The sequence below is a fragment of the Pelobates fuscus genome, chromosome 11, assembly GCF_036172605.1.
Source record: "Pelobates fuscus isolate aPelFus1 chromosome 11, aPelFus1.pri, whole genome shotgun sequence".
In the NCBI taxonomy this organism is placed as follows: Eukaryota; Metazoa; Chordata; class Amphibia; order Anura; family Pelobatidae; genus Pelobates; species Pelobates fuscus.
The window spans coordinates 86,926,298-87,962,212 of NC_086327.1; the positions used below are offsets into that span (position 1 = coordinate 86,926,298).

A 1,035,915-nucleotide genomic window follows, 5' to 3' on the forward strand; every position below is an offset into this window, starting at 1 on the left:
GGATCGTACTTCATTGTTCCCCAGGAAAAATCGTACGTGCCCTTAGCCTATCGAAAAAGAGTCCTATCCCTTGTGCATGTCTCCAAACTGGCAGGGCATTCTGGAATACATAAAACTGAATCATTACTTGAGAAACAATTCTGGTGGCCTTCATACAAGAAGGATGTTCGTGAATTTGTTCTTACCTGTAGTATCTGTTCCTCTACTAAATCATCCAAAGGTCGTCCTTTTGGTCTTCTCATGCCATTGCCTATTCCAGATGTACCCTGGTCGAGTATTGCCATGGATTTTGTAGTTGACCTGCCTTGTTCTAATAATCATAGCGTAATATTGACTATTATAGACAGATTCTCTAAAATGGCCCATCTTATCAAATTACCTTCTTCTTCCGAACTGGCTTCTTTGTTTATAAAGGAGGTGGTACGTTTACATGGCATACCCCAAGATATTGTTTCCAACAGGGGACCGCAACTTGCTTAACAGTTCTGGAGGGCAATTTGGAAACAATTGGGTATCAACCTTAACCTTTCTTCATCTTACCATCCCCAATTGAATGGGGTTACGGAAAGGATGAATCAATGTCGAGAGCAGTATATCCGCTGTTTCACATCAGAATATCAAGACGATTGGGTAGAGTTGCTACCATGGGCTGAATTTGCCCATAATAATCAGGTGCATGAATCTACTCAACACAGCCCCTTTTTTTTACGCAATTACGGTTTTAATCCTACTACTCTTCCGAGTTCTTTTTCATCTACAGGAGTGCCAAGTGTTGACAGCACTGTCAAGGATATCAAAGAGACTTGGTTAGGAGTTAAACATAACTTGAGTCAAAAGGCCAAAGTTCAAAAAAGTAATGTGGATAGGCATCGAAGGGCTGCCCCTACATTCGTAGTCGGAGACAGAGTATGGTTGAGTACTCTTAACATAAAACTTAAATTCCCTTCCATGAAGTTTGCCCCACATTTTATAGGACCGTTCCAAGTTCTTAAACACATCAACCCTGTCTGTTATAGCCCGCGTTTTCCGCCTACCATGAAGATACCTAACTCATTTCATGTTTCCCTTCTCAAACCTTTCATATGTAATCGTTGTACTCAAAGACCCTCGAAACCTCTTCTTGCTCTAGTTGAGGATCAAAACGAATACGAAGTGAAGTCCATTTTAGATTTCCGTGTTTCTAGGGGAAGACTTCAATATCTCTTGGATTGGGAAGGTTACGGTCCTTAAGAATGTTCATGGGTGGATGCCTCTGATGTTCACGCCCCTCGCCTGATTTGTTTATTTGAAAGGCGGCGTTCTCACTGGTCGGGTTCTGCCCGCCCTGAGGGCGGTTCTAGAGGGGTGGTTACTGTAACAATACCTTACCTTTCCTCTTCGGTCCCGCACAGCACGGCGTTCACCCCACTCACTTCCGGTGAGCGGCACAGCCCTTCTGACGCCGGTCGCTCACAACACGCCCACATTTATGAAACGGCGCATGCGCACCAAAGTCGGCGAGAAAATGCCGACGTAGCTTAAACACGACCACACTCCCAGACCTTTTGGGGCGTGGTTTTAAAGTTATAAACCCCACACTATATAAGGGTGTTGCTGTCAGTTGTCAGACGCCCTAGTGTGGTTCTTGCTGGTTCCTCTAGTGCTTCTTGATATCTTGAGTGTTTTTCCCTGGTATTTGACTATTGGCTTTCCGTTTTGACTAATCTGCTCTTTGATTATCCGTATTTTGGCTTGGTTATATTGTTTGTCCGTCTTCTGTACTCCCTTGACCTCTGGCTATCCCTTTGACTACTCTCAGACGTTAGACCGGCCACTCTAAGGTCCAGTATACGTCTTCCTTTGGGTTATACTCTGTGTGAAGGGCAGGTGTATTGCAGTTTGTGTTGATAAGCCACAGTGTTGTTGCACTTTTATTTAGAACCACCTAATGTAAAATAAGTAGTTACACATGCACTTCACACAACTTTCTATACTGCTTGTTAGTATCAGTGAAGTCTGAACAGGTGCTATCATTTTAATCAACAATCATCCTTCACATGATCCAATTCTCATAATTACATAATTACTCTACCTGGAACAAAAACAAAGAATATGAGAACTCTGAGAATGGACAAAGGCTTAGGAGAAACTCAATAGCTTGCCCTTCGATATATCCCCACTCAAGTCTAAAAATAGTTTTTGCTCACTTTTGCCATTACAGGGTGATGGATGCCAGTGCATATCAGACTGATCCGACCCATATGGGCAGTGCGGAACCGAAATGCCGGTAAGTTCACTCTGGACAAGAGATACAGCAACCCCGAATGATCGTTCTGGTCTTCTACCTAGGGAAACATAATTTTTTTAGTCCTGCAACAGTCCTGCAAAAGTTAGTATCATATAGTACTGGGGTACTATGGGGTATATAATATGTAGTATTTTACAAGCCATTGTCTAATGATGTCCACCTTCACCTCAGTTGCCCTTCAGTACTTTCAAATATAGAGAATGTATATAGTTCCCCGAAAAGCATGAAGCAAGTACAGCAACTAAGATTGCTGTTCTTGCTGACATATGGTTACAGCAGATTTCTAACACATATATTTCAGTTATTTTAATCTATAAACACCAATGCATACTTTTATTAAGTTTACTGAACTATGAAATGTAGGATTTTGAAAAGTCATAGGCCCACTTTAAAACAAAACCTTTTGGAAACAGACAAAACAAGGCTAAGAAAGTTTTCGAAAAAGTAATATTCTCCCGGTGACAATATAATCATGTTTAAAATACCACCTCTTCAACAGCCAACAGACTGAGAAGTGAATATTCACGTTATAATATGGAACACAGAGGCAATGAAAAGACCACTCGTCTGGGTTTGATTAATATAATGAATCCAGACATCAGAATCTGCAGCCAAAACATGTACAGTAAGGTAATGTTCAGTAAGTAAATCCTTGTAAACACTTATTGTTTTCCAGTGGTTAACTATTTATTGAATGAAAGTAGATCTGAAAACTATTAAACAATGGGTCTCTCATTTATTTATTGCATATTAAATACAGTGTTTGTAAAACGATCCAGCCTTACTGGCTGGGAAACTGCCTTAACATTTTTTAAGTTGCGCATTTACCAGAAATGTCCAAAATTAAGCCTTTAGTTCTTCTTGGATTATATTCCCATAGTTTTCGGCCAGATATTGATCAATAACAGCCTTAGTATACACAGAGATACACTCACTACTTATGTTATTAGGCTTGTTAAAGAGGAATTGGTAAGAGCAGATATCTACAACCAGTATGCGTTCTCATGGGAATTGTTGGGGCTTAGGTTAGAGTCAGGTAGGCTTGGGTCAGTTTATTTATTTACCAGCGCACTGTTAGTTTAGGACTGACTGGCTTTAGTGCAGCACCAGAGGTACTGTGTTATTTTTTAAAAAGTGCGCCAGTAATTAAAAAAAAAAGTGTGGATATCTAAGTTTTAGTCAACCGGCAGACCAGCTGAGGAAGCCCCAACCCTCCCTCCCTTTATTTATTTGTTTATCATTTGTCGTGATCTTTAAGGGGGTTTCCAAGTCACCCTTCATGTATATTAGACAGAGGGTTTTATATTGGTGGTAATTAAGTGGACTATCAGGCTTTCGGGGCAGAACTGAGTTGTAATAAATTTGGTATATGTTAAGAGAGTAATGCCAAGAGATATGATATGGTTTTGTTATTAAAGGTGTTCAATAATGATCATGGCCTGTCTCCAACATATTTCTTGGTGTTTGTTTTTATTTATTTATTATATGCACCATACAGTTCCCATGTCACTACCCTGGATTTTTTCACAACTGCATAAAACATTGAAAATTACCTATACTTTGTGTAAACCTTTTTATGTGGCACTCTGTGTTATTGTGTTGTTGTTTTTTTTTAAAATTAATGTTTATCATTTGACATCACAACATAAACACTGTTTCCAGAGAAGGATTAACCCCTTAAAGGGAAACTCCAGTGCCAGGAAAACGATCCGTTTTCCTGGCACTGGAGGGTCCCTCTCCCTCCCACCCACCAGTCCCCAGTTACTGAAGGGGTGAAAACCCCTTCAGTCACTTACCTGAGGCAGCGGCGATGTCCCTCGCCGCTGTCTCCTCCTCCGCGCGCTCCTCCTACTGGCTCCGTCGGCCGGCGGGTGAGACTGATCCCGCCCACCGGCCGAGGAGACCTAATGCGCATGCGCGGCAATTCCGTGCATGCGCATTAGGTCTCCCCATAGGAAAGCATTGAAAACTATTTGCAATGCTTTCCTATGGGGATTTGAGCGACGCTGGAGGTCCTCACACAGCGTGAGGACGTCCAGCGACGCTCTAGCACAGGTTTCCTGTGCTATGGACCAGGAAGAGACCTCTAGTGGCTGTCTAGTAGACAGCCACTAGAGGTGGAGTTAACCCTGCAAGGTAATTATTGCAGTTTTTAAAAAACTGCAATAGTTACACTTACAGGGTTAGGAGTAGTGCGAGTTGGCACCCAGACCACTCCAATGAGCAGAAGTGGTCTGGGTGCCTGGAGTGTCCCTTTAAGGACACAGCTTCAGAAGCTTGTCTTACGCTTAATGACACAAGCAATTTTTGCATTTTCTTGCTGTATGCGTTCAACTTCAATTTGCATCTCTCTCGTTTATTGCACCGACGCATATTATATACTGTTTTTTAGAGGACAGAAAGGGCTTTAATTTGATGTAACATATACCGTATATACTCGAGTATAAGCCGAGTTTTTCAGCACATTTTTTGAGCTGAAAAACCCCAACTCGGCTTATACTCGAGTCAGAGTCTGTATTATGGCAATTTGCATTGCCATAATACAGACCGGGGGAGAGGGGGGCTGTCAGAGCTGTAACTTACCTTCACAGCAGTTCCTGTCAGCTCTCTCCTCCTCCGCGCCGTCCGTTCAGCACCTCGGTCAGCTCCCAGTGTAAGTCTCGCGAGAGCCGCGGCTCTCGCGAGACTTACACTGTGAGCTGACAGAAGAGCTGAATGGACGGCGCGGAGGAGAAGGGAGCTGACAGGAGCTGCTGTGAAGGTAAGTTACAGCTCTGACAGCCCCCCTCTCCCCCCCACTGAACTACCAATGACACTGGACCACCAGGGAAGGAGAGCCCCCCTCCCTGCCATGTATCAAGCAGGGAGGGGGGACGAAAAAAAAATATAATAATAATAAAATTAAAAATTATATTTTAAAAATAATATTTTAAATATATTTTAAAAATAAAAATAATAATAAATTATAATAAATAATAATAAAAAAATAAAAAATAAAATAAAATTAATCTTACAAAAAATATTACCATTATAATAATTAAAAAAAATAATAAAAATGCCCACCCCCCACCAAGGCTCTGCAACACACTGCACACACACACACACACTCACACACACTGCACTCATACACACACACTGCATTCATAAACACTGCACTCACACACACTGCACTCATACACACACACTGCACTCACACACACTCACTGCATTCATACACACACACTGCACTCACACACACACACTGCACTCACACACACACACACACACACTGCACTCACACACACACACACTGCACGCACTCACACACACTGCACTCACACACACTGCACTCATACACACTGCACTCATACACACACACTGCACTCATACACACTGCACTCATACACACTGCACTCATACACACTGCACTCATACACACACTGCACTCATACACACTGCATTCACACACACACACTGCACGCACTCACACACACTGCACTCATACACTGCACTCATACACTGCCCTCATACACACTGCACTCATACACACACACTGCACTCATACACACACACTGCACTCATTCGCACTGCACTCACACACACACACTGCAGTCATTATATACACACACTGTAAATAAATATTCAATTAATATAATTTTTTTAGGATCTAATTTTATTTAGAAATTTACCAGTAGCTGCTGCATTTCCCACCCTAGTCTTATACTCGAGTCAATAAGTTTTCCCAGTTTTTTTGGGTAAAATTAGGGGCCTCGGCTTATATTCGGGTCGGCTTATACTCGAGTATATACGGTATATATAAATGCTTATTTATTATAAAAAAAAATACAGAAAAATGCAAAAATAAAAGACAAATTTTGTGTTTTTTGTACAGTTTTTGCAATAATAATGTGTGCCTAATTAGTGCAGGTTAAAGAAAGTAATTAAAAATAAATTCATTTAGTTGTTCTGATTTACAGAATATATATTGTGTCTGGGATTTTCAGGTTTTTTTTGGTAGTTACAGGTCACAAAGCACAAGGAGTAAAATAAACTTTTAATATGGAGCGATTTTAGAATTTGGTATGTTTGTCTTGTAAGCTTAATAGCCATAAAACAAAACAAAATTGCCACACAAATGTATATATTTATATAAAGTAGACATCACAGGCTATTGTCCTAAGGTTGTTTTGACACTTTCTAAGTAGCCATTTCACCGCCAATCTCTGCTAAATATTGGAGTAAAATTTAGTATTTTGGGGTTTTTGGCACACAAACTTATAACAAAGAACTTCTCATCTGTATTTTGTAAAGTTGGTGTGTGCTATTCCTGTACAAGGTTTTATTATGTGTTCAGTTACTTCTGCTGAGTACAACGGTACCCCCATTGTATGTCTTTGGCACTATTTCGTGAAGCTACAGTGCCATATAGGAGACCTGTCCGTTTCAACATTTACAGTAGAATTTTGAGAGGCGGATTTAATGGGAATATGCTTCAATTTGGGGTATTATAGCAGTTTGACTGTTCAAAAAATCCTCACAAAGGCCTACCATTTGTAAAAGTAGACACCTCAGGGTATCATATATGTATCATATATGGTGCATATTGTGCTTTAACATGCCCCCATTTTTTCACCAATATATGTGGTAAAATATAATTTGGGGCATTTTTTACATATGGATTAAATTTTTGCTGGGCATTTTGTACATTTCATATGTGCCACTAAGTTCAAACCCCCCAAATTATGCTCAGCTAAGCCTTCTGAGTAAAACAATATGCCCAATGTATGACCTAGACACTATTTTGTGAAGTTACACTGCTGTAAAAGAGACATAACAAGTTAAGCTTTTTAAGTGTGAATTTTCATGGAGGGTTTTGATGCGTCCGTGTCCCACTTTGGAGCACTTGAGCAGGCTACATATTACAACTACACTATAAAGACATACCATTTCTTAAAGAAGACATCCCAGGGCAATTCAAAAGGCATATTTTGAACCTAAGCGTGGGATAATTTTTCCGCTAGCTTGTACCAAGTGTAGTGGTAATGAGCATTTTTTCTGCCTTTTTGACACACAAAGTGAGTTTGCGCAGTATGTTTTGCAAACTTTATGTGTACTATGACTGTATAATACTTAATATGTTGCTCAGCTATGTCGGCTGAGTACAGCAATACCCCTGTATGTACCTTTGCCAGGTATATGTGGACATTGAAGGGGCACATTTGAGACACAGCCATTCCAGTTTTTTTCAAACTTTTAATTTTTACGCTGTGTCCATGTCCCATTTTAGAGTATTTTACAAGGCTATATAATCCAATTACCCCATAAAGGCATAGCAGTTCTTAAAGAAGACATCCCAGGGCAATTCAAAAGGCATTTTTTTAACCTTAGCGTGGGATCATTTTTCCGCTAGCTTGTACCAAGTGTAGTGGTAATGAGCATTTTTTTATGTATTTTTTTACTTTGTAAATCTTTTTTTACTTTGTAAAACTTTTTTTACTTTGTAAAACCCGTTTTTAAACTTTTTTTTTACTTATTAAATGTTTTACATTTTCTTAACTTTTTTTACACTTTTAAATTTTTTTCTAAACTTTTCTTTTATCGTTAACCCCTAACTAGCAGTAAGCAGCACTAACAGTAAATTCCCCATTTTCCCATAACTCCCACCCACCCCAGCTAGCAAAATATATAATTATAAAATATTTAAATGAATTAATTAAATAAATTGAACCCCTGAGGGTTAAAAAAATAAATAAAAGTTAATCCTCAGGGGTTAAAAAAAATTAGATCACAGTATAATACTGCGATCTGTATGTTGATCACTGTAGGCAGTGATCAACTGGCAGGGAAGGGGTTAATTTTTATTTAGACTGGGTAAAGGGGGGTGGTATTTTTTTACTTAAACGTTACTAAAACAGTTAAAACATTTTTTTTTACCTTTTTAAAGCTTATTTTTTTTTAAAAAAAAATTAACGTTAACCCCTAGTTAGCCTAACACCAAATTCCCCAATTCCCCACTAACTTCCACCCATCCCAGCTAGCTAAATATATAATTTTTCAATATTTAAATTAATTAATAAAATAAATTTAACCCCTGAGGGTTAAAAAAAATAATAATTAACTCTCAGGGGTTAAAAAAAAAATCAGATGACATTAAAATGTATACCCTGCCAATTGATCACTGTAGTCAGTGATCAATTGACAGGGAAGGGGTTAATTTTATTAAAGCAGGAGAAAGGGGGGTGGGATTTAACTTTATTTATTTTTTTTACACAGGGAGAAGAGGATCATCACTGATCCGTCTCCCGGCACTTCACACAGAACCCGGAAGTGCAGGGAGGCGGAAGGTGAGTACATGCAGCACATGCAGTGGCGTCTCCAGCATTCATATTTAGGAGGGGCACATGGGGGGCCAGGGACAGAAGTAGGGGGGAAATTACAAAACATGTGTGTGTACACACACACACACACACGGAGAACATTTAAAAGTTAACAAAATTCAGATTTCCAGCACCTTGTTAAATATGCTAAAGTCTGCTTTAGATATGCAATTGTAACAATATCTCATGATGCCAGAATTTTTACAAAACTATTTTTTTATTTTTTTTAAATATTTATTTTTAAAATAATTTACAACATGCAATTTGAAGGGAATTTAAATTTAAACACTTCTATATAAATATTTCACATACATAGAAAATGGTCACCTAACAGTGTATTCTCTACGCTACAGTTTAAGCATTTTAAAGTGACACAAAGTTGTATTTTGAAATGCTAACTCAAATGAATTTTTCCTGTAAGAAGAGCAGATTTAGCTCTACTTCCATGAACAATTAAAAATGGTTGGCACTAAAGTTTGTGCGCTGACCTATAGTTGGTGAATACTATACCAACACAAACTAAAATGACTTGTTTCATTCTCATGCTCACAATATGTAATCCTGTAATCCCATACATATCATTTACTCAAAAGCTGCAATTAAAGTTCACGTTACTTACAGTAGTAGTGCCACTGTCTGGAGTGTCTGCTCCACTCGCTCAGTCCCTCTGAAAATTGCACTCTCAGGTAGGCATGGTTTCACACCTTATGTGGGGCCGCACTGCAAACTGTCTGCAATCTCTGGTAAGTAAGGTGACACTGTCACAACACTGTCTGCAATCTCAGGAGTAAGTGCCACTGTCATACCACTCACTGTCTGCAATCAGGAGTAAGTAACCTTTGTCACACTCACACCACTCACTGTAATCACTGCAATTAATTCACTTTTCTCAGAACCTAGATGTGGCAGAGGCCGCAGGCCACAATACCTGCTCCTCTCTGCTTGCTCTGTTCTGCCTCCTTTGCTCTTGCTCCTCTATACTTACTCTGCTCCTCTTTGCTTGCTCTGCTCTGCCTCCTCTCTGCATGCTGTGCTTCTATTTGCATGCTCTGCTCCGCTCCTCTCTGCTTGCTCTGCTCCGCTACTCTCGACTTGCTCTGCTTCTCTCTGCTTGCTCTGACGTGCTGCTCTTTACTCTGCCTCCTCTCTGCTTGCTCTGCTCTGCCTCCTCTATGCATGCTGTGCTTCTATTTGCATGGTCTGCTTTTACTCCTCTCTGCTTGCTCTGCTCCGCTACTCTCGACTTGCTCTGCTTTTCTCTACTTGCTCTGCTCCGCTCCTCTCTACTTGCTCTGCTCCTCTCTGCTTGCTCTGCTCCTCTCAACTTGCTCTGCTTCTCTCTGCTACTCTCTGCTTGCTCTGCTCTTGTCCTCTCTGCTTGCTCTGCTCCTCTCTACTTGCTCTGCACTGCCTCTTCTCTGCTTGTTCTGCTCCTCTCTGTTTGCTCTGCTCCTGCACACATATTGCCTAATACATACACACCCATACACACACACTGCCTAAAACATCCATCCATACATTTATACACACATATTGCCAGATACATACACACCCATACACACACACTGCCTAATACATCCATCCATACATTTATCCACACATATTGCCTGATTCATACATCTATCCACACATATTGCCTAATACATAGACCTATAAACGCACACTGCCTAATACATGCTCACTGAATAATACTTACATCCATACACACATACTGCCTAATACATCCATCTGCACACACATATTGCACAATACATATATTGCCTAATACATACACCCATACACGCACACTGCCTAATACATAAATCCATACACACATACTGCCAAATACCAGACATCCCAAGTCTCCCGTTAGTTCAGGGAGACTCTTGCATGTTGAATGCGGTTCCCTGACACCCGCAGATCATACACAATATCCCGGAAATCACACACACAATCAAATATATAAAGTATGACTTCTGTGCATGTCAATATGTGTGTGTATCTGTGTGTGTATCTGAATGTATGTGCCAGTGTGCGTTTCAATGTGTGTATCTGTGTGTCAATGTGTATGTGCCAGAGTGTGTGTATGTGCCAGTACGCATATCTGTGTGTCTGTGTGTGTTGGTGGAGGGGGGGGGAGAATGAGTGCAAGCATGTCAGGGGGAGGCGAAGTGACCGCACATGTGCACGGGGGTGGCGTAGTAACTTGTGAAGCCACCTCCCTGAAATGCATTTTAGCATGTTGGGATGTCTGTAATACATATATTTTACATTAAATATATAATTTAAAGCTGTGATAATAATATTTTCATTAATTTGGTGGGATTTTATTTATAATATTGTGGGATTTAATTTATAGTAATGGGTTTACATTAATTAATGTTACAGTGAACCTGGTTCACTGTAAGAAAAAAAATTGTCATTATAATCTATCAAATGTATTATGAATATAATTGGTTGCATAGTCACTCGCACACAATGTCACTTACACACTCTAACACACACTCTTACTGAAGTATACACACGTCACACACTCTCACTAACACACATTTATTAAGTATATACAAAATGTCACTGACACACTCTCACTAACACACACTATTATTAAGTATACACACAATGTCAGACAATAACACATTATTGTTACGTATACACACAACGTCACTGACACACACTATTAAGAATATACACAATGTCACACACTACCACTAATACTCACTATTATTAAGTATACACACAATGTGCCACAATCTCACTAACACACACTGTTAAGTATACACATAATGTCACTGACACTATTAAGTATACACACAATGTCTCAAACTCTCACTAACACACACTATTCAGTAAACACACACACACAATGTCTCACACTCTCACTAACACACACTCTTACTGAACTATACACACACAATGTCTCACACGCTCACTAACACACACTCTTACTGAACTATACACACACAATGTCTCACACTCTCACTAACACACACTATTCAGTATACACACACACACGTCTCACACTCTCACTAACACACACTCTTACTGAACTATACACACACGTCTCACACTCTCACTAACACACACTCTTACTGAACTATACACACACAATGTCTCACACTCTCACTAACACACACTATTAAGTATACACACACACACAATGTCTCACACTCTCACTAACACACACTATTCAGTATACACACACACAATGTCTCACACTCTCACTAACACACACTCTTACTGAACTATACACACACAATGTCACTCACACCAGTTTAGTCACACTGTATACACACACACACAAACATACACAATATGATCAGCCCCCTTGGGCTCCATGTGGGCCATACCTGTGCTAGGGCTGTGGAGGAGGAACCAGCCCCTGAGCAGATGGATCCTGCAGGCAGGGGAATCCCCCTGCCTGTAAACACAGAGAGACACTGGAGGGAGGAGGGAGCAGGAAGCAGGCTGTGCTCACTGTGCACTGCTATCCTGCTCCCCCTAGCAGAAACAAAGGGGAGACTTCCTGCAGGCTGGAGAATGGATCCTCCTCCACAGCACTGCTTCCTGCTCCCTCCCCCCTCCAGTGTCTGTGCGTGTGTACAGGGGGATTCCCCTGCCTGCAGGATCCATCTGCTCAGGGGCTGGGCTCTCAGTTACATGGAGGGAGCCCAGCGAGCAGTAAGTTCACTTTCAATTGGGGGGGCACAAAGGGGGGCACAGCCTGATCTAGGGGGGGCATGGCCCCCTCTGGCCCCCCCCTAGTGACGCCACTGAGCACATGTGCTCGCTCTGACAGGCTGGGGCAGGGGCAGCCCGATCGGGTGCTCCCGGTCTGCCTCTAATACAGAGGCAAACCGGAGCACCGTTAACCCCGCGATCGCCGCGATTGCGGCGATCTGGGGTTAACTTTAGTAAATGACGGAAATTTTCCATCCACGGTGGGAAGGGGTTAAGATCCGACAGAGGCCCTAGGCAGGTAACCAGTTTGAACCCTGCTTCATTCTTCACATAGGGATGATTAATGGGTCCAAGAAAATTTATTGCAACTTGGCTAACCCATTGGCCCATGGTAGCAGCCTAGGGTCGGCTTTTGGTTAATCCAGCTCTGACTGTTTCTCCTTCCCCCTCTCTATGCTCTCTCTAGTCTGACTGAGAGTTGGTGGTGTTTTTTTTTTTTTAAATGATAGAAAATTGCAGAGTTTATAACAATGATTGACAGGAGTCCCAGATGGAAGCGCTCAGTTTCAGGATAGTGGTAACTACCTTTAATTTTATTTTTCAGACTTCACAAAAATAAATCTGGTAAATATATCAGATTTAAGAAAATACAATGTTAAAAATCCTGGAAATTGATGGATTACCTTCATAACCAATGAAATACATAATTGTTATTATCGGTATATGATATTGTTTTTTTGCTCAATAAACCATCTTTTTTAATAGTAGTTTTAAGCACTGAAACAAAAAACACAGAAACAAACTTCTTATTGTTGAAATGTTTAGACTATACTCATTGTGTCTAAAATCCTTATTCTATCTGACTTCAACAAGAATAAAAATACTTAAAGTGTTTTTCAGTGGTGGCATGTGAACTTAAAGGTGATTAGGCGCTTGCTGGGGTGTACCCACTTAACCCCATGAGATGCAATGTCTTGTTCAAAAACTGCTGAATCTCCATTCATCAATAAAGAGGAGAATATAAATTGCAGATAGAATAGTAACAGACATGTTTATTTCTTATTTCACACATACTTTATCGGTAAACCTTACAATGCCAACAGATTTTTATTTATTTTTAGCAACAAAAACTAGAGGGGACAGGGCATCTCTACCTGCCCCTAAAGAGCAGCTTCCAATCGCATTTTTTAGCACATCTATTTAATGTAAAGAAAAATAAACTATAGTAAAGCCATTTTCCTAATCAAAGTTTATTCAGAGATAAAATCCTACAAATGTGTTAAAGAATGATGTGCACATATTATCTCTTACAAGGAAAAATGTTCAAGAAATGTTTTAAAATTTAGATTTGGCTTAAATATGCCTTCATTATGTTTTGTTGGAGAAGTCGTTAGGACACTTTGGCAAATACATTGGAAATGCCCTGGACAATTATTATGTGGTCATGGTCTTGAAATGTAGAGGACCCACAATATATCCATCACTCTCCTATGCTACCACACTTGCAGTTTGGGTCAGAGACTTCACAGTCCCTTCGTGCTTCATTACCCTATATCTCTCATAAAAGAATAGGAAAGGAAAGAATAGAATATGTCCCCCTATTTAATTAGGGGATCCTTGGGTCTTCTGTGAGATTTATTTATCTAGTATACTACCACCAAATCATAAAGGTGATTGCAATGTCTAATGAACGTTCATTTCTCATTTTCATTCAGTTAAACCTATATTAATTTATGATGCTACCTAGAAATTATAGCCCATAGTGTTTTTTTGTTTTTTTAAATATTAAAAATACATCAAGATTTATTTCTGCTTATTTTTTTCAGTAAACATGGAATTTTAGTTAATTAAAAAAAATCTGAAAAAAACACTATTTTGGTTAATTAAAAAAACTTGAAAAGGTTTTTGAATGATACACGTAGACTTGTTGCTGGCATTCTATTACTCTTCATCACAGTCGTGCATTTTGCATACATGGTGTTATGAGTTCGTCAATATTGTTTTACTATACAACATGATGAAAATACATTTGGATTTTAACAGAGCCATTCACGGACATCCATTTTTTTTTCTGTATGTGCATTTTGGGAGTGACCTACCTCACATGCTGCCTTTGGATATCCTTTGGATAGCTTAGAAGAGAGAAGGGACCTCACTAACGTCCTGGAAACCACAGGGTGCTGTACTGAAGTAAGACTAGCAAATCCTTAATAAATGGTACATCAGTCGCTCATAATGTTAAAAAATAAAGCAAATTTATTGGATCAAAAATGTAACAGAGCAACGTTTTGACCTAAACAAAGGTCTTTGTCACGCTCCACCCCTTTTTCTGAATATATTATATTATGTGATGCTATGTTCATGACTTTGATAATTCTTCCATCTCAGCTAACAGTTCGAAAAGAAAAATTGCTATATAATGGTTAATTTTTATGTTTCAGGAATACTCACCCAAGTGCATAAAATATGTTCTACAATGTGACTGTGATACATTATCCAGACATTCCATACATTACTAAACATTAGATTATTTTGTTGTGTGAACAATAGTGTTTGGTCTATATTTATAGCATTTCAGAGATATGTCTAGATGATTTCAGTGTGACCATTTCATCAAACATTGAAATTATAATGATTCCCCGCCAGTTTTTTATGTGGTAGAGGATTACCGAAACTATTTCTTCTCAAAATGGGGGTGTTTTTTATTAGGATTATTCTACCAGAAGTACAGACCACAAGTGGATAGTTAAAACTGACATCTTGCTAATATTTACATTTTCTGTAGAAGTGGTTTATTTGAAAGTCATATCATAAAAGTAAAGTTGTCTCCCCAACAGTTTAAGAGGCAATTACTAAACCAGAACAAATATGTGTTCAATAATTGATAGCAAATATAGACATCTTGAGGTAAATGTATTTTTAGCATCCTACACAATTTTTCAATTCTTTCTTTCTAAGAATAATGTAGTTTGCAAATCCGTAACTGAGAAACTCAGTATGGGGATCTGCTTGTATACTGTATATTTAATCTTTACATATGCATATTTACGTATGCATATTTAATCTTTATATGTATGCTTCCTTTTGATAGAAGGTGCATTTAATATGCAATGTTTAGGTAAACTGACAGAGTCCGCAAGCAAATTGCTATTTACCTTTGAGAACGTAAAACACAAGTAATTGGAAGGACAGTATTTAAGTTAAAGGGATACTATAGGCATCAAAACAACTTTAGCTTAATGAAGCCGTTTTGGTGTATAGATCATGCTCCTGCAGTCTCACTGCTCAGTTCTATGCCATGTTAGAGTTACAATTTCAGCAAGTTACAGTGCTGTAGAGGTCTGGAGTGTCCTTAAATTTTGTTCCTACAGCTGCTAAGTAGATCACACTCTACCTGCTATGTGTGATTAAAGTTCAATAAAACACACTGTGCTGTAAATCTGATTGAAAATAACCATTGTTTTTCATGGAAGCTGTGTCAGTCACAACCAAAAATTCTTCATCAGCTAAAGTTGTCTTGGTGCCTGGAGTATCTCTCTAATGAAAAACCATATGCATATTAATGCATCTAATTGGCTACATGGCTCCAGAGCTATGCAGATGATGCAATTGTCGAGCCGAAGGACAGAATTCAGTTGAGCTGTATGGGGAAACAGGGTCAATAAATAGAAAGAAAGACTGGCATTGTAATAAAATTACTTGCTTATCTCTACAATTTACCATGCTATGAGTGACTAGAAGATAAGTGGGAGTTAAACAAGCTCGGTCCAAGGCGCGTTTTTCGTGTTATACACTAAAACAACAAAGTGCAAAGTGCTCTAGTTGTGGTTATGGTTTGTGTTGCTATTCCGTTACTTTTCTAGAATTGTAATACATTTTAAAGTGCAGTCGTAGATCTTGACTGCAATTAAATCGCACAGCATGTTATTTGTTTATTTCAGTGGATGAGATTTCTTGCAAGGTTATTTTTGACTTTTGTGAAACTAACATTGAGAATAAAATGTCTGAAATTGAAAAATGATCCAGCATACCTAATTCTAGCATGCCTCTTTTATTTTAAATGTATGAATGTATTCATGACATCCCTGGTGTCTTTATATTATTTGGTCCCCCCTGTACATGTTAAAAAAACATTGTTAAACTTACCCCTCATCTACTGGCATTCTGGTCTTACAGCAGCCAACTCTTCCTCTATATAATAAACGTTTTTTAAAGTCTTCACTAGAAGACTCCTGCCTGCAGACTTAGCAATATGCAAATCAACATTAATATGCAAATTAACAAGCCTTGCTCTTCATGTAGTGGATATAGCTGTTGTTACCGTCAGAGCACGTTGTAAAGGTACCACAGCCAAATCCACCTGGTTGGTAGCAAGTATCAGCAGGACACAAAGGCTCACAAAACATTTAAAAACAACCAATAATATCACACACACCCTGCACCTATAATGGGCACAAAGTAACTAAAACATAAGAACAATTCAGGAACCTATGTAAAGTGTTCTTCTGCTTCCAGTGATGGTGACAACCATCACATTCTAACTTCAGGTCATTCTTGGAACAACTCAGGTTTTAGGGACCTGGGGGACTCACTGTTGAGATAATTGTACATGAAGAGGGGACAACAATAGGGAATTGGTGGGCTGGCTATTGGGATAAAAGTAAAAATTTTCGCAACATGTCAAAGTGGAGATAGGCTGACAGGTATATGGCCAACACTATTGGAGCATTTAAGGCCAAGTTAATCGCTGTATTTTTTAATTGTTGATTTCCACAATTTCTTAGGGCTATGCCTGACAGTGCAATGGAATCCGGACTGCATTATGCTTTAGTTTGGTTTTACATGTGTTATTCCTTTTTGGTTGTAACTGAATTCAGCTCAGATAGTAGCCTGGGTGGTAATTACTCATTGTACATTGATCTCACTAACCCAGTGATGTTGGTTGGCAGTCAAAAGGAAGCTAGAGGGAGATACTTTGAAGGTGATGTCTCAGTAGGGTGCTTAACGTATGCAATACTTACCATTTTTTTACAAAGACACAGGATTTCAACATATTGCTAGATCCTCTGCTAGACTCTTCTGCCACATATACACACTCTCCAAATGGACTACCTCCTGGAGATGTAGTAAAAAATGTCAAGCATTCTTACATAAGTTATCTGAAGAGTTCTGGACCATGGAACAAAAGATGCCTCCTTTTATTCACATTTACATAGCTCATATTCCAGTATTTTATTTTATAATATTGCATCATATGATCTTATCATATGTGTCTCCACTGTAAACTATGGTATAATATCTTGGTCGGACCATGGTCCAGTGATGTTGACTTTCCAACTCGGTTCCTCTCCCCCAAAATTGAAACCGCATTTCACTAAATTAAAGTTTTGAGATAAGTCTTTCCACACAATGGCAAGCTCACAAAGTTGTCCTGCGGGGGCCCACCCATTTATAGATAGACTCTCACCCACAAATCTCGATAAACAGATATAACACCTGCAAATCAAATAATCAGCACACTCCTATACTCCATTAACCCCTAGTACTCATTCTTTATCTTCCTCACCGCTGCCTGTAACACTCTAGCCCAGCTTTCTACATCACTACATCTCCTCTCTGTGTCTCCCCTGCCTCCTCCCAACTTGCATTTTTTTCTGGAAATGCATACCCATCTGAGTAATGCTCTATCTTGTCTCAACCTCTCAACAACCTCCGCCTTAACCCCTCTATGCTGCACTCCCCCCTTCTTTCATCTCATGCCCTGCACTCTTTTCTCTATTCACTCCATCCTTCTGCCACTTGATCACATCCCAGGCTCCATCCATATAAAACCTGCTCACACTTTCTATCTCTATCTCTCCTCCTGCTTCTAGCAGCTGGTGATGTCTCTCCCAAGCCAGGGTCCATCATCTGCTCTACTCACACTAAGTCAACCAGAAACCACACAAACCTCATACCATGAAACCACACAAACCACACACCTCAACCCAATACCAAGCCGTCTATCCCCATCTACCAATATTCAGTGTGCACTCTGGAATGCTCAATCTGTCTGAAGCAATATAAAATCAACAGCCATACACGACTTCTTCATCTCAAATTCTTTCACACTTCCTGCACTCACTGAGACCTGGCTGTCCACTCTGATACTGCTACTCCTGCTTCCTTATGTTATGGTGGGCTACAATTCTCTCACATTCCCAGACTAAACAACTGTAAAGGAGGTGGTGTAGGCATCCTTCTCTCCCCTCAATGTACCTTTCAAACTATCCTCCCTGCCCCTGCCCAATCCTTTACTTCCTTTGAAGTTCACACTGTCCGTCTATTTAAACCCACTCCTCTAAGAAATGCCATAATTTAACACCCCCCTCCCCCCCCCCATTCTAGGCTATTAACAACCCTTAAGGCTCTGATGCCTCTCGTGTGCTCTCTATAACCTCCTCAGTTGAACTCACACAGTGATCTAATTCATCAACTCATAGAGCAGGAAACACTCTTGACCGCATCTTCACCAATCGCTGTACCACCTCTAATCTCTCCAATGTTCAATTTCCTGTATCTAACCACCATCTGCTGTTCACTGGCATCCACATACCCCATACCCAAAGAACCTCACCCTCACCACATCAGTCTTGCAGAAACCTTTATTGTCTTGACCTACAGCAATTCTCCACCAACCTTTCAAAGTCTCCTTTAACCAATCTCAAATCTCACCTGCCCTAACACTGTGTCCTCCCTCTACAACTCCTCTCTCTCCTCTCAACTAGACATCAGGGTCCTACACTTAAACGCACTAAGCGCCCCCGATTACAACCCTGGCACACCAAGCTCACCCGATACCTCCAAAAATGTTCCAGAACTGCTGAACACTGCTGGAGAAAGTCTCACTCTGTGTCTGACTTCCTTCACTATAAATTTATGCTACGCTCCTACAGTCTGGCTCTTTCCTCTTCAAAAGAAAACTACTTCAATACACTCATAACCACACTCTCCAACGAGCCCAAATGACTGTTTCATTCTTTTAACTCTTTTTTTTGCCCTGTCATGCCTCCTCCTCCTCCTCCATCTGTTCTCTTGATCCTATTCCCTCGCATCTTATCGGCACTTTGTCTCCTTCTCTTGCTTTGCCTCTCACTAAAATTTTCAATCTCTCCCTCTCCTCTGGCACATGTTCTCTACCTTTCAAACATGCAACTGTAACCCCGGTTCTGAAAAAGCCCAACCTTGACCCTAATTCGCCGTCCAACTACTGCCCTATCTCGCTACTGCCGTTTGTCTCCAAGATCCTTGAGAGAGTTGTGTATGCGAGATTGACAGACTTCCTCAAATCCAACTCTCTGCTTGTCCTGCTTCAATCTGGATACCGCGCTCGTCACTTTGTTGAAACAGCTGTGACCAAAGTATCTTATCACTGCTAAATCCCATGGCCACTACTCTATCCTAATTCTTCTCAACCTTTCTGCTGCTTTTGACACTGTTGATCATCAACAGCTTCTTCTCATCCTCTGAAATCTTGGTCTACGAGATATCGCTCTCTTCTGGTGCTCTTCTTAACTCTCCCAGCACTCATTCTGTGTTTCTTTCTCTGGCTCTGCCTCTTCTCCCCAATCCCTCTCTGTTGGTGTTCCCCAAGGGTCTGTCCTTGGTCCCCCTATGGTTCTCAATCTACACTGCCTCCCTTGGTAAACTCATCAGCTCCTTCAGCTCCCAGTTTCATTTCTATGCAGATGACATGCAATTTTATCTGTCCTCCCCTGATTTCTCACCACCCCTCTTGACTCGTGTCTTAGACTGCCTCTCTGCTATTTCCAACTGGATGGCTGCTCATTTCCTTAAACTGAACCTGTCCAAAACAGAAGGTCTGGTCTTCCCTCCCTCGAGTGTTGCTACTCCTTTGTCTGTGTCCCTCCAAGTCAATGGTGCTACCATCAGCTCTACCTCTAAGGCTCGCTGCCTAGGTGTTCTCTTTGACTCTGACCTCTCCTTCACCACTCATGTCCAATCAATTACCAAATCCTGCCTCTTCCATCTCAAAAACATTGCATTCCAACAAATTGCAGCACCCACTATGTATAGGCATCTGAAGAAGGGAGGGTTAGGAGTGCCGAATATTATACTCTATTACCATGGAGTTGCTTTTGCACAAGCCGTACTACTATTATAACCTGCTGGCACATATGCATAGGTAGATATGGAGGACTTATGGGTGCAACCTCAGCAACTAGTCCACCATCCATAATCAGGGGCCTTTTTACAATGGGAAGTCTGCTTAGCTCCATTAGTCACTCAATATCGGCGTGGTATAACTAGGCAAACCAACATCCCCTGTATTAAACAACTGTCTAGAGTAGTGCCTCGGCAGACATTACACCACTTAATTCCCTCTCTGAATGTCTCTAACAAATCTACATTGGCACCATTCACGCTCTGTATAAAATCGTTGAAATTCCCACAGGGACTTTCACAAATACCTACAAATAAGACATTTTACAACATGTACATTGAACGGACAAGGGGTAGATAGAAGCAGACTATCTCTATTAGAACAAGCTGTACAGGAATTCCCCAAAATAAAGGTCATTATCTCCAGATGTTATAACTCAATTTTAGATACTGTTTATTATACCCACTGGCATATAGAAAAGGATGTTATGGATCACTCTCAACACCCTATCATGTGTATTAACTTCCTGGTACTTGTTAAGAAAATGTTATTTCATTGGTACATGACACCCTTCAGACTTTTTATGTATATTTCCAGGTTCATCTTCCAGTTGTTGGGGGAAATGCGGTACACAGGAACTCTCGTCCATAGTTGGTGGATTTGCCTGGTCTTGACTCCGGCATGGAGCGGGATCTTAATTTTGTCTTCAGGGCTTGTGGATATGTAACTTCCTCTCACACTGAAGTAACACTTTTAGGAATATCCCTCTACACTGTGCCACCAATGCACATCAAATTGATGACATTATAGCAGTATTTAATGAAATATAGGAATCATATATTAACATGCCAACAACACATACACTGGAACAAAGGAAATGGTAAGGAACAATGAGTAGGACAATAGGGAATGGAATAAGTAGCTTACAAAAATCCACCAGTCTGATATGCAACCATTTGATTTTTTTGTGCTTGGTTTTCTTTTTCTTTTGCATTGGATTGGTTTATAAAGGTTTAATTTCTCTATATAGATGTATCACTATGCATTACATATGTAGAACTATGCAAATGGAGAAGGCAGTTATTGATCCTTCCTGCTGACAAAGATATTTAGTCATACATCTTGCAATAAATTACTGTTAATATGTTCTAAGCAGCATATCAGCTACAAACTGTATGATATGTAAAGATGGAATCTTGGAGATTGTACACACTTACCATATTGCCCATGTGTGTATTACTGAAAATAATAATAAAAAAAATAAAAAAAAATTAAAAGGGTTCTTTACCAAAATGGGAATGCAGGGTGAATTTTAAATTTAAGGTAAAAACAGCCAAACTGGAAAATCTCTCCAAGTCAGCCATGCTTTCAGTTTGGCAACTCTGGCCTTAAATTTGAAATTCTCAATCAATTCAATTTGATTCCTCAGTTTCTTAAATAACACTGTATTAAGTGTAATAACAATTGCATATTAATGAGCCAACCCCACAGAATGACATGCCATTAAATGATAAACGAACCATAAAATAAAAGGGGGTTCCTGGTGTACAGCTCTTTAAATGCTAAATAATTAACAGTCCATTCAATCAACGTACTCACTCGCAGTCCAGGGTTCCCAGATCTTTTCAAATTTGATCAGGGAGTTCCTCACCTGTGCCATCAGTTTATCCATAAGGTAGTTATCTTTTATGTTGTCAATTACTCTTGATATAAAGGGAGTATTGAGTTTGAGCCAATCCTGGGCAACGGTTCATCTAGCCGCTAAGGTGATTTTATGAAGAAACTTTTGTTCAGTCCTAGTCCATCTGTCTAAGTACCTATTTACCAGGCTGTCAGGATTACAAGTTGATGCAGCATGCAGAACTGAGTCACATTTAGGATTAAGGATAACGTATAACCGGACCTTAGAATGGCCGGACTTAACATATCCAAGAATAGTCAAAATATTTGCCGAGGTCAGCAACACAGAATCAGACACAACGACGAGGGAAAGCCAAAAGTCAAGGATACCAGAATTCAAGGAAGTCAAAATTAAGCCAAAGTCAAATACCAGAAAATCAAGATCAGGAACGCACTTTCAGATTACCATCAGGATGAAACCACGACAGGGCAATGAGCAAAAGGAGAATTGGGTTTAAATACCCCTCCTGTGCATCTGATTGGCTGTAACCAGCCTTTGACCCCAAAAGCAACTACCAGGTTTCCATGTGCATGATTGGTGCTCAGCACAAACCCTCCTGTGGATCTGATTGGCGATAACCGGCCTTTGACCCCAAAAGCAATTACCTGGTTTCCATGTGCATGATTGCCGCTCAGCCCAACTTTTCCTGTCAGGACGGTAATGCTGCTCGGCACAACTTTTCCTGTCAGAATACATGACACAGGCACACCCATGGGTTCATGGTAGATCTGCGGGGGATAACCTGTACTAGAATATCTCCCACTTTGTCCCAGAAGGTTTGTATCTGAGGGCAATCCCACCACATATGCAGGTATGTGCCGCCGAGGCCACAGCCTCTCCAACACGTATGTGTTGGGGTTTAACCCATACGCTACAGTTTCACCAGTGTTGTATACCATTGAAACGTGGTTTTAAAGCACTACTTTGTTTTTTTGGTGCCTAATCACAGATAAAAAAAAAAAAAAAACTAAGTACAGTGAAGGGGCACTAAACCTGTGCAGTGAATAAAGGATCCAAGGATCCAAAAGTAATTCAAAGAAATAAAGTTCTAACACTTGGTCATTTCAGGTTCAGGTGCAATGTGTGTTTTATTCAGCCATCCCAAATGACAGACAATGTTTCAACACAATGTGTTTCTTCATCAAGTCATAAGTGATAAAGACACACATTGTGTCAAAACGTTGCCTGTCATTTGGGATGGCTTAATAAAACACACATTGCACCAGAAATAACAGAGTGCTGGGGTTTTATTTCAAAACAAACATGCTTCGGTTTTTGATTCAGCTACTTTTTGGGTGGAAGTTTATACGATCAGCCATTTGTTCTAAATTCAGACAAATTGCAGTTCAGAATGAAACAAATATCCAAGTCTAGACTGGATTAGCTTTATGCCATCTGCATACCCTGACACATGATTTTCATTGTCTATCATTAAGGAGAATTGGACTCAGGACAGAACTTTCACATAATTTCACTTAATAGATCTGTCCAACTTGAAGATTTTCGATTATTAGCCACTGTCTACACTTTATCTTCGGGTCAATGTTTAATCCAAGAAACATCTTGAGAGAACCCTGTTATAAATATATATATATATATATATATATATATATATATATATATATATATATATATATATATATATATATATATATATATATATATATATTTCTATATGTACATACTTATGACTAGATGGATGGATAGATGCAGATGGATAAGTGAGTTATTTTGATGTCCTTAATTTAGAATATATGTGTAGCGGAACCAACCTCGCCACTGGGCATTGGAGAAGCCTGTTTGCCCCCCTCCTGCCTGCTGACTATGGCCCCTGGGAAATTTGACCCTTTAACCCCTTAAGGACACATGACATATCATGATTTCCTTTTATTTCAGAAGTTTGGTCCTTAAGGGGTTACATACAGGATTTGGGCATGTTGTATTGTATTATGCTGCTACTAGCCCTTTAAGAACCATCTGGGAACATACTGTGGAGTTACTGGGTGGCCACCATTTCATGTATCAGAGGCACATGGTGAGAACAATGGATGAAGCACAGGGTGAGAACAATGGATGGCGGCCATCTTAACTCACAGACACTGTTGTGACTTTTCTACACGGTGCCATCTCGCCGGTATTTGGTGCACAAAGACATCGTGCAGTAGTTTTAAACTATACAACAGGGGACACATTATACAGTAATTATTTTTTATATAATCTGTATATGTTCTGCGGAATCTGCATTAAACTGTATCTTCTAAACTACTGAATGGATCAGGGTGAACCACATATCCAAAATTCACCCAGATCCGTTCAGTAGTTTGGAAGATACAGTTTAATGCAGATTCCGCAGAACATATACAGATTATATAAAAAATAATGGGGTTATTGCATGTTTTGGGGTCCCTGTGATATGTTTTATAAAACTGTATTTCTCTGTCTGTGATAATTATATTTCCCATTGTGTTCAGTAATCATATCACAGGCAGAGGGGAGGATTTTGTGTGGGAGTGTCTGTGTGTATTGTACGTATTGATTGGTTGTTCTGTAAAACCCTGTGGGCAGTACTATGTTTGTGGATTGGGAATAAAAGAGGCTGTACGTGCCAGTACAGTTAGTTCTGCTTAAACTCAAAACGAAGTGTTGTCTTGTTATTGGGGGAATTGGATTGTATGCTGATTGCCAGGAGTGTAAGCTGATTGTATGCTTTTCCTGTTCAGCTGTTTACAGCATTCATATGCTTGAGAGCATTCGTATGCTTCTCCGGTTCCGTGGTTGTGGTGTCTGCTTCAGTGCTTGGAGTCCTCAGGCAGTGCTAGGAGCATCCTTCAACAGAGGTACCCAGTCGGGGTGCCCGTCGATCCGTTACAATATGTCTCTATGAGACCATCTGATTGAAATAGCCGAGTTTTACTTACAGAATGCTAATGTTTTTACTTGCGGGTTTAAAACGATAAGGACATGTGCACAAACCAATTAATTGAGATGAAGTGGGCTGGATTCCTATAGAGTCCCTTTAAGTGTTTGTTTGTTTTTTAGTTTGGTTCCGCAAAAACATTGTTCCCATTATGGAATCACCATACTCTTTGTGTGTAGTTAAGGCTCACACAGAGCTCTACAAGTTATGAATTTAAGTGGTAAACCTATCACTGACACCACTTAGCAACTCATCCACTCCCTGGTCATTTCTCGTCTTGACTGCTGCAATAACCTAACCCCCCCTATCCATCTAGATTGTAAGTTCCTACAGGCATAAGGCCCTCATCGTTTCTTGTATTTGTTTGTCAAATGTTGCATTGTCTCTTATGTTGTACTGTGTATTTATACTTGTACCATGGACAGCGCTGCAGAATGTGACGTGCTTTATAAATTAGGTATAATAATATTAATATTTAACTAAGGCCATTTTGATTTCTGGATGTATTTTTTTTTTTTTAAGTTGCATCATGAATATGTATTAATTTACTTTTAACGGATGCTTATTTCAATGGACAGAATAGGAGGATATTAAGGACATCATTGTACAATGATAGGGTCCATAAGTAATATATATATATATATATACTTAAAACACATGGGAAGACAATCACCTTTGCCTTCTAATACTTACCTGGATAAATATGCTGTATACTAGTGTACTAGCCAAAATACTTGTACATGGCAAAACAATCTGGTTCAGCCGAATCAAACCAGTAAAAAATTTTTGTTTTGGTGGGCTAAAATTTGTTCATGTGGCATTTTGTGTCAAATTACCTTTGTCCGTGCATTTGTTTAGGTAAAAGCTGTTCGGACGAAACAGAAGCACACAAAAATAGGCTTATCAGTGTTCTGCAAAATATACATAATATAAATATTATGCATATAGTTCAGGGCCGTCTTTAACGTGGGGCAAACGGGACAGCCCAGTTACTCCTGGGAGGACCAAAGCAGCTGCGCCGTGAGCCCCGCTGGCCTCAACCATTTCTCCCCCCCGGCCGGTAACCCTCACACTAAGAAGGCCCACCGGGTGGCCCATACACAAAGGGCCACCCAGTGGGCTTCTGTCAGCAGGGGGCCCGGTCGCGCGCTGAGGCGCTTTAACAGCGTGCCCGGGCCCTTGCTTTTCGGCAGCCGGCTGGGAGGAAGTGACGGCTGCGCGTAACTTCCTCTCACAAAGAGAGGAGCGTGCGGGAAAGAAGAGTAGGCAGAGTGGAGGGGGGCTGGCCGAGAGAACCAGACCCCAGCTCCCAACACCTTCAGCCACCAGCAGGAAAGCCAGCCTACAAGGTAGGAAACTGGAGGGTGGGTTTAAAAGTGTACATTTTGTGTGTATGTCTGTGTGTGTGTGTCAGTATGTCTGTGTGTGTGTGTCAGTATGTCTGTGTGTGTGTGTCAGTATGACTGTGTGTGTGTGTCAGTATATCAGTATATCTGTGTGTGGGTCAGTATGTCTGTGTGTGTGTTAGTATGACTGTGTGTGTGTCAGTATGTATGCGTGTGTGTGTCAGTATGTCTGTGTGTGTGTCAGTATATTAGTATATATGTGTGTGGGTCAGTATGTCTGTGTGTGTGTCAGTATGTCTCTGTGTGTGTGTCAGTATGTCTGTGTGTGTGTCAGCATATCAGTATATCTGTGTGTCAGTATGTCTGTGTGTGTGTCAGTATATCTGTGTGTGTTGGTCAGTATGTCTGTGTGTGTGTCTGTGTGGCAGTATGTCTTTGTGTGTGTCAGCATATCAGTATATCTGTGTGTGGGTCAGTATGTCTGTGTGTGTCAGTATGTCTGTGTGTGTCAGAATGTCTGTGTGTGGGTCAGTATGTCTGTGTGTGTGTGTGTGTGTGTGTCAGTATGTCTGTGTGTGTCAGTATGTATGTGTGGGTCAGTATGTCTGTGTGTGTGTCAGTATGTCTGTGTGTGTCAGTATATATGTGTGTGGGTCAGTATGTCTGTGTGTGTGTCAGTAAGTCTGTGTGTGTGTGTCTGTGTGTGTGTCAGTATGTCTGTGTGTGTATGCCAGTATATCTGTGTGTGTATGTCAGTATATGTGTGTGTGTCAGTATATCTGTGTATCAGTATGTGTGTGTGTCAGTATGTCTGTTTGTCAGTATATCTGTCAGTGTGTGTCAATATATCTGTCAGTGTGTGTGTGTGTCATTATGGCTGTCAGTGTGTGTGTGTGTGTGTTTCAGTTTCAGTATGTCTGTCAGTGTGTGTGTCAGTATGTCTGTCAGTGTGTGTCAGGTTGTCTGTCTCTATATGTGCCAGTATATCTGGGTGTATGTGTCAGTGTGTATATATGTGTGTGTATCTGTATGAAGTCTGTGTGTATCTGTATGTTGTCTCTGTGTGTTTCGGTGTATCTATGTGTGTGTCTGTGTATTTGCATGTGTGTCAGGTTGTGTATCTGTGTGTCAGTGTGTATATGTGTCTGTATGTGTCTGTAGAAATGGCTGTCAATGTGTGTGTTGGTATGTCAGTGTGTGTGTTGGTATGTCTGTGTGTGTCAGTATATCTGTGTGTCAGTATGTCTGTGTGTGTGTCAGTATATCTGTGTGTGTTGGTCAGTATGTCTGTGTGTGTGTGTCAGTATGTCTGTGTGTGTGTGTCAGTATGTCTGTGTGTGTGTGTCAGTATGTCTGTGTGTGTGTGTCAGTATGTCTGTGTGTGTGTCTGTGTGGCAGTATGTCTTTGTGTGTGTCTGTGTGGCAGTATGTCTTTGTGTGTGTCAGCATATCAGTATATCTGTGTGTGGGTCAGTATGTCTGTGTGTGTGTCAGAATGTCTGTGTGTGGGTCAGTATGTCTGTGTGTGTGTCAGTATGTATGTGTGGGTCAGTATGTATGTGTGGGTCAGTATGTCTGTGTGTGTGTCAGTATGTCTGTGTGTGTCAGTATATATGTGTGTGGGTCAGTATGTCTGTGTGTGTGTCAGTAAGTCTGTGTGTGTGTGTGTGTCTGTGTGTGTGTCAGTATGTCTGTGTGTGTATGCCAGTATATATGTGTGTGTATGTCAGTATATGTGTGTGTCAGTATATCTGTGTGTCAGTATATCTGTGTGTCAGTATGTGTGTGTGTCAGTATGTATGTGTGTCAGTATATCTGTCAGTGTGTGTCAATATATCTGTCAGTGTGTGTGTGTGTGTGTGTGTGTGTGTCATTATGGCTGTCAGTGTGTGTTTCAGTTTCAGTATGTCTGTCAGTGTGTGTGTCAGTATGTCTGTCAGTGTGTGTCAGGTTGTCTGTCTCTATATGTGCCAGTATATCTGGGTGTATGTGTTAGTGTGTATATATGTGTGTGTATCTGTATGAAGTCTGTGTGTATCTGTATGTTGTCTTTGTGTGTTTCGGTGTATCTATGTGTGTCTGTGTATTTGCATGTGTGTCAGGTTGTGTATCTGTGTGTCGGTGTGTATATGTGTCTGTATGTGTCTGTATAAATGGCTGTCAATGTGTGTGTTGGTATGTCAGTGTGTGTGTTGGTACGTCTGTGTGTGTCAGTATATCTGTGTGTCAGTATGTCTGTGTGTGTGTCAGTATATCTGTGTGTGTTGGTCAGTATGTCTGTGTGTGTGTGTGTCAGTATGTCTGTGTGTGTGTCTGTGTGGCAGTATGTCTTTGTGTGTGTCAGTATATCTGTATGTCAGTATGTCGGTCAGTGTATGTGTCAGTATATCTGTGTGTGTGTGTCAGTACATCTGTGTATTTGGGTCAGTATGTATGTGTGTGTGAATGTCAGTATGTCTGTAGCAGTATATATGTGTGTCAGTATGTCTCTCTGTGTGTGTCAGTATGTCTTTGTGTGTCAGTATATCTGTGTGTAAGTATGTCTGTGTGTGTCAGTATATCTGTCAGTGTGTGTCAATATATCGGTCAGTGTATGTGTATGTGTGTGTGTGTGTGTGTGTGTGTGTCAATATGTCTGTCAGTGTGTGTGTCAGTATGTCTGTCAGTTGGTGTGTCAGTAAGTCTGTGTGCGTGTGTGTCAGTTTGTCTGTCTCAATATGTGCCAGTATATCTGGGTGTATGTGTTAGTGTGTATATATGTGTGTGTATCTGTATGAAGTCTGTGTGTATCTGTATGTTGTCTTTGTGTGTTTCGGTGTATCTATGTGTGTGTCTGTGTATTTGCATGTGTGTAAGGTTGTGTATCTGTGTGTCAGTGTGTATATGTGTCTGTATATCTACATGTGTGCCAGTGTGTATATCTGTGTGTCTGCATGTGTTTCAGAGTTTATATATCTCTATGTGTGTGTATGTGTCCATACATCTCAGCCTTCACACACTAACACTACACACAAATACACCCCTGCATTCAAACTTCAAGACTATGTACAAACACACATTTGTGTTACACATCAAAATTATATGTAAATACACCCCTGCATTCAAAAAACAACACTACACATAAATACATGCTTGCAGTCATGCCAACACCACATACAAACATATTCCATACAAAAACCTGTTTACATTCAAACACACAAAAACAGCTTAGTGCTAAATACAAACCTGCAAACATGGGTAAATGGTAGAGCCCCAGCTGTCAATGCATTTCTGGAGTTGCACGACATATGTGGATTTTAATCACCTGTGTGATAGGGAGGCACAAAAAAATTCTTGAACTTCTCTACTTTAGGTCCACCACTGCGCTGGGGTGGAGGACGTGATTGCCCGCCTGAAGATTGGGTACAGGGTCCAGGGGGCCCAAGCAAATGCTTTGCCCAGGGTCCAGTCAATATTAAAGACGGCCCTGATATAGTTTGCAATACAAAGATATACACATTTGTCTGCCATTTGGTTCACAGATCAAGTGAGAAGTAACCAATAGAGCAAATAAGGTGGAGCAGTTAAAATAATTATATTTTTATAATGTATCTCACAAAAGTGAGTACACCCCTCACATTTTTGTAAATATTTTATTATATTTTTTCATGTGACAACATTGAAGAAATGACACTATGCTACAATGTAAAGTAGTAAGTGTACAGCCTGTATAACAGTGTAAATTTGCTGTCCCCTCAAAATAACACACAGCCATTAATGTCTAAACCGTTCGCAACAAAAGTGAGTACACCCCTAAGTGGAAATGTCCAAATAGGGCTCAAAGTGTCAATATTTTGTGTGGCTACCATTATTTTCCTGCACTGCCTCATGGGCATGAAGTTCACCAAAGCTTCACAGGTTGCCACTGAAGTCCTCCATTCCTCCATGATGACATCACAGAGCTGGAGAATGTTAGAGACCTTGCACTCCCCCACTTTCGTTTGTAGATGCCCCACAGATGCTCAATAGAGCTTAGGTCTGAAGACATGCTTGACCAGTCCATCACCTTTACCTTCAGCTTTTTTAGCAAGGCAGTGGTCGCCTTGAAGGTGTGTTTGGGGTCGTTATCATGTTGGAATACTGCCCTGCGGCCCAGTCTCTGAATGGAAAGGATCATGCTCTGCTTCAGAATGTCACAGAACATGTTGGCATTCATGGTTCCCTCAGTGAACTGTAGCTCCCCAGTGCTGGCAGCACTCATGCAGGCTCAGACCATGAAACTCCCACCACCATGCTTGACTGTAGGCAAGACACACTTGTCTTTGTACTCCCCACCTGGTTGCCACCACACACGCTGGACACCATCTGAACCAAATAAGTTTATCTTGGTCTCATCGGACCACAGGGCATGGTTCCAGTAATCCATTTCCTAATCTGCTTGTCTTCAGCAAACTGTTTGCAGGCTTTCTTGTGCATCATCTTTAGAAGAAGCTTCCTTCTGGGATGACAGCCATGCAGACCAATTTATCCCTTCAACCTCTGCAGCGATGCTGGCAGCACTCATATGTCTATTTCCCAAAGACAACCTTTGGTTATGACGCTGAGCACGTGCACTCAATGTCTTTGGTCGACCATGGCGAGGTCTGTTCTGCAACAATACATTTTTTCAGATCCTCAGAGTTCTTTTTACTGATCCCCTTTTCTTGCATTCAATTTGTCACTTCTCACTTGATCTGTGAATACAATCAACATTTAGACATCAGTCCCCTTTTTTCCCATCAATTATCTCTTTTTTGTGGCCATGGACAGAACTCGAAATTACAAATCAAACAAATTTGTTTGTTCATTGTCTGTGTCGTTTGCTTTATCATGCATCCATATCGAGCCTTGTAATTATGGAATTAGGATGACCCACCAATCAGCCACAATTTGGCCAAGTTGCAATTAATTTGAAATCAAATGTACAAGTCGATTTGCTAGTGAAAAAAAAGTGATATTGAATATCTAAGTAAGCATCCAGATGTAAATAATTAAGTAATATATTTGGGTAGTAGGGGGTGCTTGTATTGTATGCTAAGAAATCTTGAATCTCAATTTCCCACCGTGACTAATGTGAATGGAAGAAAGACCACTGTCTCTATCATCAGCTGTATCACCCGATGTCAGCTTTCCTGGTGTGGGTTTCATTAAGTAAGCAAGCAGCATCTGATAAGAGACACTATTATTTCCGGACTCTATTTTCAACAGTCACGGTTCATATAAGAAGCAATCAGGTACAGAGGGCAAAAATCCTGATTTACTTACCATGTCTATTTAATTAAAGAAACGATGATACAAGAAAAACCTTTTTGCAAAATACATTATAGTTTTATATTTTAACATATTTTTATGAAATTAAAATAAAAATGTTTATGTGCTAAAAAAAAACATAGAATGCACACTTTTATGAGAAAAACATGCCAAAAAACTTTTTCTCAAAGGTCTTTGTAACTCTGCCCTTTTCTAACCTAATTTACTGTCAATTCCAGTGTCAAATTGCCTTTCCTTGTTTATTCAGTGTAATGATATGCCATCATATCTGACTTACACAAGAGTATAAGTTAAGTAATTTGACAGGCAAAACAAACAAGTGAAAGAAGCCTTTAAAATCATCAAAAAGAAAGTGTGCCTTTATCAGAATAGAAATCATCAGACAAGTAGCCGCCTAAAACACAGGCTTAGATAGAACGGAAACTTAGAAGCATCTATTTGGTTTAAAAGTACCTGGTGCAGAAGCTAAGGAAAAAAAAAAAAATATATATATATATATATTATAATATAGTATATGGTGGAACCAGCGCTTATAAAGTGTAATAAAAATAAAAATGACAATATCTCTGTATTCAATTAGTATAGCTGCTAAACATTCAAATTATTCCTTTCAATACATATACAAAGTAACAACAAATTGAGAATGTAGCGCTTATGTATCGGAAATTAATCACCTTTTAGGAACTTTTTAAGAGCAGAATTTCACTGTCAGGTCAACAGGTAGTAGCCTATAAAGAAATAATCACATATAGTGTAGATCATACTATGTAAAACAGTTTATATTAATTCTATAATGTGCGCACTCACAAACATAGAGCTGGGTCCGTGCAGGCGACCCACTATTTTCGATGTAAATTGGAGGTCTGTAAAACAGTAGAGGTACACCCAATTGCGCAGTATTGCTTTAAAATATTTCTAAACATATAATGCACTCATCCCAAGTGGGTACTCACAAGTGTGGAGTCAAAATATAATGACTTAATTTTACAGCGTTGTGCAGATTCGGGAATGCACTCCCTGTTGAATATGACGATGCCGGGAACCAGGATCAGTTAAAACAAATAAATGTAATCATACAATATAATACAAAATAAAATAGCCTCAATGCCATACAAAAACCGGGACGCGTTTCGCCACTACAAACGTGGCTTCTTCAAACCGGGTATGATCAGTAAATGTCCTGGAGTTCCCCATACAAGTTTAAATAACGGCGGGCATACAGTTTGTGCACATTAACCGTCACACGTCAGTACCACTTTCGGTTTGGATAGTATGTTTCTATAAACTCATGTTTCTATTTCACACATATTGTTACACATTATGCAAACTCCCACTTTTTCCCACTGTTCTTAATATTCATATATATATATATATATATATATATATATATATATATATATATATATATACATTCCCATCTATTGTATAACTTACTTTTTTTTCTAGGTTTATGATTTTATACCTTTTTTCTTAGTTAATTAAGAAAAAAGGTATAAAATCATAAACCTAGAAATAAAAGTAAGTTTTACAATAGATGGGAATGTATATATATGAATATTAAGAACAGTGGAAAAAAAGTGGGAGTTTGCATAATGTGTAACAATATGTGTGAAATAGAAACATGAGTTTATAGAAACATACTATCCAAACCGAAAGTTAAATCCATCAGGGCTTAAAATATCGAAGCACTTTGTATATCTAATTCCCTATATATGATTAATTATAAAATTGATGTGGATATTAGGCAAGAAGTGGGGATTAATTAATAGTCCGCTTCATTTATTTATTTTTTAGATTAATAATAAGATTGATATTAATAACAGATACCAAAAAGGTGAAATTAGCCATTGCTCCATTTTGTTTTTATTTGGATTCAATTATAATCAATTGTATTGGATTCTAAAAATATGAGTAGTTTGTTTGAAATTGGAATTAACAATCTTCCCGTTGTTTTATCATGATAATTTAATATTTACGAGATATAATGTTATAGATAGTGATGTCGCGAACATAAAATTTTCCGTTCGCGAATGGCGAACGCGAATTTCTGCAAATGTTCGCGAACGGGCGAACCCGGCGAACCGCCATAGACTTCAATTGGCAGGCAAATTTTAAAACCCACAGGGACTCTTTCTGGCCACAATAGTGATGGAAAAGTTGTTTCAAGGGGACTAACACCTGGACTGTGGCATGCCGGAGGGGGATCCATGGCAAAACTCCCATGGAAAATTACATAGTTGATGCAGAGTCTGGTTTTAATCCATAAAGGGCATAAATCACCTAACATTCCTAAATTGTTTGGAATAACGTGCTTTAAAACATCAGGTATGATGTTGTATCGATCAGGTAGTGTAAGGGTTACTCCCTCTTCACAGTGACAGACCAAGCTCCCTGTTTAACGCACCGCAAACAACCGCAAACAGTCCATGTGCACAACCGCAAACTCCCCATTTGCACAAGGTTGGATACCAAGCTAGCCATCTCCCGTTCCTTGTCCTCACTGATGTCATTGAAGGTCTCTTCCTCCACCCAGCCACGTACAACACCAAGGGTCCCCGAAAGCTGACAACAAGCCCCCTGTGTTTTTTTTTTTTAAATGTACACTACTGTTACACCAGATATGAGTTGCACTGGTGTGACACTGTGCCTTGGCAGGCCCTGAAACGCACACGTGTGAAGGAAACTGACTGCTATTATTTCACAGTCAAATTTCTAGTATTTTTTTTTTTTATGTACACTACTGTTTCACCAGATATGAGTTGCACTGGTGTGACACTGTGCCCTGGCAGGCCCTGAAATGCACACGTGTGAAGGAAACTGACTGCTATTATATTACAGTCAAAAAAGTGTTTTTTTTGTTTAAATGCAAGCTATTGTGACACCAGATATGAGTGGTGGCACTGGGACCACCTTAAAAATATTGGATATCGCTAAAAATCATGATCACTGTAAAAGACCGTTTCAGCAGACAAGGGGTTAAAATCCGTTTAGGCGATATTCCCCTTTCAGCTATAAAGGCAGCTTCAGTAAAACACCAAACTCCCGAATTGAATACAAGTGAATGCACCAAACTCCCGAACTGCATACAAGGGAATAAGGTAGCACTCCAAACTCCCAAACCAGTGCCTCATGAATAGCTGCTAGCAGACGAACAGGAAAAGATCCCTAGTGGCTTACACTCCTGGCAATCAGTCTCTATCAGCATACAGTGAATCCCCCCAAAGACGAGACAAGGCTCCGTGTTGAGGATCAAGCAGTGGTCTGGTTTATTATAAGCTTCCCGCCCAGTATTTATGCAGGTCTCCCACTTTGTGAACACTTCCCTAGTGGACCAAATGGGAGACTGTAACAAAAGACAGACAGGTATCAATTTAGGACATACAGTCACAATACTTTCCCACAATGCATCATGACTTCCTCTCCTCTGCCCTGGAGATAATTTAGAAGTAATTCAATTATCTCCCAGGACAAAGGCAAATCGCCATTATGCACATGGTGAGCACAAAAACATAAAAACACTTTAAAATACACAAAGTCATATTTTATACATAAAACACAGACATGTCACACATCCCCAGATAGCTGGGATCTGAGCGCACAAAACTACAGAATAGTTTTGTGCGCTCCTTCCCCCCCGACACCCCCAAGGTAAGGGGCACATCACTCAGCAGGGAAAGGGGCCATGAGACACAACGCCACAATACCGAAGAATAGATACGAGAAGCCAGACACACACTCATGACAGAGCACCCCTCTCTCACTATGAACGCCTGACAGACCCTACACATGCATTACAGAGCGGAACTACCCCATATATCCTGCAACTTTACAGCCCGCATACCAGCACTACAAGCCAGGTCCCTCGGATCACTACTCACCCGTACAACTATACAACTCACGTAAGCTATGCCCCGACTGACCTTGATAGACTACTCTCGGATAACACCACACATAAAATGGTGTGGACAAACTACCTAAAACCACACTCCAGCAGCAGAGTGATATGCCGGGAAGGCAGTGTGAAGTACAAGGAGAGCAGCATCTTCCCTCCCCAGCGGCAGCGTTATTTGTTGGGAATTGGGAGCCCAGTCTCCATTCCCCAGCGGCAGGGTGTCCAGCAGGGAATAGAGAGCCCAGTCTCCTTTCCCCAGCAGCAGGACTCTGTATTGGGAGTAGAGACAGTCGGTCTCCCTCCACAGAGGCTGGAAGTATATATGGGAGAGGAGCATGTTACCCCCTCTCCCCAGCGGCAGATTACTAATGTGCAGGGAATAGAGAGCCCAGTCTCCTTTCCCCAGTGGCAGAGTGACCTACAAGGAATAGAGAGCCCAGTCTCCTTTCCCCAGCAGCAGGACTCTGTAGTGGGAGCAGAGACAGTCGGTCCCCCTCCCCCGCGGCTGGAAGTGTATATGGGAGAGGAGCTTGTTACCCCCTCTCCCCAGCGGCAGCTTAACATACCAGGGGGAGACAGTAAGCCCCACAACTGTGCAGATGGGACCGTGGTCTCTGCATATACCACACAGGGGGTAGGGACGGTCGGTCCTGCCCCCAAACGACCGGGCTGTTTAGGTGGTCGCTCCTTCGGCAGTTTGTTCGGTAAAATCTACCAAACACCCTGGCAGAAAGGCACGAATAAGCCTTTCTGCAGTGAAAATAAAGTCTTTTAAAGTCTGATCCATAGTCCAAAGGCAGCAGGCGGGCAACCAGGCTTCTCCAATGCAATGTGGCGAGATTGCTCTAGTCACAATCACAATATACTTTCTCTACAAACCTCTAAAACGAACCAAACTACTCATCCATCCGCTATACCACTTTATCCCACCTAGAACTAGTGCCCAGTTAAAATACTTGACTCTTACTTACCCACACTCAGTCATGCCACACACATTTCACCACTACTCTCACTGAATCCCTCTGACTACGGCTAAATTCATCTTCTACATCAGAACACTACTCCTAAGATTGGGTTGTATCCATGTCTCGGGTCTTTCATTTAGAATAGGGGCAGCTTCGGTCTCCTTCAACACTGACACTCCAGTGCATATTATTAAAAGATTGGGCAGATGGAAATCCTCAGTCTACAACCGATATATTCCTCATCCCGAGAAAGAAATGAGGAAAGCTTTTAAAAGTTTGACTTTGTAAATTTGATGCAATAAGTGTGTTTTTCTTTAATACCTTTTCACCCTCTTTGCATGAACCCGATTTACATATATTACTAATATGTTTCTGAACATATATATTATATTATTCACTCACTCACTCTCTGGGCCGACCTAAGACATCATGCTTCCTAGGTCCAACCAGGGCCGGTGCTTGGATTTTTAGGTACAACGGCGAAGATGCATCTTTCTGCCCCCCCCCCCCCCACCCCCCAAAACAAAATCTTCACCTATGTGCCTCTTAACCAGCCCCTCTCCCCTCCCCGACCATTAGTGGTCCCTTCGTGTTCTTCTCCCCTCGCCCCTCTTTTCCCTGTCTCTTGGTGTTTCTCTCCCATTCCCTCCCTGTCCCTTGGTGCACCCTACACCCATTTAGTGGTCACACTTCCCTTCCTGGTGTGCCTCCTACCTCTATTGTTGCATTGCTGAGCGGAGCAGATCCCCTAAAGGAGCTTCAGTTTTCTATACCCGGCCAGACTGACAGGGAGTGCTCTCTCTGTGAGCACCTCCTGTCAGTCTGGCCAGGTACAGGAAACAGAAGCTCCTGTACCGCGCTCCGCTCCGCTACACTCTGTACACACTGACAGTCACACACTCAATGACAAACACACAGACGTCACTGACAGACACAGACGCATTGATCTGACACACACTCATTCATTGACACTGACAGACCCACACTGATTGACACTGATTGACAGACACACTGATAGTCACACACAGACTCAATGACAAACATACTCTCACTGATTTGACAGACACACACGAATCATACACTGACAGACACACTCATACACTCACATGCACACACACTCATACAATCACTCACAGACACACACAGATGCACTCACTCACACACACTCAGTCACTCACAGACAGACGCTGTCACTCACAGACAGACACTGTCACTCACAGACAGACGTTGTCACTCACAGACACACACGCTGTCACTCACAGACAGACTCTGTCACTCACAGACACACACGCTGTCACTCACAGACACAGACTCTGTCACTCACAGACACACACGCTGTCACTCACAGACACACACACTGTCACTCACAGACAGACACTCACACACAGACACATGCTGTCACTCACAGACACACACACTGTCACTCACAGACACACGCTGTCACTCACAGACACACATGCTGTCACTCACAGACAGACACTCACACACAGACACACGCTGTCACTCACAGACACACACGCTGTCACTCACAGACAAACGCTGTCACTCACAGACACACACACTGTCACTCACAGACACACACACTGTCACTCACAGACACTCACACACAGACACATGACATACATTCACTAATTATTTTAATAAATAAAACATTTCCACCCAGCCTCCCTACCTGGAGAGCTGGTGTGGATGATGGATCATTCCCTGTGGTCCAGTGGGGCTGCTGGGTGGCATGCGGCAGTGGTGTGATCAGGCGCGGCGAGGGAGTTCTAATCGAACCGCTCTACTCCCTCGCGGGCTGTCTGCTGATACCGCGGGAGCCGGAATATGACGTCATATTCCGGCTCCCGCGGCATCAACAGACAGCGCGCGAGGGAGCAGAGTGGTGAGATTAGAACTCCCTCGCCACGGCTTATCACATCACAGCACTGCCGCGCCGGGGTCCCCTCCTGCCGGCCACTGAAATATTGCGCCCCCAGAGCCCGTGCACCCTAAGGCGGCCGCCTGTGCAGCCTTATGGACGCGCTGGCCCTGGGTCCAACGATAAATGACTATGGGGGATAATGTATAATAAACACAGGTTACTGGCTATGGGGGGGATAATGTATAATAAATACAGGTTACTGGCTATGGGGGGTAATGTATAATAAACACAGGTTACTGGCTATGGGGGGATAATGTATAATAAACACAGGTTACTGGCTATGGGAGGGATAATGTATAATAAACACAGGTTACCGGCTATGATAGGATAATGTATAATAAACACAGGTTACTGGCTATGGGGGGGATAATGTATAATAAACACAGGTTACTGGCTATGGGAGGGATAATGTATAATAAACACAGGTTACTGGCTATGGGAGGATAATGTATAATAAACACAGGTTACTGGCTATGGGGGAGATAATGTATAATAAGCACAGGTGACTGGCTATGGGGGGTAAGGTATAATAAACACAGGTTACTGGCTATGGGAGGATAATGTATAATAAACACAGGTTACTGGCTACGGGGGGATAATGTATAATAAACACAGGTTACTGGCTATGGGGGAGATAATGTATAATAAGCACAGGTGACTGGCTATGGGGGGTAATGTATAATAAACACAGGTTACTGGCTATGGGGGATAATGTATAATAAACACAGGTTACTGGCTATGGGGGGATAATGTATAATAAACACAGGTTACTGGCTATGGGGGATAATGTATAATAAACACAGGTTACTGGCTATGGAGGATAATGTATAATAAACACAAACACAAAAAAAAAAAATGAATGCAGCTTCAGAATTAATCTAAATTGTATGCTGTCTAGGAGATGGGAGGGTCTGGGAGGGAGGGTCTGCTGCTGATTGGCTGGAATGTGTCTGCTGACTGTGAGGTACAGGGTCAAAGTTTACTCAATGATGACGAATAGGGGGCGGACCGAACCTCGCATATGTTCGCCATCTGTGGCGAACGCGAACACGCTATGTTTGCCAGGAACTATTCGCCAGCGAACCATTCGGGACATCACTAGTTATAGATAAGAAGAAACTACATATTCGCAATGATAAGATAATTGATACTGCCCTTTTAATTTTATTCTCTCCTTTATATGTGGATATTACCTTTCGTTAACTGAAGATATGTGGACATTAAGTAAAAGACTATATTGAACTATGGGGTGGCGAGCCTCCAACAAATATGCATCTGCTGCAGAGCGGGATTTTATATACATGCATCTTATTATACGGAGAAACGAACGTAACCGAGAGGACAAGAAAGAACTTAACCATCTCAACCCCTCTGTGATACCGACATGGAAGGGAGGCATGGACCGCACACGTCGTACCTGTGGGTGGTACTGACGTGTGATGGTTAATGTGCATGAACTGTTTGCCCTCCGTTTTCGGTTATTTAAACTTGTATGGGGAACTCCAGGACATTTACTGATCATACCCGGTTTGAAGAAGCCACGTTTGTAGTGGCGAAACGTGTCCCGGTTTTTGTTTGGCACATTGAGGCTATTTTATTTTGTATTATATTGTATGATTAAATGTATTTGTTTTAACTGATCCTGGTTCCCGGCATCGTCATATTCAACAGGGAGTGCAGTCCCGAATCTGCACAACGCTGTAAAATTGAGTCATTATATTTTGACTCCCCTCTTGTGAGTACCCACCCGGGATGAGTGCATTATATGTTTAGAAATATTTTAAAGCAATACTGCACAATTGGGTGTACCTCTACTGTTTTACAGACCTCCAATTTACATCGAAAATAGGGTGGGTCGCCTTCACGGATCCAGAAATTATTCAAACCAGAGCTGGGTCTATAGCTCTCTGTTTGTGAGTGCGCACATTATAGAATTAATATAAACTGTTTTACATAGTATGATCTACACTATATGTGATTATTTCTTTATAGGCTACAACCTGTTGACCTGACAGTGAAATTCTGCTCTTAAAACGTTCTTAAAAGGTGATTAATTTCCGATACATAAGCGCTATATATATTATAATATACCTTGTTAGGGTTATTCACACTAAACTCCAAATTGTAGCAAATTAAATTGGAAAAGCAAGACTAAAATAGCAGATGCTCCAACTGATCTATAAACACAGCTTACATACATAGGGATTAAGGAGAGAGCGCAGGTAACTTTTTCTTTTCTTTGGTTTTTACTATATATTGGGGCTGATGTGTACTGTAGTCATTGCTGCCGGCCCAGTAGTGATGATAGTGAGCGCAGGACTTATCTTTTTGTATTTGTATAAACACAACTTGACTATTTTGGCCTCAATTGCGCCAATTAGAATCCGACGTTCAGTGACTTACCTTGAATGTAGAACCACTACAACTTTTCATCAAATAATTTTTAAACAATTACATTTAATCTCAGCCTTATCAAACAGAACAAATGCAGGCAGACTAACTTTTTTAAGCACAAAGTAAAAAAAATATGTTTATAATACCACTATATTTGTATCTAGATACAAGTAGGTATAGAGTATTGTGTTGTAATTCAATAGTACATGTTTTTTTTTTGTTTTGTTTTTTTATTATGCATCAGAATGTGGTATTTGCCATTTCATACCTTGTGTAATCATAATATCATCATATGTATTATTCAGTTCTCTTTTCTCTCTCTTTATCATTTATATATATATATATGTATATAATTCTATTTCCTTTCTCTCTTTCTACCATTTCTTTACTCCTTCCTTTCCCCCTCTTCTTTCCCTTTTTATTAACTAACCACTTCTTCTGTTTTATTGAACATCTAACGTATAAAAACATTTACAGACTAACTTAAACAGACATTTGCTTGGTTCACAGTAAAAAATAAATAAATTAAAAAAATCAGCAATATTAGGCTCGAGAGGGGAGGGGGGGGAGAAAGGGGCTTATCCAATAATCTCATAGTCGGGAGAAACTGTTTAGCTAAGGGAAAAAAAGTAAAACAAATATCTAGCACAAGAAAGACATGAAGAGATAATTAACTAAACACATAAGAAATTTACTATTAAGATCCAATTTTTTTTACCCATCTGTCCCAGTAACTATAGTGGTGGCCCTTTTTTGGTGCAAAATTGGCAATGGCTCTTTCCATTTTACATTGCACAATACTTTGGGCAATCTACATTGGTGGATTTCCAATTTCTGGCTATTGAGGTTTTCACAGCCATTAAAATATGAAGAATAATGGGTCTAAATTATTTATTAAACACTGTCATGTTCATATGTAGTAGAGCCATACTTGGGGTTAATATAATCTTCATTTCTAATAAGGATGATATTGATTTAACTTCTCCCAAAGAGGTCTAATTTTCAGACAATCCAACCAAATGTGTCTGAAATCCTCAATAGTACATGTTTTAATTTTTGAAATGTTAGATAATGTTAGAGAATAGTAACTGTTAACTAGTATTTTTTTTCTTTTCTGCATTTTTATATATTTCTTTTATATTTTGAATTTATGAGTCCTGCTTTGGTTTCCTTTTAGATTTTCAGTGGGCCTTTTAAACAATATAACATACAATAGATAGATAGATAGATAGATAGATATATAGATAGATAGATAGATAGATAGAGAGATAGATAGATAGATAGATAGATAGATAGAGAGATAGATAGATAGATAGATAGATAGATAGATAGAGAGAGAGATAGATAGATAGATAGATAGATAGATAGATAGATAGATAGATAGATAGAGAGATAGATAGATAGATAGATAGATAGATAGACAGACAGACAGACAGATAGATAGATAGATAGATAGATAGATAGATAGATAGATAGATAGATAGATAGATAGATAGATAGATAGATAGATAGATAGATAGATAGATAGATAGATAGATAGATAGATAGATAGATAGATAGATAGATAGATAGATAGACGGGCAGACAGACAGACAGAAAAAAAAAAGAAAAAGAACACTGGGTAGCTGGAATAAAAGGTTGTATGTTTACATCACAAGTTCAAGTGTTTAAAGTCATAATTTATCAATAACGTCTGCAAAATAGCATTGTTTATTGTTTTTTTGGTCTTGATCTCAGCCAATCCTCACATGTGGGTGCAAAATGCTGCGCTAGTTAGTATCTTCTCATAAGGATGACTTGAATCAATGGGGAGCATTCAGCGTCTCCATGCAGAGGGTGGAGATGCTGAACATAGGTGCTTGACACAATGCAGCACTGAAATAGGAAGCCGATCTAGTGGATATCTGAGTGACTGCACCTAGTGCTGTTACTAGGCAACAATGTAAATATTGTTCTTTCCCTGTAAAGACAGCGTTTTTAATGCTGTGCATTCAGGGACATGCTATAGATACCATAACCAATACTTTAAGCTGTAGTGGTACTGGTGAATATAGTGCCCCTTCGATTTCTTATATTTCTTATAAGTCCATATCCATGAACCTAACTTCTAAAACCACACTAAAATGTCTTCACCATAAACACTCTGCCCATCACAACTTAACTTATAGCAAGGGGAAGACAGAGGGGGGATTCGATAGGAACCGCATTGGATACGCAACTGTTCAATTTTAAGAGGACTCACTGTTTGCAACGTACACATAGCATGCTATGGACTAAGGGGACTGACTTGAGTTGGGCAGTTGACGTTTGAATAGGCCACAGATATAAAAATAAGCTAACCTGATTCAAGTTCCTCCCTCTAACATGTGGGTCTGATCTCGAACACACCATGAAGGATTTTAGACGAAGGACGCCATATGCCTCGGGCTAAACACACATGTAATTGTCTATACACATTGTTTATGATTGGAGCTGTTCATTTGTTTAGTACAATGAGTTTCTGTCTGTACTGTATTGCTCAATACTGAAAAAATTCAAACAAAAATGTAAAAAAAAATAAAGATTGTAAAAAAAAATTAAAAACATTAAAATATTTAAAAAATCCTAATATTTAATAATGTTCAAAGTATATTCAAAAATATTAAATCATTTATAAAGCTTATCCAAAAATATTAAATGGAGAACTTAATTATTTAATTTTAACTGCTTACCCTATTTCTAAATATAACTCCTGAAACCTAATAACATAACCCTAACTAGTTACCCTGTCCTTAAAGTGTTGTGTCATTTTTTTTTTCAATTAGCAGTGCTCCACTGTGCCCCCCTGGGTAGCCTAGTTTTTTGTTTTTGTTTTTTTTAGCAGAAATTATGTTGTTTTATAAAGTTAGACATCAGGAAAAGTAGGGGCTACTTTCCCTTAAGTAGAAAACTTAGGTCGCAAAAAGTTGACAAAGGTGGAGGCTTTATCAAGTTCCACATCATTAGTCAACTTTTTCATTCGTTGCCATTTCTTACTCGCCGCTGTCCAGTGTTGAGCCACTTTCTCCTACTGATGATACTCATGCAATCCAGATGAACTTTGCAAGCATGTGGATTTACATGTACGCCCCAGGGCAGAGGCAGAGGCAGAGACTTGCAGATTGTGGATTTACCAAGATGGCGGTGCTCTACATCCAGTGTCAGGATGAAATAATGGTAAGTAGCAGTAGGTCTCCAGGACATCACCAACTATTGGGCACGTTAGGGAGGCTAGGAGAACCCCAAGAAAGGCTGATTAAAAGTGATAGATCTGCTTTAACAGCTATCATTATCTATAGTGCCACATTACAAACCCCAACTCTTTAACCCCTAGTTAGAAACGCCTTACCCTAAACCCTATTTTGTAACATCTAGATAATTCCTAGCTCCTAACATAATGTTAGGGGCTAATTTCTAGCCCCTAACATCTAGGAAGACCTGTCTCCTAAACCTGTGACTCCCAAATGTAACCTCTCAATGTATCACTACTAAAAGAAATGTCAGTTAAAAGCTGCCATGGTTAAAATGATGCTGTATTGTAGTCACACTGTGACTTTATTTTCAATTCGGTGGTTTCAAAATGGTTGTCTCCACAGGCCCTCAGTTAATGAATGTCTTGACATGGGTCCAAAAACATGTCAGATTATTCTACTACTAAGCCCCAGTTTTGGAATTAAAAAAAATGATGAAGTGATAAACAGAAACGTGTATTACGGTCGAACACAATGGGGTGTTTTTTTTTTACTAAATGGTACATTGTGAGGAGTTGAGAACTGAGTTCCTAAAATAGCTGTATTTAAGGAAAAAAAAAAAAAAAACCTCACTCAAATCAGTTGTAGATTTCTAACACTATACTGTTCAGACTTAATCTTTGCAAGACAGTCATTAACTGTGAACAACTTGCACTTTTGTACTTAATTCATGAGAAAAAAAAACTGTGCAACACTGTAAAACAGCTGTTTTTAAAGCTCCAAATTAGTCTCATTAGGTAGTTATTAAGGTTGAAGTTGTTATGGTGGCAGGAGTAAAAAGCCTTCCGGTCAAAACTAATCTGGATAGTTCAAAAGTTGGTCCCCCGGTGTCCAACATCTCTGGTCCTCTGCATTACTCTAAGGTTTGCTTTGGTGTCTAGTGTAGGGCGAGAGTATCAAAGAGGACAAAGAGGACAGACAACGAGGGGACCAACTGCATGAGTTAAACCATTCAAAAAAGGGATGATTGAACCCAGCCACTCTAGCCCCTATAACAACTTTGTTGGGATAAAGTTATTCTGGTGGCTAGAATCTAGTGAAAATGGTCCTTTTATTTTATTCTCACCAATCACCAAAATATTTGGTAAAACCATGTCCAATGTATTGCTATGGCTGACAGGGATACAACTATAAATTTCTTTATAAAATATTTTACCAGGAAACTATAAATGCCTCTGATATGGCCGGTGCAAGAATTTGTGCCGCCCTAGACAAAAAAAAAATAATCGCCGCCCCCATGTTGTGACATCACAATATCCTACCCATATGATCCACCACAGACATGATATCACAAATGCCCCTTCCCTTTTTGCATTTACATTAATCCAAAGATACCTAACATTCATATACAAACATTAATTTACACATATAGCCACATTCTGCACTAACTGCACAACTCCATGTAGCTCTATGCCAACGAACAGAGGGCAGGGAGAACACAGATGCTGGATCCTTGCGGTGTGCTACCTAGCCTAATGGGATGTATGAAGCAGTCTTCAGTGTGCACTAGGCACCGGCTGCCAGCAGGTGGAGTCTATGAGTAAGGGCGGCACTGCAGCCTTGGGTGCCCAGCACGGCTGCTATCATCCAAGTAGCCTGCCTCTACAGCAACCTGGCTGACTGGCCAGTATTAACACTCTTTTGCTGGACTAGTCTGGGTAGTTCATTTACCCAGACTCCAGTAAAGCCACTGCATGCTGTGCATAGGCATGCACAGCCCATTTCATAAGGGCGTGCACTGGGAAAATCCCTATGTTATTTTTTAATCTTATGTAATGTGAATATTTTTTAAAATGTTGAGTTAATGTGTGGTGGGGGTTTTTGTCTTCTGTAGATGTAGGGTGGCTGTAAGTGTTGTAGCTATATGTGAGGTGTGTGTTGTGGCTTTCTGTGCATGATTTTTGTATAGTGGTGATTAGCTGTGAGTAGTATGTGTAGCTGTGTGAGTAGCTTTGAGTGATATGTTTTGGCGGCTGTGAGTGTTGTGTGTGGCAATGTGTGACATTTTGGAAATGCATGTGGATGGTCAGGACCTGTAGTGAGGGTCACTGGTAGTAGTAGGGAGTCATGACAGTGGGGGTTAGATGCAATATTGGGGAGTTTGGCCATGTAGTGGGGAGTTAGGGGCTGAAGGGGGGGGGGGGGTTAGGACCTTTACTGGGGGGACAGGAGCAGTGGGAGGTTTAGGACCTGTTGAGAGGGGTCAGGGACAATAGTGGAGGTCGTAGTTAGAAGTGAGTACTAAGGGGTCAGAGTCGGGACCTGTAGTGAGAGGGACAGAGGCATTAGTGCAGTACCTGCAGTGGGGGCGTCAGAGTTGGGACCTGTAGTGGGAATTGGTCAAATGCAGTAGTGCAGTACATGCAGTGTGGGGTAGGGGCTGAAGTGGTGGGGTCAAGACTTGTAGTGGGGGTTAGGGGCTGTAGTGGGTGTTAAGACCTGTTATGAGGGGTCAGGGGCAGTAGTGGGGTTAAGACCTGTTGTGGAGGGTCAGGACAGTAGTGGGTAGGTTAGGTCCTGTTGTGGGGGGCCAGGGGCAGTTGTTGGGAGTTAGAACCTGTGGTGGGGGGTCATGAGCCGTAGTGGGACTAAGATCCTGTTGTGGGGGTTCAGGGCAGTAGTTGGGACTTAGGACATGTTGTGGAGGGTCAGGGACAGCAGTGGGGGCTAGGACCTTTGTGGGGGTTCAGAGGCAGTAGTGCAGTACCTGCAGTGGGGGGGGGGGGTAGAGGCTGAAGTAGAGGTCAAGACATGTAGTGGGGGGTCATGGGCAGCAGTGAGGTTAAGACCTGTTGTGGTGTTCAGGGGCAGTAGTAACGGGTCAGGAGAAGTACTGGGGATCAGGGTCAGTAGTCGGGTCAGGTTAGGACCTGTTATGGGGGTCATAAGCAGTAGTTGGGGATTAGGATCTGTGGTGGGGGTTCAGTGACAGCAGTGGGGGGGGCTAGGACCACTAGTTCGCTCGTTAGGACCTGTTGTTGGGGAGTCAGGGGCAGCAGTGGGGGGCGGGGGCTTGGATTAGGTCCTGTTGTAAGGGTTAGTGGATGTAGTAGATTAATAAAGGGCTAAGGGGAAGGTTACAAAAAATATAATTTTTTTTTAATTAAACAAAAAGTCAAATAATGTTTCTTCCTGAATCTTACCTTTGGCTAGGGAGGGGGAGAATCCTGCTCCCTGGTGGTCCAGTGGGAAATGCAGCATGTCTGCCAGGAAATGTATCAGAGCATTGCCGCGGTACACTATAGCAACGGTCTAATACAGTAGAAGGAAAAAAAAACTTCGGTACAGTACTGGAAGCTTGGCTGGGGTGGGGGGGGGGGTGTGGACGACACATGCCAGTTAGGGAGATCTTTTGATCTCCCTGCAGACTCGTTCAGCAGCCAGGGCTCTGTTGTGGTGCCCCCAGTACCCTAGGCACTTATATTGCCTGATGTAGGTGCTGGCCCTGGCCTCTGATCTTATTTTATACCTATTTAATGATTATCTTCTATAGTCTAAATCTTTAATTGACTCAAAATACTACAGATGTAGACCAAGACAATGAATGTGTAATTATAACACTCACTACACTGTATTTAATCAGAGCGACAACTGGCGCACTGCTACTCTGTTTGGAGGATAATGACATTATTCCTAACAAATGGAAAGAATGATGGAATTTGATGTGTGCCTTTATGCCACCAAGGTCGAACACAAGATCTGTAAGCCATTCTCTTTTCTTTTGATTTGTTTCAAAAAGCACCTGTTGATTGAAACACCTGAGCTTTATTTCCCTGTGAAAAGCAACTGAATTCAACCATGCTTTGTCCTGGATCAGTCCTACTCCAGAGACCACTTTGGTGTCCTGTTTTCCAGTATCGTTTTGAATTTATCTACTTCTGCGGTAGGTAGTAATGTAAAGACCTTTTTTCATCAAGTCAGTTGACAGACCTGCTCAGATGTCATATCTTTTCAACATTCCAAGGGGACAAAAAAAAGAAAATCTTGGCTTTCTCTTTGCTATACATAAATCCCTGAATAGGCTTTGCTGGACGTATAACAATACTGGAAGACACTAAAGATTTGTTCAGTTTGGAAGAATTTATCACACACCTGGGAGCACAGGCTCTCATGCTATCCTGTGAGGGTCTAATGTCAGAATTCAACAGTCACTTTGCTTAGTAAACTTTGCACCATTGCCCAGAGTAACAACAATTGATATATCTGTAAATATGTGTGGATGGATACATGGATGCATTGGTAAATAGATGAACAGAAAGACTGATGAACAGGTGGATGGATGGATAGATAGGTGGATGGGTGGGTGGGTGGATGGATGGATGGACAGATGGATGGAAGGAAGTATAAACATATAAGAAGAAAGAACTACATGAAGATAGGATACAAGCCCTATCTTCAGAGTTTGGGAGGGGTTAGAGAGGTATATTAGGACTTAACCCTTGAGAATGAATAATAAGAACTAATGAGGATGTATAACTCCACAATAGGGAGAGAAACCAGATCCACAAGAATTACCTCTAATTAAAATTCAATATTGGGTAACCAACTTTATTGTTTAAGAAAAAAACACACATACAGAGCAAAAAGGTTGCCTGTGCAACCTACATGTGATCAAAAGAAAATAAAGTGTATATATAGTGGTGATATGTTGCTCATTCAACCTAATTGTGATCTAGGAAAATTATAGAATGATATATGTTGCAGTATAAGGTTAGATATAAAGATTTAAAGGTAGCAATCTGCTTTCTGTAGTGTCCTGTGGATAGATTGTGCTCAATATAGGATTAACTTTGTATCAAGCTATAAACTCCGCAAGCCACATATGTAGCAAACGGGTGAGAACAATTTAATTGCCGCCTTCTCAAGGTCAAGGTTCCTAAAGGATATTTCACTTTATTCATCTATTCTGTTCAAGTAATCGTAAATATGTCCTGGTAACTTTAGACAAAAAAAATGGGATGAACTTAGGGGAATAACTAATTCTCTAGTATTAAAAAATGGAATGAACAATAAGGCAAATAGAATGTTTTTTTCAGTAGCAACATGCTATTAATATTACACTATAGGATGTTATCTCAGATGTGCCATAATTTTTAATCATTGGATTTAGAGCACTTGACACCAAGAACAGTGGAAACGATCTCTGCTGTCCAAAGCTTGTATCATGTTGTGCCTCAAGTCAAATAATAAGTTTGCTACTTGCTTTTATTCTAGTTTTTAATACCGAGAGCTGAACCTAGTAAGGGGTCTGATAACAGTGGGGATACAATGCATTAGACATTACTTAATTCAGAATCCTACCTAGCTTTCCTGGTAACGGCAGACATACAAATATATTGTGGCATTAAGTATTAGAAGTAGATTCAAATTAAGAAAATAGAATAATGTTAAGATGGATTTTTTTAATGGAATTTAAAAAAGAATATTACAATTTTTTTAAATACAGGATGTGTTTCAAAATTTTTAAATTAATCAAAAAATCTATTAAAAAGCATAATTGTGCACCAATATTTCTAAAGCTGGCCGTTAGTCTTGTCAGTAACCAATGAAAGTGTATGATGTTTTTATTGTAGAAGGAACTCGCTGGCAGACAGACAACATGCCACTCACAGTCACGTCACATTGTGTCCTTTTAAAATGTGGCTACTTTTAGGCTCTGTATGAGATGGCTTTTAAAACCATGGCACAGATATAGGAAAAAGCTTGAGCTTTTTACAGCTAATGGTAATGAACTACAGCAGTTCATTACTAGTAAAATGGTAAGTGTGTCATTTGTAGAAATTCGGTAGTCAAATCATCACAAACTATTGTTTCCCTCTTACAGGTTTCTCAGATGTTAAAAATAACCACATAATCTCTGTAAACCATTGAGATGTCAGGATGAATAAACCAGCATGTTTGATGGCAACTAAGAAATCTCTAATGAAGGGATGAAGACCTTAGCAGAATATGTGTGTGCATCTCCTTTCATAATAGTGCGTACCAATTGATTTTATTTTTCTAAAAGATTATCATATATTGATATTTAGAAAACTGCCATACAACATATAACAAAGAATATTTAAAAAAATATAAAGTATCTCTGCCAGTATTTTCATTAACTGTAGCTATAATTATATCATAGCCGCTACAGTCCTCTGTAGTGATTATGATAGTAGAAGTACCCTTGGCCCATTCCCTCATAATGGGGCACAAGTTTTGCAGTAGTTTGCCCTCTTACCTTGATCCCGCTGGACTTCTGCTACATAGTTACATACTTACATAGCTGAAAAGAGACTTGCGTCCATCGAGTTCAGCCTTCCTCACATATGTTTTTGCTGTTGAGCCAAAGAAAGACAAAAAACCCAGTCTGAAGCGCTTACAATTTTGCAACTAGGAAAAAATTCCTTCTTGACCCCAAAATGGCAGTCAAATATCTCCTTGGATCAAGCAGCTATTACCCCACTAATCAGAAATTATATCCCTGTATGTTATGTTTCTGGAAGCATTTATCCAATTGCTGTTTAAACATCTGTATGGACTCTGATAAAACCACCTCTTGAGGCAGAGAATTCCATATCCTTATTGCTCTTACTGTAAAAGTCAGCTTCTGCAGAGTAGAGGCGTTAATCTTGGTATGTGCAGCATTTTAATGCGAAACACTGCACATGCAGATTATAGGCACCATGATCACTGATTAATACATTCATATTTTGTGTGTAGGCAAGCTATGGCAAGATAAGCTGCAATTAAGCCATCTTGGAAATAAGTTGCATTTTTGTTTACACTCCCCAAGTCAGTCACAGAGAAAAAAAAGTGTATTTGGAGGATGTGATGACATCCAATAACAATGTTGTCTGTGTTGTGATGATTAGCTCCCAGAATTCCACTTTGAAGAGGAAGTACAGAGTTTGAACAAAAAGATAATGGAATTTATCCCTTGCTCCCAGAAAGTCATGATGAGTTAATTGTTTTTATTTAAAAAAAAAACAAAAAAAAAAAAACAACTATTCAACAGATTTAAATATGATCAACACATGGTGTAGTCAATGCTGTAAGATGGAGACAAGATAGAGTAAAGAAAGGATATGATGTTTGACGACAGAAAACAAAGAAAGAAAGAAATGTTGAATATTTCAAACTGTCTTTGTGGCAAAATTCTGTGTTATATTTCAATTGATTCGCCATCAGTGCCTCAGGTAAATAACAACCAGCTCGGACTTTTTTTTTTTTTTTTCCTTCGCTTGCTATAAGTCATTTAATAGGGCTTTTGAACAATATCCTATTCATGGTTTAAACAGAACACAAATTATTGGAGTAATATGTAGAGAGAAAAAACAGTCTTAATTGGAACAGATGCAGAACATTCCAAAGCAAATGCCCTGCTCATATTTGATCAAAACCAGGTACAGTGGACTGGTTCGATTTTTCGTAACAACTTTCACATTGTATTAGTGTATACAAAATTAACTAATGAGATGCAAAATCCAGTAACACAATACTTAGCAAAGTTTTATTTTGTGAAATAAGGTTTTAATTCAGTCTATTATGTTATTGCCAAAAAGCTGCAAGCGTAGTCCAGTACTATATTAAACAAGGTAAAAAACAGTCCTGGATTAATTGCATTTGACATAGGCACATAGCACAGCAAATATCCTTGAGAAAATTAGCTCACAAACTCTGAGCTTGAAAATATAAAAAATCTTGAAAATGAAATCATATTTTTTTACACCACTCACGGTTATAATATCGAGTTAGAACTCTGCTCATTTTTACTTTATTGTGTGCATGTCTTGTTGTCTTGCCATTGTGAAATAGTAATTCTATGCTTTGTTACCTTGACGGGCGTTAAAAGGCGAGGATGTGCTAGGACTGGAATTATTCTTGCAAATCTTATGGCAATCATCAGATCCCAATTCTGTCAGCATATCTACAATGTATTTAAAATATTGAAGACAAAAGACTTTATTTTCAAGATAAAGGCTTAAAGGGACATGCATCGCTTGACAATTATTTTTTTTTTTAAATCAGCACTTACAAACCAAAATAAAACAAGAGGAACTTTGAAAGGTATAATAATAAAAATAATAATAACAATAAACATGGTTAGATTGCATTAATGGTCATGCCTCCCAGCTATGGGTGTTTCTTCATCCCCTCCCTCTTACACACTGTTCTCAGTTTCAGACCAGTCCATTAATGACAGAAATGGCAGGAAAGAAAAACCCAACACTGGAGCCTGCTCTGCATGAATCACACTACTCAGACTCCCGCTCTTCTCTCCCTGTCTGGATGTTTCAAGTTGATGAGATCATCCAATTGCACAGGTGTAAATCTGTCAGGGCTGCCCAATGCACATTTACCACATATCCAGCATTCCTAGGGATAGGACAATGATTGGTTAGATTAGTGTCCTCCTGAAATGGGTGTGGAAACTAAAAAAAAAAAGAAGCAGCTAAAGCTTTTGAATGAGAAAGTTGTCTCAATGTGATGCAAGTACCTTTAAACTAGATCATATTGCAATGATAGGAAATGTGTTATTTTATTATTATTAGGCTAGAAAATGAAAATAACAATAAGCTAAAAAAGTGGGGTATGTCATGCAAATTGCTTGGATCAAAGTATGAATCCAAGATATGGAAAATTATAAAAGGGCTATCAATCTTTGCATATGCAAGTAACATTTGTAGAAACACCTGTATAAGATTAGTCAATTAATAGATAACAAACTAGCATGATCACTGGTTGAGGTCTACAAAAACAAATAATGGAATATAAAAATGGAATGTTATAGTATTTGTATAATGCCATATTTTGTGTGCTGTATCATCTGGTATCAGTTGGTCTCATCCGTAACCTTAAAATCTATGCATCTTCTGGTGAATGCATATTTTTTTCTGCATGTTTTCTGTGAGTGTAACTAGACTCCTTTTTACCTTGTTTTGTGTCTCATTGTACACCCTATTTAAATCGTGCACTTCTCAGAGCCTTGTCTTGGTATTATCTCTGATTCTGGCCTCACCTTTGCACCTCATATCCAGTATGTTGCTAAAAACTGTTAATTCTACCTTAAAAACATCTGTCCCTTTCTTAAACAAGATGCTGCCAAGGAGTTTGTTCATGCTCTTGTAATCTTTTTGACGATTGTAATTATCTCGTAATTGGTCTCCCCAGAAGCTGTTGTTCCCCCGTTACAATCAGTAATGAATGCTACTGCCAGGCTAATCTTTCTCTCCTCTAATACCTCACCCCTCTGTCGATCCTTAAATTGGCTTCCTGCACCCTATAGGTGTCAATTCAAAATACTAACCCTTAACTATAAAGTGCTATACAACTATAGCCCCTGTTATATTTCTTCATTTCTTCATATTTATATCCCTTCTTGGTCTCTCCACTCTGCCGGTGACCTTCTCATGTTCGCTGCCCACACCCTTACCGCTAATTCATGCTTGCAGAACTTCTCCTGGTCGACTACTTCCTTTGGAACAGCCTGCCTACCTCCATCAGACTCTTCTCCATTCTTCAATCATTTAAGAAGTCCCTCAAAACCCATCTTTTCAGAAATGCATATGGCCTCCAGGAGTAACTTCAATTTCACAAACCTGTCTCTTGCTTTCTCCTGAAGAGCCACACTCCACTCTCACCTCCATTTCTACTACTTTCCCACCTTGTTGTTTGTTGTCCCCTTGACGCCCTTCCTATTGGGTCTGTATAATCCACTCCTCTAAACTGTAAGCGCATCTGAGCAGGGTCCTCATCTACCTTATGTCCCTGTATCATATTATAATTATCTCATTTATTGTTAAATTTCCCCCTCTATAAATTATAGAACAAGTTGGTGCTACATAAATATAAATAATAATAATTAAGTGAATAAACCCATATTGTCCACTGAGCTAGTAACAGGGACCCTGAAACGTGATTCTTTAATTCCATCTGGTGGCAAAATGTAATTGGAACATGGAAAACAAAATCTAAAATGTAATATTCATACAGAAACACATACAACTCGTCCACAAGCAAGTAGACTTTCTCATGCCCAGAAACAGATCCATGACACAGCCCTCCTTAGCCCCTATTTATCTCCATACATTCTGCATAATTCAGAGCTCTGCATGACACCTCATAACTCCCCCAAATTTATGCAGCCCAGCAAAACAATGGTTTAATAAATGTATGCCTTGTGGACCAATGACCCTGTCATGTAAAAGAGCATAATATGCTTCTACGTGTTGTCCTCCAGAGCTCCAAGCTTTGGCCTGTGAGTGTGGGTAATGACTGAATTCACATTACATACATATACAATTAGTTGTAGCCTTGCACTCTGGCCCGGACCTTTAATCACAGGTATGCAAATGAGGTTGGACCAGGTTCCAGAAGCCTCACAGCTTTTTATTTGAGAACTACAAAATGATCCTCACCACTGCCTGCCACCATTAGTTGTGGATGTGGGAGGAAGGGGACCTGGTAATAAACATATTGAAATGATTGTGTTGGTATGGGTTTAAGTACAATCTCCATTCATAGGATCTCCATGCCCCAGCTACCCCAATGGGCGAGCCTCCTATGACTTTCCACTTTCCATTGGACTTCTTTCCTGGATCAAGTTGAAGTTACCATGCTTGGACAATCTTTGGAGAGATTCTCACTCTCAATCCACCGTCCTAGTGTTTTTGTGTTTAAATTTGCTTCTTTTCTACATGGTGGTCACAGATGGTCACCTTGGACATCTGATTTTCACTTACAATAGCACATTCATTGAGATTGTTACAAACAGAATATATGTTAGGAACAAAACAGTCTTATTGTGCTGCTTTCTTCTGATTTGTTAATTCATTCATTGGTTAATTCATTCATTGGTTCCAATAATGTGTTAACTTATTTTCTCTTGTTATTTAATTATGACTGCATGAGTATACCTTCTATGCTTTCACAGCACACGTGTCTCACAAAAAAGGAAAAAAATATGTTCTTGAGAATCATGGCAAAACATAGCTAGAATAAACGAAAGCATTTTATTCAGACTTTGCTGATTTCTGTGTGACACCTTGCTGATCCTTGACATTCAAACCACTGACGGAGAATGGTGAAATGTTTTATTGCAACATGCTTTTACAAAATCCTCGAAAATAAAATAAATAAAATAAAGATTTAAACACAACTTATTCTTTACATTTAAAGAAATTTCGTATAGTTTCCAAGATTTAAAGTGCATGGTTTAATAATAATTTGTAACAGCTGTTAAAAACGTATGAGCAGTAATTAAATGATAAAACAAAAATATGCATGGCCATACTGTTAAGTAGAATATGGGTAATTGCATGCACTTAACCACAGTAATGTCAAACAAATTAAGACTTTTGGGTTCAGTCTGGCAGGTACCAATTGAGCACATGCAAGCATTTGCATTAAGTAAATTACTAAAAAATATGTTAGCAAGAATAATATAAAAATATAGTTATCAAGATTTAAAAATATAGACAAGATCATCATGTTCAGGTTTACATCAATCTTTTCTTCAGTTTATCTAGAATTAGGAAATAATAACAATTAACCCATTCAATAGAAATATATATATTTGGACAATAAAGAAGCAATTACATTCCTCTTTGCTCCTATGCTTATTTTCATCCAGAAAATGTTTTTTTCTGCGAGGCTCCAATTCCTCTATTTGAATCTCTGCATAGAGAATGTAATCCATGGGTCGTCAACCTGGTCCCTACCGCCCACTAGCGGGCATTTCAGGATTCCAGGTGGGCGGCAGGGATGTCTCCTTTTTAGAGTGGGCGGGCGGGCGCGAGCAGCTTGGGGGCGCAAGATTTCAGTGACTGGCAGGAAGGAAGCACTCCCTCCTGCCAGGCCACCTTCTGGACCCCCCAGCGTGGCAGAGTTCTAATCCGAGGCGGCGAGGGAGCTCTAACCTCTCTGCTCTGCTCCCTCGTGCGATGTTTGCTGATGCCGCGGGAGCCAGAATATTACGTCATATTCCGGCTCCTGGCATCACTAGACAGCCTGCGAGGGAGCAAAGTAGAGAGGTTAGAGCTCCCTTGCCGTCTCAGATTAGAACTCTGCCGCCCGCCGAAGTGAAGCCCCACTGGACCCCAGGGACAGATCCACACCAGTTCTCCAGGTAGGGAGGCTGTGTGGACATTTAATATTAATAATTTGTGTGTCTGTAAGTGTATTTGTGAGTGTGTATGTGTGTGTGTCTGTAAGTATATGTGTGTTTAAAACACTCTCCTTTCTAAAAAATATTCTGCACTTGCGCGAAAACTGGTGGGCGGTAAGGACATTTTTCCATCAAGACAGATGCATTAGTGGGCGGTAGGTAGAAAAAGGTTGACTACCACTGATGTAAACAGTGATCCATCTTCTTCCAACACTCTATAGCAACTATTGTAACTCAAACTTCAAGGCCGCCATCTAACAGTCAGAAAAGGGAATAATAAAGGGCACTGAGGCTACATTCTATGCTAAATCCATACAGATTGTAACAGCTCATATGCTTAACGTAACTAAATTTACTATATACTATTTCATGTGTACTACATTATGCACGCTATCTATTTTATATTTTGTATATTCAACATTGTGTGCATTCCACGGGGTCTCCTATCAGAGGCTGGAGAGTCTGAAGGTTCTGTATAATATCTTAGCTGTCCCTATAGCTGCACCCTTCTGGACAGAGTGCAGGTTCCCTCTGTCAGTTTTACAATCAGGACTAATTAGTGAATCTATTTTGTGTCAGTTTTACACACTTGGCGTGTAGAAAGTATTAAATGTAAAACTGAAAAAAAAGATTTTTATAATGTATTTTCTATTTTTTTTATATTTTATTCCTATTTAATATTTTGGTATGTACGCATATAGGGTATAAAAAGAAAGTCATATATATTTTATATATAATCTAATGGGTGCACTTAAACAGAAAGGCTGAAATTGTGGTAGAATGAACACATGGCAAAAACTGGCAAAAATGCATTGCATCTCAAAAAGACTTAGTCCTTAATGAGTTAAATTAGATAAATACCGTTGCTAAGAGACTTCAGATTTGCTTAATCAATAAACATAACTCTTATACCGACATAACTGAAACAGTATAATTTTACTGTTACTGTCCTTTTAATTGATAAATCATCAAACTAAGGTACATGTTGAGAATGTCACCATGAATGACTGCAAGTATACCATTGGGGTATTAGTCCAGAGTCAAAATATTAAGGCAAAAAAAGGTAGTTAGGCTTGGTATATTTGATTGATTCAGCAATGAAACAGATAAATTAGCTGTTGGTGAAAACGTGATATAAAGCGAAGAGGGAATTTATAGAAGATTACTTGTTCATGCTGTGTGGTTCCCACTCTACGTGAAAATATTTACAAACTAGTTTATGGGTTTTTCTGAGAAGTTACACTTTCTATAATCTAGTTATTATGAATTACGTTTTAGAAAGAGACATAAGAGTGGTTGAAAGAAAAATAAAATTCACATGAATGAGAAATGAACCAGACGTTTTATTTTTGGCAGTTATATTGGGTGAAAGGACACACACACAATCATCATTTTTGAAATATAAAAAGTTACTTATATTAACACACTTCTTATTTTAGGTCACAGCAGCATCTACGATGTATGCTTTACTTTCTTTACCGTGAATCAAATGAACCTATTTTCTGTGCATGTAACAACGTTCTTGCTAGCTCTAACGTAGGAATGTGAGAATTCCCAGATAATTTCTGGGTACAGTATGTAATAGGACATTGGCTACATAGAGAAGAGCAGCTGTAGACTATTTTTAATGTAAACTTTATTGATGCAAAATGTTTTTACACAACTATTAATGGAGGCTGGTTCATAGTGGCAGGTGGGAAGTGACCACCCTCCCAGGATTTAAAAAATAAATTCTATTGGCGCAGTGTGGACTAGTAAAAAAATATGTATTTTGGTCATGACTATATCTGCAGTTTTCTTTGTCCCTGATTGCTTTGTGGAAATGATGCTGCTAAGAAGCTGAGCAACTAATCATACTAACATTTTGGGAGATTTTTTTTTTTTCTTCGTTTTCAAACGTCCATCTTCTGGGTATAGACACACCACATAGACTTTGCATTGGGTCTGCATATGTTGTAGTTCTAAAGGTCTGTCATTGGGTAACAGCATCAGAGGGTAGGTTACGTTTGCTTTAACCCCTTAAGGACCAAACGTCTGGAATAAAAGGGAATCATGACGTGTCACACATGTCATGTGTCCTTAAGGGGTTAAAGTGGTTGCTGTGTCCCAAATATTTGTATCTATATGTTAATTTATATTGAATAGCATGATGTCTCACTGGGTCAGAGGTTGAGTGCATAGGGTTAAGTCAGAGGCCAGCCATCTTTTAATTTCACCAGCCACCACTTAGAACCCTCATTACTTGCTAGTTCTTATCACAATCGGTGATGCCATATAGTCAATAAAAAGTTCAACAATGAACTAGAGATTCATACAAAGTAACTCAGTGAGCTATGGCACTGTTTAATAATGGAAGTAATGGAAAAAGACAAAATAAACATGGCATCCCATAGATATTCTTTATATTCCTAAGAAAAACAAATCTACATTATGAATAAAAATATGCAGCCCTGCAAAAAAAAAATTGTATTATAGGTGATAAAATGTGCTTGTTCAATTAACTGTTTTAAATTAGTTATCTATCAAAAATATGCTTGCATAATTAATACAGCATAGCAGTGTATTTAAAAAAATGTTTGATTAAAATGTTATATATATATATATATATATATATATATAGATATGTATTAAAATGTGATATATATATTAATATATATATATATATATATGCACACACACACACACATTTATTAACCATTATATGTAGAATGGAAGTGGTGTGATATTCTGGTTATTTCCTTACGCAGAATAGAGCCAGGCATTTAAATACTGATTTCTTTATGAGTAGTTGGATACTAAATTGTTTAAATTAAGTTGCAAATGCCTGAGGGAGCTTCACCTTATACGTTGTTTATCACCATTACAGTTTATTATTCTTCACAGATTATACTATTAAGTTGAATATCCCATGAGAGCCATCCAGTTATTGGCTAAATACGTCTAAATAAAGAATATTGGCCTCTTATCCCAGGAGAATTGCATTTTAACCACAATAGTATATGTTTCGCAAAAGACACTGAATCAAATGGGAAACCCTGTCTATAATTTAAATGAAATTGGAACTTTTGTTTTTCGCGCTGTTAAACTAAGATTTACACTTTTAGCAATGAGCTATGAAAAAGAAAAAAATAATTTACTAAATATCATTAATAAATGTTTACTCATGCTGCACTAAGGAATAATTGTATTATTTTCTACCCATTGCTGTTCAGTTATACTAAATACATTTTTACACATATTGTTTGTTGAGAATGTAGTGCGGATTAATAAAAAAGAAAATGAGAAACATGTTTTATTTGATAAGACAGACACAATTCACCCATTTATTCCCTGAATACTATATTGTTATTTTCTTAAATATTGTTTCATTTTAGTTCTGTGACTATTTTAATTTCTTGTTCTCTTCTAGATTGCAACGGAATAGTTGGGTGGATTGTTATGCAAATAACCCTTGGATTTCATTGATCACAAAAGTTTTCGGTAACTAAGCCTTTATTGTAATAATATAAGACACACTGGGCATATATGTAACCAATCCTATCACCGAGTCCAATAATTGCTACTAAATGCCGAAGAGGATGACTTGCGACCCTTTGTTTTCTTATGTCCTTTGCTGTGCTGTAGTGGCAGCTAGTATGCCACCCAGGGAATAGATCCCCAGTTCCACCAGATAAACCACTAAGGATCCTGGAACTTTAATTTTTATCTACTATACATAAAATTAAACATCTGGGGTGCCTTATCTACAAGGGGATACATTTGCATGCTGGACTCAAGTACTTTTGTAATTCTTCAAACTTATTCCTTTTATCCCTGTTGCTCAATGATTAGAAATCTCAGCAAAACTCAATATGTAGAGGTTGATGTTCAGTGGTTTGATGTTTAAGATTTAATGTTTAGAGAAAAAACACATTTCACAATGGATGATCTATCTTTCCGATGAAGTATGATTGTCCTTCTGATCATCTACGGTGATTTATAAAATATATGCAGTACTGTGCAAAAGTCTTAGGCCACCATTAGATTTGTTGATTTAGCAATGGTATAATAAACATACATAATTATTTCTCAGTCTCTCTATTAGAATACAACCAGAAAATACAGGAAATTTGTATGCAGTATGTATGCTAGGCCACGCTCAAAGGTAAATCAGTAACAAAATGAATACTCAAGATGTGGTATTCCAGCTGTTATTAAGAAATATGAGGAATCAGCACTTTTATCAATACATTATGGAACAACCCCCCCAGGCTGTCAATCAAACAGCGACGGAGGTTTACAGCCTTCTTCCGTTAGCTCCATTGAGCAAACAGAAATGGAAGGTGTTCTCTACTTGAACACGTCTGCCTCCTCCCCCACAGACCTCAGATAAGCTCACCAAGTGTTTCCAGACCTCATATCAGATGTTAAAAAATCGTGCATGTATTTCATTGTGGGTATATCTACTAAACAGTTATTTGTAAAAAAAAATGTTTAAAAAATGCCCATTTGGGCTGTGGAATGTTTCTTTAATTAGTGCTTACAAATATACAGCCATTTTTATAAGCAAACAAATATATATTCTATCTATGATCTTTTTATCCTGAGCAAGAGATAAAATATGTATCTAGCAAATAAATTGCTGTGAGCATATCTTTGTATCACAGATTTAACACAAAAGATCATGTAACTACTTTATAGTCAGATTTAATGGCTTAGATTTAAAACAAAATATGCATCACTGTTTGAAGTACAGTCATTAGTTATTTGATCATTTAAAACACCGTAATAGGATATTTCCCAGGAAAGTACTCACAAAAGAAAGGCTATCTTCCCACAATAAACGTCTTTGAAGTGAAACGTAAATGTGTTTTAAACAATGTTCCATTTTCAAACAAAATAACCCCATACCTCACTAATCTTTGAATTAATCTGCTCACACCAAGAGAAAAAAAAGATATATCCTGCTATTTTATTATATTTTTCTTCCATCTTAGATATATCAGAATTTACTGTATCTTTTTTTTGTTCCAAATCCCCATGTGTTTGTCACATGATACTCTTAGTTTATTGCCATCCAGTCAGTTCTACTGAATTAGTATAGGTGTTTGGTTGGCATGTCTTTAAAAAACAAGAATATAAAAAGAATCATTTTAAGATCCATTTTATAAATACAAAATATAAACAATATCTACCTATAGAATTATATGTTACCTTAAAGGTTATTTGTCACTGCACGATTGGAGAGTCCATTGACACTCAACAGGGGTAATGTTCTACTCATTTAGGCAAAATTTGCAGTAGAGAATAGCTAGCAAGTAGAAATGTTGTGTCCTGTTTATATATATATATATATATATGTGTGTGTGTGTGTGTGTGTATAATCGAAATATGATATAGTTGAATTGGAGATGCAATCAGGGAAATAAGTATATGAACAAGTACCTTAGGTTACAGCACAAGCAATTTGTTTAATGTGAAGGTTACATGATTTGAAGACAGATTGGATAATGGGAAAAAAGGTGAGACCTGAAAAGTCATTCTAGAGTAGCACGCTTAGAAGATTGGGGTAATGGATGTTTCATTGACCTACAAGGAGATCGATAGAGGTGGAATATTTGAATAAGAAATGATGAGAGGTTCAGTTTTAGAAAGACTTAAATTTAGAAAACAGATATGGATAAGCGACAATTAGTGACACATTCTAGATAGGTTGGGGAGGAGAGGTCATTAGCAAATAGAATGTGCGGAAATACCAGGAAAGTGAGTAAATTAGTAAGATGGGTGTTTACAAGTTGCTCTAGAAGCTTAGAAGTGAAGGACAGTAGGGATATATGGACTGTAGTAAGAAGGAGATGAGATGTAGGGTTAAAAGATGGATTTTTTTAGGATGGGATTGATGATTGCATGTTAGAGGGGTATGAAGACGACATCGGAAGACATAGAATGACAATATGCATTAAAGTTGGGACAAGACTGAAGGAAAGAGATTGGATAAAGTCATAGGGAATTGGCTCAAGGTTCTCAGGTAGAGGTGCAAGATAAATGTAGAAACTTACCTCTTCAGAGATGGGGTAAAGCAACAGAGTTGAAGTTCAGGTGTGGGTTGAGAAGGGAAGAGGGAAGATATTCCTAATTTTGTCAATTTTGTCAGTAAGGTGACGTGCAAAATATTATGTGTCGTAAAAGACCATGTTATTTTTAAGCTAGTCATTAGTAATTCATGATAACATAACATGTTTACCATGTTGGCTTTAGATAAGCAGTAGCTCCAGATTAGTTTCTTTTTTATAGTATAATATATTTGATAAATGTATATTTTTACTGTATTATCTAGCATAGAGAGAGTTATGATGAAGAAGAAATTTAAAGAATGTCTCATATTTGATATATTACTCGACTTAGTCTAGACCATTTTTAGTTTGAAATAAGGAATTTTACAACTGCTAGAAGTTCCCAATGATTTTATTATATCAAACAAAAGAATGTAATAATTTGAAAATAATTTAGACATTTATTTTTTAATTAAGTTAATCATTAAAAAAAATGTTACCTGGAACACCATCAGGTGATCTATGAAAGCAGCCCTTTTTCAGAAGATGTAGATGTGACATCATATGGAGTACTATTCCACCCACAGTTTAAGGCTTAAAATTAATCGATTTAGGCAGGAAGGGAAAGAGAGAAATCAAATGGAAAAAATTCTGCATGTGAGATTTGTGGGGAGAGTAAATAGAGTACGGAAAAGTAAGGAATTAAAGAGGATGAAAGGGACTCAGGAGAATAAGTGGTTGATAGATAAGGGAGGTAAAAAAAACTCTTGATTGACAAAGGAAAGGGTAAGGGTGGAGATATAAAATAATTGTATTTATTTGTAATGGAAGAAATCTTGTAAGGTGCAAGATGTCCTCCAACTATGATATGGAGTACAAAACATTTTTGGAGATGGAGATGATCAGCACGGTTGAATGTAAAACTACCACTGAGAGCAGACTTTGATTGGTGCAGACATATGCAGTCCAGTAGAGAAGACCAAATTGTAGCTTGGTACCAGTCTATATTTTGTGTCTCTTACAAACTACTGGATGAATTAATGGTCCATGTAGCTGACACAGGTCAGATATATATTTTGCCTGATTACAAATATACTATGGGTATAGAAAGGAGTAGAATTAGTAGTTAGAAGTATACCTTGCATTATTTAAAGAGAACATGTGACTCACTTGACCCTCTGATCCAGTGCCAACTTGTCCTCTCCAGAGGTCTCCAACTGCTCTCTCCATTGATTTGCCCCAGCTTGGGGACACATCTCCAAGCAAGGCAAACCTCTTCTGTAATTTCGACATGCTGACTTCATCATCAGTCACTCCGTTTAATACTTCCTTGCCAGCGCCAACAGCACATGCGCTGTGGTTACAACGCTTGAAGAGTAGAATAACTGCCTGTGTGACATCTCTTTTTCTCTCCCTTTCAGCCAATTCTTCGACATAGAGTGTATGCTGAAGAATTGATTGGCAGATGGCATAAAGACGTATTTTTTAAATGGTTTTTTTTTTTCTCACAATCTATATATTTGCTAGCAAATCTGCAAGCCCAATGTATAGACGTAATGTTATGCTCTTTACAAAGAGCATCATTTATCATTGACATGACAGGTATAGCAGTCACTTGATATCCAGTTGACTAAAAGTCTCAGAATCCCTTCTGAGAGTGTGTTGTGACTTGGATTGCTTTGAGAGACTAGTAATCAGATATTGGATATTGCAAAGCCAAAAAGACAGCTCTAGAGCAAAAAGGCTGTGAAAAACTTGTTTCACTTTAAATACTCAACGGACTATGAAAGATGCAGCTTAAGCCATTCTGAAAGCAATATCAATCATTCTGTCTTGCAATATGCTATCACAGATGTAAAATATAAAAACAACACATATTGGCTGACAAATCAAGTTACATTCGCCTCGCTTTTAAAGGATTCATAGAAACTATGTCAGTAAGATAATAAACATTTTATGGCAATATGCAGGAAAAAGAAGTGGACAGTGGTAGAGGAATAATAATATGGCACACTGTATTGACACTGTCATCTTTTCTTACGCAGTTTGCCTGTTGTATTAGAGAGCAGCCAAAACCCATCTGTCATGCCATGTATCGCTTTTCTATGGATATGACAATTCTTACCTAAAGAAAATAGAATGTGAGGTCTTCAAGACAAGCACTGGTCTGTGTTAAAACACTAGTTAATGACATTCATTTTTAACTTTTTTGGTTTGTAAATATTGCAAGTTTCTATGTTTGATAGGAAGGAGAGAAGATGGAAGTAATGAATCCCCTCCAGAAAATCTGTTGGGGGACTGAAAGGGGTAAGATCCCCCACCTGGTCATGTTGGTGTGATTTTTAAAATTCTATGTTTTACTATTTAAGAAATTCTTTATTTTGAGGTGTTTTACACCACAAGCTTCTAGCTTGCAAAATATTAAGTGGGTTGTTGTTCTGTTGGCTACCCCTGAACTATAACATTTGGACTAAATATTAGAGTTATAGGTTATAGGCCAGTATTCTTCGTTACCATTCTTTCAACAACAAAGGTCATTAAAAAACGCAATTTTCTGAGGGATGCAATGTACATTATGTGCACTTAAGTTAGACAATCATATTTTAGATTTTTAACTGTTATCTAATGCAGCTAAATATAAGTCTGTGTTTGGGTTGCATGACAATAATACATGAAATGCCCAATCCCAATTCAGCCTCATTTCAGTAAACATCCAAAACAACAGTTATTGTGTTGAGAGTGTTTAGAAAACAGCAACGCAGCTAAATCCGTAATGTAAACAAGTCATAAAATACTATAAATTAGGGATGTGCATGGGCAAAAAATTTGGTTCGGTTCGGCACTTCCAAAATTCGGGACTTCGGTAACTCGGGACTTCGTCAATTCAGCACTTTTGTTTTGTTCAACACTTCTGAAATTCGGGACTTTTGCAATTCAGCACTTTGGGACTTCCCTAACCTTAAGCCCTACCCCTAACCCTACCCCTAACCCTACCACTAACCCTACCTTAGGGTTAGGGGTTAGGGTTAGGGGTAGGGTTAGATTCCTGTCATCATTACTATAATTTTCCCTCCCTCTCTTGTTTTGCCTCTTTTCAGAAATCCAAAGCACTTCCGAAATTCAGAACTTTGGCAATTCGGTTCGGCACTTCTGAAATTCTGCACTTCGGCAATTCGGACATTCGGAAGCATCCGAATGTCCGAATTGCCGAAATTCGTCCGAATTTACATTGGGAACAAAACGAATTGCACATGTCTACTATAAATCCAAATCCAAATTCAGTTAAATGAAGCAAACCTTTATTCTAAATAGCTGATGGTTCTATGTCTGAGCAAGCTAAATGTAAGGAGAATGCCAGGGGTGCTAAGCATTTAGATGGAGCGATGGACCATATTTGGCTTGAGCTCTGCACATAGCCCTTTAATTACCACAGTTGAGCAATCTTACTCAGCAGCGTTAATTCTTTCACTGCCCCCAGCCTCCAGGATAAAAAAGGGGATCCCTGGGTAATCTTTTGATACCTGAGGATTCCCTCTGTGAGTTGGGGCCATAGGTAGTGGACCCAGACTGACAGGTGAGCTAATAGCTGCACTCAAAGTGAGTCATCATCATATTAGGCAGTTTAATAATCAGGACTAATTGCCAAATCTATTTTAAGTTAGTTGTGCATAAACATTATTTCATGTAAAATATATAGAGAAAATATATGTAGGTTTTTTGTCCCAATATTTTTAACAGTGTCTTCCTATTTAATATTGTCTGATGTATACATATAGGGTACCAAAAGAGCGCCCTATTTCACTTTTGAAAAATTATATGTAATGTGTTTGTATGGGTGCACTTAAAAAGAAAGGGGGAGATTGTGGTGGATTAAATGCATGGCTAAAACACCAAAAAGGTCACTGTACAGGGGGCGTGGCTAAGCCATTGAACTGCATGGCCGCACGGTCTCGGAGCTCCGAGACACATCTAGATACTTACCCACTTTACCCGCTGAATTGCTGGACCGAAACGTCGGTAGAGGCAGGCGGTAGACCCACACTACAATATGGGTCGGAAACCTAAGAAGATTAAGCCCAACAAACCCCGATAAAGCCACGGCATTCTCGTGCTTCTAAGGCAGGCACAACATAGAGGTGGGCCCAAAATGGCCGACTTCCCTGAGGCCTACTTAGACCTGTCTGAAGAACTGTCCCTGGAGGATGACGACGACGACGACATGCCGACTAGACTGGCACCAGAAGTAAAACCGCTCAGCCCAGACAAGGAACCGGTAACAACAGCGGTGCTGAAAAGTCTGTTGGCAGAGCTACAAAACAATATCATGGCTGACATGGCGAACCTACGTGCAGACCTCCAGGGCCTGACGGGTCGGATCGGAGCCGTGGAAGCCACCACAGGGGAGCATTCACACCAAATTGCCTCCATGCAGCAAACAATACAGGGGCTCCAGAAACAGAGCGCAGCGTTCGATACCAGATTGGCGATGCTGGAAGACATGCAACGCAAAACCAATCTAAAGATCAGGGGCGTCCCGGAAGCTATACCCACAGAGGAGCTGCCACATATGCTGAGGCGGCGATGCTCATGGCCCTCAAAGACAGGACTCTTACAATTTCAAAGGGACGCAACTCACCTTTTACCCAGACCTCTCGGGAGGGACCCTGGCATGGTGGAGATCCCTCAAACCGGTTACCACCTTCCTTAGGCAGAAGAGCATCCAGTACAAATGGCGGCTACCACGAACCCTCTTAATACTACACGGAGAAACCCAGCACGCAGTCCGCAACCTCACTGAAGCTCAGACTCTATTGCACACATTGGGACTCACACTGGACTCACTGCCTCCAGACGGACTTCAGAGGCCCAATCCTGCGCCTAAACGCTGGGACCCGGCGAAAGGGACAGCATTCGTCCCAGCGGAAGCCTCCACTGGACGGAGACGCACCAGTCACCACTTGAACTCTTGATTGTGTTTTGGGGTACCACACACCCGCAGTTACCCTTAGCTACCACAAGTTTTGTATGTTTGGTTTTCCTAGTTCTTACTCACACTAGGCTACACCCTAGACACAGCAACATACGCTCACTCCCGTAGAGCGACTTTCCGACCGTGCATTAACACCCCCCCACCCAACTGAACCGCATTAACGACCGAAACAAACAGCCCCTTAACCGGGTGTCAAACTCCTGGCCCCAGCAACAGTCCAAGCGATACTAGCAAGTGCTTACAGTGCACACCTAGCTGACTAGCAACAAGAAGTTACCATCATATACCCTAGACTGGCTAGGTAAACCAGCGATCAGACTACATTTTGTTTGTTGTTGTTTTTATTTATTATTCGCCAGCACCCAGCAGTACATAGTGACACACAAACTAACTGCTTGGATTAACCTTTAAGTTAAATGTCAGGAACCCGCTTAAATGCGCTGATATGGCACGATGTATAGTCTCTGGGTAAAGCTATCACTTAAACGATGCTCTAACACCATGGCAGACCAAGCCTGTCTAAGTAGAGGACTCGCCGCTAAACGCCTGTGTCTGGTTAACCTCCAAGGTATTATCTTCGTTTAATTTTGGGAATGTGAAATGAAGCCTGTTTATACTTTTATGTTTATTTAGCCTACATAATTAACAAATCGTGCGGCTACTCTACGGCCATGCCGACATAATTAGATATAGACACCTACCTGCCGCTAGCATGGAACCTAAGTTAACGAATAGCACGACATATCCCAATCCTGCAGAACTTTACTTGCATGTACCTATAAACGTTGTAAACTCATCCTTGCACTTAAACTTAGCCTGTACCCACACACTAACCCATGACACAGCATACGAATTTCATGACTAGATAGCAAAGTGGTGTTACATAGGGTTATGGAAATGTTTAACTCTTACCTGTTGTTATGTTTTAAACGAGAAAAATGAAATCATAATTAACTTAAACTGCTGAGAACCATACATAGACATGTCTGCCTAACCCGATCATAATACATTTAAAAATGTGCTGTTACCTTCATGCCATCTCTGTGTCAAACTGAGTTTTTATATGCCGTTGTGGCATTGTCAAATGTTCTGTTACCTCATGCACAATGAAAAATAAAGAATTTAAAAAAAACACCAAAAAGGTCTTGGTCACAAACGCAGTGCATCTCAAAAAAGACTTTGTCCTTAAGGGGTTAAAGGCATTGACCTATTACATCTCATCCTTCTACCAGGGGACTGATGTGGTCACAGTGATTGGACCACAGAAGATGAATTACTTGCTAGTGGTGTTCCGATTGCCTGTGGCCAGAGTTGATGAGTAAATAACACTTGTGACCCAAAAGTCAATTTAAAACATATTTCACTACTTTCGTGTAAATAGAAAACTGAAAATTAGAGCAGCACTTGCTTTTAGGTTAAAACCAGAGAGGCTCCTAAATGAAGTAAGTTGGTCCTCTGTGACCAGTCATTGCTTCTGTTATGTAATCCACTCTACCCATCAGAAGTCTTAACATGCTCTGTGTTGCCAGGCGATGTACCAGTGATACCTTTACATCATTTTTAAATAGTTAAGTTGACTTTGCATAGCACTCTTCCTGAAGTCCTCACTAAGATATCATCTGTATCCTGCTCACCTCTTCAAAATGATATATACTGTCCTGTGTGCTTCCAAAGTGCATTCACAGAAAGTCAATAGAAATATTGACACCCATGCCCTTCCTCCAGGTAACCCTTCTACCTGTGACAAGTCTTGGAGAGCAAGGATACTGCTCTCAAGACCATATTACTCATAGCGGAAAACATAGGGTCCCTTACTCTCTTCTCAACAGACTGAGCAGTAACCCTACTCGTTCATCTCCATACCTCTCTCCGAATTTCCTTCCACTCTTGTTGCCATCTGCTCTTCGCCTTTCGATTGTACAAACATGAACAATCTGTCACTTTCAACTAGTTAAGCTCAAAGACGCTTACTTATTCTAAGTCGCAGTGCCAAGAAAAAGCATTGCATGTATACCATGTGTAAAAATAGTGTGATATAAATACAATAAAAGGTCCATGCATATACAGGACGGAAAAAGTGCGATCTAATTGGTGACAAACACCCAATCTGCATAATTCTCTCTTTTAAGAAATATACAACTATAAGGTAATTAATGACGTCAAACAAATTAAAGGACATACTAAAATGTATCTCTGGTAAATATTTTTTTTTTTTTAAATTAAGAAATAGAAACAGAAAATAATTCACAAACAAAAAAGAAAGAAGCCTATGACACAAGAACATCTTATGAATGCACTTGATCTTCAGTTTAGGAAAATAAAAAATGAGGTTCATCTCAATATGCAAGATTTAAAAAGGACATTGCGACGTTAGGGAATACAATTAAAAAAATTGAAGAAAAAATTGCAAGTCTGGAGACACAAACTATGTCATATAAAGAAATAAATATACAAAATTAGAAGAAAATTGGAATGCTGGAACAAAAAATTGCAGATTTGGAAGATCGCTCCAGACTAAATAATTTAAGGTTAAGAGCAATACCTGAATCTATTACAAGTGAATATCTGGAAAAAAAATTGCAAGATTTTTTTCTAAATTGGGAGTGATACAAGAAGGCCATGCACATTTATGGAAGAGATGCCATAGAACAGGAAAGCCATCTGGTTTAGCAGATGATTCACCTAGAGACGTTCTTTTATCTTTATCCTTGTTCCGGATGAAGGAGAAAATATTAAAAGCAAAGAAGACAACTGTATTATCAGAACCATACCTCAGAATTATAATTTTACCGGACTTATCATTTTTTACAAGAATCAAGACATGTTCCTTTGCAACAGTAACAGAAATACTCCAAAAAAGATTAGCTATAAGTGGGGGAACCCAGTAAAGATAATTCTCACATATGATTTTCAATAATACTCATTCGACACTCCCGAAAAATTAAGAATATGGGCATTAGATAACAAAATAATAGATCCTATATAATGGACTGATGGATGTGTTTTTTTTTTTTGTAGGTTTTCTTCTTGTCTTGATCTTATTTTTAAATTTGATATACAAAAAGAGGTGGCGGAAAAGAAAGGAATGATTGAAAATATATACACTGTAATAGGAATTAATATTTTTAAAAATATTTAGACACACAATATGAGAATTTATAAGAATATGGGGTAATACGAATTACATATGATTCACATTAAAGAATTGGCTGTATTTCACTGAATAAGACACTAAATGGAAATAGAAGTGAATGCTATATGAAAAGTAGTTGCACAAAAGATATATAGATAACACAAGAAAGTGAGAAATATGTAGATAAAGGAAAAAGAAAAGAAAGGTGTGTTTTATTTATTTATTTTTTTCACAAAGTTATAACTGGAATTAATACACTAATGAGAATTAAATTACACGTAATTTCACTGAAAAAGAAGGAATGTATTAGAATTGGGGAATAGATAGAAATGAATAACACATTTTGGTAGAAAGAATGAATACATCTATAAAATAAATAAGAGGAAATGGGAACCCATTTAAAATTCAAATAAATATTTGGTAAAATTTCACTTTTTAGTGGCACTAAAATAATGAAAGTGGTAATTAAATATTGTAAAGTAAATTAGTTTAGAAGTGAGAGAGGGAGGGAAAGAAGAAGAAAAAAAGAGGTGTAAGGAATTTTGTATATTTATTTTCTCTCTCTCTTGTTTTTTTAATACTAGAATATTATTTTATAGGATCTTTGGATAATTTTGCTCTTTGCATATAAGAGTTAATATGGGTTACAATATCCCACTAGAAAGGAAAGAAAAGGGAAGAAAAAAAGGGGGGAAAAACTGGTTAGCACTGCCCCATCTCTACCGCCACATATAGTATGGCAGTCAGGTTTCACATTTTATTGGGAGAGAATATGTGGAAGTGGAAATGCACAAATGGGTTGTGCAGCTTCCATGTGGTATGTTATTTGTATGTAATTTATGTTTATGTATTGTCCAATAATGTATTTATGGATTTATTGGCAGATTTGGGGCTTGTTGTGAGGAATAAGAAATGGTACTGTAAATATAATGGTTACATTTCTAATGTTGAATGTACAAGGTTTGAATTCTCCTCAGAAAAGATCTATTTTGCTTTCTCATTTAAATAAGGAAAATATAGATATTTGTGCACTCCAGGAGACTCATTGGAAACTGGATGGCAAAATAAGAGTGACTCTTTGAGGTACCCATTGGTGATCTCGGCTTCCTTGAAAGGGAAGAAAAAAGAGGAGTGGTGTTCCTATTCTCCAGCAACCTAGATGTTAAAATTAAATATAAAGAAGAAGATTCAGAAGGCAGATATATTATTGTTGTAGGAGAATTTAATAGCAAAACTACGACTTTAATCAATATATATGCCTCAAATAAAGCACCTACCAAGTTTATTTCAAAGATATTAAAAAAAGCAGAAAAAATAAAACAAGGTTAGTTAATTATAATGGGATATTTCAATTGCGTAATGATCCCTCAAATTGATAAAACATTAACAGGGAAGGTAGTGATACAGGTTTAGCATATCAAACAACAACAAGAAAATGTTTATCCAAGAAATACCTTGGTCAGATCACAATTCAGTTATATTAGAATTGAAGGATAAATGTGAAAGACTAAAGTCAGATTGGAGATTGAACAAAAAATCTCCTAAAACAAACACAGAATATAGAATATTTTTAAAAAAAAAGTTTTATTTCTCATAAAATCAAACGGATGAGGTGACACCGTCAGTGATTTGTTGTGCATATAAATCAGTTATTAGAGGACATCTCATAAAACTTGGAGCACAAGCTAAAAAAAAAATGCAGGAATGAGATTAACTGATTTGTATATGAAACTATATTCAAATAAGAAACGGGTATCAGAGTCCCTATCTAATGAAATTCAATATCTTAAAAATAAGAAATAATTTGTTAGTGGAAAAAAACTAATACAATGTTATATTCTTTAAAAAAAAAAACCCTATGCTACTACAAGGGGAATAAAGCCGATAGAATTTTATCCAATGAACTAAAAAAAAAGTGAAAAGAAAAAACTCTCTCTAAAATTGTACATGAAGGTAAAACGAATCTAGCACAAACGAAATAGGTAAAACTTTTTTGTAAATATTATGAGTCACTTTATAATTTACAAGGGACAACAGGAAATAAAATTCAGGAACATTTTAAAAATATGGATTTACCAAATCAGTCTAATGAGATATTGGAGCAGCTAAATAGACCTTTCACAGAAGAAGAGGCATCCCAAACTATAAGAAAACAGAAATCTGGGAAAGCTCGAGGACCAGATGGCTTCGATGTTTCTTTCTATAAACTATTTACAAAAGAACTGGCCCCATATCTGGTAGATGCTTTCAACAATTTAGCCGATAAAAGAGCCATACCTGAAGAATTGCTGCAAGGAAATATAGTACCTATTCTTAAGTCAGGTAAAACCCAGAAGAAATCACCAGCTATCGATCTCTCTTCTAAATTCAAATATAAAAATATATGCAGCCATAATAGCAGATAGATTAAAAGTAATATTAGATATGGTGATTCATAATAACCAAGTAGGATTTGTCCCAAGAAGATCTCCAACTGGACACATGAGATCACTCATAAATAGATATAATCGATCCCAATTAAATGGCGTGTCCCAGCAAACTCTGTCATTGGATGCTGAAAAGGCATTCGACAGGGTCGGCTGGGGATATATGGCGGAATTGACGTGCGTTTCGCCGACTACCGTCGGGAATTTAGAGCAGTGGTTGGCGGAGATCAATAGGGACGATGCTGCAGCTTGACTCTCTTAGATTAGCCACCTAGCTACTGATTTTAGTTTATTTATCTTTTCGTTTTCTAAAATTTATATTTAGCCAGTGATTTAGCTTCGGCTATATTTCTAGTATTAGTGGAAAGGGGGATCCATGCTTGTTTGGCACTGGGTGACGGGAGTTGGGGAAATATTTATTTATTTACTATCTATTTGGTAAAATTTTACTTTAGATTTTCTTATGACTATCCCCATATCGTAGGTACTACAACTACTTCAGCAAGTATCATATGGTCCTGATCGCCTCTCCCCTTTACTGAGTATGTGTATATAGCACTTTTAACCCAAATTTATTAAAAGTTATGTTTTATTAAGATTAGTTTACTAAGGTTGCCTCAACTAAGGGTTAGATCTTGAATACTCTATACTTATATATCCATGACCAAACCTTTTGTCGCTCTTTTTTGTATTTGTGTCTACATAGGGGTTACCCCCCACCAATTAGTGGCAGCCTGATACACCCTACCTTTATCTTTATTCTATGGATTAATTCAATTATTTATATTTTGGTTTAACTAAAAATTATGTTTCTAAAATATTAAAAATAAAATAAATAATTATATATTATATATAATAAAATATATTAAGTATATGGAGACTAAGCCAAGACCTAGAGCAGAAAGTATATGTAATCCAAGACTCACCCAGAGCAGAGACCCTCTGTATATATATATATATATATATATATATATATATATATATATATATTTAGGGTGTCTGCTCTTGGTGCATCTTGGCTATATATATACAGTTATGTTCAAAAGTTTACATACCCTTGGAATTGGTAACATATGTACCATTTTAAAGAAAACATGAGTGAGCAGGCAAAAAATATATATTTAATTTATTATGGGATTCATATTCAACTGTAGGTTATAACAGAATGGCACAATCATAAAGCAAAACATGGCAAAGAAAAAAATTAAATGACCACTGTCTGCATACCTCTAGTTCTTAATACTGTGTATTGCCCCCTTTAGCATCAATGATAGCATGCATTATTTTGTAATAGCTGCCTATGAGGACCCTAATTCTTGCAGGTAGTATAGCTGCCCATTCGTCTTGGCAAAATGCCTACAGGTTATGCAAAGTCTTTGGTCGTCTTGCATGAGCCGCACGTTTGAGATCTCCCCAGAGTGGCTCAATGGTATTCAGGTCAGGAGACTGTGATGACGACTCCAGAAACTTCACCTTTTTCTGCTGTAATCACTGGAGGGACAACTTGGCATTGTGCCTAGGGTCATTGTCATGCTGGAAAGTCCAAGAGCATCCCACGCACAGCCTTTGTGCAGAAGAATGCAAATTGTCTGCCAGTATTTTTTGATAACATGCTGCATTCATCTTGCCATTAATTTTCAAAACATTCCCCATGCCTTTAGACCTCACACACCCCCAAAACATCAGTGACCACCATGCTTCACAGTGGGGATGGTATTCTTTTCACTATAAACCTTGTTGACCCCTCACCAAACATAGCGCTTGTTGTGACCATAAAGCTCTATTTTGGTCCCTTCACTCCAACTTACAGTTACAGAAGCTGTGAGGCGTGTCAGTGTGTTCTCAGGCATTTTTACACAGTTTTGTTTGTGACATTGGTGCAATAAAGGCTTATTTCTGGCAACTCGACCATGCAGCTCATCTTAGTATCATCGTATTGTGCTCCTTGAAACAACCACACCGTCTTTTTCCAGAGCAGCCTGCGTTTCTCCTGAGGTTGCCTGTGGGTTTTTCTTTGTATACCGAACTATTCTTCTGGCAGTTGTGGCAGAAATCTTCCTTGGTCTACCTGACCTTGGCTTGGTATCAAGAGATCCCCAAATTTTACACTTCTTAACAAGTGATTGAAAAGTATTGACTGGCATTTTCCAGGCTTTGGATATCTTTTTATATCCTTTTCCATCTTTATAAAATTCCATTACCTTATTACGCAGGTCTTTTGACAGTTCTTTTCTGCTCCCCATGGCTCAGTATCTAGCCTGCTCAGTGCATCCATGTGAGAGCTAACAAACTCATTGACTATTTATACACATACACTAATTGCAATTTAAAAAGCTACAGGTGTGGCAAATTAACCATTTAAACATGTGTGTTTCACCTTGTGTGTCTGTAACAAGGACATACATTCAAGGGTAAGAAACATTTTAAACAGAGCCCTTTGGGGGATTTCTGTTATCATTATGATTTTAAAAGGAGCCAAAGAACTATGTGATAATAAATGGCTTTTTTTTGCATGATTGGTCATATTTTCAAATTCAATGCCAAAATGTCACAATCTCTGCCAAGGTATGCAAACTTTTGAGGACAACTGTATAGTCTCTGACCCACACAGATCAGAGACTATAATACTTGTTATATCATATATACTTAGTCTCCAATACTGATTGTGCTTTTTTTAAAGAGTTAATTGTCCTAAAATGTGCAATTCTCATGCTGATTCTTTACTGTCTAGTCCTAGTCTAGTTTAATAAATAAAACCCATATAGGCTTTAATAACTAAACAATGAACAATAGTGGCCTCAAATGGAATTCCCCAATGTGGGCTAAAATAGCTTATTTGTATTAAATGTCAGCTATTGTGCCATATTAATGATTGTAGCCTGGATCGTCCTATTTGCCCCTTATTTTATTACACATTTAAATGCTAGCTAAAAGTTATTTGAAAATGGCTTTCACTAGTGTCCTATTTCATCAGTTGTACCGGAATAGTAAACAGCTTAACAGCTCTCATTGAGAAACTTCGGAATAGCAATGGGAAATGGTATTTATCAGAAACACTGAGCAACATATGCATGGAAATTTGATACATTTAGCTACCAGCCTTACACCTGTCCTAGGTTGGGGTATCTGCATACCTGTCTCAATCTTTTATGAGCCAGTCACTGTTTGCTAAAGTACTTGCTAGAAAATAGTGGTCGGTTTTAACATCTGTCACTTTCCCAAGTGGTGACTAGCAGTTAATAGTAGCCGTTACTACACAACACATTATTTTCTTTGGGACTGATTCCAACCCTGTCACATCTTTTGCCACCTGATGAAAATTTGTCAGATTGACTAATTAATGACGCAATCAAGGTTATTCACTAAAATGGAAATTCAAAGGGAAACCAAGGTGAATTTCAAACTTAAGGCCAAAGTAGCCAACCTGGAAACATACTGGAGCTGAGTTAGAGAATGTTTCCATGTTGGCTACTTTGACTTGATATTTGATATTCACTTTGATTTCTCACTTTTCTGAATAACCCTAAATATGTGTAATCTTGCTGTTGGTTAAAGAGTGACAGCAGATTGTCAAAATTCTATTTCATGAACATAAGGTTAGCATGGAGTATATAATATAATTACTATACACTTCTACAAGCAAGATAAACCTCCTCTGTGATTCCAACATTACATTACATTCCTATACTTCCTAGCCTGAGCTAACAGCACATGCGCTGTGGTTGCTATGCTTAGAGAGAAGAAGAATCGTGGGAGCTCTCTTCTGCTCTCCCTATAGAGTGTATGCCTTAGACGTGATTGACAGATGGGTTTGAGACCTATTTTTAAAAAGATTTTTCTCCCAATCTTACATTTGCTATGTAATCACTATTGTACTATGAAGTCCTGATAACAGGGATAGGCAACCCTTGGTACTCCAGATGTTGTGGACTACATCCCCCATAATGCTCTTACACCCATAATGCTGGCAAAGCATCATGGAAGGTGTAGTTCAAAAAATCTGCAGTGCCGAAGGTTGCCTATGCCTGTACTAGGACATTTATTATGCTTGAGATGTACATTCATGCTACTTACTAATACCGCGAATCAGAATAGTAAATCTCATGTTTCTTTTAAAAGAAATACAAGCATGAATCTTTTTCTTCTTTATGCTGGTGTCTTCATGCTATAATAAATCAAGCCTTTGGTTTTTAATTCAATGCAATTCACTTTTTTATCGAATACCCTCTTATGTCATGTCTGTTTTTACAGTAAATCATAAATGTTTATGACTGTTGGCATATTTTGCACTTAATCACACTCTTTTCTCTTCAAAGCCAGTTTTGAGTTACATTATTTGCAAAACTAACATAGATGCCTCTGGCTTTGTATTTTATTAACCTTACATAATGCATAATATATAAATTAGGTAATACGACTGGCGAATGGGTAAAGGGATCGCAAGTAGGTGATGAAGCTAGCAGCATATATTTCTTCCATGTTAAAATGTAAACATGTATATTATGGCCTAGCAATTTAGCTAGCTTTAGCTTGCTGGTAGCTGTGGGTTAAGGGATATTTATCAATGTTTTCTAAAAAGCCACGGTCAAATTCTGTGCAAATTTATATTTATATTGATATTATTAAAATTCTGAAAATTCCACTAGGTTTCAAAGAAATTTTCAGTTGAGAAGACTGGCAAATTTAGAGTAGCAAAATAAATAAATTAATTAATTATTTAAATGAAGAAGAGAATTGAGCTAGAAAACTTTCTACCAGAAAAAGTGGTGAAATTATTGATAATCAGTGGTGTTGCAGAAAACATGGCATGATGGTTCATGGACAAAAAAAGGCAACGGATTTCATTTCCAACCGATAAAGGGAATTATGAGAGTTGTAGTTCAACCATATCTAATGGGGTAGCAGTTTGACAACCAGTCCAAGTAAATCCAGATGGTGTTTTTACAAAACATTATATAACAATGTCCAATTAAATAATTAAAATTGGTTATATATGTAAATATATGTTTAGAATTCATTAGGTGCTAATAGCTAGTTTATTGGTTTAAAGGTCTTGCTGTTTGCTGTTAACATTTGCTATGAAACACCGAACAGCTATGTTAAGTGGGGATAGTACTGATAAATCTGATTGCAGGCAGCTGCACTATGATATTAAAAAAAAGGGGGAATTGTGGGCCCGGAACATGTTTTTCTAAGTACTGGTGCTACCATACAGAGCAAATTATATACAAAATACAAGTTAACCCCTTAAGGACACAGCTTCAAAAGCTTGTCTTACCCTTGAGGACACAAGCCAATTTTGCATTTTTTGCTGTTTGTGTTCAAACGCAATCTGCATCTCTGTCATTTATTGCACCAACACATATTATACACCGTTTTTTAGAGGGCAAAATGAGCTTTAATTTGATGTCACATATAGATAAATTCTCATTAATTATAAAAACAAAATGCCAAAAAATGGGTAAAAAAAGAAAAAAAAAGAAAATAATTTCACAGTTTTGGCAATAATAACGCGTGCATATGTCCAGCTTAGAAAAAGTAATTCAAAATAAATTAATGTATGTGTCTTGATTTATAGAGTATTTAATATGTATAGGATTTCAGCTTATTTTGAAAGTTACAGGTCACAAAATGCAAGGACTAAAGTAAAATTTCAATGTGAAACAATTTTAGAAGTTGGTATGTTTGTCTTGTAGGTTTAGTAGCCATCACATAAAACAAAATTGCCACACAAAAGTATATATTTAAATAAAGTAGACAACACAGGCTATTAACCTAAGGTTAGTTTCACACTTTTTTTTTTTTTTATAAATCTTTATTTTTGGAAGCGCAATGTTAAGTACAAGCTCAAAATATGACATAGGCATTTAACAAGAAGTATAATCACAGGTATATGCTGTTGTGCATTTTTTTTTGTATGGTGTACAAGATGGTCTGTAAGATTATACATGCAGAAACAACAAATGTCGCTGAGTAGTCGATTTAAACAAGGTAAAACTTTTCTAACTATGTGTTGCGCTTCACGGGCTGAGGATATTTGTCTAGCTTAGGCAGTACGATAGTATAAATGCTGAGATGCTATGAATGAATGTTTGCTTATCGTGTGTGAACGCTCCAGGACCCCCACCGCAGGTGGTTAACTACCAGTATCCCAATTGATGTTTAATGCGTTTCACATGAAATAAGGCTGAGGGTGCTACTAGAAAATGTGGTTAAATACCAGTACCCCAATTGATGTTTAATGCCTTTCACATGTAATAAGGCTGAAGGTACTACATAGAGTCCATGTTATGGAGGCAGAAGGCTGGAGAGTTCCTATTTGGCATAATGTTTGCCTCATCCAATATCCTCCAACTGCTAGGATTGTCTTGTTGCAATTCAGCCGTCAATCCCTGCGGTGCCGCAATGAACGTGCTGCGGGTCAGATCCAGGAGAGGGAGCGTTGCTGTGCACTGGTTGCCTGCAGCCTGGACCAACCTGAAGGTATATCTGCTGGGTCTGGTTAGTGTGAGCTGGATCAAAGCTGTTTGAGGATGCTCACCTCCTCCCCGGCATCCATTTCGCGTGTTGCCCCGGGCTTTTTCGGGAACTTCAGTTGGGCTGGTGGCAATGCCGTGAGTATTTGTGTTCTCGTCGGTCTGGTTGCCCTTTGCATGTATTTAGGGCCCATCTGGGATTTGCGGTAGTTGTATCCCTCAAAGTGTAGCAGCTAGCAGTTTCCTTAGTGCGAGTTAGTGAGTGTGTGGCTACCGCCATTTTAGACGTGGCTTGCGGCCTGGGCTGTGGGTCGGCAGTTCTGTGGGGTCCCACAATCTCCTCCTTGGTAGCGGCCCCAGGGCGTGGGCCGGGATCACCCCCGCCAGCCCAAAGGGGGGGGAACGGGGCCTGGAACATTTGGTTAGGTGAGTCCAGCTTTATACCACTGTGCAGGATAGCGGGGCAGCGGCTGTCCGCCTCGCTCACCGCCCGAGTAGGCCTCATCCAGTGAGAACAGTGTGTATCTCCTTGAGGGACTAAAACAGTTGCTGCTAGCCTCTCCTCAGGACCGGAGCTCCGATGGGTGTAAGTCCATAACCTTTAGTCGTCAGGCATGTTCAGGAGTTACTCTTTTAGGCTTAAAAAGTCAGAAAGTCGTTCGAGCTGTTGTTTCGTGCGACCATGCAGCATGGCGGGCAGGCCCCGCCCCCCAGTTTGACACTTTTTACAGAGCCATTTCATCGTCAATCTCTGCTAAATACTGGAGTAAAATTTATTTTTTCTCTATTTTTGCACATATAACAAGGTTTTTGTAATGTGTATTTTGTGTGCTATTCCTGCACAAAACCCCCTATTGTGTTCAGCTACATCTGCTGCGTATAACGATAGCCCCATTGTATACCTTTGGCACTATTCTGTTCAGCTACAATGTCATATACGAGACAAGTCTATTTCAGTTTCTATAGTTAGAATTTTCATAGATGGATTTGACGGGCCTATGTCTCATTTTAGGGTATTCTAGCAGTGTGACTGTTCAAATAACCACAAAAAAAGGGCTTTCATTTGATAGAGCAGACACCCCAGGGTATCTTATATGGCATATATTGTGCCTTAACTTGTCACCATTTTTTCACCAATTTATGTCAATGTTTGTGGTGAGGGGGAAAAAAATGGAATTTTTACATATATATTGCATTTTTGCTGAGTATTTCTTACACTTGATATGTACCACTGTAAAAAAAAAAAAAATTATGCTCAGTTACATCTTCTGAGTAAAACAATATGCCCAATGTATGACCTAGACACAATTAAACATACAGTGCTGTAAAAGAGACTAGACAAGTTCAGGTTTTTAAGTGTGAATTTTCATGGAGGGTTTTGATGCGTCCATGTCCCACTTTGGAGCACTTGAGCAGGCTACATATTCCAACTACACCATAAAGGCATACCATTTCTTACCATTTCTTAAAGAAGGCATCCCAGGGTATGTCAAAAGCCAAATTTTGAGCCTTAGCGCGGGATCATTTTTCTGCTAGCTTGTACCAAGTGTAGTGATAATAAGCATTTTTTCTGCCTTTTTGACACACATATTTTGAAAACCTTATGTGTGCTCCGACTGTATAATACTTCATATGTTACTCAGCTATGTCATCTGAGTACAGCAATAACCCACATGTACCTTTGCCAGGTATGTGTGGACATTGAAGGGGCAAATTTGAGACACAGCCATTCAGTTTTTTCTAATTTTGAAGTTTTACGCTGTGTCCATGTTCCATTTTGGTGTAGTTTAGCTGGTTGTTTATTCTAACTTCCCCACAAACACATATTATTTATTAAAGAATACAGCCCGGGGTAATTCAAAAGGCATAATTTGAACCTTAGCATGGGATCATTTTTTTCTCTAGTTTGTTCCAGGTGTAGTGGTAATGAGCATTTTTTAATGTATTTTTTTTTACTTTTTAAAACTTGTTTTTAAACTTTTTTTACTTATTAAATTTGTTAAACCTTTTTAAACTTTCTTAACTTTTTTAAACTTGTAAAAAAAAGGATAAACTTTTTGTTTTACCGTTAACCCCTAACTTGCAATAAGCAGCACTAACAGTAAATTCCTCAATTTCTCAGCAGATTGTGTTTTAACATGACTGTTTAAATCCTTTTTGGTGAATGTTTGTACTCTCATGTATGTGTGTGTGTATATATAAATATAAATATATATGCACTACTTGTGTATATGTATATGTACATGAGTGTGAGTGTGTACGTGTGTCTGTGTATGCTGGATATAGGCATTCATACATATCCTGTAACTCTTGGACGAGATTCATGCATTCTTTATATTAATACTACCCCTTTCTAGCACCATCTTCTGCACTTTTCACTTTTTTTTTTTTCTCTCTCTCCCCCCTCACTCTGTGATCTTTGCATAAGATATTTACGACCCTCTCTGCAAGAATGGCGTCTATGTTCTATCAAACCGGTCTTATCTGCACTCATGTCGCTTTAACCCCTGTACCACAACTCAACTTTGAATTCTATGTGTTGTCTTGCTCAGAAATGCTTCAGACTTGAGAAAGGGAAATATATATATATATATATCCCTTTCTATATATATAGAAATAATATATATATATATATATATATATATATATATATTACACACGGGCACATATTATTACACTACACATACTTGATATTTTAATACAACTACACACTGACACCACAACTGCCTTCACATATGGCAAATTACCTTACTTTTCCCTTGGGAGTCTCTTGCAATAAAATTATGTCAGTGTGCCTGTTTTACTTGTGTTTCCTTTGTAAATTTGTCTATAACGAACCACCGTTTTGCCAAGTGTCCGTTGAAGTTAAAGTTGAACTAATGCTAGGAAAACATGCTCTCTTCACTTAATCTGTCCCATGGGAAAAGTAAATTAATTTGTATGAGATGTTGTGCCTGTCATTTCAGAAGAAAGTTGTAACAGAGTGAAATTTTCACACACAAAAAAAATACATACAAAAACTTAAGAACACATGAATAATGACTGTCTTTATAAGTAGAACTCAATATCCTTAGTGAGAAAGTTCTAGGTGGCTTTATCTTCATGTCCAAATATGGGCCTAAATATAATATTTTTTGATAGGCTTGTTAAATAGCTTTAATATAGTTATGCAAATATTGAACTAAATAATTCTAGATGTAAACATACTTGTAACAGTCCCAAATTTGACATAGAAGTTTTGCGTTTGTGCATTTGCCCTTTTTATCCCAGGACTTTTCTCTCTGGTCCTATTTCTGTGGACACTATAGAAAGTCCTTTTAAACAGCAGTGCAAGTACCTGTTTAAAGGCAGTTGCTGCCATGTTTAGTAGGTCCAGTAGATTTCTGCTTTAGTTGGCTGCCTTGCTGGGCAGCTGTGCACACTAGCTATGACATTACTGTTGACCCATCTCTCCCTCCTTGCCGTTTCCCCCCAAAAAAAGACACGGGACACCTTTTACAGTGAATAAGGGCAATGGTCACAGCTTTATTAAACTTAAACCAATTCATCATAACCATGTCAGCTATTGGGCGGTTGCCCAACAGACAGTTCTACAACCTTTTTTCTCAAGAGCCTCAACAGCCAGCACTTGTCATTAGCCCACGTTCAGGCTGTCTTTTCCTAAAATCGACTCAGCATCTTCCTCTTTTTTCCAGGTTTGCTGTCCAGGAATTCCGCAAAGCTGTGACAAGTAACTTCCAAAACTAGGGCAGGAGGGTGGGAAATTCAGTCAGGTACCCTCATCCGTATCTGCTGACTGATAAGCCTCCTCCCTCCCTCTCTCCACAAACCCCCTAGATTTGAAACATCAGAATCTATTTTTCCGAAGTCGTTCGGGGCAAACTTAAACAGTGTCACTGGCATGTCTCCATGCTCAACCCAAGCCTCTCCATTTGCAGAATCATACTTGCCAAGGTTGGTATATAAATATAATGTAAATAATTATGAATATTTATTTTTATGTTATATTCAGCGTATAGATTGAAAATGTATTCTGCTGTAAAGTACAGTCTATACAACAATAGAAAATTAGAAAGTTAGTTGTTTTATTTCAAATAAGAATAAGTAATTATACACTTGCCTGCATGTGCCTAGTGGTAAATGTATGAGGATATTCCTTGCCTCTTTTTACAAATTCTTTATTTCTGTTGTGTGTGTGAAATGAACAAGTTATTAGTAATCATGACATTGCTTAGTGACAAGTTTACATGTCTTATAGAGAAGCCGCACATATTTTTGGAATAAAGACAGGCATACGTCATATGTCTAAAGCGATTAGTGATTCCTATGTTAGCATGCAGGTAGGATAATCTAGACATGAAGATTAAGAGCAAGAAAATAGTTAATGAAACATGCTTAAAGGTTACAAAATAATATGTAATTAGAATAACATGCTAGACAATATTATATCATGAGGGACTTATCACGCTATGCAAAGTAAAATAAACAAATTATATGAAAAAGTAACTTGACAGTGGCAACGATTACAAAACAAATAACGGTACAGAGATAATAGAAGGTTATCTAGCAATCATTGCTTGTGTTTCGCGGATATAACGCCCAATCTGGCATCAATAGTCAAGTTATGGAAGAGGTAAGTCCCATAGTCTCCAAGAGGAGCAGAGTCCGTGGGTCACTGATCAGGCCCTCCAGGACAAAGGACTGTGCAGTCATCCTATGCCCATACGGGGCTTATATCCCAGGTTGGTGCACAGGGCAGAGCAGCAAAGCCCAGGTGAGGAGCCTCTCCAGCCCCAGGATTGCATTAGAGCAGGTACCCTCTTGCCCTTTCATATCTTTCTCTTTATTTGTATTTTTCCACTGAAGGACTTGAGGGGTTTTCCTTCATTTGGGTTGCTGCCTACCTCGACTAACTGTGTGATTACTAGCGCTGAATTCTTTTTGTGTTTACCATCTTGACATTGGCCTGAGAATTGGCAAAGTTCAGGCTCATCCCATGTGAAAGAGAACGATGGGCTCTGCGGGTCATTTGTTTGGTTCTTGGTTGGTGCCTTGCGTCCCATCGTTTGCGTGGCTGGTACAGTCAGGTTGAAGCCCTTGTAGCTTTCGGCCTGGGTAGGTGGCGTGTACAGGGGTCAGAAGCCTGTGATGGCCTTGTGCCCCTGTGAGGCTTCCCAGACCTCTCTCTGCCAGGTTTCTGCTCCCCTCTAGGTGAGTCACAGGCCGCCAATGCTGGTCTCAAACGCTCCATCAAGGTAGCCCAAAAGTGTGCAAATATAAAATCACGCTTATCCATGGTATTGCTGGGTGGACCTGAGTAGTTTGCATGAGTAGTTTGCAGGCCTCATGTAGCAGGGCTTAGCGAGTCCGCCATCCTGGGGGTTTCTACTCGTCTCCAGCCAGAGAATGCCTGAGGACTTTGAGTCATGGAACTGTGGAAGCCCAGATCAGTGGGGACCGGGATAACCCCCACCAGTCCAGAGAGGGGGGAACACGACCTGTGCCACAGTCGGGTTTGAATGAGGCAGGAGATCGGCCGCGTCCCCTGCTCAGGCCTGTGGAGTAGACCACAGCAACAAGAGCTCCCACTAAGTCACCTTCGTTGATAAAATATCGATGGAAGATTGACTCAGGTACGTTCTGCAGACATTAAGCCTATGTTAAGTGCAAGATGGGTCTCCTGTCCCCTTGTTTTAGAAGCAAAAACACTGGAAATCAGAGGAGCTCTCATGAACCACGTCCTGCTTGCTTAGCGGTCAGGCCCCTGCCCTTATTCCTTGTCTCTTTAATTGACTAAACACAAGCAGGGTTATTCACTAGAGTGAGAATTGAAAGTGAATTGAATTTCAAATGCAAGGCCAAAATAGCTGATTTGGCTAAAACTGCTTCCAGTTTGGCTATTTTGGTCTAAAATCTGAAATTCACTTTAAATTCACTGTCCATTTTCACTTCAATGAACAACAGGGTAAGTGAGTGAATTCAGTTGAAAAATTTAGGGAGAGGAATCAAATGAGTTGAGAAATTTACCCCAACTTTACAAAGTTGGAAAAACAACCAAGTAGAAGTATTTTTCCACAAGAATTATTTTGCAATTTGGTCGTCCAATAGCCAAAACTCACTGTTTAATAAATAAACCTTAGCAAGCTTATTTCCCGTTATTTGCAAATTTAGTTCTTTCACACAATGACTGATGTAAACAGTCTGAATTTGCTACCATGGTCTGCTTAATTTAAATGAGGGTGTTCTGCAGACTCTCCCTATAAAAGTACAAAATGCACCAAAACACGCTTCACGGATTTTATTTTTAATTGAACCTCTGTTCTTGTGAAACTCGCTGACAGAAACCAGAGGCCAAAGTGCCAGCCAAAAAATGGATAGTGTAAAAACCTTCAATGGATTTCCATACTTTATTTGCCAATGTATAGTCTTACACAAACCCCTTTTATTACCCAGCAAACCGTAATAGTTTAAAAATATAATTATCATTTCTCCCCTTAAATTAATATCTGCCTCCCATTTTGTAAAATGCATTAGTATTTTGCAAAATTAACAATCTCTGTGTAATTTAAAAAAATCCTAAAATATTTCTTGAATAGCTAGTGTCAAAATATAGCTCCTTTCTTATACATGGAATTTGTTGGAATTGAAATACAGTCATTTTGTATCAAATATTATACTTTATGTATTTTGATATTTTTATTTTTTGTAAGGAGACAACCTAATTTTCTGCACATAATAGGCAGCAATATCGTAGTCTAATATAAAATGTCTAATTTTCCTTTATTCTCCCACGAGTGGGTATAAGTCATGCAGCAACATACAGCATACAGGGTTAGCAATTTACCAACCTAGCAGCAGTCTGCGCATTGCACATCTCAGCAGTTTAACCAGTCTGGTTGGACCATCACTTTTCCAGCAATTTTGAGATGGGTACGATCGCATTGAGTGAGGTACGAGTTTGAAGGCTGACTTGACATATGTGAAATATTTATTAGATGACTTAGAGACTACAGGACGGCCATTTTATGTATTTATTCAAGCGTAATTTGCTGCACCGCAAATATTGCATACATGTATGACAATGCATATTGGGTAACCTGGAACAAGAACTTTTGATGGCTCTTCTCAACAGCTTACAGTCTAAATAGATAATAACACAAACGGTAAAATTACTACGGAGAAGATTTATAAGTTTCATCATCAGAAAACTTGAGAAAAAGGTTTTACCAGTGGAACAACCATAGCAGAAATCAGTAGAATAAATATCCCATTGGTTTCCATGGTGATTGATCCAGTTTTAGAACATTTCCATTAGAGAAATTTGTTGTTATATGAAGCTGTAATTCTTATATTTTATGATGTCATATCCTTACACCGTGTACGCATAAATGTCCTTGACTTTTTTTTTTTTTAGAACACCACATGTAAATCTTATGCTAGGAAATATGATCTGACTATTTTCTGTCTATACTCTGTCTACTTTTGCTCTCTTTACATTTTTATTTTTTTAATTTATTTTCTAATGGATTTCACACATCAAAAACCATATAAAATATTGATTTTAGGTCAACTGGGGATTAACTGCATGTCTTTAATAACCAGTATGTTGCCTGGATATGTCTTCACATAATTGAAAACAGTGTTATAGTTTTTGTGCACTTCCAAGAATATAAATGAACATTTCTAATGATTGCACACATTTTTGGGGTCTGGAGAGAGCCCAAGCCATGTCAGTATTGAAAGTACAATGAGAAATGAGAAGACTGCTTAGGGAATTGACCTTCACAAATATTACCCTGACAGTGTACATTTGGATTCCAAAGAAATGAACAGTACATTCAGTATTTATTGGGACTACGGTGTATCCCAAAACATTAGAGTTTACACTCATGACGAGATAATGACAAGTTTATAGGTGGCTTAAACTCTAAACTAATGATGGATTGTGAAAGAATAACTGTGGATGGAAGGGAAGAGAACATTGTATACATTTTCACTGTCACAATGTTACGATACAATTTATTACTCGTCTTTTCATATGTCCGGTCGGAGTACTTGAGTTCTCATTCTTCAATGTCGGTGGTCATTGGATGGGTCATCCTGAAAGTACAGATGGCCCTCATAGAGGTAAATATACAATAGTCAATGCTGCTTCCCAAGAGTAATGGTTAAGTATAATATAAATGTTTTTAGTCTACTATCATATTATCTAGAATTTTATAGTGCTGCAATGTACTCCCAGCAAAGTGAATTTTTACGTTCAGTGTTACCGTGTTTGGTATTTTAAATACTGATTTTACACCACAAAGCACTGAGCTCAGAACTGTTTGGGTGAAATAGTCTATGTTGGATAAATTAAATTTCTGAAAAATAGTTCAAATCAATTTAGCAGCTATATGCTCTCACGTCCAGAAGATAAAGTCAGTGTACAGTGCCTGTAGACTCCAGGGACTATAATCAATTCAATTAAATGTTTATAGTGCCTACAGTGTCCATTCAATGAGCTACCAACAAGAAGGGTGCATTGGCAAACTTGCCTCTATGATACTGGGAGCAAGGCTAGCTATTGAGATGTGCCTCTCTGTTGGGAAGATGTCAATTATTCCATTAGGACATCTGGGAAATAAGTGATACCCTCCAGCAGGGGAAACCTATCACAGGACAACCAGGAAACAGAAAATCAAGGGCCACCTTTCAGTGCAAGGATTTTTAGCTACACATCTTGCGTCTTGCCACCCACTTACCATGCTCTTCTCTACCTTGATTATGCAGCTTTCACACAAATATTCACACAAGCAACCAGATTGGCTTGTGAGACCCGCACAGTCATTGCTCTAACATCCACAGCAACCAAAAATAGCATTTTAAACACTATGAAAACACTGTAAATGGAGAAACCATTGCGGACATTAACCCACTCCCATTAACTAAAGTAAATAAAGTAAATTTAAAGACATGTTGGTGGGCTGGTAAGTATTGATATGCTTGTATGGGGTCCTGTCTGTGGTTTTGTATGTATTTGGAGACTACTTGTGGAAATTCATGTGTGTAGATGGAGCTGTTTGTGGTCTAGTGTGTGTGTAAAGTTGTCTGTGGTATACTATGTGGAACTAGGGGCTGTAGCATGTTTGTATAGTGTGGTGTAATGTGTGTAGGTTGCAATATGGCCTTATTAATGTGATAATTATGAGTTGTAAAAAAAAACAGCCCCTTCCCTGTTGTAACCTTGTATGTAATCCACGGCAATACTCTCATTGGCCAGAGTTCTGGACATAGCTACTTATGGCCTCTGCAAAGTGAAGGCTATACATTTCTCCATTTCTCTCCTGTCATTAGAGGTATCAGACTGCATGGAGGCACCTCGCATCCGGCAGTACACGGACCCTTGGGGTTAGGTTCTCAGTCCATGATCATTCGCCCGATGGGTCTATCCACCCCTGACCTGTATATAACATCAGACCTCTTAGTATTATGAAACCTATTATGTCTTTTATCAGCACAAAAAGGTTTAATTACTTTTCAGGAATGTCTAAATGCATCATTCAGAGACAGCCAGATGATCATGCCAAATGTTGTAACTAAATAGGCTATAGGGGACCTGAGCCTGGGTGCACATATTAAAGAAAAAAAAAAAACATCTACACCTACAACACATATTCAACTGTGTTTATACACTTGATACCAATTCTAATAATTGTAAGATATGTTACACTATGCATCCATTATACACTACCTGCTTATCCCTCTCACCGCATATATGTATAATGTCTATGGCTTTAACAGGAGCATTGTACAATCATGTTCCTAGTTTGACCTTTTTACACTGATTAAACAACAAATATAAAACATAACTGGCCCCATGTGACAATATAAAATGGAAAAGAAAAGCTAAATCTGATGGTGCCTGTAATATAAATCATAGAAGGCAAGGGGAAAACTGATCCCCCGAACCATGAGCCTTGATACCGTATTGCCCCTGGACCACAATTCCTATAATCATCTAAAAGACATAGTCGTCCCATAAGCTTTAGAGCCAAGGCTGAACACAACTGACTAGAGATTAGATTTATCATGTCAAGATTTTTAAGCACCCCATTTTCTAGATACAGACCCCTTAGACATGCTTAGTCTTTTTAGAAACTTCTGGCTTTAACCCTTAGCTTTGTATTGGTCTGTTTGACCCTGGCTTGCCTACATATTTGGGACTGGATTAACAGGACTGAAGGACTAAAGGAGCTGCACATCTAGCTCCATGCTCATGGTATAGGCCCACTGATCAAACAAATTATATATATATAATATTTTCCTACCATTACCCACATGCTTGTTCTATTTAATGTTGTGCAGATGGAATGGAGATTGGGAAATTAGAAACGATGCAGGAGAACAATTTTTGTCAACTGGCTGGTTTCAAAATAATTAACTCAAAGCTGACTTTGTGCACTGAGCAAATGATCTTGATCCTTCTACTGTTCCTAACAGTCCAACAGCCTCCTATCATCAGGTGACATTGTGGCATGTCCTTTTTCTGCAACACTTACTACATCCACCTCTGTATCTGTTCATACCAGGAGCTTCTGCTTGATAGTAAAAAGGCAAAAAGAGGAATGGATAAGTAGGTCCTGTGGAGATTCAAAATGTGTGATTAGAGAGAGTGGGGAGATCAGAGCTTGTAAAATGGACATCTTAATTAAAATGGATTAAAGGACCACTCTAGGCACCCAGACCACTTCAGCTTAATGAAGTGGTCTGGGTGCCAGGTCCTTCTAGGGTTAACCCATTTTTTCATAAACATAGCAGTTTCAGAGAAACTGCTATGTTTGTGAATGGGTTAAGCCTTCCCCTATTTCCTCTAGTGGCTGTCTCACTGACAGCCGCTAGAGGCGCTTGCGTGATTCTCACTGTGAAAATCACAGTGAGAGCACGCAAGCGTCCATAGGAAAGCATTATGAATGCTTTCCTATGTGACCGGCTGAATGCGCGCGCAGCTCTTGCCGCGCGTGCGCATTCAGCCGACGGGGAGGAGAAGAGGAGGATCGGAGGAGGAGAGCTCTCCGCCCACCGCTGGAAAAAGGTAAGTTTTTACCCCTTTCCCCTTTCCAGAGCCGGGCGGGAGGGGGACCCTGAGGGTGGGGGCACCCTCAGGGCACTCTAGTGCCAGGAAAACGAGTATGTTTTCCTGGCACTAGAGTGGTCCTTTAAGATTACGATGGATTGCTTGATTAAGAAATGGAATAGAGAGATTGAGAGATTAATATCGGGCATGTGTAGGTTTAAAATAAATCCTGCAAATGTCCCTTACACACTACCTTCACTAGATACAAAACATTTGAGGTATGGCTGTTTTAATGGTTGTTCTCTATAAAGTGTTGCAATTAGATCAATCATATTCATCTGCACCACATCCAATAGACCTTTAATCCAACACTGTGCATATCAACTTGTCTAATAGGGCTATTGTTGGGTATTAGTATTGAGGTGGAAATTGACCTCTTTAAGGCAGTTTTTGTTTCTGAAACACATGTATCTGTAGGTTGATGGTGCAGGCCATGATGTCTCAATAGGTCCAGGGTTTAATACACAGAGTTAAGTGGTCAGACTCAAATTCTCAGGTAGAGTATAATGCCTCTCCATCTTGAAACTTTGCAAGCCATGACTGTTCCCTACATTTTCATTGTAATGTCAATAAATACCACAATTATAGACCATGTATTGTACAGATCCATTGCTCTAATTATGTTCCTAAAGTAACTGTGTAGGCAGAGGCGTAACTAGAAACCACCTGTCCCTAGTGCGAAACTTTTCATGGGCCCCTCCATGTGTCTCATTCCTTCCCTCCGTGCCCTTCCCCACAGAACCCCCCCGTGTGTCTCATTTTACGCCCAGCCCCTTCGTGTGTCTAATTTAATTCCCCCCAAAGCCCTTCCATGTGTCTCATTTCCCCCCCAAAGCACCGCCATGTGTCTCCTTTCCTCACCCTAAATATTACTCATTTCCTCCACACAGACCCTCTATGTGTTTCACTCCCTCCCCCGAGCCTCTAAATGTGTCCCACTTCCTCCCCCCATGTGTCCCTTTTACGCCTTCCCTAGCCCCTCCACATGTCCCATTCCCTACCCCCAGATCCTTCACGTGTCTATCCCACCTCCCCTCCTATACCTGCTTGTCACAGAACCCATCTCACAGAAAGTGCTCAGTGAGCACTTTAAGTCAGACTGCCCGGCCACGCTACATACAGCGGCAGTTGGCGAGCAGCACAGCACTCCCCTCCTGCATGTAACCTGCCAACCGCGGACCCCAGACTACTTACTACTACTACTTAGCGGCTCTGTACCAGCCCTGAAGGTATGCAGGGGATCCATGGTCGCAGGGTTCACAGCTGCAGCCATACCCCCTGGAGTAATTGGCAGTCGCAGCGGCAACCCTTGAGACTATGGTAGGCACCCCTCTGTGGAATATTAAGATAATGATAGGTCACGGAGCGGCAATTTAATAAGATGCTGTTCATAAGAAATGGTCTAATAACTGAATTATGTCACATAATATTTTATAAAACAACTTTTGTTTTGTTATTATTTGGTCATTATTTGTTGAATGAATTTTTGATATTTTGGTTTTGTATTGTGTTTTATATTAAGCCAATGGCTTATGTTGTTTTCTCCTACTTTGCACCAGATGCTAATGGAGCAAATATTCTTTCCTGGCTCCCTGCAGGGTTTGCTAAACTCTGTATAGTAGCAAATTGAAAAGAGAATGTAAAAATTAAAGGGAAACTATATTTACCACATTCTCTGCTAAATTCTCTGCTATTTAGGAGCTAAATCACTTTGTTAATGCAGCCCTAGCCACACCTCCGATCATGTGACTTACACAGTCTTCTTAAACCAGGCTTCCCCAAACCCCGGCCCTCCAGATGTTGCTGAACTACAACTCCCATGATTCTATAAATGAAATAGATAGGCTGAGAATCATGGGAGTTGTAGTTCAGCAACATCTGGAGGGCCGGAGTTTGGGGAAGCCTGTAGAGCATGGGTCGTCAACCTGGTCCCTACCGCCCACTAGTGGGCGTTTTACGATTTCAGGTGGGCGGTAGGGATTTCCAGGTTTTGACGACCTGACGACCGGGCGGGCGGGTGCGAGCCGGCGGTACCCCTGCGACTGGGTACCGCCGTGACAATTTGCGGCCCCGGCCCACGCGGCAAACCGCCGGGGCCGCATATGGAGGGGTCCATCGGGTGGCCCATGCTGTCAGGGCCACCCGATGGATGTGGATTGTGAGGGGGCCCGGTCAGCGCTGGGCGCTTTACCAGCGCGACCAGGCCCCCTGTGATGACATCATCTCTGCTGGGAGGAAGTGATTCCCGGTCACTCCTCCCAGCATACTGAGAGCCCGCGCGGGAGGAAGGAGGAGGAGGGAGTCAGAGTGGGAACTCTGACTCCCATCCACCTGAGCCACCACTGGACCCCAGGGAAAGTCACCCTCCTGAATCTAAAAGGTAGGAAACAGGAGGGTGACTTAAATATAATATGTGTGTGTGTGTGTGTGTGTGTCTTTGTATGTATGTCTTGTGTGTGTTTGTGTGTGTGTGTCTTTGTATGTATGTCTTGTGTGTGTCTGTATATATGTGTGTCTTGTGTGTATGTATGTATGACTGTTGGTATGTGTGTTTTGTGTGTGTCTGTATGTATGTGTCTTGTGTGTATGTGTGTCTGTCTGTGTTCCTGTATGTGTGTGTGTGTCTGTATGTGTCATGTGTGTCTGTATGTGTCGTGTGTGTATGCGTCGTGTGTGTGTGTCTGTATGTGTCGTGTGTGTGTATGCGTTGTGTGTGTGTGTCTGTATGTGTCGTGTGTGTGTATGCGTTGTGTGTGTGTATGTGTCTGTATTTGTGTGTGGCTGTATTTGTGTGTGTGTGGCTGTATTTGTGTATGTGTGGCTGTATTTGTGTATGTGTGGCTGTATTTGTGTATGTGTGGCTGTATGTGTGTCTTGTACGTGTGTCTTGTACGTGTGTCTGTCTGTTATAGTGGACTATATAGTAAGTGGGCTACCTAGCTCAGCCTTCCTACTGGGCATTGCTACAAGGAAGGTTAAAAAATAGAAAAAAGGGGAAAAAAAAGGTGGGGAGGGGAATTGAGGAGGGAGAGGAGAGGAGCTGACGCACAAATGAGAAATCATATTATGCGCAAACAGAGAAGTCGTCTGAATATCACTGAAAGAGACCTTCGTTTGTTCCTTACGAAAATCGAACCAGATATCAAATATTTAGTCTCGCAGCATCAACCTCAAGGATCTCATTAATCACTAGTAAAGGTAATTTCAATTTACTTTATTGTTTTCTCATTAAACTTTATAAAGTTAAAAACCTTATAAACCTGCATTAAGTAGAAATAAAAAGATAAATGTACGTACATTTATTTTTTGTAAAACACCCTCCTTTCTAAAATAATTCCGCATTTGCGCGAAAACTGGTGGGCGGTAAGGAATTTTTTTCAACCAAAAAGATGCATTAGTGGGCGGTAGGTAAAAAAAGGTTGACTACCACTGCTGTAGAGAGTCATCTAATGTACACTTTGATTTAGAGTTTCTAATCTCCTGCTCTGTTAATAGCTTCCTAGACCCTACAGGATCCTCCTGTATGTAATCAAAGTTCAATTTACAGAGCAGGAGATAACACTTAAAGTAAGTAACAACTCATTGAAAATGAAACCATTTTGTTTTCATGCAGGTTGTGTCAGTCACAGCCAGGGAATGTGTGGCTGCATATACAAAAACAAAAGTGTTTTAGCTCCCAAATAGCAGAGTATTGAACAATGAGACTGCAGGGGAATGAGCTATAAACAAATACTGCTTCATAAAAATAAACGTGTTTTGGTTACTATAGTGTCAGCTATGAAATATTTCTATATCTTTCTATATCATCTATTTTGGACTCAATTTTCCTATTGAGCTGTATAAAGGACCTGGTGAAAGTAGATATGTCTTACTTTTTTCCAGTGGTACAAATCTCCCAGATATGCAACCAGGTGATAAAAAAAAGTACTGCCCCTTTATTGTGCCCCAGGTTAATGTCAATGTATAGGTGCTGCAGCCACCAGCTTTACTAATGAGATTTCTCTACATCTTTGACCTGTACCGCTAGAGAATCGCTCACATAGCTTACTTTAAAAAAAAAAAAACTGTGGCATGGTAGATCGTTATTGCGGCAGTCAGGTACAGAATGAATCTCCGTTTCATAAATCCATTTGTTTTTATATCTACATATTACATTGGGATTATAGTAAATGTGTATGATTTTTTTTGTGATACTTCAATTTATAATCTATACAATCTGACACATACTTTAAATTCATAACAATACATAACAGTTAAAGGACTACTTCACACCCATAAAGCACTTTAGCTAGCACTGGAGCTAGATTTGCTAAAGTTCTTTATGGGTGAGGAGTATCCCTTAGTAATGGTGGTTTATAAAAGTGCCGATTTCCATTAGAAATTGGCACTTTTATAATTAAACACCCCCTGGCTGTCAATCAAACAGCCAGGGAGCCTTCTTCCTGCTTCCGTTAGTTCCTCTGAGCTAACAGAAGGAGGCATGCGTTCCCCCTGCATACCTCAGACCAGCGTCCACAGACCTCAGATCATAATGCTGTAAGTTCGAGCGCCCACGGAGGAAGACTTCAGAGGCTTCTCAATGCTATGTATGCTGCACACACACAGAAACAATAAAAAAGGTATGCTAATATATTATAAACCTCCCAAATTACTTAGTCTTGTATGGAATTTCATTTTTCAGATACTCTAGAACAGGAGTGTAATAACAGGCAGATGTAGTTTACAACATCTGTAGTGCCAAAGGTTGCCTACCATTGGTCAAGATCATTTTATAAAGAAAATTATTAATGGCGGTACCTGACTGCCACACTGTCCGGCAGCACATGGAAAGAGCTCTCGGCAAAAGCTCCAAAGATAGCAAAATAACAGACTTTTCACTCAAGAAAAGCCAGCATAGCCATACTGTGAACACTCACTGCCCAATCAAAAGTCTAACCCAGACATTTCTCTAACTCACCCCGTAGGCTCCAGCAAGGCCTATTGAAATTCGGCGGGCAGGAGAGACAGCGGCTCTCCTAAGACATGGAACACAGCTACCCCACAAGCTCCTAGCTTCGGATGGGTCCCATTTCCCCACCTCTAGGCCTGTGGAGGTTATCTTGGTCCCCACAGGCCTGACACTGAGTTAGCTCCTGCATGGCCTACGCATCCCTATTGTACCATACAAACGCATCATGGCCGACACTCACTTGCTTCAACACCACCTCAGATTCTGAGAACTGCCATCTGGCATGACTTTTTCTTTTATGTTTGACTTTATTTTAGCATTAGCACAAGGCAGGATTTGAATTAAGTTGCCATTTTGTTGGTGAATGGCGGGCCTTCATGGTTTTCCACTCGTGAGCACAACCATTGCCTATTTATGAAATTCTTATATTATTGTTTAATACCAAAGTTAAATCATCTTCTAACTGGACATGTCAGCCTAGTATGTCACTGGACTGTTTTGTAACTTGTTTATTACTATAATATCTTTTATTGTCTTACTGATGTTTCTACTTCAACAAAAAAAGTGCAGCATTTCTTGACTTCTTATACCTATATTTGAATACTATGATTTACTGTGTTGTACAAGTAATTGGTTAAATAAGTATATTACTCTGCACTCCAAAAATAAAGAATTTAAAAAAAATTTAAAAATGTTGTTTACAACTTATTTTCTAAATTGACAACTCTATGTGGATTTAAAGTGAATTTTCCAAATTTAAAGAAACACTATTGTATTAAAAATACAAACATGTAGTATTGGACTACCTACTGGGGTCACTCTTCAGAATGGAGAAAGAAGGTAGTTACCTTAACTTTACTCCATTTTCTCGCTGGTCTCTTGCCCCACCTCCATGGCTGAGATCAATCTTGATAGTCTTAGCCAAAGCAGGAAAGCATTGGGAGGCTTTTGCGTACGCATAGCAAACTGATATGCTGCGACAATCAGCAAATCCTCATAAAGGTGCATTGATTTAATCTATCGCTACGGGGAGCAATATAAAGACTGCCTTTTATCTAAAAAAGCAGCGTTTACTGTCCTGTGCCTGCACAAACATGCTATAGTCACCATAGCCACTGTCTTAAGCTGTAATGGTTCTGGTGACTATAGGGTCACTTTAAGGTCAGAGTAACTGATCTGAAAGCACAGCTGATTAGTTGAATTTATCCAGTTAAGCTATTTTTTACCTTAAATTTCAAATTCACTTTAAATTCTCACTTTTGTGACTAACCCTCTAAGTGTATCTTCTACTGTATCTTTTACTTATTCAGTGTTATTCACTATACAAGAAATTGTTGGTAGTTAACAATGGAAATTGATATTTTAGGGCAAACAGACATGCTAGAAAAATAACTGTATTTAATATTTTTTTCCCACTATAGGTATTTTAACTTTACATTTGAAGGTCCCTTGTCAAAACAATTCCTAGTTTAGTGAATTATTGCATTTGTTTTGTAAGGAGTGAATATCAATTTTTTTTTATATGATTCCCATGTATCAATATTAAATGTGTTTATTGATAACTTGAATCACATTTACTATTCACCACTTATATCTATTGCAAAGGACACTGTAGCTCTGAGGTGCTGGTAAGAATGTTCTATTTGTGACATCACAAGGCAAGAATGTTCAGGCAGTAGATGTTACCAAGAGCATGTCAGAAATCATTGTCCCCAGATCGCAATACAATGCACAATGTTTGATTCCAAAGTTTTAGACTTGCCGGCAGTAATTTTTGATAATGGTTCAGGATTATGTAAAGCTGGATTTTCTGGTGACAGCTATCCAAGATCAGTGATCTCATCAGTGGTTGGCCGTCCAAGAGAGTTCTTCACAACGCATGGAGCTGGCCGAAAGAACTACTACGTCGGAAAGGAAGCACAAAGCATGAGAGGTGTCTTGACACTGAAGTATCCCATTGAACATGGTGTTATAAACAACTGGGAAGACATGGAAAAAATATGGAAGCACATGTACAACTGCGAACTCAAGATCAATCCAAGTGATCGACCTGTGCTACTAACAGAGGCTCCTTTGAACCCATTAAAAAACCGTGAGACAATGGCAGAAATGATGTTTGAAGGTTTTAACGTACCTGCTCTATATATTGCGTTGCAAGCATCACTATCACTCTATGCATCTGGTTGTATAACAGGCCTTGTTATTGACTGTGGTGATGGAGTCACTCACACCTCTCCTATATATCAAGGCTACCATCTAGTACATTCTGGGTCCAGACTAGACATTGCTGGTATGGACATCACCAAACATCTGATGACACTTCTTACGGAGAGTGGAATTTCCTTTATAAGTACCTCTGAGCGAGAAATTGTGCGAGATATAAAGGAGCAACATTGCTATGTAGCCACTGATTTTAACAAAGAAATGAAGAAAAGCACCAGTGAAATCGTGACAGATTATGAACTTCCAGACGGGAAACTTATTAAGCTTGGTAACCAACGTTTCCGAGCTCCAGAGATACTATTCACACCAAGTCGTATTGGCATGGATACACCAGGAATGCATGAAATGGTTATCAACAGTATATTACAAAGTGATATAGATGTACGTAGGGATTTGCTGAACAACGTCATTTTGTCTGGTGGATCGACTCTGTTTCCTGGAATTGACAAGAGGCTTAAAAAGGAGATGGAAGAAGCATTTGGTGTCCCTGTGAATGTTATTGCAAATCCCCAAAGGAAGTACCATGTGTGGATTGGAGCATCAGTGATCACATCGTTGGCATCTTTCAAGGAAAAGTGGGTTACTGTCGCTGATTATAATGAACATGGCGCATCTGTTGTGCACAGTAAATGCATTAAATAAAAAACAAATAACACATTTACAGTTTGCTGTCATGCTATTTAATTTGAACTAGGGGTGTGCTTTGTACAAGGAAAGGATAAACAATATAAATGGTTTATTCAAAGCTTTGCTGCAATTGATTACTTGGTGCATAAGGTACAATTTAAGCATTTAGCATTTTGTGTTGCAGTATATCTCTGCTTATCAGTTTATATTCGCAAGCATTTACAAAAATGTGTGAATTGTCATGAATTTATGAAAATGCAAAAATAATTGAATTTTTTTCTCAAAATAGCTGAATAATAATAACAGAAAACACAGATGACTTGTGATTTTTTTTTCCTAATTTGACTTTTTTTTCCCTTATAAAAAAAGAGTTTCACTTTGCATTCCTGTAGAATGTAGAAATCTAGATATTTCACGACAGCCCAGTTAAAAATGTTAAAACTAAGATTCTTTGTAATGGGTTTATATATATAGTGTAATTCGAGCATGTGTAATTATTCAAAGATAAAGCAGTCTAGACTGTTTCTGTTTAGCCCTCCTTGGTGGAGCATTTTTATTGTTTATCTCTGTCTTATTAGTTCACCTGCAATATTATACCATAGGGCTGTATAATGGAAGAACGTGCAAGTAATAAGCAGCACCACAAGTTTTATATACACAGGGTTATTCAGTAAAGTGGCATGAATTCCAAATTCATTCAAAGTGAATTTCAAATTTCACACCAAACTAGCTGAATTGGAAGCATTTGAATTCCCCCAAATTCTTAGTTTTTAGTAAATAACTCTGTATATAACCCAATTTAGCACATAACCCTGTATAAAACTCACTTTAGTCAATCACCATGTATTATAAAACTTGTGCTATTGCTTCCTACTTGCATGTTTTTTCCATTATACAGCACAATGGCATATGTTGGTGCTTTAAAAATAATAATAATTATGATAGCATTGCAGATACACTAACAAGACAAACAGAGATAAATAATTGTTTTTGTTCATCTATTTCACTTTGGTTTTATTTATTTATTTTTAATTTGCCTTTTTTAGTTATACATATGATGACATCATTTTTTTTTTGTAACTTAAGCAAAGTTCCATTTTAGTTGCTCGGCTGAATTATCCACAACCCATCAGTCTAAAGAATCCCACAGAGAGGCAAACTGCAGACATCATGGACAGAGGAAAACAAAATGGAGGCGCTCTGGTATTGAGATCCGGCACATGGAATAAAAGATGATTATTATAAATAATGGCAAGCAGCAATGGGAGAAGTTTAGCAAACAGGAAAATAGGGACAGGATTCCCAAAATGTCTGTAATATGTACTCTTCATTAAGGGTATTTTTCAGACTGGGCCAAATATTCAAAGCTGCGCATTGTGTATTTTTACTTTTCTGATCTAAACTCTGATGGGCTAGATAGACACTAAATGTGATAGGGTTATTCAGTAAAGTGAAAGTTGTCAGGAATTTAAAGTTAATTTCAAACTGAATGCCAAAATTGCGTAACAGGAAGCGTTACCCACGTGGCAGAACCGAGGCAAAAATAGTGGTTTGTGACTATGACTTAGTTAGAGAATTTTTCCCACCTAACTATTTTTGCCTCAGTTTTTCTACTCTGATTTATTTCATGAACAGTTTGGAGTTTAGTTTATAATACTGCAACTCTTCAGATGAGACGGAGACCAGCTTGCTGATTCCACTACCAGGTTAAAAATACATTAAAAATGCAGAGGAGAAATAAGGCAGGTAAACTGTATAGAAATAAATCCTTCATCTTTTAAGTGGAAATGACCTCCTACACAGCACAGCACAGCACAACCATATAACATACTACTTGAATAATTAAAACAGTCAATATTCAGAGAAGCTAAATAAACACATAACATTATTTTGGCTATTGGCTAATACTGTTTATTGTTTATTTTGTGAGGTTTTTAAGTTTTTGTTAGGATTTTGTCAGGTTCCATCATATACAAAAAAAAATTCACTTGAATTTTAGACATTTCACAATTTATTGAGTTGCCTTGAATTTAAAACTAAGTCTTTAACAGATAATAATAAAATGATTTCCAAGTTCTTTCTTCAAATCTTTGGAAGGTGGTTTTCAACTCACAACAATCCAACGTTTTGCAGGTAACCTCAATGCTAACTTTAATTGTAGAAAAGACAGTGTTTACATTGAGCCCTAGGGATACCTCCAATGGCAGTCTCTCCTGGGTGACTGCTTCCTGGGTGACTGCTGCACAATGTGCTGCACTGACATTCAGCATCCCCATCCTCTGCATGGAGACGCTGAACCTTCGTCATAGAGATGCATTGATTCAATTCAACGCTATGAGGAGATGCTGATTGGAGCCGTGTGGTGCGTTTCTGAGCCACAGGCTGCATAGCGTAGGTTGGACCAGATAGTTTTATTGTGGAATAGGTGACAAAACAAGAATACAACATGATTAAGGTCTCAAGGCTTTGCCCTGTATTGTGGATATAGCTGGAGGTTATCGGACCTCTCCCAAGGAACCCCAGGGCTACTGCTAGCATTGTGTAATACTCTACTTGTTAAGAATTTGTTCCAAGTTCTTGGACGCTAGTTACATTTGGAATTAACTTACTGGGACACATTTTCTGACATTTACAGAGTTGGACGGAGTTGATTACTGAGTTCAATATATAACAAGTTTACCCAGATTCATTATTATCAATAACAATGTGCATTCAATAATTGGCAACATATTCAGCAGCACTGCAAAGTTAGGTAAGTGGTTACAAAGAGTCAGATAACAATAACAAATTGAGAACTGTGCCATTGAACTCACAATCTTGCATAAGAAGCATATTCATACATTGGTTATCTTTGTTGAAAGGGAACCAGTACTGTGCCTTTCCGTGTTGGTTCTGTAGTGCCAGAACGTAAGGGTACCAATGAATGCCATGACCTATCATTAGGTAGATTTAACGTATCGATCACCCAACATGCTGAAAAACCACCTTTCTTCTTTAAATAAACATATCTGTATTTGTTTGTTCTCAAAAATTCTAGTTGCGTGATTATTGAATCAGTCTGAAAAATGCATGTTCATCAAATTGAACTTTTCAAGACATCACTCTTTATACTTATCCAGATGTAGATGTACAGAAAACTAAAACTTAATCAAGCTACGGCCAGATATGCCTAAAAAATCTGTGAGTTATCCTTTTGTCACAACTGTGCTGCTCTGCGATAAAAATGTGAAATAGTTATATATATATATATGCAGAGCAGTGGCGGTTCCCCCTCCTCCCCTCACCCCTCCCTCCAAGAAAATAACAGTGCCTTGCTTTCTCCTGCAGTGCACCTTCACAGATCAGAGTGGAGTTCAGAGATCTCCCTCACTAGCTGGTGGCACTAAAATGCAGCAGCTGCCAGGGGAGAGAGAGAGGACGGGGAGCTCTAACCTCCAGCTCCACCAGGTTCTGCTCTCGCGAGATCGGAGCATTGCCGCGGTTACCATGGCAACGTTCCAGTTCTCGCAAGAGTGAATTCTAGCCTCAGGAGCTGCGCCCAGGTGGTGCGCCCTCATGGACGCACCAGCCCGGACAAAGCTGCAGACGCCTGAGGCTCTCTACACAGCGCTCGGGCGGCTGCAGCATGAGGGGGTCAAGTGCTCCTGGCGGCGCCCCTTCACAAGGGGCGCCCTAGGCGGCTGCCTAGTCCGCCTAACAGGAAGTGCCGGCCCTGGTCACACTGCCCCCATACATACACACACTGCACCCCAAACACACACACCGCCCCCTCACACACACACTCACTGCACCTCTCATACACACACACACACACATATTGCAACCCTCACATACATTGCGACACTCACACACACTACTGCCCCTATTCCCTACTACAGCACCTATCCTGGCAGACCTTAAGAAAGTTGTCAAACTTTTCTTAAAGTGCACCATGGCACTCCTGGCACCATAACCACTACAGAGAACTGCAGTGGTTATTGTGCCTGGATTGTTTCTTTAAATAATCTACCAGTGCCCCTTCCAAAAATTAGGTTTAACCCCCCCGCTCTTCCCCAATGCAGAGTGCACAAACAATGCAGTTACAGCATGAATTTCAATTAAAGGAGACAGCCCAGGGGTGCCTTTTCCCATTTAATGTTGAGTACTTCAATGCTAGAAGCAGGAGTATTTGGGAGCTTTAGATCCCAATTCTACCAGGTGAGGCGGACTTGGGTTGTGTTCCTGTCATCTATCTCAATTTACACTGTAACCATAATGTCTGTATATCAGTATTTAAGGTATGGGGACTGTCAGGGAAAGTCTTAGGGGTCCAATAACAGGCTTCTCTTCTCTGCAAGGGGAAGCTCAGTACATATGTGGCCAGCTTTCTGGGCTGCCTAAGTCATGTGTGGTGTAAGTGCAACTAGCCCCAGCACACAATTAGAAATATCTCTGAATGTACAGTGTTTCAAACACCCAGGCTCCTACTGCCATGACCACTGCAAACCACTGAAGTGATCACGGTGTTTGGAGTAACCATTTAAGTATGTATCCTTTATATATTTATATTGTGTAGGGTAATACACTGGTTACATATATATGTTTAAATGCACGTCTGATACACACCTTCTGTACAGACCTAATTAAAATGCCCACATTAGATATTTATGTATATTGAGCTTATGGAATTTTAAAGGGACACTCCAGGCATCAGCACAACGTCATCTAAATGATGTTGTTATGGTGCCAGGAGGTGCCCAAAGGCAAACTTACCTTAAGGGGATAAACCATTTGAGTATGTTGCCTCCAGGCGGGATCTGGCTTCTGAATTTTCAGATGAAATAGTTTTGGTGCCTATAGTGTCCCTTTAAGGATAAATCGTTTCCCATTGCTCCGAGCCTTTATTTATTTTTATCATCTTTTCTTCCATGTGCCGGATCTCAATAACTTGGTGCCTCCATTTTGTTTTCCTCTGTCCATGATTTCTGCTGTTTGCCCTTCTGTAGGATTCTTTTTTTTACTGATGGATTGTGGGTAAACTCAATTAGCAACTGAAATGGAACTTTGCTTAAGCTCCACCCATTGCAAAAAAAATTCTGTATGCAAAACTTGCAAAGTGACAGAACCAATTTAAAGGGACACTGCACTGTCCAAATTCAAAAATAAATAAATAAAAAGTACTGTTAATAAATATGTCCTCAGTGAAAACATGCGTTCTCTTAATAATGCAGTTTTCATTTGTGGTATATCTAAAACAGTTTGCAAAAGCTACAGAGCTCTTGTCTGTTGCAAGCCCTCCCCTTCTAAACCCACCCAGACTTTCTGTGACTGTCCAATCATAGACTCCCCAATGCAGCTCAATAAGAAGCATTTGCAAGGAAGGGGCTGTGAGCAATTGCTGCCTTTGAGTTTGAGCGAACCAAACCAGGAAGTAACTGGACCAGGTGTCTGATTAACAGTGGGTGTAACCAGGTTAATTTATAAAAGTGTAAATTTCCATTGAAATCTGCACTTTTTGTAAAATGAAAAAACAAGAGCAAGCTAAAGTGCTTTAGGGGTCTGGAGTGTCCCTTTAAAGTTATACAAATTAAGTGGATGATCAACAACTCTGTCAGACCTGTATAAAGCTGTAGAATTATTTTGCAGATAGACCATGACATTTCTAAAAAAAAAAAATGTTTTATTAAACAGTGAGTTATAATAGTTTGACAATCAATTTGTAATATTTAGGTTATAACAGGTGAGATTGAAAGTATATCTAATATCCAATTCTAACGCTACTTTTACCTAAAATTTGAAAAATGTGGTCAACTTTAATTCACTGTTTAGTGACTTAATTCATATTTTATTGAATTCTTGTAGTAAAACATACTAACTGTTTATATTACATATTAACCCCTTAAGGACCGGACTGTTTTTGCGATGTTGTACATTTGCGACCAGGCATCTTTTTACACTTTTGTGGTGTTTGTGTTTAGCTGTAATTCTCATTTACTGTTCCCATACAAATTATATATTGTTTTTTTCAGGACAAAAGGGGCTTTCTTTACATACCATTATTTATATAATCTCGTGTAATTTAATTTTTAAAAAATGAAAAAATATGATGAAAAATTTAAAAAATACATGTTTTTTTACTTTTATGTGAAAAATCTTTTACTCATCTACAAAAACGAATGAAAAAAACTGCTAAATAGATTCAAAATTTTGTCCTGAGTTTAAAAATACCCAGTGTTTACATGCTTTTTGCTATTTTTTTGCATGTTATAGGGCTATAAGTACAAGTAGGGTATTGCGGTTTCAAAACATACATTTTTAAAATGTATCAATAGTGACATTGTAACTCTATTATCTGTCATAAATGCTGAATAACACCCCACATGTACATATTTTTTTTAAAGTAGACAACCCAGGGTATTCAATATGGGGTATGTCCAGACTTTTTTAGTAGCCACTTAGTCGCAAACACTGGCCAAAGTTAGCGTTCATATTTGTTTGTGTGTGAAAAAAGTAAAAAACTAAATTGAACGCTAATTTTGGCCAGTGTTTGTGGCTAAGTGGTTACTAAAAAAGACTGGACATACCCCATTTGCAATACCTTGGGTTGTCACATGGCCCCAGGGGTCCTAATCTGCCATGGGGAGACTGTCTGGGCTGCAGGCAGTCTCCCCACAACTGGAGCACCGCCGATCGCCGCCGGGTGAACGACGGCGATCGGGTAAGTAAATCTTAAAGTTAGGACGGTTCAGAACCGTCAGCGGTCAGCAATGGAAAAATGCCGATGACGGTCCTGAACCGTCCTCCGTCCTTAAGGGGTTAACCATTTAACAAAGGAATTTACCCCGTGGTGACCAGACCATTTTTCTATTTTGTTACCGTTAAGGACCAGGGCTGTTTTTACATTTCTGTGGTGTTTGTGTTTAGCTGTCATTTTCCTCTCACTCATATGCTGTACCCACACATATTATATACCATTTTTCTCACCATTAAATGGTCTTTCTAAATATAACATTATTTTCATCATATCATATAATTTACTATAAAAAATATATAAAATGCGCTGAAAGTTTTTTAAAAAACACACTTTTTCTAACTTTGATCCCCAAAATATGCTACGCTTCTACACTCGTGCTAAATAGTTTTAAATTTTGCCCTGCGTTTATAAATACCCAATGTTAACATGTTCTTAGCTTTTTTTGCACATTATAGGTCTATAAGTACAAGTAGGACATTGCTGTTTCAAAATATATATTTTTAAAATGTATCAATAGTGACATTGTAACACTGTTATCCTTTATAAATTTCTGAATCACACCTCACATGTACATATTTTTTTTTTTAAAGTAGACAACCCAGGATATTCAATATAGTATGTCAAGGCTTTTGTAGTAGCCACTTAGTCACTAACACTGGCCAAAGTTAGCAGTTATATTTGTTTGTGTGTTAAAAATACAAAAAACAATTATGAATGCTAACTTTGGCCAGTGTTTGTGACTAAGTGTCTACTAAAAAAGACTGAACATACCCCATTTGCAAAACCCTGGATTGTGTTCTTTTGCAAATGGTATGCCATCATGGGGGTAATTCTCATTCCTTTGCTACCATATGCTCTCAAAGGCAGCATAACCAATCTGGCAAATTTAAATGTGAAAAAACAAATGGTCAAGCCTTATATTTGACCCTGTAACTTTCAAAAACACTATAAAACCTGTACATTGTGGGTACTGGTATACTCGGGAGACTTTGCTGAACACAAATATTAGTGTTACAAAACATATCACAATAATGATATCATCAGTGAAAGTGCAATTTGTGTGTGAAAAATGCAAAAAACTTTACTTTCACTGACAATATCATCGCTGTGATATATTTTACTGTTGTGGAGAACTCATATTTGTGTTCAACAAAGTCTCCTGAGTAAACCAATACTCCCCATGTACAGGTTTGATGGTGTTTTTGAAAGCTACAGGATCAATATAGGGCTTGCCCATTTCAGTTTGCTAGATTGGTTTGCTGGGTCTATGTTGCCTTTTGAGACCATATGGCAGTCCAGGAAGGTGACTTAACCCCATTGTGGCATACCATTTGCACATGTAGATAACCCAGGGTATTTAAAATGGGTTATGTCCAGTCTTTTGTAGTAGCCACTTAGTCACAAACACAGGCCAAAGTCACGAATGCTGGCCAAAGTTAGCATTTTTATTTGGTTTTTGGATTTTTTTAAACAAAAACTGCACTTTTACCGGTGATATCATCATTGTGATAAGTTTTTTAAAACACTCATTTTTGTGTTCAGCGAAGACTACCGAGTATAACAATACCCCCCATGTAAAGGTTTTATGGTGTTTTGGAAAGTTACAGGGTTAAATATAGTGATAGGGAGAGGTGTAAAACCATGGAGTTGGCTAGACTCCTAAATATATATAAAGTGTGTATATACATATATAAGAAAACAAGAGGCTGGCTGCACTCACCTAAACACGCATTAATAGGGTGCTACTGGGAGCCAATAAGTACAATAAAAATGAAAATCCAGCGCACTCCCTTATCTACTAAGCAGTAACCTTGGTGCTGACAGATTGTATTAGGTTTTTTTAAAACACCTAATCTAGGCAAAAAAATGGGGGTTTAGTTACATCATACATTGCATAAGCCTGCCACAACGTCAATGTACCTCATCTTGGGCAGGTCCTACTCTAACAGCCTAATGTCTGCTCTTATGAGATTACCCCACTTACTTGTGTTACATATAATGTAACTAAACCTCCATGATTTTTGCCTAGATTAGGTGTTTTAAAAAAAAATAAAAAAATCTGTCAACATTGAAGTTGCTGTTTAGTGGATAGGTGAGTGATCTGGATCCTGATGACATGTCCTGGTGAAAGTCCACATGATGGACTGAAACGTTGATTTTTATGCATCTTTATTAAAAGTTATATTTTAACCAGAATATTCCCGTGAGTGCAGCTATACTATTTGAACTTTATATATTTATATATATATATATATATATATATAAATATATATATATATATAAGTTGTATATATATATATATATATATACACACACACATATACATATAATATGAGTGTATCTAATACGTGTGTGTGTGTATATATATATATATATATATATATATATATATACACACACACACACTTTTATTCCCTATATATGTGTAGCGGACCCCGGGTAACCCGACCAGTTACCTCCTATATTACCTTCCTTCAGCCACTCAGGAACCACTTTAGAATATAAAGGGACCCATTTACCCCTCTCCCCCCCCCCCCCCCCCCAGTAACTGGACGGCACACAGCTCTGGAGGTACAACAACTGACTGACCTCTGTTTATTTCGTCACACATGGTTTTACATGCACAGACCTCTACATGGGGTCTGCAACACAAAACAACAGGGGTTTTAATCCCAATAAGCTGATGGGGAAAGAAGAGGGACAACGCAGTCAGTTCAAACTGGGCTGGCAGTGTCCCTGTGGCAACGCCCTGCTGTGACAGACAAAGGAAGGGGAGGGGAAGAGGCAAAGACAAGCAACACAGTTCACTTAATTATACTTTACAGAGCTGCTGCCCCTTCTTCCCCCTTCCCCCTTTGTTGACCCACAGCTGCATATATAGGCACATGTAAAACAGTACCAAAAAATGGCGCCACAAGCTTGTGGCCCGCGCCAAACAAATCAGACCATCCATCACATATCTCCCCCCATGGAAATAGACAGGGGGCACATGGGGATATGGCACTCAGTGACGGCGTTACATCACAAGATGTATAATATTTTATGAAATAATTAAAGCATTCTATAATATATTATACATATATATTGCATATATATGATTACATTATAAGTGTATTTTGAGATATATGTGCATATATCCCAAAGAACACTTATAATGAAATCATATATATGCATATTTGTATAATATATTGTAAAATGCTTTAATTATTTTATAATATATTAGATATATATATAATATATGTACAATATATTTATTTGTATATATTTTTTTAACTTTTTGGTGTCATGAGGACTGCCTGACAGCTCAGACAGTTCCTCTGCAAGCAGCTCCATATACTTCTATTGCGGCCATGTGATCATGGTGATCACATGGCCCTGGAGGGCCAGGGTGGCCAGAGCAGCTGCAGGGGAACTGCTGGGGTCTAGGGTTGTCCCTGTCCCCCCCACTGGGATCGTCGCAGATCACCGGTCCAGGTAAGTTTACCGCTCATATTTGCTGCGGACGTACCTAGTACGTCCGTGATCCTTAACAACCGTTTTTTGCTTTCCCCCAGCTTTTTGACCAACATTGGTCTCTATATGGATGATAGACAGGTAAATTTGAGCTCTATACAAATAATTGGCCATGTGCTAAAATATAACAAAATAACTTTAAGTAGTAATGAGAAAGGTAGGGTTATGGCTAAGTTTAGATTTAAAGATTGGCTTCCTTTAAAGCTGTGGGGACTCTGAAAAATGCACTGCGTGGTCTGCTGTTTGCAGCTATTGTTCATACTTTCACCCCTCTCCCTCTTCTCATATATTGAGATATAAGATGAGGAGATAAAATAGTACTGTTTCTGTCCACCCAGCTCCTCTCCCAGCATATTTGCTCAGGATAGAAGAAGAGCTACATGCAGGTGCTGACAGCTAATCAGAGCGCTCCTACTGATTTTTGTTTTTTATTTTAAAAAGATGCATCATGAGACGGTGGATTTTTATTTGGTCTTTTTTAGAGCTGAAGTTAAGAAGAATGTTAAAAAAGAAGACTTCAGATGGGTAAGTATAAATTTTACTTTACAGGTACTAGTTTTATTGCCCCCTAACTATCATTATGGTTAGAGGGGGACAGATATAAACATGTATTTGTATTGGAGGGTGCTAGAGGATTGGGGACCTCAAGCCACCTGGGGGAAGGGGGTGAACAAAGGAACACTCCAAGCACCATAGCACCATAACCACTACAGCTTGCATCACTATAGTACAGTGCAATCCAGGGCTAGCTCATTGGCTGAGCTCAATGAATATAGGGCTTTCAGCTCTCCTTAAGTTGCAGTTGAAGTAGGATGTGGGCCACATAAAACCATTCTGAACACGTACCAGGTGTTGGGGATAAAATCAGCTATACACGAAACCCTCTTAGATAGATGCAAATTTTGTCTTGAGCCACACCCTCTTAGATAGACAGACAGGATCCTGGGAATCAGTCAAGAAGACGAGAGATGGGGGCGGGGCTTGGACGCCATCCTGGAAGGTCGCAGGAAGATTGAGCTCCTGACAAAATTCGACTTAAAAGTGTTTTCAAAGGGGGACAATACCCCAACACAGACAATCTGCATAATAATAACCTTATCCCGCATCACTGGAGTGACCTAGCAGTGGACTATAAACCCACCTTTGTTACAACCGGCAGCTGCAGCCTACAACCTAAAGCGACCTGGTGCTGCCCTGGCGGGAGAAGCGGCCGATCTCCACATCCGGGTTGACACAGGCTTTTACCCTTGTGGATAGTCTGAGCCTCGTACTCCCCCCCCCCCCCCCTCTGGGCCAGCAGGGGTTATCCCGGCCCTCAACAAGCGGGTACTTTCCTCTAGAACGCTCCTGAGCGACACCAGGGAAAACAGCCTACACGCGGTCCCCCAAAATGACCGACGGCAATACTACACAAACCTGCCTGCAACTCTGCGACTGGGAAGCAGAATTCCAGCAGAGATTCAACACTAAGTGCCAGCAGTATTGGAGCGACTCGGAGAATCGGCGAAAGCCACCTACAATGCCTGCACCCGTGGCGCAACCTCTGGAAAAAGCTCTGGCCCGATTCCTCCCGCCTTAGCGGAAGACCCAGAGGGTCCACAGCACCACCCGCAGTCCACATTCCAGGCTGCAACACCGTCGCCCGAGACTCCGAAACCTTCCTCCAAGGACAGCAAAGGTGGAACTGGGTCCTGGCAACACCCGAGGCTGTTAAGATACGGCACAGCGACACGGGAGACGAACAGACCCTGCTGCACAAGCCTGCACCCAGCCTGATCATCACGGGCGTCGGTTGAGAGAACTGTTTTCACCCGGCCAGAGCATACATCCAGGCTAATCACTTACTTTTCAGTTTATTACTCCGGTCTTGATCTTAACATGACCCCAGTTTTAATTTTAATTTGCATTCTATGTGTCCCTCCTCTGGCAACCAACATAGAGGTCTAAGGAATAGTATAGCTAGACTGAATACTCATACTAAGTTTCTGTTCAATATGTTCTCATTGTTTATTCTTGTAAAATTAAGCGAACCTGACCTCCTTGTAAAGCCAACTCTTACATATCCAAGAAGCAACATATGTTTAATGTCTCAAGCTTGCGGTCCTTAACGTGACCCACCACATTGGACATATTTACTTAGCTTATACTCAGCTTGCATTATAAACTCTATAAAATTGTGCTTTTTCTTTAAATGCCACGTAACTGTTTAACTATGCTTGTATTCAAATAGCCCGTAACTGCCATTGTGGCATTACAAGTATGCTTGTTATCTCTTGCACATCAAAAAAAAAAAGAATAAAAAAAAAAAAGAAGACAAGAGATGTGTTCTATAACCAATTCAAATTTTTATTATACGTCAGTTGCATTTATACCCCATTTTCATGTCGGTGGGGGTCATGAGCATTTAATTACATAATGTTTTTCACAAGTTATAAACAGCTGTTTCTAGTTATAATCTTTCATTATATAATGCATTACATATTTGATTAAAACCAGATATTTACAAGTACCAATATCTTGGACAATTAGATTTACATTTCGAAATCATTACTTTTCCCGTAACTAGGATTTTATATAAATCATATTTCCGAGAATAGGAGATAAAATGCCAAATTTATTCTTGGTTCAAATTAACCCTTATATGAACAGCTAGGATAGATAGCAAAATGGATATTTGTATCTACAATTCCCCTCTTAGATCATATCATGATCTATCTTACGGTAAATCTCCATGGGAGGCCTGCGGGAGAGAAACAAAAGGAGGTATATTCAGACGTGCTAATCACGTCTGCGGGACTTTCATTATTTCTTCACCTCGATTTCCCCCATTTGCTCTGTGCCGTAGGTTTTCCCTTTAAGAGGAGTTCGAGCTGTCAATTTTCAGCTTCTGTAATCATTTGTTGTACACCTTTCTTAAGTGTGCAAGTTAGATAACAATTCATTAATGCAAGTATTATTACAATAATGACAATAGGGTTGAAAAAGGACCTTACAACTTGTGTGCCAGTAGGAGACCAACCTGTGAGGGCATCATACCAATGATGGGCAAAATTTTCCTGGATTTTAGAACTAACTTTAATTAATTCCCTTTCAACTATGTGGGTGGATATTTCAGTATGTACTAAGGCATCTTTATGTGCTTTCAAATGTTTAAACATATTCTCTTTTCCTTTTATTAAATTGATTATTATTCCTATAGGAAGTTGATAATCCTGATAGGTAACACAGGTGGAATATATGTTATGGACCTGTATATACTAGGAATAGGTTGCAGAAAATAAGTCTGATCTTTCCACGTTATCCAGGTGGCATTTGATATACATCCCACAAAGGGTAAATGTTTATCAACTTCGGGAATATTGACAGGTTGGTTGGTAGCTAGGCACACTATTTGTGGTTCTATTTCTAACATAATTGAATAATCCGATGGATATACATGCCAAGTACAACTACTTATTTGATTAGCTAATAAGCATGGTTCATAGATGGGTGAGGAATGTCTGCATGTGTAACCTTTATCTGCCTTATCACAGTGTTCTAATGAATATGTTTTATTATCCTTGGGGAATATATATTCTCCTGTATAAGTTGGATTCCACCAAGTAAGATTATTATTAGGTACATTAAACATAGGTGTAGGTAAAGTGAAGAACTTACATGCTAGTTCTATATGGGTTGGAGCAACTTCGTATAACGTAAATCCAACCCTACATGAATAACTCAATATCTCATCTTCTACCCATTCTTCACAATATACATAATTTGACTTTAAACTAATCCAGTAGTTGTCAGTCAATTCCATCATTTCTCTGACTTTCTGTATTTTGGGTACCATAAGAGTATTCTCTAGTCTTAACCTCTGTTGATGCATCCATAAAACTCTAGTGGCACATAAGGTCCAGTCAGTGCTTCCTTTTGTTAGGTTAGTAATAGCATATGTTAGATGACCTAAATAGGTGTACATAGACTGTTCTAGTTGTAATTCCTGCCATTGTGATTGTACCACGGTAGGGGCCCATTTAGCCATTACATGGAATCCTATCCATAATTCTTTCCCTGCCGTGGATAACTTCTTCTTTAGTATTTCCATGTCTACACCATTTAATATCCCCATAGCTGTTCCCGTACCTCCTAATAGGGTATCATACCATTCTCTCTTCTCTCTATTAGGTAGTGGGTTACATAATCGTACATCAGGTGTAGATATATTTAGTGTTATGTGTACAGCCTTCTGAATTATAGTAGTGTTGACACATGATGAGGGTATTGGAATATGGGAATAATTATGAACAGTAGGTGTAGTATGTGGGCTACAAAATAATAAAACAGCAAACCAACCTCTGTTTTCTATTCTAGTATGATTAGTTATGATACGGACGTATCCTCTTGGCCAGGTGGTATTATATGTGCCTTGAACATTATCACCAGTTGCAATAGATGCAACCGGATTGTCTTGGTCTAGAGACACATTAGAATGTTGCAAATGCTAAAATATTGAACCAACCCCTTTGTTTGTGAAAGGATAAGGCTCTTCAAATAGCCAAGCAAGAGTATAAAAACCAGTAGTGTTAGTAATTGTTATAGAGCAATTTACGGAATCATCATGCAATGGTTTGACCACTACTTGTGCAGTCTTTGCAGCAATACATATTTGACCATTAGTTGTAATGTTAAGTACAAGGCAGGTTTCACCGCCATTACATATGAAATCGTCTTGTGTTCTAGTCTCTTTGGCACGGCTCCACCAAAATACCGATTTAGAAGAACAATTGGTGTGAGTTTGTAAAGTCTTGTCTGTGGGTAGTGATCTTTTGTGTCTGGTTCTATTAGTAGGATGATCAAGGCCTAATTGGGTACTGTAACTGGTGGAGTTGTGACTGGTTCTATTAGTAGGATGATCAAGGCCTAATTGGACACTGTAACTGGTGGAGTTGTGATCTTTCCAGAAACAGACTTTCTGGAACTCTCTCATATTCTCATAATCATAGTGACAATCAAGAAGGACGATCAGCGGCAGGAAGAAAATCATGGAGAGAATTAGGATGATATAAAAAAATTTTGCCCCATGCAAGGGATCCAGTAGGTTTACTTTAGCCATAGCACTTCAGATAAGGATGTTGGGTCGTCAGTGCCAATCGGAATAAGGGCCTTGAGCTTGTCTCCTACTTCACCCCTCTTTGGACACGGCTTCAGACGGGATGCATGGATCCAGATATCTTGGGAGTCGGTGAGCACAGCGGTTCGGGTCACGGCAATCACAATGGTAGGCAGGCCAAAAGGAAACTTTCATTTCCTGCTCTTGTTCAGCTGTTGGATATAGACCAGATCACCAGGCTGGTAAGGATGTGTAGGTTCCTGTGAGGGTAGAGTAAACTGCACGGAAACATCACCATATACAGAGTTGAGTTTAAAAATTAACTGTTTAACATACTCTTCCTGGATTAAATCTAAATCACCAGGCATAATAACAAATCGTCCCTTCACCCAAGGAGTAGGAAATACTAAATCACTATTAGTATCTCAAACGGTGACAATTTAGTAGTCCTATTAGGGGTCATTCTTATTTCAGCTAGAATAGCAGGTAAGTATGTTTGCCAGTGAACCCATGTGCCATCTGTGGCCTTCATCAGTTTTTCCTTAATTGTCCTATTCATCCTCTCTACTATACCTGAACTCTGGGGGTGGTATGGTACATTGAATTTCCAGGTTACCTGTAACCATTTGGCCAATTCCTGTGTAACTTTGCTAGCAAAGGCAGGGCCATTATCAGAATTGATCTGTAATGGGCTGCCATACCGAGGAATAATTTCAGTGGTCAGTATTTTCACCACAGTCCTAGCATCCTCCTTATTAGTAACAAAGGCCTCGGGCCATTTAGAGAAGTGATCCACAATCACCAGTAAGTATTGTTGTTGCTTACCTGTAAATGGGTGAAAGGGCCTGTAGGTGGTGGGAGGTGTTCGTGTCTAGGCTTGTTTGTGACAGTAGTATTGGACAGGGACTACTTTGGAGAAAAATGCTACAGGACGCATACCACCTCCATGTTCCTGAGCACAGACCGCAGCGATGGTTTTACAGTTGTCCCTTGCATAAAGATTAAATGGTTTACAATAATTAGGCAGTCCTAAAGCTGGGGCCTGCCTACCTTGAGTTTGGATATTAAATGTATAAAACTCTAACAGCTCAAAGACATTCTGATGCAGTAAAAATAAACTGAAAATTTTGGTAGCTTAATGAAGTGGTCTGGATGCCAGGTCCAGCTAGGATTAACCCTTTCTTCTATAAACATAACTGTTTCAGAGAAACTGCTATGTTTATAATAGGGTTAATCCATCCTCTAGTGGCTGTCTCATTGACAGCTGCTAGAGGCGCTTCCGCGCTTCTCACTGTGATTTCCACAGTGAGAAGACGCCAGTGTCCATAGGAAAGCATTGAGAATGCTTTCCTATGGACTGTCTGAATGCGCACGCCGCTCGTGCCGCGCATGAGCATTCAGCCAATGACGACGAGAAGGAGGAGGAGAGGAGGAGGAGAGTCCCCTGCCCGGCGCTGGAAAAAGAGGTAAATTTAACCCCTTCCACCCGCTAGAGCCCAGCGGGAGGGGGGCCCTAAGGGTGGGTGGGACCTAGAGACCCTATAGTGCCAGGAAAACTAGTATGTTTTCCTTGCACTACAGTGGTCCTTTAAGAAATAGCGACGAGTATGACTTTTATGTTTTAGCACACAGTGGTGAGACATTGAATACAGCAGAAAATAATTTGAAAGGCAGATCTGTTATTATTAACAATGGATCTGGGTTCTGCAAGGCATGAAGATCTGGTGGAAAAGATCCACAATACATCTTCACTCTGGTAATTAGTTATCCACCGTTTAACACCAACAGGACACTGCTTAGGCAGAAAGACTTTGAAATTGCAGAAAAGAAATTATCAAGTCATAGGAACAATCTGGTAAGTAAGTGCACAAGAAAGAGCTAAGAACAAAACCCAGAGAAAAGCCTTTGTTAAAAAATTAGTCTATACCCCATTGCTAGATTGAATGTTCCAGCATTGTATCTGTCTGTCCAAGCACCACTAACATACTCATTAGCTCTTACTGTGTTTGTAGACCTTGGAGATAGGTTTAATCAATCAGTCCCCCTATATGAAGGCGTCTGGATGAGACATCACTGATTATTTATCCACTCTACTTCAAAAAAGTGGATATTAACATGGAGCCTCATGTGGAAAGTAAATTGACATCAAAGAGCCAGTTTGTTATATTGCATTAAATTCAGATGAAGAGATCAAGAAAAAGCCAGAAGAACTACTTGGGGAATTTAAACTTCCCGGAGGGATCATAATTCATATTAGAAAACAGCTTTTCATTGCTACTCAGATCCTTTTTTACTTGGTCACTATTGGCTTTGATTTACCTGGAATACACACAATGATTGCCAGTGTGAGATGGATATACTAAGGAAACTATACAAGTATGTGTTATTCTGTTAGATGGTTCTACCTTTCCCCTGGCTTTCAGATAGAGTTTGGAAGGAAATTCAAAAAATGAGGTTCAAATTGGTGGCCATTTTTTTTTTTGTTTAATTCAATTTTTATTTGAATTTTCAAAATTACATAACAGTACATATATTTGTCACTAAAAATCAATAATACACTTCCCAAGATCCTACTTGCTGGAGATGTGGTACCTATTCTGGTACATATATTCACACATGGTGGTCTTGCCCAGCACTTAAGTCACTATGGGCCTGGGCTTTTAATATCTTCTCCGAAATATCTTTAGGTGAGGTATCATTTAAAGATATAAATAAAAATCCAGCTTTAGCCCTCCTCCTTTATCGCAGCTAAAATTACCACAGCGAGACAGTGGAAATCTTCTGATTCCTTTCAGAAAATGTCCTTGATCAATCAAATTAAATTTCAACTGATAATGGAAAATGATATTATTAAAAACTGCTCAGTGGTCTCCAAAAAAAGAGACTGGTATTCAGTTTGGTTAAAAAACTGTTCTCTACTCTATGGTAACTCATAATCCTTTAGGTGACGGGGTGATGGAAGTTGAAATTCTATTTTGTTAGAGGAAGCTATCTCATGGATAACATGCATTTAAATGTGTGGTTACTTCCATTGATATACTTCTCACTTTTTTTTCTATAGACTATTGTTTATGCTATATTAATGACTTCCTATTTGTTTTTTTGTTTTTTTTGTCTGCTCGATTGATTGTTATATTTTAATCAAATTATTCTTTCTACATAAAACTCTATTTACATCAATCGGACGTATTTTGTATGACTGTATGTATGTAGTTTTTGAATTGTAATATAAACAAAAATTTCTTAATAAAAAGTAATACAATAAAAAAAATCAATAATACGATATAATATATATATATCCAGTACATATCTTTTAGATCAATTGAAAAAAAGAGAAGAGAGAATAAATAAATAAATAAATAAAATAAATAAACTAATACGCACAGTAAATAAAATAAATAAATCAGCAATATGATGTACAAAGATCCGTGTATCTCAATTATGGTCTATTAAATTCTATACTATAATTAAATATATTTACAATGGAAATAAAAGTTTAAAAAAAAATATACCACCATATGTGGAAAGAAATTTCCTTAACCTGGAAAATTTATCTGATTGCCAGCCTTTTATTTATTCGCTAAAGGGGATTCTACTACCCTGTACCATCTAAACCATTAAGTATTCTTATTTCATAAATAATAACAACAAAATAAACTACTTAATTAAATAAAGGGCGTCCTTGCCTGTATAACAATTTTTTTTTTATTTTTTTATTATCCTCCTTTTACCTTAGTGATTTTATGTAAATCAATCATATCCCCAGTATTTAATCCAAGGGAGCCATGTTTCCAAGTATTTCTCCTTATTACCCAGAGCGGAGTAGTGTATGTCTTTCATATCCCTAGTAAATTCAACCTTAGCTATTCACTGATCCATTGTAGGCACATTAATTGCCTCCAATGGATTGCGATAAGCGCATTGGCTTCCCATAATAATAGCCATAACAATTTTTGTTCATGAGTATCCAAAAAAGTGCAGGGCCAGCCGAGAAGAACCTGTGATGGTGTCACTGAAAACTTAAAAGTAAGCACCTCTGTAATTAGATTAATAACCTGTATCCAATAAGTCTGTATTGTGTTCAATACCGTCCTTTTCCTGCCTACATCTCCAGCACTGATCACCATAGGGCAGATTGAAAGCATGAATATTTACAGTTCTATACCACCGTGCAATGCATTTATAAAATATATCTCTTTTTGCAAAGCTTATTAAGGCCTACATTGCTTTATACAAAAAATAATTGTCCAGTCATTCTCAGATATTTGTATATGTAAAGTATTCATCCATTTCCTCTGAAAGATTACCATTTCTCCTCCGTTTGTTTTTTTAATTAAATGGTATATACTGGAGAGGGAGCCTCTTGTGTTCTTGTTTGTAAAAGGGGGTTAGGTCTCTGTGTTTCCGTTGAGATACTACATTGTTCTTCAGAAAACCAATCGATTGCGCACATCTGATAGTGTCTAATAATGAATGGCGTTGTATAACCTCCATTAATCTTGTAGTGGTGAATACGTTTTCCCCTACCATAATAGAGGGAAGAATAGGATTTGTGTCGCCTAAGAGATTTTTAACTATATTTGCTCCCTGCCCCTCTTGAAAATCTGGGTTATCTGCCAAGGGATATAAAGGAGAGGGACATCTGGAAATTGTTGCTCATCATGACAAGATATTTTTAACTCGAACTGGTTGGTTCCATAATCACATCACGTCCAGCATTTGGACAAATGGGTCACCAACAATGATTATCATTTCTATTATTATTTATAAAATGCCGTTAAATTCTGCATTGCTGTACAATAGGTGGACTACCTTACAAGTATTTGCAACAAGACAAGTTGGATGTACAGGAACAGAGAGTGCTGAGAGCCCTGCTCAAACAACCTTACATTCTAGGGGAAGTGGGGCATAATGAATTGACTCTGTGGTAGTCCATCATCAATGCAGTCAAAATTGTCTGAATCAGTAATAATTTTGAACACATCTTAAGGTCTAAAACATGGTTAAACTTTGTGCTTGTGTGCATTGGGTGTCTGCTCAAGTAATGCGAGTTTGTAAATGTGGTTGGGCAGATGTTTTTGCCCTGAGATCCAGACTTTTCAGTATCTTGAATATTGAGAGGCTTAAGCACAGTGTACAATTTTTTATTTACACCTGTAGTTCCTAATAATTCTTACATATTGCTACGCCATGCTCCTTTATAACCTAAACAAATGAGAACATAACAGAGCATAACAATGTTTAATCTGTGTAGTATTTAAAAACCTAAAACCATTCTACATATAGTGACCTCAAAATAAAGAATTCCATAATTTATACGAATGAGTTTAGTCACTATATAAAAGTTCATATGTAATGGCAAAAACCAGCCATGTGAACTTTGAAGAGAGAAAATTAAACTTCACATTGCTATTAGATATATAAATTATACATACTATTACTCTCCTAGTGAGTGGCTCAGATGTATTAATATAACAGTGATGATTCCTGTGTGCCCTTTGAACTTGGAAACAAGTGCATTGTGGGTTTACAGAAGTGCAGTCAACTGATGCTCTCAGCCAATAAGCTTTCCCTGCGCCGTAGAACTTTGCTCAGGATAGTTAATTAAAGCTCCTAAAATTATCTTCCCTGCTAAAAGGAGGTGGGGAGCAGCAACTGGCTGTCCCAGGTAGGCAATCAAACTGTGTGGCTATTAATACTGGGTTGCACCTGAGCACTCCAGAGACCATAACCACTATAGCATGCTGTAGTGATTATGGTTCTTGCTGTGTTCCTTTAAAACTGTGTCTCTTATGCAATTGACATTTTTCATGTCTATCGTTGCCTTCCTCCAATGTACTATTCATTAGTAAAAGCAGGAAGTTAATCATGCTGAATAACAGCAGTCATTGTTCTTATACTACTTTATTGTTTATTTTGTCTTTCTTCTGTAAAATATTTGTGAATAAGTAGAGAACTACAGCATATTATAAACCTAAGCACGTAAATTCTGTAATAATAGAGTGTGAATCAGGCTAGCTAATGATGAGTAAATGTAAACTAAAACTAAAGATCTCACGGGTTACATAGTTCCTAAATAATAACTCTAATTTATAACATTATTATACTATTCAAAAATAAAGATAGGTGGTAGAAAACATACAAAGCTTTATCTTATGAAAGACAAATTTCTACAATGATCAATCAACTTTATTATCCCATTAAAATGACAGTACAGTGGGACCTCGGTTTACAAACGCCTCGGTTAACATAGTTTTCGGTATGAAAATCCATTGAAAATAATGCATTGCACCTGGGAGGTTTTTAGCACCTGCCCCTGCATGCTGGAGCCTGTGGGTACCACGTGGTGTCGAGTGTGGAGGTGTTGGAGCGGCTTTTGCATCGAGTTTTGGAGTCATTCTGGAAATTGTTTTCAGTTGTTTTGGGACTTTTTGGTGCATTTCTCAAGCTGTGGAAAGGTAGGGAGCTGAGCTTCGTTGTTTGAATGCCTTTTATTGTGTGTTCTGCATTGTGGGTTGGTTTCCATGCCAGTTCGATTTGACTTTTTTCTGACCTCCAGAACGGATTAATTGTTTACAAATGTTTTGCAATAAGAAACGTCCCGGAGAACGCATTCAATTTGTAAACTGAGGTCCCACTATATATTAATTATAAAAAAAAATAAAAACATTTTAAAGAGCAAATTTTACTTCAGTGAAAATTGACCTTTATGACTATACTCTTTATATTTGTTTTTCAAATGGAGGACATCCATTTGGCACACGCTAGACACATACCATCACTTCCAAAGCAAAAGAAGATACATAACATTTCGCAGGACAGAAACTTCAATAAGCAGAACACTACAGAGAAAACTGGGCACACATTCTTAATGGCCTTAACACAAATATTCAAGCTGTTTAAATAATTATTTATTACGAACAGTGGTTAGGATTTTCCTGGAAGTTCCTGTATCAGGTCCCACTGTGAATCCTTTTCAAAGATGATGATTCTTTCTCTGTTTATGAACTAAATAAAGTCATAGATTGAAGGAAAGAATACAAGTTAGAATTCCAGTAATCTTTTCCAAATTTTATTAATGACACGGAGGCTCCTATTATGCTATCTCTTTCTTACTTTATTCCTCAGCAGCAAAGAAAAATATAACTGAAAGAGAAAAATATGTAGAATATGAATATATAACAGATACAACCATATCTGCCTAGTAACAGGGCAGCCAATCAGTCTCTAGGAACAGTCCATAAATCTCTATCCTTGTACTTCCACTTCCTCTTTCTTTGCTGCTGTCCTCAGACCAGCTAAGTATTATTTTTTCTCTCCTACATAGTGTGCTTGATTGTATTTACTAGGGTTTTGTACCCTGTTTTTACTGCCTAATTGTTATTGTTGATTACATTGTTTGCTATTTTCTGTATATCTGCGTTTATTTAGTCTATTTTTATTGATGTTTTATTACTGTTTGCCTCCCCTGCGTTTTTCCCGCCGCTTCCCCTGTCTGTGTTGCCTTTTCACTCACCCAGACAGGGTTCGCGGCTAGCAGGGGAGACTTACATCGGAGTTTTATACTCCTTGGTTCCCTTCCCTCTCCCCTCGCGGCTGCGGTTGCGGCCGCGTTTGTTTGCCGACCCGATCGCTATCTCCTCGCACCCGCTGGTGCGAGGGAGTTCCCGGCCGCGTGTGACTCACGCGCTCCCCGGCCATTGGCGGGGGAGGAGCTTTGTGGCAGCGCGGCGCGCTCTGCACACGGCGGCCATCTTCTGCCTCATCACACGAGGGCTGGGCGGCTTTTTCAGCGGGTCGGCTTCCTTACCTCTCCCTTATAACTGTTCTGTGCAGGTATTTGCTTGTGGGTTAATCAACCCCTTATTGTTAGCTTTGTGTGTTCTCCCTAATACTGCTCTGACTCAGTATTGCATCGGTTGCTCGGTGCCTGATTATTATTATTTAAAGGGGCAGTACGTAAATTTATTTTCTGCTCTGCAAATTATGCAGGCTGGAGGTGAGGGTTCTGGTAGCCCCAGTTACCCCATTATGGACTCCTCTCAGACCCCTACTGCAGGGGACTTAGGCCTTACTCCCTCCCAGGAGTTCCAGGCCCTTATTGATTCGACTATGCAGAGGGCTCTGGCTTCGGCCATGGGGACCGTGTCCTCGTCCCTCTCCCACACTATTCAACAGGCGTTAACACTGCCTTTGGCCCCTGTCATGTTGCCTGCGCCCATGCCTGCAGTTCAGACTCAGGCGGGTCGCAAGGCTGAAACTAAGGTTAAACATGTCTCTCCAGATGTGACGCAGGTGTTACCTGCCCTGACTGACGTGCCCATGGCCGTCCAAGATGGCGCGTTTCCGCGCAAGAGAGCCGCTGGCCGGGCAAAATCGGGCAGAAAATGGAAACGGGCGCGTGCCCGTGATGATGGATCGGATACCGATCAGACTGGAGAGTCGGATTCGGACCCCCCTGATTACGCCTCCTATGAGGAAGGGGGCTCCGGCGATGAGGCGGAGTTTGACGCTTCGGCACTTCCTCCGGGTGAGGGGCAGGACATCTGTGATCCTCAGGGTTACCCCCTGTTCGATCCCGATGACCTTCGCCATCCTCGCTCGGCGGAATGGGACCCGCCCGCGCACATTGGCAGTTATCTGGCACTTCGTATGCGTACCCCTCTCTCCAAAGAGGGGCGCAGTAAATTGAGGGCCGAGTGCCCGAGGCCTTCCGTGCCTGATGCGGCGTGCAAGACGCCGGAGGTTGACCCTCAGATCTCCCAATTCCTGGCTAAAACAGGTTGGAAGCCCAGGAAGGGGCTGGAGTTTTCAATGCATAATTGCCAGGACAAGATCCTGGACACCCTGGGCCCCGCTGCCAAGCTCTATGAGCTTTTGGAGGCAGCTAAAGCTGGAACAAAACCCATCGACCTCGATGAGGCGATTGGGTGGGTCCAGAGGTTGATTTGCCTCCTTGGCAACGCAAATACAGCCATGTCGGCTGAACGCCGCAAGGCGATTTTGCACAAGATTGAGCCAAAGTTAGTAAACCTTGCTGTGAAGGAGCCAGGTGCCTCGGCCAAAGGTATGCTCTTTGGGGAGTGTTTTGTCAAGGATTTGGGCTCCTTTGTGCGTACCTTCACCGCTCTTGATAAAGCGCAGTCTAACCTAAAGCGGGTTTTTGGCCCTAAGGTTTTCCATGGGGCCGGGAGGTATAGGAGCCGTCCGCCCGGCCGTGGAGCTCGAGGTCCCTCGCGGACCCACAGAGGCTCCTTCTCCGCCCCCCGAACCTACCAGGAGTATAAGCCAGCACCCTTCTTCCCCTCACGTGGGAGACCTTGGCAAAGTCGAGGAGGTCGTGGACAACCCTCATACAGACGCCCTTACGGTGAGTACCCCAAAACGTATGTTTTGCAGAGCAAGTGTGGGGGGCAGATTAGCGCTATTTCTAGATATGTGGGGTATGATCACCACAGATGTATGGGTTCTGGAGACGGTCAGGGGTTTCCGCCTGGATCTGTTGTCTCCCCCTGTCCAGACTTTTATCCCACAGGAACTGAGACTGCCGGACGATCAGTCCGGGCTAATTACCGCGGAGATTGCGGAATTGTCTGCCAAACGAGCCATTCAAGAAATCCCCTACGACCACCCAGGATTTCTGAGCAATTTGTTTCTCGTCGCCAAGAAAGGCGGAGGTGTCCGCCCGGTGATAAACCTCAAACACCTAAATTTTTTCCTCCGTTACCATCACTTCAAGATGGAGGGTGCCCACTGTCTCCGGGACCTGCTCCGTCAAGGAGACTGGATGGTCAAATTGGACCTCAAAGATGCCTACTTGACTATACCCATGGCAAGAGAGCACTGGGACTTATTGCACTTTACGTGGCAAGGTCATCGATGGCGGTTTACCTGTCTGCCGTTCGGTCTATCTTCGGCTCCATGGTGTTTCACGAAGGTGATGAAGCCCGTGGTGGCTTTCCTCAGGGCTCGGGGGGTCCGCATGATTATTTACCTGGACGACATACTGATTATGTCCTCGTCCCCCGACCAACTTCTCAGACACCTGGGATGGACGGTGAACCTCCTGGAAGGCCTGGGCTTCCTCGTGAATTGGGAAAAATCCATTGTGGAACCGGTACAGAGGATAGAATTCCTGGGCTTCGAGGTCGATTCGGTCACCCAGTTTCTGTTCCTACCGGAGACCAAACTCCGCTCGATGAAGAAGGAGATACGGCGTGCACTACGGGCCACCTCTCTCTCCGTCCGGCAACTGGCGAGAGTGATCGGCCTCTTGGCCTCATCAATTCAAGCGATTTTCCCGGGCCCATTACACTACCGGGCCCTACAACGTTTGAAAGGTTTCCATCTTCGGGCCGAGGGCTCGTACGAGAGCGTATTGACCCTGGACGACGACTCCAGAGACGAGCTACGATGGTGGTTGGACCACATGGAGGCATGGAACGGCCGGGCCATCTTCGGCTCCGTGCCGGACAGGGTTATAGAGTCGGACGCGAGCCTACACGGTTGGGGCGCTCGCTGTGGCAGTGTCTCCACCGGTGGAAGATGGTCCGAGGTCGAGTCGACTTTACACATAAATTGCCTGGAACTTCTGGCAGGTTCGTTCGCCATTCGGAGCCTATCTCCGACTCAAGGGAATTGCTGCGCACTCCTGCGCATGGACAATGTGTCCGCAGTCAGGTACATAAACCACCTGGGTGGTACGAAATCGAAACAGCTGGCGAACCTGGCAAGGGACTTCTGGCAGTTTTGCCTCCACAACGCTATATCGGTTACGGCCGAACATATTCTGGGACTGGACAACGAATGGGCGGATTGGAATTCGCGTTACCTGAAAGATTCAGGAGATTGGCATTTACTATCCTCAACCTTCCAAAGGATAGATCAGCTATGGGGTCCTCTACACCTGGACTTGTTCGCGTCCAGACTGAACTCCCAACTGCCCCAGTACTTCAGTTGGAGGCCGGACCCAACAGCCGCTGTGGTGGACGCGTTCTTACAGCCATTTCACGTTCCCACCGTTCAATCTGATATCCCGGACGCTGACGTACGCGACCAGACAGGATTGCACGCTAGTAATGGTGGTTCCCCTGTGGCAATCTCAACCGTGGTTTCCCCGTCTCCTGGAAATGGCCATAGACTTCCCACGGATGATCGAAATGAGGCCGGATGTGCTTCTGGACCCGGATGGGAACTCGCACGAATTGGTGGATCAGAACTTGCTCCAACTCACGGCTTGGCTGATCTCAGGGGACCCTGGTGTGTCGCGGACGTTTCGCAGGCGACTGCTCGACTCTTGGAGAATGCCTGGGCACCAGGTACCAGACAGGCTTACAAGTCCGCATGGCGCGTGTGGTCTAGCTGGTGCTTGGGAAGATTGCTGGATCCACTTTCTGCTCCTCTAACTGCACTGCTCAGTTTCCTGACTGAACGTTTCGATTCGGGTTTGGCCTATCGTACCCTTAATGTTTATAGATCGGCTATTTCGACCTGACACAGGGGGATAGATGGATCTCCGATTGGACAACATCCTGTTGTGTGCCGACTGTTGAAGGCATACTCATCATTTTGGGATGTTAACGTTGTCCTTGGTTTCTTGGACTCCTGGCCCTGTAATGAGGACCTGACTCTCAAACAGTTGTCATGGAAACTGGCCATGCTTCTGTGCTTACTTTTGTGCAAAAGGGTATCGGACGTCAGGGCTCTGGATTGAAACGCGATTTCGTTCACCCCCGAAGGTGTGTCGTTTAATATCTCAAGGAGGACTAAGTCGGCTTCCAAGTCGGTGGACTACCCTAGATGCTCCGTCAGACCTGCTTTATGTCCTGTGGCTTGTCTCCAGGTCTATTTGGCTCATACTCGACAGTTGAGGTCAACGGACTTGCCTCCACTATTTATTTCCTTTAAGGCACCGTTTCTACCAGTCTCCTCGACTACGTTAGCCCGATGGGTTAAGGGTCTACTTTCCGCTGCAGGAATTGATACTTCCATTTTTTCGGCTCATTCGGTTAGGGGTGCCATGGCATCGAAGGCTTTTACGATGGGATGTCGTCTGGATGATATCTTGAGAGCGGCGGACTGGTCTAAGGAATCTACGTTCCGTGATTTCTATTTCCGCCCGATTGAACATGTTTCTTCGTTGGTTGTGGCTCAGCTTTAAACTAGCATAATAGGAGCCTCCGTGTCATTAATAAAATTCCTAGATTTTACTATTAACATGACGTAAAGTCATGATTTTATTAATGACACGGAGGCGAGTATTATTCCCACCCACCCGCCCATGGATCTGGGGTAAGTTTGCATTTATGGTTCAATCGGGGTGATCTTCTTCCTCATGGTAAGTACACTTGATTTACTTGTATTGAATGCATATTCTTGTAGGGTGTGACATATATTCATATTATTCTAACTAGGATGCTCGTTATGTACAGGTATTATGTATACGATATGTTACACTCAGGTCCTAAGTTTGGAGTTTACCACATATTTCTTTGTTTTACAGCTTGATTTCGTTATGTGGAAGTTACCAGTTTGAAAGTTACTCGTTACTGATATGGATGTTTCGGTTTGGGTCTTCGGTTCAGAAGGCAAAGAAGAGGAAGTGGAAGTACAAGGATAGAGATTTATGGACTGTTCCTAGAGACTGATTGGCTGCCCTGTTACTAGGCAGATATGGTTGTATCTGTTATATATTCATATTCTACATATTTTTCTCTTTCAGTTATATTTTTCTTTGCTGCTGAGGAATAAAGTAAGAAAGAGATAGCATAATACTCGCCTCCGTGTCATTAATAAAATCATGACTTTACGTCATGTTAATAGTAAAATCTAGGAATTTTTAAATTATAATTTGAATTTAAAGCTGAACCCGAATGGAAACATAACTTTGTTTTAAATACCTTTAAAATGTTAAAGGAACACTATAGTCACCTAAATTACTTTAGCTAAATAAAGCAGTTTTAGTGTATAGATCATTCCCCTGCAATTTCACTGCTCAATTCACTGCCATTTAGGAGTTAACCCCTTCAGGACGGAGTCAATAGTACACGTTCTGATCAAAACAAAACGTAAACAAAAACTGGAATTTGCGCTATATGTCTGTTCAACCGTAATTCACCTCTTTCATATTAAATGCACCCACACTTATTGTATATCATTTTGTTCAGGAGAAACATGGCTTTCATTTCATATAAAATATTTATATATGAAACAATTTATTATGAATAAAATAAAATAAAAACTGTGAGAATTTTTTTTTAAATTTGTAGTTCCGCCTCACATTTTAGCTGTAAATGTCATAATACTGTTAGGTTTTACTGCAACAAAATGCACATATTTGTAATCAGTGATGTCGCACGAGTACAACAGTACCCCTCATTAACAGATTTTATGGTCTTTTGGAAAGTTACAGGGTCAAATATAGAACGTTCCATTTTCAAATTGAAATTTGCCAGATTGGTAATGTTACCTTTGAGACGGTGTGGTAGCCCAGGAATGACAATTACCCCCATAATGGCATACCATTTGAAAAAGTAGACAACTCAAGGTATTGAACCTGGGGTATGTTTAGTCTTTTTTAGTAGCCACTTAGTCACAAACACTGGCCAAAGTTAGCGTTCATATTTGTTTTTGTGTGAAAAAAGCAAAAAACTAATATTTGGCCAGTGTTTGTGACTAAGTGGCTACTAAAAATGACTGGACATACCCCATTTGCAATACCTTGGGTTGTCTACTTTTGCAAATGGTATGCCATCATGGGGGTAATTCTTATTCCTGGGCTACCATATGGTCTCAAAGGCAACATAACTAATCTGGCAAATTTTAATGTCAAAAAAATGAAATGCAAGCCTTATATGTGACTCTCTAACTTTCCAAAACACCATAAAACCTGTACATGGGGGGTACTGTTATTCTCGGGAGATTTCACTAAACACAAATATTAGTGTTTTAAAACAGTAAAACATATTACAACAATAATATAGTCCATAAAAGTGCCGTTTGTTTGTAAAAAATGCAAAAAACTTCACTTTTACTTAAAATATCATCGTTGTAATACAATTTACCAGTTTTAAACACTAATATTTGAGTTCAGCAAAGTCTCCCGAGTAAAACAGTACCCCCTATATACAGGTTTTATGGTGTCTTGGAGAGTTACAGGGTCAAATATAGTGCTTGCGAATTAAATTCTCTGCACTTTCTCCCTGTTTTGTCAGGCATGTCAATCAAATTTTAATTAATCAAATGACATAATTATGTTAAAAAATTACTTAAATATACACGTAGAATTTTAATATATATGCATTTATAGGTATTTAAATTCTACGTGTATACTAATGTATTCTTTTATGTAATTATATGTATTTATCTCTATATATATATATATTTGCGGTTATTTGTATTTTATATATAGATAGATATATATAGAATGTCATTATAAGTGTATTCTGTTTCCAATATATATATATATATATATATATATATATATATATATATATATATATATTAATAACAAAATACAGTTAGAATGAAATTACATATGAATATATAATTTATTTTACATTTTGTTTCAAAATTTTATTTATTTATTTAATTATTTTATTTATTTATTATTGTAATTATACATATATATATAATATATATATGTAGATCTATTATATATATAATATATATACATATTATATATATGTAACGTCATTCTAAGTGTATTTTAATACTAATATATATACTAATATTAATATTAAAATACATTACGTATGACGTTACATATATATATAGGCATATATTAAAAGGTTATATATATAAAAAGGCATTTAATTTATTTTATAACATGTTCATTATTTTTTTTTTTTACACTACCTTCCAGCAGGGGGGCTGTCTAATATTTTAGACATCCCCCTGCTGGCAGATCCATAGCCAGCTATAGGGGGCCATGTGATCGCTCTTTGAGAGCGATCACATGGCCCCCGGGGCCTCATTTGCCGGAGGGGGGCTGCCTGGGCTCTCAGGCAGCCCCCCAGAAAAGGATCGCGGTGGAGGTGAGTACGCCGGACCTCCAGGGGCTGCAAGCCGTTACGGCGTTCTATGCCGCCGCAACGGCTTTAACCCCTTAAGGACCAAACCTCTGGAATAAAAGGGAATCATGACATGTCACACATGTCATGTTTCCTTAAGGGGTTAAAGCCCTTTAAAGCCGCGACGGCATAGAACGCCGTAACGGCGTTAAGGCTTTAAATCACTTTGTTTCTGTTTATGCAGCCCTAGCCACACCTCCCCTGGCTATGACTGACAGAGCCTGCATGAAAAAAAAAACTGTTTTCACTTTCAAACAGATGTAATTTACCTTAAATAATTGTATCTCAATCTCTAAATTGAACTTTAATCACATACAGGAGGCTCTTGCAGGGTCTAGCAGCTATTAACATAGCAGGGATAAGAAAATCTTAATTAAACAGAACTTGCAATAAAGAAAGCCTAAATGGGGCTCTCTTTACAGGAAGTGTTTATGGAAGGCTGTGCAAGTCACATGCAGGGAGGTGTGACTAGGGTTCATAAACAAAGGGATTGAATAGTGAGGCTGCAGGGGCATGTTCTATACACCAAAACTGCTTCATTAAGCTGAAGTTGTTCAGGTGACTATAGTGTCCCTTTAAAAATGTTTGCTGATTCAAAGTACAACAATAGTTTAAAAAAAACAAATTTGTAAAGAGATACTTTTAAGAGAAAAATTTATATGAAAATTATATCTCGCTTATTATGAGCTTATCAATGGGGTTATCCAGTGGATATTATATATATTTCTTGAGACTCAAAGAATGAAAATTTTGCCTCCAAGAAATTTATATTTTTAAGTAAGTACAGTAAAAGCACTTCCTGTCTAGCAGAGCAGTCACAATCTGAGGTTCTTTGCAATTTATGTGAAGACCCCAGACGGTGAATGAGTCACTTTAAAAGTGTTGGGGACTGAAATAGTGGAAAGGATGGATCCACCTTCTGTGGGGGAAATGGGTGGGAATTCACCTGCAGTGCTAAGCCACTTTAAATGGAAGTTAGGGAGACAGGACTCTTTCAGTAGAGTTCTTTCTCCTGACAAAGGTGCACATATAGTTAAACATAAGTATGGCAAAGAAGTAAAGGCACTTTAAAAATAAATAAATAAATAAATAAAAGAGGCTGTAATATGTATATGCGAGTTCCCACACATGGGTAGATCTGGTGTCCAGTAAGTAAGTATACCCGGGCAGATTTGGCCTGCGTTTGCTTCAGGGTGAAATATTACTGCAGCTATATGCGGCTGGGTGCAAACAGGTCTAAAGCCCGTATCGTGCTTGCCCGGTAGGTAGGCCGCCATACATTAAATACAGTGGTGCTGGTGAAATAAGCACCCCTGTAGGTTGCTTCAACCTGGGGCCGATGATCCTGCTGGCTGGAAGACCGTCACATTAGCCACATCCCACTGGTGTGCCGTTCTGGTGGAGTTGGCCGCTGTGGCAGGGGCTGAAAGTCCCAGTGAGTGTATGAACACGTCGGCTTCCGATGCCGAAGTCCGTCGGAAGCGTTGGCCATCTTTTTCAGCTACAAGGGGTCTTGAGTATCCCCAGTTGTAGGTGATGGCGGCTGACCGTAGCAGTGCTGTAACCCCCTTAAGTGATACTTGCCACTTCAGCGTTGGGCGACTCAGGTCCTGGAAAAAACTTAAAGAGTGTTCCTTAAAGATATAAGGCATTGTGCCCCTGATTGTCTTCAGTAGTTTGTCTTTATCAGACCTGGATTTAAAGCATAAGATGACATCTTTGGGTGTCACGGTGTTGGCATTGGGCCTTCCCTGGATTCTGTAGAGTCCATCTAAAGATAGTCCCTTCACCTGTTTAGGTGTCAAGGTAGCTAAGCCGAGTCAATGGTGTTGGGTATCCCCCGCACATTTAGGTTACATTGTCGCGCATTTCCCTCAAGCTGCCCTATTTTGGCACTGAGCTGCACACACCTCCAGGAGTTTCTCCACTGTGGAGTCTTGTTTGATCCGCATGTCATGGATAGCTTCCTCTGTGGCTCTGATGCGTCCCACCAAGTCTTCCCTCAGCACCGCCATCTCCAAGGCAAAGAAGGCTTTGAGGTCAGTCACCATGGAGGTAAGATCCATCTTGGAAGCCAGGTGACATTTGGGTCTTGATTGTACCCTGCTCCTGCAGTGAGGAGATGGTGCGTCCGACAGTTCGAGGTCTTTGTCTTCCAATGCCGAGAGGAAGTCTTGCGGCGTGTCGGCCTTAACTGCGCCATCTGGGGCCTACATGGCTGCAATAGAAGCACACCAATATCTTGGGTCTGGCTCTCGGGATTTTCATGAGTGCTTTCCCATGGTGTATTGGTGCTCCGTGAGGTGTTTGCAATGGCTCAGGTGTGTGGAAAGTTGGTGTTAAATTAAAGTTTAGCAGGAGCTGAGGCGACATGCGTCTAGTCTGATCGCTGGTTAGCCCCCCCTCCCCCCCCCGTTGGGTTTAATTTTGAGTGTTTTTCATTACACTTTAAACAGCACTATGTAATTATTTTTGTTATTTGCAGTTTAAATATGGGGACAGCATGTGAGGTGGTGTTTAAGTTCTACTAGTAAATGTTGACCCTCTCTAGTCGAGAAGGTAGAGGTATGTTATATCATTTATGGGTCAATAGGTATTAGAGGTTGGCTGTATGGACTACGTGCTATGGTAGGCTCCTATATGCAAAAGGAAGCAAAATTGCTTATGCAAGCCACCTGTATATATAGTTGTATGGTAGGCTTTCCTATATTAAAATGACACCATAGTCATCAGAACAATTACAGCTTAATGTAATTGTTCTGGTGTCTATAGCCTTTCTCTGCAGGGTTTACAATGTAAACATGTTTGTATTCCTGTCCCTACAGTGTTCCTTTAAGGAAGCCAAGGAACTAGTATCTCTATAATTGTACTATAATCTCTATCTTCCACTATCCATGAGCTGTGTGTATTTGTTTCTCACTTTGTGTCTACGTTACTGGAAGCAGTTCCAATTCCTTTTTCTCTTGCACTGATACATTGTATCTAATTTTCTTTACCGCCCAGTAGTGTCTCGATTGTAGCACATGAGTGTGCCTAGCAGTGACACCTGGTGGGGGTTTGTGTATTACCTTGGTTTCAATCTTTTTAATGGACTCCCTTCTGTTTCTGCAAATAAAAAGTGCTGTATGTTTGTCTCCTATCTTAAAGAATACTCTGATGGTAAATGTAAGACAACTTACCTGATTTTCCGGTGCATACTGATCTGGTGCACAGATGTAAACCTGAGACTTTTCTCTTTCCAAAGATGGGAACATACATTGGGATACAGCTACTACTTGCTAACAGTAGTGACAAGCTCTTCGGGGAGTAGCAGCAAATATTAACAACAATATTGGAGACAAGAACCTTTGTTGATTCATCCTTGAACTCTGAAATCAATTTAATCAATTTGACAGATCTTTACGTACCTAAATGAGGTTGGATCCACTATCTGGTTCATTGCCATGCGGGAAACATTATAACTTTTTATTACCAGTGAGACTGTCTTAAGTTAAATACAGACAGTACCTACATTCATTGTAGGTGCCGTCCTTCTTGTGCATTGATGACTTTGGATGGGAGAAATGCTGGGTTGAACCTACTGAGATTCATACCTATGACTTTAAAAAAGTTGGTAACCACCTAAACTCTCTCACCAGCCTGTGCTAATGTGTTTTGATACAAATGTACTTTCCTCTTCCCCTTCAAGATCTAAGAAGGTCAACCTTTAATGTGCAACTGGAAAATCTTTTGAGGTTGCTTATCCTTCCTTCAACAACCATGTAAACGATACAGCTTGGTTTTTACTTATAGAAGTTGCAAAGCTCTAACTGGTTTAGAAATGTGCCAAAAAAAATTTGCTTTTTTTTTTGGGTTGAGCTGTTTAAATAATGTAGAATGCTAAAAATGTTAGAACCAACAAGGCATTTTAAGATAGATCTCTTGTTTAAAGAGCCTACAACTTTATACAGGATAGCTCACAACTGGATTAATCTTGACAGTTTTGTAGCGATTGTGGTTCAGAATGATTTTCCAAAGTTTAATAAAATTGAGTTTTATACTTCTTGAGGCACAAAGTCCTTAAAAAACACAAATGATTGCCAAAATTAACATTTTTATTCACATTTTAGGAAAAATTACAGAATGAATATTAACCACAGTTCATGGTGCAAAAAGGGCAAATGAACATGCAAGATATTCTATATTGCTTGGTTTTAGATATTACAGACTTGATATTTAACATGCAATTTGTATTACATCAAAAAACTAAGCTTGTAAGCCTTGTCTATAGTGGTGAAACTCAAGTTCATAATACTGGCAATTTATGGAGTTTAACTATTTATAGTGAATTCAAAAGTTTTACATGTTCTTTCCAGAAATTTTAGTAGTAGTAGTTTTTTAGTATTAATGTTCAAGAATAAAGGAAAAACAAATATTAAATGAACACTTAATTATAATATTTATCTATCATCTATCATCTATCTATCTATCTATCGATCTATCTATCTGGTACTACCTTTATTTTTGCAATATTATAAGTGCATTTGTGTTTTTTTTTTTGTTTGTTTCTTTATATGATATATCACACTCAATACTTTTAATGAATTAGACAATTTTAGATACCCATGTATGTGAGATAGTAAAAGGAAATAGATTTGCAAACAGACAGCAGGTAGAATCCAGTGGTGGTAGATTAATTCAAAAAGTCATAAGAAAAAGTTCACCTCTCTGCCACAGAGCAACAGAGTGACATTGGCCAAAAGGGGCACAGAATGTTACTTGGACCCATAGTTGGTTGTCTCCTTATAATTTTTATTACTATTATTGTTATTTATAATGTGCTGCGCTGTACAATCAGAAAAAAAACAGACAGTACATTATAGACAAACCAATACAAGGGTATCGCTCAGTCCTTTAGTATTATTTCACATGAGCAACATCTATGGAATAGAAGATTATGCTAAACTCTGAGTTGGATTACCGATTACATGGCTTTAGACCGCCACTGTTGTCAAATCAGGGCCGGCGCTAATATAAGGTGGCACAGATGGTCACCTTAGGGTGCTCCGGCCCGGGGGTGCAAATATCATGGCAGGAGAGAAGTGTGCTGCTCTCCTTCGGGTAATTTCCTCTAGCGTGGCCGAGCGTCAGTACCTCGAATGGCTAGTGAAGGAGGAGGGCGTCAGCGAGGGAGCTCTGCTCTATGTCCGCATTTCCTGTATAGCTCTTTTGCGCACCCTGTAGAGGTCCTGGGAGCAGGAATGAGACGTCATATTTTAACTCCCAGGGACCATTGTGGGGTGCGCAAGGGAGCTATACGGGAAATGAGGACATAGAGCGGAACTCACTCAGGCAGCCCACTAAACCCCAGTTCAGTAGAAGGTAGGTAGGGAGAGGGGGAGGGAGTGTGTCTCTGAGCCCCACTTCTCAACACTATTGTCCCTTCCCTCCCACCATAGCCCCAATCTTCCACACTGCTGCCCCAATACAGTTCCTACCCCCCACCATAACCACAGTACCCAACAATTCTGCCCTGCTGCACCTATTACTGTCCTTACCCCCCCACCATAATCCCAGTTCCCCACAATGCTGCTCTACTGCCCCCTGATGCTGTCCCTACCACCCACCTTAACCCCAGTCCCCTTAATGCTGCCCTTCTACCCCTAATACTGTCCTTAAACAGCGCTTCAGAATTTGTTGGCGCTATATATTATAATAATAATAAAGTCCCTATCTCACACAATTCTGCCCCTATCCCCCGCACTAAAGCACAGTGACACAGGAAGGGGCTGGTGGGCAAGTAAGAGAGACAGGGTGGTGTATAATACACTAAAGGGAGGATATAATACAATAAAAGGGTTGTAACACACTCACAAAGGGGTAAGACATTCAAGAGGAGATATATAACACTAAAGCGGCTAAGAAATTTAAAAGAGAGGTTGCGAGGCACACAGGTGAAGACAGGGGGAGGGAGGCGGCAAAATGCATCTTCGCCTGTGTAGCCAAAAATCCTTGCACCGGCCCTGTGTCAAATCCAGATTAATAATTAGGCACAGAGCTAAAACTTAAGATGCTTGGAAAGATTCCAATCCAGGCCAGAAGGATTATTCTAATAAAATATAGTGCTTACCTTTCAACCAAGGCTTCACTCCCTAATTTGTTTCTGTAAATGTTGGAAAATGTATATCAAGATTGTGAACCTGTACCCCTTATGTACACTAGAAGTGTTTTATCTTGGATGCCTTCTATCTATAATATACTGTATACTGTGTTATGGATGTGTGCACATTCTTGGCTAAATAAAGACTTACAAAATGGTGCTTAGCAAGTGGCTTGCACCAGTGAAAGTTGTGGGCACTCCACATGTAGGTTTTAAGCATTTTACATTAATGTGTAACATGGCTAAGCATGAGGAGTACTGCCTCTGCTCTGCATCTTCATGGCTGTCCTGGCATGAACTCTACCAGAGCTGAAGTTATGTTCCACCCTCCTAAACAGAATACAACAGGCGTTGAAGAGCATTGAGGAACAAGTGCGGAGCTACAGTACATCCCATTTGGCTACACTATAGGTATAGAGAGAGACATGATGGTGGGGACAAAGAACCATAGCTCTAGTGGGGGCACCAAACTAGCATCCTACAAAGGGCCATGTACTGTCTCAATCTAGGTCTCGCCCCAGCACTGTGGGTTTTACAGGTACTATATGTATTGCTGTTAGCTCAAATCATTGAGCTATCTAACCGGCTTACAATGTACCTATTTAATTGAAAAAATGTACTAACTTTGAGTTTGCCTTTGAAAAACAACAAACAAAATCTATTTTTATTATTCTCTGTAACTGAAAGAAAATCTTTATAAAGACAGATATACAATAGGCCGACAAAATTGCATGAAATATACTTTTTTCACCCTTACATTACTATTAATATATTGGATTTAACAGGAATTCCTGCTACTTAAAATCTATTTTCCTGTAACCATTGTGTTATTGTGTATGAAACTTAATCTTTCTTGTAGAGAAATCTTGTGAAAAGGACCAAATAATAATTAGTCACTGACAGAGATCTTTTATTCAAAACACTTAAAAAATAAGCAAAACTCACAGTCACCGTAACAAGTGGCTTAAAAGTGTTGAAAAGGTCTTGGCAGGAAAACATCAGAAGATAAATCAGATTATATAACCTTGTTAATTCACTAACTTTACCTTTCAATGTGTAGGAGCACTCCATAATATAGTATTATTAATTTAAAGATATAACAAAGACATTTATAAATTGGTTCTAAATATATACTGCAAAATAACTGTAAAAGATACTTCTAATTCAAAGGCTGGAAAACAAGGTCCATAAAAAGTAGCTTAATGAGAAGTGTAAAGGCAAAGGTCTTCTACACGTTGCGAACCCCACCACCTGGGTCTGAGGCTCAAGTATATGGGATTTCATATAGATGTAGAATTTGGAAAGCTTAAAGGATCACTATAGGGTCAGGAATACAAGCATGTATTCCTGACCCTATAGTGTTAAAACCACCATCTAGCCCCCCAGGGTCCCTCATGCCTCCATAAATATAGCAAAATCTTACTGTATTCAAGCCTGAAGCTGTAACTCTATATGCTGTTTGCCTCAGAAAAAAAGCTGTCTTCTGACATCATCAGAAGTGGTGGCCTGATGCAATCACAATGCTTCCCCATAGGATTGGCTGAGACTGACAAAGAGGCAGATCAGGGGCAGAACCAGCACAATTCAAACACAGCCCTGGCCAATCAGCATCTCCTCATAGAGATGAATTGAATCAATAAATCTCTGTGAGGAAACTTCAGTGTCTGCATGCAGAGGGAGCAGATACTGAATGTTTGGAAGCATTTTAGGCAGCCATGACCCAGGAAGGATCTCTAACAACCATCTGACAAGTGGCCAGTGAAGTTATCGCTAGGCTGTAATGTAAACACTGCATTTTCTCTGAAAATACAGTGTTTACAGCAAAAATCCGGAAAGTAATGATTCTACACACCAGAACAAATTCAATAGGCTGTAGTTATGGTGACTATAGTGACCCTTTAATTGGATACTAAGCACCAAAACCTTTGCATTACTTTTCTGGAATTCTCATCACTTAATAAATAATGATAATCATTTATAACTTATGCTAACATATTTTTTTCATAGGACGCTCTGTTTTCTTTTTGATTTATATTACAATTTAGCAAATGACATTATAGACCAGTTCAGACAAGGCAAATAAATGGCAAACATTGCAAATGAGGAGGAGATACATAAACCTTGTTTAATTTCTACTCTTCTGTGTATGTTTTCCTTATGCTGACTGCAAGGTGCAAAGGCCATAGCTTATAATATGATTGACATGGAGCTAAGATGGAGGTGCCCAATCGAAGGAAAAAGAGGTGTGAATTTCTACAATGAATTTTATTTGTCTCACCTTGCAAATACATGTTTGTTAAATACATGGATATTTTATAGAATTTACTGAAAGTTCTCAGGCGCTTCTTACAAATATAAACACAGTGAAGCTCTCTACACATGCAACACTTACAAAAATGCCCTTCTAAAACCCAATGTACATAATAAATAAAACTATAAAGTACAATGGGACCTCGGTTAACGAATTTAATGCGTTCTCCGGGACATTTCTTATTGCGAAACATTTGTAAACCGAAACGTGGTTTCCCATAGGAATGCAATGAAAACCAATCAATCCGTTCTGAAGGTCAGAAAAAAGTCAAAATGAACTGGCATGGAAACCAACCCACAATGCAGAACGCACAGTAAAATACATGCAAACGACGAAGCTCAGCTCCCTACCTTTCCACAGCTTAAGAAATGCACCAAAAAGTTCCAAATCAACTGCAAACAATTTCCAGAATGGCTCCAAAACTCGATGCAAAAGCCGCTCCAACACCTCCACACTCAACGCCACTTGCTACCCACAGGCTTCAGTATGCAGGGGGCAATGCTATAAACCTCCCAGGTGCAATGCATCCTGGGGAAAATTGCTTTGTATTGTGAAAAAAGTTTGTAATCTATTTTCAATAGATTTTCATTTGTAAACCGAAAATTATGTTAACCGAGGCGTTTGTAAACCAAGGTCCCACTGTACAACAAAACAAAAAAAAAATGCGATATACACCACAGGATGTAAATATTTGATACATATTTCAGGAATACATGAATCTAATATCTATAACAAAGCAAGAAAATGGAGTAAATACATATCGCAACATGTATAAATAGATTTGATTAAAAACTTCTTATAGGAACCATTCACATCTTGTAGAGCTGTGACTAGGCTCTATACAATCACACGATTGCTCACTTCAAACCAGCCTGGATCTCGAATCAACAAGAATCCAATCCAATATGTATTTAAGAAGAATGTGTTATAAATAATAAACACAATAGAAAATTAGAGGCAGAGGCTATAATGTAACAGGTTATTAAATTACCCCGAATGCAAACTTCTCAATGCTGGTCAGCCCAAAACTCAGGCACTATTAGATGACAGTCAGCTTTTGGATCAACGACAAAAAAACAGATGTGAGAAAGGCTGAACTTAATGGACAAATGTCACTTTACAGCCTATGCAACTATGTAACCTTCTGCAATCATCAAAAATCCACTTTGCACTGAAAGGTTGAAGCGTGGGCAAATTTTGTGCAAACGTACAATGTTTTATATATTTTCTCTGAATATTGTTGTTTCTATAACTACCCCAGCGTTCCCAGCTTGACATGCAAATGAGCACAGACAGGCAGTGTGAAACTTCACTCTGCTTTTCTGCAGGTACCCTTAGCAATGAACACTGTTTTAAATACAGCTTGTTTTATACAAAAGTACGGTTGTGATCCAAAAGGACCAGTGACCAGAATCTAGCCATGGACGGCACAGTTTAACAAAATAGAAGACCTATACGAACAAAATAGATTGAAAGCATTCCCAACTTTGCAAAGCGAATTCTCTCTAGACTCAAAGGACATATTCAAACACCTAAGGGTCAAGCACATACTGCAGACACTCACCAATTCCGGAACAACACACAAAAGTCAGAAACACCACCTGCAAGATACATTCTGTCCTCTCACTCCATCAAACCTCTATCCCTATGCTACAATGCACTAGGAGGGGTGACGGCTACATATAAACTCCCTTACATGGGAAAATGGGAAGAAGACATAGGGAGGACCTTTACTTTACAACAATGGCATGAAGCCTTTCACATCACTAAGCGAGCCTCCAAGAACCTGTCCCTATGGGAAGCATATTGCAAAATTGCAATGCGCTGGTATCTAGTCCCCTTACGACTAGCTAGAATGTTTCCCACCACTTCCCCATTATTCTGGAGGTGCAAACACTCACAGGGGATGCTTTTACACATATTCTAGGAATGCCCAAGAATAATTCTGTTTTGGACTTCTGTCCAAAAGCTCATACACGCAGCTACAAGCATGACCATACCACTCTCGCCCGAACACTACCTGCTGCATATACTACCAGCAACCAGCCCGACTAGAAACCCAGCAAATACAATAGCTATGAACATACTAACGACAGCAAAAATAGCGATAGCCTCACAAAGGAAAAGCGAAACACCTCCAACTTCAGAGGAGGTAGCAAATAGGGTAGACAGCATATGCCTTCACGAGCAGATGGTATTTAGAATGCAAGGGACACCTGAGAAACACCTCACCCACTGGGGCAGATGGCTGGGTTTCCGGGCATAGGACATAACAAAAAAGAAAGGCAATGCATGAAGGCGAACTAAGGTCAAAGAAAGCAGATGGGCGGGGGATCACAGATCACGGGGACCAGGGAGACTGATAGCGAACACAAAACCGAATGCACAATACGCAAAGCACAGGTTACGCGGGCACGCAGGTTACAGTTAACAGTTAAAAGTGGAATGTTTACCCTTCCCTTAATCCCTTTTTTTCTGTACCCGGATGCATGACAAGGATGAGATATAAACTAAGCTGGTTCATCAACATAAGATCTACAGATGACCAGGGGCAGAGCCTAGCCACAGACCACGCAAGACGTGTGCTGCATAGGCTCCCGCGATCGACATCTAAAACGCGGCATAACACCCGAGCCAAAACCGCACCTGACCGCAGAGCACATCAAGCCTGTTCCCGACACACCGGTGATGATGGAGATACCTCATGGGAATTTCTCCACCACTGGAAAATCGACCTCGAGGTTCTGCGGCCTACCAAAGACCGGGCAGGGGAGAGGCGGCCGGTCTCCTACTGCCATGCCGGGCGGAAATATGCTCAGACAAGATCCCCCCCCCATGGACCGGCAGGGGTCATCCCGGTCCCCACTGGTTAAAGAAGCAAACCCACGCTATACCAGACAGACGGACATCTGCCACATGGAGAATCGGACTAGGGCACCCAAGATGGTGGACGAGCTCCCAGAGCAGGGGAAAGCTACACACTGACTGGAGCTGCTACAGCCAAACTCCACTGCCGACATGCTACAACGCATAGACAGGGCATTTGAAAGATTCTGGCAGCAACTTGAAGCTAGGATGATGCCCACACAGCTCAAGCCGCATCGGAGACATCGCACCAATGGGGTCCTCAGACACCCTGACTTCCTCGCGGGGAAATCGAACCAGTCCAAGCCTGAAACCCACCCGCAGATGAGAGGGGCCAAAATGGCCGCGGCCGCTAAGCTTAGTTCCCGGCAAAGGAAACCATGTGCACGCAACCGGCGCAAGACACCCCAAGCACATCATGGCATGGAGATGAAGGCAGCACCGACCCCATACATAGCTCTGAACCACAGAACCCAGCGGCGGACACCCAAGCAAGCTGAAAAGAACACAGAGGAAGCATCGGAACACCTACCGTATGCCACAAGATGCAGAAACCCTGCGATATTGAACAGGGGCAGGGTCTGTGAACATTATACCCAGTTGCAGCCCAATGGACACTCCACAGACCCACACTATGTGCAGCCACAGGTGGGCATAGGTTAGCCACAAGCACAGACCAGGACATGGCCTTAAGTCTTCCCACAAGCTGGCCAGTAAAGTGGCAGCACTAAAACTAGCTAAAGCTCCATAGCGCTAATTTGTTTGTTTTATTTTGCTTTCTCATGTCTTCAGTTTGTTCTATATTTTCTTGAAACCCACAAGGCAGCATAGCATTAGAGACGCAGACCATTGGCATGAAACTTTGAATGTCAATCTTAACATGTTATAATATGCCTGTCTTAACTTTGCCTAGCTACCGCCTAGCAAATAACATGCTCCAAGCAAAAATATTATGTGTATATAAATCTGAATCCACTCGGACCGTATACCTAGATTAAAGTCAAGCATGTATAAACATGTTTAAACTTAGGTTTACTAAAAAAAAAAAATAATGTGCACTATTACCATATGCTCCAAAGTCACAAGTATTGTGGAATTAGCAGGTGGAATGCCGTTGGGGCACCACGTGCGTTTGTTTGTTCCTTTCATATGCACTGCAAAAATAAAAGATTTAAAAAATTTTTTTTTTTTAAAGATCTACAGATGACCAATGTACATTGTCGAAATGTTTAAGACAAGCTAACACACAATTAAAACGCAAAGCATAGCATCAATGTAACACAAAGATTAACGATATAGAATGCATATGCTGTATTGCAAACTGAATATGTTCACTTGGTAAATACGCTGCTGCACCTGCAAATGTATTATGTATTATGCACTGGAATACTACCCAAAACCAATAAAAAGGAAATATACAAAAAAAAAAAATTGTAGCTGTTATAAAACTAAAATAATTTTTTTTGTAAAAACAAAACCACTGTTCTGTTGTGGTCTGTTTTTGCAAGTTTTCAAATCTATTGAGTATTAATTTCTCGACAGACACAAAGAACCCCAACATTTTTAAAATTGTATTCAACCTATTAGAGCTGTTACGGTTGCCTCCAGGCTAGCTGGACCACTTAGATGTCCTGATTCCCAATCTTGGAGAGTAAAAGCGAAGCTCCAAACAGCATCCAGGGTTAATCCTGCAAGTGTAGATATCCCACTAGCTGTAAGTAAAGCTAGTATAACGCCTTTCCCTACAACACGAGTCAAGGCTGCGAGGTGAGGGTAAGAAGAACTGGTTTAATGGGCATTCATGCACAACTTAAATACATATTCTCAGGCCAGAGGAACACCCCTCTGGACCTGATGGTACACAGGATTACAAAGTGTAACAGCCAATAGAAACAAAGTGCATCTTTCAAAACACTCCCTCCTACCCTGGAGATAATTGGTCTCAACGGTTACAGTAACGGTTACACTTTTATAGACACACAAAAACTGAATAAAAATGCATAACTGTTACACTATAGTCTTTAAATACCACATTCAACCCATCCCCAGACAGCTTGGATCTGAGCGCACAAAATACAAGAAAAGCGCTCAGATCTCATTAATGGTATGCAAATGCCATGGGGATGAAAAGTGTCTGTAGGGCTGTTCGACAAGTAGCAGCCCATGTATTCTCGGCCATAGTGTCCTGCAAGGGGTCGGGGTATCCTTCGTAGGTGCAAAGTGTCAAACAGCATGTCTTTCGGGGATTTATACACGAACGGACAGGGCAAAGTGGATTCCAGCGGGGTTCGTGCAAATAAGTGTCCGAAAAAAGTACCAGGCATTTGGCGATCAGGTCCCGCTGAATGTTTGACACTAAAAGATGGCTGCCGCCATGTGTTCGTACATACGAACGACTACCACCCTCTTGATGATCAATTATGTTGCGGTTAACCACAAGCCGCAGGTTTAACCGGTGGTTAACTGGGGGCACACGTTTCAGGTAGGGTTGTCAGTCATTTGGTAGTTGGTTCGACAATTAGTTCGCTGTCCCGTTCGGCCCTCTCATACAAATGGTGACCACCCCGTTGACGATCAAATAGGCTGCAGTTAACCACAAAACCGCAGCTCCCTGGTGGTTAATTGTAGGCACACTCCTCAGGTAGGGTGGTCGTCCGTTCGACAGTTTGTTCAGTATTTTTAGAGGTAAACGGGATCAATTGGTAGCACACGCCAGGGGCTGGGTGGTCGTTCATTCGTATGTATGAATGGCCTGCAATAGTTGTTCGGGCAAAAGCAACAAAATTTGCAACAAAGTAACAGGGTTGTAGCAGACAGAGGGGACTTCTGTAACAAGAGCCATCTCCATCAGTTACATGACTGCAGGCTAGAATTTATCTGGCCAAAGAACATTATAAGAAATGCAAGGTTTACAGTATTAAGCTATAATAAGTATTACATCTGTGTATAATTTATTGGCTCATTGGGTTTATGTTCTTGGTGCTATATGTTTTGCGGTAACCATATTGTATATAGTAAAGCAGGAGGATAGTGCATTCCATTAATTAATTTAAAATGTAATTAATATTCTAAAAAGTTTATCTCATTTAAGCTCAACTGACAATGTTTTGGTTGTTTATAACAGTTCACCACTGACAGAATATTTAGTTACCTAAACTAACCATTACATTGCGCTAATATCTAAATATACATAGTATTATTCCACTGTGAATAGTTTTTAGAATTTGTGGTACAGTTCATGCATAAGAAATCACTGAATTAACTTACCATGACTAGTGAGCCCAGAAGTTTAGGTCAAATTTAAAACATCCTTTGTACCTTCGTTATTGGCAAGATTTTAAGAATTTGAGATTAAACAAGCAAAGGTATTTATGAATGATTAATTTACATCTGATATTTTCTTTTGTTGATTTCATTTTTTATTTGGGATTTCTCCAGAATAAAATATGTGCATTTTAACAGGTTCCAAATGGGATTTCTTTTTATTATATAAAAAAGAGGGATTGTAACTTATTTCAAAACTAGTTTCTTATTTGAAAAGGATATAGAGAAAATTCCCTTCAGATGTCCATTAGTTCTACTTGACTTGTTGATATACTGTGATAAAGGCTTGATTCCTCTTCTTATTTTCAATAAAACTAAGTAATTTCACCAGGGGCAGACTGGCAACTTCCAGGTAGGGTGATATGGTCACTAAATTAGCAACCTAGCAATATATATTCCATATAAAATACAGTTACAGGTTAATATATTCTTAGCAGTCTTGGCTCAAACACACTAGAATGAAAGTTGAATCCAGAGATATTCTATAGACAAATCCAGGTCCAGCCAGGAACACTCCAAGTACCATAATCACAAAGGTGTGTTGTAGTGGTGATGGTGCGAAGAGTTCTCTGATATCTCTACAATGAAGTATACAAAAAAAAACATTATTTTTAGTTTATATTTTAAAGAATGGTTTGACTTCTTACCTGAGGTCCACTGGCTTCCACTCACAACTTTGCCTCTTAGGGTTTAAGAGCTGGAAGATATTAGTGGGAACTTCCATTGGGTTTCCTGACCATGTACTTCTGCAGGGATTTTTTTTTTTTTTTTTGGGGGGGGGGGGGGGGGGGCATAATTGTAATGACATCCATGCTTGGTCCCTTTTTGACATGAAAGGGAACAGGCATAGTCATTATCACATAACGCCAGGGTGAATAACGTTTTCACAACTATGGTGTCAGGAATACATTTGTATTCCTTACACTATAGTGTTCCTTTAACCCCTTAAGGACCAAACTTCTGGGATAAAAGGGAATCATGACATGTCAGACATGCCTTGTGTCCTTAAGGGGTTAAGAAAATTAAAGGAACATTCTGGTCACCATAACAATTTCATCTAAATGAAAATGCTATGATGCCAGGAAGCCCCCAGCTTTAACCCCAAATGGTTTAACCCCAAAGGCTTCCTCCAGCTCCAGATCTCCAGATACTAAATCTTCTTTCTTCCAGTCTAGCTTGGCGACCTTGTGTCCTATGTATAATTCTGTTTATGAATAGATTTCCTGACAATGGTTTGTATTGGCCCCAAATATATTTGTATAATTCTATCATATCCGCTTTGAGGTTCCAGTTTTCCAAATTAAAGAGATTTCTGTTTGTTAACCTTTCTTCATAACTAAAATGCTCCATTCCTTTTATTAATGTTGTACCCCACCTCTGCGCTTTTTCTACTGGCATTATATCCTTCTTTAGAACAGGTGCCCAAAATTACTCAGCATATTCAAGGTGTGCTTTTACCAGTGATTTATAAAGAGGCAAAATTATATTTTCATCCTGAGTATTAATGTCCCTTTTTATACATGACAATACATAACTGGCCTTAGCAATGTTGTCTATAACAATTCCCAAATTCTTCTTGTGTGTTGTTACCCCCAATTTACTACCATTTAGGGTGTAAACAAATTTGCATTATTTTACATTAAATGTAATCTGTTGTTTGAGTGCCCAGTCCCCGAATCTATCTAAATCCCTTTACAACAAAGCAAAATCCTGCTCACATTGCATTACTTCACAGAGTTTTGAAACATGGCTTTCGATGCCTATTTCAAGATCATTTATAAATATATTAAAAATAAGTGATCCCAGAATAGAACCCTGAGGGACACCACTTACCACTTTTTTCCAGCTTGAAAATTTACCATTAATGACAACTCTTTGTACTCTGTCTTTAAGCCAATGTTTTACCCAAGAACAAGAATTATCATCTAGACCAATTTCTTTTAGTTTGAACACTAAACTATTGTGAGATATTGTATCAAACACCTTTGCAAAATCCAAGTAGATCACATGTACTTCAACACCTAGTTTGACATGACCTATGTTTCATAAAACCATTGCTAATAACAATGTTGTCCCCAATGAATTCCTGAATATTATCCATTAATAACTCTTCACATATGTTCCCAGCCACATAGGTAAAGCTCATAGGTCTATAATTTGTGAATAATCTTTGTGAATATAGGAACCACATCTGCCTTCCTACAATCCTCCGGCAGAATTCGTGAAAGAAAAGAATCTTGAAAGAATAAAAACAGAGGTTCTCTTTTTTCCCCACTTAGCTCCTTAAGTACTCGCAGGTGAATACCGTCAGGCCCCAGAGTTTTGTTTACCTTAACTTTGTTTAGTTACTGCAGCACCTTGTCTTGAGTCAGTCAATCACAATTTTTATGCAAGTATTTTGCAGCAATCATTTGCATATAGGATCCTCCTTGATAAATACTGAGGAAAAATGGTTATTTAACATTTCTGTATTTTCTTTGTCTTCATTAACTGACACGCCCATCTCTGTTTTCAGTGTACCTACACTTTCAGTTTTGGTCTTTAGAATGTATGTACTTAAAAATGTTTTTGGGTTGGTTTTGCTCTCTTTGACTATAACTTTTTCATTGTCTAGCTTAGTCACTCTAATTGCCTTTTTGAATGCATTATAAGCTTTCTTTTATTTTATATAGGAAGCCTCTGATTTGTCCAGTTGAAATGCTTTTGATGCTTCTTTCTTATTTTTAATCTCTTGGTTTTCTTACCCACTAAGCCACATTGGTTTTTAATTTGTTTATTTTATATTTATTACCCAATGATACATACTGAGAAATGTACCTATCTGATCTTTGTTTGAAGATATTCCATTTGTAATGAAATAATTTATGCTAGTCAATATGTCATAAAGCTCAAACACAGACTCCTGCTGGGAAACCTCATGACAAATGATATGTCCCACAAGCAGAAAGAAGGGATATACTCTCATGACAAAAAATCTGATGGTCATCTTGGTATATCCAAAAATGTGTCCTCTATTTCCAGACAATTCTGGTGGCCTTCATTGAGTTCTGATATTCTAGAATATGTGAATTCAATTACCTTCCTACAACTGTTTCATATTCCTGAAGTACCTTGGTCCCACCTAGCATTGGACTTCGTAATAGATTTATCTACATCTAAAAGGCACCCTAATCCTAATGGTGGTAGATACTTTTTCTAGAATGGTTCTTTTAATTCCACTCCCTAAATTACCTACGTAGGCTGAACTAGCAAAAATATTTATGAAGGAAATAAATAATAATAAATGCCCAAGGTGACCCCTGTCCACTACTGAAAGCACATTAAATGGGGATGTGAGCTTCAGAACTGGACCTTGGCGCAATGCAAGAAGGTTGCTGTGACAGAACGCCATCACTGAGTGCCATATCCACATGTGCCCACTGCTTATTCGTGTGTTTCCCTTTGTTTTGCCAAAGTGTTTCGTGAACTATGCTCTGTTTCCGTTTGGGAGCATTCATACAAATGGAACCCGGTCGACTCCCGAATGGGAACCACACCGGTACCCCATTAGAATGTTTCCACCAATCAATTAGAACGTTCACACCTAAAAAATACTTGCAAAACCGCAAGGGAAGTAATAAGTGCTCCTCTGGGTGGCCGCCATTTCGTATAGACAAACACCAACCAGGGGGAGCATTCGTATCCCAAAAGGAGATGGTTCCCTTGCGGGGTCTTCATACTGGAACTCCATGGGTCCTTGAGGTTTGGGGGGACACTTTTGGAGTATTGGCTGTTCTGTTTGCCTTATCTACTCCTGAAAGAGCCTAATCACTGTCCAGGTTAGTGACTGCCCAAGGAGCTCTTTCTCTGGTGCTATCTACGTGGATCTACGCCCAGCCGAGAATCCCTGGAACTGTGAGTCGGGTACACTACCTCAGAGTCCCGCTGACCGCCTGGAATTCCATGCTGGCCAATAGGAGAATGGGCACTATTTAAACTGGTTTCGCTGAAACTTTAGGCAGAATGTATAAAAAAAATAGCTACGTTTATTAATCGAAGTAGAATCAAATAAAACAATAAATAAAACAAAACAAATTAATGAGCATATGAGCACTCCTTCCATCTCCTAAACTGTATTTTGCTGTATAGAATTGGCTTCCTCAGTCAGTCCTGAAAACGCTTATGATCCTTAACAAAATATCTCACAATGGATTGGCATTTCCAATAGCCATTTTCCAAATCCACAGCCTCAGTGGCTTCCTTCCCTGCGGTTTCTTTGCTAACTTTTTTAATTGCTAATATTTTTACCTAAATTTTGAAATGTGTCAGTCAACTCGTGACTCATGTGCTTGATGATGAAACTGTAGCATTGAGTGGCAGATACACCTATCTGTTGATTTGCATATAACAGAACAAGCCATTGATAAGTAGGGCAGTAGGTAGTTGGGTTAACAGAGATAGATAGACAGACAGACAGAAAGATGGAGAGGCGTGCAGGCAGACAGGCAGGCAGGACAGGACAAACTAGCGTATGGGCAGACAAACATCAATCTTAACTTTAAAATATTTGTTTACTAAGTATCATGTAATTTCAAAGCAATAAACTTTTTTATGTACATTTCTGAGCCTCATGTCTATTGGGAGAATAAACCGTACATTTAACTACACCATAGTTAGATGTACCATAGCGTAAGTGAATGCTTCAGCCAAGAGGCGACGGAATTTGTTGGTCCACATTCAGCTGGAATAGACATTGTGAAAGAACACCTTGTTTTTTTTCTGCAAAAAAAAAGGAGTGTGGTTAAGGTAGGTGCCGCCAAGAATGAGTTTACATCAACACCATAGTAGTGAAGGTCACAAATAGGGCAAAAAGTGATGTTCCATAATTTAGCAAATAGAAAGAACAACATTTAAAGGGTGTACCGTTTGATTTAAAAAAAAGTCCAGGTTCAATTTTTTGCCAGTTTAAATATTGACCTTTTTACACTTAAAGAGTAACAATTATATGTACTGAAAAGCTTAGTCAAAAGCATTCAATTTTACATTCATTTTATAAATGTAGTTAAAATTTAAATCTGGATATCTAACAAGCATACCTAACTAAATACTTTAATGTGTTATCATTCAATAAGAAAAACAGCATGCCTTCACATCCCGAATACCTGGATTCTTTACAATAAACACACAAATTTTTTCTTTTAAAGCAAATTTCTAAAACATAGTGGTTTTAATATAACCTTGCTTTGCAGTGCTCTACAAATTGTCTTATACGATCAGTTATATAAATGTATTTGACAAGCAAGTGTTGGGGTTCACATTATAATATACTTTCACTATTTCACAGATTCTTATGGATCTATCAACATTGATCATTAAGGGGTCACTAAAGGTACCCAAACCACTTAATCTCAATGAATCCAGTTTTGTATAATTTTTAATGTTTCCATTGTATGGTTAACACACTTTTAGTGACTGTCTTCTTGATAGCAACTATGGGATCTTCCACACTGAGAACAGAGTTAAACCTCCTTCTTAATTAAATACTCCTAGAGCAGCACTGGATTGATGAACCTCAGCAATGTGCCACGTATGCTCAATAGCCTCCCAATGCTTCCATATGGGTAAGAATTGGATCGGCTGAGAGCTTCAACTTTGATGATCTAAGTCAATGAGGTGGGACTGGAAAAGCAAAACTACTTTTTGTGATGCATTTCGAGAGGGTGTTGACACCTAAACTGCTACAATGTGTACAATCTTCCTCAGTTGATTTTTAAAATACATACATTTAGTTTTATTTTGGTTATTATAATAAAACATTTTATTAAATCTGAAATGTGATTCTTTTTCCCTTTAAATTGAATCCAATTTAAAGATATACCGCTTGGCAAATTAGGCAATATGCAACCTTGGACCTTTTTTTAACTAAAGCCCGTACAGCATTAATAAGCTTCTTGTGCTTAGGCCCTCTTACTTTTCCCTACACCTAACTGGAAATTGACTGTTGGCTAACTTCAGGATTACCCCAGTCATCAATCATGATACACAGAAGCCAAGTAGCATTTACATAACAATAACAGATACATCAAATACAATTTAAAATGTAGCTGTTTATCATCATAGCTAACACAAACAAACTACAGTTAATCATCAAACAGACAGTCTTGAAATATGTGAAAAGCTGAAAGATATATTGTAAACATGGAAGATAATATTCAAACACTATCATCATATCAAAGAGTATTCTCGGTTTTAACGTTTGAGAGGACACACATTTTTACGTGCCTTTGATATTTGATTTATATTATTTTTTTTTATAAAAGAAGCACAAGTATATTATTTTATGAAACTTTTATTTACCATAAAAAGCAGTTAGTCTAATAAGAATAGGGATGATAAATGATTATGTGAGTGTAAAATGTCTAGCAAAATTCCACAAAACCTCTTTAATGAAGGTAATAGATACCTAGAAAAGGACAATGTAAGTGAGGTAGCCATCATGTAAACACATAATATAGTCAATGTATGAAAGGCCAATAATAGGCTAATAGAAAACTTTAGAATAAATTTCACATAGAGAAGAATAATTTATACTTATTTTACTTGACCTTTCAACTGCCTTTGACACAATTAGCCACTTCCTCCTTCTAAAGGGCTCTCAGCTCTCTTTGCCTTTGTGACACTGTTCTCTCTTGGATCCACTCTTATCTTTCTAGCAGGTCCTTTTCTGTGCCATTTGCTGGTGACTATTCCACTTCAAAGTCTCTGTCAATTTGATTACCTCAAGACTCTGTCTTAGGTCTTATAATCTTTGTGGCGGAACTTACTACCTATTTGTGTGTTTTCCCCTCATTTCGTTTGTTTTACCCTTTTTCCATTCGGAAGTACTTCATACGAACAATATCTATTTGTCTCCCAAACAAAGACCACCCCTGCACCCAATTAGAACGTTCACACCAGCTACTTAAGTGCGAAACTGCAAGGGAAGTGTTTAATGAATGCTACCCCTGTGTGGCCGCCATTTAGTATTACTGAACGCACGCGATCGACATAAGAATGGCGGCCATCTTGTCTACCAAATGTAGGCAGCGGTACTTGAGTCTTTTCGGCTAGGCACTCGCACGAACGGCGGTAAAGCTTAGACCACTGCCATTCTATTTCACGGGCAACCTATATGAACGACGTTCGTGAGATATGAACTATTGTGAAATGAAGAGATTCACTTGCATGGTGTTCACACAGGAATCACCCAAACAGAGACCGGCAAGAACACCTATTTTCCTGGCACTGTTATGGCCTAGCACCTCGTGTCTGGCCGATCAAACCTTTACCTTAATGGCATTCCCGTTTCAATAAACCGATCTGAGTGATCTTTGGCTATGTTGTACACTCAGATTGGGGCTATCAGGGGATGTATGTTTTGTGGGGTTCCAGAGTATGGTGTGGACACTTTTGGGGTACTGTATATTTTGTAGGGATTTTCTGTACCTGAGAGATAATTGAATTAAATGTTTTTCTCACGCAATTATCTCTCAGGCACAGAGGATCCTGGGATTGAAAACCCTGTATTTGTGTGTTGAAAATCCCATGTAGGGGTCTGTGCATAAAAGCCGGGTGTGGCCTGAATAAAACAAGTTGACTCCCAGGATTATGTTTCTTCTGGTTACTGGGTGAATGCATGTCTGCTTATTTTAATGGTTCCAGAGTGGCTGAGGGAAGGAATTAGTGGAGGTAACCAGTCGGGTTACCTGTGGTCCATTACAAATGTCTCCAATTAATACTCCTTCCCTGGGTAAGTTTATCAACAACTATGGCTTTAAATGTTACCTTTATGATGATGACACCCAGATCTACCTTTCCATCCCTGTCAGTTTTCATGTTAGCTCCTGTTATCTGTCATATCTTCCTATATAGCCTCTCCCCACCTAAAGATCCCTTATGTCCAAGACTGAACTCCTTCCTACCCCAAACCCCGCTCTACTCTGTTTTCTGGCTACTTTATTACTGTCAACAACAATACTATCTCCCAATCATCTGAAGTCTGCTGCCTCAGAGTTTCTTACCCCAAATCCAGTTGTGTTCTTCCTCTTACTGCAACCATATTATAATATTTAAATAATATTTACAAGATTCCCCACTAAGAAACTCATCCACTCCCTTGTTGTCTCTCATCTTGTCTACTGCAATAACATATTAACTGGCCTTTCTCATCCTATATGACTCTGCCAGGCTAATCCACCTTACCCATCACTCAGTATTTGCTGGATCTCTCTGGTAGTCCCTTCATTGGCTCTCCATTCATTGCGCCTCCCTCTACTACCTGTCCTCACTAATTAACAAATATACTCCAGCCTGCTCCCCAGCTTCAGACGCCACTTTGGAGGTGACCACATGAAAGTATAAATTTGAGGAGGTTTTGGATAGCGATATCACTTTAATAATACTTTTTATTTGATATAGAGCAGATTATATGATATGAATTGTGAGTGTGTACATTTTTTATTTGTAGTTCATTTAGCACTAGCACTATTTAATTTGTTTCCCACCTTAAAATTAGTGTAGGATATTGAGATATGATTGATATTTAGGTACTGTGGCATAGTGGTGGGATTAACATATGGCCATTGGCTAAATCCCCATATTTGTTTGCTGAGATAGGTGATGTTTTTTTTTATTTTTATTTTTGACAGTGCAGCAGGGAGTATACAAATTGCAGTGGTATACACAGGTATAATTCCGTAATAAACAATTAGCAAGCATAAAAAGTCATGCATACTGCACTGTTGTTTTTGGTTTAAAGGCAAAGTCTACATAGAATACATCAATTATATGGAATTCCCAGCCCATATGGCAACATCTTTCAGCCATTGTTGTGTACGGTAGGTGTCTGCTTAAAAGGGTTGACAAGAAAGATGTCTCATACGTAGGCTAGGCTTGCAAGATTGTGTATGTTAGGCGGATGAGTTTGAGTCGAGGGTAATAAAATGAGGTGAGTGAAGTAAAACTATTTATGTGTGGGTACGTCTAGTGTGATCTCCAGGGTGCTTAAGTGTTGTCTAGTCAGTGGGTCTTGTGTATCCCTGTCAGGAGTTACCTCTCCGGTACCGGTAGCAAGTCTCGGGCTGTATCTGTCTGGGGTATCGAGGCCCAGAGGGGGGGGGAGGGGTCTTGCCCATAGACTATGAATCCTAAGGCGAATGTGCCAGAGGGAGTACCCCTTTCACCTAAGTTGGCTGTGTCAGCCGAAGTATGTGAGATGTTGTGAAGGCAATAATAAACAATCAACCAGATAAAGAGTAGAAAATGTAAATATAAACGTAAAATATAAACTGAAGCGTTTTGGGAACAGAGAGAAAGTTCAAACCAGTATTATAGGTCATAAGTCCGAGTGGTTATCGGTGGTGGTGGTAGAAGGAGCCCGGTCATCCACCAGGTGAACTGATGGTGGCTTCTCGTAAAGTAGTCCTCAGGTCAGTCTCTCCTGTCCTGGGCGTCGCCCCGTGCGGGGGTGTGAATTCTTTGATGGCAGAGGGGTCTATGTGTGCCAGTCCCGAGCCGGCCTCTCTCTGCGGTCCTGTGATGCCAATCTTGTGCAGTTGAGCTTCTAGTTCCGTATAGCTCCGGGCCCTGTAGGCAACGTTCATGTGAGTGAAGAGAAGCTGCTTAGGAATTCCCCAGCGGTACTGAATTTCCTTTGCTTGAAGGATCTGCAGTAGCGGTCTCAGCAACCTGCGCCATGTGATGGTGTTGCGGGTGAGATCTGGGAACAGCGTTAGGGATGAGCCCTCGAAGTGTATTGGGGTCTTCCCCCTTGTGGCCGTGAGCAGCAGGTCCTTATCGGACAATTATTGAAATCGTATAATAAGGTCGGCGGAGGCTGTCGTGGGCGCTGTAGGTGGTTTTGGTAGGCGGAATAGGCCATCCAGTTTCACCGCTTTGGCCTGTGTGGGTTGCAGCAATGTGTTGAGCAGTCTGCGGACATAGTGAGGTAAGTCAATCAGACCTATCGAGTCCGGGATGCCGCGGATTTTAATGTTGTAGCGCCTTTTCTGGTCCTCCATGGCGTCAGTGGTAGTCAGATGTTGCTTTTGAATTTCTGCAATCTGGTTTTCCACCACGGTTAGCCTGGAGTCTTGGGTACTAGTTGCGGCTTCCAGGAGAGTGATCCGAGAGGTTGCACTTTCAATAGCCATTTTAAAGTGGGCCATGTCTGCCGCTATATTCGCCCTGAGCTCAGCTAGCATGTCTTTCAGCTGGGCAGCTGTTACGGGTTCGGCTGGGGCTGGATGTTTGGCTGTGGGTCTTATGGGTATGTCATGGGGTATCTTCTCTCCCATGTCGAGTGGGTTGCCTTCCGAGGAGTAAGAAGATGCATCTCCCTCCAGCGCCATTTTGTCCCATGCGGCCCTTTGGGCACCCCTCAGGAGTTCACCGATATCCCGGCTTGTTGGGGTCCGATCGCCCTTGGGTTTTTTGTTTTTCCGTCCCATTCTCCTTTCCCCTCCACTGGTGAAGGGTTTTGGGTTCGGAGATGTCCGTTATCACGGTATATTTTGTTATATAAGCGAGCCAGGCTCGGAGCTCGGGGAAAACGTGTCCTCTCTGTTGCTGAGATAGGTGATTTTAAGTAGCCTTGTAACATTTTAAACTCTATATTTATGTGTGCATTGTACCTTAACCTGTATTTTGTATAAATTTTGGTCACTACGACCCCCAATTCCCTTTTTCTACTAGAAAACCAGCCACCACAAGCTTGCTTAACACTATAATGTAAATATTGCCATTTTTACATAATGGCAATGTTTTGCATTAAAGGGACACTATAGTCACCCAGACCACTTCAGCTCAATGAAGTGGTCTGGGTGCCAGGTCCCTCAGGTTTTAACCGTTCACATGTAAACATAGCAGTTTCAGAGAAACTTCTGTGAAATGTACAAATATATAATTAAAAACTAAAATTATATACATTTACTCGATTGGAGGGATCAAATTTTTTTAGATCAGTTTAAGATTAAATAGTATCAGTGATTAAGGAAAGAGGGACAGACAGTTATAATCTCTCTGTAGTAGTGCAAAGACATAAAAAGAAGCTTTGGGGAAATACATTTGTTTCTTTACAGTGTGAAGACCAGCACTGGAGCAAACGGGAAGGCAAATGAGAGTTTATGATCTAAATGCCATTTTCCTTTCTTTTCAATGAAAAATGTAAAATTAGCTGTGTGTATACCTTTGGGTGGATGGGTTAAATCCGCAGCACTGTGATTGATTGTTTAGGGAATGGTTATTAAAAATAATCATATTGGAGGCAGAAATTTTGTTAGAATAGCAATTTTTTTTCGATTCACAAATACATTTTTTATTACCTCACTTCACTTCATTCCCTAATAATATGGCAAAAAGGATAAAATAGCTTGTAAGAAGTGATATAAACTCTTCCTGTTTCCACCCGAATACTTTGTACCTTTCAGTCATGATTATTTAACTCCACCAAAATTCATTGAATTCAAATAAATTGTAGTTCAACCGCTGGTATCATTCCATAACATATCATTTAAAATGTATTCCATATGTGGCAATAATAATAAAACAGTCTTACTTTATCTCTGTTATTTTTGTAGCGTTCTTGAAGGCAATATACATGTCAGACATTTGTGTGCTTGTTTTTTTTCAGAAGCTACATATGTAGACATGAAAAAATGACTTCATAATTTATTTTTATATGAAGCTATGAGAAATTCCCCAGCTTCAAACTGCTTCCAACTGGCATATTCACAAACTTGAGCATTAAAAATCACTACAGAGGAGTTTACAAAGCATCTAATATGGCTGGTGGGAATTGCACGAGAGTAAAAGAACTCTTTCCATCGTGACAAAACACCTACTTGTTCGATCCCGGTGGTACGGAGTCATTTAACCCCCTTGACTATTAAGAGATCAGTGTAGATCCACGAGCTTGTTTTCTAAGGGTTAAACCTGAAAGCGTTCATGAGCCAAGACTGCTTCTCACATTCCTGCTTGTAATATCGCGTCCTTTCATGTAAAGTTTAATCAGTTCCCCAAGAGTGTGCTATATTAATTCAATTAAAAGAAAGAGGCATGAATTTAAAATAAATGATAAATTAAAAGTGAAATAGTGGCCAGATGTTCAAGGGAAACAGATTTCATTAAAGTAATTTCATGATGATGAAAAACATTTTTCTATATTTAATATGAGGGACAATAATTAAATAAATAGGGCTGAGGTAGCTACCTGAGCTTCATAAATACATAAAAACAAAGGAAAGAGAGAGATCACATATTAGAAATACATTTTGTTATCGTAATATATGAAAAAATTATTTTGTTTGAGACAGGTGTTTCAATTAAGTGCAAAAATTACGATTATCTATTTTATTTGGAGTAGTTTGAGAACACTATATATCTTGAAAATTTGTATTAATTCCAGAAGCATCCAATTAATTTATGTGTGTTTTTAGGTAAAGGCTATTCTAACATATTTTTAATAGAATGTCAGATAGACAAAAATCGAAAGCCAGAGAGTCAAAGATAGATAGACAAATAGACACAGGCAGACAGATGGACGGACAGACGGATGAATGGATGGCGCAGATAGACAACAAACACGCACGTATATAAAAAATACCTACATTTCCTGGAAATTCGATCTTCTGGTGGAGTACAAAATCTGGATTGAATGTCTGCTTCTTAAATTATTATTGCAAAAACCAAAGACAGCGTTGAGGACTTTTGGCAAAGTTTATGCAACAGGAAAATAGAAAATGAGTTGGAAAACACTAAATACTGACTGGAGAAAACAAGAAAGTATTGCTGAGAACACAATACTCTTCACATAGATTTTCTATAATCATTCAGTTATGAAAAGTATTTCAGCTCAGTCTGCCCCCACATCTAGAAAATACACTAGTGGCATTCTATATTTCAGTTTAAAATGTTCTGAGAGACTTTCCAACAAGGGTTTCTCCTAACATGTTTGGCAAACGTTTCAGGAAGGCAAGGTCTGCATTAGCATTTGTCATAAAATGAAAATTTCAGTTGCTTGTGACATGGGTTTAATTCCAATCCAAAGGTTTTGTCTTTTTAACTAAGTGACACAATTTCTCATAAAACTCATTAGCTCACAGATGTCTGCCCCAGAACATACGGGTTTTGTGTGAAAGTGTATACCATTAGCAAATGTGTTGTAAATTACATTTTACTGTTATGAAATCTGGATTTGGAAGAGGTTTTTTTTAGTGCTAGAGAAAAGAAAAAAGAGGGTATGTTGTTGCATGCATTTGCTTACTAACATATTATGCATGGGGATTTATCAATGCGCTGCGCTCTCAAGACTAGTGCAAAGTTCTAAAATTGGAACATGGAAACCAGGGGAATCAGAAGCAACGTTCCATCGGTGATTGTTGCAATTTCCAACTTTTCTCCACTTTTCTGAAAATTACTATTTATTTTTTTTTCCCCTTAGTGTCTTAATAAGTAGATGTAGAGCTTACTGAGCCAGGTGATGACGATGGACCTAATACAGAATCCCTCTGGTAGAAGAGATCCACAGCAAATAAACTCCCAGTAATGTGCATAGCAGCAAAACACAGCTCCACAGCTGTAAGACACAGAGTATTGTACATATTGTATGTCACTGTTACAGGGTTCCACCATAATAAAAACCATAATAATGTTTGTTGGTGACTTGATTCGGGTGTCTACATAATTGGGATACCAGAGGGGAAAAGATAGACAGGGTCAGGGAAGGGTATTGTGAATGCGTCTGGAGGCTTCCTGTGGGATTGCATAGAGGCGCCTGTTTCTGGTGAAGTGTCAGTGTGTAAATAGGCCTCTTAGTGTTGTGTTTGTGGTGTATTATGTGTGTCTAGGGTCTGTAGAGTGTGTGTGTGTGTGTATAGGGTCTGTACAGACTATATACAGGGTATACAGTTCATTTGTGTGTGCACAGGATGTAGTGTGTGCATATATAGGATGTAGTGTGTGTGCAGAGGATGCAGTGTTTGTAGGGGATGTGTATGTGTGTAGTCGTTGTCGTATGCATTTTTTTTAATGGATATAGGTACTGTATTTTTTTATATAATATGGTGAGTTAGGGCTAGACTTTGTGGAAGTATTATATTTTTTATTATCATATAATTAAAAATATATATTATAGAAAAAAATATATAACATTTATTCCTCTCTCACTGTTGTAACTTTTGGCCAGGGCCATGCCAGACCCTGGTGGTCCAATGAGTACTCTATAGATGTAGAGATATGGTATGCACCCTCTTCCAGCTGCAGACCGCAGACCTGTATATGTCTCTTGCGAGTTCCAGAGTGAGACAGTATGAAAGTATGATCTGAATGGCCTGGAGCTCATGGAAGCCATACACCAGTTCCACACTCGGCAGAGGATGCAGACCCAGGCCAAAGACTCTCTCAGTCCCCTCACGATTCTTCAACAGTGGAGGCACTCTGAAGTGGCTGCCTGTGATGACTTAGGGTAACACTGGCCCTGGGGCCCCAGCACTCACCCCTGTGTACCCCTATGTATTTACTGCATTAAGGTATTTGGAGCTGTGCAGACCGGGGTGAGCCAAAGGTCAGTAACTCCAGGGTGCAAGATATTTTTGTTGGCTCTGTGGGCATGGTTTAGTTAGTCACTCACCTTTATATAAACTCCTTTTATATGTCCATCCTACTGTTGGTTCATGTGCCTCTGTATGCAGAGCACACTCAGTCCCTCCCATGTAGCCTGTTGTTGAGAGCTGAGATGGCCACCTGGCACCCCTGTTGTGCTGCCACACAGTTCACACATCCCAAAGACCGGCCCTCTCAATCTTCCTCGTCCACCTCTTAACCTAGTCGATCTGTAAACCTTACAAGCCCCACTGCTCTTATCTCCTCTCTAATCAGACACTCTTAATAATGGTGTCCACTCATCTCCTTCCCTTCTTACAAGTAGGCCTAAGAGAGAACATAAATATATATTTATATATATCTATATATATTTTTTTATTATTATTTGTATTTTTTTAGACTTTATGTGCCAGTTCCATGGGCAGTGACCTGAAGCAGCAGCTTCATTAGCCCCTATATTAATCTGGCCCTGAGATGCATGCAATAAATTACTAGTTCACGTAATGCGGGGCATATAGACAGCTCACATGTTTGGTTCCTTGACAAACATGCAATGTATTAATACCTAGATTTATTCTGACACACTTACTGATTCCCTTTTAATCAGAATATTCTATCCACAAACTCCCTAAAACAGCCAACAAATGTATTCTCTGAATATACCCTGCTGCATGATTAGTTATTGCACAATATTGGGAAGCCCTACTTATAATACTTTACACAACGTGACCAGAACACAATGATAATTATGACGTTATCTTTAATTTGTGCTCCACATGCTACATGCTTTGATTGCCTGATGTCCCATCTGAACTTCCCATATCCTATTTTCACACCAGATGATCAATAGTTTATCCAAGGAGTCGACTAGCAGAACCCACACTCAGAAGAAGGAAGCTATTAAGAGAAGAACCACCTGGTATGTTCAGTTTTTAATATCCCCATGTTGTGAGGGTGGTTCACAACACCCTACCACAAAATTGATGCTTGTTAAATTTTTCTATCCATTCTATAAAATGTGAGACCAGTTAAAAAAAAATACATCACCTAACTCACTTCCAGACCTCTTCCACCTTTTTCCTATATGATAGACATAGTTGGACATGAAGAAATAGTAAGGCCATACACAAATTCACAATACAAATCCTAAAATAAGAATATTTTTTTTCTCTGGGACTTTTTGGAAGATGAAACATATGCAAAGATTTCACTAATCTTCCTTTGGACATATGTTGCAGATCCCACAGGTTACGTAAGATTTGTCTTTCCTGAAAATAGCATTATCAGAAGTTGTTTCAATTCCAGGAGTCGAGGTGAAAGTTCAACTAAATTTAAAGTCAATTCTAGATAAGGATGCAAGTCACATAAAGAGAATAAAGGAAACTAGTGATGACTGAAATATCAGAGAAAAATATATATATATGTGCCTTATTATATTAAATGGACATTAAAAGTTATGGTATATTATTATTTCTGGCTTAATATGATGTACAATATATACACAGAAGATGGTTCAAGATAAAAAAATAACATGATTTGCTTAGTCCATCAATTCCAGAAATACACATTAAAGGGTATCTGCTATGCCATCCCTACATCAGAATCCCCTTGTCTATGGCTTGCTACCAACTTTTTGATTAAAGCCAGAAGTGACTTTAAGTCCCTGATATGAAATTATAAAAACTGGCAACAGTAGTGGATGCAGGCTGCCAGAGTTCATTATTAAATTTAATACGCAAAATTTCACTTGTATATGGATTGTCCATATTCACGAGGCAAAAAAAGGAATGCTCCTTTATCTTCTCTAAACTTGGGGATAGCATATTTTAATCCAATGTTACATTACACGTGAGAAGCAATTCCACCCTGCAGTGTACCTTAAAATTTGATTTACATTAAAAAGACTGTTGACTGACTAGATAATTCCCACAACAGACTGTTGGCTGACTAGATCATTTCCACAAGTGGGTAAATAAGTCAGAACTTAGCAAAGAGAAAAAAGGCCACAGTAGACAACACACAGACATATTGTCAATATATTTTCATATACATATTTCATGGCTAACCATTGAAGCATATATGAATTGGATAGCTCTGCCCATTCACAGCTGATAGGACAGGATAATGAACAAAATTTGATAAAGAGGCTGCTACATCATGTGACCTTCAGTATTTTTTCTTGTCCTCCAGGATGGGCATGGCCAGATTTCCAATTTTTATTAACGACACAGAGAGGTTCCTATTATGCTTTTCTCTTTACTTTATTTCCCTCAGCTGCAAAGTAAAAATATGAGTGAATTGATGTAAGGTAAAACAAAACTGCAAAATGACAAGACAAATGTATAATCTATAAAAGGCTTCAGATCATCTTAGTGCCTCCTCCTTCTTTGCTGCTCCCTCAGACCAGCTAAGTACTACCATTTGTCTTTGCATATGGATAAGTGCTTTATATTGATTTCATTCATGAATTATGATCATTTTTGAGTATCTTAATTTTTATATTATTGTGGTTACTGTAATTGGTTTCCTTTAGAGTACACCCTCCCTTCCCCCCTTTTCTCCCGGCGATTACCCCACTTGCATTATTATTCTTTATCTTAAGGGATTTCCTACCTGGTTTTTCCTCTTAATCTTATCTCCTTTTTGTGACAGGAAGGGGCCGCAAATTGATCCTGCCTCCAACTTTCATCAAATTGGCATTTTGGGGCTATGGTTGCAGTGGATCTAAAGGTTTGCACAATTTTAAAAGCCAGGTGAAACTGCTGTTACCCTGTGCTGCCTCCTCCACATTCTTTGAACTGAAAGGCTGCTCCTTCACTCCCCAGTTTTACTCAGTTTTTTGTCTGAGTTTTTTCTCAGGGTTATTCAACCCTGATGTATGTACTCCCCTTAGGTTAAACGTCTCCATATTGATGCCTGTGTCTTTTATGAGACTATACCTGGATTAGCATTGTTTCTCCCAATTAGGATTCTATAATGATTGGTAATATTTAATGGTGTATCCTGAGTGGGATTTTATATTGATATGATTATGACAGGATACTTCCTATTGGTCCTGTATGTGATCCTTGTTAATACATGTTCTCCCCACCTCTGTTTGGATATTTTACCTAGCCTCTTTGCTATTCGCACTGCAAAATAATGATTTCATTATTCAGCCCCTAGCTATTAGAAGTTTAGATATAATTTGTTAAATATACAATCCCTCTGGCTCTTGACGGGCAACTCCCCTCTGGGACCAGGCATTGAGATGGCTCAATGGCTTAGGAGAAGTTTCAAGCCTTTCTAGGCTTGACAATGTCAAAATGTATCAATAAGTCTCTTGACTCAGTCATGGGGGTGATGTCCTCTTTAATCACATGTTCTATTACACAGAAATTTATGCAAACCAACATGTCAATACGGCTCCACAGCCGGCTGCTACTCAAACTGAACCCCCAGACCACACACATAAACATACTTCCTCACCATTGACTGATAAAGATACTCCTGTGTTGACTGACAAAATGAGTGCAGTCACAGATGTCGGGCAAAATCTGCCAGGTCCTAGAAACAGGCGTTGGCCTGTGATAAATCAAACTTGAGTGAGGATAAACTGTCAGATGATTCCTTTCTAGAATCCTATGGAAACAGGATTCTGAAGATTCAGATCCAGCTTTGAAACCTGTTTCCAAACCTTCTGGTGTTTACCCCTGTTTAACCTGGATGACTTACGTAAACCGCATGGAGTATGAGCTGCCTGAGCACATAGTTTGATATTTGGCTCTTCATATCAGTAATCCGCAATCGAAGGAGGGTCGCAATAGATTATGGGCGGCATTCCCTTGCCCCATCATGCCAGGCCAGCCATGCAAGACCCCTGAGGTGGATTCTCAATTTACCCAGTTTACATCTAAAATGGGTTGAATGCGCAGAAAAGGGTTGGAGTTCTCCCTAAAAAAATTTACAAGATAAACTCTTGGATATATTGGGTTTGGTGACAAAACATTATGACCTGATTAAAGCCTCTTATACAGGTTCACAACAATTTAAATTTGATGTGACAAAAGGCTGCTTCCAACGCATCATATGTATGTTGGGCAACACCAATTCTGCATTATCTACAGAATGCTGAAAGGCAATTCTCTTGAAAATCAAGTCGAAGTTGGTTAATATCTCTGTTAATGAACCTGGGACAGCTGCTAAGCGACTCTTTTTTGGCAAATCTTTTGTAAAAGATTGGAGCACTTTTTTAAAAACTTTTACTGTCTTGGACAAGCTACAATTTCTATTAAAAAAGGTGTTCTCGCCTAAGGTTTGAGGGGCCAGAAGAACCAGGAGCCATCTGTTCAGCTGTGGTGCCGTGGCTCATACAGACTTTTCTGCATGTTCACCTGCTCCGGAATACAAGTCCACACCCTTCTTGTTTCTGCTTCAATACAGGTGTTTCCACCCTGAGAGCTAGTGACACAAAATTGTCGAATTACTCTCAAAGAATGCCATCCAGGTAATACCCTAGTAGACTCCTGGATTTTGTCCTGTTATCAATTTAAAGCCACTAAATGAATTCATCCACTACCCACACTTCAAAATGGAGGTCATTCACTACTTCTTGGATCTATAATTATCTTCGAACTGGATGGTCAAGTTGGATCTGAAAGATGCTTATCTGATGGTTCCAATCGCAGAATATCATCGGAACTTCCTCCAATTCCATTGGAAGGGGGAAAAGTGGAGATTCAGTTGCCTACTATTTGGCCTGTAATTGACCCCTTGGTGTTTCAACACGGTCATGACACAAGTTATATTATTCCTCCAGAGCCAAGGTGTCTGGTTAATTATCTACATAGACGATATCCTCATTCTTGTCGATGCTGTACATCAAACTTTACATTTACCAAGGGACAAGATAAAATGAATCAAGAAAGAAACCTTCTCAAACATGATTTTCTTTCTTTCAGGCACCTCGCCTGCATAATCAATCTCATCACATTGTCCATACAAGCAATTTTCCCAGGTCTTCCTCACGATCGAGCACTTCAATGCCTCAAGGCATCTTATCTGCATTTGGTCAGCCTACAAAACCTCTAATGAGCCACTTTGGCAAAATGTGCACGTCAGGGGCTCTTGGTGCCTTACAGACTATTAGTATTGTCAACAGACACGAGGATATCGAAGGCTATCAGAGTGTATGTTATGTCTGCAGCACCTTACTATATATAAAACCTTGTGTGATTTGGAAATAGTTTTCTTATACCTATCACCTACCATGTATTCTAATTAAGGGGGTAATGTATTTTTACTTAAGGGGGTGCCCTCAAAGGCACATTTGCATTAGTGTTTAAGTTATCATTGCCTATTCTCTTACCATTTAGGTATCCTGGTTATTCATTACCTGCATTGAATGTACTATCTTTCCTTATCAGTACACAATAATCTGAGGAAGAGGGTGGCTTGGCTCAGTTGTCTTAGTGGGTTGACCCCGCTGAAACATTAGAACTTTATTTCTTACATACCATCCTCTTCTTTTCTACAATAATTTCAGAATTTAGCAACACTGTAACTGTGCTTGGACACCACAATCTAAAACTGCTACAGCTTTAATTCCTTCAATAATTCTGTAATTCATTCATCTCTGGCTGTAATTCCTTCATTAATTCTACATCCTGTAGAACTATCATTGTACTTAGAGTGATTCCACTATCTCCCTCTGTGAATACGTGGTATTCTCTACTTACCTACTTATATGACACAATTTTGTGCACTCCATACACCTTAAAAATTAGGAAGGTAGTAGGGATCAATATTCTATATAGTTTTATTATTATTTATTTGTGATTTTATTTGGTTGTTTGCCATAAAATGTATTAAAGGTTAAGTTTTAATAGTACAATCTAATTCTTTCACTCCCTAAGAAACACTATATTTTATTTTATTTTTGGTTGTTTTTCCAATTCAAATTCACTATTTAGGGGTTACCCCCACTAGTGTTTCTTCCTTTGTATACTAGCTCATTTTGCTACTATTTTTATTTCCACATCAAGTGTCTAGAGTTGTTGGCTGTATCTTTTGCATCCGCAGCCTGTTCCCCAAAGGTGTGTCCTGTCCTGTTTCATTCTTCTCAAAATGGACAACGTATCGACTTTTGGCATTACTGCCTTCATCACAACATCTCCATTGTGGCAGAACATATTCCAGGTTTATCCAATGTGATAGCGGATCTGAACTGGCGATACCTGCGAGATTATGTGCATTGGCCGAAACTTAGATCCCTTATCAGCACCTCTGAATTTGATTCTTCATTTCCTCATTACACTTTTTGAGAGTGGAAGGGCATACCGAACTATCAACCTATATAGATGGGCTATTTCAACTAAACATTACAGTTTTTAAGGTCTTCCCTTTTGTTTGCCGTCTTTTTAAAGATACTCGTATTTGCAGCCTCCGAAATCCAAATACTCAGCACTTTGTGATGTTAACATAATTTAGAATTTTTGAACCCTTGCCATCAAAGCAGGAATCTTTCACTCAAACAGTTATTCACTAATTTGCGTATACTTTTTTGTTTACTTTTATATGAATGTTTCATATGTATGTTTTTTTTGTTTACTCTTTATGGTGCTTCCTTTAACCCCTTAAGGACACATGACATGTCTGACACGTCATAATTCCCTTTTATTCCAGAAGTTTGGTCCTTAAGGGGTTAAAATATCTCATAGGACCTCTGATGAAAACGGTTTTCTACCCAGCTTTTTTGGCAAACTGAAACTGTATCCAGTTTTGTGCTTGAAAGAATATGAATATATTTTAATATATAATAAATAGTAGTAGACCCCAGTTATGTTGTCAAACTATTCCATAATTGTTGACTACTTACAATAGGTGGGCACCAGAACACTCTAGGCACCTAACTACTACAGTGCACTGAAGGAGTACTGGTGCTTTAATATATCAAACTGAACACATTTAGACCATTTACATTGAATCATTAAACTGTGTGCAAGCTTGCATAGATTTAAAACATGACTAGTCTGTGGATCCTCAACCCTTTAAAACAAAAAAAAGCTAAGCAATAACAGCAATTAAAACACATATACGTTAAACATGGTTTTCTCAGCTGTGTTACTCTTTTTAAATGGGAATTTCTTGAAAACCTTCTCAAGATGGGAGAAAAAAAAAACACTCCAGATGTTCAATTAAATTTAGCGGTGAAGCCAAGGTGATAATTGTACAAGTCTGCTGACTTGTTATCATGCCATTACTTTGTGAAAAAAATGAATATTGCTAACATTGTACCAAGTAAAATAAATTGAATGAAAAGTTTTAATGACATGTTTATAGCAGGTAGAATATAGTTAATATTGATTTAATTTTCCTATTGTAACCTTACAGAATTATATGCTCTGGCAATAATTCATACTGCTATTAGACCCTGGCCAATTAAATTATAGTTGTCAATAAACATATAGCTCTATGAATAGGGTGCTTCTCTGAGTAATTGACTGATTAATTTTGCTGAGTTTTGTGCTAAAGCAAACAGAGACCAGCTTTAATATTCTGGTTTCTAATAAAACATGCTCTTGCTTTTTAATTGGTTTAAATATTGTCACTACAGAATCTAAAATATTATCTGTTTTTTTTTTTAGGGAGAATTTCTTAAACGTCAGTGGAACAGATAAGTAAAACACATATAGGGACAATCACGATCTCTTGTTAGATTATACTCACTTTTGAGTATTATCGGTTCACCAACGCCTTACATTAATAGTCAAGCTTAAGCCATCATAATAATTCTGAAGATAGATCAACATGGATCCATGGTTCCCTTATCAAATTCAACAGCAAAAGGGACTTTAGAAAAAGTACTGCAATGAAAACATTATCTATTGAAAATCTTCATTGTAGGGGTACAGGGAGGCTGGACTGAAGCAGTACTGCTCAAAAATCCCCATGTGCTAAAAGATGAAAGAAGAGAATGATGTAAACGAAAAAAAGGGAAAATGTGGTAGAGCAAAGCAAGTTACCCAAGCCACTACCCAAGAAGGTTACCTGAACAGTAAGTTGTCAAGCAGTGGGTTCTGAACTATTTATTAGGCAGACTTACAGCTTCCTCCTTCTGAAGACATAGATGTAAGCTCCTGATGGCATGCTTCAGATACCAATTGTAAATCCCTCAACAATGAGCTTTCCTTTATAGAGTGGTAGTCAACCTGGTCCCTACCGCCCACTAGTGGGCATTTCAAGCTTTCATGGTGGGCGGTGGTGAGTTTTATCCGCGACCATCTGTTCTCCAGCTCAACCACATGTTCCGCGCAGGCACGCACCTTCCTCCAGCAATCGAGAGAGACCTAACAAAAATGCCCAACATGAATTGCGTGAACGCCTCTGTTTGCTAAATCTGTCTCGATGGCTAAAAGGAAGCATGCACATGTCTGCACTCCTGATGGGGAACAGACGGGGTGTGATGATGTAACAAGCGGGAAGAGGAGGGGCGCTGATGCACTCTATGTGAAAGCAAGAACAGTTAGAAGTGTGGTGTTTAGAGTGATTGATATTGAACTTTGGCAAGCTACATTATGTTATTTTCTTTTGGCAATCCAAGTTTTGTTATTTTCTGTTTACTTGGTTTACTTAACATAAAATAAAAGAAAGAAGGAAAAGGAAAAGAAGTAAAGGAAGGAGAAAATAAAGAGAAAGGATATATACATATTCCTTTTTTTCTGTTTTATCTTTTCTTGTTGGCTACTAATAATAATAATAATGTTGGCTACCTAGTTCAGCCTTCCTTCTGGTGATTGCAATAAGGAAGGAGAAGAGAGAAGAAGAAAGGAAAAAGAAGAAAAAAAAAAGAAGAAAAAAGAAAAATGAAAAAACTATAGAAAGAAAAGGAAATAAAATAAAATGTATTATTATTCTCTTTTTTCCCAATTTAAGCAGTTCCCGGGCTAGTAGGTGCTGCATCGATGGAGATGCAGAAATTCTTTAAATTTAAATTATATATGTGTAAAAATGAAAAAAGTAGAAATAAAAAGATACATTTTAAGTGCTTTTTTTTTTTTTTTTTAAAGCGCCTCTCCAAAAAACAAAAATCGCACATGCGCTAAAGAATTGACTTAATGTAGCACCGGTGGGCGGTAAGAAATTTTACCATTAAAAAAGATTAAAAAAACAAAAAAGGTACATCAGTGGACAGTATATATTAAAAGGTTGACTAGCCCTGCTTTAGAGGATGTTTTGAAGATTGGCATTATGGGAATGGAATACAATCCTCCATGAAAAAGGGCAAAGAAATATTTTGCCCCACCACCATTCTTTCTAGGTCAAGCCTATAACCCGCCAAAGAAAAAACACCAGAAACTACTAGTCTAGGGTAGAATCTGAGCAAAGGAAGAAGAAAGGAGGAAGGGGATTTGGAGAGAATAAGAGAAAAACAAGAAAAATTAAAAAAAAAAATGAGGTCAATGTTGTAACATGTAATTGATGGATCACAATTACAAATCTGCATTATAATAATAAAAAATGTATTGAGTAATAACACAACAATGCCACAGAACCATTCCCATGCTACCAAATGCCAACTCAGATATCATGTTGCCATAACTTTGGGAAGCTTGCCGTTTGAATATCAATTTCCCCTTGACATAACACCAGGACCCTCCCATTGATAATATGTGGAACCTAAATGTAAACAAAGAACACAAATTCAGATATATTTAGTAATTATCTAAATCATCTAGGACAGGGGTAGGCAACCTTTTAGCAGCACTGTGCCGATAGAGGATTGTGATGTCCCGTAGAGTGACGATCCTAATTTTTTTAAATTGAGGTGTGTATGCTGCCATATTCTGCTTGTGTTATTTTGACTGTAATTGCTTTGTATCGTTGTATTTGTGCGTATATGAGCTATTATATTGTATATGTTCGTTAGTAGTTTATGGTATCGTGTATACCTATGAATGTGGGCTGTGTATGAGGGCTGCTTGTGGAATTGTGTGTGGATGGATATGTCACATTGTGTGTTTGGTAGTGTGTGGGGGCTGTTTGGGGTATTGTATGTGAGAGGCTACATGTGGGGTTGTGTGCGTGTATGTGGATTGTTAGTGGTGTTGCGTTTGTCGGCATTTTGTGTTGTGTGTGTGTGTGTGGGCTGTTCATATTATTTGTATGATGGGAGGGTTATTCTGCATTTCTGTGTATATCTAGCAGTGTGGGTGGGTTCCAGTGGGGACCAGGCTGGCCAGGTACAGGTTAAGGACAGGAGCTGGGATAGCTGACGATGGCTGCTCTACTACAGTGTGGATTCCCATTCACAAGTGCTGGGATGAAGTGATCTGAGATCACTTCCTCTATGTGCTGCAATGCATAAATTGAGGATTGTCCTTCACCACCTCTTCGTATTAGCAGATATCTGAAGTTTTACTGGGACTCCTGATAGGCCAGAGTGCATTTGGCTCTAGCAGCCTTGAGTGCCGTGCAAAGACATCTCGAGTGCCGTGCATGGCACTAGTGCCGTAGGTTGCCTACCCCTGATCTAGGATATAGAACAAGATACAAAACGCAGGAAGGGTGAATTGAGAAGGTTGGAAATGAGGAAAGAAGAAAAGGATGCATCTATTTGCAGATTAAACCATTACCTGAAAATAGTCAATATGCCACAGTTGACCTGAAGGAAACATCACAGTAGCCACAGTTACATGCTCCCCACTTATGTGGCCCATGGGCCCCTGTTCCCAACACATCAGAATCACTAAAGCTCTTCCAAGCAAAGCAGATTCCCCTTATTCTTCCACTGCTGGCAAAACCTTTGGTTTTGGCATTTACGTAAATGTAACTTTGATATGTATCACATACCTAGAGATTGTTTCAGACCACATACAGACCACATGGCACTGGCCTCTTTCAGCAGAACAATGCATCCTACCACAAAGGAAAAAAGTTCAAGCTGTTGCCTTGGCCTCCAAATTCCCTATATCTTAATCCGATTGAGCATCTGGGGGTGGTGCCTTGACACATCAGACCTGTTTTGGCAGGGGGACATATTAGGCAGGTGGATTTTCTCTTGTGGCTGATCAGTTTATGTCTGCTGCAGATGGCTGTCCATATGGAAGTACTGAGCGCAGTCAAATAGTCACTATTTCCAAGAAAGCATTTATTTTTATGAACCACCATAGCAGTCTTTAAAAAAAAAACTCAAAGACTCCTTCTGCTGGTAAAACATATTTAAAAAATTACAAATATTATCTCCTTAAGTACGATAAAAAGGAAGGAACAACACATTATGGATAGTTTTCTATAAAATGTAATTGTGACAAACTGAACCTCGTCACGGGTGCTTGGACGGGCCTGCTGGCCAGCTTCTTGCCAAAAGACTACGGGTCAAGTCAACGACTGTAAAGACCCATATTGTATTCCCCCTGGTTCCCCTGGTTCGGCACTTTCCATAGAACCGAACGCTAGCTCCCTGGCGGCTGTTCACATAGACCAAAACAGCGAATAGACTTCAGGGGGACTTAGCCGCGAATGCCCTGGAACTATTTTCAGCATGAAGACTTCGCTTGGGGAACTCTGTTACAAAGTCACAGACCAATATTTATAGTGTCACAATGCATGACACTCCCATATACAATACAATAAGCCTTCCCCTTTACTTTGGAGATAATTGAGTCAAGCACTATACTAAACTCAATTATCTCCAAACACAAAAAAACACACATTTTTAGAAAACCCCCAAAATACCTCAAAACACATAAAATCCCCACAAAAGTGACATCCTCTGGTAGCCCTGATCTGGGTGACCAACATAACTAAAAACACCCAGATCAGTTCAGGAGTTCAGGAATTTCCTGGAAGTCATAGTCTTACCGACTACACGCATGGTCCCATGCCCAAAATGGTTCCATAGAAACACGGTTAAGTGCTGCTGGTGACCGACCGGGTAAAAGCTGGGTAAAAACTGGGTTAAAAAAGTCTTTATGCTGAAAATAGTTCCATAGAATCATGGCTAAGTGCCGCTGGGGCACCAACCGGGAACCGCAAAGTCTTCATGCCGAAAATAGTTCCAGGGCATTTGCAGCTAAGTCCCCCTGAAGTCTATTTGCCATTTTGGTCCATGAGAACGGCCGCCAGAGAGCTAGCGTTCGGTTCTATGGAAAGTGCCGAACCAGGGGGACAAGGGGGAATAAAATATGGGTATTTACAGTAGTTGACTTTGCCCGTAGTCTTTTGGCAATAGGTTGGTCAGCAGGCCCCTCCAAGCACCCGTGAAGAGGTTCAGTTCGTCACACCCAAATAATAGGAAAATAGGACAGGTACTAAAGTTACTCAGGAAACAATGACTGATACTCAAGAAACAGAAAGTAAAATACTGATACTCAGACAACAAGACAGAAACTACAGGTACTAATTAAGTAGGACAAAATCAATTGATACTACGGAAAAATGGATGAAACAACAGATACCCAGAAAACAGGACAAAACATCAACCACTGGTATTGAGGAAACAGGACACCACGAATGGATACTCAGAAAACAGGACAGAAACTACAGATACTCAGGAAACAGCAGAAACAGCAGATATGCAGGGAACAGAAAAAACTACGGACAGTCAGGAATCAGGATAGAAGATAAAATACTCAGAAAAAAAATGGGAATTACAGATGCTCTGGAAACAGAACTCAAACTATGAAGAATACTCAGAATGATGGATACTCAGGACACAGGATACTCGTGAAAAAGGAGAGAAACTAACCATGCTCAGAAAATAGTACAGGTACTATAGATACTCAATAAATAGGATGAGAATTATTAAATAGTCAGGACATAAAAGAGGGACTGAACATATTCGCACATCATTTAGCCTACAGCTTAACACTTGATGCCCTTGCTGACTGAGCCACTGGGTTGGCAGCCACTTGGACTTACACTGCCCTCAGAGCCTCGGAAGATTAGCAGATATTCTGAGATTTATAGGTAGTGATGTCCCGAACGGTTCGCTGGCGAATAGTTCCTGGCGAACATAGCATGTTTGCGTTCGCCACGGATGGCGAACATATGCGATGTTCGGTTCGCCCCCTATTCGTCGTCATTGAGTAAACTTTGACCCTGTACCTCACAGTCAGCAGACGCATTCCAGCCAATCAGCAGCAGACCCTCCCTCCCAGACCCTCCCACCTCCTAGACAGCATACAATTTAGATTAATTCTGAAGCTGCATTCTTTTTTTTTGTATTTTTTTTTTTTTAGACAGAAGTGTGTTATATTTGAGCATGCTAGGCTGAACGTGCGTATATCATGGCTAGTTGCACTGAGGGTATGAGTATATAGCAGTACATTGTTGTGAAAGATGGCTGTCATGTTTAGGGTGTAGCTTGCACGTTATCAACTGTGTATTTATATCAGCAGCTCCACCACTAGGTATAAATCAAGTGTGAGTCGCCCCATGAGATGAGACTAGTGAATAACATAATACATGAACGGTTAAGGTAAAGGCATGTAAGGAACTACAACAATAAACTCTTTAGGAGGTGAAATAATGACATGTTTAAACGCTTGCTACTTTACGATTAGTTAATGTGCAGAGAGCAGTTCATGTGATCAAAGGCATGGTGTGGAGGATCGGCTATAGTGGGACATGCTTGGCAGGCTGCTGTTTACTGCTTGTGCTCATCCGATCCCTTCTGGGCGCCAGGTGCAGACCATGGAAGTCCCTGATACCTCGAACAACAAAGGCAAGTCTCTGGCTGAGTGCCGGGTTCGTGGCTTGAAGTGGTGGAAGCTTGTTTTGCCGGGTAGTCTGATCTGTCCCGGTGGTGCTTCACGTCCGGTGCGGGATTGTGGTGGCTTAAGTTGGAGGCGAGTGCTTGACGTGGGGCAGGCTCTGCATTTCTGTTTGTGCCTCCGGTCCCGTCTTCGGCGGCTTTTGCGTTGGTGGATTTTAATGGGGACTGCTTCGCTTAGCTGTGGTGGAGCTTGTTGGGGCTGTGGTGGAGCTTGTTGGGGCTTCCTGCTTGTTATTTGCTTCCAAAATTGATTAAAGAGTCTGTCCAGCTTAGACTCAATATCCTGCCATGCTTTGCTGGTACCAGGAGGACACGCGGCTGCCGCCATATTGGGAGAGTCGCAGATGAGTATGTCAGCCTAGGCGGCTGTGCTCTGTGCGTCCATTAGCTCCAGACAGCCTCTCAGGGGTGGACTGGGATAACCCCCACCGGTCCGAGGGGGGGTAGCGGAGCTCCTGCCGGGAAGTAGCTGCTCCTGGGCATCCCAGGATCGGGAGATCGGTCTCCTCTCCTGCCCGGTGAGCACCAGGCCACACTTGCCACGCGGAGGTAAGTAAGACTCTGTCGAGTTGCTGACCGCTATTAAGCATGTCGGGTCGGTCAGGTATGAGCAACATTGCTGGGTCATCCCCTTCTGGGGTGAAATTCGCTTGTTGATAGCTGCTTAAAGTGAGATATTGAGGGAGCTCACACGAAGTGCGTCTTTCCTCCATGACAGGTAGGCCCTGCCCCCCGGGAGCTGCATTCTTAGTGAGAGGAGGGACAGTTTAGCTGCTGCTGATTTAATAGGGAAATCGATAGCTAGGCTAGTGTATTCAGTGTCCACTACAGTCCTGAAGGACTCATCTGATCTCTGCTGTAAGGACAGCACCCCAAAAAGCCCTTTTTAGGGCTAGAACATCAGCCTGCTTTTTTTTTTTTTTGGTGTAATCTAATTGCAGTTGCCTGCCTGCCAGCATGTGTGTCAGGCTCACAGCGTATACTGTGCCCACTTGCCCAGTGCCACCACTCATATCTGGTGTCACAATAGCTTGCATTTAAAAAAAAACAAAAACTTTTTTGACTGTCATATAATGGCAGTCAGTTTCCTTCACACGTGTGCCTTTTTAGGGCCTGCCAGGGCACAGTGTCACACCAGTGCAACTCATATCTGGTGTAACAGTAGTGTACTTTTAAAAAAAAAAAATACAGGGGGCTTGTTGTCACCTTTCGGGGACCCTTGGTGTTGTACGTGGCTGGGTGGAGGAAGAGACCTTCAATGACATCAGTGAGGACAAGGAACGGTACATGGCTAGCTTGGTATCCAACCTTGTGCAAATGGGGAGTTTGCGGTTGTGCAAATGGACTGTTTGCGGTTGTTTGCGGTGCGTTAAACGGGGAGTTTGGTCTGTCACTGTGAAGCGGGCGTAACCCTTACACTACCTAATCGATACAACATCATACCTGATGTTTTAAAGCACGTTATTCCAAACAATTTAGGAATGTTAGGTGATTTATGCCCTGTATGGATTAAAACCAGACTCTGCATCAACTATGTAATTTTCCATGGGAGTTTTGCCACGGATCCCCCTCCGGCATGCCACAGTCCAGGTGTTAGTCCCCTTGAAACAAATTTTCCATCACTATTGTGGCCAGAAAGAGTCCCTGTGGGTTTTAAAAATCGCCTGCCTATTGAAGTTTATGGCGGTTCGCCCGGTTCACCCGTTCGCGAACATTTGCGGAAGTTCGCGTTCGCCATTCGTGAACGGAAAATTTTATGTTCGCGACATCACTATTCATAGGCAAAAAAAGGAGTTTAAACACAAACCAACATGCAACTAGCAGTCAACACTCTGGCAACTGTATTTGGGAAAGGCTGGTCTATAAAGGGACGTATGCATTGACAATCTATATAATTTCATAATAAAGAGCGCTTTTGGGACTGGAAATTCTATTTGTGTGTGATTAATTTATATACAAGTGTCAAGTAAACCGTTAAACCCTTTTTTGTTGACATCCCAGTACTCCATTCTGTCCACCATTTTCAAGGTCATGATCTTGAATCCAAGAGTGCACTTTATTAGATAATATCTACAGTATGGTGATTGAGTATGAGAGATTTTATTGTAAAAAAAAACAAAAAAAACACTTCACTGGTTTGATTTATCAGCTATACCGCATGCAATTTTGCATTAAAAAAAACAGTACCAACTTTTCAGTCCGTTGCTCAGCCTTACATCAAGACTTGTTTTCAATAAAAGTCCATACTGCTTGGATGAGGAAATAAAGCAGTGGAATTTTTTTTAATAATATATATATATATATATATATACACACCCTGTTCCAAATTATTATGAAAATGATATTTTTCTCATTTACCTAAATAATTGATGTAAATAACAGTCAGAATAATTCTCATGTTATCAACTATTAAGAGTACAATTCAAATGTTATTGAACAAACCTCCTAATAACAGTATTTTATTTTAACCCCTTAAGGACACATGACATGTGTGACATGTCATGTTTCCCTTTTATTCCAGAAGTTGGGTCCTTAAGGGGTTAAACATAAAAAACTTACAATGCACTGTTTCAAATTATTACACACATTAAGTTTCAAAACACTTTATAGGTTGTAAAGAACTGAAAATTGCACTTGAGCATATTTACTGAAATCAAAAGCTATTTCAATCAAATTTATAACAACATTTTAACTTTTTAAACATTTTAACAGGTCATGTTACATTTTAACATAGGACCCCTTATTTGATAGCAGCTTTACGAGTCTTGCATCCATTGAACTTGTGAGTATTTGGACAGTTTCTGCTTGAATTTGTTTGCAAGATGTCAGAATAGCCTCCCAGAGCTGCTGTTTTGATGTAAACTGCCTCCCACCCTCATAGATCTTTTGCTTGAGGATGCTCCAAAGGTTCTCAATGGGATTGAGGTCAGGGGAGGATGGAGGCCACACCATGACTTTCTCTCCTTTTATCCCCATAGCAGCCATTGATGCAGAGGTATTCTTTACAGCATGAGATGGTGCATTGTCATGCATGAAGATGGTTTTATTACAGAAAGCATAGTTCTTCCTTCTGTACCAGGGAAGAAAGTTGTCAGTCAGAAACTCCACATACTTTGCAGAGGTCATCTTTTCACCTTTGGGGACCCTAAAGGGGCCAACCAGCTCTCTTCCCATGATTCCAGCCCAAATCATGATTCCACCACCACCTTGCTGACGTTCCAGCCTTGTTGGAACAGGGTGGCCGTCCACCAACCATCCACTACTCCATCCATCTGGAACATCCAGGGTTGCACGGCACTCATCAGTGAACAGGACTGTTTAAAAATTAGTCTTCATGTATTTTTCTGCCCAATGCAATCATATCTGCTTGCAAGCATTGGTTAGTGGTGGCCGAATAGAAGGTTTATGCACAGTTGCAAGACTCTGGAGGACTCTACACCTTGATGTCCGTGGGACTCCAGAGGCACCAGCAGGTTCAAATATCTGTTTGCTGCTATGTAATAGTATTTTGGCAGCTACTCTCTTGATCCGATGCATGGATCTGGCAGAAATCTTCCTCAATGTGCCTTTATCTGTACGAATCCGTCTGGGGTCTGAATCAGCAACAAATCTATTAATAGTGCGATGATCACGCTTAAGTTTTCATGAAATATTTCATGTTTTCATACCTCATCCAAGGCATTGGACTATTTCACTCTTTTCGGCAGCAGAGAGATCATTTTTCTTCCCCATATTGCATGAAAATGGTGCTCTGCTTAATAATGTGGAACACCCACCTTTAGTAGTTTTTCCTTAAATTGGGCTCACCTGGCAATCTAATTATCACAGGTGTCCGAGATTGTTTTCAGTGATCAAAAGAGCCCTGAGACACAATGCCATCCATGAGTTAAACTGAAAAACAAAATATTTAATCTTTGTGACACTTAAATAGAATTTGCATAATAATTTGGAACAGGGTGTATATAATATATATATATATATATATATATATATATATATATATATATATATATGCATATATATATATATATATATTATAAAAAAAATAAAATCCACTGAATATATATATATATATATATATATATATATATATATAAAAAAATTGAAATCGGCTGCTTTATTTCATCATTTGAATAAAATGTTATTCCCAGAAAACAGATACTATATCAATAAAATATTTAGAAGGGATTGAGAAACGATGGAATTATATTCTTGGAGATTTGGAAACCAGGGATTTTTGCAAAAACTAAAAAAAAAGTTTCTGACATTTCTTGACATTTAGTAGAAGTATTAAGTTTCTTGTCTTGTAAACAAAATGGCATGGAATGCATCTGAGATGACAGTTCAAAGATCACAGTATCCTGGCACGGTTATGATTATTTTAGAAACATAGAAACATAGAATGTGACGGCAGATAAGAACCATTCGGACCATCTAGTCTGCCCAGTTTTCTAAATAGAAATAAAAGAAAGGAAAGAGTAGAGAGAAATTGTCAGGTTGCTGCAAGCAAGTTGGGGGGTAACCCCTATAGGTAGTTAAAGCAAAAAGAAGAAAATGTACTAGTAATTCAGAGGGGAGGAAGAGAAATACCAGAAAGAATGTCTCATTCTCAGCTCCCTAACTGGAGCTAGTACGATATTGGCAACCCACAAGCAAATGTAAATGATGAATAATAAAATATAACTTTTAATAGAAACATTAAAAAGTCAAAAATATAAATATAAACATGAAAGGGAAATAAATTGAGGCTGTAATCAACGACCTATCTAGTTAATAGCAAAAGGCTAAATAGCCCTAGTCTAATAGCAACATCAATATACCCACTCATGTTGCTATTAGACTAGGGTTATTTAGCCTTTTGCTATTAACTAGATAGGTCGTTGATTACAGCCTCAATTTATTTCCCTTTCATGTTTATATTTATATTTTTGACTTTTTAATGTTTCTATTAAAAGTTATATTGTATTATTCATCATTTACATTTGCTTGTGGGTTGCCAATATCGTACTAGTTCCAGCTAGGGAGCTGAGAATGAGACATTCTTTCTGGTATTTCTCTTCCTCCTCTCTGGATTACTAGTACATTTTCTTATTTTTGCTTTAACAGTTTTCTAAATACTTTCATTAGTCCCTGGCCTTATCTTATAGTTAGGATAGCCTTATGCCTATCCCACGCATGCTTAAACTCCTTTACTGTGCTAACCTCTACCACTTCAGCTGGAAGGCTATTCCATGCATCCACTACCCTCTCAGTAAAGTAATACTTCCTGATATTATTTTTAAACCTAATTTAAGAATATGTCCTCTTGTTGTGGAAGTTTTTCTTCTTTTAAATATAGTCTCCTCCTTTACTGTGTTGATTCCCTTTATGTATTTAAATGTTTCTATCATATCCCCCCTGTCTCGTCTTTCCTCCAAGCTATACATGTTAAGATCCTGTAACCTTTCCTGGTAATTTTTATCCTGCAATCCATGAACCAGTTTAGTAGCCCTTTTCTGAACTCTCTCTAAGGTGTCAATATCCTTCTGGAGATACAGTCTCCAGTACTGCATACAATACTCCAAGTGAGGTCTCACCAGTGTTCTGTACAATGGCATGAGCACTTCCCTCTTTCTACTGCTAATACCTCTCCCTATACAACCAAGCATTCTGCTAGCATGTCCTGCTGCTCTATTACATTGTCGGCCTACCTGAGGGTCATCAAAATGAACACACTGTTCATGACCAATATCTTACACTTCATTGTCATTTAATATAATAGGCCAACCTCATTTAGGTGCACATATTGATTTAATTATATGACATCCTCTTTTTGATCAGTAATATAGTTTGTTTAAAGGCTATGGATATATAATTGTTATAGTTGTTCAAAAATAATTAGTTTGTTGAGGTTTTTAATGTACCTATCCTTATTACACTGGCATTTTATGAGAGAATAATGATGTATTTTAGAACGACTAGGTGTTGAAAGGTGTTTTGAAAATGGGGATGAATCTGTGCTTAATAACAAAGATAAGAGCAGCAACCATAAGAGAAGGGAATCCCTCAGGACCCTTTGTAGAATAGGAAAAGAAAAAGGGGTTAAAGGACCACTCTAGTGCCAGGAAAACATACTCGTTTTCCTGGCACTAGAGTGCCCTGAGGGTGCCCACACCCTCAGGGTCCCCCTCCCGCCCGGCTCTGGAAAGGGGAAAAGGGGTAAAACGTACCTTTTTCCAGCGCTGGACGGGGAGCTCTCCTCCTCCTCTCCGCCTCCTCTCCGCCTCCTCTCCGCCCCGTCGGCTGAATGCGCACGCGTGGCAAGAGCTGCCCGCGCATTCAGACGGTCGCATAGGAAAGCATTTACAATGCTTTCCTATGGACGCTTGCGTGCTCTCACTGTGATTTTCACAGTGAGAATCACGCAAGCGCCTCTAGCGGCTGTCAATGAGACAGCCACTAGAGGATTAGGGGGAAGGCTTAACTAATTTATATTTCTTATAATTCTCTGAAACTGCTATGTTTATAAAAAAAATGGGTTAACCCTAGCTGGACCTGGCACCCAGACCACTTCATTAAGCTGAAGTGGTCTGGGTGCCTATAGTGGTCCTTTAAGGGCTGCGCTGTTAGTAGAAGAATGTGTACCATAAAACCTTAACCTATGGATTAGAGTAGATAAACAGCAAGTAGTAGAACCTGAATAGGGCTATTTCTGTGCAATAATATATATACAATATTAAAAATGTAAAAAATAAAAAAAAAAAAAAAACAGAGTCCGTCCAAATATTCAGTAGAAATCAAATGGATAAAAATATAAAATAAAGTCAATAAAAATCAGTCTCACTAATATATAGATAAGATGTGTGTACAATCCTCAGGAATTGATCCGTCCGGGTTGTAGATGATCCGTATATGTGAAGATAAAAAAGTACAGAGAAACTGCCAATAGTGAAATATTGTAGCTCCAAGATAAAAGTAAATAAAAAGGAGGATTTTTCACTCACATTTGATGGAGCTAGGGCCAGCTCTAGGATGAAGGGCACTTAGTGGTATAATCCCCACTATAGGATATACTGGAGGGGTAGGTCCGTTCGTCCGGCTTGGTTTCCGTCGTTTATATCAAGGTATAAGAAACAGCATATAGAAACTGCCAATAGTGAAATATTGTATCTCCAACATAAAAGTAAATAAAAAGGAGGATTTTTCACTCACATTTGATGGAGCTAGGGCCAGCTCTAGGATGAAGGGCACTTAGTGGTATAATCCCCACTATAGGATATACTGGAGGGGTAGGTCCGTCCGTCCGGCTTGGTTTCCGTCATTTATATCAAGGTATAAGAAACAGCAAATAGTGCTCTCAGTAAGAACAATAAAATAAATGAAATAGAAATAAAATATACTCACAGAAGTAGAGCAGAAATTACTTCTCTATTTTCACAGCGCTGGTGGAATTATCCCCACCTATGGATTTCTTTAAACAGGATGCAAGAAAATAGAATAAAAAATGCCAGGAATAATAGTAGAAGTGTATATAGGATACAATAAAAATAAGTATAAAATTGGTCCTATAAAAAAGATTAACAAAAAACTTTTTATTGTTTAAAATACACAATTTAAAACCATTAACGCGTTTCACCTTTAAGGCTTTATCAAAATGGTAAAAAGGTGCTTGTAGTACATCTAGCACACAGCGCCGGAGCTTCAATTAGGCCACCTAGATGGTGGCCGAGGGCGCCAGTTCCTGTGGCCATTTTGTTTTTAGAAATTTTGGCGGAACCCCATTTGTGTTCTTGCGAACTCTAGGGTTCTGCGGAACACGAATTGGGAAACGCTGACCTATAGTATTCTTAGTCAGCTTAGTCCACCCTGTCAGGCCTGAATTCAGAAGGAAAAACAATTGATTTTCAGACCTTTTTATAGCCACAAGTAACAAATTAAATATAAGTGACTTAACATTAATTCAAAACGATAACATAAACAAAAAGATAGTGGTTTCCACTGGAAAGTCAAGAATACCTTAAAGAATTTGTGGACTCTGCTAGTAAATATTTTTTTCTAAGATATATTGATACAATTAAATTCATAATAAATTAATTTATGGAAACACACTTATATATAGGGCTTCCAGAACAATGTGCTGTTGAAGGAATATAAGCATGAATGGTAAAACTATATCAAACATGCTTTTTTTTTTTTTTTTTTTTTTTCTGTCAGATAAAGACTAATCTTGAGAAGAAATTCAGTGAGTGTTATTATTACATTTAAATTAAGTTAAATTTCTTACAGATAAAATTGATGGAGTAAAAGCAAAATTAGACATAAAGTCTATTCATTTTTGTCTTATTATTGATTAACAAATCACAGTATTTGTAAAACGTATTGATGACGCATTGTGTTTAAACTCATAAATGTTAACAATGATAAAATAACACCATAAGAATATTCCATATTTTTTTCACTAAGCAATGAAGACATTAAGTTGACCATTTGACTTTATAGTAGTTTCTTCTCTGAAGTAAACGTATGGAATTAGTAATAAAATTAATAACTAAAAAAATTAACTTATAAACCGAGTGTCAGAGTCAAGAGTCCAAAGTCAGAGTCCACACTCCTTGCTTTCGTCAATTCAATAATATTTATTAAGAGGCTGATCAAACAAATAAATAATACATATACATTTGAAATAGGCTAATATATATTGCTACCAAAACTAGTCATTGACTGAATGGAAAGGAAACTAAATTAACATAGTGAAACAGACATAGACACATGATACAGTTACCACTCCATTGATCATCAGCTGAGAGTAAGAGAGTAAGAGGGTGTGTATAGTAGGGAGAGGGAATAGAAAGGGAGGGTGAGGAGAAGGAAATTCAAAGAGAGAGAGAATGTGTTATTCACATGGCTTTTAACAGGTTAGCCCTTCCTTTTGCTGGACACACCTCCCTCATCCGATCCCTTAGGATGTAACAGAACCAGAGTGACTCCTGGGGAAGGGAATTGCACTGGAGGGAATGGAGGGGGAGTTTATCAACAACTGAACTGGTTTTGCCTGGTGAAAGGCCATGTGCTCACAGACGACTCCATTATTGCCTAAGGCTGGAATGGGGCTTGAATCCTTTTATTAGAACACAATAACACTTCATTGGCATACAGTTTGGCTGTTAATCAGCCCCCCTCTCTCCTCCTTCCCCACTTATTACATACTCTAATGACTATCACATTGTTACCCAACTCAACAGCCACCAAACGGAAGACTTACCATTTTTCAGAAGAAACAATAAATTAGAAGGACTTTTATAAAGATCATATGGCCTTCTCTAAAGTCTACCTAGCATTGTAGAACTATTTGAACTATGGAATACATGTAATCTGTCCTGAGTAAGGTAGAAGCATATCACTAAATCAGTGTAAATTAACTTGTTTATACATACATACAATCGTTACATTGTGAAATTTAATTTGAGTTATACGGTTTTACAGTCAAAAGAACTAGCCAAGCCAGCTTTTATCATCCCTTGTTGATAATAAGATAGATACATTCTACAGTGTTTGGGAATTAAAGTCTTACCGTAGCTTTCTTGAAGACCCCAGAAGAGGAGGCAATTATTATTAATGAAATGTATGTTTTGCACAGATGTTTGTTTTTCCAAACAAGACGATTAATTTTCCCATGCGGGTTTGGAGAATTCAAAATACAGACAGCAGAATGCATGAGACTATTCACATTGGGCTAGTTGGGAAATACTTTAAAACAGATGGTCAAAAAGTTTCAATACAAAATATGGACTGTCAGGTCAATGAAGATGAAGCCCTGAACTCAATCTCCAATGAATGACAGCATCATTGGCTTGATTATACCCAAATACTTGACTTGTCAAAATACATTATTCTTTCATTGGATAAGATACTTCAAGAAAGCTTAACGATGAAATTTATATATGTATTTGATTGGCTGTATGAAAAGCATACAGCAAGAAGAGAAAATTGTGTTGTATCACTGATTGTCCCTGATTGACATGTGATTGACTGCATTAAGATCATATACTCCAGCAAGGAATTTTATTTTCTATATATACTGCCAGAAATTAGGTCACCAAGGCTAAGTTTGTATTGGTATTTAATTGTTTGATTGATACATTTAGTTCTTTGGTGATAAATCTAAAAAAGTAAGTTTATCTACTTCACTGCAGGGAGCTGAAGAACTTGTATGGGTTCCAGAAGCTGTGGTGAACCATGAAGTTACACATTATTAGCCAAACTGTACAGGAGATGACTGATCAATGTATAGCCATGGCAGATATCCATGATGTTATGTTGGTTTTGGGTATAGATAGACATTCTCCTAATGCAAAAAAATGCTCATCTGGACTGTAATTGGATCAATACCAAGAGCCCAAGACTGAGAGTGACTTAAGACATTGTGACATCTCTATAACACCTACCATTGAACCAATTAGGGAGAATAGCATTATTAAAATGGAAATGGAAGCCTGGTTATCAAGCTGGTGTTTAAAGGAATAGTGGGAATAATACTTCTCTGAGCATAGTGTTGTTTTATTGCTATTTCCACATTACTCTCCAAAGTCAGACTACAGTTACAGTTACAGTTACTTGCCCTTTACAAGCACACAGACAGGTATCTCCCTGCCCGGGTTTTGCAGAGTTTGCGCAGCAGGAAAGGGAAGAGGGTCTCTGCCTTTATCTCCGCGCTGAGACCTGGCTTTCCGGGCGTTGCCGCTGTAACCACGGCAATGCTCAATTCCACGTGGTGCCGGGACTTGTGGGAAGAGCCTTCACCCGGCAGAGGTAAAGGCAAAGAGCCTCTGCAGCACCACCGGACTACCAAGGAATATGCTGCCCCCTTCCTGGATGCTGGTAGGATACTGGGAGGGGGAGATCACTTTTTTTTTTCAATTACACTAACAAGATAAATATTTTTTTTAAAAAGATGCTCCCTTTTCAGCCCCCACAGCCCATATCCTACCTAGCAAACACTCTCACTGCATCCCTACACACAAACACACAGTGCATCCCTACACATACACACACACACACTGCATCCCTACACACACACAGTGCATCACTCCCCATGTGTATCAGTCTGATTTGGGTGCCCATAACCCTGAGGCCAATTCACCAGTTGTCCTTCATTGGACCACTTTTGTTAGGTACTGACAATTGCATACTGGGAACACCCCACAAGACTTTCCATTTTGGAGTTGCTCTGTCCCAGTCATCTAGCCATCACTATTTGACCCTTGTCAAAGTTACTCAGATCTTTATGCTTGCCCATTTTTCCTGCTTCCAACACACGAAATTCAAGAACTGACTGTTGACTTGCTGCCTAATATATCTCACCCCTTGACAGGTGCCATTCACTTCAACTGTCATTGGTTTTAATGTTGTGTCTGATCAGTGTGTCAATAGTATTGTCAGTTTTTAAAGGGATATACACTGTAACTGCTGTATCCTACTGAAGTGGTACCATCCTCCATTCAGTGGTAACATTATTTAATTATTAATTATTTTGATGCTAAAAGAGAGCCCCCAGCAGCCCATCCCCTCTGTGCTGCTCAGACTAATGAGAGATCATTAGTTTGAGCAATAATGAGCACCTGTGATTGGTTGAAAGTGTCAGGTGACTGTGTTTAGGCTATCATAGCACCTATTGCGGTTATGAATTGGTATGGCTAGAAGGAAGTATGTAATCTATGCCTTAGCAACAGCTCCTGTGGGGGCAGAGCTATGGAAAGCCAGGGACCCTCCTTCAGTGTTAAACTTTTTAAACATTTTTAACATCTAAGGGAAGGACAGTGGCAGGGGATTGCATGAACTGTAATCAATTAAATTAGATGAAATGCTTATCGTACCTACAGTGTCCCTTTAACCCCTTCTGGACCACGGATGTATCAGATACGTCCGACATAAAACAGTCCTTAATGACCGTGGGCGTACCTGATACGTCCGCGGTGAATTTGAGCGCTGCAAGCGATCATGATCGCTTCCAGCCGCTATGATGGTATTGCAGCGATGTTGAGGCATCCTGCAATACTCCCCCTTACTGCCGGGCCGCCTTGTGATCACTCCCCCGGAGCGATCACTTCCGGGTTGCCCTACATGGCGCCCGGCATTTAGGCAGAGCATTGGAAGCCATCAGGCAGGCTTCCGATGCTCTGCCTGTGCTGAGTGCCTCGAGGGGTCGAGGCGCTCAGTGCAGATAAAATAGTTTTTTCTTTAAATACATTTTAAAAATTAACCCCTTCCCTCCCTCCGTTCCTCCCTCTCCCTCCATTCCCATGTACTTACCCGATAGCTGCCGTTCCCCCGCCGGTGATCTGTGTTTTTCTTCACTGGGGGGAACTGTCTGACAGCCCAGACAGTCCACCCTCGGTTTTATTGCTATTTCCACATTACTCTCCAAAGTCAGACTACAGTTACAGTTACTTGCCCCTTACAAGCACACAGACAGGTATCTCCCTGCCCGGGTTTTGCAGAGTTTGTGCAGCAGGAAGGGGAAGAGGGTCTCTGCCTTTACCTCCGCGCTGAGTCCTGGCTTTCTGGGCGTTGCCGCTGTAACCACGGCAATGCTCAATTCCACGTGGTGCCGGGACTCGTGGTAAGAGCCTTCACCCGGCAGAGGTGAAGGCAAAGAGCCTCTGCAGCACCACCGGACTACCAGTAAATATGCTGCCCCCTTCCTGGATGCTGGTAGGACACAGGGAGGTGGAGATATACTAAATCACATTTTTTTTTCAATTACACTAACAAAATAAATATTTTTTTAAAAAGATGCTCCCTTTTCAGCCCCCACAGCCCCTATCCTACCAAGCAAACACTCTAACTGCATCCCTACACACAAACACACAGTGCATCCCTACACACACACACACACACTGCATCCCTACACACACACAGTGCATCCCTACACACACACACACACAATGCATCCCTACACACACACACTGCATGCCTACACACAGACACACACACAATGCATCCCTCCCCGAAACACACAGTGCATACCTACACACACACACACACACACACACACACACACACACACACACACACACACACTGCATCCCTACACGCACACAATGCATCTCTACACACACACACACACACACACACAATGCATCCCTACACACACACAATATGCAACTCTACACACACACACACACGCACACACAATGCATCCCTTACACAGAAACAGACACTACTTACTGAAAGAGCGGTCACATGTCGCAATAGGCATCCATAGTGTTGCTTGTAGGGGAGTCCCCCTGCTGGTGGAAAAATTAAAAAATAAAGTTTTACATAATTAAGTAATTTTATTGATTGCAATTTGGGGGCAGGCCTGACAACCCAGGCCAAATGTCCAGAGAATTTAATTTGCTAGCACTATATTTAACCCTGTAACTTTCCAAGACACCCTAAAACCTGTACATGGGGGGCACTGTTTTACTCGGTAGACTTTGCTGAACACAAATATTAGTGTTTCAAAACAGTGAAACATATCACAGCGATGATATTGTCAGTGAAAGTGAAGTTTTTTGCATTTTTCACACACAAACAGCACTTGCTGTAGCGAAGTCTCCTGAGTACAACAGTATCCCCATGTACAGGTTTTATATATTTTTTTTTAAGTTACAGGGTCAAATATAAGGCCATTTTTTCACCAGATTGGTTATGTCAACTTTCAGAGTGTATGGTACCCCAGGAATGAGAATTACGCCCATGATGGCATACAATTTGCAAAAGAAGACAACCCAGGGTATTGGAAATAAGGTATGTTCAGTCTTTTTTAGTAGCCACTTAGTCACAAACACTGGCCAAAGTTAGCATTCATAATTGTTTTTTGCATTTTTAACACACAAACAAATATAAATGCATACTTTGGCCAGTGTTTGTGACTAAGTGGCTACTAAAAAGGACTGGACATACCCCATATTAAATATCCTGGGTTGTCTACTTTTCAAAAATATATTGTTTAATGTGGGTAAATTACATTGGCCAGCTTCAAAAATTTCCCAAATAGGACATGGGTGCATGATAACCAGCTGTGAAAATTTCAAGTTGGAAAACTGGAATGCGCACCCTCCAAAGAAGGTCTTTTAGCCCCCAGAGAACCCGACACACCTATACATGGGTGGTATAACTGCACTCAGGAGATATTGCTGAAAACATATTGGAGTGTTCTTTGGCAGTAACACTTAAAGTTCTCAGTACATGTATTCTTAAATTGCTATGTGTGTCAAAAAAAAATCACCAATTATTTTCTTTCTTTTTGAAATTTGGCATAGATTTGTGGTAAAATGGTTGCATTAAAAGAGTTGAAATACCCCAAGTTTAAAACCCTAGGTTGTCTTCTTTTACAAAATATATACATGTGAAGGGTCATTCAGGAATTCCTGACAGATTTCAGTGTTGCGATGTAACTTGTGTTAATTTTGGAGGTAAAAATGGTTTGGAAATAGCAAAGTGCTACTTGTACTTTTAGCTCTATAACTTTCCGAAAAAGGCTAAGAACATGTCAACATTTGGGTATTTCTAAACTCAGATAAAATAATTTGAAACTTTTTAGCACAGGTGTTTTTTGGTGGTTGTAGATGCGTAACAGATTTAGGGGGTCAAATTTAGAAAGACCATTTAATGGCAAGAAAAACAGTATATAATATGTGTGGGTACAGTAAATAAGTAAGAGGAAAATTACAGCTAAACACAAACACCACAGAAATGTAAAAACCGACCTGGTCCTTAACGGTAAGAAAATTGAAAAGCTGTCTGATCACTAAGGGGCTAAAGTATAAGTTAATTTTCCATTTATCATATACTTTTACAAACTGCTCGGTATTCACATATCCCAGATCAATGCAATGTTGTGTCTTTTGTCTTTCAAAATATGACAAAAAAATATATTTCCTTAATGAAAGAGTATATTGTCACAGTAATACTGAGGTATATTTCCTTACCTACAAATCATTTATTTTACAAATTGGAACAGTTTGCATATGATCACTTTTGCCAATTTTTCAGTCAGTGTTATAGGCAGCGGTCTACATTTAATATGATTGTATCAATGCAGAATTTATTATTAACTTCTATTCTTCCAAACCACACATTAATCATTGATCAAATTCACTGACTACTTTAGATCCGTACATGCACACCTGTGAATTAAAAATATATATATATATTATTTACGTTTCCAAAAATTTTTAGAAATAGGTTAGCAGGATTTCACCAACTTGGCATTTAATTCAAAGTATTCCGAGTAAAAATGTTCACAAATGTTGATGTTTCTACAGTTAATTTGTTCCAAACTAGCATTTATTACACAGTGTGGTTTTTATGTATAATAATATTGCCATTAGCAGTCTGTTAGCAGTGACATCTATAATATTGTAGCATTCTGTAACTTTATATATATTTTATATATAATACTGTATATGGAAGAACAAATTCAAACCAAGTATAACAATACAATGATTTGTAAAGGAGGATTGAACATTCACACGAGATAGACATATTGTGAACGATACCATTACTTGGCTCTGATTTTGAGTTTAATTGATCCATGCATACATTCAATATTGTAATAAGTGAGACTCAGTATTTTGATTTTAGGCATTTAAACATTTGCTTGATTGATGATTCTTCTGCTTCTCAATGACTTTTCAAGGTTGAAGTAAAGTCATAATACTTTTGATCATATAAGCCATTTAAATGCTAGACTGGATACGGCACACTCAGACTTCAATGATGCAACTTCTAGGAAACCAAATGTGAGTGGTAATATCTTTTTAGACAGTTCTTAGCACCAAGAAAGTTAAAAAATAAAGTGCTAATTTCAATAAATAAATATTAGAATCCCTAACAACTATTCACACAATAAAATATGGAATAAAAATTAATCACGCAAAAAGAGTTCTCTATATTTTATTGCATTTGATAACAGGTTTGGTAAATCCTAACCCATTTATCAAAATAGCTAAATTATTACCCTTCTTAATTCCTAGATTTTACTATTAACATGGCGTAAAGTCATGATTTTATTAATGACAGCGAGTATTATGCTTTCTCTTTCTTTATTTTCCCTCAGCAGCAAAGAGAAAAATATATAAACTTAAATGTATATGCATAAAACTATCAAATATAACAAATCTGCCTAGAAACAGGGCAGTCAATCAGGATACAGGACAGTCTATAAAAGGTCGGAACTAGCAGTAAACCTCCTCTTCTTTGCCTGTAAAACCGAAGACCAGAATCAAGTCCGAAACTTAAAACTTCATGAATAACGTCCATATAGGTAAACTTCTCTGTCAATATTCAAGCTGTGGAGACACAATATATATTTCAAATCCAAACTCAGCACTCTTCTCAATAACAATTCAACTCGAAGGCCATAGGCATATATGAGTTCAATCATGATATTAAAAGTATCACATAACGTTATATGTATGAAATATCACATAATACATTTACCGCCACTTACCATGCAGAAAAAAAACACATCACAGTAACCTGGTAAGGCCCAAAAAACACACCTGGAGTGTGGTTGGGAATAATACTCTGTGTCATTAATAAAATCACGACTTTACATCATGTTAATAGTAAAATATAGGAATTTTATTAATGACACGGAGGCTCTTATTATGCAAGTTCAAAGCTGAGCCGCAATTCGAGAAGAAAAATGGTCAATCAGGCGGAAATAGAAGTCCTAAAACGTAGACTTGTGAGACCAATCCGCAGCTCTCAATATATCGTCTAGGCGACAACCTACCATCAAAGCTTTAGAAGCCATGGCGCCTCTCACCGAATGAGCAAAGAACATCGAAGCGTCTATCCCTGTCATGGATAGAAGGTGCTGGATCCACTGAGCTAAAGTGGGCGTAGAAACTGTGAGATGTGGTACACAAAACAAAATGAACAATTGATGTAAATCGGGTGATCGTAATGTCCGTGTACGATCCAGATAAGTACGTAAGCAAGCAACCGGGCACAGAGCAGGTCTGACAGTGTATCTCGTAGCTGACTTAGTCCTACAAGATATGTTGAACGACACTCCCTCTGGAGTGAAGGATATCCATTCCAATGCTCTAACATCTGATATTCGTTTATATGAAAGCAAACATAGAAGCATAAGCAGTTTCCAAGATAGGTGTTTAAGAGATAATTCATCATTTGTAAGCGAGGAGTCCAAGAAATTCAACACCATATTGACATCACAAAAAGAGGAGTATCTTGCTCTTGGGGGGTCTAGTGAATCTGATGCCTTTCAATAGTCTACAAACAAAAGGATGTTGTCCAATTGGGGAACCATCCAAACCTCGATGTCCTGCAGAAATATCAGATCTGTAAACATTGACTGTGCGATAAGCTTGTCCCGATTCAAAAAGCATCATAATTAAATGTAGCATCGCATTCAGAGAGGCAGAAACTATATCCAACAACTTTTCCATGCACCAGCCAGACTATATTCGCCATGCGGACCAATAGGCAGATCAAGTCCCTGGGGCCCAGGCGTTGTCCAGGAGTTCCATAGTCGTTTGTGGAACGTTTGCGATTGTTCAGGAACTCCAGAAACTAACCACACCACGAGCTGAAGTAAACCCTGATCTATCAAGTTGTGCGACCTCCCATCTGGATCGAGAAGCAAGTCTGGGACCATTGGTATCAGACACGGGAAATCCAAAGACATCTCCAGAAGTCGAGGAAACCAATGCTGTGTTTGCCACATTGGAGCCACTATCACCAGAGAACACTCGTGTCTGCATAGATAAGACAGTGTCCGAGAGATGAGGTTGAACTGGGGAAAGGCATAGTGATGAGACAGCAGCCACATCTGTAGGAAGGCATCCATCTACAGCGCTGCTGGGTCCAGACGCTAACTGTAATATCGGGGGAGTTGTGTGTTCAGTCTGGATGCGAACATGTCTATGTCCAGTGGTCCCTACAGTAGTTCGAGTTGCCAGAAGGTCAAACTGAGCAGATGCCAGTGCCCCGAATCCTCCAGGTAACTGGAATTCCAGTCCGCCCATGTGTTGTCCAAACAAGGGATATGGCCATCACTGATACATTGTTGTGAAGGCAGAAGTGCCAACATTCCGTTGCTAGGCTTGCCAGAAATTTTGATTTCGCTCTTCACAGGTGATTGATATATCGTACTGCCGACACATTGTCCATGTGAAATAGGATACAACAATTTCCCAGAGTTGGCGAAAGGCTGCAGATGGCGAAATATCCCACCAGCAATTTCAGACAGTTGGTGTGGAGCAGCGATTCCATCTGTTGAGCATCTTTTACCTGTGGAAATGTTCCCGCAACGTGTAACCATGTCTGGAGCGGATCCGAATATCGCCCGACAATTCCACGCTTCCATGTGGCCGAGTCACCACTTCAGTTCTTCCCGTTATTCCACATCCAATATCAGTTGCGACTCATAGGAATGTCCCGCTCTTAGGTAGGAGCCTTTCAACTTTTGCAGAGCACGGTAGTGTAGGGGTCCCGGGAAGATCGCTTGGATCGATGAAGCGAGTAAACCTAATATTCTCGCCAACTGGTGGATGGAGAGGTACGTAGCGTGGAGAGCGTGCCTGATCTCCTTTTTGATTGCTTTCGTCTTCAATTCCAGAAGGAACAGGAAGTGAGTGAGATAATCTACGTTGAATCCCAGAAACTCTTTCTTTTGAACTAGGGTTACAATAGGCTTTTCCAAATTTATGAGGAAGCCCAGGCACTCGAGCAGTTGCATGGTCCACTGCAAGTGTCAGAGGACTTAATCGGTTGCGGTACCCAGTGGATCGCTGCGGTACCCGGTTCTTTAACTGCGAAATTAATTGCCTTCAGCTCTATCTTTATTAAAATTGCCTAACAGCATTCAGCAGTCTGGGACAGATGGCCTGGGGCATTCTGCCCGCAATTTGCTGAAGCCCTCCTTCGAAAGGGGGGTACACATGCGCAAAGCCAAGTACTTGGGAATGTGTTCTGGAGGGTCCCACTCTGCAGAACGAGGATGGTGGAGGTCGTTGGGTAACCCTGTGGGTCCCTGAATACCATCCCCTACCCCCGCCGACAGAATGGTAGGGCCACCAGACACGGGCACCAAGGGCTGAGAGCGTGACACCCCAGAACCCACCTCCGGGTCGGAGTCCTACTCCTCGTAGGAGGCATAATCAGGGTCATCAGACCCAGTTTCCAAACTCTGGTTGGAATCTGACCCATCATCCTGGGCACGCGCCCATTTCCAGTTTCTGGATGACTTTGCCTGGCCAGTGGCTCTCTTGCATGGTGGTAACGCACCATCCTGGACTGACAGAGGTGAGTCAGACAGATCAGATATAACCTGTATCAGTGACAGAGGGGACGTGTGTCTAGTTTTGTCTCACGTCTTGCGTACCACAGGGGCCACTTGATCAATGCGTGCTGGGAGTGATGGCAGTGGGCTTTGGGTGTGCAAAAGGGCCTGTGCAAAGAACTGGGAAATGGAGGAGAACATAGGCCCTCTGAGCCTGACATAGTGGAATCCAGGAGGGCCTCTAATTCCTGGGAGGGCATCAATCCCATGCCCTCTACTGCAGAAGGCAGCAGGGGCTCAGGGTTGGGGTAAGTTGGGCCTTCAGACCCATCTCCACGTGCCTGCATAATGGAGTAAGGTAAGGGCACCACAGAGGTATGTAATAGCCCCACAGGGTCTAATGGAGCCAGTAGCTGCAGGCCTGAAAACCAATGTCAGTACCAAAATGCAGCCAAAGTCAAACAGATAGAGTAGGCCCAAGCTAGAAACCAACATTCCCAGGGACTTAGTGGGGTATGCCACAGGCCCCTTAAACCTAAAAAGGGAACGTTGAGCTAGACAAGTTATATGGGACAGTTGGAAAAAGGGCAGAGAAACCCCCCCAGGGGTTGAGTAACCCCAAACACACATACATACATACAAGGAGGAGAAGGATAGGAGCCGTGCCACCGGGAGCCTCGTCAGCCACGTGAGCGCACCGGGGGCCGGGTTGACAAGGGAAAAGCGCACCTGGGGCCGGGTTGACAAGGGAAAAGCGCACCGGGGGCCGGGTTGACAAGGGAAAAGCGCACCGGGGGCCGGGTTGACAAGGGAAAAGCGCACCGGGGGCCGGGTTGACAAGGGAAAACAGCCGCGGCTTAAAGCATACTCAGCTGCAGAGAGAAGGGAGGGGGAAACACAGTAAAGGCTGGAATCCCAAGCCTTGGCTCCCCAGGGGGATGCAGCACAGGCCAAAGCACAGAAGTACAGGGCAGTGTGAAAAACACTGCAACACACATAAAACAACCAATATATATACAGATAAATATCTCAAACAACTGCAAACATATACGGAGAACAGGAATACTTAGTTGGTCTGAGGGAAAAAAGGTGAAGTTTGCTGCTATTTCCGACCTTTTTTAGACTGTCCTGTATCCTGATTGGCTGCCCTGTTCCTAGGCAGATTTGTTATATTTGAAAGAGAAAGCATAATAGGAGCACCCGTGTCATTAATAAAATCTACAATGTATTAAATAGTCCTCTAACTCGTTAGAGCTCAAACGTTAGAAGATTTGGTTATCCCATATACTAACAGTATATAATGGTACTCATTTAATCAACTTAAGAGGAATGAAAGGCTAAGCAGACTTTATTACGAATCAAACCTGTAATTTTGATGTACTGCCCTAGGGCCTGATCAATGAAATATCTCCGTATTGTATAAGATAAATAAATAATATTTGCATGTAAGGTTACTAGAAGTAGTCATTTTTATTAGACGTATGTGAGAGGTTTATTAGGACAATAGGTGGTAAGCCAAGTGCAAATGCCCAAATGTTGACGGACATCTTATTGATTGCTATAGTGATTGCATCTTTTTTCGCACTTTCCCTCAGAAAGCACCTATTTAGCCTTGGAAAATATATTCATGGCATCTTATTTGTATTGCTGTTATGAAGTTAGAAATAATCTGGTTTATAATTATTTTTTAAATAAATGAGATACTATTTGAAACTGTGTATCATTATTACAAGTCTGAAACTTATCAGTTGGTATGTTTATGATATTGTTTTGTATGTTGAGTGCTGTTATAGCAGGCTGCAGCCTTATCCTCTCAGATAGCTCCTCCCCTTAAATCCTTCGACTTGACTGGACATCCCTAATCATCTGTAGCTCTACTTACCCGGCGATCTGATACTCCCATGCAGGGCAGCACGCCGATCGGGTGAGCTATTAGCACAGCCCAAATTTCAGTAATGCGAGCACTGCTTTCATTTGGGGCATCGCATCTCTTCCAGCACTACATGGTTCGCAAGTTCTGGGGTCGCAGGTGTGACGTGTAATGTTCTTTTGACCCATTTACTGTGCCCTATCGTGGCTTCTGTTCCTAGTACCATTTAGTGCACTCCTTGTCCCTATCTGTTATTTCTGGTATTGACCTTAGCTAGTTCTTCACTATTTCTGTAACTCTTACTTGACTAGTTTAGACATCCTTCTGTTATTCCATTTTTCTCACTACAACTTATTTCAAGTTATTTCATTATTCTGTCTCTCCACTACCCTGACCTTGGCTTGTATTTGACTAGTATTTCTCTCTTTTCTACGTTAAGACCAGCCACTCTAATTGTAAAAGAATTATCCACATTTTATCTGCATATTGGTTATAGTTAATATGGATTATAGCTATAGGGAAAATTGACTATTTTGTTCCTCTGTATGTTACCTGGGTTTATACCCAAATCTTCAATATTTTCTCTATGTTTGTATGTTTTATGAAGTAATGCAGTACTGCCTTCCTCATCCTTCTCTGACGCAGTGCAGCAATAAAGTTTTGTTCTTTGAATCATATTTTACCCTGTCCGAGAAGGAACAACCTTCCATTTCGGCCCATTTGCAGACACTCATGACAATTTGCTCAAATATTGCTAAATAAGACAATTACTAAAATACTCAATTTGAAACTTAAATTTCATAGTACTCTATATGTCTCCTGAACTACTCATAAATAAGCATTAAGTATATGTCATTCTGATTAACTTTTTTAGTTTTTTTTGTTTTTTAGGGAAAAACTTTTTTGCATCTAATGCATGTTTTTGGATTACAACCTAACACACCCAAGGGGTCTAATTTCCATTTTTCAATTTTTCCAAACACAGGATATAGATTTTTAGCTGCCCCTTGAACCCACTCTCTGCAAGTATTATTATTATATGTTTTGTATTTATATAATTTTAAATAGAGAAAGAGAGAGAGAGAGAGAGAGGATATATATAATCCAAACAGGTGACTTTTTAAAGAAAGCTCAAAGAAAGAAAGACAGCATCAGTAACAACTGTATTTTGAAAAATGACTGTTTTGACCACTTCCACACTCTCTTAAACAGCACAACTGAAATATACTTTGTAAAAAGCATGGATTGTCTGAAGGTCTGGTAATCTGGGCTATAGATCATCGTGAAATACCCAGGGCGGCAGTAGGAGTCAGACACAAAGAGCAGAGCTGTGAGATTTAGGTTTTGCTATAAGTGTAAAAATCATGGCAGAGGGACATCAATCTACACTCAAGATCAGCAAAACGTGAGAGTGGATTACTGCAAACTTTAGCTTTTTTAGAATGTAATGTATACCATTGTACGCCACATTTGGGTTCAGAATTATAGCATATTGTTCTTTCTTAGATTCTGATTCCCCAGCAGACAGTATCAGTTGTCAATATAATGGATAATCATTATTTAATAAATGTTGAGTACAGATGCCAGACATTTTGTGTTAGAAGGGGCCACATAAATCTCCACTATACTCATCAGACACAAAGAAAGACCACAGATCCTCTGGTGCATAAATCTCTATTAACCTGTCAGCTTTTATTTAGTCTGTGGACCTTTGTGGAACTCACAATGCTGTTATTATTTATTTTGTCATCATTTAAACACACATACATAACCGTGAAAAGTTTCATGTGAAAATGCAAAATTCTCGTCCCCTAACATCATAGGTTCTTGGTTAAAATTAAATCTGCATCAATATTTTATATATAACTTATATGTGCATCTAGTTGAATATGGTATGCCAAAACAAAACACATGGCTAAAATTCACTATGTAAAGCAAGTAGCTATGGTCAAGAGGGTTCACTGTGGTTTAACCAATCCCTTGAGGAAGCGTTAATGTTGAGTGTCTACTGTGTCATGCCCTGAGTCCTTGCATATAAGGAAAGATAAACACTGTTTGCCACATTGCTTCTGGTAATAGTTATCTATACTATTTTTTCATTTGTATGTACTTTTTTTGTACTTAGTACTATGTTTGTATTTATGGTATGTAATCTGGGTATCAATACACTTATATAGGATACTTGTATGCAGAGGCATAACAAGAAACCACCGGGCCCCGGTGCGAAAATTGCCCTGTGCCCCCTATGTGTCTCATCCCCCTCCTGCCACTCCATGTGTCTCATGCTCCCACCCACCCCGTCAGCCCATCCATGTGTCTCATTCCCTGCTTGTCCCTCCACTGTCTCATTCACATGCCAGCCTCTCCACGTGTCTTATGCCCCCCCCCCATTTCCTCCACATGTCTCATTCTCCCCCTATCACCTCCACATGTCTCATTTCCTCCCCCAGCCCCTCTATGTGTCACGTTTTCCAAGCACAGGATATAGATTTTTAGCTGCCCTCTTTCAAGGATTATTATTATATGTTTTGTATTTATATAATTTTAAATAGAGAAAGAAGGAGAGAGAGCTCCCAGTCCCTCCATGTGTCTCTCCCACCTCCCCATGTGTCTTTGCCACCCCACAACCCCTCCATGTGTCTCACCCACCCCCTCAGCCCCTCCACACCCACATGTGTGATTGGCACACACACAGACAGACATACACACTCACTGATAGACACATACTCACTGACAGACACACACACAAGCTGACAGACACACACACGCACACTGACAGACATAGAGACACATTAACAGACACACATACACTGACAGACACACACACACACACACTGACAGACACACACACAAGCTGACAGACACACACACAAGCTGACAGACACACACACGCACACTGACAGACAGACATAGAGACACATTAAAAGACACACATACACTGACAGACACACACACACACACACTGACAGCCACACATTCGCTGACAGACACACACACACACACACACACACACACACAGACACACACACTGACAGACACACACACTCACACATTCTTGCACACTCTCACAAATTAATTTTACTTTTATGAGGCCCATTCAGCCTCCCTGCCTTTGGGAGAGCTGGTCTGTGTCCTCTCCATTGGGCGATGCATTCAGCAGCGGCAAGGGAGCACTGAACTGACAGTTTCTTTCTCCTCCTGCGCGTTGTTTAGTATGCCGGGGCCAGAATGATGTAATATTCCGGCTCCTGGCATCATAGATGGCGCGCGAGAGAGGAGAAAGGAACTGTCAGTTCAGTGCTCCTTTGCCACTGCTGAATGCTGCCTACTCTACATCACTGTCCTTGCAGCGATTCAGGGGTGCCCTAGGTGGGCCCCCTGTCACATTTCTATTCTCAGTGGGCCACAGTTGCAGGGTTCAGCAGGGCGGCCGGGCCCCCTGGAGTGATGAGACCGGTCGCGGCTTCAACCCCTGCGACCGTGTTAGTTCCGCCACTGCTTGTATGTGTATATATCTATTGACTCTTTAAATTAGATAACTAATACAACTTAGAGTTGCATAAGTATTTGGTGTGCAGTTGATTATTACTAATGTGTATTTATTATGACCACTAAGGGAGTGGTTCTTCAACTTTTGCCCACTAGTCAATTGTGATATGCTGCATTAGGTTGTATGCATCTACTCGTATATATACTAATTATTGAGGTTTAACCTATCACCAGCCATAAAATGCCATTTAGCTTTAGTCCTATATTAGTGATCTTAATGTTTTCCGTTTATTCTACTTTCAGTCATCTAAATATCATGAGATTTCTAGAATTTCCAAATTCATCTATTATCCTGTTATTATGTATGGTATTAATTATTGAGCAATATAGGCAAGGCACAGATGTAGCTGTTGTGATATAACATGTCTTTATTATTTATCTTAAAAATTAAATTAAACCAAGAAAGAAACAAGAATATGACCTTGCTCTGTTTTTACAAAGGCCAGTAATTAGATATGCATTGATTATAACAAGTGGCATATTATTATTATTATTATTATTATTATTTTACTATTTATATAGCGCCAGCAGATTCCATAGCGCTGTACAATGGGTGGACTAACAGACACGTAATTGTAACCAGACAAATGGACGCACAGGAACAGAGGGGTTGAGGGCCCTGCTCAATGAGCTTACATGCTAGAGGGAGTGGGGTATAGTGACACAAAGGGTATAAGTAGGGGTAATAAAATAGGTTGCTAGAAAAGTATTCACTGAGGTAGGTTATTTTTGACAGAGGTGTCATATGGGGTGGAAGGGGAATGAAAACCCATTGACAGTTTAAGTGATATGCTTTCCTGAAGAAGTGTGTTTTCAAAGACTTTTTGAAGGAGTGGAGACTAGGTGAAAGTCTAACAGAGAAGGGAAGGGAGTTCCACAGAAAAGGTGCATCCCTGGAGAAGTCTTGGAGGCAAGGATCAGATGTGGGAGAACGGACAGAGGATAGACGTAGGTCTTCGATAGAGTGTAGGGGCCTCAATAGGACATACTTGTGTATTAGGGAGGATAGGTAGGTGGAGCAGCATTATGTAGGGACTTGTAAGCAAGCACCAGAATCTTAAATTGAGCCATATATCTAACTGGAAGCCATGGGACTGACAGAGGGGGAGGCGTGGGAGGTGCGCGGCTGAGAGGAAAATGAGCCTCGCCGCCGCATTTATTATAGATTGCAGCGGTGCAATCTGGGAACATGTAAGACCACTGAGAAGGGGATTGCAGTAGTCAAAGCGAGAAAGAACAACGGCATGGACCAGCACCTTAACTTTGTCTGGTTAAATAGGGGCGGATGCGAGCTATGTTTTTGAGATGGAAGCGGCAGGATTTGACAATCTGGACATGAGGGGTGAAGGAGAGGTCGGAGTCAAAGAGAACACCTAGGCAGCGAGCCTGCGAGGTAGAGGTGATGGTGGCAACGTTGACTTGGAGGGAGACAGACATAGGAGTAGCAACACTTGAGGGAGTAAACACCAGAAGTTCTGTTTGGTACAGGTTGAGTTTAAGGAAGTGAGTAGCCATCCAGTTGAAAATTCGCAGAGAGGCAGCCAGGGACACGAGTCAAGATGGGCGGAGAGAGATCAGGAGAGGACAGGAAGATTTGTGTGTCACCTGCATATAAATGATAATGGAAGCCAAAGGAGCCGATGAGTTTACCAAGGGAGGCAGTATAGATGCAGTACAGTAGGGGACCAAGGACAGACTCTTGGGGAACGCCAACAGAGAGGGATTGGGGAGAAGAGGCAGAGCCAGAAAAAGAAAAACTGAAAAAGCACTGGGAGAGGTAGGAGAAGCACCAGGAGAGAGTAGTATCTCGTAGACATGGATTATGGAGAATGAGAAGAAGCTGTTGAAGATCAACAGTGTCAAAGGCAGCAGAAGAATCAAAGAGAATTAGGATAGAGTAATGGCCACGAGATTTAGCAGTGATTAAATCGTTTGATGCCTTGGTTACCGCTGATTCAAAAGAGTGACGAGAGCGGATCTGTTGAAACAGCTGTGACCAAAGTATCCAACGATTTAGTCGCTGCTAAATCTCGTGGCCATTACTCTATCCTAATTCTCCTTGATCTTTCTGCTGTCTTTGACACTGTTGATCATCAACAGCTTCTTCTGACATTCTTCATTATTTCAAGTATAAGTTCAACTTAAAGGAATACTATAGGGTCAGGAACATATGAAAGCATTGGATTTGTGGAGTGTTACAAACTGCTATTTGTAACTGGCCCTTTAAATGAGAAATTGACCTGCTTCCATGGCTTGTGGAGAAGCCTATTTGCCAGCCTCCTCCCGCATGACTATGGCCCTTGGAGATTGGGCCCGTTAAAAACAGTATTCAGCCATACCAGAGTGTATGTCACTCATTCTGGCCCTTTAAATTCTGTGGGGAAGGATTGATACTTTTTATATGGCACTTCGACTGTATCCGAAGTGCCGAAGTCGTCGCCATTCGACAAAGGAACACGTGGCGGCGGCCATTTTAATTTAGTCGAACGAGGTCAATGGTATGTGTAGCCAAATTCATGGAACTAAAATCGGCTACACATTTCCGCGAACACCGCTGACCCTTACCTTCTCCTGCACTAAACGTTCAGCTGCAGAGACTAAGTCCCGTTCAAAGATTCGAACACCCATTCGAATGGGACTTAGTCATTTTTCTGCATGAAATTGACCGACCGCACAGCCCAAAGCTATGGAACTGTTTTGAGCAGGAAAATGTGCTTGCGGTCGGTCATAAAGGACTTACGTCTAACTTTTGATCTACTGGATGGATTTGGCTGATTTTTGAGACTGTTTATGTTTAAATTATGCTGATTAATAATATATGAAGATTGGATGTATGGTTTTAAAGTTACAGGGTATGGGTAAAAACTGTATTTTTACTGTCTGTGATAATTATGTTAATCCCTTGTGTAACATAATTATATCACAGCCAGAGGGGAGGATTTTGTGTGTAATTACTGGGAGTGTTTTATGTAATGTACGTATGTGATTGGCTCTTTTGTAACGCCCTGTGATCTAAGGGGATCCTGCATAAAAGAAGGTTCTTTTGGTGCCAATAAAACAGAATGACTTGTCCCTCTAACTTGCAGCCTTGACTCATGTTTGTAGGGGACAGCTATAATCACTACAGGGATTGCTATGCTCTTCATACTCCTTTAGCTACTGAGCTCTTGTAAGAGCTCTTGTTCCTGATCCTGCTTCGCTCTACAGAAGGAAGAGGTTCACCTACTGGAACCTGGAGCTTGGTCGTAGGTCCAGGGCGCAGAGCAGATGGCGAGATACCAGCCCAGCAGCAGTGGTTCGTGGAGTCTGCAGTACATATGGTGGCTACGCAGTAGTTATGGTGTATACGGTGCTGATGGTCCTTTGGTGAACGCTAGGAGCATCCTTTTCTACAGTTCAACTTCCAGCCAGCCTGGAGGCAACCGTAACATGGAGATTGTCAATTTTGATGATCTCAGTCAAGGAGGCGGGGGCAGAGCCAAACGCCGTCCTAGCCAGTCAGCATCTCCTTATAGAAATGCATTGAATTAATGAATCTTTACAGGGAAAGTTCAATGTCTCCATGCAGAGAGCGGAGACGCTGAATGTCAGTGCTGCATTGACCCAGGAAGCACCTCTAGTGGCCTTCTGAGTGACTGCCACTGGAGGTGTCCCTAGGCAGCAGTGTAAACACTGCCTTTTCTCTAAGCAGACAGTGTTTACATGTAAATGTCTGCAGGGACAGGCTATAGACACCAGAGGAACTACATTAAGCTAAGTGTCCCCTTAAAATATTAATAAAAAGAAAAATTGTATTGGCTGTAAGTAATACCATTGCACATGTTACCTGAATATGGAAAATGCAACCGTTCAGTGTTGATACTGAAAACAAGTATCAATTATATATGACATACCATTCCTTTCTTTCAAGTGGAAGTGCAACTCCATATTAATATTAAAAAGAAAACCTGTATTAGCTGTATAATGCCATTGCACATAGTACCTGGATATTTTTTGTCATAATCACTTTGTTTATATTAAGTTATAGTAGCATTTCCATCACTGAAAAAAATTTCGGCATTGAAATGAACACTAGCTTTAAATGGACTAAATGGGGATTAAGTGGACACGCTAGAAAGTGAATACTGTTTAACCCCTTAAGGACACATGACATGTGTGACATGTCATGATTCCCTTTTATTCCAGAAGTTTGGTCCTTAAGGGCTTAAACCTGGCCTAAGTTAGCATGATAATGTGGAAGTATGAACTACTTTACTAAACCAACTCAGATTGGATCATGAGTGCCAAACACAGCAATGTTATAATTAAATTGTTCGTAATCAATTTGACCAGCAGACAGGTACTCCTGGCACTAGAACAACTGCAAGAGAGATGACTTCTATAGTGATTCTGGTTCCTAGAGTGTTGCTTTAAGTGTTGATACAATACCTATTAGTCTTTCTACCACTTGAGTAATGCTTTCCTATGGGTGGGTTTGAATGCATGTGCGCCTCTGGCAGCGCATTTGCATTCGGCTTCATTCGGGAGCTGACGTCGATTGAGGAGGGAGTCCGGCGCTGGATTAAGGAAAGCAAATAAATGGTTAATTAACCATTTATTCGTCACGGAAGGGGCCCTAATCACATTTGTTTTTTTGTTTTTTTGATAATTTTTATTTGGTTTTCCAATAAGTTTACATTCACATACTATAAACAGCCTGAGTGAAAAAGTACAAACGTACAAGTCAATATATCATATAACAGTCACGAAGGAATAATCTAATGCGTTTTAGCTGTTCGTAATTCGGTCAACATATCATTATGCAATCGCTAATCACATTTGTATTCCTAACGCTATAGTGTTCCTTTAACCCCTTAAGGACACATGACGTGTGTGACATGTCATGATTCCCTTTTATTCCAGAAGTTTGGTCCTTAAGGGGTTAAACGAGTTGTACTCCCAGAACTATGTGTCGTCTAGTTGCTGGGGAGGAGGTGGAATTTCTACTTGGTGTTTTTCTTGTTCCTGATTTTACTCTTTTGTGATCCGGCGGAGAGGAAGTCCCTGCTAGGATTAGGGCTCCGCTACAAGTTCCTGGAACCATTACTACACACCGGGTTATAGACTCAAGTGTGACTTGTAGGGAATTCTAATTTTCGCATTTAAAATTTCATATAAAAATAGTCAAACTGAACACTTAGCTGATTTGGAGAAATTTTTTAAATCAGTTATTTTAGTCTTAAACATGGAATTCATTTTTATCTAAGATCTGGGGCCTCGCTAGGGGGGGCTACGTCATTCAGTGCCCTCCCTTGTGTGCCCCCCAATTTAAATTGAAGCTGGGAGCACTGAGTCTTCCTTCACAAGCTGCAGCAGCAGTGCTGAAAGTTCCTACTTGCCTGATGGGCCCTCCGGACCGGCGGCAGTGCACAGAGCTGGGTGGTCCCTCTGGGCCCCTACCTCCTTTGAAGATTTGTATCCTAGATGGAAGTTCCCACATGCGACCAAAGAGGTCACTGTGCTAGGAGCAACTTCATGCTGGGTCACAGAGAGCAGCACAGGAGAAAGACAGGGAGAGGAAGCTCAGCTCTGTACAGAGGAATTCAGGCAGCTGCTGGTAAGTGTGAGTCATTGTGTGTGGTTCAGCCTGTGTGTGTGGGTGGTCAGTCTGTGTGTGGGGGGGGTCAGTCTTTGTGTGTGGGGTCTGTGTGTGTATGTGGGGGGGAGTCAGTCTGTGTGTGTGGGGGGGAGTCAGTCTGTGTGTGTGGAAGGGGTCAGTTTGAGTGGGGGGGCTCATTCTGTGTGTGTAGGTGGGTCAGCCTGTGTGTGTATGGGTCAGCCTGTGTGTGTATGGGCCAGTCTGTGTGTGTGTCTGTGTGTGTGTGTATGGGTCAGTCTGCGTGGGGGGGGGCAGACTGTGGGTTTGTATGGGTCAGTCTGTTTAAGTACTTTAGCTCCAAGAGAGATACCTCTCATCTCGTGTGACCTCCCCAGTACCCGATGGATAGGCAGCCTCACAATAACCACATATCTGATTTTGCCACCCCCTCCCTTCAAGGTAATATCAGGGAAAGAGGAATATTCTTTTTTTTTTTTTTTTAAACAATTATTAATGTAAAAATTATACAGACCTTCCCACTCTCTACACCCCTGAACACAGTATACCATCACAGACAGTGAACGCCCATCATACAGAACACTCCCAGCCACACAGAGTACACCTTTGCATACACACACAGTGCACCCCTTACACACTTCATCCCACGCAACATCTCTTCACCCATATACACATTTCCCCTCCACATGCATTCACCCCCACACACACAAACATACATACATACTTCACTCCATTACACACTGAATCTCATATCTATATATATATATATATATATATATATATATATATATATATATATAACACACACACTGACAGACAGACACATTTTCTCACACACTCACAGATTGCTTTTTTATTTTAATTTAAATCCACCCAGCCTCCCTACCGTTATACATATTTTACAACTGCCCCGCTACTTTTGTCCCTGGCCCCTCATGTGCCCCCCACCCTAAATATGAATCCTGGAGACGCCACTGTCTAAGATATAACTTTTAAAAATTATAGAGTAACACTGTAAGGCTCAATGGTGTCCATCTGGTCTGCTACGATATACTAGTGTGTCGTGAGCAACCACATGTGCAGCAGAAACACAGAGAACTAGTATTAAAGAACAGCTAATATGTTCCAAAAGTGTAAATAGAAAAAAAAAAGTCTATTTCACCACTGAGATGCAAGCAGGTAAGGAACTGGACTGGACAAGCAATGGGTAGTCAGCTGGGTCAACATGAAAAATTATTGGGGTTAACCTACCTTCTGAATGAATAACAATAATATTATTATTAGGCTGAGCACATGTTCCCCAAGCAGATAAGGGAGGGTGTATTATGTAAGATGTCACCAGAATAAATACATTTGTTTACCACATACACTCCCCTCTTCTATCACTGCATTTGTGCAGGAATTTAAAGGAACATTGTAGTTACTATAAACATTTCATTTAATCGGATTGGTTATAGTGCCTGTGGTCCTCTGAATCTGTCTCTTCATTCTGCGTTAAAACATTTTCAAGCAGTTTAACACTACATAAGGGGTTCCTTACTGCCCACAGGCAAAGATAGCACGCTTCCTTCTAGCCATACAAACACTGAATGGTGGGATGGTGCCAGGGGACCCCAGACAATATAACCACTTCAATGAGATGAAGCAGATACAGTGCCTACAGTAGCCCTTTAAGAAATTAGAAATTTTCTTATGGTTCAACAAGACCCAATACGAAATGGGTCATATAGTTTCAATTCATTTTGCACACATAAAAGTCTCCTCAAGATACCATGCCAATAGTACTGCTGGCCTAATGCCTATATCATCAACCACTAAATATTGGTCATCATCATTATATGGCAGTCTCCAGGCATTAGAATTCTCTAAATAACCTAAATATTTAGACCATGGTCTCTCAGCAGCTATGCAAAGTGTTGGGGATGGGCAAGCTGGACAGTCTCAATGGGAGTCCTGGAGATCCAGTTTATTTTATTTTTGAATTTATATTTATTTATTTTCTGAAAGCCTAATACTGCTTTAACTCTTGGACAGGTCTAGATTGCAGTAGAAACCAGCCTGAAATCTTGACTTGAGCTTTAAAGGAACGCTGTAGTGAAGTGGTCTGGGTGCAGAATCTCTGTCCTTGTAACTCTGGAATGATCTTTTAGAAACTGCAATGACTATCTGTATGATAGACACTAGACGCAGGTGTAGGCAACCTTCGGCACTCCAGATGTTGTGGACTACATCCCCTATAATGCGCTTCCACCAATAATGCTGGCAGAGCATCATGGGAGGTGTAGTCCAGAACATCTGGAGTGCCAAAGGTTTCCTATGCCTATACTAGAGTCTCTTCCATTGCACGGACCAAGTTAAACTTGGTCACATGATGCAGAAGTTCCATAGCAGATCATTGAATCAATGCTTTTCTTTGGTGAAGTTTTAATGTGTATGCAGCACTCGCCACACATGCGCATTAGTTCCTCAATACTTCTCTCCAAGCACTGGGTTGGACATTGGCGGAGAGGGCCATGCCCCCTTCATTTTGTTGTGATAGGTGGAGAGGCCAGCAGCACCCAGGTAGCCTCGGTTCTGGAAAAGGGTGAGTAAAACCTTTATTTTTTTTAATTAATAGCAAACAGGATGGGGGAGGCCTGAAAAAGAGAAGGGACAGGAACACTATAATGTCAGGAATACAGATGTTTATCTGTATTCCTAACACTAGAGTGCTCCTTTAAAGAAGCCAAGTAGGTGACTAATTTGGAAAATTGGAAATATTGGGTCAGTTTGGTAAAATTAGATAAGTTTAACTTTTAGTGAAAAGATTCCCTAGTGGCCTCATCATGCATGATGTCACGTTGTAATATGGTCACATTTCTAATATTTTGCACATATTAATGGAAGCTTTGAATGTCTATATTTTAATAACATAAATGTTGGTTAAATCGTATAACTGAATCAAAAGTATTTCTACATTTCGAGTGTACTGGACTTATTTTATTTGTATTTATTTATGTTTTTGTTATGATAACATTATGTATACAACCAGAACATGCACAATAAATGCTTGTGTAATTAACCACTGTAAACTACATAATGAATTTTACTTTCATGCACAAATCTACATCCTTGAAATTACATTAAAAAAAAATCATTCCATGCTTAAACATTTTATTTTTGTTTTTGCTAGAATTGTATTTATTTATTAAACAGAGATGGGCATGATGTTATTCGTAAAATTATTATTTTATCAATAAGTGTTCATATATCGATATTGAGAAAGGGGGGATAGGGGGATCTCCCGAAAACTTGTCATTCCAAAAGGCTGTGAGTCCAATCAAAAAGGTCTTACAAGACACGAAGTTCATTATTTATATATATATACACACACACACACACACGCATACACGTGTTCATATCCTTCTCTAGACACAGGAAGGGCTATTTTGCATTGAGAACATGGATTGATTGATTCATCATCTTAAGGTCACTTGTAGCTGGTAATTCTGTGGCCCCCGGGCTTTCCTGGTTGGCGTGTTTTTATTGCTGCCCTAGCTGAATTTTACACCCCTGGGATGAATGATTTAATGCCCAGTAAAATGAGACTGGTGGAGGGGGAAAGATGGAGAGGAAAGAGAGGATCTCCTGGGGGAGAAAGAAAGAAAACAGATAGGGAAAGCTGATAACAGGGAACTATGTAACCCTTTAGTGTCAGGTTGCCAATAGGTGTTGTAATGGTTAAACACACAACCAATACTTATAGGATTAATAAAGATTTTACTGCTCATCTAAATAGCTTACTAGCGAAGAGTCATGAAAGAGTTAATACACTCATTTGGTAATGAAAATGGCCCATCCCATGAAATAGCTTAGTGGCAGAAGAGTCATACAAGAGATAACCAATATATGGCAAAATAAGCTACTAGAAGAGACGTGCAGTTAATACACCCCTATATAATAATGAATATGGTATATCCCAACTATGTAGCTTACTAGCAGTGGGACATTCAAGATTTAAAGGGACACTATAGTCACCTGAACAACTTCAGCTTAATGAGGATGTTCAGGTGAGTGCTACAGCTCCCTGCAGCCTTTCTCATGTAAACACTGTATTTTCTGAGAAAATACAGTGTTTACATTGAAAGTTAGGAACATCTCCAGTTGCAGTCACTCAGAGTGAAGCAGAGGGACTTCGGAGTTGATGGAGGCATAATATGCCTCCATCCAGGGCCGGCCTTAGGTGTTCAGGCGCCCTGTGCGAAACAATCTTGTGGTGCCCGCCACCCCCATCTGTCTCTGTTTGGACCCCTTCAAACAATTTCAGGAGCATTCACAATCTGTCACCTCCACCCCCTTCTACAAAACCTCTGCACCTCTTAACCAAAACCCCTGGTCAGATCTTCACCAAACCCCTGGCCATCAGGCGCCGCCTTCATCAAACTCCTGGCCACCCCTTCCCCTTCACCAATGCCCTGGTCACCCCTTCATCAAACTCCTGGCCACCCTTTCATCAAACTCCTGGCCACCCCTTACCCTTCATCAATGCCCTCCCACCCCTTCATCAATTCCTGCCACCCCTTCATTAGTCCCCTGCCCCTCTCATCAATTCCCTCCCACCCCTTTATCAGCCCTCTGCCTCCCTTTCATCAAACCCAGACCCCCTCATCAATCCCCTCCCACCCCTTTATCACCCACCTGTCCCCTTTTAATCAGCCCCATGCCCCCCTTTTCAATCCCCTGCCCCCTTCATCAGCCCCCTTAATAAATCCCCTGCCAATTAATCCAACCCCTGACCACCCCTTCATCAATCCCTGCCACCCCTTAATCAGTCCCCTGCCCACTTCATCAATTCCCTCCCACCCCTTTATCAGTCCTCTATCCCAATTTATCAGCCCCCCTCATCAATCCCCTCCCCGCTTTTCTCAGCCATCTGCCCCTATTCATCAGCCCCCTGATGCCCTCATCAATCCCCCCCACCCCTTTATCTGCCCCATTCATCAGTCCTCTGACCCCCTCACCAATCCCCTCCCCCACCTTTTATCAGCCCTCTGCCCCCATTCATCAGCCCCCTGACCCCTCATCAATTCCCTCCTACCCCTTTATCACCCACCTGCCCCCTTTAATCATTCCCATGCCCCCCTTTTCAATCCCTTGCTCCCCTTCATCAGCCCCCTTACATTCCCTGCCAATTAATCCAACCCCTGGCCACCCCTTCATCTGTCCCCTGCCCCCCTTAATTAAACTCCTGCACCCCTTCAACAAAACCTATTTAATAAAAAAAAAAAAAAAAAACAGTCACTCACAGTAAAGGCTGCTGCTCCCTGGGCTGAACTGTCAGTTCACCTCTTCGCCGATTGAAGAGCACCGTGCGCCGCCTTCACTCACTAAATCGGATCCTTCCACGGCTCCCTCTGATGACAGAGCACGTCGACGTCACGCAAGTACGCGGCGTCACGCCCTCACCCTCCTCCTCCACACTCCATACAGAAGTGGATTCCCAGCCAGGGCTCTCTGCTCATAATTTGCAAGTCAAGTACAAAGCAGCATTATGCACTTGACTTGCTCTGCACTTAAAATACATAACTCGGCCGGCCTGCAAGCTGTGTTGGCCGCCCGGCGCCCCTGTTGCCATGGCGCCCTGTGTGGCCGCACAGCTCGCACACCCCCAAGGCCGGCCCTGCCTCCATCCACTGAGATCTGCTGTCAGCAGAGCACAGGGCAGCACTGTGCACAGCATCCTGTGATTCAGTATCTCCTCCCTCTGCATGCAGACACTGAACTTTCCTCATAGAGATTCATTGATTCAATTCATCTCTATGATGAGATTCTGATTGGCCACGGCTGTGTTTAAATCATGCTGGCTCTGCCCCTGATCTGCCTCCTTGTCAGTCTCAGCCAATCCTATGGGAAAGCACTGTGATTGGATCAGGCTACCACATGTCAGCAGACTGCTTGTTTTTCTGAGTCTAACAGCATGCAGATTTACAGCTTCAGGCTTGAATACAGTAAGATTTTTACTATATTTATGGAGGCATGAGGGGCCCAGTGGGGAATACATGTTTGTGTTCCTGACCCTATAGTGATCCTTTAAAGAAAACCCTAATTATTAAAGTACATGGTCTTCCCCAGCTATATAGCTCACCAGCAAATGGGCATAGAAGAGTTAACATAAATATGATCTACTCAACAGTAAAAATGATACTACAGAGGGGTAGTAAGGATAAATGTACCCCATATAACACTAAAAATTATACTACAGAGGGGTACAAAGGATGACTGCACCCCATATAACACTAAAAATGATACTACAGAGGGGTAGTAAGGATAAATGTACCCCATATAACACTAAAAATTATACTACAGAAGGGTACAAAGGATAACTGCACTCCATATAACACTAAAAATGATACAGATGAGTATTAAGGATAAATGTACCCCATATAACACTAAAAATGACACTACATTGGGGTACAAAGGATGAATGTACCCCATATACCACTAACAATGATACTACAGAGTGGTATTAGGGATGACTGTAAACCATATAACACTAACAATGATACTACAGAGGGGTATTAAGGATAAATGTACCCCATATAACACTAAAAATGATACTACAGAGGGGTATTAAGGATAAATGTACCCCATATAACACTAAAGATGATACTACAGAGGGGTATTAAGGAAAGATGTACCCCATAAAACACTAAAAATGATACTACAGAGGGGTATTAAGGATAAATGTACCCCATATAACACTAAAGATAATACTACAGAGGGGTATTAAGGATAAATGTACCCCATATAACACTAAAGATGATACTACAGAGGGGTATTAAGGAAAAATGTGCCCATATAACACTAAAGATGATACTACAGAGGGGTATTAAGAATAAATGTATCCCATATAACACTAAAGATGATACTACAGAGGGGTATTAAGGAAAAATGTGCCCATATAACACTAAAATGATACTACAGAGGAGTATTAAGGATAAATGTACCCCATATAACACTAAAAATGACACTACATTGGGGTACAAAGGATGAATGTACCCCATATACCACTAACAATGATACTACAGAGTGGTATTAAGGATGACTGTAAACCATATAACACTAACAATGATACTACAGAGGGGTATTAATGATAAATGTACCCCATATAACACTAAAAATGATACTACAGAGGGGTATTAAGGAAAAATGTACCCCATATACCACTAAAAATGACACTACATTGGGGTACAAAAGATGAATGTACCCCATATAACACTAACATTGATACTACAGAGTGGTATTAAGGATGACTGTAAACCATATAACACTAACAATGATACTACAGATGGGTATTAAGGAAAGATGTACCCCATAAAACACTAAAAATGATACTACAGAGGGGTATTAATGATAAATGTACCCCATATAACACTAAAGATGATACTACAGAGGGGTATTAAGGATAAATGTACCCCATATAACACTAAAGCTGATACTACAGAGGGGTATTAAGGATAAATGTACCCCATATAACACTAAAGATGATACTACAGAGGGTTATTAAGGAAAAATGTGCCCATATAACACTAAAGATGATACTACAGAGGGGTATTAAGAATAAATGTACCCCATATAACACTAAAGATGATACTACAGAGGGGTATTAAGGAAAAATGTGCCCATATAACACTAAAAATTATACTACAGAGGGGTATTAAGAATAAATTTACCCAGCTGCCTGGTTGGAAGGTGGCCCTGGGGGGGAGGATGACGTAGGTGCGTCTGCACGTGCGCACATACGAGGGGGCGGAGTTACGTAGGTCGATCGTGGAAGAGCGTGGCGGGAAGCAAATGTACGCGCGTCGGAGTGGGGAAGCTGTGAAGCGGTGAAGCAGCGAGGAGCAGAGCAGGTTATTCTGTGGCTGTACACTCAGAGGGCATCCGGTATCTGGAGCGTTGGTGCAGCACACGAACGGAAGGAAAGTGAAAGCTGGTGGGAATTCGCTACCGGAGACAAAATCATCCAGGCAGATAAGTTGCATAAGTGTTTTATGAAAGAAGAGGTCATAATATAATAAAAAAATATAATATAATAAAAAGAAAGAGAATATATAAAAAGAGGGAAGGAAGAAAAAGGAAAGAAAAAAGAGAAAGAGAAGGGAAGGGAAAGATAGGGGAAAGGAAAAGGAGAAAAAAGGGGAAGTAAAGAGGGAAAAAGAAAGGGGAAAAAAAAAAAAGATAAATCATACTAGCCAGATCTGCTATTAATCCCAATTAAGGAGCAGTTTTACCTTAATGACCACATCCTTTTCCCAGACAACAACTGTATCCTTTTCCCAGACAATAACTATACCCTTGTCTCCAGTGGCGTACATACCAGGGTCGCAGGGGTCGCGGCTGCGACCGGGCCCGGCCCACCAGGGGGCCCGGCCGCCCCTGCGACCCTGTATGTACCCACTGGGCCAGCCTCTTCTCCTGGGGGCCCCAGGAGCCGGCCACCTCCGGGCCCCCCGAGGCTGGCCCTGCTTACACCCGGCGGACAGTCAGGCCGGTGCGCGAGGGAGCACTCTCACCTGAGTGCTTCCTCTTCAGCTCCCTCGCGCACCGCACTGATACCGGAGCCGGAAGATGACGTCATCTTCCGGCGCCGGCATCCCTACGCGGCGCGCGAGGGAGCTGAAGAGGAAGCACTCAGGTGAGAGTGCTCCCTCGCGCACCGGCCTGACTGTCCGCCTAGGAGCCCAGCAGCACCACTGGACCCCAGGGAATCCCCTCAGCACTCCAAAAGGTAGGGAGGCTGGGGGGATTAAATAAATAAAAATAAAAAACATGTGTAAGTGTGTGTGAGTGTTAGTGTGTGTGTGTGAGTGTTAGTGTGTGTGTGTGTGAGTGTTAGTGTGTGTGTTAGTGTGAGTGTTGGTGTTTGTGAGTGAGTGTGTGTGTGAGTGTGTGTGTGTGTGAATGAGTGTGTGAGTGAGTGAGTGTGTGAGTGAGTGAGTGTGTGAGTGAGTGAGTGAGTGTGTGTGTGTGTGTGTGTGTGTGTGTGTGTTAGTGTGAGTGTTGGTGTTTGTGAGTGAGTGTGTGTTTGTGAGTGAGTGTGTGTTAGTGTGTGTGTGAGTGAGTGTGTGTGAGTGTTAGTGTGTGTGTGTGTGAGTGAGTGTGTGAGTGAGTGTGTGAGTGTGTGTGTGTGTTGGTGTGTGTGTGTGTTAGTGTAAGTGTTGGTGTTTGTGAGTGTGTGTGTGAGTGTTAGTGTGTGAGTGAGTGAGTGTGTGTGTGAGTGTGAGTGTTGGTGTTTGTGAGTGAGTGTGTGTGTGAGTGAGTGTGAGTGTGTGTGTTAGTGTGTGTGTGTGTGTGTGTGAGTGTTAGTGTGTGTGAGAGTGTGTGTGTTAGTGTGTGTGTGTGAGTGTTAGTGTGTGTGAGTGTGTGTGTGTGAGTGTTAGTGTGTGTGAGTGTTAGTGTGTGTGAGTGTTAGTGTGTGTGTGTGTTAGTGTGTGTGTGTGAGTGTGTGTGTGTGTGAGTGTGTGTATCTGCTAGTGAGTGTCAGTGAGTGTGTTACTGTGTGTGTCTGTTACTGAGTGTGTTTGTGTGTGTGTGTTAGTGAGTCTGTTTGATGTCTGTTAGTTAGTGTTTGTCAGTGAGAGTGTATGTTTTGTAAGTGAGTGTGTATGTATGTCTGCCGCTGAGTGTGTCTCTGTCAGTAAATGTGTGTGTCTGTTAGCTAGTGTGTATGCATTTGTTCGTGAGAGTGTGTGTGTGTGTGTGTGTCTTCAGCACTTACCTTTCTCCAGCGCCGGACTCCCATGGCGCTGGGGATCCCTCCGCCTCTCAGCTCCGAATGCGCATGCACGGCAAGAGCCGTGCACGCATTCAAACCACCCATAGGAAAGCATTACTCAATGCTTTCCTATGGACGTTCAGTGTCTTAAAATGGCGGAAGCGCCTCTAGCGGCTGTCAGTGAGACAGCCACTAGAGGCCGGATTAACCCTCAGTGAAACATAACAGTTTCTCTGAAACTGCTATGCTTTCAGCTGCAGGGTTAAAACTAGAGGGACCTGACACCCAGACCACTTCATTGAGCTGATGTGATCTGGGTGTCTGTAGTGGTCCTTTAAGTGTGTGTGCAACTGCATGCACTAGCGTACATACCGCGGTCGCAGGCCTGCAACCCCTGCGACCAGGTGCCCGCCGCCATGTGTTGCTGCCCCAGATCGCGCAGAGTAAGCGCGAGGGGGGGGGGGGCCCACGGATCAATTTTCGCCCCGGGGCCCCATGGGTCATGTGTACGCCACTGCTTGTCTCAGACAAGTTTTTGAAGAAATGGCTTCTAAAACACAGGAGAAGTCAACCCTAAAAAGGGATAAGAAAAATGCTAAACCTGAAAGGGAAGCTTTTTTCTCACCAGTTAATAAAAAAAAAAAAGAGGAGGACTCATTAATGACATCGAGGCTAGAACAGACATTAAATAGCTCTGAAAATTCTCTGAGTAATCAAGTTACCACAGAGTTTCAGGAGAAATGTCTAAACACTCAGTCAGAAACATTAATGAAACAAATTAATCAGAATTCAGAGGAGATCTTAAATCAAATGAAACTCCTAACTGAGAAAATAAAGATGGCTGAAGAAAAAATGAATTGTTTGGAATTGCAAGAGAAACTGATGAAAGATCAAAATATCCAACTATTGGGGGTGGGGCCTGACCGCAGAGCTGTGAGGACGCTCACCACAGCAGCTCCTGCTAAACTCGGCACTTAACGCTAATTTCACAGACCCACAGGCACTTAATCGTGAATTTAAAGCTACCACTCGAGAGCAGACACCGAGGGGAAGAGAAAGATACCTCTCCAGCGACGAACCGAGCACAACTCACAATTGGGCCTACAAGCATGTCGGGCGCAGGGGAGACGGCCGCTCCCCAGCTGCAATGCCACGCCGGGAATCTGTCTGCATGCCCTCGTTCCCCCCCTCTGGACCGGTGGGGGTTATCCCGGTCTACCCCCAACCGACTCCCTGGCAAAGCGATGGGCCAGTACCGGCTTCGTGGAGTCCGAAACCAACCGACCCGGCGGTCTTTAATATGGCGGATGCCTCTCACACCTCCGACGCATGGCGGGAAACGGAGATGAGGCTGAACAGCATCTTCGCTTATTTCTGGGACTCCCTGGAAGCCCGCATGAGAGCCTCAGAGTCTGAAGACCCACTCCAGGCTTCACCACAGCGCACCTCACAGGAGGCCAGACAGGGACAAACAGCAGCGCAACCCCAACAACAGATTTCTCACAAGGGTGACGCTAACCCGAATCGGAGGGGGCAGAGTCGAGTCACAAGGCCCAAAAAATTAGAAGCTGGACGGAGGTGGAGGGTCAAGTACTCTCACCCCCCATGCAAGGCAGTGACACGGAGGGGACCACCGAAGCTGAGCACAAGACCTCCCCAGACAAGGCAAGCGAAGCGGAGGGGAGCTGGATCAGGGGAAGTGACTGCCTCAGGAAGGTACATACAATACCCCAGCCCAAGACAGGCGACCTTACCCGACACACAGCTTGGTTGGAGCTACACTCAGTGCCTTCAGCAACTCTACATGGCCCAGGGGATGTCAGCACCTTCACACCGAGGAGACCGCACCAGCTGCACCGATGTCACGTCTAAACATTTGATATGAAGGAACACAACTGTAGATTTCGTATAGTTTGAAGTTTTTATTATAAAAGGTAAAAGATAATGGGACGTTAGTCCAATTCACAGGTACTGTAACTTTAATTAGAAAACGATAACTGAAGTCCACAATTACAGACACTGTAGCCTTAAGGAATAAACGATAACTGAAGTCCACAATTATAAGCAATGTAGCTCTAAGGAGTAAACGATAACTGAAGTCCACAATTATAGGCACTGTAGCTTTAAGGAGTAAACGATAACTGAAGTCCACAATTATAGGCACTGTAGCTTTAAGGAGTAAACGATAACTGAAGTCAACAATTATAGGCACTGTAGCTTTAAGGAGTAAACGATAACTGAAGTCCACAATTATAGGCACTGTAGCTTTAAGGAGTAAACGATAACTGAAGTCCACAATTATAGGCACTGTAGCTTTAAGGAGTAAACGATAACTGAAGTCCACAATTATAGGCACTGTAGCTTTAAGGAGTAAACGATAGTAAACTGCAGATACTGAATCAAATAAAGTCTCTTAGTAGAATTAACGGTTTAGGTGATAAGTAGTTACAATAGCTGTTCCATAACTTTAACTGAAGCAAGACTGATGCAGATAACTGATATGCAGTATGAGTTGAAGTTAGCTGTAACGGGGTTGGTTTTACCGAAGGACTTTGGAGACAGGTAATAACAGCTTTTAGATGCAACGCTTATCACATTGGTTTTACTTAGCTTCCGGCACATAGAACACTGGTTCCCGAGATCTCCTCAGAGGCGGATGAAGAGTGTTAAGCTTTAGTCGTGGATGAGGAGAGGTGAAGGGAACTTTGCAGAGTCTTTCAGTCCGGTCTGGTAGCAGAGGCTTTCACAACGAAGTTGTACCGGTTGGTAGGTACGGAACGTAGTTTAATAATCCAGCGTCGATCAGCTGGTGCGGTCAGATTAAATAGGCAGACCGTGTCATAAAGAGGTGTGGCTAGGCTCCGTGGAACCAGGAAGTAAGGGAATACCGTAATTAAGGCATGACAACCGACCACCACATGAGGCACATACACAGCCCCAACAAGGCATCGGCTGACCCCCAAAAATAAAGATATTCTCAGGAAAATTTAATCTCTTAAAGTTGAATGTACCGACCCCCAACTGTAAACTGTTATTGCATTTCCCTCTCTTTATTTTGTACCCCTTCTCATATGCCTCAATAAAAGAAAGAATTTAAAAAAAAAATACAACTATTGGAAAAAATTAAGGAAATGGAAACAAAAGTGGGCGATTTGGAGGATCGCTCGAGACGCAATAATTTGCGTTTAAGGAATATCTCAGAAAAGATAACTCAGGATAAGATCCCAGAATTCCTGTTAAATCTATGGAAAGCCTGGGGGATAGAGACAGATAAATTCAACTATTGCCCAGAAAGATACCACAGATTGTACATACCAAAAAATATTCCAGATACCAAAGCAAGAGATATAATCTGCTGTTTTCAATCTTTTCAATTTAAAGAGGAAATTCTAAAAGCAAGTAGAGCTAAGAAACCACAAGGAGAAGAATTTAGAGATATAATTGTATTCTCGGATTTGTCTTTCTTTACTAGAATGCAAAGGAAAACTTTTGCACCTGCTACAGCTATACTAAGAACCCATAAGATAAAATATACATGGAGATTCCCCACCGCAATAAGAACCGACATAAATGACCATCTTGAGGTCTTTGATACAGTAGATAAAGCTATGGCATGGATAAAAGAGAAAAAGCTGATGTAACAGAAAAAGCCCTTTAAAACTGAGAGTCTAATTCTGTGGATTTTTAAAGAATATTTAGCACAAATCGAGGAAGATTTTTGTCACTGTATTTAAAAGAAATTCCTTAGTAAAATAAGATATGTACACTAAATTTATATTCGTAGAGTAATAAGCAAGATGCAATAGGGCACACGAGGATGTTAGGTAAGCAATTCAACACGAGTAAAGATGTGAATAGTTTTAAGCATGATTAACACTTGCACATAATTTAAGTACATGGAATTAATTAGAAGTTGAACAGCATCACGTAGATATAAATATATAAATAATATTTCACAAGTCTTATACAATATAATATAAGATATTTTTTTTAAATATATTTAGCCAATAAGAGGAAGATATTCACTAGCACAAGTGTACATTTATAAACAGTAAAGTACATTATAATTGAACAAATGTAAATATTTAGGCACTTAAAGGGACACTCCAGGCACCCAGACCACTTCTGCTCATTGGAGTGGTCTGGGTGCCAACTCCCACTAATCCTAACACTGTAAGTGTAATTATTGCAGTTTTTTTAAAAACTGCAATAATTATGGGGATGCCTTCATCTCCTCCCTCACTCGTAAGACCACTACTAAAATTCAGGAGACAAGAGCATTTGTGATCGCTCAGTGGCCACGAACACATGTAGCGTTAAGGATAGTCTCTCTCTCTCGGCTACCGGGGGATTCTCTACCCCCAACAAGGGCCTCAGCGCCCAGGTAATTTAGTTCTTAGAGGTCCCATCTCAAGGACCTCACCCCTTGTACATACTCAGCTCAAGCCGAATCAAAATTCAGCCTCATCCAAGAGGCACATTGTTTATTGTATATAGTTTATGTTTGTTTTTGGTTCCTTGTTTTTCCTCCCTCCCCCCTCCTATACCCACAGGACCACAAGCACATCGAGGGACCACCCTCCAAGATACATATCTTCATACCAAGAAACCTCATCATACCTATATTGCACAGGAAAATGAACAGCGACAAAAACTACGAAAGCCAGGCGATATCAAAGTCATTATCGCCCGTGTCCTTAGCGCTAATCTGCAACCAGCGACTAACATAGGCTCTCCCAAGCATCTACTGACGGAAAAGAGTACTGTAAAACCAAATCCCAATCAACATGACGCTTAACATCTTCTCTTCACGACTTAATGACCTAGAGACAGCAAAGACAACCTATTATCTCACGAGAATTAAACACAAATTTTTCAAAGAGGGCAACAGAGCGGGGAAGATTCTAGCTGCTCAACTCAAAACCAGAATGGCGGCTTCAAAAATAGCATACCTCCAAGCAAAAGGCGGCCACAAAATAACGAATCCACAAAGCATAGTAGAAGAATTTAGCAAATATTATAGCAAACTATATAATTTAAGCTCAGAAGACCCCTCCTCTCAACCGACACAAGAAGACGTTGATGACTTTCTACGAGATGTCGATTTGCCGCAATTAACAAGAGAAGAAGGCCTAACCCTAACTCGTCCTATATCTATAGATGAAACACTTCAAACTATTGCACAACTACCACCACACAAATCCCCGGGACCTGACGGCTTCTCGAACATGTACTACCGCACCTTCGGTTCTATTCTAGCACCATATATGACCGACCTATATAATCACTGCTTTAGTAAAGGCAAAATGCCACCCGACATGCTCCAGGCACATATCTCTACACTACCGAAGCCAGGAAAACCCCCTACCCAATGCTCTAATTTTAGACCTATATCCTTGCTTAATTGTGATACAAAAATTTATGCTAAAATCATAGCAAATAGGCTAGCACCGATCCTCCCCAGAATTGTACACTCAGATCAGTCGGGGTTTATTAGGGGCAGACAAGGCTGCGACAACACAAGGAAGATTTTAAACATCTTATCACACATGGAGGAACATAACTCAGAAGGTCTTCTGTTGGCTTTAGACGCAGAGAAACTTCCCTACAGAACTAATAAAAGGCATTATGACGCTATATGGCAAACCAACTGCACAAGTCTCCAATGGTGGTTTCATATCTGCCCCCTTTAACCTTACCAACGGCACAAGACAAGGGTGCCCGCTATCCCCCCTCCTATTTATCCTATCCCTAGAGCCTCTAGCTCATAAAATAAGAACCGACCCACTGATTACAGGCATTCAGATACATTCCCACGACTATCGCTTAGCTATGTTTGCAGATGACATCCTCCTATCTCTCAGTAATCCAGAATCATCACTGCCACGACTCATGAGCTTACTTCACACATACGGCCTAGTATCATTTTACAAATTGAACACATCAAAAACGCAGGCTTACTCGATAAATATACCTCAACACCGACTACACATTATGCAGACCACTTACCAATATGACTGGAGACGTGATTATGTCACATATTTAGGAATCAAATTAGCCCTACACAAACAGAAAATTATCTCATTAAACTACAAACCGCTCATTAACATGCTAGAGCATGTGAGGACCTCCAGCGTCGCTCAAATCCCCATAGGAAAGCATTGAAAATAGTTTTCAATGCTTTCCTATGGGGAGACCTAATGCGCATGGGCGGAATTGCCGCGCATGCGCATTAGGTCTCCTCGGCCCGTGGGCGGGATCAGTCTCGCCCGGCGGGCGACGGAGCCAGAAGGAGGAGCGTCGCGGAGGAGGAGACAGCGGCGAGGGACATCGCCGCTGCCACAGGTAAGTGACTGAAGGGGTTTTTACCCCTTCAGTAACTAGGGATTGGTGGGTGGGAGGGAGAGGGACCCTCCAGTGCCAGGAAAACGGATCGTTTTCCTGGCACTGGAGTTTCCCTTTAAGAGACTTTTTTTTTTCTATGATTAGAATATCACACAATAATGAAGGGGTCATCAGAGATTCCAAGCAATAACCAATTAAGAATTCTATTGTAATAATAGAGAAATTAAATTGTAATTATATATAAGTTTGGTGCTTCCTTTTCCCGCCACCACAACTGATCAATGTACCCCGCCCATAAGTTCTAAGTAGAACTTAGTGATTGCCTTGACAAGGCATCAAATTATGTATGAAAGAAGGTCTCTTGGAATTAGAGACCAACACAAAGATGATAGCATGAATGTGTATAAATGGTGGATGAGTATGAATAGTACAGTTGAGTTAGCATATATAGATTATGCGGCTATTTGTGGGGAATTGTCAAACTCTAGAGAGATAAGAAAAGGGTATGGTTAAATTCGCATCAATTAATATCCAAGGTCTAAATCTCCCACATAAAAGATGGGCCTTGAACGATTATCTAATAGCAGAAAAAATCCAAGTAGTCCTGATACAAGAGACTCACTGGACCTTAGGAGATAGTACTAGATGGCTTGGCAAAAATGTTCCATTATAATCAATATCCTCAAAGAAAGACGAAAAGAAATCTGGAGTGGTTATTTGTTTTTCTAAATCACTTCAAGTAGAAATAAAACATGAGGACATTGATACAGAAGGTAGATTTATAATACTGATTTGTGAAATTAATGGGGATCTGTACACAATTGTGAATGTATATTTACCTAATAGTAATCCGATGAGATTGTTCTCCTATATTTTAGAACGAGTTGAAAAAGTTTCTATGGGGTATGTGATAATAGGAAGGGATTTTAACTGTGTTTTGGACACTGTATTAGATAAATTTAATAATAATAAGACAACTTTGGACAAAAATGGCATAAGAAATGCAAGTACTTTCCACAATATAATAAAAAAAAATAACCTCTATGACATTTGGAGGGTTCAGAACCCCATGGCCAAAGAATATACGTTTTACTCTTGGCCGCACAATTCATATTCAAGAATTGATTTTTTCCTAGGAGACCCAAAAGTGATAGAAAACGTGACTAATATAACAATCAAAATAATGATTTGGTCAGACCATAACATTATTTTAATGGATCTAAAAGATGGAAAATATATTTATCCTAGAACTACTTGGAAATTAGATGATTCAATATTATTTAGCATGGAAAACCAGGGGTTATTAAAATAACTGTCACAGTATTTCTTTGAGGATAATAGACCGGAAGATACTTCAGATTTGATTACCTGGTGCACATATAAAGTGACTATAAGAGGACACTGTATAAATATTAAAAACAGAGCCAAAAAAAAGAAGGAGAAAGACTATCAGAATTATATATACAATTATTTAAAGTTGTTAAAGAATATAAATTAAATCCAGATAAAGAAGGGCAAATGAAAATAGCTAATATTAAACAGATTATTAAGAAAAAAATATCAGAAAATATAGAAAAGAAAATAATTAAATTAAAAATTAGATATTATTATCGACAAAATAAAGCAGATAAAATTTTATCAAACCAACTGAAAAAGAAATTAGCAGACAACCGTATAGATAAAATTATACATGAAGGTATAACATATAGAGCTCCAAATGAGATAGGGGAGACCTTTAATCAATTTTATAAGTTCCTTTACAACTTGTCCAATAGACCTACAGATGAATCAATAGATAATTATATAAAAGTTCTTGAAATACCAAAAATATCCTTAGATCAACTAGAATCATTAAACAAGGCCATCACTAAAGAAGAAGTAACAGAAGCAATAGAAAAATTAGCCAATTTTAAAACTCCTGGACCAGATGGCTTTAGTAATAAGTTCTTCAAGGTTATGAAAAACATAATTGTGGAACCGTTAACCAGAACTTTCAATGAGGCTGTAAACAGAGGATAATTTCCACAGGAGATGTTGAGGGCCAATATTCTGCCAATTTTGAAAACAGGTAAAATATCAACAGATGTAAAAAGCTATAGACCGATCTCTTTAATAAATGTAGATGTCAAGATTTTTGCTTCAATTATGGCAAAGAGATTAAAAACAGTCTTACCTGAAATTATTAATCCAGACCAGGTTGGATTTGTCCCTGGGAGAAATGCAGGAAATAATATCAGAAGGTTAATAGATTCAATTGATTTGTCAGATAAGAAAGGGAGTCCCCTGCTGATCCTGTCATTAGACGCAGAGAAAGCGTTTGACAGGGTCAGCTGGGGATTCATGTTTAGGGCTTTGAAGGCCTTTAATATCTCGGGATGGGTGTTAGATGCGATAGGCACCCTGTATAAGAAACCGGCAGCTAGGTCCATAGGCCAAAATATTTGTTCAAATTGGTTTGGCTTGGAAAACGGTACGAGACAAGGCTGTCCTTTGTCGCCAATTTTGTACATTATTACCGTTTAAATATTTGCTTAAAAAATTAGACAAAACACGCTAATTTAGGGTTTGCCTATTTCTAAAGGAAACTTAAAGATCTCATTATATGCAGATGACACTCTCTTGTATGTTGCTGACCCAGAAAATTCTTTGCCATATGTGATGGCAGAAATCGAACAGTACAGTAAGGTATCCAACCATAAATTGAACTTATCCAAATCTATTGCAATGTATAAGAATATAGCACCAGATATAATAGAACAACTACAAAATAGATTCAACTTTTCTCAATCAGAAGAATTTGTCTACCTAGGAATTAAAATAAATAAAAACCTAGAAAGAATAATGGAAACAAACTTTATGCATCTTTTGAAAAATACAAACAAAGACTTAAAAGAATGGTGCCATTTAGAAATATCGTGGTGGGGTAGAGTTAACACTTTGAGATCTTATGTTCTGTCTAAGTGGATTTATTTGTTTAGGATGGTGCCATTAATTATTCCTTTACCATGGCTAAAAAATATAAAATCTTCTTTTGCTAATTTTGTTTGGAGGGGGAAAAAGCCTAGAATAAAAATGAATACTATGAGCTGTAATATAAACAATGGGGAATTGGGCTTCCCAAATATTGAAAGATATTATGAAGCTGGGATAATGTATCATATGGCAATGCTGCAAAAAGAGATCTATGCAAAAGAAGTATGGTGGGGGATTGAAACAGATCTATGTCAAACTAAAAATCTGTCGAGTATTATATGGAATAATAAGGTATGCGATTATTCATTATCATTTGTGTTGAATCAAATAATTCCCATATGGGACAAAGTAAAAAAGAAAATAGACATCAAGAATAGGATCTTGGGTTTCCAAGATATAGAATGCCTTGAAACGGTTATAATGAACATATCGCTAAAAGATTAGAAAGCTGTAAATATTAGAAAGGTTGAAGATCTAATGGCGAATAATGAATTAAAGACCTTTGATATATTAATCAGGACAACGTCCCTTCCAAATCGAGAGGCTTTTTCATACCTAAGAGTTAAAAACTATTTGAAGAACAAATCAATTATGAATAATGGAGAATCATACCATATATTAAAAACAATCTTTAATAGGAAAGATTCAAAGAATCTTTTCGCAAAATGTACAAAATTACTCGATATTGGGGGGCGTGGCCTGATGCCTGAAGCGAACAGACGTACTTTCTTTGAGCTCCGGCAATCTGAAGCAAAAACCGCAATTACAACGCACATTTCACGACAAAATTACCCTGCTACCGACCTCAGCAAACATGGGACGGAAAACCAAAAAGCAGAAACCCGGCAAACCTTGGATGGGGATGAATATCGGGGATATGCTCCGCCAAGTACACGAGGCGGCAAGGCCCAAGATGGCCGACTATCTGGACGAAATCTCAGAATCCTCGGATGAGGACCCAATGTATGGGGTACCCGTAGACACACCACACCGGGAACCCGTCCCACGACCCTCACAGAGCCCAGACTCCCAACCGGTCACGATGGGGGCACTGAAAGACCTACTCACAGGCCTCCAAAAGACTCTCCAGGCCGATGTGGCCTCCCTCCGCACAGATATCACAGGCCTAGTAGGACGGCTGGGCGCGCTGGAGACCACCTCAGATGCTCAGACGCAGAAGATTGCGACTCTGGAAAGCATGGTGAGAGATCTCCAGAGCCAGCAAGCTAACACCGAGAAAAGGTTTGCCGCCCTGGAGGACCGAAGACGGCGTAAAAACCTTAAAGTACGGGGAATACCAGAGTAAACCCCAGAGGCTGAACTCCCTCATATGGTGAGGCGACTGCTGGCAGCGCTGTTGACTCCCAAGCACGCCAGGGCCGTCACCCTGGATGGTGTGTTCCGCATACCGAAGCCGAGGAAGGCCCCAGTGGAGGCCTCAAGGGACTTGATAATCCGCTTCCAAACCATGAAAGACAAAGCGGCAGTGATGGCGGCCCTTCAGGGCACCAACCAATACTCCTTCGAGAGCATGGGACTTACATTTTATGCCGACATCTCTGGGAGCACGATGGAGTGGAGGAGAACGCTCCAGCCCCTAACCACCCTCCTCAGGAACCGGAACATCCGATACACCTGGCGGACAACCCGAACCCTCCTGGTCACGCACGGAGAAACCACCTACTCCATACGAGAACTGTCTGAGGCGGACCCCTTGCTGGAGGCAATCGGCCTCACATGAGACGGACTGCGCCCTCCTGAACCAGTGAAGGCCCCAGCGGCAACGCGCAGATGGGACCCCACCAAAATCACCCCATATGTCCCACAGGGTGCGACAGCTAGTGCCGGCACGGCATCAGTCACTTAAGACTTTCCCTTGAACCGAAGTGTAACGGGACTCTTAGCAGCCAAACCCAGCAAATCCTTGCACAGTTTGTTTGATTCACTCCTTACCCATGTTTAAATTTGTTTTTGTAAACCGACACCCGTCTCTGAGGCAATGTTAGTCTCTACAAAGCTCACAACATACTTACCTAACCCAAGGCGACCAACATTCACCCAGACGCATAGACTACAAGGCCAACGCTAGCCCCCCGCCTCTCATTACAACGCACAGCCACATCTTACAGGCTCGACATGACCTGACCCAGAGGGGCGCAAAACTTAATCTTAGTAGTAGTACCTTTTATCAATTAAGCGTTTTTAATCTTTAAATAGCAGTCTGCCACACCTGACGTTAGACAGAGGAAATACCAACGTCCTGACGGGCAACCCAGATAGACAAGCCCATAGTTACCCCTATACCCACCGAAGAGCATCACTCGAGCTAGCAATACCTATCAGGGGCACTGCAGGGAATAGTCTCACAACAAAAACCCACGTCTTAACACACTAATTCATATGACACAACCTTATTGAGGAACACAAATGTTGACAACATTCTACTGCTCTGTTTTGGTATTATTTCTTTCTGCTTTCCCTTTTTCTTTTCAATTTCCTTTTGTTTGTGTGCTTAAATTGTAAGTACAACTCGGAGGCTTAATGAAGTCAGGCTGATGACAACCTGTAAGTTCACTATTAGTCTATAGCTCAGACCTACCTGCCTCGTTTATTATGCCTATAATCAAAAAGTTCTACATGCCATTGTTCAGTTTATCTCTGTTTCCATATAACTGTATGCTGTTGTGGCGCATGTCTTTGCATTGTACCTAACTGCACAACAAAAATAAAGAATTAAAAAAAAAAAAAAAATACTCGATATTACAAAAACAGAGAACTTTCCAACAGCAATAAAAAGTTGAGAAAAAGCTCTGAACTGCCCTATAGAACTAGAAGAGTGGTATGAAGCAATAATCAAAGAAAATAAATATGTGCACAGTCTCTCCTTAATGGAAACTTTTTACAAAGTGATCAATAAATGGTATCTAGTACCTTCAAAATTGTCAAGAGTGTTACAAGACAATAATGATCTATGTTGGAGATGTGGTGAAACTAAGGGGGATTATCTCCACATATGGTGGAGCTGTAAAAAGGTATCACCCTTTTGGCTTATGACCAAATCATTACTGTATTGTTTGAATGATATAAAAATAAAAGCTACACCAGAAATTGTGTTGTTGCACTTGAGATGGCCTTTCCTTAGTAAAACGAATCAAGTTCTGATAACACATTGCCTGGTAGTAGTGATGTACCGAACTGTTCGCTGGCGAATAGTTCCTGGTGAACATAGGGTGTTCGCATTCGCCACGGCGGGCGAACACATGCGCGGTTCGATCCGCTCCCTAGTCGTCATCATTGAGTAAACTTTGACCCTGTGCCTCACGGTCAGCAGACACATTCCAGCAAATTAGCAGCAGACCCTCCCTTCCAGACCCTCCCACCTCCTGTACAGCATCCATTTTAGATTTATTCTGAAGCTGCATTCTTAGATAGAGGAGGGAAAGTGTAGCTGCTGGACATTTGATAGGGAAATTGATAGCTAGGCTAGGGTATTCAGTGTCCACTACAGTCCTGAAGGACTCATCTGATCTCTGCTGTAAGAACAGCACCCCAAAAAGCCATTTTTAAGGCTAGAATATCAGTCTGCTTTTTCTTTTTTTTTTTTCTGTGTAATGTAATTGCAGTTGCCTGCCTACCAGCTTCTGTGTCAGGCTCACAGTGGATACTGTGCCCACTTGCCCAGTGCCACCACTCATATCTGGTGTCACAATAGCTAAAGCTTGCATTTAAAAACAAAACAAATTCACTGTAATAGATTGAATAGCAGTTAGTTGTCTGCCAGCTTCTGTGTCAGGCTCACAGTGGATACTGTGCCCACTTGCCCAGTGCCACCACTCATATCTGGTGTCACAATAGCTTAAGCTTGCATTTAAAAACAAGAAAAAATTTCACTGTAATGGATTGAATAGCAGTTAGTTGTCTGCCAGCTTCTGTGTCAGGCTCACAGTGGATACTGTGCCCACTTGCCCAGTGCCACCACTCATATCTGGTGTCACAATAGCTAAAGCTTGCATTTAAAAACAAAACAAATTCACTGTAATAGATTGAATAGCAGTTAGTTGTCTGCCAGCTTCTGTGTCAGGCTCACAGTGGATACTGTGCCCACTTGCCCAGTGCCACCACTCATATCTGGTGTCACAATAGCTTAAGCTTGCATTTAAAAACAAGAAAAAAATTCACTGTAATGGATTGAATAGCAGTTAGTTGTCTGCCAGCTTCTGTGTCAGGCTCACAGTGGATACTGTGCCCACTTGCCCAGTGCCACCACTCATATCTGGTGTCACAATAGCTTAAGCTTGCATTTAAAAACAATTTTTTTTTCACTGTAATAGATTGAATAGCAGTTAGTTGTCTGCCAACGTCTGTGTCAGGCTCACAGTGGATACTGTGCCCACTTGCCCAGTGCCACCACTCATATCTGGTGTCACAATAGCTTAAGCTTGCATTTAAAAACAAAAACATTTTTTTCACTGTAATAGATTGAATAGCAGTTAGTTGTCTGCCAGCTTCTGTGTCAGGCTCACAGTGGATACTGTGCCCACTTGCCCAGTGCCACCACTCATATCTGGTGTCACAATAGCTTAAACTTGCATTTAAAAACAAAACATTTTTTTTCACTGTAATAGATTGAATAGCAGTTAGTTGTCTGCCAGCTTCTGTGTCAGGCTCACAGTGGATACTGTGCCCACTTGCCCAGTGCCACCACTCATATCTGGTGTCACAATAGCTAAAGCTTGCATTTAAAAACAAAAAAAATTTGACTGTAATAGATTGAATTGCAGTTAGTTGTCTGCCAGCTTCTGTGTCAGGCTCACAGTGGATACTGTGCCCACTTGCCCAGTGCCACCACTCATATCTGGTGTCACAATAGCTCAAGCTTGCATTTAAAAACAAAAAATCACTGTAATAGATTGAATAGCAGTTAGTTGTCTGCCAGCTTCTGTGTCAGGCTCACAGTGGATACTGTGCCCACTTGCCCAGTGCCACCACTCATATCTGGTGTCACAATAGCTAAAGCTTGCATTTAAAAACAAAAAAATTTGACTGTAATATATTGAATTGCATTTAGTTGTCTGCCAGCTTCTGTGTCAGGCTCACAGTGGATACTGTGCCCACTTGCCCAGTGCCACCACTCATATCTGGTGTCACAATAGCTCAAGCTTGCATTTAAAAACAAAAAAAAACGTTTTCACTGTAATAGATTGAATAGCAGTTAGTTGTCTGCCAGCTTCTGTGTCAGGCTCACAGTGGATACTGTGCCCACTTGCCCAGTGACACAACTCATATCTGTTGTCACAATAGCTTAAGCTTGCATTTAAAAAACAATTTTGTTTTTTCACTGTAATAGATTGAATAGCAGTTAGTTGTCTGCCAGCTTCTGTGTCAGGCTCACAGTGGATAATGTGCCCACTTGCCCAGTGCCACCACTCATATCTGGTGTCACAATAGCTCAAGCTTGCATTTAAAAACAAAAACAATGTTTTCACTGTAATAGATTGAATAGCAGTTAGCTGTCTGCCAGCTTCTGTGTCAGGCTCACAGTGAATACTGTGCCCACTTGCCCAGTGCCACCACTCATATTTGGTGTCACAATCGCTTAAGCTTGCATTTAAAAACAAAAAATATTTTCACTGTAATAGATTGAATAGCAGTTAGTTGTCTGCAAGCATCTGGGTGTCAGGCCTTCAGCGTGTACTCTGCCAACCTCTGCAAGTGCACTTTGCCACTCATATCTGGTGTCACTATAGCCTGCCTTTTAAAAGCAAAAAAGTTTTTCACTGTAAGCTAATAGAAGTCAGTGTCCTTCAAGCGGGTGTCAGGCCTTCAGCGTGCACTTTGCCACTTATGTCTTGTGAAACAATAGCGTGCCTTTAAAAAGCAAAAAAGTTTTTCACTGTAAGCTAATAGCAGTCAGTGTACTTCAAGTGGGTGTCAGGCCTTCAGCGTGTACTCTGCCAACCTCTGCAAGTGCACTTTGCCACTCATATCTGGTGTCACTATAGCGTGCCTTTAAAAAGCAAAAAAGTATTTCACTGTAATATAATAACAGTCAGTGTCCTTCAAGCGGTTGTCAGGCCTTCAGCGTGCACTTTGCCACTCATATCTGGTGTCACAATAGCATGCCTTTAAAATGCAAAAATGTTTTTCACTGTAAGCTAATAGCAGTCAGTGTACTTCAGGTGGGTGTCAGGCCTTCAGTGTCTACTCTGCCAACCTCTGTAAGTGCACTTTGCCACTTATATCTGGTGTCACTATAGCGTGCCTTTAAAAAGCAAAAAAGTTTTTCACTGTAATCTAATAGCAGTCAGTGTCCTTCATGCGGGTGTCAGGCCTTCAGCGTGCACTTTGCCACTCATATCTGGTGTCACAATAGCGTGCCTTTAAAAAGCAAAAAAGTTTTTCACTGTAAGCTAATAGCAGTCAGTGTCCTTCAAGCGGGTGTCAGGCCTTCAGCGTGCACTTTGCCACTCATATCTGGTGTCACAATAGCATGCCTTTAAAAAGCAAAAATGTTTTTCACTGTAAGCTAATAGCAGTCAGTGTACTTCAGGTGGGTGTCAGGCCTTCAGTGTCTACTCTGCCAACCTCTGTAAGTGCACTTTGCCACTCATATCTGGTGTCACAATAGCTCAAGCTTGCATTTAAAAACAAAAAAAAATCACTGTAATAGATTGAATAGCAGTTAGTTGTCTGCCAGCTTCTGTGTCAGGCTCACAGTGGATACTGTGCCCACTTGCCCAGTGCCACCACTCATATCTGGATCACAATAGTTTAAGCTTGCATTTAAAAACAAAAAAAAATGTTTTCACTGTAATAGATTGAATAGCAGTTAGTTGTCTGCCAGCTTCTGTGTCAGGCTCACAGTGGATACTGTGCCCACTTGCCCAGTGCCACCACTCATATCTGGTGTCACAATAGCTAAAGCTTGCATTTAAAAACAAAAATTTTTTGACTGTAATAGATTGAATGGCAGTTAGTTGTCTGCCAGCTTCTGTGTCAGGCTCACAGTGGATACTGTGCCCACTTGCCCAGTGCCACCACTCATATCTGGTGTCACAATAGCTCAAGCTTGCATTTAAAAACAAAAAAAAGCGTTTTCACTGTAATAGATTGAATAGCAGTTAGTTGTCTGCCAGCTTCTGTGTCAGGCTCACAGTGGATACTGTGCCCACTTGCCCAGTGACACAACTCATATCTGTTGTCACAATAGCTTAAGCTTGCATTTAAAAAACAATTTTGTTTTTTCACTGTAATAGATTGAATAGCAGTTAGTTGTCTGCCAGCTTCTGTGTCAGGCTCACAGTGGATAATGTGCCCACTTGCCCAGTGCCACCACTCATATCTGGTGTCACAATAGCTCAAGCTTGCATTTAAAAACAAAAACAATGTTTTCACTGTAATAGATTGAATAGCAGTTAGCTGTCTGCCAGCTTCTGTGTCAGGCTCACAGTGGATACTGTGCCCACTTGCCCAGTGCCACCACTCATATTTGGTGTCACAATCGCTTAAGCTTGCATTTAAAAACAAAAAAATATTTTCACTGTAATAGATTGAATAGCAGTTAGTTGTCTGCAAGCATCTGGGTGTCAGGCCTTCAGCGTGTACTCTGCCAACCTCTGCAAGTGCACTTTGCCACTCATATCTGGTGTCACTATAGCCTGCCTTTTAAAAGCAAAAAAGTTTTTCACTGTAAGCTAATAGCAGTCAGTGTCCTTCAAGCGGGTGTCAGGCCTTCAGCGTGCACTTTGCCACTTATATCTTGTGTCACAATAGCGTGCCTTTAAAAAGCAAAAAAGTTTTTCACTGTAAGCTAATAGCAGTCAGTGTACTTCAAGTGGGTGTCAGGCCTTCAGCGTGTACTCTGCCAACCTCTGCAAGTGCACTTTGCCACTCATATCTGGTGTCACTATAGCGTGCCTTTAAAAAGCAAAAAAGTATTTCACTGTAATCTAATAACAGTCAGTATCCTTCAAGCGGGTGTCAGGCCTTCAGCGTGCACTTTGCCACTCATATCTGGTGTCACAATAGCATGCCTTTAAAATGCAAAAATGTTTTTCACTGTAAGCTAATAGCAGTCAGTGTACTTCAGGTGGGTGTCAGGCCTTCAGTGTCTACTCTGCCAACCTCTGTAAGTGCACTTTGCCACTCATATCTGGTGTCACTATAGCGTGCCTTTAAAAAGCAAAAAAGTTTTTCACTGTAATCTAATAGCAGTCAGTGTCCTTCATGCGGGTGTCAGGCCTTTAGCGTGCACTTTGCCACTCATATCTGGTGTCACAATAGCGTGCCTTTAAAAAGCAAAAAAGTTTTTCACTGTAAGCTAATAGCAGTCAGTGTCCTTCAAGCGGGTGTCAGGCCTTCAGCGTGCACTTTGCCACTCATATCTGGTGTCACAATAGCATGCCTTTAAAAAGCAAAAATGTTTTTCACTGTAAGCTAATAGCAGTCAGTGTACTTCAGTTGGGTGTCAGGCCTTCAGTGTCTACTCTGCCAACCTCTGTAAGTGCACTTTGCCACTCATATCTGGTGTCACAATAGCTCAAGCTTGCATTTAAAAACAAAAAAAAATCACTGTAATAGATTGAATAGCAGTTAGTTGTCTGCCTGCTTCTGTGTCAGGCTCACAGTGGATACTGTGCCCACTTGCCCAGTGCCACCACTCATATCTGGTGTCACAATAGCTAAAGCTTGCATTTAAAAACAAAAAAAAATTGACTGTAATAGATTGAATTGCAGTTAGTTGTCTGCCAGCTTCTGTGTCAGGCTCACAGTGGATACTGTGCCCACTTGCCCAGTGCCACCACTCATATCTGGTGTCACAATAGCTCAAGCTTGCATTTAAAAAACAATTTTGTTTTTTCACTGTAATAGATTGAATAGCAGTTAGTTGTCTGCCAGCTTCTGTGTCAGGCTCACAGTGGATCATGTGCCCACTTGCCCAGTGCCACCACTCATATCTGGTGTCACAATAGCTTAAGCTTGCATTTAAAAACAAAAACAATGTTTTCACTGTAATAGATTGAATAGCAGTTAGCTGTCTGCCAGCTTCTGTGTCAGGCTCACAGTGGATACTGTGCCCACTTGCCCAGTGCCACCACTCATATCTGGTGTCACAATAGCTCAAGCTTGCATTTAAAAACAAAAAAAAGCGTTTTCACTGTAATAGATTGAATAGCAGTTAGTTGTCTGCCAGCTTCTGTGTCAGGCTCACAGTGGATAATGTGCCCACTTGCCCAGTGACACAACTCATATCTGTTGTCACAATAGCTTAAGCTTGCATTTAAAAAACAATTTTGTTTTTTCACTGTAATAGATTGAATAGCAGTTAGTTGTCTGCCAGCTTCTGTGTCAGGCTCACAGTGGATAATGTGCCCACTTGCCCAGTGCCACCACTCATATCTGGTGTCACAATAGCTTAAGCTTGCATTTAAAAACAAAAACAATGTTTTCACTGTAATAGATTGAATAGCAGTTAGCTGTCTGCCAGCTTCTGTGTCAGGCTCACAGTGGATACTGTGCCCACTTGCCCAGTGCCACCACTCATATTTGGTGTCACAATCGCTTAAGCTTGCATTTAAAAACAAAAAAATATTTTCACTGTAATAGATTGAATAGCAGTTAGTTTTCTGCAAGCATCTGGGTGTCAGGCCTTCAGCGTGTACTCTGCCAACCTCTGCAAGTGCACTTTGCCACTCATATCTGGTGTCCCTATAGCCTGCCTTTTAAAAGCAAAAAAGTTTTTCACTGTAAGCTAATAGCAGTCAGTGTCCTTCAAGCGGGTGTCAGGCCTTCAGCGTGCACTTTGCCACTTATATCTTGTGTCACAATAGCGTGCCTTTAAAAAGCAAAAAAGTTTTTCACTGTAAGCTAATAGCAGTCAGTGTACTTCAAGTGGGTGTCAGGCCTTCAGCGTGTACTCTGCCAACCTCTGCAAGTGCACTTTGCCACTCATATCTGGTGTCACTATAGCGTGCCTTTAAAAAGCAAAAAAGAATTTCACTGTAATCTAATAACAGTCAGTGTCCTTCAAGCGGGTGTCAGGCCTTCAGCGTGCACTTTGCCACTCATATCTGGTGTCACAATAGCATGCCTTTAAAATGCAAAAAGTTTTTCACTGTAAGCTAATAGCAGTCAGTGTACTTCAGGTGGGTGTCAGGCCTTCAGTGTCTACTCTGCCAACCTCTGTAAGTGCACTTTGCCACTCATATCTGGTGTCACTATAGCGTGCCTTTAAAAAGCAAAAAAGTTTTTCACTGTAATCTAATAGCAGTCAGTGTCCTTCATGCGGGTGTCAGGCCTTCAGCGTGCACTTTGCCACTCATATCTGGTGTCACAATAGCGTGCCTTTAAAAAGCAAAAAAGTTTTTCACTGTAAGCTAATAGCAGTCAGTGTCCTTCAAGCGGGTGTCAGGCCTTCAGCGTGCACTTTGCCACTCATATCTGGTGTCACAATAGCATGCCTTTAAAAAGCAAAAATGTTTTTCACTGTAAGCTAATAGCAGTCAGTGTTCTTCAGGTGGGTGTCAGGCCTTCAGTGTCTACTCTGCCAACCTCTGTAAGTGCACTTTGCCACTCATATCTGGTGTCACTATAGCGTGCCTTTAAAAAGCAAAAAAGTATTTCACTGTAATCTAATAGCAGTCAGTGTCCTTCAAGCGGGTGTCAGGCCTTCAGCGTGCAATTTGCCACTCATATCTGGTGTCACAATAGCATGCCTTTAAAAAGCAAAAATGTTTTTCACTGTAAGCTAATAGCAGTCAGTGTACTTCAGGTGGGTGTCAGGCCTTCAGTGTCTACTCTGCCAACCTCTGTAAGTGCACTTTGCCACTCATATCTGGTGTCACTATAGCATGCCTTTAAAAAGCAAAAAAGTTTTTCACTGTAAGCTAATAGCAGTCAGTGTACTTCAAGTGGGTGTCAGGCCTTCAGCGTGTACTCTGCCAACCTCTGCAAGTGCACTTTGCCACTCATATCTGGTGTCACTATAGCATGCCTTTAAATGGCAAAAAAGTTTTTCACTGTAAGCTAATAGCAGTCAGTGTCCTTAAAGTGGGTGTCAGGTCTTCAGCATGTACTCTGCTAACCTCTGCAAGTGCACTTTGCCACTCATATCTGGTGTCACAATAGCGTGCCTTTAAAAAGCAAAAAGTGTTTCACTGTAAGCTAATAGCAGTCAGTGTCCTTCAAGTGGGTGTCAGGCCTTCAGCGTGTACTCTGCCAACCTCTGCAAGTGCACTCTGCCACTCATATCTGGTGTCACTATAGCGTGCATTTAAAAAGAAAAAATGTTTTTCACTGTTATAGATTGAATAGCAGTTAGTTGTCTTCAAGCGGGTGTCAGGCCTACAGCGTGTACTCTGCCAACCTCTGCCAGTGCACATTGCCACTCATATCTGGTCTCACAGTAGCTTGCACGCATAGTACCACTAATACAAAAAAAAAATGACAGGCAGAGGCAGGCCACCCCGCAGGGGCCATCGTGGTCGTGGTGCTGTGATTCCCTTTGGCCCTAGAATAATGCCCAGTTTTCAGAGGCCACGTACCCTGAACTTGAAAAGTTCTGAGGACACAGTTGACTGGCTAACAAAGGACACCCAATCTTCTACAGCTTCCGCTCAGAACCTTGACGCACCATCCTCCTCCAGCTTAGCTTCGGGCACCTCTCAAGATACCACTCACCCGCCTGCCGCCACCACCAACACTAGCACCACAGCCGCTTCACTTGGTATGTCAGAGGAGTTATTTACACATCCGTTTGAAGAAATGAGTGATGCGCAACCATTATTGCCAGAGGATGTAGATAACAGGGATATGTCTCAGGCAGGCAGCATTACACACATGGACGTACGGTGTGATGATGATGATGTTGTACTTGCTGCTGCTTCCTTTGCTGAGTTGTCAGATACAAGTGAAGCGGTTGATGATTACGATGCGTCCATGGATTTCACGTGGGTGCCCGCTCGGCAAGAAGAAGAACAGGGCGAAAGTTCAGATGGGGAGACAGAGAGGAGGAGGAGGAGACGAGTTGGAAGCAGGGGGAGGTCGTCGCAAGGAGCTAGTGGCACAGTCAGACAGCATGCATCGGCACCCGGGGTCAGCCCGACAGCACGCCAATCAACGCATGCTGTGTCCACCACCAGAATGCCGTCATTGCAGAGCTCAGCAGTGTGGCATTTTATTTGTGTGTCTGCCTCTGAAAACAGCGATGCCATTTGCAACCTGTGCCAAAAGAAACTGAGTCGTGGGAAGTCCAACACCCACCTAGGTACAACTGCTTTGCGTAGGCACATGATCGCACATCACAAACGCCTATGGGATCAACACATGAGTACAAGCAGCACAGAAACTCAAAGCCGCCATCCTCCTCCTGGTCCAGCATCTTCAGCCACGTCAACCACTGCTGTCCTCCTTGCCCCCTCTCAACCATCTGCCACTCCGTCTCTCGCCTTGAGCAGTTCCCGCTCATCTGCCCATAGTCAGGTGTCTGTCAAGGACATGTTTGAGCGTAAGAAGCCAATGTCAGAAAGTCACCCCCTTGCCCAGCGTCTGACAGCTGGCTTGTCTGAACTATTAGCCCGCCAGCTTTTATCATACAAGCTGGTGGAGTCTGAGGCGTTTTGTGGCTATTGGGATACCGCAGTGGAAGGTACCCGGACTAAATTTTTTTGCACAAAAAGCAATCCCAAACCTGTACTCGATTGTGCAAAAGGAAGTAACGGCATGTCTGGCACACAGTGTTGGGGCAAGGGTCCATCTGACCACTGATACCTGGTCTGCAAAGCATGGTCAGGGCAGGTATATCACCTACACTGCGCATTGGGTAAACCTGCTGATGGCTGACAAGCATGGAATGCGTGGCTCTGCAGAGGAGTTGGTGACACCGCCACGACTTGCAGGCAGGCCTGCTGCCACCTCCTCTACTCCTCCTATTCCATCCTCTTCCATAACCTCCTCGGCTGAGTCCTCTTCTGCTGCTGCGTCTTGCTACACATCAACGGCACCCCCCCAGCTCCCCAGGTACTATTCCACATCCCGGATACGGCAGTGTCACGCCGTCTTGGGGTTGACTTGCTTGAAAGCAGAGAGTCACACCGGACAAGCACTCCTGTCCGCCCGGAACGCACAGGTGGAAAAGTGGCTGACTCCGCAGCAACTGGATATCGGCAAAGTGGTTTGTGACAATGGAACAAATTTGTTGGCGGCATTGAAGTTAGGCAAGTTGACACATGTGCCGTGCATGGCACATGTGTGTAATCTGATCGCACAACGCTTTGTGCATAAGTACACAGGCTTACAGGACGTCCTGAAGCAGGCCAGGAAGGTGTGTGGCCATTTCAGGCATTCCTACATGGCCATGGCGCACTTTGCAGATATCCAGCGGCGAAACAACATGCCAGTGAGGCGCTTGATTTGCGACAGCCCGACACGTTGGAATTCAACACTGCTAATGTTCGACCACCTGCTCCAACAAGAAAAAGCCATTAATGAATATTTGTATGACCGGGGTGCTAGGACAGCCTCTGGGAAGCTGGTAATTTTTTTGCCACGTTACTGGATGCTCATGCGCAATGCCTGTAGGCTCATGCGTCCTATTGAGGAGGTGACAAACCTAGTCAGTCGCACCGAAGGCACCATCAGCGACATCATACTATTTGTTTTCTTCCTGGAGCGTGCCCTGCAAAGAGTGCTGGATCAGGCCGTAGATGAGCGTGAAGAGGAAGAGGAAGAGTTGTGGTCACCATCACCACCAGAAACAGCCTTATCAGCATCGCTTGCTGGACCTGCGGCAACGCTGGAAGAGGATTGTGAGGAAGAGGAGTCAGAGGAGGAATGTGGCTTTGAGGAGGAGGAGGAAGACCAACCACAACAGGCATCCCAGGGTGCTCGTTGTCACCTATCTGGTACCCGTGGTGTAGTACGTGGCTGGGGGAAAGAACATACCTTCATTGAGATCACTGAGGAGGAGGAACGGGAAATGAGTAGCTCGGCATCCAACCTTGTGCAAATGGGGTCTTTCATGCTGTCGTGCCTGTTCAGGGACCCTCGAATAAAAAGGCTGAAGGAGAACAACCTGTACTGGGTGTCCATGCTACTAGACCCTCGGTATAAGCAGAAAGTGGCGGAAATGTTACCGAATTACAACAAGTCGGAAAGGATGCAGCATTTGCAAAATAAATTAAAAAGTATGCTTTACACAGCGTATAAGGCTGATGTCACAGCACAACGGGAATCTAACAGGGGAAGAGGTGAAAGTCATCCTCCTCCTCCCACGACCACGCCGGCAAGGACAGGACGCTTTAAAGACGTGTTGTTGATGGAGGACATGCGGAGCTTTTTAAGTCCTACGCATCGCCACAGCCCTTTGGGATCCACCCTCAGAGAACGACTCGACCGACAGGTAGCAGACTACCTCGCCTTAACTGCAGATATCAACACTCTGAGGAGCGATGAACCCCTTGACTACTGGGTGTGCAGGCTTGACCTGTGGCCTGAGCTATCCCAATTTGCGATAGAACTTCTGGCCTGCCCCGCTTCAAGTGTCCTGTCAGAAAGGACCTTCAGTGCAGCAGGAGGTATTGTCACTGAGAAGAGAAGTCGGCTTCGTCAAAAAAGTCTAGATTACCTCACCTTTATTAAGATGAATGAGGGATGGATCCCGAAGGGACTGACAGTGGGCGATACATTCGACTAAAAAAGGCCTGATGAGATGAGCTGCCTTGGGCTAAAAATGGTCCACACGCTGCTGTATTTTAGCTCTGAATGCCAGTTGACTTGCGTGACTTATCCGCTACCAACTAGGGTTCAAGCCGCAATGTTTTAGGGCACTTTCTGCCTGGGAAACAAACATCAATTTTTATGGCCGTGCTACCGCAGCGGCATCAACAATACCTAATTAGTCAGGCATGTGTACATGCCTAATTTTTCGTCCCTCTGGTGCTGCACTGTGGTTCCAAAAACCAAGCCAAAAAAAAGGCACATAACAGGGATTAAACTGATAGGAATAGTATCCTTAACACACCACTCCTATCTGGTGGCACATTAGATTGCACGCGCAGTGCCCCAAATTTGAAGTAGGAGGACCGACCAAGCATCTTTTTCCATCTACCGGTTCCTAAAATCGATGCCATATACACGTCTGATAGGGCGCCAGCTCGTTATTCTCTTGGGCGCCAGCTCGTTATTCTCTTTTTCACTTCACTAGGGACACTTTACTGCACTATGGGCACGTAGACCCACTTTTTGTCTTGCACACTGTTATTCCTAGCTAGCATCTGTGATGGGAAATCAGGCAGTCATCTAAACGTTTAGATTGAGCTTTAGCTTAGAACACCCTTGAAGGTGTTTAAGGAGATTAGGGCTAGTTTAGAGGATTCTTCTTAGACCTCTCTGAGTCTTAATAGCCCTTCTACCTATCCAGCATTTCTGGAAACTAGCTAAGAGAAAGGGTGGCTGTGTGTCTGTGATACATTTAACTTGATATCACCTTATTGACACTTTTTCATTCCGGTCTCCATACTCTCTGCCTATACCCATCTATTTAGAGGGAATTTCCTTGTCCCTGACAATATTATATAATAGGTAATAGTATTACCATTATTACACAATTAGGTCTCTGAGGACAGGTGTCAATCCATATCTGCCAAGTGACCCTATGTAGGGGGAACAGTCCCTATTCTGCTCTGTGTCAGTGTGTATCATGATCTCTGAGGACAGGTGTCAATCCATATCTGCCAAGTGACCCTATGTAGAGGGAACAGTCCCTATTCTGCTCTGTGTCAGTGTGTATCAGGGATCCTTAGGACAGGTGTCAATCCATATCTGCCAAGTGACCCTATGTAGGGGGAACAGTCTCTATTCTGCTCTGTGTCAGTGTGTATCATGGTCTCTGAGGACAGGTGTCAATCAATATCTGCAGAGTGACCCTATGTAGGGGGAACAGTCTCTATTCTGCTCTGTGTCAGTGTGTATCATGGTCTCTGAGGACAGGTGTCAATCCATATCTGCCAAGTGACCCTATGTAGGGGGAACAGTCTCTATTCTGCTCTGTGTCAGTGTGTATCATGATCTCTGAGGACAGGTGTCAATCCATATCTGCCAAGTGACCCTATGTAGGGGGAACAGTCAACTGTGTAATTTTCCATGGGAGTTTTGCCATGGATCCCCCTCCGGCATGCCACAGTCCAGGTGTTAGTCCCCTTGAAACAACTTTTCCATCACTTTTGTGGCCAGAAAGAGTCCCTGTGGGTTTTAAAATTCGCCTGCCCATTGAAGTCAATGGAGGTTCGCCCGGTTCGCCGGTTCGCGAACGTTTGCGGAATTTCCCGTTCGCCGTTCGTGAACCGAAAATTTCGTGTTCGTGACATTGCTACCTGGTAGCGGCAAAGATTATTATTGCCAGGAATTGGAAAAATACACAGCCATTTAATGTGTTACAGCTCATTCAACAATTGAAATATCAGATTCAAATGGAAACAGGGCTGAATAAAATTAAAAATCAATATAAGGAGACAGGGATGAGCCAGTAAATATTTATGATGACTAATATACCAAGCCATAAATGATGAAATATTCGAAACGATAAAACGGCAGGTATGGTCTGAAATATAAAAAAAAAAAAAAAAAGAATAAATTTACCCCATATACCACTAAAAATGATACTACAGAGGGGTATTAAGGAAAGATGTACCCCATATATCACTAAAAATTATACTACAGAGGGGTATTAAGGATGAATGTACCCCATATGGATTGGAATCTAGTCTATGTAACATGGGATAGTTTAGTACCAGGGGCATAATACACACATATATGTTTATGAATGTGATCCATTCAAAATGGAATGTGTTTAAAGAGGCACTGTCTGTTCCCAGGTTTTGTAATTATCTTCTTAGTTATCCACTACCTTTAACAAATATTTGTGTCTGTGGTCTGCTACATAGAATTAAATGTAGATAGCCAAAACCTCTTCATATACATCTATCTTGCAAGTGAGAGCCTCCATTCTGGCTCTCTGTCAATCAAAGTTCTGCCCTGCCAATCATTGTTCATAAGGTCTGTCTTTTTCTGTCATTGAACTGTGGAGGTGGAGGAACAGAAACAGAATTACACTTTCTCCTCTTCCAGAGCCATGTGTGCCCTGGATGTGCCAGGACTAACTGGGTTGTGACTCAATTGCTAAATATTTAAATATGTCATATGCATTTAAATTAACACAGCATCAGATTAAACAGGCTATTTCAAGCTATCGGTGATTTGAAATGTTTTATCCAATGGTGTCATTTGCAGAAAAGTGGCAGTTCCCCTTTAAGCAGCTGATTTATTTTTTTTTCCTTCCTAATATGATGTAGTATTACTATGAACTTGTAACATTGAATCTATAATAATCAGGCTGTTTGTTTGTAGCAGCAGTTTATTGAATGCTGCTCACAAATATTGTCAGAGATTTGCTTCCTGCATTGCACCTGCTTGTAGCTGCCTGAACAGGAAATAAATTAAACAATTGGTGTGGGAAATAGGGAAGAATGAAAGACAATTGACAAAGAAAATAGAAAAACTGGCACATAATCAGCGCACACAATATAACCCACCAGCTCCAGCAATAAACAAACGTGTGAACGTTATTAGTGGCCTTGCTGTATTGATTATGACATTTATAAACATGGAGATCCCTTAATATTTTGAAGAGATCAAACCTATAGCCAGGAGAGGTGTAATATATAAAGATTTTTTTTTTTTTTATCATTACAATCCATATTAGGATCTGAGACTCATTCCCAGTGTGTGAATAAAGATTGGGTGACGTTTCGCAGACTAATGCACTCCTCAGTGAGTTTTTAAGGATGCATATATTGGGGGGCGGGGGGGAGGGATTGTACACAATACTATATTCTGTAGCAACCTAAAAGAGTAAAAAAAAAAAAATTATGATTTTCATTCAATTTTATGAGATTAATAATAATAATAATAATAATAATAATAATAATAATAATAATAATAATTAATATGTGTATAGTACAGACAGATAGAAAGGTTTCAGAGATCTCAAACTGTAGCCCCCCTGCTACCCCAGGTGTTTATGGCCTATAACTTAACAAAATTCTAGAACAGAATACTTTGAATGGAAGAGATGTTAAGAGAATCATGGGTGTCTTAATTAAGTAACATCTGCAGTCTGGAGTTGGAGATACCTGGGTTAACACATAGGAAGGCAGGCAGAGAGGTGTGTGTTAACCCTTGCATTGCTATTTACATTTGTTAAACTATTTTATACTTACACTGATTTAGTCATTTTAAGCTAGCATAGCTTGGATCAAGGAAAAAGAAATCACCAGTTTTGCAGAGATGTAAATTTCATCCAAACGTGCTATTGTGGACTAAGATATTCAAGCCAGTTCTTATCTCATAATAAGTCACTGGTAGTGCCCAGAAATAATAGACCCAGCGTGTTAACCCTTTGAGAGCCAACGAGCCTCTTTGAAAATCCTTTTGATCTTGAACGAGTTAATGAGCAGTCTCCTGAGTGTGTTTGGTGTCTTTCTCCTGCCAGGGGCTATGGCTGCTCTCATGGTTTGACCATGATTATACAGCGAAAATCTCAGATCATCTTCTGAGTTCGTCCGAATTCTGGTGGGGACTTGGACTCCCATCATACTCAGCCAGCCAGAGTACAAGGATTAAACGATAATGTAGGAGAATGTAATTAAGATCAGCTAGGGCACCAGAGCTACTGCTATCTGCTTTCATCTGGTGTTTAACTAGAAAAAACTGGGATAGTGGGGAGGGGGGGGGAGGAGGGGAATGTACCCCTTATAACTCTGAGTGTGCTCCTATGGCTCTTCCAATTTTAATAAAAATTCAATGGCTGATTAATACACATCTAAGAGCAGAAAGGAGACAATGGTTTTCCTTTTTTCCTGACATACATATAATCTGAAAATGCAATCATAAAGTACAAAAAGAATGATGGTAGACAGAGAGGGAGGAAGAGAGATGACTATAATAGACAGCGAGAGATGGGAGTTAGGAGGGAGAACCGGAGGAGAGAGGGGGTAAAGAGAATGAGAGACAGAAACATAGACTGTAGGAGGGCACGAGAGGGAGAGAATTAGACAGGGGGGTCATGATGAAGGGAATCACAAAACCAGCACAAATGTCCAAAAGAACATGACAGATATTTAACATCAACGTTTCGGCACACTGAAGCATTCCTTGGAAACCTGCATACAATCGATAGCAAAGCAGTTTAAAAAACTAATATTCACTTTAAAGATGAGAAAAAGACTGCAGTTCTTATTAAGCAAGCCAAGCAGGGCTGTTCTACATACAAATACATATTGTTTCTGTTTGCAATGCATTTTCTGAGCTTGAAATCATATATTTAGTGATGCACTAACTGTCAGTGATCAGAAATTCGGCACACAATGAATGCAAAAGACAAATATCATCCACCATGCAGGCACAATGTGTGATGCTATGACTGAATATCTTATTATATAATGTATAATATTTCACAGGAAGATTGTAAATAACAAATATTTCATCCCAAACAACAGTTTTCTGCTGTTAAAGCAAACAAAAACCAATATACAAAAATAAATAAACAAGGATTGCTCTGTATACATGTTAACTACTTGATTGCTGGAATAGTTACTTTTGGCTCATTGTGGTGTGTAACACATACAATGTGTTTGTCTGTAGCCTGTCTTGTGTGCCTGGGGGCAACATTTATAGCACATTTTGGTTACTTGTATAATGATCACCCCTCAGCCCAGCACCAACCCACTGGTAAATTAGAGATCATGCTAAAGTCACATAACACCCCATAATTTTTCCCCCTAAATTGTTCCGTTCGCTGGCTTCAACTCTGAAAGACAAAAAACCTGTTTGGTCCCTAAATTAATAAAATGTGTTCGTGATGCATAGTGTACCTGTTAGTAGCTTTTCAAACTGTCTGCAGATTGGAAATGAGCCAAACATGCTTTATAATTGAACACAGAAATTTCTTATTATGATATTAAGGTGTCTTTTAAGGAGCTGTTTGTGATTTTGTAAATGCATCAATAGAGAACAAACTCAACACACACATGCATTCACAAACACATGAACACACATGCACAGTTGCCTACTCACATACTCTAAAGAGCAAACAAAGCCCTCTGAGGCTGTTTTCAATATGAGTACACACACAGATGCTGTGATATTGAAAGATGCAGTCAATATTTTTGTAACATTGTAAATGCATATAGAAAAAGATATGGGAAAACACATAAATGTCAAATAAAAAATACAAAACAAAATGTTAAATGCATTGCAGTCACCTCATATACAGACACATGTGCTCACAAATAAAGACATGTGTAACCAGCCTAGATGCACATAATCATGACTACTATATTGAAATATGTGGTCAATATATTTGTAACAAAATTATAAAAAGGATAAATCCCCAAACAATATATGAAGAGAGATTGAGGGAGTAGAACATGATGATATCTCTCAAATACATGCATATATCTTATTTTCTAAAAGAGAAAATTGAAAGATTTAAAAAAGCAAAAATAATCTGGATTATACCTTGTAGTAAATTAATAATTGATTCATTAGACAAATATCTTCTAAATTGCTATATAAGTAGTAGAGCTGTAAACCTATCTAAATGTGTCAGGCAGTGAGCTGGTTAATGTTCTTGAGCTTTTTGAGATACATATAGTAGATCTCTATAAATGGTTAAGCTGATGTGCCCAGCTGGCCAGCTAACAGTTATTTAAACACATTGATAGTTGCATTGAGAACAAATTGTGCCTTAAGCTAAGCTACCTGGTTTTAAAAGCTGATCAATTTCATGCAAATCGAAGCCCAGAGGTCCAAATTGTAATCTGCTAGAACATCAATTGATAGGGCAGAAAACTAATTCAGCAAATCCTACAAAGACTCTGTATAGATGGAGAATGGTTTCCTTATTTTGTGTAGGTGAGACTAAACTGCAATGCTGGGGTTTGTTGTTTGTTTTTTTGTATTTATTTATTTATTTAAATCCTGGCCAAAAACTCCCTCAAACCAAGTTGGTTTTAAAAGCAACTAATCTACATCGGAAAATAAATGTTGTACCAAAGATTCCAAATTGGATTCCAGACTTGTTTATTAGGGATACTTTTATCTACAATTTAAAAGTCCCCCAACTATAAGACCTCACTCTATCTTTTTAAATAACAAGTTCATGGCCAATACTGTGTTGAGATTATTTTTTTTTTTTTTTTTTTTTTACTTTAAGCTGCCTGTTTTTTGGAATAAGAACACAGCTTCATTTTTATTTTTTGTTTTTTTTTTAATAATTCCATGTATGTTCTTCCTTTAAACTAAATCTAATACACCTCACAGTTCCTAAAAGCTCTCCTATAGTGACATAGGCATCTTATCTCCATCATTCTTTTCTACTGAAACAAAAGACCAACAATGGATCCTAATGCCCCCCTTGTCTTCAAAATCCCTTTAATTGAAATCATACATTTTGGCAGTGATCCAAAATTTTTGCAATTGTTAGCAAAAAAAAAACTATTTGATTAATAAACACCATGGGTTATCTATAGGTTCACACTGCATTCGTTTAAGTGCCTCCTTAATCCGTTTTCACACCATATGAACAAAAAGAGCATTAACATGCAATAACTTGCCTTATTTTAATTTTCCTTTAATACACACTAATTAAAATGTCTTGTAATATAATACTTAATGTCATTAATAAAGGGGCAAACTCGCCCAGATTTGCATTGAAATGTTATTTTTAATTATGCGAATTAGCAACATCTTCATTAATAGAATAATTATGGCTTTATTAAAACCGTGTTAGAAATGTTTTAATATTAGATGGAAATATGAACGAAGGTGTGAAGCAAATGTTTACTATTCCTATAATATCCACACTGTTCCTTTAAATAGAAGCTAATATACCAAAGCATAAGGCTACAAGGAGTTAACTCCTGCCCAGCTATATATATTGTGTATATGGACCTTTCTTTGAACAATTGTGGAATGTTGTCTGATTATAACTATATTTTATTTTATATCCACAGTTAACCCACATCTGCTAACTGGAGATTTGAAGAAGTGATTCACCTAATATCTTAAGACGAATGGTTAATTGGGCGATTTCGGATTTCAATAATTTAGTCATAATTTAAAACTTTTGTTTTTCGTTTTTCTAATAGATATGTTTCTTAATTACTGTATATCACTGAATGTGAAAGAGTGAATAAGTGAAGATTAGCAAATCTAAGAATGAAATGAAAAATTAAAAGGTGTAAATATTTATATGATCTGGAGTGAAATTCTTAACCATTTAGGTGCTGGTGTCCAGCCATTCTTCTAGTCCCTGAATAGTTAAAAAAAAAAGGGGGGGGGGGGGGTTTGTTTTTATTATTATTCAAAGCCAGAATAAAAATGTTTAATTTATCAGATAAGCACTTGTTCTAGGTTATTGTCACCGTACTATTTCACCCTTGGTCCTGGAATGGAGATTTATCCGTTTGGACATTAACCCACTGGCTAGGGAGATTGTCATCAGGGCAATTTCTTTGGTCTTTAAAAAAAACAAAAAAAAAAAACAGAAAGAAAATAAAGTTTGTATAATTTTTCTCCTAATGGATTGTTTAGTTAAAGTTGTTCTCGAACCTCAAGGGTATAGAGAGGGCTGGGTCCAACATCCCTGGCTGACTTTTCATAGCTCTCGGCTGAATGTACAGACCCTTACTGGGATTAGTGGCCAAATTCTCATTTCCCACAGCCATAAAAGGTCTTGAACTCTATTAATGGCTAATAATTATACAGACAATTTGAATGCATTATTAGTATTCGAGAGGCGTATAGCAGGCAATGTAAATTCAAGGAGAAAGTTAGCTCTGGCTCATTTATAAACTATTTATTTGAAATCTATAAATTTGAAGAAGAAAAGAGCAGTGTATTTTTAATCTGTATTTACAAACCACTCCAAAAAAATGGATAACAATGTGATCCAGTGTTATTTCGAAACCATTGCTTATATTTGCAATAATTTCATTTTTATATGCAGTACACATATCCTGTTAAGGCACAAAAGCATTCGATGTATGTATATTAGAAGCATGCCGTTAAAGGTGTCTTGCAGCTGTGAATATCGGTTTAATTATTAATCAGATTGCAGAAGGGCTTGTGCTCACAAATACTCTTATTTAATCTTTTTACTCAAATTCCACTTGAAATGTTTAACCACAAGCACTGTACCGGGGTTCATTAATTTTTTACAAGAAACTGTACAACTGTTCAGTCTACGGATAGAGGCATAGGAAAATATTACACTAAATGACACTGTCTCGGTTTTAGTGTGATTGTGTATTGTACAACAAAGATAGGATTGTTTTTAGAAAAATATTTATATATAAAAAAATACACATATACAAAATTCGAGTGCGACTCTTTATTCGTCATAATAAAAATATTATTGGTCACAAAGAATTGAACATAAGATTCATTGACGTTTGTATGTAATTAATTAAACAATTAAATTCACACATAATGAATGCATTCTATTTATCTCTAAACAAACTCAATAAAAATCGGACGAATTAACACTGTATTTAATGTATTGGAAAATAATGTGTGTGTGTGTCTGTGTGTGTGTGTGTGTGTGTGTGTGTGTTTGTGTATAAATAAACACACTACAGACATCGCATTTATTTCATTATTTTACACATATTTTCCCATAACTCTCCACATTGTTTCAGTAAAGAAAAAAAATATTAATATTGGATTAACTCTTTCATCGCCAGAGAGCACAACGTTGCATCTATCCAGATAGCTTTTTTTTTATTTTAAATAAACGCAAACATACAAAGGTTAACACAAAAGCATGCACACACACATTAATTTAGGAAATATTGATAATTAAATAGGAAATGTTCACACCTCATTTACCTTGTAGAACCAAATTCAGTTCTAATAATTAATAATGAATACTGTACTTCGTTGTAAATAAGGAGAGTCTTTACTAATCGGCACTGGTCTACTATAATTGCGAAAAACAAAAACTAATAATAATTTCTTTCGAATAAAATTCAAGCACTTTTTTTTTACATATTACCATGTTAGTTTTTATTTTATTTTAAATGTATTTACATATTTATTTAGCCTTTATTTCTCTATGAATATATGTATTTATTTGATGGTGTATATGCAGGAGGGGTCGTACAATTCGGTAACATGAGGCATGACTGTCTCTAGTTTGCTTTCTAAAGTGATAATTTTCTAATCATTGTCTAATTAGTGTTGGGGTAATTGGAGCTGGGATGTCCCCTGGTCTTTAGCATTGGATTTTACAGACTTGCTCTGCACCAGCTTCCAATATACCAATCCCAAGGGAGGCTGCGGTCCTAATGCAGGGAATCAAGCCTTCGGTGATTTCTTTCAATCACCCAAATTCTAGAGTCATGGGGACCCTATCCGCAGAGCCAGTGGGTCTCCTGTACGGCCAGTACCTGGGATTAGAGTACAGTTAGAAATGAATGATGAGGATAAAAATCATTGTGTTAATGGGGGCATTGCAAACCGCCCAGTATATTAACAAATAAAACAGTTAATAATAAGAAAAAACAACGCCAGATTATTTGATTAATTTATATGTCTAACATTGGTAAGAATGTAAAAAGGCATACAACCTCATTCTGTACATGTGTATGTTTGTTTACACATAATATATGCCTATGTCGCTCTTTGTGTATCTAAATATGTATATATCTCTGTGTGTATGTAGATAGACAGACGGATAGATAGATAGATAGATAGATAGATAGATAGATAATCAAATAGAGAGAGAGAGAGAGAGAGAGAGAGAGAGAGAGAGAGAGAGAGAGGGAGAGGGAGAGAGAGAGAGAGATTTATATATGTATAGCTATAACAAAGCAGTATATTGAAATTATAACATATGTGAATGTGGGTGTGAGTGTGTGTCTCTGTAGGTGTGTATGGTGTTTATAAATGCATCACAGACACAATGTATCTATATGTACACAAACATCGATGGAACTGCTAGTCTTACGAAGGGCATACAGACCAGATTACAGCAACCTAGGGACACAGTAAAACGAAAACTGATAAATACATTACACCAGACTGTCCTATTATTCGTCATTTTATATATATATATTTTATTTATTATTTTAACAGAATAACAGTTTACTAACAGAGTGCACTCTGTTGTATAATCCACTTGTCTTTTCTTTTCCAAACTGCATTTTGCAACCAATTCAGTGTTTAGCTACTTGTGGTGGTGTTGTCAGGTTTTTTTTTTGTAATTGTTTTGCATTCCTGTTTGGTTTAAGTGTTTTCATTCTGTCAGGAAACATTAAACAAGGCTTCCACATAAACAAATCAACATTCGGATGGTTCTATTTATAAATAGTGCATTGTAACAGTTTGTTTTAACCAGTTACCTGCTAGATACAGAATTCTAGTACACACTGAAAGGTGTGAACCCTCCCTTTTGAAACAGTTAAAATATTTTTTTTAAATGGTATAAAATCATTTTTCTGAGTTGAATTTGGAAACCACAAATCCAATTTATCCACAAAGATTGCTCTTGGAAAGAAGCCCCTTTTAACTGTTTCAGACCTGGAGAAGACACTTTGTTCACAGTTATTTTGACAATTATGAGGATAAAGGTGTTGACTCCAACAGTGCAGGTGACAAACATCAGATACATCGTATCACTAAATCCTATTGTGTGTGAAACAAAATCAAAATGTCATTCCCCTTTTAGAATCTACAGGTGTAAATATCCACATTAGCTAGCAATCCATGAGTCCCCCTGGGAGAAGGTTTAATGACTGGCTATGTTATATATTGGTATTGATGATTTTTATATGAAATATACATATATATATATATATATATATACAATTTACTCTCTCCTACATACAGTCTGTGATTCGGGTCCAATCCGATTTTTAATTGCACAAGAAAACTCTCGATTTAACACAAAAATATGCAGCAAGACGTCAAAGCCCTAGCAAGGAAAGATGTAGGTTTGAAGGGTGCTAATTTTAAATCCTAAAATGCACATTAAGTATGTTATCTGTAAAACCTGTTTTGGAGAATACTAAAAATACTATATTTTTCTAATGTATTTATTTGCCAAATTTTATCATCAACATTATAATTGTTAATTACATTCACATTGTATGTTTTGGTGTAAAACATTTTAAAAATCCTATTTTTGATGGATATATTTACTGACCAGTGACATAACAACCGACTTGGAAGATTTAGACCAGAATAGCCTACAATGTGAAGGTTTGTCCTTCACTTCAGGTGTTATGATCTATATTTTGCAGGCCGGTTGTCAGCTCGTCACATATCGCTGTTTAGTGAATAGACCCCATGAATTAAAATGATCTAACCTTTGCTGCCATATATAAAACTGCCAAAGCACCGAAAAAAAATTCATTAATATTGCAAATGTAAAAAACACTTCTTTTTTTTTCATTTTAATTTTATTTATTTTTTGGCCAGAAATACATTTTACAGTTTACCTGTTCTATAAAAAGGACATTTATCCCTTTGAGCGATGTAGAGACCTATTACTACTTGTAGGTTTCTGGTTATAAAATCTGTCCAGCTCGGTAAAACATAACCTGGATACAGCTCTACGGTATCTGTTGGCGCTCTATAAATACCTTTTTGAAGTAGCTGAATGCAAGCACAGAATACGCTTCAGGAATTAATTTCACAAAAAAAATATATATATATAATAATAATGTTTCTTTCTATTATAAAACATAAATCATAGATATATACACACACACACATGCACATACATACACACATGCCCATACACACGTGTGTGTATGTGTGTACGCATTATTCACAGGGCATTGCACTGCAATACCTGGTTTATTCCATATTGGATAATAGAATAATGGCAGTGTGATTGCCTACCTTTCGACCTGATTTAAGGCAGTTTTACACTGACAATTGGATTTAAAAGCTTAATTCTGTACAAGCCTGATAATCGTATCCTGTTTCTTTAACTGCAAAGCTTTGTCTCTTACCGCTCAGCATATATTTCCTGAAATCATTAAGAATCTAGCTTCACTTCTATGATTTGTAATGAATTAATGAATTAACTATTGCAGTCAGTGACTGCCGTCAAACCAGTGTGATTTCCCCATGTCAGATGTACTGTGCGATGTGTCACTTACCTGGGTCTGAAGGCCAATCCTTTTAAATATAAAATATGGCATTATACTTCAGCCAAAGCAAAGGTACATACAGTATTGCAAGCAGTTTGGGTTAAAGGGACTAATCAATACACTGGGCTCGGAAATGTCAGGAAAATAGCAATTAGACCCACGTGTGTGTGTTAGTCATAACAGCAATAATATCAAAAGGTGAGCATTTATGTCATTAGTAAATATAATTAAAAAGGAAATTCGGCCATAAATATCATTTGTCCCAAACAGACTTAATCAGAAAATGTAAATGCATGATCTATCTATCTATCTATCTATCTATCTATCTATCTATCTATCTATCTATCTATCTATCTATCTATCTATCTATTCTATCTATCTATCTATCTATCTATCTATTCTATCTATCTATCTATCTATCTATCTATCTATCTATCTATCTATTCTATCTATCTATCTATCTATCTATCTATCTATCTATCTATCTATCTATCTATCTATTCTATCTATCTATCTATCTATCTATCTATCTATCTATCTATCTATCTATTCTATTCTATCTATCTATCTATCTATCTATCTATTCTATCTATATCTTCAAAATGCAGATAAACATATATGTATACAAATTCAGCTTAAAAAAAATAGATGCATTGATAGTACTTCCACCTCTAACCGCTGTGCCTTCAACTAAATATACCAGTTCCAGAAAGGGTTAAAATTAATTATCTCCCAAAATGATTACAGTCAGGAATAGAAACAGTGTAATCAAATAGTGACAGGTTAGCAGTATTGTGATCCAACTAATAAAAGATCCATTTGATGAAGACATAATTACCCCATCCAGTCCTGGATAATAAGACGGTAAAGCTGTGGGATAAAAAAATAAAATAAAATAAATATGTTGCAAAAAAAAAAAAACCATAAAACATAATTGCGATTTAAAATGCCATATAATTATAAATAAATACAGCCAGGGTGTTAAAAATTTTTTAAAAAAAAATTAAAAATACAGCAATGAGCTATTATTAGTAAATGTCATATAGTATCATTGATTATTAATGGATCGATAAAGTGCATTATATGTTACAAAACAAAGGCATCAATCATCATCTTTTTATTGTATGGTACCTTGATGCTCCATAGATGTCCAAGCAGGGGCCGTGGTGTAGTAGAGGATTGCAGTACTGAATGGTCTGATTTTTTCTTAAAGGGGCAGTAGAAGGAAACGCAGAGATGGAGCTGAGGGGAGAAAAAAGGAGGGAGAGATAAGTGATCTGAAGAAGAGGATAGGACAAAAAAAAAACCTGATGATGATGAATTCATTGGAAAGTTTCTTGGCCCTTGGTGAGGGTGTCAGATTGAATGCTCTTTGCGCATGTGCGGAGGTGTCTGCACTGACAATGCTTGGGAGATGAAGATAGTGTATAGCTTGCTTCTGGGCTCAAGGAGGAGGAGAGGAGTCTACACAAGCCGAGAAGATGAGATCCAAAGCAAGGGCGAGGAAACTGGCCAAAAGTAGGTCCTTTTGCATTTTCTTTACTCCTATTTACAAGGGACCCTCAGGGATCCTCCAAGATCTCCCCAAGCTTGCAGTTGATCTTTATTGTTAGATATGGCTCTTTGCAGCAAAACACAAAACACCTTTTTTTTTTCCTTCCCCCTTCTCTTCTTCCCTTCTGGTTTTCTGAAGCTCAAGTCCATGATTTGCTGATGTCCAGCCCTTCACTTTTAGCACAGCAAAAGGCACACTCTGTGTGTGCAGAGCAGCTCTGCAAATCTGCCATTAGCTCAACTTGCACACACACACACTCTGCGAGTTCACAAAGAGCTTGTTGCATCGCTGGAGAGAAAGCTGGGCTCCTCAAACATGGCTAAATAAATGTTAAAACGAAAGTTAACTAAAAGTTGACGAGAGAGGCAAAGCAACTTTTTTTTTCCCCCTCTCTCTCTCTCACTGAGTCCTTTCCAATTCTTGTGAAATAATATTCCTTGCTTTTGAAATAGTGGGCGCTATAGCACTACCCACCAGAGAGAGAGAGAGAGAGAGAGAGAGAGGAGAGAGACTGATTCAAACAGACTCAATGTACACAGTGCTCTCATGGCTCAAAAAGCAGGAATCTTAAAGCACTATGGAATCCTTTCTCTTTCTGTTCTAAGCTCTGCACTCATACATTCTAAACCTGAAGACTTTTCAGACTACAAATACTGGCAGCAGGGGTTCTGTAAGATTTTGGGAATTATCAAGCAAGAATTTCATTTCTCTCTCCCTCTCTCTCTTTCTCTCCTTCTTACCTCTCGACCGTTTCCTTTCTTTTTTTTTCAATATATATATATATATATTTTTTTTTATCACTTTTGTTGTTAGTGTGTTTGTTTACTTTTGCAAATGGAGATACAATGTATGTTTTTGCTGTTTTGTTTTCGTTGTTTGTTTTGTATTGCACTGTTGGATTTTTTTTTTTTTTTTATCTGGAGGAATGAACTGCAGAGGTGTTCTGAGAGATTAGCCTACAGTTAGGGGAAGGGGAAACCTATTAATCTATTACCCTGTGCGTGGGAGACGAGGAGGCTGGTTTGGGAAACATTTGACAAACATTTTGTGTATTTTTATTTTTTTATTATTCATTTTTTTTTTTAAAATGTTTTTCTGACGTTCTGTGCAAAATATCTGGACGCTGTAAGTGCAAATGGATTCAGTATCTTATTAAAGTGTGCATTGTTGTGAACTTTGAATCGCTTTCTTGCTTTTTATTTTTTTTTGTATGCCATTGAAAATATGGTCAGATTTTATTGTGTCAACACTTTGTCATAATCGCATATGCACAGTCAGGGACACACACTCACACACATGCACACAATACGCATACGTGTCTCTGTGTGCATTCACACGTAGACATCTGTCGTGCACACATGTAGTCCCTTACTCCTGTGCACACATACTGACACACTCTCACAGCAGGTGTGAATACACTTATCAATACTTCTCAAGGAATGCGTACATTAGAGATTTGCACATGTCTACTAAGCAGTGACTGCATTAAAATCAGAGATAAATAGGCAAACCTATATATTTACAGTACAGGTGGCTGCTGATGTATTTTCTACTGAATTGTTGTTTAATAGCTAGATAACTTTAGATAAAATTAGCAGTAGTAGATTTTTGTATACTATTTTTAACTATATATTTTAATTATTATATGTAATTTCTGTTTTATTTTTGTTTACACGTGTGCATTTAATACAATCACACACATATCTATATGTGTATATATATATATGTATTACTTGCATATACATCTCCATATGCATATTATTATAAATATAACATATGCATATATTTATATAGCATGTTTGAAGTCCATTGTATGGGTAAAATGGCTTGAAGAATGCATTGGACTGTACATTTGTATGTCTTTGTATATAAAACACTGGGACACACACATGTTTGCTAGCCCCGGGTTTAAGGGGTCAACGCTCAGTCACTAATGAACAAGGCCCATATTTGTAATTCTCTTTGGGGACTTCCAAATCTCATTGGTAAATATAGTAAATATTTCTTTCATACAGCACTGAACCAAACATATCTAACTTAGCTACAGAAATAACCAGTGTCATAAAACGTAGAATGTTCAATTGAATTCTTTACTCTTTAGAAGAAACATTCTAAATCATTTTGGGATCAATCAGCACTTTGAAAAAAAATTAAAATGTAAAAAATATCAAATAGATTCTACAGTTTAAACTAGCATAATCTTTACATCTTGATCATATTTTTTTTTGTTAAAATATATAGATTTATTTACAATTGTATTTCCAAACGTTTTACTCGAATGGTAATCATTTTGCAAACTCCTTTCAAATTACTTGTGTGTGTAAAACATTGTAGAAAAAAAAAGACAAATTCACCTAGGAATCCTAAAACGGCTCAGACAGGGCTGTGATTAGTGGGGCCTGGAAATACCTAATAGCGAATGTATTGCTGGAGTGAGCACTGATTAAATTCAGGTGTTTAATACAATGCAAGGCCCGGCGGTTTATGGGGTTGCAGAGAAGGATTTTAGGGATCACAGTTCAAAACAGTAGCCTAAAGCTAAGGTTTCTCAATCCCCTGAGAGTTCATAGGAAAACTAGCTGCGTGGAGTCATTTTATACAATTCTTACTTGGGCCTAGGTGTGTGTGTGTGAGAGTTTGTCTGTATGTGTGTGTGTGTCTGTGTCTGTGTTAGTGTGTATATTTATATATATTTACAGACATGCACATGTACACACAAAAAGCACATTTATTTATACACACACATCATGATCAATATACTGTAACCATGTCAAACCTGCACACATTTTAGCACTAATAAATATGCACACAAAGTTTAACACATTAACAAGCATTAAACCCAAGCAATCAAATACAGAGATACAAACACAATTGTAATACATTAACAAAGTACTTGCAATGTGTAGGCCAAAAATGACCCTGATTGGAAAAAAATATTCTGTCATGTTAACACTTCTCACTGTTTAGTTATTCCTCCCTCCCCCCCCCTCCCCCACCCACACACACACACTTTTTTTTTCCTTTGTGGTAGAATTTTGACTTTACTTTGGTACCTATGGAATATCCCTACAGAGGGCATGAGATTTAATAGTGTATAAAGACTGCATACATTTATATATTGCTTAACATGTAGTTTATTTAAATATGATCAGGTAGAATGAGGTTCTGTGAGCTGATATCTGTTTTTCCTGAAAGTTTATTTATTTTTTTATTTTTTTTAAGAAGAATAATTGCATTGCTTCTAAACAGATGGAGAATGATATCAGACTTCAGATAAAGCATTTATTATAAAATAATATTGTAAAATCCCATACATGAGTTTGCATGTTATTGTTTTTGTAAATACTATAGAGGTAGATATATCTATTCATAGTCACTTTTATTTAAAGAAGGTATTTTTAAATCATGCTTTCACCATGTTCATTGTTCAACTTGTTGATATTTCTATACAATAATGTTACCATTTAAGTAAAATGTTATTAATTTTTTAAGAAAAGTAGCTTTATCTTTAGATGAAGGAAATGTTTGAATGACAACAGGATCGTTAAAAAGAATACATTTTGCAATTTTGTATCACATAGCATAATATTTTCAAATGAAACATATATTGCGATTTGACATTAAACAACACCATAATTCACAGATTGTCAGCCATATTATATATTATTATAGGGATAGTTTTAAATTACTGATGCATGTCAAATATATATTTTTTCCTAGGTTAAATTAGGTATGTGTATCATTTTCAAATATTATGTTTTTTTTTTTTTTGTCATAGCAATATCTTAATTTATTTTTGGATTGAGCTATGCATGCAATATAAAAGATGCAAAACAACAACTTTGTAAAGTAACAATGGAATCATAAAGCATATTACATTTATGATCATTTAAAAAAAAAAAAATATATATATTTTTTATTTGCAATTATATTTCTCTATAGTATTTGAAATCAGAGACAAATATGCTGACCTTATAAGAATACTGGAAGTCTATATGCAAAGTCACTATGCTGAAATATTACTACTACAAAAAAAAAATAATAATAATAATAATAATTAACCCCTTAAATTCCAGTTATACGATCCACCAGGCGCGCAGAGAGTTAAAGAAGAATTGCAAGGCTCTGCATTAACCCTATCAGTGTCTAAAGATTAAAGGTTGAGATTATGCTGTAGTGCAAATTTAACCCATTTATTCCACCTTTGTAATGAGCAGCTCACACCCCTATGGAGCTCAGCACAGATATCCCACGTCTTGCTCGATTTGAATACAGAGGTATGCAAAGCCACTTGGGAGAAGAATTATTGAGCAACATTTGGCCAGGAAACTGACTCGTTGCTAGTCCCTTGGCTCTGGGAGGCGTTTTTTTTTTTTTTTTTTTCTTTTGTCAATTACCTTCCATACATTCCAAGTATATAACTTGACAAACCTTGCAGACATGATATAGTTAATACAAGTTCACACTGCCAGGACTGTGTGTGTGGTTACAATGTATATATACGTTCGATTAATATCATTATTATTGATAATACTAATACCATATATATATAATATTATATAATATACACACAGACACAAGAGGAACAAATACATAATTGGATATAATTATACATCATTTTTTTCTATAAAGGTTTTTATCAGCCTATTTTGTTAAACAAAGTATTGCAGATTCTCAAAGCCCCCTTCTAATCTTTATTAATGAACAGGTAGATCTGTGAAAGGCAGTAGCCTCCATTAGCTGAGAGAAGACACGAGCCATGTGTATTGGAATAGAACTGGGACATTTACAAGATGCAGACAAAATAGAGAGCGGTGCCAGAGTGCAGTATTAGGTGTGAGAGAAACAGTCAAATCAACGCTTTTGCCTCTTTCTGTGCAGTCTTACAGGCGATTTAAACATGTCAGGGCTGTTTTATCAGACCATTGGAATATATATATCCTTTAATGCGCGCACAACTTGTGACTGACAAGCGGCTTATGAACTAGCAAGAGTTGGTTATTAGATTTTATACGAAAACAATATTTAGCTTTCACAGAGACGCTGGCCTGTGTCAAGAATTTATAATTGTGAAACGTTTTACTCAAATACAGTATAAACACACAGGATACATACACAGTGCGAGTACAGAACCAGAGGCTGTTAGACTTACACAAATATTAACACAAACACACACAATGGCCCAGACACACGTGTGACACTTATAAACATGCACCATTTTAACACAAAACATGCATCCAATTGTTAACACACACATACACAAACACATGCTGGACATAGGTACTCATTTCAACTAGCACAACCATAAACACACAGACACACACAAATATACACCATGGGATAGACACTTGTAACATTTAAAAACATGAAAAGTTTTAACACAAACATGCATAAATTGTCAACACACACTAACACATGATGGGACTATGTACTCATTTCAACTAGCACAAGCATAAACACACATAGAGACACACACATGCACACACAACACACACACACACACAAACATGCATGAATTGTTAACACACAAACTAACATGTGCTGGACATATGTACATAGACAATAGACATACACTTGCACGCACACACACACACACACACGCACACACACACACACACACACACACACTCAAATGAATAGGTATACACACACACACACACAAAGACAGACACACAAATGAATAGGTACATACACACAAAATACACTTATATGAACTAATAAACATGCATACAATCTCTTGTAAATACAATATACACAAATATACATACTCAAACATTCCCTTAGACGGAAAAAAACTCAGTAAAACTCATCTGCCATACACAAAGACACACAAGCTAATATACAGGGCTTTAAACATGAGCTAAAACACATGATTATACACACATGACGTAAGATGAAATATTTAAATCATCAGCTACACTAATGCCAAATATAGTTGGGGAGCATGCCAGTGGTGTAGATGGATACATTAAACAATTTGTTGTCAACAAGATTAGGAAATTCCTCTTAATAAACACTCCAGTTGGTAAACAGCTGTTGAGACATTTTTTTTTTCTGTGCTTCACATTCCCAGAGGATTTGGGTGCACAGGGGAAAATAAAATGTAAGTCTTGCTGACGATATAAATACATAGTGTCAGATTAGACTGCGCCAACAAGGCCTTATATCAACTTCATAAATCATGTTAAAGCCATTACTAGTAGCATTTTATGTCTCTTAAGTAATTAAAGGACTGAAATTCTCTAGAACCCAGTTTACTATAACTGCACACACATGTGTTCATGAATATTGGTAGGTGAGCATGTGATTGAATAGCTATTGGGAAGTTTTGTGAAGGCGTTAACTTATGTGTGCACCCAGTCATGAAGAACACTTTGCATTTAATGCTTCCAGACTTACTAATAAAATGAGAAAACAAGTTTCAGGAGATGAAATCATGCATTTTAAAGTTGCTGGTTTTTTTTTGCTTTGTTTTTACAACTTAGGCAGTGCATACTCGTAAACATTCCATAGTCCATTGTTGAAAAATTAAATATTAGAGACCTGTTTCTAAAATATGAGTTGTAGTCAATTGAGAACTGACTTGGACGTATGAATAAGGCAGCAAATTTTATTTATTTTTTAACTCATTTTTTTTTCAGACCACTTCAGTTCACTGTGTAGGGAATAGACAATAACATGATTAATCAAAAATAATACAATTATTATTATTATTTTATTATTTATATAGCGCCATCAGGTTCCGTAGCGCTGTACAATGGGTGCAGTGAAATTCATCAAATTTTTAATGTACCTCCTTGGGTATAGGTGTGGATATAACCCTAATTAATAGTATTTTTATTTATCAACATAAGAGAGATTAATGGAGTCAACTTTGTTAGGAATACAACCTGCAACCCTGAGGTTTGAATAGGTTCTTCAACTGGAAACTTAACTAACGAGCCAGCTTTGCTTTATGTCTCTGCAGACTCATTTGATGTTCAGAATTGTACAATAAATATACTCGTATTTGCATCATATCATATCTTAACTCAAATATTCCCATGTCCCAATTCTTTCGATTGACTGCTATAAACCCTGTTTATATTCATTGAAGCAATTAGATGGTATTTCAATGTTTCTGTTCAAGCGACTAACAAGATGTATAATTAGTCACAGAGGAAAAAATAAATAAAAACAAAGTATGAAAACCCTATGATTTCATAATTTTGATGCAGTGTGTTTGGATTTTAATTTAATTCTGGTTAAAGTAAATTGTATTTAATGTAGTATTTTAAATAGCATGGTAATGTTCAAATATTCTGGGTGGCCTAAAATATCAAAGCTTGTACATAACTTGTATTGAAGGAAAGTATGCTATAGTAAACTCAAGACATCCAAATGTTAAGTTACTGCTGTGCAGTTTTACTTTATTTAACTTTTTTTATGACAGCATTTTTTATTTTGGGTAGTAGGGCCGAACAGCCCATTTGAAAAAGTTAGCTGTCACGTGTAGTCATGTGGGCTCAGGATACAATCTGTAGGAGTCTCCCATTGCTATCCACAATGGGCATTATAATTAGTTCCCACTATTCCTATTTCTTACAGGGTTATTCTGTGAATTCAAATTTAATGTCAAAATAGCCGAATTGGGAAAATCCTCTGAATTAGTTACACTTTCAGTTCGGCTGCTCTGCCCTTAAATTTTAAATTCTATTTGAAATTCACTTTGAATTCTCACTCTAGCGAGTAGCTCTGATAGTGTTGTAGCAATAATAACCACATCCAATATAATTCCCTTTTCGATAACCTTTAAAATGGGGGGTTAATAAAATCTACTGGATCTTCGATTAACGAGGAGGAACGTCACTAATTTCCCAATATTACTCCAACCCTTGTGCACCCTATATAAAGGCGGATGTATTTTAATATTATAATGTGAATCGGGTCAACCACTCCGTCGCAATAATAATATCATCTGAGGGATAAGTATTAATAAATTGTATACGTTTCCTGGTTGCTATAATGCAGGAGTCAATACCTTACTTCCTTTTGTTCCCTCATCCAATGTCTCCAAAGGCATAAAACCATGAATCCCAATTCACTGGCTTTTAAATGTTTCCTTTCTAAGTACTGTGCCAATGAATTTCTTTCTACCAGATCCAATAACTTTCATAGGATCTAGCCTCCATTCCTCTCCCACCTGTAACTCAAAGTGCCATATTAATAGAATCTTTCTCTCTACCTTTCACCTATATGCTCTTAAATGTGCATTTATATGATGTTTGTCTCCCTAACCGTCAAATAAAATAATTTGATGCTTACAATAGTCCATTGTTTTCACCAAATACTTATATTACCCCATCTTCCGGCCATGACAATATGCATAACTAAAATAAGATTTAAAAATATAATAATGATAAGACATTTTAATAAAATTTAGATCCACACAGGCTAATTTATATATATAACCATGAGATCTAACGTAACTCAGTTATACCACTAAATCATCACTGATGGATCCAATGTGATTGGCTGTACAGTTCCATCCAGTCAATTCTCCATTCATTTTCTACTGAAAACAATGTAATGTCTGGTCATTTTTCTCAATTAGTTGCTCAATGCTGATAATGGCTTGTTACATATGTTTTTTTTGTTTTTTTTAGTCTGTGTTAAGTTATGTATAGTGCTGGTTTACTGTTTCAGTTGTCTTTGGCACAGTGCTGGCGGTGATCCATTGTTGAAATTATTTTTGACATCAAGCATTATTATTATTATTTTATAATCATTTTATTATTTATATAGCGCCATCAGATTCCGTAGCGCTGTACAATGGGTTATGAAAGTAATGTTGAGATCATAAAAAAAAAAGCTCACTGACTAAATACATTCTTAACAGAAAGGTAGCACTCACCTGAACATATGTACATTATAGAGATACTAATGGGATCAAGTAGAAAACGGTAAACCAGGTTCCGGTACTCCCACACTAGACCAAGTTCTCCCTACAGCTTGATCCTCGTCTCGTGACATCATTCCATCTGGAGGGAAGGGGGGGGGGGGGCAGCATGAGGGACAAGGTGAGGGGGGCCTTGAGGGGCACTTCATTCCACTGAAGTGGTGATGGTGCTTGAAGTAACTCCTTAGAGTTTATAACATTTCTAAAAGCACTAGAGTTAGTATAAACGAATGTGGGTGTGATTACAAAATTATGATTATCCATTGCACAAGCCTGCCATGATGTCAATGAACAACCGTTACCTGTTGTAAAAAATAAATACTGTATACACATATATGAAGCTATAAATAATTCACTTTCTTTTGGAACAAATAGTGTAATATGTTTTATATTAGTTGGTCTCAGAAGACTAACTATTGCAGTGCAGATATCTGCGTCATTTTCCAAGTGTCCTAGACTATAATAAACAGGCTTGAGTAAGGTATGTACTGTTTCCACCATGGCAGAATTCAATGTACTGTATTGCATTTCACAACATAAGAGCTGAGCAATTTAGAGCTTTCGTTCATTGTAATTGTATACCAGAGATGTTGATTCTACGAGAAGGGTGATGAAGGAATTTATTGCGATCTGATGTCTAACAGCAAGTTAGCTGTATATCAGCCGGGGGAACTCCAGAGTTTTGTGTATACAAACATTCATAATATGTTTGATTAACACTTTCAGTGCAGATAAGTTTGATTTATTTAAAAATACTAGTAGAGTGCATTGTGAATTTGATAATTTGACGTATCTATCGTAAGCTTTATATATGGGACAGATTGTATTTTTAACTTTTTATTGACCATACCTGTGAAACAGGCTTAAAAGCATAGTGCAACTAAAAGTTAAAAAAAAAATGAAACCTAAATCATTGTTTAGAGTCTATTATAGCTAATGTTTTGGTATATTTGAGCTTCTGCCACACAGTATCGATTTTTAGAGTTACCCATTTACTTTGCTTTTGTTAAGGAAAGAGGCCTATATTTTCATTTTCCTTACGTGCAAGTGTCTTAAAGTGGACCTGTCAGTCACAAACATGTACAAATGACAATGTCACCTTCAGGTAGATATACATAAAAAATACAGATTAGAACGCATTCTTTGTCAAGATTGTGTCCTTCGCTTCTAAAATCTGATCTGAGGCTTTGTTAGGTTTAGGTAGCCCAGAGCCTTAATGACCAATGTGAAGTAGAGACTGAAAAAAACAACATAACATTGCGTTCAAGTTTTATAAACCATTATATCTGCATCTGAAAAGTTATTTTCATTAATGAACACATATTTTAATTTCAGCTCTAGTTAGGTATAGTTAAACATTTAAGTGTCAGAATGGGACACATTCATTTGACAGTAATCAACTGTCTGGGACCCAGGGGCATAAAACTAGTACAGTTTTAGTTTAATTTGAGGTGCAAGGCACAGACCCATGACCAGTGATTACTAACTCTTAGAGTCTTGCTTCTCCAGAAAACATCTCGTCACTAACAGCGACCAACACAGAGTACTTTTGTTTCTGTGTTGTGTTAAAATGGACCGAAATGTATACATACATAAAATAAAAAAATATATTTATTTTTGAATACACTTCTGAAACCGTGTATACAGCTTATAACTGTAAATGAGATGATAGTTGGATGTAATTATTTTGTAGTCACTGCACGGCAATGCTTAAGGGAGAGAGCACAAGCTGGGTATAGATAATGTACTAAAACATGTGCAAAAAAATCTATTAAAACGTGTGTGAAGCTTCTTCATTTGCAAAAGCAGTCTTAGTTTCAGAACAGGAATAGACTAAACCAATCAGAGGCCTCTAATTCTAGTCTCAATTCTAGTCTGTGATTTTGACCTTATTCCAAAACCTCTCAGTCAAGCAGGGGTTTATGGAATATGTAGTTCAGCTCCCAGTCACAGATCCAATTATTCGCTCGATTGAATTAAATTCACAAATAAGCAGATTGCAGCCATGCAGCAGCTGGTCTGAAACAAAATAACATTTTCTTTTTAAGATTGGGTCAATGTATATGCAATGAAAATCTCTGTCCAACTCGTCTGGTTACAAATACGTGTCTGTTAGTCCACCCATTGTACAGCGCTGCGGAATTTGTTGGCACTTTATAAATAATAATAATATCATGCTTACTATGATGTTTTGTTTCTTTTAAAACTCTGTTTGGACTTTAGCATGACTTTAGACGATCCTAAATACCGGTTACAAAGATATCTTGCCACTTTAAGAGAAAAAGAAAACAGAAAGGTCACAAAAATTGTGTGCATTGTATTCCATTCTCTTTGAGGCGTTTATAAAAATGGCTTAAAAACAGTGCTGGAATGAGGCTATTCTGCGTTCTTTGCCATTAACCCATTTTACTTTGTGCAATTTATTTTATTAAGAAAAAATAAATCAAGTGGCAATGTCTACTATTCCTTGTACTCAGGGGATGGCGGTGAATGGTGTGTTTAATTTCATTATCTAGGACGCAACCTAGTGGAAAAATGAACAGAATATGTTTTCTGCAGTTTACATAGTGCTATCTGAAGCAAAGGGTAATTGTAAATTCCAGGAAGTAAGCTCAAGGCAGAGCTAAGCAGAGCCTTCAATTAGCATTAATGGGTTTTAAACAAGGTAACACTACATCTCAATCACTAACCGTAGGACTATAGGTTCTACAGATATTTGAATTATAACGGCTTCTTGCATTCATTAAAGAAAAAAAATTCTATCCTTCAGTTTTAAAATAAGCACATAAAATGATCAGAGACAAATACATAATGGAATTAATGTAACTGTGAGCTTACTTTACAATCTGGGATCAGTAAAATAGTACCAGTGGCATTTTATACTACCGTACTGTCTAGCCCTGCAGGCAAAACAAGGCCAAGACACAGACACCAGATCACACACCACACCAGCCATGTGTTCTTTAGGTTTCTGGTATCTCTCATGATTTGGGGCCTTATTTAAATAAAACTTTGTTTGTTAAAGGGAAGGTCACATGAACATGTGGCTTTGAAAGACACATTTATTTAACCATGTTTTTCAGACAAATGACAGAAACCAAAAATCTAACTTAAAGCGGGACTGTTTTTTTTTTCTCGTTGATTTTTTTACGTCTTTTTTTTTTTTTTACATAGAGTTTCATCTACATGAATCTATATTATTTAATTTGTTACACTTCCGAACAATTTGCAAACAGACATAGCTTTGCTTCCTTTTTATTGTACTCTTCGTATCTATGGGCATTGTAACCCAGAATATCTTCAAATAGTTCCAAATCATGAATGGTCACGAATGAGTTATTGATATGATAATAGACGTTTTTCCATTAAGCAAAGCACTGTTGATTACTGAACTGCATATCCCATAAACCATTGTTGTACATGGGATATGGACTGTGCTTAGCTACTCACTGTAAACAATAGTGGTTCAGAATTGACTGAAACCTCTAATGCAGATATGTTTTTTTCATGTACATACATAAATACACGCTTCTATAAAACCTTACAAGCATATCCCCTACATACACTGACACCAAACCTCTCTCATATATACGTACATGCACACATACATACATACATACATACATGTAATAAAAATCCTACATTAACAATTCACGTTGCTTCTTCAGCATGAAGGTAAAATCTCTAATAAAACAGAGAGCGGTATTTTTCTAAACCTCTTCACACTTATTTACCCTTAGCATACATATACATACACACATACAGGCATTTGGACACTTCATTGCATACATACAGACAGATGACCGTATCCAAAAAAAAAAAATGAAATCAAGGCCTTAGTCAACTAGATTTTGAGGTTGACCTTTTCTAGGCAGTGCCTGGGTGGTGTGATAGAGCCTACTCTTCTGAATAACTGGTCCATCGCTTAACTACATGTAAAAACACTTTAATATTACTTTGTGCCCTTTTTCTAAATACATACAGGCGGTTATACTCATGTTCATCCATACCTACATTCATCTGTTAATATATACATACAGTCATACTAATAATATCCCATAACTAGAGACAGACATACCCACACTTTCATATGTGCAGTTTTGTCCACACTTTCCTATATACACAAGCATACTCACACTCATATATATATATATATATACACATTCATGCCAACTGCCACACGAAAACATGCACACGGCCTCTGACGTATAAAGTCCAGATTGATTGGAAGATCATGAAAGATTCTTTGGCTCCAGGAGTACCACACAAAAATGTCTAGGACTGGCTGGTTGTATCATTTGTAAGTATCCCTGGGCAAGACACCTCATAGAATGTTAGCTCATTTGAGCAGGGCCTTCTTAATGTCTTCCCATTTTTAAAATTGTAAAGCATTGTGGAATATGGTACAGCTACATAAATACGACTAATACTGTCTAGGAGGATTTGTCTCCTCTTATAGGCCCATACATTTTCCTGGGGCATCAGACATTGTGGGATACTGCAGATGTCGTTTTAGGAGAGTGCATATGCATGTTCACTTACTACCGCTTCCATATTTGAGGTTGATATGTTGCTTTGAGCAAGGCATTATGAAATTCACTGCCTAACATTTTGGTAGCACGATGATACACTCATGCATTACAAAACTGATGGTTATATATCTATGCCAATGGCACAGAGTTATTAGTATCCCTGACACGTTACAGAGAAATTTTTAAATTTGAATTTTGCAACCCCCCCTATTTATAATTTTATATAAAATGTATTCGGCGTGCATTTCTATCGTTGATAACCTGTTGCCCTAGAGGGCCAAACATATATGTATTGCTATATTTGAATATTGTATGTACTACTACCATGCTGAATGCCAACAATACAAATTTTAAAAAAAAAATAAATAAAGGTTCCAAGTGCCAAGAATAATGCCAGCTTTCCAAGCATACTACAGCAAAATGACAGAATATATTTTGTTCTCACGTTTCGACTATCACTGAAATAGGCAGTGCCTTGTAGATCAATGTGTTTCTCACCTGTCAACATAGAGTTAATAGCGGAAGAATCTTCCTCTGTTACATAAAGAATCAATTACCATTCAAAATCCACTTGGTGACATGAAAACATATATTCAAAAAAAATGAAGAATTTTTACAATAGAGACACCATTTGGATCAATCATGTGCTTCACTGGTCTCATTTAAAAATGAGAAGCTCTTTAAATATGATATAATTATCCTTGTAGTGTCAAGTTCCCCTATAATGATGTGTCTGTGTGTGAACATATTAAATTGCAATAACATGTGGAGAGAGTGCTATTCTAAATGGGGTATTCAGTTCTCAGCTTTGGACGCAAGGCAAACCTACTGAGTGACGAGGTACAAATGGTGTCATAAAATATTATAGATAGGATTCACAGCACGGATTGTTAAATTATCTACTCATCAGTTTGGACTTGACTGTCTGTATATCATCTTTACTATCATTCAGATTGACGCATATCGGTGCCATACTCATTTTGACTGCACTGTCTTTAACTGCATGTTTAAATATTTAACTATGTAAATGAGATAATTCACTGATCCTTCTTGGATAGCTTACCGTGTTGTTGAAAATTACTCACAGACCAAAGTCTAGCTTTGGTAACACAACCTGTGGATGAGTTGGTGGTCCAGTGGATCATATTCTATATCACTAAAGACTTACTGTGACTACCCAGATGTTTCTGAATCACATTTATTATGATACTCAATGAGATTCAGGGCCTTTCATGCACTGTGTGCAATAGAATTCAGAAAAATAGAGACACCGACATTAGCCAACACTGTTCTAGATAAGCAAACATTCTCTGACTTTAGAATACCTAAAACCACGGCTGGGCAAAAGGTAGAGCCCCAGATATTCCAAAACTACAACTGTCATGATGCTTTCCCAGCCATTAGCTTGCCAAAACATTGTGGAAGTTGCAGTTTTACCATATCTGGGTATTTACTTCTTGTACATGCCTACATTAAACTATCTTCTTCAAGGAAATCGTGATCCTATATAAGATATATATCCTACTTTAGTCAAAGAAACATAAGGAAGTAAGATAATAATTATTATTTTTCAAGGGCTAAACTGAGGACTTTGTGGGTCTGGAGCTAAAAAAAAAGTGATAGGCCTAATCAGAGAAGCTGAATTTATTTTTCCATTGTCATATTAGTTATGGATTACATGTGTGACATATAGCAAACGTATTGCATGGTCCACATGTCTTCTGGACTCTTACCTGTGTGATTGCGATGTCCATGTCCATGTCTGGATTTGATGCTGCACATACAACACGAAACCCAGCCTCCATGCACAGTACATTTTAGTACCAGGAAGCCATTGATTACAAATAAATGAAAACAAAACTTATTTTTTTTTTTATTGTGTCTGTTTTGGGCCTATTTCAAAGTATGAGCCTGGAGCTGCCACTCCAACAGCCCCTTTGTTAATCTGGTCCCATATTTATCTGCGTGTATCCTTCGGTAACATTTGTAGCTGTGATAAAAGGTTTTTCCTCACTCTTGCCTAGTGGGAGGCTTCAGTTGATATCTAGTCTATATTAGTTCAAAGAGAAAGAGGGATGTTGGATCTTAAGTGGTCTAGTCACTAAACATAACCTTTCCTTTCAATGTATTTGCTCAGTGTCAGGTGAAATAGGTACCTTGAGTAAAAATCTGCACGTTGGCTTCAAAGTCACCTACTGTGATGGAAAACCTATATGAAAGTGAGGTCAGACTAGAAAAATAGCATATCCATAACCACGTGTAAGTGACTTGTGACACCGAGCAAACTCAATTGGCCTAGTAAATGATGTCAGGTTATTTGTGGTTATTGGTCTTGACATGAGAAACAGTTGATGGGTTATTCCAAGCACCATGACCATGTCAGTGATTTGAAGTGGACATGATGCTCGGAGTCTAGATATGTTGCATCTCACTATGAAACACTGTACATACAGAGATCTTGCCCATTACTGCTGGAAGTGTAATTCCACCTCTAATAGCATCATTATCCACCACACAGCAAGAGTTCCGGCTAATGCCATTTCTGTGCATAATGGACATCTGCTGTCAGCATCCACAGCATGCCTGTCTACATGTTACCCAAGTCCTCCCCTAGGCCTGTCCTCTTTGACATCTTTCCCCCTTCATCATGGGGGAGTAACATTACTGAGGAGAATTGGGGAAACCTGGCCTCGGTGCTGGAATGATGGTAGATTTTAGCTTTCTTTTCTTTTTTTTTTCTGGGGGGTGGGAGGAGGGAGAAGGGGGGAGCAGCTGACCATCACAGTAAAGATTACACTATCCAAAAACAGTATTTTATTAAAACACTATTTTTTTTGGTTGGAGTAACCCTTTTAATATACAGAAATAATTCAATAATAATAATAATTAAAAAGAAAGAAAAACGTTTACAAAGAGTGTTCCAGACAACTACAAAATGAAAGCTGGGCAATGATCATAGTTCTATCTTCACACCTCAGATATAATGCGCAAAGAGTTGGAGATCTTGATCCTCTTCCTACTTGCAAAATTGGAAGTTCTTCAAGCAGGGTTTTTTTGCCTTCTTTTGGATCAACTACAAAAAACAAATGTGAGGAAGGCTGAACTTGATGGACGCAAGTCTCTTTTCAGCTATGTAACTATGTAACTAACTATGTAACCTGGGCAGCCCTTTGCAATGGTCCTACTAATGGCTCACCCATGAGCAGATGGATTTTATTACTATAAGAAGGGGCACTATATGTTGCCCCGTTTATTCTGCCACCCGGTGAACTTTTGTATATGGTATTTTTCAAGTTCACTGATCAACGTAATTTTCAACTAACTTGCATTTATTGAATAGACATTTTTTTCTCTTAATTGAATTGTCTGAATATTTGAACTGCTTACCCATGTACAGCTGCTACCACACTAGATGTTTGATGGCATTTGACTCTTATAGTAATAGACAAAAGCAAAAACAGAAAATGTTTTCATAGAAATTGCTAAAATGTTAAAATGTCAAATATTATGTTCATAGTTTCACAAAGAAAATAAAAAAATTAAATACATTTAATTTCTGCCTATATCATTTTGAAAATCCAAAGTGAGTTATAAATTAATGTTTTTCATTAGAACTGAAAGGTATCATAGTTTACCTCTTGGATTGGGGGAGGGATCTTAAAATATTGTAGACTATCTATTTTCTCCAGTCATACTGTAGAAAGCACATATTTAGTTTACTCTAGAAAAATACTTAAGGAAATGTAAATAAGGAGAATAGACGGATTTGCTTCATGACTGAGACCTGGCATATTTTACACTCAATTCATAAAGAAAATATATAACTAATTAAGGGATTTAGGGGAATGTAATATAATCATGCAAGGTGGCAGGTATAGCACACGTGATCCTTGCATGGATTTAATTAACCAGGCTGCACAGAATTTAGTTTTTTACAAGCTACAATTTATAGGATTCCATTTCGTGCCACACTTAAAATATTGAGAAGCGCATTTCATTTTAGAACAAGGTTTAATTGTTTAACCTTAGGGTATGGGTCTGCCTTTGCCATGTCTGTGGAAGACAGTTTTTCAAGTGCCTGGATTTTAGGGTGGGAGAGGGATTATTTGGGCTTTTAAAGAACTGTGCACAATGGAAGCCTGTGCAGAAGCTGGTCCTGAAAATCCTGGGCAGAAGAGCTTACAATTCATTATGATCTTTCCAAGCTCATAAGAAATAGTTTGTACGTTTGGTGTGTATATTTTTCCAACAATACAAGGCTTCTTTTTTTCTGTTCTTCTAAATAAACTTATTTATATTTCAAGATTTTTTTAAAAATGTCTATTATTCTACTTTTTGTCCTGAAATATTATAGTATTCTCCTATGGATTTGTAGGAATTTTTGCATCAGTCCTGAAAATATACATATTTGTAAGAGCAAATTCCCTTACATTTTAAGTGAGTAATTTCATCAACTGGAAGTGTTACATTTTTTTTTGCCTAGAACATACAGTATATGTGGCCTCAATCGAAAGAATATATGTTGACTCCATTAAAATAATATATTTGGAATGAGAATGTAAATAGGAGTATAATACACATGTGCTTTTTTACTTACAACTATCACAAGTGTGTATTTAAGTATGATCTTGGAGCGACGTTATTTTTTGCGAAATAGATTGTCACTTTGGAACAATTCCGACAGGAGGTAATAAGTGCCAAATTTTGCATGTTTTGCAATCTAAGTGCAGAACATTTTTTTTTTTTAAAACTACATTTTCTACTTGTTTAGATTGGTTTGTAGGTATTTTTCTTACACTTGCAGACATTTTGCCAAGTTAGAGATTTTAACAGTTTCCATAAGTAATCCAACTGTAGACGATGAGGTGGTAAGAATTTTGCCAGTGTTTAAAAGATGAGAAGATTGCGGATAATGAGATCTCTATGTCATACCTTTCTGCAGTTCTAAAGGTATTTTAACTTCACAAAGAATGTCCAGTGTTCTAGTTATATTGTAGAAGAGAATTTGTGAGTTTTCCATTCTCCACTATAAACCAACGCAGTGTGAAGAAATTCATAGGGAGAGTAATTTGCTTTCCAGTCAAACAGTTGTCCATGCCAGCCAATCTATACATTGGATTTTAAAAGATACCCATCGTTTATTCAGTAAGATTGAATGCAAAGATGTATTGCAGACTAAGCCAGCTTCCTTTAAAAATGGAAAGGGAAATACGAGAAGTTGAAATCACATTTACAATGTTTCTTTTACTCTGACTTTTTAAAAACAATTTTTTTAACCTTTTTTTTTTTAGTATATGTGAAATAGAGAAGGGTGTGAATTTAAGGAATATAAATTTTATATGACTATACCTGAAAATGAACCAGCCTGTGTGGAGTTATAAATTACAAACTTGTCCCTCTGGCGGAAAATAAAACCACTGCCTCTATTGGCGTTAATATTATAGAATAAATCTTTCAACAGAGCATCAATGACAATGGTCTAGACCAGTCATTGTCTGTCTGCTTTTATATTATATATACATATATATAACTACAGTGGTACCTCGGTTTACAAATTTAATGCGTTCTCCGGAGCTTTTCGTAAACCGAAATGTGGTTTCCCATAGGAATGCATTGAAAACCACTTAATTCATTCCGGAGCTCAGAAAAAAGTCAAAATGAACTGGCATGGAAACCAACCCACAATGCAGAACGCACAGTAACAGGCATGAAAATGACAAAGTTCAGCTCCCTATCTTTCCACCGCTTGAGAAATGCACCCAAAAAGTTCCAAAAAATCCCCACACTGCTGCAAAAAAATTCCAGAATGGCTCCCAAACTCGATGCAAAAAAAAAGCTCCAACATCTCCACACTCGACGCCACGTGCTACCCACAGACTCCAGCATGCACGGGGGCGGCACTATAAACCTCCCAGGTGCAATGCATCCTGGGAAAACTTGCTTTGTATTGCAAAAAATATTCGGAAACTGAGGCATTATATTCAATGGATTTTCATTTTTTTTAAACCGAATATTGTTCTAACCGAGGCGTTTGTAAACCGAGGTACCACTGTATATGCATTTATAATGTCTTACTATACAAATTTCAAAACATTGGAAGGAAAAGGCAGCTGATTTGCAAATCATTTATTTACCTCTATTGCTTGTACTATGTCATGTATTAGTTTTAGATTTAGATTGTTCATGAAAGCATTGATTAAGATATTAATTTAACAATTCTCTTATAGTGGCCTTGACCATACCCAAATTAACAAATCATGCAATATTTGATATTAACTTTTTGATACAATCATTGGGGGTTATTTATCAAAGTTTTCTGTACTATAAAGTGGTGCAAAAATTTAAAAGAAAAGTAATCACCAATGAAATGTCTCCTAGTCTTGCTGGTTTCCATGGTGATTGCCCCACTTGCAGTACTTTAGAACACCTTCTAGAACAGAACTTTTGGATTAACTCTCATTGAGTTGTAATGTAGTTTAGCATTATACAGATAGGATATGTCAATATAAACTAAAGAACAATTGCAGTAAATTATTGAGCAAAGAACAACAAAGTTACATAGAACAAATTATAGAAGAACACATTTACATTGAACTATGGTGTGTATTTCTTCTAAAAAAAACCCAGATAGAGCTTCAGCTGGGGGAGGTAGTGATTACGATGAGGATTATACAGGTGGGGAGAGAAATCGGGAAGGAATGGGATCAGACAAAGTTATGGGGTTATTTAGGAATGCTTTAATAAGGAGATGTGCCTTCAGAAGTTTACAAAAGGAAGAGAGAACGAGTTTTTTGACTGGATGTGAGGTTGGAGCTTGTTCCAGTAGTAGTAGATGGGTAGAAGAGAGAATGAGTTGAATCAAGAATACTAAGCTAATATAATTGTAATCTGAAGAATATTGCTAAAGAAACAACCCTCTTTTAAAGATGTTTTGGTGCCCATCTCAATTTATTGAGCAGCAGGCTCCCATGGTTTATAGGCCTTGAAGATCTTAGAGATAAATTGCTCAGGAGCAGGTGGTAAACTATGTGTATTTGAGGGAATTGTGTCATGTACTCAACACATATGCCTATATATCCATACAAGTTAGACTAGGAGGGTATGGGTAGTTTTGAAGCAAGTGTTTCTGTAAGTAACTGTTTTACATTCTCTATTGGTTGGTGGTTACAACGTGAATCGGGGGTCTGCATTTTCAGTTTTATGTACAATCACTTTGATATGCTCATGGAACTGTTTTCAATGGCAAGTGAGAAAAAAAAAATCATTTTAAGATTCTCTCAACTGTCACCAATTTAGCATATGTTAAGATTTTTGCTTTTCTTGGTTGATATTTTCTTACACTAGTTTTTTTTTGTTTATATTTAAAAAAAAAAACCTTTAGCAGTACCCTATAGCTTAGTTGGACAGGTACTGAGAAGAAATTATGACTTGTTTTTGCTCAAAGACTTGGCATTTCTCCGACGTCTTTTAAGATGCAGACATTTTGTCATTCACATTGCTTACAAAACGTCCACATATTTTAGGATGTGATAATCACAGGAGGATACTGACAGTAGGACGATAATGGGCACTGCTTGAAAGAATTGTAATTGCATGCTTTTCTGTAGTAAGTACCACCAAAAAAAGTTATTGACTACAAAATACATTTATTTTAACATGTTTTGAACATATTCTCAAGACGTAGACGTATATGTTTGTCTACGTTGGAACCATTTTCCTGTCTTTATCCCTATTCAGAAACATGATTTCTACCAGGACTTCGGCTTAACAGCAAGCATATGGGATTGTTGTTTTGTGATTATTTTTTTGAAATTGATAATATATCCATTAATATAATATAATAACAATTAGTATATATCCATTAATCAATAGATGATTGATAATCATCCATTATGAATAGATGTGATTAGATAGAACAGATAATTAATTAACTTAGAAACTACATACAAGGGAATTGAGTCATGAAGCTTTATGCTTGCTCATCCAGGTTATAAAAAAAAAATACCCATTCAGCTCCAATGGCGGGTTTAATGACAGGAAGTGGCCAGCGTCCGGCGGACCCTAGGGAATTGGTCAGTCATTAGCAAACGGGTTTACTACTTACATTGGAGGAGGTGCCAGGGCACTATGGTGTTTGGAGTGTTCCTTTAATTAATTATTCTGTTCTGATTTTATGTCCTTTATATTTTCTTCTTTTAAAACTGCTCTGAATAAATCCATCATAGAGGTGGTATCCATTTATTGGTACCAATAATTGTTGTTCTCACTCTAAAATGGCAGTAAGGTTAAAATTTTTAGACATTAAAAGTTCCTATTACAAACAATATATATATCCACCATTAGGGAGGGAAAATTTAGCCTTGGCGAGTATTTACCCCTGGTGAGTGTGCCATGGATCCTTCAGTCTTGTAGTGATGAGCAAAGTTTAAAAGCTGGTTAGTAGCATAGGACTTCAAATTGTAATCACTTTATATTTATAATACTTGAGAAATTGTTCCTATAGGCCACAATCATGAACAAGATGATTAATAACTCTGGTCCCAATTCAAGATCACCGGGAAGGCCAAGACTGTTCTGCAAGACGTGAGTGACTTAGGAGACATGTCCTAGCAATTTCCTATTAAGAAAGTCTATGACATCAGAATAAAAACTGAGAAATGACTGATGTTCTCTCATGTTACCTAGTTCAATAAATATTCTTTCATGCTACCTATGTAAAGAAATATTCTCTTATGCTATATATGCGAGATCACTTTACTAGGAATCGTCAAGAATTCACTTCCTGACAATTTTGGCAGAAAATTAGCAATGCACTTGTCAGATCTTCTCAATTTCTGGGTTAATGGGATAAGCACTATATGTTAATAGAGTCAACAATGAAAATTAGTTTGAAACAAACCACTTCAACCCGTCTCGTCTATCGTCAGTTGCATACATTAATACTATATTTATACCAGACTTTTTTTTTTTTTAATGTGAAACAAGTTATGAAGATGTAAAAGAAAATAGATATATATAAAGGTAAGTAGGCAGCTGAACATACACTGTGTCATTAAAATTGTATTTTAAAACTGGCTTTGTGTAGAGCCGCATCAAGCCTCGAAGCCAAACAGAAACTCAGCTTGAAATTCACGTATTAGGGCAGAACATTCATTCCTAACACAGTTGTTGCCTTATACAAAGTTCAGTGTGCTCTTTATTTGTACTAAAGGTAAGAACTCCATTGAGAAACACCAGCAGAGTTCCTTATAAATGTAGCTTAGGTCTTAATTACGACAGCATCGGTGGTCTCCTATTTAACCCAGGTGGATCCTCAATCTGATGGCGAGAGGCTCTATTTGAGTTTGTTAAAAAACGGAGAGAGAAAAAAATCTAGTAATTTTTTTTAAAAAAACGTTGAATATGAATTTTTCAAAAAAACAAACAAACATAAGAGGTACCTGATAAAAATATTGTCTTGCACCATACACCTGGTGGGCTTCTTATTCAGTGATGTAGTCCAGTCTTGCAATGTATAGAAGGATTTCTTAACTTTTTATTTTGTATTATTATTATTTTATTGAGTAGTTCAATTCACTACAAGTAAGCATGTATTTATGGTTATACACGAACTGCACTTTTATAGCAATGCAAATGTAGATAAACATAAAAGAACAAAATAAAACAATTAAATACAAAGCCTATGTAACTGGCAGTGATTATGGTACCAGGAGTGCCCTAGAACCCTCCCAGAGTAATTCATCAAACTTGCTTCCCTGTGCACCCGTGCCACATCCAATTTTCCTGTAGGAAAAGTCAATATGTCGTCAAAGCTAAGCATGGTCTGATACAGGGTCATGCTCATTGGCTGAAAGCACTCAGCTGACACTCTCAGCCAATAAGATGGCCTTGCATGACACTAGTTCACTGGTGCTAACTGGATTCTCCTTGAAGGAGAATCCAGAAGCAGACAGTGAGACCATAGTACTTGGCTGGAGCTAGGCAAGTTGTGAGACTGTTTTTAAATGGTTTGGCAGGTTACTCTGGGATAGTTCCAGGTTACTCCTAGCACCATGACCACTGCGGTAGGTTGTAGTGGTTATGGTGCTTGAAGTGTTACTTAAATAAAAAGTAAGAAAAAACCTTTAGCAATCTCTCCAAGGATATTTTTCTCATGTGAATATTGAATAGAAGATAATTTATATCATAAAAAAGGATACCAACTGGCTAGAAAAATTGTTGCTAAAGTAGTGGAGTTGGGGAAGATAATGCGGTCCCTCAGCCCAAAGGTATATTAAATATATCAAGATTGCTGGAGTGAAATAAATGTCTGAAGTTTTAATTTAGAATTTTTGACAGGACAACAAGCTTGACATTTTAGAGCAAAGCACATGTAAGTCTCCATAGCTTACAAAAGAAACAAATGCTTCAGTGAGTGCTACAATCTGATAGGTGAAGAAAACCCCCACAGCATAAATAATAATAATAGCTTAGATTTTTTCATACTTTAAACTCTTCTGAAAATCTGTGTTTGAGCTTCACTTACACAACAAAGCCCCAATAACCACTACTGACACAACTAGTTAAAACGATAAAGACTTTAATTGCATGATTCCTACCAAACTAGGTCCAGTCAGATTAAGCGTGTCACCTGGCACATTTATTCTTGTCTTAACTGTCTTAATGTTGAGCGACATGTACAGGCATTCACAAGACTGGAAACAATGGGTTAAACAAACGTTCTTTAATATGAAAGAACATCTATCTATCTATATATTCTGGTTGCCTGTCGATCTAAAAATGCATTTTCACGGAGCATATTTGTCCTTCCATTTGTCATTGCTCCAATGTTAAGTGTATCAAAGGAACAAATATTTCCCTATCTCTTATAAGATTTGTCTTTCTGGAAGAGATTTATCTGGTTTCACAGGTCTATTCAGCTTGGATTTATCTGCAGCTTTTGTAAAGAGGCCGGGGAACGGCTCCAACCATTTGAATACCAGAAGATTGAGCAATACCTGGCAAGGTAATGGCACTTAAGGGGTTAAAGCCAGGAAGGTATCTATCCAAGTGAGATAGGATATCTTAGCAATCTTTAAAAGTATTACATCCTCATTCTAACAAGCATGGTTCTCACCCTGCCTTTTTCTTTGTATCTTGGCCTCCTTTCTTACTAACTTGAGTTGAATATCATGCACCCCACCCATTTTGTTAATCAGTAATTGTAAGTTCAGATTACCCATGAGAAGTGGGTAATTATTCTGTATCTACAGGTCTAAGCCATGTATCTCGCTAAGTAAAGGTCTCTCATTTTACATTTGATCAGTCCAAGCAGCAGGTTACATTTGAGTCTGAGCTACTAGACCTTTTCAGTTACACCTCAGTTCTTCTCCAAAGATGTCTTGTAAGAATATATATCTCAATCTGATAACATACAGTTTCGTATGTACTACTTGGGAAATGGATACACTTCAAATGGATAAATACATTATTTTTATATTGAAGTTAAAATTAACCAAACAAATGTTAAATACATTTTTTTTTTTGCTAGAGCAGAACCGGATACATATTATTTTACTTATTATTTAATTACCCCGGCACTTCCAAGGACTTTAAAAAAAGTTTTATTATTCGTATGACATTTATTTGAAACATAGGATACATAACTGTAGATATATAGATTGCTATGGGTTGCTGTTAAGAGACACATTAGAAATGAAATATTGGGAGGGATAAAATGTTTTAGACTCTATTTATTATCTTGCAGTTTTTCTAACTCGGTCTGAAATATTAGCAAAGTAGCGAAAATATTAATAGGTGTGATAGATCAATGGTCAAATAGACCATTTGCTGTATATTTGTTGACTGCATATTCGTGTTGTTGTTGTGAATCTCGTGTTCTACCACAACTCAAAGGTGCTCGTATTTATGATGTTTTTTGGAGCTATCCCTAGATGATGTGTGCTTTGTGACGTGGCATGTTAATTTGGTGGTAGCGGCCAACAGAAGATGGGTACACAATGCCTTTAAACAGATGTACGTGGTCAGCAATTATAATTAGGCTGTGGCTTTTAAATAATACTTATATGAAAAGGTCTAATATGTGCCAAATATATTCTCCATGCAATTTCAACCACCATTAGCCTGAACCATTGACACATGTTATTTATGCCAAATTTCACCATACAGTATGCATATTGCTGCAGAAACTCATATTCATCAGCCAACGGGCATTTTTCTGACCTTCCAATGTCCAGTCTTTGTCCATCGTACATGTAGTTTTTGACGGGAGTAGAACCTTGGATTGTCTTCTGTGTATATGCTGGAAAATGTTGTGCGTAAATATTGCAAGATATCAGCAATACTCAGACCACCACCTCTAGAACCAACAATCAATCCATGGTCAAAGTCACTTAGATCCAATTTCTTCCCCATTCTAATGTCTGGCTCGAACAATGACTGAACCTCTTGACCATGTTTGCATGCTTGTATGCATTGAGTTACTGCCACGTGGTTGGTTGACCAGGTAGTGTCCAGGAGTACCTAATACAATGGCTACTGAATGACTAAAATGATGGGTGAAATAGTAAATAGAAAAAGAACTTGAAAGTAAAAAAAAGTGAGCTCTGTAAGAAAATAGTGTTTGAAAAAATCTGCAGCTTTCCAACTTAAGACACACTTTGGACGCACATAAATAGTGGCGTTTATGTAATAAATCAGGGAAGCAGTAGATGATAATTGTGAGTTGATAAATTTGAGTGAAGAGGAAATTGTAAGGGACCGGATAGAAATAGTGAAAGATAAATAGAGACAAGCTGGAGATGCAAGGAAGAAATTTGGTATTTATTAATGTGCCATTTTTGATCCAACACAATGTAGACAAACCAAAAAGAGTAAAGATATGTCAATCAGTGTACTGCAACCATTTGGTTCACAGAAAAGTGAGAAGATGTAAGCAATAGAAGACAAAAGGAGCAGCAAAAGTCTACATTTATTTATTATACATATATTAAATACATGCATATATTTAGTGGCTATCATCTAACCATCAATCATCTTTTTACCAATCAGTGGTCTCTTTGTTTGGCACATACGGAATTCCAGATTACAAAACAAACAAAACTGTTCATCTATTGCCCAATCTGTTTATTTCATGAAACGGCCATACAGTGTTTCAGAGTTACGAAATTTGGACAACCTACTGTTCGCAAAAAATTTGGGTGGATCACGACTCTTTTGAAACCAAATGTACAAGGCTAATAACGCTATGTAAGGAGTTAATGTTCATAATTCATGTGTTACTAATTCAGCTGAAGAACGTCTAAATTAAAAATATAGTAGTTACACCTAACAAGAGTCAGTAAATAACGCAAGATGCTCTTCATCTACTTGTTTGTCTAGCTACAATATCTCAATTAAAGTTTATCCGAATCTTCTTTGTTCCCAGGTCCAATATCGATAGTGCAGTAAATGAAAGGCGAACAACAGCCTTGTTTCCTCAAGTATCTTTGTCAGTACAATTAAATGAAGGTTAAAAAGGCAGGACCTTTTCTTAACATATTCTGTTTGCTCTTTCTCCTCTTCAAGGTGTCTTCATGTTACCATCATTTGCTTCATGAATTCTTTATTACATTAATCAGCTGTGATGTACAGGCTCATTAGAAAATGAATTGGAAACGCAAGATCTGTCAGAATCCTCTGACTTCTGACAAGAAAAGACTCCAGGGTATATGACATGAGGCTGAAAGACAGATAGCTTAAAAAGTCATAATTTTCTATAAAAATAGGAGTATTTATTTATTTCTTTATTTCAAAGTTTTAGTTTATTCGCAAGGCTTTATGAATGGGCTGCAGACCTCTTTGCATTTAAGGAACACTCCATAGAAAAAGAAAGTCAACCATTTAGTATATATACCCCTCCCCCCCCAAAAAAACATGCGTTTAACTTGGTTTGCATTTTTTGATGGGGGTGTAAAAATGCTTGGTTAATTAGCTGCAGAGCTTGTTTCTGCAGATACTGTAAGCCGTCCCCATTTTTCCAGGAAAGAGTTTCCTGTCGATTCTTTTCATTGTCCTATCAGAAGCTTTTCATTGAGAAGCCTTGCGGAGAAATCTCTCATGTGTTCGACTGGACAATTGTAAATTTCTCAATAAGTTGTATTACACTTCATTGAAACGTGTATAAATGTTTGTAAAAAGTAAAACAAAAAGGTGAAAGTTTCACCGCTTGTAGAGTACTGTTGTAGTTCTAAGGCAGCTTGTTCACCGAGTCCGGAGCCTCTCTTGTCCGGTGTAAAGAAAGGAGAAACAGAAGGGTGGTGTAGCGCCTACTATGTCCTTGAGGATATGTAAAATGAAAGAAGAAAACTTATGGTGTAGTATGTTTGTAATATTGATAAAAAAGTAAAATAGAGGTACATCACTCACACTTTTTGGGAGCCTGAGTGTATGTAGCTCCAAACTTTGCGCTTGGGTGGAATAATCCCCGCCTATAGATATACAGTAGTATACAGGTCTGCGAGTGGTCTTCCCCTACAACAGTATCCTCATAGATATGTGGGAAAAAAGAAAAACAATATAGAGTAGTACATCAAACCAAACAGGGGCGTCGCTAGGGGTGCCTACCCTAGTCCCCCCCCCCCAGTTGAAAGTGAAGTTACTGCTTGCTGAGCTGTGCTCACTTAATGTTACTGTGAGCCCAGCCCCTGAGCAGATGGATCCTGCAGGCAGGGGAAGCCAGGACATGACCTTGCATCCTGGATGACCCCTGCCTTTAAACATTGGACACACGCTGGAGGGAGCAGGAAGTGGCATGTTCTCACTGTGCACTGCTGTCCTGCACCCCCAGCAGAAACAAAGGGAAGACTTCCTGCAGGCTGGAGATGGTTCCTCCTCCACAGCACATGTATGGCCCACACGGGGGGCTGATTATTTTGTGTGTGTGTAAATAAAGTGTGACTGTAAACTGGTGTGAGTGACATTGAATGTGTGTATGCCTCAGTAAGAGTGTGTGTTAGTGACTGTGTGTATTTCAGTAAGAGTGTGTGTTATTGAGTGTGTCAGTGACATTGTGCGTATTTTAGCAAGAGTGTGTGTTATTGAGTGTGTCAATGACATTGTGTGTATTTCAGTGTGTGTGTGTTAGTGAGTGTGTGTGACAGTGTGTGTATACCTGATAATAGTGTGTGTTAGTATAATTGGCATTGTGTGTATACTTAATAATAGTGTATTTTAGTGAGAGTGTCAGTGACATTGTGTGTATACTTAATAATAGTGTATGTTAGTGAAAGTGTCAGTGACATTGTGTGTATACTTAATAATAGTGTGTGTTAGTGAGACTGTGTCAGTGACATTGTGTGTATACTTCATAATAGTATGTGTTAGTGAGAGTGTATGACATTGTGTGTGTACTTCAGTAAGAGTGTGTGTTAGTGAGAGTGTGTAAGTGACATTGTGTGTATACGTAAGTAAGAGTGTGACAATGTGACCAATTAAATTCCTAATACATATGATAGATTATATTGAAAAAAATGTTTTACTTACAATGAACCTGTCAGACAGGTTCACTGTAACATTAATTAAATTAAACCCTTTACTATAAATTAAATGCCACAATATTATAAATAAAATCCCACCAAATGAATGAAACCATTATTTATCTCAGCTATAAATTATGTATTTCATGTAGAATGTATGTATTAGGCAGTGTACGTGAATGGTGTATCTATTAGGCGGTGTGCGTGTCTGGGCGTATGTATTGGGCAATATGTGTGTATGGATATATGTATTAGGCAGTATGTGTGTATGGACCTATATATTAGGCAGTGTGCGTGTATGGGTGCATGTAGTAGGCAGCGTGCATTTATGGGTGCATGTATTAGGCAGCATGCGTGTATTGGTGTATGTATTAGACAATATGTGTGTATGGTGTATATATTAGGCAGTGTGCGTGTATAGGTGTATGAATTAGGCAATATGTGTACAGGAGCAGCGCGAGCAGAGCAAGCAGATAGGAGGCAGAGCAGAGTAAGTAAAGGGTAGCAGAACATGCAGAGAGGGGCAGAGCATGCAGATAGGAGCGGAGCAGAGCAAGCAGAGAGGAGGCAGAGTAGAGAAGAGCAGAGCAAGCAGAGAGGAGCAGAGCAAGCAGGCAGAGAGGAGCAGGTATTGCGGCCAGCGGACAGTGGACAGTGGCTGGAGTGGTATGATCCCCACTCTAGAATATAAGTGGTGCTCCGACCTGGGAGTGTAGCCTTCAGCGTTTCCCTATCCTGCTGGGCACTGTGCTATTTCCTGTAACTACACTCCCAGTGCATTGTGTTCCACAGTTACACACCATTGTGGCTTTTCTTCTCTTCTATGTCCATACAATGGGAGGACGAAACCACTTATATCCTAGAGTGGGGTAATACCACTCCAAGCCATATCTTCCTACCTCCACCAGCATACTTGTCTTACAATCCTCCAATGTCTCCTAATTTCTTTACTTAACCATACCATTACTAAGTAATTTAGATAATATATACAGATACTTAAATTATTTATATATACTCTCTCTCTTTACACATAGATAGATATATGTTCTCTCTCTCTCTCTCTCTCTCTCTCTCTCTCTCTCTCTCTAGCTATCTATCTCATATTCATATATGTATTATATATTAATATGCAAACACATTTTGTATCAGGTTTTCTTATTACTCAATATCTGTAAGATACCTCCATCATTACTGCTCCAACTGCAATATCTACATTACTGATAAATCTGCTGTCTCTCAACCTTTCATCTTTCCAAAGTCAATTAAATTAGTACCATTGAGTAGGGTAATAGAACTATCAATATTCCATGGCATTCTTGAAGGGGAGAAGAGGCTAAATGTGCACATCCTGACTAGATAATTTGATATTAACTGAATATTTCCTGTTGTTAATTAATTATGCAGCAAACTGACACCCTAGTAATAACACGATTATATTAGCTATTCTAAGCTCCGTTAGCGTAAATGGTTCATAGACACGAATGCCAAATCCCATAAAATCAGAAATAACTGGTTTTGACATATATGACCATTGCCATTTACCCGTAGGCATGAAAAGTTAAAGATACTTGGAACAAAGTAATAATTAAAAAAAAAGCAATGGTGTGACTCCCTATTTAATAGCTGGTATGTAAATGTCTACCCTTGGGCAAAGACTGGTTTGAAGGACAGAATAAATTTGAATTACCTGTAAAATATTCCTGGACCTCTCTAGGTACCTGAAGACGTAATGCAATGTGTTGAAAATAAAATTAGACTGACTTATTCCGATATAATTACTAAATTATTGATTGAGTCAATTGGAGTTTATCATTAGAATAATGTGATATTCAATAATTGTTCACTGGAAGGTTTCTATGAAACTATGTAACCAACTTCCTATGCCACTTAAAGGCTAACTCTGCTTAATGGCAAAGAAACTCTACATTACAGTACATTCCTTTTAATTTAGGACTTGATAGTAGTTTGGTATGTTAATGCGTTAGAGTTTAAAATATAAGGATAAAGGGGCAGTCTTATCCAATTAATGGCCCATATTGTACACATCTGTTCTGCCATATTTTAAATGGGAAGGGTCTACACGGATTTACATTTTGATTGGCCAGCCCAATCAAATCTATAATGAAATACAATAAAACTAAGTAATAGTGGATAAAGGTTTCAAGCTTAACTTGATCGATTCATTAACCAGTCCCCTTTTTTATAATTGTATGCTAGGGGGATAGATCTAAGGGTAAAAACGTATGGTAATTAAGTTGGCAAGCAGGAGACCCAGTCTGTTGTTCCTATGAAAGTATCAAGTAGCTGGCGTTGGCTGCTTTGGCTTATACAATGAATTGGGATGTTTAGGCTTTAGATCATAAATTGGAAAAAATATATATTTTTATTATTATTATTATTATTAAATATAAAATGTATAAAAATTTATAAAAATGTAAAATACAGTAGTAAGAATATTGCTAACGGTTATCATGTTTCATAAAAACTGCTTACTCGATACAGCGCTTTATAAGTTACTATTACTACAAATATAATTTAACACACAGAAACAAACTAATAAATAAGCTAGACAGAGTTTGGCCTGTAAGCTTGCAATCTATATGGAATTAATACTAGTTAATAGGAAAGGCGGATGGTTGAATCAGTATAATAGGTGAAACTATGAGGACTTCATTAGTAGCTATACAGGTAATAGCAGTGTAAATTGAGCGTGACTTTAAGAGGATTTAATTGTAAATGCCTTAGAAAAGGTGAATTTTAACAAACGTTTTAAAAGTGAGAAGGAAGGAGCTTAACGTCCCCTGCAATGGTGCTGTAGGGATAAGGGTCGACAGGAAATCCTGTAGACATTAGAGTTAGGAGACGAGAGACACAGGTAAGAAAAAAAACGTTCAAAGTAATTCAAAACAACTGATTAATTACACATATTGGTTTATTTAGTAGTGTTCATAGTGAAAATAAGTTGCAGCATCCTGATTCCAATTTTGAATTCAATATAGCTAAATAAATGTGTGCTTATGAAATAAAAGTCTTTAAACCAACGTGATTCTGACCAAAAATTAATCGGAGAGGCTGTGAGCAAAGAAAAAGCCTGTTAGCGTGAGCAATTGAGAGAGAAACAACTCTGATAGATTCTTGACCTCCTCCTCAGCAGGTCATCACACTGCCAAGAGCCTCCAGTTAAGAAATAGCAATAACTTACCGGGAATAAAAGAAGAAGAAGAAAAAAATATATTAGTTCAGACAAACCCATAGTTCACTCTCCCCCCCCCCCCTTGCTTCTCTATCAAGCACCTTTGCCCTGAAAAGGATTAAACGAACACACCTGTGACTTATTAAAAAAACACTTATAATAGATCTATCTCACAGTCATCTCTTTATGTTTTGTTTTTCACTTGACTTGCGCTGGGTTAGTGCCACCACTTGACGTGACTAAATCAGATAAAGAAATGACACAACAAACTCCTGACATTTAGCATTATTCTCTAATCTTTAGGACTGGAACTGAATCTTTTGCCAAAAAGTATCTTCAACGGAAAGAATCAATAGGAATTCAACTCAGAAGGACATTTGTAATAAAATAAGCAAAGTGCGAAGAGAAATATAAAACAAATCTAGTTACTTTTCTCAGCTAAAATGTAATAAAAAAAACACATTTCAACACATTTTTAGAACGCAATGCAAAATGCATTTGTACAAAATTCGAGCTTTCTTAAATATTTAAGTATAGTATTTTAAAAAGGTATAAATCACTATACTACAGACTCATTTAGTCAGATTCATTTTTATACTTTTAAACATTCCAACACACTGGCCCTTCTCATACATCATTTTTTTGTTGAATAAAAGTTTTTTTAATCAAATAATTTTGGGGGATTTTTTTAGGTGTAGCTCACATTTTGCAGAACAAATAGATACATATGTTATAAAGAGAGCATTATCATTAATAAAGCACGTTATTTAAAAAAAAAATATATATATATTTTGGAGTCAGGAAAAGTACAGTACATATCATAAAATGTACAAAGATGTCTTACAACAGTGTGTCCTGTCCATTTTCAGATATATAGAAATTGTAATGAGAAGAAAACTGAAAAACGTAGTTTCGTACCTATAAGCTTGCTGCCTCAGTTTGAAAAGAGATTATCTTATCATTTTTACAAAATCTACATCAGGTAGAGTCAATGGGAGTCAGGTGTACAAAACCAATTAAATTTAAACCATAGATACCCAAACGTAAAGGAGATACAGTGGGAGAATGGGAGGCAGGGGGCACCACTGCATGGAAAATTGCAGGATGGAAATGTACCTTAAGGATGGTTTATATACAGGGCCGGATTAACATAGGGGCTAATGGAGCTGAAGCTCCAGACCAATGCCGATGGAATGGGCCCACTGATTTATTTATTTTTTACTTCTCATTCTCTTGCTTTGTGAAGATGTAAGTAAGTTTTTGTGTTTGCTGTCAATAAGATTTTGTAATTAGGCCCATAATATTTGTCAGCACCAGGCCCAATGGGCTTTTAATCTGGCCCTGTTTATGTAGCTGTCTCAAAGTGACAACGTTTTATGATAAGAAGATAAGGAACCTTGAACCAGGGCTGTAAGGTTATCCATGAGGTAGTTGTTCAACATTTTGGTTATGATCTTATACATGTTTGGTAAATCTTGTTCTTGATGCAATTAATCAGACGGCAGCAAGCTTAGTTTGAGGTATTCTAACATAAGTGTTAAATAACCAATAAGTTAATAAATTCTTCTTCATAATATTTATTTAATATACTCTTGGTGGTCTCTTCATTAGGTACACTTCTATACATTTTCATTAATATCTAATCAGCTAATCACGTGGCAGCAACTCAAAGTATGAATGCATTCAGACATAGCAAAAATATTAACTTATTGTCACTCAAATATCACATGGGCAATGGGAAAGAAATATGATTGACCTGTTTTTGACCCAGGAATAACTGTGGTGCTTCAAAATGTGATTTGAGTAATATATAAACTGCTGATATGAGATTTTAACACAAAGCCGATAAAAATACAAAGTGAGAAAGGTCAGTGGAGAATGCACATACTGGCTCCATCTGATAAGCATAAGAGAATATCAAAATGCCTAATATACTGAGACGAATATAATACAACAGTAGAAGACCACACTTGGTTCTATTCCTGTCAGTTAAGAACAAGATACAAGTTAAGATACAGGCTGAAGAGAACTGGACAACAACATATTGGAAAATTCACTGGATATGTGTTGATATTTAGATGGTACAGTACAAATGTGGCCTGAGCAAAAATAATGCATGGATCCATCCTGCCTCATGTCAATGGTTCAGACTGGTGATGGCAGTCCGTTGGTGTGGTGAAGATTTTCTTGTCACAAATCAGACCCCGGACGGCTAACTGACCATGTGCATTCCCTTATTGCCAAAGTGTTCACATTTAGTACTTCCCAGTTACATGAACATGGAAATCAGTTCAATGTACTCGGATGGTTTAGTAGACCAGATTTGGGACATGATGGAATGTAAAATTCACAGAATTAATCTCCAGGTGACAAATCTGTAACAATTGTGTGATATTAGTAGGCCAACATGGCTCAGGATCTCTAAGGAATGTTTCCAGAGCATTGCCATTAATAAGTCAGGCTGTTCTAGGGGCACATGTCCTAACCAGTATTCCACATAAGTTATTCTTATTGAGGAGACTACTGAACCTATTTATATTGTTCTACTTCATCTTTTTTGCATGTTTTGCAATTTCCCACTTATCGAAGACATAAAATCCCAAATCCGACTATTTATACATAACTCTCTATCATAACCACATATTATTTTAATTTCACATTTGTGTGTTTAAGAAAAACAGATACAAACTAGTTAAATAAAAAAAATATATATATTTATATACATATATTAAATACTTTGACATTATTAAGGAAATAGTTTAAGCATTATAACCACTACAGTCCAGTGTGGTGGTTATGGTGTCAGATGTGCCATTGTACTGTCCCACAGTAAGATGTCAAACTATTGAAGCACAGTTTGACATCTCGCCCGGGTCTTGCTGGGCCCCAATGCTTTTTTTGATGCATCTCGTCTTCTTCAACAAGAGACGTGGGATAGCTCTGTAGAGAAAAAAGAGTCATTGGCTGAGAGCACTCAGCTGATTCTGGAAGTCAATGGTTGCAGTCCTGCTTTTAAACTAATCAGTGACATCCACCTTCTCCTGCAGGAGAAGACTTGATGCTGCGGTTGTTTCCACCCACCGGTAAAAGCCAGGTTTTAGTCAATTCATTCTAAAATGATTTGACATCTTACAGTGAGACTGCACCAGGGCACTTCTGGCACACCAACCACTACAGTAGGCTCTTCTGGGGAGGTTATACTTTTACCTATCAGTATTGCGTTGATTTTGTTATTGATGATATATCAAAAAACACGACACAGATTTGTTGTAATATTCCAGTAGTTAGGTTGAATCTGATGTTGGAGACAGGAAGCACAAGATTTGCTCTTGTTAGCTTTAACTGCATTCAGCAGGTGTACAGAAGAATGACTGACTTGATGATGGGATGTGCCTGGGCTGGAGACAGAGAACCATGCAGCCAGTCAGCAAATAAAAGAGTATTTTCAATAATTACACCATTGCACCAAATCTTTAGAAAGAACAGGGTTCGGCCATATAGAATTTTGTCACATATCATGTTTAGCAATATATAATTATACATTAGACTTGAAAACTATGCACTTTGTATTGCAATAAATTATCAGCACTGCCATACCTATTATAAAGTTCTAGCAGTTACAATGGGTTTTCTTGTATGTAAAGGATAACAATAGTGTGATTAGCAACTTCATTCCATAATTCTATATACTCCATACATTTCCAGTTATATTCACTTCCAAATTACTATTCAAATGGGACTTTTTATAAAGTGTTGCAATTGAATCTTTTAAATATCTGATTAATTGTAATTTTCAGTAGATACAATAATTACACAATGGGATTTATTAAAATGAAGTCTGGCAGCTGACTTTCATTGACTAATCCTTTTTAACCATTTATGACTGCGTTCCATTTTCCCCACTACTATAGCGCCAACTGTCTCCATTGTGGACATTACAAAAGAAACATTTAACCTTTTCACTTTTAAGTGGGCCATTGACAAACTACAGGAAGCATTCAGCAGCGGAGGGGTTAAACATTAATTTCCTGGTTTTTAAGTGGTGTTAGATGTTGTGTTTCAATTTTGTTCATCTTAGACATAGATGCAAACTTTCTCCTAAGTAAGAGATAGTGGCTGCCATCCAATGGTGCCCCTCTTAATCAACGAACATCGTGGGAAAAGCTTGAAATGTGGGCTGAGAAAAAGCCCATTGTCTGAGCAAGATTAAAGCCCAAAAAGCCGTATTGTCTGGCAAGGGGATAAATCTTCCTGCTGTCACTCAGGAACTGAATTAAATTCTCCTTCATTTCTAAAAGGGGCTTATCTGTGCTGAATAGCTTATTTCGCTACCACCATAAGGGAACATATTAAGTATGCTTCCCCCTTGTACATCATGACAAATACATAGAAAACAGGGTAATTTTCAGTGAGTTTTGTTTTGGAGTGAAAAGGAGGAAGGATGTCGTACGTCAATTTCATCGTGGGTGATGGCAAATGGAATCGTAGGTTCTATCTATAGTTATCCTGATGGTTGGAAGTGCCAAGGGGTAACGTGTATTTTGCTTGTACTTACTGTGAAGCTCCATGCTGGTCTGTGATACACATAGCATGGGTGTCAATTTGCAAGAAAGAACGTCAAGCCAAGAGATTGCTAGCACTGACAGTTCATTGCAGTGATAGTTAAACGTGGTACTTCATATATTTGTAAATCCCATTACCCATCTAGCTTAGCCAGCTAGAAAATTATATGTTACATAACTCTTAGATTGTAAGCTTGCTTGACCAGGGCACTTTTCACATCATGTTTTTTATCAACATTACTTTGTATGTCAATTTTTGTGTAATTGTAAAGCATTGTGGAATATTTTGGTGGTATGAAAATGCTAATAATAATGATAACAACTACAACAACAATAATTTTATGTTATAATATGAAATAAAAATAAAAGTTCCAAACAATTCCTTAAATAATTAATAAATAAAATACGAAAATAATGTTACTTTATCCATGCTCATTCGGACATACACAATAATTCCAAGATTTTACAATTAACATGACGTAAAGTCATGTTTTTATTAATGACACAAAGGCAAGTATTATGCTTTCTCTTTTTTTAATATATTCCTCAGCAACAAAGAGAAAAATAACTTGACAGAGAATATGAATATAAAATCAAACATAACCAACTCGTCCTAGTAACGAACGACCTGACCTGAGGTGATTGACCTTCAGTCGTTGCAGAGCACGGTAGTGCAAGGGTCCACGGAAGATAGCCTGGATTGATTAGGCTTGCAGTCCAATCACTCGTGCCAATTGTCGGATGGAGAGGGAAGAAACCCGGAGCGTGCGTCTGATCTCCTTCTTGATGGTCTTCAACTTTGCCTCTGGGAGGAACAGAAACTGGGAGACCGAGTCGACCTCATATCCCAGAAATTCTATCTTCTGCACGGGGTTCACCATGGATTGCTCCCAATTTATGAGGAACCCCAAATCCTCGAGCAGGCGTACCGTCCAATGTAAATGACACAGGAGTTGATCGGGGGAAGAGGACATGATCAGGATGTCGTCCAGGTAGATTATCAATCGAACGCCCCGAGCCCTGAGGAACGCTACCACCAGCTTCATGATTTTTGTGAAGCACCAGGGGGCCAAGGACAATCCAAAGGGTAAACAGGTAAACCTCCATCGTTGTCCACCCCATGTGAAATGAAACAAGTACCAGTGTTCCTCTGCCATGGGCACAGTCAGGTAAGCGTCCTTGAGGTCCAACTTGACCATCCAATCTCCTGGATGTAGAAGGTCCCTGAGGCAGTGAATCCCTTCCATTTTGAAATGCTGATAGCAGAGGAAGGCATTGAGGTGTCGGAGGTTTATAACCTTTTTGGCCACTAAGAACAAATTTCTTGTGAATCTCGGGGTGTCGGACGGAACTTCCTGGATAGCCTGTTTTGAGCGAAGTTCAGAAATCTCCGCAGAGATAAGATTGGCTTTGTCTCAGGGTTCTCGGGGCCTTTGAGCCTGGAAAGGGGGAGATACCAGATTGAGGCAAAAACCCCTGGCAGTACGTAACACCCAAGTATCTGTTGTGATAATGCCCCATGTAGTTACAAACAAAGCTAGTCTGCCCCCTCCGCTTAATAGGGAAAAATGGGGAAGTAGAGTACTCACTGTAAGGACGTCTGTGGGAGGATTGTCCTTAACCTCCACGACTCTGTCACGGTCACCCTCGGGATGGAAAGAAAGCTGCTGGCTTGAACTCCGGGTAGGATCCAGGTATATTGAAGGAAGGAACCTCTGTGGGTCCGCGAGTGACCTCTAGCTCCACTGCCGGGCAGACAGCTTCTATACCTCCCTGCCCCAGAGAAAACCTGTCCGAAGACCTGTTTCAGGTTCGACTGGGCCTTGTCCAAGACAGTGAAGGTCCTGACAAACGACCCAAGATCATTCACAAACGAGTCCCCAAAGAGCATACCCTTAGCAGCAGGGCCCGGTTCTTTGACCACAAGATGTACCAACTTGGGTTCTATTTTCAGCAGGATAGCCTTACGGCGTTCTGCAGACATAGCCATGTTTGCATTGCCTATGAGGCATATCATATGTTGTACCCAGCCTTTGGCTTCTTGAAAGTCAATGAGGGCCTCCCCCGCCTTAGCGGCTTCTAGCAGCTCATATAATTTTGCAGCAGGACCCAGTGTGTCTAGGATTTTATCCTGACAATTATGCAGGGAAAACTCAAGCCCCTTCTTGGGTTTCCACCCTGTCTTGGCCAGGAATTGTGAGATCTGGGGATCCACCTCTGGCGTCTTGCACGCCGTGTCGGGAGAGTGGGATGCACATGCGTAGGGCCAAATATTGAGCAATATGCTCTGGCAGGTCCCACTCCGTTGAGCGAGGGTGGCGTAGGTAGTCCGGGTAAAACAGGGGGTAACCCTGGGGGTTCCGGATACCATGTCCCTCCATTGGCAATACGGTGGGGTCGGAATCCACCTCAGGATCGGAGTCCCCCTCATCTTAGGAGGCATAATCGGGGTCATCCAACCCTGTCTTCCCACTCAGGTCGGAATCTGACCCATCATTATTTCGGGCGCATGCCCGTTTCCATTTTCTGGCCGATTTTGCTCGGCCAGAGGTTCTTTTGCGCAGTAACCCGCCATCTTTGACCTCCATAGACGAGTCAGTCGGGGCAGGTGCAACCTGCATCAGTGGGAGAGGGGAAGAATGCTTGAATTTAGCATGTGCCTTACGAGCCACATGGGCTGTCAATTCAGTTTGGATGGTGAGTAAAGGTGGCGAGCCTTGGGGCTGCAGAACCGCTTGCACCAGCAAATGGGATAGGGAAGAGGACACAGTCCCGATCTTTGAGGCCAGGGCCCTCTGAATGGACCCGGCCATGGTAGAGTCCAGGAGGACTTGGAACTCCTGAGAGGGCATGAGGTCCATGTGGGAATAATTAGGGCAACCAGCCCCTTACCCATGTGCTTGCATATTAAGGGGCAGCAGAAAAACCCAAGGCAGAGCTAGTAGGACAGAAATATCAGGTCCCAGAAAGTAGGCCCAAGCCTAAGGTTAATTAGCCCAGGGAAGGAGCGTAGATGACAAACTCAAAAGAACAGCGATATGGGCAAACTACCTAACTACACTAGATTACGGGGTTGAGTAACCCCAGCTAAAACAAATACCTGTGAAGCGAAAACAAATGACACAAAGGTAGTAGGTGCAGTGCCTCTGAGATCCCGCAGCCACGAGGAAAACACGTCTCGTGTGCTTCCGGAAAAGCGAGCCGAAGAGTACACATGCTCTGCCCCCGGCAATGGCGTGGGAACATACACGGTCCAAACCCTCACACCACCAACTGTGAAAAACAGGCGAACCGGGCGGTATGAGGATCAGACACTTGAGGCAGTATGCCGCAGAACCGAGACGGCGGGGAATTACCGCGGAGGAAAAAACAGGGAACCCCCGTCTGAGGCCGAGAGCCCCAGCCTGTGCTTGCTAAAAACGTAGCATAGGCAGGGGACCACGGCCAGAGAGCAAAGCAGAACAGAGTTCTGCCCCAAATAGCATTCACAGTAATGAAGAAATAAAACACTGTAGAAAAACAAACACAAGTTCAAGGCATAATGAGAAGTGAAACTTTGCTTAGCTGGTCCGAGAAGCAGCAAAGAAAGAGGAAGCTAGAGGCTAGTTTAAGGCACGTTATAGACTGTTCCTGTATCCTAATTGGCTGTCCTGTTACTAGGGAGAGTTGGTTATGTTTGATTTTTTATTCATATTCTCTTTCAAGTTAATTTTCTCTTCGCTGCTGACGAATATATTAAAGAAAGAGAAAGCATAATAGGAGCCTCCGGGTCATTAATAAAATCCCAGCTGAAGTTCGGTGAAAGCTAGGGAAAGAATCCAAATGAACAAAAAAGACTCTAAATAGAATATTAACTACAATACTTTCAATGATGTTTTGGAATGACCCTTAGAACTAATGATAGATAGTTAAAGTTGATGTAGAGAAAAAACTCTAAGATGGGCTATTCAGAGTATTCAGAGTGATCATTTGCTGTTTGCAGACCACCACTTATTTTGTTAGGCTGGTGTTGGCTAGTGCAAACGTTTTACTCTAACAATGACAAGAAAATAATCAGAGTTCAAAAAGTCAGTTTGGTGGATGACTACTAAGAACTTGGAAACAAAATGCAGACTAGGCATACACAGGTGAGGTCATAGGCAGGTGAGGTGGGTGAGAAGACAGTTCATCGAAATTAGGGAATAATAATTGCATGTCTGTAGGAAGGAGGAATACACCCTGGTAAAGTCTGCGCTGTCACCCACTAATTTGTTAAATATACAGATTGATGTAAATGACAGAACAGAGTTGTAGTAAAAAGAGATGTTTATTTTATTTTTAACAATAAACCAAGTGAAAGAAAACTCAGTTTCTTCAATAAGGTATTCTGGCAGGGAAACTAAAGAGAGAGAATCATTTGCTAAATAGAATAAATGTTAGTTCTGGTTATGGAAAAATAGAAAAATTTTCTGGAAGCCCAGTTTCTGGCCATATTTTTTTTTTTGTCGGGGAGGGGAGGAAACTCAGCTTAATTTTGGTACTGGAAACCCAATTTGGAAATCAGTTGAACCAAAAGGGCACAAAAGTGTACTACAAAATAGTATGTGTATGTTATGTATATTTTTTCAGTACACTAATATGAGCATTTTCCCGCCGTCTAGTTCATAGGTCAAGTGAGAAAAAGTGACCAATAGGGGGATAAACAGGACAAGCATTAAAAAAGTCTATATGTATATATTATAATCATATTAAATATATACTTATATTGGTCACATTTCACTTGATCTGGGAAGAAAATCAAAATTTTCTGTCTCCTAGCCATTAATCATCTTCTTTTCCCATAAATCATCCCTTTTTTTAGTGCTACAGATGGAGTTCAGAATCACAAATCAAAATGCTCAGCATTCAGGAATTTAACCAATCACCTGAAATTCAGACAAATTGCAGTTTGGTCCGAAACAAATCTCCAAGTCTTTTATACATTTATACATCTTTATACATCTTTGGTGTTGACAGTCCCCTGTAAAAATCATGGAACAACATTGTAATGTAACCTACTGCAAATATGAAACTGTATAATAACTCTGAAAAAAATGAAATAATTCTAATAAAGTTAAAAGTTTAATGAAGTTAAATCTTTACAGAAGATGACGAAACAACCATGATGGCTGAAGTCGAATGTGAGGGCTAAATATTGGTCTCCAGGCACTCAAATGAATACATTTAATACATTTAAACCAAAGTAAACTCAACGTAATACAGTCCACTCTACCTAAACAACTCTGTATAATTCTTATAGTTGCAGAATTGTATTTATGGTAACTTATGTTGACCTATATTGTTTTTCAGTGTAAGATTTCATTCCACTATATTAAAAATATATAGATGTGAGAAGTTGTGTTTAGAGGAAAATAGGACCATATGGAAATAAAAGGATATGATTATTTAGGCCTGTTTGGGTTGGAATACTAAAAAAGAACAAATAGCTGACGAGAAAATAATATCTACAGAATGAAGGTCTTTGCGGCAACTGGCTGCAATGGTCTGGTATAGACTGTGGCATGTGGTTTACAAGAGAATATGTATTGATTAATAAAACCGAGGAATGTTGGCGGGATCTTTACTTTGGTAAAAAATTCCATTGTTATTCTATTATAAGAAAATATTTGGGGATTTACTGAAAAGGAACGTCTGGAGAGATTGCTACATTGGTAATATTCATATGCACTTAAATGAGTACTACTTTTGCGATGGAATGTACAGATCTTTCCAACTTTTCACTTCTCAATAAAGCTCTTCAGATGGTCCAATGGTAAGTTCGGTTGGACTTAGCTGAAGATGTTTTGCGGATACCTAAAAAATCTAGACAATGTCTCTATTCTCAACTGGTGGTTCCACATTTGTTGTCTAGGCAAGGAGCCAAATGACCAATTTTGACTACATCTGGTAAACCTAATGGAAACTCACGTACTGTAGTAGGAAAAAAGATGAAATCTAATCAATGTAGAAAGAAAATAAATGAAGAATGAAAGGCTGCAAAAATGCTTAGACATTTAAACATTAAATCTTATTTCTTTTATTTTTTTTTAAAGATTCTTTATTTTTCATTTTTCATTTTTCAGTTTTCATGAACAAAAGTGAGTGAACGTTTTTACAGAAAAAAGAGGTTGGTTAGTTAGGGGGTTACAATAGGATACAAAATATTTCAGTAGGACATTTTTCTGGCATTGTGGTTTGGTATCTCTAATAACCTTTTCTTTTGAGGATCTTGAGTTAGGAAGGCTACGTGTGCGACCGTTCGGGTCGTGTTGTCTGCGGTTAGGTGGAGTTACAGGGTTCTAGGGGTGGTTATGAGGCGTCTTTCGAGTTACCTGTTCCGGGATATTCCGGCTATTAGAGATAGTTGAGGTTGTAGGGTCATTAGCCAGAAGCTTTCAGTGGTGATCCTCCTATTGTTGGGGGGATGGGGATAACTGTCTGGGGGAGTATGGCCTTCGAGTCGGGCAGAGGTTGTGGTTGTGTTTGTAGGGCCAGGAGGTTAGGGTGGTTGGTACAGGGAGGGTAGTGTTAAGTAGGGGGGTAGTTATCTTATTTCTAATATTGTCGGTACGTTTTACTGATCAGCTATTATTTGCTAAATTGGCTGTCGCTAATCTCAGTAAATATTGGCTGATTCCAAGCTGTCATTAGAAACAAGGAATTGCCAAAGGACGTAACTGTTGACAACTAGTTAGCGTCTAGTTTCCAAACCTGTCATTAAGTTTTACCAGATGTTGCTAACCATCAAAATACAAACCCTGTCTTTGCGTAGTGAAAACAAACACAAACAAAACTAGTTAACAAATAGCAAAGCCCTAGTAAAGCCTATAGAAAAAGTAATTCGGCATCTCATGGACACTCTTTGATACCCCTTCACCATGCTGCCAAGAGTGAAGGATAAGGTAAAGACCCATTGATCATTTTTCATGTAATTTTTTTTTGTGCTTTTTTACTGCCGGTGCAGAGAGCAGTGTGTCTACAGCGGCGCTTGAAGAATTTACTCTGTTCCAGATTGTTGTTGCTATGGTAATTAACTACTACAGGCAAATTAATTCAGTTTTTCACAACGGTAATCGCTATGTGGTAATCATCAGTTACGGTAGACGTTACTAGTGGTAGGCCGCAAAAGAAAAATAGCCATAAGGTTGGAAACATGTTGATGATTTACTACAATGGCTTATTTTTAGCTGCAACATTGAAAATATTTCGCTACAACATTGGTAACAAGTCCTATTTAAGACAGGAATCAAAAAGTTCCATCTTGCGAGTGGTCCATCACTGATGGAGCTGAGAAAAGAATTGCTATAACAACCAAATGATGCAGTTTGCAAAAGGTGCAATGGCTGTTACATATATTCTTCTCCTAACTATTTCAGTGCTGCCGCCTTGTAATACAAATTATTTAGAGATTACCAGGCAGGAAAGGGAGAGAAATTTATTTTAGTGTGGACAAACATCCTTATACCAGGTAGGAGTGGGAAATATTCTAATAATAGTAATAATAATATTAATAATAATAATAATAATTGTGTAAATGTACATAGCTGAAAAAGACAAATTACTGCCCCTTTAATCTGGAGATGTAGGGTGTTTTTTATTTTTACACCATTGTTTACAAAAGAGCTCCTTCAATCCATTTTCAGCTAATTAAATTAATCTGATAAGCAGGTGTAAGTCCACTCTAAACAATGTTTTGGTTTGCTAAAAGCAGAGATTGGAAGTATTTGCACAGCTAGAGCTTTGTACAAGAGAGCATTAAGCTCTGTGAAGAGGAAACCTTATGTAGGATACAGAAAATCCTGTTTGGCACTTACCAAATGTATAAAAATCCTGCATTTTATGTTCCTTATAATCCTTTATGTTAAACCCCAGAAAACTGTAATAACCTGGATGGAATCTGCTATTGAAATCCTGTTTGTCACATGATACAAAAATCTTATAGAATGGACATATCTGTACAAGATGGAATTCAATACCCTATATAAAAAAAAGAATTACTCTCTAATATTAAACAGTCATCTCCAGCTGCCTGCATTCTTAATTTGCTTCGAGAATGCTCCAAAGCCAGCATTTAGTTTCAGCGACATCTTGTGTATAAGCCAACCTATTAAGGGCATGACTGAGAAATAGCTGGAATTATGCTATACTATCACAAAAAGGTTTAGAACGGACAAAAAGGAAGCATATCTGTTTTTCTTTATGGGGAAAGACTATTAATAATCTACAAGAGTTTTAAGTAATGCTGGTGATGTTACGTAGCAAGCTAGTTCGCGCATGTTGCGAATCGTTGCTTGGTCCATTGTAAAACTGTCTGCTTTTTCTGATTGTAAAATTACTGTCAAAATAATATAAGATTCATTTGAATAGGTCTGAAGTGTAACATAACATTTTACACGGGTCATTTAGGGAAATATCTTGCTAACAGTGTAAGACTTTTATAGTTCATTTGTTTATACAATATACTACACAGTTAAGTCATAAAATGTATAAATGGGTCTAGGTTTCTAAATGATGGAACTTATATTTTTGAAGCTAAAAGTTTATTGCTCACATGCAGAGTGCATATTGTAAATCATTCCATGCCAAAAGACCAAAAGAATTTTACGAAATGAACAAAACGATTTGTGTTGTAGTTTTGCAAGGAAACTGATATAGGCAAAAGACTGACGTTTATAACAATATTAAAACACATCTCCTGCTCACTCCGCAAGACGAGCTGGGGGAGACTTATTGAAATAATTAGCATGAGATTCCATCGTATATCTGCACAGCACTTAGAAACTATCATATAAAAAGAACGGTCCTTTATTTCATTTCTGAGAATTAGGATTCAGGAACTCTCCCATGTGTGAGTAATAAAAAGACATCCAAATTTTATCTCCATTTGAAAAATTAGTTTCAGAATGCCAGGTCGTTGAGTTCACTTAGGAATAATGTCTGATATTGGATCTATACTGTTACATCTAAGGGCTGGCAGACGTAGCAAAGGGCTTGTGCTGTCTTACAAAACCATTTAAATATATGTTGTTCATTTTCGAATACTTTTTGAGAATTTCTTAAAAACCAAGGCACGTTCTACAGGCACTATTGTATTTGTATCTGGTTCTGATACAATTTTAGCTTGATTTGAAATATTATCATTTGATTACCCCTTTACAGGTCTCAATCACCTTCCTTAATTATTATATATTGCTATCTTCCCCCTTCCCAGCAGACTATTACAATTTGCCATGCCATGTTTGCCTTGAATGTCCTCAATCCCAGAGTACCTTTGCCCCATTGCATTTCACAATCCATATTCCCTTTCCATTCCCCCATTAAAAGTTTCCCTTTCACATGTACTTATTATAGAATCCAATGTCCTCTTTGCTCCATTACTGTCCCACACTCACCCTCTTTAGATCCCTATTACAGGCCCCCATTTTGCCACAAAAGGCTTATGTAAAGCCATCTCAAGACTATGTGACTATATGGAAGTAGTCTACGATATTTATATCTTTCTGGGAGCTGGCCCCAGAGATTGCCCTGTCCTCTGTAGTTGCTGGAAGCTGTCTCCAGAGACAGTCTCCCCATCTCCTGTGTCCTGTGACTCCACAGCACGTGGGCTCTGAACAATTAGCAAGCAGAGAGACTAGAGAGGCCTGCAATGCATGTGCCTCTCATAATACTGGTAAACCAGTCCAACGTTTCAGAGGAGGTACAGCTTACAGGGCATGTAATATGCCATATGTGACAGTGGTTCTGGGCACGCCAGACCAAAAATGTGACAGGTCACTGGTAAATCTCTGTGCATCCTGGCAAACTAGTCATTCAAGACCATCATTATTCTGAAAGGGCATTCATTATCATAATCATTAGTTAACTCCCCATTAATGCTGTAGTCAAATAAAATATTACAGCTCACCGAAATCAATATCGAAAGAGATGAGGAATTGATGCTCGTGAGGAGGTAGAGCTAACTAAGAGAACTAGAATCAGAGGTGAAATGTGTTATGGATTGAAGTAGATATAAAAGATAGTAAAAATGTGTAGTGGAGAGATAAAAGAAAGTCAGTGAGAGTTATTTGGATGGTGGGAGAGTATTGACCTTTAGGTTGAGAAATAGAAAAAAGTATTGATCAGTCTTATTTATTTAGATCCTTTTAAAAGCATGGTTTATTTTAATAAAAACAACCAACACAGAACCCTGAAGATAGATATTTAATCTAGATTGGACACTTACCTTGGTGTTGCAATGGTGGTACCTGGAATTAATGACACATCCACAATAGGATAAAAAAACAGAAAATTAAACATTGCACATTCCATTGTATAGAATAACTGAAATATTATGAAGAAAGAGAAAATATAATCTACAAAATGATATTTTTTTCTCATATATAGCACTGTTTCTGTCATTTCTATGCTTGAAACCCAATATGTATGCTATCAATTCTATCAATTGTATCTAAATATCTTGATTACGCTGTCTCTCCAAGTCAAGAGTAATGAGTAACTATAAAAGTGAAATAATTGTAGCTAACAATATATATTACAGAAGATCCAGTGCACTTACTCGTACACTAAACAGCAACTTCAAAACTCACAGATTTTATTAGGTTTTTTTTGTTTGTTTTTTTAAAAAAACACATAATCTTGGCAAAAATAATGAGGGTTTAGTTACAGTATATGATCATACATTGCATAAGCCTGCCACAACGTCAATCGTCTCATAACAATATATATTAATATACCTCAAATCCGTATGGATTGAAGGGCTCGTTTTAGCATTGGTTTCCAAGGTGGTTGTTCAACTGTTAGGTAATTGACTCACAATGATGCCTATAGGCGACACAGAATGACCAATGTCGAGAGAAAAAGGAAATCGAAAGTAAACAATGTGAACAATTCCCTTTCTTATTTGTTCTGTAACTGTCAAAAATCAGTATTTGAACTATAACTCTCATACTGTGATAAAAAGTTAAGAAATATATGATTGGAAACAATCACTTGTAAGAAATAGTGTGCTTATAGAAAACATTACAATGTCTTTTTCAAGTGATATCGGTCAACACAGTTCTAATTTTTGAGTATATTTCCATAGTTTTTAATTTAACCCCTTAAGGACCAAACTTCTGGAATAAAAGAGAATCATGACATATCACACATGTCATGTGTCCTTAAGGGGTTAATAAGAACTCCATATTTGTTTAATACCATACTACTACTCCTAAACACAGAGGAAGTACTAATAAGTTGGTAGTGCCACTTTTTTTGCACTGTATTAATTTGTCTCCTAAAAAGTTGAACTAAACTTGACTTTGTGTAAATATGCACAACGCAAGAATGAGAAGGTTAAGGGATCTGTGGGATCTATTCCCTAAATTGAGAATTGTCAGGTATTGTGAGAATGGTAAAGTGAGGGATTAAAATAGGCAGAATTATTTTTTATTTATAAATTCTTCAACTCTTTTTTTTTTCTTTCTCAGGTATTTTTGCCAAAACTTTGACGATTCTTGTGTTCATCCTCCAAAATTTTAATGAATAAAACTCATCAAATCAGTATATAAAATAAAAAAAAGAATTCTTTCCATTAAAATTCCATTTTTTTGTGCCTTGTAAGACGGTACAATAGCCAAAATGTGCCATGCACATAAATAAACCTAATTATTTTATAATCTTGAAATGTTATTTAAGAAGCAATGGAAATATCTGTTTCAATATCATCTATTCTAGACCAATCAAGCTAAATTACAAAAAAAAAATTCGAACAGGATTAAAGAAAAAAAAAGAGGTATAAAAACTTAGTTCACAGAACAACTAATCAGATGCAAACATACAGTCTTTATTCATGCAATCCTTTCCGTGTGATAGCGATTTGTATTAAATTCACAATGAATGGAGTATAGTACATTCCTATGGTAATGTTTCCATGCAGGTTTGGTCTACTCACAGTAATTACATTCTTAACTCCCCTAATAAACAGCATACTAATTAGTTTCCAAACCAGCCTGAGCTCATTATAGCACTTACCGGCTAGCAGATTTTGCTTGAATAATCACATGTGTTTTTGAGAGGTATTTACACTGTTTCTAGAGTGTAGCAATACGCATGCTTTGTGGCAGCCAATCAAACTTTAGTTTTAAGCATCATTAAATGGTAACTGGAAGGAGATTAAAAAGGTGATAAATTAGTTACAAAAGACTGCAGACACTTAAAATAAACGTTATATACCACTTGAACTAGAGAGGGTACACAATAGCTTTGAAATAAAGTAATTAAAGTAGTTTTAAATGCTGGCATTTTGGGTTCCCTGTTATTTTTTTTAAACTCTGTTAAAAAAGGATACGGGAAGTAGCGCGCACAATCAGTTCTATGTCAATTAAATAGAACTAGTTAGAATGCATGCTCTTATGTTGTTCGGGCAACATGTGAACTGGACAATTAACTTGCATAGTTCCAGAGGATTAAGAGGATAAGGGTTAAAGGTAGTACAATTTTTTGGAATGTTTAATTTGTTTTTCTGTTTTTTTATTTTTTTTAATTTTTTTTTAGGATTCTGCAATTGTCTTGTTTATGGGCACTAGACAGAGTCTGTTTTCTACTGTTCCTCAGACATGAGCGCCTCTGCCTGTTGTACAGATTTTCATTTTCATTATATTAGCATTGGATATGAATAGTGTCCTCCTGCAGTGTAAAAATGCTTCCAACCAGTATGTAGAATTCATGTGCATCCAGATGGACATTCATCAATTAAAGGGACACATATGTGTTACAGCTCATGGAGAAGCATTGGAAAGTCGGGAGGGCATGCGTACACTCACTGAAAGTCTGTGCTGGGGTAATAGGGAAGGAATTGCAAAGGCTGCAGACAAGATATCTGCATATTTTGCAAGTTTTTAGAATGCATTAGGACTGCCATGATTAATTTGTTGATGTCCTACATGAAGCATATGATTGATATGTACAGCTCGGCAGCACTTTACATGTATTACCTGAAAGTAAGAAAATTAAGAATTGCTAAATTTAGGACCCAAATACCTAAATTTAAAAATAAATAAAAATCTAAGACTTTTCTATTTGGTCTACAATTTATTTTCCTTGTTTTGTGAATAAACTACAATGGACTTCCAGCGATTAGTGGTGGATAGGAACTCTAATTGCGGGTGCATGTGTGCATGTAAATGTATCTCGGTTCTCTGGCATAGATCACGTTATCATATAAACTGTGGATACAGTTTCAGGCACCCAATCATTCATGGGCCTCAATCTGAAAATAGAGGAAGGATATCTGTAAAGTTGTTACACAGGCCTGTTATAATGTTACAGTGCTACTTCCCTTCATTTGTGCAAATGTTGTACAACTGCATTGCGTTCCACCTTGTTTTGTACATAGTTCACTAATTTGAAGAGCCCTTCAATTTTCTTTCTGATAGGCCCTGACAGGGTTATTCACAAAAGGAAGAATTCAAGGTGAATTTCAAATTTAAGGTCAAACATTGGATCTCTATAACATCAATGTGGACAAACTAATGGCCAGGGTCACTCTAACTGGATCACTCTACTCTAACTGGAGATTAACTCAGTCTATCTGGAGATGTGCTCAGTCAGTGTTAGTATTCTATGAAACTATAAATTTGAGAAGTTCCATTACCTCTCCTCTACCCCAATGACTCTCTATCCTCCTTTCCCTTTCTATATGCTTAACTTCTATGTTTGGACACCTCCGAAACTGGCCACTCAATGTTTTGATGGCAAGTTATAACCTGCTGATATAGTTGTGTTTTATCTTCTTAACAAATAAAGCCTTTAAGAACAAAGCCTTTAAAAATCAACAAGTAAAAGTGTAATGAAGAACTATAGCGTATTATTGGCTACCTTTGACGCAGCACAAATATGTGGGTTAAATTTCCCATGATGCACATCAAGCACTTACCCTAATTCCTAGCAGTTAGACATTTTAGTGTCACACATTGGCTAGTCCAAATTCCAAAACATGGTTAAGTGGAAAAAATATAGTTTTTATTTTAGCTTGAAATTGGATTTTATATAATAAAGAAATGTAGCATTGAAGAAAGTATCAATTTATTGCCTATTGTAATGATCATTGTAATAACTAATCAGAGTTCAGCATTCCAGTTGACCATATTGGGCATTGTTGTTTCCAGGCAATGAATTGCTTTCTGACAGACTGTTATCAAATAATTGTTACAACCTTTCTCCATAGAAATTTAGCCTTTGAAAAATTCTTGCTGTAGGCTTAGCATCTATGAATTTTCTTGCTTACTACAATGCAGTGAGATGTTTGGCATGTTTTATGTAGCGGATGGAAAAGTGTTTTATACACAAATAAATAAAGCAAACAAACAGCGACTGAATATACAATTTGCATGAAAATTGGCACTGGTCAATATCATACCTCCCAACATCTCAAATAAAGAAAGAGGGACAGTTTAATTTTAATGGTATGAGAGGGTGTGTGGCCAGGGGTGACGCTGTACTGAGACATTTTAAGTGACTTACTAAATACAATTTATGCAACTAAAATGACATTCAGAACATGAGCAATGTGTCTTATACAGACTGATTTCTAAACAAATTCATTGTAGTGTAAAGTGTATCTGTCAACATCGGGGGTCTTGCTTGGTGTACAGTGGCCTGGGGATACATGGGAAGGTAGGTTTCACTGACCTCAACCTATCTTTCGCTGGAGCCACCATCTTGATTCGATGTATCCTCTTCAGCTCCTGGCACTTAATCTGAATTTCAGTGAAATTCCTACACTGTCTTTAGGGGTGTTTCATAGATTTTATCTTTATGCAAGGCTAATATTTTTTTGAGAGGGTGACATAGACACTTTAAAAACAGATTATTGTTGTAGAGCTCTGGAATACACCATCAATATGGAGCTCCTAAAAAGGAGGGATATTAGGATAGAAACGAGAGACCGAAGGATTTAGATCCAATAGGTCTTTCCTAAACAGGGATACCTGGGAAGTATGGAAGTTGCATTTTTAATTACTACATTATCATGATCATGGACATACAAATGCATTCAAATCCAACAAAAGTAAAAACATTCTAAGCAATCTAATATTTACAAGGATATGAAAATATATCAATTGCAGAATTTGATATACATTCAGTTCTGGTAAACTGCGATACATCAGCTTTTTGTCTCTATGAACAATTTGTATTTGCAAACAGATGTTACCAGCTGCACGGCAGCCAAGTAAATAGTTAATGCTCGTGCCAAGCAAAAGCATAAGAGAAAGATAACAGCTTAAATACGGATTGGCTATTTATAAAATTAATTTGCTAGTGGTTCCTTTGGAAGACCATTGAGAAACAATGATGTAAGCCATGGAATAATTGCTCTGCTGTATGTGCCTTACTAATGCTTGACACTTTTTTTTTTTGTATTTTTTTTTCTGAAGAAAAAAATAAAATATATATTTGTTTATAAAGATGGTCTAATACTTTAATGTTTGTATTTAAAGCAGATCTTCATATAAAAAAAATTCACAAACAAAAAAAATTAGTGTAAAGTACTGTACATGTGATGTGACCATTTTTGAATAGTTTTTTTGTTATACATTTTATTCTGGTTTAGTTAATTTTAAGATAATTTGTAAAAATAATTTATTATGTTTATTATTATTTATTGCACACCAATATTTCTTCTCCTATCACCCCTTCTACTGCTCAAAAAGGATAATACGATAGGATATGACATATTACACCCCTTCTAGACCCAGTTCAGGTGTAAAAAATGAAGAAAATATTCTTCAAATCATTAGTAATTATGTTTAATACGATTTGTTCTATGGACGTTGAAAAGACGTCAAATGCCAAATTGATCTGATCGATATCAAAATACCTCTGGTTTTATTTGAGTTAAGAGGCGTCATCGGCACAGAGTGATATTATGTAAATTTGCAAAATGGTCAGCGTACAGTGTTGTAAACAACCTTACAGCTCGGAGTACATGCCGTTCTGAGCTTTTCAGGTATTCAACCTTTTGTCTGCTGATAGAACGCTCGCCTGTCAGACCCACGGTCAGAGGCATAATCTTTTTTTCTTTGCGAACTGAAAAGGTCCCAGTGCCACATCATGGCATCACACTGGCTGCCTATTCTCCTTCCCTGTTGAACGCAATCACCGGACAACTTGGCTATAATTCACTCCCTGGCCAGCCCTTTGAAAAGGTGGACAGCCTCAGTGCTGTTAGCTCAGCAAGATAAATCATGTACTCAAAATTAACTTCCATTGAACAGAAGGGGTGGAAGAAAGGCAGACTTGTCAGGCGGAGCATGCTATAGAAAAGATGACTTGAGTTGATAAATGTCAATACGGATAATTTGAGGGCTATGATTAAGATCTTATCTAGGTTGGAAGTAAATAGAAAAGACTTAATAAGAGTCCAACCCAGGGATCCATGCTTATGAACTTGTGAAATTTATTTTTTTATTTCATGAGTATAAAAAAAAAGGAATACCAGAAAGGTTTTCACTGAAGGGGAAAAAGTTGTATTCATGGTGTCATTTAAAGGGATTAAAAATCCCCTGAGAGAAACCCACATTTTTTTCACAATAGCAACTGCAGAGAGAAAAAAAAAATAAGAGAAAGCTCTACTGAAAAAATGTTCTTTTTCAAAACTTGGTAAGCAGACAATTGGGTTAAGCTTGTAGAGGAATCTCCAAAAAGGGATTCCTTTATGCTGGTTTTTAACAAATACATTTGCCTATTAGGCTAGAATGCTAATGAGACCAAATGTAACATAAAACGTGGTAAAAGTTTCACTAATATTTAACAATCCATTTATTTAGTTGTAGAATAGCCGAACCTTTTGATAGTGTATATCTGCCCAAAGCATTTCTTGTGAAAGGAGATGAGATAATTTAACATATTTTAGCTCATTTTTAGCACTTTGTTTTATGAAATATTCAATCACAAGGCTATTGATTAGAATAAATTATAGGTGGGATCATGTAACCGTTAATCATAGGGCAATTTATTAAAGGATAGTTCATAATAAAATGCTCATCAGAAGAAGATTTAATCACGGATAGAATTTTTCATTGGCCTATTGATAAAAGGACTGTTCATGGAAAGGGCGGTTCATTGAAGAATTGTTCCCCATAGGAATATTCATCACAGAACAGTTTGTTATAAGAATATTCATCACATAATAGGTCATCAAAGTTTGGGTTAACAGGATTGGTTACTAAGTGTTCATTGGTTCTAAGACTGTTCTTTGTTTAACCAGTTACCAAATGATTGTTCTTTTTTGGAACTACCCAATGTAGAATTGTTATTTATACAAGGATCAGTTGCAGAACTGTTTGTTGCTATTCATTGTAGGGCACTAATATATATAACATTACATACTGTAAAATCTAAAGGCGCAGTCTAAACACTAGAACTCATTATAAGGGTTATGGTGCTAGGAGTCACCTGGTGTCGACCCATGGTGAGGGGCCAAACTATGGTAAGGGGTGTCCTAGGGGTTCTTCGGGCACTCATGTTCTTTCTGTTTTTTGAAATGTCACTAAAATGGAAAGTCACATTTCACCTTAGCATAACAGTTTTGTTTCTACTTGAAACCAGCAGTTGACAATCTATGCCAATGAATAATGTGCAAATAGGTAGAACATTGAAATAGCTAAAAGGTATTGAGAACTTTTGGTTTAGTGGTATCCATACGATTAGAAGGATCAGCTAGGTAAGTGGGTAGGGACCTAGGTAAGTGTAAAACCATCTGAATATTATTTGACTCATTACCAAGGGACAGGGCAGTGTCTGGGTCCACATGGAACCATAGCCACTACAGTGTCCTGAACTGGTTGTGATGTTTAAACTGTCCCTTTAAAGAAAACAAAGCACAATGCTTTTTAGGCTTGGAGGTTGATTTTGTTACGAACTGCGATTCATCCGAGTTTGGGCCAATAGAGGGATTGCTCGAATTTCCAAACACTGATCTGGAATACAGCTGAATCACAAAACAAATGAATTGGGCAATGGAGAGGCATATATATATATATATATATATATATATATATATATATATATATATATATATATATATATTGTTTTTTTACTGCTCTTCCTCTATTAGTCTCACTTGTTTGTGAATTAAATCAACATTTAGTGGATGACCCTTAGCCATCAATCATCTCTTTTCCCATGTGTCTAAGCTTTGTCATGTAGCTATGACATGTAAAATGTTTGTGTTGTCTCTTGAATGCAATATTCCCCATCCCTAGTTTAGTTGTAGAATAGCCAAACTTTTTGATAGTGTATATCTGTCCTCACCCCCCAGCAGTTTGCCATTAAAATGAATACAATAAAGGATGTAGTACCCTTTTTGCAGTGTCTAGACTCCCTCGGCGCTGTTCACCTCTTTGCCTCAGTGATTGTCGAATCCAATGCTCCTCACAGTAATGGGGACATAGGAGTTTTGGGGACCTGATGCACATGCGCAGCAAGTGCCATGCATGCATCTGAGCTTCTCCATAGGAAAGCATTGAATCAATGCTTTCCTCTAGGCTTTTGAGTCATGTGACAGAGTTTTACTTGGTTAATGTAGCAAAAGCAACTATAGTGGCTGTCAGTGTGACAGTCACTGGAAGAAGATTTAAGCCTGCAATGTAAACAATGCAGTTTCTACAAAATACTGCAGTGTTATACATTACAGGGCTAAAAAGGACCGGGCCACATCCCTCAGACCATTTTATTGAGATTAAGTGGTCTAGCGACTATAGTGTCCCTTTAAGGTCAAACAAAAATAAAATAGCAACAAAAGTGCACATAAAAAACAAACTGACAGTGCCATACTAAATATAGAAGGCATAGACCGATCTGACTACATTAGTTACTTGATGCCCTAGGAGCAATCATACCTATAGCTACTTAAGATGAACAATTAATGATAAGCCTATAATAAAATGTGGACACAATGGTTTCCAATTTACTCCACGTGAAATGTATGTATTTGAACAATTGATCAGTATTGTGCATACAAACTGATCTCCATTGAAATCAACAGGTAAGCTGTGAAAAACTCCGCCACTTCCACGTGTCTGTAGCACCTGTAGTTTGACATCAAATGATAGCCTCTCAGAGTAAGTCTGTTATTTTTAATTTCATTTTATTCAATCCCAGCCTGGTGTCCCTTTAATTGCCATACAAGAGGGTAATAGTTGCGTATTATTTTTTTATTATCGTGGCATTCAAATTTTCCCATCAGAAGTTGGCACGAATCCTAAAACTCTTGTCTGCAAAGCTGGACAATTTCAGCTTACTCCTACTTGTGTCTAGGAAAGTGTGACTGTCCTAAATGTTTAGTAACATATCGGAAAAACCCCTAACTATTTCTCCAAACTATACAGCAATAGAAAGCATGTAAGTCAAACTGCCTTTCTAAATCTTCTAAATGTGGTGCCAATCTTTACAGGAGAGCATCCACACTTCTATAATTTAAAAATAAATTAATTAAAAAAACTTCTTCTTAACCCAATCAGTGCCACATTGTACTGTGAGAGTTAAACGTAAGTAAGTTTCTTTTTTTGATACAGATGGGTCATGTCAAAGGTAAGTAACTCATTGATTCCGATTGGTTACAATGACTTTTTGCTCATTAAGGGTTAATGTTTTCGCTGTAGTTCGATAGATTGTTTTATTAACCCATTGCAGTCCTATGTCGGAATATATCCGACAAAATGTTTTACCTCTTGCAGTCGGATTTCTCATGAAAAGTACCATCGATCCTCCGTGCCGGGACCTCCCAGTCTGTGCTCCACCCGGCATGGAGGATCTGCGGTACTCTCCAGGGAAAATCCGACATTGGACCACCAGAGGTAAAATATTTTGCCGGATATATTCCGACATAGTACTGCAAAGGGTTAACATCCACATTTTGTTGGTCAAAGGATATACCTTGATGTGTCCTGTGTCTAAGGACTAGGGTGATTATGATTAGATCTCAATGGCTCTCTGCAAACACTCTACAAATAGATCTTCTTTCTCTTTTTAAGGAGAGAGATTACATTCCCATGTGAAAGAACTGCAAGGGTAAAAAAGCACCTGACGTGCCATCTGTAAACAAGCCCTGTTAATCCTTTCAGCAAATCATAATCTCTCTTATTAATGACTCTGACAAACCTGTGGACCCAATAAACCCCGTATTAGAAAAGAATACAGTGAGGATTGGAAAGTGACAGATAAAGCAAATACCATGCGCCTAAACAAACACAGCAGGACAGGGAAACATGACAAATGATGGGATTGTGTCAGCTTGAAAACAGATTGGGCTAATGGCATGCTGGACTTTGCTCTCCGGAGGATCAATATTCTATCAGACAGGAGAACATGAGACCTTGTGAATAGTGTTTGTACGAACAAAAGAGAGATTGCTACAGATACACAAAATAAGTATATATAAAATATATATATATATATAACAGAAAAGCTTAAACTTTAAAATAAAACCCAGGATTAAATCAAACATCTACTTTGTGCTATAATTGCAAAAAACCTCAGTTAATATCATCCAATGATTGATTATTTAATAAGCTATCAATGCACTAAACTCTTGTGACTTAATAACTAATGATAACCTGAAGGTATTCTCGAACAAGCGCGTCCGATATAATTTCATCTATTTCATAAGAAGATATTTTATTGTTTTTGTATGATACGGAGTGGCGTGACCCTTTAATGGGGTGAGCTGTACAAAATTCTGGGTCAGTGCACAAGTCCTGTTCAATAAGTCAACACAGAAATATTATACTACCGGCAGTCGTAATCCTATTTCGTTTTCCAGTATTCCAATACGCATGGACTGCCCACCTATAGAGAAAATCATCTGGGGCTGCTCACGTAGACTGGACCACAATCAATAGAACACAAAATAAAATTGGTTTGAGCATTAGTAACAAGTACCGAAGGTTTAGGTTTTAGAGACATTCGAAAGAGCATGGCCAACAGTGGAATTGACAATGGCTGTGAACTATGTTGGTGTTCAGTCATATATATCTTGCATTAAAGATGTCAAAGCTTGGCATGGCAGAGGTTTATGGGAAATGCAGTTCATAAAAATTTGCAGTGCTAAGATTCACTTTCACCAGTTAATGTTTTTGGACATTTTAAGGAACACTTCTTGCCTGCTGTAGTAGTTAAGATGCCAGGGGCACCCTGGCACTATCTTAGTGCAAAATGGGGGTGCCTGTACTGCATTCAGATCTCTTCTACAGTTGTCAAACTGTTCTTAAATGAAGTGATAAATTACAGTGTGATGGCGCCAAGGTATTGCTGGCACCATCACCACTACAGGGAGCTGTAGCGATGATCGTTCTTGGTAATTCCTTTAATAAATGAATGCCTGCACATTGTATACCAAACAGGGTATTGTACCAGGGAATTCTTAGTAACTGATATATTTCAGCACCATTATCTATACCTAATTTATTTTCCTACGGATGGTGGTGATGTCACCAATAACCGCCAGTAATTGCGAGTCTGTCAAAACACTGTCAACCGGTTTTCTGATATCTTCATTATGCAGCTAGATTCTAAAGCTTTAAAATACACTTGTGAAAAACACAGTTGATGTATAAATAAAGAAAAATAAGATCCTGAAGAAGTGATATCAAGGGATGTCATGTAAACTATCCATTACAATTCTAAAACTATTCTAAATCGCTAACACTGCCAAGGGAATGGTTGGCAAGTTTAAGCCATGGTGACAAGCTATTAGCCAATTTCTGGGAACATGGCAGTGTTAAAATAATTTTGACACACAAGCAGAAGTGCCTTTAGAAATGCTCTAAGCAAGATAATAGGACACTTTAAAAACTGCCTACATATATGTTGATAATTTCTTAGTCTTTTTTATTTATTATTTTTTATCAAAGCTGTGTAAAAGATTTCATTGGGTACAGCAGACAGCCAGTGTCATAAGAGTTATGGAGCCATTTCCTCCTTTTTGTACAGATGAGAGATGAGAGCTACTCAATAAATCACAAAGTATGATTGGCTACTGTAATCATATTTGCACTGCACACCTTCCTTTTTATCGATCATCACAGTCTTTAAGAGTTTGAAAATACTACTAGTCTGGTATGAAATAAAATTAATTTAAATAAATATTGGGTGTGGGTCCTAAAGTAATAGTAAGTATATGTTATTCTTTATGTTATAGTATTTTAGCCTGGTTAAGATATTGTAAAAAGTGCAAATTCTATTTTTTGTCACAAACAGAAGATATACCTGTGGAAACAGCTGTGACCAAGTATTCAATGATCTTATCACTGCTAAATCTCATGGCCACTACTCTATCCTAATTCTCCTCGACCTTTCTGCTGCTTTTGACACTGTTGATCATCAACAGCTTCTTCTCATCCTCCGTAATCTCTATGAGATACCTCTCTTTCCTGGTGCTCTTCCTACCTCTCCCAGTGCTCATTCAGTGTTTCTTTCTCTGGCTCTGCCACTTCTCCACAATCCCTATCTGTTGGTGTTCCCCAAGGGTCTGTCCTTGGTCCGCTATTGTTCTGAATCTACACTGCCTCCCTTGGTAAACTCATCAGCTCCTTCGGCTTCCAGTATCATTTCTATGCGGATGACATGCAAATTTAGCTGTTCTTCCCTGATTTCTTACCACTCTCTTGACTCATGTCTCTGGCTGCATCTCTGCTATTTCCAACTGGATGGCTGCTCATTTCCTTAAACTGAACCTGTCCAAAACAGAACTTCTGGTCTACCCTCCCTCAAGTGTTGCTACTCCCTTGTCTGTGTCCCTCCAAGTCAATGGTGCTACCATCCGCTCTACCTCGCTGCCTAGGTGTTCTCTTTGACTCCGACCTCTCCTTCACCATCATGTCCAATCAATCGGCAAACCCCGATTCCATCTCAAAAACATTGCGCGCATCCAACCCTATATAATGCCTGATACGGCAAAGGTGTTTGTGCATGCTGCTATCCTCTCTCGCCTTGACTGCTGTAATCCGCTTCTCAATGGTCTTACGTGTTCCCAACTTGCCCGTTACAGTCTATTATGAATGAGGCGCTCATCTTCCTGTCCGCCCACACCTCCCGCGCCTCCCATCTTTGTCAGTCCCTACATTGGCTTCCCGTAAGATATAGGACTCAATTTAAGATCCTGATGCTTGCTTACAAATCTCTACACAATGCTGCTCCCACTTATACACAAACATGTTCTGTCTAGGCCCCTACACTCTGCCAGGTACCTACGTCTAACCTCTGAACGTACTCCTACCTCTGATACTCACCTTAAAGACTTCTCTATGGCTGCACGGTTCCTATGGAACACCCTTCCCCTATCTGTTAGACTCTCACCCAGACTCCACTCCTTCAAAAAAATCTTTGAAAATGTACTTCTTTAAAAAAGCATATCAATTAAACTGTGAACAGGTTTCCCTCCCTGCACCTCTCCTGAAACTGTCATCAAAACTAAACACTAAGCCCTCAATGAACACTATCCTAGCACCCTACTTTTCTACCCTACCCTTACCTTTTGTGTCACATTTACCCACTCCCTCTGGCTTATAAGCTCTTTGAGCAGGGCCCTCAATCTCTCTGTTCCTGTGTGTCATACTTGTCTGGTTACAAATATATGTCTATTCGTCCACCCATTGTACAGCGCTACGGAACTTGTTGGCGCTTTATAAATAATAATACAAAAACAAGAGCAAAAAATAAGTAAAATCGGTCATTCAACCTGCTTATAGGTATTTGGACCCTGCATACATTTTTGTGAATGCAAATTCCCAAAATATCATCATAATGTATAAATAATGTCTGTATGTTGACATAGTTGCCATATAGAGTGAGTACAGTTACCTCATTATCGTAGCAGACGCATACATCTTGCAGTGCCGGGAGAGTCCTTGCACTTCTTTACATTACCTGGGTGATAAAATGCAGTCCTGTACTTTAGAATCATATAAGTTCCAGTATAGGTCAGGAGTGAGAAATTGCATCAATTACCGTATATAGTCGAGTATAAGTCGACCCGAATATAAGTCGAGACCCCTAATTTTACCCCAAAAAACTGGGAAAACTTATTGACTCGAGTATAAGACTAGGGTGGGAAATGCAGCAGCTACTGGTAAATTTCTAAATAAAATTGTATCCCCAAAATATTATATTAATTGAAAATTTATTTACAGTGTGTGTATATAATGAATGCAGTGTGTGTGTGTGTGTGTGTGTGTGTGTGTATGAATGCAGTGTGTGTGTATGAATGAAGTGTGTGTATGAGTGCAGTGTGTGTATGAGTGCAGTGTGTGTGTATATAAATGCAGTGTGTGTGTATGAATGCGGGGTGTGTGTGAGTTCAGTGTGTGTGTATGAATGCAGTGTGTGTGTATGAGTGCAGTGTGTGTGTATGAATGCAGTGTGTGTATGAATGCAGTGTGTGTATAAATGCAGTGTGTGTATGAGTGCAGTGTGTGTGTATGAGTGCAGTGTGTGTATGAATGCAGTGTGTGTGTATGAATGCAGTGTGTGTATGAGTGCAGTGTGTGTGAATGAATGCAGTGTGTGTATGAGTGCAGTGTGCGTATGAATGCAGTGTGTGTATGAATGCAGTGTGTGAATGAGTGCAGTGCGTGTGTATGAGTGCAGTGTGTGTGTATGAATGCAGTGTGTGTATGAATGCAGTGTGTGCATTAATGCAGTGTGTGTTTGAATACAGTGTGTGTATGAATGCAGTGTGTGTGTATGAGTGCAGTGTGTGTGTATGAGTGCAGTGTGTGTTTGTGTATGTGATGCAAAGCCTTGGTGGGGGGTGGGCATTTTTATGATTATTTTTTAATTATTATTATTTTAATATATATTTTTTTGTTATATTAGTAATATTTTTTATTATTATTATTTTTAAATATTATTAATATTTTATTTTATTATTTACATTTTGATTTATTTTTATTTGTCCCCCCTCCCTGCTTGTTAGCTGGCCAGGGAGGGGGGCTCTCATTCCCTGGTGGTCCAGTGGATGGGCTGTGTAGGAGGGGCTGGCAGAGAGCGTTTACATACCTTTCCTGCAGCTCCTGTCAGCTCCCTCCTCCTCCGCGCCGGTCCGGTCAGCTCCCCTGTCAGCTCCCACTGTAAGTCTCGCGAGACTTACACTGGAGGAGAAGGGAGCTGACCGGACTGGCGCGGAGGAGGAGGGAGCTGACAGGAGCTGCAGGAAAGGTAAGTAAACGCTCTCTGCCAGCCCCCAACAGCCCCTTGTCTGTATTATGGCAATGTAAGTTGCCATAATAAAGACATTGACTCGAGTATAAGTCGAGTTGGGGTTTTTCAGCACAAAAAAGGTGCCGAAAAACTCGACTTATACTCGAGTATATACGGTATATTTCTTTGCATGCAATACAAGGTCTCAGTAAAGCCCAGGCCCCGGATGGAGAAATGTGTTTCTATTTCAGGTAAAGACTAAGGTTAAAAAAATCTACTCTATCTTGAAACAGGTTTTATTAGAGATAGTGATAAAAAATATATAATGTAACAGAGCCCAATCTCGTGAAAGACTTTTTAGAACAATTCTTAACAGGAAATGCTTTATCTAACTACAGAGGGATCCCATACCTCATACAGCTTGAACCCATGAAGGAATTTGTCTTTAAATACTTCTCACAAGGAAAAAATGCATTGAATCTAATGTAGTCATGTCTTTATAAGAATCTTAATAGCAGTGAAAGCAGGTGCAAACAGATTCACAAGGTATAGAATGACAGCCTTTTCTCTAAACGACAATAATCCTCTAATATCCTCTTCTAATAAAGTCTTGCTTGATACCCTTGAATTGAACATATCATATCATTTCTGTAGAGCGCTATGTGATCTATTTAAACTGCAAATTTGGAGTTGACAATCTGATCAATTTTATTTGGCAATAAATATTCTAAAAACAAATGATTAAATGTGTAAGGGCTGCTAACAAAGTATGCTAATCTACAATGTGCCTTAAAACAAATTTTAGCTCGAAACGTTGCTGCTTGTTTGCTCCAATTAAACTGCATTTTTGGCTATCACCTTGAGTGCCTGGACTACTACTTTATTTCATTTAAACAAATTTACTAGCATCTAATTTAGTTTTTGTGTTTATTTTAAACATTTAAGATTCCATTGTAAAAAGATACATTTGATGCATATGAAAGTAAGATTGGCCTTAGAGACCAAATAGGTCTCAATTTGGGAATATACACACTAGTCCACTGATTGTGGTTATTATTATTATTGCCATTTATATAGCGCCTACAGATTCCAGCGCTTTACAATATTACGAGAGGGGGGGATTTAACTATAAATAGGACAATTACAAGAAAACTTGCAGAAACAATAGGTTGAAGAGGACTCTGCTCAAATGAGCTTACAGTCTATAGGAGGTGGGGAGTAAAACACATTAGGACAGGAAAAAGCAATCAAATAAGGTGGGAGTAAAGCAGAGCTGGAGGAGAGAGTAAAGTGATGCCCTTTAGGAGAGATCAAGAGACAGGTATGTGAGGTAGAGGTTACTCTGGGAGGCCATAAGCTTTTGCTAAAGAGATGGGTTTTAAACAATTGAAGACTAGGGGAGAGTCTGATGGGGGTAGGCAGGCCATTTCATAGAAGGTGAGCATCCCGCAAGATGTTCTGCAAGCGTGAGTTGGCCGTATAGGTGCGAGCAGCTGACAGGAGAAGGTCACGGGCAGAGGGGAGAGACCGAGAAGGGGCATACTTATGGATCTGTGAGGAGATATAAGAGGGGCTTGAATTGTTCAGTGCTTTGAATGTATGGGTTAGCACTTTCAATTGACTCCTATAGGATACAGGAAGCCAATGTAAGGACTGACAGAGGTGTGAGAGGACCGACTAGAGAGGAAAATCAGTCTGGCGGCAGCATTCATTACAGACTGTAGATGGTAAATACGGCTTTACGGAAGACCAATTAGGAGAGGGTTACAATAATCCATGTGGGAAAGTACTAGAGCATGGACAAGCTCCTTGGTAGCATCTTGTGTAAGAAAGGGGCAGATGCGGACTATGTTTTTAAGATGGAATCTACAGGATTTGGCAACATACTGGATGTGTGGCTCAAAGGTGAGGCCAGAATTAAGTATGACACCAAGACAACGCGCTCGCAAGGATGGACTTATGTGGATACCACTAACTTGAAGGGAGAGCGAAAGAGGAGAATCAGTATTAAGAGGAGGAAAGACAAGAAGCTTAGTTTTAGAGAGATTGAGTTTCAGAAAGCGGGAGGACATCCAGTCAGAGATGGAAGAAAGGCAAGCAGTGACATGTTGTAGGACGGCAGGGGAGAGGTCCGGGGAGGAGAGATATATCTGAGTGTCATCAGCATACAGGTGGTAGTGGAATCCAATTGAGTTCATAAGTTTGCCAAGAGAGGCAGTATAAAGAGAAAATAGAAGGGGACTAAGGACAACCTTGAAGGACTCCAACCGAGACAGGATGAGGGGAGGAGGTATCATTAGAAAAGGAGACACTGAATGAGCATTGGGAGAGATAAAAGGAAAACCACGAGAGGACAGAGTCACAGAGACTGAGTGATTGAAGAGTTTGAAGAAGGAGAGCATGATCAACGGTGTCAAAGGCAGCAGAGAGGTCAAGAAGAATTAGTATGGAGTAGTAGCTTTTGGATTTAGCTGCAATTAGGTCGTAACTTTGATAAGAGCAGTCTCAGTAGAGTGGAGAGGGCGGAAGCCAGATGGAAGAGGGTCAAGGAGAGAGTTGGAATTGAGGAAGTGAGACATACCGGTAAAGACAAGTCTTTCCAGAAGCTTTGAGGAAAAAGGGAGCAGGGATAAGGGACAATAGTTAGAGGGGGAGAACGGGTTGAGAGATGTTTTTTTCAGGATAGGTACTACAGTGGCATGTTTAAGGTCAGCAGGGACTATGCCAGAAGAGAGAGAGCCATTGAAGATGTGTTTTAAGGAAGGCACAAGACAGGGGGAGAGAGACAGGGCTGTGCTGTATGAAGACAATATGAATCTATAATGGAGATAGTCTGCCTGCGTGCGAGACTTCCTCCAGGAGCGTTCAGCACAATGGGAGCATCTTTGCAGGTAGCGTGTTGATATAGCAGGCCACGGTTGGGGGCGTGTCCTCCTCGAGGTGCATGTTTAGAGCTGGGCTGCAGCATTCAAGGCAGAGGTGAGGGTAGTGTTATATGTGGAGATGGCCAGTGATGGACAGGAGAGGGAAGGGATGGATAGCAGTTGTGAATCAATATAAGCTGATAGCTGCTGTCAATAGAATTAAGGTTCCTCCTGAGTTGAAGGGGGTTAGGCTGAGGTTGGTGGGTGAAGGGGTACTTGATAGCAGAGAGTAGTTTTAGATTAAGTAACCTAACCTTTTATAAAAACAAGAGAAGAGGTCTTATTGGTATTGATATTCGGATATGAAATACTTCTGTACAAAGTATAAAAATATATACGATTAGCAATATATGGTACATATTTGTGAAGCTTTGGCATACAAAAAGGCTTTTATATAGTCTATAAGAAGGTGCACGTAGCTTGATCATAAATATGCAGTAATCCGGCTTGCTGAGAATCCTCATGTGGTGCAGTAATACAAGACTTTACATAGTTGCGTTCGAGTTGAAATAAGAAAAAAAAGTCCACGCGGATCTCTTGTAGTTCTATTAAAATGTAAATAATGCCTAATTAGTAAATGTTGAAAAAAAATTGCCATATCAAGGCAGAGGGTTTATAACAGGGAATAAATATATCACAGTTTGCACTTTTTATCTTAAGCTCTTACTCATAGGTAATATATTTAAGCCCAACAGCTTTGGATTGCTGTGGTTGGCTTAGACTGTTGGGAAGTGTAGTCCACTGTCAGCTTAGTCTTATTATTTACTTTAATGTCAAACTGTTTTCTGCTAGAAAACAGAACATAACCTATTTATTTATGTCCAGACAATAAATAATGGCAATGAGAATAGAAAATTAATAAATATAATAACATGAGCTTTCACAACATCCTATTAAATGATCTAGGAGTCCTACAACAAGACATGTGCTTTGACCTAATAAAACTACTATACTCCAACTTTTATTCAAAATGTAATGAAAAAAAACTGGGTATGGTTCTTATTTTTTTATTTTATTTTTTTAAAAAAGTATATATATTTTTTTTTTTAGAATCTACAGTAAATTTAAATTTGGGCTGATCAGACGATCATATAAATGCCCAACAAAATGAGAAAAAGAAAAATGGAAAAAGATGATAAGTAGTAAATATAGTATAGTAAATCTATATTGCTCTATTTATATACTATAAATATTCCATTAAAGGGCCCAATTTAACATTGCTCTGCAGAGAGCCCCATGAGGATAGATTTTCCCAGTAAGTGACTTAATCTGATAAGAGCAGGCATTAGGTTGCTAGAATAGGACCTGACAAAAATGGGGTACATTGGGGTGGTGGCAGACTTATGATATGCATGCTGTAACTAAATTGTTATTACTTTTTCTTAAGTCAGGTGTTAATGAAAAAACAAAACCTTCAAATGTTGTGAACTTTGAGGTATGTGTTTAGTGAGTGAGTGCGCTGGATCTTGTATGTTATTTAATTTGGATATAGTTGGATATTTGGAGACTTGTTTCAGTCCCAACTACAATTCATCCAAATTTGAGACAATTGTTTGATTGGTCGAATTCTAGAACTCGATGTAGACAAGATGTAGCCGGATCATGAACCAAACAAATCATGCTCTGGACAAGCGTCTTCATTTTGATTCACAATTCGAATTCCACCTGTAGCACCAAAAACTACATAATTAATGGAAAAATTATAAACTGGAAAAATGACAGCTAAGCTACTATGGCTACTATATCCTTAAATCTGAAATTCACTTTGAATGATCACTTTTGTAAATAACCCTGCCTGTCGGGCCAGGTAAAAGGTAAATGCCACAAGGCATTTGAAAAAATGGGAACCGCAGTATCAGGTGAAATTTAATTTGCCTTTTGTTTTAATTACTACCAGATTTTAGAATACTTTTAAAAATATAGAATCCACTTTGAAGGAGAAGGTGATTTGCAAACTGGATCTTCACTAGCAAATTATGATGTCTCAAGTATTAAGGTGAAGAGCAAGACCCAGTTGGGGAGTTTGAACTTGAGGAAGACTATTTTACTTGCTGATTCACTTTCTTCCCCTGAACCACCAACTTCATTAAGTCAAAACTTTGACATACCCCTGGCATGAAATTCAACAAAATGTTCAAAAGTTGGGTGGCTGACACATACCTGGGATACTGTGGACTGGGAGTCTGTCTGTCCCTGTCACCTAGTGCAGTGGTTCCCAACCCAGTCCTCAAGTACCCCCTACCAGCCCAGGATTTAGGGATTACCCAATTGTATGTAAGGTGTTTCTAAAAAAACAAACAAAAAAACAACACTTTACACATAATATGGTGCTCCCTAAATCCTGGACTGGTAAGGGGTACTTGTGGATTGGGTTGGGAACCCCTGAACTAGTGCAACACAAAAATAGGTTGGTGCTTGGTGGTTTTACCACTGTGATGTTATTGTGTTTGATGTTGAGAAACACTGCTCAGTGCTTCTACATTTGCACAGCACACACTGGACTGAAAACACTCAGAATAGATAAAGTAAATAAGATTTTATTTTTCCAAACAGTTAACAAAAAACAAACAAGCAAAATAAAAAACATAACTGGTAACTCACTCTAGGATCAATGGCAAAATGTCTATCCCACACTCAAAGTTGTTTACAGTAAGCTAAACCTAGTCTCAAACTAGAATCAATTACCCAGGCTAGGTAAGAGAAACATTTTTCTTTTTTTACTGTAAAACCACACTGTGCCAAAATGTTTTTTCTTCCTGCAAATAGTTAACAAACAAACAAAAACAAAAACAAAAAAAAAACTTTTAACAACTGTGTATTGGTAAGTGGTAACCTAGTCTCACTTTAGGATCAATGACAACATGTCAATCTCCTATCTCCCACTTATAAAGTTTTTTCACGTGCTCCTGGCAGCAGCTACAAACTAAACCTAGTCTAACATTAGAATCTCACACAGTGGACTGAAAACAGAGAGAGACTATCTCTGACTTCCACATAGACACAGCCAGGGTAAAACACACAGTATCACTGCTGGTCTGTTTCCCTCTGTAGCCGCAGTCAAATTGTCTGGAAAAATTCTGATTAAATACATAGAGATTGTTTTACAGATTCTCTTTTTTCCCTCTCATTATTATTGGCATTTATATAGAGCTAACATGTTATACAATGCTTTACAATCTTAAAATGGGGATATTTGACAACAAATAATTTACATACAAAATAAAATAGAGATAAGAGGTGAAGAAAACTCTGATCTATGAAGCTTGCAATCTGTTGTCACTTGATCTGTGAGTCATATCAACATTTACTGGTTGTCCCCTAATCTTTTAGTTGCGCTACAACGTGATTGGACAAAAGATGCTGTCTTGATTGGGTATACCTCTTCGACATCATGGGAAACTAAGCTGCATATTTGCCACACTCCCCCTTATTTGCCCCCACCATCCCATCCCCCTTTGTTTCCCATGAGATTCTGGCACGTGCAGACCCAACTGCAGTTCAGGCCAAAACAAATGTCCTTGTTTAATATTAATGATAATATTAAGCTCATGGGTAGGTTCTTCTGTACTGGTATAGTTATATTGTATTGTATGCATTTCATCAGTTATGCAGTAACGTGGAGTATGTTGGTTCTTTAAAATATTAAATAACGATAACAATAACTATAATCATCTTATTTAAGTGGTTATGGTGTCTTGAGTCTGGCTTTGTGTATGAAAACCGTTTTTAATGGTTTTGATGGTTTAATGTTAAATGATAGTCCCTGACAACCCATCCCCTCTGTGCTGCTCACACTAATGAAGAAGCAATAAACAGAGCACCAATTGGAGGGGGTGGGCGTGCGATTGGCTGAGAATAACCATTTTCAGCCTATAACAGTCCCCTGTTGCTGGTATCATTTGGTATGGATAAGGAAGAGAAGACTCACAGTAAACCCCCCCAGTGGGGGCTAGGCTGTGAGCGGGAAGGAACCCTCATTAAGTGTTAAACTGTTTTAAAATAGAGGGTCACTGCTAGGGGAGTGCCACCTTGGCCGAATGTAATGCGTGCTGATAACAGTCAACAAATACGAACAGATTTAACATGAGCTGTCTTGCTGGGCTGGCTTATGATGCTTACAGAGGTGAATTCACACCTTAGGCAGTAACCTGATATATCTCTGTATGTGCAGTGTTTCAAACTAAAAGGCTGCATATTAGGCCTCAAATCTTCTTTTCTACACACCCTGTCCTATTCTACTTTCTCTGGCCTATCTTAATATTACACTAGAAAAAATGCATGTAACCATAGTAACATCCAGGTATCCCTCCAAAAAGAAAAAAAACATATTCCAATACCCTATTCTAAATGAATGTAAAAAGCACATTATATTTATATATAAATATATTAAAAAAAAAGAGGGCCATAAATAGGGGAATAGATCGTGATACCATTTTTGTTTCATACAATTCATCCTATAATTTATTTATTGCAGCATTACCTCCACAATACCCCTACTTACAATGCATGTAGCATAGAGCTACTCCACGTGTGTATTATCTAGCCAGCAGTTTAAATATCTTTCCTCCAAGGAAGGTGAAGACCTTTCCTCCCTAGCCCCTTAGTAAATATGGAAAGGGCAATACATTTAATCACATGTTAATATGAACAATTGAAGTATAGGATGCGGCTACGTTCGTGTTACGAAGTAACTACCGCTAATTTGCCCAGATAAGCATAGGTTTCTCGGAGCACCCCGGTCATGCCTACATTACTGTTTGATAGTGCTATTTGGCTGCTACCGCTGCTGACGTTTGATATTTTATCAATGTGCAAATTGTGCATTAGCTTTTACAGAAACATCTCTCATAAAGTCATCTGGAAATGAAATGGATAACATGCTGAGATGAAGTAGGGCATTGTCTTTGTGTCTATAGAGAACTCTCGCTGTTACCCTTTTATGAGCAGTCACTTGCTGTGCATGTCAGCTGTAAGGGTAGGTCTCCCTTAAGATTCTGTATGGGAAGTGCTGCTTATTGTTGTCGAAGAAAAGATACAGAATATGCCTTGGTGAGCTCTCACCCCAGTGCACTGGAAAATGAGTTGCAAATGAGCAGACCGCCAACGCTATTGCAGATAAAGAGCAAGATCAAATATGCACCTCTATTATATACAGCTGTCATTAATTATATGACAATGCATATTGCAATGTATTTTAATAAAAATAAGAAGAAAATCTTCAGATAATATGTATACGTATTTGTACTCATTTTTTGTATGTATATGTTTATAACTTAATGGTAAAAAAAAAAAAAACACCTCTCCGAGCAGTTAAGCAATTGACTTCAATTTCAGTGAGATTCTTTAAGCATATGATTATGTTAAATGCATTTTATAGTTTATGAAAATTAGGCATGTTGAGAAATAGGCAGTGTGATTAAGGTAATGTCGTAATGACTGCACAGAGCTCCAGTAGAGTGGCCTGTGTCAAGGTGTAAATTGCTGAAATATTCAGTAGTGAAGTTAGACTCACCTCTTTTCAAAGTGGTACAGAAATCACTGTGTGTCGAGTGTTTAGACGCCTGCCAAAAATAATATTTTAAAGCAGTCACATACATCCAAGCAAGATCCTAAGGTTTTAATACACATTTCGCTATGCATTTCACATTAAATTCTATCAGAAAGACAGAACTCAAAGTCAAGAATTCAAAGTAAAACAAGGTTAAGCAAGATTGTTGACGTACTGTGAATACCCTATGCTTGCACACTGTGGCCTACCCACGTTCTACGGGACCATTTCTCCCTGTGAGTTCTTTAGGTATGCATTCTCATGACCTATAATAAAGCAGAGTTATTCACTAAAGCAGAAATTGTTAGGCATTGACGAAGGACTTGAACATTTTTGGTGGTGTTGAATTTTTTCCAAGTGAGTTCCTTAAGGCTTTAAGTAGACTTATCATAATTTTTATTACTGGAAATAAAATATTACGTTTGATATAGCTTTGTTAAATATTATTTTTGTAGTGAACATATATAATATATACACTACACATAATAATACACATATTCACGTTTAATAACACTTTGCAATGCATTTCCTGGCTCATATTTGTTGGGGCAGCCATCTTTAGTTAGAAGAGCCACATATCTGGTAATACTGTGCTCAATTTAAAGGTCAATAATTATAGTCTTATAATCCAAAGTGGCCATCACAAACTCTTAGGTGAGTCACCATTTTTTTTAACCCCTTAAGGACACATGACATGTATGACATGTCATGATTCCCTTTTATTCCAGAAGTTTGGTCCTTAAGGGGTTAAAAAGCCACACAATAATAAAGCAGCGGATGACGACATTGAGCAGAAAAATGTCCTGATCTAGGATAATAAAATACTTTTCGCTAAAATGAGGATTCTTATGGAGGTGGATAAAATATAAATTTCTAGTAAATGTCACATTTTCTTTTCTTATAAAGTGTAGTAATGTGAATAAATGAATTAGTCTATTAACTGAGTCATATGGACTTCTATAACAATTAAGGGGGTACAATACCCAATAAATGGCCAATCATTCAATATCAATTATATTTTAAAGCTGATTGAATACCACTTTAAATGGGCCATTGTTTTCACGCGTTACGTCATCATATCCTTGAATGCCTATAACAGCTTTAGTCACCGTTTTTGTGTTGTTGTGCTTTCTGATCAGTCACAGTGAGATATTCAAATCTGACATGGGAATTTGCTGCATTCTTCTCAGCCAGATAGCTAAATTTCCATCAAAGTTCATGGTTCACACTTTAAAGTACAATAAACGTTCGTTCATCTCATCCTTGTCTGTAAAAACGTCTAAAGCAAATAAAAACATCTCCATTTGACAACCATGACATCTGGCATCCAATACTTCGCTCCCTGTAGTAATTGCACAATGAAGCACTATCATTTGCATACTTCTTAAACAGCCCTGAGTTTAACAATACAGTCTTGTATCGCGTGATTCTTTATATCATAGTCTAAATAAAAATAGTCTACTTGTAGACAATGTTCTACTTGCTATTGATGAACTCCATGTGTTTTTGCCATGAGCAAACTGAAGTCAATTGGGATTATTTGGGCAAACTCTTAAAGGGAAGTGTCACTTTCCGAGATTTTTTTTTAAATTATGTTTATTTATCGATCTATTTATCAAGTATGTATTTTTGAGAGGTGAAAAATAAAAATAAATGTAGAAATTCATACTTTTTTTCTGTAACCTGGGCGCCTCCATCTTAGCTCCCTGTCAATCACTGCTAAGAGCTCTGTCCTTTGCATCTGAAACTCCGCATAGAGAAACATACAGAGAGAAGGAGAAATGAAACAATGTTTCTATTTCTCCTCTTCGTTAGCAAAGTATGAGCGACTATGCCGTGTCTCAACTGGATTCTGATGTAATTTGCTAAATATAGAACATAAATAAAGAGAAAATGGAGCATCTCATTTAAAAATAAAATAACAGAAGTTATAGGTGATTTTCAAAATTAAACGTCTAGAGAATTGCCAGTTCTCCTTTAATTAAATTCTGTACTTTAGAGAATAGGAAATATTTAGTAACATATGGTTATTTTTTCTTATATGGGTGACGACAGCTCATCATTCCTCTATTGGTTCATGTACAGAGAGGATTAGAGGATAGATTGGCATAGCTAACAACAATAGTGATAAGTAGGCTACACTAGCAATGATGCTTTGCTGAGAGGACAATATACAGTTAGTTCTCTGTGGTAGGTAGTTGGATGTGAGAGGAGCAAGTGAAGAGAGACCTCTAACAATAAAAAAAATAATCCCTCTGAATTATGTTGTAATGGCAATTGCTCATTCCTGACATACTAAAGTACTGTGAATTGGTTAGGTCATAGCGATTTGTTAATTAATGCGTCACCTTCAATTTAAAAGGTGACTGCAAGATGTCAGCCAAATTCTTCAATGGGACCTCAATAGGATTCATAGCATACAACATCTCTCTCTTAATGCAAGTTTTTGTCTCTAGAAATCTTGGACAACATAGCTCAAAGGATCTTATTTTATGTTGTGTTTACACCTTTAAGAGTAGTGCAGTATTTTAAGTATTTCCTCGCATACTTCCTTTGGTCAAACTAAACATGACAAAATAACAACCCCATTAAAGTTATTGTTTTTTTCTCTAAAAAAACAAACAAAAAAACTGCACTGCTCCAGTCAATGGTTTGCATTTAAAAAAAAAAAAAATGTAATTCTTTATTTTTACCCTAGCTCACAAGCATGAGCGGTTTAACATAAACAAGAGCAAATCCGACATTACATACAGTACAGGCATCTTGGTATGCACATTGCTATGCTGTCTGTCCTTAGTGAGCAGTGCTTGGGAGTAGGGGGTTTTATAGTAAAAGTGAGTCGAGGTCGAGGTCGGTACGTGGTCCTCTTAGGTCGGTAATGCGTTAGAGTGGAACCTGTGAGTTACTGTCAGCCCTTAGGCGGAAACGTGAATTTACTGCCAGTTGGAATCCTTCTGGTGAGTGCCTCTCGTTTTGAGTCGTGCCGTACAGTACGGCTTGTTAACATAAAGTGCAAATCAAAAGAAAGTGAAAACATAAAAACAGAAACAACTTCAAACTGCATTAGTTTGCTCAAAAAATTCAGGGCGATCTTTGTGAGCTTAAGAGTCTCGGATTGCGAGGCTGTGGGTCGGGTGGTCCCTTTTTTGGGGTTGGTGGTGTTAATGGAGAAAACGTAATGCCAGTGCTGTCATCCAGGCTCAGGATCTCCGAGGAGTCTGTGTATTCTGCGAGGCCAACGGCCATTTCGGGCCCCGTATGCTCCTTGTGCCTGCAGGAAAAAATCGCCAATATCGAGCCCCGTTTTTGGGTTTGTCCGGCCTTTGCTTTTTGGTTTCTCTCCCCATGTCCACTGTGGGATCCTGGGGTACTTTTGCAGCACTTTGTCTTGTTGGAAAATGGGTTTATAAGCAGTGTGTACAGAGAGCCCATATATGTGTGTCCGTCTTGTTCTCTTGCTAGGCTCCGCCCCCTGGTTTGCATTTTTTATCTGAGAACATGACAACCTGTTTTTTTTTTTTTCTTCAAAACAACAGTTATCTTGCATAGCCTATACTAATGTAGGTGTCTTATTGCAATTGTGGAACATATTAAAGGAACATTTTCCTATTGCACTCTGTAGTGGTTATGGTGGCAGAAGTACCACAGAGACCCCATTGTAAGTATTAAAACCTTTTTTAGAATTAATTGACTTTTACCTGGAGTCTGCTGTGGGCTGTTCACCACTTCCACTACCTTAACCAGACAGCAAGAAGCTGGAGGCATGGAGTAGAGCACATAGGACCCTAGGTAAGATGTCAAACCACTCAGTTTTAGTCCTTACAATGGGTGGTGCTAAGGTTCTCCTGGCACCATACCCACAACAACCTGCTACTCTCCTGCCCCGTAACAACTCTTATGAGATGAACTTATAAAGGGGGTGGGAGTGTTTCCTTAAGGGTGATAGAAACAGAAATGTATGCTATATAGAATTTCATGAAAAGTCCTTTTCACTGCTTAGTAAATGTTTTACATCATGTCATTCTTTTCCATCTAGTTGATAAAACAATATCCTAAAAAATGCACTGTCTTGAAAAGATATTCTATCCTTCCTCCGTTACTAATATACTCATATATTTGAAATGCTTTTGAATGACTTTACTGTTCCAAAGCCTTATTAATGTCACTACTACTTCGCTTTGACTTGTGGTCTTAAATTGCTGGAAGACAGGCCAAATGTAAATAAACTTAGACAGCCCTGAGAACTCTCTGTGCACTTAATGCCGCATTCAGCAAACAAGGATTTCAATAGATTGACTCAAGACAAGAAACACATATTGTCAGTTGGGAAAGGTTTTCTAAAATTAAAATCTCCTGCATGCACTTTTGATTTGTGGTATGCTTAATATAACAGCAGGGCTTGACATCCTGTGGCCTACTTGACATCCTATGGCCTAACGTCTCCTGTGGGTCTTGTCAGTTTTCTATATCTGTGACAACTAAAGTACGAATCCCACAAATCCCATGCACATGTACAATGTTCACCTAAAAAGTTATTGGAGCGCAAGTTTTGCAAATACAGCAAACAAAGTTAAAAGTTGTATTTTCTTTTTTTAATGTAACATGGCATGTTCCTTTAAAAAGGCCTTAACGTCTGTGAGCTAATTAAAAATAATCTGAAAAGTATGCATTCTATTTAAAGGAGTACTTCTACTTCCCTGAATTTTTAATATATTTAATGTATTTCATATGTTTAACAAATATGAAATGTAATACACAAATTTACATCTCTGTATCCTGCAACTGGGAGCCTTCATCTGGGCTTCCTGTCAATCATTGTTGTGAGCTCTGTCCTTTTCATCTGGCAGTCTGCATAGAGAGCAGAGCCTAAATGAAACAACGTTTCTATGGCTCCTCCTGATTTGAGATACCCCTGGCTGTTCATGGTTTCAACTGGATTGTGATGTCAATTTATAATATAAATTTAAAACCGCACTGTCACAGTTTGAAGACCTCCTACAGTGACACACGAGGGGGGCAGATAAGTTTACTTACCTGGACCTCTCCATTGTGGCGCCGCCATCTTGGTCCAGTGTAGTCTTTTTTGGTGCTGACATCACTGCTGTACTCTTGCGCATGCATAAGACTACAGCATTGAGGTCTAAGGGGTATCCCACAAGACCCGGGGACCCTCCATAGACACAGCTGACTGTCAAGAAAAGTCAAGCAGAGGAGAAATACAGAGACAAAGTAGTCCCTAATTTTAGTGAAATTCCAACACAGTTTTCTATCTTTACGAAAAACACATTTTTCAGGGGGGGGGGGGGGGGGGGGCATGACCTTAAAAGAAAATGGAACACTGGATGAAAAACATAAGCAATGATTTTCAATGTTTTATTGAATGGTGTAATTTTCAGAGCAGTAATGATTCCCCTTTAAAAATACACTCCGGATGGCAGCAATAAATATTTTAAATACATCTTTCATTAAAATTTAAAAAAAAATTATACAACTATTTAATTTACGATAATAATAGCAATAGAACTTAATTAAAGGCTGTATTTTTTCCACACTTACCTGTGCAAAGTACTCTTTTTCAGCTTTTCTCGACTTCTATATCCCTTCCTTAGCTTTCTCCTGAAATATTTACACTTATTGCTTCTCACCAGCCAATCCATTTGCTCCATTGAATCACATCAAAACGGGCATTCATTTATAGTGAATTACATCATATTTGTACACAGGTGTAATGCTTCCCAATTCATTTTAGATTCTGGGGTTCTGCACATGTTCTGCTGAATTTAATGGCACAATGATCTCTTGAACATGTTTTGGCACTTACCATAGATTTGTAAATGAACTCTGCCAAGTAACATTATGGTATAGTTTTTTTTCGGCGGTTTAATTGTCATGGAATCCCTTTGGTTTTGAAGAATGGGGAAGTGTAAACGGATCCTTTACACTCCTCGTTGTTGACTTTTGCAAGTTAAGACTTTCCGTTTTGTTGTAAAATAGAATATAATTGCTGAGAAAACATATTTTACGTTCCATGGGTTTTCTAAATGAAACTGCAGATTAGCACCAGCTTCTAACAGCTGGAGACAAGGACTAAATGAGCATAACTTCTACATTCACATGTTAATTTAGAATCTATATATATAGAGCTGTTTTTTTCAAGACAATATTAAACGTGTTGTTTTATAACCATAACATATGCAAATGTATTGACACAAATGACGTGGCAGTTGAGTAATTAATTCAAAGAGTACTAGAGGTTACAAAGAACATTTAGGCAAATTTTCTTGAGATGTGCATACTTTATTCACTGTCTGTGCTATGATACATCCATTGAGAGGTATGTTCATGACTTGTACAAGAAAAATCCATGGATTTTTCCAACCGCAGAAATGTGGTGCAAAGCAGTAAAGAGCAAAGATGTAACTAGCAAATGCAGTGAGAATTAACAGGTTGTTGTGAATTGTAAGATAAAGAACACTTGCAGTATAAGAACTGTATACAAATTGGGCTCTTTAGCAAATATAGTAGACAAGAGTAAGGCTACATAGTGGAATCAGTAAAGCAGTAAATATGAACACTAAATCTGTTTATTACCATGACTTTCCTATATCTGTTCGAGATTGCCTGTTGGATAATTACTACTTTGCCAAACATTTTGCTACTGAGGAAATTTCAGACTTTTTCCAAGTAACCCATCTCAAGTGCAAAAGAGAAATTGGGGCCACTTTTTGTAAGGATAGTTCACTGCACAGAAATAATAGCTAAACGTAGATGCCAAATTTATTGCCAAAATTGCATAGACAACTTTTCCGTGATCAATGCATTTTGGCCGCTAGATTTCCTTAGCATGAATTTTATTACTTTTTACTCTATGTTTCTCTACTTTGTACTAAGTCATGCAGAAGGCTAATCAGTTCAACTGTTGAAGTTTTGATAGGCTGCTGAGATACATTTTTATTATCAGTAGATATCTGTGATGATGTATAGATTATTGTACAATTCCAAAATGACTTCTTTAAAAATAAAGAATTATAAAAAACAAAAACAAAAAAAAACAACACTTAGACATCCAGGGAGCAATTATAGTGACAATTGGCAAAGTTTGGTTAGAGGAAGATGAAAATCCATCATCCAAGATTTTTTAAAAATATTTATATATTAAAAATAATAAAGAGATATTTTAATGTCTTTCAATTTCAATGTGTCTATAGTCAGTGACCAAACTTGGTAGATGCACATCGATGGCATGCGTGTTAAAAGCTGCCCAAACAGAGAGAAGTACTTGCAGTTGCACCTTTCTCTGAATTAAAGTATATTTATTCCTTCATTAATCCATTTAGAATGAGAGTGCTCAGCAGTGTTGGCAAGACTCAGAATATATTTGTTCGTATGCCAGAATCTTGTGTTGGGTCACATCAGGGTGGATTCTGCTTTAAAGTTTGCGTTCCGCAAAGTGTAGCAGTTAATGACTTTTCTCCTGAGAAAAAGCAAGACTGTATAAGTTAGACTGTACAGGGATTAGGTAAACAGGTCTTGGAAATGGGATGTTTGTGTGGTTTCCAATGTAAATGTGTTGGAGCCTCCTTTCACATGCATTTTAATTCCCGTCTTCAGAAGAAGTAACAGTAAAGTGAGCATATAGTGCTGAAAATGCTTTATAATGGTTTTCAAATGCATGTATTACTATTTGCAGTCTTAAAAACGAGAGGAATCTCAATATATCTTTCCAACTAAAGTACCTTATAAAAATATAAACATCTTGATACACTATAAAAGTATGTATTTTTTATTTTTTATTACCTGCAACGTTTATGATGTGCTGTCCAGAGACTAAACTTAGTCAGAATACTAGTAATGACTAGACCCAAACATTTATAACAGGGAAGTAGTAATGTCATAACTAGACTGTTAAAACCTTACAAGTGCCAAATAGTGGTGTTCAAAGGTGTGATTTAACAAAAAAATAGAATGTAATAGCCGTTTAAGTCTACAGTGATGATGACATCAATAAATTGTAATAACCTTATAAATGCAAAATAGTGATGTAATAACGACCATAATAACCTTGTAAATTCATGGTGCACCTCAGAATTAGATTGGACTAATCTTATTATTGTACAACAGTGATATAACAATTGAACTTTATAAACTTTATAAATGTGTGGTAGTGATATCATAACTAGACCGTAATGATATTATAAATGCATAGTGGTGAAGTAAGAATTAGTCTGGAATAGTGTTATCTTCGCAAAGTAGTGATGCAATAAATTAGACTGTAATCATTTTATAACAGCATAGCAGTGATGTCAGAACTGGTTTGTAATAATCTTGTAATCATACAAAACTAAATTCAAAGTTATAAATTAAATTTAAAAATGGCTTCTCTCTAAAGACTAGCCATTCCAGTCTTCAGGGAAACAGTAGACCCTATAATGTTGTATGAAACGACTCTTCCTTTCTATGAAGTCTGAAAGCTTGAGTTCAAGTTTGGATATGTAAAAAGCAACAGTTAGTTAAGCTCCAAATGACATTCTAAAAGAGGGATGGGGAAACAAAAACAAAATACGAAAAAAAAAATTCAAAAAACTTTATTCAGCCTTTCAGAGAGACAATGGACAAGAGGAAAACTCATTGGAGAATGCATTTAAAAGTTCAAATAGTCCTTACTCATTGATATTATGAAGAATTCCCAGAAATGACAATAGTATTGTTTTCCTCCTTACCAGCTACTTATGTTCTTTCTCCTACTCTCTCCCAACTCAAATGCTGCTTACCATTGACTTAAAGGCTAAGCATCATGGGGAATTTAGTATATAAATACTGCCATGTCTGGCTTAACCATTGCTTACCTAACTTGCAATTGCTGTCTAAACTAGCAAATATCAAATAAACAGTGAAAAGCAGATAGCAGTTTACAACAAGGATTTCTGAAATTGTATATATAGGCAGACTTTAAAAAAAATAGAAATAATAATCCCCAAAACCACTAATAAGGCTGCTTTTAGACTAGGACCTTCTAGCTAGCCATGTTTATAGTTAGGATATAGTTTACATCTAAAAATAATAATAAAAAATGCAGAAATTATATCATAAGAAACAAATATCATTGAACACTAGCAAATGCTTACTTGGAATGAGGTCGTCTGCCTCTTTTTGGCTTTGCCGTTTGCTTATTAAATAAGTGTAATGAAGACTTTGGCAAAGATCAGTGGGTATGGGACAAAGGACTATAGTAAAAAAGAACGGACTTTTTAAATACAAGGAAACAGATGTGAAATGTTCAGAAACAAAAAGGATTAATGTGAACTTTTGCTAACTATACCAAATATGAAATTATGAATTAGCAGTTTGCTTATGAATGCAATATATGATTTTATGTTTGTTTATCTTTAGTGTTATTGCCTATAGTGTGCACAAATCTCAGCAAACCAATTAAAACTGATAATTAAGACGTGAGTTGAGAACCAATTTACTAAAATTAAAGCTAGAATAACTACGTTGGAATTTTTTATTTTTTTTAAAAGTGGAGATCTGTCACTTTCCAGATTTCATAGATCTCAAGATATATTCTTTATGAAATACTGATCAAACCAGAGTTGGAATGTTGTTGATATTCCAACGCAATGCAAAGATCCCATACGAAAAAATAGGAACTACTTATCATATGGTAAAGCCTGAGGTTGACAAAGGGCAGAGTTCCGTCAATCAACTTTTGTCCAATCCCAGCAGCCATTGCAAATATCTGTGGGATTCAGACTCTGTCTATGGAGGATTCCGTGGTCTTGTGGGATCCCCCATTGACATCAGTGTTAAACTCTTGCGCATGCACAAGAGTACAGCACTCACGTGGCTCCTAGCAACTGAAGCACCAGGAGTTGAAGAAGACAGCATTATGAAGATGAAGATAGTGATGGCTGTGAGGGATAGTGGCGGCTGTTTATTGACAAATTGGATATGTCAAATTTGGGTGTTTTAGCGAAATATACAAAGACCTCCAAAGTGGCAGATCCGCTTTAAGTCAGTTGTAGAGTTCCCATAATGCTTTGCATGTGATTTGGCCACACCTGATCTAATTTTCAAAAGTCTGTTTTTAACTCACTGCTTAGTGAATGAATACCAATTCATATTGAACCGATTTTGAGTCAGCTACATGGAAATTAAAGCATAATGGGTTCTTCTATATAATCTCTATAGTAATGATTGGTATTCAGATGTTGAGTACATTTTATATGAAAGGTACGTTGAGTATTTTTTAAGGTTAAGAACCATGGAATTAGTATGGAAATTTAGCTTTGGAAATGTATTTCATCTTGAAGAAGACGAAGAGTGCTCGTGTGGGAAGGCTGACAGCCAGCTCAGCTGCTGGCTGAACAGAGGTCTGGCAGCTTACAGAGGTATAATGCACTTATACAGACTCCATTAATATGATAGATTGATTAAAGAAGTTAAAGTCTTATTCACTTAACAGGAGGTTGTATTGAATTGTGGTAAACTGAAATTCAGGCTAAAATAGCCAATCTGTGATTATAGCCAGGTTCTAGAACTCCGCTTCGACAACTTTTTCGTGCATTTGAAATTCAGCTTTCGTAACACTGCAGTTTACTGTTTAATAAACAAACCCCAGGAAACTGTTAAAGGATCCCATTAGTGTTTTGAATACAAAGATGTATTCCTAACACTAAAGTCTCTTTGTCCCCGCGGCTCCACCCCTGCCCCCCAGCGTCCGTGAAAGGTTTAAAACAAAACTTTCATTCGCTTACCTTATTCCAGCACCGAGCACCATGCACGTATTGGGCCTTTCGAATAGGAAAGCATTGAATCAATTCTTTACTATGTGTTTTTTCTTTACGCTGGATTTCCACATGCAAAACGTGAGGACGTCCAGTGTCGTTTCACGGAGTCAAAGTCCGTGAAACTGCAGTAGGCGCCTCTAGTGGCTTTCTGGTAGACAGCCACTAGAGGCAGTCTTAACACCGCAATGTAAACACTGCACTGCAATGAGATTACGTTGTTTGGGTACCTATACTGTCCCTTTAAATTGAGAAATGGTATTTTATAATAGCAATAATATCAGTGTATTATTCTTGGAGAGCAAAGGTTACTATTTATTTGTTAATTTGCAGCACAGAAAGGGTCTTCCTGGCACTCACACATATTAGATGCCATCAGTAGCTTAGATTGCAGTTTGTTTTGCTAAGTGCTTTTTTCATGTAATGGCAACAGAGTTTTTAAATTAAAGGCAATACTTTCTAGCTTTCTACATGTTGGATAAAAGTTTAGTCATTTTACAGGGCCAATTCCAACTGTGCCGATTTTGAAGAGACAGTCCCTAGTTTAATGCCGAGGGCTCTGGGACCATGCATAGAGTAGATCAGCAGCCTTTTATGCACGTTCTGCATTGTGGCTGCCAGTCAGCCTGACATGCACATACTTCAGGATAATATGCCCTCTTGTAGGCAGGTCTGACACCTTTACAGGTGTATGCACTATTTTGGATATTTCCAATAAAGCAAGTTACACTGCTGGAATGACCCCTAAGACTTGCCCACACCTTCCCAAATGCAAACCTCCTTATGTTGGGTGGTATGGTATAGGGACTTCAGATGTTGTGGACTGCGTCTCCCAAAATGCTATTATAACCGAAATGCTGGCAAAGCATCAAGGGAAATGTAGTCTGTAACAATAGGAGTGCAAAAGATTGCCAACCCATGGTATAGAGAGTCACAGACACTGCATTTACAGTTTAGGGTTTAAAAAAGAAACCAGATCAGAATCACTTGGGGGGTTGAATCCCGCATTTTTTTCTCAATATCACAACATTTTCAGCATGTTCAGTCCTCTGCATTCAGTTAAAGGCACATAGTTCTTAGCCCAGACAGAAAATGCAGATGAGAAGTAGCGGGCTGAGATTGTGAGAGATGCTTATTAAATGCTGCTAATGTTTGTGATATATTGAGTGTAACATCACAGTCAGGGGAATCAAATCCTGATATAATCTCACCAGAACAAAAGACTTTCAGTTGGGTATATTAATAAAAAAAAAAAACGTTAATACAGTTTTATATAAACCATATCATTTATATTAAACCTGCATGAGAATAAGCATGGATCTTATTAAAACACATCCTTCATGTGGATTATCACATAGATTGCCTTAAGCTCTTTTATTTTCAGGTAAAGAATTCAAAGTCAGTCTGCGTTGGTAATATTGAATTCAACCTCTTAAGTCAGAAACATTTTTTCTTGCTTCTTACAAAACCCTGTCTTTAGTGAACTTTTATGGGACAGTTATTGGCCTGGGACAGACTAGGATAAAAGTACTGTTAAACAGTGTTGCTGCTAAGCACTTTTATATTAGCAATCCAGTACTGACTAGGTTAAAAAATAAAATTATGCATAGCAACCATACTATGCTTAAATGCTTATATATGAATCCCTTCATTTATTCGCAAACTAAATAATGTGATTCTCATTTTATTATTTTTATTGTTTCAATGGATTATTTGGAACACAAAAAAAATATCCTTAGTAGGAACATCAGTATCAGACGCTAACATTTGCCTAATATTTATAAAGTAAAGCCATTGAGAATGTATCACCTCTTTCAGTACCCTAACTACAGGGAATACAGCTGTAACTGAGCCTTATTTCCGAGGAAATCGGTGACTTTGCATCTCCGGCAAACCATGTCATTCATCTCTGCGCCTTTATAACCATATGTTTCTCTCAAGAATTCAGAGGATAATGCAAAGTGCCCTGTGCAATAATATAGGTTAAACTACTTGTAGGGTGTTTCACTAAAGTGAAAATTGTTAGGAAGTCACAGTGAATTTAGGATTTAAAGGAACACTATAGGGTCAGAGAAACACAAACATACCACACAAACCACCATCTAGCCCCCGTGCCCCCTCCCTTGCCTAAATATAGTAAACTCTTATTTGTATTCAAGTCTGTACCTGCTGGCTTTGGTCATGATCTGCCTGCTGGGCAGACATCATCAGAAGTGATTCAGGGGCAGAGCCAGCACAAGCCAAACACAGCCATGGCCAATCAGCATCTCCCCTTAGAGATGCATTGAATCAATGCATCTCTATGAAAAACGTTCAGTATCTGCATGCAGAGGGTGGCGACACTGAATGGCAGTACTGCACAGTGTGCAGCACTGCCCCATTAAGCACCTCTAGCAGTCATCTGAGGAGTGGCCAGAGGGGGTTTCACTAGGCTGTATTGTAAACACTGCATTTTCTGTGAAAAGACAGTGGTTTGCTGCAAAAAGCCTGGAGGGACTGATTATACTCACAGGAACAAATACAATAAGCTGTAGTTGTTCTGGTGACTATAGTGTCCTTTTAAGACCAAAGTAGCTCAAATGGACGTATAGCTATTCCAACTTGGATATTTTTGGATTTCAAACTTAAAATTCACTTTAAATTCACATTTATTCCCACTTTGGTGATTAACCCTGCATGCGTCCTCAAATGTGCATGTTTTATATATTTATATATTTTTTGAAACATGAATGTTTCCCTCCTATTGTAAGTTCCTTGTATCTATTAAAGTTGTTGGCCCTAAACTGATTTAAGAGGATTTCTGCAATCAAGCAGTGTCCCTGGATTCATCCCGTGTTTAAATGGGCTCTGAATGGAGAAGGAGAAAAGGACATCGTGTTTTGTCTAAACAAAAATGATTGCAAGCTCCTCAGGTTTCATTGAATAAAACAGACCTAACTCAGTGGTTTAAATCCTACAGTCTTTTCAGTGATAAATTATAAAGTGTGCAAATATATAAGGTTAACTGGGGTAACTCTGCAAAGGTAGTTTGCCCAAAACGCATTCGCCATCAGAAATGACCATGGCATTGCCAGTGACCGTGCATATTATCCAGATGTATCCACAAGGCCAAGGTACTACGAGGAAACCTAATCTGTATTAGCCAGGGCAAAAAGACACATGGATTGCATTTCCTGAATATTGTAAAAGTTATTTCTGTGGTTAATTCACAGATGAATACCTTTCTAATCTGTATCAATCAAATTACTTCCCCTTTTAACATATGTAGAAAAAAACCTTTTTTTTTTCCTTTGGAAATGCCAGGTTATCTAAATATTTAATTAATTTGTTTAAAAGAACCAAATGAGCTCCAGATGCATCAGGCGGACTCCGGTGAATATTTGTGTGCTGTACGGTATAAATAAAGACATATTTTGCCTTAGTACATCTTGTTATTGATGAAATGCTGTGTTTTCCTTACAGTGAAAGTGCAGCTTAGAGTATTAAGTCTGTTAATGTAGCAAGTGGCTCCCAAGATAATGATTATCATAGATCATTATATTCTTTTAGGCAATTAGCAACTTATTTAAAGTTAAAGATTTAAGTTCTTCACTGCGAATTGCGAAATTGAAAATCTTCACACACAAATTGCAATATTTTTAATTTGATATAATGTCATAGGCAAAGATGGGCAAAAGTTACCCTTGCCCCTTACGTACCTTGAATGGGGCATTCAGTATTGTGTGAGAGCAGAAGATTGGGCTTCAGCTGGTGAAACCTCTCTACTGCACGTGTTTGCATCCTCATACTGATGAATGAGGCAGAGTTTTGAGAAATTCTGTGATATCACTTCGTTATTATGCTGTGTGAGTACCGTGAAGATGCATATTGTAGAGATTGGTTGGTTGCAGTTCACAAATGCCCATACTTAAAATGTGCCATGATGCTGACACAATTTGTCCAATTGAAGCCTGGAGATTTCAGTTAAAATTATTTAAGCCAAACTAAATGAAGCAACTATTGTTCAGGCATGGTAGTGTTTAAAGGCAAACTATAGGTTACTGAATGCTAATTTTCAGTGCATATAATTAAAACATTTTTTTTAAAAATCATATTTTTGCCAAAACATTTTCTAACTCTATACCCTTACCTTACATTAACCTTAGAACTGGCTTTCCATACCGCTCCACAGTCACAGATATGGCAACGTAGTCCCGGGTTTGTTATAACATAGCCAGCCTGAAAACTTTTACAGCTGGCTGATTGACAGAAGCCAGGGGTGGAGCCACACCAGAGTAAGAAAAGTAAGATATCTCCAAATTGACAGCATTTCAAGAAAACATAAAGACAGGGTGTGTTACACGTCATTGAGCTAAAGTGGTTATGGTGCATACAGTGACCCTTTCAAATAAGTTTACTTTATGAATATATAAGACATAGCAGGCATGTACAAGTTATAGAGTTTCGTTTATTTGACCTTTTATGAAAGTTTGTATTTTATAGAAGACAGTTAACTGCCTTTATTTAACAATCTCCCTATTTCTTGGCCAGTGGCCATCATTTCAATGTTAGCTGTGTTTTTATTACTTAGAAGCCATGAAATTTAATTTCATTGGTGTTATCCTTTATTGTATATGCATTTACAAAAATGCCCGATATCTTGCAGCAGTAAAATAAAAATAACTCAGCAAGCCTTAAATTGTAGGAGCTAGTTTATTTTACCCTATTATTGCCCTTTTAAACATTCTAAGCTGAATTCCACCTTGTTCTGTATATTTTTAAATAAAGCTGTGGTAAGGCCTCTTTCTGAACTCGAAATTGCGTTTATTACTGGCCTGTTTCTCCCGATTTTTAGACCTGAAGCCTGTAACCAGAACACAATCCATTCAGTTGAAGTGGCATTCTTTTTAAAATATGTCACAGACTCAAAACTTTGAAGCAAGTGAATTTGAATAGGGAAATACAGATATTCATTAGATTTCACATTTACCCTAATTGGAATCGTTATTTCTACAAGGATCTGTCAAGGTAGTAGACGAAGAACTTTAACTTGTTTTTAGGTTAAATGGAGCATAATTTATATAATTATTATTCATGAATATGCTTGCAAATCTGTAAACAATATAAATATGTGTGCTCTGTTTATCTAATCTGTCTGTCAGTCACATGTCTGTCTGCATGTCTTTCTGTCCTTCTATCCATCTAGAATAGTTCTAAAACAGATCTTTTCAATTCTATTGAAAAATTATCTATCTATCTGTCTGTCTGTCCGTCTGTCTGTCTGTCTGTCTGTCCGTCCGTCCGTCCGTCCGTCCGTCCGTCCGTCCGTCCGTCTATCTATCTATCTATCCTTTTATCTACCCATCCATCCATGTCTGTCTGTCAATCTCACTGTCTGATTATGTTGGTTTCATTTGTCTTTTTCACATTTTAACACATATAATAACTATAGATACAAAATCACCTTAGCCACTAGAGTTAGACAAATGTCAGTTACAAACATGCTGTTATAAAAATGCAGTTTTATACACCATTTATTTGGAAGAACCTCCTAACTCCTAGTTTACAGGGGTGCATTTTGTATGCTCTGAACTTGTGACTTGGCCAGAACCTTGCAATGCTCTCAGTCCCCTAACATTTTTGGAGCATAAAGGACATCTAATAGGTCAGTAAGCAGTTTTAAAGCAGAGAGAATGGCAATTAAATAGATTACATACCATAACATACATCTGTGCAGGTCACTTTTTAATGAAGTTCTAGCATCACAAAGCACATCTCCATAACTGTTAGACTAAAAGGAGTACATTGATGTTTTCCTACTTCTAATACAAACTGAATGGGCTGAATCAATCAATTTTCACCACAATAACAGCTCATTTTGCATCTGAAATAAATAGACATAATAGACGTAAAGCAGGCTTTAGTTGATTATTCACTAAACTGTGATAGGTTGAGAAATAACGCTACAACAATTAGACCAAAAAAGTAAAGCGCTTTCTTTTCATGTGGCTAATTTGATGTAAATATTATAACAGTTTTTGTCTGTGCACAACTTACTGTTTCTGAAATAAACCTCGCTTAGACTGTTAAACTTCTAATACCTCCATAAAGACAGATTCATTTTTATAATGATTTAAGATAAGATAGAAAAAAAAAACCACCTGGGTAATCCCTAAATCATGGACTGGTAGGGGTGCCTTGAGGACTAGTTTGGGACGACTGAATTAAACTATAAAACTTACCTATCTCTATTTCAGTGCCAGGAGAGTCTACTCACTGCAGCCCAATCCATTCATTCTGAGCTCATCTATAGTAATGACTTGTGTCCAATTAGATGCTTCTCATAGCAAAGTCAGGTTTAATATTAATAAAGGGGCTATTGGAGAGCAATCTCCATGTTCATGCTTTGAGATAGGCCAAAAGCAGCAACAATCAGTTTTTTTTCCCGTTTATTCCACATTTCACTTGTTAAGCATCAGAATTGTCTTTTTTAATTTATCAGTTGCTTCCCATTGACTGGATAGTAATACTGTACTGTGCTTTGATGTGTTAACTATTGGCCTTAAAGTCAGATTTGCAACATTCTATGTGAATTTGTGTTGGGCTTGCTATATATGACACATATAATCTGTGACAACTATCTCAACGTCTCCCACTAGGCCCATCATTGCTTTAGCTCCAGGCCCATGAAGCCCTAAACTCAGTACTTGCTGGAGTGCTTTAGGGAACCTCCTCCATCCAAAAGCCCTGGTTTGGAAGTTAGCAGGAGGTTAATTTGCGTAAAAAGCATTGTTAATTTGAAAGTATTAAAAGTCCACCTACTTTCAGGTTTACTTTTAAGAAGCCTACATACAGTTTAAGTTATGTACAAAATAAAAGTTACTTGCAACTGGAAGCGTGGAAGGTCCACCAGACAATCATGAGCGATGAATTTCCACTTGCCATGGCTAAATTTTTACTCGCCAATGGCTAGTGGGGAGTGGAAAATGGCAGTGGAAAATGTGGGGAATGTGTCCTGTGGTATTTGGCACCAAACATTAGCAGCAGATCCATTAAGTCCTGCAAGTTGCGAGGTTGGGCCTCCAGGGATCGGTTTAGTTGTCCCAGTACATCCCACAGATGCTTTATCAGATTGAGATCTGGCAAATTTGGAGGCCAAGGCAACACCTTGATCTATTTGCCATGATCCTCAAACCATACCCTGAACAATATTTGCAGTGTGGCAGGGTGCATTACACTGCCACCAAGGAACACCATTGCCATGAAGTGGTGTACATGGTCTGCAAAAATCTCTAGGTTGGTGGTATGTGTCAAAATAACATCCACATACATGCAAGGATCCAAGGTTTCCACGCAGAACATCGCCCAGAGCTTTCCTTCTTCCCATAGTGCATCTTATTGCCATCTCTTCCCCTTCATATCAATGAGTCTTAGGCACCCATGGCACTTCCATGCCTCATGTTTTGTAGCTATTAACCATTGCATACTGATAACACCCCACAAGATTTGCTGTTTTGGAGATGCTCTGACCCAGTCGTCTAGCCATTACTACTTGGCACACAGCCGGACTTCCCATAAGGTCACCGAGGCCACTTTAAATTCATGCTACAGGTTAGTGGCACTGTCAGCAGCCTTATTCATTGATGGTAGGGCTCAAAATTTCCACTCACATTCTTGTAGTTTGGAAGTGGAAATTATGCCCTGCCAAGATATCGTTGAAATTTTTCTGATGCCCACAGTCTCAGAGAGCTGTGTAATGCAGCAGAGAGAAGCAGGACTTGTGACATCACCCCTCTCCCAAGCTCTGCTCTGCTTAAATGATTTAAATGCTGTGTCTGCGAGGGTCCAGGGTCAGATTACACTGACTGTCCCTTACAGATAGTGTCCTTCACAGACACAGCACTTATTAACCCTGTCCAGAGGTAGAGCTGCTGATCACGGGGAGAGAGGAACAATAAAATGCACTTAGTGCTCTGTAGAAGTCACAAATATCAGCAAGTCTAAAAGTTCTGAAAATATGTGCAAGCAGCTGTTCATCTAAACCCACTACCAATCTACAATGGCACTACTTTGCAAGAATTAATATAAATATGATGAACTGCTCTGAATAAAATCACAATTTTGATAAAAGTTAGCAAACAGTAAAAAATATCAATCGTATAAATTGTAAATCTCATGAAATACAGGAAATAAATGAATAAAACCTGATTTATAAATAGTTCTCCATAACAGATAAACAAAGTCCACCTTAAAAAAAAGAAGAGATGCAGAATCCTCACAACTATTTTTAAAGGCAGTTCCAACAGTAGTAAATGACATGGACATACCTCCCCCAAAACAAAGTCCACCTTAATGGTGTACCTTTCTATTATTATTATTATTAATATTCACATAACACCAACAAATTCCACAGTGCTGTAAGGTGGACTTTGTTTCAGGCAGACCTGTTCATGTCATTTACTTCTACAAGAACTGCCTTAAAATAGTTGTAAAGATTCTGCACCTCTTCTTTTTTTCATTTTTTTTTTCCAAGTTGGTCTGTTAGTGTATAAACTTATTGAGATATATATATTTTTTTTTTAAATCTTGAAAGGTGAAGAGCCAGCGTCTAGGAACTGTGTTCTTGGTGAGCTTGGGTCGGGTCAGCGAGGTTCTTTCCCCTGGTTCTCTGTGTGTCACGTCTTGGGTACTCCTTGACTGTTCAACTTCTGCTTGTCGAGCTTGCAAATATAAGCTCTGGATAAGTTTCTCTGGGTTTTCGTCTGAAGATAATGTGAAGGTCTTGTCTCCTTGTTGGACTTGTAAAGTACCGTTGACTCCCCAGCGGTAACCGACGGTACTCTCAGCTTCTTAGCTACCGGTGCTAGTTTACATTTTTCTGCGGCTGCAGCAAACGGGATGCTGTTAAAGAGTGACACTGCGGTTTCCTCATGCTGAACCGTTCTCAGCGTTCTGGAGCTGCCCATAATTGTTGTGTGGACTGTAATGTCTCTGGTGACAATATTTGTATCTCTGGGGGCAACAGCTGGGGCTGTAGCTGCCTTACTCACACGCAACGCAGTCAATATCATGGAAGGGTTTGATCCCCCCTTTAGGCCCATTGAGGCAATCAACTTTTGGGAGTAGAGCAGTAATGCTTCTCCAGTTACCTCCTCTGGTATGCATTTGTAGGTGCATACCCAATGACACTCCACACAAACACAGATCTTCATGCACACACCACATTAGCACAGCACACACAATCTAATGACATTCACCCATCTGATCACACACCCATCTGATCACATACACAGAACTTTGCATATATGTATATATGAAAGGGCTGGGGCGCATTGAGGAAACTGGCCTTGTGTCAGCAGAGAGATTAATTCTGGCCCTGATTTTGCCCTTTTCAAAGTCAAAGTCGCTCAGATCTTTTCTCTTGTCTATTTTTTCCTGCTTCCAACACATACAATTCATGAACTGACACAGGTCTTATAACTGACAAAGGTCCTAAAAAAAAAAAAAAACAAAAAAAACAACATAAATGTTTATATGCATATATATGTGTGTATTTGTGTGTGTGTGTCCGACTCATCTTGTGGCAAATACTTGTTTCACCTATTGCACAGCATGGCTAAATTTGTTGGTGCTTTATAAATAATAATATATGTATATATGTCAGTACAACAAAGCAAAAAAGAAAAACCTATAAAAAACACTGAGCTGTTCTTGTTGAGGGATCAATACTTTTTTTGGTATTCACCAGTAAAATCTACGCATTTAATTTCTTTTCGTTACCTCATTGCAAGCAAGAGTGATGAAAAGCTGAATCGTTGCACTGTCTCAGTGAAGTTGTTTAAATTTTTTTTTTTTTACTGCTTTAATGATCTTCCCATACTCCAGGCCCTTGAGCTCTGTTTATGCAGTGTGAGCTTTAAACTAATAGATGGAGGATCTCGACTGCCAAGATGAGAGCTTCAGCGAAAAGCATGCAAAGTAAAGGGGTTATTTTGATTTAAAGTTGCAGACTGGTATTAAACACACCATCCTTGCAATGTGATTAATGAACTATGAAAAGAACCTTTTAAGAAATGAAACAAATGTTTAAGACGACTCATTATGCCGGAGATGCGGTTGCACAAACTCGGACTATGTTTAATCTTTAAATTGCAGCCCAAGGATTTAAAGTACCACTAAACATTTTTTTAGCTTTTGATTCTTTTTATACAAGCAAATGTTAAAGTATAATTTGTGCGATGTGTGGGGAAATATTGTGCCCCTTGTAAATATATATAAGCAGGACATACTTAAAGCAGCTTTAAATGACACTTGAGCGTTAGGGACTTCATAATGAAGTTCTTGGCTGGCTTAGAATTATAGGAATCGTACGCCAACAAAAGATGAAGGATGCCGATTTAATGCTCCTGATGTAAAATGTTCTTTAATGATTGTGCCCTATTGTAAAAATGGAACGTTTGCAGGCGCAGGGCATACTTGAAAACGAGAGAAATCTCAATGTATCCTTCTTAGTAAAATATTTTATAAATAAATTAATAGGCTACAGATGAAAGAGATAAATCAAATATATAGTATGAACAAAAAGCAACAATATAACATAAATAGAATTAAGTAAAGCAATACATTCTAAGGGATATAAAATAGAAAAAAAAATGTGTTGTCTTGTGAGACATGCGTTTTAAGGCCTTATTAAAAAATGTTGGTGAAATTTCATTGGTTTTTTTTTGTATAACATCCCCAGCGATCTGTCTCTGCCAATCATGCCTTTACGTCTTGCCACCTTTCCTGAAATAATACAGAATGTATTTACAGATATTGTAATCTTTGTCTGTGTCAAATTTAACAGAAGATTCCTCTTCAGGATGGGAGGTGGAACCCGCTAATTTGTTTGCCTAAGATCCCTGTTATACGCTTGACTTGTGCAAATTGGGATATGTCCCCCGGACCCACCCTTGTCAGAGTGTAATCGGTGACAACCAGACAAGGCATTTCACTCATCGGTTTCTCAATGGAATTTATTTAGAAATAATAGGATGGAAAAAACAAACTATTTCAGCTGGTGCCACATGTTTTACTTCCAGCCTTATGAAACAAGGAAAGGAAAATAATTCTGTGCTTAACCCTACAAGTGCCTATTGACAGATATATGGTTGATATTACAAAGCAGTTCGGTGTAATTACAGATCAACCGCTGTTCATGAGACTCTTTTATGACATAATAGATACAACCCTAAAAAAAAGTTCTATGTCAACCAGCAAATAGGCATATTCTTCAATTGTGTCAACAAGGATTTTCTGAGATAATTGCTCGAAGCTTATAACCCTATTTATTTAATTTCCAGTTGAACACAGTAAGATGTGTTTCTATCTGGAACCTTGCTGAGTCCATTGAGATATGCAGAGTTTAGATTAACTTAGATGGGAGCATCCAGTTATCAATAAGCCATTGAGTCATTGAGTAGGATCTCTGTGTAACTTGGTTTCAACTGGGTTCTGGTCAGCTTAGTGGTGGCCGACTTTCTTTTAGTTTTTTTCTAAATTACGCAGTTTACTACAAATAGTTCCTTGAGTATGCAATAGAGAAGGGCTGGTAACATTCATTCAGGAAAGTGAGTGTCAGGGGTCAAATCAATACAAAGATACGGGAACATGACTGTATTAAAAGCTACTGATTTAGGGCTCATTCCTAAAGTGGTTGCTATAATTTCCTCAGTGCAATTTTCATGGATTTTTCATGCAAATGGCATGGATAACTCCGAAAAAAGCATAAATGTCTTTCACAAAGTTTTCCCAGTAAAAAATAAAGGAAATAAAGTTGAGTAAAGCCCAACTTGATCTGTTTCACCAAGTAAAAATTGAAGACAGTATCTAGGTAATAACATGAGATATCTTCTCTCTAGTGACCATGTGTCCTACTCTCTTTGGTACATAGGCTCTGTACAATAATACAGAAACTACAGGTGACCTTGGGGTGACAGTATTTTCTCCTAGCCATTTTTTAGGTCATAAAGCATTTTCTCATTTCTATTTACTTTACAACGTATTTGTTCTTAGGGGGGGATTCAATAAATGAGTGTTGATTTTATGCAAGCAGCCGGATCTTATGTCACCACGTAGCTCCATTAAACTCGACCCTAAAGCATAATAAATAGCTTAAATTAGGCAGATCGTGTCAAGAAGCTTGACAATCAAGCAGTGTTTAACAAGGGTACGAAGCCATTGTGTTTTGGCAAACAATTAACTCCTATTGACCAGCTGAAATCGTTCAGATCTTTCCATATTAGTCTCAGTACTTGAGATATCTTGTTATGGTAAGTGTTGAACATTTGTAACTTGCTTTTTTTGGGGGAGAGCATGATGGAAATATAATAGAGCCCTTTTTTCAGAAGCCGATGAACCAGTACCCAGTTAAGATACAGCATTAACCTAATTCATTAAGAACTAGCTTCCCCTTTGTTTGTGCAGAGCTTCCAGCCCTATTGATGTCAAGCAGGCTGTTAAAACCCATAATGACATGGCATTAAAGACCCCAAGAGCAATTAACAGGCTGCTTAATTAGCAAAAGGAATTAGAATTTGAGTGGCTGATCTTTGCTTAAAGACTTGTAAAAAGCGAAAGCAGTTGTCTGATTATATACATTGATCAAACACGCTAACTGCGTCCTTAGGAAATTCTCCTGTGTTCATTGTGTGCTTTAAATATACAACATTTTGAATATACTCAACTGCCCTATAAAACAATTATTTGAACAGAAGGCCATTATGACTGTAATGGAGGTAGCGCCACTGGTAATCTCCACTGCCACCTTTTTTAATACAGAGGAACATACGATCGAAAATGGAGGTTGCTGCACATTTGATTAAAATCTACTTAGTGCACTATAAGCACTAAACAACTTTAATTGTTTGGGTGACTGAGTGATATTCAATGGTATTCAATGGCATGAGCAGGAAAACTTTGTTGCCAAAATCTCATTGAAAGTAATAAAAAGATATAGCAAACTATGCTTTAGAATTTTAGAATATGTGATCACTGACCAATACAGTATAAAAAAAATCCTTAGTCAATTACCTACTATTTTGTCTATTAGAATTTAATGTGCAATCAAAATCTTATTATCTATTATTTTGTCTGTTATTATTTAATTTACAATTAAAATCTTAACTTTAAAATAAATTACGATAGAAAGAATTATTTGACTACCATTTTCCCCTTCAAACATTTATTTTCTTAAATAATGTTTTCATCAGTTATTCACCTGTGTGGGCATGACAAAGGAATTAAGATTTAGGCCACAAAGACCTATTTAACCTTTGCACTTACAATGGGTTCCACCTTGCAGAGAAACAAACTTCTATAGGTAGGTGCCCTTCTTCACCCACACTCTACGTCAATGTTTGGATATCAGACTTTCTGAATAAAGTCTAGCAGACAGGGAGGGTCCTGAGCACACATAGTTTACTCCAGGGATTCTTTGCAGGCTGCAATAAAAGCATAGGAAACACTATAGTAGTACAAATTCCCTTTATCATTATGCCTACTTAAAGAAATCATTCTTACATTACACTTTGGCTGTATAGAAGCTGGCATAACCAGAATTACCAACGGGTTCCTGACAAATAGCCTGAAGTTGGAACTGTGCATTTTTGTTAACTCATTATTAGCATATGTTTTATCATGTAGCTGTGCACTGTGTTTTAAAGAAATGTTGTGGTAATATATTTTCCAATAAAGATTGCTTAGTAGTGAAGGAGTTAAGGAGACAAAATATAACTTAGATTTACAAATTTGCAGTTTACAGTTTAGATTTATCTTAACAATACAAGTGCACATTTTTACTTTTATGCAATCTTTGTCCAGACTCTTATGTATAGTCATTTTGGTTGGAAATAACCAATATTCTTAGATTAAGTTTAAAATGTATAGCAAACATGCTTACCAACACAAGTTACTTCATTTGGGTTAACTCATCCATAGTTTTTTCCATTTAAATTGTACCTGTCATCTGAAAATATGTAACATTCATCTCTCTAGCACGGAAATCTTGCACTATATCAATGATGGCTAACCTTGACCCTGTAGGTGTTGCTAGGGATCTTTCTGGGGGCGAAAGCCCGGGTATGGGAGTATTTTGCACTGGATCTCTACATTTGGTGGAGGGGGCAGGATTATATAAGTGTATGCGCTTTTTACATTTTTTAAAATTTTAGATGAGATAGCTGCTTCTCAAAGCAGCCACCTATTATTTAAAGAACAATCAGTAGTTTAATGCTTTGCTAGGCTACTTAGGAGGAGGAGGTGTTGTCCTCCAGGTGATTGTCAAGAGGAGATAATGAGACGGAACCTTGCTGCACACCCCATAATTACATAGGCACTGTGAAAGGATTGCATTGAATGCCTGCACTTGCAGAATGCAATTTTTTTTAGGCTATACACTACTCATAGGTAGAGTGAAGAGGACTTAACATAGAACGCCAAGGGTATGTCATGACATATCTCCACCTCTCTTTTAGGGGTAATTAAGTTTTCCTTTGGACTCAAGTCCCAAGTGTTTCTGGAACCTGGCCCCAGGTGTCTCTGGACTCTTTGACCCTACAGATGTTTGTGGACTATATACATACTTGACGCTTAGCCAGCCTAAATGATCATAATACCCGGAGCAAGAGATTCACTGCAGATTGGAGGAGATATGTTATAAAAATCTCTTTAAACTGCGGACTCCTTTCCAAACATTTTTGACATGACATATAAAGAACTGCTCATGTTTTAAATGTTAATGTATAGTAGGTGACTGATACATTTTGCTCCACTTTTCTTTAATCCATGTCACTTACCAAACGTGATAATTCACAAGGGGGGACCTCAGACACATGTTCAAAAGGGACATTGTACTCCGGGATAGCTTGCCCTCTTCCATGTATTAAGTTGTAATAGCCAGTGGAATGGTATTAGTTGGAGATCTCCAAGGGAGAGCTTGAAGTGTTTATAGATTAATATAACATAATCTTAAAGCACCATTAAGCCTTTTTAAAGCACAACTTAACAAAACAGTCAACGCTCTTTATTTTTTGTATAAATAAAATGTAATTTATGGGAAACAACATCAAATAGCCTCCAAATATTGTTTTCTATTTGGTTTTCGAGTCTATTTTGAAATCTGAATCTTTTAGGATGTGATAGACATATGTGTCCAATATCACAAGTGTCTTATTCCTTGTCCTGTCATACACTAGACCGGAGTATAGAGGCACGGTTGTCGTTTTTTTTTTATGTTTGACCAGACCATGCAGTAACTGCCTCTGATAAAGTACTCTATATTGTTTACAAAAACTACAGCCCAGGCAAACAAAATTAATTAGCTCACTTGATGATAGCGGCCCCCACAAGGAGGAAGCCTAAAACTCCTCACTGGATCACGTGAACAAAGACTTTACAAACCTTTTACTACATAGGGTGGCTCATTAGGACAAGGGTTATACAAGCAATGGTACTGGGAAACAATTGGTACAAATACTGTGTTGTTGTAGATTTAGTTGTCTTAAGCATTAGTCCTTATTAATATTAATATTATTATTATTATTTATATAGTGCCAACAAGTTCCATAGCGCTGTACAATGGGTGGACTAACAGACACATATTTGTAACCAGACACGTTTGACGCACAGGAACAGAGGGATTGAGGACCCTGCTTAATGAGCTTACATGCTAGAGGGAGTGGGGTATAGTTACACGAAAGGTAAGGGTAGGGTAGAAAAGTAGGTTGCTAGGATAGTATTCATTGAGGGCTTAAGGTTTTGTTTTGATGCTAGTTTCAGGGTAGTAATCAGGGTGCGGGGAGGGAAACCTGTGCACAGTTTAATTGATATGCTTTCTTAAAGAAGTAAGTTTTCAAAGATTTTTGAAGGAGTGGAGACTGGGTGAGAGTCTAACAGAGAGGAGAAGGGTGTTCCATAGGAGCGGTGCAGGCCTAGAGAAGTCTTTAAGGTGAGCATCAGAGGTAGGAATATGTACAGAGGTTAGACGTAGGTCTCCGGCAGAGTGTAGGGGCCTAGACGGGACATATTTATGTATTAGTGAGGGTAAGTAGATGGGAGCAGCATTGTGTAGAGATTTGGATACAAATGCAGAAAGATAAGTCCTGCGCTTACTCCCATCACTGGGCGGCTGCAAATGACTACAGTACACATCAGCCCCAATATATAGTAAAAACCAAAGAAAAACAAGTTACCTGCGCTCTCTCCTTAATCCCTATGTATTTTTAAACAAATGGAGGTTTTTTCGTTGTGTAGAGATTTGTAAGCAAGTGTCAGGATCTTAAATTGAGCTATTGACCTATATTTTACAGGAAGTCAATGGAGGGACTGACAAAGGGGGGAGGTGTGGGAGGTGCAGGCGGACAGAAAGATGAGCTTTACTGCCGCATTCATTATAGACTGTAACGGGGCAAGTTGGGAACATGTAAGACCACTGAGAAGCCAATTACAGTAGTCAAGGCGAGAGAAGACATCAGCATGGACAAACACATTTGCCGTATCAGGCATTACATAGGGTCAGATGCGCGCAATGTTTTTGAGATGTAAGTGGCAGGATTTGGATTGATTGATTGGACATGAGGGGTGAAGGAGTGGTCGGAGTCAAAGAGAATACCAAGGCAGCGAGCCTTAGAGGTAGAGCGGATGGTAGCACCATAGACTTGGAGGGACATAGACAAGGGAGTAGCAATGCTTGAGGGAAAGAAGACGAGAAGTTCTGCTTTGGAAAGGTTCAGTTTAAGGAAACGAGCAGCCATCCAATCGGAAATAGCAGGCAGTCAAAGACACAAGTCAAGTGGGGTGGTGAGAAATAAGGGGAGGACAGATACATTTGCATGTCATGTGCATAGAAATGATACTGGAAGCCAGTGACCGAGCAGCTAGGTCAGTTAAGATGTATGGGTATGGCTTTCATTTTCAGCCAAACAACCCATTTACCCTCATCATGCCTTATTGAAGCTCACTGAATACACCAGCATGGTGGTACATACAAAAATTAAATAAAAATTGCTTAACAAATATCAATAAAAAACACATACAAATATGTGGCACTATATGATTTAATACTAACCTATAAGCCCTTCTTATCTTTAGGTGGGGTCCTTGAACATAACTTCAGGATAAGCCCTTTAAAATATCTATCTACCTTCCAGTGGGGTTCATCAACATTATTTCCTATCTTCCAGTTGGGTTCATAACCATAGTTTCCAATATTTGGATGGGTCCTTGAACAAAGTTTTCTTTCTCTAGGATGTGTCTTTATACATAATTTCCTATTTTCCGGATGGGCCCTTGGACATAGTTTTCTATTTTTAGCACATATTAAAAAATATATTTAATTTAACATCTCTGCCTGTGACCTAGCAGCTAGCCATTTACCCTCATAGTGCCTTATCATAGCTCACTGAATGCACCAGCATGGGGGTACATACAAAAATATCACTGTACCCCAGTGGGGTTTAATTTTTACGTTTGTTTAATATAATTCTTAAGGAACCCCCCCTCCCCACACACACACAAATTGCTTAACAAATATGAGGCACTGGATGATTTAACACTAACCTATAAGCCTTTTTGCTATTTATATAATCATTCTTGTATTTATCTAACATTAGTTTATATATATATATATATATATATATATATATATATATATATATATTAATATATATAATTAAATTTGATATATTTTGAAACATAATTTTATTCTATATATAATATTATATGTTAATTGACTGAACTAATAGACCTGACATGGCTTTTTGATCCCACAAAGTACTTTTAGTCAATTAACTAGGCAAGTTATATATGAGAATAAAATCTGTCGTTAAGAGGTCGTGATGTGTGTCCCTCCCACAATATTATAGTTTTAGTGGGAATAATTACATATGTGGTGACCCTCTGTTTTAAAGATTGTGGCTACCATGTAGTGAGTTTAAATGCTAGCTGTTGATTATGAGGTTGGGATATTTTTCCTTTGCCTCTCCCCATTTGTGTTAAAAGATATAATTAAATGAAATTTCATCCTCGTGTGGAAGGATTTGCTGTTAACAGGAAGGAGTGGCTAACACGAAGAAACCGCATTGACAGTAGATGTTATTTAGATGGTATTTAAATTCTACAGTTCATTATTCTCATTGTCAATATACAGACCGATGTAGGTTACGAAAAGTTAAGACTTAACTCTTTAAGTGACAGATTCACGTTCGTTACTTAGCAGTTTTGAGAACTCAGAAACTTCTTGTTAACATCTTTCCCAATGTCTATTAACATTTTTCGTAGACTTCAGAAATACAATGAACTAAATTACATTTATGATGTACAGCGTTCGGTTTTGGTTATGAGCTTGTGTGCATTGTAGTGAAAATTGAATTAAAAAAATTAAAGCAAAACAAGTTTTTATCCCTGGGACAATGTGGCTTATGCAAAGAACTGTGATGAGTCAGATTTTTTTTGGCTGTAGGGGAAACTTGCAAAAATTGGCACGTTTTGCTTTAATATGCAAAAAAAGAAAAAGAAAAGTAATATTTGAATGTTGTATTTGTTTATTTTTGAAAAATGTGCTTATTTTCGATTGTAAAATGGACACATTCAATATCTGGTGATCAATCACCAATTAATGTGATAATTAAGGTGTCATTTCCGTACTGATGATAGTCGCCCCCTGACTCCATAAACGATAAATAAAAGATAAAAATTTTATATATATATATATTTAAACTGAAATGAAAGTTTCATATTTTCATATTTGAGGTCACTGTAACCGTTAAAATAAAATAAAGGAAATAAAATTGTTATTACATTTTTTTTAAATACTCAGAAGTCTAGCACAATACTATTGTGAACAACATTTGGTTTAATTAATTTAATTATTCACTTAACATACAATTTCATTCATGTTCTACTTATATTATTTGGGATCTAAAATTTTTTATTTTGTTCACATTAGCATGGTACTAGACTTTTGATTTTGTTCTACATAATATTATTCTTGGGGCTGAAGACTCCTTGTAGGTGGCCAAAGTTTTACTGCTGTCAGTTTTGTCAGTTTTGACTGTTAACCCTTTTGCTAATTCCCCGTTGCAACATAAGAAGATTTATTACAAAAGGAAGATGCCTCTAGACTGTATCCAACCTTGAATGTCTATTGGCGCTGTTTTCTACTTTTGCAATAATGAATTAATTCACAGAAAGGTATAAGAATGCGCAATGTGTACAAAAACAGTCTAATATCCCAGTACTTGGTGTAATCTTTAACTAATTAGTCGACAAGAACACAGCCCTCTCAAATCATCAATACCATGCATTAAAAAAAATAAAGATTAAACTTAAAGAGATTAGACAACTTCTGCAAGATATTAGCTGTTCAAAAATGACAAAAATGTTCTTAAGCCTCTCTAAAGGACAGAGCGACCAAACAGGCTGCCTTTTGTTTAACTCTACGAGCTAATGGCAAGACTCTGAGTAGCTGCTTTTCAACCCATGTGTGCGGGACGGAGGGATACAATTTATCTATCGCCAGTAAAACGAATCAGGTTGGGGTATTAGCAAAAGGATTAAAAGTCAAAATTGCCGAGCAGCAGGAAAACATTGACCACCCACAAGGAGTCATCAGCTCCAGAACAAAATTAAAAATATGGTTTTATGCCACTGTGAACAACATACCATGTTTAGATTTCTAATAATCAAAATAGATCATGAAATTAAAGAATATATATATAAAATTTGTCTGCTATAACATTTGACTTCTTGTTCTTTGTCAATATATAAAATGTTGCATTCCCTACATATGTCTAGCCTTCTAATGCTCTACTTTGCAAACTCCTTAGTTTCCAGTCTCTCCATATCCCATCTCTCTTAATCCTGGTGTACAATGCAATCTACAACTCCTCTCCTTCTTAAAAAAAAACTTGCCTTTCCGAAGCTGTCTACTATTGACCATTTCCTAGTTATACGACTTTTCCTGAGCTGTCTTATATCTTGTGAACTGATTATTAGAAAACTTATATTATTCCATTATTCCATACTTTTAAATTCTCCTTTAAATATTATCTCTGTAAGAAGTCTTACTCATCATACCACAGACACCATGCTATAATTTTTCAATATACATACTCTAATCGTTTTCTGTTTTAGCTATGGTACAAACCTGCTACAGGTCACCATTTATCCAGTTCCCTAGAGATTGCAAGGTGTAAGATGAGGCAAGGCTATCAAAACCTACTGTATTAATTTGCTACTATTAAGTATTGCTATTCCCATTATGTCTCTATTGCTGTTGAATTCTTACTACTAATTGCATTAATACATTATTTTGTATTTAACCCCTTAAGGACACATGACATGTGTGACATGTCATGATTCCCTTTTATTCCAGAAGTTTGGTCCTTTAGGGGTTAAAGGGAAATTGCCACTTCAATGCTTATTAATATGTTTAATTATCCTCTTTAAAGATAATTATTTGTTACAATCGACACCAGTGTGTGTGTGCTTCCATCTTGGATTCCTGTCATTCTTTGTTATAACCTCTGTCGGTCAACAAGGAGAGAGTGGAAGAAACAGTGTGTCTTTTTCTCCTCCTCCAGTGTAGCATGTGCCCTAGTTGTGCATTGACTAAACTGGATTATACACAATTCTTTTTAGATACTGCAATAATTACATTGCAGAACTAAGACTTTGTCTACTGGCTGTCAATCAGACATCCACTAGAGGCACTTCCTGCTTGGTAGGTAACTTTTGGTCTCTCAACTGATGCTGGACATCCTTACATTTTGTTCTGTATGAGGACATCTAGAGTCTGTAAAATCGCCATAGGAAAGCATGTAAGCAATGAAAGGGCACGAGGGGATGGGGGGTAACACTATAGAATCCCTTTAACCCCTTAAGGACCAAACTTCTGGAATAAAAGGGAATCATGACATGTCACACATGTCATGTGTCCTTAAGGGGTTAAAGGGACTCTATAGGCACCCAGACCAATGAGGACATCTAGCGTCTGTAAAATCACCATAGGAAAGCATTGAAGCAATGAAAGGGCACAAGGGGGGTGGAGTAACACTATAGAATCCCTTTAAAGGGACACTATATGCACCCAGACCACTTCAGCTCATTGAAGTGGTCTGGGTGCAATGTCCCCTGTCACTTACAATACAGTGGTAATTATTGCAGACTTTATAAACTCAAGTTTGTTTTCCTGGCACTATAATTTTCCTTTAAGGTAAGTATATCTCCCTATCAGCTTCCCTCCTTGTCCATCTACATATGTCACTTTGGGATCCCCCATTAGTGACAGTGCCACTTTAACTCACCAATCAATGGATCTGCATTAGATATATCATTTCTACTCCCTAGTACAGGTGTGGGCAACCTTTGACACTCCAGATTTTATGGACTACATCTCCCCTGATGCTTTGCCATAATTATGTCTGTAAGAGCATCATGGGAGATGAAGTCCACAACATCTGGAGTGCGGAAGGTTTCCTACCCCTGCTCTAGGATATACTTAAAATCTAGAAAAATCTAAATGTATACTTCCTGATAAAAAAAACCCAAAAACTTTCATATTATTATATCAACTTATTTTTTATTATAAAAAATCTAACTCTTTTGTATGTATGTCACCTAGTAGCTTATTTTGGACCTTACAATAATCCATTAACATTTATATAGTAATAATATATTTATTTAGACATTAAACTGACTTCACTGTTCTTTTAAGTCATTTTACGGCACAGTTCCATAAATTAATGATAACAAAATAAATAGGCTGAATCTTTCCATAATTTTTTGCCTCACTATTCCTTGTTTGGATTACATCATTTATTTTTATATGTAAAGGTCTTTTACGTTTTTCTTAAATCGAGTTTCCTACAGAAAAAAAAGAAAAAAGATATAAAGGGCATGAATTCTGTATAACTCGATTATTTATTTATAAGTTTTCCTCCAAATCCCTTCCAGGCAGATATTAATATAGCTACAGACCCACAAAAAAAAAATCCTTTCTGAAATGAAGATAGTACTTTAGCTAAAAAAGAAATAGGTTTCAGAATGAAACCCTCATTATTTAATGGTTTCGTGATAATAATTTACAATTGTGATTTTGTTTCCCTATTTAACCCATAATTGACCAACAAAGTAATAATTTCTTTATAACAAGCCAGCAGTCAAAGATCCTATATCACAATGCAGCATTCTATTCTTTTCGTGATAATGGGATGTGTAGGTCTGTAAAATGCTAAATAAGGACGACATTCCAACTGTACTTACTGTAGGTACCTAGGTTTCAACATGTGATAACATAAATATCATTGGTATTAAACATATAATAGAATTGATCATGCATTCTATTATTTGCCAATTCTAAGAATGTAAATGTTGCAGTCTGTTCGTAAAACAACATCTCTGATGCCTTAATGGATCACTATAGTGTCAGGAAAACATAGCGGTTTTCCTGACACTATAGTGCCCTGAGGGTGCCCCCACCCTCGGGGTCCCCCTCTCGTGGGGCTGAGGGGGTTAAGCCCCTTCAGCAGATTACCTTATTCCAGCGCTGGTGACCTCTCCTCCCCCGCCCACGTCAGCTCCCTCTGCCGACGTCAGCTGATCCGAATGTGCATGCGCTGCAAGTGCCACGCTCGCATTCAAAGTGTCCATAGGAAAGCATTGCTCAATGCTTTCCTATGGACGCTCTGTGTGATGGAGGCATAATATGCCTCCAGCATCGCAGATGCGCCTCTAGTGGCTGTCCGGAAGACAGCCACTAGAGGCTGTCTTAACCCTTCTATTTAAACATAGCAGTTTCTCTGAAACTGCTATGTTTGCATCTGCAGGGTTAAAACCTGAGGGACCTGGCACCCAGACCACTTCATTGAGCTGAAGTGGTCTGGGTGACTATGGTGTCCCTTTAAGAATTTATGTGCAATATTTAGGCAATTCATATCTGATCTTTATGAAGTCTCCAGTCCTGACAAAGAACATTTTTCCCAACTCAGCAATTGTGATTAAAATTTTTCAGGTTCGATACCAAGTCATTACAACCTGCTTTTTAGTGAATTAACCCCATAAAGTTTCATGTTACATAAACATAATGTGGCCTATGCTTCTCACAAATCCTTTGGCCTATGCTTGTCACAACCTCAAGCTATATCCTCAGTGATGCTTTAAGCTCAGGACAGCAGTGTGTCTCAAGAAACGTCATGCAAAGCTTCCATTGTACTACTCCCTATTAGCTCTGCTTGAAGGCTATTCAACGTAACTACACCATGTTCTGTAAAGTTATTTTTACTGCATTTACCAATAAATTTGTATTACTAAAAGTGTTATTCACTAAAGTGAGAATTCAGAGTGAATTTTAAATGAATTTCAAATTTAAGGTCAAAATAGACAGACTGGAAAACAAAATCTATAAGTCAACCATACTCTGGCCTTAAATTTCACATTCATTTTGAAGTCAACTTGAAATATCACTTTAAAAATGAACCATATAAATATGTGGCCACAGTATTCTTAGAAGTATACATGTCTCTATGTCTCTGTACATGTCGTATTTGAAATATGACAGCGAGAATTTGGTAGTGAATGATGCCTTAAAGGAACACTATAGTCACCTAAATTACTTTAGCTAAATAAAGCAGCTTTAGTGTATAGATCATTCCCCTGCAATTTCACTGCTCAATTCACTGTCATTTAGGAGTTAAATCACTTTGTTTCTGTTTATGCAGCCCTAGCCACACCTCCCCTGGCTATGATTGACAGAGCCTGCATGAAAAAAAAAAAACTGGTTTCACTTTCAAACAGATGTAATTTACCTTAAATAATTGTTTCTCAATCTCTAAATTGAACTTTAATCACATACAGGAGGCTCTTGCAGGGTCTAGCAAGCTATTTCACATAGCAGTGGATAAGAACATCTTAATTAAACAGAACTTGCAATAAAGAAAGCCTAAATAGGGCTCTCGTTACAGGAAGTGTTTATGGAAGGTTGTGCAAATCACATGCAGGGAGGTGTGACTAGGGTTCATAAACAAAGGGATTTAACTCCTAAATGGCAGAGGATTGAGCAGTGAGGCTGCAGGGGCATGTTCTATACACCAAAACTGCTTCATTAAGCTAAAGTTGTTCAGGTGACTATAGTGTCCCTTTAATTCTCTATTTGTTGCTGTTTGTGGTTATTTTGTATTGCATGTCACCAAAATGTGGCAAGGGGTTATAATAATGTTCATATGACATGCTACATTGCACCAATATTTTACTAGTTTAAGCCTTTAAAGATCCACAGATAGTGCGTACACACCTCCTAATGATTGTGTACTTTGGTGTGTAGACACACATTACACATGAACTGTTTAATGTTTAAATACACCCTAGACATGACTTACAGTAAGTATTATTTCAGATGCCAGACACGTTGATGATGATAATTTGTTATGATGATTATTTTAAATTAAGAATAATATTTTCTCGAGTGATTTAAGATCCATCCCCGGGGTGCAATGTACTGTCTTGCTAACTGCTCTTGGAGTGAATCTCTAGTAATTTAGTCACTCTATGGCTTGTTTCCGAATTGTGATTACACAGTTCTCGGATGATGTAATTGTTGGCGTGACCACTTTTAGCCTAGACCATGCCGCATGTTATGGTATGAAATGGCTCTAAGTGCGTCCTAATCCTGACTTCATGTTTGTGGCTGTGTTGCTGTCAAATAGATTATTAAGTTTAAAATCCATCAGATAACACACCTTATCACCTGTATAATGAAGCAATATTGAGCAGGGTCCTCTTCAACCTATTGTTCCTGTAGGTTTTCTTGTAATTGTCCTATTTATAGTTAAATCCCCCCTCTTTATAATATTGTAAAGCGCTACGGAATCTGTTGGCGCTATATGAATGGCAATAATAATAATACGTAATTATAATATGGTCTCAAATCTACCAATTCACTTAGAATAGGAATTAAACGTGAAAATCAAGCATGAGCATTTTGATTTCGAAAATTATTTTTGTCTGCCACTGCACTAGTGAGGGGCCAGTTTGCAAATGCAGAAACAAATTTAGAAAACTGTAGATTTAAAAAAAACTAAATAAAAATCACACCTATATAAATTCTGCCTGTCTGTCTCTCTATCTCTTTGTCTCTCTATATCTCTGTATCTGTTTTTATCTGTCTCCCTTTCTGCCTATACTTCTGTCCATCTGTCCATTCATCCATCCATAAATGCAGTCAAAATGGGCAGCTTACGTGCTTCTATAAACTGGTGGTGGCTGGCTGAGCATTGTGAGAGTTCTATTTCGCCAACATCCAAAATGCCAAAGTTAGCCATCACTGACATATCATATTTTTTTTTTATTAATTGGCACTGTTCCCATTACGCAACCTAATTATTATTATTCTAAGCTAAACTGGGATGTATCAAAATTTTCTTTAAGAAGCGCTGATTCTGTCATCTCTCACGGTAAAGGGATATTAACTTGACACCTAGTCACTGAAGCCACAATCAGACAAACCCTTCTTGACCTTCATAAGTGCTCGGGCCAGACAACAACCATGTGAGGTGGGTCATATGGAACAGATTTAGATACAAGCCCATATCATCCTACTAGAGGAATGTAAAGTCTCTGCCGATCCCTTCCGCAAAGCTGTATCATGTGTGTGAGATAAATCCTGGGGACAGAAGGGCCTGCCAGACAACTGTAAGGACAATACGTCTGCTATCTCAAACCAAAACACATTTTTTTTCTCTAAATGATACGGGTATGGTGAAGTTACCAAGCTACTTAATACATGTTTTCCCCTTTACACCTTAACCCTTAGGATGGGAACGTGAGCGTGTGGTCTTTATATTTGATTCTTACATTTATTTTATTTTTTAATTATGGCATATTGTACATGCTTCCCTAGAACTGATGGCACAGTCAGAGCATAAATACCTTGTTACCTGATCATTATTTTAACAGGCAACTTATGTTTTACAACCCAATACTGCATGGATCATGACATATCTGTGTGATTGTTCTTAATAATAAATGTGTAATAATGCACAGGCTACGTGTGCAGTCCAGAAACCTTAACCTTGGGTAGAACCTTAACATACATGACACGGTTAGGTTGTCAACCCCACCCCCTTCCAATATGTAACTGAAAGGGTTAGAGACCCTTTTTTTACCTCCCCAGGCATTGTCACAAAGGAGACGGGACCTCTTCTGCCGAGGTCCAATCCTCTCGTCAATGTGCATGTGTGGCGATTGCTGCACTCGCATTCAAACTTTCCAATAGATAAAGCTTTGAATCAATACTTTCCTTTGGGCTTCCGCATACGGTTATCACGTTTTACTAGGTCTGTACTGCAGAAGTGCCTATAGAAGCTGTCAGTATGACAGTCACTAGAGGTGGAGTTACCCCTGCAATGTAAATATAGTTTCTAAAAAACTGCAAAGTTTTACATTGCAGGCTTAAGGGACATGGACACTCCACCTCCACCACTTCATTTAATTGATGTGGTCTGGGGAGGCTACAGTGTTTATTTAACCCCTGCACTACACTATCAATAAACATTAATCTTAACACTACACCAATATTACACTAAATATTATTTCACCCTCTAAATTTAATTATGATGTTTTCAGAACCCATTCTGGATAGAGCATTACAGAACCAATGGGTGGGTTAAGCTTGTAAAAAAAAGAGGGCCTACTTAGGGAATAAGCTAGAGTTAAAGATACACTTTAGGCATCAAAACAACTTTAGCTTAATGAAGCAATTTTGGAGTATAGATAATGCCCCTGTAGTCTCACTGCCCAATTCTCTGCCATTTATGAGTTAAATCACTTTTGTTTCTATCCATGAAGCTCTAGCCACACCTCATGCAGTATGCATGGAAAAAAGTTTTATTTTCAATCAGATGTTAATTTACTTTACATGTTTTTATCTCTTGCTCTAAAATAAAAAAATATCTAAATGTAACAGACTGCACAACAAAGGATGTTTAAACATTAGATTTCACTTTACAGGAAGTGTTTAGGAAGGTTGTGCACATTACAAGCAGGGCATGTGTGATTGGAGCTGCATAAAAAGGTGATTTAACTCCTAAATGGCAGAGAATCGAGCAACGAGACTGCAGTTTCTGTGCTTGTGCTCTGCTAACAACAAATCAGTAAAATCAATTTAAGACAGGCAGACATAGATCAGCAAAGTTAGCTGTTTCTCATCTGCCATCACAAGCTGTCTGATTCTATGCATTTCCACTGTATTTGCACTTCAAATAAGAGAGAAATGTTTGAATGTCAGCAGGACATTTTTTTCCATGATCTATACACCAAAACTGCTTCATTTAGCTTAAGTTGTTTTGGTGCCTATAGTGTCCCTTTAAAGGTTCAGGAGTGTGTTGTTTTGGCTAAATGGACCACAGTCTCCATGTACGGTGTGTATACACACACAAACACAGTTTTATATATTCAGAGCTTCTCAGTAGCGACTTTATATCTAATCAGCCAATCAGGTGGCAGCAAGAATGTAGCTATGGTAAAGGAATCCAGTTATTGTTCAAAACAAACATCACAACGGAGAAGCATCAGATGTGATTGGTCACCATAATATAATAATTCCCAGGGCTCCTATTTTATGTATCTGCTTTATGTTTCTCAGTTTATGTGCTTGTGCTATCCTAACAAACAAATCAGTAAAATCAAATTGAGACAGGCAGCCACAGATCAGCGAAGCGAACTGTTTCCCATCTGCCATCACAAGCTATGTGTCTGTTTCTATGCATTTAAATTGTATTTGCATTTCAAACAAGTGAGAAATGTTTCAATGTCAGCAGTGTATATAGAACCTTTTTTTAAATATCCTGAGCTTTTAAGAAAACAAAAGGTTTATCGTTTTTTTCATTCTTCAGCTAGCTTTATATTTGATATCTGAACATTTTGTAAGACCTTAAAGTTGGAAAAGCATCATGGGAATTGTAGTTTTTATCTACGTTTCGGGCACTTGCTTTACAGCATGCCCCTGACGAACAAGCTATGCCCACCGGCAATTGTTAGTTCTATCTTTTGAAATCCATCACTGTACTGTCAACTATGTTGCTTCATGCGTATGAATATGACAAAGTGCTGCTTGTTGTATATTCATTATAATCTTCAATGTCCTTCATTAAGGTACCTCTATGAAATGTGTGCTATGTATTTGCTCTGTGCTGTACTCTAAAAAGTGATGGTGGATGTTTTTTAGCTCGAGTGGCAAAACGTCTGCAGAATTCAAACAGTAAAGGTGCCTAGACTGTACTTGTGTCTCTTATCAGTCTCCAATTGTATTTTATCATCCACTATCCCTATTAAAATTACAACTTATCTCCTGCTTGTCACCTTTTATTAATGCATATCAGTCCTCCAATCCAAAATGCATATCGGTTTATTGTCCCCTACATATAAAAAAAATTCTCAATATTTTAGCATGCTGTAAGTGCCTCTTCTCTATTTAAGCACGTTGTACATTGTGTATTTGAACCACCCATAAAGAGTTTCTCCAACAATTTTGGCAAACATTTATTTCCATTCATTATGCCTTTATATTTGCCAAAATGTGGCTCGAACACATTTGCTAAAATGCGAGTTCCATGTTATTTTTTGCGTGACCAGTACAATATATGGTTTGAAATCTAGTAATATTCATTAGTGGAAAGCACACAGTGCAGATGGGCAAATAAATTATGTTCTATACATAAAAAATGCAACAATAAGATTTTCGACAAATTCTAATGCTCCTAGACTAGAGATTGTACAGTGTAGTAGTGATGATGATATTGATTTCTATAGTGCAATTACTCTATATTATTTGCAACTTGTTCATATTAAAGGGTTACTTCAAGCACCATGACCAGTGATTTGAAGTGGTTATGGTACTTGTAGTCTGTATATGCAGCGTTTCACTGCAGGCCCTCTCTATGCTGCTTAAGTTTTCCCATCAGCCCATCTTTCCAGGAAAGGGGAGAGATGTCATGAGGATTATGCTGCTCTGAGAACTTGACCTTAGTGCTGGAATCAAGGTAGGTTTTAGCTTTTGAGGGGGCAGGATATCAAGGGCTACTGTGGTCAGAAACAGTGTTTTATAAAAACATGTTTTTTTAGTTGGAGTAACCCTTTAATGCCTATGCCTTGTAGCCATTTCCCTCTGTGTCCACCTGGCTTCTGTATTTTAAGCTATAATGATAATGCATATCACCCATCCAGTTTCATTGGGTTTCCTCATCACATCACTGTACTGCTGTGTAACATTAGTTAATCATAATAATAATAATAATAATAATAATAATAATAATAATAACAACAGTAATAATAGTAATAATATCACATTGGAAATCAGAAGTAAAATTAAATGCAACTCATAAATTATGTGAAATGCACACATTACCACTAATTTACCAGGTATATTATTCCAACGTCTATTATTTATGTAACAGAGACAGGCTGCTTTTAAATTCTTTGTTGTTATTAAAGGATCAAAGTTTGTCAATAGCAATCATATCACAAAAATACATTTTGTTTTACAAAACATTCTATAGTTTGTAGAATTGCTGTTTAACAAAACAATATTCTAATTACTGACTCAGAATGTTTCATGGGAAACAAGAGAATGAAAAGGTAATTGTATTTGTTCCATTGTTGTACCAAGAAATAAAATTGTATTATTTGGTGTATTTTTCAATCTTTTTCTTTCTAAAGTTGCTTCCCTTGGTATATTGCTTGCTAGGTCATAATCATTATTTTAGCAATGGATGCTGGGTCTCCGTTGCTTTTAATGTTTTACAGCTAAATAAAAAAAACAAAAACAGAGTATAAAGAATAAAAAAACATTGAGTCAATTGAGTCAACATAAAATGCGTCTTAGTTCCATAGATGGTACATGTCATGTCGCAGGGAGGAGTGAATCACACCATCAACACTTACGCTGGGGTCCAACCTTTCCTCCGGGCACTAAACCTTCCTGACACACACATACAGGACTGGTACCCCCCTCAACTGACATCTGGACCTTCCCAACTCCCTCAAAGACAGCGATGGAACAACCCTTCTAACCTGAGGACAACTCACAACTCACTACCTGAGGACCTATGGATCCACGCTACTTATATCAATAGAAGTCTTCTACAAATTTCAAATGACTGTAGGAATGGGTACAGCCCTCGAGTTTAAAATGTACCACACCTCTGATATATGAACCTGTCTATTGCACTATGACAGTCTTATATACTCCCGAGGAATCGCTCCCACGATTCCAACTCCTCTACCCCCCACCCTTTCATACATCAGTTTCCCCCAACTCTGATTCCTCCCCCCCTTTTCCTCCCCTTCTTTTATACCCTCCCTTTGTATACACCCCTCCTTAGGCCCTAATTGCATACCTGCGGAAGGCACCCGGGAGGGCCGCAATTGAGGTGACACATAGCTCTAAACGTCACCTCAGTCTGCCCACAAAGGTTCCCCCCGATCAGGGTCATCTTATTGATCTTTATCTAATTTAATACATTATTTAAGTTATTGTTCACGTTTAAGTTCACGTACATTGTTGATACTTATTAAGTGTAAAGGTTGCACAATCTGTTATTTGAACTGAAGACTACTAAAGGTTCATAAACGACTACACATTTGAGGTAAGACACCTTATAGGTGTTGGGAATACAGCTGATTATGTCCACAATAAAGGATGGCATCTTTCAATGCTCGAGGCCTAAACGCCCCAGGGAAACGATCCTTAGCCTTAATGGATTTCCGCAGACTGGGGGCAGACACTGTTTTTGTTCAGGAAACTCACTTTCGTAAAAATGCTGCACCCAGTCTGCGTGATCGAAAGTTCCCTACAGGTAACTATACTGAATCAAAGTCCAGGAGGGTGGCTATTCTGTTTGGTGCACATGGCCCTTTTACTCTGCAGGATACACTCACAGACGACGTAGGTAGATTCCTCTTCGTGAGGGGGGCGATGGGCAACATGACCATCACACTGGCAAACATTTATCTCCCAAAAAAGAAGCAATGCCCAGCTCTGCGTAAAATACTCACTAGGTTTGAACAGTTCCAAGAAGGTATACTTATTATGGGTGGTGACTTAAATGTTACCATGGACAGTGTCCTTGACACATCTTCCCCCTCTAGCGATTATCCAAAATCCACTTGCAGCCGTTAAAGAGCACTATTACATGAAGCCCAACTATATGATAGCTGGAGAGCGCTGTGTCATGTATACATCCGCTTATAAAAATGTGGTTAATGACATTTACTGTCCACACAGGAAAAGTTGTGCCGAGCAGCAACCTAATCCACAGAAGGGTTAATGCTGAGCAGCAATTATGCAAATGAAACCTGGTTTACCTGGTTACAGCCTATCAGATCTAGAGGAGGGGTATTTAGGCCCAGTTCTCATCCTGCTCAGTGCCCTGTCGTGGTTTCCCTTGTGGTTGTCCGAGAGCGCGTTTCTGTTTATAGTTTTCTACCTGGTTTTTGACTTTGGCTTTGTTTATTGACTTCTCTATATTCTGGTATCCTGACTCCTGGCTTTCCTCATCGCTGTGTCCCTTTCTGTGTTCCCTGACCTCGGCTAGTATTTTTGACTATTCTATGTACGTTAAATCCGGCCATTCTAAGGACCGGTAATACGTTACTTATTTGTCATCCATGCTATACAGTTCTACGTGCTGGATCAAACAGTAATCCTGACACGCTGCACCCCATGGGAAAATATTATTCCTTCTACTCTCCATCCCAAGGGACATACACACGCACAGACATGCTGTTCTTGCCTCATCACTTTCTTCACCTAATTCAGGCATTATTTCAACCCTGGAGCCCACAGGCATACAACACCTCCAAACCTGGAGCCCACAGGCATACAACACCTCCACTATAACCAATTGACCCATTTAGTTCAACGCAACAACCTGCTACCAGCGGGAAACTGGGAGCTGACCAAACTTGAACATTTTTGCTCGACCCATCCTCTGAAGAGGAAGCTACTCTCTACAATGCACAAACTCATACAGTCACCACAAGACCAGACTATCCCACCTTGCATCTCCAAATGGGTGAAGGAGATACCAATCTGTGGAGCAAAGTAAAAAAATATTTCTCCAGGCACCTAAATCCACCACAAATCTGACTACACAAGAAAGCACTATACACCAGTGCAAATTCATAAACACTATCCTTAATCAGACAACCACTGCTCGCAATGCCGTCAACCTGATGCTCACACCTCACAAATATGGTGGCAATGCCCTCTGATTTTCAACTTCTGGAAACACGTACCCACGTTAATCCAATCTATTACTAACACACTGATCCCACATACCCAGGAAAGCATGATGTTCCTCCTTAAGCCACCATCCGTGCCAAAAAGTAAAATGCCCTTGCTGATGCTCCTACTCACAGCAGCTCATCTACTCATCCCCGCTCAATGGAAACAAGCAGATACGCCATCCATAAGGGAGTGGTTCCAGAGGGTGGAATCCATATGAGTGATGGAAGAAATTACATACACAGTTTCCAAAAAAATATACTAAATACACTGAAATTTTGGGACCCTGGTTGTCCTTTATGCACTCCACAAATGAAGCAAGCACTCCTGATTCCTAACCTGGTCAAACCCCCCATCCCCCTTCTTCTCCCCCTCCTACCTATAATCTCTCTTGGAAAATACCCAAAGGCACATAGGGTATAATTGTCACCGAAAATAGCAGTACCACCACCAAGATGTCGTAGACACTAGGCCACTAGTAAAGAACGATGACCATAAGGCTCAGATTAATGGTCATATTGTTGATATTCATGGCAATGTTATTCTACAGGGAACTTTCCAAACGTCTACAACCTCTCTATAAGTATTGCATTGCTGTTACTGTTCAATACTGTATTCTCCGACAAATGTTCATATGTCATGTAACACGAATAACAATGTACCATTGACTGTTATTGCAAATCAATACGCACTAAAAACTTAAAAAAACAAAAAATATATATATATATATATAAAACAATTCAATTTCCTGGGATAAAATGAATCACTAGTTTAGCTTGCTGTAAAAGTATCTATCAGCAAAATGATAATTAAAAAAACAAACGTTAATTAATTACGTTGTAGTGATTTTGGTTAGTTTATGGGTAGCCACAGCACTAAGCTCAGGCTTTTAGCATATTCATTATAAATGTAAACAAATGGTTGTTGATTTTTTATTTTATCTGCAAGTTATTTTCCATTGAGTTATAGTATTATTAAATATTAACAAACACAATATTTTCATATCTTCTCTTATAGATGTTCAATACTCCTCGAACAGCTATTATATTCAACATAGACACAATTAAATGCTATATATAATACAGCAGTATAAACTTACATTTCATTTTCATAATATATATAGCTTTAAATTTAGTAGTTATTACTTTACCTTATGGCCTTTCTTCCTTTGCTTTATGGTTCTTCTTCCTAAATGCTTGCTACGGAACGACCAGAGTGGCATTTAGTTTCCAATGCTTTTACCAACAAGTCATTGAATGTAGCTTGATTGTTGGCTATCAGCCATGAATTAAGTTATATAGCAGTGTCAGGTGAGTTACATTCTGATATACAGTACTTTTATGTAGAGACACATTTTAAAACAGAAATAAGTAAATTTTTTATAAAATATGTACGATGCTAAATGCAAAAGCCCCCCAAAATGTTGACGCTGTATTTAGTCTTACCTGGAACCATTGTGATGGCACTTTAAAGTCCCAGTGTGAAAATGTTCTGATGTACCATGAACTGATGATGCCACTCTCTAACTTTTCCCGTCCCATAGTATGTTAGTAGCTAGTAGCACTTGTAACCTAGGTGTTTGCATCACATCATGCAATGTATCAGATCATATCAGTCATTGCTACAATTTTACTTTATACTGTTTTGTAATAGTCTCTAGCCTTAAGGCATGCACCATTTTAGTTACTAACAAACCAAACATGTCACATGTCTAAAATTAAAACCTTTTATTCTATATTTCCAGAAATAGTTTTGAAACATTTAGATCTCTGGAAGTAAGCACAACTCTTTAAATTGGCATATTTTGAAAATGTTTCATTTACGAGGCACATATTTGGTACTCAGAGACATTTCTTGATCTGGAAAAATAATTCAATTAATAAGAATTCTTTAGATTCTGTCAGATCATTCCATGATGTCTCAAACAGCCGGTTTTGTGATTCATTTCAATTTTTTTTTTAAACTGTCAGCATAGATGAATATGAGAGATGAACCCAGAATTAGCAGAGAGACTGTACATTTATACACTGCCATAGCACTTTAATTTATAATTTCTTAGTTTGAGGTACCATAATGATCCCAGTTATGACTGGGGTACTTGAATACCAGCTTCATTTCCAATATATTACTATTTCAGAATATGCAACAATATTGCATGAAAGATGTTATAACACTCAATTGTTCCTTGAAAGATAGATTTTGTGGGGTATTTGGCAATATATGGATGTTATTGGAAATCAATTAATGAATTACTTAATTCATTCAGCAATTGAATGAATGAGAATGAAAATTCTGTTAGTGGTGGGCATGGACAAAATATTGTGTGCACTTATTTCTCACGTGCTAACCGGTTGCTATCTCCATTGGGTGTTGTTATACTAGATAATGTTTCCTTTAAAAGCAGAAATTAGCATTTTCTTAACCTCTATTTAGTTCTATAATTTAGTTCTACCCAGTAACTTATTGGCTGAGAAATAATGTTTTTTGATGGTCGGACAAAAAAGAAAAGACTCCTATAGACCTCCGTCAGCTGCTTTTTGCGTTTGTGACCAGCAAAGAATTGCGGAAATGTGGTAAAAGCAGAGGTCTACAGTCAACTTCCCTAAGCTTAAAGGGACACTAGAGCACTTTAGCTTGATGAAAAGTTTTATGAAGAGAGTGTCTTCTTTTTTTCCTTTTGAAAAAAAGTACAGATTGTAATAGAAACTGAAATAAACCTGGTAACACCCACCTGGCTTTCAATCAGACCACCAGTCATTTTACTTCCTTTTTGGTTAGCTCAGTGAAGCTAAAATCAAGAGGCAGCAATTGCTCAGAGCACCTGCCTTTCCAAGACTTCTCATTGAGCTGCATTGGGCAGTGTGATTGGACAGCCACAGAAAGTATGGGCGAGTTTAGAACTTGCAAAGGCAGGAGACAAGAGAACTGCAGGTTTTTGCACACTGTTTTTATATATAACCCCAATGAAAAAAGGCACAATTTAAAGCATGCATGCACTCATTTTGGGAATATCTATCAAAAATGGCGATTTATTTTATTTTGTATTTGAGGGCTTGAAATGGGCTATACAGGCACCCAGGCCACTTCATCTCAATTAAGTAGTCTGAGTGCCATGCCCCTCTCTTTTTAACCCTACAACTGAAAACATTGCATTTCGCAGCAACGCCATTGTGCTTATTGTCAGGGAGAACTAGAGATGCTTAGACAGCTATAACCAAGGTAAACAAGATTATAGATCAAATGACCCTCCTAGGGAGAATTTGATTGGAGCAGCATGCCATTTTGCTGCTCATGTGCACCAGATTCCCAACGTTTCCTCATGTGGAAGTATTTTTATTGGTTGAGATCATAGAAAGTGATGATCCCAGCGAGGAAGGGAGGCAAAAACATGAAGTCCAAAGCACTGCAGGATTTAAAGTACATTTAAGGTACATAGGTAGGGGACACCATAGCATTAGAAATACAGGTTTGTGTTCCCAACTGCTATAGTGGTCCTTTAAGTTAAAGGGCTGGATTTCCTGCCCACTCAATAGCAAGTTTTTCATTGATGCCTGTTTAAAAATTGCTATTCAATAAGCAGAGTAAATCCTTACGCCTCTAAGAGAATTAAGTCTAGTGTGTCCTATATAAATATTTTATCAGTTATTGTTAAACTGCTGCTAAAACACAGCAACTGCAATTTAACCTTCAAGTGTCTTACATTCAGTGATGTTTATTCAAATCAGCTCAGGAAACATTGCTACTCGTCCATATTAGAGCAGGCACTTGCCCAATGTCTAATGGTCAGTTCAGTCATGATGATATTTAATGTATTCACATTGACATCTTTCTGACACCATAGGAGGGCAGGGATGTGTGATGTGTAATTTCTTCATGGTATGCAATCCTGGCACACATCACATGCACTTTGTTACTGCCAGCCAAAGGGTATGTCCTGTTGGCGCTATATAAATGCCCAAAATAATAATAATAAAAATAATAATTCTGTAAGAGTGCTTCAGGATATCCGCATATGTTCCAGTGCTTTCAATGACATGATTCTGTGATCTAATCCATCCGTGTTATGCACAAGTGATAATTAACTAACATTGGGAAGTTGCTGTTTGGTGATGGTAAAAGAAAATAATACCTCCATTTACTCAATAACTTAAAACTGGACAATTTAAAAAAAAAAAAAAGTTATAGCATTTTATTACTTTTTTTCTCCAACTTTCCAGACAGTTTGGGCATTGGTAAAAAAGCTAAATAGCCAGTGGCAGTAATTGACACTAATATTCATATTATCACAACAGTCATCGTATTTTTACTTTAACTAAACAAAAAATAGTTTAGTTTAATTTTCAAAATATCCCATCATGGATATCCCCCCTCTCCCCAGATTATCCTAATCAAATTGTGCAGCTATCCTAGAAAATAAAGAAAAAAATAAAAGTGGCAGAACCCAAATCAAAAAAAATATTTTTTTCGATGAGACATGTCCACTATTAATTCACTGAATTCCGTCCCTTGCAGCTGATAATTCTTATTCCAGAAAGTGTCCTAGAACTTGGATTTAAAAGTATGGTATTTTTCTACACTAAATCTTTCAGCAGTGATGTATCCTCTATTTTTTTTTTTCTTTAATAAAGTTGATGTTTTGGCAGCAGTTTTTATGAGTAACTGAGATTTTAGACAAACATTAGTATTTTTAGCAAGTGTTGCGTCTTCCAGATTTGACAATGATCACGCCTCATCCTTTTATACGGAGACATGTCCTTTCCTCCTGCCTTAGGAATTTCTAGTGTTTGCCTCCAACAGAAATCATGTACCTTTAATTATGCTTTCTAGTTAAATATGTCAACTTCAACATACTTTTTTATTTCAGAATGAACTCATGCTGAGATTTTTCTTTTATGGAAAAGATGCCTGATTTTCAAAATTGACAAGGTGTGACTTTAAAATAGCACATTATTTTAATGCAGCCTTACGTGACGCTGGTATTGTTTTAATCTCTTATAAAAGGTAAATAAACATTACACGTCTAGTTGAAAATGGATAAGGTTGGCCAATACTGAAGATTAATGACAGCTCATGTAGTGGTGCTTGTTTTTCACATTGACGACTGAACATTCTGAACATGTGTCCATATTGCATACATTAATTTAACATTCTCAGCATTAATTTCTCTTGAGCGCATACGTGAATTTTACAAAGGCCATTCATAAGCGTGCTAATTAGCTTGTGTTAAACATGCAATTGATTTCTCAAGCAAGAATTACTTTTATGTTTTCCTATATTCAAGGTTCACTCCAAGCACAATAACCACTATAACTTATTGTAGCGATTATGGGGCGTTGAAGCTGCCAATGCAATACCGTCATTTTTTAAAAACCATTTTTTACGTTTTTTTTTTTTATGTCCTGCCTTTAAGCTCCTCCTTATACTTCTCTTAAATAATTTTGAGAAGCATAAAAGCATTGGAAGCAAGCACTGCCTGTTCACACGATGCACGCAAGCAAGAGGCAATATGTTACAGGAGAATTTTGGGGAAAAGCTCAAAAACTGACCAATCAGAAGGTTTCCCTGTGTCATACTTACCAACAGCCCTGGATCTGGTGGAACAATTCTGATTTGGAAACTGTGCCCTGTAATTGTAGGTTGACTTTCTGATATTCTTCTTCTGAAGACATCAAAGAAGAGTCTCACAGCTGTGCGAACTTAATGTCAGATCTTTTTTTCCACCAATGCAAGAGTGTTTCTTTAGTGCTCATTCCACATGTAGACCTGGTTAGCTAGTTAAAAAAAGTTGTAGAGCAGTTCCATTAGTAAACTACCCACAGCTCTGTGTGAATCTTTACAATGATTGGAAAGTGCATCTGCAAGCCTTGGAACCTTTGTTTTGAAATAATAAATTTCTTTACACCTTAAAGGACCACTCTAGGCACCCAGACCACTTCAGCTTAATGAAGTGGTCTGGGTGCCAGGTCCAGCTAGGGTTAACCCATTTTTTTAATAAACATTATAAACATAGCAGTTTCAGAGAAACTGCTATGTTTATTAATGGGTTAAGCCTTCCCCCAAATCCTCTAGTGGTTGTCTCACTGACAGCCGCTAGAGGCGCTTGCGTGATTCTCACTGTGAAAATCACAGTGAGAGCACGCAAGCGTCCATAGGAAAGCATTGTAAATGCTTTCCTATGCGACCGGCTGAATGCGCGCGCAGCTCTTGCCGCGCGTGTGCATTCAGCCAACGGGGCGGAAAGGAGGAGGATCGGAGGCAGAGATCTCCCCGCCCAGCGCTGGAAAAAGGTAAGTTTTAACCCTTTTCCCCTTTCCAGAGCGGGGCGGGAGGGGGACCCTGAGGGTGGGGGCACCCTCAGGGCACTCTAGTGCCAGGAAAACAAGTATGTTTTCCTGGCACTAGAGTGTCCTTTAATTATTCCTTTAGGATGTTGATCTGTGCTTTGATTTATTTTTATTTTTTTGCACTTTTATTAGCCAAGAACGTTATTAGTAAAATACTCTGTCCCTTTCCTCGTATAAAATATCTTCCTCGTAACCCATAAAACTAAATTCTTATTGATCCATACTCAGTGCTTGCCTCATCACCAGAATATTTTTAATCAGCTCCTGAAGGCAAATGAGCTTACACAATGAAGCTATTATAAACTGTTTTCTTTTACTTTTCCATGTGAATACAGTTTCTTATATTTTGCAAATAGCAAGGCAAATAAATTAGCCTGATGTTTTTTTCCTCTCCTTATAACATACATATTATATACGATAATTAAAACATGAACAACAAATATTTTTCTCAGTTCTTCTCATACCAAGACATGGAAACCAATTTCTCTTTTGCGTTATGATTAATGTCTATACGGGTAAAACGCTAACTCGTCACCAAGAACAGCCTTGTCATCTTGGCAGTTGTCTGCCGTAGCTGCGCAGTAATTTATACCTCCAGCAAGTAATTTGCAAATCTAATCTTGAGGAGCTCCGAGGATGTGATTCCAAGTCTTTTGACTTATTTATTAAGTATCCCCCCATTAGCAGAACAAAGGCATTTGTATCAGACATCATCACTGAAAAGCGCTAAATATTTGATCAGCCATAATGGAAATTGTCAAATCAGTATAATTGTACAATATGTTACTAACAAGATATCAAAATAAGACACAACCTTTTTCCTCTGGGATTCCGAGATACATACGAGCCATGATTTTTTTCTCATTTCTGTTTTCAATGTCTAAGAGTCGCTGCTGTTAGTTTTATATAATGAATGATGCTATTTCCTGTGACAGCTGCCTAATAGTAAGGTATCAGTCCCAAATGCAACTCATATCATTACTGTAGTAAAATCAACTCAGCTTTGGACACAATGAGCAAATAAATCACATTAAAAAAACACAGTTTGCTTTTAATACTGTGTACACACATGAAGTGTATATTAGTAGTGCTTAATTTTCAGCAAGGGGAGATTTCATGACATAATGTGCCTTTGAATACATTACACTTACCAGAGTTGTCATCTTAACTCAGTTAGCTAGATTCATAAGGTTTAAAAATATATGGGGTTATTCACTGAAATTTGAATGCATCCGGACTCCAAAATCAGGGCATTTTATATATTAACCATGTATAAGAATGTCTGGATTTAGCAACTGGGCCAAAATTTAGTCTGGATTTCAGCTACACCAAACACAGGCGGAGGGCCGAAATCAGGGCTGCATGCTTCAAAGCACACCCAGATTTTTAAAATCCAGTCCTGGATTTAAAAAAAAAATCAGACCTTGTTAGCCCTGCCAGCGGGCATATATTCAATAACTCTTGGTGACATATCATGTGGCAGCTGTTTGGCACGGTCTCTGGGTGTCAGCAATGATGTGTCCCCCCTTACTGTTTATTTCAAAAATGAAAAATATATCTGTTAGTTAATGAAGACCAGGAAAAGGCAGAAACTTTAAATAACATTTTTTCTTCAGTATATTAATGAGGATCCTGTGGCAAGAGATATGCAAATGATTGTTGCAAAAAACTTGCAGATAACTTGTGATTTGATGACTCAACTGCTACAGCAGTTAAAGAAAATGAATGTAAATAAAGCTCCGGGGCCTGACAGTATTCACCCACAAGTACTTAAGGAGCTAAGTGGGGAAATAAGTGAACCTCTGTATTTAATCTTTCAAGACTTTAATCCAGACACCGAATGCCTCTGGGCAATTACTGCAGATTCGATCAGGCCAACTAAACTCAGAGCACAACTGGCTTTAGTAAATATAAGAATTTCCATTGCTGTTGGAATTCGGTCATTTTCACTAGATTTTGTCCATTAAAACACAATCCGATCTTTAAAGAATAACACTAATAATGACTACTTTAATTAATGAACTACATTTACTTACTATATTACTCAGTATGTACCAATAGCACTACTACTTTTACAACAGTAAATGAAATTTATTTATTTAAAAATTGTTTTCGCCATCGAGCTATAGTTATACAGACACTAGTCGCGCAATACATAGGATAGACATCTGAACACCTAACTTTTAAAGCATCATTATTATTATTTTACTACAAATTCCATAGCGCTGTACAATGTGTGGACTAACAGACACATAATTGTAACCAGACAAATGGACGCACAGGAACAGAGGGTTTGAGGGCCCTGCTCAGTAAGCTTACATGCTAGAGGGAGTGGGGTAAAGTGACACAAAGGGTATAAGAAGGGGTAATGAAATAGATTGCTAGAAAAGTATTCACTGAGAAATTATTTTTGACAGTTGCGGGAGAGGAGTCATATGGGGGGTGGGTGGAGGATGAAAACCTGCTAACAGTTTAAGTGAAATGCTTTCCTGAAGAAGTGAGTTTTCAAAGATTTTTTTTGAAGGAGTGGAGACTGGTTGAAAGTCTAACAGAGAAGGAAAGGAAGTTCCACAGAAAAGGTGCATCCCTGGAGAAGGCTTGGAGATTAGCATCAGATGTGGGAGTATGGACAGTCAGTATGGACAGTCAGAGGATAGATGTAGGTCTTTGGCAGAGCGTGGGGGCCTCGATGGGCATAAGATGCTGTTGATGATCAACAGTGTCAAAGGCAGCAGAAAGATCAAGGGAAATTAGAATAGAGTAATGGCCGTGAGATTTAGCAGTGATTAAATCATAGTCACTGTGTATTGGATTTAAACAGACTTAAGACACTTGCAGTCTGAAGTGTATCAAAATGATTTTAATACAACTATGACATACCACCAAAAATATTCAGAAAATACGGACATATATGTTGCCTAGCAACTGTACTTACAGTGTTAATTGATTAATCACATGCTATTCTGAAACAAATCTAAAGCTTGACAGTCTATTATCCTTTTGGGACTAGTTTGGATATAATAACCATGACCTAACATGATGACTATGTTGGCCAATATGTTAGCCAACATTTATGAAAGATTAAAGGAATGTTACAAATTTACATGAATTGTTGTCTTCTTAAACTGAACACCTTACATCCCCAACTACAACTGCTCAAAAACAAATACAATTTGCCTATCTGAGAATTCACAAAAGTATGCAACACAAAGTCGTTAAGGTTGTTTGGTTGAGGTTTTTGTCTTTTGTAATTCAAGAGAACACACCTCCCAACGAGTTTTGCTGCACTGTACTTACGCTTGTATAGGCAACCACATTAATAAAATTTGGGGAAAAAAATTAAAATGTGTATTGTTTTTTTTTTTTAAATTAAACTTTTTTGGTCATCTCTAAATATAAACTCCAATTTTATTTTAATAATTGTAGCTTTTAAGTAGAGATATATACAGAATACAATTTTTTTTTTTTCAATTTGAAAAATAAACAGGTGATTTGTTCCCTATTTACTGGGGCTCAATTAACCGGATCAAAAGCTGAAATGTCATATTGAAAAAGTGCTGACTAAATGCGTTTTATTGTGCTTTGCATTTCATATTTTGCATGGCAATTTGCCACCAGATCTTGCATGTTAATTGTCCAGAGTATTTGTATTCCTTTGTTATTAGAACAGATGAAATATATGACAGAGCCCTGCTGAGCCACTGCTCACTTATAAAAATGCAGCAAAATCTCAGCACTTTTTTTGGCATGACCTTAGATTTTTATCTAAAATAGCCTTCTGTGAAAATATATAAATAAATGTGCCCTTATTAAGTGTTCAAACTCTATTCCAACAATAACCAAAACCTAGACAAGCCCCTCCTTTTTGGTTCATATCAAGCAAAAGTGTCAGACTACATAGACAGTGAGGTCATTATATCCACTATTGTTTCCTTAAACGTTAACCCATTTCTTTAAGAGAACGATTTATCTAGTGTGTTTCCATTCAGTTACTACATTTGTTAGAATGGTCAGAGCTGGTTGTATCTTTTTTACATTTGTAACTCATACATCATTGGGAACTTTTTTGTTTAGTAGAGTCTTCATTTATTCCTCTATTGCATGCATGTATTATCCATAAATTAATAAAAAAAAATTCAGTTTTTTTTTTACCAAGATAAATGTTGCTGGGCAACAGGAGAATCAGCTTTTAGAAGATACAGAGTGTAGGTTTTTAAGTAATAGTAGTGGTTTCACCCTTTACGTTCACTAAAATGATATCATGGAGCCCTTGTTCCATTTGCCAATAAACTCTGGGGATTTATTTTCTAAATCCTGAATTGTAGGAAATCGGAAAATGGAAAACCACATTTAAAAACGGAAGCAAGATTTTTTTTGCTTGGAAATACTTATAATTGTAGTAAAGAATTTGTAGGTTGTACAGATTTATCTTGAGTAATTATTAATATATATTTTTTTAATAATGTATTTTGATTTTTTTTGAGAAGATTTCACTTTTGTATCTGGCTGAGCAGCCATTTTGGGTCAAACTCTACTGAATTCTGACCATCTGCTGCTCAACCTAACTTTTCTGCTGCTGCAGTTTTACATAGAGCAATCACAGCAACCAGCAAGTTATATTGAGCAGTAGTTGGTCAGATAACCATAGAGTATGACCCATCATGGCTGCTCAGCCAGATGAAAAAAAAAAAGGGCATTGGTACGCTGCAACAGACTAGGGAGGCTGTAGTAGAATGTCTTTTTTTTTCTGAAAACTTTGTAACTCTTCAAGTGCTTATTGATTTATTTGATTTTTACCTGTATCCTCCTGAGACCCAACCCATTAACTTGTGTCCTCTGTACAGAACATTTTGTTCACAAGCATCTCCGTTTATTCTTTTGAGCTACTCTATCAATCCCTGCTGTATTGTAAAGAGGACATCCTGGGTTTTCCAGCGATATGTCAAGTGATAAGCTAGGATGCTGGGAACTTCCTTTTCATTTTCATAAAAAATGGATGGCATATTGGAAGACAATATTTTCCTCGGTTCCCAGGAGAATATCTTTGGTAATCGGCACAGTTACATAGTTGTCTGTAGTCTCCTTTTAATTACTACTGGTAACAAGTCCAATTTTCCTCAGTTTCCTCATTTTATATGTTTCTTTTCCAAATACACATTTTAGCCCAGGAAATACAACAGGTCAGTTATGGTAACTTGGTTCTCAGTTTTGTTTATGTTAGACTTAAGGTATGAGAAAAAGAGATGATACCCATCATTCTGAATTCACACAATAGTCTCACAGTCCTTCGGTGACTAAACGTCCTTCTCTGCATGAAGCTCAGTGATGTGTGTTTTATATAGCTCATGATAAATGGAGAAATATACAGAGTGTTGAACATACGGCAGGGAAACAGTCAGTGAGCCTTGAAAGAAAGGATAATATCTCTCCGATCACTCCTCTGTCTGTGAATCTCAAGTCACTTGAATGCTTCCAATTACCTAACTCAAAAAAGTTATATAGCTTCACATTTTAGTAAGAGATATGAGAGGAATTCAGAAAAACAAGTACTGTTCTAAAGAATACATTAATGTGATGCTTGGGGTTTATGCTCTTAATTTTGACATGGGTTGGAAACTGATTTGCACAATTTAGAACAAAAATTTCCTTAATTACATCATGTTAATGTTCATCCGTTTTCTAAAAAAAAACGGTTTACTAAACGGTTTATCCAACTCACTTTTCTTGGTATGTCGTTTGCAATTTGGAAATCAAATCATGTCAGCCCAGTGCAGCTCACTATTTAGAGAATGATCCTTTAAAGGTCCCAAATGAGTGATCCCTTTAACGATCACAGTTCAATATGTTTTAAGCGAAAAACCGGGGAGGTTTTGGGTAAAACTGATTGCTCCACATTTATCACAGTAAAACATTACATGTAAATCAATGGGATGCTCTTCTGCTGATTGTTCCATTGATTTATTTATATTTTCTACTTTGCACCATCATTGGCCCATTAGTGTTAAACAGTGTCTTACTAAAGCAGTTCTGTATCTGTTAGTGAGTACCATGACATATACAAACTGAGATATAGCATATAATCAGAGACACATATCATCACCATATGCCCCAAATTGTTGGTGTCTAGATAGCTATTACTGTGCCAGGAAATTCCCTATGTTTTAGCCAGGAATGACTTATAGTTATTTAATAAAGTGAGAATTCAAAAAGATTTTCACATTTTAGACCAAAACGGAGAAACTGAAAAAACTCAGCTATGCTTTGAGTTCAGCCTCTCTGCCTTTAAATTTGAAATTCATTTCAATTCACTCCGTATTCTCTTTTTTAGTAAATAATCTCGTAAGTCTTCCCTGGCTAAAAATACAGGGAATTTCCCGTCACGGTAATAGCTAGGCACCATTTATTGTGGCGGCAAATGCTGATGATACGTGTCTGTGCCAAAAGCTCCTACCACTGACCTAAGCCTAGTCGTGGAGCTCAGTGAATGCATGGCAGGTCTTATGTCAGTGGAGCAATTGAAAGTTCCTTGCTGGACCTTCCAGCAACAAGGTATGTGGTGGAGGGTATCTGGCAGGTACAATTTAAAATTATTTGTAAACAGTTTCACTACTTACTTTAGGAGGGAGTCAGGTTACTTCTGGCACCATAAGCACTACAGAAATATGTTGTGGTCATGGTTCTTGAAATATTTCTTTAAATACATTGGAAAAAAGATGGCTTGTAAAGCTGTGCTAGCAATGTTAAAACAAAAAAAACTCTCATGGATTTTTTAATCACATTTTAAATATACAGATATTTATATAATATTTAAGTATCAATGTATATACTAGTGACTTCTAAAGTCATGGAAATGGCACAGTCTCCTTATATAACACGGGCATCATTCAGGCCTAACAAAGGATATTACATAATTGGTGAAAAGATATCCTGCAGATAACATTTCTCCATGACCGTCGTGGTTACCTCTAGCAAAAGGGTAAATAAGTTCCAGTAGTTACCAGACATCTTAGAAAAAAATGTTTCTGTAGAATCTAAGAATCAGTCCCATTTACATCCTTAAAGTTTGCTTTGGTATTTGGCATGGATAATGACTTACTAAAGTCCCCCCGGAGCGCAGTGTTCTACTACATTTTACTTGATTTTATTTCCTTAGAAACGTGGACTTATCAGGTATCTTTCCTCATCCAATTTAATCATGCTAAGAAAGTCACAACATCATCCGTTTAAATTCAGTACATCTTTACAGCATGACGTTCACATTTGTGCTTCAGCTGGCCTTGATTTCTAGAGACGTACCTAAATTTAATTAAAATAAATCTGTCTCTTATCATGAGTGGAGCTTTCCTCGGACAAAAGGCCTTTCTTACTATAAACAAAGGCATTTGAGAAAGGTGAGCAGTTCATCGAGCAAGTACCGCTGACCACAACATCTCTGTGATGCAAAAAGTTATTTATTAAATTACGGGGAAATGAAGTATTCCTCTTTCTAATGCTCTCAAGTTAGATGGGAAGGAAAAAAAATCCATACTGTTAAGCATCAATCACAAGGATTTCATGAAACAGAATGATATGGTCAAAATGTAACCAATTACTACACGGAACATGTACGGAAGGTGAATTCTGTGATAGAAGAGGTCTGCATGCTATTTAAGTAAAGCTTTAAACTTGGGTCAACCAGATCATTTTACCTGATACATGACACATAACATTTTATTTTTGCTCAATGAGGATTCTTGCATGTGTAGTTTTATTATACAGATTTGTGGAAGCATAGCATAGCTGACGTGGTATAGATTAATGCATTCAGATCATAAAAAAGGATTGACATCAACGCACTGATAGTCAAAAACCCCAACTTGAGAAAAAGAACTGTTATTGAGTTATTGATTAAGTAAAAATTCTAAATGAATTCAAATACAATTTCAAAGTTAAGAGTAGCTGACAAAGAGAATTTGTACAGTTTGGTTATTTTAACCATTAATTTGAAATTCACTTTGAGTTCACACAGAGTTCTCACATTAGTGAATAAGCCTGTGTGCTTTTAGGTCGGGAATGGGCAAAACAGTTGTATTTTATTTGGCATTAAAATCTACGTTGTGATATTTTATTTTAATTTTTACCATGATAGAAGAGCAGTGCTTTGTGGGAGAGAATCCCAAGATGGCCGCTCACTAACATTATGCAAATGTGTTGTAAAGTCAGTACAACATAATCTTTGCTGCGTGAGCCCCCTTATTTATTTATAAAAATTTACCAGGAAAGATACATTGAGATTTCTTTCGTTTTCAAATATGTCCTGGGTCCAGAAAACATTGCATTGTTAACATTGCAATATGTTATGTTATCTCACAATTGGCCTTTTTCATACATAGCACAGGATTCAAAAATAGGTTTTGTGTATGAGATTTATGTTTATTTACTTAATTTTACATTTAATTTGCACTTTTGAAATGTCCCATGTTGCCGAAGACATATTTTCATCTAAAATCTAATGCAAATTGTGTTTGTTTATTGGCAGGATTTCCAATATGTTTCATCTTCCTGAAGAGACATTAAAGAGTAGTTATAAAATATGTGTAAAAATGTTTTCAGAATGTTTTGCAATTTGGCAATATTTGGTGAATCAACTTTCCTTTGCTATAATTCATCCCTGTAAGCAAGTAGTTGCTGTAAGGCTCAACAGGAAGTAGAGAGTGTAACAGGAAATAGTTCCTCCACTTCAGAAAAGAGTGTCCGGCATCTGCTTTGTAGCTGCTTGTAAAAGTATCTGACTTTGATATGTGGCCACCTCAACAATAAAAAGAACTAAAGTTAAAAAAAGAGTGATAATGCAGAATGTATGGGTTGATTGTACAGGGCCAATCAGTGACAGATTACTTACCTCTCCATATTAACACCACAGATTGCTGGAATAGTTTTTTGTTAGTCTAGAACTTGGAATGGCAAGTTCACATCTTTATGTATTTAAAGAGTTATTCCAAGCACCATGACCATTTAAGTGATTTAAAGTGGTCATAGTTCTTGGAGTCTGTATGTGCAGCATTTCAGTACAAAAGATACATTTCTCAGTCCAACCTCAGTGACACAGCTCCCATGAGCTTGTGGAAGTTATGTCATAAAAAGTTCAAGTATCAATGTAAATACTATCAGAGTGAATTCTAAAGTCATGGAAATGGCATAGTCTCCTTCTATAGCTTTGCCTTTAGTTCTCTTTCATTTCCTAACATGCCAGCAAGGGTTATGCCATCCAAGGACAGTGTCTTTAAAATACTGTTTTTGGCTAGAGTAATCCTTTAATATAATATTTTGATGATTATTTGACCCATAGTTTTCCTTTAACATTTTATTAGATATTGAAGGGGGCGCTCTAAACACTATAACCATTTACTGTTGAAGTGGATATGGTACCATAAACCTGAGGATGGCATTCCCTATTTATGGGTCAAATATGCTGTGCAATTTTGGGCGCCTGTTCTAAAGAAAGATATCATGGCACTAGAAAAAGTGCGGAGACGAGCTACAAAATTGATAAAAGGAATGCAGCATTTTAGTTATGAAGAAAGGTTAAAAAAATTAAATCTGTTTAGTTTGGAAAACGGCGCCTGAGAGGGGATCTGATAACATTGTACAAACCTTTATCTGGAAATGTATTAATAAACAGGGCTATACATAGGACACAAGGTCACACATTTAGGCTGGAAGAAAGGAGATTTCATCTAAGGCAAAGAAAAGGTTTTTTTTACAGTAAGCGCAATAAGGATATGGAATTCTCTGCCTGAATAGGTGGTTTTGTCAGAGTCCATACAGATGTTTAAACTGCAATTGGATAAATACTTGCAAAAACATAACATACAGGGATATAATTTCTAATTAGTGGGGTAATAGCTGCTTGATCCAAGGAGACATCAGCTTGGCAGTATCAATCTTATCCATATTTGTTTTAAATTGATTGGCTGGGCAAGTCAGACAGTTAATGCTGTCCAAATATGGATGAAATTGATACTGCAAATGTGGAAGTGGAACTTCTGCATTAGCAGTAGGCGAGTAGAGGGCTAGGCCATATGATAGCAGGATATTCACTATTAAAGTATGTCATGGTTATTATTCTACCGCTTAGACGATTATATACTAATGGTTTTCAGGTGCAGAATCAAAACAAAACTAAATTAAAAAAAATTAGTTGCACCGTTATCAAAAATCGTTTTTCCTATCTCTGCCTTTCCCTCCGGTGTTGTATCAGCTAAACCTTCTGATGAAATATGCACTTTTTCTGCTTTTCAATTATTTTTACTTACTGTACTAAGTGAAGAAATCCCTGCTGTTTGGAGGTCTTGGAAAAGATTACTTTGCAGATCAGGGACAAAGGCCCTATTCATATGAGAGGGGTCATAATAGGTCACATACATTCTTGTTTGTTCTGAGTTTATGCAACATTGTCACACTGACACTAAATGATTGGCAGTTAATCATATTTCATAAGTATCACTTCCTGTAAAATAAACTTCTTTAATATTATACATCTTCTTATTACAATCCTTACTGACATAAAATACCCTTTTATAACACCATTTGTTATACGATCAGGGTCTTAGAAATTGCACAAAACACATAATCTCTTTAAAAACGAATGCAATATACACAAACTGTAAAGATCAACCTCATTAAAGAGTTTTTTAAACAAAAATCTTTTTAAAACACAAGACTTGGATTATGCATTCGTTTACACATTGTCATTAGTCATTGTAATTTAAGTACAAAATTCTTCCTTAAAAAAGAATGGTTCGGGGGGCGGAGCTAAGCAGCCATGCCGAACGGTCGCACTGGATATGGGCTCCGTGCATAATTGCTCTCAAACACCCAAAATCAGGGCAAAATCTACCCAAAGCGACGGTTGGGCGACCTGGAGAAGGGAGACCTGACAGTGTAGAACCAAGAGCCAAGCATCCCGACCGTAATCGGAGGCTCCTACCCGGGGATAGACCTGAGGCCTACCAGAGGCCTACCCAGACAAAGCGAGGGACTGCAGCCACTCACCTGGAAGTCTCCCCGGCATACTTCCTCCCCCCCCAGCCGGAGAGGGATATCCCGGCACCTAAAGCAACGACTGCAACACGGAGGTGACTGTCCTACTGAGCCAGCACAGCACCAATAATCACTGGGTCACTGGGAAGCAGCTAAGATGGCCGCCCAGCGAAGGCCCCAACAGCGAAGCACAGAAGCCCAATCAACCATGAACCCCCTGGGGGACTTCGATCGACTCTGTGCGAGCTTCTGGTCAATGCTGAGAGATCGCGGAATGGCTTACCATCTGGCAGTGAAATTAGTGGCCACATGGATCCGTCCAGTAACCAGGCGGCGCCATTACAGGCATCCACTTCAAGCACCTAGAAAGGCAGCCAGACCCTGCAAACACTATCAAGCCCTAGGGTGGGAAACAACGCCATACTGCATGGGCGACCACAATGGCCCCTACACTCGAGAGAACGAGACCGCTAAGCTGGCTTCCCACAAAAGCTACTCACCAGCTCTGAGAGCCATTGTCCAGCGAGGCTCGCACCCACCCCTTCACATTACAGCTGTAGACCGGAGAACAGCACAGGTGAACACCCTGCCGATTGCCGCTGGAGAAGAGCCCCAGGGCCGGGACACCTTCAGGGAGCCCACCGCTGAAAACAGGAGACGCGCCCATGCACAGGGCATTGGCTGAGGGACCTGCCTCGGTGCCTCTCGGGTGACAATACCACATATACATCTGGAAGGCACAACCACAGCCGGCAACAGCCGGCGACATATAGACTGCCAACGCCATGTAAATATAACTGTCAATGCAGAGACTAAGTGTATTAAATGACTGATGATGGCCACACACTAACCCTATCTCAGTTATACTTCTTTAATTGATGCCGCGCTGATAGAATGCGCCCAGGGGTTCCCAAACCTTGATCTCTGCCAATGTATTGCACCGTAAGCTAACCCTATGGCAGACACTATCACTAATCTTTAAAGCGATGTTACTTTATGGCACATTAAGGTACAAGCACGCTTGCATTTTAACCAGTCTGGTCAACTACTTATGTGCTTGTAACCACAACTCTTGCTAATGCACCTAACATGTAGCTATAACTCGACTTACTCAGCATGCATACCTCATGTTTTACTTACCCTTTACACTAGCGACTTAGCCTGACTACGTCTTAGGATTACTACTTCTGGGGGACACCGCATCATTAATCGTTTATAATCTTGTCACTGGAAACCACTAAATTGTCCTTAGCTTATCTGGAAAATCATTTGACACATACTGACCCACCATGTCATGTATAAATATTAAAAAAAAAAAAAAAGTGTATTTTTTTTCCTGATCTTGTATGTTACACCATTGCTTTAACTTGCTTTATACTTTACAATGTTTACCTGCAATTGTATACATAATGATACACTGCAAAAATAAAGAATTAAAAAAAAAAAAAAAAAAAAAAAAAGAATGGTTCGATTTTAATTTGTCACCGGCACTTTTTTTCCCCCCAATATATAGTTTTTTTTATTAAAGTTTGTCATAAAAATACAAGGGAATACATTTATCAACAGTATTGAGACATAGTGCATGACGTTTGTGTAGATAACAATGTGCGTACGTTGTACAGTTGTTTCATACCTCATACAGTGTATTCCGTGAGAGCAGGAACTAACATCAACAGACATTTAGATTCACCGGCACTTTTTAACCTCTAAAAGCAATTTCATACCACTATCATAATTTGGGTTAAAAAATAAATACCAACATTGAACAGTATTTACTGTTCTGTAGTATTGGTTCTATGCCAATGTTCTTTCAAGAAATGTAGAACATTCCATCTTGCAACAGAAGCTTTCAAAACAGAATTCTTTAGCAGTTTGGTGCATAAGGTCTTAATACACACCAATAAAATGTCATTGTTTGTTGCAGTGAGATGTGTACTAGAGGTCTGTAACAATGTACTTATCATCTCCGCTAGAATCAGGTAGTTGATGCAAAAGACCTTTACTCCCATGATTCCTTGCAGCATGCATACACAACCATGTGATGGGAAGTGCCTGTATTGGGATGTGGGTATGCTCACAAGACATTGTGCCTCTGTTAAGTCAAAGCAGTGGAAATAGCAGAATGTTACTGTTTCCCAAAGAAAATTTCAAATATGTTTAATGTGCAATAATATAACTAAAGACATGACAAAAAAGGTCATACTGTTGCACTGTGATTTCGTCCTCTTGGTTGCCATATTTCTAATTTATTTGCCACCCTTGCATCTCCTGATGTATATATGTCTTTGGGAATTTATCAAAAAAATCTTGAGCAAAAAACTGTTGCAAACAAAGGAACATTTTTTTTGAGGATGCTTCATAACTGAAGTTCTTAATTGTGTTGTCAACTCAGTCATATAGTTGAATGTTTCCATATTTTATAGAATTGCACTATTTGCATTATGTGTCTCTTACATCTCATTCATTCTAGATTTTATTTTGGTCTAATTTATTTTTCCTCCTATTTGTAGTTTGGGTGGGGGAGTCACATTTGTATGTCAGGTGTAGTTTGCTAGAGAAAGCAAAATGTCTACTCCCAACAAAATAGTTTTTTTTATTTATTTTTTTATTTTATTCATATAATACAAATGAATAACTCAGAATTTTGCACACATAAAAAGGGTTGCCAAGAGAAAATTTAATGCACTTCATACAAGCAATTTAGCTCAAAGGTTTAGGTGCAATTTTCATTTTTAGGATAATTCCTATAAACTCTGCATGTCCATGTCTGGAAGCCTCTTCTAATATAACAATTGGAGTATTAAATAAGAAAGTTTGGAATGATAATGCTTATAGCTTTTTTTTTCTTCTTCTCTGTAAGTGAAAGTTCCTCAAATTTTTCACTCCAGGTGAAGCTATTTAACCCCTTAAGGACCAAACTTCTGGAATAAAAGGGAATCATGACATGTCACACATGTCATGTGTCCTTAAGGGGTTAAAGTGTACACATGAAATAGGCTTCTTTTGAAGAACACCAAATGCTATCTATACTTTGTGCTATCAGAAGATTTAAAGCTCTTTAAACATTTGGTCCATCCCCAACTTGTAGCACCCAGGGTTTAATGCCATGGATTGAGTGACAAGAAGCATGAGCACCATAATTGTAGAGACTCTAGCTAATATAGCAGTTACCAGACCTGAGACTAGGATCTAAAGCATCCACCCATCTTGGAGACCTCTTGTTGATGGTCAAGTCTGAATGAGCAGATACAGTCTTAGCCTATCTGCTCACTATAGGTGTAGAAGTGTACTCTCTGCAGGGGATCATGAGTGGCGAGGGAGAATTATCTGCTTTTACAGAAGACAAACATGAACTAATCACTATTCTCACCGAGAAGTTAAGATGATCTAGCACAGGGATAGGCAACCTTCGGCACTCCAGATGTTGTGGACTACATGCCCCATAATGCTCTTACACCCATAATGCTGGTAAAGCATCATGGGAGGTGTAGTCCAAAACATCTGGAGTGACGAAGGTTGCCTATGACTTATCTAGCATATGATATTTAACCCCTTAAGGACCAAACTTCTGGAATAAAAGGGAATCATGACATGTCACACATGTCATGTGTCCTTAAGGGGTTAAGCAACTTGAAAAAAGGTAGAATAAATTATATAAAAAAAAAAAATAGAAATATTATGTCACAAGAGTAATGATTACTCTTATAATGTCTTTAAATAAGAAATGTAAACATTTTAAGAAAATAATATTTAATTGTTCAACCATGGGGCCTAAAACTTTGGGGTGTCTCGAAACCAGTGGCAAAAATGCATATATCATTCTAGCTTTCTTTTCCATGTGGCCATGCTTTAGGTTAAACAAACACATTTTATTTTAATTTAGTTTAAGAAGAATTCAGCTTATATTCTGAAAAAATGTACGAACTACTTTAAACTATTCTTAAATTTGTAATTTTTTGGTGTGTATATTTTATTGTTCTATGCAATCAATTGCTTCTTTATTGAGGCATCAGAGAATGTTCTGCTGAAGATAGCGGTAACAAAAGATGAGCTTTTCTCAGGTTTCAGATGTGGCTCCACTCAGGTAAATTCATTGAGTTATTTATAAATTGACCTACTGACCTCCAAACACTGACAAATTATCCATTCCTTCGCACTACACATCTCATTTTCCACTGTTCTAAAACAGAACAATTTGCCCCAATTAGCACATCATATGCCCATGGAAGTTACAGGAAAAATACAGCTTTTATCCAGAATACTGAGCATGAGACAACTGTAGTGTAGACAGTTAGATAGTTCTTAGATAGTTCTGCAGGAGACAACTTCTGAAATGCAATTTTTACATTTCTATGTTTTGCATGTTTAATAGTTTTCTTAAAGTTATTGTTTTTAAAATCTGTAACGTTAGTTCATGAAGTGTTTAAAGTAATCAGTTTCCATCAATCCATTAGCCCTACATACAAGTTATAACCTTTTCTACGAAGGACTGAACCATTTTTTTTCAGGAAAGGTTATTTTTGTTTGCTTTTTTCATAAAAATATTTTACAAAACAGGTAGTTCTCTCTCTCTCTCTTCCTCTCTTCTTCTCTCTCTCTCTCTCTCTCTCTCTCTCTCCCTCCCTCTCTCTCTCTCTCTCTCTCTCTCTATATATATATATATATATATATATATATATATCCATATATATGGGCATATGTTTACTGTTCTCTAGTATTGGTTCTGTGTCAACCTTCTGTCATGATATTTATGTGTGTGTGTGTTTTTATACAAAGCAAGGCTGAGCCTGTGGGTGGAGCCTGAAATAGTTTGAAGGGTTACCTGGCCTATAAATACACAGGCCACCCCTTACTCTGGGCCCATGCTGCCTGGTTCAGCCCACCCGCTCACCTCTCTCTTTATTAGTTATATTCTATAACTTGGCTTATTGTCCGTGACTACAATTATATATAATCAGCTGCAAAGCAATTACAGGACAGTCTATATTTATATAGGTCTTATAAATCTAAATAGATTATTTTTCTATGAATGTCATTAAATTAGGTAAGGACTTTTACCGAATTTGAGTATGTAGACATTACAGCTGGCTAAGTGTAAAGGCCATGCTAAGAGGAGTTTTTGAAACTTGTGGAATACTAAATAAAAGCTTATAAGAACCCAGATATGCCTATATAGATTTTTTGCCTAAAAAAGTATATATTATCTCCTGACGCATATCGAAAAATAAAGTATCATGGGAAACAAAACAAGAGTGTCCCTAGACAACCTGTATCTCTTACAAGTAAAATTGTAATACTTTGTACATTTTGTGTAGACCAGCAGTGGTTAACTTTGTCATAAAATGAGTCTTTCCCCACATTTACAATGATGCTCTTCTAACTTTACACTGACATTGTACCATAAAAAACCCAACAGAAATCTGGAGCTCCATGTCTAGCCATCGTTTGGTCCAGAAGTCAATCCTAGCCATTTTTCCAATGCAACATCTATTGGTTCATGTAACGGACCGTTTCACACACACGAGGATAAAACCCAGTTTAGGCGATATCCCCCTTTCCAGATGCACAGGCAGCTACTGCAAACACCACTCTCCCGACTGGAACCACACGAACATTGGAACAGCTGAACAAGAAAAGCAGACATCGGCTTACACTCCTGGCAGTCAGCATACAATCCAATTCCCCCAAAGAACAAGACGACACATCGCTTTGAGGGTTAAGCAGGAACTCAGGACTGGCTCATCCAGCCTGGCTTTTATTTCCAACTCACACATACAGGCCACACCCAGGGGGAGGCATAAAATAACCAATGACATAGATGTTACCTCCCACACATCCCCTCCCCTTAGTGTGACACATAATCCCATTATGCATACAGTGTAAAATATACTTTTACACAACTTTCATAACTTTAAAACCACACATCACATTCATATAAAAATACATATCCACAATCAATCCATTCAGGGGAACAACATATTAAAAAATGGCATGAATTCGACCAGGGGTTCAAAAGTTACTAAAAGTATCTTTTGTCCCTCCTGGCTGGCAGAAAAACATCCCCACAATGCACCCTGGCTTCCTCCCTTCTGCCCTGGAGTTAATTGGAGAAGTAATCCAATTATCCAGGACTAGAGGCAGACTCCATTAACCACATGGTTGCAAAACGACATAAAACACTTTAAAATACATAAAGTCACATTTTACACATAACACACAGACATTTCACATATCGCCAGATAGCTGGGATCTGAGCGCACAAAACTACCGAATAGCGCGCAGATCCTATTCACACAGTACAATTGCCATGGAGCTAAAGTCTTTCCCATAGTCTTTCATTATATGAATAGGCTCCATGGTATAGCTATCTGGGGTATTACATTCCCATAAAGTCTGGTCCATAGTCCAAAGGCAAGAGGCGGGCAATCAGCCCCCTCCAAGGACACGTGGCGAGGTCGGTTTCGTCACACTTCTCCCCTTTACCCCCCAGACTAACAGGGTATCTGACCTCCTGCCGGTCAGTGCCCTGGTTAGTCCAGCAACCCACCCACAAAACAGAAACAGCAGTACAGCCCACCCACAATAACTGGTTACTACACCTGGGTAGAGGAGAATTTTGTCCAGGTCCAGGTGTCTCACCACGGCTGTGTGGGGGACTGGTAGTCTGCCCTGGTGGGTTGCTGAGTGGGCAGAGACCAGCGGTACTCTGCCCTGGTGCCAGTATTACCGCGGAAGTAGCCTGGTTGGAGCCTGGTTGTGGGAGGGAGAGACCAACTGTCTCCCCTCTGGCTATACTGCTCTGTGGCTGGGGGACAGGACCAACCGTCCCTACCCCTGGTGCTGTAAGTGCAGAGACTACGGTCCCATCTGCACAGATGTGGGGCTTAACATCTCCCCTTGGTGGGTTAGGCTGCCGCTGGAGAGAGGGTGTAACAAGCTCCTCTCTCTGGATGGTAAACTGCCGCTGGGGAGAAAGGATGGCACCTTCTGCTCCCTGGGGTACACACTGCCGCTGGGGAGGAAGGACGACACCATCAGCTCCCTGGGGTACACACTGCCGCTGGGGAGGGGGGACACTGCTCTCCTCTCCCTTCACTTCACACTGCCTTCCTGGCATATCACTTTGCTGCTGGGGGCAGGAACAACAACCTCTGCCCCCTATAACTCAGCCTGCCGCTGGGGAGGGAGGACGACACCATCCGCTCCCTGGGGTACACACTGCCGCTGGGGACGAAGGACGGCACCTTCTGCTCCCTGGGTTACACACTGCCGCTGGGGAGGACGGACGACACCATCAGCTCCCTGGGGTACACACTGCCGCTGGGGAGGAAGGACGGTACCTTCTGCTCCCTGGGACACACACTGCCGCTGGGGAGGAAGGACGACCCCTTCATCTCCCTGGGATACACACTGCCGCTGGGGAGGAAGGTCGGCCCCTTCATCTCCCTGGGATACACACTGCCGCTGGGGAGGAAGGACAGCACCTTCATCTCCCTGGGACTTACTCTGCCGCTGGGGATCTGGGCCTGCTGCCCACCATCCCGTTGGGCCCGGTGGAGAGACCTCGGTCCCATCTCCACTTGCCTGTTGTGGTTCCTCACAGGACCAATCTATGAGGACCCCTACTTCGGGTTCTTCCTGCCGCCTCAGGGGAAGACGGCTAACCTCCTCGGATGCAGCCTCTACTCTGCTGCTGTACCACTCTTCCTGCTCATCATACTCTCCGTCCATCTTTGAGTTTTGCTCAGCCATGACCTGGTTACAGATCCCCTGGAATATGTCCATGGATATATAACCCCCATACTGGGCCACTTGCTGCCTCACCTTGGCCATAAAATCATCTTCAGCGTCAGAGCCTTCCATACTTGTCTGCTCCAAGTCGCTGGATACCTCTGCTGCCAGGGGCGCTGCACGAGTGCTAACGTTGCCCTCAATTTGTAACTCCAAGGAATTGGTGTTCTGTAGCTGTCCTTCTGGCTGTAGGAACGATCCCACTGCTGCCACCAATTGTAACGGACCGTTTCACACACAAACCCAGTTTAGGCGATATCCCCCTTTCCAGATGCACAGGCAGCTACTGCAAACACCACTCTCCCGACTGGAACCACACGAACACTGGAACAGCTGAACAAGAAAAGCAGACATCGGCTTACACTCCTGGCAGTCAGCATACAATCCAATTCCCCCAAAGAACGAGACAACACATCGCTTTGAGGGTTAAGCAGGAACTCAGGACTGGCTCATCCAGCCTGGCTTTTATTTCCAACTCACACATACAGGCCACACCCAGGGGGAGGCATAAAATAACCAATTACATAGATGTTACCTCCCACACATCCCCTCCCCTTAGTGTGACACATAATCCCATTATGCATACAGTGTAAAATATACTTTTACACAACTTTCATAACTTTAAAACCATACATCACATTCATATAAAAATACATATCCACAATCAATCCATTCAGGGGAACAACATATTAAAAAATGGCATGAATCCGACCAGGGGTTCAAAAGTTACTAAAAGTATCTTTTGTCCCTCCTGGCTGGCAGAAAAACATCCCCACAATGCACCCTGGCTTCCTCCCTTCTGCCCTGGAGTTAATTGGAGAAGTAATCCAATTATCCAGGACTAGAGGCAGACTCCATTAACCACATGGTTGCAAAACGACATAAAACACTTTAAAATACATAAAGTCACATTTTACACATAACACACAGACATTTCACATATCGCCAGATAGCTGGGATCTGAGCGCACAAAACTACCGAATAGCACGCAGATCCTATTCACACAGTACAATTGCCATGGAGCTAAAGTCTTTGCCATAGTCTTTCATTATATGAATAGGCTCCATGGTATAGCTATCTGGGGTATTACATTCCCATAAAGTCTGGTCCATAGTCCAAAGGCAAGAGGCGGGCAATCAGCCCCCTCCAAGGACACGTGGCGAGGTCGGTTTCGCCACACTTTTCGCCACAGTTCATTTTTATTTTTGTTCACTAAAAATATTTTTCTGTGTAGGTTTTTACTAACCCAACATATTCCACAAAATCAATACTATTTCAACAAGCAGTACACTGATTGTCCCTGATTAGCATCTGTCACAGAAAGTACTTTTAGTTCAGTCACAGAATTATTCCCCTGCTATCTTTGTTATGTTTGTTTAACTAGATTATTGTGTACCAATTTTCACAGTGGTAGCCTGTTATTTCGAAGAAAGGGACCTGTTGTATTGTTTCGAAATGCACTTGTTTCAATTCTTACCACTTTCCATCTGTTTTCCTACTTCCTTCCTTATGATATAAGTTGAGTTTCCTCAGATTATCACCTTAACATGGGGGGGGGGGGGGGGGGGTGGTTGGGAGGGGGTGCATATACAAGCAACAGGGAAAATGGAGAGACAGTCCAAATGAAAAATGCCATAGACAAACAGACTAAATAATTCCATAGCTAAGCAGTAGCTCCAGGATTCTTTAAATTAACCTCTTAATAAATTAATTAATTAAAAGAATAAATAAATATGTAATGTCTCTATATAATTTTCAATTTTAAAAGACAGCTTAATATTAGAAAGCTCCTTAATTAAAAATAAAAAATAAAAATAAAATATATCTGACCTTTTTTGTAATCCTTTTAAACAAGATGAAATCTTTTTTTTTATTTTTTCCTTATACACCTTTTGTCTTCCCTTTCAGGATCCGAGGAGTAATGGATTTCTTAAATTAATAATGTGTAAAGGGAGATTTACACTGTGGGACTAAAATATTGTCTTTGCCTTTTATTCACACATTTGTCACTGTAGTCTCTAATAGAGCTGCTCAGAGGGGGAATAAATAATGAAGAAAAAAAAAATGTCTGTCATATTCCAGGACCATTTGCAAATTCATCGCCAATATTCTTCTGGATGGGAAGTAGAGAGGTGAATGAAAAATACGCACTGCCGCTAATATATCTCATTGATTTTCATACAGCATTTATTCCGCCTAAGCATCAAGCTGTTAAGAAAAGGGAATTCAATTTTTTTTTATTATCAGGTGTTTTATAAGTTTTATATAGCTATGGACAAAAGTAAAATAAATAAAGCATTTTTTTAAACAATATAATATTTATTATCCTAATTTATGCAAAAAATATAATTTTTCATTCATCTTTTCCTAGACCCCATCTTGCATTTGATAATTTTGCCATAATTTTATTAATATATCTGCATAACAAAAGGGGTAAAATTAAGCATATTTTAATCAGGGAAAGGGGTATTTTGTGCAAATATTGCAAATGATCACTAAATATTGCATTTCAGTCTGTGATATAGTTAATGCATTTTGATTCTATAATAAAGGACACTGGAATAAACTTAACAAAGACGTCCTTGAGTGGTATAAATTGGAGGTTAAATAATTAAGTGTTGTTTTAGAAAGAGGTTTTTAATGCGTCTCAAATATCGATGTCGGAATGGGTCCCCAACTGCTCCATTGAATTAGTTTATAGCTGAGAAAGAGAATAGGTATTTTTATGGATTCCCCTCTTATTCACTCACTTTAATCCACGGGTAGGCAACCATGGTTCTTGAGTGCCGCTAATGGGACCAAATTTGCGGTTCTCCCTTTTTATGCACAAGTGAATGAACCATATTGATCGACCCATCTGTGTACAGAGTTGGATATTCGTAAAATCCGAGCTGTTGTCACTTGAGAAGTGATTTTCTTAATTGTAATTCTATTTTAAAAAGAAAATTGTAATTGCCATATTCTTCAAATTAATCATCGGTGTACGATCTAGGGATTGTGAGTTTATTAATGCAATGATGTCATCAATACACATAACAAGCATCGGTCTGGGTTCAATTTAAGAACAGAATATTGCTTTGCTTTTAATATATCATGTAATACATTTCAATAAATACATTGACGTGAATGCAATTATCCATTCCCATTAGATACCCTGCTTAAGGCTGTTGAAGATATCTGTATAAAATGTTAAATATCTATGTCAATATATATTATTTTAAGGTTCTTCTCATTGTAACTGAGTAGTTCAAACCTTTGCCATTGGTAAACTGACCATAACGAGTTAAACAAAATAATGTATCTTATATCAACCAATATGCAGCAATTCACTTAACATTTCACAAAATAAACAACTTCTTTATAATAAAATTAGACAATAAAATGCATAGTTCCCCCCACTGCCGACTCAACCATAGATACAGAAACCAACAAATCCAATGAGAAGCACAATGCGTAATTGTAAAAAAGGGGAACCCCTTTACTCTGATAATAGCTATTATAGGTTGTTTCAAAATACAATTAGACTTTACTATCAGTCCTAGATGACAACATTGGGATATAGTGAATTAATATTTCAGTTTATTGACTATAGTTTAGATGCTAGTCAAGCCAGCCACCAGTAATGCATGCTTGACCATTTTCTAATGTCCTCTAGTATATTTCATATACTAAGGGTGTTAGTAGATAGAAAATGTAAAGTACACTTAATAATTTCTAAACTAAAAAGTTTCCAGACTTAGCATAATCTAGTTAACGCTATATACATACAGGGAGAAAAGGATATAGGTTTATCACTACATTCACTTTGGAAGTCTCTTTCTAATGACTGTTAATTAAGTGACCTTCCAACAAAGAAATGGTTAGAAATATGGATGTAATGGCAACTTAGATTGAAAATATCCTCTATACATAAACTTTATTGATAGAAATAAAAAAAAATGGTACAACTGGCACAGATATTTTTGAAGAATCATAATAACGACAAAATAATTTTATTGTAAGGATCATGACATAATAGAACACATCGAAAAAGGCAAAGACCTAGAGATGATTATGAACCAACGGGCTATTTTTATTTTAACTGACAAAGCACAATCTTTATTCTTCAGTCACTATGAAGATATCATTTCGCTGCCAGCCCAAGATTGTGTACAGCTTGTTTTCCTCCTGTGTCCTCAAGCCTAAGCTGGAGGCTGCTTGCAAGCTAACACTTTTGTCAGGGTGATTAATAGCACTGTGGATTGTCGTTAATTCACTGGCTAATGACTGCAACTCTGGCCACTCATGAAGTAATCGGGTGATGTATGTGGGATACGCTCACCTCGTGGCAGAGGTGAAAATCATTTCGACAAGTCAAATATTGTCACCAGGAACAAATGGTTCTCGTTGTTAATAAAAATTAATGAATTTATTTTGGCCACTTTACGGCCTCCTAACTAAACAATGCTACGGTATGAGTGAACGTAGAAATTAGCTTAGTGAAGTCATGCACTAGATTGGAGGGCTATAATCACGGTTAATAAAAGCCTGCACAAAATTATTTGAGGATATTTGCTCACTGTTGCAGAACAATCCATTGTGCAAATAGTCAACCCTTTAACAATCGAAACTGTGTGTGGGGTTATTTTATGTTAATTGTTTACTTTGTTTAAATTATGTAATATTATTACACTTAAAATATGTTGTAAATATAATGTTATTCCCATTTATATTCATTCTTCCCTGTGAAAGTAAGATTTTTCTCCCATCAAAATGCAATAATTTAAGGGTTTCTGGTTTTATACATAGGATTGTACGTGTGTTATTTGCAGTAAATAAGTAAATTCCAGGAGAGAAGAATAGATTAGCATAGTCTAAGGCACTATACAGGGATGTCAAGAATATGACATTCTTGGTAGAATATTATAAATTATACATAACATTTATTGTATCACTAGTGTTCACATTAATTGTTCAAAAAGGTTCATGGACTGTCTATGCTAGTTTTGGAAGGCTATCTGAGGAATTAATCAATCATAATGATTCGCTTTGTCTCCATGTAATAATATCTGTTATAATATTTTCTGTTTCAACTTATATACAGTGCAGTCAAAATTAGGATATTTGTGAGGCTTTACAATAAAACAGTCTGTAACTCCATGTCAATAGAATTCTGTTTTCAACCAATGTAAGACAATCAAGTCATGGATTCCATTTAAGGTACTTCACAGAAGATGTATAGCACAGCACCAAATCTATGGAATGATTAGTATCATTTATACGCTTTAACATAATTGGAGTCACTGAGTGTCCTGGAGCAGAATGGTACAATTTATATCTCCCAGGGGCCATCTGCTCTTGGAATAATCTTTCATGAGCTATTTTGTTCCAAGCAATATGAGGGTAGTTGTTGCCCTCGGGTATTTTTCATACCAAGTGTCCACACAAAATCACACATATCTGTCTTGCTGTTATATCTATATGGTGTTTTATAGTATGTCGCTTTGCATTGGAGCACCGAGGCATAGAGAGAGATTTAATATAACAGATTAAATTAGAATCTGGTAATACCTTTTTTATTGGACAAACAGAATATTCAAACCACAAAGTTTTCAAAGTCTGTTAATCCAATAAAATAGATAATTTCATCTGTTATCTGTTATTTTACATCTGCATCACTGGACTAAAAGGGCTACAAATTGTAAGATAGATAGGTAGACAGATAGGTAGACAGATAGATAGACAGATAGATAGATAGATAGATAGGTAGATAGCTCTCAAAATATATATTTTACATGTACATCACAACCTCTTATGAATATCTGCTTCAAATTTATGTAGTTATAAAACCTAATATGTAAGATTGTTAAGACCTTTTAGTTAAAAAGCTTTTAAACACATATATAGAGCACAATATTTGTAGAAGGTATCATCCTTTGCCTATAATAATAATGTATTTTTTTAAGACTACCCCTAAATGAACAAGTATACTTTCCTTTCTCTGTGAGTAATACACAGGGCTGTTTGTATGACTCGTGCTGTTTTGATGTTGTTTGCAACCACAGGGGTCTGCAGCTGGGTTTATTTTATCTGTTTTTTTTATTTGGTTTGTTGAATGCAGAAGAGAGCAGTAGCACACCAAGCTTTTATCTTTGCCAACACAACTGTATGAATGCATTAAGTCTTATTGATATGTTTTTGTTTGTCTTTGTGTCTAAAGCATGTCTTGTGGATCACCCATGGGTAGGCATTTGTCACTGTCATGGCTTGAAAAGAACATGAGGTCCTACCACCAGCAAATAATGTAAATGCTACAAAAATAAGTATTTAAAGCTGAACCCCTGTAAGGCTTCAACATTATGAAATACTAACAAAAGAGTAATGGTGTCCTAAGCTTTCTTTGCCCTCTAACAGCTACAGGAACTTAACTCAAGCTAATGGCTTGTGGGTCATTCTCTTCCTGAAGATAATGTGATATTGACTCCGACCTCTCCTTCAAGCCTCATGTTCACTCTATCGCCAAATCCTGTCATTTCCAACTCAAAAACATTGCGCGCATTTGCACCTACTTAACGCCAGATGCGACTAAGGTGTTTGTCCTTTCCACTGTACTTTCTCGCCTTGACTACTGTAATCCACTTCTCAGTGGTCTTACGTGCTCCCAACTTGCGCTGTTACAGTCCATAATGAATGCGGCGGCGAGGCTCATCTTCCTGTCCGCCCGCACCTCCCATGCCTCACCCTTCTGTCAGTCCCTACATTGGCTTCCTATAAAATATAGAGCTCAATTTAAAATTCTGGTTCTTGCTTTCAAATGTCTACATAATGCTGCTCCCACCTATCTATCCTCCCTTATACACAAGTATGTCCCGTCTAGGCCCTTACGATCTGCTGAAGACTTACGTCTATCTTCTGTCCGTACTTCCACCTCTGATGCTCGCCTTCAAGACTTCTCGAGGGCTGCACCCTTCCTGTGGAACTCGCTTCCCTCCTCCGTTAGATGCTCACCCAGTCTCAACTCCTTCAAAAAAATCATTAAAAACCCACTTCTTCATAAAAGCGTATCAATTAAACTCTTAATAGCTCCCAACTGATTCCTCTTCTGCAACTGTCACTAGTCTAATACTATCCTTACCTTTTGTGTCATTTTACCCCACTCCCTCTAGCATGTAAGCTCATTGAGCAGGGCCCTCAACCCCTCTGTTCCTGTGTGTCCAACTTGTCTGGTTACAACTACATATCTGTTCGTCCACCCATTGTAAAGCGCTGCAGAATTTTACGGCACTCTATAAATAATATAATAATAATAATAATAATAATATTATAATGTTCCATTTCTGGAATGGCATTGAAGGATGTTTTTGTAGAATGTGTCCTATTCACATACGCTAGAAAAAACGTGTCATTGGCTTAATTCTATATGTTTGGCCATTCTGTAAAGTGCAACTCAAGACGTGTTCTTCAAATACCTTGTTGTACTGAAGGAGAAAAACATTAGGAGATGAGTAAAATATAAATTTCTAGTAATCTAGAGAAATAAAGCAGCATTTTCATTATAGATTATTGCAATAGCTCTGTTGTCACTTTCTAAAATTTATAGTTGTCCTGAGAAGTAATGTTTGATGCTGATTTTAGAATTGTAAGTCCCCTGGGTTTTGGAGGATTGAAGTTCAAAGATAAATCATAACTCTTTTTCCCAGGGAATGTATGAAAAAATCCAACTTTACATAGTATAGCATATTTAACATTTCATAGAAATGCACACAGTATTGCTGTGTTTATTTTTGGTTAGACTCTTACAAATGTGTGTGATGCACAGTTCCAAATATGGACTCAGAAAGGCCATTGGACAAGTTGGGCAGATTCCTTTCTGACCACCAGCCAGAGCATACCTATGTAAATAAATCATGTTCACAGATTGTGTCTGCAACATAATTTACAAATTTATAGAGGCATGTACACAAAAGAATAGAAGGAAAAAATAAATAGGTTCAAAATTCTCTAACATGCTCCTAAAGACAGTGAAAATACCATAGCAATATCAAAGAACTGCACACAGAAATGTTCAGTTTTAAAAAGTGATTAATAGTCAAAATATATACCAGTTAAACAAAAATAATATAGTATACAATGTGCAACCAAATAAAAGATTTAAAACAACTTCAACTTAACCTAGGCAAGAGGGAAGGCACAAGTGATGAATTAAACTCTTAAGAAAGATGCCTTTTTAAAGAATATGTTACTGTAACGGATCACCTGGCACCCCGACTCTGCATCTCCGCCAAAGGACCTATTCCTAGCTTCTTCTAGCTTCTTCTTGCCTTCAGTCGCCGTAGCTTGACTGGGGCCCTGGAACCGCCACCTCCCTCCTGGAGCCAAAGGGGAAATTAGCTCTGACACCTCCAGGCACTGGACGACACTCAGTCCTGGGAACTCTGGAACTGAACGGGGAATTAGCTCTAGTCCTTACAAGGACTTTCCCCGTTGAATCTCCTGCAAGCTAGAACAGCAGACACAGGAGCAAATCTTCTTTACCTCCAATAACTGGATGACACAGTTTTGGAGTTTGCAGGAATCTCAAGTTCAATGGGACACACAGGCCTTTTATACAATTTTCCAGGCCAGAGAACCCCCCCCCCCCCTGGACCTGATGGGGCACAGGAACACAAAGGACATAAACCAATCAGAACAAACATACAGTCTGTGACACGCCCATGTACAGCACACAATCCCTCCCCTCGGCTTAGGAGATAATTGAGTAAAGTCCTGTAAGTAACTCAATTATCTCCAGGCAGAAAAAACGAATTTTCACAAAGTCCAGAAAGTACCCCAATATCCAACATATCCCCTTAAAAGTCACATCCCCTGATAGCCCCGATCTGGGTTAACAACATATCCAAAAATCTCCTAGGGTTCAGGAATTTACTGGAAGTCATAGTTTTGACCGACCGCAAGCATGGCCCAATGCCCAAAACAGTTCCAGGGAAATCAGTGCTAACAGTCGGTCAAGTTTGGTAGTCTTTTACAGGTTTCCCTGCAGGGCCCATAGTCTGTGGGCTGTAGGCTGGCAAGTAGGCTCTGTGGCGAAACCGAACTCGCCACGTGTCCTTGGAGGGGGCTGCTTGCCCGCCTCTTGCCTTTGGACTATGGACCAGACTTTATGGGAATGTGATACCCCAGATAGCCATACCATGGAGCCTATCTATATAATGAAAGACTATGGGAAAGACTTTAGCTCCATGGCAATTGTACTGTGTGAATAAGATCTGCGCGCTATTCGGTAGTTTTGTGCGTGCAGATCCCAGCTATCTGGGGATAGGTGAAATGTCTGTGTGTTATGTGTAAATGTGACTTTATGTATTTTAAAGTGTTTTATGTTGTTTTGCAACCATGTGGTTAATGGAGTCTGCCTTTAGTCCTGGGTAATTGGATTACTTCTCCAATTAACTCCAGGGCAGAAGGGAGGAAACCAGGGTGCATTGTGGGGATGTTTTTCTGCCAGCCAGAAAGGAACAAAAGATACTTTTAGTAACTTTTTAACCCCTGGTCGGATTCATGCCATTTTTTTATATGTTGTTCCCCTGAATGGATTGATTGTGGATATGTATTTTTATGTGAATGTGATGTATGGTTTTAAAGTTATGAAAGTTGTGTAAAAGTATATGTTACACTGTATGCATAATGGGATTATGTGTCACACTAAGGGGAGGGGATGTGTGGGAGGTAACATCTATGTCATTGGTTCTTTTATGCCTCCCCCTGGGTGTGGCCTGTATGTGTGAGTTGGAAATAAAAGCCAGGCTGGAAGAGCCAGTCCAGAGTTCCTGTTTTAACCTCAAAGTGATGTGTCGTCTCATTATTGGGGGAAGGATTTATTGTATGCTGTTCCAGTTGACTGCTAGGGGTACAAGCCTATTCGTATGGTTCCTATTCAATGGTCTACAGCATTCATACGCTTGGGAGAATTTAAAGGTTTCTTGGATTCGGTGATTATGGTGTCTGCCAGAGTGCTTGGAGTCCTCAGGAAGCACTAGGAGCATCCATTAACGGAGGTACCCGGTCGGGGTGCCAGGCGATCCGTTACATTGGTGGCAAGCGGTGGGATGGCGTCCTAGTGCGAGGAGAAGCAGCTCAGAGACACCGGTAACGTGTGGAGTTGTGCAGCGTCCCTATCTTCAGCAACATAATGGAACCAGCAGTGGCTACAGCAAGCATGGCGTATAGCTACTCCGTACTAGAGTTTGGCACGATGGTAGGGTTGCGCCTGAAGTTTTACGGACCCAATCCAGAGGAGAAATACGTGCGGTTCGTGTGGGACATGGTGACCCGGAACCTACAACACAGGGCGTTGAGGGAAGGCCAGTGGGCACGTTGGGAGAAACTCCAGCCACAGGTAGAGTGGGACGAGGAAGAAACCGAAGTGGCCGGGGGAGATGGGACCGAGGTCTCTCTACCGGCCCTACAGGGATGCTGGGCACCCGGCCCAGATCCCCAGCGGCAGTATGTTTTACAGGGAGGGGAGACAGTCGGTCTCACTCCTCAGCGGCAGAATGGGTTATTGGAGGAAGAGACAACCGGTCTCCCTCCCCAACAGCAACCAGAGGTACCCGAGGTAGAGGACCTCATAGACTGGTCCTGGGAGGACCCCCTGCAGGCAGGTGGAGATGGGAACGAGATCTCTCCACCGGCCCTACAGGGATGCTGGGCAACCGGCCCAGATGCCCAACTAGAGCTGGAGTTACAGAAAGTGGAGAGCATCGACCTCCCCCCCCAGCAGCAGGACAATGTATTGGGAGGAGAGACAGTCAGTCTCCCTCCACAAAGGCGGAAAGTATGTATGGGAGAGGAGCTTGCTACCACCTCTCCCCAGCAGCGGATCATTGATGTGCAGGGAATAGGGAGCCCAGTCTCCTTTCCCCAGCAGCAGGGCACTGTATTGGGAGGAGAGACAGTCGGTCTCCCTCCACAAAGGCGGAAAGTATGTATGGGAGAGGAGATTGTTACCACCTCTCCCCAGCGGCGGATCATTAATGTACAGGTAATAGAGAGCTCAGTCTCCATTCCCCAGCGGCAGAGTGTTCTAATGGGAGAGGAGCTGGTTACCACCTCTCCCCAGCGGCAGCTTAATGTACCAGGGGGAGACTGTAAGCCCCACACCTGTGCAGATGGGACAGTGGTCTCTGCACTTCCAGCACAGGGGGTAGGGACGGTCGGTCCTGCCCCCCCACGACAGGGCTGTTTAGCCAAAGGGGAGACAGTCTGTCTCCAGCAGCAGAGCTGTGTACCCAGAGGGGAGACGGTCGGTCTCCCCCTCCCACAACCAGGCTCCAATCAGGCTACTTCAGTGGTAGCGCTGGCACCAGGGCAGAGTACCGCTGGTCTCTGCCCACTCAGCAACCCACCAAGGCAGACTACCAGTCCCCCACACAGCCGTGGTGAGGCACCTGGACCTGGACAAAGTTCTCCTCTACCCAGGTGTAGTAACCAGTTATTGTGGGTGGGAGGTACTGCTGTTTGTGCTTCATGGGTGGGTTGCTGGACTAACCAGGGCACGGACCGGCAGGAGGTCAGATACCCTGTTAGTCTGGGGGGTAAAGGGGAGAAGTGTGGCGAAACCGAACTCGCCACGTGTCCTTGGAGGGGGCTGCTTGCCCGCCTCTTGCCTTTGGACTATGGACCAGACTTTATGGGAATGTGATACCCCAGATAGCCATACCATGGAGCCTATCTATATAATGAAAGACTATGGGAAAGACTTTAGCTCCATGGCAATTGTACTGTGTGAATAGGATCTGCGCGCTATTCGGTAGTTTTGTGCGTGCAGATCCCAGCTATCTGGGGATAGGTGAAATGTCTGTGTGTTATGTGTAAATGTGACTTTATGTATTTTAAAGTGTTTTATGTTGTTTTGCAACCATGTGGTTAATGGAGTCTGCCTTTAGTCCTGGGTAATTGGATTACTTCTCCAATTAACTCCAGGGCAGAAGGGAGGAAACCAGGGTGCATTGTGGGGATGTTTTTCTGCCAGCCAGAAAGGAACAAAAGATACTTTTAGTAACTTTTTAACCCCTGGTCGGATTCATGCCATTTTTTTATATGTTGTTCCCCTGAATGGATTGATTGTGGATATGTATTTTTATGTGAATGTGATGTATGGTTTTAAAGTTATGAAAGTTGTGTAAAAGTATATGTTACACTGTATGCATAATGGGATTATGTGTCACACTAAGGGGAGGGGATGTGTGGGAGGTAACATCTATGTCATTGGTTCTTTTATGCCTCCCCCTGGGTGTGGCCTGTATGTGTGAGTTGGAAATAAAAGCCAGGCTGGAAGAGCCAGTCCAGAGTTCCTGTTTTAACCTCAAAGTGATGTGTCGTCTCATTATTGGGGGAAGGATTTATTGTATGCTGTTCCAGTTGACTGCTAGGGGTACAAGCCTATTCGTATGGTTCCTATTCAATGGTCTACAGCATTCATACGCTTGGGAGAATTTAAAGGTTTCTTGGATTCGGTGATTATGGTGTCTGCCAGAGTGCTTGGAGTCCTCAGGAAGCACTAGGAGCATCCATTAACGGAGGTACCCGGTCGGGGTGCCAGGCGATCCGTTACAGGCTCCTCCAGGAGCTCGTGGCAAACTCACTTGAAAAGGGGAGTTTGTCACAGTTACTGTCATCATATATGACGTCCGCACATCCAGAATGTATGCACAAAGCATAAATGACGCAACATTTATGGCTCATATATGAACGCTTGACATGAAATTGTGTGTGAGATGGCACTGGACAAGTGATCCGGCAGGTGGGTGGGTGCATAGGTTAGCCTCTTTCTGCCAGTCTGTGATCACCATTGCTTTTATCATTGGAAGTAATGAAATGAAAATTGTTATTTTAATATGATGATAAGAAAACATTATGGGGAAAGTGTAGAGTAAAAAGAAGATATTTTGATCAAAGAATAATTAAGTTTGTGTACCATGTTGAGTGTTCTTATGATTGGTACGCCGGCTGTATTTCAGTCTAAGGGTTGTTCCACCAAGAGAACAGATTTCCTGCCGCACTATTAAGGTGAAGACCCCTAAATAATATGTTTCCATTGAGTGCCTCCGTATATTATAATACCCCATACATTCTCAAAATTTTCTTCATTTTAAGAAGAATTCTAAAAAGCTCTTTGGCAGTAAAATGTATTAGGAAAATTTAAAAAATGCACATTTATTAAATATGTATTTATTATTTTTTGTTACTAATATTACTATAATTATTATCATTAGAACAATTTTCCCTTGGAGTAAATCCTTACGCCATCATTGTATTGATCCAACCGCTTGCGCAACTTACCGTATTTATCGGCGTATAACACGCACCTCATTTTAAGAAGGAAATTTCAGGAAATTTCCCCCCCTCCCATAGTATTCTCCCCCCCCTCCCATAGTGTTCCCCCCCTCCTATAGTGTCCCCCCATCCCATAGTGTTCCCCCCCTTTCCATAGTATTCTCCCCCCCTCCTATAGTATTCTCCTCCCCCTCCCATAGTGTTCCCCCCCTCATCCCATAGTGTTCTCCCCCCCTCCCATAGTGTCCCCCCTCCCCTTGTCCCATAGTGCAGTTTCCCTCCCCTTGTCCCATAATTACTTACCTGTCTTGAAGCATGGGCCAGCTTCACAGCGCGCACCGCGGTACAGAAACTTCAATTTCAGGTTCCGGTTTCCGGCGGGACTGAAAGGAAGTGTGCACACTGAGTGCGCACTTCCTTTCAGTCCCGCCGGAAACCAGATCCTGAAATTGAAGTTCCAGTACCGCGGTGCGCGCTGAACACCTGCCCACGCTTCAAGACAGGTAAGTAAACCTTCACATTTGCTCCATAAGACGCACAGACATTTGCCCTCACTTTTGAGGGGAAGAAAGTGTGTCTTATGGAGCGAAAAATATGGTATCGGCTTATAACACGCACACATCATTTGCCCCCTATTTTCAGGGAGAAAAAGTGCGTGTTATACGCTGATAAATACGGTATTTATTCTCCAAGAAAACAGTTATTTTTTATAAGAGGCCTAATAAATGATACAATTTTACATCAAAGACACTGCTTAAATGCATCTTTCTTTTGATCCAGGCATGTGCTTGCTGTCCTGTGCCTGACAAACCTGTTCTCAAAACTGGTGGTACATTTAACATTTTACAATAAGAAAATAAATAAATCTCTTAGCTGGTAACAAGTTTAGTGATACAAAACAAAAAATTCCCTTTGGAATTTACACAGACAATTATCAAGTAGCCCCATCAATGAAGTCAAGTTTTACATACTTAAAAAACATTTGACTATGATGTATGTTAGGGGACAGATCCATTTTCCTATTCATTATGTTCTTGGCGTCTTAGTTTATTCACCAAGCTATACACACAATTAATACCCATTGAAATCTTTAACAACTTAGACATATATCCCCTAGAGATTAAATGGAGACCACCAGCTCGTTTCAAATAAGCTACCAATAGTTGCCAAATAGTAATGACATTTGTTCACATTCAACCTGAGCCAGATGTGAACCGATGACCTCTTGCTGTTTGTTTTGTAGGACATTTGTGTCCTTTAATTTTTCCCATCACTCTATGCCTTCAGGAAGAAAACATGGCTACTGCACTCTGTATGTAAATAAAGTGATATACATATCCGTCTCTGACAGCGAATATTGTTGTATTTAGCCAGCCGTAACATAAACTACAATAGAGGAAAATAATCACGAGTTGTGAGTGTAGAAGCTGTAGCTCCTGTTTTGGGTCATACCATTTGCTTTGTGGGTTGGATTTTAATAGAGTAAGATTTAGTAACAATTATTAAGAGTTATGATTACCTACAATGAGGCCAAGTGCATTAAATGGTCCCCATCCTTCAACATCACTTGCGAAGAGCAGGAAATAGATTATAAATGAATATGGTGACAAGGGGGAGGGGGTTATAATTTTGAGAGACAGGAGCAGAAAATTAGAATGTGGAGCCAAAATTTGATGGAGTTTCCTGGTTCCTATGATCAAAGAGGACTTAAAAATATCCTGTGATGTACAATAATAGTTCAGGTTGCACTGATGATTATCAGTTTAAAAAAAATATCACTTGAAGCCACTGAAGCAAAATTGGCATATGGCCTCATCCACTCTAAAAATACAAGGCTAATACAATTTTTTTAAAAATATAAAAATATCATCAACAAGAAAGGAATCCAGATTAACACAAATGTTAATATTGTTATTTTTAATAACTATACAAACACATTATTAACATTAATAATAATAGCAAAATATGAGTTAATCTCACTTTTAATAATTCTAAGAATAACCATTACAGTAATAATTTGATCGTGAGCAATGATCGTGAAGCTATTCAAATTATTTAAGTAACAATAAATAATTGTATGATCATCCTCTAAATTAACTATGTAACTTAATCTTAAAGCATAGACAGAAAAAAATACACCCTACGGCCCGGGGACCAGGTAATCTGTCTCCACCTCTCACCCCCATCATTTAAAACCAGCCTAGTCTCCATAAGCATTCCTTACATTGTTTTCAGCCAGACCCCCAGTGCAAGGGTCCAGACTTGAGTTACTTTAGAAGTGAAAGAGGTATTCCCCAGACAGATTTGCTGGCTATTAACCCAGTTTACACTACAAAGCATTTCTTTAATTTTGCACCATAATGCAACTGTGTGTCACATTGTTTAGAGTTTATCTTAAGTGGAATTGTGTTGCAATACTTGATATGGTCTTATTCACCATGAAACATGTACCATGCTGTATACTACATTTCAAAGCTGTAATTATCAGGGAAAATGTGTCTACGTCTTGTCGTCTTGTCCATACTACATTGAGTGTTCTGCCACTTAAATATATTAAATGATCATAAGTATATAATATTGTTTGACTTTATTTTTTAGTACAGTTTCAATTCATTTAATGTTGTCTTGAAATGATTAACAGTGCTAGTTAATTGAGGCATTATTATGAATTCCTTGGCATCAAAATTGTGTTTATTAGTTGGTCCACACAATAAGCTGGCATTGGGCAAAAGTTTCAATTCAGGCCGTTTATTCAATATTATTATTAAAAGTTGGCTGAGGAATGAAACATAATAAAAACAATACATTAGTTGTATTCTTTCAGAAATTGTCACGATAGTTTAACCCCTTAAGGACACATGACATGTGTGACATGTCATGATTCCCTTTTATTCCAGAAGTTTGGTCCTTAAGATGTTAAAGACATTTCAGCAAGAACTTTTTCAAATTACTTAATTTCTAATGCTCATCTTCTTTGGGTTGGGAGGGCGACTTTTATTGAACTGCACCCATTTATTGAAACATTAAACCCAGTCACATATGTCTCTTATTTCTATTTTTCTGGATTTAAAGTAGTAACAAGAATCAAGTCAAATTCAATTCTATTTTGAAACTTTTTTTGAACTTTTTGAACTATTTTGAACTTGTGTAAAAGTGAGAAGTGATTTGCAATTTAATGTCAATGTAGATAAATTGAAAGATGGATGTTTTTTCTTACATTGCTATATTTGCCCAAAATTAAAAATTTTCAGTTTAGTGAGCACTATTGTTACCCCTTGGTGGAACCCATGATGTGACCTAGTCTTGCCATCCATCCCCATCTATGTTTCATCACAATCCACATTTTTTGAAGGTTGTGTTTTACAATTACTTTTCTATGATTTGCAGAGCAGCAGAAGCTGCAACACTTTAATGACAGTATTAATTCCATCAGCTTTATTCAAGAGTCCTATTTGTTTTGCAGCTCGTTCCTAGTGAATTTTATTTCACAGCCAATGGCCATATCACGAACTGCATAACCTCTGATGTAGCACCAAAGAATTTCCACCTTTCAAAAAATTCTTAACAGACCTGAAGAATCCAAGGAAGCTCCAGAACACCCATAATAATGGGGTGATGTAGTAGGCAGACTATTAAATTTCAAGTTATCCCAGCATTATCCTTGCTAGGATGTGTTATTACTACAAAAATGAAGTATTCAAGACAGAATAGGAAAAAAGAGGTCTGTCAGCTAGATGTAAAGATCTACTGGACCTTTAGGGGCTGGCTCACAGTTCTTCAACTTCTCATCCACAGTCATGTGAAATTCGGGGAATCAGTACGAAGGATATCACTGTTTTTTTTGTTTTTTTATGCCATGAGGTACTGTGCATATCCACTGCCAAATGATGAGCTTAAAGTAACACTATAGCATTTTGAATATATCCCTGTCTTCCTAATGCTATAGTGGTCTAGCCCCTAATTAGATTTAGTCCCCCCACTTATTATTAAAAATTAGTAGAAAAAAAGGTTTTACTTACCTTTTTCCACAGCACTGAGACTCCCTCGGTGCTGCTGCCCACTCCACCTAACTCAACATCACCATGGAGGTGTGCTTCCACAAGAAATGTCCAACTCAATGCTCCCTGTAGATGAGCATTCGGGATGAGCTGGGTGTATGTGGCAAGTACTGCGCATGCATCCAATCAGACGCTTGAATTCCATACTTTACTATGAGTTGTATTTGGTCACATGCACTGGTCTGAGTGCATTTAGTGGTCCTTTATTGTGGTCAATCATATAGTATTCGGAGTATTTTGTGACAGTACAAATAATACATTACAAATAAAATACCTTTTGGATTCTGACATTATAATACTGGTATCTCTACAACAAAAACACTAGAAAAAATCCCTTTGTCTCAATCCATGCAAAAATCATCTGACGATCTTTGTTTAGAATAAACCGAAGGAATCCTTTTCTATATTTGATCTTTATTTGTAACTTTTTTTCCATGCCCAAATTAATGCACCTGTATATAACATTCTCACACAGTCTAAAAGGGCTAATATGAACAGTATTCACAATGGGATACTGTACACATCCTACAAAGTGCATAAACGCGTTCCTTGTATTATGTTTTATAGACACCCTTGCCACCTATAATTAATCTAATATCACTGACAAACATCACGTAATGTCAATAACGATATAGACGTTCCTGCATACACTAAGCTCTAGAGTCATTTCTTTGCGTGTGGTTTGGATCCTAAACACAGAGTCGGAAAGGTTGTCGGAAAATACATAGTTAGCAGCTATTGTTTCATTCGTGTTTGTTTTGCTACTTTTGCCGTATATGACTTATCCTGTCATTTAGGTGAGAAAATATTAAGCAATAACCCAATCATTGTTGACAACAAGTAAGAGTAGTAGTTTATTGCTGTGTTATTGGGTCACCTACCAGGTCTCCATATGGACAGTTTCCTGTAATTTTCAAAAGAACAATGGGTTATGCCTCTCTTAGCGAATATTTTGTAAAACCAAGTAAATAAACAAGAAAAAAAAAAAGAGTTGGAATTGTTCCACTAGTTAAAGAGTTGTTGAATCTGCTAGACAATATTTTAATATTAAAGCATTACAACACACTCTTCCAACATATCAAACACCTTATAGCAGGATTTTCTAGATTTAAAGACTTATTCAATAAACTGAGCATTATTTGGAAATCAAAGTGATTTCAAAATGAATTTCAGATTTTATACCAAAATAGTCAAATAGGAAACATGGCTGACTTGGAAAAATGTTTCTAATTGAGCAACATTGGCCTGAAATTTGAAATTCACTATGAACTCCTGACAATTCTGTCTTTAGTAATTAACCATGTTAGTGTTTGTGAATGGAGGTATTGCTTGCATACAGTGCTATTCCATATAATGACATATTCATAGCAATTTATAAATTTCTTGTAGAACTGTTATATGTATTATATTGTATGTATTATATAGTATAATAGGGATTAGCATGGGCAAAAAATTTGGTTCGGTATGGCACTTCCGGAATTCGGCACTTCGGCAAATCGGTTCGGCACTTCCGAAATTCGGCACTTCGCCAATTCAACACTTCGTCAATTCGGACACAATAATAACATCATAGTATTTAAGCAGGAAAGGTACCCTTAGTTTTGTTTTCTTTTTCTTTTTCTTTTTAAACTTTGTCCTAGGGGCTAAATGCTATTTCCCAACTTAGTGTTTCTCATGTTTTCAACCACATAAATCTAGACTGATCTTCCTGGGGATAAAACAATTTGCAATAACCACTGTCTGCTTACTTACTGCAATAATTAAAGGAAAACCCTAGGCACCATTACCACTTCATCTTATTGAACTGTTTTTGGTGTGAAGAGTACCCTGGTGAAGTTCCACGTTTTAGTGTTAAAACAAACTTGTTTGATTTGGCACTGATTGAGGGTCCCTAAATGCCTGTGGTGGTCAGCTGATGCTTGCAGCCTATCAATACTGCCCATTGCTACTCAGGTTTATATGGATGCCTTAGCCCAAACATTAAAAAGGACCAGGTTTCATTATTTAATAATGAAGTTATAATAGTACCTAGAGTGTCCCTTTAATATACATTGTATTGCTGTGCAGGTTTGCTAAACACTCACACTTTAAAAAATATGTCCATGTTTGTGAAAAAAGAGTGACTCTAGGGTAGAAAAGCAGGACAGAGGGATTTGCTATTTAATGAGAGGGACTGTACCACCAGCAAAGGGACATTCATGGGGTATTGCTACTGGGGGGCTGACAGAGGCCAGTGCCCCAAGTGTGGGTCTGAAAAGCCTTAGAGTCTAATGTTGGCACCATTTTATTGGTAGCCCTGAGTCCCTTGTATTACTAATACAGAAATTACACACCCAGTACATACTTTGTGCTAGTACCACTGTAATGCATCGTATTCGTAGTTAATTGTACACCACAGTGTGTTTGTTGCTGTGAGTGCAGGGTTTCAATGCAGAAGGGTACAGGGTTAACACAGCATGTCTTGCAGTCAATAGGTGTAGAGGTTTTGGTGTCCTAATATGATTAAAAGCACATGTTAGAGTTTATGGTTGGACTTAGGGCTGGTTTTAGCAGGGGCTTTAGGCAATATGAGTAGGATGAACCATAAAAATTGCCCTTGGGCTGAAGCCTATTGTCTTTTTGCCACCTAGAAACGCCACCTGAGGACATGCGGGAGTTTTATATGATGTGTCGTGTAAGTAAATGAATATAGGACATTTTAAGAACCTGGATGGGCCCTGTGGAACAAGGCAGTCCTAAATGATATTTATGAATGATCTTACATACTGACTTGTTTGTCATGCTATGGTTTTGTTTTTCTGAACATGGAATACAAAATAACCGTTTCAATGCACTTTATTGAGATAATTAAATAGTTAACATAACACTTCCAAAAAGACAATATTTACAGTACAATCCCATTAAACAAACCAACAACAAATAAACAAACCAACAAAAAACAAATAAGCACTGATTATATTGTAAACCTACAATTCAAAGTGGTAAGGGTTGCTTAGGAGTTAAATGCAAAGAGAACATAAAGCAAAACAACATTGTGTTCTTATTTCCAGTCTTTATAGCGCTTAGTCTGGGGGAAAACTTCGGTTGTGATTTAGAACAAAAACAGTAGGATTTGAGCCATTCCGTGGAATACCTTTCCTACCCCCAGGGCAAGTGGAAGTGGTATATTAACTAAGGAATAGAGTAGAGGGAGAAAAGGCCAAATCACATTTCTGTGAAACAAAGAGGCTTTTTAGCAGGAACAAGGCTTGATAAAAATTACAGTGGCATCCCAAGTCATTTCACCAGCGTAGCCCCAGGCCGAATGTGAGCAGCAAGACGAGAGAGAGGGATGCAACGGCTGTGAAATATAAATACTAAAGTCCCATGTGAATTTTATATATAAATAATTCCATTCAGTATACAACATTTTTTTTAAATAGAGCCAGGTGGTGTTTACAACACCTCATATCACACTTTGAGGGCTGAGTGCTTGTGCCATATCTGAAGCATGGTGGGACAAATGCCAGTTCCTATGGCACACAGTTGTACTTCGCTCCTAATACAGTTTTGATATTTTTTATGTCCTCATAAATTTTAAACAGTTGAATCCTGCCATGCTATGTTCACAGGTTTTAGTTACATCTATATCAAATTGTATTGTTATTTTTCTACACAACTCAAGAAAATAGCTTTTTTAATCCACGTCATTATGATAATATAATATTATTGCTATATTAATGATATGATGATAAATAATATTTGCTTTGTGGCCTCCATTTTTATTCATATGCTAATATTGGGAGTTCACAATTAACAAAACATTTGTAATATTAACAAGAAACAGAGTTATTTACAAAAAGTGAGAATTGTCTTGAATTTAAAGTTGATTCCAAGTGAATTTCAAATTTTAGAATACAATATAGCCAAACTTAAAGCATGGCTGAGGCTATTTTAGCATTAAAGGAACACTATAGCACTATTGTAAGCCCCTATCCCTAACCTTAGGCCCCATTCCACCAGCGAGCAAGAAAAGGGTAAAAAATATTTTTGAACTTAATTCCAGCTAAATGCTCACGGCGCTGGATTGCTTTCCTCATTCAGCAACGTAACGCTGATGGAGGACCCAATGTGCATTCGTGGCAAGCACCCCACGTGCTTTAGACTTTCCCTCTTGGAAAACATTGAACTAATGCTTTCCTTTGGGGATTTTGAAGACCTTAGATATCCAACGTCGTTTCACAGAGTTAAATCTGGAAGACAGCCCACTAGAGATGGACTTAACACTGCAATGTAAACATTGCAGTTTCTCTGAAATCGCGATGCTTTCACTAGCAGGGTTAAGGAGACGGGGACACTTCAGCCAGACCACTTCAATGAGATTAAATGGTCTGGGTGCCTATAGTGTCTGTTTAAATTTAAATTCACTTCAAGTTCACTTTGAATCCCTGACAATCCTCAACAATTCACCACAATTCTGCGATTACTGGTTCAGTAAATAAACCCCATTATTCTGAGAAATGCAATGAAAAAAATATGTCTCTGGAATTCTCCTTATGTAATATTCTAAAATAATTAACACATACGTTCAGATATAACGACTGTAAGCCTGACTGTCTAGTACACTAGAATACCTATTGTACTTGACCAATTAGGTTTGAAAATAAACACAGACAACGTAGGAACCTGTTAAACAGGCTTAAGTAAGAGTAGGTATAAGCTCTTCAATAGCATTTTGTTTCTGAAATCATTCAGGTATATTCTATAAACAGTGATTGGTTGGATAGAGTGCTGGATTTTACGTTGCTACGGAATAAAAATTCCAACTCCTCTCTAGTTACAGGTTGGTGATGTTGGCCTCAATTTTTAAATTCTCTATTACGTAGAGTTTAGTGAATAACCCTGCAACATTTTGAGATTTCCAAGTGAATCCCTGAAATTCCTAGTTTAGTGAAAACAAATTATAAAGCCTTTAACCCCTTAATGACACAACTTCTGGAATAAAAGGGAATCATGACGGAATATATCCGTCGTCTGTCCTTAAGGGGTTAAAGCAAGAGAAAATAAAACATAAATCTTTATTTTTTTTTTACACTAAGAACAGAAATTTTTGAACAGCTAAAATTTCCATGATCAATACTGTATATATAACTCCCAACTCTCCCTATTTAGGAGGCACAGTTCCTATTTTGGGCCCAAATCTCTCTGTCCCTCCCTTAGTAAGTCATCTAACATTTCTCAGGACAAGGCCCGCCTCTGGCCACACCCTCACTCACACCTCTGGGAGGCATGCTGTATGTTTGTGCATTTGGAATTCTGGGAGGCATGATGTATACCATGCAAAATAAGCCATTTGAACATTTATCAGACCTCTAACTACCAATAAATGTGCACATTAACATGCATATAGAGAGATCTCTTTTCAACTGTTATTTTTACACGTGAAACAATAGTAAAATCCAAAATTGGCACGTCGACTCCAGGTGTAGCCAGCAGCAAATGGGTTAAACCTTATATACAATAAATACATATTTAGATGATATGGGACAGAGGTTCATCAGACCCACAAGGACATAAAAGTGGGCTGTTGGAACTTGCACTAATAGTCTCATATCATCGCTGTGAGTTTGTGGTTTAATAAAAAGCTTCAAGACAAATTATTACCTTATAAATGTTAATGTTAACTAGTCCATGACATGTAAATACATGGAATAGCATTGATGAGTCCTTTGCACAAATAATTAGATCCCCAGCTGCAACTGCTCTAATAACTGTTCAAACCTCAGAGACACAGGTTTGATTCCCAGCAGACTCAATCGTGCCTTCCATTCTTGTAAAGCTGATAAAATGAGTATTATTAAGTTGAGCAATAAAATTTCTATTCCCCAAGATCTACTTCAATACCAAAAAACTTTAAATACTCCTCTGCCGGTCAAATACTTTTTTTAATTTTAGACCATTAATAATCATTTTTAATATCATCATTTAATATTAAGAATTTTATACTAGCAGTCATGATTAGTTTGAGAATGCATTTAAACTAAAAGAGTAAATAGTTATGAAAAATCAACTGGATGAATATTCAGAATGCTGGAAAACCAACATAGAAAAGACATGACCGGTGTATAGTCGCCATATGGGCTGGCGGAACCTTGGACAAAAAACCCCCCACATACCTAACCCAATAACACACTGACACCTGGTATATGGGAAAATTTGTCCACAGCTTTATTAAATAATTTATAATATATATAACGATAATATTGCTTTAAATAAGTTAACATATAAACATGGGTCATTGCCCCCACCTTCCGCCCCTCTCATCCGTATCCTTCTTTTTAATAGAGGGCAATGACCCCCAACATAACAAATACAAATATGTAACGACATTTTCCAACCTCGCCAACTTGAACCGAACAAGTGCCAACCATAAGTAACCATGGCAGGGGTATACCCGGATACCCCTGCCCCACCAGGTTCTGAGCCACCTCCAGGACTCGAAACCACCATTGACCATAATTCCAATTTTTTCCATGTTCCTCACGTTCCTCATAGGGAGCCTATGTCCTCTCTCTCAGCTCCCTATCCCGCCGCTGTGAAAAAACGGGAAACCCTTATCTAAACATAAATATATAGGGAGGGTGGGCGGGACAAACTGAACCGGGTAGGAAATTAGAAGTGAACCTTACAAAATGGCTCCTCCCTTAAATAGCCAAACCCACATATCCCATAACCCACCTGTCCTGTCTGTTCCTCCTGGGCCCGCCTCCTAACCCCTGTCAAGGCCCTGTTCCGCTTAAGCTGCGCTTTGGCTACATGGGGCTACATGACCGGTGTATAGTCGCCATATGGGCTGGCGGAACCTTGGACAAAAAACCCCCCACATACCTAACCCAATAACACACTGACACCTGGTATATGGGAAAATTTGTCCACAGCTTTATTAAATAATTTATAATTTATATAACGATAATATTGCTTTAAATAAGTTAACATATAAACATGGGTCATTGCCCCCACCTTCCGCCCCTCTCATCCGTATCCTTCTTTTTAATAGAGGGCAATGACCCCCAACATAACAAATACAAATATGTAACGACATTTTCCAACCTCGCCAACTTGAACCGAACAAGTGCCAACCATAAGTAACCATGGCAGGGGTATACCCGGATACCCCTGCCCCACCAGGTTCTGAGCCACCTCCAGGACTCGAAACCACCATTGACCATAATTCCAATTTTTTCCATGTTCCTCACGTTCCTCATAGGGAGCCTATGTCCTCTCTCTCAGCTCCCTATCCCGCCACAAACTCAGACCTTGACCCCTTAAGCTGTCTGAGCTCCGCCACCCCGAAGAAGGAACGCCCTCCGCATCCCTTCCTGCAGACCCAAGTTCAGCAGGTCGTAACCCACTGCCGAAAGGTGTACACCGTCCGAGCGGTAATACCCATCCAACCCCTCCTCCAGTTCCTGGTGCCTTACCACCACTCCCCCCAGTTTCCTGACAAAACTCGCCATCAGGCTGTTCACCTTACCCCTGCATCTATCAATGGCTACCGGGTCCCGGGCGTAACGCCACCGCTGCCTCGGAACAATCTCAGACCATACCAGCATCACCCCGGGAAGCAGATCAACCAACCGGTTAAGATCCTGCTTCATCCATTTTACCAGCCTCCGCTGCGGGGTGAGGCCCAGGTCATTACCGCCTGCATGTAAAACTAGCATATCCGGCCGCGCCCCGCCTGCGACCATACCAAATATTGCCCTGCAGACGTCCCCCCAGCAGAAGCCCCGATACCCCCACCAGCGCACTACGAGCTGGTCCTCCGGAAAGCCCAGCTGCTGGCCTTGAGCTCGAGCTGCAGCCCTCCGTCCGGCCCAGAAAATGAAGGAATGACCCACGATCCAAGCGACCCGGCCTGGGGAAGAAAGAAAAACACAGGATAAAACCACCCGTACCCCCCAGGCCGCCCCAATGCCCCTTAGTGTTCCAACAAACCCAAGCGTACATATGAGCGGAACCTAACAGATTCCCATCTCCCAATCCGCTTGACTACCTCATCCCCCAAACCTAGACGTGTGGCCTCCGTGGCCGCCCCAATACGAAAGGAGTGGGTACCGTATGTGCCGGCATCCAATCCCATCCGACCCAGACCCAGGCTGAAAACTTTCCGAAATTGGAAGCGAGAGAGCGACGAGCCATCCGCATGGACCAACAGGGACCCGCCAACCGCGGGCCTCTGATCCAGATACTCCGATACCGCAGCTACCGGGCACAGTGCCGAGCCCGGCAGGGCCCCCAGCGTAACGTCCCGGCCCTTACCTTCCACATCCGTCTTGGACCTAGCCAAGTGCACTACCAGCTTCCCATCCAGTATACGTACCCCAGACACCTGTATGCCCCCCGTGGCCGCCCGGGTGTTGCTCACCAACTCCCCGACGCGGAACGCCCCAAAGAAAGCCAAAAGAAATGCCACACGGAATAACGACACCTCAAATGCATTGAAACAAATGGTGGGCAGCGCCTGAACAAGCCCTTCCAGCACATGCACCGACACCGGGCGCCTAGCGTCGGGGGCCCTCCGAGCCCTCCGATACCCTTTGAGTGCTTGCCGGACGATAAACGCCTTGGTAAGGTCCGCTCCCCCATGGAGCTTGAACCAGAACGCCATTGCAGCCATGTTCCTGTCAATCACCGCCGGGGAGGCGCCCCCCGCCAGTAATTGAAAGGTAAACCACAAGAAGGCATCCAGAGGCGGCTCCCCTTGTACCCCTCGGCCCAGCCCGCCCCAGGAACGTTCCCATGAACTCCAGACCTTACTGTATGCGGCCCATGTGGCCGGTGCCAGCGAAGCCTTCACGAGTCCGCCAAGCAGGACGCTCCTAGCTGCCACATCTCGATCGGGCACGGCTGACCCCTGTCCTGGGCCTCCGGGGCCATCGTTCGAAACCGGGACCACTGAAAACGAGACAGAGCGTCAGCCACCTCGTTCAAGTACCCAGGCACATGGCGCGCGCGAAAAACCACATTCAGGGACATGCACAGCAAAACAAAGCGCCGCAGCAGAGTCACCACCGGCCTCGATGCTGCAGACTGATTATTAACCGCGTGCACCACGGACATGTTGTCCGAGAAGAAAACCACTTTCCTGTCCCTCAACCGGTCCCCCCACAGCGCCAACGCCACCACCAGTGGGAACAGCTCCAGAAACGCCAGGTTACGCATGAGGGGGCTCTGCCCCCATGCCTCCGGCCATTTTTCTGCACACCAGCTCCCGCTGAAGTAGGCCCCAAAACCCACGCTACCCGACGCGTCGGTGTACAGCTCCAGCTCAGCTGTCGACACGCCCCCTTGCCGAAAGAACACCGTCCCGTTAAAGTCCCTGAGGAAGGTATCCCACACCCCCAAGTCCGCCCGCATGGACGAAGATACCCGGATGAAATGGTGAGGGGACCTAATCCCCGCGGTAGCCGCCGATAAGCTGCGGCTAAACACCCTACCCATGGGTATCACCCTACAGGCGAAATTGAGCATGCCGACCAATGACTGCAGTCGGCGCAGGGTCACTTTCCGTGCCCGACGCACCTCTGCCACCACGCCGCGCAAACCTTCCAGCTTTGCCAGCGGCAGCCGACATTCCCCCCGCACTGAATCTATCTCCAGACCCAGGAAACTAAGGCACTCAGTCGGGCCCTCAGTTTTATCCGCCGCCAGCGGCACCCCAAAGCAGCCCGCCACCCATTGAATGGTACCTAACAAGTGCTGGCACGCGGGAGATCCGGCCGGCCCCACACACAGGAAATCATCCAGATAGTGCACCACCGCTTTATCTCCCGCTTCCGTCCGCACCACCCACTCGAGAAATGAACTAAACTTCTCAAAGTAAGAGCACGAAATGGAACACCCCATGGGAAGGCACAAATCCACAAAGTAGCCCCCCTCAAAGAAGCACCCTAACAGGTGGTGACACGCCGGGTGCACCGGAAGCAACCTAAAAGCAGCCTCGATGTCCACCTTGGCCATCAACGCACCACGCCCGGCTCTCTTCACCAGCTCGACCGCCTGGTCAAATGATGCGTAAGAGACCGAGCATAGGTCCCTGTCAATGTCGTCGTTCACCGACTCCCCTTTAGGATAGGAAAGATGGTGAATGAGCCGAAACTTCCCTGTTTCTTTCTTGGGGACCACCCCGAGGGGAGAGACCCGAAGGCCCTCCAGTGGCGGGGCCACAAAAGGCCCCGCCATCCTACCCAACCGCACCTCCTTGTCCAACTTCTCCCGAACCACCTCTGGAAACTCCACCACGGACTTGAGATTATGAGGGCACGCAGTGCCACCCCTCTCCCGAAACGGAATGACAAACCCTTGCCCAAACCCCGCTCTAAGCAGCTCCGCGTCTGCCCTGTTACCGTAGCGGTTTAGCCAGGGCTCCATCGCGTCTAATTTCACTGGGGTTAGCCCCCGAGGTAGTGGGAGACCCTCCGCCGCCAACCGCGGCAGAGGCTCCCGTCCCCCCGGACTTCCCTTTCTTGAAACAACGTTGGAGCCCATGAGCCCCACCGCAGCCCGAGCACTCGTGCTTGAAGCGGCAGGCTGCGCCCCACTTGCACTGGCCCTCATTAAAGAGCCAGCATAAGCCCTTCTGCGAGGCGGCCGACGAGGAGGACTGACCCTTAGCGCCAGCCGCGTGCTGAAAGGGCTGCGCCTTCTGCGCCATCATGAGCTTCATCCAGAGAGGCAGGTCCATCTGGTCCCACCGCATGCCCGGATTCGCCGCCAGCCGCTGCCGGAACTGCTCATCATACCGCCACCATGCCAATCCGCCATAGGTGCGGTATGCCTCCCATATGCCGTCCAAGTAGCAAAACAGGGACGAGCAGGAGCCCGGCGATTTTTCCCCGATCACGCTGGCCAGGATACAGAATGCCCTTAGCCAGTTACCAAAAGACTTCGGTATCTTGCGATACCTCCGCCGTTTCTCCTCCTCCTCTTTCTTTTCGTCCTTCTTGTCCTCCTCCTTGAGGTCAAGAAAGTCCTCCAAGGGAAGAAGCGAGAAGATCTCGCAAAATTCCCCCTTCCAGATTTTATCTTTCACCTCCTGCTTGAGGTGCACCCCCAGCGGGCCCGCGAAGGACACATACGCATGTTGCCTCGCTGCTTCCGTCACCCCCCCCGTCAACTCCGCCCGTTCGCTTCCCGCCTCACCCACGCTGGAAGCCGACACAGCTTCCCGCCCGCAACTGCCGCCGGGGTCCCTAGACCGGGCCCCGCCTCGCCTCCCCCTTGCGTCCACACCTGCCCTACGCTACCTTGTGTGCCACCCCCCGCCCCCAGTGAGTGGAGTAGTGACTGCAGTGTTTGTACTAGTGCACTGGACTGTAGCGATTCAATAGACTCACCGGCCAAGCCCCTGGGGCCGATGACACCCGGGGCTGCGCAGTCCGTCACTGCTCGTCCAGGATGAACGCCATCCGCCGATGTCCCGCCAACCAGGGATCCCACCCGGTGCCTGGAAAAATCAGATGAGGAGCGACTCCGGGACCTGGAAAGAGGAGAAGAAGTCCTGGGCAAGGCGTACTGTTCCCCCACCACCTTCCCGTCCCGAACCGGGGAGCGCCTGCTAACCGCCAAAGCCTCCCGCCGGGTATCCTCCCGCCGTCGCGCCCCAAAGGCCCTGAGAGCCCTGCCACGTGGACTACGACTCCTACCATCGCCTTTGGATGCCAACCCCCGTTGAGGCAACCTGGGGGACCCGGACCCTGCCGAACTCCCTGACATTGCGCGCCTGCGCCGGGGCCTCCGTCTGCGTGTCCTGGGGGCCCTAACCGGCGAGGGGCTAGCACTACCCGACTCCGAACTAGACCCACCCTCCCCGCTTCCCGCCCCGCGCCCCAACCCCGCTGCAGCCCGACCTACCGCTACACCTACGGAACCCAGACCAGGGGCACCTCCCCCGGGGCCCTCCACGGACGCGGATGGTGACACCCCGCTCCCCGAGACAGTTATCCCCGACCGACCGGACCTCGGAGCCTTTCCTTTCCCCTTACCCTCTACCACCCTCCTAACATCCATCGAACCCGCAGGCACTACCTTCCGCCCCGCAAGAGAACTACCGAGGGACCCCCCATCCTCCCCCACGGAAGCCCGCCCAGTCTGCACTCCGCGGGACCCCTTCGCAGCATCCCGCACCCCCCCCAGGGGCCCTCCGCCCGACCCCTGCTCCCCTTGGGCCGCTCGCCTACCCGCCCCCCCGTCCGCCCGCTCCCTGGAATCGGGCCTCACTCCCCGCCTGCCCACCACGCCAAGGGGACCCCCGGAAGGGGCCCCTGCACTTGCCTGCTGTACGTTGGGCCCGTCGTGGACCGTCCCAGTCCGCGTGCTGCAGTCCACCGCCAAGACCGATGGGGGTGCCCTCCTGGGCCGAGACCCCGCCCCGCCAGGCCCCGCACCAGGCCGTCCGGCCGCCATCTTGGATCCTGCTCCGCGCACGGCCCCATCCGTGTTAGGGGTTGGTGCAGCGATGTCCAGGGCAGCCGCCCGTCTCGACTCACCACGCCGAAGCCCCGGCCGCACACTGGGAGGCAGAGCCTCAACCAGGCAGCTCCTGGGCCTGCTACGACTTCCACTGGCTGTCTCCTGCACTCCCGTGCCACCGACCTCCGGTTCTCCTCCCGGGCTCAAACGCCTCGGGGGCCTCCTGGCCCTCGCCGGGCGTGAGTCTCCGGCCTCCTGTCCTGCCGCCGCAGCAAGGACCGGGCCCAGCTGGGCCTGCACCCAATCTGCTCCTTGTTGCCGCGCCGCTGTCCTGATCCCCTCCAGAAGCTTCTCCACGATATCCATGGCCCTGCAGAGGAGACAAAAGAGAAACCCTACCCAGAAAGTATAGAGAGCACCGGGATGCACACAAACTGAACCGGGTAGGAAATGAACCTTACAAAATGGCTCCTCCCTTAAATAGCCAAACCCACATATCCCATAACCCACCTGTCCTGTCTGTTCCTCCTGGGCCCGCCTCCTAACCCCTGTCAAGGCCCTGTTCCGCTTAAGCTGCGCTTTGGCTACATGGGGCTACAAGTGCAGTGTGGGAATAATATGTGCATCAATAGATGTGGATTCTGCCAGAGTCAGTCAGCCTATGCCTCTAATAGGCCAGAGTAGGTAGAGCAGCCCAGTGTCGGTTATTGCGATTTATCTCGCCCCTTTTCACCAGGTGATACAAGAGTGAGCTTTGATAATGGAGTTTTGTGTCAGTTGAAAAAAATTAGAAATGTTCAGTGATGGTTTATTGCACTATATGTGTAGACTGGAAAAATGATGCTATTATAGTAGTCTATTGTTTTCTAGTGATCACTGATAATTACATTGTAAAGGAAGACAATCATCAATATGAGAGAAACTCATTATATATACTTTTCTTTCCCCCAGTAAAAAGATATTTCTAGAAAACCAAAATAATTAATATTTAATTGACAGGCACAATACATAAAAAATAAAAATAAAAAAAAATGCCGTTATGTATTATATTTATTGTTTTAAACAAGTACTTTAAATTTCACACCCATTGTTGTATTTGATATGTTTCTAGTGTAATACGGAAACATAGAGTACTACAGAATAGTATTACATATATAATATATCAAATATTTAATTGAAACAGTGCTTACATCTTGATGAGCATTTTTCTATTAAAGGAACACTATAGTCACCTAAATTACTTTAGCTAAATAAAGCAGTTTTAGTGTATAGATCATTCCCCTGCAATTTCACTGCTCAATTCATGTCATTTAGGAGTTAAATCACTTTGTTTCTGTTTAAGCAGCCCTAGCCACACCTCCCCTGGCTATGATTGACAGATCCTGCATGAAAAAAAAAAAACTGGTTTCACTTTCAAACAGATGTAATTTACCTTAAATAATTGTATCTCAATCTCTAAATTGAACTTTAATCACATACAGGAGGCTCTTGCAGGGTCTAGCAAGCTATTAACATAGCAGGGGATAAGAAAATCTTAATTAAACAGAACTTGCAACAAAGAAAGCCTAAATAGGGCTCTCTTTACAGGAAGTGTTTATGGAAGGCTGTGCAAGTCACATGCAGGGAGGTGTGACTAGGGTTCATAAACAAAGGGATTAAACTCCTAAATGGCAAAGGATTGAGCAGTGAGGCTGCAGGGGCATGTTCTATACACCAAAACTGCTTCATTAAGCTGAAGTTGTTCAGGTGACTATAGTGTCCCTTTAAACACAATGTGCTATACTTTTGGTATTTCCACCTTTTTTCTCATGTCACTTTTTGTTGATTTGTTGGTTTTTCAGTTTGTTTGTTTGTTTTCAGACAACCTATTTGCTACAACATAAGTGAAAAAAAGCATTTGATTTCAAAAGATCATGAATATGGAAAGACTAACACAATTTGTCAAAGCATATCCTTCACGTTTCCCTCTCTCGCCGCTGCTAATATAGTCTTTTCCATATTTTCTCCAGGGTAATGTCTTTAGCTCAATTTAGGATATATAGGTTGTTATTGATTATTATTAATATTTATCATGTTTGTGAAAATGTCTTTTCCCAGAGCTATTAATCTATTGTGTTAATAAACATCAGCATTCCTGTCCAGTGCCCTGGGGGAGAATACGAAGTGAGCCGAATGACAATGAATTTCAGTAACTGGGGTTGCTAAGAAAATCTTACAGGAGTTGGATTCAAAACCATTTCTGTGCAATATACACGTAACCCCGTTGCAAGGTTCATCAGCATATATTACCCCTAAAATAACCAGGGATAAATTACTTTTTAAAAGGTGCATTCTTTCCTTCCTCAATGCTGTAGACACATGCAGTAACAAATGTTTTTGCCTTCTGATACGTTTAAGATAAACTACAAACAAATAAGGCATTGGAGCAGCCATAATGCTTTACAATTTGATCTTTTTTTGGAAAACATTAAAATAACTTACATTTCTGCTTACATATAACCTTGCAAGATTTTTTACTAGAAAACAATACAGGTTTGTAAAACCATTTTTGTGAAAACAGTAGAACAGTCAAGTCAAGGTTTGTCAGCTAAAAAAGCAAGATGATGCTCTGATTAAAAGGACAATTTGAACACCAGAACAGTCTCTTCCTAACCATTTTTAAGACTTTTTATATAAATGATGACTCTCACCGTCCGCCCAATGCCATTCTACTTTGGATAAAATCCAGTGAGTATCCTACTTAGTGATAATATTTATTGAATAGTCCCCGATATATTAACCTCATATTTTCCAGAAATATGACAAAACACTGAAATGCATTGTGGTGCACATTCTTCTTATGCAGGATTAGTTTAGCAAATGCATCTAAAAGATATTTTTAATTTAGGGAGGAACTTGTATTGCGAACCATAGTCACTTATACTTGAATTGTATCTACAGAGTCACGCATACAGGAGTCTAATACTCTAACAGGCTTTTCAGTGAAAATATTTTTGATGCCTGGCTGACTAGCCTTTTACTGGAAATCTAATACTGGCATTTAGTGCTGAGTTATTTGGAAACGCTCCCTGCTGGTTTTACTGTACTCTGGAAAATGCGTTTTGGGGAATACTCCAAATTATCGTTACAGGATTCTTTCCCTATTTTGTGAGCTGAAATCCTTTAATTAAAGAACACACTTAATTTTGCCTTTATCACTTAGCTGCTAGTCCTTTAAAACCTCTATAAATTATATGCTAGGACTATACTTGTTGTAAAGATATTATTTAAGTTTCCGAATGTATACTACTAAGGATATAGTTTAACAGTATTTTTCTCCAGCATTTCAAATCTAGGTGAGTTAAGCTCTATATTCTTAAGATGTTTAGTTATTTGTAGAGTACAAGACAAAGATAAAAATGTACGATCTTAATTTTTATCTATTCTAGGGCAGTTGTGGAATTTTTGTGTTTAAAAAAAAAAACCTGAATGGTAACATTGCAGGTTATTATGTATGTTCTGTCCTAGAACAGGTGCACCCCCAGTATTTTAAATGGAACCTGTCTTCTAAAATGTATCTATTAGTGAGAATGCAGGTAAAAAAAACAAATGTTGCCATGAAGATCTCACATTTGTGTGGGTGGGATTATTACTCATGTAAATCACTTTTTATGGAAATCTACCTAGTGTATTGTATTTTTTTTTTTTTAGTCAATGACACATTACACCACAACAGTGGTGAAAAGTAATGAAAATACTGATCACCACAACAAGAATCCTAACCACTAACCACTTTAGTGGTTATTGTGCAAAGGACGTTTGGGGACTGTCTCTCAATCTGTGGCAACCTCCCTTTGAGCTAACCAACCCTTAGAACCTGTGGCCCATCATTGCATTCAAAGTTCAATGAATAAAGCAGAAGTTCACCTCTGCATTAATCAAGTTGCCGCGGCAGAGGGCCATGGCTTTAAGTGCCAGAGTACATTTTTGTCAGACATCTTGAAAACGGTTTGGCACAAACTGAGTGAACTGCATCCAAATATGTGACAAACAATTGAGTGTAGTGGCTATGATACTTTGAGTGCTCCATTAAGGTGACAAAGTAAAAAAAAAGTTACTCCAAGCATTTCATCAGCTGAAAATGTCTTTATTTTCTTGAATTCTATAGCTTTATTGATACATTTGAATTGTCAAGACAAAAAAATCCAATATAAACAATCTGCTTTAGGCACAGACCCTTTGCAGGGTTATCACAGTAATATTTAGTACCAATCCATGCATATTAAACACTAGAATGTTTGATGAACATGGATTTGAAACCAAATCATCTAATTATTCTTTTAAGATTGTTTCTTCATTTTGTGCCAACACTCCAAGAAGGTTTTTTTTCCCTTTAATATAGTTGTTTCTGCCAAAAAATACAGACTGTTGAACTGGAGCCAAGATTCTTGATTGCACAGCTTTAGATTTTGGGATTGTAGCAAACAGACTTATTTTTTTATTTGTTTTACTGGTGTACAGTCCCTTGAGCCACAAAACCACGTGATATGACTACCGCTAATAACTTAAACGGTAGAAATATTGTCTGACGTCTGTCGTGCTTGAGATCAAGTGTGTAAATGCAAAATCTGAGCTGCAAGTATAACATTTTTTAAATAAACCTGACAAATATTTTTTGGGGGGGGGGGCAGAAGAGGTTATTCTTGATCAGTATTTTCATTACTTTTCAGAAATGGTTACGTTTTGATGCAGTAATTGCTTGCGACAACAATTCACAAACCCACAACTTTGTGAAACATGGGTAAAGTAACGCAGACCTAAACCAGAAGCACTTAGAATGTTCCACAAAATTGAATATGCATTAATTTGCTCCCGTTTCCACTTAAGCCTAAATGTAAAGGCCCCGTGTATCTCGTTACAAACTTTTGGGTAACTTGTGGGTGTACCAATGAGGCATTGCTTTAAAAAGTGACATCAATCTATAAAGCAAATGCAAAAAATATCTGTTATTATCAGGAGGGACAACCATTAGGTTGTTAACTGTTGGCTGTCTTAGGCTCTTCTAGTAAATAATCATTGGGAACTGTAGTCCAACACTTGTACACTTTTATCACAAATATTTGGGGGAGATTTCTCAAGGCAAAATTTGAGCCATTTTAGATTCAAAGTGTTAACTGTTAAGACATTTTATTGGTTTCTGTGATGATAGATCTTTATTTAGTTCTTTGCTCCAAAAAAGCACCTGTTTTTGCTTTGATAAATATTACCCATATTTTACTAAGAACATAATATTTCCAAATATTGACATAGCCTCTTCTTCCAGACTAATTGCTGATTTGGGTCTATTTTTGAATATTTGTAAGTTATTATTGTTATTACAAGCATTTATTTAGCGCAAACAAATTCCGCAGCACTTTACAATTATCGAATGGGGATGTTTGACAATCATTGTTCTTTTGATTGCTGCTACGTTAACAGCCCATATGCAGGTGTGCTAACATTACTGTATTTTTATGTGTATTTTACACAAAAGTCTATACAGCTAGTATCACTAAAAAAAAAAAAAATCACGTTCTGAATTTGTTCAACAGAAAGGTAATTTTCCAAATGCTATGGATTAAAACGAAACCACATTTGTAATGGAAATGGGAATGGGAATTGAAATTATAGACAATCGACAAGAGTAGGGTACAATTAGATGTCTGTAATAGAAAAATCCCTCACTTAGCTATATTTTAAATTTAACTTTTGGCTTACCAGTTGGAATTCCTTTGACAATTGTCCAATATTTATAGCTTAGTAAAAAAAAAAAAAAAAAAAACTCTATTGATTTAAGCAGGAGATAATTCAGGCTCTTTGATACATAGCATTATTACCCCAAAAGACCCAAAACTAACATTATTTATCCATAATCTTAATTGGAATTTAGTACAATATTTCATCAAGCAAAATAGTTGCTAATTTAATCCTACCTATAGTTATAGTATTTATGTATTTTTTAATATGTAACCTTTTGAGAGCCAGAGGTGTACATAGCAATGTATTGGCCTCACCTCTGGCAGTCAAAGGGTTAAAAGGCATATCATTAATCTAACGTGAAGCCGAGTCTTCCTCCATTGATGTCTCCTGGTTCTAACTTGGCAGCAAAACAATAAAATAAGTAAAAAAAAAAAAAAAAAAAAAAGTTCTATATCCTTTGCAGAAGTGAAAGCTGTTAAGTTTTGTTAGGTGCTATTGCTATCCCCTCTTGGATTACATCAGAGGTCAGTCATTAATATACACCATGGGAGTTCTCTCCGTTTTTCTCTGTGGCCCACAATGAGGCTGTTGTTGCCCTTGTTATCATAGTAGAAACTGCTGTTCAGTATTAGTGCAGTCATGCTGCCTCACGTTTAAAAAAAAAAAGAAAGAAAAAAAAAAAAAAAGACAAATCTATCCTACATAGCCTCGGCTGTTCACATTGTAGCAGAGCTGGGTTTTCCTTTGCATTCATTCCAGAATGTACAGTTGGCATGCAGGCAGAATCACAATCACCTCCTCTTTTATAAGCCACGTTTCCCCTCACTGAAGAGATAAGGAATTCATGGATGTATACCCATGGTTTTAGGAGAAAAATGTTAGGTTTCTGTCAGTTGATTACATGTGAAAATCAGCTGGTATTCTTAAATTATTACTCCAACAACAACAACAACAAAAAAACAGTGTTTTAATGTTCCCCCACACCCCCAAAATTTCAAAGAAAAAAGAAAAAAGAAAGAAAGTAGAACTTGCAAATTAACATTGAGGCCAAGTTCTTCCTGGAGCATCATTCCCCTCAATGCTGGGACAGGGATGTCAGAGAGGATGGGCTGAGGGGAGAACTTGGGCAGCAGAGAGCTGGGACTGTGACGAACATGTTGTGCTTGCTGATGACAGACGCCACATATGAACAAATTTAACATTCGCAATGTGGAGGTAGTAATGTGCTATATCTCTGTATTTTTCAAATTAAAACACTGCATATTTAGAGTTCAAGCATCATGACCACTTCATTGGTTTAAAGTGGTCATGGTTCTTGGAGTAGTCTTTTAAGTGGTTTATTACTCTGTCATCTTCACTTTACGGGGGCCAGCAGTGACAGCTCTAGTGAAGGAAGGAATAAAAATATTTTGATGATCACAGTCTAGATCTGCCAAAAACAAGGGCAAATATTTTGATGATCACAGTCTAGATTTTTCAGGCAGTTCAGTTAACAGTTAATGATACAATTATTAAATGTATTATATACTAGAGCGAAGCTGTACCAGTGTCCTCATGCTTATTTTTAGAAACCAAATAAAAGCTCATGTTGACCACTTATGGCCAACCATTGCGCTACAAATACTTGGGATCCGCGTGCGGATCAATGCTTTCCTGCTCAATGCTTTCCTATGGACGTTCTGCATGCTGGATGCGAATTTTGCATCCAGCGTCGGGGAAGCGCCTCTAGCAGCTGTCAGGAAGACAGCCACTAGAGGTTAGATTAACCCTGCAATGTAAACATAGTAGTTTCCATTCTATGTTTACATCTGAAGGGTTAAAACCTGGGGGACCTGGCACCCAGACCACTTCATTGAGCTGAAGTGGTCTGGGTGACTATAGTGTCCCTTTAAGGTATTCAAATGTTTGTGAGTTAGATTTCCCATGATGCACAGCAGGTCTAAAGCGCTGACTAACCTTGTCATGACAGAAGTTTGCAAACTACATTTCCCATGATGCTCAGCCACCTTAAAATGGTAAGAGGACTAGGTACAGCAGCCAGCCAGCATCATGTGAAACATTAATTACAAAGTTAGTCATCGCTGCAGTAGTCTTAATAGGAAAGTCATTAACCCATATCCCCATTCTCAAACCACTGCGTAAGTGAAGTCAAGAAATTTAGGTTCATAACACAAGAAAATAACATGCTATTGTGCAGTAAGGGTTTCCAAAGTCATAAAAAGCCATGTTCTTGGCACTGCCTCACAACGAGTTATGAAACACTGATTAGAAACACTCTTGCCATAATTGAAGCCTGTGTAACAGTGATTGTAGGCCTGTGTTTGGCTTGCATGATGCAGCGGTACATGTACAAATTGTGATTTACAGTCACAAAGAAATGTGGCTTCTGACCAAACAGGCATTTTAAACACAGTTATAAACAATACATACTGCAGGGATGCACTAAAATAAGTACTGTCCTTTTTATTCTAAAAGTCCCCATAAAAGTCGAAATCTGGATACATTATAATAATTAGACCTATCAAAAATCTGCAAATTGTGCTCTTGATAAGGAAGGCATATATTTGGCTTTAAAACATTAGGTGTATCTTTTTTGCCATAGTAAAAATGTTGAGTAGACTTTGGGAGATTTGTTTCATTCTGAACTGCAAGTCATCTGAATTTGGGCCAATCAGGTGATTGTTAGACTTCCTCAACTCCGAGCCAACATGTAGCTAACTTGAAATGTGCCATGGCCAAGCATTTTTGTTTTGTGATTTTGTGATTTTGAATTCTGTCTGTGATGCCACAAAAAGAGATGATTTATATGAAAATAATATGATGGATGATTGATGGCAAGGGGATAGCCACAAAATGTTTATTTAATTCACAGATGAAGTGAAAAGTGACCAAAAAAACGTTATTTACATATTATATATTTAATAAATATGTAAATATAGCGGGGGGATTTTGGTCACTTTTGCTCACTTGATCCACGAATCAAATGGCGTGAAATTGCTCCTATCAGTAAAGTATACACATAATATTTATACACCGATTGTCTAATTTTCATGTCCTTTTGGTTGATTCATTTCCCAATTCATATTTATGTTACTGAAACTCTAGCAAGCCAAACCAACATATGGCTGAAATTTGACCATCTCCAAATATTTTTTTTTTGCACATGCACATGTCTAATGTTAGTGAGCATGACTGGTCAAGGCCATGTGAGTGGCAGATTATGCATTAAAAAACGTCACCTGTTATATGAACCATTCATATAGGCCAAGCACTGAACAGCAGTTTAGCTTATGTGTTAAATGTTAACAGAGCCTCTTCACTTTCTCATTTTATAAAAGTTCTGATTTCACAAGAAATTTGCACTTTTATAACGTATTGCACCCTCCCAGTTGTTTTGTACTTCTCAAAGATTATCAATGCGTTCAATGCTTCTCTATAAGAAGCATTGCAAGTGCAGTGAGATGAGACCTGCTCATGTGCACATCATCCCATTGTTTCTCTATGAAAAGTATTGGATTGGCCAAAAGATCATTTAAGGATACCAAATAAGGGAGCTATCTGCTAAACAGCGCCCTAATTCCTGATATCCTTAAAGTATAAGTACAAAATTAGGGAGTTATCAGCTGAACTACTGAACGATCAAAGACAAGAAAAAAACCCTTTTCTATAATTCTTTCTTTCAGATGCTTAGTCAGTAAGTCCCTAATTTGGTGGAGCTATATACTAAACAGCTAAAAGATCAAAACTAGATTAAAAAATCCCTGTTCTTAATTTTGCTGTTTCAGTTGTTTAACCCCTTAAGGACACATGACATGTGTGACATGTCATGATTCCCTTTTATTCCAGAAGTTTGGTCCTTAAGGGGTTAAAGATAAGACCATTATTTGTTATCTTTATGAAAATGAATGGATCAGAAAAAAATTGTTTAGACTCATTCCAAATTAGTTCACTTTTGGTTATTTTCGGTTTGAAAAGAATTTGGAAATTTGAATGTTTCCGAATTGCTTAATTTGTCCATATAGAACGGAATTGCACATGTCTACACAACATCAAATACGATGACTGTGAGCATGACTGTCTAGTGCAATAGTACACGTATTGTTCTTAACTAGTTGGGTTTGAAAATAAACACAGACAACATGGGAACTTGTTCAACAGGTTTAGGAAAGGGTAGATATAAACCTTTCAATAGAATTTTCTTCTGAAATCATACAGGTATAATAAACAGTAAATTGTTGGGCTGTGAATTCAAAGTAAATTTAAAATCTTAGCCCAAAATAGATGAACTCGATCTTAAATTTGAGATTCACTTTGAAATTTTACTTTTTTACTTTGCTTTCCAAGATCCATCCAACTTAGATGACCATCTCTTCTTTCCCGTTTTCACCTCTCGAGAGAGCCCAAGCCACGACTGTACAAGAGCAATCTAGCCCTGTTCACAGTAGATGTGATACGGTGGTGATCAGCTAACATTGGATGAGTGGAACTGCAGCTGTATTTAATATAGAATAAATATCCCGTCGACCCCTTCTGCATAGGGATTCATAGGATACAAAATATAGAACATTTTCTCCATTACCGTAATTTTCTTTTCCTGGCTATAATTCATGGCAGCATCAGCATCCCACCAATGTTTTTTGTTTTATAGCTTTGTACTGGACTGTGGGTTAGAGGGAGGAGGGACCTTTTATGCCTACAGTCTGGTTATAATTAATTAATTGTTTCCTGTCCTGTTCCTGTTGGGGGCGGAGCTAACCCATAAGGGATGCTGCCTTGAATTTGCAGGAAATATGATTTTTTTAAATTATTTTCCTGGTCAGAATGAATCTACAGGTGCAGCAATTTTAGGATGTTTCAATTTTATTATTTTTTTATTTATCATTTAGGCAATGTTTTACTTTTGGAGTCACTTCCTGCAAAGTGCATTCCTTTAAGTCTAGATAGCAGAATTTGATAACATTTCTCAATTGACTGGGTTATAGATTTTGTTTTCCTATTCAGTTGATTTTATCAAAATTTTTAAATTAGCTATGTGCTAGTTATAATGTTATAAATTAGCTATGTTCATACGACTGCAGAATCATTAAACAAACGCAAAAAAGACACTATTGAGAAGGACAGCAGTGCAGCTTGTGCTATGAATTTGGGGGGACTTTTGGTTAGGGTTAGTGGGGCTTAGGGATAGGAAATGTTTAAAGTTAGGGGGTATTTCCTGTCTTCAATGTGCTTTGGACTATAACTTTTATCACTCTAAAACAAGTATTTTGTACTTGAATTAAATGCCCTCAGCACTTTATAGACAAGAATCATCTCCCACAAAGCCCCCTTTAAATTCAAATTTTCCTAACTCTAACCCTATGTTCTCCTAACCATGTGATATCATTAGAACACCACCCTGTTTAACAGTGGGCTTTAAAGTACTTTATTTAAAGTGATATAACCAAAAGTATCTAAAGGATAGTGTAACCAAAAGTATCAAAATTATGAGTTTTTAACATTGCAACTTGTTTGTATGGTACATGAAATGGTATATAATTTGTATACAGTTATATGCTCTTCAATCTGTTACTGTTAATACCTAAATATAATCTTATCTTTTCTCTATTAGGTGACAGTGACCTTGTAAATAATATGTATGAGCCCGACCCGGATCTCCTTGCTGGTGAAAGTGCAGAAGAGGAGACAGAGGACAGTATCATGTCCCCCATACCAGTAGGACCTCCCTCACCATTCCCCACCAGTGAAGACTTTACCCCAAAGGAAGGGTCACCTTATGAAGCTCCTGTATACATTCCAGATGACATTCCAATCCCTCCTGACTTCGAACTAAGAGAATCCTCAATTCCTGGAGCTGGTCTGGGCATTTGGGCCAAAAAGAAGATTGAAATGGGTGAAAGACTTGGACCATACATCATGATGCAAAAGACCACAATAAAAGAGTCCAATCTAGGATGGGAAGTAAGTTGAATCTGTGTCTAATTAATGACATATTTTGTCTTCTCTCTCATGGCTTTTTAAAACTACATTTCAACATAAAATTGCCTAGAGCATGAGGATATGGGTGGGAGCTGGCTTATTCCGGACAGATATTGCTGTCTTGTAATTATACTGTGGTATACAAAACACTGTTAATGGTTTACAATACCACTTTAGATGAAATCTAAATAAAGAGCCAATATGTCAATAATTTATTTTATCCTTCAGCAATCTTATATTAGTATTGTTCATTTGATGGTTCTTCTCTGCATTTCTAAATGTATAAGGATTAATGCATGCCAATTTTTTTTTATCTATATATAAGTTTGTAAATCTTCTGTGAAAATCGGAAAAAATTATTTCATATTCAACGGGATTGTATATAGCTGGTAGTGATGGTAAAGGCTGTTGCATTTTAAAAAAAAAAAATATTTCTACTTTTAGGATTCACTTGGAACATATTAAGTATGTTTAAAAACAGCATTTTATTCTTTCACTATCAGGAGCATGAACACTGAATAGTTTTTCTCTAATTTTGATTAGAGCCAGAACACAACTCCTTCTGTAATGGCTAACTGTCACATCACACCATGTTGCACTGAGAGTACTCAACAGCCAATCTTCAAACATTACTTATAGTAGTGTCCATCCGCTCTGAAGTCCAAAGGAGACAGGGTTATGTCTCCATCATTTACAGGTTGGATAAAAGTGGCTTTGAGGCTTGAATAGTGATTGCTGACTGTTTTTACCACTAGGGATGACTGGTGGCCTTAAAGTGCATCTATTTTCTGTCATAATATTCATAGCATATATAAGGGGAGAGAGGGAATGCAAACCTGGCAAATAATGTTGAATTTGAAGGTGGGAATTCGTAGAGGGAATACTATACATACTACAAAAATATTCAGCTTCATATTACATACATACATTAATAATCTAGATGCTTCCATTCACACACTACAGTCTTGCTGGTACAAGCTACATTAATCCATTCACGAAAATTACATATTTTAACATAACCTCACTAAGGAAGAGAATATATGTTTAAAATCTTTAATTAATAGGAAAGACATAGTCATAAAAGAAGCAGAAAAAGGAGGGACATTGTATTAATGTCCAGGGATTATTATTTACAGGAATCTCACAATATCCTAGGAGACACTGATACCTATGTAGAGCTAATTAATAAGCCTACAAAGTCATTTAATAGTAAGTTGGAGAATTTATTAAAATCAGCAATTTTGCATAATGTGATTTCTTAAAACAAATATGATTTTATTTTTAATGATAATACGGTGCTTTCTATATGTTATTTCTTACGAAAGATTCATAATTGTCTCAATTTCCCCCCTGGATGTCCTATTATAAGCGTCACAAATTCCATCATGGTCAATTTGTCAGCTTTTGTATTCTTTTAACTACAAAAATATGCACAGCAAGGAATATGCTATATTAAAGACACCAAATAAATACTTGAGTGGAAGGAAGAAGAAAGTTGGGCTACTTTGGACATTACATCCATTTATACAGAATTCCAACATAATTTGATAGTAGAAGCACCAGCCAACTATATATAAAAAAGATGGAAACATATCCAATTCTTCAGGTGCACTTATCATTGCCTCCATTTACTTTATATTGGAACACAATTATTTTCTCTTTGATTACAAAGTGTATTTACAGATCACTGGGATGGCCATGGGCACACGTTTGCCCACAGCTCTGCCAATATCTATATAACACTGTGGGGAGATGTTAGCTGTTTGGTCTAGGCATGATGAACTTGGAGCTCTGGTGAACATTCATTGAGGATGATATTATTATTAGGAGGGGTTCTGAACAATCCTTTAGGGATTTTGTAGGTAATTTGGACAATAATAAATTTCATTTAAAATTCACCACAGAATGGAATAGAAAGATTTTCTGGATGATTTCCTCTTAAACAATGGAAAAGAAATTATTTCTAGGTGTTTATATAAAAAAAAACATCAAAGGAAAAAGTTAAATTCATAGGAAGAGTTGTTATTATTAACCCTGGTTTGGGGAATAGCAAGGAGTCAACCAGGGTGGAATTTAACTGAAGCACATGATTTAAAAATAATTCATAAAAAACAAACTGGTTAAAAAGGGCTATAATAATAAAATTAGTATTGATAATACGACTTTAATGATGACTACTGTAGATAAATAATTTGATTTTGTTTTCTAAAAGTATGGAATCACTTGCATCATTATTAAATCGATGGCCGTAAAAAGAATAACAAGTAACCTTGGTCTCATCTCCCTAAAGCAGGGGTTCTCAACCCATTCCTCAAGGACCCCTTACCAGTCCAGGATTTAGGGATTACCTGGGTGTGTCTAAGGTGTTTAGAAAAAGGAAAAAAAAACACCGTAGACACACCCAGGTAATCCCTAAATCCTGGACTGGTAAGGGGTCCTTGAGGACTGGGTTAAAAACCCCTGCTTTAAAGAGACACCAATGCTGACCCTTTAAACCAAAGATACCAGCAAGAAAATAGAAAATTCCTTCCCAAGTCAATATAAAGTATACAACTTTTTTCTAAAAAAATAGAGCATTAGCATGTTTGTTAGCCAGATAAATCCATATTGAGAAAACTATGTAGTCTATCAGTTGTTTCTGGCTGGCTAAAGTAGGGAGTTGCACAGCAATAATGAGTATTGGACATCCTACGCATTTTGCTTGTATAGTAGCAAATGTGTTAACTCAAGATCAAGGTAATCTAAAATTTAAATGTCTGCATGGTTGATTGATGTTTACCATTTTAAAGGCCAGGTTCACCCCAAACTGCTATTTATAAGATTGAGCAGTATGTGCAATTTATTCTCACTGTATCTCAGCTGAAAGATGCCTAGCCTCAGGGATTTTCCATTCACTGCTCCTACCTTTACCACTTATATATGGATTACAATACAAACTATTTATTTAAAAGCCATTAAAGTCATTTCATGGTTAGATGATGCTCTTGTCATATCTAAAAAAAAAACAGTGTGAATAAAACTCATCTTTTTTTATTATTATTTAATTTTTTGTTATTTCGTCAGTCAAGCCTTCAAAATGGCATGCGTTATAAAATGTGTACATATGTTAAAGTGAAAAAATATGTACTATTGGTTTTCAATCATGAGACAATTTTGATTAATTTAAAGATGTGCTTTCAGATTGTAATTAAAAGCACACATTAAATGGTTTTTGTACTGTATCTACTGCAAATAGGCATACGTTATTTAAATCAAAGACATAAGTGAGCTATCAAAACAAGAAGTGTCTGCGAACTGTTATAAAAGAAAATATTGTTTTTACTCTCTGAATGTCAGATAAAGACGAGGTCAGGACTGCACATTAACACTTTATTGGATGTAGTGCAATGAAATTAAAGCAGATCTGTTACTTATCTGGAAATGGCAGTTTCTTGATTCCTCACCCAATTTAATGCTATTGAAACATGCACTGGGGTAGGCAATGACGCAGAGGTAAGTAAATAAAAACTAATATATGTGTTTAGGGTGATATAATTTCCCCTTGATGCACTAGCAGTATCCATGTGCACCTGGGCATTTACTAAGAAGTGCAGTAAGAGTTCATATGTGTGTATGGTGCATCAAGAGTTAATTGACCCCATTAAGGCCACATGACGGAAATTTTCCGTCATGACGGCCTTTTACTTCTGAAGCTGTGTCCTTAATGGTTTAATATACATGGCATGCCTTATCAACGCTAGTTACAGCCAGGTGTTCCATACAAATTAAAACTACTAAAGTTTTACAAAATCGAACCCCAACCAATAGCTAATTTATTTAGTTGTAGTCACTTTAAAAGATGATGAGATCTGTCTACTAAGTAGTGACTTTGAGTGAATTAAAAACTGACTTGCAAAATTTAAGCTAGTTTAGATAAATTGAAAAATGCCCAACTCTCCAGAATTATGATTTTTTTTTCCAAATTCGTTATTATGATTCATATGTTGCAAATCAGTCGTCAACTTGACAATAGTCAGTGTTTAGTGAATGGACCCAGCTATCTTTGTGCATCAAATTTGCGCTGCTTGACCAACCTCTGATCAATTAATAAGTATGGTGACCTTTATGCAACATCTTATTTTTTTATATTGGTTTAGCATCAAATCAATAATACAATTAGATTATATTTTCTTGTTGAATTATTCCAATTTGGCACTAAAGAACTCCAAGCATTTAATTATATTTGTCATCTGCTAAAGGGCAAAAAGGAGCTCTGGTTTAATAATAATAAATGCTTCATAGTAAATGAAAGTAATATAAGTACAAAGTAGCTAATGAATTCTAGCCACATTTATATAAAATACTTAAACTAAAAAATTATATACTACTGCATTTTTTGTCTTGGTTGTTCAAAATTAAATAAATTGTCCATCTTTTATAGAATAAAAAGGCAGATCCCTACACGTTGTACATCAAGCATGTCAAACATGTGGCAAGCGGGCCACATGCGGCCCACAATGGGTATCTTTGCAGCCCAGGGCTGGACTGGCCTACTGGGATACCGGAAACTTTACCCGGTAGGCCACCTGCCCTGGGGCCAGTTTGTGCTATGGCCCTCCCACGGACCACCGCTGATTGCTTGCTCCATCATATGCATTTGTATGCAGTGGTTGCGTGGTGGTGTTACAGTGCACAGAGTGGCTGGCTGCGTGCAAAGCAGGCCAACCACTCCCCTTCCCTGCTGCTTGGAGTGACAATGAAGCATGTGGCCTGCTTGAGCAGAGAAGATCATGCATGGCTGGACTTGAATATGGCTTAAGGTAGAGGAAAAGGAGTTCGGGGGAACCTTCGTGTAGTGTATTCACTTTGGGGGCAGTGTATTAAATTAAGGGGAGGGAGGTGGAGCAGTGTGACAGAGTGATGAGGGGCAGTTTATTAAAATGGGAATGGAGGATGTGGGGGATAGTGTATTATAGTGGTGGGAGGGGGCAGTGTATTAAGTTGGGGAAGGGAAGGTGAGGGTAGTGTATCAATTGGGGAAGGGTTCAGTGTATTAGAGTGGTTAGAGGGAGGAGGCAGTGTATTACATTATAGTGGAGGTAGAGGGCAGTGTATTAGGTTGGGGAGGGAGGAGGGCAGTATATTAAATTAGAGTGGAGGGAGGGGGCAGTATATTAAACTAGAGTGGAGGAAGGGGGACAGTGTATTAAATTGTGGGAAGGAGGGGAGTCAGTGTATTACATTAGAGTGGTGGGAGTGGGGGCCCTGTATTAAATTGGGGGAGGCTAGGGGAGGCAGTGTATTAAATTAGAGTGGAGGGGTGACAATGTATTAGATTGGGGAGGGAGGCAGTGTATTAAATTAGAGTGGTGGGAGTGGGGGCAGTGTATTAGATTGGGGCAGTGTATTAGATTGGAGGAGCGAGCAGTGTATTAGGGTGGGGGGGGGACGATGCTGCGGGAGATTGTGTATTAGATTGGGGGGACACAGTAAGTATGTTGAAGTAAAACTTTTGAGTAAATTATATATATGTACCCAGGATTACATATTGTTTGCATGAGAATGATACAAGTAATTTTAGTTTGTGTTGGTCTAGGTTTAAATCTTTTTTTTTTATTTAGGCCCACACAAAGTTAAACCTTGTTTATTTGGCCCGTGTTAGCCTTTGAGTTTGACATGCTTGTTGTAGACCAATGACTTCCCTTAAGCTATGGCAACCTTTAAAATGGCAAAGTATCATGGCATTTGTACTTCCAAACCATCTAAGGGTCTCACTTTGGGGCATCCTTGGCATACAGGATTGACATGGCACAATAGTTTTTGACCTCTATGACATTTTTCTGATTTATATAATCATCTTCCTTAAATACCCCTCCCCCCTCCCACACTTCCCCCCCCCCCCCCAAAAAGTAAATTAGTCAAACTTATGGACACGATGGCCCCCTAGAAAGCACAAAGTAAATTCACAAAGATAATTGCATTTCTCAGTTCACCCAATGATTATGCCATGTAATGTCTGTTGCCAAAAAGCTCTTCTAGGCAGTGGATCATAGGGCTTGTAGTTCAGTAACATTTCTGAAGCTGCAGTTGATATGTATATATATATCACTCTCTTAAAACAGTGACTTTTCTCCACTGGAAATATTAGTGTTTAAAGAAAATGCATTAAAAAAGTTTCTATTAATTAGCATTTTCAAAACCACAGATGATAGAAAATTCACATATACATAAACTGTAAAAAAAAAACACTTGAACTGCTTTTGCTAGTTGCACTAAGCACATAGACTGTGTCTGGGCTTGAGTTGATGGATGGTCTAATGAGTCATAGGAAAGGATACCAATCACTTCTCTCCCTTTATATTACAGAGGTGAGCAAGTGTAAACACCTTACATACATTTGTCAGAAAACTTCAAAAGATTCCACGAATCGTGACCAGGGATCATGCTTTAAAAGGATTTTTTATCAGGGAAAGACTTATTGTTTTATCTTATTTGAATAGTTCTCACAAATACCTCACCCAATTCACAAGAAAGTTTCAGCTTCAGCTTTTTTCTTTTTCAATTACATGATCTCTGCATTTGTAGGATAATATGGAATACATTTAATAACACAAAGATCAGGAAATGTAATGATCTTGTATCAAAAAGTGCAAATGCTGTAGGATGGACAATTATGTTTTTATGCGTAATATGTCCCGATAATAAATACTTAACTAAACATTAAAGAGTAACTCCAAGCATCATAACTGCTACAGCTTGCTGCCAGGAGTATCCTGACTCCATTTCCCAGTAATGGATTGCCCACTTTCCCAGTAGTGAATTGTCCTCTTACGTGGGCCCCGACCGGGTTCTGAGGGTCATCTGGTGGCCAGGGATAAGATCCAGCTTCTGCAGACCTGCAGAAGCCAAAGGCTGATCCTGTCTGCTATTCATTGGCTGAGAACGTCACCTGACTGCTGTCAGCCAATGAATGCAATTAGTTGCATAGGAATATGCACAGAATTGACATTACCCAGTATGGAGCTCTTCATGGCTGGTTAATTACACTCTAAATATGGCGATGAAGGTGGAGTTAAAGTCAATATGTGCAGAGTTTCAAAGCAAAATACTGCACTTACAGACGTGGCACCATTACCACTTCAAATCACTAAAGTATGTCATGTATCTTGGAGCAACCCTTTAAAGAAATGATATTTCCAAATGATTTAATGTTTCTTATAATCAATTAATTTACTTAATGTTCTGTGACATCTTACAAACCAAGTCACTTATAATATTTTTGACAGCTTAAACATTCCTGTAAAAAGAACATTTTAGCCTTTAATAATTCTCAAAAAATGTCCCTTGCTTTTAGGCTTTGACATTATGAATGCATTCCATCGCATTGCATTGGGAATTGCAAATATCTTGCAACATTTTGCGGATATCAATTAATGTCTTGTTTAAGGGAACTGTGCAAAAAGTAGTCTTTCCAATAACCTTGACACAACTTTTCTTGTCTCTTATCCTGATGCAAGTCTATATTTACCTTTTTTTATTTTTAAGTAATGTTCCATATCTCTATTACTCATTGAACTCAAGCCTGGTACGGGCCGTTTCTATTATTTGCCATGCTGTTGACTTTGCGATATTATTTATTTTTGGTCTACGTGAGAATACTTTTTCTCTCCATGGTGTTCCTCATGTTTTGTGGCATTTCTTTGTTCTCTGATCCTGACCTGACAGCTACCTTTTATACCAGTTGTTAGAATTATTTGCCCTCCTTTAACGTCCTCAAACACAATCACACACCCACCCTATCACTATCATTTTGTCCTTGCATTCACATTTCACTTAGATAGATTGCTTGCTTTGTGTCCCATCCTTTTTCTCTAAGCCTTTTTTTTTAATGTATATAGAAATTTGCACAAGATACATTTGGAAACCTGCAAATTTTAAAAATGCTGTTTGATTATTTACAGGCTAAAAAGCTGTGTTTGTTCACAGTCCTTAAAATGAGTTCTCTGGATCATATTGGAATGCTAGGAATTGCAATTGCTCTTTATACATTAAAAAAAAAACAATTGTTGATTATGCAGAGACACTTCAAGGGCACCTATTTTTCAATAAACACCTATGTACAACATTCAGCAAACAAAGGACTTTATATAGTAAGCATGTTCCAGCTGTGACTAACATTAAACATTAAAGCTACAGTGGACTGGAGATGCATCATGGGAAACGTTGACCAAACAACTTGCATGGCAACAATTTGCCGTCTTTGAACTCATGATATTTTTCACCCAAAAGAATATGTTTATCATAATAATGATAATAATAATTATTATAATAAAAGTTCCCTTTAAATTGCACACGTCTGAAAAAGAACTTTGAATATGTATGATAAAATATTCAAATGAACTGAAGTTATTGTTCCTCTGGATTAGACAATGTTTTTAGCAATATTTATAATATATAAACATTCAATCAGACAACCTTTGTTGAACTTTTTAAACCCATTTTATTAAAAGGACCACTGAAGCCACACAGATCAGTTCATCTCAATGTGGTTTTAGCCATTCAATCTAAAATATTGCTGTATGAAAAGCAATGTTTTGATTGAAGGGTTAAACATGCCTATAGTGACTAGAAACGCTTTTTATTGGAACGCCTGAGTTTGAAACGCACATGTGACATTCAACTTCCATGAGAATGCTGAATGCCATCAAATGCAGCTCATAGGGAAGTACTATAGGAAACATATGATTGGATGTGTGCGCATGCACATCTAATCCTCAATGCTTCTCTATGAGAAGCATTGAATTGGACAGTCATCATGAAAGCAATGCCTCCCGGATGAGATCCCGGGAGAAGCAGTGGGTGAGCCTGTTGTTAAAAAAAAAAAAGGTAAGCAAATCCTTTTTTACCCTATTTAATGTATTAAAATGGAAGGGCTCTGAATCTAAAGAGGGACTGGGAGTCGAACACTATAGCGTTAGTAATATATCTTTCTATTCCTAAATCAATCGAGTTCCTTGAATTGTACTGCTTTATATTTTACACTTTAATATTCTTACAGAAATTTGGTATTTGAGGTGAAAGGTACATAGACTGATGAACTATAGCAATCAGAGGCCTAAGCCTAGACAGACAGACAGACAGATAGATAGATAGATAGATAGATAGATAGATAGATAGATAGATAGACTCATAAACAGAAGCTGCAATTCATGCATGCAACTTCCAAAAAGTCTTCGGTGTACAGATTATAACAGATATATTATGTCTCCAAAACACCTTGATGGCACTATTTTTATTTAATACACTGTTAGCTGTTCAATATGAAATGTTTTTGAGCTGGAATGAGTGTGTTAGAGTTAAAGTTAGGGTTAGTATTTTGATTAGTGCTCGAGTAGTGCAGGGAAGTGTTTACTTTTAGGGCAGCACTGGAACCTGTATGTCCCAATGCTGTCCGAGATTAGTGGGAGTTACTGTCCCGGTTGGCAGGTATTTCAGCTAATCTCAGATAGTTCAAGATATGTGCAATCGAGTTCTGTCTGAAATTAGAGCCCTCAAATTGCATGGAGAAGGAACATTACGGGTAATAATTGTGTGTATAATATAGATAGAGACATACACTGTATATGACACGACCCCTAGATACAACCACTGCACTGTTATTTGGTATGAGTAAATGATTAGATAATATTCATTGGTTCCCTGTAACTCTGTAAATGAAATTCTCTGAAATGGCTCCGGGTGAGTAACGCTTAGGAAGGGATGCATCCACATTAAAAGGCTTCCTTTATATTGTGAGATGTGATTGTATTTATGCATGCCTGCCTGCTGACACAGAATGCAGAAAGTCAAAGGTTCTGAAATAAATCACACCACAATTTCAGTTTATTGCCCCTGTGGAGCAAAAAAAAAAACCAATGATTTGATCATTTGTTGAGTAAATAATGGCATTTATCATAGCACTGTTTATTTTGCTAATTAAAAGATGGCGGCCATTGACATCTATAAGGGAATTACTGCCTCAGAGTGAATCCATCTATATTCTATAATTCATTCAACATCAGACAGTTGGAAAGTTTACAGGTGGAAGGAGAAACATGGAAAAAGACAGAAAGAAATGAATCTTATAATGAATATTTTTACGCTTACAGAAAGTAGAAACATTAATGCATGACATATCCATAGTCGCCTTTCCGGCATATGTGTGATTAACCCAAACCCCCCACAAATACTTGCACACCTTTATTTGGGAAAATTATCAGAGCTTTATTAATAAATTAAAAAAAGTTTAAATATTTTAGGGTCATTGTCACATATTAACATAACATATCCCCCCCGCAACTCCTTCAACAATACTACGCCAGACAATGACCCGCAACACAATAAGTAAAACCACATTATAACATATAATTAACATATAACATAACCATTGCCACGAAGGGCATGACATAACCATTGCCACGAAGGGCATGACATAACCATTGCCACCGAAGGCATGGTTTTCAGCTTTCTTCCATATAGGGGCATACTGAGATTGCCAGGTTCGGAGCTACCGACGCGCTAGAATCTACCAATACTGTTCCACACCAAACTGTCCATGTAGGGGCCTAGCGAGATACACCCTACACACACCAGGTTCAGAGCTAGCGACAAGCTCGAACCTACCAATAGTTTGACAAACCAAACTGTTTTTAGCGAACCACAACTATTTTCCATCAGGACAAACAACCTACACCCTAACTTCTCTATCCATCCCCTGCCATAGCTCAATGCTCGACACCTTGAGCTACCTGAGCGCCCCCACAACAATGCTCATTGTAAACCTTCCTGATACCCAAACAACAAGAAGTCCATACCCACCTCTGACAGATGCTACCCATCTTGCCTGTAATAACCCGGCAACTGTGCTTCGAACTCCCCATGCCTTACCACTCTTTCCCTCAAGCGCCTCACATAATAATATTAACAAAGTATTTAACCAGGAAAGGTACATTCATATTACTCTGGTTTCCAAGTACGTCCTGGGGATCTTACCTTAGCCCAACATAAGTTGACATAGTTGAATTTACCATCCTCCTACTTATTGCCACTGCCTGATGGTTACTAGTGTGTTGCCATTGCGATCACGGTACCATCTCTGACCCTATGACAACCCCGTCAGGGACCATATGCCTCATCCGATCCAAATCTGTTTTCAGCTCCGTGAGCAAAGCCCTCTGCGAAAATAGGCCTCATTCATTTCCCCCCGGCATGAAACAAAACAATGTTAGGTACTTTACCCACTCTAAGCCTTTGGAATAGCTCTAAGCATACACCGTGCCAACTGCAACCCCTAAAACCAAATCACTCCATCTGCACCATTGAGCGCGGGAAGCCCAGTTGTATGCATTGATGACGAACTGCGGCTCTTCTTTGTGCCCAGAACACATATGAGTGTCCCATCACCCATGCAATCCAATCTGCGGAAGAAAAACACGTTATCCACACAGAACAATGATCACCATTTCAACCAGACTCAAACCGATTGGTTGGGTCTCACCTATGACCTGAATCTCACCGATTCCCACCTCCCAATCTACCTGATTGGTTCACCCCCCAACCCAACCTAAGGAACTGAACTGTGTACACTGAAGAAGCATCGGCTTTCAATAAAAATGAACCTCCTCTCCCAGCACAAAACACCCGAAACGCCACTGGACATGCCCATACCAGACATCAAAAACAGCGTAATTGCTGCCCTACCCGAATACGTTGGTTTTGGAATGGTGGAGATGTCGTACCACCCGATTCTGCCACAGTTCCATGTCCGGACACTGTAACTCACCTCCGCCCCGACAGTTGCTGCTCACCAACTCAAGAGCACCCAACTAAACACCACGGAAAACAGCACAACCTCGTATTCCGAAAAAAAAACCTCCGGCAGCACGCCAAGTAAGCCTTGCAGAATTTTGAAGGATACCGGCCTGCGTGAATCCCATGATGACCTGCCTGTCCGAAACCCTTTTGTAGTCGGACGCACTAGGAAATGCTTGGTTAATTCTTCCCACCCTTTAAGCATAAATAAAACGCCATCCTGTTGCGCCCTACTGCTGACGGAGACACCCCTGCCACCAATAACCTGAAAAGAAACCATAACAAAGCGTTGAACCAAGCCGCGGCCGAGTCTTGTCCACTTCCACACGCCATTGTGGGGACCCATTTGTTCCAATCCTTGACGTAGGCTACCCATGTGGACGGCGCCAACGACCCCCTTCCCGCAATCTACTGCTGTTCCTACATTCTGTTGTCCTAACGGGGGATCCCGCATTAGGCCACCTGGGCAGCCCCCACTGCGGGACTCCATGCCGTGTTGGCCTCCATGCTCACTATGGCCACCCTGGGATCTATAGCGTAGCCCCTGTCGCCCAGCAACCCCAGGGGGGGCTGACATGATAGTCCTGAGTGCGACTCTCCATGTCAAGATGTACCTGAAAGACAAAAGCGACACTACCACAAACCTACCACAAAACAGGTAAGTGTGGATACATTTAAGATGGCCACTGAGCTAAAATGGCCACTATATATACTCCTCCAGCTATGCTAGCCAGTCCCCTACATTACACCCCTTCTTTGCCTGTCTCCTAGCAATGTCAAGGCCCATTCCACTTAGCTGCGCTGCTCCATGGGCTACAAAATTAAAAGAAAATCAGATAACTAATTATAAAGTTTGATTTTTAGATGTTACTTTACATAAGGGTAAGGAAAGTTATGGAACCCTTTAACAGTAGGACTGCCTTTCGTCCATTTTTTATACAATCCAAAAATGGACTAAATGTTAGTCATGAGTTGGTCTTTTGTTATTATCATATGCCAGACTGCCCTGACTCATCTACTGCATATGTTAGGTGAGTTTTCTTTTGTGCGGGTACAGCCCATTGAATACACAAGTGCTAAAAATCTGACAAGGCTTAATATGCGACAGGACAATGGGCATGGTACCATCCACCCCCTTCACCTTATTATAAAGATGGTGAATGGGTCAAGCTTATCCAAACATTTGAATGGTGCCAGAACCATAGACATCCCTTATGTTTTAAGCACAGGCCAGAGCATTCTTGACCATTCTATATATTCCCTTTATTATACACCATAAATACCAAGTCTATGAACTTAGTCTAAGCACTCAATGCTCTCAGATAAAAGTAAGGAAATTGCTCTAGTCTACTGTCCTACCAATATCTTTAGGAATAAATATAATGGTCCTGTTATTTGGCAACATTATTTAGGTGATACATCCTTGAAGATAAAAGTCATAGATAGAGAGGCAGACACACAGAGAGACAGATTGTCAGACAGACAGACAGACAGACAGATGATAGATAGATAGATAGATAGATCGATAGATAAATAGATAGATAGATAGATAGATAGATAGACAGACAGACAGATAGATAGATAGATAGATAGATAGAGCGATCGATAGATAAATAGATAGATAGATAGATAGATAGATAGACAAACAATATTTTCTATAGCACTGAAAAGAACATATTTAGAATGTTCAAGACACAATATTTGAAAAAAAATGTGGATATAAAAATGGTGTTGTTTTTTTTACACTATGAAATATAATTTATTAGGAGATTTCAAATAAACAAACCTAATTAATTAGCAGCTTCACTAGTAATAAAATAGCAATGTCAGCTATATTTAGATTTAAAATATAGCTCATACAGGGCATCTTGGCAGGGATGAGGTTAAAATAATGTTTTGCCTGAGAATATATCAGGTTTATATGTATAAAAAGAAATGACTAAGAATACCACAGTCAAATCACAATATTATTTCCATGAGTGGGAATAACTCAGGGGTAATGGAGATGAGTTCCGAGACTTTAAATAGATTTTCTTAATAACTCACAGAGAAGGGAAATAAATATTTTCTTTTTAAAATTTAGGAGTCATCAGTGCATACCGAGTCCTTTTTCAAAGTGTTTTATCATCTTCCTTTATAAGAGTAATGACTTTACTTGGGAAAGAAAGACAAACATCTTTCAGATAAAAAGATGAATGTCAGTAAAAAATAGAAAACCTTAAAAAGCTGAAGGGTACAATGTTTTCTAGTCCCTTGTTAGTATTAGTAATGTTCCTTTAGTAAGTGACTACAATGTGATTGACTGCATTTCTGAAACCTACCGTATCTTGATTTACATTTGAATGTTTAAATACTTATCAACAGCATGCATTAGATAATTAGTAGAATATTTATATTTCTGTGTCCCCTGTTTAAATCCTATGCTATTTGTACCCTAGGAATGTGATAAATGTACCACGATAAGCCGTTAACTGCCATAACTGCTATGGCAGGTCATTATTCCTCACATGGGTAAATTCATTTTTGCCCAGGCCCGCTAGAACACAGGAGTCCTAATTCCCTTTAGATGAGGCCTTATCAATTTTTTAGAAACATAGAAACATAGAATGTGACGGCAGATAAGAACCATTCGGCCCGTCTTGTCTGCCCAATTCTCTAAATACTTTAAGTAGTCCCTGGCCTTATCTTAAGTCTAGGATAGCCCTATGCCTATTATTATTATTATTATTATTTTTGCCAGTTATATAGCGCCAACAGATTCCGTAGCGCTTTACAATATTACTTAAACTCCCTCACTATGTTAACCTCTAACACTTCAGCTGGAAGGCTATTCCATGCGCCCACTACCCTCTCTGTAAACTAATAGTTCCTGAATTTATTTTTAAACATTTGTCCCAATATTTCCTCTTGTTGTGGTAGTTTTTCTTCTTTTAAATATAGTCTCCTCCTTTACTGTGTTGATTCCCTTTATGTATTTAAATGCTTCTATCATATCCCCTCTGTCTCGCCTTTCCTCCAAGCTATACACGTTAAGATCCTTTAACCTTTCTTGGTAAGTTTTATCCTGCAATCCATGAACCAGTTTAGTAGCCCTTCTCTGAACTCTCTCTAAGGTATCAATATCCTTCTGAAGATACGGTATCCAGTACTGCGTCTCACCAGTGTTCTGTACAATAGGCTCAGCACTAGGCTCAAGTAGATCCTGACCCCTCTATGACCTGGCGCCGCTTGCAAAGGGGTTGGACCTCCCTGGGGTGGTGTAGTCTAGTGCTGAACACTCTACCTATTTATATAGCCCCTGGGTAGTCAACTCTGGCCTTGTCCCTAGCTTATTAGGTCCTCAATCTCTGGCCATGAAAGTGTTAAACCACTTTGTTTTCACTTACCTTGGTGCTTGCTTCGTCATCTCTTCCTGCGTCGTCAGGCCAATGGGGGAACGTAATGTGCATGCACGTTGAGCGAAATGTGAATTAAAGCTTCTCCATAGGAAGGCATTGAATCAATACTTTCCTGTGGGAAATTTGAAGACGTTAGGCATCCTCATGCAGAGCGTGAGGACATCCAACAATGTTTTATGGAGTTACGGCTAGATCTCCCACCGGCACTTAGGCCAACGAACGCATGGTATGCAGTCTCTCAGGCTTCCAGCCTATGTGCACATGTCACCATTCCCTTTGTATTTGTAAGAGTGCATGGTGGATACAGGTAAACTATAATAACTTATTAAGATCGAAATAAGGAAAAGCCATTTTCTTAATTTGACTTTCCAACTATTTAGTAGGCAGACTTTAGTTTCCTACCATAGCATCCTAATTTTACTTCCTATATATGGCAAGCCCACACATGGATACCAAATTAGAGAGTTATCTACTAAACTGCTGATATACCAAATTTAAGAAAAACCCATTTCCTGTTGTGTTTATTGTTGTTGATTTTTACCTTTCAGCTGTTTAGTAGATAACTCTCTAATTTGGTATCAATATACCTGGCAATCCGGCATTAGCATTGCAAATTAGGGATCCATCTACTAGTATCTTGTAGCTATATAGATGAATGCGGTTTTCTATCCATTTACACAAATGCAATCCATCTTGCATGCAGGAAAAGGTTGCTGATCCCTGCTCTGCAGCCACATTAAAACAAGATGGGACAAGGGGTGCCCAAAGGGTAGAACTCCAGATGCTGTAGAACTACAATAGCTTTGGATGCCTTTGGAATGCCTTCAGAATGGCAAAGCATCATGAAAGCTGTAGTTTTATATATGGGGATCTACCTTTTGGGCACCTCTGGACTACACTAAGCAAATGAACAAATGTCTCAATTGCTTCCACATTTAGATAATATTTATTTACATCACTCGTGAAAAGTGACATGTCATCTATGCCATGTCCCCTGTTTTGACTGTTTGCCTCTATGTTGTTTTATTAAATTAGAAATTGGAGGTTTCTTGGCCAAATGCAGCTGTGCAGCTGTCCTTCTGGCTTTGTCCAGTACCCAGAGCCAAAGCATCAATTACGTCATTAGAAAAATGTCACATTAAAATATACGTTTGAATTTTAACTTGCGTTTTAGTAGACGGGATACCTGTATTCCTTACTTTGCCTGTAACGTCATAGTATGTGCATTTACTCGAATACATAGTCAATCAAGTGAAAGCACATACTTCAAATGCAGTTATGTTAACTATGTTAACATAGTTATGTTCTAAATAAAATCTAGTTACCAAGCAACTGTAAATAGTGGCTAGTGTTGTTCTCTTATTAACTGATTCCTCTTCTGCAACTGTCACTAGTCTAATACTATCCTTACCTTTTGTGTCATTTTACCCCACTCCCTCTAGCATGTAAGCTCATTGAGCAGGGCCCTCAACCCCTCTGTTCCTGTGTGTCCAACTTGTCTGGTTACAACTACATGTCTGTTCGTCCACCCATTGTAAAGCGCTGCGGAATTTGACGGCGCTCTATAAATAATATAATAATAATAATAATAATAACTCAGCCCATTCGTCCTGACAAATATTTAGCTTTAGAGATGTCTCGAGCGGTTCGCTGGCGAATAGTTCCTGGCGAACATAGCTTGTTCGTGTTCGCCACGGACGTCGAACATATGCGATGTTCGGTCCGCCCCCTATTCGTCATCATTGAGTAAACTTTGACCCTGTACCTCACAGTCAGCAGACACATTCCAGCCAATCAGCAGACCCTCCCACCTCCTGGACAGCATCCATTTTAAATTCATTCGGAAGCTGCATTCTTTATTATTTTATTTTATTTTTTATTATTTTTTTTGTTTTTTGTTTTTTAGACAGAAGTGTGTTATATTTGAGCATGCTAGGCTGAACGTGCGTATATCATGGCTAGTTGCACTGAGGGTATGAGTATATAGCAGTACATTGTTGTAAAAGATGTCTGTCATGTTTAGGGTGTAGCTTGCACGTTATCAACTGTGTATTTATATCAGCAGCTCCACCACTAGTTATAAATCAAGTGTGAGTCACCCGATGAGATGAGACTAGTGAATAACATAATACATGAACGGTTAAGGTAAAGGCATGTAAGGAACTACGACAATAAACTCTTTAGGAGGTGAAATAATGACATGTTTAAACGCTTGATACTTTACGATTAGTTAATGTGCAGAGAGCAGTTCATGTGATCAAAGGCATGGTATGGAGGATCGGCTATAGTGGGACATGCTTGGGAGGCTGCTGTTTACTGCTTGTGCTCATCCGATCCCTTCTGGGTGCCAGGGGCAGACTCTGGGAGTCCCTGATACCTGGAACAACAAAGGCAAGTCTCTGGCTGAGTACCGGTTTCGCGGCTTGAGGTGGTGGAAGCTTGTTTTGTCGGGTGGTCGGATCTGTCCCGCTGGTGCTTCACGTCCGGTGCAGGATTGTGGTGGCTTAAGGTGGAGGCGAGTGCTTGATGTGGGGCAGGCTCTGCATTTCTGTTTGTGCCTCCGGTCCCGTCTTCGACACCTTTTGCGTTGGTGGATTTTAATGGGGACTGCTTCGCTTAGCTGTGGTGGAGCTTGTTGGGGCTGTGGTGGAGCTTGTTGGGGCTTCCTGCTTGTTATTTGCTTCCAAAATTGATCAAAGAGTCTGTCCAGCTATCCTGCCATGCTTTGCTGGTACCAGGAGGACACACGGCTGCCGCCATATTGGTAGAGTTGCAGATGAGTATGTCAGCCTCGGCGGCTGTGCTCTGTGCGTCCATTAGCTCCAGACAGCCTCTCAGGGGTGGACCGGGATAACCCCCACCGGTCAGAGGGGGGGTAACGGAGCTCCTGCCGGGAAGTAGCTGCTCCTGGGCATCCCAGGATCGGGAGATCGTCCGCCTCTCCCGCCTCTCACACCCGGTGAGCACCAGGCCACACTTGCCACCCGGAGGTAAGTAAGACTCTGTCGACTTGCTGACCGCTATTAAGCATGTCGGGTCGGGTCGGTCAGGTAGGAGCAAAATTGCTGGGTCATTCCCTTCTGGGATAAAATTCGCTTGTTGATAGCTGCTTAAAGTGAGATATTGAGGGAGCTCACACGAAGTGCGTCTTTCCCCGCCCCCCTGAAGCTGCATTCTTAGTGAGAGGAGGGACAGTGTAGCTGCTGCTGATTTAATAGGGAAATCGATAGCTAGGCTAGTGTATTTAGTGTCCACTACAGTCCTGAAGGACTCATCTGATCTCTGCTGTAAGGACAGCACCCCAAAAAGCCTTTTTTAGGGCTAGAACATCAGTCTGCTTTTTTTTTTTCTGTGTAATCTAATTGCAGTTGCTTGCCTGCCAGCGTGTGTGTCAGGCTCACAGCGTATACTGTGCCCACTTGCCCAGTGCCACCACTCATATCTGGTGTCACAATAGCTTGCATTTAAAAAAAAAATAAACTTTTTTGACTGTAATATAATATCAGTCAGTTTCCTTCACACGTGTGCGTTTCAGGGCCTGTCAGGGCACAGTGTCACACCAGTGCAACTCATATCTGGTGTAACAGTAGTGTACATAAAAAAAATTGGGTTTGCCCGGTTCGCCCGTTCGCGAACATTTGCGGAAATTCGCATTTGCGAATGGAAAATTTTATGTTCGCAACATCTCTATTTAGCTTGCTTCCTGCTTTTAGAACTCTCGCTGAAAAATAAACAGATATTAGAGTCACTTGTAGACACCTGGATAAGTGGTACCTAGCTAGTTTAATCAAGTTCCAGACTGGTGATGATGTTCTTTAAAAACGTTTAATGTGTTTACATTGATCGCAGGCATGCACCCTAGAGTGAGATGAGCAAATAAAGGCTAGGTTTGTGCTATGTGCAAGAAAGCCCATTTTTATATACACACCAGAAGCCAAAACTTTAAATGCTTCAAAAATTTAAATGTACGTCCTGTATTAAGCTAAGACCTCTCAAAGGATCAGGAGCTATTAAAAAATGTTTGAGGATGACTGATGCCTAGCTAAACATATATACACAGGCATTTTAAATGCCTTTAAACATGTATAATATTCCCAATTGAAGACTCGTGCTTCTGAACTTAAAACACTCAAGGAAAGATGTTTGTTAATCAACTATAATTTTGTCAAGTTAGATGATACAGTATGGCACTGTATTCGAATGCAGTGAAAACACAATTTAAAGGAACACTCAAAACACCATAACCACAACAGCCCTTAGCAGTAGTTTAGGTGCCAGAAGTACTCTGTGCCCTGCCCCCAATGTCAGTAGCAAGTCCCTTTGCTACCTGGCATGCACCGGAACCTCCTCCATTAGAGCCGGAAGCTTTCTCCAATGAGCTAAGCCTAGTGGTGCAGGACTTACCTCATTGGCTGAGAGCAGCCAGCTGACACACTTAGCCAATTAACTGGCCATGTGCAGCAGGAATTAGCTCAAGAGAGCCAACAGAAGCTCTCAGTGGAGGAAGTGGACTCCAGGGATGTTAGCAAACTAGCAAACTGTTTGACTACTTACACTGAGGGGCACAAAAACATTCCAGGTACCATAACCACTACAGTGTCCTGTAGTGATTGTGTTGCTTGGAGTGTTTTAATAACTGTTGTCAACGAAAACTAAGTTGGTAAAATTGCTTTACATACCAGAGTTGGGCTTTTAATGAGCCTCTAGCTGCTAGAATACAGCCTGCATAATTTGGTAGCCAGACCAATATGACAGTATCAATGTGAGCTTCTTGGCTCCTCCCCACCTTATTACAATGCATACTATTCCCACCAATTCTGCATCATTGCCATCAGTCATGTGCTTTCCAATTATCGTGCACACACATGGTAAGTATAACATTATATAGATACTTACCTCCCATGTGTCCATGTTTAAACCCTTAAGGACACATGACATGTGTGACATGTCATGATTCCCTTTTATTCCAGAAGTTTGGTCCTTAAGGGGTTAAGGATGCAGTCCCTATTATGGGCCCAAATCTCTCTGTCTCTCATTTCTATCCTCAAGTCCCTCTTTTGCTGGAGCTCATTATTCTTAGAGTGTCCGAATTGGTACCGGAGCTCCACAGCACTAAAACTCCCAGCAATGTGTCTTTAAACTTCAAGAAATGTGCCTGTGTGAATAACATACAATGTTTTGGTTGTAGATTACATTTTAGTTGCATGAACTGTTATCAGTAAGCCCTCCTAAAATTTATCTGAGCAGCTCCACTCCACTCTCACCTTTAAAATTATATTGTCCCACTTTGTCCATTTGAAATGTTGGAAGATATGCAGTTGCCTAGAGGGACGTTTTTACAGAGGAAGACAGGTTTAATGCTTGGCCCTTTTTCTCCTCAAAAAATCATGCTGAAACAATGTCCCGTGGTCATACTCATTACTTTTGCCAATTGCTGTGACTCAGCTGCTATGGAGGGATGTGACGATACAACAATGTTCTCCTTTCAATTCTTCCCAGGCACTTTGGCACTTACAGAGAGGATCGCTTTTTATCTTTAATGGCCTAATTTTTCAGTTCATCTCAGGATTAACCTGGATTTTGCCAACCACTGTGTAGAATATGGAAAAATATAATGCATGCTTATTCATAATTGCAATTCTGCCTACATAGACATAACCCAGTTTACAGCTTATCTGTATTATTGTGTCATTAAAGGAGAAAGATGCTTTGCATAAAATCCATATCCTTTTCTTGAGGTTAATTCTACATTATCAGCGTAGTGTTTTCTTAAGCAGAGCTGGGATTTTTGGCATTTATGCCCAGGGCATTGTCTATCACAGCTGCAGTCGAGGTAAACCTTCACCCAGAACAAAGTTGTAATGACTTTTTACATGCAGAATTTGCTTTGCTTCTATCCAGACTAATTTATCAGCCCTGGTTTCAGCGCGGGATCTCAGCAGAAGCCTCAAAGAGCATTATAGAGAGCATGAATGAACAGGAAGATTAAAATGCTTAGCTAGTCCTTCTTTTTCAAAAGACATCTTCTGGATTTACTGATTTGTATGTTGTAAATGACCATGAGTGGTTGGTCCCCTTCGCCAGGGCCAGATATAAGCTTTCAGTTTAACATTCAAAATGCATCTATGAGAGGTTGGCTGTTTTTATGTCAAAAGTGACTTTATAGATACATACAAATATTTATTTGTTTTGTGCAGTATTGGTGTCTGTGAGGGTTTATGTCTGTACAACCATTGTGAATGCATGTCAGTGTCTACCTGGTAATATAACTATGTATTGTGTTTGCAGTGTCAATGTGTATCTCTATCTGTATCAGTATCATGTATACTTTGTCAATGGATGAATGTCAGCGCTCCTGTATATGCTCAACTGTGTGTGTATATGTGTACTGTATGTGTGTTGTTTTAACATTTTCTGTGTGTGTGTATGTTAGTGTTCCTGTGTATTTGTGCAATGTGTGTATGTTGGTGTTCCTGTGTGTGTGCAATGTCTGTATGTGTGTGTATATTAGTGTTCCTGTGTATATGTGCAGTGTTTGTATGTGTGCATGTTAGTGTTCCTGTGTATGTGTGCGCAATGTCTGTATGTGTGTATATTATTGTTCCTGTGTATGTGTGCGCAATGTCTGTATGTGTGTATATTATTGTTCCTGTGTATGTGTGCAATGTCTGTATGTGTGTATGATGATGTTCCTGTGTGTTTATGCAATGTCTGTATGTGTATATTAGTGTTCCTGTTTATGTGTACAATGTCTGCATGTGTGCATGTTAGTGTTCCTGTGTATGTGTGCAAAGTCTGCATGTGTGCATGTTAGTGTTCCTGTGTATGTGTGCAATGTCTGTATGTGTGCATGTTAGTGTTCCTGTGTATGTGTGCAATGTCTGTATGTGTGCATGTTAGTGTTCCTGTGTATGTGTGCGCAATGTCTGCATGTGTGTATATTAGTGTTCCTGTGTATGTGTGCAATGTCTGTATGTGTATATTAGTGTTCCTGTTTATGTGTACAATGTCTTCATGTGTGCATTTTAGTGTTCCTGTGTATGTGTGCAATGTCTGTATGTGTGTATATTAGTGTTACAGTGTATGTGTGCAATGTCTGTATGTGTGCATGTTAGTGTTCCTGTGTATGTGTAAAATGTATGTATGTGTGCATGTTAGTGTTCCTGTGTATGTGTGCGCAAAGTCTGCATGTGTGTATATTAGTGTTCCTGTGTATGTGTGCAATGTCTGTATGTGTGCATGTTAGTGTTCCTGTGTATGTGTGCGCAATGTCTGTATGTGTGCATGTTAGTGTTCCTGTGTATGTGTGCAATGTCTGTATGTGTATATTAGTGTTCCTGTTTATGTGTACAATGTCTTCATGTGTGCATTTTAGTGTTCCTGTGTATGTGTGCAATGTCTGTATGTGTGCATTTTAGTGTTCCTGTGTATGTGTGCAATGTCTGTATGTGTGTATATTAGTGTTCCTGTGTATGTGTGCAATGTCTGTATGTGTGCATGTTAGTGTTCCTGTGTATGTGTAAAATGTATGTATGTGTGTATGTTTTGATGTATTTGTACAATGTAAAAGTAAGTCATGAGCCCCCATGACTAATGTAACGGGACGTTGTGAAGTGCATTTCTACAATGTTCAACTAGACTTAAAGGGATACTATAGGCATCAACACATATTTGCTGAATGAAGCAATTTGAGTATATAGATCATGCCCCTGCAGTCTCACTGCTTAGTTCTCTGTCATAAGATCGCAGTGGTGGAGAAGATGGTCAGGTAAGTGGTGACAGCTTCCCTTTATTGTAAAGACCTTACTGGTAACATTTCTGTTGGTAGCTTCAGATCCCACAAAGAGAATTTTTCCATATGATTCTTTCGAGCTCAGCTCGCGATATCCTAACTTTAAAGCAGACTATGAAGAAGCATTATAATGAGATTCGAAGACCGACATAACTATATTTATATTTATATTTTGTAACTTTAGGTAATTTGTTTTCCATGCTCAGGCCTGTCCTCTGGCCTCTGGCCTGTCCATCTGTTCCGATCTAATTCCTCCCAATGTTGGTAGATATGAAGTTTTGAAAATTGCTATGTGTTTCCAAATTGGCGATCTGTACACTGAAAACTGTCAGCACTTCCAGTTCTAACTAGAGTTAATATTTCTGGTGTTTGCTTACAAGAAAATATTAATAATCTGTTGGGATAATGCACAATAAGATGAGACATTTGAATTTCTTCTAAATGTTACAAATGTTTAAATGTTTAAAAATAAAGGTTATACCAGTTGTTTTTACATGAACATTATTCTTATATAAAATTATAACTGCCGCAGTACATCTTTATGTACATTTAAAATTTTACCTACATTGTTCAGCATTAGCTGTCCGCGCAGAAGTCATTATTTCTACCCTGGATATTTCGACTAATTAGGATTGAATAACTGGCATTAACTTCTCATGGCAATCATTATCATCAAAGATACAAAGACCCTGGATTATGTCCTGAATTTTAGGAATTCACACTATTAAACTCCATTTAACTTGAAGTAGTCTATTAGTCAATAGGCTCAGTATCTCCAAGGCAGGTTTTGTCTCTCATGCCCTTTTCACTATAAAGAAACAGTGTGTCCTATTTTTTATAACAGATTAAAGCTTTTCTGAAGCTTTAAGAAACCAGAGAGTGTACTTATCAAATATAACAGTAAATTAAAATCCATCTTGTCCATACAAGTTGTATCACTGTTATGGATTACTGTAATTGAGTTGACTTGAAAGCATTTTAAAACATGGAGATGAAAGGTATTGTCAATAGTCTAACAGGGTTATTCACTAAAATGAGACTGTAAAGTGAATTTAGGGTGAATTTAAAATTCAAGGTAAAAATAGCTGGACTGGAAACATTCTTTAAAGGGATTCTATAGTGTTAGAAATATAACGTTCTATTCCTAACACTATACAACCCTCTGGTCCTCCGCTCGCTCTGGTCCCCACCCCATAGCACATAAAGGGTTAAAAACCCTTTATTTACTCATGATTCTGGGATGGTGCTCCACCTCCTGCGACATCATCCGACAAAGGGACCTAACGTGCATTTGCGGAGAGCGCCACAAGCGTATTAGGACCTCCCCGTGGGAATGCTTTCCTATGGGGATTTCACAGATGCTGAACGGGAGGATGTCCAGCATAATTTAGGCACTGAGAGTCTGCTAAATACAGGAAGTGCCTCTAGTGACTGTCTGATAGACAGCCACTGGAGGCAGTCTATTGTAGTTTCTCTAAAACTGCAATGTTTTACACTGCAGGACTAAGGAGGGAAGGGACATTGCACCCAGACCACTCCAATGAGTCAAAGTAGTCTGGGTGCCTATAGAGTCCCTTTGAGTCAGCTATACTTTCAGTTCATTTGGCCATAAATTTGAAATTCACTTGAAATTCTCACTTGTTTTGTATAGTCTTGTACTTTAATGGGAACCTGTCATGGGCAAAACTACTTTAGTTCTTTTAAGATATCTTGGAATTCCATCTATACATTGTGCTAGCAGATATGCTAGCAAATGTATAGGTTTGTAGAAAAAAATATTTTACTAATAGTTGTTTTCTCCCATCTTTCTCTCAATTCCTTGGCAGACACACAATACCAAAGAATTGAAAGTCAGAAAGACCCACATCAGATCCCTCTGCTCTCCAACTATAGCAACCACAGCGCATGCACTGTGGATGCTATGGTAACTCCCTATCGGGCACCGCTGGCACTGGCTTGGGAGCATTGAAACGGAGTGATGAGATGTTCAGATACTGGCACACTAGCAACAAAGTCTGCATGTCTACGTCATGGAGGAGATTGCCATATTTGAGGAAGTGTCCCCAAGCAGGGCGCATTAATGAAGAGCAGAGGAGGAGTGTGGATGGACTTTGTAATTAAATTGCGGCAGGGGGAAAAGTTGGTAAATAGTGACATTTTCTCTTTCATCCATAGACCTTACTGATAACATTTCTGTTGGATGCGTCAGATCCCACAAAGATCATGAAATGTTAATTCAAAGTGCAAAATAATAAAAAAATAACATTTTAGCGCAGGTCGATTTTTCCAGATGGATCTTTCGAGCTCAGATTGTGATATCCTAACTCTAATGCAGACTGAAGATGCATTATAATGAGTATTTCGAAGACCAAAAAAATATAAAAGACTATTTGTTTACACACATTGCAAATATCTTATGATGCTTATGGTTTGTATTTGTAACTTTAGGTAATTTGTTTTCCATGCTAGAGAGTTGCCTGGTAAATATATTTGGAGATTTCTTGCCTGTTTATTTTATTCCCTCTATCCCCCACTTAACATTGCACGTCTCTCTGCACCCCCCAAAAAATTACTCTTTAAACATCCTTAACTGATATCACTTCTCCCTCTGTCCTCTCATTTATATAATTCTCCTCTACACCTCAGTTGGTATTCCCTGGTCATAGGCTAGAATTAACTGCGTTCCGATTGGCTGCATCACATAACCAATGGAAATATAGTTTGGATTTGAAGAATATAACTTGCAGAAAAGGCAGGTCCCACAACTTTCATAGCACTTGCACTTGCTTGTGTATTGTTGTATATAAATGCAATTTGTATTAAGGTATGTCTGACCCTTCAAGTCAAGCATTTTAATTCTCCAAATGTACTGCAATCGTTACCATGTCTGTTATTTATGATGGGGTATAGTTATAACTATCCTTTCAGAGTAATGAAGATATGTGTGATTGCATGAACATGCTAAGAACATCTATAGGGTTATTTAGTAAAGTAAGAATTCAAAGTGAATTTGAAATGTAAAGCCACAATAGCCAAATTAGATAAATTATCTAAGTCAGCTATGCTTCAAATTCAGATACTTTAGCCTAAAATGTGAAATTCACTTGAATTCTTATTTTAGTTAATAATCCTTCTAGAGTTAGAACGGCTTCAGAGAGGTTGCAGGTTAATTACATTTTAAATGGCATTTTCAGCAAATAAAAGTGGGCATATTGGGATCTCACACAGTTCTCCCAGCGTCTCTTCCACTGGACAAAACACTCTGCAAAATCCTTTGTTGAAATCGCCATCAGCTCTCTCGTCGTATGTACCTAAATAAATAGTCAGAAATCTCTTCCCTTTAACAAAGTGACTTTACTTTCGGGAAAAGTCAGAAGTCGCAGGGCGCCAAATCTTTCAACAGATTTTCGACCGTCTTTGGAGCATTTGTGCCACACTTTTATTTGTGCTGCACCCATTGCATTGTCCCCTAAAGCCTTGTGAGTCATCTGAATCGTTTCCGAGGAGGAATGTTTAAACTTAGCGCAAAATTTGATGTAGATTCGTTGCTGTACTCGCCCAGTCATTTTGAATAAGACAGCCACACAGTACACATAATCACTCAACAGCGTCTAGCACCCCCACTGACTAGTACAGTGACGTCGTCATGGTTCACGCATGCGCATTCCAGTCCACTCTCCTTGGCTGCCAGGATACATCGATGTTGTGCAAACGGTTCATGTTATTTTAGCAATTGCTGGATACTTTCCGGTATAAATAAATATATCGTAAATACTTGAGTATAAGTCGAGTTTTTTAGCACATTTTTTGTGCTGAAAACCCCCCACTCGACTTATACTCGAGTCAATGTCTGTATTATGGCAACTTACATTGCCATAATACAGACAAGGACCGCCGGGCTCATTACAAGCCTGGCGGTCCTGTAGGGGGCTGGCAGCGAGCTGTAACTTACCTTTCCTGCAGCTCCTGTCAGCTCCCTTCTCCTCCACTGTAAATCTTGCGAGAGCAGTGGGGTCAGAGCGTTGCCACAGGTTACTCTCACACCGCAAGACTTGCAGTGGAGCTGACAGGGGAGCTGACCGGACCGGAGTAGAAGGGAGCTGACAGGAGCTGCAGGAAAGGTAACAGCTCTCTGCCAGCCCCCCTCCTACACAGCCCATCCACTGGACCACCAGGGAATGAGAGCCCCCCTCCCTGGCCAGCTAACAAGCAGGGAGGGGGGACGAATAAAAATTAAAACATTAATAAAATAATAATAATAAAATAATAATAATAATAATAATATAACAAATACAATATTAAAATAATAATAATAATTAAAATAAAATAATAAAAATGCCCACCCCCCACCAAGGCTCTGCATCACATAAACAAACACACTCAGCATCACACTGCATTCATACACACACACACACACTGCACTCATACGCACACACTGCACTCATACACACACACACTGCATTCATACACACACACACACACACACACCGCATTCATTATATACACCCACTGTAAATAAATATTCAATTAATGTAATTTTTTGGGGATATAATTTTATTTAGAAATTTATCAGTAGCTGCTGCATTTCCCACCCTAGTCTTATACTCGAGTCAATACGTTTTCCCATTTTTTTGCGGTAAAATTAGGGGTCTCGACTTATATTCGGATCGACTTATACTCGAGTATATACGGTATAAAAATACATGATCTATAATGATGAAATGAATATTACTGGAAAATAATGCCATCTGGGGGTTTGGATACATCCTTAATCCACTAGATCGAAGCAGCTTTTTCTTAACATTACATGATTATTCACTTAAGTGAGTTTTGTCTGGAATTAAAAGTGAGTTCAATGTAAATGTGAAATTTTCCAGTTAAAACTGGAAGCATTGCTGACTTGAAGATTTTTTTTCCTGTTCCGCTCTTGTAGCCTTAAATTTGAAATTCAGTTTGAATTCACTTTCAAATCCTAACACTTCTCACTTTAGGAAAAGTTAAATAAATAAAAGAGAGAGGTACAGTTAGACGCTGATATATGCATAAATTTATTGTACATCTTTCATTTTATATATGCATATCTTAAATATATATATTGTACTGGAGCTGTAATTTCTTACTTTATTTTACTTGCTATACTACACACCTCTATGTACATCAAACAAATTCACAATAGATTAAATATGTCCTTTATGCCTTATGGAGAAATCATTTTGTTGTCATATATGACCTTCAATTAAAATACATTCTCTCTCTAGCTCTCATTTTCTCTCCTTTTCTCACATATACAGTTATATAAACATAATCTCGGTACAAGCTGAACCAGCGGATCTGTTTTTAAAAGCTCACACTTGTCACCCCCTACTGTTTCCGATTTACATCTAAGCCTTTTTGGCACAGTGTACATCTTAAGTTATTTCTATAGGTTTATTAGAAAATGCAAATAATCCTCTTTTTTTTTTTTAACTCTATCCAGGCATGGAATTTCTTTCATTTATAGAATAATAGACATGGGCAGGGTACATGGAATGCCATCTCACTAGGATGCAATTAATGAAGTTGGTATTGGAATAGTGACATTTTTCACCCGTTGCTTAAACAAATTATTATCTCTAGACTACCATTATCAAAGACTGATGGATTAACTGGCAGTCTGACTCCCAAACAGATTTCAACTATCTTAATGCTTATAGTATGATGTTAAAACTTTTATATCGTCAAGGAGAGATATGAAGATCTGTTTTACAATGGCCGTGTAATACCTTAGCGCTCTGTTTTTATGCATTAGAGCAAGGGTAAGCATCCTTCAGAACTTCAGATATTGTGGAATACATGTCACTGATTCATTGCCAGCATTATGACTGCAGGAGCATCATGGGAAATATACTCCACAATATCTGGACTGCTGAAGATGTCCTACCCCTTCTTTAGAGGGACACTCTAAGCACCGTAACACTACAGCATTTTATAATAGTCATTGGTGGCTTGTCCATAGCGAAGCGACACACCAGATCATTGTTGCAATAACCAGATGCAGAACAAGCAGCATTGCCACTCAGTGAGACCCAGGTACATTTTTACTGAACAATGAACAAAGTTAGGTGTCCACTCAAGAACAAGTAGGGTAACAGAGTTTCAATATGCAATCGAGGTACAACCTGGTCCAAAGTTCTTTGACGCAAACTGTAGAGCAACGTGCCAGTCTTGTCTGATTAACTTTTAAAATACGCCGTTATGCTGTCCTACAAGTATTGATATAATCCATATAAAAAAAAATAAACAAATGAAAATGTAGAATATGAATGTAGTAGTTTTGCCTCAATATCACACTTTCTCCAAGGGGCTGGCCCCCACGTTTCACTCAGATTTAAGTGGAATAGAAAGGTACCAGAAAGGAAATGTAAACCAAGGTCAAAAGAGACCAAAGGTCAGGGCACACAGCATAAAATTGTTAGAAACATTAAGTCTCTGGGTCAAGACAGAAGGTAATCAATCAAAGACAGGTACAAGCCAGAAACAGCACAAAAAGAAAATAATCAGGAAATGACACCCACAGATTAGCAGAAAAAAAGCAATTTGTACAATGATACTTTTTCTGAGGCCTTTTTTGGGCCCAGTCATTATAGGTGGGCTGTCGGAGGCAGTGAATCATTATCAAAACTCTCTGGCACATCAAGGACATGGGGATTGTTTTCTATCTTTGGAGTTTACTTGGTGTGGGTCGTAATCTCTCACTCCTTGTATATTTACTCTAAAGTCTTTTAAGCTCAAATTATTTAGTAAATTGTAATTTAGTCATTATTTCAGTAATTTGGGGAAAATAAAATGTGACCATGCCTTGTTTCCTTGTAGAAAACTGTCAGCTTGAGGGTGTAATCGAAGTTGAGCTCTTTATCTGAGTCTGTATGGATGCTGTTGGTTATAAATGCAAGGAATTAAGAGAGAAAGCACACATTAAACCCATAGTAGCTCTTTGATATAGGTGAAGCATAATATTAAGCATAGATAATAAAACAAGCTTTATAAAAAATCCAAGTGCACCTCATTACCCCTAAATTAATTGAGGAAATGACTTGTTGCTGTTTGGGGACAAAAATGTTTGAGTAGTACATTGTAGAATAAATTGCACGTTGACTAGTAAAACTGTACACAATCAATAAAAGAGGTGAATGTAACCCTAAGTAGCTTCTTTTTAATGTTCTGTTTTCTTTTTTAGAACGGTGGAATACAGACTGTACATCTGAATATCTATTTTATTTTCAAATACTTAAGGCTTTTCTAATGAAACAAAACAATTCTGAATCTGAATGACAAGCTTCCTATACTGTTTATTTTAGGCAGTATTTTACTGTTTCTGGAACATATCCTTATTCAATTACACTAATGTACATTAAGATAGAAAACATGCTCTAAAGTGAATAGAAGAACACAGAAGCAGAAAAGAGATGCCATGCATTTATAGCTACCATTATTTAGTTTGCCTCTTAAATAAAGAGATGTCCAATTGGTGCGACCCTTCTTTAACAAATAATTGTGTTAATAACATGGTGCGAACTGTTAGCATAATTAATTCAAGTGTCACTGTAAAACTGTAGCTATTTTATGTACAACTAAAAACACTTGATTAGTGATTATGGTAATTTGAACTTGGTCAAATTGCTAAAGAATTGTTGACTCGTTTTTTTTGTGCGTAGGGAAAATTTGGCATGCAAGTAGGATGCCGTACATAGTATTAATTAAATGTTGGCACTCCTTCGATCGCTTTTTCTATGCAATGTTTTTTAATAAAACAGGATAACAAACTAACTCAACCTTCAGTGAATGGGTACATTATAGAAGGGCTGATATACAGTTTCTTTAGTTGATTAAAATAAATCAAGTCAATTTGAAGTGAATATACATACGCTTAAAAATGGAAAAGTTAATAAAACTTTATTATACAACACTACATTTTTGTACACAGATTTTCTATATACACTGAACAAAATTATAAACGCAACACTTTTGTTTTTGCCCCCATTTTTCATTAGCTGAACTCAAAGATCTAATACTTTTTCTATGCACACAAAAGGCCTATTTCTCTCAAATATTGTTCACAAATCTGTCTGTGTTAGTGAGCACTTCTCCTTTGCCGAGATAATCCATCCACCTCACAGGTTTGGCATATCAAGATGCTGATTAGACAGCATGATTATTGCACAGGTGTGCCTTAGGCTAATCACAATAAAAGACCAGTTTTATCACACGGCACAATGCCACAGATGTCGCAAGTTATGAGGGAGTGTGGCATGCAGACTGCAAGAATGTCCACCAGAGCTGTTGCCCGTGAATTGAATGCTCATTTCTCTACCATAAGCCGTCTCCAAAGGCGTTTCAAAGAATTTGACAGTACATCCAACCGGCCTCACAACCGCAGACCACGTGTAACCACACCAGCCCAGGACCTCCACATTCAGCATCTTCATCACCAAGATCATCTGAGACCAGCCACCCGGACAGCTGCTGCAACAATCGGTTTGCATAACCAAAGAATTTCAGCAGAAACTGTCAGAAACCATCTCAGGGAAGCTCATCTGCATGCTCGTTGTCCTCATCGGGGTCTCGACCTGACTGCAGTTCGTCTTCGTAATCGACTTGAGTGGACAAATGTTCACATTCGATGCCGTCTGGCACTTTGGAGAAGTGTTCTCTTCATGGATGAAACACGGTTTTCACTGTACAGGGCAGATGGCAGACAGAATGTATGGCATCGTGAGGGTGAGCGGTTTGCTGATGTCAATGTTGTGGAACGAGTGGCCCATTGTGGTGGTGGGATTGTGGTATGGGCAGGTGTATGTTATGTATAACGAACACAGGTGCATTTCATTGATGGCTTGTTGAATGCACAGAGATACTGCGATGAGATCCTGAGGCCCATTGTTGTGCCATTCATCCACTACCATCATCTCATGTTGCAGCATGATAATGCACGGCCCCATGTTGCAAGGATCTGTACATAATTCCTGGAAGCTGAAAACATCTCTGGATTGGTGTATACTACACGTGTTCCAGGTCCTGCCAATATCCAGCAACTTTGCACCGCCATTGAAGAGGAGTGGACCAACATTCCACAGGCCACAATCAACAACCTGATCAACTCTGTGAAGGAGATGTGTTGCACTGCATGAGGCAAATGTTGGTTACACCAGATACTGACTGGTTTCGGACCCCCCAGATCCTCCCAATACAGTAAAACTGCACATTTTAGAGTGGCCTTTTATTGTGGCCAGCCTAAGGCACGCCTGTGCAATAATCATGCTGTCTAATCAGCATCTTGATATGCCACACCTGTGAGGTGGTGGATTATCTCGGCAAAGGAGAAGTGCTCGCTAACACAGATTTAGACAGATTTGTGAACAATATTTGAGAGAAATAGGCCTTTTGTGTACATAGAAAAAGTCTTAGATCTTTGAGTTCAGCTCATGAAAAATGGGAGCAAAAACAAAAGTGTTGCATTTATAATTTTGCTCAGTATATATTAGGTATAAATGTATAGTTTCAAAATGTAATAGAATGTATGGATGTCAAGACGATGACCTTTTGATCGCTAAACAAATTTCAGACCATAATCTCTACATGTTGTACAAATACATATAAACTTGGTAGACTTGAGTCTTTTTCCAGTCTATAATACAATATAACATGCATGTAAGTATGCGTAGTCACAAATATAACTGTTGATAGAAGGGTTATTTGCATTTGCAGAGCATCTTCCTTGACTATGGGTCATTATAAACTTGGGGACCTCACAGTCCATCAGTCCACAGGCCAGGGGGTGGAAGAAGGGTTATTGACCATAATCTTGGACCCTATCTGGTCTTGATTGCCCTCCAACCCACAGACAGGGTAGAAGAAAAGGAGCCCTTCCTTGACTCCTATACTTTAGTGCTGTATTTCCATCCCCAGGCACATTATTGGAGGATAGTTATTGAACTCCTCCCCCTTCCCAGTCAATCTTGGGATCATTTGTGTGTATTGATTTATTTTACAGTTTGATTCTCTCAGGGTTGAGGCTGTGGTCTAACAATCTTCATATGTGGTTTGCATTTAAATTTATTTTCAGCTTTTTTCGGCTTTCATCCCCATATAAGACTGCAGAGCATGCAACTGCTGTCCACTGTGGCACAAAAAGTTTAGTTGTTACTTCTAATTCATGTGCCCATTTATGCCAGGTAACCTGCTGTGCCATTCACTTAGAAAAAACCTTCTTGTTGTTCTGTTATCTATAAAGTGTCCACTACTGATATAGGTTATGGCATTGCGGTTCATGTGGTTTTCTATGGAGTGGTTTTGCTTTGCTAACAGTCCATTTATGTAGGAGAACTTCTTGATTATGCCATCTTCTTTATAGCATTTGCACGTAAAAAAAAAAAAAACTGCAGCACCAACCAGAAAATTTGACAGTGCCAACTGGTAAAACAACCCATTTCTCTGATGTAAAAGAACACCAGGGTTGTTACTGTACATCATCAAGCCATGTTCGTTTTTTGTGAACAGTTCAGCTCTGAGAGAGATAAGGATGTAATCTCTTGTCATAGATTTTTTTATATCTATGCAAACTGCAGGTGTGCTCAACCTAAAGAGTATTCTATTCTACAGCTGAACTACTCACTGCTTTGGGGGAACTCTGTCTCATAGCCCCCAGTCATTTTAAATACTGTACCCTGAGTCATGTGTAACATATGGGTGGGTGACCATCAACACCCCGAAAATATTCAAGAAACAAATCTAGGATATATATTGCAAGAGCACATAAGGGTTCACAAATATTAAGCGCGAAGCAATAGTCACCTAGCAAAACAAACAATTCCTAATGTTTTCAACGCAATAGTAAACATCCTTTGCAAGGTTTAAATGACCCTTTTATCATCACTTCCTTTGCTTATTATTTTGTTGTAATCTATGATATTGTACATTGAACTGAAGTCATGTCTGTATAACCAATATTATCCCCCAGTAACGGCTTTGTGCCAGTTTTCAACTTTGCCATGGAAAAAAACGTTTTCTGTTTAACTTAAGACTTAAAAAAACAGAATCAGTAAATGAATCATAAACCATAGAATGCAGTTCAGCTGTCCTCTTCTTTCTATTGTTATTATAAATCCTTAGATTTCAGTAGTGAAATGGTTAGTATAGAATACCTGTGACTTTTACTTTTCTGTCTTGTCTCACTTTCATCTGATGACAAAGAGGTGACTGCATACATCCCTGTGCATTGGATTCGGGGGATTTATGAAAAATGCCTTAAAGGGACACTATAGTCACCAAAACAACTATAGCTTAATGCAGCAGTTTTGGTGTGAGGATCATTGCTCACTTCTCTGCTTTTTAGGAGTTAAATCACTTTTTAGGAGTTACTTACCCAGCCTTCCTAAACACTTCCTGTAAAGAGAGATCTAATGTTTACACTTCCTTTATTGCAAATTCAATTCAATTTGGAATTTCTTATCTCCCGCTCTGTTAATAGTTGCTAGACCCTGCAGGAGCCTCCTGTATGATATTAAAGTATAATTTACAGAGCAGGAGATACAAACTTTTCAAGAACATTACACCTAATTGAAAATTAAACCATTTTTTAATGCAGACTGTGTCAGTCACAGGCAAGGAGGTGAATTAACTCCTACATGGCAGATAATTTAGTAGTGAAACTTCAGAGGCATGATCTACAGACAAAATGGCTTCATTAAGCTAAAGTTGCTCTGGGTACTATAGTGTCCCTTTAAGGTATCTAAAAGCTATCTTTTGTAAGACAGTGCAGAAGTCTGGCTGACTGACTCCTGTACCACTCAAAATGCCATAGCTGATATAAACACAGGTGAACTGATGCACAGCCAGATGAACTGGGCAGATTCTCCAATGATGGCTGATATATTCACTACACTTTGCTATTTCAGAGGAAGCAGTGGGGATGAGTAAGATCAGTGTGTTTACCTGAACTGCTCTGCACTCAAAATTCTTGAGTAGTAAAAGCAAATCATGCTTTGCTTCACTAAGCCCAGGAATAACAAGCTTTGTTTGTTTGCCCCTTTAACTGTTAAGGTGATACTTTATGTAATCCACCAAAAGACCTGTTTCAATACTCAGTGACTGAAAATAAGCTGTTTAACTGCAGCTGAACCTTTCTGATAATTTCAAAACTGTTATAATCATGAAGGTTTCAATGTCTCAAAAATGCCCTGCTTTTATCCAAAGGGAAACTGTCACTTTTCTAGAATTTACACTGTTAAAAAAATAAAAAAAAACACTGAAAATCACCTAAATATAGAGAACAGCAATATATATGTACAGACATTAGAACTTCCACCCATATACAATTATGTAATCACCCCACATTACACATGTACACAGTTTCAGTTATATAAACATGCATTAACACATGACCACAGGCATTATCCACTGAAACCCATTCCCACCATGGCAACAATTTACATTTTAAAGGGACGCTATAGTCAACAGAACAACTACAGTTAATTGTATTTGTTCTGGTAAGTATATTCATTCCCTTCAGGCTTTTTGCAGTAAACACTGTCTTTTCAGAGAAAAGGCAGTGTTTACATTACAGCCTAGGGATACCTCCGCTGACCACTGCTCAGATGTCTACTAGAAATGCTTCCTGGGGCAGTGCTGCACAATGTGCTGCACTTTCATTCATTGTCTCCACCCTCTGCATGGAGACACTGAACTTTCCTCTTAGAGATGCATTGATTCAATGTATCTATATGGGGAGATGCTGATTAGCCAGGGCTGTGTTTGGCTTGTGCTGGCTCTAAACCAGATCTCCCTCCTTGACAAGCTTTGCCAATCAAATGTGAAAGCATTTTGATTGTCTCAGAACTCAACTTCTGATGATGTCAGCCAAGCAGGCAGATCAGGGGCAGAGCCAGCAGCAGCAGAAGACTGAAATACAGGTAAGATTCTGCTGTATTTAGGAGGGCAAGGGGGGCCATGGGGACCAGATGGTGTTTTTCCAGACCCTATAGTGTTCTTTTAACCCCTTAAGAACACGTGACATGTGTGACATGTCATGATTCCCTTTTATTACATAAGTTTAGTTCTTAAGGGGTTAAATTTCCTGCACAATCAGAGTGAGAATGCTACCACTCTCAGTCAATGCCGGGCTTAGATCAGTAGAGCTAATAGAACTTCTCGATTAGGATCTAACCATTCTCCTGAGTTAGTAATGAAGGAGCGGTGTAACAACATGCAAATTTCAGGTAAGAAGACATACCATTCAAAAACAGTTTGACTACTTACAATGGTGGCCAAAAGAAAGAGAAAAGACACAAATTGGATCCAATCCTATGAAGATTTATTGTTAGATTATGTGTAACAGTTTGGTTTCTAAGAGCCTTTGTCAATATTTGATGAAGGCTCTTAGAAGCCTAAACGTTGCATGCAATATCATAATAAATCTGTTTGGGATTGGATCCAATCTGAGCTTGGTCTCTTTCTTTTGTGTACTGTAGGGCAGAATGCATCTGCTCTTGGCTGGTGGCACTCATTCCTTTTAAAGTTGAAATACTTACAATGGGATTGGGGCAACAAGGCACAACTGATACAATAACCATTCAAGAAAACTATAGTGATTATGATGCTCAGAGTATTACTGTAACTCAGTTACCCACGACACCATATACGTTTTAACAGACATGTATGGAAGGTCATTGGATATATAGACATAGTGTGCAGTTACTCTGCAAATAAACTAAAGAAATTCTTACCCCACTTGGCATATCAATAATTATGCCAATTAAATAATTATTACCAAATTTACTGACTTTTCCTTGATAGTGATATGAAAAATGTAAACCATTAAGTATATTTCTTTTTTTTTTTTTTATTTAAAAAGTATGCTTTTTTTTGCATGAAAATTGTTATTTTCAATTTTTGCTAACTTCCATTTTTTTGTCTAAGGATTGGCAGTTTTAGAGTGACAGACAAAAAAAAGCTTTTGACAATTTTGGCTAATTTGCACTCCATTCACTTACTCGTGAAAACCCATCAGGGTTAATAAAGAACTATTCTGCAATTGACCTTATTCAATGTCAGAGTGATATACTGGGAAAAGGGCCAGTTTTTACAATGCCAAAAAGAGCAAATTGGACAGAAGCATTGTCCTTCCCTTTTTCACTCTGCCTTTTAAGACAGTATTGAACTAGTTAAGTTCCCTTATTTATTTGAGAGCAGAAAATGGCTTGGATTGGACATTGGGGTCATCATTGTGCTTGCTGTAACTGAATAACATTGTAAGATGGCATTGATGGCTAATGCATTGCATTGGAGCTAACATAAAAATTCCCCAGAAAACTACTGTACCACGTTTCCAAAGGGCAGACTGTTTACTAGGAGAATGATCCATTCTCTTCACTGAAAAAAAAATGTGAGATGAACAGAGAAAACAACAGACCGGCATCCGATGGCCATCTTTGATCAGGGGCCCCCATAATCCTGCATCAATAAGGCATTAAAGCAGGGGGTAGCTAACAATATGCAAATTGGGATCTTTCTATGTATATGTGTATGTGTTATCTGTGTGTGAATATGTGATATCTGTGTGTGTAAATGTGTTATCTGTATGTGTTTATGCGACAGTGCATATATGTGTCATCTGTGCGTGTATGTGTATCACTGCATGTACATGTGTGTTAATCTGTGAATGTGTATGTGTGTCAGTGTGTATATGTGCTGGGCAGTATATGCGCATATGTGCATACATCCCAGTAATAAAACGCCAACTCTACATACAGACACATTCAAATGCAATCACTGCACACATGTACACCACTGCTTTCATCTAAACATAAACGTCCATTCAAATGCCAACATTACACAAAAATACATAGATATATTCAAACACACAAAACATGATTGAATTCAAACACAAATGCTGCGCTCAATTACAGCTTAGCAAGGATGGGCACATAGTAGATCCCCAGCTGGAAAAGCATTGTAAGAGTTGTATGACAGATTGGGGTCTATCTTTTGGCCATGCTTGCTCTAGAGGGGGCCTATGAAATCTTCCACCAGGGCCCTCCTTATATTAGTTCTGCCACTGAGAGAGAGAGAGATAGATGGATGGATGGATGGATCGATAGCTTTTCCCCTCAACATTTACAACTCATCTAATTTATAGCTTAGTGAATAAACCCCATAGCAGGCTTTACTTTACTAGATATTTGTCTGTCCCTTACTATAGCTCAGAACCATTATTTTTGTTAACTCACCCTCGTCCCCATTCTGCACAGCATGCATTACTGACATCTATAACCTGGAACTGTTCAATTCAAAGCATTTGGTCACAGATCTCAGAAACAGGATAGATTTTGTCCATTACAAGTGTATTTGTATTTTTTTTGCATGCCATAAAAGATGAAAAATTCAGGCAGGCTTACTAGCAATGATTTAATGCCATTCTAAATTCAATATAGATCCTACGGCCATGCAGTATTATGCCTTAGGCTTTCTTCTTCATTCTCAGGATGCAACTGGCACCACTTTGCTAGCTTCTCTATCATCTTCTCTCTCTTCCCTCCGGTGCCCTTAGGTCTTCTCATTTCCCCTTTCTCTCACAAATTCTGCCCATGTCCGCACCCTCATTAATCAATGTCAAGTGACTTGAGTATACAACAAGAGCTTTATTCTTTGACTACCCCCTCCAACACTCATATATCCCATTGTTCCAAAAACTGATTTAAATGGCAAAAAAACAGCCAATGCAGCACATAAAGGAGATGAGACAAAAATGAAAAGAATCAAGAGAGAGAGAAAAAAAGAGACAGAAAGAAAAGACAAGGAGCATTTTTTCCCCCTGAAACGCTCAAGTACAACACAATGATAATTTAAATTATTCATACATTTATGAAAACAAGCATTGAAAGAGAGTCTATGATGGTCTTTGTCTGTTCCTGTACCCTCTGTCTCTTGTTTGAGGTTAACCTTTAATGTAACTTGGGCACAGCAACTCAGCTCTCACAAAGAAGAGATTTTTATTTGCCTGGGAAAATATTTCTCCAGTTTATGCATGAAAAATGATGTGAAGGTATTTCGTGCTGATGATGCATTTGGTTTATCAGAAGGAAAAAAAATGTTCTCTTTCCCCACTATATATTCAGATTCATTCTGGTTATTTCAGTTTAAACGAGGAAAACCATTAACGTTTTTTATTCTACTTTTTAACATTATGTTAAGTAAGTTTGCACATATATTGCATAATTCATTTTAGTCTGTGCTTTCAAGGAAATTGGAATATGCATTTGTTTAATTTCCGTCAATAGCGTTCATGTAACTTCCATTTATTGTGTCACTAATTGTCTCTCACTCGATGAAACCATTTCCTGAAACTCAACTTTTCCAAAAATGTACTTCTTAATTTTTCTCCCTTAGAAACCAACCTTCCAATATCATTCTTCTGAATTGTTTACGGAACATCCAATAGCCTAAATCTTCATGTTATTTTTGACTCTGCTCTGCTTTACTCCCAACAATCTAATTTGCTATTATTAATCTCTTTCCAATAGAAGATGTGATTAATTAACTTGTTCATGTGATTATAATTTCGTGCCTTGATTACTTTAACTCACTCCTTGTTTATCGTCCCAATACACAATATATTTTTAATTTGTGTTCCATCTCACACCTTATTCTTTTGTTAATCCTTCCATTGCAATACTGATTCTACAAAGCTCTCAACAGTTCTTACCCTGATTATATTGCCACTCCTCCAACTACACTACTTCTCAACAAAGGATCTAATTTAATACCTGCAATATTAATTCTGGCCACCAGGGTTTCTCAAGGGTACTACTATCCCATGGAAGCCTCTTTATGAACATTTTAGCAAATTAATTTTCTTTAGAAATTTTTATTGAGAATTTGATTGTGATGTACAAAAATATATGAAGTGTTCAGGGGTCCAGCCTTTTAGTCACAGATTGCCATTCAAAAGTCCTCAGATGATTGGCAGTATAACAACTATAAAGAAAAAGTAAAACAATGTTATGGAATAATATTAAGTAGTTAAGCCCTGGTCACTCCTTCCCCTCAAGCAGAAAATAAGGTGTAGTAAAAGAAGTATGAGAGTAGAGTTGAAAGCCATCAAAACAGACCAAGTGTACATTAACTGTGAATTAGGATGACACCTATCAATATATGTGCCGAATGCCAGCTGGTATGCTTTTTTTTTTTTAACTCGGGTCACTCTCAGGACACTTAATATAAAGTATCCATTTGTGGGAAAAAAAGTTTTAGTGTTCGTTTTTAGAACATATTCTAGCCAGTCCATTTGAAAAGCAGTGTAGAGTTTGGTTTTAAAGGTTTCTGGGTAAGCAATGTGTCTATAGAAATTATACTAAGGTTTCTAAGTTTCTAATGTGGAAACCATACCTGTGATAGAAAGCTGAAGGACAGTAGACAAAGATGGATATAACCAACAAAAGATATGCATCACCACACTCTGCTGCTTTTAACAAACAAAATAATATCTACTGCTATTTAATGTAAATAGCACTAAGGTACTTTGAAAATATATAGATAGACAACAAAGTTCAGGGCATGAAGGCATTGTTCTGAACAGGGAAAAACTTGGTATGCCCTTGGTCCACATTCTCTCAATTGTCTATCAGGAGACTTTCCTCTGGTCACATTGTCAGATGTCACAATGGTGGAGGTGGATTCTGTTGGTGTAACAATTTCCATAGCCTGTGCCCTGGGATCATACCTTTGTCAACTCCTCAACATGGCTCAATAGCCTCTTGATGCCTGGTATTGGTGGAGGTTGTGGCATAATCCTAGCTGCAGGCACTGATAGAGTTGGTGATGCAAGTACCGTAACAAGCATTGGTGGTTCCACAGATATTATGGCCATCGTCCTTCTTCTCTATGAATTGCTGCAAATCTGTCTCCAGCAGGACTTTAATCTCCTTCTATTGAATTTTGACCTGGGTATATTATCTAAGATATTACCTAAAGAAACGTGCAATAGACATAAAGTAAGTACAGATTGTAGAGAAAAAACAGTTAGCAAGAGAGATGAGAACGGACAACAGCTCAATTAGCATGCTCTTCGTGGGTCCCCGCTCAAATCTCAAGCTGGTTTAAGCTCAACTTGTGCCATTACAGAGAGAACATATCTGAAACATATCAGACTGGTCCCACCCTTACAGGCAGTCCAGATCCGAAATGCCAGCAAGTTCCCTCTGCACGAGAGATACGACAACCACAGACAATCGTTTCAACCTTGTATGGTATCATCAGTGAGGTATAGCCAAAATCTAGAGGGACACCGTGAGCAAGGGGTCCACATCTGGATTTCCCTTTAAACTTAAGGAGAAACAATTGTCTGGGGTTGCCGTATCTCTCATGCAGAGGGAACTTGCTGGCATTTCGGATCTGGACTGCCCGGGTGGGTGGGACCAGTCTGATATGCTTCAGATATGTTCTCTCTGTATGGCACAAGTGTAGCTAAAACCGTATCTAAGCGGGGACCCACCGAAGTGCAGGCTAATTGAGCTGTTGTCTGTTCTCACCTCTCTTGCTACTTATTTTTCTCACCTTAAGTGTAAAGGGTAATCCAGATGTGGACCCCTTGCTCACAGTGCCTAGAGGGATATTGGCTATACCTCTCTGATAATACCTTACAAGGTTGAAACAATTGTCTGGGGGTTGCCGTATCTCTTGTGCAGAGGGAACTTGCGCATTTTAGATCTGGACTGCCCGTATGGGTGGGACCAGTCTGGTATGCTTCAGATATGTTCTCTCTGTAATGGCACAAGTTAAGCTAAAAGCAGCTTGAGATCTGGGCAGGGACCCACCGAAGAGCAAGCTAATTGAGCTGTTGTCCATTCTCACCTCTCTTACTACTTATTTTTCTCTCCTTAAGTGTAAAGGGTAACCCAGACGTGGACCCCTTGCTCACAGTGCCTAGAGGGATATTGGCTATACCTCTCTGATAATACCTTACAAGGTTGAAACAATCATCTGGGGTTGCCGTATCTCTAGATCTGGACTGCCCGTATTGGTCGGACTAGTCTGGTATGCTTCAGATATGTTCTCTCTGTAATGACACAAGTTGAGCTAAAACCAGCTTGAGATCTGAGCAGGGACCCAGCAAAGGGCAGGCTAATTGAGCTGTTGTCCATTCTCACCTCTCTTGCTACTTATTTTTCTCTCCTTATGTACAGATTGTATACTATGTTTGCAAGTGTTAACTTATTTTTATGGCACTGACAGGTGTACTTACTACTTTGCAAGTGGCATTTAGCAAAAATAAGGAGCACTGAGTGCAGTAATTATACACCATATGTACATTTTATACAGCATCAACATGTGTACTTAGCGATTTATTAGGTACGTTATAATGGAAGGGCGATATACTAATTGCAGTAGCTCAGGAGTGCAATTTGAACATGATTTGCAGGCTGGCCTGGATATATATGTTCAGATTACCCAACAGTGCTAGTCAAATCGTGCATTATGGTTATTAATGCATTGTGCGTTTGTATGGTTTTTATAATAACACAGAAGTGGAGCTTCCGTACAGATGATACTATCAGCCTATGTGTGGATCTGCTCCTCAGATTCCCTGCAGAACCAGAGAGGAAAGTAGAGTTATGTCCCTTCATAACAATGCTTCTGAAGCCTTCTCTGGATGGTCCTAGTACTAGCTGCACAGTGCGAGTGCGTCTAATGATGCGCTCATGCGGTGTTGTGGGACAGTTCCCTGGTGTCTCCACTTGCGGGTCACTAGGAAACTGAAGCTAGATGGACACGACCCCGAAATGGGGACTGTCTCACCAAACATGGGACTAGGGACTGTTGGGAGGCATGCAAATGTAGCGCACGTTGAATGGGGGTTGGGCCCGCATGAGAGGAAGTAAAATTCACCTATTGTCATTGCTGGAAGGAAGAGGTGGAATTATTATAAGTGCAGCAATTTTTAGAAATTGCTGCAGTTATGAGCAATTGTGCGTAGTGACACTGTGATAAGTGAATTCTATACACCTTAGCCTATGCCACATGTTTTCAATACGATCTTCAAGCCATACCAGTGGTTAAGTTTTTGTGGGTGTCGCCACGGTAACAAAATTGGAAATCCTTAAATCCTGGACTATTCACAGTTATTCACTAAATACCAAATTAGTGAATTGAACCCAAATGGCGAAATGTAGACAACAATAGCCAAGCTGAGTTGGAGAATTTCTCCTAATTAACTATTGTTTATTAATGTTTGCGATTCACATTTAATTTGCTGCATGCTCAGTAAATAACCCTGTTGGCGTGCCTTGAAGGCTGGTTTGGGGAATACTGACCTATGCAATAAGCATACATTTTTATAAGTTTGAAATGTACCATTATGCAATGTAATTTGTATTTCGTACAACCTACCTAAGCGTGTGTAGACACACACAGAAACACAACATCGTAAAAATCTAAATAAATCCTTCAAAATGCAGCATTAATAACCAGACAGAGACACAGACAGGCATAACACGCTTAATTACTCCATATTGGACCATTTATCTGCTGATTAATTTAACTCACGGCTCTTCCTTTTACTTGGATTTTAGCCAGGATTCTCTTGGCTCAAGCGTCTGGGTTAATGGTATTTCAAAATATAGATGTCTATTATTTGTTTAAGAAACAAACTGGACATGCCATGCTGGCTGGGTCAGGTAATTTTAAATTGCCACTGTCATCTCCAAGTTATTATCAAAGCAAGAAATCTTGATCCCATTTTGATTCATGAGACTGATGACTATTTGCTGGAAATGTTCATCCTTTTCACAGCGCATACTTAAAATGTTTTCAATGGGAAAATTAAGAGGGCAGAAAATAGACATTAAACTATAGGAGAGATGCTTCTTTTTTTTTTTCCTCAAATGTCTGTAAAAACAAACCTCCTTCAAAACGACTATACTGTTTAAAGCCTTTAGTTGTGAAGCCAGCTGTGGTATAAAAAACCTTTTAGCATTATATTAAAATAGTGTTTCATTAGAAATGTATGTATTGAAGAAGTTTAAGTGCCAGCGGGCAAGGTCTACCTATTTAACCATTATTTTAAATGGAAAAGTGATTTAAATAAGCATTTTCTGTGTTTTAAACACATTCGTGAATAATCTGTAATGCGTACTTAAAAAGAACATGATACTATACTAGCTGTCCTGACTCCATTTTGGATGCCAATGTATCAAGGCTCAACCTACTTTAGGATACACTGTTCATGAGTTCAACCAGAGTTTTATTTCCCATCAGGATCATGGGATTATGGGAAATAAACACTAAATTAGAACAATGTATTTAAAAACTGCTATTACACAGCATATCCCATATCTCTTTATATATAAAATAATATATAACTCATCTTCAGTTCAAATTTCACTGTTGCAATACGTATAACTTTATTATGCTTTACAATACATGATTGATGAAGTCAGAAGGATAGATAGATAGATAGATAGATAGATAGATAGATAGATAGATAGATAGATAGATAGATAGATAGGCAGTTAGATAGATAGGCAGTTAGATAGATAGGCAGTTAGATAGATAGGCAGTTAGATAGATAGATAGATAGAGCAATAAATGATAAATATGAAAAATTATCTCGAGAGGGACCAAAACATTGGTGACAAATGTAACATTCATGGTTTGATTTTTTTTTTATTAAAATATGTTTTTTTTACATTAAACATTTCTAAGAGTACTCCAGTTTAACATATTGAATGCTAAATATAGTGTTGGAAGCGCTAAGGCAATTTGAATTTGTGTTCTATCTATATATCCATATATATTGTTATATATGGTAGGATAGCCAAACGCCACCAAAGACACTTGAGCAATAAATCTTCCTTCGTTTAGCATCTGCAACCATACCCATAACGTTGCCCCCCTCCTTCCTTTAGTTTTTCCCTGTCCGTATCTGACAAAACCACTATTGTCATAATCTGAGTGAAGAAGAGTCCTTTTCTTTCACAAAGGCCCTCGGAAGCCAAGTTGTGGGCTGCCCAAGAAGATGTTTGTGACTCAACAGGGAGCCAGCATCTTCTGCACACCCTTTTCTTCTCTCACTGGGGTCACCCAAATCCTTTCATTGCAGCTTCATATCCACATAAAGACATCAAGAAAAGGAAGAAAGAACCAAAAAAAAAAAAGAGAAAACTTAGTAGAAAGAATTATTAGGCACGGCTGTCAGCAGTTTTATCAACGAATCGCAAGAAGCCCACGGTAGCTCTACTGTTGACTGTATTGTTTTTCTTCGCTATATAAAATGACATATTAATCCTAAATTATGTTCATAAACATTACAACAACTGTTTCTATTATCAAAGTCGTTATACAGAAAAAGCAGCTTAGTCTATTTTAAAGTCATCCTGTTATTCATAAATAGAATGATAAGGTTCCATTCAACTACATTACTTCATTTATTTGCTGTACAAGAAAGAACACCAACAAATGTATAGATCAAATAGTATTCTTACCTGGAGTTTGCTTCCTGGTCTGTTCAGTGAGATAAGTACATAACCAGGTGCACATACATAGGTTAAAGATGTTCACAAAGTTATTTCTGACATTGTTATATCAGCATTATGACACATATGGTTAAAGGTGAATTGACACTTTGCACCATTGAATAAAATATTGAATAGCACCTGTGACTTTTGATAACCTTTTTTTTTCATGAGAAACCTAGATTTCTTTTAACTTTATATTATTTTTGTATTTGTTTATTTTTATTTTTTTAAATAACATCACAATCCAGCTCAGACAAAGCCACGCCAGGGCAAATATTGGTGTGGAGAAATAAAACATTGCTTCGTTTCTCCTCTTCTTCTTCTCAGTAGAATTTTTCTATGCACAAAGTCTTAATTAACCATCCATTGTACTCTAGTTATGATTATCAGCGTTTAAAAGAAGGAATTGCTCTGCCAGAAGCCACTAGTCACAAAATAGTGGCAGTAAACTTGCTGAACATATAAGCTCATCCCCTGCTTTCAAACAGTAAAGGATATTTCAATGGGTCATATATTTTCTACTGTCAGGTAGGGGGGAGGATTGAATGTAATCTACCATTTCTCTGTTAGCATTACATTCGCATTTCATCGATTGATAAAGATTGCTATAGCAGTTTAAATACATTTATATTTGATTTAACTGTAGTTATTCATGTGGACATCACGCATACAAACAATCATTATTTTTACATTCTATTGCCATATTTAGTTATAATAAAAAGTATTTAGTAGTATAAGTAATACATTCAGGATTCTTACAAATTCCATTCACAAGGTATTTGACCATTTTTATTTATCAATTTGGGACACATACTGTATGTGAGAAAAATAGCATTTTTTCTTTTATACTAACATTTCAGACCTTGTGTCAAATATGGTGAGATAAAGGACACCATGTACAGTCTAAAGCTTTTCATTTCACAAATATATTTATAAAGACTGACCCTTGCTTCAAATATATGTTATTCTAATATTTGTTTTAATAAAAAATGCTCAGTGGTGAAGGGGTTAAAGGATATTGACATCCAGAGACTTGCAGTAAACAGCTAAAAATGTATATATATATATATATATTGTACACTAAAATGGCAAACCATTTCTGAAGCGGGATAGAAGGAAGACTGATAATGTAATATAATGGAAATTATATAATCCTTAAAACTATTATTAGTTTTAATAGTTCAGAATGCTTTTGTTCTTAGGTCCTTAAAATACTGAAATTCATTTGATTATTCACATTGAGCAGAAAATTGCACATCTTGGTTCTACTTTGTAAATTACTTTATAAAAAAGCTAATACAAAGTAATAGAAACAACATTTTTAGGAAAGGGTAAAAATATTTTTTTTTTTGTTTCTATTGTATTATTGCTAAAGAATGCAAGAAGTAATATAATATAAATCAAGTGGTTAGTTGAAATAAGTAACCTTATACTAAATTCCCGCAAATGATTCCCATATCAAACATTTTTATTTCCAATTAGCCAAAGAAAAATTGCTAATTTTCTGTAGTTAGACAAGCCTGACGTCTCAATCTGCAGAGTGTCAGGTCAGTGAAAGGGAATGTTTCATACTGAGAATAGAGCGAGAGAAGCTCTAAAGAGGGTCAGGGCGATGGGCCCAGAAACCAGATTGACTGACCACACTGCTAAATTACTCACACAAGACGTACATTGTCTGCAGTGCCAACTTCACAGTGCTCACAGTTTTAATTCTTTCCTATTCTCAGTTAGTGTGAAGGGGGTGAAACTGTTGGCATTGTACTAAGGCTAATGCCTCATCTCCAGACTGCAGTGCTGCTGAAGTCTGTCGGCATTACCTTAGTGAGGTTAAATATTATCCTGATGTGTCTATATCTTCCAGGAGTCAAATGCTAAAACAATGCGAGTAGTTGTCCCCTAAGTATATCTGGTAAATATTCTCAACAGACAATCATTTATTAGGATCTTCCAGAGCTCGGTGTAATCATCTACATTTTCAAAGCTCCCGATACAAGCCATGAAGACAGAAGAAAAATACTTTAGTTATTATCATTTCAAAACAATAGCCGCTATTGTCATCAAATGTAAGTGCCTCCCCCTGTTAGGATCTTGTGCTAGCATGATAACAGTATCTGTTCCCTGTTGCATTGTCAGAATTTTAAAGCGACTCTCCACACCAACACAACTTTTGTGAATTTTAAATATTGTATTAACTAACTGATTTTTGCATGACCACATAGCATGTACCCAAACTTCAACATCAGACAACATGGAACGCCACTGGGCAGAGTAAAGGTGGGCAGGCTAGTGATTTGAATTATCTCAGTGGTACTGCTCAAAGGAGGCAGGTGTCCCAGAAAGGCAATGAGTCTGCCCAGTTGGAACAGCGGGCTTTTACAATTTTAGATATTACATTAACTAACTGTTTTTTGCATGATCACATAGCATATATCCAAACTTCAACATCACACATCATGGAATGCCAGTGGGCAGAGTAAAGGTGGGCAGGCTAGTGATTTGAATTATGTCAGTGGTACTGCTCAAAGGAGGCAGATGTTCCGGAAAGGCAATGAGACTGCCTAGTTGAGACAGTGGGCTTGGACACGAAATCAGGACTGTCCCACTGAAATAAGGATGGTTGTGAGGGCCATGCATATTCATGGTTCTAGGGCTCATGTCAACCATTGATCCCATACGTAGCTGCTTAACCCCTTAAGGACAGACGACGGATATATTCCGTCATGATTCCCTTTTATTCCAGAAGTTGTGTCATTAAGGGGTTAAGGTCATTTTATGGTTAATCCTTCTCTGAATCCTAACTTTTTTTGTCCCACATCCTTCACTCTAAACTGCTTCCACCTTGCATACATGTTTTTTTTTTTTCTATTACATACATACATTGGTTGTTTTTTATAGTATATGCTGTTATGGTCAATTGCTTTTTTGTAAATATGTGTATGTGTGTGTGCTTTTGTGTACATGGGGCTTATACCAGTTTGCCAATTTCTGCCATTAACAATGCTTGGTGCTTTGGCTAGAAACATTGGTACTTGGTTTTAATGAGTTAATACTAAGTTAAATGCCACAATAAACTGAGCTGAACACAACACAAGTTGAGTGGACGATGTTGAATATTTATTTACCGACTCTTGGTCTTGATCACGTGTCTTCTCAACACAATTCATAAAACTATGAATTGGTAAGAATCCAAAGTGCATTCAAAATTAATTTAAACATTTAGGCCAACATAACCTAAATGCACACAGAGTAGAAATGATTATAGTGACTACAGTGTCCATTTAATTTATGATAAGATTAACTCTTTCACGGTTATTCACTAAACACAGAATTATATTAAATATGAATGGGAAATCTACTCAGCTCTGACTAGATCTGAGTAGACATTTTTGCCCAAATCATCTATTTTAGCCTCAATATTGCCATCCAGATTTTTTTTTTTTTTTATAATTTAGGCTGTAGTGAATAAACCCTCTGTGTTTTTAGAGAAAATAAATGCACTCCAAGGGTTAAAGTCTACTTTTTATCAACCTTTAGAGTACAGTAGGAAAAACAAATCAATTAATTTTGTTTGCATGACAATATAGATAATAGAATGTTTATTATTAAGCATGATCCTCTTGAGCAATAAAAAAAGAGGCTAATTTCTACTAAAGTGCTGCCAAATTAGAAGATAATTTATAGCAGTATGAACAATAAATGCTTCTACTAAAAATAAACTCAATAGACTGGATGGTCTTTAGACTTTCAATGATGTAAAAATCTGCTTGTTCATCTTCTCGAACCAAAGGTTGAATTATAGTTTTTTTTTGTTTTTTTTAAAGGTTTTTGTGTGCTCTTTGTATACCAGAGTACTAAACAAATAAAATACACTGAAAGGGTTAACATTCGTTGAAATTAAGTATTTTACTTAAATTGTGAGTTTGGTGACATCATTTTCTAATAGTGAATAAACCTCCTGGAATAATGTAGAATAGAACAGATATTTGAAAAAAATTGTTTTAGCCCTGAAACTAATGATGCAAAAAAAAGATAATGTCCGACTTCACTGATCATGATCTTCATGGCTAGCTCCACAGAGTGTCTGCACTCATGAAACACTTAGAGTCTTTAAGGATCAATGGTAGTCTATTCTACCAAAGCAATCTCTTTGTTAAAGGCACAACTACTGCTTTATCTCATTGAAGTAGTTATAAAGTCTATGTACATTTACCCATCGACTGCATTGTATGTTATTAAGTTATGTAGAAGATAAAGAGTCTTTCATGTCCAAGTAGTTTGGGACATTTCAATGTTCACCAAGATGACTGTAAGATGGGGGATAAACTGGCTAATGTTCTGCTGTCCCTCAGTAATAATTACTTATTATTTCTTAATAATGAAACTCAACCAAGAAACACTTTTTTAGATGACAAAACTCTTCCTGTTTATAAAAACAAAAAAATGATATCCTGTTATCATCAAGTTGCACAAGGATAAGACATTGATATAAAGTACTGGTAGCCCTAGTGAGTGCAAGGGACATGGCTCTTGTGGAACCCAAAAGAAGATAGGAATGCACCATACATGATTTATATTCTTTGGAAAAGACATCCCAGAGTTTGAGTGTAAGCATGGAGAATGGCTGATACAGAGCAGTTTTACAAAAAGAATATCTGAAATCCAGAGGTCACATCAAAAGTCCGTCAGGTGGAATGGTAGCAAAGATTCCAATTCATATAGGAAGTCTGGGGTCAAAAAGTCAGAGGAAGTCACTAAAGTAGATGGTAAAAGAAGCATATTTGTAGGTATTGCGATGCCAGAACAACTGAGACCTAGCTGGAGGGTGGAATTGAGATATTAGATCCATATTCAATGTCTTCAAAGATACCACACTAGCATATCACAAGAGTGATATGTGAGTTGCATGTGTAAAGTCCTTTGTGTCTAAGGAATGCATTATATGATGATACATGTCTATACACAACACAGCTTATAAAACAAACTTAAGACACAGCACAAATCTAATAGTTGAGCACGTTTATATTGTAAAAGTCAATGTCAATTTATTTCCTCCAATTATTTATAACCAAATGCTGGAAACCATTTTAAGTGAAACCCTCTCTAAAACCTAAATAACTCTCTTATTATTATATTATAGGTCCTTAGTTCTAGACTTAAGATCATAAACACAGTTAATATCTTTTTCTTATATCAAATACCACGAATCCCGTGTTCAAAAGCTGTTCCATGATACTCTGTGTATATGGTAAGCTATATTGCTAAAACAGAAATGTGATTTAATTTCACCAAGTTCTTGGCCCAAAAAAAACACTCCGAGCTGAACTTTAATACCCTCTTCTAATTACTTTTGGAGATGTGTAGGTTCTTATCTTAATGCATTATTCATATAAGTTAACACACAAATTCATATTGATTAGTTATAAATGAAAATTTGATTTCCATGGTTAAAAATATTCCGAACTTAATAATCTATTTTTTGTCTCTGCCTAGACTAGTTTACTTTATATATATTTTGGAATGAAATATAAATCTTCTAATATAAACTAAGGCACAGAGGCCCATGGTCTGGGCAGATATCCAGGCTTAGATCACCTCACAATGTTGTCAGATCTTGGCTATCGTCTCCAAAGTACCCTTGCATACCAATTTCTCATAGATTTTCAGTTTTTTGGCTCATCTCTCTCTTCTGCCAAGTAATTTCTCTCCTCATTATCAAGCGTGTTCCTCCTCATCTTGCTTTTAGGATCCAGAAATGATGGCCGACTGCCATCGCTGGAAAGACCATCCAGCAGCCAGTGGTGAGGGCAAATAGTTCCAGACCTTGTCCTGTGGATTATCATTCCCTAAAGAAATTTCTGAACAATGTTTAGGAACCATTTGTTATTTTTTTTCCCTAATTGAGTTCCATCCAAAGTGATAATATTTAATGAAAAGTCAATACTGATATTTGCTCCCAGCAGTCAGAATTCATCATGAATTACTGCGGTAAGATCAATGAAAATATGACAATTAAGGCAGTTAGCACCAAAGTTATTCTTATATTAACTTCTTCACTACCAAGTGGTTTGCAGGAAAAACATCCCCATACTCTGAGTATTTGGGGTGTCTTGGAAAGTAATGTTTAAATGTATTTTTTGTTTCAGTATGCCTATATAACGCATTATTTAATGGAAATAAAAACAACAGAAATTAAAAAAAAATAAAGATTTATCAATCAATTAATACAGAAAGGAAAACTTTATTTTCACGTCCATTCCATTTTAACTTGGAATTTTTGTTATTCATAATCCTCTCACCTATACATTGTCCAATATGCACTCAGTTCTCAGTTATGTGTGTGCAACATTGCAGCCATGTTGCCAATTTGGGCACACACATAAATACAGTGACACATGCACTCATATATGCACTTTGATTCATGCACATATATACTCTCGCTACACACACACAAAAGCACGGATGTATAGAGACACAATGAAACACCACACACACACACATATATTGACACATATAGTAACACAATCACAGTGTGTATTGGAACCTGTGTGTGCATGTCTGGCAGCTGTTTTGGCCTCTGTAATAGCCCCTTGGCTATGACGCCTTTGGACTTTGGCCTTGTACCACCACAGACAGACTTTTACACTGATTGAGGTTTAGATTCTAGTATGCAGTCATTACAACCGATAAGACAATAACAGAGCACCTTTCTATTGAAAGCCAATTTATAAATCTAAAGTGCTATCAAAACTGCTATAGATGAATACCTTACATTTAACTATGTTTTGTTATCACCTAATGTTGATTGCTATGTAGGCATCAAAGCAAAGTTTCCAAACCTATAATCAACACATTCTATCCTCTTAATGTCAAATGTTGTGTTACACTTTTTTCAAATACAATAAATTAATAGTGATGTCCCGAACGGTTCGCTGGCGAATATTTCCTGGCGAACATAGCATGTTCGCGTTCGCAACCGCGGGCGAACACATGCGATGTTCGGTCCGCCCCCCTATTCTTTATCATTGAGTAAACTTTGACCCTGCACCTCACAGTGAGCAGACACATTCCAGCCAATCAGCAGCACATCCTCCCTAGCAGACCCTCCCACCTACTGGACAGCATCCATTTTAGATTCTTTCGGAAGCTGCAACCATTTTATTTCATTTTTTCAATTTTTTTTTCAATGCATATAAATGTTACAAGCAGATACTCCCCCCAGACACTCTGTATTACTGCAGATACTCCCCCCAGACACTCTGTGTTACTGCAGATACTCCCCCAGACACCCTATGTTACTGCAGATACTCCCTGCAGACACTCTGTATTACTGCAGATACTACCTCCAGACACTCTGTATTACTGCATATACTCCCTCCAGACACTCTGTATTACTGCAGATACTCCCCCTAGACACTCTGTGTTACTGCAGATACTCCCTCCAGACACCCTGTGTTACTGCAGATACTCCCCCAGACACCCTGTGTTACTGCAGATACTCCCTGCAGACACTCTGTATTACTGCAGATACTCCCTCCAGACACTCTGTGGTACTGCAGATACTCCCTCCAGACACCCTGTGTTACTGCAGATACTCCCTCCAGACACTCTGTGTTACTGCAGATACTCCCTCCAGACACACTGTATTACTGCAGGTACTCCCCCCAGACACTGACACAGTGCAGAATAGGGACTGTTCCCCAAACATAGGGTCACTTGGCAGATATGGATTCACACCTATCCTAAGGATCCCTGATACACACTGACACAGAGCAGAATAGGGACTGTCCCCCCTACACAGGGTCACTTGGCAGATATGGATTGACACCTATCCTAAGGATCCCTGATACACACTGACACAGAGCAGAATAGGGACTGTTCCCCCTACATAGGGTCACTTGGCAGATATGGATTGACACCTATCCTAAGGATCCCTGATACACACTGACACAGAGCAGAATAGGGACTGTTCCCCCTACATAGGGTCACTTGGCAGATATGTATTGACACCTATCCTAAGGATCCCTGATACACACTGACACAGAGCAGAATAGGGACTGTTCCCCCTACATAGGGTCACTTGGCAGATATGGATTGACACCTATCCTAAGGATCACTGATACACACTGACACAGAGCAGAATAGGGACTGTTCCCCAAACATAGGGTCACTTGGCAGATATGGATTGACACCTATCCTAAGGATCCCTGATACACGCTGACACAGAGCAGAATAGGGACTGTTCCCCCTACATAGGGTCACTTGGCAGGTATGGATTGACACCTATCCTAAGGATCCCTGATACACACTGACACAGAGCAGAATAGGGACTGTTCCCCCTACATAGGGTCACTTGGCAGATATGGATTGACACCTGTCCTCAGGGACCCTGCTACACACTGGGGGGGACCTACTGTCCTCCCCCCGCCCCCACCCCTGCGTGGTGGGTGGGGGCCATAAAAATAAAGAGGGGGGGACCTACTGTCCTCCCCCTGGACCCACCCCTGCACTGTGGGTGGGGGCCATAAATCACAATGGGGGGAGGACCTACTGTCTTCCCCCCGCCCCCACCCCTGCGCGGTGGGTGGGGGCCATAAACATAATGAGGGGGGTGACCTACTGTCCTCCCCCACGCCCCCACCCCTGCGTGTTGGGTGGGGGCCATAACAAAAATGAGGGGGGACCTACTGTCCTCCCTGCGGCCCCCACCCCTGCGCGGTGGGTAGGTGCCATAAATCACAATGGGGGAGGACCTACTGTCCACTCCCCGCCCCCACCCCTGCGCGGTGGGTGGGGGCCATAAATATAATGAGGGGGCAAACTACTGTTTATAAATATAATGAGGGGACCTACTGTCCCCCCCAGCCCCCACCCCTTAGTGGTGGATGGGGGCCCTAAATAAAAATTCCCCCCTCCCCAATCAAAGGTGACTAAGGGTCCCCAAGCCCCTAGTCACCCAAACCCCACCCCAAAAAAAGATATACCCTACCTACCCCCCTCACCCTAAAAAATAGGGAAGGGGGAATAAAATAACTAACCTGTAAAGAAAAATTCAACTTACCATTTGACGTCTTCTTTTTTCTAAAATCTTCTTTTTTCAGCCCCAAAAAAGGCCAAATAAAAAGCCATAAGAACCGACGCAATAAAAAAAAAAAAAGAAAACGAGTGCAAAAATTAATAATCCATCTTCACCCATGGAGGGCTCCGCGCAGACTGAGCTCTGCAGGGCGGGGGAAGGCGTATAAAGCCTTGCCACGCCCTGCAATTAGGCTAAGAACACTCTGATTGGCTGGTTTAAGCCAATCAGAGTGCTCTTTGTCATTTTACACAGCGTGGGAAAATTCCAAAGAACTTTCCCACGCTGTGTAAAATGACACAGAGCACTCTGATTGGTTAGATTCCAAGCCCACCAATCACAGTGCTTTGTGTCATTTTACACAGCGTGGGAAAGTTCTTTGGAATTTTCCCACGCTGTGTAAAATGACAAAGAGCACTCTGATTGGTGTGCTTGAAATAATAATAATTATTTTGGGACATCATGTTCCCTTATAGCGATTTGATTGCTGTCCACCCCCTTCACGCAGTAAAGTTAAGTTTAATAAAGATAACTCAACTTGTTTCCAGCAGAGAGACTCATCTGCTGCATCCTCCAGTTCCACCTGTATAAATTTTAGCATCCAAGCTGACTTCACCCGTGATATCGTTCGATCCAATGCTTCTCAGAGAGAAGCATTGGATTGGAGAACGCATGCTTCGGTTATGGAGGTAGAAGTAGCTCTAGTGGCTGTCAGGAAGACAGCCATTCAAAGGGATAATTAAATAGGAGAGAGAACGTAGGCACATCTAGGAGTATCTCACAAAGGCAGTCTTTAATAGTGAACAAAGTACAGTAACATTTCGGCTCGTACATAGAGACTTTATCGAGATCAAGCTAGAGGCATACTTAAGGCTTTTTACAAAACAGCATTGTTTTACATTAAAGGTTAAAACCACAGGACCATTGCCCCCACACCTTTTCACTGAGATGAAGTGGTCTGGTTGGGTTTAGTGGCTTCTTCAGCTCTATGATGCGTGGGGCTACAAATATGTTGGTGAAGTATAAACAAAAGTACACCACGTATAAAAAAATTATTGTATTATGATCACTTTGCATCCAGGCCAGATATATAAAATCTTACCTTCACATGCAGCTCTTGGAACAGACATCCATTAGTGTTAATGTCACCTTGTTTAAAGTGCTTTGTTAAAAGAAAATAAAATTCCATGCGTACAATTTTGGCTGCTAAAAAGTGACAAAATATGTATAATAAAATGATATGATAAAACAGATAGATGGATTCTTACTTAGGGCTATTATCTCCACCATGTTTTCCAGTACACATAAAATTTATACAAAATTGAAGGGCAACACAGACAGTGCTGCCCTGCAGTATGTAGAAATCAAATGCTGTAGGTAGTACATCAGGTGATAAATCAACCAGGAATCCTGCAGCATATACATTATCCATAATACAGGGCAGTATTGTCATGTGCCGCCAATCAACATGATGAACTTATGTGTGTCCTATAAAACATGGTGGCTTTGGCAATCTTACTTTTACCTATTTTACCCATCATGTTTGGAATTATGCATCGTAGTGTGTTTTTCAGTACTGCTCAGTTTTTTATGATTAAAACTGCAATTCTAGAACAGTCTAGAATTCCAAAATGCATCTCTATGTCTCATGCAAAATGATGAATTGCCATTTATGTGTATTTTCTGGATCAGTTTACTGAAACAAGTATTTTAAGTGAAATAACTCCTAATAAACTGCGCTGAGTCTTGCTCGTTGGTCTTCTACATTCTGACAGAGGCTGCTCACATTCAGAAGCACCTAGAGCAAATGGTGCCACCCAGAAAAAAAGGGTATTCTGCAAAATGTTACTGTTATCTTTGAATCCGCCATGTTGTTCTGAATTTAATTCATCCAAATCTCTTTAGGATCTTACTTTGGGAATACTTGTCCATCATGTGTTTCATGCATGTTTTATCTGGCTTGAGAAACTCAGCTAAACTTTAAATATCATTTAACATCTTATTTGGCTCAGGCTTGGCTTTAGAAAATACATTCTTGTAAATTTTCGTCTTGGGATATATCTTGCGACTTGGGAATATCTTGCGATGTTTTTATTGATAATATATTTGTAGTTTACCCATTCATGATATATCACGTGTCCGAATGTCCTAGTGAAATGCTAATGCCTGGTCCCTTCGCATGACAGCATTACATTTCCAATAAATTCTACATTTAAAAAAAAAACCATCAAAAACACAAGCTTATTTAACCGATTTCTGTTTTATCTAACATTTATGACCTCCCTTCTCCAATCAAAATCTGCAGGGAGATCAAAACAAAGTAGCATTTTGCATTTCATCTCCAATCGTTTCGATTTAACGAGCCCTGTGATCATAGTTTGTCACTTTGGAAATTATTCAGATAAAAAAAAAACAAAAAAAAAACTATTAAATCCATAGCAGGGTTCATCTCCTTGTAAATGTGTGACATTAAAGAGACAGCAATAAATAACTCTTTACTGCACCTCAAAAAAGATAATCAATTTTCCTGAAAGCATCAATAATCATAGTCAGACATTTATTGCAATTCTAGATGCTTTATCTTTTAGTCTCAGGATAGCAAAAGCAATGATGAATACCAGATCTGCCACTGAACGCAATTAAGTGCTAAAGCAAAAAAAAAGCATTTTATATTGTACGAAGAAAGGGGAAAAAAGCAATCAGAATCATAATAGAACTATATTGTATGAAAGCCACAGGAAATAAATAACTACATATTAGAGTGAGTGCATCTAATTTCAATTTTAATGTCATATCTCGGCAGACAATGTTGCAAAGAAGCAGTTGTTTATTCCTTTGAAATGGCTTCCTGGCTTTCCTGAACGTTAAAGGGACAATGTCAATTCTTACTGGGCTTAATTTTCCTTGTCACCGTTAATTGACTGTGTTTTTTTCTTGGAACAGAATGTAGATGAGATATCTGGTGTGAATTCTGAGGTCGGAGAGTTACTGACAATATATCCTGCACTTCAGCATGACCCCCACATAAGTATCACTAATGCTGTGTTGCAAGGAGCAAAGATCTCATTGAATATGCACCTGTGGCGGCTAAACATTAGATGTCAAAAAGCAGAGGTCTAAAAGCTGAAGGAAGAATAAAGAAACCACTATAGAAAAAAAAAAAGCACATTAAACACAATTGCGAAAAAAAAAGAGGAAAAAAAAGGGAAAATGAACATTTGGCAGGATAAAACTTTCAGAGAGTTTTTTTTTTTTCTTTTATCATTCTGTCAAGCTTATTCACTTCAAAACAGTTTTCAACACAAAGTCTAGTCTTTTGTTTTCCCAGAAACCAACTGGATGGATAGGATCTGACTATTACAGCTGTGCTGTATATTTGAAAGCATTTTAAGAGATTTTTTTGTGTGTTTTTTTGTTCCCCACAATATTTTGGATTTTTTTGTAAGAGAATAATCTTTTTTTTTTGTATCAATGTGTCCTGGCACACTTCTGTAAAACAATACAGTATGTGTCACAACAAATACATGTAACCCTTTAAATACTAAGCAAGGGTAGCCATGCCTTGCATGACTATATTATAGTGTCATAGAGAATTGCATCATACTAGACAATATGATACAGCAAAAGAATACTATTTAAGAGCTGCCACGTATACAAAAAAATATATAAATTAAAAAATTAAATTCTGTCTTTTGATGATTATACCTAGGTTTAAAATAAACTTTTTGGGTGGATTGCCATAGAATATTTGACATGCATTAAAATATAAAGTACGCTCTTTTTTTTGTTTGTTTTAAATCCCCTGACTCGAGGATGTCTCCAGAGATGCCCACACTAGTTAGGAAATAGCAGTATGTTAGCCAAACCAGTCCCATACACTTATGTAGCAATGGCTTACAGGGAGAACATCCAGCATGCAATATATTGTCAAATACAAATTTTCATGGCTTCTAATTTAGTCAAAGTAATTAAAGGGAAACTTTTTTTTCTGGTGATCTGCATCAAAGGATCGTATTATCAGTGTTTGTATCTCACCCTGTCTATTGCTCTGAACAGTTTTTACAATTTTATTTTTTCATTATTCAAATATATGCTATAGAATTTTGCTAGTGCAGAATTTTAAGTCAATATAAATAAAAGACTCCTTCGTTTGCAGTAGTCTTTTCTATAGACTGAGTGACTGGGCCTGATATTATTTTAGAAGAGGATATAGCCGCAATGGGGCTGATATTTGTTACCCACTCCCTGTAGAGGATCCACTATGATAAAAATGTTTCTGATTTCGCTAAGGTGGCAAGTTGATATTTAAACGATTGCCTTAGTAAATGGACACCTCTTCTAAAATGGGTCTTTCCAATTTTCTCTCAGTTTAAAAGAAAGCCATGATGCTGTTTCAATGAATCAATAGCATGAGTTAGGGTCTTTTTTTAGTAAAAAAAAACAATTCTTTAATAATACACAATATGGTAAGAGGCCGACATATATCTACTCCCTCCAAAGTGGCATGAAGAATCCAAAAATTGCACATGACAAATCTGTCTAAACTTGGATGGCAATGCTAGGTAGAGAAAATTGATGACGTTTTGTCCAGTACTCTCAGACTATCATTGCCGACCAAAGTGGATGGATTCAAACAGATAATGTGCAATCAGAGATTGTAAAAAATGTCTAAACCAATAAAAACATTTAAAACATAAAAACAAACACACAGATAATGCAGTAATATGCACTTTGCACTTTATTTATGTGGATACAGATAGGTGGGACTCTATGTGTCAGGTAGAACCCCTGTTTTTGTTAAAACCACTTGGAAATTGTTTGACAGCAAAACAAGAGACTTTACCCATACACTCATTGGAATAATGAGATATAGTGGTTATAGTACATATATTACCACTTATTTAATCTGCCTTGGAAGGATAAAAAGCTGTGTTGGCCCTACCAGGAATTAAACACCTGACTTTGTTGCATGAACAAGTTAAGCAGTATCTTAATGAGTATAGTATAGTCTTTATTCACTAAGTGATCCATTTTTTTTTATAATTATTTTTGTGAGAAAGGAGACAGAAAACAAATACTACAAAAAATATCCTAGTATTTATTGATTCAACTGGATGAGTGGAACTATAGGGAAAAAAACAACAACTTGATATTTGATCTGAAGAACTGTCAAAAGAAAAAGAAAACCCTCAAAAACAAACACCCCAAACATTAAGCAAGCGACGAACAAGCATTAGGAAGATGTTGGGGAAAATATAAGAAAACAGAAAAGGGTTTGAAGGCAAACCAAGAGAGAAAACATAGATTGAGGAGTAGATAAATAATATATTCAATTGCAAGGAAAATTATCTTATTGAACTTACCCTGTGTTATTTATTTATATTAATTTACCTGAACTATGCTAAGATACATTGATGCAAATAAACAATTTTTAATCGTTTGATGGTATGCTAAATGGTCCATTCATATCAAGCATCTATCAATGGAATTTTGGCTGCATCCAAATCCGCTTTTTATTCAACTGGCATGCAGAGTAAATCATGTCTTTATTTGTTTTCATGAAGCAGCTCAGTAGAGGAGAAAAATATATTTTCAGCCCAAGTGGTTGAATGTTCACACAGACACGAGAGTGTAATGCACAATATGGCTTAGCATTAAAGACCTGGTGCAGTCTGCAAAAAAAGTAAGGAAAATAAATGAATTAAAAAAAAATTAATTTGTAAAAAAAAAAAAAAAACAACTCTTACATGTTAACAAATACCTTCAGAAAGCAAACGGTAAAGATAAAGTAGGAATAGAAAATATGAGAGAAGACATATAGAGAATGCTTGAGCAAGAGTGGTTTTGAAATTGGGTATTAGACAGTTGAGAAGAATTGAAGAACTGGGAGAGCCTGGAAAAAAATATTAAAAAAAATAAAAAACGATGCAGATGAGTGGATGAAAGACAGGAACAGAAAAAATAGAAAACAGAAACAAAAAATACAAACAGCTCAATTTGCACAATTTTTCTTATCAGCTATCGTATAAAAATAATCATTTGGACAGATATGTATAAAAATATGTTTCTTATAAAAATCTGGTTGCTATTTTGGCTTTAAATAAACAAAGATAAATGCTCAATATAAACAGGACAATCTTGTATAGAGACTTTGATAAAAACATTTTTTTAAAAAGATATTGCTCTTTTTGTCACATAACGTACGTTAAATATCAATTAATTTCCAATGTGTTATACATCTAGTATAATATTTACAAGAGCATCAGCATACACATTTGCAATGGATGGTGTACCTTTAATATTGGAACTGTTGGTTTAATAACTTTGGTTATACGTCTGTTTGTTTAGAAGATATCTAAGCATCTTTTTAACAGTAACTATGAAGCAATGACTGTTTATTCTGTTTATTTAGAATATTGTTTTTGTTGTTGTTGTTGTTGTTATGACATTTACGGTATCTCATCTTACAGTCTTATCCTTCCTCCAATACCTAAGGAATAGGATTAGAAAATTCTATTGGTTTAAATCCGCAACTAAATTAAAGCATACTTGCAGGGGCTTAATAATTGGTCCGTTTTGGCAAAATGTTATAACCCTATGATGCAAAGTACATCTACGAAATGCAAACAACAATGAGAGGGTCACGCAATCTCTGCAAGTCTAGTTTAATAATCAAGTCTGAAATCTCAAGGATTGGAGGTCTCGTGACAACATATTCTAGAAATACACAGTTATCACTCACATTCCATTTAGCTTATTCCATTTTTCTGTTGCCTTTAGCAAATCTGTCTCCTATCTTCCTATTCCTTCAGATACCGCTAATGGGGTCATTTATCTCTCTCCATCACTTGCTCTGACAATGACCTTGCCATGTTAAAGTAATATTTATACTTTTTCCCTACTGATGGCTTGATGGCTATCAAAGTGATACATCCCATCTTTATTGTAAAATTGCCAAACACATGCACACAAATTCTTATGTAAACTCTCCCCAAAGCATGCTATATCTTTCCTTAAAAAAGTAGTTGGAAATGTAATATAAACTGACTACATTTTTGCTCATTTAGCACTGGAGATATAGGGTAAAATGCAGGATTGTCATCCTACCAGTTATAGATCCACATATATAAAAAGGTAGTTGTCTACAACCATCACACTTTTATTTAACACTATGTGAGTTTATAGTTATTTACACCTAAAAAGGTCAGGCACATTTTTCCCATTAGACAGAGTAGGACCAGCCTACAGGCACATGTCCTCATGGGGGCGTCAGTTTTCTGCACTTTTAATGTACCTTATGCAGCTTAAGTAGGCTGGTGGGGAGCTATGTACCAGGAGCCTTGGCCAGTGTCCTCTGCAATGTAGCCAGCCTCCTATAACTGGTATCAGAGCTGCAGGAACAGTTTTAGAGAGGGTGTCAACCACAGAGCTGTCCCAGCTCTTCCAGGGTCTGTGTGTGAGGCTGGATAGGAAGTGGATGGAATAACTACCCATAACAGCTCATGCAACTCATCTATAATAAGAAACTGATTGGATTACTAAATACAAAGGGAGTAATAGCACTGTGCAAATAACCCTTTAAATGCCACATATCTCTTTTACGTAATCCTAAATTTAACCTCCTTGCCCAAATTTCCAAATTTAAGCTCTCAAAGCCTAAAGGAGCTCCCTGTATGCTCTGCCTTTTTTAGCCAGTGGGCTGGCTAAAATGTTTGGCAGGTAGCCTGGTGTGCTGACCTGCAAGTAACGTGGGTGGAAACCTCTTTCTGGGTGGGTCCGACCCCTCTTGAGTGAGCGAGTGATGCAATTGCTTCACTAGCCCTCACCCTTTACTGTCCTCCCACTGGCGTCCCATTGTAGGACTTAGGAGGTATGTGATTTACACTTCGGCTTTATGTGTGACAGTTAGACTTAGAGATTAAATTTGTTCCGAACTGCAATTCACCCGAATTTGGGCTAACTGAGCAATTGTACGAATTTCCGAGCTCTAAGCCGAAATTTAGACACATTTTAAAAACACACAAATCATGCAATGAACAAGCATGTTTGTTATGATTCGTGATTCGAAAATCCATGGCACCTAACAAGAGATTAATGGTTAAGGGACAGCCACAAAATGTTTGATTTTATACACAGATAAAGTGAGAAGTGATCAATAGAGGGAAAATAGGAGAAGCGGTAAAAATATCTATATTTCTATATTATACATTAAATAAATATATTGTACCCCTTAAGGACCAAACTTCTGGAATAAAAGGGAATCATGACATGTCACACATGTCATGTGTCCTTAAGGGGTTAAAAACACATTTTTTTTTTACTGCTCTCACATTTTTTCCCAATCTTGGTTACTTTTTCTCATTTCATCTGTGATCAAGTGAGAAACTTGATCCAAATAGTTGTAAAATGTATATATTTATAAATATTTTGCAGTACACTCATTGGCCCATTTTCGTAGGTCTTCTGATTCGTTTTACCAAATCTTTTTCATTAACGAAATGATAATGATGTATGCACATCTCAGATATTTTTATTATTTTGTGTTTAGCTGTAATAGCATTACAAACAGATCACTAAATTGTTCCGTTTCGATAACATCTTCGTTAGAATTCTGAATTCTTTTCATGCTCACCATAAGAAACCTTATTGCTTTCATTCTGCTAACAAAAACCCATTCAGATCTTATCTTACTGCTTTGTTGTAAACATTAAAGTTCCCAGGTCTTTTGAAAAGCATCAGTACTGAGAGATACAGATATATACCGACCAGCCATCGCTAATGATATATTTAGTGGAGGATTTGATATAGTGTACGTCTACGTACAATTAAAATTATTTATATCGTGCCAACATCTTCCACAATGCTGTACATTATGTAAACAAAACAAACAATTAAAACAAAACATGGTTGATAGACTAGGACTGTAGGTGGAGAGGGCCCTGCCCAAACGAGACCAAAAGTCTAAGTATTGCAAGGGTATCATTAGAGCTGCCACTAGATTTTGTGTACAATGAAATATTAAGAACTAGTAGACTGCAGGATAAAAAACATAAACACTCCTCGAGCTTGATCATCTCTTAGTGAGCATGACGTAAGTTGTAATCCTATTAGATTGGGTGTCAGTGATCTCTGACAACTGTGATCACACTCCATGCTAAATAACAAAGGTTTATAATACCCACCATTCCCACTTGTAGGAACATAGTAATCATCAATATGTAACTTACACGTGTTCGTGGCTAAATGGCTTAATTTAAATTTGTTATATTTGCTATTATGTGCCTGTATGATGGTATGATATGTAAAAGTACTATTTAATTTCATTTTGGAAGCAGTTTACTAAGATTTGTAAAAAATAGGGTCAAATTTTCACTATTCTTGCGACATAGGGCACTTATATTACTGTTAGAACAAGCATGACAACTCTAGAAAATCCAGAGAATGTAATAGCACTGCTGTTGTCTTCTACACATTGCACAGGTACCTGATTAACAGTTCTATCTTTGAATGACATTTCATGCAAGATGCATCCTTGAGGTGTCTCACAAACACATCCCTTGTGTGTCGTAATACCACCCCCTGTCTAAGCTATGCCTTCTACTGTCCACTTTGGGACAAAAGTTGGTCAGTATGGAACTATCTTGCTGAAAACCTATAAAATCTTCTTGAAAATATATTTTTTTGTAAATTATAAACTTGTGTAAACCTGTTATGTTATTTTTCATGTTAGTATTTTGTAGGTTTTGTGAAGAGTCAAACATGACAAAAGTAGTAAAGTTGTGTTAAAATAATTATTACAATTTTGAAACATTAAGATATAGTTGCATAATGCACCCATATTTGTAAGTGGTGAGTTGCATGGCATTATTAATACGCTTGAGAATCAACAAGTAATCAACAAGTAACAATTTAACAGCTAGTTAATGAAGTATGCTCAAAAAGAAAAATATTATCAAGGCCCAATCGTTTTGTAAAGTCAATGACACAGTTTCATAGTACATGATTGGGTGTTGAAATATGTTCCCAAATTAACAAATTTGAGTGTAAAGGTATAATACTCACAACTGAAAAGGAATTTGGGATGGGAAGAAGATAATGGGAAGGGGAGAAAACAAAGAGAGAATAGAAATGTATAGGCTGGTGACATAGCTCACTGGGCTAATGCATAATAACTAGAATCTAGTCAACCCCTTGGTGTTGCAGGTTCAACTCCTGGCAGTGTTAACAACCTTCTGAGGTAGATAAAATGAGAACCGTTAAATTGGGTGATAGTAACATCTCCTGGATGTTGACTTAAAGTAACATCCCCATGACGTACTTGGAAACCAGCGTAATCTGAATGTGCATTTCCTGGTTAAATAATTTGTTATTATTATATACAGTGTTCAGCCACAACCTTATTGTAGGTCCCCCCCAAAACAGCTCTGACCTTTTAATGTGTCCTCTGGTATCTGGTACCAAGACATCCTTTCTTCCTGCAGTAGCGAGGCGGGGCCTCCTGGATGGGATTTGATATTCCAGCACATCCCACAGATGCTCAATCGGATTGAAATCTGGGGAAATTGGAGGCCAAGGCAACACCTTGAACTCTTTGTCATGTACCTCTATGAGTCAATGCATCTCTATGAGAAAAATAGGAATGCATTCGATTGGCTGAGATTGTCAATTCTAATGATCTCAGCCAAGGAGCCAGAGTGGGGACAGTGCCAGCGCCGGCAGAACCATGTGGTTCTGCAATAAAGGTGAGTAAACTACTTATTTATAAGGAACAATGAGGGTGATGGGGACCTAAATTGTGTTTTTTTTTCACAGATAATTATTGTACAGACGTTTTGAATAAACGTCGCCAACAGAACATGTACGCTGATATTTCATAAACAGATTAACAAAGTACACAAAAAATATTTTTTTTATTCTCTCTTTTTCTTCCTTAAAAACTAAAACAAAAAAGCAAAACAAAAAAAAGCAAAACAAAATAAAAAAAACATAAATATATATATATATATATATATATATATTAAATACAAATTCCATAGCCTTTCCAGTATATTCTTAATTAGAGGTGTCCCAGGGTTTTATCCAATTAATCATTTAGTAATCTCATATTTCATGACAGACTCATGGTTATATTAATTACAATTCCTCACACTTCTCTATTCTCCTTCCATTTTTTAATTTTTTGTTTATTTATTTATTTTATTCTCTTTTCCTTTTTATTTTTTGGTTTATTTTTTCTTTCCCTTTTCCTTTCCCGTTTTTTCTCCTTTCTAAATAGTGTTTTTAACACTGTAGTGTCAGGAATACATGTTTGTACAAAATAAGGAAAAAAGGATTGAAGGAGGGGAAAGCAAAACTATCAGGGAGATGCTGAGAAGAGTAGAATACAACACTGGGTAACAGAGACAGAGAATTAACATAGGTTAAAAAACCTTGTAGAGACAAGAACAACATGAGACAGCGATAGAGGGACAATGGAAGGAGAGAGTAAAGTAAAAAAAGGAGAATGACTGACACAGTGAGATGATAAGGAGGCAAAGAGATCAAAGGGGATGTGGCTCATGAGGAGAAGGGTAAACAAGATTTATGTCCAGGGCAATTAAAATCTGTGCTCTCGTCCTATTCACTCATTTCAAACTCTATTTATTTCACTGAATTTACCGACATTATATGATCTCTTTACACCAGTCCTTCTTAGTCCGACTCATTTGTCCCGCACATTTTCTACTTTTATTCCTTAATATAAATGAGGTTGTCCCTTGCCTAACCCCTACCTGACCATCTTTTCTAATGTTTAATGCTTCCTTTTTCAGCAATATAAAGAATGTGTCCACTGATGTCCGTATTATTGGTAGGTATTGCATAGTTATAAGATTCTTGATTGGTGTGCTATATAAAAATGCTAAATAAAAAGAAAGAAATAGAGATAAATGTCTTTGGTGAAATTAATAAATTGATAAGAGTGTCTTGATGGAGACTATATTTTTTTCCTGTGTGCTTGGGTTACTGTATGGTTTTGTATAGTGGCTGAAGCATAGTGACCTAGTTACTGAACTCAACATCAGTTAGAGCAAAAGGGCTTAGCTATATTTTACAGTCTATTGGCATCCACATCAAACGTAGCTATTAGTGGCTATTTTTTGGTGTCAAAGGTGAATTCTCGTGACATTGTTCTCAGAGTTCAGAAGTACGAGCCACTAAGTTTATAGCAGGGACAGAATTCCTATATCAATGACAATCAAGTGGATGTAGCGATCTGAGATAGGACAGCTGTGTGTACTTAATGTCACGCTACGGTATGTATTTACTTATAAGACAAAAATAAAACTGAATTTTACTATTATTTTAAAATTAACATCATGTGTGTTAATTATGTATTTTCTAAAATACATTGATGCATTCACTCATATATGAAACACTACAGTTTGATATAAAATATATATTTGCACAAAGAAACAGTAAAACCGTATATATTTATATATTGTATTTATTATGCCTTTTCATTTAACTTTTCTGCAAAGATATTGCACCTCTTTCCATTATATAAAAAAAAACATATAGAATAAAGCAGGCTAGGTTTTTTTTTTTTTAATTTTTAACCTAGGATATTAAAAGCAGCTAAAATTCATAATATTTTGCTTACCCCAGACACATAAAAAGTTTCCCCATTGTACAGCACTGCGGAATTTGTTGTCGCTATAGAAATAATAATAATATTACAAAGTTCCATGTTGCAAAATATGCCACTCGACTGAGATAGAGAAAATGTTTAATAAAAATTGCATAGATCAAGCAAATCTTGAAAGGAAAAAAAAAATGAAAGTAAATGTTCGTAATTCTTTTTTCCTTTGAGATCTAGTCTATATTTTTGAAGTTGTTATTTGAGATATTGACATCGCAGGTCAAATGGCATTAACCTCTTCATAAGACAATAAATCTTTGCACATATTGGAAAATAGGTCAATACTTAACTCACATCCTCTACATTTACTCTAGCACTTTTCATATTACGTTGATAAGACCAACAATAGAGAAGGTGTTTTTATATTTTTACATTGTATCACTGATAAAACATTGACCTATCCCATTTTAATAAGGAATTATAAATTTTTATGTATATTACAATAATTTCTAGCTCAAAGCTTTCCTCTCTTCATCTATACCACCAATGGATATGAAACCTCCAATTTCTATTTACATTGGGTGGTAACTGATATTATTTTAACCTGTCAAAAGGCATTCGTGTAATGCATGAATAAAAATCTACATTGAGAATAAGTAGCCAATTTATATTTACAACAAAAATAATATTTTTAAAAAATATTTTAAGAAACTCAAGTATTTTAGGAACCAGTTTGGTACTCTTATTCCCAAATCAATATAATTCCATTTTAAATCTAACCTTTAAGGGTTACCTCCACCTCTAGTGGCTGTCTACTTCAGGATCGTTGGTCACCTAACTGACGCTGGACGTCGTCACGCTATGCATACAGCGTCACCCAAAACCCCATAGCAAAGCACTATAAAATGCTTTCCTTTGTGGGTAGTTCTAATGCGAGTGGCGGTGGTGCCTGATCCAGCGCTGAGGGACATCGGCGCTAGAATCAGGTATCCCCTTCTACACCACGGGAGGAGAGCCGCGATGGAAGGGGGCATTATAGGCAGGGACGCATTTGCCTTGGGTGGCATTTTCCAGGGGGCGGCAAAAAAAGCCGTCCCCAAATGCCCAAGGAAAATGTCTTGTTAGCCTTGCGGCTAACAGACATGCCGACGGGCTGCTGGGTGGTCGGGCGGCGCTGGCGGGCAGCTCGCGAGGGAACACTTCCTCTGTGCTGTCTGCTCAGCTCCCTCGCACGCCGCAGAGTGAGGCTGGGAGCCGGAATCTGACATATTCCAGCTCCCAGCCTCACTCTGGGGCCGCGCGAGGGAGCTGAGCAGACAGCTCAGAGGAAGTGCTCCCTCGCCAGCCGCTCGCCAGCGCCGCCCGACCGCGCCGCCCGACCGCCCAGCAGCCACTGGGCCACCAGGGAGAAAGATGCCCCCCCCCAGCATTCCCAAAGGTAAGGAGGCTGGGTGGGTTAAAGTAAAAAAAAAAGTGTTAATGTGAGTGAGTGTGAGTGAGTGTGAGTGTGTGTGTGTCTGTTAGTGAGTGTGTGTGTGTGTGTGTCTGTTAGTGAGTGTGTGTGTGTGTGTGTGTGTCTGTTAGTGTGTGTGTCTGTTAGTGTGTGTCTGTTAGTGTGTGTATGTGTGTGTGTGTGTCTGTTAGTGTGTGTGTGTTTCTGTTAGTGTATGCGTATCTGTCAGTGAATGTGTGTGTGTATTTAGAAGGCGGGGCGGGGGGAAGGGGTGGCGTGGGGGGGGGGGGAGGAGGGCGCCTGAACCAGGATACACCACTGATTATAGGAAGCTATAGTGCCAGGAAACAACTTTGTTTTCCTGGCACTATAGTTTCCCTTTAAATATGAGATTTACTTGTTTGTATTGTATGGCTAAGGCAGAGATAACATACAGTTGGTGCTGTCATAGGTTGTATATGATCAGCTGACACTCTTAGCCAATTACGGACACCCATTCTTGCTCAGCCGAAAGCTTCCTTAAAGGGACACTCCAGGAACCCAGACCACTTCTGGGTGCCAACTCCCAATACCCTTAACCCTGCAACTGTAAATATTGCAGTTTTCATAAACAATGCAATATTTACCTTGCAGGGTTAACTCCTCCTCTAGTGGCTGTCTTCTAGACAGCCACTAGAGGGCACTTCCGGGTTTATAGCACAGATTTTCTGTGCTATAGCGTCGCTGGACGTCCTCACGTCAATGCTTTCCTATGGGGAGGTCTAATGCGCATGCACATAAGGTCTCCCCCGTCGCCTGCCGCGCATGCACAATCGGATCTCCCCTGCCGGATGATATGGGCTGGGGAGGAGCTTGGGCGGACCCTGAACTAGCGCCGAGGGACATCGGCGCTGGATACAGGTAAATCACTGAAGGGGTTTTAACCCCTTCAGCAACTTGGGATGGGGGGTGGGAGGGAGAGGGGACCTGCAGTGCCAAGAAAACAGCTTGTCCCTTTAATAGCCCAAGCAGCACAGAGTGCATGGGGGCTGGGGACTCTCATTTAGCATTAAAACAGGTTAACCAGAATCGGAAAGGTGGCGTCAGACGACTGCAGACACTGTAACCACTTAAATGGGCTAAAGCAGTTACAGTGCCTGCAGTGTCCCTTTAAACTGAAAGGTTCACAGCTGTACTGAACATGCACTAGTATTGAGTGCAATTTTGTTACTATGAAGAGACATTTCACATGTTTTGTACTTCTCTAAATGGGAGATCAGGGATTGGCTGAAATATTTATGTGCAGTCCTGGAGATTTCTTTTGTACTTCACTTGACTGCAAAAGATAATCAGAGTAAAGTTTTAATTTTATTTTTTTCTGAATGCATATTTTCTATTGTTTTATCTATTATGACTAAAAGTTGGGCAGTAAAACCTCTGGCATATATCCATCTAGCTGCCATATTTATAAACATGCAAAAATAGATTTAAGCATCAGGCAAATCCTGTATCTCATAATTTTCTATGGAAGTGTTAAGAATATCCCATAATGCCCAAGTGTTTATGGAATATATATTTCAACACTTGACAACAGTTCATTCATGAGAAATCAAGGCAAAATGTTTCACAAAAGGTTTTTTTTTGTTTTGTTTTTAAAAGCATCTAGCCATGACCATTCAGAATTCTAGAACGAAGGGACAATGTGTCAGATGAAAAAGAGACTTTTGTGGCATGTAGGGGTAAGCATAGAGAATGGAGAGGTAAGCTTACAGCTACAATGATTTGTGCGAATAGTTGAGAATTTACTCAATAGAGTAAAGAGAAACAATAAAAAGGTGAGCACTTTTTAAAACATAATCTATTATAGGCACAGTTAGCTATTAGGCATGTAAAAAGCTATTAGGCATGTAGTGTCCCTTTAAGAAAATCAGCAAATAAAGACTTTGCCAAGTGCTTACAGTAAATCTCAGCTCAAGTGCCCTTGACAGTTCTAAGTTAAGACTACCTAAGTTGGCATCACACACATGGTTTATAGACCACATGAGTCAAATGCCTTTTACAGGTATGGAAGCACTCCTTATAGTTCATAATTGATCACAACTGATAAATCAGAGAAAAAAAATGACTACAAATAAATTATTTAATTATATACCCAGGTGGCATATTTTTGCCACAATCATAATAGCATAGACAAGAAACTAAAAGTTCAGGAATTTTTTTTTTTTTTGTTTAAACAATCTTTTACTTTGAAAAGGCGTATATTTGTTTTGTGAATCTATTTATTCAAACAAATACCACAGGTTTTCTTTAATTTTAAAGAGTTTTATTTGTTCATTTGTTAAGTAACAGAATGATAACAGACATATGGAAAATACCTTTCTCTAACTCGAAATACATTTATTTGTAACATTCATCACAGAATTGACAAGAAATTGCTGCCTGTAACACAGCCAATATCCCAGCTGTTTAAACAAGTAACTCACATGTCATTCTTTACTCTCTCTCTCTATATATATATATATTTGTATAAATGTGTAGATTAAATTAATGCTGTAACCTGCTTTTGTGGGAAATTGAATTTAATCCCTACAGTGTTGAAACTGTAAAATTACTACAATTACTCTTTCTTATGTATTTTGCTTCTTTTTCTTTTTTTTTTTTGGAATAGTTATTTTTTCATATTTGATACATGGGAATGTTGCTCATGTAACATGTTTTAAAAAAACTTCATTGTGGTTTGTAATTTTCAAATCTATAAAATGTAATTCCTATGCGTTTAGTAATTTGGCTAAAATATCCAAGCTATATAGCTGAGTGGGAGAAATTCTCTAAATCTGTTTTTTTTGGTATACATTTTGGCAGTTGATTTTTGATGATTTGTAGCCTAGTGGGCTGCCATCAAGACCATTCACCTTGGTCGAGGCTCCACTGGCTGTGCATGGTCCTCCAAGTTGCTGATGTGGAGCTATATGTACTGCCATTGGGTGTTGGTAACCTCTGCGCTATGTAGAGCTTTCTGTTCTCCCGAGACTCAGTTGACATCTTGGGGTGTTGGAGAAGACTCAGCACCTGATCTGCAGAGTGGCTTAAGTGCTTGGCCAAAGATGGCATCGCTCTTCACAGCCAGAAATACACAATTTTAGAGTGACATGGCCTCAAACGTTCATCTCAGTAAGAGATTGGGCTGGTCGGTGAGGGAGATCTCATGTCTGTTTCCCTTCCCCCTCCGAGACCATGGTCTCTCTGTTCTTATGGGATATTCAGGCCTGGCTGTGCCTATCTAGTTAAAATAAGTTGCTTATATACAATGGAAAATCAGCAGGGATGTTGACATGAAAACTATAAATGGGAAAACTGGGCACAAAATGGGAATTTCTCGTCGGGGCCCAGGAGGGCGTTGTGGCCCTTTAACAGCATGACTGGGCACCTGTCAGATTGGAAGTGCTGGGCAAACGTGATTTCATGTAATTTCCTCCCAGTTTACAGAGAAGGAATGAAGAATTGAGAGAGGAGGGCAGGGAGAGAGAAAGAAGAGAGCCTGGACCAGCCACCAACTTCCATCAGCCTTACTCAGCAGCCAGTTTCCACTGGACCCTAGGAAAGTCACCCTCCGGCCCCCAAATGGTATGGAAACAGGAGGGTGGCTAAAAATATGTAAATTATGATTTGTATGTGTGTCTCGGTGTGTGTGTATGTGTGTATCTGTGTGTGTAGCATTGTATGCGTATATATCCATACATCCTAGCATTCCAACACTAATGTTATATACAAATAAACCCTTGCATTCAAATGCCAACACTACATACTTACAAATCCCTGCATCCAAACACAAACATTATATACGAACACACACGTGCATTCAAACACCTACATGTCATACAAATAAACCTCTGCTTGTAAACACTATCAAACATTATATACAGACACGCACATGCCAACACAATATACAAATACACCCCTGAATTCGAATGCCAACATTATATACAAATGCACCCCTGCATTCACACACAGACACTACACACCAATATACCCATCCCTGCATTCAAATGGCAATATTACACATAAATACAAATGACAACAGTACATGCAAACTAACAACTGTATTCAAATACCAACACTGAACATAAATACACCCATACATTCACACACACATACTCCATACAAAAATATGCTTTCACTCCAACACACAAACACTGCTCACAAATACAGCCCTGTAAGAATGGGCTAGCAAAGCAATATGTGGGTATTTTGGGTATTTTAGGAGTTGCATGAAAGTTGAGGGACAGTTGGCACTTCCGCTTTACGGAATTCGGTAGGCCCGACCAATTGACAATATTAAGTTAGTTTAAAATGGAATGCACAAGTCTAAAGAGCTTGGAAGATGACACTAGATGTTAATTTGTCACTAATGACAAAGTGATGCAAGTTCGTCATGCCAAGGCTAGTAATAACATCACTCCTAGCAGGCACCAACGGCTTTTCTGAGAAAATATGATTTAAGTTAAATGTTGAATTTTGAAAAGATGCAACATTCAAAAGATTGTAGTACCATTATAGCTCCATTTATAACAATGTAGAGATTTAAAGCCCAGTATAATCAGTACCTCCTTCTCTGGCCCTAAATCCATGCTGAATCCCTTCCTTTGTGAATATTCATCCTATAATTATGAAAATTATAGTCCAAAGCATCTTGAATGCAGGCACCCACTAATCCTAATATGCAGGCACATAGTCTTAACATTTCCTATATGGAGATATACAGAGCGATACAGAACGTGGTCCTTGAATGATGCTGCCGAGACTGCTTGGTAAATGGGTAATAGGAGAGGCATGTTGTTTTTAAGATTGCACATCCTGAGGAAATTAATCAGTAAGTGGAATAAATGTTACCATGATGTGTCATGAACTCAGTGTCTTGACTGAATCTTCTGTTCTCTGAATCTAGCCATTCGATGTAGACTGAAATTTCAGTGTTTATCATCCTTGGCATTTTACGTTTAGCTTTTTACATTATGACTTCAGTCATTTTAAAAGGAACAACTCGACTCATGAAAGCCTCTGTATTACAGATCACTTATTTATCAGAAGCTTTCAGCCAGATGTTCTTATCTACAAGCATTAAAGAGACACTGCAGACACGCACAATGTAAAGAGTTATTTACTAACGTAAGGATTGTCAGGAATTCAAAGTGAATTCAACGTAATCTTCAAATTTCAAACCGAAACAGCAGAACTGAAAGCAAATTTGTGCTAACTCCTTGAAGAGGTGATAGATGTCAGCTATTAAACCTAGTAATCAAAACACAGAAGGTTATCACTAAAATTATGGTTTCTATTTATTTTATTCTGCATTATCATTTAGTTTCACTTTGTGTTTTGAAAATTCACCATACAGGAAGATTTTAGAGGTTTTAAGGGAAATCTTTTGTGCGTTCCATTTTTTTTTTCTTGTTTGGCAGAACATATTACTATTATGTAGTTTCACAGATAACAGAACTAACTAGGAGACTTACAAAGCAGGTAATTTGATAGGATTACAAAACCTGGACATGGAAAATGAAGCTATACATGGAATAAATATGAAGAGCATTTACGGGGGTCAAAAATCCAAAAAGTAGAGAAATCACCATGACAATCAATAATATGATCCTACAACACCGTAATAATAGGACTTTATAAATAACTAAAAAATTATAAATATATCACAATGGGATGACAGCGATGAGTATGCAGGTGGTAGTGTGGGTTGGATAAGGAAACACAAATGATTTGAAATACAAAATTTTGCTAAACTAGGTTGGTGATAAAATCCAAGAAGTGAAAAATAACAAAACAGAATACGTTTTTTTTTTTTTTCATTCCTCTGAATGAAGCATTGTCTTGTTACCATAGCTTGATCATGTCTGTTCTATTGCATAAACAATGTAATAAGGAAGAGTCCTCTTGTGAAAGAAGGCTTCTGTTTTTCGGTCATAAAACAAATAGGTTGATTATTATTATTAGCCAAATAAGGTTGGACTCTGACAGAGCTTTGATGATCACACTGTTTAATGTCTCCTATTATCAGATGATATCCCAGACACCTAATAAAAATAAACAAATATTTAATCAGAACAGTTGTATTATCAGTAGGCAAGGCGTGGAAAAAAAACGGCAAAGTGATAATCATTTGTTTAATGAAATACAATGAGAACAGAAGGCTGTTAAATAATGTCCAATGATTTAAAGGCGTATGATACAAGATAACAAAAAGTATTTGTGCTGTTTGTTTACTGGGTAGAATTGAATAGATCTTGAAGTTGAGGCTATATTTATTTATGTTAAAGTAATAGTACATCCTGTTAATCATTTTACATGTATCTTAAAGTGATAGTAATGCCTATTAACCAGCATGTTTTGATTTGTATTTTATTGTTGAAGCCAGTGTCAATACATTTGCCAAATCATGTATTAGAAAAATAAGACACACATTTTATACTTATGATATACCTCACCCCTTTACTAATGCATTGGAAAATTGTCATCTTCTAGTTATATTCTGATTGAATCCAATATTTCAGGATTCCTGTGAGGTCCACACATTAGTTTCTGTTGGATTGTGCCTGTCTTAGTTGGGAAAGAACTAAGCAGATATATTTCAAAGACTAGCTGGCCGGCAAACCATGGGTAATGGAAGCATGCTCAAGGGTCAGACATTTTCACATAGTTTCTAACCTTGTGGAAAATATACATACAGTTTACCATTCATTGAAATAACATTATTTTAAATATTGCATTGAAATAAGAGGTGCAGTTGCATCCAATGCCAATATATTACAATTTAGCCATTGTTTTTTATTGTCAGCATTGTTAAAGGAACACTATAGGCACTTGAACAATGTCATCTTATTGAAGTTGGCAAAATGCCTGCAATCCTGCCCCCCCCCCCCCCCCCCCCATCCTAACTCCCAAAACCCTTTATTTCACTAATTATAAGGTTAAGAAGTGCAGCTTCAAGCCATGCCTCAAAACCCTCTTGGTATGAGAGCCAGGAATCTTACCTACCGGCTCTCATTCCATAACATACTGTGCGATGTTTGACCACAGAAAATAATTTAATACGATGAATCTCTATGAAGGAATCATAGGCACATTGCAGATAAAATACTGTTGAAGGTTGAAAAGTCCAAAGGAACACCATAGTAGTTATGGTGCCAGGAGGGCCCTGGAGTCCTCCCAGTGTACATAGTCAAACAATTTAAAAATGGTGTGATATATTATCTATGATGTGCCAGGTCCTGCTTGGCTCCTCTGGAGCTAGAAGCTCAAGGAGCATACATTAGCTCTGGTGCTATGTGGAATATATCTTCAAACAACCTCATCCAGCAGTTCAGTGAGCCAGATAGCAATTCAGTCTACAATAGCTTTATATAGCAAGTTAACATTTTAAAGGTTGCATAAAAAATAATTATTAAAAACAGCACTTAAACTAATACAACATACAAATAATATACATATTTATTATATAATTGCCCGCTCAATAAATCACATCTCAATGAGAATATATATTTTTTTTTAGTTCACATTTTTTTTCTCTTTTTTTTTGTCAATCTTTCTTTTATTGAGGCATAAATGTAATCGGGTACAGAATAAAGAGGGGGAGACAATAAAAAAATCATACAGGGTGAGGGTGTCACATTACATTATCCAATTATCTCCGAGATTTGTCAGCCTCTTTTTATATGTAAGGAGCAAATAAAAGGCATGCATATAACTGAATTGTATGAACATGAACAATTCACTAGTGCTACGTACGGAACAATACGCTCAGGTTAGAAACAGAATGCTATTTGTCACAACAAGTTAACGTGGTTAAATTATTTAAGGGCTGCATGTTTCGGGACTTACTAAGCAACTGTGGCTCTACTATGTGTGCAGGTAGACAGCAGTTCAGTGTGATTTACCCAGCTGGTATGTTGCTTAAGTAGTAGCATGCGTTTTACTGCTGTAGGTATCTATTGAGTTGTGCGTATATTCCTGCTTATACAAGTGAAACTCCACTACAGCGGAGGCGTATTCGTACATTAAAATAGTTTGAAATACCGTGGACTGCGCTTGCCACCTCACTGATATGGGAGTGAAAACGTGCTTAGTGTTGAGCAGGCTTGGGCAATGGGCATACTGTGTGAATGGCTAGTAGACTAATTATAAGTTAGCCCTCTAAAGCAAGAACATAATGAACAAGTGAACCGAACGAGTATGTGCTGTGGAAGTAAGGTATGGCTTAATTAACCCCTAGTCGCCCTGCGGGAAGCACCACCGGTGCGCGTGTAAGTACCACAATGCTCAGTTAACGTACAGCCTACGGTCAATCGATCAGTGATACAGCAATAGCTAGGGTATTCAGAGTTAGTAACAGTTAACCCCCTTTTAAAACTAGGGTGCCCCTGTGCATCATTGTATAGTAATGTCCAAAAACCCACCAGGATTGACAGTATGACAAGCATTGCAGGGGTCCGTGTGAGCATTCAGCCCACTCCACAGGGTGGAATGGTGCTGGAACACACGAGAGGCAGTCCATCAGGATGTGGAGGGAGCTCTGCTTGATCTCGCACTTGGTTGGAAGGCTGCCCTGCTTCTCCTGTAAGCCTGCTCCGACCAGCTGGTCGCTTGGCCCACCGTGTCGTGATTCTCCCCCTGCACCTCCCAGGTCCAGGTCGCTCGAGTGCCACTTGTCTTCGTCACATTTTTTTTTCAACTATGATATAAGCAATCTTGGACTTTTGTTTTTTTTATTTTTAAATAAAATATTATTAATAAGAGTGGATAGCATGAAAGCAGGCAGGGTATGGTTCATAGTGAGTACCATAATTTAAGTGTACACTAATTACAATTACAGACTATATTTTCTCTAAATACAGGATTAACAAGCCATCTGATCCATACAACAATAAGAATGCCAGTCCTTTCACCAACAGACATTAATCATAGTAATGGATTTAACAGGCAAACTGATCCATTCACCAATAGGACAGATCTACAGTCCCTTACATTTGTAAAAGCGAGCAATCGATCCCTTTTTCAGTAAGAATGAGTCGATTTATGTATCCCTTCACTATGAGGAGCTAATGGTGTTAATAATTTCTCCATCGCCAAGAAACAACCGACATTCCAAAAATGGAACTGAGCGTCCTACAGGTCTGGAGCTGACTCAACCAATGCACAGACTGCTATGGTAAACTGCTCACAGGACCCAAATAAACACCATTTTCAAGATTAATCCTGTACATTTCTCATTTACAAGTATACTATAAATCCACACACAGAGAACTAAAAGCCCTCGTACTCTGATCTGTACTTAGCTTAACGTCAATTAAATTGTGCATAATGGTGTATAATACATGGTGAATCTGGGCAGCAGTACTAAAGTGTTTAAAAATATGTTTTCCTCTATTAAGAAAAGATTGGTGACTATCACTTATCTAACCCATCTTTATTTATCTTGGCAGAAACTCCCAAGACCGCAGTTTATTAAAATGATTACAATCGCTTTCCTCTCCATTACAGTGTGTTTAACTTCCTGAATATGATTTCATGTTGTAAGGCTTGTCACTGCAGCTTTATATATGCAATGGAAAGTAGTGAAGGAATAATTCACTGTTCATGAGTTTCAGGTTATTATTCCTACTCTTTCACAATGGGTTCCTACCTCTGGCAAGATAATGGCAGAGTAGTACAAAAAGAGTAGACTTATGCATTTGTTTTCAGCTGAACTGTCATTCGTCTGAATTTAGGTCAATCAACTGTTCGCTGAATTTTGTATCTCCAAAATGCCATAGGGAGGTATAACCAAGCAAACATCTAGTGCGATAGCCAAACATGTTTGTTTGATTTGGTATTCAGAGTTCTGCCCATGACACCCAAAAAAGCTAATTTGTGGAAAACAAACACGACTGATGGCTAGGGACCAGCATAAAATGTAAAGATGGTTCAGGCACTCTAAGATTCATAAATGGCAAATTTATTGAAGCCCAAAGTAACACAACGTTTCGACCTTGCTGTCTTTGTCAAGCTATCAAATACAGGTATCACAGCAAATTTATAGGCACATCAATTCATTCAATCAAACAATAATTAACATATGTGAAATTAAAAAGGCAGTGGCAAGTGTAGCGGAAATCTTTAGCCCAATGAGAAATTGCCCCCCCAAAAAACCATTTAAAGTAAGAGATAATAAACAAATAATAATAACTGACCGTTAGATATATTCAAAAGGGAATAACCCCGCCAAAAACCGACCAGTCCGTACAGACGTGGCATTAGAATAACGTCATCCACGCTAAACTTTCATAAGAGACAGACAAGCATCAGGATGATGGCTAGTGACCGTCACTAAACGTTGACTCTATTTACAGATCAAGTGAAAAGTTATCAACAGAAGAAAAAAAAAAAGGAAGAGCAGTAAATATATTAAATATATGAACAATATATATATTGCAGTGCACTAATTGGCCCATTTTTGCTCTGTTTTTGCTTCGTCTGAATTGTCTTTCCACATATTTTCACTCACGATATTCGGATGAGCCAAAACGAAATGTCAGAGGTCCCAAACTAAATTTCATTTAGTTTGTTTTTCTGGCTGAAATTGTTTTTTTCCACCATGCACAAATATATTACAGAATAACAGATAGACACTCAAAGCATTAGAACAAGCCTTCCACTCTCTTACTTCTGTTGCTTATAACTGCAGCAATGTTCAACATTTGTTAATCTAATCTATAAGCCCACCCCCAGGCAGAAGCAATACTTAGCCAATCCTGTAAAATTACATATTTTAGTAATTTTTTTATCTGATTTTTTAATCATTATTCCTTTAAACTAAATAAAATCAAAAACCAGTTAGGCAATCATATAGTAGGTAGCATCATTTTTAAAAAATTTTTTTATAAAATCTAGTTCAAATTTGTTGTATTTGAAAAATTCTCTAATTCATCTCATTTCCTGTATAAACCTTTATTTTTAATTAACCTTCAATAAATCATTATGATTCTGAAAGCTCAATCTATGTTTTAAAGCCTTAGATATAGAAAGTTTAACAGTTCATACATTTTGCTGAGCTATTTTAATTTCATTTATCAATATTTAATTCCATACCGACGATGTTGTTCATTTCAATAACTATATCTTTAGCTATCCTCTTAATATGATCTCAAATGCTGGCCTCATGAAACTTGCTGCCCAAACATCTTTGCCTCATTTCCTTTCAATTTGCAAAAATCAGCTTTAAATCACCAGTACAGGATATTGAAAGAGAGAAATTCAAGACTCATTAAATAAACTATTACAAAAATAATAATATTTCTACAAAAAAAAGAAAAACCCTCAAACTCTACTGAAGATAAATGGAAACGAAAGGATGTAATTTTGTACCGTTTTAAAGGTGCTTTTCAGACGTCCTCTGCAGTAATGATGGACTGTCTACTGACCAAACATGTTATCTTTAAAACAACCAGATATGCTGATGCTCTGGTTTAAAAGACAGATGTCTGAGTTCAGTCTATAGTGTCTTGCCAATTGTTCCCACCAGCCTGTCAAAACATGGCAAGTTCAAATAGGAGGAGTAGGGCAATGAAGATCAAGAGACTTTTACAGGGTGGGCTATGAGAAATGTCAATTTGAACTTGATTTTAATATTCTCTGTCACATTCTGAAGATCGGCCCATTGTTTGTTGAATTGTCTTCGAATGTGTCTGTATAGACACTATTGGCGATTGTCTTGTAGCCCATTCCAGCCTTATGTAGGTCTACAATCTTGTCCCTGACATCCTTGGACAGCTTTTTGGTTTGGAGTCTGATTCATTGCGTCTGTGGACAGGTGTCTTTTATACAGGTAACAAGCTGAGATTAGAATCACTCCCTTTAAGAGAGTGCTCCTAATATCAGCTCGTTACCTGTATAAAAGACACATGGGAGCCAGAAATCTTGCTGATTGATAGGGGATCAAATACTTATTTTACTCATTGACATGCAAATCAATTTATAACTTTTTTTACATGCGTTTTTCTGGATTTTTTTGTTTTGTTATTCTGTCTCTCACTGTTAAAATACACCTACCTTTAAAATTATAGACTCATCATTTCTTTGTCAGTGGGCAAGTGTTCAAAATCAGCAGGGGATTAAATACTTTTCCCTCTCACTGTATATATCAATATCATACATAAGTCAACAGACCCTTTCACTAAACACCAGTTTTAAAGCTGACAAAATGTAATCTTTTTTAAAAATATAATGGCGATTTAGTTACAGTATATGATCAGACATTGCACAAGCCTGCCTCAATATACCTCATTTTTGACAGATCCTACTCTAGCAACCTAATGCCTGCTCTAAGCTGTATATATATATATATATATATATATATATATATATATATATATATATATATATATATATCCATACATACACACACATCAGACATATTACACAGCCTCTATAAAACATACACTACAGGTGGGACCTCAAACCTTCTTTGCCAAAAACAGGCATTCAATTGATACACTGCCAACTCATGTATTTCATTACTACCACAAATACCCAAATTGGCAGACAGTGTCTCTTGTGCTTATTCTTTGCAGAATATGAGGCACTGGCTGCTTTGTTAAGATGAGTTACCTTATATCTCCTTGAAACTGATATTGCCACATCCAAGTGTAGAGACATGTTCAAACAAAACATTTTCATTGTTGAATTTCCATAGAAAACTTGGAATGTCATGACTTCCTTCTGTACATTTCAGTGGAAGAGTATTGCACTATTTGTGCATATAACCATGAAAGTTAATCCCTACTTAATTAATTAATTCAACAACAAAACATGACGTTTTATCTGAAGTGCTGATTGCGCCTAGCCATTTAAATCATGGCCCGATCTCGGGTCCAGGTGCCACGTATTTCAAATTTTTTTACTTAACTCAGTTTAAATAACTTTATGTCTGGTGGGAAATATCTAAAAAACAAACAACATACTGGGGAGGATCTGACATGTATCTATTTGAACATGCAGGTATAAGAAAATAAAGAGGCTTACTGGAAGAAAACGTGACATTAATCACAAGAGTATAATGAATGTCAGACGTTTTAGGTGAAAAGTGTAACTTTACAGCCGTGTCATGTTTGCATATCTGTCTTAAGGATTAGAGGGGGGGGGGCAGTCCTGTTCTTCTTTTTTCTATTTTCTTAAAACCATCCCGGTGTATGATTTATTTTAATGGCATATTGCGGCTTTCATCTTTTTCATCCTTTTTAAACGTCATCCGTGCATTGAAATCCTGGTTCTTAATATATCTAAACTATGCAAAGCATTACCAACCACTAAACTTTAAAGCTGCCGGCAGTCAACAAATATAGACATACTTTGAATATCCTACAAGAGAGTAGGATTTGCTGTATTTTTTTATTAACCCTGTTACTCACGTGAAAAAAATTAAAAGACTGCAATGAATACATTAAAAGTCCCTGGCTGCATGTATAGCACAATGATGACTAATCACTGTCGTTGTTCACAAATTACATTTACCATGATGCTCAGTCATCTATTAACATGCAAATACACAGAAATTAGCCATGTGCTCAAATTCCCATTACTCTTGTACAGCCACAGTGGCTCCAATATTCATCAGCTCAAGTAAGCGTGAGTGCATTCTTAAGAGAAAACCAGATTCTTGCCTATAAGTTGTCTTTTTTTCTTCTGATCTCTGAGAGGTGGTATAGACAGTACACAAGAGGATGTAATGTGTACAGAAACAGTATTAAAGGGACACTAGAGTCACCCAGACCACTTCAGCTCAATGATATGATATTTATCATGTATACTCAGTTATAATTCTAATTCTTGCAGATAAACTTATTTACAGAAAATTGTATAAAGTTGCTATAATACCCTCCATAATCCATAACATAAGTAAACATTTTTAAAAAAGCAAGGAATAATGTTGTATGCTTCCCAACTGTCCCGATTTTGGCAGGACAGTCCAGAATTTCGGGTTCTGTCCCACTGCCACCAAAGTGGAACACCGGGGAACTCTTCTATAACTCTGGTGCCAACTTATTTGCACCTTGACATTCTAGACTGATTTGTATTTATCAGGACTATTTCATAATTTGAAGGTCATAGAAGGTGACAATGTTTGCTTTCCTTTGAGCTCTCCTGCTTCATCTGGAGATCAGGCTGTTAAGCATGTGATGCATCTGTAGCTAGTCTTTGTAGTTTCTATACAACTGCAGGATTAATATTTACCAAAGGTGTAGAGAGAATCATCCATCTTGGCAGTGTTATAAATTGTTTCCTCGTTTCTCCTTACGATGCTAGTGACTGGGATTTATCAGACGATTAAAAGATTATGACCAGCAAAGAAAGATTTAGCTTAAAAAATAACAATTTTATATAAAGCACACAGTACACACACCTGGTGTTAATGAAATAAACTCAATTGTGGTAGAAGAGGCTGGACAGTGACACACAAAAGCTTATATACACAAGACCAAAGGCGCACGGGTGTAAATTTATTTAGATACTTATGTTCTACATTCTAGCTAGGAAATATTATTATGATAATTTTGTTCCAGTTAGATTACATTCTGTTTTAACTTCCAAGACATTGTATGTCTATTCATTCATCACTCATGGGTTGAGAAAGACCACTGCATGGGTCGGAACGTTTCTTTTATTGTGTGCTTTACCCATGAAACTGGAGTGCTGATCACTGAAAAAAGAAAAGGTGTGCTTTACCTTTCTATTATTTTGTTTACCACTGACTTGGTCAAACCTAAGAGCCAGGGTCAGGGTTTGACTATCCAGGTAAGTAGGACCAGAGTAGAGCAAATTTTTGGCCAGGCCATTGTGAGTAATAGCAGCAAAATAGGAGAAATGGGGAGAGAAAGGGAGCGTGTTGTCAACAAAAGTTACAAGCATGTCCCTCTAGTGTGCTTGTAAGTTCAGAGCCTCTCAAGGACAGCCCATGCTTAGAGCCCTGCTGAAGATCTTTTGCTTTGTGAAAATGCCCTGCTTTCGTTCACTCAGTGCAAGAAACTTAAGTTACACGCTTGCTCTGCAATTTCTGTTGACCTGTCTCTGATTTATTCATGTGTGGGGAAGGCTGCTTGTGTTGTTGTAGGTCCTGGTCCTTCCTGAAATTTTCTGAGCTAAAGTTTGAAGCCGCAGAAATGTCAGTTGGAACTTCTGTCTTCACTACAGAATGCTGGAAAATGAAGAGATTAGAAATCAGGCAGCACAGATCTAGAAATTCAGAACACAAAAAAAATCTACATTAAATAGATAACTGTAGGCGCATCGCTCACAGCCTTGATGGGGCCTGAGTACATGGTTGGAATTGAATTCCCCTATGACTGCCTTTGTTGAACCTGTGATCAAAAACTTAAATATGTTTTTTCTATTGCCCTTTTTCCCCAGTACCTCTGCCTTTATCATCATAAGGAACCATATATATTAGATTGTTATACATTTCACAAATGGAAGTCAGGGAGGAAAAAAAATCAAAACTATATTGAGTATGGATTTACGCATATACTAGATGGTAACTTAAAACACATGAAACACACAAACAATGTATATGTTTAGAAGTGTTTAGAAATGTGTGTTAACATTATATAAACAGTATAAAAGCTTTCCTAGTGGATCTGAAATAAGGAGAAAGCAGAGGAGTTTATTTTTTTTTCATTTGCGTTCAATAAATTCGATGCCACACTAAGTGCACATCAAGCCCTGTAAGATCACAGTTCTTTTTTTCAGTGACAGTTTATCTAGACTGGTGAAGTAAGGGGATAACATTTCCATTTAAATGGAGCTGTTGTGATCTGTCATTGTAATATAATCAAATTCGGCTTCCACTACAGCTGAAGAATGCTAGCGTGTAAACTGTTTTTCTATATGAATCGCATGGCATTACTGTCCTGCTGTCTGGATCTTCTTTAGTCTCTTACCAGCTTTAATAACTTAGTAAGGAATTATTATATGTATGAAGAACACATTCAGTTAATAATTATGCACAAATCAATTAGCAGGAACATGTTGGTTTCTAAGGAGACTGCTCCACTTTTAAAACTTTGTACTACAATTGGAATTTTTGGCTTGGCCACCATAATCTCTTCTATATACAGTTTCATTTTCAGACTAGAAGATGATATATTTGGCGACACATAAAAACCAAAATGTACATGCTGTGCAAAATTATTTGCATCTCTATGGGCGTGCACAAACAAAAACATTTTCATAAGCTGGTTGGCATCCCAGGGTGTCATGTCCCCACCGCTGTCCACCGAACCCATTTGTATTAATATTATTATGTATACAGATATAATTCTTTGTTATAACTGGGATCAATTACAAATTACCTCAATAATAATAAGCCTGGGGTCACAACTAACCGCTCACAAAAAAATCTGGTTGATGTTGAAATAGTATCACATACATATATTGTCTTTAGTGATGCACTGCATGGCACATGTGTCAACTTGCCCAAATTCAATGCCGCCAACAAATTTCTTCCGTTGTCACAAACCACTTGGCTGATCTCCAGTTGGTGCGGAGTCAGCCACTGATCCACCTGTGCGTTCAGGGTGGTCAGGAGTGCTGGTCCGGTGTTACTCTCTGCGTTCAGGCAAGTCAACCCCAAGACGGCGTGACACTGCCATATCCGGGATGTGGAATAGTACTAATAGCTGGGGGTGCCGTTGACGTGGAGCAAGATGCAGCAGCAGAAGAGGACTCAGACGAGGAGGTTATGGAAGAGGATGGAGTAGGAGGAGAAGAGGAGGTGGCAGCAGGCCTGCCTGCAAGTCGTGGCGGTGTCACCAACTCCTCTGCAGAGGGCATTCCATGCTTGGCAGCCATCAGCAGGTTTACCCAATGCGCAGTGTAGGTGATATACCTGTCCTGACCATGCTTTGCAGACCAGGTATCAGTGGTCAGATGGACCCTTGCCCCAACACTGTGTGCCAGACATGCCATTACTTCCTTTTGCACAATCGAGTACAGGTTGGGGATTGCCTTTTGTGCAAAGAAATTTCGTCCGGGAACCTTCCACTGCGGTGTCCCAATAGCTACAAATTTTTGGAACGCCTCAGACTCCACCAGCTTGTATGGTAAAAGCTGGCGGGCTAAGAGTTCAGTCAAGCCAGCTGTCAGACGCCGGGCAAGGGGGGGACTTTGTTACATTGGCTTCTTACGCTCAAACATGTCCTTGACAGACACCTGACTGTGGGCAGATGAGCAGGAACTGCTCAAGGCGAGAGACGGAGTGGCGGATGGTTGAGAGGGGGCAAGGAGGACAGCAGTGGTTGACGTAGCTGAAGATGCTGGACCAGGAGGAGGATGGCGGCTTTGAGTTTGTTTGCTGCTTGTACTCATGTGTTGATCCCATAGGCGTTTGTGATGTGCGATCATGTGCCTTCGCAAAGCAGTTGTACCTAGGTGGGTGTTGGACTTCCCATGACTCAGTTTCTTTTGGCACAGGATGCAAATGGCATCGCTGTTGTCAGAGGCAGACACACAAAAAAAATGCCACACTGCTGAGCTCTGCAATGACGGCATTCTGGTGGTGGCAACAGCATGCGTTGATTGGCGTGCTGTCTGGCTGACCCCGGGTGTCGATGCATGCTGTCTGACTGTGCCACTAGCTCCTTGTGACGACCTCCACCTGCTTCCAGGTCATTTTTTTTTTCGATTAGTGGTACTATGCTTGCAAGCTACTGTGACAACAGATATGAGTGGCACTGTGCACTGGCACAAGTTGGCAGAGTAGACGCTGTAGGCCTGACACACACGTTTGCAGACAACTAACTGCTATTCAACCTATTACAGTCAAAATTGTATTTTTAATGTACACTACTGTTACACCAGATATGAGTTGCACTGGTGTGACACTGTGCCATGGCAGGCCCTGAAACGCACACGTGTGAAGGAAACTGACTGCTATTATATGACAGTCCAAAACGTTATTTTTTTGTTAAATGCAAGCTATTGTGACACCAGATATGAGTGGTGGCACTGGGCAAGTGGGCACAGTATACGCTGTGAGCCTGACACACACGCTGGCAGACAACTAACTGCTATTCAATCTATTACAGTCAAATTTTTTTATTTTTTTTTAAATGTACACTACTGTTACACCAGATATGAGTTGCACTGGTGTGACACTGTGCCCTGGCAGGCCCTGAAACGCACATATGTGAAGGAAACTGACTGCTATTATATTACAGTCCAAAAAGTTTTTTTTTGTTAAATGCAAGCTATTGTGACACCAGATATGAGTGGTGGCACTGGGCAAGTGGGCACAGTAAACGCTGTGAGCCTGACACACACGCTGGCAGACAACTAACTGCTATTATATTACAGTCAAAAAAGTTGTTGTTTTTTTAAATGCAAGCTATTGTGACACCAGTGAGTGCGTGGTGGCACTGGGCAGGCCCTGAAACGCACACGTGTGAAGGAAACTGACTGCTATTATATTACAGTCAAAAAAGTGTTGTTGTTTTTTAAATGCAAGCTATTGTGACACCAGTGAGTGAGTGGTGGCACTGGGCAGGCCCTGAAACGCACACGTGTGAAGGAAACTGACTGCTATTATATTACAGTCAAAAAAGTGTTGTTGTTTTTAAATGCAAGCTATTGGGACACCAGTGAGTGAGTGGTGGCACTGGGCAGGCCCTGAAACGCACACGTGTGAAGGAAACTGACTGCTATTATGTTACAGTCAAAAAAGTGTTGTTTTTTTTAAATGCAAGCTATTGTGACACCAGTGAGTGCGTGGTGGCACTGGGCAGGCCCTGAAACGCACACGTGTGAAGGAAACTGACTGCTATTATATTACAGTCAAAAAATGTTTTTTTTATTTTTTTTTTAAATGCAAGCTATTGTGACACCAGATATGAGTGGTGGCACTGGGCAAGTGGGCACAGTATACGCTGTGATCCTGACACACACGTTGGCAGACAACTAACTGCTATTCAATCTATTACAGACAAAATTGTATTTTTTTTTATAATGTACACTACTGTTACACCAGATATGAGTTGCACTGGTGTGACACTGTGCCCTGGCAGGCCCTGAAATGCACACGTGTGAAGGAAACTGACTGCTATTATTTTACAGTCAAAAAAGTTTTGTTTTGTTTTAAATGCAAGCTATTGTGACACCAGTGAGTGAGTGGTGGCACTGGGCAAGTGGGCACAGTATATGCTGTGAGCCTGACACACACGCTGGCAGACAGGCAACTGCAATTAGATTACACAGGGAAAAAAAAAGCAGACTGATGTTTTAGCCCTAAAAAGGGCTTTTTAGGGTGCTGTCCTTACAGCAGAGATAAGATGAGTCCTTCAGGACTGTAGTGGACACTGAATACACTAGCCTAGCTATCAATTTCCCTATTAAATAAGCAGCAGCTACACTGTCCCTCCTCTCACTAAGAATGCAGCTTCAGAATGAATCTAAAATGGATGCTGTCCAGGAGGTGGGAGGGTCTGCTGCTGATTGGCTGGAATGTGTCTGCTGACTGTGAGGTACAGGGTCAAAGTTTCCTCAATGATGACGAATAGGGGGCGGACCGAACATCGCATATGTTCACCCGCCGTGGCGAACGCGGACAAGCTATGTTCGCCAGGAACTATTCGCCAGCGAAACGTTCGGGACATCACTAATTGTCTTATTTAGAGATGGATTTGCCTGTATGCAGCTGCACATAGACAACATATTTTATCCTTTCTTAATCTCTTATGCTCCCTTATCTATCTGTCCGTCCGTCCATCTGTCTGTCCGTCTATCTATCTATCTATCTATCTGTCTGTCTATCTATCTATCAAAAACAAAAACTAAATTAAACATTTTTTTTATCATATAAGAAAAAAACTAGAATTGAAAAAAAAAATCATGAAATTTGAGCTCCGGAATGTACTTGTGCGTTTTTAAACCACCAACTAAAATCAACCGAATTTAATTCTGACATAATAACATGTTTTTGGAATTTTATGTTTCCAATTTTTAATATTATAATATTACCTGTAAGTTCCAATAGACTATTAATAGAAGATATTGGATTTTCTTAGTTAACATCGAGATATATTGACCGACATTGTATGTATTGAAATCCATAGAGCAAATCAATAAACCCATTAAAGAGGTCATAAATCATGAAAACAAAAATCAATATATGTAATCCTGTGGATAAAATAATAAAGATAAAACCAATGTGTCACAGTACATTTTCCTTTGGTAGCAGTTTAGAACATATAACTCACGTTTACCAATAGTAGTGTTCAAGTGTAACTTATATTTCACAAAAAAAGCTAATTTATAACAACTTACCTTACAATTTGGCTTAATAAAGAGTAAAAATATGTAATATAATATTGTAATTAGGCATGTTGCTTAACCCAACACGGCAATGATGGGAGCATTATGGCATCAATGTAATATTTTTGGCTTTTCAAAACATTAAAATGTTATAAATAATATATATATATTGAAACATTCAAATATTTGCCTAAATATCTAATAATTTTTAAAACTTATCCAAAAATAAGACGCAGACATAGGGAGACTAACAGGGTTATTTTCTAAAGAAGTGAATTTCAAATTTAAGGTCAAACAGAAGAAATGGAAACAATTTCTAAGTCAGTATTGCTTTCAGTTGAACTCCTATGACCTACAGTGAACAAGTACTCCTGAATTAAAATGTCTTTAATAAAAACAATTTGCTTACTACTTACCAAATTTGGCATTTTCTTCATTTGTTCGAATGGAACTTCTTTTGTTTGCACCTATATACTCACCTCCTCTTGTACCATTTCAGTGCCGCCATTGGTGGGCATGGAGATGCCTCCTCTGTTTGGGAAAGCCTCAGACGGCTTTCCTAATGCCTCGCACTCCCTCTTGCTGATCTTTAGTAAAGATGGTTTGCGGTGATGCGAGCCAATGGGGACACGCACGGAAGACATGTGCGGTCCCAACTTTGAAGCTATGAGGATGGAGACGTGGTAGGTAGGCCTGTATGTAGATAGACATTGGCAGTGGCTAAATGTTTATTGTTTGTCTGACAGAGAAGGTGGGGGAGCCAATATGAAAACATTAAATGCTGGCAAATCTATACATTTGCTAGCAAAATCGCTAGCACAATGTATAAATTAAAATGCCATTCACATTTAATAGTTTTATATTTGATTTTTCAGTGCAGGTATCCTTTAAATTTGAAATTCGTTTTGAATTCTCAATTTAGTAAATAGCCCTGAGAGAGTATGGAAAAGGATAGAAAGAAATGAAAAGTAGGTGAAGGATAGCAAAAGTGACTAAGGGAGCAAGAGGCAACGTAGCAAATGGAAAGAGAGTTAGAGAGATAGAAAGGAATTTATTGCCAAAATATTCTGATCTACCATTTACTAAATCATTTTCTATCTAGAGCTTTCTGATATATTTTGAATTGTTATTTCTGTTTATTCTTTCTTTAGCAAATTCTGCCTGACACAGAAGTGACATCACAAGATGGCTGCCTCAGAAAGGTAGGATGATAATGTGCTGTGTTACAGCAGTGTTATTCAATATGTACCTTTAACAACTTCATGTGCAAGGACAATTTATAAAGTGATTTATCTAAAACTATGATGTCCGTGAATGATTAAGGACCTCCATTATGTGTAATTAATTTCATTATACAACCACATACTAATTATTTATAGCATCTTGTTGTTTGGGAAAGCTGGCCTTAAAATTTGGAAAACATTGGCCAGTTAATTTACTATAATTTCTTTATTATGTGATTTAATTCAACAGTGTAAAGTCATACCTCCCAATTGTCCCGATTTAGGATAGACAGTTCCTGTTTTGGCCCAAAGCCTTTGTCCCTCTTTGGTATCCTAATGTCCCTCTTTTCTAGAAGCTCCATACTATCAGAGTGTCTGAGTGTATAACAGAGTTCCACAACTATACCACTCACAGTAATGTGTCTTTAACCCCTTAAGGACCAAACTTCTGGAATAAAAGGGAATCATGACATGTCACACATGTCATGTGTCCTTAAGGGGTTAAATACAATAAATGTGTTTAGAAATCAGTCTGTGTTAATAAGATACATTGTTCTTGTTCTAAATTACATTGGAGTTGCATATAGTGTTATTAGTAAGTCACCTAAAATTTCTCAGAACAGCACAGCAACTGGCCACACCTCCCCTCACACATCTAAAATGAGTGTGTCCCTCTTTGCCCATTTGGAATGTTGGGAGGTATGAAATACCATAGAGTTGTGCCGCACTATGATGCGTTCTGTGTAGCACTGCAATGCCTTATAGACTCAGTGGCTAAATCTAACTAGTTTGCAGAGTATTTGCAGTGGCTGCTGTTTATTTTTGGCCAGCAGAGCTATAGTTTCAAAACAATCAATCGAGCCTTGGCTCAAAGAATAAATAAACATCAACCTTTTCAGTTTCGTAGTACAGATTAATGCATTGCCTGTTACCATCATAGTGAAAGGGTTAATCTCCATGTTGCTCTATTAGAATTAGGAGTCTATTATGGGCCTATACGTTAAATAGCGAGCTGTGGTGAGTTCTCTGTGATACTTGTCAGCTCACTACAACTCACACAGGACTATTGACTAAAGTGAGAATTCAAAGGGAATTCAGGGTGAGCTTCATATTTAAGGTCAAAATAGCAGAACTAGAAAATGTCTCAGAGAAGGGCTATTTTGGCCTTATGTTCTGAAATTCACTTTAAATTCAAGCTGAATTTATCTTTAATTCTCACTTTAGTGAATATTCAATAAATAATCATTAAAGTGAGAATTTAAGGTGAATTTAAATTTGATCCCAAATTTCAGGTAAATATAGCCAAAACGAAAATAAAAAATCCTTGTCAGACATGCTTATAGTTCAGCTACTCTGGCCTTAAATTTGAAATTCACTTTGAATTCTGACTTTAGTGAATACATCTATCAGTATTTAGTGAATAATCACAGTGTTAATGTTTAATTTACCAATTTAACATGTTAACGAACTGAAATCTACAGAGAAAACAGCTCTGTTAAATGCAGGCAAGTCAATTGAAAAATGCCTTGTAGGTGGATAGATTGGGCTTTTTTCTTTTTAGTAAACATGCATTTTAGGAGCTTTAAAGAGTGAATTAGTTGTTGGAACATTTTCATAGCATTTCCCATCACAGTAAGTGTACAAAATTGACCAAAAAAAGACAAAGATTCCCATTGGTCTCCTCATTCTTCAACAGAAACCATCCCTTACCGTCTTAATGCAGATAGTTCCCAGGCTGTGAATTACGTGAATGTAAATATTTTAGAAATGACTTCACTTGGCAGACGTGTGGTGCTAGTGAAATGGGACTTTACCATATTTAAAATGCATTTATGATTCCATAGTAAATCATTATGCATTAAATGAATATAGATTCATGTCTCCCAACTTGCTCGTGATATACTTCAGTACTAACGTTAAAGAAATGTAAACCATTAGAATTCATATAAGAGTTTTTCTGTTTTTCATATAATATTATGCTAATTAAAAAAATAAATAGATGGACCGACAGATGTCCCAGCCGGCCCAAGAGTGGGCAGTACTCTTACAGGAAGCAGTTCTGCAGCTGTTATATTAATTCGGCCCCTCTCCCAAGCCTTGAGAGGTGCTGAGGAAACAGATGACTTTGTGAGTCTTCCTCCCCAGCTCTACTCCCAGCATATCACTAAAGTTAAAGGGGCTGGTCTACACTCTAAACAAATATTTACAGTCAATTGAAACTTAATTGTGTTAACTTTCATGCAAAATTTGTAAGCTGCATATTTTCTTTCACTTTACCTACATTCTCACATTCGGTACACATTTAGCAATTTCAAGTTTCACCTTGCAACATTTTGCTGTTTAAGCAAGATACCCCATTGTTAGTAAATGAAGAAAAAAAAAAAGTATCTGTACTAATTCTCCTAAAAAGAATGTCTTGGGATTCTCACATGGCAATGAAGGATTCTACATATGAGCTTTTACTTGCGCTTGTAAAATAATCTGCTGCTTAACGAAGTTTTGTGACCATCTACTGACCTTGCAAAAGTACCAGTGTCTTTGCAACTGAACTTTTTACCCTGAATTCTCCCATAATTCACTGTATGTTGTCTGTGGCTCAGTGGGATCATTTTGTGTGAAAAGACACTTTTTTTAAGGTGGCAGAACAGCAGGTTCTTATTATCATATAACTCACTTATCGCAATTCACTCATCCATGCAATTGCCATTGTATGCCTATATTTATTACAGTATACTGATAAACAGAAATATCAAAAGACTTTTTGAATGACGCACATTTCTTTCTTAAATGTATCTCATGTGAAAAGAAGCAAAACTGACATCAAATATTAATTGTTTTTGGTCAGGGATATCAAACAGTGTAAAAATCAAAAGACTTCAGTATTTAACCAGATTATATAAAATTATTCTATATAGATTATATAGATATTGCAGAACAGTCGAGCACAGGCGATATTTAGTTGGTCGAAAATTAGTTTGGTACTGAAACAGGACTGAAGAATAGTCCTACGGCTTTATGAGGTGATAAATTAATTTAGGGATGGGCAGTAGGATTTAATGGGTAGGGTTAAGAAGGTCTCAGAATTAAGGTAAAGAGTTCAAGTGTACACTTACGGTAGAATGTTCACGATCAATTGTGTTTTAAAAGCACTGGGACTGGAGACAATGTTACATTAATGTTCTGTAAAGCTGCTACTAGAAAACATAAGAGATAAACATGAACCAAAACAATATTAGAAAATATGCTAGAAGCAAATAATTAGACACATACAAAATATAAGGCACTACAAAAGCAGAATAAGGTAAAAAAAATACTATAATGAATAAAGATAAATAATTACTGAGAACAATGACATTCGTGTATCAACGTATTTCCCCAATATTTTGGCAGTTTCATGCCTCCCAACATTCTCGATTTCAGCGGGACAGTCCTGATTTCAGGGTTCTGTCCCACCACCCTGACTTTGAACTGTCTTCAAAAGCATAGCATTAATGTATCATGTTTAAAGTTATAGGACCCTTCAGTGAAACAGTGCTTCCTCCATGGTCTGCCCTTGATGGGCCAGCCTCTTGATTGCCAGTCAACCTTGCCTGAATGATGTGCCAGTTCTGAGGGTGGATGCACTTCCTTTTTGAGTGGGCCAACCTCTATGGACAGTGCCAGTGATGTTTCTAGTGATGTTTCCCACCAATGTTGGGGGTTATATAGTTGACACTAGCGAGGGACAAGGTTACTGTGCAATGGCAAAATGTTGAGGTCTGAAAACTCCTTCTAGTCCACAAGTCTCCTGTATGGTAGGCTCCAGTAGATTTTGACTCATAGACTATATAACAACTCAATAATTAACAAATGAGCAAAGGGGCCATTAAATGTATCTATGCACTGTTCTTGGTTGCAGCACATACAGGGTCTCACTAGGCATAGCATTTATGCCAGATGAAAAAAATTAGATTTAAACTCTTGAAACGAGGATGCCAATTAATGAATAGCAAATGTTGTTGCGGTCTCCATGGTTTCCTATGCAGGACTTCCACTCAGGGCAAAAGATTTCACTAACTGGAATTGCTACAGATTTGCGCCAGTCCGTGAATTTTTTGTATTGGCATAACCTAAGAAAAGTAATGGATACCGCACTCTCAAGGATTCCAGGGTGCTCTGGACCTAAGGATAGCTAGGTCTCACATTCAGATATAGAAAATAAACAATGGTCCAGGCACTCAAGGATAAAAGTCAAAATAGCAGCTTTATTTGGAGCAAGACAACAGCAACGTTTCAACCCAATGAAATAGTAGGGTTGAAATGTTGTTGTGTTTTTGCTCTAAATAAAGCTGCTGTTTTGGCTTTTATCCTTTAAGTGCCTGGACCATTGTTTATTTTATAGTATTGGTATAACCGACACCAATTGAAATCCCCACACCAGCTAGTGAATGCATCTAGGTGTAAATGGTTTTAAAGATTAGTGAATGGAGTTTGGCTTTTTGCATTAAATATGATGTAAATAGAGAACTAATTTAAAAAAGAAAGCACTAACTGGTAGTTAGTGATTAGGTGATAGTTAGTGATTACGATGTTCACAAAATACTTTAAAAGCTAAAAAAAATATTTTTTGCCACTGAAAGTCATACATCCTAATGCAGGGCCATCTTAACCCCAATTACAGGCCCTCGGGCAAAGCAGGGCGCTGGGGCCCTGCCTACACAACCACTCACTGGAATAAAAATGGAAATTATTGATACAATTAAGCTTATATTTATTTGTACCTCCAATATAATCAATGTTTAAACAGTTTTAACAGAGATTAATCCACACAAATGTTTAGTAGGCAGCAGGGGGAGGCAGCTTGCATCGACTGTTAAAAATATTAGAAGAACTTTATTATAACTTCAGGACTTCAAATTGTGTGTTGATTTATCTTGCTTATGTACAATTAGTATGTGTACGTTGTTTTCGTCAAGGTCAAGATATGTATTCACAACAACAAGATTGCGTGTAGAGATAACAACTGATACTGAGGTGCTTAGTCCACCTCATGTTTTAATAAAGTAGGTTTGAAGGTTTTTGAATAAATTGCCTGGAATAATATATTGAAAAGTTGGCAAGCCTATGGGGCCCACATGCTCGTGGAGTCCCTGGGCAACTGCCCAGCTTGCCCATGTGTCAAGGCAGCCCGGTCCTAATGACATATTAGTCTCTTGCTTTATAGGACATATAACCTTTGCCAGAAATTATTTTGTGGGAATCCTACTGCTGCCCCCTAGAGGTTGTAATACGAGATTTAATGTAAACTGTTGTGTAATTATTAATCTTAAAGGACCACTCTAGTGCCAGGAAAGCATACTCGTTTTCCTGGCACTAGAGTGCCCTGAGGGTGCCCCCACCCTCAGGGACCCCCTCCCGCCCGGCTCTGGAAAGGGGAAAGGGGTTAAATCTTACCTTTTTCCAGCGCTGGGCGGAGAGATCTCCTCCTGCTCTCCTCCTCCGATCCTCCTCTTCTCCTCCCCGTCGGCTGAATGCGCACGCGCGGCAAGAGCTGCGCGCGCATTCAGCCTGTCACATAGGAAAGCATTCATAATGCTTTCCTATGGACGCTGGCGTGCTCTCACTGTGAAAATCACAGTGAGAAGCACGCAAGCGCCTCTAGCGGCTGTCAATGAGACAGCCACTAGAGGACATAGGGGGAAGGCTTAACCCATTCATAAACATAGCAGTTTCTCTGAAACTGCTATGTTTATGAAAAAATGGGTTAACCCTAGAAGGACCTGGCACCCAGACCACTTCATTAAGCTGAAGTGGTCTGGGTGCCTAGAGTGGTCCTTTAAGTGAATTACAATTTGTATTTAGCTATGGTAACATAGTCTGCACTTCAGTATCGCTATTACACGCCATGATGCTCAGTTAGGGACATGTTGCCATTGCAGAGAATAATGCCCATGTTTTTTTACAATGATATCTCCTATAAGCAGGATTGTAATTGATAAAGCCAAAGTAAACACCTCTGTCTTAAACATTTGGCACAATTGGTGATCAACTTTGTTATTGTGTTATTTGTGTCTTGTGTTGATCTGTTACATATTCTTTCCTTGTATTTGAGACAGTTTTGTAAATTTGCATTATGTAGGCATTCCATTTCCATTATCGGTGCTTTCATGTAAGAAATTAAGTACAAGCGGTTAAGTGCCACATTATAGACAAGTCTGCAGTTGTTTGGGACCCGCACATTGATACAGATGAGTGTGGATTATTAAGTGGCCACTGTGCTATTGTCCACTATTGACATTCTATGTCCATCACTTTTCAGTGTTTTTGTATACTGTGTGGTTGTGTGTGTGTGTGTGTGTGGGGTGTGGAGGCTCTGACATTTCTGCGCATGGGAATTTAACTCAGCTCTTCAGCACCAGTGTGATATGCTTATGTTAACTAAGTGATGCTGACAAAAAATTCCATGCCATTGCTACAATATGCATATGCAAAAATATTTTAATTCAGAGGTGGGTGAGTTCTAGACGTTAAATGCTGTTCTTCTTTTACCACGAGAGTTAAGTTGCATGATGCTTACTGGATGCTATAGGTGTTATAAAGCAAAAATCGAACTTGAATCGAAGTTGAAATTTGCGAACTGTGAACTGCGTTTACAACGGTGCTGTATTTTCAGTGATGAAGATCATAATAAATGCAGTTCTCTAACATCTGCAGGACCATTATCATTAGTGTTATAAAGGAACAAATGATCGGCCACCCGTACTTTAGAAATACCAAGATGCAGCGAATGTTTTCCTAAATCTGTGCCTTTAAAGCAGTGTTTGTACAGTATTTATGCTAGTAAATCCAAATCACCCTTTGTGTGTGGTTTGTGACAGTGAGTAAATCGCCATGTATCTCACTCATTCTCAATCTTTGACTCAAATTAGAGAAGCCTGGTAACAATTATGAATGTAATCCAGAATACCAATGTTTTTTCTTTCCCAAAGTCTAACATTGTAATAACATGAAATTATGTAGATTGTCAATGGTTCCCAAAGACAGATCTAAGACAATGGCAAAAAAAAAATTAAATGAAACATGTTTTTTTGATGTAAACATTATTGATGAGACACACACACAAACTGAAATAATGTATTTATTTGTCTCTACTTATCATTTTATGTATCTCTTTATCACTACATTTAGATGTCATCAGCCCCCATACAAACTGCCACTTTTCATTTTAACTTCGGTAAAAAAATTTAATAACATTTAAACCAAACTATAACTTAACAATACATTATTTGTGCTAACCAATTGTATTCATGAGATTCAACAATGTTTACTATACCTATAAGTGAAATATATCACAGTTACTACATTTTGTGAAAGTAACACCAGTCTATTTGAATTTTGTTTTATTTTTTTTTTCTTTAAACACCGGCTTGCATAATGTTTTTGATTCAGACCTGGAGTCAAAGAATAGTACTGTAGTCTTCCAAGCTCTTTAAAATGTGCTATTTTTCTGACTCTGGTGACATTGGTCCTTGGGGATTTCCCCCCTTCAGTAGACTCACTATTTAGTCTCTGTTTACTTAGAAGGAATAGCCTAAGGGCTACTGGAGAGAAAACATCTGTGGGAGATAATCTATAGAGTTATCTATCTATCTATCACTCTTGTCGGGCCCAGTCTCTCTTGAGAGGCAGCTGAGAGACTTGTAATGAAAAGGAATTGTTGAAGAGGCTTTGGGGACAAATAAAGGGACATGTTAAGGTCTGGCTGAAAATGGATAGAAGATATTATTAAACCTCAATAGCCTTCTTATCAAAATCCAATAGGATCGACATTTGGAAAAAAGCTTTACAATTATTTCCAACATACTAGAGAGAAGACTTTATCCTCCAACAACAATAGATGACATCAGTTTAGTTAAATCTTCTGGTATTTAACAAAAAGTATTTTGCTTTTCGCTTTTAAATGGTTCTAACTTCATAAATACAATTCATATCTGCTAAAAATATGTGTATGTATGTATATTTATATATCTATATATACATATCTATATATATATAGATATATATATATATACTCTTGAAATTAATTTTTTATATTTACATGTCAAACTTACATAAATTACATAAATACACAAAACATATTTTTAGAAACTGTTCTTATTTTGTAATTAAAAATTATACTGTGTTTTTAACAAAATGGATACATAAGAATTTATGAAAATTAATAATAATTTTAAATAATATATTTTGAATGTATTAACTGCTTTGTAGATAGAAAAAAATATTAATATGATGTTGCATTTGCGATTAATACTACAGTCATTCTACTTTATTAGTGACTATGTAATTTTTATATTTAATGCATATGTGGACTATTATTTCATTTTTGTAAACTTGAAGCTAGTTATGTAATGTTCATCTTACTAAAAAGTGATCTATATCATTCACGATGTGTTTTTCTGTGATGTGCAAGATGATAAATTTCATTTTAATTCGGTACCTTAAATATATTCTAATGGCATGAGAAAACCTTGTTATGTTTCATTCAAACACATTACTGAAACTATTAATCTCTTGTCGTTTAAAATTAGATATGTAATACTTAGTCATAGTAATAACCATCTGATACCTTACTCTTACATTGTTTGTAACAAGTTGATTGATTGATAATTACGATAACATTTGAAATGATTACATGTATATTGTAGTCAAGGCTTGCACCAGCCGACTGGGCGCAGTTTCCTATTAATATTGACCATCAAAATTGCCCTGTGGGTACATGGGATGGGAGTAGGTCTGTCCCGTGGGACTCTGCAAGGCTGATGAATTATGACCTGGATCAGACATAATTCAGACTTCAATAAGAAACCATGGAGTTTGGGTGGCGAAGAGCAGGGGACTGTTAACTGTCTTTTGAAGGGCAATTACTGGGCCACACAGCCTGGAGCAAACCAAAGTACCAACATTTGGATTGTCTAAACTATTTCATGTCTCCTTTAAGCATTTAGAACAGGGAGCAATCAGAGAAAATAAACACTTATGTGCTCTGGAAATATAATGTGTAGTATAATGTGTAGTATGTGTTGTCTTAGATGCAAATGAATAGATTATATCATGCTATTCACATTGTTTCATTGGTTTTCTTTATTATATATTTTTTATATATAAGATTTGTAGTTCACCTTCAATTAGGTTATACTATGGTGAAAAAATGGTTAAGATTAAGAAAACTCTAGCTCCTGTAAGCTATATACACTGGGCTGCTCTAAACTTATCAGCTGACAAACGCTGCTTCAAGGCAGCCTATGGTAGATCAACTGAACAACTCCTAAATTGCATTATTGGATGAAGGGTAAAGTAACATCTGTGTATCCTATATAAAAAGTGCCCCACAAAATAAGAAAAGTGCAGTTTAAAAGTAAAAAAAGGTGTATCAGCCCAAATGGCTTGACACGCGTTTCGGCGTCTTTAAAAAGGCTGTAGTGGATATGATGCTTGGAGGGTCAATTTAATAACCTCACTGCCAAAATGAAACATGTACATCAAGAATGTCAAATTTGCAGCCTGCGGCACGCATGAGGCCCACAATGAACATCTTAGCGGCCCGGCGAGCCCCAAGTACATGCTTAGTGTTAAAGCAGAGTAGGTACCTGCTCTGCTAAAATTTACCTGGCTGGAGAGGAAGCAGGATGCTGGCGGCAGCAAGGGGGCTCAGTCTTCCTGTTCCTCACTGCTCCCTTGCGTGCGTGGTCGGTAGTGATGCCGGGCATCAATAAACTGCGCGCGAGGGAGCAGTGAGGAGCAGGAAGGAGATCTCAAGATAGAAGATCCCCACTGGACAACAGGGAATGATGTGAGTGTTTGTCAGTGTGTGTGGTGTGTGTGTCTGTCAGTGAGTGTGTCTGTCAGTGAGTGTGTCTGTGAATGTGTCTGTTTGTGTCTGTCAGTGAGTGTGTGTATGTGTGTGTCTGTCATAGTCTGTGTGTGTGTGTCTGTCTGTCAGTGTGTGTGTGTGTCTGGCTGTTGGTGTGTATCTGTCTGTCAGTGTGTGTATCTGTCTGTCAGTGTGTGTGTGACTGTGTGTGTGTCAGCGAGTATGTGTGTCACTGAGTGTGTGTGTGTCTGTCAGTGTGTCAGTGAGTGTGTGTGTGTCGGTCAGTGTTGCGATGGCCGCAGCTGGATAGTGGAGTACCTGGAGGTGCACAGAAGCACGCAATGCCACATCACATTCCAACGTGATGTCTACGTGCTCCACCTTCACAGGGTTTAAAGAAGTAGCAGGAGGATCCGCTTTGGCACAGGGTGCGGACGGCGCCATTTGGGGTATACCAGAGACCGGACTCCGGAGATGCATACTGAGTGGAGTTTGCTTGTTGGCTAGAGGGGGGTGCTGGAATTTAGTAGAGTTGGAGGACTGGGATTTAGTACATGGGGGGAACTGGGATTTAGTAGAGGTGGGTGCTGTAGTTAAGAAGAGGGGATGCTGTTTTTTTATACTATACTTTTTCAAAATAAACCTACGTTTCTATGAATATTTAAGTTTTGGGGTTTTTGTGGCACACATAAACTCAAACCTTGTTTATTTGGCCCGTGCTTGACTTTGAGTTTGACATGCTTGATGTACATTTTACTTTTGTTTTGTAATGCATAGCTTGGCAAAAGTGTTATTAAGTTGGGCTCATAACGCCCAATGTAAGATACTCTTTGGTAAAGAATTTCATGGAGCTTCTAATGGTGGACTCTTTTATCCTCTTTAAACAGTTTGCAATTTTCAAAAGAGAAACCCTACCATTTCAAACAGGGTTTCAAATATTGTAAGAAAAGGAATATCACATGATCTGGAAAAATATCTCTTCAATATTTATGTTAAAGATGAATTCATAAATTAAACATTCAATTTGCATAGGCTTAGCCTGACCCAGTGCCGAGGAACATCGGCGCTGGATTCAGGAAAGTGGCTGAAAGGGTTTTAACCCCTTCAGGTCCACAGGAGGGGGCCCAAGGGAGGTGGGGCCTATTAAAGCTATAGGATCCCTTTTATCTATTTTTAATGTTTACAGAAACTTGAACAGCAATTTATATACAATATTGCTGTTTTAGTCCACATTTATATGCTAACCATGCTTTGTATAAATGGTATGCTAATGTTTTTAAATCAAAGTGTGCTTACTTGTGAAAGGTTAACGAGCCTCCAAATAAATGTTTACTTAGGGACTTGCTCAAACAGAAGTTCTTCTTTTTTTAATATCTCCTTTTTTAGTCTATGAAACAAAATGCCTTATTCATATTTGTTTTATCATAAAAATATAAAAAAACGAAGAAAAAAAAAGGAGAGGTGCTTTTTTATCATTAAAAGTCATTTTTACAACATGAGTTAATTTCCATTGGAAGACTGACGCTCATAAAGAACCAGCAGTTCATTAATTCAGTGAATGAACATATAGTAAAGTCAGTTGCCTCTTGAGAACAATAAGTCTGAGGTCAGCTTAAGTTGCCATGGAAACTAAGTACTACTAAGAACTTTGCATCTACAATTTTGCTGAAATGAAGCAACAAAAGCTGGAATTTAACTGGAAAGGTGCTAATCTGTATAAATAATGTCTTTTATTGAAAAATGCTGCTGATATAATTTTTTTAAGAAATATTGTGCTTTTGTTTTTCACTGCCCTATTACAGTTATTTGGGGTGACTGGCTTTGGTGCTCACAGCTAGGATGCAGTCATTCAATCATCAATGGTACGGTTCATAACAGTTTTTTCTTTGCATGTTGTATAGCAGAGAAGTGAAGACTCATGGGACAGTCTATTCACTAGACCAGGCTTCCCAAAACTCCGTCCCTCCATATGTTGCTGAACTACAACTCCCATTATTCTATGAATGAAATAGATAGGCTGAGAATTATGGGAGTTGTAGTTCAGCAACATCTGGAGGGCCGGAGTTTTGGGAAGCCTGCACTAAACAATGAGTTACATATATAGTTACATATTTACATATTTACATAGCTGAAAATAGACTTGCGTTCATCAAGTTTAGCCTTCCTCACATATGTTTTTGCTCTGGAAGGCAAAAACCCATTCTCAAGCACTTCTAATTTTGCAACAAACTAGGAAAAAAATCATTCTTAACCCCAAAATGGCAGTCAGATATCTCCTTGGATCAAGCAGCTATTACCCCACTAATTAGACATTGTATACCTGTTTTTGCAAGTATTTATCCAATTGCTGTTTAAACATCTGTATGCACTCTGAAAAAAAACACCTCTTGAGACAGAGAATTCCATATCGTTATTGCTCTTACTGTAAAAAACCTTTTATTTGCCTTAGATAAAATCTCCTTTTTCCCAGTCTAAATGTGTGACCTCGTGTCCTATGTATAGCCCTGTTTATGAATAGATTTCCAAATAATTGTTTGTACAGTGAGTAGTGGTGAATTGTCATGTAACTTGCAATATTAAGTAAAAAAACAAGTTTCTGGGAACAGTGTGTGATTATTCTAACACTTGTTGATATTGCGTTTATGTTTGTGGTTGTAGCCCCTTGACTGGCTGTAAATAAAAAAGTGCAATATTAAGAAAATGTTAAAGGGTTAGCCTGACCTCCTTGACCACTTCTGCTTTTAGAAGTGTTCATGGAGCAAGCATTCTTTATGTGCAGCGTTTTAGCTTGAAATTCTGATTATACATAGAAATTCTGCATTTTTATGCTGGGGTCTAGTTGCTTCTCCTGCACACGTGACTTTGGCAGACCAGACCTCTGTTCCAGACTGTGTAAGGTAAATCCTGTGCAAAAAGTGTTAGTTGTCAACATGCATTGCATGGTGGTAACGGAAGCATTCAGCTCCTTCCCTTGCAGGCAGTGAACCTGTGTAGCAATACAACATTTTCCCCTTCTTCCCTCTGTTCCTAATGCCAGTAGACACTCCTTCCTTCTCTCTTTAATGGTCATCAGCTCCAGAGATTGCTTCTAGGGTGGGTCTAGGACAAAACTAGACAGTACCATCTGTAAAGGGGGTGGTGTTTCCTGAGAAGAGGACATGTTTTCCCTAAAGAGGATAAGGCCTCTGCAAAGAGTGTAGAGTTAGACATCACTGCCCCTCACCCAACTCTGCTTTAAGCAGAGAGTTATGATCCTGCTGAACTCAGCAATATTTAGTTACACATATGTGAGTCTGATCAGTCTGTTATATAATATATACATTTTCTTTTAATTGATTAAAACTGTGTTTTAATTATTACATCAAAATACAGATAAAGGAATAGCACACACACACACAAAAATACAGTTTTACATTTTACAAGGCTACTTGTATCACCTATCTCAGCAAACAAATATGGCGATTCAGTTCCACCGTATGGTCATATCGTGTTAAGTGCACCATGATGCAACAGATTTCCTTTTCTTAATAAGTACATAAGTCCATTACAATACTCGTGAGAACAATTTATATAACATATAAGGCACATTTGTATCTTTTTTTAAACTTTAATAAGTAAGTGACAACTCTTCAGCACGTTTATATATGACAGTCTGCCCTGGTAATGATGGAGTTAAATGGAGAGTCCTAGAATCAGATCTGTCTGAATGACTAATCACTTGTGGAGTTTATCATGGAGATGATTAAAAGGTATTGCAGCCTCTAGTTACTTTCAACATGCCAGAATTCCCCAGAGATCTATGTGAATCTGCTGGCAGCCGGGAGCTGTCAAATCTGAAGGCAAACCAAAATCAACGGGCAGGAAGGTCATGTGAAAGAAAACTCTCAGTCATCAGGAAGTCCTTGGCCTTCTATCCATTCTGACATCTTCTGACAAATCTTAAATCATGAAAGCAGACAAAACATCTCCAATTTGAGAATGGTCACCTCTGGGACACTCATTTTTACTCGGCTAAACGACTTTGTCCCACAGTGCTTCTTTTGTGTCACTGTGCTTATCTGCCTCACCCTGTGCCGTGTAAGCTTTTTGAGGAACTGTGGGTGATATGGCTATCAAACTAATTTATAACTGTCTCTGTGACATTAGTTACCCAGGTACACACCTTGCCTCATTCCACTAGGATCGTCAAATTTAAAGCATTCTCTTTAGGATGATGGTTGCTAACTTTTCTCACTGTCAATGTTGAGAATTATTTATAGGTTTATTTTACTTTTCTTTCAGTGTGCTTTTTTAATTTTGTAGGTGGGGTAGTTTACAGAGATTAAAGTTTACTCCAAAAAGATTACTCCAAGCACCATGACCATTCGTGGATTTGAAGTAGTTATGGTGCCTGCAGTCTGTATGTGCAACAGTTCAAATGTTGCACAAACTGAGTTTTAACCCTCTTGCTGCCAGAGGTGTAACTTTCAAGGAGCAAAGTAGTGGAGGTGCATTTTAACATGTTTACTAGTTGCGTAGAGTGAAAATATTTACATTAAATGTAGTATAGTATCAGGGAGACTATCGCATAACCCCCAACAGTCTCAGATCCAGAGCGACTATCAGATCCAGAGCGACCACTGTCTTGCTTTTTTCCCTAGATGTGGGACAGCAGAGAATTTTCCCTAGCATGCGTAAAATAGACTCATTATTGGACATGCTCCCTTTGCAATGATTGATACAGGGCACAAGGTCCATACACAGAGCACTGCTGCAGCACCCTCCATACAGTATACCCTTATGTAGGGCTGCTCGGAGAGTCTGTCAGTCAGTACGTCAGTCCGCTTAGGCTCGAAAGTGTAAGGCGGTCTGAGATTAGCATGCTCAAAATCATAAAAACTATATTCAAATTTATATGCAATCAACATTTACTGAAAACAGCGTTAGTGTTAGAGGTTTATTAACATAGAAACATAGAATGTGACGGCAGATAAGAACCATTCGGCCCATCTAGTCTGCCCAATTTTGTAAATACTTTCAATAGTCCCTGGCCTTATCTTATAGCTATTAACCTTATGCATATCCCAATCATGCTTAAGCAACCTCACTGGAAGGTTATTCCTTGCATCCATTATTCACCCCTATGAGCTACTGTAAACTGAGACAATATGCATAATATAAGAATAATTTAACGATGTATAACAGTGAAACCTGGCATCCCAGAACATCATGGTAAACATTTAGATCTTTGTACGGTTAGCCATCACTAACCTAGACCAAAAATAGTGAGAAAAACAGCTTGTGCCAGAAAACATCCCTACAAACTCGTACTTCCACAATATCAAGTTGTAAGACTTAAAATGTGTATTTTTATTTATTTTATGAATGTACAACTTAACTTGTTAAATAAGGCACATATCACAGTTTGTAAAAAAAAAAAAAAAAAAAATAACTTGCCATTTTAAATCATTCTGGCTTATTTCACCTTTCCTCCTCAAATGCATCTACTGTATGTCACTAGTATGTCTATTGTAATTCCGCCACCGCTTCATCTAATACTCAGAGAGGTTACGGTACCAGCGACCTCCATACAAAGAAGAAAATCAGCAAATGGCCTGTAAGTGTGAACCGCTGAATTATAATTGGTCATTTCCTTGTTATAATCCCTTGACCGTTGACAATGGTGTTACCATAACATTATTATTATTTTTTTTTACAGAATATATATTAGGCAAGTTAAAAAGATGGATTACTCGTGAGTGAGAGGATTCTGTGGTTCTGAAATAACTTTAGAGCTAGGATTTATTGAGTACATTACATGGGTTATAGAAGCCAGATGGTAGCCTCAATAAAATCCGTAATCTTCAGGTGTGCAAGATATTTATTTAATTAAATTGTGCAGCGCGGTTTGAAGGAGAAAGACGTGGAGGGAGAGAAATATTAGACAGGGAGCCAATTAGGACTTTAATTCTGAAAGGCACAGGAACTCTCAAGCATTAAGGGTTATTAATCAAAGTCTACCAATGGTGAAGTCTCGACTGAAGCAAAGTCAGAAAAAAAAAGAAAGTTAGATTTGTCACTCAAAAGAAAATCTCATAGGTTTCCTTGGGTTATAATTTTTTTTCATGCACATTTTGGCACAGTTTTTTTTAATTTGCCACTTTTGTAAAGTTAGGAAACATAGAACGGCAACCTATAAAGATTTATGCCTTTATTGATTTTCATACTAAATGGCTTTAGGGTAACTATCAATTTATGGTTTTATCTGTCTTGAAATTGCGAGTATTCATTTGGAAAAAAAATGATTTATCAACTAAAAAAAAATAAGGACAAAAGACAAGACTTGATTCGCAGAATTTGGTGACAAGAACGTTTTTATGTATTTTAGATTTTTATTATATTAAAGTAAAAAACATAGACCTTCGTAACTAGTTATGTTGTGTGTTATCTAAAACAACTAAAAAGGACATCAAACTTCACCCCAAAATATTTGTGCCACACTTGCACCAAACTAAAACTGATATTTAATTTTCAAAAAAAAAGTTCCTCAAATAGTTTATTTTATCCATACCAGCTATTTTTATGTACAGTTTGTATTTTCTTAGTCAGGTCATATTTTCCAGTTTAGTGAATAAATCTCAGTATGGCTCTTTAAAATGTTGTTCCATAAGTGCTTATTACATACCAGTTCTGTTTAATGATAGTCTTCAACTTTTACTATGATTTTACTGTATGAACTTACCTTCCTGAAGCAGCCTAGCAAACATCTCTAAAATTAAGATAACAGGCCAGGCAAGATGAAAAGTGTTTGGAGGAAGAATGTCTTCAAAACTAAGACCATAAGTGTGACCTTTATACCCTTTTGATATAAAGAGTGGAAATAGTGTTGGGGTATTCTGGTTAACAATCTGACACATCATAAAACAGAGCAGAGAATAAACAGGCTTATTCACTAAATTGGAAATTGAGTAGAATAGATGAAAGAACTTAAAGGAACACTGTAGCGTTAGGAATAAATATCTGTATTCGTAACGCTGCAGTCCTGATGCCCCTTAATAAATTGTCCCCCCCTCCTCCACACAAGAACAAAATAAAATCTGAATAAATTAAAATAAAATTAATTACTCACGCTCCCTCGGCGCTGCCGCAATCTCCGCCTTCAGTGACATCATCCTGGAGGTGTGTTTCCAGGATGATGGACAAATCCAATGCTTCTTGTAGAGGAGCCTTGAGCAGTTTAGGAGTATGCACGTCGTTCGCCACAATGGGACTAAGATTCTGCCATGCAGATTCATTGCATACAATGATTCTCTATGGCCAACTGCATGTGCTCGTGACATTGCGGTATTTTACGGTATGAGATTGCAGTCTCTCATACTTGAGGGCTTGGAGGCATGCCTTGAGGCCACGATTCTAGGCCCTCTAAAGAGTTACTTAGAGGGCTTTGTGTGGTAAAATTGAGGGGCATATCTGCAGGCACTATGACAACTTTATTAAAGGGACATTATAGTCATCTAAACAACTTTAGCTTAAAGGGACACTCCAGGCACCCAGACCACTTCTGCCCATTGGAGTGGTCTGGGTCCCAACTCCCACTACCCTTAACCCTGCAAGTGTAATTATTGCAGTTTACATAAACTGCAATAATTACCTTACAGAGTTAACTTCTCCTCTAGTGGCTGTCTGTTAAACAGCCACTAGAGGGCACTTCCTGGTTCATAGCACAGATTTTCTGTGCTATAGCGTCGCTGGACGTCCTCACGCTATGTGAGGACCTCCAGCGTCGCTAAAATCCCCATAGGGAAGCATTGAAAGCATTTTTCAATGCTTTCCTATAGGGAGGTCTAATGCACGTGCGCAGCATTGCCACGCATGCACATTAGGTCTCCCCTGCCGGCTGATGTTGGCGGGTGAGGAGCGTGTCCAGACTCTGGACCAGCGCCGAGGGACATCGGCGCTGGACTTCAGTAAGTCACTGAAGGGGTTTAAACCCCTTCAGCAACCTGGGATCCCGTGGGAGGGAGAGGGGACCTGCAGTGCCAGGAAAACAGGTTGTTTTCCTGGCACTGGAGTGTCCCTTTAATTAAGTAGTTTTGGTGTATAGATCATGCTTCTCAGGTTTCACTGCTCAATTCACTGCCATTTAGGAGTTAAATCACTTTGTTTCTATTTATGCAGCCCTTGTCACACCTCCCTTGACTCTGATTGACACAGCCTGCATGGAAAAAAAACTGGTTTCACTTTTAATCAGATGTAATTTACCTTAAACAATTATATCTCTTTCTCTGTAAATTGAACTTTAATCACATACAAGTTGTTTTGGTGACTGTAGTGTACCTTTAATATGAATTTGTCAAAGTGCCTACAGTGTCCCTTTAAAGTTCCTTATCAGCCACTAGGTGAGCCACTAGAGGAGGACTTAACCCTTCAAGGTAAATATTGCAGTTTATGAAAACTACAATAATTACACTTGCAGGGCTAAGGGTAGTGGGAATTGGCACCCAGACCACTCCAATGGGCATATATAGGGATCTTGATCAGGCTGTTTCACATAGTGTCCAGTTCACTAACCTCTGCAATGGATGTTTTGTATCTTTACGTATTCACGTTAACGTAACTTCATGATGATTCTCTGGCATTTCTCAATAAAGATAAATATCTTTGTTTTTAATCCAATATTTGCTACCATACCTTTGTTGATCATGTGTGGTGCATCCCTTAGTCTGGAGGAGCTTGATAAGAAATAAAGTTTTTCTTGTGGGTTTGTACATTATAGCATCCTATGAAGATATTACTGACATAGAGGAATGGATAGCTCAATGAAGAAAACACAAGAGGGACTTTTTTTCTCCTACTTGGTCTCCTACTTGGTCTTTAATCAATATAGAGCGATAAAAACGTATTACTAGTTTGTCTATATTTTCTTTAAGCTTGCTTATAAGGCTGTCAGTCTTTTTGCTCCTGGGTTCCACTCTAACCTCTGGGTGTAGGTGGTTCTAGGTGAAGGTATCATTTACAGTCCTGCACAATGTGTATACTGGTAACATAACATTTCTAGATTCTCTAGAACAGAAGGAGAGTGGAACCCATAATTTAAGTACATTTCTACTCAGCTTCCTTGACATTATTGGAGCCATTGACCGGTACACTGATTGTTTGAGTCAACACACTTTTACACTGTTTATGAAAGGTACTGTGGTACATTAATCCCATTAAGCTCACATTAGTATTTTTCTTCTGTGATTGGTTGCTTCCCAAATTAAAGTCCAAGTACATGTGTCAAGATAAAATGCACATGCAGAGATATCACAGATGGCTGCCGGAGAAATAACTCTATCTCCGTCAGTTTTCATTAGCCAATAGCTTTCATTATCCAACCCAGAACATGTATTCATTTTATGAAAAAGACTTGCACATAATTCCATTCATTGGCTTAAGTGCATTCAGCTGATGCTCTCAGCCAATGAATGAATGAATGTCAGGATCTGCAGATCTCGAGAACCCAGATGAGACTCAACTGCTATCGGCGTCCGCCATTACCGAGGAACAGGTACAGGATCTCCTGGTGTCATAATCACGATAGAGGGCTTGGAGTAACTCTTTAAAGTGAATGAAAAGAAAAAGAACAAATGGTAATAATGCCAAGAGGTCAACTTTACTTGTAATTTTTCTATATTTTTTCAACAATAAATACATACAAATTAAAAAAAGGTAAATAATTCCATCATTTTAGATATATATTATTGCGTGACCTGAAAACCTTGCAGATAGGACTTTTAGAGGAGATAATAAGGCATATCTTGTTCTCTTGCTATTACTCCTGCAAAGGTTTACAGGAATTTTAATATGGAACTTATATCTATCTTTAAACAATCCCATACCGGGTTTATGACATCCTGACCTGACTTTAAGGTGAGCAGTGCAAAGATTCAGTCTGGAAATTTATTTCTGTTCAAATTTCAACACATATTGCTAAGACTTAACTTTAGCATAGAAATCTTAACAGCAGCTTGTTATTCTGTTTGCTTTGCTCGGTGCTGACACATTGCCTTTCACCTAAGAAGTCAGCAATCATGACACTAGGGCAATAATCCTACGTATTAAAGCCCTATTGAATGATTCCAAGCTGTCAACAAAAGGAAAATGTTGATTTCATTCTTGAATTTCAAAGCAAACGTTTAATAATCATGTCAAAAATAAAAGCAAAGAGTTGTTCTTAGAAGGAGATCGAACTGAACTAGAATTGAACTTCAGGCATTTATCATCTGGGTTTCTGTGTGCTTTTCAGCTTTGAATAGTTATCAAGAGATTATTAACCATTTAATTGTCCGGGAGTGTGGGCCATAAAATAAGGTGTCTTTCACTGCATTTGGCACACAAACATTTCAACCATGCTTCAAAATGGCGCGTGTAAGTGCTCGTCACAATCAGGATTTATGGAAATCAAAGTTTGATATACCCTTGGTGGCCACTTTATTAGAAACATTTATTTATTATTGGACAGGAACTCTCTTACCTCGACAAATACCTTGAATTATTTATAACATGGATTCAATAAGGTCCCTGAATCATTCCTTGGGGGAGTACAGTCTTTCTGTCTTAAATGTTTCACTGTGTTACATTAGCAAGCTCCTCTAGAAGTTTTACGTTAATGGTTAATGGAAAAAATACGTTAATGGTTTATAGTATGCATAGAAGGTATCTACCCAATAGGGTGAAGCATCCTTGCAGTTTAGATAATGCTTTTTTTTCCCCATATTGCTGGGAGTTTTCACCCTCCAATTGAATAGTGGGACACGTGTGCAGTGACAGCTTAGATTGATGACCGGGAAGTCTAATGTAAATAGCTTGGATCGAGTTTATCGACACAACCTAGAGCTATTAATTATGATTTAAGGACCAATTGAGTAGTTAATTAAGAGCTGGAGGATCTGTCTGAAATCACCCACTGGACATCTTATTGTGTGATATGTAGGTAACACAGCTAGATAACATGAGATAAAAATACAATGGCTTAAAGTGCACATTGGCAGTCAAAATGGATACCAACTGGTTACATTTTATTTCTTAGTAATATCTCAGTGGACTGGAAATCAAACAATACATAGATTTTACACTTTAGAGAAATTGCCATAATCAGCCAATATATATGGCAGAATGTTCAAATCAACATCTGAATCCAATTTTGTGTTTCTCATGCGAAACATGGTTTGATTGTATAGAACGTGTGGTGAACAAACATAATAGTTAGGGAGATTTATCAGTTTTAAAAATGTAAAAGGGGATGAGCCACCAATGGAAAATACTTGCTGGCATTGCTAGTTTCCATGGTGATTGGCAAATTTTTAGGACTTTGGACCCCTTTTTTAAAACAGAAAACTTTAGTAAATCCCCCCTACTAAGACACATACGCAGTTATTGTATACGCACTTACTATCATCACCGTAATTTAGACAATGGCTGGTGATCAGAGCACTTTGATGTTATACGTTCAATGGACATTTCAATGTGTCTCTTTACTATACAGTCTCGTATTTATATAGACAATCTCCAGCCCAGCACTTTATCAGCTAGGATACCAGAAAAAAACAATGTCTTTAAAAGTAAAACTCAAGTTGCATTTGCTGTTATTAAGCATATTATTGAATTAAATTAATTTTGCTATTTTTTACAGTTTATATAAATAGCTTATTTGAGCCCTTTTTACCTACTGTGAAACATTCCTCAGGACAAATACAAGTGTCATAACCAACCACCACCTACATATAGAACACTACATAGAACCAACTAGTTACTGACCAATCACCTGTGTGTGAGGTTGGCATCCGCCGGCATCGGGAGCGTGTGAGCAATCTGTCAATTATTATCTCCTGATTAGCAGGGACACCTGGTAATACGTCTGCGCCTGATCAGCTGTCTCATGTTACCGTGGTAACCAAAATCCGTTTGGTAAAGCGTCTGCGCCCGATTCAGCTGTCTCGTGTTACTACATTAACCAGGATGCGAGCAGCTGATCCTGTATATGTGCAGGTTGTTAGTTGATCGCGGCGGCCGTCTCCCTGAAAACCGGACAAGCGCCAGTCCCACACAACGTACAGCGCTACGGAATGTGATGGCGCTATATAAATAATAAAGTAATAATAATAATAAATAATAATTAAGAGCCAAGCAAACAACTCAGGAATAATCAAAGGAGTGTAGCAAAATTCAGCTCTGTCTAAAAAAAATACTATAATTATAGTTCCAGGCTACAGAGTGTTTATGAGTGTATCACAACACACATATAATCATAATGAGCTGATAAAAGTGCTTAGTGTTACTATATAAAGTGATATGTTGCAGTATTTGTTCCTGATTAATTTAAAGTGCCCAAGTGTGCCGTCCATATTCTAAGACAGACATTTTAATTTAACAGCTGAAATAGCTGTCATCGTGGACTGTAACTCCCACCAACCTCATATTTCCCAGTAACCTCAGTTTCTATACTTAAAACAGGCTTCCCAAAGTCCAACTTGAGATATGCAGGTGATGCACAGCACGCACTCACAGAGGCATGCACATTTGCACACACACGCACGCGCGCATGCGGATTTGTGTGTTTGCATTACAGTAGAATTTTTTTTTTTTTTTTATGTTAACGGACCTATTTCCACTAAGAAAGATTAGAAAACACGTATCGTGCTTGTCACAGAACTTTACTTGTTTTTACACACTTTTGAAAATGACTTCCTGAATATATTACAACTTGAGGAATTTTATCAAAAAAGGCCATATTGATCTGGTCTTTCAAATGAATATTTATGACATAATTAACTTCCTGCCAAGAGACATATTTGGCAGATCTGACATTTAAAAAAAAATATTTTCTTTTTCTAAAAGAAGCCTCTAACGCTGTTTTTAGGGGAAAAATAGTCTATTTGAAAAGATAGCACCTTTAACATTTTCATTATTTACAGATAAAATCTTTTTTTTTCTCCATGAACCAAGCATATTTCTTCTTAATGCTTTATATATATATTTTTTTTATTTGTATAATTCCCTTTAAAAGAATGTCCCTATTTTGAGCAACTAGTAAGAAGTTAATAAAATCGGGATTTTGAACAGCTCTGGACTTCTGACATCTTAATCTTCATTAAAGGGACTTAAACTACCAGGAGACTTCTGGTGCAACCTGGCACAGGCAGGGCAGAGAAACACAAGTAGAGTATGATCAAATGAACTATTAAACAGCTCCTCGTAATCCTTCACAGAGAAACAATAGGTGCTGAAACCCTCTGTTTAGCATATATCAATCATGCTTACTCAGATATTTCTAGTTAATTATCCCTTTCACACACAGATTCACATAGACCTGATGCAAGCGACCTTGAATTGGACAATAACATATCTCTTAAAGACTGGTTGGCTTTTAAAGTAACACATCTTTATTAATATTATTATTTATTAATACAGTGAAATTATGACTCAATGACTACTGTGTATCAATTATAAACTAGGAATACAAATGTGTGTTTATAACAATTGGGTGTTCCTGTTCCTAGATCTGGTGGTCTCCTCCCTGCCATTCAGCATAAAAAGAGTGTTTTACTTATCTTTTTACAGCACAAGGCTACTTACCTCTCCTCCTCCTGCGACATCATCGAAGAGGCATGGCCTTTTCTGGAGTCAGTCCAATCCAAGGCTCCTCATAGAGATGTATAGGGAACCTGATGCATGTGCACAGCCACCGCCGTGAGCACATCAAATTTCCCCATAGGAAAGCATTGACTCAATGCTTTAGAATGGGGGCTGCAGTCACACAACTGAGTTTTACCCAGTTAATGCAGCAGTAGGTGCCTCCAGACTGTAATGTTTTACATTGCAGGGTTAAACCTACAGGACTACAGCACCCAGGCCACTTCCTTGAGATGAAAGTTTGAGAGTTCTAATAGTGTTCCTTTAACGTGACACTAAACTTTAAAATAACTTGTGCTTATTCTGTAGACTTGTTATAGCAACATCTATGGAGGGTAGAGTAACTGTCAAAATGTGAGTTTGAAATAATCATTACAAACATTCATGGGTATATGGAATACAGCTTCTTCTCCAATGCAATCTGTGAGTTACAATATTTGCAGTATGGTGGGCAATTCACAACTTTCCTGTAGTTGAGTAGTACGTTAGTTTATTTCTTTAGTCTGCTATTGTTAAGACTTGTTTATAGTGAAAGTGGCACCTACATATTTTGTCTGGAAATATAGATTACCCATATTCAGATATTTATCTACAGCTCTTGGTCAGGTACATGAAATACACAAAAAAAACATGTCCGCAGGTAAATCAATTAATCTTTCAGATAACAGGAGTGCATGGATGCCAAGACAGTCATCTACCAGTTTAAAGGCATGCTACACGCATTGGGTGCCATTGGCTGCCATTGATTGCATTTGTTTAAGACTTTTTTAGCATAGGGTTCTCTAACTAACTATCTGATTTACTTCTGTTATTGTCTACCTGAATACAATCTGCTTTAAATGTACCATTTTCAAACAATAATTACATTAATTAATTAAATTTATTCATTTATGTTTAAGCTTATACATTAAGCAGATGTGTGTGTTTTTAAGGTAACACCAATACATTCTTTAAAGAAGTCAAATACCTTTCCTATGCCTTCCATGCTATTTATTAGTGAACTCATTAAAATCAGTTCTTTACTTGTGATGAAAGGGGTTGGAGCCTGTTTTGACAAACATTAGACGAGCCACTGAAATTTCAGGGTTGCCTCTTGGAATTCCATTGCTGGCTCAATATCAATCTCCCTGATTTAGGTAACATCCTCCTGTATCCTGGCATCGTACTGGTGCTCCCTCAGTGTGGGCACCTGTTTCCTTTGAAATATGCTAACGTCTTACATTAGCTTAGTTGTGTTGGAAAAGTGACTGCAAGTGCTTACTGCAAGGTGATGATGCATGTGTTGGTGATGGAGTTTGCACTTAAAATATGAAATGATAAAATAGAGATGATTTAAGGGGTAAAACATTTTTTTTTATTTCCATGGAAACAATAAGATACATTTGTTTCAACATGGCTTAATGTTCAGAATCTAAAGATTTAAGATCTTTATGTTATGTTCTATGAATGAAAATTCAATAAAATAAAATTGAAAAAAAAAAAGATTTAAGTTATCTAAACTGTAAATTTATATTTTTGGTACTCATCAAGGCAATTGCTGACTTTCCTACTCTCTTTATCTCATACAATTAATGTATACCATACAGTTAATTTAGATTATTACAAAACCCCTACAATCTTCCGCATAAATATAATTGAATTGTCGAGTGCCTTGCAGTATTGGATACACATATACTGCACAATTTATTTTAGATGTTAGATGCTCATTTTCATAGTTCAAAATGTATTCAGTCTTCACATGTTTTTAACAGTTTTCCATTTTTTAATAAATATACTGTATATGTTTTGCTTGTTCTTTAATCAATGAAATCCAATTATATAAAGAAAAAAAGATACATTTGCTTGCGCACAAAATATACATAATGTGGCTTCTGTCAGGCTGTGAGTAGCCTGGATAATTAAAAAAGAATGCCAGTTGGATAAACACACTCCTAGTGTGTGACCCTTTAATTAATAGACTACAGGGAGAAATTACAGCAGTGACAAGATAATTAACACATGCATTTAAGGGAAATTGCAAGACCAGGACATTGTAAACTGGTGTCTCGGGAGAACAATGATGTAAATTATAAAGAAAAAAAAACAAAACATGTTGTCTTATTATATTGTAGGGCAAGGACTAAATACTGTCTAAAAATGTGACCATCTTTTTTTCTGTGCCTGTGGCATCAATGCAATTAGTTGTTCCATAGAAACTGATTAAAATAAAATGGATAGGCTTGAAAAAACAAAACATAACAAATTAAGGTTTCTATAACTAGATATAGCAACATTAAGCAAAATATGATATAAAATATAGAATAGAAAATTCACAAATTTGAAAAATAGCATATTCTCTTCCTCCCAAAAATTAGATATCTTTTATATTTTGATTGACAAGGGAAAGAGCAATGTATTTTTTCTCAATGACATCTAAATGGTCCTATATGATACACTAGTTACATGTTGTAGAAGTCAAAATTATAAGTTGCAGATTGTTCCTTTACTAGTTATTAAACAACCTGTCTAAACATCTAACATATTTGCATCATGGCATAGTTTGTTGAACAAAGAGTACCTTATACCCTTTACCCTGTAACCCTGTCCAAAAAGGCTTACAACTTAATCTAATTGTACAAATCATTACAACTAAGAGACTGATTTTTTCTGCTCTTATGAGTTTTAAAAAAAACTTTAAAACTCAATTAGACATTCCAAAAATGTTGCATCTCCATTTATCTATCTCCTTACTTACTAATAACATAATGGTTACGGACATATGTTATTACATTCAAAATATATTTTTAATTTAAATATAATACATTTTAGCATTTCCTTTTTGCTTAATTTCACCCTACTTCTCTTATATATCATTTTTTTTATACTTTTCTTATTTACTTAGAGCTATATATATATATAATTACAGTAATAATATTCAGGTGGCCCAATGCTGCATTGCGCTCTTGCTTTTCCTTATTTGAAGGTAGACTTATTGGAGAAAGATACGTTATGTTTGGCAGTGCATTCTAACAGTAGCAAAGAACCGGGGGAAGAAACAGATAACCACCCATGAAGTGTTCTAAGCAATGCACAGGTTTTAGGATAATGCTTAGTGAGTTGATTTGTGCAATGTGAGCTAAGACTAAGAGTTCTGTCCACTTTTCCTGCTATACATTTCTTGTGAGCTGTCCAGCATCAAATCAGGCCATTTCTGAAACAATCATGTCCTGCTGTTTGCATAATAATTAAATAATATGTCCAATGCAATATGCAGAATATTTGCTATATTTGTTTGTTAGGATTTCCATGGTGGCTAAATCACAAAAATAGGTAACATTGCTCCAGTCCTATATGCAGTCTGCACCGATGTGTTAAGGTTCATATCTGTCGAGGCTTTCCCAGGATACCCAACATCCCTGCATCCATTGCAACTACATGTGTATGCAGCAGGCCTGTAGTGCAAGCAGGAGATCTGTTTCACTATTACACAGATCTTTCTTCTCTTCTTTCTTTCCAATATTAGACAGAGGGTGATGGTACATAGCATCATACCTTGGTAAATTACTAGTGATATCGAGGGGAGATAGAAGAGGTAGCAAGGAAAATGAATATATACTGGAGAGGAACAGATTTTCTATTTCTTCTACCAGAGCTATGTTTATCTCCCCTTCCCCAAGGTATAGAAGGGGACCTGGAAGGGGAGATAAACATATGTATATACATTGGACTAATTTATTGCCTTACTCCCCTGAAAAATTTATAAATTGCAAGACCTGGTAAACTATGCCTATCACTTAACCTTGTTTTAACATTATATTGGGATTTACTAGTCAGATTTAGCATGACTTCTATATCTTATAAAGAGTTAAGAAATATGAATTTATGATAAAATCACAAATTAAGGTGCCCTTGTTCAGAACTGAATGTGTGGAAAGTGGAGAAGATGCAAAGAGCTGAATTTAGAGTAAACTGAAACAACAGCACACTTAATGAAATAAAGAATGCTAGGGAGGTACTTCTGCTTACCCTAAAAACTAATTTCAATGTAGAAAAGAATCCAGGCACTCCAACGAATTCCAAAGAAAAGGCAATTTTATTGGAAAATGGAACCAGAAAGCAACGTTTCGACCCCTTAGGGCCTTTGTCAAGCTTGCCATTTCTTTGGAATTCATTGGAGTGCCTGGATTATTTTCTACATTGAAATTCTATATTTTGGTCCTTTTTGGTACTGGGACTTATCCGTTAGAGCACCCTGAATTCCATGACGAAGGGTTGAGTGCATTTCCACCATCTACATTGGCTACCCTAAAAACTAAGTCATAAAATAAGTGGGATACGTCTTTTGAGGAAGGTTAGATTCAAAGCCTGTATGAAATTACTTCTGTACATATGTACTATTGCCTAATATAGATGAGTTTTCTCCATGCCTTCCCCTCACTACCTAGAGTAAAGGAATGCTTTTGTACTCCGCCTGTTGTGGTGTCACAATCTAAAAAAATAATTATGTAAGCACCGCATAATTTATCTGATCTACATACTAATAGTTCTTAGTAAATAATGGGTGCTTTCTTTCTCTTTTAACAATAGTGATATATTGTTTGTATCTTTTTTCTATTTCTGTGGTTAAGGAGAATTAGCATATTTGCATGCATAAATACATATACATGCCTGGGTGCTGTAACTCTTGTTAAACAGATAGTAACAAAAAGGAGAGCATACCTCACAGGACTTGTGTAAGGTTTTCTATTTTGTTATCGTATTTAATTTCAGTGTTATCTAGTGATACTATGAATATATTCCTGTGTGTTAATGAATCAAGTTTTTTTATATTATTGCTTTGCTAACATAGTTCATCTTACGGAATATCAATTTATCTCTTCATGGTCGGGTTGACTACATAGTATGATGGTCCACAGAAGTTTTCATAAAAATATTTGGTAAGCAGTATAGAATTAGAAGATCACGATAAACATACAAGATCTTTGACTAGCAAAGGAGACTTGGATTGAATAATAAACTCTGGTCCCCAAAACTACATCTCCAAAAATGTTGTAGACAATCAAGAGAGTTGTATTGTGTGGTTATGTCTTTTCTTTTCTTTGTTAATGTTGATTTAGAGCGTGGAAATAGAAGTCAAACTCAACTTCAGGTACAATAGATATTTAACTAGTTAATACCAGTGGACAGACTGGGCCTACCCATCAGCCATTTTTTTTTAATGTCCACAAAACTGTCATTTATAGAGTTGACCGATCACATCTTTTTTGGTATGAGTATTCCGATTGTAATAGACGGACTATAAAGGATACGGTCCATTGGCTACTTTGTTGAAGACTTAGAGTATATATTTTCCTTTTGAGCTTTGTAATTTCTTATTTTATATTTTGACAAAAACATAGTAGTCAATTGAAACAGTTCTATTTATTCTGGGTGAAGCTTAACAAGTAGAAAATACCACACTTCAACCATTTATTCCATATAATACTTTTTTTTTTATATATATATTTGTATTTAGGAGCAATCTTTAGCTTGAAAATATCATAGATACATCAGATACGGTATAGTATTAATATAGAAGGCACCTCGTTTTTAACTTATTGAATACATTAAATAATATTTTTTAAAAACCTAGAAGGCATGACGAGTACAGCACACTTATCAAGGTTTCTCTAATAAAAATGTATTTAGGATCTGACCATAATGGCTATCCCTGCTTGCCAAAACATGACTTCTTAGCAGGTGATTTTAGTCAAGTGCATCTGAAATGGTACCTAAATGAATTAGCAATAAAATGGACTTAGACCTAGCAGTTGGAGGCTCCATTAATCTTGGGTTAATCACTAAAGAGATGCCATTCACTTTTCTTAAGAAGTCACATTTTTCTCCCCTTGCTGGCTACCACATTTCATAAAGTAACATATTTCTAATGAAAGGGCTCTGCTTGAATTAAAAAACCCTGAAGGTTTATGCAGATTTTAGTTTTGATTACTGCTGGCATGGGCTCTTAGCAGTCTCCGGAAGGAAGGTCCAGAATGAAAGAACCCCAGCATGCAGTTCATAATATTCTTTGAAATAAAATAGTGCACTTGTACTTAGTGGTTTTAATCAGCTCTGACTTTTGATAGTCAAACAATAGCTAATTACAGTAACACCTGCCTTCGAAGTCATGTCATGTAGGTTACTGCCAACGAGAGGCCTTGTATCTAAGCCACATGATTATTATATTCTAAAATCTATCTGTACAAAGTAACTATAACTGACATTCTGTAAGTTTGCGGCCATTAAAAGCCCCCTCTCCCGCTCCCCCTTTTAGGTTACTAGATTTTTTTTTTCATGAATTCTTATGAAGATTAGGCTTTTTGGATTTTTCAAAGACGAAACATCAATATTTAAAACATTTTAGTTATCACATTGGCAGATTTAAGCATTTTGATAGCCCAGAGGCGTAATAATATTGTTGATATATTTGCTTGAGTTACTCTTAACAAGGTATATTAGTTATATAGCCAGTTCTATAGAGCATGGAATATATTAAATCTCTAAAAACGATTTTCCGTATTCCATTGAAGAAACGCATAATACTTTCTAAGCCACGGAAAATGTTACTTTATGTTTTTATACCAACCTCCTGTAGTCAAAACACATTTATCACTAAATTGAACATACGATTCGAATACTTTGTTTTAAACGTCTCAGCAAGTGTTTCTTTATTAATTTATTTTAATTGGTAATAAGAATGTTGTGAATGCTGGTAATACTTAAATTTATACATAAATGCCTTGTTTGGTTGTATATTGTCCATTAATATTGCAGCAAGCATTTTATTTATGTATTGTTTGTTTGTTTGCATGTTTAGCTTTTGTCAAGTAAACAGAATCAGTTGTTAGGTTTGAGTGTTACATTGTCACAAAATGCTAACAATTGTCGCAGTATTAGCGCACAGATGTACAAAATGATAAGGTGATGGATGCGCTTTTTTCACCAGCCACAAGCGACAGGACAGACAATAGATTGCTCCGTACATCTTAAACACACACAATTTAGTGTTATGGGACATCTGTGCTAAGTCCTTTGTGAATCATGATTGAATCATCACTATTATAAATTTCATTATTACACACAATATGGCTGTCACTTATGACTAGATATTAAGATTGAATCTGTGATAACATTGGGAGACCGCGAGACACACTAGAGACAGGATAACAAAAAAGCCCTCATTTAAAATTGGTCTACTAATCTTTCTCCTGCTACAGAAACAAATTATCCACATTCAACATAAAAAACAAAAACTATTTCAATTAAATAATATAATTTGAATAAATTGTGAGTATATTGAATAAATAAAAATAAATGAGAATCTTTATTGAATCTAATACTAGAGCTATTGAAATTCACATCAGTGATGGTAAATTCTAAGAAGTGTTGCAATTTTTTTTTTTTTATCAGTTTATGAAATCTCCGTTATGACTTAACCATAATTATAATATAATAATGCAGTTTGCTTGTTTGATTTTGTTGCTCATTCTAATTTTGCTACACATGGAGCTGTTTCCCTCAGAATCCATCCATTATACAGTGGACTTAGTCCCTTCAATAGAAACCCTAAAACATTAGTTTTAAAGGCAGCATTTAAGGCAAAGTTACTGAATTTAAAAAATACTAATTATTCTTAATATTTTTTTCATAAAATATTAAATATGTCGGGTTATTACCTCTTTCTATTGCATCATATTGCTATACAGATAAATATAGATACTATTAAAATACTGATAAATAAAAATATTATAATAGATACTTGTAGCGGAGCCCTAGTCCTGGCAGGGACTTTCCTCCGCTGGATCACTAAGAGTGGAATCAGGAACAAGAAAATGCCAAGTGAATAGCCCACCTCCTCCCCAGCAACTGGATGACACACAGTTCTGGGAGTACAACTAGTTTTCTTCCTGCCACACACGGCTTTTATACATTGTCCCTAGCATGGGGTTTCTCATTCACAATTACAGGGCTTTTCTTCCCAAGATCCTCTGTGCCTGAGAGATAATTGCGTGGGAAAAAGATAAAACGTAATTATCTATCAGGTACAGAAAAATCTACAATATTTTAAAACATCCCAAAAATCCATTTTAATAACTTCAGAACCCCACGAAAGTCATATCACCGAATAGCTTGGATTTGAGCGCACACTTTGCCAAAATATCACTCAGATCCATTTGGTGGTTCGGGAACACCATTCGAAATATGTTTTGACCGTATGGCCACAAGGTGATGCCCCAAAACAGCTCCAGAGAAAACAAGGCAACGACCGGTCATCTTTCGGGGGTTCCCGCATGAACACTGATGAATTCATCCCCTGGCTGTTATGATATGAATGCTTCCCCTGTTCAGTACCTGGATTTTTGGGTGGAGTCCAACAGCAGAAAAGTTGTGATATCTATGCTACTGGGTATGTTATGGTAGTTGTAATTCTTAATTGGGTTAGGATGAGGCTATAATGACTGGCTGACCATTTTAAACAAAAAGTCCTAGGGGGAGGCCTGCAGCCGCAGGGAATGAGCATCTTCTGCTATCTTCTGCTATTCGGGGTCTGTGTTTTTGTTCTACCCTGGAGGTCTTTTGAACATATGCAGCTAACAAAGTTCTGGTCAGAGCCATTTACTTTCTTCTATAGACTAGATCTACACTACATTGTATTTATTTGTTTATTTATTAATGTATTTGTTTAAAAAAACCAAAAATCCAATCCTTTACTATATACAAAAGAATCAGGTATATTATATATTCTGTTAAACTTGGCTGGATAAATGTATGCTGTGAGGCAGCCTGAAGTATCCATTTAAAATCCCAATATAAAACTAATATAAAAAAAAAACAAAAAAAAATGGAAACAAAAAAACACATTATTTAGCAATTTGTTAACAAGGAACAAGATTATGCAGGTTAGACATGTTATTATTTGCTTTCTCGACTTTTGTCACTTTATCATTTGTCACGTTAACCTCGAAAGCCTGCAAGACCTCTTCTTTATATGGTTCCATGTTTGCCATATCTGATCAGTTTGATTGATCATTGCTGTAGCTACAGGTAGTTAATATGCTATTTTGAGAAACCCCTGCATCTCTCAGGGGGAGCAAGTGGCATGACAGTCTTGTAAACTAGTAATTTATCAAGCTATTCCCAAATGGTCATTATTCTAACACATTTAGCCAAAGATTGTCTTCAGGGAGGCAAAAGCAGCCTAGCTTCCTTTGGTGCTTAAATAAGATCTAAATATCTTTTTCGATTTCATATTTAAATAACTAAGAGGTTCTCTACTCCTAACAATAAAATGAAAGCAGCTCTTTTTTTCTTCGGAGATGTAGAGAATTTGGGTTCTCTTTATTAAGTTCTTAATTACCTGGGAATTAGGTTTATAACATAAATCTTTTGATCACTGCATTATCCAGCTTTTGTTAATACACCGAATGTAGTATTCATTCTGCACGTAGAGCAGGCTTACATTGCGGAGTGCTTGAGTCATTAGAAATGAACAGCATATCAAGTAAAAGAGGTAACATACAACACTAGTGCTCCTTGTACATAAAGATAACATATTAAATAGTTTTAAATGTAACTATTAGCGCCATCTATAAAGTCTGTGATTTGACAATTAGCTGATGGAAGCTATTGAAAATTTGATTTGCGCTGCATTTTCTTCTGATCAATGCATTTATAATAATCTTTACTATAATATTTTTTTTTTAGATAATTTGATTTTAAATGAATAATAAAGCACAAAATCTATCTATCTATCTATCTATCTATCTATCTATCTATCTATCTATCTATTTGTCTGTCCATCTACCTACTTATCTACCTACCTACCTGCCTATCTGTCAATCAGTCTATCTATTTTGCTATCTATCTATCTATCTATCTATCTCGCTATCTATCTATCTCGCTATCTATCTGTCTATCTATCTGTCTCTCTTTCTCTCTCTCTCTCTCTCTCTCTCTCTTTATCTATCTATCTGTCTGTCTACCTACTTATCTACCTACCTACCTGTCTATCTGTCAATCAGTCTATCTATCTCACTATCCATCTATCTATACAAAAAGGAATTAAGCAGCCATGATTCTATACATTCAATATACAATCACAAATCGGAGCACCAACGTTTCAGTCCTTTACTCAAGTCAGTTATTTTAATTTTATTTTTTGTATTTAAGATTCTTTAGTGTTTTGTACATTCTATTCTTTCTTTATTGAAACACGCAGATGGTATTCGGAACTGTATATTATACCTAATGTAGGGGCTTACTTTCTAAACTGTTCATTTTGCTGATAACATTCACATGGTAGGTGTGAAGGTGATTCTACATGTGCACACAGTTATTAAACACATCTTAAGAGCATTCTTGGATCACACGTTCCAATATAACCCATTCTAGTTTCTTTTGAACAATGTTCCACATATGAGTTACATAAAGTTATTTCATTTGCCTAATAACCTTTCATACTTTCAAGGGGTGGATTTACATGGCAGGTACCCAAAGGCACAAACCTCCAAGGCACCCTCTTCTCCCTAACTGCAAAATATTGCTGAAAAATATGGCTGAAAAGGTCTTGGTAATTTATTTATTAACTGGACATCTACAATACATTCATATTTGACAACCGCATAGGTAAATATGTATGTGCATAGTTCTGCTCTGCTTGCAATGTTTTGTGTTTGAGTCTGTGAGTATAGAGATTGTATGCAGCTGTGTAAATGCATGCAGAGTTAAAGATAATGGTAGAAGTGTTTAGGGTAAAGGTTAAAGTTAGAGAGGGGTTAATGTCAGAGTTATATTACATAAGGAGCTTAGTGTTTAGAATATTAACAGCTTGACAGTGGTTATTATTGTAGTATAAGGGCTGTTTAGGACTATTGAGGTTAGGACTAGAGTTGGGTTAAATTTAGTATTGGGTACATGAGTTGTTTAGTTTTTAAGAGGAGGTAAACATAGGATTAAGGTGAAGGTTTTTTTTTCAGGTTTAGTCTTTGGGTGCTGCAGTTTAAAGGGTTATTTGCTAAGTACTTAGCCAATGTCTTCTGTAAACCAGTCAGATTGATGATATTAGAGCTGCAGGAGTGGCGATACATTATATATCAGATACAGCTTCACCTGCTACTCCTGCAAGGTATTTCCTGTGTGAGAGGCTGTTAGTGGGCAGCTAGAAGGTGAGTCCTTCCACTTCCTGTCCAGCCTCACACACAGACACTGGAGGATTTTGGACAGAAGTGAGTTTTACACCCTCTACAACTGTCCCTGCGGCTCTGTTATTATGGTTGACTAGACTAGAAAGTACACTATATTTAAGCTTAAAACCGCACATAGGTTCTGGACATGTGTCTATTCTGCCTAATGGGAAATCCAGCCATGTTCATACTCTTGTCACTGGTTTCTGTATACGTTCTTCTTTCCAGTTGTGACCCGGTTTAACTTGGTAGAGTCAAATTGTTGTGTTGTTGTCTGCCCTCTGCTATTTCCTGGTTCTGCCTGGTTACTGTCTAACCACTCTATGTTTGTATTGTAAATATGTGTTCCTGTCTACTCTTGTTTGGTGTGTTCTAAATTTGCTTTTACCTGCATGGGTTGTAATGTATCGGAAGGGTACCCCAAATGTCTCAGCTGGGACGTTAGTATGTCCCACAGCAACTTCATTAGAGATTGAGTAAAATATTGCTTTTGACATTTGACACATTGGTTGTCAGCAAAGTTAGATTGCCTAATTACTGAACTTGAAAAGTTTGTAAATGTAAGAGAGCCTTTGGATCTCTTAAAAAATGAATAAAAACAAAGAAAATGCATGTTAATAGAACTTCATCAGTGACATTTGTTGAAAGAACATTGACTATACTAGAAAAGGACAGCTGACCTCAGATAGATATTTTTATAGAGTAATGTTATCTGAAATACTTACAGTACATACAGAACATATTTCTCTGCCATCCTTCCTGAACTTAGCTAGAAGTGTAATATTTTCAGGTTTTAGAGACTTTATCTGGGAAACATTGCATCTAAAAGTAGGTTGGCCCTAAATTGCTTGTGCCCACCATGCATTGTGGTTGTCTTTTGTGAAACTCTTAAGTAGATTTGTTTCTCCTTTGAGACTGAAAGAAAATCATGATGAGATCATGCAAACATTCAATGAGTGAATTAAAAAATATGATGGAAATTTAGAATAAATACAGTCACCTACTCATAGCTTGTATACTTCGTAAGTACTGTTGTGTTAGGAAAAATTGCTTACTCCATTGTGTACAATAAACATGTTTCCATTAAGTATAATTGAATCATAATAATTCATGTATTACATTATAAACTTAAAGATTCTCCCCTGCTTTGCATGATTTGCATGAGCTAAACAGATGTTATTAATATTATTTTGTAGGCACTAAGGCCATAATGTTCCATAACCCTTTCTTTAATCCCTTATAATGTAAGCCCAATCATTTAGGCATTATAGCTGTAACTGTGGGATATTTAACATGCAGGTGATATTTTGCAGTAAAAGTGAACATGCCTTAGTCAATGACATATTGATGTAGGCAGGTGAACTAATGAATAGGACTAATGTTGTCAAATTAAAGGAGACTATTATTATTTTTCTATAATCCTATTTACCTCATAATGTGTCCCTAAATATGATCGTGTAGTCCCAGGCTTTTCTTAGTTACACTTTTCGTAAAAGTATATATTTATTTTTTATTGGATTATTAAGTTAATAAGTAGCTAACCGCTACCGCCTGACCATGTCAAGAAGTAAGAGTGATCCAACATACAGGACTTGAATCTAAATATTGTCCTACCACAATAGAAGACACACATTTGTGTTCCTTGGGATGGCCAGACTCAATAGGGTATCTACACAGAGGGAAGATGGTTAAAAGAGTAATCACAATCAAGTCTAGGTCAAAGGAGTGCGGCATATGTAGTCGAGAAGCCTATTTGGGTCAGGGTCCAAGAGAAAATTAGAGCAAGCTGGATCAAATACCAAAGAATGCATAGAATACAGAACAATCTAAGGGGAATTCCAAAAAAACACAGTGTGCCAATGACCTGAGCTTCTGAAGGGTTTATATAGTTGCCCGACTGTTATTCTTGAAAGTATATGTGCGCTGGTGAGCAAAATGTTATCAAATTTATGCACATTCTATTGAGAATAAAATATTGCAATGATACGGTATCCTATATCAGAATTATTGCTAGAAAGACACAAGATCCTAGGGAATATGATATTTCAGCTCATACTTTAGCTAGCTAGTGGTGATCTAACAGACAAGTACGCAGAGAAAATCATGCAAAAATCATAAATTAGACCAACGTTTGCATTCACAAAAGTGGATTTGGCTGAAACTTACCTTCACTTGCTTAAGTAAATATAATAGTACTTCTACTGGGAACTATACGTTTCAACTAATTTAAAATCAATAAGTCTGGTGCCAAGTGCCTATTGAGCTCATTTAAATGCTAAGTCCCATTAAAGTATATATAAATCCTCTATATAGGATGAAATAATTGGAATACCTGAAAACTTTGCTCTAGATGGCTTCCTAAGTCCTCAACGTTTCCCCTATTTGTTGTACAGGGAAAAAGACGAGCCAACAGGAATTACCCTGCCTAGGCAGTGTCAAGGTACCCATGCTAGCAAAAGGAAACAGATACTTTGGTTGCATCCTATTTAAAGCCACAGTGTAGCCCAAACACCTTACTACAATAACCTATAATTACACCCCAATTGTTCCCCAACCAATCACTGCATTCTTGAACCTATTTAAACACTTCTCTGACATCACTTCCTTACCTTGTTGTGGTCTTAGTAGCCCGAGAGTGCATTCAGTGTGTTTTCAGTATGTTTTCCGGTCCATAATCTGACTGTTTCCTTTAAAATGTTTTTCTAACAGATATGTGTCATTTGAATAGTTTATCCAAAAATATTATATGAGGCCTCGGTTGGGGATCACTGCTCTTTATTTATTTATTTATTTATTTATTGTCACAGTTATCTATATACCTGATTAGCAAGTGGGTGAGAAGTAGTTGTAGGTATTGGCTACATCCAAACTCAAATGCTTCCTCGCCATGAGCTTTCAACCACAGTCTCTCCCGGGTAAATATGTGTACTTCCATGATATGCAGTAAAGTCCATTATTATTCTTCATCTTATAAGTGTGTATTCAGGACGTATGTTGCCATTTGCAAAAAGCTTCTTTTTTGTTTGGAAGTTAATTAAAGAGATTGAGTCAGACCAGAATCCAAATAATCACATGCTTATTTTCCAAAAAAGGTAGTTAATTGTGAATTAAACGGGATAATCTAAGCTTCACAACCACTACAGTGCACTTATATATACAGGGAGTGCAGAATTATTAGGCAAGTTGTATTTTTGAGGATTAATTTTATTATTGAACAACAACCATGTTCTCAATGAACCCAAAAAACTTAATATCAAAGCTGAATATTTTTGGAAGTAGTTTTTAGTTTGTTTTTAGTTATAGCTATTTTAATATTAATGGTTTTTATTTTCCAATGAAAAGGTAACGTAGGGATACAGAAAAAAGAAAGGGGAAGGGGGGGATGATGCATGACAGAGGAACATCGTACAATGGACAAGTTATCACATTCAATAAGTTATCACATGAATTCGGAAACAAATGGATGCCATAGTACATCCCATTACAATAGCTATTTTAGGGGGATATCTGTGTGTGCAGGTGACTATTACTGTGCATAATTATTAGGCAACTTAACAAAAAACAAATATATACCCATTTCAATTATTTATTTTTACCAGTGAAACCAATATAACATCTCAACATTCACAAATATACATTTCTGACATTCAAAAACATAACAAAAACAAATCAGTGACCAATATAGCCACCTTTCTTTGCAAGGACACTCAAAAGCCTGCCATCCATGGATTCTGTCAGTGTTTTGATTTGTTCACCATCAACATTGCGTGCAGCAGCAACCACAGCCTCCCAGACACTGTTCAGAGAGGTGTACTGTTTTCCCTCCTTGTAAATCTCACATTTGATGATGGACCACAGGTTCTCAATGGGGTTCAGATCAGGTGAACAAGGAGGCCATGTCATTAGATTTTCTTATTTTATACCCTTTCTTGCCAGCCACGCTGTGGAGTACTTGGACGCGTGTGATGGAGCATTGTCCTGCATGAAAATCATGTTTTTCTTGAAGGATGCAACCTTCTTCCTGTACCACTGCTTGAAGAAGGTGTCTTCCAGAAACTGGCAGTAGGACTGGGAGTTGAGCTTGACTCCATCCTCAACCCGAAAAGGCCCCACAGGCTCATCTTTGATGATACCAGCCCAAACCAGTACTCCACCTCCACCTTGCTGGCGTCTGAGTCGGACTGGAGCTCTCTGCCCTTTACCAATCCATCCATCTGGCCCATCAAGACTCACTCTCATTTCATCATTCCATAAAACCTTAGAAAAATCAGTCTTGAGATATTGCTTGGCCCAGTCTTGACGTTTCAGCTTGTGTGTCTTGTTCAGTGGTGGTCGTCTTTCAGCCTTTCTTACCTTGGCCATGTCTCTGAGTATTGCACACCTTGTGCTTTTGGGCACTCCAGTGATGTTGCCACTCTGAAATATGGCCAAACTGGTGGCAAGTGGCATCTTGGCAGCTGCACGCTTGACTTTTCTCAGTTCATGGGCAGTTATTTTGCGCCTTGGTTTCTCCACACGCTTCTTGCGACCCTGTTGACTATTTTGAATGAAACGCTTGATTGTTCGATGATCACGCTTCAGAAGCTTTGCAATTTTAAGAGTGCTGCATCCCTCTGCAAGATATCTCACTATTTTTGACTTTTCTGAGCCTGTCAAGTCCTTCTTTTGACCCATTTTGCCAAAGGAAAGGAAGTTGCCTAATAATTATGCACACCTGATATAGGGTGTTGATGTCATTAGACCACACCCCTTCTCATTACAGAGATGCACATCACCTAATATGCTTAATTGGTAGTAGGCTTTCGAGCCTATACAGCTTGGAGTAAGATAACATGCATAAAGAGGATGATGTGGTCAAAATACTCATTTGCCTAATAATTCTGCACTCCCTGTAGTATAGTGTCAGTGTCAGCTGACAGCTTTCAACAAATTAATAATGTCCAATAAGGGTATGCTAATGTGGAAGCATGAACTTCTATTGTGGTATTCCGGATCAGTAGGACTGTAGGTGCCCTACAGAGCCAGGTAAGTGTCAAACCTTTCAAAAATGGTTTGACAGCTTACCATGCAAGGGTGCCAGGGTACAGAAATACAGAAAGACCCAGAAATTCTACTATAATTTTCTATAATGCGAAAATTAAGTTGTCAGTTATATCTTCTCAATTGCAATGTTATAATAAATATATATACTAATAAACAAGTAGAGAATGTCTTAATTTTATCTAAATCTGCACAATTTCACACTGAAACAATAGCCAGCATTAATTTTATAGCCACTAAACAGGCAGCGGAAGAGTTCAAGATTATTATTATTATTATGTTTATTATTATTATTATTATTTATACAAACCCATGAGTATCTTTTATACTGGGTGCAATACACACATATGGTAGCTTTAAAAAAAAATACTGTCTCTTTTAAAAACAAAACAAAAAAAACAACATGTTTTAAGTATAGATAATGAGAATTACGTATGAACACTACATTTCTTAGACATAGACAACATCGAGAGTCTAGAATTTCAGATAAAATAACGAGATTGATATTTTGTTCAGACAAAAAAAAAATACACTTACACTACCCAAAAATGCTGTGAAGGATAACTCTTGTGTATACAGATGGAAGTGAGGTGTGGCTTCTACATTTTGTGATGTCAAGTCACACCTGGACAAACTTCTATTGAATGAAAACTATCCTCACTGCTTTGCTTATTTAACCCAACGGCACGCGTTTGTTTTTTCTTCAGCAGCCAAGTCATTGGAAAAAATTATCTGAACTGACCCTTTTGTTAACCTCATTTTGAATTTTCTTCTTCCAAATCCATAGGATTTTTTTCCTAAGATCACAGTTGGCTTGATAACAGAGACAGTGCCTACAGCCAAAATGTGGTCACAGTGGAAAAAAATCTGTAGTCATTTTAAATATGTTGACAATTAGATGAGATATAATTGTAAATGAGCTGATATCTCTAAATCCAAAAGTCAATTCCTGTGTAAATTTATATCATATGAAATAAATTATAATATTTATTTTTCATGCAGTGTCGCACTGATGCATCAATGAGTGCATGCCTTAAGGACACATGACATGTGTGACATGTCATGATTCCCTTTTATTCCAGAAGTTTGGTCCTTAAAGGACCACTCTAGGCACCCAGACCACTTCAACTTAATGAAGTGGTCTGGGTGCCAGGTCCAGCTAGGGTTAACCCATTTTTTTTATAAACATAGCAGTTTCAGAGAAACTGCTATGTTTATAAATTGGTTAAGCCTTCCCCCTAATCCTCTAGTGGCTGTCTCATTGACAGCCGCTAGAGGCGCTTGCATGATTCTCACTGTGAAAATCACAGTGACAGCACGCAAGCGTCCATAGGAAAGCATTGTAAATGCTTTCCTATGCGACCGGCTGAATGCGCGCGCAGCTCTTGCCGCGCGTGCGCATTCAGCCGACGGGGCGGAGAGGAGGCGGAGAGGAGGCGGAGAGGAGGAGGAGAGCTCCCCGCCCAGCGCTGGAAAAAGGTAAGTTTTACCCCTTTTCCCCTTTCCAGAGCCGGGCGGGAGGGGGACCCTGAGGGTGGGGGCACCCTCAGGGCACTCTAATGCCAGGAAAACTAGTATGTTTTCCTGGCACTAGAGTGGTCCTTTAAGGGGTTAAAATTATAGCACTCTTCTGACTTATCATTTTTCCTTCCTATCAAAATTATTTTTTTGTATTGCGTAAATTTAAAACAACTTTATTAAAATCTCATATAAGTAAATTAAAATACTACAATTTAATATGAAAAATATATTTTTCATCTTTTCCTCCTTTTCAAAATCTTTTATATTGGTAGAACAGTTTTCTTTGTTTAGCATTCTTTAGCATACACATAACCACACATCCAAACAGTCCTGAGTCTGGAATTACTCTCCTAATTTAGGACCCCAGTCCTGTTGTCCTATTTATCAAAAAGAGAAACGTACTTAGCTTAAAGATGCAGTAAAATGTATTTCATAGCATAGACCAATACAGGACATTTATCGCCATCAAATGGACTTCATTTGGACTTTGCACATGTGTATACATGATTGGGTGGCTGGCTGCCACGATTGCCTGTGAACCCAAGGTATATGACTGCTGGATGTAAAAGCAGTATCCTATTATTACATCTTTTTGTTTATTTATTTTTTTCTATCTATCTAGGTTCCAAATCCATGTAACATCTTAGCTTCTGTGTCTCTTGCATCCCGCCAGATCACATCTCTTTTCAGATGTATAAAATCATCTCTCTTCCAGCAGAACAGACGGAGTATCTCTTATATCTCTTACACCTTTGCTGCTCCTGTATGTTTTCTCTTTAAACAGCTGCTGTATCTCTTCTCCAACTTCACAAATTACCAAATCGTATATATCTCTTCTCATCCTATCATTTATGTTGTCCACCTCTGTCCAAGCTCTGTGTTATTTTTCTGCCTCCCTAGACATTTTTAAATCCTTTTTAACGCATATGTTTTGATCCTCTCAATCTTTATTTAGTATTTTCCATTTTTCTCCTACGTTCTAACTCACTCTTTACATTATGATAGGACTTTGGCCTTATAGAATATAATAATTATATACAGGTATTTTTAAACATACAATTATTATATTTACTATAATTGAAAAATTATTTTCTTGTATTCTGCAGTTTTATACGCGACTTCTTGAAATCCATCTCGATTTTTAAGTTTCTATCAATGTAGAATAATAGATACAGCCTATTTTATGAAAAGATACATCTTACTGTATCATATTGGTATAACCGGGTATTATAACTGTATCAAGGCGCCCTCTATTGTTTAAAAAATATATGCTTGAGTATGTGAATATGTTGTTTGAATCAAGTCAAGTGGTTTCAAAATGAAAGAATCCTAAAAGATGTCAGGATATCCCTCTATTTTTATGGATACTATAATATTTTATATCTGAGCTGTAAAAGTTTGCTATGCACAGTAAAATTGCAAAAGGCTGGAGTAGTTCTAACCATAAAATACAAAGACAGCGCGACTTTGATCAGTTTTCCTTAAAGTAATATTTATTGTGGTTTTTTGGAATTTAAAGTTTGTTGGTCCATACCAAGAGCCACATTCTGGCCAAGACGAGACCACACCATGTGATGATATATTAATAGTGTGGAGAAAAAAAACCGAAAACAATTTCAGTGGCTCTTAAAGTACGTTTAAAATAGGGTTCTTATCAACATATTTAAATCATCAGATTAATGTTAGAGATATTTTTTAGATATTTTCTACTTATATCAGAAAGATGTACTGTTACTTTTCATGGTTAATTATGTAGACTCATCTTTAAACTACAACCATTATGATGCATGGCATCATGGGTGTTCTAGTTTTATAGGACAATGGAGATGAACTGCTGTCTAGCCACGTAAAGTGTGAGAGGATAACACAGAATTATGTTTGGAAACATGACAAAATGCAAAGAACGTGAATATGCTTGTTTGGCACCTATGAACTTGAATCTGAAGTTTCCTGGATCATTATCCCAAAGTCACACTTGCAATCAATAATATTTAAGACAATTCAAAGGAAGACAAAAAGTAGGACAAGGGAAGGGATTGGGTGAAAAATACTATGATACTAAAGAAATAATGGCAATAAAAAAATCCAGCAATTTATTGCACTAACAATCTTTTCTGAAACTTTAGATTATTTTTTTTTTTTTTTTGCGATATAAGAGACTCCAGTGAAGTGGGACGTTTTCCAGCTCCTAAGAATGTTGAGATGTTGTTAGTCATGTTCTGAATTTGTGGTTAATGTGAAGCTGCCTAAACCTTGTTTTAAAACTCTTTGGACTCCTTTAACCCCTTAACCACATCAGAATAAGGCCACATGCTAGCAAACAAGTAAATGGGACATGATTTCAAAACAGTTTGAATGTTAAATGCCCGTGAAATAATTGACATAGATAGGTGTCGTGTTTGTTTTATTATTTGCTGAATTATTTAGTTAGCAACTTTCAGTAAACTATTGGATTGTGCAAAATTAGAGAAACAACTTATCTCGAAAGAATGAGCAGACTGAACATAATAAGCATGTTTCTAACCTTGCTTACAGGGGCTAGTGCTCACATGCTTCACATATAAATATAACCATTATGAAGCATGTTTATGTAGGCCCAGTATTATAACGTCCAGGTTCCAGCTTTAGGTAGGTCCACGTTTTTGGATTCTAGATATTACAGGCAATGGGTTAACCATTACAGCAAAAGGATTACTTCGGTGGATTACCTCGGTGGAAGAGCTCATGACCTCCCTTCATATTTATCTTAGTTAACCAAGACATTTTCAGGTTCCTGTTGGTGGACATCAACAAACTTTGAGCAAACTGAGGTTCTTGACAAGAGTGGTCTCACTAAAGAGGAGCCTAACTGACAGAAAATTATCATAGTTGATATTTGCTGTATTTTAGCTCTGAAGAAGAGTTTTCCATTCAAGTCAACTAAGAACTCCACTACAGGATCTCAATATGTGCAAACGTTCCATAAAGCTCAAGATACAGCAAGTGATTAAAGGGTCTTAGCATTTAACCATTCACAAGATTTTGAACACACATAAACACAACATCACCTCAGCTGATGCTCTGAGTCTATTAGCGTCCTATCGGTCTTAGGCTTCTTGATTGAAGTTTCAGAATGGAATGTAAGTTCAGGGGCAGAGCTGACAGTCACCAGACTGAAGAATTTGAGGTCATATGGATTGTTAGTGGTTTAGCCCATTTATGTAAGATAGTACCTGGGACCTCATAGCACCATAACAGCTTAATTCCAATGAAGTCTGGCTAATGTGAAAAATTACCAATTCAACCATTTTGAAGAAGGCAGGCATAAATCAGCTCAAATGGATAACAAGCAGATTTTTAATAATAATGTTACCAATGTCCTAATGGAATAATATACTGGCATGTAACAAAAAATAGGGGTAACCTTAAGGGATATTACCTGTCCCTGAAGACTGAGCACTGTAAATGCTGCCTTTTCAGAGAAAACTCTGTATTACCCTGCTGCCTAGTAACACCTCTAGGTGCAGTCACTCGGACAGCCACTAGAGGTGCTACCTAGTTCAGTGCTGCACTTACATTCAGCGTCTCCACACTCTGCATGGAGGCACTGAATAAATTCAATGCATCTCTATGAGGAGATGCTGATTGGTGCAATGCTGCGTTTTGCCGTGCATGCGCAATAGCCTCTCAATGCTTTCCTACGGGAAAGCATTGGATTGGCTGAGATCATCTTGATTGATGATTTCAATCATGAAGGTGAAGACAGCTGTGGCGAGACTGGCACGGTGTGGGAAAAAAAAGCTTACTAAAAAAAAAAAAACATTCTCATGCAATCGAAGGTAGGCCAGTCACCTAAATAGTTAGTTAAACACTATTCCTGATACTATAGTGTTCCTTTAAATGAGAATGATTTGGCCAGATATAGGGCATATATAAATAAGGCAATATGATAGTGTACAGGGCAAAATTAAAGCTATATTTTAGTCAATATGACATTATGCAGAATGTGGTAAAATAGTGGCAATAACGTGCTTCATATGGCATGTGTCACATATAGAGGGCTGGAACACATATCAGGAGCATAGGAAAAACTTAAAAATCATTCATTTCCATAATAATCAAAAACATTTAATGATTATTAATTATGTTATTCTAACCTATGCTAATCTTTTAGAAACCTGCTTAAAAATAAAGGGATTAAAAAAAAATAATACATAGTCTTATTATTTGTCTGTATTTTGTGTTGCTAATGATAAAGGAGATGGAAACACTTTTATATATCTTGTATCTTTGTAATCCCATGTATTATATATCTGCAATATTAACGTATTCTGATGTTGTACAAAGTCCGAGTTGGATGGGGCAACCATTTTCTCAAGATATGTGTCCACCATTATAAATGGCAACAGTCAGCAAAGCTTCTGTACATTTTAAATGAAGCAATTCATAAATAAGTAAATATTATAGAATGAACTGGTAGCATGACCATATCACACCACATACCGCTAAAGATATGCAATGCATGTATTCCCATCCATATCAATTGATCTTGCATCTATCTACCTATCTATCTATTTATCAACAATAATCTAGAACTCAATAAATTGACCATTATACTGTGAACTCTCACCTTTTCAACAATAACACTATTTATATGCTAATGTCATGTTAAAAAAAGTCAATTGCAGGAGTTTCCAATTAATGAAGTCAGCAGTATGGATATAAATCTGTTATTCTCTTTTATACCTTACACCGTGTTCGCGGGCACTGATGCATTGCGCCCCATTTAATCCCTGAGGGTAATGTTCTCTTTCAAGGATACTGGTAATTGAATCAACTTTATACAGACACCAAAAAAATGCACAAGCCATGTAGGTAACAAGAAGCATATGGTGATTGAAAGTTGAATAATTTAAGGGCAGTGGAACTCTTATGTTTGGATAGACCACAACTGCCTGTCTGCAGATTTTATATTTTAGGAGTAAAGCCTAGTTATCATTTTCAATTGATGGAATATTTGATTATGTTAAGTTGGAGTAACAAACAAGACCTGTTTAATGTAAGGAAATGCCAAACTAACAAGGAGACTAGTGGGTTGCATATTTTATTTTACTTCATTTTTTTTTTTTTTTTTGCATAAATTCCTCCAAAAGCTTGGCAATTGTCTGATTTGTTGTATTTTGGAAATAGGAAATCTGAGCAGCTCGTCGTTTGATTGTTACATTATATTCCACTTATAACTATTTGTGAAATGTGCCAAAAAACAGATGTTACTAGACATGTGTGTTTCAAGAGAATCGAGTCAAGGGCTGGTGTAAGTTGTAACACATTGACTTAGCTGGATTGTTGTAGCGGTTCTATCACCCCAAACTTATCTTTCTCCAATTGTTTCCTATTCTTTTTTCTCTCTCTGAATCCATTAATCATTTTTCCATATTTTTATAAAATACGTTAGACAAAGTAGGGACTACTTGGTCTTACATATTGTTCCTATGCATGTGAAAATTTGACAAAGTTCCTTTGCTAAGTCCCCTTTTCCTATAATACTTACCTGTCCACCATGTCCATATAATATCGCTATCTAGGATCAGTAGGCATGTGCACAACATTTGACACAGGGCGGAGAAAGGGCTCATGAAGACAGTGACCATATGTCACTGCCATGATCATGAAAGTGGAGGCAGCTTGAAAGAAATCCAACATCGCAATTGAGAAGGGACAAAAAGTAAAAAAATATACCAACATGAACAAAAAAGAATACACGGGGGAACATTTAGGACTCAGAGAGTCAGAAGGAACAGTAAAAAACATGACACTGCTTTAAGAACACAATAATACTGAGTTCTAAACTTGGACAGAAGTAACCTGCCAGTTTGGAAGAAGAACCTTTAGGTCTGATGAACGTTGAAGGGTAGATTCTACTGAAGATAGAACTGAAGTGACCTAGTGAAAAAGTCAATAAATTATAATTGTTACAAAAATGGTCATGGTGAGTATGTAACTGTGATGGTAGTCACCATCACTGGGGATGGAAGACAGACACTATGGGTGGACTCCCGAATTCCTTTTGTGTTTTGTCACATTGTGCCTATTATTTGTGCAGGGTATGTTGAATGAATTGCTGGTCTGTGCATCTCCCTCTCCCCCCTTTTTCCTGTCCTGTTGTTTCCCCAGCAGGGCGTTGTCCCAGGGACACTGCCAGACCAGTTTAATCTAGCTGCTCTGTCCCTCCTCAATCTCCCATCAGCCCTTGCTATTGTCTGACCCCACCCTTCCTTGTACTATAGTAATCTATGTAACCTATTGTATGTAAATGAGGCTGTTGGGGGCTTAAACTATGTGTGCTGTTTTCATTAAAGAGTTGCTGTTTAACCTTCACCATGTGTTGTCTGGTGTTTGGTCCAGGGTGGAATAGGCCCTAAGTGATCCCAGTCAAGTCTCGGCATCTGGGTCTGAAGTGTTTCAGGGTCCCTGATAGCTACAAGGAAGCAGACTTGGCGGAGGTACTCAGTCGGAGTACTGGAGCTCCATTACAGTAACATTTTCTTTACTTGTTAATTGGTAAACCAAAGGATGTTCTTAAAGTGGACTTGAACCACAAAATCAGTGAATAACAAAGTCATCATCAAATAATACATCATACTGACAGTGTTAGCAGATGTATTAATTAACCACTGCAGAAATAAAATAAAAAGCAAAATTCATGAGCACCCACACTGTAATGCTAGTGATGACTTCCCACAATGCAAAGAGTGTTAAAGGACTGCTATGGTGTTAAGAATACAAATATGGATTCCTAACAGCATATGTCCTAGTCAGTGTTTAGGTGTGCCCCTCATGCAAGGGATAAAAATGCATTTTACTTACCTGCAGCTGGCTCTGACTCCTTGGCTCAGGAGTCAGGAGTCCTAATAATCTCAGACAACCAAATGCTTTCTCATAGGAAAGCATTGGGGGGCTAGTGCGCATGCACGGCAAAATGCCACACTGTACAGTTTCACTTGGCTATTTGGATGGAAGTGCCTCTATAGGCTATAAGAGTGACAGCCACTAGAGGCATTTAAACATTGTAGACATTGCAGTTCCTGTTGCTGGGTTAAAACGACAGGGACATGGCACCAAGACCACTTCATAATGATGATAAAGTGGTCTGGGTGCCTACAGTGTCCGTTTAAGTGTTAAAACATGATATAAGAATGACCTTGTATCTACACCTTTACTATCAGTGTAGCTAAAACAACATAAATATGACATTTTACTTTCTCTAAAATTATGCTATTTCACTTTTGCATGAAAAGACCACTTTAAACATCAGAGGGTATGCTCAACATATTTAACTCCCTCTTTGAACTCAAAGGGTTAAATCATATGAGGAACGAAGAATTTAGATGATCCCAGGTATAGAAAAGCAGATGCACCTGAAAATATAGTAATGACCCAGTGCGACCCAGCCAGCTCTCCTCGACCTTCCCTTTAACAGAATGCAGCTTAATTTCCACTAATTACATTCCAAACTGACAGAAACTTGGACTATGTATCAGTGCCGCAGGTACTTTCACTACTCCTGTTCCATGGGCAAATGTTATTGGTGTTAGTTAACGTGATGACAAAATGCCCCTGTAGGATGGTATGCACTGCCGAATCCATAATATCTATCTGGCACGGAAACAGTTGTTTAATATGGGGGAAGCGGGGGGGACTCTGCCCATTCATATACATTTTGTTACAGGACTGTAAAGTGTCTTAATTTAACTCAAATTGTGCTGGAAATGTACTAGTTCCGAGTTGAGTTCTATCGAAAGGTCAGACCTGGTATACTGAAGAATTATTAAACATTTTGAAATTGTTTCAAAGTAGCTCTAGTGGTTTCTGCGTTCCCTTGGGTAAAAACGGTAGAGAGTGAAGAAATACAGAAATAGTGACAGGCTTTATTTAAAAAATATATGTTTTACTTGAAAGGTATATAGTGTTACAATCATAGCCACACCACCCCTGAACACATTACAGTTTGTAAAGCACAGCACGCTCTTTGATAAATACCTTTGGTCTAAGAAAGTCTTCATCCACTCACACTTTCCCAGCCATTAATATTTGTGACTGAGTAACGACCGCAGTGCAAATGACTTGATTATGACACTGTAAATAGCACTATACTTGGAAACTGTATAAAAAAATGTACATGAGACTATACCACTTCTTTGGAGGAATGAATTATAGATGTTGGATATAAAGTATGCAGAAGACATTTCTGAGTGAATTTATTCCAGCTATGTGGTTAAATATGTCCATTAAACATATTGCTTGCCGGGTAAATAAGACCTCCTGAGCAATGCTCCAGTTAAGGTGAGCATTGTGGTGGAGGCATAGTTACGAGAGAACTACTTACGGAAAAATATAGTGAGCTAGTTTAACCAAGTAGACACATACCTATGAAGTTAAGAATGCTAGATTATGACCAGATGATTCAAGAATAGCAGTTTATTGTCTCAAAACCACAAATTTGGTGAGGAGGATATTGAACTTAATTTGAGTACTTTCTGTGTAGCTTCTTACTAATAAATGGGTGACCACTGATTTTGGCAAATGTTCTTCTGGTTTAAAGCTTTGGTAGATATGTGAAACCATAACATATATTCTCCTGTTTAACCTGATAACACATATCTAAACCCTCTACCAAAAGTCAACAAAATCAACGGCAAATCAAACTGCAATAATCGTTAATATTAATGACCTTTGACCAGCATATAGTTTTAAAACCATGCAGAGATACTTTCGTTGTCAGTAGTTAAATGTGTTGTTGGGCCCTTTCAATGCATAGATAAGGCTACTCAAATACTGCTGGGCCATAACCCAGTAATACAGCTTCTGGTGTACTGGAATTGGCTGAGCATTTTTATAGGTGCACTGCAAAACAGGTCAAAAGGTACCTTGACAATCTAGAGAGGAGCAAAGAGATAGATATGTGTCAACAGTTGGACATATCAGCTTTTTTGTCATAACTGGACACCAGGAGAAGATAGGATCAGAGGGTTTCACTGTACCCCTAGGACACGAGACCTAGTCCCCCCCATTATGCTTATGACAGTTATGTAATTACATCCCAAACTATTTTCACCTAACATTATTTTTTGTTTCACATGAATGTGTCCTGCTCTGCAAAAACCTATGAATTCTGGTGTGTTGCTAAGCTTTAAGCACATTTAGCATTCATAGATACATTTAATTTAAACAAAACAAACATAAAAGTCTTGCATATTTGACAATACACTCTTTCTATATTCTATATCGCTATTATATTTCCGAGTTAGATGTTAACTGGAGAATTCTACATTTTACGTTGTATGTATTTTATTTACAGTGACAGAACGTCATGACCTTTCTGCTCCTTCGGATGCATACATAACTCCAGATATTCTACAGTCCCAGCAAGAATCTCACATTAGATCACTGAAACTGGATATGCCAATTTGAACTTTGTCAAATAATACAGCTCTGTTGTTCTGTTTTACAGAGAGAGGCACCCTGAGCCTACAATCCCTGGAGCTGTCTTTCAGAGAGTGATAGTTACGGAAATTAGCAGTGCAGAAATCCATACTAATCATTCATCGAGAGTCTTATTAGCTGCCCTCCCAAGATTATTAGCAGAGGGCCCAACCTTCCCTTGACATAGCAGCAAGCAAGGAAGACTTGTGTGCCCAAAACTTTTAACACTACAGATGATAATAGTTAAAAAGTACACATTTTTAAGGTAGCCAGCTATTAGAAAAGCAGAAATCTTTAAACCTTACTTTTTTTTTGTTTTTTTTTCACAATACCATATTAGTTATATATTCAATAAACATTTGAAAATAAACCTACAAAACACAGGCCAGATTACTAGGGGAATTTAGCCAATTGGAAAATTCCTTTAAATATGGTTATTTCACCTAAAAAGTTGGTGAACTCTAAATAATTCATTGTTTAGTGATTAGATCCCTAACACTGATTGTCTGTTCATTTTCCCCACTATATTCTAAATAATTTCCCAATTATCGTTTGTGTTTTCACCTGTGGATAGGCAAAACATGTTGCAATAATTTTCTAATGTTTCGTTTTGTGTTATTTTTCTTTTTATTTTCATATGTTGACTTTTGCAAATAATAGACATTAGCTAGTTAACACGCACCTAAGGAGCTTGTTAACTTCAGGGTATTTTCTGATCTTGTGAATAAATTTCACTATACTGCAACTTGCTTCTTTTGCCTTTTGAGAGAGTCTATAAATATCGAAGTTTTATTAAGGGTATGATCTCAAGTGTGCATGGTATGCTTTAACCGTACTTTAAACACTGGTAAGAAACCATTTATAGCCTCTGGGGAAAGGAGCTATTTTGGGATCCAGATGACAAATTATGATAGCTAGTTTTTGAGAATTGCTATAACCCATTTATATGTACTGCTATTAAGGAAAATGGCTACATTTGCGTTTCCAGGTGGTACCTAAATACGGTGAGATTAAGCCAAATATTTGCAGAACTTTCTCCTCTTGGCTTTCAGGGCTGTGGCACTTAATGTATGTCCATATGTGGTGGCAGTTCAAGGAGGTGGTGGGTATTTGGACACATGTATTTACACGGATTCTTGGCTTGACTTCGAAACCAAACCCTGTATTGGTTCTCTGAAAATTGAGTTTTATCGTCTCCTCGGCATACACACTCACAGCTTATGCTTAGAGTGTAGTAAATTTCAAACTCAATTATTATAAATCATTACATCAATTAGGTGTTAACATGCAGTTAAACATTATCAGTGCATGTATTTTCTCTTTAAGCATCATTACATATTGTCTTTTTAAATGATATCTTTCCATGGCACTTTGCACATTGTACTGTGATTTTCTGGCACTTCCAGGGTTAAAGCAGACAAATTAACCAAGCAGCATCCCTGCTACGGATTCATTGATTTAACAAGATAATTCATTGGAGGTTTTACTGCAGAGAAAGAATATACTGATCTTCACAGAATGAGCTAGTGTATAGATTTCCGAGCTATTTGTAACAGTTTGATCTGGTGGTAAAGACTTAACTGTAAATTTGTGATCTTTAAGCAGAGTATGTCGGTATTGGTAACAGTTACTTATTGGTCATTTACTCTAGATTAGTGCGATTGACAAACATGTCCTGATAAGTGATTGTCTTTTTTATCTTCCTTCCACTAACAAAAATAAGCAGGTCCCTGTGGTTTTAAATGCACTGCATTATCAATTCTGTTTTATTCCACTTGATATTAATATATTTTAGATTTTACCACTGATATCACACTACCGTGTATATAATAAATATTTATATACTGATAATAATAATAATAACAGTGATAATAAATAATTATAACTATACTAATATTGATAGCAAATGCCGTTAACTTGAAGTGTTAATGTGAAATTAAAAGCTAAATGGACTTCTCTTGGAAAAAAACAAACCTCTTAAAACGTCATTGTATGGCTTCAAACGATGGTTTATAATTTAGTTAGTGAAAGTTTTTCCACCTTAAAAATACACGAAGATACACAATATGAGAGATAAGTTTGGCTGCTTCTTTATCAGTAATTGCACTGTGTTCCCTATGTGTTGAAAGGGGGACTTGCTTGGCAACTATGATATAACCTTCACCTTGAATCTTCTGTCTCAGTCAGGCTGAACTCATGAGATTCCACAGTGGAAACAAAGAAACATTTTCATTTAAAAAGTTTCTTCTTAGTCCAATGTTACTTTTTATTCTACTTATTATTAGTGGTCTGTTAAAAAGGAAGAAACATTATTTTATGTTACAACCAAATTTAATTTTTTTTATAAAACATACAAAACACTATTAAAAGCATATATGTATTAGAAGCAGAGATGAGCCATGGGCCACTGACACCTTAGTTCAGGACTTTTGGGCGCTGTGAATAATTGTAGCTAAATTGCTCGTCCCTTTCCACATCTCGTTTCCCTCCCTTTTTATGCCCCACCCCTTTCCCAATCTAGGACATCATAGAAACATGATCCTCAAATATATAGGGAAATCTGGTCACTAGTTATAATGATTAACCATAACATTGAACATGGTCTGTATCAACGTATTTCACCCACACCGAAAATTCTCACGCTCCTCAGGCTGTGCAATGACACAAAATTAAAACCTTTCCATTCATTGATCACTTTTTTCCCCCCAAATGTGCTATATATGTTACTGATGGTAAGATCTGAAAACCCTGTTTGCAGTGTACATTTTCTATAGGAAAGTCTGGAAAACGGTGACAAGAGTTTTCAGCTTAAGCCACGGTGGGCAAATACTAAATTCACAAATGTTGCAGAATCTATAATTATTTGCCGTGCTAAAGACTGTCAATAGGGCTGGCCTTAGGTGTGTGTGTGCTGTGCGACCGCACACGCAGGGGCCGGTGTAGTGTAGTGGCAGAATTTCAAAAGCCGGCTGCAAATCAGGGAGGCGAGAGCATGGCCCACTGTGTGGGCGCAGCTAAATGTGCAGTGGGGCAGAATTAAATGGGCAGCGGGGCAAAAATAAAACCAAAAAGGTTATGGTGGGGGAAAAATTGTGATTAAAAACCCCTTCCACCGGAAGTCTGTGGATAGTTAATACAATGTTAAACAAAAATCTGCATACAAGTCAAGCCATAAGACTTGCTTTTCCCACAGCAATCCTAAATTTGCAGTGATGTTCCTACAGCAAAGAATTCTGGGTAGGCACATGCAAATCAGTTTAACAAACAATCATATGTTTGCCTCTACAGGCAGCTTGGCACTCACCTCTTAATGGAAATAGAGCAATAGATACCCTGGTGCAAATAAATATATATATTACAATATTTGTATCTGAATATCATTAACTATTATTAACAGCATCCTAAGGTGGAGACATATAAAAGCTTTGAACATTAATATAAAATAGAACAATAAAAACAATAATCCAGGGGAAATTAAGAACTATATAAGCACAGTATACACAAGTGCTTTTTGTCAGTCTGATGATTTTATTTGAAATGGCAAATGTGTAAATCCGAAGCATGTTTTTTGGCAGGAGAAACAGCAGCCTGTGTTCCCCCTTTAACATTTCATTGCGGTGATAAATTGCAAGAGAATAAGCATGTTTAAAGCTTGTAAGAAACTTATGGCTGCCTAACTCCTCTAATACATGTGCAACAGAATCATTTATTTAACCCCTTAAGGACACATGACATGTGTGACACGTCATGATTCCCTTTTATTCCAGAAGTTTGGTCCTTAAGGGGTTAATGGTTGAGATGAAAATAGTTTAAAACGCATCTGTTTGTATCTTGGGGTGTATTCCAGACTCAGAACATGTTTCGCAGTTAGAATCTGAACCGGCTCTGCGTGGAAAAATATATTTCTGTTTATTATTTCAAGTTGGGAAGAAAGAATACAGCATTTCTAAAATTTTAAATACAAAGATATGACATTGTCAGCGTGTTCCAATTTTACAAAAAAATTTACTACTTGATGACATGATTAGCCACAGTAGATAAAACTTGCGTAACAGACTAAACCGTGCAGAGTACATAACCCACTAAAAGACTGAAAGAGTGAGAAAAGATGACTGACTATAATGTATTTCTGCATATTATGTATATCAAATTTATGCCATCCAAACTTGCAGGAAAGATTACATTTTTACTTACGGAATACAAGCAGTTGAAATGTGCCAATGCATTTTTTACAAGACACCTTTTTTAAGTGTTGTTTATGAGTTGATACGTTCTTATCAAAAGGTACTTCAGTTTCAAAGAGCGCAGAGGAAGGTGTCTCAGAAGATTCTCCAGAATACATCAACACAGTTCCTCTACTTTACACAGTCACTGCTAATTTAAGGGTCCCATTGTTTATGAAACAAAATTCAACCTGTATTGAACCATAGCAGTTTGTGCCATCTTATCTGGTGGTACCTAAAATAGGGTGCTATCCGACAACATCTCTTGTACTTGTACACAGTAAAGGAGGAGACTATATTTAAAAGAAGAAAAACTACCACAACAAGAGGACATAGTCTTAAATTAGAGGGACAAAGGTTTAAAAATTATATCAGGAAGTATTACTTTACTGAGAGGGTAGTGGATGCATGGAATAGCCTTCCAGCTGAAGTGTAGTGAAGGTGTGGTTGCATTACACTCATGGCTGCTAGAGCCAAACAGAGTCCCAGTGAAACTTCAGATATCTGCTAATACGAAAAGGTGGAGAAGGACAATCCTCAATTTATGCATTACAGCACATATAGTAAGTGATCTCAGATCACTTCCTCCCCACACTTGTGAATAGAAATCCACACTGTATTAGAGCAGCCCACAGCTGCTATTGCAGCTCCTGTCCTTGACCTATACCTGGCCAGCCCGGTCCCCACTGGAACCCAGGGAAGCCACCCACACTGCTAGATATACGCAGAGTACAAATAATACGAACAGCCCACCCACAAACATTCACACAATCCGCACAAACTCAACACCAGAATCCACTCAGAATCCACTGAGAATCCACATACATGCACACAACCTCACATGCAGCCTCTCACATGCAATACCCCAAACAGCCCCACACATACACACACTACCAAATACACAATGTGAGATATCCATCCACACACAATAAAACTACTCATGAACATATACATTAAAATAGCTCATATACGCATAGATGCAACGATACAAAGCAACTGCAGTATAAATTACCCAAGCAGAATACGGCAGCATGCACACCTCAATTTGAAAAATACGACTGACACGCTACAGGACATCACAATCTTATTTCGGCACAGTGCTGCTAAAAGGTTGCTTACCCCTGCTATAGAGGATACTACATGACAAGGTCTATTGCAGGCTTCCCCAAACTCCGGCCCTCCAGATGTTGCTGAACTACAACTCCCATGATTATATGAATGAAATAGATAGGCTGAGTTGTAGTTCAGCAACATCTGGAGGGCTGGAATTTGGGGAAGCCTGCTCTATTGGGATAAAGTCTTAAAAGTAGTGGGATAACTCGAGAAAAAACACACAAAATATTCCCTCTGGTTATTCCACCTTTGCTCCCAGCCTCCAAGGTGATGTTTGATAAAGGTCCTAAGATGAGACGAGATGAAAGTGTTACCAGTTTTTGGGAAACCTAAAAAAAAGGAACACTGCATAAATGAGTTCTAGAGCATCTTGTTCTTTTACTATTATTATTGGTTTTGGTACTGTTTGAAGCTTAGTTTAAAGGAACACTGTAGTTTTAGGAATATGAAGGTGTTTTCCAAACACTATAGTGGCCTCTGACCCCCCCTTCACTTCCCAGTGACTCTAGTCCACAGCAGTTAAAGGATTTTAGAAACTCTTTTCTCACTTACCGTATTACAGCGCCAAATTCACTCGGCGCTGCCTCTGTAGACACCTCATCCGATGTCAGCACAGAGGGAGAACCTAATACACATGCATTGAATCAATGCTATGGAAGATTTTTTGAAGATGTATGTCCTTATGCACAGTGTAAGGATGTCCTCACGTGGCCGTCTGGTAGATCTCTAGAGGCAGGCTTAGCACTGCAATGTAAACATTGGTGTAAGGGCTAAGGGGGCAGGGACACTGCACCCAGGCTACTTCAAAGAGATGAAGTGGTCTGGGTGCCTGTAGTGTGCCTTTAATGCATGAAGGAAGACTTATCATGTTGCACATTTTCCTTCACAGGATATCATCAACAAGCATGGGTGGTGGAATAGGGAAGCATTCAGGTTACCCTAGTAAATAGGAAGTATAACGGCCTTCTTTTATAATGGACAGACCATTAAGTTTATTTCCATAAATACTCACCATTGATTGGTCACCACCCAAATATTCTTCCTACTGGGAGTATCCATTTGACAGGTTTTGCTTCCTTGTTCCTACCCTTTAGTTTGTCTTGTAGTTTTGGTAGATATCAACATGTATTAGCAAGCTCAGAAGGAGGAATGGAAAATAAATATTACATTTTATTAAAAGATGGATAAACAAGGAAAGTGGCACAGGTTCCTTTAACATATTTATTCTCCAAAAGGTTTTACTTCTTTACTGTTTTTTCTGGATGTATGGACTCAGCAGTCTGTGTGTGTGTGTGTGTGTGCACGTGTGTGTGGTGTGTATGGACTCAGCAGTCTGTGTGTGTGTGTGGTGTGTATGGACTCATCAGTCTGTGTGTGTGTGTGTGTGATGGGTATTTCAAGTATTTACTTATCTTTATTTAAATATGTATTTTATCCTCATTCCCACAATTTAGTTCTCATTTTTTAGACTTGTCCCCTAGAACTTTTTCTAGATTTGTCTATTTGAATTAGCAGTGGGGAGAGGAGGCTTGGCATAAATTAATGTATACCGATATAGTGATATGTGACTTTCGTAATATGTAAACTTTTAGAGCACAGGGATGTATACAAAATCCTGATATAAAATCTTGAGCAAATCAGGGACCGCTAACTATTGACAAATACAATTGTACTACATCATGCTGAAGGATGTCTCTGTATAGAGAAAACTGTTATTCTTGAGCGAAAACAAAAAAAGCCACTCTGGACGAAATTTATTTTTCTATTATTTTCTTCTGGTAAATAATTATTTACGCAGAAGCTGGAATTTTGCAGTCTTCCCTTTTCTTTAAACAATTGCATTTTTGTCAGAATAATTCTAGATCTCAGATCCGCATGGCATCCAGCACAGAACTACTGCAAAATTGCAAAATAATCTGCAGATGCACAAGCATTCAACAGTTACAAAATGTCTACTTTTGTCTTGCCCTCTTCTGCCAAGTTTTCTCTTTGTCTTGCCATAAGGAGGATAAATGATCCAGCTCTTAGAGATAAACCGCGGTGAGGTGAAATTACTAGGGCTGAATACTAGAATTCCCTAAGCTCAGACCACTCATACTCTTGCGTCTGTCTGCCTGTTTATATTCTGTAGCCCTGTTCTTGGCTATGTCAATCAGTCCGTTAAATGATAACTCCCGAATGAATTGCTTTTCCTTAGGATGAAGTTAATGCTTTGAGCTAAAATATCCCATTTGCAAAAAAAAAAAAAAAAAAAATAAGAAAAAGAAAAAGAAAGTGATTCTAGAAAAAAAGACAGAGACAGCATTCTTAAGGTATTTGTTTTGTAGACAGTTATTCCAGTGTATTTAATGTAAACATGCGTAATCAGGGATGGTTCTTTCGGGGAACAAAGAGGGTATTTGCTGTAGAGCTCTAAGCTGAGGGGGCCCCTGGCCAATTTTTCTTCTCGTTTAAGAATAAGTTGCATATTTTTTTTTTTTTACTATTTAGAACACTTATTCTTTAGTTACTGTTAGTAATAAGAAGAACGTACAGTTTATTGGATTTTTTATTTGTTTTGTGCTTTTTTTAAAAATATTCTTCAACTTGTTTGAACAACCTTTTCTTGTTAGCTAATACTTATAAAATATCAGAATTTTATAACCAAAGGTAATTACATCCAGACTTAACGTGAGAGTTCAAAGTGAATTCCACTTTGAATATGTTAGCTGAAGATACAGGTAAACACCAGTAAGTTCCACCACCTACCTTTAAAAGTCCCCTTAACATGCTTTGTGGCATCTCATGGAGTTGTTGACTACATGCTGAGCCATGTACATCCGTTCCCAATATCCATCTTGCAGGAGCTACCCATGACCTTGAGCAATGTATATATATTTTTCCTACACACAATATATTAATTTCAGTGACCCTACTTGAATTATTTATACTTTATACTGGTTCATATATAAAAATATTTATACCACAAGTAAAAGCTATTTAAATACAAGCTTAATATTCTTATTTCAAATGTGATGCAACCTCTTTAAGATGTTCCAACTGTGAATTTCTTTTCCACTGCAATTATATGTAAAATGCTTTGTTACAGAATTCCTCTATTTTCTTTTTTCTAAGACCAAAATTCTACTATATTTTTAAAGTAGCACAAAGCGAGGTTGGTTAAGTATAGCAAAAGATTCTAAATCCTTAACAAGATTCTGCAGGCAGCTTTGTTGCTGAACTTTGGCCAGCTGGCTAACTAGAGTATTTAGCATGCCAATGTGGGTGTGAGGGGGCATGGGGAAATTTAATATTATATTAAGCAGTTTAAAGCATTTTGATTAAAGTTCAGAGTGGGTTTTTCACAGTCTGCATGGTACAAACTTGCTAATGAATCAACCATTTTTCCAAAATAAAGCACGTTGCTATTGAATTCACACAAGGGAGGAAACAATTAAAAATTGACACCTGTGTATAGACATGCGTTGACTGAATATTAAGATAAAAAGAAAATATCTGCATACATGCCAACTGTACAAAGTTTTTAGAAGCAGTCCCTAGTTTTGTTACCTTGTTTTACAGTTTGCGTCGATTTAAAGTTGTGATACAATTGGATAGATTATTTAGTCTATTTACATATAGTTTTACATTTCCTGTGTGAGAATTAACTCGTTACATCTTGTTCTTTAGTGAATAAACCTCTTGGGGATTTCTTAACAAGAACTTTATTTGTTTATTTATTTATTTATTTTAAATTTTAAAAAAAGCCCATATTAAAAGCAGCCTACCATTAACACCTGCACTTAAAACCAATTACACAAAGTGAAGGAACACATTTTTATAGTAAATAAAGGTATTGTTATTGTGTGCTCAGTGTTTAAATATTTGACATTTTACTTAATTTGTGCGCAGTGTAATTGCTCAGAATTAAATAAGTGTGGCTGACAGAGCAGAGCAGGAAATACTAATTTGATCTCAAAATCTGCATTTTATTTAAAAAGGTTCTAAACGCTAAATATCTTTCAGCTTATGAACTGTGCCTATTGATCATCTGATATGTGCAAAAAAAAATTCTGACTGGCTATATATATATATATATATATATATTTATTGTAATAAAACGACATGAAATACAGTAGGTCTGATCTATCTGTAAGAATTAATTTAATGATGAATTATTATTGGTTAGGGTACTTTAACAATGATTGGATCTAAATGGGCATATTCATTATAAGTCAGTGAAGGACATATCTGAGACCACATACTCTCCAGACTATTGCAGGGCATCTGTGTGAAACCCTATATCTCTGGACTGTTGGAAAAGGTGATTGCCTACCACCACTTCCACATATGGACATGACCCACCTATTTAGTGAGACCCTTCTCCCTTTTTCTAACACTTTCGTGGATATGATCACTCTCTTGATCTAAGATACATGTGATCACCTACTTAGTGAGACCCGTATTCCTTTTCCTACCACTTTGGTGGACATGACTACTCTCTTTCCCATGAAGATGATCTTTTGGCTGACCAATTGTAGTTCCAATTTATGGTGATTGTTAAATGTTGTCATTTTCTTCCAAATCTCTTCCCAGTAGATATACCGTATTTATTGCAGTACACTTCACGAAATTGCATCAATGACTATCCGTTTCACATTTAAGTAGCCCATGATCCCAAGCCCAAGAAGTAGCCTTCAACCCATTATTTAAGATGCTCAGCAATCAGACAAAGATTAGCACTAAGAAAGACCTGACTACTAAATTGTCTTTGAGCACTTGGTTTGGAACCAGTGACCATGGCTTTCCCAACTTCTTACAGCATCGCTGTCTCTTAGAATTCAAGCACATGCTGTCTCTAGCTTTCACCCTGCTGTGCATCCTACGTTTTATAAATAATAACTATATAAGAGCTGATTAAACTTGTTGGGAATTGTGATTAAAAAAACATCTGACCAAAACTGGCTGAGGATGCTAAGATCGGCATTCACGATGCTCTGGCAACCCCTGCTGAACAGCACTGATTTAATCTATAACCTTAAAAACAGCCTCCCTTTGTTTGCACGTGTGCTAGCCAATTTCATTGTGTTGTCCTTGTGAATCCAGTGTTGCTAAAACATGGATCACCTTTGACCCTCAGAGATACTTTAAATGTTAAAAATCCCTTTAGATTCTGGCATCCAATCAGGTTTACTTAGTACAGTTCCTATATAATTTCCTTTTGCCATTCTGGAATTTGTACATGACCCCTGCAGTGATAGAAAGACCTGCATGGGAGAACTAAGAAAATACAAATCTGTCTCAGACAGATGCAATGCCAAACCAAATTAACCCTACGGTTTCCATACTACTGTTTAGAAAGGGGTGCCCAGACAGTTCAACCATACACTATGTGATTTGTTTTACATGTGTTTACTTAACAAACAGGCAGTATAAAAACCCTATTTAATCCTCTAGATCTGCAAGCATTAAGTACAGTCTTTAGAAGAATAACCTCTGGCATCCCTGGAAGTTTGTGTGTACGTCTCTTATGGTTACATCTATTTTTTAAAGTCGTACAAACATGAGATTATCTAGTGCTCTTACTCCAGTTCTGCTTTTTAAGCCAGGTGCTAACAAGGGTTAACACACAAATGCATCTGTTGAAGAATTGTAAGGAGCTCTTTACCACTCCACTTAACTGCCAACACATAGCAGAACCAGGGAGATGCTAGCAAGCAATCCTGTACAGAAATTGGACCCATCACTTCCCGCTAATGAAAACCAGATTACTCTTGCAACAATCGCTCCACTGTTACACTACAAGATGTCACAGCTAGTTTTAGAGAGGCAATCCTGTTGTTGTACCTAAAAAGACATGCTGACGTGCAGTGCTATTTTTATACTCTTGTAGACACAGACCAAAATGTGCAGAAAACTCTGTGGCCATGCTTATAGTGTTTATGTGTGTGTGTAAATATATAAATCAGGTAGTACCTTTTCACAGGAATTTATTTCATTTACTGCTAAAATATATTTCATTTTTTAAATAGGTGTATTAACTAAATTGCTTTGACTTGATTTATGGTGTTGGTTAATTGTTATGGTGTTGAGTATATTATTTTCTAATTCAGTCCTAATACCTGTTTTGATTGTTTACATTTTTTTTAAATCATGGGTATGGATGTGATATAAAAAAAAACAATTAAAAAGTACTAAAAAAAAATATGCTTTATTCACATAAGAGAACAGCAGATAAGTGTATCCATCAACATTTCAGTCCACACTTGGACTTTTTTTCAAGACATTTTTTGTTAGTTACAAGCCTGTTAATAAAGAAAAAATGCATGCAAACGAGGAGAGGACCCATCCAGGAAGAAACCAGAAGCCTAAACAGTGAAGTGGACCTAAAATATTCAAAATCCAATAATTGTCAGACCTATAATAGCCTAAGTGTTTTCTTGAGCTAAATGCATCGATCGTCTAAGGTGTGTTATGTCCTTGGTGTAAAATATAAATATATTACCTTAACAAGTCCTTATGGAGTACCAAGGCAACATGTTAAGAATCCTCTGTGTACTGTGAGGAGAAAGTAGAAAACATTAAATATGAAACAAAAAAAAGAAAGATATGTATATGCACTAATCGCCTAAGGTGTGTTATTTCCTTAGTGTCATTACCCTAACAAGTCCCTGGGAAAGTCCAAAGTCACCAGTTAGGGAACCTCTGTGTACTAAGAGCAGAAATAAAAAAACATGAAATGTGAATTAAATAGGATCAGTAATTGTATACTCGTCTAGATATGCAGAAATTCTAATTTGCTTACTTTTCAGTCTTTAGAACGCCATTAACATAAAAAAAAAAAAAGAATTCAAATTATTTTATTTATTTAAGCCTTTTGGAGCTAGTGTATCCAGAGTGATAATCCAAAATGCCTCATGTCTCAGACGCTCCTGGAACCTGTCTCCTCTTTGTTGGATATGTTCAATGGCAATACCTTTCAGGTGTCCCGCTTACACAAAATGTAGAGCTACTGGCTTGTCTGAACTCCCATCAAAAAAAGTAATTCTGATTGATAAGCAGTGTCTTCTAATTTAACAATATAGGGAACCCCACATGGGCATGAGATTGTATATATTACATGTGTTGTCGTACAAGATATGCACTGTCTGATTTTAGACACTTTTTCTCAGAGTGCATGGGTGAAAGTTTTTCATGGAGTCATGTGTCTACAGTACACACAGCTCAGACACTGGATGCATCCTGTGTTCCTATGTGTTTCCTCGGGGTGATAACTTTTGACGGGGTCACTGCGTACTACCAGCTCTTTAAGATTGGGTTTGCTCTTGTATGCTAATAGTGGCTGTCTTGAAAAGATCCATAACAGCGGTCTCTCAAATTAAGTGTATGTTTTGTCGATATGTGCTGATACTTATTATTATTATTATTGGTATTTATTTAGTGCCTAGTGCCAATAAATGAGACAATTACAAAAACTTACATGAACAGTAGGTTGAAGAGAGCCCTGCTCAAACAAGCTTACAGTCTATAGGAGGTGGGGCGTAAAACCCAACAGGACAGGAGGTAGCAATCAAACAAGGTGGAGTGAAGCAGAGCTGGAGGAGAGAATAGAGTGCTGCCCTTTAGGAGAGAGCAAGAGACAGGTATGTTAGGTAGAAGTTACTCTGGGAGGCCATAAGCTTTCCTAAAGAGATGGTTTTGAGGTACGTTTTAAATTATTGAAGACTAGGGGAGAGCTTGATGGTCATAGGAAGGATTTTCCAAAGGAGAGGAGCCACCCATGAGAAGTCCTGCAAGCATGAGTTGGCCATATGGGTGCAAGCAGTAGACAGGAGAAGGTCATGGGCAGAGCGGAGAGACCGAGAAGAGGCATACCTGCGGATCAGTGAAGAAACATAGGAGGGGCTAGAATTGGTCAGTGCTTTATTGGTGTGGATTAGTACCTTGAATTGACTCCTATAGGATACAGGTAGCCAATGTAAGGGCTGACAGAGGTGTGAGGTGTGAGAGGACCGACTAGAGAGGAAAATCAGTCTAGCTGCAGCATTCATTATAGACTGTTGCGGGGCAATACGACTTGTGGGAAGACCTATTAGGAGAGAGTTACAATAATCCATGCGAGAGATTACTAGAGCATAAACAAGCTCCTCAGTAGAATCTTGCATAAGGAAGGGGCGGATGCGGACTATGGTTTTTAAGGTGGAATCTACAGGATTTGATAACAACCAAAGAAAAACAAGTTACCTGCGCTCTCTCCTTAATCCCTATGTATTTTTAAACAAATGGAGGTTTTTTAGTTACCTCCAATGGCCAGGAGAGGATGAGCCCACCTGCCAACGTCAAGGCAGACCCCCCTAGGTGGGTCCTAACTCTAACCATTCACCTTGCTTCAGTTGGGCTCAAACTCTATTTGTTTAAAAATACATAGGGATTAAGGAGAGAGCGCAGGTAACTTGTTTTTCTTTGGTTTTTACTATATGTTGGGGCTGATGTGTACTGTAGTCATTGCAGCCGCCCAGTGATGGGAGTGAGCGCAGGGCTTTTCTTTCTGCAGGATTTGGTAACAGACTGGATGTGAGGCTCAAATGTGAGGCCAGAATCAAGTATAACACCAAGACAGCGCCCTTGCAAGGATGGACTGATGTGAGTACCACTGACTTGAAGGGAGAGCAAAAGAGGGGGATCAGTATTAGGAGGAGGAAAGACAAGGAGTTCAGTTTTAGAGAGATTAAAGCGGGAGGACATCCAATCAGAGATGGAAGAAAGGCAAGCAGTGACACATTGCATGATTTCAGGGGAGAGGTCCGGGGAGGAGAGGTATATCTGAGTGTCATTAGTGTACAGGTGGTATTGGAATCCAAATGAGGTAATAAGTTTGCCAAGAGAGGCAGTCTAAAGAGAAAATAGAAGGGGACCAAGTACAGAGCCTTGGGGGACTCCAACAGAGACAGGACAACGGGAGGCGGTATCTTTAGAAAAGGAGACACTGAATGAGCGTTGTGAGAGATAGGGGGAAAACCAAGAGAGGACAGTGTCACATAGACCGAGTGATTGAAGAGTAAGGAGAAGGAGAACATGGTCAACAGTGTAAAAGTCCGCAGAGGGGTCAAGAAGAATTAGTATAGAGTAGTGCCCTTTGGAAATAGCTGCGATTAGGTCATCAGTGGCTTTAATAAGAGCGATCAGTCTCAGTAGAGTGGAAGGGTCATAAGTCAGACTGAAGAGGGTCAAGGAGTCAGACGGGTAAAGACAAGTCTTTCTAGAAGCTTTGAGGAAAAAGGGAGCAGAGATATGGGATGATAGTTATAAGGGGAGGATGGTTTAAGAGATTTTTTTTTAGATGGGTACTACAAAAATGTAGTACTGCATGTGTAAGGACAGCAGGGACAACACCAAAAGAGAGAGAGCAGTTGAAGATGTGTGTTAAGGAAGGCACAAGACAAGAGGAGAGACATCTGATAGGGTGAGATGGGACAGGATCAAGCGGGCCAGTGGTGGGTCGAGAGGAAAGGAGAAGCACAGTCACCTCTTGTTCAGTAGCCTGGGAGAAAGTCTGAAGGGTAGGAAAGGCTTGAGCTAGGTGTGGTTGAGAAAGAGAGGGGCAAGGTGGGGAAAATTATTTCCGTCGCTGTTCAATCTTGTCGGTAAAGTAGCATGCAAAGCTATCAGCTGTAAGGTGCTTCATTAAATGTTTGTACAAAGGCCAGTCTCTCTTGTTTTGAAATGGTTGTGGTAGTGGAATTCTCTGTTGCTTTAAACAAGGTCCTTTACTACATATATTTCTTGTACCCTTGGTTTAAAAATCATTCCTTCATCTTTGTAAGTTGTTTTTCTCTTCTCTCTTGATGTAAGCTATATCTTAAAATTCAAAGGAATTGTGAGATTGGCAATGATTTTTTTCAAGATTCGTGGATTGAAGCTATCTGTGGATAGTAGTGTGTCGCTATTTGCTGTTTTATGATATATTGTATATCCTATTTTTTCAATTTCCCCAAACACTAGAAGATCCAATAATTTAATGGCACTTTTTCAACATTAAATGAAACCTTGGGTGAACCTTGCTTATTGCCTCATGGAACAACTCTTCCATGCCCTTTCAAAATAGCAAAATATCATTAATGTAGAGTGTGTAAAATAAAATCTGTTCTTGAAAGGTTCCAAAATGTACTTGGTTTTGTAACTGTAAATATATCATTTGCATACACGGGAGTCATAGTTGCTCCCATGCTCGTCCCTGTATGTTGAAGATAGAACTTATCTTTATAATGAAAATAGTGTGAAACAAAATTCCAGCATCTCCAGGATCAATTCCATAGGAGGTTCCTCATAATGTTGGTCCTGTCTGTCAGGATCGGGACAGGGATCCAACACGCAAAGTACAAACAGGTACAGGGTACGTATACCGGTCCTTAGAATGGCCGGGCTAACGTACAGAGAGTATAGAGAATGGTCAGAGACAAGCCGAGGTCGAGGGAACGAGAAGACAGGTAAGCGAGGGACAAGCCGGGTCAAGGATAACGGAGGTAAACAGAGTAAGGAAACAAGCCGGGTCGAAACCAAAAGGATAACTGAGAAACACCAGAGCACTGTGTGACTAGACAGGCTAGAACCACGACAGGGCAATGAGCAACAGGGCGAAGTATGTTTAAATACCCTGGCTAGAGGGGATAGACACGCCTCCGACGAAACCTGATTAGTCTGTCTCGGACTGAGTGACAGGTCGTTCCGGATTGGCGTGATGACGTCGACCTCCGGGCACCATGCTACAAAAGGAAGAGACTCCCTCGCGGCCGGCGTTTGTGTGACCGGGTCGACCGCGAGGAACAGAGGAAACATGGCGTCCGGACGGCTGAACGTCTAAGTCTCTACCTCTCTCGGAGGTAGAGACTTCAGGTACCCTGACAGTACCCCCCCCCTCAGATACGCCCACCGGGCGGAAAGAACCGGGACGAGATGGAAAGCGAGAGTGATACGCCCTGCGGAGACGAGGAGCATGAACATCCTCCTGAGGTACCCAACTCCTCTCCTCAGGACCGTATCCCTTCCAATCGACCAGATATTGTACTTTCCCCCGGGAGATACGAGAATCAATAATAGAGTTAACCTCATACTCCTCCTGACCCTCCACCTGAACAGGACAAGGAGGGGCTATTGTGGAGGAGAACCTGTTACAAATAAGAGGTTTCAGCAATGACACATGAAACGAGTTAGGGATGCGTAAGGTATCAGGAAGAGCTAGACGATACGCAACTGGATTGATACGAGACAACACTCTGTAAGGTCCAATATAACGGGGAGCGAACTTCATGGAGGGCACCTTTAAACGGATGTTCCTCGTGCTCAACCATACCCTATCACCCGGAACAAAGAGCGGAGCCGCCCTTCTACGTTTATCAGCATGTTTCTTAACCAGCATAGAATTGTGCGTAAGGATTTGCCGAGTTTGATCCCACAACTTCCTCAAATTAGCAACATGAACATCAACCGACGGCACCCCCTGGGAAGGAGAAGCCGAAGGAAGAATAGACGGGTGAAAGCCATAATTCATGAAGAAGGGGCTTGAATGAGTAGAATCGCAAACGAGATTGTTGTGCGCAAACTCTGCCCAAGGAATCAAACCGACCCAATCATCCTGGTGTTCGGAAACAAAACATCGCAAATATTGTTCAATTTTCTGGTTGGTACGTTCAGCAGCTCCATTAGACTGAGGGTGATAGGCAGAAGAAAAGTTCAATTTGATACCAAGTTGCGAACAGAAGGACCTCCAAAAACGGGAAATAAATTGGGAACCTCTGTCAGACACAATTTGAGAGGGTATCCCATGTAGGCGAAAAATCTCCCTAGCGAATATCTCGGCCAATTCGGGAGAAGATGGAAGTTTAGGCAGAGGAATGAAGTGTGCCATCTTAGTGAATCTGTCAACCACGGTGAGGATAACAGTCTGTTTTTTAGAGATAGGTAGATCGACAATAAAGTCCATGGCCAAGCAGGACCACGGCTTCTCTGGAACTTCTAAGGGGTGCAGGAATCCACAAGGAAGCGTATGAGGTTGTTTGGTCTTGGTACAAACCTCACATGCAGCGATGAAATCTTTAGTATCCCTACGTAAAGCAGGCCACCAGAAATCCTTAGAGATCAACGCAAAAGTCTTGCGAATACCAGGATGTCCCGCCATCTTGCTGTTATGGAAACACTGCAACAGTTCCAGTTGAAGAGCAGGAGGAACGAAATGTCGACCCACAGGAGTCTGTCTAGGTGCTAAATGTTGTAGCTTAACGATCTCGGCCAGTAACGGAGAATGAATCCTGAGATTCGTATTAGCAACAATATTGCATTTCGGAACTATAGAGGAAAGAACCGGCTCAGGTACAGTAGAAGGTTCATACTGGCGAGATAAGGCATCGGCTTTAGAATTTTTTGAACCAGGTCTATAAGTCAGCACATAGTTAAAGTGAGTCAGGAATAAGGACCAACGAGCCTGCCTAGAGGACAGGCGCTTAGCCTCCCCAATGTAGGACAAGTTCTTGTGGTCCGTCAGGATAGTAATAGGGTGTAAGGTTCCCTCTAATAAATGTCTCCATTCCTTTAAGGCTTTAATGACTGCTAAGAGTTCTCTGTCGCCGATGTCATATCTGCTCTCAGGGCCCGAAAGTTTCCTAGAAAAAAAACCACATGGGTGCAATGGTTTATCTACCCCCAATCTTTGTGACAGAACCGCCCCAACTCCTGTCTCAGAGGCATCGACCTCGAGCAGGAACGGTAAGGTCGTATCCGGATGGACTAGTATTGGAGCAGAAGCAAAAAGTTCTTTGAGACTCTTGAAAGCAGCTAGAGCATCAGTAGACCATGTCTTAGTATCCGCCCCTTGTTTGGTCATATTGGTGATGGGCGCAATAATAGACGAGTAGCCCTTAATGAAGCGTCTATAATAATTAGAGAAGCCAATAAATCTCTGAATAGCTTTGAGTCCCTGAGGCAATGGCCAATCTAAAATAGACTGGAGTTTGTCAGGATCCATCTTAAAGCCCTCCCCAGAAATCACGTATCCAAGAAAGTCTATCTGGGTCTGGTCAAAACTGCATTTCTCAAGTTTACAGTACAAACCATGTTGTAAGAGTTTGTGTAATACCTGTCTGACTTGTCGATGGTGGGTCTCAATCTCTTTAGAGTGTATGAGTATGTCATCCAGGTAGACAATAACACAATCATGTTGAAATTCCCTAAGAACTTCGTTAATCAAATCTTGGAAAACTGCAGGTGCGTTACAGAGACCAAAAGGCATGACCGTATACTCATAATGACCATAGCGGGTATTAAACGCTGTCTTCCACTCATGGCCTTGCTGAATTCTCACCAAGTTGTACGCCCCTCTGAGGTCCAACTTGGTGAAAATCTTAGAGCCCTTTAACCGATCAAAGAGTTCTGTAATCAAGGGGATAGGATAGGCATTCCTGATGGTTATTTTATTCAACCCTCGATAATCGATACAAGGTCTGAGTGACCCATCCTTCTTCTTAACAAAAAAGAACCCAGCCCCGGCAGGAGATGAGGATCTCCTGATAAATCCCTTGTCTAAATTCTCCTGAATATACTCCTCTAAAACAGCATTCTCTTTAGTGGATAGAGGGTATACATTACCCCTAGGGGGCATGGTACCAGGTAATAGGTTAATTTTACAATCAAAGGACCTGTGTGGAGGTAGAGTATCAGCGTTCTTTTTATCGAATACTGCCTTTAAGTCCATGTACAAAGGAGGTATCTGTCTCTCTTTAGGCTGGGTAGTAGTGTCAGGTGTGTAAATTACAGCCAAAGGGGATACCTTCTGTAAACACCTCTCCTGACAACCCTGACCCCACGAGAGTATCTCCCCTAACTCCCAATCGATAGTAGGGTTATGTCTCTTTAACCATGGATACCCCAGGACTATGGGAACGGAAGGGGACGAAATAAGCATAAGAGATATACTCTCCTCGTGTAAGATACCAACAGACAGGCTCATGGATATAGTCTCACGAGTAATAACAGGCTCGAGTAGTGGTCTACCATCAATGGCCTCAACGGCCAAGGGGATCTCTCTTAACTGGGAAGGAATAGTGTGCTTAGTGGCAAAGGCTTGATCGATAAAATTCTCAGCAGCGCCGGAATCTATCAATGCCACGGTCTTAAGTACTTCCTTCTTCCATGTTAAAGAAACTGGTAGTAAAAGCCTGTGATTTTTGTAATTATGCGTAGAGGACAAAATAGAAACACCCAAGGCCTGTCCTCTAGAGAAACTTAGGTGCGGGCGTTTCCCGAGCGAACAGGACAATTCAGGCGTAAATGTCCTCTGACTCCACAATACATACACAATCCCTCCCTTCTCCTGTACAGTCTCTCCTCTTCTGAGAGATGAGTATTGCCTATCTGCATAGGTTCAGGAATCAGTGAGGTATTGGACTCAGGACTTAGAAATGCGGGTGCTAATTTAAAGGCAGGTCTTAGGTTCCTCTCTCGAGTGTTCTGTCTTTCTCTTATACGTTCATCAATACGAGAAATGAACGAAATTAAGTCCTCTAAATTCTCTGGTAGCTCCCTAGTAGCAATTTCGTCAAGGATAACATCTGATAACCCGTTCAAGAATACATCCATATAAGCCTGTTCATTCCACTTAACTTCTGACGCCAGGGACCTGAACTCTAGTGCATAATCCACTAATGTTCGGTTGTCCTGTCTCAGGCGCAACAGTAATCTGGCTGCATTGACCTTTCTACCAGGGGGGTCAAAAGTTCTTCTAAAAGCAGCTACAAAGGCAGTATAATTGTATACCAACGGGTTATCGTTCTCCCATAATGGGTTAGCCCATCTCAGAGCTTTCTCAATGAGTAAGGTGATAATAAACCCAACCTTTGCCCTATCGGTAGGATAGGAGCGAGGTTGCAATTCAAAGTGAATGCTGATCTGGTTTAAAAAACCACGACACTTCTCAGGTGACCCACCATAACGTACAGGTGGAGTAACACGGGAAGAGGCACCTACAGTAGCTACCTCTAGGCCTGAACCTACAGAGGAAATAGGAGTAGGACGCGTCTCCTCTGGAGGATTATTAGCACGAGACAACAATGCCTGTAGTGCTAAGGCCATTTGGTCCATTCTGTGTTCCATGGCGTCAAACCTGGAATCAGAGGAACCAACCTGACTGTTTGTACCTGCAGGATCCATTGGCCCTGTCGTAATGTCAGGATCGGGACAGGGATCCAACACGCAAAGTACAAACAGGTACAGGGTACGTATACCGGTCCTTAGAATGGCCGGGCTAACGTACAGAGAGTATAGAGAATGGTCAGAGACAAGCCGAGGTCGAGGGAACGAGAAGACAGGTAAGCGAGGGACAAGCCGGGTCAAGGATAACGGAGGTAAACAGAGTAAGGAAACAAGCCGGGTCGAAACCAAAAGGATAACTGAGAAACACCAGAGCACTGTGTGACTAGACAGGCTAGAACCACGACAGGGCAATGAGCAACAGGGCGAAGTATGTTTAAATACCCTGGCTAGAGGGGATAGACACGCCTCCGACGAAACCTGATTAGTCTGTCTCGGACTGAGTGACAGGTCGTTCCGGATTGGCGTGATGACGTCGACCTCCGGGCACCATGCTACAAAAGGAAGAGACTCCCTCGCGGCCGGCGTTTGTGTGACCGGGTCGACCGCGAGGAACAGAGGAAACATGGCGTCCGGACGGCTGAACGTCTAAGTCTCTACCTCTCTCGGAGGTAGAGACTTCAGGTACCCTGACACTGTCTCATTCTGTTAATCCCCTCTGAATGTGTGGGATAACTGTGTAGGGGCCCTTTACATATATTGTTGTCAACATGAATTCATAAGATGGTAACACTGGTTGCTTTAGTTGTTTTTTTGTGTTTATCACCGCTGGGGTTTCTTTGACAAATGGCAATAGTGCCTTCACTGTGGGTTTAAACAAGATGTCTAGCCAAAGTGCTATTGGCTGTAAAATAGACCATTTTTCTCAGACACTACAGGATGGCCGGGAGACTGTATCAAGTTTTTTGTGGGTTTTTGGTAATGTGTTTAATACTAGGCAGATTGGATGTTCCTCCAACAAATACTTCTTCTGATCTTCTGAGCTGTAACCTGTTGCAACTGCTATATCTAAACACTGACGTATTCTCTGTTAAATCACACAAATTGATTCATTTGTCAAAGGTGTATATTATTTTGTGTAATGGGAATTATTTTGATAAAATTTTGGTGTTTGATATGTTACAGTCTTTCATTTGCATGGAAAATGTTTTAAGAATTGCCTGTGTCATTGGATGGTCAAACTTGCTTTTCAACTTTAGAGGAGAGATTCTGGTGTATTCTTGTGTGTCTTTAAAAAATTCCTTCATCTGAAGGTCCCTTGAGAATTTATATTGTTCAATCTCCCATTTGATTGGATTTATTCCTGTACTAGGAATAAATGAGCTACTTTATCAGCACTAGAGTCGACCCTTTGGTGGTCTTTATGGACCTGGAGTACTCTCTGCCTTTCTGACTCCTCAAAGTGGATCTGTGTCTCCGCTTTGGACACTGCTTATTGTCAATACTAGATTGGTAACTGGAGAAATCTTTGGACCCACCCCTAAGAGTTATTTCTGTCTGGTATTCAAATGTGAAGGACAAAGGGCAGATCTTGCTAATTGTGATGCCAACTTGCCTGTTATATCAATAGCAGAGGTGATTGGCATGTGCATGCGGGTACATGAGTTACATGGAACATATTGTGCCTTGTCTGCACAAGGCTGGATAGATGATGAAGAGTGTGTCGGGATTCCAGCGATAGCCAGTTTAGCTCTTTTAGCATGCCACAATGGTGGGTCATATAATTACATTGTAGCACAAAGCGCAGAACCAGTTATATAACGTATTAAGATTTTTAAGGTGGGTTTGTGATGCAGGTGCATACACGACATCCCCATAATCAATGACTGGCATTAGCATTTGTTGCAATATCTGTTACTTACTGTAGCGCAGGATTTGTTTCTGTACAGGGCACCTAGTTTTAGGTAAAGTTTTGAAGAGATTTTTTTCAATGTGAAGGCCAAATGTTATATTGGGGTCTAGCAACATACCAAGATATTTGAAAGAACAGACTGTTGTCAGTAACCAAATCGGCAGCTGGAAAAAATTGTGATTGAAAATCCCTTCCCCACCATCTCCTTTTTGGATTTTGCTTCCCAAGCACTACCAAGCCTCAATAGCAAACCAGTAACTTCATGCTGATGATTTGAATTAACAATGAATCAGCTGTCTATAAGTGGTTCACTGGCTTTGCATCTTTTCCCAAGTTGTGTTTCAAGCTGTTGTATAAGGCAAATACAGTCTCAAAGGAATCCATGTCTAAAATGGAATGAGGCAAAAATGTGATTCTTTGTTAAACTAATTTACATATGCCCACCCAGAATCCTTTGTGGTAGTAACATCACTGCAAATTTGTGATTTATGTGGGAAAAACAAGTCTTATGGCTTGGCTGGTGTGCAGATTTTTGTTTAACATTGTATTAACTATATATATATATATGTATACACTGACAAGTTTTTGGGAGAACCTCACTTTCTCAAGTCTGAAGCATTTCTGAGCAAGACAACACATAGAATTCAAAGTTGAGTTGTGTATTCTATGTGTCATCTTAGACTTGAGAAAGGGAGATTCTCCTGAAAGCTTGTCATTAAAAAATTCTGGTAGTCCAAAAAAAAGGTATTACAAGATACAAATTGTATATATATATATATATATATATATATATACATTTTACATGTATTCTTATGCATCATCTGCATATCTCAAGTAGGAGCATGAGGAAAGTCCATCTTGGTCACAGCAAATTTCAATAAATCATGCTTTGGTTTATAAAGCTGTGTCTAAAAATGTATGCTGCATTGCGATGGGTACCTGTAGAAATGCACTATGAAGTCTTAAGCAAGATGGCTTTGTGTGCTCATGAGTTGTGGATTCTAGTACAATTGTGGAAACATGATTTTTCTGAAATGTCTATGCCTAAATGATATTCAACAGTAAATTTAGAATTTGCAGAAACCATGGATGAGTTTTGCTCTCGCTACAACTTATTTAGTACTGTAGTGATTTTAGTGCTAAGAGTGCCCTGGCTCCCCCCAATGTAAGTAGTCAAATTGTTTTCTACTGATTTGACTTCTGACCTGCGGTCCACCAGCACTGCTCCATACCTCCCTGTAGGTCTAAGCTAAGACCATCAGTGCAGAGCTTACCTTATTGAGTGAGACCAATCTGGAGCTTCCAGCTCTCATGAATGGCAAAGAATAGGCAGGAAGCGGTGCCTGTCAGATGCTAGGTAAAAAGTAAAACCATTAGCCAGTGGTTTGACTACTTACATTGAGGGTGTCTGAGCAGTCATGGCACCATAACCCCTACAGCATGCTATATTAGCTATGGTGCTTAGAGTGTTTCTTTAATTCCCCAAATAAACTATTTTATTGAATTTAATCATTGCATAGGTTATGATCTATGGAGCAACTTGAGTTTCCCTAAATGTTTCAAAAATCACTGCAGCTAAACTCGCTTTTTGCGTTATGAGTACCCATTTCTTATGATTCTAATCTCTATGACAGCGTTTCTGTTGTGGCAGTCACAACTAACTCCTTTTATAAAAACATTAATGAATCTATTAGGCAAAGTAATAGAAGCCACAACACTGCTTCAGTTTATTTTATGTTTTTACTAAATGCTGTACTACAAATGATAGTCCAGTTTTTAGCGTCTAATTTAAAATTGCTTATCTCCCACACTGTTAATAGCTTGCCAGACTTTGCAGGAGCTTCCTGCAGATAATTGAGCAGTGAGGCTTCAGATATATGATCTATGCACAAAACTGCTTCATTAGGCTAAATATGTTTTGTTAACTATAGTGTACCTTAAACTAATCACATGAAGACAATAATTTTGCAAAAACATTTTGGAAAGTTAAGCATACGGGGGTCATTCTCTAAAACGGGAATTGCCGAACTGGCAAAAGAATTGTTTCATTTAGGTGCGAAAATAGTCAATTTGAAAAAGATCTTCAATTAGCTATTTTTGGTTAGATTTTTCAAATCCCTTGTCTATTGAAAAAAAAACCAACTGTATTCTAAATTGTCATAGTGTACCCAGGACTACTGGACTGTCTGTATATACGTCTGTTTTTAAATTAAAAAGTAAAAAGTACTGAAAAGTTTGTTTATCTTAATTAACATTTTTGTCTCATCATTATTTTTGGTAAAGATGCACATCAAGTTCAAGTCTATCCATCTTTGGAACATCCATCAACAACTAAGTTGCTCAAATAGAGGGTTTGGAATTTCAAACTTACACAAATATTCCAGTGCTTTTTAAACAGGTTTCAAAGAGACATTTATTTTGGCTACATGGATATTTTTCTTTTATTGCTATTACGAGATTCAACATTTCCAGAAATAACTCTTGAAAGTGCACATGAGCTTTACATATAGAAGATATTCACACAAGAGAAATGACCACATTTTAGCAAAATCTAATGCCGTGGATATGTATAGGGCAGACCATTTAAAAAAAAGTATTCAGTTCATTTTAATGTAGTTGAAAGTAAAGTAGGTTTTAAAAAAGGATAAAGAAAATTCAGCAAGGTCACCGTAGAGTTCAATGGATCACACAATGACTCTTGATCTTTTCATGTCTAAAAGGGTGTCTTCTTCTTCATAGATTTTTGTAGTCCACGGATTAAAGAAGAGTCTTGTTTTCCAATGAGCTTGTTCTTTGTGGATCAAAAGAAGGTTCTTGTTCTTTGTAAAGCATACAGTGATGTTCATCCCAGGGCTTTGCCAAAAATATTGTATTTCAAACATACATAAACTATAAACATCTAAGGACCATATGTAGACTTTATGTATAAAGAAAAAAATGTTTGTGCACTTCCACTAATTTTCAATACTTGAGTCATTTCTATCTTCATTGCGGCTAAATCTTAAATGAAAATAAATCCTGGGATTTATGAAATTACAGCTGCTTTGGTTTATTTAGTAGTTAAACGGCAAAGTAGAGTATGTGGGCGAAATTGTTTGTCCCCATTCAAGGAAAGTAATTCTTTATATCAGGCCAATCAAAGAGGCTCTGTTAAGATCATATCATGTGATGCACAATTGTCAATGTAAGTATCTTTCGACTTGAGCTCAGAATTCTTTTGTTCATTGCGTTCCGTAGTTACACTGTAAGCTTTGTAAAACGTTCCACTATTGTATTATGAGCATAATAATGTTTTATATTAGAAATATGCTAGGACAATTGAAATCTTGCGTCCATGGGAATATCATAGCATATTGAAAAAATATACATGCTACTTCTTCAGAAGGGACATATTTGAAATGATCTAGTTTTCAAGAATTACTTAGAAATAAACAATATCTTGTATTTCTAATCTCAGAATAGTCTGATTGTTTTTGATGTTCTACATGAATTTTTGCCACTATATAGCCCTTTGGGTGTTTTAAAACTACACATTCGGTGTGTTAGGTATATGGGTGCAGATGTGATTATTACTCAGCTCAGTAATACTAGTAATATTTATCTAGACAGGAAAAAAGGCTGATTTCCTACTGCTAAGAATGGAAATGGTGACTTGGAAGTATGGACAGGTACTAAATATGCAACCAGTATAATTAGTGCTTATGCACTAACCAACTCAGGTAGTAGCTCAACTATAACATTTGCATAATACATCAGTGGTTAGAACAATAGCTATGTTTCTAGATCACCTTATCACTTCTCGATTGATATTTATTGAATATCACTTATATAATCTGTACTCGTAATTAGATTGCAAGAATACGTAGACGAGGGAGCATCCATTGGACCTTGAACATTAGTCTAGACTTAAGACTCATCAAGACCCTGACATCTACCATTCTCATCATCATTAAACCTGTTCTATACCAAACCTTCTCTTTTGTCCTGATGGTGTCCTGTTTTGATAACTGTAACCATATTTCAATAAGTGCACCTTCTGAATCGTTCCTTCTGAATCTGTATCAAAGCAACTGACCATATACATTACCAGCAGTTCTAGAAGTCTTACATCAAATAACTCAGACCAAAAGGTGCTCCATCAGAAGCAGGAGACATCTGTCTGTCTAATCTGCAGTTTAAAAGTAGTCCGCAGACTATGTAGGACAATTTAGTTGAGAGTAGAGCTACTACAAAAGCAACTGGACATTTATAAGGCATTTATGTCACGCAATAAAAACAAGTGGATAAGAGACACTTTTCAAAGCGATGAAAACAACAAAAATCATGTGGTCTATTAACTAAACAGTGAGTTGTGTGACTTGAGAACAAGTATTCAAAATTCAGTCTAAAAGGCAGATTTGTAAAACTTTACTATATTTTTCTAACTGTTGTTGTTTTCTCAATTCACTGCAAGTTGTTTAGTGAACAGCCCTCAATATCAGCATGTGTTCCTAATATTTTCTTAAATCCTTTAATCCTTTGAACCCTAATCTATATAGATTGTACAGTATGAACTCAAATCTAACATCTCATTACGTTTCTAATTAAATAACGAGACCTCTGGTGAACTAAACCAAACCTTCTTTTGCCTTCCTATAAGTTTTTGGGAGAAGATAGGGATTTGTGAATGTGTGAACGTGTTAGCTGCCAGTTACAGCTGGAAAAATGCCTAGAGGAACCCAGATCCTTTAGTAGGAAAGCTTGTGATACATTCTCTCTGGAATCAGACCAGGTTTAAAAAACAGGAAGCATTAATAAGACTAAATCAGAGTGTTATTAGCACTTTGAAAGCCACAATTTATTATTCACGCTGAGAAGCAATATGATTTTTTTGGGGGGTATAGTACTGTCTATGGCACTGCATCTGATTTAGACATCCCAGGAAGTCGAAAAAACTATATTTTCCAGGATGCTTTGCTAGACTTTAGGCAGGCTAAGCATCTTGGGTAATATAGTTTATAAACATAAGGGATGCCAAAATCTGCCATTAATGGTTTGATATATAAGCACAGATATTATTTATTAAAATATAATATGTTTTCCAGTGCCTTAAAGGATGTTGTAGACAAAATTCACACTGTATCAGACAATTCTTTGTTTTATTGAATGTAGCTCGCTGTAATGGTCCAGCCTTTTTGTTCTTTGTTTGCTTGCAGCAGGAAGGTAAAGAGGCCACAAGGACATTGACAATGCAGGATAGGAACAGTCACATTGAGAACAAAAGTGGGAACAGGCTTGAAAGATCAAAAAGTATTGTGGAAATTGTTTGAGGGGGAGACAATGGTGGGGGGGGGGGGGGAGCAGTTAACTCCATAGTGACACTATGAATTCTTTTTGTTTACAGTACATTTTCAGATACAAAGCAATTTGTTCAGGAGATGATTTATACATGATTACACAGATCACGTTTCCCAAAGTCAATGCTCCGTAGCAGAAATTTGTGTCTCTCATAAAACATAGCTGCAGAAAAATATAACCTTTTTGTAGCCAAAACGCAAACTTTATAGGAAGAGTGCTACTCTCTGTCAAGGTAGGGAAGTAAATGAAGAAAAAAACATACAGAAAATTAAATGGCTTGTAAATATAGATCTTAAATAATGTATCCAGGGACAAATAAGATATAATGGTTTGGATTATTTTAGCACAGAAAATCTTTCCTCTGCTTATTGAATGGCAATATCCCATAGACTTAAATGGGGACACTGTTATTTAATAATCAGAGTCAGGTTTCTCTTGGGTGACATAATACAGCCCAGTTTGTAGGTGACAAGGAGAAAGATAAAACCATAGAACCTTTTAGCAGTTTATTTACTAAATATCACGTTGACAACTTACTTGTAAAATGTACCTAAAAATAGATGGGTTGTAAAAAAAAATGTCTAGTTTTGCTTAGTTAAGGATTTTTGCAGTTTTTTTTCTATACTGGTTTTAATTTAGCAAATTGATAACCACTCGCTCTTCATTGAATAAACCACACAGACTGCATAGATGTATTTATTTTTTAGGAACCGGGGAAAAAAGGGATGCAAATATTAGGTTTTGATGTCAAAGACTGCTATCCCAGTGACTCTCCACTGTATGGTCCTTGACAAATAATGGTGATGCCATCTTGTATCAGTGTCAGTGTGCATATACAGTTGGTTAGAGCAGGCAACATATACTATGACAGCATTGGCATCTTAAAGCAAATCTATTCCTGGATGAAATCTCCACCTCCAAACTCACAGCCAGCACCACAATTTTGAACTTTGACATTAATGGATGGATTTTGTTTTACTTACACAGCCTACTTATACCTTCCAGGAGTCCTAGGTTTGATGGGACTGTCCTAATTTAGAGGTTCCATCCCACTTTCACTTGTTGGTTCCCCGGTGTCATGCATCAGGGAACACCAGGGAACTGTCCCCAGCAATTGCATCTTGACAAGCTTGTACTGTGATGAGTAACCTCAGGACAATAGGACTTTAAGCAGAGCTTTATGCAAAGTTTGCCCTGAGTGGGGCAGGGTAGAGAGGCTGTCAGTCAGGCTGGTGTGCATTCAGCCTGATGTTGCCCTATCTGGCCCACTCAACCTGGTTCTGGTTTCTCCCAGGGGAAAGTTGGGTATATGTTTGATGAATAGCAGATTTCCAGATAAAATCGTGTCACTAGCTTTGCCCATATTGTGAGGACTCCCCCAGATGCCCGAGTTACTGGCAGGTCAGCCTGGTATTAAGGCACACCAGGCTGCCTGCCAACAAAGCAAAAAACCCACTGAGGGCAGGACTTGCAGGGGACATTGTTTCAGGGTTCTTTGCAGAGTCCTAGAGCTCTGAGTGTAGCGCAAGTGCATTTAATGATGAGCTCATGCTACACTTTTTGGAGACAGTTCCCTGGTGTCCCCAAAAGCAGGATACCAGGGAACAAAGTCAGGCTGGCTGGATTAGAAAATCTGGACTATCCCACCAAAAACAGAACTGTTTCAGGGTGGCATGGTTTTTCCATCCACTTTCCTGCAGAGTTAAGCGTCTCTCTGCTAACATAATTCAGCCCTAAATGTTTAGTTGACTATTATAGTTACTGTGTGAAGCTTTATAAATATATTTAGAACTTCTCTCTCATATTAACATTACTGAACAAGTAGAAATGCATGCAGACATATTGGGATAAATAAATACTTAATATTTATTGCAACATTATATGTTTGTAATCCTCATATGTGCATGCAGTGAGGCTTATATACATATGCAGCATGGCAATAACGTAACACACAGATACATTCTTTGACACACATACACATACAAATACACAGACACACACTGTCATATATACTAATACCAAGGCAGACAGAAAGATGCTCTGTTTCACATACAGATAAACAGACAAACAGATGCATACGCTGACATACATACAGACACACAGATACAAACGGACACACGTACATACACACAGACTAGCATACATACAAATACACACACTGACACACAGACACACAGGCTAGCATACATACAGATACACAAACTAACATACAGATACACACACACACTGACACATGTGCATATAAACAGACACACAGATACAAACACTAGCAAAGACATACAGCCACACTATGACACATATACAGACACACACAAACAATAACACACATGCAGATCACATACAGATCAAAATGTAGCCACCCTTCATTTTCCTACCTTTTAGGTGTAGGCGGGTGGCTTCTGCTGGCTAAGGCTGTTGGGAAGTAGAATCTGGTTCTTGTCCCCCTTCTGTTAGACTCTGCCTTCTACACTCCCTCCTGTCTGGCTTAGTGTTAGCTGGAAGGAAGTGACAGAACAGGCCTCCCTGAACAGTCTGCAGATATCAGGGGGGCCCAGATTGGTTGTGCCGCAGTGCACAACCAGGCCTCTGCAGATACATGCCCTTCAGGTGTCCACAAATGCACGGACCATCCAATGGCCCCCTAGCCTGCGGACCCCAGTGCAGCCACACCAGTAATTCCACCTCTGGTGTGACATGCATGATAGTGAGCATTGTAAAGCTATATACATACTAAATGGATGATGTCTGCTGTGAGATGGAATGTGGGTGATACATAAGTGGCATTATAGTCTCTCTCTGATATTAAAATCAAAGGGGTTGTTTTATTGATTTTTACTTTTAATTTTGTATAAATTACTGTTAATGAAGTTTGTTCCTAGCCATGCCTGATACATCAGCTAAATGAGGACAGAAAACTAAAATGTGTTTTGAGTCTTCTCTGCCCCTCCCACTAAATGAGACCAGTAGCAGTCTCATCAGTCCCCCTTTCCCTGTTTCTGATAAAGTGGTCACATCATAAAGAAATGCACAGATTAGCTGTTTCCGGCTCTAAGTAAAATAAGGACTGATCATTACCCTGCAATCAAGGACCACATCTGCATGAACCATGAGACTCGTCAGATGGAAGCACTCCCCATAATGAGAAGGTCAAAAGCATTTTTTGTCCTTTCAGTAGGCACACTGATTTTGATGTAAGAAACACAGCTACAAATTAGCCCTCTTCTTCCATTTCGAACAGAGCTTCTGTGTATTTATCCTATTATCCCCTCTTTCCCCTTCATGGCCTCTTTTTGTCACTGCTGTGTCTCTTTGAATTCTCACTACAATAGGTTATGGAGAGCAATGGGTGTACAATAAGCAAAGCGTGAGATTCTTATTGATAATATTATATTAGGGAAGAATTTCCTAACATGTTACCCCATTTGAATTTACTCAAACTTAAGGGGCAGATGCTTTCTATAATGCATTCTACAACTCTCAAGCTAAGGGAATGAAAAACATTTGGGGACCTATCTGCTTAACATTGACCTACGATGATTGGACAACTAGATTGTGAAATGTGAATTAAAATATCCAAGTAAAAAACTCATTACAATTCACTGTTTAGTGAACAGACTTCTTAGACATAAATTGCTTATCATAAGGTACATTGGTTAAATTTTTATTTCAACATTTTTGAAGCACAAGTTATGATTTTAGTGGTCCTATGACATGTGGCTCACATTGCCTCCTGTCTCTAACATTTAATATTACATCAAACTGTATTAAAACTGACATCTCGCCCACTAAGAAAATTTGATCTCTCTCTTGCTCTATCCCAACCCAATTACAATTTGCCCCTTACTGTGTGCTGTACGATGTACGTGACCTGATGCAAATATTTTACGAAAAATTAAAAGTACAACCTGCAGTTTCGTTATGTATTGTTAATGTTGGATTACGTAAAATGCTAAAGAACTGATGTATATAAGTAGTAAAAACTGTTTGTTTGTTTTTTACAAGCATTAGCTTCTGATTAATTTAGTAATTTCCTCCTGCTTCCTCCCTGTAAGCAGGTAGGACAAAAGTTATATCTAGTGGAATATATATCTATATTGTACAGGTAAATATATAACATCCATAACATCCTATCCATAAGTCCCTCAATTGTTACCATAACCCAATTCTAATTTAACTTACAAGGCATCCTTTTTAACATCCCATCTCTTTTTGCGAAAACGTAATGATGCAGTTGTCACATGACCACAATGTCATTATTGTGTTGCTCTGTTTATGGTAAAACACTTTTCTAAAGGCAACTTTTTAAATGTGTATGTATTCCCAATACACAGACGTATTTATCTAGAACTCTGTCTGCATTCACAGGGATAGCATAGCTAACAGAATAATTCACTAAATAATCTGTTTATTAAAATGCATGTATTTTTTTTTTTTTTAAATCAAAGCATTACACATAAAGAAGCTATTTCAAACAGACCAGAGAGAGAAAGAAAGTTATAGAGATGAGTTTAAAAAGTGACAACGGGCGCCTTGTAGAATATATCTGTGGGTTTGAATGACATCTCAGGGGACAGTATCAAACTTCCAAATTCCTTTTATCCATCAGATGGTAGAACAAGAGTGTGCTTTCAGTTGGACAGGAGTTGGAATTTTTTCTTTGAGTATTTGAGCTCGGACCACACAGATAAAGACTTTCTTCTATTGCATTTTAAAATACTGCATGGCAGAATCATCTGTCACTGGGCTCTGTGCAGAAGGCCTTTCAGCTCTGATTAAAATAGTGGGTTCAGAGCAACACTGAAGCTTTTCATACTTGTTTCAATCCTTTTGGGTTTTATTTGAGAGATTTCCCAATAAACAAAAGCAGAGAGGGCACAGCCTGGGTCAGTCATGATTCTTATATGGCCTGGCCTATTTGGTTTAGTTTACTGCACAGTTTCAAAACATGCATTGAGTAGTAAAAAAAATAATAATAATAACAACAATAATAATACGATAGATACATAATAGATAGAAAAGTAGATAGACAGACAGATAGACAGACAGACATATAGATAGACAGACAGACAGGCAGATAGATAGATAGATAGATAGATAGATAGATGATAGATAGATAGATAGATAGATAGATAGATAGATAGATAGATAGATAGATAGACACATAGATAGATAGATAGATAGATAGACAGATAGACAGACAGACAGACAGACAGGCAGATAGATAGATAGATAGATAGACAGACAGATAGATAGGTAGATAGATAGATAGACAGATAGACAGACAGACAGACAGACAGATAGATAGACAGACAGATGGACAGACAGACAGATAGATAGATAGATAGACAGATAGACAGATAGACAGATAGACAGATAGATAGATAGATAGATAGAAAGACAGACAGATAGATAGACAGACAGATAGATAGATAGATAGATAGATAGACAGACAGATAGATAGATAGATAGATAGATAGACAGATAGACAGATAGACAGATAGACAGACAGATAGATAGATAGATCGATAGTAACATGTATTAGTAAATGAGCAACTGTGATACTTACAATTTAAATTGTATATTTTGACACAAATATATGTTTTTATTTATTCATTCATTACTTATGGTAATATTGTGGTAGATAATGTGTTTTTGAGATGGCGTCTTCTATTAATATTTTAGGCAGAAGTACATAAGTGCAGAAATAAAATTTTTGTCACAAACAGTTGATGTGAAAAAATAGAGAATTAAAAATACTCCACTAATGGGAGTTTGTAAAGAATACGATAATGCAGATTTGTAAAAATGGAACTAGAATGTAAACGAAAATGTGTGAAGGTACGCATAATGACTACATACAGTAAATACAGCTACACCATGTGCTTCTTGTAACTTGCAATTAACAGTCTCTCTGCAGTGGTGCAGAGGGTCAAAATAGAGAAGAGAAATGTGTTTCTCTGCAGTATAAAAAGCTGCACTGGAGAAAAATAAGTTGGATTGATAAGTGAAATTGCACTTTTTATTGCCATGAAAAGCAAATTGAACTTCAACATACGTCTATGTCTTTAAAGAAAATAAAGTTAGATTATTAGATTGTTTAATTAGACTGTTCCGTCTGAATGTTTGTGCTTTCTCTACTGTTTACTGAAGAAGGGCTATAGCTAGGTTTAGTGATAGGTATATTAAGTTCCCTCCATACCATTTTGTACACATAATATAAACCTAATCATACTTACATTAATTCATTGTACGGTGAGTTTTGCTGAATTGGCAACAAAGCTGCAAACAAGACCTAAAAATGTATCCACTCATCCCTTCACAATTCACTCTAATCTTCACAAGCTACTTTTCAATTTACTCCAATAACCAACTCCTGGGTTATATCTAATAAGCGTTCTTTATTTCTAATTAGTAAGAATATTGGGGCGAATGATGATTTGTCCTAAATCAGGAATTTTATATGGATGAATAATGAAAAAAATGAAGCTCACAATGGATAAACAATTTTGTTTGTTTCGTGATTCTGAGTTCTGTCGATAATGCCCAAAAAAGAAGAATCTTGATGGAAAAAAAAAAGACGGTTGACAGTTAGTGGACAGCCACTAAATGCTGATTTTTCATAAATCAAGTGAAAAGTGACCAAAAAGAGGAAAAAAATAATCTATGTTGATATATGTATTTATTTAATATATAAATATAGATTTTTCTTACTGCTCCTCCTATCGGTTAAATCTTCTCGTTTGATCTGTGAACAAAACAGTGTGAATATGTGCCTCTTATGTGCCTATTTTTTATGTCGTAGTACACTAAAAACATATTTTTGCCCCCATTTTAGTTTGGTAGAAATGTCTTTCTACAAGACATTTTATAGGAATCAGTTAGGGCAAACAATTTTTTTCGCTGTGCACAAGGTTAGAAGACACTACCATTTTTAAAATGTTAACTTTGTTAACTTAACCTCAGTATAGTCCAAGGGCGCAAGAGTTAGAGAAACTAGAAACGTCGGATCAGGCAAAGCCACCCCATGCGTTTTGCTCAGTAAGATGTAGAACCTAGCCAATGAGAATCTGGTACAATGATTGGTCAGAATCACTGACATCTATAATGAAAGTTTTTAAACAGCACTTACTTGCCAATGCTACCATGAGCCATAATGAACTGTGCAATACTATAAATGCACATATAAACCTCATCTGGGAACTTTCCATATTTAAGGCAAATGGTCAATTTAATGACTTAAAGCATTAGTAGTGAAAGTCAAGGTAATGCTGGAGTCAGTTAATACAAACTTCTGGAAATTGACAGAAATCAACTGAGAAAATGTATTAATAAAAAAAAAAAAGTTAGTTACTTTAACCCTTTGGATGTCAGAGCAGAGGTAATGATAAATCCAGCTCTGTGGCACCCCGGGGATCACATTTACTAGAGAAAAACAAGAGCCGTGCTTGTACAATGTAGCTAGTGGCATCTGGCATTTTTATATGACTTAATTATCAAATGTACTCATTTCAGCAAGCACAAATTTGAAACCTTACAATAAAGGACAGTTTAAAAAACAGATGAAAAGTTACCACCCACAGTGACCCCAAAACCTGTCCCAAGTGGATCATGTGGAGTTTCAGAAAGATTTTGGGTAATTGCAATCATGAGTCTGAACTGATTGAAGAAAATTATACCTCCTTATTGTGGTTTAAAAAAAAAATGGCTGTGAACACAAATACAAGATAGATTAAATATTGTCTTACTAAATGTTAAAAAACATACTAAGAACATTGTACTAAGCTGCAGAATATGTTGGTGCATAATAAATAATAATACAAATTGTATTATTACCCACAATGCATCACACTGAATGATGCTATCCGTGTGATATTCAGAGATATTTTACGGAGAAAAAGTGAATGAAAATCAAATATATATTAACTTTTTTTACAAGTGGTTTTAGTTCATTATTTTGCATAACATGCTGTGCTTCTTACTTTAAATGTGTTTGTATTGTTTATATATATATATATATATATATATATATATATTTTTTTTTTTTTTAATTCACCTTTTAATTACCAATGGGCGAAGGATACACAATGATCTTAATCTGTTTCATCTTTAAAGGAACAAGGTCTGACATCTATGTAATAACAAAAAGATACACATTCATTTGAAGACCTAAGGCTTTTTAACCACTTAAGGACCAAACTTCTGGAATTAAAGGGAATCATGACATGTCACACATGTCATGTGTCCTTAAGGGGTTAAACTCTGGATCAAAGCACATGTCTTTGGGACATCGACTTGGTAACTGAAATATCAATTAACCTGAACACAGAAGTGGAAACAACTTTTTCAGAACTAAGGAATGCTATATACGAGGGAAAACAACATATCAAGTAACATTAGGGCAATCTAGAGTACGTAGATCATCCTTTTTTTGATAGGGAGAAATTATGAATTCTGTATATTGTCAAGAAAGGCTTGAAAATAACAAACTAGGGCCAGGTCCAAAACTGGACTAGGGTCCCAAAGTAATCAATTTTACACCAAGAGCATATCAATTCCAAATACTGTGAGACAGAGTTTAAGACTTAACATTTATTAGTGTACAGAAAAATTGTAATTTGGCAATGGAAGTTCCCTTTTCTTTCCTCTTATTATTGCAGAAAATATTGATCAAGGCAAAAGGACATAGTCCCATTGAATAAATTGAGCCATCTTAAATGAGACAATGTTATTTGGATGTAATTGAGGTTTCTCAAAAGAGGAACATCCTTGTTTGTGGGTTAAAATTATTTTCAAGTGGACAGAATTGCGTATTTCTCCACCACACCGAGATAAGGAAATTCACTGTTCCCAGGTATAATTACAGAGGAAAATTATACAGTGCCTTTTTAGACAATAAGTCAATATTTGTGCAGATATCCATTCCAACTTCCATCACTGGTCTAGAACCATAAAGTTGAAGAAGCATAATTTCTCAAGTTCCTGTGCCCAAGTGTCCAACCTGTGCAAGGTCCAAGTGATGCATAACAGTATTTTTTCTATATGTACTGTAGGGAGTTTTATTGAGCTTGATCTTACCACGATCTTTATGGTACCAATCTTTATGGAGACTTCATGCTCTAGGCTATAACCGCCGCCTTACTGATACAATCCATGGCTGGCTTTGGGTCACTGGTCCTTTCTAATTATAATCTATGTTATGGTAAAAAAAAAAAAGCTATGTCTAAAGTCTGAATACAATGCTTCCCTGTGTTCATTTGGATATTAAGCTGGGAATGCTGGGATAGTTTTGGAGTTCTCAAGTTTATGTGCCAAAGGAGGACTTCTTAAAGTCCAACTTGAGATATGCAGGTGATGCAAAACCTTTTCTGTTTGCACTGTGGATAGTTTTATTGTGTTTGGTCTCACCACAATCTTTTTGGCACACATGTAATTAGTTTTCTTTTTTTGTTTTACATCAAGTAAAAAGTAAATTACTGTCTGTGCTGCCATTTTGAACTTTGTCTCCCATTCCAGTGTGGTTTATTTTTCTCAAACGTACAAGTTTACTGTTACTTTAGCATAATGGAAACATGATTACTGATATTTTTTACAACCATTTATTTGACTTTTACTACAGGCTGTTAAAACACAAAATATTCAAGCTTTTTAATAATGTCCGATAAATTGTTTAATTAAACGTGCACAAATCAGTTTATTGCTGATTTATTTAAACATATGGTAATATAAGTTTACTGACAGCTACAGCATTATCCTGAGAGGCACATATTTGTTCAGCATTCAATCACTGCAAATTCAACAGCCGTGGCATGTTACCATGGTCTGAAAAACAACATGTTTTTTTTTTTCCCCCAGAATAAGGACATTGGTGTTGGATTCATGCCAAACATCATCATTATAATTACTCAGTTCTTCTTCTTCAGGCTGTAACAACATGTAAATTAGGATAAATGGCTTTGCAATTTATAATGACAGCAGTGTGTGTTTTTTAAAACAGGGGCTATAAGTGGCAGATACTCAAGATTGCTATATTAGGCAACAGTGAGGGTTGGGAGGGGGAGTCTGTGTCTTTAAGAATCCCTGCAAGATGTCTGCTGTTTTTTTTTTCTTTTCTTTCTTTCTTTCTTTTCATTTTTTTTTTTTTTTACTCCAAATGCTTCTAGGCCAGTTGCAGAGCTCGGTGACAGAGAGGAAACAGGGCCAGGAATAAATGGCCTGTTGATTTACTCGAGTTACATCATTTTCTTCCCCTCAAGAGCCTATAAATCTCACGCTCCTTGTAAAAACAGAATTTAAAAACAATTGAACGCTTCTGAGATGACCCCTCGGCTTCCAGCCTCTGTGGGTTTGGAAATAAAGCCGCCTTTTCACTTTGCCTATCACTTGTTTCATATTAGATACTATAGGACCCATTGCTTCTAGCCGAGCAGCAAACTAGTTCACTTGTTTTATAGTCCGTCCTAGTGGCTGCGATAACACTCTGCACATACAGATCATTGTGTTTTACCTAAACAGTCAGCTTCCTGACATCACCGCTCCATCAGCTAGAAGTCGATAATTCACACATTTATATTTCTAAACTGTTTTGAAGAATGATATTTTGTTAAAGGGGGTTTCTGGTTTTATACAATTTATAGCTTCAGTTCATAGCATGGTTTTAATAAAATTCCATAGATAAAAAGAAATAAAAATAAAGAACCTGTATTTCTAAGATTCTAACTGATTTCTTATTGCCCTTCTTAAACATGTCAGCGTTAAGAAAGTTTTTGACTAGTTGACAAGAGGCAACTGGTATTAATACAGAGCTAAAATATTGTCTTCAGCTGTCTTCAAAATAGACGGATCTTTTAAACATTGTCCCCTTAATCAGGGTAAGACAGATAAATGGACTTAAAAGAACCTTGTAGTTAAAACTAAAGAAATTCACTGAAGGGGTAGTCATTCAAAGCCGAAATCCACACCTGCAGGCCAAATGGTTGCAAAGAGATGAAACACATCATCAAATTGGCCTTCTGCTATAAAAGTCTAATAAAAATCAGTCCAAGAGACCTGATTGAAGCCGTCTGAGTTTCCTAAAATTCTTGTCAGAGCTTACGCCTTAATCTGAGCAGTAAAATCTTATTGCAAAATATGAATTCATATGTCTTTTAAAAGTATTGAAGCTATTCTCTTCCTCACACTAAGAACCTTGAGTGAATCCATATAACTGCAGACGACCTCAAACTTGGTGAAAGCTGTTTGAAAAGTCAAGTTTAGAGAGAAATAAATATATGAGAATGTGTTCTGTTCACACTGTAGAAAAGAGCTCACCGGTGTGGCAAGACCAATTCTCTATAAAATGGCTTTATTGTTGTACAGACAGATCTGCTTTACACGATGCAGAACATATTTAAGAAACCATATATATCCCATATTGCTATATGTTTGTAGATATGCTTCAATGCAAGCCTACACAGAGATTGTGGATGACTTTTAGCAATCCATGGGAGTATTTTTTAAAGACTTATTGTAGGTCAAAGATCTAAATGCGAAGAAATCAGCAGGAACATTATATGGATTTCTAAAGCAACTGCTCCACTTTTAGAACATTGCCCTAGAATAGCTCTATAAAAAAACTCATGTTTATGTTTGTGTTTAAATTAACATAAATAAATAAAATGTGTATTAAGAAACACTTGGTGTACACAAATGTAAAGGATTTTTTGCATTGCTTTGAAAGAAAACAATTAAATACCTAAAAAAAAAAAAATAAACTACATCTTGTGATTATATACCATGATGGCTAGATGCTAAAATATAATTTATAAGATCACTCCACATGCAAAATCTACTTCCAAACAACTGAGCAGTTAATGCATAGTTGTATTCCATTTGAATATTTATGGATGAGATACACTTTGACATCACATGACAGGTATGGTTCATTTAAAAATAATTTTTAATGTATGCCCACTTGTGAACATCATTCGACATATATGGAACAGACATGCTGGTTCAAAATAGATGAAAAAAATTAGAAGGCAACAATTTGGAAGTTTAGGTCTTTAGCGCCTGATGTTTCATATATTGCTTCTACTGATAGTCTTCATGTTCTATAATGATTTGCTTGTCAATCAATATAGAACCAATCATTGAGACAAAAAACTACCACTATTGTCGATAAGACTTTCCCTTGCTTTCAAGTATGTGACAGAGTGTTTATTATCCAACCAATGATGTTCATTTTATCAACCTTTGAGAAATAAAAGACTTAGTTGAACCTATCGAGACTAATGTTTCCAGAAATCAAGGAGATGAAGAGAAGATTTTAGGAATCTTCAATCTAGAAATCTGGAAATGAAGGAGGAAAGAGGTCATTAAATGCCAAAATGTATTTCATGGCCACAAATAGTTTGAATCTGTTTCTGCTTAGAATTTTGTAGAGTGAGTAGAAATAAGGTCCACATAGAGCTATTATAATACCTGGGTGATTTGATCAAAGGTAAGCAAAACAACAAAATAGCTTTGTGCTTTCAGTAGTATTGCATGACACATTTAAGACTTTAACCCCATAAGGACAGACGACGGATATATTCCGTCATGATTCCCTTTTATTCCAGAAGTTGTGTCATTAATGGGTTAATTTAGGTGTCTTTAAAACAACCCTAAGAAATGTTGTTCTTCAGAAAAAGTTTTACTAAGCCCTATATAGATACACACAATCTTCCTTCAATTGTTCTTCATGAAATAGACTGAAAGACTGAAACTTCCCACGCACTAATTCCAGAATAATATAGAACGTAGCCATCAGTATTTAGTAGTACAAAATAAGCTAAAGTATAATTAAGCAAACTATCTCAGAAGTCTGCAAGTAAATTAGTTTTTGGGTGCCTTCCCTTGTTTTTTGTCATTCTGTTTTTTCAGCAGTTTGAAAAAATTGGGCCTCTTTACTGTGTCCATTTAATAGTGTAGAAGACATCATGTGACCTTTTTTCCCAATTTCCTATTGGCTGAAAATAGAAAATTAATTCATTTGAGTGAGTGTGACATGTATTTTCGAATGGCCTGTTTAGAAACGTAGGGCATAAAACACTGATAGCTGAAGACAAAATTATATGTATTGTCAGACATATCAAATTATCTCTTTGCATGAGTCAATCATGCTAAGCAAGATTATTGTGAACCTCTAAACATGGTAGGATCAGTCATCTACACGGGTCAGTTCGCAATATGTGTATTTTGGCCCTTTTAAAACGTTCCAGTGATATTCTGCCAGGGACTGTAAAAGACCTTGCAATTGAAATGAGTAAATCATTTAAAAGTTTTCCCAGACAAAAGAAATAAACAGATAACCTGACATCATTCAAGAACTTTAAAGCTGGAATTCTTCCAATTGCCTTAAATGTTGAGAGTGATAGAGTTTCTGCAGGCTCTCGTTGAGCAACCAAGAAGATTACTTATCATTTATACGACTTAGTCTATACATAAAAATATGCAGAGCTTTCAATAAAATATGTTTGAACTATGAATCCAAGTTTTATCAATAGGTTGAATGTAACCCCTTAAGGACCAAACTTCTGGAATAAAAGGGAATTATGACATGTCACACATGTAATGTGTCCTTAAGGGTTAAAGGGACAATATAGGCACCTAGACAACTTAACCTCATTGATGTCTTCCCCCCTTAGTCCTGCAATGTAAAACATTGTGGTTTTAGAGAAACTGCAATGTTTTCATTGAATTTCTAAGACTGCCTCTACTGGCTGTCTAACAGACATTCACTAGAGGAACTTCCTTGAGTTTCAGGGAGTTTGACTCCATGAAATGATGCTGGATGACCTCATGCTCTGCATGAGGACATCCAGCGTCAGAGAAAATACCACAGGAAAGCACTGATTTAATGCTCTCGTTTGGGGAAGGCATAATGTGCGCATGGTGCTTGCCATGCATATACATTAGGTCCCCCATCGGATGACGCTGGAGGAGGCAGACTACGACGCGGTGACAAGGGATGTCGATGCTATAATCAGATAAGTGAATAAAGTGTTTTTTTAACCCTTTACATTATTGGTGGGGTGTGGGGGCTGAGGAACACGTTAGTGTTACGAATATAACTTTGTATTCCTAACACTAAAGTGTTCCTTTAACCAGGTTTTATTTTTCATTAATGAAAGGGTTTTGGGTTAACACGAAGAGTCCAATGCAAACCAAAACCAAGAAAGTGAATCGACCTGGTATTTAAAGGGTTTTCGTTGTACCCTACAAAAAAAAAAAAGGCAACTGCTAAGCAGGAGCTGTAAAACTGCAGTTAATCATCACTGCAACATACTTCAGACACTTCTCTTCCTTCCTGGAAATTTTAAAGTGTGATAAGATGAGATCTATCTCACACTTATATGTAAAAATACAAGTCTGTAAAAATTGTAATAAGTTCCCATGTTCCACATTTGTTCTGTTTACCAGCTGAATGAAATGTATCTGTATAAAAGTGAACAAATCTAATATTAATGTCTTACTGGTTTGTTATGTGTACAGACAGGTACCTCTTTTAACGGCATTTCTTTGCTAAGCACTGCTTTTTTGCAACTGAGGCTTTTGAGTACTTTTTTGATAAGCTGCACTTTTATCTGAACAAAAATGATGAGCAATTCAAACTTTTGAAATATTTTTATAGTGCAGTTTTGCAGTGGTCATTGCTGGTGCATGATATCTGGATTTGTGATGGACTGGCTACTGTAGGGTTCCCAGGAAAATCAACTGAAAAACGTCAGCTTGTATGGACTAAGTTTTTACATGTGACACTGTCCCTATGCTGTCCCTGTGCTTGCTGGTACTACTGTTTCGTAGAATGATAGTTTAGACGTAGAATGATAGTCCGTAGAATGATAGTCTAGGCCAGAGGTTGGCAACCTATAGCAAGTGTGCCGTGTTTCACCCAAATGAGCCAGACCCAAATGGGCCAGTTGGGGAGATTGGAGGATCAGAGTGCTTCAGAGTCCAGAGCACAATGAGTCTTTGGTCTGTTCCTCTAGCAGGGAACTTGCGATCCAATGCTTACACATGATTCAGACTGTTGCCACAGGTGAAAAGCCTGAATGGAGACAAAGGCAGAATTGGTCCATGTAAGGTGCATACCGCAAGAGCCACACACTACACATCCTGGGATTAATGAAGATTCATGCCTCCCTCCCGGCAAATGGTGGACAAGAAGGAGGAGGCATAAAAATACTTTATAATAACTTTTTTAATTAAATGGGTTTTAAAGGCATCAAACAACTTTAGCTTAATTAAGCAATTTTTGTGTATAGATCATGCCCCTGCAGTCTTACTTCTTAATCATCTGGAATTTAGGAGCTAAATCAGTTTTGTTTCTGTTTATGCAGCCAGATCCATATCTCCCCTGGCTGTGACACACACAGTGTGCATGGAAATATGGTTTAATCTTCAATCAAATTTTAACTTACTTTAGACATTTTTATCTCAGGCTCTGTAAATTGGACTCATCACACACAAAAAGCTATTAACAGAGCAGGAATTAAGAAATTCTAACTTAAACACACTGTGCAATAAAGGAAGTTTAAACATTAGATCTCTATTTACATAATGTTTTTAGGAAGGCTGTGTAAGTCACATACAGGGAGGTGTGACAAGGGCTACATAAACAAAGTGACTTAAATGGACACTATAGTCACCTGAACAACTACAGCTTAATGTAGTTGTTCAGGTATGATCTATAGCTCCCTGCAGGCAATCTAATGTAAACACTGTATTTCCAGAGAAAATACAGTGTTTACATTGATTGATAGGAATACCTCCAGTGGCCGTCACTCAGACGGCCACCAGAGGGACTTCCTATCATGCAGGGCCCTAAAAAGGCCCTGTATACGTCAGACGTATTAAAATACGTCTGACGTGTGCAGGAGAGAAAAGGTACAGGAGGGGGGCGGGCAAAGACCGCGCGCTGAGCTGTCAGTCAGCTCAGCTCGCGGCCGCGCACACCGCGCGCATGCGCGGTAGTGCGTTCAGGACTTCAGAGGGCGGTATGAATGCCGCCCTCTGAAGTATGTGCGCATGTGCGGCGAAGCCGCGCATGCGCACAAGAGAGCAATGACACTTCTAAATGGAAGCGTCTGATTGCTCCCTGCTCGCGCCTGCCTATTTCGTCTGCCTGGAGAGTCCCTTTAACTCCTAGATGGCATAGAGTTGAGCAGTGACATAGCAGGGGCATTATCTGTACACCAAATTGTTTCATTATGCTAAAGTTGTTTTGATGCCTACAGTGTCCCTTTAAGTTTATTATATATTTAATTAATGTTTGTCGAATGAAGTACCACACAATCCGCCTTCAAACACCTCTTCCACTTACAATCCCTACACAAAACAACAGACAGTTACACATACACAACCTTGCACTAGTCCCCCCACACAAAAACACATCATATATACGAGTACTACAAGCATCATCATACAAACGTTTAAACACCACAGACAGCCCATACATATACATAATACAAAAGTTCACATACATAACACACCAGGCAGCCTGCATATCCACTCAATACTAAAAACAGTCCACAAACATACACATAACAGCAAAAGCAGGCCCACATACATTTATAAGATAAACAGCGCACACATGCACAACTTAACAGGCAACAAATATTTACAAAAAACAATACAACAAACAGTCCACACACAACCCCACAAACATCCCACACGTGCTTGCAATGCTACAAAACGCTCCACACATGCAATGCCACCATATACATTCACATAACACAACACACGTCCCACATACATACATAATGCACACACATAATACATACAGTCCACATTCATATGCAATACCATGCACAGCGCACCTATACACACATACAACCTCACAAAACAGCTGCCACCAAAATACCTAACACATGAAACATATATAAACGTTGTCTTAAAAAAAGTAGATCTGGCACCCTAAAGGTCTACTATAAGTTTACCTAACCCTGCACTAAGTACTGTACCTACTTGATTTTATTGCATTGGTTATGGTGCCTTGGTACTCTTCCTGTACTCTTATTGTCTGCTGTAAAGCCCTGTCGGCCAACGGCCTGACAATTATACTTGGCGCCTCTTAGCAATAGCTTACAGATCTGGTGGTACTTGTGCAAATTAAGGGACCTAATACTATATTTAACTAAACCTCACATAGAGGTCTTAAGCTACAAATCTACTGAAACACCGAGCTATGCAATTCTTGAATGAAAAAAACAAAACAAAAAATAGAACTCCTCAATATTTGTACCAATATAAAACTGCCTTACAACTGTGAGCCTGACTGAGGCTATCAGTAGAAATCCAAATCCTTTTTGCTAAAAATATTCTTTCACCTAATGTCCATACCTAGACTTTTAATGCTTTCTTTTAAGCCTTTTTCTCCCCCTGTGCGAGATCCTGTCTGAATTCCTTCAGTGTCCTCTTTTTTTTCTCTTTCACCAGAGTATTAAAGGACAACTAAAAGGAGACCTCACAGATGCCAATAACTGTTGAGCATTGAGTTGTAGTTTTGACAGTGCTTGAGTACCTCAGCTTGGTAGATAGGCAGTGTTTTTTGTTCTGTTTGACAATTATCTCCTGGCCAGCAATACAAGACCTATACATCTCCTTTCAGCAGTTCCAGATAGTCTTGACAGCAGGGGGATTCTGTTTTGTCTCAGGGAGAAAAAAGGTGGGCTTTGGCAGTACCCAAGGCCACACTCAAGCACCATGGGGCACAATGTATCCTCTGTCTTTCAGACAAAATAGCTCCTGACAGGGATCAGCTTTCAGTCAACTGCCAGGCCTCTCCTATTATACAAAGCAAGACCTGCAGGCTGCTATGTAGATAACCTGTTATCGTAGACGATTGAATAGAGAGTTCACTCATTTGTGTTTGTGCAAGATCACGGACATCTGAAAACTGTGTTCCTCAACAGGCATGTCAAATTAGGCATAAGACTGAACTCATGCCCACTAAAGTGACATAGGAAATGCAAAATTATTTTAAAAAATCTATCTTAAAGGTCTTATTATAATTTTTTTTTATTTGTATGCATTTATCTGTTCAAAATTCTGCGTTGAGAAGTTAAATAAACATATCTTTCTTCTACTGAAGAGCGTGCAGGTCTATAGAAAGTCAAACATGCTTATATCAGAGCGTCATGTTTTGGCTACCCTCATTTGACATTTTTAACTCCCTGCAATGCATTGTGGATATCAGAAGAGTGGTTTGCTCATTGATTAACAATTGGGAAAAAACCTTCACCATCAAAAGAAAAAAAGTCAAAACTGTCCTGCAGAGGTATAAAAGTTTTCCAAAATATTTATTTATTAATACTAAGATATTACACTAAAATATTACTGAAGAATCAATGAAAGACTGTTTAAGGAAATAACATTTATTAAATTATTAAAATGGTTAAGTTTTTTTATTGTCCTTTATTTAAAACATGCTAACTCATATAACGCTACATTTTACTAACTTTAAAGTAGGCCTACACAACCTGCAATCCCCCCCCCCCACCCCCCCCCCCCCCCCAGATGTTTTAAACTACAACTCCCCTGATCTCCTGGCTATTAGCCATGATTCCCTGATCATCTGTTTCATTCAAAAAAAACATGGGCATTGGCTATCTGTTATATTAAATTAATTATGGGTGTTGGCTATCTGTTTTATTCAAACAATCATGGGAGTTGTAGTTTAAAAACATCTGGGGGGGCCGCAGGTTCGTCAGGCTTGATTTACAGGAATACATCAGACCACTACAGCACTTCAACTTACTGAAGTGCTTTAGTGGTTAAGACTGCCCCTCTTTCTTTTTGTATAATTTATATATTATTCAAGAGAAAATTGAACTTTAAGAAATGGCACTAAATGGCACCATCCCAGCTGTCAATCACACCGACAGGAGGGTGCTCTTCTTTACTTCTTTGAGCTTACTCAAAGGAAAATTGATGGCTTCTTTGTGATAAGCATTGGATTCCATGTTTCGCTATGAGAATCATTCGTTTGGCATAGCGCGGACCTCAATGCTTCTCGATGAGAAGCATTATATTCTCAGTAGTGAATTTCAGTAAGTGGAGTGGTGAGCATATCACCTCACAAAGCGAGTAACATTTCTTAAATGTAAGTCAATATGCATATTTATTTCTAATGCTGTAGTGTTCCTTAAAGAAACAAAAACAGCAATAGAAATGCTGCCATTATTTTACAGTAAAATTATATTTATTTTACTAATATGTTACATTTTTGTAAGATGTTTAATATTTGAGGGGAAAACCATTTTTGATTTGTTTTAATTATTGGAAATGTATTAAAAGTTTAGATTAATGGTAAATCTAACTAATGGCATGCTCTGAAAATGTTTAAATGAATGTCAGAACTGTTTAACCTAAAATGTTTAAGACTCACAGACAATGCCCTCTATCCTCTTCGAATCCCCAATTCCCTAGTCTTATTTCCTCTGCAAATTTTGGATGTGAAGAACTACTGTCTGGGACCCATGCAGGAATTTTCCTCCTGCTTCCCAGCAAATGAAATGCAAAGTGAACTCTGCCCCGGTGGTTCAAGGTAGGCCACAGTCACACTGTGTTTTTTAGACTAACATTATCAATTTCTGGCCATGATTGACATCCACCAATTAATACAACTTCTCAGAATGCATTGTTGAACCACCAGCCACCAAATCTTATCACCTTTTATGATGCAGACATTGTGAGGATCAATAGGCCATGGTGAAATCTATCCTCTGACATTGACATATACATGAACCCCAGAAATATAATAATTTAATACTATCAATTTTGCAAAACATTGCATGTAACTAGGGACAACAATTTCTAACAATTGTTTTTTTAATTATTTGCTTCAATTAAATGTCTTTTAATGCTTTTTTAAAATATTTTTTTTTAAATTTGAAATTGGAATGCTTCTAACATTCTAAACATGTTTTGTCTAAAGTTGTGCAAGATAAAATGTCCAATTCATCTGCATTCGATCTCCATTTTATTCATTTGAAACGGCAGATGCATCACAGCCAATTCTTCTCCTTTGTTACACGTCTTCCACCCAGCTCCTTTTTACTAAGTAGATTCTTGAGTTTCCCAAGTGTTTTTTTCACATTGGATATATTTTCAAGTCCTCCCTTTTTTGGTTCCAGATCAAACAGAAGGCAGTAGACAGCTCAATAATGCTGAAGTCCTACAGGTGCCTTTGTCGTTATCAGTTTCATTTGACTTTTCACTGCAAAGTAAAGCTCCGTTCAGTCATTCTTTCATGCATTTATACAACAAACTTCTGCTTCCCCCTTTCACATCATCCACCATGGGGATTTGCAATTAAACACCACTGACCAATCAGCTACTGTCTAACAAAGCGTTTTTCATTCCCCATATCATTTTTTATCAGATTATTCTATTACACATGAGAAAAAGTGAATAAACATTACATTTTTATTTCAAATATAATTTTAAGAAGTCAATTGTAAACAAGAAAAACTTAAAAAAAACATTATTATTATTATTATTATCTATTACTTGCACCCTATGAAAATATGCATTGGGGGAATTTGTGGATAAGTATATTTTTCCTTTTTTTTTTAAATTGATGGTATTTTTTATATATATATATTTTATCACAATATACCATGGCAGCATTTTTTTTTCTATTTTAAATATTGTACTTTAATTTCATGGTCAAAAATTTTGATCCTAGTTCTGAAAGCCAACTGAGCTGTGATTTTTTGTATAAGGAGTTGAGCTAATGTATGAACATCTACCTACATGGTAAAAGTGTTTTGAATTATTAAAATATATGAATTTGATTCATGAGTTTGTTGAGTTATTCAAGTGCATTCTTATTTGGCAAACCGTGCATTTTCATGAGACAGACACAAATGTGTGTAAGCTGCTAATTCCAAAGATTTTTTTCTATTAAACAGAGTCAAGGAACACCAGCCCGCAGATATTGGCCGAACCGACAGATTTGAAAAATAATAACATTCTGCTCATCAAAACTCACTGTTGCACAGTTACTTACTAAACACTTTATTTTTACCAACAACAAAGTTGAGGCTAAATTAGCCAAACTGCAATTATAACTGAGTTGGAAAATGTAACCATTTCAGTTAGGTTTGCCTCAATTTTGCCATTCGGATTTAATTTGCTAAAATGTAACATTTTGTAAATAACCTCATTGCAATTTGTGGTTCGGAGACTGAAACCATTCAAAATATAGGTCATAAATGTATACCAACTACATTTTGCAAGTAAATTGCCACCTAACTGTTAAGAAAATAAGCCATTGAGATACCAATATGGTTTTATGGTTATTCGCTCAAGTGCCAGTTTTTGGGAACACATGACAAATTTCAAATTTTGATCCAACATAGCTGAATTGGATAAATTCTCCAAGTCATGGGAGTTATGGAATCAGGATATGGTGGGCAGAGCCCCGTGGGGTGTTGACAGTAATATGACTATGATAGCCAGCCTGCCTACTGACAGGCTGTATGACCAGCCCCCAGCCTAGTGCTAATCTAATGATGACAAGTCCTGGGGGCCACAGATGCAGTCTGAAAATTGATACTGTCACACCAAAAGTGGGACTGTTGGGCGGCTTAGTTTGGCTTTTTTAACCTCTAATAAGAAATTTGATTTGAATTCCTAACACCTCATACTCTAGTAAGAAAACACTGCACGTTATGTTGTGTCTGCCTATTGTGCAGCGCGACAAAGTTCAATTTGTACCTTATTACAAAGAATCAATACTATTATATAAGAATAAATAACAGGCGAATAGTTCCTGGCAAACATAGCGTGTTCGCGTTCGCCACAGATGGCGAACATATGCGATGTTTGGTCCGCCCCCTATTCATCATTGAGTAAACTTTGACCCTGTACCTCACAGTCAGCAGACACATTCCAGCCAATCAACAGCAGACCCTCCCTCCCAGACGCTCCCACCTCCTAGACAGCATACAATTTAGATTAATTCTGAAGCTGCATTCTTTTTTTTTTTGTTGTATTATTTTTTTTGTTTGTGTTTATTATACATTATCCTCCATATCCTCCATATCCGCCGTGGCGAACACGCTATGTTCGCCAGGAACTATTCTCCAGCGAACAGTTCGGTACATCACTATCCTCCCATAGCCAGTAACCTGTGTTTATTATACATTATCCCTCCCATAGCCAGTAACCTGTGTTTATTATCCATTATCCCCCCATAGCCAGTAACCTGTGTTTATTATACATTATCCCCCCCATAGCCAGTAACCTGTGTTTATTATACATTATCCCTCCCATAGCCAGTAACCTGTGTTTATTATACATTATCCCCCATAGCCAGTAACCTGTGTTTATTATACATTATCCCCCCATAGTCAGTAACCTGTGTTTATTATACATTATCCCTCCCATAGCCAGTAACCTGTGTTTATTATACATTATCCCCCATATCCAGTAACCTGTGTTTATTATACATTATCCCTCCATAGTCATTTATTGTTGGACCTAGGCAGCATGATGTCTTAGACCGGCCCAGAGAGTGAGTGAGTGAGTGAGTGAATAATATAATATATATGTTCAGAAACATATTAGTAATATATGTAAATCGGGTTCATGCAAAGAGGGTGAAAAGGTATTAAAGAAAAACACACTTATTGCATCAAATTTACAAAGCCAAACTTTTAAAAGCTTTTCTCATTTCTTTCTCGGGATGAGGAATATATCGGTTGTAGACTGAGGATTTCCATCTGCCCAATCTTTTAATAATATGCACTGGAGTGTCAGTGTTGAAGGAGACCGAAGCTGCCCCTATTCTAAATGAAAGACCCGAGACATGGATACAACCCAATCTTAGGAGTAGTGTTCTGATGTAGAAGATGAATTTAGCCGTAGTCAGAGGGATTCAGTGAGAGTAGTGGTGAAATGTGTGTGGCATGACTGAGTGTGGGTAAGTAAGAGTCAAGTATTTTAACTGGGCACTAGTTCTAGGTGGGATAAAGTGGTATAGCAGATGGATGAGTAGTTTGGTTCGTTTTAGAGGTTTGTAGAGAAAGTATATAGTGATCATGATTTTTAGCAATATCCAATATTTTATGGTGGTCTCAAACAAACATAAAATGCTATATAAAATTTGTGGGAATATCGAATAGTCGTGTACAGTAAATCAGAGAGGGCTCAGAATATCGAACCATCGATCGGTAACCTGGATGAAGTAGGGGGTCTATCTGTTATTACGCGGTAATATGCTTTTAATGGCATAGGACGTTAGGAAAGGTGTGTGATTGGGATAAGTGGTTGTGGCTGTATTTACCTTATCCTGGGACCGACCTGGCTCCTAAGCTATAGCTGCGCGTGGCTGGATCGCTCCTGCCTCCACACGAGCCGCATGCGGCGTGATCTCCTCTTCTGACTTAGCCGCGTGCACTGACCTCAGTGATCGGTCACGTGGCCCGCCTGGCACTAGGAGCACGGCTCGAGTCACGAGCTCGCTCTTAAAGGGGCAGTGGGAGCCAAAAGTTGATTCAGGCTCCCATTGGCCTATGTCATTCCAGCACCCCCACACACGAACGTTTTGGGGGCACAATAGCTTGCACTTAAAAAATTTTTTTTGGGGATTGTAATATAATAGCAGTCAGTTTCCTTCACACGTGTGCGTTTCAGGGCCTGCCAGGGCACAGTGTCACACCAGTGCAACTCATATCTGGTGTAACAGTAGTGTACATTAAAAAAAAAAACCTAGAAATTTGACTGTGAAATAATAGCAGTCAGTTTCCTTCACACGTGTGCATTTCAGGGGCTGCCAGGGCACAGTGTCACACCAGTGCAACTCATATCTGGTGTAACAGTAGTGTACATTTAAAAAAAAAAAATACAGGGGGCTTGTTGTCACCTTTCGGGGACCCTTGGTGTTGTACGTGGCTGGGTGGAGGAAGAGACCTTCAATGACATCAGTGAGGACAAGGAACGGGACATGGCTAGCTTGGTATCCAACCTTGTGCAAATGGGGAGTTTGCGGTTGTGCAAATGGACTGTTTGCGGTTGTTTGTGGTGCGTTAAACGGGGAGTTTGGTCTGTCACTGTGAAGTGGGCGTAACCCTTACACTACCTGATTGATCCAACATCATACCTGATGTTTTAAAGCACGTTATTCCAAACAATTTAGGAATGTTAGGTGATTTATGCCCTTTATGGATTAAAACCAGACTCTGCATCAACTATGTAATTTTCCATGGGAGTTTTGCCATGGATCCCCCTCCGGCATGCCACAGTCCAGGTGTTAATCCCCTTGAAGCAACTTTTCCATCACTATCGTGGCCAGAAAGTGTCCCTGTGGGTTTTAAAATTCGGCTGCCTATTGAAGTCTATGGCGGCTCGCCGGGATCGCCCGTTCGCGAACATTTGCGGAAATTCGCGTTCGCTGCTCGCGAACGGAAAATTTTATGTTCGCGACATCACTAGTTTTTAACTTTTGCAATGCTTCCATTACTATTACTTGCAAAGTATTTAACTATTCTTGGATTTCAACTACCGTCGTTTTTATAGAACTTCTGGGGGCACAAGTCATAAATGTGTGGTTTGAGTTTGCTTGGAAATTATTTTGACATTTTAATCTAATTGCTAATTCATTGAGATTTTTCTTAAGCATCTTCCAGCCCAAATAACTACCTTTACTAAAAGCCATTTTGAAGTTTCTAAGATTATAAAATTGCATTTTACTTTTTTGTTGTTTATTTTTACTTTTTCTGTAATCTGCCGTTATTACCATAAAGTGAGGCAGTCAATCTTAATGAAAAAGAGAAAAAGCAGAAGTGGAACCATTTGATAAATTTACATTCCAAAGCATATTTTGTAACTTGGTGGTCTTCAAAGATATCAGCATTGCAACGCCAGTGCCAAAAGAATCAGCGCAAGTAACAAATTATAATTTTCCTTAAATTACAGTATTGTTTTTTATCATAATTACCTTTTATGTCAAAACACATGTTCCATTACTCCAGAGGGCATGCCTAGAGAATAATTAAAGTTTAACCCAGATGTAATTCACTGATACAGCCAGAAGGGCTATCAGACAAAGAGCAGCTTAGCATAAAAAAAGAATATATATATATATATATATATATATATGAAACATGGGGTTGATAGGGTTGATGGCTGCAAATGAAAAGCATTATTCTGTTTTACTACCCTCATGGGGTTATTCACTAAATTTAGAATTGTGGAGAATAGGACAAAATAGTTCAAAGGAACACACCAAGCACTATGACCACTATAATGTATCATAGTGGTTATGGTGCCAGGAGTTTAAGATCCTTTTTTTTAAAATTCTCAGCAAGTTCCTGGTTTAGAATAAGCTCACTTATCCAGACGGATTTTTTCAGAGCTAGACCCATTGCAGGGCTTAGTTCATTGGCTGAGAGTGATCAACTGACACCCACAGCAAATGAGCTAGCCTCCCACTGCAATGCTTAGCTTTGGAGAGCTAATGGAAGCTCCTACACAGGAGCTTCCAGGTCTATGGCAGAGGCCGTGCAGGTATGGAGTGGCACCCACCAAACCACAGGTAAGAAGTCAAATTATTCTAAAATGGGTTGACTACTTACAGTGGGGGTTCCAGGACACTCTTCACACCAAAACCACTACAGCGCTACAATTATTTTCATTTTGACTATTTATAGCTAAAATTTTGAATTATTTTGTTAACTCACAGCAAGTTCCTGATTTAGGAATTGAAACCATCTATATTCAAAATAACTGCCATGCATATGTGTTTATTTAGTAGACCATGCAGTGCAAGTACTTGAAAACAGTATATCGCTATATTTATTATCAGAAAATGTCTGATAATGCACAGTCACCTGCCTTGATCATCACACTCCTAATGTCTTACCGTTGCACGGAATCTGATCTACCTATCCCGTATTTCAGAATAAAACGGAGAATGTCTCTCAGCCAATCACTGGTCTCTATGGAAAAATTGGGATTTAATGTGCCTGTATACTTGATAAGTACCTATTAAAGTCACTAGGCAACTCATACATGCACAATGCATCCACAACCTTTCATTTTATTTATTGAAATATTTCACTGAATGAAAACAAAAGCTAGAAGCAGCTTACAATCACTTCAGTGTGTGTGATTTATGAATTTATTAATTAAGAGATCATGTAGAAATTAATAAGCTATTGTCTGTTGTGGAATCAAGATGTAAAAATAAATAAATTAAATGTTTAAAATTACAAAAAAAACCTCAAACTTGGTTTCAATGCGTTCTCATGATTATCAGAGGTATTTTTGATATGAAACTGTGTTTTAGAGACATGTCTCCAGGCACTGTCTCCAACTTAAAGGTATGAGATCTGCAAAGTGAAGCTAACACCTACAAAGTCCTTTTGATACAACAATGTCCTTTTGTTGAAGACCAATAATTATATTTATTTTAAACTCTAGTTTTGCTTAGGTTCATTTCATATTCAAGACAAAATACAATATCATGATATGTTTTCTTTGCTAACCAAATCTAACCTTGATGTATCTCCGATCTGCTTTCATTGCAAATTTTTATTTGAACAATTCATCAATTTGAGTAGGACCAGATTTCTCGACACTGTAGTTAGCCACTTCTTAAAGGAACATACAGCAGGTATAAATAAAGAGCCATTTAATCCTGAAATAGATTATAAATGTATGCATTTGGAGTGCTATCACTTGCACTAGATAGATAGGCAATCATTTATCACAATCGTGTAAAAGAAAATAGACAATTATGTTCTCAAAGAAGAAAAATAAATGAATGGATTTTGTTTGTAGAACTTTTGATGTTGGGTATTTGTCAGCCACAAACGGTGTTGTTAGCATTTACAGATGTGAATTAAAGTGGGCATAAAGTTTGAACGGAGCAGAACTCCTAGGAACTCTTGGCCCATTGGAAAGCCCATTTTGGGTTGGTGAATTTATCTTCACAGTTGAGTCTCTGATTAAAGGTAATGGATTATTAATTTGCTTGACGTCAACAAATGGGCAAATTGTAGTTTTCCTTGTTTCAACAGGACCAAAATTAATAGAGGGATTATTTTAAAACTACCAAGGTCAAAGGTTGCAACAGTCAATGTCCAAGGTCATGAGCGGCAAAAAATATATACTTTTTTTTATCTAACGTGGAGAAAATTTGTCCCTGTAAAGACATTAGTAAATGCTTTGGATAAGTGGAAATTTTTACACTTTGACTCAAAGAAATGCAATTTTACTTGGGAAAATACTCAAGTAAAATGTCTATTATAACAGTAGAAAGCTTTTGCTGTCCGATAAATAAAAAAAAGTGGGTAAAATATCACAGCAGTCATTTTCTCATGTGTTTCTCAAAATGCAGAGAAATCTTAAGAACTATTTTTTGGAATTAGAATAGTTTCACAAATTGTTTCTGAAAAGTGAATTTTAGCTTTTTTTGCAGTACTTCTCCGGATAGACAAATGTATTTTATTTGGAACGTTCATCAATGCTCAGAGAATACCCTAAGTAAAAATTAGCAGGAATTTAAATATTGGGATCATGCTGATGTGTTACTCCTTGTTCCAGATTTTATTTACATTTGCTCCTGAATAAAAAAAACTAATTCTATAAACACAAAAAGAAAATAAACGACGTATCCGTTTTTGTACTATAGCCATTTTGGTCACAGTTTGTGGTACTTGAAAGGTTAATTAATTGAGGTGAGGGTTCTGTATCTCTAATCGGCAATGCTCTGGAATTACTAACGTGTCAGATTATCGAAACTGCTTCTCTAAGAATAAGAGCCTGCTCTTCCCAGCGTCTCCTTTTGATTGCTATCGACAAGTGATGATGTGAGGTTCTGCAGAATACAACAGACTGAATTCTCAGCCAAGAGGGGTTAAGGATGCCGTTCAAACTCTTGTGACCACCCACTTCACCTTGTACTTGTCAAACTCTACATGAGCTGGTTTAACCCTAAATCTTCTACTTTCCTTTATTAAGGAACACAGGAAATGAAATGGTTTAGAGTGGGGGATGGTAAAAAAAACTTGCAAGCTTGCCAAGCAATATGTTTTTTTAATGATCTGCACACATTTTTCTATTTCCACAATCCTTTTAACCCCTTAAGGACACATGACATGTGTGATATGTCATGATTCCCTTTTATTCCAGAAGTTTGGTCCTTAAGGGGTTAAAAGGGCTTGACTTTGGAACCTAAGATATGTCTATATTTTTACCTTAAAATATGACATATGTGTGTGTACGGATTCGTGTGTTTGGTATTTAAGTACTATTTTGCTGTTCTACATACTACATCTTTCTGAATCAGGGTTCAATGTTGATATTTGACTAAATTCAAACATTTTCTATACCATTTACTTCGCTAGGCAGGGAAGTGTGGATGTCTAAAGTCTGGAAGCATTTTACATAAGAAACATTTCTTGTAGGTAATGATCTTTAACATGGAAATATTTAAACTTGTCCAACTTTATTACTTTTGGAATGCATACATAACCAGCTTCCGCAAATCTCTCCCCACGGTAAATGTAAGACGAGAAATTAATGTGCAAATTTTACAGGTGAATTATTTTTCTCCTTGAGAATTCTGTATTGGGAAAGATATATATGACAAGCACTTATTAAGTAAAACATAGACATTTTTTGTGGGAAAAATATATTGTTTTTGAAGAGTAAGTTGATTTATAGAAAATATAGGTCACTTATTATGGTATATTTTTTTGAATAATAACCTTTTGAATAATAACTGGTAAATGGTTTAAACAAGTATTTTGCAATGTTTTTGCTTTCAAAAGGCTGACTTTTTGTTTTTTTCCCCCCAAAAAACAAAATACAGAACATGTTGTTATATTGCTATACAATATATTTCAGAGTAGATTTTTTTTTGTTTATAGTATTTAGATTTTCTAAGACATACATTTTTGTTTTTAAAAAAAATGTTTTTTTCTTTACACTTTGTTTTTTTTTCAAAAACATTTGCAACACAGAACTTTGTCACCTAGAGCCACATATGGAAGCTAAACCGAATACCTGCAGCTATTCTTTTGGGGTCACTGGGAAGAGATAAGATTTGGCATTTTGTGAATGACTTTCAGAGAACAGGAAGTGAGAATGAATGCAAACAGAAAGGCAGGGAGTCGCAGCAGTGAAACTCCAGCCTGCTTTTATCTGATAAAAAAAATAGACACGTTGAATGTAGCATTGACTCGCCGACTCCACTACAAACCAAAATGGAAAAGGAGTTGAATACCAGATAACAAATATATGTCACATCAACTTAAAGACAAGCAATACATTTCAACATAATGTCATCTTCCTTGCTTTAACGGCACAGTCTTTTGCGATAAATAATTATTTTCCTGATTATTTCCCACTCACATCACAACGTCTACATTATTGTCTAGACAAAACAGTCTCTCGACTAGACAGTAAGCTGTGGGGAATTGACAACCGAGTTTTCAAGTTCAGACCAAATTAGCAATTGTGGATTTTTTTCATTTCAGTTCGGCTATTTTAGTCTACCTTTTGCATGTCAGTTTGCAATTCACTGCAAGCCATCACTGCAAGAAGTATCCTTCTACTTACTAACACATTACTGCCTACTTACCTTGCTTAAAGAACAATTTCCTGTAAACGGAATGACATTATCAAATATTTGCTGAGATATATTAAATATATTTATAACACATTGCTGAATATCGTTGAAGGTGTTATGTAATGACAACTTCAATGATTAGGCAACCTTCGGCACTTTAGATGCTAGGGACTACATTTCACCTGATGCTCTGCACCCATTATGGCTGCAAGAGCATTATGGGAGATGTAGTCCAAAACATTTGGAGTGCTGAAGGTTGCATACTCCTGATACATAATATACCGAGGAAGAAGCTAAGAGACACATCAGGAAGTTAAGTTAGGAGTTTTTTTTACAGATTTGTTGGGAGAGATGCTCTGTCAAGGTATAGAAAAATATACATGCATATTAGAAAATTATGCAAAATATATTTTACTAGACATCTATGAACATTTATTCTTCTCTTCCTTTGATAAGACTAGCGTAGTTAACAATATTTCTATCTCTGAAAGGACTAGGCAGTCAAAATATTTTACAAGGTTTTTTTTTCTATGTGTACTTTTTGACCAAGTGACCTGACTAAGTCATATTATTCATGATCAAATGTGTAACTATACGATCTTTTTGTACAGAAACATGAACACCAGGTAGAATGGGTTTAATTTAATCTTGAAAACAAACATATTTCAAAACAATAGCCATAGAACAAACTTTATTCAGAACTCTGTAAAAGTACAATGTTCATGAAATGATTTAAGAGCTTCGGTCCCTACTTTCTACGCACAAAAATGCGTCAGGCATTAAAAGTGGCCCTGTCACCTTCAGGGATCTGTGCATAATTTGCAAAGACCCCTAATAATGACATCTCCGCTGGAGGTGCAGTGGCCAAAGGGGGCAGTTAAAGATGAGCTTGTATATTCAAATGGCCATTGGAATAAAACCAAAGAGCCTCCATTTTGTTTAAATGTACATGGGGATTTAGGCCAGAGCGCAGGTAACGTTCTCTTTGTTTTTACTATGTATTTTAAGCTGTTGGATACTAAGGTACTGCTGCTGTAAGCGCGGTGCTTTATCTTTGTGTTTTTAAAGATGAGCTTTACTTACCTGAAATTGCCTCTTGTGGGCTCCACTATCCTCTTCCATATGCTCTTCTTCAGCTCCAGACAAAAGGAGCTTGCGCAAGAGTATAGCAATGATATGAAGGATCCTGTGTGCATAGACAGTGCTTTTTTCCCTACAGCTGTCACTACTGACAGCTGGGGAAATGATAAACCTAACAAAAGGTAGTTCTGCATTTTGTCAAGTAGAGAAAAAAATATTAAGACAATATAGTCCCTACTTTGTCTCAGTATATATTTTGACTGGGTTGGAATTTCACAAAAATTCCAACACAGTCAATCTGAGTATTTCATAAAGATTAGATATTTATAAAAAAAACTCATATTTGTAGATACTCATTCTGTTGTTTTGAAAAATTTGGAATTCATATGGAATGCCAATGCGTGCATGAATTCAGAAGTGTATAGTGTGTGTGAATTAAATGGAGTGTATGTAAATGGTCAGTGAATGTGAATGCAAGGACGTATATGTGCAGATGGTAGTGTATGTGTGTTTGCATGGCCATACGCAAATATTTCAAAATTGTGTGATCTGCCATAGAAATAAAATTTAAGAAAACCATTGTGGTATTCCGCAGAAGTGGCCAAAATAGTAAAAAACAAAAAGATAGCATTTAGAATTTTTAAAAAAAAACAGAGTGAGGAAGATAGACAGATCTATAAGATTAGGCAGAAAGAGGCTAATCAAGTTATAAGAACTTCCAAAGCACACACAGAAGATAAAATAGCACATTCATTAAAAAAATGGGACTAAACATTTTTTAGATACATAAATAAGAAAAGGATAGTAAAACAAGGATTAGTTAGATTAAAAACAAAAGAAGAAAGTTATGTAGAAGAGGATAAAGGTCTAGCTGATTGCCTCAATGAATATTTTTGTTCAATGTTTATAGATGAAAATGAAGGAAAGCAACCTTGTTAGGAAAAAGGACAAATGAGTTTAGAGAGGAAGAGGTTCTATTTTAACTGTCAAAAGTCAATGGGTCAATGGGTCCTGATGGAATACACCCAAAGTTATTAAAAGAGCTTAGTGGTGTACTAGCAAAACCATTAACGGATTTATTTAACCAATGATTGTTAACAGGAGTAGTCCCAGAAGATTGGAAGTAAGCAAATGTTGTGTCCATTCAGAAGGAAAGTAATGGAAACCATGTTAAAGGATAGGATTGTTGAACATCTAAAATCACATGGATTTACTTCAGGGAGATCATGCCAAACTAATCGTATTGATTTTTTTGATTGGGTAACTAAAATAATAGATCAGGGTGGTGCAGTAGACCTTGCTTACCTAGATTTCAGTAAGGCTTTTGACACTGTTGCACATAAAAGGCTTATCAATAAACTGCAATCTTTAAGTTTGGATTCCAATATTGTTGAATGGGTAAGGCAGAGGCTGAGTAACAGGCAACAGAGGGTTGTAGTCAATGAAGTATATTTGAAGCATGGTCTTGTTACTAGTAGGGTACCTCAGGGATCTGTACTTGGATCCATATTATTTAATATTTTTATTAGTGATATTGCAGTAGGTCTTGATGGAAAGGTAGGTCTTTTTGCTGATGACACTAAGATATGTAACAGGGTTGATGTTACAGGAGGGATAAGCCCAATGGCAAATCATTTAGGTAAACTAGAAAAATGGTCATAGCTGTGGCAGTTGACATTTAATGTAGATAAGTGCAAGATATTGCATCTTTGAAATAAAAACCCAAGTGCAAAGTATAGATTATTTGATAGAGTCCTAATCTCAACATCTGAGGAGAGGGGTTTAGGGGTAATTCTTTCACATGACTTAAAGGTAGGCAGACAATGTAATAGAGCAGCAGGACATGTTAGCATAATGCCTGGTTATATAGGGAGAGGTATTAGCAGTAGAAAGAGGGAAGTGCTCATGCCATTGTACAGAACACTGGTGAGACCTCACTTGGAGTATTGTACGCAGTACTGGAGACCATATCTTCTGAAGGATATTGATACTTTGGAGAGAGTTCAGAGAAGGGCTACTAAACTGGTTCATGGATTACAGGATAAAACTTATTATTATTATTATTATTATTATTATTGCCATTTATATAGCGCCAACAGATTCCGTAGCGCTTTACAATATTTTGAGAGGGGGGGGATGTAACAATAAATAAGACAATTACAAGAAAACTGACAGGAATAATAGGTTGAAGAGGACCCTGCTCAAATGAGCTTACAGTCTATAGGAGGTGGGGTATTAGAAACATTAGGATAGGAAATATCAAGTAGGAGTGAAGCAGAGCTGGAGGAGAGAGCAAAGCACTATTCCATAGGGACAGGTATGTAAGGGAGAGATTACTCTGGGAGGCCATACGCTTTCCTGAAGAGATGGGATTTAAGGCCCTTCTTAAATGATTGAAGACTAGGGGAGAGTCTGATGGCAGTAGGCAAGTTATTCCATAGGAGAGGAGCCGCCCGTGAGAAGTCCTGCAAGCGTGAGTTGGCCGTACGGGTGCGAGCAGCGGTCAGGAGGTGGTCGCGGGCAGAGCGGAGGGTACGAGGAGGGGCATACCTCTGGATCAGTGAAGAGATATAAGAGGGGCTGGAATTGTTCAGTGCTTTAAATGTATGGGTTAGCACTTTGAATTGACTCCTATAGGATACAGGGAGCCAATGTAAGGACTGGCAGAGGGGCGAGGTGTGAGAGGACCGACTGGATAGGAAAATCAGTCTAGCTGCAGCATTCATTACAGACTGTAGCGGGGCAGTACGGCTTTTGGGGAGACCAATCAGGAGAGGGTTACAGTAATCCATGCGGGAAATTACTAGAGCATGGACAAGCTCCTTGGTAGCATCTTGCGTAAGAGAGGGGCGGATGCGGGCTATGTTTTTGAGTTGGAACCTACAGGACTTGGCAACAAACTGGATGTGAGACTCAAAGGTGAGACCAGAGTCAAGTATGACGCCAAGACAGCGCGCTTGTAGGGATGGACTTATGTGGATATCACTGACTTGAAGGGAGAGTGAGAGAGGAGGATCAGTATTAGGAGGAGGAAAGACAAGGAGTTCAGTTTTAGAGAGGTTAAGTTTGAGAAAGCGTGACGACATCCAGTCAGAGATGGAAGAGAGGCAAGCAGTGACACGTTGCAGGACGGCCGGGGAGAGGTCCGGTGAGGAGAGGTATATCTGAGTGTCATCAGCGTACAGGTGGTAGTTGAATCCAAAAGAGGCAATAAGTTTTCCAAGAGAGGCAGTATAAAGAGAAAATAGAAGGGGACGAAGGACAGAGCCTTGGGGAACTCCAACCAAGACAGGGCGAGGGGAGGAGGTATCCTTGGAAAATGAGACACTAAATGAGCGTTGGGAGAGATAGGAGGAAAACCAAGAGAGGACAGAGTCACAGAGACCGAGTGATTGAAGAGTTTGAAGGAGAAGAGAATGATCAACTGTGTCAAAGGCAGCAGAGAGGTCAAGGAGAATTAATATGGAGTAGTGACCTTTGGATTTAGCGGAGATTAGGTCATTAGTCACTTTGATAAGAGCGGTCTCAGTAGAGTGGAGAGGGCGGAAGCCAGACTGAAGAGGGTCAAGGAGAGAGTTGGAATTAAGGAAGTGAGACACACGGGTAAAGACAAGTCTTTCCAAAAGCTTTGATGAGTAAGGGAGCAGGGATATGGGACGATAGTTCGAGGGGGAGGACGGGTCAAGAGATGGTTTTTTCAGGATAGGTATTACAGTGGCATGTTTAAGGTCAGCAGGAACAGTGCCAGAAGAGAGAGAGCAGTTAAAGATGTGTGTTAGGATAGGCACAAGACAAGGGGAGAGAGATCTGATGAGGTGAGATGGGACAGGATCAAGTGGGCAAGTGGTGGGGCGAGAGGAATGGAGAAGTGCAGCCACCTCTTGTTCAGTAGCTGGGGAGAAAGTCTGAAGGGTAGGGAAAGCATGATTTATGTGTGGTTGAGAAAGAGAACGGCAAGGAGGGGAGAATTGTTTCCTTAGCTGTTCAATCTTGTCAGTAAAGTAATATGCAAAGCTATCAGCTGTAAGGTTAGTTTGGGGGGTGGCCACAGCAGGGCGGAGAAGGGAATTAAAAGTGTCAAAGAGACGTCTGGGATTGCGGGAGCATGAACTAATGAGAGAGGAAAAGTAGGACTGTTTGGCGAGGGCAAGGGCTGCGCTGTACGAAAGCAACATGAATCTATAATGAAGATAGTCTGCCTGGGTGCGAGACTTCCTCCAGGAGCGTTCAGCACAGCGGGAGCAACTCTGCAGATAGCGTGTTGATTTATTATGCCAAGGTTGGGGTCGTGTTCTCCTCGTGGTGCATGTTTGGAGTGGGGCTGCAGTGTTCAAGGCAGATGTGAGGGTAGTGTTATATGTGGAGATGGCCAGTGAGGGACAGGAGAGGGAAGGGATGGATAGCAGTTGTGAATCAATGTCAGCCGACAGCTGCTGGAGGTCAATAGAGTTAAGGTTCCTCCTGAGCTGAGGGGGGTTAGGCTGAGGTTGTTGGGTGAGGGGGTAATTGAGAGCAAACGATAAGAGGTGGTGATCAGAGAGAGGAAATGGAGTGTTGCAGATATTAGATAATGTACATGAATAGGAGAAAATAAGGTCGAGGGTATTGCCAGCTACATGAGTGGGAGAATTAGCCCACTGCAATAGTCCAAGGGAGGAAGTAATTGAAAGTAGTTTAGAGGCTGCTGGGGTTAAAGGTGGGTTAATGGGAATATTGAAGTCTCCAAGAATTAGGGATGGAATGTTGGAAGAGAGGAAGTAGGGTAGCCTACTTACAAGGAAAGGTTAAAGGATCTTATCATGTATAGCTTGGAGTAAAGATGAGACAGGGGGGATATGATAGAAACAGTTAAATACATAAAAGGGAATCAATACAGTAAAGCTTGAGGCTATATTTAAAAGAAGAGAAGCTACCACAAGAGGACATAGTCTTAAATTAGAGGGACAAAGGTTTAAAAATAATATCAGAAAGTATTACTTTACTGAGAGGGTAGTGAATGCATGGAATAGCCTTCCAGCTGAAGTGGTAAAGGTTAACACAGTGAAGGAGTTTAAGCATACTTGGGATAGGCATACGATTATCCTAGTAATAAGATAAGGCCAGGGACTAATGAAAGTATTTATAAAATTGGGCAGACTAGATGGGCCGAATGGTTCTTATCTGCCGTAACATTCTATGTTTCTATGTTTGCATGTTTATAGTTAACAGTGAAAAAAAAAATATAAGAAAGCAAAAAAACAATAATGTACCATTAGATTTGTCAGACAAACAAAGCACACTGTGGAACACATTACATTACATGCTTCTGTGTGTGTATATGATATATAGACATTTTCTATTAATTTATACCAGGAATAACTAAGGGTCAATTATATCAAATAGGATTAGTGAGCCTTCAGATAAATTCTTTTATATTATTATATATGTTCTGTTTTCCATATTGCAGTTAACCTTTATTTCTAAACTTTTCTGGCCATATGAATTCCTCTTTGCTGCTTTCTTATGGACCTATAATTTATTTTTAATCAATATGAGATTATGATTAAATTGTCAAAAGATCAGCTGAAAGAGTAGAGTTTATCGCTGCGGGAGCTGCAATGCTATGGTTTTAGAGTAAAGCTTTTTTTTACTGTAGATTTTGTAAAATAAATCCTCATCCTTCTCAGATTTGGCTTCAAATAAAGAGCGGGATCATTAAAGAGTCTGTGGAATGAAATTTAAGATGCAAATGGCCGGACAGACTGGGCTTCATGGCTAAACACAAAACTGGGGGAATTAATGCCAAGGGTTGGCTGTTCAATGAAGTGTACTGTTAGTCTTGTAGAGTTGCAGATCATATAATAGCTCGTGGTCTGCGACAGATTCACAGGCACTATCCGGATGTGAAGGGCATTCTTCTGTAATCCAAATGATCATCATATATCTTCTACGGGATTGTTCCAACTGTGATCGATACAAATGAAAAACTTCCTGGATCAAATGATAGTCGTAACCTGGATCTTCACATGTCCCATTCTTAGCACGTAGATTTGTAACAATGCTTTTTAAAAAAAAACATCCTTTTTTGAACATCATTAAAAACACATTAAAATAATTGAAAAAAATATATTTGATTAAACAACTCAGAATTATTAGATATATCAATGAACAGACAGACAGAAATAAAGATTGAAAATTGGACAGATATTCAGATATTCAGCACATATTACCAAGTCCCTTTCATGAATTAAATATATAATAGCACTGGTTATTTGTGGTAAAAAAAATGAAATTATTTTACATTTACATTTAAATTCTTTCACAATGAAGCAAATATCCCGTGGAACCAATTTTAAATAATAATGGTATAGGTTTCCTCTATAGTGTCAAATTAAGATGAAATCTATTTCAGATTTTCTCGGTGGGAACTCACATTAAAATTATCATGCAATTATGCCTTACTAGTGTCTGTTTGTTATTATCTATGATTTTATTTTTTATTTTATTAAGGGAAACCTAAGGTCTGCAACAAACTAAAACAGTAGTCAGGGTTTGTTGTGTCATTTATGTAAAGATTTTGTCCGGGACATTTGGTTCTAGACTCACCCATAAGTGAAAATGATTTTTTCTAAAACGATATGTCTCTTCTGTGATGGCACAGATATGGCATGTGACAAGGTGTGGGTAGAAAGACTGTGAAAGGGTAAGAGGACTGTGAGAGGTAGATGGGCTATGAAAAGGTAGAGGGGCTGTGAGAAGGTAGCGTCTGTGAGAGAGTAGGGGGCTGTGAGGTGGGTAGGGGGTCTGTAAGTGAGTAGGGGGTCTGTAAGTGGGAAGGGAGGCCATATGGTGGGAATAGGGGCTGTGAGGTGGGGGGATGTATGGTGGTTAAGGGGGCTGTGAGTGGGTAGGGAGTTGTAAGGTGAGTAGGGGGGTTGTAAGTGTGTAAGGGGACTGTGAGTAGGTAGGGGGACTGGGAGTAGCTAGGAGTTCTGTAAGGTGGGTAGGGGGGCTGTGTGTTGGTAGGCAGACTGTGTGTGGATAGGGGGGCTGTGAGTGGGTAATGAGGCTGTGAGTGGGTAGGGGGGCTGTGAGGTTGGCAGGGGTTCTGTAAGGTGGTAGGGGTGCTGTATGGTGGGTAGCGGGACTGTGAGATGGAAGGGGGGCTTACTGACTCACTGACAGACAGACACACTGACAGACACAAACACACTCATTCACTCACACATTCACTGACAGACACACACACACACTGACAGCCAGACACACACACACACACACACACACACACTGATTATAATTGTTTTATTTTAATTTAAATCCACCCAGCCTCCCTACCTTTGGGAGAGCTTGGTGGATTTTTTACCTGGGGTACAGTGGGTTGCTAGCCTGGCTGTTTGGGCAGGAAGGTGGGCAGGAACGCAGGTGGGTGGTCAGCTGAGTTCCAGACAGGAGGCGAGGGAGTGCTGATTTGTGAGCTCTCCCTGCTCAGTTCCATCGCGTCTCGCAGAGTGATGCTGGGAACCGGAATATGACATCATTAGCAGGGAGAGCTGAGCAGGGAAAGCACACAAATTAGCGCTCCCTCGTTGCCCGCCTTGAGTTCATCAGGCCGCCTACCCCGAGGCCTCGCGGGCAAACAAGTCCTGCAGGACTACTGACGGGAACAGCTATGGAAACTGCTGTTGAAAAATTACAGGAACACCGTTCCCACACGTTCCTGCAGGGCTCGTGCCCTGCATTTAGTTGAAGATGCAGTTATGAATAGTTTTTAATTGACAGAACTTTCCATTTGTGTTCTGTTGGAAGGTGGATGATTTGATGCCTTACCTTATGCTGAAATCCAATAGAGTATATCTTCTAAAAATATGACTTCAAATGCCTTGCTCTGATAAATATCCCTTGTGTGAATGGGTAGCAAGCTGCCCACAATTAGATATAAAAGAAATCAGTTTGACTTTTGCTGACTCATTGAATGCAGTGGGTTTTTCTTGCTGCTGTTATAAAACCAACATTCATTAATTGCATAATTGACTACTATTGTCAAGAACAACAGAGAATATTAATTGGGTGTTTGAGGGACAATTATGAGTAATTGAAATCAATTAATAGCTGATTTTCTTGATAGCGTGTGTATAATAGCAGGGAAATCTAATTACAGTTCAAAGTCTACAGAAAAAAATTGCAAGTGTGTAGAATTAGCAAAGGCACATGCTAGATGAAAGAGACTTGTATTTGTACAGTTGAAAAATGTGCATGTCATATAGAAAGAGTAAATATGCACTACAGTTGGTGCTGGAGGCCTAGAAACTAATGGAATGTCCCTACTGAATTCACCTAAAATACATAAAAACGAAAAGAAAATTCAAAATAATTTTTATGATACATACATACCTCCAAAGTGTCCCTATTTAGGAGGACAGTCCCTATTTTAAGCCAAAATTCCTCTGTCCCTATTTTCTTTCATAATGTTCCTTTTTTCTAGGAGCACAATATAGTTGGCATGTTTGAGTGTATAAGTGAGCTCTACGGCAATAACACTCCCAATAATGTATTTTTAAACTACCACAAATCTGTTCAGAAATCAGTCTGTATAAATACGATACAGTGCTCTTGTCCTGAATTACATTTTAGTTTTATAAATTGTTATTAGTAAGTCACCTAAAATGTGTCCCCCCCATCCCACCCACACTCACACCCTTAATATTAATGTGTTCCACTATGTCCATTTGAAATTTTGGTTGGTAGGTAACATAGGAAGATAACATAATAGTTTATCAATGTTTTCTATGTGAATTTCAAAAGGAAACAACAAACTACTAAGTAAAATAGTTTAATTCTAAACAAGTATGTAGGATGGTATGTCAGCATTGATTTCTTGTCAAGGTATTTGTCAATGCTGGTCCTGGTTTATAATACACAGATAACAACTAAGCAGGAGGAGCAACTATGCATTATTGGAATAAAAAATTCCAAGCATTAGAAACAGATTTTATTTTAGGGCTTCACTTTTACCTCTGAAAGAAGCTGTTTCAGTGGCATACACGTTAAGGGGATCTTGCTGTCTCCCAAAAATGCTCCACGGAGTTTACTGTTGGCTCTGAGGGTCACTCACATCGTTATAGCTGAAAGACAGTAACACTCTTACCAAGAAAACATAGACAGAGAGTTGACAAATGGAAGGGTATCTTAGCAATCGGAAAATGAAATCACATGTAGACTTCTAAATGTCAACACACAATGTATATGTATATTCAAACAATGTTTCGGGGGTAAAGTCGTGTCTTCTTGTCTTCTTAAAGTCGTGTCTTCTTGTCTTCTTAAATTACAATCTTTGTTATTAACTAACACTGTTTGCCAGAATGCGTCCTAGTCATTTATAGCTACTATCTTTATATACTTGGCTATTTAAATTAACTATTTGGTTTCAACTTTTTACTTTATTGGTAGCATTATTATAAGTAGTAGTAATATTTAATTGTATATTATTATTTAATTATATATTATATATATATTTTTCTTTTTTTTTTATTTTGTGCTTGACTCGTGTGAACATACCGATATATATTTATTTATTTTTACCCTGTAAGTGAAATGAAGTGGAAGTCAAGTGATGATAGTTTTATTCCTGATGTTTATTAACTACCTGGAAAGGTTACGGTGATGTTAGTGAAACCTGGGGTCAAAGGGTCAGGGACTATATCTCCCAAAGCAATATCAGTTACAGCAGAGAGAAGGACACATTTCATTTCTCTACCACTGCCCATTGTACTGAAGAAGTTGGCAGGGGTAATAATACTCTGTCATTCATTAGTGTGCAGCATGAGTCGAAAGGATTTAAGAGGAATGGGAAATTACATAGTTTTATGCCTGATCATTCACAGGGTGGGAAGACATAAGAAACCTTAATGAAACCATTTAAAGGATTTTTATTTACAAAAAAAAAAAGAATACAATAACTTGGAAGAAGTTAGCAAACTTAATTTCAAGCCATCTTTAAAAACGTTTGTACAATATTAATGCTCTTAATATAATCATTCTTATTGTAAAATTGCTACACTATGTTGAGTACAAGTCTCTGCTAATTTTTTTCATTTTTTTTTACTGGACTCTGATGCCAAATCACTGGTTTTGCCGAGTCCCTTTTGACCAAAAGAATGCAATTAGTGATCGCACAGCGGATTCCTGGAAAGCAAAACCTTTTATTTTCCTAAAACATCTTTAGAATTGTCAGGTTGCAGATTTTTAATACGTGTTAATATATATTAATAAAGCTTCTTGGTCTTGGAGGTGTATTCCAGCCTCTGACACTTGCTTGTGCATGTTCAACTTTGAAGGGACTTTAAATTAACATTCTTAGCATCATAACTAGTACAGCTCTGTAATTGTTATCATGCTTAGTGTCCTGGCACCAAAAGTGTAAGGGGTAAAACCATTTACTTACAATTTCACTTTTTACCTGGAGTTCTGTTCCATATTACTCTCCACCAGAGAAGCTGTCTTCATTAAGCTAAACTGACATTCCCAGTCAATATAAGATTTAGTTCAAGAGAGCTAACAGAAGCTTCTGCTATAATCCAGTAGAGATTGGGTTTTCTGGTGCCTTGCAGACCCCATGTAAGAAGTTTGACTACTTACATGGGGGGGGGGGGGGGGTGCATAATGTTAATTCCTGTCTTCTGTGCCCCTTTCATTTTGAAAATTTTTGTCTGTATTTAAAAATGGTGGGTCCGCTAATATAACCACAATTCAGAAAAGATTCATAGTAACATTTCCAAGCTGACATCACAGATTGCATACATTCTAAAGATCTCACATTCATTATATATGTCTGTCCCATAATTTTCGCATAACACCCCACGTAGATGCACAGAGCACCACTTTTTAAAGGGACCCATGTATCAGATAAACGTGGATATTTAAACCCTTTAAGGATCATTCATATCATGATATACTGAAACGTCCCTAACCACAAGTTTATAGACACTTTCAGTTATTCCCGTGTCATGTCCCTATTTGATTATGTAATTTCCAAAAATTATTTAATATTACCTCTTTCTTTTGGGAGGTAGGATGGCCCAAATAAAGTATGTATTCTTTGGGCATCCAAATGCACACCTAGATTCAGGGCTTTGCCTGTTATTTTAATATGCATGATTCTACTACACAAATAATGGGTGCCGCAATGGATTCATTATGTTTAAATAATAAGCATGAAACAAGACTGATTGGATTTGGTATGGTACTAATTAAAAAAGAATTTTAGTTATAAGTTATAAGTTACAAGCTTTCAACGTATAAACATGAATTAATGAGTGTCACCGGCCAGGTATATATTTTATTGTTTGACGGGTTGGACTCTTCTATGCATGTGATTGGGCAGCCAGTTGTACAAGGATGTTAGGAAGATAGAACATATGACTGGATACTGTTAGCAGTTTGTTACAACTCACAAAATTGAGTCTGACAAAAGCGTTGCAAGCTGTTCAGAATGTGGTAGTCTAATCACAACAAGATATAGTTGCTTTGGAATGAGTTCTTGGCTTCTGATACTTCTAATAACCTAAGACTATATTCATAAATTCCAGCTATAAATCTTTGCACATGGACTAGGCTAAGGCTTTAGTTAGTTATTAAATAAGCAATGTCATGCTGTCAGGTGCTTCTATATGCTTATTCTAATAAAAAAAAAAAGACAAAACCTTCTAGCTGCATAGTCCCACCTTCCTTGGCTCCTACTTCCATCAAGTCTAGAGCCAGCCAAGCATCTGCAGCAGTGAGGTTAGACACCATTGACCTAGATACATAAAACAATACAAAACGTCCTCAGTTTACAAGACTCCTTTATACTCTTCCACCTCCACATAGCCTGGGGGGACACTATCCAAATTCATTGTCCGTCAAATGTATCTTTTGGACCTATGTTTATTGATGAATGCATCTGGCCATGTCTGCATCATTTCCTCATTTAATAAAACAATTATTTTTGACAAGTTGCATTAACTTACATCAATAGTCTAATTTCTGAACAGTATGACTTGCATGCAGGATATCAATAAGGTCTTATCTGTATCTTTAGGAGCAGAAGAAAAACGGAGGAAGAATTCAATATGCCATTTTTTTGTTCAGGCTATTGATCTTGTTTTCCTATAAAATTTAACAGACAGCACATTGTTAAATTATTAACTAAATGTTACTTCGCTCTATGAACGTATTTCTGTAAAGATCATTTCCAAGAACAGTGATCTCTTTATACAAATGAATAGCACTGGGAATATTTGTTATCGGAATAGTGTTGACTGCTCAGAGCTTGTTGATATAACCACTTCACTACTGGCATCCACCACAGACACCAATAAACCGTTTGGTGACTTTTTGAAACACCCCCTCTATTAAAATAGATAAATATATATATATATATATATATATATATATATATATATATATATTACCATGTCACGAATGCTATCATCTTGTATCTCCACTCCCAAACATTCCTGATAGCGATTAACCACACCATGTCCCATATGATTAAAGGAACACTGTAGTGTTAGGAATACAAAGCTGTATTTCTAACACTATAGAAACCCTCTGCGCCCACTATGCCCCTTTCTACGCCGCAATGTAAATTATTAAATCACTTTTCTCACTTACCTAATTCCAGGACTGATGTTGGGCTTTTCCTCCTCTGACGTCAGTCAATGGGGTGGAACCTATTGAACATGAGTGATGAACGTTGCGCGCATGTTAGACCTTTCCCATAGGAAAGCATTGACTCAATGCTTTGTTATAGGTTTTTTCAACATACTTGACATCCTCATGCAAGAGTCTAACTTCTTGAAACAGCAGGAAATTACTCTAGTAGCTGTCTGGTATTAAGGGATAAGGGAACAGGAACACTGAACCCAGATCACTCTGAGATGAAGGGGTCTGGGTGCATATAGTATTCCTTTAATTGGCACAGTAGGCAACGCAATATCCCAGTATCCATGTACCGATGCTTTCTCAAATATTAGTTTGTCATGTTCTGCTATCTGTACCGACATATATCATGATTAATTCTGGGATAAAATTATTACATTGACTGAGAGTTACCTATATCCACATACTTACATCTACTAAAGCTTACCTAAGCTGTGTGTGGCTAAATTGCATATATGGCATTTGTATATATTTTAACCTAGCCTGAGCATTAGTTACACTATAATTCAATATTAGTGAAATCATTTGAAGAATTTGTGATGCTTCCAAATTTTTATTTGAAACTTACTGTACACTATTTTCATATATATTAATATTAAGGTTGTGTTTTATTTGTCAAATGAAAAGGTACCAATCAAGTTAATTTAAAGCACTATAGCTAGTGAACCTTACCAAACAACAAAAAAATAAAACACACAAAAAAAACTATACCCTTGTCCTGGACTATTACATTGAATGCCATACTCAAAAATATCTCATGTGAGCTCCTAGTGAGATTGTCTCCTGCTTACATTCCTAGACAGTGTTATGCCAGCTGGTGATGTTCCTATCCCTCCAGGAGATAAGATAGAACTAGTGTTTGGTATGAACTGCCAACAGCCTGCTTCATGACACATGATGAATGATAAAGACTATATGAGGTGCTGATGTGGCCACATTTAGTTAATGAGGTCATGGATGTTGTTACAGGCTCCAGTGATAACCTGCAAATTCGAATAATGTGTAGCAATCAGTAGAGCTTACAGAAGCTCTGTCTCCCTCCCACCATGTTCCTGTCAATCACTTGTAAGCACCCAAACAAATATAATCAAAACAAATCAGTTCCGATGGGTAACACTCATTGTGTTCACAGTTTCCAGTATGTTCATAAACTATGGGGTGAAAAAAACACAGTGGGATATTACATTTACTCATTACAGTCTTGTCATTACGAGACAAACTTTTCACTTGTCATCAGATGACATCTGAGCTATTGGATTTTCGAGGCGTGATCTAATTGGACTCTCTTTAATAACCCTTTCATTTCCATCTTCTAGATTATCTTATTAATTCAAGAAAGGTAATAAAGGTGGTTTGCATTAACGAAAAAATAACTCCATTGCAAGTTTTCTTAAGAAAAGACACACAAGAACTGAAACGTGCATGTGCAGTCGTCAATGCAAAAATATTACTCCAGGTGTTTGTTTTTTGTTATCTTATGACAGTTGGTGTTTGTTAAAAAAAAATACGAAATATGTGTGGCATGTTGGTTCTGCTACTGTTTACATTACAAGTAAAGTCTTGATCCTTTTATTCAGATACGTTTGGAATTAACAAATATGTTTTGACTGTGGTGCTAATTCTTTACAAATCACTTTACCTTCCGGTATCTTCAACATATTCTATCTCTCTGTTACTGTTGTGTTCTGAAATACAGATATATATAGTACATTTATCTCAAGCTGTCTTCTGTGTTTAACTTGTCAGGAATCAGTTAGATGAAAATATGACATATAAAGTTCTACATAGAATTTGATTTGGTGGTGATTGAGAATTGGGCCTGTAGATGATTATCACGGTATCCTTCGAACATTGTACTACAAATTAGGCAAGTTTATTAGTAATTGAGGTTTCTGAACTCTAAAAAGTATTTCATAACTAATGGATTATTATAAATGTTCTTTTATAAGGACTCATTTTACTCACAGAGTCACAGACAAACATTTCAAGATGACTCAAAAGAAAAAAATATATTATATCCAATATTTGGGTTAATATCTTAAATCCAAAACTTGTTCCTTATCCTACTTAGTTGTTAAATGAACTATAGGCAACTTCTGGCACTCCAGATGTTGTGGGCTACATCTCCCTTAGTGCTCTTGCATCCATGTTGGTGGCAAAGCATCATGGATGATGGAGAGGATGTGAGTGAATTCAGTGGCAGTTTTGTATTGTATGTCTAGATGTTTGTGTACATTATATAGTTCTAGAAAAATATGAGCACAGGTTCTAATTGTTTCTTCTTTTTTTAAAAACGTACTTTGAGAGGGGGGCGGAGCTTGACAGCCAAGCTGAGTGGTCGCACCTCAGCAGAGCTCCTGTCTAAATAGCCTGAAAAACGAGCAAAATCGCTGCAAAACCTGCAAATTCAATGCCTTTACACCCCAGACACTGGGGTTTAATATCCAGACAATGCATAACCGAGCCTGGGACCACAAAATGCGACCGATTCCAGGGGATGGACCTGAGGCCTACCTGCGGCCTACTCAGGAAGCATGGGGGAGACGGCCGATCCCTCAGCCGACTGCAGCCTGTAACAAAGGAGGTCTCCCCGGAACACTCTCTCCCCCCCCCCCCCCCCCCCCCGCCGGTGAGGGATATCCCAGCAACCAGAGCATGTGGATCAGGACGGAGAAACCGAGCTCAGCCACCTTGCACCGCCGGACCGCCGACTCACGACATGGCGGAGACCATGTGGATCTCAGCATCCAAGCCCAGCTTGCCTCCACTGTCAGAGCGGCTAGACCGCCTATTCAGCGATTTTTGGGCTAAACTCACCAGCCGCAGAGACACCCGGACACAAGTCCCACCGGTATTAGCCACAAAGGACATTACACAGCAGCCTGCAGCTCCGGTGCGGAACCCGAGAAAGATCGAGACAGCAGGGAGTGAGAGGCGGAAGAAACGCCGAAAGCCCCAGCGCCCGACTCTTAGACCGCTGGTGAGTTGCCCAAAACCTCAACGGAGAAGATCTCCAGGGCTGCCCCATCACCACCCCTCTCACCCGCAAAAAGTCCTCTCTAAGAACTGGCCTAGCACACTCAGGCAGGTTCCGTCTCAGAACAGCAACCCTCCGGGTCTAAAGGCACACACAGGACTACCAAACACTCACCACTCCAAGCCACCAGGAAACCTAGAGGCAGCACGAAGCCAACTCACTGCCCAACGAACGGGAGTGTTTGGTCCACTCGCTCCCCCGAGAGGCGGCAAAACATATGGCTGTGACATACCCCTGGAAGGTGTTGGCTGACCGGGACATTTGACAACACAGATGAGCCATTCACCCTATGCCTCATAAAGTCCCTACCTGCTACTAAGGACATGTTCTTGTTCCCCTGAGAAATATAGCGTTACTCCCATGCTATGCTCTGCAACTCACACGCTAACCCACTGCAATTCTCTTGTATGCCTATCGACTAACAACACTAGTATAAACATGTGCCAAACTTTTAACAAAGCACAACCTCTACACACTCTATAGGGCTATGTATAATAACAATGTTCAGCCTGCATAACACTCCATAGCCTCAATAGACTTAGCATGCGCCTACATTCCTGTAGTAACCCATGAAACTGTGCAAAGTTAATAGGACACATAACTGTTTCTCTATGTCTATGTCTATGTCTGAGTCTTTAATTTGCTATCACTACTAAGCTTACGATATTATCTTGTTTACATAACTACTTTAAAAAAAAAAAGTGCAATGTCATTAATGCCATGTAATTAGGACTGTATGCAAACTTGACTGTACCAGCTATTGTGGCAGTACAAATTCGCCTGTTACCCTTATGCACGAACAAAAATAAATAATAAATAAAATAAAAAAAACGTACTTTGAACTCCCTTCTGGTTCCATCTTTAATTACCGCAATATCGAGCAAAATTCGAGTGGCCTATTTCAAAATGTATTATGTCGGGCTTATTTGATTATCGTGCACTTCATTTCATACATTCGTCTTATCTAGCTTATCTTTGTGGTCCAAACTGTACATTGTGTTATAGTCCAAAAGAATAAGGTGCGCTAAAACTTTAAAATACTTATTATGTGTCAAGCATAAAATATAATAATTAATAATATATTATAAAGTGCATGTGCAATGTGCAATACGTGAAAATCCAAAAGGGAGAAGTATACACTCACAATTTATAACTGGAATATGCAACACTGGTGTTGGTTACCCCTCAGGGTGACATAAATATGTAAAACAAACACACAAAAAAAAGGATCATAGGATAGTATGACTAAATATAGAAAAAAATAAAAAAAAGGGGAATGAATCTCACTCACAATGGAAGAGCAGTAAAAGTCTGCTCTAACTGTATAGGCAGAAGTCCTCTTTTCTCAGGACTTAGAGACCTTTAGAAATCAGGACAGCAGCTGGAACCTTCTAAGACACTTTATTCGTAAATATACATTAAAAATCACACAAAGTGATAAAGTGATAAAGTTATAAAGCTCTTGTCACCCGTCCATAAGATATCTCCATACAAAAACAGTAGCAATAAATAAACGTGAAAACCACCAGCTTACAGATTGAGCCTCCGCAAGCAGATACTTCCGGGTTTCGGAGCGATCACGTGGTGACGTCGTGCGTGATGATGCTTTTCGCCCAATCGGCTTCCTCAGATGACGTGATCTGAGGAAGCTGATTGGGCGAAACGCGTCATCGCGCACAACGTCTCCACGTGATCGCTCAATCTGTAAGCCGGCGGATTTCAGCTTTATTTATTGCGACCGTTTTTTGTATGGAGATATCTTATGGACGGGTGACAAGAGCTTTATCACTTTATCACTTTGTGTGATTGTTAATGTATATTTACGAATAAAGTGTCTAAGAAGGATCCAGCTGCTGTCCTGATGTACAACAGCCAATGTACAACAGCTCAGCTAATGGTAGACCCTCTAGAACCTCTAATTATGTACCACTACATTACCCAAAGCTTTGCTACTAAACGTTAAGATTTACTATGTGATGCAGTTATAGAGTAGGATTGTTTCATTAATAAATAATTTTGCATATAAGTATTCCTGATACTTTTTCTGTTCTATAACTCTGCTAAATCCTACTTTAGGGCCATGAGTGCCACGTTTGCTCTATATTGAAATACCTGGGTTTACCGATATTCTCCATATATGTGTAATATGTTGAAACAGGAAGTGAAGACACGGAAGCAAATTCTTCAATCTGCAATCATGTTTGTTTTTTTCTAATATATTTAGTTAAGGAAGAAGGAAGGCCATAAAATGAATTGATTCAGAGAAAACATCAGAGAAAACATAACAATAAATGTATAAAGCCTACGACTTTGAAAAGACTGGCACTAAAAATGGGGAGGTTTTGCAATGGAAGAACATTAGAAATATATTCTCACATTTTAAATTTTTTAATTAACTACAATATGTTGATTTTGACACATGCCAATAAGTATATTCTAAACATCAAAGGTGGATTACTAAATTAAATTAGATGAGACTAAAATGCTCATGCCACTAATACAGTAAGTGCAATTTGCATTAAATTATTACACTTTGATGTACCCATTCTTTGTGAAGTAGTCCCAACAGATAACGGACTGTTTCTCTCCTAACTTTTAGAGTGCTAGATTTTTTAACGACCACTTTTATATAATGCTCATATAATTAACATTTTGCCTTAGAAAAAAAGCTCAAATATTATTATGATTATTAAATCTTAATTTGAATAATACCAAAAAGATCTACATCAATAGATAGGTGGAATGTATGGAATAACAAAACATTATTTGACAGACAGGACAGAAACATTTGAGAACATTGTCCGCAAGCTTACAACCTAAAGTTAAGGAAATCTTATGCATCCCACACGCACCACAGACTAGAAATATAAATGACACTTATCACCAAGCCCACGCGTCTGTCTGCATTATTTTTCTTCTTCTTCGTGTCCCTTGGCTTCAAGAGCAATGCAGATATTTAAGACCAGCATCTTAAATCGGACCCCCTGCTGCTAACAATCTATGTTGCTGATTCTGGCTTTCTTTGACAAACATTCTTCTACTACAGTTGCAGATGGGGTGTTTTAACAGCTGTATCACACAGACCGAACGTTTTGAAATCTATAATTTTTAGTATCCGTGTGCAGCTCTGTTGTAGAGCTGGCCTTGGCTCCTGTTTCCTGTGGAGAGTTGTACAAGTGTTAGAAAGATCACAGGGATAAGGCTATTGCATGGATGTCTCTTCTCTTCTTTAATTTGTGTTTCTTTGCTGTCATAGAGTCTAGGAGTAAAAATATATAAATCTGTTACATCAGTTTTGTATATCCCGAGATAGTTCATTGTGGAATTGTATCTAATGTATGCAGATATTTGGCAATCTTCACTAAGTCCATGTCAAAATTAGCCAACGAGGTTATGATGGAATTGTTCAGAGACATGACTTTACATCAAGACTGTAGTTAATTGGGAAATCCTTAGTTCTTTGGCATTCTAATGACTCAAATATGCTTCAAAATTATTTACAAAAAGTAAACATTGTCTCCAAAGCATCAGCCCATGCAAAGTGTTCTTGGATTTTGGTCCTAACACTAGGAAGCCAAAGCCATTACACTTACAGAGTGAAAAAAACAGTGTCCACCCACATGTAAATTTACTCTCCACCCAAAAAAAAAAAAAGCAGTAAATAAAAAAACACTAAATGCACCAAAATGTCATCCCATGGAGGGGTCTGGGTGCAGTGGCCCTGTAGTTTAAACCCTATAATGTAAAACACTGCAGTCTTTTTAGAAACTGCCATGTTTGCATAGTAAAGTTAACACACACACTTTTAGTGGTTCTCTTTCAGACAGCCACCAGAGATGCTTCCACCGCAAAAACCGAGTGAAACTTGGTCATGTGACCAAATGTTGCTTATAGGAAAGCATTGAATTCTATGCTTTCCTATTGGAACCATTTGACGGGACGCACACACACCGATGAGGAGCATAGGATTGGGCATTCTTCGTGGAATGGAGTCTTGCCACTGCAAAATAGGTGAGATAAAGTGGCTCTGTCACTTCAAACTTACCTTAACCTGTCAATTCCTCTACTCTTCCTCTCTCAGAATCTATTCTTCTGATCTGATATATTTCGCTTTAAAAAATAAGACAAAAGAGGGACAAAACTTGTCTCAAACTCCATCCTTTGTCAAGATTCGTCCGGCATAGGAAGAATACATAAGACAAAGTATACCATACAATAAGATTTCGTTTTATGCTTTAAAGAGAAAAACATCAGAAATAAAGAAAAGAAAAACAGGATCTGAAAGAGAAGGAGAAGAAAAAACCCATAGGAGAAAGGTCAATTTTAAGTGACGGAGACACTTTACAAGCTTTTTCTTCCTAATTGCACGTTTGAGGAAGGGAAGGGGGCTGAAGCTACATAGGCTGGACACTATAGTGTTTGGGATACAGGTTTATTTACCTAACATTATAGTGTTCCTTTAAGTATTTATTCACTAAACAATGCGTTGTTGTGATCTAAGAACCAGATGGCAAAATTTCACCCTAGCTGGAAATATTAAAAATCTGCATGCAGTGCACTTTTTAATATTTTCATTTAGTTTCAGATAATAGAATTGCATTATGTTGAAACTTCGAGGCCAAACCTTAATTTCTCAATCAATCCTTTAAACATTACATTTGTCATTGTTCTGGCAATGGGCTGATTCGAGTAAATATTTGAAAAGACTCCTCCTATCACTTATCTAAGTAAAGTCTTTGGTATCTCTCGTTCACACCAAATTTAAACCGGTTGCACATTGCACTTTCCAGATAACAGGGCGATACATGAATATGAGCCTTCTTTAACTTCCTATGACTGATCAATGAATCATGTCATTCTAATCTGGTGACACTTTGTCCTTGTATGAATTGAATGAAAAGCTACTTTAATAATTGTTTCCTAGGATATCTCTGTGCCTTTCATATTATTCTGCGTTAGCCGGTCTTATCTTGTATTTATTTTATAAGTTCCCGAGCTGTGTGCATTCTGTAGAAAGGTGTGGAAAGGATGTTCGTTTATAGAGCTGATAATGAACTATTATAAAAAAGTTTATTCTACTGGAATTTGTTTAGTGGCATCATATTGTAGACATCCGTGAATAATTGCCCTCCAAAACAACACATGGATTGTCATATAGAAATTGTAATATTATTACTGTTATAGTTGACTGTTGGACCCACAGTCTCCATTTTAAGATAAACCGATTGCTAAACAAAAATAAGCAAAATAACACTAGTTTCTCTTTATTTTTCTTTTGGTTGGTTTCATAGCCATGCACTATACCCAATCCAAGCACCATAACCACTAGAGTGGTCGGCCCCATTTTAATATGTCAAACTATTTTAGAACAGTTTGACTTCTTAGTTGAGATTTGCTGGGCATTGCTCCCCACCTCCACCACTTTAGACAGAGAGCCAAAAGCAGTGCAAGGCTTAGGTCACTGGCTGAGAGTGAAGAGGTGAAGAGGTGATGCTGTCATGCAAATCACCTAGCTTTGGGTTTAGCTCAGGAAAAGAAACAGAGAGCTTCTGGCTCTCTAGCTGAGATGGTGGAAGCAGGGATCTGTTCCAAAATGGTTTGACGTCTTACAATGAGGGTGTGCCAGGGAACTCCTGGCACCATAACCATTGCAGGATACTGTAGTGGTTATGGTGCTTGGAATGGTCCTTTAATATGTTGTGGACATTTCTCCCTCTTGAATCATTAAAGAAAATCACAATTTTGTTCACCTAGAGATTTTGAACTCTGACGAAATTTTATTGTAAAAAACAACAAAATTCATATCAGTTTCTTATGGTAACTAAACCAGTTCCATTATAGTATTGGTCCACATTATTCAAAGTATTGCAAAGTGCTGGAAAATTTAGTTTTCTCACATTTCAAGTACAGTGACTCCTTTGCATTCCTTATATAAAATATCATCCAGAAACCTTGAAGGACCACTCCTCAACCATAAAGCGCTTCAGTCGGCGGTAATGTTTTATGGCTATGGTGTATGCCTTTAAAAGTTCAGTCTATAAAATTGCCAATTTCACTGAGAAATCAGAACTTTAATAAGTTTAATTTTAAATGCTTTGGTTAGCTCCACTGAGCTAACAGAAGCGGCAGGTGTACTCTATTTGAGCTTCCGCATCTTTAGCTCTTCCAGCTCCTTCACAGACCTCAGACCAGAGCACGCATTCATGCAAAAGTAGATGCGTGTGTGCCTGCATGCACAGGTTCATAACCTTCTCAATGAAAAGCCTCTGATTGGTTATTTCCGCGTAATGAGACTGATTCCAGGGGAAAAGGGGAGGGCTCACAAAAGCTGCAGTCATAAGAACTGCAGCTTTTGCAAGCTCTTTTACAATATACCTCCAATTACTACATGCATAAATACATTGAGGGTATATCTACAAAACAGTGTTTTGTTTTGTTTTTAGTGTGGAGTGATCCTGAGCAAATAAAGGCAGAACGCACAGTATATAGATGTTTTTAACTTTTTTTTTACACAGAATTTGACTGAATACATTCTGTCTCTTTATAGGGTGGGTAGAAAGTTCAGCATTATTTTTTTTTTTAAAGAAATCTGAATTTATTTCAACAATATGCCCCTTAAAAAAAAAAAAAAATCTTTGAATTTTTTCCATTGCATGGGCATTTCATGATTTCTCACCCACATCCTTCGAGCGTGCTGTGGTTAGTGTACCTTTGCTGACACTGGATTCTAGCACGGAACACAATGGAATACATGTCACTACAACATCTTCTGTCTCATCAACAGACATCTTGTCAATACTTAATAGCATCCGTGACATGTCAGCATTTGCTCTATGTTCTGGAGTAAACAAAACTGTGTCAGGCTTGGCAGAAACTACGGCAGCTTTATTTGCACAATTTCATCCTACGCTTATTAGAATAAAGATGTTTGCCTTTATGCATACAGACAGCAAATTCTAGTACCTTACTAATAAAATAAAATAAAAATCCCTAAGTATGCAAGAGTTCAAAGTTCATCGGGAGTCTCTAAGGCAAAGCCAAGACCTCTTAGTAGATGCAAAAAACATGGATGGATTGAGAAACTAACAAATATATGGACAGATAGATGGGTGGAATAGTGGACAGACAGACAGACAATTACAAAAAACAATACAATTCATTTAATAGCGGCCAAACACCAAATCAATTTATTTTTCAGTCTGGACCAGCCTTAATCTTCTACTAGATAAGAAGGATGGCTAAGCATTATGGGAAATGCAATTTATATTTGAGAGGAACCATCATTGCTATATAACAACTATTGCTTTTTATTCAATTCCACTCTCATTTTGTCATCATGAGCTACTATATGTTTGCCATCAGATGATAAGTGCTGTGCCACAGTAATAAAGACAAATTGTTGATATGAAAACCGTCATTAGTAACAAATGAAATATTTTACAATCGTATATAGATCAATGTAGTTTGCATAAAGTAGTATTTTTTATAACTATAGTAATCTTCATAAATGTCTGTTTACTTTCTTCTTCTAAGGATGTTTTTTTTTCCAAATCCTATGTATCGAACTTATTATAAACATTGTCCTGCTAAAATATTTAAAAAAATACATATTTTAATATAGATCTATAGTCCTTTTTGAACTACAGGTTGACTCTGTAGCACTATGAAGCACTTCAAAAGGTGATCAACAGAGACTTTCGCTGACAATATATCTGGTGACAGATAAATTAGTGTAATGATAGCTGATTACATCACTTAGAATGGGACAAAATAGTTATCTACACTTTCAAACATCCATTAAGACTAATCACACTTAAAGTAAGCTTTGCAAAACTAATTAAAAAGATCATGCAAGCATTTTTTTTATTTATGCATTTGATTTATTTAAATTAAAGCTATATATGTGTCACTTGCACGGGTAATCTGTTGAAGGCTAGACACAAATACAAATGATCAATTTTCAATGTGTGGTTTAATTGTTCAATTACAATACTGATAGAGCATTTAAGTCAGCAGTAGCCCACAAGAAGAGTTATAACTTATATGCCTGCTGAAATTCTTACTGAGTATTATAAGAACTAAAGTTTGACGACAGCAAGAGGGTCATCCTTGGCAATACTTGCTTTGAAGGAACTCTCCTCTATCACCTCACGAAACCCAGAAGTTGCTCAGTAAGAACTTCCGTTAGTTCTCCTGAGCTGATCCTCTCAGACTGAGCTTAGCAGAGCTAACGGCAGACGGTAGTGGAGCTGTTGAGTGGTGCTTGGGAAACCCAAGGTAAGAAGTCAAGTCACTCAAAAACAGCTTGCTAGAGCAAGCTGCAGTGGTTGTGGTGCATACAGTGTTCATTTAAGTTGCCTACTGCACATATTTGCTTGTGTACAAAATGAAATGATAAAATGTATTGCTATCTTTTTTGTTGAACAGTTTACCAGCATTTTTTCACATTCCATTTATTTTCAAATATATACGCCCCGTCTTACTTTATACAAACCAACGAATATGGATTTTCCCATATTGTCTGCTTCACAACTGAGAGAGCCAAGAACGTCTTGTCTAAGCTCACTGATAAGGTGACAATGATCCATCATCCAGCTAAGTATACAGCAGTGACAAGCAATGCCGACTCTCCCATCATGAGACAACAACAGGTAGATGAACAGTCAGTGGGATCCATTATAATTTCTCTAAAGCCGTGTAAACCTACGCTGAGTCACTTATTTACTCTGTGTCACTAATATGCACAGAGATTATGAAAACACACAAAAATGCCAAGAAATCTTCAATAATACCAGGGACAGCTAGGCAAACTGCAGGTATGCTGAAGCTTCTTATCTAGAAAAAAATAAAATAAAATACAAAAACAAACAATATAACGCATAATACATTAAAAATGAAGCCACAAAGAAATAATTATGGAACAGTTTTTAAAAATTGGATATCGGTGGGGGGAGGGAGATTTGACCCATATTTCAAAATTTAGGCTCATTGATACAATGAAAATTCCTTGTAGATGTGTTTTATAATATATTTAATAGACCAATGCCTTTCTTTCTTGTTACCTTCTTTTCATCTGTGGTTTCCACATACGGCAATGTTTAGACTAGTATCTGTTGCATTAAATATTTTCTTTTACATTTACAATTTTTTGTTGAAATGTTTTCTAAAAAAAGACTCCTATATCCTTATCCATCAATGCATGAGGATAAATAATAACAATGAAGAATTTTGTAATTAAACACTTCAGTGTCTGACTCATAAAACCAGTCTAGCTAAGTTCTGATCAGGTGTTCCTGATATCTAAACATCCAAACAGTTAGAAATTTGTTAATTTGTATTATGTAAATCAATTAGGGATTCCTGAACCTCACCAAATTGCCTTCTCATCCCCCACAATATATGTGCTAGTTGGGAAGGAACAGGAAGGGTGTCATTGGACTTCATACTAAGACAGGGACCCGCAATACTCCCAAACTCCTGTGCAGTGGGGAATGACTTGGTTATAATTAGAGGGGTTTGGACTGGTTCCTTGTCATAACTTCCTCAATTGGCCTTTTAGCTGAAGAGCCTTCCTATCATGCTATCGAGCGATCATTTTCCACTAATATATTATTTTTCCAAAATTCTACATCTCATAAGATGGAGGCAGGCATGGGAGGGTCCACATAGCTGTTCTCCCACTATCAAAATTAAGGGTTATGAGTTAAGGGAGAACCAGGCACCAAAAACCTATAAACCGAAGAAACCAAATATCTGTCAGTCCTCATTCTAGAGTATACAGGGTAAGGGTAGGGATTGACCCACATAGCTGAATTCCATTGTAGAATATTACCTTGAGATTCAATTATGGTTTTACTTATTTATTTTTAACAATGTGCTTTTTTATTCCTTTTCCTACTCATGGTGTTGATCAGCTACTTTTTTTAAAGCCAATATATAATATATATATATATATATATATATACATATAAATAGATAGATAGACAGACAGACAGACAGACAGACAGACAGACAGACAGACAGACAGACAGACAGATAGACAGATAGACAGATAGACAGATAGATAGATAGATAGATAGATAGATAGATAGATAGATAGATAGATAGATAGATAGATAGATAGATAGATAGATAGATAGATAGATAATTTTATTTTATTTTGGGGGCGAGGGAATTCTTCATAAAAATATAAAAATATTAAATCACACGTTACTGATTTATCTTTCTTTGGGAACATGTGTCACTGTATGTATTTATATTACTTCTTTAAATGAAATTTGACATGATAGTTTTTTTTTAATAAAAGCTAAACTATTAAACATATTATTATTTTGGAACACTGTACTAGATCGAACTAGAGTTCTTTGCCCAAATAGATACTGTATCTAGAAAAGGCCACCCAAAATCATGTTCCATAATAAACAAATTGATAGGGCATTACTTAAACACTCTATCAATAAATTCTTGGGGTTAAGATCAATACGATTTGTTCTGCCTTGTCTGGCCTCACAATCATTTTGGCTTAGTTTATTAAAGAATATCTCAAACGTTTTTGATAGAAAGAATACTTAGTTTTACATATTTGTTCTTACTATTTACTATTTTCTGTATATTTTTGTTTGAGTTTATATTTTAATGCTTATCTGTCTCGTTGTTGTATTTCTCCTTGTTTTTGTCCTTTTTTTTCTTCTAAACCCTCCTGTCTCCCTTCATGGGCCCAGCCTGTGTGATTAAGTCTGCTGATTTCCTGCTGTTTTTAATAGGACTGTAGGTCTGACCATCGGATGAGAATCAAACTGCACAGCTTGTGCCTGAATACTTTCACTGGAATCTTTTAATGCACAGTATTAATCATTACTGTCAAGACATTTAAGACCTAAATATGTCCACCCAGCATTAAATAATATTCTAGACAGAAAAAAAAAATAGATTTGGACTCATATAAACTTTTTTTTTCTTTGACAGTGTATTCTACAACACCTTTTCTATAATGAGGACATAATATACTGTTTATATTAAAATATGTTACCTTTACTACTAGTTTAGTGTTTATCAAATACTATTTAAAATACTATTGCAATAATTTTTTAGATTAATTTATTTTGTTTGTTTTATTTACTGTCTTTCATGTGTTAATTTTTTTTTTTTACTTTTCTATCATTTTAAGGGAGCAATCTGATTACATCAATTTATAACTTTGAAATTACTTTTCAAAGTCTTAGTTACCACGAAGTATTATATGAATGAATTAATACTAACATAACTGGATAAGACATGTATGGTACATATTACAGACAAAGGAACAACACATGCAAAGATACCGTTTTTAAATTTTACAAAGCTACTTAAAATTCACTTATCAGAGAAAACTCACATTGGAATTAACTTTATGGGCATATCGTGTTAAGCCAATCACTACGTCACAGTACCCCAATATAATATATATATGGTCATATGTAGCCTTGTAAATTGTAAAACTAGTATTTTTGTGTGTGCACTGTTCCTTAATCTGTATTTTGTAAAAAAAAGTGTTGTCTTTATGGCAGCATTACTGCTAAGAAATGCATGATCCAGGTGTCTCCCCAATGATCCAGGTGTCTCCCCCCCACCCCATTAAATTCCTCTTTTTTTCAATGTGTTTGGTACATAAGACTTTTGTGCTAGCACAGACAGACATGGTATATTTTTCCATTTGTCTTTTTCCCATCAGTCGGGACACACAGAAAGCAAATTATGTATACTATGTGACAGCATGCTGATTACTGAAAAGAAGTCAGTTCTATTGAAATGGTCATGCATGGACAAGCAGAGAGATGCTGGTAGGGTGAAAGTCTTAAATTATTATCCCCCACCGGCCTGCCTCTTTAATTAAAGAAGTCATCTGTGTTCAAATAGTCATTATGGGAATACTAGAGAGGGAAAGGTTGTTACATGGAAATCTTCTACCAGACGACTTTCTCACTGTGAGAGTCCTTTATTTTTATGAACCAATCACCAACAGGCAAGTGCTGTACAGTGTTAGTAAGCAGGGGGTGAATAAAGAGGACAGCTGATGGAAGGAAATTGGTGTGCATACTGATCTCTTCTTAAGTCATATCATTATTTTACCCCATTAAGGCCCACAACATCAAGTAACTAGAAACTGTATCGCTCTTCAATTCAATGGTGATTCTACAACTGTGTGTCTGACATTAGATGCTTAACTCATACTAATTTTATACAAGAATACAGATTCAAATGTAACTGTCTGGATATTGTAAAGTGGATGTGTTACAGCTACTGAAAATGAATTAACCACCGTTTAAACTTTTGAGCTGCCACCTCTTATTCACAAAGCTAAAACCAATGGACCTAATGTCTTACAATCTCCATGTACACTAGTGAGACTAGTTAGTATGCAACTTAAATACATATTGGCCTTGTGGGGGGCTCCAAAAAGAAATGGTACGATTTAATTTGTAATTCATATATAAACTAAACATTGAGAGTTAGCATTAGTTGCTGGGCTGTATTTGCCACTCTTAAGGAAAGATTATAGTGTTAGGGATACAGACATACATAGTAGAGTGTTGCCCACTGGTATCAGTAGCACTGGACCTCCGTGGTAGAGGTCTGCATACCTCCAAATATATCCACAAGTGAAAAACCACAGGCTGCACAGAGTAGGGTGAACAAGGCAGTTTAATTGAAACAACGTTTCAGCAGTAAGGTCCTGCATTCCAGAATAAAACTGCCTTGTTCATCTTGCGTTGTGCTGCTTGTGGCTCCTCACTTGTAGGAATACAAACTTGTATTCCTAACACCATAGTGTTGGACTAGCTATTTAGGGCCTTGGTTCCCCTTTAGAGTGGAGTTAAAAAGTTTTAAACATACTAAATTTACCTATTCTTCATCGCTGTGCTGGTCTCATAGAGGTTGGCCACCCTCCTTGAAGGAGATCATTAATCTTGATGATCTCAGTCAATTCAGTGCACTGGGAGGCTATTGTGTATGCATTGCAATACACCACCCTGTGCCAATCAGTATCTCCTCATAGAGATGCATTGGATCAATGCATCTATATGGGGAGTGTTTCCATGCAGAGTGTAAAGACGCTGAACATAGGTGTTGCACACAGTACTAGTACACAGTACCAGAATTAGGAAGGGTTTCAAGTGATTTTCTGAGTGACTGCAACAAGAGGTGTTACTAAGCAGCAACGTAAACACTGCCTTTTCTCTGGGACATGCTGTAAACTTTATGGTATAGACATGCTATAGACTCCAGAGCAACTACACTAATCTTTAGTGGTTCTGGTGACTATATTGTCTCTTTAAAGAAAAGTGTACTGCATTCCCCCTGCAAAATCTTAAAGGAACACTCCAAGAACCATAATCACAAACATTTGTGGTTTTGGTTATGGTGCCAGTAGTGCCTTGGCGCCCCTCTATTGTAAGGAGTCAAATATATTTTGAAGTGTCTGATTTTTTACCAGGGGTCTGTAGGGCAGCACTTCCCACCTCAGTAGGAACATCCACTATCTCTACTGAACTAAGTCCTGCAACGACTCATTGACTGAAAGCGATTGGCTGTTGAGTGAACTGCCCCACTATAGGTGGCACTATGGAAGTAACCACAAGTAAGCAGTTTGAGGACAGTCTCTAGAAACAGTTTAAGCTGTAAGTATTGCAGATAGAATATTTATCTCCCATGTTAAAATTAGGGTAAAACCCACCAACATTGAGGTACTGTGACACAGTGGTGGACTGTATGGCCATATCATGTTACCAAAACCTCAAAAAAAAAAAAAATTCTAAGATTTTATATAACCTTACAAAAATGTAAAACTGTACTTTTCTTTGTGTGCACTGTTCCTTAATATGCTATGGTATAAATGTAGGCATAATCAGATACTGATGTTTATAAACGCTAGTTAAGTCAGTTATAGTTTTTCAATATAAGTAGTTGAACATTTGTTATATTTTGTTGACTGGATTATTTATAGATGGTGTTTTTAGTCACAATAGAAAAAAATCAAGAAAGTCAGCATCTGAGCTGTGCTATGATTATGTCATTCACTGATATAATCAGAGTTCATTGAAAGAGCTAAAATAGGGCACATATATAGATTTCCTGAAATAATATTTCTTTAACCCCTTAAGGACCAAACTTCTGGAATAAAAGGGAATCGTGACGTGTCAGACATGTCATGTGTCCTTAAGGGGTTAAACTACAGGTATTCCTCCTTTCTGCTTATATTATGTGTACAGTAAAGTTCTTAGATCCTAAGAATTAGATAGACAGACAGACAGAGGACAATATACAGATGGGCAGATAAAAAAAATGGATAGGCAGACAGAGCTGAGTGTGAGGCTAACCTATATTTGTGTGTGTGTGTGTGTGTTTGTCTGTCAACATATCACATCTTGAGTTCATCAAAATAGAACTTACCTTGGTGTAACTGATATAGTTCTAAAAGCTTTAACTGGTTTCGCTAGAATAAAATACAAAAACTCACTTTAGGTCCAGTCAAGAGCATATGTGCCTCATTTTTTGTCACATGCATTCCTACCATCACTCACTAGCTGCTAGATGTTATTTTTTTTCTATCAATAGTCCTTTGATAATTCAGTAAACACATCTTGTTGTCTGGACTCTTGTTTCAGTACATTGGAGAGGTAAGAGTAGTTTACCAATAAAACAGCTCTTTTTGACTTCCACTTCATGTTCTTTTTGGACAATGTTGTTGGGAAATATTAGCATGAATTTAATATACTTTGGGATTTTAATTTTATTTTCTCATTATATATATATATATATATAATATACATTTATGTAACATTAGTATTTTAATGTTATTGCAAGGTACAAAATGAAATATATACTTAAGTAAGAAGTGCAATGTTTAGACCTTGTTTTTATTGTCCACTACCCAAGTAAGGTAAATTAGCCCTTACAAAATCTTCCTACACCTGATCTTCTACACCACTTTTCTTCACTCTCCATATGAGATAAAATTATTATTTTCAACTATCCTTATCATATGACCCGTCTATGTCTTCTTCTTGCTTTTCACTCCAAGCTGCTACATCCGATCCAAGATATCACAGATAAGGCATTGATCACACGCTTCTCTGCTTACTGTTATCTAATTACCTCGAACCATTCTTTACGTCCTTCTTTTTGTCCCTGTTGTCTCCTCTGTCATATTTGTTTTTCTTGCCTTCTTTATATTATTAAAATCTATTTGCCACCCCTCAATGCCCCTTGATTATAGATTTCCATTCTAACTCATACCATGTGCTATATTCATTTCAAGACTCTCCCTTGTTGAACACCAACTCAGCCAACACGTCATCATTTTAACTTCTATTTTCATGTTACTCACCTCACCTTACACTTTAAACAACTGGGGGTGCATCTCCCAACCAATAGCTCCCCATTTTTTAATTATGCAATAACTGTCACTATAAGTATTGCTAATTATATACATTATACACTATGTATTGTGGACAGTAGAATAGAAAGGACAATCCCCCAGGCACTCAAATTTTTCAAGCCACAGGCAAATTTATTGGATCAAAGTGGCAGAGCAACGTTTCGACCTGCTATGAGATCTTTATTAAGCATGTTTATTAATGTATCTACTGGAATGTCAGATTTGGATGTATCAAGAATGCAAATCATTATATATCCATGATATCATCATCTGTAGTTCCAGAAATTTATTGGTGCTTTCAGAAATCTGCCTTTCACTTCTTATACTCTTTTTTTCACTGTCTTATGGGCACCTTTTGCTTGCCTTGGTGATTGTGATCATTTAGACCTTTCAATTTCTCCTTGACATTTATCATTCTATTCCCCTCACTACTTTCCTCTCTTTTGCTCCTTTGAGATCCAATTGCAGTCACCCACCATCTATTAGTCATCCTTGTCTCTTTATCAAATACTTTTAAGCTTGGTTTCTATGTACTCCAAGACATTCTGCTGCTCTCCTATGCATAGCTGGCTGAGTATAATAGAAATGCAGTTCAAAAACATCTGCCAAAGTAGGTCATCACTCCTCTAGAGAGGAAATTTGACTTCTTCAATCATTCTTGCATGACTAAATGTATTTACCTCCTCAGTGCACAGCCCTACAAGCTCTGTTAGTTTATTTTAAATAAAGTCAAATAACAATAACACCATCATAAATTCAAAAGCATGCACAACCATGGGTATATGACACATTTTAAGTATCACATTTCCCATCGGTACCAGAAATGATGCTAAATTATTTTGCTTTACTCTGTAATTTAATAACAGACAGATAAGGTGACACTGAGATCATCAAAGCATTTCTTGACTTGAACTAACAGATGGTATTTTTTCAAGGATACCTACCCATACCTATTGAAGTATAGCAAGTGCACATCTGACACAATGTACCCGAGGGATGACTAGTTCCTTTGGTCAAGTGAATGAACTTGGATCGCGGGATAGAAAAGTTGACACAACATTAGAGGAGTGGTCATGCATACTGTAACGAACAAGTGATATTGTATTATTTTTATAGCTATCATACTCAACTATTCACGTGTCAATTTTAGCACTCCAAAATGATTGTGAGAAAGGTATTACATTTATAATATTTATACTGAGCCTTATTGTCACTACATTACAAATCATTATCATGACATCCCTTTTTCTTACCTTACACGTTATAGAAAATGTAATCTGTAAATCTCTTTATCAAGAGCTGTATATTTTTCAATTGAAAGATAAGTAAACTCAGTAAACAAGCTAACACTATGTAGCAGCTGCACTTGTTTTTTTATTTGCTAATTTATTTGAAATTTTAAAATTGTTTGCATACGGACAGCTCAATGCTTTAGGAGAACATTTTTATTTAAGAGGTTGTTGCAAAGATTTGAGCAATTCACTCAACAGTCTGTAAAAAAAAGAAAAAATTTGAATTGTTGTTTTTATATCTATTTTCTCGTGGGAAAATATATTAACAAGCGAAAATGTGTCAATTTTATCTTAAGCGACTTAAATTTTTATCTCTCTGCATCTCAATGAATTTAAGAATTATTTAGGCAATATTCTTTATAAACCATCATTATATGTCACTTAATTGACTGTTCAAAGTGTTTATGTATATTTACCACTTCTACTACAAGATGTCCTCACTTACCAACCGAGTTCCATTCTTACGTCTGAGTCATAAAATCAATTGATCGGTAAGTGAGGAAGCGCTAGCAAGCATACTCAAAAGAGAACAGGTCTAAGTTTGGGGGAATTCCCCCGAACATAGACCAGTTCACCAGTGCAGGGAATCCTGATAATCTATGTTCGGGGAAATTTCCCAGAACATAGACCAGTTCTCTGATGTGGGGAGCCATCATAAAACAGGTAGATCGTTAAGTGACGACTGCCTCTCTTTTAATTTTATGTCTTCCAATAGATAGTATCAAACAGATACCTTTCTGTTAGAGACAATTTATCTTTTCCTCTCGCCACTAAGGCTTTTGTTGAAGGGCACAGTAGAGATAAGTACACTTTCGGTGCTCTTCCACTGAGGATTCCAAGGTGCTTCAAGGAATTAGTCATGCTCTAAACCAGGGGTAGACAACCTTCAGCACTCCAAATGTTATGGACTACATCTACCATAATGCTCTTACAGACATATTGCTAGTAATTCATTAGGGGTTATGTATTCCACAATAGCTGGAGTGCCAAAGGCTGCTTACCTCTTTTCTATATTCAAAGCAATTCAGTTGTGCCCATAACTCCATGCCATCTTCCATTTGTAGAATGCACATGTATGTATAGTCAGGTGTGACAATTATGGCATCATGGTACATGAAAGCTATTCTTTTTATGACAACCTGTGGCTTGATGGTCATGCTTGTTATGTAGGTGCAAACTGACAAGGAGAAATGTTTTGCAAAAAAAAAGTTAACAGTTGTTAAAAAATACTAAATGTGACAGTTTCTCTCTACATAGCTGAGTGTATTTTTGGGGAAGTCTTTTACTGAATTCACTATAATTAGGATGAGGATGGCTGACTGCATATGCCATCTGGCATGAATATCTTCTAGATCAAGGCTGGACACATGGTAGGTCACTAGATGTTGTAGAACATCTACGTATGGCAAAAAAATACAGAAATGGTATTTATACAACAAATGGGGATCTACTTTTGGCCTAGTCCTGTTCTAGATGGTCAAGTTCACCAGTACCAATCAGGGTAGTCAAATTGATCTGTGCCACATAAACATTGCTCTAAAATCAACATTAAATGAAGGATGTTTTAATGAATCTTCTTTTTTTTTCTAATAAAAGACTCAGATTCATCTCTTTGTAAGATAATAAATACACTATTTATGGCCTTGATTTAATATTGTTGGATAAACTGTTCAAATGATTTAATATTTTTGATAACATTCTATAATGACTTTTTTCAAAAGATAAGCTATCAAAAATATATTGTATATAAAAAATTATATCAATAATATCAGATATTACAAAATTAAAATATTTGTCATAATATTAAATCATTTTAAAACTTTGTCCAAAAATCTGAAATCATTTGAAAAGTTTATCCAACAATAGAAAATATATTCGAATTGATGCCTCTGTCAGGAAGCATAAAGCAAATAGATAACTTTGGTTGGCAAAAGTCAGTGATCATCGTTTTGTTCTTCTTGAGTGAACAATTTGTAACAAACCGTACAAGGCCCCTGGATGGCAAGAGGAATACGAGTTGCAATAGTTTCTTAGAATAAAGACTGATGACAGGTGGGGTAGACACTGAAATCTGAACTCCAAAGTATCTGGTGATGCAGATTGTTGCAGCTGGTTTTTATATGACTGAGCACTGAGCATGTGCATGTTTCAGCAATTTACAGTTTACTGGAACTAATTCCTCTTATTTAAATCATTCTTGAACTTGGAATAGAATGGTAGGATGTACATTCAGTGTACCAAAAGAAGAGTTTTGTCTATGGCACATTTAACTTTGGCACCTCAGCTCTTTCTGAATTATATTTCCAATGAAGCTTAGTCAGCTTTCAGACTGATATTTACATCAGGGTTGGTACTACGCTTCACAGATCTATGGTAACTTAATGTAATCTTACTATGCATTTTAAATAAAAGGGCTGCACATGCTGGATTTTAGGCTTTTCCTTAAAGGGACACTATAGACACCCATACCAGTTCATCTCTTTGAAGTGGTCTGGGTGCAGTGTCCCTGTCCCGCTTAGGCCTGCAATGTAAACATTGCAGTTTCAGAGACTAGAGCCACTAGCGGCAGTGCCTCTAGTGGTTGTCTACAAATCAGCCATTAGAGGTGCTTCTTGCTGTTTCATGGACTTTGGCTACATGAAATGATACTGGACGTCCTGATGCTTGGCATGCACATTAGGTCATCCCTTGGTGCTAACGTCATAGGAGGCAGAGATAGAGCTAGCACTGAGGGGCCTCAGCACTGACTTCAGGTGAGGTTAAAAAATGGTTATTTAACACTTTTAGTGCTTTAGGGGAGGGGCAAGGGAGTGGGGGTAGGGTAACACTTTAGTGTTAGGAATACAACTTTGAGGTCCTAACACTATAGTGTTCCTTTAAGCACCCTTTTCTGTCTTATCATGTATTGTACTGGCTATAACCACTAGCTGTCATTAAGGGGGAACGTCAGTTACCCACACATTCAGTGATATGTGTAGGTTAGGTTACAGCAAGACACATTGTTTAAGTAATTTTAAGTGTGTTACATGTTTGATTTGAGATTGGAATCTTGAAGAATCTTGAGAACCTAAAGATAACTGGACAGGCTGAGCATATGGCTTATGCTAATTAAGATGAACCAGAGATAAGTGAAGGGTTCATCTAAATTATTGTGGAAGTAATTTACTTTTAACATTTTCAAACAAGGGGCAGCGTATTCACATTGCACAAACTGACACAACGTAAAATTTACAGAGTTGAGTTTACTGAAATCAGTTTTGTGGTACAGATGAATATATATATATATATATATATATATATATATATATATATATATATATACATCACAGTAGTCAAAAACTACATTAACATTTGTTATGCTATCTTCAGGTTAAGGTTGTTATGCTATGGTAGATTAACGTTTATATGAGAGATTGGGTTCTTACATTCCAACATATTTATAAAAAGCTATCTGGGGCCAAATTATAATTGATATTATGTGTTAAAAAGGTCAATTCATCCAATTTACAGCACTGAAAATGTTGGTGTTAAAGTCATAATAATGATATTTAATATGTATTATTAGTATTATTCTTGCATCATTAATAATAAAGCATTAAGTTAATTGGACCAATAGGATCTCATTTGTGGTTATGCTGTCATAAATGTCGTTTTGCACATATATCATTTTGCCCATGGCAAAAAAAACTAGTCTTGTGCAGCGTAACTAGGTAAAATTAGATAACTGAAATTAAGCATATAATTTGTTTAAAGAAAACAATCGTTTTAGAGTAATTGCTGACTACAGAAAAAAAAACGCATCTAAAATATTCAAACATTGATAGCCCTTTGGAATTTTACCAAAAATCTGGTATTTGAGGTTACATGTGTATGCTTCTTTCAGTGAAAGAAAAGAATTTCAGTTGACTTCCTGTTATAACAGAACATAGTATCCAGGTGCCAGGATATGTTTAGAATAATAATGTATAAATCAGAACTATTTGCAGGCTTGATTATTGCCCAATTTGTATAAACTGATAAAATTGGTAAAATATCGATTATTTGTGTTCTTGAACACTTTTAACTTACTAATCAGGTCACAGTGATGTTTCTGAAGTCCACAACATGAAGAACTGAAACAATGCAAAACATTTGTAGGGTCCATATGGCAGCTGATTATAGTCTTCAACAAACGTGCACACAGTTCGTCCAAACCATTTTTTCTGAAAATGAAATTTTCTATCAGGTCCACCGTGTTGGTGGTTGTTCATTTGAATATCGCCAATAAAAAATATTCGGGAAAACACCAACACAAATCAAAATGGACACAAAAATAGGCCAATCAGTATTACACATATATTTTGTAGTACACTGATAGGCACATTACACATATATTTTGTAGTACACTGATAGGCACATTTCCCCACCATTTGGATCAGAGATAAAATACAAAAATGTAACCCATGAAAAAGGAAAAACAGGAGGAGCAGTAAAAAAAATCTATATTTATATAATTACATATATATTTATTAAATATATAATATATAAATGCATAAATATATAAAAAAATTACTGATCCACCTTTGTTCCCTCTATTGTTCACTTATCACTTGATCTGCAAATAATCTAGGCATTTAGTGTCTGTCCCCTAACAATAAATCTTTTTTTATTCGATCAATCATCTCTTTTCTTGACGTGGTGGACAGAACTTTAAATCACAAATCTAACGAACATGTTTGTCCATTGGGCAAGCTGGTTATATGTCCTTATGGCACTTTGGAGTTAAAGAATTCAGACAATCCGCCAATCAGCCTAAATTCCGATGAATTGCATTTCGGTCGAAAACTAATGAAGAAATCTAATTGCACATGTCTAATTGATAGACATCTACATTCTGTCCACTAAAATAAACTATACTTGTTTAGGGTAACATGTCCATTGTGATGCAGTGGCTAATGCTTACAAGCATGATTGGTCAAACGCTCCCAGATGCTAAGTTAAATTACAATTAGTAACCTTAATGTTTCTGTTCAATCCTAGTTCCGCATTCAAAATATCAGAACACTGTTCCCAGATGCTTATATCTGCCAGTTTGCTTAATTTCTGGCATAAGACACATAAAATGAAGCTTTAGGCAAGTAATTAAAACTCAGGCTTGCCCAATTAGGCAACTAATTGGAAGAACAGGCTCATTTAATTACCTTTTTTTTTTTACAACTTCACAAACCGAAATGTTTTCATTTAGCGTATGAAATGATGTCAGTGTAAATAAATCTGAGCTCCTTGGCATGATTGGACGGCAAGTTCTAAAACGAATCCTCTGGACGAGTTCCGAAAATGTCCCTGTTGGTAAACCAATTTACAGCTGCAAATATACCCTAATTGCTCTGAATAAGGCAATCAGCTTCTCTACTTACACTGAAATGTTTAGCAGTTTCCACCGAGACAACGAGGACTTGGGACTAAGGTAATTTATCAGAATGAAGAAAGTGTCACAATCTCATTTAAAAAAAAAAAAAATAATAATAATAAATATATGTTTGTTTTTATAAATGCAACATATTTTGTAAAAAAAAAAAAAAAAAAGTGTGTTTATGGAAGAAATGTTCTATCATTCCATTAAACCAGACATCTTTGCTATGTTCTTTTGAAGATGTGATCTTTTTTCATCTACCTCTTGGAGAAAATTGCCCTTGGATTATACTTAAGTTTTCCTTTAATGTATATATATATATATATATATATATATATATATATATATATATATATATTTAACAATTTAGCTGGATTTTCTCGTTTTTTTTTACGAATACCATCATAATAACGTAATTCTGTCAAATAAATGGCATTTTAAAGTACGTGCTGTGTCAGTAAAATTATAAACTAAGTAGTCAAAAACCTGCCATCGAAGGAATGCAATGCCTATATAAAATGTGCTAGACACACAATTTTTGCCTGTTTATTTGAAGCAGTGGTGTCAAACTACACTCCCAGATATTTTGTCATCAACTCACATAATTCTCTACAAGACTGTAGCTAAAATTGGCATAAACCTCCCAGCTAATGCAGATCCTCACATTGCTTTCAGTGGGAACACTGATCATATGTGAGCAGGGGGTTTACCACTTGGCAGTAGATTCCTTCCATTCATGAAAATACATGAATGAGACTACTATGTAAGAATACAAAAATTGCTGAGTGACTATGGGGGGTTGTTATAAAAGTCAGGGCTGGCTCTACCGTAGGGCAGCACAGGCCCACTTAGGGTGCACTATCCCTGAGTGGGCAAAGTCCAGGTAACAGGTGCTAAACCAGACTGGTTTATTAGAATACCGAGAAATTACCCAGTGAGCCTCTTTCTTCTGTGGCTGACTGGTGCTGGGTGCTACCCTTTTCATTTTTTCAATACATTTTGGCACAGGTTCAAAGATGCGGGAGGTGCGAGAAGTGGTATTAGGCAGCCGCTCCTCGCGATGCACAGAGCTAAGTTCACTGGCATAAATTATGTCAAATCTTAGCTCTGCGAATGAATGAAAATTAGGAGTAAGTGATTAGGCTGCATGACCAAGCAAAGATCCCTGTTGACTGGTGGTAATAAGGGCAGTGTGTGTCCGTAAGTAGGTATCAGAGTGAGTGCATTTGTGACAATGAATGTGTTTATGCCAGTGTGTGTCAGTGTATTATGTATCAGTGAATGTATGCATTTGTGTATTTGTGTTCTACAGTGTGTCAGTGATTGTGTATGTTTGCGTCAGATTATGTTTCAATGAGTGTTTGTGTCAGTATGTGTCTGTGTATGTGTTTTATTCACATACCAAGTAAGAAATGACTAATAGAGGTAGAAAAATTAGGTGAAAATTCTATATTAATACATTTATATATTAGATGTTCAAAAATACATAATGTATAAATTTAGATTTTAGCTTTTCCTCTTCTCCCCTCTATTGACTACTTTATTTCACATGATCTGTGAAAAGAATGGAAGGAAAATGCACCTCTTAGAATATCTATATATTTACCAGGGCACTGAGTTTCCCATTTTTACACTTTTTGGGATGCCTGATTCGTTTTCCCAGACCGTTATTTGTTAACGAACTTCAGCCGAGCCGTACCCCCATATGGCTGAAATATGGCCTTTCTGAATTTTGCTTTTTTCTTTTCAGCAGAAGTAATTCGTCCCAAACAATTTATTTTTGCTGTGCGCAAGTCGAGCAGCTAGAATCCACTATATGGTAACTTCAGCCAATATACTCTAACATTTTAAATAACTGATGGCGGCATCAAACTGTCTTTACATTACATCACTGGGTTGCCATTTCTGTAAACAATGTTCGCAAGCAGAATGTAATTTTTATTTCAAAGTGTCCCTAGATTGATCACTTGCACAACCTCTTTTAACGAAACAAGGTCAGCATACAATATTCACAAACACTACACTTAAATTAAATAAACCTGTTGCACGACACAGGATCACATTGAATGCTAAAATAAACCTTCTGACACAAGACCTATTCGGCTGGTCAGTTCATAATATGGAACATAAACATTATTAGCATTACTACAAAGCCTGCAGTTTCTCAATAATAAATGTTTGTTCTATTAATTCAGCTGCTTATAATAGCAAATGCTTAATTGAAATGGTAATTATCATTGCAAAAAAAAAAAACTACTTGAACTTAGTGTGTCAGGGAAAAATGATGCCCAATATTTTCATAGTTTAAATAAGGCATACTGAACGAAACTTTAATGGCAGCATTTGCATGGTACCTGTGGCATAAAACTGTCAAAGAAACATCTGGCAGCAGTTGGAGTGTAAGAGGTTACCTATTGGGTTTTACTTCTTTTGCTACAAAATAAAAAAAGTTAAATACTGCACATGCTGAAGGGGATGGAAAGGTTTACCACTGGTCAATCAGCCTTCCAAATTAGGCAATATGAAGACTTTTATGATGGTAGACTTGGTGAAAATCATGCCTCAGTCTTTAATGAGGGAGCCAATCTTACGTAGCAGGACAGAAAAGAACTGCAACATTTATTTTCTCAAGGGTCATGCTTGATGAGTTTTAGGTCTGGTCCTACAGTAATGCATCATCATCTTGTTGGGGATATTGTGGAACCACATTAATCAATTAACTAGTAAATGTGGGCTTTCTTCTCTAAACTGTGAAATATACTGAACTGAAAACCCAGTTTGCAACAAGGAAATTAAAATTGAATTTGAAAGTTTTTTTTTTTTTATAAACTGTATTCGCAACTTAATTCCTGTAGCCTAAATCGGGGGCACTACAGATGTTGTGGACTATATCTCTCCCCTTGTACTATGCAAACCTTATGGTAGTAAGGGCATTACGGGAGATGTAGTCCACAATATCTGGAGTGCTGAAGATTGTCGACCCTGGTCTAAATTCTGAAAATGGATTTTTGTTTAGTAAATAAATCCCAGGGTCCCAATATAAAAAAAATCATTATGTTTAGTCACTGGTACTGAAATATGCCTTAATATAAAAAAAGTAGAATTCAAAGTCAGTGGATGAAGGGTACAAAAATAACAATCCCGCCTCCACACAAAAAAACATTATTTGACATAATCCTGTTTTTTAAAGCCTGAAGACATAAACTACTGCGGTCTCAAAACTTTTTTTTCCAGTGGTCCATTAACATTTAGGAAAATATGAAGATATACTGAAGCAAGACAAACACTATTCTGTTTTATTCTTCATTGAGTACAAGGTTGAATTGTTTAGTTTACATATCATTACTCCATAAAGAAAGAGATCAGATACAATCACTATACTCCTGTATGGGACAAACTCACACTTGCAGGTTGATCCTGGCCCAGACACTCAATTTGACATGAATGAGTTTTTCTTGGCAAATCGGTTATAGTCTTATTTTTACTTGAATGCTGTAAAGTAGTTTAAAGATACAAAGTATCCTTTTCTTGGAAATATCATTAAAAAAGCTAGTTGGGAGCAGAGGATATTTGGATAAACTTGACAGCTCATTGAACAAGAAAGACCCTTTTGTTCAGAAATTGAAAGAAAGACCATTACACTACCATAAGATCACTGGATAGGATCCAGTATAAACTGAGGACCATCTAGGAAAAATGATTAGGAGTGTCTGTAAGGTCTTGACATTAGGTCAGATGTTTATTATTTTTTGGTATAGGGACTTGCATTGGTGGGCATCATGTAGAGTAATTTTATCCTGCTAGGAGGTATCACTGTGACAGCATTCGTAGTTACAATAGGGACACTGTACACAGTCTACAAATTTGACCTTGGCATTGACCTTAAACTTTCTGGTGTCGAGTGACTCCATTAAGAAGGACTTTGCAAAATCTCACAATATTGATTCCTCAACCAAAACTCAAGTTTGTCAGTGAAAGTCACTCTTTCATGCTCATCACAAAGAAAAAAAAAGAGTTCTTAAATTGTGTCAAGAGGTACATCTTTTATCACTTATTTAAAGTTAATCAATATTTACTATGCTTGATAATGTACTAATATGTCCAAAGGTTAACCATAACAATATAAAATAGTATAATTCAAATTTGTTAAAAAAAAAATATAGTAGTGAATGCTACTACATTCTTGAACCAGAAACAAAAGAGCACTACACACATTTAATTCATTTGTTAGCCTCATTTAATGTTTTCAAATCTCAACAGTGACTCATATTATATAATACATGCTTAATTTGTTTAATGTGTAACTTAAAAAGTATAAAAAATATAGTAATAAAAGTCACGGTGACTTTAGGACAAGTTTTTCTTCAATGGTTTTATTTGTGTAATCATTTACTAAAATAAGATAATTTTTCATTTTTTTGTTAACAATTGTATTTATCTATATATATATGCAGCACAACAGGTAACATCTGCGTCATTGTCTCTTTAGTTAATATTGTTTAATCCTTATCCCAATGCACATGTTTGCGATTCATGTTTTGGAGCTTTGACATTCAATAGAACCTAACTAGGACCTTATAGTGACTGCATCACCAACTCTTTAGTGGGAGAACAATATACCATTCAAAATAATTGATTGGGAGGGGAAAGAAGGAAGATTTAGCATAAACACATGTCCAGTTGTATAAGGATGTGATGTTGATTAGAGAAACAAGGAAGAGGAAACTTTTAGGCAATGGAGAATCAAATATGTTCCCCATACCTACGAAAGTATCCATTGCTATATATATCATGCTCTTATGTGTAATTAAAGTAGAAGTGATTTTTTTCTTTCACATAACAGACATCAGTTCCCCCAAAACACTTACATGTTTAATCAGTAAACTAGGCATCATGGAGAATTGACAATATAATTGCAAATATTAGGCCAAAAAACTTAAGGTGGAAAATAGTTGACTTGATGAATATGTCCAACTCTTTTTTGGTTTAAAGATTGAAAGACCCTGGCCAAGTCCCAAGAATTCCCAGTTACGTGAATAACTCTGTTAGTCACTACATTCTAAATTCGCTAATTCTATGTTAAGTCATATCATTGCACAGAATGCTCATCTTTAATTAAAAATTACATTCTACTCACAATGATTGAACCCATATGGCATTCACTTGCTTTTACTGTGAATTGTGGACTTTGGCACAAACAAGACATTTCAGTAGAATGGCTAGACAGTGAAACAGTCTTAAAACACAGAAAAAATAGATTATACTGGCAGATAAAAGACAACAGGACAATTAGGTCTTCCTATTTTCAATCTGGAACATTCTTGTTTTCCTTATTAACGTCCATCTGGTCACTGAAGACATTTCACGAAGATTTATATTAGACTCCCTTGCTTAAAGATACGCATTCTGACATGCAGCAAGCTATACCATTTAAAGGAACACTATAACGTTAGAATTCCAAAAATAAAAGTTTTACTTACCTTTTTCCATCTTCACTTGCTGCTGTTTACCTCTCCCCTCCCTCAAAGAAGAGGCATGGCCTTCTCCAGCAATGGTCCTATTAAATTCTTCTCCTAGAGAAGCATTGGAGACCTGTCTCATTTGTGCGCTGAATTCCTGAGATGAAGTGGTCTTGGGGGCTTTAGTGTCCCTTTAATATTAATTGACACAGTTTTGGCAACCCTTGGGTATGTTAGTTTAAAAATATTTTGACTCTTTAGAGAGATAATCTAAAGAAATGTATCAGAAATCCTTCATTCTTCCGACTTAATTTTTTTTTTTTTATTAATGAAAAAATAAATGTCACTTGATCACAAAGCTGATAATTTGTTTTTGTTTTTTTTAAAAACAGTCCCCATGATATTTTGCTTGCAACTGGCTGCACATTTTCAAAGGACAGTTGAAGACATGGCAAAATACAACCAATACTTGACATTGTAGATTTGCATGTTCATTTAATATAAAAAAAAAAAATGCTCTTTCATTACTCTTTAAATTACAGCTAGAAAAAGAAACAATCAGATCTGATGAAATGTAAGATTTTTTTTCCATCATTCACATTTGCTAGCAATCACTGTAGTTAGGCTGTTCAATATTTCTGTAATGTAAAATGACAACACTTACTGTAAATCTCTCTGCAGCTATTGCTTCATACAATAGCTTCTGGAATTTTATATCAAATTTGCTGACCTCCAATAAATAGTTGGCACAGGTCTAATTAAACACATTTTTTTCTCTAACTTTCATTCACATCTTGACAACATAAAAATAAATGTATTGACTACTGTAATTGTGAAGCACTATGTGTTTTTAGAGATGAGATGAATTAAATATACTGGTTTTATACAAAGATGTGTCCCCCCCCCCCCCCCCCCATGAATATTTGAGTTTTGATTTGTAGTTTAGAAATTTGAACATTTTTGCCGCTGCGTTTAAACAAGTTAACGTTTATTCTGTTGGAGTAAAAAAACTATAGCAAAACTTATGTAACAAGACGTGTTTTGGTAAATATTAGGCATCATTATCATGAAATAAAAAGTCTTACATACATGAGATACATTTTTTAAACATAATTAGATAATTTTTTTGATGAATTTCTTATTAATTTCTTATATTAAAAGAACACTACAAACACTATACAGCCTGCTGTAGTAGCTATGGTGTCAGACGTGCCCGGTATCCTGCCAGAGTAAGTAGTTAAACTGTTTAACAATGGTTGCCAACTTATGTGGGATCCTCTGGCGCCTGCCACCAACTCTTCAAAATCATTCGTTGAGAGCATCGGTGCTCAGCCTCAGGGCTTAGTCCAGTGCTAGAGCTTCCATCTAAAGAGATAGCGGTGGCAGGTATGTAAAGTGATATAACTCCTTAATGGCAGAGAATTGAGCAGTGAGTATGTAGGGGCATGACCTCTACACTAAAACTGCTTTAGGTCGTTAAGTTGCTTTGGTGCTTGAAGTGTCCCTTTGATTACTGAAGATGACTGCCCATAGAGAGCAAATGGAAGCCAGGAGATGCACTGGAAGAGGTATTATGTATGTTCTGCAAAATAACAATCACAGACATACCTCCCAAGTGGCTCCTATTTTGGAGGGGCAGTCCCTATTTTGGGCTCCATTCAGACCATTAAAATTAAAATAATGTCCCTCTTTCACCATTTGGAATGTTGCGAGGTTTCCTCACAGAGACTATGACACATGCAATCTTTTATCAAAAATAACAATAAAAAAAGTTTCCTGTAGGCCAACCCATCAGGAGCTGTACTACAATGTTGTTTTTTTTGGTAAATGTACTTCTGCCAGTAAGTATGAAGATTCCATACATAGATCAAACAAGCCTGAATCACTAGGATACAGGAGCGAAGACTCCATAATCACGTGTTTCTAAGTTGCAGGATTCTTTACAATGGCTGACAATATAATATACAATGTACAATTAATGTACAATATACTATGGTCTTATAATCACATTTAATTACAATAAGATTATTATGAGCCAAAAAGACTGTAGTTTTTTTCCCACAGTATTAGTTCTCCAAGTGACCACAACATTTTTAAAATGTATTAATTTGCCACTTACTATTCTAAGGGCATCTTATGACATTTGTCTTCAAAGGTTGGGTTGAAAGGTTATAAACTTCCCATATGCTCTCCTGTAAGCTACTTGAAAAGGTCATTATTTGCAGTTATGATCAAAAAAGTAATGTGTATTTCATATTTAACATTAGTACATGTTACTGTTTTAAAATAATAATTAAATTTTTCTATGCCAAAAACGTGCCTTACCAGGCTTTTAAAATGACTCACACTGTGAAAAAAAACAACTGAAATCCATGTGTCTCCTTGGGTGGTGGCGAATCAGCCAATATTATCCCAGATTATAAAAATTGCACTAAATCCCTTGTCCATTTCCAGGTTCATTACCATTCATTCTCAAAGACATCCTGTACATTTTTGAAATACAAGGTCATGCATTCTTTATGATGGCAAACAGAGGTCTAATGCTACTTATTAGATCACTTGTTTTTGTTATTACAAAATTATTTTTTAAATAAATTGAAAATGACACCAATGATGTGAAAACAGCAGCCCTGATAACACATAGCTCTAGTTTGCTTTTTTGTGGCAACATTTGTGGTTACAATTGGTAATAATTCTCTCGCCAGAAAAGCCACACTTTAACGAAGTGAAACTCATCTAAAAAGCTCAACAATAAGAGCAGTTTTTTCCGAATTCGGAAGCTAAACTTTTGAAAGAGAGATAATCAAAGGATCTTTAGCAAAATGTGTAAACTGTGCTTGGTTTGGTTTTGACTAAATGTTTGCAGAAAAAAAAGATACCACTCAGAGGGTGAGAAAGTCATTTTTTTTTTAAATCTATATAATATAATTTACTGTCTACAAACATGAAATCAGTTAAATATAGTCACCCTACGTTTACATTTACTTACATCTTCTACAATTTATAAAAAAAATATTTTAAAATATTTCACAGTGCTGTCCCATGTGGCTACTTCTTCCTTAAATTTGAAATTCACTTTCAATTCACTTTCAATTCCCAGCAATTCTCACTTGAGTAAATAACACTGTTGGACAAGAAGCTCTGCTTGTAAAAGTTTTGTTACATTGTCTTCAATAGCCAAAAATCACAATTTACATTTGTGGGTGTTTCACAACTTTACTATTTATTTGAGCTTGTTTTCAAGACAAACTCTCATAAATCGTTTAAAGGGACAGTACAGTCACCAGACCAACTACAGCTTAATGCAGTGTTTCTGGTGTCTATAGCCTGTCCCTGCAGGCTTTTAAATGTTAACACTACCGTTTCATAGAAAAGGCAGTGTTTACATTACTGTAAAAGAGTGTATAAATACAGATTTGGATAAGCGATGAATTAATAAGGCAGCAAGCCATGTCAAACAGGGAACTCTCTTTAACCCCTATATAAAAAATATAAACACAACAGAAAAAGGATATATAGGTTGCACAAAATTAAAATTATCAAAACAAATTCCAACCAGATAGTGTTAAGTGTTTGTTCATGTTGTCCTTTCTTTTGTTTGTTTGTTTTTCTGTTTGTCGTTGACATGAATAATCCATCCAAAGAGAATGTACAATTACATTCATATACAATTTTATTATTCTTTGTTAAACTGTTAAGTAATTAGCTTAAGTGTAGTATTTTCTGTTTATCTTTTTTTTTAGCCACCTGTATTATTTAAAGTTGTCTTCTCTCTCATGAGCCTCTGCCAGGATCTATTTACTAGCGAAGAATAGTACAGTAGTCGTTGATTTAATCGACAGTTTTAAGTTTCAGATCCTTGCACACTTGTAGACAGACTCCACAAAAGACAGTGCATGTTCTGTGATATCGCAAGCAAATAACATTCTACTGATTCTGTGATAGGTTATGTTTACTGGATATTGGACAATTTACTCCACATGCTATTTTCCCTCTTTTTGTGTTACATACTGTCATTGCCAACATCATGAATCTATAAGATTCATTGTCTGCTAAACAGACTTCAGTCCATTGTGTTTGAAATAGATACAGATACAATGCGAGGTTCAATAACAGTATTTATATCTTTTTTTCTTAGCATTTTTATATTTTCTTTTAAGTAGCATTACAAATTTGGAAAATGTTGCTTTTCTGGAAAAGAATAAACCATATATCGAGTCACAGGAAAATTAATGATCATCTATTATGAGGGCTAGTCAATAACTGGTGTGCTGTGGTTACCTTACAGGTGGCTTCTAGAGTTTGGGCCAAGATTACAAATCTGAAAAAAAATATTACATTTGTTCAACTTTGAGTTTATTTCTAACACGACAATGTTTTATACATATATATATATATATATATATATATATATATATATATATATATATATATATATATATATGTTTGTGGATTAACCTAAACTCCCTATTTAGTGAAAATAAAAAATGACCTAATAATCCAGATAAAGTGACATCTGTATTGATAAAACTATGTTCAAAACACAAATTATATGAGGTATATGGAATAAATATATCAATAAGTAATAATAGTAAAACTTATAATAAGAGCAGCATATGTATTTTTATCAGCAATGGTGAAGCATAAAAACCGTGCTGTTCATTTTATCAGAAAGCACTTTAGAACAGCAATCTTTTTTTTTTTTTGCAAAATATTAAACTTACACTCATATGTTTAATACGTTTATGAAGCATCATGTGGATATTCTCAAAAAAAAAAAAAAAAAACATTTATGGGATCAGATATGACACTTTTGCACCCAGATTTTTAATGCTCTTTCCCATTATGAAATACGTTTGCCAATTTACATCCCATAGACAATTTTGTAATCATTTAAAACATGTAACCAGAAGATGTATGCATGTCAGGTGTACAATTTTACCAGAGGGAGTGCTTTCTTTAATATCATTTTTGAGCGATTAGTAGTAAAATGGCCTTTGGCTAAGTATATCTCTATGAAGAATAACAGGTCTCCTTATATTGAATAAGATGTCTTTTCTTTTCACTCCCACGTAAGTAAATGGGAGTGCTAACAATCCATACTCCAAAGGACTCTTCACAGTTGCATTTGGTTTCTTCTGACACATTTCTCATTAAGCATTTGCCAGATCACCGGGAAGTCTGGTAATTACAATAAGGAATGCTAAATTTATGAGTCTATCAGGACAGCTTCTCTACATAAAAAAACTGCTGAGTGGTCCAGAAAAAAAAAAAAAGACATGTTTAGAGAGGATTATTTTTCAGGAAACACTTTGCACCTCGGTGTAATATAATTATTTATATTAAATATCTTTTATAGATTTATACTTTGTACATTCTTTGTTATCATGCCATCTGCATGGAATGTGCAAGTGCTAAAAACATTTACACAAATATTAAGAAAGTCATTAAACTAAGTATATATTAAGGTATATATGTTAAAGATGTTAAGATATTGATTAGATATTGTTTATATATTGTAATGACCAATTGTCCTTATGTTTTAAATACGAAAGAACAATATTTAATTTAGAGTATGATAAATATTATCACACATAAGTTATTTTATTATATATATGAACATAATTAAACATGCTGTGTTCTATATATTTCTTTGCAAATTTGAATTGGCCATTACATTTTTTTTTATTATCTTCAATAATTCAAATTTTTGCTATAATTAGCCGGTTAAAAAACAAAACAAAACTCCAAGCTGTCACGGATGGTGGTCCGGACACCGGGACCTCTGTATGCCTGATGATAGTAGGAGCTACAGCATGGACATGAACAATCAGGACCTGGTGCAGGGTAACCACATCCCCTGGTGTTGAGCACCAGGGTTTGTGCGGCCACATACCAGGGACCAGATGCAGATTCTGCGGATCCCAGGAGCTTGATATATACAGATATGTATCCAGTACTAGAAACAAGGTAAGACTACAATAGGCACCAAACAAGATAAGACAAGACTAGAAGAACCTAGAACCAGAGCAGGACAGAAAGCAAAACCCAGAACATGCACACAAGACATGGGGGAAACAAGAACAGGACGTGGACAGGGCAGGACAGGACTGTACCTTAACTGGGAATACAAGACAAAATAAAACAAGACAAGAGATACAAGGCAAAACAAGAGGAGAAATAACTAAGTACTATATATGTAATACACTTTGGAGATTTAGACATACATAAATGGCCAAGATGTATGTTGCCCACCACTGCGCCAAAGTACTCTAATTACAGTGGGTCTTAACTGCCTATATATGCATGACTAAAAGGACAACAATAAAACACACAAAGTACTTAACTGCAAAGAAAGGGGCAGAAGAATGAGACCACTGCAAGCAGGAAACACTCTGAAACAAAAAGGATAAATGGCAAAGGAACGGGTGTGGCAACAAAGAAACAAACATTTAAAGGAATCCAGGAGACTGGGAATTCCAGGAACGGAATATAGGAATGAACCCAGAAAACCCAGCATAAAGAAAACCAGTCATAGAAGGGAAAACCAGAAAAACCAAGAAAAACTAGACAAGAATTGTAAAAAGAGTACTGGATATCAGAAGTCAAGGCCAGAAATGATCCACAGATAGGAACAGGATGTGACACAAGCACCATGACTACTTCAAATCACTGTGGCCATCAAGTGGCCACGGTGCTTGGAGTAACCCTGGGATAGTTGTGGAGACATGATTTCTCAAGTTTCTGTGCCCAAGGAGGACTTTTCAAAATCCAACCTGAGATATGTAGGTAATGCCCAACAGTCATTTGCTCACTGGAAGAAGTTTTTTTTTGTGTTTGATCTCACCACATTCTTGTTAGTACCTAGATATATAATGTATAAATATTTTTTAAATATTCTTTTTTTCTATTTGTTGGTCACTTCTCACTTGATTTATGAATAAAATCAATGTGTATTTACTATCTCCTTGCCATCGATAATCACTTTTTTTTAGTATCATGGGCAGATCTTCAAATCACGAATTGAACAAACATGCTCATCCAGTTCATGAGTCGTTTGTTTCATGATTAGTCTTTATGGTTTAAAAACTGGAAATTTGCATGATCATCCGATTGGCCCAAATTCAGATGAATTGCATTTCGTAATAAAACATTACTACTTACAGCAAGAGGAGAAAAAGAGTTGGAAAAGAGATATAAGTGGAGGCATTATAGCTGTCATCAATAAGTAGTTGTTATAGCTCCACAAGGAAGAAGAGAATATTTGTTATTCCTATGGAAAGATAAAACAAGGAAAGCATTATAATCTGTGAGTGAGTAGAAAGGAGTCATTAGGCATGGGGAGTAAGTAAAGTGACATGATGAATTGGGTGAGAAAAGGATGTATTAGGAATGGGTAAAGATTTAAGAAAGAAGTCATTATGGCCTAAATTGAAAGAGGAAAAGAGGTAATATGGATTCCAGGTGTGGTGCATGTGCTTGGCAAGTACCAAGGCAGTACCTGTCCTAAATTTATGATGGTGGCCTGTCCCTATCGAAGCAAAATCCTTAATAAACTACCAATATTTTAGAATTACGAACTCTATTAACTTGCTGAAAAAATATTATTCCCACCAAGTAAAAAATATGTATTATTTCTCAGCTAAAATAGTTAAAAGGTAATGGGTGCTGACAACGATTGTATCCCATGTAAAAGTAGAAGACCTAGTCAAAATTTGCAAAGAAACATATTCGATCCTCGTGCATTAATTACACTCAGCACAAACTGTTTGCAAGGAGTAAATAAACAGAAATTTACATAGGTACATATATGAAAAGGTTAAATAATAGTATATTCCTTCTTTTAGGAGATGCGAAATAAACAGGATTTTGTACCAACCCCCATAAACTGTAATGCACATTACTTAGAACATTCCTCAGTCTTTGGAAAATAAACATATTAGGAAGGAGATAAAGAGTCCTATTCAACAGAAAATCATTCAGGGAAGATAATTTCTCATGTGGACCTTTCAAAATTAGTGGCTTTTCCTGAAGACCTCAAGTATTTGTTGAGTGCTTTTTAATACTAAGCATGCACCATTGCACCAGTCCTCATTAAATACAGTCATACTTGAATTATATACAGTTTCTGATGATGGGTTTTACCTTTCAAAACAAGAACCTACAGTGACACATCTAGTAGACTGGAACGTTAGTACATTTGCTATGGAACTATGTTACGTTATATAGATGCATTGAAGTATTGTATACGCAAAGAAGGAAAATTGTGATGTAAAGTTCTAAAACATGGAACATAATTACTAAGAACATGCTTTCCAAAAGAGCTACTGTGGTTCAGATTGCTGAAAAACACAGTGCCATGATGGAAAGGTGTCAGAACACAGTGCATTGCAGTTTTCTGCATATGGGACTGTATAGTGGCAAACCGGCCATAGTGAGTCCATGATGACCCCAGTCCACCTCTGAAAGTGCCTCAGAACTGGACCATGGAGCAGTGGAAGAAGGTTGCCTAGTCTGATGAATCAATGAGCTCAAGGTGTTGACTTGGTCTCCAAATTCCCCAGATCTCAATACGATTGAGCATCTGTGGGATGTCCTGGAACAACCAATATGATCAATGGAGGCCCCACCTCACATGACTTAAAGAATCTGATGCTAATATCTTAGTGCCAGATACCACATGACATGTTCAGAGGTTTTATGGAGTCCATGCCACAATGCATCTGAGCTGTTTTGGTAGCATGAGGGACACCTACATGATATTAGGCAGGGAGTTTTAATGTTGTGGCTTGTCAGTGTATATTATTGTACGGTGTATGCAAAGTGGAGTAGTTTTGTTCATGCCTTTTCATGAATAAAACATTTTGCAAATATTGAAGCACAGGTTTAGGGTTATGTACTGTACTCCATTAAAAATAATGAGAGGTTTGCAGGAAACAAAACAAAGTCAGAAGTTATCATTTCTATTTAGTCATTTAGATTATATTGTTATTTAGCTTCATTGCATAAATGCATTAATGTTTAATGCAAATACATTTTTTAGGGAGAGTCATGTCCTGTCTGAGTGTCCCTCCAAGCTGATGTTGACTGCCAAATTTGATGTCAGAATTTTAAGGACATAAAATATTATATTCATTTTGCTAGGTAAATAAGCCCTTAAACAATAAATAGCAGCAATGTGTAGTGTCATAATTAATATAAAACAAACACATTTTGCTGATAAACATATACACATACTGTAAATAATATTAAATATGTACATATTTACATTATGGTCTCTCAGGAAATGTAGATCACATTGTATCACACATGCTACTTATTTTTCACTGAACAGATTTTGATAAATATGGCTAATAAACGTGCTTAATATTGCCAATTAACATTTGTTTTGTCACGGGAGTATTATAGAATTTAATGCATGATAGAACTCAGCATGCATTTTAAATCACTTGTTAATATGCCTTTTTTTTCCCCTGTCAGAATAGCCATTTGCAAAAACACACAAGGTGCTTCTGGTGGGAACTAGCAAGCATCAAACATTATAGATTTTGCATTCAACCTACGTAATATAGCTGTGGCAACAACTGTTACCTTTAGTATACCAATTTTTCATCAGCCAACATATTTATTGCACAGTAACTCAAGTGTGACTTAACCACAGATCTCTTTTGTTGAGATTAGGTAACCCCACTATTAAATTCATACAGTGCATCAAAAGTCAATGTGGGTGTTGTAGTAGCTATTGTTTTTTATAGGTGTTAGCCACATAGATCTGGATAAAGTCAAAAACACCTCTTGTGCAGAACTATGGGTAAATTGCTTTAACGAACTATATAATCACACACACACATATATGGCCCCATGCCCTGCACACATGGCTTGCAATATATCTTTATGTGTTTTGCCGGTATACTTATAGGATTGCAGACATTAAAGCATACCAATAGTCCCTTTCTAAAACTAAATGTGCAATGTATTTAATGAGTGTGTTTTATATTTTCATTAGTGACCAATTATTTTTTGATGAAAATCAACAAGCTTCTCTCTTCTCCATAGCATCTCAATGTTCTGTGTTGTGAAAGTTAATGTCCACATGCTGAGCGCTTGTTAAAGTTATTTTATTCAAATATTAAAGGGGAAGAGAGATTGTGTTGCTGTTTTTATAGAGGTGCTCATTGCAAGAGATGAGTGACCTAATTCTTAGTGGTTAGGTTAGGATTTTTTTTAACTTTTTTTTTATTTTATGAAGCATATGCTATTTCAATTCCCTAATAATATTTAGTACGACTCAAAACTTGATTTTGCCAAATTTACAAGAATAATATTTACTTAGGAAACATAAAAGAAAAATGTAATATTTAGTGGATTTCTGGTTTTCTTTTACCTCAAGTTTTCTACTAACTCTACAGCCTTAAAGGACTACTCTGGGCACCAAATTCACTTTACTACCTATGCCTTCTTAATGATTTAAAACTTAAAGGGACAGGTTAGGCAACATAACAATGTCACCTAAATGAAGTTGCTATGGTGCCAGAAGGTCCTCAGGCTCACTCTTACCTCAAGGGCTTAAATCGCTTCTGATCTCAGCTCCCCTCCAGGAAGGATCCAGCTTCTGAAATATAAGTTTCAGGAAGTGAGGATAGCCACCGGGCAGGGGCACCACTAATTGGCAGAGATTGGTCAGCTGGTGAGCTAGGCCAATCAGTGATTCCCCATTCACAAAACTGACTTGGAAAAGGTATGTTTGGGGCATTTTAAAAAATTTTAAAATGTCGGCTCAGCTAAGCAGATTTTTGATACCAAGCAACTTATTCAGGAACTAAGTCAGAAAAAAAACAAAATGGCTCAAAAATGGACTGCAAAGTATATACCTAATATGATATTATATACTATGTATATATTTTGCAGTACACTGAGAAGAGTGTTTTCCCACCATTTGGTTCACAATTCAAGTGAATATTCATAGAATATAATAATTAAAAAAAAACAAAAAACACCTAACCTAGGCAACAATAATGGGGGTTTAGTTAAAGTATATGATCATACATTGCATAAACCTGCCACAGTGCCAATGTGCCCATTCTTGGCAGGTCCTATCCTAGCAACCTAATGTCTGCTCTCATGAGATTGGCCCACTTACTTGGAAAACAAATCTCCTCCTGGGGCTCCCTGCAGTGCAAGGTTAAATAGGGCCCTGGAATGGTGCACCTGTGACAGAGAGGGCTATTCCTAGTCAGAGGGGAATCCATTGTAGAAGCTGCAAATCCTAGGGAATTGCAGCAAACATAGAAATTGTTATCCATATTTGTTTAATCAATATAAAGCAGTAAAAAGTTGTATGTATTTAACTAATGTAATACTAAAAAAAGTTAGATATGGGCACAAATTTCAGCTAAGCATAAAAAAAATCCCAAATCTCTTCTACAGAACACTGCAAATTGAATGATTTTTATTCTAAAGTCGCTTTTGTTTTGACAAGAATTTTTTTTCAGCTGCTGCAATCTGACAGTTTCTAAAGAAAAGAAAGGTTTTTAATTGCGTAAACTAGGGGGGACCTATTCCATCTGAAAAGAATTAACTATAATTGTACACCCCTCGCAGGAGTACTTTAAAAGAGTCTGTACACCTTGGAAGCAATGGGGACAAACATATAAACAGCAAATTAGCCTCATCTCAAAAGGATTTTACTGTAGAGGGTTCTCTCATATGAGCAGAACCTGCTGATTTTTCTTCTTGGTCTCTTTCCAAATAATTTCGTGTTTGAGTGTTGCTTCTGGCTAGGGAGGGAGATTTCTGAAGGAAGAAATGGGATTGAACACAAGGAGGTAGAAATGAAGATAGGATAATCATCACACTTCATTGTTTACAGCTCTGTTTTTATATCATACAGAAAGTGTACAATAATTCAACGCTGTGTCAAAGACACCATGAGGCCTATTCAGAAAACAGTGAGTTGTGCATTGAGAAATAACGTACAAAACTCACGTGAAAATAGCATAGTTGGAAAAACAATCTCTAAACTTGCTGGATCCAGTTTTTATCTTGCATTACTTGCATAGTGCGTGCATGATTCCATATACATTGTGTGACACAAGCTACAGTTAGGGGGAAAAGTATTTGGTCCCCTACTGATTTTGAATGTTTGCCCACTGACAAAGAAATTATCAGTCTGTAATTTTAATGGAAGGTATAGTTTAACAGTGAGAGACAGAATAACAAAAAAAATAATCCAGAAAAACGCTTGTCAAAAAAGTTATAAATTGATTTGCATGTCAATGAGTGAAATAAGTATTTGACCCATTCGACTTAGTACTTGGTGGCAAAACTCTTGTTGGCAATCACAGAGGTCAGACATTTCTTGTAGTTGGCCACCAGGTTTGCACACATCTCAGGAGGGATTTTGTCCCACTCCTCTTTGCAGATCCTCTCCAATCATTAAGGTTTCGAGGATGATGTTTGGCAATTCGAACCTTCAGCTCCCTCCACAGATTTTTTTATGGGATTAAGGTCTGGAGACTAGCTAGGCCACTCCAGGACCTTAATGTGCTTCTTCTTGAACCATTCCTTTGTTGCCTTGGCTGTGTGTTTTAGATCATTGACATGCTGGAGTACCCATCCACGACCCATTTTCAATGTCCTGGCTGAGGGAAGGAGATTTTTACCCAAGATTTGATGGTACATGGCCTCATCCATTGTCCCTTTGATGTGTGCAGTTGTCCTGTCCCCTTTGCAGAAAAACACCCCCAAAGCATAATGTTTCCACTTCCATGTTTGACGGTGGTGATGGTGTTCTTGGGGTCATAGGCAGCATTCCTCCTCCTCCAAACACAGCGAGTTGATGCCAAAGAGCTCGATTTTGCATCTGACCACAACACTTTCACACAATTTTCCTCTGAATCATTCAGATGTTCATTGGCAAACTTCAGACGGGCCTATACATGTGCTTTCTTGGGCAGGGGGACCTTACGGGAGCTGCAGGATTTCAGTCCTTTACGGCATAGTATGTTACCAATTGTTTTCTTGGTCCCACCTGCCTTGAGATCATTAACAAGATCCTCCTGTGTAGTTCTGGGCTTATTCCTCACCGTTCTCATAATCATTGAAACTCCACGAGGTGGTATCTTGCATGGAGCACCAGACCGAGGGAGACTGATAGTTATTTTGTGTTTGTTCCATTTGTGAATAATCGCACCAACTGTTGTCACCTTCTCACCAAGCTACTTCCTGATGGTCTTGTAGCCCATTCCAGACTTGTGTGGGTCTACAATCCTGTCCCTGATATCCTTGGACAGCTTTTTGGTCTTGGCCATGGTGGAGAGTTTTTAATCCGATTGATTGATTGATTGCTTCTGTGAATAGGTATCTTTTATACAGGTATCGAGATGAGATTAGGAGCACTACCTGTAAGAGAGTGCTGCTAATCTCAGCTCGTTACCTGTATAAAAGACGCCTGGGAGCCAGAAATCTTGCTGATTGAAAGGGGATCAAATACTTATTTCACTCATTGACATGCAAATCAATTTATAACTTTTTTGACATGCGTTTTTCTGGATTTTTTATTTTTGTTATTCTGTCTCTCACTGTTAAAATACACCTACCATTAAAATTATAGACTCATCATTTCTTTGTCAGTGGGCAAACATTCAAAATTAGCAGGGGATCAAATACTTTTCCCCCTCACTGTAGATGCTGGTCCATAAGCCAAAGGAATATGCGTTGCGCGTCTTGTAAATATAACAAGATTTTGAGGTGTGTCAAACATGCTGAGACATCAATGGCCCGCGAGTTTTAAAATTACATTTTAAGGCTATTTAATTCAACACATCCCTTGGGATGATGCACTTGTATGGTTCCCCCTTTTTGCAGTATTCGGTCTGCAATGTTTTCTGTTAATTCTTGATGTAGCCATGTTTTTAAAAGATGTCCACATTTAATGTGGGTCCTGATCGCAGGTTGCATATTGTATTCTTCTGCTTTCATCTTGCTTTAACATGTGATTTGGCCATTGTTGCTGTTGTCTTCTCCTAACCTCTCTTTGGTTTTTGCCTATTCCACCCTGCCACCACTTTGTCTGTCTTTTCCTTGCACATTTTCTACCAACAACATTCATTATAGAAAGACAAAAGAAAGTGAAATTGTGTACAGTGTATCCATCACAATTTTGTTTAACAGAAATGATAAACATTCAGCTCTGCTTAATCACCTACAGGAACACTCTAATGTTATGGTTAGGGTTAGAGTGTTTCTGGTGTCTTTCAGATTCAGGATCTCCTGTACAAATTTACATAATAAAGTTATACTCATCTTTAATCCAGAGGCATCGTGGCCACAGCTCCTGTTTCGTGTGAAGTCATCTGGATAGATGATCTTGGCCAGTTAAATGGATAGAGAAGCATTACGAATCTTACTGCACATGCATGGCAATCGTCACACTGAGCTAATAAGAGTTTATGGGTAGAATTAACTTTTTGTTGTTATGACAACAAATGTAAATACTCAAAAACATGTACCCTCTTTACTAGGAAGTGCCTCTAATAACTGTCTGATTGACAGCCACTAAAGGCACACTGACTGACATATGTAAACATTGCCTTTTCTCACAAAAAGCAATGTTTACATGTGTCACAGTGCAGGTGTAGTGGAATTGGCATTTTCAGTGTCACTTTAAAGACCAATGTTATTATTGTGATGAGCATAATCGTGTTACAAAGACCACTATGCCAGTATGAGATGGACCACTTATTTAGTATTAGCAGTTATTTAGGATCATGTTACCTTTATACTAGTGAGGCATTTTATTTTTATATAAGATGTTTAAGAGCTTATTTGTTATACAATTAGTTTTCCATCATGAGTCCTTAAGGGGTTTGTGTTAATAGTTTTATTTGTTTGTTTGTTTGCTTGTTTGTTTGTTTGTTTGTTTGGGGGGAGGGCGCATTTCTCTGTTATATAAACTAAACTCATTTCAGTTTGTAGACATTGATTTCAGAGAAATAACTAAATAATTTACAAAGTTACATTTTGAACATTTCTGCACTTTTGTACATCTGAATCACAGATCAAATGATTCGTCTTAAATAATATATCTGGTTATTATTCACAGTCATAATCTAACTGGATGCAATATCTGAACATTAGCACAGCAAATTCAGCTGCTCAGTAACCTCTTTGAAAAACAACTATAAACAATTACAGACTTGCTACAATCTCTTTGACTAGTATGTAACCCAACCAAAACCCACCAGGCCTGGACAGCATCAACACAAACACATCACTTCTTAAAATTAGTCATCCCGCACCCCATAACATCCATAACATAACTTCTGCATTAGTTGTTATTTTATAAACAATAGGATCTGAAAGATGTTTTTGGAAGACTTCTACCAAACCACTTTAAAGGAACACTATAGTCCTCTAAACAACTTTAGCTTAATGAAGCAGTTTTTGTGTATGGATCATGCCTCTCTGGTTTCACTGCTCAATTCACTGCCATTTAGGAGTTAAATCACTTTGTTTCTGTTTATGCAGTCCTTGCCACACCTCCCCTGGCTCTGATTGACACAGCCTGCATGAAAAAAAAACTGATTTCACTTTCAATCAGATGTAATTTACCTTAAACAATTGCATCTCTTTCTCTGTAAATTGAACTTTAATCACACACAGGAGGCTCTTGCAGGGTCTACCAAGCTATTAACATAGCAGGGGATAAGAAAATCTAAATTAAACAGAACTTGCAATAAAGAAATGATAAACTTTAGATGACTCTTTACAGGAAGTGTTTAGGAAGGCTGTGCAAGTCACATGCAGGGAGGTGTGACTAGGGTTCATAAACAAAGTGATTTAACTCCTAAATGGCAGATAATTGAGTAGTGATACTGCAGGGGCATGTTCTATTCACCAAAACTGATTCATTAAGCTCAAGTTGTTTTGGTGACTATAGTGTCCCTTTAATTAGTGGGATTTATTTTTCTCAAACTCCATTGTATGTACCATAACCACGACAGCACCCATTTATTCATGTTAGAGAAATAGTAATTCCCATTGAGTTTTATGGGAAATTGATATTAAATTACCAGAGTTATGTATATCTTGTTTAACTGATTCCACCTTTAAATCTCTCAAAATATTACATCTTTTATGCCCTAGGCTTAACATCTGTAACGTAGAACACAAAGGGAACTCACCTTAGTACTTAACACTTCATTAGACTGAAGTTACAAAAAATTAGGGTACTAAAAACTCATACACAAGGCTAAAGCTGTATTATATTGCTATGAATTTGTTTCGGAATATCAAAAGTCAACTTGTTTATGGCCATTGATATACTCTTTAAAGCATTACCAAATTAATAAGTACAGAAAACATTATTAATGCACAATTCATAGAATGACTGTCCTTATATTCTAAAACTAGCAGACTTGTCTTTGCATTGACTTATGACAAAGGAGGGAGACTGCACAGTTAAATTAAAAATAAAAGAAAAAAATATGAAAGTGTTTTCACAATTTTAATTTGCACAGTCACCCTCTTTCAAACAAAAGGTTCTAAGTAAATAAGCAACTGACAGTGGCAAATATCTACACCTTTAGGTAACACCAGAGGTGTGAAATACAGGAAATTATTGCATCTCCTGCATAAAACAAACAATACGAAATCTTGAAAACAACAGGGTTATTTGTGTGGGTCTTACACAAACAGGCAAAATTATGATAATTATAGCATGCTTTCTTTATAATTAGGCAAGACCCTGTTGGGTCAGACATAAATGAGAGACCCCCTAAAACTTAACACCTAACGTTTTAAAAAAACTTACAAATTAGTTACGCTTTCTCCTAATGTCTTCACTCATGAATTCCAGAGTGGATAATTTATTTTAAACAGTAACAATATTAATTTTAGCAAAGGAAGTTTAGGCAGTTATTTTTGGTAGTGATTTATATTTTGCTGTGTTGGCGTCTTTTGATGAAGCCAAAGTGTAGCTGTCAAAATGAAGGTGTTTCTCTCATCTACTCTCAACACGATCCACTTTTTTTCTAAAAGTACTACGAAATAAAACATGGAGAATGATTGAGAAAATAAGTATAAGGACAACAGGGATGGAAAAAGAATAAATATATATATATATATATATATATATATATATATATATATATATATATATATTTATTCTTTTTCCATCCCTGTTGTCCTCATACTTATTTTGTCCTGATACTTATTTTCTCAATCATTCTCCATATATATATTAAGATCAGAATATTTCCATATTGTTGTTGCATAGATAATATTTATTAATAAAATATAACCTAACCCAAAACAAACATAAAAATATTCTTTGCTTTTATGACTATAGGGTGTACCCCCCCAAAAAGTATTTTTTTTTTTGTACTAAATGGTTAGAAATTTATTTAATAACATTTTATTTATTGGCTGACTTGGAAAATAAATTCCAAGTTTATTCACTAACAGCCAGTAACCGCAAACTCACTTCTTGGTGAGTACAGTCAATCATATTTGATTTTCCTCATTACATTTGAAAGCTTATTTTGCACACTAGTCTATGGGTTATTGTTTTTTTTTTCAGTTTTAGCATGTATTAAGCGGGACTTAAAATTTCCAATCTCCACTAGCCATTGGGAAGTTAAATTTTTTCCATAACAAGTTCCGGTAATTAATGTGCTGCGAGTCCTGCAGACTTGCTGTGGGAAGTAACTTTTTTACCTGGCCAGTAGCGTAAGATTTCAGATATTGAGCCAAGGGATTTGAACGTCATGGATTTGGTAAATTAGCTTTATTTTGTACACAGATAAAAAAAAAATATGGTTGGATTTCTCCTTTGCCTACAAATTATTTAAGAGAATGTGAACAGGTAGGATTTGAATTTTCAATGCCGGTAGGGGCACATCTCAATGGCATACCAATCATTAGTGGTGGGGTTTGCACTTATAGTGTCAACTGGGCTGGGCAATCCAGGAGGAGGTTGTAACTTTTTCTTTTTTTTTCTGGAAAGTCAAACTTGCTAAAAAAAAAAAACAATCATATTGTTTTTCAAAATGATGTAACAGAACTAATGGGTGGGCAAAGCCGAAAGGTCTATAGACCCGACGTTCCTTAGGGAAGAAAAGAAGCTGAAGCTAAAACCTAACAAAAGGACAGTTTTCCAACTACAAAGTAACATCTATAACCGGCCTTTTACTGTAGACTTTACTGTTCTACTCTATCATTATGCTTTCAGCTATACTAGTGATGGAGCACTTTCTAAATTGTTACCAACACTAGATTTATTATGAGTAACAGTTGTACAATTGTTAACTGTATCTCTTGGTTGTAGCTCTTCTTGTCAAAGGCCACGATTACATGTTCTTTCCCATGCACTTTTACAGTGACTCAAGCCCAAACGCAGTGCTATATGAACATGTGAAATAAAACGAAGAAATATTTTCAATTTCCACTTTGGTTGTTTTCTCTGAATTCATCATTGGAGCTACATTCTCACTGTTTCTGGGGACTTGACTTAATGACCCCCATAATGAATAGCATTGCTATCTATCTATCTATCTGAAAAGAAAAAGAAAAAACAGAACAGATCTAGTGTAGATTGTACTTTTAAAGTGCTGAATGCAAAGTAAATATAAGTAGACACACTCACAATTTTCAGAGCCTGAGAATAAGGCTCTATTATAGCGCAGGTGTGCTTTTATATACAGCACCCGATCATCCTGGATAGTTGAAGATCTCAAGGCAAACAAAACAGGAGATTATGGTGCAGTATGTCTGTATAAACTAAAAACTTAAAATCACCGTATAAAGGGGAGTCTGACCTCAATAAGAGCCCATATGTGCCTCGGCTCTCAGGTGTAAATGCCTAGTGTCAATCTGTGGGGTGACACTCCCCAATCTGGAACCTGGAACAGGACTGAATGTCAAATGTTGGTAAAATCCACTATGTATTTGGAATCAATATTTAAAAACAAAAATTGTATAAATGTATAAAAACAAACAAAAGGGAATTTATCAGTCTGTAGTAATTCACATCACAGCCAACTGAAGAAGCATTCCAGATTGGGGAGTGTCACCCCCAATTGATATATACAGACATACTGCACCATAATCTCCTGTTTTGTTTGCCTTGAAATCTTCAATTATCCAAAAAGGTAGGGTGCCGCCTATAAATGCACACCTGCGCTATTATAGAGCCTTATTCTCAGGCTCTGACAATTGTGAGTGTGTCTACTTATATTTACTTTGCATTCAGCACCATAAAGGTACCATCTGCACTAGATCTGTTCTGTTTTTTTATTCTCTCTTTTCACATTACCCCACATCAAGTAATCTCACAGTAAGGGGTAAGTGATTATTTGCTTGTTTATTATTTAGCGCTCCACCCACTGATTATAAGATCTATCCTTTTCATCATTTTATGCTGTATATTTATGGTGAGGGAAAAAAAGGTTTTCTCTCACGGGTGTGTAAGAGCAGCTATTTCACTACATTGATTTTGAAGCGCTGTTTATTGTTCACACTAAACTCACTAGTGAGTAACTCTTAGTGGGTTATCTGTCTGTCTGTCTATCTGTCTGTCTGTCTGTCTATCTCTCTATCTCTCTATCTCTCTATCTCTCTCTCTGTCTCTCTGTCTCAGGCTTTAACAGTAACATAAATCCAAGTCTGTGCCAAACAGCAAAACACATCCACTATAGAATACAGTTCCCATGATCCACAGCCTGTATTCTAGCTGGCTAAGAACACTGAGTGTGTAACTCAAAGCAGCTGCAGTCCCAGAGGCTATCTAAGATGGAGAGGGATGTAAAGTTAGCTACTGGAGACTCTTAGCTATTTTAGTTCTCTAAATGAAACAGTAATGCCATTGATGTATAATGTAAATATTATTATTAATCTAAGGTAATTGGTTAGTTTAAAAATTACCCAATGGTGGTTTGCCTAAGTGGCTTAAAAAAAAAATCATGAATATAAGTCAAATAGTTTACTAAAAGAAATACATCACTTTTACATATTCTGAAAGTAACAAAAACATCTGTTGAAGTATATTTATGTTAGGACTATAAAATGACCTAATAAAATGGAACATTTGGAATTTTATGTCTGCCAATCTGACCACCAAAATGGGTTTTACCACGAGTCTTATTATGCCAATGGGTACAAAGAACAGAGTTACCTTTAACACATAGAGATTCAATGATTGTTGGTGGAGTTGCCAAATAATGTTCCCCCAAAAAATATTTCATTATATACTGCCCCAGAATGGCGTACACAGCATTGCAGTAAAACAATATTCAGTCCAAAAAATTTGTAAAGTATCTCATATTGTCATTAAGTACGAGTCCTCTATGCACCTCCAGTAGTCCAAGTTTTCCCACTTCTCTTCCAGTGCAGATGTTGACAAAACCTGGACCTCTAGTGTGCATTGAATCCTGCGCTGAGAACCATTGTAGTAGGTTGTAATGAATTTATAGACCAAGTGATCCATTGGCAGTGCAGATGTTGAAGCTGGCAGTGAACTAAAGTTCCTGTGGTGTTCAACCAGACACAAGGGTGGTTGAGCATTAATGGCAATATTATTCACAAACATCTACCCTGTTAAGGTTAGTCGTCATTGGCCTAGATATACAACGGAAGTCTTAAAATACATTATTTTCATGTAAACACAATGATCTATTTCTAAATCAATATTTTTTTATCCTCTTCTAGATTTCAGATGAAATGGGAAATGAGAAATTGTGTGTAGACAGCAACCAGACTGGAAATGGAAACTGGCTCAAGTTTATAAGGATGGCTTGCTCGTGCGATGATCAAAACCTTGCTATCTGCCATCTAAATGACCAGGTAAGTTGACTCTTCAAAACATCAAAAGATCAAATGGTTTACTTCACAGTATGTAAGCATTTCCCTGAAAGAATCTGAACACATATTGAAGGAAGTTTATTCCTGAAATGATAACATAGGAATATAGCACAGAGTTGAGTCTTGTTGGCAAAAGAGTGAGCAAAATTACTGGCAAATGAAGGGCATCAAAATACAGACAACCACCAAAGGGGAGTCAGCTGTTGAAGGTTCTAAATATCAAACAATCATTACATTAAAATACGGTCACTTAAATTCCCAGGGGTTCAAAATGCTTACACCAAGAAAACCCATCACTTCATTTGTATGACGAACCAACACATTCCATTTAACACCACACTAAGAATGGACTATCCAAATGTAGATGAAACAAATAAATGTAAAACTGTATCACATATAAAATAAGTAAGTGCTGAATTGTTTTGTTATTTTTAATTTTACTTCAACTGTAAAAACAAGTCACAGTAACAATCAACTAAAATACTTAATAAAAATACTCAAAAAATACAACTTTTTAAAAGAAGACATCACATTGACATTTATTCACTTTATTCACTTTTAGCTTTAATTTTGAACTTTGGATATCAATGTGCTATAATTCAGAGTTTAGTGAATAAAACAACTTTTGTTTCTAATGTAACAAAACGTTCTCTTTTTTGTAAACATATGACCACAGTTATACAATTTCCAAACAAATCTTTATTTGATTGATAAATTACTACAAGCGCAAAAAGCAGAAAAAAAGTATAGTAATTAGTGGTTGTCTCTATTGTGCAATTTATTAGTGCAGTTTATTTATGCCTTCGTAAATTACAGTTATTATTCTGCCTGAAATAAACTGCTTTTCAGAACCAAAATATTTGTGTCCATGTCCAAATTTTGGCCTTCCCTTGAGAGTTTTAACCATAAAGCACCTTACAACTGTGGGTATGTGAAGTGAAACTTAGGTCACTGACTTTTGGACATGGGCCACAATTCATTTCATGCTGAACACTGAACAGCTTTTACACAAGAAAAAAGATTTTTGATCTCTGCTGACCAAAGCTTGATTCAGTCAGTTCAATCACTTTGATTAAACCCTGAGTGTTCATTCAAAGGCACACTGATCCAATCACGTACACAATTACCAACCACAACTGTTGATTGGCATATAGCCTCTGGTCATGTATAATATGAACACAAAGGCTTTTCTAATAAAATCCTTCATGCGACTGATGCTCGATTGATTTTATTTTTCTGATATTTTAAAAGATGCTAAAAATTGCACCGTAGGTTTGAATGTTGACCTAATAATGGACTGGAAAATTTCAGTCTTAAATTGTATTACTTAAAAAAAAAAAAATATATAACAGCCTTAGATGATTATCTAATCATGCACTTTTTGTTAATTAATTTGGATTAAGTGTACTTTTCATAAAAAAAATACATGGTATGGGCAAAATGTAATCAATATACTGTGCTAGCCAAATTCATAGCAAATGCAAAGGTTGCATTTTATTGATTGATTGATTGATTGATTTTTTTGTTAGCTATTTAGATTTATACTTTATGGCATCAACATAATGTTAAAACACGTGAACCACATTCCACAATCCCACAATGACAATGCATTGTGCCATATTCTAGGGACTGTTAGATATAAATGGGCACCCAATCAGATCTATTGTCGTCACATATTTTGTAGGAGGAGAACGGAGCATCTGCCAATCATATTTTTATAATTATATATTGCATGTTTTTTTTTTGTTTGTTTTGTTTTTTAAATACTGTTTAGGGAAACCTGTTTCCAAATGTGAAAATAAATAGTAAAGCGTAAATAGTAAAGTAGAACCATAACCACTACAGTGCACCAAGAGTGTCCTAAAGTTCCCCCCATAGTAAGTAGTCAAACCATTTTAGAATGGGTTGTCATCCTATCTGGGGTCTACCGGGCAACTCTCCCCTCCTCTTCTCTGCAGCCAGGAGAATAAGCTTTGGTTAGCGCTGCCCTGCTAAGCCATGCTAGATAATTGGCTCAATGCATCAGCTGATCGTTCTCAGCTCAGCCAATGGGCTAAGCTCTGCACCCCCTAGAGTTATTCAACCAGAGAGCTTCAAGTGTTGCAAAGGCTGTAGTAGAGGCAGGGAGCAGTGTCCCATTGATGCCTGGCAATAAATTCAACCATTCTAAAACATTGGGGGGGAGGGGGGGAAACAAGTGCACTCCAGGCACCATAACCACTACAGCTGTGATATAATTAAATTTAACTCAAAAGCATGCCCAAATAAATGAAAATATATTTAATCAGTGTTTATACATAATTATCCATTGAAATATTCACCACCATCAATTTTACACATTGAACGCAATATTTATATTTATAAATACTCTTGTTGCACACAGTCTATACTTTTTTTTCACAATGTATCATAGATTTAAAAATAAAATATGAAATACAGTATTCTGGATAAACGATATAAGAATTAATAGGTTATTAAACTGAATATTTTTTTTATGTTATATTCTGATAGTTTTTTTTAAATCTTCTAAAATAAAATTATTTCCCACCACACACGCATCTTGGAATGAGGTTACCCCACCTCTGAGGGAAAGAAAAATAAGTGAAATCTAAAGGATATTTTATTTTCCTCTGTATAAACAAGGAGGCCTCCACCAATGAAATTGATGTGGTTAGAGTCATCTGGCTCAAAGACCCCTTCCCTAATTGCAAAACTGAAAAAGCATTGACCACAATCATAGATCCTGGTTTCTGGCAATGAAAAAAATGCCTGAATGGAGATTGATGTCAGTTTTTTCCCCCTGGTAAGAACAGAAGACAGTTGTAGTTGAGAGTTGACAGTGATGGATAGATAGTCTGTGCCTAAGCTGTAGAATAGGTTTGTCTTTGTCTGGAAAACAGCAGTGGAGGCTTCTATTAACCAAATAGAAAGGGCAGATTCATGAAATGCATTTTGAATAAAATAACTAACTTGATATTTAAGAAAATATACCTCTTGTGTTGAACAGCTTTCATAATAACTATCCCGATGCCAGTTGAGAAACATAGTTAGTTACTAGTAGGGGGTTCAAAGAACAGCTAATTTTCTTCAGAGACGGGGCTAATTTCTGCAGTGGTCTAGAATTAACTGAGCAATACAGGATCATTGTGTAGATATGCAAGTCAACAATCTGCATGGGTTATGAATATATATATATATATATATAAATTTACAGTAAAGTTTATGGTCTATGTGTTAAGATAAGAATTGTTTTAAGATCAAAGAAACACAAATTGGCTACGTCCATTCAAATGACTGTTCAAATAAATGTTTAGTGCTTACTCAGATGTTGCCGATACATGCAAAAACATTTGTTTGAAGGTATGTAGCCACTGGATATATGCTACTGGTTAAGGCCATCCCTACTAAAGAATGAAGAAACAATACATAATTAACATAGAAGTAGATCATTATGTGTGTAATGTATGTTGAGAAAGCATTTTAAATATCTGCTTTTTGGCTAATGGTCAGTGATGGGAAGAAGCAATAAATATGGTCATTTGGTCTAGTGGGATCTTGAACACCTCCAATGTGTATGAGAATTCAGTCTTTTAATTGAGAGAAAAATATGTTCAAAACTAAGAAGAAATCAAACCCAAGCCAAAACACCATTTGGTGTTTACTCAGATTTTTCCAATATGTCCACCAACATTTGGTGTCACAGAAATGATGCAGACCAATCATAAACCTCATAAGCCTATTTAGGCCCTCTCTGTACTCTCTGCTTAACCCTATTGTGGTGATCCAAGAGCACATTTGTGGACTACATCTTTCCATGCTTTGCCAGCATTATGGCTGTAAGATTATTTTGGGAGATGTAGTCCACAACATTTGGAGTGCCAAAGGTTGCCTACTCCTTTTCTAGACCATGGATTATTCTCAGACTCCACGTTTGCCTTTTTCTCAGGCTATGGTTTATCTTCCTTAGCATTAAAGGGACACTCCAGGCACCCAGACCCCTTCTGCCCATTGGAGTGGTCTGGGTGCCAACTCCCACTAACCTTAACACTGCAAGTGTAATTATTGCAGTTAATACAAACTGCAATAATTACCATGCAGGTTTAAGTCCTCCTCTAGTGGCTGTCTATCAGACATCTTTCTACATCTTTCCATGCTTTGCCAGCATTATGGCTGTAAGATTATTTTGGGAGATGTAGTCCACAACATTTGGAGTGCCAAAGGTTGCCTACTCCTTTTCTAGACCATGGATTATTCTCAGACTCCACGTTTGCCTTTTTCTCAGGCTATGGTTTATCTTCCTTAGCATTAAAGGGACACTCCAGGCACCCAGACCCCTTCTGCCCATTGGAGTGGTCTGGGTGCCAACTCCCACTAACCTTAACACTGCAAGTGTAATTATTGCAGTTAATACAAACGGCAATAATTACCATGCAGGTTTAAGTCCTCCTCTAGTGGCTGTCTATCAGACAGCCACTAGACGGACTTCGGTGTTTTTAGAACACGAAAAGTATGTTATACGACGCTGGACATCCTCACGCTATGTGAGGACCTCTAGCATCGCCAAAATCCCCATAGGAAAGCATTTAATGCGCATTAGGTCTCCCCCGCTGGTTGACGTCGGCGGGGGAGGAGAGTAGGCGGAGCCTGACCCAGCGCCATAGAGACATTGGCGCTGGACTCCGGTAAGTCACTGAACGGGTTTTAACCTCTTCAGCAACTTGGGATGTGGGGTGGGAGGGAGAGGGGCACTGTAGGGTCCTGCAGTGCCAGGAAAATTAATATGTTTTCCTGGCACTGGAGAGTACATTTAAGCCTGGCCAAATCCAAAAAACCTGTAATAAGTCCCTGTCCATTTCTATTCCTACTTTAGCTAGGTGTGATCTAAGTTTTGCATGTTGGGCCTTGTGGCAGGCAGAAAATATTAAACTTGGTGGATGTTCTAAAAAATTTCCTAAAGTAACAAAATTGGAGATATCAGCACGGAAGCCACTTGAAGCTGTAGGCACATTCCATTGGTGACTTCTAACCTTTTATATACCGGTATATCTATTTTTTAAAACAGACCATTTTGACACATTTTCTCATGGAATCTGAATTTCAATACTCATATGCAACTGAGTTTCTTGTAATTAAAAAAAAAAAAAACCTTTAATTTTAAAGGTGTGACAAAAATGTCAACGTTAAGTTTACTATGCCTTACTACTTGATAACCAATCTAAAATCCTACATATTAATCTCAAAACTAAAGTTGATGTAGCGGTATAAGCAGTGCTCACCCAGGGAGATCAGTTTTTCTGTTTTTGTGTGTTTTTTTCCTTTACTGGATAGAATTCAACTAAATTGGTCATTTTCCATTACTTGACAGCGAGTGAAACAAACAAAAAATTGATGCTTATGCGTTTGATATTTTTAAAGTACCTTGTTGTTGCCTTTGCTCCATTCAATCTCCTCTGTAGCTGCCAAAAAAGATGACTACAGTGTAGCAATCACATATCTCTGCAGCTAATCATTTCCAGCGCCTATGTTTCATAATCAGAATAAAATACATACCTAAGAATAGTAGAAGATTAAAGTGCTACACTGTGTGACAGATATGCCATTGAGTTGCACAAAATGCTTTCGCCACATCGAGCTTCTGCCATACTGCAATGGAAGCTCTTAGGTCATCCCAGCTGGCAAAAATAAAAAGACCCTGTGTGCATAATTGAAAAGCAGACAATGGTGATTGATAACCAGGAGCTTCGACACTTAAAAAGAACCATCTATAAAAGGAACGTCAAGGTCAGGGGATACACTTTATTCTTTAGGCAGCTGATTATGACAATCTGCAGGCTAATACAAAAAAGGATAATGTAAATTACTTTATTTCCAATTATCACCCGGGTGGTAAAAAACATTTTTTATTTTTAACTTGAGCTTGAAAGGTCATCCACACTCAATTATGTACTATTCAAAAGGTGTCTTAAGTTACAATATTATGCTAGGCGCTAGTTAGAATTTGGGCTGCAGACTTACTTCCTTCCAGCCTGTTAAGAATGGAAACAGATGCAATACTTTAGTAGATAGAGTCAGTCCTGTCTATTTATGTACACTTGGAACTAAGAATTAGAATAAAGAACACGACTGTACTGGAGTCATAAATACGTACTGTTTTTGTGTGGCCTTTACGATAAAGAAGTGATTTATTTATGTCATGTGTCTTTACTGATAGATTTGGGAATTTGGTTTATAGACAATATTTACTTTATCAGGATAACAAATTACAAGCAATCAAACACACACTGTAATTTACATATATTAGGGGTGCCAGGAAGCTAAAGAACCACCAACACCCAAGTTAAAAAGACAGTTAAAAAAGAAAAAAAAACAACACTCCCTAAATTCCCAAAATAGTTTTCTTTTCTTTTTTATGTATAAACAGTCGAGGCAATATTTTGACCATGCAAGTTCTTTATCACACCATTATCAGCAAGAGCGTTTTGGCACAGTTAAAAGCATCACTATTACTTGCATTTCTAAACATGTTACTTTTCTTTCAAACTACTTTACAACACAAAAAAAGCCATTGTAACAAAGAAACACAATCTACAGACATGTTATTATTTTCATGAACAGTGAGATACAGTAAGTTGACAACCAAGTTTCAAATTTCAGGCCAAAATAGTTAAGTTACAAGAAACACACTTAAAGTGATAAAAAAAAATCTTTTAAAAAAGATCTGCCCTTAAAGGAACGCCATAAGGTTAGGAATACAGAACTGTATTCCTAAAGCTATAGTGTCCCTTTACCTATTTCTATAGGTCTGCAGCCCATCCCTTGGTGAATAAAGGGTTAAAAAAACTTTTTTACATACCTGTTTGGTCTCCTATTCCAACGGCGTCATGTCGATGGAGGAACCTAACGCTCAATGCACAGTGCACTCAATACACACGCATTAGAGCTTTCCAATATGAATGTATTGATTAAATCAACATTGTTTCATGGAGTTAAACTCTGTGAGAAGCCTGGAAGCACCTCTAGTGACTGTCTGGTAAATAGCAACTAAAGGCAGTCTCTGATATTGCAATGTTTTATATTGCAGGGTCAAAGGAACAGGAGCACTTCACCCAGGCCACTTCAATGAGATAAAGTGGTATTGGTGCCTTCAGTGTCCCTTTAAACTTCAGCAGGGCTCTATTTTCTGACAATTAGAGATGTCCCGAACATTTCGCAGGCGAAAAGTTCCTGACGAACATCGCTTGTTCGCGTTCGCCACGGCGGGTGAACATATGCGATGTTTGGTCCGCCCCCTATTCCATATCATTGAGTAAACTTTGAAACCCCCCCCACCCGCCGCTCGGGGGTGTGGGCAGGGGGGGGGTTGTCAAAATGTACTCAATGATATGGGGGGGTACCTACTGTCCTCCCCCCGGCCCCCACCCCTGAGTGGTGGGTGGGGAACCTAAATACTAAGAAGGGGGGACCTAATGTCCTCCCCCTGGCCCCCATCCCTGAGCGGCGGGTGGGGGCCCTAAATACTAAAAAGGGGGGGACCTAATGTCCTCCCCCCTGGCCCCCACCCCTGAGCGGCGGGTGGGGGCCTTAAATACTAAAAAGGGGGGGGACCTGAGGTCCTCCTCCCTGGCCCCCACCCCTGAGCGGCGGGTGGGGGCCCTAAAAAAAATGTGTGTCCCCCCAGGTGACTAGGGGTCCCCAAACCCCTAGTCACCCCCCCAAAAAAGTAACCCCCTACCTACCCCCCTCACTCTAAAAATAATGAGGGGGGGACCTTTAACTAAGTACCTGTAAAAAAAAACAAAAAAACTTATATACCTATAAAAACCATTATAACCGACGCAATTAAAAAAAAAAAACGACCGCAAAAAAAATAATCCATGTTCACCCGGCGAGGGCTCCGCGCAGACTGAGCTCTGCAGGGCAGGGGAAGGCTTATAAAGCCTTGCTCCGCCCTGCAATTAGGCTCAGAGCACTCTGATTGGTGGGTTTAAGCCATCCAATCAGAGTGCTCTGACAGGCAAATGAAGAGACTGACAGGTAAGTCTCTACATTTACCTGTCACAGCACTCTGATTGGTTGGTTTGAAATCCACCAATCAGAGTGCTCTGTGTCATTTTACACAGCGTGGGAAAGTTCTTTAGAATTAGTCACCTGGGGGGGACACATTGTTTTTAGGGCCCCCACCCGCCGCTCAGGGGTGGGGGCGGGGGGGGGACATTAGGTCCCCCCTTTTTAGTATTTAGGGCCCCCACCCACCGCTCAGGGGTGGGGGCCAGGGGGGTGGACCTTAGGTCCCCCCCTTTTTAGTATTTAGGGCCCCCACCCGCCGCTCAGGGGTGGGAGCCAGGGGGGAGGACCTTAGGTCCCCCCTTTTTAGTATTTAGGGCCCCCACCCGCCGCTCAGGGGTGGGGGCCAGGGGGGAGGACATTAGGTCCCCCCCATTGTGATTTATGGCCCCCACCCACCGCTCAGGGGTGGGGGCCGGGTGGGAGGACAGTAGGTCCCCCCCCTCATTATTTTTATGGCCCCCACCCACCGTGCAGGGGTGGGGGCGGGGGGAGGACAGTAGGTCCCCCCCTCATTATTTTTATGGCCCCCACCCACCGTGCAGAAGTGGGGGCCGGGCCTCCCCCCCATTGTAATTTATGGCCCCCACCCGTCGCACAGGGGTGGGAGTCAATAGGTTTTTTTTTGTTTTTGTTTTTTACAGTGAACAGCCACTGGCAGCTCACTGCTTACTAGACATGCCCCTACTCGCGGTATAGCGAGTAGGGGCAGAAATTACTAATACAAAGTAATCTTTACTTAGTATTAGTAAATGTGGCTGAAAGACCAATTTAGGTCTTTCAGCCTTTTAGTAGATAACTCCCTAATACCGTGGAAATTAGGGAGTTATCTACTAAGCGGCTGCAAGCTGCAGCCGCGGATCGGAGTTTGCATGCCACAGTCCAGGTGTTAGTCCCCTTGAAACAACTTGTGGGTTTTAAAATTCGCCTGCCTATTGAAGTCTATGCCGGTTCGCCCGGTTCGCGGGTTCGCGAACATTTGCCGAAATTCACGTTCACCGCTCGCGAACCGAAAATTTTATGTTTGCGACATCACTACTGACAATTAGTTCCTTTTTATGAAATATATTTTTTTTTAACTGTTCATTAGATACAATACATGCAATCAGTCAAAGATGTGAAAGAACTGCACATTTTCAGAATTAATTTTGATGCCAGGCTACAGTTATGTAAAGGCATTTACTAGCTCAGTTTAGTATAAAATGAAGTAATACATTAAATATATATGTGCTTCAAAGAAACTATGTCCAGGATGGTTAATGTATGGTCATCTGATTCAGTGAAGACAATCTGTCACTCTCCAGCTGGTGGTGAACTATAATTCCCATGAATCTCTGTCAAGCATGCCACAACTATAAATGCTTGGAATTCTTAAAAATATGCTGGTTTATTCACTAAAGTGAAAATTCAGTGGATATTAAGTGAATTTCAAATTCAAGTTTAAAGTAGTCGAGCTGGAAAAATTCTCCAAGTCAGCTTTGTTTCCATTTCCGCTACTTTGGCCTTAAATGTGAAATTCAGTTTATAGCTTGGAGAAAAGATGAGACAAGATGATTAACATTTAAATACGTAAAAGGAATCAACACAGTAAAGGAGCAGACTATATTTAAAAGAAGAAAAACTACCACAACAAGAGGACATAGTCTTAAATTAGAGGGACAAAGGTTTAAAAATAATATCAGGAAGTATTACTTTACTGAGAGGGTAGTGGATGCATGGAATAGCCTTCCAGCTGAAGTGGTAGAGGTTAACACTGTGAGGGAGTTTAAGTACGTGTGGGATAGGCAAAAGGCTATCCTAGCTATAAAATAAGTATTTAGAAAATTGGGCAGGCTAGATGGGCCGAATGGTTCTTATTTGTCGTCACATTCTATGTTTCTATGTTTCTAAATTACTCTCAATTCTCACTTTAGTAAATAACCCTGATAGTATCATGATGCCAGAAGAGTGAAGCATTTTATTCCTGTTCCTTAACCTGAAGAAGGGATTCATCATGAACTCTTTCCCTCTGAAGCTCTACATACTATGTGTCTAAGAATTCCTATCACCCTCAGGCAGTCTAAGGGACGTAGTAAGGGAGTTGTAGCTTTATTACTATTCAAGCAGCTCTGGTTGCCCATACCTGACCTACGCTAACAGTTTGTTCACCGCACATGTTACCTGTGGGTTTGTGGTGTTGACTTCACTGAGCAAATTTGTGTGAATTCATAACCGAGCTAATACACTAATCCACTGTGGTTAATGCCTTTTTTATTAAGAGGTGGTAGTCTAGTGTAAAAAGGAAACACATGTACCAGTTACATTCACTCTTTTTTTTCCATTTTAGTGTGAGAAGTAAAACTAAAAATGGTGATTACTTACATAAGTTTAAAGCTAGTAGTTCCCATGTAGAGGTTTAAAGTTATATATTTACCTCAAATGAAATAAGACCAATCAATGATATGTCTGACCAGAAAGTGTAATGGATTGAAATATTGCATTGTGCTCTTTTTCAGAGAAGAGAAAAAAAGCAGAGTTTCAAGTGGTCAGTCAGAGCCAGTGTGTAAGATTTAAAGCGGCACTGTCACCAACTGGGGACTTTGCTGTATTTATAAAGACCCCAACAGTGACATTGGTGCTACGGATCCAGTGGCTTAGGGGAGGGGGGCAGGTAAAGGTGAGTTCTACTTACCTGAATCTGTCCCTCGAGGGCGTGGCTATTTTCAGCTTATTTCTTCAGCGCCAGGAGCCGACGTTACTGCTATCACACGTTCCAGAGAGCACAGCATTGAAGTCTGCGGAGGATCCCACGGACCACAGGAACCTCCATAGACAGAGCCAGTTCCTGCAGCCATCACTTTCTAGAAGTGTCAGGCTGGGAAAATAAACAAAGACAATATAGCCCCTATAGCCCCTATAAATTTGTCTCAATATGTCTTTTGACTGGGTTGGAATTTGGGTGAAATTCCAAAACAGTCAAAATGAGAATTTTATGAGGATTCTTTTTTTAAGGGGGGGCAGGGGGAGGGGGTACAGTGCTGCTTTAAAGGAACACTAGAGTCACCTAAATTACTTTAGCTAAATAAAGCAGCTTTAGTGTATAGATCATACCCCTGCAATTTCACTACTCAATTCACTGTCATTTAGGAGTTAAATCACTTTGTTTCTGTTTATGCAGCCCTAGCCACACCTCCCCTATGCAGGCTCTATGATTGACAGAGCCTGCATGAACAAAAACTGGTTTCACTTTAAAACAGATGTAATTTACCTTAAATAATTGTATCTCAATCTCTAAATTGAACTTTAATCACATTCAGGAGGCTCTTGCAGGGTCTAGCAAGCTATTAACATAGCAGGGGATAAGAAAAACTTAATTAAACAGAACTTGCATTAAAGAAAGCCTAAATAGGGCTCTCTTTACAGGAAGTGTTTATGGAAGGCTGTGCAAGTCACATGCAGGGAGGTGTGACTAGGGTTCATAAACAAAGTGATTTAACTCCTAAATGGCAGAGGATTGAGCAGTGAGGCTGCAGGGGCATGTTCTATACACCAAAACTGCTTCATTAAGCTAAAGTTGTTCAGGTGACTATAGTGTCTCTTTAAATAAAATGACTATGGGTAGGAGACTTCAGCTTACAATTGTTTCTACTGTCTCTCTACATGTCCAATGCATGAATTGGTAAAGAGTCAAAAAATACCTAAAGTGAAATTTTATTCCAAACAGTCATACATTTAATATATAGTATATGTAATAAATATTATAAGACTGGATATGTGCAGTACTATACATACATATATTTGTGGGCAAGAAATAAAATTAAAATAACGTTCCAATCACCATAACCATGGTTATGCTGCCAGGAGTCCACTTGTGCCCCCTATTGTAAGCAGTCAGATTGTTTTCAAAATGTTTGACTTTGTCCATTGGGATTGCAGCACACCACTCCTGCCTCTTTTCTGCCTCCAGCAGACATTGCCGGACTCAGATTAGAGAACTATTGAGAACTTTCTAATGGCAGTAGAGGCACAGAGTTACACCTGGTAAACCCAAGTTAAGAAGTCAAATTGTTCTAAAGCATTTTAACTACCTGCATGGGGGTGCAAAAGGGCTTTCCTGTTGCTTGGAGTGTTCTTTTAAAGTGAACCTGTCAAGCTAAGTCACATTTAGCAAAGAGAGACATTACAGCAGTAACGTTACCAATTATCATAAAGAAACCTTTCTCAGAGGTCAAAGAGTATCACTATTGTAACACCCGATCTCTGGTCCTGCCTTCCTACCTCCCCTTCTTTGATGTATTTGGACCGGATTGGTCACACTACCACAAGCAATCTTCCTTAATTTTACCAGCATCAGCGCATCCTATATTCCACTTATAAGCATGATAAATGCTTGCTGGGATGTATCAGTGCAACAGAGGACAGTAGAACCACGTGTGGGAGGGTTCTTCTGCTCTCCTCACAGAAAGGCCTATGCTGAGAATTGATTGTCAGATGGTAAAGGAGTCACATTTAAAAGCTCATTAAATTAAAATCTTTATCATTGCTGCTGTTTCGGCAAGCATATTATATAAAATAAATGTAAAGTTCTTTAATCTAACTCATTTTAATTTTTATAACTTGTATACATACAAGCTCACTGACACACATACATACAGACACAAGCTCTCTACACACACGCTCACGGACACACACGCTTACAACGAATAATGTCACTGGAACACACACAAGCTCACAAACTTACTGACGCACATACATACATAGGCTCACTATAGACAGGCTCATTGACAGACACACAAACTCACAGCATGCAAACTCACTGACACATAGGCACGCACATACAAGTTCACTGTCCCTCACAACATGCATGGAGTTTGAAGTTCATTAGCACCTGGATGACAGTAGGGCTGACTCTGCAAATGTAAGGGTGTTGTTTCCTGGGCTCCTCCTGTTGACTCTCACAAAGCCGGGTGATGGACTCTTGGGAGCAGTGTTTAGGTGCAGGGGTCTGCTGCTGCATTCCCAGAGTATGATGATAGCAGGAGAAGATGGGTTCATTTTTGACCTCACAGAGAGAAGCTTAAGAGGAAAAGTGGAAACTGTGAATGCTGATATAGAAATAGCTAGCTTTGGTTTAAAAAGCCATGGTTTTGTGACACATAGTACTTTCTGTCAATATACCATCAAAGTATGATCTAATTCAACATACAAGGGGTTGGTATCTGTCTGGCTTTGCTTCTTGGAGAGGTACATTTGACCTGATTCCCCCTGGATCCGTCCCTTACCTTTCTTGGTACAGTCAGTTTGGTATATAAAAAACTGCTAAACTTGTAAATAATAAAATAAATGTTTTAAAAATCAAAATGTAAAGTCGTTGTTCCAACCATATAATAGAGATTTGGAGATCTTTTAATCTTATCCATGTTTATTGATCTTACCCATGTTCATGACCTCTGTAATAAAAAGAAAAACAAAAAAATCAAAGGCGCAAGAAAAAAAACAAACAATGATAGCCGAATGGTCCTCTTGCCATAGTGATCCAAACAAATGTAAATGCTGAATTCATTTCAGTTGATTGCAAAGTTACCGAATAAGTATATGTATTTCCTGCTACAATGACGTGTTCAAGTTGATATTTAAAAATGCCTCATCGAACCAAAATGTAAAGTGGAATAGGAAGTGGTTAAGTTTAGGACCTTTAATAATTAAAAGGGAACTGTCTGTAAAAAAAATATCATTTCTTTCTGGAGTACCCCTAGTAGATATTTGGCATGGCCTTATACATATTTCATATTCATGCTTTGATTTTTCTATCCAGTAGCGTTGCAGAGATTGCCTTAGTGTAAGAGATAACACAACCATCTTCTCTTCATTCATCCTCAATGCTGACATTAATGTTCCTAACTGTGCTCTTTTTCTATGACCTTTACTAAATATTGCCCAGTTCTTAGAATTCCTAGTTCCATATATGAAGGGGAATGATCATGTTTACACCATTTAATAAAACACAGAATGTCCGCTACAAGCTGGGCAAACATTTTTGATTCTTAATTTTCTTTCATTAAAAATGTAGCAATCCAGTCCAGTCCAGACACAGACAATACATATATTGCAAATGACGAGGAGACATGGAAACATTGTTTCTTCTTTTTCTTTTCTGTTCTGTGTGTGCTTCTCTGTGCTGACTACCAGGTGCAATCCCGGACACTCCTTACCTAATTTACAATCTTTATATAGGAATTTAATCTATCTTTAAGAGGCAATACCTGGACTTGGCGCGCACACGCATACACACACACACACAATTTATGGGGTAAATAATAATGATGTTGTCAAGATTTTTTTTTTTTTTTTTTACAGTTGCCGTACTTTTTCTTTTCTGGGTATTCAGTGGCAGTATTACATATGGATAAAAAGGCGTTGTTTACATTGCTGCCTAGGTACACCTCCAGTGACATTCACTCAGACGGCCGCTAGAGGTGCTTACTAGCTCAGCGCTGCAAGATGTGTCGCCCCGTTCTGCATGCAGACACGGAACGTTCCCCATAGAGATGCATTGATTCAATGCATTGCTATGAGAAGATGCTGAGTGGTGCTGCATGTCATTTTGCCGTTCATGTGCAATAGCCTCCCAATACTTTCCTATGGGAAAGCATTGGATTGCCTGAAATCATCAAGTTTGATGATCTCAGCCAAGGAGGCAGAGCAAACCGCAATCGGACTCGGGCAGCACAGCAAAAAGATATGTTTTATACTTTTTTAAATGGAACCAAGTAGTGCTGGTCACTTAAAGGGCAGTTTCCAAGCTACAATGTTTGGAATACATGCTTGTATTTCTGACACTATAATGTTCCTTAAAATCTACATCAATGAAAGGAACACTATAGGGTCAGGAACACAAATATGTATTCCTGAATCTATAGTGTTTAATGCCCCATTTAGGTGGCTTCCCCCCCCCCCTCCACTTAGCCCTCTTAGAAAAGATGAAAATGCCAATGATGCCGATGCTGGCCCCGCCCATGATCTGCTTCCTTGGTGACATCATAATTGCCAATTTTTAGCTAATTGGCTGAAATCTGCAAGCAGGTGGGATGGGGGCAGTGCCAAATGCAGTTTTAGCCAATCAGCACCTCCTCAAAGAGATGCATTGAATCAATGCATCTCTATGAGGAAGATTCAGCATGCCCATGCAGAGCGTGGAGACACTGAAAGGCAGTGCTGCCTACTGTGCAGCACTGCCCCAGGAATCACCTTCAGTGGCCAGGTATATTATTAACTTAATGGGGAAAGTGAATGAGAAGCATTTATCACTTTCTCTAGTTATTAGAGGATCCAGTGACCTTGTTTTTTTCTGATCCCCATTTCCACTCATGCAGAGATCAACATCTTGGAGCTTAATGCTTCCAGCATGCTCTCAAGCATTAAAGTTTGGACATTATCCAACCTAAAATCTCCAAATTAAGCAACTTAGCTGTTTCCTTTGACAAGTTGTCTACAAGTCTGAGCATGATAAAATGCCAACGCTATTTGCTATATTTTAATACCAAGTGAGCCATTTTTCTAGTCTGATCGAACTTAAATTGAACTCATTGCATCAAATCAGTTTCAACAGGTGACTCTGCAGCCATCTTGCCTTTAACAGATAAACCAATTTTTTTCCCCAGAGATCCCTATTTCACACAACACTGAGTGAGCCAGATGCACAGTTAGTGCAATTCAAGCTTTTCGGAATAAAACTTAAAAATACATAGATAGATACTTATGTGTTTTACACCCCACTTCCTATAGAATGTAAGCTCGATTGAGCATGGTCCTCTTCAACCTATTGTTCCCGTAAGTTTATTCGTAATTGTCCTATTTATATTTAAATTCCCCTCTCATTATATTGTAAAGTGCCATGGAATCTGTTGGCGCTATATAAATGGCAATAATAATAAAATAATAATAACAATATATAGCTATATTATCAGTAGCTAAACAGGGCCTCCCATTAATTTCTCAGAGATGAATGAGCGTAGAAGAGGATGATTGAAATTTAGCAGGACTTGCATCATGTTATGTAAACATAAAACCAATGGAAAGTAAGAGTGTCTGTGAAGGTTACATTCATGGACAATTTCCTTAAGAAATGGTCATGCAGTGAACACAAATAAATTATCCTTCTATTGCTAGGGAACACAATGCAGTTAATTGTTTAACAGAATACACAATTCTTCCACCAGTCTTAAAAAATACAGTCTAACATATATTTAAACAAATAAAACACACCAGGAGCAACTTTTTCCCCTTCCCTTCTCTGTTCCAAAATGAACTGGAGAGACAGACCCAGATGTCTGGACTTTCTTAATGTTGGCTGGCAGGAAGGTACCCTTAGTCAAAAACAATTGTATTTGTCAGACGTGTAACATGTTAAGAAAACACTTTCAGCAACCATCTACATTTTGAATGGTTTACAGAAAAAAAAATGCATTATTATTTATTACAAACTCTTAAATAAATAAAAAAAATATGTCTTTAATGGCACCTTGCAAATAATTGTGCTTGTTAATATTAAATATTTCAAACGTTTGCACTGTTAGCCATTGTTTGTTTAGTAGTATAATTAATTGTCATATATTCCCACAACACTAAACACATTTTTATTTGATGTAGTCACTTTTGCCAAAGTTAAAAAAGATTCGCTGGTAAATTCAAGATGAAATCAAAGCGAATTAATTAAATTTAAAGGTCAAAATAGCCAAACTGTAAAATTGAATATACTTTGTGTTTTGCTACTCTGATCTTCAATTTAAAATTCACATTGAATATACTTTGTGTTTTGCTACTCTGATCTTCAATTTAAAATTCACATTGAATTCTCACTTATAATGTAACCCTGGCAGGATATTGATGCCAAGAAATGCACACATACCTCTGCAAATTAGCAGCATACCTTTCCAAGATCACATGCAGACATGTGTGTCATGGTCTTGAGCAGGTCAGATAAGAGACTTTGGCCAGAGTTAAAATTAGGTTCTTTATTGGTTAGTTTGGACATAGTAAAGTAACAGGAAATCCTATAAATGAGATTATAGGGAGAAGGAAAAATAGGAGAACCTATAAGCGAAATTATTGGTAATGGAAAGAAGGGGAACCTATAAACGGAATTATAGGCAAAGGTAGAAAGAACCTATAAACAAAATTATAGGTAAAATAATAGAAATAGAGGTTTAGGCTAATGCCCCAGACAGGATTATAAACAGGATATAATTAGTTAGTAGCAAACACATGTAGTTTAAAGTATAGAGTATATAGAAAAACAAGTAAAATAGAACATTAAGGTTTCCGAATTACAAATAAAATAGCAGTTTAGTGAATCAGCCCCCTGTTGGAAGGAGCACTGATAAAAACAGGTAAATAACACCTTGCAATATTAGTTAGCAGTGAAGTCCAGGTTGGTGTTATGCAGGTTGGTATAGAGCAGGTTGGTTGTGTAGTTCAGGGATGTATAAATCAGGTTAGTAGCGTAGTTCAGGTTGGAATAGAGCAGGCTGATAATAAGGCTGGATTTGTAGAGTTGTTCAGGTTTGAATAAAGTAGACTGGTAACAAAAGGATGATAACTTAGATCAGGTTGGTTTTCAATAAGAAGGTAGCAAAGAAGGTAAGTTCTCCTGTATGATTACAGGAGCCAGGAACAGCAGTCTTTCTGGTTGACTATCAACTTCATTGCAAAGGCCCTGTATTGAGCAGGGTGTAGCCTTATGTAGGATTCGTAATTAGTCCAGGTGAAGATGATGAAGGTAAGTTCAGTTCTAGTGGTTAGGGAGGCCACTAGTGGTGGGAAACTAGAACTTGTTATTAAAGAAGCAGAAATAAAAGAAACATAACCCTTGGTTGTCAGGATAGGTTCCTGACAATATGCCTAATTCAGGGTCAATCTCTGACCCCCTATGTGTTGATGATGAACAGCTCCCAGAATCTTCCAATGCAATGGATATCAGAGAATTATGGAAGTTGTAGGTCAGAAACATCTGAGTGGAGGCAGCGATGTCTGGACTAGATAGTGTGCCAGTTTTCTGGATGCAAAATGGCAAGTTTTTGGTATAAACCCTATATACTTGGCTCATGGGTTTGGTGTCACTATTGATACAATGGCATTAAGGCTATGCAGCACAACCTAGCTGTACATGAATGTGAAAAAAGTCTGCTCTCTGTTGCTGATAGGACAAAATATGTAATGAATAAATAAAAATATAACTGTATTGGATCTGTGAGACCCCAAAGGTATCCTTGAGAAAACCAAGCTCTCTGATTCATACTCACTGCAGATAAGGATTGTTAAAAACACAAAGATATGGGGTCTATCTAACTGAGATTAACAAGGGCCCTGGCAAATAGAATGCCTTCCATCCATTCTGTGCACAGGCATACAGAGAAAACTAAATACTGAATATAGACCTGGTTATCCTCATGAGCAGTGTGTCCAGTTTCTCTAACCTTAACACTGGTCCTAAGTAGGGCCAACTGGGCAGGAGGAAGGAGGGTCCTGGGGTGTGTGTCACAGTCTAACGATTAAGTAACTACTAAATAATATAGTTAGCAATAAAATAAATAAATATAAGAAAATATAGAATTTAACTCAACTCAATAACCCCTCTGTTTCTGTGCGTCAAACTTGTCTGGTTACAATTACATATTTGTTAGTCCACCCATAGTAAAGCGCTACGGAATTTGTTGGCGCTATATAAATATAATAATGATATAGCCATTCCTCAAGGGACCTTAGATATTAAAGTAAATCTGGCGTAACAGGCTTACGTTACATCCCACAGATGCTTAATTTGGAGGCCAAAGGCAATGCCAGTGAAGGTGCTTTCGGTGGTGGACAGGGGTCATCATGGGCATTTTGACTGGTCTGCCCCTACACAGTCCCATACTCAGCAAACTGTGATGCACTGTGTGTTCTGACATCTTTCTATCATGGCAAGTATTATGTTTTCAAGAAATTTGAGCAGAAGTAGCTCTTCTATGTCATCAGATCAGATGGGTTAGCCTTCACTCCCAATCTGTCTCAATGAGACTTGGGTACCCATGATCCTGACGCCAGTTTACCGGTTGTCTTTCCTTGTACCACTTTTGGTAGGTACTAACCACTCCATACCGGCAACATTCCACAAGACTATTTTGAGAGGCTCTGACCCAGTCGTCTACCTATCACCATTTGGCACTTGTCAAAGTCACTCAGATCTTTTCACTTGCCAATTTTTCCTGCTACCTCATTTTTATCACACCCCTGGACAGGTGCCATTGTAACATTATAATCAATGTTATTCACTTCACCTGTCAGTGGTTTGAATGTTGTGGCTGATCAGTGCATATAATGTATATACACAAACTATAGAAGTATTTATTTTCAATAAAGAAACCTGACAAATAAAACAAAAAATATGTAGTTTTTAACTAGTTTGGTGTTTTTGTTTTTTTTGGTTTTAGATTACTGCCCCTCACATCCCCTTTCATGAATTGTAAGAGTTAAACATCAGCTGCATATCTCTTGTCTGAAGCCATTTTGAGCCCTCCCCTTTTAACCCCGCCCAGACTTTCTGTAGCTGTCCAATTGCAGACTTCCTAATGCAGCTCAATGAGAAAGCTTTGCAGGTGCTCCCCTGAGCCAAACAAACCAAGAAGTAACAGGAACTGTTACCTTATTGAAGCCAGACGGTGTAACCAGGTTCATTTATAAAAGTGCTAATTTCTATTAAAATCTGCACTTTTTGTAAAATATAAAAAAAAGAAGACACACTATTGACACATAAGTGCTTTATGGGTCTAGAGTGTCGCTTTAACCCCTAAAGCACTTCTGCAAGCTGAATTGCTATAGACTAATGGACTGCCCTTTTACTATATAACAAAATCGTCAGCAAAATGTATTGCAAAATTATAAATGGCATGTTGACAATCTCTCCCAACATAACTATTCATGACTAGTCATTTTAAAATCATTACAATGCTTTTGGAATTAGGTGACATTTGTTTTCCCTAAATGGGAATCATCACCTTACGGTTCTACTGGTATTCTTCCACCCCGCAAAAATGCTATTGTGGCATTTAGTGAGGTGGAGTATGCAGCAGAGGTAAGGATAAAACACTCTTCTCTCTGCTGCCATCCGAGTGAGCAGCTCATCAGGACTTTAATTGATATTTGGTAGAGCAAGCCTTCTTTCCCATGATGATCTGCATGTACCAAATGGTCAGAGGTTGCGCGTAGGTAATCATGAGCATGCACCATTAACTCCAAAATATATGGTTCTATTTAAAACCACAATATTTTTTCATACAAATTTCACATTTGGATAGTGCCCATACCATAATGCACTGCACTATATCTGTCCTTTTTATGTGTTACAAATGTGTAATTGTGTGGGCTTATTCAATAAAGTAACTGTGGGTTTTGGCAAGTTAACAATCTCCTTGTAAAACTAAGGGCCAACGGCTCAGTTGGGCAATATCTATCTATGTATTGAGAATTTTTTTCTTTTTAGTCAGCTGTCTCACTCTGAATTTTTAAAGTCAGTAAAGTCACCTTAGTGCTCTGTTTAGTGAATATACACTTGTAAAGTGCTTGGCAAACATATGGAACAATTTGGGACATAAATAATCAATTACTGTTCAGATCTTTAATTGTTTGCACAGATGACAGGTGAGACGTATAGATCACAGATAACATAATTCTCCCTTTTCCAATCCTTTTATCATCAAACAATTGAACGATGTTATATTGTACCAATAGAGTAATGCATGTTGCTTCCTGTATTTGTGGGTAGGCATATCCCTGAAACTGTGAAAGTATATTAAACAAACACACATATTGGTAATTTATTCTCAAACAGACGATCTTTTTTTTATCTTTTTATTTGCACATCATTTGCTTGTGTGTGCTTAAATGAAGCGTATTAATGCAGAGTACACATGACCCAGGGGCTTTCTTCAATGTAACCATTAAAAAGGTGTACATCTAATTTGTATCATTATAGTAGCTTTCTTCTAATTGACAATCACATTTATGGTTTATTTCTGGCAGTCATGTAAACTAAAGTCAACACAATTAATGCATTCAGAATGGTTTTAAAAATAAATTCAGAGAGCGTTTATAATATTTATATATATATTGACATGTGAGTAAAATAAAACACTATATATTTAATTAGTACTTAAATTCAAACTATATATTTTTGCACAGATATTTAATTATGTGTGACAACAATGTATTTGTTTTTTTGCCCTTTGTTATTGCATGAGTTAAAATATATTTAGTTACTTAAAATTATAAAAGGGATGCATTTTGCTCATCGCATAAATTAAACATACATTTATACATATTAGTTCAGAATGCATAGACACTTTGTATTGTGTATTTATGCACTTTATATAATCACTGCGAAATAAGCCGGCGCTATATAAATACCAATAATAATAATAATAATAATAATAATTGTAGGTTATATATTTAAATGTTTATGTTCTATATGTTTTCGTCGTATTTTTGTGATAATGGGAGTAATATTATTTGACGTGTGTAAACAACTCACAAATGTATTCTTACATTTTCAATAAAACGTATGTCTTTTTTGTATGTTTTACAATCCAAGAAATTCCATCTGTTTTTTTATTTTTTTTTTATTCTTTTTTTTATAACTCGATTTGTTCTGAAATGTTCTGTAATTGAATTTTGCTGTTTACACTATTTTGCGAGGAGGTGAAAATACTTTAAAGAAAGAGGAGCGAATAAAGAAAACATTTGGCTTTTTTTTTTCTTTTGTTTTCTTTTTTTTTTTTTCTTAGCTACCACTGCTCTTTAAAGAGCTAGTTTATTAGGTGAGATTTCTAATATTTAAAAAAAAAAAAAAAAAAAAAAACCTTTAAAAAACATTGCTTTGCAGGCTGACAGTTTTACTTTAGCCCTTTAAAGAAATTTCTGAGCAGTTTGCGAAAGAATGTAAAATATATCAACAGTTTGAAAACTTGGATTGTGGGTGAGGAGGAAGAAAAAAAAAAACTTTCCTTTCCTCCTTTTGATTTGCAGCATGTTGTAGTCTCTGATACAGACATAGTGTAGGGAGGGCCTCTGGAGAGATGAGATTAGGGGAGTGTCTGAAGCTAGGATCTCAGACCATTGAGAGACTCGGATAATCTGCAAAAGAAGCCCCACCTCAGGAAAGATACATGATGATGCAAAAGCAAGGATAGTTCAGGGCTATCTTCTTCAGGCCCTGCATTGTACATTCACACACACACATACACACACATACACACACACTCAGACACTGTGCTTTGTGTGTCACTTATGCAAGAAGGATGGTGTATGCCACAAACTCATCTGATACTGGGATAGCAGACTGGAAGGCTCTAAATACAAGCCAGGTCTCTGAACTGGTGCACCTTACACAAAGGAAAAAGGTTAGATATGTTTTATGTCTGTTTTGTCACTTTTCCACATTTTGTCCCATTTTCTGTGCATGTTCTGTTTGCTGCTTAAACTTGACAAAAGTTGCAGCTGTTCTTTAAAAAAAAAAAGTGTGACAAGGACCTACTTTGATTTTTATAAATGTTATGCAAAAAATCCTCATTGCTCTTGTTTGTTTTAAAAAAATATATATTGTTATTTTTTTATTTAGTTTTATTTTGTTTTTGCGAGACTCCTTTAAAAAAAAAATGAAGTTGTGTTGAATTACTAGAGGTGAATTACAGCGTGCAGGAGCGAAAGTAAATTAACACGCAGGTTTTTGCTTGTATGCCTGAATATAAGGCATATATGTGAGTAGCTAGCGCCCCCCAGTGGGCACAGAGAATCAGAATGTGCAATACACTTAAGTAATATACTATGAAATATTGTCAGTACATTCACTAAATAACAAACTCCACTTACACTATAATAGAAATAGTGTATTTCTAATAAAAGCACAAAAAGGCATTTTAACCGTAATGTGTATATAAATAACATTGTTCTTACCATAATGCTCCAGTTAAGGGGGTTAAGTACATTGTGTATAGTTCCATATAAATTTAGACCTAATCACCTTACAACAAGTCAGGTAAATTATATACAAGTTCTGGATTAGAAACATATTTATTTATATTTTATCAACTGCAACCTTGGAATTCTTAGATGCAATTAATAGCAGTCGACTTATAAAATGTGAGAACATTTGTCAGAAATGGCTTTTTTTTTTTTTTTTAACAAAAAACAAAACAAAAAAACAATTGCCATAAAAAAGGGCTACAATATTTACACCAAAACAATTACATTTATTTTGTTAAAAAATAAAATAGCATTATAGTAAAATATATATTATACCAATCATTTTGTTTTTGTTTTTTTCATGTAAAATTGCAGTTGTTCTAGTATAATGAGAATGTTAAATATCAAATGGAGGATTTTGAAGGAGAGATTATAATTTAACTTAAATTTCTTATGTCGATAAGGTTTATTGTCAATACAATGTTCTTGTTTATATATTATAACTCTAGGCAAAGAAGGATTTAACAGCTTTACTAGATATGCATATATTAGTAGGTTAAATATTTAATTATTGTGAAAGCATATTTATCATCATGTAATTGTTTTAAAGTCTATAATAATCCAAGGAAAGAAAGCCTACAATAATTTAAAGTGCAAATCCTTCATAAATATCCAAAGGGCCAAGTTTAAAATTCAGAATTATGTAAACGTTGCACAATTTCAACTGTTTTTTTGTTTTTTTTTTTATGATTGATAACGTTATAACTTGTATTTAGACCTTAGTTACAAAGCCTTTTAAATTAGAAAACATGGAAATTTAACTTGAATATGAATTGCTCTTTAAAATAGAAAGAATAATAAAATAATTTAAAAAATCGTGTTAATCTCTATAAATTCAGTGCATTTCAATATATGATTCAAAATGATTAGCATTATTATAAAAAGAACATTAAAATGATTAAATTTAGCTAATTGTTGGGTCAGTATAACTATAAACAGCACATTCTGTAAATAATTATCTGTTAATTAATCAAACAATACATATGCATATTCATAAACATACAGTGTTCATAATCGATCATTTCAAAAAGGTAAAAATATATACGTTTTCAAATATTAATAATGGTAATTTTTATAGATGGTTCAATCACTTCTACAAACACATTCGAAAATACATTTTGTTTTTAATTTACTACTCACGTAGAACCAGCTTCACAAGAATTTTGAAAATGCTAAAATGAAAAATAGGTCTTATTTGTTTTGGCTGCTAAATGAGATATCTCTATAAGGTAGAAAGGCCTTGCAGTATTTTTTGACAAATGCTCATAGCTGGGTTCATTTAAAACAAAGCATCAAGTTACAATATGTGATTGTGTTTGGTATCTGTAATTTAAAATGTTAACATGTTAAAGTAATAGCCTTTTTTATGCTGGAGCATTTGTGTTGAAAATAAATGACTATTTTGTATATTAATAGTATTCCTAGATTTGTTTTTGTTTTATTATTCTTATGTAGTTGCTTTCAGAATTTATTTCCCAAGAGAAGATTAATAAAAAAAAAAAAATATATATATATATATATATATATATATATATATAATTATTTAACATGCTAAATGGTATGTAAAGTAAGGAATAGAATGCAGTGTGTTTTGTGGCTCTTGGAATGTTATTGAAAGTTTACTAACCCTTTGCATTCCATACACTTGTGGGGAACATTAATTCTGCATCACTTTGTTAGTGATGCAATACAGGCTTTTAAAAATGTGTTTTAAAATGTACACTGAGAATTCATATTAAAAAATGTTTAAACTGCTAAGCTTATGTACGAATCAACATGTTCAGGCAAACAAAGGATTTTTTATTCCGATGATTGAGTGTTTCTAAGACTATATAACATTACTAGAATTTCATATGATGTAGTCATTATCTCCCTAAACAGATGATTAATGCTCAGCAAAACTCTAATGTACATATGGATCATTTTCCGTGCTAAATTATGATTTACACAGCAAACAATATGAACTATTTTCATTGGTGAAAAATACATCTATTGCATTCTGGATTTAATATTATTTTATTTCTAATTGAATTTATCAAATCTCATAAGCTGGTAATGTTTATATACTGTAGAGAACTCTCTCTCTTTATATATATATATTTTTTAGAGAATGGAAGGGTCACAATAGCTTAGGGATACTAAACTGTATTAGTGTAGAGTTCTGTTTCTAAAACTCAAGGGTAATACAAAAAACTATAAAATCACTTTTTGGTACACAGTATTTTGATTCTCGTGGTGTAATAGTTAACTATTTTTGCTTTATGCTGTTAATTTGGCCTTAAACTATGACACATGACAGTATGGTGCACCATATAAACTTGTGTGATATGTTCCAGCATCACAGAGGTTAATTATACCACACATAACTTTTAGTAGGGATGTGCAGTAGTGGAACTTTATGGCATCTGTTCCCCAACACACTAGCTGTTCTTGTTATAAATTCACACCTGAGTAAGATATAATGTAGCATTTTCAAGTATTAGTTTGACAAGCCAATGATATATATAGCCCTTGGTGCTATTGGGCAGTTAATTAACCCTTCCAATTGACTGGTATTTTCCAGTGTTCTAAGATGTTACATTTGCCATTTTTAAAGAATAAGATGGATAGGTGTGCAAGGTACTAATTATGTCTCTCCATGATTTCAGCATTTCAGCAAAAAAATATATATATAACATAAAACCAACATAAGAAGGAAATATGGGCTCATGTTTACAAAGAAAAAAAAATGTCTTACAATATCTTCATCAATATAAAATATACCCGATTTGGAAAATATAAAAAAAAAATGTGTGCGATATTTGAGCATTTCGGTATTTTGCGATTAATAATATGATTATTTGTTACTATATGAACCAAACCAGAAATATGTAAGAAAACATTTATGTTTCTGCTAGAGAGGCTTGTTTTTTTTTTTTTTGTTTTTTTTTTTAAATACAATTCTTTGATGATAGTATCAATCTAGATTGGTAACAGAAAAAAAATCACAATTTGTGTTTCGGCAGAGGGAGCAAAATATGCCTTAGTTGATTAATATGGTTAAGTTATAAATCAACCTATAAACATGAAAAACCACGAGGGACTATGGGGAAAATCAATCATTTTTTTTTATGGAAATATTTTTGTTAAAAAAAATAATGACATCTTTTAACAAAAGTAATTTTCAAGTCCAGGGATTTTGTTGGTTCTAGACTTAAATTTCATTGGGGAAAAAAAAAAAAACTCCATAGTTTTCCTTTTTACTTTAATTTGCATGATCACATTTTAGATGGGTGTGATATGGTTGGGAAATTTACAAACAACTGGATTTTATGATGGGTAAAAATGTGGCATTGCTAGGAGATTTGCAAGTTTCATCCGATTCAAGTTCATTTGCCACAGTTATTAGCCACTGAGAAACCACTGTAAAACCATGAGATCCCTTTGAAACATATACCCACCACTTACATTTCACCTATTATATTGTTTTTGAAGAGTCTGCGACTGCCATTATGTATATATTTTTTTTTCCTTCTCTGGTGCTCCGTTCAATGCAGTCAGAATACTCATTAAGTACTCGATTAAAAATAGTGCAATTTTCTAAATAAATCTGTTGATTCTGATTGGGTGTTTGACTTAATTAAGTCTGCCTCTTTGATGGTGAAATGGTTAAGGAACAGGTACACTCTTTACTATCCAGTCCCTTGTTACAGCAAGGGATCCATTGCTGTTATAAGAATATTTCTTTTATGTTAACACCACAGCTGGAGAGTTGCCCAAAGTCTTACATTGCCAAAATTCCTTCCGACTAAACATCTCTCTGACTTGTATACCCAACCATTAAAAATTTCAACACTCAATTTTAAGCTATACATATTGCTTTAACCCTTTTATAAAAGAACACACAATTCAAACGGATCTCTGCAAAATTCTTGCACCAAATAGGTGGTTGCATTTATACTGCATGCAATGTTGCTAATATAGTCGAACGTGATGACGATTCGTAACACCTTTTCTGTGATTCCATTTTCAGTGCTAATAAACGTAATTTAATTTTGGTTAAAGGTTCAACCCAGTGATATTTTACAGATAAAATACACGTATTAATTGTTTATCGGCTTTACATAATCCGCCGTATAAAATAACCAGCCTATAAAATGTTTGGGGCATTTAATAATTCCCTTATTAATATATATGTACTATCTTTTATTATAGCTCTTCTATAAAGTTATTAAAGACATTGAGCCTGGAGAAGAATTATTGGTTTATATGAAGGAGGGACATTTTTCCCATGAAAACATGCCTCCTAATCTTGATGGTAAGTCATCTGTGTTTGATGTATACACTGATATCTGTAGTGTTATTGTTAGAATTTATATAGCGCCACCATATTCTGCAGCGCTGTACAATTATAGAAAGGGGATATTTAGAAGCACCTGTTCAAATGAGCTCACAATCTATGAAATCAGTGAAATGTTCTAAATGATCATGATAAAATATAATAATATATTTAAATTTGTTTTATTGGTTTATTCGCATAAGACGCAAAACACAAACAAATCTCTTTTAGTTATTCACTGTATATTGATTATAGATAAAAAAAAAAACAAGTGGCAGAAAATGTTTAAACATTTAGAGTGGGGTGTATTAACTAGCCTGTTAAAATGTAGAGAATTAACACGCTGAGTTATTCAATAAACTGGCAGCTATGGAAATTGTCAAGGGCATTGCAAATGTTGAGCCAAATTACCAAAATTGAATAATGGAGCTATATTTATGGCTCTGTTGCTTCTTTGCTAACTGTGTGCAATTATTGTCAGTTCTTTAAACTTCCTGAATTGGTAAATAAAACCATTCACTTATTGATTTTCTAGTGTCTCCTATAACAAAAAAATGACAAGTTATAATAATTATGTATTGAGCTGTTATTATTTATTTACACTGGCATTTCATATGACGAGTCTTGCATTAATATTGTGCCATTTATTTGAGAAAAAAAAACCTGTGAATTTAGGGAGATATAATCTGTTACCTAACGAGGGGGCAATATAATTGTAATCTGAGTTGCCTTATGTGAATTTAGTTCTTTAACAAGTAATAGATGGTAAGGTATGCATGACTGTTTGCTTGAGGACTCTGCAAAAATATTGTTTGTATCATTCATTGAGACTCGGAAGTCTGATGCATATTTAGGACTCCTTTAAATGTCAAGAAATGAAACTGTTACACAGAGTGTTAATAAGCAATGTGTTTAGTGTTATCCTCAAAACCCAGTGTGAATGCAGCTACCAAGGGTTAGAGCTCATTGCTGTGTTGCAGCTCTCATTGCACCTTATACACATTTATAACGGTTGCATTACATTTAGCACAGAACACCATGCACAAATCATTTTAGAATAATATTTCTTAATACTGAATAGTAGTGACATGAGAAAATGATAATGTTTGAGGATCTGTTTCATCTTGTTCTATGACCCATTCCCCCTCCTAGTCTACTATGCAGTTGCAGCATAAAGCACATTTCCTTGCTACCCCTGGACCCTGCTTTGTTCTAATTGAAGGGCACTTAAATTGGGTAGTTAGTGCAGTGGTAGCGCAACTTACTTAGAACTGGTAAAGCCAGGTTCAAACCCTGGCTAGACCACCTTACCAGTCCTTGTGTAATATGTCTAGAGTTATATATCTGACTATTTAAAACCCTCATGGGTTGCAAGCATATTTGGGTGAGGCCTTCTAGATGTCCCCTTTCTAAAGTTGTAAAGAACTAATTGTTATTTTGTGCTGTATCTCAGTGCCCTTAGTATGTCTTATTCTATATCAGGGAAAAGGCTGGAATGAGAGCTTTTTACTGATGGTAAAGATTTCTTGCTTGGCCATCTAGTGGTGGTGTTATAGAATTCCAGGACTCTCTAGGACTTGATACCAGGTCCAAATAAAGCTGGTGTTATAGAGTTCAAGGAGTCTCTAGGGCTTGATGCCAGGTCCAAATAAAGGTGGCGTTATAGAGTTCCAAAAGTCTCTAGGACTTGATGCTTGGCCAAATAAAGGTGGTGTTATAGAGTTCTAGGTGTTTCTAGGTCTTGATGCCTGATCCAAATAAAGATGGTGTTATAACATTTCAGAAGTCTCTAGGACTTCATGAGCGGTCCAAATAAAGGTGGTGTTATAGAGTTCCCGGACTCTCTAGGGCTTGATGAGTGGTCTAAATAAAGTTGGTGTTATAGAGTTCAAGGAGTTTCTAGGGCTTCATGCCAGGTCCAAATAAAGGTGGTGTTATAGAGTTTCTTCACTTGATGCCTGGTCCTAAGACTTATTGTTATGCCACTAGAAAACCTAGTGCATTTTATTGTGATTTGAAATGTAGAACACATACTATATCATCTTTTTGATAATACAAACTGAATTCACAAATCAAACTATTTTAGTTTTGTAGTGTGTATTTGCAATTTAAGATGTGGTGATCCTTATAAAGGGTTTTAACTGTCTGTTTGGTCTCTGGGTGTGAAGTACACAGTAACATTGCAACCATCAGTTACTTTACAATATGTATTGTAAAGCACTGCAGAATAAGTTGGCGCTACGTAAATACCAGTAATAATAATAATAATAATAATAATAATAACAGTTACAAAATTTGTTACAAAGTTTTAAAGAGATGCCAAAGGGAGCCAATCAGGAACTGGAGGGGAGGTGCATGCTGGTTGTTATTAAATACTAATCTAAAAGACTGATCTGAGAACACATGTGTTATTTAAAGACCCACTTAACCTTTTTAAAACTACCTTAGTAAGCTTTTTGCTCCATCAATTAAAGCAATTTAACCATGTTGAACATAAGAGGAGTGGACAGTACTGACTCATGATGCAAAGTGCCAGCAATATTAATGCATGATACATTTAAGGTAATTTCCAGAAGCTGACAATTTATTATATGATTTAAAAGAAAAAAAAAAAACAGCTGGTTACAATGAACTGGTTTTTGATGATGTAAGAATGAACCTTTTTTAATTAAATAAATGTGTTCACTGTAAATAATTGACACATGTTAATATTATGTTATAACTAAAACACAGATTATTGCTATGAGAAATGAATTGTCTTAGATTTTACAGTGTCTATAAAATGTATAAAATGTCCCATGCTTATCTAGAAAGTGACATACCGGTAGATTAAAACTGCAACTTTTTTTCCTTTTTTTAAAAAAATTGACTAGGCTGGCCACACTGGGATTATTGGGACCTACAGGAATAATTACTCACTGTGTTCTTTTATGGAACTAATAAGATGTGTTTCTACATAAGTTTCCTCTCAAAGGAAATCTATATGTGAATTATCAATAGGAAGACCCTGTCATGTAATCCAGGAATGCTGTGTATAAGCAACTAGTTATCTTGGACATTTTAGAGCAAGCACGTAGTTAATCATTTTACAATTTGAATGTTGTGAGATGTGTGAACTACTTTAAAACAAAATATCATTCTCTAGGCTTGTAAATTCATTTTCAAATGAACTGCAATTTGTCTGAATTTTAAACGAAGGGCGGGTTATCCAAATTCCATAAATTTGAAGTGCCAATTGGACATCTCACGAACAAGCAAAACCATACAATGGACAAGTCAATCTGTTTTAATTATGATCTGGAGTTTCATCTACAGTCTCAAAAAAGAGATGATAGATTGGGAAAAAAAGATGATTGATGGTTAGGTGACACTCACTAAATATTGATTTAATTTTATATATATATACCGTATATATGTAACATTTTTCAGGGAATGTGGGCACTTACGAGACTTGAAATCAAATATTTATGGTTTTATTCCATAATGTGAAGCTGTCAACGTTTCGGACCCCTGTTGGTCCTTTCTCAAGACAATATCCACAAGCAAATACACAACTTATATAATATAATCAATTATTAATCAATTAAACAGAATTACTTACTCTACATTCCCACACACTCCATGCCACAGAACAGGAACCGGATGACACATAAGAACACCAGTGCAAGAAAACCATGCCTTTGTGATGTGTGAATCAAAACAGTGCCCCCAAAGGAAACAATGCAAACGTAAAATTACATTAATTACAGAGATACAAAAGTTAAACACCAGTGAGATGAAAAATGCTTGACGATGTATTTTTGCAAGATAATTTGACAAATTAATGTAGTAAATCCACTGATAGAATAATAGCTTAAAAAAGTAGAAAAAAAGAGTGATTGCAGCATGGGTACTCCCAAAACAGTAAATAGCACTTTGAATGAACTAAACAATTAATATTTATTGCAAGACATAGATAACTACTTTATTTAAATTATTTCTACAATTATCCTATTATGCAGAACATTTAACAGTTATTCAAAAATGGCATAAAAGACACGTTTTCATTTAACCCATTTGGGGACAATGCATTAAGTGTCTTAATCCAGAACGTGTCTCTCTTCGAGAACAAATATGCCCGATCTCCACCTCTTTTCAAGGTTGGCACCATGTCAGTTGGTACACATTTTTGGAGAAGCCATGGGTGTTCCATTTAAAAAAAATGGTTAGCCACAGGTTTCTCCGTTGTACCTTCCTTGTAAGCTATTTTGATTGCAGACCTGTGACTCTGTATTCAGTCCCACACTGTGAGTTCTATTTTCCATACGTAATGTAACCCACAAAGGCACATACTTTTGTAAATAACAACATCTGATTGACATGTAAAACAATGCTTAATTTTATATTGTTTGTTCTTATGGGGATGAGAAAATTATTTTGTTTGGTGCATATATCCACATGAAATGCATCCTGCCCATTTGCCCAACACAAGGAACCAGTTTTCATGGAAACACCTTTTAACCAATTGTTATTATAACAGTGTTGATGGTCTGTTAACACCACCATGTCCCTAAGGTTCTAAGATTTCTTCCATGTATTTAAGAAAACATAGGAGGATTCTTAAATTATTTCAGTCAAGATCCATCTGTTGAAATGATATTCCAATTAGTCTTAACCGATCTAACGGCAATTTCTGAAGCAGTAGTGTCTTATATATCAATTCTGGATCACCCTGACTAGTAGTTTGTATATCACCCACATCCATTAGTGGTTCTTCAGTAGACTTCTGAAACAGAACACTCTTGTCTTTTCTCATTTTTGCTGACAAGGAAGATTTCATATACCTTCTGTTGAGGAAACGGGTAAACATCTGTTGTAATTGATTCTCAACTTTATTGCTGTTTGAATTGTTGCGTAGCACACGCATAAATTGTGTGCATGGTATAGACCTAAAGACATGTGGAGGATGAAAACTTTTTTGATGTAAGATGGTACTTCTGTCAGTGTCCTTTTTATACAGAGTGTATCCCAGGATGTTACCCTCCCTTCTTATGGAGAGGTCCAGAAAGTTAACTTGCTCTGCACTACAGTCCCATGTCATCTTGATTGTAGAAGGAAAATACTTGATGTTTTCCATTGCCATCTGAAAAACCAGTTAATCTCCATTCTATTTATGAAGCAGTCATAGACATACAATTTGTACATAATCACTCTATCTCCAATTGTATTTTTCAAAAAAATCTGTTCCTATTGTTCATGAAATTAGTCAAGGTATTGAAAGTATGAAGGGGTCATAGATGCCCCCATCACTGTACTAGTTCTATGGACATGTTGCTCAAACCAAAAATAATTAAGCATCAATGTCAGTCATAGGATTTCCAAAAAATATTGCACTGTTGGGCCTTTATATGTAGAGAACTCTTTACCAGTTGAGGTATGACTGTGTATAAACTAGATACATCCATAGTAGAAAGCACAATATCTACCTCAGGTAATTGTATCTACTTATGCTAATCTATTAGCGAACCAATATCATGGAGATCGGGATCAATGTTTTGAATGCAATCTTGTGAAATATATAATTATATTTATATTTAAATTATAATATATAATATATATATATAAATTATAATAAATGAAGGCTTGCACTCACGGTCTGTAGGTAGGTTAAAACAATTCTTCTTTATTCCAGTTGGTTTAAAACATGATTACTGTTTTAACCTACCTACAGACCGTGAGTGCAAGCCTTCATTTATTATAATTCATAGTATTTTTTGGCTATGGCTGTAATGCACACGGCATTTTTTGATTTTTTGAGTGTGTGTGCTGGTGTGCTGGGTACTATTGGATATTATATATATATATATATATATATATATATACATTTTTGGGGGTTACTGCTTCTCATTTGATTTGTGAACCAAATGGCACAACACTGCGCCTATCAGTATACTGAAAACTATATAAATACAATTAATATTATGTATATTATTGCAGTACACTGACTGACCCATTGGTGCACTCTTTTGGTTTATCCAAACAGTTTTTCCGAATCATTTGTGTGGACAAAAATTGATTTGAACCACTAAATAAACGACATTCTGACTACCTGACCATTTTTTCTTTTTTTTCCCCCATACAAAACTGACTTGGCCAAACCATTTTTTTTCACCACTGCAGGAATACTAACAGGGTTATGTACATGACCCATCTTGATCCCTATCTCTCACTACATTAAGGCTCATTAGTGGTAGTAAATCAGTATTGTTTTACTGCACAGTAGTGTGAAACACTTTTTTTTTTCAACTGGGTTGAAAAGATAAGAATAGCAATCAACAACATTGAGGATTTGATACCAGTATACAACAGTTAAAATATTGGCCGTTGCAAGGTTCCAGCACTGCCAAGACAAGGGTTATAAATTACCCATGCAATCAGCACTGCCAAGAGGCATTTCTCAAGCCAGCTACTTACATTGCCATTGTACTGTAACAGGAAGCAGTCTAACACAGTGCACCTCAACACTACTTGGGGAAATGTGATGGATCCAAAGCAATGAGAGTATTAGTTCTCCAGCTAGGCTGTGTTCTACTTAAGGCATCAATAAATACAAGATATAAAGGGCCATATGACAAAGGACCCACCTTGCAGTATAACCTGAAAAATAAAATGTCCCGATGCTGACTTCCATGCTCCTTCTGACGTCACAGGGGCCTTGTGCAGTCATACTTTTTATTGATGAGATTGTGATTGGTCTGGTCGCAGGCTCAGAGCACATGTGTTCCCTATAAGTTAGTGGAGGTAGAGAGTGGAGAGGGAGGGAGGCAGGGATGGGGGAGGGAGGGTTTTAAAAAATAATAATAAAACTACTGAGGACAACAATGTGAGGTGGGAGGGAGCACACAGTGGATGGATGTGAGGGGGAAGTAATATTGCCCTTGCAGGTACCCTGGCTGCAAGGGTGATGAATAGCACATATGTTGCAAGCGTGCTTACAACAGAGGCAAAATATGCACAGAATTGACATTGGCTGCCCAGATCTCAGTTCTAGGGATGGAACTAGACCCCAGCACACAGTTAAAAATATCTCAGTATGTGCAGTATTTCAAGCAGAAACACTACACATTCTGCCACCATGACCACTTAAAATCACTGAAGTGGTCATGTTAGTTGAAGTAACGCTTTAAGTATAATTTTTAGCTATGGGAACACTGCATTTTTGACTCAGCCCATCTAGTGAGATTAAGCTTTCAGCGACAAAAACATAAGGGCTAGTTAGCCAGAGCTCTAGATCAACGTTATCATTGACATTTCTTTGGAGGTTGCTGAATGGGACAGATTCTAGGGTGGATGAGTGCAGTCTAGATAGAAAATCAGTGAACTTTGAGTTTATCCTTTAATAAACCAGGCAAATATGACCTTGAATTCAAGAGAGTTGATATGTTATCCAGTATCGAAAGAACATTCCATACCCAAGGCAGACAAATCGTTCAGACGTTAATGAGGGCATGTCTTGGCTGAAATGTGGTACCCCAAAAAGAATAGTAAAATGACTGGGGTGAGCTAGTACCAAACAAAGCATTTTATATTAAACAATGATTATGTGCATTTCCAGTTTAACAAAAAGATAAATTAGAGAAGTAATTGTATTTTTCTAAATGGAACCAAAAGCAAAAATATTTATCTTACACAATATAGTGTTTTATAACATGGACTAAGGTGTCCATAAATGCATTTATAGGGCAATCAGTTACCGTATATACTCGAGTATAAGTCGAGTTTTTCAGCACATTTTTTGTGCTGAAAACCCCCAACTCGGTTTATACTCGAGTCAGTGTCTGTATTATGGCAATTTACATTGCCATAATACAGACTGGGGGCTGGCAGCGAGCACTTACCTCTCCTGCAGCTCCTGTCAGCTCCCTTCTCCTCCGCGCCGGTCCGTTCAGCACCTCTGTCAGCTCCCAGTGTAAATCTCACGAGAGCCGCAGGGTCATAGTGCGGCTCGCGCAAGACTTACAGTGTGAGCTGACAGAGGAGCTGCACGGACCGGCGTGGAGGAGAAGGGAGCTGACAGGAGCTGCAGGAGAGGTAAGTGCTCTCTGACAGCCCCCCTCCCCGCCCACTGAACTGCCAATGCCACTGGACCACCAGGGAAGGAGAGCCCCCCTCCCTGCCATGTATCAAGCAGGGAGGGGGACGACAAAAAAAAAAAAAATATTAAAAGATAATAATATTAAAAAATAAATTAAAAAAAATAATAAAAAAATGAATATAACAAATTTTTTTTACAATTATTATAATTAGAAAATAATAATAAAAATGCCCACCCCCCACCAAGGCTCTGCATCACACACACACTGCACTCATACACACACACACACTGCATTCACACACACACACACACACTGCACTCATATAAACACACTGCACTCATACACACACACACTGCATTCACACACACACACTGCACTCATATAAACACTGCACTCATATACACACACACACACACTGAATTCATACACACACTGCATTCACACACACGCACTGCATTCACACACACTGCACTCATACACACACACTGCACTCATACACACACTGCACTCATACACACACACTGCATTCATATACACACACTATATTCATTATATACACACACTGTAAATAAAAATTCAATTAATATAATTTTTTTAGGATCTAATTTTATTTAAAAATTTACCAGTAGCTGCTGTATTTCCCACCCTAGTCTTATACTCGAGTCAATAAGTTTTTCCAGTTTTTGGGGGTAAAATTAGGGGCCTCGGCTTATATTCGGGTCGGCTTATACTCGAGTATATACGGTATATAAAACATATTCCTTTTTTACTTTTTACGATGTTCTAGGAGTGCTGTTCTTAAATGAATAACAACAAGGATATAAAGCCAATGAACATGATCACACACCTTAAACAAGATTCTTATATGCATTAAGACATGGCTTTCTATATACCAATGTGATGACTGTTGTACGGCCTCTGTCTCTGCACCCAATCAGTCCTGTATGTGGGAGGTGTATTGAGGGCAAATGCAAGATTAAGATGGTAGCTTGGGAGAATATGACTATAGGGGTGAGCTAAAAATGAGAGTAAGGAGTAAGGTAATACAATTCTTAATCATCTAATCAAGGGTTGTCTGTAGGTTGCTTAAGCCTTGAGACAATTGTTTCCTGGCTGGTAAGGTTATCTGAACTTTCCGTATTGTTTTCAAACCACACTTTATCTGCTTTTGGAGTCTGCAAAACCCTTTAAACTTTTAAAAGAGGCTTACCCGAGTGGGAAGCAGATGCTATTTATTTCTATGACGTACAGGCTTTGTAGTTATTTGAAGGAAAATAGAGATATGCATTCCTGTCTGCTATAGCATGCAGTCGCTCTGCAGGCCTTGAGTAATGTGGGGACAGACTTGTGTGTGGGAGCACATGTTCTCTGTGTGCTGATTTGGATCTGCTAGCAGATGACTTACAAAAGGGTTTTCTGATTTAGCAACGTTTTCTGTCTTGCTCCTTCACTGAAGGTGTAGGTTGCATTAATACTAGGCTACAAAGGTAGGCATCCTTTTTCAGACCCAAACTATGCTATCATAAAGCTTAATGCACAGTATTGTGTGTGTCTTCTGTTGACTGTTGGGTTTGGATTGGCCATTATAGCTTTAGAAATTTTAATTCATGTCCATCTTCCCATTTTGTTTATTGAAATCTTCCATGTTCTTACAAAATTACGACAGGGGGAACAGTTGTGTGGTTTGCTTTTCAATACATGGTTTATTTTAACAGAGTGCACATATAGCACTCTGCACCAGAACCAGAGTCCTAAACAATAGAGCTAGATTAAAAAGTATCAAGCACATGCTCTTCAAATTTGAGGCCATTATAGTGAAGACCATCTACTTTTATATGTGTCTGTCGAAAAACAAAATAGTTAAACATCTTTAGTTGTTATCAACTGTATGATTTTTACTTCCAGTATTCATCTAGTTCCAGATTCCTTGTACAGTTTTAATAGCTCTTAAAATGTATTAAATTGATGGTTCCTAATGGATAAAATTATATGGCAGCTTTTAAACAGCAAAGAGTCTCTTCTTCATGTCTACACTATCATTTTAGAAAGGAAATAGGAAATTACAAGATTTCCAATACTTAGTAAGTTATAATTTATTTTTATTTAGGTCTCTATCATTTTGGTCCATTAGAGTATAATAACTACACATGAAAAAATATCCAAAAAAAAATATGCAAATTTATGACCATTAAACTATTAGTGCAATATTTTTTTTTTACATTTTACATTCTGAAAAAAATAAGAACATGTATTTTTGTCTTTCCTTTGATCCATTCTGGCTTGCTAATTCTCACCTGATTATACAAGGGACAAAATAAGTCCTTATCAAACATATTTTTTTTTCATACAGTTCAAATAAATACTTCCTCACTCAGTTAAACTTTGAATTGCACAAGAGAGAAAATGCAAAAATGTTCTGCAGGAAGATAATTATTTTAAAAAATCTTTTATGCCAATCCCAGCCAAATGCACTAGACCCCTTATCTCTGTTGGAATTTTGAGAAGGGCTCTTGAACTCCTTTGAGACTTTATTCTGGTAGATTAGCATGTAGATGCCACATAATTGCCTTCCCCTTGGATTTTCTGAAAGCTATTAGAAGCTGATTTATTTTTTTCTGTTACATTCCTCCATTGTCCAAGTGTTACAGATGGAACTTTAGATAGGAGGTTTGAAGCCACAGCTTTTGCAAACAAGACAGAGCTGGTGGTAGACTGTTTTTTTTCCAGGATGATATTCAAAGAGTAGCCTGTTTCATTTGGTCTAAAATTAAAATTCTGTTTCGAATAAGCATTTGGATAAAAGGACTGAGGTTGCATAACATTTATTTTAAAATAAAATCTTCAATGTGTAATATGAGTTTAGCATTAATCTGTGTATTGTTGGTACTGCAGATTTCTTCAGATTCCCCCGTACTAAGGGAATGCCCCCTTTCGCATTTCTAAATTACATGTGCAAGTTTACAGTAAAGATCGTCTGTTTCTTTATGGGCAAAGTAAATGTAGGATCCTCGGGTCTCCACCATAGCCCATCAAATGTGAAAACTTCTAGGTAATTATTTAATAGTATACATAACCACCAATGTTAACTACCAGGAGAAATCCCAGGACCGAGTAAATGAAATGGCCTTCTTGTTGCATGGATGGATGTGGGATTGTGCCTTTAAAGCGGCAGTGTTCAAATTAAATGGCCTTCTTGTTGCATGGATGGATGTGGGATTGTGCCTTTAAAGCGGCAGTGTTCAAATTAAATGGGCTTCTTGTTGCAGCGATGGATGTGGGATTGGGCCTTGATAATTGTTATGTAACTTTATTTTATAGATATTTTTGGCATGGCTATAGGCATTATTATCTCTTTGGCGCTTGGCTAAGGGGAGTTATGGGGCTTAATAGTTCCAAAGAGACTAGACAAAGAAAATGAAACCCATAATTTAACCCATAGTTTAATAGGAACCATTCTCCATGGAAACCAAAAGAAGGTCCCCCATCATTTAACACATTGCATTTAAGATAGCTCCTCTTTCCTTTGATACATGTTCCCTTCACGTCATTTCACATGAGATAGTCCAGGAGCGGTGGCAAAAGTTGATATCCTCACTCCACAGTGTTAGAGCCCCATGTTTTCCAAGCTCATCCATATAACAAGAGATTCAACAAAGGAATGGAGCCAAAGAATCCACATGGTCCTAAGTGGAATTCTCGGGTGAGCCAGAACTAATCATAAATTCTTCAGGTGTTTTTTTTTTTTTTTTATTCAACTGGCCTTCTTTCAAAACTTGGTTGGAAATCTATACAAATCTAAACATTATTATATACATTAACTATCCATTTGGGTACCACTCTGTAAAGATAAAACTATTTAAAGATTAAAATTGGACTATGGCATGTTATGCATGATAGAGTCACTTTAACTGTCTGTAACCTAGGAGCACAGAACATGAGAACTACATTTTTCCTCCATCATTTTAATCTGTATCCCTTAATCTCATTTTATGGAAGTAGGCACAATCAGTTGATTCATTTAATGGAACTTAATTCCGGTTGATTTCTAGGGTTCACTGGATAAATGCACCTGAGACACCTTTCAAATGTACAGGGGTCTATTCACTAAACAGTGAACTAAAACATTTCCAACTAAATTTAATTGAACGTTTATCGATTCATCAGTTCAAAATGTATTTGAGCACACAGTATCTACATTCATATAATTTTGGGCACAAAATTTGCAAAAAAAAATGTTTTGTGGGGAATTTTGCAGTTCTTGCACTTGCAACCTTCATTTTTTTTGTACATTTATATACTTTCATCTATATAAAACAAATCTACAAATATTGATGAAAACTGTTTATATCACTTCATCAAACTATACTCATCTGCTGAGGTTTCTAGCTAAACCTATGGAATTAATGTTATAAATATAAAATATACATTATGTGATCATGAATTGTACATATATAACAAAAATATATATATTGATTCCAATAGATGGGATTAGATTAGATCTGATTACATTAAATTAGTTGGATCATATTATCCCTGTGATTTGTATTTGACTTGTCTCTTTTAGACTAAGGCATTTAATCCCCATCACTACAGAAAGCCCCTGTCGTTTGCTGTTATGCTTCTGGCTGGATGAAAGTGATAGTAGTATTTGCAATCTAAAGTAGATGAAAGGTCAAACTCATGCTTAACCCTGGGCAAAATATGCAAATCTGATTAAAACCCTTTCTCGTGCCTTCTTCAAACTAACCCTCTGCCCTTTAACTTTCAAGCATTGTTTCCACCTAGAATTTCTGCCTCTAAGGAATTCTTTAAGGCATGGTTTCTGTAAGGTGAAATCTGACTTGTTCTACAAAAAAGGTTCTTCAAGTTTTCTCATTAAGATTATAGCTGTTGTGAACAGTTATTAGTTGTACAATAGAAATGGTTCAAGGTTCCCAGCTTCTTAATTTAACTCAAGTGATAACCTAAGGGACGGAATTCCCATTATTGTGAATTTTCTTGGGACATCCTGTTGGGAAGTAATAATGGATAGACAAAAGAAACTGCTGATATGTCTTTCCTTATAAGCTTTTGTTACTAAATTAATCAGATCGCTTCTCTGTGTATCGTGTTGAACGTTTCACAAAGATAGTAAAATACTAGTTGGTTCTATTTTATTTTGTTGAAATAATATTCACCAACACTAGCCATTTTTATTGATATATTAACTGTAAGATTTATTCACTAAATAGAGAATTAATGTATTGAAGAATTATAGTTAATAGAAAGCAAAATTGCTAACATTACATCAAAATTGCTGCATCAAAAAAAAAAGAATCTTCAATTCCGATTTTTTTCATTTTCTTATTTTGACCTAGAGATCCACTCAAATTCACCATATAGCAAATAAATAGTTGTGTTGTCAATTCTCACTACAGGATTTGCTAACAAAACACCAAAGGTAGTATACAAAAAACTGAAATGAAAAATTGAGGCTAAAGGAGTTGGAGAATTAGTACAGATCAGTACTTTTTGCTTAATGTTTGCTATGACATCTTCAATGTACTACAATTCCCTGTTTAGTGAATATACATCAAGATGTTCTGTTGCATTTGTATTTATAGTTCACAAAAGGCAATATGTCAGTATGCCTCTCAGAGGTCTATTCACTAAGTGGTGAGTTGGCGCAAGTTAAAAACCTACGTAAATGGAGATTTGTTTTCCCAGTTTCACTATTTTGTCGTAGACTTTAGCAAGTAGCTCGACAACTCTGCAACTCACTGTCAAATTTTGCCATTTACTTTTTCAAGTTGTTGGGTCGATATAAATTATTAAAAGAATAATTCTGCCAAGCGAGAAGTAATATTGTCACCCCAACTCTACTTGCATATTAAGTGTGATGTGTGAAATTTGCATTAGTGATCTGGATGTTAACTTAATTGCGTTGCACAAAGCTTTTTATTTCGATGGACAGTGGAATCAAACATACTAAATAAATAGAAGGCTGTTAGACACAGAGCACGATGCCGAAATTCTGCTATCATAACCTTCCAAGTGCCAGCACTGCAGTGCACTTTTGCCAGTATCAATAAATCCACACCAAAAAGCTTAATTACTGTCTACCTTGGGAGTTAATGAGCTCTGCTACATGTAGAAAGCCTGCTCTAAGTTGTTTGAATAGGAATGAAAGTTTAATTGCAGAAAGATGTTTTGAGTGCGGAGTCGCTAAATGACTTAAGAAGCTTCTGTTCAGTAAATTGCTGGGTGGGAGATTGCAGGACAGTCCCCGTACTCTTACAGAATTTGTACTTTGGAAATATTTACAACTCTTAGCCAATTGTTTGGCTTGGCAGTCTCTTTCAGGAAACTGCCTCGTAAACCTAATAACAGCTGCCCTTTCTTAATATGTTTGACCCTGATAATAATAATGTATTATACACCATAAAGTTATTAATTTATTTTCTCTATACACTGCAGTTTTGCTTTTTTTTCGTTAACAATTCTGTTTTGCAGCTCACCCATGGAATGTTTCAAACTCTGAAAACCAATAATTAAGTCTAAAAGTAGGAGATCTGGCTTGAGAGGATGTTCGTACTCTTTTTACAAAAAAAATCCATTTAATGGCTATTATAGTATTATTTTATATTGGATTTTATGCTTCGTGTTTGGCTTTCATTTACTCTTTTCCAATAAAACTTTTTGTGATATAACAATACAAAATAACATTGTTGTTAGAACGAAAACAATGTTGATTATTTTTTCCCAATGTCTATGTGTCCTACTGTAGGTCAAGTATTTACTAAAATTGTTAGATACACTTACATAGTAGCGGTTAAAACCAGGGACTATACTCAGTTCTGTCCTCACTAAGGCTTACATTGGCCTGTTTGTGTTTTATCCTCAGAGGAACATACTTTTCGCTGTGAGGACTGCGATGAACTCTTCCAGTCCAAGCTGGATTTGAGGAGGCACCAGAAATATGCCTGTAACACGGTCAACCACATCTATGAGTCCCTGAGTGAAGAGATCAAGCAAGAGAGCTTTGATAATGAACAAGTGCATGAATGCAAGGATTGTGAACGTCTCTTTCCTAACAAATACAGGTACTTAGCGAGTATGGGATTAATCCCTTCCAGAAATGTCATTCGAGCTCTGTGTATCTGCAGGGACAATAATTATCACACAGTGAATCCTTTAAGCACAATGGAACTGAGTGTGGATCTATAAAACGTGCTGTTCACCACTTTGGAATATAAACTGATTATCAGTTTTTTTTCATCCTTTTTTAATACTGGATTTTTTTTTAATTAGTTGCACTTATCATCATTGGATGCTTAATTTATATGCATATACTATATAATATCAATGTAAATAGTTAGAATATTGGCAAAGTTAACTTGTGTAAAGTTAACATGTGTAAAGTTATTAAAAGATCTGAAAGATTTTATATTCAGTACAAGTTCTCGATAAAGATAACTGGTTACACTTTACCAGTTGTTGGAATAGATTACAGTTGGTATAACAGAAATGTAGCCATTTAAAACCAAACTAGTAAGTGTGCCTTTAAGTGTCACCTATGCTTGGCCAACATTTTTTAAAGTTACACAGATGAGCTCCATATGAACATGTTCTTTTCATGAATGTCTAAGCAGCCATTTTTAGATCTAACGACCTTGGTTAGCAATGCAAATTCCTAATATAACTTGTCATGTATATAAAATAGTTTAACTTCTTATCCATCAGGCCCTCAGATTTTAATTTACACAAGTTAGAGGCAAATATGTTTCATGCACTTTGACATAAGTGATTTTGCTGGAACGATCTATATCTGTCGCAAATTGGGAACAATGTCCCAACCAATTGTAGTTGTGATTATACAGTAAAGTAGACGGCATCAGGAAGTTGTTACTGCATATCTGGTGAAATCAGCATTACATATTGTCAGACATGTGGTATGATGTCACCCACCATGTCCGTTCTGATTGAATTAGATCATCATTTAAAGACTAGTGCTTAAAAAAATAACATCTTTAATTTAGAGAAAATATTGCATATTTTTTTATTCTAAGCATATAAACATTTAATTTTTTTTCTTCTTGCCTATCCTACATATTCCGACTAAAATATGATTATGACATGTCTCAGTGCTAGATTTCCTCCAGTATATCTATTTACCATAATTTTCATAATTAATTTAGGCTTTAAAACATACCAGTTTACTTTTTCCCTATAATGTAAAAGAATATAATTTGTCTTATGGAGTTCATTTTCATTTCTCTCATATTGTGATCATAGAAGACTTATCCCAAAATGTTATCGATGATTATAGACAATAAAAGGTGCTTGTAAAATGATCTAGACTGGCATAACTTTGGGCAGTCCTTGAAAAACTGGACATTGACCATGTTCATCTCTCACAAAGGGAATACAGCCTTCCAATTTAGAACATTTTAACTGTCATTTTATTAACCATTGTTTTATATCATGCACAGCTATATTTCAATCATACTTTAGACTTCATACAAGGGCCATTTTATTCTGCTCAAAATGTTGTGGATCACTAGTCACCTAGTGTGCTATGAAAAGGTTATTGCAAACATTTAAGAATCAGAAAATCTTTGGCATAGGTTTTACCTGGACTCCTAGACTTCTTGAGTGTTACTGGATTTGTTTACTTTAATCAAACTTAACTGGCTCATAATGTTATTTAATGCCGTTAAGCCGTACTTTGATCCTGGATAATACACAAAAAATGTCACTTTGGAACTGGTGATAATTTTGTATATTAATATAATAATTGTCATTATTCATGTGCTAGCATTTTTAAGAAATGGATACGCGCAGAATGTTTTTCTTGATTATTTTCTGCCTAGTTGTTGAGTGGAAAAGTACTCTATACACAAATGGGTAAAAATGTAAAAAAAAAAAAAAAGACTCCTGGGTTGAATTCTAATATTCTAGTCTCTCCACTATGTGTTACCCCATTATGACCACCCATGTTTTCTGTGCCACATCAATACTCATGCCATGGCTTCTTGATGTTCTTATAATTATTTTACATCTTCTTATATTCCAGTATTTCACAGAATTTCTGTTCCAGACATTCCGCTGACACTAAGTCTTGCCTTTTAGTCATTTAGTCAATGCTTTTGTTGTTACAGGTTTTCATATTGTTTCTCAGTATGTCCAAATAAATACAAAGTATTTTGATGATCCATACCACTATACCAGCATACTCTCACAGTGGCACAAAATTCCAGAACATGCAATTTTAGTTTCATTCATCTTGAAAGCATTAAATGGACACTCCAAAACAAAAACAAACAAACAATAAAACATGAATATATGCATGGATTTAATTATGCTTTTTTCATTTGGGGTACATCTAAAACTGCTTTCAAAAGCTCTACTGCCTTTGCAATCTACCTCTTCTTCCCCAGCCCAGACTGTCCGTGGATGTCCAATCACAGAACATTTCAATCTGCATGTGGTCTTGAAAAAAAAACGTTCTCTGTTGACATGACATACATCACATCTTTTTTCCCATTCACCTAAATCTGTAATGTATGCATTTTTAATATTTTATATATTACCCTATGGTGAGGAGGTGGACCAGTACAGTGGAACAGGATTAACCATAAGGTGACTTTAGGCAGCCACCTAGGCAGGGGTAGGCAATCTGCAGCAATCTGCAGCAGAATGATGTGGACTACATCTCCCCCGATGCTTTGCCAGGATTATGGCTGTAAGAGCATTATGGAAAATCTAGCACACAACATCTGGAGTACTGAAGGTTACAAAGCCCCTTGCCTAGGGTTTAGACCACAAATTTGCTAGGGGCCCAAACCGATAACTTGCCTAGGGCCCTGTGATTTCTTAATCCTCATCTGCAGTGCAGTGCAGTGCAGCACAGACTGAAAGTTGTTTCCTCGGCATTAAGATGCTAAGAAGGAAATTGACTGAAATTACATATATAGGAAGCCCATAAAGGTTTTTGAGAATGGGACCTGTGCAAAGATTTGTATTTAAAATAGTGATGAGTGGATAGATATATTGCATCTGAAAAAGGTGGAATATATTGGTAGTTTATAAATAGAGATAATAATATAATTACTTTTTTCATCATTCAAAGTTTTATGTAATTGCAGTCTCATTCTATCTGGATATGACCGTTCAAATTATGTAGTAAAAAAAAACAATAAAATGTATACTCCTGAATAACACCTCCAATGATCTATGGCTAATCTAATCTTGCAAAGCATTTTTCTGGCTTTTCCGAATATCAGTTTGGCATTCCATTTATTTAACATCACCCCAAAATCTTTAATTTTAAACTGAAATTTTGTCTGGGCTTTAAGGTCTTTTAACAAATACCCCATCTTCTTGTTCCATCAATTGTTCTCTCCACAAACACATTTTACACTTGGTTAATGAACAATATTTAATACATCCATCATCGCAATAGTTATTCTTATTCCACAGAGTCTGCAGGACGAGATTTACACATCCCATTGGGTAGCTATAAAATTCTTTCTGATCTCCTACTCAATGAGACTGACATTCCTGTCTGTATCAACATGCAATAAGTCATGCTGAATACATTTAATTCTTCTTCCTTAATTACCCTTCTCTGTCTCGACCCTTCTTGACATCTTGACCCTTTGTGTGTTGTTCAGATTAGAGTACTTATTTTCCTGTAGATAACAACACACAGCCATCTGTGTAAGTGTAGGGAGGATAGGGAAGAAAAATCAGCTTTTTGAAACTCAACCTTACAGTTTAATGGACAGAAACAGTTATTGAGAATTTGAGAATGTCTAGATGCAAATATTCTAATGTTGTCAATGAATCCCAAGCTTGAATAAGGTGCTTTTGTCACTGTCAGGGTCATTTGAATTCAAAGTGAATTTTGAATTAAATGTCAAAATAGTCAAACTGATAAAAATTATCGGAGTCCATTATGCTTCAGTTCAGCTACTATTGCCTTAAATTTGAATTCACTTTGAATTCTCACTTGAGTAAATAACCCTGCGTGAAGCTTAGTGAATAACTTTATCATACACTGTCTCTTTCTCAACTCTCTGCAAACTTACCTCATTTACAGTTTAGAACAGCATATGATAATTCACACTGAAGAGAGGGAATACAAGTGCGATCAGTGCCCGAAGGCCTTCAACTGGAAATCAAACCTGATTCGCCATCAGATGTCACATGATAGCGGCAAGCGTTTCGAGTGTGAAAACTGTGTAAAGGTACTGTGGAAAATTATATATATACATTTTTTTTTAATGGTCATAAATAATATATGCTTTGTGTTTTCCATCTAACGTATGAACAGAGGATCACACTCAGAATGATCTGTATCTCGCATATGTCCTTTGCAGAACGAATCGTGGTTACCAAGTGATCTCCATCCCAGATTACCCCTATATTTGAACTGCAGCAACAACACTGAAGCGGAACCGCACACACCTAAAGTAGACGTCAGTGATATGACATAGTTACATTTTTTGTAGTATCACACACAGTTACAAGCACAATGTTTTCAGGAAGCTGTGCTACCTTTATATAGTTAGACTATACAAAAGTAGCACAGCTATCAAAGACATTGTGACTATGTACTTTAGGTGTGTGTTTTATATTTTATGGTATATTAAAAAATATTGAAAAAAGTCACTTAAAGGGAAACTAACCTAAAAAAAAATCACTGAATTATGAAAGAAATATTTGTGACATTCATATGAATATATAAAACATGTTCATACATTAGTTGAACTTGACATATGTGGAACGATATTTGCTGATCAAGAAGCTGAAGGAAGCCATTTTATGTTGCACACTTCACTTCCTTCCATAGCTTGACACCCAGGAAGTGTTATTAAGATTCCGAGAAAATTAGTTATGCTACCCTCAGCTTCCAGAAAGTCAGGATTATCATTTCATATATTTTAAATCTTAGCAAAATATGCAAACGTTCACATATATTTTGTGACTGTTATAAACCAATCTTTCATAAAAGAACATCTTGCACTATTGCCATAGTTTCCCTTTAAAATTACTGTGTAAAGGTTTCCAAATTCTCAGTGTGAAAATATTTTTTACTCTGTATCATGCAAAGAGATATTGAGGTGGTTTTTTTTTAGCAACATGCTGCCCAAAAATTAATGTGCAGTAATGTCAATGAAAGTCAATGAAAGTCAATGAAAGTCCCATAATGACTGTGTACGTTGTTTCACTCAAAGTTATATGTACTGAATTACATATTGTTTCTACTCAGAGTTAGTTATAGTAGAATAGTTTGTATCAAGTACTTTTATCAAAGACGGTAATTTATAGTGAATTTATAAATACACGTCAATCTGTGATTTTTCATTAAACCGTTAGCCGTGGTCTATTGATCACTGACTAAAAAAAAAAGATACTGAAATAACTATAGTTATAAAAAAAAATCCAGTTTGAAGATACTTTCAAACTTTATTTACCTCACTTTTGTAAGGCATTTGGAACTGACCAAAACGTTAGCGAGTAATATAAACATATTTACAAATAAATTAATGAAGAGTAAGTGCTTAAATACAACCATGACTTCATTCTGTTTCATATTACATAAAAATATAGTATTAGCATAGAAAATGATAAGCCCTAAATTATATTAAATTAAAAATTATGACCAAATAGTCCACCTAACATTAATTTTTTATCTTGGAAAGTTTTTGTATACGGATACCACTTTATTTGAATGCCTTTTGTTGCCATGTTTAAATACTTTTCATTGCACTCTCACCAATACTCTTAATAAAAAAAATATTTATATTAAACCCAATTCCAAATTCCAAAAACCTAAGCTATAGGTCATAAAAGATCATTATTTCGAGTGTAACTCAAATGAAGATTTGTAAACACAATTGTTATTGAAAAAAAAAATACTGTTGACACATTTAACAAGCACTTTAGAGTTAATTTCTATCAATGCAGACTTTATCAAAAAATTACATTTTAGATTGACGATTTATCATGTAATTTTAGAGATTTGTTTGTGGGTTTATTTAATAGACAGCAAGTTAGATCTTGAAAAGTTAAGCCAAATAGACAAGTTGGTAGGACATCTCCATTTTGTTCCATCACTTCTGTTTTGGTCTTAATTTTTAAAGTTTGTATTCAATATTTAGTGAATAGGTCTCTTTGTTTTGTTATATGTGGACAGAGTGGTCTCAACCAAAAAAAAAAATAGAATACTATAGGCAAAGATTCTTTGATTTTGGAGGAATGGAATGGGCAAGGCTAACCACCACTCTTCTTAGATGTCAATGTGCTTAATGTCCTACGAGTTCCAAAGTATGATAAGATTAAAATACATATTATCACTGTTTCTTGTGATGTTTCAAAGAGTACACATCATATGTTATTGGATTTGTTTATCCAAATTATTTAAATTTCTTAATATATATTCACTTAATAAATTACCACTAATTCACCGTATATGTGTTTATGGAAGGTCTGCATGTTTACTGCAAATACAAGTTAGATGAAGGTCCCCTTTCATGCCTGAAAAAGTGTTCTAGATATGTAACATGCTTGATGTTCATGTATTTTTGTAAAGATCCATTTTTAATCTTCCTTCAGGTATTTACTGACCCCAGCAACCTCCAGCGCCACATCCGTTCCCAACATGTCGGAGCACGGGCACATGCTTGTCCTGACTGTGGTAAAACCTTTGCCACCTCCTCAGGGCTCAAACAGCACAAGCACATTCATAGCACTGTTAAACCTTTCATATGTAAGTTGTCTTGCTCGAAACAAGCTTAATTGTTTATGCTAGTTGGACACTGTCCAGAGCTCACATATACCAAACCAAAGTATGTAGTGTATCAACTAAACTATCGATGTTATGCATACAGCATGAAAGCAAACAGAGACAATTCTAGGAGTAGGAATGTGCATTATGGAATAAAATATGCACCCAGGAGAAATTGTATTTATTTGTATTTATTCTAAAAATGAAAAATAGCTCTGAATTCTCAAACTAAACCAGATGATGAACAACCAAAATTAGCACAAAATAGTGTTGGAAAATGGAGGACAGAAAAAAGCAAATAAACTATTTATCAAGGTGTTACTGGACACTACTTGAGCATGTCTAGTGTACACCATTGGTTCTGGGTAAAGTAACTGCCCTGTATTTATTCTACATATCTAAATCAGTTTTCTTGATAAATATATGTAGCCTACATTAAGTGACACATATATGCTTTTTCATTCTTTGCATTTGTTCATACTCAACCACCTACATAAAAGTCGATCTAGCGTTTGAACTAAATAATCTCTATTGGAAGTGGACAATTGAAGTCATGCACTCTCTTTTTTTGTGAAATTCTTAAAGAAAATTAACTTTATGTTATATCAGTTCATTTTCGTTCTAAAAATTATAAATTAAATTTGCTCTTGACAAGAGGTTGTCAAGATTGCTTAATGGCTGCAACAGTTTAGTGCAAAGGCTCTGTGTGATAGTGACTGAGAAAATGAGGTAAAGGAACAATAAGTAAAATAATTGCCTGTCTAAATATTCCTATAAAATGTGTGTTTTGTAAATCTAATCACCTTACCACATTTCTATGTTAGTATATTCCTCCTTTTTGTAAATTCCGAAAAAGGTATATATACAGATCTCAATATCAAATGCATTGATAGGAAAAAAAAATATATATATAATTATTTTTTTTTTTTTTCTATCAATGCATTTGAAATTCTACAAAAGGTGCGTAGGCTCTAATTTGATCAAACCATGGTAAATTATCATTTAATATCTAAAAAAAATTCTGTACAAAATAAAATTTTGATGCATTTCTGCACGTTTAAAAAAAATAAATAAAACCACCATCTTTTTAAAGACAAAAAACATCAGTCATCATTAATATTATTATTTTTTGTTGACCAGTGCATTTTAGATATGGTACATTGAATTCTAAGAACTTCACAGTGTGTAACTTCAACATTTTTAGCTGTAGATCTTGGCTCTCAACCAACAGCTTTCATGCATTTATACATTGTTCAGTGTCTTAGTGAATAAATTAACCAGTGCAAGTCCCATAGTATCCAGTATCAAACATTTCTGATGTTAGTTTGATTGGGAACCACTTAATTATGCCTTTAACGTTTAAAACCCATCTTTTAGCAAGATATATTGTAACCTAAAAGAAAAAAAATACTAATCTAATTTGGCAGAATTTTCAATCCAAGTGTTCCTCTAGAGGTTGAATAGTTGTTGGACATCTAGATAAAAATGCAGAAATTGAAAGTGAAGTATATTAATGTCAACAATTAAGGCTAAAGATTATTTCCATTTGAAAAGTATAATTTTATGAATTTTTAAAAAAAATGTTGATATTGGCAGAACAGGTAGCGTGTGTTGGCTTTGCTAGTATTTACTTAATATTTTAAACAATCATTTTCTTTGTATAAATTATATTTACAGTACTCAATTTACTGATGTATCTTGTTGTTTTCCTGTTATTAGTTTTCTAACTGTTTTGTTTATATTTGTGCAAAGTTTAAAAAAAAATAGAGTTTAATCACTTTATTCTAGAGTCTATAAAGGTCAAATTTGCGATATTGCCTTTTAAGGAGCCTACATTCTTTTGTTGCCTGTTTTCTCCTAAACATTTTATAAGATTACAAATAAAGTGGATAAAGTACATAACCCAACATTCTACATAAAAAAGTAATAGGAAGATCATAATTAAATAACAATAAGTAAATAAAGCAGAAGACAGAAGGTACACTGAGTTTTGGGTACAGTATGAAAGTTTCCATATTCAAGAGAATATTCAGGAGAATAGTGACCAGCTCAAAACTGAAGCAAAGCTGCTCCATCGCTTACCATTCAAGTTAAATAGTGCTTTGTCCTCAAAATACTTGGAGGGAATATCAATTAGTAAACTGACATTTTTTCTTAATAGGAACTCTATTATAGGCATCCAAAGATTGAATATAAGGCTCCCAATATAGAAAGAATTTAGGAACCTTAATCTCTTTATGTTGGGATGCTTCAACCTAGTCCAACTTAAATACACAGACTAATTTAATTTGACATTGCACCCGACTCGGTTCATCATAAAAAATGTAAGCATGAAGAATAGTCTTTCTGGTTGCTGCCAGTACCATTTACTTGAACCTAGGATATTTAGAGGCTTCTACTGGGCTTTTTCCCAAGTATGCAGGTTTTGAATAAGGGGATGCTTTAAGTTGTAGACATATTTTTACGTGCTACAATAAATACATTTAGCCCATTTACCACAAAAGGACATTCTGTGATGATAGAATTACATTAAACATCGAATTTTATTCAAGACATAGAATATAAGTGACCTTCAAGAACTAAGGAAACAGCAGAGAGTGAGGGATGAAAATTAAAGTATCTTTCCCTAACCTCTAGATTGAGCAAAGTATTTGTTCGAATGATGTCAATTTTAGTAAAATTTTATTTAGAAGCAGATTGTAGTTTTAGGAATAGTTGTCCTGTAATGTTAAAACAACTTTAAAAAGTGTATATGTCTTCACACAGTCTGTTTATTTTTATTTTATATTCTTTTTGTTTTGGTTTCTGTTGGTGTTCCAGGTGAGGTCTGCCATAAATCGTACACACAGTTCTCGAACCTGTGCCGCCATAAACGGATGCACGCAGACTGTCGCACACAGATTAAATGCAAAGACTGCGGACAGATGTTCAGTACTACCTCCTCTCTTAACAAGCACCGACGCTTCTGTGAAGGAAAAAATCATTATAACCCGGGTGGGATATTTGCCCCTGGTCTGCCCTTAACACCGACTTCTCTGATGGACAAATCCAAGCCTTCACACAATCTTAATCACTCTAGCCTTGCTTTTAATGATTATTTTCCATCTAGGGGACATCCAGGTAGCTTACCATTCTCTCCTGCACCACCCCCTTTTCCAACCCTGGCACATGGATTTCCAGGACTTTTTCCACCATCCTTATACCCTAGACCACCTTTATTACCTCCTTCTCCGCTGCTGAAGAGCCCAATGAACCATACAAGAGAAGCAAAGCTTCCCAGCCCTTTAGGCAATCCCCCACTCTCTCTAATGTCCTCATTGAACAATAGCAACCAGCAGGTTTCACTTGAGGAAAAGTTTGAAAGTAGTTTGGAAAATTCATACATGGATAAACATAAATCAAGGAGCAGTGATTTATCTGATGGAAGTGACTTTGAAGATGTCAACACAACTTCTGGGACAGATCTGGATACCAGCACTGGCACTGGTTCAGATTTAGACAGTGATGTGGACAGTGAAAGGGACAAGAACAAAGAGAAAATTAAACCAGTGGACAACAAGCAAGATATTGTTAGTAGTTCAGTATCCAGTAGCTCAAACAACAACATAGGTGAACGACCATTTTTCTATTCACAACATTCCTTCTTTCCTCCACCGGAAGAGCAGCTACTTCCAACAATGGGAGCAGCCAATGACTCCATAAAAGCTATTGCATCTATAGCTGAGAAATATTTTGGACCTGGTTTTATGGGCATGCAAGAAAAAAAAATGGGCTCACTCCCCTACCATTCCATGTTTCCCTTTCAATTCCTTCCTAACTTTCCTCATTCTTTGTACCCAGCTTTTACTGAAAGGACAATGAATCATAACCTCTTGGTGAAAGCAGAACCAAAGTCACCCAGGGACCTTCAAAAAGTTGGTAGCACTAGCTCAGAGTCACCATTTGATCTCACCACCAAGCCAAAAGAGATTAAGTCAGCCTTAATACCACCTAAGGTTTTGGCTCCACCAACCTCAGGAGAGGAACAGCCTCTGGACCTCAGCATTGGTAACAGGAGTAGAGCCAGTCAGAATGGGACTAGGGAATCTAGGAAGAACCACATTTATGGTGATCGGAAATTGGTGGCAAGTGACATGCTTGCAAAAATCCCTCAATCTCCTCTTCCACAGCAGCCCCCTCTTCACTACGCAAAACCTTCACCTTTTTTTATGGACCCTATATACAGGTATTAACATACCTTGACCTATTTAAATGTTACAGTATAAAAGTACTGAAGGTGTTCAAAGCAAACAACTGTCATTTTTGCATGCATGCGGTAATGTGGTTGATTTTTTAAAATAGCTGTGGTAAAAGAAGAAGCCATAATCTATTTAAAAAAGGAATTATACAATTGTATGGGAATATTTTCACACCACAAGAAAAAAATAGAAAGGATCTTAATTTATTAATATGTTCTCATGCATTAGTACTGTTTAGAACTGCCGGTCCACCCATCTCCTTAGTAGTTAAATATACCACTAGTTGACCTATAGAATGAAAAAGTATGTATGCTGGTGCATGTTTGTGTATATGAAACAAATGTCTGTATTTAAACTATATAGAATGGACAACAGTGCTTATCAATTTGTAGTGGAAGTAATTTTTGGGTGTCATCAAGCTATTTTTCATATCAAACTGGTTTCAAGGAGACTCAAAGCTTGTACCCTTAGATGGCACCAATATAATGTGAAGGTATCAGCTAGACCAGCTTAGTCCAGTGCTTGCAGTCTATGATTGCTACCCAATGTTAGAAGGATAAAGACAAAAATGTGAACGTAAAATGTCTACATTATCACATCATTGATTTAAAGAAACGCTATATTGCATTTCTAACTCTATAGTGCTGGAGTTGCAGTTCATTCCGTAGTTATTTTATATAAAAATAAACCACAGAAATATGAATGACACAGCTAAGATTAAATTTCATTTTCATTGATAATTTATAGACTTAGTATAATTTGTTTTGATTTATTAACTATCTAAAAACCCACTGGTTTTGAATTGTTTAAAATGGTTGCATCAACTTCAAAATGAAAATGAACCAAAAAAAAAGACATAAATCAGCCAAAGGGTAAGTATACCCTTACTAAGTTATGTTATTTTGGGCATGATACATTCAACTATATTTACATTCCGAAACGTATCTGTTATGTATTGCATTATAGTGAAAGACAGTAATGAGAGCTATAGGGAGATACAAGAGAGACAATGTACATTTGAAATTCAAGCTGCCTTCTGATTGGCTACAATCAGAACACACATAGAATTTTAAAGGTGCTCACATAGTACTCTGAAGTGCTAGCAAAATTACTGTTAATGTGAGATAATAACTGGCTAGTTTAATGCATGTGTCAACCCCTTTGGGATGACCTCATCAAATTTGCCATATACAATCTGTTAAACTTTTTCAGTGGTATGTGGCATTGTATGTTTAATAGAATTGAAAGGTTAATTGTTTAGTACATTCCAAAAACATATATGGAAGTAAAGTAATTCATAAAATTAACATAGTTGAGACATATGTTTTGTTCTTGCTGACATTTTTTAACCTTTGGTCTATTAAACCACAGTATTTTCATCGCCTGAAGTGCGTTAACAGGGCTGTGCAAAAAGTTCCTGCATGGATAAAATTCATGTTTTTGTACAGTCTTATTCATTCATTCATTAAACAGCAAGTGGTGGTGAGCTGACTGTAAAACGTAGGTGTAAATATACAGTTTGGAAAATTATCCAGTTTTTCCGAAATTTATCTAAATGTAGCAAGTGGGTTCTAAGTACTCCATAACTCACCGTTTATCGAATCGATTTAAAAATCAATATATGTGAATATTTTCTATTTCCATTTGGTGTACGTAACCCTTTATGTTGTTGTCCAGCAGGGTGGAAAAGCGGAAAGTGACAGATTCTGTGGGGTCAATGAAGGAAAAGTACTTAAGACCATCACCTTTGCTTTTTCATCCCCAGGTAAAGTTGAACGCCTTTTCTGTAGTGTAAAGAATGTTTATTTCCCAGAATCATTAAATAATTTTTTGATAGTGTTGATAATTTGATTAATTATTTACTGTTTAAAAATAAAAATAAAAATAAAAATAGACTGTATTTCATGGCCAAGACCTGGACAAAGGTTTTCTTTAGAGTACACGGTCAGGCATGTGGTCATATATTTCCAATGTCCTTAAAGATAAATTTTAGATTAGAATATGTAGGAGACTTGTTCATTTGTGTTTTATTCGAGTTTTTGGCAACTGGTGGGTAGTCTGAATCCCGTAACTTTGAAAAGCCATATAGAAGCAAACAAAATGGACAGTAGTTGAAGTTTCGTTGACTTTGTGATTTTGATTGCTGCTTATGCCATTCTGCAGTTTTTGTTTTGGACAAAATGATTCTTCTTTTTTTTACTGTGCACAAATCTAGTATGTAGGCTTTAGGAATAAGATATAGCACACATAAAGCCATTATCCAGCTTTGATTATCTTAACAAAGTACTGTCGGGATTTGTATTATTATTATCAAAATAAAAGATGACATACTCTAGACTAGAGTCTATACTAGCATTGTTGTGTAATATCCATTTGTATGCAAACATATCAGTAAACATTTATTTTAAGTGATCCTCCTGGCTTTTTCTTGCCCAGTGGCGGTGGCCAACTTTAAACTCTATTTGGTCAGAAATACTTCTTATCCATCCATATAGTTAGCTGATAACTTGTGCATGTCCATGAATTCTGACTTTATTCACAAGTACCAGACATCTGGAAATATGGTTTAATCCAGTTTCTTTTGATAAAATTGCACGTGGTCTTGGGAAATAAATGTTGCTTCTGACGCAAGAAGAGTTACAAATGGCTTTTCCCACAGAACAAATGTCAACCAGGAGAATAGATGAAAAAGTCCTGGTTAATGTAGCACCCATTACACTATAGACATTAATGATATTTAATAGGAGATGTTTACATGGGAATGTCTAGTTGAATTAAAAGTTGGCGTTGTGGGGGTAAGGCTGGAAATACATGCTGAAAGTGTAAGAATAAGGATTAGGACTATAAACCAGTTGATCTCAACTAGCTCATAATGACCACCTATAATATATATTTTATCAATAACCTCATTTCACCAACATTGGTTCATCTTGAAGTCCGACACCCTTGGTGGTGAATCACCAATGATGAGAAGACTACTAATGATTAGAACTGGTTTGAGGATAACTGACCCATTTAACTAATAGCCATTCCATACAGAAAAGCCAATACCAGCTAAGTCTTGATAACACTTCTGGTACATCTTAATTTTCGGATGAAACACATAAATAATAGTACGTTATGTCATTTTAATTGATATTATAATTCGGGAATTCAAATCTAAAGAAAGAAACAAGGCTGTTGAGGAAAGTTTAATATTGAATTATCTCATTTTCAGAATTTCAAGTTGCTATAATTTACTTACGGGTTATTTTCATAGATTGAGCTTAACTTTTCAAGTATTACTAAATGTGTTTCCAAGACATAAAATAATAGTTAAATGTAATGTTGTTAAAAAAAGGAATTGTATAATATTTATTAAGAACACAGCAAATACCAGAAAGTGTGCAGCGCTTTTAACAAATATACAAAGAGTATGGTGTATTCACCCTATGTGCATATATATATATAAAGGATAAATACCCAATATAATGTATATCAGTGGATTGTATATCAGAAGGCATCACTCCTATACATAAAAGATAAGAAAAGCCATAGCATAATACTGCATAGGTAAATCAATTCAATGCAGCAGTCTTTATGGTCTCACTCACATGAGTTGGAGCCTGTTATCACACTGGCTCAGGTAATATCACTTTAAAAGAAGTCTTTCACTGGTTTCCAAATGAATGGAGCTTGATCCTCCCAAAGTATAAAGGATAAGATAGGCAAATAAGAATATAGCAAAAATATCATTTATTATAAAAGCATATAGAATATTACATTCAAGTTATTTATCCTTTATATATATATATATATATATATATATATATATGCACATAGGGTGAATACACCATACTCTTTGTATATTTGTTAAAAGCGCTGCACACTTTCTGGTATTTGCTGTGTTCTTAATTTCTGTGGGACTTTGGTGATTAAATCCCACTAGTGTGTTCTAGCAGCTGTTCTCCAGCGCCATAAGCTATACCTCTTCTCTGATTTTTTGTTTCTAATATTTATTAAACCTAAAGCATTTCCAACTTTGAAGCACATTCAAATGTTTTAACTAATTAATATATCACCTGCATGTAAAAGACTTGCATTTGAGAAAAAAAAGTTATTTTCTTTTAAATGTTTTTTTTTTTTTTTTTTTACTGCATTTATCTTTCACGTCACTGTGTTTGTGATATATTTTCACAGTTCTTAAGTGACATAGCAGTGAAATGACCAATTACGGTAGATTGACTGATTTGTGAAAGTTGGGATAAGGATGATTTCACTGCTAAACATAGTTCCCTCATTGTTTAACATCACCACAAAAGTTTAGTTAATAACTTCCACTGATTTTCCTTCTAGATAACTGGATAATAGCGCCAGGTCCGCCAGAGACATCCTGTGTTTGTCTGGCTTAGAATAGTGGAGAGATCTGCTTGTAAAGGATCTGATATCATGGAGAAGTTAATAATGAGCAAACTGGGCCTCAGGAAGTGTCTGAGAATTCTTTAAAAACCTGACATAGCAGTGCCACCTATCTAGCCATGTAATAAATAAGAGAGCGAATAAAAAAGTAAAAACTATACAAAAATATATGTAATAATAGCAAAAACGTAAATAGTTACTATAGTTTGTTTTCGTGTTGTGCTGTAATTGCAATTTTTATAGAAGCAGGGGTAAAGAAAAGATTTCACATAGTCCGAGTATAAAATGGCAAATATTATTGGGAGCAGTCAATTATCCCGATATTTAATATAGATGTATTTGTGAGAAACTAAAATTAAAGGGCACCTCTCATGCCCCACACAACTTATGCTCATTAGATTAAGCACAATATTTTTATCTATCCACTGTGCTAAGCAAATGTATAGATTATTATAAAAATCTATTTAAAAACAATTTTTTCCCCTAGGTGTCAGTCAATGCCTCAGCATGATGGTGCTTTGACTGACAAGGGAGATCAAAAAATAACTCCGACTAGAGGTCCTTTTGCTTTCTACCCATAATAACCACAGCACATGCGCTGTGGTTGCTATGGAAACTCCCTAGCTGAAGCAAGTGTGCCGATATCACTGAGAAGATTTGTTTCAGGTAACTTAATTTTTTTACAACAGGTTCACTTTAAACGGACACAATTGGCACACAGACCACTTTATATAATTGAAGTGGTCTAGGTGCACTGACCCTGACCCCTTAAATCCTAAAGCTGAAACATGGTAGTTTTATAGAAACTGCTTCTAATGGCTCATGCTTTGCATGATGATGTCAAGTGTCTTGCAAAACCCCATAGGAAAGCATTTATTCAATGTTTTCCTATGCGGAGGCCTAAAACGTGTGCGGTGCTCATCATGCATGCACATTAGGTTCCACATCACTATGACGTCGCAGGGTGTGGAGATGGAACCAGTCTGGAGATGGCATTGGAAACAGGTACATTTTTAAAAGGGTTTTTAAGCCACAGGGAATGAGAAGATGAGGGTGTGGGGCAGAGGAACACTATTGTGTTAGAAATACAGTTTTCTATTCCTAGCAATATAGTTTTCCTTTAAGCAGGATACAGTCTGTACCATAGCCATTGCAATGACACAAAGCTGTTATAATAATTAGAGTGAACCTATAAAGTAGTGTTCTGACGGAATTTTAACACTTCATTAATTTTCTTTTATCTAAATAAGTTTCATAGTTATACAAATAAATATGCATGATAATGCAAGTGTTCAGGTTCATATAATGCGTTAGCACAGCTTGTAAGTGGCCACAATAACTTATTTTCATTGGCTTCAGAGATTTTGGATGCTTTGGTCTCGGTTTTGATTGCAGGATGATGTCAAACCTTCCTAAATTTTGCTTTGTAAAACATGTTGTCCAAAGGCCGAAAAATCCCTAACAGATTTAGGTTAACCTGAAAAAAAAAATTGGCTTCCCATGTTTCGGTATGAAATAATTCCAAATTAAATAGAACATTTTCTTTTCAGTTTTTAGTCCAAGTTCCACCGTTTTTAGTCCAAGTTTTCACAGTTTGAAATTATTTAATAACCCCTGAAACATATCACCTAGTTCATCTAACAGCAGAATTTGAATATGGTCCTCTACAAAAAAACTGAAAATCTAGTACGGCACATCTCATTGGATTCTAAATGAACACTTCAACCCATATCAATCTCGGTTTCCTTGCGTTGTTATGGGGTAGAAACGCCATCTTATCTTCCAGGCGCCATCTTATCTTCAGTGGATGTAACACATGCTATTTCTCTCAATGGACAGCCAATGATAGATAGGCTGAGAGTGTCAACTTTGGGGTTAAATTAATGGAATATGGTATAGCTCCTGAAGGTAAGATGGCTTCAGACCCTCCTTATGATATGAAATTGTTTTGTGGTTGAGAGTATTCCTTTAAACAATTATCTTCTTCCTTTATCATACAAGTCAACATTTTGGACCAATACAGGTACACAGTAGAACTATTATCTACAACATTATCAGTATTTTAATACTATTGGCATAATCATTTTAATACAGTTACTGGTTTTGACTTAAATCTCTTGCTTTTACTAAGACTTGACATTTTTTTGCCAATTTTAAAAAGCATTGCATTAACAATATGATTTTGCTTCCCCAAAAAAAGAGATTTTCAGTCATGGTAATACCCGAGAGAAACACTTTATTACTAAGTTATTTTTGGAAAAAATAATATGTATATATATATTTTCCTTCTGCTTGATATAAGACCAATCGGACTTATATCAAGTAATGTGTTTAACACTAACTTGAACGTATAATATTTTTGTGCCTCAATAAATAAAGACGGAATGGATTTAAGATCTCTTATTGCATAATGACCTAAAAGTGCTCACTTATTGTTAACTCAGTGAACATATTAGAATTTTATATCTTTTATATCTTTTGGCTGGACATAAATGTATTATTTAACTCCACTATAGTTAATTAATATATTTAATAAGGTTTATGAACAGCTGCCAGACTGTTACAACCTATATATGGTAATTACAATCGTTTTTTAATAATGATAGCTGTTAAAAACAATGTCTTGGCAACAATTATCCCTAGAGTCTAGTTTAAAGTATTGTAAACGTGCAAAAGGTCAGCCCTTACAGTACAATAGAGCATCTAGTATTTGATGTATGGTTTCCTCTTATTTTCCGCTTGTTCAATATGTCCTTTACTCCCTTCTTGGCGCCAGTTCAAGTTGTATTTTATTTTTTCTGACTCTCCTCAAAGCAATATAATCTGTGAAAAGCTACTTGAATTTACAGTAAGATTTAACAACAGAGGTCGAGTTGTCACCAGATTATCCCATATCACCAAACATTGACTTAGTACCGAATTCACCAATTGCTGTTGGAATTACCTGATAAACTCTTGATTATTATTTGTTGATATGTAATTATTTAATTAATTATTGTGCCAGGATGAAAATAAAAACCTACAAAAAAGTTGGCAGATATTATATCACTTTTTTAATGACCTATCTACTTTAGATTAGATTTAATCAAGATTTCTGTATTGTGAATTAATAGCATGCTGGCTGCTACAAAAAGCTAATTTTGGCATGTTCTTCACTTAATTGCAAATACCTTTAACATTTTTAGGAAGTGATTGATTTTTTTTGTTTCTTAGTGAAACTGATGTTCAGGAGATTGTACCTGAAATATTTCTATATCAGCTGACTATTAAACCTTAAACATTAACATTAAAACTACACATTCAACTTGAGGCAATGAGAACATCCTCCTGTGACCCTGGGAGTCTGTCAATTCAGTCTGTGAATCTGCTCTTTAATAAAAACAACTAGTGAATTCAAAGTGAATTTAAGGTTAAAATATTCAAATTGGAAATGTTATTATTATTATTATTATTATTATATTTATCAGCCAAGTTTTCCATTCACTTACTCTGGCCTTAAATGTCAACTTCACTTTGAATTCACCTTAAATTCTATGTTTCAAATTCTATAACTTCCTTAATATATTAAGATTCCAGGAGTGTATGCTTTAAATAAAATGTATTATGTAAAATGTCTACAATGTATTATCAGCATCTATTTAATGCCAACATATTCGGCAGAGCTTTATGGGATGGGGGATATTCTACAGTGAAGACGTTCTTCCTCAAAAGTTAAATATATATTGACCCAAGCTTTGACTATGGGTCTTTTCCAGTTCCAAGGCTGTGGCATTACCAACCAACTCATATAAAAAATGTGTTTATTAAATGGTACTGGTCCAATTAGGTTTTATGGACCAAGAACCATTGGATGCAACCTATTCCAATGCACCTTCTCTATTTGTTCTGGATTTTTCACTAATTGTGTAGCATGTTCTGTGTCTGTCGTGTGCACCTATAAATATAGCCTTACTATTAGCATGGTCATAGATTTCCAGGCAGCTGTCCACTGTCTTAAATTACAAATGGCATATTTGAGGTTGTTTATTTACGTATGGATGTATTTATTTCTGATATATCATTACTAGATGTCAGCCATTGAAACCATGACCGAAAAGCTGGAAAGTTTTGCCAACTTGAAAGCAGATACATCAAATTCATTGCAACCTCTTCCTCACCATCCGTTCAACTTCCGATCCCCACCACCAACTCTATCGGATTCCATCTTACGGAAAGGAAAGGAGCGATACACCTGCAGGTAATTAAGAAAGGCAAATCTGGCTTCTCAGCTTTAATAAAACTTTGATTCAGTTATTTAATAAATGAAACACCAAATAGAAATGCAAGTGCAAGTTACTAAATAAAACCCCAACATCAGCATTTAAATATAGATGCATAAAACAATTCTATGATACACGTGTAAGGCAACCAACAAGCATGTACTCATATGTTCAATGATGAAGTATTTCCCTTTGTTGGATACTGGTATACATACACATGGTTAACCTTGGGCTTGGCAATGGTTTGGCTGGTAGGATGGTTTTTAGTTTCAACTTCTTGTCTGAAGACCATGGTTAATTGATGGTTTGTATGCTGGTATTTTAAACACTTTGTCACTTTGTCAATGACTATCATATATATTTTTGTGATCTTATATATTGTGCTAAATAGACAGCTTTAGGTAAAATGTACTCTAAGCACTATAATCTCTATAGTGTATTGTACAAGCCTCATCCTCCTGTTCACTTGACTAGAGCTCTTTTGGCAACTATAACCCTACTGCTGTGGCTTTGAAAATGTGGCTGTGGATTTCTCCAATAGCCCAACTGTCTTTGGGCAACCAAGATAGGCTGAACACAATGCTGTTGGTCAGGATTCTGAAGAAATCATCTTCAAGTTAATACACATATGTATTGAGACCTCTGTGTCTTGTGTCTTACAAGAATTGTTGTAAAGCAATAAAAAGATGAAAGGCACAAATATATTATATATAATATGTTGGCTAGCACATAAAACAGAGGTACAGCTAGGGAACATTTTAATTTGAACATTTTAAGCAGATTTTATGACAAGTAAGTGCTGAAACCAATGAGGTGAGAATCTTTATGCAAAGTGTTTTCTTAAAAATCTTTCATTGTAGCTCAAAAATCATCTTTCATATTAAGATAATATATTTTCCCTTAAGTAAAGGCATCCGTTCTCAAAAAACATTACTCAATCCTTATAAAGCACCAAGGAACATTAAAATCTTTCAGCTGTTGGGTTTACCTGTAAAAGGTCTAGAACTTATAAACCAGACATTAAATTGATGCAGCAAACCAAACTTGTTACTGCATTAGTTTGACATTAATGTTAAGTGCAGTCCCTCCTACAGTCAAAATTACAGGTGACATCTGAGTAACTGGATTTTACCTGAGGTATGGAGAATATTTAACAGCCATAGATGATTTAACAGCCTTAGTAATTTACCCTCAGTGAAAATAGTTCAGAGAGATTTTTAGAGAGGGTTCATCATAAAAAAAAAGGTTATTCAAGGACATTAACTGAAGTAAGAGAAAATGGCAAAAAGAAACATCGGTCCATGAAATACTTATACAGGTACATCATGTAATCTAAAGTCCTTTAAGAGATCCCTCTCTACATACCTCAAAACAGAATGCACCTGTCATGGTTGATTATATATTTCCTACCTGTTCTATGTTAAATATTGTATATGTTGTGTATTAGTATTGTTTATAAATATTTATAAACTAAATAAAATAGTTTATAAATAAATAAATAATGTCAAAACATGATTAACAATAAAGCAACTTTAGCTAGGTTCCTAGAGCCTGGGGTTAGACAGGGAATGGGACCATGAATTAGCTTTACCCCATTCACCATCCCTATGTAAATAAAGTAGGGGAGACCCTAAATGGGTAACCTGCCTAGGGCACTGTGGGAATCCTCTGTGTAATGTGTTTGATCCACTGGATCTATGCACAAGAATCATGAAAAAGGAACCAGGGGTGTTTTGTCAAAGGGTAAGGTTCAGATGCATATATATATTCATATTCATTCATATTAGAATTTGGTGATGAGTGTTACAAAACTTGCTAAGAGAAACGTGGAACCTAGTCTTAAAAGTAGGATAATAGTCACCATGCAAACAAAATAGGATGTGTCTGCTGATTCCATTTCCATAAATCTCTTCCAAATTTTATAAATCTCTTCCATTTGTTTCAGTGGATATCACCCAATTTTAGAATGTTGCATCACTTTTCTGTTAGCTATAGCTTTATAAATCTCTTCCTTGTGCTAGCCGCATAAATAGACCTCAACAAAGAATAGACCAAGGTCTCTAGGAAGCAACTCTCTTCAATGCCATTGTTTGTGCTTAACCCAACTACAATGCAACAAATCAGCTATTGTTCCATGAAAAAAATACAGTATTTCAGTAAATGATGAAATGGAAAAGTTTTATACTCTAGATTAGAATAAAATAGTCTACATTGGATCTCCAGCAGTTATTACTAAAATACCAACAATTAATGGAGACAATTACAATATTTCTTTGCAAGTCATTGGACTAAACTATAATAGTTTCCTGCAAGACAGGAAATGAGGAAATGTATTTTAAATGGGACTGGACAAATGTTGGATACCCCTGATCTAGAACAATGATGGATAACTTCTGCTACAACAGGATCAGCTTAGAATAAACGGGGAGACTGATGTTGTTCACAAATCATCTTACAAATCATATGTAAACATTTATAACCTTATATATAATATACAATTTATAACAGTTGTTTCAATCTGTAGTTATACTGTTAGATTTGAGTAGGACTGAATTATCTCTGTAATAAGTAATCCCACCCTGTACAGATTTTGTAAATTTATGTTCTTGTTAAAGGAACTACTTTTCTGATATTTAGTGTTGTAATACTATGATTATATGTATATTTTATTTTGTTTAGTTTTCAGTGAAATACTTTTGCTAAAATACTTTCACTAGCAAAGTCACATTATATTAAACTTTGTATACAGTTGATTTATTTTAACCTAGAAATGTTTTTTTTTATATACGATATATATACAACATAATTTTTAACTGTGAGTTGATTTAATTAATTCACATGCAACATTGCTCAGTGATTAGTACTAAACCCTCACAGAGGCTCTTATGAAGTCCTTAAACCTAAACCTTTTTTTATACATTATGACTAGATACTGTGGCAAGATCTTTCCTCGATCGGCAAATTTGACAAGACATCTCAGGACCCACACAGGAGAGCAACCATACAGGTAGATATGAATGTAAAATCATCACCCACTTTCAGACAGCCTCAAATGATACACAAAATAGTTTGCATCTTGTTCCAAAAAATGTATTCATATATATAAAACAGCAATAATTTTCACATTGTGTACTTTACATTAATTTGCAAATAACAGTATATTTCACTAAAATGGATGGGATAAAAACGGGCACAAAATAAATCCAGGCCTATTGGGAATGCTGCAGAAGGAATAGTTTCTAAATTACATGTTGTGGGACTGTTATCTCCCAAGCAGGCCCGGACTGGCCATCGTCAAACTGGATCTGCCACGTCCCGCAAAATATAGGTGTATACCTCTCAACACATTTAAACACTGCTCCCCTCAAACACACTGCACCCCTCACACACACACACTGCACCCCCCACACACAAACAATTAACCTCACACACACTGCACCCCTCAAATACACTACTCCCTACACACACTATGCCTCCCCCTATATACACTACATCCCTTATACACTGCACCACTAGATCTTTTATACACACTCTGGATCCTCTACACACCCAATAGATCCGCTATAGACACACATTCAACCAGCCACACACACACTAGATTCCTGACATGCATACTCTGAATCCCCTATGCAGACACTAGATCCCCTGAATGCAAACACACACTACATCCCCTATACACACAATATGCCCCTATACACACAAAGTAGGGAGCCTATATACACTGACTCGCTACAGAGGCCTTTCCTGGCCATTTTGTCCTCTAATATCCCATTTATATAGACACCAGAGACAAGTCACTCACAAGCAAACACTGAGCAAGCGTGTCATAAAAATTGCCTTTACTGCACAGAACAAATACAGGACCATTTTCTCATGTGAAATAGCTCTACGTCCTGCCCTGGAAGAACATTGAAACAACAAGCTCACTTTTGAGGGAGAGTGCTTGTTATTGGTGATGACAACCCCCGCCCCCTCCCCTGTTTCTAATCCCGCCCCCATTCTCATTGGGCTGCTGTGATTAAAAATACCCAGGCCAAAAATGTTTTCCCAATCCAGCCCTGCTCTTTTTGAGTTAGTTCATTAGTGGAAGTTCTATGATACAACACTGTGCAGGGAATTTTAAAAATAGCTGTTTTAGGTGCCAGAAAATTCATAAATTTTTGTTATCATTGTATTGTTTGCATAGTGCCAACAAAATCACAACATTGTACAGTGGGGCATATATTTACAAAATGAATTTGAAATGACAGGTAAAACAAGGTGTCAGCATTAAAATGTTGAGATCAATTGATACCTGGTTTTTGGAACTATACCATCCCCACATTAACGTATCTTGTTTTACGCGTTTATTAGATTGCGGAATAAAGACATGCCCAAAAAAGGAAACCAAATACATTTAAGAAATATAAGTGATTTATTTTCTCTGGTCTCGTCCCAGAGAACTAAGATGTGTGTTTTGTGTAACACTACAGTATAAGATTGACTTCTGGAGAATGTAGCATTGTAATAGCACCCTAGGGAATTGATGGTATGTTTATAGAACAATTTAATTATCATTGATTTCTTTTCCTCTCTGACAACTGTGACTGTCAGCCTAATTGTTTTGAAAGTTTGTTTTGTGAAAGTCTGCTGTATGTGGTGAAACTCAGGTCAGCGATTGTACAAAATAATAAAAAAGAAAATACATTTCGTCTGGGCAATTTTGTTTTATTTATTCTTTTCTAATTTTATTATTTTTGCACTACATTTTGCCAGCACAGAAAGTTTGATTCAGAATACAAACAAAATAAAGATAACGACAAATATAACCATTGCAAGAAAATTTGGATCAAATGTAATCTTTACAACTTTTCTTTGTGCTGCATATCAGTTGTATTGCCTTTTAGTTACGTTTAGTTGCTCTGAATATTTCTGTTAAATAAATGTTCTTTAAAGGTTTTAAAAGGACACTCCAAACATGTATAGCACTTCAACTTGCTCCAGTGCTCTATTTGTGAAGAGTTACAATTAACCTTGTAACACCCCCTGGCTGTCAATCAGGCAACCAGTTCTGTTACTTCTTGGTTTGGTTAGCTCAGTGGAGCTTAACTCAAAAGGCAGCAAAAACCCAGCGCACCTGCCTTGCAAAGAATTCTTATTGATCTGCATTGGGAAGTCTGTAATTGGACAGCCACTGAAAGCCTGGATTTTTGATAGTATTTAGGTGTTTTTAAGACATTTCATCCACTAATTATGGAGTGTTTAGTCTCACCTTTGCTACTTTATCTAGGTTATATATGTTCTCCATTTGGTACAAAGACACATAAGTCTTCAAAATAGAGATGGCTGGATTACATCTCCTCCTTATGAGTTTGTTATTGGCTTTTTGATATGGTATTTTCATTGTTTTGTTTTTAATAAGCAATAAACAGGACTATATCAACTGTAAATCAGACTCACTTTGACAGTGGACTTGTTCCGTTTATTCAATGGACAGTTACAAATACACTCAGCACTTAAACCCATCTATACCATAGAATGTACATGCCAATAGGATGAGCTCTTCAGTTTAGACACTTCGGACCTAAAGAGTACATTTCTAGATGTAACCCTGAATTGAAGGAATGCTCCAAGGATAAAAATCATTACAGCATGCTGATTCAGTAGTCATGGGGACAGGAGTGCCTGGCACACTAATCCCCAACCTCCCCCTCTATGTATAGTGTGTGGATAAATCGTTTATTAACAGTGTGACTTGTTATCTGGAGCCCACCACAAGTAAGAGCCAGAAGCTTCTTCTAGGAGCTTCCTTTATCTCTCCTGAGCTAAGCCATAGGGCCCATTGACTGAGAGCATGATCTGATCACTCTTGGCCAATGATCTAAGCCCTGCACAGCTGAGGCATGATCTATACACCAAAACTGCGTGTTTAAGCTACAGTTGCTTTGGTGACTATAGTGTTCCTTTAAGGTAAGTGTCTATTCTGCCTTAAAAGAAACTCAGCTCTTCAGTTGATATATACATACACTGATAAATTATAGGGTAATATTTTGTTTCATTTTGATGTTTTTATTACCACAATGTCACCACTTTGTTATTTATCTCCAAATATGTCCAAAGACCAAATCCAAACAGTATGTAGCCAGAAAATAAAATGCAAAAATTAAACCGTTTTTTACCACACTAGGACACATTTCATTTAAATTATCTACTTCTTAGACCAGGGGTAGGCAACCCACAGCAATCCAGATGTTGTGGACCTCTGACACTTTGCTAGCAATGTGGCTGTGACAGAATTATGGGCGATATAGTCCGCAACATAGGGAGTGCCAAAGGTTGCCTACCCCTGCCTTAGACACATGCAGAGTGAAAGGGGAAAGAGCCAGTTCTGCTTGGAAGAAAATATAGACTGTTCAAACCAGCCAGGATTCATTTATTTAATACATGGATTAATCAGTATTGCAAACTGAAGACTGACAACTTTGTAAAAAAAATTATGTATTTTTCATCATTAATGCAAACAAAATATTGGATGTAATAAGTGAAGTGATTGAATTTAGTGACTTGAGGAAAATTAATCCTTACCCTGATAGTTTATGTGGTGTAATAAGTGAGTACTAAGTGTGAGGTAGTTTGAAGTGCCAGTCCACAGCTTTTGATGAAAGAAAACATCATATTTTTTGGCTGTGTAACCAGCCAAAAAAATTTAAATCTGTGTCTGGTGTTTTCTTTTTTTTCTGTTAGAGTCTGGAGATTTCTTGTTGTATTTTTTTGTTTGTGAAATGTTTTTTTCCACGAAATGTGCTATTTTTAGGCAACAGGGTAAAAAGGCATAGTGGAAGTGGTGAAAAACTGTGTTTAGGGGAAATTCAGTGGTTATTTTTATTTTGTTTGATTTAGTAGGTTGTTGTTTCTTTTTTGTATTGTTGTTTTGTCCCGAGTGGCAGTGTATGTGTTTTTTTTGTAGTGATTAATTTTTATGACACATTCAACTTAGTATCCTTAATAAAATGAACAACTAAAATACCCTGGAGACAAAACGGAACTACTTATTATATGTAAAATAATGTATCACTCAACTCTTTCTCCCTCAGTGTTAATTATTTCCACATGTCTATTGCAATGCACATCACAGAACATAACGTCTGGCACTTAATGCAGGGTATAATAGTTCAGGTGTTTTATTTTAATGCTAAGAGCTTAATTTTCATGTTTTTAGCAATTTCACACGTTAAGTATATAATTGCATGATATTAGAAAGACACAAGGGTTTTATCATCAACTCTTCTGAATCAAGAGGGTTATGTTGTTTGAGAACTCACTTTTTCACATAAGGTTAATACTTAACTTACGTGATATGAAGGGGTTGTTAGCTGATTGAGTCTGATGGTTGTGTGTTGGGGCTCTCTGGATTTGCTTGATAGGCTCCAGATTTGGCAGCTAATTAGCAGTTGTGTGAAGCAATGCACTGTTCTATTACTTTGGTCGCTCCCTCTAGATCCAGCACAATTGCACACACACCATGTCATGTGACTCGAGAAAGACGATAAAAACAGAGAATTATCACATGGCCAGACTGGAATCATTCCTCCCCTGTACTCCATATGAATAGACGCACTAAGTTGGGAAATTGTTTTGTGGACACAGGACATACTCGAAAACGAGAGAAATCTCAATATATCCATCCTGGTAAAATATGTATTAAATACATAAATAAAAATTGGAACATTCCAACTCTAAGAGTGGGGGTTCTCTCCTAGAGAAGAATGATTTTTATAGTGGATATAAAACCACAATAATTGAAATAAAGTTAAGGAATAACTTGAGCCTATAATACGTTTTTGGAGGCAACACAATTCAGTTTAATATTCAAGGTCTATTCTTGCCCCTATAAACCTTTACCGCTTACTGTTGGCTGTATTTTATTGATGGATAGAGAATCACTGCTGTTCTTTGTTGACTTCTGGCTCCTAATTTCTTAAATATTCTGTTAAGTTCCAGGTTTGGAACTCTAAATGATAATTTCGTCATCATGAGCAACAGAAAGTAGAAAGACTTGAGGATGCGGTAGTAGCAAAATTGTTTTGTATGATGGTGGAAATTTCAACAAAATAAAAATGGTCTGTTTTAAAGGAACTGCCCTGTTTGTATGTTTTAAATATAATACAAATAATTGGCAAACTCTATGTTTAATGAAAATGTGTCCTATTTTAAAGTTATTAAGGAAATTAATACTTTATCTTGTGGCACTTTTTTATGAAAACTCTGTTGTGATCAGTTAGAATGTTAACAAGATTCCAGTGACTGGGTCGGCCCCATAACTTTTTCATGCAACACACATTTTTTATGTTGATTTGGTTTAAGACAATGCTTATAAAATGTTTTTTTTTTTTTGCACGTGGGGTTTTGAATTTTATTTTGTTTTTGCTTTTGAATTAGACAGTGTTTTTATAATTTGGAATTACTGACTTTTTTTTTGCCAGATGTAAATATTGCGACCGGTCATTTAGCATCTCCTCCAATCTTCAACGGCACGTCCGGAACATTCACAACAAGGAGAAGCCATTTAAGTGTCACTTGTGTAACAGATGTTTTGGACAACAGACCAATCTTGACCGACATCTTAAAAAGCATGAACATGAAAATGTTCCAGGTAATTGAATTAACCCTCATAGAATATTACAATAATATTTAAAAAAAATAGCTTAAATTATCCAAAATGAGATTCGTATGTTACACTTTGTAGAACATGCATTTTCAAAACATTAAGACCCATCAAAGTATTGTGCGTTTATCACAATCTGGTTCTTCACGATTCTAGGTGTAGGATACTTCAGAATTAAATATATTATTTTAAATAATTATGACATTGGCATTACATACAATTATGCATAACTACCTGCTTTTCTTTTTTTGGCTTATCATATTGCTAATATAACACATATATTTAACACCTGTGGATATATGCCTCATGTTCTCCAACAAGTATCTTTACAAGACTTACATTGACTGGCAGGCATTATGGGAAATGTAGTTTATAGCATCTGGAATGGCAGAAAGGGCACAAACCTTTCTTATAGCACTGGGGTATATCGTAATATTACCCTTGGTCACTATCTGAGCTCTGTGAAACAGCAATGGAGATAGATCTGTGAACAGATGTCATTTTTTCCATACACATACCTACTATCAACTGGTGACATGATAAATTCTATGTGGAAATGTATTCAGGAACGAATTCAGGGCGCAAATATTCTGGTCATGCATAGGAGATATTAGCCCTTGTATATTCCTCAAATCTCACATGCTTTCATTGCACAAATTATGTTTTATAACCAGGATATATAGAACAAGTTATACCATCAATAATAGTAAACTATATAATTGTATTCCCCACATTTCTTGCAAGTCCCTTTCCCCCCAGGAGGCTATCTAAAAAAGCAAGTTTTTAAAAGCAAAGCAGTTTTTTAAATCTCCTTCTATGAGTACTTTGGTGGTGATTTAATCAGGCTTAGCAGGTGCTTTAGTTGAAAAGTGCGAAATATTGATAGATTTCTTTTTTTTTTATTGGTTTCCTTGGACATTGCTACTGATTTAGCATTTTATCCCAGAACAACAAAAGTTTTGCCTTGATGAACTCCTCCAACAATCCTTAAAGATTTAAGAGTTAGTTCTGTTCTACAATATACATAACTTTCCCAGGTACACACAGGTACATACAGGAAGCATCTGAACTGTATTGAAACAAGTATGCAGTAGGCCAATAAGTAGTCAATACATTTTAATATTAATATTTAAAAACCATTGTAAAAGTCTACGCAAATCACTTAAAAGAAAAAAAAGTTTATTAGTGGTTTGAGGGACAGATGATGACAATATATTCAAATTGTTCTTGCTCTTTGCTTAATGGAGCCTTAACAATTGTTTTATAGTACTAATATTGTTCTGCCCCCACAAGACTTGAGTGCAATTTGATTCTCTCCTTAACTTTCCTATTTCCATATTTCCTGTCTAGTGAGTCAGCATTCTGGACTCATTACAAACCACCACGGGACCAGTGTCTCCTCCCCCAATTCAGAAAATCATGCACTTTTAGACGAGAAAGAAGACTCCTATTTCTCAGAAATCCGAAACTTTATTGCAAATAGTGAACTGAATCAATCAACAAGTCTAGGAGAAAAAAGGTAACGTGTATAAAAAAACAACAACGTATTTTAGTTGTAATTGTTAAATATGCTCTATGACTTACTGAATTATCATCCACATTATGTCTTTGATGATTCAAACATTATTTGGCATTCTATACTAAAGTGTGGCTATTACCACACCGTAAAAATTCCTTGTAAGCTATAACAACCATTTCTGGTGAAAATTATTTTGCATGCTAACCCCATGGTGCTGAAGCGGTTAAATCAAAGAAATAATAAAATATTAAGGATGTTTTCATTTATTTATTTGAAACGTATTTACTTATTTTATTGAGATAACGCACAAAATACGAGAAACTATTCTTCTTTAATTCCTGGTTCACTGGGTTATGGGTGGACCCAACCAAGTTCCCCACCTTTCATTATACTAAGTTAGGAAATCTAATTGGGGCGCTGTTATATCATTAGTTAAAAATCAGCTATAAAGTACATTAACTTTCCCAGTTGTCTCTTAACTAGGAATCCTTATGACACTGTATTAAAATCACTGCTGCTTTGTATGAAGCTTTTTGTAAGAGCAATTCAGCTAAAGAGGCCTGTTTCTAGTGTCACTGAGCACACCATAGAACAGGGGTAGGCAACCTTCGCCACTCTATATGCTGTGGACTACAGGTCCCCTGGTGCTTTGCCAGCATTACGGATGTACGAGCAGTATAGGAGATGTAGTCCAAAACATCTGTAGCGCCGAAGGTAGAACATCAATGAGGGTCATTTGATTTTTCTCTTAACAGTCCTGTTCTGCCTTCTGAAAATCAAAGCAATGAATTATATAAGACATTTAAACTACCATCCTTATTACATATAAGAATAAAATCTCTACCAGCTGTTTATGTGATCTTGTAAAATATTATCCCATTCATATTATGCCAGGACTGACTAATTCGGACCTGTAATTGTGTGACACAAAACTAGGCACGGACATTATTATGTGTTGTTGTATTATCAACAAAAAAAATCTTGTTTAAATTTCAATGTTTGGTATATTATGACATTTAGTTAAAATACTAGTGAAAATGACAAAAAAAACTTGTTATAACCATTCTACTATACAATGGATCACCCTACCATAAAAATAACAAAGAAAAAAAAAATAAGTATTTAAAATATTGGATTATAAATAATATTCACTGTAAAAAAAATCTGATAAATCTTTGCAACAACAATTCTCTAGTGTAAATAGGAGCAAATGTCACATAACACAAATTATTTTCCTCTTTTAACTATTCCTGTGCTGGACTCCTAGACTACTCTCACACAATAATGTGGGAATACCGAAACAGCTCAATAATTGCTAAAAAAAAAAAAAAAAAAAAACATAGACTCTGACATATTTCTTACATCAAATTAGCACATCAAAAAAAAATCTCCATATAATTATATTAAAATTAGAAATTGGTTTTACATGTAAACCAAGTTGTTTTTAAAAGTTATTTAAATTACGATAATACCACCAGTATTACACACAGTTTCCTTTTGCAAAAAGGTTTGAAAATCTAATATATTTTTTTAATTCTTTATTTTTATTTTTTCAGGTTCTAATAATTTAAATTACACAGTCCTAGAAAAAATATGCAGGAAAAATAATGTTAAATTTTAAATGCATATATTAAACATTGTTGTGCTTGCATATTAGTCCAGATTGTTAATGTTAATTATTTTTAATTAATATAATGATAAACTAGGACTGCCACTAGCTGAAATAGTTAACACATGCTACGAGTTACAGCTGTCTGACTTGCAGACATATCCAGAGAAAGATTAGCAAAGGCCCACGTTTAAGTAATTTTATAAAATAATGGAAGAAGATATAAGGGATTGTTGGAGAAAATAAAAACGATCTAGATCCATGAAAATATTTTGTTTATAAAACGAGTTGAGAGGCACGGGTCATTGGAGAGCATGCAGTCATTTTAGTTGAAAACATATCGCTTGAAAAATTAGATGATGAATTCCAGATTAAAATACTATGCAAGAACGTGAAGGGACCAAATCTGTTTTGTGCACATAAATTGAAAATTACAATCAGTTACAAAATGGCAATGTTGAATCCCAACAGAATTCAGCACAATTAATCAATAGCAGATGTGTTTTGGCAGCCACTAATAGGGGGAAGTCCCGACTGCTTCCAGCTCAATTCTTTATGATCTACTGCGGTCTTTCTTAAAATAGGTACATTTATAGCAAAATTAGAATAAGATACTGTTTCAGCAGAAAAAAAAGGAAGGGGTGTCAAAATAATTTTACTAGAAAGACTTTTTGTCCACTTAGCACTTTAAAAAAACAGACTTAATCTGTTACAACAATGAGAGAGGACTTAAAAAGTATATTTTCTTATTTTATCCTTTAAGGCAACAAAACAAAATGTATATAATTTCTTTTAAAATTGTCATAAAATATTCTGTTCGATGATGTACAGAACCTATGTAATACCTATAGTTTAGGTTAGTTATGGTAATTAAAGCATCTTATCTCAATCAGTAATCAACTATAATGTATTTATCATTTTGTGATGACCAAGTCTGGAATCTGAATGTCTCAAATGTAAATTTAGATAATAGAAAAAGTTTATTTGAACTTTAAAAATAAATAAATCTTTAAATGAATGTAGAAAGTTTGGTCCGGCATACAGACCTTTATCAAGACAATGTACAAACTCACAAATGACATTTAAATAGAAAAGACCTTAATCAATACACCTCTGTGGGAATGTATAAGGGCAGGTCGCGCCTCAGTTAGGTTGGCATTCAAGAATGGCGTATCAGATAAACCGGTGGATAGACATTTCTTGCAGGCTGGCCACCAATTGCCAACTCTCTGTTTTATGGGAATAAACGCCGAACACACTGAACATAGGTGCTGCACACTGTGCAGCACTGAAGTAGGAAGCACATCTAAGGGCTGTCTGAGTGACTGTCACTAGAGGTGTTACTAGGCTGCAATGTAAACACTGCATTTTCTGTGAAAAGTCAGTATTTACATTGAAAAGCTTTACATGCTGGTATTAATCTGTAGCGGTTCTAGTGACTAGAGTGTCCTTTTAAGTGGAGTTCTCGAGTGGATGATTATGATTATGTATAAATATATATTGTTATATATCTTTTTATTGTTAAAACTCTGACTTGTACAGCCTTTAATTAAAACAATTAGATTTTCTATATTGAAACAGACTTAAGAATAGGATTGAGACAGATAAGAAAGCTGTCGTGAGACTTAATGATGATAACGTTCTTCTTAACCTCTTAAGGACCAAACTTCTGGAATAAAAGGGAACCATGACATGTCACACATGTCATGTGTCCTTAAGGGGTTATATAACAAACCTAGTCTTACAGGCTTATTCACTAAAATCTGCATTTTCACAATTTCCAATTGGAAAAATTAGACAAACAACTGATCTGGTACAATTCCCCAAGTCAGTTGTAGCTACAACTTGGCTATTTGTGTATCAGTTTTGCTAGTCTGATTTACTTTGGAAATTCAAATATTTTAAAGGTTTTGTAAAAATCCTGTTAATGAATTCTGCAAACTTTATCTGAAATGTTGGCAACAATTTTTGTATAAATCATGCTAATAATTAAATACTTAACAAGACCAATGGTGCCAGGAATAAAATCCACACATTAATAAAAAAAAAAAAGCAAAATAAAAATAAACAAATAAAACAACTGCATTTTTTGCCGTATATTTAAAAGTACTGGACAAACATTTTTTTTTCTTTTAGAAATGTTATCGATAGATTTTTAGGCCACAAAACAAAACATTTTTTTGGACAAGAATTGTGTATCACATTTTAGTTTGTATGTTACTCTTTTTATATTTTTACTCATTGCCAACCTTTAAGTGTTTCGTTTTGTTGTATGCAATGAATGACTGCTAGTCTTAAAACAGTCTTTTTTTTTTTTTTTAATGACCCAGTATGCAGAATTTGGTAAAGAAAAACCAGGTGATGCACTGTTCATAAATCACCAACAAAGGATGTTGAATGGGGTCTTTGCATTCAGCATTAGTACAAACAGTCTTAACCCTGACATGGATGAATAGGAGCACACAAGAAACCTGCTTGATAAACCACACGTTCAGAATTAATTCCTAAGGAAGAGATTTACTGAGTGTGAAGGATAAGAATGTCTATGTGTGGAACTGGGACTGGAGCTAGACCATCATTACGCTGAAATTAAGTGGCTGGTATATTAAAGATAGGGCATTACATTAATCATTTTAATAAGACAAGAGGTCCCTTTTTCAAAATTCAATCATGCCTTCCAGAACAGTGTGACTGGCTTTGGTTTCTTGATCACGTTCTCCCAGCTGGGATTTTCAGAGAACAGTTGTTTATGCAAAGGGTTTTTTTTTTTTTTTCTTTTTCTTCTTTTTTTTTTCCTGGGGGTGTTGGAGGTTTTCATCACTGTTTTTAAGCTGTTATTGGAGAATTTTATTTCCCATGTCTTTTGTGAAGAAGATGGCAAACAATTACTTATCTTATGTTTTTAACTTGTATTACGTGTATTTTTTTAAATAATTTTTATCACATAGTCTATATTTAAGTCTACACTTCTTGCATTTTTTTTCTCACGCAAGCTGCCTTATTATGTCCCTTACACTCCTAAATACCTGAAAGTTTTTTACGAAATCTGAGCAAAATATCAGGGGGGGAACTATTTTCTAAACTGTGAGCTATAGTGATTTGTGTTCTATCCTAAGGTGGAAGTGTGTATGTAGAGTAGAGAGAGATAGACTTTACCCTTACCATTTGAACACGGTTCTTTAAGGACCTTAGGTATGAACAACTAAAACAATGAAAGTGTTAAAAAAAATAAGTTTTTTAACCCTTTGAACTGCAGACAGGGAGTGTAGTGATTTAAACAATATCTCAGATTTTTTAATATGGACATCCATTTTAAACCGTATAAATTAATTGGGAGAAAAAGTTAAAATCTTGAGCAAAAAAACAAATAAAACAGAAAATGGAAATAATATTGAGCGCAAGTAATGAAGACAGGGGAAACACCCCACCCTTCCCCCATTTGCATGAAGGGTTAATGAAAGCAGCTGCAGGTTTAATTCCCCACTGAATCTCATTAGTGCGCTAAGAAAACAAACCAGTTGTAGTGCCCTCCACATTCCCACACATATTGCAAATGTCGCCAGGACAGTTCCTCCAAATAGAAGCTATCATCGTTATGACGTTTGTTTTCTGTCTGTCTGGGAAGGTGATAAATGGCATTCAGAGATGCTGACAGCATGAGCCATGTAATCGCCAACCAATTTTTGTAGAATGCATTGTTTATACTACACAACAGATGGGATTTTTAACTGTTTCTGGGATATTTAAGCTTGGACGTTAGTTGTTCCCATAATTAAAGGAACATTCCTGGCCGAAGCTGATACAGATGATAATGCAGTATTAAGATAATGTATTCAAACTGTTTTACAAAAAATAAATACAATTCAGATTTGGAGTTACTGCATTTGCTGCATATCCCCAAGATTTACGGTTTCTGGTGTGCAATCTATCCAGACCGGGAAACAACTCATCCAATCCTGACCCTTCTATACCAATCTATGGTATTTATTAGCATATTATATAAACTATTAAAGGGTTCTATGTGCGCAGTAAAGGTTTGACATTTAGGTCCAGCGGTCAGCTTTCTAGCTTTCTTTGATGGACAAATGAAGTAGCATCAGTGCTACTCTCATCAAAGTATTAACTGGTCCCAGTGTTGCCTTTAAAACATACTCAATGTCTTATTAAAATTAAACAGATTAATTTCAAACCAAATCCAATTTGAGGCTGATCGAAAGAGCCAAACAGACAACAACTTAAATTTAAATCATAGTAAATGACTAGAAAATCAGATGAATGCAAACTGTCAGTCCGAGACAAAGGTACGAGCACTAACAGAGATCAAACGTTCTTTAGAAAACAAGCAGCAGTTCTGTTCCGTTAACAAATAATTACAATTGCAGAATAATAAAAATGACAGTCCAAATCGGGGATGGGTTTAAAAAAAGGCAGCAAAAAAAAAAATAACCTACTGCATTTTTGTTATTAAAAACTTGGTTTCTAGTGCATATAGTTGAAAAGGGTAGGCAGCTAAAACACCCAGTTCCTGTCCAATAAAAGGTACGTAAAAGAAAAAGAGTGAGTAGCGTCTTCATATGTTTCTGAGGTAGTTCTCAGAGGTAGCATGATATGTTGAGACAGAAAGATGCTGCAGAATATAGTGTATGTCCGACATTCAATGGCAAAATAAGAAGTAAAAATGCACGTACATATTTAAGAGCTAAACTAGGGATATTTGATATCTTATATTAGTTAAAGGGCTTCTGTGCGGGGACCTCCAAGTCCAAGGGTGTAATAAAACTAACTACTTCATTAGATAAAAACTAGTATATAAGGTAAATGAAAAGAACAAAAGTAGTAAATAAAAACACTTTCACAAACAGAGGCCTTTTCACAAGTGTTTAATACATTTTTGTACATAAACGCACAAAGTCATATCGGGAGGAGAACAGAGAAGAGAAGCCCAGCAGATGAGATCTGTGTGGAAAGTTAATGTCTTCTCATTCTATTTTATTTATGATATTTGACTTTTGAGGTATCAGGGAACCTTCATTTCATGGTAAAATCATGATGTCTGCCCCGGTTAACAACAATGTGCTTACAAAATGAAACGATCGCTATATCCCACAACTTATATTTTTGGAGTGTTTTCAAATATGCTCTTTTATATGAACTGACATAAATTTGGAGCAATACTGCTTTTTTAAGAATACATTGGCTGAATCGATGGGTCCACATTTAAAGTTCCACATTGCACATTTGCACATTGAGAATAAAACATCGACTTGAAAATAGCAAATATCCTGAGAACATATAGACTAGAACATTGTTTCTCAACCGGGTCGTAAATCCACACACATTCAGTGTTATCTACTGAAATTTCGCAATATGCATGTTCTTGTTTTTTTTTTTTTTTTTTTTATATAGTCTGTTGTTCCTGTCTCATTAATCACACATTTATAAGGCTTGTGTCTTGGGGAACAGGGTGTGAAGGAGTTAGGTTGCATATTTAAGAAGTAAAGTTCTTCTGGCATTTCCTAAAGGAAACTAAAGATCATTCAGTCTTTCCTGCTGCTGGATAAAGATAGACAAAGGGAATACATTGTAGCCTGGCATAATAAATCCTAAAAATCAAATGCGGGTGGTTCATCACGAAGAATAACTTAGCTAAACACACTGATACCTTGACACCCAAAAAAGATACATTTCCCATATCCAAAAGTTCTAATGGCTTTGAGTGTATCTTGGGGAAAAAAGCTCATAAACATACGATGTGCCAAAGTTAGTCATCAGTGCCCTAAACCATATTATTCACACATTTTAAATACCATCATCTATCTATCTATTGTTCTAAAATGCCTTTTATTTTTAAAATAAATTAATTAATTATTTAGATTTATAATATGAACCCTCCTGAACCATAAGCTGTTGAAAACCTTAGTCGTGTCATTTCTAGTTTTTACACAGCTGAGATCTTCATGTAAAGTTTTATTTCAAAGTCTTTTTTTATGTTCCCTGTTTAATGCAGAAAACACGTATTTTCATATTTTATTTTTAAACACCTAAATATTTATCTGCCACATACAATGGGCTAGTGCACAAATAATGTATGAAATCCAGAGTTACACATATAAAAGCAGAGGAGGACTTAAGGTTCGAAAAGATCAAAAGTAAATTTATTGTTGGTTAAAACCCTATTTTATATATAATATTATTATTAAGATGGATTTATATGGCACAGTTGATTTAATAAAGAGTTATCTATAGTCTTAATTCAGCCTCTATCATTTTGCTGTAAATTCAGTTCTCTGATCACGAAACATTGTGTCGTGACCAGGGCCAGATTTACATGTCAAGCGCCTGTAGGCACAAAAGTCTAAGGCGCCCCCTGTCCGCAATACCATAAATAAGGCAGATAAAGTATAATTAATTTATTAACTGGACATTGCAGGCCTAAAAACGTCTAAAACACATCTTCATATTTGACATGTATGTATGTGCATATTCCAGCTATGCTTGTAATGTATTGAGTTTGAGTCTGTGAGTATAGAGAATGTATGCAGCTGTGTAGATGCATGCAGGGTTAAAGATAATGCTAGAATGGGTTAGGGTAAAGGTGGCTTTAGGGTTAGAGAGGGGTTTAGATTAACAGGTGACGTTATAGTACAAGCGCTGTCAAGGATTACTGAGTTTAGGACTAGACTTAGATTTAGAATAGGGTAGCAGGAGATGTTTAGTTTTTTATAGGAGTTAAACATAAGATTAAGGTAAAGGGTTTATTTTTATGTTTAGGCTTTGAGTGTTAGAGTTTGAAGAGTTATTTGCAAAGTGCTCACCCTCCTATTTCTTCTGTAGACCAGTCAGTTTGATTGTATTGGAGCTGCAGGAGTGGTTATACAGTGTGCATCAGATAAAGCTTCCCCTGCTCCTCTTGTAAAGTGTTTCCTGTGTGAGAGGCTGTTAGTAGGCAGATGGGAAATTATCTCTTCCACTTCCTGTCCAACCTATCATAGAGACACTGGAGGAGCTGGGACAGCACTTATTTTTTACACTCTCTGTCCCTGCAGCTCTGCTTCTTGACTACAGAAGGCACTGGCCAAGGTTCCTGGTTCCTATATATATCTCGCAAATAGTTTATTTAAGCTCAAAAGGCACATTATAAGTGCTGAATACAGGTGCCTGTAGGAAGGTTAATACTCTGCCTAATGGGAAATCAAGCCCTGGCCGTTGACTCACAAGCATATAGTCTCTTTGCACAAAGAAGAAAGCTAGCTTTCTTTCATCAATGATTACAGTTTCCTAGTAACATTCCACAAAACATCTCACTCTTTATTTAGCAAAATCCCCTATGTTTAGAAAACACTGAGCTTAGTTACGTATTTTAGGACAACCCATCTAATGCAGTAGAACTGGGGTGGACAACCTGTGGCACTCTAGATGTTGTGGACTGCATCTCCCATAATGCTCTTACAGCGATAACGCTGGCAAAGAATCAGGGGAGATTTAGTCAAAAGCTACCTAGCCCTGTTATTCAATCTTTCCATTTTGGTCTGCTGTCACCATCCTATTGAGAAGAGGGTGTGTAGTAGATAGCCAAATTTGAAATGGTCAACCTGACTGAATCAAAATGAAATGTAATGATCTATTGATATAGTTTAAAGTTAACAGAAATTAAATATCAGATGAGAGATGCCCAATATTCACCTTTGATCTGGCATGTTATTGAATGAATCATGATCATATATTGCCTGTGTAGTTCTCATTACAACGTAATTGGGTTGATGACCATACAACAGTTTATTCTTGTCTGAGATATGTTTTATTATTGCAGAGAACTAATAATTATTGCTTTTTGCATATATTCCTTAGATTGGATGGGCATATTCTTTACAGCCTATTCCCTTGCATCCTAAAGTTCATGTTTTGATCCAATATTTTTCAAGGTACACTATTGTTGCCATCACTAAGCGTTGTTTATTTTTCTCATACCTTTTGGGTTACAGGACAGAAATTCAAGATATTGATAGCAGTTCTAAATGTTGTGGATTAGCCAACCAGAAACCTGAAGAAGCAGATGAGGAAGATGATGATGACTTGGAAGAAGACTATGAAGATGGAAGTCTGACAGGAAAGTCACAAGATGAAACTGCCTCACCAATCATGGAAGCACAGGAAGCATACGAAGAGGATGAGGAAGATGAAGAACCCACATCCCTCACAATGAGCTTTGATCACACCAGAAGGTACACCATTCAGCCATCTCTCCTTATCCTTTCTTTGCCATGCTTTATGTCCATGAATCATCTGTGTGTTGCTCATTACATTAAAACTAACATAAGAGAAAACTTTACAAGGGAGTTCTAAAATCTTAGACCTAGATGCAAACTTTGTACCTAGTACTTCCACTTACTTCATTACTTGAGTATTATGGTGCTCTTTCTACTTTGAAAGGGCACCAACACAAATGGCTGCAACTATTTTAGTTACCCCAAAAGAACAAGTCAGCCATTATGTGTTTTACAAAACTAGTGTGTTACACAACTGAGGATTATTATAATCTATCCACTTTTTAATAACCACATGATTTTACATAATACAAATAATTCAGTTGTACTCATATACATTTATGGAATGCATAGTTTTAACGTTTTAAGAAAAAGTAGCTCATAGAATAAGACACGTGGGACATCGTTTTTTATCTTTTCATCCTAAATTTGGTGATATAAAAAAAAATACAATTTTAGAACCTACAAATATGAATTTCACTTCAATAACTAGTGCAAAGAGTGTGTGTCTTTGTATGTTAATTATTTCTGAGGATCACTTTGAAGAGCCCTAAATAGTTAACAGTGATAGTGATTAAAATGCAGGTAACCATCATTAGATCCTTTGGCAATATCTGAAAGAAGTGTCCTAACAAATATAGCTCCACGGATGAAGAAATCTTAGCTCAAGTAGAAAGCTTGTGGATATTGCAACAGTGTCTATCCAATCACCCATTAATAACAATTATTACAATAGCTGCCAAAATAATATTCCTCGTTCTTATAGGTAGTTGTGTTTATATATCAGATACTGGTAAACTATTTCACTATGATTGCCCCTAAAACATACATCTGGAAATGTATCCATATATGTAAGTCTTGCAACCTAATACTACACATTATATCTGTACGGTTTGAAATATATAGACCAGACATTTTAGTCATAATGCAAAACCCAAAGCATTCTGGGACACATATACAAGGGATGTATACACACAGCCTGATTACAAACGGCTAAAATTTGTATTAATTTATGTATTTATCTTTTCATCTATACTGTTACTACCTAGTTTTTGGACAAAACAAACATACCATTATCAGAAAATTAAAGGGTGATGCACAACACTGTTAGGATAAACGTCTGTTCTTAATGAAAAATAAGATTATCATTATTACTCTTTACACATTGTTTAGTTTTACTGAGCATATCTTATGTTTCCCAGACAAAACTATTTGAGATTATATCTCACTTAAAACACTAACAGGTTAAAAGTACTCTCTTAGCATTATAACAGTTTATGATGCTTCCATAAGTCATGGTGGAAGGAATTCCCCTGTCACTGTGTCTCTGCATACAGTGTGCATTAACAGCATAAATTGAGCACAATAATAAGCCAACTATGCATCTGCTTGGCCAAAGACGTACATGCACAATGTTCTTTAAGCATAAAGGTTGCTACCTTATCTACCGACCTTCAAAATGGAAAGCTATGAAGAAATCAGTATTGTGGTCATTAATACATCTATAACTGCTCTCATGAAATGGATGGCTACAGTTCCATTAATTTCTTTGTATGAATGAAGGTGCTGTCATAAAGCACATTAGAGACCCAGGCACACATCAGAAGTGGGCGTAAAGGGAAACATCAGAAGTGGGCGTAAAGGGAAACCAAAAGCTTTTCTTTTCCAATACAAAAATGAACAAATAATAAAATAGGAAAGGACCTCCTCTACAAACATAACAAGAGTTTATTAGAAAAAAAAACACAGGGTAAAGTTACAGAGAAAGTTAAAGCTTTATTTTATTCAAAATATTTTTTTTTAACTGTCTTGCTATTCTTATTATTCTTAGTGTTTTTGTGCTATATATAAGAAAATTAAATACACATAGGGCATGGAATAGCGCAGTGAATAGTCTATACAAACCGTGACATGACAAAAACAGGCTTAAAATAAATTAAAACAAGCTATAAGTCTAAAGCCATACATTTCTTTACGAGGTTTAAAGTCTATGTTTAAATATCCAAAGACACTTAATTTAGGTTAGTGTTGTACACACTCTTCTTCATCATGTCAAGTCAACAACAACAAAAATAGTTGGAGAGCAGTGTAAACCTCCCGTCATGGCCACGAGTGATTAAAGATACAAAGCAAAAAAAAAACACCCTCCCAAATAAATAAATATAAATGCACAAAACAAAAGTGACAAAAAGTGCAAGATGCTCCTCTAGTACCAACCGGAGACAAATATTAATGTATGTTAATTGATTAAATAATCCTTTGTCAATGTGTAGAAAAAAGTATCCCATCATCTTCACAAATGGTAACCATCTCACCAGCGGTGTGCTAATTGATAATAGCAGCTGCTATTGCAGTGAAGAATAAATACAAATTTCAGTGTTTCTCTTCCTGAGATAAAGGAACCTATGTATAACTATATAAAAGAGGTTTTGTTTAATTACTTATAAAAAGACAACCATTTATATACTTAATACTGAGGTAACAGTAGAGGTGAAAAAGTTCAAGCTATTTCGGTATTGATTTCTAGTTCAACACAACTCAACGCCACTGGGTCTTTCAAGTCAAGACAACACAGAATAAATAGTTAAAATGTAAAATGATAACTTAAGGATGAGTAAGAAATGGCCTCTCGTTTTCTCGTCAGGCCCGTACATCACCTTTACATTACAAAACCAGTGTCAATATAATAAACCATAAAATACATTTTCATGCATAGCTTATTCTTTTCTAAATCATTTAAGTGCCAAAAAGGATGATCATGTGAAACATTTTAAGCTTATCAACAGACATTTACTTTTCTGGTATTGTAGTTGTAGCTATTGTGCACTCTTTCCTTTTTACTCCAGACTATTATATATTAAATATTAAATATGTCTAACTAAAGTAGACTTCCCGAGGGAATGGTGTACATTCAAACACTAAGTTATTTTGCATAGTGGAATTGTGTTTGGCTCAGCAATAAAAAGCGGATTGGCTGCTAGTTTAACATTCCTTCAACAGATTAAACCATGTAATCCAATTCCAAGATGGCTCCCTCCAAAAATGAAATCTCAAACAAAGTTACATTTAATGTAAGCCTTGATAGATAATCCGTCAAGAGTAATGTTCTAGACTGAAATGTCTACAGAAGATTTCAGGTGACAATGTCCCTTTAAGTCATCACAGAGGAGAAGGAGAGCATACCGTGGAAAAATAGGAGGTAGCTAGTCTTTGTGATATGAGAATAGTGATGTTTCTAATTGGAAAATGCAAAATGTTTGCCAAGTTTGTTTATTTCTGGGAGATTACTAGAATCCTAGAAGATGTAGTTCTTGGGACCTTTTGCACTCACATCCCACCGAACTCTCATCATAATCAGCCACTGATTCCTGTAAACTGTGCAAGATTATCCTTATAATGTCTGAAATGCACAACGTGTTCATTCAGTCCAGTTATCGTTTTGGCACTTAAATGATTGTGTGTGTTTGTCAAATCCATTGCTGTCCTATTCTGTGCATGTGTCTTGTCTGTGTCACTAAGCCTCATTACATGTGCATGTTAGCCCCAAGATAGCAAACACTGCAAGATTGGCTAGCCTGATAAAAGGCCAGTGAACATATTGAAAGGTCAACCAACTACCCCCTCCCCCTGGTTATTGGTACAGGTGTATTGAGGAGGAAGATGCCGGCCTGTTAGATATGGAGCAGATTCCGAATTTTGTGAAAGGGTTGGACCTTCGAAAAACTGCAGAGGATGCATTTGAAGTAAAAGATGTGTTTAATTCCACCTTAGACTCTGAGACATTAAAAGAAACTCTGTACAGGCAGGCTAAAAACCAGGTAGGTACAGAACACTAAGATATCTCATTTAGCTTTTTTTCCAAAATAAGTCCTACGGGGGCATTCATATGATTAGTTTATGTATTTCCTGTTATACTGTTTTTAAATAAGCCCACTCCTAGAATAACAAAATTAATCTTGATTTGTATGCTAATTTCATTTACTGGAAAATAAACCGCTTTACAGTGGATTCCAACTGTACATTAATACCAAAACTATTTATTATTAAAATCCTAGATTGTTTTTAATTAAAATTCCTGGATTTAATTATGTTTTGTACTGTTTTGTTAAAGGATTGGGCAAGTAAACACATTTATTTCTTAGCTTTTGACTAATGAGGACACAGAATATGCTTGCATTTTAAATAAAGGTTATATTTTTTTGAAACTTTATTATACTTCTTAGATATTTTCTAATGCTGGCATGTGGCAAAAAAAAAACAGTTTTGTAAAAGTAGATTTCTTTTTTATTTAACCTTCTCTCTCTCTCTCTTTAAATCAAATCAATGATCTGTGACTTAAGTTACCTGTTCCGTTATCTTTAACATTATCGTGTCCTGTTTAGGGCTTACAATTCTACAAATAAATAATGACAGCTCCTTAGCTGGTTTTCCTCAACCAGACTTTGCTTATTCATGATTTCGTCCAACTAATAAAATTTGAATTATTGATGTGGAAATAAGATATTGGATCTGTTAGTTTGTGTTGTGTTCTGTTTCAACACAAGCCATCTGCATGTCTCTGTTTCTTGTCTGCTTATTTTGCTCAATGTACTAACCAGCTGATCATACTCTATATGTTATTAAGTATTATAATGTATTTTCTCCAATAAAGCACACTTACCTGTATTTGGAGAATTTTCCAGGCACGCAATGCCAAAACTGTATAATCTTTTTGTTGTTGTTGACTAATGCAATATATAGACTAACCTAAATCTGTCAAGAGAAAGACTCAAGAGTAAATAAAGAACCAGTATTTGATTGAAAGAGTCAACTGGCTTTCTAAAACTAGATGTGTTTAGACTTCTAATTAGCACACGTATTTTCTATTCCAAAAAATGTATGCAAAGTTATGGGTATTGGTGCCTGGTCATCTTAACTTATCATGATGTTCTCAAAGCCTGTCCTACATTGGGAGCTGAAAATTACCACTCAGTTTTTGGGTTTCTAATTTTTTTTTTTTGGTATCCTTAGGTTAGTTTACTGACACAGGAGACTCATTAAGAGTTCCCTTAACATATCTGATAATTAAAGAGCAACTTATATGCATCTAAATATTTTCTAAAAATAGAAAAACAATATGGAGCAAAGTTACTGTGGAAAAGTCTAACAGGTCTAATTCTGTTTTAAAAAGGCAATAAATGTTAAAAAGGCAAGACTATTTATATAAGAATGCTACTACATATTAACAATGCAAATAAGGTCAGAGCTTAATTACGGTACATATCTACACATACCTCAAACACACAACCGTTACTTTCTATAAATACTAAACAAGCACTAGAGATGAACCAATATTCCTATAACAAATGTAGTTTCCCTAATGCAAAAGTACTTAATTGGTAGCATTATGGTAACCTTCAGCCAAACATTAACCCATTTAATGTATTGATAGATGATATAAAATTCATTATTCAGATATAGAAAATTCGCGTAGACTGCATAATTGTACTCTTTTCAAGTCTAGTATATAAAACATGTGTACATTGGCCATGCTTTGAAAACTACACATTTGAAAATTGTGCTACATCTATAATTAAACTTTTGAGTTCAACTGGGTACATTGCAATTTTCTCTACCAAATTGCAAAGATCTTCACTACATGTAATTAACAGTTTTTATGTGTTTTAACTGAACGCTAACATTCAAACTAGCCATCATATACATTTTTGTGCCTCATAAAGTTTGCCACAATACTAATTCCAATGCATTGTAGCTCTATTAACTTGAATTTGGGTCTGCAAATCCAATTTTAAGAATATAACGCAATATGTGCTTTAATTTTGTTTTATATTTTATATTTGTATATTTCTAATTGGTTTTATCACTCACAGGCTTATGCAATGATGTTATCCCTTTCTGAAAATGCTCCTCTACACACTCCTTCCCACAATTCACTGGACGCTTGGTTGAACATGGCTGGAGCGACATCAGAATCAGGGACTTTTAACCCAATGAACCATTTGTAAATTTACAAAGAATGCATATAAAAATAATTTATAGTGTTACAATACCATCGTCCTATGAGATGCTAGCAAATGCAGAACACATTTTGAAGGCATCGGGAGATCTTCTCTGTATTTAGGGAGACAATGCTTGTGCGTGTCCTACAGCTTCTCCATTCTTTTCTCATCCACTTTCTGCTGATTCTTTCAAAAAAAGTTGAAGAAGTCCGGGTTTTAAGAAAAGGTCATAGATCTGGACATCGTAAGCTTCTAAGAAATAAAGATAAAGAAGAAAGTTTGGATTAAAAATGCATTTAAAACCACTAGAAGTATTTTAAGCAAGAGGAAAAAAAAAACAAAAAAACACTTTTGCAAAGTTCTTTCTTAATGGGCAAAAAGGTTTCTAAGGTGCTGTATAAAAATCACACTGAGATATTTGTGTGTTTTTTTTAAGGTTGGTGATAACTGTAAAACATGCTTTCCCCCCCTTAATAATTACATTTTAGAATATAATTCAATTTCTATAAAATATATAAAATTTATGTAAAAATATCGAAGGAAATTTTCACGTGAAATGCAAATTAGCCCTGTGTCTGAAATCTTCATAAGGTATGCATCAAATCGTGTGAAATTTTTCAAATAATCAAATCGTGACAAGCTGGGCAAGTGATAATATGGGATGAAGGTAATAAAATTAACTTTGTTAATTTGCATTTGTTACTTGCCCCTTTGAAATGTCAAAGGCAAAATATTTCCAATATTATTATGAATATCAATCATACATATATTAGTAATAACAATGTGTTTCATTTTAATGTATGTGGCTATCACAGACATTAGATTTAATGTCCAAAACAATTATTTTCTTTGCTCAAATTTACCCCTCTTAAAAGAGTCAATAAAAGTCCTCAGAATGCCTTAAGCTACAGTTCAACTCTCTGACTGACAGCAGACTATCCTATGTAATTTTCTTCTCTATATATAGAACATGATTTAAATTAAAATGTTATATTGAAAGACACTAAGAAGAATTTGTAAATCTGTAAATTAAATCACATATAGAATACAAGACAAATGCAACACAAAAATAAATCAAAAAGTGACATGGGTCCAAGAATTGTTTTGTGTGGAATTTTGAGGCTTTTTACCAGTTTTATCTACAAACAGTTTAATTCTGTAAAATTCTCAGCTGGGAAAAAATGTGGTGTATTTTATTAAAATATTAAATATTCTCTGTACATTTTGATATATTATTAAATTCAATATTTTACAGAGAATGTATAACACAAAAGAACTGTTATGTTTAAATTGTATCATTTACTTGGGGTGGCCTAACAGTGCATTTTTGAATGTAGTCCTATCAAGATAAATTGATGTTTTTTAATGATTACAGGGAAAAAATATTTTTAAAATCCGCTCCATGCAGGATTTTATGAAATATAAAATTATATAAAATGTTTAGGTTTTTGGCAATAATTTAATTCATACCTACTTTTTTTTTTACTGGCATATATAATTTGTAATGTATGCCACACATGCAGTATGACTTATTGCTACTAGATTATAGTACATTCCATAATTAGAAAGGGTACCCAACACTGAGGTGATAAAAAAAAAAGATAATTAATACATTTGAAGAGAAACTTAATAGACCTGAAGGCTCTTCCTCTTTACCTTCATTAAACAATGAAAGTATTAAACGGTGGAATTCTGATCAGATTCATTTGCCCGTTTAAAAATAGTGAGTTCTATTAACTAAACAGCATGTTGACAACTGACTTGAAAATTATAGGAAAGAAAATGAGTTGAAAAATATTTTTTTAGAAATATGGTTCCTTTTTTCTCCCTACTCAACTAGTTTAGATTAAATGTTCCAAGTTGGTAATTATACAAACATGACTTGCTGTAAATCACTGCTTTGCATAGAGATATATTTCATTTATAAAAGTAATTTGGAATTTTTACTATAGATATTAGAATTTATGGATTTAATTCCATGGATATTTTAGCCTTTTTTTCAAAGTTTGTTTTTGGTAGTTGCTGACAATAGTATATAGCCAAGATTAACACATTAATTACAAAATATTTCTTAGAAACAAAAAAAAACACTTTTTAGTTTTTTTACATTTTATATTTTCAGATATATTCCCAGCCTAAACACCCTACATAATTTAGCTGAAAAAAAAAACCTGTTCATTTGTTATATTTCAAAAAGTAATTTTATGTTTTGACAGTTAACACCATTTTAAGAACATGGGCATCTGATTAAAAATGTTTCAAAGCTTAGAATATTTATCTTGACAATTTACAGAGCTTTAATCTACTTTTAGTTGTTTTATATGCATCCATGAATTTTAAATATGAACTCCATTTTGATTTTCGAAATAATAAATTAAGAACACATTCCTTTAGGTAACATATTTGTTGTTATATAATTTTTTTAAGTTCTCAATATTCTCGTAAAATTTTTATTTTCCAGAAAGGTGTGCAAGGATTTGCACTTAAAACATTAAAATATTCTGTAGTGGGGCCAATGTTAAAGTTATTAAAATAAATAAATAGACATACACTTATCTGTATATATGTTGTTTCCACCTTTCCCTCCCCATATTGTTTTTCGATAACAGTATTTTTACATTAGATGTCATTATTGTGAAGAAATAATGTTAATATACACAACTAGTGAAGGACCAAAACAGAGTAACACAATTATTGTACAATATCAAAAAAGGTGTTTAAAATATAATGTGCCAAATTAAAAAAAAAAAAAAAAAAAAACATGGGTGTCTTGTAGGGTCACAGCTCTAAAGAGTGTTGCAGTTACAAAAAAAATGTAAACAGTGCGCTGTATAAATCTGTGATTTATCTACAATTTTAATTACATTTTAACTTTTGTGTGCTGCAGTTTTCCAGACAATCATGTGTTTGTTAAATTTAATTTCTTTTTTTAATTATGTTTTTGCCTAAGTATTGTATTTATTTGTTGATATTGTTTGGAAAAAATAGACAGATTGCGTCTTTTTTTCCTATGTTTCATTTAAACATATAGTGCATCGTGATTTAAAAAAAAAAAAAATTCCATATTAACACAAAAGCAAGTGCCATATGTTATATATATGTCACCATTTCTTAATAGAAGTTCAAAAAGGTTTGAAAGCACTCTGTAAGTACTGTATTAAAAGCACTAGACACCTAGCTGTTTTTTCTTTTTAATATTTGTGTAAATATGTAGAGGAATGGAAAACCTAGTGCAACGATGTACATGTATTTCTTAATCTGTTGCTTCAAAATCCATGTCATAAAATGTATTGTTAGAAGAAAATATCCGGCAACTTTGCAAAAGAGCAAAATGTAATACACATCATTTTATTAAGACGTTAAAACCCTGTCACTGAGATTTGATATGACAATTCGCCAACAGTGATGACCAGATTGATCCAATGCTGGCCCCTTATATAAACCATTCCTTGCTAGCACTTAATTATTGCTAATTGAGTCATCTGTACTTGATGACCAATAAGTCAATGAAGTATACCAAGAAGTCAACTCCAGCCTGTGAATCTACCTTTACACCCTGATGTTGGAATAAAACTAGGTAATAAGGGGCCAAACTTTAAGTTACCTGATGTATAGAATCCTTTCAACTTACCTCCGTGAGGACAACTCCCGATACTGTATAAATATGATGTCGTGCAGTTTGGATATAGTCTCTTATGTTCTGCAGTTTGCAACCTGCTAATTAAACTTGAGACAATTGTTGAGTTCAGTATATCTTAGAGGGAGCTTCCAACCAAGCACATTTAAAACCAGAGTTGCAGTAGAAGACATTTGCCACCTTACTTGGCAAAGGTGAAGATACTTAGCCTACTCTAGTCAATGTTAGGTCCTTCAGATCAGAAGAAGAAGAGGTAAACTTTTGTGGCCTATTTCTTTTCAAGTCAGTTCTCAACTCACCACAAGTCAGTGATCCTTTAGCAATTTGTGATCAAGGAACATATTTTGCTGTTCTTTGAAAGGTTTAAGAAAGCATTCAGTTAAACATAATTATGTGTACTGCCATCATTTCTTTAGCTCAAAAAACAGGAAGGCTTCAGTCCCCAAAATGTCTATTGACAACACAAAGTGCCATGTTGGCAAATATGTGCTCAGTATTTCTAAAAAGAATTAGACATATAAAGAGAATTAGACATATTCAGCATTATGTATGTTGATTGTTGAACACAATTCTACTTAGTTGTATGTATCTATTAAATAGTATGTTGATGATCATTCAAAACTTATTTAAAATTTGGAGAAATATCTTAAGTGAAGTCGAATATGTTTTCCAAATCATCTGTTTTTTTGTAAAACCTTTTGTAAACTTCACAACTCCTTATTTAGTGAGTACATACATGCCTCTCTGTTTTGCAAACATTTCCCATGGTTTTAAATCTAAGTCATTTTATATAGACACACTCCATGAGCAGGAGGATTCAGCAGTCTCAATTATTAATTCTATTGCGAAATAAAGATTTGCTTATTTTATTTAGCAATTACATGCACAGTGCTCCATTAACAGATCTCTATAATTATTTATGTTTATTAAGTATATCCTGAAAATTCTAAAGACTCTATATTAACATTAGCTACAACTTACAATTGTTAGCTCTACTTATATATTCTTGAATCTCATTTCCGTTAGACATTATATTCATTTCAAAATATCAATTACTTTCTTTACTAAAAATTGCTGTTATAGAGAATTTTTGTAACCGATTTTTGGGCATTACTTTTAATGAGAACACATAGCTACTAATTTTTTTTTTGTTTTTTCTTAAATGAAATATACCTCATCTGTCCTTATTTAGGATAGAAAATGTATTTTCCTAATGTAACCGCTACGGCTACAGAAATAGTCAAAAAAGAAATCTAAAAAATAACTAACCCGCAAATAATTAGTATGGAGAATTAAACAAAAGCTGCTAGATGCCTGCACTAAACGTTTTTGGTCTGTGCATGCTGTGTAACTTGGATCTACGCCCAAGATCTTAGAACAGAAAACTGTCAAATAATGCCTTTTTTTTCCAACTAATTCCCATTAGAATGGGAACTACAAAAAGGAAATTAAATAGTGGACAACACCCCTCTGCTGTTTCTTCAAATGACAGCTTCCAAAAAAGCATAGAAAAGCTAATAAAACGAGTCCCATAGGGTTTTATCAGACAAATTAAAAAGAAAAGGTTATATTTTTTGATCTTCATATTAGAAAGTGTTTTCTTAAGAAGAAAATTAAATGTTTTCCCCCCAAAAAATAAAGCTCTTGGATTTTCAAAAAGCAAAGTACTTTATTGAAGTTGGAAGAAAGAAATAGGTTGTTTTTTTTTGAGAATTTTCACCTAAATGATCATTTTATTAAAAGTAGAAAAAATTTTTTTAAATTGTTGCCAGGTCTTTACAATGGGAATATATCGTAGTACTTCGTACAAAATCCTTACACTAAATCGTTCAATTTTAAAAAGGGGCCTTAAGAAGTATAGCAGTAGTCAAAGACTAGAATATAATGTTGTAGAATAGAATTCTCAAAATGCTCATCTCCTGGAGTGGTCTAAAAGTCTAAAAGCAATTGCATAGCTGTGATTATGTACCTCTGTTTACTAGTCCTGCAAAGAAGGTGATGTCATTGTACATCATTTTCTGATTAAAGCCTCTCGATGGCTAAGCACTATAGGAGTCAAAATCAACAGCAGATGGGCATTCACAGGCTTTCATTCACTGCTGACGAGAAGTGATGTCACTGTGTATGTATTTAAAAGAACTTCCTGAAAAATTCAGTGCTTTGGCATTTAAATGACATCACCTTCTGATAACCGATTCTAGATTCTTAAGGGAAATTCGAATTTAAACTTAAAGCTATTTACTGGACCATGCAGGATTTGCTATTAGACAATACAAAATATGACTTTAAAAAGAAAATGTCCTTAATTTGCCTCTCATGCCATTGTTTATTGCTTTTTATTAAGGATACTAGTCCTGCTTGGTATAAATGTTTTTTTATCTCGGTTATTTTACAACGTCAAGAAAAAAAAATACATCTTTGACGAATTTCTAAAACTATGCTATATGTGATTACAAAACATATTTTAGCATTGTTAGTCAATGCATGAACTGCAGCTTTAGAGCAATGTTCTAAACGTCATACAATCAGTAAAAACATTGCATCGGTTTCCATGGGAACTGCTCCACTTTTAGAATTAGTGATGAAGCCTTCATCTCAGCACTTAACACATTCTAAATAGCTTTTGCCACAGGTATTTTAATGGTAATTTCTTAACACTGGTAGATAAGGTATACTTGGATTCATTGGACGAGGTTGTGAAAAGGACCATATAAATTGTTGTAGAAAGTGAACTAGGAGTTTAGCCTGCTTTCCAGAAAACGTCTAGGCCTTGGGTGTTAAGCTCATCTGTCAATAAACATAGCACAGCAGAAAGTGATACACTGAGCAATGTTACCCCTGTTATTCATGGGGTGGTGATTTAAATCTTTAGAATTAATTTTGTTGGAACTAAGCACTATGGAAACAACAATATACTATAATATAAATATAACTGAGTTTATGATAATGCCAGATGAGGATATGGCCATAGAGAAGTCCTGTGCACACCAGATGGCAGCCAGCTCTGCACTATAACAACGTACCCAGTGGTGCATCAGTATTAATCAGTGGATCATGGTATATTTAAATATACAAGTGCTGTAGCTACACAGCCATTAAAAAGTGCAGAAAATGTAACGTGAAAAGTCAAATGTTCGTAGAGGTGTCACAAGCACACAATTTCTAACAATAGTTGATGTAATAGTTGATGGTATTGTATTTTTAACAACCCATTACCATTTCAGGTTATATTTTGGGTATTTATGAGAACGACAATATAATTTATCATTTTCCTCCTACCCGTATAAAAAGTTAAGCCAGTCGGAATTTCTAAGAAGCTACATGTTTTCAAATGTTATTTATAATAATGGGTGACTATCATTTAAGTTTTATGAATCTCTAATAATTTCTCAACAGCTCTTAAATTTGGGGGTGGCAGAAGTTCTGTTTGCAAAGGTGTATTTGTTGTGATCTTACAGTCACCTTTCATTTGGTTGAAGCTGTGCTTGGGCCCCAAAAAATGTTTCTTTCACTTGTATATCCCCCTTTAGGATTGTATATTGCTGAAAAGTAAAAAAATAAATAAAAAATAATAAGTTGTAAATGTCTAGTTTTCATTTGATGTTCTAAAGGAAATGTTTTTTGGAACAAGTGATGTGCTTGTTTCTATTACCCCCTTCTGGACTGTATATTGCTTATGTTATGTTTATAGGCGAAACTGTGCATGACTGGTGGTCTAGCCGTCATTGTGTCCGTTTGTGATTTTTTTTTAACAGAAAAAAAATTGAAGAAAAAAAGATAATAAAAAAAGAAAAAATTCTGTAGATGCACTTACTGTATATGTGATTAGGTTCTTTGTTCGAGACTTGATGCTTCAGCTGCTGAGGATATAGAGGCGGCGGTTGTTAATATGAAAAAAATAAAATAAAATCGCTTATGTGGGAAAATATAACGAAAATACAAGCTATCAAGTGTAGAGAGAAAAACATTTCAAAAAAGCGATTTTTTTTGTGGGGAGGGCAAATTTCCTTTTGATGCTTGTGATAAAAGACAATTGTACTTGAGTAGAGAAATTCCTTAAAATAATGAATAAGAAAGCTGATTTTGAGTTTAATGCTGTAGAATAGGAATGTATACCAAATGTAATCTTTCCAATGCTACAATGAATTTATACATGAGATTGATATGCAATAAACCTGTGTGCTTTTCTACTTTGCTGTTTAATTGTGTCTCATTGCGGGAAAAATTGCGGGAATTTCTCCACAAACTAAAAACTAGACAGTGAAAGCTCCACCTTTTGTAAAGTTTTGCCATCTTCAGACATTCCAAAAGACAAAGTAATCCCTCCTTTGCTTTATGTTATCTTTTGACTGCGTTGGAATATGAAAGAAATGCCAACACAGTCAATGTGAGTATTTTATAAATATTTAATTTTTATTATAGGACCACTATGGTATTAGGAATACAAAACTGTATGGTAAACACTATATAGTCCTCCTTCTGCCCCCAACACCAAATAAAGCTTTAAAAGCCCTTTTTACACTTACCTGATTCGAACAACGAGGTCCCTCTGGGTTGGGCTCCTACTTCTGCAAAGTCAGACTATGGGGGAACCTAACGAGCATCCACGACAAGCAGCACACGTGCATTAGACCTTCCCCATAGGAAAGCATTAACTCAATGCTTTCCTATGGAAGATATGAAGATCCTGGACCCCTCATGCAAAGTGTGAGGATGTCCAGTGTCGTTTCACAAAGTCAAACATCGTGAAACTGAAGGAACCGTCTCAAGTGGCTGTCTCATAGAGGCAATCTTAACCCTGCAATGTAAACATTGCAACTTCAGAGAAACTATATACATACAATACACAAAATCCAGCGCACTCACCTATACACTAAACAGCAACTTCAATGTTGAAAGATTTTATTAGTTTTTTTAAAAAACACCTAATCTAGGCAAAAATAATGGGGGTTTAGTTACAATATATGATCATACATTGCATGAGCCTGCCACAACGTCAATGTACCCCATCTTTGGCAGGTTCTACTCTAATATATATATATATATATATATATATATATATACATATGCAATTAGTCATATACATGTGTACTGTATATATGTATACATACATATTAGGCAGAAACATTTGACCCACAATCATACAAACACTCACTGACACACAAACACACTGATCCATATAGACACACACTTACCTAAACACTGAACTATAAACAGAAACACTCACTGGCACACACACACACACACAAAATACTGACCTATTGTCATACACAGATAAGTCCACACAAATAGAGACTGTCCCACACACACAAACTGCTCCATAACCACAGACTGATCCTCTCATACACACCAGTACACTCACTGGCTGTTACACACTCATCATCAGCTGCCCGGGTGCTTCACTGAACTGTGCTGCTACTGAGTTCCTAAACAGTTTGTCCCTCTTATTTTTCCTTGTGCCCTGCACCTAGTGCAAAGAGCTGAAGGCCCCTGGGCTATATGAGGTCATACCAGACTGCCCTCAGTTCTGTGCACTAGGCAAAGAGCATTGGTTCCATTATTCCTTTCACAGGTTCGCCTCTGCCATGGAGCCTTCTGCGGTACACCATTCAGTTACTTTTAGAAAAAAAAGGTTTCACCAGCAGCAGCCACCTACGTTCCCAAAATACGCTGGCCCTCCAGGGAATTTCCAGGATCCAATAAGACCAGTCTGGCCCTGCTTTATAGTTTGGGAGAGTGTACATCAAAGAAAACTTGCATCCACAGCAGATAGTATATGTGTAAACGTGAGTGTATGTGAGTGTATGTCTTGAGAAGGTTGCATGCCTGGCAAAGAGACTGTATAATGTAGGGTAATGTATATTTTAGAAGGTAGTGCATGTGAGGCGTGGATATATGCTTCCATACATGATCTCAGGAATGTGCAGTTATTACTATGATGTATTGACTTGGTTGGAGTATCAGAGTTTTATCACCTAAAAGTGCTGCAAGCGTGTTCCATTGGTAATTGCCCTTCTTTTAGAACTTTGCACTACTTTTTAGGTTTTTAGGTCACAGCCCTTGATGAATCTCTGCCTTTTTAGCTCAAATAATGTAACAACTTCCTCCATGTATCAAACCTAATTAAACCTAACACTAAGCTCACCAGCACTAGCTCTCACTCCTTTCTCAGACTGCCAGGTGCCGAGCCAAATTTTACTTCACATGTTAGCTCTGCCCAACTCCTGACATACCAGTCCCTGCTGGATACAAATTTACCCATACCCTGCTGAAGTCAACTAATAAAACTGGAAGTTTATTAAAGTGAGTACTGTGCGCCACCAGAGGGGTTAATGGTACCAATGTGGGTGAAACCTCCATGGAGGCTGAGCATTATAACAGGCCGAAGCCTGTCCCTTCACTGCACCCCCTTGCAACCTTACACTGCACCACCATCACCAAATCATACACATGTCACTGCTGTTATTGTGTGGTAATGTGTGTGTGGTTTGGTGGGGGGTGGAGAAATCATTTTATGGAGCATCCAGAGAGGCCTGGGGGGCATTTGTGTCCTTGACCCTGGCCGAGTCTGCCTCTGCACTGTATCATGTTACCAAAGGTTAAATGATTTATGAAAATCACCAGGGCCTTCTCCTTTAATCCTAGAGTAGCATTAATACATACACACATACATACAGAGTACTTTGCTCTGTATGTGTTCCAGACTGCTCGAGATTGGTTGAGAGTTACACTATGCTGTCACCATTAATTCCTCGATCGGGAGACAGAATTTCACTGCTTCTGTTTCCTCACCTCCTCTCCCTCAATATCATTAATGGGAAGTGGCTGGATAAAAACAGAGGCAGCTTCAAAGAGCAGCTATAGCCTGAAAGTGTAACTCCCACTAACGTCAGGCAGACTGGGCTATGTAGTCTCAATATTCTCTGTAATGCACTGATAACAACACTCACAATGTAATGGAAAACGTAGTACCGGTATGTTCATTGACAAAATAGCAATTAACTTGTGCTCTCCTTGTCTCTCAATTTCTCAGCATTGAGTGTCTGCTGAGGAATTTAGAGACAGATTGGAGAAAAAAAATATTTTTAGATAGGTCTTTCTTCCAATCTAAACATTTGCTAGCAAAACTGCTAGCACAATGTATAGATGGAATTTGAAGCAAAAACATATATTGTTACTATTGGCATGACAGGTTCCCTTTAATACTATATTACATAAAAATGTCACAGTGCACTTCTATAATTTCTCCACCTTTGTTACATGACTGTTCATTTAAACAGGTCTAAAAACATATAGGCTGCTTTCACACATTTACGGAGAACATCAGTGAGGCATTTCATGTATACATAGTAACATAGCAAAAAAGAGAAATGTGTGCTGTTGAGCCAAAAAAATACATAAAGCCCAGTCTAAAGTGCTTCTAATTGTGCAACAAACTAGGAAACATTCCTTCATGACCCCATCATAGCAGTCAGATATCTTCTTGGATTAAGAAGTTATTAACCCACTAATTAAAAATTATATCCCTGTATATTATTTTTGCAAGTGTTTATCCAATTGCTGTTTAAATATCTTTTAAAGACTCTGATAAAACCACCTCTTCAGGCAGAGAACTCCACATCCTTATAGTTTTTACTGTAAAAAAAAAAATGTTTCCTTTGCCTTAGATTAAATCTCCATTCTTCAAGCCTAAATGTGTGACCTCATATCGTATGTATAGTTCTGTTTATGAATAGATTTTCAGTCAATGATTTGTATTGGCTCCGAATATATTTGTATAATGCTATCATATTCCCTCTGAGGTGCCGTTTTTTCAAACTAAAGAGATTTCAATTTGTTAACCTTTCTTCATAACTGAAATGCTCCATTCATTTTATTAATTTTGTACCCCGTCTCTGCACTTTTTCTACTGCTATAATATCCTTCTTTAGAACAGGTGCCCAAAATTGCACAGCATATTCAAGGTGTGGTCTTACTAGTGATTTATAAAGAGGCAAAACTATTTTTATTCTGAGAATGAATGACCCTATTTATGCATGAGAATTTCTTACTGGCTTTAGCAACTGCTAATTGACATTGCACATTTCTGCCTAGTTTGTTATCTATTACAAATCCCAAATCCTTCTCATTTGTTGTTATACCCAATTCACTACCATTTAGCATGTACATTGCTTGTGCATTCTTTACCCAAAAGCACATAACTTTGCATTTTTTTACATAACATTTAATCTGCATTTGAGTGCCTAAACCCCCAATGTATGTCCCTCTGCAGAAAAGCAATACCCTGCTCACATTGTATTACTTTGCAGAGTTTGGTATCATCAGCAAACACTGAAACATGACTCATAATGCCTATCTCAAGACTATTTAAAAACATGTTAAATAGAAGCGGTCCCAGCACAGCAGCCTGAGAGACACCAATTAACCTGTTTTGCCCAGCTTGAAGAAAATTTACCATTAATGACAACTCTTTGTACTCTATCGTTAAGCCAATGTTCTATCCAAGAACAAGAATTGCCACCTAGGCCAATTAATTTTTATTTGAACACTAACTTATTCTGAAGAACAGTGTCAAATGCCTTGGCATAATCCAAAGAGAACACATCTACTGCAAAATCATGATGTATACTTCTATTAACTTGTTCGTAGAATGCAATTAGGTTAGTTTGACATGATCTATGTTTCAAAAAACATGCTGATTATTGCTAATAACAATGTTCTTCCCAATGAATTCCTGAATATTATTCCTTAATAACCCTTCAACTGATTTCCCAATTAAAGAAGCTAAGTTCGCAGGTCTATAATTTCCAGGTAAGAATTTGACCCCTTTTTGAATATGGAAATATCATCTTTTTCATCCATTCCTCTGCTAAAATTCCTGAAAGAAAAGAATCTTGAAAGATTAAAACAGAGTTTCTCTTATTTCCACACTTAGCTCCTAAAGTACTTGTGGGTGAATACTGTCAGGCCCCGGAGCTTTGCTTACATTAACTTTCTTTAGCTGCTGTATCAAATTGTCTTGAGTCATCCAAGCACAATTTTTCTGCAAGTTTTTTTTTTTGCAATAATCATAAATAGTTATTTAAAATGTCTGCCTTTTTCTGGTCTCCATTAACTAAAACTCACATCTCTGTTTTCAGTGTACACATTTTTTTTTAATTTGTTTTTAGAATTTATGTACTTAAAAAATGTTTTGGTTTGGCTCTCTTTGGCAATCAATTTCTCATTTTCTAGTTAGGCCACATTAATCATCTTTTCCCATGCATTATTGGCTTCCTTATATCTTATATAGAATGTTTCTGATCTATATGATTTAAATGCTTAAAGTACCCTTTTCTTATATTTAATCTCCTGATTTTCTTTCCCACTAAGCCACATTGACGTCAAGTTGTTTATGTTATATTTGTTACACAATGGTAAATACTGAGAAATGTACTTTTCTGATATTTGTTTGAAGATATTCTATTTATACTCAGTGTTTTTTTTTTTTTATTACTAAATAGTTTATACCAGTCAATATGTTGTAAAGCTACCCTTATCTTATTGAAATTGTCTTTTTTTAAACTATATGTTTAAGTATACACCATGTGCTTATTATTAGTGATGTCCCGAACGGTTCGCTGTCGAATAGTTCCTGGCGAGCATAGCTTGTTCGCGTACGCCACGGACAGCGAACATATGCAATGTTCGGTCCGCCCCCTATCCGTCATCATTGAGTAAACTTTGACCTTGTACCTCACCGTCAGCAGACACATTCCAGCCAATCAGCAGCAGACCCTCCCTCCCAGACAGCATACAATTTAGATTAATTTTGAAGCTGGATTCTTTAATTTTTTTTTGTGTGTGTGTTTGTTTTTATCATACATTATCCTCCATAGCCAGTAACCTGTGTTTATTATACATTATCCCCCATAGCCAGTAACCTGTGTTTATTATACATTATCCCTCCCATAGCCAGTAACCTGTGTTTATTATACATTATCCCCCCATAGCCAGTAACCTGTGTTTATTATACATTATCCTCCCATAGCCAGTAACCTGTGTTTATTATACATTATCCCCCCATAGCCAGTAACCTGTGCTTATTATACATTATCCTCCCATAGCCAGTAACCTGTGTTTATTATACATTATCCCTCCCATAGCCAGTAACCTGTGTTTATTATACATTATCCCCCCATAGCCAGTAACCTGTGTTTATTATACATTATCCCCCATAGTCATTTATCGTTGGACCTAGGCAGCATGATGTCTTAGGCCGGCCCAGAGAGTGAGTGAGTGAGTGAATAATATAATATATATGTTCAGAAACATATTAGTAATATATGTAAATCAGGTTCATGCAAAGAGGATGAAAAGGTATTAAAGAAAAACACACTTATTGCATCAAATTTACAAAGCCAAACTTTTAAAAGCTTTCCTCATTTCTTTCTCAGGATGAGGGATATATCGGTTGTAGACTGAGGATTTCCATCTGCCCAATCTTTTAATAATATGCACTGGAGTGTCAGTGTTGAAGGAGACCAAAGCTGCCCCTATTCTAAATGAAAGACCCGAGACATGGATACAACCCAATTTTAGGAGTAGTGTTCTGATGTAGAAGATGAATTTAGTCGTAGTCAGAGGGATTCAGTGAGAGTAGTGGTGAAATGTGTGTGGCATGACTGAGTGTGGGTAAGTAAGAGTCAAGTATTTTAACTGGGCACTAGTTCTAGGTGGGATAAAGTGGTATAGCGGATGGATGAGTACTTTGGTTCGTTTTAGAGGTTTGTAGAGAAAGTATATAGTGATCATGATTTTTAGCGATATCCAATATTTTATGGTGGTCTCAAACAAACATAAAATGCTATAAAAAATTTGTGGGAATATCGAATAGTCATGTACAGTAAATCAGAGAGGGCTCAGAATATCGAACCTGGATGAAGTAGGGGGTCTATCTGTTTTATTAAATACGCGGTAATATGCTTTTAATGGGATAGGACGTTAGGAAAGGTGTGTGATTGGGATAAGTGGTTGTGGCTGTATTTACCTCATCCTGGGACCGACCTGGCTCCTAAGCTTGAGCCGCGCGTGGCTGGATCACTCCTGCCTCCACACGAGCCGCATGCGGCTTGATCTCCTCTTCTGACTTAGCCGCGTGCACTGACCGCGTGGCCCGCCTGGCACTAGGAGCACGGCTTGAGTCACAAGCTCGCTCTTAAAGGGGCAGTGGGAGCCAAAAGTTGATTCAGGCTCCCATTGGCCCACGTCATTCCAGAACCCCCACACACAAACGTTTTGGGGGCGTAGGCATGACGTGGGCCAATCAAATGTTAAAGGATATTTAAACTTCCCTAGCCCTATCCACTTTGTCCTATCGTGGTTTCTGTGTCAGTACCCTTTAGTGCGTTCCTTGATCTATTTTGTTTATTTTGGTATTGACCATGGCTTTGTTCTTGACTCTGAATTTATCTTTAACACTTTCCTGTCTTGTTTGCCCGTGTGACTGATTACCATCTACCTGACTCTGGCTTGTTCTTGTTTTCGTAGTCTCTCTGTTACCATGACCTCGTCTCGTTTCTGATTACGGTTTATCTCTGTCTGACATTTAATCTGGCCATTCTAAATCCAGATTATAAGTTATATCCTAGTCTTGTCCTTTGTTATCCTAAACTCTGCGTGTTGGGGTATTACATCATGACATTATGATAGTACCATGGGCCCTGCAGGTTTAGGACAGCAAATGGCCTCCTATGAGGCAAGATTTTAAGAACAGGATCACCGTATAGACCAGATTTCCCAGGCCCATCAGACACTTATCCAGAAATGCTTATTTGGCCCCTGAGACACTGGTATGCGTACCATCTCAACCCGTACCTCCCATTCCAGAGGCATCTATCCTGACTAGAGATGTCCCGAATAGTTCGCTGGCGAATAGTTCCTGACGAACATAGCTTGTTCGCATTTGCCGCGGACGGCGAACATATGCGATGTTCGGTCCGCTCCCTATTCGTCATCATTGAGTAAACTTTTACCCTGTACCTCACAGTCAGCAGACACATTCCAGCCAATCAGCAGCAGACCCTCTCTCCCAGACCCTCCCACCTCCTGGACAGCATCCATTTTAGATTCATTCGGAAGCTGCATTCTTTTTTTTTTTATTTATTTTTTATTATTTTTTTAGACAGAAGTGTGTTATATTTGAGCATGCTAGGCTGAACGTGCGTGTATCATGGCTAGTTGCACTGAGGGTATGAGAATATAGCAGTACATTGTTGTGAAAGATGGCTGTCATGTTTAGGGTGTAGCTTGCACGTTATCAACTGTGTATTTATATCAGCAGCTCCACCACTAGTTATAAATCAAGTGTGAGTCGCCCCATGAGATGAGACTAGTGAATAACATAATACATGAACGGTAAAGGTAAAGGCATGCAAGGAACTACGACAATAAACTCTTTAGGAGGTGAAATAATGACATGTTTAAACGCTTGCTACTTTACGATTAGTAAATGTGCAGAGAGCAGTTCATGTGATCAAATGCATGGTGTGGAGGATCGGATATAGTGGGACATGCTTGGCAGGCTGCTGTTTACTGCTTGTGCTCATCCGATCCCTTCTGGGTGCCAGGTGCAGACCCTGGGAGTCCCTGATACCTGGAACAACAAAGGCAAGTCTCTGGCTGAGTGCCGGGTTCGCGGCTTGAGGTGGTGGAAGCTTGTTTTGTCGGGTGGTCGGATCTGTCCCGGTGGTGCTTCACGTCCGGTGCGGGATTGTGGTGGCTTAAGGTGGAGACGAGTGCTTGACGTGGGGCAGGCTCTGCATTTCTGTTTGTGACTCCAGTCCCGTCTTCGACGCCTTTTGCGTTGGTGGATTTTAATGGGGACTGCTTCGCTTAGCTGTGGTGGAGCTTGTTGGGGCTGTAGTGCAGCTTGTTGGGGCTTCCTGCTTGTTATTTGCTTCCAAAATTGATTAAAGAGTCTGTCCAGCTTAGACTCAATATCCTGCCATGCTTTGCTGGTACCAGGAGGACACGCGGCTGCCGCCATATTGGGAGAGTCGCAGATGAGTATGTCAGCCTGGGCGGCTGTGCTCTGTGCGTCCATTAGCTCCAGACAGCCTCTCAGGGGTGGACCGGGATAACCCCCACCGGTCTGAGGGGGGGTAATGGAGCTCCTGCTGGGAAGTAGCTGCTCCTGGGCATCCCAGGATCGGGAGATCGTCCGCCTCTCCCGCCCGGTGAGCACCAGGCCACACTTGCTACGCGGAGGTAAGTAAGACTCTGTCGAGTTGCTGACCGCTATTAAGCATGTCGGGTCGGTCAGGTAGGAGCAACATTGCTGGGTCATCCCCTTCTGGGGTGAAATTCGCTTGTTGATAGCTGCTTAAAGTGAGATATTGAGGGAGCTCACATGAAGTGCGTCTTTCCTCCATGACAGCTAGGCCCCGCCCCGCGGAAGCTGCATTCTTAGTGAGAGGAGGGACAGTGTAGCTGCTGCTGATTTAATAGGGAAATCGATAGCTTGGCTAGTGTATTCAGTGTCCACTACAGTCCTGAAGGACTCATCTGATCTCTGCTGTAAGGACAGCACCCAAAAAAGCCCCTTTTAGGGCTAGGACATCAGTCTGCTTTTTTTTTCCTGTGTAATCTAATTGCAGTTGCCTGCCTGCAAGCATGTGTGTCAGGCTCACAGTGTATACTGTGCCCACTTGCCCAGTGCCACCACTCATATCTGGTGTCACAATAGCTTGCATTTAAAAAAAAAAAACGTTTTTGACTGTAACATAATAGCAGTCAGTTTCCTTCACACGTGTGCGTTTCAAGGCCTGCCAGGGCACAGTGTCACACCAGTGCAACGCATATCTGGTGTAACAGTAGTGTACATTTAAAAAAAAAATACAGGGGGCTTGTTGTCACCTTTCGGGGACCCTTGGTGTTGTACGTGGCTGGGTGGAGGAAGAGACCATCAATGACATCAGTGAGGACAAGGAACGGGACATGGCTAGCTTGGTATCCAACCTTGTGCAAATGGGGAGTTTGCGGTTGTGCAAATGGATTGTTTGCGGTTGTTTGCGGTGCGTTAAACGGGGAGTTTGGTCTGTCACTGTAAAGCGGGCATAACCCTTACACTACCTGATCGATACAACATCATACCTGATGTTTTAAAGCACGTTATTCCAAACAATTTAGGAATGTTAGGTGATTTATGCCCTTTATGGGTTAAAACCAGACTCTGCATCAACTATGTAATTTTCCATGGGAGTTTTGCCATGGATCCCCGTCCGGCATGCCACAGTCCAGGTGTTAGTCCCCTTGAAACAACTTTTCTATCACTATTGTGGCCAGAAAGAGTCCCTGTGTGTTTTAAAATTCGCCTGCCTATTGAAGTCTATGGCAGTTCGCTCATTCGCGAACATTTGCGGAAGTTCGCGTTCGCCATTCGCGAACGGAAAATGTTATGTTCACGACATCACTACTTATTATTATGAATAATATCAAGGGGCCAATGAACACTATGTACACAAATACTTCTTCTGAGAAGACACAACTAAATTATTTGACATATTAGCACAATAAAGATAAATTAGATAAGAAATATAATTAATATAAAAACACATAAGCAAGTGAAATAATTTAGAAATCAATATATCAATGTAAATGTAACTCCAGTCAAAATAACACCAGCTATTTTAACTGTATTTGGCTGTTAGAACTCTACACACAAAGGAACAAACTGAAAGTATAGTACATCATTAAAAAAAATAAAAAAAAAAATAAACACAAAAACGAATTTCCAAATTGTACAATAAAAAAAATGGATATGAGCAATCTTTCCACAGTGCTGTGCCAAAACATGTCTCCTGGAGTGATGGTCCTGTTTTTTTTTTTTTCTTTTAAATTAGCATGTATGTATGTGGCTATTTTCTGTGTTGTGTTGTGTGTGTGCGTGAGCTGCCTGTGAAGCTGTGCATGTTTGCACATGTGCATTTTGTAGTATTTGTGTGTAGGAACGGCTTCTTGTGGTGCTATATGTGTTTACAAAAGTTATCTGTGTTGTGTGTATTGTCTATGTGTGTGGGATATTTATAATTTTGCATATGTGTCAAATGTTTGCAGTGGTGTGTGAGGAACTCTCTTGTGGCACTGTCTAATTAATACAATTTTTAAAACTTCTCTTCCCCTCCCATTTGTTTACTTATGTAAAACTACTTCAATAAACCATTTTTCAGTTCTAGATAACATTTAAAATATATTTACTATTATAAAAATTATTTTAAAGCTTTTGAAGCTCCCTCCCAAGTGATTACTTTTGCCCAGAGAGGAGGCATGAATTCATTATAATCCAGGTGGTTTAGTGGTTTGAACCTTTGGTCTGCACCTCCTGCCAGTGTAAATCACTTATATCTCTACTTATGTACATCTGGCTTTTTCATTGTGTCAGATTATTGCTATGATAATTCATAGAAACACTACAAATCACTCGGGAGCACTGTATTGAAAGTGAGAGACACAAGTGGTTTGCACCCAATGCACATGCTCCATTGCGCTTGTAGGAAGCGCTGCAGTCGAGCTAAATAAATCTTCTGAACTCCCCAGCCAGCTTATTTGGGTCTGGCAGTCTCTCGTGCCCTACAAAGTAATCGTATGTGCCATGCATAGAGCACATGCCATAGGTTGCCAATCCCTGATATATGAAAATAATTTTGACAACAACTTTTAGGATCACCAGAATCTTTGCTTGCCCCTTGTTATATTTTGTGTTGTCAGACGTATATGAACTTGTTATCTTGAAAGTCTTATTTGACCTTTTTATGTCTCCAGAGGATGACAGCATGATGCTACAGCATCATCCACCTCAACATTCAGTCTGTGGGAACATGGAATGAAAGACATTAACAACAAGGGGCTGCCTTAAAACGGTTATTCTTGGACATAGAAAGAAAATATATTTAGTAAAGGTGATGAACAATGCTCAAATCTCACATGTACCTTTGGTAATTTACTAAAGCACCAGTAAACTGACAAGGTCTTCTGCTTCCGTGAATCTGCACTATGGGCTCTTTTCATTCTCTCCACCCACTCACTCTCTCCTGCCAACTCCCCAGCATCGCAGAAGACTGTGAGAAAAGGCAAAGATTCTCCTATGCCAATTTCACTGTCACTTTATAAGAACACAGTGTTGATTTATACACAGAAAGTGTTCTTGAACTGATTTCAAATATGTTATATAACATATATTATCAAAGTAAGTAACCAGTAAGGTTACATTTAGCATGTACTAGTGCCCAAGTATATCTATAAGTTAAGTTACAGGATATTATTTCCCAATGCATTATCATTCTTTGTATTAATATCAGAAAGACTGAATTAACCTTAAAAGGAAACAAACTTAAGACCCTGTGATACTTTCTTTCTGATAGTTCAAGCTATCTCACAACACACATACCAATAGTTCAGGGGAGCAAAAATGATTATTCATCCCTTTAAACAAATCCTCATTTTTTGTTCAAATTGTTCATTACATAAAATGTGCATGAAAACCAGACACATTGACACATAGCTACGAAACGTGAGCAGTTATGTTGAAGGAACATTGTAGTGTTAGGAATACAACTCTGTATTCCAAACACTATAGTCCTGGGCTGCCTATTTTGGTCTCTGGCCCAATCAGATTGGACATAGTTACATAGTTACATAGTTACATAGCTGAAAAGAGACTTGCGTCCATCAAGTTCAGCCTTCCTCACATTTGTTTTTTGCTGTTGATCCAAAAGACAAAAAAAAAAAGAAACCCAGTTTGAAGCACAATTTTGCAACAAGCTAGGACAAAAAATTCCTTCTTGACCCCAGAATGGCAGTCAGATTTATCCTTGAATCAAGCAGTTATTTCCCTACATTGAAAGATTATATCCTCGAATATTCTGTCTTTGCAAGTATGCATCTAGTAGCTGTTTGAACATCTGTATGGACTCTGATAAAACCACTTCTTCAGGCAGAGAATTCCACATCCTGATTGTTCTTACAGTAAAAAAACCTTTCCTTTGCCTTAGACGAAATCTTCTTTCTTCCAGTCTAAACGCATGGCCTCGTGTCCTATGTAAAGTCCGGTTTGTGAATAGATTTCCACACAATGGTTTATATTGTCCCCGAATATATTTGTATAATGTTATCATATCCCCTCTCAGGCGACGTTTTTCTAAACTAAATAGGTTTAAATTTGTTAACCTTTCTTCATAGCTGATATGTTCCATTCCTTTTATTAATTTTGTAGCCCGCCTCTGCACTTTTTCTAGTGCCATGATATCCTTCTTTAGAACAGGTGCCCAAAATTGCACAGCATATTCAATATGTGGTCTTACCAGTGATTTATAGAGAGGCAAAATGATATTCTCGTCCCGAGAATGAATGCCCTTTTTCATGCATGACAATACCTTACTGGCCTTGGCCACTGCTGATTGACATTGCACATTGTTGCATAGTTTGTTGTCTATAAAAATTCCCAAGTCCTTTTCGTGTGTTGTTATCCCTAATTCACTTCCATTAAGGGTATACGTTGCTTCTGTATTCTTTACGCCGAAGTGCATAACTTTGCATTTTTCAACATTAAATTTCATCTGCCATTTGAGTGCCCAGTCCTCCAGTCTATCTAAATCCTTCTGCAGCAAAGTAATATCTTGCTCACATTGTATTATTTTACAAAGTTTTGTGTCATCTGCAAACACTGAAACATGACTTTCAATGCTGTCTTCAAGATCATTTATAAAAATGTTAAATAGAAGGGGTCCCAGAACAGACCCCTGAGGGACACCACTTGCCACCTCTGTCCAGCTTGAAAATTTACCATTAACGACAACTCTTTGTATTCTGTTTTTAAGCCAATGTTCTACCCAAGAACAAGCATTTTCATCGAGACCGATTTTCTTGAGTTTGAACACTAATCTTTTGTGTGGAACTGTATCAAATGCCTTGGCAAAATCCAAATAGATCACATCCACTGCAACACCCTGATCTATACTTCTACTTACTTCTTCGTAGAATGCAATCAAGTTAGTTTGACATGACCTGTGCTTCATAAAACCGTGCTGATTTTGGCTGATAACCATATTCTTCTCAAGGAATTCTTGAATATTATCCCTTAGAGGTTCACTTATTTCTACACTTGGTTCCTTAAGTACACGTGGATGGATACCGTCAGGCCCTGGAGCTTTGTTTATATTAACTTTCTTTAGTTGCTGCAGCACATTGTCTTGAGTTAACCAATTACAATTATTCTGCAAGTTTTTAGTAGCAATCATTTGCACATCTATTGCCATGGGTTCTTCTTTAATATATACGGAGGAGAAATAGTTATTTAGAAAAGGTAGTTTGCTTACATTTTCATCATTGCCGCGTCGGTCTTGCCTTGGCTGGCCCTACCTCTATACCCGAGATCATTAATCTTGCCGATTTCAGCCATTCCAATGCTTTCCCATAGGAAAGCTTTGAAAGGCTATTGCACATGCACATCAAAACGCCACACTGCACCAATCAGCATCTCATCCGAATCATTTAATCAATGCATCTCTAAGGGAAGCGTTCAGTGTCTCCATACAAAATACAATGCAGAGCGTGGAGACTCTGAATGCGCACAGTGCAGCTTTGAAATAAGAAGCACCTCTAGTGGCCATCTGAGTGACTGCCACTAGGCAGCAATGTAAACACTGAAAAGACAGCATTAATGATCTTGTAGGTACATGCTATAGACATCAAAACCACTACATTAAGCTGTAGTCATTCTGGTGACTATAGTGTCTATTTAACCCCTTAAGACCGCAGGGCGTTCTATGCCGTTCGTATTTTGGTGGCTCTAAACGCCGCAGGGCGGCATAGAACGCCCTGCGATCTTTTGTACTTACCCGTTCGTCAGCGATCCCACGCCGGCAAATGCGGTATGGGGACTTACCTGGGAGCCCAGGGAGTCCCCATCTATCCTCTTCGGCCCCCCTGGGCCATGTGATCGCGAGGCCGTCCATGTCAATACCAGCAGGGGGAGTGCCTGTAATGACAGGTACTCCCCCTGCTGCCTGAAAATAAAATAAAACATGATGAATCAGTGTAAAAATAAATTATATATACTTAGATCATATATATATTTATTATATATATATGATCTAAGTATATATATATATACATATATACACACATACACATAAATATACATACACTGTATACGTGTATTTTAATATTAATATATACATAATTATATATATATATATATATATATATTAATATCAAAATACACGTACAATGATATTGATTATATATATATATATTTTCATTATATATATATTTATATATAATACAAAATAAATAAATATATAAATACGTAAAAAAATAAAATAAAAAAATAATAAAAAATAAATAGATAAAAAATATATATACATGCGTTATTTCGTTCTAACTGTATTTTAAAATTAATATATATATATTGATATCAAAATACATGTAGAACAAAATAATATATATATCTATATACATAAGTATATAAGTATATATCACTATATATATACCTATATATAAATAAAAATAATAAAAAAATTATAAACATATATATATATATATATACACATATATATATATATACACATATATTTAATAATTCTACGTATATATTTATGTAATAATTTTACATAATTAGGTCATTTTATTAATTACAATTTGCAGGACCTGCCTGACAACCCAGGCCGAAAGTTCAGGGAATTTAATTTCCTAGCACTATATTTAACCCTGTAACTTTCCAAGACACCATAAAACCTGTACATGGGGGGTACTGTTTTACTCGGAAGACTTCGCTGAACACAAATATTAGTGTTTCAAAACAGTAAAATGTATTACAACGACGATATCGTCAGTGACAGTGACATTTTTTGCATTTTTCACACTCAAATGGCACTTACACTGACGATATAATTGTTGTGATACATTTTATGGTTTTGAAACACTAATATTTGTGTTCAGCGATGTCACCCGAGTATAACAGTACCCCTCATGTACAGGTTTTATGGTGTTTTCAAAAGTTACAGAGTCAAATATAAGGCATGCGTTTCAGTTTTTTCACATTAAAATTCGCCAGGTTGCCTTTGAGACCGTACGGTAGCCCAGGAATGAAAATTACCCCCCTGATGGAATACCATTTGCAATAGTAGACAACCCAGGGTATTGCAAATAGGGCATGTTCAGTTTTTTTTAGTAGCCACTTAGTCACAAACACTGGCCAAAATTTGCGTTCAAATTCGTTTTTTGCATTTTCAAATATTAACACTAACTTTGGCCAGTGTTTGTGACCAAGTGGCTACTAAAAAAGAATGGACATACTCCATTTGCAATACCTTAGGTTGTCTACTTTTGCAAATGGTATGCCATCATGGGGGTAATTCTTATTCCTGGGCTACCATATGGTCTCAAAGGCAACGTAACCAATCTGGCAAATTTCAATGTGAAAAAACTGAAATATGTTACACGGTATATTTGACCATGTAACTTCCCAAAACACCATACAACCTGTACATAGGGGGAACTGTTTTACACGTGAGACATCGCTGAATACAAATATGTGTATGTTACTGCATTAAAAGCAAACAGTATTTTGACATTCACAGTTAAAATGTCACGTAGAACTACATTTTTTAAAAATTCTTATTTTCTCCCATTTTTTTTATATTTTTTTCATATTAAATTAAGTTCCATAACTAAATATTTGATGTTAAACGAAGGTCCTGTTTCCCCTGAATAAAATTACATATAATAAGTGTGGGTGCATTTAATATGAAAGAGGTGAATTACGGTTGGACAGACATAGCGCAAATGCCAGGTTTTGTTTAAGTTTTGATCACAACTTGTACATTTGACTACGGTGTTAAGGGGTTAATTATGCAGTTTTGGTGTATATATTGGGGCAATTTTCTACAATTTCTGAGCTAAATATTCTTGTTTATACAGCCTTAGTCACACCTCTCTGCATGGGACTTGCCCAGCCTTCCTTAACATGTCCTGTAAAGAGAGATCTAATGTTTAAGCTTCCTTTATCACACAGTCTGTTATTTTGCTATGTTAATAGCCTTCAAGACAATGAAAGAAACTTCAGTGTGTGCGTAACCCCTTAGTGACCAGGCCATTTTTCAATTTTCTCACCGTTAAGGACCAGGGCTCTTTTTACATTTCTGCAGTGGTTGTGTTTAGATGTAATTTGCCTCTTACACATTTACTGTACCCATTCATATTATATACCATTTTTCTCGCTATTAAATGTTCATTCTAAAGATACCATTATTTTCATCATATCATATAATTTACTAGAATAGAAAAAGTAAAATATGATTAAAAAAAAAACACAGCTGGCCATAATGCACCTCTGTCAAACGTTTTTGTGGTGTTATTTTTCACTCACACATTCTACTTTGGGCATAGATTCTAAGCTCCTGTTAGGTGTTACTGCCAAAGGACACCCAAAAATGTACTCGACATCATACCACCATACAGCGATACCACCCATGCATATGTCTGACATGCATTTTTCAAATGTTACATATCTTGTTTGCCTATCTTCCTTTTGGGGGCCTTATCAGATATCCCAATGTATTGTCTTGCCATGAGCGTGCATATATTAGAAAAAGTTGACACCCCACAGTAGTTGAAGAACGTGTGTGGAGGTAACTTTTCAATCCTCATTTTTACACACGCACACCGCTTTTTGACTGTGAATTAGGAGAGCCCGTTGTTGGTTATTGCAAGAAAACACCCCGGGTTGTTTTTTGCAAGGCCTCCTTAGGATACCCCTCCCCCCCTCCCCCCCATGCATAGGTTTGCCAGGATTTTGGGAAGGTACGGTTACAATTGTATGACTTGCAATTTGAGTTGAAATTGAGAGTATTTCTTCTGATAGGCCTATCTTCAGCTTGGGGCTTATCACATACCCCAGTTTTATATATCACCACGAAAGGGTACATACTTGAAACGTAGACACCCCGAGGTATTGCATGTGGAGTGCTTTGATGCAACTTTTTTTTAGCCAGACAAAAAATAAAACAAGTTGAAGTGTGTAGGTAACTGATCAATCCTCAATTTTACACACGTACACCGCTTTTTGACTGTGATTTAGGAGAGCCCGTTGTTGGTTATTGCAAGAAAACACCCCGGGTTGTTTTCTGCAAGGCCTCCTTAGGACACCCATCTCCCACCCCCCCTCTCCCCCCCACCCATGCATAGGTTTGCCAGGATTTTGGGAAGGTACGGTTACAATTGTATGACTTGCAATTTGAGTTGAAATTGAGAGTATTTCTTCTTATAGGCCTATCTTTAGCTTGGGGCTTATCACATACCCCAGTTTTATATATCGCTACGAAAGGGTACATACTTGAAACGTAGACACCCCGAGGTATTGCATGTGGAGTGCTTTGATGCAACTTTTTTTTAGCCAGACAAAAAATAAAAAAAGTTGAAGAATGTTTGTGGAGGTAACTGTTCAATCCTCAATTTTACACACGTACACCACTTTTTGACTGTGATTTAGGAGAGCCCGTTGTTGGTTATTGCAAGAAAACACTTCAAGGCCCTTCTAAGGACACCCATGCACAGGGTAAATGTAACAAACCCCCCCCCCCCAAAAAAAAAAAGAGTATACCCAGTCTCGCTATCACAGAGCTTATAGATCTTTACACCATACCTAGAGCGCTTGGAAGGAACATACTGCTTGAATCCCAGCCTTCCCTTATACTTCATCAGGGATTCATCCACACATATATTCCTTCTAGGTGTATAAGCCTCTGCAAACCTGGCAGCAAAGTGGGTAATCAGGGGGTGGATTTTATACAGCCTGTCAAACCGGGGATGCTACCTAGGGGGACACAGGCTGTTGTCGCTGAAGTGCATGAAATGCAGAATCATTTCATACCTCTTCCTCGACATACGTTGGGAGTAAATGGGAGTAGAGCAGATGGGGCTACTACTCCAGTAGGAGCGGATGGAGGGCTTCTTTATGATGCCCATCAGCATGGTCAATGCCCAGAATCTTTTAAATTCTGGCACATCGATGGGGGCCCATTGCTGCTTTGCCAAAAAAGAGTCAGGATTTGTAGCTCGGAATTGATGGGCATATGAATTAGTTTGGGCGACAATGTTCCCCAATACATCATCGCCCAGAAACACCTCCACAAACTGCTGAGGGCTAAATCCTGTGACATCCAAATTAATGCCAGGATTTACAGTAAAGGATGGGATGTCTGGCCTCTGGCGATGAGGCACTACCCACTCCTCAGCAGTTCTGCCAGCTGGAGCAGCACATCTCCTTCTGGCAGGGGGACTAGCAGGCACAGATACAACATCACTAGATACATCACTAGCAGCAGACACTGTATCTAGTGATGATGTATCTGAGCACCTGGCAGGGTCAAAATCAGGGTCAGAGTCTGACATAGACGCGTCAGACTCTAGCGCAAGGGTGGCATATGACTGCTCAGAGCTGGTTGACTTCCGTGACCCATGTGACATGATCACAATCACTTTACTTGGTGACCTGTCACAAAAAAAAGACAAAAAAAATAACCCCTAAAGCAAAATAAGTGCTGCTGTGCAAGAGCCTGTGATCTGTATAGTGATCACTGGCAGGACAGGGGTTAATCGTTCTGAAAAGAGCTTTTGGGTCTCAAAAAAGAAAAAAAAGATCACAAAAAAATGAACCCCTAAAAAAAAGGCACAGACAGCAGAAAAGTGCTGCTGTGCAATAGCCAGTGATTATAGTGATCACTGGCAAGACAGGGGTTAATGGCTCTGAAAAGAGCCTTTGGGTCTCAAGATTTTACAAATCCCTACCTATAAATACCTAAATCTCTCTAGCTAAACCACAGATCTCTCTCCCTCTCTCACTAAAACACAAGTGAAGAGAGGGAGGCAGATCCACACTAATCAGAGAAATGGGGAACACACTTGGGATGAAATTGTTAATGGGGCAAGCTGTGATTGGATGACCCCAGCCTGCCCCTTATGATGCGGCATGCTAGGGACACCCCAAGAAGCCCCATGATTCACTGCCTTTAGAAAAGGGGGGGGGGGGGGTGGGGGGTTAATATTGATCATTTTATTTATTTTATATTTATATTTTTATATATATTATTATATATGCACTGAGTGCTAGGACCCCTCAAGGCACTCAGCACATGCAGAGCATCACTGCAATACTATCAGAGCTTCCAGAGCTCAAAATAGCTGCGGACGTACCAGGTACGTCCAAGGTCGGGAAGGGGTTAAAGTTACATTTACAGAGCAGAAAATAAAATAAATGTCTTAAGAAAGTTAACACCTGAATGAAAATTAAACATGTGACAAAGTTCTCGTACTCCAACTGAGTACCTCAGCCCAGTCTGCTTTCTAGCTGCTTTCAGGGACCCTGGAACACTTCGGTCCCAGTCGTTGAAGCTTGAATGGGGTCTCTCAGGATCTCTTTCTCCAGACCAGGCGGAGCTTTCTCTTTTCAGATATCTTCCTCTCTGCCTTTTTCTCTTCAGCTCTTTTCCGAGGCAGGCTTTCTCACCTCTATCCTGCGATCAGCTACTGTATTTACAAACTAGTTCTTTTATACGTGTCCTGGGCTACAGGGACAAGCACAGTAGGTCTGCCCCCAATTTTTATTTATGGCCCCCACCCACCGCTCAGGGGTGGGGGCCAGGGGGAGGACATTAGGTATTTACAAACTAGTTATTTTATACTTGTCCAGGGCTACAGGGACACGCACATTAGGTCCCCCCCAATTATTATTTATGGCCCCCACCCACCGCTTAGGGATGGGGGCAGGGGGAGGACATTAGGTCCCCCCACCATTTTTTATTTATGGCCCCCACCCACTGCTCAGGGGTGGGGGCCGGGGGGAGGACAGTAGGTGCCCCTCCTTATTCTTATTTAGGGCCCCCACCACCGCTCAGGGGTGGGGGCCAGGGGGGAGGACAATAGGTCCCCCCTTATTGATATTTAGGGCCCCCACCATGCAGGGGTGGGGGCTGGGGGGACGACAATAGGTTCCCCCCTCTTATTGGTATGTAGGGCTCCCACCTGCTTCTCAGGGGTGGGGGCCGGGGGGGGGGGGGCAATAGGTTTTTTTATTTTTTAACAGTGAGCAGCCAAAGGCGAGTAGGGGCATAATTTAATAATACTAAGTAACCAGCTTATATAGAGGCTGGGTCACATGCTGCACTGGCCAATCACAGCCATGCCATTAGTAGGCATGGCTGTGATGGCTTCTAAGGGGACACGAGTAAAACGCTTGTTGATTGGCTGCCATGCAGCCTTTCAAAACGCGTCATTAAATCACCAAACACCGAACTCCAACCCGAACATACAGTGATATGTCCGTTTTCGGGTCCGGGGTTCAAAAAACGTTACAGTCCGAGTTCGCTCAACTCTAGTTATTACCAATATAGCGGCATTCACTTTACTGACATGAGAAGGCTAACCTGACCCTGCAATCCAACCTTAAACTCTGAAACTGAAATGGGTTATAAAGTTAATGCATTAATCAAATGAGATTACTAATAAATAGAATGCAGCAACAGACATTAATATATAAATTAATGTAAATATGGCAAAAAATAAGACTACTAAGATACAAAAGGGATTTTCTAAATTATTGTTTGTTATGTTGTTTTTACAGGGATTCACATTATACCAATACAGTATCTCTTTTATAAGTTACCTCACTTTTTCAGTTCTAGATAATATATAAAAATATATTTTGTCATCATTTTCATGTTTTTGTGCACCGATTCCTCTCGTTTACCTTTGGTGACGGAGGAGGCATGAATCCATGATGATCCCTGGTGAATTTGTGGTTGGGACCTTTGGTCTGCAGAGCTCTTGAACCTTTCCCACTGCTCTGGCACTTCTCAATGATTGAGAATGTTGCTCTGTTAATCTGTGGCAACACTCTAAATCAATCAGAAGCACTTTATCGCCATGAAAATATACAAGTGGTCTGCACCTAACGTACACAAGCTCCCTTGTACTTGCAGAGGGGCACTCTAACCCAGCTGTGGAAATCCTCTGAACTTCCCAGCCAACTTATTTGGATCTGGCAGCCTCATGTAGCATGCAAAGACACCTTACATGGCACATGCTATAGGATATGTGAATGAACAAAAATGGGATACAGCTGAATAACTAAAAAACAAAAGAATACATAGCACATAGTGAAGTACAATAGCAATAATTGGATTTAACCCACAATGATTGCACTCACGAAATAGTGAAGAGTAATGCGCCTTTTAGCCCACAATGGGCTGAAATGGTATTCGCCTTCCACGGATAGGTTACTCTGTCTTTCCAAGAAATGGAAAAAAATATTTTTTTATTCAAAGGCAATAAATAGCCTTAAAAAAATCAATCAATAAAATTTAAAATTAACTAATTAATTTTAATTAAAATTGAGATTGCAGTTAATTTTACATTTTAAATTTTATTGATTGATTTTTTTTAAGGCTATTTATTGCCTTTGAATAAAAAAATATTTTTTTTACATTCCAACTGGCATACTCCCATTTCTTGGAAAGACAGAGTAACCTATCCGTGGAAGGCGAATACCATTTCAGCCCATTGTGGGCTTAAAGGCGCATTACTCTTCACTATTTCGTGAGTGCAATCATTGTGGGTTAAATCCAATTATTGTTATTGTACTTCACTATGTGCTATGTATTCTTTTGTTTTTTAGTTATTCAGCTGTATCCCATTTTTGTTCATTCACATATCTGTATTTGAGGTTCGTTTGGGGGAAACCTCTTGGGAAGCTGTATCCATCTTACACGCAAGTTAAGTACCTCTGCATATTCCTACCATTGAGTAGGTTAGGTGTACTTGTGTATATTTTTTGTGTGTATTTTTTTCTTTATACACATGCTATAGGATGTGTTGGAACATTACTCCCGTCCTTGGTGAACGCCAGAATTACCTACCATGGTCTTACAGTTCTATCCAGACCAAGTCACGCCCTTCAGTTACTTGGGAACATTCTTGATAGGTGGGATGTTCTTAGAATAGGAGAGAACAAAGATGGTCATGTGTCAATACTACGTATGTGAAATTCTTGCATGGTCAGGTGCAAAACAACATATGTGATGTCCTTGCAATGTACAAGGTTAGTAGTCTTATGATTCAGATAAACAGAAATTAACACTATCAGGTTGCATATCACTGATATAAAAATAATAACTCCTTATGGCAATTTTTTACTATCTGAAAGTCTTACTTGGCCAGTTATTCTCCTGGGCTTGATAGCGTGATGCTACATTACTGCGCAATGTAATAGAAATGTCCTCTCCACCATTCAGTTTGCCTAAACATGGAATGATTCATAAATAACAAGGGTCTGCCTTAAAATGTTCTGTGTTTAAATAGGGTGCCTAACCCTTCCCACATCTCCCTGCAGTATGCCCCATACCGCTTCTATACTTTGGAGACTTGGGTTGCCATTGGGACCTTGGCTTGCATGTCAGATTAGATGTTGCAGGACGATGCTGGCGATGAAATGATTGCATGCCTGGATAGCCACGGGCCAGGCAGCGGAGGAGGAAGGGGGTAAGCCGTGACTTACTGTTTCAACAAATCTACAGTAAGTTGCCATGGACTTGACAAATTTAATGTGAGTGTTTGAATCTTTAGAAACCAACTGACAGGGTGGCATCACAATTTTGGTGTTACTTTTTAGTTACTCCAATAACTAAAAATCATTGGGCTAATTTGACAGTAGCTGACTAGGTAAGAAATGCTGATAAACATATCTTTTATCTAAAAGACAATGGAGGTGAAGGTAGTTCAGTGGAACCAAGTTATAAAATGCTAACTGTTAGCAAATATGACTTTTTTTTCCAATGTGTGCATTTGTAAAACTATTAAGTTGCAGGATTATGTATATGATAGCCTTACAATCATTTGGAGTTAGGGCAAAATGTTGATCCTGTAGAGGTTAGGTTGATATTGGAGGATTCAAGAACAGTATAAATGGGCATATCTTACTTTTTTCATGTGGCAATGCCTTTATTTTTATTTATCAGAGATTAGACAAGGCAAGCATACACATCAAGAATACCAGTGGCAGAATATACTACATATCTTATTAAGGCAATTATGCTTTAACTACTATTAGATGCATTTCAATTAAAAAGAAAACCAATTGGGATATAAAGTAACATTCTCCAAAATAAACCATGTTTGACAGAGCTGCAGAAATAGTAACCCTTTCTACTTGAGAAAAGTTATTTATCCTGGAAGATGTTAGTATGCAGGGAAATTAAATGGTTCTTTCTTAAAATGGGAATGAGCCAATAACTCTGTACAATCCCTCGCATCAATGCAGCATTCTATTGACTTGTCAGTTTTCTGGCACAGCTATTAATTTTTATAGGTTTAAATGTGCCAGACACATGTAACTTTATATTTGATAAGTCAGGAGGTCTCCTGGAGTCATTTTGCTCCTGAGGACTAGTTTTCAGTGATGTCACTGGCAAACTAAGAAGTAGTGTTTACCAATGTATCAATGGTGGAACTAGCGTAAAGAGGGCCATAGTGCAAGGGACTTCACTATCACCATGGTGGCTAAACAATAGAATTCCATCTATCTTACAACTCTCACAATGCTTTGCCAGCTGGCGATCTGCCAATTGTCCATCCTTGTTGGGCTGTATTTAGTTCTGAGCAGCATTTGTATGTAAAGTTAAGTATGTTTTTGTAAGGAGTGTGTGTGGGTCAATGTAGGGGTGTATTTGTGTAACTTAATGGACATGTATGAGTGTGGGTATGGATTCTTTTGATTTGTTGGTGTTTATGGGTAGGAGTGTCTAGGGTATGAGTGTGTGTCATAGGATATCTTACCTGCTACTCAGTTAGACGGGCCATCAACATCTTCCCTTGCCTGGGCCTGTATTTTTTCCAGCTGAAGGCATGGATGTTGAGGCTGTGCCTGGGGCTCTGAGGGCTGAGGCAGCTCTAACTAGTGACCAGCAGCTCCGCAAGCAGGTGGCTCACTTTCAATTCAACCTGGCCACTGGTGTGGTTCCTCCACGTGCGGTCCCTGCTTCAACGGACTTCAGACAGCCCTCTCCTGTAGTCTCCCATGCTTCATCAGGCCACCCTAGCTCCGACTGGCACTTCCACTCATTGGCGTGGCTTAGCAAAGATGCTCCCTCTTGTGTCTGGGCCTTAGGACACGCGGCCTGCATCTGATCCTGTCTCCTCTCACTCCCGGACTCAGGCGCGTGTGCTAGGAGCATGCCCACGTTGCCCAGGAGACTTGCTGCCGAGGATAGGCCTTACCAGATGTCAAGTGAGTGACAGGATGACTGGGCCCGCTGTATATTGCTGCTGCCATCAGGGGGTGGGAGTAGGTCCCCTCCGTCAAGCTCAGTGTCCTCTGCGAGGGGGATTTGTCTGATTCCCCCCTCTTCATGTTCTATCAGGCCCCCCATCCAATTGTCCATGTGTCTTCCATTGGGTCTCCCCCTCCCTTGGTTTTATCCCCAGTTCACCTTGTGTTGCTCTCTGCTCTATTCATTTGTCCTCCTCCTTTACTCACCCCCATAAGTGCTCTGCCTTATTTTGCTATCAGGACACCATTTGGAACACTTGTTGTAGCTATGGTGGCCTGTGCTGGTGGAAATATTACGAACAATTTCATAATCGGCACTCAATCTGCCCCTCTGTCTCTTGGGATCAGATTGATATTGGCCTCTGGCTGTCGATTCTGACTCACCTGGTGTCCCACCAAGGTGGTTTATCATCCTTTCTTGGGGGGTCACCCACCTACTCATCAGCTGTCTACCACAGACCGGGATGTTGTTGGAAATTGAATGACAATCAATTTAAGTAGGGCTCCTTGTGCCGATTTAAGCATGAGTGCTCCGGCTCCAGTTGCTCACTGTTTCAAACGGACTAAGTACAGTGAGAACAGTTACCTGTAATCGTAAGAGTGATGCACCATTGGCTACACCTTTATAGGAAACGCCAGAAGGCAGTCCTTTTGCAGGAGGATTTCTAGAAGGGTTTCTGGATCCCCTATTCCGTTCACCCCTTCTTCTTGGGTAATAAGCGGCGCTCAGTTCATGAGTTACTGCAGGTGGTCCTGGATAAACTTAGTAGGAAGGTGTCATTGGAGCGCATGGTGGACCTCCCATGTCCAACCTGTGGGCTTCTCCATTGGGCGTGGTATCTAAAAAAGAGCCGAGCAAATACTGCCTCATTCATCATTTTTGTCTTACCTTCATGGGAGTTCGGTGAATGATAAAACTTCGGTTGAACTCTGTTGGGTGTCCTACATGTCCTTCGACAGGTGGTTTGCATTATTTGGGAGCCAGGCACTGGGGCCATGCTGGCAAAGGCCAGTTTGGAATCTGCCTTCTGTCTTTTCTCTGTGCACCCTGATTACCATGATTTTCTGGGTTGTGTTTTTGATGACCAAAATTACATGTAATGTGCATCCCCATGGTCTGCTCCATATCCTGCTTTTATTTTGAGTGCTTCAGCACATTATTTGAGTGAGTTGTGTGGAGGAAGTCAGGTGTGGACCCATATATGCACTACCTGGATGATATTTTGTGTGTGGGCCCCGCCGATTCGACAGTTTGCCTCCTTTTGCTCCAAACAGTTGTGGAGGTTTTTCAGCGAGTTGGGGTGCCCCTGGCCCATGACAAAACGGTTGGGCCAGTCACGTGTCTCAGTTATCTGTGCATCTAAATTGATTCTGTGCCCATGGAGTGTTGTTTACCCAGTGATAAGATTGAGAGTCTCAAGTAGGACATGTCATTAGCACAGGGGCTGCGCAAGATTTGGCTGTGCAAGCTGCAGTCCCTTTTGGTTAAGTTGAACTTCACCCATAGGATTATGCCTATGGGGCGGGTTTTTTACAGGCGTTTGTCATCGGCATCGTTTGTCATTAAGCAATCTTTGCATGAAGATCTGGTGGTCTATGATTACTTCCTGACTGCCTACAATGGCAGGTCCTAATGGCAAGCCCCCTGAATAGAGATGTAGCCGGGCCTGTGCTGATGCATGGCCGGTCTCCGGCTTCTGGCCACATAAGGAATATTGCCTCCCTGGAGCTCTTACGCATCCTTGTGGCACTGGAGTTCTGGAGGGAGCAGTTTCGGGATTGGCGCATCCTGTTTCATTTTTGTCTTACCTTCATGGGAGTTCGGTGAATGATAAAACTTCGGTTGAACTCTGTTGGGTGTCCTACATGTCCTTCGACAGGTGGTTTGCATTATTTGGGAGCCAGGCACTGGGGCCATGCTGGCAAAGGCCAGTTTGGAATCTGCCTTCTGTCTTTTCTCTGTGCACCCTGATTACCATGATTTTCTGGGTTGTGTTTTTGATGACCAAAATTACATGTAATGTGCATCCCCATGGTCTGCTCCATATCCTGCTTATATTTTGAGTGCTTCAGCACATTATTTGAGTGAGTTGTGTGGAGGAAGTCAGGTGTGGACCCATATATGCACTACCTGGATGATATTTTGTGTGTGGGCCCCGCCGATTCGACAGTTTGCCTCCTTTTGCTCCAAACAGTTGTGGAGGTTTTTCAGCGAGTTGGGGTGCCCCTGGCCCATGACAAAACGGTTGGGCCAGTCACGTGTCTCAGTTATCTGTGCATCTAAATTGATTCTGTGCCCATGGAGTGTTGTTTACCCAGTGATAAGATTGAGAGTCTCAAGTAGGACATGTCATTAGCACAGGGGCTGCGCAAGATTTGGCTGTGCAAGCTGCAGTCCCTTTTGGTTAAGTTGAACTTCACCCATAGGATTATGCCTATGGGGCGGGTTTTTTACAGGCGTTTGTCATCGGCATCGTTTGTCATTAAGCAATCTTTGCATGAAGATCTGGTGGTCTATGATTACTTCCTGACTGCCTACAATGGCAGGTCCTAATGGCAAGCCCCCTGAATAGAGATGTAGCCGGGCCTGTGCTGATGCATGGCCGGTCTCTGGCTTCTGGCCACATAAGGAATATTGCCTCCCTGGAGCTCTTACGCATCCTTGTGGCACTGGAGTTCTGGAGGGAGCAGTTTCGGGATTGGCGCATCCTGTTTCACTATGATAATTTGGGGGTGGTACAGGTCATTAATCAGTTAATGACCTCCTCCCCACTCCCCAGTTGTCTGCTTGCTTCGGCATTTATTGTTGTGCCTTAATGTGACTTGTAGGGCTGTGCATATCCCTGGTGTTTATAATAAAATGGCAGATGCTCTCTTTCATTCACAGTGGGTGGAATTTCTGTGAGTTGCACCGAAGGCAAAGCTGGTGGGGTCTCCGTGTCCAGTGGAGCTATGGTCTCTTGTTCGGACAGACTGATGGAGCTCATTCGTGGATCGGTCTCTGGGCCCATGTGGATTCAATACAATAAGGTTTTTTATAAGTGAGGCAGGTTGGAATAGGTGTATGAAGGCTATCCTGACTCATCCACTCACCCGGGTGGTCTATTGCGGCTTCTGTGCATTTGGGAGTCTTCTGGTCTGTCCTCATAAGTGATTTCCTCATGTTTCATGGGCCTTAGTTTTCTTTTCAAATTGTGGGGTTGGCAGGTTGTGACTAAGGAATTTGTCGTCCATCAGGCACTTAAGGCACTCTCGACGGCCGGTCTCTGGTGGTTACCTGGCAAGTTAGCACCAGGCACTTCCCCATCTTTGTCATTCGACTTTCAAGGTCAGACTTTTTTGGCTTCCCTTTTCGATTGCTTTCTTCTGGGTGATGTGCATTCAGGAGTTGGTCTTCACCAGTAGGAAGTTCCCTGGGAGGTTTTTGCTCATAGATGTACAATGTGGGAGTGCCGTCTGGTCTTCCGTATTCACTGCTCGAAGACGGATGTCTTCAGGAAGGGTTAGTGAGTTTGCTTGGGAGCTGAACCATTTACTAATTTTGAGACTTCTGTGCTGTCCACCCAGCATCTCCGGCTCCTCTGTTATATCCTGAGGATGGAAGTTTTCTTTCCCCAATCCCAGTTTGTGTGCCTACGGCTTGAGGCGCTTGGTGTATGGGGGGCACTCTTTTTGAATTGGTGCTGTGACTGAGTTATCTAGCCTGGGTATGTTGGATTAGGTGGTCCAGAGTATTGGGAGGTGGGAAACTAGGCGGTTTAGGTTGTATGTGCACCCTGACGGTCTCCATGCTTAATGTTTGTTCTCTGCTCAGGTGCTGGATGATTGGGCACTCCTATGTTTTTTGGGCCACACAGCGAGCTATGGTCTGGCCGCAAGGTGAGCTTTTCCGTTTTACATTTTCCGAAGTGGAAGTTCATTGGTTCTGTGCCCGGGGCATGAGGTGAGTGCAGCTCCTCCTGGAATTGGATCAGCTGTCTTGCCTTTTTGAGGTGCCTGATATGCTGGTCATTTACCTTGGGAACAATTATTATTATTATTATTATTTAGAAAGCACCAACAAATTCCTTAGCGCTTTACAATGGGTGGACTAACAGACACTTATTTATAACCAGAGAAGTTGGACGCACAGGAACAGAGGGATTGAGGGCCCTGCTCAACGAGCTTACATACTAGAGAGAGTGGGGTATAGTGACACAAAAGGTAAGGGAAGCGTAGAAAGGTAGGTTGCTAGGATATTATTCATTGAGGGCTTAGTGTTTTGTGGGGGTTGTTTCACAGTGAGAGAGATGTTGTGGACAAGGGTCAAGTCTCAGCCTCCCCTGACTCTTATGTGGTAAACGGAGGAGTTACCAAATTGGAAGTGCCCACTGAGCTAATATCCAGCTTGTAGTTGGCATTTTTTAATTGGTTGTTGGATTGGATTGTGTTCTCTTCTTCAGGTAGTGTGCAGTCTTTTTCTACAAGTCTGGGAGTTAGCTGGTGAAACCAAATATATTACATAGAAAATAAACCTTTTTTATGATGGGAATTTGACTTATATCCTTTTTTTGTGCTCATATGCTAAACAACACCTTAATTTGATATCCTTGGGAATAATTTTTTTGGGCCAGGCACATGTCTAATTCATACAAAGATGCCTCACAAAATGATGTTAAATGATGCTAATATGCTCTGTATTCCCAGGTATACTATATGGACAGTTGAATCACTAGGTTTGTTGATTGGCAATGATTTACAGCTTTCTGTTTAACAGCCAGAAAGACAGTAAATCTAATTTTAAACTTAAGTTCTGAGAAAACCGGGGAATGAATTGTTTTTGGAAGCTCAATGCAACCTTCAGGGATCTATATTTAGTTACAACTTATTTCTAAAACATTGCCAAATGTATCTGCAAGTATATTTCTAGGTTGGCTTTAGACTTTTGCAAGCCAGTAAAAATAGCAACGCCATTCTATTTAAACTTAAACTTTGTAACTGTAACTGTGGAGTGGGGAGGTGTTTTTTTTGTTTGTTTGTTTTTTAAAGGACGATAAACTTCTGCCTAGGGTGTTAATGAGGAAATGTGTGAATAGTGGTGTCCACTCAAGCCAAAAAAGATGTCACATGTGAGTGTTCACCACAAACCAAGTAGAGAGAAGCATTTTTGGAAGCGGTTTCAGAATTGGCAATATTGTGATTAAAGGACCACATCAGTATTTTGAAGTGGTCATTGTGCTAGGACTTTGTATGTGCAGCATTTCAGTTTGAAGTACTGAAAATTCTAAGATAGTGCAACTAGTGACTAGCGGTACCTCGTCATCCAGCTGCTTTCATAAATCATCCTGGAACGAGAGTTAATTCTGTTCATACTCTATGCAGAGGTGCTCTTTCATTGGTAGAGATCACTCAGCTAACACTCTCAGCCAATGAATGAACAGCTGTATTAGAATCTGGCTACTGCAGCCTTGATCCCATTCACCCAATACAAATTGTGGTGCATTGTTATAAACTATTGTTTGTCCTCTTACTGGTGAACAATTCCAGGTGTTTCCAATAAAATGTTTGGCATTTTCCCCAATTACCTTCTCAATCACATAACGTCTTAACAGTCTATGCAAGTGCTCTAAGGCTGATCCCATTACCTCCAACTCCCCCCCCCCCTCCCCTCCCCCCGCTCCCCTCCCCCCGCTCCCTCTTGTCTAAAATAACCTCATAACCTTTAGATTGTGAGCTCACAAGTCATCTAGTTTAATGATTTATAGAAAAGGGCTATAAATGCTAGATAGCAGGCCATTGGCATGGCCCTCTATACCTTTTGTATTGGATTGTCTATACTATACTGTCTGTTTTCTCCAATTATACAGTGCTGTGAAATATATTGGCACTTTATAAATGACAATTAAAAAAAAAAAAAAGATAATAACCATTACAGCAGGCTGTAGTGATTATGATGCTTTAAGTAACCCTTTAATATCAGTCATCATATTCTCAAGAATTCGTTCTCACTCCACATACTTCTAGAGATTGAATTGCATCGATGGCCTTAACTCTGAACTCTGTCAACAATGATACTTGTCAATGACTGAGGGGAAACAGCATGTTAACCCTTTAAGACCGGAGGGCGTACTATTATGCCCTATTTTAAGCGGCTCTAAACGCTGCCGGGCATAATAGTACACCCTCCGTTTTTTTTTTTACTTACCCGGTCGCCGGCGATCCTGGTTGGGGGGACTCACAGTGAGCCCCCCCGCGGCACATCCGTCCTCTTCCGACCCCCCCCAGCCATGTGAGAGTGAGGTCCTTGCGAGGACCTCACAATCACATGGCCGGGTTAGCTGGCTCAGGCATTGCCAGCAGGGGGACTAACTGTAATGACAGTTAGTCCCCCTGCTGGCTGGAAATCAAATAAAAAAATGTTAAAACAGTGTAAAAATATATATATATACTTAGATCATATATATATATATTATATATATATATGATCTAAGTATATATAAACACAAATACATACACACACATACACTATCTAGGTATATTTTACTATTAATATATATATATAGTAATATCAAATTACACGTAGACTGATACTGATTAAATATATATATAATTATTGTTATATATATTTATATCTAATATAAAAAAATATGTAAATACGTTAAAAAATGTAATTTTAAAAATAATTAAAAATAAATAATTAAAAAAATATATAGATGTGTGTTATTTGGTTCTAACTGTATTGTGATATTAATATATATAAATTTATATCAAAATACACATAGAACAAAATAATATATATATCTATATACATAAATATATACCGATATATCACTATATATATACCTATATATAAATAAAAATATTTAAAAAAAGTTATATATATATATATATATATATATATACATATATATACACATACGTATATATATATATATATATATATATACATATATTAATTCTACACATATATTTATGTACTATTTTTACATAATTAGGTATCTTAATTAATTAATTACAATTAGCGGGACCTGCCTGACAACCCATGCCAAAAGTAAAGGGAATTTAGTTTGCTAGCACTATATTTAACCCTATAACTTTCCAATACACCATAAATACACCTGTACATGTGGGGTACTGTTCTACTCAGGAGACTTCGCTGAACACAAATATTAGTGTTTCAAAACAGTAGAATGTATTACAACGATGATATCGCCAGTAAAAGTGAATTTTTTTGCATTTTTCACGCACAAACAGCACTTACATGGGCGATATTATTGCTGCAATACTTTTAACTGTTTTGAAACACAAATATGTGTGTTCAGTGAATTCTCCTGAGTACAACAGTACCCCTCATGTACGGGTTTTATGGTGTTTTCAAAAGTTACAGCGTCAAATATAAGGCTTGTGTTTCATTTTTTTCACATTAAAATTCGCGAGATTGGTTACGTTGCCTTTGAGACCCTATGGTAGCCCAAGAATTTAAATTACCCCTATGATGGCATACCATTTGCAATAGTAGACAACCCAAGGTATTGCAAATGGGGTATGTCCAGTTTTTTGTAGTAGCCACTTAGTCACAAACACTGGCCAAAATTGTTGTTTTTTGCATTTTTCACACACAAACAAATACTAACGCTAACTTTGGCCAGTGTTTGTCACCAAATGGCTACTAAAAAAGACTGGACATACCCCATTTGCAATACCTTGGGTTGTCTACTATTGCAAATGGTATGCCATTATGGGTGTAAATTTTATTGCTGGGCTACTATACAGTCCCAAAGGCAACGTAACCAATCTGGCGAATTTCAATTTCAAATGTAACGTGCTATATTTGACCCTGTAACTTCCCAAACCACCATAAAACCTGTACATAAGGGGTACTGTTTTACACGTGAGACTTTGCTGAATACAAATATGTGTATTTTATTGCAGTAAAAGCAAACAGTATTATAACATTGACATTGACATTGACAATATCATGTAGTACTAAAAAATTCAAATAAATTCTTATTTTCTCCCATTTTTTTCATATTAAATTATGTTTCATAGCTAAATATTTGATATTAAATGAAAGCCCTGTTTCCCCTGAATAAAATGATATATTGCATTTAATACGAAAGAGGTGAATTACGGTTGGACAGACATATAGCGCAAATGCCAGGTTTTGTTTACGTTTTGTTCTGTTCACAACGTGTACATTTGGCTCAGTCCTTAAGGGGTTAACAGACAAAGCCTGAAAAAAAACATCTAATACCAAAACCAACATATATTTAATTACCAATAGTTAAAACTTTCTATTAATCTATAAAAAGCTCAAATTCCTTTATATAGTGAATCTTGGTTCTGTTGTAGGATCCTAGATTACAAATGAAAACCAGTGAGATAGCTCAGAAGTTATAACCTTACCTGTAGTATCATTTTACCTTTAGCTTTTCCACTTTTCATATTTGATTGAGTCAACTCACCAGACCCACAGGAAGGGAAGGGAAAACATTGGGGAAAACATGACTATGACCACTATGGTAGTCATGGTGACTAATATAGATATAATGAAGGTGACCGTACCTGGACTGGGGGATAATTGGTAGAAGAGTCAGACAACGTCTAGATACTGCTGAGGGAGCCTGGAAGTAAAAGTTCCCACCAACCTATTCCTGTTATTGATGATTTGACTGGATTAATGTTGTAGCGGAGCTCTAGTCCCTATTCCTGATGAGGACTTTCGCCTCCGAATCCTTCACGAGCTGGAACAAGGCACTGTAAAATTAATAGCTCTATCCCCCCAGTAACTGGACAACACACAGTTCTGGGAGTACAACTAAAGTTTTATTCGAGGACAAGTTCTTTTATAGCCAGAACCCCAGCATGGGGTCTCCATACATTTATATTGTAAGCCTGCCCAGGCGTCTGTGTGGGAGATAATTAAGTCAAAGATCGGTAAATTAATTATCTCACAGATACAGAGGACCACACAGAAAACAGAAAAAGTACCCAAAAATGCAGTCAAATCATACAGAAACCCCACAAGTCTGGTATCTTTGAATAGCCTGGATCCAAGCACCCAAGTTGTTCAAATAGCGTTTAGATCAGATCCATGCAGGAAAGGGTAATCTCCATTAAGGTACTGGGTGTAAATGTGGATGATGTCCAAAATAGTTCCATGAGAAAGAGGGGTTTTGGCTTGTCAACTTTTGAGAGTTCCTGTTCGTAAATAAATGGTGACTCCCCCTGGCTCTTAAGGAGCAATTGCTCCCCACAGTCCAAAGTGTCTTTCCTCCAATAAGCTATCTCCTGGCATGCTTGTAAGGGGGGCAGAACAAAGGTACAATTTCCCCATAAACTGCTTTGTATAGATGCCAAAATTAGTTCTACAGCGTCGATGACCAAGTACCGTTGTCAGTGTTCGGGAGACAAAACAAACGCCATTAAATAGAGCACGTGTATTCTGGTATACGAATGGTGGCCACCCAAAGAGAGTACTAGATGTTGTTTGGGAGATGGAAGATATAGAGCCAGAGGGACCAGAGTGTTCGGCAAATACAAAGGGGAGAACACACATTCGGGAAATGAACAAGGGGGGTACGGGCAACCGAACAGACATAGGGCCAGGTCTGCTACAAATGTTGTCTTTGATTGTTGGTTTTGTTGGTGTGTTTTCTTTTCTTTGTTTTGTCACAGTTTGTAGTTTAGCCTCACCAGCATGTTTAAGAAATCGTTGTCCATATTGGGCTTGGGGAGTTCCAGCCTGCTGATTGGTCAAAGACAGGAAGATGGTTGGAGAAGACTCTGGGAAATCATTGGTTTATCTGCCTGCTGCTTTGTAATACAGTAGCTGACAGTTGTTTATGAATTTATTGCTGGCATATTATTGTGAACAAAGCTGTGGTCATCATTCTATCCAACTAAAAAAGGTGTGTTACAGGCAGTTACAGCAGCAGTTACAGGAGGTTCAACCTGTGACTAATGACCCTATCCCGGCAAACAAAGAAACAGAATGGAGGGAGGCAATCCAAACTGATCTCTGGAAGGAGGACCTCAATGAAATATGACCCTTTCGGAGCAAGTTCCTCCCAACCACAACTAGCGCCAATGGGAACAGCTAGAGCTGCAGATGCTGTTTATGGGAGAAGAACAGCCATTAGGGGAATGGGTAATAGAACTGGGGACACTTGTCATGACCGAAGTGTGGTTGGATGAATTGTACCGGGACTTGCGGTGGCATGCATACCATCTCTACCCGTGGCTGGTCGAGCATAAATGCATTGAGGGAGAGGACGAAGGCCCTGTTTTTTGTGGGAGGTTTTTGATCATGGTTCGGTGTTCGGAGACCCAGACAGTTCCCGTTTCTGGTGCATCCGAGATGAGCGGAAAGACAGCCTTGGGCCTTACGTGGATAGCGGTAATGCAGCCGGATCTGACTTTTCTTGCTAACCTGGAGTGAGAACTCGAACAGGAGTATGTACGCTTGTTTCGCTGTATAACACCGCTCGTCTCTGAAGTGATGGAGCTCATGAACTTGGCAACCTAGGGCAGTGTATAGTGCAGGGAGTGGAGACAGTCAGAGGGGAGACGGTCGGTCTCATGCCCCAGCGGTAGTATGAGTTCCAGGGAGGGAAGATAGTAGGTCTCACTCCCCAGTAGCAGGGTAGGTAATTGGGAGTGGAGATCAGTCTCACTCCGCAGCGGCAGCGTGCATTCCAGGGAGAGGAGCGTATCGCACTCCATTCCAAGCAGCAGGGAGAGTTATTGGGAGTGGAAACAGACAGTTTCACTCCTCAGTGGCAGAGTGTGTTCTAGGGAGGGAAGACAGTCATCTTCTCTCCCCAGCGACCGAGTATGTTACATGGAGAGTAGACAGCCGGTCCCTTTCCCTCGCGGAAGTGCTTATAGGAAGAGGAAACAACTGGTCTCTCTCCCCAGCGGCAGTGCGTGTTACTGGGAGTGGGGACAGCCGGTCCACTCCCCAGCGGCATGAGTTTTCCCCTAGAGAGGAGAATTGTGCCCTCCATCCCCAGCAACAACTTTGTCCCCGGGGAGTGGAGTGCAGCAGTTTTCCTTCCCAGCAGGACACTGGATTTACAAACAGGGAGCTTGTGGCAGGAGGCCTCTGGACAACTGAACCACTTAGGAAAGGTAACCACTGGTCTGCGGCCTTTTTACCCAGCCCAAATGTCCTTTCCATAGGCGTGTGCAGCCTATTGCATTAGGGTGTGCACCCTAAAGCACAAACACACGCTGCGTGTATATGTATGTATGTGTATATATATATATATATATATATACACACACACACACAAACACACACACATACATACACTGCTGTGTGTGTGTGTGTGTGCTGTGTGAGGGTGCTGTTAGTGTGATGTGTGATGTGAACCGACCTCGCCACGTGTCCTTGGAGGGGGCTGCTTGTCCGCCTCTTGCCTTTAGACTATGGCCCCTGTTCTTTTTCCCTGCAGAAAGGTTGGTTTGTGCCTTTCTGCGGACTGTTAAAGCCATGCTACCCCAGATAGCTATGCCATGGAGCCCAGCCGTATACTGAAAGACTGTATGAAAGACTTTGGCTCCATGGCGATTGAACTGTATGTATGTGATCTGAGCGCCATCCGGTAATAATGTGCGCTCAGATCTAAGCTATCTGGGGATAGGTAGAATGTCTGTATTTTATGTAATAAATGTAACCTTGTGTATTTTACTGTATATTTATGTATTTTATTGTCCTTTGTCTGCCATGTGGCTAATGGAGTTTTGCCTCTGTTCTAGGAGATAATTGGATTACTTCTCAATTATCTCCAGGATAGAAGACTCTGTGGAACTGGTTTTGGGCAGAAAAGCCAGGCTTCATTTGGTCACAAAGGACTTCGATCCATCTTTTGAACCAATGGACCAATTTGGATGATTTTGACATATGTTTGTATTTGGAGTATGCTGCTTATGAAAATGTATGTTTTATGTTTGTGACATCTATATTTTACAAGTTATAAATATTGTGTAAAAACTGTATTCCTCTGCCTGTGATAATGAGATTACCCATTGTGTTCAGTAATCAAATCACAGGCAGAGGGGAGGATTTTGTGTGGGAGTGTCTGTGTGTATTGTACGGATTGATTGGTTGTTCTGTAATACCCTGTGGGCTGTACTGTGGTTGTGGATTGGGAATAAAAGATGTATGTGCCAGGACAGGCAGATTCTGCTTAACCCTCAACACGGAGCTTTGTCTTGTTATTGGGGGAATTGGATTGTATGCTGACTGCCAGGAGTGTAACCCTTTCGTATGGTTTTCCTGTTCGGCTGTTTCCAGGATTCGTAGCGTTTGCAGTTCGGGAGATTGGTGCTTACAGTTGCTGCCTGTGCATCTGGAAAGGGGAATATCGCCTAAACGGTTTTTAACCTTGGGTATAGTGTTGTCGCGAACCCGAAATTTTCGGTTCGCGAACGGCGAACGCGAACTTCCGCAAATGTTCGCGAACGGGCGAACCGTGCGAACCGCCATAGACTTCAATGGACAGGCGAATTTTAAAACACACAGGGACTCTTTCTGGCCACAATAGTGATGGAAAAGTTGTTTCAAGGGGACTAACACCTGGACTGTGGCATGCCGGAGGGGGATCCATGGCAAAACTCCCATGGAAAATTACATAGTTGATGCAGAGTCTGGTTTTAATCCATAAAGGGCATAAATCACCTAACATTCCTAAATTGTTTGGAATAACGTGCTTTAAAACATCAGGTATGATGTTGTATCGATCAGGTAGTGTAAGGGTTACGCCCGCTTCACAGTGACAGACCAAACTCCCCGTTTAACGCACCGCAAACAGTCCTCTATATACAGAGTAAACATGGCTCCCTCTATATAGAGTAACATGACTCCCTCTGTATACTGTGTAAACATGGCTCCCCTCTATATACAGTGTAAACATGGCTCCCTCTATATACAGAGTAACATGGCTCCCTCTATATACAGTGTAACATGGCTCCCCTCTATATACAGAGTAACATGGCTCCCCTCTATATACAGTGTAAACATGGCTCCTCTCTATATACAGAGTAACATGGCTCCCCTCTATATACAGAGTAACATGGCTCCCCTCTATATACAGTGTAAACATGGCTCTTCTCTATATACAGAGTAACATGGCTCCCCTCTATATACAGAGTAACATGGCTCCCCTCTATATACAGTGTAAACATGGTTCCCTCTATATACAGTGTAAACATGGCTCCTCTCTATATACAGAGTAACATGGCTTCCCTCTCTATATCGTGTAAACATGGCTCCCTCTATATACAGAATAACATGGCTTCCCTCTATATACCGTGTAAACATGGCTCCCCTCTGTATATAGAGGGAGCCATGTTACTCTGTATATAGAGGGAGCCATGTTTCCACTGTATATAGTGTAACATGGCTCCCCTCTATATACAGAGTAACATGGCTCCCCTCTATATACAGTGTAAACATGGCTCCTCTCTATATACAGAGTAACATGGCTCCCCTCTATACAGGGGCGTACCTGGAGCATTTGGCACCCGGGGCGGATCCTTTATTTGGCACCCCCCTCCCCAACTTTGAAATGTAAAAAACAGCTGCAATTTTTTTTTAAATGTATGTTTATGCAGTGTGTGTATAGTGTGTAAAGTGTGTGTATATTGTGTGTATAGTGAGTGTGTATAGTGTGTGTAGTGTGTGTATAATGTGTGCAGTGTGTGCAGTATGTATGTAGTGTGTGTGTATAGTGTGTGCATAGTGTATGCAGTGTGTGCATAGTGTGTACAGTGTGTGTGTGTAGTGTGTGTATAGTGTGCATAGTGTGTGCAGTGTGTGTATAGTGTGTATGCAGTGTGTGTATAGTGTGTATGCAGTGTGTGTATAGTGTATGCAGTGTGTATATAGTGTGTGCAGTGTGTGTATAGTTAGTGCAGTGTGTGTATAGTGTATGCAGTGTGTATGCAGTGTGTGTAGAGTGTGTATAGTGTATGCAGTGTGTGTATAGTGTGTGTATAGAGTGTGCAGTGTGTGTATAGTGTGTGCAGTGTGTATAGTGGGTGCAGTGTGTATGCAGTGTGTGTAGTGTGTGTATGCAGTGTGTGTAGTGTGTGTGTGCATAGTGTGTACAGTGTGTGTATAGTGTGTACAGTGTGTGTGTATATTGTGTGTATAGTGTGTGTATATTGTGTGTAGTGTGTGTATAGTGTGTGCAGTGTGTGTATAGTGTGTATGCAGTGTGTGTCCCCAAGCCCCTAGTCACACAACCAAATAAAAAAGCCCCTACCTACCCCCCTCACCCTAAAAAATAGTGAAGGGGGAATAAAATTACTACCCTGTAAAGTAAAATTCAACTTACTATTCAACGTCTTCTTCTTCTAAAATCTTCATTTTTTTAGCCCCAAAAAAGGCCAAATAAAAAGCCATCATACCCGTCGAACTTAAAAATAAAATAAAAAACCCGAGCACAAAAAAAAATTAATCCATCTTCACCCATGGAGGGCTCCGTGTCAGTGTTTATCAGGGTTCCTTAGGATAGGTGTCAATCCATATCTGCCAAGTGACCCTATGTAGGGGGAACAGTCCCTATTCTGCTCTGTGTCAGTGTCTGGAGGGAGTATCTGCAGTAACACAGAGTGTCTGGGGGGAGTATCTGCAGTAACACAGGGTGTCTGGAGGGAGTATCTGCAGTAACACAGAGTGTCTGGGGGTAGTATCTACTTGTAACATTTATATGCACTAAAAAAAAAAAAATAATAAATTGAAAAAAAAAAAAAAATGGTTGCAGCTTCCGAATTAATCTAAAATGGATGCTGTCCAGTAGGTGGGAGGGTCTGCTAGGGAGGGTGTGCTGCTGATTGGCTGTAATGTGTCTGCTGACTGGGAGGTACAGGGTCAAAGTTTACTCAATGATGACGAATAGGGGGCGGACCGAACACCGCATGTGTTCGCCCGCGGTGGCGGACGCGAACATGCTATGTTCGCCGGGAACTATTCGCCGGCGAACAGTTCGGTACATCACTACTTGGGTAACGTTGGGTGCTAGATTTCACTATAGCAAGATTTGAGCGGTGCCGCGGCAACGCTCCGACCTCGCGAGAGGAACCCGGCAGAGCTGCTGGCAATAGCTCCCCGGATCCTCTCCTGCCTCCCTCACTGCCTGTGGTTCGGTGAGAGGAGGCCGTCTCTGCATGAGCCGACAGGGGAGATCCTGAGATCTCCCCTGCCGGTCTCACGCCATAGGCGTGCCGCGGGATTAGGGTGTGCCCAGGCACACCTGTGCGCACGCCTATGGTCCTTTCCAATCACAGACTTCCCAATGCAACTCAATCAGAAGTCTTTGCAAGGAGGGTGCTCTGGGAAATTGCTGCCTCTTTAGTTCAGCTGCACTGAGCTAAACAGCCTGGAGGTAACAAGACTGGAAGATTGATTAACAGCCAGTGGAGTGTAACAAGATTAATTTATAAAAGTGTAAATTTCTATTGAAATCTGCATTTTTTTGCAAAATGAAAAAAAAAAAACACACACACTCTGCTAGTTAAAATGCTTTATGGGCCAGGAGTGTATTTTTAACTATTAACAAGGCCAGATTTTCCATTAGGCAAAGTAGGCATGTGCATATCTGATAAGGATGCCACAGGTGCCTACTCTGACAGTTAAAAGCAGCTCAGAGGCGTAACTAGAAACCACTGGACCCACAGTGCGAAAATTGCCCTTGGCCCACCCCCAAACGTCTCACCCTCCCATCCCATCCATGTGTCCCCTTAGCCCCTACATGTGTCTCATTCACGCCCCACAGGTGAGTGTGGCATGGTTGGGGGGGAGGAGTATGACAGAATTGGAGGTGTTAATGTGATAGGGTGAGTGTGGCAGAGTGAAAGGGAGTGATGGAGAATGAGTGTGACATGATTGGGGGGGGTGAGTGTGACAGTGCTAGAGAAGGTGAGTGTGATAGATTAAATATGGCAGAGCAATGGGAGGTGAGTATGGTATGGCTGAGTGACAGGATCGGGGGAGTTATTGTGAGTGTGGAAGGGTAAAGGGGGGTGAAAGTGTGTGTGGGGAGGTGACAGTTACACAGACACACAGGTGCATACACTGACACACATGCAGAAAAACAGACAAACACACACTGACATACATGCAGATACACACCATATAACAAATACAGATACATACTTGGACATGCTGATACATAGACACACATACAGATACAGACGCACAGATACACACACTGACACATGTGCAAATACACCGAATAACAAACTAACACACAGATACACAGGCACATATGTACACACAGACATACATGCAGATACACAGACATACAGAATGACACACATTCAGATACACAGAACGGTACTCCTACAGATACAAACACTGACACACATAGATATACACAAACACACACTGACACACATGCGGACAGACACACTAACAGCAAATACACATATAGACACACATGCAGATACACAGGCATTTAATGACAAACATTCAGATACACAGAATGACACTCATACAGATACAAACAGTAAAACACATACAGATACATAGGGCACACACTGACATACAGATACACATACAGACACACATGCAGACACACATGCAGACAAACCGATAGGCCCCTGATCGTGTGGACCTGGCGTTTGTACTGTGCGGGCCGGGGCCACACCACATGGCCAGCTGGCACTGCGGTCGCAGGGGTTCACAGGGTGGCCGGGTCCCCTGGAGTCACGGGCTGGTCACAGCTGCAACCCCTGCAACTGTGGTAGGTACCATCTGCACCCTATACTTTGCTGTCTACTAACACAGCAAAGACCCAAACTGAAAATGCTATATTTTGGGAAAAGGCTAAACCTCTACATGGCCATGGTACCTTAGACTTTAAAGAACACGCCAAGCCCCATAACCACTATAGCACTCTGTAGTTGTTATGGTGCCAGGATTGCTATGGTCGCCCCTCCCTCCATTGTATAGAGCTAAAGTTTTACAATATTTTGACTTCTTACCTGATGTTGTCTGGGCACAGCTACGCTTGGCCTCTACAGTTTCATGAAAGCTGAAGGATTCTGCTCAGGAGCTTCTGTTAGCTTTCCAGCCAGTTGATCATCCCCAGCATATCCTGCTGGACTTAGCTCAGTGAGGAGAGCTTTTGGCTCTCACTGAGCTTTATTGGAGGCAGGGAGTATTGCCCGGTAGACCCCAGGTTTGACGGCTTGCTATAGTGGACCCCAAGGCACATTTACCATAACCAGTACAGTGCATTGTAGTGGTGCTTGGAATGTTCTTGTTAGACGGTAAGGGGAAAGGACTGAAGCTAGAATGGCTACCTCTTATAAAGTCTAGCAGATACACACACATACAGGCACACACACACACTTTTTCCAAGCTATTTTTGACATAAAAAAAAACATAATAGTAAACAGATGTATGCTATAATTGGGGGTAAACAATGATCTATATAAAAATATTTTATTTGGTCAGTGTCTCTTTAACGTACGTTCCTGCTTAGGAAATTCAAGCTCTTTGTCATGAGCAGTGGAGCTGGTAGCAGCACCCTGCAGAACCCCAGATAATAAGCCAAATTGTTCAACTAGAGGTCAACTGTTCACAAAGAGGAGTTACCAGAGCAGTCCTAAAATAATCATGAATTCTTCAATGAGCTGTAGTGGTTATGGTGCTTGGAGTGTTCCTTTCAACTATTTTAAAACTGTTTTAAAACCTAAAAGGACAAGTACCGGTTTGGCTACCTCTTTGCAGCCTGCTCACATACGCAGAATGTTCCTTTTATTCTTGGCAGTGGGCATGCATTTTAAGTCAGTGAGTTTTCATAGAAGTTATAGACTAGGAAAACTGGTGGTAATTTCTATTGCCAGGTGTATTCCTTTACTCAAAGTTAGTGTTAAGTCCAGATCACGGTGTGCAATGTTTACTTGCTTTAGTGTTTGTCCTGCTACCTCGCAAGAAGACACAAGAGGAAGAAATCAGAAATCCTTAGAATTCCCTTTCTTTTGATTCATTTGATCTCCCCGCCCATCCACTTCTATATAAATATTTTTCTGATTTTGAACAATGAGTTGCCAAAAACAAAACACTTTCTTTGAAGTTTATTTACAGCATCTGTGGGAAGCACTGCTGCATGTGGATTCAGTCTTCTTCTGGCTATATAAATTGTGATATCGCTGATAGAAGACAAAGGGGTTTATTTAATAAACCCTGAATTGTAGTGCCTTCAAAATTGACTGACACAAACACACACACACCTTGGTTATTTTAGTCTGAAGTTTGCAATTTATTTTACAGTTATCTGCAATTAAGAGTTTAGTGAATAAACATTAGAGTTTATACCTAGAGTTGACACATAATATTTTTTTTCACGTCTATATTGTTTGTAAGCACTGTGAGCTTATCTAAAAGGTAGTTGTTACCACCTCCTCCAGTGAACAAATTAAATATGTACACAGGAAGCAACTTGAGTATCAGGTGGTTTCTTTGATAAACATTTTGTGGTGAGCTCATAGCCCACGAAATACTGTACGCAAAAAAAAGGTGTTTAAAAACTCCTACTCACTATGACTCTAATATCTTCAAAACGTTTACATTGTTAAAAAAAAAAAAAAACAATTGTGGTTTGTTCACTGTAGCAAATTATAACCTGAATGATAGCATTTAGGCAGAAACAGCAAAGCTGAGATCTTTTTTTCAGCTGAGATGGATATATTTATTTTAGCATACCTTCTCCATGAATACTGGAAAACCTGATAATAATAAGTGTAATAATAAATGCCCAATAATACCTTTAATAAAAACTACTGCAATTTTACTGAGCTTGTCAAATTGCAAGGTCCTATAAGCAATTTTAAAACATAACCACTAGATGGCACATGTGCAGTGAAGTAATAGTGCATAAAGTAACAATGCATGTGTATTAAAGTAACAGGTTTTATTGTCTAAATCAAATATCATCAGAAATTAAGAAACAGCTATAAAACTCTTTAACTACTGCATTCATCAGAAATTAAGAAACAGCTATAAAACTCTTTAACTACTGCATTTTGTTAACCTAGCACTACTTATCTCTGTGCTAGATTAACATGTAACAATAAAAACAATAATTGCAAGAATAAAGCATATTTAAAAGAAATGATAAATGAAGAACACAAGGGATATTGCCTTGACAATTCTGCCTTGATATTGCCTTGATATTACCAAGACAAACAATTTGGGCAGATCGGGTGATGTTTTGACTTCCTGAAACCTGAGATGAGATGTAGCCAAAAGAAGCAATCGCAATGATTCATGCTTTTTAATTCTGCCCATAGCACCAAGAAAAGAGTCACTAAGGCACTAAATGATGATTTTATTCACAGATAAAATTGACCAATAGAGGCAAAAAGGAGAAGCAGTAAAATAAAATCTTTATCTATAGATCATATATTTAAAGGGACACTAAAGTCATCAAAATAACTTTTGCTTAAAGGGACACTCCAGGCACCCAGACCACTTCTGCCCATTGGAGTGGTCTGGGTGCCAACTCCCACTACCCTTAACCCTGCAAGTGTAATTTACCTTGAACCGTTAAGTCTTCCTCTAGTGGCTGTCTACTAGACAGCCACTAGTGGACACTTCCGTGTTTATAGAACACGAAAAGTGTGTTATAACGATGCTGGACGTCCTCATGCATGCGCATTAGGTCTCCCCCCGCCGCCGGCTGCGCATCCTGAATAGGTCTCCCCTGCCGGCTTACGTCAGCATGGGAGGAGCGTAGGTGGAGTATGACCCAGCGCCGAGGGACATCGGCGCTGGATACAGGTAAGTCACTAAAGGGGTTTTAACCTGGAATGGGGGTTTAACCCTTCAGCAACATGGGATGGGGGTTGGGAGGGAGAGGGGACCTGCAGTGCCAGGAAAACAGTTTGTTTTCCTGGCACTGGAGAGTCCCTTTAATGAAGCAGATTTTGTGCCATGCACCTGCGGTTTCACTGCTCAGTTCTCTGCCATTTAGGAGTTAAATCACTCTGTTTCTGTTTATGCAGCCCTAGCCACACCTTCCCTGGCTGTGACTGACACAGCATGCATGGAACAAATAATTTTAGTTTCAATCAGATGTTAACTTGCTTTAGAAGTTTTTATCTCCTGTTCTGTAAATTGAACAGAATAGGAGATAATAAATTCTAAATTAAACAGACTGGACAATAAAGTTTAAATATTATATTTGTCAATACAGGAAATGTTTATGAAGGCTATGCAAGTCACATGCACGGAGGAGTGACTAGAGATCTATAAACAAAGTGATTTAACGCCTAAATTGTAGAGAACTGAGCAGTGAGACTCATTTTTAAACAGTAATCTTACCACTTTCTTTTGCGCATGCAAAACAACCGATTGAAGTCAAGGTGCAATTTATTTTTAAATTTTTTTTGCAACAAACATGTTTTTAAAGGGACTCTCCAGTGCCAGGAAAACAAGCCGTTTTCCTGGCACTCGAGAGTCCACGCTCCTACCCCGCCGACGTCATCCGGTGGGGGAGACCTATTGCACATGCGTGGCCACCGGCGGGGGAGACCTAATGCGCATGAGCAGCAATTCCGCGCACGCGCATTAGACCTCCCCATAGGAAAGCATTGAAAAATGCTTTCAATGCTTTCCTATGGGGATTTTAGCGACGCTGGAGGTCCTCACATAGCGTGAGGACATCCAGCGACGCTATATTTGTGTGCTATAATCACGGAAGTGCCCTCTAGTGGCTGTCTAGTAGACAACCACTAGAGGAGGAGTTAACCCTGCAAGGTAAATATTGCAGTTTATGAAAACTGCAATAATTACACTTGCAGGGTTAACCCCTTAAGGACACACGACGTGTGTGACATGTCATGATTCCCTTTTATTCCAGAAGTTTGGTCCTTAAGGGGTTAAAGGGGCACTATGGTCACCTGAACAACTTTAGCTTAATGAAGCAGTTTTGGTGTAAAGAACATGCCCCTGCAGCCTCACTGCTCAATCCTCTGCCATTTAGGAGTTAAATCCCTTTGTTTATGAACCCAAGTCACACCTCCCTGCATGTGACTTGCACAGCCTTCCATAAAATACTCCCTGTAAACAGAGCCCTATTTAGGCTTTCTTTATTGCAAGTTCTGTTTAATTAAGATTTTCTTATCCCCTGCTATGCTAATAGCTTGCTAGACCCTGCAAGAGCCTCCTGTATGTGATTAACGTTCAATTTAGAGATTGAGATACAATTATTTAAGTGAAACCAGTGTTTATTTTCATGCAGGCCCTGTCAGGGGAGGTGTGGCTAGGGCTGCATAAACAGAAACAAAGTGATTTAACTCCTAAATGACAGTGAATTGAGCAGTGAAATTGCAGGGGAATGATCTATACACTAAAACTGCTTTATTTAGCTAAAGTAATTTAGGTGACTATAGTGTTCCTTTAAGGGTAGTGGGAGTTGGCACCCAGACCACTCCAACTCGCAGAAGTGGTCTGAGTGCCTGGAGTGTCCCTTTAAGCATCTAGCATCAAATTACCATAACAGGATTTTTAAACACACTACTCTGTAGTGTGTTTCCATTAGCCAGTGCTAGCACTGTTTTCTAAACCACAAATAGTATTTCCAAACAGAATGTTCTAAATAAGTATTGATTCAACTGTGCCACCAGAGGGCAGGCTTGTACAAATAATAATTACAGCTGTGGCTAATACGGTCATAAATAAATCTCCCACAATAAATCCATTCAATAATGATTGATTTATACTCTTATGTAACTACAGATACAATATGATTACTCAGAATGACTGGTACTTCTAAGACATAATAAATAATATCAACACATTTCTAGATTTGAAGTTTCAGAGAATATAGTAATTGTGTTAAACTCTATAAATGCTAGTAAAGTGAGCAGCTAATTGCACACCTTTTCAGTCCTTAAAGTGAACCTTTGTTTGGCTGGTTCCATTTTATATAATAGCTCATTAAAGGGACACTCCAGGCACCCAGACCACTTCTGCCCATTGGAGTGGTCTGGGTGCCAACTCCCACTACCCTTAAGCCTGCAACTGTTAGTATTGCAGTTTTCATAAACTGCAATATTTACCTTGCAGGGTTAACTCCTCCTCTAGTGGCTGTCTATTAGACAGCCACTAGAGGACACTTCCGGGTTTATAGCACACATTTCGCTATGTGAGGACCTCCAGCGTCGCTGAAATCCCCATAGGAAAACATTGAAAGCATTTTTCAATGCTTTCCTGCGAGGAGGTAGGTCTAATGCGCGTGGGCATCGGCGCTGGATACAGGTAAGTCACTGAAGGGGTTTTAACCCCTTCAGCAACTTGGGATGGGGGGTGGGATGGAGAGGGGACCAGCAGTACCAGGAAAACTGTTTGTTTTCCTGGCACTGGAGAGTCCCTTTAAGCAGTAAAAAAAAAATGTCCCCAACCATCAATCATCTCTTTATTTGACACTACAGATAGAACCCCGAGTCACCAAGCAAACTAACCTATTAGGCCATTGTCCTAGCTGTTTTTTGGTATGTAAATCCATACGGCACTTCGGAGTTTCAAACTCAGACAACCTGATAATCGGCCAAAATTGGGGGCGAACTGCAATGCATTTGAAATTAAATGTACATGTCTAATTATTTATATATGTATTTCTTTAGAAGCGGTTTTAATAACTTTTACTAATTATCTGTCACTTCATTCCTATACTCTTCTATTAAGCACAAAACATTCTTGCATGAAGAATAGTGTTGTCGCGAACCCGAAATTTTCGGTTCGCGAACGGCGAACGCGAACTTCCACAAATGTTCGCGAACGGGCGAACCGCCATAGACTTCAATGGACAGGCAAATTTTAAAACACACAGGGACTCTTTCTGGCCACAATAGTGATGGAAAAGTTGTTTCAAGGGGACTAACACCTGGACTGTGGCATGCCGGAGGGGGATCCATGGCAAAACTCCCATGGAAAATTACATAGTTGATGCAGAGTCTGGTTTTAATCCATAAAGGGCAGAAATCACCTAACATTCCTAAATTGTTTGGAATAACGTGCTTTAAAACATCAGGTATGATGTTGTATCGATCAGGTAGTGTAAGGGTTACGCCCGCTTCACAGTGACAGACCAAACTCCCCGTTTAACGCACCGCAAACAGTCCTCTATATACAGAGTAAACATGGCTCCCTCTATATACAGAGTAACATGGCTCCCTCTGTATACTGTGTAAACATGGCTCCCCTCTATATACAGTGTAAACATGGCTCCCTCTATATACAGAGTAACATGGCCCCCTCTATATACAGTGTAACATGGCTCCCCTCTATATACAGTGTAAACATGGCTCCCCTCTATATACAGTGTAAACATGGCTCCTCTCTATATACAGAGTAACATGGCTCCCCTCTATATACAGAGTAACATGGCTCCCCTCTATATACAGTGTAAACATGGCTCCTCTCTATATACAGAGTAACATGGCTCCCATCTATATACAGAGTAACATGGCTCCCCTCTATATACAGTGTAAACATGGCTCCTCTCTATATACAGAGTAACATGGCTCCCCTCTATATACAGAGTAACATGGCTCCCCTCTATATACAGAGTAACATGGCTCCCCTCTATATACAGTGTAAACATGGCTCCCCTCTATATACAGTGTAAACATGGCTCCTCTCTATATACAGAGTAACATGGCTCCCCTCTATACAGGGGCGTACCTGGAGCATTTGGCACCCGGGGCGGATCCTTTATTTGGCACCCCCCTCCCCAACTTTGAAATGTAAAAAACAGCTGCAATTTTTTTTTAAATGTATGTTTATGCAGTGTGTGTATAGTGTGTAAAGTGTGTGTATATTGTGTGTATAGTGAGTGTGTATAGTGTGTACAGTGTGTGTATATTGTGTGTATAGTGTGTGTGTATAGTGTGTATAGTGTGTGCAGTGTGTGTATAGAGTGTGTATAGTGTGTATGCAGTGTGTGTAGTGTGTGTGTGTATAGTGTGTGCATAGTGTATGCAGTGTGTGCAGTGTGTGCATAGTGTGTATATTGTGTGTATAGTGTGTGTAGTGTGTGTATAATGTGTGCAGTGTGTATGTAGTGTGTGTGTATAGTGTGTGCATAGTGTATGCAGTGTGTGCATAGTGTGTACAGTGTGTGTGTGTAGTGTGTGTAGTGTGTGTATAGTGTGTATAGTGTGTGCAGTGTGTGTATAGTGTGTGCAGTGTGTGTATAGTGTGTGCAGTGTGTATGCAGTGTGTGTAGTGTGTGTATGCAGTGTGTGTAGTGTGTGTGTGCATAGTGTGTATAGTGTGTACAGTGTGTATGTATATTGTGTGTATAGTGTGTGTATATTGTGTGTAGTGTGTGTATAGTGTGTGCAGTGTGTGTATAGTGTGTATGCAGTGTGTGTCCCCAAGCCCCTAGTCACACAACCAAATAAAAAAGCCCCTACCCACCCCCCTCACCCTAAAAAATAGTGAAGGGGGAATAAAATTACTACCCTGTAAAGTAAAATTCAACTTACTATTCAACGTCTTCTTCTTCTAAAATCTTCATTTTTTTAGCCCCAAAAAAGGCCAAATAAAAAGCCATCATACCCGTCGAACTTAAAAATAATATAAAAAACCCGAGCACAAAAAAAAATTAATCCATCTTCACCCATGGAGGGCTCCGTGTCAGTGTTTATCAGGGATCCTTAGGATAGGTGTCAATCCATATCTGCCAAGTGACCCTATGTAGGGGGAACAGTCCCTATTCTGCTCTGTGTCAGTGTCTGGAGGGAGTATCTGCAGTAACACAGAGTGTCTGGGGGGAGTATCTGCAGTAACACAGGGTGTCTGGAGGGAGTATCTGCAGTAACACAGAGTGTCTGGGGGTAGTATCTACTTGTAACATTTATATGCACTAAAAAAAAAAATATTAAATTGAAAAAAAAATAAAAAATGGTTGCAGCTTCCGAATTAATCTAAAATGGATGCTGTCCAGTAGGTGGGAGGGTCTGCTAGGGAGGGTGTGCTGTTGATTGGCTGTAATGTGTCTGCTGACTGTGAGGTACAGGGTCAAAGTTTACTCAATGATGACGAATAGGGGGCGGACCGAACACCGCATGTGTTCGCCCGCGGTGGCGGACGCGAACATGCTATGTTCGCCGGGAACTATTCGCCGGCGAACAGTTCGGTACATCACTAATGAAGAATATTAATAGCAGGTATGTTGCATGCATTGGATCTGCTGTGCCAAAGAGTAAGAAGATTTTCCTTATCTTCCCTGTGAGTCTATTGTCAACAAAGTATGTGAGGTAGTATAGACCTCTATGCTAAGAATTGGTTGACAGTAGAGGGATGTATTTTATGACCTTTTCAGAAAATCTCTGCTAGCACAAAGTATTAAAATTTTTGTTCATGGTTCACTTTATAAAGTTCTGTGTACCATGACAGGAACAATCTAATCAATGTAGCGAACTTACCTACTCTATACCTGCGCTGCTTTCCTCATCGGTCAGTGGAAGCCGAATAACCTGAGATGGGAAATTTTTTATACTTACAATTTGGAACCGGCAAACACTCCTCCTCCAGGTTTGCGCAGGCTAAAAGAAGTAACAGTACCTGCTTGCTTGCATTCCCTCAGATGCTGCCCACATGAATGGTGCGTCCTTATATATTTGAGTGTGGTGACACCAGTCCTAAAAGTGACCACGTCATCTAGGCGACCCCATTGTTAGTCAATTTGGAGTTGCAGATCATGTGTTAGCCTGTACAATGCTAACTTGGGCCCTTAGTCAGTGCCTTTTTGTGATTTCTGCCTTGATACACGTTAGTGCTCATAGTAAGTCTTCCTTGGTATTTTAAAATTGACTTTGACTTGTATTTGACTTTGTGTATTTCTTGTATCTTGACCCAGCTTGTTTCTGATTTTGAGTATTTTTGGTATCCTGACCTGGTTTATTTTGTTTATCCGTATTTCTATTTTACTGACCTTGGCTATTACTGACTTTGTTTTTATCTTTCTTGTCAAGTCCGGGCACTCTAAGGCCCATTATACATCAATCTAGAACCCCTGTTTGTGGTATATACCATTCCTGTAATTTGGGGTACGACCCTGTGACATTACGATAGGGCCTTGGACACTGCAGGAATGGGATCTCAACAAATTTCTTATGAGGCAAAGTTTGAGGAATTAGATCACAGGATGGATCAATTTGCTCAGGCAATCCAGACATTGTTAGTAAGAATCACTCACCTCTCTCCTGATAATCCTGCACCCATGCCACCACAGACAATGACCGTTGTATTGTAAGCTTCCAATCATAACAGTATGTCTACTAACCTGACCCCACCTCTTAGATAAGGAGGTGATCTAAAAACTTTTAGTGGAACAATCAAATAGAATTACATTTTGAGATGTCTCCCAAGCCTTTGACTACTGAGAAGTCTAAGGTTGTTTTTTTTTAATGCAGACAAGGCTTTGGAATTGGTTAATAAGTTATAGGAAACTCTTGCACCTGAGATCGCTCAGGGGACCAGCCGTGGGTGTGACATCTAAGTCTCCCTTCCTTCCTCAGAATCCCTTGCTTCTCCCTATCACCTTGTCTTGGGAAAAGAAAAAAAAATTGCCATGTAAGCTTTAATTGATTCAAGAGCAGCCAATAACTTTATAGACAAAGATTTTGTTAAGATCCATACACTCCCATTAAGATAGAAGGAGACACCCATGGCCGTTATATTCTCCTATTATCACACATGATCAGGGCCAGACTGGGGAAAAAATTCGGCTCAGGCATTTTTTAATCACAGCGGCCCCCTGAGAAAGGGGCGGGCCAGAGAGGGGAATGTTTTGTCATCTCCAATGACAAGCACGCCCCCTCTCAAAGTGAGCAGGTTGGTTCAATGTGCAGAGCCCTGCTGAAGAGCTCGTGCATGAAAAAAAAGGCCCTGTATTTGTTCTATGCAGGGCAAGCAAATTTATTAACATGCTTGCGCTGTATTTGCGTGTGACATTTCTCTGGTGTCTCTATAAGTGTGATACCAGAGGACAATAGTGTAAGGAAAGCATATAGTACAGGCTAGGCTAGAGGCTGTAGAGAGTGTGAGTATATGTGATGTAGCGAGTGTGTGTATAGGGGCTGTAGTGTATGTGTGTATAGATTATGTAGTGTGTGTAGGGGTTGTAAAGTGTGTGTTTTTAGGGAAAGTAGTGTGTTTTAACTTACAGGGGATCTAGTGTGCTCATAGAGGATCCAGAGTGTGTATGTCTTTAATGTAGTGTGTGTAGGTGGTGCATTATGTGCCTGTAGGGGAGCTATTGTGTGCGTAGGGGATCTAGTGTGTGTGGAGAACCCAGCGTGTGCATTTGAGATTTAGTGTGTGTGTGTGTGTGTGTGTAGAGGATTCTGAGTGTGTATAGGGATTCTAGTGTGTAGGTGTGTAGAGGATCCATAGTTATGTATGCAATCTAGGGTGTGTGTATATTGGATGTAGTTTTTGTGTCTAGAATGTAATGTGTGTTGGAGTGCAGGGTGTGCACTGTGTGTGTGTAAAGGGTGCACTGTGTGTGTGAGGGATGGAGTGTGTGTGTGTGAATGGTGCAATGTGTGTGTGTGAGGGGTGCACTGTGTGTGTGTTGGGGTGCCATGTGGTGTTTGGGGAGCAGGGTGCACTATGTGTGTGTGAAGGGTGCACCTTGTGTGTATGAGAGGTGCACTGTGTGTGTGAGGGGTGCACTGTGTGTTTGGGGTGCTGTGTGGTGTTTTAGGGTGCAGTGTGTGTGGTGCAGTGTGTGTTTGGGGTGCACTGTGTGTTTGGGGTGCTTTGTGGTATTTGGGGTGCAGTGTGTGTGTGAGGGGTGATGTGTAGTGTGCAGTTTGTGTTTGTGTGTGAGGAGTGCTGTGTGGTGTTTGGGGTGTAGTGTGTGTGTGTGTGTTTAGGATGCTCTGTGGTCTATGGGGTGTAGTGTGATGTTTGGGGTGTAGTATGTGCATGTGCGGGGTGCAATGTGGTGTTTGGGGTGTAGTGTGTGCTTGTGAGGGGTGTAGTGTGGTGTTTGGGGTGTAGTGTGTGCATGTGAGGTGTGCAGTGTGGTGTTTTGGGTGTACTGTGTGCATGTGAGGGGTGTAGTGTGTGTGTGTGTGAGAAGTGTAGTGTGATGTTTGGAGTGCTGTGGGGTAAAAATAAAAAATATTATTTTTTTTTTATATATTTATGTCCCCTCTCCCTTCATACCTTTGTCTGGGTGGTCCCTGGTGGTCCAGTGAGGAGTGAACTCTACCTGTAGTTCCTGGGTAGAGTTCACTCTCGCGAGATCGGAGCGTTGCCATGGTAACCATGGTAATCCTCGCAAGAGGAACCCAGCGGAGCTGCAGGATAGAGTTCCCTGGGTCCTTTCTCCCTCCCTCCCTCCCCAGCCGCATCTCAGTGCCTGTGGGCCGGTGGGGAGATAGTTTGTCTCCTCACCGGCCCATAAAGGCACACAGCAGGGCCGGTGCTCTGCTAGCGCTGGCTCTGCATCAGCCTCAGCCCATGGCCATCGCGGCCCACCAGGCATTTGCCCGGTGTGCCCGATGGCCAGTCTGGGCCTGCACATGATTTATCACACTGAGCTTTTGAATATGCATTCTGGTTTATTGCACACAGGGAGGCAGTGTTCTCAGATCATATCATCTCCCTCTTCTCCTATTGTATTGGGTTATCCATAATTTTGCTTACATAATATATAGATTCCAAAATAGATTTGAAACAGGGACGGATCATCTCATGGGGTAATGTATGTCAGGAAAAGCGTATCAGCAAAATCACACCACCATGTTCTATCAATGTCGGCTGTCTATTGGGTGCTCGGGTCTGGCATGTTGCTGACAGAGTGGATGGATTAATGGGCTTGATATGAACAAGGGGGGATTCTAGTGCATTTGTGTGTGTCAGTGAACTTGCCTGTAGTTAGCATGTGTTTGTCAGTGAGCTTTCTGTAAGGGGCATGTGTGTGTGTGTCAGTGATCTTGTCTGTAGTGAGCATGTGTGTGTTAGTGAGTTTTTATGTATGGAGCATTTGTATGTCAGTGAGCTTGACTGTAGGGGGCATCCAACTACCACCCTATCTCGGTACTGCTATTTGACCCCAAGATCTTTGCAAGAGTTGTGTACACCAGACTGACTGACTTTCTTGAATCCAACTCTCTGCTTGACCCCCTTCAGTCTGGATTCCGCGCTGGTCATTCTGTCGAAACGGCTGTGACCAAAGTTATCCAACGATTTAATTGCTGCGTAATCTCACGGCCATTACTCTATCCTAATTCTCCTTGATCTTTCTGCTGCCTTTGACACGGTCCATTCTGCGTAATTTTGGTCTACAGGATACTGCTCTCTCCTGGTGCTCCTCCTACCTCTCCCAGCGCTCTTTCAGTGTTTCTTTCTCTGACTCTTCCCCCCAACCACTCTCTGTCGGCGTCCCCCAAGATTCTGTACTTGCTCCCCAACTGTTCTCTACCTATACCACCTCCCTTGCTAAACTCATCAGCTCCTTTGGCTTCCGTTATCATTTCTATGCAGATGACACGTAAATCTACCTGTCCACTCCTGATCTCTCTCCACCCATCTTGACTCGTGTCTCTGACTGCCTCTCTGCGATTTCCAACTGGATGGCTGCTCACTTCCTTAAACTCAACCTGTCCTAAACAGAACTTCTGGTCTTTCCTACCTCAAGTGTTAACACTCCCGTGTCTATCTCCCTCCAAGTCAACTGCGCTACCATCACCTCTACCTCGCAGACTCGCTGCCTGGGTATTCTTTTTTACTCCAACCTCTCCTTCACCCCTCATGTCCAATCAGTCGCCAAATTCTGTCGCTTCCATCTCGAAAACATAGCGCGCATCTGCCCCTATTTAACACCATCTGCAGCTGGTCCTGGTCCTGGTGCTGGTCCATGCTGTTGTTCTCTCTCGCCTTGAGTACTGCAATCTCCTTCTCAGTGATCTTACTTATTACCAGATTACATTTCTGCAATCTATAATGAATTCGGCAGCGAGTCTCATTTTCCTGTCCGCTCGCACCTCCCACGCCTCCCCGCTCTATCAGTTCCTGCATTGGCTTCCAGTTAGATACAGGGTTCAATTTAAAATTCTGGTGCTTGCTTACAAGTCCCTACATAATGCGGCTCACTACCTATCCTCACTAATACACAAGTATGTCCCGTCAAGGCCCCTACGCTCTGCCAAAGACTTACGTATATCCTCTGCCCATACTCCCACCTCTAATGCTCGCTTCCAAGATTTCTCCACGGCTACACCTTCCCTTCTCCGTAAGACTAACTCAGTCTCCACTCATTCAAAAAATCATTGAAAACTCACTTCTTCAAGAAAGCGTAACAATTAAACTGTTAACAGGTTTTTATCCCCCACCCCCATGACTCCTCTCCTGCAACTGCCAAAATTACATACTAAGCCCTCAGTGAATACTTTTCTAACAACCTGCTTCATACCCCTACTTTTACCCTTTGTGTCACTATACCCCTCTCCCTCTAAAATGTAAGCTCATTGAGCAGGGCTCTCCACCTCTCTGTTCCTGTACCTCCAGTTGTCTAGTTACAATTACATGTCTGTTAGTCCACCCATTGTACGGCGCTATGGAATCTGATGGCGTTGTTTAAATAATAAAAAATGTATAATGTCTTTGTCAGTGAGCTTTTCTGTAGAGAGCATGTACGTGTCAATGAGCTTGTCTGTAGTGAGCATGTGTGTGACAGTGAGTTTTCCTGTAGTGAGAAACTGTGTGTCAGTGAACTTGTATATTGTGAGCATGTGTGTGTGAGCTTGTCTGTAGTGAGGCTGTGTGTGTGTGTCAGTGAGTTTGTCTGTAGTGAGCATGTGTGTGGCAGTAAGCTTGTCTATAGTGAGTTTGTGTGCGTCAGTGAACTTGTCTGTGGTGAGCATGTGTGAGCAGTGAGCATTTCTATAGTGAGTCTGTGTGTACAAAAACAAGGGGATAATCTGCTAAATCAATGATGAGAAAAGAACATAGCGTATAACTGTGTATATGAATGAACCATAAGTGTAAAATTCACAAGTGGCCACTCACACTTTAACTGAAGTTAAAAAGCCTTTTACATAGATTTCTTTTTTCAGCATCAACGTCTTTTCCGAATCAATTCTTCCATCTATATTCAATGTCTCATAGACCAGCTGAGATGTATGTACTCAGGAGAAAAAGATGCAATAAAATTGTAGTGCACATTCAGAAATATAGTAAAAATAAATTTAATAACTTACATCACAGTATAAAACAATAGGTGTAATCTCTCTGTCACCACCAGGGGTCCTCCGCGTTTCGCGAGTGTATGGGACTTCCTCAGGGACTTCAGTAGTATACAATGACAGTGTCAGACCTTCCGGCATCCGTACTCCGGGGACTTCCGGGTAGACGGAGCGCGGCCACTCCCCCTCCTCTGACGCGGTTACTCCCAGGATACAAAGGGAGACCGCGGCAACACCTCAGTGCTGGATCAATTTGAAAGCCTCCCGCGAAAACTTCAAGCTACGTGTATCTGTGTTTACCTCTACTGTGTATCGGACCCGGACTGTTTATCGTTTACCTGCCTTCTCCTCTCCTCGACCACGGACTTGCCTTTGGATACTCTTTTGTCTGCAGCAACCTTAATCCTCTCTGAGAAACATCTCTCATCAAACCGGATTACCACCCCTACAAAGCTAAGTAGAACTCATCTGCCTAAACAGGAGTATTGTTATCCTGCATCTCTGCTTACCTTCTTTTGCTTCACCCTAACTAATTGTTCTGCTGCCATTTTAACAATTCTACATTGGAATCTCATCTCTGTTCAGACTAATAATTGCCTCACCCTAATCTTCTCTGCAAAGCCTGCTGCTGCTTGATTTTCTGACAAGGAATTAAAGAGACAGCTCAACTTGAATTTTACTTTATTTCAATTTTAAAAATTTAATAAACAAATTCAGTTATCTACAGTTGTGATCCATATTGTCAATAAGTGACCATTACAGATTGATCCAGCCCTCTTAATGGATCCAGTAGATCTCACTTCTGAAATCACAAGATTGAACCAAAGAGTGGATACGCTTACTCAAGGCATGCAAGACCTACAGGTCACCAATGAACGAATCCTTACTTATGTAAGGGACTTACAAACACACACTCCTCATACAGTTACCCACTCGGCTAGTGATCCTGCTGTTTCCAACCCCGAAAAGTTTTCTGGAGACAGGTCCCAATACCGGGAATTTATCAATTCTTGCAAATTGTTGATTGCCTTGAAACCTAGATCTTATCCCACCGAAAGATCTAAGGTTTGTTCTGTTATTTCATTTTTAAGAGGCGAACCCATGGCCTGGGCTCATTCCTTCCTGGAGAATGATGACCCCATATTGGATTCCCTGGATGAATTCTTCGAAGCCATGTCTCTCCTTTACGAGGACCCTAATAAACAAGCAACTGCAGACTTAACCATTAGAACACTGCAGCAAAGAAACAGGCCTGTCGAAGATTACATTGCTGAATTCAAACGATGGGCACCAGAAACTCAGTGGAATGACATAACTCTACGTAACCAGTTCCGTATTGGGTTATCTGAAGCTGTCAAGGATGAGCTCTCCAGGACAGAACTACCTACTACCCTGAATACTCTTATCCAATTGTCAATCAGCATTGACAGACGACTTAGGGAAAGAAAAGCTGAGAAGTCACTCACTAGCTCCCTATGGAAAAAACCCTTCACTTCTTCACGAGCACCAGAGAAACCTGTAACTCCCACAGAACCTATGGAAATAGGGGTTTTGAGAAGTCCTCTTACTCCAGAAGAGAGAACCAGAAGAAGACAAATGAACCTCTGCATGTACTGTGCTTCACAAGAACATGTGGTCCCAGAATGTCCTCTATTGAAACGTCCTAGAGGCGGTAAGCATGGTTCTACTACAAATGTAATGAGTGTACTTCCCCCTAAAACTACCTCTCATCTCTCCTCTGTTTCTCTCATATTACAGTGGGACAAAGAAAGGATTACCACTGATGCCATTATCGATTCCGGTGCTAATGGGGTTTTCCTGGACTCATCCTTCGTTACAAAAAATAAAATTCCTTGTGTTCAAAAACGTAATTCCGTCTCTGTCAGAGTTATTGATGGCTCCTTAATATCCTCTGGGCCCATTCGTTCTGAAACTATCCCTTTAAGAACTACTACCAATCATATCCATTCTGAATTTCTTGTTTTTGATGTTATAAATTCTCCTCTTTATCCAATTATATTAGGACTCGACTGGTTGCGGACTCACAACCCATATATCACATGGGCTCCTTTCTCTCTCACCTTTAACTCTGCATATTGTAAGGGAACATGTCTACAACACATCCCCATTCTACTAGTTACTGAAGAAACCCCCATACCTTCCATCTATTCCGAGTTCGCCGATGTATTCAGTAAAAAGGAAGCGGAGACACTTCCTCCTCATCGACCTTATGATTGTCCGATTGACCTTGTTCCTGGTGCTCCTATCCCTTTTGGACACATTTACCCTCTCTCTGAATCAGAGTTAAAAACCCTCAAAGAATACCTGGATGAGAACCTCCGTAAAGGGTTCATTAGACCTTCCTGTTCACCAGCCGCTTCCAGCATGTTTTTCGTAAGGAACAAGGATCAGACTATACGCCCAATCATCGACTACAGGTCATTAAATAAAATAACTATCAAGAATCGTTACCCTCTTCCCCTGATCAATGAGTTGATCGAAAGATTAAGAACAGCTACCATCTACACTAAACTTGACCTTCGTGGGGCATATAACCTTGTTAGAATCAAGGCCAATGATGAATGGAAAACGGCGTTCAGGACCCGATATGGCCTGTACGAATATCTTGTCATGCCCTTCGGGCTCTGTAACGCCCCTGCAACATTTCAGCATTTCATAAACGATATCTTCAGAGATCTCCTAGATGTTTGTGTCATCATCTACTTAGATGATATTCTCATATACTCCAACAACCTTGAGGAACACAGAAAACATGTGAGATGGGTATTATCCAGATTAAGAACACACAAATTATATGCAAAACCAGAAAAATGTATTTTTGAAGTCAATGAAATCACTTTTTTGGGATACGTTATCTCCCCTCATTCCATAAGTATGGATACTTCAAAAATAGATTGTATTGTCAAGTGGTCTACTCCTGCTAATATTAAGGACTTACAACGTTTTTTGGGATTTGCCAACTTCTACAGGAAGTTCATTAAAAATTACTCCAATGTAGCTCATCCTCTTAACCTGCTCAACAGCAGTAAACGTTCCTTTGCTTGGAACGAAGAGGCTCAAGCAGCCTTTGATGAATTAAAACGGAGATTTACAAGTGCTCCCATTCTCCAACTCCCTAATCCTGATTTTCTCTACGTCATGGAAACAGATGCTTCTGACGCCGCTATCGGGGCTGTCCTGTCTCAGCAACGATCCCCTCAAGATCCTCTCCATCCAGTGGCTTTTTTCTCACGATCTATGTCTCCTGCTGAACGAAATTATCCTATAGGAGAAAAAGAATTGTTAAGTATTAAAGCAGCATTCGAAAACTGGCGACACATACTTGAAGACTCACGCACTCCTGTGATTGTATACACTGACCACAGGAACCTTGAATATCTTCATTCGAACAAAACTCTCTCTGCCAGACAAGTAAGATGGAATCTTTTCTTTGCCCGATTCAATTTTCAAATTATTTACAGACCTGGATCCAGAAACAAAAAGGCAGATGCTCTGTCCAGGATTCAACAAGATCTTCCTGTGACTGGAACTCCCCCACCTAAAATCATAGGTATCATTTCGTCATTAATAGATGATATTAAACATCTTAAAGAAGAAGATCTTGAGCTTCCCAAACAAAAGAAACTATCAAAAAAGGACGGTCTCTACTACTTCAAAAACAGGTTATACATTCCTCCCTTGTTTAGGAATAAAATTCTCACCTTAATACATGATTCCCCTCTGGCTGGTCATCCTGGTACAAGGAAAACACTGGAGCTGTCTAAAAGATATTACTGGTGGCCTCGCCAGGACAGAACCATAGAATCTTATGTCAAAACCTGTCCAACCTGTCTGAGATCAAAATCTGACCATCATCCACCATTCGGTCAACTGTTGAGCCTACCGATCCCAGAGAGACCTTGGCAGTCCATTTCAATGGATTTCTTGGTGGAACTCCCTCCTTCGCAACATCATAACACCATTCTAGTAGTGGTAGACCGTTTCACCAAAATGTCTCATTTTATTCCTTTAAGGAAATTACCCTCTTCATCGGAGCTTGCAAAATTATTCATCGACAACATAGTGAAACTCCATGGACTTCCTGAGGAAATCATTTCAGACAGGGGAACCCAGTTCACCTCCAAGTTCTGGAATGAGATGTGTTCCTCTCTCAGTATTCAATGTAAATTGTCTTCAGCCTATCATCCCCAAACCAACGGACAAACAGAGAGAGTTAACCAGTGTGTTGAACAATACTTGAGGTGTTATTGCTCTCACTTGCAAGATGATTGGATCACATGGTTACCAATGGCAGAATTCTCATATAACAACTCTGTACACGCTAGCAGTAAAATGACTCCATTCTTTTCAAATTACGGATTCCATCCCTCTTCGATTCCTGATCAGGGACTCCCTTCTTCTAATCCATACGTCTCCAACCACAACGCTTTCATGTCTGCCCTCTTCCTCAAGTTGCGTGATAACCTCAAAAATGCATCCTCTGCTCAGAAAAAGTTTTTTGATACTGGCAGACGGCCTTCCCCTGCTTACAATGTTGGTGATCTCGTATGGCTCTCTTCAAAGAACATTGTCACAAACCGTCCCTCAAAGAAACTGAGTTCTCTCTTCCTTGGCCCTTTTCGTATATTGTCTCTTATCAACGAAAACGTGGTCAGATTGAAACTTCCACCTAACATGAAACTTCATCCTGTCTTCCATGTGTCTCTGCTTAAACCACACCGCTCCGACCCTTTTCTAAGGGATGCTCTTACCACTCCTGATCCCCTTCTGGTACAAGGTGAGGAGGAATACGAGGTCCAGAGGATCCTAGATTCGCGAATCCATCGTGGTTCCTTGCAGTATCTTATCCGGTGGAAAGGCTACGGAGTTGACGAGGATTCCTGGGTGTCGTCCTCCGCGGTGCATGCTCGTCGACTCATCAACGCGTTCCATGCTCGCTACCCTTCCAGACCTCGTTGACAGCATCCGGTGGCTGCTTCTTATGGGGGGGGTTCTGTCAGACCTTCCGGCATCCGTACTCCGGGGACTTCCGGGTAGACGGAGCGCGGCCACTCCCCCTCCTCTGACGCGGTTACTCCCAGGATACAAAGGGAGACCGCGGCAACACCTCAGTGCTGGATCAATTTGAAAGCCTCCCGCGAAAACTTCAAGCTACGTGTATCTGTGTTTACCTCTACTGTGTATCGGACCCGGACTGTTTATCGTTTACCTGCCTTCTCCTCTCCTCGACCACGGACTTGCCTTTGGATACTCTTTTGTCTGCAGCAACCTTAATCCTCTCTGAGAAACATCTCTCATCAAACCGGATTACCACCCCTACAAAGCTAAGTAGAACTCATCTGCCTAAACAGGAGTATTGTTATCCTGCATCTCTGCTTACCTTCTTTTGCTTCACCCTAACTAATTGTTCTGCTGCCATTTTAACAATTCTACATTGGAATCTCATCTCTGTTCAGACTAATAATTGCCTCACCCTAATCTTCTCTGCAAAGCCTGCTGCTGCTTGATTTTCTGACAAGGAATTAAAGAGACAGCTCAACTTGAATTTTACTTTATTTCAATTTTAAAAATTTAATAAACAAATTCAGTTATCTACAGTTGTGATCCATATTGTCAATAAGTGACCATTACAGACAGGATACAAGTGAACAGTAAAAATCCCTTCCCTCCTCCACCCTTTATACCTCCCCCAATGTCCACATAACCCATTATTCAGAGCAGGTGTTTCGTTCTTCGGTCCGGTTTCTATGACGTCATCTCTTGCGCCGTTTAGGTACTCATGCGTTCCAGCATGCGTTCCATTGCCGAAACCCGGAAGTGTCTTCATAACCGATCCTTTTCTTTTTCTCAGTATCAAATGCATATTTACGGACAGGGGGCAAAGAAGAGAGGGGGGGGGTATTAGAAACTCTAAATGGCACTACTATATTTAAATGTGCTTAATGCACATACAATATTGAATGAATTTATAGAAGCTTTTCTGACAACATGCTTCTATACTGGAAATATACCAAACATAAAAAATGAATACATTATCACATTATATATAAACATATAATTATTAAAAATAAAAGTAAAAACAAAAGGTACAAGAAACCTTCTTTTTCCTTCTAAAGAGCACATACACTTTCAAGGTGAACAAGACTGTGATATCCCAATGTATGTTGCATTTTCTCCATTATTCCATAAAATGTGGAATATCTATAGTAACTCTCAGAGAATTTTCTTTTCCCACGAATGGGGGTTTCAAAACAGGAGAAATCAAAAAATAAATAATGAAATAAAATTAAAAAAATAAAAATAAGAATAAAAAATAAAAATAAAAATAATAATAATAATAAAAATAAAAGTAAAAAATGAAAATGAAAAAAGATAGAATTCAATCAATTAAAATTAAATGACAAATACAAAATAAAATAAAAAATAATAAATAATAATAAAAGTAAAAGTAAAAGTAAAAATAAAAATAATCAATTATAATTAGAACTCAATTAAAATTGAGTAATTTAATTTGAATATAATTCGATTTATTTAGAATTAATACAATTAGAATATTAAATAGAATTTGATTTAATTTAGAATTAGTACAATTATGATTCAATTAGAGTTAAATGATTTAATTAAACTTTTTGATTTAAATTCAATATATAAGAAAGTGGCACGTTAGTGCAAGTGTTCCCAGTTGGTGGGAACTAGAGTGTGTCTGCAGACCCAGGAGGGCATAACCCTTGTATGTGTACAAAATAGAAAAAACGTGAACCCAAGCTGTGGGGCAGCTTCAGGAGCACTGGAGAGGGGTACTGCAGGGATGATTCTAACCAATATGGCAGACTTAAAAATTCAACTTTATTATGGGCACCATAACCACTGTATGGTCCCAGACAAATATATACAGATAGAGAAAGGAAACTTAATATCCCACAACCACTATGAACCAAACGGGGAAAGCACAAACAAAATAGGTTGTACCTACATAAATGGCTATAGGAACCTGTGAACGCTAGCCCTGCTATATACTGCCTTTGAGTGGAGAAAGGCTGAGAATGTATAAGCAGAGGCTGGGTAACAGGTATAGGTCTAGTGCAGAGTTATGCTCTTGGTGGCAGCTGACCTCTAAGACAGGGATAGATGAGTGAAGAGAGCTCTAGAATGACAAGAACAGGTTGAACCAAACGGTTCAGTCCAAATGGTGGATCGCTGTGAGTCAATAATAGAGCACACTCAATCCTGTCTATAAAGGAATCGGATGTTGCCTTTGAAAGAGTCTATACTCCGTATTGGAATAGCTCACAAGCACTTAGACAGCCGGTGCTAGCGTAGTCTACCATACAGGGAGATTGCCTAGCGGTAGCAGACTGTGAGGAGGTAAAGGGAGTTGAAGCTCACTGTGTAGCGAGGCCTCTAATTGGTGCCAATTGCTAATGAGCCCCCCCCAAAAAAGAAAAAAATATATACACAGTCTTGCTGTAGAGCTTGCTGATATAACAGCTGGACAGGCAAACTCTCCTATGTATGTAGAGAACCCAATTTGGGTAGGGAGACACAGATGTGTCCACACTTAGAGCGTAAGAACGCTAATATTAGGTGCAGTAAACCTGTCTCCCAGTAGACCGCTTGCTGTCTTAGCTTAATGTCAGCGGCTTGCCGGTGTAACAGCTGGATGAGACAAACTCTCCTATACGGAGAAGACCCGATGTGGGTAGGGAGACATAGATGTGTCCACACTATTTAACGTACAAACGCTACAAATAAGTGCAGTGACGCCGTCTCCCCAATAACCCACTTGTTGTCTTGGCTTGATGTCAACAGCTGGAGAGGCTTCTCTCACACAAGTGGAGAGGAGCCAAGGTAATTCACCTGTAAGGAGTAAAAAAAGATTCTGCACTGAAGTAGATAGAGTAGCTAAAGAGCTACTTGTTAGCTCAGTAGGTGCTGAAAGTGTTTCCCCTGGTGATCACATCAAATCGTGTGTTTAAAATAAAGAAGTTGGCGACCTAACGCACGTGTAAGGGTAAGAATATATCACTTAGTACCCATTCGACAATCCCCCCATTCCAGGGACCACCCATCTCCCCTGGCATCGGATTGTATCCGAAGGACATACCCATGGGCATCACTACACCCCCGTGGGGCCCAAGGTCTGAAGTACCTCACCTCCTTACCCATATAAGGAGTCATACATCCAGTCATCGAACTCTCTAAGTTCGAGCTGGGTATACTAGGTACCATCAAGCTGGTGATCAGTGGACAGCTCGCCTGTCCACAATGTCATATGCACAGACATACTGGCAATCCAGCGAGCAACGGGTCCGCGCACGATCCCAGATGGTGAAGTATACTTACAAATCCTAACACACAAGTTCTCTTGCTGTATTTACAATCCCCCACTCTGGATGCTAACTAAGTCTGGACTGACCATTTACAGTATGCCCCTACCAGTATGAATGGACAGTGTGACAGTTCTTTTCTCCCCCCCCCCCCCCCCCCCCCGCTCACACCAAGTGGGCGGACTACACGCGGAGGGACAGCGAACACAACCAATCACAGTCGGACACCAGGAGGCAGTACACGCCCCACGTCCTGATTGGCTGCAAAAGCCGCCTAGATCGGCATTTAAACGCTGTAAGCAGCAGTACATACCTCACCTTTGACAAAGGCGCTGTAGCAGCGCCGAAACGTGCGTTAGGTCGCCAACTTCTTTATTTTAAACACACGATTTGATGTGATCACCAGGGGAAACACTTTCAGCACCTACTGAGCTAACAAGTAGCTCTTTAGCTACTCTATCTACTTCAGTGCAGAATCTTTTTTTACTCCTTACAGGTGAATTACCTTGGCTCCTCTCCACTTGTGTGAGAGAAGCCTCTCCAGCTGTTGACATCAAGCCAAGACAACAAGTGGGTTATTGGGGAGACGGCGTCACTGCACTTATTTGTAGCGTTTGTACGTTAAATAGTGTGGACACATCTATGTCTCCCTACCCACATCGGGTCTTCTCCGTATAGGAGAGTTTGTCTCATCCAGCTGTTACACCGGCAAGCCGCTGACATTAAGCTAAGACAGCAAGCGGTCTACTGGGAGACAGGTTTACTGCACCTAATATTAGCGTTCTTACGCTCTAAGTGTGGACACATCTGTGTCTCCCTACCCAAATTGGGTTCTCTACATACATAGGAGAGTTTGCCTGTCCAGCTGTTATATCAGCAAGCTCTACAGCAAGACTGTGTATATATTTTTTTCTTTTTTGGGGGGGCTCATTAGCAATTGGCACCAATTAGAGGCCTCGCTACACAGTGAGCTTCAACTCCCTTTACCTCCTCACAGTCTGCTACCGCTAGGCAATCTCCCTGTATGGTAGACTACGCTAGCACCGGCTGTCTAAGTGCTTGTGAGCTATTCCAATACGGAGTATAGACTCTTTCAAAGGCAACATCCGATTCCTTTATAGACAGGATTGAGTGTGCTCTATTATTGACTCACAGCGATCCACCATTTGGACTGAACCGTTTGGTTCAACCTGTTCTTGTCATTCTAGAGCTCTCTTCACTCATCTATCCCTGTCTTAGAGGTCAGCTGCCACCAAGAGCATAACTCTGCACTAGACCTATACCTGTTACCCAGCCTCTGCTTATACATTCTCAGCCTTTCTCCACTCAAAGGCAGTATATAGCAGGGCTAGCGTTCACAGGTTCCTATAGCCATTTATGTAGGTACAACCTATTTTGTTTGTGCTTTCCCCGTTTGGTTCATAGTGGTTGTGGGATATTAAGTTTCCTTTCTCTATCTGTATATATTTGTCTGGGACCATACAGTGGTTATGGTGCCCATAATAAAGTTGAATTTTTAAGTCTGCCATATTGGTTAGAATCATCCCTGCAGTACCCCTCTCCAGTGCTCCTGAAGCTGCCCCACAGCTTGGGTTCACGTTTTTTCTATTTTGTACACATACAAGGGTTATGCCCTCCTGGGTCTGCAGACACACTCTAGTTCCCACCAACTGGGAACACTTGCACTAACGTGCCACTTTCTTATATTTATCTAGTTCTAGAGGTTTTAATACCTATAGAGTGTGCTATCATATCTTCTATTTTTAGACTACCACGAGGTGCAATCAATCATGAGTAATTTCTTGTCCCAACTGAAAGAGACGAATCAGTGGTGCACGGACATTGACTCCGTGTTCTCTGACAAAGATGTAACATACTTACCTGAGCAGGACAATATTAACGCTAAGTTCAGAACTTTATCAAACCTATGTAAACAACAAATCCGGCTAGGATGGGAGGTCACATCATTGCAAAAATATACGAGCAAATCAATGATACCCAGGGGATTGAGAATACAAACCATCCCCAATCTTGAACTAGATAGTCCTGAGCTCTTGAAAGAATGGGAGGATGCAGCAGATGTCTGCTCCAACAAATTCATGGATATCCTACTTAGGTTTGAATCTGATAGGCTTAAAACAGTTAATGAGAAAGTCAATACAGCAGTAGAAGGGATACAGAGCTATAAAGACGATCCTTCCTTCGGTGCGCAGGAACAAAGGCTACAGCAAAATCTTAATAAATATCAGAACAATGTAAAAAGCCGAAAACACAGTAAATTCATCAGAGACAATGATGATTACAAAAAAGGAAAGGTGTACAGAAGGTTCAGGAAAACCACGAGGGCAGACTCCGATCAGTACATGACCTCCGATTATGAGACGTCGGACACAGACAACGAACAAACGACTACCCCAACAGGCAACTCCAATCCTCAGTCTAACAAAGGGATTCTAAAAAAAGGGGTAGCTTTTTTAGGGCAGCCCCCCCGAGAGGGGGAGGCTCAAAATCAAAGACAAACCCGATACAGAGGGAGAGCGCGCAGACGCTATTAACCGACGAATTAAAAGTTGTCAATTTGTCAGATGTCACCCTCACCCCCACACAAGTTAGGGTCCTTACGAGAGGACTATCCTTTGTTCCAACTCCGCCGTTCAATCATTTTGAATGGATAAAGGACATTAATCTCTTTGGGAGGAAACTGGCCCTACATAAATTCTTTAAACTAAAAGATGAGAAGAGGGCAAAGGAACTAGGCTTCAACCCCAGAGAGTATCAATGCCTACAGGAGTTAGTATCTCTCCTCGATGATAATGACACCAATCCCACAGCCCCCTACACTGACCTCTGCCAGCGAAGTAAGTTTACACCAAATTTCAGAGAGTTTAAAAATATAGACACGTTCATTGACTCAATCACTAACATGATCAAGACCATGAATACTGACATGCTGACAGTCAAACCAAGGGGTAATCTCTCGGGTAGCGAATGGCGAGCCCTGTGTGACCTCAGAGATAATGAGGATATTGTAATCAAACCTGCTGACAAGGGTGGCAACGTAGTCCTACTGAACAGAGCGCATTATGTACGGATGGCTGAAGTCATCCTCCACGATGACAAGACTTACAAAGTATTGACCACTGACCCCTCTATAAAGTATCAATGTGAATATAAGATCCTCTTGGATCATGCCTTTGACCAGGGTGTACTCTCGAAGGAGGAGCATGGCAGTATCTATATCAAGAACCCAACAACATCCACATTCTACTGCCTCCCTAAAATACATAAGCAACAAAAAGACCTGACAGCAAGACCAATAGTCTCAGGTTCTAGTAACTTTACAAGCAAAGGCAGTATTTATGTGGATAGGATTCTACGCCCATTCGTAGAAAAATTACCATCCTACCTAAGAGACACCAAGGACACCCTCAAATGCCTAGCGTCACTCAAGGTACCAGAGGGATCAGTACTATGTAGCCTCGATGTGGAGGCCCTATACTCCTCCATACCACACTCTAGTGGTCTGGATCATGTTGAATACTTCCTGAAAACTAGGGGCACCGAACATACTACCCATACCCTGTTTGTACTAAATCTTCTAAGGTTCATTCTTACTCATAACTTCTTTCTCTTCCAGAACAAACACTATCACCAGGTGCAGGGGACTGCGATGGGGACGTCTTGTGCCCCATCCTATGCCAACCTGCACCTGGGATGGTGGGAGAAGGAGCTGGTTTTTTCTGGGTCTCTCAAAGAATTCACGGATTGTATCTTCCTATGGAAGAGGTATATTGACGACGTCCTTATTATTTGGACGGGTACCTTAACACACTTCGTCAGGTTTGTAGAGACTCTCAATAAGAATGACCTTAATCTCAGGCTCACTATGGAGTTCGGTGACCAGACACTAAACTTCCTAGACTGCTCACTAAGGATCACTGGGGACCTCTTGATTGAGACCACACTGTACCGCAAGCCCACATCCACCAACAGCATGTTACGCTGGGAAAGCCACCATCCCATACCCCTTAAGAGGGGGATCCCAGTGGGCCAGTACCTTAGATTAAGGAGAAACTGCTCATCCATTGAGGATTTCAAACTTAAAGCCACTGAACTGAGACACAGATTCAAACAGAAAGGCTATCCCAATAGATGTCTTAAACATGCCTATCAGAGGGCATTAAGCAGTACACGCGATGACCTATTAGCAGACAAGCCTGACCAGGACCCTCAGAAACTTATTAGATGCATAGCAAGCTACGACGCCGGTTGGAACGAAGTCAAAAAGGTCATGGGCCGCTTCTGGCCCCTGTTAACTCAGGACCCGCATTTGAAGGACGTTATCTCCAGCAAAGTGTCAGTCACAGCCAGGAGAGGCAGAAATATGAAGGAGATTCTGGTACCCAGTCACTTCACCACACCTAAGAAGAAGGAAAACACTACCTGGCTCAATGTACATGGCACTTACCAGTGCGGCAAATGTGTTGCATGCGTACACATAGCCAAGGGGTCCAAAACTATCACGGACTCGACCAATACTATCGTTATCCCCATAAAACAATTTTTCAATTGCAACACCTCTGGGATAGTATACCTATTGACGTGCAAATGTGGCCTAAAATACGTGGGCAAAACCATACGCCCATTTAAAAGACGTATTATGGAGCATGTCCACTCCGTTACCTCCAGCAAAGATACACCAGTAGCTAGACATATCAGAATCCATCACATGGATACTCCCAAATGCATTAAGTTTGCTGGCATCGAGAGAATCCAACTGGGCAAAAGAGGTGGGGACCTAGATATGACCCTCAGAAGGAGGGAATGCTATTGGATCTACAAACTGGATACACTATCACCCAAAGGCCTAAATGAAGGTTTCACCTTCACCCCGTTCATTGACTCTTGACTCTTTAGCACCCCGTGTATATATGTATATAGATATGTAGTTTTTATTCACACCATTGGCCCTTCATAAACAATTCTTTCATGCTTTCTTTACCTATAGAGTATTTCATCATGTACTTGCAGCTCCCATTCTGTCACACTGAGTCTTTCCACCATGGTAGAGACTGTGAATGAGTCCTCTTCAAAGCCCAGGGTAAGAATATATCACTTAGTACCCATTCGACAATCCCCCCATTCCAGGGACCACCCATCTCCCCTGGCATCGGATTGTATCCGAAGGACATACCCATGGGCATCACTACACCCCCGTGGAGCCCAAGGTCTGAAGTACCTCACCTCCTTACCCATATAAGGAGTCATACATCCAGTCATCGAACTCTCTAAGTTCGAGCTGGGTATACTAGGTACCATCAAGCTGGTGATCAGTGGACAGCTCGCCTGTCCACAATGTCATATGCACAGACATACTGGCAATCCAGCGAGCAACGGGTCCGCGCACGATCCCAGATGGTGAAGTATACTTACAAATCCTAACACACAAGTTCTCTTGCTGTATTTACAATCCCCCACTCTGGATGTTAACTAAGTCTGGACTGACCATTTACAGTATGCCCCTACCAGTATGAATGGACAGTGTGACAGTTCTTTTCTCCCCCCCCCCCCCCCCCCCGCTCACACCAAGTGGGCGGACTACACGCGGAGGGACAGCGAACACAACCAATCACAGTCGGACACCAGGAGGCAGTACACGCCCCACGTCCTGATTGGCTGCAAAAGCCGCCTAGATCGGCATTTAAACGCTGTAAGCAGCAGTACATACCTCACCTTTGACAAAGGCGCTGTAGCAGCGCCGAAACGTGCGTTAGGTCGCCAACTTCTTTATTTTAAACACACGATTTGATGTGATCACCAGGGGAAACACTTTCAGCACCTACTGAGCTAACAAGTAGCTCTTTAGCTACTCTATCTACTTCAGTGCAGAATCTTTTTTTACTCCTTACAGGTGAATTACCTTGGCTCCTCTCCACTTGTGTGAGAGAAGCCTCTCCAGCTGTTGACATCAAGCCAAGACAACAAGTGGGTTATTGGGGAGACGGCGTCACTGCACTTATTTGTAGCGTTTGTACGTTAAATAGTGTGGACACATCTATGTCTCCCTACCCACATCGGGTCTTCTCCGTATAGGAGAGTTTGTCTCATCCAGCTGTTACACCGGCAAGCCGCTGACATTAAGCTAAGACAGCAAGCGGTCTACTGGGAGACAGGTTTACTGCACCTAATATTAGCGTTCTTACGCTCTAAGTGTGGACACATCTGTGTCTCCCTACCCAAATTGGGTTCTCTACATACATAGGAGAGTTTGCCTGTCCAGCTGTTATATCAGCAAGCTCTACAGCAAGACTGTGTATATATTTTTTTCTTTTTTGGGGGGGCTCATTAGCAATTGGCACCAATTAGAGGCCTCGCTACACAGTGAGCTTCAACTCCCTTTACCTCCTCACAGTCTGCTACCGCTAGGCAATCTCCCTGTATGGTAGACTACGCTAGCACCGGCTGTCTAAGTGCTTGTGAGCTATTCCAATACGGAGTATAGACTCTTTCAAAGGCAACATCCGATTCCTTTATAGACAGGATTGAGTGTGCTCTATTATTGACTCACAGCGATCCACCATTTGGACTGAACCGTTTGGTTCAACCTGTTCTTGTCATTCTAGAGCTCTCTTCACTCATCTATCCCTGTCTTAGAGGTCAGCTGCCACCAAGAGCATAACTCTGCACTAGACCTATACCTGTTACCCAGCCTCTGCTTATACATTCTCAGCCTTTCTCCACTCAAAGGCAGTATATAGCAGGGCTAGCGTTCACAGGTTCCTATAGCCATTTATGTAGGTACAACCTATTTTGTTTGTGCTTTCCCCGTTTGGTTCATAGTGGTTGTGGGATATTAAGTTTCCTTTCTCTATCTGTATATATTTGTCTGGGACCATACAGTGGTTATGGTGCCCATAATAAAGTTGAATTTTTAAGTCTGCCATATTGGTTAGAATCATCCCTGCAGTACCCCTCTCCAGTGCTCCTGAAGCTGCCCCACAGCTTGGGTTCACGTTTTTTCTATTTTTTTTTAAATTCAATATAGACTAGAAAAGGGAATAATTCGATAATACAAATTTCCCCCTTTAGATTTGGATAAATGGATACTTTGAATACTACAATAGGAACATGGATAAAATGCAACATTTACATCAATAGTGCAGAGGAAGAGAACATTCAATCCTCAAAAAAACTCCATAGATCTATATCTAGATTTAATCCATGTGGTTGTAACGTCTTTAGTTTATTAATCCAAACAGTCTCTCTCTGCGAAAGTTTCTTCATTAAATTGCCCCCTCTCCAATAGGGGTCAACATGCTCAATACCCATGAAGAAAAAGTTTTTCCAACTAAATTCCCTACAGTTAGTGCAATGAATTGGCACTATATGTCTTGTTGAGTTTTTTCTAATATTATTTTGATGTCCCAATATTCTTTCTTTTAATTTTCTGCCGGTTCTTCCCACATACTGTTTCCCACATTGGGCATTGTAGCATGTAGACCACACATTTGGAGTTGCAATTTATATTAGATTTAACCTTACATTTTTCTTTAGTAGTTGTGCTTATAAATTATTTTCTTTGTATATATCTCTGTTTTTTACAGGCCTTACATGAATTACAGGGATTGAAGCCTTTAATATTTGAAACTATGCCTTTTCGTGGAATTTTTAGGGCATAACTTGGAGCTATTATGTTTTTTAGATTTTTCGTTTTTTTAAAGATTATTGGTGCTTTTTTTGGAAGTACCTTTCCTAATACGGGATCTTTACATAAGATGTCCCAATGCCTATTCAGAATCTTTTTTATTTTCCAATGCTGTGTGTGTTATATTGTGTAATGATGAATGAAAATTGGTAATCTTTTTTTGTTATGGTCTTTTTTGGATTAGTTATCATAAGGTCCTTTCTGTCTTTCTTTTCAATTTCTTTAATTTCTTTTTCTAATAATGCTGATTTATACTTCTTTGTTAAAAAATTATTTTTCAAGTGTTTAGCCTGCTCTTGAAAGTCTACATCTCTTGAGCAATTTTGTCGCATTCTTGTTAGTTGACTTTTTGGAATAGCTTCCAACCATTTCTCGTGGTGGCAACTCTTCCTATGTATATAGCTATTACCTTCAGTTCTTTTGAAATTACATTTCGATTGTATAGTTTGATTTTCAACAAAAAAACAAACATCCAAGAAATTGATTGTTATGGGGTCTATCTCATAGGTGAATTTTAGGCCATAATCATTGTTACCAATATAATCAAGAAAGAACTGTAATTCTTTGCGTGGTCCCTGCCAGATCATTATAACATCGTCTATAGAACGCTTCCATAGGACCAGGTTCGCTACCCAGTCATGCCCCCTCCATAAGTGGTTGGACTCCCAATCCCGCATATATATGTTGGCATAGCTGGGGGCGAACCTGGTCCCCATTGCTGGGGTGAGTTTGTGTGTGTCAGTGAACTTGTCTGTGGTGAGCATGTGTGTGTGAGCTTGTCTGTAGTGAGCATGTGTGTGTCAGAGAGCTTTTCTGTAGGGAGCATGTGTGTGTCAATGAGATTCTCTTTAGGGAGCATGTGTGTGTGTGTATATATGGCACAATGACTAATGGGGCTGGTATAGATTTTTTTGTCCAGGGCTGCTTTGTATCCCCAGTCCGACCCTGGAGAGGATCTTTATAAACTGGGTGATCCTGTCCCAAAAGGCTGATAATTTGGCACAAGACCAGAATATGTGGCTCATGTAGCCAGTAGATTTGCCACACCTCCAGCATTCTGGGGATTTCTAAATAGTACAGGAGGTTTATCAAAGGGTTTTCCATCATACTGTCGCCTATCTCTAACATGACTAGGAAGGAGAAACCCAATCAGGTTTTGACTCCGGAAGCACTTACCGCCTTTGACACACTTAAGGCTGCATTTGCTTCAGCTCCTATCCTGGTTCACCCGGATCCATCTCTTCCTTTCCTTTTGGAGGTAGATGCGTCCGATACTCTCCCAAAGTTTGTCTCCTGCCCAACCCCTACATCCTTGCTGATTCTTCTCTAAGAAATTTTCAAAAGCTGAGGAGAATTATGAGATAGGAGATAAGGAACTCTAAACCATCATACTGGCTCTTAAGGAATGGCGTCACCTGCTAGAAGGTACGACCATCCCTTTTACGATCCTGACTGAACATAAAAACCTGTCCTACGTGAGTGAAGCCAAGAGACTAACAGCTAGACAGGCACGTTGGTCTTTGTTTTTCTCTCGTTTTAACTATGCACAGGTACAAATAACACCAAAGCAGATGCATTAGCCTGTCAATTCGAACCAACATTTCCAACAGTTGCTGAAGTAGCACCTATTATTCCTAAAGCCAAGATAGTAGCTGTCACTCAACTAAACATAGGTTCAGACCTCATTAAGTCTCTAAAAGAATTACAAACAGAAGTACCTAGTCAGACTCCACAGGATAGATTGTTTGTCCCTTTGGCCTTTCACAAAGAGGTCCTAGTATTATGCCACGATAAAACTGCTGGCCATCTTGGAACTAATTAGACCAGTAATCTCCTTGCTACTCATTTTTGGTGGCCTTCTTTTAGGCAAGATGTAAAAGAGTACGTACAGAAGTAACGTATGCACTCAGTTTAAAACGCCTCATGTTTTACCGTGTGGTTTGTTGCAACCTTTGGACATACCTAAAACACCCTAGTCCAGCATATCCATTGACTTTATCGTTAATTTACCTAAATCGGAAAGGTCGAACTGTTATCTTAACTGTTACCGATAGATTTTCTAAGATGGTTCATTTTGTGTCCTTACCTAAACTACCTTTGTTTCTGGAATTCACTAGAGAGGTTTTCCGCTTACATGCTATACTAGAAGAGATAGTGTATGATAGGGGTCCACAATTTATCTCACGATTCTAGAAGGCATTCACTAACCAACTAGTAATAAAATGATGTCATACGTCTGCCTGTCATCCTCAATCCAATGGCGCTACTAAGAATACAAACCAATCCTTGAAACAATATATGCGGTGTTTTATCTCGGACAACCAGGATAATTTGGCGAAACTGTTTCCCTGGGCTGAATATGCTCCCTTCTGACGAGCCTGGTCGGGTGAAACGCGCGCGTCAAGGGATCTACCATGTGGCTTATCGAACTCAGCTAACTCTTAGTTCCCATGCTTGCACTCTATTCTTTCCGTATATCTTATTGGGGGGGTTGGATCTAGGTGCCCTTGAAGGAACGGGGGGGACTATCTACGGATTATTTGTCTAGCTGCTTTGGCTTCTCATTATAATTTTTTTTCTCTCTCTCTCCTTTTTATTCCTCCCCCTGCCTTTCTATGAATATTCTACACATGTGTGGATTTTTTGGGGAATTTTCTTTTGAATCCTGTGTTCTGGCGGTAACCCTCTCTGTCCCACATCTAATTATATCTAGTACTCTGGCTATCGATCTAATTCTCCACATTTACAAAAAGACTAGCATACCTTGTCACACTGCCCTGCATCATTTTAATCATATAGGATAATGTGACCGGCTTCCGTGCCTTGCTGTTTACAGTTATTCATTACTAGTATGTATATGTAATGAACGGACAGTACAACTGACAGCATGAATTGATGTAGTGTCCCTGCGTATAATTATTGGGAATTGAGATAGCCTCATAGTACTTAGTGGTTCACTGAGATTCACTGCCAGCTTACACACACCGCAAACAGACAGGGCGCAATATTGGTAACATTGTTTGATGAACGGTTACATCCGAAACACACATACCAATTTACTGAGTCTGCTGCTTGCAGTACTTGGTATTTTCACTGAGATCTATTGCCAGTTTACACATACAGCGAACAGACAGTGCTCAATATTGGCTACATCTTCTGATGAATTGTTACATCCTAACACACACGCCAATTCATTGAGCCTGCTGTTTGCAAACTTTGTATCAAGGCTTTTCTGTCTACTGAGGCAATTTCCTAACTATATCTACTTAGGTTCTGCCAATCTTCCACACTTTTTCAAACATCTTATCCTTTCCCCTCCTAACACTTCTCGTTTATCATTACTTTTCTGTAACACAGACGTGTGTTTTACAGATATCAATTGGAGTGCAACTTTGGAACTTCTGAATCTTCAGTTATCAAGCCATTTTCTTTTATTTGCTATTATTGTACTTTATTTATTCTAGGTTCTCTCACTTTATTTAACTAGTGTGTGACACTCTGGGTGATTGCCAAGTTTTTAGGCAATTTTTAATATATACATATATTTTTTCAATAAACTCTTTTTTATTTTTCAATCATTTTCTCTGATTGGTATCTTTAGCCCTTATTGGTATTAGTATTCAAATACCTCCTATACGTTCCCAATACCCCTATACTGGTATACAATCCATCCTCTTCGTTTTTCTGCTCACAATTGTAATCAACGAGAATCCGCGAACCACAGTCCTTTCTACCTTGATTATGGTTACCATCCTTCTATACTTCCATCTGTCTTTCCTAATGCCGGCTGTAGAGGAATATTTGGGTGTTTGGTTATACGTTACAATAATTATCTTCTAAATGGTTTAGACAGTGCATTGTTTGTTTAGTATGGGTAAATGTTTTTTTTTCATTGCATTACAGAGAATTGTGTATTTTTTTTCCCTTTACCATTTGAATATATATGGTAATTCTTGTGGCTGGGTTACTTCGTTCAAAACCTTGTAGCATAGTGCTAGGGGTTTAAAAAACATATCTTGCCCATAGGCGTGCGCACGGGGTGTGCCGGGTGTGCCTGGGCACACCCTAATCACACCTCCGTGCTGCACTGCCTCTGGGCAGACTGACATGTCGACACAGGAGGGGGCCGGCGGCGTGCACACAATGCCGCCGGGTGAGAGGCCCCTCCTGTCCGTCTGCCCTGATCCTCAGTCTGCAGCTCCGCTGGAAGTGAGCTGCAGACTGAAGTATCTCGCGATCTCCAGCCTGTCAGAGCGTTGCCACGGCAACGCTCTGCCTGGAGATCGCGAGACTCACCATGTGGTCTGCAGCTCACTCCCGGCGGAGCTGCAGACTGAAGAGAGAGGGCGCCCACTGGACCACCAGGGCAGGTATTTAAACCCCCCTCTGCCCCCTGTCACTCACTGCCCCCCCACCCTGCCTCTGCACCCATACCCCCCCAACCCCTGTCCCTAGCCCTCTAACCCCCTAACCCCTGTCACTCACTGCCCCCCACCCCCTCTAACCCCTGTTCCTACCCCTCTAACCCCTGTCACTACCCCTCTAACCCCTGCCACTACCCCTCTAACCCCTGTCCCTAACCCTGTCACTACCCCCCAACCCCTGTCCCTAACCCCTGTCACTTCCCCCAACCCCTGTCACTACCCCTCTAACCCCCTAACCCCTGTCACTACCCCCTTAACCCCTGTCACTACCCCCTTAACCCCTGTCACTACCCCTCTAACCCCTTTCACTACCCCTAACCCCTTTCACTACCCCTCTAACCCCTGTCACTACCCCTCTACCTCCCTAACCCCTGTCACTACCCCCCTAACCCCTGTCACTACCCCTCTAACCCCCTAACCCCTGTCACTACCCCTCTACCCCCCTAACCCCCGTCACTACCCCCCTAACCCCGTCACTACCCCCCAACCCCTGTCACTACCCCTCTACCCCCCTAACCCCTGTCACTACCCCCTAACTCCTGTCACTACCCCCCTAACTCCTGTCACTACCCCCCTAACTCCTGTCACTACCCCCTAACTCCTGTCACTACCCCCTAACCCCTGTCACTTTCCCTCTACTCCCCTAACCCATTACACTGCCTCTCCACCCCCCAACCCCTGTCACTGCCCCTCTACCCCCCTAACTCCTGTCTCTACCCCCCCAACCCCTGTCACTACCCCTCTACCCCAACCCCGTTCACAGCCCCTCTACCCCCTAACCCCTGTCACTACCCCAACCCCTGTCACTACCCCTCTACCCCCCAACCCCTGTCACACCACTCTACCCCCTAACCCCTGTCACTGCCCCTTTACCCCCCTAACCCATGTCACTGCCTCTCCAACCCCCTTAACCCCTGTTACTGCCCATCCACTCCCCCACCCCCTGTCACTGCCCCTCTACCCCAACCCCTGTCATTACCCCTCTATCCCCAACCCCTGTCATTACCCCTCTATCCCCCTAACCCGTCACTACCCCTCTACCACCCCTAACCCCTGTTACTACCCCCTAACCCCTGTCACTAACCGTCTACCCCCGCTACCTCCTGTCACTGCCCCTCCACCCCTCCACCCCCCCACCTCCTGTCCCTCTACCCCCCCAACCCCTGTTGCTGCCCCTCCACCCTCCTAACCCCTGTCGCCCACACAGTGCACCCCTCACAATCATACACACTGTACCCAACACACACACTTAATCCCTCACAATTACACAAACTGTACCCCTTACAATCACACACACTGCACCCTTCACAATTACACCACACTGTACCCCTCGCAATCACACACACTGCACCCCTTACACGCTGCACCGCTCACAATCACACACACTGCACAGCTCAGCTCACAATCACACATACACTGCACCTACGTATACTTGTATTTGTGTGTGTGTATGTGTGTATATATATATATTATATATTATATAATGTGATACTTTAAATTATAATGCAGGCTGAGAGTGTAGGGAGTTACCATCCATAACAACTGCAATATAAAAACCCCACATTTTAAGGATGCAAGGTACTAGACAGGGGGAGTTCATGGTAGATTCATGTTTATTGTAAATAGGAATGCAACATGTAGGCCAATTGAAATTAGTTGGGAATTTTTTTCAACACTAATGAAGATTTACATTTGGTTAATTTCTAAGTCTCTGCTATGTGAATAGCACGCTCATTATCAGCATCAATAGCACTATAAGTTGGAATGCTCAATGGAATGTCAAGCTGTAGGCGGATGAGGAAAGCTACTGCCCTCAGGGTATATTGTCTCATTCCATGAAAAGCTTTTTTTTTTTTGTAGTTGCTTCTACTCCGGTTCACTGTGAAATTCAAGTCAAATCATGGTCTATTCATTGACATTGATAGTTAAAGGGCCACTGTAGTCAACTAGAGGACATACGTTCCATATATTGTTGATGAAAAAATCCTCTAGTGCAGAGAACATGTGCTTTGATTAAATTTTCTCTATAGCAGAGGTTACATGTGCATATAGTCTGCATTTAAAGGGACACTGTAGTGACCCAGTCCATTTCATCTCATTGAAGTGGTCTATGTGTAGTGCCCCAGTCTCTTTGACCTTACAATGTTTCAATGAACTGGCAGGAATTGGCCATCAAGTGGACATGAGGGGCGAAGGAGAGGTTGGACTCAAAGAGAACACCTAGGCAGTAAGCCTCCGAGGTATAGCTGGTGGTAGCGCTGTCGACTTAGAGGGAGAAGGACATGAGTGTAACAATACTTGAGAGAGGAAAGACCAGAAGTTCTCTTTTGGACAGGTTAAGTTTAAGGAAGTTAGCAGCCATCCAATTAGAAATAGCAGAGAGGCAGTAGGAGACACAAGTCAAGAGGGACGGCAAGAGATCAGGAGAGGAAAGATAGATTTGCTTGTTATTCACATTGAAATGATATTAGAAACCAGAAGAGCTGATGAGTTTACAAAGGGAGGCAGTATAGATTGAGAACAATAGGGGACCAAGGACAGAACCTTGCAAAACACCAAAAGAGAGGGGTTGAGGACAGGACTGGCGCATCCATAAGGCGGCACAAGCGGCCGCCTTAGGGCGCTAGAGAGGGGGGGTGCAAAAATCCAAATCCCTGGCCTCTGTTTCCATGCAGCCTGCAGCCAGTGAAGTAGGTTGGCCTCTCCTGATGATGTTAGGAGGAGGGTGCGTGACTTACACTGCTCTTCCGCTGGTGAGTCTGGGAGAAGAGCAGAGGAAGTCACGCCACCTCCTCCAGCAGGAGATGCTGTCCGACTTCAATGGCTGCTGGATGCAGGCTCCAGCTCCTGTCTCACCCCTTGCTGACCCAAGGTAAGTCTCAGGGAGGTGGGGAAACTTTTTTTTAGCCATTTTTTTTAAGCAGCCCTGTCCTGGCCCCTTGTGTCCCCACCACAGCCGCTGTATCCCTCTCTAGAGCCCATGTGCCCCCATAGCCCCTGCCCCCTCCACATATCCTATCAACCCTCTCCAGCTCCTGCCCCCCCTCTCAGCCCCTGTTTGCCCCCCTCTCAGCCCCTGTGTGCCCCATAGCCCCTGCCCCCCACAAATCCTATCTCCCCTATAGAGCTCCTGTCACCTCTCAGCTGCTGTGCACCCCTCACCACAGTCCTGTCTCCCCTCTAGAGCTTCTGTCCACCCCACCAAGGCCCTGTGCCACTCATAGCCCCTGCCCCCCCACATATCCTATAACCCCTCTAGAGCTCCTGTCCCCTCTCAGCCCCTGTGCACCCCTCAGCCCTGTCCCCCATCTAGAGCCCTGTCCACCCCACCACAGCCCCTGTGCCCCCCATAGCCCCTGCACCCTCTACATATCCTATCACCCCTTAGAGCTCTGTCCCCCCCTCCAGCTCCTGTGTCTGCCTCCAGCTTCTGTTTCCCCCTCTCAGCCCCTGTGTTTGTCCGTCTCAGCCCCTGTGCACCACTCACCACAGCCCTGTCCTGCCTATAGAGCCCCTGTACCCCCTCTAGAGCCCCTGCCCTCCCCCCCTAGAGGCCCCATCCACCCCATCACAGCCCCTGTGCCCCCAATATCCCCTGTCCCCCTCCACAGCTCCTATCACCCTTCTTGAGCTTCTGTCCCCTCTCTCAGCTCCTGTACCCCCTCTCTCAGCCCCTGTGCACCCCTATCCCAGCCCCCCGTGCACCCCTCTCACAGCCCCTGTGCCCCCTCCTCACCACAGCCCCTGTGCTACCTCCTTACCACAGCCCCTGTGTTCCCCTCTCTTAGCCCATGTGCCCCCTCCTTACCACAGCCCCTGTGCTCCCTCCTCACCACAGCCCACAGCCCCTATGCCCCCTCCTCACCTTCAGCTCCTGTGCCCCCTCCTCACCTACAGCTGCTCCTATGCCCCCTACTTACCTCCCGCTCCTGTCCACCCCCCTCTCCAGCTCCTATGCCCCCTACTTACCTCCCGCTCCTGTCCACCCCCCTCTCCAGCTCCTGTCCCCCCTCTACAGCCCATGTGCCCCTATCCACTCCTCTCATCCCCTGGAGGGAGGAAAGAGAAACACAAAGGGGCTGTAGAAAGTAACAGATACACAATGGGGGTTGTAAGAGACACCCAAGACGGTCTAAGACATAGTGAAGAGGAGTTAAATACACTAAAGAGAGGTAATTAACTTGAAAGGGGAGTTACAAGAGACACAGGTGAAGAAGCATTTTTTTATACTGGGGGTGTGTCAAAATGTATCTTCGCCTGTGAAGCCAGAAATCCTTGCACCGGCTCTGGTTGGGGAGAAGAGGCAAAGACAGAGGAAAAAAACACTGAAAGATCGCTGGGAGAGGTAGGAGGAGCACCAGGAGAGAGCAGTATCTCATAGACTGAGATTACAGAGGATGAGAAAAGCTGTTGTTGATCAACAGTGTCAAAAACAGCAGAAAGTTAATTACGGTATAATAGTTACCACGTGATTTTGCAGAAATTAAATCATTGGATACTTTGGTCCGAGCTGTTTCAACAGAGTGATGAACTTGGAATCCAGACTGAAGCCACTCAAGCAGAGAGTTGGTCAATTTTGCGTACACAACTCTCTCAAAGATCTTGGAGGCAACGGAAGTAGTGAGATAGGTAGTTAGATGCAGAATTAGGGTCAAGGTAATCGGTGTTGCGTGTTTGAACGGTGAAGGCAATATGCCAGAGGAGAGAAAGAGATTGCATTTTTTTTTCATTCTTTCATTTTGCAGTGCTTATATTAACATACAAGCTTGTTGTGCCACAACAGCGAATGACAGGCAATTGAGTACACTGGTGGCAAGAAGAGTGAAAAAAAAACCCAACAAAAACGGGCAGCTTTTTAAAAATATAGTAATAGCATTGCATTAAACTGGCATATCTAGAAGGATATTCCTTACTGGTTTCTTAATCTAAGTATACTGCCTAGGCATGTAGAGTGAGCGAGGAAAACATAGGATAATTAGGCATACATGTTAAAATTAGAGAACAGAAATTAAGCTTATGGACAAACCTCCAGATGTGCATGAGAGTAGCTAGAAGTAAGGGAGGTTAAACATGCTGAACTAAGAGTGTGGGAAGTGAGTAGGATGAGTGAAATAGAAGTAGGCTAATACATAGAAGTATTGAAGTAGACTAGTACATGTCTGTCACAGAGAGCTGGATTGCTAATATATCACGAGCATAATAGTACACCCATGAGGTCCCTAGATGTCGTAGTTGGGGAGAAATAATCCAGGCCAGAATACCTGGCTGTCAGAAATTGGTCAACATAAAAGCGAAACACAGATATAGATATGAACTAAAGTAACAGCTGGCACTAGTGAGGTAACTGGACGGAGGTGAGTATACCAGCAAAAGTCTCAGTCCCTGCTCAGCCTATGCCCATCTGGGGTAGGTCATGAGTCTGCTCTGATGGAGTAGTAGTTGGGTAAAATTGCCCTCCCTCATGTCCCAGCCGCATAACTCCTGGACCTTCAGTCAAACCAAGGTACTGCTGTCAGTTCCACAGTTAGAAACAGATTTTGTGGAACACAATTGCAGAAAAAAATTAAGTAATGTCTCTTTAGGAAAAAATGAAAGTGAGCTTACTTGTTTAAATGGCCAGGAATTAGGAATGGATGTCTGAATTAAACAAGAGATAGTTGAATTTTCTTCCTTCAGGCAGGAAAATGCAGGGAGTAGTAATAAGCAGAAATAATTTGACAGAAGTCTGTTATAGAGATAATCCAGCAGAAATAATAGGAGAGGCTTTTAACAACTTAGCTTGAGTGAAAGGCTGTAGGGTAGTCAGTAGTCCGGTCCGAATCAGGGGTTAGAGATATCAGCAGAGTAAGGTAGGTATAAGCAGGGGTTCGGTGCACTTAGATTCACAGGAGGGAGCTCAATCGGCACTTTGTCTCACTTAGTAACAAATTAACGGAGCGATTTCAAAGTTGCCGCAGCTGCCCTTTAAAGGGGCTGTGTTTGTTGTCAGGTGCATGGGCGGAGTCAATCGGTGAAACCTGGAAGTGTCTCCGAGGAAGTTTCACTGATCAGTAAGTTGCTTCATTCAATCCTCCATTAAATCAAGTTATGGCCCTTGCGTGCATGGGCTTGATGAAAAGTTCCTTCCAACCTCCATCACTTCAACCCGAGGTAGGTGTCGCCGCCATTTTCAGACCTGGCGCGTTGGCCTTTCTTCGCTCCGATCCATCTTCAGTGGTAGGCTCTGAGGAGTGTGGTTATTCGATACTGCAGGGGCTGCAGTTTGTGTAACTGGTTACCTCCGCTAATTCACTTCATTCAGCCAGTCAGGAACCACCTAGAGTGTGTAGAGACCCATTTCCCCCCAGTAACTGGACGACAAACAGTCCTGGGGTACAACACAATTTAATTGGCCAAACACAGCTTTTATCCCCATGCAAGGGGTCTCCCACACAACTGTACAGGGTCACATGCCAGAGTACTCCCCCTTCCTGGGGCCTTAGCGCAGGAAGATGATTATGTTCCCTTTGTCCCCAAAGCCCGCCACTAAAACACAGGGTTTCACACATCAGATGCCAGGAGCCTCTGTGCCTGGGAGTCCAGGCGGGGGAAAAAGGGACCGTCTCCTTATCTCCCAGGCACAGAAAAGCCCACCCGTGGGAAAAGAGCTAGTCTCTTTGTCCCTCAGGCACCGGAAAGCCCGCCAAACCCGCCAGTGCACTAAAAATGTCCACACCAATCTCAGGGACCCGCACAATGACTCCTCTCTCGACTAGCCTCCGTTCGTGAAGTCCCTCCTGTAGTCTACATAGAACCTGGTGTCTCTGGTCTCTTTTCGAGACCAGCACTTTCTGTTGAGGTCCAAGGACTCTTGGACGGTTCGATGACCCCTAGCCCGAGCATCTTTTGGATCTCCTGCCTCATATTCTCCTGCATTGTCTCTGATATTCTGTATGGGGTATGCAGCAGAGGTTGTTGGTCAGGGGTCTCTAACTGGTGGGTGACCAGTGGGGTTAACCCCGGCAGATTGGAGAACGTTTCCCTCTTTGCAGACAGCATCTGCTGTGCCTGTCTGCGTTCCTTCTTGGTTAGTCGGTCCCCTAAGTGGACCTCATCTATGGACCCTGCTTGAGTTCCATCCTCTTGAAGATCAGGTAGGGGAAGATGATCAATATCTTCTGAGGCTGGAGCACCTCTGTCCGCTTGTAGTAGGGCTTCAGCATGTTAACATGTAATACGCGTCCAACCCTGGGACCCGAGCAAGGACTGATCACATTGGTAGTGTCACATTTCTGGTCCACTACCCGGTATGGGCCCTGACAGGCAGCCTGCAGCATGTCGTGCCGGACGGGTTTCAAAACCAAACCCTTCTGACCGACCTAAAAGCTATGGCTCCTGGCCCCCCGATCATACCAAGTGCGCTGGTGCCTCTGGGCCGCCTGAAGGTTCCCACACACCAGGTGAGTGAGTTCCTCCAGTCGGTCCCTAAACTCCAGTACAGGAATGATGGGGGTCCCTCCCTGTTCCCCAGCACCCTCCCAGTGCTCCTGGACAAGGTCTAGGGGCCCTCTAATCCTCCACCCGAACATTAATTCAAATGGAGAGAATCTTGTGGATTCCAGGGTCACCTCCCGATATTCAAACAGGAGATGCTGCAGAAATCTTTCTCAGTCCTTGCGAGTCGCTGCAAAGGTATGGAGTATCTGCTTCAACGTGTCATTGAAACAATCACACAGGCCATTTGTCTGAGGCTGATAGGGGGAGCTTGTAATTGGTTTAATGTCGCATAACCTCCACAGTTGGTTAGTCATCTCGGCAGTAAACTGGGTGCCCCAAATAAAACCCATCAGGCGGAATACTTGTATCAGGAGCGCTGGGGACGTCGGCATATGCGACGACCTGTCTCTCACCCGGTCCTGCACCTCGGTAGTTAGCCCATTGTAAAAGTGCTCCAGCATAAACAGCTGGAGGATCTCTTTAGGAGACTTTGCCTGGGTGGCTCGGGTTCTGGGTGGCTCGGGTGATGCAACAGGCCCACTCCACATGGAGTCCTTCTCCCCTTTCTTCGTCTCCCTGAATTTCCTGCAGTATGCCTCTGGGGTTCCGGCATACCTGGCTAACAGGACCTGTTTTACAAAGTTGTAATCCCGGAGCTTGTGCCTTCGTGGAAGCACTCCTGAACGGGGATCGGGCACAATACATGAAAACACATAATATAAAAAGGGACATTTACGAACAGGCAGCGGTTCCGCCACAGTCATGTATTTCTAAATGTTTAGTGTCACTCTTCCAGGTGTAGTGCCCTCCCTTGTGTGCCATAGAAATAATAAATTTAAATATTTTACTCACCTTTTTAAGAGCCAAGGTTGCCTCGGTGCTTCTAACCTGTCCTCCCTCTGCAATGCTATCTAATCCCATGACGATCCAATCCAATGCTTCTCATAGATGGGCTTCCGCATCACATGACCAGGTTTTACTTGGTCAGTGCAGCAGATACGCCTTCTGTGAATATATAAATATTCAAGTTAAACATTGCAGTTTCATGTGAAATGGCAATGTGTAATCTTGAATGGTTATAACGAAAGGATCACTGCACCCAGGCCATTTTATTGAGAAGAAGTGACCTGTCTGATCTTAGTGGACCTTTAAATAATAAAAACAAAATATTACCTTCTAAATAGACTTCTTGTCTAGTGTTACAATAATTTACCCTATTTTTTATTTTATTTTTTCTCTCAGCAAATGCATTTTTGGAGAAGAATTATATTCTAAATAATGTCCAAAATTACTAAATTCAGTTTAAAATAGAAATAACTAAAATAAATAAATACACAAACAAATAAATTAATAGTCACAGCTTCTAAAAGTTACAACTCATTTTCAGCTGGATCAAGGCCTTGGTTTTTGGACATAAGAGTGAGACTTCCAGTAATATAAAGTACAAACAGTGGTAGAGGAGCACGAATCCAGAACTGTTCTGCCAGATCTGGAATAGCTGAGAATTGTATAACTCATGAATAGTTAAGTCTGTCCCTTCGGATGTTTGTGAACTACATTCCCCATGATATTTAAAGGGACACTCCAGACCTCTAAAACACTTTAGGTTTCTGATGTGCTTTATGTGTGAAAGGTGTGTCCTATGTTCTAATTTTACAAAAAGTGCAGATTCCAATAGAAATTTACACTTTTATAAATTAACCTTGTTACACCCCCCTGACTGTCAATCAAATAGCTGGTCTTGTAACTTCCTGGTTTGTTTAGTTTAGTGGAGCTAAACTCAGGAGGCAGCAATTGCTCAGAGCAGCTGCCTTGCAAAGACATCTTGTTGAGGTTCACTGGGAGGTTCACTGTAGCTACTGAAAGTAAAGTCTGGGCAGGGTCAGAAGAGGAGTGTTTGCAAAGGCAACTGAGAAGAGATCTGGTTTTAGATTTACCTCCAATGAAAAAGATGCATTCAAATAAATGCATGCAAGTTTTCATAGAATCATAGAATGTGACGGCAGATAAGAACCATTCGGCCCAACTAGTCTGCCCAATTTTCTAAATACTTTCATTAGTCTCTGGCCTTATCTCATAGTTAGGATAGCCTTATGCCTATCCCACGCATGCTTAAACTCCTTTACTGTGTTAACCTCTACCACTTCAGCTGGAAGGCTATTCCATGCATCCACTACCCGCTCAGTAAAGTAATACTTCCTGATATTATTTTTAAACCTTTGTCCCTCTAATTTAAGACTGTGTCCTCTTGTTGTGGTAGTTTTTCTTCTTTTAAATATAGTCTCCTCCTTTACTGTGTTGATTCCCTTTATGTATTTAAATGTTTCTATCATATCCCCCCGTCTCGTCTTTCCTCCAAGCTATACATGTTAAGATCCTTTAACCTTTGATGGTAAGTTTTATCCTGCAATCCATGAACCAGTTTAGTAGCCCTTCTCTGAACTCTCTCTAAGGTATCAACATCCTTCTGAATACTCCAAGTGAGGTCTCACCAGTGTTCTGTACAATGGCATGAGCACTTCCCTCTTTCTACTGCTAATACCTCTCCCTATACAACCAAGCATTCTGCTAGCATTTCCTGCTGCTCTATTACATTGTCTGCCTACCTTTAAGTCATCAGAAATAATCACCCCTAAATCCCTTTCCTCAGATGTTGAGGTTAGGACTCTATCAAATATTCTGTACTCTGCCCTTGGGTTTTTACGTCCAAGATGCATTATCTTGCACTTATCCACATTAAATGTCAGTTGCCACAACTCTGACCATTTTTCTAGTTTACCTAAAGCATTAGCCATTTGGCTTTCATTGGCGGTATATCTACTAAATAGTGTTATTTATTTAGCGTTTCTTTAAGTCAGCCTTTATGGAAATACAGCTCAGAAAGATGTGTAGTGCAATGACTTACTGCTATCACAGATCTATGTTTTTCCCAAATAATATAGTGTATTCCTTAAACTATTCCCTTGAATATAATCAAGAAATGAAAACAGTTTTACAAGCAAAGTGTAAATTAGCATCATCAGTGCTCTGGATGGATTGTTTTTCCTTATCTACTTTTCACACATTAATCCCTTGTCCTCCCCCACCCCCTTAACACATTCCTAACTTAACACATTCCTATTCTCTCTTTAGTGCACACTGCTATCGCCCACTCCTACCAGTTTCTTCATTGTCACCTCTCACATGTGTTTTATAGTTACATTAAAATCAAATAAGTCATCTTCTTCATTTTGATGTTTCTGTTGAAAAATATGAAAAACAAACCCATAAAGGAACAGACCAAGTACTATAACCACTAAGGCTGTAGTGGTTATGGTGTTAGTAGATTGCCCCCTCCTGCCCCCCCCCCCCACTCCTTCCCACCTTAGTCCTCTTCTCACACTGTCCTCCCTGATATCCGCCCCTCTCCAGTGAAGGGGAGTAATATATACAAGTACATTTTCCTATTTTTCTTCTTTTATTTTTTGGGGAGAGCACAACGGCAGTTGAGAGTGGCTTTATTAAAACACTGCGTTTTTATCTGAGTATACCTTGAAAGGAATACTCTAAACATCATGTCAACTCTAGATTAACCCCTTAAGGACATGTATATATGGTTGCTATCAGGCCTGAGCTGGCCATCAGGCAAACCGGGCAAATGCACGGTGGGCTGCGATGGTTGTGGACCGTGGCCGACAGGGGAGATCCTTTCTTCTTCCCTGATGGTCCATGCAGAGCCAGCCTTGCTGTGAGCATATTCAGGCCAGTGAGGAGATCAAAGATCTCTCTCATCAGCCTCCCGGCACTTAGTTGCAGCAGGACGGAACGAGGAACTGAGAGGTTCTGCGTCCCTCCTTCAAGCAGGCTGTCTATAACTTTGCCGCGCGCTACCATGGGAACGCTCCGTCACTGCACAGTGCTCGCGAGAGGGGAAGAGAATCAGCCTTCAGCTCCAGTAGTGCACGAGCGACCGCTAGACCACCATAGCTTTCAGCATTATGTCCCCCTCCCTGGATAAAGGTAAGAAGGGAGGGGAGACATAAAGCTTTTATTTTTTTGTTTTTATACAAAAATAATTTAAAATAAATACATTTCAGCACCACCCCACACCAAATAGACCATACAAACACACAGCACCCCTCACACACATAGCATCCCTACACACACAGTACCCCTCACACAGAGCATCCCTAAACACAAACAGTACCCCTACACACAACCCTAAACACATACAGCACCCCTCACACTCACAGCACCCCTCACACATTTACAGTACCCCTACACACACATCATTCTTCACACATCACCCTACACACAGAGCGCTCCTTATACACACACATCACCCCCACACATAGAGCACCCCTACACACAGCATCCATCCCCACACACAGCACTCCTCCACACACACAGCACCCATACACACACCTCACACACAGCACCCCTACACACAGCACCCCTACACACAGAGCACTCCTCACACACATACATCACCCACACACACAGCGCATGCCTACACACAGCATTACTCACACACAGCACCCCTACACACACATATGCAGCACCCCTCACACATACATACACACATCACCCCTCACATATACAGGACCCCTCACACACAGCACCCATACGCACACAGCTTCCTTTACACACAGCACCCCTACACACACACAGCACTCCTCACACACACAGTACCCCTTCACACACAGAGCACCACTACACACACAGCACCTCTCCACACACACAGCACCTCTCACACACACAGCACCCCTCACAAACATTATACCCCTCTGGGTACCGTGGTTCCAGATGGCACCTTTAACAAATTTGCTGTGCCGCAAGGAGCCCGGGCTTCCCATTTACATAAATGTGTATATATATCATCAACAGCTCCTTCTCATTCTCCGTAATCTCGGTCTACCGGATACTGCTCTCTCCTGGTGCTCCTCCTACTTCTCCCAATGCCTTTTCAGTGTTTCTTTCTCTGGCTCTGCCTCTTCTCCCCAATCCCTCTCTGTTGGCATTCCCCAAGCTTCTGTCCTTGGTCCCCTACTGTTCTCTATCTTGGTCCCCTATACTGCCTCTCTTGGTAAACTCATCAGCTCTTTTGGCTTCCATTATCATTTATATGCAGATGATACGCAAATCTACCTGTACTCTCCTGATCTCTCTCTGCCTATCCTGATTAGTGTCTCTGACTGCTTCTCCGCGATGCTTGCTTACAAGTCCCTACATAATGCTGCTCCAACCTATCTATCCTCCCTGATACACAAATATGTCCCGTGTAGGCCCCTGTGCTCTGCCGAAGACCTACGCCTATCCGTACTCCCACATCTGATGCTCGCCTCCAAGACTTCTCCAGGGCTGCACCACAAACACACACTGTAATGGCCACGGGTAACCTGACTGGTTACCTCCTCTAATTCCTTCTCTCTGCCAGAATGGAACCATTAAACCAAGCAGACATCCACTTAGATCGAGGGGGCCCTCTCAGTTGCTTTGCTGGCTGTCTGGAGAACCACACATGAACTCTTGATGGCGGAGACGGAGTACGATGTGCACTGCTGGGTGGAAGCAGTAACTACACTGCTCACCTACCGCCCGCATGGCAATATGTAAACAGACGGCTTCAGGCAAGATGTGGACAGATGGCTCCTGAAGAGCAGGGAACTGTGAGGGCTCAGCATCTATAAACTACCGCCCCCTGCCTGAGAGAGGTACTTCTAACAGGCTGCTTGGAATTCTTTCAACCCCCACTGGTGTATGCAAGGGAGTGCTGCTTGCTGTGCATGTGTTTGTGTGTGTGTGTATTAGGCAGTATGTGTGTATTAGGCAGTGTATTTATGTATTAGGCAGTGTGTGTTTCTATTAGGAAGTGTGTGTATGTATTAGGCAGTGTGTTTATTGTAGGCAGTGTATGCATAAGGCAGTGTGTGTCTATTAGGCAGTGTGTATTTTTATTATTCAGTGTATGTGTGTATTAGGCAATGTGTGTGTCTATTAGGCAGTGTGTGTGTGTCTATTAGGCAGTGTGTGTGTCTATTAGGCAGTGTGGGTGTCTATTAGGCAGTGTGGGTGTCTATTAGGCAGTGTGGGTGTCTATTAGGCAGTGTGGGTGTATGTATTAGGCAGTATGTGTATGTATTAGGCAGTGTATGTATTAGGCAGTGTGTTTGTCTGTGAATAAGACTGTGTGTATGTCTGCATTGGGCAGCCCCAGCTCAGGGGGCACAATAGCAGGGCTCTGGGTTCCATTGCATTTAAATGAAATCACTACCAAATAATTTTTTTCTTTGTGTTGGGCTATCCATTCCCTTCTGTTCGGTTACCGAACAGACTATGAGTGGTTTCCCTTGTTAACACCTCGTAATCACCGACCACCCTAGCTGTTATCTACAAACAAGCAATCACCTCAAGTGCTTCCCTGGGTGGCCGCCATTCCTATATACGAACGCACGTGCTATCATGACTGGTGACCATCTTGTTTCCTGAATGCAGGCAGCGGTACATGGTCATCAACGGCATGGATCTATGAGTCGGCTACACAAGCTCACAAAACTTGTACCCCTGCCCGTTCGACTTCCCGACCAGCTAAGAGCACGGCGTTTGGGAGTAAGAAACTACCGAACAAGGGACGCATTCATTTCTTAAAAGCCAGGGGACGCGTTCGTCGGTGTACGCACAGGAACCCTCGAAAGTCGACCGGCCAGTCTGACCAATTCTCTGGAACTGTTTTGGGCTACCACCTCATGGCCAATCGGTCAAAACTTTGTTGGAACCTAAGGAGTATAAGTATAAACATTCTTTTCACTCCCAAAATTGTGGTTGCATGTGGGAAAGGGCTGATTGCCTAAATATTGCTCCAGTTCTTGTATTTTATATTTTGTTGGAACCTAACTCTCGTTCTACTGAACCGATCTAAACTTTTGAATATGTTGTGCGCTCAGATGGGGGCTATTCGGGAATATAATTTTTGTGGGGTTCCTACACTGTTTTCATGTATTTTCGTGATATATAAAAATTGTATGCAAGTTTTCCTATTTGAGAGATAATTGAGTTATCTTAATTGGAGCTCAATTATCTCTCAAACGCAGTGGCTTGTGGGAAGGAAACCCTTGTGATTTCGTCTTAGAAATCCAATGCTAGGGGCACTGTATAAAAAGCCGAGTGTGGCCTAATAAAGCTCAGATTGCTTCTTCTACCCAATATGACTGGTTGTGTCCATTATATTGGAGAAAGTCTACACTGCGATAATGCTATCACCATTTTTAGCACATCTGTAATTAGGACCAGCGGAGGATTGAAGGAATAACAGCAATAGACTAGCAAACCCATAACAGACAGCATCATCGAGATAAGCATTTTCAACACATATTAAATAAAATAAATAAAAAATTATACCTCTCAACCACTTACACATCCCAGGGCTCCCTTAAAAGGTTTATACTGTGATAGAAACTCTGCACTATTATTCTTTTATTTCTCTCCTATATGCTGTGATTTCAATACGAAGATACCCCTCAATATACTGATAAGCCTTCAATCAATATGGGTTTGTGAGTGCATCTTTACAGAATTTAATTCTGTATACTGGCAATATTGTCCTATGTTTTTCTCTCTCTTTTGCATTGTAATTACCTGTTTTCTGGTATGTGTATTTCCTATTGTTGAGGACCTGGAGGAGGTATATTTGGTATATTTGTATAGTGCTCCCAGTGCCAGGATTGCCACCACAACCACTTACACATCTATAGGGCTCCCAGTGCCTGGACTGCCACCACAACCACTTACAGATCTATAGGGTTCCCAGTGCCTGGACTGCCACCACAACCACTTACACATCTATAGGGCTCCCAGTGCCCAGGCTTCTACCATAACCATCTACACATCTGTAGGGCTCCCAGTGCTAGGATTGCCACCACAACCATCTACACATCTATAGGGCTCCCAGTGCCCGGACTGCCACCACAACCACTTACACATATATAGGGCTCCCAGTGCTAGGACTGCCACCACAACCTCTTACACATCTGTAGGGCTCCCAGTGCCTGGACTGCCACCACAACCACTTACACATCTAAAAGGGGTCCCAGTGCCAGGAACTAGCTTATTGGTAAAGATTCCTGTGATCATTCATGTAATTTGTCCTCCCTCTCTCTTGTTTTGCCACTTTTCACAAACTAATTGCACATGTCTATAACAGTAGAGGTAGTGGACCCATAACAACTTGTACAGACCTGTACAGCAGAGAGCACATTTATATGCTGCCCCTCTGTCTGACACAAAAAAATGAATGATAAATGTTCTTGTGTGAGAATAGCAGTTCACAATGGATTTATTTCACTCATTTGAGTTTTGACCTTTTTTTCCTGCATTATGCTCTATGATTGGTGCTAACACATGCCTCCCAACCATTCCAATTTTGGTGGAACAATCACGATTCTCTGGTCATGTCCCACCGCTTCACGTTTAGTTCATTGGTGTCCCACTTTTGGGATACCTGAAAACTGTACTAAACAATCATAGCACAAAAACATCTATAGAACGGTTTAAGCTATTTTCCTGGCGCTAGGACACTGTAAGAAGCACTGTTACAATTCTGCCTGTATATCCTGCCCTCAGTGGGCCAACCTGAGTGATGCCAGGCTGACATGCAATTAGCTCAGGTGTTCCCATCCCTTGACCAGACAGGTCTGCCCTTTTGTCACGCGATACCCATGGGCAGAGGCCAACAGCGGAGATCCTTTTATCTCCCCTGCTTGCCCATGGAGAGCCTGCCCAGCTCACTTAATTTGTTCCTTTCTTGGGCTGGTGGGTAGATCAAAGATCTCCCTCACCATCCCACTCGCAGTTCATTAGGGAAGAGGGCGGGAGGGAGATAGGACCCGTAAGGCAACGCTCCAACACAGCGCTCTGCTCACACGAGAAGTAAAGGCAGCCTGCAGCCAGAGGAGCTTCAAACTTAACTTCCCTCTCTACCACCAGACCACCAAGGCTTGCAGGACTTGTACTCCCTATGTACATAGAAACATAGAATGTGACGGCAGATATTCATCAGTCTTGTGTGTGCATCAGTCTGTCTGTATATTCAGCAGTCTGTGTGTTTTCAGTAGTCTGTGTATGTAATCAGCAGTCTGTGTGTATGTACTGCACCCCCTTTAAACACACACACTCCCCCTCACACACACACACACACACACACTGCAACCCTCACACAGTGCACTACTCACACACTCACACACTGCACCCCTTACAAACACACACACATTACACCACTCACAAACACTCACACTTCACCCTTCACAAATACACACTGTACACCTCACACACACACACACTGCACCCCTCACACACACACACACTGCACCCCTTACAAACACACATTGTACCACGCACACACTGCACCCCTCAAACGCATACATACGCAGTCTGTGTTTTTTCAGCAGTCTGTGTATTCAGCACTATGATTCTGTTTGTATTCAGTAGTCTGTTTCAGTATGTATTCAACACTACCTGTAAAGAGTCATCTAATGTTTAAACTTCCTTTATTGCAAATTCTGTTTAATTTAGAATTTCTTGTTAATAGCCTGCTAGACCCTGCATGAGCCTCCTGTGTGTGATTAAAGTTCAATTTACAGAGAAGGAGTTAAAATGTTAAAGTTACATCTGATTGAATATGACACCAGTTTATTTTCATGCAGGCTGTGTCAGTACCATCCAGAGGAGGTGTGAGACTTTAAAGGCACAATCTACACACAAAAACTGCTTAATTACGCTAAAGTTGTTTTGGTGACTGTAGTGTCACTATAACTAATATAATAATTACATATTAGAATAGGATGTTTTGATAACTGCTGTTGTGGTCCCCACATAAAAACAAACCATTACATTGTATGTAGTAAGACCAGTATTGCTGTGGAGCTCTGTGAACTGTGAGTATTATTGTTATGGAGCTTGGTGATACACTCATCTCACATTAATGTGATTACAGGTGAGGAGATCTGGGATTAATTCATATACACCCCAATTTGGGGGTTAGATTTACCTCCTTTCCAGATTAGTGATGTGTGCACACAGCAGGACTGAAAGCCGAGGAAAGAGGGGGGCTAGCATGACCACTAGGTGGGGGTGTCCATATAAAAACTATATGTGATTTGGCATACCTGCTTGACACACACATGCATACAAACACACCACATATCCCTATGAATTTTATTGCTGGAGAGCTCTGGGATACATTTATAGGCATTAAAGATTACTTGAATTTTATTACTTCAGTGCTCTGTGATATACCCATATGTTATGCATTATTGTAATTTAGTGCTAAGGAGCACTCTGATTTTATTATACAGTATATAATCTGAATGTTATTTGAACAGGCAGATGATGTTTTTAAATGTCTGACTAAATGGATGGTGACGTAATATGGCAATTAATTACTATTATTATTACTATTATTATCACTTATAGGGAATATATATAATATTCTTCAGCACTCTACAATTATAGAATGGCAATTTCAGAAAATAAGTAATTGACACAAAATATGGACAGAGACAAGGGGTGAAGAAGGCTCTGTTTAAATGACCTTACAATGTATGAGGAAGGGTTAAAGAAATGCAAGAGGAAGAAGAGTATGTCAAAGAGGGTATGGATTTATGGATGTCAGGCTTGTGCCAAAAAGCTAGTAAAACTGGTGTTTGGAAGAACCGCGCAGAAGAAGGATAGAGAGTAAGCTGGAAAATGGACATGAACTGATGGGGGCAATTATAATGAGAGAAGAGTCAACCAGGAAAATGGTAAGCTTTCCTAAATAGGTTTTCAGTGATTTCCTAAAGGGCTGGAGGCAAGTCTGATGACACAGGGAAGGACATTCCACAGTAATGGAGCAGCACTCAAAAAATCCTGTAGATGAAAGTTGGCGATGGGGGAGCCAGCAGATGATCGGAGAAGGTCGCTCGCAGACAGGGCCGGTGCAAGGATTTTTGCCGCCCTAGGCAAAAACAATTTTGCCGCCCCCCCCATATGTCCAGCCCACCATGTGACATCACAATGCCCCGCCCATATGCTCTGCCATATGGGCCAACGCCAGTCTTCACAAAGTGTCTTTTATCTGAAAAGACAGTGTGTTTACATTAAAAAGCATACAAGCACAGGCTATAGACACCAGAACCACTACATTATGCTGTAGTGCTTCTGGTGACTATAGTATCCATTTAATGTGAGGTAAATTAGAGATTAGTGCCACTAATAATATATTGGATTGCCTACTTACCACCAGATGAGGACAAGAGGCTGATGATGGGCTCAGTCTGGCTCCACAGGTCTGGTGTAGAAGAGGCTCTCTGGAGACTGTTTTTAACAGTGCTCACAACATATAACGAACAGGAAGCAGCTCCATTTTTTTAGGGCCCCTTACACAGCTCAAGGTCTGGGCCCCCAGGGGGCATACGCCTACAATGCCCACCCATAAATCCACCTACATGGCCCATCCATGAGTTGGGGATTTTTTATGTGTGCAATTTGTGTAAGGGATGTAGTGTGTTTATATGGGATGTAGTGTGTGTTTGCGTGTAAGGAATGCATTGTATGTTTCTGTGTGTGTGTGTGTGTGTGTGTGTGTAAGGGGTGCAAGGTTTGTTTCTGTGTATGTAATTGAATGCAATGCGTGTCTGTAAGGGGTGCATTAATTATGTAAGAGAACGTAAGGGATGTATTGTGTGTGAGTAGGAATGCATTGTAGGTTTTTGTGTGTGTGTGTGTGTGTGTGTGTCACTTAGTGCTCTCCCTTGGCCCCCTGTCCCTCTGCAGTCCCCCCTTGGTGGTCTTCTCACTCCCCTCTCCCCCCCTTAGTGGTCCTCCCTCTCCCAAACCCCTTAGTGGTCCTTCCTCTCTCAAACCCCTTAGTAGACCTTCCCCTACTCCCACCAACCCCTTAGTGGTAATCTCCCCCCCCCCCCCCCTTAGTGGTCCTTACCCTCCTTCCCTCTCCTTAGTAGTCCTCCCTCCTTACCCCCCTTTGGTGGCCCTTCCCCCCCTTAGTGGTCCTCCCTCTCCCAAACACCTAGTGGACCTCCCCTCCTCCTCCTTCAGTGGTCCTTACCTTCCCACCCCCGTTCCCCCTGTGTTCCTTCACCCCCCTCCCCCAGTGGTCCTGACTCACCCCTCCCTTAGTGGTCCTTCCTCCCTCCTCCCCTCCCGTAGTAGTCCTTACCCTCCCTCCCCTCCCCTAGTGGTCCTTCCTCCCCCTCCTCTAGTGGTCCTTACTCTCCCCTCCCCTAGTGGTGCTTACCCCCCCCCCCCTTCAGTGGTTCTTACCCCCCTGGTCCTTACCCACCCCCAGGGGTCATTCTCCACCCCCTCCCTCCCCTAGTGGTCCTTATCCTCCCTCCCCTCCGCTAGTGGTCCTTACCGCCCCCTCATGGTCCTTAACCCCCCACCCCAGTGGTCCTTACCCACCCCAGTGGTCCTTATCCACCCCCTCCCTCCCCTAGTGGTCCTTATCCCCCCCTCTCCCTCCCTCCCCTAGTGGTCCTTATCCTCCCTCCCCTCCCCTAGTGGTCCTTTCCCCCCCTGATGGTCCTTTCCCCCCCTGATGGTCCTTACCCCCCTGGTCCTTAGCCCCCCTGGTCCTTACCCACCCCCAGTGGTCCTTACCTTCCTCCCCTCCCCTAGTGGTCCTTTCCCCCCCTCATGGTCCTTACCCACCCCCAGTGGTCCGTATCCCCCCTCTCCCTCCCCTAGTGGTCCTTATCCTCCCTCCCCTCCCCTAGTGGTCCTTTCCCCCCCTCATGGTCCTTACCCCCCCCCCCCCCAGTGGTCCTTACCCCCCTGGTCCTTACCCATCCCCAGTGGTCCTTTCCCCCCCTCATGGTCCTTATCCCCCCCCCTGGTCCTTGCCCACCCCCAGTGGTCCTTATCCCCCCCCCTCTCCCTCCCTCCCCTAGTGGTCCGTTATTCCCCCCCCTCCCCTAGTGGTCCGTTATTCCCCCCTCCTCCCCTCCCCTAGTGGTCCGTTATTCCCCCCTCCTCCCCTCCCCTAGTGGTCCGTTATTCCCCCCTCCCATAGTGGTCCGTTATCCCCCCCCCCTCCCCTAGTGGTCCGTTATCCCCCCCCCCCCCCCCCCCCTAGTGGTCCGTTATTCCCCCCTCCCAAAGTGGTCCGTTATTCCCCCCTCCTCTAGTGGTCCGTTATTCCCCCCTCCTCTAGTGGTCCGTTATTCCCCACCCACCCCCACCCCCCTCCCATAATGGTCCTTACCCTCCCCTCCTGCCCATTTAGCGTGGCCGGGCGGCGCGGAACCAGGGACAGGAACCTCTGTTTCCTGTACCCGGCCGCCGGCGGACTGACAGGAAGTGCTCACTCAGTGAGCGCTTCCCTTCAGTCCGCCGGCGGCCGGGAACAGGAAACAGAGGTTCCTGTCCCTGGTTCCGCGCCGCCCGGCACGCTACATGGAGAGACCGGCAGGAGGGAGCGCTCTGCGCTTCCCTCCTGCCGGTCACTGAAACCCGGCCGCCCTCCATGCAGCAGTGCTGCGCCGCCTGGGGCTTGTTAAAGTACTCAGGCGGCGCAGCATGAGGAGGCGCACCGGGGACAGGGATCCGGCGCCCCCTGATAAGTTGCGCCCTAGGCGGCTGCCTAGGTCGCCTTACAGGTGGCGCCGGCCCTGCTCGCAGAGTGAAAGATAAGAGGACGGGTGTATTTGTTAGGTATAATTGAGATGTAGTTAGGAGTGGAATTATTGAGGGCTGACCATTTAGATTGTACCATGAAGGGAACAGGAGCCCAATGTTGTAATTGTCAAAGGGGGAGTTGTAGGAGTGACAGTCAGTCAGGAAGCTTAGCCTAATGCAGGGATAGGCAACCTTCGGCTCTCCAGATGTTGTGGACTACATCCCCCATAATGCTCTTACACACATAATGCTGGCAAAGCATCATGGGAGTTGTAGTCCAAAACATCTGGAGAGCCGAAGGTTCCCCACCCCTGGCCTAATGGAAGCTTTAATTACAGACTGAAAATGCTGGTATTTGGAAGGCTGATGAGCAGTGAATTACAATAAGTAAACTGGAACATGATAAGTTGTGCCTTTATTGGACTTTGTATGACTGAATATTCAGAAACAAAGTGAGACTGCAGGGGCATGATCTATACACCAAAACTGCTTCATTAAGCTAAAGATGTTTTGGTACCTATAGTGTCCCTTTAAATATCCCAACTGTAGATTTACACTATGGAAAATGTTGGTGCTATATGACAATAAAATAATAATGAATTGAATGTGGCTGGTGGACAAACTATTTATCACATAAAATTCTGCTAAAAAGAGTTTATGGGATAAGATCAAACACTTTGGTCTAGCATGAAAGGCATCTGATTGACGGAGCTTCTTGTTGGTAAGTCTTCCTGAAATTACTTTGCATATCCAAGGTTTGCAAAAAATAAAAAGGGTCTTAGTGAGTAAATTTAATTTAATTTTTTTATTCTTTTATTTAAATGTATTATTTTGCATTATTTTTCTTGAACGATGATGATGCCCATATAGACAGGATCAGGTAAATACAGCTCAACTTGCCCTGCACTCCTCGGCCACTTCGCTGCTATCAGAGCAGTTACAGATGGAGATTTTTTTGTAAAATATGCAAAGACCCCAGACAGTGACAGTCACTTTAAATGATCTCCTTCAATTTGTCATTTCATTTTGTTAATTAAGAGTTTCTTTTATCCCCTGCTATGTTAATAGCTTGCTAGACCCTGCAAGAGCCTCCTGTATGTGATTAAAGTTCAATTTAGAGAGTGAGATACAATTATTTAAGGTAAATTACATCTTTTTTTTTCATGCAGGCTCTGTCAATCATAGCCAGGGGAGGTGTGGCTAGGGCTGCATAAACAGAAACAAAGTGATTTAACTCCTAAATGACAGTGAATTGAGCAGTGAAATTGCAGGGGAATGATCTATACACTAAAACTGCTTTATTTAGCTAAAGTAATTTAGGTGACTATAGTGTTCCTTTAAATGTGAAATTCACTTGCAATTCTAACTTTAGTGAAAAACTTGGTTAGTGACATACGGCACGGACTGGTTTGACTAGGGGAAAAAAACTGCCTCAACAAAATAAGGAACTGGGTAATTCCAGTTTCTTTACAGTAAAAACCCTCCCCTTCTCCTGTAGTGTCCTGCACACACCTGGGTGATGTCAGAACACAATGGGGCTGAGCTAGGAAGACAGAGCATTCAGAGAGACAGGAAGTCAGAATGGGAGGGGGAGCAACAACAACTTCAGATTGAGCCTTTGGTCACTCTATTCCAAGACAGCAAATAAAATAATCATCTGGGAACAATGAACGTGAAACATTGAATCAGCTTGGGTCTGCACGAACCTCACCTCTCCAAAGCTAGCAGTAACCAGGAACTGACAGGTAAGGGGGGTGCAATCAATGGGAGACTGAGACACAAACTTTCTCACACAGTAAACACACAGATTTAGAGCAGAGCTTCATGTGACTGCATTCAGAGTTAATTACTTCTGTTTTTTAAACTCCCCCCCCCCCCATTTTATTTCTATGACGCCACAATGCGTCACTTTGTAAAATCTGAAGTTTCTTTATCTATGGAATGACACATTGGTTGAGTGTTAACTTTTTGTTTCTATTTGTAAATATTGTGGCAAATACTGTAACGAAAGTAATGAATAGACCTGCATTGATTGTACTTTAGGTGGGTGAGTGTATAATTTATTTTATTTGTACTGTAATTATGATTATTATTGCCATTTATATAGCGCCAACCTATTCCACAGAGCTTTAAAGTATTATAAAGGTGGAAATTTAACAATAAATGAGACAATTACAAAATGTTACAGGGACAATATGTTGATAAGGACCCTGGTCAAAGAAGCTTGCAATCTAGACGATTACTGTGTTGACGATGGAGCAATGCACAATGTGTTCCAGTGCTACGTTTTAAACCATTAACTCTGTATTAATCATTAAAGGTGTGTGTTGAAAATTCCGTTGACAAGCAGTTATTTATAAGATGAGATTCTTTGTTTATCTGAGGTGTTGGAATTGGTTTTGCAGTGATTAGATTTCTTATCTAATACTGTGCCTTTTGTAAGGGTGTATAGACCCCTCTCTGATCCCCTCTGTAGCCTGCAGGCAGTTTGCATGCATAGTAAATTGTCTGCCATTTCATGTTACCCATTACCCCCAGGACTTTGTTGCACAATCTTATGTGTATGTCTCATGTACATTATGTGTGGTTTCAATGAACTGTACATAAGCCTGTGATATATTTTATGGTAAACTGTAGATTAAACTGTAGATTTTACTATTGCATGCAAGATCACCGGAAGGACGTGAACTCCCAATATTTTAATGCAAAACTGTCCCTTGTGAGATTTTTGCAGGCACCGATGCTTAACTAAAATCTGGATTGTGTGTGCGTGTGTTTTTTTTTTTGGTTTTTTTTTCCATTTTTAATTGATATTGTATTTATGGCTGTCATGGCACATCCAGAGCTCATCATGTAAATTAATTTAAAGGAACACTATAGGATCAGCAATATGTATTCCTGACCCTACAGTGTTAAAAACCCCATTTTATGTTCCTGGGCCCCCCTTAAAAATAATGAAGACTATCCTTTATGCCAGTGCTGCGCGGCTCGGCGCCGGTTCTGCCCATGCTCCGCCACATGCTCAAAACTAATATCAGACAATCCACTGCTTTTCCACAGGAAAGCGTTGGGAGGCTAATACACACACGTCCTGCAAAACGCCGAGCTGCGCCAATCAGCATCCCCTCATAGGGATGCATTGCCTCAATTCATCTCTATGGGGAAAGTTCCCCATGTCCATGCAGATCGGGGAGATCCTGAATGTCATTAACTGACCCAGGAAGCCCCTTTAGTGGCCGTCTCTGAAAAGGGAGTTTTTACATTAAAATGCCTGCGGGGACAGGCTATAAACACCAGAACAACTACAGTATACTGTAACTGATCTGGTAACTATAGTGTGCCTTTAACTCCTTAAGGACCACGGACGTACCTAGTAAATATACCAAAATATATTACTTACCCGATCGTCACTCTTCCCCTGCCGGCGATCGGTGTTGCTACCGGTCTGGGGGCGCTGACAGCCCAGACAATCCCCCCTCGGCAAATAAGGCCCCGTGGGGCCATGTGATTGCAATAGGCGTCCATAGTGCTGCCTGCAGGTGGACTGCCTGAACTGACGGGCAGTCTCCCTGCTTCTGTTAAAATTGAAAACATTTTTTACATTTTTAAAAAAAAAAAAAAAAAAAAATTATATGTAATTTTATTCTAACTATATTTTGATATTAATATCATTTATATCAAAATACACTTAGAATTAAATTTGATATAATGTCTCTCTCTCTCTCTCTCCCTCTCTCCCTCTCTCCCAGTAGTTGGATATATTGGATATTTCTAAACTCAGGACAAAATTCTGAAACTATTTAGCATGGGTGTTTCTTGGCGGTTATAGATGCGTAACAGATTTTGGGGGTAACGGTTAAAAAGTGGTGTGGTTTTTTTTTTTCATATTTTATTTTTTATAGTAAATTATATGATATGAGAATAATGGTGTCATTAGAACATTTAATGGTGAGAAAAATGGTATATAATATGGGTGGGTACAGTAAATGAGTAAGCGGGAAAATTACAGCTAAACACAAACACTGCAGAAATGCAAAAACAGCCCTGGTCCTTAACGGTAAGAAAATTGAAAAATGGTCTGGTCACTAAGGGGTTAAAATTACACTCCATTGACCATTTTCACTTGTAACTATTTAGTAAATATGCATTTTTTTTTTCCTACTGCATGTTATCTTTGAGATTGTAATGGGGGGAGGGGGGCGGAGTTGTAAAAGCCCAGTGTCACCGAAATCTCCATAGGAAAGCATTGCCGCGCATGCTCATTAGGTCTCCCACGCCGGCTGACGTCAGTGGTGGAGAAGCATAGGCGAAGCTGAGCCAGCTCAGAGGGACATCGAAGCTGGACTCGGGTAAGTGACAGAATGGGTTATTAACCCCTTTTGCACCACAGGTGGGGGCCTTGACAAAGGGGGAAGTTGTAGTGCCAGGAAAATGAGTTTGTTTTCCTGGCACTATAGTTCCCCTTTAAGAAGCATCTATGCTGGAGCCAGGAGCGCAATAATTTGTGGATTTCCAATGCTTCTCAATGAGCTTATAGTATAGAATGGCCCACCTGCCTTAGCTCTGAAAGAAACTAAACCGGTTAATTTAGCCTGCATTACTGCTTGCTAATAGTTTAGTGATGTGCATATACACTCTATCCTTGGACACCAAACTTTTGGAATTACAGAAGTTTAAGTTGTGTTTGTTTGTTTGTTTTTCTTTTATTTCCATTGCAAATATTGACCTTTTAGAGATCAATATATTGTGCATAGTGTTAGTGTGAGGTTTTTCAGTATTATTTCCCCAGGCAGTACTACCTCCCTCTGGCTTTGTTTTGTGAGGCTGGGAGAACAGATGAATTAAAAGTTTGCACACAGGGCGTAGCTGCACAGGGAGAACTTGTATTTGTGTGATCATGGATTGACTTTTTCAGTGGAAGCTTCTCCTCACCCTGATAAATAGCACTGAACTCCACAAAGCAACACTTACTTTTTCTGTCTCTACAAGTACTTTTGGGTATAATGCTGAGTTGCTAATAATGTTCTAACTCGATTTTCTGTGACACAGCATAAAAATAAAGGTGCTTACAACCCGTCTTGAGGAGTGACTAGGCCTGTTTAGAGAAAGCATCCATTAACCAGGACAAAGCCACAACCCCTCACACATGAAGGGCAGAGTGTTTTGGCAGTTGAACTCTGGGTCTGCAAGGGCCGGTGAAGTCCAACATATTGAAAGGGACAATATAGTCAACAGAACAACTACAGCTTATTGTATTGGTTCTGGTGAGTATAATCATTCCCTTCAGACTTTTTGCAGTAAACACTGTCTTTTCAGAGAAAATGTAGTGTTTACCTTACTTACCTTACGGCTACTAGAGGTGCTTCATGTGGCAGTGTTGCACACTTTGCAGTACTGCCAATCAGTGTCTCCACCCCCTGCACGGAGACACTGAACGTTCCTCATAGAGATGTATTGATTCAATGTATCTCTATGAGGAGATGCTGATTGGCCAGGGCTGCGTTTGGCTTGTGCTGGCTCTGCCCCTGATCTGTCTCCTTGATAGTTTTAGCCAATCCCATGGAGAAGCATTGTTATTGGCTCAGAACACCACTTCTGATTATGTCCACCAAGCAGACAGATCAGGGGCAAAGCCAGCAGCAGCTGCAGACTTGAATACAAGTAAACATTTACTATATTTAGAGAGACAAATGAGGGCCGGGGGGGCTAGATGGTGGTTTTAACACTATATGGTCAGAAACATGGTTGTGTTCCTGACCTTGGTGTTCCTTTAAAGAGAAAATGCTTTTTTTTTTTTTACCTGATGAGACCTGTCCAGGGGCACCGATCACGAGGGCTGCAGTCATTTTTCGAATTACTGCAGTAGAGGGATAATTATATAAGCCCACATTACTCCTTGTTACCCAACAAATACTGCATTTATTGGGCCGCTAAGGGTAATTAAACCTACATAACCACCAGGATACACTGAATTCTGAAAAGCAAGTAAACATAGGGACTAGATGCTCAGTTGGTAGCCATGCCTTTCATTTATCAGAATTGGCAAAAGCAGGTATGACTGTAAAACTCAGAACCAGATAAAGATCACGCAGGGCCCTAGACTAGGTGCCAGATTGGGGCCCCCTACTAGATGCCTGGGTTCTTTTTTTGTGGATGGTGTGTGGAAGAGGAAGTATACTGTATGTTGGGGAAGGCTGAGTTTGTATTGGCATGTTGTCTATATTTGTTAACCCTCTTCCTGCTTATCTTTCCCTGGTGGTTTGTGGAGGAGCTATTTGTGGTCTGCTGATATTGAATGCAGACCACTTTAATAACTCCATCAAAGTCAGGCGCACAGTCAATGACTCTGTTGCACTGTGAGTCCATGTAAATCTCAGCGGGACTTTAAGGAGGCTTTTAAAGTGTCTGCACCTGATATTGGTGCAGACCACGATGCTCCCTCTAGTAAAGGAGATCTTTTTGATCAGCTGGAGCTCTCAGGCTCATACATGGGCCTACTGGACCCTCTCTGAGCCCAGGTCCTATGTAACAGCCTGGCCTCTTAATGGGTAATCAGCTTAGGGTAAAAGCATGTGTCAGGATGCTAGGAGCAGGTATAGCCATGTAACCGAAAGTATGTAAACTGTAGGTTTTGCATGTAGCTACCCCCTTCCCCATTAATGTGTAAGTGATCTCTTACCTTCAAGCAGAAATGTGATTTCAGATCCTCTTTCAGTCATCTCATGATTAGCTATTGAACCATTAGCTAAGGTGTATAGTGCCATAGAGGTTAGTGTGTGTGTGGGGTAAAAAAAACACACTTCCACAGTACCGCCCATGGTGCTCAGGCAAACATGTCATCCCTCTGTATTGTTGTGCACATACAGAGGGCTGTGGGTGTAGATGATATTACAGTGCATGCTCTGGATCAACCGATGTGAAATGTAAAATTAAAAACAAAAAACAACCATAACTAACTTCTTGCTTGCTATTGGGCTGTGGAAAAAAATTCACATGTGACATTAAACTTTAATTTCCATGAAAGCTGTTGAGGTCTCTTGAAGGAAAGTGAAAACATGCTTAACAATATACTTTTTTTTTTCTGCTAACACCACACATACATATCACATGTAATCAGACACCAAACACATACTTCCTAGGTGGGGGAAGATGTGTTTTTTTGGTTTTTTTTTCATGGAAGCCTAGCAGATCCTAGTTATGTCGCTGCTGTATACAATTAACAATCTCTTTCTGAGTACAGCTTTTATTTTGGACACTTTATTTTGGAAAATAAAACAATAAAAGAAGATACATTTATATTTTGCTTAAAGGATCAAGGCTTTGCATGTTCTTAGTGTTCTGGTAGTGTTTCAGCAAACCATGATGCCTACTCAGATAAGCATTTTTTATGGGCACGGCAGGTGTTTCTGATGGGGCAGTCTGCAAGCTTTCTTTTGTAGAAATTATAGAAGTATCTCTGAAGGTAAAAGGAAACCCTGGGGGTTGGGAGGGGGACAATGGGTGAGCTTCTGAAGCAGAACTTATCATTTGAAAACTAAATGTATCAACAGAAAAAAACACCCTGCAAAACAAAATATAATTGAACATACAATATTGCTCTAATCATTTCAGTCCGTTACCGCTTACGGTTTTATTTTTATTTTCCTTTTGGTTCCCCAGTGCAGAACGACAGGACTTGCTTTGTTTATACTAAATCTAAATCCATAGATATGATATGTGTGTTTCTCTAAGATACTTTTTTTTTATAGTGACCTCAATTCCAGACGTAACTACAAGAAGGTAGTTACCATTTATTTGGTGACCACTCAATTTGTTGCAATATTTCTAGCAAGTGAACATGCCTACCATTTTTTACATCACTTAAAGTATTAATATGCAAATTATTCATTATCTATTTATGTTGATTTGTGTTGTACAGCTTTCTGGGAATAAGGACATTAACTAGCAGTATCAATAATGTCCCTTTAAAAAAAAAAAAAACACATTACCAATACTTCAGCTTTACAAACTGCAAGAGTTGTAACATGGGGACAGACACTCCTTGCTTTATTTTATGTTTATCTAAGGTGGTTTCATAATAATGTAACAGAGTACAAACTATAAATAAACTGCTAGGTGGCTTTTTCCTTCTCTCTTTTTAAACCTGTTACGACTTTGCACAGTTAACCACCTCTTGGTTGGAAGAACACTCAGGAGTTCGGAGTTGAACAGGCCTGAAGTTCCAAATGCCTTAGTAGCTATGCAGTTGTTGCATGAGAATAAATTATAAGATATGAGAATCTAAAGAGTGAGACTCACAATTTTCACACACCGAGTAAACAAGTAAATATTTAGCTACGGAGAGTGGAAATTTGACCTTGGCGAGTGTGCCATGAACTCTCTAGGGTCGTAGTTGCCAGTAACTTTTAAGACCTGGCTAGAAGCATAGGACTTGAACGGTTAAGCCCTGCTATAGAGTCTTTAGTTTTCTTGAGGGAAAAAGGGATATCTCTGCTTCAAACACACTGCTATCAGCTATCTTCATTGTCCCCAGATTGTGGAGAAAGATATTGATATGATTTCTCCAGTGGGTGAGGAATCACACTGTGGGGTACAACTGAGACCACAGTTCTACAAATAATTTTGTTGTCTAGATCCTCCACCATAGTTATACTGGTTTAAAAAAAAATTTATTTGCAGTGCTGTGTCTATTTTCCTTCAAAAGCCAATAAGTGGCAAAAAAAAATATTTCTTTTAAATTCTTTCAGTGAAATGGTTAAGAAAAAGTGTTGCTGACAAATATATTAAGTGATGTGGGTGCAATGCCCCGGTCCTCTTAACCCTTTAATGTAAAACGTTGCAGTATTTGAGAAATTAAGTCCACCTATAGTGGCTGCCAGTACGATAGCCGCCGCACTGACCATGTAAACGTAACTTTAGGTCTGCAGTGTATGAGAAGCAATTGATTAGGGCAATGTCAGAGGAAGCCCTGCCTCCTCTGTTATGTAGTTTGAAGGGGTGGAGGAAAAAACAGGGGAGGTGAAACTAATACCACTAGGGACCGGGAAGCTATAGCATTAGGAATACAGATTTGTATTCCTAACACTTTAATGTTCCTTTAAACATTTAAACACGATATTCCTTTATTTAAGCTGGATAATTGTTTGTTTGTCTATTTGTAAAGATATTCCAGACTTGGTTTTATGTTCTGTAGATTAAGGTATATTCGTACAATCATGTTAATTGAAAAATGAAATTAATATTTTTGAATTCTTCTCTAAATATGTCAAATAGGATTGTAACAAAAAAGAGAGCAATACTAGTGATTTTAATTGTTCCAATACCTTCTCAGTGAACTGCAGAGGGGACCACAAAGGGGGCTGCCCATCAACAAACATGGGGAATTATGAACAAGATCACTCTGAATGTAGGGAATATGGGTAGAATTCAGACCTCACACGGCCCCCTCCCCCCCTAAAATCCTTAAATTTAAATTGCTGCCTTAAGCGTGATGACTAATAGGTTGTATCACTATCTGCCAATTCCCATAGTAGTCATGTGTAAATTGGCATTACAAATGTATTGGCCATAGAGCTTCAAATTCCATAAATTAATGCAAACAAAGCCAAATAAGATAAAAAAGAACACAAAACAAACAACTCGGAAGACCAAGAATAAGCAGAGTCCCCCAAAGTCTGGAATGCTTGTAAAATAAGGGAAATGGGGGATTATGAACTAAATATTGCTCTAAGTGACCTAGGATTCACTAAGCCATAAAACAAATCAATGGGTATAGTATCACTAGAACTATAGTAGTAGGATAGTCTGGAGCAATAAGATAAAGTGGAAAACATTACTAAATAGTGTAAGAGAACAAATATAACAGTCCATAGGATATAAGGGCTCTTAGGAGAGACTTTACTTTGCCCTCATATTGTGTGGACTGAAATATTTATTGTATTATTTTATTGTACATTTATCTTATTATTGTATTTTATTAGCATAATGTGTGTACTTATAGGAGTTTCCCCTAACTCAATGTTAGATTAATTGGTGTATTTATTTTTATAGCTCTGCATTTGTATATCATCACAATTTTACACTATTTAGTAATTGAATATACTCTATCTTATTGCTCCTGACTATCGTACTATATTTCTAGTTAGGCTATGCCCAAACAGGGCCGGTGCATGTTTGTTTAGCTACTCAGGCGCAGATAAAACTGCTTCCTGTGACAACGGGGAGAGGTTACTGAAGCTCCTCTTCCCCCGCTTGGTCACGCTACATTCAAAGACTGGCACTGCGCAGCGCTCCCCTTCTGAAGATCAGTTGATTCTTGTGCCCCCCAGGGCCGGTGCACCCTAAGGCAGCCGCCTGTGCTGCCTTATCGTAGCATCGGCCCTGAGTACAAATCCAAATAAGAAGTTGGCTGAACCAAAAGCCAAATTCAAACCATTCATGTGGCATATCCGAACTCTGTCCTTTTTTGTGTAATGACTAATTATTATGACATTATTATTTAATATAACATAGCTTGGTGACTCTTCTCTCAAGTGCAATAGGGATGTGCACAGAAACCTGTTTACATGCAATCCTGTTTAAAGCTGCAGACTTAGCTTGAACTCTTGTTCTACTGTTTTGTAACCTTTGTATGAAGAATGACTCACAGTAGGACAATTTTTTTTTCTTTGCATGCATGATTGTATGTATTCATATTCTAGATTTGTGAGCCATACTTTTTGTGTCCATAATGCCTGTGATAGGAATATGGTGTGATCAAAGGGTTACTCCAACCATTAGGAGTGGGGGGAGATTTTCAGTATAAAATACCCTATTGGGCATAAATAGTTAATTCCCAAAACCTGGCAAGGCATCAACTAGATATTAAGATCAACATTGATATTGAACACTGACTGCAATTTATATACTAAAAATTATAGTGCTTTGTTTAACCCCACTGCTGCCAAGTGTGATAGGGATGGACCAATGGGATTCATGAGGGGGAGACAAGCAGGTGACTCAACAAGGTGGATTATTGACATTATGGAGGTGGCATAGAAGAACTTGGATGGATGCCTTCTCCTGACTTTGGACACTGGCTGTTTATAGAATGAACACTCAGTTCTTTTGGACTCCCAGAGCCCTTTATATGGGCCATAATACTGAACCAAAGGCATATGTCTTGGTAGCAGGAAGCATCTCAGAGGCCTTCAGTATCTCTAAAGACACAACAGGGCTGTCCTTTATCACCACTTCTACTAGTGATGTCTTTGGGACCCTTGGCATGTGTTATATGAAGCAGGACATAAGGGACTCACATAGATCAGCAAAAAATACTGCTATTTGTGAATGACATATTACTGCTCATACTCATAAGTACCTGGGGAAATTACTTTTTGCTGATTTATGCAACCTAACCAGGTTTGAAAGTTAATTCACCAATCACTATCAGAATGGAAGCATCATGAAATTTCCTGGGTTAGTTGCTGTGCAACTATTATCGGAACACTGTAGGGTCCGAAATACTAACGTGACAAACGTGAAACACTATTTAGTTCCCCGGCTCCCCTTTGCCCCCTTAAATAAGTAGAAAGCGCCGCGAGGGTCAGCTGGTGCTGTTTTCCCGACCCCCCCCCAATCCACCTCCATGGCTGAGATCATCAGAATTGATAATATTAGCCAATCAGAAGCTTTCCCATAGGAGGCTATCGCACATGCATGGCAAAAAGCTGCACCAATCAGCATTTCCTCAGTGCAGCACTGACCCAGGAAGAAACTCTAGTAGTAATCTGAGTACAGGTATTCTTAAGCAGATGTTAATTAGCTTTGTTTACAGCACAAACACTGCAGGGACTGACTATACTCATCAAACCCACTAAATTAAGCTGTAGTTTTTTAGATGACTGGGGATGCAACTAGCACAAAGCACACAATTACAAATATCTCAGTATGTGCATTGTTGCAAGCTGAAAGACTGCAGATACTGACTCCTGCCACCATGACCACTTCAAATCACTGAAGTGGTTGTGGTAACCCTAATCCCATTGTGAAATGAATGCAGTACAGATGTACAAATAAAGTGAGTACAGTAACTCCTTCATCCGTGCCAGAATGAGACAAAATATCAACTTCTACATAGTTTAACCTTGTTTTGATATTTTAGATATGATGATGTACTATTGTTGGACTTTAATCCCCACAATTGTTTGATTGTCAGTTAATTCATTATAAAAATTCCTGTTTTCCAACATTTGGTGGGCCAAAGAGACACGACGCTGGCATAGATCCAGAATGATTCAGCTTGTGCAATGTTATTCAGTACATGTAATTATATCTTTATTGGTAATTATTACTTGTATACCTGTGACTGACTGTGATAAAGATGAGAAATATTATAATATGTAAAGAAAATCTATATTTAATGATAAATGAAGCACCTCCAGGTTGGATATGACCCTTGTGTATAGCCTGAATGGGACTCTTTTTAACGCACATAGTTGTTCCATCCAAAATATGCCCTAAGTAATAAAGTACTCATATTTGATTAGGTATATAGCTGCAAACCCCAGTGCGCATATCAGAAAGGGAAGTAGTTTTAGCACTCCAATTAGTTTCACTTAACCCCTTAAGGACCAACTTCTGGAATAAAAGTGAATCATGACATGTGTCCTTAAGGGGTTAAAGGGACACTATATAGTCACCAGAACTACAGCTTATTGCATGTGTTCTGGTGAGTATAATCATTACCTTCAGGCTTATTGCTATAAACATGGTGTGGCGAAACCGACCTCGCCACGTGTCCTTGGATGGGGCTGCTTGCCCGCTTCTTGCCTTTGGACTATGGCCCTGGGAGATTGGGCCCTTTTACAAAACATATTCGGCCCTAACAGAGTGCATGTCACTCATTCTGGCCCTTTAAACACAGTGGGGCCATTCGGTACTTGCCCTGTGTGAGCAGTGATACCCCCAGATAGCTATGCCATGGAGCCTATTCATATAATGAAATACTATGGGAAAGACTTTGGCTCCATGGCAATTAAACTGTATTTGTGTGGTCTGCGTGCCATTCACCTAATAATGTGCATGCAGACCTGAGCTATCTGGGGATATGTAACATGTCTGTGTTTGGTGTAATAAAAGTGACTTTATATATTTTAAAACATAATCCTGTATTTAGGTCCCCACATGTGTAATGGAGTTTTGTCTTTGACCTGGGAGATAATTGGATTACTTCTCCAATTATCTCCAGGGCAGAAGGGAGGAAGCCAGGATGCATTGTGGGGATGTTTTTTTTACTCTTTGAGCCAGATTAAAATACTGCCAGCCAGGGGGAACAAAATATACTTTTACTAACTTTTGAACCCCTGGTCTGATTCATGCCATTTTTTGTTGTTCCCCTGAATGGATTGATTGTGGATATGTATTTTTATGTGAATGTGATGTATGGTTTTAAAGTTACAGAGTATGTGTGGAAACTGTATTTTTACTGTATGTAATAATTATGTTAATTGCTTATATGAGGGGAGGGGATGTGTGGGTTGTACTGTTACTTGATTGGTTGTTTTATGCCTCCCCCTGGGTGTGTCCTGTATGTGCACAACTGTAATAAAAAGCAGGCTGGGTGTTCCAGACCTGAGATTCTGCTTGACCCTCAAACCGATGTGTCGTCTCGTTTTTGGGGGAATTGGATTGTATGCTGACTGCCAGGAGTGTAAGCGGATTGTATGCTTTTCCTGTTCGGCTGATTCCAGGGTTCGTGTGTTTCCAGTTCGGGAGTTTCCAGAATTCGTACAGTTTGCAGTTCGGGAGATTGGTGATTGCTGTAGCTGCTGGTCTATGGAAAAGGGGGATATCGCCTAAACTGGGTTTTATCCTCTTGTAAGTGAAACGGTCCGTTACACACTGTCTTTACAATAGCTCTACCAGCCACTCCTCAGATGGCTGCTAGTGGTTCTTCCTGGGCAGTGCTTCCAACTGAGCAGCACTGCACTGCATGCAGACACTGAACTTTCCTTATAGAGATGCATTGTTTCAATTCATCTCTATGAGAAGATGCTGATTGTCCAAGGCTGTGTTTGACTTGTGCTGGTTTTGCCTCATTGACCGTCTTAGCCAATCCTATGGAGAAGCATTGTGATTGGCTCAGACCACCACTTCTGATTATGTCAGCAGGCAGGTCAGAGGCAGACAGGGGCAGAGCCAGCAGCTATAGACTGGAATACAAGTAATATTTGACTTTATTTAGGAAGGCAAGAGGGGGCCATGGGGGCTAGATGGTGGTTTAAACAGTACAGGGTAAGGAATACATGTTTGTGTTCCTGACCCTATAGTGTTCCTTTAAATAACTTGTACACCAGAAATTGTACCAAGAGCATAAGAGGATGTCCAGACACCAATACAACTGTAATGCATTTGGCTTTTGGTCTCATTGTTAGGCTGTATTTTTATTTGCATGCTTGACTCTTTATGGTTTTTGCATAAAATAGATAAATATGTTGCACCATAAGACAGATAAAAATCACCTTTAAAAAAAGTGTGTAAACTCCAGGAGCTGGCTAGTGACTAATGGCTAAAAATGTGGTGAAAAAAAGGTATATAATAAGTGGAAATGCAGTAAGTGGATACTGTGACTTAAGGTGTTAAAGTTAAAGATAAAAATAAGTGCTGTACCTTTTAAGTACTAAAACGATGTGGTAAGGGATAAAAAGGGCAGCAATAGAGGTAGATGGAAACTGTAGTGGATGATAGAAAGGGGGAAGGGGTGGGTGAAAATACAGGTATGAAATATAAGTGAAAGACAAATATAAATAAATAAAATAATAAATAAAGACATATGTGTATAAAAGTAAACCACAAGATGATGGAATAAACTCCTTGGACCAAAGTGTGCAAAACAGGTATCTCGATCCCCAATGAGGTGGGGGGTAGATGATACCTATTTCAAAATGATATACTTTTGTAGTATCAAAGATGAAAAATAACAATATCTGACAACGGAACCGCAATCAGGGCACCGTCCGGAAGCGGCCGATGCCTTTCTTTCTGGCAGCGGGCAAGAAATACCGCAACCGAGGCCTCAAGGCCTACTGCGCGGACGGCCAGACGCAAGCAACTGCGGGAGAACACTCTCTGGGGAGGCCTGGACCTGACAGGCTTGCTGCCACCCTACCTACTGGGCAGAGAAATAGGGAGAAAATCCCAAAGGTCACCCGCGACTGCCGCGAAAACGCAGCGCGAAATAGGCCAGATGTGGTCGTGTCCGACACCAGTAAGAGACTCACAGGAACCCTCTCCCACGAGAGACTCGACACCCCAGCAATCTGAGGGCGGGAATTCACCCCGAAGCCCACACCAGACCACCCAAGAGACTGCCAGCACATCGGTACTAATGACTCCTGCTACAAAACAGGACATACAGGAGATGCTCACAAGCCTCCAATCAAACCTCAAAACAATGTGGGAAGCAGACCTAGCAACACTAACCACAGAGGTACAAGCAGTCACAGCACGCACCCAGGCCACAGAAGCAGACGTACTGGCCCTGCAACAGGACTTCCAGGCACTAAGCGACAAGGTACTCCAGATACAAACAGCCCAAACTGAAACCAACAGACAAGTGAACACCCTAGATGATAGAGGCAGGAGGAAAAATATAAAGATAAGGGGAGTCCCAGAAAACATCCCCCTGGAAGAACTGCCGCACTGCGTGAGACGACTGGTGGCATCCCATCTACCGGCGAAACAAGCTAAGTACTTCACGTTTGACGGGGTGTATAGAATAGCTAAATCCCCTAAAGCCCCAGCCACAGCACCAAGAGACATCATCCTCAGGTGCCAAACAGTAGCTGATGAGCTAGGTCTAACAGCAGCGATTAAGGGGAAATCCCCATATTACTTTGAAAACAGCCACATATCCTTCTTTCAGGACCTGAGCAGGGCTACCTTAATATGGCGCAAGAGCATGCAACCTCTCACAAGGACATTACAAGCGGAAAACCTGACCTATAGGTGGGCAACCCCAAACACCCTGTGGGTCACGAAGGACGGACAATCCTATAAAGCTACTGCCCCGACAGATGCACCAGCCCTGCTGACAGCTACCCGAACTCCAGCACTGGGAACGTCTCGCCCCCAATATGGAACGGGTACCAAATCAACCACGCTAGTGCCAGGAAGGAATCGGGGCCCTACCACCTGAGGGGACACCAACGACCGCAGATCCCCAAAGGCACCATACATTGTTTTTTTTTTATTGCAAGCAAATGCTGCTGGGACTTATAAGTTCTACAAACTCATTTTATTTTATCACTGTTAATCTGATTGTTTATTTTCTCATTTCTTCTTATGTTACCACCTGACGGCACACTCCATTCACACAATCACAGAGAGGCGTCAGAACCTCTACTGACCCGGACTCCCGGCACGCATGTCAGGTATACATGTCAGGAAACGTTCTAATGCACCCCCCCAACACCCCAGGTTACAAACATCGACACACTACCATAGCCAACGCAGCACGACCCATCACTTGCTCCCCAGACAGGCGACTACCACAGTAGACACATAGGGCACCATGAAGGAACTGTCAGGATCGGGACAGGGATCCAACACGCAGAGTACAAAGCGTAGTAGGTACGTATACCGGACCTTAGAATGGCCGGACTTAACGTAAGGAGTAAGTAGAGGATGGTCAGAGACAAGCCGAGGTCGAGGGAACGAGAAGACAGGTAAGCGAGAGACAAGCCGGGTCAAAGGATAACAGAGAAAAGCAGAGTAATACAAACAAGCCGGGTCAGAACCAAAGAGACAATAGACATACAAGAGCACTGAGTGACTAGACTGGCTAGAACCACGACAGGGCAATGAGCAAATGCGGGAAGCTCTATTAAATACCCCGGTTCTAGGAGGTAATCACACCCCCGACGAGTCCTGGTTCGTGTTCAGGGTTTGAGTGACAGGTCGAGCAGGCTTGGCGTCATGACGTCGGCTACTGGACGTCACGTCATAAAAGGGCGTGGATCCCTCGCGGCCGGCGTGTAACCGACCGGAGGAACCGCGAGGAACGGAGGAAACAGCCCTTCTGAACGGGAAAACGTCTAAGTCTCTCCTCTTATCAGAGGTAGAGACTACAGGTACCCTGACAGTACCCCCCCTCTCAGAAACGCCCACCGGGCGGAAGGAACCGGGACGAGATGGAAAACGGGAGTGAAAAGCCCTGCGGAGGCGAGGAGCATGTACATCCTCCTGAGGTACCCAAGTCCTCTCCTCAGGACCATATCCCTTCCAGTCGACAAGATACTGTAACCTCCCTCGAGAAATTCGAGAATCGATGATGGAGTTGATCTCGTATTCCTCCTGACCCTCAACCTGAACAGAGCGAGGGGAGGAAACAGTGGAGGAAAATCTGTTGCAAATTAACGGTTTCAGCAAAGAAACATGAAAAGAATTAGGGATGCGTAAGGCAGATGGAAGAACTAGGCGATACGCAACCGGGTTAATACGAGTCAGGACCCTGTAAGGACCAATGTAACGAGGAGCGAATTTCATAGAAGGAACCTTTAAACGAATGTTTTTTTGTACTCAACCATACCCTATCACCAGGAACAAAAACAGGAGCCGCCCTTCTGCGTTTATCAGCGTGTTTCTTGAACAACATGGAATTATGTAGGAGAATTTGTCGAGTCTGATCCCACAACTTCCTCAGATTGGCAACATGAACATCAACCGACGGTACCCCTTGGGAAGAAGAGACCGAAGGAAGAATGGAAGGATGAAAGCCATAATTCATGAAAAAGGGACTAGAACGAGTGGAATCACAAACAAGATTATTGTGTGCGAACTCTGCCCAAGGAATCAAACCGACCCAATCGTCCTGATGTTCGGAAACAAAACAACGTAAATATTGTTCAATTTTTTGATTGGTACGTTCAGCAGCTCCGTTAGACTGAGGGTGATAAGCAGAAGAAAAATTCAATTTGATGCCTAATTGAGAACAGAAGGATCTCCAGAAACGTGAAACAAATTGGGAACCTCTATCAGAAATAATTTCGGAAGGTATCCCATGTAAACGAAAAATTTCTTTAGCGAATATTTCCGCCAATTCAGGAGAAGTCGGAAGTTTAGGTAAAGGCACAAAATGAGCCATCTTAGTAAACCTATCGACTACAGTGAGAATAACAGTCTGTCTTTTAGAAATAGGCAAATCAACAATAAAGTCCATGGCCAAACAGGACCATGGTCTCTCTGGAATGCCCAAGGGCTGTAATAGACCACATGGAAGAGTATGAGGTTGCTTAGTCTTAGTACAGATCTCACACACTGCAATGAAATCCTTAATATCCTTTCGTAAAGAAGGCCACCAGAAATCTTTAGAGATTAAGGAATATGTCTTGCGAATGCCAGGATGCCCCGCCACCTTACTCTCGTGAAAACACTGTAAGAGCTCCCGTTGGAGTTCAGGAGGAACGAAGTGTCTTGCCACAGGAGTCTGCCTAGGTGCCAGATGTTGCAACTTCATGATTTGGTCAAGCAGTGGAGAATGAATTTTAAGACTTGTGTTGGCGATAATATTGCACTTGGGGACTATAGAGGATAAAACTGGCTCAGATACAGTAGAGGGTTCATATTGGCGAGACAAAGCATCGGCTTTAGAATTCTTAGAACCAGGTCTATAAGTGAGTACGTAATTGAAATGGGTGAGAAATTGTAACGAGTATATACCCCTACACGCAGGATCCAGCCCTAACAGATGACAGTACAGAGGAGAGATACGTCTACCGGACCTTAGAGTGGCCGGACTCGACGTAATAGGATAAGACAGAGTCAGGAACGATCCGAGGTCAAGGGCACAAAGAGACAGCGTAAACGAAAACTAGCCGGGGACTGGTACACAGGAATCAGCAAGCCGGCAAACAGTACAGAATAGGATAAAGCGAAAACGAAGTCAGAATACAAAGCCAAGGTCAAATACGGGGAAACACAACTGAACACAACAAGCACTAAAGGGAACTGTAGCAGAAACCACGATAGGGCAAGGAACTAAGGGAAAAGGGTAAGTATAAGTAGCCTTCAAACTAATGTGATTGGCTCCTGTCACTTCCACTCCCCCAACAGGTAAGTGTATGGGGTGATTGGCATGACAGGAGCCAATGGGAGCCTTTTTGCAATTTAGGCTCCCACTGTCTCTTTAAGAGCGCGCCCGAGATTCGCGGCGCGCTCTTAGCTGCAGGCGGGACACGTGACCGCTTCTCGCGGTCACTGCCCGCCCTCCTGTCAGAACAGTCGGACGAGCCGCGCGCGGCTCGTGCAGCCGCAGGACCGCGCGCGGCTTGAAGAGAGGACCGCGTCCGGCCCCCGGATAAGGTAAGTACCGCTACAGAAATAAAGACCAACGAGCTTGCCTGGAGGACAATCGCTTGGCCTCCCCAATATAGGACAAGTTCTTGTGATCCGTCAAAATAGTAACAGGATGTAAGGTCCCTTCCAATAAATGTCTCCACTCCTTTAAAGCCATGATAACTGCTAGTAGTTCCCTGTCACCAATGTCATATCTGCTCTCTGGGCCAGATAGCATTTTGGAAAAAAAACCACATGGATGTAATGGTTTATCCACACCTAATCTTTGGGACAGGATAGCGCCTACACCCGTCTCTGAGGCGTCTACTTCGAGTAGGAAAGGCAGAGTAGTATCAGGGTGAACTAAAATTGGTGCGGAAGCAAAAAGTTCTTTGAGAGTCTTGAAAGCAAGAAGTGCTTCAGTAGACCAATTCTTAGTGTCAGCCCCCTGTCTGGTCATATTGGTGATAGGAGCAATAATTGAGGAGTAACCCTTAATGAAGCGCCTATAATAATTGGAGAATCCAATAAACCTCTGAATGGCCTTGAGACCCTTGGGTAAGGGCCAGTCTAAAATGGACTGGAGTTTATCCGGATCCATCTTAAACCCTTCCCCAGAAATCACATAACCAAGAAAGTTTGTCTGAGACTGATCAAAACTACATTTCTCCAGTTTGCAGTATAAGCCATGTTGAAGAAGTTTGCGCAAAACCCTTCTGACTTGTCTGTGGTGAGTCTCAATGTCCCTAGAATGTATAAGTATATCATCCAGGTATACAATAACACAGTCATGTTGAAATTCCCTAAGAACTTCATTGATCAAGTCCTGAAATACTGCCGGCGCATTGCAGAGACCAAAAGGCATTACGGTATACTCGTAGTGCCCATATCGAGTGTTGAACGGCGTCATCCACTCGTGACCCTGCTGAATCCTCACCAAGTTATATGCCCCTCTGAGATCTAACTTGGTGAAAATCTTGGAACCCTTTAAACGATCAAAGAGCTCGGTAATCAAAGGAATCGGGTAGGCATTTCTAACGGTTATTTTGTTCAAACCTCGGTAGTCAATGCAAGGTCTCAGCGTACCATCCTTCTTTTTAACAAAAAAAAAACCCAGCCCCGGCAGGGGAGGAGGATCTCCTAATGAATCCTTTGTCTAGATTTTCACGAATATACTCCTCTAGGACTACGTTCTCTTTAGTAGACAAAGGGTATACATTGCCCCTGGGAGGCATAGTACCAGGGAGTAGATTAATCTTACAATCAAAGGTCCTGTGTGGAGGTAAAGTATCGGCCTTCTTTTTGTCAAATACCGCCTTTAAGTACAGGTACAGTGGCGGTATTTGTACTTCTGTAGAGTCGGTAGACTGAGTGGATGTATTAACTATGCATAGCGGTGAGACTTTCTGTAAACACTTCTCCTGACAATTCTCACCCCATGAGATTATCTCCCCTAATTCCCAATCAATAATAGGGTTATGTCTCTTTAACCAAGAATACCCCAGGACTATGGGAACAGAAGGGGATGAAATGAGTAACAGAGATATGTCTTCCTCGTGTAAAATACCAACAGTTAAGTTAACGGGTATGGTCTACCATCTATGGCCTCAATGGCCAAGGGCGTCTCCCTTAACTGAGATGGAATAGTGTGTTTAGTGACAAAAACTTGGTCGATAAAGCTCTCAGCAGCTCCGGAATCTATCAATGCCACAGTCTCTACTACTCCCGTCTCCCAAGTTAAGGAAACGGGTAGCAGAAGCCTATGATCTTTATAATTATGAGTAGAGGACAAAATAGAAACACCCAAGGCCTGTCCTCTAGAGAAACTTAGGTGCGAGCGTTTCCCGATCGATTAGGACAATTTAGGCGTAAGTGACCTCTGACTCCACAGTACATACACAGCCCCTCCCTTCTTCTGTACTGTCTCTCCTCTTCTGAGAGATGAGTATTGCCTATCTGCATAGGTTCTGGAAAAGGTAAGGTTTTGGTCTCAGGGCTTAGAAATGAGGGAGCTAGTTTGAAGGAAGGTCTACAAGTTCTATCTCGAGTGTTCTGCCTCTCTCTTAAGCGTTCATCAATGCGAGAGATAAAAGAGATTAAATCCTCCAAATTCTCAGGAAGCTCTCTAGTAGCAACCTCATCAAGTATTACATCTGATAATCCGTTTAAAAATATGTCTATATAAGCCTGTTCATTCCACTTAACTTCTGCCGCCAAGGACCTGAACTCTAGTGCATAATCCACAAGTGTTCGATTATCTTGTCTAAGGCGCAACAGTAATCTGGCTGCATTGACCTTTCTACCAGGAGGGTCAAAAGTTCTTCTAAAAGCAGCTACAAAGGCATTATAATTATATACTAACAGGTTATCGTTTTCCCACAACGGATTGGCCCATCTCAGAGCTTTCTCAATGAGTAAGGTGATAATAAATCCGACCTTCGCCCTATCTGTAGGATAGGAACGGGGTTGTAATTCGAAGTGGATACTGATTTGGTTTAAAAAACCTCAACACTTCTCAGGAGAACCACCATAACGTACAGGTGGGGTAATACGGGAGGAGGCACCTACAGTGGCTACCTCTAAACCTGAACTTACAGGAGAGAGAGAATTATTACGCATCTCTTCTGGTGGATTATTAGGACGAGATAATAACGCCTGTAGCGCTAAGGCCATCTGATCCATTCTATGTTCCATGGCGTCAAACCTAGGATCGGAAGGACCAAGCTGACTACTTGTACCTGCAGGATCCATTGGCCCTGTCGTAATGTCAGGATCGGGACAGGGATCCAACACGCAGAGTACAAAGCGTAGTAGGTACGTATACCGGACCTTAGAATGGCCGGACTTAACGTAAGGAGTAAGTAGAGTATGGTCAGAGAAAAGCCGAGGTCGAGGGAACGAGAAGACAGGTAAGCGAGAGCAGGGCCGGCCTTAGGCATTTAGACGCCCTGTGCGAAAAATCTTCACAGCGCCCCCCCCCCCCCCGTCATCCATGTATGCTGTAATGTTTGTGTTGTCTGTGTATGTGATAGTAGGTGTGATGACTGTGTGTGATATGTATGCTATGTGTGATATTTGTAATGGGTGTATTAACAGTGTGTGATATGCGTGTATTGGTTGTATGTGACACACACAGAGTCAGACGGCCATACACACACACACACACAGGCAGACAGTCATACACACACACACACACAGACACACAAAGGCAGACAGTCTCACACACACACACACAGACACACACAGGCAGACAGTCAGTCATACACACAGACACAGACAGTAATACACACAGACACACACAGAGGCAGTCAGTCATACAGACAGTAATACACACAGACACACACACAGTCATACACACAGACACACACAGAGGCAGACAGTCATACACACACGCAGACAGTCATACACACAGACACACACAGGCAGACATAGGCGTGCGCAGCCTATTGCATTAGGGTGTGCACCCTAAAGCACAAACACACGCCGCGTGTATATGTATGTGTGTATATATATATATATATATATATATATATATATATTTATTTATACACACACACACACTGCTGTGTGTGTGTGTGTGTGCGTGTAAGGGCGCTATGTGTGTGGGTGCTGTATGTGGGTGTGGGTGCTGTATGTGTGCTGTGTGTGTGGGGGTGCTATATGTGTGTGTAGGTGCTGTGTGTGTGTGTGCTGTATGTGTGTGTGTGCGCTGTGTGAGGGTGCTGTATGTGTGTAGGTGCTGTATGTGTGTGTTTGCGCTGTGTGAGGGTGCTGTATGTGTGTGGGTGCTGTATGTGTGTGGGTGCTGTATGTGTGTGGGTGCTGTATGTGTGTGGGTGCTGTATGTGTGTGGGTGCTGTATGTGTGTGTGGGTGCTGTATGTGTGTGTGTGTGCTGTATGTGTGTAGGTCCTGTGTGTGTGTGCTGTGTATGTGTGTGCTGTATGTGTGAAGGTGCTGTATGTATGTGTGAAGGTGCTGTATGTGTGTGTGTGCTGTGTGAGGGTGCTGTATATGTGTAGGTCCTGTGTGTGTGGGTGTGTGTGCTGTATGTGTGGGGGGTGGAGGTGGGGGTACATGACTCAATATCCCCCCTCCCTTCTTACCTTATGTAGGGAGGGGGGATTCTTGTTCCTGCTGCCTTCCCTGGTGGTCCAGTGGAGGTGAGGTGAGGTGCCGTTTAGTTAATATCCCCCCTCCCTTGTTACCTTATGTAGGGAGGGGGGACCATGCTACCGCCATCCCTGGTGGTCCAGTGGAGAGTGAACTCTACCCTGCGGGGCTAGAGTTCACTCTCGCGAGATTTGAGCGTTGCTGCGGCAACGCTCAAATCTTGCGAGAGGAACCCGGCGGAGCTGCTGGCAAGAGCTCCGCCGGTCCTCTCCTGCCTCCCTCCCTGCCTGTGGGTCGGTGGGGAGGAAGGCTGAGAGCATAGCCGGCGCTCGGATAGCGCCGGCTCTGCATGAGCCGACAGCGGAGATCCTGAGATCTCCCCTGCAGGTCTCAATACATAGGCGTGCTGCGGGGATTAGGGTGTGCCCAGGCACACCCCGTGCGCACGCCTATGCAGGCAGACAGTCATACACACAGACACACACAGGAAGACAGTCATACACAGACACACAGAGGCAGACAGTCATACACACACACACAGACACACAGAGGCAGACAGTCATACACACACACACACACACACACAGACAGTAATACACACACAGAGGCAGACAGTCATACACACACACACAGACACACAGAGGCAGACAGTCATACACACACACAGACAGTAATACACACACAGAGGCAGACAGTCATACACACACACACACACACAGACAGTAATACACACAGGCAGAGAGTCACACTCACCTGACAATCACAGTTACCTGTGGAGGCAGTGCAGCTCCTGGTGACTGGTGGGGAAGCAGGGACTCCTTCCTGCTTCCCCTGCAGCAGTTTTCCGGCGCTTTTAGCTCCGCCCCCGCCGCACGGTAAGCTCCGCCCCCGCTGCAAATTTAAAAAAAAATAATTTTTTTTTTTTTTTTTTTTTTTTTTAAACCCGGCCGGCTGTGCGGCCGCACGGCGCCCCCTGCTCCATGGCGCCCTGTGCGGCCGCACAGCTCGCACACCCCTAAGGCCGGCCCTGAGCGAGAGACAAGCCGGGTCAAAGGATAACAGAGAAAAGCAGAGTAATACAAACAAGCCGGGTCAGAACCAAAGAGACAATAGACATACAAGAGCACTGAGTGACTAGACTGGCTAGAACCACGACAGGGCAATGAGCAAATGCGGGAAGCTCTATTAAATACCCCGGTTCTAGGAGGTAATCACACCCCCGACGAGTCCTGGTTCGTGTTCAGGGTTTGAGTGACAGGTCGAGCAGGCTTGGCGTCATGACGTCGGCTACTGGACGTCACGTCATAAAAGGGCGTGGATCCCTCGCGGCCGGCGTGTAACCGACCGGAGGAACCGCGAGGAACGGAGGAAACAGCCCTTCTGAACGGGAAAACGTCTAAGTCTCTCCTCTTATCAGAGGTAGAGACTACAGGTACCCTGACAGGAACAACGCCTCCATGGCATACTTCAAACTAATATAGCGTGCACGCCCACAGGCAAGCTTCACTCCGAACACCCAACAGAGCCACACTTGCCATGGAGATATAACACAAACACATAGGTCACCCCGTTATAAACACACAGACCAACTAAAACAAAATGTGCAAATTATTAAATGCCATATCAGAAGTTTAACTGTTAATACTTGACCACATGGAAGTGGCAACTACGAATGTTATGTACTATGCAACATGCACCAAAAATAAAGAATAAAAAAAAGAAAAATAACAATATCAAGCTGCTAAGCGATACATTATATGGAACTGCAGGCTCGAATACTATGTACAATAGATGGTGATGAACTGAAGCAAAGCAAACTGGATAGGTAATCAAAAAGAGTCCAGTTTATTACACATTAAAAATATATAAGAATATATAAAAGAGGGGGGCGGAGCCAACTGCCGAGCTAAATGGCCGCTTGCTGAGCGAGCTCTGAGCAGACCTATGGTCAATCCTCATTAATCCAGTGGCAATTTTACAATGGGGCATCCCAGAAAATCGCAAGCAGTCCAACAAACACCAGCAAAGTCCACGGCTACAAAAGCAGGAACTTTAACAAAATATTTCCGCGACCATGCGGATTCCCAGTCTGGGCCTGCGAGCCCTAACATGGCGCCAACCTCACCACGAGAGGACTCCATGCCGTCCAGCCCTGGGGGCTCAGAGCACATACCCCCTTCACTAGATACAGACATCCGCAAATTACTAAAAAACCTACAAAGGGCGATATCGCAAATATGTTAGGAAAACTGGAAAGATCCTTCCAACTCAAGCTGGATAACATCGGCACAGATATCCGCCAGGTAGGAGAAAGAGTGAACAAACTTGAGGACGACAGAGAATACTTACACACTAAAATCCAACAACTACAAACTTCATTACAATCACAAAATTCATATCTATCATATCTCCACAAAACTGTGGACGACATAGATAATCAGGGGAGGCGTAACAACTTGCGTATCAAAGGATTACCAGAGCAAGACCAGGAAGATCTGTCATCCACTCTAACTGACCTGTTCAATCTAATCCTGGGCAAACCCAATTAAACGAAAGTCTGGCTTGACAGAGCGCACAGAGCCTCCCTTCAGAAACGCTGCGCGACGTAGTCTGTCGACTTCATTATTATTCTTACAAAGAAGAGCTTCTTAAAACGCTACGCCAGACCACACAACCCTTGCTCTACCACAATCATCCAGTTTTTCCAGACTTGTCCTGGATGACCCTACAAGCTAGACGGCAATTGCTGCCTTTAACGGAACAGCTACGCATGAGAGATATTAAATACCGCTGGGGATTCCCTCTAGCCCTAATAACCACACACAGAGGCATAACACACTCGCTAACCTCGGCCCAAGATGTCGCCTCGTTCACCAGAGACCTGGAACTACCTGACATGCCTATACAGGATTGGTATGGTCCAGGCTCAAGTTCAAGTGGGATACTTACCCAGCAACAGCCGAGCCAAAAATGGCAATCACCCTCCAGAAGATGCCGACAGGTGACCCTAGGTCAATGCATCAACCTACTGGAAACAACTGCCATTACGCACACCAGCACACATAACCGGCAGGACCAAGGTGACAGATAATTAAAAAGCAGATAGGTGACCATGGACACGACTGAACGCACTTACAGGTACTATGCTGGACAATGTCTCAAACTCACCCTGGACTAGCACGCAAAATTGGATGACTTGGGACATAACACCTATCCTGGACTACCACGCACATCATCCCCATCATCCAGCCCCCTCCACCTCGTTTCCCACCAACGGACTAAACTTCCACCTCACTAAAATGGATCCGGATCACAACCAGCACTATTACCCTCAACCAGCTCACGGACCATCATTACTTTATTTCTATTAATTAGCTGTTAAGTACCGGGCTTTTTACTATTAATCCAGGAGTGCAAGCAATTGGAACTTGCTTGCACTCCTGGATTAATAGTAAAAAGCACATATAGTGTGCTGTCTGTGTGTGTGTGGGGCAGGTGGTCTCAGAGGTGAGCGTGAACTCTAGTCTGCACGGCAACGCTCCGACCTCGCAAGAGGAACCCGGCGGAAGCTCCACCGGGTCCTCTCTTCCTTCCTCCCTCCCTCCCCAGCCGGCGACCGCAGATCAGTGCCTGTGGACCGGTGAGGGAGATCTTTGATCTCCCCACCGGCCCACATAGGCAGACAGCAGGGCCAGCGCTCGGATAGTGCTGGCCCTGTGATCTCCCCAGTCTGCCTCGACCCATGGCCATCGCGGCCCACCGGACAATTGTCCGGTATGCCCGATGACCAGTCCGAGCCTGGAGAACACCCAGAGAGACATATAGTAAGGATATCACTATCTGTTTGCCGTTTCTCTGACTGTCTGCAACCAGATTGTAAATTAAAAACAACTCAGTCAGTGATGTTGGGGCTGAGCTGTGTGTATAACTTGGATAAGTGAGTCTTTCTGGCATGAGGGGGTGTGGCTAAAGAGGCAGGCTTATGCTGCAGCATTTAGTAAAACATGTGTTTATGTTTTTGATTTGAGCATTAAAAAAAACCAAAAGAAAATGCATTTTAATGAGGTAAAAATCTAGAAAATGCATTTAAGTTGTATTGGTGCCTGGAGTGTCCCTTTAAATTATTCATACCTGGCTCTTGCCTCCCACAATTTCAAATGGACGAAGAGAGGATACGTTCATCTTGTAAGGTGTAGCTGTAGCTCATTGTCTAGGGCAGTGGTAGGCAACAATCTCCCATGATGCTTTGCCAGCATTGTGGCTAAAAGGGTATTATCTGAGATGCAGTCCATCTGGATTGCCGAATGTTGCCTACCCTTGGTCTAGGTCTTATACAATTTTACATTTTAGGCAACTCCAGAGTTTTCTGATTAACCATTTATGTAACTGAAAATGTAATTTATCAAAGTGGGAACCTTCATTATTTAGACATCCAAATTTTAAACCTGTCAGTTTTATCCACATTACTGTAAGTTTTAAAACTCTGTTAAACACTCACACACACACAACAAATTTTGAAGTTCAAAATGGGGAATGCCCTTGAAAGACCCTTGAAAAGTATTTTAAAAAGTTCTATTACATTGGCTACATTGATTTTATTCTAGGCACCAATTTTAAAATGTATTTATAAAGAACACTACATCCACAGATGTGGTTTTGGTACACGGGATGCCTTTGTTCTCACCCACAATAAGCGGTGAAACTGGATCAGCTGATGCTCTCAGCCAATGAGCTGGACCTGCACTGAGTTTCTGGCTGTTTTTTGCTAACCACCAAAGAACGCTCTCTCCGGTGCTCCCCACGTGGAGATATCCACCGGAGAGAGATGCAAGCCCCATGGGAAATCCATGCCAGCCAATAGGAGAAGGCATACTATTCAAACTGGTTTTGCTCCCTTTCTCCTGATTGGCTGGTGAAACACCTCCCCTCCCTGAGGGCCGATTGGAGCAAATTGGTTTGCGCCCTTTTTCCTGATTGGCCACAGGTGGTGCAGGTGGGAAATTTGAATCACTGGCCGAAACCAGCTGCTTCTGTGGAGCTATTTTCGGGTATGTACAGAGCCTCAAGCCCCAGACTTTGTATGACGATTTCTCGGGCTCTGTACATCCGACAGCTCTGCAATTTGCGGGGATCGTAGCTGGGACTAGGAGCTATTTGGGTGTATGGCATGTGTGAGTGCCTTACTTTATTGTGTGTATTGTTGTGGTTTTTGTGCGTTCGGTTTCCTGTGTCCGCGAGATACCATTATCTCCCAGACACAGCGGCGCCGAGGTGGGCGTATGTTTTGTATTCCTGTAAATGGAGACCACCTGTGGTGGTCTGTGTATCTTGCCTGCAATAAACAGTTCTTTTTCACCCTTCACTATGTCTCGACTAGTGTTTTGGTGAGACCACGATATCGCCCTTCTGCAAGCGACTATAATCACTGGCTCACAGCTATAATCACTCTAGGGCTGGGCACAACTAGGAAGGGGTGACCACAGGCGGTAATAACCCATCCTCGAGTGGGTATATCCTGCCACACTGGCCACAGGTACCAAATGAAATCCAAGTAAGTTTGAATACTTATCATAATCCCTACAGTGGGCTTTGTACTTATGGTGCTTGGGTTGTTTCTTTTAATGGTACCATAAACATCAGTTTTTAAGCATTTGCTTTTCTGAATGATCTTTCTAATAACTCTGCACCAAAAACACTTTGCTCTGCTCTCACTGTAAATGTCAGTAGGTAAGGTGAGCTGAATGGATGTTAATGATTGATCATTATGATGGGCATTTAAGGAGAACTCTTTATTTTAAGAGGCTCTGTAAAGTTTATAAGTGTACAAAGGAATTTTCATTTTACTTCTATGACTCTGAAATGCCATAATTCCTTGAGTAAATATTTGATAATAAAAAGCCATGTAAATCTGAGGAGTACAGTGCCACTGTTGGTCCCTTGGTGTTTACGTTTTGTTGTCACATATCTTTCAACATTGGGAGACACGAAATCAGGACAGATGGAGAGGGTGGGCCTATAGGGGCTATGCTAATGATGCCCAAAGAGGTGACCAACAGCTGGTAAGGCTGGCTCAACTCTGCATTGCACGTGCTCAGAGCACTTATGAAGCGCTATGGGCATGGATTTAATTTCATGAGTCTTTGCGGCAGTTCCCTAGTATCCTGATTACAATTAGCTGCTTATTGAACAAACCTCAGTAAATAAAATTATCATTGCAGACACCATTAAAACTAAATTGCAATAAAGTTGTTATGGTGCCAGGAGGTCCCAGGTACTATCTTTGCTTATGGGGTTAAGTCAGCACCTGTTTGCTCTGTCTCTCTACTCCCTATGCAGGTCTGAGGTTTCACTAGCTCCCAATTTGGAAAAGTGAGTAAAAAATATATACTTCTTACTTTTTCTCACTTTTCTGAATGTGGTGCTAGTGAGAGTCAGATGATGCTCTTAGTAGCCCCTGGTCTGAAGCCTCAGACCTGCATAGTTGAGGGACAGAGCGAACGGGTGCAGACTTATGGACTTTGAGGTCAAACAGCTCATTAATGGTATAAACAGGTAAGGTAAAGGTGCATCTAGGACTTCCTCGCTCCATAACAACTTAATTGTGATAAAGTTGTTATTGTGAAGTGGTTCTTTTGGAACCAAATTTGCCAGATATGGCTAAAATAAGACATTCTCCAACACAACTATATTTACAACTTTGTTATATAGGTGTAACTTTTGCAAATCTGGCTTTATTTCACTGAATTAAGGGTTGGTTGGTTGATTGATTGAGGGTTAAGAGTGATATCATTCGATAGCACAGTTCTAAATTTGTTAAAACTGCCACAGTATGATATTCTGTTTTGCGAAGCAGCATCAACTGTGGTGGCTCATCATTGGGGTACATGGAGCGGCACAGTCCTTGCCACATAGTTGTTGGAATAGTATCCTATCCTAGTTTTCTCGTGACAGTCCACACTCAATGACAGACCCACTCACTGACAGACACCCTCACACAGTCTTAATGACAGACACTGATTTGAAACACACACTGACAGAGACACACTTACATATGTACACATTCTTGCACACACAATAACTAAATCATTCTATTTAGTATAGTTTTATTTTTTTAGGCCCACCCAGCCTCCCTAACTTTGGGAGAGCTAGTGTGGGTTCTCTCTCTGGGGTCCAGTGGCTCCTTGAGCACTGCTGTAGGAGATAGGACAGGAAAAAAAAGACTGAGGGAGAAGAGGCAGGAGGGTGTTCTTATACCTTTTCTTTTAATTAGGTTCCTGTCTAATTTGGGGATGGAGGAACTACTATCTGTATTGTTTTAATTGGCTGCATTTTCTAGCAGGCCAAATAATAGGGCAAATGTTTGTGGGAGGGTAATTTAATTGCTAAACAGGCTTTAGAGTGACAATAAAGAAAGGAAATGAGTTAAGTAAATAAACATCGGATTTTACTTAAATGTGTAGGGTAGTCCTGACCTTTTATTTAGCATTTAAATGCTTTATGCAGTCATTAGCTCAACCATTTAAATACGAAGCTTACAGATTCCATAAAAGAATCCCCTCTCGACCTACCTGTGTGCAGGGTGACCTACACCACCTAACTAAGATCATATTATAAAACTACCAAATCTATAATATGGCAAGGTGGGGAGCTCCAAAGACTTTTACATGAGGCAGTTATACTACTGCTCACTAGTATATATATATATTCTCATGTGTGCTTAAAATGGTAAGCAATTAGAATATTGGCTCTTTTAAAACTACAGTCATACTTCTGATAGCCTGACTTCAGGTTATTACTTTGCTTAAAGGACCACTATAGTGCCAGGAAAGCAAGCTTGTTTTCCTGGCACTATAGGGTCTTTAGGTCCCCCCCCCCTCCCGCCGGCCTGAAGGGGTTAAACTCTTGCCTTTCTCCAGCGCCTGGCTCCCTCAGCGCTGGGGAACTCTCCTCCCTCCTGCTACGTCAGCGTTGAATGCGCATGTGCGGCAAGAGCCGTGCGCGCATTCAAACAGTCCATAGGAAAGCATTTCTCAATGCTTTCCTATGGACGTCAGCGTCTTCTCACAGATTTTCACAGTGAGAAGCGCGGAAGCGCCTCTTGTGGCTGTCAATGAGACAGCCACTAGAGGCGGGATTCACCCTAGTGTAAACATAGCCGTTTACTCTAGGGTTAATCCAGTTTCTCTGAAACGGCTATGTTTACAGCTGCAGGGTTAACCCTAGATGGACCTGGCACCCAGACCACTTCATTGAGCTGAAGTGGTCTGGGTGCCTATAGTGGTCCTTTAAAGGGACACTTTAGGCATGTAACGGAATGCAGTGTAACAGCATACGATATCCGTTGGTACATTCAGGAAATCCACAGTCAGAATAGAAAAGCACGGCAATATTCCCAATCCTCCCAATAACCGGACGAAACACAGTTTGGGAGTCAACTAACTCGGTTTATTCACAGGCAGCATATTTATACAGTTCCCCATGCAAGGGGTTTCCAGACAGTAATTCCAGGGGATTTCTCCCACCATGCACTGTGACTTTCCCAACAGGCATTGCTGCACGAGAACGATACTCCCACTAAAATGGACGCTTAAGTGGATTATCTCCTCGTGCAGCAAAACCGACAATTGACATTAAAATACACAATTCACACAATATTCGGTACTTTATAATAATTGAACGTTCGGTAGATAGCTGGGGTCGGAGCGCACACTTTGTGAGAATACCGCTCTGATCCCAGCTGAATTGACCGAACGCCGCACATAATACAGTAAAACATTAAAGTGGGTTTAAAAGTACCGAATAAGTACGGGACATATAATGTACCGAACGCGGGACTCCCGAACGCTCTGAAAGTCCAGCGGTGTTCAATCATTGAGTAGCCGTTTTCCGTTCCAGGCTCTCGACGACCGAACACCGCTGCAGAGACAAAGGATCCAAGATGGCCGACCGCCGCATGGTCGGTAGTCGAACGACGGCCACCTAGGAGAGCCCTTGATTACCGATTGCAACAATGTTGCAATCGGTTAATTGGTGCCACACGACCTGTGAATGTGTGGTCTACCTGGGGAGTCCACATTCGTACGGCGAACGGCCAGGATAGCCGTGTTTCGTCGTATGGATGCTTTGTATGCTGGCAGCATACGGCTGCCAGCATGCGAACGGCCATAGAGCAATACACATACATTTAACGTTATACATTGTATTTTCAGCCTACGGACAACCTGTACTGCATGTAGTTCAGAAGTGGCTAGTTTTGCCACAATGCTCCCCCAGAACCAAGCCGGCATACACAGTCTGATCCCAACGGATCGGCTTGGGGATGTCCGGGAGAGTACTCACAGATCACTTCTCGAGTTCAGTCTGTCTGGATAACCCGTCAGCGTTACCGTTTTGTTTTCCTGGCCGGTAATGGATAGTAAAGTCAAAGGGCTGCAGCGCCAAGCTCCAGCGCAGCAGCCTGGCATTGTCTCCAGACACACGGTTTAGCCACACTAACGGGTTGTGATCTGTGAGTAAGGAAAAAGGTTGTCCGTACAAATATGGCTGTAACTTTTTAAGGGCCCACACCACGGCCAGGCATTCTTTCTCGATGGCGGCGTAGCTCACTTCACGAGGCAGCAACTTGCGGCTTAAATAGGCTACGGGGTGTTCTCCGCCATCGGCTCCCACTTGGCTCAGTACTGCCCCCAATCCAAACATTGAAGCGTCTGTGTGAACAAGAAATCTTTTAGTTGGATCAGGAGCAGTTAACACAGGAGCATTAGCGAGAGCAGTCTTGAGTTGTTGGAATGCCTGCTCACACTCTGGGGCCCAGACAACCAGTCGGGGAAGGTTCTTCTTCGTCAGGTCTGTTAGGGGTTTGGCCAGGGTGCTATAGTCAGGGACAAACTTTCTGTAATAGCCGGCTGTCCCTAAGAACGCCAGCACCTGGGTCTTAGTCCTGGGGGTAGGCCACTTGGCTACAGCCTCAATCTTGGCTGGCTCGGGCCGCTGCTGCCCACACCCTACACGGTGGCCCAGATACTGCACCTCGGCCATACCTATGTGGCACTTGCTAGGTTTTAGCGTCAACCCAGCCTCCCCAATGCGATCTAGTATCGCCCCTATGTGGTGTAGGTGGTCTTCCCAGGTCTGGCTAAAAATGGCTATATCGTCTAGATAGGCACAGGCATACTCCTGAAAACCGTCCAGTAGCCGATCTACCATCCGCTGAAAGGTAGCCGGAGCGTTTTTCATCCCGAAAAGCATGACCTTGAACTGGTACAGGCCAAACGGGGTGACAAACGCCGACTTGGGGATGGCGTCATCGGCTAGAGGGATCTGCCAGTACCCCTTACACAAATCAATGGTAGTGAGATACTGGCCCCGTGCCATCTTATCCAACAGCTCATCTATCCGGGGCATCGGGTAGGCATCAGACACCGTTTTGTCGTTTAGCCTCCGGTAGTCAACACAGAATCGGGTGGTGCCGTCCTTTTTAGGTACCAGGACTACCGGCGATGCCCAGGGGCTATCGGAGGGTTCGATAACCCCTAGCTGCAACATTTCGTCTAGTTCGGCTTTCATATGGGTACGGACGGATTCCGGAACTCTATATGGAGCCTGGCGCATAGGTAGCTGTCCCGGGGTCTCCACTCGGTGGGTGGCTAGCGGAGTGTACCCAGGTAAATTGGAGAAGGTAGTCCCCTTTGCTACAATCAGCGCCTGTACCTGGGCACGCTCCTGGGGGCTTAGCCGCTCCCCCAGCTGAACTCCCCGGGAGGGCTCTATCTGTTCCTCGGGTTCTAGTAGGTCGGGTAAGGGTAGATTTTCCTGATCCTCTACGGAGGAGGCACATATTGCCGTCACATCCTCTATCCTCTCATGGTAGGGTTTGAGCATGTTCACGTGGAGCATGCGTCTCTTCCCTACCCCTGAGCAGGGGCCGATCACATAGGTAGTGTCGCATCGCTGCTCCACTACCTGGTATGGGCCTTGCCAGATGGCCTGCAGCTTATCTGTGCGGACGGGCTTTAAGATCAAAACCTTCTGTCCCACCTGAAAGCTGCGGTCCCTGGCTCCTCTATCGTACCAGCGGCGCTGGCGTTGCTGGGCCGCCTGGAGGTTGGTGTGTACAGCCTGAGTCAGCGCCTCCAGACGGTCCCTGAACTCCAGGACGTATGACACGATAGGGGTTTCGTTAGTGGTACTCTCTCCCTCCCAGTGTTCCCTAATCAAGTTCAAGGGTCCTCGCACCCTCCTCCCAAACAGTAGTTCAAACGGGGAGAATCCTGTCGACTCCTGGGGGACCTCTCGATAGGCAAAGAGTAGGTGAGGTAGAAACCTCTCCCAGTCCTTGTGGGTCTCCCCGAACGTCCGAAGCATCTGCTTCAGCGTCCCGTTGAACCTCTCACATAGCCCATTGGACTGGGGGTGGAAGGCGGAATTAACTATTGGCTTAATGCCACACACCTTCCACATATGTTGGGTAATTTCGGCCGTAAATTGGGTACCTCGGTCCGAGATTATCTCTTGGGGAAAACCTACTCGGGAAAATACCTTCATTAATGCTTCTGCTACGGTCTCAGCGTGGATATTAGAGAGGGCCACGGCTTCGGGGTATCGGGTGGCGTAGTCCACTATAGTTAGGATATATCTTTTGCCAGAGGGACTGGGCTTTGGCAGGGGACCTACGATATCCACTGCTACTCGGCTGAAGGGTTCTGCTATGATGGGCAGGGGGCATAGCCTGGCTTTGTGGCGATCTCCCCGTTTACCTACACGCTGGCAGACGTCGCAGGAGGTGCAATATTGGCGCACATCCTGAGAGATCCCGGGCCAGAAGAAGGCATGGGTCAAACGGTATCGGGTACGGGTCATCCCTAGGTGTCCTGACAAGGGGATGTCATGAGAAATTCGCAGCAGCTCCTGTCTATACTTCTGGGGTACCACTAGCTGTTTATTAGTTAAGGTGACAGACCCCCCCACATCTTTTGCCGTGACACGGTATAGCAACTCTCTTTCCCAGATGAACCGCTCCCCCTCTAACCCTGCTTGGTCGGTTTGTGCCCGGTCCCTATATACTTGGAGAGTGGGATCGGTCTGGACTTCGGTCGCAAAGGTAGTCGGGGTATCCCAGGACATGGGGGTCAGTTGGGGAACATGGTCTCTTACCTGAGCCTCAGAGTGCATCGGTGTAGCCGTGGTGCGAGCCTGTTGCCGGGTGGTTACGGGAAGGGCCTCCTGGTACGGAGCCTGGGGAATAAAAGCGGAAGTCATTTGGCCCAAGTCATTCCCCAGTACAACATCGGCAGGTAAATTCTGCATCAGCCCCACTTCTACGGTCCCCTCTCCCACACCCCAATCCAAATGAACTTTGGCAGTAGGTAGCCGGTATACTGCTCCCCCGGCCACCCGTACTGCCACGGAGCCGCCAGTGTGGGTTGCGCCTGGTACCAAATGTGGTGCAACCAAAGTTAGAGTGGCTCCCGAATCCCGGAGCCCTTGCACCTCCTTCCCCTCCAGGGTCACTAGCTGCTGATGATGTTGTCGGTTGTTGGTGGCTCGGACTGACATTACTTCGTGCAGCACCCCAAGAGGCTCCTCAATTTGAGCGCTCAGCAATTCTTGGGTGGCGGGTGCTACCTGGTAATGGTGCGCAGCAGCCCTGGGTGCCAAATTTTGTCGCACCTGATTCCAAGCTTGTCGGCTCCGGTTTTGGGTGCACTCTCGAGAAATGTGCCCCCACTGCTTGCAGGTGTGACACTGAATGTTAGCCCGGCCGTTGTATCGGGAGGGGGTTGGTGGAGTATTCAGTGCCGGCCTGTGCAGGGGTGCGGTGGGGCCAGTAGGGATAAAATTATTGGGTGGCCCGGTAATCCGAGGGAGAGTCTTATTTTGGGCACCGTGATGCCTCCTGGCATCAAAATGTTGATCCGCCAATTTAGCGGCTTCGGGTAGGGTGAGTGGTTTCCGGTCTCTCACCCATTCTTGTGCTTCTGGGGACAAACCATTAAAAAACTGTTCCAGCAGCATTAACTGCCTCAACTCCTCCATGTTAGTAGCGTTGCTGGCCTGTATCCAGCCTAGTGATGCTTGGTCCAGCTTGTGCGCCCATTCTGCATGAGAATCTTTCTCAGGCTTGCGCAAGCCCCGGAATTTCCGCCGGTATGCCTCTGGGGTAATAGCATACCTCTCTAAGATCGCCCTCTTTACTTTAGGGTAATCCTTACTGTCCTCTCGGGGTACAGCACGGTAGGCTTCAGCCGCCCTACCCGATAACTTGCCTGCCAGCAGCGGCACCCATGTTGCGGGTTCCAAATCGTGCAAATCGCACAGCCGCTCAAAGTCCTGCAAATACCCATCGATTTCGTCCTTTTCTTCACAAAACGCTTTAAATGCGTGATGTGGGACTTTGGGCTTTACCTGTCCGTAGGTGGAGGCAGTAACAGACTCTGCCCTAGGCGGTGTCGCTGGTGTGCTGGTTGCCATCAGATAATCCTGTACATCCGATACCATCACGGTCAGTATTTCCAGCGGTACTGGTTGCGGTAAGAACTCCAACCTGGTTCGTAGCTCTTTTTGGAATGGGGTCTCTTCCTTGGCTGGTGGGGGTGTAGCGCTGCGGGCTCTGTCTCCCTCCATCAGTTCAGCGATCAGCACAGCCTTAGATTTGTTGCTGGCTATCTTACCCCTGGCTTCCAGTAGCTCTTTTAAAGTTTGTCGTTTTAGTATGGTATAATCAATCTCCATACGAATTGCCCTTGCTTTCCTTGTTCGGTAGTTCCAGTTTACACGAACGCTGCTTTTTCGGCTGTAAGGTTCGGATCCCGTCGCTTGCCACCAATTGTAACGGAATGCAGTGTAACAGCATACGATATCCGTTGGTACATTCAGGAAATCCACAGTCAGAATAGAAAAGCACGGCAATATTCCCAATCCTCCCAATAACCGGACGAAACACAGTTTGGGAGTCAACTAACTCGGTTTATTCACAGGCAGCATATTTATACAGTTCCCCATGCAAGGGGTTTCCAGACAGTAATTCCAGGGGATTTCTCCCACCATGCACTGTGACTTTCCCAACAGGCATTGCTGCACGAGAACGATACTCCCACTAAAATGGACGCTTAAGTGGATTATCTCCTCGTGCAGCAAAACCGACAATTGACATTAAAATACACAATTCACACAATATTCGGTACTTTATAATAATTGAACGTTCGGTAGATAGCTGGGGTCGGAGCGCACACTTTGTGAGAATACCGCTCTGATCCCAGCTGAATTGACCGAACGCCGCACATAATACAGTAAAACATTAAAGTGGGTTTAAAAGTACCGAATAAGTACGGGACATATAATGTACCGAACGCGGGACTCCCGAACGCTCTGAAAGTCCAGCGGTGTTCAATCATTGAGTAGCCGTTTTCCGTTCCAGGCTCTCGACGACCGAACACCGCTGCAGAGACAAAGGATCCAAGATGGCCGACCGCCGCATGGTCGGTAGTCGAACGACGGCCACCTAGGAGAGCCCTTGATTACCGATTGCAACAATGTTGCAATCGGTTAATTGGTGCCACACGACCTGTGAATGTGTGGTCTACCTGGGGAGTCCACATTCGTACGGCGAACGGCCAGGATAGCCGTGTTTCGTCGTATGGATGCTTTGTATGCTGGCAGCATACGGCTGCCAGCATGCGAACGGCCATAGAGCAATACACATACATTTAACGTTATACATTGTATTTTCAGCCTACGGACAACCTGTACTGCATGTAGTTCAGAAGTGGCTAGTTTTGCCACAAGGCACTATAACCATTTTACCTCATTGAATTGGTAATAGTGCCTGGAGTCCCTTGACATTGTCCTTCCATTCATTGTTCAACCATTTTCTAATTATTATTTTTTTTTAGCAGTTTAACACCAAATAAGGCCACCCACAGAATTTGTCCCTACATAAATCTTTCTAGCCATACAAATTTATACCAACAGTAGGAACTGTGATAGGTTGAAAGCAGTCAGCTGACACTCTCAGCCAATCACATCCTCTCATTACTGCTCAGGTTAATGATTCTTCGTTGGCTCAAACACACAGAGGGGTTGGCTGTAGGGACTATTTTCTTTTTCTTTTTTAATAAGCTAAGTGGTTACAGTGTTAATAGGACACTATAGGCACGGAGACCACTTCATCTTATAGAAGTGGCCTGGGTGCAGTGTTCCTGTCCCACTTAGTCCTGGAATGTAAATCGTTGCAGTTTTTGAGAAACTGCAATAATTACCCTGCAGGACTAAGACTGCGTCCAGTCGCTATCTATCAGACAGCCACTAGAGGAACTTCCAGGATTCTCATTGACTCTGTGTCCCTTAAACGATGCTGGATGTCTTCATGCTTCGCACTATAGATTTGTATTCTTAACACTATAGAACCCCTTTAATGGTTCATACCAAGAGATGAAAAGTTTGAAAACTGATTTTTTTTTTTTAAATTTAGGTTTAAAGGGAAACTTTAAGGTCCATAATCTCTATAGTTTATTTTAGTGCGGTTTAAGGAGTTTTGGGTGGAGTTCCTTCATGGCTCCCCTGCCATATACAATCCAGTCAATCTTTTGCTTTTTAAGATAGTGCAGAAATGTCACTTTGTCCTTATCTGTACAACCCGTCTTACTATGGATGGTGATGGTAATCAGTGAGGATTGGGTGTGGCTTAGATTCCTGGCTGGATATGATTAGATTGCTCCTCTATCACTCTGCCATCTGTAATTTTAGATATATATCTGTAATATTAGATAGGTATCTAAAGCATTGCCATGTTTTTTGTGATTTAAGTATCCTGGGAAACCGTATACAAGAGGAAAAACCCAGGGAGGTTGGATAGAATCCAAAATTTGGACTGTCTCTCACCAGATCAATGACTGTTGGCAATTAACTTTTCAATTGTCAGGGGGGAAAAAAGGGTCCTAAAGTTGTTGGAAAAACTCTTTTATAGGATCACGTGTATTTTTAAATAAATGGACCATAGATTCTAAACTTACAATAGATTCTAAACTTACAATACAATAAAAATGTATCATACATAATACAAATAGGATAGTATCACAGAGGTAAAAGTTCACTCCCAAAAGTTCACTCCCAAAATCAAATAGAGGGAGGAGCAGACCTAGCGGCACTTATATTTAAAAGCCAGCAATGGGGGGGAGAGGGGAGGGAGGATCACTCATTATTAGCCCCAGATAAAGTTGCAATACTTCAGGCATTTTTACGCTTAACTAAATCTTTTGTTTTCATTATGGGCGAGTTTCTTATTTTCTTGGAATTCGAGGGTATTTGATTATGCACATTTCTATTTATGTAGTTTGATGCTATACTAGAATCAAGCTGTGCCATTTGTCAGTTAGTCCACTGGAGAAATTTGTGAGGCAGAGGTTAAGGTGTCCTAGCCCTCGAAGGCTCATATTAGTCTTTTGACAAGTTTGTGATATTATCGATTTCTTATATTTCTATTTACTATACTATTAGTTTGCTTTAGGTGGCCTAAACCAAAACCTTCGAAGACTTATATTAGATTGTTCTCCGGTACATATGTTTGCAGGGGTCTTGCATCCCGAGGTATTGGAATTATATATATATTCTTTCCTCTTTCCATTGTACGGTTTGTATGTGTGAGAGATCTTGCATTTAGGTAGGGGACTATCTATTTATGGCTAATTGGTAGGGCGTGTAAACATCCTTATCCCTACTTTTATTTTTACAGGGCAAGACTCACTGATATTCAGGTTTTTTGCTACAAGGTTTTGGCAACAAGGTTATTTTGATGTAACACTATGGTAGAAATCCTGTATCCATTCCAGTATATTATTAGCTAGCCTCTTTAGGGCTTTCATACATAGAACATTGAGTTCAGGGATTCTTTCTTTCAAAGTGTGTGTCTAAACTTTATCCTTATTTGAGATATTTAGTTAATATATCACCTCACATATTCCTAGCATTAATAAAGGATTTTCCAGTTCGTACTTGCATTGGAGATGTGGAATGTTTTGTCAATATAGATTTTTCTTTTACCTGTGTGATACTATCCTATTTGTATTATGTATGATGCCTCAAGCCCAGACTTTTTTCTATTGTAAGTTTAGAATCTCAAGTCCATTTATTTAAATACACTTGATCCTATCAGAGTTTTTCCAACAACTTTAGGTTCCTTTTCTTTAAGTTTAGGGCCTCTTTTCTGGCTTTATATTTAGGGTTAGGCCCTTTAGTTCGAATATTACTCTTCTATTTTTTTCTAACTTTGCAATTGTATTCAAAAAGTTAATAATGTTGTGCTTTTGCTTAATCATTTGCACTTCTTGTTGCCACAGCCTGTGTTCTATCAAATTTCCCTACCTCGTTAATTTTCCCTACTTGGACAATGTCTGTTTTAGTGTCTTGTGTGGGTTGTGCTTTTTGTTCCTATTTTTATTTATGTTTTTGTAGCTGGTAATTGAGATTTGTAATAATAAAAAAAATAATAATAATATAAAATAACAAGTTTTGACATACAGAGTAACTTTGAAATTAGGTAAAGAGCATCCTTCTCAAACCAGCTTACGATTTTTGAGTTATTTTGATCATTACCAGAATGTTCACATATTGTTTTACATTGTACAGGTTTGATTATCTAATATGTTTTCTTTCACCTTAGGATTATGTCAAACAGACATTCAGACCCATCATTAGGGGACAAAACTTTCCTTCTATTTGAGAGAAACAAGTATCAGGATATGAATCGAAGTACAAATTCACTACAACGGAAAACTTTGAATCCTGTGGATAATGACTCCTACATGGCCAGGAGATCTCCGTCTCCATCTCCTGTCGAGGCTAATAGGGTCATACTGAGCACGGAAAGTCCTGCTGCCCATAAGCTTGGAACTCAGCAAATGATTCCAAAGAACTTGGCTATAGCCACCAAGACCAAAGTTCCTCGTCATCATAGCTTTGCTGCAACAACTTTTAGCAAAGAACTTGCTCGCAATGATCCTAAAAGGTTGTCTGCTCCTGATATGAATCTGGATTCTCCAGAAGATGACGTGGACAATGGTGGAACCTTAAAAAGAAATCTAAGAAATCAGTCTTACAGGGCAGCTATGAAAGGATTTAGGACAGATGATGATGATGAACCACAAAAATTTGTATCTACATTAAAACCATTATCTGAAGATTCATCTACACCTCCCACAAGAAGTCCCGGGAGATCAAAGGTATGAATTAGATTTTTTTTTTTCCTTTTAAATTGTTTTATGGTTTATTCCAATTGCTTTACTTAACAGTTTTTTTTTTTTTTTTAAACTATTAGGGGAATATTTATCAGGATGAAACACGTGATCTACTGGGGCATCCTTCACGCAAATACAACAATTAAAAATGACACTGTCACTTATGGGTTCTTTGAACTTTTTAAAGATCTCGCAATGTCACATGTCTGCTTGTGTGGAGATAGCTTCAGAGGGATCAAATCAAGAGAGAGATATACTTACCTTGAGCTGTTCTTTCTTTGATTTCTTTGCCATACTTATTTGGCTCCTGGTGACTTAACTGCCTGGAGCATGTGTGGAAATACAAAATAGGGTTTTTGTAGGTACCCGAAGAATGTGAGATGTTCTGTAGGTAGCCTTATACTTTGGACATGAAGGTATTTGAAGTTGTTGGAAATTCAAAGAAATTGCAACACAGTCAATAAGATCTTTTCATGAAGATTCTTTTATTTTCTTCTGAAAAGCACAAAAGTGATGCAGCCACTTTATGTTGTGTTTTATTAACATCCTCAGTGGGGAATAATTTAGTTGCAAGTGTGCTTGTCTTTATGTATTTACCTGTCTTGTTAATTAAGTCATGATTTTGAACAAATCATAAGCTATACACTATGTAAGAGAGTGAGTGAATGCACTCTCATTGAGCTTAGCAGGGTGTGTGTGTGTATGTATGTATGTATATATAAATAAACACAAGTAAATGTATGTATGTTTTGGTGGTTAGTAATTTTTACCACTGTAGGATTAGAAGTAGTAATTGACTTGAGATCTTGAGCCCTAGATTCATTGTGTATTCATTTGTTTGTTCGTGGTTAGAACAACCTTATGTCTAATCTAAATTAGATACAAAATAGGATCATTGGAAAATGTTGATGTTTTATCACAAATATAACCCTTTTCTTGCATTTATCACTTTTCAGAAAACATTTGGAAGGAAAACAAGAAATAGACATGCTGGTTCTTTTAAAGATGGTAAGTTGGGTTATATGTTTATGGTATGATAGTGTGTTAATAAAATTACAATTATTTCACAGCAATGATGGTATGTTTTAAGGTGTTGGATTTGGGAAAATTTCACAAAACCTACATGTCAGTCACTAAATAACTTAACATTGTATGTAATTATCACAGAATAATTTTGTAATAAAGGAAAAAGGTCCAGGCACTCCTTGGTTCAAAAATAGGCAATTTATTAGAACCACAGCAACGTTTCGACCTTCTTGGTCTTTTTCAAGCTTGAAAAAGACCAAGAAGGTCGAAACGTTGCTGTGGTTCTAATAAATTGCCTATTTTTGAACCAAGGAGTGCCTGGACCTTTTTCCATTACTATACTACTTCTATGGGACTTTGGTGTTTATTCCTGGTACAGCTAAGCACCCTGGCTCAGATTCATGGGAGTGAGTGCAGTTCCCTTAACACTCTGAAAGAATAATTTTGTAAAATATAATAAAAATGTGCTATTAAGAAGAATTAGGTATGATCAGTAGTTGTAATATTTGATGCCTTATGGTAGCCATTTTAATACATTAACAATACATCCGTTTCAGTATGATTAGCCTAGTGATCCATTGTATAATATTGTGGCTTGGAATTACAGGAGTTGTACCTTCACTTGAAAGGGTAACCGGCATTGCTTGCTTTAATTGCTTAGATTACAGGCCTCCCATCTGTCCTGATTTAGGTGAGACAGTCCTGATTTCAGGGTCCAGTCTCAACTTTGTTCCTTGGTGTCCCCACAAGTGGGAAGTACATCTTGACTTTGGCATCTTTGATTATGAATAATTTTAAATACCTTTGGATGGTTACACCCTATTTGTTATGACTCAAAGCGATGAGGCAATTAGTTGCCACTAATTAACGATAAATTCAATTTAAATATTTTGGAAGTGGAAAAAGTTCTAAATATTTCAACAGAGTATAATGCAAACTGTACTTAAGACCTATCAAGGGCATAATTAAAATTCAAACAAATGATTTGTTAGACAGAAAATAACAACATTCGCCCATTACCCAAAATACTAAAAATAAAGGGGTTAGGGCATAGCAAATTCATTACATTACACCTTTTTATATAGCATGTGCTACAATTGTCCTATAAATCTTTCAGCAGATACGTTGTAAAGCAGGTGTAGTGTAGCATTACTTGGAGTAGTGTTAAGTACAAGAATAATCATGACCGTGGCCATTTGCCAAGTTCATATTGCAATGTGTTGTAGAGTGATGAGGTTTGCTGCAGCTCCTTAGTACGTGTAAAATGATAATCCAGACTCCAAACAATAGAGCAGTACCTTAGCTATATGCCATTGGTACTTCTTTATTGCAGTTGTCAGCCATTCACTATACCTCTGTAATGCAGTCAGTGGTTTGCTAATGGGTAATATAGCTAATTGGTATGTTTGCTGTGAAATGCAGTCTAATATATCCGCTAGCCACCCAACCCCTACTCTACTAGTTCCCTGATGATCCCAGGGTGCTCATCACTAGGAAATAAAATTAAGATAGAGAAACCAGAGAATGAAATTAGGACAATCCCGCTGAAATCAGGGCAGATGTGGCAAGTGGTGGTAGAATACACTGATAGGTCACTATAATTATCCAATTCCTATTTTCCCTTCTTAGCAGGAATAGATCTGGCAATCCCCTGCATCTCCTGTCATAACACCCTAACTTGAAGTGCTTTAAATTGTGTTTCCGGCCATTTTGCTTAGAATACCGGGATTAGTGGGCTTTAAGCTGTGCGTGATTATAGTGAGTAAATAATATTTGTGTACAATTCATTGTAAAAGGAAAGTTTTGATCTTTCAACATGAACAGACTTGATTTGGTGGAGTTCTTGTGATGCAAGTCTCTGCATGTAAACACGGATTCAAATTCAACGTCTAGGGTCAGCTGGAGGCTATGTAAAATTATACTGTCTGCTCAGCCAATGTGTACTCTTGTACTACTATCCTCTTTAGCTTAAACAAATCCAAGGATGCTTAATTGTGAGTTCTAATGTTAAAACAAATGGTGGCTAACAAGTGCTTATAGATCAAACCTCTAACTTTTTTTTTCTTTCTGTTGTTTGAGCAAATAAACTTCAAAGAACTAGTTACTACTGTTTACTTTTGAGATCCGATAACTGGAATGACTCCAGGGACATTTGCTACTATTCTGTAACTTCCCAGTGGGTTACCAGACATTCATAAACCCAAACCATATTGAATAGCACCGGGGAACAGATTATAAAAAAAAGTGTATATATAGAATACAATAGATCATTAAAGGAACACATACTCTAGATAACTACAGGCATGGGAATTAAAAAGAAACCTTTCTAATTGCCGTTAATGCCAACACTGTAAAGAAAAGGGTGGCTTGAGGAAGCAGTCATTGTATTACAGATGCAGGGATTTCTCTGTATATCAGTGTATATTTATTTTTTCTTTCACCCTTAATTTGATTATCTGCATTCTTTATGAAGCATGATTACCCTCAGAATATATCATCTGATTCTGCAGACTTCCAATAGTACTGCTTTGTTATCCTGCTATTTTATTCTGAATGAAAGAACAGTTGCTGAGTTCTACACATTAGAGGAAGCTATCAACGCAGCTGTGGTGGAGGGGGACAGTAGTAGAGGGTGGCTAGGAGAACAAGACGTGGGAAGGTTATTTGGACACAAACAGGCTTAGTGACTAATTAGCAGGGATTTTATATTTGAAATTAGGCCCCAATATTTTTGATGGCATCCTATTTGTTGACATTTTGAATTAAGATTTGCAAGTTGGTTGGCAACGCTTGACATCTTATTTGAAGAAAGTGAGCCACATGGTGCATGACTACAGTAATGTAGAGAAGTGGTTTATAACACTGAATTTTCCAGATCCATGTGTGAAATACATGCTATGGCACCCTTCATTTATCAAGCCGCCAAGCATAGAATTTTTCAATGGCCACTCTGTGATAAGTAGTTCTGATTACGTTTATGTTTTATTTTATTTTCATGTATTTGTTGTTTTGCCCTATCACGGGGCCCACCTTGGGGCACCCCCAAATCATCGATTAGCCAGTTAGGCAGTGTAGGCACCTGCTTACTTGGATGGCAGGAGCCTACTCTGCCGATACATACCGGAAGGGGGTTAGGAGGACAGGATTTAGGCGAGGAATGCTGATCTGGCAGTTCCTCTCTCATCCATCACGCACCCTTTGTGATGCCAGAAGTCTGCATACTAACAGCACGCGGGAGGCGTGAGGAACTGCCAGACTACAGCCCCACACTGGACCCCAGGCAGAGGACCCACACCAGCTCTCCAAAAGATAGGGAGGCTGTGTGGGGTTCAAAAATGTAAAATTTATTTTTGAGAGTTTGCAAGAATGTGTGTGTCTGTCAGTGTGTGTGTGTGTGTGTGTGTCTGTCAGTGTGTGTGTGTGTGTGTGTGTGTGTCTGTCAGTGTGTGTGTGTCTGTCAGTGTGTGTGTGTCTCAGTGTGTGTGTGTCTGTCAGTGTGTGTGTGTCTGTCAGTGTGTGTGTGTGTCTGTCAGTGTGTGTGTGTGTCTGTCAGTGTGTGTTTGTCTGTCAGTGTGTGTTTGTCTGTCAGTGTGTGTTTGTCTGTCAGTGTGTGTTTGTTTCTGTCGGTCTGTGTGTGTCTGGGTCTGTGTGAGTGCGTGTGTGTGTCGGCCTGTGTGAGTGCGTGTGTGTGTCGGCCTGTGTGAGTGCGTGTGTGTGTCGGCCTGTGTGAGTGCGTGTGTGTGTCAGCCTGTGTCAGTGTGTGTGTCGGCCTGTGTGAGTGTGTGTGTGTGTGGGTCGGCCTGTGTGTGTGTGTGTGTGGGGGGGGTCGGTCTGTGTGGGTGTGTGTGTGTGTGGGGGGGGGGGTCGGTCTGTGTGAGTGTGTTTGTCTGTCTGTTACAAATGTGGGGGGGTGCGATAAACATATGGTGGGGCCTGAGATGTTGGTTAGAAACATGGAGGGGTTGGGGATTGGCAGAGGCAGATGGGGTGTTGGAGAGGCGGATGGGGTGTTGGAGAGACACATGGAGGGACTGGGGGGAGAATGTGTCGGTGTGTGTTTGTCTGTGTGAGTGTGTGTGTGGGTCAGCCTGTGTGTGTGTGTGTGTGGGGGTCGACCTGTGTGTGTGTGGGGGTCGGCCTGTGTGAGTGTGTGTGTGTTTGTGTGGGTTCGGCCTGTGTGTGTGTGGGGGGGGTCGGCCTGTGTGAGTGTGTGTGTGTGTGTCAGATTAAATTAATATATATATATATATATATATATATATATATATAATAAAAAAATTAAATGATTAAAAATAAACTATAAAAATGTAAAAAAATTAAAAAATATAATTTTATTCTAACTGTATTTTGAGATGTGTGTGTGTGTGTATATATATATATATATATATATATATATATATATATATACACACACACACCTTGGTAGAGCGCACTCGTAGGACTTGTCGTGGTGAAAAAGATGCTTTTATTCAGCAATCAAAAATCACAGTATGTCAGTGTCGACGTTTCAGTCCATCAGGACTTTTATCAAGACCTTGATAAAAGTCCAGATGGACTGAAACGTCGACACTGACATACTGTGATTTTTGATTGCTTAATAAAAGCATCTTTTTTACCACGACAAGTCCTACGAGTGCTCTCTACCAAGATATTTTTATATGATTAGCCGGAGGTTGCATCGAGGCATGGACAAGACTGGGAGCATTTGAGTGTGATACACAAGATATAGATATATAACTACATAGATAGACACATAGATAGACACATAGATGAAATAGAAATCCAGCGCACTCACTTATCAACTAAACAGCTACTTTGATGCTGACAGATTTGACTAGTTTTATTAAAAACACCTAATCTAGGCAAAAAATAATGGGGGTTTAGTTACACAATATGATCATACATTGCATAAGCCTGCCACAAACCTCAATGTACCCCATCTCTGCCAAAGATGTGTCAGTGTAATGAATGCAGTGTGTGTTAGTGTAATGAATGCAGTGTGTGTGTGTTAGTGTAATGAATGCAGTGTGTGTGTGTTAGTGTAATGAATGCAGTGTGTGTGTTAGTGTAGTGAATGCAGTGTGTGTCAATGTAGTGAATGCAGTGTGTGTCAATGTAGTGAATGCAGTGTGTTAGTGCAGTGAATGCAGTGTGTGTTAGTGCAGTGAATGCAGTGTGTGTGTTAGTGCAGTGGATGCAGTGTGTGTGTCAGTGTAGTGGATGCAGTGTGTGTGTGTCAGTGTAGTGGATGCAGTGTGTGTGTCAGTGCAGTGTGTGTCAGTGCAGTGGGTGCAGTGTGTGAGTGGGTGCAGTGTGTGTGTCAGTGCAGTGGGTGCAGTGTGTGTCGGTGTAGTGTGTGTGTCGGTGCAGTGTGTGTGTCGGTGCAGTGTGTGTGTCGGTGCAGTGTGTGTGTCGGTGCAGTGTGTGTGTCGGTGCAGTGTGTGTGTCGGTGCAGTGTGTGTGTCGGTGCAGTGTGTGTGTCGGTGCAGTGGGTGCAGTGTGTGTGTGTCAGTGCAGTGTGTGTGTGTCAGTGCAGTGGATGCAGTGTGTGTGTGTCAGTGCAGTGGATGCAGTGTGTGTGTTTAGTAGTGTATGCATGTAAATGTAATGTTATTCCCCCCTCCCTGTTTCTTACCTGGTCCAGGGAGAGGGGAAGATTATTTGATCCCTGGTGGTCCGGTCTGATGCCATTTTGGGGTCCCCCCCCTGGCTCCCTATACTTGCAGAGGGGGCCCAGCAGACTACAGCTGCTCTTATTGCCGCGAGATGTGGTGTGGCAGCGCTCTAACGGCCGCACGTTTCGCGGGAGTTAGAGAGCAGGAAATGCTGTAAAGTACCCGTATAGGGAGTACAAGTACAAGTATAGGGAGCCGGGGGGCCCGCGGCTGCACCTATATATAGCGATCATCGCTATATATAGGTGCAGAGAGTAATTGTGGGGCCCTGGACTGCCAAAGCAGTCCGGGCCCCCCAGGACCGCCGGGCCCGTGACAATCGTCACGGTTGTCACCCCCTGATGGCGGCCCTGCGCACACGCATTAGGTCTCCCCATAGGAAAGCATTGAAAAAGCTTTTCAATGCTTTCATATGGGGAATTGAGCGACGCTGGAGGTCCTCACACAGCGTTAGGACGTCCAGCGACGCTTTGGCAAAGAAAATCTTTGCTATGATTTAGGAAGTGCTCTCTAGTGGCTGTCTAGTAGACAGCCACTAGAGGTGGAGTTAACCCTGCAATGTAATTATTGCAGTTTATAAAAAACTGCAATAATTACACTTGCAGGGTTAAGGGTAGTGGCACCCTTGAGTTGGCACCCAGACCACTCCAATGGGTAGAAGTGGTCTGGGTGCCTGGAGTGTCCCTTTAAGTAATATTTTAACATAATTATGTGATTTAATTAGTTAAAATTTGATTGACATGCCTGACAACCCAGGCAAAAAGTGCAGAGAATTTGAATTGCAAGCACTATATTTAACCCTGTAACTTTCCAAGACACCATAAAACCTGTACATGGGGGGTAAGGTTTTACTCGGGAGACTTTGCTGAATACAAATATTAGTGTTTTAAAATGGTAACTTGTATTACAACAATATTTTTAGTAAAAGTGACGTTTTTTTGCATTTTTCACACATGAACGGCACTTTTACTGACGATATTATTGTTGTAATTTTGACCAAACACTAATATTTGTGTTCAGCAAAGTCTCCTGAGTAAAACAGTACCCCCCATGTACAGGTTTTATGGTGTTTTGGAAAGTTAGAGAGTCAAATATAAGGCTTGCATTTCATTTTTTTTCACATTGAAATTTGCCAGATTGGTTATGTTGCCTTTTGAAACTGTATGGTAACCCAGGAATAAGAACTACCCCCATAATGGCATACCATTTGCAAAAGTAGACAACCCAAGGTATTGCAAACGGGGTATGTCCAGTCATTTTTAGTAGCCACTTAGTTACAAACACTGACCAAATATTTGTTTTTTGCATTTTTCACACAGTCACAAACACTGGCCAAAGTTAGCGTTCATATTTGTTTTTGTGTGAAAAAAGCAAAAAACTAATATTGGCCAGTGTTTGTAACTAAGTGGCTACTACAAAAGACTGGACATACCTTGGGTAGTCTACTTTTGCAAATTGTATGCCATCATGGGGGTAAATATCATTCCTGGGCTACCACACGGTCTCAAAGGTAACATTACTAATCTGGCAAATTTCAATGTGAAAAAACTGAAAAATGGAATGTGATATATTTGACCCTGTAACTTTCCAAAACACCATAAAAACTGTTAATGGGGGCTACTGTTGTACTCGTGAGACTTTGCTGAATCCAAATATGTGCTTCTTTTGCAGTAAAAGCTATTATGACATTTACAGCTAAAATGCTAGGCGGAACTACACATTTATTTAAAAATTTTACATTTCTTTAAAGTTTTTTTATTTTATTCATAATAAATTATGGTTCATATATAAATATTTGATATATATTGAAAGCCCTGTTTCTCATGAACAAAATGATATATAATAAGTGTGGGTGCATATAATATGAAAGAGGTGAATTACGGTTGAACAGACATGTAGCACAAATTTCAGTTTTTGTTTACATTTTGTTTTGATCAGAACGTGCACTATTGACTCCGTCCTGAAGGGGTTAAACTACAATAAATTTGTTTAGAAATCAGTCTGTGTAAATAAGATACATTGTTCTTGTTCTACATTACATTTTAGTTGCATACATTAGTAGTGAGTCCCCTATAATTTCTCAGAAATTACCCTTAGGCCCACCCATGTCCCCTAAAACGCCCCAAACATTAAAGTGTCCATCTTTGTCCATAAGAAATGTTGGGAAGTATGATAGCAGTGCGTAGTTTCATTCCTGCAGCATTACACAAACTGGAGCCATGGTCAAAGATATTTATGCCAGTCTCTTCTTGTCTGTAACATCAGAATGGTTTTGTTTTGAAGAAGATATTTAGATTACATTTTTTTTTTTTTTTAAATGCACTCTCATTTCACTCTCCCTATGAGCAGTGAATTGCAGCCAGTAAGCTTTGCGGCTGCTGTTTATAGTCAACCCTATTGTAGCTGCTGAGGTAAATCCATGAGAATGGCCCTTTTAAGTGTCAAGTACTGCTAGGCGTGGCCTGATAATCCATTTCTAAACCTGTAATTCAGGTATTAAAATGAAAGCATCTGGTTTCAGCTGCATTTATCTGAACAATCGTAAAAAAAATCTCAAACGTGATATAATGTTCCTTGAGTCACTGACAGCTGAAATGAACAACAATAACTGAATCAGGACCTTCTTAACAGCCTTAGAGACCCCAGGGTAAAGCAGTTCACTGGGGCCCTGCCTACACAACCACGCACAGTCATAAAAATGTACATTATCGATAAAATTGAGCTTAAAATTAAGCAATTCAGTCGTGTGATTGGAGTTTTCCTCCACAAATACCCACCTGGAATAGAATCTGGGAAATGATGGTAGAAATTTAATATCCTATAATTACCTAAGGATAATGTAAGTTTGTTGTAATGCTAGTGTCTGTGAAGACTATTTAAATAACTAAATTCTGTTTGTTTTACACAGCAATCGATTTGTAGTTTGCTTCAGGCAACAAGCTCATCACATAGTTTGTGGGATGTTGCAATCATTTTAGACAGCTCAATTTACAACATACACAGATAACGATTTTAATTTGTCTATTTTAATTCAATGAGTGTTGCACTGGATTCCACATTGGCCGTCCTGCGTGTTCAATGCTTTTTTTTTTCTCTTATGACAGTAGTTCAAATAGTAACGCAAGCTTTCAAAGCACAATCTAGTAATGCAAATTGTTCTCTACAGTTGCCCTGCAAGCATTTTTTCTTACAAGTTTTTTTTTTTATATATTTAAATTTGAGTTGTTATAAAACGCTAACATATTCTGATCCACTAAACAAGCAATAGAAAGCAGAAAACACAATTTTTTTTATTTTTTTTTTAGAAATGCCAGTCAATAAATGAATATGAGAACTTAAAATATTGAATTTGCAGCACTTTTCATACAAAATGTTGAGCAACATTTTGTTTAAAAGCTTTTTTTTTTTTTTTAGGTCTGTCAGTACATACACAATTATTTCAGTAGCGTAGCCAATCCCTTGAATATACTATGCTAAATTCAACACTATGCTACAATTTTCCTTCTACAGCTCAGGCTGACATGCAGTAGCCCTGCGAAGGACAGTTGTACCAAACCATGGATTCCAGCTCATCCGGGGAAAATGTGATCTTAGGAGTGTTTCGTAGACTCTCTTTTTCTGGTTCCACTTGGATTAGGAGGGAGAGTGTGACTGCCCCTTTTCTGACATTATTTGACAAAGCTGGGGAGGAAGCCTCGGGAAATTTGAAGGATATATCAGAAGGTCTCTGTCTTTTCCTAAATCGTGTTTTTTCTTCAGATCCCAGGCTCTACCAAGATTTCAGGGAGCGAGGACTCAACTCAAACAACCAGGAATCAGACGATGATCTGCTGGATGATAATTATGTCCATGTCGAACACCCAGAACCGGACGATGCCATTGTGGTTAAAAATTATCGCCCTGCCCAACTAATATGGAGTCAACTTCCCGAGGTATGCCAGCTTAACGCAACTACCGACCGTTCGTCCTAGATGCCAGTCATCAAAGCTATGTCTAGATTTAAGAGGACTTCATCTTAAGTGGTGTTAGAACCCTTAAAATCTGTGTTAAAGGGATCATTATAAAAACAACATTTAATTGAAAAAAACAAAAAACAAAAAAACCTTGTATGTTAAGCTAACTGTTGATTTTTCATATATTCTTGCTGATGGCTTGAATACTTTAAGGCAAGTTTTTGAATGACTAAAAATTTAAAATGTAGTTTAAAAAATGTGCTATAAAATTTTCTCAAAATAATCCGTTTTTATTTATACATGCTAAAAGTGGTTGTAAAGTTTCAGATCAATGTTGAACTTATAATTGATCTTTGCTGCCACGACAATGTGCACCTGCATGAAACGGCATAGTATCAACTTAATCTGCTAGAGAGTGAATGTGATTTTTGTTTTTGTTTTTTGTTTCCTGGAAATCAATTTTTTTGCAATGGCAAACCTCTGTAAACTCTGAAACCTCAGTGTTGCTCTAGGCTTGAGTTAACCTTCTCCCTCTTTCTTTAATACTTGTGGCATGTTTTTAAATATTTTAAAAATTTGGAGGCTATACAATATATATACTAAATAGGATAAAAAAGACTGAGGCAGGCTATGCGTCTTGCACCTTTAGCTACGTAAAACACATGTGGTTATGGTGCTTAAGGAATTGTAATATTCCTAGTACTTCTAAATGTTGTTGCAAATACTTTTTTTATATCTCCCACTGGAAATGTATTCCATTTGTCAGAATATATATAAAAATAAAAAATAAAAGTCCTTGATTAAAGGAACACTATAGTCCCCTAAACAACCTTTGCTTAATGAAGCAGTGTTTAGGTCATGCGTCTGATGTTTCACTGCTCAATTCACTGCTATTTAAGAGTTAGATCACTTTGTTTTTGTTTATGAAGCCTTCGCCACACCTCCCCTGGTTCTGATTGACACAGCCTGCATGACAAAAACGGGTTTTACTTTCAATCAGATGTAACTTACCTTAAAGGGTAGCCAGCAGGGGAGACCTGATGCACATGCGCGGCAATGGCCGTGCGTGCATTAGACCCCTGCATAGGAAAGCATTATTCAATGCTTTCCTATGGGGATTCCTGCGATGCTGGAGGTCCTCATGCATAGCGTGAGGACGTTCATAGTAGTTTAACCCCTTAAGGACACATGACATGTGTGACATGTCATGATTCCCTTTTATTCCAGAAGTTTGGTCCTTAAGGGGTTAAAACACTTTTCGTGTTCTAAGAACACAGAAGTCCCTCTAGTGGCTGTCTGAGAGACAGCCACTACAGGAGTACTTAACCCTGCAAGGTAATTATTGCAGTTTATAAAAACTGCAATAATTACACTTGCAGGATTAGGGTGGTGGGAGTTGGCACCCAGACCACTTCAATGGGCAGAAGTGGTCTGGGTGCCTGGAGTGTCCTCAGTTCCTCAGTCCAACACTATCCTCCTGAATGTCACTTGGTTAGACCTACAATGCAAATTATCTTATTTTTATTATTATTATAAACTAAAATTACTTCTTTGATAATTACGTAACTATTTAACATAGAAACAAACAAACAAAAAAAAAAAACGTATCCTACTGCCCCAATACCAACCAGCTGAGATCTGTACATTGGAGACTTCAGGCCCTAATGTCCTCCCCCCCAACAAAGGTGTCTTATCCCTTGTTCATTTAAAGAAGCAGCAGTGGACTAAAACAATTGTTGCTAATTCAAAGTAAATGTAATTTTTATTTTATTCAGGATTTTTCAAGTTCTGCTATTTTTGCCTGAAATTTACGTTTAATTCACTTTGTATATTGAGAATTAATTTGTGTGCATATGCAAATCTTTTAAGGAAATTGATATAATGATATAATTTATTATCTTTAAAGTTAGAATGTCTGATTATTCAGAGAAAATTAGTCTAGGTAATAACCCACAGAGCAAGTTTTCTGCCTGTGCAGTGCCTTCTGGAATCCCTGTGTATTTAGTTAGCGATGTCATGACCCATTTAATGTGAGTGGCTGGCCAGCAGAGGACATGGCTGTGTAGGAGGCATCTTAAAAATGCTTGCAAGTGAGAAGAACCGTTTATTTGGAAAGCATGGCCTCATCAGAATGAAAGGTTTATTATCTGTGCAAGAGCCAATTTTGGAATTCGGCTTTCAAGCAGGACTCCCACAATATATTATTACTTTGTCAAACTACAAGTCAATAGGAAAAGCTCGGGCAAGTCATTAGCTTATGCAAATCATTAACTCTCATTCAACAAATCGAGATCTCTGGAGTGTTGTATTTAATCCTTTAAAAGGTTGAAAGTCCCAGCCTTCTGATGATCAAACAGTTACTGATGTTTGTTTGTATTTTTATTTAATTTAAGCAAACCACTGCTTATAACATGTTTTCAGGTTCTCATAATTGCAAGGTTGCTGAAATGATTAACTCCTCGATTTTGTATGGTTACCATCATGTTTATCAATTTTACGATAAACAATGACTTTTTAATATATAAAACAAATAACATTCTCATGGGAAAATACATAGCTATGGCTATTATTATTATTATTATTATTATAACAAAGTATTTAACTAGGAAAAGTACATTAAGATCACTCTGGTTTTCAAATAAATCCTGGGGATGTTACCTTAGCCCAACATCCAAGGGTTGTTACTATTACCCAATTTAATGGTACTCATTTTATCTACCTCGCAAGGATGAAGGGCTGAGTCAACCCTACCGGGATTTATTATGCTGCCTCTTTATTTACAGATGTTTAGGGACAATTTGTACCAAAGGAAAGCTGGCAAGGGCACAGAGTGCATTCAGTTTCCAAATGTGTTGTGATGTCTGTTCTTAGATTACTACAGCAGGGGTGCAACAGTCGGGAATTGTGTAGGGCAGAGGTGCCCAAAAGGTAGATCCCAACGTGTTTTAAAACTACAGCTTCCATTATGCTTACAGTAAGAGCAATAAGGATATGGAATTCTTTGCCTGAAGAGGTGGTTTTGTCAGAGTCACTACAGATGTTTAAACTGCAATTGGATAAATACTTGCAAAAACATAACATACAGGGATATAATTTATAATTAGTGGGGTAACAGCTGCTTGCTCCAATGAGACATCTGACTGCTATTTTGGGGTCAAGAAGGAATTTTTTCCCACTTTGTTGCAAAATTGGAAGCGCTTCAGACTGGGTTTTTTGCCTTCTTTTGGATTAACAGCAAAAGCATATGTGAGGAAGGCTGAACTTGATGGACGCAAATCTCTTTTCAGCTATGTAACTATTTAACTATGTAAAGCATCTTGGGAGTTGTAGTTCTGCAATATCTGGGGATCTACCTATTGGGCAACCCTGCTGCAGGGTCTTTGCTGGTCCAGCACAGATTGGGTTTTTGCTTTGGCCAATGGCCAATCGCAATGTTCTCCAGGCAGACCTACTTGGGATCTATCCCAAGATCTACCATTAAGTTCTGTGAGATTTGCGTTCAAATGGAAATGGTGTCCACAGATGCAGGACACTGGAGGACAAAACTGGGGCGGCACGACAGCACCCCAAATTCTGGATAGTCCTGCAAAATTAGGGACACTTGGGATCTATGCAATTTGTCCAGTTCTAAAGACAAGTAGCATTGGTCAATATGACTGCCGAATTTAAGGAATGTTTTTCTTACGCAGTTGTCGTACTTATACAATAATCCACATTTCAACCTTTAATCCAACTCAACAAAAATCCTCCTTTAAAAGTAGATTTTTTTTTCCTGTAAACTTTAAACGTTTATTGTTTTAGTGCACAGCTGGGGAAAACCTACAATTTCTCTTTTTGGCCAGGAGCCTCAGGCAGTGATCTTTCTCACACACTACTGCTCCAGAGGCCAATTTATTTAAATACTGTGGTATGTTTTGAGGTTTTCAAACCGGATCATTCCATAGTTAAATATTTACACAAACTGCTATTAAGATAATGCTCTGATTGAGACATCTAAAGTGGCTGTCTGATGGTAGAAACAAAATTGCTCACCTATGTTGTTCAACTGCTTGTAAAGTACTGTATTTTCTCAGATATCCATTGCTGATCTCTGCTTTATAAAATTGCTAAATTCTAAGCGTCCTTGATCAGGGGTCAAGTCCTGGGGAAAAAAGTGTGGGAACTCACCCAAGATTCTGCCTCCCCCCCCCTTAAAATAATTTTTACACTCCTATGCATATAGTGCAGTGCAGGGTGTGTATAATGAATGCAGTGTTTTTGTAGTGAATGCAGAGTATGGATAATGAATGTAGTGTGTTTGTAGTGAGTGCAGTGTGTATAATGAATGTAGTGTGTTTGTAGTGAGTGCAGTGTGTATAATGAATGTAGTGTGTTTGTAGTGAGTGCAGTGTGTATAATAAATTTAGTGTGTTTGTAGTGAGTGCAGAGTGTGTATAATGAGTGTAGTGTGTTTGTTGTGAGTGCAGTGTGTGTATAATGAATGTAGTGTGTTTGTAGTAAGTGTAGAGTGTGTATAATGAATGTAGTGTGTTTGTAGTAAGTGTAGAGTGTGTATAATGAATGTAGTGTGTTTGTAGTAAGTGTAGAGTGTGTATAATGAATGCAGTGTGTTTGTAGTGAGTGCAGAATGTGTATAATGAATGTAGTGTGTTTGTAGTGAGTGCAGAGTGTGTATAATGCATGTAGTGTGTTTGTAGTGAGTGCAGAGTGTCTATAATGAATGTAGTGTGTTTGTAGTGAGTGCAGAGTGTGTATAATGAATGTAGTGTGTTTGTAGTGAGTGCAGAGTGTGTATAATGAATGCAGTGTGTTTGCAGTGAGTGCAGAGTGTGTATAATGAATGTAGTGTGTTTGCAGTGAGTGCAGAGTGTGTATAATGAATGTAGTGTGTGTAGTGAATGCAGTGTGTATAATGAATGTAGTGTGTAGTGAGTGCAAAGTGTGTATAGTGAATGTAGTGTGTTTGTAGTGAGTGCAAAGTGTGTATAGTGAATGTAGTGTGTTTGTAGTGAGTGCAGAGTATGTATAATGAATGTAGTGTGTTTGTAGTGAGTGCAGAGTGTGTATAATGAATGTAGTGTGTTTGTAGTGAGTGCAGAGTGTGTATAATGAATGTAGTGTGTTTGTAGTGAGTGCAGAGTGTGTATAATGAATGCAGTGTATGTAGTGTGTTTGTAGTGAATGCAGAGTGTGTGTAGTGAATGTAGTGTGTAGTGAGTGCAGAGTGTGTATAATGAATGCACAGTGTATATAATGAATGCAGTGTGTATAGTGAATGTAGTGTGTTTGTAGTGAGTGCAGAGTGTGTATAATGAATGCAGTGTATGTAGTGTGTGTAGTGAATGCAGAGTGTGTATAATGAATGCAGAGTGTGTATAGTGAATGTAGTGTGTGTAGTGAGTGCAGTGTGTACAGTGAATTTAGTGTGTTTGTAGTGAGTGCAGAGTGTGTATAATGAATGCAGTGTGTGTAGTGAATGTAGTATGTTTGTAGTGAGTGCCGAGTGTGTATAATGAATGCAGAGTGTGTGTAGTGAATGTAGTGTGTTTGTAATGAGTTCAGAATGTGTATAATGAATGCAGTGTGTGTGTGCTGGATTATGTGTGTGTGTGTGTGTTTGTTTGTGCTGGATGATTGTGTGTGTGTGTGTGTGTGTGTGTGTGTGTGTGTGTGTGCTTAATGAAGTGTGTGTGTGTGTGTGTGTGCTGGATGATGTGTGTGTGTGTGTGTGTGTGAGCTGGATGAAGTGTGTGTGTGAGCTGGATGAAGTGTGTGTGTGAGCTGGATGAAGTGTGTGTGAGCTGGATGAAGTGTGTGTGTGAGCTGGATGAAGTGTGTGTGTGAGCTGGATGAAGTGTGTGTGTGAGCTGGATGAAGTGTGTGTGTGTGAGCTGGATGAAGTGTGTGTGTGTGTGAGCTGGATGAAGTGTGTGTGTGTGTGAGCTGGATGAAGTGTGTGTGTGTGTGCACTGGATGATGTGTGTGTGCTGGATGAAGTGTGTGTGTGTGCTGGATGAAGTGTGTGTGTGTGTGTGCTGGATGAAGTGTGTGTGTTTGTTTGCTGGATGATGTGTGTGTGTGTGTGTGTGCTGGATGATGATGTGTGTGTGTGTGCTGGATGATGTGTGTGTGTGTGTGTGTGCTGGATTATGTGTGTGTGTGTGTGTGCTGGATTATGTGTGTGTGTGTGTGTGTGTGTGCTGGATTATGTGTGTGTGTGTGCTGGATTATGTGTGTGTGTGCTGGGTGATGTGTGTGTGTGTGCTGGATGATGTGTGTGTGTGTGCTGGATTATGTGTGTGTGTGTGCTGGATGATGGATGTGTGTGTGCTGGATGATGGATGTGTGTGTGCTGGATGATGGATGTGTGTGTGCTGGATGATGGATGTGTGTGTGCTGGATTATGTGTGTGTGTGCTGGATTATGTGTGTGTGTGTGTGTGTGTGTGCTGGATGATGTGTGTGTGCTGGATGATGTGTGTGTGCTGGATTATGTGTGTGTGTGCTGGATTATGTGTGTGTGTGCTGGATGATGTGTGTGTGTGCTGGATGATGTGTGTGTGTGTGTGCTGGATGATGTGTGTGTGTGTGTGCTGGATTATGTGTGTGTGTGTGTGTGTGTGCTGGATTATGTGTGTGTGTGTGTGTGTGTGTGTGTGTGTGCTGGATTATGTGTGTGTGTGTGTGCTGGATGATGTGTGTGTGTGTGTGCTGGATGATTTGTGTGTGTGTGCTGGATGATTTGTGTGTGTGTGCTGGATGATGTGTGTGTGTGTGCTGGATGATGTGTGTGTGTGTGCTGGATGATTTGTGTGTGTGTGCTGGATGATTTGTGTGTGTGTGCTGGATGATGTGTGTGTGTGTGCTGGATGATGTGTGTGTGTGCTGGATGATGTGTGTGTGTGTGTGCTGGATGATGTGTGTGTGTGTGTGCTGGATGATGTGTGTGTGTGTGTGTGTGTGCTGGATGATGTGTGTGTGTGTGTGTGCTGGATGATGTGTGTGTGTGTGTGCTGGATTATGTGTGTGTGTGTGTGCTGGATTATGTGTGTGTGTGTGCTGGATGATGTGTGTGTGTGTGTGCTGGATTATGTGTGTGTGTGTGCTGGATGATGTGTGTGTGTGTGCTGGATGATGTGTGTGTGTGCTGGATGATGGATGTGTGTGTGCTGGATTATGTGTGTGTGTGTGTGCTGGATGATGGATGTGTGTGTGCTGAATTGTGTGTGTGTGTGCTGGATGATGTGTGTGTGTGTGCTGGATTATGTGTGTGTGTGCTGGATTATGTGTGTGTGTGTGTGCTGGATTATGTGTGTGTGTGCTGGATGATGTGTGTGTGTGTGTGCTGGATGATGTGTGTGTGTGTGTGCTGGATGATGTGTGTGTGTGTGTGTGCTGGATGATGTGTGTGTGTGTGCTGGATGATGTGTGTGTGTGTGCTGGATGATGTGTGTGTGTGTGTGCTGGATGATGTGTGTGTGTGTGTGCTGGATGATGTGTGTGTGTGTGTGTGCTGGATTATGTGTGTGTGTGTGCTGGATGATGTGTGTGTGTGTGCTGGATGATGTGTGTGTGTGTGCTGGATTATGTGTGTGTGTGTGCTGGATTATGTGTGTGTGTGTGCTGGATGATGTGTGTGTGTGTGCTGGATTATGTGTGTGTGTGTGTGCCTGATTATGTGTGTGTGTGTGCTGGATGATGTGTGTGTGTGTGCTGGATTATGTGTGTGTGTGTGTGTGCTGGATTATGTGTGTGTGTGCTGGATGATGGATGTGCGTGTGCTGGATTATGTGTGTGTGTGTGTGCTGGATGATGGATGTGTGTGTGCTGAATTGTGTGTGTGTGTGTGTGTGTGCTGGATGATGGATGTGTGTGTGCTGGATGATGGATGTGCGTGTGCTGGATTATGTGTGTGTGTGTGTGCTGGATGATGGATGTGTGTGTGCTGAATTGTGTGTGTGTGTGTGTGCTGGATGATGTGTGTGTGTGTGCTGGATTATGTGTGTGTGTGTGTGCTGGATTATGTGTGTGTGTGTGTGTGCTGGATTATGTGTGTGTGTGTGTGTGTGCTGGATTATGTGTGTGTGTGTGTGCTGGATGATGTGTGTGTGTGTGTGTGCTGGATGATGTGTGTGTGTGTGTGTGCTGGATTATGTGTGTGTGTGTGCTGGATTATGTGTGTGTGTGTGTGTGTGTGTGTGTGCTGGATGATGGATGTGTGTGTGCTGGATTATGTGTGTGTGTGTGTGTGCTGGATGATGGATGTGTGTGTGCTGGATTATGTGTGTGTGTGTGCTGGATTATGTGTGTGTGTGTGCTGGATTATGTGTGTGTGTGTGCTGGATTATGTGTGTGTGTGTGCTGGATGATGTGTGTGTGTGTGTGCTGGATGATGTGTGTGTGTGTGTGCTGGATGATGTGTGTGTGTGTGTGCTGGATGATGTGTGTGTGTGTGTGTGCTGGATTATGTGTGTGTGTGTGCTGGATTATGTGTGTGTGTGTGCTGGATGATGTGTGTGTGTGTGCTGGATGATGTGTGTGTGTGTGCTGGATGATGTGTGTGTGTTTGTGTGTGCTGGATTATGTGTGTGTGTGTGCTGGATTATGTGTGTGTGTGTGCTGGATGATGGGGGGGGGGGATGCATTTGCTTTTTAACCTTTATGTGTTTTTTTTTTTTACTTTATTCCCCCCTCCCTGCTTCTTACCTTGTCAGGGAGGGGGGAGATCGCCTGGTGGTCCGGTGGAGGGAGGCAGCCGCTGCACACAGGAACCCATCACACGCGGTGTTCTTCTCCAGCTCTAACTCTCGCGAGACTCGCCTGTGCGGAGCGTTGCCATGGTAACCCGTGGCAACGCTCTTACAGCTGCGGGTCTCGCGAGTGTTAGAGCTGGAGAAGAACACCGCGTGTGATGGGTTCCTGTGTGCAGTTAGCAGGGCAGGTCCTGCAGGACTGGTAACGGGAACGGCGTTCCTGCTTTGGAAAAAGTGCAGGAACGCCGTTCCCATGCGTTCCTGCAGGACTCGAGCCCTGTCCTTGATAGAAGACACTGTAAAGGCAGCTCCACCTTTTTACTGTAATTCCATTTGCAGTGCATGGCAGCTCTGGAGTAGTGGCGTCTCTCCCTCTATTGATGAATGCCCTTACAACACCAGTCCACATGTATGTGGCGCCTGTTTTTGTTTGCTCAACTTCGTAGAAAACTCAGTTGGAACATGCAGGAGTTTGATAATATTTAGTACATTACCAAATACTATTTCACTCAAGTTGCTTTGAGGTTCACGTATAATTCCATATTCACATTTATGCTGAGATCCATTGCTCATACCTCCCAACTCAAGCATCCTGAGTAGCATGACACGGGTGGGAGGAGAATAAAGGGGGCGGCATGCCAGTTTGCCTGCTAATCCTTTATGGCCAGCCTACTGAGGGCAAATCTTGCAGGGAGCACTGTTTTTCAGTGCTCTCTTCAGGGTCCTAGTGCCCTGAACATAGTATGAGAGCATCTAATGATAACGATACGCCCACATTCTGCTTTTGGGGAAACCATGGGAGTCGAGACTGTACAGGAAAATCTGGACAGTCATATTGAAATGGGCACAGTCGGGAGGTCTGCTTGCTCATTGTCTTACATGAATTGTCAAGGTCCACTTCAGGGCCAAATTAAGGTTGCTCAGGGCCTTAGGTGGGCTACCAGATTGGGGCCACCTCCTAGAGCTGTGTGTGTGTGCTGTATGGGGGAAGGCCAAGTGTGAAAAGGATTCCTGGTGGTCCATCGTCCCAAATATCAAGTACAAACAACTTTAGGAGTGTCCTGTGCTCAGAGTCATCAAGAAGTGCTGTGGGACTGTAAGGGAGCTCTTAAAGTGGTATGTACCTGATATTGATACAGGCCACCATGCTGTGAGGAGTCATGTAGTCTTTTTTTAGTAGCCACTTGGTCACAAACACTGGCCAAAGCTAGTGTTAATATTTGTTTGTGTGTGAGAAATGCAAAAAACGAATTTGAACTCCAATTTTGGCCAGTGTGACAAAGTGGCTACTAAAAAAGACTGGACATATCCCATTTGCAATACCTTGGGTTGTCTACTATTGCAAATGGTATGCCATCATGATGGTAATTTTCATTCCTGGGATACCATACGGTCTCAAAGGCAACATAACCAACCTGGCGAATTTCAATGTGAAAAAACTGAAATGCAAGCCTTATATTTGACCCTGTAACTTTTGGAAACGCCATAAAACCTGTACATGAGGGGTAATGTTATACTCTGGAGATTGTGCTGAACCCAAATATTAGTGTTTCAAAAACGTATCACAACAATTATATCGTCCGTGTAAGTGCCATTTGTGTGTGAAAAATGCAAAGCATGTCACGTTCATTAACGATATCATCATTGTAATCCCTTTTTTCTGTTTTGAAACACTAATATTTATGTTCAGCAAAGTCTTCCGAGTAAAACAGTACCCCCCATGTACAGGTTTTATGGTGTCTTGGAAAGTTACAGGGTTAAATATAGTGCTAGCAAATTAAATTCCCTGGACTTTTGGCTTGGGTTGTCAGGCGGGTCCCGCAAATTGTAATTAATAAAATGACCTAATTATGTAAAATTATTACATAAATATATACGGTACGCAGAATTTTATTTATATGTGTGTGTGTGTGTGTGTGTGTGTGTGTGTGTATATATATATATATATATATATATATATATATATATATATATGTATATGTGTATATATATATATGTGTATATATATATATATATATACTTAGATCATAAATATATATATGATCTAAGTATATATTTTATTTTAAACTGTAACTTTAACATTTATTTTACTATTTACAGGCAGCAGGGGGAGTACCTGTCATTACTGGCACTCCCCCTGCTGGCATTGCTGTGGGTGGCTATGCCGTCCATGTGATCGCGAGGTCCTCGTGATCACATGGCAAAGGGGTGCCGGAAAGGAAGGAGGGGAACTTCCTGGGCTGCCAGGTGAGTCCCCACACCGTGATCCCCACAAGGGATCGCCGGTGACTGGGTAAGTACATAGGACAGCTTGGGCGTTATATACCGCCCGCCGGCGTTTAGAGCTGGGTCCCCAAGGACGGCATATAATGCCCGCTGTCCTTAAGGGGTTAAAAAAGAATAAAAAACAAAACATTGTTTAGTAGATTTCCCCACCTCCCCAATATAAACATGGCTACATTCAATTTTGCATTTTTTCATTGGGGTTTATTCTAATAACACATAAAAAAAAGCTGCAGTTCCCTTGTCTGCTGCCTTTACAAGCCCTCCCATTCTTCCCCGCCCAGACTTTCTGTGGATGTCCAATCACAGGGTTTCCAATGCAGCTCAATGAGAAGTCTTTGCAAGGTTGGTGCTCTGGGCAATTGCCTGCCTCTTGAGTTCAGCTCTACTGAACTAAACAAACCAGGAAGTAACATGACCTGATGTCTGCTTGAAATCAATTGAGATGTAACAAGATTTATTTATAAAAGTGGCAATTTCTATTGAAATCTTTTTTATTTTTTTATTTTTTACATTTGTTATTTTTTTGTAAAAAGGGAAAAAAATACACACTCTTCACACACAAAACATTTCAGCAAGCTAAAGTGATTTCTTTAAAAGGCATAGGCAGATCAGTCACTCACTCTCTCATATTTAAATTCAAGAAAATGTGTGCCAGTGTTTATCCTAAAAACATGTTTTTTTTTTTTTTTTTTTTAGGGGTTAGGGATAGATGAGGACATTTAATTGAGTAACACTATCTTATGAAGGGTGGAAAAACTAATCTGACTAAATATTTTGTTATAACCGTTTTTTTCTTTTTTTTTTTCCTTTCTTTGATTAGGTTCAAGAAACAGGAATTCTGGACAGAATTTCACCAGAGGAGCGCAAACGACAAGAGGTAGGTCATTTTCTTCCATAAATTGGGCTTGTTTATGTTTTACTTCTGTGGAGGGGCTGCAGTTGTTCTCCATTTTACATGTGCTTTGTGGCACACACTGAGAAAAGCCAGAAGCTGTGTGTATGCATACATGTCTGGTCTGTGGTGTTTTTGTATTCTAGAACTTCCTGTCCAATACACCAACCAATCAGAGCAATCCGACTAAGCTTGCTGAAACTACTCTGCCATTGGCCTTTTCATTTTATTTGTGAGTAGGTATATTGGTCGTTCATAATTCATTTTTTTTACCCGAAAAGCGGATTTGCCCAAATTTGGCTCTCTATTCGATCTGAAATTAATATCAAAGTCTAGTTGCTAATGGTATCAGTCCATTCACAGCCTAGTTCACATCTGTGTGGAGCAATCTGCCAAGCTATGACCACACATCTGCATTGCAGAGGTTCTCTTGGGAGCTGGAGAGAAGAGCAGAGAGTTTTCCAATACGGGAAATCTTGATGAATGGAAATGCAAAGCAGTACAGTCTGAATGGAAAGGCAGGAAGCATAATTCCTTCCCTGATGTCACTGATGCATACACTCTTACACCAGATATTATATATATATATATATATATATATATATATATATATATATATATATATATATATATATATATATATATATCTATATATATATCTATATCAGATATTGTAGCCATGCTAGTTAATGGCCAGCATTAAGTTTTTCAGCAATTTGAGTTATGATAACTGTGTGATTGGGCTCGCCTTTGCTACTCATATGCATCAATGATCCTTGGACATCCATGACGCTGACACCGGTTTACTGGTTGTCCTTCCTTGCACCACTTTTGGCAGGTACTACTAACCACTGAATATTGGAAACATTTCACAAGACTTGCCGTTTGGAGATGCTCTAACCCATTTGCCTGGCCATCACTATTTGGCCTTTGTCGAAGTCACTCCGATCTTTTCATGTCCCCATTTTTCCTGCTTCCGACACATGAAATTTGTGAACTGACTGTTGACTTGCTGCCTAATATATCCCACCCCTTGACAGGTGCCATTGTAATAATATAATCAATGTTATTCACTTCACATGTCAGTGGTTTTAATGTTGTGGTTGATAAGTGTGTGTGTGTGTATATAAATTTTATAATCTGTGTGTGTATGTAATATTGTATCAATATTTTAACATGTGTTATGTGTATTTCTGAACTAGTTTTTATTTTTCATGTATAACCACCTTGGAGCATCTCCCCATTCTCTGGGATTTTAGCGTAAAATGTTTTGCTGTTTCCAGTAGGTGGGGCTAGTCTTGACCGAAAACATCATAGAGATGGAGCATGTTTAAAGCATGTTTAATAAGGTTCACAACATTTCTTTAAAACCACTTCGTAATAGCAGTATTCTACAAATGTGTTCTTTGTAGAATGACTTGCAATATTTTATGTTTGGGATAAAATGGCATAGAAACAAATCGTTTTACTAAACCGTACACTGGTCTCCTAATACATACTGACTTTATTATGAGATTCCATATACAAATTCCTGCATAGTTTGTTGGTCTCTGTAAAGAAGGTTTTAAGGTAAACATACCTTTTTATTTACTTGTCTCCTGCCTCCTACTATTTTGCAGGCTATATTTGAAATAATTACTTCAGAATACTCCTATCTACACAGTTTGGATATCCTTGTCCGTTTTTTCAAGAAATCTGATGCCTTGAAGGCCACCATTAATGGCACAGAGCGCCACCACCTCTTCTCAAATATTAGCGATATTTTGGAAGTCAGTAAAAGGTAAGGGTCATGCATTTGAGTAATACAGTTATGCTGTTCAGGAGTTGTGTTTTGGAACCCTACATCATTCTCTGTAACACTGTTGTTTATTAATGGCTTTCCAGTTGTTCATAGTCCTGTTTGAATGAGCTTACTGCAGGCCTCCCAACAGTCCCAATTTTTGGGGACTTAGTCCCCTGGTGTCCTACTTTTGGGAACACTGGGAGACTGTCCGCAACAAGCATAGCACGAACACATAATCAGATGTGCTAGCACTATGTGCTGGGCACTAGGACCCTGCATAGAGGACTGAAAAATCCTTCCTGCATGGTGTGATCCCCTAGTGCGCTGGCCTTACATTATTGGCAGGTAGCCTTGCCCCCTCCCAAATATACACCAAGTCCCAGAGTTGGGAGGTCTTCTACTATCCAAAATGCGTGCCTTGCATGAAGTGTTTTTTTTATTTTTATTTTTTAAACTATTGCTTATACTCTGCATTAACCAGGTACTCTAGGCTAATCCTTAAGTGAATTGAACATTTTGTTATGAATAGAGCACATGGCAAATGTGCCCAAAATTACTTTTCATGACTCGCAGAAAGAGTGGGGGTTCAAAACATCTTTTCATTATTTTACTTTTTTTTTTTTTATAATTTTTTTGCATTTCAATTGGGAAAATATGTAGTTTAACCCCTTAAGGACAGAGCTTTAGAAGCTTGTCTTTCACTTAATGACAACAGCATTTTTTACATTTGTTGCATTTTTTGCTGTTTTCGTTCAACTGCAATTTGCATTTTACTTATTTATTGCACCGACACATATTATATACCATTTTTTTTTAAAGGACAGAATGGGCTTTAATTTGATGTAACACACACATATATATATATATATATAAATGCTTATTTATTATAAAAAAAATACAGAAATATGCAAAAAAAAAAAGGAATTTTTTTACAGTTTTTGCAATAATAATGTGTGCATAATTAGTGCAGGTTAAGGAAAGTAATGAAAAATAAATTAATTTAGTTGTTCTGATTTACAGAATATATAATGTGTCTAGGATTTTCAGTTTTTTGTGGTAGTTACAGGTCACAAAGCACAAGGAGTAAAATAAACTTTTAATGTGGAGCGATTTTAGAATTTGGTATGTTTGTCTTGTAAGCTTAATAGCCATAAAAGAAAACAAAATTGCAAGACAAAAGTATATATTTATATAAAGTAGACATCACAGGCTATTTACCTAAGGTTGTTTTGACACTTTCTACGTAGCCATTTCACCGCCAACCTCTGCTAAATATTGGAGTAAAATTGTGTTTTTTTTTTTGTTTTTGGCACACAAACTTATAACAAAGAACTTCTCATGTGTATTTTGCAAAGTTGGTGTGTGCTATTCCTGTACAAAGTTTTATTTTGTGTTCAGTTACACCTGCTGAGTAAAATGACACCCCATTGTATGTCTTTGGCACTATTCCGTGAAGCTACAGTGCCATATAGGAGACAAAGCCATATCAGTTTTTACCGAACTTCGAATTTTGACGCAGGGCCTAGTGCAATTTCCAAGCATCTTAGCAGGTTTTAAATTCAAACTACCCCACAAAGGCCTACCATTTCTTAAAGTAGATACCCCAGGGTATTTCAAAAGGTATATTCTAAACCTTATTGTAGGATAATTTTTTTGTTAGTTTGTACCAAGTCTAGTTGCAATTAGCATGTTTTCTGCCTTTTTGACACACACTTGGAGATGTTACTGTATATTTTGCTATCCTTATGTGTGCTAAAGCAGTATAACACCTAATATGTTGCTCAGCTATGTCATCTTAGTGCAACGATACATCCATGTGTACCTTTCTCAGGGTTCTGTGGATGTTGAAGGGGCACATTGCAGACACACCACTTCCATATTTTTCAAAAGTGGATGCTGGGCCCAAGTCTCATTTTAGCAGCTCAGGACTGCAAATTACCTCTCAAAGGCCACATATATTTTTAAGTATAAGCAGCTCATCAATTCAAATTATGAACAAGTGCATACTTTTTGGTGTGAAAAGGGGGAATAGTTGGGGTAAACTTATCCGGGGGAAGTACCCAGTCATCTGCGTCCTGGGCAAATCTGTCATGGATTCCGAAACCAAAACAGACAGACCACAAAGAGAGAGAACACAGAGAGAGAAACTTGTAATATCGGTCCTTAGAATGGCCGGGCTATACAAGCAGAGAATTGTCAAGTTACAAGCCGAGGTCAAATGAGTAAAGAGAAACGGAACAACGATAGGACAAGCCGAGGTCAAGGATCAGAGAAGACAGGATAAATGGTAGATAAAGCCAAGATTCGGTAACCAATCAGACAGATGACTAAAAATCACACCCCAAAACTGGTCTACTTATTCGGCCTGGGTGTGAAATTTTTTAAAACAGTGGCCAATACATAGGCCGGGCTGAGAGGGGCAATCAGGGCAGTAATAGCTGGTCTCAGCTCTTACGCCCCTTTTGTAACACACCCTACGCCTTTTCTGGGGGTTTTGTTTTTTAGGGGTTGGTGGAATCTTAAAGCAGAAGTGACCTGCCTTCATTCTTCTGCTAGGCTCCACTGATGGTCTCCTTGTGTGGCATTCTAGCAGCCCAGAAATGAGCTCAAACTGGAATGAAAGAAAAGTGCTTTTCAGCCCAGCATTTGCCTTTTTAAAAAATGTCAAAGTCATTGTGGATTGCCATCTGCATCAAATAAGGCTGCATCAATTGATCGGACAGGTAAACGCCCCCCATATGCCGATTACATTGCCGTATGCAGACTGGCACCCGTTTACATTCCTCTCTGCCACGAACTGCGACTGTCCGAGGGTTTTCACCATGGATGGTGGTTAAGATGAAAACATCCTTTTTATCCCTGTACTGGAGTGCCAGCAGTTCATTCTGGCAGAGAGCTGCTGTTTCCCCCCTTTTCATTTTTTTGTTCGCTAGAGCCTTTGGGAAACCTGTGCGACTCTTCTGAATAGTGCCACAGGCCACGGTCTCGAAGCAGTACAACATTTTTAACAGTGGGATGCTATTATAAAAGTTATCGATGTATAAATGATAACCTTTATTAAGTAGTGGCATTATTAAGTCCCAGACAATTCTCCCACTTGTCCCTACTATATCTGGGCAACCTGGGGGATCAAGGTGGCTATCCCTTCCTTCGTATACACGGAAGGTGTATACGTAGCCACTTCCACTTTCACACAGTTTTTAAAATGTTATCCCATATCGGGATCTTTTGGATGGGATATATTGTCTACACCCCAGTCTTCCCTTAAACTTCATGAGGGACTCGTCAATGAAAATGTTTTTATTGGGTGTATATATAGTGGCAAATTTACTGTTAAAGTGGGCAATTAAAGGGTGTATTTTATAAAGAAGATCATACTGCGGATCACCTTTTGGGGGGCACTTGTTATTGTCACTAAAGTGCATAAATCGCAGTATGTCTTCATATCTTTCTCTCGTCATTGTCTCGGCAAAAATGGTGTTATTGCAAATAGGATGTTTAGACCAATACAGGTTAATTGTGGGCTTTTTAATTAGCCCCATTAACATGGTCAGTGCCCAGAATTGTTTCAATTCTGGCACACTGGTTGGGTTCCATCTCTCTTTCCTGGAGATAAGAGTCTGGATTGCGTGCCAGATACTGCTCCGCACAGTGGTGTATCCTGGTTTTGTGCTGCCCTAGGCAGGACAAAACTCAGGCGCCCCTCTCCCCCCCCCCCACGACACCCCCACCCAAACCTCCCCCCCCGTCCCGCCTTCTAAATATACACACACAAATTCACTGACAGATACGCATACACTAGCTAACAGACACACACACACACAGTCAGACACATACACTCACTAGCAGACACACACACAGTCAGACACATACACTCACTAGCAGACACACACACTCTCTGTCAGACACACACACTCTCATATATATATAATATATAATATAATATATAACATAATATATAATATATATAATATAATATATATAATATAATAATATATAATACAATAATATATAATATAATATAGATAATATAATAATATATATAATATAATTAATTAAACGGATCCTTGAAGATCACACCACCTATAAAATCCTAAAACAGGATCCTACACAAACATTTCTAGAAAAACAAAAAAATATCTTAGTACAAGGTCTAGAAGACAATATCATCTCAAAAGACTAATTCAACTATATGGCCATCGGTAGTCCCCGCATCTCGACTTTTTACAGTCTACCTAAAATCCATAAACTGTATAAAGTTCTAACAGGTAGACCCATCGTTTCAGGGAATGACAACATGACTCAAAATGTGAGCATATATTTGGATTATGTCTTAAAACCCCTGGTAACTAAACTGCCGTCTTACCTAAGGGACACAAAGCAGACCTTATCAGTTCTGACTCAAGTCCAACTACCGACAAATTCTTTAATTTGCAGTTTGGACGTTGAGTCCTTATACAGTTCAATTCCACACTCATCAGGTATTAAGCATACAGAACATTTTCTGAGAAAGAGAGGGGCATACCTGGACAGACATACAGATTTTGCATTAAAACTGCTCGACTTTGTGTTAACACACAACTTCTTTCTTTTTGATGGGGTATTCCACCACCAGGTGCAGGGGACCACTATGGGGACGTCGTGTGCGCCCTCTTATGCCAACCTGCACCTGGGTTGGTGGGAGGAACAAGTAGTCTTCTCGTCTACCTCTGAGAACCCCCTGACCCAGTACATTCACCTTTGGAAAAGGTATATTGACGATATTATAATCATTTGGACTGGGTCAGGGGATCAGTTCCGCCTCCTTGTACAAGACCTAAATACTAATGATCTTAACCTTAAATTTACTGCTGAGATCGGTACTCCCTCACTAAGTTTCTTGGACCTTGTGGTATCCCCAGATAAAAAGGGTGGGATCAAAACAAACCTGTTCAGGAAAAGCACAGCAACAAACCACCTGCTAAATTGGAAAAGCCACCATCCGATTCAACAAAAAAAGGGAATCCCAATCGGCCAATATTTGCGCCTGCGACGCAATTGCTCTGACATAGATGACTTTAAGACAAAAGCCAAAGAACTACGCCAGATGTTTAGGTCCAAGGGATACCCCAATAAGTGTCTAAAGAGAGCCTACCACAGGGCACTTCTAACTGAACAGGAGAGTCTCCTTAGGGAACGAACCGCACCCCCTATCTCTAATGAATCAGAACAGAAACAACTAAGATGCATCGCCACGTTCGATGCCGGTTGGGATCAGGTCAAGACAATTATGAACCGTTTCTGGCCCCTTTTGAAACAGGACGCACAACTCAAAGACGTCCTCCCCGCGCATGCCTCTCTAACAGCCAGAAGAGGCAAGAATCTAAAAGACATGCTGGTACACAGCCACTTTCAGTCAACAAAACCACCTACACACTGGTTGTCAAACAAAATCAAGGGCACCTATAGATGTGGTAGGTGCAAAGCCTGCAAGTATATAAACACAAGTTCCAAAACCTTTAATGACAGCACCGGCACAGAAAACTTCGAATCTCCATCCTTCTTCAATTGCAATTCAAAAGGGGTGATCTATCTGATTACATGCCATTGCCAACTCATGTATGTAGGGAAAACGTTCAGACCCTTTAAGAAAAGGATCCTGGAACATATTAATTCAGTGAAGACCACAAGGAACATTGAAACCCCTGTCTCTAGACATGTTAAAATAACTCACAAAGGGGATCCCAATGTCCTCAAATTTTCGGGCATCGAACTGATCAAACCAGATCAAAGAAAAGGCAATTGGGACCAACGTCTGAGAAGACGCGAGTGTTATTGGATATACCGCCTGAAAACACTGTCCCCTAGGGGACTGAATGAAGGTTTCTCATACTCGCCTTTTATTTAAAAAAGCCTTCTAAAAATAACATCTCTTAGGACTTGGCATAACATAACCATCGCTATATCTTAGTAGATCCAACTTTTTACGAACATTTTTCTTCTTTTCAACGCATAGATATTGATTATCACTTATTATCACTTATTAGTATCACATTTTGAGAGAATTCTTCAACTCTCCCGCCCCTCCCCCGTGTCTCTCCTTTCTATCCCATATAGCCACCCTTATGCTAAGAAATAATAATAGACATGCTGACTTCAGCGTCTCTTTTATGAGAAGCACCTTCACTAGGCATCTCTCTAAGTCTAATAGATAAAAGACTAATAAGCCTTGACATTGTCTACTTTACCCAAATATAATTTCTCTTGGTCATCAAGAGACAATATTGGATACTCGTACTAAGCCTGGACCTTGAGGAGATATCATTGGTGGACATATGAAATCTATGGGAAACTTGCAAATTAACTGTACACATACATCTACAGTGACTTGCAAGCAAGTGAATAAGTTCACCCCTTCCTAACTTTTACATAATAAATGATAAGGATGAACACCTCTCTTGCGTTTCCCTATCCATAAAGATCACATGCCCTAGATTTCCGTATGCTGACTGATAAGCACTATGCATACGAAAGAGCTGATCTTCTTTAGACCACTTAGTCCATATCTGTACAAGACAAGCATCAAAGGCTTTAAATCTACCATTTCCCTTCTTCAAATAAACTTATTATCAGTTATGAATCGATCTCTAACTCTAAAAGTAATAGCAAGAGAGATCACTAACACTGCTTAGTGAATACATGAAGTGTATGGGGAATTTGCAAAATAACTGCATCTATATACCTACAGTGATTGACAAGTAAGTGAATCAGCCAACCCTTCCTACACTTCTACGTAAGAAGGGTTAAGGGCGCACATTATTTTGTCGGTCTAACTGATAGAGATCATAGGCTCTAAATCTCACTTCAGGCTGATTGATAAGCATAAGGCAAACCAAAGAGCCGTTTTTCCCTGATACTAGTCTAATCTTAACAGTATATGTCATGCCCTAAAACTACTCTCCGGAGTCCATACCTGCACACATTGGGAGTTATGGCATAGAGGGAGTTAATCGAGCTACCAATCATTTCGACGCGGTTCACTCCGCCCACAGCCATCCCACGTGACCGCAATAGCGATACGTCACCAATGATGGAACCGTCTGATTGGTCAGCCCACATTTAAATACCGGGGGGGATCGGGCGGTATTTTTTCAACCCCTGACGAAGGAGTCTAGCACTCCGAAACGCACGTCGGGTTACCTCACTGGATCCCTCTTTCACTGAGCACTCACTGGCACTATGCACGAGGGATTCCACTTTTGATTTATCACTTACTTTTTTATTATTTTCTTCTCTTTTCGTTGCTTAGATTGTTCATGTACCTGTTCAACATGCAGTACTAGTGCAGTTACGGCTGTGCTTATGGGACAGAGCTTAGCAACAGAATAAGGATAGAACACCCACGAAGGTGTTGGGGGGGAGTGTATAGGAAAGATCAGAAACAGTGTTTATTCGTGGGGATTTTTTACCCCTTACCCTACTATTGATCTAACCTTTTTTCCTATCATCAGTATCTTGCTGACCCTCCAGATATATATGCTTATGGGACAGAGCTTAGCAACAGCTTAAGGATAGAACACCCACGAAGGTGTTGGGGGGAGTGTATAGGAAAGATTGGAAACAGTGTTTATTTGTGGAGATTGTTACCCCTTACCCTACTATTGATCAACCTTTCTCCTATCATAAGTATCCTGCTGACCCTCCAGATATATATATATATATACATTATATATATATCTCTTATATATACTCTATCCTATCCTTTCCTGATAAGTTTAGAGCCTATCCTTCAGACATTTATTTATGGACACTTCTTTGTCCTTTTCTATACTGTGCAAAGTCTGTCTCTGTCCCACCTGCTGAACCTCTTTAAGATTTAAAGGTATCACCCACGACTTTTTTGTTTTTTCTCTGTGGATTGTCCAAAAGGCATACCTGGTGTTTCCAGTGTTCAATATGCCTCATGGTTTAACCGGACTTTAAGATATATCCACAGAAAAATTCTGTCAGTAATCAAGCATCTCTTGGGAATTGAGATTTTGTATCCTTTGTTTGGTTTATTTAATAAAGTTACAGTGTTTTCACTGTGTTTGCCAGGATACATTTCGCACTATTTTTCTCATATGAGTATGCTTTATTTTTGATACCTTTTATTCTTATTTGGATACATCTATAGGTATAGCACCTTAAACGGTCCTTTTTTAACCTATACCAGGTTGACTGGGAGCGTTTTTCCCCCTTTTTTCAGTTTCTAGGGGGGAAACGCTACCCAATCTATTCATTTCTCTATATAATTAATTTAACCTACCCCCCAGCCTCCTTACCTTTGGGAATGCTGGGGGGAGGTCTCTTTCTCCCTGGTGGTCCAGTGACTGCCGGGCGTGCAGGCTGCTGTGCGCTGGCGGGTAGGCGGCGTGCGAGGGAGCTCTTCCTCTGAGCTCTCTGCTCAGCTCCCTCGCACGCCGCAGAGTGAGGCTGGGAGCCGGAAGATGACGGAAGCTGAGCAGAGCGCTCAGAGGAAGAGCTCCCTCGCCAGCCGCCCGCCCAGCCCGACCGCCCAGCAGCCCAGCATGTCTGTTAGCCGCAAGGCTAACAAGGCATTTGCCCTAGGCATTTGGGGGCGGCGTTTTTTTCCGCCCCCTGGAAAATGCCGCCCAAGGCAAATGCCTTGTTTGCCTCACGGCTAAAACGCCCCTGGCTCCGCATAGAGATTAGTCTGGGTGACTAGCTCCCCAAAAATCTCATCCCCCAAGAACAGCTGCATAACATCCAGCGCACTATAGGCAGACAGGTCAGCCTGTATACCAGGATTGGCTGTAAACACTGGGATGTCCGGGGAAAAATTATTAGGGGGTACCCAGTCATCTGCGCCATGTTCAGCATTAGGGGAATCGTCGATTTCCCCTCATGGTCCTGCAGTATCTGGCACATAGTCCCTGTCTCCTGCGTCACTCCCTGCATCACTCTCTGAGGCAGTGTCAGTCGCCTCTGAGTTGGCCGCTAACAGGGCATAAGCCTCCTCTGCGCTATACTTTCTAAACATTGTTAATACAGTTAACACAGCTAACAAAACTCTAACTAAAAATTAAATTTTTTATTTTTTTTATTCCCTAATTCCCACTAAATTCCACCCACCAAAATAACTAAACCACAAATTAATAAAATCAAATAATAAAATTTAACCCCTTAGAGTTACAAAAAAAACATAAAATTGAACCCTTGAAAGTTAAAAAAAAAATAGATCACAGTAAAGTACTGTGACCTGTATATTGATCACTGCTAGCAGTGATCAAGCAGCAAGGAAAGGGTTCATTTTTTTTTTAATAAAGGGGAAAGGAATTAGGAACTTTTTTTTTTAAACTTAACTATTCTTCTGGGGCACAATGTAGCACCGATCCATCTCTCTCCACTTCACAAACCCACACGAGGTGGAGGGAGGCGGATCAGATATCCCAGCAGCATTGTGACCGCTGTGACTGGCTGTCACAGCGATCACCTGGGCTGGGATATCGGGATTTTCTTCTGCTGGTCTGCCCCTGACTCGGAGGCACCCAGCAACAGCGTTAACCCCGCGATCGCCGGCACTGCGGCGATCGGGGGTTAATTTTAACGTGTGACTGACAAAGTCCGTCACTCGTCATTAACGTATTCCCCTGAGTGACGGACCTCGTCCGTCACTCGTCGTTAAGGGGTTAATAGTAAATTAACTTAAGAGAAATAAAAGTGTTATGATACACAAGCACTTGTTTGGGTAAACCATTGTCTCTGTTGCATTGAATGGTTTTTTGTTTTGTTTGTTTTTTTAGAATTGAGAGTGGTTTGAAAAAGGAACAAATTAAAGAATGTCTGTTTTATTTTAGTCATGTGTAGACAATCCTGACAGTGTTTTACATCAATGTTTTAAATAGGACATATGTGTGTTGTACATGCTTGTTCTTTATATTTTACCGCATATACTCAAGAACACAACAAAACAACGCTTTGAGAAGCATCTAACTCCTCTTTTTTTTTTGGGGGGGGGGGGAGGTAAACATGTGATTGATATAGTAATTTGCATTTCCAGATGTCTTCACCCCAATAGAATCAGTGCTATGGAAAGAGGTCATAGCACTTGGAAGGCACATCACACAATGAAAGCATTTTATTGTAAAAAGGAAATCCTTAGAGTCTGTGCTGGGAAGAAATGCACATCATGGAGAAATAGTAGTCACTAGATAAAAATAAGTATTTCAGATTTGACATTTGATTTGTATCAAAGCAAGACATTCTCTTACTGTAATGTTCTATTTAATTTCTCTGCTTGTGGTCAGAATATCCCACTGTGATTGTAATGTTTCCAAATAACGAGAACCATATTTTATTTTGCACAATCTCGTATTAATTATTTTGGGGTTCCAAAAAACAACATTTAGTGAAATGGAAATGAAAAAGCAGAATTGCTAAATTTAAATTATTATGGTCCTAAATTTATATTGTTCTGAGTTGAGTTGCCAGAAATGTCAAAATAAATACTTGGTTAACTTTTTCTGTGTATGGTGTCAGAGTGGAGACTGTGTGTACCAGCCACGGCTGTAGAGTTGGTACATGAAATAGTCAACTTGGACTCCACAATTTTTGGTAGCTCTGACTCCTTATATACACTAGTGGCCAAAATTATGGAAATCTTTTGAAAAATTGTAATTCTAATGTTTGATGACATCATTTTTATTTTTTTAATAATGCCATAACATTTCAAATCACAAGATAATTTAATGCAGAATGTATTGCAACAAATGTGTTGAATTATCTTTATTCTATCAAACATTGTAGCTAAATAACCAGCAAAAAAAAAAAGTTTTATGTAATATTACGTGGATTTCCTAACCGCAAAACCGACCAGTGAGAGAGCCAATAAGGTGACACAGCAAACTTATGAGACAATCTAACAAACAATCATCAAAGGAGGTAATTCTAAACTGTGCAGGACTCTGTCAATTCAAAACCAAGCTGGCAAAGTCAGGAAAAGGTGCAAAATAACATGAAGTGACAGGAAAAAAGAAAAGAATGGTTGTTACTGAAAATCAGTCCATTATAAATTAATAGTCTTAATGTATTTTGAACATGAGTGCTAAGACTGTTAGACAAAGATTCTAGAGTTTCAAGGATAAAGCCATGTGTGTCCCATATAGGTCACACTGGTTGAGGGTGAAAGGTTAGTTAGGGAGATCAAAGGATCTTTCAACTGGTCCCTGACCAATGGCCAGCTGCAGTTTCCTCCCCCACTGATGCTATTTGACAATGCTGCTTTCTGCACAAGCCTTTATAAATTCTGCTCTGGCCTGCAATGTAAACGAACATTGGGAATACAAACTTGTATTTCTAATGCTATAGTGATACTCTACCTAGTTAGGCAGGGGAGGGCTGGCAGCCTTTGGCCTGGGGGGCAAATCTAGTCAAGTGGCCCATTGCACCAAGAGGAGAGTAAAAACACCTTTCCCATGTGATTCAAAGGGGGGGCCGGGGGAGCAGTCACCTAAACAGACACTCAATGACAAGCACACACACACTTGCTGATTTGGCGCACACTAAAAAACACAAACTCACTGACAGGCACACGCACACACACACTGACAGGCACACAGACACACACAGAAAGACACACTGTTACAGGCATACTGACTCAGACAGACAGACATACTGACACACACACACAGGCATACTGGCTGACATACACACACACAAACTGGCACACACAGAGACATACTTGCACGCACACACAGACATACTGGCGCACACACACAGACATACTGACACACACATACACCCAAACTTTACACTTTTAAAACCAGTAGACAGTGGCTGAGTAAAGGGACAGGGCTGTAGTGGGGGGACAGGGGCTGTACTGGAGGGTATAAACTGTAATTGGGGGGTTTAGGAAATGTAGGGGGGGATATAGGGGCTTAAGTAGGTTGATGGCTACAATTTGGGAAAGGGGTTGTGGTGTGGGTTATATGGGTTGCAATTGGGGGAAGATGAGCTGTAGTGGGGATGTTATGGGGCTGTAGTGGGAGGCATGGGGCTGAGAAAGGGGGCAGGAGTTGAGAGGGGGAAAAAAGGAGCAGGGAAAGGGTGGGACAGAGCCTTACTAAGGGACCAGAGCCTGACTAAGGGACAGGGGATGGCTGAGGAGGGGGACATGGATTGAGGAGTGGGGGAAGGGGCTGAGGAGGGGGACAGGGGCTGAGGAGGGGGACAGGGGCTGAGGAGGGGGACAGGGGCTGAGGAGGGGGACAGGGGCTGAGGTGGGGGACAGGGGCTGAGGTGGGGGACAGGGGCTGAGGTGGGGGACAGGGGCTGAGGTGGGGGACAGGGGCTGAGGTGGGGGACAGGGGCTGAGGTGGGGGACGGGCTGAGGTGGGGGACAGGGGCTGAGGTGGGGGACAGGGGCTGAGGAGGGGGACAGGGGCTGAGGAGGGGGAGCAGGGCTGAGGAGGGGGGAAGAGAGGGGGAGGGGGAGGTAGGGCTGTGGAGGGGGAGGGGGGAGCAGGGCTGAGGAGGGGAATAAAAAAAAAAAACGAAAGTGTATTTCCCCCTCCCTGAGTCTTACCTTAAGCCAGGGAGGTTTGGGCAGCAGCCAGCATACAGCAGCAGTCAGTGAAGTCTGGAGCCTGCAGCCAGTTAAGACAGCCGACCTCTCAGTGATGTCAGGAGGAGGGGGCATGGCTTCCTCTGCTCTTCTCCCAGACTCCCCAGCGGTCCTGGGAGAAGAGCAGTGAAAGTCACGCCCCCTCCTCCTGACATCATCAGGAAAGGCCGGCCGACCGACTCCACTGACTGCAGGCTACAGAAAGAGTGATGTAAGTTGAAAAATCTGAGTCTTCAGCCAGAGGCAGGGGATTCAGATTTTCCTTTTTTTGCTGGATGTGGGCAGCCCTGGCCCCTGGGTTTAGGGCGGCCTGGGGGGCATTTGCCCCCCTTCCCAGCCCGCCCCTGTAGTTAGGTGTCCTGTCCCCCCATGAGGGTTTAAAAGGTAAGCATTAGTTACCTGATATCCAGTGGTGTGTTGGTCTTGCTGTCCCACCTCCTCCGCTGAGATCATCAATCTTGATGCTATCAGCCGATCCAATGCACTTGGAGGATAGTTTGCATACTCAACAAAACAACGACACTACACCAATGAAATGCTCTCTGTGATTAGTATTAGTTGAATAATCATGTCTGATTCTGTTCTTGCAGCAGAAAAACCTTTGGTGGCTGTCAGGAAGATGAACGTAGACTATTTTACATTGCAGGGTAAAAACGACAATCTCACAAAGACCACTACATGGAGATGAAGTGGTCTGGGTGTCTTTAATGCCCCTTTAAAGTGTGTTAGTGCTTCACAGCACACCATACGTGTATTGGCAGAGGATCAGGCCAGAAGTAGCAATGGCCTCTTTCGGTATTTCACACAGTAGTAGCAGAGACAAGGAGGAAACTATGATCTGCAAGCAACAGTAAAGATGAATCTAACGTGAATACGGCTGGACTACAAATTGTCCAAACAAACTTTTTTAGTCCCAGTCATGACCTGCCTACTGGCACTGTAATACTGGTATTTTTTTTTTCCAAAAGCATAGATAGCAATAATTCCCCTCACAATGTAAATTGTGCGGAAAACCAGACTTCCCTAGAACAATATTAACTGAAAAAGTAGGCAATTTAAAACCAAAACTTAAAGCCTTTACCCAGCCGAATATATGTGCAACATACAATAACATACAATTTTCTTATGACTGTTAAACGCCAAAGGCCTTCTCAATTGAATTCAACAAACCAAGATTTCAAAAAGAGTGCAAAAGTATAATGGACTTTAGAGACCTCTTTGACTGGAATAATAGTCTTACTAAGTGACTGTTTAGGGAAGTGGTTATATTAGGTTTTAGAAAATATATATTTTCTAATCTCTAGCCCACTATAGGAGTTGAAGGATCGAATATCAAAACGGCAGCGATTTCCAGATGTCAACCCAGATTGGAATTCTGCAGTAAGTAAGTAAAATAAAGCGAATATAGTCTTTCATGATTAGAAACAGCATGGACCTCTGGACACAGTGAGAAGTCGGGAGGTCAGGATTTTCATGAAATGCTTCCAGATTTCCAGAAGGAATTTGGACAAACTTTAATCTAAATGACAGATTATGAAATACTGTCCTACAAGGCCTACATTGAACATCTGGATATGTTTATGACATGCGAACAACACTAATTTCCTTGCAAAACACTATGGGGGAATGTTAACTAAGCTACTACATACTGTACAGAATTTACTAAATACCAAGAGTAATAATTTTACAAAGTACTTGGACCGTTTGAAAGTATAACATTCCTACATAGATATACAGTATCTAATGCAGTTGGAGGGTTGTTTTACTTATGAATATGACATTGTATTAAATGACCGTACTTTCATTTTTCAGATGACTCCATGAGCCCATCATATCTATTTTTACCATAGTATTATTTGGCATTTGAGAGAAGGGCTGTATAGTAACTAACTGTATCCCTGTGACGAAGCATCCTAGCCTGTCTGTTGATATATAGACAATTTATAGCTTGGGTACAGTTCAGAAGAACTGCATTGTGAGCAGGGCTGTGGAGTTGGAAGCAATTTTGGGTCCGTATCAGTCAGTAAAAATGTATAGATTCCGACTAAATGCACCATATACTCCAGCGTATTGTTCAATACCTCAAAATTAGAGGTGTTGTATAGGTTTAGGCCCATAACTGCTGGATAAGCCGACAACCAAAATTACATACCTCTCAAAGCGCCCTATTTAGAAGGGCCAGTCCCCATTTTGGCCCCAAATCCCTCTGTCCTGCTTTTCTATCCTAATGTCCCTCTTTCCTAGGAGATCCATATTGGTGATGTTTCTGACTGTATAACAGAGCTCCACAGCAATAATACATACAGTAATGTATCTTTAACTACAATTAATGTGTTTAGACATCAAGTAAAAACCAAAGAAAAACAAGTTACCTGCGCTCTCTCCTTAATCCCTATGTATTTTTAAACAAATTGAGGTTTTATAGTTACCTCCAATGGCCATGAGAGGATGAGCCCACCTGCCAACGTCAAGGCAGACCCCGCTAAGTGGGTCCTAACTGTAACCATTCACCCTGCTTCCTTGAGCCTCTGGTAAAAAGGGGTATTTTTTATATACACCCCTATATATTATTAACCCTTAATAGGGGACACATGGGATGGGCGGCTGCATTGTAACCAGGCTGAGTAATACAAAAAATGGATACAAATGCAGAAAGATAAGTCCTTCTGTCTCAGAGATTTTTGCCAGAGGCTCGAGGAAGAAGGGTGAATGGTTAGAGTTAGGACCCACCTAGGGGGTCTGCCTTGACGTTGGCAGGTAGGCTCATCCTCTCATGGCCATTGGAGGTAACTAAAAAACCTCCATTTGTTTAAAAATACATAGGGATTAAGGAGAGAGCGCAGGTAACTTGTTTTTCTTTGGTTTTTACTATATATTGGGGCTGATGTGTACTGTAGTCATTGCAGCCGCCCAGTGATGGGAGTGAGCGCAGGACTTATCTTTCTGTGTTTAGACATCAGTCTGGGTAAGTAATATAAATTATTCTTGTTCCAAATTACATTTTAATTACATACATTGTTATTAGAGGGTCACCTAGAATTTCAAGGCCCCCCAAGGACAGGGCTTTTCTCTTTTTCTTTTTGAAATATTTAGAGGTATGACAAAATATGCAACTTTTAGGCCTAGGCTATGCCTGCAGACACATAAGCTTATGATTTGGGCCTAGTCCAGGAAGCAGAAGTCAACAACTAGTCCTGTTTAACTGTTTGTCACTCTGATGTGCAATTCTCATTATTTTTGTATTTTTATGGATTTGTAATTGTAACAAACACTCCTTCCCACGAATGTTTGCCACAGACTCCTGGAGGAGTGTAGAAGCCGGCCTCCTGCCCACAGACTATGGTCCAGGTCTGAGACACAGTGTGGGAGTTATCCTGCCCAGCAGCCATTAGCAGCTTTCCCTGGGTGTCCCTGGTTCGGCACTTTCCCTCCATTCAAATAGAACTGAACGTTAGCCCCCTGGTGGCCATTTGCATAAACCAAACCCATGAATGGTCCTCAGCTGTACTTAGCCGCGATCGCTATGGAGAGGCAAACACAAAAACATAAAACATAAAAATATGCCAAAATATCATAAACACATTCCCCAAAAATAATACATCCCCAAATAGCCCTGATCTGAGTTCCCACATTTTCCAAATAGCATTCAGATCCATGCAGTGTCCTATGCCCAAAATAGTAACAGGGCATTTGGTGCTTTTGCCGGTCAACTTTCGGGAGCTCCTGTGGCCGCAATACGGGGTGTTCCATCTGACTCAGGCAGCGTTTGTTCCCCTTAGTCTCAGACACCTTCCCTCCAAAAAGTGCTCTCCTGGCAGCTTCAAAACCCCAGACCAAGTTGTCTGGGAACCAGGGCCGTATTTAGAGCCCATTGTGCCTGGTGCTGACAAGTATGATGGGCCTAATTACAGAATGTTATTGACCTAAAACACTAAAACCGTTATAACTCCCAAACACCATGGTGGTGGTGGAGGTAAACTGACATGATATCGCTATCACAAAACACTTATCCTATGCTAATCTCTCACTTTCATCTTTAAAGTAAATCCATACATAGAAACATAGAATGTGATGGCAGATAAGAACCATTTGGCCCATCTAGTCTGCCCAATTTTCTAAATACTTTCATTAGTCCCTGGCCTTATCTTACAGCTAGGCTAGCCTTAGGCCTATCCAACGCATGCTTAAACTCCTTTACTGTGTTAACCTTTACCACTTCAGCTGGAAGGATATTCCATGCATTCGCTACCCTCTCAGTAAAGTAATACTTCCTGATATATTTTAAACCTTTGCCCCTCTAATTTAAGACTATGTCCTCTCTTGTTGTGATAGTTCTTCTTCTTTTAAATATACTGTGTTGATTCTCTTTACATATTTAAATGTGTCTATCATATCCCCCCGTCTCGTCTTTTCTCCAAGCTATACATGTTAAGATCTGTGACGAACTGGACCTCGTCACGGGTTCTTTGAGGGGCATACTTGCCAGCCTCTTGCCCTGTGACTATGGCCCCTGGTTTAAATCCTGGTTGAAACCACTGTGTGTGCCTTTTTGTACTTGTATGGCCACAATTCGAACTTTCGAAGTGGCATTTCAAAATCACGAACTTCTGAAGCCATTTGAAGTGCCATTCGACCACGAAGTGGTGGCCATCTTGTTTGCATGGACCAAAACAGCGAATAGACTTCAGGGGAACTTAGCCGCGAATGCGCTGGAACAATTTTCGGCATGAAAACCTAGTGGTTCCCGGTCGGTCCTCCAGCGGCACTTAGCCGCGATTCTATGGAACTATTTGCGGCTATGGGACTATGCCTGCGGTCGTTAAAAATATGACTTCCATAAAATTTCTGAACCCCTGAACTGATCTGGGTAATTTTTGAATATGTTGGTCAACCAGATCAGGGCTATCAGGGGATGTATGAGTTTTGGGGTACTTTTGGGATTTTTTTTTAGAAATTTGTGTTTGAGAATTTTTTTTTTAAATGAATGGGCCTATTGCATGGACATGTACTTGTAGCTGAAGCTCCATCAGTCTCTGTTAATCTGGCCCTAATTTTATGGTTAATAATATTACAACTGGGAAAATGAGTGAGCTTATTTTGCAATTGAAGAAAGGATCTCCAAGATAACGCCATGTCCATAACATGAGAATCTGAGAAAATAAAACCTTGAGCCACTGCATACTGTCCCAGTTCTGCCTGGACTGTACCAAATTTGGGTTTCTGTACCAAAGTGCTTTGTAGTGTTCTCAAGTGTCACCATGTCAGGAGAATCCCTTATCAGCACAGTGCATGTAAATCAGTAGACTTGCTGCTGCTTCACCAAGTACCAATGTCCCAGAGTTGCATCACCCCAGGTGGCTCACGTGACCCTTTTTTGGTGGGTTTACTTACTTAGTGTAGTTCGTACCTTAGCATGGTGGTCACTACCCCATCTCACTTGCCTGTGCTGTGTTACTACCTTCCTTTGTTGGAAGACAATCCACTGTCCTTGTATATTGGAGAGCTGTGCATAAAATACACATCTTACTCCATTTTAGTGAAAAAAAAGGACTGTTTCAACCTTTTCAACCTATGGGTTGATTGAAAATGTGCTTAAATTTCAACCCTAGCTTATTACTTTCTTCATCGAACTTCCACTTCTATTTTTATTATGATGAACATTTCCTATTACCCGTACGGTTTCTTGTACTGCATGCAAATAATCATCTCATGGTAAACCACTCATGGCTTTTTTCCACCAGTAAACCACGGCATGCAAAGAATCTACTCGGAGATATTAGCCACTGTACGTTGCACTTACTTGACGCATTCCTGATATTCCTTTTGAATGTTACAAATGGTTTCCATTTTATAAATAGCATTTGACATAGTCTGAGCAATACTAGTATCTTCCTCTGAAACATTTTATCAGATACTATTATGGAGTGCCTTAAAGTGCTGATAGTAAAACGTGACTCTCGGAAAGGCAAGATGCAGCGTCTACACCCACAGCATTGTTAACACTATCCGCACCAAGCAGTATTATCTGTTTGATTTATGGGACAAGTATAGGAAGATAGAAGGTGGTAAGTGTCACTCACCTTCTATTACAGCTCCCATACTTGGTGGTATTGTGAAATCACATCTTGTTATGTATTCATAACAATCTTTTCATACAATTCACGATTCACCATGGAAGAAAAAAGATTTTGTGCAGATTGTTATCTTGCATAAAATGTACACTTTTGCTTTATTTTTTTTCTCATGTGCTGTGTTTTGTGAAATTATTGAGATCTGTGGGAGTTTTGTTGTTACACCACCTCCCCTATTTTTCTCCACATAGATGGCACGTCAGTCACAGGGTTATTTAATATACCCATGGACAATGAAGATAAGTTTTCCATACCTGTTAATATACATTGTAATGACTGCTGGTCTGGTAACTATACGGTCCATCAATTTCTGCCGTTCATAAAAATACAGCATTCATTTTTAAAGTGAACCTGTGATTAAAAAATGAATTTAACTGCAATTGCCCCATATACATTTGGATACATGAGGAATTCAATGTCAAATAGAGATTTATTCAGTTCTCCGGAAAAGGCAGTGTTTTACATTGAAAAGCCTGCAGGGACATGCTATAGACACCAAAACAACAACAACATTAAGCTGTAGTTGTTTTGGTGACTATAGTGTCCCTTTAACTCACTCTTTGGAAAGCATGATTTCATTTAGCATTTCAGAGTCAACAGACTAGCGCCTCGATTTTAATGTTTGGAAAAGATTTTCAAATGATTTAATGCTTTTGGCTAAACTTTTAAAATGATTCAATACATTGAAAATTGTTTTTAATATTTTAAAATGTAGATTTTTATTTCCATATTAAATTGAAGCCTAGGTGTCATACTTCCAAAGTCTGTTAACCATTTTCTCACGGGAAGCAATAGGTTCTGCCTTACTTTCCTAAGAGCAATGGGTATCTTATAAAGAGCACTGTACTATAACATTGGCCTGACAAGTCTATTGTATGACTCTTCTAATATCGGAACAAGCAAACTAAATTTCAACTTGTAGCCATAATAAGAGAGAAATTAAAGTGTATTATAAATAGAACATTGTCTTTGATTCTAATCAAATCATTGTGTAGTTTTATCAAAACTGCTATTCTTATCCAGTAATAATTTAGGTGAACGTCATATGACTTAAAGGGAAAATATGGGCTAGGAATGAAAAATTCTATTCCTAACACTATAGTGCCCCCTCACTCTCCCCACTCCCTTTCCCTTCCCCCTTAAACCCCACAGCACTGGGTTAGGCTCCACCTTCACCTGCGGCGATCGCATCAGGAGAACCCATAGGAAAGCATTGAATCCATGCTTTCCTATATGGTTTTAGCAGATTCCGGATGTTCACATGCATAGTTTGAGGACGTCCAGCGCCAGTCGACCAAAAGTTGCCTAACGACCAAGAATCGCCTCTAGTGGCTGTCTGGTAGATGCCCACTAGAGGTGGAGTTAACCCTGCAATGTAATTACTGCAGTGTCTCAATAACTGTAATAATTACAATTGTAAAGTTAAACTGACAGGGACACTGCACCCAGACCACTTCAATGAGCTGAAGTGGTCTGGGTGCCTATAGTGTCCCTTTAAGTTTCTTTTTTTTTCTGTGCAGCACAAAAGACCTTTGCACCTCATTCAAAAATAAGACAATCACCTCCGAGATGCCCTCCCATTTTGCGCACCAAGTCACACTTTTCCAAATTTAACTTCCATTATTCCATAATGTGATAATGTTATTGGGGTTGTGTTACAATTGTGTTTATGTAATACAATAATTATAATAAAGCATTAATTGACACAGAAGCACTTGATTTGCTGGTAAGAAAAAAAATAAAAATGTATGACTAATGTTTTTGTTACCCACAAATCTATTTTGAAAATCAAAATATTAATCATTAATACATTACTTTTAACAATATATGGTTCTGTCAAATATTTTCTTTTTATATATATATTATATATATATATATATATATATATATATATATATATATATATATATAAAAAATATGAATCGGAATTGTAAGATTGGTAGTGAAGTCTTCTCTCAGGAAAACAGAATTGTATTAAATGGGAAAATTAAGCTACATCTCATCCAAAGCCTTGTCCCATCTCGGTAAGGTTGGAGGAAAACACAGAGACTTGATTTGTCCATAATCTTGCACATGTGTGATTACAGTATATATGTCCTTGTTTATGTCAGTCACTATATAATGTAAACTTGCATTTACCATGTGACTGAAAATGATTTGACTCAAATGCCACAGGCAGATGTTCTACATACTACATGATATAGCTGGATATTTCATCTGTGTGATTTCATAAGCACAGAGGTATTTAAAAATAAATAAATAATTAAATGGCCTGTTTGGTGATAACTTTCATAAAGAACAAATTTGCAACTTAACCCATCTTTTTGTCTTTTCTATGAAACATATATGTAATGTACCAGCATGGTTAATTTCATACGGTTATAGCAGAATCTAGTAACAGAAAGCAAATCTTTTTAATTGTTTTTATGCGGCACAGAATCCCAGGCTTGGCATGCTCAACTTGTCCATACTTGAGGGATATTCCTGTCCAGACTGCATACAGATATTTCCTGTACAGAGATTGTGTATACCTAATGATCCTGTAAATAAAAGGAGCACGTAAGCTCATACTCCCCCCTGTTGTTCGAAAGTAAACCTACATTGCCAAAGTTATCTTCAGGATAATCAACTAAACCAGGAGTTGTTGGGAACTGACAAGAGATTTTTTTTTTTTAAATTACAAAAAAATAGCTGAGCTGAGAACATTTTGGTAGAAATGTCTAATTTGTTTATTTTAACCAAAAATCTAAAATTAGTCATGCCTGGGGTGCCCTGGTTCACCCCATTGTAAGTAGCCGAACGGTTTTAGAACCTTCACTCTCCAACTCTTTATAGCCTCCAGGAGAGCTTGAAGCTATTGCTTAGGTCTTCCATTAGCCTTTCTGAGCTAGGCCCTGCAGTGCAAGGATAACTATTTGCCTTAAAGCCTCAGCTGATTGCTCTTAGCCAATGAGTTAAACCTGGAGGTGCAGGGCTTAGCTCATTGGCTGATAACTTCCAGGTGTAGTGGAGATAGGGACCAACATCCAGCAAACACCGGGGAAGGGGATAGCATGGTACTGCTGGCACCATAACAACTACAGCACACCGTTGTGATTATGGTGCTAGTAATGTTCTCTAATTCCAGAATTCCAAATTCCAAACACCCTTTTTTTAAATTAATAAGCAAAAATATGCTGTGACGTATAGATGTACTATATTGCCTGCGGTAAAGCCAAAACAAAGAGAACCATACGACAAATTATCCAATGTTTGTTTCATAAATATAATCATGAACTGATTATTGTAGAGATATTTAGAAGACCAGGTATTGGAAGAGAACATATTTACTTGAGGCACTGGAAATGTAGATGATATTAAAGGAACACTGTAGTCACCAAAATAAATTTTGCTTAATTAAGTTTTAGTGTATAGATCATACCGCTTAAGTTTTGCTGCTCAATTCTCTGCCATTCAGGAGTAAAATCACTTTAGCCTCCCCTGGCTGTGACTGACACTGACACTGAAACTAGCTTTTTTTTCATGCAGTCTGTCAGCTGTAACTTACCTTAAAAGTTTTTATCTCCTGCTCTGTAAATTGAACTTTAATTACATGCAGGAGGCTCCTGCAGGGTCTTGCAAGCTATTCACGGAGCAGGAGATAAGAACATCTAAATAAAACAGAATTTCAATAAAGGAAGGATAAACATTCCACAACTCTTTACAGGAAGTGTTTAGGAAGGCTGTGCAAGTCAAATGCAGGTAGGTGTGACTAGGGTGCATAACCAAAGTGATTTCAATGTCAGATAATTAAGCAATGAGACTGTAGAGGTATGCTATATACACCAAAACTGCTTCATTAAGCTAAAGTTGTTTTGGTGACTATAGTGTCCCTTTAAGGAAAAGAGGAGAAAAAAAACCATTACTTGTTTCTGGATAGTATTTCATTTTATATGTTATGCTATGTTATTACTCTGTACACGTGATGCTCTATATACTGTTTGAGAGAATTAAAAAAATATATATTTTCTTCTTTTAAAGATTTTTTGATGACTTGGAGAAAAGGCACAAAGACAATGCGTTTATTCACGACATCAGTGACATTGTAGAGAATCACGCTTTGAACCATTTCCACCCCTATGTGATTTATTGCTCCAATGAAGTCTACCAGCAGAGGACTCTCCAAAAACTGTTGTAAGTTGGAAGGTGTTGCTAACAAGTTCAAACCATGTTTTAAACAAACAAAATAGCCCTTTGCAAAGAAGTTGAATAATGTTGCAATTTTGCATAGATTTATGGTGTCTGGTTTCTGTAATTTGCAGAGCATTGTGGGAAATATAGTCCTACAAATGGAGGGCTGTTTTTTTTTTTTTCATGTAATAAAAATCCATACTATTTTTGACTAGCCTTATAATTCCAATTGTTTGTCTTTAAGAAAGATGCAGTCCTTGTGGAGAGATTTGTGACGGCTCGCATACTAAACCTGTTTATACACACTTCATATTATGGCATTTTTAAAATTGTGTTTGTTTTGTGAAATTCTATTTAAAAATGTAATTTGACAGCTTAATGGACTATAAATTGTGGTTAAATCCGCGTTCTATCATATCACAGCAAGAGAATGAGAGATTATGGACCTCATTATGTTGCCTAATCGGCAGTGGTCCGAATGGTGAAGCTTAGTTTGGATGCCAATGAAAAATACACGGTGTATCTCACTTCTGCCATCTAGTGGGCTTTTCATACAATTGAACACTACTTCAAAATAGTAGATGGGTAAACTGTCACTCCTCAGGCTTTTTAATATTGTGTTTACTGGTCTATATATTCAACAAATATATGTATTTGTGAGATGTGAAAAAAATAAAATTAAGTAGAAACCCTTTATCTGAGCTCCTCCATATTTGCTCTGTTTGAATCATATATAGGCTCCGTCCTTTGCATATGACAGTCAGCAGTGCGAAGGTATACAGAAAAGAAAAAAATATGAATTAATTGTTTCTATTTCTTCCCTTTATGTGTAATGTTTGCCCCTGCTTTGCCTTGTCGGAACTGGATTATGATGTTATGTGCTAAATCATTAAAGGATCACTATAGGGTCAGGAACACAAACATGTATTCATGACCCTATAGTGCAAAACCCACCATTTAGGTGGCTTGCCCTCCCCCTTATCCACACTATTAAAGACTTTTTCCAGCGCTGCGCGGGTCTGCCGGCGCTGGCTCCGCCCCCTTTGTGAAAACATCAAAATTTAAATTTTTTACCCAATCGGGAAAGCATTGTATTGGCTAAAATCGCCACGGGGCGGGCCTAAATGCTGTTTTGGCCAATCAGGACGTCTCCATGCAGAGCGTGGGGACGCTGAACAGCAGGGTTGCTTACTGTGCAACCCTGAGCCAGGAAGCCACTCCAGTGGCCATCTTAGGAGTGGCCACTTGGAGGTGTCCATAGGGGCAATATAAACACTGCCTTTTCTCTGAAAAAGCAGTGTTTACATGAAAATGCCTGAAGGGAGCTATTATACTCACCAGAACAACTACATTAAGCTGTAGTTGTTCTGGTGACTATAGTGTCCTATTAATAAATATTCTATCTAGTTGAAATGTTTTATGCAGTGGTATAAATTACAGGAGTGACCATGTCGCCTGAAATAAAATAATTTATATAATACAATTATCGAATGACATAGGCCACACACATTGTTAGTAAAGTTATAATTAACTGCTTACGACCATTTCTCTGAAAACAATCACTGCTAGGATCGCATTGTTCAGTTGGATCATATTTTTTTACATTTCCATTTCAAACCTTTTTATTTTGGAATAATTATCACGTCTAAATCACAGATTTGTTACCTGGTACTATATGGTTCAACCTACTGGATTGTCATATGGAACCATTTATTATAGAAAACATTACAGAGAAGCCACTACAGTTTTTTTTGTAATGTTTATCATGGTAGTAGGAAACATAGGTACAGTCCTTCTGGTCTTTGGTTTTTGTAAAAAGTTATGACCAATAATTACTCTGCAACGAAAGTCTACTAGCTTAATTTATGACCTCATAACAAGGACCTTTTGCCATCCCAGTGTAGTGTTTTTAAAATATATGGTTTGGACTAATTTGCCATACTAAAATTTCAGATTCTTTTTTGTCTGGCCAAATCGCAATGGAGACATAACAAACAAGTATCGGTGCACATGTCTCAAAAACAAAACATTAAACACGATAATATCTCTGATATAGTAAATCGTTTTCTAGTGTTTTAATTTTGGACTCACAAGCTGTAAATGGAATTCAGGCACATAAATATATAGTCTGTGAGTCTGATCACATGACCATCTATAAAAGAAAACCACAACAATTGTGCAGCATGTATGATTAACAAGAAAAAAAAAAAACGATATTAATCTGCTCACCAATAGTAGGTATAACAAGGCATATCTCAAATGGCCAGCCTTTCTGCATGGGTTGCCTGCTGATAGTTATGCGGTGTAGATCTTTTTCAAACTCAAATACTCCCACTCAGGAAAATGACAAATGCAATTTACACCTAAAAGTCCATGAACATTAAAACAAAATACAAACGAACAAACAATCAAGCAAAACACTCTGTGCATGTTATTGGTGCACAGCCAACTTCTTCAGTATTACATCATATATTAAATCATAAAAGTATAGTGTAAAAACGCCATCATCCACGTTACTCGTATCCTAAATTTGTAAAAATGATATCCTGCCATTCCTAATGTGTTGCTTGTTTCATAATTCCTTCATGTCCAATAAGGTCTGGGGGCATCTACTTTGCTCTCACAGGACGAACTTCATTAGTCTCTGCTCCTCTGTAGAGTTTATAGCAACCTGCTGTGTGATCCTCTGTTTACCAAGCATGGCCTTGTCTACTTTCTCTTATTAGAGTAGCGGCTTACCCAAAAAATAAACCATAGAAATGAGAAGAGAACAGAAAAAGGAGCATGCTCGTCAGTGGCGTACACATGACCCATGGGGCCCCGGTGCGAAAATTGATCCGTGGGCCCCCCCCCTACTCTGGCGGGCCGGGGCTGCAACACATTGCGGCGGGCACCTGGTCGCAGGGGTTGCAGGGCTGCGAACCCTGCGACCGCGGTATGTACGCCAGTGCATGCAGATGCACACACACTTAAAGGACCACTACAGACACCCAGATCACATCAGCTCAATGAAGTGGTCTGGGTGTCAGGTCCCTCTAGTTTTAACCCTGCAGCTGAAAACATAGCAGTTTCAGAGAAACTGCTGTGTTTCACTGAGGGTTAATCCAGCCTCTAGTGGCTGTCTCACTGACAGCCGCTAGAGGCGCTTCAGCGATTCTAAGACACTGAACGTCCATAGAAAAGCATTGAGTAATGCTTTCCTATGGGCGGTTTGAATGCGTGCGCGGCTCTTGCCGCGCATGCGCATTCGGAGCTGAGAGGCGGAGGGATCCCCTGCGCCAAGAGAGTCCGGCGCTGGAGAAAGGTAAGTGCTGAAGACACACACACTCTCATGAACAGACGCATACACACTAGCTAACAGACACACACATTTACTGACAGAGACACACTCAGCGGCAGACATACATACACACTCACTTACAAAACATACACTCTCACTGACAAACACACACTCACTAACAGACATCAAACAGACTCACTAACACACACACAAACACACTCAGTAACAGACACACACAGTAACACACTCACTGACACTCACTAACAGACACGCTCACTCACTGACACTAGCAGACACACACCCTCTCAGTAACACACACACACTCAGTAACAGACACACACAGTAACACTCACTGACACTCACTAATAGACACGCTCACTCACTGACACTAGCAGACACACACCCTCTAACACACACACTAACACTCACACTAACACACACTAACACACACACAAACACACTCAGTAACAGACACACACTAACACTCACACTAACACACTAACACTCACACTAACACACACGCAAACACACTCACTAGCAGACACACTCAACAGACACACTCACTCACTGACACTCACTAGCAGACACAAACACTCTAACACACACACTCACACTAACACACACTTACACACACACTAACACTCACACACACACACTAACACTCACACACGTTTTTTTTTGTTTTTTTTAATCCCTCCTTACCTTTTGGGATTCCCTGGGGTCCAGTGCTGCTGCTGGGCTCCTGGGCGGCCGGTCACTGGGTGGGCGGGCAGGCAGGCGGGCGCGCGAGGGAGCACTCTCCCCTGAGTGCTTCCTCTTCAGCTCCCTCGCGCGCCGCGTAGGGATGCCGGCGCCGGAAGATGACGTCATCTTCCGGTTCCGGTATCAGTGCGGTGCGCGAGGGAGCTGAAGAGGAAGCACTCAGGGGAGAGTGCTCCCTCGCGCACCCACAGGACCGGCCATGGGGTGACAGCAGGGCCAGCCTCGGGGGGCCCGGAGGTGGCCAGCTCCTGGGCCCCCCAGCAGAAGAGGCTGGCCCAGTGGCTACATACAGGGTCGCAGGGGCGGCCGGGCCCCCTGGTGGGCCGGGCCCGGTCGCAGCCGCGACCCCTGCGACCCTGGTATGTACGCCACTGATGCTCGTAGTATATCATATCTGCATTTGTAAATCAATATGTGACTTCCCACAATCTCTATATTTATTTGTGGCGTTATGTGCAGTATTAAAATTTAAATTCATGTCTCCTTCAGGCATACTTTTTTACTATGAGATGTGGTTTCAAACTTAAATATTGCAGTAAATGCCACACATATTTAGAGATTGTGGGAAGCCCCAGATCGAGTTGATAATGTAAACATCATCAGCAAGAATGTGTTTGGTGTTTCTCTTCTCTTTTCTCTGTCATTGTTTTTTTTTTTTTTGCTTGCTTGTTTGTTTAAAAAAACAACACGGGAATGGAGAAGGTTTGGCTACATACGATCATGGCCCTTTTCTGTTGATTACTGGCAACATCAAGAGGATGGGACTGAAATTATTTTGTAATGTGAACATAGTGCAAGATGAGAAGTGAAACAAATCATGATATAACTCTATTGTCCATAAATTGCATCTCCTTCAGCTACATTTGTTGCATAAATAGAATTATCTGTGTTTTAAAAAAAAAATAAAAAAATTGGACGAAAACAAGAGCCCAGTACACTTCCAACTTGTTATGCTAGACTAAAATCAGTTGTTTTTTTTTTTTTTTTTTTCATTTCAGAGTCTCAAACTCTGCATTTAAAGAAGCTTTGAAACATATTGAATTAATGCCTGAATGTGGAGGATTGCCTGTGATCTCATTCTTAATTCTTCCAATGCAACGAGTGACTCGTCTCCCTCTCCTGATGGACGTAAGTACCTGTGTGGCTAGTTATTTAATTCTATCAAATATACACATTTTAATCGATTGATAGTGTGATCCCACTCCTTCCTTACCACAATGGTGAAAGAATCACATCTCTTACCAGAATTATCATAATTCTCATGTATGCTCTCCAAGTCCTTCCCACTAATAAATGTGTTCTTGGTTCTCCCCATTTGCAAGCTAGGAAAATGACCAGTGTGTTGTAATTTTGCAATGTTTGCATGTTATTTAGTGCACTTGTTAAGTTCATTATACTGTATTTGCTGTTATAACATTAAAAGAGGTTAAACACAAACAATGTATGCAAGGGTATTTCCAATACCAATTCACTAAAATTCTGCCTCTTTGTAGGTCAATATGTATGTAGACATGCTGTTTGATGAAATTCTTTAATATTGTGATTTTTACTCCATTTAGAAATCGGCTTTATCAAATTTTTGTTAGTCAGGAAGAGCCATGTGCCACATTGCCAAATTTGGTAGTTGAGGGTCAGTGAGAATTGGCCTGTGCTGGCTACTGTCAAACAGCAGGCCAAATAATTCTTATTTCGGCTCGTGAAATTGGAGCACCACTGATATGACGCAAAGTATATCAATTTCAAAATCAAATAAACTGAATACAAAAACGTGGTATATACCAGATTAGACAAGTATAATTCTTAAGAATAGGGCTGGTATATCTCAACCTCAGAATAGGGTTGTGTACCAGTTTTATCACATGCCAAATCCGCGAAGGGAAAGTGTTAACTGGCAGCTATATTCCTATTGGTCATTAATACATATGTTTCTCCATTGAGCTTTAAAGACTGTGCATTTAGCTAGCAAACTTGCACTTTGCATGATTCCTCAATTGAAGATTTCGTTTTTTTTCTTCTTTTTCTAGACTATTTGTCAGAAAACAGATTCCAATTCTCCAGAATATGAAGCAAACACTCGGGCTCTAAAGGCAATCAGTAAGGTGAGGTAATCTCTCCTTCGCTATCTCATGTCAGTAATAACAATATATCATGTTTTGTTTGTAAATGTTTTGTATAGAGCAACTGCTTGTTACGCTGTGGTTCTGCAAGTGTCTGCCATTATTCTGTTAACAATTGTTTTTTATTTTTTGTTTCCTATTAATAGCTGGTAAAACAGTGCAATGATGGAGCTCGCAAAATGGAACGAACAGAACAAATGTATACATTACAAACACAACTGGAATTTGGAAAGATCAAGGTATGTAAGGAAACATACTTGTAGGTCCCCCCCCAAAAAAGCATAGGGTTTCACTGAATAGGTTTAACATTGTTGTTTTAGAGGCTCCATTTGAGCTACTAGATTACTCTGAAATTGTCCCAGGTTCTGAAATTCACTCCTTTTTCTTTAACTCCCACCAAAATCAACATATAGAAACTGTGAGTTGTTACTTGCCTATCTTTTAGATAGGGTGTAGAAGCATTAAGAGTGGTCTTTGGCCCAGACTAATCTATCTCCACTAGCATAGACTTCTGTACTTCTTTTCCCTTCAAGTGTACTGCACAGACTGGGATATTTGTACCGGTAATAGCACAACGATTTAAACTGTAGATACTAAAGACAGTGCAGTTAGCTAGAAAACTGTAGGAATAATATTTTAAGGGTTACTCCAAGCATCATTACCACTACTTCCCGCTGTGAGGAGTACCCTGGCCTGGTTTTCTTGTAATGGAGCAAACCGTTTAGTAATGGTTTGCCTCCTTACCTGGGTTGGTGCAGATGCTCCATGGTGGTCTGGTGACAGTCTTCTGGCTTCAGCAAAGTCTCAGAAGCTGGAAGCCATCGACATTCATTGGCTGAGAGCATCTGCTGACAACTCTCCACTAATAACTGACATTCTGTGCAACGGACAATGCACAGAATTAACGTTAGCCAGCCCAAAACTCTATTTCCGGCCAATGATGCGTTACATCTACGCCATCAGAGGGATTAATCTATATTTGTGCAGCATTACCAGTATCATAGAACTGCACAATTACTGCATTATTGTTTTAGTTGTGGATTGGGGCATTCTGACTACTATCAACAACATCTATAATTTAAGAAGTAATATCCATCTCTGAATTCCCTCCATTATGGAGACTTGCATAGGATGTCAGAATAAGATATGTATTTTAGGTTAGTAAACACACACATTTTGCATTTTCTGCATTTACTAGGCAATAGTATTGTCACATAACCGTGTACTAACACTTCTGTTCTTGTGATAGCCCTTCCCCTTGATTTCTGCCTCCCGTTGGTTGGTGAAGAGAGGAGAGCTTCTCCTAGCAGAGGAATCGGGAATTTTCCGAAAAGGCTTTGGAAGACCTTTTTACTACCTCTTTCTGTTCAATGATGTCCTTATTGTAACCAAAAAGAAAAGGTAAAAAGAAAATGCGCTCTGTAAAATTAATGTCCAAAATAAAGATTTCAACCTTTTTTTTTTTTTCCTTTTTAAAAGAAACGTTTCCCTTCTCATCATTATTTGTTTTTCTCTTCTGTGATATTCCTTACTGTTAAGTTAATCTGTATTAATCATATTGGTATAACTTACAATTATTCATACCATCAAAAGGCAAATCTGATGTTCACTAATAACAAATGTAATAAGCTCAGTGTGACAATGTTTGTCCTTCCTTTTCAGTGAAGAAAGCTATGTAGTCACTGACTATGTCAAAAAAGATGACTTTACTGTGGAAAAGATTGAAAATGATCCCCAGCTGTCTCCGCCTGGAAAGACTGGTACTCTGGGAAACCGAAGTCCGAGTGGACCCCATTTGTTCTGTGTACATATGACGAAGAACTGTGATGGCAAACCGATGCAGATTATACTGGGTGCTGACTCTCTGTAAGTTCTCATTTCAGAATTTTTATAGGGTTGGTCACAATCCACAAATGTGTACATCTCCGTGTAAGTTGATTTTGCCTTGCCAAAGGATTATGGATATTGTCTGGTATCCAGTCTCCATTGTTCAACTTGTTGAAGTGCAGAGTATCCTAAACCAGTTATATTTTGTTTCTGATTCATTTATGGTATAATGTTCATTATGGGTTTTTTAATGGATGGAAAGTGTGGTAACTGAGTTTTGTGTAGAGTATTTAGTATTGCCATTAACTATCACAATGCAATACAGTATTGCATGGGAACCTTTTGACCAGAGTGTTAAAATCTTAAACACTCTTATTATGATCACATTTTTCCCAATTCTAAAACAAACTCAGGTGTGTAAGAAAATGATTGAAGATCTCAGAATTACAAACCAAAGTTGTCTAGTAGTGTGTGTGTGTATATATGTGGGTGTAAAATTAAAAAAAAAAAAATATATATATATATATATAATGTGTGTGTGTGTGTATATATAGATCGATATTATACACATCTTTTTCTTTACACAGGAGTGATAGAGCTCGATGGATAACTGCACTTGAGCTTAAGCTCACAACTAAAGACAACAACAAAGCCAATAGACAAGGTAAGAAAGCCACAAATAATTTAGTATTTTAAATTAAATATATGCAGTATTTGTTTTATTTATATTATTTTTATATTCATATAGATACATTTGCCCTCAAGCCTTATAATTAAGTAAGGAATGTCATTGAGCTATAATTTCTTTTAAAATATTTTTTCAATTTAAAGTTTAATTAAAATTTCCAATAATGTAACTAACATGCCTTCTAACAGTAAGTGCAAAAAGTGGAAGTTAGGTTGTGTGAATGATGCGAGGTGCACTAGAATAGTCGTTTAACTGGAGCATGTGAGGGAAAAGAGGTAAGTAAACAAAATAATGGAGAGATCGAGAATGAAAACAAAAATAAAAAACATTAGTATCTCTATTTTAAAAACTCTGTAATTGTGAATAATAGTGACATATTTTTACTGTCAGAGGAAGATGATGGTACACACCTTCACTTGTAATATAGTTATAGTTTATTCGATGACTTCTGACATGCTGTAGGTATGTATGTTTATTTGTTTTGTGATTTTATTTTGGCACAGTTTGGACTGTAAACTCTCCACCTCTTGATATGTTACTGTATTTTTTTTACCACTTGCTGATTTTTTTTATTTTTTATTTCTTGTTTATTTCAGGCCTGCGTCAAGTGGAAATAACAAAGGCATTCTACGCTAAGCAAGCAGACGAAGTCTCTCTGCAACAAGCAGATGTTATGTTGGTTCTACAAGAAGAAGATGGTAATAATATAAAATATATTTTTTTATTTTATGTGATTTTCTTTGTTTCATAAGTAAGCTAGTAGCAAAACGTTAAAGGAACGCTCCAAGCACCATTAAAACTACATCTCAATGAAGTGGATGGTCTCTTGCTCTCTTGTTTGTACAGTGTATAGAATGTTTATGTAAACATGTGAAGATAGCTACATAATATTGGTAGGTGTCTTTACTTCTTCATTTTATTTTATTCATAGTTGGAGGCACCTTTTTTAGAATGTATTAATTTCCAGTGCCAATTTCTATTTTGATGTTGCGTTCCCCTTGTGTATGTATATGCATGCATGCTTGTTTGCATTTATTTATGTGTGTGTGTAAATAAATCTATATAATGTGTGTGTGTGTAGGTATATATGATTGATGGATTTGCTTTCTTGGCTTCAGGTTGGTATCAGGGAGAAAGGTTACGAGATGGAGAAACTGGCTGGTTTCCGCAGGCTATTGCCAAAGAAATTACTAACCAAACCGTTGTGCAACGTAATGTCCGACGAATGGAGAGACTGCGTATTGAGACTGATGTCTAGTTGGGTTACCTTACTTTCTTTTTAAAGACCCTACACCAGAGATGACTGAGATATAGGAAGAACATTTTGGTTGTTTCATCAGAATTCTCGCACATTAAACTCCACTTATTATGGGATTGTTCAAGACACGTGTTGGACTGTATTACTCTGCAAGGATACAGAAATGGATTTAATATTTTCAATGTCCCCAAATCATATTAAAATACATATTTAGGAAGACAATTCTCCACTTCTATATATGTTTTGTTTGAATGCATTCTTGCTTGTTTTTTTTATAATTAAATTTTGAGTTTTCTTTACATCAACATGATTCCTCAACTAAAAGAACACGTCCATAGGTTCAGCCTCTCTCTCTTGTGAGGGAGTCAATACTGTAGATCATATATTGAATGAGTGATGTGATAAGTTATTCAATACAATGAAAATCAAATGTATTTTTTAGACTGTGTAAATTAGTTTATTTTTTAAAATAAATTCTTAAACTGCCTTGGACATGGCCAAACTATACTTAATGGTGGGTGGGTTGTTTTAATGCTGTACACAGCACTGTTTTCGGTTTTGATTTTGTAAGCAAAATAATTTTTTTGTCAACAGAATAACAAAAAATGCTATTCTTCCTACAGTCAGGTAAATTCACTAATTGATCGTAAAAAGTCACATATCTAATAATTGGATGCAGGGCAGCCGTCTGAAATATTGTTTAACTCAAAATGTGTGTGATGTGTGAGTTTATTTGCAGACATAAACTCATACTTTGTGCTTTTTATACCTAGGCAATAGCACCTTAACCCCTTAAGGACCAAACTTCTGGAATAAAAGGGAATCATGACGTCACACATGTCATGTGTCCTGAAGGGGTTAAACATATTGCTGGAGATTAATTTAGCAATTCCTGGTGTTTTTATGTATTGTCATTAATAGTGAATTTGTATAGTTTTATTGGAGACGAAGATCTCATTGGTCAGAACTGTCACAGTTGGATGAATTTGGCGAGATAATGTCACTCCTCCGAAAACATAGCTGGTGTTAACCTATCTGATTGTCTAGAGCGTTCATCCATATGACATGAGTGTATATAGATCTGAAATGTTATTGGGCCGGGGGAATCAAGCAATTGTTACATAGGCTTACATTTAAAGTAGTGCATGGTCAATCTATACACTGGGAAGAAAATGTGTTTTGGAAAAGTGTGTTCAATCTCCACTAGTTGTATAGCTTTAACTCTTCAAGTTTCAACCACTCCATTATAAAGGCGAACAAGTGACTATTTAGATATTGTTGTTTATTTAATGGACATTTGACTTTGAAATTCTATTTCTGAGTAATTCAGATGAGCCTTAATTATAAATGGAACCAACTCTCTCCTTCATACTTTTAGTTTCTACCAGCGGGGTTAGAAAACCTAAAACTTTTGGCTGTTGTCAAGATACATTTGCATAACCTTACTCCTGTGCATTTGTGGTTCGTTATTAAAGTTTTAGTACAATGTTTTTGACATTTTAAGTTTTTCTTATCTAAGCAGTGGGTTGCAGGGGTTTGAAATGTTTAGCTATAAATAATTGTCCATCTCCAAAAAATGAATCCCTTTGAAAAACAACATTTTCCCTGCTGTATTTAGTCATAAAATGTGCAATTTGTCATCTTACTGTGAAGTAGATAAACCCCTAACCGATACGATGAATAACTGCCTTCCTTTACTTTTGTGTTTATTACAATTTTCTTTTCAACCAATGTAAAATATGCTTTGTGGTGCCAAAATGATGGGATCTAAAATGATTTGTACATGTTTTGTAGTACGCACATTCTACAGATTTGCTCCTTTTTTTTATTTTGTCAATAAACATTTATATATTCCATCTGTGACTTTGTCATTTTCATAAATTCAACGTTCAGCCATAACAGGTAGTTAGCCAGACTGACATAACTGTTTGCAGCCAATCAGCAAGAACAAACATGCCATCGCTTTACAATTTATTTATTTTTATTTCATTTTTTTTATTTTTTTTTAGAATAAATATAGATAAATCTACTGACACACACTCAGTCATCCAATTGATTTCAAAGAGAGTGATTCATCAAACCAAGCAACCTTCTTCCAATGGTCCGTGTTCTAGTTCTCATACTCCTTTTTCTATTGAAGGCACAGTGGTGGACAGAGGCCAACTTGGGCACTATGACTGTTCTGCAGCTATGCAGCACCATATGCAGTAAACTGCGATGCACTGTGTGTTCTGAAACTTTTTTATCATGGCCAGTAGTAAGCTTTTAAGCAATAAGAGTTACATTAGCACTCCTGTGTGATTGGACAAGAAGGGCTATCCATAGCTCCCAACGTGCATCATTGAGCCTTGGCCGCCCATGACCCAGATGCTGGTTCACCAGTTGTTCTTCCTTGCACCACGTTTGGTAGCTACTAACCAACCACTGGGAACACCCCACAAGACTTGCCGTTTTGGCGATGCTCTGGCCTATCATCTATCCCTTGTCAAAGTAACTCCTACTTGGCACTTGTCAAAGTCACTCAATACGTCTTTTCACTTGCCCATTTTTCCTGCTTCCAACACGTGAAATTCAAGAGCCGACTGTTCACTTGCTGCCCAATATATCCCACTCCTTGACAAATGTCATTGTAATTATACAATGTGCTAATGTGTACTATAATCCTTGCTGCTGCCCAGGACAGGATTAGTGGGAATTTCAGCAGAGGGCTTTGCCTAAACATGGCAGAGAGCTTACCCTTTAATGGCCATTGGAGTGATACTAAGAAACCTTTATTTATTTAACTGTGCATAGACAGACTTGGGATAGTGTACAAGTAACGTTTTCTTTCTGGCACCCAGAATTTGCACACAGTGCTTCGTGTTGTATGTTTGCATTTGCAAATTACATAGGGCTAAGGAACAGTTGGTTCCAAGGTTGCTAAGTACACACAGCGGACGAAACCTTGCAATTAATCTTTTCAGAGCAATTTTTCTTGTATGCTCAACTGGAGGTCCAGGACTGGGTAAGGGATAGGAGACTCATCATGGTAGAAGAGGCAGCCAAGCCTCACAAATATGAGGATGCACCTCAAACCCCATGAGTCGGCACTGTGGCAAGTATAGGCATGAGCCCCTATACCTTCAGTCATGCCATCACATGCCCAATCAATACTCCCTAAACATGAAGACCTCAACTGCAGCAGAAACTACATGTCTCAACAGATGGGGCACATAAAAATGACTGTCCCCAAAGAACCCACAGTATTTAGCAGTATGCTGTGTATGTATCATTCCCAGCCACCTACAGGTATGTGTTCACGAGTTCCATTCATACCCCCTGAATGTGGATGCCACAACCCCAACAGAAACTGCATTATGTTGCTGTGCCAACAACTAGGTCACATCCAAAGCAACTACCACCTACAAGGAGCCCGCAGTATCTGGCACACTACGAGGGTCACTACCAGGTCTTGCTCGGCAGACTTATGTTTTGTAAACTTCTTAAACTCCTGCAGTAAATCTAATAGATCTGCAAGGCACTTTAGAGGGACTAAGACTGTGTCAAGGAACACATTACTTTAGTTCAGTAAACACCTGTACAGGCGACAGTAGAGACAATCACCAGCAAATAGTCCTGGTCAATGGAAAACATTCTCTTGGTCTACTCAGTCTTCTAGTTTCTGGGACTACTCTCTTCCTTATACAACCCCACTGTGCACAACCTGGATTACAAACTTATCAACCTGTGGCTGTTCGAGCAGCAGTGGGAGCCATCCATCATATTCCTACTTCAAAAGTTTAGCTGAACTGAGGTGTCGGGGACAGGTGAAGTGACTTTAAGTAATGAGGGATATTCCTGCTGAAACACCCTTGGGAAATGACACATGATGCATAAGCTTTGCTTTTCCTCCACAACCCCTTCAATTCTCGCTACAGTACCAGGCAAATACAATGCCAATCTGGGTGAAATGCAGGAGTTTAAACTGAATGAAGATGTCTCCTACAGACAGCCCAAAGCCTACCTAATTCTAAAGAGTACACTGCATCTGACTGTTAAAAGATCCCAGATTCCAGACAATGGACTTTGGTGCAGCGCCATCTGTTGGTTTAAGAGTGGTACCTACCTCTCTCTCCACAATAAGATCTTGCTTTTAAATCCCAAATTAAAACTATGATATATAAATACAAGGTATCTTTTGTGAAGACCTATTTTTTTATATTGCTTGTCAACTTTATCTCTGAATAATAACCATCGTTAAATTATTTGTCTATTTTTCTTTTGTATGTCCTTGTTTTTTTGCTTGTTACGTTTTGTGGATATAATTTTGATTTGTAAGCATATATATCAATATCTGACATGTATAATATTAGTGTTAAGATAGTTAGGTTTGATCTGGATGTCACATTTTTGTACCCTAAATACTTGTCTGTTACTTGTCTGTTTTTTGTACTTTTAAAAAGCTAAAAAAAAAAAAAGCAAATTTTATATATATATATATATATATATATATATATAAAGAGTGGTATCTGAATAGCACAAGTGTGAAATTCAGGCAAAATGCTTTGGGGTTTGGATTTTTTACAAGCATCAGGCTTGTCTCTCTCTCTCCCTCTCCCTCTCCCTCTCTTTCCTTGTAACATAAAATGATGGCTAAAATGGGTCCTCCAGTTTCTTACCATGACTTTCAGGAGGCATTTATTAGATTAGACTGCAATTTTATCTGCCAAAATACTATGCAAAAAATGTGAGCCTTTAAGATACAAAGACCATAACACAAATAAAATATTTATTTAGTACATTAAAAAACGCAGATGGCTATGCTAGCTGTCCCATTGACAGTTAATATGGGCCTGGGTGACAGGACAGATCTTACAATGTAAAATATTTGTTGCGCTAACTTATCATGAAAGAACAAATAAAAGTTAAATATTGTACAGAAATTATATGTAAAAATCTACAGCTGGCGTGGGTCGGTGTTTCACATTCTTTCTGATAAGTATAACAAATATGTTATCTGTGCAGTGTTGTGTGGTTATGTAAGGTCAATGAAACTAATGCATTGCAACTACATAAAGCATTTTGAGAGGTTTACAAAGGCTTGTTTTCTCTTTAATGAGATGTGCTTCCGAATGTCCGAATAGCTGAATTGCCGAAATTACCGAATTTCCGAAGTGTAGTAGTGCCGAATTGCTGAAGTGCCGAAGTTGTCGAAGTTCCAAAACACAGTATTGCCTAAGTACTAATATACTTACCCAGTGAAAGAAGAAGAATGTTACACTGTATACAATATCAAATAAAAAGTATACAAACATAGACAGGATTCAGCTGTAAGCATTTGCAACACTTACAACAATCAAGTAACATACATTCATATAAAATGTAAGTTACTTAGCCAGTCATGTAATGACAGGAATGAATAAGTAGATAACTCCCTAATTCTCACGGTATTAGGGAGCTATCTACTATAAGGCTGAAAGACCTGAATTGGTCTTTCAGACAAATTTACTAATACTAAGTAAAGATTACTTAGTATTAGTAAATTATGCCCCTACTCGCTATACTGCGAGTCACCTGGGGGGAGGGGGGTTACATTTTCATTTAGAGCCCCCACCAACCACTCAGGGGTGGGGGCCAGGGGGAGGACAATAGGTCCCCCCCCTAGTTTGTATTTAGGGCCCCCACCCACCGCTCAAGGGTGGGGGCCAGGGGGGAGGACAATAGGTCCGCCCCTTATTCTTCTTTAGGGCCCCCACCCACCGCTCAGGGGTGGGGGTCAAGGGGGAGGACAATAGGTCCCCCCCAGTTTGTATTTAGGGCCCCCACCCGCCGCTCAGGGGTGGGGGCCAGGGGGAGGACAATAGCCCCCCCCCCAGTTTGTATCTATTGCCCCCACCCGCCGATCAGGGGTGGGGGCCAGGGGGGAGGACATTAGGTCCCCTCCAATTTTTATTTAGTGATCCCACCCACTGCTCAGGGGTGGGGGCCAGGAAGAGGACAATAAGTCCCCCCTCTTATTCTTGTTTAGGGCCCCCACCCACCGCTCAGGGGTGGGGGCCGGTGGGGAGGACAATAGGTCCTCACCCCTTTTTTTACTTTAGGGCCCCCACCCACCGCTCAGGGAGGGGGGACCCTTTTTAATTTTTTTTTTTTTTTATCATTGAGCAGCCACAGGCCAATTTAGGTAGATAACTCCCCAACACAGTGAGATTTAGGGAGTTATCTACCAAGCGGCTGCAACAAAAGTCCCGAAATGCCAGAGTTCCGAAGTTGCCGAATTTCCAAAGTGCCGAAGTGTTCAAGTGCCGAAGTTGCCAAAGTGTTGAATTGCCGAAGTCCCGAATTTCGCAATGCCGAACCGAGCCGAATATTTTCCCCATGCACATGCCTAGATATTACCAATCTGTCACGTTCACATAGAGTTTGATGGAGCTCAACTGCAGATTTCAGATTAATTAGATGTGAATGTGATAAATTGAGGAAATAAAGAGAGATAATAAAGGAGATGACAGTTCACCAGAGAATTCACTGATACTGTGTCTTTAGTATCTTGATTGAAGAAACATAGGTACTGTATCTTTAAATACTTCAGGATTGCTGAGTGGATTCTTAGACAATCTTACACAATTGAATTGCAGCAATAAAATGAAGAAAGGTAATGCAGATTAACTTGCAGAGATTTGGTTTAGCTCAATTGATAGAAAACATCTCAGCTGGAGACTGAAGGGTTAATGAATATGCATTACTCCTATAACGACTACAACGCTTGAGAGCTCAGTAGTCAGGGAAAAGTTCATATAACACAGTGAGGTAACTTAGCTTCCAGTGGATTGAAGTTGGTCCCAGAGTCCCCTCCGGGGAAGTTCCGTTGGAGAGAGGTCGAGAGGAGTCAAAGTTCTAGCCGTAGTCGAGGGAAGGAGAAGGAGGTTAGTCGAGTACGAGTCCGGTTCGGTACACAGGTAAATTGTAGAGAAGAGTTGCAGCCGGTTTAATTCCGCGGTACGCTGTTCATTAATCCAGCGTCTGTTGTCTGGCGCGGTCGCATTATGTAGCGCACTGAGACCGCGTCAGAGAGGGGGAGTGGTTACAGTCCGTCAACCCGGAAGAGACAGGAATTACTGGTAACGGCCATGACACAATCTTAACATAATCCTGATTATATCTGTGCACCAAGTTTGGGTTTATAAAAGATTTTAACAAATGAAGGCAAATTTAACCCCTTAAGGACACATAACATGTGTGACATGTCATGATTCCCTTTTATTCCAGAAGTTTGGTCCTTAAAGGACCACTCTAGTGCCAGGAAAACATACTCGTTTTCCTGGCACTAGAGTGCCCTGAGGGTGCCCCCACCCTCAGGGACCCCCTCCCGCCGGGCTCTGGAAAGGGGAAAGTGTTTAAAACTTACCTTTTTCCAGCGGTGGGCGGAGAGCTCTCCTCCTCCGATCCTCCTCTTCTCCTCCCCGTCGGGTGAATGCGCACGCGCGGCAAGAGCTGCGCGCGCATTCAGCCGGTCACATAGGAAAGCATTCATAATGCTTTCCTATGGACGCTTGCGTGCTCTCACTGTGATTTTCACAGTGAGAATCACGCAAGCGCCTCTAGCGGCTGTCAATGAGACAGCCACTAGAGGAAATAGGGGAAGGCTTAACCCATTCACAAACATAGCAGTTTCTCTGAAACTGCTATGTTTATGAAAAAATGGATTAACCCTAGAAGGACCTGGCACCCAGACCAGTTCATTAAGCTGAAGTGGTCTGGGTGCCTAGAGTGGTCCTTTAAGGGCTTAATATATTTTTGGATAAGCATTTCAAATAATTTAGGTGCACTATAAAAGGCTTGAGGTAGGCATGTACACCATAACTTTGCCATTTTTGTAAAGCCTTTAATAAGCTATGGATGTACTGCTTTTGATAAATTAAAGTAGCACTTGTTACTGTTGTGAGTGCATACACTTTTATACATTCAATAGAGAACATTAAAAATGCATCCATATAAAATGTATAAATATTAAAGTAACATAATATACAGTGCCTTGCAAAAGTATTCACCCTCCTTGACTTTTAACCTATTTTGTTAAATTACAGCCTTAAGTTCAATGTTTTGTTAATCTGAATTTTATGTGATGGATTAGGTTATAAAAAAAACATATCCAAATCTTTGATGATCCCCAGGAGCACCATCAAATCTATCATAACCAAATGGAAAGAACATGGCACAACAGCAAACCTGCCAAGAGACGGTCGCCCACCAAAACTCACGGACAGGGCAAGGAGGGCATTAGTCAGAGAGGCAGCACAGAGACCTAAGGTAACCCTGGAGGAGCTGCTTAGTTCCACAGCAGAGACTGGAGTATCTGTACATAGGACGACAATAAGCCGTACACTCCATAGAGTTGAGCTTTATGGCAGAGTGGCCAGAAGAAAGTCATTACTTTCAGCAAAAACCAAAATGGCACGTTTTGAGTTTGCGAAAAGGCATGTGGGAGACTCCCAAAATGTATGGAAGAAGGTGCTCTGGTCTGATGAGACTAACATTTAACTTTTCGGCCATCAAAGAAAACGCTATGTCTGGCGCAAACCCAACACATCACATCACCCAAAGAACACCACAGTGAAATATGGTGGTGGCAGCATCATGCTGTGGGAATGGTTTTCAGCAGCCGGGACTGAGAAACTGGTCAGAATTGAGGGAAAGATGGATGGTGCTAAATACAGGGATATTCTTAAGCAGAACCTGTACCACTCTATGCGTGATTTGAGGCTAGGACGGAGGTTCACCTTCCAGCAGGACAATGACCCCAAACACACTGCTAAAGCAACACTTGAGTGGTTTAAGGGGAAACATGTAAATGTGTGTGGAATGGCCTAGTCAAAGCTCAGACCTCAATCCAATAGAAAATCTGTGGTCAGACTTAAAGATTGCTGTTCAGAAGCGCAAACCATCCAACTTGAAGGAGCTGGAGCAGTGTTGCAAGGAGGAATGGGCAAAAATCCCAGTGGTAAAATGTGGCAAGCTCATAGAGCCTTATCCAAAGTGACTTGGAGCTGTGATTGCCGCAAAAGGTGGCTCTACAAAGTATTGACTTTAGGGAGGTGAATAGTTATGCACATTGACATTTTCTGTAATTTTGTCCTATTTGTTATTTGCTTCACAGTAAAAAAAAAAATATATATATATATGTATTAAGGCCTTTTGGCGTGTAATTGTGGGAGGGGCGTATGACACACCTCTTCCCTACTTAAGGGACACCCCTTACCTGGCTCCATATCGTTCGAGGTCAGCGCTGCATCATTTCCACTTCCGGGTCATCCAGACGCCATTTTACCTGATTACTCCATGAGGTTTTTTAAGCAGAGCTGTGTCAGGAATCCAGCCACAGGCTTTTCCGGCCTACCACCTTCTTTCTTCAATCCATCGCCGTGGATGGTGTCCAAGTGACTCACAAACTGTAAGTCAACCTACCCGTTATGCCAGGCATCAGTCCCACGGCACCATGCACGGGTCAGGTCCTCACTTTACGGCTGCATTTTGTCTAAGTCTGTTCTAAAACCATTGCATGTTCATGCATATCATTCGTTTAAACCCCCTACCGGTCTTTGGGTGTACTACAGGCTTCTTAGACATAATCACATTTCATGTACAAACCAACGAACCACTGCATTTTCGCCTACACACTGACCCCTACCGGTCATTCAGTGTACTACAGGCTTCTTAGACATTATCGCATTTCATGTACAAACCAACGAACCACTGCATTTTCGCCTACACACTGACCCCTACCGGTCATTCAGTCTACTACAGGCTTCTCAGACATTATTGCATTTCATGTACAAACCATCGAACCACTGCATTTTCGCCTACACACTGACCCCTACCGGTCATTCGGTGTACTACAGGCTTCTCAGACATTATTGCATTTCATGTACAAACCAACGAACCACTGCATTTTCGCCTACACACTGACCCCTACCGGTCATTCGGTGTACTACAGGCTTCTCAGACATTATTGCATTTCATGTACAAACCATCGAACCACTGCATTTTCGCCTACACACTGACCCCTACCGGTCATTCAGTGTACTACAGGCTTCTCAGACATTATTGCATTTCATGTAAAAACCAACCTTGCTTCATTTAAACGATTGTCATTTCAGTTTGTGTTTTCTGGTCGGCACTTATTCATAGTATATTCTATGCACGATTGCTGTTCGCATTAAAATGCATACGGTTAAGCTATTCATGCTAATTTCTGTTTCCCTTCATACTAAGATTCGGTTATTCTGCTATGTATTCACATAGATCTTTTTCGTGAGTTACATTTCATCATTTCATGTATTTACATTTGGTTAAAAAGTTGCTTGGCTAAATAGACAGACCATTTTCATGCTATTTTTAAGGTATCACTTATTACATCAAGGGTATGAAACCAGCTAACATTTCTGTATAGACATTGGACTCCCACGCTTACTGGAGTTTTTTTTTATAATTATCCATTTCATTACAATTAAATCAGCCTATGTTACAGGCCTCATTTCTTTGTTGTTAACCATGACACAAGGATTTAATTCCTTTTCATGCATACTCGGGTTGAATCACACGAACTGATCCAAGCAATCATACGTTTCCTGCACAGTTATCGGTTAAACTTTCAAATACTTATTTTACACGATCTTAGGTTGTCTATTTTGTTTCAGTTTGCTTATTATATATATATGGTTTTAATAATAATAGTTATTTTATTTTACAATGCAGATATTACATGTATATTACTGTTATGGTTAGCCTACATTACGGCTCCTTTGTCTGTCATGCTCGTACGACATACCACGAGTTCAAGGACACGGTCCTATTTTCAAAGAGTATAATGGAGCTATGATGTTATTACAACCATGTACATTACGATTACATGGCACTAACTATTCAGGCCATTTCTTATCATACTCATACGATATACCACGAGTATATAAGAACACGGTCCTACCTTCCACAGAGGGTTTCGGGTTGAATCACACGCATTGGTTCAACCACTCATACGTCACGTTACAACATTTTCTGCATAGATTGTCATTTCACATAATTTCACATGGCATTTACAAACTCAGGCCTTTTCTTGACACACTCAGGCGACGTAACACGAGTATTCAAGAACACAGCATATACGTCTCACAAGACTTTCGGTTTTTGAATCACACGTTCTGGTTCATACATTCATACGTCACTTTACAGCAACATTTATGATTCTGCATATTGTCACTTCACATTAAAAAGTCCCTTGCATTCCCAGATCAGTTTAGTGACATGCATATCATCTGATCACCTTCCATATATACACATTACACGGCCAATCCCCTGCTGCCAGGTATCGGACTCAGCGTAACGCTTGTCACCAAGCATGGGCAGTCATGTCACTATCATACTCATAGATTTTACACCTCCCACACATACTGCTAGAAGCCTAATCCCAGCCTATACAGATTACACAGGTCTCACAGGATCCATTCTCACTCGATCCCTTTTTAGGTTTATCCAGGTTTTCATACCTGTCGAATCTCAAAACTTCATACATACTACCAGGTACGTAAGCCTGCTCACGTTGTAGTTCACATACGTTTCATTCTTCTAGGCCATAGAGTACTGGCAAGTTAGGGATATAGGCCCAAATAGGTACCTCCCTTCTTGGCATTTCTGCCTATCGTTTAGTGGTCCGCGAGGCCAACACCCCGCCTCAACGTTTCGGAGGCAAACGCCATCGGGCCACACGTGAGTTAGCCGCCTCGCAATATTATAGAGAGGGCCTCACCTGTCACTCCCTCCCCCTGTTTTCTTTTACTATCACCGAGAGGCCTACGATTCCTGCCACTACGACGGGTGGCCTCAATAACCCCTCGCGCCAACTCATAGACAGAGCCTCTCATAGCCACTTGGCAACTAGCAGGGCCTCACCTGTCACAAACAAGATTAATTTTTCGCCTTTCAGGCCTAGTTAGCCTGCCAGTATCACCCCTGGGGAATCGGTCACTACACCCCTTACCATGGCTGGGTCGGCCGCTGCGACCCCTCCAGCACTGGTTGAGTTGCAATCACTTTCTCCAGCCATCTGTTTCAGGGCACATGCTAAATCTGTGTCCAAATAAAATGTATCCCAAAACTATACTTAACATCAATAAACATTTCTGTACTTACGACATTACTGCCACATCATCCATCTAGACATTTGGTGGAATTCATTATCTCGGGTCTATCAGAAGGATTCACACAGGCCTCATACACATGCCTTCCGGAATCCTGGAATGTCCTAATTTACAATCCGCACAACAAACCCTACAGCGGTGGAGGCACTCATAGCCAGGAAGTGGCAGAGGACTTCCTATGGGGGCCCTTCCAGTCCCCTCCGTTCACCACATGGCAGACAAACCCCATCGGTATTGTCACGGGGAAATCTTCTCACAAACAGAGACTTATCATTGATCTATCAACACCTCACACCTCTGCCACTCCTAGTCTGAACTCCCTCATACCCTCTGAGGAATTTTCACTGCAATATTCCACCATAGATCACGCCATTACGGCTATCATGCAGGCAGGGGCCGGAGCATGGCTCAGTAAGACTGATATCACAATGCTTTCAAGTTACTGCCTATCCACCCTACACTGTGTCACCTGCATGGTATCAAGTGGGCAGGGAACTACTATTTTGCTCACGTTTAACATTTAGGTTCCAAAGTAGTCTGGCCATTTTCGACGTATTCGCCGAAACCCTATGCTGGTTTTATTAAATATAGCCAGATGCCCTACAGTTATACATTATCTGGATGATTTCTTACTGGTCGAGGAGAATATTTCCCCTCCCAGTAGCCTAAAAGAAACCATCAGTCCAGTGGCGTACACATGACCCATGGGGCCCCGGTGCGAAAATTGATCCGCGCCCCCCCCCCCCCCTCGCGCTTACTCTGCGCGTGCCGGGGCAGCAACACATGGCGGCGGGCACCTGGTCGCAGGGGTTGCAGGGCTGCGACCGCGGTATGTACGCCACTGCATGCAGATGCACACACACTTAAAGGACCACTACAGACACCCAGATCACATCAGCTCAATGAAGTGGTCTGGGTGTCAGGTCCCTCTAGTTTTAACCCTGCAGCTGAAAGCATAGCAGTTTCAGAGAAACTGTTATGTTTCACTGAGGGTTAATCCAGCCTCTAGTGGCTGTCTCACTGACAGCCGCTAGAGGCGCTTCCGCCATTTTAAGACACTGAACGTCCATAGGAAAGCATTGAGTAGTGCTTTCCTATGGGCGGTTTGAATGCGTGCGCGGCTCTTGCCGTGCATGCGCATTCGGAGCTGAGAGGCGGAGGGATCCCCAGCGCCATGGGAGTCCGGCGCTGGAGAAAGGTAAGTGCTGAAGACACACACACACACACTCTCACGAACAAATGCATACACACTAGCTAACAGACACACACATTTACTGACAAAGACACACTCAGCGGCAGACATACATACACACTCACTTACAAAACATACACTCTCACTGACAAACACGCACTCACTAACAGACATCAAACAGACTCACTAACACACACACACAAACACACTCAGTAACAGACACACACAGTAACACACTCACTGACACTCAGTAACAGACACACACAGTAACACACTCACTGACACTCAGTAACAGACACACACAGTAACACACTCACTGACACTCAGTAACAGACACACACAGTAACACACTCACTGACACTCAGTAACAGACACACACAGTAACACACTCACTGACACTCACTAACACACACTCACACACACTCACACACACTCACACACACTCACACACACTCACACACACTCACACACACTCACACACACTCACACACACTCACACACACTCACACACACTCACACACACTCACACACACTCACACACACTCACACACACTCACACACACTCACACACACTCACACACACTCACACACACTCACACACACTCACACACACTCACACACACTCACACACACTCACACACACTCACACACACTCACACACACTCACACACACTCACACACACTCACACACACTCACACACACTCACACACACTCACACACACTCACACACACTCACACACACTCACACACACTCACACACACTCACACACACTCACACTCACACTAACACTCACACACACTAACACTCACACACACTAACACTCACACACACACACTCCATCACAGACACTTACACATGTTTTTTTTTTATTTAATCCCCCCAGCCTCCCTACCTTTTGGAGTGCTGAGGGGATTCCCTGGGGTCCAGTGGTGCTGCTGGCAGTGGCGTACATACCAGGTATGTGCTGCTGGGCTCCTGGGGGGCCAGTCACCCGGCGGGCAGGCAGGCTGGCTGGTGCGCGAGGGAGCACTGTCCCCTGAGTGCTTCCTCTTCAGCTCCCTCGCGCGCCGCGTACTGATACCGGCGCCGGAAGATGACATCATCTTCCGGCTCCGGTATCAGTGCGGTGCGCGAGGGAGCTGAAGAGGAAGCACTCAGGGGACAGTGCTCCCTTGCGCACCAGCCAGCCTGACCGGCCGCCGGGTGTAAGCAGGGCCCCCCAGGAGAAGAGGCTGGCCCAGAGCGTACATACCGGGTCGCAGGGGCGGCCGGGCCCCCTGTTGGGGCCGCGACCCCTGCGACCCTGATATGTACGCCACTGCATCAGTCTATTCGAACAGGTGGGTGTCCCAGTCTCCTCCACCAAGACTGAAGGACCAGATACCTTCATCACATTCCTGGGTATCATACTAGACTCAGCCACCATGCAAGCTAGCCTGCCACGCCCAAGGTAGAAAACATTCTGATCAACATAATCTCTACATACAACTCGGTACTTGCAACCGCAAGAATTACAGTCTCTGCTTGGGTCACTGAATTTTGCCATTCGCATCATACCTCAAGGCCAGGCTTTCATCTCACAACTCCTTTACATGTTTCCCACTTTTAGACATGATGGACACAGGTCACCCCTGGATACCCAAGCCACGGCAGGCGTAATTATGTGGAGAAAATTTTTAACCACCTTGAATGGTAAAAGCATGTTCCTTCCAAAATTGTCTGACTCCTCACCTACCATTTGGTCAGACGCGGCGTCTACCACAGGTTTTACAGCAATTTTTCAGGAACGAATGGCTTTGGGGCAGCTGGCCTTCAGAAGTTCAGGACCTGGAGGGTTTTTCCACTATCTCAGCTCTGTTTGAGATATATCCCATCATGACGGTTGCCGTGGCATGGGTGCATTTATGGGCAGGTTCGTCTGTATGTTGCTACTCAGACAACCAAGTAACTTGTCACATTATAAACAAGGCCGATCCAAATCACTGACTATTATGAGATTCTTGAGGAAACTCACTTGGCTGGCTGCATGTCATAATTTTCTCTTGTTTTGTATTCATGTTCCAGGTGTATGTAACACTGCTGCTGACAATTTGTCTCGCTTTAATTTCCAGGCTTTTCGTCAAATACTCCCGTCAGCCGCACTCACAGCCATGAACACCCCACTATTCCACCATCTAGTAATGGACTAGATGCTATTATGCAACATAGCAGAACATTGTCCTAATTAGCACTGTCTACTAATACCCGGGAAACTTACGATAGAGCTTTCATTTGATTTAAAGATTCCTTTCTGAACCTGGTTGGGCTTTGCTTCTTTTTGCCACCTCAAACTCAAACTATCAAACCACACAATCAAACCATATCTGACAGGCATCCAACATCACATGCTAACTTTACAACCAGACAAATCAAGTGTCCTCCTACCAATTAAGAACATCCTTAGGGGTATTCAGAGATCCGAACCCCCACGTACGGCCCAGAGGCTACCCATAGATTTCCATATTTTTAAAGACTTATACAATTCACTAGATTTAAACCCTTTGCCAACAACACAAACCTCATCGTTAAAACCGCCATATACGTAGCCTTGTTTATGGTTTCTTGAGACCAAGAGAATTTACCGCCATCAGCACAACACAGTCCACTCACATCCTACTTCATTCACACTTAACAAAACACATGGACTATTATATCTTGACTCTGCCTCACTCCAAAAGCAGTCAACATGCACTTTCAGTAGAGGTTAAGTACTATCCTACTCACAACAGGTGGAGCCCCGTCAAACTACTGGACTCATATACCCAGCATAACAACGAACCACCATCTCAACCACTTTCAGTCTACAAGGTTCGGTACTCACTACCACCACCTTTATGACACACGTCAGGTCTTTACTTGCACAGCTGGGCCTCAAATCAGCTAACTATTCGGGCCACTCCTTCCGCATAGGAGCGGCCTCCACAGCATTCAGTGCAAACATTCCAGTTCATGTTATCAAGTCACTAGGGCGCTGGAAATCATCGGCTTACTCTAGATACATACCTAACCCGGTACAAGAAGTAAGAAATGCCTTTCAAGACATGTCTGGTTAAAGTATGTATATTGCTGGTATGTAATACATTTGATTTTCTACTTTTGCCCTCTTTATTTACAGGCCTACCTCATCGTCGGTTCCGGCACACCACAACCGACTTGCTCTTTTAATACCATCCTACACTTATCAGTGTTTATATCTTCTGTACTATCATGAGCCCTTAACACAAGTATTAAGGCCTTTTGGCCTGTAATTGTGGGAGGGGCGTATGGCACACCTCTTCCCTACTTAAGGGACACCCCTTACCTGGCTCCATATCGTTCGAGGTCAGCGCTGCATCACCCTCCCACCCACTCCTCATTATTAACTCCTTTTCTCTTTACATTTCTTCTTGGTGGGCCCTCTTTATTTACAGGCCTACCTCATCGTCGGTTCCGGCACACCACAACCGACTTGCTCTTTTAATACCATCCTACACTTATCAGTGTTTGTATCTTCTGTACTATCATGAGCCCTTAACACAAATATATATATATATCTTCAAAGTTGAGGGCATGTTCTGTAAATTAAATGATGAAAATCCTCAAACAATCCATGTTAATTCCAGATGTGGTGACATTCACACGTTTGATCTCACCCACGGTTAGGCCTTCACATCTAGTAATGGCTCACTGCTGCAAGTTCGACATCACATCCACCAAGGAAGAAAAGGAAGCAACAGAGTGTAACATGGTTCCCCATGCTAGCACATGGCGTCTGCCCACGTCTGCTCTGCAGGACAGCCAAGAAGGAACAGAGAGAAAATGAGGATAGTGGGGGGAGTGGTTATCTCTTTCCTGACTTGTAAATTACCATATCAATTACCATATCAAAGTAAAGCTTATCCCCCTGTAAGAAAGATCTACATGAACTTGATCACATGACCCCTGGTCACCATGCTAGTTTGATGACAGAATGTCACCACAACTATAGGGTCAGAAACACAAACATGTATTCCTGACCCTATAGTGTTAAAAACACCATCTAGCCCCCCTTACTCCCTTAAATATGGTAAAATCGTTTTATTCCAGTCTGCTGCTGCTGCTGGCTCTGTCTATATACACACACAGAAAATAGGTTACAGCTGTTAACATCTAGAAATAAAGAAATAAAGAAATCATAGTGTGATACAGTATATGAAAACTATTTGCATTGTGATAAAATGCACTCACAGGAGTATAATAGGTTGTGCGCTCCAAAGGTGCCTCCCCTGACAGAGATAGGGGGCTCCAAATCGTAAATAGTAAAAACACTGGAACTGAGCTGTCTTTCACTTTTCAAAAAAAATTATTGGAAAAGAGGCAAGAATAACATCTATACAGGAGGAGGAGGAGGTAGGAGGCATCCACGCCAATTAAAATCTTTAAGTGTCTTATAGTAACAGGTACAGTGCCTTGTATTCACCCCCTTGGCATTTTTCATGTTTTGTTGCCTCACAACCTGGTGTGGTGACATTCTGTCATCAAACTAGCATGGTGACCAGGGGTCATGTGATCAAGTTCATGTAGATCTTTCTTACAGGGGGATAAGCTTTACTTTGATATGGTAATTGATATGGTAATTTACAAGTCAGGAAAGAGAGAACCACTCCCACCACTATCCTCATTTTCTCTCTGTTCCTTCTTGGCTGTCCTGCAGAGCAGACGGTGGCAGACGCCATGTGCTAGCATGGGGAACCATGTTACACTCTGTTGCTTCCTTTTCTTCCTTGGTGGATGTGATGTCGAACTTGCAGCAGTGAGCCATTACTAGATGTGAAGGCCTAACCGTGGGTGAGATCAAACGTGTGGGGAAGGGGATTACTATATAGATAGATAGATAGATAGATTTAAAAAGGGTTGTTGCCTCGTGGGTCTGGGCTGTGTGTTTGTGATACATTTATAGTATTGTGTTGTTGCCTTCTAAATAAATACCTTTTAATGTAGACGAACCTTGAGTAATATATATATATTAATTTGGTGATACACCACAATAGTGTTCCTTTACGTTTTTGGTTTAAACTGGAAAAATAGCTACAGTTTCAGTGCAGCTATTGTGGCCTATAATATGCAATCATTGGAGTATTGAATGAGTGATAAATAGTTAACATTTGGTGTACTCTAGCAAAATCCACAAGGGTATCCATGCTGTCCACTGCTCCATACCACAATCCCATTGAAAGGTAAAATAGTGAGTACCTGGCCCTCCCTATCACCCCCACCCATAGCTTGTGGATAAGTGGTAAAAGTGTGGGCTCATGAAGACTCTACTTGACTGCCACTCCTTAACTCCATCCCACAGTAAAGTTGATAAGGGTGTTAATCATTCCCTATTCCAGAGATCTGTAGGCAGCATAGCTGTTCGAGTGCTTTTATTACGCCTTATCTGGGTGCAGATATGGGTGACAGTCAAAGGGCTGACACTTTGCCTTGTAGCTCCCCTATTTTAACTGTGTATTAGTGATGTCTGATAAATCTGACTGCCATTCTGGGGTCAAGAAGGAATTTTTCCCTAGCTTGTTGCAAAATTGGAAGGGCTTCAAACTGGGTTTTTTTGCCTTCTTTTGGATCAACAGCAAAAATCATATGTGAGGAAGGCTGAACTTGATGGACGCAAGTCTCTTTTCAGCTATGTAACTATGTAACTATGTAACATTTTCGGTTCGCGAACGGCGAACGCGAACTTCCGCAAATGTTCGCGAACGGGCGAACCGCCATAGACTTCAATGGGCAGGCGAATTTTAAAACCCACAGGGACTCTTTCTGGCCACAATAGTGATGGAAAAGTTGTTTCAAGGGGACTAACACCTGGACTGTGGCATGCCGGAGGGGGATCCATGGCAAAACTCCCATGGAAAATTACATAGTTGATGCAGAGTCTGGTTTTAATCCATAAAGGGCATAAATCACCTAACATTCCTAAATTGTTTGGAATAACGTGCTTTAAAACATCAGGTATAATGTTGTATCGATCAGGTAGTGTAAGGGTTATGCCCGCTTCACAGTGACAGACCAAACTCCCCATTTAACGCACCGCAAACAACCGCAAACAGTCCATTTGCACAACCGCAAATTCCCCATTGCACAAGGTTGGATACCAAGCTAGCCATGTCCCGTTCCTTGTCCTCACTGATGTCATTGAAGGTCTCTCTTCCTCCACCCAGGAAGCGGGAGATGGAAAAAGATGCTTGGTCGGTCCTCCTACTTCAAATTTGGGGCACTCCGCGTGCAATCTAATGTGCCACCAGATAGGAGTAGTGTGTTACGTAGTACTATTCTCATCAGTTTAATCCCTGTTATGTCCCCTGCCAGGGGACGTGTATATAAGGCATCGATTTTAGGAAGCGGGAGATGGAAAAAAGATGCTTGGTCGGTCCTCCTACTTCAAATTTGGGGCACTGCGCGTGCAATCTAATGTGCCACCAGATAGGAGGAGTGTGTTTAGTAGTACTATTCTTATCAGTTTAATCCCTGTTACGTCCCCTATCAGGGGATGTGTATATAAGGCATCGATTTTAGGAAGCGGGAGATGGAAAAAGATGCTTGGTCGGTCCTCCTACTTCAAATTTGGGGCACTCCGCGTGCAATCTAATGTGCCACCAGATAGGAGTAGTGTGTTACGTAGTACTATTCTCATCAGTTTAATCCCTGTTACGTCCCCTATCAGGGGACGTGTATATAAGGCATCGATTTTAGGAAGCGGGAGATGAAAAAGATGCTTGGTCGGTCCTCCTACTTCAAATTTGGGGCACTGCGCGTGCAATCTAAAGTGCCACCAGATAGGAATAGTACTACTTAACACACCACTCCTATCAGTTTAATCCCTGTTACGTCCCCTATAAGGGGACGTGTATATAAGGCATCGATTTTAGGAAGCGGGAGATGGAAAAAGATGCTTGGTCGGTCCTCCTAATTCAAATTTGGGGCACTCCGCGTGCAATCTAATGTGCCACCAGATAGGAGTAGTGTGTTACGTAGTACTATTCTCATCAGTTTAATCCCTGTTATGTCCCCTGCCAGGGGACGTGTATATAAGGCATCGATTTTAGGAAGCGGGAGATCGAAAAAGATGCTTGGTCGGTCCTCCTACTTCAAATTTGGGGCACTGCGCGTGCAATCTAATGTGCCACCAGATAAGAATAGTACTACTAAACACACTCCTCCTATCTGGTGGCACATTAGATTGCACGCGCAGTGCCCCAAATTTGAAGTAGGAGGACCGACCAAGCATCTTTTTCGATCTCCCGCTTCCTAAAATCGATGCCTTATATACACGTCCCCTGGCAGGGGACATAACAGGGATTAAACTGATGAGAATAGTACTACGTAACACACTACTCCTATCTGGTGGCACATTAGATTGCACGCGGAGTGCCCCAAATTTGAATTAGGAGGACCGACCAAGCATCTTTTTCCATCTCCCGCTTCCTAAAATCGATGCCTTATATACACGTCCCCTGATAGGGGACGTAACAGGGATTAAACTGATAAGAATAGTACTACTAAACACACTCCTCCTATCAGTTTAATCCCTGTTACGTCCCCTATCAGGGGATGTGTATATAAGGCATCGATTTTAGGAAGCGGGAGATGGAAAAAGATGCTTGGTCGGTCCTCCTACTTCAAATTTGGGGCACTGCGCGTGCAATCTAATGTGCCACCAGATAGGAGGAGTGTGTTTAGTAGTACTATTCTTATCAGTTTAATCCCTGTTACGTCCCCTATCAGGGGACGTGTATATAAGGCATCGATTTTAGGAAGCGGGAGATGGAAAAAGATGCTTGGTCGGTCCTCCTACTTCAAATTTGGGGCACTGCGCGTGCAATCTAATGTTCCATCAGATAGGAGTGGTGTGTTAAGTAGTCCCCCTCATCAGGCCTTTTTTAGTCGAATGTATCGCCCACTGTCAGTCCCTTCGGGATCCATCCCTCATTCATCTTAGTAAAGGTGAGGTAATCTAGACTTTTTTGACCTAGGCGACTTCTCTTCTCAGTGACAATACCTCCTGCTGCACTGAAGGTCCTTTCTGACAGGACACTTGAAGCGGGGCAGGCCAGAATTTCTATCGCAAATTGGGATAGCTCAGGCCAAAGGTCAAGCCTGCACACCCAGTAGTCAAGGGGTTCATCGCTCCTCAGAGTGTCGATATCTGCAGTTAAGGTGAGGTAGTCTGCTACCTCTTGGTCGAGTCGTTCTCTGAGGGTGGACCCCAAAGGGCTGTGGCGATGCATAGGACTTAATAAGCTCCGCATGTCCTCCATCAACAACACGTCTGTAAAGCGTCCTGTCCTTGTCGGCGTGGTCGTGGGAGGAGGAGGATTACTTTCACCTCTTCCCCTGTTAGATTCCCGTTGTGCTGTGACATCACCCTTATACGCTGTGTAAAGCATACTTTTTAATTGATTTTGGAACTGCTGCATCCTTTCCGACTTGCCGTAATTCGGTAACATTTCAGGCACTTTCTGCTTATACCGGGGGTCTAGTAGCGTGGACACCCAGTACAGGTCGTTCTCCTTCAGCCTCTTTATACGAGGGCCCCTCAACAGGCACGACAGCATGAAAGACCCCATTTGCACAAGGTTGGATGCCGAGCTACTCATGTCCTGTTCCTCGTCCTTAGTGATCTCTCTGAAGGTATGTTCTTCCCCTCAGCCACGTACAACACCACGGGTACCAGATAGGTGACAACGAGCACCCTGGGATGCCTGTTGTGGTTGGTCCTCCTCCTCCTCCAAGCCACATTCCTCCTCTGACTCCTCTTCCTCACAATCCTCTTCCAGCGTTGCCGCAGGTCCAGCAAGCGATGCTGATAAGGCTGTTTCTGGTGATGATGGTGACCACAATGCTTCCTCTTCACGCTCATCTACGTACTGATCCAGCACTCTTCGCAGGGCACGCTCCAGGAAGAAAACAAATGGTATGATGTCGCTAATGGTGCCTTCGGTGCGACTGACTAGGTTTGTCACCTCCTCAAAAGGATGTATGAGCCTACAGGCATTGCGCATGAGCGTCCAGTAACGTGGCAAAAAAATTCCCAGCTCCGCAGAGAGTGTCCTAGCACCCTGGTCATACAAATACTCGTTAACGGCTTTTTCTTGTTGGAGCAGGCGGCCGAACATTAGGAGTGTTGAATTCCAACGTGTCGGGCTGTCGCAAATCAAGCGCCTCACTGGCTTGTTGTTTCGCCGCTGGATATCGGAAAAGTGCACCATGGCCGTGTAGGAATGCCTGAAATGGCCACACACCTTCCTGGCCTGCTTAAGGACGTCCTGTAAGCCTGGGTACTTATGCACAAAGCGTTGTACGATCAGATTACACACATGTGCCATGCACGGCACATGTGTCAACTTGCCCAAATGCAATGCCGCCAACAAATTTCTTCCGTTGTCACAAACCACTTTGCCGATCTCCAGCTGGTGCGGAGTCAGCCACTGATCCACCTGTGCGTTCAGGGCGGACAGGAGTGCTGGTCCGGTGTGACTCTCTGCTTTCAGGCAAGTCAACCCCAAGACGGCGTGACACTGCTGTATCTGGGATGTGGAACAGTACCTGGGGAGCTGGGGGTGTGCCGTTGATGTGGAGCAAGACGCAGAAGAGGACTCAGCCGAGGAGGTTATGGAAGAGGATGGAGTAGGAGGAGTAGAGGAAGTGGCAGCAGGCCTGCCTGCAAGTCGTGGCGGTGTCACCAACTCCTCTGCAGAGCCACGTATTCCATGCTTGGCAGCCGTCAGCAGGTTTACCCAATGCGCAGTGTAGGTGATATACCTGCCCTGACCATGCTTTGCAGACCAGGTATCAGTGGTCAGATGGACCCTTGCCCCAACACTGTGTGCCACAATCGAGTACAGGTTGGGGATTGCCTTTTGTGCAAAGAAATTTCGGCCGGGTACCTTCCACTGCGGTGTCCCAATAGCTACAAATTTTTTGAACGCCTCAGACTCCACCAGCTTGTATGGTAAAAGCTGGCGGGCTAAGAGTTCAGTCAAGCCAGCTGTCAGACGCCGGGCAAGGGGGTGACTTTGTGACATTGGCTTATTACGCTCAAACATGTCCTTGACAAACACCTGACTGTGGGCAGATGAGCAGGAACTGCTCAAGGGGAGAGATGGAGGGGCTGATGGTTGAGAGGGGGCAAGGAGGACAGCAGTGGTTAACGTGGCTGAAGATGCTGGACCAGGAGGATAATGGCAGCTTTGAGTTTGTGTGCTGCTTGTACTCATGTGTTGATCCCATAGGCGTTTGTGATGTGCGATCATGTGCCTTCGCAAAGCAGTTGTACCTAGGTGGGTGTTGGACTTCCCACGACTCAGTTTCTTTTGGCACAGGTTGCAAATGGCATCGCTGTTGTCAGAGGCAGACACACAAAAAATATGCCACACTGCTGAGCGCCGCAATGACGGCATTCTGGTGGTGGCAACAGCATGCGTTGATTGGCGTGCTGTCTGGCTGACCCCGGGTGCCGATGCATGCTGTCTGACTGTGCCACTAGCTCCTTGCGACGACCTCCCCCTGCTTCCAACTCGTCTCCTCCTCCTCCTCTCTGTCTCCCCATCTGAACTTTCCCCCTGTTCTTCTTCTCTTCTAGCGGGCACACACGTGACATCCACGGACGCTTCAACCGCTTCACTTGTATCTGACAACTCAGCAAAGGAAGCAGCAGTGGGTACAAGATCATCATCATCACACCGTACGTGTGTAATGCTGCCTTACTGAGACATATCCCTGTTATCTACATCCTTTGGCAATAATGGTTGCGCATCACTCATTTCTTCCAACTGATGTGTAAATAACTCCTCTGACAGATCAAGTGAAGCGGCTGTGGTGCTAGTGTTGGTAGTGGCGGCAGGCGGGTGAGTGGTAACTTGAGAGGTGCCCGAAGCTAAGCTGGAGGAGGATGGTGCATCAAGGTTCCGAGCGGAAGCTGTAGAATATTGGGTGTCCTGTGTTAGCCAGTCAACTATGTCCTCAGAACTTTTCAAGTTCAAGGTACGTGGCCTCTGAACACTGGGCATTATTCTAGGGCCAAAGGGAATCACAGCACCATGACTACGATGGCCCCTGCGGGGTGTCCTGCCTCTGCCTGTCATTTTTTTTTCGATTAGTGGTACTATGCGTGCAAGCAACTGTGTCAACAGATATGAGTGGCACTGGTGTGACACTGTGCCCTGGCAGGCCCTGAAACGCACACTCGTGAAGGAAACTGACTGCTATTATATCACAGTCCAAAAAGTTGTTTTTTTTTAAATGCAAGCTATTGGGACACCAGTGAGTGAGTGGTGGCACTGGGCAAGTGGGCACAGTATACGCTGTGAGCCTGACACACACGCTGGCAGACAACTAACTGCTATTCAATCTATTACAGTCAAAATTGTATTTTTTTTTTTTAAATGTACACTACTGTTGCACCAGACATGAGTTGCACTGGTGTGACACTGTGCCCTGGCAGGCACTGAAATGCACATTCGTGAAGGAAACTGACTGCTATTATATTACAGTCCAAAAGTTTTTTTTTTTTAAATGCAAGCTATTGGGACACCAGATATGAGTGAGTGGTGGCACTGGGCAGGCCCTGAAACGCACACTCGTGAAGGAAACTGACTGCTATTATATTACAGTCCAAAAAGTTGTTTTCTTTTAAATGCAAGCTATTGGGACACCAGTGAGTGAGTGGTGGCACTGGGCAAGTGGGCACAGTATACACTGTGAGCCTGACACACACGGTGGCAGACAACTAACTGCTATTCAATCTATTACAGCCCAATTTTTTTTTTTAAATGTACACTACTGTTACACCAGATATGAGTTGCACGGGTTTGACACTGTGCCCTGGAAGGTCCTGAAACGCACACTCGTGAAGGAAACTGACTGCTATTATATTACAGTCCCAAAAGTTGTTTTTTTGTTAAATGCAAGCTATTGTGACACCAGATATAAGTGGTGGCACTGGGAAAGTGGGCACAGTATACGCTGTGAGCCTGACACACGCTGGCAGACAACTAACTGCTATTCAATCTATTACAGTCAAAATTGTATTTTATTTTTTAAATGTACACTACTGTTAAACCAGATATGAGTTGCACTGGTGTGACACTGTCCCCTGGCAGGCCCTGAAACGCACACTAGTGAAGGAAACTGACTGCTATTACATTACAGTCAAAAAAGATTTGTTTTGTTTTTTAAATGCAAGCTATTGTGACACCAGTGAGTGAGTGGTGGCACTGGGCAAGTGGGCACAGTATATGCTGTGAGCCTGACACACAGGCTGGCAGGCAGGCAACTGCAATTACATTTCACAGAAAAAAAAAAGCAGACTGATGTTATAGCCCTAAAAATGGCTTTTTGGGGTGCTGTCCTTACAGCAAAGATCAGATGAGTCCTTCAGGACTGTAGTGGACACTGAATACACTAGCCTAGCTATCAATTTCCCTATCAAATCAGCAGCAGCTACACTGTCCCTACTCTCACTAAGAATGCAGCTTCACAATGAATGTAAAATGGATGCTGTCCAGGAGGTGGGAGGGTCTGGGAGGGAGGGTCTGCTGCTGATTGGCTGGAATGTGTCTGCTGACTGTGAGGTACAGGCAGGGTCAAAGTTTACTCAATGATGACGAATAGGGGGCGGATAAACAGCGCATGTGTTCGCCATCCATGGCGAACGTGAACAAGCAATGTTCGCCAGGAACTATTCGCCAGCGAACAGTTCGGGACATCACTACTGTGTATCCTTCATCCCACAGTGCAGAGAACAGGCGTAGGGAGCAGTGGACAGCATAGTAGATTTTTTTTTAACTGTCACATGTTAGAAATGGGAACATAAAATCCCTGTGAAGTTTTTTAAATATTTTCAATTCCATTCCAAATACTGAAGGATGAGGACTGGAGCTTTTAGGATGACTTTCAGGTGAGTAGTACTGGAGAAGACGGTGCCAATTGTCTGGCACTTTGACAAAAATTCCCACAAAAGCATCAGGATAATCCTTAATCCTTAAACTTCACTCTTTGGCTTGTGTTATAGAGTGGACAGGGACCTTCGATGAACTATGTTGCTAAAACATGTTATATAAAAAATAAACACTAGATGGCAGCATTAACTTCAAAATGTTAAAACTTATAGAGACAGTGTAGAGGACTGCAGCAAATTCATGTCTACAGCATGGGATTGTTAATGTGTTATTTTAAGGTACAAACTTATCCAGTAGCACTGTATGAGTAGGTCAAAGTAGGCAACAACACATTTAGCCAATCTACAACAAGAACTAAATGGGACAAAGGTTCTGCTAAAAAATGCTGGCAGGAGCTCGGTGTAATTACACAAGAGGTTTTGGAAAAGGATAAATGACTTTATCATGAGTGACAGACTGTCAGTTGAATAACATGTATCTAACTATATAACATTTTAGATAAACTATATGAAAAATAAAAGTTGTAGCTGAGGAGGTGAACGAAGGACAAGGCCCTGGGAAGTCAGCACAGCTAAACGGACAAGGGCCATAGGCGTGCGCATGTGGTGAGACGGGTGTGCCTGGGCACACCCTAATCCCCGCGGCACGCCTATGTATTGAGACCAGCAGGGGAGATCTCAGGATCCCCCCTGTAGGCTCATGCAGAGCCGGCGCTATCCGAGTACCGGCTCTGCTCTCAGCCTCCCTCCCCACCGACCCGCAGGGAGGGAGGCAGGAGAGGACCCGGGTAGCTCTTGCCAGCAGCTCTGCCGTGTTCCTCTCGCGAGTTCTGAGCGTTGCCGCAGCAACGCTCAAATCTCGCGAGAGTGAACTCTAGCCCCACAGGCTAGAGTTAATTCTCCACTGGACCACCAGGGAAGGAAGGCAGCATCAAGGATCCCCCCTCCCTACATAAGGTAACAAGGCAGGGGGATATTAACTGACCTGCCCCCACCTCCACTGGACCACCAGGGAAGGCAGCAAGGAACAAGAATCCCCCCTCCCTACATAAGGTAAGAAGGGAGGTGGGATTTTAAGTAATGTACCTCTATCCCCCACAATCACCCACACACATACAGCACGCACACACACAGCACAGACATACACAGTACCCACACACATACACAGCACCAACACACATACAGCACCCACAGACATACACAGCACACACATACAGCACACATACACAGCACCAACACACATACAGCACCCACAGACATATACAGCACACATACACAGCACCAACACACATACAGCACCCACAGACATACACAGCACACACATAGCACCTACACACATACATCACCCACACACATACACAGCACCTACACACATACAGCACCCACACACATACAGCACCCATAGGCATACACAGCACCCACAGACATACACAGCACCTACACACATACAGCACTCACACACATACACAGCACCAACCCACACACACACACACACACACCGCACCCTCACACACAGCACACTACCAGTACCCTCACACACAAACATCATCCTCACACACAGTACATTAACAGCACCCTCACAAGCGTGCACACACACACACACACACAAACAGCATCCTCACACACAAACAGCACCCTCACACAAAGTACATTAACACAACCCTCACAAGCGCGCACACAGCCCTCACAAGCGCGCACACACACACACACACACACACACAAACACCCTCACCCACATAGCACACCACTAGCACCCTCACACACACATCACACTAACAGCACCCTCACACAGCAAACACACACACAGCAGTGTATGTGTGCGTGCATATATACATACATACATTTATATACGTGGCGTGTGCTTGTGCTTTAGGGTGCACACCCTAATGCAATAGGCTGCGCACGCCTATGACAAGGGCACATGTATGAGTGTGGGGATGGTGCTAGTGATTGGCTGTATGTGCTTAGGGTAGTGGTTATGTGTTTGCAGGGGGGCAGAGATCATCTTACCTCAGTGCCTTCTGGGATTCTGGCCAGCAAACAACTTCCCTCCCACCCACCCTAATTTTATGTTTTGTTCTGTCACAGCTAGCGGGGAGCGTGTCCTTGCCAACGGTTGGGGAGCAGATGGAATGTCAGGAGATGGACAAGGTGGGTCCCAACCTCCCCTGCTATGTAAGGTAAACTTTTAAGTTACTGAATTGGACATGCCCACCGAGCTAAAAGCCGGCTGGTGATAGAGCATTTAAGATGATGGAAATTTTGGTTTGGACGAGAGGGGAGGCGAGACACCAGTGGGTAAAGTTTCTGGTGCATAGGCACCTGGTTAAGTTTGTTGGCAAGGACAGTTATTTAAGTTGGAGTCTGTAGGGCAATAAGTGTTAATTTATATGTCAATTATGGTATATATATATATATATATATATATATATATATATATATATATATATATATATATATATATATATATTTATGTGTTTGTTTATATTTGAATTAAAGGAAAAAGAATAAAGTTAGGATAATTCCTACAGTTTTAAGTTTAATAAATGCTGTGGCCTGTTTCATCCAATATTCGTTATTGGGGGGATAAGTGGGGTAGTCTCTTTACTCTTAGTCGCACCACATTCCCCGCTACGTACATACAAGCAAGGGTTGTTGGTAGAGACAAGATATCTAGTTAGAGATGATCTATCATTTGTTAAATATATGTGTGATCTCTGAAAAAGTGAATCCATATTTGAAGTTAAAGACACACTCCAAGCATCATAACCGCTACAGTTCAATGTGGTGATTATGGTGCAAGGAGTACCACGACATCTTCCATTGTAAGTAGTCAAACTATATTTGAACATTTTGACTTCTTATCAGAGGACCACCTTGCATCGTAGTCCTGTCCTAAATCCAGAGAGGCAAAATTCATCGTTAGGAAATTACATAAGCTCTCCGCCTGCTTTTTTGGGAGTTGTAGGCCAGAGTTTGAGATCCCTGCTTTAAATCATAAAGTCCTTTATAATCAAGTAATAATACTCTATATTTTCCACATTTTCCTTCTTTTTTCTCTTTACTTTTTTTTCTGTTTACAAACTCCTGCTAACACCACTTCCATGCAATCTTTTCATGCATAATCTCACCTTCTCTACCCTCTTTCTCTTCTTATCCTTAAAGGATCACTATAGTGTCAAGAAAACATAGCGGTTTTTCTGACACTATAGTGCCCTGAGGGTGCCCCCACCCTCAGGGTCCACCACCAATGGCGGGTTAAAACCCCTTCAGCAGCTTACCTTATTCCAGCACCGGGCTCACTCGGTGCTGGTGACCTCTCCTCCCCCGCCGATGTCAGCTCCCTCTGCTGACATCAGCAGAGCCGAATGCACATGCAATTTTCAATGCTTTCCTATGGACGCTCTGCGCAATGGAGGCATAATATGCAGATACGCCTCTAGTGGCTGTCCGGAAGACAGCCACTAGAGGCCGGCTTAACCCCAAATGTAAACATAGCAGTTTCTCTAAAACTGCTATGTTTGCATCTGAAGAGTTAAAACCTGAGGGACATTGCACCCAGACCACTTCATTGAGCTGAAGTGGTTTGGGTGACTATAGTGTCCCTTTAATTCTCTTGACCTGCACTTTCACTTTGTTCTCGACCATGTGAGATTTCAAGTCTTGCCCATCTCTACTTGTCCCATCCTGGCTACCTCCTTGTATAACTCCACCCTCAATTTACCACTCACAAACAGGACAAGATAGCACTCTCAAAACTTATACCTTAAGGTGGTCAAAATTTAAATACTGATGTCTAATTTAACACTATACCTACACATATAGTGGATCTCTTGTTCCATGTCAGACTTTCTGCACTACAAATTCATGTTACTCTCTTACAAAACAGGTCTCTTCTATTGTTTTTTTTCCTCTACATTCCCCATTCCACATCACTCGCCTACTTTCCAACTCTACTGCTTTCCCAAACAATTGTTGATCTTAACCCTCCATTTTTTCTACAACATAGGTTTTCTTGAGTGCATTTTATAGGCGAGTCTGAAATCGGTACACTGGCAATCCTTACATTGCTTAAATTATTTTACTAGTGACACTAAAAAGTGTCATAACTACATTGCACGAGGGCCACTGAAAAGTGGTATAGTTACGATGCACCACTGCAGTGCAGGAAGTCTTCCTAGGCACGGGGGAAACATTACGCACAGCAGGTGGGAGAGCTGGACTTGCAGAGATGGTGATGTCTATATGAGTGTGTAGTGTGTGTGACAGTGTTTGTGGATTTAAATGTGCTTGTCACTGTATCTGTTCATGTGTTTCAATCTGTGTGTGTCAGTGTGCATGTGTGGATGTGTATATCTTAGAGTGAGTTTGTATATATATGTTGCAGTGTTTGTGTATTTCTGTGAGTAGCAATGGATGTGTGAACACACACCTGCACGCAAACACCAACATCACAGGTAAACACACCCCTGTATTCCAACGCCAACTCTGTATACAAAAAAACAACCTTGCGGGTAAACAACAACACTACACTCAAACACACTCCTGCATTCATATACTAACACTACAAAAAACACATCTCTGCATTCAAACACTTACTCTACACAAAGATACACCCTTGGATTCAAACATAATCTATATACAGAAATGCACACACATACTCCATACAAAAACATGCCTACATTCACACGCAGGCACTGTGGAAGATACGGACGAATTGTATAGAAGTAGATGTCTAAATGAAAGACTTTATAGAGAAAACATCAATATGAAGCTGTTGGAGGGAGGAGACCTAAAGAAACATCTGAATCAAACATCTGAGTTAATTGATCATTTAGAGTCTGTTGGAAATACATTTATTGAAGAACCCAATGCTCTTCTCCTTTAACAAATCTTCCAGAAAGCTACAATTGTTCGTGAAAAGGCAGATATAGTTATCAAGTATGATGGATTATTGATTCAGGTCGAACATCGCACTTTGTCAAAGATTCTAATTTCCAGGAAAAAAAATAGATGATAATTTAACAGAAAGGTGAGCATTGCTAATGGCAACAAACGGTCTGTGCAAGGACAACATTGTGTTTTCAAAATCATTAAGCAACTTTAGACAACAAAGTACAAAATGTAATTTACTTACCTGAACTAACAGATAATTTGCTCCGTGTTTCAGCTTAACCAAGCGTGGTGTCAATGTGAACTTCAATAAATGTAAAATAACAAAAATGTTTGTTGAATGCACAAGGTTTAGAAAGCAATGGAGTATTTAACATACATATCTCTCGCTCTCTCTCAAAGCGCCACACTCCACTCTCACCTTTCGATTCTGCTACTTCCAACATGTCAATAGGTTGTTACCCCCATGCTGCCCTTCCTATGTTATACCCCCTCTCTAGATTGTAAGCTCTTTTGAGCAGGGTCATCATTAACCTATTGGTCCTGTAACACGTTCTAATCGTCTTATCTATTCTTAAATATCCCCCTTTATAATATTGTAAAGTGCTCCAGAATATGGAGGAGCTATATAATGATAATAATAATAATAATAATAACGCACAAGAAGAAAAAGTTAACATAGACAAGAATTGCTCAAACTGTATTAATGGGTCATTAGAAATAATTACCACCTAAATACTGAACTCTACAATACTATATATAAATACACATCTATTAACCTATTATAAATGATAAAGAGTCTAGAACAGAACGGTGTAACTAACAGAACAAATTGCTCTTTAATGGAGATGGTAAGGTGCATGCTGGTACATTCACAATTGCCACATAAATATTGGGATGACGCAGTTCTGATGGCTACATATCTACAAAACTGACTATCTACAAAAGCTACAGAAAAAAAAACAATTTGAACTTTGGTTTGGCAAAACCTCTAACATTGAATGCAGAGCATTTGGATTCAAAGCTTGTGCATTTTTTCCATCTCATAAAAGGTACAAACTTGACAAGAACTGAGATAGCCATCATGATTGGATAGGAGAAAGAATGTAAGGTCTACAGAATCCTTAATACAGTGACAGGAGAGGTAAAAGTGAGAAGTGCTGTTTATTTTTAAAGAAAGAGAACAAGTAACAAGTGATTTTGATCTTAAACAAACAACATGGAAAAAGACAAATCAATTTGCAGGAGCTGCTTGTGCAATGGCCAGACAGAAGAGATCCAGTCTGCAGCTTTAGCAACAGATGTCTTCACTCAAGAAAATACACAGCAAGTTAATGATTTTCATAGCACATACTTAAATATAGTATACTTGTGTTAAGGGCTCATGATAGTACAGAAGATACAAACACTGATAAGTGTAGGATGGTATTAAAAGAGCAAGTCGGTTGTGGTGTGCCGGAACCGACGATGAGGTAGGCCTGTAAATAAAGAGGGCCCACAAAGAAGAAATGTAAAGAGAAAAGGAGTTAATAATGAGGAGTGGGTGGGAGGGTGATGCAGCGCTGACCTCGAACGATATGGAGCCAGGTAAGGGGTGTCCCTTAAGTAGGGAAGAGGTGTGTCATACGCCCCTCCCACAATTACAGGCCAAAAGGCCTTAATACTTGTGTTAAGGGCTCATGATAGTACAGAAGATACAAACACTGATAAGTGTAGGATGGTATTAAAAGAGCAAGTCGGTTGTGGTGTGCCGGAACCGACGATGAGGTAGGCCTGTAAATAAAGAGGGCAAAAGTAGAAAATCAAATTTATTACATACCAGCAATATACATACTTTAACCAGACATGTCTTGAAAGGTATTTCTTACTTCTTGTACCGGGTTAGGTATGTATCTAGAGTAAGCCGATGATTTCCAGCGCCCTAGTGACTTGATAACATGAACTGGAATGTTTGCACTGGATGCTGTGGAGGCCGCTCCTATGCGGAAGGAGTGGCCCGAATAGTTAGCTGATTTGAGGCCCAGCTGTGTAAGTAAAGACCTGACGTGTGTCATAAAGGTGGTGGTAGTGAGTACCGAACCTTGTAGACTGAAAGTGGTTGAGATGGTGGTTCGTTGTTATGCTGGGTATATGAGTCCAGTAGTTTGACGGGGCTCCACCTGTTGTGAGTAGGATAGTACTTAACCTCTACTGAAAGTGCATGTTGACTGCTTTTGGAGTGAGGCAGAGTCAAGATATAATAGTCCATGTGTTTTGTTAAGTGTGAATGAAGTAGGATGTGAGTGGACTGTGTTGTGCTGATGGCGGTAAATTCTCTTGGTCTCAAGAAACCATAAACAAGGCTACGTATATGGCGGTTTTAACGATGAGGTTTGTGTTGTTGGCAAAGGGTTTAAATCTAGTGAATTGTATAAGTCTTTAAAAATATGGAAATCTATGGGTAGCCTCTGGGCCATACGTGGGGGTTCGGATCTCTGAATACCCCTAAGGATGTTCTTAATTGGTAGGAGGACACTTGATTTGTCTGGTTGTAAAGTTAGCATGTGATGTTGGATGCCTGTCAGATATGGTTTGATTGTGTTGTATGATAGTTTGAGTTTGAGGTGGCAAAAAGAAGCAAAGCCCAACCATGATGTCACGATGAAAGGTTGTAAGATGTTGTGTTCAGAAAGGAATCTTTAAATCAAATGAAAGCTCTATCGTAAGTTTCCCGGGTATTAGTAGACAGTGCTAATTGGGACAATGTTCTGCTATGTTGCATAATAGCATCTAGTCCATTACTAGATGGTGGAATAGTGGGGTGTTCGTGGCTGTGAGTGCGGCTGACGGGAGTATTTGACGAAAAGCCTGGAAATGAAAGCGAGACAAATTGTCAGCAGCAGTGTTACATACACCTGGAACATGAATACAAAACAAGAGAAAATTATGACATGCAGCCAGCCAAGTGAGTTTCCTCAAGAATCTCATAATAGTCAGTGATTTGGATCGGCCTTGTTTATAATGTGACAATTTACTTGGTTGTCTGAGTAGCAACGTACAGACGAACCTGCCCATAAATGCACCCATGCCACGGCAACCGTCACGATGGGATATATCTCAAACAGAGCTGAGGTAGTGGAAAAACCCTCCAGGTCCTGAAACTTCTGAAGGCCAGCTGCCCCAAAGCCATTCGTTCCTGAAAAATTGCTGCAAAACCTGTGGTAGACGCCGCGTCTGACCAAATGGTAGGTGAGGAGTCAGACAATTTTGGAAGGAACATGCTTTTACCATTCAAGGTGGTTAAAAATTTTCTCCACATAATTACGCCTGCCGTGGCTTGGGTATCCAGGGGTGACCTGTGTCCATCATGTCTAAAAGTGGGAAACATGGAAAGGAGTTGTGAGATGAAAGCCCGGCCTTGAGGTATGATGCGAAAATTCAGTGACCCAAGCAGAGACTGTAATTCTTGCGGTTGCAAGTACCGAGTTGTATGTAGAGATTATGTTGATCAGAATGTTTTCTACCTTGGGCGTGGCAGGCTAGCTTGCATGGTGGCTGAGTCTAGTATGATACCCAGGAATGTGATGAAGGTATCTGGTCCTTCAGTCTTGGTGGAGGAGACTGGGACACCCACCTGTTCGAATAGACTGATGGTTTCTTTTAGGCTACTGGGAGGGGAAATATTCTCCTCGACCAGTAAGAAATCATCCAGATAATGTATAACTGTAGGGCGTCTGGCTATATTTAATAAAACCAGCATAGGGTTTTGGCGAATACGTCGAAAATGGCCGGACTACTTTGGAACCTAAATGTTAAACGTGAGCAAAACAGTAGTTCCCTGCCCACTTGATACCATGCAGGTGACACAGTGTAGGGTGGATAGGCAGTAACTTGAAAGCATTGTGATATCAGTCTTACTGAGCCATGCTCCGGCCCCTGCCTGCATGATAGCCGTAATGGCGTGATCTATGGTGGAATATTGCAGTGAAAATTCCTCAGAGGGTATGAGGGAGTTCAGATGAGTGGCAGAGGTGTGAGGTGTTGATAGATCAATGATAAGTCTCTGTTTGTGAGAAGATTTCCCCGTGACAATACCGATGGGGTTTGTCCGCTATGTGGTGAACGGAGGGGACTGGAAGGGCCCCCCATAGGAAGTCCTCTGCCACTTCCTGGCTATGAGTGTCTCCACCGCTGTAGGGTTTTTTGTGCGGATTGTAAATTAGGACATTCCAGGATTCCGGAAGGCATGTGTGAATCCTTCTGATAGACCCGAGATAATGAATTCCACCAAATGTCTAGATGGATGATGTGGCAGTAATGTCGTAAGTACAGAAATGTTTATTGATGTTAAGTATAGTTTTGGGATACATTTTATTTGGACACAGATTTAGCATGTGCCCTGAAACAGATGGCTGGAGAAAGTGATTGCAACTCAACCAGTGCTGGAGGGGTCGCAGCGGCCGACCCAGCCATGGTAAGGGGTGTAGTGACCGATTCCCCAGGGGTGATACTGGCAGGCTAACTAGGCCTGAAAGGCGAAAAATTAATCTTGTTTTGTGACAGGTGAGGCCCTGCTAGTTGCCAAGTGGCTATGAGAGGCTCTGTCTATGAGTTGGCGCGAGGGGTTATTGAGGCCACCTGTCGTAGTGGCAGGAATCGTAGGCCTCTCGGTGATAGTAAAAGAAAACAGGGGGAGGGAGTGACAGGTGAGGCCCTCTCTATAATATTGCGAGGCGGCTAACTCACGTGTGGCCCGATGGCGTTTGCCTCCGAAACGTTGAGGCGGGGTGTTGGCCTCGCGGACCACTAAACGATAGGCAGAAATGCCAAGAAGGGAGGTACCTACTTGGGCCTATACCCCTAACTTGCCAGTACTCTATGGCCTAGAAGAATGAAGCGTATGTGAACTACAACGTGAGCAGGCTTACGTACCTGGTAGTATGTATGAAGTTTTGAGATTCGACAGGTATGAAAACCTGGATAAACCTAAAAAGGGATAGAGTGAGAATGGATCCTGTGAGACCTGTGTAATCTGTATAGGCTGGGATTAGGGCTTCTAGCAGTATGTGTGGGAGGTGTAAAATCTATGAGTATGATAGTGACATGACTGCCCATGCTAGGTGACAAGCGTTACGCTGAGTCCGATACCTGGCAGCAGGGGGATTGGCCGTGTAATGTGTATATATGGAAGGTGATCAGATGATATGCATGTCACTAAACTGATCTGGGAATGCAAGGGACTTTTTAATGTGAAGTGACAATATGCAGAATCATAAATGTTGCTGTAAAGTGACGTATGAATGTATGAACCAGAACGTGTGATTCAAAAACCGAAAGTCTTGTGAGACGTATATGCCGTGTTCTTGAATACTCGTGTTACGTCGTCTGAGTGTGTCAAGAAAAGGCCTGAGTTTGTAAATGCCATGTGAAATGACAATCTATGCAGAAAATGTTGTAACGTGACGTAAGAGTGGTTGAACCAATGCGTGTGATTCAACCCGAAACCCTCTGTGGAAGGTAGGACCGTGTTCTTATATACTCGTGGTATATCGTATGAGCATGATAAGAAATGGCCTGAATAGTTAGTGCCATGTAATCGTAATGTACATGGTTGTAATAACATCATATCTCCATTATACTCTTTGAAAATAGGACCGTGTCCTTGAACTCGTGGTATGTCGTACGAGCATGACAGAAAAAGGAGCCGTAATGTAGGCTAACCATAACAGTAATATACATGTAATATCTGCATTGTACAATAAAATAACTATTATTATTAAAACCATATATATATAATAAGCAAACTGAAACAAAATAGACAACCTAAGATCGTGTAAAATAAGTATTTGAAAGTTTAACCGATTACTGTGCAGGAAACGTATGATTGGTTGGATCAGTACGTGTGATTCAACCCGAGTATGCATGAAAAGGAATTAAATCCTTGTGTCATGGTTAACAACAAAGAAATGAGGCCTGTAACGTAGGCTGATTTAATTGTAATGAAATGGATAATTATATAAAAAAAAAAACTCCAGTAAGCGTGGGAGTCCAATGTCTATACAGAAATGTTAGCTGGTTTCATACCCTTGATGTAATAAGTGATACCTTAAAAATAGCATGAAAATGGTCTGTCTATTTAACCAAGCAACTTTTTAACCAAATGTAAATACATGAAATGATGAAATGTAACTCACGAAAAAGATCTATGTGAATACATAGCAGAATAACCGAATCTTAGTATGAAGGGAAATAGAAGTTAGCATGAATAGCTTAACCGTATGCATTTTAATGCGAACAGCAATCGTGCATAGAATATACTATGAATAAGTGCCGACCAGAAAACACAAACCGAAATGACAATCGTTTAAATGAAGCAAGGTTGGTTTTTACATGAAATGCAATAATGTCTGAGAAGCCTGTAGTACACTGAATGACCGGTAGGGGTCAGTGTGTAGGCGAAAATGCAGTGGTTCGTTGGTTTGTACATGAAATGCAATAATGTCTGAGAAGCCTGTAGTACACTGAATGACCGGTAGGGGTCAGTGTGTAGGCGAAAATGCAGTGGTTCGATGGTTTGTACATGAAATGCAATAATGTCTGAGAAGCCTGTAGTACACCGAATGACCGGTAGGGGTCAGTGTGTAGGCGAAAATGCAGTGGTTCGTTGGTTTGTACATGAAATGCGATAATGTCTAAGAAGCCTGTAGTACACCCAAAGACCGGTAGGGGGTTTAAACGAATGATATGCATGAACATGCAATGGTTTTAGGACAGACTTAGACAAAATGCAGCCGTAAAGTGAGGACCTGGCCCGTGCATGGTGCCGTGGGACTGATGCCTGGCATAACGGGTAGGTTGACTTACAGTTTGTGAGTCACTTGGACACCATCCACGGCGATGGATTGAAGAAAGAAGGTGGTAGGCCGGAAAAGCCTGTGGCTGGATTCCTGACACAGCTCTGCTTTAAAAACCTCATGGAGTAATCAGGTAAAATGGCGTCTGGATGACCCGGAAGTGGAAATGATGCAGCGCTGACCTCGAACGATATGGAGCCAGGTAAGGGGTGTCCCTTAAGTAGGGAAGAGGTGTGTCATACGCCCCTCCCACAATTACAGGCCAAAAGGCCTTAATACTTATAGCAGAAGGCACACCGGCTTCCCAACTGTCCTGATCTAGATGGGACAGCCCTGCTTTTGGGGTTCTGTCTGTCATCCCAGGTTTGTTGCCACATTAGCTGCTGCTACTGAGCCTACCCTGCATCATTTTGCTACCTTCTTATGCCCTGGCATCATTTTGAACTGGACACTGCTCCTCTGTGTCATTTTAAGATGCAACTGGTACTTATAATACTCTTTTTCCCAGTTCCTATATAAAACCACCTCCATGATCAGTTCATTGCCCTTCATGGTTTCCTTATAGGTCCAGTTTAGCGCGTTCCTGTTAGATTGTGATTTTTCTGGTATGTTGACCCTTGGCTGTCCTGATCACATCTATAATCCTGACCTTGGATAGTTTTATGGATTCTATGTATCTCTATTCTTCTGACCTTGGCTTGTCTCATGCCTATTAATTGTCCTTATTGCATTAAGTACAGCCACCCATAAAGACCCTAATAAGCTCTTTCATCTACATTTCTGGTTCTAAACTAAGATTTTTTGTCATTGCTAATGTTGTAGTTTCACCACTAGCATGCCCCCTGAGACCCACCCACCCTATCCTGAATGCATACCTTCTAAAGTTGTTATACATTGCATTAGAAAATGGTATTGTAATATATAAATGTATATATATATATATATATATATATATATATATACATACACCATATACATATATCATGATACACTCTATATTAGGGCTGTCCAACCTGCAGCCCCCCAGATGTTGCTGAACTACAACTCCCATGATTCCCTGGCTGTCTGTTTCATTGAAAGAATCATGGGAGTTGTAGTTTGGCAACATCTGGGGGGGCACAGGTTGGAGAGGCATGCTCTATATCATGACGTTAATGAAATACATAGAAATCCTACAATATAAATGTAAACAGAAGACTGATGTATCAACACCACACTTTTGGTCTAGTGCACACCATTCTTATTGTTAAAAGAACACTCCAGAACCCTAAAGCACTCTAGCTTGCTGAAGTTCGCACAGAGCTTGTCCTCTTTTTCATTTTACAAAAAGTGCAGATTTCAATAAAAATTTACACTTTAATAAATTAACATTGTTACACCACCTGACTGTCAATTAGACAAGCATTTTTGTTAGTTCGTGGATTGTTTAGCTCAGTATAGCTAAACTCAAGAGGCAGCCAATTGCCCAGAGCACCTGTCTTGCCAAAACTTCTCATTGAGTTGCATGGTGAAGTTTGTGATCGGACAGCCCCAGAAAGTCTTGGTTGGTGTATAAGGGAATGACTTACAAAAGCATCAGACAAGAGACCTGCAGCTTTTACCAGCTGTTTTTAGATATAGCCACAATTAAAAATGCATAATTCAATTCATTATTATTTTTTATTATTTTATTATTTATATAGCGCCAGCAAATTCTGTAATGCTGTACAATAGGTGGACCAAGAGATATGCCATTGTAACCAGACAAATGGGCGCACAGGAACAGAGGGGTTAAGGCAGAGCGCTCCCTCCTGCCGGTCTCTCCATGTAGCGTGGCCGGGCAGCACGGAACGCGGGACAGGAACCTCTGTTTCCTGTACCCGGCCGCCGGCGGAATGACAGGAAGTGCTCACTCAGTGAGCGCTTCCCTTCAGTCCGCCGGCGTCCGGGTACAGGAAACAGAGGTTCCTGTCCCGCGTTCCGCACCGCCCGGCCACGCTACATGGGCAGGAGGGGAGGGTAAGGATCACTAGGGGAGGGAGGGAGGGGGGGATAAGGACCACTAGGGAAGGGAGGGAGGGGGGGATAAGGACCACTAGGGGAGGGAGGGAGGGGGGATAAGGACCACTAGGGGAGGGAGGGAGGGGGGGATAAGGACCACTAGGGAAGGGAAGGAGGGGGGGTAAGGACCACTAGGGGAGGGAGGGAGGGAGGGGGGTTAAGGACCACTAGGGGAGAGAGGGAGGGGGGGTAAGGACCACTAGGAGGGAAAGGGGGGATAAGGACCACTAGGGGAGGGAGGGAGAGGGGGGGTAAGGACCACTAGGGGAGGGAGGGAGGGAGAGGGGGGATAAGGACCACTAGGGGAGGGAGGGGGGTAAGGACCACTAGGGGAGGGAGGGAGAGGGGGTAAGGACCACTCGGGGAGGGAGGGAGGGATGGGGGATAAGGACCACTAGGGGAGGGAGGGAGGGGGGATAAGGACCACTAGGGGAGGGAGGGGGGATAAGGACCACTAGGGGAGGGGGGGGTAAGGACCACTAGGAGGGAAAGGGGGTTGGTAAGGACCAGGGGGGTAAGGACCACTAGGGGAGGGTAAGGACCACTAGGGGAGGGGGGAGGAAGGACCACTAGGGGAGGGGAGGGTAAGGACCAGTAGGGGAGGGGAGGGGGGAGTAAGGACCACTAGGGGAGGGGAAGGTAAGGACCAGTAGGGGAGGGGAGGGGGGAGCAAGGACCACTAGGGGAGGGGAGGGTAAGGACCACTAGGGGAGGGGAGGGGGAAGTAAGGACCACTAGGGGAGGGGAGGGTAAGGACCACTTGGGGAGGGGTGAGTCAGGACCACTGGGGGAGGGGGGTGAAGGAACACAGGGGGAACGGGGGTGGGGAGGTAAGGACCACTGAGGGAGGAGGATGGGAGGTCCACTAGGGGTTTGGGAGAGGGAGGACCACTAAGGGGGGGAAGGACCATCAAAGGGGGGTAAGGAGGGAGGACTACTAAGGAGAGGGGAGGAGGTTAAGGACCACTAAGGGGGGGGATTACCACTAAGGGGGTGGGGGGAGTAGGGGAAGGTCTACTAAGGGGTTTGGGAGAGGGAGGACCACTAAGGGGGGGAGGGGGGAGTGAGAAGACCACCAAGGGGGGACTGCAGAGGGACAGGGGGCCAAGGGAGAGCACTAAGTGACAGAAGGGGAGAACACGGAGGGACAGAAGGGAGGGGGAAATCAATAATTGACCGGAGGGGAGAGCACTATGAATTTAAAAATAAATAAATAAAGAGCTGTTCCCCTCTCAGTCCCTATCCTACCCCACAAACCCTCTCTTTTACACTACACACATACACAATGCACCCCCCCACACAGACACAGAAACATACAATGCATTCCTACTCACACACAGACACACCCGAAACCCAATGCATCCCTTACGTTCTCTTACATAATTAATGCCCCACTTACAGACACACACTGCATTCAATTACATACACAGAAACAAACCTTGCACCCCTTACACACACACACACACACACACAGAAACATACAATGCATTCCTTACACGCAAACACACACTACATCCCCTATAAACACACTACATCCCTTACACAAATTGCACACATAAAACATCATGGATAGGCCATGTAGGTGGATTTATGGGTGGGCATCAGGGCCGGACTGTGAAGAAAATTCGGCCCGGGCATTTTTTAATTACAGCGGCCCACTAAAAAGGGGGCGGGCCAGATTGGGTGTGTTTTGTCATCACCAATGACAAGCACGCCCCAACACAAAGTGAGCATGTTGGTTCAATGCTCTTCCAGGGTAGACCATGCGCAGAGCTCTGCTGAAGAGCTCTGGCATGAGAAAAAGACCCTGTATTTGTTCTGCACTGCGCAAGCAAATTCAATAACATGCTTGCACTGTGTTTGCTTGAAATTTGTCTCTGGTGTCTCCATAGTTGGGATACCAGGAGACAAAAATGCTAGGAAAGTATGTGTGAGGGTGCTATGTGTGTGTGTGTGAGGGGTGCAGTGTGTGTGAGTGATGGGTGCTGTGTTTGCATGAGGGTGCTATGTGGGTAAGGGTGCTGTGTTTGCGTGAGGGTGCTATGTGCGTGTGAGGAAGCTGTGTGTATCAGGGGTGCAGTGTGTGTGTGTGAAGGTGCTGTGAGTGTTAGGGGTACAGTGTGTGTGTGTGTGTGTGTGTGTGCTAGTGAGGGTGCTGTGAGTGTCAGGGGTGCAGTGTGTGTGTGCTGTGAGTGTCAGGGGTGCAGTGTATGTGTGCTCTGCATGTCAGGGGTGCAGTGTGTGTGTGTGTGAGGGTGCTGTAAGTGTTAGGGGTGCAGTGTGTGTGTGTGTGAGGGTGCTGTGAGTGTTAGGGGTGCAGTGTGTGTGTGAGGGTGCTGTGAGTGTTAGGGGTACAGTGTGTGTGTATGTGTGTGCTAGTGAGGGTGCTGTGAGTATCAGGGGTGCAGTGTGTGTGTGCTGTGAGTGTCAGGGGTGCAGTGTATGTGTGCTCTGCATGTCAGGGGTGCAGTGTGTGTGTGTGTGAGGGTGCTGTAAGTGTTAGGGGTGCAGTGTGTGTGTGCTGTGAGTGTCAGGGATGCAGTGTGTAAGGGTGCTGTAATTGTTAGGGGTGCAGTGTGTGTGTGCTGTGAGTTTCAGGGGTGCAGTGTGTGTGAGTGAGGGTGCTGTGAGTGTCAGTGGTGCAGTGTGTGTGCGTGAGGGTGCTGTGAGTGTTAGGGGTGCAGTGTGTGTGAGTGAGGGTGCTTTGAGTGTTAGGGGTGCAGTGTGTGTGTGTGATGTGAATGTTAGGGGTGCAGTGTGTGTGTGTGTGCTGTGAGTGTTAGGGGTGCAGAGTGTGTGTGTGTGTGTGTGTGTGTGTGTGTGTTTTGTGAGTGTTATGGGGTGCAGTGTGTGTGTGTGCTGTGAGTGTTAGAGGTGCAGTGAGTGTCAGGGGTGCAGTGTGTGTGTGTGCTGTGAGTGTCAGGGGTGCAGTGTGTGTGAGTGAGGGTGCTGAGAGTGTCAGTGGTGCTGTGAGTGTTAGGGGTGCAGTGTGTGTGTGTGTGCTGTGAATGTTAGGGGTGCAGTGTGTGTGTGTGCTGTGAGTGTTAGGGGTGCAGTGTGTGTGTGTGTGTGCTGTGAGTGTTATGGGGTGCAGTGTGTGTGTGTGCTGTGAGTGTTATGGGGTGCAGTGTGTGTGTGTGTGTGCGCTGTGAGTGTTATGGGGTGCAGTGTGTGTGTGTGTGCGCTGTGAGTGTGCTGTGAGTGTTATGGGGTGCAGTGTGTGTGTGTGTGTGCTGTGAGTGTTATGGGGTGCAGTGTGTGTGTGTGTGCTGTGAGTGTTTGGGGTGTCTGTGAGGCTGATGTGATGTGATGTGGGTGATTATATCCCCCCTCCCTGCTTACCTTATGCCTGGGAGGGGGGATCCTGCTGCTGCCGCCAACCATCCCTGGTGGTCTTAGTGGTGAGTGAACTCTAGCCTGTGAGGCTAGAGTTCACTCTTGCGAGACCCGGAGCGTTGCTATGGCAACGCTCCGAATCTCGCGAGAGGAACCCGGCGGAGCTGCAAGTTAGAGCTCCGCCGGGTTCCTCTGCTGGAAGGCTGGCTCCCTCCCTCTCTCCCCGCCGGCGGCCGCAATATCCTGCATGTGGGCCGGTGAGGGAGATCTCTGATCTCCCCACCGGCCCGCCATGGACTACTGCAGGGCCGGCGCTCGGATAGTGCCGGCCTTGCAAAGACTGGCAGGGGAGATCCTGTGATCTCCCTGCCGGCCTCGGCCCATGGCCACCGCGGCCCACCGGGCATTTGCCCGGTGTGCCCGATGGCCAGTCCGGGCCTGGTGGGCATTGTAGGCGTATGCCCCCTGGGGGCCCATACCTTTAGCTGTGTAAGGGGCCCTAAAAAATGGAGCTGCTTCCTGTTCGTTAATTGTTGTGAGCACTGTTAAAAACAGTCTCCAGAGAGCCTCTTCTACACCAGATCTGTGGAGCCAGACTGAGCCCATCATCAGCCTCTTGTCCTCATCTGGTGGTAAGTAGGCAATCCAATATATTATTAGTGGCACTAATCTCTAATTTAACACTAACCTCACATTAAATGGATACTATAGTCACCAGAAGCACTACAGCATAATGTAGTGGTTCTGGTGTCTATAGCCTGTGCCTGTAGGCTTTTTAATGTAAACACACTGTCTTTTCAGATAAAAGACCCTTTGTGAAGACTGGCGTTGGCCCATATGGCAGAGCATATGGGTGGGGCATTGTGATGTCACATGGTGGGCAGGACATATGAGGGGGGGGGGGGGCGGCAAAATTTTTTTTGCCTAGGGCGGCAAAAATCCTTGCACCGGCCTTGGCTATAGGGACACAAAGGGTATAAGTAGGGGTAATGAAATAGTTTGCTAGAAAAGTATTCACTAAGAACTTATTTTTGACAGTTGCAGGAGATGAGTCATGGGGGGAGGGGGTGAATGAAAACCAGCTAACAATATAAATGATATGCTTTCCTGAATAAGTGTGTTTTCAAAGATTTTTTTGAAGGAGTGGAGACTGGGTGAAAGTATAACTGAGGAGGGAAGGGAGTTCCACAGAAAAGATGCAGCCCTGGAGAAGTCCTGGAGGCGAGCATCTGATGTGGGAGTACGGACAGAGGACAGACGTAGGTCTTCGGCAGAGCGCAGGGGCCTCAACGGGACTTACTTGTATTAGTGAGGATAGGTAGGTTGGAGCAGCATTATGTAGGGACTTATAAGCAAGCACCAGAATCTTAAATTGAGCCCTATATCTAACCAGATTCCTTAGGGGTAAAGCACCCCGCACAGCCCCCCCCCCCCCCCCCCCCAGCTTCAGAGTCTCCTTTAGAGGTGGCCACAGGTGTGTATATATAGGAGGAGTTTATCAATAGTCAGTTCACTTTTATTATTTTTTCCAGCTAGCACAGTCATTTGCAATAGTGAGTATACCCATTTTAGCACAAACACATGAACTATTTAGTTTTAACACTGTTTTTAATTGCTTTCATCACATATGTTTGTATACTCACTATGCTCTTACCAGTATTTAATTTAACACTTTTATTTTTAACACTATTACTATTTATTTGCCCCCCACATTTTAGTGTAGGACCCACCAATAATGGGGTACTTTGAAAGTAGTGGTGGGCTTAACAACATATGGCCATATGGTGGAACCAAATCCCCATATTTATACTTAGATAGGCATTTTAGTAGCCTTCTTTGTTCTCTTTGTAGTCTGAGTGCGCCACAACTATTTATTCTCTCATTCATGAAGTTTTGGTCACAGCGGCAGCACCTTTCATACAAAAGTAGGTCTCGGGAGTGCCCCCTATCCTCTCTCTGTTCTATATCTAACTGTAAGCCAATGTAGGGACTGACAGAGGGGGAGGTGTGGGAGGTGCGGCGGACAGGAAAATGAGCCTCGCCGCCGCATTCATTATAGATTGCAGCGATGCAGTCTAGGAACATGTAAGACCACTGAGGAGGGGATTGCAGTAGTCAAGGAGAGAAAGATCAATGGCATGGACCAGCACCTTAGCTGCGTCTGGTGTTAAGTAGGTGCGGATGTGAGCTATGTTTTTGAGATGAAAGCAGCAGGATTTGGCGATCAACTGGACATGAGGGGTGAAGGAGAGGTCGGAGTCAAAGAGAACACCTAGGCAGTGAGCCTGTGAAGTAGAGGTGATGGTGGCGCAGTTGACTTGGAGGGAGGTAGACACAGGAGTAGCAACACTTGAGGGAGGAAAGACCAGAAGTTCTGTTTTGGACAGGTTGAGTTTAAGGAAGTGAGCAGCCATCCAGTTGGAAATCGCAGAGAGGCAGTCAGAGACATGAGTCAAGATGGGCAGAGATCAGGAGAGGACAGGTAGATTTGTGTGTCATCTGCATATAAATGATAATGAAAGCCAAAGGAGCTGATGGGTTTACCAAGGGAGGCAGTGTAGACTGAGAATATGGGACTAAGGACAGAACCTTGGGGAATGCCAACAGAGAGGGGTTGGGGAGAAGAGTCAGAGCCAGAGAAAGAAATACTGAAAAAGTGCTGGGAGAGGTAGGAGGAGCACCAGGAGAGAGCAGTATCCCATAGACCGAGATTATGGAGAATGAAAAGAAGCTGTTGATGATCAACATTGTTAAAGACAGCAGAAATATCAATGAGAATTAGGAGATATAGAAGTCATTACATCATTGGATAATTTGGTCACAGCTGTTTCAACAGAGTGATGAGTGCAGAATCCAGACTGAAAGGGGGCAAGCAGAGAGTTGGATTAAAGGAAGTGTGTCAATCTTGCATACACAACTCTCTCAAGGATCTTGGAGGCAAATGGCAATTTTAGCGATATAGGGAGGTAATTGAATGGGGAGTTGGGGTCGAGGTTGACCTTTTTCAGAATCGGCGTTATAGTTGCATGCTTGAAGGGTGAAAGAAATGTGCCGGAGGAAAGGAAGAGATTGAAAATTTTGGTGAGAGGAAGAGCAAGACAGGGAGACAGAGTGCAGTTGAGATATGAGGGAATAGGATCTACGGAACAGGTGGGTGGGTGGGAGGACCGGAGCAGAGCAGAAACCTCTTACGTTGTAGTAGGTGCAAATGAGCATAGAACAGTGGAGTGGGTGGAGTTGGGTGATGTATCGGAAGATGTATTGGAAGGGGAGAGAGGTTAGATATCTCTTCCCTGATTGCAGAAATCTTCTCAGTGAAGTGAGTTGCAAAGTTTGAGGCAGACAGGGTGGTAGGGGGAGGGGGAGCAACAGGGCAAAGGAGAGCATTAAAAGTATGAAATAAGCCTTTGGTTTGGTGGGACAGTGTGCTTATGAGAAAGTAGAAGTAATCTACTTTTGCAGAGGAAAGAGCCAGAGTGTAGCAGCGCAGCATAAATTTATAGTGGATGAAGTTTGATGCAGAGTGAGACTTTCTCCAACAGCGTTCAGTAGTTCTGGAACATTTTTGGAGATATCGGGCCAGCTTGGTGTGCCAGGGTTGTAATTGGGAACGCTTGCTGCGTTTAAAGGTAGGAGGTGCCATGATGTCCAGTTGAGAGGAGAGAGTGGAGTTGGACAATATTAACCTCTCGAGGTATGCTAGCAGTGGTAGAGGTTCTGGGTTCGATGTCATTATAATAATTAGGACTCTTGATCTCCTAAAAACTAGCAACTTTAATCAGTTAGGACAAGTGAGATTTGATATGGGTAAAAGGAGAGTTTGGAGTTATGGGTGGTGAAATTTGTGTATGGGGTATGCTGATGTCAAAGGTCAGCAGATGGTGGTCAGATAGAGGAAATGGAACATTGGAGAGATTAGAGGTAGTACAGAGATTGGTGAAGATGAGGTTAAGGGTGTTTCCTGCTGTATGAGTTGCTGACGTAGACCACTGTGTGAGGAGGAGGTTACAGATAGCAGGCGGGAGGCATCAGGGCAGTTGAGGTTGTTGATTGGGATGTTAAAGTCCCCAAGTATGAGGGAAGGATTGCTAGAGGAGAGAAAGTGGGGTAGCCCAGGATGACCGGAGGGGTAGGCGATAGATGATGGCAATTCTTAAAGGATGTTCATGAATGTTTTCATTGGAAAGGTAACTATCAACTAAAAAATATGTATTTTATTTTATTTGTGCAGTGGAGAGTCCCTTTAAGTAATATTGCATTCCAAATAATTGAGCCATTCCAAATACAAGTTTTAAACACCTAAGTTTACTTACAGTAGGTAGCATTAACATATTTAACGTCTTGGTCTTCACTTGGTTTCTGGCAATTAAAGAAATTCTATACAAAAAGACAATATAGAAAGCAGTATATCTAGGACCATTGTCTGTTCTATGTGTTTTTGAAAAAATCCACAACGTTGTGTTAAAAGCATAAGGACAACATTCTCTTTTAAAAAAAATATGATTACCTTTTACCTAAAGGACTCCATTCTCATTGAATAAAAATAATACAAATATTCATACAGAGTGATGTTATACAACAACTGGGCACAATTTATCTTCTAGAAAGTAAATAGCTGGACAATATTAACCTCTGGAGGTATGCTAGCAGTGGCAGAGGTTCTGGGTTCGATGTCATTATAATAATTAGGACTCTTGATCTCCTAAAAACTAGCAACTTTAATCAAATCATTCTTCTCAGATCCTTCTTTGTTTATGATGTCTATATGTGGTATGTTACTGGGGAAGAAAAGTGATTGAAACTTCAAGCTGAGTGATAAAGGAATGAACAATACTTAGACATAATGGAGTTGAATTCAGGGATACGATTTGTTTGGTGCAACATACCAGAAATAAGATGTCAAACCCAATCTAATTAAAAATGGAGCGTTTTAAAGCATGTCATTAATGTACTTAAAATGCACAATACAATATAAATCGGAAGATTTGAAACTAAAGAATTCCTAACTAAGTTGGCAATGATTAATGAATAGTCTGTTGAACAACTGATCTGCACAAGCTCGAAACATAATAATTCCTGTATTTCTGAGTACCGGTGACATCTAGCTTTAAATGAGATCAGCAGAAATTTACCGAGCTTCTACTTTTAACATAAATTCCATTTGTGGAGCTATGATACTATACCTGAAAATGAGTCACACAAATTATACATCTTAATTTTACTTTTTAATAAATCTTATGAATCAGTTTGAAACATACACATATGCACATGGTGATAAGCATACACATACAAATTAAAATGTCTGATTTTGATGGGATTGGCACATTTCTAACATATAACAGACATATTTTGTTTAAAATCAAGTAATCCCTTTTTTTTTTTTGTCTAATTTAGTCTAATTTCTGAGCCGGAAATGTAGCAAAATGTGCACTGTTATAATTCTACTGCAAGTGCAGGCTTAGTGAACAGGTGATTCTGTAGGTCTTGTATTTCTTATCTGATTGTGTGGTATAAATTATTATTTTTATTATTTTACATCTCGTTAACAGAGTCTCCAGACTGGTGCTGGTCAGACATGGGATAGAAATGTCTCATGATTATGTATTAGTATTACAGTGTTTCAGAAACTTTTAAGTCTAAATAGGAGCAGACTTTCAATTAGGAGACCTTTAATTGTACATAAAGGTGAATGCAAGTATTGCATTGTGTTACCTTTATTCTTTATATGTTTTTACAAGAAATATAGGAATAAATACAAGACAAAAAATTTATTTATAGATGCAGTCACCATTTAGAAGACTCAATCTTACACAAAATGTATTATGGATCTTGGTAATACCCACAGCCTGCTAGTTAATATATATTTCAAATAATGGCATTGAAACAAAAACTACTAAAATTTCAATATGGCTGCTCTCTGTAGCCTTTAGCCCTGAGCATATTTTTAAAACATATATTGATGAAAGAGGGACTTTGAGAATCGACATTGGTAAATATTGCTTTATAATTGAAAGGCCCCATTTACAACACGTAAGAAGAAGTACCGTTTGGTTTGCCATAGGTTGTCAGATTACAATTCTGAACAGGATCATGCCGAGAAAGAATGACATTTTAAAAGTTGTAATTTGACAACCAATCTTTACCAAATGTATGGAGTGCCTGTTCATGGTTTTGGAATTTAAAACCATCAAACATAG

General features: G+C 39.2%; 3 protein-coding genes across 7 annotated transcripts; all 3 read left to right on the forward strand.

Moving 5' to 3' along the window:
• The first annotated feature begins 97,144 nt into the window (after nt 1-97,144).
• On the forward strand, nt 97,145-98,275 carry ACTRT2 (actin related protein T2). Its single transcript, XM_063435586.1, has one exon. The coding sequence runs from the start codon at nt 97,145-97,147 to the stop codon at nt 98,273-98,275; it is 1,131 nt and encodes a 376-aa protein (XP_063291656.1).
• Nucleotides 98,276-249,447: 151,172 nt separating this feature from the next.
• PRDM16 (PR/SET domain 16) lies at nt 249,448-781,883 on the forward strand. 5 transcript variants are annotated; one of them, XM_063436810.1, is made up of 18 exons: nt 249,448-249,788; nt 429,620-429,969; nt 520,172-520,222; nt 693,283-693,417; nt 720,730-720,832; nt 735,812-736,010; nt 740,012-740,159; nt 740,292-740,390; nt 742,531-742,684; nt 745,523-746,927; nt 748,618-748,705; nt 755,406-755,575; nt 758,527-758,604; nt 764,060-764,229; nt 765,592-765,760; nt 775,352-775,591; nt 779,277-779,451; nt 781,504-781,883. In XM_063436810.1, exons 1-18 carry the CDS (start codon nt 249,752-249,754, stop codon nt 781,636-781,638), a joined length of 3,906 nt encoding a protein of 1,301 aa, XP_063292880.1. In that variant the 5' UTR covers nt 249,448-249,751; the 3' UTR covers nt 781,639-781,883. The 5 variants fall into 5 exon arrangements, with proteins under 5 accessions (XP_063292880.1, XP_063292881.1, XP_063292882.1 ...); XM_063436811.1 differs by lacking the exon at nt 740,292-740,390; XM_063436812.1 differs by lacking the exon at nt 779,277-779,451 and having other exon boundaries at nt 781,504-781,605.
• Nucleotides 781,884-888,966: 107,083 nt separating this feature from the next.
• ARHGEF16 (Rho guanine nucleotide exchange factor 16) lies at nt 888,967-986,553 on the forward strand. The gene is made up of 15 exons (XM_063435799.1): nt 888,967-889,182; nt 928,520-929,078; nt 930,050-930,101; nt 939,554-939,726; nt 951,606-951,662; nt 953,297-953,457; nt 976,216-976,368; nt 981,406-981,535; nt 982,432-982,506; nt 982,671-982,763; nt 983,774-983,925; nt 984,187-984,390; nt 984,939-985,015; nt 985,636-985,737; nt 986,158-986,553. Exons 2-15 carry the CDS (start codon nt 928,524-928,526, stop codon nt 986,295-986,297), a joined length of 2,124 nt encoding a protein of 707 aa, XP_063291869.1. The 5' UTR covers nt 888,967-889,182; nt 928,520-928,523; the 3' UTR covers nt 986,298-986,553.
• The last annotated feature ends 49,362 nt before the right edge of the window (nt 986,554-1,035,915 follow it).

Excerpts from the sequence above, each read along its gene's own strand:
- ACTRT2 (XM_063435586.1), top strand. The coding sequence starts at position 97,145 with ATGTTTGATTCCAAAGTTTTAGACTTGCCGGCAGTAATTTTTGATAAT.
- PRDM16 (XM_063436810.1), top strand. The coding sequence starts at position 249,752 with ATGAGATCCAAAGCAAGGGCGAGGAAACTGGCCAAAA. Across the intron at positions 520,223-693,282 it reads AAGATGGCTGCCTCAGAAAG|ATTTCAGATGAAATGGGAAA; the intron begins GTAGGATGATAA and ends ATCCTCTTCTAG. Across the intron at positions 740,391-742,530 it reads CGCACACACCTAAAGTAGAC|GTATTTACTGACCCCAGCAA; the intron begins GTCAGTGATATG and ends ATCTTCCTTCAG.
- ARHGEF16 (XM_063435799.1), top strand. The coding sequence starts at position 928,524 with ATGTCAAACAGACATTCAGACCCATCATTAGGGGACAAAACTTTCCTT. Across the intron at positions 951,663-953,296 it reads AGGAGCGCAAACGACAAGAG|GCTATATTTGAAATAATTAC; the intron begins GTAGGTCATTTT and ends ACTATTTTGCAG. Across the intron at positions 953,458-976,215 it reads ATTTTGGAAGTCAGTAAAAG|ATTTTTTGATGACTTGGAGA; the intron begins GTAAGGGTCATG and ends CTTCTTTTAAAG.